Source organism: Armigeres subalbatus, chromosome 1, assembly GCF_024139115.2.
Source record: "Armigeres subalbatus isolate Guangzhou_Male chromosome 1, GZ_Asu_2, whole genome shotgun sequence".
Taxonomy (NCBI): Eukaryota; Metazoa; Arthropoda; class Insecta; order Diptera; family Culicidae; genus Armigeres; species Armigeres subalbatus.
In genome coordinates this window covers 271,899,990-272,872,265 of record NC_085139.1, presented here as the reverse complement: position 1 = coordinate 272,872,265, position 972,276 = coordinate 271,899,990, and the positions used below count along the sequence as shown (strand labels likewise).

Here is a 972,276-nt window from a genome sequence, read left to right as displayed (position 1 = left end):
AAATGACCCTTTCGGTCAAATAACCCATTCGGCCAAACGAACCATTCGGCCAAACGACCCTCGAATGACCCTTTCGGACAAACGACCCTTTAGGTCAAATGATCCTTTCGGCCAAACGACCCTTTCGGTTATCAAATTGAGTAACTCTGTTTTCTTTAATAATTATTTCATTGTTTTTACGCTGTTTTAGGGCATACAGTCGCTTCTCTACATCTCGTTATTAAAGCGGACGTTCGAGATAAGAAGAGATCGAAAAATGGAAGGAAAATTGAAACAGGTACTAACCAGATCCCGAAAAAACTCGTTGCTATGAAAAACGACAACAAAACAAATGTCCTGTTGTTGATGTGTTTGTTGTTGTCCAAAGATGGTCTAGTAGCCTTAATGTTTGAACATATCGACATAAGTAGATTGAATCCTGAAATATGATCATAACACTTTTAGATAAAGAGATATCGAGATAGGGAGGTTATCGACATGCCGAAAGCCATGTGTATAGATTTAAGGGACTGAGAAAACCATCGACAGGGAGAGATATCGAGATATAGAGAGTCGACTGTATATGAATGCTAGTTTTGGGCGAGTATGATAAAAAAGATGACGTTTATGGTAAGTTACATAGTTTATTGTTCTGCTTTCAATGGTATATATATTTGGTAGTTATTTTTTAGTCAACAGATGCTTCAATTTTCAAACTTTGATTATCTTCTTTTGTAGATTTTTGTTACTTAATCAACCAAAGATGAAGTGATGGCCACATAAGTACTTGCGTATTGCATCTACGTTACAATCTTATCATGAGTTCATTTTGACCAGATACATTAATTGTCCAGGCATACCAAAAATGTGTTTATGCCAACCGATCTGACACCGTAGTTGTTCTAAACCTTCTAATTACTCAATTTGAAGAAGAAATAAAAACAAAAATACTACAAAGAAAATAAAAACAAGTGCCTTCAAATGCAACTGTTCGCGTTCCAGTCTGTCGACACTCTCATCTAACGAGGCTATCCTTGTTTCGGTGTCAGAGTGCTGGTGGTCCAGGTGGACGCAGTTGCCGGTGGTCACCATTCCGTACGTAGCTGGCGGGTCGTCTAAGTTACTATCTTCTTCTTGGCGTGTCGTTTCCAGTCCCACGATGCTTCCCTCGACCATCCATTCAAACAGTTCGCTTACCCGTTGCTGAAACGTCTCAAAGGCGGCAGCCATGTAGCTACGTTCAACCTGAAACAGCGTTTGTGCCTCGTCCAGTCGCTTCGCCGTTGTGTTCTTCTGCTCGTTGACGCTGGCATCTGCTTTTGGTTCGTCTACTTCTGGTGCAGCAACGGCAGCCTGCTTGAGCATTTCGTTTTCTGCCTCCAGTTCGCCGATTCGTTCTTCGTGGACGCACTTTACCTGCTGCTGGGCCGTGGCAAGCATTTGTCTGAGCTTTTCGATTTCTGTGTCCAATCTATGAATTGCCGTATCACATCGCTCGACTGCTTGGTTTACCTGAGCCGTCGTGTCATCATTTTTTGCTGTCTGATTGGACGTTGGAGTCTCTTTTGCGGTTATACTTGCTTTGCTCAGAACGGGTTGCGTGGAGTTTAAAAGCGGTTTCGACGAGACAGCCGGTTCAAAGCGATTCGAATTGATAGACACGTTCAGCGCACCGCCATCTTGCGCTGACTTATTCAACATGTGGGAAGTATTCAGCGTAGATTCCGATGGTTTTGTCTGATCCACCACAACTCTGATGGCACGCCTTTTCCTCCTCCCCCTCCCCATCTGCATCATGTCCATTTTCCGTGCCGTTTCTTCGGCTATCCTTTGTTGTTCTTGAGCTCCAGGAGCATTATGTAGACCGCTTAGCTGATTGTACTCCTTCACGATACGTTCCAGCTCGCGAACATCGTCGGCTGGTATTGCCAAATTCATAAGGGCAGGAAAAGTCTGGAACAGGCTGGAATTACCTCTGAACACACTCGGTGCCTTTTGCTTGCCAGTGTGACACATTAGCGAAGGTTTCGGTATGGCGAGCAAAGGATTTTCGTTGTACATGACGGCTAATAACACAGAAGAAACACTTTCTAATTGTCTCGATTTATCACCAGGGTAGAAGTTTGATTGACTGTTGTTCCTACAATTGCTCTGAGGTTTTATACTGCCCCAAATGAAGAAAGTTTTGGCAGATAGGTAGATATGGAGGGTAGATTTTTTGCTAATTGTAGGTATGTATTGTGTCGGATATCGCGGGTAGATGCATACTCAAATGATTTTTCTGATCTTCTAATTAGGGGATGAAAGTTGCCAAATGTCAGAAATCATCCATTTCTTATGACAATTTGAATATTTATTTATTTATTTATTTATTTTGCTTATTACATCTGACTGTGTCGTCTACATGAAAACTTAAAAATAAAGGTCAGTTGATAAAATATCTGTTTAGCCGTTGACGAAACGCGGATGAACTGATGTTGAAGTCGAATTCGTCCGACACCTCGTCGAAATGGCGGATCATAGCGATAAAGCAGCTATTGGCAGCATAATTGGTGTTATTTCTTTTTGAAGAGCAAATCTCGAGGTCGAAGGGATCGTGAGGGTGCATACAATGGAATTTTTGCCAACAAATCTGACACATCTCACTCGGATAACAGAAGTTTGGCGATAAAAACGGCTTGCGCCACGTTTCTCCGCTAATCAAGAGTATCTAGCCCCAGCATACTACAGCGATCAGCATACGGTGGTGAATTCAGCGGGTCCGTCCATGGGAGATGGCGCAGGGCATATCGTACGAACTTGCGTTGCACAACTTCAAACCGAGCAGTCCAAACAGCTTGGTATGGATTCCAGACAGCAGAAGCAAATTCGAGATGAGAGCGTACCAATGAGCAGTATAAGGCTTTGTAGCATAAAGGATCGCGGAATTCATTTGAGATTTTAGAAATAAAACCAAGCTGGCGATTCGCTTTGTCGATCGTAGTTGAAAATGACGTCTGAAAGTTAGCCTGTCATCCAATGTAGATCATATTACGCTCACACCAACATTTGAATAAATCCAAGAACTTCTGCAATTCTTGGCCGTCAGATTTCGAATAACGAGGTATAATTTGAGATCGTCTGCAAACATCAACGGCAGGCCTCCACGCTGCGAGATAAAAGTTACGTCATTCACGAAGAGCCAAAACAACAATGGACAGCGTGCTTCCTTGGGGGACTCCGGAGCCGTTCGAAAAACAGTGGGATGAGTGATCTCCAATGATGATGGTCACTTGACGTTGCACTAAATATGATCGAAGCCAGTTGCAGAATGTTGTAGAGCATCCCAAGTTTTGCAATCAGTATGTCGTGAGCCCTCCTTGGCCGTGCGGTAAGACGCGCGGCTACAAAGCAAGACCATGCTGAGGGTGGCTGGGTTCGATTCCCGGTGCCGGTCTACACGGTAACAGCAAAATACTCAATAATGCGCATTTCGGTGACCAACTGGGACTACCCAATAAATGGGTAAACCTCTTCTACTCATAAATGCGCATCATAGCTATATGTCAAAAATTGCGTACTTTTAATCCCTCCAAGAAATACGCTCATGAGTGAAAATAACGCATTTTCAGTAAACAAAAATGTGGGTGGGTTTTTTGGTTCATATTGGAAGGAAAATTTCTTTAAGGCCAACAGTTTTAGTCGTAGAAGGGAACAAAACAAAAGCAAACAAGTTTACATTGTAATCTTTATTAAAAACTTATTTCTCATATCGAAAACTTGAACAATAAACAGTTTTTAAACATGTTATTCACGAGGTCATTTAATCAGAGTTGGCATTCATGAACTCCATCAGTTTCGCACACAACTCATTGACGTGACGTCGGCAGCTGTTTTGCTTAACTCGGTAACTGATAATTTCTATAAGTTCTACGAGCTTAACCAAAGAGGCCGGCGCTTTATGGTTAAAAACACAAAAAAACTTAATGAATGTATCAATTGCTTGCACAGCATCTGCACCAAGCAAGAACACTTGTTCCTCTGCATATCATGTATGATTCGTCTTGGTTGATTAGATGCGGTGGTACTTTCTGGTCGTTCTCAAAGTCGTAGGCTACATATCTTGCTAGCTGCTCAGCCAAAGCTGAAGGCGATTCCTGTGTGAAATAAAGAATGTTTGTAATTCTATATATATAAGATAAAGTAATATGATTTCTGACCGAAATGAAACGAATCAATGGAGATGCAAGTTCTTCTTCGGGTTCTACTTCAATGACAGGACATAACTTTTTAACACCTTTTCTAGTCAATCGCCCCATAATACGCAAGCATCCACGAATGTGATCTGCGAATGAATTCATAAGGTTAATAGCTTGGCTTGCACTTAACAAATCTAAATCATATTAACATGAAATTACGCTATAAAACAAGTAATTCCAAATATACTGTTTTGTTTTTTATCCTGCTTACCATCATGAACCATTGCATACGTATCCTTTTCAAGTATCAGACCCAACGAAAATAACTTTCTTAGATCAGCTTCCTTATAGTAACTCGGATTCATACGTTCATATGCTTGGCGAATCTAAATTTAAAAAGTGAAATGATATTTTTACGCATATTATATACAATATTCTACTAATCTACGTACCATGGCTCCATTATATGATTTATAATGAGGTAACACTTGAAGTATAGAAGATACTCCTTTTTTGCTGCCGAGCCTCTTGAAAGGAGGCTGCCGAGCCTCTTGAAAGGAGGCTGCCGAGCCTCTTGAAAGGAGGCTGCCGAGCCTCTTAAAAGGAGGCTTCCGAGCCTCTTAAAAGGAGGCTGCCGAGCCTCTTGAAAGGAGGCTGCCGAGCCTCTTGAAAGGAGGCTGCCGAGCCTCTTGAAAGGAGGCTGCCGAGCCTCTTGAAAGGCGGCTGCCGAGCCTCTTGAAAGGAGGCTGCCGAGCCTCTTGAAAGGAGGCTGCCGAGCCTCTTGAAAGGAGGCTGCCGAGCCTCTTGAAAGGAGGCTGCCGAGCCTTTGGAAAGGAGGCAGCCGAGCCTCTTGAAAGGAGGCTGCCGAGCCTCTTGAAAGGAGGCTGCCGAGCCTCTTGAAAGTAGGCTGCCGAGCCTCTTGAAAGGAGGCTGCCGAGCCTTTTGAAAGGAGGCAGCCGAGCCTTTTGAAAAGAGGCAGCCGAGCCTCTTGAAAGGAGGCTGCCGATCCTCTTGAAAGGAGGCTGCCGATCCTCTTGAAAGGAGGCTTCCGAGCCTCTTGAAAGGAGGCTGCCGAGCCTCTTGAAAGGAGGCTTCCGAGCCTCTTGAAAGGAGGCTTCCGAGCCTCTTGAAAGGAGGCTTCCGAGCCTCTTGAAAGGAGGCTTCCGAGCCTCTTGAAAGGAGGCTTCCGAGCCTCTTGAAAGGAGGCTTCCAGCCTCTTGAAAGGAGGCTTCCTGAGCCTCTTGAAAGGAGGTTTCTGAGCCTCTTGAAAGAGGCTTCCAAGCCTCTTGAAAGGAGGCTTCCGAGCCTCTTGAAAGGAGGCTTCCGAGCCTCTTGAAAGGAGGCTTCCAAGCCTCTTGAAAGGAGGCTTCCAAGCCTCTTGAAAGGAGGCTTCCAAGCCTCTTGAAAGGAGGCTTCCAAGCCTCTTGAAAGGAGGCTTCCAAGCCTCTTGAAAGGAGGCTTCCGAGCCTCTTGAAAGGAGGCTTCCGAGCCTCTTGAAAGGAGGCTTCCGAGCCTCTTGAAAGGAGGCTTCCGAGCCTCTTGGAAGGGGGCTTCCGAGCCTCTTGGAAGGAGGCTTCCGAGCCTCTTGAAAGGAGGCTTCCGAGCCTCTTGAAAGGAGGCTTCCGAGCCTCTTGAAAGGAGGCTTCCGAGCCTCTTGAAAGGAGGCTTCCGAGCCTCTTGAAAGGAGGCTTCCGAGCCTCTTGAAAGGAGGCTTCCGAGCCTCTTGAAAGGAGGCTTTCGAGCCTCTTGAAAGGAGGCTTCCAGGCCTCTTGAAAGGAGGCTTCCAGGCCTCTTGAGAGGAGGCTTCCGAGCCTCTTGAGAGGAGGCTTCCGGGCCTCTTGAGAGGAGGCTTCCGGGCCTCTTGAAAGGAGGCTTCCGAGCCTCTTGAAAGGAGGCTTCCGAGCCTCTTGAAAGGAGGCTTCCGAGCCTCTTGAAAGGAGGCTTCCGAGCCTCTTGAAAGGAGGCCTCCGAGCCTCTTGAAAGGAGGCTGGAGCCTCTTGAAAGGAGGCTTCCTGAGCCTCTTGAAAGGAGGCTTCTGAGCCTCTTGAAGGAGGCTTCTGAGCCTCTTGAAAGGAGGCTTCCTGAGCCTCTTGAAAGGAGGCTTGAGCCTCTTGAAAGGAGGCTTCCTGAGCCTCTTGAAAGGAGGCTTCCAGGCCTCTTGAAAGGAGGCTTCCAGGCCTCTTGAAAGGAGGCTTGAGCCTCTTGAAAGGAGGCTTCCTGAGCCTCTTGAAGGAGGCTTCCGAGCCTCTTGAAAGGAGGCTTCTGAGCCTCTTGAAAGGAGGCTTCCAGGCCTCTTGAAAGGAGGCTCGAGCCTCTTGAAAGGAGGCTTCTGAGCCTCTTGAAAGGAGGCTTCCGAGCCTCTTGAAATGAGGCTTCTGAGCCTCTTGAAAAGAGGCTTCTGAGCCTAGTGAAAGGAGGCTTCCGAGCCTCTTGAAAGGATGCTTATGAGCCTCTTGAAAGGAGGCTTCCAAAGCCTCTTGAAAGAAGGCTTCTGAGCCTCTTGAAAGGAAGCTTCCAAGCCTCTTGAAGGAGGCTTCCAAGCCTCTTGAAAGGAGGCTTCCGAGCCTCTTGAAAGGAGGCTTCCGAGCCTCTTGAAAGGAGGCTTCCGAGCCTCTTGAAAGGAGGCTTCCGAGCCTCTTGAAAGGAGGCTTCCGAGCCTCTTGAAGGAGGCTTCCGAGCATCTTGGAAAGGAGGCTTCTGAGCCTCTTGAAAGGAGGCTTCCTGAGCCTCTTGAAAGGAGGCTTGAGCCTCTTGAAAGGAGGCTTGAGCCTCTTGAAAGGAGGCTTCCAGGCCTCTTGAAAGGAGGCTTCTGAGCCTCTTGAAAGGAGGCTTCTGAGCCTCTTGAAAGGAGGCTTCTGAGCCTCTTGAAAGGAGGCTTCCAGGCCTCTTGAAAGGAGGCTCTGAGCCTCTTGAAAGGAGGCTCTGAGCCTCTTGAAAGGAGGCTTCCGAGCCTCTTGAAAGGAGGCTTCCGAGCCTCTTGAAAGGAGGCTTCCGAGCCTCTTGAAAGGAGGCTTCTGAGCCTCTTGAAAGGAGGCTTCCGAGCCTCTTGAAAGGAGGCTTCCGAGCCTCTTGAAAGGAGGCTTCCGAGCCTCTTGAAAGGAGGCTTCCGAGCCTCTTGAAAGGAGGCTTGCGAGCTGCTTGGAAGAAGGCTTCCGAGAAGCTTAGAAGGATGCTTTCAATTCTCGTGCAACGAAGCAACTGAGCTTTTCGGGAAAAAGTATTCATGACTCTCAAATGGAGGTTTTTGAATCTATCGACTCTAGATTTTAGTCAAGAATCATATTCTCAACATATTTTTCAACATTCTGTTTTGACCTGGTAGGTTGCATAGAAGATTTTTAAAATTAGTTCATTCGAGATTTTGCCCTTTTGATCTTTTGTTCCGCAGCCCTTCATCCATTGTACTGGTTGTGGAGGGCAGGATTCAATAGGCGATGATTTACTGATCGCCATGCATATTATGTACAAGACAAAATTTAGAAATAAAAAAAATACAAAATTATCAAAACTTTATCAAGAAGTTTTTTATTAAAATTGTTATTCATCCGCCATTAAGAATTTCGTCCGAGGTACCACCTGGGCCCGGTGAAGGTACATCCAGGGGTACATGAACCCCAGGTTGAGAACCGCTGTCCAATTCGACCAAATGTCCTATTCGGTCAACTGTCCTATTCGACCAAATGACCCATTCGGCCGGATGACTTTCGGCCAGATGCGTTTCGGTCAAATGTTCTATTAGGCCTTAAACAACCCCCCCCCCTCCTTCCCCGGTCAATTGGTCGAAACCCTTTGGCTGAATGCAAACCATTAGGCCGAAACCCATCTGGCAGAAAAGGTCGTTTGGCCGAAAGGGTCATTAGCTTAGCTTAGCTTAGACTGACTGTACATATCAATGGTTGCTACTCCGTGATTGATCAGAACTGGTGCAAATTGCACTACGATCCAAGTGAATAGTGGTTGGGATTTACCAACTATTCTCGAAGTGCATGTTTCAGCAGCTCGCAAATGTTGATCAATAACGGCGCCGGCCAAGTCCTTACAGTCAGTTGGGAAAGGGAGGGAATGTGAGTGTGTGGTAATTGTTGCTACTAGAGACCGAGAATACCTCTGCATCTCCACAATTACCACGGGAAGGAAGTAGTGTTAGTTGGGTGGGGTAATCAGTAACATAGATCGGGATTCACCATGGAAAGTGATGTGACCTATGCAACCTACACAGCAGTATTAGCATTTCCTTAACTTGTTCAATTGTTCATTCTTCGCGAGAATAAACAATCAATCGCTCAAAGTGAGCGATTGTTCATTTGAATTTCGGATTAGGCGCCCGCGTCATCATTTTTTTAAAGTACGAAAAATAAAAAAGAAACGGGATTAATATTGAAAATAATTGATAGTAATCGGAAAGCTAATGTCATTCAGCAACCCTTATTTTATCTCTATTTGAGGTTAAATAAGAATGTAAATTTACGTTCATTTTACATGCCGTTTATTTTGCATTACTTTCGCGCGCGCGTGTGTGTGTCGCTTGCCGTGACCAGTATACCGTAATCAGGATCTCACTGGTATTAATCCTGATGTGCCGGTGGGCACTCGTGTTGGGCTTGTGCGCTTTGAGCGGCACACGGTCGCTTCCCAGTCTACATAAAATCGCACATGGTGCAATACAGGATGCTAAATTGGAGACGATATATAAATGTGGAGAAGTACTCCTATTGCCTGCACTTCAGCATCCTACACGACACCATATACGTTCATGTGTTGACTAGGTTTGATAGGGCCTGCTTATAGACACATGCAGCTTTTTGTAGAGGTTTAACAGAGCCCACTGTCAAACCCCACCACATCCTAGGCAGGCCCCCTAACTCGCAGTGGCCATGGGGAGGGGTCGTCAAGCCCTTGGACATAGTCCCTGCTGCCCCTGTCGTTTGGCCGAAAGGGTCATTTGGCCGAAACTAATCTGGCCGAAAAGGTCGGTTTGCCGAAAGGGTCATTTGGCCGAAAAGGTCGTTTGACCCAAAGGGGCATTTGGCCAAATGGGTAATTATGCCGAAAGGGTCATTTAGCCGAAAGGGAAATTTGATTGAAAGGGAAATTTGATCGAAAGGGTCGTTTGGCCAAATGGGAAATTGGGCCGAAAAGATAATTTAGCCAAAAGGGCATACAGTCGCTTCTCCACATCTCGTTATTAAAACGGACTGTCGAGATAGGAAGCGATCGAGAAATGGAACGAAAATTGAAATAGGTACTAACCAGATCCCGAAAAATGTCCTGTTGTTGATGTGTTTGTTATTGTCCAAAGATGGTCAAGTAGCCTAAATGTTTGAACATATCGACATAAGGAGATTGAATTCTGAATAAAATATGATCATAACACATTTACATGGAGAGATATCGAGATAAAGAGGTTATCGAGATGTAGAAAGCCCAAATGTGTAAATTTAAGGGAATGAGGAAACCATCGACATAGGGAGAGATATCGAGATATAGAGAGTCGACTGTATATGAATGCTAGTTTTGGGCGAGTATGATGAAAAAGATGACGTTTATGGTAAGTTACATAGTTTATTGTTCTGCTATCATTGCTGAATATATTTAGTAGTTAGTTTTTAGTCAACAGATGCCTCGTGTCTCAAATCTCAAACTTTGAATATCTTTTTTGTAGATTTTTGTTACATAATCAGCCAAAGATGAAGTGATGGCCACATAAGTACTTGCGTATTGCATCTACGTTACAATCTTATCATGAGTTCATTTTGACCAGATACATTAATTGTCCAGGCATACCAAAAATGTGTTTATGCCAACCGATCTGTCACCGTAGTTGTTCTAAACCTTCTAATTACTCAATTTGAAGAAGAAATAAAAACAAGAATACTACAAAGAAAATAAAAACCAGTGCCTTCAAATGCAACTGTTCGCGTTCCAGTCTGTCGACACTCTCATCTAACGAGGCTATCCTTGTTTCGGCGTCAGAGTGTTGATAGTCCAGGTGGACGCAGTTGCTGGTGGTCACCCGTCCGTACGTAGCTAGCGCGTCGTCTAAGTTACTGTCTTCTTCTTGGCGTGTCGTTTCCAGTCCCACGATGCTTCCCTCGACCATCCATTCGAACAGTTCGCTTACCCGTTGCTGAAACGTCTCAAAGGCGGCAGCCATGTAGCTACGTTCAACCTGAAACAGCGTTTGTGCCTCGTCCAGTCGCTTCGCCGTTGTGTTCTTCTGCTCGTTGACGTTGACGTTGACGCTGGCATCTGCTTTTGGTTCGTCTACTTCTGGTGCAGCAACGGCAGCCTGCTTGAGCATTTCGTTTTCTGCCTCCAGTTCGCCGATTCGTTCTTCGTGGACGCACTTTACCTGCTGCTGGGCCGTGGCAAGCATTTGTCTGAGCTTTTCGATTTCTGTGTCCAATCTATGAATTGCCGTATCACATCGCTCGACTGCTTGGTTTACCTGAGCCGTCGTGTCATCATTTTTTGCTGTCTGGTTGAACGTTGGAGTCTCTTTTGCGGTTATACTTGCTTTGCTCAGAACGGGTTGCGTGGAGTTTAAAAGCGGTTTCGACGAGACAGCCGGTTCAAAGCGATTCAAGTTGATAGACGCGTTCAGCGCACCGCCATCTTGCGCTGACTTATTCAACATGTGGGAAGTATTCAGCGTAGTAACAGATTCCGATGGTTTTGTCTGATTCACCACAACTCTGATGGCACGCCTTTTCCTCCTCCCCCTCCCCATCTGCATCATGTCCATTTTCCGTGCCGTTTCTTCGGCTATCCTTTGTTGTTCTTGAGCTCCAGGAGCATTATGTAGACCGCTTAGCTGGTTGTACTCCTTCACGATACGTTCCAGCTCGCGAACATCGTCGGCTGGTATTGCCAAATTCATAAGGGCAGGAAAAGTCTGGAACAGGCTGGAATTACCTCTGAACACACTCGGTGCCTTTTGCTTGCCAGTGTGACACATTAGCGAAGGTTTCGGTATGGCGAGCAAAGGATTTTCGTTGTACATGACGGCTAATAACACAGAAGAAACACTTTCTAATTGTCTCGATTTATCACCAGGGTAGAAGTTTGATTGACTGTTGTTCCTACAATTGCTCTGAGGTTTTATACTGCCCCAAATGAAGAAAGTTTTGGCAAATAGGTAGATATGGAGGGTAGATTTTTTGCTAATTGTAGGTATGAATTGTGTCGGATATCGCGGGTAGATGCATACTCAAATGATTTTTCTGATCTTCTAATTAGGGGATGAAAGTTGCCAAATGTCAGAAATCATCCATTTCTTATGACAATTTGAATATTTATTTATTTATTTATTTATTTATTTTGCTTATTACATCTGACTGTGTCGTCTACATGAAAACTTAAAAATAAAGGTCAGTTGATAAAATATCTGTTTAGCCGTTGACGAAACGCGGATGAACTGATGTTGAAGTCGAATTCGTCCGACACCTCGTCGAAATGGCGGATCATAGCGATAAAGCAGCTATTGGCAGCATAATTGGTGTTATTTCTTTTTGAAGAGCAAATCTCGAGGTCGAAGGGATCGTGAGGGTGCATACAATGGAATTTTTGCCAACAAATCTGACACATCTCACTCGGATAACAGAAGTTTGGCGATAAAAGCGGCTTGCGCCACGTTTCTCCGCTAATCAAGAGTATCTAGCCCCAGCATACTACAGCGATCAGCATACGGTGGTGAATTCAGCGGGTCCGTCCATGGGAGATGGCGCAGGGCATATCGTACGAACTTGCGTTGCACAACTTCAAACCGAGCAGTCCAAACAGCTTGGTATGGATTCCAGACAGCAGAAGCAAATTCGAGATGAGAGCGTACCAATGAGCAGTATAAGGCTTTGTAGCATAAAGGATCGCGGAATTCATTTGAGATTTTAGAAATAAAACCAAGCTGGCGATTCGCTTTGTCGATCGTAGTTGAAAAATGACGTCTGAAAGTTAGCCTGTCATCCAATGTAGATCATATTACGCTCACACCAACATTTGAATAAATTCAAGAACTTCTGCAATTCTTGGCCGTCAGATTTCGAATAACGAGGTATAATTTGAGATCGTCTGCAAACATCAACGGCAGGCCTCCACGCTGCGAGATAAAAGTTACGTCATTCACGAAGAGCCAAAACAACAATGGACAGCGTGCTTCCTTGGGGGACTCCGGAGCCGTTCGAAAAACAGTGGGATGAGTGATCTCCAATGATGATGGTCACTTGACGTTGCACTAGATATGATCGAAGCCAGTTGCAGAATGTTGTAGAGCATCCCAAGTTTTGCAATCAGTATGTCGTGAGCCCTCCTTGGCCGTGCGGTAAGACGCGCGGCTACAAAGCAAGACCATGCTGAGGGTGGCTGGGTTCGTTTCCCGGTGCCGGTCTACACGGTAACAGCAAAATACTCAATAATTGGTAAAAAATGCGCATTTCGGTGACCAACTGGGACTACCCAATAAATGGGTAAACTTCTTCTACTCATAAATGCGCATCATAGCTATATGTCAAAAAATGCGTACTTTTAATCCCTCCAAGAAATACGCTCATGAGTGAAAATAACGCATTTTCAGTAAACAAAAATGTGGGTGGGTTTCTTGGTTCATATTGGAAGGAAAATTTCTTTCAGGCCAACAATTTTAGTCGTAGAAGGGAACAAAACAAAAGCAAACAAGTTTACATTGTAATCTTTATTAAAAACTTATTTCTTACTTACTTATTTCATATCGAAAACTTGAACAATAAACAGTTTTTAAACATGTTATTCACGAGGTCATTTAATCAGAGTTGGCATTCATGAACTCCATCAGTTTCGCACACAACTCATTGACGTGACGTCGGCAGCTGTTTTGCTTAACTCGGTAACTGATAATTTCTATTAGTTCTACGAGCTTAACCAAAGAGGCCGGCACTTTATGGTTAAAAACACAAAAAAACTTAATGAATGTATCAATTGCTTGCACAGCATCTGCACCAAGCAAGAACACTTGTTCCTTTGCATATATTGAACCGGTGCCAGCGAAAGTGGTACATAAACCATTTTTGTCAGTTTTGAGTTTTTTACACCAACGTCTTCTATTTGCAAAGATGTAGTAAGGGAATAAGGAAAAAGTGATTTTTTGGCAACCAAATCTGCAGATATGCACATTTTATTTTCTGGTATATATCACAATGGCCATTTCGTTGCCAGAAAAAGTGGTACATGTCCAGTAGATCTGTTCAAATTTCAAAAAGTTTCTTAAAATGGACCGGTCAACTGGTATTCACAATTCTTATGCTAAGATAAACTTCTGGTGAAAATTACAGCTCAATTGGTTGAAATTTAGGTGTGCTTCAAATCGATTTAGTGTTTTTGGCATAATTTTGCCTCTAAAAAAATCGTAACTCTGAGTGGGATGAACAAAATTCACTGCAACAACAACTAAATGAAAGCCATACTTATCCTCGAAAACTTTGAAGAACATTGTATTATAATCGGAACAGATCTTCTACGCGTTTCAACAGATTTCGTCCTTCGAGATACTCAAAAATCAACATTTTTCATTGATAAAAGCCCTATGAAATCTACATCCAGATATTTTTTTGGATTGAATTTGTCGGGAAGTTGCAGCTACACATTCATTTTAGTAGAGCACGGTATTAAATCTGAAGCGGGTATCAAATAAAAATTGTAGAAAATTGAGGAGTGGATTCCCATTTTAATTTGCTTAATTGATTGCCTTATTACAAAGACTTGCACGCTGGCAAGCATTTCCATCGAACAAGTTACCATTGCTTTTCAATGATCGTCATCGAATATGTTTGCTGCCGCTAACCGCAAGTCGAGCACATCTGGAAAAACGTACAAATGAGAAAACTGCTTGCAAAGTTTTTGTAATTTTTCTCGTCAAAAATTGTGTATAAGTAATTTTGATCAGCTCTAAACGCCACACACCAAAGATTGTTTGAATATTTAATGGATCATAGTGGCTACAAAGTGAAAAACTCACTTGCCGTGTTAGAAATTGCAAAGTGACTGACTTGCGATTACTTTTCATCTCAATGAGAAAAGTAACCGCAAGTCAGTCACATTCCGTCGAGCAAAACTCAAACTTGTAAAAAACAAAAATAATGCTCTAATAACAAACATGGTGAAGCATGCAATCTGAACATTTTGAAACTCTTGGATGCTTTGAAAGCCCACATCACAGATTTTCGTGATATCGTGATGGTAGTCCGTTATAGGCATAATACGATGTCGGTAATGTAGTATCGATATCAAGACTTGTTAATGAAAGTATTTCATTTCCCGCTTAAAAATGAAGGAAAACATATATGCTACACACTTTTGAACAAAAACTTTTCCACAAAGTTTTACTACTAACAAATGTATTCAAATGAATGAAATTTATTCAAACTAATTATTTCAAAATTAAATTAAAATTAAACTGATGATCGTAAAGGTATCCTGAATTTTAAAGAAAGTATTCTTTTCCAAAAAGTCTCCTGACAGTCCGGACGGATTTTTAATTAGTGGCTTTGAATTTCTCTGGTTCATAGCTTGCAGGAGGTATCTCATGCTTCTTGAATCCCGCAACGTCATTTCTGCTTCTCGTCATTTTGTCCCAAGGCCCACCCATGTTTTAGCATGTGGACGTGTCTGTAAGCATGACTTTCATTGGTTTTTGCACTCATTGTGAACCCTGCTGAGAATACAAATAGTAGCAATTTTATTGTAAATGATTCTATTAGCTGATGAGTCTGTTGATAAAATCATTCTCAGATTTTAAAAATGCGCTCAACGAGCAAACTCGCTTGTGATTTTGAAGGATAGCATCGCGACTCATATAAAACAAGGCGTAAATGTATCAAAGCCCTGAGATAAAACAGTTTAAAATTCAACTCATTCCTCGAGTGAGAAATTAGAATGATTTCTCAATAGTAAGTTCGTTGTTTATCAATTAAGATGGGAAGTGAACATCACCTTAAAAAGTCTTCATTATCATAAACTAAAACATATTCCAAAGAACACTGACCCACTTCTGATCACTTTGTAACAATAATTAGTCACTCAATTTTGCAAGTTGATTAAATGGAAATGACTCATATTAGTGTGTGACCCATGATTGTGGGGTCAGTGTATATGTAGCTTGCAAGTCTCAACACGTTATATTGAAATTTACTGATGCAACGTATATTCCTCTATGCATCAATCTTAAATTCAACCTAACTTTCAACCACAACATAAACTAAAATTGCAAATGCTTACACAATTTTCTTCCGTATTTTTCTTTCGAAAAGATTTGTTTTTGTATTTGAGAGGTGTTCTGAGCGCATGTATTGAACAAATATGATCAATCTGTATGCCATTCTACGAAGTGACTCGATGTGACTGACTTGCGATTACTTTTCCATATGGGACAATTTGACTTGGTATTTTTTTCCACTTTTCTAGAAAAAACTTCTCGAATAGAACAACCTAACGCATAGTACATGTGAAAATAAAGTGAAATATGATAAATACTCAAAATTGCCAAAAGTTCAGATGTGCTCGACTTGCGGTTAGCGGCAGTTTGGTTGGGACCTGAAATGTTGAGACAAAGTAATCATTGGTGCCTTGGTAGATTGTCATTCAATTTTAACATCATGCTGCAAAGTCAAGCGTATCTGGTGCAGTCGGTAAGGCATTTGGCTGATAATCACAGTGTCATGAATCGAATCGCACAGAAATTGAACAAAATATTGTTTGTCGATTTTTTAAAAGAATCTGACAAGAGCAATTGTTTGTAACATCAACCACGTTATAATTGATATATTGAGTTTGTTACTTCTTATATGGAATTGGAAAATGCTAACATCTTCTTTCAAACTTAAACGTACATGTTCATGATATAATTAGAAGCAGAAAGATGATAGTATGGCAGTCATGAAGATTTATATATATAGAATTAGATTTGTACTTCCGCCTCTAATTATACACACCAAAAAAAATTGACTTTTACTGGTAATGTAATCAATGAAACTAATGTAAATACAGATAATGTAATCGTTTTCTCAATGTAAGTATGCGTTGAAAATCATGCACATAAACAGAGCATGAATTAAACCTTATAAATACATCACCTTTCCATTATTACTACATTCTATTGAAAACAATACTTTATTCACCCTGAAAATTCATTATTATGTGAACTGAAACTAAAGATGGCCTCGCTTGCGACGATCACGGTAGAATGTAAACAAAACATTCAATTCCATCAAGGCAGCTGCAAATGCAGCGGTAAACCTTCTTTTTCGACCACTGTCATACTAAAGTGAAGTTTTTTCATTACTACTACAAAGCAGCATCCATAATGCTGCATTTCATCGGTGTACTTCATCAGGCGTTTTCTTAAATTGATGGAAAAGCTTAAAATTCTTGCACTTCATCCAGTCAGACATTTCCCCTTGACGATGCGCATGCGCTTACTAAGAGCATGTAAATTTACATTACCTAGCTAGAACCCGATCACGACGGCTCCCCTTGACGATGCGCATGCGCTTACTAAGAGCATGTAAATTTACATTACCTAGCTAGAACCCGATCACGACGGGTTCGATGATGTATGATTGAATCGCCATAACGCAGAACCTGTTACTCTTTGGGCAACGTTGGTTTTAAGAAATGAAGACGGTTGAGTGGTATCAGAACGGGCTATCACTCTGCGGACCTTAGTTCGATTCTCATGTTAACCGTTTTTTTATTTATATAACATAAAATAGAACATGTAAATTTAAAAAAACACATAAATTTGAGATGATAAGTGATGTAAAAATAAAATAAAATGTGATTTTCTATCGTTTATCATGCTCCAATTATGTGCATGATATTTGATGTAAATGTACATGATTCGTTCGAACAGTGATCATAAACATGTACGTTTAGGTTTGGAAGATGATATTAGCTGCATTTCCATATCAAGAAGATTCTTTAAAAAGTTGACAAACAAAATTTTTGTTCAATTTCTGTGCGATTCGATTCATGACACTTTGATTATCAGCCGAACGCCTTACTAACTGCACCAGATACGCTTGCCGTTGCAGCACGATGTTAAAATTGAATGACAATCTACCAAGTCACCAATGATTACTTTGTCTCAACATTTCAGGTCCCAACCAAACATATTCGATGACGATCATTGAAAAGCAATGGTAACTTGTTCGATGGAAATGCTTGCCAGCGTGCAAGTCTTTGTAATAAGGCAATCAATTAAGCAAATTAAAATGGGAATCCACTCCTCAATTTCCTACAATTTTTATTTGATACCCGCTTCAGATTTAATACCGTGCTCTACTAAAATGAATGTGTAGCTGCAACTTCCCGACAAATTCAATCCAAAAAAATATCTGGATGTAGATTTCATAGGGCTTTTATCAATGAAAAATGTTGATTTTTGAGTATCTCGAAGGACGAAATCTGTTGAAACGCGTAGAAGATCTGTTCCGATTATAATACAATGTTCTTCAAAGTTTTCGAGGATAAGTATGGCTTTCATTTAGTTGTTGTTGCAGTGAATTTCGTTCATCCCACTCAGAGTTACGATTTTTTTAGAGGCAAAATTATGCCAAAAACACTAAATCGATTTGAAGCACACCTAAATTTCAACCAATTGAGCTGTAATTTTCACCAGAAGTTTATCTTAGCATAAGAATTGTGAATACCAGTTGACCGGTCGATTTTAAGAAACTTTTTGAAATTTGAACAGGTCTAAGGTCCAGTTCCACCCACTAAAATCAGCTTATTTAAAAGAAAATTCGGCCACATGACTGTTTTCACAACAGATTTTAATCCTATTTTGAATTTTAAAATAGTTTACTGCCGTTCAGAATGATTTCAAAAATGTACATGTACCACTTTTACTGTCAACGTTTTTCGGTTTCTGTTTCCTTTTGTTCCCATTAATAGTGGTACATGTACAATTTTCTCCAATAAACTTGAAATTTGTCAAGAAACTTCGCTTATTTTTCACTAGTATCTTTAGGCACATCATTCATAACATGTTGGTACAGTTAAGTTGCAGAAAATTGCAAATATGAATTTATTATTCGATGTTTTTGGAAAAATGCGTCTCCTGAAAAATTTACTCAATGTAACATGTACCACTTTCGCTGGCACCGGTTCATATCATGTATGATTTGTCTTGGTTGAGATGCGGTGGTACTTTCTGGTCGTTCTCAAAGTCGTAGGCTGCATATCTTGCTAGCTGCTCAGCCAAAGCTGAAGGCGATTCCTGTGTGAAATAAAAAATGTTTGTCATTCTATATACATAAGATAAAGTAATATGATTTCTTACCGAAATGAAACGAATCAATGGAGATGCAAGTTCTTCTTCGGGTTCTACTTCAATGACAGGACGTAACTTTTTAACACCTTTTCTAGTCAATCGCCCCATAACACGCAAGCATCCCCGAATGTGATCTGCGAATGAATTCATAAGGTTAATAGCTTGGCTTGCACTTAACAAATCTAAATCATATTAACATGAAATTACGCTATAAAACAAGTAATTCCAAATATACTGTTTTGTTTTTTATCCTGCTTACCATCATGAACCATTGCATACGTATCCTTTTCAAGTATCAGACCCAACGAAAATAACTTTCTTAGATCGGCTTCCTTATAGTAACTCGGATTCATACGTTCATATGCTTGGCGAATCTAAATTTAAAAAGTGAAATGATATTTTTACGCATATTATATACAATATTCTACTAATCTACGTACCATGGCTTCATTATATGATTTATAATGAGGTAACACTTGAAGTATAGAAGATACTCCTTTTTTGCTGCCGAGCCTCTTGAAAGGAGGCTGCCGAGCCTCTTGAAAGGAGGCTGCCGAGCCTCTTGAAAGGAGGCTGCCGAGCCTCTTGAAAGGAGGCTGCCGATCCTCTTGAAAGGAGGCTGCCGAGCCTCTTGAAAGGAGGCTGCCGAGCCTCTTGAAAAGAGGCTGCCGAGCCTCTTGAAAGGAGGCTGCCGAGCCTCTTGAAAGGAGGCTGCCGAGCCTTTTGAAAGGAGGCAGCCGAGCCTCTTGAAAGGAGGCTGCCGAGCCTCTTGAAAGGAGGCTGCCGAGCCTCTTGAAAGGAGGCTGCCGAGCCTCTTGAAAGTAGGCTGCCGAGCCTCTTGAAAGGAGGCTGCCGAGCCTCTTGAAAGGAGGCTGCCGAGCCTTTTGAAAGGAGGCAGCCGAGCCTTTTGAAAAGAGGCAGCCGAGCCTCTTGAAAGGAGGCTGCCGAGCCTCTTGAAAGGAGGCTGCCGATCCTCTTGAAAGGAGGCTGCCGATCCTCTTGAAAGGAGGCTGCCGAGCCTCTTGAAAGGAGGCTGCCGAGCCTCTTGAAAGGAGGCTGCCGAGCCTCTTGAAAGGAGGCTGCCGAGCCTCTTGAAAGGAGGCTTCCGAGCCTCTTGAAAGGAGGCTTCCGAGCCTCTTGAAAGGAGGCTTCCAGGCCTCTTGAAAGGAGGCTTCCAGGCCTCTTGAAAGGAGGCTTCCAGGCCTCTTGAAAGGAGGCTTCCAGGCCTCTTGAAAGGAGGCTTCCAGGCCTCTTGAAAGGAGGCTTCCAAGCCTCTTGAAAGGAGGCTTCCAGCCTCTTGAAAGGAGGCTTCCAGGCCTCTTGAAGGAGGCTTCCGGGCCTCTTGAAAGGAGGCTTCCAGGCCTCTTGAAGGAGGCTTCCAGGCCTCTTGAAGGAGGCTTCCGAGCCTCTTGGAAGGAGGCTTCCGGGCCTCTTGGAAGGAGGCTTCCAGGCCTCTTGAAGGAGGCTTCCAGGCCTCTTGAAGGAGGCTTCCAGGCCTCTTGAAAGGAGGCTTCCAGGCCTCTTGAAGGAGGCTTCCAGGCCTCTTGAAAGGAGGCTTCCAAGCCTCTTGAAAGGAGGCTTGGGCCTCTTGAAGGAGGCTTCCAAGCCTCTTGAAAGGAGGCTTCCAAGCCTCTTGAAAGGAGGCTTCCTGCCTCTTGAAAGGAGGCTTCCAAGCCTCTTGAAAGGAGGCTTCCAAGCCTCTTGAAAGGAGGCTTCTGCCTCTTGAAGGAGGCTTCCAAGCCTCTCGAAAGGAGGCTTCCAAGCCTCTTGAAAGGAGGCTTCCAAGCCTCTTGAAGGGGGCTTCCAGGCCTCTTGAAAGGAGGCTTCCAGGCCTCTTGAAAAGAGGCTTCCAGGCCTCTTGAAAGGAGGCTTCCAGGCCTCTTGAAAGGAGGCTTCCAGCCTCTTGAAGGAGGCTTCTGAGCCTCTTGAAGGAGGCTTCCGGGCCTCTTGAAAGGAGGCTTCTGAGCCTCTTGAAAGGAGGCTGAGCCTCTTGAAGGAGGCTTCCAGGCCTCTTGAAAGGAGGCTTCTGAGCCTCTTGAAAGGAGGCTTCCGGGCCTCTTGAAAGGAGGCTCTGAGCCTCTTGAAAGGAGGCTTCCAGGCCTCTTGAAAGGAGGCTTCTGAGCCTCTTGAAAGGAGGCCTGAGCCTCTTGAAGGAGGCTTCCAGGCCTCTTGAAAGGAGGCTTCCGGGCCTCTTGAAGGAGGCTTCTGAGCCTCTTGAAGGAGGCTCTGAGCCTCTTGAAAGGAGGCTTCTGAGCCTCTTGAAGGAGGCTTCCTGCCTCTTGAAAGGAGGCTCAGGCCTCTTGAAAGGAGGCTTCTGAGCCTCTTGAAAGGAGGCTTCCAGGCCTCTTGAAAGGAGGCTTCCAGGCCTCTTGAAAGGAGGCTTCCAGGCCTCTTGAAAGGAGGCTTGAGCCTCTTGAAAGGAGGCTTCCAGGCCTCTTGAAAGGAGGCTTGAGCCTCTTGAAAGGAGGCTTCCAGGCCTCTTGAAGGAGGCTTCCGGGCCTCTTGAAAGGAGGCTCTGAGCCTCTTGAAAGGAGGCTTCCAGGCCTCTTGAAGGAGGCTTCCAGGCCTCTTGAAAGGAGGCCTGAGCCTCTTGAAAGGAGGCTTCCAGGCCTCTTGAAAGGAGGCCTGAGCCTCTTGAAAGGAGGCCTGAGCCTCTTGAAAGGAGGCTTCCGGGCCTCTTGAAAGGAGGCTTCCAGGCCTCTTGAAAGGAGGCTTCCAGGCCTCTTGAAAGGAGGCTTCCTGAGCCTCTTGAAAGGAGGCTTCTGAGCCTCTTGAAAGGAGGCTTCCGAGCCTCTTGAAAGGAGGCTTGAGCCTCTTGAAAGGAGGCTTCTGAGCCTCTTGAAAGGAGGCTTCTGAGCCTCTTGAAAGGAGGCTTCCGAGCCTCTTGAAGGAGGCTTCTGAGCCTCTTGAAAGGAGGCTTCCGGGCCTCTTGAAAGGAGGCTTCCGAGCCTCTTGCAAGGAGGCTCTGAGCCTCTTGAAAGGAGGCTTCCAGCCCCTTGAAAGGAGGCTGTTGAGACCCTTGTAAGGAGGCTTCCGGGCCTCTTGAAAGGAGGCTTCCGGGCCTTTTGAAAGGAGGCTTCCGAGCCTCTTGAAAGGAGGCTTCCGAGCCTCTTGAAAGGAGGCTTCCGAGCCTCTTGAAAGGAGGCTTCCGAGCCTCTTGAAAGGAGGCTTCCGAGCCTCTTGAAAGGAGGCTTCCGAGCCTCTTGAAAGGAGGCTTGCGAGCTGCTTGGAAGAAGGCTTCCGAGAAGCTTAGAAGGATGCTTTCAATTCTCGTGCAACGAAGCAACTGAGCTTTTCGGGAAAAAGTATTCATGACTCTCAAATGGAGGTTTTTGAATCTATCGACTCTAGATTTTAGTCAAGAATCATATTCTCAACATATTTTTCAACATTCTGTTTTGACCTGGTAGGTTGCATAGAAGATTTTTAAAATTAGTTCATTCGAGATTTTGCCCTTTTGATCTTTTGTTCCGCAGCCCTTCATCCATTGTACTGGTTGTGGAGGGCAGGATTCAATAGGCGATGATTTACTGATCGCCATGCATATTATGTACAAGACAAAATTTAGAAATAAAAAAAATACAAAATTATCAAAACTTTATCAAGAAGTTTTTTATTAAAATTGTTATTCATCCGCCATTAAGAATTTCGTCCGAGGTACCACCTGGGCCCGGTGAAGGTACATCCAGGGGTACATGAACCCCAGGTTGAGAACCGCTGTCCTATTCGACCAAATGTCCTATTCGGTCAACTGTCCTATTCGACCAAATGACCCATTCGGCCGGATGACTTTCGGCCAGATGCGTTTCGGTCAAATGTTCTATTAGGCCTTAAACCCCCCCCCCCCCCCTTCCCCGGTCAATTGGTCGAAACCCATTGGCTGAATGCAAACCATTAGGCCGAAACCCATCTGGCCGAAAAGGTCGTTTGGCCGAAAGGGTCATTTGGCCGAAACCAATCTGGCCGAAAAGGTCGGTTTGCCGAAAGGGTCATTTGGCCGAAAAGGTCGTTTGACCCAAAGGGGCATTTGGCCAAATGGGTAATTAGGCCGAAAGGGTCATTTAGCCGAAAGGGAAATTTGATCGAAAGGGAAATTTGATCGAAAGGGTCGTTTGGCCAAATGGGAAACTGGGCCGAAAAGATAATTTAGCCAAAAGGGCATACAGTCGCTTCTCCACATCTCGTTATTAAAACGGACTATCGAGATAGGAAGCGATCGAGAAATGGAAGGAAAATTGAATTAGGTACTAACCAGATCCCGAAAAATGTCCTGTTGTTGATGTGTTTGTTATTGTCCAAAGATGGTCAAGTAGCCTAAATGTTTGAACATATCGACATAAGGAGATTGAATTCTGAATAAAATATGATCATAACACATTTACATGGAGAGATATCGAGATAAAGAGGTTATCGAGATGTAGAAAGCCCAAATGTGTAAATTTAAGGGACTGAGGAAACCATCGACATAGGGAGAGATATCGAGATATAGAGAGTCGACTGTATATGAATGCTAGTTTTGGGCGAGTATGATGAAAAAGATGACGTTTATGGTAAGTTACATAGTTTATTGTTCTGCTATCAATGCTGAATATATTTAGTAGTTAGTTTTTAGTCAACAGATGCTTCATGTCTCAAATCTCAAACTTTGAATATCTTCTTTTGTAGATTTTTGTTACATAATCAGCCAAAGATGAAGTGATGGCCACATAAGTACTTGCGTATTGCATCTACGTTACAATCTTATCATGAGTTCATTTTGACCAGATACATTAATTGTCCAGGCATACCAAAAATGTGTTTATGCCAACCGATCTGACACCGTAGTTGTTCTAAACCTTCTAATTACTCAATTTGGAGAAGAAATAAAAACAAAAATACTACAAAGAAAATAAAAACCAGTGCCCTCAAATGCAACTGTTCGCGTTCCAGTCTGTCGACACTCTCATCTAACGAGGCTATCCTTGTTTCGGCGTCAGAGTGTTGATGGTCCAGGTGGACGCAGTTGCCGGTGGTCACCCGTCCGTACGTAGCTGGCGGGTCGTCTAGGTTACTATCTTCTTCTTGGCGTGTCGTTTCCAGTCCCACGATGCTTCCCCCAACCATCCATTCGAACAGTTCGCTTACCCGTTGCTGAAACGTCTCAAAGGCGGCAGCCATGTAGCTACGTTCAACCTGAAACAGCGTTTGTGCCTCGTCCAGTCGCTTCGCCGTTGTGTTCTTCTGCTCGTTGACGCCGGCATCTGCTTTTGGTTCGTCTACTTCTGGTGCAGCAACAGCAGCCTGCTTGAGCATTTCGTTTTCTGCCTCCAGTTCGCCGATTCGTTCCTCGTGGACGCACTTTACCTGCTGCTGGGCCGTGGCAAGCATTTGTCTGAGCTTTTCGATTTCTGTGTCCAATCTATGAATTGCCGTATCACATCGCTCGACTGCTTGGTTTACCTGAGCCGTCGTGTCATCATTTTTTGCTGTCTGATTGGACGTTGGAGTCTCTTTTGCGGTTATACTTGCTTTGCTCAGAACGGGTTGCGTGGAGTTTAAAAGCGGTTTCGACGAGACAGCCGGTTCAAAGCGATTCGAATTGATAGACACGTTCAGCGCACCGCCATCTTGCGCTGACTTATTCAACATGTGGGAAGTATTCAGCGTAGTAACAGATTCCGATGGTTTTGTCTGATCCACCACAACTCTGATGGCACGCCTTATCCTCCTCCCCCTCCCCATCTGCATCATGTCCATCTTCCGTGCCGTTTCTTCGGCTATCCTTTGTTGTTCTTGAGCTCCAGGAGCATTCTGTAGACCGCTTAGCTGATTGTACTCCTTCACGATACGTTCCAGCTCGCGAACATCGTCGGCTGGTATTGCCAAATTCATAAGGGCAGGAAAAGTCTGGAACAGGCTGGAATTACCTCTGAACACACTCGGTGCCTTTTGCTTGCCAGTGTGACACATTAGCGAAGGTTTCGGTATGGCGAGCAAAGGATTTTCGTTGTACATGACGGCTAATAACACAGAAGAAACACTTTCTAATTGTCTCGATTTATCACCAGGATAGAAGTTTGATTGACTGTTGTTCCTACAATTGCTCTGAGGTTTTATACTGCCCCAAATGAAGAAAGTTTTGGCAAATAGGTAGATATGGAGGGTAGATTTTTTGCTAATTGTAGGTATGTATTGTGTCCGATACCGCGGGTAGATGCATATTCAAATGATTTTTCTGATCTTCTAATTAGGGGATGAAAGTTGCCAAATGTCAGAAACATTGTTTCTTTAATCATAGCTTTACTATCATTTCTCTTTACTGTCTTTACTGCGTTGCACTGTTTTCGCTAACATCCATGGCTTGAAAATTTCTTATGACAATTTGAATATAAAACATTAACAGCATGTTCAATAAAGTAACGCCTACCAATGAATGGCCTTTGTATCAGCGGAAAGATCGAGGAAATCACTGCGAATTGATTTACGTGCTACCATTGCCATAACCCATGGCTTATTGTATGAATGTTTCTATTACGGTTTCAAACAGCATAATTTACTCTACAGAATATGTAGCCGCACGTCGAATGCGGTTCCGCGCCATTTGCAAGTGGGAGGAGGATCCTTTGTATCCTTTTTTTATTCCAGTAATTCTCAACCTTTCGAGCGCACGGCCACTTGCGGTGAATGATTAATCGTTGGAAGTGACTTGGCTAAAAGAACTAATGTACTCTTTGGGTCTTCGAAGTTTTGGGGTGAGGCACATTGTTTAGTCTAGTTTTAAAAACATAACTTTTAGTTTGTATATATTTAAAATCGTTCACAAAAGGACGATTATCCCCCATCACTGTGTAGTAATTAATGGATGATGCAAGAAAGATGCAGCACCTGACACATTCTTCGGACAGGCTCACCAGAGCATCAATTTTCAAACTCAATTTTTGACATTATCTATGTGTTTCCTATATTTGCCAAAATATTTGGTATGGTAATAGTTAAGTGAAAAATAACAATTAGTATAATTGTTTTCAATGAAGGCTGTTTAGACATATTTTCCCAAATAGTTGTGGTGAATCAGTTTCCTGCTGCGGAAAAATCGGCCCAATTCACGACCTAACTCGACGACGCACACGAAGCGAAATGACTAAGCATTGTGACAGTTGTTGTAATGGCGCAAGGCTGGCTTGTTGCAAACAGCAATCAAGTAACGTTTGGAGTCTCTAAATCCAAAGTACGTGCTCCCACATCTTTCCTTTTCTTAAATATATTATATTAACAATATAGCTCACTCTCATGCCATACTGGTGACCAATACTCTAGCGTACGTGGCGCCACCCGTGGCAGAAATGCAACTACTACACTCTAAAATTTCGCGCAATCCTGATTGACACAAGTGCCTCGCATGGAAAGGAATCGAGCAGAGAATAGGAATCTACCTCGTTAGGACACCAACCATCTTAGTCAAGAGACCTCTACACATGTACTGTATTCTAATCGGTTTATCTGTATGTATCCGGTTCTCAACTCCACGCGCGTTTGTTAGCCGCCATTTTTCAGCCCCTGTTGTATTTTACTCGCTTCTCGATTTTTAGTGGAATTGTGGACGAAAAAGGTAATTTGTTTATCGAAATAGTGGGATTCCATGTTTTAGTTTATGTTTTGCAGTTCCTATCTGAACATCTGATTTTTTATTCATTTCCAGCCAGCATGAACCAGCTGATGCATTCGGAGTCCCAGCCAAATGCCCATTCGGCTTCGACCAGCGAAAAAGCTATTCAGAGCCTCCGGCGGCGACCAGCGAAATGCCCATGCGGGGTCCTTTAGCGGAATGCCCATTCGGCGGCGACCAGCGGAAAGCCCATTAGAATCCTCCAGCGGTATGTCCATTTGGCGGCGTCCAGCGGAATGCCCATTCAGGGGCCCTCATTGGAATGCCCATTCGATGCCCCTCAGTGAAATCATGCGGAATGCCCAATCGGGGGCCCCTCAGCGAAATGTCCATTTGATACGAAGCGTGGAACAATATTCGTAGTACTGCGACCACACGATCCTGGCGATTCTACAATTCTCGGGTTTTCGGGAGGCGGGCAATTATTAAATTATATATGTGTTATAAACTTTTGTAAACAAAAAAAAAAAAACTCAGTTTTTCTAACGCTGTAACCGTTCGCGACATGTTTCGAGGTGATTTTAAAACACGATGGCTCAAGCGCCACTCTCTAAGAGAGACCACCGGTCATGTTCCGTATTTGCCCGACTTTTACAGACCCTTTACCTCTGGGGATTTTCGAACTGTCGCTGGCTCTAAAATTACTTACACTGAAAATAATTGAAACGCTCGATTCAAGATCTCTTGCACATGCATGTCAATGTAGGTCCACCGTTTGATTCAAATAGTATATCTTTCCAGATTAACCTTCTTCACCCTTTGAGTTCAAGTGCTAAAACACTTTAGAACTCAATTACAGGTCACTCAACGATGTCAAGTGAGTTAATTATTTTTTTTAAAGTGGAATACACTTCGTCTCGTCCTACTAGTCAGTAACAGTGACATCACAGTGTAAAACACTTTCGATTCAATCATTTTGGATTTGGCAATAAAGAGAATTCTGGCCAAGTCGTAAAAGTACAATCAATACAATTGAAAGTATTTTACACTTTATTAAGGCATGTTTCACTTTGAAAAAAATTGCCAAGTTGCGGCAGGTAGTATAGAAGAACTTCAAGGAGCATGCTCTCAGTGCAAAAAAAAAGCAAAATGTTTCCAAAAGGTAAGTAAAATTATTAAAATGTGATCTATCATAGAAACCTTATCTATGAATTATTGTGTATATTTGTCTGTATAAAATTCTTATTATTATTCTTGTTTCCACTGGAAAAAATCAGGTCCTTCGACTTAACATTCGCCATATAAAGATGCATGGCTGGGGTGTATAAGGTAGATATATCTATCACCGCTACCCTATTCTTGTTTACGGACGAACGAAACTTTCGAACGAATGCAGTTCGTTCGAATCGTTTCCCCATTTGATTTAGCTGGCGTAAACGAGAATGCGCATGAGCTTTCGTTCGAATGAGTGTTCGTTCGTACGTAAACAAGAATAAGGGTGTATATGATTTATATAATTTACTTAAAATACCATTACCATATAAATCATACTGTTAAAATTTCTTTACAGTATATGTTGCAAATATTTTCCCACATCAGAGGAGTAGTCGAGAGCACCAAGTGAATAACCCGGAAATGTGTATCCTTATATACTTATATATCCTTATATATCTTATATATCCTTATATACTGAATATGATCATTAATGCAGAGAAAAAGTTCAATATTAAATAATAAAAAAATATATTAGTTTGCCAAAAACCGGGTTTTTATATTATTTGCGATAATGATAAGAACGATAAACGCATTGGATTTAAACAACCAAAATCTCACATGTTTGACCAGTAGGGCCAATTAAAGGGCGAAACACTTTATAGTCGCGTGTGTATTTTTTTGAGTGTACGCTTAATATTTACTTCCGACCTACCTGAACTCGCTCAACCCACTGAAAAAAGAACGGAAAGCAACTTTCGAAGCCAACTTTTAAACTGTAGCCACGACAAACGCAATGAGAGTAATTTTCCCAGCCCGTGAAACGAAATACATACAACTAAAAACTCAAGCTAACTTCTTCAAATCACTTAACGACATTTATTCTCTAATTCGGGTTGGACTATTTTTAACGGTACGGAATGGAGAAAAAGAGCTAAATCATGGCCATGAAACAACAAGCTCACATACCTGCGCAGGTTTTTGCTTCTCGATGCACGCATGCGTTGGAAGTACTCCGCCGAGAAGATGGCGACGATGTCCTCCGACCAGGTTGTGGCGATGGCGGCCGATTGGCTTTGCAGCAGATGCTGCAGATTGGCGCGCAGCGATGGAGGTCGAGCTCGAGCGATATGGCCGAAACTTAAGATGCGGGGGAGTGGCGGCTGGACGGAAGGCTTCCGATTTCGGAATCGAGAGTGGTCCGGAATAACCGTTCCCTCAAGCTAGTAGCTTCCTTTCCCTAACGACCCGGCTTCGCGTACCTTTCCGGTTCACCGAGCGAGGACTAAAAGGAAGACTACTAACCGTCGGTTCGGGTTCGGTCCAGCGTACGATTATTGGCGACGTACGGGGACAGCACTCTCGGGAATGATCCACGGGAATTGGCTTGGGGTTCTTACCTTCGACGGTTGATTGGCGACCGCCGAGTTTTCGCTTTTTGACGAGCGACTTCACTCCTCCTCCGTTTAATTACCTTTACAGGCGGGCCTTAACGCACGCTCGAGCTCTCGATGTCCGTTGGACGAAATTGCGGGCTCTGTAGACGCCACACGTATTTCCGTACCCGACTCCGGTCGAATACACAAAATCCAGCCCGTACCAAAAAGCGCAGTGCACTGGAACAGTCCAACGCGAATTCGTTTCGTTAACAAAAACTTTACATTAAACATTAAAATTCGTTTTACCTTTTTGTACGTTTCACTAACTCACACGGTTTTCGCGGAATTCAAAAAACACGTCCTAATGACGTCTGCTACGTTAACTGTTAATTAAGAAATTTTATTAAAATAGACACAGAACAATTCACTCCAATTTAGACCTGTGCGCCGGTCATATAATCGGCGGCGGCGGCGTAGTGGTCACTTTTGCCCCGGCGGCGGCGGCGTTACGGCGGCGCGCCGTTGGCTTTTATCGGCGGCGGCGGCGGCGGCGTGAACCGGCGTGGATGAAAAAATCAATGGCAAAAAAACAATTTTAACATGGTTTTGATTCACACCGTACGAATCGCCCGTATAAAAATCGACTTCAGTGGATTAAAATTGAAATATTCTATGTTTGTCGATCATCAAACAGCACATTCCATAGTAAATTACCAGCGACACTAATAAGTACCTGGTCTCAAAATGTTATTCAAATTAAAATTATTTTATCATTCTATGATTTTGATGTATCAAAATTAAACAACGAATCCTGCTTCACTTTTCGTATCCCTTGAGCAGTATTGAGAATCAGACTTCGGTGTCATAGGACTAATTTGTTAATATGTTTTTCCAAAAGTTTTCCCAATTCAGGATTTTGATAAACTCCAGTCGATTTATTTCTCAATATACCGTCGTGCGGGGCTTCTTTTGATTCCGGGGGCTACTTTGGATTTTAAATTTTTTGAAAAAACTGAACGGAAAAAATATCAAATTTGTAACAGAAAGTTGCCGTCCAACTATCAACAAGATACCCGATTGGTGATAATGACAATTTTAAAGTAATTTTCGTTATAATTCTTGTTTTAAAATGTCCAAAGTAGCCCCTTATTTTTCAAAAGAAGCCCCGCACGACGGTATCTAAATTTCAGAAAAAATCTCACCCGAAAAACAAATCTTACAATTATTGTATAAAAACGTGGCATATACAAATATGTAAGGTTTTTAAACAGAAATTGCATTAAAATATTGTATTGAAACAACGATTGTATTAAAATCTTCCAAAAAATGTATATGCCCAATTATTATACAGTTTCTGTAAGGTTCTTATGCAGAACTGTATTAAAATCTGCCATCCACTGGTTGGGTGTAACTACTATTCTTTGAGTTACATATACAATTGGGCAATACATTCAAAGTTAATTGCCTATATGCCGGGTATTAAGCCACCCGGTGTGGAAATTGATTACTATGTTTGAAACTTGATTATGCATATGTACAACATGTGATAGATATAGTTCGGAAAAGGTATTGGAGGGTAACCGCCCCTTCGGTGGGCTTTGATCCCACGACCCGGATTTGCGGAGGAAACTACAATTTTTTTCTAAGTTTCATTAGAAATTCCTTTGCAAAACCCTATAAGAAATTCTGCGGAAACTCCATGAAGGCATTTTTTCAAAAACCGTTAAGGTTCTCGTTGGGAAATTCCTTTAGTAAAACCACAGGTAAAACCGTAGAACAGCGGTTCTCAACCTGGAATATATGTACCCCTGGGAGTACCTTCACTGGCCCTAGGGGGTACCTCGGGCAAACATGCATAATGGCGGACGTATTTCAATTCCAATCGGAGCTTATTGAAAAAGTTTTGATAATTGTGTATATTTTATTTCAAAACTTTGTCTTGTACATAATATGCATGGCGATCAGTAAACCAAAGTCAATTGACCTGCCCTCCTAAACCAGAACAGCTTATGAAGGGTTGCTGAACGAAAAAAAACAATCGGACAAAAAGCAAATTTAAAGAAATATTTATTGCAATCTACCTGATCTAAACAAATTGTTGACAAATATGTTAGAAACATGATTTTGAACCAAAATCTAGAATCTAAAGGTTAGGAAGCCTCCGTTTGAGAGGCATGAAGGCCTTATTTTACAGAAAAGCTCGGTTGCTTTGTGGCAAGAGAATAAGAAGCATTCTTCTACGCTTTTCGAAAGCCTTCTTCAGAGCAGTTCGAATGCCTCCTTTCAAGATGTTCAGAAGCCTTCCCAGTCACAAAAAACATTGTATATAATGCCGAATAAGATGCTATAGTGGAGGCGATATAGATACTTCCCCATACAACATGTACGTATATCGTCTCCACTCTAGCATTATATGCTGCATCATTTATGATTTTATGTTGACTGGGTTCTTTCAAAAGGTTCGGAAGCCTCCTTTCAAGAGGCCTTTGTCTTCTTCCAAGAGACCCGGATGCCTCGTTTCAAGAGATTCGGAAGCCTTCTTTCAAAAATCTCTGAAGGATCCTTTCATGAGGGTCAGAAGCCTTTTTCAAAAAACTTGGAAGCCTTCATTCAAGAGGCTCGGAAGGTTCTTTTCAAGGGGCTCGGAAGCCTCCTTTGAAGAGGCTCGCAAGCCTTCTTTCAAGAGTCTTGGAAGCCTCCTCTCAAGAAGTTCGAAAATCTTCTTTCAAAAGGCTCGAAAGCCTCCTTTCAAGAGGCCTGGAAGCCTCGTTTTAAGCAGTCCGGAAGCCTACTTTCAAGAGCCTCGGATACCTCCCTTCAAGAGGCTCGGAACTCTTCTTCCAAGTGGGTTGGAAGTAGCTCAAAAGCCACCATTCAAGATGCTCGAAAGCCTCTTTACAAGGGGCTCAGAAGCCTCTTATCAAGAGGTGCGGAAGCATACTTTCAGAAGCTCCTTTCAAGAGGCTCGGAAGCCTCCTTTTAAGAAGGCTAGAAGCCTTCTTTCAAAAAGCTCAGAAGGCTCTTTTTAAGAGGCTCGAAAGCCTATTTTTAAGTGAATCGGAAGCCTCCTTTCAAGAGGCTCGGAATTCTTCTTTCAAGAAGCTTGGAAGCATACTTTCAAGAGGCTCAGAAGCGTCCTTTCAAGATGCAAAAGATCATCTTTTTAAGCGGCTAGAATGCGTGTCTACAAGAGGCATAGAAGCCTATTATCAAGAGCTGCGGAAGCCTACTTTCAAGTGATTAAGAAGCTTCTTTTTGTAGGCTTGGAAGCCTCCCTTCAAAAGGCTCGGAATTATTCTTTCAAGAGGCTTGGAAGCCTACTTTCAAGAGGGGGTACCTCAATTAATGCAAAAGTTTGAAAGGGTACCTCTCAAGAAAAAGGTTGAGAACCGCTGCCGTAGAATAACATTTCAGGATTTCATTCGAAAATTAGTTTCCGAAAGAGTATAAATAGTTTCCGAAAGAATTCCTAAAACAATTTCCGAAGAAATTGCTGGAAAAAATCTTCGAACGGGTTCAGAAAACTCTTTCCGAGAGAATAGCGAAAAGAGTTTATAAAGACATTTCTTGCAAAATTTTTAAAGGAATTTTCGAAAGAACTTAGTGTAAGACTCACTATTGATCCCACGACTCATTTCGCAAAAGTACACCAAGAAAATGCAAAACCTTGCCTAATGTAGACTTGTTTATTCGTGATAAGGAACAAAGGTTTGGGCACGCAGGCCTTGCTTATTATATGTATAGGTTTTTTTATAATTTTGCCCGGAAGCACCAATTTCAAAAATAGTTTACATTAGAGAACCGAAGGAATTTCCGCAGAAAAATCAGAAAGAATCTTTTCAGTAAATTCCGAAAAAATGTTCTAGGGAATTTTTTGAAGAATTTCCTAATGGTTCCCAAAAGCAATCTTACACTAAGAAATTTCTTTGAATTAATTTCTGAAGTGATTCCCGAAAAAATGCAAAAGAAATGGAGAATGTTGTGACGGAATTATTGAGGGAAATGTCAAAGAACTTCTTTCTAAAGTTACCAAAGAATTTTCAAAGGATTACCCGTAGAAATTCCCATGGAATTGTTTAAGGTAGTTCTGAAAGTATTCCTATGGGAATTTCAGGAAAAGTTGTCAAAGAACTTGCTAAGGAACCCCTAGAGGAATTTCTATAAAATTTCCAACGTTTTTTATTCTAAAAAAATCCAAAGGAATTCCTAAAATAATCCTCCGTATTAATTTCGGAAGAAATTCCTAAGCAAGCTTTCAATGACTAGACATATTTCCGAAGGAATCTGTAAATTAATTTCTGGAGGAATTTTGGAGGAATTCTAAAATATTTTCCGTCGATATTTCAAAAGGAATTTGCGAATGATTTTTGGAAGGTATATCCAAAAGAATTCCTAAAGGATTTTATGAAGCAATTCCTAAAGCAATTTTCTAAGAAATTTTTCAAAGGAATGTCTAAAAGAACGAACCTTAACGAATTTCCTAAGGTTTTCTTAAACAAAGGAATACGTGGAGGAAATTCTGACGTAATCCCGAAGTAAATTTTAAGAAATATCCGAAAGAATTTCCGAAGAACTTTCTGGAATTTGTTTACGGAGGAGTTTTTGTAGAACTTTTTGAGGCAATTTCCTTAGGAATCCCTGGACGAATCTTCAAAGGAATCTCTGGAGGAAATTGCGAATAAATTACTGAGAAAAATTCCAAAGGAATACTTAAAGAAACCTAGGAATTACATCAGAAAAACCAGTAGGCATTTTCTCTGAAATTCTATTAGGATTTTCTCCGTAATTTCCTTTGAGAATTTCTTCGGAAATTCCATCATAAAATCCTTCAAAAATACCTTTATCGATTCCTCTGGAAATTCCTTTAGGGATTTTTTAGGAAAGTATTTTACCTTCAAAAAATCTTTTAGAAGTTCCTTCAGGAATTATTTTCGAAAGTCCATTCGATTCTCTTTTGGGAATCCCTTCAAAAGTTTATTTGGAAATTGCTGCACTGGTTTAGTGCAAATTACAAATACAAATTTCTTTAAAAACGCCTCCATGAACTTATTTGTGAATTCCTCCAGAATTTTATTTCTTGAATAACAAAAAAATACCGCCCGGATTCATTCGGATTTTCCTCCAGGGACTTCTTTGAAAGATTATTCGTAAAACCTCCAAGATTTCCTTCGGAGATTTCTCCAGATTTTTTTTTATCAAATTTATTGAAAATGAAATTGTTTGCGACGTTGTTACTTATTGAACTTTCGAAAAAAAAAAAACAAACAACAAACAAACAAAGACTTTAGGCAAGATGAAGGCATTTTTGAAGAAATTTCTGCAGGAAGTACCGGAAGAATTCCCGAAGATTTTTTTAAAGGAGTTGCTGTAAGAAGTTCTGAAGAAATTCCTTAAGCAAAATTTTAATTAATTCCTTATGAATATCTAGAAAAACTGTTTCCTGCGATTCATGAAATAAATGCCGAAACAATTTCAAAAGAAAAAAAATTCTCAAGAGAAATTCTCAACAAAATTCCGAAGAAATTCTTAAAAGAACGAATGGAATATTTTAAGGAATTCCTTAAGGAATTTTCACAGGAATTGCTAAGGAAACATCCAAAGGAATTCCTCAAAGAGTCTCCAAAGGAAATTGTAGGAATTCGTGGAAAAAAATCCGAAAGCATTCCTTAAGCAATTTCCGAAAGAAATTCGTAAAGGATTTTCTGAAGAAACCCGTAATGAAAATTCTTGAGGAATTTCCGGAGAAATTTTGTAAGGAATCTCAGAAGGAATACCCAAAAATAGGAAGAATTCCTAAAATAATCTTCTAAGGCTTTTTAAAAGGAACTTTTCGGAGGAATATCTGAAGGAATTATCAAATAAATTTCTTGATTTATTTCCGAACTAATTTCGGGGGTATTTTTCGAAGGAGTTCATAAATGAATGTTTGAACGATACATTCTCCGAAATTCCAGGAATTTCACAATAAGGCTTTAAGAATACAGTATTGAATAATTTCAAGACAATAAAATTAAATTAAATTTTCGTTATGTTTGAAAATACCTGACGTTTTATTTAAATAATTTGATTAAATACTATTCAGCGAGGCGACAACACCCCAGTTCTGGGTTACGTGTGGGTAGCGGTTTTTACTGATGCTCGTAATATTTGCTTTGCTGATGCTCAGAAAGTGGTTTTGGCAGTAATGTTCAGAAATTGATTTCAAAATATGGATAACTTATTCGGTAGTCGGAACAAAAAAATCGGTAAAGCATTAACAGTTGGGATTGAATTATTTTGCTAAATCAGTTTGCCTTATAAGCCAACTATCCTAATAGCACAATTCTTAAAACAAAGAAAACTGATTAAATAAGTTGATTTAAATAAAAAAAAAGTCAAAATAACTAATGTGCAACTTAAATATCTTAACTGCAATAATTTTCCTGCACCAATGCCAGATCCTTCAAGAATGGGGACGCTTTGGGCATGTATCCTGGCTCCACAACAAACCCATTTTGCGAGTTTAGGTACCCGACTAAACGAGGCCTTGGCTTAACCCATTCCAAAGATCAGTTTAACAATTTATGTATTATTATACTAGATAAGTCCTCATTCAAACTCTCAAACTAATCAACCAATCTGTAAATAACCAAGACAATGTATGTCACTACACTGACCTAGGGACACCATTGCTTGAGGTAGATTTGAATTTGAATTTTGACTTCCATAAGACTAGTTTAGTACTATTCCAATTAACTCTACCACGCTGTATTTCTTCACAGATACGTATTTTGATCTCAATTATAAGGCCGAGACACTGAATCTCGTGCTTGGCTCGACTGGACTTAAGTTAATTGATTTTTTTTATTGTGATTAGTCACCGGCGTGGCCAAATTATGATCAGCGGCGCGCCGACCCAAAATCGTCGGCGGCGGCGGAGCGAGTAAAACCACCGGCGGCGGCGGCGTGGCGCGGCGGCGCACAGGTCTAACTCCAATCACACTTCACCTTTTAGTAAAACTAGATAAAATCAACTTTAAATATTGAAAAACTCCGTAATCTACTCGCAAACACTTCTAATCACCAGCCGTTCACTAAGCGAAATGATCGAGTTCTTGTCCGAATTTTATAAAGAAACTTATCCTTTGAAAAGTCGTCAATTATTTTAAATTTGCGCCAAATAAGTTTGAAATGGCGACAAAGAGTGCGCGCCTTCGGTGAGTCGATAAAAACGAGCACATGAGAACACTACAACAGTCAATTTCTATTTGGATAATAATTTAGTCAAGACACGTAATCGACATACAAATAAAATTTCAAATTTCTTTTCGTCCGGTTTGCAAATTATTAACGTAAGGTAATGTTTCACTATTTAATTAATTCCAAAAAAATTTAATTTATGATTTTACTTAAAAAGAGAAAAACGTCATAAATTCTTATTTTAACTTAATCAAAAATTAATCGCAAACACGTAAAACGTTACAACGCGTTTCTAAAAGTAATAATTTGAACAAGCCGAAAAAATACAAAAAAGAAAAAGACGAAAAATCAAGGTACCCATACCTCCATAATGTCTATCAAAATTCTAGTAGAATGGTGGTATCCAAGTCTTAGAGCTATCTATCAGTTATCTAAGAGAATCTATCTGTCAAATACCAATCCGCGGTTTAAACGTTAAAACGTGGTGGATTTGCGATTCTGTCTGCAGTGGTGACCTCCAGGTGTACCGATACGGGAGGCTGTGTCGGAAGTAGGTGCTGCGAATAGCCATATTCTTGCAGGCGGCGAAATCAATTAGTCGTAGGCCGTTTTCGTTCGTCAGCCGGTGAGCGCTGAAATTCCCAATAGCAATAGTCGGTCTAAACTCCTCCTCTTGGTCGACCTGAGCGTCCTATGATGATTTTGACGTCGTGGCTTGGGCAGCTGTCGTACTCACGTTCCAGCTGCGCGTAGAATGCGTCCTTATCATCATCAGTGCTTCCGGAGTGTGGGCTATGGACGTTGATTATGCTGAAGTTGAAGAACCGGCCTTTGATCATCAGCCTGCACATTCTTTCATTGATCGGCCACCACCTAGTCACGCGCCTTTGCATATCGCCCATCACTATGAAAGCTGTTCCCAGCTCGTGTGTGTTGCCGCAGCTCTGGTAGATGGTATGATTACCTCTAAACTAGGGTGGTCTAACCGGTAGTACCGAAACCGGTAATACCGGTATTACCGGTCAATTTTGGATACCGAAAATACCGGTTTTAGAGACGGAAAATACCGGTATTTTCGGTATTTCAAATTTTGCTGTCAGAATAAAAAATCTCGAATAGTTTCCACCTATACTGCCGCTAACCGCAAGTCGATCACATCTGTATATGGGCCTCCATATACAGATGTCCTCGACTTGCGGTTAGCGGCAGTATATATATCAGCTAAACTGCATTAATCGCATATCTGTCCCATATAAATAGGAAATCCAGCATAGATGGGAGAGATATTAGGTTACAAGCAGTAAAGACTCATCGTGCAAAAAATATAACAATTGAATGTGCGCATTGATGAACCTTTCCTAAGTAAGCATCATCGACGAAATTCACCTACAGCAAAAATCGATCATTATCGACATTATCATACATATTGCTTCATTCTCTTAGCCATCTGGTCAACTGCCAATGACTTTTTTCTTCAATGAACATTGTTGACATCGTCAAGAATTTTCTCCCAATAAATGAAATTGTGAAAAAGGTACGTGCCATAGCAGTTTTTTTTTAATCTTTATTAAAGTTATTTTTCCTATTACAAGAGTTCATCACTAAGCCATAGTAGTGTTTCTCAGAAAAACGTAAAACACGATTTGCTGCAAAAATATGTCCGTTCTGAATTCGGAAAAAAATTTGAATAAGTGGCTGACCCCAAAGCACGCTGAAATAGTATGTTATCTATGCTCAAACGGATCTATGAGTTGAAGCTTTAACCCGAATTAAACTTCGGTGATAATTTTTTAACGTTTTTGAAAATAATTTAAGCCCTCGAACCTGTTCAAGCTGCTGTGGAACTACTCTGCCGTGAGTTCTGCACGATCTTTTTGATTTTTTGAATAATTCTGCCGTAAATCAATTGATCACAAACATTTTCTTCAAAGCATCTAAAGCTACTTTGATTAAGAAAGTGGACAATATATTGAAGCGTCTAATCATTCCTGATGCGATCGTTGAAACTGAGACAATGACCATTTCTGAGGATCGGTACGAAGAAAATGCATTTGAGCATGAGCATGAGCATGAGCATGATTGACCGCCCACGGTTGCTACTCCGTTATTGCCAGGCCAGCTGTAATTACACAGAAAACCAACAGATGATGTTTGGGACTAACATCATCTTCAATGTGTAAAAACTGGTGACCTTAAAATAAGCAATACCAGCGCCGGCCGTGTCCGAATGCAGGTCAATTAAGGAATGGGTAGGAAAATGTTGACATGATTCTCGCTTTGATAGAAGCCGACGAGTCATCTGCACTTCCACGAGAAATCACTGGGATGTTGGATATATGGGGTAGGGAGTGTGGCAGGGTTCGTTTTGGTAAACGGTATGCCGTGTATAACGTGTAGTTTGGTCGATGGAAATAAAACTCATCAATTTATTTACAGGCCGCACAAAGCAGAACAAAATTCCGGTAACCGGCCGATCGTTCTGCTTACCGCACAAAGCAAAACTAAATTTTGATGACCGGCCGATCGTTCTGCTTTCTGAAGTAAATATGTCTGAACGCGATCTCCGATCTTTCTACGTCCAATTTAATACACGAACAAACTTGCACTGATTGTTTCACTTTCTTATTAATTTAATCGCCCGCACAGCAGAACCGGACATTCCGATAACCGCGCGATCGTTCTGCGTCCAACACAAAACACGAAAAAACTTGCACTCACAAAATAATCCCTCTAGGGTCGTCGAATACACAAACCTTAACATGTATTATAAAGATAATGAATATTTTTCACATTTTATCTAGTTTTGACCCTTCCTTCGGAAGTGTCTATAATTTCACTTTGTATGCGTTACGCAGGTGTGTTACGTATTAATCTATCAAAAAATCTCGTGAATTATTGAATAAAATGTATAGTATTTGAAACAAATACACTTTGATACTGAAAATATAATCATAACGAATGATATGATATGGAAATATGCCTAGTTTTCTGATTTGTTTCAAAGAAATAAATGATTTTAATTGAGGAACATATAGAAGCATGTACAAAAAAATCTTCTCAGAAAAGCAAAAACGTAAAAATTGAAAGGGATTTCAAAAATTTCTTCAGTGGAAGCTAGATAGCAAATGTGAGCATGTTTTGAGACACAAATAGACCACTTGTATGCATGTATGTGTGCGTATGTGTGCAAATTCTGAAATTTACTACCATAAAAATCTCGCTCATTTTTAAGCTATTGAACAAGTTTAGTTTTACCAAATTAGGCATCCATAAGGCGAAATATATGTTATCATTGAACGCTATTGAGTTTCGCTCAGATCAATGACTGATTTAGTTAATTCTGGATTAATTAATATCGAGGTCTCTGAAAATTACGAGTACAATATATGCAACCAGCGTTACGATAGTTACTAACCATGTCACAATAGCTATTCAATCCGACGAGCGCCTTACAGATAGGCAGCATGAAGTACAGTACGTTATCATTCGTTGAGTTGTCACGCAACCCATGACATCCGCCTTTGGGTAGGCAATTATTTTGGCACTTTCACGGTAAATCGCCGTGGGAAGCTAAGTAGTTTTTTCTCGTTTTAAATACTGGAGTCTGAAAAAAAATTCCTTATAAGTAAGGAAGGGTCAAAATCTCACTGTAGGTGGATTATTCTGGGTTTTTTTTTAATTTTCATGTAAATTTTTAATTTTAACTCTACCTAATATTTATTTTTTATATTTATATTTTAATATTTTTATATCAACCCTCGTATTTTATATTTATTCTTCATGCTTTCAATTTATATTCAAAGTGTAATTTTGATTTGACAAAAAATGGTTCGAAATTAAAGGATTTTGACAAAATAGAAGTGGACATTGCACAACACTAAACTTGATCTGAAAGTTGACCAAAAATAACATAAGACAACAAGGGATATATTTTAAGGGAAACTTTGTGGTTGGTTGGAAGTACTGACACCGTGGTAATTATGTAACAATAACAATCAATCCTAGGTATTATAACAATAACGGTATTTTGTTCAGTATTACATATTGTTATTCATTTCCGTCGAACGATACTTTTGAAGTTTCTTACTTACCTCTAGGTTCATCGCAGAAGCGTCAGTCACTAGGCGACCGAACTTGTCGCAGAAGTACCTACTTTTTTCGTATCCAAATTTCCAATTCCTGTACAGTGGCTTTGTGGGATCGTTTCTTTTTTGGCGTCCTTTGAAAAAGACCGTCCGCTATCTTCACCGCCTATAAACTTGAGAGGTGATGGTGACGGGTCCGCTTCCTTTCGATGGTCCGAAGGAGGTTGGACCATGTTTGTTTGGAGTTCTAGCTTTTATCTAAAACGATAAAAAAACACCTGTAAGATGATAAAAACATATCACATTTACTTACCTCAGCTGCGTATTTTCTCGATCTGCAATCTATCAAAACAAAAACAAGAAAACTGCACACCACATCTATTTCAAAAATACACTTTTTTTGTATCATCTGACAACAACCACGAATCAGAAAAATTCTGAATTTTTATTGCCCAGAAACTTATTTATAACAACTCGACTTGCTGGTTTATATAATTTTCTTTGGTTAACCAATATCTTCAAACTTTTTCCCTTGAGATTTATAAGACAGAATGGTATCTATTTCGGAAATTTTGGGCAAACAAGAAAAATTCGTGAAAACTCCCGAAAGTTCAATTAAGTCAAATGGGAAATATCAAGCATGATTTCTTTATATTGTACTTTGCAGAAGCCAGATGAAGCGTAAACTAAGTAACGCTCTCTCTTTTAACGCTTAGATTTGGTTTGCGTTTCCCCGTTTTGGGCGCAAATGGAGATTTTACAATAATACAATTTTTTCTGCCCACCTGGCCACATCCTTGGGAATGCTTTTGAATTGAAAAATAGCGGGTGTGTAAAATGTAAAACGAACATGAATAAAACAAATCGGAAAGAGCTCACCGAAGTTCCGTTAGACTCCGTTTCGCGGACGGGTATCAATCGGTTTAGAATTTAAAAAAAGAAAAAAAAGAAAAGAAAGATTAAAAAAAAAAAAAAAAAAAAAAAAGGTTTAGAATGACTCTTGAGCACCGTGGATGCATCGTTTGGAAGAAGAACGTTTCAATCATTGGGCAGGTTTGACTGTTTGAGTCATCTTCGCAAAACACTTGAATATCGTCGGTAGTTTTCAGATTTTGCTTCACTGGAACAGCATCAGCAGAGGTAGGGTGGACGTTGGGTTTGGGTTGAAGAATATGTACACTGATCATCATCACAGGCATCGTAAATAAAACTGCTTTCTCTTCAATATTAAAATAGAAAACATACTAGAAAAGTATTGAAAACTAGAAGTAGAAAATATGACGGATAAAAAAACAAAACACGTCCGTTTTTAGCAAATGCACACTTGATCCACCGGTACGAAGAAAATGCATTTGAAAGGATTAAGGGAAAGTACTTCACACTGATTTTTGACAAAGTCGTCCAACTTCGGTTGAACCAAAAAAGGGATTCTCAGTAGTTGGCAACAATTAAAGACAGGGACACCGTCTTCGACCACAGGTCGTACTGACTGAACACTTAACACCTAGCATGAGACAACGGACAGAACACATAACACCCAGTGGACACGTGGAGAATTTTTCGATCTCGAAAAGTTTTCTCTTTACCGGGCGGGAAACGAACCCACACGTCAAGACGATTAACGTTGCTATCCGTACGGCCACGAAACCCACATTGCCAACAAAATCAAATGCGGATTGGGAGATGAGCCACTCAGTATGTTAGTTACTAAACCAATTAATTACTTAAGTTTCGCTTTTCTCAGCTCAACAAACAATGATTTTAACATTCGAAGTTTTTCAACAAATATTGTTTTTCATCCAAAAGACCAAATAAAAAGTTTTACATTTAATACCTGAAATTTTCACAAAAACCGGTATTTTACCGGTATTACCGGTATTGACTCCACCAAATACCGAATACCGGTATTTGTCAATAATGACCAATACCGACCACCCTACTCTAAACGTTCGCACCATTGATCCCTTCCAACAAACCTCCTGCAGCGCTACGATGCCGAATCCACGGCCCTTGAGTACATCGGCGAGTATGCGTGTGCTCCCGATGAAGTTGAGAGATTTGCATTTCCACGAATAGGAGATCGTCAGTTGCGTTCTAGCAAAAATTCCGCTTGAGGCCCTTCCTAAATATTTTAACAACAGCCACTACACCTGACGGTATAATTGCAATATTTCCATTATCAGACGACAGGTGGTGTTGCTGTGTCTTTGTATCAATGTAATATTGCATATACACTAGTGACATCTGCTGTTCGATGTCGTAAGCTTTCAATGTTCCTTCCACACACACGAGGTGGAGAACAGTCTTGAAGAAATGGAAAGTATACAGCTAGAATTTAGTATGGAGATACAATGAAATCTCTTTTATTGTTTAGAGCTGTAAAACAAGTCGTGGGAACAAAAAATATAAAAATTATTTGTTGCTTTTTGACCTAGGTTACATATTGGTGCGATGCGTAGTTAATGAGAATGGATGATTTGTCCATACAAGGAAATTCATTTTACTTTAAATGTTGTGGCGCCATCTCGTTCAAACAGCACCTTTGTCTTTGCCTTATTGAGTTTCCAATCGCTAGTCCCTTTTCGTCGCAGTGGTCTTCGCCGATGGTTCCGGTCCTTACTCTCTTGTTGATTGTTCGTTGATTATGTTTTTTAAAGGCTGGCTTGCAGGGCCTGATACCAAACCCCCTAAATTTTCTGGAGGACCATTCCTCCGTTTGGGCAGCAGGGACTATGTTCAAGGCCTTGACGATATATAGTGAGCCACTTGCATAAAATTGCATACATCTTGCATACATACTTGCATACATCCTTGGTAATAAGGCAAAGGCAAAGGTGCTGTTTGGACGAGATGGCGCCACAACATTTAAAGTAAAATGAATTTCCTTGTATGGACAAATCATCCGTTCTCATTAACTACGCAACGCATCAATATGAAACCTAGGTCAAAAAGCAACAAATAATTTTTAGATTTTTTGTTCCCACGACTTGTTTTACAGTTCTAAACAATCATAGAGATTTCATTGTACCTCCATACTAAATTCTAGCTGTATACTTTCAATTTCTTCAAGACTGTTCTCCACCTCGTGTGTGTGGATCGAACATTGAAAGCTTACGATATCGAACAGCAGATGTCACTAGTGTATATGCAGTATTACATTGATATAAACACGCAGCAACACCACCTGTCGCCTGATAATGGAAATATTGCAATTATACCATCAGGTGTAGTGGCTGTTGTTAAAATGTTTTGAAAGGGCCTCAAGCGGAATTTAAGCTAGAACGCAACTGACGATTGTTGAACTGACGATTGTTGAACTGGGGTGGCCCAGCTGCTAGACAGTGGGGTCCCTATTCCCCCCTGCGACAGGGTCTATTCGCCAACACACACACACACGCTAAAAATGAACTACTCAAAATTGAGTCGAATCCGTCTCATTTTCATTAAAAACGGGACAACTCAAAATTTGAGTAAAAGATACTACTTCAATAAAATGATGATTGCACTTAAACTAGGAGTCTGTTTGTCATAAAATGCACTTAGATAGATAGATAAACTTGATTTGCATCTGTCGTATTAAAAATTGATGGAAGGCCAAGCTTAACTTTCGCGAAATCATCATTTTATTGAAGTAGTATCTTTTACTCAAATTTTGAGTTGTCCCGTTTTTAATGAAAATGAGTTGGACTCGACTCAATTTTGAGTAGTTCATTTTTAGCGTGCAGAGGGACTTGCCGACGCGGTGCCTACGCCTGCCCCAGCCTTGACGAGGACCCCTTTCCGTCAAAAAGGAAGGACCCCTTTCCGGAAAAAGGCAAAAAAATAGTTCAAACTCCAACAAGCCTTGGTGGATGCCGAGCTGCGACATCTTCGTAATGTGCTTCGGAAATCTCGACATCGTTTCTTTCTAACAAAAACTGAGGGAGACAGAGAAACCCTAAGTGAAATGGAGGCAAAGTACAAGTCGGTTCTTCTTTCTACATACGAAGACTACATAACCAGAATTCAGGCTAGTGTTAAACTAAATCCATCACGTTTCTGGGATTTTGTAAGGAAACAAAAATCATCAGTTCGCATTCCTCACAATGTTGGCTATGACGAGATTCAAGCTAGTTCAAACGTGGAAGCTGCTAACTTGTTTGCGACGTTCTTTGAAAGCGTATTTAACAATGAGTCGCTGATTCCACGTAGTGTGCACTTCAATCATATTCATATGCACGACATCAATCTCCCACTCATTCAGTTCTCGCCCGAAGAAGTTTCGCAGGCTATTGATGAATTAGACGTCACGGAAGGATCGGGAAAGGATAACATACCTCCAATCCTCCTAAAAAATTGTTCTACGGACCTCGCTAAGCCGATTTCACTTCTATTCAACCAGTCATTCCCGACTGCATGAAAAACTGCTTTCGTCGTTCCTATTTACAAATCAGGGAATATTAATAGAGTAACGAATTATAGTGGTGTACTGTGCAGCAAAGTTTTCGAAAAGCAGATGCACAAGGTTATCTACGCTGTCGCAGCACCTCTAATCTCGGAAAGTCAACATGGCTTTATGAAGCATCGTTAAACATCAACTAACTTGATGTGTTATATCACCGAATTGTCACGCGTCGGGTGTACCCCAAGGCAGTGTACTGGGTCCGCTTATATTCAATATTTTTGTTAACGATCTATGTTCGTTTATTTCATCGCGCAAATTACGTTTCGATGACCAAAAATTTTACCGCATCATTTATTCTTCATCTAATTGCGAACTATTACAGAAGGACATCGACGCCTTGTTAAACTGGTGCAACAATATAATGATGCAAGTGAACAGATCAAAAAGCAAAACCATATTCTTTACCCGCTCTAGCAATCAAATTGGTCACCAGTATAGCATAGAACTAACACCACTACAACGTGTTACGTCGATTTGTGATCTCGGTGTAACAATCGATTCAAAGTTAAGCTTCAACGAACATGTTGGAATAACAACCGCCAAAGCGTTCTCTGTTCTAGGGTTTATTCGACGACTTGGTTCGGGATTCAACGACGTATTCGCCTTGAAGACATTGTACTGTTCGTTGGTACGCAGTATTCTGGAGTACGGTTCAACTATATGGTCACCGTATTACTTAACCAACATTCTATCCGTCGAGCGGGTACAGAAAAAGTTTGTGAGATTTGCCTTGTGGTTGATGCCCTGGAACGATCCAAATAACCTGCCACCATATGCCGAGCGATGCCAACTACTAGACTTGGAACTGCGATCTGTCAGACGAGAGAAGATGCGACGCCTCTTCATCTATGATGTACTGCAAGGAACAATTGATTGCCCTGCCCTTCTAGAACAGGTTCCCTTGAAAATCCCCCCTCGGAGATTTAGAAATTCCTCACTACTAGCCATTCTATATCATCGGACGAATTACGGCTACAACAATCCGCTAGATGCTCGTCTGAGATCATTCAACGCTACAAGCAATGAATTTGATTTCGACTCATCCAAAGATGTCTTCAAAAACGGCATCAGTAGAATGGTGTAAATTAGATATAGTATTATAAGTTTGATTCAGTCTCTGCGATTTATTTTCGTAATACAGTCAAACCTCCATGAGTCGATATTGAAGGGACCATCGACTTATGGAAATATCGAGATGAGGAATAGCAAATCTTTGGAAAGCCGTTTGAAGGGACCATCACAGTAACCCAAAAAATATTTTTTAATATGGCATAATTTGCTTCCTTGAGTCGATATCGAGTCATAGAACATCGACTCATGGAGGTTTGACTGTAAATAAATAAATAAAACTACAGTCCATGGAGATGTGCGTGCGTCTGTCAACGGGTTGAAGAATGCCATCCGATAGTTGGGAGTCAATTGCATATCTTGTTTATTTGTAGAGCGTACTGTTCCATTCGCAAGTTGGCGAAGGATTCTTTGTATCATTTAATTTTTATTTCAGTAATTCCAAACCTTGTGAGCGCATGATGGTCGGTTTTGCTAACCTGTGCTAACCAAGTCTGTCCATTTTGTCGTATCGCGCTTCACCTCCCTCAGTTTAGTGTCTTTCACTCATACCACTGACTGTTTTAGTATCCTTGGCCCATTGTAATGTTATATATTTGTAATCATATATCTGCGTTAATCGAACCACCACTGTAATAAAGCTTCTCTTCAAGAAATCACATACATATCCAAAAAAAAAGCTTAAGAGCTCATACCATAAAGCGTAAACTTAAAGCTCCAAAATATCTTCCACAGCTTAGCTTAGCCCCATTCGATGCTCGCCAACCAGCCTTGTTGAATCCAATGTAAGCTCCACGTCGCCGACCACGTGCTCGCTCGTACTCACACAGTACACATCGCAACTGGTGGTGTTTCGCGATTTCGCGAGTAGAGCGTTGGACGCTCGCACAGACGTCTCTCACGCATCAAACCAATCGACCGACGACGCTGAGCTGATAACCGGTCTCCGCGCGCTGTTGTTGATCCATCGATAAAAAATCGTTCCGATTGGTCACTCACTGCGCTCGCGCTCTTCCATCCAATAATCCGGTTTTGGCGCGTTCCCGGTACCCAAGAGTGCAGCACACGGCCGGTTGGCGCGCCATCGCCCCCAACCTAATCAGTCGTAGCGCAACCTGCTTGCGATACTAATCGTCCGCGAGGTTTCTTCACTTGGGATCGCGTTCTTACCGAACGAGCGGAGATCGTTCTTTTGTTTGTTTTCCACCGGCGCGGGACGGGGGCGTTGAAGCCGTTGACTTTCTTTCGCGCAATCGCGGCTGGCTGTCCGTTTTGTTTGTTTTCCCACAGACGGGGTTCTGAATCTGAATGCCCTTTATCGGTTGCGATCGAACCGAGATTGGGTCGTGTTTATCATGCGTGAGACAGCGAGAGCAAGTGGTGATCAATGAACCGACCGAGAAGAGTCTGTGCGGAGTGTTGTTGGAAAAAGCGTTCGGTGTGCGAAAGTAACGAAGAAGAAGGGTAATGTCGTTTTTGTGGTTCTAGTTTAGGGTGACCATATGAAGAAATCAGATGTGAAAAGTTGGATGAAAGTGATTTCCATAAAATATGTTTGTACCGTTTTGACCTAAATCCCGAACAGATTCATATTTCGAACAGCCGATAATTTTTTTTTCGTTATTATTGCAAAAAAGCAATTTTCTTGGCAGGAGTACATATACAGGGCGAAGAATTGTGCAACAATGAGATATCGTTGAAAATATGCATTTTGTTGCATTTAAGGTATTGTTCGGAAATTAAATCAAAGTATTTGGAATTTAAGACATTTTTTTTATTATGCGTGTTCAGTATTTGAGACGAAGTTTGACAGAATAAAATCATACAGTTTTGATAGTTACAATCGAAGAAATATGACTATCAAGCTCCCATATGAATGTTCTATTTTTGCACTACCTAATGGAAACAAGTGATCTATTAAAATATTTTAAATCATGTGCCGCAAAGAAATCCAAAGTGAAAAACGTGCTTAAGTGTTCGTAATATGAGTTCCTAACGATGCATAATTCAATTATTGGTCGATGCTTACAGAACATCACCTTAACTGTTTTAAATGGAAGAAAAATAAAGCTACGAAAATGAATATCTTATTTCTCGAGTGGGTGAATACCCAATGTGAACAAATGTCAAAGTCCTTTCTGTTTATGGGCAGAGAAGTTATCCGAACGAATCCAACAACAAATTCCGAGTAAGGAGAGGATATTTGAGAAGCATACTGAATATTCATTACAGTCAATCCTTAGATCAGAAACGAGAAACAGATCGTATCTGTGTGAGGCATTCAGTAAGGATATCGAGGACATAGCAATTTAAGCAAAGTCTAGAGCTCCGACAAGTCAAACATGTCGATAATTTGCTAGAAAAAATGAAGCATATTTGTAAAATGAAAGGTGTTTCGCAGATTTTTGTGATCAGATTGAGAAATTTTATTAATTTTAATGGAATGTTAAATTAACTATTTCAAAACATCTTATAAGTTGGGTAAATTTAACACATTCTTTTAACACGGCTGTTGTGGAGCCGAGTAATTAGCTCCTTCGATAAGTGGGTGGCTCCCCAACACTCGATCGGTCAACTTGGCAGAGGACAAAATTCCTTGTACTGGGCGAACAGTTGGTTTAGCGGCACCGATAATTCCCGAATATTGATTCCTTCTGATTGTCAATTAACAACACACTCGCGGATAAATTAAAAATCACTATATTTAACTAAATCACAACCATTACACAATTAACATTTATTTCGCTTACAACTAACAAATTTCGTTCTTAACTTAAACACGAATAAAAGTTGGGCCGTGCGAAGGTCTGTACCCGCGTGCCTGTTGTTGGGTTGGATAACCGAATTTGACTAACTGTTACAACCCGTCATCCGCAGACCAAAAGCCGATGATCAGAAGCAGTTCAGAGACAGAAATATCCCTCTCCTATACGCTGATTATATCTCCGCCAACATACCCACCACTGCAATCCCAGATAAGGCACCTCTCAACGTTCTCAGCTAACGACTGCAGCTCTCATCTTATCGCACAAACGGTATTGATAGGTACGAGCGAATATTTACATCAGCCAGATCACTTTCGCTTTCTGTAGCTGGACAGTTTCGTTGCTGGACGATTGAAAACCCATTGTTGTGTGGTGCAGCAACAGAGTGAGGATCGCAATTGAATCTCGGTGCTAGGGTTGGCCCTCCTTAGCCGTGCGGTAAGACGCGCGGCTACAAAGCAAGACCATGCTGAGGGTGGCTGGGTTCGATTCCCGGTGCCGGTCTAGGTAATTTTCGGATTGGAAATTGTCTCGACTTCCCTGGGCATAAAAGTATCATCGTGTTAGCCTCATGATATACGAATGCAGAAATGGTAACTTGGCTTAGAAACCTCGCAGTTAATAACTGTGGAAGTGCTAAATGAACACTAAGCTGCGAGGCGGCAATGTCCCAGTGGGGGATGTAATGCCAATGAAGAAGAGAAGAAGAAGCTAGGGTTGTATTTCGCGTTGGGTTTTCCAATGTGATTACGCAACATCCTCACCCACCCAGGAATTGCTTCAATTTCTGAAATGAGAATAAAATTTCCTCTTCGACGGGAAAGGATGGGAAGTGGGGTTTCTCAATCATTGGGCTAGCTGACTACACATTGGCTCCAAAGCCGGTAAGAAACAAAGTTTTTCCACTGCGCGTTTGAAAATACCGCCGGACGTCTTTAAAGTAACCACCCTTACTATTCCGTCAGCGCCCGGATGCGTGGCAATTATACGACCCATTCTCCATTTCATCGGAGGTTGGTTATCGTCTCGGATGACGACCAATTTGCCAACCGCAATTTGGATTGGTTGCTTCCAACGTTTGTTTCTTCCTTGAAGCAAGCACAAATACTCACGCCGCCATCTCTTCCAAAAATCTTGGAGCAGTTTTTTCAGAAACTGAAAGCGGTTCAGACGGTTAATCGGAACATTTTCGAAATCTGAATCCGGCAAGTTCTGTAGGTTTGAGCCAATTAAAAAATGGGATGGTGTTAACGGCTCCAGATCAGTGGGGTCGTCCGAAATTGGTGTCAACGGTCGGGAATTAAGACAACCTTCTACCTGAATGAGTAGCGTGTTGAAATCTTCCGGTGATAATGGAGTTTCTCCTACTACCTTCATTAGATGAAATTTAGCGGATCGTACAGCGGCTTCCCAAAGTGGAGGGCACTTGGCGGATTAAAGTGCCATCGTGTTCCTTGTTCCGAACAGTGCCTCGCTACATTTTCTTGATGATCTTTCCTTCTCAGTAACTCGCCCAACGCCTTCAGCTTGTTTCGCGCTCCGACAAAGTTTGTACCGTTGTCGGAGTACACATCTGCACATTTCCCTCTCCTGGCCGTGAACCGCCGGAGGGCTTGTATAAACCTATCGGTAGTTAAGTCTGACACAACCTCCAAGTGTACCGCCTTGGTACACATGCAAATGAACACAGCTACATTTAGGGTGGTTCAAAAAATCGATTTTGCTCCACAGTGCTCATCTGATTCTTTACCATCTTCTGAGTGACCTCTGAAAATTTGAGCTCATTTGGATTAAAACTGGTTTAGCACAAGCCGTTTCAAGTTTGCATGCAAATTAGTATGGGGAAATTTATTTTTACATTATAATGTTAATGACGCTTCCCCATCAAGCGCATGTTAAAAGAAAACCTACATAGCTAAAAGGAATACTCAACAGCTTTCACTCAGTGAAAACCGCATCTCAATTAATCGTTCCAATAATTAGTAATCGAATTTTATCTATACCGTGGTTTTCTGGAGCTGATTGCATAACTCATCAACAGGCAACATTGCTGCTCGTGGCGCGAAAGATAGCACACACAAATTCAGGCTACTATGTTGCACTGCACGTTTCAGTGATGTCCTCAAAGAAGTTTAACGATCATGACTAAAGATTCGCAACCTGTCTTAAAATCGCTTACTAATTATTGGGACGATTAATCAACATGCGGTTTTCGTTGGGTGAAAGCTGTTGAGTATCCCTTTTAGCTATGTAGGTTTTCTTTTAACCTGCGCTTAATGGGGAAACGTCATTAACAGTATAATAAAAAAATAAATTTCCCCATACTAATTTGCATGCAAACTTGAAACGGCTTGTGCTAAATCAGTTTTAATCCAAATGAGCTCAAATTTTCAGAGGACACTCAGAACATGGTAAAGAATCAAATGAGCACTGTGGAGCAAAATCGATTTTTTGAACCACCCTAAGCTACATACATCTTGACCACTGGACGCCGGGGTGCTGGTCGAATGAAGAATGGCCCGCAAAAATCAACTCCGGTTTGTGAGAAAGGTCTGGCCACGGTCACACGTGGTGCTGGCAGTGCTCCCATGAGCTGCTCGATGGACGATGGTTTCGATCGAAAGCATTTCAAGCACTGATGAACAATGTTCCGCGCCACGCTTCTCCCTCCCAACGGCCAAAACCGCAATCGAACAGTTGCCAACAGTAACTGCGGGCCGGCGTGTAACAGTTTCTCGTGAAAATACCGTAGAATTAGTCTTGTAAGCTGATGACGTGCTGGTAGAACCATAGGGTGTTTAGCATCTTCTGCTTCTTCTGAATGTGCTAGTCGTCCTCCAATTCTAATGACTTGATCACTCGAAATGTATGGTTTGTACCAACGCAGTGGTGACCTTCTCGATACAGTATCTCCCTTCGACAGCGCTCTCCATTCATCCACAAAAAATTCCTTCTGAACTCTCCGTACCAGGTTGACTTCTGCACTTTTCAGCTCAGCTGCTGTGAGGAACTTCGGTGGATTTCGCTGTTCTCGTGGTGTACGCAACAATTTCAGGTACCGTAACCAGTAGGCTGTGCGTCTAACGAGGTCAGTGTACGATGAGGAACGTCCAAGGTACCATTCGTTAAACTCCTCAGCTGAGGAATTAATGCATGCGACAGCGGTATGTCTCTTCTCCTTTTCTGCTTCAGCTCCGATTAATAGCTCTGGAGGTCCTGGCCAATGTTCGGGTTGCTTCTCCAGCCATCTCGGTCCACGCCACCAGAAACTGCTGTGCATTATCTCCTGCGGCATGATGCCTCTCGAAATCAGATCGGCCGGATTTTCTATTCCTGGAACGTGCCTCCACTGTTCTGGTTTTGTTAGTGTCTGGATTTTTGACACTCGGTTAGCCACGTACGTGGTCCAGGTTGTCGGTATGGCATTTATCCAACGCAAGACGCAGGTAGAATCCGTCCAAAAGTACACCTGCGTGGATATTTTTAATGAACCCAGAACCGTTATAAGGAGTTCTGCCGCCAAAACTGCGCCGCACAGCTCCAAACGAGGGATAGTTTGGCATTTCAAGGGTGCTACGCGTTATTTCGATGAAAGAAGACACACCTTTATTCTTCCTGCTGCATCTACACTTCTTATGTAAATGCAACAACCATATGCTTTCTCGGAGGCATCCGAAAAGCAGTGAATCTCCGTGGAAACTGCTGCGGGAACGATGACATAGCGGTCAATCCTGACTTCGTTCAACAGAGGAAGCTGGCCAACTAACTTCCTCCACATCTCACCCACCGTCGAAGGTATGGGCTGGCCCCAGTCCAGTGCACGATCGTCTTCGTCTCTATATTTCCACAGCAACTGCATCACAATTTTTGCAGTTGTGATTGCTGCCCCGAGCAATCCTAAAGGGTCGAATAGCGTTGCTATAACCGAGAGTACCTCTCTTTTACTGAACTGCTGACTTGGTCGCACCGAGGGAATGTAGAAGCTGAACTTCAGCTTATCACTCTTCGGCATCCAGATGAGCCCGAGGGTTTTGATGGACGGATCCGGGTCCAAGTTGATTCCGTCCCCCTCTCGAATCGCTAAACTGTCGTCAGGAAGACCCTCCAAGACCTTGGGACTGTTGGATGCCCACTTCTTAAGTCTGAAACCGCCTCTTTCCGTCATTTCACTCAGCTGTCTTCGCAACTCATAGGCTTCTTCTACCGTATCTGCTCCCGTGATGACATCATCCATATAAGTGTCTTCGCTCGTCGCACGTGATCCGAGGGGATATGCCGTTTCTTCATCCAACGCCAGCTGTTTGAGGGTTCTTGTGGCCAGATACGGCGCCGGTTTGGTACCGTAAGTAATGGTCTTGAGTTCATACATGCTGATGTTGTCCTGAGGATCTGAACGCCACAGGATACAGTGCAGAGACCTATCTTCCGGGTTAACCCAGATCTGCCGAAACATCTTCTCGACGTCAGCAACGAGCATAACTTGCTTGGTACGGCTTCGCACAATGATTGATCTGAGATCATCCTGTATTACCGGTCCAGTCAGCAGCACGTCGTTGAGCGATACGCCGGACGATGTTGAGCAGGAGGCATCGAACACCACCCTGACCTTGGTTGTAGTGCTGTCCTCCTTGAAAACGGGATGATGCGGTAAAAAGCACCGCTGTTTTGGTGTTAAGGCCGCCCCTTCGACCTTCTCCATGTGTCCCATCGACTCGTATTCCTCCATAAAATCGTGGTAGCTTTTGTGCAGGTTGGCATTCCTTGCCAGGCGTCGCTCCGTACCTTGAAGACGCCGGATCGCAATGTCCTTGGATTCGCCCAACCGTTGACTAGCGCCTTCCTCCTTTGGTAGTGTAACCGTGTACCTGCCATCGGGATTCCGTTGGACTGTATTTTGGAATAGGTCCTCACATCGTTTTTCCTCCTGTGAGAGTACCTTGACCGAACCAACCTCTTCGCTAGACCAGAACCGGGCAACTAGAGATTCCAGTTTCTCTGTTGCGGAAGCGTTGCAGGTAATGTGCAGATCCTGATGAGAATTGGATAAACCTCCACACACCACCCATCCGAAAACCGATTCGTTCAGCGTCGGCAATTGGTTGCCTAGGTTAATTCTTTGACCGGTTTCGAAGAAATCGAAAAATGATTCGATACCGAGTACCAAGTCGACTCTGCTGGACTCAATGAAAGCGGGATCTGCCATTTTGATTCCTGGGGATATCGACCAACCGTCCGTGCGCATCGTAGCAGTTGGTAGATTCACCGTTACGTTGGGAAGAACGAGGAAGTTCATTGCTTGCAAGAAAGGAGAAACTCGCGATCGCACTACCGCTTGTATTTTGTGTTTGACTTTGGTTCCTGCTTGACCAATTCCACGTACCGAAATATCCACCCTTTCTCGTTGGGTCTTCATCCGTTGATGATGAAGTTGCTCTCTGAGCCCGAATCCAAGAGAGCGCGAGCAGGAAACCTTCCACCTTGATCATCTTCCACGACGACGACCGCAGTTGCCAGTAAAACTTGCGAAGAATATTGGTGAGCCGCACCAGAAACCGAAATGTCGGTGGCCACCATATTGACCACCTGAGAGGAACCCGAACCAGAAGCTTCGTTGATTCCGGAGGACTCCTTTGGGATTGAAGGATGGTTGCCCCCTGGGAGGGAGAAACAGATTCAAAAAATGTGTGTGTCAAGCCGAGCCGAAATCTAGCTGTCATGACATGTCAGTGCGAGCCGAGAACAAAACTCTCGACAAGAAAATTTTTTAAGGCAATATAACAACAATAACACACAAAACAAAATTTAGTCTTTTTAGGTGGCGCCTACGTTGATTGTTTATTCTTGTAGAAAATTTGCTTGTTGCCTGACGACAGTATTTGTTTATTTGATGTGTAGTATCGAGAGCTCCCTCCCAGGTTGCCCCTAGCAACCGCTGTGACCTTTGCAGAACTATCCTTCTCCGACCTGAAACACACCAAAGTGTGGTGACGACCCTTACAATTCTTGCAATTGAATTTTGACTGGCACTCCTTGGACAAATGACCCACTCGGAAACAATTCCTGCAGAGGAAGTGGGTTTTCAGCAGGGCATCTCTGTCAGCCACCGACATCCGTTGGAACACGCCACATTGATGGAGGTAGTGGCTCTCCTTACATGCCACACATCGTGCTCCTGATGATGACTGCACCGTGCTGTAACTGGCCTTCGCTGTGGATTGTTTCTGCCTCTGCGGTTGTTGCTGCCACGGTTGACCACCCCTAGACTCAGCCGCCTTCGTTGGAAGCGACTCGAGAACACGTATCCTTCGCTGCAGAAACTCCGTCAGATCCTCCAAAGTATCCTGCTCCTTCGTGGATGAAAACTCCTCCCAACCTCGGCGGGTCACCGGATCCAAAAGATTGGTGAGAAGATTGACTAGCAGGAGATCCTTATACTCCGCTGGTTCAACAACCTGGTCTAGAGTGTGCACAATTCTTTCGAACCCCTCAACTAGAACGTGCAACTCCGAAACCGACTCCTTAGAAAGCGATGGAAGAGTAAAGAGCGACTGAACCTGCCTTTTCTTAAGCTGCTTACTATTGTTATAGCGCTTAGTAAGCGCATCCCACGCGATCTTATAATTAGCCTGCGTTATCTTTAATGGATCGATTAGAGCCTTTGGTTCCCCTTGAAGACACCCCTTCAAATAATGAAATTTTTCCACCTCCGGTAGATCAGTCCGCCAGTGGATCAAGGAAGTGAATAAGTCACGGAAACTAATCCACTCGTCGATATCGCCGTTGAATGACTGCAGCTTGATCTGCGGCAGTCGCACATGGTCGAGGACACCATGCACCATCGAGTCGTTAGCACGCGTTGACTGATCCTGCTCCGGTAGACCCTGTAGCTCCTTCGCTTTATCCGTGAGGGATGACTTCGAGCGGTAGTATCGATCGCTGTAGATAAGACGATCCTTGTTGAAGGTCTCATCATCCTCGTCGTAGTCGTCGTGGCATTTGATTTCCACCAACGTCTCGCCGTACTTCTCCCAAAGTTCGCCAATCCTCTCTAAGCGAATGTTGACATCAGTCGCGGTGGTGGCCTCATCGTAACGTTGAACGAACTTCCAAATATCGTCCAGGTCAGCTTGAATTTCACCCAGCTTCACGACCAAAGCCTTCAACGATGTCAGCTTACGGGGTGCCATGATGATTGGAGTTACTCGCACACGTAACGGAAAGAGAGACGAATGGTGTAGTAATCCACGTGATTCCAAGCTTCGGCAGGCATATACTCGGTGTATTTACCTGGCACAGTGAAATGCGTCACCAATTCTCATAAACAAAGCAGGAACACTGGGTCTCCAATTGTTGATCGGTAACGCCAGACGTCCAACAGTACAGCTCATGAGCACGTTAACCGAGGGGGGGGGGATAAGGAACTAATGTAGTATCCAACAAGCCTGGCCACGGCAGGCCATATACTAGTGTATATTACCTTCAAAAAACAAGTGGCTGTACCCAAACGATAATCCAACTCGTAGTTATATAATGTGGCACGATGGTGGTTATTGTTGCTCAACGTCAACGCAAAGTAGGCAGGAATTCAAAGAGGGAAAACAGGGTGGGTTGTGTCGTGCTTCTTCGCTTGGGAACCACTGGATAGCCTTTCTAGAAAGAAGGTTGCTCCGAAATGCAATGGGGAAAAACACGTCGAAAAATAGCGTTAAAATCCAGAAATCTTCGCTTCGGCTGAATACTGAACTTGTGTAATTTACCTGGAAGATAAACCATCGCGCTGGTTCAGTAGTTTGGCAATCCCATAGACAATGAATCCTTGTCGCACAGATCCATCCTTCAAATTCTTGGGCCAGTCTAACACGGATGGATTTCTGTTGTACTGAATATTGTTCGAGTGCTTTCCAAGAATCAGCAATAAATCACCGAGCCGCTCACGTACAGGTTCATATGCAAGGTTTGATATAAACTCCGGTTAGTAACAGGTTTTTCGTCCTCGCTTCGGCAGGACATATAAATTTGTTCCACTCACCAACACAAGAAATCCCTTCGATGAATGTCCAAACCGAGCCAGTGTAGTAAGGATAACGCGTAACCCTCCTGTTGTGTAGCTCCAACCCAATTGTCTGCGAGTGTGTGATGGCGGGGTGGTAATTGTGTGCACAGGGAATGGCGATCGCCTCATTTGTGCCTCCTTAATGATGGCGCGAATCCAAGCTCAGCATGGCTCCAAGCAATCCTTCTTCGATTTTATTGGTCTCAATATCCTCCCGTGGTCCAACCGCATCCGGTTCGAAGGACCAAAATGTTGTGGAGCCGAGTAATTAGCTCCTTCGATAAGTGGGTGGCTCCCCAACACTCGATCGGTCAACTTGGCAGAGGACAAAATTCCTTGTACTGGGCGAACAGTTGGTTTAGCGGCACCGATAATTCCCGAATATTGATTCCTTCTGATTGTCAATTAACAACACACTCGCGGACAAATTAAAAATCACTATATTTAACTAAATCACAACCATTACACAATTAACATTTATTTCGCTTACAACTAACAAATTTCGTTCTTAACTTAAACACGAATAAAAGTTGGGCCGTGCGAAGGCCTGTACCCGCGTGCCTGTTGTTGGGTTGGATAACCGAATTTGACTAACTGTAACAACCCGTCATCCGCAGACCAAAAGCCGATGATCAGAAGCAGTTCAGAGACAGAAATATCCCTCTCCTATACGCTGATTATATCTCCGCCAACATACCCACCACTGCAATCCCAGATAAGGCACCTCTCAACGTTCTCAGCTAACGACTGCAGCTCTCATCTTATCGCACAGACGGTATTGATACGTACGAGCGAATATTTACATCAGCCAGATCACTTTCGCTTTCTGTAGCTGGACAGTTTCGTTGCTGGACGATTGAAAACCCATTGTTGTGTGGTGCAGCAACAGAGTGAGGATCGCAATTGAATCTCGGTGCTAGGGTTGTATTCCACGTTGGGTTTAGCAATGTGATTACGCAACACGGCTATTGTAGATGGAACATTTGTGACAAATTTCAAGAAATCCTGTAATTTACTTGCAAGAATTTTAATTTAAATCCGGCTCCGTAACGCCACATGGCAAATGAGCCTTCCAAATAAACGCAAGATTAAAAAAAAACAAACCCTGATTAATCCACCTAGCGGTGATGATGCCTTTCTCGTGCATTATAAAAATAGTATTTTGGCCATTACTTTTGAGCCCATAGTCCGATCTGGCCAATTTTCAATAGGAAACGATGGGAGAGTATTCTGCGTCGAGTGAAACATGTTGCGAGTAAATCGGTTAAGGATAAGTGCCTGAAAAATGAGTGACATTTTTTTACTCATTTTTTTAATAAAAAAAAGTGGTATTTTGGCCATAACTTCCGAGCCCATAGTCCGATCAGACCAATTTTCAATAGGAAACAATGGTAGACTATCCTGCGTCGAATGCAACTTGTTGCGAGTAAATCGGTTAAGGATAAGTACCTGAAAAATGAGTGACATTTTTTTACTTATTTTTTTTATAAAAAAGTGGTATTTTGGCCATAACTTCCGAGCCCATAGTCCGATCAGACCAATTTTCAATAGGAAACAATGGTAGACTATCCTGCGTCGAATGCAACTTGTTGCGAGTAAATCGGTTAAGGATAAGTACTTGAAAAATGAGTGACATTTTTTTTGGGTGGGGTGCGCACAGACACACACACACACACACACACACACACACACACACACACACACACACACATACACACAGACATCACCTCAATTCGTCGAGCTGAGTCGATCGGTATATAACACTATGGGTCTCCGGGCCTTCTATAAAAAGTTTGTTTTTGGAGCGATCATATAGCCTTTACCGTATACTTAGTATACGAGAAAGGCAAAAAAGTGTAATTTATTTTGAGGTATGTACCACTTATCTGTATTTTCAAAAGATATTTGAATAAATTTCTCGAACAAATTCTGATCAAATTTTTGAAGAGCTTCGGATATTTTTGCCTTTCTCGTATACTAAGTATACGGTAAAGGCTATATGATCGCTCCAAAAACAAACTTTTTATAGAAGGCCCGGAGACCCATAGTGTTATATACCGATCGACTGAGCTCGACGAATTGAGGTGATGTCTGTGTGTATGTGTGTGTGTGTGTGTGTGTGTATGTGTGTTCGTCTGTGCGCACCCACCCAAAAAATGTCACTCATTTTCAGGTACTTATCCTTAACTGATTTACTTGCAACAAGTTGCATTCGACGCAGGACACTCTGCCATTTTTACTATTGAAAATTGGTCAGATCGGACTATGGGCTCAAAGCTATGGCCAAAATATCACTTTTATTACAGAAAAATGTCACTCATTTTTAATGCACTTATCCTTAACTGATTTACTCGCAGCAAGTTGCATTCGACGCAGGATACTCTGCCATTGTTTTCTATTGAAAATTGGTCAGATCAGTCTATGGGCTCCAAGTTATGGCCAAAATACCACTTTTTATAGAAAATTGAGTAAAAATGTCACTCATTTTTCAGGCACATATCCTTAGTCGATTTACTCGCAGCAAATTGCATTCGACGCAAGATACTCTACCATTGCTTCCTATTGAAAATTGGGCAGATCGGACTATGGGCTCAAGAGTAATGGCCAAAATATTATTTTTATAATGCACGAGAAAGGCACCATTACCGCTAGGTGGATTAATCAGGGTTTTTTCATTGCAATTGCGATGAATTTTCTGTTAAATTTCCCTTGGATGTTTGCATGAATCTCCTGTGAAAATTCAATTGAATTTCGAAAGTTAAAAAATTCAGTATAATATTCCTTGAATGTTGAGATGAATTTCTCTTGGAAATTTATATGAATTTTCCTTGAAAATGTGAACGAATCTCCCGTGAAATTTTGGATGATTTTGTGGAATTTCGGATGAATTTCTTGTGGATTTTTAGATTTCGGAGATTTCGGAGGAAATTCAGAATAACTCTCCTTGGAAATAAAAATTAATTTAATTTGGACAACCGGATGAATTCTAGATAATCGGGATTAATAATTCTCGATTAACTTTTCAAAAGGACCTAAGTAACATTTTTTCATGAATTAATTTGAATACTGCAATCAATAGCTTTCATGTTGTTCTGTTGATTGCGCTATTCAAATTAATTTATGAAAAAAAATGTTACTTAGGTCCTTTTGAAAAGTTGAGCGAGATATATGGAAATTCGGGTAAATTTTTCATGAATATTTGAATGAATTTCTCATGGGTATTCGATTGAATTTCTCATGAAAACTTACAAAGATTTTTTTCGGGAAATTCTGAAGGGTTTCCTGGTGAAATGTGGAATGTGATTTCTCGTGGAATGTTGCGTCGTAAGTTGGATGAATTTTCTGTGGAAATTTTAAAGAATTGCCATAAAAAATGGAATGAGTTTCTGTGGAGTGTATTCTAGCTGTAGCCAGAAGTAGGCAATGCAAAATACTCGCGAACATTTCTCGCTTAACTTTTCAAAAGGACCTAAGTAACATTTTTTTCATGAATTTATTTGAATAGCGCAATCAACAGAACAATATGAAAGCTTTTGATTGCAGTACTTAAATTAATTCATGAAAAAAATGTTACTTAGGTCCTTTTGAAAAGTTAAGCGAGATTTGTTTTACCTTTTACTTGCCTATTTACCACTTGCAGGAAAAACAGAGAAAATAAAAAAGCAGGGTTGTGTAGAAGACACGATCGCAGGACGTAAACTACGTGATGAATTTCGCGCCAACTCGACCAGCGGTTGGCAGCACCATCTCAGAATCGAATGAAACTTGGTGGGCATAACGAGGTATTTCTAAGCCACTCTGCATACTTGGTTTTTCAAAAATTGTCAATAGTAACATTTGATGAGGGCCTAATTTTTTTTCATTTATTTTTTAAAAATCGATGTAACTCTAAAATGACAAGACTCACAAAAAGTGTTGTATGGCGGACTCTCCTGAAATTCCCAGAAGTTTTTTGGAAAAATATGCAAAAAATAAAAACCCAATTTCCACACTGAAAAAAAAAACATTTGAACCAACATTTTAAAAGGGTTTATATTTTCTTTGACTGTGGTCAAAAGACATCCTACCACCATAGCAATCTCATTCAGCTTCTTCTGGGCGAGCAGCAAACTAGTAATCACTGCTTCTGCGTATATTTTTACAAATTTGCAATAAAACAATTACAATCTCTCGGTGCGGCGTTTGAAAGTAAACATAAACAAATATACTTTCAACAGAAATTCACTAGCTACGCGAATTAACCCAATATTCAAGTTTAAACATTTTCGCATTATTTTCTGCCGCACCCTGTACAGGGCAAACAAAAATATTTCTTTGTTTCCACATTAACATGTCATATGGATAAAACTTTGATGTTTTAACATCTATTCTGGTTTCTCGGGGACTTCCGGTTACAAGAGGCCAGTTTGATTAAACAAAATCCAAAAGTATCATCCTCAAATTGTTATTTGACTATTCTGCAGTGTAATACCTGCACTGCGAGGGATTAGTCAATTTTGCCACTATCACCCAGGGGCCGCCGGAACCGTTATGTAAAGCAGTAGTGAGGACAAAAAAAGCCGATGAAAATAATCTCACATGATTAGAAGCACTCACTTTCACTCAATCATTCATTCACTCACTCACTTATTCATTCTCCCTCACTCTCTCACTCAATCACTAATTCTGACTTACTCATTCACTCACTCACTCTCACCCTAACTTTGACTCGCTCACTCACTCGGGGCTGCGAAATGGTGAGTTGACATCTGGGAAGGAGCGACCTACACAGCTCTGGTCCTCACAAGTTCCAATCATACGATTCCACGGGTCTTCCGATGACGATGGTCTTCGACAGCCAGCTAAGGGTTTTGTACTTAGCTGGTAGTGCAGCCTGAGCACTGTTGTCCTTCTGGCATCAGCTAGAGTGAGTGGGTGCGACCAAGGGGACCATCGTCCCTAACCCCCAATTCCAAGGCGTTAAGCGACCCGTACCGAGAGGGGTGAAATAATGAACTAGGCCTTTAATGGAGCCTGTGGGGTACCTGGGCACCGTCCACAGTAATTGTCCTTTACCGTGTCATGCTGGGCTCTGGCGTAGTGGACCTCTTTTCCCGAGCAACTTTTTCGCAAGAGGTGGGTTGTTCAGGTCTCCGCCTAGGAGACCAAAGGCAATAGTCGGCAGCTCGGTGCGCAGCGCCAGCGTGGGTCACTTAACCACCTCCCAGGCTACGTCGGTAGAGGTTATGGACTGCCCATTAGCCTGGGACAAAAATTAAATTTCAGTTCCTGTATGATTTTCGGATACCTTTAGGGTCCTATACTATCCATGCAAAATATTAGCTCGATTGGTGAAACTATATTTTAGCGCCGGAGGTTTGAATTTTCCATATGATTTGGTATGGGAAAACTTAGTTTTACAACGAAAAATTCGTGGAAAGTTTTATTGTAAAATTTGCCTATAGGTAGTTGTGTTGGTTTATTTTTTGAGAACAATGGGACGCTTCCACGAATTTTTCTTTGTAAAACTGAGTTTTCCCATACTAAATCCTATGGAAAATGCAAACCTCCGGCGCTAAAATATAGTTTCACCGATCGAGCTAAAATTTTGCACGAATAGTATAGCACCCTGAAGGATTCCGAAAATCAAACAGGAACTGATTTTTTTTTTTTTCATATAACCGTGTCCCAGGCTACTGCCCATGGCTTGTGGGGGCGATGAACCGCAAACGCGATGGGATTTCGGCCTTCGAGGTGGCGATAGAACAGCTGGACGCCATCATCGACTTTGCGTCATCGAAGCATAATATCAGTAAGGACCTCAAGAGGAGCTTGCTGAAACTTCGAAAGTCGATGTTGGACGCCAAGCTGGAGAGGGCGGTCGGAACGGCCAAGTCTAAACCCGTGAAATCCGTGGAGTCGAGGTCTACCCAGACTGAGGCCCAAGGATTCGCGGACTCGGGCAAGGTCGAATCGACCGAGGGCGTGCCAGCGAAGACGGTGGTGCCAAAGTCTACCCAGACTGAGGCTCAAGTATTCGCGGGCACGTCGGGGGTGACTGCTCCAACGGAGCAGACACAAAAACGGAGGAGACAGTCTCCAGGGAATGAGCTCCCTGGGGGCCGCTCCAAAACGCGGAGGGTTACTACCCCGAACAAGGGTAGTGGGGCTGGGATGCTGAACCCCGGCCAGGTACCTCTAAAACCGAGGAAGGAAGGACCTGGAAAGGTCCATCAACCCAGGAAAGACGGTGGTATGGGGTTACGGCAGGCTGAGAGCTCTCAGGCGCCCCAGACCAGGGAAATAGAGGGGGATAACGTCTGCTGGACCCTGGTCAAGAACATGAGGAAACCGAAGACGTCAAGGGCCGTAGGGAAGGCCCAGGCGAATGAGGGTAGCAAGAAGTCTAGGGTAGGCGCCAATCGCTCCAGGGGCGATGCCCTAGTCATCACGGCGGACGAGGCCAAGTACTCGGACGTCTTGAAGGTGATGAGGAGTGACGTCAAGCTCGGTGAACTCGGCGCCGACGTACGTCGAAAAAGACGTACCCGGATGGGCGAAATGATCCTCGAGCTGAAGCGGGGCGTCTCGCAAAAGGGCGCCGCCTACAAGAACTTGGCGGAGGAAGTCCTAGGCGAGACGGTCAAGGTGAGGGCACTCACGACGGAGGTGAATCTAAGGGTTAAAGATCTGGACGAGATCACCGAAGTCGAAGAGCTGGTCACGGCACTGCGGCGACAGTGTGAAGTGGAGACGCTCACCGCAGCCGTTCGGCTACGGAGAGGTCTGGCAGGTACGCAGGTAGCATTGGTTCGGCTATCTGTTGGCTGGAACGCCGTTTTATCGGCTATCGCCCAAATCATCTCGAAGCTACACAGAAGGTGGCGCGTGGACTCAAGAATGGCTAGTTCAGGCGCAAATTACCACCGCGGGATCCGTCGGCATATAGACCAATATGCCTGCTTGATACGGCGGGGAAAGTGCTCGAGAAGATCATCCTCAACAGGTTGTTGATACGCACGGAGGGTGCGGATGGTCTATCGAGTAACCAGTTTGGCTTCCGAAAGGCTAAGTCGACCGTAGACGCTATCTTGTCGGTTACCAAATCCGCGGCGATAGCTATCCAGCGTAAGAGGAGGGGAGTTCGCTATTGTGCAGTAGTGACTCTCGATGTGAGGAATGCATCCAATAGTGCCAGTTGGGCAGCTATTGCAGATGCGATCCAGCGCCTTGGAATTCCCGAGTACCTGTGATTCTCGGAAGCTACTTCCAGAATCGAGTACTGGTATACGACACGGAGGCGGGGCAGAAGTGCGTTGACATAACCTCAGGGGTTCCGCAAGGTTCCATACTGGGTCCGGTGTTATGGAACGTCATGTACGACGGTGTCTTGAGGTTGAAGTTCCCGATGGGCGTGGTAATCGTCGGCTTCGCTGACGATATTACGCTGGAGGTCTACGGCGAATCGATCGAAGAGGTGGAGTTGACTGCAGCCCACTCGATCGCAATTGTGGAGGAGTGGATGAGTTCCAGGAAGTTAGAACTGGCTCACCACAAGACTGAGGTGGTTGATGTTAACAACCGAAAGTCGGAGCAACAAGCGGTGATAAGGGCAGGCAACTGCACGGTCACCTCTGAACGCTCCATCAAACTCTTGGGGGTAATGATCGACGATAAGCTCACCTTTGGTAGCCACGTCAATTACGCCTGCAAGCGTGCCTCCACAGCTATAGTGGCATTGTCCCGGATGATGTCCAATAGCTCTGCGGTTTATGCCAGCAAGCGCAAGCTTCTGGCTAGCGTTGCTCTGTCCATACTGAGGTATGGGGGGCCAGCTTGGGGCACGGCCCTGCGTATTAACTGCTACAGAACGAAGTAAGAAAGTACGAATAGGCTCATGTGCGAGAGTTGCGAGCGCGTACCGTACCGTGTCGCACGATGCACTTTGCGTCATCACCGGTATGATGCCTATTGACATCGTTATCGGTGAAAACATAGAGTGCTTCGAAATGCGCGGCACGAGAGGCATCCGTAGGACTGTCAGGTTGACCTCAATGGTCAAATGGCAGCGTGCGTGGGACAGTTCCACTAAGGGTAGATGGACACATACACATGCTTGCCACATGTGGTCTGGCCACCACCCCGGACAACCTAGTTCGGAGGATGTGTAAAGATGAAGTTGGCTGGAACGCCGTTTTGTCGGCTATCGCCCAAATCGTCTCGGAGCTACACAGAAGGTGGCGTGTGGATTCAAGGATGGCTAGTTCAGGCGCAAATAAGAGGTGGTCCAAGGGATCGGAGTCGGCTTCATGGGTCATACCGGTGGTCATGCCCTGTGGTTGAACTCGATCCTTTTATCGAACAAGTGTCAGCGCGAAGAACAACATGGTCGCTTTCGCGGCGTCGGTCAACCGGGCGGGTTTCAAGCCCGAGGACGGAAAAGGGTCCTCGTCAAGGCTGGGGCAGGCGTAGGCACCGCGTCGGAGTCCCTCTGTGTTGGCGAATAGACCCTATCGCAGAGCGGCCAATTTGGGGTGCACGCGGCATCATCATTCTTGATACCAGTCGTGCAGAGGGAAGCAGGCGTGAAGTCGACCCTTCCCTCCTTCCGAGGACATAGGGCGTGATAAGGCCACATGGAAAGCCGGCAATGCGCTGGCACAAGCCGTCAAAACCGAGTAACGATGTTCGATGCTGCAAGGACACGCAGCTAACCTCGAGGGTGCGTTGTGCACTGCCCCCCTTTGAAGCATTACTTTCTGGTTGTACCGAAGGGACTATGGGCTTGGCGGCAATGGAAACGGTTTAGCGGGTCGGGGATGTAGTCCTGCCTCCCTCGTTTGCTGTTGGAGGTGATCCCTAACCCCGCACTTCCTGGACAACCCAGGATGTCTGTTGAGCAGATTCCCCCTCCATTGCTTAGGAAGAAAAAAAAAACACACACGCACACACACTTATTCTCACTCCTCACTCACTTTCACTCAATCATTCACCCACTCACTAATTCTCACTCACTCACTAACTCTCACCCTCACTTTGACTCACTCACTCACTCTCTTACTCTGTCACCCCTTACTTAGTCTCACTCACTCGCTCTCTCATTTCCTCTTTCTCTCTCTCCCACTCAATCTCCCTAGCAGCACACATGTAAAAATTAATTAAATGAAATGAAACATGTTCCACACAAGCTACTGCAACTCATGTCACAATCACAATCAAGTTTCGGGATCTTTTTTAGTCTGACTTGTGCTGTTCGAGCTCTCTCACTCAATCTCTCCGTTTCTCTTGCTATTTCTCCCTCTTCTCGTTATCTTTTCCTCTTGTCGCTCGTGTGTGTTTGTATAAAGAAATCCGAACCAAAACCCAGAAATGGAAACTCAAGCATGGGCACGGCTACACAGATTCTCGAAACCCGAAGCAAAATCCAATCACGAAACTGTTAAGGAGACTTATCGGTGGAAAATTTTCCCTGACAAAAGCCGGTGCAAAATCCCGTAACAAATCCCGCGGACGCGCTTTCCGAACTGTAGACCAGCCTTAACAGCCGGGAAACGATTTTCATAAGATCCAGTCAATTTGTTTGTTTCGCTTACATTTGAATGGGTGACAAAACTGTATACCCGCCTGAAACGTGACGCAACAAATGTTGGACTGGTGGTGAATGCATCGAAGACAAACCACATGTTAGTGGGAGGAACCGAGTGCGATAGGGCCCACCTGGGAAGCAGTATTACGATAGACGGTCAGAATCACTGTCACTCTTTTATTCGATGACTTACGCAGATATATGACTTAAAATCATGTATTCCTATGGATCGAGTTGAACACTCACGTGAACGCCAAAAACTATAGAGGACAGCTCTAAGATTGGCTGTTCGAACTGTAGACGTATAATACGAAATTACCATTGCTTCAATTCTGGCCACAGTATCTTGCAAGCCATAAGAAACTTCAAAGAATTTAAAAGAGTTCAGAACAATGCCACAGACAAACAGACATAACACTCGTCAAATTTCCATCGTTCATTGATTAACTGGTCAATTCAAATAATCATTAGTTGGCCAATCGATCACTCGTGGCGCGCGCGTCGGATTTGCTCTAGTTTGACGTTTGCTCAATACCGCCATCTGGTTCGTGATTTGCCCAACTAACAGGAATCAACAGCCGTTAGTGTTTAAATGACGATGAATTTGATGAGTGAATGTTCAATGTGTTACGTCTGTTTGTCTGTGACAATGCGTCTCATATTTTTAAGATAATAAATATGTCATAACTCATTCTGGAATTCCAGATTCTCATTTCAAATTCTCATGGAATAGTATTTAACTAAAAATCTCCCTCCAATAGGGATGTGAAAAATCAAATTTTCAAAAAATCGAGGATGATCAAAACTCACCCGCGATCTTACTTTAAAATTATCAAATGATCATAACTCGCCAGCGATTAAGAATCGTTTGAAAATCGTATCTTGATTTGAAGCATTTACCGTTACTTTTTAAACTCTTTTTCCTTACAACCATGAAACCATAACGCCAAATTGAAGATATAACAGGACTGTTACTTGATATTAGTAAAGATTAATGTTTGAATGAAAATTCTGTGTTTATTATCGTTATTATCGACTGCAAAATTTGAAAAGTTGTCGCCGGCGACAACTCGCCTACTGTTTTCACGTGAATAGTTTTCACATGAAAATTGCAATCATTACCGTCTGATAATGATTCAGCACAACACTGCCCGCCAAAAATTGGAAATGTTTCTATTAAAAAATAGGAAATTGCCAAAAAAGAAATCAGGGTAATACCAATAAATAAATATAAAATTTTCACGAATAATGCAAAATTTCTAAAAACAATTAAGAATTTTCTACAAAGCAAAAATAAATCAGCCTTTAAAATCCAAAAATTGCTATTATAAAAGAAGAATTTTCCATAAGAAAAAATCAAAATGTTACACGGAAAAAAAATTTCATAAATAAATCAATATTAGCAATAAACAGTTAAAAAAAATTTCACAAAATAAATATTTCTTTCCACAAAAATTTAAAAACTTTCCACGAATTTCATAGGAGTTCTGACCCAAATTTCCGATGGGTGGTATTCTGATGTTCTACTGAATACCAATAAACTTAATTAACGATTAGAATCCCTTGATTTCGTTTGAAATCTAACTTAGAATCGGATTGGATTGGATTCATCAGCTCCTTTTTGAAACTACATTTAACTTGTTTAGTCACACATTGTTCAAATTGATTCAGAAAGGATGGAAATGCAATGACACTTGACTTGAAACGGTCTGAATAAGAATACCATATGGTCACCCTATTCTTAATCGAGAAGTTTTTTTTTCAGGATTGTTTGCTTACAAAACAGGTTTCTGTTTCATTTTACAGATATTGCAGAGAGGTTCATCTGCGGCGCAGGAATATCATCGCCAAAGAAGGACGCTCGCTCGTGTGTGTGGTTGTGCTGCGCGCGCGGTTTGTACGCACTCAAGTGTGTTGCCGAGTTCAAGAAACGATCATCGCAGACTGAATTGCGTCATACTCGCTTCGCTGGCAGAAGTGTGGACGACCGGTCTGCATCCGACATCACCGGCTGTGCGGGGTGACCTCTGACATGGCCTAATAGAGCGAAGTATTTTGCCGAAATTTTAGTACGATTGGCTGCTATCGATCGACAGCCACGCCGACCGCGCCACCACCGTTGGGGGGACCCGCTCTCTAGTGATAGTGCTTAGTGATCATCGGCGAACAGACGAAGCCATATTAAAAGTAATGCAATTAGTGCCGGTTGGATTGAAGAAACAAAACTCTTCGACGAGAGCGTGCTCGAACTGAGCCTATGGAATGTCGGTGATCGTGCAACGGCAGCAGCAGCGGCGTCAACGGTCCGATGAGAAAAGGCCTTTTAAAAATTTAGATCAGTGCGAAGATTTCGTCAATCCACGCGGCCGCCGATGATATATCGTAAACTCGTCTCCGTCGTCTTTGCCCACGGTCCCGGTCGGTAGTCGGACGCAGTTGATATGGGTTTTTATTTCCGACAATATCTGATGTGAATTGCCAATCAGGTGAAAAGAGAGCCGGCGAAATCTCGATGCGGCGTGCGCTAGCAGCAGGTCAGAAGAAATCGGAGGGTCTTGATGGAAAATTCAATTACCCGGCTTAGTGAAACCACAAAACTCGGATAGGGTGATGATCGCGATATGATCAATCGTGGTCGTGGTGTGTGTCAATAGTGGCAAACGAAATCGGTTTGGGCAGCTTTTAACCCAGATAAAGTTTGACAAACGACGCGCCGAATGTTGAGCCGCAAATCGGGCGGAGAAAAAAAAACCGAGAAAGAGGCAAATGATTCCGAGAAGAAAAGTGAAGCAAATATCTAAAATGGTGCAATTATCGGTCACTGACTGATACTTGCTTAGACCGGCAGGAAAAAAAAAGTGCGACGACTACTACAGAGGTAGTGAAACAAAAGTGCGTGTGTAAATGTTTGTGAGTGTTCTGTGCCAAAGTGGATAAACAAATTGAAGATCAAGCTTCGATCATCGATCGATCGATTTGCATTTGAGGCAATTTTAACACTGGCAGCAAGAACCCGGCCTTCACTATGGCTTCGTACAACGAGCTTGACTTCGAGTGGTCTATACTCTGTGGGAAGGACTGGAAGAACTGGAGCCATTCAGGTGAGTCGTTCGAGTGGGAACGCTTGAGCCGTGTTCTGATGCAAGAAGCGGTCGTGTGACTTAATTTGGATTGCGATCGCGATCGGGGATCATGTTCTTATGTCCGGGTGATCGGATTTATTTGAACCATGAATTAATTCAACGGTGGTGGTTGCCCAGATACGGTGGGACTTGCTGCTAGCTAATGCATGGTAGTCAATGGAACGACGGCAGTAAAACACATGTCAAACATTTACTGCGATGTTTACAGCGGTGTCTAATTGCTTATCTTAGTCAACAATCTTTGTTCGGCACTGCCTAATGCGACAGGTCGATAGATAGATTGAGACCTTTGTTTTGTCTGACGCAAACACGGTTGAAAAATCATTTTTTTAAGGTGATCGTGGTGTTTGTAAAATTTGAATGTCTGCTATCTTAACAGTATTGTAATCAAAGATTGTTCCGATTATTTAGTAATTTGGGATCGATCATTCAATAGTTTATCAATAACTCATTTTAGAGACTGACTGGCGTGATTTTTTTGTAGAACGCTGCCTAATATTTCGTTGTATAAATTTCACAACGAACTGTTAGGCAGATTTGAAGAAAAAGCATCGTGCTGAAAGTCCGACATACAACACATTTTTTAATTCAGCCTCTGAAATAAGCTTTTTCCTACAAATTATCACACGATCGAAACCATCCTTGATTGTAATACGAATTGATGCTGTGTAACATCTGAAATTTTAATTGAAAATTGAACTAGAATGACGAACTCTCAAATTGTGTATGTCCAGCAATTTTTAGATGTCGTTTTAAGTTTCAAACCCTGAAGTTGTTCTTTAGCGCAGCTGTCTCCAAATCTTTAAAAAATTATAGCATTCAAATAAAACAAATCACTACCATCGTTTCTCCAACGACAAATTGCAACGAACAACGTAAGTAATAAATGATCAAGGCGTGGGGGAACAACGGTGAAAATTTGCTTTCTGAGTAAATATTCAAATTCAATGATGATAGCAATCGACAGTAGGTATTTCCAGTGTGTTTACCAATAGTTTAACATCATGTTGTCGGGGTTCATCCAAACGGCACCAAGCGGCTTTTTGACTGACTTGTGATATTTTGTTCGCAAAAGGAATTCATGCGTACATTTGTTGTAAGATATTCTGTAGGATATTGAACGATGTCCAATGCGATTTGTGATTAACTTAATCTTACACGAAAACTTTAGCAAAAAAACTGATTTTTTTCATTGACGCTTGGTGTGATTAGGCAGAACCCCGACCATGTATAATACGGAATAAAAGTTTGGCGGAGAAACTAATTATATTCCGAGAAAACGATTTTCTTCTACAATGATGCATTTCAACAACAAGGTTCGAGGATGAATTGTTTGAGAATTGCACTCAAAAATAGAACCTTAAAGAATAAAGGAATTATTTTTTTTCATATTTGGCATTCTCTAGAAAGTAATCTATTCCAGATTATAAAGTTATATAACTGAATTCTTTTTTTACACGATTGATGCGTGCGTGCAAAAAGAAAATCACGTATTCTCGAGAAATCGTGTACAAAAAAATCGCGTATTTTCGAGAAATCGTGTAAACATAAAATGCATATTTTTGAAAAGTTACGAAAAAATGATGCACAGGGTTTTCTGCCAATTATGATGCTACATAGATCTCCAGTTATCCAAGAATTTCGTTAAAGTCTATTTACATACCCAAAGGCTATGCGGACTGTTTTGAATATGATACATGCCCTTTGTGGAATATTGAGTTAAATTTGTCCACAGAAATGTTTCTTATTCATCCGAGAAATCCATTAAATAAGGCCTTAGGGTCTACCTACACGTGAACCAAAGATCATGCGTTCCATTTTGAATATGGTACATGCCCTTTGTGGATTATAGAATAGAATGTGCTCACAACAGATGTTCAAAGTAACCTTAAGGCCGACTTCAGGGATTTCTTGGATGACCATGCCATGAACATATTCTATACTTTGTAATTCTCTTATTCACAATCTGATAAGGCACAAACAAATTATAATATACTTTTTGAAAATCGCGTAACTTTGTGAAAATCGTTAGAATAAAAATCGTGTAACTTCAAGAAAATCGTATAAAATAAAATTGTGTAAAAAAATTCGTGTGAAAACAGAATTCAGTGTACATTCTTCTATGGAAGTTATTTCTGTAAACGCATACAGCAATTCCATGTGAAATCGAGTTAGCCTCTTGGAAGGAGGCTTCCGAGCCTCTTGGAAGGAGGCTTCCGAGCCTCTTGGAAGGAGGCTTCCGAGCCTCTTGGAAGGAGGCTTCCGAGCCTCGAGCCTCTTGGAAGGAGGCTTCCGAGCCTCTTGGAAGGAGGCTTCCGAGCCTCTTGGAAGGAGGCTTCCGAGCCTCTTGGAAGGAGGCTTCCGAGCCGCTTGGAAGGAGGCTTCCGAGCCTCTTGGAAGGAGGCTTCCGAGCCTCTTGGAAGGAGGCTTCCGAGCCTCTTGGAAGGAGGCTTCCGAGCCTCTTGGAAGGAGGCTTCCGAGCCTCTTGGAAGGAGGCTTCCGAGCCTCTTGGAAGGAGGCTTCCGAGCCTCTTGGAAGGAGGCTTCCAGAGCCTCTTGAAAGGAGGCTTCCAGAGCCTCTTGAAAGGAGGCTTCCAGAGCCTCTTGAAAGGAGGCTTCCCAGGCCTCTTGGGAGGAGGCTTCCGAGCCTCTTGGAAGGAGGCTTCCGAGCCGGTTGGAAGGAGGCTTCCGAGCCGTGTGGAAGGGGGCTTCCGAGCCTCTTGGAAGGAGGCTTCCGAGCCTCTTGGAAGGAGGCTTCCGAGCCTCTTGGAAGGAGGCTTCCGAGCCTCTTGGAAGGAGGCTTCCGAGCCTCTTGGAAGGAGGCTTCGAGCCTCCTGGTGGGAGGCTTCCGAGCCTCTTGGAAGGAGGCTTCCGAGCCTCTTGGAAGGAGGCTTCCGGAGCCTCTTGGAAGGAGGCTTCCGAGCCTCTTGGAAGGAGGCTTCCGAGCCTCTTGGAAGGAGGCTTCCGAGCCTCTTGGAAGGAGGCTTCCAGGCCTCTTGGAAGTAGGCTTCCGAGCCTCTTGGAAGGAGGCTTCCGAGCCTCTTGGAAGGAGGCTTCCATGCCTCTAGGAAGTAGGCTTCCGAACCTCTTGACAGGAGGCTTCCGAGCCTCTTGGAAGTAGGCTTCCAGGCTTCTTGGAAGTAGGCTTCCAGGCCTCTTGGAAGGAGACTTCCGAACCTCTTGGCAGGAGGCTTCCGAACCTCTTGGCAGGAGGCTTCCGAGCCTCTTGGAAGAAGGCTTCCGAGCCTCTTGGAAGGAGGCTTCCGAGCCTCTTGGAAGGAGGCTTCCGAGCCTCTTGGAAGGAGGCTTCCGAGCCTCTTGGAAGGAGGCTTCCAGGCCTCTTGGAAGGAGGCTTCCGAGGCCTCTTGGAGGAGGCTTCCGAGCCTCTTGGAAGGAGGCTTCCGAGCCTCTTGGAAGGAGGCTTCCGGGCCTCTTGGAAGGAGGCTTGAGCCTCTTGGAAGGAGGCTTCCAAGCCTCTTGGAAGGAGGCTTCCAAGCCTCGTGGAAGGAGGTTTCTGAGCCTCGAGGAAGGAGGCCTCCGAGTCTCTTGGAAGGTGGCTTCCGGGCCTCTTGGAAGGAGGCTTCCGAGCCTCTTGGAAGGAGGCTTCCGAGCCTCTTGGAAGGAGGCTTCCAGGCCTCTTGGAGGAGGCTTCCGAGCCTCTTGGAGGAGGCTTCCGAGCCTCTTGGAAGGAGGCTTCCAGGCCTCTTGGAAGGAGGCTTCCTGAGCCTCTTGGAGGAGGCTTCCGAGCCTCTTGGAAGGAGGCTTCCGAGCCTCTTGGAAGGAGGCTTCCGAGCCTCTTGCAAGGGGGCTTCCAGCCTCGAGCCTCTTGGAAGGAGGCTTCCGGGCCTCTTGGAAGGAGGCTTCCGAGCCTCTTGGAAGGAGGCTTCCTGGCCTCTTGGAAGGAGGCTTCCGAGCCTCTTGGAAGGAGGCTTCCGAGCCTCTTGGAAGGAGGCTTCCAAGCCTCTTGGAAGGAGGCTTCCGAGCCTCTTGGAAGGAGGCTTCCTGAGCCTCTTGGAAGGAGGCTTCCTGAGCCTCTTGGAAGGAGGCTTCCGAGCCTCTTGGAAGGAGGCTTCCTGAGCCTCTTGGAAGGAGGCTTCCAGAGCCTCTTGGAAGGAGGCCTGAGCCTCTTGGAAGGAGGCTTCCTGAGCCTCTTGGAGGAGGCTTCCTGAGCCTCTTGGAAGGAGGCTTCCTGAGCCTCTTGAAAGGAGGCTTGAGCCTCTTGAAAGGAGGCTTCTGAGCCTCTTGAAAGGAGGCTTCTGAGCCTCTTGAAAGGAGGCTTCCAGCCTCTTGAAAGGAGGCTTCCGAGCCTCTTGAAAGGAGGCTTCCTGAGCCTCTTGAAAGGAGGCTTGAGCCTCTTGAAAGGAGGCTTCCGAGCCTCTTGAAAGGAGGCTTCTGAGCCTCTTGAAAGGAGGCTTCCGAGCCTCTTGAAAGGAGGCTTCCTGAGCCTCTTGAAAGGAGGCTTCTGAGCCTCTTGAAAGGAGGCTCTGAGCCTCTTGAAAGGAGGCTTGAGCCTCTTGAAAGGAGGCTTCCTGAGCCTCTTGAAGGAGGCTTCCAGGCCTCTTGAAGGAGGCCTGAGCCTCTTGAAAGGAGGCTTCTGAGCCTCTTGAAAGGAGGCTTCCTGAGCCTCTTGAAAGGAGGCTTGAGCCTCTTGAAAGGAGGCTTCTGAGCCTCTTGAAAGGAGGCTTCTGAGCCTCTTGAAAGGAGGCTTCCGAGCCTCTTGAAAGGAGGCTTCCGAGCCTCTTGAAAGGAGGCTTCCGAGCCTCTTGAAAGGAGGCTTCCGAGCCTCTTGAAAGGAGGCTTCCGAGCCTCTTGAAAGGAGGCTTCCGAGCCTCTTGAAAGGAGGCTTCCGAGCCTCTTGAAAGGAGTTAGACAGACAGCTTGTTAGACAGCGGCGCGGCGGCGTGGGTCTGCGTGAACTAGCTTTAAGCGCCGAAATTTTACCAGATTTTCCCAGAAGTTCGTCAATGAATTCCTCAGGATATTCCTCCCGGAGCTTTTCCGGAAGTTCCTCTAGGAATTCCTCCGAAAGTTCCTCCAGAATTTACTCCAGAAGTTTCTGCAGAGATTCCTCCAGGAAGTTCCTCCGGAATTTCCTTCAGGAATTCCTCCGGAAGTTCCTCTAGGAATTTCTCCGGAAGTTGCTCCAGGGATTCCTTTTGAAGTTCCTCCAGGAATGCCATCGGAAGCTTCTCCAGGAATTCCTCCGGAAGCTCCTCCAAGAGCTTCTCCGGAAGTTCCTCCTGGAATTTCTCCGGACGTTTCACAGGGATTTCCTCCGGAATTGCCACAAAAAAATTAACACAAATTTGTCCAGTAATTCCTCAGGAAGGTTCTTCAAGAATTTCTTCTAAAATTCCTCCGGAAGTTCCTCTTAAAATTTGTTTGGAAGTGCCACCAGGAATTATTCTGGAAACTTCCTTATTATTATTATTTTATTAGACTAAGGCCGGAGTGGCCTGTGCTGCACATAAAAGTATTCTCCATTCAGCTCGGTCCATGGCTGCACTTCGCCAACCACGCAGTCTGCAGAGGGTCCGCAAATCGTCCTCCACCTGATCGATCCACCTTGCCCGCTGCGCACCTCGCCTTCTTATACCCGTCGGATCGTTGGCGAGAACCATTTTCACCGGGTTATTGTTCGACATTCTGGCTACGTGCCCGGCCCACCGCAGTCGTCCGATTTTCGCGGTTTGAACGATGGATGGTTCTCCCAACAGCTGATGCAACTCGTGGTTCATTCGCCTCATCCACGTACCGTCCGCCATCTGCACCCCACCATAGATGGTACGCAGCACTTCCTTTAGAAAACTCCCAGTGCACGTTGGTCCTCCATGAGCATCGTCCAGGTCTCGTGTCCGTAGAGGACTACCGGTCTAATGAGCGTTTTGTAGATTGTCAGTTCGGTACGGCGGCGTACTCTTTTCGATCGGAGCGTCTTGCGGAGTCCAAAGTATGTACGATTTCCAGCCACTATACGTCTCCGAATTTCTCTGCTGGTATCATTTTCGGCAGTCACTAGTGAGCCCATGTACACAAATTCTTCTACCACCTCGATTTCGTCACCACCGATGCCAACTCGCGGTGGGTGGCTCACATTATCTTCTCTTGAACCTCTTCCTATCATGTACTTCGTCTTCGACGTGTTGATGACTAGTCCGATCCGCTTGGCTTCCCTCTTCAGTCTGATGTAGGCTTCCTCCAACTTCTCAAAGTTACGTGCCATAATATCTATGTCGTCGGCGAAGCCAAATAGCTGGACGGACTTATTGAAAATTGTACCATTCGTGTTAATCCCTGCTCTTCGTATTACCTCTTCCAAAGCGATGTTGAATAGCAGACACGAAAGACCATCACCTTGCCGTAACCCTCTGCGGGTTTCGAAGGGACTCGAGAATGCCCCTGAAACTCGAACTACGCACATCACCCGATCCATCGTCGCTTTGATCAACCGGGTCAGTTTATCCGGAAATCCGTGTTCGTGCATTAGCTGTCATAGCTGGTCCCGATCGATTGTATCATATGCGGCTTTGAAGTCGATGAATAGATGATGTGTGGGCACGTTGTATTCGCGGCACTTCTGCAGTACTTGGCGAATGGCGAACACCTGGTCCGTGGTGGAGCGTTCGCCCATAAAACCCGTCTAGTACTGCCCCACGAACTCCCTTGCAATTGGTGCTAGTCGACGGCATAAAATTTGGGAGATTACCTTGTAGGTGGCGTTCAGCAATGTGATTGCGCGGTAGTTGCTACAATCCAGCATATCGCCCTTTTTGTAGATGGGACACACACCTTCCATCCACTCCTGCGGCAAAACTTCCTCCTCCCAAATCTTGGTAATGACCCAGTGCAGCGCTCTAGCCAGTGCCTCACCACCGTGTTTAAATAGCTCTCCTGGTAGTTGGTCAACCCCAGGGGCTTTGTTGTTCTTGAGCCGGCCAATCTCCCCCTGGATTTCCTGGAGATCCGGAGCCGGTCGAATTATGCCCTGCGCGCGTTCCCCCAGGTCCATCACCATACCACCATCTCCGTCTGCCACATCGCCATTCAGGTGCTCTTCGTAATGCTGCCACCACCTTTGGATCACCTCACGCTCGTACGTAAGAAGGTTCCCGTTTATGGCCTTACACATATCAGGCTGTAGCACGTGGCCCTTACGTACTTTTTTAGATGAATTCTTAAAATAAATTCATATGGATTTCCCGATGGGCTTCCAGAAGATATTTTTAAATGAATTACTAAAATAGTTTCTGAAAAAACTTCAACAGAAGTTTCATAGGGAGTTTTTAAGGAATTTAAAAGAAACTATTTTTGAGTTTACGAATTTAAAAAAAAAAATGAATCTTTAAATGAAAATTGAAAATAATTTCAGACCAAAACACTTAAGAAATGTCAATGAAAGATCATTTTATAGTTCGTTAGGAGCAATTCCGGAAGTTCCTGAAAAACAATTGATTTCTTAGGCTGCGTTTGAACTTAAAAGTGGCAGTACAAAAATAAAAATACAAGCGGTTCTGTAAATCGCAGGTGCTTTCCAACAACCCCAACAAACTGTCAAAAACAATTTGACGTCTGTCAAAATTGGAAATTATTCAACTAATTATTCAACTAATTAACTAAAGCACCTTTAAATTTTGCACCTTCTAACCTTCATCAAATTATTTCAACAAGAAAAAGCAATATTTGGCACATCTTTATGATTCCATTAGACTGCAAATATAATCAATTTTTAGTACAAAAAGTAAAACTATAGAAACAGTCTATGAACTATTGATTTAACTAACAAAAACTGAGACTGATGCGATGATGAGTAATGATATGACGCATAACTGGTTTTCATCGTAAACGCTGTCTAAATATCATTTGCATAGCCATCATTAGCGAATTCATTTATTTGAGCACACGCGCGCAAGAATTTAAATCTCACGTAAAAGTGATGTTTGATTTGTATTCTAAACACGGAAAACCAATATATGTTTGATATGTATATAGTCATTGATCAAACATATGATACTGTAAAGCAGTGATAAATATTCAAAAATCCCTAGTCAGATGCTTTTAACATCATCGTAAGGATCGATCAAGTGCCAAATAACTATACAAGTGGTCCCCGATTTCAGTTGCAACTTGGCATGACGAAAATAACCCTGACATTTTGCCTTTTTTGTGAATGCCGTCCAGCTGAGACGAAGCGTTCACACGCTTTCCCTTGCACTTGGTCCGAATTCAAAGCACATTCTGCACAATTTTTCAACTCCTTTAGAATATACATCCATCAGTCAACCCACACCGCGTTCAATACAAACCGATACTTACTTTCAACTGTGCACAAGATCACATCGCGCACCCGAATCCGATCCGATGCATAATTATTACCTCTACGCTAGGTTAGCTGGCACGGAGCACGGACGGATTAGATCTTTCCGATCTATGCTACTGGCCTAGTGCCGAAACCAGTCTCTTTTCCACATGCTCTACTGCCAGGAGAACATTCAGCGGCAGCGTGCTCGGGACGACGGATTCGTGCAAGCCGCACATTGACGCCGTATAAATTCGAGGTCACGCTCGTTTCCACAGTGTGTAGAGAGGCTCGGCCTGGCCCTTCGCATTCACATGAGCCTGACCGACTGCTTCTCGTTGGGATACCGTTAGAAGCGCAGCGCATCGTCCAAAAAACGAGTCCCCACAAGGCGTTCGATCCACACCGCGCACGCGGAGCGGTGTCACAGTCAGGTTTCCAGCTGATATCGTTGCGCTTCGAATCTCCCCCGAAACCGCCTATACTGGAGGTGAAGATTAACGCAGGGTGGTGCATTCTCGAGCGGGCTGGCAGCGGGTGATGTTGGCCTCAATCTTCGCGCGACCGAAGAAGATGCACCTTCCAGAGTTGGTCCATCGGTTGGCTGCAGGCAGGGGTCCATTGTCCCTCATCGGACGTTAATTGGAGCTAATTTATCACTCCTGCAGAAGGCGAGTGCCAAAACGGCACCTCCTCTACAGCAATTGACACTTGCTTAGCGGGGTGAAGTGAAGGTGTTTGATAAACTGACGGCGCGGCGCGGCGGTTGAACTTGGCCGTGAGGAACGAGCTGAAAACTGTCGAACGGGAAGGAAAAGTTTGACAAATTATGTGTATTTGTAATGGGAATTGTTTCTTCACGCTTTCAGGCTAGTCGTCCATCATTGCGTTTCGGCGGCTCATGTTCGCACTGTTGGAGGTGAAAGAAAATTAAATTGTCCATACGCGCGCGTATTTTGTTAGTTGATGGGGGAATGCTTCGACATGGCGACTAGTTTTGCTCACATCCCGTTGGCAAAAATGAGTAATTCGGCATCGAACTTTGAGCGCGCTGATGTGAGGTCATCGATGCGGATCTATTAGGATGACGATTGTTGAAGTGATTTGATCGCTATGATAACCATTTTACAATCTGAATGGTGCTATAAAACGGCTTCCTATTTCTTTTTATAACTGGTAATTAATTTAATCTACTACACCATAAAGTTTGTAACATTCAATGATTTGCAAATCATGATGTGAAACTTCGAGCATGTCCTTCAAGTACACGTGGTAGGGCCGTTTGGTCGAATACCGTTCGGCCGAATGCCATTTGACCGAAGGCCACTAGGCCGAAAGTTGTTTATTCGAATATACCATTTGGTCGAATAGGTCATCTGATCGAATTAGTCATTTGGCCGAATAGGTCATATTGCCGAACGGATTTATATGATATATCCCCATGCGAAAACCATTAGTAAAGTTGAGTAAATCGTGAAAAACTGAAATCAAGGTTTGCATGGGAATTCTGCATGGACAGTTCCCAACGCACATTTTTTCCTACTATGCAGGACAACGGCAACGTATTTAATAAAAAATATGTCCAATCGGTCTCCGAGAGGTCAAGGGGGGGCATTTAAATGTTTTTCCCGTAGAATAAAGATTAGGGTAAATCCGCGTCGGTATAGATGCCGCACTTCAGAGATCTAGTAGAACAAACTTGATTTATTGGCGCAAATGTAGTGAAAGGGTATCTTGTTTTGGGAAAATTCTTACAAATCCACATGTTTATTCCATTATTTGAATCCTCTAAAAACCTTGTAGGTTATGTCTGGATCCATTTTTTTTTATTTTTTTTTTATTTTTTTAATCTATCATTTATTTGGAAGGAGAAGCAATTTATGTTTTGAGTAAAAATTATAGTGATGTGGCATCTTTTTTTTTTTTTTACAAGGGAGAATGCATTTACACACTAACCCAGTACACGTGCATTGTAGTTGCCAAACTACCACACGGAAGTGTACTGGAGTGTCGGACTCGACCATACCGGTAATACCGACTAAACTCCCTTGGGCTCCACCATCGTTTCCCCCAGGAACTACCTCGCAGTACTACTTCTGGGGGATGGCAGTACTAAACGTACTCGCTCGTTCTCGCTCACACAGGCACCCGTCCCGTGCGAGACTGACTTGGGTGCTCGCTCTATCGCACCCTCAAACACACCCTACATACTCTGTTGCACCTCTGTCATGCCGTGCGGGTCTAACTTGTGTGCCCACCCTTCTCATGCCATGTGGGTCTAACTTGTATGCCCACCCAAACCCTTGATTCATGCTCATACGCTCCATGCTTGCACACACATTAACGCTCCTATGGGTCTGACTTGTGTGCCCACCCTTCTCATGCCGTGCGGGACTAACTTTTGTGCCCACCCTTCTCATGCCGTGCGGGACTAATTCTATGCCCACCTTTATCGTACCATGTGAGACTGCTCACCTCTTTCATTCAGTTCGCGCTGACACATACTACTCGAGTCATTCGACCTAACACTCCCTCTGGCATCCCTTGTGGGACTCTTCGCTTAGGTTCCCACTTCTGACATACCATGTGAGTCTGACTCACCTCATTCATGCCATACGAGACTAGCTCAACACAACTCAACTCATTCCTTTCGTACCATGTGAGACTGACTTGGATGCTCCCCCACACTCCTCTGCCACGCCACGGGGTATCAGTAGTCGTAGGAACCAACATTCCTGCGCTACTCCCAGCGCGGCGTGTGCAGTCCATACATACACCTATTCATTCACCCTTCTGCCATGCTTCGAGGTGACGATCTCGGTTGCCACCCGCTGCGCCATTACCTCTGCATGGGCAGACCATTCACACACTTCTTCGCGTTCGGCACTTTCGCTCTAACTTACCAATCATAAGTTAGTCATGCTTGTCGATTGTTGCTCGGCGCGCCAGATTCTCTGCAAGCTGCAGGCAATCTGAGTGGTTGCAGTCGAGACTGCGTTCCACTTCTCCACCGCTTGACACATCCTTTGAACAAGATTATCCGGAGTTGTGTCCCGGCCGCAAACGTCTAGCATTGCTCTTCTTTCGACGTCGAAACGAGGACATACGAACAGTATGTGCTCTGCAGTTTCGTCAACACCCGGGCAGTCAGGGCAGACGGGGACCTCCGCGTGTCCAAACCTGTGGTGGTACTGTCGGAAACAGCCATGGCCTGACAGGAATTGTGTCAGATGGAAGTGAACCTCCCCATGGGGTCTCCCCACCCAGCTTGATATGTTAGGAATCAGCCGGTGGGTCCACCTACCTTTCGAGGAGTTATCCCACTCGCGCTGCCATCTGGCAAACCGAAGTCACCCTGGTACGCTCGCGGGCTCCTCTGGTGCCACGTAGGTCAAAACACTCCTCGTCCTCCCGGATGACCAGCCCGACTGGCATCATACTCGCTATCACGCAGGATGCGTCGCGCGATACCGTGCGGTAGGCCGATATCACCCTGAGACACATCAAGCGGTAGGTGCTCTCCAGTTTCTGCAGGTAACTAGTGCTTTCGCCCAGGACGGGCCGCCGTACCTAAGAATAGATGCGGCAACGCCTGCCAGTAGCCTACGTCTGCTGGCGCACACCTTGGAGCTGTTGGACATCATCCTCGATAATGCCGCCACAGCAGTCGAAGCCTTCTTGCACGCATATTCGACATGGCTACCGAAGGTAAGCTTGTCGTCTATGATGACCCCAAGAATCTTCAGACTCCGCTTTGAAGTGATCGCGACGTCTCCCACGTGTACAACTGCATGTTGTGCCGACTTACGGTTGCTGACGATAACCACCTCCGTCTTATGTTGAGCGAGCTCAAGGCCTCTCGCACTCATCCAGTCCGCCACAGTGCTGATCGCGTGTTCTGCGGTTAGCCCTACTTCTCCGACTGACTCCCCGTAGACCTCTAGGGTTACATCGTCAGCAAAGCCGACGATCTTCACACCAGGAGGGAACTTTAGCTTCAGAACCCCGTCATACATCAGGTTCCATAGTACCGGACCCAGGATTGACCCTTGCGGGACTCCTGCGGTAATAGGAACACTTTTCTGACCGGCATCGGTCTCGTATAGCAGCACACGGTTCTGGAAGTAGCATTCCAAGATCCGGTACAGTCCCACCGGCAGGCTAAGCCGGTGTAACGAGAGCGCGATGGCATCCCAGCTTGCGCTGTTGAATGCGTTCTTCACGTCCAGTGTCACCAACGCACAGTATCGAATTCCTCGCCTTTTCCGTTGGATCGCTACCTCTGCAGTCTTGAGGACTGAATTGATAGCGTCCACCGTGGACTTACCCTTCCGAAAACCAAACTGGTTACTCGACAGGCCATCCGTACCCTCTGCATACGGGGTGAGCCTGTTGAGGATGATCCTCTCGAGCAGTTTACCCGTCGTGTCGATCAGGCAAATTGGTCTGTACGCCGATGGGTCACCCGGAGGCTTCCCGGCCTTCGGCAGCAGTACCAACTTCTGCCTTTTCCATCTCTCAGGCAACACTCATCCAGGCATCTCTGCATAGCTAGCCTGAACATGTTCGGGTTCGCTATGATCGCTGCCTTAAGTGCACTGTTTGGAACTCCATCGGGGCCTGGAGCTTTGTTCATCGCAAGGGTGTTAGCCACTGCGAGTAACTCTTCGTTCGTCACCGGAGCCACCATTTCGGCCACACTCCCAGCGCCTTGCAGCGCAGGAGGAGGCCAGGGACTTGTGGCTCGGGACGGAAGAGTACTTCGATAATCCTCGCCAACCGGTCCGGTGACCGTTCGGGGGTGAAGAGCCCCTTTGGTCTTGGCCATCACGATCCTATAGGCGTCACCCCACGGATTCGCATTGGCACCCTCGCACAGGTTGTCGAAGCACGCTCTCTTGCTGCTCTTGATGGCCTTGTTAAGGGCCAGTCTCGCAGCTTGAAACACTTCCCGGCGGACCGCTCTTTCCTCCTCGGTGCGGGCTCGTTGCGTCCTACGTCTAGCCTTGAGGCAGGCTGATCGTAGGGCTGCAATTTCGGCACTCCACCAGTATACCGGGCGTCTGCCATTTCTTGGCAGGGCTTTCCTCGGCATAGTAGCGTCGCACGCGCGTGATAGGACAGCTATCAGCGCATCCCCGCTTAGACTGTCGGTGTTGGCCTCCAGTCCCAGGGCCGCGGTGAAAACTTCGCTGTCGAAGTGAGTGGTCTTCCACCCACGGACCTGACAGGGATCCCCGCCCTCGGACGCTGCACACCATAATTGATCTTGAAGCGAATTGCTAGGTGATCACTATGGGTGTAGCCCTCGTCTACCCTCCAGTCTAGGTCCGAGACCAGACTAGAGCTGACAAACGTTACATCTATCCATGACTCGACCCCATTCCTACGGAATGTGCTACTGGCTCCGTCATTGACAAGCACTGCGTCGAGTTTTGCAAGTGCCTCGAGTAACGCTTGTCCCCTCTGATTGGTGCAGCGGCTGCCCCATTCCACTGCCCAAGCATTAAAGTCTCCCGCTATAACGAACGGGCTCCGACCTACTAGGTCGGCCGATAGCCTGTCGATCATCTGGTTGAACTGTTCCATTGGCCACCTTGGTGGGGCGTAGCAGCTACAATAGAACACCCCGTTGATCTTGGCTATCGCGACACCCTCCGCGGAGGAGTGTACAACCTCTTGAACGGGGAACCTTCCCGTTGTGCAAATTGCCGCCGACCTAGACCTGTCCGCCACCCAGTTGCCGTTGCCGGCAGGGACGTTGTACGGGTCGGACAGGAGGGCGACATCGATCCTCGACTCCGAGACCGCCTGCCACAGCAGCTGCTGGGCAGGTGCACAGTGATTCAGATTCAGCTGTGTTACTTGCACGGCTTTTTCCGATTGGCTTCTCCGAAGGGACACGCAGGCCCGCCCATAGCATGGTTCCGGGCCTGCTTCTTACTGGCGCAGATAAGGCACCTATGGTCCTTGTCGCGTGCCGGTGCTTGGTGTTCCTCCTCGACTCAGCGACGACACATCTTGCTTCGGTCTGGGCCCTTGCATTCATACGACTTGTGCCCGGACTCAAGGCACCAGTAGCACCTGTCCACTGAAGTTGGCTGGAGCACGCTTACTGGGCATACTGACCAGCCGATCTTCAGCTTCCCTTTCTCGATGACCTTTTGGCGTCAGCCACCGGTAGTCTGAGATAGGCTACCTGCGTACCAAAGAATCCCCTCTTAGACGTACAGAGGACCGCTCAACCTCTGTGCCGCACTGCTCTTTGACGGCAGAGACGACGTCTTCCGCGGTCGTGACCTCATCCAGCTGCTTACACTGGAGGGTCACTTCCGCACCCAACGACCTAACCTGAGCGCCGTCACCCAAGACCTCCTGGGCAAGCTTTTGTAAGCCACCCCGCTGGATTGCGCCACGCTTCAGTACCAAGATCAAGTCACCTTTCATGGGACGTCTAACGCTGCGCACGTTTTGGCCCAGGGCCGATAGGCTATCGGCCGCTCGCAGCGATTTAAGGACATCGGCGTATTTGTCCTTGTCGGATTTCACCAACAAGGCCTCGCCTCTGTCTCTCACTTTCTTCATTGGTCGAGGGGTGTTCGACTTCCGCCCCCTACTGACCAGTTGCCAAGGATTCGCATCCCCTTCGGCGGGTACCGATGGCTGGCTGGGGCCAGCTTGTGGCTCAGCAACTTGTGCCTGTCTAGTGCCTTTCGCCTTCTTGGGCATACGCCCTTCAGGCTCCGGTGCACCATCCAGGCGACGCTTCGCCTTAATGGTAGCGCGTTTGGGTCGCTTCTTACTTGGCGTTTTCTTGCCCTCACTGGCCGTAAGGGCGGTCGCCTCATTCGCCGCAGTAACACCGCTAGGGGAGGAGAGGGCCTTGGTCTGCGTACCTTTGGCTATCCTCTCTGCTTCCGCTACACGCCTGATGTAAGCGACCTGTTCTTGTCTTGCGACACGAACAGCTCGCCGGAGCACCAACAGGCTCTGCTTAAGCTCCTTGTTGGTGTTCTGCCTGCCGCTTACGAACTCGATGATCTCATCGAGTTGCTCGGCCACCACCCGTATCCCGGGTAGTGGCTCGTCAGGCGTGCAGGCAGGGCTACTCCCCACCACCGCTGGAGACTCTTCGGTGCTGCCAATAGCAGCAGCCGTCACTCCACTTGCCCCCTCTTTAATAGGGGACCTCGCTAGGCCCCTTTTGGCAAAGGGGTCCGTCACCCAACTCCAAAGATAGGTTTCGTTCAGTACTCATTTCTTATGGGCCCCCTTGCAGCTGCCGCCGAATCCTACTGGAGTAGTCGCCTTTAGTGATCCCATGGTTATCTATGCCTGCCTTGCGGCAAGCAGGGAGGCCATGCGAGGGTTGACACTTGCGTGTTCAGAGCCAGATCAGCGCAAGTCAGGAAAGGGCATCTGAGCCTACTCCCACCCAGTAAGCAAAACTGGATGGCAGGATTGGGCAGCGTGCTACAAGGCCCGCCACGGTTTTATGGGACGGAAGACAGCCTAGCCATTAGCCCACTCGCCGTTTCGAGTCAGTGTCACCCGACCCTACTAAGAGAGTAGAATGTCAGACTGCCAGCCCTCACTTCACAATATAACAATATCCAAATACGAAACCAGTACACGCAACCAGTATGCCATAATCAGGGTCTTACTGATATCAACCCTGATGTGCCAGTGGCACTCTCTGGGCTTGTGCTTTTGAAGCGGCACACAGTCGCTTTGATAGAGTCTGCTTACGGGCACTTGTGGTTTTTTTGGGAGGGATTTTAGCAGAGCCCACTGCTAAATCCCACCACGCCCTAGGCAGTTCTGATGTGGCATCTATGCATTGCAATCGGTATAGATGCCTTAACAAAATCAGGGTGATGCTCCGCACCTACCTACTATCAACACTTCAATGAAATATTATAATTAAGTGGGGAAATCATGTAAAATACGAATACCAAAATATTGCAAGGGATAAGGTGAAATTCTGCCAAAAAAATCCAGACGTTCTTTGTTATTTGTTTCTTTATTAATAACATGCTCAGATATTAATAATATTTGCACAAGGAAATATTTCGACTCAATCAGTGTCGTTTTGTGTTGTTATTATGCGTGCTCACTACTAAAAACATCACTATAATGAGAAATACATTTATTTGCGACTCATTTATTCTTTTTTCGGTTGTTATAATTATGGGTACATGTTATAAATTGCATGAGCAGATACCCCACGAAGGAAAAGCAGTTGTGAAAAAGCGTTGCAATTAAGAATATTAGGCCATATTAGAATATCAGGCAATTGAAAAAAAAACGTCGTGGATATAGAAGAACGCAATATTTGCATTTCTTGGCGATTTATGTACTCACTTGTCATAAGACGAGTTTGTTCAATCCCATTGAATTCCACCACTTAATTGGATCTTAACAGATACGTATTTCGACCTCAACAGTGAGGCCGTCTTCAGTGTCTCGTACTTGACTCGATTTTCTTAACAAGATTTATGTACTGTCAACGGTACAAGCTTGAATAATAAATTTACCACTGTGTGGGGAAAAATAATAAATGAGGGAAATTCTTCAACGTTATATGTTGTTCAAAATTGGCCCATTCTCATCTCTCACAGGGGGTGACATTGGGCCAAGTAAAATGAAGTTCAGCGATGACGATGTCTCGATTCAATCGTCCATTAAAAATGATTTCCTACATTCAGGCTCTTACCAACTATGTAAGGCAAATCAACCCAAGGCTTGGCCCAATCTCACCCCTTTTTAGCGTGTATTGCTCGTTGCTACGAAAAAACCAGAACCGTTATACAAAATATCCATAAAAATCAATAAAACAACAACAGATTATCGTAACATGATAACCAGGTATCCATCGATCTAGAAACTAGTTGTGTAATAGATTTGTGGGGCATTACTGACACTATTTTAATGCGGGCTCATTCGATCAATACTTTTATATTCAAATTTCAAGCATTATGGTACGAGCACAATTAGTTCTTGGAACTTGTTTTGTGATTTCCTAGACGTGAATTTTAATATAATTTCGAACCGTTTGAAGTTTTCATCAAAATTCGTAACGGTTTCTGAGATATTATGAGTGGAAACATTTTTCGTTTTTGGCCCAATCTTACCCCCTAGGCCCAATGTCATCCCGAACGTCGGTACATACTTGAAAATTCCAGTTTCATATATTTATTGAATTTTTGGGAATGATTAAATATTTATAGTTAAATTTTCGAACGAACCGTTTCTTGTCCACTCGTTTGCAATACGATTTAAGAAATGAGCAATTCTCTGTGAAATCACGATTTTTTTCAAGATTTCAATTTTGTATTTTTTGATTTCCCTGAAATTTTGAATATACATCCTTTATGACCAAAAAACATAATCTGCATCATTGGTTTGCCATTTTAACTCAAGTGTAACTTTTGACAAGCGCCTAAGCAAAAACACCTTGAACACTTTCAAAAAAATCTAACTTGAGAACGGCTTGTCCGATCATTCTGGTGTCTTCGCAAAGTTCTAGGGGGTATGTGAAAAAAATACACTGTAAAAAAAAGATCAAACATTGAAAATAAAACTTAAAAATCGATTTTCTCAAAAACGAACTTCTCAATATTTTTTTATTTTTTGATATGTTGTAGCGGTCAACTCTAGAGCAATATTTTCGCAGTGTAATTTTTTTCACATAGCCCCATTGATTACCTAAAACTTTGCCGAAGACAACAAAACGATCAGACAAGCCGTTTTCAAGCTATTTTTTTTTGAAAGTGTTCGAAGTGGTTTTGCTTAGGCCCTTATCAAAAGTTAGACAAGAGTCAAATTGGCAAACCAATGATGCAAATTATGTTTTTTGATCACAAAGAATGTATATGCAAAATTTCAGAGAAATCAAAAAATAAAAAAATAAATCGACCTTCGATTTCACAGAGAATTGCTCAAATGGTTAAACCGCTCTTTGCGGAATCCCGAACAAAATGGGTCGCGCGCCGGAAAGCAGTTTTCTGTATTAAGCCTGTAAATTTGAAGGGATAGAATCACTAACAGAAACCAAGCTTCCATGCCAAACGCCGATGCCACCGAAACTATAGAATACATTGAATACATCAATATATACGGCAGTAGAAGCAAAACGATTAATGCATGAAAGCGGAGTGCATTCTTCTATTGGTCCAAGATTGTCTAGTGGACGAGATGACAATACTAAACACGCAATTATGCCGATTTACGAGGATGATGAGATCAGTCGAGCAATGCCTGGTCAACGTGATTGTGTAACAATTAGAAAGGACGGAAAACGTCAAGCCGTTCAAAAAAGGCTAATGGTGACTACATTACGAGAAGCTTACAACCGATTCAATGAACTTAATAGTCAAATGCAGATTAGATTTTCATATTTTACGAAGCTCAGGCTTACGAACTGTAAATTGTTAACTAACTCGGGACTCATAACGTATGCGTTTGTACTATTCACGAGAATGTAAATCTTATTACTCATAGTTTAAAAAAAAAAAATATGGCTTATCCAATGATTTGAAAGTATTTACGGATAATATGACATGTAAAAAAGTTGAAAAAGGTTGAAAAAGATTCGCCACCGCACCAAATGTGTCATGTACAAGACGCTTATAAGACCGGTTGTCCTCTACGGACATGAAACATGGACAATGCTCGAGGAGGACTTGCAACCACTCGGAGTATTCGAGAGACGGGTGCTTAGGACCATCTTTGGCGGTGTGCAAGAAGACGGTGTGTGGCGGCGAAGAATGAACCATGAGCTCGCCCAACTCTACGGCGAACCCAGTATCCAGAAGGTAGCTAAAGCCGGAAGGGTACGATGGGCAGGACATGTTGCTACAATGCCGGACAGCAACCCTGCAAAGATGGTGTTCGCTTCCGATCCGGCAGGTACGAGACGGCGTGGAGCGCAGCGAGCGAGATGGGCAGACCAGGTGCAAAACGACTTGGCGAGCGTGGGGCGTATCCGAGGATGGAGAGATGCGGCCTCGAACCGTGCATTGTGGCGTCAAATTGTTGATTCAGTGTTATCTGTTTAGATGTTAACTAAATAAATGAATGAAATGACATGTAAAAATGCAACACTACCTGCCTGTTTCCTACGCCAGTGTAAAAATTGCATTGATTCTGATAGTTTGAAAAAATGTTTATTAGAAGAAATGTATGAAAAATGTATTGATGAAGTTATGTTCGATCAATGGGTCACAACAGACAGATGCGATATAGAGACAATCACAAAACAAAAAGAAGATTTTGTTTCATATTTAGTGCAAAAATTAGAAAAATTAATACCCCACGAGAACAAAAGCTTGTGTTAAAAAATATTTTAATCTACTTTCTGAGGATATTATTTTTTTTACCTTCATTTATTAAGGGGATAAATGAAAATAAGGTAATTTCTAAACCTATTCAAGCAGTTAATCACTTTTCGTTATATTTGATTTTTTAGTAAATTACGCATTTGTGCTGCAAGATGAAGTTCAAAGCCACCATTGGAATGCACAACAAGCAACCACTCAGCCATTAGTGATTTTTTTCAAGCAGAACAACATGTTCAAACATTTAAGTTTTGTAGTTATTTCATGATTCTATATTATTGATTCTATATCTGTTAACTTATTTATCTAAAAAATGATTTATTTTATACGACAAGAACAACAATTGAATGTGAACAATTTTTTGTTCATGTCCGATGGAGCTGCATCACAATACAAAAATAGAAAGAACTTTTTTAGTAATTGCCAGTTTAAAAAGAATATGACCAGGGTTTGCAGAAATCGCTCTCAATAGATAACGAACAACGATAAAAGAGCGACAAGAACTGTTCCGAACCATAACAGGCCATGATAACAAATTTTTCAAACTTGTATACAAGTGCGAAAAAACAGAATCGGATAGGCTGCCCCCACAGAAAAATGGTGATTCTCGCTTTGTTTTCGCTCCTTTCGTGTTGGTTACTGCACAGATGTGTAGAACTAGTTGAAATGCATCATCAGAGCCAGAGCTTCCTGCATTTGGAGCTTTCTAAAAGAAATTTATCATGGGGTATAGCCTCCCGAATCAGTTCTCTATCATGACAGCTTGCGAAAAAAGCTTCTCGCGGTATGCTACATATCGTATAGGGGAAGGTGGGTAGACTTGATCCCCGGGGAGACTTGATCACCCCCTGTTTTATCGAGAACTAAAGTAGTTTTGTTCTAGCGTATTTTTTAGTACAGATCCTCCAGACAAATGACCTTTATGTAGTGAGTTATTTTTTGGATTGACAAACTTATTTATTCTGTAGGGCGGTTTGCATGTTTTGACCTTCCTAAAGATTTTTTTATTGGCCACGCAAAATTTGAAGGAAAAAATTCATAGCAATGACCAAATGCTTTCATTTTTTCACAGCACAAAGCCATAAATATGCTTAATGATCTGTACTGATGAAAATATCAACAATCCATCAAAGTTTTAGGATATTTGGATTATTGCCTCAATATGGGGACACTTGATCCCCCATTAGTCACCCATACAAAAATTTGGCGAAAAAATTCAAAAAAATATAAATCTGTTCTCAGGTTTCTATTTTTTTGTAGATTTGACAGATTTGATGAAGGATTGGCAGGAAAAATTATTGCGTAGATATGGTAGAAAGGGGATCAAGTCTCCCCAAATTTTAAAATTGCATGTGCAGTCGAATTCAATAACAAACATCGTTCATGTATACGCACAGCAATTCGAAAATCACGCGTATTTTGAAGGAAAAATATTTACAAAATCTGAGGGCACCTTTCTAATTTTATCGAAGCAAGTTATTGGAGAGGGATCAATTTCCCCCAAATATTTTAAATGTCGACTTTTGACAGCACTCCAAAAAATCGATTGTGAATCAATAACAACAATAATTTAAGGAATGTCATACATCAGTAAAGATAAATACTATATTTCTTAGAGAGTATGTGTGGAAATCGCGTATGTTTATTTATTTTTGGCTGTGATACATCGGAAATCAGAAAAGGGGATCAAGTCTACCCAGTCTCCCCTACCGAGATGATAAGTGAGAGACTTGCTCTTTCTCTTTAGGATTCAATCCCTGAATATGACATAGAGGTTGAATGGCATTTCTTTGCTACATCCCATGGCTACAGGGGGTAGTTTAGCTAAAGGATGCAAACATCCTATCAAGAATGCAAAAGAACTATTTGATTGGGCTCAAAAGTGAAACGAGGAACAACAACTAACCAATATTTTCTTCTCCTATGCGACAACAACAACAACAACAGCTGGGTGATCAATAGTCGAAAGCCAAAGCGAATTAGAATATCCATCGCCGTATAACAACGGAAATAAATTCTTTCAAGAAAAAAGTACATATTAGTTCAACAAAAACTCACAAAAAATCGAAAACGATCATAAATTCAATATCTTACATGAATTTTATATTTGAACCGCTATAACTCGAAAACGGCACTAAGAAAAAAAGTACCTTATACTTTTTTCATTGGAAATTTTACGTACTTTCATAGAATCGAGTTGAAAGAATGTAAAAAAATATATCATTATTTTTGAAAATCATTTTTTTTTTGTTTTAATTTTAACCTTTTTGTCCATCATTTCTCCATCTTGACCTTCTTCTTCTTCTTCTTATTGGCAGTACATCCCCATACTGGGACAGAGCCACCTCACAGCTTAGTGTTCATTAAGCACTTCCACAGCTATTAACCGCAAGGTTTCAGAGCCAGGTTACCATTTTTGCATTCGTATATCATGAGGCTAGCACGATGATACTTTTATGCCCAGAGAAATCGAGACAATTTCCAATCCGAAAATTGCCTAGACCGGCACCGGGAATCGAACCCAGCCACTCTCAGCATGGTCTTGCTTTGTAGCCGCGCGTCTTTCCGCACGGTTAAGGAGGGCTTTCTTGACCTACAGTGCAAAAAATCACACTAGTTGTTGGCTACAACATATCAAAAAAAAATATCGAAAAATTCGTTTCTGAGAGAATCGATTTTTAAGTTTTATCTCCGATACATAAAAAAAAGTGAACATATATTTTTTACAGTGCATGTTTTTGTTGCATAGGCCATATGGTTACCTACAACATTGCCGAAGGCACCAAATCGATCGGAAAATCCGTTTCTGAGTCATCTTTTTTTGAAAATTTCGTTGTGTTTTTTGGTTAAGCCCTTCTCAAAAGTCGGCTAGAGTCAAAATGTCAAACCGATGATGCAAAAGTGTTTTTTAATCATTTAATGTGCAATACCGATCAATGTGCTCCGTTCAATGTGCAAAACCGATGCATAAAAAAATGAAAAACGATCCATAAATAACATCCGAATGTTCCATTAAATGCTACCATAAATCCGTCAAATAGTTCGGGAAATTCCTCAAAGAATATTTTTATGATCCATAAATTGAAAAATGAATATTGAATATTTTTATGATCCATAAATTGAAAAATGATCCATAAAGCTGTATTTTGATCAAATTTGGGCACTTTTTATCCTGATGATGATCCATAATTTCAGTAATATGATCCATTACTTTGTTCAAATGATCCATAATTTTGATAATGTGATCCATAATGCTTGGAAAGAAGGCAAATGAAATTATATTAATTGATCCACACATTGTATAAAATCTATGGATCATATCTCCAAAACTATGGTTCATTTGAACAAAGTTATTTGATCCATAACTTGGCCAGAAATATGGATCATATGACTAAAATTATGGATCATATTACTGGATATTATGGATCATCATCACGCGCAAATTTGAAGTTTTATGGATCAAAATATAGTTTTTCATGGATCATTTGCCAAACGTTCATGGGAAAATAGCAAGAACTGTATTCACTTGTCATAAGACTAGTTTGTACAATCCCATTGAATTCCACCACTTAATTGTATCTTGACAGATACGTATTTCGACCTCAACAGTAAGGCCGTCTTCAGCGTCTCGTACTTGACTCGACGAGTACGAGACACTGAAGACGGCCTTACTGTTGAGGTCGAAATACATATCAGTCAAGATACAATTAAGTGGTGGAATTCAATGGGATTGTACAAACTCGTCTTATGACAAGTGAAGACATTCCACTAAAAAGCTCAAAATAATTTTCTTAACAAGAATTGTATTGTTTTTCTTGACTATGACCATGTTAATGGAACATATTTCCCTATTAATTGCAAATTTTAGCTTAGATATGGATTGAAAAATTATTCTTTATGGAATCTCTTGAACTATTTTATGGATTTTAAGGTAGCATTTTAAGGAACATTCAGATGTTATTTATGGCTCGTTTTTCATTTTTTCATGAATCCGTCTTTACTGTTATATGCAAAAGTATGTTTTGCCAAAAATAAATCGACCTTCGATTTCGTAAACATATACGGTATGCGGTATGCGAAATTCCTCGGAATTTAGCGGAATTTGAGCATGGCGAAATCTGATTTCTTGATTTCGTTTCGTTTCGCAAAATTACAAAAATTTCGCCTGAAAAAACTAATTTCTAACGAAATTTAGCGGAAGTCCGCTGATCACGCCAGCTAGTGTGGGAGAACGTGAAGTGATAAAAGTATTGCCTGCTTCGAAGAGCGCAAAATTATTTAGTGCGGAATCGATCGTGTTGTAGAAGCTTATTAAACGAATTGAATGGATTGATTTGAAACACAGTTTTCGTCTTCCTGTTTTCAAAATAACTTCGTTTACAATAATTATTTAGTCGCTTACCAAGGCATACGAATTACTTTCTCAACTAACTAACGATTCCTTTCCCGTAGCGCTCACGGAGATGCAGAGCATGCCTCGGACTGTTATAACAATGAGTGTTAAACTAATGTTCTTCTCCTAATCCTAAATTGACTGTAAGCATCGTTATTAATCATGAATTGAAAACTCCGAAGCAAGTACCGTTTTGACTCAAATTCCGAACATGACTCATATTCCGAAACCTGGCGTTTTGGCACCCAAAAACAATAACTTTTATCGGTTTTCCGTAGTGAGGATCAAGATTATAAACGAGCTCAATACCTTATGGAAAAAAGTACACGAATAAAGCAAAAATGACCATTTAAAAACGAGTGTTCGGAATATGAGTCATGTTCGGAATTTGAGTCAAAACGGTACTTGCTTCGGAGTTTCAATTCATGACTAATAACAATGCTTACAGTCAATTTACAATCAATCTAAAATACGAGTAGCACAATTTAGACTGATTTGGTTGCAACAACTCATATATGACCAGATTTGGTCTTACATAAGTGACAGCAACTCCTTTATGACAAGTGTGCTGCTTGGGATATCTTTGTCCATTTTAGAAAGGTGCACAGGATTCTTCTAGTAAGCAAATGTATGCTAAATATGTAGACGAAGAATCGGAAGGAATAAATTTAGGCTATTATGCCCTTTTCAAATGTTGCTCTAATAATATCAATTATCTATCTGCGTATACCCCTGGCAGATGTATAAAAAATAAAATCAATTCATTCATTTTCTAATTTTGACTTAGCTGAATACCTTTAAACTACGTTGACCAGACAATATGAAGTATGCTGCAGCATAATCACAAAATTTTTAAGTGATTTTTTATATTTTTTCATATTTTTATATAAAAATATATATAAGTTAAATAGAATGCGGCACGCATTCATAAAAAAATATAATTTATTCCGAAATTGAATTACACTTCACACTACAGACTAACGATTACAGACTAACTTGATTTTCCCTAGCTGCACTGATTTTATTAACTATTTCTGATATGTCAGCAATAAGCTCTCCACCTGGTTATTGTCCTCCTCGATCGGATGATCGGTTCGATCGATGATGTGTGTCAGCAGTTTGTGCGTTGGCCAAAGTGCACTTCATCGCTGCGTATGCTCGTTCGTCGTATGTACCATGTTGTTGCCGGGTCGCTGTTGCTACCCGCGTGTTGGCATCGGTGTAGTTGCAGAGTTCTGATGCTTAACTCCTCCTAACGTATATAACTGAACTGATATAAAATAGATCACATTCGGGAGCACATGCTCCACGATAAAATGCTGGCATCAGAGGCGTAGCCTTGATTGGAGGCGGGGATGGATTTGGACATAAAACCTCTCCCAGAGACAAAATTTTGAAAAAAAAATTTTTTTCGAACCTTCAAAGGTATCAAAACGAGAATGCGGCGATTTTTCACATACTGCTTCTTCTGTTAGTTATTTGACCAGATCAGCTGTTCTTGCACAGAGAACCAACAGATGTTTGCTTGGAACTAGCACACATCTTCAATGTACAAGTACTGGTGATCTAATTTGTTAGGTCATACTGGCGCCTGCCACGTCAGAATGCAAGTCAATGTAGGGAAGGGGGAGGAAATGATGATGCAATCACTCGCCCACTGCAAGCCGAATATACCTCTGCGTTCTTTTGTTGGAATTTTTGGGTTAGATTCGAGAGGCAGAGGTTCGTCTTGGTTCACGAGCTGCCAATTTGCTTAAATAGGAGAAAGCAACTGATAAAATTTATAATTGGATATAGGAAACGAGCTTTTTTTTATTTGTTTCGTTTCCAATTCTAGCAGCTACTGCAAGATAACAGTAAGGTTCAGGGTATATGATAGACATGGAAACGGTATGGCAGCCCATTTCGAGTTCTAGCGATTGCTAGAACATGAAAAATATAAAGAAAGCTACAAAGTAGGAGAAAGGAACGGGACCTGGGATTGAACCCACGACCTCCTGCGTATGAGTCAGAAGCAGTAGCCATAAGACTACCAAGCCCTTTACAAAAAAGTGAAATCAGAATTGCGTACATAATGTAAAACCAATTTAATAAAAAATCCTCGGAAAAAAATAAAATTTTGTTTCGTTTCGAAAAATTTCGAATTAAATGAATCTTGATTTCGTATCGTTTCGAAGTCTCGAAAGTAAATCTATATTTCGTTTCGTTTCGATCCGAATCAACGTAGATATTTTAAATTTCGTTTCGTTTCGTTTCGTGAGGAAAAAGTGTGTTATCGCATACCCCTAGAGAATTGGCCAAATGCTAAGGTGGTGATGCTTGAATTCGGAAAATGAAGACTTCTTCTTAGTGCAGTTATTTCAGAATCAGAATCAGAACACCTGCTCGCTGTCAATCGAAGTGCGTTTCATTAACTTTAATGCCGCATGAAAACCTTGTCCAGAAGCGTTGGAAGCTATGCTCAAGAAACAGGCTGAGTCGTCGTAGTTTGGATAATTTCATCAATAAGCAGCAGCTCTCTTTGAAATACTTCAGTACACAGCGTAGTTTCCAACACTTCTTTGAGAGATGGTGCCGTATTCCCGTCAGATTCAATTGATCTACAGGGTATCCGAGTGTCACGAAATCGTCCGAAGCAATCGTAAGATCAGCAAAATTTGTAAATCACTTTTCTTCTCTTCCAAGCCATCTCATAAATAGGACAGGCTTGATGTTGAATTTAAGAATTAGTAAAGAAAATAGAAATAATAAGTTCAGATATTACCAAATGGGAACGAATTGACTTCGTCATCTGATTTGCCAGTAACCATCGATGTTGTTAAAATAATCGTCGTGAAATTTTGATTCCGACATGATTGTTTTTCCTGTATCAGACGAGGACTTGGGGGCACTTCGAAGAAGAACGTTCTGAATAGCGAGGTGCAGCCAGATCCCATCTGGCACGACGCAATGTTTTTGCAGCCAACATCTGAAAAAAAATATATGGGATTGGGATCCAGAAATGTCAGTTGGGACCAGTCGGATAATGTTGGCTGCAAAACAAGCCCATTGTGCCAGATATGGATGACACCCATCTGGGTTCATGATTTTAGAAGCAAGCAATTCAGGAGTTTCCAGAGCAAATATTGGGAAATAAGAAATAAAGGCATAAACTGATAAAATCGAAAAACTTTTTAGAGTTCAAAATTCTTTCATTTCCCCAGTAAAATTTTGAAATCCCCCTCAAATGAATAAATTTAACAACGAAATTTTGAGGAGGGGCAGAGCCAGCAGAAGATAATAAAATGTGATTCCGCTTTAGTACACATAGGGAATTTGATAACCTGACAATAGTTCGGCAAGCAAACTGTATTTCCATTTCAATCTTGACTTCGCGGATTCGGACAACTTGGGTCAACTTCAGATTAACATATCGTTTCCGGCGGACACGATTGTGGATAATTTTATAGTCACGTTTATGGTCAAATCTATGAAGATGATTTCTTATTTTTATCAGTTGTATGCTCGCCCCAAAACCAATTTAGGTAAAAGGCTCGGAGTCCTATAGCGTTATAAATCGCTCTCTCGACGAATTGATAAGATATCTGTGTTCACCCTTTGTGTGTCTCGTAATGTGTAGTGTGTGCACAAAGCGTGTGAGAAAAATAAAAGTCGATGGGCTAACAAACTAGAATCAGTGCAATTGTGCAAAACATACATTAATTTATCTTAAATAGTTTTTTACATAATTGTGCGCGCATTTTTTTTATTTTTTTTTTATTTTCGAGAAATCTCGGCATTCGAGTAAAATATCCCGGGATCCGGGATGGATAAGATCTCGGGATATCCCGGGATTTTTGTCCCGAGATTTCTCGAACAAGACCATATAGTTACTACCGCAACTCGCTGCATTATTTAGAATATATCAATGAATGCAGTTGCGCCCCTATAATACTAAGCGCGAGAATTGTTTACTATTACTATCGTAATAGAAAGCTTCCAGCATACAACAGACGGCAGACTAATATAATCGATTTAACCAACATACTGTTTCGACCATTGTAGCCATGCCTCTTTGCAAAAACTCTTGACTTCGAACGGCTTCTCACGAATCCAGCAAAGAATATTAATTCCATGCCTAGTTCCATTCCGTCACCTCATCTTTCTCCCGTTCGACGTTGTTTAATAAATTCAATCGCAGCTCGAACACACCTCGCTGCTATAGGATTCGCATTCACAACTATGATGGAAAAATGACCACGAAGCACCCGCTCCGGGCCTTCACCACCGCAGGGGTCTTTTTTGTCGTGCGGGAATCCATCACACTTCTTAGTGTTGTTTCGGGAATTCGTCACAGTTCCAAGAATACTTGATGAGACCGCCGCGCCGCATCACGACGACCCTGTTCGACTTCTCCCAACCTCAAGCCCTTTAACGAATGTGTGGTTCCGCGGGAACGTAACCTGCTGCGTAAACCAACCGCCTCAAGTCGCTCCCTCTTTTGTGTCTCTTCGGTCTGGCTGGAGCGAGTCCGGGTATAACACATGACGTTAGTTACCTGTCTGTGTCTCCCAACCAATTAGGGAAGACATCGTTCACGTTTATGTTAATTAGAGCTCGACCGAAGATGGACGGTAGAATCTTGAATGGGTTGCGGTAGTCAGTGGTTGTCAGCACTTGGCGGTGAGATGAAGATCAAAAGTCAATGACCCGTGAAGATGGGTCCGGTTTCAAGTTTTCCATTATGATGCGCCACGTGCCATTTCGGAACCATAATGCCAAGAATGACAGCTGCTTTGAAGAAAGATCCACACAATAGTCGTTGACGAAAGAAGCCAAACTATCCGGTCTTAGCATTTGATGCATTACACAGCGTATGAAATAATGTCGTTCGACTCGTTTTAGCACCCTTCGTGGTAGCATCACTGCAGCAGGTGATATTAAAACAAAACCGTGGATGAGGAGCTATTTACCAAAAGTTATTGCTGAATACACCACCCCAGCCGGTCCATCGGTTAGTTGTTAACCTTCAACTAGATTTCCACCGTATGGGCAATTGCCAAATGTTTACCGGCCGCCGCGCGCGCCGCAAAGCCGACGCGCAGCCGTGTAACATGAGCTACCAAGAGTGGGAAAACAGCGACGATGATAGCGCAAAAAATAGCTTCTCGATAAATGCTTGAATGAGTCTTCAAATATTGACCATACAGTCCACTTGCACTTGCTATCGCCGCACCGAGGTAGTCGATCAGACACCGCCGCAATATATGTGTATTGTGCTCGACTTTGCCGTGAGACAGAAGCCAATAATTGCGTCATTTTTTGCCATAGGATCTCGAGTGCGATGGTGTCGGCACCCACATAGTGGTCGCACCCACGACGAAGGCTCTTGTTTTGGTTCACCGGTGGTCGATACCGACGCTGCTGGCCGTAAGTTAGTGTGGCGCTTCAAGGGACCAACTTTTCACCGCCTGCACCATTGATTCACTCTGGTGTATCGTGTAGTGCCCAGGTTGTCGAGGGTAGAGTAGTAGCAGCAGCCAATGTAGGTGAACAAGTTGGACGGTTGATTGATGTGCGGGAGTGAGCCCCAGCGACGTTCTTCAAAACAAGTTGCATTCCGTTCGAAGATTTATCGAACTAGTACTGTGTGGAGAAAGACAAGTTCGACCCACAAGAATCTGTGCTACATTTCATGCACTACACAAATATTTCAATGTAAAATAAATGGGTTCAGAAATTTTATGCTGGCTTGAACTGAACTATGAATGTCAAGTAGATTGCTCTCAGAGAATCTACAAGAACAGAAACATCCGTGTTAATGCTATGCTAATGCTATGCTAATGCTATGCTAATGCTATGCTAATGCTATGCTAATGCTATGCTAATGCTATGCTAATGCTATGCTAATGCTATGCTATGCTAATGCTATGCTAATGCTATGCTAATGCTATGCTAATGCTATGCTAATGCTATGCTAATGCTATGCTAATGCTATGCTAATGCTATGCTAATGCTATGCTAATGCTATGCTAATGCTATGCTAATGCTATGCCAACGTTATGCTAATGCTATGCTAATGCTATGCTAATGCTACATGCTGTGCCAATGCCATGCTAACATGCTATGCTATGCCAATGCTATGCTAACGCTGTGCTAATGCTATGCTGTGCTGCCATGCCAATGCTATGCTAATGCCATGCCAACGCTATGCTAATGCGCCAATGTGCCAATGCTATGCTAACGCCATGCCAATGCTAACGCTGTGCTAATGCCATGCCAATGCCATGCTAATGCTATGCTAATGCTATGCCAATGCTATGCTGATGCTGTGCCATGCTGATGCCATGCTAACGCCATGCCAATGCTATGCTAATGCCATGCCAATGCTATGCCAACGCTGTGCTAATGCTATGCCAATGCTGTGCCATGCCAACGCTGTGCCAATGCTATGCTGCCATGCCAATGCTATGCTAATGCTATGCCAATGCCATGCCAATGCCATGCCAATGCTATGCCAATGCTATGCTAATGCTCTGCCAATGCTATGCTAATGCTATGCTAATGCTATGCTAATGCTATGCTAATGCTATGCTAATGCTATGCTAATGCTATGCTAATGCTATGCTAATGCTATGCTAATGCTATGCTAATGCTATGCTAATGCTATGCTAATGCTATGCTAATGCTATGCTAATGCTACGCTAATGCTATGCTAATGCTTTGCTAATGCTATGCTAATGCTATGCTAATGCTTTGCTAATGCTATGCTAATGCTATGCTAATGCTATGCTAATGCTATGCTAATGCTATGCTAATGCTATGCTAATGCTATGCTAATGCTATGCTAATGCTATGCCTCGCAAGGCCCGGAAGCCTCCTTTCAAGAGGCTCGGAAGCCTCCTTTCAAGAGGCTCGGAAGCCTCCTTTGAATAGGCTCGGAAGCCTCCTTTCAAGAGGCTCGGAAGCCTCCTTTCAAGAGGCTCGGAAGCCTCCTTTCAAGAGGCTCGGAAGCCTCCTTTCAAGAGGCTCGGAAGCCTCCTTTCAAGAGGCTCGAGCCTCCTTTCAAGAGGCCTCAGCCTCCTTTCAAGAGGCCTGAAAGCCTCCTTTCAAGAGGCTCAAAGCCTCCTTTCAAGAGGCTCAAGCCTCCTTTCAAGAGGCCTCAGAAGCCTCCTTTCAAGAGGCTCAGAAGCCTCCTTTCAAGAGGCTCAGAAGCCTCCTTTCAAGAGGCTCAGAAGCCTCCTTTCAAGAGGCTCAGAAGCCTCCTTTCAAGAGGCTCAGAAGCCTCCTTTCAAGAGGCTCAGAAGCCTCCTTTCAAGAGGCTCAGAAGCCTCCTTTCAAGAGGCTCAAAAGCCTCCTTTCAAGAGGCTCGAAAGCCTCCTTTCAAGAGGCTCGGAAGCCTCCTTTCAAGAGGCTCGGAAGCCTCCTTTCAAGAGGCTCGGAAGCCTCCTTTCAAGAGGCTCGAAAGCCTCCTTTCAAGAGGCTCGAAAGCCTCCTTTCAAGAGGCTCGAAAGCCTCCTTTCAAAAGGCTCGAAAGCCTCCTTTCAAGAGGCTCGAAAGCCCCCTTTCAAGAGGCTCGAAAGCCTCCTTTCAAGAGGCTCGAAAGCCTCCTTTCAAGAGACTCGAAAGCCTCCTTTCAAGAGACTCGAAAGCCTCCTTTCAAGAGGCTCGGAAGCCTCCTTTCAAGAGGCTCGGAAGCCTCCTTTCAAGAGGCTCGGAAGCCTTTTTTCAAGAGGCTCGGAAGCCTCTCTTCAAAAAAATTTTAAATCCAAAAATCTAAAAATCTAAGGATCTAAATATCTGCATCTAAAAATCTAAAAATCCAAAAAATTACAAATCTAAAAATCTAAAAATCTTAAAATCTTAAAATCTTAAAATCTAAAAATCTAAAAATCTATAAATCTAAAAATCTAAAAATCTAAAAATCTAAAAATCTAAAAATCTAAAAATCTAAAAATCTAAAAATCTAAAAATCTAAAAATTTAAAAATCAAAAAATCTAAAAATCTAAATATCTAAAAATCCAAAAATCTTAAAATCTAGAAATCTAAAAATCCAAAAATCTCAAAATCTTAAAATCTAAAAATCTAAAATTCTACAAACCTAAAAATCTAAAAATCTAAAAATCTTAAAATCTAAAAATCTAAAAATCTAAAAATCTAAAAATCTAAAAATCTAAAAATCTAAAAATCTAAAAATCTAAAAATATAAAAAACTAAAAATCTTAAAATCTTAAAATCTTAAAATCGAAAAATCTAAAAAATCTAAAAAATCTCAAAATCTAAAAATCTAAAAATCTAAAGATCGAAAAATCTGAAAATCCTTAAATCCTAAAATCTAAAAATCTGAAAATCTGAAAATCTGAAAATCTGAAAATCTAAAAATCTAAAAATCTAAAAATCTAAAAATCCAGAAATCTGAAAATCTATAAATCTAAGAATCTAAAAATCTAAAGATCTAAAAACCTATAAATCAAAAAATCTGAAAATCTAAAAATCTGAAAATCTTAAAATCTAAAAATTCAAAAATCTAAAAACCTAAAAATCTAGAAATTAAAAGATCTATAGATCTAAAAATCCTAAAATCTAAAAATCTGAAGATCTACAAATCTAAAAATCAAAAAATTTAAAAATCTTCAAATCTAAAAATTTAAAAATCTAAAAATCCAAAAATCCAAAAATCTCAAATTTTAAAAATCTTGAGATTTAAACATCTAAAAATCTAAGAATCTAAAAATATAAGAAACTTAAAATCCTAAAATCAAAAATCTAAAAATCAAAAAATCTAAAAATAAAATGAAAATGTATAAAAATCTAAGGATCTAAATATCTGAATTTAAAAATGTTAAAATCTAAAAATCTAAAACTTGAATTTATATTCATTCCGTGCCGATAGTTCGAACGAGCCAGACGTGTGTGCTGTGTCTCATCGCGGATTGTGTTCGGTAGTGCGAGTTGTATTGTGTGGTGCTATTCCTACCTACGGATCCAAGGCGATCGCTGTCGGCGAGTGAAGTAGCTGCTTCTGGCGACGCCAGTGAAGCAGGCTATTGTTACTGCTGCTACCTACAGCAGCAGGCGCAGATAAGTGGAAGAGATTGCTTTATTGTTCTCCCGTCACAGAGCGGAACTAATAGACACAAATTGAATTAGTTTTTTCTTGATATTTTTTCTAATAAGCTATTAGTTGTAAGTTAGCATACGAAATACTTGTACTTCTAACTTGCGAGGTGAGAATGGCGGACGAGACAGTAGGAGGCAATGGGCCTCCAAAAGATAGTACTCACACGATTGTACCATGCGGCTTTGCCTGGGCCTTGGGTTGTTTACTTTCGGCAGAAAGTGAAGAGCCTAGATTTTCTGGGCATAAAACGAGATTTGACGCGTCGTTTTACGAAGCTTGAATTCAGCCAAATCAACAGGAACAAACTACGCATCACCGCACCTACATACCAGGTGGCGAATGAAATTGCTGGCGACAGGGCGTACAATGTTGAATATTTAGTTTATGTGCCCTCGCGGGAGGTCGAGATAGAAGGCGTAATCAACGCAGCGAGCTTGACTTGCAAGGATGTGCTTGCAGGGAAAGGTCGCCTAAAGAACGCCCTGCAATCTACTGTGGATATTCTGGACTGCAAGGAATTGCATTCAGCAGCCACGGTAGATGGCAAAAAGGTTTATTCCAAGTCAGGCTCGCTTCGGGTGACATTCGCCGGTTCGATGCTTCCAAAGTATGTCGATATAGAAAATATGTTGTTTCCGGTGCGTCTTTTTGTGCCAAGGGTATTTAATTGTACCAACTGCAAACAACTTGGTCACACTGCCGAGTTTTGTGACAACAAGCCACGTTGTGGCAAATGCTCAGAAAGACATCGGGAGGAGCTCTGCCAGCAACAAGCAACAAAATGTGCTTATTGTGGTTTGAACCCTCCCCATGGTTTGCAAGAATGCCCGGTGTACAAAAAGCGCACCCAAAAAGTGAAGCGCTCGTTGGTACAGCGCTCCAAGCAGTCGTATGCGGAAATGGTTAGGTCGCAAGACACATCCGCCACAGCCACTGCATCGACTGCTATTTCAGCCACCGTTCGTGTAAGTGATTATTATGATTCCATATCAATTGACGAATTGGACTCTGACGCAGCCGACATGGATGATTCTGCGGAGGTACACGTGCCCGAAAAGAGGAAGCAACCGTCTTCCCCGGGATCGCGCCGTAAGAGAACAAAAGTCATCCACAAAAGCTTGCCAAAATCTGATGGTAATAGGGGTTTATTTAAAATCCCGAAGCAATCTGTCCCTACTGCTTCTTTTGATCCTAGTTGCAGTAAGACATTCCCGCCATTGCCTAAATCCGATGTTTCGAAGAAACATCCGGCTAGGAGAATCAACGAAAGAAAAAAACAAATTCGCACTTCTAGAAAAAGTATTCCGTCCAAGCGAGGATTGATCTCCTTTAAGGATCTTGTGGACCGTTTTTTGAACTTGTTCAATATTCCGAATTCATTGAGGCCAATCATTGACCTCTTTATTCCAACAGTTGAAAGTTATCTGAAGCAATTGACTGTTTCATGGCCCCTTCTTGCAGAACTTGTATCTTTCGATGGATAATACGGCCAACACCGAAGATACAATCACTGTGCTGCAGTGGAACTGTCACAGTCTGAAAAATAAATTAGACGTGTTCAAGTTTTTGATTCGCAATTCCGATTGCGATATATTTGCACTCTGTGAAACATGGCTTTCTTCTGAAGATGAAATCAACTTCCACGATTTTAACATTATTCGCCAAGATCGGGATGATCACTATGGTGGCGTTCTTTTGGGGATCAAAAAATGCTACTCCTTCTACAGAATTCCCATTCCGACTGTTCCCGGCTTAGAAATCGTCGCATGCCAAGTAAATGTGAAGAATAAAGATCTTTGCATAGCTTCAGTGTACATTCCTCCAAATGCCTCTCTTAATCGTCGACATCTTTGGAGCGCAGTCTCCCTTTTATCATCCCCAGTGTTGATATTGGGAGATATGAACGCACATGGTATTGGATGGGGCGAAACGTATGACGATTATAGAGCGCCTATTTTCTATGATTTGTGTGACGATTTCAATTTGAATATTTTGAACACTGGTAAAGTAACTCGAATAGGACCAAATGGTCAACAAAGCCGTATTGATCTGTCTTTATGTTCAAATTCACTATCATTAGATTGCACGTGGATGGTAATTCAAGATCCCCATGGTAGTGATCATATGCCGATAGTTACCACAATTAAAAGTAGCTATCAACAATCTGGGCCAGTTAATGTTCCTTTCGACCTCACGAAAAACATTGACTGGCCAAAATTTGCATCGGCGGTAAAAATTGGTATTGAATCAACTGATATTCTTCCACCTTTGGATGAATATCGATTCCTTACTAAGTTGATTCAAAAAAGCGCACTAGAAGCTCAGAAACGACGCGTTCCAAGTACATCTGTCATAAGAAGACCAGCCACTCCTGGATGGGATGATGAATGTTCTAAGTTGTATTCTGAGAAATCTGATGCCTTCAAGGCCTTCCGTAAACATGGAAGGTCCGAGCTTTTTGAAGAGTATTTGAGGCTCGAAAGAAAGCTCAAAAATCTTCTTAAGGCAAAAAAACGTAGCTACTGGCGACGTTTTGTCGAGGGACTATCACGAGAAACCTCAATGGCAACACTTTGGAAAACGGCCCGCAACATGCGGAACCGCATTTCCACCAACGAGAGTGAAGAATACTCCAATCGATGGATATTCAACTTCGCAAAAGGTCTGTCCAGATTCCGTACCAGCAGAACCGCTATTTCGAGAATCAGTCACTGATCCCGGTTCTTTGGGTGGACTATTCTCAATGCTGGAACTTTCTATGTCTCTTCTTTCATCGAATAACTCTGCTCCGGGATGCGATAACATCAAATTCAATCTTCTTAAAAACCTCCCAGATATCGCAAAAAGACGATTACTTGACCTGTACAACTGTTTCATGGAGTACAACATTGTGCCACCTGAATGGCGACAGGTCAAAGTAATAGCTATTCAAAAGCCTGGGAAACCAGCGTCTAATCACAATTCATACCTACCGATTGCCATGCTATCATGCATGAGAAAATTATTGGAGAAAATGATCCTTTCAAGAGTCGACCATTGGGTCGAAGAAAATGCATTGCTTTCAAATACTCAGTTTGGATTTAGAAAAGGGAAAGGAACAAACGATTGTCTAGCGTTGCTTTCTTCAGATATACAACTGGCCTTTGCGCACAAGGAGCAATTGGCTTCAGTATTCTTGGACATTAAGGGCGCTTTTGATTCAGTTTCCATAGAAGTACTGTCAGGCAATCTGCACAGTAGTGGGTTACCCGTTATTTTGAATAATTTCTTGTGCAATTTGTTGTCAGAAAAACAAATGAACTTCACACTCGGCACTCTGACAACTTCCAGAAATAGCTACATGGGCCTTCCCCAAGGTTCGTGTTTAAGTCCCTTGCTTTATAATTTCTATGTTAAAGATATTGACAATTGTTTGGAAGGACAATGCACGCTCAGACAACTTGCAGATGATGCCGTGGTCTCTTTAAGAGGTCCATGTGCAGCTGTCTTGCAAGGACCATTGCAAAGTACCTTAGATAATCTGACTGTTTGGGCCAGACATTTAGGGATCGAGTTTTCACCGCAAAAAACTCAATTGGTTGTGTTTACTAAGAAGCGGTATCCTGCTCAACTGAAACTTAAGCTGTTGAATGATGACATCAACCAATCTTTATCTTCTAAATACCTTGGGGTCGTGTTTGATTCCAAATGCACCTGGAAACTCCACATTGAGTATTTGATACAAAAATGCCGGAAAAGGATCCATTTCTACGTTCTATCTCCGGAACATGGTGGGGTGCTCACCCGGAAGACCTCATCAAACTCTATAGAACGACTATTCTCTCTGTTTTAGAGTATGGCTCCTTCTGCTTCCTCTCAGCAGCTGATTGCCACCTGATCAAATTGGAACGAATTCAGTATCGTTGTTTGCGTATTGCCCTTGGCTGCATGCATTCAACGCATAACATGAGCCTGGAGGTGCTTGCTGGAGTCACTCCTTTGAAGCACCGTTACTGGGAGCTCTCACTTAGAATACTCATCAAATGTGGAACAAGTAACACACTTGTTCTAGATAACTTCGATAATATGCTTGAACTAACTTGTCGTTCAAGATTCCTGAGAGTTTATCTCAACTACATATCGTCAGATCTTTGTCTTCCGTGTTATAATCCCCCTCGAGTTCACTTCACCAACGACAGTTCCTCAATTGTATATGATCTGTCCATGAAACATGCCATTCAAGGAATACCAGATCATCTTCGACAAATATCTATTCCCTCACTTTTTTCTGAAAAATATGAACATGTCAATTGCAACAACAGATATTTCACTGATGGTTCTCGCATCAACGGATCCACTGGCTTCGGTGTTTTCAATGTAACTTCAACCACCTTCCAAAAACTTCAGGAACCGTGTTCGGTTTATGTTGCTGAGCTGGCAGCAATTAACTTCGCTTTGGGGATAATTTCCAATCAGCCCGTAGACCATTATTTCATCTTCTCGGATAGTCTTAGTTCTATCGAGGCACTCCGGTCGATGAAACCTGTTAAGCACGCATCTTACTTTCTTACAAACATAAGAGAGCAGATGCGTGTTTTGGTCGAAAGATCATTCAAGATTACCTTTGTTTGGGTCCCATCTCACTGCTCAATCTACGGCAATGAGAAGGCAGACTCGCTGGCAAAGGTGGGCGCACAGGAAGGTGAGGTTTATGATAGACAATTCTCGAGCAACGAGTTTTTCCCATTAGTCCGTCAGAGTACTCTTCAAAGTTGGCAAAGGAATTGGACACACAATGAACTTGGCCGGTGGCTTTTTCCCATAGTTCCAAAAGTTTCTGGGCGAGCGTGGTTCAGAGGTGAGGACTTAAGTCGAGGCTTCATTCGCGTGATGTCGAGACTTATGTCCAATCACTATTCACTAAACGCACATCTGTACAGAATAAACCTTGTCGATAGCAACTTATGTAGGTGCGGAGCCGGTTATGATGACATCGATCACGTAGTTTGATCCTGCTCGGAAAATGACGTCTCCAGAGAGCAATTATTGGATACCCTTGTGGCCCGAGGTAAACAACCCTTCAAGGAAGTTCGAAGTGTTTTGGGAAATCGTGATGTTGTCTATATGCAGGACATTTATTGTTTTCTTTGTGCTTCTGACATCAAAATATATTTTTTTTTTTTTCGTTTAGTCTCTGCCTTTTTGTTCCGTAGAGCTCCATAGCTCTTGCCATCCGGAAGATGCTCCCAGTCGAACCATTCCTCGAGCATGACGACACGCCACATCGTCACTGACGCCAAATGCCCGGATGAGAAGCTGAAATTTCCTTATCCCAAATCCTAAGCCCCGTCCATCCTTAAACTTTGTAAACTAACCTCGAGTCACCACGAGTACGCTGGCTCCTTCCCCTCTCTTATTAACTGTATAATAAAATGATATTGATTGTATATATCACAAAGAACCATGGCTCCGTAAAGTGTTATACACGCCTGAGCCTACCAAATAAACGAACTTGGAAAAAAAAAACTTGAATTTATAGATTTTTAGATTTTTAGATCTAAAAATCTAAAAATCCTAAAATCTGAAAATCTTAAAAATCAAAAAAATCCTAAAATCTAAATATCTAAATATCTAAAAATCAGAAAATCTGAAACTCTAAAAATCTTGAGATTTAAACATCTAAAAATCTAAAAATATAAGAATCTTAAAATCATAAAATCAAAAATCTCAAAATCAAAAAAATCTTAAAATAAAATAAAAATCTAAAAATCTAAAAATCCAAAAACTTAAAAATCTAAAAATCCTAAAATCTAAAAATGTAAAAATCTAAAAATCAAAAAATCTAAAAATCTAAAAATCTGAAAATCTAAAAATCTAAAAATCTAAAAATTTACAAATCTAAAAATCTGGAAATCTAAAAAATCTAAAATCTTTAAATCTAAAAATCTAAAACTCTTAAAATCTAGAAATATAAAAATCTAAAGGTTCAAAATTCCAACAATGAAAAAATAAAGAATCTAAGGATTTGAAAATCTAAAAATTTGAAAATCTAAGTTTGGAATTGGAAGGGTGTTTTTCGACTGGATGGGATGTACTGTTCGGAAGTTGGCTTTCTCAGTCTCAAAACGATGGTTTATTTACTTGCCCGACGTTTAGGGAGATGGGTTGTGGCCGAAGGAGAAAGCCAACTTTCGAACAGTAAAAATCTATAAATCTAAGAATCTAAGAATCTTAAAATCGTAAAATCAAAAATCTAAAAATCTAAAAGCTTTAAATCTAAAAATCTTAAAACCTAAAAATTTAAAAATCTTAGAATCCTAAAATCGTATGAAAACTCTAAAAATTTAAAAATCTTGAAATCTGAAGATCCAAAATCTAAAAATCTAAAAATCTAAGAATCTTAATAGAGGGAATGATGGCTTTGGCAGGTTTTGTTCTATTATTATCAGGGGGTTTTTATGACTGATTATGCTCAAATTTGGCCTAAACATTCTGTGCATATCAAAGTTTATTGTGGCCAAATTTCATTCAGTTTGGTCAACAAAAACACCCCTGCCAATAATAGAACAAAACCTGCCAAAGCCGTCTTTTTAAAAATTTTAAAAATCAAAAAATCTGAAAATCTAAAAATCTACAAATCTAAAAATCTGAAAATCTAAAAATCTAAAAATCCAAAAATTTACAAATCTAAAAATCTAAAAATCTGAAAATCTAAAAATCTAAAAATCCAAAAATTTACAAATCTAAAAATCTAAAAATCTAAAAATCTAAAAATCTAAAAATCTAAAAATCCAAAAATCTAAAAATCCTTAAATCTAAAAATCTTAAAAATCTAAAAAATCCAAGAATCTAAATATCTAAGTATCTAAAAATCAGAAAATCTGAACTCTAAAAATCTTGAGATTTAAACATCTAAAAATCTAAAAATATAAGAATCTTAAAATCTTAAAATCAAAAATCTCAAAATCAAAAAAATCTTAAAATAAAATAAAAATCTAAAAATCTAAAAATCTAAAAACCTAAAATTCTAAAAATCCTAAAATCTAAAAATGTAAAAAATTTTGTGTTTTTCGACTGGATGGGATGTACTGTTCGGAAGTTGGCTTTCTCAGTCTCAAAACGATGGTTTATTTACTTGCCCGACGTTTAGGTAGATGGGTTGTGGCCGAAGGAGAAAGCCAACTTTCGAACAGTAAAAATCTATAATTCTAAGAATCTAAGAATCTTAAAATCGTAAAATTAAAAATCTTTAGCTTTAAATCTAAAAATCTTAAAACCTAAAAATTTAAAAATCTTAGAATCCTAAAATCGAATGAAAACTCTAAAAATTTAAAAATCTTGAAATCTAAAGATCCAAAAATCTAAAATTCTAAAAATCTAAGAATCTTAATAGAGGGAATGACGGCTTTGGCAGGTTTTGTTCTATTATTGTCAGGGGGGTTTTTTATGACTGATTATGCTCAAATTTGGCCTAAACATGCTTTGCATATCAAAGTTTATTGTGGCCAAATTTCATTCAGTTTGGTCAACAAAACACCCTGCCAATAATAGAACAAAACTGCTAAAGCTCATCTTTAAAATTTTAAAATCAAAAATCTGAAAATCTAAAAATCTACAAATCTAAAAATCTGAAAATCTAAAAATCTAAAAATCCAAAAATTTACAAATCTAAAAATCTAAAAATCTGAAAATCTAAAAATCTAAAAATCCAAAAATTTACAAATCTAAAAATCTAAAAATCTAAAAATCTAAAAATCTAAAAATCCTTAAATCTAAAAATCTTAAAAATCTAAAAAATCCAAGAATCTAAATATCTAAATATCTAAAAATCAGAAAATCTGAACTCTATAAATCTTGAGATTTAAACATCTTAAAATCTAAAAATCAAAAATCTCAAAATCAAAAAAATCTTAAAATAAAATAAAAATCTAAAAATCTAAAAATCTAAAAACCTAAAATTCTAAAAATCCTAAAATCTAAAAATGTAAAAAATTTTGTGTTTTTCGACTGGATGGGATGTACTGTTCGGAAGTTGGCTTTCTCAGTCTCAAAACGATGGTTTATTTACTTGCCCGACGTTTAGGTAGATGGGTTGTGGCCGAAGGAAAAAGCCAACTTCCGAACAGTAAAAATCTATAAATCTAAGAATCTAAGAATCTTAAAATCGTAAAATCAAAAATCTAAAAATCTAAAAGCTTTAAATCTAAAAATCTTAAAACCTAAAAATTTAAAAATCTTAGAATCCTAAAATCGTATGAAAACTCTAAAAATTTAAAAATCTTGAAATCTGAAGATCCAAAAATCTAAAAATCTAAAAATCTAAGAATCTTAATAGAGGGAATGACGGCTTTGGCAGGTTTTGTTCTATTATTGTCAGGGGGGTTTTTTATGACTGATTATGCTCAAATTTGGCCTAAACATGCTTTGCATATCAAAGTTTATTGTGGCCAAATTTCATTCAGTTTGGTCAACAAAAACACCCCTGCCAATAATAGAACAAAACCTGCCAAAGCCGTCTTTTTAAAAATTTTAAAAATCAAAAAATCTGAAAATCTAAAAATCTACAAATCTAAAAATCTGAAAATCTAAAAATCTAAAAATCCAAAAATTTACAAATCTAAAAATCTAAAAATCTGAAAATCTAAAAATCTAAAAATCCAAAAATTTACAAATCTAAAAATCTAAAAATCTAAAAATCTAAAAATCCTTAAATCTAAAAATCTTAAAAATCTAAAAAATCCAAGAATCTAAATATCTAAGTATCTAAAAATCAGAAAATCTGAACTCTAAAAATCTTGAGATTTAAACATCTAAAAATCTAAAAATATAAGAATCTTAAAATCTTAAAATCAAAAATCTCAAAATCAAAAAAATCTTAAAATAAAATAAAATCTAAAAATCTAAAAATCTAAAAACCTAAAATTCTAAAAATCCTAAAATCTAAAAATGTAAAAATTTTTGTGTTTTCGACTGGATGGGATGTACTGTTCGGAAGTTGGCTTTCTCAGTCTCAAAACGATGGTTTATTTACTTGCCCGACGTTTAGGTAGATGGGTTGTGGCCGGAGGAGAAAGCCAACTTTCGAACAGTAAAATCTATAATTCTAAGAATCTAAGAATCTTAAAATCGTAAAATTAAAAATCTTTAGATTTAAATCTAAAAATCTTAAAACCTAAAAATTTAAAAATCTTAGAATCCTAAAATCGAATGAAAACTCTAAAATTTAAAAATCTTGAAATCTAAAGATCCAGAAAACTGAAATTCTAAAAATCTAAGAATCTTAATAGAGGGAATGACGGCTTTGGCAGGTTTTGTTCTATTATTGTCAGGGGGGTTTTTTATGACTGATTATGCTCAAATTTGGCCTAAACATGCTTTGCATATCAAAGTTTATTGTGGCCAAATTTCATTCAGTTTGGTCAACAAAAACACCCCTGCCAATAATAGAACAAAACCTGCCAAAGCCGTCTTTTTAAAAATTTTAAAAATCAAAAAATCTGAAAATCTAAAAATCTACAAATCTAAAAATCTGAAAATCTAAAAATCTAAAAATCCAAAAATTTACAAATCTAAAAATCTAAAAATCTGAAAATCTAAAAATCAAAAAATCCAAAAATTTACAAATCTAAAAATCTAAAAATCTAAAAATCTAAAAATCTAAAAATCTAAAAATCTAAAAATCTAAAAATCTAAAAATCCTTAAATCTAAAAATCTTAAAAATCTAAAAAATCCAAGAATCTAAATATCTAAGTATCTAAAAATCAGAAAATCTGAACTCTAAAAATCTTGAGATTTAAACATCTAAAAATCTAAAAATATAAGAATCTTAAAATCTTAAAATCAAAAATCTCAAAACAAAAAAATCTTAAAATAAAATAAAAATCTAAAAATCTAAAAATCTAAAAACCTAAAATTCTAAAAATCCTAAAATCTAAAAATGTAAAAATTTTTGTGTTTTTCGACTGGATGGGATGTACTGTTCGGAAGTTGGCTTTCTCAGTCTCAAAACGATGGTTTATTTACTTGCCCGACGTTTAGGTAGATGGGTTGTGGCCGAAGGAGAAAGCCAACTTTCGAACAGTAAAAATCTATAATTCTAAGAATCTAAGAATCTTAAAATCGTAAAATTAAAAATCTTTAGCTTTAAATCTAAAAATCTTAAAACCTAAAAATTTAAAAATCTTAGAATCCTAAAATCGAATGAAAACTCTAAAAATTTAAAAATCTTGAAATCTAAAGATCCAAAAATCTAAAAATCTAAAAATCTAAGAATCTTAATAGAGGGAATGACGGCTTTGGCAGGTTTTGTTCTATTATTGTCAGGGGGGTTTTTTATGACTGATTATGCTCAAATTTGGCCTAAACATGCTTTGCATATCAAAGTTTATTGTAGCCAAATTTCATTCAGTTTGGTCAACAAAAACACCCCTGCCAATAATAGAACAAAACCTGCCAAAGCCGTCTTTTTAAAAATTTTAAAAATCAAAAAATCTGAAAATCTAAAAATCTAAAAATCCAAAAATTTAAAATCTAAAAATCTAAAAATCTAAAAATTTGAAATCTAAAAAACTAAAATTCTAAAAATCTGAAAATCTAAAAATCTAAAAATCCAAAAATTTACAAATCTAAAAATCTAAAAATCTAAAAATCTAAAAATCTAAAAATCCTTAAATCTAAAAATCTTAAAAATCTAAAAAATCCAAGAATCTAAATATCTAAATATCTAAAAATCAGAAAATCTGAACTCTATAAATCTTGAGATTTAAACATCTTAAAATCTAAAAATAAAAAATCTCAAAATCAAAGAAATCTTAAAATAAAATAAATATCTAAAAATCTAAAAATCTAAAAACCTAAAATTCTAAAAATCCTAAAATCTAAAAATGTAAAAATTTTTGTGTTTTTCGACTGGATGGGATGTACTGTTCGGAAGTTGGCTTTCTCAGTCTCAAAACGATGGTTTATTTACTTGCCCGACGTTTAGGTAGATGGGTTGTGGCCGAAGGAAAAAGCCAACTTTCGAACAGTAAAAATCTATAAATCTAAGAATCTAAGAATCTTAAAATCGTAAAATCAAAAATCTAAAAATCTAAAAGCTTTAAATCTAAAAATCTTAAAACCTAAAAATTTAAAAATCTTAGAATCCTAAAATCGTATGAAAACTCTAAAAATTTAAAAATCTTGAAATCTGAAGATCCAAAAATCTAAAAATCTAAAAATCTAAGAATCTTAATAGAGGGAATGACGGCTTTGGCAGGTTTTGTTCTATTATTGTCAGGGGGGTTTTTTATGACTGATTATGCTCAAATTTGGCCTAAACATGCTTTGCATATCAAAGTTTATTGTGGCCAAATTTCATTCAGTTTGGTCAACAAAAACACCCCTGCCAATAATAGAACAAAACCTGCCAAAGCCGTCTTTTTAAAAATTTTAAAAATCAAAAAATCTGAAAATCTAAAAATCTAAAAATCCAAAAATTTACAAATCTAAAAATCTAAAAATCTGAAAATCTAAAAATCTAAAAATCCAAAAATTTACAAATCTAAAAATCTAAAAATCTAAAAATCTAAAAATCCTTAAATCTAAAAATCTTAAAAATCTAAAAAATCCAAGAATCTAAATATCTAAGTATCTAAAAATCAGAAAATCTGAACTCTAAAAATCTTGAGATTTAAACATCTAAAAATCTAAAAATATAAGAATCTTAAAATCTTAAAATCAAAAATCTCAAAACAAAAAAATCTTAAAATAAAATAAAAATCTAAAAATCTAAAAATCTAAAAACCTAAAATTCTAAAAATCCTAAAATCTAAAAATGTAAAAATTTTTGTGTTTTTCGACTGGATGGGATGTACTGTTCGGAAGTTGGCTTTCTCAGTCTCAAAACGATGGTTTATTTACTTGCCCGACGTTTAGGTAGATGGGTTGTGGCCGAAGGAGAAAGCCAACTTTCGAACAGTAAAAATCTATAATTCTAAGAATCTAAGAATCTTAAAATCGTAAAATTAAAAATCTTTAGCTTTAAATCTAAAAATCTTAAAACCTAAAAATTTAAAAATCTTAGAATCCTAAAATCGAATGAAAACTCTAAAAATTTAAAAATCTTGAAATCTAAAGATCCAAAAATCTAAAATCTAAAAATCTAAGAATCTTAATAGAGGGAATGACGGCTTTGGCAGGTTTTGTTCTATTATTGTCAGGGGGTTTTTTTATGACTGATTATGCTCAAATTTGGCCTAAACATGCTTTGCATATCAAAGTTTATTGTGGCCAAATTTCATTCAGTTTGGTCAACAAAAACACCCCTGCCAATAATAGAACAAAACCTGCCAAAGCCGTCTTTTTAAAAATTTTAAAAATCAAAAAATCTGAAAATCTAAAAATCTACAAATCTAAAAATCTGAAAATCTAAAAATCTAAAAATCCAAAAATTTACAAATCTAAAAATCTAAAAATCTGAAAATCTAAAAATCTAAAAATCCAAAAATTTACAAATCTAAAAATCTAAAAATCTAAAAATCTAAAAATCTAAAATTCTAAAAATCCTTAAATCTAAAAATCTTAAAAATCTAAAAAATCCAAGAATCTAAATATCTAAGTATCTAAAAATCAGAAAATCTGAACTCTAAAAATCTTGAGATTTAAACATCTAAAAATCTAAAAATATAAGAATCTTAAAATCTTAAAATCAAAAATCTCAAAATCAAAAAATCTTAAAATAAAATAAAAATCTAAAAATCTAAAAATCTAAAACCTAAAATTCTAAAAATCCTAAAATCTAAAAATGTAAAAAATTTTGTGTTTTTCGACTGGATGGGATGTACTGTTCGGAAGTTGGCTTTCTCAGTCTCAAAACGATGGTTTATTTACTTGCCCGACGTTTAGGTAGATGGGTTGTGGCCGAAGGAGAAAGCCAACTTTCGAACAGTAAAAATCTATAATTCTAAGAATCTAAGAATCTTAAAATCGTAAAATTAAAAATCTTTAGCTTTAAATCTAAAAATCTTAAAACCTAAAAATTTAAAAATCTTAGAATCCTAAAATCGAATGAAAACTCTAAAAATTTAAAATCTTGAAATCTAAAGATCCAAAAATCTAAAAATCTAAAAATCTAAGAATCTTAATAGAGGGAATGACGGCTTTGGCAGGTTTTGTTCTATTATTGTCAGGGGGGTTTTTTATGACTGATTATGCTCAAATTTGGCCTAAACATGCTTTGCATATCAAAGTTTATTGTAGCCAAATTTCATTCAGTTTGGTCAACAAAAACACCCTTGTCAATAATAGAACAAAACCTGCCAAATCCGTCTTTTCAAAAATTTTAAAAATCAAAAAATCTGAAAATCTAAAAATCTACAAATCTAAAAATCTGAAAATCTAAAAATCCAAAAATCCAAAAATTTACAATTCTTAAAATCTAAAAATCTATACATCTAGAAATCTAAAAGAAATCTAAAAATCTAAAAATTTAAAAATCTAAAAATCTAAGAATCTAAAAATCTAAAAATTTAAAAATCTTAAATTCTTAAAATCTAAAAATCTAAAAATCTTAAAATCTAAGGATCTAAAAATCTAAAAATATATAGATCTAAGAATATAAAAATCTAAATTCTTAAAATCTAAAAATCTCAAAATCTAAAAATCTAATCTAAAAATCCAAAAATCTCAAAATGTCTAAATCTAAAAATCTAAAAATTTAAAAATCTAGACATCTAAAAATCTAAAAATCTTAAAATATAAAAATCTAAAAGTTTAAAAATCTAAAAATCTAAAAAGCTAGAAATCCAAAAACTTAAAAATCTAAAAATTTAAAGTCTAAAAATCCAAAAGTCTAAAAATCAAAAAATCCAAAAATCCAAAAACTATAAAATCAAAAACTCTAAAAATATAAAAATCCAAAAGTCTAAAAATCTAAAAATCTAAGAATCCAAAAATCCAAAAACCTAAAAATCTAAATCCAAAAATCTGAAAATCTATAAATCTAAGAATCTAAAAATCTAAAGATCTAAAAATCTTTAAATCTAAAAATCTGAAAATCTGAAAATCTGAAAATCTGAAAATCTTAAAATTTAAAAATCTAAAAATCTAAAAACCTAAAAATCTAAAAATCTAAAAATCTAATATTCTAAAAATCTAAAAATCTAAAAATATAAAAATCTAGAAATCCAAAAATCTAAAAATTTTGAAATCTAAATATCTAAGAATCTGAAAATCTAAAAATCTAAAAAAAAATAAAGGTCTAAAAATTTTGAAAAAAAATTTAATCTCAAAATTAAAAAAAAACAAACAAAAAATGAAAATTCTCAAACTCTTAAATTCTGAAATCCAAAAATCCTAAAATTAAAAATTTTAAAATCTAAAAGCCTGATTTAGATTTGAAAATCTAAAAATTTAAAAATGTATAGATCCAATAAATATAAAAATCTAAAAATCTAGCATCTGAAAATCAAAAAATCTTGTAGTTTTGAGGCAAAGATCTAAAAATCCTAATATCCCAACATTTTAAAATCTTGGAGCATCAAAATCTTAAAACCAAAACATCTTGGAGCATCAATATCCAATAAAAACAGAAAAATATTCAAATTTGAAAACTTGAAAATCAAAAAAACTAGCCTTTTAAATCCAATAAATAAAAAAATCTCAAAATTTAAAATTTTTAAAATTAAAAATGAAATGAAATAGGTATTTAAATCTAATAATTTAAAGTCTAAAAGTTTTAAAATTTATAAAACGCAAAGTCTCAAAATTGAAAATTTATAAATCTGGAAATCCCAAAATCTTAAAATCTATCAAAATCTAAAAAAAATCAAAATCTTGAGGCATTAAAATCTAAAAAAAACAAAAAAAAAATCTTGAAATTTATAAACCTAAAAATCAAGAAAAAATCGAGCATTTTAAATCCAAAAACCAAAAAAAATCTTTAAATTTAATAAGTCTTGAAGTTTTAAAATTAAAAATTGTAAAATTTTAAATTGTTAAAAACTGATTTAAAATATGTTCAGAAAATCTTGAAATTTGGAAATATGAAAAAAACTCACAAAATTTAATTTATAAAGCTGAAGGATATAAAATCCTAAAATCCTAAAATCTGTTCCCTCACCTGTAGTCGACAGTTTCCAAAATTTAAAAATTCCAGAATGCAAAAATCCCTCCTTAGCCGTGCGGTAAGATGCGCGACTACAAAGCAAGACCATGCTGAGGGTGGCTGGGTTCGATTCCCGGTGCCGATCTAGGCAATTTTCGGATTGGAAATTGTCTCGACTTCCCTGGGTATAAAAGTATCATCGTGTTAGCCTCATGATATACGAATGCAGAAATGGTAGCTTGGCTTAGAAACCTCGTAGTTAATAACTGTGGAAATGCTTAATGGACACTAATCTGCGAGGCGGCAATGTCCCAGTGGGGAATGTAATACCAATGAAGAAGAAAATCTCTAAATCTAAAATTACAAACAATTTAAACAAACGGCCTAAAAATTAAAAAAATATGGAAACAAGAATTTCTGACGGCGAGGTGTCGTACCGTGATCTGAGGCGGTGGTGCGGTGACGTGGGTTGGCGTGAACTGACGTCATACGTCAAGAATCCACTTGAATTTCTCTAAGATCGTTGGAAATTTATCCTGAAGTTCTTGCAGCAATTACCTATCAGTTCCTCCAAATTTCCTTCATGAGTTCCTCCAATAGTTCTGCATACCTTCCTCCGAAGGTTCCTCCGAAAGTTCCTCCACAGGGGGCGCTTCGTAATATCCTCCACAAATTTCTCCGTAAGTTCTTCCATGAATTCCACCGAAGAGTCCTCCAGTAATTCATCCGGAAGCTCGTTTATTAATTCCTTCAACATTTCCGTCTGGAATTTCTCCTTAAGTACCTCCGTAAGTTCTACCAGAAATTCTTCAGAAAGAATCGTCAGGAAGTTTCTCCAGGAATTCCTCCGTAATTACGTTCGTAAGCTTCCCCACAAAATCCTCACAAATTTCCTTCGGGGGTTCATCCGGAAGTTCCTCCAGAAACGTCTCCAAAACTTTCTTAAGAAATTCCTTCATAAGTTCCTCCAGGAATTTGTCCGTAAGGTCTTCCATGAATTCCGCCGAAAGTTTCGCCAGCAATTTAAACGGAAGTTTATCCAGGAATCTCCTCGAAAATTACGCTAAGAATTCATTCCTCCATTCCTAGAAATTCCTTCAGAAGTTCATTAATGCGTTCTTCCGGAATTTCTCCGAAATTTTCTCTAAGAATTACAGCAAAAGTTGCTCCAAAAGATTCTCTAGTGATTCATACGAAAGTTTCTCCAGGAATCACTCCAGAAGTACCACAAGAATTCCTTCGGACGATTCTCCTTAAGCATGAGGTGCAATGACGAGCTGCAGGGCCCTTACACACCATCCTGAACCATGACAAATACTCCCGGTTGATACAGGCGGGACCCAGTCCACGTCATTCAAGAGCAACTTTCCCAGACTCGCGAACAACACGAACCAACGGCTCGTCGAGTTGGTGACGACCTGACCAGCTTTGATCCATCCGTAAAATATCACTCTCAAAATCTGGACATGATTTCCATTTCCGTTTTCATCAAATCCTACTGTCATCAATTTCAAATCTAAAATGAATCATTCAACTGCTACAAAACGATATTTGAGACCAAATAGAAAATACTCTTAGGATTGTCCGATCGATAACACACTTCGCTCTTAGATGTTTGTTTGTTTGTTTGTTTTGATTGACGGCAGCGTCCAGGAAATCCAATTTAAAAGGCTAAAACAAAATCGCACAAATAGATATTTGATAACGATTACGTCCGACTGGCATCGGACGGCAGATGCATCGCACGTCAAACGTTATGATCAATAATCATGATGCGAGATTGGTGCGCAAGCTGACCCTATTTTAATCAGTCCGGAAATGCCCCGGCAATGCTGCATCTGGCGATTTTTTTTTCATTCGTAGATCAATCATTTCACCACCCCAGCAGCGGCCACCCATACCCATATCCATGTCCATCGGTGGGGATAGCTGAAAACGCTTGTGTCGCGTGCCTTCGGGCGTTGGTCGGTGCATTCGCGAGCATAATCAGCTGATTGTTGCTGCTACCAGCTCTAATAATGATCTGCTTTCGAAGGAGATTCCTTCACGATCACGCTGCGTGTGATCGTAAATACATCAATACCGCGGTGTGCAACGAGTGCAGCAAGAGTGGCAAACTATATGGGAAGCAGATGATGATAAATTGATTGAACTGCTTTGGACAGGGTTGTTAGTAACCGCCCAACAAATTCAATAAATGGGAAGAGCGAAATAACATTGATAAATTATATTGGGTACTGTCGGTTTCTAGTTATCTTTAGTATTGGATTTGTGTATGGATGAGACCAGCCCTGTTATGAATCGCGATCTTCTTGCAGCAACGGCCGGCGGAATCAGCTGATGTGGTCGGTTGGCAGCGCGAAGGAAGATGGATTGGTTGTCATACAAATTTATAACAACTGCGCTCAGTCAGGAGATTGGAGGAGGTCGTCCAAGTTATTGGGTTGCTACCGTCTCTATCATCTGGCGCGGCGATATGATAGGAAGGTAGGCGAGTTGCTGCTGCTGGGATTGCCTAACATTTTCTTTATGGCGATTGTGCCTATCCTAGCGTGAAAAGTCGAGCGTCGCTGTTGGTGCGCTTGGTTGGCTGGAAAAGGTGTGCCTTGAACAGATCGCATCTACTCTCCTCCGCATTCAGGTAGGATTGTTGAAAGTATGCGAAGATCAGATTGCGTTCCATTTTTTATCAACGCCCAAAAACAATGCGGATGGATATGCGAAGATTGGATCGAAGGTGGGTTAGTAGGTAGCAGTGATTGATGGCTAATGCAATTTCATACAACTCGATCTAATCTAAAGTAAGTATGGAGAGACGAATGTTGTTACGGTCGAGTCAGATGCGAAAAATGTGCAAATAGTGCAGTTTCCTGCATCACCTACAACAGTTGTAGGAAATTAAGAAATAGGTTCCATCGTTCCCAATGGTACTGAGATGAATTTTCCGGCGAAATTCTAAATATATCATTACCCTCGCTGGTCATCTTTGCTGACCATCTGAAGGAACCATCTTGGATGTTATAAATCGGAAGCTGCAAAGCTGCTCGACAATTTTCCCCATCTTTAGTATGACAGGAAACTATTAATTGAATATTTAAATCAGATATAATTTATATCGGATCTGTTTTCGAATTTGATGTCAGTTGTTTCCCAAGTCAACCTTCCCATTTTGCTTTCATTGCCCCAAAGGTGCTTATTAGCTAATTAATCCAAAGCGGCAATCAAACCCACATTATGCAAATATTGTGTTCCGCCCACCCCTCGCTTCCACACCAAATGTGGCACACCGTGGTCAGGAAGTGCAGCGAAAAAAAATCACAGGGGCGAAGAATGCAATCATCATTGCATTCGAAGTTGCTTCACGCTCCACCAGGTTTTCCATACTGGCGTACACCCTTGAATCTATATGCAGATTCGACATGACAGATTGATGCTTTTTCGGTTTTGATATAATAATTGGACAAACAACTTTCACGCCAGCTTGCTTATCGCCTCGTGTGGATTGTTAAACCAATTAATAGAAATTTTGCAAAGTCGATAATTATCCCCCTGCCTATCGATGACCATGCAACAAAGCATCAACAGCAGCGGGGAGGGTTTCTTTCTCCTCATTTAAATTAAATGCGGATGACGACCGACGGTGTGGTGACGATGTTTCCCCGCTGGGAAACAAATTGCATCCGATTCGGTTTTCAGTCAGTCAGTCAGTCAGCCTAGGAAGCTCAATTCCGAACCGATCCAGTAACGAACAAGTGATTGCAACAGTAGTGACCGACCGTCGGGCAATTGTGATGATAATGGTGCATCACCTTGCTTGGTACGATGGCCAACAGCAACGCTTTTCATGGTTCGTATCAAGGCTCATAGAGCAAGAGTGAGCGAACAAGGAGAGAATCAAACGAGGGAAAATCGTTTGGAAAACGTTCAACCGAACTGCACGGTTCTTCGGCGCGAACCGTCCACGGGCTGGGGGGTTATGCGGATGTGGACGCGGAGGAATGCGGAGTTGCGCGAATTCAATTTGATGCACCGTTTTTATGCCTCTCAGGTGGTCGCTGGTTGGTTAGGTATAAAATAATTGAAATCACATAAAAAACGGTTTAAAAACAAATCAACTGCAATTGGTGCCCAACTCTTGAGAGCATTTGAACTTCGTAAGGTGGAACATTTTTGGGTTGAAAAAAATTGAAAGTTAACGATAGAAATGGTTAGACCTTACACGGGAAAAAATCAGTTCAACCGTCTAAGACGAATTAAGTACTGTCCATTTAATTCCACCAGTTAATTTTCGTTATCTTTGCAGATACGTATTTCGACCACAACTGTGTGGTCGTCTTCAGTGTCTCGTACTTGACTCGACTTCGTTCAGTGTCAAGTACGAGACACTGAAGACGACCACACAGTTGTGGTCGCAATACGTATCTGCAAAGATAACGAAAATTAACTGGTGGAATCAAATGGGCAGTACTTAATTCGTCTTAGACGGTTGAATACATTCCACTAAAAGAGCTTAATATATTTTTCTGAAAAATCCGTTGCCATATTCATGACTAAAAGGTCATGAAATCATAAAACTAGTTGCTTCATGATATCATGAACACAGTTACTGAAATCATGACCTAAATAATCTAAACCAAAGTCATGATCTGCACTGGCGTTATCAAAAAAACATTTCGCATTTTCATAAACAAAGAACCATGATTCTGAGTCATGAAATCATTACGCTGAGTCATTAAAATTGACGCTGTGTCGTGGAAACGTGACTCAAAGTCATGAAATCATGACCTAAATATCTGAATTCGGGGATTCTTCACATAACGCGAACCTGTCAGATTTTTTTTTTCATTTATGTCAAGTCGTTTCTTGTTTTCGGTGGTATTTTTACAACAAATTTCAGAAATATTCTGTTCTTGTTTATTATCGTTTTTTTTTTCGAATAAGTAGTGTGCCGCACGCGAGTGATGTTTAAAATTATTCTTTGCATATGAATATTTGTTCTCTTACATTCTAACCCGCAGTTTGCGATAAAAAAGAAATCGCCTTTAACCCGTCGTTTTCGGCTAAATGCGTTCTGTGTTTCGCGGACGAAGGCGTTCTGGAAAAGTGTTTTGCCGTTTTGAAAAAGTTACCATAGCTAGAGCTTTAAGAGTACTTCCGCAAAATTTTGCTGAATTCGGAATGTAATTTGTAATTTGTAATTTTATTCATTCAGTTTTACGTGATCCTGTAGGTACAGACCTTATTTTCAGGGCAAGGAAATTTACATAAAAAAATGTTATACAAAATGGAAAACTAAATAATTGGAACTACATAGATTTGTTCTATTTTATCGATATCTTGTCCTAAGTGAACTTTTGAATGCGTTGGTGCAGTATTGTTGTTTTACCGACAACGGGAGTCGGTTCCAGGTTATAGTTTCTGCGATGAGGACATTCTTCCCCATAGATGATGTGTGTCGTGGAATCACAAAAGCACGAGCACGTTCCAGTTGTCCGCCTGGAAGGTGTTGCTGGAGATAGTCAGGCAGATTACCAGGTATTATGTTTGTGTTCGTAAGCAAAACAGTTTGGCCGGATTCGGTGAGTTTGTTCGAGAATTTTTTATGGGATACCGTGTGGAATTACATGAGGGTTTGAAATATTGATACTGGCGGCTAATCTACCAGGAAACCGATTTTCGTAGGGTAATATGTTCAGTGTTTTCTAGGGGGACAGAAGCTTATTGAGCTGACTTTTTGAAGGAGTCCAAAGTAAGAATATCAACAATACGTCTTCGCTGGTATACTTCGGCAGTCAGCACTATTAATGGATTCGAAGGATTAACTGTTCGAATATATGTATGTACTTATAAGTTATGCATAATTGTTGATTCTAATAATGATTTGTCTATTTGTCTAAAAACAAAATAAATCAAATCCGTCGAAACAATCGGGATCAAAATTGACAGTTATCAGTTTCATGAGCTATGATTCTGTTTTCATGACTATAGTTCATGGTTCCGGAGCACATGCTTCATGATATCATGACTCATTTTGCCACTTTCCGTCATCTAATTTCGAAAACGTAACGCCAGGGTTACGTTTCGGGAAAATTAGTCATGATTTCATGACCTTTTTTTATGGTGTACACAGGATTTTGTTTTTACACGATTTTTTTTTTCTCGTATTTTTGATCGTGTGACTTCAATTTGCCACCAAACTCTTCGCAACATGTTTCAAAAAATCCAGAATAAATCATATTTCTTTGATGATTTGATTAAACATGATAATTAATATACGTTAAACATTTCGGATGAGTGGAAAATTGAGGAAATGTAAATCGTTTAAAAACAGAATCCAGTGTATTTTCATAACATAAAAATACACATTTTTCCCGAAATCATGACTCATTTTGCCACTTTTTAGTTCCTGTTTTTTACCCGTGTAGTTTGTTTCGTGCCTATAATACGGTCTTGATTCATTATTCTAAAAAATGAAATAAATAAAATAAAATTCTATTCCACACTGGCTGCAGGTGACGGGGAAGTGAAACTATCGTCAAACATTTGCATATTGCTTAGAAATTGGGGAAGGACCTGCGTCTCAAAATTACTGTCAAAGCAACAACGGAATTGATGTTCAGTCTTCGTACCAAGAACTAACTCTGTCCAAGGAGTAAATTACACAGGATTCTGTTTTTTCCACGACTTTTTCGCTCGTATTTTTGATCGTGTAGCTTCAATTTGGCATCAAAATTTTTGAAACAAATCCTAAATAATTCAAAGAAAAATCACATGGTAATAACACGCAGTACTGCGCTTTTCATTTTCATTGAGAGAGGTCAGCGATATTTACATTTTGCTCTCTCCAGCTTTGATAGAAAACATAAACAATGAATAGAATCCCGCCAAATTTTCACGGATTTCAATTTCATGAAAGTGCATTAAATTATTGTGAACAAGCTGTTTCTTCTTTGATAATGATACTTCTAACTCGAAAATCAAGCACAATATAATCAATTTATTAAAGCTACTTGAAAATTTAGATGTCAAAACAAAGCAACATTCCCATCATGACTGCTTGTAATATGACAGGTGACTGGGAGCCTGCTACATTTCCACACCCGTCTCTAGAAAATGAAAATGCAACTGTTTTCGCTTTCACATGACGATCACGAAAACTACCAGTACTGATAAGACGTACCTACGTCCCCAACCCCCATTTAGTCTAGTCTAGTCTAGTCTACACATACACAGCCATCACTTGGAAGAATCCTGGAAAGTGATAGATTCGACTACATCTATCACTTTTCTTGTCATTCTTCTTCTTCTTATTGGCATTACATGCCCACACTGGGACAGAGCCGCCCCGCAGCTTAGTGTTCATTGAGCACTTCCACAGTTATTAACTGCGAGGTTTCTAAGCCAGGTTACCATTTTTGCATTCGTATATCATGAGGCTAGCACGATGATACTTTTATGCCCAGAGAAGTCGAGACAATTTCCAATCCGAAAATTGCCTAGACCGGCACCGGGAATCGAACCCAGCCACCCTCAGCATGGTCTTGCTTTGTAACCGCGCGTCTTACCGCACGGCTAAGGAGGGCCCCTTTTCTTGTCATTATTTATGCTTAAAGCACAAACTTAAAGCCTAGTAAGCAGTTCTAAAGGAAAAAAGCTAAGGAAAATTTGATCAAATTACCAAAGTAATTTTGACAATTGATAAAAGTACTCGTTAAAGTAAGCGAAAAAATCATTTTTTGTGCTGTCACCAATCAAGTAGGAAATTGTAAATAATAGCTGAAACTTTTTTTCTAAAAAAACATCTTTTGTAGCAATGTTGAATCAAAACCATTACGAGGACTCAGTAGGAACACTGCTCCTAAAAAGTGAACGGATGTGTATTCTTCCTCGCTCGTATCAAAGTAGGGGTGCAGATAAAGATGCTTTTCGCTGAATGATGCGGAAGGCAACAGCGCGGAATGCTAATCAGATCCAAAAATCCAAATAAGTGTGTTCACCGTATTTACTCAGGGATTAGTACTTGCCCTCCATGGATCCTGGAATAACATGTGGATACAGAAAAAAAAGTAACAAGCTGGATCGATTGGGTTCATAACTACCCTCAGCGCCTGCTGTATTGTCGTGTGCCTTGTGTTCGACGCCAAGGATGTGGAGATTGCAAAGTTTTCGTTCGGCTTCCAATGCAATTCAACCACGCGTTCAGTAGACCTGTTCTTGTCCGGCTGAAGTCATATCCCCGGCCCATGCGAAAACTTCTTAGGAATTAAAAATCCAGCTTCGTAAATGGAGTCCTCCGAGACTGACCTCGAGCGGCCAGCTTGACTGGTTAATTAACGCTTTGCCGAGCTGTGTGTCCGACGGTTTCAAGCATGACACGTAGCGGATACGCCTCAGATCTTTTGTTATTCGCTGTAATTGAAGTCACAATGATTGAGCTTCACCGAGCACCCACTACTTTCTCATAAATGATTATTTCCGTGCAACGTCAGTGGAAGAATATCAGCCACTGTTTTCATATTATTAGCTGTTTGCTGCATCCCATTATGCCTAGCTAGCAACGATTAAAAACCCGAATAAGTTAAGTTCAGTCTCGGCGGCCTGGTTTTATATCCGAGAACACTTTCTTAGCAATATTTTGAGGTATAAAAACATGGATTTTATAGTTAGTCACGTTTTTCTGAAAACCGTGTTTTTCAGGTCGGCGGAAATGAATTCATATGAAATCAAGGAGCAGTAACCCTACTTTTTTCAAGAAAAGAATTAGACCTCTGCGCCTATTGAAATTTTATCAGCTGTGTGGCGTGGCGGTGTCATGCAGTTGAAGATCAGCTGCGTGGATCGGCGTGAACCTATTTAATGTCTTAGAAATTCTCCGGAAGCAACTCCAGAAGACCAACTATTAATCCATCTGGACGTTCCTCCAAGATTTCGTGCAAAAAATCCTTCATGAATTCCTCCAGAAGTTCCTTCAGGAATCTCTCCAGAAGTCTCCAGAAGAAGAATGCATCCAGGAAGTCCAGGAAGTCGAACAACTTCCTAAGGCGTTTGCGGGGGGGGTTCTTGAAAAAAAAATTGAAGGAATTTCTGAAAAAAATCCTGAAGCAATTTCTGTTAGAATTCCTGGAAGGTGGGTTGAGAATTTATTTGACAAATTCATAAAGAACTCTTGAAGGAACTTCCCGAGCGATTCCCGTTGGAACTCCCGAAAGAATTCCTGGCTGATCTCTCGGAGGAGCTCCCGAAAGAACTTTCCAAAAAACTCTTGAAGGGAATTTTTCGAGGAGTCCTAAGGGATTCTTGAAAGACATTTCGGAGGATTTCCTCCTCTAGATGAATTCCTGCAGGAACTTTTGGAGGAATTCTTGAAGGAACTTTCCGAGAAATTCCTAGAAGTTGGATAGTGAGTTTCGACCGTGAAATTTGTAATTTTAAATTTTGGATTGGTTTTCATCGATAAACACGGATCAAAACGTTGGTGATGAACTAAAATTGAACACGCAATTATACTAGAAATGTTTCCGAAAGAATTCCTGATTGATTTCGAGAAATTCCTAGAGGAAATTTTAGAAGGGTTCTTGGAATATCTTCCGGAAAAAGGTCTAAAGGAACTTCCGTAGGAGTTCTAGGAGTAACTTCTGGAGCAATTCCTAGAGCAACATTCTGAAGGTTAACTTTCGACACAATAAATGGTAGAGTTCCTGAAGGAACTTCTCAAAGCATCCTTATAGGAACATCCCGATTAAAACCTGGTGAACTTTCCAAGGAATTTATTGAGGAACTTCTTGAGGAATATCTGCAGGAACTTGCCGAGGAATTCCTGAAGGAACATCCCTAAAAAAACTCTGTAGAAACTTCCCGAGGAATTTCGGGAACAAATTTTGGAGGAATTCGTGCCAGAGCTTATGGAGGATTCCCCAGAAGAATTCCAGGGAGGACTTTCGGAGGAATAACTGGTCGATCTACCAGAAGAATTCTTTAAGGAACTTCAAGGGGACGTTCCGAAGGAACCTCGAAGGAATTCCTGAAGGAACTTCCCAAGGCATTTTCTTAGGAATATGTATAGCAAATTTTGAAGCAAATCCTGGAGGAACTTTGCGGGAAATTTCTGGAGAAACTCTCTGAGGAATTTTTGCCAGAACTTTAAAAAGAATCCTATAGGATCTTCCGCAGAAATTTCTAAAGAAGCTTTCGAAGGAATTCTAGAAGAAACTAAAAGGGAACTCACTATGTATTTTTTGAAGATACTCGAGGAGAAACTTCTGGAGGAATTCCTAAAGAAACTTCCAGAAGAATTCCTTAAGAAGTTTTTCCAGGGATTCCTCTGGGAGATCCTTCAAGAGTTCCTCCGAAGGTTCCATCAGGACTTCCTCCAGAAGTTCCTTCAGAAATTACCCCGGAAGTTCCTTCAAGAATTGCTCTGTAAGTTTCTTCAGGGATTCCTCAAGAGGTTCCTTCAGGAATTCTCGCAGAAGCTCATTCAGGAGTTCATCCGGAGAATCGATCAGGACTTCATCCGGAGGTTTCTTCAAGAATTCCTTCGGAAGTTCCTTCGGAAATTCCTTCGGGGGTTCCCTAAGGATTTCCTCCGGGAGTTACTTCAGGAATTTCTTCGGAAGTTCATTCAAGAATTCCTACGAAGGCTCTTCAGTTTTATTCAGGAACTTCCCCGGAAGTTCCTTCAAGAATTCCCTTCGTTAGTTCTTTCAGGAATTCATCCGGAAGTTCCTTCAGGGATTCCTCCGCAAGATCCATCAGAAATTCATCCGGAGATCCTTCAGGAATTCCGCCAGATGTTCCTTCAGAAACACCGCAAGTAGTTTCTTTGGGCTTCCCGCCGTAAGTTTCTTCAATATTTCCGCTGGAAGTTCCTCCAGAAATTCCTCCGGGAGTTCCTTCTGGAATTCCTCCTGAGGATTATTCAGGAATTCCTCCCGAAAATTCTTCTTTTCGATTTTATTGGATCTAGTGGTTAGAAACTCAGTACGTGCTACTACAAAACGCTGAACTTCATTAAGGGGAAAGCACATTTGCCGATGTGCTGAAGGAATGCGGATTCGCCATTGTATCGCTGCAGGAAGTGTGTTTGAAGGAATCAATGGTTCGAACATTTGCAGGTCTTCAAAACATTTACCAGAGCGGCGACAACAAACACGATCTGGACTAGAATCAGCTACCATCAGTGATAGACACAATGCAGAGAAGGATGTACACCCATTATCTACGCAGCTCGAATGCAAGTACGACGGCTGCTCAAGCTATGTCATCGAAATCTGCAAAGGATATTCAAACATTCGTCTTCAGACGACCCCACCGCTGATCCCACACTATATCTGTCAAGGCACAACCAAGCGGTGGAACCAAATGGGACGATACAAACTCGTCCTATGACAAGTGACTGCTACTGATTTAATTAAACAGCAAATTCATTCAAAAGATCTTATATTTCCATAAAACTTTAAAGCAGGTTTATATAATATATGATGTATAACCGAAAATAAACATTTTAAATGTGTGGGAAATTCCTAGTTTTTGACAAAAATTATCGAAAAAATATGTTTTTTTTTTCATGCAATGGCAAACAAGTCTGAGTAACCTGAATAAAAAAAATCATAAAGAAAAGCCGGAAAAGCTATGCACGAATCCGTGAACAATTTCTTATCGAGAATGCAACCAATAAAATAATGTTCCCAATAAAGATGACATCGAATCTTCCAATTCCATAGATACGGGCACTAGAGGTGTAAGGAATTACACTTCAAAGTGTGAATGTATGCTTGTTTGTAGTTTTCGAATAAACAATACTGTTCAAGTACACTATTTTATATGAGGAATGAAAGGACAGAAGTAATAAATTCAATTTATGGAATACATGAAGTAAACGAACAATACAAGAAATGAAAATGTATTAGGTATTCTCCATATCTTTGTATTGAATTTAATTCAATACAAAGATATGGAGTATACCTAATACATTTTCATTTCTTGTATTATTCGTTTACTTCATGTATTCCATAAATTTAATTTATTATTTATTACTAATTTAGTGGATATTTAATTTAATATAATATGAAAAGTATATTTAATATGAGTTCGATAACGTACATTTTGTTGGATATCCCAAAATGTGTTTATCCAGCCTTCTCATGCTCTGGCAAAATACTTTGAGCAATTTATTAAATACAAGCAGACCCGACGAACTTCGTTTCACCTGAAATTATTTTTTCTGTTTAGTTCTCGAGTTATGTCGAAATTTCCGTTTTATTTGTATGGGAGCCCCCTTTCCCAAAGGAGGGAGGGGTCTCGAACCATCTTCAGAACCTTCCCCGGCCCCAGAAACCTCTGCATACAAATTTTCACACCGATCGGTTCAGTAGATTCGGAGTCTATAAGGTTCAGACAGACAGATATAAATATAAATATAATATAATATAATATAATATAATATAATATAATATAATATAATATAATATAATATAATATAATATAAATATAATATAATATAATATAATAATAAGAAAAAGAGGAGAAGATGACAATAATATGATAATGTTAAAACCGTACTCATTTTGATTCCAACGTAGGATTAACTTACTGTCCATATCGGTATTCAGACATCAAAATCTCAATAAGAGATAGGCTATGGGATCCTTTGGCAACAAACGACATGGGCCCATGAAGATCTGATCGAAGGTTTGGAATGGATGGCGATGGATTTGATGAATGAACTTTTGAATGAATGTTTTTTTTTCCGAATACTTTTCCAAAATACACTTGAAAATACTGAACACTGAAAACACTTTCACGCTTATGGGTTTTCCCGGAACTGGCTCCCGTGGGGAAGTGACAACTTTTGGTTCAATCTTCGAACCCATCTTGCTACATGATTGTACAAAATAAATACACTGAATCCTTTTTGACGGTTGCCACTTCGGTGCGATCTAGAGCGACTGACACAATCTGATACCGCCAATGCGCAACATCTCTAGGCAGTGTTTCCGAGAGATGCTGAGTTCGATATGGCCCCTCTTTGAGACTGCTGGAGTGCAGCTTGAGCAGCCATTACTAACGTAGCGGAGAAAAAACGTGCCGTTCGAGCTCTGACAGATTCTGAAGAGTGCTGACAGATGCTGTAGGAGAAGGACGCAGCGCGCTATAGACCAAGACGGAGAAAGTAGATTCTATGTGGAGAAATTACAAGTAATGAAGGCCCCCAGTAATAAGTGATGAAACGACTCCAACAGTGATGGAAACCAACCAGCCCCCTACTTAAGACAAGTTAAGGATGTCATCCACCAGCTCATGAACAATGAGAGCCACAGGGTGGCCACCGAACCGGGAAAAACGGGAAAAGCGGGAAAAAGACGGGAAATGGAAGTCACCGGGAAAAAAAGCGGGAAAAAATAAATTTTTGATAACTTACATTCAAAATTCTTCAAAGTTTTTAATGAAGTTGATATAAAAAGGAAAAATTTTCTTTTTGATATTCATTCTTCAATCGCATTCTAATTGAGTTATTTGATTTTAGTATACATAATGTCTGAGGTATAAAAAATTAGTAGTCTTTTTTAAGACCCAATTGTCTCTAGATCATTTTGATTCCAATTTCGAGTAAGCGGCTTTTTGACTGATTTATGATATTTTGTACGTGAAAAGAAAACGGAAATTATTTCAAATCAATTCATGTGTACATTTGTTGTAGGATAACCTCAGTTATGGGGTTGGGGGATATCCTACAGTATAGGACCTATACGATTTGTGATCAATTAAATCTGTTAAACAAAAATCATAAGGGTTGTGTACAAGACACGACCGCCCGACGTAAACTATGTAAAACCGTTTGGTGAAATGAAGAACCTAGCAAGTCTCATCATTCATGAATATTACAAAATTATTCTTTTGATTACTTTTGAGACAACACTGGTTTCGAGCAATATTCAAAACATAAAATCCAACGATGGCAATATGTTGCAGTTTAGCGGTAAAATCATAGAGCCAGCATATGCATTTAAGTGAAATACTCTTGTGATATTCTGACTAACGAATGGTTGCTGTTGTGCTGGTGTTTAGGAATCCGCATGATCTGAAATCTGTCATTTTCAGGGCATTAAATTTGTCATTGGAGGAATTTGGTTTGACGGAGAGTAAATTCATGAGATTGTTCCGTTAAATCGGCAGCAGTAACGCAAAAATTCATTAGATTCAATCCATCATTTGACTTCTGCAGAGTTAGTGATTAAAAATCCATCGAAAGATAAAGACGCTATTAGCGTTTGAAATCTATCCTAATTTCGAAACGGTCTCGAATTTGGATATTTCCGTTTTACACCCTGTATCTGAGTCTTTCCCTTAGACGTAGTTTACGTCAAAAAATTCGTCTCGGCTTAACCTTCGCTTCCACAAAATTGTAATCTTTCGATTGATTGTTAATAATCCACCTTCCCAATCACAAGCTGCAACAAAACCAAATAAGATCTTGAGAAAATTTCACCTGGCTGCCACTGATGCCATCCAACACGGCAACATTATTACGTCGCCAAGTGGTTAATTTGCTCTTTGAATAATATTCGCCTCACCTCTTCCTTTGTATAGGATGGTGGCCCTGAGAAGAACCGATTGAATCATTCAGCAACTCCCCCGATGCTGGGACCGCTCTCCGCGACATTTCTAATGAAATGCCCGCGCGCGCGGGATAGCAGTTTTCTTATAATCAATAAAGATGGCTCATTAGTCCCGCCTCTTTGTTGTCCGGTATGGCTGGAAATATTGTGTAAACGTCATACACTCACCAAAGGGGCGTGGCTACAGATTCAACTTTATTGATTACAAGAGAGCAGCTCTTCCGCGCGCGCGAGCCATTTCGTTCGAGATGTCGCGGAGAGCAGACCGTGGTACCACCTTCGGCATCGGCGGAGCTCCTACCGGAAATTTTATTCCCGGCGATGGTGTGGGTCGCGCGGTCGTCGTCATTAAAATTAGCGCTCAGTTTAAATTTTCTTGTATGAAGTAGGGGAAATGACGGCTTTGGCAGGTTTTGTTCTATTATTGTCGGGGAGAGGGGGTTTGTTGACCAAATTTGATGAAATTTGGCCACAATATTCTTTGATATGCAAAGAATGTTTAGGCCAAATATGAGCATAATTAGTTACAGAAAACCCCCTGACAATAATAGAACAAACCTGCCAAAGCCGTAATTTCCCCTACTAACGATTGGCTACCATCAATGAAAGTAGCTTTTAAGTCACAACTTGAGGCGAGATGAGTTTTGATCAAAGTAAAACTTAATTGCTTGGTCATGGCAGATTGAAAGACTTATAATTTTAGTAGATAGTCATCCATGTGAATACCTTTTTGCAGCTTCTCCGTTTGACGCGCGCTCGTGATTCTACATACATACAGAAAACATACGATGATTCAACTCATTCATGAGTTTTAAGGTACTGAAATGCCACGTGCGCGCGGGAGAGCAGTTTTCTTATAACCGATAAAGATAGATCATTGGTCCCGCCTCTTTGTTGATCGGTATGAGTGCAAATATTATGTAACCGTAACACTCACCAAAAGGGCGTGGTTACAGGTTTAACTTTATTGATTACAAGAAAGCAGCTCTTCCGCGCGCGCGAACCATTTCGTTCGAGATGTCGCGGAGAGCAAACCGTGGTACCACCTTCGGCATCGGCGGAGCTCCTACCGGAAATTTTATTCCCGGCGATGGTGTGGGTCGCGCGGTCGTCGTCATTAAAATTAGCGCTCAGTTTAAATTTTCTTGTATGAAGTAGGGGGAATGACGGCTTTGGCAGGTTTTGTTCTATTATTGTCGGGGAGAGGGGGTTTGTTGACCAAATTTGATGAAATTTGGCCACAATATTCTTTGATATGCAAAGAATGTTTAGGCCAAATATGAGCATAATTAGTTACAGAAACCCCCCTGACAATAATAGAACAAAACTTGCCAAAGCCGCAATTTCTACTAACGATTGGCTACCATCAATGAAATAGCTCTTAAGTCACAACTTGAGGCGAGATAAATTTTAATCAAAGTAAAACTTAATTGCTTGGTGATAAAAGATTTTTTTCCATCGGTAGTAGAATCACGAGAGCACGATCAGAGAAAGACTTATAATTTTAGTAGATAGTCATCCATGCGAATACATTTTTGCAGCTCGCGTGCTCGTGATTCTACTACCGATGGCAACATTCTGCTGTCGCCAAGCGATTATAATTTGCACTTTAGAAAAAAATCGTCTCGGCTTAACCTTCGTTTCTACAAAATTGTAATCTTTGAATTGATTGTTAATAATACAAATTCATATTTCTAGCATCTCCCCCCGAGGCGCACTCGTGATTCTGCTACGGACGGCAACATTATGGCGTCGCCAAATTTGATCTTTGAATAATTTTCGCCTCGCTTCTTCCTTTGTACAAAATGGTAGCCCTGAAAAGAACCGATAAATTTCAAATGATGCAACGATTCACACCACGGGCTGGAATACAATTAGCTCAGCAACTCCGCCGGGATTGCTCTCCGACACATTTCCCTCGCGCGCGGGGGAAAGCAGTTTTCTTATAATCAATAAAGATGGCCCATTAGTCCCGCTTTTTTGTTGTCCGGTATGAGTGCAAATATTGTGTAACCGTAACGCTCGCCAAAGGAGCGTGGCTACATGTTTAACTTGATTGATTACAAGAAAGCAGCTCTTCCGCGCGCGCGAGCCATTTCGTTCGAAATGTCGCGAAAAGCAGATTGAGGTCCCACCATCGGCATCGGCGGAGCTCCTACCGGATATCTTATTCTCACCGATGGTGTGGGTCGTGCGGTCGTCATCATCAACATCAGCACTCAAATTAAATGTCCTTGTCTGAAGTACTAACGATCGGCTACCATCAATGAAAGTGGCTCTTGGGAGCGTCCACAAATTACGTAACGCTTGGAGGGGCAAGGGGGGTCGGGCGAAGTGTGACGACCCATACATCATTTTTAAATGATTCATACAAAAAGTGTGACATAGGGGGAGGAGGGTTGAAAATGCCCGATTTTTGCGTTACGTAATTAATGGATCTTCTCTTAATGTGACTTGGTGAGGCATTACACACCGTGTTATTTTTCCTATCTTTTATCTCTTTCTAACATTGTCACCTCGTAATTTTGGAGTGACGTATTTCGGTTTTCAGTTGTTTGATGTAGGGTAAGACGGTATAATATGCCCCCCCTAAGGCAAATTCTTGATAACTTTTTACTTTTCAACGCAATTTATGCAAACTTTGTGTTAGTTGGTAGTCCAGGAAGTCGCAAATGTATTGCCCGTGAGTAGCCATATAAAAATATTACAGAAAACACGTAATAAAGCTTTTTTGAAAAGTCGTGAAAAAATGAATTTTAAATAGTGCCTGGGCAATACGCCCCACCTCAACCAAAGTCATTTAATAGCCCTTGATTAGTATTTTATTAATCCCATAATAAAAAGGCTACAAATCCTTATGCGCTTGACATTAAAAAACCAACATAGGTCCATTCAAGCAGGTATGAATTACATTTCAATATTTTCCATACAATTTGGAAGCAACTGCTGCAGGCTCGCTGCGCTTGTGTCCAGTTGGTAAGGGCATATCGTCCTGCCTACACTGGGGCGTTTTGGCCAGTGAAACATGTTTTCGAAAATCGTTACATTTTTGAAGATGGAAGCAATTTTATATCGTATTAACCACTGAGAAAAGTAATTTTGTTGCCCAACTGAGTGTTCCAGTGCAAGTTTTGCGGACAGTATGCCAGAGTCGCTCCAGAATGTTCAGCAAACAAACATTAAAAGTTACATCAAAACTGTGACTTTTTGTATTTTGCAAATATTTTCATTATGTAATACAAAAATATTCACATATTCACATAGGATGATGGTTTTACAAATATTTATAGGTACCAACTGAATTTGACCCTTAGTTAGTTATAGTTTTCTAGAAATCAAAGGGGGGCGTTTTGGCCAGGTGGGGCGCATTATACCGTCTTACCCTAACTGTAAATGTATCAGCATGTAGATTGCGAGTAAGCACGCGCCGGTGATACTTTTTCAAAATCATATTTGTTGTAGAAAAAAAATTAAGCATTAATGATAATCAATAGTATCAATAGAATTGGCAAATTGCTGAAGGGTTTCCGAATCGATTGATAAGTAAATGTCGAAAATCCATCGAAAGATAAAGACGCTATTAGCGTTTGAAATCTATCCTAATATCGTGACGGTCTCGAATTTGGAAATTTCGGTTTTACACCCTGTATCTGAGTCTTCCCCTTTGACGTAGTTTACGTCAAAAAAATGCTGGTAAATTAATTCTTTTGTGTAAAATGGTGATTCTGAAAAATCATTATCTTGATAGAAAATTTCACTTGGGAACAACTGACGCCATCCATACGAATACATATTTGCAGCACCTAAGACGCGCGCCCGTAATTGTGCTGCTGGAATAACAAAACCGAATAAGAATTTCACTGCCACTGAAGCCAGCTCCCTCCGATGCGCGCTCGCGATTCTGCTACGGACGACAGGCAACTTTATGGCGTCGCCAAGCCAATCTTCCTTTGTGTAGAATGGTGGCCCTGAGAAGAACCGATTGTCGACGATGACCACATGATCCACGACACGAGCTGGAATTCGCTCAGCTGGAATTCAACTCTGGGAGCGATGTTGGGACCGCTCTCCACATTTCAAATGAAATGCCACCCGCGCGCGGGAGAGCAGTTTTCTTATAATCAATAAAGATGGCTCATTAGTCCCGGTATGACTGCAAATTGTCCGGTATGACTGCAAATATTGTGGAACCGTCACATACTCACCAAAGGGGCGTGGCTACAGGTTCAACTTTATTGATTACAAGAAAGCAGCTTTTCCGCGCGCGCGAGGCATTTCGTTCGAGATATCGCGGAGAGCAGACCGTGATACCATCTTCGGCATCGGCGGCGGAGCTCCTACCGGAAATTGTATTCCCGGCGATGGTGTGGGTCGCGCGGTTGTCGTCATCAACATTAGCAGCGCTCAGATTAAATTTTCTTGTCTGAAATAGGGGGAATGACGGCTTTGGCAGGTTTTGTTCTATTATTGTCAGGGGGGTTTTTGTTGACCAAATTTTATGAAATTTGGCCACAATATTCTTTGATATGCAAAGAGTGTTTAGGCCAAATTTGAGCATAATTAGTTACAGACAACCCCCTGACAATAATAGAACAAAACCTGCCAAAGCCGTAATATCCCCTACTAACGATTGGCTACCATCAATGAAAGTAGCTGTTAAGTCACAACTTGAGGCGTGATGAATTTTGATCAAAGTAAAACTTAATTGCTTGGTGATAGCAGATTGTTTTCCGTCGGTAGTAGAATCACGAGAGCACGATTCAGAGAAAGACTTATAATTTTGCTTGACAGTCATCCATGCGAAAACATTTTTGCAGCTTCTCCGTTTGACGCGCGCTCGTGATTCTACATACATACAGAAAACATACGATGATTCAACTCATCCATGAGCTTTTAGGTGCTGAAATGCAACGCGCGCGTAAGTAGTAGTAAAATTCTTCTTTATTTAAAACATTTTTTGTTCTATAATTAATTTTAACATGTACAGTGATCGGCCGGTTGGCCCTCCAACTTCAATTTCAATTATTGTTATTATTTTGATTATAATGTTTGACTTAATTTTTAAAATATAATGTATCATGACGGCCTTCAGGAGGCGCTAGTGTGTTTTTTAAAATTTGATAACCTAACTACTATGTACACTAATATTTACAATGAAAATTTGATAACCTAGATTGGAACTAGCGCCCTAAGCGCTTCTTGGTCCGAGTGCAAGCAACGGACCCTAAACTTTCTTTACACTCACCAAAGCGTTCATGTAAGGTTTTTATTCCGGCCAGACGGTGAACCTCGGATGTTCTTGTCCTGGGAGGGTGTTGAGGATCATCCTCAGGAATTTGTTTTGGACCCGTTGAAGTTTGAGGTGGTGGGTTTTAGCGCAGCTCTCCCAGACCGGCATGCCATATTCGATCACAGGGAGGATGATTTGCTTGTAGACAGCAAGCTTATTTTTCAGGGACAATGACGACCGGCGGTTGATCAAAGGGTACAGTAGTTTCAACAAGACGTTACACTTTGTTACCGTTTTGTCAACCTGTTGCCTGAAAATAAGCTTGCTGTCGAGGGTCAAGCCAAGGTAGTCGGCCTCATTGGCCCATTCCACAGTCGTGCCATTGAGGATGATTTTACAGTCCCCAGGCGGAACAAGCTTAGGGGATTTGGAGTGGGGAAAATGATGACCTGGGTCTTCGCCGCGTTGATACAGATCTTCCAGCTGGTGAGGTACTCTGTCAGGGCATCCAGGCCTCGTTGGAGTTTTGCCACTAGCGCTCTGATCACTCTACCGTTGTAGACGATGGATGTGTCATCTGCGAACAGAGACAGAATGCCGCCTTCTGGAGGTTCTGGCATGTCGGAGGTGAACAGATTGAAAAGCAGGGGCCCGAGGATACTGCCCTGGGGAACGCCTGCGACGATGTTGTGCGCCGCTCCGCTGATTGAGACCCGGAATGTCCTTGCCGACAGGTAATTGTTGATGATTTTCACCAGGTAGCTGGGAAGATTGTAGCGTTGTAGTTTGTACACCAGGCCATCATGCCATACATTGTCAAATGCCTTCTCGACATCGAGTAAGGCCATGGCGGATGTTTTCGAGACAAACTTGTTCCGTCTGAGGACGTTGGTAACTCGGGTCAGTTGGTGAACAGTTGACCGACCGCGTCGGAAACCAAACTGCTCCTCGAGCAAGATGTTGATATTTTCGGCAGACTCAAGTAACCGATGATGAATAGCTTTTTCGAATAGCTTGGATAATCCTGAGAGAAGGCTGATGGGACGATAGCTTTTGGGTGAGGAAGGATCCTTCCCAGGCTTCCGGATGGGGATGACTTTCGCTGACTTCCAGGACGATGGGAAGTAGCTGAGCCGGAGACACTGATTAAAGATCAGCGAGAGGTGCTCAAAGAACGGAGCACTCATGTGTTTGAGCTCGAGATTCAGGATGCTGTCGAAGCCTGGGGCCTTCATGTTCTTCGACGATTTGATATAGGCCGTCAATTCGCCAGCTGAGATCTCCAACTCCTCCGAGAAGTCGTTGGGAATCAAATGGATGTTGTTAGCATGCGTGTTGACGGCTGCTTCGTGTGGACTGACGATGTTCTGCCCAAGATTGTGTGAGCTGACGAAGTGACGACCTATTTCAGCGACCTTCTCTGCAGGAGTTATCAAGCGATCCTTAGAGCCATTATTGTTTAGTGGGATCAAAGGTGGAATGGGCCGAGGCTTGGATTTTAGAATTTTGGTCATTTTCCAGAACGGCTTAGCATAATCTGGGAGAGTGCGGATCTTATTCGAGAAGTCGTTATTTTGAGGTCCACCATTCTGGCCTTGATAATTTTGTGATTCGATTGCAGCGTGCCTTAAGCTCAGGCAGTCCAGTACGCTGAAACTGCCTGCGAGTGACATTCCGCAATCGAATCAAATCTTTGGTGAGTGTATCGATGTTTAAGGAGTTGCTTACCTGCCGAGCCGTCGGTACGTGTTGCTCTCGGGCCGCCGTGATCGCCTCCTCGATAGCGCACAGCTGGCGGTCGATACTTTCCGGCGTCTCCGGACGCACCTCGTAGTCGACGGTGTTATCGACGCACTGCTGGAACCGCTGCCAGTTCACTCGGTGGTAGTTCCGCCGTAACTGCTGGTGCCGATTGACCGAGGAGCCCAGTTCCGCCACCACCGGATAGTGATCCGAACTGAGCTCCTGGTACACAACCGGCTGCGAGACGTGGTCACTCAGGTTTGTAATGTAGAGGTCGAGCGTTGCGTGGGCACCGGACCGACTCAGCCGAGTGGGGGAATCCGGGCTCAGGATCGTGTAGTGGCCTTCCTCCATGTCGTTGCTCCAGATGGTGCCGTTTCGATTGCCGCGACTGTTGCCCCAGGCTTGATGTTTGGCATTCAAGTCGCCGGCAATGATATACTGGCCTTGCCTCCGCGTCAGCTTGACGATGTCCTCCGAAGGGCAGCCGATGATCCATCGCCGGCTTTGGCCTGCGTTGGACAGTACGCCGCGATGAGCGCGATTGTGCCGACCGAAGTGGTGATTTCGACACCGATGGCCTCGATGACACTGAGCTGGAAGCTTGGAAGCAGACGACAGTTGATGTTGTAGCGAAGAGCGATGGCCACACCACCTCCCCTGGTCGGCCGGTCGAGTAGCACGATGCGGAAGTCCGGGATGTTGATGTTCACCTCCGGTTTTAGGTGCGTTTCGGTGATGAACGCCACGTCTATTTCCTTCTCCTCAAGGAAATCCTTCAGCTCGATTGTTTTGCTCTTTAGCGAGCAAGCGTTCCAGCTGACCAAGTCTATCCTAGCAGCCATTTTCAATGATGAACATGCCAAGTGTGAAGACCTGGTCGAATCGGGTTTTGCAGCCGCGCAGTCGAGTGGCGAGCTGCGCGAAGATCGGCATCAGTTGCTCGGGAGTGTACAGCGGGGCAGATTCTTCCGGTGGGACGGCTTCGTTCTCCGACTGCCGACGGAACCCAGGAGGAGGAAGCGGGGGCCATTCGCTGGTGGATGGTGCCGACGATGCTGGAGCTTGGACCGATGCAGCTGCCGCTGCCAGTCGCTTGTGCGGCTGTAGCGGTGGGAGTATTGGAATCACACGACGGGGAGCCGGGATGGCTGGAAAGTTCACCTCGTTGATTACAGGAACACGGTTCTTCTTCGGAATGGTCCTGGTGGAAGCCTTCTTCCGGATTTCCAGGAACTCGGCTCGCTTTGGGCAGCCCTTTGTGGTGGCCTGATGTTTGTCGCCACAGTTGGCGCACTTGGGATCGGCCACCTCCATTTTGTCGCACTCGTCAGTCGGATGGGGTTCGCCACACTTGTTGCAGCGCGGCTTCATGCGGCAGTTCCTGGTGCCGTGCCCGAAATTGAAGCAGTTGGTGCATTGCGTTACATCGCGGTGCACTGGCCGATATCGCTCCCAGTCAACGACGGTGTAATTTATAACGCCAACCAGCTTCAGGTCCTTCCAGGTAGTGGAGCCGTGCTCCAGATGGATCAGGTAAAGCTGGTCGCGATATTTCCTCGCCTTGTCGTGACGAGCGATCTTGTGGACGGCTACTGGCTTCAGTCCGCAACTTTCAAGCTCTGCTTGGAGCTCTTCCTCCTTCATGTCGTGAAGTCCTCGCAGCAAAGCCTTGAGCGGCTTCGTGCCGGGGTGGTCATGAGTGTAGTACTCATACTTGTGGACCTCGAGGAACTCCACGACGGATTGATGATGGTCCCTGTTGGCCGGCATCACTTTCACGCCCTCGCTGCAGAGCCGAAAGTACATTTCAGCCCCTTAGCGATCAACTGGCGAATTTTGGGCGTAAATCCGGCGGATCGCCCTTCACAAACACGGGCGGGCACTTCTCCTTCCGCTCCGGTTGCACCTGCGGCAGCTGCGATTGCTGCTTCTTCCTCTTTTCGGCGGATTGCCGGCGTCATCAAGCGGCAACGGCGAGAACACGTTGCTCTGCAAAAGCTGCTTGGAGGTTACCCGCGCCTCCAAGAGCAGTGCGCTTAGGCACTTTTCCAGCGACCGAATCGGCTACCGAGTCTCCCATGACGGGTCCGGGAGAAAATAACGCCAACGCGACAAGCGAAAACGTAAACAGCGAAAGAACGAGAAAAACACTTAGAAAAAATGCGCGAGCAAAAACACGTCCGTACGTGATAGCCTCCCTGATGGTGTGGGTCGCGCGGTCGTCGTCATCAACATTAGCAGCGCTCAGATTGAATTTTCTTGTCTGAAATAGGGGAATGACGGCTTTGGCAGGTTTTGTTCTATTATTGTCAGGGGGGTTTTTGTTGACCAAATTTTATGGAATTTGGCCACAATATTCTTTGATATTAAATTAATGATTTCGTGTGTGTTACTTCTACGTGAAGTTAAACGATTTACAATGATATGGAAGCCAGTGGAGATATATCAGCTTCCACACTGATATTCTTCCCTCCCCCTTCATACGGGAGCTTGGCAGAAGGAAGGTCGTGTGATATGTGCCATCACAAATATTGCCCTCCGCTCGCTTTCAAATCGACTTCTATAAAAACATTCTTCATGCCTGCCGTATCCTAACGGAACTATCCATTCTATACTTTCGCCTCTAATGCTATCATGATCACGTACGTCCAAGTTTGGAAGATGATATTAGCACTTCCATATCATTCTTTGATATGCTATGATATGATATGATATTTGATATGAACCCGGATAAAAAATATCATTAAAATATCATAAATTCTTTTGTTACAACACCATTTAAAACATATTTTTTACCATTGAATATAATGGAATTTTTACAATAAAATCACATGAGAAATAATGGTTTTCCACGATAAAATGAATGGTAAATGGGACTTTTACAATTAAAAAGGGGGGTTGTTATGTATCTTTACAATAAAAAAATCGAAAATTTTCCATACAAAATTCGGAGCAAAACAATTGATTTTACGGTTCTTCAATGGGATGATTTCGAGCGACAAAACAATAGAAAACATTGTGTTTTAAATGTTTTCAATTACTGTTTCTATTGTTTTACAATAGGAATACAACAGGATTTAGAATACATTATACTCCAATATTGCAATAAAAATACAATACAATTAATTGTTTTACATATCATTTTATTTTCCTCCGGTTGTTTAGCATATCTTATAGACGAATCCAGCGCACTACTTCCAAAGTTAAGTGGGTTGCCTGTATCTGGAGAAAAATCCAAAATCGGTTTAAAAAGTGTACTAACTTTGTTCCGAATAGATATAAACCTGTGAAAAATGTAAATTATAAAGGATGTCAGTTTTATTAGAAAAAATACGTCGAGAAGAAAAGAAAAAATTACCTGCATCAGTTCTTATTATATCCCGTTGGTGAGATTGGCCAATGGTAGCCACTGAACGATCTTCAATCAGTGACCAGCAAGCAGCAGTATTTTATTTATCATAAGCTTCATTTCTGTAAAGGAACAAGGATACATGTTACCAGGCATGTCATCAGGTACTATGATGATAAAATTTTCATTTATTTTTTGTTCGGGATGAATCACTGCGTTCATTATGTACATTGAACTTTTGTAGTATAAGATTACGTTTACCGGTGGTGAGTATAAGCCGTTTGTCACAAGGGGATGCGACTGTCATAATTTTGCCTACTCAACATCTAGACAACATGACGTCATTTGTTTTTGTTTTGGGCTCTGGCAAAGGCGCGGTAAACGGACTCAAAATGGATTTTCACTTTCGCAAGTCGAAAACTGTTAAAGAAAATAATTGTTTCTCTGGGGAAAAAAGGGAATAATGTGGTTCTTAAATGCATCAGGTTCAACGGATTGCACGGAAAACGATGGTTTGTCAACAAAGGTAAGTTCAAAATTTCACTTTCCAAAATGATCTGTATTCCCTGAGCATTCTATTTTTCATTCATTACAGGGTTTCGGCGAACCAGGATAGAACATCCGCTGCACGCCGGTTATATATGAACCAATATATCATCAGAGTAATGGATGTGATACTGTCGCAGCCGCTGCGACAATCTTTTCTAAGCTTACATTGTGTGGTAAATGCATGTAAAAACAATCAATGACAATAAATAAATGATACTTTTTGCAATGTCGTCTCAGAATAATGATTGTCCATCTAACAACTAGAACAACTCCGAAATACTGCGGCACCCGTGTTAGAAAATGCATAATGCTAAAGGAAAGCATAGAGTATTCCTCCTTTTACGCCATTCGACAAACAGATGCTAAAGACGTCTCTGTTAATGATTGTGGAAGAACCATATGAATACATTTAATACTAAATACTCATTTTCTGGATTGCAATCCCATCCCATCTACCATAGTACCACGTTCCTAAAATTATTTTCAGTGCCTTTTCTTTCCACATAATCCCACCAAATTAATGCATAGATCTTAAGCTACAAGGCGTAAATGGCGCTATAGGAATTCCAATTCATTCGACTGTGGAATACAAAAAATGCACAATTACAGAGTGTCCGAAATAAGAATACGTTTGAAATGATGCCAGATACATTCGACAAAAAACTTATTATCATCACGTTTCAAAAATATATAAATATACAATGAAATGAAAGCATTTTTTTGCCGAGAAATAGCTAATTATCGAAAATACGTTAATTGGAACAATGATCCGTTTACTCTAATGAACATTTTTTGGGGTAAACGTTGCAATAAGTGGGTACCAAAATCTAAAGTACCAAAACACATGTGAGGTAGATGGGTTATCTATGGATTCTGACAGCTGTGTCGCCCCTCTGGTTTGTCAGCGCAGTATCATTACTTGACACTTTACCGGTCGCTACTAAACGCGCTGCTAAAACAGTAGCGCAGCTGACAGGTGACCAAATTGACCAAATAACAGCGCTACTATTTGATGAACTATCAACGGCGAACGTCACCGATACGGAATGCAGCCACCGAAATGATAACCGAAAATAGTAACCGCACACAAAAAAAAATCGTTGGTAAAAGTCAAAGAAACGTTAGTAAAATTAAGAAAATGAGCTAGTGATTTTCAGTAGAAAGTATAGGATTGTTAAATCAACAATTTCCAAAATATCACTTCAGGGAGAACTTTGAAAGAGACAAAATATTCAAAATAACATTTTGCTCTTAAAACTAAATGTGTATTTTACGTTCGAATCAACTAGTGATTCTTTCAAAATAACAAGTAGTATGCATTTTCAATTTCAGTTAAAATTGTCAAAATAAAATTTTAATTAGTCGAAATTGATTATTTTGCTTTATTTATTTATTTGATTGCATTTCATAACTTTTATTACAAATATTTAATATGCGGACATTTTTACGTTTCGATTTGGACCCTAATCGTTGCTGCTGCTCTTTTAGCTGATGAAGCAAGGAAAATCTTATACATTTTCTCGGACATCTGGGAGGATTACCTTCTCAACATGAAATTTCGTTTTCGCCATTTTAGGCCAATCATTCCTGCATTGACGCACCTGAGAAATAAAACGTCCGTCATTCGAAAGGTTTATCACAAACACAAAGTTTCACAAACTTACCAGTAAATATTGCTGTATTTTGTATCCGTCTATCTCAAAGCTCAATCGTGCACCAACTCGTTTAGCTCAACAGCAGATTATTGTTACAGTTACGGATGAGTATGTCCTATCGTGACTGCATTCGTCTTCATGTTTTTGTTCTGGTGCTTAAATATTAGACTATTTGGCACTGGATACACCTGCATTTTCTTAACCTGGTTCCGGGTGTCATCGTGGTGCTCTTTAATCGCAATGCCTAATCCTCCGACGGCGACGGCAGTATCCTAGGAGGCCAAATTGTGTACATTGGATCTTGATTCTGAAAAATAGATTTCTGTTATCACTAATAACATATTACACACCAAAGTAACAGGATATGTGCCCTGAATCCAAACCGAGACTTTCAGTGACTGCTTGAAGATCGGTTTGTAGGAAAACTAATATGTTGAACGATGAATCCCAGCGAAACAGCGGTATCGGGAAGAAGCGTTAAAAAGTCCGGGGTCCGCAGAAAACTGGGCCCTCCACTCTCCCAACACAATACTCGCGCACTCACGAACGGATATAACGGGTGATTTCATTTTCGGCTTATGACGACACCAGTGTTCTACTCGTATACGCGCGAAACGAGCACTACTTCATGTCCTCCGGAACACGGGTTGCTTGCGGTTGTTGGCAATCCACGGGAATCTCGAAACCGTCATCGATTGACGACGGAGTTATATTTTCGTTTTTCATTTTTACAACTGCCACTGACAGATAGTTCTGAGCTGCCAGTTTCATTATGTATTCTTATAAGTGTTGCCAAATATGTGAAATGTTAAAGAATGTTTAATTATTTTATAGTTTTTATTTTGAGAGCTGTCACTGTGAAAATAACAATTTTAGTTTGAGAAAAAACTTTCAAATGAATCAATTTAGTATTTAAATAAAAAAGTTTAACACTCAAAAGCACCAATTTTTTCGTCCTTTTGAAATGAAATTAGAAAATGTTGGAATCCCAACTTTTTTTTTCTCTGTGCGATGCGAAAAAGAGTGACTAATCTAAAATGACAGTACAGTGAGAGTGATCAAAATACTCGCGCCCAGTAATGATGCTCTAACGCGCTTCAACACTTTAGATACTCACCACGGTACAGAAGCCATAGTGATCTACCGCTTTCCCAGCAGCAGAAACTGCAATGAAAAAACACTTTCTGCACCATACAGTTTCATTATTTTCATCTCTTCACTAATTATAAACAAAACTGTACACGGTCAAATGAATCCAGCCATTCTCCGAGTAAATTATAAGCAAAAGTTTTTGTTCCCTTTCATTTTTTTGAAATCAAATTTTTATTGCAAAACATTTCTAGACCTGCAACAAGACCTGCAATATGAAAATATATACTTGAGAACAACATTTTTATTTATTTAACAAACAAAGCTATTGTAATTTTATTGTTTTCAATTGTTATTTCATCAATATAATAAATCCATGAAATATTCCAAAATTATATTAATTCAATAACATTAGAAGGATTTCCAGATCATCCAAACCGAATACTTTTAAAAATTGTTTAGTTTTTGGATGAGCAATACTAAACATAAGCGAACAATAAAAATATAATAGAATATATCGGAAACATTTAAATATATTGTGATTTTAATGTACGTACAATAAAGATCTTTTACAACCGTGAACATTTTACAATAAGCATACAATAGTTTGTATTGTTTGCCACACAATCTATTGTATTTCAATGGGTTATGTCATACAAGTTACTGTAAATTTTTATCCGGGAAGTACTAACGATCGGCTACCATCAATGAAAGTGGCTCTTGGGAGCGTCCACAAATTACGTAACGCTTAGAGGGGGAGGGGGGTTGGGCGAAGTGTGACGACCCATACATAATTTTTAGATGCTTCATACAAAAAGTGTGATATAGGGGGGGAGGGGGTGGTTGAAATGCCCAATTTTTGCGTTACGTAATTAAAGGATCTTCCCTTAAGGTGACTCGGGGAGGCACTGCACACCGTGTTATTTTTCCTATCTTTTGTCTCTTTCTAACATTGTCACCTCGTAATTTTGGAGTGGCGTATTTCGGTTTTCAGTTGTTTGATGTAACTGTAAATGTATCAGCATGTAGATTGTGAGTAAGCACGCGCCGGTGATACTTTTTCAAAATCATATTTGTTGTAGAAAAAATTAAGCATTAATGATAATCAATAGTATCAATAGAATTGGCAAATTGCTGAAGGGTTTCCGAATCGATTGATAAGCAAATGTCGAAAATCCATCGAAAGATAAAGACGCTGTTAGCGTTTGAAATCCTAATTTTTGTGACAGTCTCGAATTTGGAAATTTCCATTTTAAACCCTGTATCTGAGTCTTCCCTTAGACGAAGTTTACGTGAAAAAATCTGTAGCAAACATCAATACTGCCATACAAGCCATACAATTTTCTTCAGTCATAATGCGATTCAATTGTTTGCATGGTCTCTTTCCGATACTTGCTTGGGATTCAACTACCGACGTTAGGGTTGCGCTTTGAATAAAGTTCATCTCGGAACCGATTTCTTTTTCAATCATCAACAGGAAAAATACAAAATTAAAGTCTCGCGGGAAAATTTCATGTTGTGCCGACAACATCCAAATCGTTGCAAACGCCACATTAGTGAATAAATTGCTGTAGCAATCTTCCGATGACAGCCTATGCTCGGACCGGCACTAATGCTATGATTCCGCTACCGATGCCAAACAATTATGCTTTGTTCTATGAAGAAAGATCGTCTCATATCAACATTCTCAATCACTAAAATCATATAACTCCGAATTGCGCTAGAAAATTTCACCGAAGAATTTTCCAGTTCCTAACGGTTGCACTTTAGGAAAATTATTTCAACTTAACCTTCCTCCCAAATATAATGATGGTCCTGAAAAGAACCGATTAATTGCCACTTATGTCCTTATTAACAGCAGCCACTGGGCTGCGCGACCGCCATCTGATGATTCGGCTCAACGAACGCCGTCGATTGCCAGATCCGCCGAAGATGGGACACGGATGAAAATGATGTGCCGCTGCTTCCACGACCGCCACCACCACCGACCGAAAAAATTTCATCCGCACCACCACCGCTGAGACAGCCGTTGTCACTGGGACCGCTTCTGGACGCCCTGGTCTGCTCGCCGTGACATCCAGAATGAAAATGACGCGCGCACGCGAAACACGGGGCTTTTTATACACAGGGAAAACCAAGCAGTGTTTCAAAAGGCCCGTACCTTACTGCAATCTGATGTCCGTGTTGGGGATTTATGAACGGAATTGAATTTTTCACCCGGTTTGGAAAGAAATAATATTTTCAATAGTTTAACGTTGATAATCAATAGTATCAATAGAATTGGCAAATTGCTGGAGAGTTTCTGAATCGATTGATAAGCAAATGTCGAAAATCCATCGAAAGATAAAGACGCTATTAGCGTTTGAAATCTATCCTAATTTCGTGACGGTCTCGAATTTGGAAATTTTGGTTTTGCACCCTGTATCTGAGTCTTCCCCTTAGACGTAGTTTACGTCAAAACTTGGACAAAAATATAAGTAATTTTTTGGCGCTTGGTGTGATTTGGTAGAACCCTGGCCAATGGCCCAGATTACTATGGGGAGAAAAAAATGTTGTCGAATTCCACGGGGCACACCCCAGGATTGTGTCTTTGGGTGAGAAAATCAATCTCTGAAAATTTCAGCTCAATCGCTTGTTGCATAAGCATTTGATTTGAAGTTTGTATGGGGATTTCAGCCAAAATGTATAGGAAAATACACCTCCGTCACTCATTCGATCTGGAAATTGGTTCTGATTGCTCGATTGACCTCAGAATTGCAAAAACGGCAGTTGGTATGCTACAGAACAATTTCACAGAACATTGCATGATGATTAAATGAACTTTTATATAATTTTCGGCTGAATTATTAGGAGCTGATTTGTGTATTGTTGGGTTTTTTGATCGAATCGCATCAGCCGAAACCCATATAAAAGTTTTTTTAGGAGGTCAGCAGTTTGGTCAGAAAATAAAATATCTAGTTAAAGTATAAAAACTGTCTCCCTGATTTTTTTTCAAGTTAAATTAAAACCGGGAAAATTTGACAAAAATTACCGGGAAAAGCGGGAATAAACCGGGAATTTGAAAATCGAATTCCAGTGGCCACCCTGGAGCCAGGTTCCGGAAACATCCGGTAGGTGACCAGTTCGATCATAAGTCATAAACGTGGTTCAGTGATATTTTGCGATATCATAAAGTTTGACATGTCGTAAGCCAGTTCGAACGAAAACCGCCGAAATGTGCTTCGGTTTGCTTATTGCGCAAAATCACGCTGTTGAATGTCGCAAGATGGGTTCTAAGATTGAACGAGAAATGGCCGTATGCTCAAGAGATCCAGGCTCTGGGAATACTCAGGAGGTGACCAGTTCGATCTAAAATCGTCGGAATGTTCTCCAATGTAAAATCAAGATGTTTGATGTTTGATGTCGCAAGATGGGTTCAAAAATTGAACGAAAAGTGGCTACTTCCCCAAGGTAACCGGGTCCTGGAAGAATTAACACCTCAGTGTGTCGATCAGTGCGCAGCAAGCCATGACTCAGCCACTTCTGATCACACCTCCGTGGTGTGCACACGCACCCACGGAGAGCTTCTGTCATAACAATTCGCTCCGTCCATTTGGGGCCACACATTTTGGCGATCCTGTCAGGTTATTTGTTGGATCCTGACGCTGTTTTCAAAAGGTGAATTGAATTCAATTGGTTAATGTGCTGATGTGTTAAAATATTTGTTGATTAAAAAAACACAAGGCAATGGGTTTGTATTGCTACAAAGCGTGTCTGGAAGAACGCTGCAAAATGGATTGTGGTTTGAATAATTATAAAGAGGATGTTTCAAGACCGCTGGAAAATGGATTGTGGTTTGGAAAATTACAAAGCGCGTCTTGAAGAAAGCTGAAAAATGGATTGTGGTTTGGAAAATCACAAAGCGCGTCTGGAAGACCGCTGGAAAATGGATTGAGGTTTGGAATATCACAAAGCGCGTCTGGAAGACCGCTGGAAAATGGATTGTGGTTTGGAAAATCAAAAAGCACGTTTGGAAGACCGTTGGAAAATGGATTGTGGTTTGGAAAATCACAAGGCGCGTCTTTAAGACCGTTGGAAAATCGATTGTGATCAAGAATATCACAAAGCGTGTCTTTAAGACCGCTGGAAAATGGATTGTGGTTTGGAAAATCACAAAGCGCGTCTGGAAGACCATTGGAAAATTGATTGTGGTTTGGAAAATCACAAGGCGCGTCTGGAAGACCGCTGGAAAATGGATTGTGGTTTGGAAAATCACAAAGCGCGTCTGGAAGACCGTTGGAAAATTGATTGTGGTTTGGAAAATCACAAGGCGCGTCTGGAAGACCGCTGGAAAATGGATTGTGGTTCGGAAAATCACAAAGCGCGTCTGGAAGACCGCTGGAAAATGGATTGTGGTTTGGGAAATCACAAAGCGCATCTGGAAGACCGCTGGAAAATGGATTGTGGTTCGGAAAATCACAAAGCGCGTCTGGAAGACCGCTGGAAAATGGATTGTGGTTTGGGAAATCACAAAGCGCATCTGGAAGACCGCTGGAAAATGGATTGTGGTTTGGAAAATCACAAAGCGCGTTTGGAAGACCGTTGGAAAATGGATTGTGGTTTGGAAAATCACAAAGCGCGTCTGGAAGACCGTTGTAAAATGCATTGTGGTTTGGAAAATCACAAGGCGCGTCTGGAAGACCGCTGGAAAATGGATTGTGGTTCGGAAAATCACAAAGCGCGTCTGGAAGACCGCTGGAAAGTGGATTGTGGTTTGGAAAATCACAAAGCGCGACTGGAACTGCTGGAAAAAGGTTTGTGGTGCGAAAAATTACAAAGCGCGTTTGGTAGACCGCTGGAAAATGGATTGAGGTTTGGAAAATCACAAAGCGTGTCTGGAAGACCGCTGGAAAATGGATTGTGGTTTGGAAAATCAGAAAGCACGTCTCGAAGACCGCTGGAAAATGGATTGTGATTTGGAAAATCACAAGGCGCGTTTGCAAGACCGTTGGAAAATCGATTGTGATCAAGAATATCACAAAGCGTGTCTTTAAGACCGCTGGAAAATGGATTGTGGTTTGGAAAATCACAAAGCGCGTTTGGAAGACCGCTGGAAAAGGGATTGTGGTTTGGAAAATCACAAAGCGCGACTGGAAGACCGCTGAAAATGGATTGTGGTTTGAAAAATTACAAAGCGCGTCTGGTAGACCGCTGGAAAATGGATTGAGGTTTGGAAAATCACAAAGCGTGTCTGGAAGACCGCTGGAAAATGGATTGTGGTTTGGAAAATCAGAAAGCACGTCTGGAAGACCGTTGGAAAATGGATTGTGATTTGGAAAATCACAAGGCGCGTTTGCAAGACCATTGGAAAATCGATTGTGATCAAGAATATCACAAAGCGTGTCTTTAAGACCGCTGGAAAATGGATTGTGGTTTGGAAAATCACAAAGCGCGTTTGGAAGACCGCTGGAAAAGGGATTGTGGTTTGGAAAATCACAAAGCGCGTCTGGAAGACCGCTGGAAAATGGATTGTGGTTTGGAAAATCACAAAGCGCGACTGGAAGACCGCTGAAAATGGATTGTGGTTTGAAAAATCACAAAGCGCGTCTGGAAGACCGCTGGAAAATGGATTGAGGTTTGGAAAATCACAAAGCGCGTCTGGAAGAGCGCAATTGGATTGTGATCAAGAAAATCACAAAGCGTGTCTGGAAGACTGCTGGAAAATGGATTGTGGTATGGAAAATCACAACGTGGGAGACCGCTGGAAAATGGTTTGTGGTTTGCAGTCTGGGAGACTGCCGAGAAAAGGGCTGACAATCTAGAAAATCCCAAGGTGGGTTTTCTATTGGCTAATAGTACTGGTTAACATAAGTCTAAAATTTAGGTATACAGTCAAACCTCCATGAGTCGATATTGAAGGGACCATCGACTCATGGAAATATCGAGATGAGGAATAGTAAATCTTTGGAAAGCCGTTTAAAGGGACCATCACAGTAACCCAGAAAATATTTTTTAATATGGCATAATTTGCTTCCACGAGTCGATATCGAGTCATAGAACATCGACTCATGGAGGTTTGACTGTATACACGCAAACAAATATTGCAGTCGAAACTACCATTCCGAGGGTTATTTTAAGAATATGCAGATAATTAACCCGTTTGATTTTACCATGCGCGTAGTAAAAATCAACTGTGGCCCATGCGGAATGTTGTCACATGAACTGAAACAGTGATGAATTTCTCTGAAACCATGGTAAAATTTACTGGAATTTCGTGGTAGTTTAAAAAACAGAGCGTAGTCTACAAAATAGTAGTTTTTACCACGGAATTTTTTTCTGTGTACTTATGCAATCTCATTTGAGTATGATATCTCTGCGAAATTTTAGATAAATATCATCTCCTAGGACAGATGTTCCCTTACTACTTGTACATGCGACGTCACCTAGCAGAATCGCATATTGCTTGTGACCCTCCTACATTGGCTTTTAGAATTTGGATAAAGATGAGTTAGCGTTAGATTGAACAAACCATTATGAATTGCTTCATATCGCGTCATTATTTTACTTTGAATGGATTGGAAATGATTTGGAACTCGAACGGATTTAGATAGGATTTGGATTAGATTTTGGTTGGATTTGGATTTGATTGGAATGGATTTGAATTGGATTTGGAATGCATTTGGAACGGATTTAGATTAGATTTTGGTTGAATTTGGATTGGATTTAGACTGGATTTGAATTGGATTTGAATTAGATTTGGTTTAGAATTGCATTAGAATTGCATTGATATTGATTTAGAACGGATTTAGGTAGGATTTGGATCGGATTTGGATTAGATTTTGATTGGATTGGATTTGGAATGGATGTGAAACGGATTTGGATTGAATGTGGAATGGATTTGGATTGGATTGGATGTTGATTGGAATTAGATTGAACGTGGCTTGGATTTTTATTGGAAATGGATTGAATTTGGATGGGTTTTGAATTGTTTGGATTTCATTGTATTTGACAAAATCTCAAAACTTATTGTTCTCCATTCACTACATACATCCAAATCTAATGGCTGTGAATCAAATATTAATCAAGATTCGACTTTCGCAACCCAGCATTGATCAGCCCACGGCCTTGTGGAGTTTGTTCCGTTAATATCCAAGCGGGAGTCTCCAGCAAAACCTTTTACCTTCGATGGTGTGGCACATGTCACTGTCATCCACGTGCAACGACTGCTTCGATTATTGTTTATTTGATTGTTGGTATCAGGCTTACTTTGATGGTTCAATGCCATTGAATATTTATTTATATAGTAAACGGTAAGCGCAATTTCACTGCCACACATTCTCCCCCTGTAGCCTTCGCTCCATGGCTTAGATGATGAATCATTAATTACCAATCAATTTAAGAATTTTAAATAGAATCGCGCCAAAATCTAGCCTAGCACGATACGATCAAAGTGCGGCGTCATTAAGCGCCTGCGTGATTAAAGTACTCAGCCAACAGCTCCGAAGGTCAAGTTTATTTGAAATCCGCCGAAGATGTTGAGAGAACCCGAAACATTAGCGAACGCCTCAGCGTAAGCTTCCAGACTTCCGAAATATTTCAATGAAGTTAGCGGTAAATGCCGAATTAGTGTTCGGCCGAGGTCACCCACCGTCCTTAATCTGAGGGTAACGGCTTCAAATTCAATTTCTCCCAAACCGCCAACTGAAGCAGAAGTGTCGCGCCTTTTTGTCCGTGATTCGTTTCTTGTTGAAGTGTAAGTTAAGCAACGTGTTAGATTTTCTTTATTTAATTCTATTTCTTTTTGTTAAGTAGTGTCAAGTTTGCTTAACAAACGTAGTGTGTGCGTTAGGATCAGTTTTGTGCGTTTCTCGAAGAAATTGTCCAGGTAATGTGCTCCGCGTGCTCGTTGTTTCCCGTGCATTGTGTGTAATTAATTGTTCTTCATCCAGCCAACCGCTACGTTTGTCTCAGGCAACTGCGTCACACCGCCATCGTTGGGACGAAAGATTCCCGGCATCCGTCGCCGGAGGGGGCCAACCCGTCTACACGTTGGTCCCAATTCCAATCGTGGTCGCCAATTGCCACGCATCGTCGCTGAGAGCGAGTGCCGAGCGGCCGACGACCCCCCCCCCCTGTGGGTGGATTGGCCAAGTCACCAACGGCCATTCATCGCTACGAACGTTGATCGATTTCCGCCGTCTACCAGGAGCGCAGCAGTACCGGTAGGCGAACAACAGTCGGTGAGTCAAGCGATCTCTTTTTTATCGAGTGGGGCGTCCAGTGAGGACGCCTCGGAGGATTTTTTTTGTGCCGACCGTAGGTCGATGACTGACTGAGTCAGGAATTTGGACGCGTCCATAATATTTTGAGGTTGGATGTGGAACTAATAAAACGTGCGCACGTTACGTGATTCGTGAACGACCCATCCAACCTCTATTGTAAGTCACCCGGGTGTGAAGCTTCTCGTCGTTCGTCCCATCGTCGATTGCTGTATGGAAATGGGATAACACAATGTATGAGCACATGTAGATAGCTAGAATAGACAGATAGAAAAACGCACACACAGATAGGACAGTAGAATACAGACATGGGATGGAATTGAAAGCATGCATTGAATAAATCTCATACCTATCTTTAAGAATACAAAATAAATTTCCGTCTTTGTTATGAAACCCATGAATTACCGTTAAATGTTCAGCGTTGTAGTATTAATGAGAGAAAGTGTTTCCCGTTGCTTCCGTGCCGTTTAATGTTAGGTTTGAATGTCTTCCGCGTGGCGGAATTTGACTGCTTGCGTATACTCTTCCGTGTTGGTTGCGCCTCTGGTGGACTTTAGTTGAAGTTACCAGTGATGAAAAGAGAACGTGTAACGTAGCATTGCTGGTTGCAACGTTGGAGGGTATGCGTGATCTCATACCGCACTTTGGAGGAATAATTTGGAAGTTTTGAGGTTTATGTTGAGGTGTAGTAGGGTAATTTCCCGAGTTTTTGCGTAGTCAGTAGGCGGGCTGGATCGATCTCCTCTTCGGAGTTTTTGAAATGGACTCGCCCTGAGGCAGTCTCAACCGGGCAAATTTAGACGCGTCGTGCGGTCTCCGAATGGAGTGGCGCTTAAGCCGCACGATTTTTAGAGCATCGGCCAGCGCCGACTACAAAATGGCGCCCAACTGAAAGGTCTTTAGGTAGTTTTTTGGTAATGTCTGGAGTTAAAGTACATATTAGTTCTTATGGTCCATGTTTAGTTTATGTTTAGGAATTATGTTGAGTTTTGTAGATTGTTGTTGAAACTTTGTACCGTGGAAATATGTGAAGAATTTAAGATTTTTCAGAATATTTTGATGTTTCTGGAGAAAATTATTGAGGATATAGTGCGTTTCGATATTACGGTATTATTTTCGGTAAAAGCGAAATATGTTTGTGTAGGTAATAGAATACAATTATTACGGATTTCTTCAAGGCTGTTATTTAAACAGTACGAATGAATCGGATCACTATTACTAAAGACGGATTGATTGACGGAATGTATACTTACGATACATTGTACTGGGAATATTTGAGTCTAGGGTATGTTGAGATGAACGGTTCTGAGGTAATTTAGCAGGTTGGAATGAACGATTTATGATATTATTAAGGGCTTTTGAGGTATACGGGAAATTGGGAAAATCTCTGGATATTTGGAAATATGGAGAATAGTCAAAAGGAAGCTCTTCTGACAAAAATAAAGGAGTTATCCATACAGTTGGACGAAAAGCAAGACGAATTAGTTGAGGAAAATGAGGAACAGAGGAGAGACTCTCTCTTAACTGAAATATGGGACTTAGAGTTGGAGATCGAAGCTACGAAAGCAAAATATAGAGGAGTGAAAAAGAAGATAATCTACGTAGACTACGAATTCAATTACGAAATACCAATTGAAGAAAAGGTAAATGCACCTAGTTGCTGGTACTGCAAGGGATATGATCATGTCAGAGATGATTGTTTAGATTTGAAAAGGGACGTAGAAAATCGTATTAAGAATTCTTCAGATAACTTTCATTCGGAATCATCGGACTCTTCCGATTCCGATACTGTAGAGCTGGATCGAGGAACGGAAAATGATTGCATGCAGGGTACTTTGAAGTTTTCCTTCGATAAGCAGGTTCCGAGGCAAAATAATAATAAACTTCATACACGGGAATTTTGCGTTTGTTGTATGTCGAAAGTAGAGCCACCTGTCGAGTTAAATCATGGGAAATTGGAGATAAAAGAACCAAAATATAGAACTTTGTGTCTTTCATCAATAACGCAACAATATGCGTTTTGGATTTATTGTCGGTGGAAAGTTTGGTTTTTAAAAATATTAGCAGTTTTGATTATTAACGGGAATGCCATTAATTAGAACCTACTAACGTTACTGTTCGACACGAACAGCAACAAAACACGGGGTTTCACCCTAATTAAAAAAATCTGTCCTAAATCCGATCCAGAATACGCTCAGATTTTGGATCAAGGGTTAGTGGACCCACTGCTGCAATCTCTAAGAAAGTTGAATGGGAAGAGACTTGGCATCTTCAACTGCAAGTTTCTTAAGAAGCTGGTCCCATAGGGCCACGATTAAGAAAATCAGTTGAGCTAAACTGTTTAACAAGCTATGTAGCTCTCAGTCGAGTAGCAACAACGCACCATGATGCTTTTGCTCTGGTTGCTTAAAATACTTTTACCGCCGTTTATGAGATTAAGCTTTGGCCATTTGGTCGGAGCAGCCCCACAGCAACGTTATTTACTGGGTGCTTCCTAGGGGAAAGGCTTTAGCTGGACTCCTAGAAGAAATCTCACAGACGTGCTGGACTAGGCACTTAAGGATTGTTCTAGTAGGAGGATCTTTGTTGAAGATTGTTGGTCTGCTCATGCCTACCCTCTCGACCAGAAGACAGAGCGAGTCCATGGAGTTTACTCCAGGACGATGACCTATTTAACAGAAACTCGGAGCTAATACAGCGTTGATGAGGAGTAACTAAGCGTGAAGCATAAAAGCGAGAGTCTAGAGACCGAGGGTTCTCAGATGATGACCGTCTAAGACTCGGAGGTCTACCCCATATAGGTAGACGATGAAGAGCACACCCGAGTAAATCGAGCTAGCAGATCAACTAATCTCTAAGAAAGAAACTGTTGTCTAGAAAAATCTATTTTTGTATTTATGTTTGTCTCTCCCTTGCTGTAATATAGTATAACGGAACGAACTTTTCACAATTATGTTGGGGTGTTTCTTTCAATGTTTTGTGGATTAATGTTAGTATTGTAGTGAACATCGAGTCTTACGTCTAATTTAGTACCTTAAAGCTATAGATTTATTCGTGGATCTCTCACTACATTATATACAGATTTTTGATGTCTTTTCGTATTTATTTGTTTCATTATTTATTAGAGAACATATTTATTATTATTTATTATTTATTCAAATATTTATTATTGGTATTGTTATTATAATAGAGGATATTTTCCTATTCATATACAAATATTTATTTACAATTCACTTATTTATTCACTATTTATTGATTTATTATTTATTGCTGAATTATTTATTTATTTATTTATTGATAAATTTATGTTCGTCCGTCGTTTATGCACGACCCCTTATGCGACATCGTCGGTGGGGCATGCAACATTCCTCTTGTCCGATGTACCTAAAAAGGGAAATAAAATATTAAAATTTGCTCAATTAACTTACCTGGAAATCGGAATCCAACTCTCCTTCGGTGTTCGATGATCATCATTAGGTAGTCCGTATCCGTTCTTCAAAATTAGGCGGCAGAATCACCCGATTTAGTCCAGCCGTTCCGTATCCAGGATGTAAACAAAAAATTCTCCCGTCGGGGTGGTGAGTCCGTCGCCCTGAAGTGTTTTCTTGGGAAACAAGAATACAAACATTAAACCCAGTTCATTCCAATTACCTTCACGTTAGATCCGTTGTTTTAGAGGAAATAATTAGGTCGAAACTAGAAAATATCAATAAAATTACCGTTTCACAACACACTTCGTACCGTCTCGTAATGCACTTGTCACTCAACTGATGTTGTTGTTTACTTGTTAGAGGTTCAATGTATGGGTGTTATGTTGCATAGTAATAGGGTGGGATAATTTTAGCATTTTATTCTCGTTTCGTTGAAGCCAGATAGCATATTTGGTGTTGGAAACTTGAATTAAAGTGCGATCAATTATGTGCAGTTTGGGTTGATGGTTCGTGTTGGCCTATGTGATTAGGCGTGAGAAGCATAACTGCGGTGTAAAATTATATGGATATTTTCAGTTGTTTATGTTTGTGTAAGTTCGGTATTCATGTTACAGTTGATTTTGAGTTAATGATTTATGTTAGGGTCTACGTTTTGTGTATTAGTGCGTCGCATATACCAAGGAACAACCATGGTGTGGCGCTCTAAGATCAAAATAGTTGCGGTTTGATCGGGAAGGGGATATCGTTCCAACGATATGATTGGAGTTATTCCTAGACTGGTCTCACCTGTTATTTGGAGTTATGTTGTGCAGTTTATTATGGATTTATGTTGTGTTGATTAATTAGGGCTTAGGCTTTGACTAAAATGTGAAAATTTTGGTTCAAATGCCGTTTTTTGGGGATTTTGTGATGTTTGAGAATTTGTTTATATGTTGAACCACCTGCGAGTAAACAGCAATGTTGTTAATTCTTCCGTACCGTATTATAAGGACCAAGAACTTTTGAGAATATTACTTAAATATTGTAAATAGTAAATTTAGAGATGTCGTTTGAGTAAAGTTTTCAATTTAAAGATAAATGTTATAATGTGAGGTTTGCCCTTACGAAAATTTGGTTGTAGTCCTACAACCAAATTTTCGTAAAACAAGCCTGGTGTTATGTAGCCTTCGCTCCATGGCTTAGATTATGAATAATTAATTACTAATCAATTTAAGACTTTTAAATAGAATCGCGCCAAAATCTAGCCTAGCACGATACGATCAAAGGGCGGCGTCATTAAGCGCCTGCGTGATTAAAGTACTCAGCCAACAGCTCCGAAGGTCAAGTTTATTTGAAATCCGCCGAAGATGTTGAGAGAGAAAAGGTCGCGGCTGAACCCGAAACATTAGCGAACGCCTCAGCGTAAGCTTCCAGACTTCCGAACTATTTCAATGAAGTTCGCGGGAAATGCCGAATTCCTGTTCGGCCGAGGTCACCATCCTTAATCTGAGGGTAACGGCTTGAAATTCAATTTCTCCCAAACCGCCAACTGAAGCAGAAGTGTCGCGCCTTTTTGTCCGTGATTCGTTTCTGGTTGAAGTGTAAGTTAAGCAACGTGTTAGATTTTCTTTATTTAATTCTATTTCTTTTTGTTAAGTAGTGTCAAGTTTGCTTAACAAACGTAGTGTGCGTTAGGATCAGTTTTGTGCGTTTCTCGAAGAAATTGTCCAGGTAATGTGCTCCGCGTGCTCGTTGTTTCCCGTGCATTGTGTGTAATTAATTTTTCTTCATCCAGCCAACCGCTACGTTTGTCTCAGACAACTGCGTCACACCGCCATCGTTGGGACGAAAGATTCCCGGCATCCGTCGCCGGAGGGGGCCAACCCGTCTACACGTTGGTCCCAATTCCAATCGTGGTCGCCAATTGCCACGCATCGTCGCTGAGAGCAAGTGCCGAGCGGACGACGACCCCTGTGGGTGGATTGGCCAAGTCACCAACGGCCATTCATCGCTACGAACGTTGATCGATTTCCGCCGTCTACCAGGAGCGCAGCAGTACCGGTAGGCGAACAACAGTCGGTGAGTCAAGCGATCTCTTTTTTATCGAGTGGGGCGTCCAGTGAGGACGCCTCGGAGGATTTTTTTTGTGCCGACCGTAGGTCGATGACTGACTGAGTCAGGAATTTGGACGCGTCCATAATATTTTGAGGTTGGATGTGGAACTAATAAAACGTGCGCACGTTACGTGATTCGTGAACGACCAATCCAACCTCTATTGTCAGGCACCCGGGTGTGAAGCTTCTCGCCGTTCGTCACATCGTCGATTGCTGAATGGAAATGGGATAACACAATGTATGAGCACAGGTAGATAGCTAGAATAGACAGATAGAAAAAAACGCACACACAGACAGGACAGTAGAATACAGACATGGGATGGAATTGAAAGCATGCATTGAATAAATCTCATACCTATCTTTAAGAATACAAAATAAATTTCCGTCTTTGTTATGAAACCCATGAATTACCGTTAAATGTTCAGCGTTGTAGTATTAATGAGAGAAAGTGTTTCCGTTGCTTCCGTGCAGTTTAATGTTAGGTTTGAATGTCTTCCGCGTGGCGGAATTTGACTGCTTGCGTATACTCTTCCGTGTTGGTTGCGCCTCTGGTGGACTTTAGTTGAAGTTACCAGTGATGAAAAGAGAACGTGTAACGTAGCATTGCTGGTTGCAACGTTGGAGGGTATGCGTGATCTCATACCGCACTTTGGAGGAATAATTTGGAAGTTTTGAGGTTTATGTTGAGGTGTAGTAGGGTAATTTCCCGAGTTTTTGCGTAGTCAGTAGGCGGGCTGGATCGATCTCCTCTTCGGAGTTTTTGAAATGGACTCGCCCTGAGGCAGTCTCAACCGGGCAAATTTAGACGCGTCGTGTGGTCTCCGAATGGAGTGGCGCTTAAGCCGCACGATTTTTAGAGCATCGGCCAGCGCCGGCTACACCCCTTCTCAGGACCTTGCCAAATATTATGAAAATGGCTTTATTCAAAGATTAATTTCCTTATTACTTGCTTCCCAATAAACATTGGAAGCTGATAGGCCGCTTATTCAACAAAAATTAGTCTTCTTCTGCTTGAAACTAACTTTTTTTTTAGCTTAAGTCGTTTGTTGGATTGCTGAATTTGACTATTATGAGACCATTCATTTTTTTTATTATTAATTATTGAATAGAATCATGGAGCGGAAATGAGCTAAATACATGCTAAACTAAAGACTGTTCTCCACCTAAAGTTTGGAAGGGAATATTGGTTACTTACGATTTCGAGTACTAAATATCACATTAGTATGCAAAATCATTTTAATTTAGACGCTTTGCTACACTCCATGTCGATTTATATTGTAAATATTGCAATTATATTATCAGATAGATCACTGCTTTTCACATATTTTCCATTGATTACTTTATGCGAGCACCACTCGCGGTCATTACAAAAATTAGCAACACTAAGTTGAACTGAGCACTTTATGCGAGCACCACTCGCGCTCATTTAAAAAATAGCAAAACTGAGCACTTTATGCGAGCACCACTCGCACTCATTTAAAAAATAGCAAAACTGAGCACTTTATGCAAGCACCTCTCTCTCTCTCTCTCTCTCTCTCTCTCTCTCTCTCTCTCTCTCTCTCTCTCTCTCTCTCTCTCTCTCTCTCTCTCTCTCTCTCTCTCTCTCTCTCTCTCTCTCTCTCTCTCTCTCTCTCTCTCATCTTCTTCTTCTTCTTCGTTGGCATTACATCCCTCACTGGGACAGAGCCACCTCGCAGCTTAGTGTTCATTAAGCACTTCCACAGTTATTAACTGCGAGGTTTCTAAGCCAAGTTACCTTTTCTGCATTCGTATATCATGAGGCTAACACGATGATACTTTTATGCCCAGGGAAGTCGAGACAATTTCCAATCCGAAAATTGTCTAGACCGGCACCGGGAATCGAACCCAGCCACCCTCAGCATGGTCTTGCTTTGTAGCCGCGCATCTTACCGCACGGCTTGTGGATTATTCAAATATAATCAAGAATATTTTGTCTAATTTTCTATTTTACTAAATATCTTGTAACCGGCTTATTATGCTGAAATTCACATTCAACATTCGACTAAATGTCCTTTTAACTATAGTTAAGTCAATCGTCTAAGACGAGTTAAGTAATTACATTTAATTCCACCAATTATTTTGGTACCCGAGCAGCACAAGTCAGACGAAAATAGTTACAGCAACTTGTTTGGGACTGAATCTGGTCAAATATGAGTTGCAGTAGCCTGTATGGCCCATGTGTGCTGCTAGGGTATCTTTGCAGATACGTATTTCAACCACAACTTTGTGGTCGTCTTCAGTGTCTCGTACTTGACTCGACGAGACACTGGAGACAACCACACAGTTTTGGTCGAAATACGTATCTGCAAAGATATCGAAATAATTGGTTGAATTAAATGGAATTACTTAACTCGTCTTAGACGATTGAATACATTCCACTAAAAGAGCTTTAAATATTTTTCTATAGTTAGGTGTTCTTCGACTAAATATGTTCTTCCGAATACATTTCCTTTTGACTAAATGGCCCTTTGAACAAATGTCCTTTCAACTAAATATCGTTCGATGAGCTGACCCAAAGCCTCTTGAGAAACCGCTAAAAGGTCATTTATATCGAGGTATATTATCTCACTTTACTCTAGCAGTAATGCACTGGTAGCTGTTCCATGCGTAGCTCCACAACCAAACAACCTTCGAGTACCTTTTTGAGTAATTAACAATACCTGTTATTATTTTTCCAAAGTACAAAATAGAATGAGTCGGTATAATATTCTAAACTGATCGTAGTCGAAACCACCTAATTTCTCGAAATCCATTATCATGTTCACATAAACAGACCAGAACTGCTCACCTGAAAAGGAATCTCTAACACAAGTTTTCCGCAATGTCAGCCTCATTAACCTGCTGGTCCTGATTCGAATCGAAGGTTAATAATTTGCATTCCTCCGACGACGACGTCGTTAACATGCACCGAATGGCAGCGATTCAATCTACATGGCTATTGTGCGAGCCCGAACCGCACTCCGCTTCCAATGTCTATTTTTTCCCATTGGAACATACAATTCCTTTTTCCACCTTGTATCCACAGTTGCGACACCCTAATTGCGACCGCCTCGGATGGATCCCATTGAATGCCGCATCGGTCGTGGTAGTGCCTTTGTTCAAGTGCACCATCGCTTCGGTCGTCCAAGCGGAGCCCAATCAGCGGTCCGAAACGTTCCCGGAGGAGATTTCTCCTTCTCTGTTGCTTGCGCCCAGAGTGATCCCATTCCAGAGAATGGAAGCTGGCGAGCCTAGAGAGGAACACGCTGCTGATTGTAGTACGCCCGCCAATAACAACAAAACGACATTAGGGTTAATTGACTAGCTCTGGAACATGGATCGGATCTTTTCATGTCGGACTATGGGTGGTAGGCGCGCTCCATGTAGGTCCGAAACGAGCATGTTTTGCGATCCGAGTGCAATCTGCGCATGTAGATCTGCTGTTTTCACTTTTGCGCCAAAGTGAAATGGAGCGAGCAGGAAAGAATTCAGTTTTCTGAGGGAATGTAATCTGACTTGTTTAAGGACATAGTTGGAGGAGTACCACGATAACAGTCAATATGGCACCGGACCATCCACGGGTCAACCTCACACCTCCCGCACTCCTCTCCCACCAACATTCGAATGCATCGAACAGCATCGAACAAAAGTATAATATTCAAATTACTAACCTGTTCACAGCATATTTATTCACTTCCCGTGATAATGGACATGTTTCTTCAAAGAGTCCTATGAATTTCGGCTCGAATTTTAAAGTAAATCAGCAGTTTCGTGCCAATTTAATAGCCGTTCGCGATTCGGTGGGCTTATCACTGCACTTCACTTCTTTTCAAAGGGCATAGAAAAATCAAGTTTTTACTCACTTTTCCGCACATGAGCAGCCCGAAATGTTGATAGAATGCAAATTAAACACCACTTTTCTAAATCAGTCACTTGTTTGAACCGAAAACCTAATATAAACTGCTATTTTTGCCCGAAAAAACGAATAAAAACTGACCGTGGAGCGAATGTAAACACCGGCAGCGGCAGCAGCAAACTAATACATAGGGTGGTTCAAAAAATTGCTCCGCCGCGCTCAGTCGATTATGATTCATTATTTGGGTGTCATCCGATGGTTTGGGTTGGTTTGAATAGAGGCTTACCGTGCACAGGTCGTTTCAGGTTTGTATGCCAGTTGATTTGGCGAGGTTGAATTTTACATTATTTTGATTTTGGCACTCCGTCATTGGGCGCTAGCGAGGGGGGAGACCATATGACTGGATGAAATATTCAAGAGCTTTAATTAGACAATGGACATTGAATGGTTGTTTCAATGGTTGGGAGTCGATTTTAATCGAGGTTGCGAATCTTTAGCATGATAGGCTTTATTTTAGGCTTAGTTTTTGCGTTACATAATCAATGGATCTTTCCTGTGGTGCGGTGTTCGTTCAGTGAAGTCTCCGGAATGTTGCTTTAAGCTATGTGGATACTCTTTTCGCACGCGTTTGGAGGGAAGGCGCTGTAGTCAGTGTAATGAAAAGTTTAGTTTCTCATACTAGTTTTCATACAAACTTGAACCGGCTAGTGTTCAACCAGTTTTTGTTCAAATCGGTTTTTGGAGGACACTCGGAGCATGGGACGGAATCGAGTGAGCGTGGTGGAGCTGAGTCGTTTTTTGAACCACCCTACTGATATTTTTTGTTTTTTATAAATACGACACCAATACTACTACAGTATATGACAGTTTTTATTGTACCAATACTTTCAAAGCTTTGTTTTGGTACTCAACCCACCTTCACCTTAATGCCGTTTCATAATCCCTTGACAGATGACAACAACGGTCCTGTCCGGCTTGATTCCGTCCGTTGCATCATAACCGACAAAAAAGAACCGTGCGATCGTCACTCGCAAAATATCACACGCAAGCCCCGATTCAGCTAAGTGCCAATATTTTGTCGGATCGGTGCCCGGTGCCAACACACTCATATCGGAGAAGTCGTGAAGGTGCGATCGTTCCCGTCCCATAAATTATGCTCTCGTTCACAGCCTGAGACCTCCAAGCACGCGATCACGAGCCGATCACCATCGTACCGGGGCGATCGATTGTTTCTCCCGAGCTGTCGTTCGCCGGGGCGAGGGTCGTGCGGTTGGAATAAATCAACCGTTTCTTCCTTCCTTCCTTGATTTTCACCGAGCACTTGGCGGCGGGAAAATAAAACCGACTACATTTCGGCATAAATTATATCCCGTACGATTTCCACACGAGTTGACCACGACCGGCTGAAATGGAAAGCCTTTTGAGTTGCATCGAAATTGAAAACAAAAACGCTTCCAGTCCTTTACCTGCATCGGTTTCCGATGCGGTCCAACGACATTCACCCCGGCCAAATAATTTCCCTTTCCGAGCGTACTCTTGTTAGATTGCAACTGACCCGGCCATAAAGTGCCTCAGTGACAGAATCTTAATCTCGTTTTAATATCGGCCCTCTAAGTCTACGGAGCATGACTGACCCCATCGACGACGACGTCTAAGTTGGTCCATTACTAAGTTGCATCAACCGGCAGACTAAATGGAAAGGTGCAAAAACTATCCAACTATAACCAAACTCAATCGTAAAGCACATGGCCGCGTTGTTGGGGAGCGCAATTCGGCCCAAATGGATCGGAAATCAGAAAAGGTTGGCGCGATCGTTATGATATACGTTTGATTGTAATTGTGATGATGATGATGATGGTGATCATGCTGTTGGCGTGGGATTGAAGTTGAAATTGAAATGTTAACGATCGACCCTCGCATAAATATTGCAATTATACTATAAAGTGGATTACAGGTTGCGATATGTTAGAAGTTTATGGGGGAAATGGCAAGTGGTAAAACAGCGGATTTATGATTATGAGTTCTAGTTTTGAGAAAAGTGCAACTACAAATTTAAGACAGCTAAAAAGATGAAAGGATGGAAATTTGAATTTTAACAAATTTTACATTTAGGGTTTTCTCGCAATCCTTTGAAAATAAAAACATTTTGAGGTTGTTCTACATTTCATCGGTGTCATTCCGGTAGAATTCTAACAGAAGTAATTCAGACCACCGTTTAAGACTATTCCAAGTAAATTGTTTCAGAATTTGGGCAATTTATCATGCAGACTGATTTTACTAAAATCATTCAAGCATCATTTGTTACAATTACAGAGTGGTGGGTGCACTTGACCTCCTCCAGAAACGTCAAATCAGAGACTAACCCGCAGGCAAGCTGGCGGCCATTACCGCTCGCTGAAAACTGGATATTTTTTGGAAAAAAAATGTTGCTCTACAAAGTTGTTCGGAATAGTAAGGCGATCATCATGATGCTATCAAAGAATAGGGTGGCCCGTCATATAAAAAAATAGAAAAAATATTTGATTTATTCTGCGGAATTAAGTTGACTGATTTAGAGCAATTTTACCTACTTGGATTTGGGTGTTTCTAAAAAACAGTATTTTTGATCTACGGGAACAGACGGCTTTGGCAGGTTTTGTTCCATTATTGGCAGGGGGGTTTTTGTCGACCGAATTTTATGAAATTTAGCCACAATATTCTTTGATATGCAAAGAATGTTTGGGCCAAATTTGAGCATAATCAGTCATAAAAAACCCCCCTGCCAATAATAGAACAAAACCTGCCAAAGCCGTCATTACCCCTACTTTTTTGGTTTCGATTGTCGGAAAAGTCGTCTTCCAGTGACTTTTGGAGCTAAAAAAATGCAACTTTTTATGTGCGCTTAATATCTTTTGCCCTTCAAAAGTTATAATCGTTTTTCTGTCAAGCCTTAATAGTATTTACGTTTGGGGCAAACCAAAAAAAAAAAATATGTTCACACGGCATTTGAGAGAGCAACTCATATTCACTATTATATCAAAAATTTGGAAATAGTTTTTTTTTATCTCAAGTTTCACCAATTTTACTATTGTCATATTTTTTCGAAAAAAATATATAACCCGACAACGGAAAAAGATACAGACAATGTTCTTATAGCAATACACGCGTCTTGAAAAGCCCCAAAAGTCTTCAGAAGGTGACATTTGTGAAGAGTTTGTTTAAGAGTTTCCATTCAGGGTCGTACTTTCCAACTAGATAAGTCCCTTCCCCAACCAGTGTACTAGGAATTCACTGAGCAGCAGGAACATTGGTGAAACCGAATGCGTACCCCAGGGTTGGACACACGAAGAAGAACTCAAATGTACAGGCCTTTCCACTAGGGTGACTCAAAAGCTATCTAGGAATCTAATTCTGAAATTAACTAAAAGTGGACGAGGCCTGATTGCTTTCTCAATAGCCCGAAGATACGAAACAAATCAAAATTTATTTGTGACTCAAGGATGCGTTAAGGTTAATTAAGCCAACCAGCTTTTCAATTTACATATTCTATAATTTATTCCGACCTCCTAAAAGATCATAATAGGGCCCTAAGGACGAGATAGGGTATACTCACGTAGGGGTATGATGCCCTAATCTTGGCATTCGATGGTAGCCACGGTCGACCGGTGGTTAGGGTGCTGGCGGAATTCGTTGGAAGGTGGTGGTGGGTTCTTGGCTGGATTCGTTGGCAGATGGGTCGATAATCCTGGCGGATCCCAAATAGTGGATCGGAATAGCGACCACTCTATTCTACCGATTTCGGTGTTGCTCTTGGGAACGTACGCGAATTCTTTTTACGAGGGTGAAGGGGGAGGGAAGCGAGCAGCTGGATTTTCTGTCAGGCCACATATCTGGCGGATGACTTGGTGCGCTTGTTATTTCTCTGGGATAATGCTTAGTTCCCCAAGGAACCAAAGAACAGAAAATGGCACACTGGTGTTAGTCATAACAAAATGTTATCACAATTATATTAATATGTGTTACAAATAACAAAACATGCAATAATTTTGTTATAAATTCTCTGCCAAAGATGGAGGAAATAAAATTTCATGATCGTAATAACATGATTATAACATAATGTGTTATGTTTATTTCTACCGAAAAAAAAAATTGCCTACATTTTTGGTAGATAGGAATTGGAAAAAAAGTAAGGTACCACCTACAGTGTAACTTAAGGTCTGAGGGAAGCTCCCTCGCGGTAAAGCGCTATTTTCATACTAAAATGTCTATAACTCGGAATTGGGAACGAATTTCGCTTATCCCAACTGACAATCTCTTTGAAATTTATCAAGGAATGTTCCTAGAAAATTTTGTGGACCTACTATTTCCCAAATTTGAATTAAACTCTAAATACTAAACTATTGTACAACTAAAATTTTCGCTTCTCAGTACCTCTCTCCGATGATTTGAGGCATAAAGAAACCGAATTTTGCAAAACCCAACTGACAAAAGTTTTGAAATTTTTCAACGATCATTTTGATGTAATAAAAAGTATAGGTGACCGCAATCAATTTTGCAGGAATCTCTTTTTACTTCAACCAAGTTTTTCTAATTCCATACACAAATTACCATTTTAGGAGAGCAGTCAACACCATATTTTCTTGTGGCGCACGGCAGATAAGGAGCTCTCTCATTGATAGAAAGTCCGTCAACTTTGTATGTAGCGTGACACTAGAAAAAAGCGTATTACTATTTGTAAACACGAAGATACCAAATAAATAAATAGAAATCAAATGTAGGAATGGGACGAGATAAATAATTGATGGTTAACAAGATAAGAAGATACTCCAAGAATTCCGTCGGAAGTTCATACAGGAATTTCTCCAAAAGTTCCCACAGGAATTCCTCCGGAAGTTCCTCCAGGAATTCCTCCGGAAGATCCTCCAGGAATTCCTCCAGAAGTTCTTCCAAAAATTCCTCCGGAAGTTCCTCCAGGAATTCCTCCGAAAGTTCCTCCAGGAAGTCTTCCGGAAGTTCCTCCGGAAGTTCCTCCAGGAAGTCTTCCGGAAGTTCCTCCGGAAGTTCCTCCAGGAAATCCTCCGGAAGTTCCTCCAGGAATTACTCCGGAAGTTCCTCCAGGAATTCCTCCGGAAGTTGCTCTGGAAAATCCTCCGGAAGTTCCTCCGGGAAATTTCCTCCAGTTCCTCCAGGATTTCCCGGAGGAATTTCTGGAGGAATTCCCGGAGGAACTTCTGGAGGGATTTCCGGAGGAACTTCCGGAGAAATTCCCAAAGGAACTTTTAGAGGAATTCCTGAAGGAACTTCCGGAGGAACTTACAGAGGTATTCCCGGAGGTTTTTACTTAATTTTTCTTCTTTATCTTATTTGTTTTATTTGTCTTATTTGTCATATTTGTCTCATTTGTTTCATTTGTCTTATTTGTCTTATTTGTCTTATTTGTCTTATTTGTCTTATTTGTCTTATTTGTCTTATTTGTCTTATTTGTCTTATTTGTCTTATTTGTCTTATTTGTCTTATTTGTCTTATTTGTCTTATTTGTCTTATTCGTCTTATTTGTCTTATTTGTCTTATTTGTCTTATTTGTCTTATTTGTCTTATTTGTCTTATTTGTCTTATTTGTCGTATTTGTCTTATTTGTCTTATTTGTTTTATTTGTCTTATTTGTCTTATTTGTCTTATTTTTCTTATTTGTCTTATTTACACCAGCACCAAATACTCTTCAAAGCTTGTGTGGAAACCTTGTACAGAAATTCTCTCACGATATTCTCTTATGTTGTTCTAGAAACGGCTAATGTTTTCATTTTCCTCTCGCTGAACCACTGCATGAGTGATAAATTTCTTCCTCATTGTTGCAAATTCCTTTTGTTCTCCGTTTACGGCAAATTCGCAAGTAATTGTAAACTGCATGATGATGAAATAATTTTGGCGACACTGACAGCGTCATTCTGGCGGGCTGAATTGCTAATTTGCTATAGTATAAGCTATTTTCATCACTTTTTATGTAACTCGTTGTATATATATTTTGTTCAATTAATAACATATTTAGTAATAGTTTTGTTAAAAATAAAAGAAATTTTGTTACAATTTTTGTTATTTTAACTACTAATGGTGCATGTTTTATAACAACCGCTGTTATGAAAAACTGCTGTAACAGAATAACAAGGTCTGATATAAATCTGTTACTATCTACTGGTCGGGTATCGTGTCGTACATTTCATTTTTACAACTTCACACATTGTTACTATCGATTTACCTTTTTCTGTCGGGTTATTTATGCAAAACAACTTCTTTAAATTACTTTTAACAGCTTTTCTCGCACAGCTCTTTTCTCGTTCTAGATTTGCACGATGCACGCTAGGGCCCTCTGAATTTCATTTGTTTTATTATTTTTGGTGGGATAGGCATTTGTTTCGGGTAACTCAAACCGCTGTCAATAAATCTTGCCTAAGACGAACCGGAATGAACAAGAGAAGTAAGTGTCATTAGCGAGTGAGTGCCATGAAAACGGTGTCAGGCCATTAGGCCCAAGGCCGTTAGGCCGAAGGACATTTGGCCGAATGGTCATTAGGCCGAACGGTCATTAGGCGGAATGGCCATTAGGCCGAATTAGCAAAAAGAAGCAAAAAGTGAAAAATGAAAAGTTCTTTCTTCACCTTACCCTTTCTTCCTTCTCTCTTCTTGCATCTTCCTTCTTCTATCTGTCTTCTCTTTCATTCTTCTATCTGCCTTCTCTTTCCTTCTTCTTCCTTTTTAATCTTTTTCGCTCTTTCTTCTTTCCTCTTCCTTCTTCTTTGTTACTTCTTTCTTCACCCTTCTTCCTTAATATTTTTGCACTAGTTTATTTGTGGACGCAGTAGCGCCCGTGGCAAGTGTTTTTTTTTCTTCAATATAAACGGTTCATTAACTTATGCATTAAAAAAAATCAAAATTTTCAACGTCTGTTGTCTGTGATTGTTTTTCGTCAAATGCTGTGTCTGTTTGTCTAAGGTTGTCACTGTTTTTGTTTTCTGCATCTGATAGTAAAAAAGAATTGATTTTTCAAATATTTTATTTTTTGTGAGAATTGACCCCCGTGCTGCGTCTGGTTGGCTAGTCACCGGACAGACAAACAAAGCTATTATATATAGTACATAATCTACTTCCTTTTTTTCCTTCATTCTTTTTCTTTGTTCGTTCTTTCTTCATACTTCTTCCTTCTTTCTCTTCTTTCTTCTTCCTCTTCTTTCCTTTTTTTTCTTCTTGCGATGCGGACCTTCTTCTTTCTACTGTCTTCTTCTTTTGTCCTTCTTCTTTCTCCCTTCTTCTTTCTTTCTTCATCCTTCTTCTTTTTCATTCTTGCTTGTTGCTTCTTTCTTTCTTTTTTCTTGCTTCTTCCTTCTCAATAATTCCTTCTTTCTTCTTCATTTTCCCTTTTTCGCTTTTTTCTCCCTTCTACCTTTTTCCTTTTTCCTTATTCCTATATCCTTCTTCCTTCTTTCTCCTTCTTTCTTCTTTCTTCCTTCTTCCTCCTTCCTTCTTCCTTCTTCTTTCTTCCTTGTTTCTTCTTCCCTCTTCTTTCTACCTTTTTTCTTCTTCCTTCTTCTTTTTTCTTTCTTCCGTTTTTTCTTCTTCCTCTCGTATTCCTTCTTTTTTCTTCTTTTTTACTTCTTACTTCTTCCTCCTTTTTCCTTTCTCATTCTTCTATTCTATTTCTTCCTCACTTCGTACTATTCAGTTCTGACCGTTCGGCCTAATGACCATTCGGCCTAATGAACCAGCATCGTGGAAACGACCATTCAATCTATGGTAAATTGGAACGCGGAAAAAAATTTATTCAAATACAACTTGATTGTAAGCGTTGGTTACAAGAATAAGTAATCGGCAAAGACGCCATCTTGATCCCTATTGAACCGTCAAAAGCGGTTCCAATTCGACTTGTTTACATTTTGGATCAGTATTATTTTCACGATTTCGTATATTTTCATACGTTGCCATTTCGACAGTTTTTTCTCCGCCGGTCTGTGGTTGAAGGGTTGCTAGATGGAATGTATCTGAGGACAAGTAAACTGAATTATAAAAGACCTTTTTGAACGATTTTGTTATCCGGTGTTATTGTGAGGTGAGGGCACTTATCCATTCTCACCCCCCTGACCCATTGTCACCCCCGATGACGGTATAATGATTTCTCGACAAATCATGCAAAATGGAGCAACTTTGCAAAAGTTTCGTATGGATTTTTTCCACAAGGCCTTGTGAAAAAATCCGTGTATTAACAGAATCGGGTTTAATTAATTTGGTGAAATATTTTCAGCCTTCTTTCGAAATGCTTTATTCGAAACTTTTACGAAATTTGTTCGGATTAGATTTAAGATTCGTTTGAAAGCTTTGAAACAATCGTTCGCGTCAGGAAGAATCTTGTCCGGGATGCGTTCATAATCCAGCCCATGATTCGGTTAGAATGCATTGCAGAATTCGATCAGAATCCAGCAGGGTTGGAATAAAATCCACATGATTCCCATGTGTATTAGGACAGAATCCAATCCTGGTTTGATCAGAATCCCATCTAAGATGGGGCCGGGAAGCCGTCCAGGACTGAATCAGTAACCCGTCCATAATTCGGTCAGAATCTCGTCCAGAATTTGGTAAGAATCCCGTCCAAGATTCGGTCAGAATCTTGACTCGAACTCAGTCAGAATCTTTTCCATAATGCATTAAGAATCCGGCCCAAAATTCGGTCTACTTCCCTTCCATTATTGGATCAAAGTCCCGTCCAGGATTCGTCCAGTATTAGCAAAGAATCCCGTCTAGAATTCGGTAAGAATACCGTTCAGGATTCGCTAAGAACCCAGTTTAAAATTCAGTCAAAATCCTTTCCAGGATTCAACAAGATTCTCGTCCAGGATAGGGACAAAATCTCGCCCAGAATTCGATGAAAATTTTGTCTGGAATTCGGTCAAAATCCTGTTTAGGATTTGTTCAGAAATCGGCGCAAAATTTGAACAAAATCCTTTCCAGGATTTGTCCAGTGTCTTATCCAAGATTCGGAAAGAATCTCATCCAAGATTTGATCAGAATCCCGCCCAGTAATCAATCAGAAACCCCTCCAGGATTCATAACAACAGCGTCCAGGATTTCGACAAAGATTCAGACAGAATCCAAGTCCAAGATTCGGTCAGAATCCCGTCCAGCCAGCAATCGATCAGAATCCCGTCGAGGATTCATTCACAATCCCGTGGAGGGTCCGGCCACAATCCCGTTAAGGATTCAGTCAGTGTCCTGTCAAGGATTCGTTTAGAATCCGGCTATAAATTTGGTCAAAATCACTTACAGTATTCGGTCAGAAACCCGTCCAGCATTCGGTCACAATCTAGTCCAGAATTCCATCAAAATCACTTCCCTAATGCGGTCAGAATCCCGTCCATAATTCCTTCAGAATCCGGCCGAGAATAAAATCTCCTTTCAAATCCCTTCAAGGATTCGGACAGAGCCTCGTTCAGGATTAGGATAGATACCGGTCCGGAATTCGATTAGAACCCCGTCTGGGTTTCGGTCAGAATCGCGACAAGGATTCCGTCACAATCCCCTTCAGGATTCATTCACAATCACTTCCAATATTCGATCACCATCTCGTCTAGGATTCGTTCAAAATCCAGCCCAAAATATCGTCAAAATCATTTCCAGGATTCTAGCATAATCCCGTTTGGGATTAGGTCAGAATCTCGTACGAGATTTGGTCAGAAACCCGTCCAGGTTTTGGTCAGAACTCCGTCCAGGATTCGTTCACAATCTGGTCAAGGGTCCAGTCCGAACCCCGTCAAGGATTCAGTCAGTATACAATGTTATGAAAACTCATATGTGAATATGTACGTTATGTGGAAGATATTGATTTGGAAAATGTATTGGTGGTAACCACTTTCCCTTCGATGGGGCTCGAACCCATGACCAGTCAGTATCCTGTTTAGAAATTGATTCAGAATACGGCTTACAATTAGGTCCAAATCTCTTCTAGGGTTCGGTCAAAATCCCGTCCATAATTCGATCGCAATCCCGTCAATGATTCGGTCAGAATTCCGTCTCAAATGCGGTCAGAATCCCGTTCATGATTCGTTCAAAATTAAGCCCAAAATTTCGTCAAAATCCTTTTACATGATTCGATCACAATCCCGTTTGGGTTTGGTCAGAATCTCGTCCAAATTTGGTCAGAAACCCGTCAAGGATTTGGTCAGAACACCGTCCAAGATGCAGTCCGAATCCCGTTCAAGGATTCCTAGAATTTGTTCAGAATCCGGCCCAAAATTCGATCAAAATCTTTTAGAGGATTGGATCACAATCTCGTCCAGAATTCGGATAGAATCTCATCCAGGGTTCATTACAACCCCGTCCAGGATTAGTAACGGTTCGGAATTTGATGAATATCCCGTCCGGGATTTGGTCAGAATCTCGTTCAGAATTCGGAAGAAACCCCGTTCAGCATTCGGTCAGAATCCCATCCAGCATTATTGGTCCCAATCGCACCCAGAGTGCGATCACAACCCCGTTCAAGATTCAATTAGGGTCCCGTCAAGGATTTGGTCAGAATCCCTCAAGGATTTGGTCAGAATTTCGTCTAGATTTTGGTCAAAATCCCGTTCAGGATTCGTTAAAAATCCGGTTTAAAATACTATCAAAATCCAATTCAGCATTTCGCCAACGTCTAGTCTGGGATTCGGTTGGAAACTGATTGTTCAGAATCCCGTCCAACAATCTATCAGAATTCCACCTGGGATTCATTCACAATCTCGTGAAAGGTCCGGTCAGAATCCCATCATGGATTCAGTCAGTATCCCGTCAAGATTACTTCCAGGATTCGGTTAGAATCCCGTCCATCATTCGATCGTAATCCCATCAAGGAGTCGGCCAGAATTCCGTCCTGGATTCGATCCGAATCCCGTCCAGGATTCCTTGAGAATCCGGCCCAGAAATCATGCTTCCTTCAAAACTAATTCAAGGATTCGGGACAGAGCTTCGTACAGGATTCGGTCCAAATCCCGTCTAGTATTCGGACAGAATCTCGTCCAGGATTCGGTCAGCATCCCTTCCAGGATTCAGTAAGAATGCCGTCGAGGAGTCGTTCAAAGGTCGGTCAAAACCTCTTACAGAATTAAGCCACAATTCCATCTTGGATTCAGTCAGTATGGATTCGATCAGAGTCCCGTCCAGGATACTGTCAGAAATTTTGTCCATTATTGGGTCAGAATTCCATCTAGGAATCGATCAGAATCCAGTCCTGGAATCAGTCATAATCCCGTCAAGGATTCATTAACAATCCCGTTCAGTATTCGGTCAGAATCCCGTCAAAGATTCGGACAGAATCCCGTCAAGGATTCGTTCATAATCTGGCCCAAAATTCGATCAAAATACCGTCCAGGATTTGGCCACCGTTCAGTCTGGGATTTGGTCAGAATCCCGTCCAGGATTCGGTCAAAATCCCTTCCAGAATCCGGCCAAAGATTCGTTCAGAATCTCGTCCCAGATTGGGTAAAAATCCCGTCCAATATTGGGTAAGAATCCCGAACAAAATTTGGTCAGAATTCCTGCCCACAATTCGATCAGAATCGAGTCAAGAATTTCTATCAAAATAGTCGGTCAGAATCCCGTCAATGATTTGGTCAGAATCCCGTCAAGGATTCGTTCAAAATCCGGTCCAAAATTCAATCGAAATCTCTTCCAGGATTCGGCCACAATCCTATCCAAGAATTGGTGAACAATCCGTCCAGGAGTCGGTCAGCATCCCGTCCAAAATTTGGTCAGAATACTGCCCTGCATTCGGTCAGAATCACGTCAAGTATTTCAATTAGAGTACCGTCCAATATTCGGTCAGAATCCTGTCCTAGATTCTATCAGAATCACGTCCAGGATTCATTAAAAGTCACGTCTAGGGTTCGGTCAGAATCTCGTCCAGGTCAGGGTTTCGTCCAGGAGCTGGTCAGAATCCTGTCCAGGAATCGAACAAAATTCCGTCCAGCATTTGGTCGCAATCCCGTCCAGAATTCCTTCCACGATTCGGTCAGAATCCCGTCCAAGATTTGTTCACAATCCTTTCCACGATTCGGTCAGAATCCCGTCCAAGATTGAATCAGAATCCCCTTCAGGATTCGTTCGAAATCCGGTCAAGGATTTGGTCAGAATCCGTCCAAGGATTCGTGCAGAATCACGCCCCAGATTGGGTCAGAATTCCGTTCAAAATTTGGTCAGAATCGCGTTAAGAAATCTATTCAAAGTACTGTCCAATATTAAACCAGAATCCTATGAAAATTCGGTCAGAACTTTATTCAGAATCAGTCAGAATCACGCAAGAATTCGGTCTGAATCACATTCCTTATTGAGTCAGAAACACGACCAGAATGCGATCAGAATCCCATCCTGGTTTCGGTCGGTATCCCATCCAGGATTTGGCCAGAATATTGTTCTGGACTCCGTAAAAATACCGTCCTGGATCCGTTGTTGATATATAATTTCAGTTGGAATCCAGTCAAATATTCAGCTAGAATCCTTTCACAAATTCGGTCAGAATTCCGTCCTGAATTTGGTCAAATTCCCGTTTAGGAATCGGTTAGAATCCGGTCCAGGATTCGGTTAGAATCTTGTGCAGGAGTCGGCCAGAGGCCCGTCAGAAATTCGGTCCGAACACTGCTCTGGATTCGTAAAGACTCGGATCAAGAATTCGATCAGAGTCTCGTCCAATATCCGGTCAGAAACTTGTCAAGAATTCGTTCAGAATCTCGTTCCGGATTTTATTAGAATTAAATTCAGCATGCGGCCAGAATTCTTTCCAGGAATGGGTCAGGACCACGTTCAGGATTCAGCCAGAGCATGATCCGGGATTCGATCAGAGTTCGTTCAGCATTCAGTCTGAATCTCGTGTAATGTTTGATTGGATTCCGGTTGAATCTCTAGTCTAGCATTCGTTCAGAATCCAGCCCAAAATTCGACAAAAATCCCTTTTAGGATTCGGCGTGAATCCTGTACAGGATTCAATCTGATTTCCAACATTCGGTCAGAATTTTCACCAAGAATCAGTCAGAATCCCTTCTGAGATACGATCAGAATTCCGTCCAGCATTCGACCAGAATTCTTTGCGGGATTGAATCAAAATCTCGTTCAAGATTTGGTCAAAATCTCGTCCAGGTTTCTGCTAGAATCCCGTTTAGGATAAGAACAGAATCCCGCCCAAAATTCGGTCCTCTCCAGGATTCGTCTAGAATCCGGCCCGAGATTGATTCAAAATCCCGACCAAGAGATCCCGTGTTAAATTAGATTAGATTACTGTCAAGAATTCATCAGAATGCCGTTCTAGTTTCGATCGGAATCTCGTCCAGAATTCAGTCAGAAGCCTTTCAAGAATTCGGTCATGATCCTATACAGGATCAAGTTAGAATGCCTTTTAGAATTAGGCCAGAACTCTGTCAACGATTCGTTCAGTAGCGCGTCCAGTATACAATCGGATGCCCGTCCAGGATTTGGACAGAAACCCGTTTATAACTGGGTCAGAACTCCGTTCTCCATTTGGTCAGAATCACAATCAAGATTCTGTCAAAATCCCGTCCCCAGAATTCGATCAGGATCACGTCCAGGATTCGGTTTGAATCTCGTCAAAAATTCGGTCGCAGTTCCTTCATTACTTGGAATCGGAATGGAATTAGGACAGAAACTAATTTCATATTGCGTTTGAGTCCCGTCAATCACGTTTAGAATTTGGTCAGAATGCCGTCAAGAATTCAGGTAGAGTCCCGTCCAATAGTCATTAAGATTCATTTCAAGAATATGGTCAGAAATCTTTTGCGGATTGGATCAGAAACACGTCTAGAATCCGGTCAGAATCTTGTTGCGACTTCGGTCAGAATCTCGTTCCAGTCTTCGTTGAGAATCCCGCTCCTAGGATTCGGTCAGTATTTCTTCCAGAATTCGATCATAATCCCTTTCAGAATATGGTCAGTATCTAGTCCAAAACTGGGTCAATATCCCGTTCAGGATTGAGTCGGAATCATGTCCAGGATTCGGTCAGAATTTCTTCCAGGATTGGATTAGAATCCTGTCCAAGTATCAGTCAGAATCACATCCAGGATTCGTTTAGAATCCTATTTAGAATATAGTCAGAATTCTGTCCATAATTGGGATAGATTCTTGTCACAATTTCGATCAGAATTATGTCCAGAATAAAGTCAGAATCCCGTCAAGGATTCAGCCACAATTCCGTCCAGAATTCGATCAAAATCCCGCCCATGAATCGGTCAGAATTACGTCAAGAACTCGCTCAGAGCTCAATATTCGTTCAGAATCTTGATCCGGATTGGGTCAGAGCACCGTCCAGAGTTCGGTCTGAGTTCTGACAAGAATTCGTTTAAAATCCTGTTCAGGGTTTGGTCAGAGTCTCGTTTCTGAATGGGTTAGAGTCCCGTCCAGGATTCGAACAGATATCCTTTTAAGATTTTGCCATAACCCCATACAGAATTCAGTCAGAGTTTCGTCCAGAATCCGATAAGAATCTTGGCAAAGGATTTGGCAAAATCCAAAAAAAGTATGTTTGAGCTTGTTCCAAAATTTTTAAGAAATTGTTTCAAAATTTGTCCCAACATTGTCTCTTAAAAACACATTTAAAAAATTGCATCACACTTGGCTTTGCTGCCAATTGTGCTTATAATTCGTTTTTTCCATAGCAAATTTTACCCAAAAGCCTTGCCCCGATTACTTCTTCGTTTTTTTTTCAAAATTCACAAAAGATTTATTCATCAAAGGCATGAAGAATTTTTGCGGTTTTCGCTTCTATCATATGTTTGTCTCATGGCTAAGCATTATTGAAATTCTTGAAAACTTGTTCATGGTGATGATGTTGTACGTCATGCAAAATTATGAAGATAGTGATGGTGCAATGCCCAACCCCGTAACTGTACGCAGACCATCTATTGCAATCCTTTGTTTCCGGATCGCTCACCAAGGAATCAGATTTCTCAATTACTTCACATGCCTTTCAACGTCTGCTCGAACACAGTGTTTATTATTTTCTGCAGTACCACTGCATCTAACCAGATCACCCGTCGACTGATAATCGCAGCGAGATTGTCATCACAATCGTAACGACGAAAGCTCACACGTTCAGGCACCAGACTTGTGATCGGTTCCTAATACAGGGTAGGTGCGCCCCCTGATGTCATAACGAAAGTGAAATGAATCTTGGGAACATTGTCTCACCTAGCGAACGGTGTGTGGCAAATGGAGCACTGCTCAGAGTTCGACCACCTGGTGTCGTCCTTATATGAGGGTGGGCTTGCCGGAAAAACACGGCACTCCCCGGCATTGAACGCGCGACGGATCCGACAATCCAAAGTGTAGCAAATCCAATCACCCGGGCAAATTGTAGACCCGTTTATGACAAGCAGGGCGAGCTGATGTGTGAATTGCATCTGGGAAAAATGTATCTCGCAAAGTGAAAAGTGTGAGAAAAAAAAAGAATGTCAGATCGGATTTCTTTCAGTATGCACAAATATTACGATTGTTCGCAGTCCGCCGTTGACGGAGAAACGAATGTGTGAATGTTTTAATCGAATTAGTGGGCACTTCGGCTGAAGGATGGACATCAACAACGTCCGCCCGCGCAATTGCCGATCAAGACCCAATGCAATGGGATGAGTTATGAAAGCAAAATGCCGCCACTTCACCTGCGCGGTGGATCGCTATGGATGGGAATAACGCAATGCAATGGTCCAACCGCGGCGGTGGTGGTTCGTTTACTACCGTCAGTCAGTCAGTTTGTGGTGAATAATGTTTTCCGCTTGCCTTCGGGGCTGCATCTATTAGTTTGAGCAGAAGCAGCAGCATTATGGGCAATCGTTGTAAATTTATTCAATTAGGGGCCCATTTATGTAACGACATAATCTCATGTGACGCAGCCTCGGACAACGATGGCAAGGTGGTCGTTTGAGCTGCGGGTACCTCATCCGAGCTGCGGGCCCTAATCGATCTCCCCCGGGGGGTACGATCAGTGGGTTGGATGTCATTATCCGATCGAATGTTTCCATGCATAATTTAAGCAATGAGGTGTTCTTAAATGCAGCAATTGGCGATTGTCCAACGAGAGTTGGGATGTGTTGCATGGTTGGGCTTCCCAAAATTTGCAAATTTGAATTGCTCTTATGAATACACGCTTGAGATGTATTTTGGGAACAAATCTGTTCAATCGTTAATCATTACTCGGTCAAAATTTATGACAATTCTTTGTCGAGTTTTGGAGTAAATCGTTGGTTGCATTGAGAACAAATTCTCGGCACGATTGGCAAAAAATCCTCAGTGAGATTTAAAACAAATCCTCGACAGTATTTGGAACAAATTCTCGCCAACAGTATGAACAAATTTTCAACGGGTTTTGCAATGAATTCTTGGCATTACTCACAACAAATCTTTGGCTTAATTTAGGCCAAATCATCGACAGGATTTTAAAAAACCTTTAGCAGGATTTGAAAGAAACTGTGATCAAAATATTGAACCGCCGAGTGGTTTTGGACCAAAATTTAGGCAGAATATAGAAAAAACCTACAGCAGGCTTTGAATCAAATCGTCGACCGGATTTGGAACATATCTTTAGACGAATTTGGGGTCAATCCTTGTCGAGATTCAAAACCAGCAGGATTTGGAGCAAATCCTCAATAGAATTTAGGACCAAGGATGTTAACGATCATTCAGTAATTTGCGTTCGATCATTTAGTAGTTTGTCAATAACACAGTCCAGAAGCTGAATTTCAAAATATGTTGTATGGTAGACTTCTAGTGCGAAGATTTTTCTACAACTTTGCCTAATGGTTCGTTATTAGAATTCAACTAATAACGGAGTTAGAGCGCTAGTTGCAGTAACTTAAACTAAATGATTGGAATTTTGTTATCATTTAGTCTAAGTTACTGAAACTATAGCTATAACTCCGTTAACAGTGGAATTTAAACAACGAACCTTTAGGAAGAGTTGTAGAAAATCCTTTGCACTAGAAGTCCACCATACAACGTATTTTGAAATTCAGCTTCTGGAATGTGTTATTGACAAACTACTAAATTATCGAACGCAAATAACTGAATGATCGTTAACATCCTTGCTTTTAGGACAAATTCTTGGCATGATTTAGAAGAAAGCTTCGACAGATTCAAGAAAAAATCATAGACAGGATTTGAAGAAAATCCTTTGGAGGAAATGGAAGAAAACCTTGGTAGAAGTTGGATCATTTGAATTAAATTTTCGGCAGAATGTGAAACAATTCCTCTGCAGGATTTGAAACAAGTCCTTAGCAGTCAAATTATCAGCCACATTTGGAACCAATCCTTGGAAGTATTTTGTTCTCGAAAAGAATTAAGACAAATACTTGGCAGGTTTTAAAACAAATACTCGGCAAGTTTTGAAACAAATCCACGGCAGGATTTGTAACAACAAACAATCCTCGGCAGGATTTAAAACAAATCCTGGGCAGGATTTGAAACAAATCCTCGGCAAGATTTGGCACAAATCCTCGGCAGGATTTGAATTAAATCCTCCGCAGGATATGAATGAAATCCTAGGCAGGATTTGAATCAAATTCTCGGCGGAATTTGAAACAAATCCTTGGCAGGATTTTTAACAAATCCTCGGCAGGATTTGCAACAAATCCACGGCAGGATTTGAAACAATTTTTCGACAGGATTTAAAACAAATCCATCGACAGGATTAAATTCGGCAGAATTTAAATACAATCCTCGGCAGGATTTGAATCAAATTCTCAACAGGATTTGAAACAAATCCTCGGCAAAATTCAAAACAAATCCTCGACGGGATTTGAAACAATTTTTCGGCAAGATTTGAAAAAAATCTTCGTCAGGATTTAAAACAAATCCTCGGCAGGATTTAAAACGATTCTTCGGCTGGATTTAAAACAAAACTTCGGCAGGATTTAAAACAAATCTTCGACAGGATTTAAAACAAATCTTCGGCAGGATTTGAAACAAGTCCTTGACAGGATTTGAATCAAATCCTCGGCAGGATTTGAATCAAATCTTCGAAAGGATGTGAATCTAATCCTCGGCAAGATTTGAATCAAATCCTCAGTTGGATTTGAATCAAATCCTCGGCAGGATTTGAAACAATTTTTCGGCAAGATTTGAAACAAATCCTCGGCAGCGTTTGAATCAAATCATTCACAGGATTTGATTCAAATTCTCGGCAGGATTTGAATCAAATTCTCGGCAAAATTTGAAACAAATCCTCGGCAGGATTTGAAACGAATTTGCGACATGATTTGAAACAAATCCTCGGCAGGATTTCAAACATATCCTCGGCAGGATTTGAAACAAATCCTCGGCAGAATTTGAAACAATTCTTCGACAGGATTTAAAACAAATCCTCGGCAGGATTTGAGACAAACCCTCGACAGGATTTGAAACAAATCCTCAGCAGGATTTGAAACAATCCTTCGGCAGGATTTAAATCAAATCTTCGGCAGGATCTGAAACAAATCCTTTGCAGGATATGGAACTAATCCTCGCCATCAATTTGTAATTATGAATTTAAATTTTTGAATTTCTTATGTTTGTTTTTTGAAAATATTGAAACAAATCATCGGCAACACTTGAAACAAATCCTCGGCAGCATTTGAAACAAATCTTCGGCAGGATTTAAACCAAATCCTCGGTATTAATTAAAACAAATCTTCGACAGGATTTGAAACAAGTCCTCAGCAGGATTTGAAGCAAAACCTCGGCAAGATTTTAAGCAGATCTTCGGCAAGATTTGAAACAAATCCTCGGCAGGATTTGAAACAAATCCTCGGCAGGATTTGGAACAAATCCTCGGCAGAATTTGGAACAAGTCCTCGGCAGGATTTGAAACAATTTGTTGGCAGGATTTGAAACAGATCCTTGGTAGGATTTAAAACAAATTCTCAGCAGGATTTGAAACAAATCCTCGGAAGGATTTGAAACAAATCCTCGGCAAGATTTGAAACAAATCCTCGGCAGGATTTGAAACAAATCCTCGACAGGATTTGAATCAAATCCTCGGCAGGATTTGAAACAAATCCTCGGCAGGATTTGAAACAAATCCTCGGCAGGATTTGAAACAAATCCTCGGCAGGATTTGAAACAAATCCTCGGCAGGATTTGAAACAAATCCTCGGCAGGATTTGAAACAAATCCTCGGCAGGATTTGAAACAAATTCTCGGCAGGATTTGAAACAAATCCTCAGCAGGATTTGAAACAAATCCTCGGCAGGATTTGGAACAAATTCTCGGCAGGATTTGAAACAAATCCTCGGCAGGATTTGGAACAAATCCTCGGCAGAATTTGGAACAAATTCTCGGCAGGATTTGGAACAAATCCTCGGCAGGATTTGGAACAAATCCTCGGCAGGATTTGGAACAAATCCTCGGCAGGATTTGGAACAAATCCTCGGCAGGATTTGGAACAAATCCTCGGCAGGATTTGGAACAAATCCTCGGCAGGATTTGAAACAAATCATCGGCAGGATTTGAAACAAATCTTCGGCACCATTTGAACCAAAACCTCGGTAGGATTCAAAAAAAATCAGTGGCTGGATTTGAAACAAATCCTCGACAGTATTTGATACAAATCCTCAGCAGGATTTGAAACAAATCTTGGACAGGATTTTAATTAAATCCTCGGCAGGATTTGAAACAAATCCTCGGCAGGATTTGAAACAAATCCTCGGCAGCATTTAAAACAAACCCTCGGTAGGATTTGAAACAAATCCTCGGCAGGATTTGAAACAAATCCTCGGCAGCATTTAAAACAAACCCTCGGCAGGATTTGAAACAAATCCTCGGCAGGATTTGAAACAAATCATCGGCAGGATTTGAAACAAAACCTCGCCAGGATTTGAAACTAATCCTCGGCAGGATTAAAAAAAAAATCAACGACAGGATTTGAAACAAATCTTAGGCTGGATTTGAAACAAATCTTGGACAGGATTTTAATTAAATCCTCGGCAGGATTTGAAACAAATCCTCGGCAGGATTTGAAGAAAAAACCTCAGGAAGATTTAAAACAAATCGTCGGCAGGATTTGAAACAAATCCTCGGCAGAATTTGGAACAAACCCTCGGCAGGATTTGAAACAAATCCTCGGCAGGATTTGAAACAAATCTTGGACAGGATTTTAATTAAATCCTCGGCAGGATTTGAAACAAATCCTCGGCAGGATTTGAAACAAAACCTCAGGAAGATTTAAAACAAATCGTCGGCAGGATTTAAACAAATCCTCGGCAGCATTTAAAACAAACCCTCGGCAGGATTTGAAACAAAACCTCGCCAGGATTTGAAACTAATCCTCGGCAGGATTAAAAAAAAAATCAACGACAGGATTTGAAACAAATCTTAGGCAGGATTTGAAACAAATCCTCAGCAGGATTTGAAACAAATCCTCGGCAGGATTTGAATCAAACCCTCGGCAGGATTTGAAACAAATCTTTGACAGGATTTTAATTAAATCCTCGGCAGGATTTTAATTAAATCCTCGGCAGGATTTGAAACAAATCTTCGGAAGGATTTGAAACAAATCCTCAGCAGGATTTGAAACAAATCCTCGGCAGGATTTGAATCAATCCCTCGGCAGGATTTGAAACAAATCTTTGACAGGATTTTAATTAAATCCTCGGCAGGATTTGAAACAAATCCTCGGCAGTATTTAAACAAATCCTCGGCAGCATTTGTAACAAAACCTCGGCAGGATTTGAAATAAATCCTCGGCAGGATTTGAAACAAATTCTCGACAGAATTTGAAACAAATCATCGGCAGGATTTGAAACAAATCCTCGGCAGCATTTGAAACAAATCTCCGGCAGGATTTGAAATAAATCCTCGGCAGGATTCAACACAAATCAGCGGGCAGTATTTGAAACAAATCCTCGGCAGCATTTGAAACAAAACCTCGGCAGGATGTGAAAGAAATCCTCGGCATGATTTGAAACAAATCCTCGGCAGGATTTGAAAAAAATCTTCGACAGGATTTTAATTAAATCCTCGGTAGGATTCAAAACAAATCCTCGGCAGGATTTGAAACAAATCCTCGGCAAAATTTGAAACAATCCCTCGGCAGGATTTGAAAAAAAAATCCTCGGTGGGATTTGAAACAAATCTTCGACAGGATTTGAAACTAATCTTCGGAAAGATTTAAAACATATCTTCGGCAGGATTAGAAACCAATCCTCAGCAGGATTTGAATCAAACCCTCGGCAGGATTTGTAACAAATCCGTTGTAGGATTTGAAACAAACCCTCGGCAGGATTTGAAACAAATTATCGGCAGGATTTGGAACAAATCCTCGGCAGAATTTGAAACAACTCCTCGGCAGGATTTGAAATAAATCTTCGGCAGGATTTGAAACAAATCCTTGGCAAGACTTGAAGCAATTCCATAGCAGGATTCTTAACGAAATCCAATCCTCGGAGTATGAACAATTCCTTAACATGATTCTGAACAAATTTTCGACCGGATTTGGAAAAAAATCTTGACAAAATTTGATGTTAATCCTCATCAGAATATGGAGGTAATCATCGACAGGATTCGGATCAAATCTTCGAAAGAATTCGGTTCAAATCCTCGACAGGATTTAAATCAGCTCTTTGGCAGGATTTTTTTAGACCAAATTTGGAACAAACTAACGGCAGTATTTATAACAAATACTTGGCGGGATTTTGAGCAGACCATCAGCAGGATTTGGAACAATCCTTGAAATGATTTTAAACAAATTCTTGGTAAGATTTGGAATTTGGAAGAAATCTTAGGCAGAATTATTCCAGGATTTGAATCAAATTTGAAACAGACAGAATTTGAAACAAATCATCTGCAAGATTTGGAACAATTCTCCTTGGCGGATTTGAAATAAATCCTCTGTAGGATTGAGAACAAATCCTCGTCAGGATTTAAAACAAATCCTCAGCATGATTAGGATCAATTACGATAAATTCGTCGATCATTTACAGGATTTGGAACACAGCCTCTTTAGAGTGAAATCAGTAGTGATTCAATTTTATTCCAAATTTTCGACCACTATTCTAGTTCGAATCTGGAGCAAAATAGAGCAAACTCGCTGGTTTCCCCAGCAATGTTCCATCCATGTTTTTAAAATTTTCAATTTATTGAAATAATTATGTTGCGGTCAAGAATGGCGCCGTAATTGCAAAGTGTATTGATCCGTAGATAAAATGACACATTCATACACCAAAAAAAATGAAAAATATTTGAATCTCGTGAATCATTCATGGTTCAAATCTGCAGAAAATAGAACTGAGCGATAAGGGGGAACTGTTCAGATCTCAATCTCACTGTCAACCCGTGAGCAACTTGACGGCTCCAGTACATTGTCAGTGTACCCCGAAAAGTTGGTTCAGGTGGTTCTGTCAAACATACTTTTATCGGGAGCATCTCTCGATTATGGCGTAAAAGGTTAAAGATAAAACTAATTAATTTTTTTTCTATTGTTAATAACACAATTGCATTACTCATTAGTTAGTTTGATATAGGCTCATTTATTCAAGCACGACGGGGCTGGGTGCCTAAAAATATAGATACCATTACAACGTGTGGATGATTCGAAACAATTATTTATAGGGGTACCAATTCGGGATCAATTTGACATCTGTAGTACGATGTCACTGTACCCCGGAATTTTGGTCTAGTACAAAATACCGTGACAAAAATCATTCAAACTAGAATTAATATTAGGAAAGATGTGATAGCTGATGATCCTAAGATGACCGACTAAAGATTGTAAGAGCGATTGCCAAAACAAATCAAATGGCGGAAATTTATAAGGATTTCGCAGATAGAATATGTTATGTGAAGTATTAATGGGTGAACTGGGCTGGAAATATAAAAGAGGAAATTTACGTTTTGGATAAATGGGCACGGGAGATGTTGCTTTTTGAAATAGCTTATAAAAAAAATCTAATTCAAAATGAGTGATTCATCCTTTTCATTTTTAATTTAAAGGAAACTCCGCGAAATATTTCTCTATTTGATCCGATTGTCAAATCCATACAAATCTCGCTTAACTTTTCAAAAGGTCCTAAGTAACATTTTTTTCATGAATTAATTTGAATACTGCAATCAAAAGCTTTCATGTTGTTCTGTTGATTGCGCTATTCAAATTAATTCAGGAAAAAAATGTTACTTAGGACCTTTTGAAAAGTTAAGCGATAAATGAACCAAAATAAACCCACATCCATTTGACAGGATGACAGGATAATATATGACAGGATAATATATTTAAATTAGTGTTTGTAATTTATATTCTGGAAAAATCTGAACTAGCCGGACTAACGAAAGGCTTTCTTTGAGGTTAAAGTCACCTTACATCTCGAGAAAAATTTCCGCCAGATGTTGGTCCCCGCGTCCCCGTGTATGGTACCGGGATTATGATTTTCCATGCCCAATTTCGAATAATTCGTGCCCAACATCGCATAATATGTAAAAACACGCGGGAAAAAAATCGCGGACCAAATTCCCGAGGTGTGGGGCTACCTTAACATGAAATTTTGGGTTGGAAATTTTCTCGACTTCCCTCACGCAAAAAGATGTTGCAGTTGAAATTATCGTACCGAGGGTTAATTTAAGAATATGCACCGACGATTTTCTGCAGGTAACAAACCCGTTTGATTTTATCATTACGCGCAGTGAAAATAAACTGTGGCGGTTGTTTATTTAATTAAAATGACACATCGATTTAAATACTCTACAAAACTATCCTTCGTTAAGAAAATACCACGAAGAAATATGTATAATTTTATGAGAATCAAGTTACGAAGCTGTATGACAAAGAATAATCATTCATATCGCAATTGAATTTAACTTCTTAGATTCAACTATTGAAACTGCATAGATAAGTGGGAACTCGTTGTCTTTTAGACGATTTAATTTCGTTTTCCAAAGCGACAAATTTCAACATATAAAGCATTGGAAGTTTTGTTCAGAATCTTTTCATTAATTGCAATAACCAATTCACCCTATCCATTTGACGCTCCCGTTCTTTGGTGACAACAAATGACGAAACAAAAAACATGGTTTTAATGGAGAAAAATTGTGGCGGCGGTGTAGGATGACCCATTGTTTATGTTTCGCAGCGCCATCTGCGATTTGGAAGTGGGTACGCGGAACTAAGGCCAAATGTCAAGTTGTGGGGGGGTTGATCTCACTGTACACATATCCATCTCATCGATAAACAAAGAAATACGTCACCAAATTCGTCGCTTCTTTTTGTCAACATGCGTGCTCACTGCTGAAAAAAATCACAAAAAAAATAAACAAACCAAATTCCTTTCCATTGCTTTGTTTTTGATGAGATGGAAATAGGAGCTATGAGATGAAGTGGCGAACCGTTCCCCTACCAGTTTAATTTTTTGACAGTTGACTTGTTTAAAGAATGAATCTAGAACAGCATCTGGGAAAATTATTGTTTCAGATTCATATTCAAACTGACAGCCCCGAACGATTTGAATCACTGCTGATTTTACTTTTAGTATTTGGAACAATTCCACGCAACATTTAATGCAATTTATTGGCAGGATTTTGAACAAATCCTAGGCAGGATTTAGTTTACATCAAAGCTTTAGAAGAACTTAAAAAAAATCTTGGCAGGCTTTCGAACAAATTCCCGGCAGATTGAGAAATGAAGGAAGAATTGGAAGAAACCCTTAACAAGGTTTGGAATAAATCCTTAATAGTCTTTGGAATGATTTGGAACAAATCGTCCAAAGGATTTCGAGCCAGCATAATAATAGTAAGAATTCTTCCACAGGATTGAAAACAAATTTTTATTAGGATTTGACACAAATCGTCCGAAAGAATATTAGCAAATCGTCACACGATTTGAAACAATACTCACAGTATTTGAAACAAATCTTTCAGAGGAGGATCCATATGATTTGGACTGAATCATCTACAGGATTTGGAACAAATCCTCAACATTTTTTTTAAATTCTCCTAACGATTTTTAACACATCCTTCACTGGATTTGGGTAAAATTTATTACATGGTTATAAACCAATCCTACACAGGATTTTGGTCAGTTTTTCCACAGAAATTGGATCAAATGATTTGGAATAAATGTTTAATGCTTTTGAACAAACTTTCAGCAGGATGTAAATCAAACCTTTTGTATACTTGTTTGCAGCATAAGTTCCTAAAAATTTGATCTTTAGCAGGATTTTAGGTGAACTCGTATCCGAATATAGAATCGCCATCACCCGAAGCACTCCGTGTCAGTGGCATTCAGAATCAATTTGCTTGTTCACTAGAGCAAAATTATAGTATATAGAAAGTGTTTCAACGACACGATCATTTAATTCTGCATGTTTTAAAGCGTGTCAATGTTCTAATCCCTTAGGGGGGACTCCGTCCTGTTCTACTTTACGTCACGTTTAATTACTCGCACGTAAGACAACTTCGACTACCTCTATGCATTAACCGTATCAGCCACATGTGAGCCACTTGAAATATCTTTCAACATCGAGTGGAAATTTATGACCGGTGGCATTTCTCAATGCAAAATCCGCTGCCTTCCATCAACCATTTTCCGTATCAGTGCACAATCTTAAATACCCCCATTCGTATCCTTCGTGTCGGTCCCACCCTCAGGGCTGGATTGCAACTTTGGTGCCCCCCTTTGCCGATCAGCAACTTTTACCTGAAATCACGCCGTGCCGATAGCTTACTCGACGCTGGCTGGCTGGCTGGGGCCTGGGCATGCAAAACAGGTCAAACCGATCCGATTTGTAATGACGCAATGCGCGATCATCTAATCAAACGTAAACAAAACCGGGGGCCCGCGGTCACCTGTCAAAAATGCGACGATTGTAAATGACGGCAACCGATGAAAAGCGACGACGACGATTGGGTCGCGCGCGTAATGGCTCGGTCACGATTTCAAGAGGTTTAGTTAGGCTAAGCGGAAACCGAGAGATTTTGATTCGAACCAACCGACGACTGCCGATGGTAAGGACCCATTAGGCATTTAGAGAGATCGAGAGTAATTGGGGTTCGCACATGTTTGCACATTCGAATTGGCAAACCTCGCCGTCGTGTCGCCGCCCCGCCGGTTTGATTTGTTTCGTTACGCTTGGAGAAAGGTTGGTTATTATGTTGTGGCAATAGAACGTGATTGAGATATTAAATTTCCTCAAGGGTTTTGGAATTAATAAAACCGAATGGGTTCATATTTTATGGGGCATTTTGTTTGATTTTATTATGGAGAACTGATTTTCTAATATAGGTACTGGACGTTGTCTGTTGAAATCAATTGTTCAACTGCTTACGATTAATTGACGAGCGCTTGTAATTTGTTTCAGCATAAAAAGCAAGGGTTGATCGGACAATCGTGATCCAGTTGAACAAACACCTGTGCATATTACAAGAGATTATGTGTCAAGAAGCTTGTATGCAAATTGACGTGTTAAACAGAATTTTATATGAACACAAAACAACTCCCACTATCACATGGATCAAACCCAATCATGATCAATGATTAATAGACAAGAAACATTGGAACACATAACTTACTGATATATGTTGGAACGTTTTGAACGTTCTGGAATGAAAAACCATCACTGTCCTGTTGTCTAAAACTTCCAGTTCCATTTCAATATCAGATATGTACATATGTATTAGGGTGCCAATGGAATGCTGTACAATCTCGTGCTGAAAAAATCATCGACGAGCGCTTGTGATTTCTCGGCATTATCGTTTGTATTTAGGAAAAAATCCACTCAACTTTCTTCAGAACGCAATGGTGGTCCTGGCAAGAACCGATTTATTTTTATTAGGCAACCACTCAATACTTTGATTCCTGCGAGACAAATCTGACTTGAGAGCTGTTTTCGAACCACTCTGTTCTGGAAACCCCACCGATGCGAAGAATACCACGAGTGCTGCTGCCGGTCCGACCGCCGATGATTCACCGCTCCACCATCGATGAACGCCATTGACGCCACCCACGTCATATCGCTACGCCAAATTTTCTGAAGCATTTGGACGACTATTTAGTTATGGATCCTGTACAGTACAGTGTACAGTGTACACCTTCGGTGGTGCAAAGGGCCGACTTGAAAGATCTCCATCCTGAGCGTTGCCCGGCTATCGCTTCAACCTGTTGCCAGGTTAGATTTCGGTCGACTTCTTTTATTTCTTTATTGAGGCTTCTCCACTGGTTGCCCGGCTACTGTGCAGCACTCTACACGAAAAGGCCTCGTACTGTGCTTCGATGAGGCCGATGATTTTCTAGGACTAGGACGGTCTAAAGCTTTTTCGTAGTCAATAATTACCAAGTAAAGGGACTCTTGGAATTCGTTGACCTGCTCCAGAATGATGCGGAGCGTGACAATATGGTCCACACAGGATCTTCCGGCACGGAATCCGGCCTGCTGCCGCCGGAGAGTCGCATCGACCTTCTCCTCGCCAGTTATCGCATACAGTCAGGTCACCCTTTTTGGGAACCTTCACTAAGATACCTTGCATCCAATCGACCGGGAAAGTTGCTTTGTCCCAGATATTACGAAATAAACGATGCAGTAGTTGAGCGGATGTCATGGGGTCAGCTTTGAGCATCTCGGCTGATATGCGTCTGTCTGCCCACGCTCGCTTGTCCCGTCGACATGAGCGTTTTACTTCCTTCTCAAGAGCCGAGTATCGTTGACGGGCTAAGACTTTGGCTCCTCTGGTTTTTGATCGCTCTATCGCGGCTTTGGCTTCTCTTCGCTCCTCTATCTTCCTCCAGGTCTCATCGGTGATCCATTGTTTTCTCTGGGTGCGCAGTTCGCCCAGATTGTTCTCGCTGGTGGCGATGAAGGCATTCTTGATGGCGGTCCATTGGTCTTCCACGCTGCCACCTTCCGGAATATCTGCAGCACGCGTCTCCAGTTCTTCAACGAAGGACCGTTTTACCGTGGCATCTTCCAGTCGGCGTGTGTTGAATCGTCGTCCAACTCTTTCCTCCTGCCGACGAATTCGCGCACGGGAGACCCATGTGACCTTGTGAACCGGTCGATGAGGGAAGAGCGATCCCCCGATCACCATGTCGTTATTACCACAAAATTCGGCGAACAGCTCTCCGTTTTCGCTCATTTCTCCGAGACCATGGCGTCCCATAATGTGCTCATGGTTCGAGTTGTCGGATCCGATCTTCGCATTGAAGTCGCCCAGACAGATCTTGATATCACCCTTCGGGATTCTATCTACGACGGCATTGAGTTGGCTGTAGAAGTTCTCTTTGTCATGCAGATCGGCAGCATCGGTTGGCGCATAACATTGGTTTATAGTAAGGTTTCGAACCCGTGTTCTAAATCTGGCAGCGATTATTCTTTCACTTATAGGTTCCCATTTCATAAGCGCCGAGTGTGCCTGAGCGCTTAGTAGAAAGCCAACTCCGCGATGCCGGGGAGCGTGTTTACCTCGTAAAACAGAATATAGCAGAACTTGTCCCGACGTCTCCAAAGTTTGGCCAACAAACTTCACTCAGTCCCAGGATCTCAAGCTTCATGTGGAGTGCCTCATTGGCAAGTTGTGCCAATTTACCCTGCTGGGCTAGGGTTAAAACGTTCCATGTTCCTATTCGTGTCCGTTGTTTCGCGCTAAGAGTCGTCGCCGTAAAATCAGTCCGTATTCTTTCATTATCGGATTCTCGAACAAATTGATGTTTCGGGAACAGTAGGTTGTTTGCTCAAGGTTCCCTATCCACCGGGATGGGGCTTCCATCTTATGTATAGCTTCCGGAGAATAGAATTTCATACTCAGCCGCTGGATGCCAGAACAGACGCTGTTGAAGCAAGAAAACCAATTAATTATAAGAGTCATTTTAGAACGATTTTGTTATTAACCTCTTGGCTGTCAGTAACAGCAATGACTCATTCTTAACCCATCGTCACCCCCGATGGCGATATTTGAATCAATCAATCACCATCGCAAACACGTGTTGACAGTCAAAAAGTTGCACCCAAACCGTTCGTATTTGCGGTAAGCATATGCGATATTTCGAAAAATTTCGTTTCAGGTGGTTCGAAACGAAATTCCGCGAAATTTCGCGGAATTTGAGCATGGCGAAATCTGATTTCTTGATTTCGTTCCGTTTCGTAAAATTACAAAAATTTCGCTAGAAAAAACTAGCTTCTAACGAAATTTAACGGAATTCCGCGGAATTTCGAAACAAATTTAAATATAAACCTTACTTTATATTATCAAAAATGTTGGCTGCGCCGCTGAACAAAGTTGTTTTCAAAACTTTGGATTATACATTTTTTCTATTAACGCTTATTACATAATCCCATTCTTTGTCAACAAATACGTATGTAGTTGTCTTCTATAAAACGTCTTTAGTGTTTCCAAGATTCAAATTTATATTTTGTGATATTTTTTACTATTTTTACAATATGAATGCGGAATCGATCGTGTTACTGCTGGTCATGGGACGGCAGCTAGTCCGGGAGAACGCGTCCGGGAGACCTTGTTGATGTTGATCACGCCGGCTAGTGTGGGAGAACGCGAAAGGATAACACTAATGTCTGCATCGAAGAGCACAAAATTATTTAGTGCGGAATCGATCATATTGTAGAAGCTTATTAATCGAAGCACATTGATCTTGAGTTGGATTGATTTGAAACACAATTTTCGTCTTCTTGTTTTCAAAATATCTTCGTTTACAATAAATATTTAGTCGCTTACCAAGGGGCTTCACATGAATTACCTTCTCTACTAACCAACGATTCCTTTCCCGTAGCGCTCACGGAGATGTAGAGCATATCCCAGTCTTTTATAACAATGAGTGTTGAACTAATTTTCCTCTCCTAATCCTAAATTTGCTGTAAGGACGGGACCAGCATCGTTATTGGCCATGAATTGTAAACTTTGAAGCAAGTATACAATAAGAATTACTTTTTTGTAGCCCAAGAATATTTTTAATTGGTGAGCTGTGCATATTTGCTGTTTCACTGCCAATCAAGATTATCAACTACGATGTGTATAGTTAATCAAGCTAAGCCCTTTTTTGACTATTCGCACAATATGTAAGGAACATTGAAGATTTGTTGGCATTTCTAGATCTTCGCATGGAACATGCGAGAAAAAAAATCCAAAACGGGTTGAAAGATCATTAATATGGCTGAAAGTTCTTTACTTATGATTGTTTTCAGCTCATACTGACCATAACAGCTGTTCTCATATGCCAAGGGCACACAGACAATAGCTCAATTCGTTGAGCTAATTGTATATAAGACTATGGGTCTGTGAAATTCAATCTGAAATATATGTCTTTGTGCATTTTAGAAAGGTGCACATGAATCTTCTAAGTATTCATTTTCTAATTTTGACTTAGCTCAATACTATAAGATCACGCTGACAAGACAATATGAATTATGTTTCAGCATAATTAAATTATTCTTAAGTGAAATGAGGTTTTAAATGAAATTTCTATTATTTATTTATCATCAGACTAAGGCCGGAGTGGCCTGTGCTGCACATAAAAGACTTCTCCATTCAGCTCGGTTCATGGCTGCACTTCGCCAACCACGCAGTCTGCGGAGGGTCCGCAAGTCGTCCTCCACCTGATCGATCCACCTTGCCCGCTGTGCACCTCGCCTTCTTGTTCCCGTCGGATCGTTGTCGAGAACCATTTTCACCGGATTACTGTCCGACATTCTGGCTACGTGCCCGGCCCACCGCAGTCTTCCGATTTTCGCGGTGTGAACGATGGATGGTTCTCCCAACAGCTGATGCAACTCGTGGTTCATTCGCCTCCTCCACGTACCGTCCGCCATCTGCAACCCACCATAGATGGTACGCAACACTTTCCTTTCGAAAACTCCCAGTGCGCGTTGGTCCTCCACGAGCATCGTCCAGGTCTCGTGTCCGTAGAGAACTACCGGTCTTATAAGCGTTTTGTAGATAGTCAGTTTGGTACGGCGGCGAACTCTATTCGATCGGAGCGTCTTGCGGAGTCCAAAGTACGTACGATTTCCAGCCACTATGCGTCTCCGAATTTCTCTGCTGGTATCGTTATCGGCGGTCACCAGTGAGCCCAAGTACACGAATTCTTCAACCACCTCGATTTCGTCACCACCGATACAAACTCGTGGTGGGTGGCTCACATTGACCTCTCTTGAGCCTCTTCCTATCATGTACTTCGTCTTCGACGTGTTGATGACTAGTCCAATCCGTTTAGCTTCGCTTTTCAGTCTGATGTAGGATTCCTCCATCCTCTCAAAGTTACGTGCCATGATATCAATGTCGTCGGCGAAACCAAATAACTGGACGGACTTCGTGAAAATCGTACCACTCGTGTCAATCCCTGCCCTTCGTATTACTCCCTCCAAAGCGATGTTGAATAGCAGACACGAAAGACCATCACCTTGCCGTAACCCTCTACGGGTTTCGAAGGGACTCGAGAATGCCCCTGAAACTCGAACTACGCACATCACCCGATCCATCGTCGCCTTGATCAACCGTATCAGTTTATCCGGAAATCCGTTTTCGTGCATTAGCTGCCATAGCTGGTCCCGATCGATTGTATCATATGCGGCTTTGAAGTCGATAAATAGATGATGTGCACGTTGTATTCGCGGCATTTCTGCAATACCTGACGTATGGCGAACACCTGGTCTGTGGTAGAGCGTTCACCCATAAATCCCGCCTGGTACTGCCCCACGAACTCTCTTGCAATTGGTGTTAGTCGACGGCATAAAATTTGGGAGAGTACCTTGTAGGCGGCGTTCAGCAATGTGATTGCGCGGTAGTTGCTACAATCCAGCTTATCGCCCTTTTGTAGATGGGACACGACACCTTCCATCCACTCCTGCGGCAGAACCTCATCCTCCCAAACCTTGGTAATCACCCAGTGCAGCGCTCTAGCCAGTGCTTCACCACCGTGTTTAAACAGCTCTCCTGGTAGTTGGTCAACTCCAGGGGCTTTGTTGTTTTTCAGCCGGCCGATCTCCTCCTGGATTTCCTGGAGATTCGGAGCCGGAAGTCGCATGTCCTGCGCGCGTGCTCCTAGGTTCATTACCATACCGCCACCGTTGTCTGCCATATCGCCATTTAGGTGCTCTTCGTAGTGCTGCCGCCACCTTTGGATCACCTCACGCTCGTTCGTAAGAAGGTTCCCGTTTATGTCCTTACACATATCGGTCTGTGGCACGTGGCCCTTACGTGAACGGTTCAACTTCTCATAGAACTTTCGTGCGTTATTAGCGCGGTACAGTTCCTCCGTCTCTTCACGGTCTCGATCTTCCTGCTGGCGCTTTTTCCTCCGGAAAATCGAGTTTTGTCTGTTCCGCGCCCGTTTGTATCGTGCCTCGTTCGCCCTCGTGCGGTGTTGCAGCAATCTCGCCCATGCTGCATTCTTCTCCTCAACTAACTGCTCACATTCGCCGTCATACCAGTCGTTTCTCTGATCCGGAGCCACCGTGCCTAGTGCAGCGGTTGCGGTGCTTCAATGGCGGATCGAATATCTCTCCAGCCATCTTCAAGAGATGCTGCGCCTAGCTGCTCTTCCGTTGGGAGTGCCACTTCCAGCTGCTGCGCGTAGTCTTGGGCTAGTCTACCGTCTTGTAGCCGCCCAATGTTAAGCCGCGGCGGACGACTCCGACGCGTGTTGATCACCGTCGAGAGTTTTGAGCGCAGACATACTGCGACGAGGTAGTGGTCGGATTCAATATTCGCACTGCGGTAAGTGCGTACGTTCGTGATGTCGGAGAAGAATTTACCGTCGATTAGAACGTGGTCGATTTGGTTTTCCGTTACTTGATTAGGTGATTTCCATGTGGCCTTGTGGATATTCTTACGGGGAAGAAAGTGCTTCGGACTACCATTCCGCGGGAGGCTGCAAAGTTTATGCATCGTTGGCCGTTGTCGTTCGATACGGTATGCAGACTATCCGGTCCGATGACCGGTCTATACATTTCCTCCCTTCCTACCTGAGCGTTCATGTCACCGATGACGATTTTGACGTCCCGCAGTGGGCATCCATCGTATGTCTGCTCCAGCTGCGCATAGAACGCTTCTTTCTCGTCGTCGGATCTCCCTTCGTGTGGGCAGTGCACGTTGATGATGCTATAGTTGAAGAAACGGCCTTTTATCCTCAGCTTGCACATCCTTGCGTTGATTGGCTGCCACCCAATCACGCGTTGGCGCATCTTTCCCAGCACTATGAAGCCGGTTCCCAGCTCGTTGGTGGTGCCACAGCTTTGGTAGAAGGTAGCCGCTCGATGCCCGCTTTTCCACACTTTCTGTCCTGTCCAGCAGACTTCCTGCAGCGCTACGACATCGAAGTTGCGGGGATGTAATTCATCGTAGATTATCCTATCGCAACCTGCGAAGCCTAGCGACTTGCAGTTCCATGTTCCAAGCTTCCAATCGTGATCCTTTATTCGTCGCCTAGGTCGTTGCCGATTGTATCGAGTCGTATTATCTTCTATGTCATTCGTAATAGTTGTTTTTAAAGGCGGCTTATTGGGCCTGCGCAAACCTCCTGTCTCGTCGGAGGGCCGTCGTGTCAGGGCTGTTTAGCGTCCCACCTAACACCAGGACTTGGGCTTGTGCGCTTTGAGCGGCACACGGTCGCTTTGGCGGAGCCTACTTGCGGATACATGCAGCTTTTTATAGAGGTTTAACAGGGCCCACTGTCAAACCCCACCACATCCTAGGCAGGCGCCACAACTCGCAGATGGCCGCAGATGAAATTTCTATATTTCTTTATAATTACTGATATAAAACTGATATAAAATTGATCATATTCGGGAGCACACGCTCCACGATGAATTCCTTTGAAAGCGGTACAAATTCTGGAGTATTGCCTTATCGTCAATAGTATATGCGGCGAAAATGCGGTGATTTATAACAGACTTCAGTTATTATAACTTCAGTTAGTATAACTCTATTGGTCGCAAAACAGTTATTTGACTTCGAAAAAGTGAAATCAGAATTGCGTACATAATGTAAAACAAATTTAATAAAAATTCCGCGGAAAAAAAATTAAAATTTCGTTTCGTTTCGAAAAATTTCGAATTATACGAACCTTGATTTCGTACCGTTTCAAAGTCTCGAAAGTAAATCTATATTTCGTTTCGTTTCGATCCGAATCAACATAGACATTTAAAATTTCGTTTCGTTTCGTTTCGTTAGGAAAAAGTGTGTTATCGCATACCCTTAATTTGCTGTGGCAAATGTTGCACCGCCGGTGTACACCGTTCGGAATGAACGAAAACGACATAAGATTTAAGTAAACCGCATGTCACCGTTTCTAGATATCGTCATCCCATGTGCCGAATTTTCTGTTCTTATTGGATTCTTCGTTTGACTTGTAACAGTTCCACTCATGCTTTAACGACACAAGCGTCATTTTCAATTATCATGTCCGTTTGTATACACCTGTCGCCATTTTAACTTTGACGATCGGTTTTGTATTTCAGAGCAATGATTTAGTTTTTACCATTCCTTAGTTCCTCTAAATTGTGCAGTCATCCGGTTCGGATCGACTGACCAAATTATGTTGGGACTTACCTTGTTAGATGCTGAGATGTTAGATGTATGCTGTAGGACGGCTGGATCAAGAAAGAGAGATGACATAGGGTGCAAGGTAGTTTTATATAGGCGATGTCACTACTACCATCTAACATCAGTGATTATTAATGAGAAAAATGAAGGGTGTCCCACAATATTTATTCTTAACATCTCACATCAATTAAAAATTTTCAATCCGATTATGATTGAAAAGCAAACTAGGATGTACCTTGAACGTGGACTTTCACTTATCCCAAACCATGACAACATTTGGCATTAGTGTCACATCCTAATTAGGGTTGATCTGAAGGCAGGCAAGGCGAAGTAATCCACTCCAACGTAACTGAATGAACGTTGCGAACCTTACAGCGTTAACAGCTTCGGCCGACCACTTTCACCACTGAACGGTATGACGAACAGTTGACGTACTTCGTTCACAATAGTTTCGGAATTTGCATAACGGTAGAGGCAATGATATCGTGCGACAAGAAGCTCTGTGCACAGATGCTTTCTTGGCAAGATAAATGGAAAGCGCACGCTGCTACTGATATGGCTGGTTGCTGAAATCCGACTGTTTTGCCGCATTAATCCCTGTTCATCAATCATCGGCATTAGTTGATGCACCGCACTCGATCTATCTATCGCTTCCTGTTTGTTCTTCGTCTAAACTTGGTTGGATTTCAACGTTGTCACCTCATCGTGATAAGCTTCCATTTGAACTTGCTTTAGGATTTGAACTTCGGCAGCATTCAACTCTTGTTGCGACAGTCGACCACTGCGTTTATTTTCCTTTTTCCTAGCGTTGTGTACACATCGCAATACGTAACCCTTCGTACGCAATGACTGCTTCCCAAGTAGTGTGGAGGAGAACTGAAGACCGAGCTTCTTCAAGTGTGTCCACTACTGAACTTCTGGATTTCGGTCATTCATCTTCCAGAAGGAGTAAAAACTCCGGTCCATGAATCCATTCAATATTTCTACTTAAGTATACTTTACATACATACATGTACTTATATACATGGCCACGAACGGCCGATAGTTTCTTGGGTCTGCACGGACCCATGAAAGTACGACCGTGCTATCCGTCCATAAGGTTCGTTTTCTGATAGGAAACGAGTGATTGGCTTGTACGAAATTTATCATCCGCGTCGCTAGGAGACATCCTTGCAATTCTAGCTTCGGGACAGTCATCGGCTTAAGTGGCGCCACCTTTGCCTTCGCGGTGATCATAATGCACTTAGGGGTTCCATTTTCTTTGATCGTACGTAGATACAGAGCACAGGAGTACGCAAGCAAGCTGGCATCTACGAAGACGTGGAGTTCAGAATTTCTATACGTTTGTGCTGATGCTTCGGGGAGATAGCAACGAAGAATTTTGTGATGTACGAGATTATCTTAATCCACCTAGACCAGTCCGTGTACTGCTTGTCGGCGACTTCTTCATCGCATCTGGTGCCAACATTCTTCATCCCATCCGATTCCAACACGCCACAAGTCTTGCACCAGAATCTTTCCATGGATTATGAACGTAGCCAGTAAACTGAGCGGGTCAAACAGAGACATTACGCAGCGTAACACTTGCCTCTTCGTGGGAATTCGGCCAGTTTCCAGAAGTGATTGAACTTCTTCGCTCATTTGAGTACTGAACGAGAGTTCGTCCGTCAGTGGATTCCAAACCATCCCGAGCACACGTTCAGTATGGCCGCTCGTTGTCATCAGGCTTTTACTGTGAGCGGCTTGGGTTTCTCCAAGGTACTGCAGGGCACCTTCATTGTTATAAATCCAGTTCCCTAAATTGAACCCACACCCAATCAGAGATTGCAACATTTTATTGCAATCTCGCATTAGTTTCTGTACAGTTTGCCATAATTTGTGACATATGCACAGATTGTATTAAGTAAACGGCAGGCCCTTGTATTAGGTCTCCGGTCACGAGAAAATAAGAACTGGTTATGTGTTAGTGTCTAACATTGAATCTAATTTTACACTCCCCCATCGAGAAGTGAAATGCTGTATACTTCGACAACCTCAGCAACCATACAAAAAAAATCGGTCAAAGACGGGAATTGAACCCGAACCCTCCACCCTTAGCACAACCATCTGGACTATTTACCAGATGAGGAACGACGCGACCAAAGGCAATCATAATCTACGTTTTATGCTATGCGGATGTGACAAGTGGAAGGGTAACAGGGATAGCAATGAGTGATACGAGAGGAATAAGCACCATGCATATTTGCGTCCTTTTCCGTTATCAAGCTAAATGGAATCGGAAAGATTGTGTGGGTTAAGGTCACTCCTGACAGAATCCAAGTTTCAAAGTGTTCGCGTTTTCGGGGGCACACCACTCGATACGGAAACAACGCACAACTGTTATTTTTATTTTTTCACGCATGCTGCGACGCAGCAAAGCTGAATCAACAAAAATGACAGTTGTCCACCGCCTCCGTATCGAGTGGTGTGCCCCCGAAAACGCGAGCACTTTGAAACTTGGATTCTGTCAGGAGTGACCTTAAAGTTATACTGCTGTACGGAATTCATATACTTGTTCTAGGAGGAGCAAACAAGATTCGTTTGGATGTATTGATTGAAACCAAATAAACCGGCTTAATACAATGAGCTGTATTAACAAGTATGACATTCTCTGATCGGTTTGAATGCGAGATTTGATACAAAATGCTTAATACAAATAATGTCACACAGAATTGTTTAGGGTGCACCATTATCGAAAACCTGGCGAACTTCCTCAAAAATACGACATGCTTCTTCTTTCGATCCAAAGCTATCGAGATAATCGTCTACGTACGTACCTTGAAATATTCCTTCGACTACTGTGGAAAAGCGATCGCCGTGTTCCCTCGCGTTCTTATTTTTCACAAATTGGGCGGATGCAGGAAAACATGTCGACCCAAAAATAGCTACGTCAAACAGCAAGATTTCCGGGTCATGAGTCGGATCTTCAGGCCACAGAACATCTCCTTCACATCGGCGCACACTGCTATCTTGAATTGCCGGAAGCGGAATAACACTCCTAGTAAAGAAACTAATTGATCCGGTCCTTTCAACAACACACTGTTTAGCGAGACTCCGTCCACCTTAGCGGCAGCGTCCCATACGATGCGTGACTTGCCTGTTTTTTTCGGGTTGGCCACTGCGCCTACGGGTAGATACCAAATTCTGCGCGGATCCGCTTCGATCAGTTCTTTGCTTGTCGTTTTATGGATGTAACCCTTGCTAACAAACTCCTGTATTTGTCGAAAAACGTTCGGCTTCAACTGTGGATCTTTAACCATTTTCCTTTGCTAGCATTCCAGCCGGTGAAGCGCCATCGAGTAGCTATTTGGCTGCTCAATATCTTCCTCCTTCCACAGCAAGGTTGTTTCGAAGGTTGAATAGCTGCGAATTGGCAACTGCTTGAGATGGTCAAAGTGCTTTACGGCTTCTTCTAGCTGGAAGGTTTTACTGGGAAGATTCCGATTTGCCACGGTATAAACGTTCGACAACTTGAACCGCTTCGGAGAACCAGACGCTAATGTTAATAACTTTTGATTCCACTGCGACTCTTGGCGTATTGCCTGTCCATCGTAGACGCAATGATTGAATAGTTCCGTTCACTCCAAGCCGCTCGGCAATTTTGTTATCCATAAGAGTCAGTGATGACCCTTCGTCAAAAAAAAGCATAGGTGTTTCCGTATATTGTAACAGGCAGGATCCGAAACAGTACAGTCGATCCAAGATATTGATGAGTATGACTTTCCGCCTGCAGAGTGAAAGCTGAAGCTCCTGTAGTCCGCGTTGTCACGTGCAACAACGGATGATGACGATGCTGACAGCCGTCTGCATGATCGTCTACCATGGTTATACAGGCAAATCTGGCACAACGACAAGGCTCTCACTTTACGCCAGCGATCGTCGACGTTCAGATTCTTAAACTCCGAGCACTCTCGCAGCGATGACCCACCTTTCGACAGGAGATGCACTCAATTTTTCTGGTCTCAGTATTCTCTAAGCATATGCGGTATTTCGAAAAATTTCGTTTCAGATGGTTCGAAACGAAATTCCGCGGAATTTCGCGGAATTTGAGCATGGCGAAATCTGATTTCTTCATTTCGTTTCGTTTCGTAAAATTACAAAAATTTCGCTAGAAAAAACCAGCTTCTAACGAAATTTAACGGAATTTCGAAACAAATTTAAACTTAAACCATACTTTATATTATCAAAAATTTTGGCTGCGCCGCTGAACTAAACCATAAAACTATTTTCAAAACATTAGTTATACATTTTTTTTCTATTAACGCTCAATTCTTCTTCTTCAATGGTTCTACATCCCAACTGGAACTTGATCTGCTTTTCAACTATTAGTACTTCCTCAGTTATTAATTGAAAACTTTTCTATGTCCACCATTGCATGAGTTGGTATCTTGTTTTTTTTTTCTTCCTAAGCAATGGAGCAATGGAGGGGGAATCTGCTCAACAGACATCCTGGGTTGGACGTCCAAGGAGTGCGGGGTTAGGGACCATCTGCAAACGGGAGAGGTAGGACTACATCCCCGACCCGCTAAACCGTTTCCATTGCCGCCGCCCGTCAAGCCCATCGTCCCTTCGGTACAACCAGAAAGTAATGGTTCAAAGAGAGGCCAGTGCACAACGCACCCTCGAGGTTGGCTGCATGTACTTGCAGCACCAAACATCGTGACTCGCTTTTTTAGAAGAAGACCATGTTATCGTGCAAGCGCACTGCCGGATTTCCAGGTGGCCTTACCACGCCCTATGTCCTCGGAAGATGGGACGGATCGACTTCACGCCTGCTTCCATCTGGCTGGTATCAAGAAAGATGATGCCGAATGCACCCCAAATTGACCTCTCTGCGATATGGCCAATACGTCAACACACAGAGGGACTTGCCGACGTGGTGCCTACGCCTGCCCCAGCCTTGACGAGGACCCCTTTCTGTCCTCGGGCTCGGAACCCGCCCGGTTGACCGACGCCGCGGAAACGACGATACCATGTTGTTCTTCGCGCGGCCACTTGTTCGATAAAAGGATCGAGTTCGACCACAGGGCCGGTATGACCCATGAAGCCGACTCCGAGCCCTTGGACCACCTCTTATTTGCGCCTGAACTAGCCATTCCTCGAGTCCACGCGCCACCTCCTGTGTAGCTCCGAGACGATTTGGACAATAGCCGATAAAACGGCGTTCCAGCCAACTTCATCTTTACACATCCGGACTAGATTGCCCATCTACCCTTAGTGGAATTGTCCCACGCACGCTGCCATTTGACCATTGAGGCCAACCAGACAATCCTTCGAATGCCTCTCGTGTCGCGCATTTATAAACACTCTATGTCTTCATCGATAACGATGTCAATAGGCATCATACCGGTGATGACGCAAAGTGCATCGTGCGACACGGTACACGCGCTCGCAACTCTTAGACACATGAGCCTATACGTACTTTCTAACTTCGTTCTGTAGCAGTTAATACGCAGGGCCGTGCCCCAAGCTGACCCCCCATACCTCAGTATGGACAGAGCAACGCTAGCCAGAAGCTTGCGCTTGCTGGCATGAACCGCAGAGCTATTGGACATCATCCGGGACAATGCCACTATAGCTGTGGAGGCACGCTTGCAGGCGTAATTGACGTGGCTACCAAATGTGAGCTTATCGTCGATCATTATCCCCAAGAGTTTGATGGAACGTTCAGAGCTGACCATGCAGTTGCCTGCCCTTATCACCGCTTGTTGCTCCGACTTTCGGTTGTTAACAACAACCACCTCAGTCTTGTGGTGAGCCAGTTCTAACTTCCTGGAACTCATCCACTCCTCTTGGTCTATATGCCTCGCATATTGGTCTATATGCCGATGGATCCCCCGGTGGTTTTTCCGCTTTTGGCAATAGGACCAAGTTCTGCCTTTTCAATGCTGCAGGGAAGACTCCCTCGTCCAGGAATATCTGCATGCCAAATCTGAACATCTCGGGAGCCTCAGCAATGGCCGCTTTGATGGCCAGGTTCGGAATACCATCCGGTCCTGGCGCCTTACCTACACTAAAGAACTGTGCAATCCCCGCAAGTTCCGCCACAGTTACTCTTCCCTCGTCGGCCACCCTGGCCCCTGGCAGCTCCACAAAGTTAGGCCAGGGACTTGGGTCATGACGTGGGAAAAGCCCCGCGATAATCCTCTCAGCATCTCTGGAGACCGCTCTGTAGGGGCCATCGCCCCACGTGTCTTGGCCATTACGACCCTATAGGCATCACCCCATGGATTCGCGTTGGCACTTTGACACAGGCCCTTGAAGCAGGTTTTTTGCTTGATCTTATCTCAGTCTTCAGAGCGGCTCTAGCAGCCACGAACGCCAGCCGTTGTTCAACACGCTCCTCTTCTGTGCGTGCTCACTGCATCCGCCTCCGTGCCCGTAGGTAGGCGCGGCGCAGGTTCGCAATTGCTTGAGTAGTGGCCTCCCATTCCTAGGGTGGACTTTCCTAGGCATGGTGGCATCGCATGCACGCGAGAGTACTGTTACCAGTTGCTCGCCGCTCAGACCGAGAGTATTGTGCTCGCGGCGGAGCGCTTTTTAAACACGTCGTTGTCGAAGTACGATGTCTTCCACATACGGGGAAGACATCGTACTTCGGTGCTAGGACTCGCCCCTTCTTCCGTCCGCTGAATGCTGGTCGTACCCAAGTAACATTTTCCACGCTTCTTGGATTCATTTAATTCTTATAACGGATTTATAATAGCAATCACCATAGCTAGTTGCTCAGTTTTATTGTCGATCTTATTGCTATCAATAAACCTCTCATAAATATGCTGAAAAAGCTTCAAACGTCAAAAGCTTATTGACCTTTTGAGCGACTCTTCAGTTGTGATGGAGAGCGTGATAAATCCTATTTCCACAGCTTGATCAAAACCAAAATTTTTGGTCGTAATGTGGTGAAATGAGTAACCCCAATAAGAATATTTGCATTGCAAAGAGTTTATAAAGGTGTTTAATAAGAGTAACATTTTTCTAATCGAAATTTATGATGGCCATATTGAAAATGGAGAAGCATTTTCAAGTCGGTAAAATTTATCACTGACATGCATGATTAGGTAATGTTTTCACCGCGTAAAACACTTTTTTGATCATTGATTTTTATTTTTGTGCAAAGTTTTGTTTCCCTTTTTTTCAAAGCAAGATTTCTGACAGCTGCCGCAGCCAAATTCCCTTTTTTGCAGGCGGTTTAAAAAGGATTTCTAAATACTCTTATAACAGGTTTATAGTGGTTATCTAGAGAGGGCCACTTCGTCATATCTTACGCTTATAGTGGTCATCAAAAGGTTGTCGTGTAATATTGGGTTTTATTGTTAGATCTTATGAATTGATCTTGAAAAACATCCCTAGAGCGGAATAAAACTTTAAATGTTACTTGGGTATAGTAGATACTGTAGCGAACCGCCAGGTGGTCGCTATGAGTGTAGGCATCATGTACCCTCCAGTTTGAACTACTCGTTTGACCTGTTTGTTTGTTTGGCTCCTGAACGGAACGAATGTATCTTGTGCAGTGTTGGGAAAAACTCAAAATCTCAAAACTCAAGAATGATTCAAATCAAACGTGAGTTGAAACGCATCCAACTCAGCACCTAATAAATCATGGCTGAGTTGAATCATCCATTTGAATCATCGTACGTTTTCTTTTGATCTCCTTCGTAAATTAACAGTAAAATAACGTTCAACACATAAATATGAATACTCTTGCGTGTGTAAACAATAAATTGCGCCCAAATTGATTTTAAACACTTTAAGGAGCGAAATGATTTTTTGGGAAATTAGTTAAATGAGCCTTTTAAAGCATGAAAAACGTGATGCATTCCTTTAAAGTAGCAAACGAGTTAGTTCGCGTTGAGCGTTAAAAAACGTTAGAGCGATCAATACTTGAGTTTTATGAATGATTTTACCAACACTGATCTTGTGTGGCAAGACATCTTTGACCAGACCGAGAATCGAGCTCGCCATCTCCGGATTGGCAACCCTACGCCTTTGCTCGCATAGTTATTTGAGATGCTTACTACATAGCCCCGTTCTGAGTCGACAAATACGTATTTAGTTTTCTTCTATAAAGCATCCTCAGTATTTTGTTAGAAATATCTGACAGAAAACGAAAAGTATCTTTAACTATTATATACTATTTGTGTAAATGTTACCAGATATGAATCAGTTCACTATGACTTTGTCAAAGATGGAAAGTTGTGTCGTGGATTCCAAGGGCCCTTTTGAAGTCCGAAGCAAGTGAATAACTTTTTTTTTATCCAGAGTAGATTACACCCAGTTTTTTTTATACACGGTTGGTTTTTACTCGATTACGACCTTTAGCGTCAATGAAACTATGAGTTAACCCTATGAAAAAATTCACAAAAAATTAAAGAAAATTCAGGTGAAATTAGGTTTTTAACGAAATTTGAAACGAAAAATCAATCTATATTTTTATATACTTACTATATAAAACTGAACTGATTGATCAGATTCAGGAGCACACGCTCCACGATGCATTGCTTTCAAAGCGGCACAAATGCTGGGATATTGCCTTATTGGCAATGGTATATAAACGGGAATGAGGCGATTTATCACAGACTACTACTTCTCTTATTATAACTCTATTTATCGCAAAACAGTTATTTGACTTTGAAAATTGAAATCGAAATTCCGTAAACAATATAAAACCAATTTAATAAAAATTCCGAGGAAAAAAAATAAATTTCGTTTCGTTTCGAAAAATTTTGAATTGAATGGACCCTGATTTCGTATCGTTTCGAAGTCTCGAAAGTAAATCTATGTTTCGTTTCGTTTCGTTTCGAATCAACATAGACATTTCAAATTTCGTTTCGTTTCGTTTCGTTAGGAAAAAGTGTGTTATCGCATACCCTTAGCATTCTCTGCGTGGGAATTTATGTATCCTTCGGATTTTGGTTTGTCCTTGCTCCTATTAGTCTCCGGTTCGAACAGTACCACACTGGATGCATCACTGACAAGGTTCTGCATGTAGTTCCACTAAGCTCAGGCCGCGCTTATACCCAGCCCACATTAGCTATTCATCCGATGGAAGTTTCCTAACGAGTTCTTGCAGCAGCATCGGATTTGACAAATGAGTATGTTCATTTGCTGCTTCAATATCAATATGATCACAAAGGGTTTGCACTGCCAAATCATATTCGATCAACCCCTCTAGCTTTTCAGGCTTCGGGGCGGGAGTCCTTCGCATCTTTTCCAGCAATGCGTTTATCAACAGCTCTGGAAGTCCATATTGCATACGGAGAGCTCCGATGACTTGTGGTACTGCTGCCGGCAAGACCAGACGGCTGCGCACCGTTTCGAGGGCCGATCCCTTGAGGCATCGTTGTAAACGAAACACATTCTCGACATCCGTGTAGCCGCATGACGCCGTTGTATACTCGTAGTGTGAGATGAAAATAGGCTAATCGGAAGGATCTCCTGAAAACTGTGGAAGATCTCTAGCCAACGATTGGCGTGCAGCAAGCTGTTGCGGCCATGGTCCGTTCTGGTAGACGTTCAGTAAAGATCGTTGCTGCTGTTGCTGGCGATGGTACCTTTCCTCTAACGACGAAGGCTGCACATTCCTGATCCTGAGCGCGATTTGTGTTTTCTTGTAGGCACCCAGAATTTTAGGCTGTTGATTACCTTGGTGTTGATCACTGGATGAATTCGGGAATCGGTTGGATTTAATCCGAACTGATTTTTGCACTGCTGCAGCTGGCGCTTTAGGTCGTCGAATTCTTCTCTGCTTGGAACTGACTGCAATTGGCATCGTTCTAGCTGCGTTGCGGTTGTTCACTTCCATGGGCTGAGCGGCTGCTGGTGGTTCCGGATGGCCTCCTACCACGCAGTCTTCTTGCTCCGGATTACTGTTGACCAAATGAGCTGCAAACCGCTAATTCAACTCCGGTGCGCTACCGCCTCACTATGGGGAATCAGGTGGCCGAAAATAAAAAAAATCGACTTTCTCTGATTCGTAATTCAAGTTGACCTACTAAATGCTAATGCTTTGGAGCATTAAACCCCAGCATATCAGCACTCTAAGCCACATGGTTATCAAGATATAGGCATTAGAGCCAGACACTTTTTAGTTCTTGAAAAATCAATGCATTATTCAACTGTCAATATCTTCGGCTACGGTAGCTCTTTTCCAACTCTTTAAAAAGTTTCTGAAAGCTTGTTTCATGGACTTGCGAAGAACGGGTTAGTTATGGGAAAATAGGTAGTGAAACATCCAAAAATGACCCGAAGAAAAAATTTTTTTTTTATACAAAAAGTTCCATACAAAAAAAGTTTCTCAAAGTTTCGCTTAGCGACTACCACTACGACTTTCTTTGGACCTCCCAGAAGGCATTAAAACAAATTCCAGCTGCTTATGGCTGCAAATCTGCGATTCCGATCACTTTTTCGAAAAAAAGTCATTAATTTTGAAACATAAAAGGAAATTATTCTCATAATACACGGCAGACTGTGATGGGCTGGATACAAATCCCATGCGTATGACAAAAGAGCATCAAGAACAGTTAAAATAGAGATAGTAGATAACACGAAAAGTGTCGTAGGCTTCGTGGTAGGCCTTGTACACGATAGCTTATGCAGCTATATGATACTCCATTTGGCGTAGGCTCACCAAGAGGAGGCAACTCATTATCTATCAAGAATCAAGCAAATAAATATGAAAAAAAAAACAATATACTATTGAGGGTTACGAAAATACTCTAGGGTTCATTTGAAATTATTTCATAAAAAATAAAATTTTGATAATAATTAAAATCCAATATGTGAATACAAGAAGCAAAAATGTCTGTACCTAAGGACATCTTTCGATAATTATTGGTATGTACCTAGGAGAAATAAATAAACAGAACATTTATGAATGTCTATCTGAGTGCATAGTGAGCTGTGATTGCGAAGGTAAATCGTGTGAAATGTTTGTACTTATTATTTGGTGAATCATGAATTATAGGCAACTCATTGAAGTATTTAGAGCTCACGAAGGACGTCAGGTAGATCGCGTTGAAAAAGCTTTGGAATATATCTGCCAAAGCTTCGCTGTGGATAAACAAAAAAAGAGTCAACTCCATACAAAATTGAAAAATCTGCATTTGAAATTTGAAAAAAAAATGGCAGGCCGCATCCCGGTCCAAAACTTACTTTGACTCATATAATGAGGAATGGCTTGACACAGAATTTGAATTAGAAGAATTTTATCATGCTGAGCCAGAGCCAGTGGCTTCAACATCTCGTGGAAGGCCATCAAAAAATTTTGAGGATTTAAGTGAGCGTACGAAGCGCAGAAGAATTAATGAATTTTAAAGAAATACTTGTACATTTTTAAAAACTGTTTTGTTTTTCAAATATTCTAGGAGTTTGAAAAAGGATATACACCAGAGATAGGGACACTTATTTATGGAATATCTCCATTACATGCATGGATGCGATTTTTCGAGTGCCTTCTTCACATATCTTACCGAATGGATTTTAAAAAGTGGCAGGTATCAAAGATATTAAAGGAAGCGTACTTGAAGAGAAAACAACTTATACAGAGACGGCTTTATGATAGCTTTGGTGTGAGAGTCGACCAGCCAAGGCAAGGTGGAGCAGGATCAAGTACAACTGGAAACATTTGTCGACGAGCGTTTTCGAATCCAAATCTGTTAAGTGAAGCATTAAATGTCAACGAAGAGCTAATTCACCGGTTCTGGAACATTCTGATCGCGATAAACTGCCAAGAGCCAATCAATCCTGAAAAGCTAGACAGTTATTGTAAAGCAACCTACCGGTTATATTTGCAGCTGTATGATTGGTATAAAATTCCTGCTACGGTGCATAAAGTCCTTGCCCATGCTGGGGATATAATTATTCATTCACCAGCACCACTTGGAATGTTGGCTGAAGAAGCAGCTGAGTGTCAACACAAGCACTTAAAAAAGTCGGACTCATCATGCCAGGAAAGCCTCAAGAGAAGAAAATTTACATGACGTTTTCATTCGTGCTATGAACTCGTCGGATCCTTTGATAAGCTCCCTCAACTTAGGTAAGCGACTTCAAAATAAATCTAATCTGGAATATCCAGAAGATGTTCAAAGTTTTTTAGTGACTGAAACTTCTTGCAATACAACAGATTCGAGTACAGAAAAATATACCATAGCAGATATTTTAATCGATCTTGAAGAAATAAATGATGATTTTGTTGAGGATGTTCATGTACATCATGAATAAATAAATGTTGTTGCAGTATACTTATATATCTTGAAACTTTTATTGCATGGAGTTCGTTTAGCTTTAATAGAGCTTTATATTGTATTCCCTTTACTTGTTTTACGAGTTGAGAGCCTGAACCAATCTGAAAAATCCTACAAAGACAACCTGTTACGTATGTAGATGTAATGGCCTGTATTTGACGGAGTCCTTGTGCAACTTAGAACATCTGTACAACTCAATTCACATAAAAACAGTATACAATTTTCTAGTTTGAACTCTTCCATAGAGATCAAAGGTCTGTATTCCAGGGAGTTTGGAGACCTTAGAAGTAATAACGACCTGCAAAACAAGTATTTCACATCTTTTAGACAATAATCTACGATATAGGTGTGAAATATGGCAGAAATGAAATGAAAATATTTTCGGCCACCTACTTGTATGGAGCCGCCCCATAGTGCGCCTTATCCATCAGCTCCAACTGCTCATCCGGAAATTTCTTTTTAAGTTCATGTTCCATTCGTTGCCGCTCGAGCTAATGATGTTGTTTTAGCAGGGCGAGATCACGCTGGATTTGGAAGTTTATTTGGAAGGCTCATTTGCCGTGAAGCGTTACGGAGCCGAAATCAGGTTTAACAATACATTTCTTGATTCTTATATATAGTGTTAGTTTTGGGGTACCGAAAGACTCGCGGTTTAGTCGAGGTTAGGGAATACAATAATACAGTAGGAAAGGAAAGGATTTTAGGGTGCTTAAGTAATTACGATGCTGATGTTCACAAGGTTGACATTCCTCGCATTTTTACATCTGTAACGGGACAAACAAACTTTTTTTGACAACGACGAGAGGAAGACATACGGAAGGAATTAACGACAGACATTGAAATGTACAATAAGAGGAAGACATTCGATATGGAGTACGACTGACAAGGGAATGGGCAGTCAATGATTACAGTCTCACATCAGCAACTTTCAAAAATTGGTGGACCAGGGACATGTACTCGAGATCAAGGCCCGTCAACACTTCCCTAATAGGCTTTGGTTATTTTCCTCGGACCCGGAGATGTTCAGTTAGCGCAGATCTGGGGCCACGAAGCTCCTCGCACGCCCACACGACATGATCGATGTCCTGATATACCTCGCCGCAAACACAGAGATTTCCTTCCGAGAGCCCCACTCTGAAAAGATGTGCGTTTAAAGCACGGGGATGACAAGCTACGCCATCTTTGTCACATCTTTTCTGAGTCACCAATACGAGTGCACTGCGAATGCAACACAAACAACTTCCAGGGTGAAAATGATATAAAACGAACGAAGGCACAGACAGTGCCTTACGCAAGTAGCATTCTAAAGAATTGAGCAAATAAGTTGAACATTCTTAAGTTTAAAGCATGGAATCGAGTCTAAAATAGTTTTAATTTATAGTTCGTTTATTTTTTCTCTAATTTCTCATGATTGTATCATGTTGCATTATTGAGTGAAATGGGCGTTTTGCATCATATTCTCCTGTAAAAACGTAAACATTCAAAATTCGCGCACATACTATTGCAAAATAAATCAGTATTGGGGTGATTCGACACTGGGGGATAAATTTATCACCCAGAAAAGCACGAACAGGCGAACCTGTCAAAATCCATAGTGAAAAAATTGGGTGTCGTTCCCCTGGTTTAAAGTGTAGTGATTGGACATTAGACGATACATGGTTCGAATGAAGTCTCGTCCCATATTCAATTTTTTGAACCATGGACGCTTCGACACCTGCGGGCGAATTGAATACAGCCAACTACCCAACTCCCCATTTGTACATTTCTGTTGCCAGCTGTTCAAGGTTTCCTGACGAACTAATGTGAAAAAATCATCGAAGGTGATGAGCGTGCTTAATATGTGCAGAAAAAACATAACTAGCATTGATTATATTGATGTTTACCATTGAAAGTGCCTCGCGGATAAAAATCGGATTCAGTTCTTTGTGATAAATTACTTTACTCAATTCAAACGACTTCAGATTTCAGATAATTTATAAATTTGTAGGAAGTGCATAAATATTCAATGACTAATGTTCAATCGAATATTGACAGTCCAGATCCAACTATGAATGTGTCTGGAAGTGAGCTGACAAGAGAAGAAATGTGGACTTCACCAAAAAAAATCGATTATTTTACACTCTGGTTCGGATGAAATATTTGAAGACTGTTGAATCGTTGAGAATTGAAAGACTGCACCGATATTTGAACAGTTATAGTTTATGTGTTTATGAGCTTCAAATCTGTAAAAATGTAGTTCTTCTTAGTTTTAGTTTAGTTTACAATTCTGACACATAGTTACTCACATTTCAGTGACGCTTTATTTTTTAATGACCTTTCAGGTCAGCATTCAACTGCTCTATTGAGTGGTGGTTAAGTATGACCCTGAATAGATATACAGTCAAACCTCCATGAGTCGATGTTCTATGACTCGATATCGACTCATGGAAGCAAATTTTGCTATGTTGAAAAATATTTTCTGGGCTACTACGATGGTCCCTTCAAACAGCTCCCCAGGGATTTTCTATTCCATATCTCGATATTTCCATGAGTCGATGGTCCCTTCAATATCGACTCATGGAGGTTTGACTGTAATTAGGCTGTATTGCATGTTCATAGTATGGTTTATAATACAATTACTTTTCATAGCTGTGCAGTTATAAGATTAAGCTAGTATATAAGTTTAGTCAGGTAGCAATAGTAAATTATTTAGAAATTAACAATTTCGATAAATATCACATCAAACACCTTATTGCACGTGAGGTAGATTGACATTGACCTGTCATTTCATTTGTCATTTCTAATCGTTGACGTTTCGTCTGGAGTTCCCTACACGGACAGATAAATCAACCCAAACTTTGAGTTCAATATACGCACTATTGAGAATATCGCAGAAAAAATTTACCCAAATTTGGGTAGTTTTCCCTTTCTTTCCCATTATTGCTATCAAAACTAGAGCAAGATGCAAACACCTCACCGAGGTTGCTCAGCCCAATAACCCAAATTTGAGTAAATTCAATATTCTCTATTTTGGGTTGATTAAGGTTCGCTTTGGATAAATTAAACTCAGCTTTGGGTAAATTATTTACATGGGATTAAAGGGTTATTGGCCCCAACCACGGTTTTGAGTGCAAACAACCCACTTTTGGGTAGTTTTGGTTTTCAGTGTACCCATAGACTGACCGCTTGCCGCCTGGCGCTCAGACGACTGTGTTACCAATTTTCTCGAGGTGCTTGTTGCAACAGACATCATTTTTGACTAGGATAGGATGTGACAACTCAATTGAGACTGCCTTGTTGTTTTTTAGTCGGTTGCTCTGACGAGGTGGTCGCCAGTGCAGCCAAAGTAATTTGATACAAAATCTTCCAATTATCATGTATCAAAATTTGATGTTTTTCTTCCCGTTCCATCCACTATTTATGTAAGAGAAGTGAAAGACTAACAGAGAGAAGTTTTCGCTACTGAAAAAATGACTTTTAGATCGAAAATGACGGAAAGGTGAATGATAATGCTTAAAATCAACAGTTTTAAACCTGTACAACCCTTGAGAATAATTTATATGGCGTTTGCAGTTCAATATAAATTTATTTCTTACCAAAAAAGTGGAACTCAAACATTTTCGTATTTTGCTTAATATCAACTTTAAAAACCTGCAACACGGCTAAACTAACAACATGCTGCCCTACGGAAAACGCGCCGCTACCAATCGAAGTAATCGATTGTCATATTCAACCAATCAGCAACCGGTACGATTGTGACAGCAAATCGGTACGATTTTTACTGACTACTTGTCACATCCTATCCTAGATTTTTGATAAACAGCGTTTCGAATACCGAATTCAACTGACATTTTACATCCGAATTTTCTGATTTTAATTTATACAACCACGCATTACAAATTTTTGTTAGGATTCATCTGAAAGTGACCATTTTCACCACGTAGCTAATAGAGACAACAATGAGTAGAACTTATCTAGCGTTAAAAGTCTTGCTAATGAAGACAATAATTATAACCCGAGAAAGCAATGATAATTGAGTAGTTGGGTCTATTTAAGCTCTAATTTACACATATATTGGAGCCCTATTAAAAAGTTTGAACGATTTATGGTTTGGGTGGTTCATAAGACCTGTTGTTCCCTGCACCTCCTTACGTCACAGTCCACAATTTAGTTAACTAATCCACTTCACTTTTGAAAATATGTAATCGGAAACTGATTCAACCCAGTGAATAACATAATTTGACCGACGGCTCGTTAATTTTTACGACCGATGACACGACCAAATTAATCGAAAGGTTTTTATGATTCTTCTCGCATAAAATATGTAGGTTGATTTGAAGGCATTCCAGTCGAGCGATTCGAGCCCAACTCGCTGTGTCAAGCCGATGAGAGCGGCTCGTGGCCATTCCGTAAAATTGCTTCCTGCGTGAGAAACGACCAACAACGCTTCGTTCGGAGTAGATCAGTAGGCTGCGCCTTTTATTACCTGTCAACTGGATCCTCTGCGCATCCGCGCTAGACTGTGGTCTACTTTGATCGAGTTGCAGTAGTGAGGAAACCGCCGGCGCCGATAGCGCTCCCAGCACCTACCGATCTGCGTGATATCTATGTTTAAACTGTGGCGAGTTGACAACTGTCAAATGCCTCCGGGGTGTTGGCTTTATCGGCAAGCAATAAATCCAATATATATTTAGGTTGCATCATGTCCGAGGCGAAGCTGTTGTTTATCGGGAAACCCGGTGGACCCGCTGCCTGGAAGTGGGTTAGTGAAAGCACAAGTGGTCCAGATCCGATGAAATTGTTAATTTCCTACCGAGTACGTGAATCTGTGAATTGGTTCATCGCAGTACCACCCTGGAACCATCGCTGAGGTAGCTGCGGTCTCACGCGACGTAAATTTAAACAATTAAATAAAATTGATATCTGAGGAGGAAGCTTGGAGATAGAGTTTAATTTGATCGAATGGAGTCACGTTATGAACTAAGGAAATTGGAATTCAGAGTTGACACTCAAATATCCTGGGTGGTCGTTAAACCTTGTTTTAGTATAGTGAAATGAATACACATTTGAAGACCAGCACACAAAAATTGGGTGTCACAGATAACTACCTAAATAGTTCTGAAAACAAAGTAGAAATCTCTGCTTAAAAGAAGACTCTATGAATTACATATTTATTATGTTCAAGATATAACTTATATGGCTAATTGTTTCAATAGTTAACCTGAATTGGTTTATAATGCGGTGTTCAAATTAAACCATATTTAAATCTCACCCCTATCTCATTTCACATGATTCTCACGCCACTCACCGTCGCCACTTGACGATTATACACAGCTAGTTTTTTTTCTTCACGAGCTTCTGTGTTTTGTTTAGCTTTTAAGTCTTTATCGTCGTTTTCTTTTGCTACTCACGGCTGGCACTGCGGGCGATGAATACCATCAGTAGGTGTTGGTGGTGCAAACGCGCTAATAATTAAATTAGAGTAGCTTCAAGTGGGTAACCGAGACGTAAACAAACAATCGGCCATAAACTGATGAGCCGCCATTGAATGAATTAGTTTTGTTCAGCGCCAGCAGAAGCCATTATTACTATCGCTAGGTGAGCGAAACCGAATTCGTTTGTATACAATTTAGATGAGCAGATTTTTTTTTTCGATTGGATCGCTCGGAAGCAATGGCAAGGTAGCGATAGACTACTGGTCTTTTTTCTTAATACGACGAATAAAGAAATGCGGAAGATATCCAAGCCTCTTATAGAGTCATGTTTTGCTTATTTAAACAGAGTTTAAAATTTACATTATTCGACATAGGGAGTATATCAATTATATATTGCAGAAGTGATTCGAAATCCATAACATACTGATTATGGATCGACTATACGATTGAATTATATTTATTGAACGGCTACTCATTCTCACAATTTCGCAACGAGTTTATTATCTATCCGACGTCCCGACTTTCGACACAATTCGTCTGGAAGATAATAAACTTGTTGTGAAATTGTGAGAATGAGTAGCCGTTCAATAAATATAAATCAATCGTACAGTCGATCCATAATCAGTAAGTTATGGAAATTAGACACAAGCCTATTTTATATGCTCTTACAAGTTCAGCTAAATTTATCAAATGTTGATCATTTGTCGACTTTTAAATGTGTTAAAACAATGAAATACGTATAATCATCCGAGATCTTTGATTCTGAACGAATCCCGAAAGGATTCTGAACGAATCCCGAAAGGATTCTGAACGAATCCCGAAAGGATTCTGAACGAATCCCGAAAGGATTCTGAACGAATCCCGAAAGGATTCTGAACGAATCCCGAAAGGATTCTGAACGAATCCCGAAAGGATTCTGAACGAATCCCGAAAGGATTCTGAACGAATCCCGAAAGGATTCTGAACGAATCCCGAAAGGATTCTGAACGAATCCCGAAAGGATTCTGAACGAATCCCGAAAGGATTCTGAACGAAAATGAAAAGGATTCTGAACGAAAACGGAAAGGATTCCGAATGAATCCTGGAAGGATTCCGAATGAATCCCGAAAGGATTCTGAACGAATCCCGAAAGGATTCTGAACGAATTCTGAAAGGATTCTGAACGAATCCCGAAAGGATTCTGAACGAATCCCGAAAGGATTCTGAACGAATCCCGAAAGGATTCTGAACGAATCCCGAAGGGATTCTGAACGAATCCCGAAGGGATTCTGAACGAATCCCGAAGGGATTCTGAACGAATCCCGAAGGGATTCTGAACGAATCCTGGAAGGATTCTGAACGAATCCTGGAAGGATTCTGCACGAATCCCGAAAGGATTCTGCACGAATCCCGAAAGGATTCTGCACGAATCCCGAAAGGATTCTGCACGAATCCCGAAAGGATTCTGCACGAATCCCGAAAGGATTCTGCACGAATCCCGAAAGGATTCTGCACGAATCCCGAAAGGATTCTGCACGAATCCCGAAAGGATTCTGAACGAATCCCGAAAGGATTCTGAACGAATCCCGAAAAGATTCTGAACGAATCCCGAAATGATTCTGAACGAATCCCGAAATGATTCCGAATGAATCCTGGAAGGATTCCGAATGAATCCTGGAAGGATTCCGAATGAATCCTGGAAGGATTCCGAATGAATCCTGGAAGGATTCCGAATGAATCCTGGAAGGATTCCGAATGAATCCTGGAAGGATTCCGAATGAATCCTGGAAGGATTTCGAATGAATCCTGGAAGGATTCCGAATCCTGGAAGGATTCCGAATGAATCCTGGAAGGATTCCGAATGAATCCTGGAAGGATTCCGAATGAATCCTGGAAGGATTCCGAATGAATCCTGGAAGGATTCCGAATGAATCCTGGAAGGATTCCGAATGAATCCTGGAAGGATTCCGAATGAATCCTGGAAGGATTCCGAATGAATCCTGGAAGGATTCCGAATGAATCCTGTAGAGATTCCGAAGAATCCTGGAAGGATTCCGAATGAATCCTGGAAGGATTCCGAATGAATCCTGGAAGGACTCCGAATGAATCCTGGAAGGATTCCGAATGAATCCTGGAAGGATTCCGAATGAATCCTGGAAGGATTCCGAATGAATCCTGGAAGCAAGATGAATACACCACTAGGTGTTCCAATCTGCCAAATTCACGATTCAGCCATCTTGGATTTTAGTATGGGAGAGCCAGCCGGTTTGTTTTCGTTTTGCACTGAAAATGAATTTTCCTCCCCCGCCGTCTTCTCTTCTACAAACTTGACAGGTTGGAGCACCTACTACTGTATTCATCTTGCCTGGAAGGATTCCGAATGAATCCTGGAAGGATTCCGAATGAATCTTGGAAGGATTCCGAATGAATCCTGGAAGGATTCCGAATGAATCTTGGAAGGATTCCGAATGAATCCTGGAAGGATTCTGAACGAATCCTGGAAGGATTCCGAACGAATCCTGGAAGGATTCCGAATGAATCCTGGAAGGATTCCGAATGAATCCTGGAAGGATTCCGAACGAATCCTGGAAGGATTCCGAACGAATCCTGGAAGGATTCCGAACGAATCCTGGAAGGATTCCGAACGAATCCTGGAAGGATTCCGAACGAATCCTGGAAGGATTCCGAACGAATCCTGGAAGGATTCCGAACGAATCCTGGAAGGATTCCGAACGAATCCTGGAAGGATTCCGAACGAATCCTGGAAGGATTCCGAACGAATCCTGGAAGGATTCCGAACGAATCCTGGAAGGATTCCGAACGAATCCTGGAAGGAATCCTGGAAGGATTCCGAACGAATCCTGGAAGGATTCCGAACGAATCCTGGAAGGATTCCGAACGAATCCTGGAAGGATTCCGAACGAATCCTGGAAGGATTCCGAACGAATCCTGGAAGGATTCCGAACGAATCCTGGAAGGATTCCGAACGAATCCTGGAAGGATTCCGAACGAATCCTGGAAGGATTCCGAACGAATCCTGGAAGGACTCCGAACGAATCCTGGAAGGATTCCGAACGAATCCTGGAAGGATTCCGAACGAATCCTGGAAGGATTCCGAACGAATCCTGGAAGGATTCCGAACGAATCCTGGAAGGACTCCGAACGAATCCTGGAAGGATTCCGAACGAATCCTGGAAGGATTCCGAACGAATCCTGGAAGGATTCCGAACGAATCCTGGAAGGATTCCGAACGAATCCTGGAAGGATTCCGAACGAATCCTGGAAGGATTCCGAACGAATCCTGGAAGGATTCCGAATGAATCCTGGAAGGATTCCGAACGAATCCTGGAAGGATTCCGAACGAATCCTGGAAGGATTCCGAACGAATCCTGGAAGGATTCCGAACGAATCCTGGAAGGATTCCGAACGAATCCTGGAAGGATTCCGAACGAATCCTGGAAGGATTCCGAACGAATCCTGGAAGGATTCCGAACGAATCCTGGAAGGATTCCGAACGAATCCTGGAAGGATTCCGAACGAATCCTGGAAGGATTCCGAACGAATCCTGGAAGGATTCCGAACGAATCCTGGAAGGATTCCGAACGAATCCTGGAAGGATTCCGAACGAATCCTGGAAGGATTCCGAACGAATCCTGGAAGGATTCCGAACGAATCCTGGAAGGATTCCGAACGAATCCTGGAAGGATTCCGAACGAATCCTGGAAGGATTCCGAACGAATCCTGGAAGGATTCCGAACGAATCCTGGAAGGATTCCGAACGAATCCTGGAAGGATTCCGAACGAATCCTGGAAGGATTCCGAACGAATCCTGGAAGGATTCCGAACGAATCCTGGAAGGATTCCGAACGAATCCTGGAAGGATTCCGAACGAATCCTGGAAGGATTCCGAACGAATCCTGGAAGGATTCCGAACGAATCCTGGAAGGATTCCGAACGAATCCTGGAAGGATTCCGAACGAATCCTGGAAGGATTCCGAACGAATCCTGGAAGGATTCCGAACGAATCCTGGAAGGATTCCGAACGAATCCTGGAAGGATTCCGAACGAATCCTGGAAGGATTCCGAACGAATCCTGGAAGGATTCCGAACGAATCCTGGAAGGATTCCGAACGAATCCTGGAAGGATTCCGAACGAATCCTGGAAGGATTCCGAACGAATCCTGGAAGGATTCCGAACGAATCCTGGAAGGATTCCGAACGAATCCTGGAAGGATTCCGAACGAATCCTGGAAGGATTCCGAACGAATCCTGGAAGGATTCCGAACGAATCCTGGAAGGATTCCGAACGAATCCTGGAAGGATTCCGAACGAATCCTGGAAGGACTCCGAACGAATCCTGGAAGGATTCCGAACGAATCCTGGAAGGATTCCGAACGAATCCTGGAAGGATTCCGAACGAATCCTGGAAGGATTCCGAACGAATCCTGGAAGGATTCCGAACGAATCCTGGAAGGATTCCGAACGAATCCTGGAAGGATTCCGAACAAATCCTGGAAGGATTCCGAACGAATCCTGGAAGGATTCCGAACGAATCCTGGAAGGATTCCGAACGAATCCTGGAAGGATTCCGAACGAATCCTGGAAGGATTCCGAACGAATCCTGGAAGGATTCCGAACGAATCCTGGAAGGCTTCCGAACGAATCCTGGAAGGATTCCGAACGAATCCTGGAAGGATTCTGATTTCATCGGAAACAGATTCTAATTAAAAAAAAATTCTTATCGTATTCGAATAGAATTCTGGTCGAATTTGAAAAGGATTCCGATCGAATCTGAAAATGATTTTTCTCGAAGCCGAATTGTAGAACTCTTTCATGATTGAGAAGAAAAAAAAAAGCGTAAGGTTAAAAGTGGGAATTGTTGAGAAGGATGATGTGGATCGTGAAAAGATTGAGACATGAAAAGCATAAAATAAAAAAAAATTAAATGGGTTGTGTACATGATACGGCCGCAAGTTCGGTCATCGTTGCAATTTATCTTTTTGGCGTCACTTAGCGATTGTGTTTGAATGTCCTTCTCATGGAACTGCTTTAAATTGTATAGAAAGATGTTCTTTAAAAAACGATTATTATCATTATTAGTTTGTGATAATACAAACAGCAACAAAATCAAATCAGAATCTTGAGATAAAATTTCATTTGAGTGCCATCTATGTTAATTAATTTGTGTAGCATCTCGCTCTGACGCGCCCTTGTGATTCTGCTACCGTCGGCAACTTCTCGTCAGGTGATTATGATTTACACTCTGATGTCCGTGTTGGGAATACATGAACAGGATTGATTGACTCTGATTTTTTTTATTTTGTATGACAAGAATTGCATTTTTAATACTTTATTGTAAATAAGGCCGTTACAAATATTTAATTTAAATTATGTGACAATAAAAAATAAATATTAAAATGGAAAAAATCAATAAAACTCCTCGGATTTGTTAAAGAATGTTTTGAAAATCCTCAAAACCGCCCGAATTTTTTTTTGTTGCCCCCTCAAAATATTTTTTGAGCGCAAAAAAACGAGGGGGGGACATAATTGTTTTTAAATATTTGTATCGGCCTAATCTTCAGTTTCAATAAAATGGACAAATTGCTGGATACTTTCCGAGTCGATTGTTAAAAATACATCAAAACAGATAGGCGCGTTCAACACGTTCAAAATCTTATAGGATTTCGTGACTCCAATTTAAGATTCTGTTTGGTCATCGGGAAGACGTTTTCAAAAGACGCCAAAAACTAATAGCAAACAGCAAAAGTTCTACTTGCCATACTGTTTTAATACAAAACTGTTTGGTTTTCAATAAAAACTGCGCTGATGTTTTGTGTCTTGGCCACTTTCTTGGCCAATATCACGACGGTAAACAAAATTATTTTATCTGTTAGAAATACTTGGAGAAAAATATGTTAAAAAGGCATCGAAACTAACCAAAGCAGCATTTTCATTATCGAATGATTATTGTAATAGATATTTCGGTCAAGTTTAGGAATCTAAATTGAGAAATTGTCGGAAAAACGCAACCCAGGTGCACAATATCGAGGAATGCACCAAAAGGTGATCATGGGAAATACGTTGTATTCCGTCTCATAATTCGTTTATGCAACCCTCGCACCCAACAAGCACAATCCACACAAGAATTTACATATCCGAAAACCTAATTTATCATCGCTCTTCACAACAAAGCTTAAATCATCTCAAATCTCCACTTCCAATTCAATTACATCAGCGCTTCCTCGCCGCCATAAATTAGTATCGAATCGAGGCGGGGTGCGGCACCCGAAAAGCCCTCTTGAGGTCTCTTCTATCAACAGGGCAACAATAAAGCCGCGCCCTCTTCATGGCTCCACTTCACAGTCACTTCCCGAGAGATGGGACTAAGCTGCACCGAAAGCCGCACATAGAAGTATGATGAACATAATTATAATTGAACACAATTCCGCCGCCGCCGCTGTTCGTCGCCGCGAGCTTCTTCACGGATCTTTCGACATCTTTGGCTGCGGCACTAAACAGTTCGTCAAACAAGCCGAGTGCTTCTTTTGATCGCCGGGCGGCACGCTTTCTTCTTGACACGTTACCGAAACACAAAAACGTGCGTTTCGCACCTAATCTCGGCGATGTAGTTTGGCTGTGATTCCCACCGGCCAGACTAATTATAATATGGTTTGCAATATTTGCGAAACAAATTTGAACGGGGCGAACAGAGCATGCAACCGAGTTAATAATGTTTAAATGCCATGAATAAATGGCAACCCTGGTTAGATTCCCAGAAAGACTCATACAGTTCATTGCATGTTTTTGCATTGCATAATTTGTAAATTCATATATTACTAAACTTCCGATGATTCAATTACTTATCTTTGTTTTCTTTCATTTCTCTCTTCCAGGTAAGATCCGATTCAACGAACGACGGCGCCACGGCGGAGTATAGGAAAGAATTCCCATCACCTAACAGCTATTGGCGGAGCAATTATTCTGAAACGTTGCCGGTGGTGCCAGGCTGCACTAAGCCACACACGTGAGGCCAATTTCCCTTAACCGGCGGTAATCTTCGAATTTGTTCGGCGGTGCGGTGGCTCAGCCACGGGTTTTGCAACAGCTCACCCGCATAATGAGTCGAGAGTCAGTGTCGGTTCGTGCGCTGTTCAATTTTTGATGAAGGCATCTGGCGCCTATAACGTTTGGCAGTAGGAAATCGGCCCTATTTCCCTAACACGATAATGTTTTACATTGTTGTTTGCCTATTTGTATCTGGATGGCAGCATAGGGCTGCTGATTGGTAGTCACGGTTATGATGGGAAATTATGACTGGAACGGCTTTTGAAATTGGCTCCGCTTGTTGGCCAGTGGTTTGTTGACCCTAAATTCAACATTCGTTATTTTTTTGACCTATCGGCGTAGATTCTAGCAATGACCAATTATGTAATCAATAAATCAGCTCAAGATAATTTCAAAATGATCAAAAAACTGTATGGCACACCTGACATTGTTCTTATAAGGGCCTGTTCACAAATTCATAACGCAGTCGTTTTTGATGCGCCCTCGCTCTCCCATGCAACAAATAGAAACCTTTTTTGTCCCCTCCTAGGTGGATTTCCTTTTTTTAAGTATGTGGGATCAATTGAGGGATTTAGGTAATTGTTTGAACTAGCAATGTTTGTCCGGTGTCGTATAGATGAAAAGTCAAAAATAGGAGACAACGCCTTCAAAATTTTACATTGTCCTTTACATTATCTTGCTTGTCGTCTTGTTCTTCTCGCCCCAACAAGGTATACCGCCGAACTTCCACAAACTATTGAAGCTACATTCCCACAAAGGATCTTTTAATTTATTCAGTCCAACTCTATGTTCGCGAGCAGTCTAAAGCCTGTCTAAAGCAGTCTGCATTTTGTATGAAAACGTGCAACAAAATCTTCCCTCTATCTTAATAATCTTTGCACACAAAGTGGAATATCATATTACGGAACAAGAATTCCTCGCTGTATACTGTATTGAAACAATTTCACTTTGAATAACGGAACGTACCGCTGAGTACTTACACGGTGAACCTGGGCGAAAAATACGCAAGAAGAAGATGAAGAAGTATTGCTATTGATTAATTCGTAAAAAAACATTAATATGGCAAGCATTTATTGAAAAATTCTAGCAAAAGTAATCCTAACATGAACTTATTTCAAATCCTGCAACTGTTTCTAATCCTGGTCCAGAAATTTATAGAAAATATCTGCCAAAAATTTGTTTCAAACCTGACAAGAATTTGTCTCAAATCCTGAAAAGGATTTGTCCCACATCATGCAAAGTAATTGTTCCAAAGTCTGCTATGGATTTGTGTAAAATTCTGACAAGAATTTGTCAAAAATCTTGTAAAGAATTTGCCAAAAATCCTGAAAGGGATGTATCCCCAACCCAGTAAAAGATTTGTTAAGGATTTCTTCCATATCATGCCAAAATTTGGCCCAAGACGAATTCGGTGGTCTAGTGGCTACCGCTTTTGCCTTATAAGTAGGAGGTCATGGGCTTAATTCCAGACCCGTCCTTTTTCTACTTTGTATTTCTATCTTAGTTCTTTCTGTGTTTCACGTTCTACCGTTCCTAGTGTTTAAACCTACCACACTAACCATTCCAAAACCTCCCGTGGTCGAGGATTTGTTTCAAATTGCCCAAAAGATTTTTTCGAAATCCCCGCCGAGAAATTGCTTCACATTCAGCTGAAGAATTGTTTCAAATCCTAGTACAAAACGAAAATTCGTGCCAAATCTTTCAAAAGATTTGTTCCAAATTCTAGCGATGTTTTGATGTTTTACCGAAGATTTGTTCCAAATTTTACTGAGGATTTATTCAAAATCCCCCAAAACAGTTGTTGATATTGACGAGAATTTGTTCAAATCTTGCCGAAGATTCGTTTTGAATATTGCCAAAGATTTGTTCCGTACATGCCAAAGATGTTTTTCAAATCCTCTCCATGATTAGTTTCACATTTTGCCTTAAACCTTGCCTTCACATCTTGTTTTAAACCTTGTCAAAAATATATCCTACTCAATATTTATTCGAATAGTATCAAGGATTTGTTCAAATTAAGTCCAAAAATGTGACCGGCAAAGATTTGATCCTTTCTCTGCCAAAGATTCGTTCCAAATCCTGTCAAAAAAAAATTCAAAATCCTGCCAAGGATTTCTTTAAAATCTAGTCGAGGATTTGCTCCAAATCCTGTCGAGCATTTGTTCCGAATCCTGCAATGAGCTTTTTTTCAAATTCCAAAGCTTTCTACCAAATCCTGCAGACGATTTGTTTCAAATTTTTGCCAGGGTATATTGTTTAAAATCCTGCCGAAGATTTGTTTCAAATCCTATCGGAAGTTTGTCCCAAATCCTTCCAATGATTTGTTCCAAGTTCTACCAAGGATTTGGTCCTGTTCCTACTAAGAATTAAATCAAAATTCTATCAAGGATTTGTTCCAAAATTTGTCGTTAATTTGCTCCAAATGCTATGGAAGAATGCTGCCAGAGAATGGTTTCAAGTCTTGCAAACGATTTGTTCCAAATCTGTGATGGATTTGTTCCAAAACCTGTTATGGATTTTATGTCCTGTTAAGGATTTGTGCCAAACCCTGTTGAAGAATTGATACAAACCCTGCAGAAGATTTGTTCCAAATCTTGCCTAGAATCGATTCCAAGTCTTGCCGTTGGTTTGTTTCAAATCTTGCTGAGGATTTGTCCTGCCAAGGATTTGTTCTAAGTCAAAATTCAAGTGTTCCAAATCATGCCAATGATTGATTCCAGATATTGTCAAATATCTGCTCGAAATCCTGCCAAGGATTTGTTTTAAATTGTGCCAAAAATTTGTTCCAAATTTTGAAAAGGTTTTGTTATAAGTATTGAAAAGGTTTTGTTCCAAATATTTCCAAAGATTTATTCCAAATCCTGTCAAGTATTTGTTTTAAATCCTGGCGAGGAATTGTTCCTTACCTTACCGAGGCTTTGTTCCAAATCGTGCCAAGATTTTTTTTCCCAAATCCTGCCAAGGAGTTGTTCCAAATCTTGCCAAATATTTGTTCCAAATTCTTATTTCCTTATTCTACCGAGGATTTGTTCAAACTCCTGCTTTTGATTTGTTTTAAATTCTGTCAAAAATTGTTCCTTATCTGTTCCGAATGCTGCCAAGGATTTGTTTCAAATTGTGTCAAGGCTTTGTTTTAAATTCTGCCAAAATTTGCTCCAAATCTTGCCAAGGTTTGAAACAAATACTTGTCGGGATTTAGAACGAATCCATGGCGGGATTTGGAACAACTCCTTGACAGAATGTGGAACAAATCCTTGGCAGGATTTGGAACAAAGCCTTTGCAAGCTTAGGAACAAATGCTTAGCAGAATTTAGAAAAAATCCTTGACATGATTTGAAACAAATCCTAGGCAGGAGCTGGAACAAACCGTCGGTAGAATAAGTAACAAATACTTGGCAAGATTTGGAACAAATCCTTGACAGGATTTGTAACAGATCCTTGGCAGGATTTGAAAAAAATCCTTGGCAGTGTTTGGATCAAACCCTTGGCAGGATTTGGAACAAAACCTTTTCAAGACTCAGAACAAAAAAAAAATTTTGTCTTTATTATCTTTACAAAAGTTTTTCAAAATTTAGAACAAATTTTTGGCACAATTTAAAACAAATTCTTGGCAGAATTTTGAACAAATCCTAGGCAGGAGTTAGAATAAAACCCAGACAGGATTCGGAAAAAATACTTGGCACGATTTGGAACAAATCCTTGATAAGATAAGGAACAATTCATCGCCTAGATTTGGAACAAATCCTTGAGAGGATTTGGTATAAATCCTTGGAAAGGTTTGAATCAAAACCTTTTCATACACAGAACAAAACCCTTTCAAAATTTGGAACAAGTTTTTGGCACAATTTTGAACGGGGAAAGGTCGTTTGGCCGAAACCCATTCGGCCGAACAAACCTTTATGCCGAAACCAATCTGGGGGAAAGTCATTTGGCCGAAAGGGTCATTTGGCTGAAAGGGTATTTGGCCCAAAGTATCGTTTGGCGGAAGGGTCATTTGGCCGAAAGAGTCATTTGACCGAAAGGGTCATTTGACCGAAAGGGCCGTTTGACCGAAATGGTCTTTTGTCCGAAAGGGTCATTTGACGGAATAGGTCATTTGAATAGTGAGATATTGGGAATGAGGAGAGAGATGTCTCATTTCTCACTCTTCTTTTTTCTCTTCTCACTGTAAAAAGTGAGATGCGCGAAATGACTAGTGAGACGTCTCACCACCCACTTCGTACTACTCGCCTTTTACACTGAGAAGTCAGAAATGAGGAGTGAGAAGCGAGACGTCTTTCTTCCTCCTAATTGCTCACTTTTCAAATGACCTATCCGGCCAAATGGCCTGTTCGGCCTAATGACCCTACCGGCCAAATGAGAATTTCGGTCAAACGACACTTTCGACCAAACGACCCTTTCGGCCTAATGACCCTTTCCGCCAATTGACTCATTCGGCCAAATAACCCTTTCAACCAAACAACCCTTCCAACCAAAATGACCCTTTCGGCCAAACGACCTTTTCGGCTTAATGATCTGTTCGGCCAAATGGTATATTCGGCCAAACAACTTTCGGCCTAGTGGCATTCGGCCGAATGGGTTTCGGCCAAACGACCCTTCCCCATTTAAAGCAAATTCTTGGCAGGATTTGGAACAAACCCTTGCCATGACATGGAACAAATCCTTGGCAGGCAAATCTTCGGCAAGATTTGGAACAAATCCTCGGCAAGGCTTGCCACCAATTCTCGGCAAGATTTGGAAAAAATCCTCGGCAGGATTTGGATTATACTTTGAGATATTTTGGAACAAATCTTCGGCAGGATTTATTACAAACACTCGGCTGGATTTGTGATTTATGTTCTAAGTCTTAGCTTTGGAACAACTGATAGTGGGCCCTGTGTGATGCAGAAACAGCACAAACTTTCAATAAGGAAGTCGGAAAAGTATGCCACTTTTGTTAAAAATCTCATCCTTCTAGTAATAGAAATAGCGATTATTTTTATATGATCATGTATAATGGAATGGTATCATGGTATCATGGTATCAATGGTATCATGTATAATGGAATTCTATCACCAAGTTTTAATTCGCATATCCTGGATGAGGGAGAGCCTTTCTTCAACATCAGCTAGTTTTAGATTTGTGCTGTCCTCAGAGATGGAAAACCAATAGTTCGGTATATTCTTGGATAAATTGTAAAATAGTCTTTTTGATTTCTGAAAAGATGAAATAAAAGGACAGATGGCAGTATCATAGATAATTACGTGAGCGTCTTGATTAAAATGAATATGTATTCTTATTTTTTCACAATCATTTTTTAGGATCATACAAAAGCAAAGAGGACCAAAATTCTATAAGAATGTAAGAAAAATGTTTTAAAAGCGAGTTCACATCCTAAACCTTGTTTTAAAAGCGAGTTCACATCCTAAACCGCCATGAGAAATTATTTTGAATTCATCCAAAAAAGTACCGAAGCAAGGCCTTTAGATCTACACGCGTTACCAAAGATCTGTCCGCCTGTTTCAAATACGGTACATGATCTGTGTGACTCATAGAATAGATCGTATTCAAAGCATAAGTTCTGGGTCATCCATAAAAATTCCCGAAGCAAGGCCTTTAAATCTACACGCGTAACCAAAGATCCGTCCGCATGTTTCAAATATGGTACATGCTCTGTGTAACTCATAGAATAGATTGTGTTCAAAGCCTAAGTTATTGGTCATCCAAAAAAATCCCGAAGCAAGGCCTTTAGATCTATACGCGTAACCAAAGATCTGTCCGCCTGTTTCAAATATGGTACATGCTCTGTTTGACTCATAGAATAGATTGTGTTCAAAGCCTAAGTTCTTGGTCATCCAAAAAAGTACCGAAGCAAGGCCTTTAGATCTACACGCGTTACCAAAGATCTGTCCGCCTGTTTCAAATATGGTGCATGCTCTGTGTGGTTCATAGAATAGATTGTGTTCAAAGCCTAAGTTCTTGGTCATCCAAAAAGTACCGAAGCAAGGTCTTTAGATCTACACGCGTAACCAAAGATCTGTCCGCCTGTTTCAAATACGGTACATGCTGTGTGTGGCTCATAGAAAAGATTGTATTCAAAGCATAAGTTCTTGGTCATCCAAGAGATCCTTGAAGTAAGGCCTTTAGATCTACATGCGTAACCAAAGATCTATCAGCCTGTTTTAAATATGGTACATGCTCTTAGTGGTTCATAGAATAGACTGTGTTCAAAGCATAAGTTAAGGCCATCCAATAAAGTACCGAAGTAAGCCTTGACATCTACATGCGTAACCAAAGATCTATCGGCATGTTTAATATATGGTACATGCTCTTGGTGGTGTAGTATTAGCTTTATTATTAGCATTAGCATTAGTATTGAGCAATTCGGACAAATTCGTAGGTGGTACAAGCCTGGACTATTGTATAGGAGTAGCACTTTCACATTCATCCGTTACCACAGATATTGATTTGGGGCTAATCACTATCTTATATGGAAGCAATGCACTCTCCAATAGTCGAGATCTGTCTTGGCCACGTCCTTGCGAATGCTGAGGAAGGAAGAGGATGGTATATTGAACACCTACTTAAGAAAGATGCAGCGACGACCTCCCGTGTTTCACTTGAGGTTTTCGGAATTGGGTTTCGGCCAAACGACCCTTCCCCATTTAAAGCAAATTCTTGGCAGGATTTGGAACAAACCCTTGCCATGACATGGAACAAATCCTTGGCAGGCAAATCTTCGGCAAGATTTGGAACAAATCCTCGGCAAGGCTTGCCACCAATTCTCGGCAAGATTTGGAAAAAATCCTCGGCAGGATTTGGATTATACTTTGAGATATTTTGGAACAAATCTTCGGCAGGATTTATTACAAACACTCGGCTGGATTTGTGATTTATGTTCTAAGTCTTAGCTTTGGAACAACTGATAGTGGGCCCTGTGTGATGCAGAAACAGCACAAACTTTCAATAAGGAAGTCGGAAAAGTATGCCACTTTTGTTAAAAATCTCATCCTTCTAGTAATAGAAATAGCGATTATTTTTATATGATCATGTATAATGGAATGGTATCATGGTATCATGGTATCAATGGTATCATGTATAATGGAATTCTATCACCAAGTTTTAATTCGCATATCCTGGATGAGGGAGAGCCTTTCTTCAACATCAGCTAGTTTTAGATTTGTGCTGTCCTCAGAGATGGAAAACCAATAGTTCGGTATATTCTTGGATAAATTGTAAAATAGTCTTTTGATTTCTGAAAAGATAAAATAAAAGTACAGATGGCAGTATCATAGATAATTACGTGAGCGTCTTGATTAAAATGAATATGTATTCTTATTTTTTCACAATCATTTTTTAGGATTATACAAAAGCAAAGAGGACCAAAATTCTATAAGAATGCAAGAAAAATGTTTTAAAAGCGAGTCTACATCCTAAACCTTGTTTTAAAAGCGAGTTCACATCCTAAACCGCCATGAGAAATTATTTTGAATTCATCCAAAAAGTACCGAAGCAAGGCCTTTAGATCTACGCGTTACCAAAGATCTGTCCGCCTGTTTCAAATACGGTACATGATCTGTGTGACTCATAGAATAGATCGTATTCAAAGCATAAGTTCTGGGTCATCCATAAAATTCCCGAAGCAAGGCCTTTAAATCTACACGCGTAACCAAAGATCCGTCCGCTTGTTTAAAATATGGTACATGCTCTGTGTGACTCATAGAATAGATTGTGTTCAAAGCCTAAGTTATTGGTCATCCAAAAAATCCCGAAGCAAGGCCTTTAGATCTATACGCGTAACCAAAGATCTGTCCGCCTGTTTCAAATATGGTACATGCTCTGAGTGACTCCTAGAAAAGATTGTGTTCAAAGCCTAAGTTCTTGGTCATCCAAAAAAGTACCGAAGCAAGGCCTTTAGATCTACACGCGTAACCAAAGATCTGTTCGCCTGTTTCAAATATGGTACATGCTCTGTGTGACTCCTAGAATAGATTGTGTTCAAAGCCTAAGTTCTTGGTCATCCAAAAAAGTACCGAAGCAAGGCCTTTAGATCTACACGCGTAACCAAAGATCTGTCCGCCTGTTTCAAATACGGTACATGCTCTGTGTGACTCATAGAAAAGATTGTGTTCAAAGCATAAGTTCTTGGTCATCCAAGAGATCCTTGAAGTAAGGCCTTTAGATCTTCACACGTAATCAAAGATCTAACGGCTTTTTTCAAATATGGTACATGCTCTGTGTGGTTCATAGAATAGACTGTGTTCAAAGCATAAGTTAAGGCCATCCAATAAAGTACCGAAGTAAGCCTTGACATCTACATGCGTAACCAAAGATCTATCGGCATGTTTAATATATGGTACATGCTCTTGGTGGTGTAGTATTAGCTTTATTATTAGCATTAGCATTAGTATTGAGCAATTCGGACAAATTCGTAGGTGGTACAAGCCTGGACTATTGTATAGGAGTAGCACTTTCACATTCATCCGTTACCACAGATATTGATTTGGGGCTAATCACTATCTTATATGGAAGCAATGCACTCTCCAATAGTCGAGATCTGTCTTGGCCACGTCCTTGCGAATGCTGAGGAAGGAAGAGGATGGTATATTGAACACCTACTTAAGAAAGATGCAGCGACGACCTCCCGTGTTTCACTTGAGGTTTTCGGAATTGTTAATGTGGAAGGTTATAACAGTACGAATCGTTTTGGTAAAACGTGAAACACAGAAACAGCTAAGATAGAATTACAGTCGTTAACGAAGGAACCTGGAAATGAACCCATGACGTTCTGCTTATAAGGCAGAAGCGGTAGGCACTAGGCCACCCAACTCGTCTTTTTGTGGTTCACAAAGTATTGTATGTACACAAAATCCTTCTACATTCAGTTCGGTCAGTAGATGCACGTCGCCAGCCTTACAGCTCACGGAGGTTCGTCAAATTATCTTCAACTGATCGATTTATCTTGCTCGCTGCGTACCTCACCTTCTTGCCCCCATAGTGATGGGCGATATTCAAAGGCGCGATCTGGTGGTGACCAATTCATGAGAAAATGTGCAGGTTGAGGATCAAAGACCGGTTCTTCAGCTTAAGCATAATCAACGTTTAGCCTAAACACCGGAAGCACTGATGATGATAAGGATCCATTCTGCCCATACCCTGAGGGATGTTAAGGATGCCATCAGACAGCTTAAGACCAATAAAGCAGCTGGTAAGGATGGTGTCGGAGCTGAGCTCATCAAAATGGGTTCCAGAATCCAGAGATCCAAAGGTCTTACTTCGGAAACTTTTTGGATGACCAAGAACTTATGTTTTGAACACAATCTATTCTATGATCCACGTAGAGCATGCGCTATATTTGAAACAGGCTGATAGATCTTTGGTTACACGTGTAGATCCAAAGGCCATACTTTTTTAGTTTTTGGATGACCAAGAACTTATGCTTTGAACTCAATCTATTCTATGAGTCACGTAGAGTATGTACCATATTTGAAACAGGCTGATAGATCTTTGGTTACGCGTGTAGATCTGAAGGCTTTGTTTTGGAATTTTTTTTGGGTGACCAAGAACTTAGGCTTTGAACACAATCTTTTCTATGAGTCACTCAGAGCATGTACCATATTTGAAACAGGCTGATAGATCTTTGGTTACGCGTATAGGTCTAATGGCCTTACTTCGGATTTTTTTTTGGATGACCCAGAACTTATGCTCTGAACACAGCTATTCTATTAGTCACGTAGAGCATGCACCATATTTGAAACAGGCGGACAGACCTTTGGTTACGCGTGTAGATCTAAAGGCCTTACTTTGGGATTTTTTTTGGATGACCAATAACTTAGGCTATTCTATGAGTCACACAGAGCATGTACCATACTTGAAACAAGAGGACAGATCTTTATAGATCTCAAGGCCCTATTTCATAGATCTTAAGGCCTTATTTCAGGAGATTCTTGGATGAGTTTGAGCATAGATCGTAACACATTCTTGGTTTCATATCACAAAACCAAACGATCCATACTAGCGTACTATGACCTACAAACAACAGCTAGCAAACAAATAGGAAGAAGCCCCGTCCATTCTTCTTCTTCTTAATGGCATTACATCCCCACACTGGGACAGAGCCGCCTCGCAGCTTAGTGTTCATTAAGCACTTCCACAGTTATTAACTGCGAGGTTTCTAAGCCAGGTTACCATTTTTGCATTCGTATATCATGAGGCTAGCACGATGATACTTTTATGCCCAGGGAAGTCGAGACAATTTCCAATCCGAAAATTGCCTAGACCTAAGTCCCCAGAAGGCACCAACATATAAAATTTTCTAAGTCCCCCAAAAGTTTTTTTTCACGTCGTTTTTTTAAAATAGCGCGGTTTTTTTTACGTCGTTTTTTTTAAATAACGCGGTTTTTTTTACGCGGTACATGGAGCGACGTAAAAAAAATCTTAGTGTATTTATAAAACTTTCGTAGCTTTACAATATCAACGACTAAGAAAACTCAATGCTGAAAGTCAGAATCATACTCAGCACCATCATAAAAACTTACGACATGGTGTAACCGATCGCAAAATAGTTTGATGTGTTAAATTACTTTGTTGGCTTAAGCGCAACTCTCGCATTTGAGAGACTTTCAATCTATATATTTTACAATCCTCGAACGGTTGCTGACAGGATATTCTGAATATTTCAAACCATTTCTCAAATCAACGGAAAACAAAAACTGCTCTCCTTTTCCCTGGTTGCCTATCGTATTCCCATCACCCCGTTCCCGCTTACCGTAGAGGAATGGAAGCCCTAAAAAAAAAAAGAAAAACGATCTACCAACGAAATGACTGAGAACGTACTAGAACATTGTGGTATGAACGGAATTTCTGAAAATGAAATCAATTAAGATCCAGATAATCATCTTTTATTAATATAAACGGATTGGACAATAAACTAAATGGGCATATCTGGTTTACGATGAACTTTCTATGATCATAATTACAAGGTTTCCATAAACCTCAAGTTACCGGTGGCTCACCAGTGTCGATCGCTGTTTCACAAGATGACATCTTGAGCTCTTGTGCAAAATGGCCGAATTAAAGGTGCGGAGTGAGTGGCTTCCGACTTGTATTTCCCAAGAGCGTCTGGAAAACCCATTTCCACGATTTAGTAGCCCACTTTCCCTTCGACCCGGCTTCACGTACCTTTCCGATTCACCTGGCGAGGACTAAAGGAAAGCTACTAATTCTCGGTTCGGATTCTGTCCAAAGTATGGGTTCCGTCCGTAGCGTTTTGATGGATCAACGACAGTTTTGGGCGACTGTCGGGTAAGTTTCGTTAAACTTATTAGATAACTTCACTCCCCTCCGTTTGTTTGCCTCGAAAGGCGGGCCTTAGCGGACACTTGAGCTAGATTGATCACTCTACGATCCGCAACGAATGAACGGGATCCCGCTTACTAATTTCCAGCCCGTACAAGAAAAGCGACTATGCGCTGTTAGTCCAACGCGAATGGCGATTAGTCAAGTGCAAAACAGAATAAAATCCATCTATTCCAATTATCTTTTTTTGTCGGGATTCTCAAAAGATTGAATCTCTAACACTTCACTTCTAAAGCCACAATTCGAAATCTACCTTTAACATATGAATACATCAAGGTTCACACGTTTTACTTTTGGAAATACATTTTTTTGGGAATGATGAAACGCGATATTTCTACTCCTCTGTTGCAAGCGGAAATAAATGAGTTTAAGTTTTTATATTTTTTTTCTCCGTCTGGAAACCTTGCAGGATAATTGCTTATTGTTTACAGATTCAATTAGCGATTGCAGTTGTTCTCCTCCCTAGATTTAAGAAAATGGTTGAAATAGGATCTATACTTTCAGGAGTCATTGCTGCACTGACTGAAGCAGAGTTCCACTTTGTTTATGCAAGACACCAACCGTACAAAACATGTTATCACCCAAGATAGTCAAGTAGTCAGACGAGTTATATTGTTCTCGCAAGATAGTTAATTTACAATAATTAAATATCAATTCAATTTAAATATTAAATTGCCCAAATGAATAAAAACATCCAATACTATTTACTTTAATAACAATAATAAAACATAATTTCAGTATTTGTTTACAATTGATTTTTCTTTTAAAGTTAAAAACGTTTAAACCTTTCTAATTCATTTAGATTTATTTTAAAATGTCCATCCAACATTATAATAGTCATGTTCTAAGAAGAGGAAATAATCATCCAATCTTTACCAAGTTCAATTACAAAATATGATGAGTAGTGTCAAAAATAGTGAGCAGAATACAAACTTATCAAAACTATGTTATATAAGGTTATTGCCGCAAAATATAAACTGTTTTACTAACCATTTCGCATACATTTTATATACTATGTTACATAAAGAAATTCTTCTAAAATCGTCTGCTTTAATTGGGTTTGTCTTTTTTGGTATGGGAATTTGAGTCGATTTGAGCCATTCACTTGGCAATTCGTTATCCATATATACTTTTTGTATAATTTTAATAAGTGATTCTAAAGTGTCCCTATCTGCATTTTTTATATATTCCATATTTATGTGATCAGGACCAGCTGCTTTTCCTTGACCTGAAGAGTATAATCCTGTTGCTGACAAAATTGTATTTCGGGACCTTCACTTGCTTTCAAAATCTGTTCCCAAGTTGTTGTACTAATATTAGCCCTAATTTTCCGTTTATTTTAAAAAAAAATCCTCTCAAAAAATGTGTGTTTTCCTATTGCGTTGCCCTATGTCAAAAACATTTAGGTTTGTGAAAAAATCTCTTATTTCCTTTTCTTTATGTTCTTTTTTGAAGATATTAAATTCTTGTCTTCTATTACCCAATTTATATTTGTGTATTTGATTGTCTGGAAACTGACTAGATATTTTTATTGCATTTTTTAAGCGATCAAATGCTTTCCTTCTGTTCGGGGTACTAGGAGTCTTTAATGTTCTAACTGTTTTATTCACGGCCCTTTGTATTTTTATAAGTCTGAGTAGCATTTTTCAATTGAACTGTCTTTCGTTATTTCGGGATTAGGAATAGATTTTAATACATCTTGATATTTCTCCTGTATCTTCTTGTCTTTTAGTAAATCAATGTTAATTTTTGTCGGTTCTTTTCTTGCTGAATTTTTGTGAACCGTTTTCTGCATTATTATTCCTACCAAGATTTGTTTATGATCAGAACTAATAGGGGTTTAATAACCTATGACCAACTTAATTCTAAAATTAGTTTTTGATGGAATTAAAACATGATCAATTTGACTATGTTTATTTCCACTTCTCCATGTTGTGGTAGTTCCAACCCCTATTTTTCATGACACATTTTTCAATCTAGTTATATGAAGAAAGAGTTTGAAAAGCTCTCCATTGTCGTTGCATATGTCATGTCCCAACTTTCTCCCTATTATTTTCTTATCCTCACCTTCTAAATCATTTGTACCCGATTGAGCGTTAAAGTCTCCAATAATTATTAAATGTCTACTATCCTTTATGTTTGATGCAATCTCATTAAGTTTACACAAAAAAGAACTATGTTGTTTATTAGGTGCATGAACATTGATTATAATGAGAATATTATCCATTACTTTGAGTTTGATCCATAGTAATCCTGTTCTTATTAATTTTAAATTTATTATTTTTACATCAATGTGTTTTCTTGTAACTAATGCTAATCCTCTTGTCTTATTTACATGATTATCAGCCACCTTTCATACGTAATGTTCTGTAACAATCTCGTCTCCTAGAGTATTAACTTCCTGTAGTACGGCTATATCAATATTGTATGTCATTAAAGTCTCGTCTATCTCATCTATTTTCCTACTGTGTCTTTACCCTCTAATATTCCAACCAGCTAGTTTCAGTAGTTTACTACTTGAGGCTGAAGAATTGTCCTTTTTTTGTAAGTGAATAATTGAGTTTTCTGTTTTATTGTTCAACACTCCTTTTGCTATAATGCTGCATGATGTTGTTTTATTATTATTAGCACTTTCTTTGTTTTTATCTATGTAATGACTTGTTTTCTTTCCCGTGTTGTTGATTTTATTGTTTTCATAGTTCCTACAATCTGCCTTTCTGTGTTGTTGGTTGCGTTAGAATTGATTATATTATCTCGATAAGTTACTATACTATCATAGTGATTTTGATCAACTTCTCCTGTATGAAAGATATTATGCATTCCGTTAATAGCATAAGCTTCTCCTATTTTGTTGATTGCTCCATCTTTTCCAGTTATTTTTATAGTTAATTCCAATATCTCAGTTGCTGCTAATAATGCCCAGGGAATCAATATTCGGGCAACGCCTAACAATATACTCTTTGTCATCAACAGAGTTGTACAACTTTGACTCCACCCCCAGGAAATTTGGTTCGGTCGGAGTAAAGTCGGACCGTCTGTGGGCAAGTTGTACTGTCGGAGCGTATATGGGGCCCCTTGACAAACGCACCTAGCGACAAACCTTTATCCGAACCAGAACACAATATGACAAGAATCATTTGCCTTGCATGCTCTTATATTTCCGAGAATACGATGCGAATTTTGTAATCATTGTTCGATTCTCAAATATTTCCATAAAAGCAGAAACTATGATAGCATAAAACCGAAATTTGCTCAAGAAATAATGCAAAATAACAGGCTGAAAAGTTAGCAACAAAATTGTCTTCTTTTTTGTTGTTGACAAAAATTTTCGGATCTTTGTCATTATTATCTCCGACAAAAACAAAGCTTTGTCGTTGGTTCGCTTTTGTCGCTTGTTTCGCACGCGCTTTCCAGAAAAATGGATTCCCTGATAATGCCTCATGTCCTAACCATCTGCCATTTTCTTTCATCCTTTCCAATCCGATTTCGAATTCATCATCTGGATCTTTGTAATCAAACATAAAATTTTCAAATCGTACTCTTTTCTGATAAATATAATCAGCGATAAATTTTCTCATTTTTTTAACGTTATGGTCTGACATAAGATATGTGTAATATTGTCTACTCAGTTGATCTAGTATTAATCTTATCATACAATTACCATCTCCTTCTATTGTTTTTATTTTAAGAATGCCTTCTATTTGCGGATGAACAAATGTGTACAAATTCTCTTTGTTTTGATGTACATATGTGTCTGTAGCAAAACTGTCTATTATGTTTACCCAGTTGTATCTAACTATTTCTTTGCTCTCAATGACCACGTCGAAATGTATCTTCCCCTGCTCCTCAGACAAAAATAGTTTACATTCTTTTCTTTTGATTATTTTTTCGGTTACACCTAGCACTATCTCCTCGCCATGTTTTCGATAAATTATAAATTCTTTATTTAGTTTCAAGGCCAATTCACCGAGTTTTTGAGTAATCAAATTCAACTGATTGATATCTTGTCCCTGAATTCTTAAACCATTAAAAAAAATCCTCAACATTTTTTTTGTTTCTTGGATTAGAGTCTTGATTGTCCTGATTAACTCGTTCTAGAATAGCATTTTCCAGTTCTTTATCGTCCTCTTTTATTAAAAGCACTTTAAGAGTTTCATCTCCTGATTCAGAATCAATGGAAAGATATTTTGAATTAAATGCCTGTGTGTCGATGATTTCATATGGGGTTTGATCTTGTATCTGATCTGATGAGTGTATTTTATTTTGTATCTGTAATTCATCGAATGTGACATTTTGACACCCTTTTATTTCTAATATGTATTCAATATATCCGTCGGATGTGATAAAGAATTCCAAATGGCTAATTTCTTCATTTTTAAAACGTTCACCATAAGAATATTTCCCTATTTTATCTTGAAAAACGTGCACTGGACATTCAAGAATCTCCGCAATTATCCAGAGTATTTCAGTTCCAAGAACTCGTTCACCATCAGAAATCAAAGAAACGTATTGTTCAAAAAGTTGCATTCCTTGTTGAAAATTTTCTACCATTTTTAACTTCATATAATTTTGTATAACATTGTCTCAATCAATCAAAAATTAATCAAATATAATTGAATTCAATTCCATGATATCTTCACTTAAAATATTGTCTCATCCCACTCTAAATTTTACCTGCTCCATGATCGTGTCAACTAAATTAAGTCTGTCGTTGAATTTTTGAACTCTGAGTACCTATCCGTTTTTTTTTCTTCTGTAGTCCACTTATTGCTAACAATAATACCAATCATTTTATATAATTTTTACTCAATAGTTATGCGTGAGAGTAAATGAAAAATAATCTATCTTTAAAATTGATATTTAATCGGTTAATTTGAATTGTAATGAATAAGATATTAAATTAAAAAAAATATGTATTGGAGGAGGAATAAATTCAAATAAAGTTAAGCTATTTATATCTAGGTTAAATGTAGGTATGTTGAAATAAGAAAAATAAGGAGAAAAGAGAAAAAAGTAGAGGGTTGTATCAAAGATACGACCGCAAAATGAACGTAGAATTACGTATAGTGAGATAAAGGATACGAAATTTGATCATCATTTTAAGAATGTTTATGCCGAATGGGCTATTAGCCATTGGCAAATAAATGTAGGCAATTTACTATTGAAGTGCAATTTCAACATTGGCTGGCAAAATTGAATTTTTCAATTGTTAAATGCACTGAATCAATTGTTTACAACAGTTGTACAGAATCTTAGAGAGTTTACTGATCGATTCATACTAAAATCTCCGGAATCCGTTGAAAAACGGCTGAGTTATTGGCTCGTACTTCCTGACCTCTTTTCGTGACGGTCACAAATTAGAAACTTTGGAATGACCCCCCTATCTTACCGAAAGACGTAATTCTACGTCAAAAATAAAATAAAATTAAAACGAAAAACTTCTCTATAAGCTTCCACAACAACCGTAAATATGAATTCTTCAGCTCTTCGTCAGCAGCGATTTGCAAATTACTGTTCGTTAGCTTCCGTATCCTTTTCTTGATTAGGCCAAAAATGTTTGAGATGACAAAAAATTTACAAGCAAAATCAAGTACTACGATCCATCATTAACGCTAAAGTTCGTAATCGACTAAAACCAAACCGTGTAAGAAAGAGCTGGATGTATTGCAATCCCAGAGTATTGCAGATGAGAAAGCTGAAGATGAGATCGATCCTGAAGCAACGTTGTTATTTAAGTTAAATACCCAGACCACTACTACTCAGTCATTCAAACATTGTTTATTTTAAATATGATAATGCTTCTGTTTCCTACATATCCATTGAAGTACTGTTGATCTATGCAAAACAGTCACTGTTTCGATCATCGCTTTTAACAGACGCTCCCCAACGTGGAACGGTGTATCACGATGCAATGCTTCGAGCCACGGCAGCCGCCTCTAATTCTGCTCACCACCATCACGATCCGAATGTCACTTCACTCCAAGTGACATAACGACCCACCGATGCCATCCACTTTGTACAGACACAGAGGCTGCGCCCTGTTTTTCCTTTCAACAATCTTGCCCGCCGGGCAGCGCGAGGGGTCCTTTCTCTTTGAAGGTTCGATTTTTTTTTGCACAGTTGACGGGAATCTTATCTACGAGACACGCAACTGATTACGCCGCGCGAAAGTGCAAGTGTGACGGCTTTAGGCGGGTCACTAATCAGTGAGAGAAGGCCCAATCAAACTCGGAAACATTGTCAGTTTGTGCGAATCTTTGGCTCACATGTAGCTCAACACCTTCCGGGACTATCGTTGATCACGCGCGAAACCTCGCTCGCGGGGACAACATCAAGCGTGCTTTTCTTCAGCAAATCTCCCGATTCGGACTTCGTGACCAATTTAGATATCAGCTTATTAGCCAGCCAGTTAGTCCACAATGCATCAGATGCTAAAATTGACTTGTCATTGCCATGGACATTGTCACCGACTGGACAGATTTGTCTGATTATGCGGGTGATGTCACATTTCACGCGATTGGCCGTCATCGAGCTGGACGGGCAGCGAGTTTGTTACTTGCGCGTTGGCACTTAGCGTATCACGTGTCTCCTCGCTGAACCATCAATCATCGAGTAGTGCCTCATCAGTGAACGGGTAACACCAATATGAGCGTTGGAAATTGATTATTCATCCATCCCGTGTTCGCGTAATAATAGACGGGTTTGAATGGCCAAATTGTGGATTGATTGGTCGCGGATATTGTTGAGCGGCGATCAGCGAAGTTATGCAGGAGGCTCAAAACGACTAAAGGGAACCCGTTTATGAATGTTTTCTCTCGTACAACTTAACACGTTCCATTTGTTAGAACCGGTCTTCAAATGAGAGTTGTTCAGTTAATTTGCATTGAATAACGTTCGAATTACGCTAAATGCTGTCACATTGCCGGTCAATTAGATGAATAACATGCAGTCTATCATATCTCGTATGATGATCCGAATCTCTGTTCTCTCCATTTGGCGCAAACACATATAAAATTGCAGAGAATTTCAAACTGCATTTATGATAACAAAGTTCAAGACCTTCTGTAAGCTTGACGCGCTACGGATTTACACCAAGATACTGCATAGCAGCAAGCGAAATTGGTACTTTGTTATCGAAATGGTATCAGCGGCGTTATGACGCTGCTAATTCTCCAAAAGCAGATAAGGGTAAACACCAACGAACAATTGCAAAGGTGTTGTTGATAAGCGTGGCCCTATTGAATTAGAACGGTTAATTTTATTGCTGTCTAACATCTGTGGATCGACGTGTTATCAATGTAAACATTTCGTTATTGAATGAAACACGACTAGGGTGATAATTTCTTTACTAATAAAGCCAAGTTGTTTGATGTTTCAATAGGTTTCGCTACTCAATCTAGTTTAATTATATAACTGCTTTCTGGGACCTTAAATTTGATTGACATGGTGAAAAACAAAAGTCGGAGATACTTGAAACAGTGCATAAATTAATAGCAAATAACCAGACTTCAAGCGGTAAATGTTTCTCTATAAAACCACCTGTCTATAAAACCAAACATCAACAACGCTTAATCCTTTCTAAATGTCAAACCTTTCCGCATGATTGTATGTTTTATCCTCACATAAATTTTCGTCCATGCCAGTATACCACTTTCTGATAAACGTTAGCTAACTAAATACTCCAAAATAAAGGGCAATTTCAGAAATTGAAAGTTAGTTTGACCTCGCCAACTTTACTTTACTTTATGGGTCCTGTACACCTTTTTTTCGTCCTGACCGATGTCAAGCTATCGCTTTAACCTGTTGTCAGGTTATATTTCGGTCGACTTCTTTTATTTCTTAATTGAGGTTTCACCGCCATGAGCCTCTGGGTGTGCCTCTGCTGTGATGTCCAGCTGGGTTCCAGTCTAATGCTTGTTTACAGATTTCGTATCCGCCCCTACGTAGAGTGTGGCCGACCCAGCCCCACTTCTGATCCCGAATTCCCGTTGCTATCGGCCTCTGGTGACAACGACGATGGAGCTTGTTGCTTGAGATCCAGTTGTGAGGCCACCATGACCGAATTATATACCGCTGGTAGCTGTGGATGAACAGCCGTTGAGTGTTCTCCACTGATACACACCATGTTTCGCTAGCGTATAAAAGCTCAGATTTCACGTTAGAGTTGAAAATTCGTATTTTGGTGCGTTCACTTATTTGCCTGTTTTTTACAGATATTTCTTAAACTCGCAAAGGCAACCCTTGCTTTCTTGATCCGTGCGCCTGTGACGATCTTGGTACCGCCGTATGACGCCCAGCTAATGTGAAACTGGAAGGGGTCAACGTGTTTACATCCAACGATTTGTTTTTGTTGACATTGATGACTAAACCTGCCGAAGAGGAGCGCTCGGCAAGGTCATTGAGCTTACTCTGCATATCAGAGCGCCGTTGAGCAAGGAGTGCAACGTCCTCAGCCAATTCGAAGTCGTTTAGGTGCTCCATGGTTATTCGTCGATTGGTGTCATTTTTATTTTTATTCGTGGATTTTTATTCGTGGATTGGTGTCAAATCGTTCCCAGGATTGGTGTCAAATTCTTCCAAGGATTTTTGTCAGATCTTTCCAAGGATTTGGTTCAAATCCTTCCACGGATGTGGGTAAAATCCTTCCAAGGATTTGGGTCAGTGGCGTAGCCACGGGGGTGGTTTTGGACATAAACCCCCCCCAAAGACAAAATTTTTGGAAGAAAATTTTTTTTTCGAAAAAAAAATTGTTCAGAAAACCCCCCCCAGACCAATTTTCTGGCTACTCCACTGATTTGGGTCATATCCTTCCAAGGATTTGTGTCAAATCCTTCCAAGGATTTGTGTCAAATCCTTCCAAGGATTTGTGTCAAATCCTTCCAAGGATTTGTGTCAAATCCTTCCAAGGATTTGTGTCAAATCCTTCCAAGGATTTGTATCAAATCCTTCCAAGGATTTGTATCAAATCCTTCCAAGGATTTGTATCAAATCCTTCCAAGGATTTGTATCAAATATTTCCAAGGATTTGTATCAAATCCTTCCAAGGATTTGTATCAAATCCGTCCAAGGATTTGGGTCAAATCCGTCCAAGGATTTGGGTCAAATCCTTCCAAGGATTTGGGTCAAATCCTTCCAAGGATTTGGGTCAAATCCTTCCAAGGATTTGGGTCAAATCCTTGGGTCAATTCCTTCCAAGGATTTGTGTCAAATCCTTCCAAGGATTTGTGTCAAATCCTTCCAAGGATTTGTGTCAAATCCTTCCAAGGATTTGGGTCAAATCCTTCCAAGGATTTGTTTCAAATCCTTCCAAGGATTTGTTCCAAATCCTTCCAAGGATTTGTTCCAAATCCTTCCAAGGATTTGTTCCAAATCCTTCCAAGGATTTGTTCCAAATCCTTCCAAGGATTTGTTCCAAATCCTTCCAAGGATTTGTGTCAAATCCTTCCCAGGATTTGTGTCAAACCCTTCCAAGGATTTGTGTTAAATCCTTCCCTGGATTAAAGTCAAATCCTTCCAAGGATTTGTATCAAATCCTTCCAAAAATTTGTATCAAATCCGTCCAAAAATTTGGGTCAAATCCTTCTAAGGATTTGTGTCAAATCCTTCTAAGGATTTGTGTCAAATCCTTCTAAGGATTTGTGTCAAATCCTTCTAAGGATTTGTGTCAAATCCTTCCAAGGATTTGTGTCAAATCCTTCCAAGGATTTGTGTCAAATCCTTCCAAGGATTTGTGTCAAATCCTTCCAAGGATTTGTGTCAAATCCTTCCAAGGATTTGTGTCAAATCCTTCCAAGGATTTGTGTCAAATCCTTCCAAGGATTTGTGTCAAATCCTTCCAAGGATTTGTGTCAAATCCTTCCAAGGATTTGTGTCAAATCCTTCCAAGGATTTGTGTCAAATCCTTCCAAGGATTTGTGTCAAATCCTTCCAAGGATTTGTGTCAAATCCTTCCAAGGATTTGTGTCAAATCCTTCCAAGGATTTGTGTCAAATCCTTCCAAGGATTTGTGTCAAATCCTTCCAAGGATTTGTATCAAATTCTTCCGAAGATTTGTGTCAAATCCTGTCAAGGATTTGTGTCAAATCCTGCCAAGGATTTGTGTCAAATCCTGCCAAGGATTTGTGTCAAATCCTGCCAAGGATTTGTGTCAAATCCTGCCAAGGATTTGTGTCAAATCCTGCCAAGGATTTGTGTCAAATCCTGCCAAGGATTTGTGTCAAATCCTGCCAAGGATTTGTGTCAAATGCTTCCAAGGATTTGTGTCAAATCCTTCCAAGGACTTGTGTCAAATTCTTCCAAGGATTTGTGTCAAATCCTTCCAAGGATTTGTGTCAAACTTTTCCAAGGATTTGTGTCAAATCCTTCCAAGGATTTGTGTCAAATCTTTCCAAGGATTTGTGTCAAATCCTTCCAAGGATTTGTGTCAAATCCTTCCAAGGATTTGTGTCAAATCCTTCCAAGGATTGGTGTCAAATCCTTCCCAGGATTTGTGTCAAATCCTTCCCAGGATTTGTGTCAAATCCTTTTTCCCTGTTCAGGTGTGCCACTGCGACCAATTATTAGATCTATTGTAGCGTTACCCGTATCCTTAGTGTTTAAGTGCATGTCGAATTACTCCAGTGCTATTGAGAAGCAATGCAGTATCGGTTTCGATACAGTTGTTGTTTTGTTTTCTCAAGACCACCATGACAAGGTCCCGCTATTTAGACCCTTCATAGAGTGCAATCCCATTGAAGGCGCGCCCCTTATCAATAGGAAATCAATCCTTTATTGAGAAAACAGAACAGTAATACTGTTTTAGCCATGCATCTGAGCCCTAGCCACATCCTTGTCTTGCTTCTAGAATATCACCAGTGAAACTCTTAAAACCCGGGATTCAGCTCTGTCTACAAGACCATTTCAAGCAAGAGAATTTGTTCAGTAATAAGAACTTCCGTGTGTTCCTCTCACTACCATTGTTCACCAGTTCAAGAAGAGTTAGTACGTATTTAAACCCCTAACTCGATTTTTCCAGCAGTCAGTTCAGCCTAGGACCGGGTACCGAGGTTTTTTAACTAATTGCTTGAAAAGTTGTTTCCGCTGCATATAGTCTAGCCTCAAACAAGAGGAATTCGAGTCTTTCAACTGTCTGCAAGGTAACATTAATTATGTTTTATTTCTGAGACTGCTGTTGGTAGCGAGGACTAAATACGTTGAATCCTTAATTACCACAACTTATTGCCCTAGCTAGAAAAATGGATTAGACTAGGGCTCTGTTTGGTAGATCTTACACCGCAACACACTACGCCAAAGTGATCTACCGTGTTACGGGAAATCCTTCCCAGGATTTGTGTCAAATCCTTCCCAGGATTTGTGTCAAATCCTTCCCTGGATTTGTGTCAAATCCTTCCCAGGATTTGTGTCAAATCTTTCCCAGGATTGGTGTCAAATCCTTCCCAGGATTTGTGTCAAATCCTTCCCAGGATTTGTGTCAAATCCTTCCCAGGATTTGTGTCAAATCCTTCCCAGGATTTGTGTCAAATCCTTCCCAGGATTTGTGTCAAATTCTTCCCAGGATTTGTGTCAAATCCTTCCCAGGATTTGTGTCAAATCCTTCCCAGGATTTGTGTCAAATCCTTCCCAGGATTTGTGTCAAATCCTTCCCAGGATTTGTGTCAAATCCTTCCCAGGATTTGTGTTAAATCCTTCCCAGGATTTGTGTCAAATCCTTCCCAGGATTTGTGTCAAATAATTCCCAGGATTTGTGTCAAATCCTTTCCAGGATTTGTGTCAAATCCTTCCCAGGATTTGTGTCAAATCCTTCCCAGGATTTGTGTCAAATCCTTCCCAGGATTTGTGTCAAATCCTTCCCAGGATTTGTGTCAAGTCCTTCCCATGATTTGTGTCAAATCCGTCGCAGGATATTTGTCACATCCTTCCCAGGATTTGTGTCAAATCCTTCCAAGGACTTGTGTCAAATCCTTCTCAGGATTTGTGTCAAATCCTCCCAAGGATTTGTGTCAAATCCTTCCCAGGATTTGTGTCAAATCCTTCCAAAAATTTGTGTCAAATCCTTCCAAGGATTTGTGTCAAATCCTTCCAAGGATTTGTGTCAAACCCTTCCAAGGATTTGTGTCAAATCCTTCCAAGGATTTGTGTCAAATCCTTCCAAGGATTTGTGTCAAATCCTTCCAAGGATTTGTGTCAAATCCTTCCAAGGATTTGTGTCAAATCCTTCCAAGGATTTGTGTCAAATCCTTCCAAGGATTTGTGTCAAATCCTTCCAAGGATTTGTGTCAAATCCTTCCAAGGATTTGTGTCAAATCCTTCCAAGGATTTAATGTCAAATCGTTCCAAGGACTTGTCTCAAATCCTTCCAAGGACTTGTTTCAAATCCTTCCAAGGACTTGTGTCAAATCCTTCCAAGGATTTGTGTCAAATCCTTCCCAGGATTTGTGTCAAATCCTTCCCAGGATTTGTGTCAAATCCTTCCCAGGATTTGTGTCAAATCCTTCCCAGGATTTGTGTCAAATCCTTCCCAGGATTTGTGTCAAATCCTTCCCAGGATTTGTGTCAAATCCTTCCCAGGATTTGTGTCAAATCCTTCCAAGGATTTGGGTCAAATTCTTCCAAGGATTTGGGTCAAATCCTTCCAAGGATTTGGGTCAAATCCTTGGGGCAATTCCTTCCAAGGATTTGTGTCAAATCCTTCCAAGGATTTGTGTCAAATCCTTCCAAGGATTTGTGTCAAATCCTTCCAAGGATTTGGGTCAAATCCTTCCAAGGATTTGTTTCGAATCCTTCCAAGGATTTGTTCCAAATCCTTCCAAGGATTTGTTCCAAATCCTTCCAAGGATTTGTTCCAAATCCTTCCAAGGATTTGTTCCAAATCCTTCCAAGGATTTGTTCCAAATCCTTCCAAGGATTTGTTCCAAATCCTTCCAAGGATTTGTGTCAAATCCTTCCCAGGATTTGTGTCAAACCCTTCCAAGGATTTGTGTTAAATCCTTCCCTGGATTAAAGTCAAATCCTTCCAAGGATTTGTATCAAATCCTTCCAAAAATTTGTATCAAATCCGTCCAAAAATTTGGGTCAAATCCTTCTATGATTTGTGTCAAATCTTGTTAAGGATTTGTGCCAAATCCTTCTAAGGATTTGTGTCACATCCTTCCCAGGATTTGTGTCAAGTCCTCCCCATGATTTGTGTCAAATCCGTCGCAGGATATTTGTCACATCCTTCCCAGGATTTGTGTCAAATCCTTCCAAGGACTTGTGTCAAATCCTTCCCATGATTTGTGTCAAATCCGTTGCAGGATATTTGTCAAATCCTTTCCAAGGACTTGATTCAAATCGTTCCAAGGACTTGTGTCAAATCCTTCCAAAGGCTTGTGCAAAATCCTTCCAAGGACTTGTGTCAAATCCTTCCAAGGACTTGTGTCAAATCCTTCCCAGGATTTGTGTCAAATCCTTCCCAGGATTTGTGTCAAATCCTTCCAAGGATTTGTGTCAAATCCTTCCAAGGATTTGTGTCAAATCCTTCCAAGGATTTGTGTCAAATCCTTCCAAGGATTTGTGTCAAATCCTTCCAAGGATTTGTGTCAAATCCTGCCAAGGATTTGTGTCAAATCCTTCCAAGGATTTGTGTCAAATCCTTCCAAGGATTTGTGTCAAATCCTTCCAAGGATTTGTGTCGAATGCTTCCAAGGATTTGTGTCAAATCCTTCCAAGGACTTGTGTCAAATTCTTCCAAGGATTTGTGTCAAATCCTTCCAAGGATTTGTGTCAAACTTTTCCAAGGATTTGTGTCAAATCCTTCCAAGGATTTGTGTCAAATCTTTCCAAGGATTTGTGTCAAATCCTTCCAAGGATTTGTGTCAAATGCTTCCAAGGATTTGTGTCAAATCCTTCCAAGGATTGGTGTCAAATCCTTCCCAGGATTTGTGTCAAATCCTTCCCAGGATTTGTGTCAAATCCTTTTTTCCCTGTTCGGGTGTGCCACTGCGACCAATTATTAGATCTATTGTAGCGTTACCCGTATCCTTAGTGTTTAAGTGCATGTCGAATTACTCCAGTGCTATTGAGAAGCAATGCAGTATCGGTTTCGATACAGTTGTTGTTTTGTTTTCTCAAGACCACCATGACAAGGTCCCGCTATTTAGACCCTTCATAGAGTGCAATCCCATTGAAGGCGCGCCCCTTATCAATAGGAAATCAATCCTTTCTTGAGAAAACAGAACAGTAATACTGTTTTAGCCATGTTTTAGCCTAGCCACATCCTTGTCTTGCTTCTAGAATATCACCAGTGAAACTCTTAAAACCAGGATTCAGCTCTGTCTACAAGACCATTTCAAGCAAGAGAATTTGTTCAGTAATAAGAACTTCCGTGTGTTCCTCTCACTACCATTGTTCACCAGTTCAAGAAGAGTTAGTACGTATTTAAACCCCTAACTCGATTTTTCCAGCAGTCAGTTCAGCCTAGGACCGGGTACCGAGGTTTTTTAACTAATTGCTTGAAAAGTTGTTTCCGCTGCATATAGTCTAGCCTCAAACAAGAGGAATTCGAGTCTTTCAACTGTCTGCAAGGTAACATTAATTATGTTTTATTTCTGAGACTGCTGTTGGTAGCGAGGACTAAATACGATGAATCCTTAATTACCACAACTTATTGCCCTAGCTAGAAAAATGGATTAGACTAGGGCTCTGTTTGGTAGATCTTACACCGCAACACACTACGCCAAAGTGATCTACCGTGTTACGGGAAATCCTTCCCAGGATTTGTGTCAAATCCTTCCCAGGATTTGTGTCAAATCCTTCCCTCGATTTGTGTCAAAGGCTTCCCCGGATTTGTGTCGAATCTTTCCTTGGATTGGTCTCAAATCCTTCCCAGGATTTGTGTCAAAACCTTCCAGGATTTGTTTCAAATCTTTCCCAGGATTTGTGTCAAATCCTTCCCAGGTTTGTGTCAAATCCTTCCCAGGATTTGTGTCAAATTCTTCCCAGGACTTGTGTCAAATCCGTCGCAGGGTATTTGTCACATCCTTCCCAGGATTTGTGTCAAATCCTTCCCAGGTTTGTGTCAAATCCCTCTCAGGATTTGTGTCAAGTCCTTCCCATGATTTGTGTCAAATCCGTCGCAGGATATTTGTCAAATCCTTCCCAGGATTTGTGTCAAATCCTTCCCAGGATTTGTGTCAAATCCTTTCCAGGATTTGTGTCAAATCCTTCCCAGGATTTGTGTCAAATCCTTCCCAGGATTTGTGTCAAATCCTTCCCAGGATTTGTGTCAAATCCTTCCCAGGATTTGTGTCAAATCCTTCCCAGGATTTGTGTCAAATCCTTCCCAGGATTTGTGTCAAATCCTTCCCAGGATTTGTGTCAAATCCTTCCCAGGATTTGTGTCAAATCCTTCCAAGGATTTGTGTCAAATCCTTCCAAGGATTTGTGTCAAATCCTTCCAAGGATTTGTGTCAAATCCTTCCAAGGATTTGTGTCAAATCCTTCCAAGGATTTGTGTCAAATCCTTCCAAGGATTTGTGTCAAATCCTTCCAAGGATTTGTGTCAAATCCTTCCAAGGATTTGTGTCAAATCCTTCCAAGGATTTGTGTCAAATCCTTCCAAGGATTTGTGTCAAATCCTTCCAAGGATTTGTGTCAAATCCTTCCAAGGATTTGTGTCAAATCCTTCCAAGGATTTGTGTCAAATCCTTCCAAGGATTTGTGTCAAATCCTTCCAAGGATTTGTGTCAAATCCTTCCAAGGATTTGTGTCAAATCCTTCCAAGGATTTGTGTCAAATCCTTCCAAGGATTTGTGTCAAATCCTTCCAAGGATTTATGTCAAATCCTTCCAAGATTTGTGTCAAATCCTTCCAAGGATTTAATGTAAAATCCTTCCAAGGATTTGTGTAAAATCCTTCCAAGGATTTGTGTCAAATCCTTCCAAGGATTTGTGTCAAATCCTTCCAAGGATTTGTGTCAAATCCTTCCAAGGATTTGTGTCAAATCCTTCCAAGGATTTGTGTCAAATCCTTCCAAGGATTTGTGTCAAATCCTTCCAAGGATTTGTGTCAAATCCTTCCCAGGATTTGTGTCAAATCCTTTCCAGGATTTGTGTCAAATCCTTCCCAGGATTTGTGTCAAATCCGTTGCAGGATATTTGTCAAATCCTTTCCAGGTTTTGTGTCAAATCCTTCCAAGGACTTGTGTCAAATCCTTCCAAGGACTTGTGTCAAATACTTCCAAGGACTTGTTTCAAATCTTTCCAAGGACTTGTGTCAAATCCTTCCAAGGACTTGCGTCAAATCCTTCCAAGGACTTGTGTCAAATCCTTCCCAGGTTTTGTGTCAAGTCCTTCCCATGTTTTGTGTCAAATCCTCCCAAGGATTTGTGTCAAATCCTTCCCAGGTTTGAGTCAAATCCTTCCCAGGATTTGTGTCAAGTCCTTCCCAGGATTTGTGTCAAATCCTTCCAAGGATTTGTATCGAATCCTTCCAAGGATTTGGGTCAAATCCTTCCATAAATTTGGGTCAAATCCTTCCAAGGATTGGATCAAATCCTTCCAAGGATTTGGGTAAAATCCTTCCACGGATTTGGGTCAAATCCTTCCACGGATTTGGGTCAAATCCTTCCAAGGATTTGGGTCAAATCCTTCCAAGGATTTGGGTCAAATCCTTCCAAGGATTTGGGTCAAATCCTTCCAAGGATTTGGGTCAAATCCTTCCAAGGATTTGTGTCAAATCCTTCCAAGGATTTGTGTCAAATCCTTCCAAGGATTTGTGTCAAATCCTTCCAAGGATTTGTGTCAAATCCTTCCAAGGATTTGTGTCAAATCCTTCCAAGGATTTGTGTCAAATCCTTCCAAGGATTTGTGTCAAATCCTTCCAAGGATTTGTGTCAAATCCTTCCAAGGATTCGTATCAAATCCTTCCAAGGATTTGGGTCAAATCCTTCCAAGGATTTGGGTCAAATCCTTCCAAGGATTTGTGTCAAATCCTTCCAAGGATTTGTGTCAAATCCTTCCAAGGATTTGTGTCAAATCCTTCAAAGGATTTGGATCAAATCCTTCCAAGGATTTGTGTCAAATACTTCCAAGGATTTGTATCAAATCCTTCCAAGGATTTGTATCAAATCCTTCCAAGGATTTGGGTCAAATCCTTCCAAGAATTTGGGTCAAATCCTTCCAAGGATTTGTGTCAAATCCTTCCAAGGATTTGGGTCAAGTCCTTCCAAGGATTTGTGTCAAATCCTTCCAAGGATTTTTGTCAGATCTTCCCAAGGATTTGTGTCAAATCCTTCCAAGGATTTGTGTCAAATCCTTCCAAGGATTTGTGTCAAATCCTTCCAAGGATTTATGTCAAATCCTTCCAAGGATTTGTGTCAAATCCTTCCAAGGATTTGTGTCAAATCCTTCCAAGGATTTGTGTCAAATCCTTCCAAGGATTTGTGTCAAATCCTTCCACGGATTTGTGTCAAATCCTTCCAAGGATTTGTGTCAAATCCTTCCAAGGATTTGTGTCAAATCCTTCCAAGGATTTGTGTCAAATCCTTCCAAGGATTTGTGTCAAATCCTTCCAAGGATTTGTGTCAAATCCTTCCAAGGATTCGTGTCAAATCCTTCCATGGATTTGTGTCAAATCCTTCCAAGGATTTGTGTCAAATCCTTCCAAGGATTTGTGTCAAATCCTTCCAAGGATTTGTGTCAAATCCTTCCAAGGATTTGTGTCAAATCCTTCCAAGAATTTGTGTCAAATCCTTCCAAGGATTTGTGTCAAATCCTTCCAAGGATTTGTGTCAAATCCTTCCAAGGATTTGTGTCAAATCCTTCCAAGGATTTGTCTCAAATCCTTCCAAGGATTTGTGTCAAATCCTTCCAAGGATTTGGATCAAATCCTTCCAAGAATTTGGGTCAAATCCCTCCAAGTATTTGGGTCAAATCTTTGCAAGGATTTGGGTCAAATCCTTCCAAGGATTTTGATCAAATTCTTCCAAGGGTTAAATCTCTCCAAGGATTTGGGTCAAATCCTTCCAAGGATTTGGGTCAAATCCTTCCAAGAATTTGGGTCAAATCCTTCCAAGGATTTAGGTCAAATCCCTCCAAGTATTTGGGTCAAATCCTTCCAAGGATTTGGGTTAAGTCTCTCCAAGGATTTGGGTCAAATCCTTCCAAGGATTTGGGTCAAATCCTTCCAAGGATTTGTGTCAAATCTTTCCAAGGATTTGGGTCAAATCTCTCCAAGGATTTGGGTCAAATCCTTCCAAGGATTTGGGTCAAATCCTTCCAAGAATTTGGGTCAAATCCTTCCAAGGATTTGGGTCAAATGCTTCCAAGAATTTGGGTCAAATCCTTCCAAGGATCCTGACAAGGATTTGTGTCATGCTGGCAATTTTATAGCCACGGAACAAGATTGGGAGTCCCTGGAAAGCCCATTCCGATAGCCTAACGTGGCCTTTTGTACCGGATATTCCGGGTTCCCGAAACCTATCATGAAACTATGGCGTTTTCAAAATTACTCATAAGATTCTGAGAAGTTTGAAGTGTCGGAAGATCACCTAATTTCGTGGTTCTATGATGGCCTTTTGTACTGCTTGTTACGGGCTTCTGGAATCTATTCCGTGGTCATCACATAACCGGTTTCACTCTACCAAGGAACTAAGACGTTTTCTGGATTACTTATGATATTCTGAGAAGTTTGAGGTGTCGAAGACTAATTTGTATTGTAGTTTTATGTTGGCCTTTTGTACCGGAGATTTCGGGTTTCCGAAACATTTTCCGTGGTCATCCCATGGCCAGTTCTACCCTAACAAAAAACTATGCTAAAAACTATGGCATTTTCTTAGTTACTCATGATATTTTGAGAAGCTTGAGGTATCGGAAGACTGATTTGTTTTGTAGTTCAACGCTGGCCTAATGTACCGGAATTTTCGGGTCTCCGGAACTTATACCGTAGCCCTACTAAGAAAATAAGACGTTTTCTAGATTACTCTACTACTATTGCTCTTGACCGAGAACGAGCTGTTTCAAGTTGTCAAGATTCGTCCCGGCAGTTTGAGGGTTAAAAGAAACCTTTAGAAAAAAGTATGTTACGCACCAGCATTTTTAGCGTTACTGTTTAATTTATAATTGGGCGTCCGTAGTAAGTAGAATAATCAGTCAAGCGATAAGTCAGTTGACAAAAAAGTCAGGCAGTTTCAATTATAAAGAAATTTTGAGTTATCGGAAGCCAAATCAATTCTGTTGTTTCATGTTAGCCATTTTTTACCGGAAACTCTGGATTTCCTGAACCTGTTCCATGGCCATCGCACGGCCAGTTTTACCCTACCAAAAACCTAAGGCGTTTTCTAGATTACTCATGAGATTCTGAGTGAATTCTGGTGTTGGAAGCCAAATTTGTTATGTAGTTTTATGTGGCCTTTTGTACCGGAAATTCCGGGATTCCGGAACCTGTTCCATAGCTATCGCATGGCCAGTTTTATCCTACCAAGAAACTAAGGCATTTTCTAAATTACTCATGAGATTCTGAGAAGTTTGAGGTGTCGGAAGCCTAATTTGTTTTGTTGTTTTATGTTGTCTTTTTGTACCGGAAATTCCGGGTTTCCGAAACCTGTTCCGTGGCAATCAAATGACCAGTTTTATCCTACCAAGAAACTATGGCGTTTTCTAAGTTACCTATGAGATGCTCAGAAGTTTGAGGTGTCCGAAGACCGATATATTCGGTGATTCTATGCTGGCCTTGTATACCGGATATCCCGGGTTTCCGGAACCTTCTCGAAGGTCATCCGGAGGTCAATTTATGTCTATTTGACCATTGTTGTCAACCATTCACATTGACCATTAATTACTTATACTAAAACACCTGTTACGACGTAAAAAAAAACCCAAATTAGTAAACATTAGCTCAAAAAATGTCTTATGCCACACTTCAAAACTGCCCCCCTCTAAAAGAGGGAGGGTCATCCTGAGCATTTTACCCATTTACATGCTGGAACTACTATTTCCCTTGATCACAGTTGAAACCGCTTGCAATTTAGTTGAAAATTGACCGAGAACGAGCTGTTTTAATTTGTCAAGATTCGTCCCGGCAGTTTAAGGGTTAATCAAGGTTCGGTTCTCGAATATTTCTATTAAAACAGAAATTACGATAGTATAGAATCGGCATAATGCAAAATAACGAGACAAAAAGTTAGCAACAAAATTTTCTTCTTTGGTTCTGACAAAAAATTTCAGATCTTTATCATTATTATCTCCGACAAAAACAAAGCTTTGTCGTAGGTTCTCTTTTGTCGCTTATTTTACATGCGCATCGATGAAATATTGATTCCCTGTCGATATGTAGTTCAGCTACCGAAACACGTGAGCTTTGAGCAAATGCCGGGTGATGCTCGTGCAATAGCTTTAACAAGATACCGGAAACTGGTACAACAGCTGGGATACAATATCTGAATGTATTCGCAATCGCTAGACGGGTGCTCTATCACTATGCTACGATAAAACTAATACTACCTTAATTAAATTACCCTTACTGTAATGTGATAGCATAGTTATTTCACATCTTTTTATAAATATTCTCCTCCTCAAAACACATGTTTTTGGTCTTCAGTATTGTTTTCCACATAGTAAAATATGAGATGAACGTCAATAACCTGTACTTGCAAAAAGTACATGGTGGAAAGCAGCAACGCATTGTCCTCTAAGTGTGTGGGACAAAACTGAGCGCTGCTACACTCAGACCGGGGCAAACACTTAAATATGGGTAGTTGTAGCAATAATCGGCTGGTAAGCAAACACACTTCAATTCTGAAGACCACAACAGAAAGGACGTATTTGAGAAGGGAGAGTATGGATGAATATGATTGATCAGCAAATGGCTGTAGGGGTTGGACCGTATCACATTACCGCCAGGGTAACTTAATGAGGGTTACATATTTTCCACCTATGAAGACAGGGTCTGTAGGGTCATAGGTTCGAGTCCCATCGAAGGGAAAAGTGGTTACCACCAATACATTTTCCATATCAATATCTTCCACATAATGTACATATTCACATATGAGTTTTCACAACATTTGTAAATTATTGTCCAAGTCGGGTGGTTTAATCCCCGGAAATAGGCAACTATCTTTGATTGAACTATGAAGACATGTTTTCGATTTTCAATTTCGTTTTACAATGCATCCATGCAAAATTAAATAGATCTTATAATAGTGTTAGATTTGCGCTATAATTATTCGGAATATTAGAGGATTGATGTATGCCCAAAACAGCTCAAAAACGTTAGCAGTCCGATACTACAATGACGAAATATGACTAGCTCCTCGGCACGTGAAACTGAAAAAGAATCAGCGAAGTCAGCATATCGATCATTATATAACTTTGTTGTATTGAATTCGCCAAGCAATTCAAACCCAAATACCAGCTGGTAGTTCTTTTCTACCCCGGGGCGCCGGCCGGCTCTTTTTTGGTCCCGCTCATTGCAGGCCAATCCCTTCAAGTCCCTTATCCCAAGCTGATTAATTGTATAACCGAACCAGAAGCAATTTCACTCTGGAATAAAAAATGCGCATTTCTTACATATATCTCAAAATCAGCTATGCGTTAATTTGAACCGGTTGCAGAGCAGCGCGCTGTCGCGGCAAGGGTTCAACAGACAGTCAGCCGAGTCACATTCGTGTCCGAACCTCATGTTGTCGTTGCTGTGGTTGTTGTTGGTAGCCGTTTTCCCAAAAAGGCCACGCATGACCAGACTGCCCAAAGAGTGGCGGAGACCCATGTGTCGTGTAGGAGGTGTTGGCATGAAGCAGGTTTCATTCCCGTAAGTAGTTGATCAAAAAGCAAACCTCGTCTATTGAAGAAGTAATGCTATCTCGGAAAACAAAACCCTGCCTAAGGGCGTAGACGATTGTTTTCAGATTAAATGGAAGAGAAATTGAGATTTCGCCTGGATTTCGTTCATCACGAACTAATTGGCAAACCAATCAATTTGGGAAAATTTGGTGGTTTCTGGATGTGCGAACGTCACATACCTAGTATAAAAAGTTAAAATATAAGTAAAAGAAGTGAACATAAGGTAGAAACAAAATTATCCTACAGAAATTCAAAGATTAAGAGTGCAGTTTTTATATAACTTCGGAAAAAAAGACGAAAAAATCTTAAATATATAAATTGCACTACTATTTAAAATAAAATTAAATATTGCTTCTGAGGTGAAATTACAAGACCTCAAATTCAAGGTAACTCTTAAGTAAAACTCTGGCTCGCTAAAGTTGAATCAGCCATGTTGTTCTTGCGTGTAGCACCTTAAAAGCAATGTTGGCGGTTGACGCCATCACCGCACGTCGCGTCGCCGTACTCTTCTATCGGCTCTGTGGTCCCAAGCCCAACTGAGCATATCTACACTACGCTACCCACTCACTATACCGGTCGGTACTGCTGATACTCGAAATCATCCCCTCCCCGTAGGACAAGTTCATTAGCTTTCGGTTCATTGACAATTTTGTCGTGTCCCAATCTACAACGGAATTTGAGTGTTTGTACACTTTGCCCACGGTCTTAGTGGATTGGACTTGAACATCGCGCGGGGGTACCTACGCTGGGGCTACTGCATTAGTTGGACAAGCCGCTGCTGCTGTGGGAAGACCCAGTCCGTGTGACATATGTAAATGGGCTATGTGAGTAAATGTTTGTTGTTTTTGCGTTGGGTCTCTTGAGATTAAATTGTGTAATGCTCATAATATTGCACAAAAAATGATTATAAATAAATTGAATAGAGCGAACGAATAACCAGGTATGATCACAACAAATGAAACAAATCAAGATTTCATTAACATGGAAAGTAAGAAAAAATGATTATTAAATGAGGTTTGTAAAAAATAATAATAGGATTTAAGACAAATCCTAGGAATGATTGAAGACGAGTCGATTGAAAAAAAAATTCTTAGGGGTTTGAGAAAAATCTTTGGAAGATTTTAATACGAAACATTGTTAGAACATTTATAAAAAGCAACACAAGACAAGAGATGGTAATCATCATTTTGATCTTTTTGATAAAAACCGGAAAGCTTGAGACAATTTTACACAAATCTTTGGAAGGAATTGAAGCAAACCCTTGGAAGGATTTGATACAAATCCGTGGAAGGTTTTGAAACAAATCACACATCTTTGGAACAATCTGAAAAAAATCACAAATCTTTGAAAAGACTTGACCCAAACCCTTGATTAATTTGACCCAAATCCTTGGAAGGGTATGACTCAAGCTCTTGAAAGCGTTTGAAATCCTTGGAAGGATTTGACCCAAAATCTTTGGAAGGGGTAATCCGAATCTTTGGAAGCTTTTGACCCAAATCCTTGAAAGGATTTGATTCAAATCCTTGGAAGGATTTGTTCCAAATCCTTGGAAGGATTTGTTCCAAATCCTTGGAAGGATTTGTTCCAAATCCTTGGAAGGATTTGTTCCAAATCCTTGGAAGGATTTGTTCCAAATCCTTGGAAGGATTTGTTCCAAATCCTTGGAAGGATTTGTTCCAAATCCTTGGAAGGATTTGTTCCAAATCCTTGGAAGGATTTGTTCCAAATCCTTGGAAGGATTTGTTCCAAATCCTTGGAAGGATTTGATTCAAATCCTTGGAAGGATTTGTTCCAAATCCTTGGAAGGATTTGTTCCAAATCCTTGGAAGGATTTGTTCCAAATCCTTGGAAGGATTTGTTCCAAATCCTTGGAAGGATTTGTTCCAAATCCTTGGAAGGATTTGTTCCAAATCCTTGGAAGGATTTGCTCCAAATCCTTGGAAGGATTTGCTCCAAATCCTTGGAAGGATTTGCTCCAAATCCTTGGAAGGATTTGATCCAAATCCTTGGAAGGATTTGATCCAAATCCTTGGAAGGATTTGATCCAAATCCTTGGAAGGATTTGATCCAAATCCTTGGAAGGATTTGATCCAAATCCTTGGAAGGATTTGATCCAAATCCTTGGAAGGATTTGATCCAAATCCTTGGAAAGATTTGATCCAAATCTTTGGAAGGATTTGATCCAAATCCTTGGAAGGATTTGATCCAAATCCTTGGAAGGATTTGATCCAAATCCTTGGAAGGATTTGATCCAAATCCTTGGAAGGATTTGATCCAAATCCTTGGAAGGATTTGATCCAAATCCTTGGAAGGATTTGATCCAAATCCTTGGAAGGATTTGATCCAAATCCTTGGAAGGATTTGATCCAAATCCTTGGAAGGATTTGATCCAAATCCTTGGAAGGATTTGATCCAAATCCTTGGAAGGATTTGATCCAAATCCTTGGAAGGATTTGATCCAAATCCTTGGAAGGATTTGATTTAATCCTTGGAAGGATTTGATCCAAATTCTTGGAAGGATTTGATCGAAATCCTTGGAAGGATTTGATCGAAATCCTTGGAAGGATTTGATCCAAATCCTTGGAAGGATTTGATCCAAATCCTTGGAAGGATTTGATCCAAATCCTTGGAAGGATTTGATCCAAATCCTTGGAAGGATTTGATCCAAATCCTTGGAAGGATTTGATCCAAATCCTTGGAAGGATTTGATCCAAATCCTTGGAAGGATTTGATCCAAATCCTTGGAAGGATTTGATCCAAATCCTTGGAAGGATTTGATCCAAATCCTTGGAAGGATTTGATCCAAATCCTTGGAAGGATTTGATCCAAATCCTTGGAAGGATTTGATCCAAATCCTTGGAAGGATTTGATCCAAATCCTTGGAAGGATTTGATCCAAATCCTTGGAAGGATTTGATCCAAATCCTTGGAAGGATTTGATCCAAATCCTTGGAAGGATTTGATCCAAATCCTTGGAAGGATTTGATCCAAATCCTTGGAAGGATTTGATCCAAATCATCCTTGGAAGGATTTGATCCAAATCCTTGGAAGGATTTGATCCAAATCCTTGGAAGGATTTGATCCAAATCCTTGGAAGGATTTGATCCAAATCCTTGGAAGGATTTGATCCAAATCCTTGGAAGGATTTGATCCAAATCCTTGGAAGGATTTGATCCAAATCCTTGGAAGGATTTGATCCAAATCCTTGGAAGGATTTGATCCAAATCCTTGGAAGGATTTGATCCAAATCCTTGGAAGGATTTGATCCAAATCCTTGGAAGGATTTGATCCAAATCCTTGAAAGGATTTGATCCAAATCCTTGGAAGGATTTGATCCAAATCCTTGGAAGGATTTGATCCAAATCCTTGGAAGGATTTGATCCAAATCCTTGGAAGGATTTGATCCAAATCCTTGGAAGGATTTGATCCAAATTCTTGGAAGGATTTGAACCAAATCCTTGGAAGGATTTGCCACAAATCCTTGGAAGGATTTGAACCAAATCCTTGGAAGGATTTGAACCAAATTTTTGGAAGGATTTGATCCAATTCCTTGGAAGGATTTGAACCAAATCCTTGGAAGGATTTGATCCAAATCCTTGGAAGGATTTGATCCAAATCCTTGGAAGGATTTGATCCAAATCCTTGGAAGGATTTGATCCAAATCCTTGGAAGGATTTGATCCAAATCCTTGGAAGGATTTGATCCAAATCCTTGGAAGGATTTGATCCAAATCCTTGGAAGGATTTGATCCAAATCCTTGGAAGGATTTGATCCAAATCCTTGGAAGGATTTGATCCAAATCCTTGGAAGGATTTGATCCAAATCCTTGGAAGGATTTGATCCAAATCCTTGGAAGGATTTGATCCAAATCCTTGGAAGGATTTGATCCAAATCCTTGGAAGGATTTGATCCAAATCCTTGGAAGGATTTGATCCAAATCCTTGGAAGGATTTGATCCAAATCCTTGGAAGGATTTGATCCAAATCCTTGGAAGGATTTGATCCAAATACTTGGAAGGATTTGATCCAAATCCTTGGAAGGATTTGATCCAAATCCTTGGAAGGATTTGATCCAAATCCTTGGAAGGATTTGATCCAAATCCTTGGAAGGATTTGATCCAAATCCTTGGAAGGATTTGATCCAAATCCTTGGAAGGATTTGATCCAAATCCTTGGAAGGATTTGATCCAAATCCTTGGAAGGATTTGATCCAAATCCTTGGAAGGATTTGATCCAAATCCTTGGAAGGATTTGATCCAAATCCTTGGAAGGATTTGATCCAAATCCTTGGAAGGATTTGATCCAAATCCTTGGAAGGATTTGATCCAAATCCTTGGAAGGATTTGATCCAAATCCTTGGAAGGATTTGATCCAAATCCTTGGAAGGATTTGATCCAAATCCTTGGAAGGATTTGATCCAAATCCTTGGAAGGATTTGATCCAAATCCTTGGAAGGATTTGATCCAAATCCTTGGAAGGATTTGATCCAAATCCTTGGAAGGATTTGATCCAAATCCTTGGAAGGATTTGATCCAAATCCTTGGAAGGATTTGATCCAAATCCTTGGAAGGATTTGATCCAAATCCTTGGAAGGATTTGATCCAAATCCTTGGAAGGATTTGATCCAAATCCTTGGAAGGATTTGATCCAAATCCTTGGAAGGATTTGATCCAAATCCTTGGAAGGATTTGATCCAAATCCTTGGAAGGATTTGATCCAAATCCTTGGAAGGATTTGATCCAAATCCTTGGAAGGATTTGATCCAAATCCTTGGAAGGATTTGATCCAAATCCTTGGAAGGATTTGATCCAAATCCTTGGAAGGATTTGATCCAAATCCTTGGAAGGATTTGATCCAAATCCTTGGAAGGATTTGATCCAAATCCTTGGAAGGATTTGATCCAAATCCTTGGAAGGATTTGATCCAAATCCTTGGGAAGATTTGATCCAAATCCTTGGAAGGATTTGATCCAAATCCTTGGAAGGATTTGATCCAAATCCTTGGAAGGATTTGATCCAAATCCTTGGAAGGATTTGATCCAAATCCTTGGAAGGATTTGATCCAAATCCTTGGAAGGATTTGATCCAAATCCTTGGAAGGATTTGATCCAAATCCTTGGAAGGATTTGATCCAAATCCTTGGAAGGATTTGATCCAAATCCTTGGAAGGATTTGAACCAAATCCTTGGAAGGATTTGAACCAAATCCTTGGAAGGATTTGAACCAAATCCTTGGAAGGATTTGAACCAAATCCTTGGAAGGATTTGAACCAAATCCTTGGAAGGATTTGAACCAAATCCTTGGAAGGATTTGAACCAAATCCTTGGAAGGATTTGACCCAAATCCTTGAAAGGATTTGACCCAAATCCTTGGAAGGATTTGACCCAAATCCTTGGAAGGATTTGGCCCAAATCTTAGGAAGAATTTGACACAAATCCATGGATGGCTTTTTCACAAATCCTTTGAAGGATTCTCCACAAGCCATGGAAGGACTTGATCAGAACCATTCTAGAGATTTAACTCGAATCGTTTTAAAGATTTGTGTCAAATTCTTTCATGAATTTGTCACAAATATTTACTTTTATAAAGCATAATATCGTTGACGGGACTCGTATTTGGCTGCTTATTTGCCTGCTCACTTTTTCGCAGCTTCACCTGCTTTTCATTCTTCCGCTGAGTGCGCAGCTCACCCAGATTTCAAAAAAGGCATTCTTGGTGGTTATCCACGCTGCTACCTTCCTGAACATCTGCTGCCCGAGTTCCAAGTTCATTAGCGAACGATCTCTTCACAGCTAAATCTTCTGGTCGGCGTGTGACATTCACTATGTTCAGCAAACCATGTTCACGGTCGGTCTAATGGCCGTTTCGGACAAACATTTCATTTGATCAAATGATATTCTTTGGCTAGATTATTTTCGGTCTGACGTGTTATTCGGCCAAAAGGCTTTCGGCGGATGACTTCCAGCCAAAGGACCTTTCCTCATTCCTACAACCTCACACTACTAATGGTAAAATCACAGGGATTAAATCCTAAAGAGAATAAACAAGTCTCTCACTTATCATCTCTATATACATATACGATATGTAGCATACCGCGAGAGACTTTTTCCGCAAGCTGTCATGATAGAGAACTGATTCGGGAGGCTATATCCTATGATAAATTTCTTTTAGAAAGCTCCAAATGCGGGAGGCACTAGCTCTGATGATGCATTTGAACTCGTTCTACACAGCTGTGCAGTAACCAACACGAAATGAGCGAAAACAAAGCGAGAATCACAATTTTTCTGTGGGGGCTTCCTATCCGATTCTGTTTTTTCGCACTTGTATACAAGTTTGATAAATTTGTTATCATGGCTTGTTATGATTCGGAACAGTTTTTGCCTCTCTTTTATCGTTGTTCGTTATCTATTGAGAGCGATTTCTGCAAACCCTGTAAAATCAAGATGAATACAAACAGGTGTTGCAGTATGCCAATTTCTTTATTCTTCCATCTTAGATTTTTATATGGGAGAGCCACCGAGTTTGTTTATGTTTTGCACTGAAAATGAATTTTTCACCACCGCGCTAGTCTCTCCCATCTACTTTCCAATTGAGTGAACCCTGATATAAGAACCTTGGGTAAAACCAGTTAGCTTTCATAATCAACCTGGTATCAGAGCAAAGCAATTTGATTTCTATCTCAGTTTTGTGATTTTTTCATCCGCAGGAAAAATCGGAGAAAATTCCATTGGAGATGATTTGTAATAGCTTTGAGACGTTTCGTTGAGTGAAGTTTGATCGAATGATAATTAGGGCGAATGAAGTTTATTTAATGTGACATTTCAATTGATCTTTCAATCCGGTGATCTTAGTTCGATAGAAGAACACTAACAATTTACGATCGCTTAATTATGTGCGCAATAAACATACATCAACAAAGACTGGAAGTTTATCTTTAATCCTCTAATCCACTTAATTGAACCAAGTTGGCTGTTGAGGAAATCGAATATTTGTGTGCCCAGACACAAGAAAGAGATGGGACACCATTCGACGTAACCTCGTCATTGATTCTGTTTTCCGTGTAAAAAAAATCTAACAACACCGCTATCAGTTCTATCCAACGGAATGCTTTAAAACTAGATTTCAGATTTATGTAAGAGATTCGACAATTGTTAAGGATGTGTTTTGGTTGAATGTGACAACTTTTCAGAAGATGAACAGTTAAAAAACTTTCTCGAAAAAAGCGCTTGATTGACTAGTTGTTTTTTTTTTTTTTTGTCTTGAGGTGCTATGTTTGTTTGCTATCATTTGATTCAAAATTTGAACAGCTTTGGTAGAAAAAGTTTTATGATTTCCCGGCGAATCTTTCAAAATAGAGCATCTTTGTCAAAATTTGACATTTGATTTTCATACACGGTGAAGTAAAAATAAATCCGTGTAAAAACAGAATCGGATGTATTTGCATGCTGGGATCTCAAGAAATTAGACGAGAAGCTAGCTGTGCTAATTTTGGTAGTTTTTTGTCGAGATTCGACAATGGAAATAACAAGTTCAGAAGACAATGGAAGGCTAATCTGAACATGAAACATGTTTTCAACTAATTTTCATACAATGTTGCAATGAAAAATTGCTCAACGGATTGCTTTGTTTTCCCTGGGCCCACCCACCGCATATGCGAATACGCATTTTCCACGTCTCATTTCTCGTCTTCGATTGCCGCCCATAAGCATTTCCTCCTGGCCTTCATTCAACGAAACATATTCATCGCCGTGTATCATTCGTCGAAGGGGCGGCCACTCGACCACCAGCCGCGTAGGTAAACAAACAAAATCGTTATCGCTCGCTATAGCAAGAAGCAAGCTCAACGAACCTGAGCTCTTAGCACCTCAGACCTCGCCACCAAGTATCGGCTTGTGCGAGGTGCGCAAATTGCTCGTGTTCAGGACCGGAAGGATCGATTAGCATCACCACTGCGCTCGGCTCCTTAGCTGCTGAATGGATTGGCCTTCAACCGATCGAGCTAGTTGCGCCTCAGGTCAATTGGGAAATGCGCAGTGGGAAAAAGAGGCATTGCTATCATCAACGGACAAATAACAACATCCGTCCGGAAAGCCGGCATAGATCACACGCAGCTTTATTAAATCATATTGGTATCGCATGATCACAACTTAATAGCAATCGTCCTCCAACGACGGCAATTCCGTAGGGACGAAGAAGGTGTCCAACCAGTTCCCGAGCCTATAATCGAAAGCGATGTGAACCGGAAAAAAAATGTTGCAGCGTTATCGGATAATGATGAGATTACCATCACCACCGCCGCCGCCGCCCGACGACGGTCTGAAAGAGTTATGAGGAACTTGTTCAATGTTGTCATCATTTCAAGCTCGCTCACTCACAAATCGCAAGACCCACCGCACCGCTTGCAATGGATCGAACAGACGACACCGAAGAGCAGAGCAGAGAACCGGTAACCAATTAACCACGTGCGTGCCAATCTCTGTGTGCTGCGGAAAAAAAGCATAAAAACTTGGAACGTGGAAAATTTGCGATCAATGCGCGAAAGTAATGAAAAGTCGTGAATTTACAACTTTTTCCCGTCGAATAAATAAAACGATTGGAAGGATTTATGCCGCTTATCACATGCTTGGTGCTGGTTCCGCGCAATCGCGTGTCGACTATCATCGATTGAGTTGTGTGTCGGCCGGATCATCGGTGGCATGCAGAAATATAAACCAAGCAGGTGGAAAAATACGGCACCCGGTTGATGTGGGCCGCTGATAAATATGTAAGAACGTGATAATTAATCGATTTAGTTGAGTGAGGAAAACTAATATCCGCTCAGGGGATGGGTTGGATCGATTCGGTGTGCACAGGTGTCGATGGACTTTATTGTAAAGTGCTTATGTCCGTTACGGAAGTTTTGACGAATAAGTCTGCTGTTGAATCTGGTTAAACTGTGTGTTGGTTCGCAAATACAGACGAGAAGCTACATTCGGAGTTTGATAACAGTCATGCAGAGCCAATAATTCCAGTCAAGTCTAGTGCAAAACAATGAAGACGGCCTTCGATTAATGTCAAAATACGTACAGTCACTCTCAAAATTGAGCGTACAGCTTGATTAGATGTATATATTCTAAAATTTCAAAGGAAATTTAATTGTTGGCTCGGTTGTTTTTAATGCATTTCAATATTCATCACTTCCTTCAATGTATGTGTACATAAAATCGTTGAAATGTTTTCTCTAAAGTTAATTTATTTGAAAATAATCACAAAATACGCCTATTAGATGTGACAAAATTGAGCGTACAGCTAATGTGTTTCTATAAAATTTCTCATTATAAACACGATTAATGTATTTTAATATTGTTTTTTCATGATTATATTTATAATAATAAACATCCGCTACTTAAACATTCAATGTTTTGAAAATAAAACCATGTTTTAATCAAAATGGCGAACAAGTAAGATGTATAAACAATGCTATTTAACAATTCAATGCTGCTGGGCAAAATAGATGCTTTAAGATATGGATTTCACCGGCATCGTGTCTTATATATGATAAATAATCGAAATCAAGCAAGACATACGATAAATTTGGGAAAATTCAGTCGGTAAATGATGAAAACAGATGTAAACATACAAAGAAAACGACAAATGTTGGAATGGCATTATTCAAATTAAGTATAACTTTTTTTAAAAGTCGATGTATAGGTAGCTTATAAGCTCAGGACACTCATGAATAATAATATTAATAAAAGAGCAGCACACTGATACATTGTAAGATGTCATTTTATATTTGAAGACTCAGTCACCGTAGCAAGAAATTTGGTTGAATCATTTAACTTCATCAAGATATCAATAAATAAACTGCCGAACTCTTAAAAAAGTTTATTTTTACTCGCCACATGGAAATCATTCAATTGTATCCCTTATGGTAACAGATCGTGGAGTTTAATCCAAATTTAATTATGAAATTACGATTTATGCTATCTTTGCAATATTCAATCAGAAGTGCTCTACGGGGTTGAAAAGCTGTTTTTATGTTCGGTACCTTAACATGCACATTGTACTTTTAGAATTTGACTGTGAATGATTGGATTCAATAGGGTCTGGGTCAGTTGGCATAAAGTCATTTGGTATAACGCCATTTGGCATAAGGTCATTTGGCATAAAGGCCATTTGGCATAATGGTCATTTGACATAACGGACATTTGGCATAATTTTGAACTGATATTTCATGTAATGTTTAGCGTAGATAAAGTAGGCCGAGGCTGTTTTCTGATACATTTAGATTGATGGTAGACATTTCCGGGAGAACGAAATAACAAAACGGCAGAATTACTTCCGAGAGAGGGATCACATCCATCAATGACTTATTCCGGCCACATGCCTACTTTTAAAGTAGGGATTACACCCACCATTGCTTCAATCCGAGCATGCGCCGTAAGACCGGATCAAATTCACCATTGCCTTAATGCGGGTAAGCGCTTAACTTTAAAAACTCAAGCAACACACTTGTCGTAGACGAGTTACTAAAACCAATCAAGTCACATATGAGTTATTGCAACCAAATCAATCTGAATTGTGCTTTTCGGGGAAGAGATCACATCTACCATTGATTTATTCCCGACAAGCGCACTTATAAAGAAGGAGTCACATGCACCATTGCCTCAATCCGGGCAAGCGCCTTCTTTTAAAAAATGAATCACATCCACCATTGTCATAATCCGGGAAAGTGCCTACTTTTAAAGAAGGGATCACATCCTCCATTGCCATAGTTCATGCAACCGCCTACTTTTAAGCAACCACATCCCTAGCAGCACACATATTCCACATAGGTTACTGCAACTCATATGTGACCAGATTTGGTTGCAATCAAGTTGCTGCAACCAGATTTGCCTGACTTGTGCTGCTCGGGATCCACCATTATAATAATCCGGCCAAGCGCCTAATTTTAAAGAAGGGATCACTTCATCCATTGCCATAATCCATGCAAGCGCCTACCTTTAAAGAAGGGATCGGATCCACCATGACCTTAATCCGGGCAAGCGCCTAGTTTTAAAGAAGAGATCATATCCTCCATTGCCATAATCCGTCAACACGCCTTCTTTTAAAGAGGGGATTATATCCACCACTGCTCTAATCCGGGCATGCGCCTACTTTTGCATTGCATTGCAAATGCATTCTTTCCACGAGAGGACAATGTCTTTTTAATATTGTTATCGACGGGTGTTATATTTACTATTCCGGGGTGTTTCCCGCACCACTTAGTCTCCATTTAGCGAACGCAAAGAAAAATTATGTCAAATGTCCGTTATGCCAAAAGACCCTCACTTTTGACGTTGGTTACAATTATGCCAAATGTCCGTTATGCCAAATGACCGTTATGCCAAATGGCCTTTATACCAAATGACCTTATGCCAAATGGCGTTATGCCAAATGACTTTATGCCAAATGGCTCGCTCCCGATTCAATAATATTACTCTTAATGATAGACCTAAGACAATAATCGAGCTTTAAAACAATTTTAAGTTAAAGACATACTAAATTTGAATTATGTTTTTTTTAACTAATTTTATTTGCTAATTATCTAATACATGCATTCATCTCTTAGACTAGGTGTTCCGTGTTTTCTTAACACTATCATCCTTATTTGCTATGTTATATTTTTAGTTATTAATCATACATTTCAATTGCCTCTGACAGTTAGAATTTTTCCTCTGGTTGAATTGAACCATGTAGGAATTACAATGTTTTCAACTTAAACTAATCTTAACCTATTTTATACTAAGGGTACAAGGAGTTAATCGTTGCAATAGAAGATTGCAACGATTTTTGTCTAAAATTGGAAATAATTTTGTTGGACATTTGTTGCAATGTCTCAATATTAGAAATTCTATGAAGTTCATTGGTACTATACCACGGAGGCAACTTCAGAATCATTTTCAGAATTTTATTTTGAATCCTCTGAAGTGCCTTCTTTCTGGTATTGCAGCAACTAGTCCATATTGGCACAGCATACAACATGGCAGGTCTAAAAATTTGTTTGTAAATCATCATCAATTTGTTCTTAAGACAAAGTTTTGATTTTCTGTTTATAAGTGGATATAGACACTTAATATATTTGTTACATTTGGCTTGAAGGCCTTCAATGTGATTTTTAAAAGGTTATTTTTGATCTAGCAGAAGTCCTAAATATTTAGCTTCGCTAGACCAATTAATTGGAACCCCATTCATAGTGACAATATGTCTGCTAGAAGGTTTCAAATAAGAAGCTCTCGGCTTATGTGGGAAAATTATAAGCTGAGTTTTGGAAGCATTCGGGGAAATTTTCCATTTTTGCAAGTAAGTGGAGAAAATATCTAAACAAATGACACGAAGGCTACGCCCTTTGGCTGAGAGACCCGTGTCATCTGCAAACAAAGATTTTTGACACCCTGGTGGTAAATCAGGTAAGTCAGAAGTAAAAATGTTATACAAAATGGGCCCCAGTATGCTGCCTTAGGGAACACCAGCTCTTACAGGTAATCTATCAGATTTAGAATTCTGATAGTTTACCTGCAGTGAGCGATCTGATAAATAATTTTGGATCAGTTTAATAATGTACAGAGGAAAATTAAAATTCATCAATTTTACAATCAAACCTTCATGCCAAACACTGTCAAATGCTTTCTCTATATCAAGAAGAGCAACTCCAGTCGAATATCCTTCAGATTTGTTGAGCCGAATTAAGTTCGTAACTCTTAAAAACTGATGAGTGGTTGAATGCCCATGGCGAAAACCAAATTGCTCATCAGCAAAAATAGAATTGTCATTAATATGAACCATCATTCTATTTAAAATAATCTTTTCAAACAGTTTGCTTATTGAAGAAAGCAAAATGATTGGGCGATAACTAGAAGCCTCAGCTGGATTTTTGTCCGGCTTCAAAATTGGAACAACTTTGATGTTTTTCCATTTATCTGGGAAGTATGCCAATTGAAAACATTTGTTAAATAAATTAACCAAAAAGGATAAAGAGCTCTCAGGAAGTTTTTTGATAAGTATGTAGAAAATACCATCATCACCCGGGGCTTTCATATTCTTAAATTTTCTAGTAATAGATCTCACTTCATCCAAATTAGTTCAGAAAGAAAGGGTCAAAAACATTCTCTTGATTGAGAATGTCTTCGAAGCTCCGTGTAACCTGATCCTCAATTGGACTAGTGAGACCTAGACTAAAATTATGGGCACTCTCGAACTGCTGAGCAAGTTTTTGAGCCTTTTCGCCATTTGTTAATAAAAATTTTTCTCCCTCTTTAGGCGCTGGAATTGGCTTTTGAGGTTTTTTAAGAATTTTCGTTAATTTCCAAAAGGGTTTCGAACTGGGATCCAACTTCGAGACATTATTCTCAAAGTTGGTATTTCTCAGAATAGCGAAACGTTTTTTAATTTCATTTTGCAAATCTCGCCAAATAACTTTCAACGCGGGATCGCGAGTTCTTTGGTATTGCCTTCGCCTCACATTTTTAGGACGGATCAGTAGCTGAAGATCGTCGTCAATAATAATGGAGTTGAATTTAATTTCACATTTAGGAATTGCAATGCCTCTGGCTTCGACAATTAAATTTGTCAAAGATACGAGCGCATTGTCAATATCACTTTTGGTATCCAAAGGAATATTAACATCAAAATTCCTATCGATATATGTTTTATATAAATCCCAATCAGCTCTATGGTAATTAAAAGTAGAGCTGATTGGATTGTAAATGGCTTCTTGTGAGATTTCAAATGTCACAGGAAGGTGATCAGAGTCAAAGTCAGCATGAGTTACCAATTGGCCAGCTGACTTGAATCCGTTAAAACTAAATCAATTGTAGAAGGATTTCGACTGGAAGAAAAACAAGTAGGGCCATTGGGATATTGAATAGTATAATATCCCGCAGAACAATCTTCAAATAAAATTTTGCCGTTGGAATTGCTTTGAGCATTATTCCATGAACGGTGTTTGGCATTGAAGTCACCAATTACGAAGAATTTTGATTTGATGCGAGTCAGAATTTGAAGATCAGCTTTCAACAAATTATTTTGCTGTCCATTGCATTGAAAAGGCAAGTAGGCTGCAATAAAAGAGAATTGTCCAAAATTTGTTTCAACAGAAACTCTCAAGGTTTCAAAAACTTTGGTTTCGAACGAAGAAAATAATTTATGTTTGATACGTCTATTAATGACAATGGCGACCCCACCACAGGCGCTGTCAAGACGATCATTTCTGTAGATAAAATAATTTGGATATCTTTTAAGAGCCCTGATTTTAAATATGTTTCAGTTATAATGGCAATATGCACATTATGAACTGTTAGGAAGTTGAATAATTCATCTTACTTACCCTTTGAAGAACGAGCATTCCAATTTAGAACTTTCTTTGGATCCATTAAAACGGATTGCTGAGCATTAATAAAAACATTCCGCAAACGGGTCCAACGTAAAACAAAGGCTCGGGTCCAAGCAAAGATCGTAACGGGATCAGTAGGTACAAATAGCGCTGAGAAGCATTGTTGAAATTAAAATAGCTTCTGGTAGTATTAAAAACTTCCTTCAGCAAAGAGAGAAAAGAACCGCACAGCACGAAAGCACGATGCGGTCTGACACCGAAATCTAATTCTCAACATTGCTCAGGGGTCACGAAAAGTGAAGCATCTTCTTGTTCTTCTTATTGACATTACATCCCCACACTGGGACAGAGCCGCCTCGCAGCTTAGTGTTCATTAAGCACTTCCACTGTTATTAACTGCTAGGTTTCTAAGACAAGTTACCATTTTTGCATTCGTATTCATGAGGCTAGCACGATGATACTTTTATGCCCAGGGAAGTCGAGACAATTTCCAATCTGAAAATTGCCTGGACTGGCACCGGAAATCGAACCCAGCCACCCTCAGCATGGTCGTGCTTTGTAGCCGCGCGTCTTACCGCACGGCTAAGGAGGGCCCACAAAGTGAAGCATGATTTATTGATAAAATTTGATTAATCAAAATTAGAAAATAATAAAATAGTTTTAGTTTAAATACCATTTTAAAATCAGGCACTGATTAGCGGGCTTGGTAGTCATATGGCTACTGCTTCTGCCTCATACGCAGGAGGTCGTGGGTTCAATCCCAAGTCCGTTCCATTCTCCTACTTTGTATCTTTCTCTTTATTTCTCATGTTCTAGCAATCGCTAGAACTGGAAATGGACTTCCATACCGTTTCCATTACTATTCTTATACCTTCAACTTGAGTATTCTAACAGTAATCTGCTAGAATTGGAAATGAACTATAGAGCTCACTTCCTACATCCAATTAGAAATTCCATCAGTTAGCTTCTCCTATCTATCACATTGGCAGCTCGTTAACCAAGACGAACCTTTGCCTCTACAAAACCTGACCCAGAAATTCCAACAAATTCCGCATGAACTCGTGGCAAGTGCAGAGGTATATTCGGCTTGCAGTGGGCGAGTGATTGCATCATCATTTCCTCCCCTTCCCTACATTGACTTGCATTCTGACGTGGCAGGCGCCAGTATGACCTAACAAATGAGATCACCAGTACTTGTACATTGAAGATGTGTGCTAGTCCCAAGCAAACATCTGTTGGTTCCCTGTGCAAGAACAGCTGATCTGGTCATAATGGAGTAGCAACTACTAGCAGTCAATCAAGCTCAAGCTCAAGCTCAAGCTCATTTTAAAATCAGGCACTGATGAGTGTCGCCGGCAATTGACTATTGAATGTGTACCGTGTAAATCAAAGCCACGTGAATCCAAAAATCTGCGTTCAGGTGAATTGCTTTTGAATCCAATTTCAAAACTACTTGGTGCTTCGAAAGCCACATAACTCGAAGAATAAATATCAGGCAACAGCGAAAAGCAGTTTTGCAAAGCACCTTTACTCACTTGCAGCACACACTAAAAAATGATTTTCAGTTATGCTAATCGCCTACAAATTAACATTAATGCGAGGAAAAACGCGAACTGAGGGCTGGGATGGCCAGTGTGGCAACCATTTTGAACTCTCTCGTGATTGTCCTTAAAATTGAAAAAATCAAATTTGCTTCGCCCAAAAATCCCTTTCTGCCCAACACCAATTCGGTACAAACGACATGTTCGGCTAATTGGCCATTTCAGCCAAACGATCGTTTTGGTCGAACGGCATTTCTGCGACCAAATGACCTCCGATCAGATGAGTTTCGTCGGTTTTTGGCCTTGTGGGTCGTTCGGTCAATTGGCATATTCTGCCAAACAACTTTTGGCCTAGCGGTCTAATGGTTATCGACCAAATGACTTTCGATAAAACGACCTTTACCAGATGTATATTATAATCACAGCCTGTCTGGATATTGCGACGACTGTCCTCATATTGAGGTGTACGTTCTGTGCTCCAACGGAAATTGATTAGAAAGCGACGAAACGTGTCGTATGTTATCTCAAGGTGACTAAAGACTAGATGCTAAAGTTGAATGACACAGATGGCAAGTTTCTAAAGGCGAACTCATATTCTTCAAGTTGAACGTCATGCGGATTCGCTTCAAAAATCCACTTCTATATACAAAATTCTTTATGTCTGCCTTATCCTAACGGAATTATGAAATCTATACCTTCTTTCTCCCCTAATTTTATCATTAAACGTATGCAGAGGTTTGGGTGGGCCCTCCTTAGCCGTGCGGTAGGACGCGCGGCTACAAAGCAAGACCATGCTGAGGGCGGCTGGGTTCGATTCCCGGTGCCGGTCTAGGCAATTTTCGGATTGGAAATTGTCTCGACTTCCCTGGGCATAAAAGTATCATCGTGTTAGCCTCATGATATACGAATGCAAAAATGGTAACCTGGCTTAGAAACCTCGCAGTTAATAACTGTGGAAGTGCTTAATGAACACTTAGCTGCGAGGCGGCTCTGTCCCAGTGTGGGGATGTAATGCCAATAAGAAGAACAACAAGAAGAAGAAGAGGTTTGGAAAGTGATATTCGCAATTCCATATAATTGTAGAACGAATTCTGGATTTATCAGCGATTTGTCCAATATCATTTAAAAGATTTGTCCTAAATCCTGTGGTGTTCCAATTCTTGTCAACCATTTTTCTCAGATCCTGTTACAAATTCATCTCAAGTCCGATCTACGATGTGCACTAAACATGTCGTGGGATCTTCAATCCGTTCATAAATAATGTTCCAATCATGTCAGAACACCGGATATCCAAACTAAGTATCCAAAATTGCCAGACGATGATCAATATCCATTGGACATTATGCAGTCATATCAACACTCATCATGTCAAATCAGTGCGCGTGTACATTGTAGCAGTAGTTTGCGAAACCGTTAAATTAAATTTGATTGAAATTCGCCGCCGAATCGTGACCAATTTGCGAGCGCACTACGATGTTACTTGTCTGCCGGAGGAACGATGCAACGACGGAAGGGTCGTGACCCGATTACCCAATGAAACACCCCAACTAGCACCCGTGAACGGGTTTGCGGCAATAGCTTTTCCTTGGCTGTCTGCAGGCAATCACGTCCTTTCTCCACCTTGCGGCATCGTGTGAAAAATGTGCGATAATTCGCGATCAGGACAGGATCGATTGAGCGAACAGGTGTCTAAAGAGGAGTCTCTTGTTCGCACTAGCGCACCTCTTTCTATCTTGTTTGTAGATCCACTGACGCGGTTGTCGGTCACTTAATCAATTTTTCGATTATGGTCTCCGCTCCCATCCGCCTATCGCCAATTGTTGTAGTTATGCATAATTTCGTAATTTTTCACCGTCAAAATGTGCTGTGGGGAAGGGGACTCCAGTAATGAAGATTAATTTGAATAACCGGCACATAGTGACCGGATCAATACAAAAAAGGGTTTAGAATCGGACAGCATATCTATGATTTTGTATCAAAACTAGTTGTAAACAGTTACTCATGACAGTTTTTTTTAATGTTTTGGCCACTGTGCGTCAAAAAGGCTCACGATTTGCTGTGATCGATATATGCGTGAAAATTCAATTAACACAGTAAAATAATGTGAAAAAATAATAAGCTAGAAGATTTGGAATTTAGAAATGATTTATTTATGAATGTAATGATTAATGAAAAGTGTCAATTTACCCGAAATGAAGGACTTCAAACACTTGTACCCAGGCAGATTTTGACGAAAAACTTAACAAATTACATGCCGATAAATCGAAAGTTCACGAACTACTTTCCAATGTGTCATATCGAAAGAAATGTGTACCAACCCCTTTTTAATTGATGTCCCACGAATCCTTTCCACTACTGTCTGTATACCATATCTAGTTCCGTTTCGACAAAAAGTGAGAGTGAAAGTGTTTCCACCACCCTCCTCCGGGAAAATAAAACAAGACTCGCCCCGATAGACATAAATCTGCCAACAAACTGAAAACATGAATTACACAAACAGCCCCAAACAACAACAACCGATCGGATTGATATCGACGAGCAGAATCCAATATGGTACTACCATCGGGAGCTATGCAACCGGAGGGTATGTGTTTTGAAGAAACAGCTAACAACAAGTTGGAATTGATCGGCGTGGGGCGCGCGGCGGTGGAGGCGACAAACTAGATCTGGTTCAGGTTGAGTACCAAGTCACGCATTTTTCCCCCTGCTCGCAAACTCCTAACGAACGCCGGACCATTAATCTTTTGCTTGTTCTTTGCCGACAGAGAACCGATCGTCCGCCGGAGTGCTGCATGCGGCGGCTATGGTGCAATAATTAGCGCTCACGTTGTGATGAATTGTGTCTCCAGGTATGGCAAGGAATCTTGCTCCAATGTGTGACACAGGTGCTGCGCTCAATTACGTGACATTCTAACGAGCAATTGCAAAAGCTGGAGAATGTCAATTCAGTTTGAGTGAATTTCATTCCATCAGATTCCAATACAGATGTAAAATTTTGTCTTTAGTCAGTTTTGTCTAGCTACGAAGTTCAGAGCAAAATAACCGAAACGTTTCGCTCCTTAACTTCGATGAAACTTACACATTTCACAATCATTTCAAAGTACTGGCATTGATTCGAGAAAAGCACCAATCCCTTTTTGTACAGTGGTATGATGGCTACGATAGCTATCCAGAAGTATTAGAATTTGTTCAGAAACAATAAAGAAATAAAAAGCCATAAATAATCCACTCCACAATATTTGTCTATCTTTCAATTTTAGGTAATAAAAATTATTTCAACTTGATTCAAAAGCAATCAAAAATATTTAAACAGAATTTGAGAAGCAATCACCATAGATAAGTTATGATAAAATATCTCCGTGCGCCCTAAGATTTGGTATAATTAAAACGTACGGTAGTTGGTTTCTGGATGGTTCCCCAAAATCCCGGATTGATAAAAATCCACTAGAAAGTAATACCACAAGACACAGTTTTTTGAAACTACTAAAACTACCTACTAGAAATTTATAGTTATATGTAAAGTCTGGAGTCTGGACACTTAGGGCTCGATAGAAGCAGATTATGGAAATCCAACAATAATTCAAACCTTGGTAAGACGAGCCAACTGTTTCATCACCTTGATTGTCACTGGAATATCATTTTGATAGGGTAATTATAAGAATTTGTCTTTAAGTTCTTTATCGTAAATAAAATTCGAATTTAAATACAAATGGAATTTGTATTCAAATACCACCTGAATCCCAAATGGGATTGAATTCGTATTTCAAATAAAATTACAATCGAAATTAAACTGGAACTATTCGGAATCGAACAAAATCCGTTTCAGGATTTTAATGAAAATTTTCTTGGAATTCGAATGGAATTTCATTCGGGAGTCGAATGAAATCCCATTCGGCATATGAATTGAATGCCATTCGGAATTCGAACGGAAACCTATTCGGAATGCGAATAGAATCCCATTCAAGATTCGAATGAAATCCCATTCGGAGTTCGAATAAAATCTCATTCGTGAAGAAAGTACACGAGTTCATGCTAAATGAAACAAAATTGAATTTTAGCCGACACGAAACGAGACGAAACACAACCTCAAACACTATTTCTTGTGTGGAGTGGAACTAATAAATTTGCAATCCATGAATATTTGGATAGTGAGTTAACTACTGTTAGGGTGCACGACCTTCCTCCATCCGTGGACAACAACACCGTCCATAGCTTCATGCAACAGTTTGGAACGGTAACTTAAATCACGAAAGAGCGGTGGAAATTCTATTTTCCCCGAGTTTACAATGGTGTCCGAATTCTACATATTCGACTAAAACAAGCCATTCCATCCTAATTTACAATGCACTATGGTCCAGGATTCAGATTTACGCGGAAAGATGCATTTTACGCCAAAACTATATTTTTTAGAAAAAACTGTTGTTCTACAAAATTGTTCGAAATAGTAAGGCCATCATTATGGTTCTACCAAAAAATAGGGTGGCCCATCATATGAAAAAAAATAGAAAATATTTTTTTTATTTCTCAGAATATTGACATGTTATGTTCTACAAAGTTGTAGCGCAGCTTATTCCAATCAATTTTGCTAAAAAACTTTTTCTGTAGCTCTTAAGTTGGCTGATTTAGAGCAATTTTACCTAATTGGATTAGGGTGTACCTCAAAAAACTGTATTTTCATCTGCTTTTTTGTTGCACATTTCTCGAAAAAGTCGTCTTCAGGTGACTTTTAGAGCTCAAAAAAAAATGCAACTTTTGATGGGTAAATATGCTCAATATCTTTTTCCGATCAAAAGTTATAATCGTTTTTCTGTCAAAATTACATTTTTTTCATAAGTTGATATCTCCGGTTAGGGCAGACCAAAAAATATATTCACACGGCATCTGAAAGAGAAATTAATATTCTTTATTATGTCAAAAAATTAAGGATATGTTATTTTTTTATCTCAAGTTTCACCAATTTTACTAAAATCATGTTTTTTCAAATAAATTAATATAACTCGACAACGGAAGAAGATACAGACGATATTCTTATAGCAAAACACGCGTTTTAAAAAGCCTCAAAAGTTTTCAGAAGGTGACATCCGTGAGAAATGAAAAATGAAATGAGCAGATCATAAATATTCTTTTTTGAGGGACACCCTAATCCTGGTAAGTAAAATTACTCTAAACAAGTGAGCTTGAGAGCTACATAAAAAGTTTATATAGCAAAGTTGATGGGAAAAAGCTGCGCTACAACTTTGTAGAACATTTTATGTCAATTTTCCGTAAAATAAAAAAAAATCACATTTTTATAAAATGGCCCACCCTATTTTTCAGTAACTTTATAATAAAGGCCCAAGTATTCAAAACAACTTTGTAGAACATATTTTGTTTCTTAAAAGTATGCTTCAGACCGAAAATGCATCTTTTCTCGTAAATCTTGCAATACGATGATAATGATAAAATTTATAAAAAGTGTTTAAGCTGTAGATTTTTTATTTTCCATTTCTCACGAATGTTTTGGTGCTTTTCAAAACGCGTGTTTTGCTATAAGAATATCGTCTGTATCTTTTTCCGTTGTCGAGTTATATTAATTTATTTGAAAAAACATGATTTTAGTAAAATTGATAAAACTTGAGATAAAAAAATAACATATCCCCAATTTTTTGACATAATAAAGAATATTAATTTCTCTTTCAAATGCTGTGTTAAAATATTTTTTTGGTCTGCCCTAACCGGAGATATCAACTTATGAAAAAAAATGTAATTTTGACAGAAAAACAATTATAACTTTTGATCGGAAAAATATATTGATATAAATAACCCATCAAAGGCTGCATTTTTTTGAGCTCTAAAAGTCACCTGAAGACGACTTTTCGAGAAATCTAAAACAAACAAAGTAGATCAAAAATACTGTTTTTTAGGTACACCCTAATCCAATTAGGTAAAATTGCTCTAAATCAGCCAACTTAAGAGCTACAGAAAAAGTTTTTTTTTGCAAAATTGATTGTATTAGACTGCGCTACAACTTTGTTGAACATAATATGTCAATATTCTGAGAAATAAAAAAAATATTTTCTAATTTTTTTTATATGATGGGCCACCCTATTTTTGGTAAAACCATAATGATGGCCTTACTATTTCGAACAATTTTGTAGAACAACAGTTTTTTCTAAAAAATATAGTTTTGGCGTAAAATGCATCTTTCCGCGTAAATCTGAATCCTGGACCATAGTGCAATGAGCGGATTTCAATCATTATGCACTTCTTCATCTTCTTCTTCTTAGCATTACATCCCCACACTGGGACAGAGCCGCCTCGCAGCTTAGTGTTCATTAACCCTTTTGTTACCGACAAAAAAACACCCTTACGTTACCGACAGGGTACCCGGGTACCCACGGACTTAAAATGATCATAACATTGTCAGTTTTTCACCGATTTTGACGATTTTGGTTGCTACGGATGCAGGTACTTACCCGCTATTCGATACATGTTACAGAGAACCGATTCGGATTACCTGGTAACCGGAATTCCGGATTAACTGGGCCAAGTCCCAAAGTATGTGTAAATTGAAGATATATATTCAACCAAATGAAGATTTTTTGCGTTATGACTAATAAACTTCGTTGGAAATTTAAAGAATATAACTACGTTACCCGAAACGGTTATTCCGGAAACAGGTTCCCATCGGGCCTAAAGTGGCCACACACTTATTCTGAAGAAACCCTGGCAATATGGGTATCAAAATTCATGAAATTGTTTCGGAAGCATGATCTGATAAGTAATTGGACCATTGGATGGTTTGACAACGGACCAGTCATCCTGAAACAGGTTCCCGTGGGGCCTAAAGTGGCCACAAACTTATTCTGAAGAAACCCTGGCAATATGGGTATCAAAATTCATGAAATTGTTTCGGAAGCATGCTCTGATAAGTAATTGGACCATTGGATGGTCCTGAAACAGGTTCCCGTGGGGCCTAAAGTGGCCACAAACTTATTCTGAAGAAACCCTGACAATATGGGTATCAAAATTCATGTAATTGTTTCGGAAGCATGCTCTGATAAGTAATTGGACCATTGGATGGTTTGACAACGGACCGGTCATCCTGAAACAGGTTCCCGTGGGGCCTAAAGTGGCCAGAAACTCATTTTGAAGAAACCCTGGCAATATGGGTATCAAAATTCATGAAATTGTTTCGGAAGCATGATCTGATAAGTAATTGGACCATTGGATGGTTTGACAACGGACCGGTCATCCTGAAACAGGTTCCCGTGGGGCCTAAAGTGGCCACAAACTTATTCTGAAGAAACCCTGGCAATATGGGTATCAAAATTCATGAAATTGTTTCGGAAGCATGATCTGATAAGTAATTGGACCATTGGATGGTTTGACAACGGACCGGTCATCCTGAAACAGGTTCCCGTGGGGCCTAAAGTGGCCAGAAACTCATTTTGAAGAAACCCTGGCAATATGGGTTTCAAAATTCATGAAATTGTTTCGGAAGCATGATCTGATAAGTGATTGGACCATTGGATGGTTTGACAACGGACCGATCATCCTGAAACAGGTTCCCGTGGGGCCTAAAGTGGCCACAAACTTATTCTGAAGAAACCCTGACAATATGGGTATCAAAATTCATGAAATTGTTTCGGAAGCATGATCTGATAAGTAATTGGACCATTGGATGGTTTGACAACGGACCGGTCATCCTGAAACAGGTTCCCGTGGGGCCTAAAGTGGCCAGAAACTCATTTTGAAGAAACCCTGGCAATATGGGTATCAAAATTCACGAAATTGTTTCGGAAGCATGATCTGATAAGTAATTGGACCATTGGATGGTCCTGAAATAGGTTCCCGTGAGGCCTGAAACAGGTTCCCGTGGGGCCTAAAGTGGCCACAAACTTATTCTGAAGAAACCCTGACAATATGGGTATCAAAATTCATGAAATTGTTTCGGAAGCATGATCTGATAAGTAATTGGACCATTGGATGGTTTGACAACGGACCGATCATCCTGAAACAGGTTCCCGTGGGGCCTAAAGTGGCCAGAAACTCATTTTGAAGAAACCCTGGCAATATGGGTTTCAAAATTCATGAAATTGTTTCGGAAGCATGATCTGATAAGTGATTGGACCATTGGATGGTTTGACAACGGACCGATCATCCTGGAACAGGTTCCCGTGGGGCCTAAAGTGGCCAGAAACTCATTTTGAAGAAACCCTGGCAATATGGGTATCAAAATTCATGAAATTGTTTCGGAAGCATGATCTGATAAGTAATTGGACCATTGGATGGTCCTGAAACAGGTTCCCGTGGGGCCTGAAACAGGTTCCCGTGGGGCTTAAAGTGGCCATAAACTTATTCTGAAGAAACCCTGACAATACGGGTATCAAAATTCATGAAATTGTTTCGGAAGCATGATCTGATAAGTGATTGGACCATTGGATGATTTGACAACGGACCGGTCATCCTGGAACAGGTTCCCGTGGGGCCTAAAGTGGCCAGAAACTCATTTTGAAGAAACCTTGGCATTATGGGTATCAAAATTCATGAAATTGTTTCGGAAGCATGATCTGATAAGTGATTGGACCATTGGATGGTTTGACAACGAACCGGTCATCCTGGAACAGGTTCCCGTTGGGCCTAAAGTGGCCACAAACTCATTTTGAAGAAACCCTGGCAATGTGGGTATCAAAATTCATGAAATTGGATGGTTTGACAATGGATGAGTATAAAAATTCATGAAGTTGTCTTGGAAGGATGATCTTCTGGGTTATTAGGCCATAAGATGGTTTGACAATGGACCGGTCATTACCAAACAGGTTTCCGAGGGGACCCTCATTTAGAAGAAACACTTGCTATCTTCTTTTTCCGTTATTTCTTGTCAAAAAGACTTAAAAATTCTTGACAGGTACTCAGAAATGATTTATAATGAACCACAGGCGCTGTAAGTATCATTGGTGTTTGCTGAATAATTTACAAAAATAAAAAGAACGACTAAAATTTTCAAATTTTTTTGTGGTGACAAAATGGGTCAAAAACGTGACAAAAGCGGGACGTGATAAAATCGGGTCGAAAATGTGATAAAGTCGGAGGTAGATAAAATCGGGGAGTGACAAAATCGGGTCAACACTGTGTAACTTTTCACTTCTCTCTTCTCTCTTCTCATTTCTCTCATTTCACTTTTCACTTTTTACTTTCCACTTCTCACTATTCACTCCTCATTTCTCATTCGACCCAATAACCATTCGGCCTAACAGCCATTCAGCCTAAACCCTGGCAACTTGTTCTAGGATGACTGTTCTGGCTGATATCCATCCTAAGGTTTCAACTTTATGGATAACATATTTCCGAAACAATTCCATGAGTTTTAATACCCATATTGCCAGGGTTTATTTTAAATGAGTTTTTGGCCCCTACGAGCCCTCCGGGAACCTGTTCCAGAATGACCGTTCCGGTTCATATCCATCCTATGGTCCCAACTACATGGAAAACAGTTTCCGGAACAATTCCAAGAATTTTGATACCCATATTGTCAGGGATTCTCCCAAATGAATTTATGGTCACTGTAGGCCCTCCGGAAACCTGTTCCAAAATGACCACTCCGGTCTCAACTACATGGAAAACATGTTTCCGGAACAATTCCAAGAATTTTGATACTCATATTGCCAGGGTTTCTAACAAATGAATCAATGGTCACTTTAGGCCCTCCGGGAACCTGTTCCACAATGACCGTTCCGGGGCATATCCAATCTATGGTCTCAAGTACATGGAAAATATGTTCCCGGAACAATTTCAAAAATTTTGTACCCATATTGCCAGGGTTTATTCTAAATTAGTGTTTGACCCCTACGGACCCTCGAGGAACCTATTCCAGAATGACTGTTCCGGTTGATATCCATCCTATGGTCTTAACTACATGGAAAATATGTTTCCAGAACAATTCCAAGAATTTTGATACCCATATTGCTAGGGTTTATTCTAAATGAGTTTTTGGCCACTACGGGCCCTCCGGGAACCTGTTCCAGAATGACCGTTCCGGTTCATATCCATCCTATGGTTTCAACTATATGAATAACATGTTCCCGGAACAATTTCAAGAATTTTGATACCCATATTGCCAGGAATGAATTTGCGGCCACTATAGGGCCCACGGGAACCTATTCCGGGATGTCCGTTCCGAGTCCATATGATCACGTGGTCCTAATACGTTGGGAAGTCATAATCCTCGAATTTTCTGCGAAACTGGTAACTCAGGATACAAGAAATCATCATTTGGATTCTATAAGATCAACTTCTCCATTTTTGAGACATGGTCTAGCAAATCCGGAACTCCGGTAACCAGGTAATCCGGATCGGTCCTATGTGACATGGATCGGATAGAGGATGAATTTCTTAATCCATAGCAAACGGAATCGTCCAAATCGGTTGAAAACTGACGAAATTATGGTTATATCAAAACGTGGGTACCCGGGTACCCTGTCGGTACGTTACGGGGTAAAAATATTCAGAAGCCCCTCCCCAAGCCCCCTCTTACTGGATTTGCATTTTAGTACCACCCAAACCTTAATTTTGCCGAGTTTGAAGATGTCACGGAGTTTCAATTTCCTGCGATGTTTAGAACCCTAAAAAAAATTCACTTGAAAACGAAAAAGGTACCCGGGTACCCTGTCGGTAACAAAAGGGTTAATGAAATTGGAGAAAATATTAAATATTTAAGAAGTGGAAAGGTGATTGTAAATAGTTTAAAAAAACAGCTAGTCGGTTCCGTGAAGCTTTTGAGCGATTGAGCCTTGCAAATGAACGAAATTTAAAAAAATATCATAAGCAGAATTGTCATGTTTGTTACGGTCCTACCTTGTTTTAGTTGCATTAATGCGGTATCGCCAATAAGAGAAAACAAAGAAAAGGAAATGGTATAGTTACTTACCAATTTTTATCAACTTAACAATAAATATGCAAATAAACCCTGTAACGTCAAAAACCAAAAACCAAATGGGATTCAATTCGTATCTCAAATAAAATGACAATCGAAATTAAACTGGAACTATTCGGGAATCGAACGAAATCGACGGGGAGGCCTAATGGCCGGAAAATTCCTCTCATTCAGCGCCGGAGTGCAACTGATCGACGCATAGGCTGATTTTTGGTGGAAGTCCTCTTCCGGATCTCCACGAACTCGGCGCGCTTGGGACAGTCCTTCGTTGTGGCACGATGTTTTGCCCCACAGTTGGCACACTTGAGGTCCAACTCCTCCATTCGGTCCCACTCCTCCGTGCTGTGGTTTTTGCCACACTCGTTTCAGCGGGTAGCCATGAACAGGGTGGTATATATCGGGTGGCCCAAACGGCCGAGTTTTGCGAGTGTTGGTGAGTGTTTTGCCGTTGGTAACGGAAAATAATCATCGAAAACTTGCCATAAAAAAAACCGAATCAGCTGTTGTTTACTTTTTTGAAGTAGACAAATTTGAGCGAAATGTTGAAAATTTTCAATGAAGTGATGTGTTGTCAGCATAAATACGACGGAATCTTAGTACTGCATGAGAAAAATCTTATGCAATACTTCAATTTCGACGGAATTTTTTTCTTTGTTTTGGTTAGTTGCCAAAAGAAAACCGAAAAGTTCACTGTGTGAGTACAAAATTCACAAAGCTCGGATTACCAACACAACTACAAATCTTCCCACCCGTAATGTAGAGCCCTGATCCATGAAGAAGTTTCGGGTACCGTGGCCGAACTGAAAACAGTTCGTGCACTGCGTTACGTCGCGATGCACTGGCTTGTATTTTGTCCACTCGATAACGGTACTGTTGACCACCTTAATCGCCTTCAGGTCCTTGAGCGAGGTGGATCCATGCTCGAGATGGACGAGGTGCAGTTGGTCACGGTACCTGCGACTTTTATCGTGCCGCGCGATTTTGTGAACCGCTCAACGAGCTCCTGCTCCTCCATATTGCGTAGCACTACCTTTAGTGGTTTAGTACCGGCCCAAGCAGCACAGTCGAAGCGAATTTGGTTGCTGCAACTTAATTGTGATTGAATATGGTCATATATCTTCTTCTTCTTCTTCTTCTTATTGGCATTACATCCCCACACTGAGACAGAGCCGCCTCGCAGCTTAGTGTTCATTAAACACTTCCACAGTTATTAACTGCGAGGTTTCTAAGCCAGGTTTTACCATTTTTTGCATTCGTATATTATGAGGCTAACACGATGATACTTTTATGCCCAGGGAAGTCGAGACAATTTCCAATCCGAAAATTGTCTAGACCTGCACCGGGAATCGAACCCAGCCACCCTCAGCATGGTCTTGCTTTGTAGCCGCGCATCTTACCACACGGCTAAGGAGGGCCCCTGGTCATATATAAGTTGCCATAATCCATCTGGAACATTTGTGCTGCGCCGGGGGGGGGGGAGTCGTGGGTGTACTACTCCTACTAGTCGTGGGTGTACTGTAGTAATATTACTTCCTCTTCATATACTGCACCACAAAAACGAATGAGGCCTTGTTGGAGACCATGAGCTTCACCCCCTCGGAGCACAACCAAAAAGTGCCAAGGATGTACTTGTTCGAGATCATGTCTAGAATGGCTGGCAACAGATTCGGCGTGTCTCCTTTCACGAATATTTAGGAGCATCGTTCCTTACGGTCGGGAAGCTGGTCGTATTGCTGCTGGGCAATCGTCTTCTTCCGGTTCTTCTTCTTCGCCAGCGGGTCACCGGCATCGCCATCCTTTAAGCCATAGTAGGCGTTATTCGATAGCAGCTTCTTTGCTGCATTGCTTGCCGCTTCCTCGTCGTCACTCGCGGTACGCTTCGATGCACTGATCGCGACCGAGTTGGTCGACCGAATAAACAAAACTTGCAAAAGTAAGAGCCAAAAACGTGTCCGATCACGTCGCTCGATCAAAACTGCTCCTGTTACTGTGCGCCGCGGCCGCTGACAATGAATTATTGGCAGTGGCTGATTTTCTACTCGCCGCTTCCACATTCAGGCGCTATCGTATATGCGCAAATAGCCAGCATGAGTTAACCGCCAGAAATTTGTATGGCGAAAGACATCTAACGCGGGTTTTCTCAAAATTAGGAACTTTTCATGAAAAACTATTTGGTACCGGTTATGTAGGAAGGTGTCCGCTACTACGCCTACCAAATATTTTTTGGATGAAGGTGCTTAATTTTGAGAAATATAACCTTAGATGCCTTTCGCCATACTGATTTCAGAAAGTTAACTCCTAGTGTGCCGCTGTAAGCACGCTCAAAGCAGGCGATTCATTTTTAAGCGCCGCCGCCGCCACCATTTTTGACCGGCGCGCCGCTGTAATTTTTTGACCGAGCCGTCGGTGAATTTTAGGCGAGCCGGTGAAATAATTTCGTCTTGGGTGTTCATATCCCTCGATTTGCTAGGAGAAAAGTTCCGTTCAAACCCTTATACGTTTGTAAAATTTCGGCTGCGCCACTGAAATAACATGTACATCAAACCTCTTTTTACGTCACTTATTGGGAGGACGTAAAACAAATAACGATGAGCAAAGAATTTTGGTTCATATTACTTGTTTTTAACTTAATGTATGGATCTTTGGAATCTTTTAAATATGATACTACGTCCACTGGTTGAAATTTTGTGGCGAATATGTTATCGCCAAATGCTTCAGGTCTTTCAAGATTTCCCTGGAGTTTAGGCTTTCACCCCTCTACGCGGAAACTAAAATATTTTGGCCTTTTGGTATGGTAAATGCTTCCAGCTGACCATATATTAATATTCCTAACGATTCATAATTCAAATTGGGCATACCTTCAACATATATTTCATTCAAGATAACCCAAGAATTCCCTGAAGTATAGGCCTTACGGTCTATACGCATAACAAAAGATCAATTAATTTTTTAGAAATGAAACATGCTCTTAGTGATCATTTGAATCAAATTGGTTTTTAGTTTGATTCCAAGAAATCCAAGAAGTTCAACAATTGGAGTACATGCATTAAAGTCAATACACGTAACGAAAAATCTATCAGCTCCTTTTAGATATGGAACATAATCTTTATTTAAATCAAATTCTATGTGAAGCATCTTTTAATCTTTTGGTTTCAATTATTAAAAGGTTAAAAAATGTGAGTTCTTAGGAAAAGTTGACCTAAAATAAGTTAAACAATCAACTGAAGCAATAAAAACGACACACAAGGAAAGATCAATTGAATTACTGTTCCATTCCAAGCCAAACATTTCTAGAATTGGTCTAAACTGGTCTAAAGGCCAATACTCATAACGAAAGATCTATTTGCATCTTTCAGAAATGAACATGCGGTAAGTGATCTTCTAATTAGCATTACATATCTCACTGGGACATTACCGACTTGCAGCTTAGTACTCATCAAGCACATCCACAGTTGTTAACTGCGAGGTTTCTACTGCGAGGTTTCTAAGCCAAGCTACCATTTTTGCATTCGTATATGTGGCTGGCCCGATAATACTTTCATGCCATGATACATTTTGAAATGGGATGCAATAAATGTTTAAGGAATATCCATTTTTATTTCCTTTAGGTACTGTTTAGGTACTTTGCATAGGAAACGAAAAGATTGTGAGCCATTGTATTTAAACGACGGAGGTCACAATGTCGAACAGAATCATAACTCTTAGTTGTTTGATCGAAGCTCATATTACTAGAACACAGGGTTTTTTTCTGCCTTGTGAATTATGGGGAATCCCTTCCAGTAGTTATTATTATGCACCCTGTACTGTGCACCTTCAGATATCATGGAGAATTCTTCCTCCAAGGATTTTTGGAAACTTTGGACTCCGTCAGACTGTAATTTTTCTTCAATTCCATACAAATTCTTCCTCAGGAATTCTAGAAAATTCCTGCTCCATGAATTCTGGGGAATTGATTTTCCAATCTTCTTGGTTTTTCCATATCCAAAAATTCCTCCTCAGGAATTCTAAGGACTTACCCCATCCTGAATTATGGGGAATTATTCCATAAAAAATAAAAGGACTACGGCCTACCTTCTCACCTCAAAACAAGTATTTCTTTTACTTAAATTTCGGTGGAAATCTCCCACCAAAATATGTCGGAGGAATTCTTCTTTAGGAATTATAGGAGCTCGATATACAAGAATTGTGATTTATTTCTGCTTTAGAACTCTTAGAGAATTTCGTCTTCAGAACTCGGAGAATTTCATCCTGCAAAATTTGAACCGGTGCCAGCGAAAGTGGTATATGTTACATTAAGTAAATTTTACAGGAGACGCATTTTTCTAAAAACTTCGAAAATAAAATACAAATTTGCAATTTTCTGCATCTCAACTGTTCCAACGTGTTATGACTGATGTACCTAAAGGTAGTAAAGAGAAATATTCGAAGTTTTTAGGCAAATTTTAAGTTTGTAGGAACAAAATGGACTATACCCCTATTAGTGGGAACAAGATGCATCAGAAACCGAAAATCGTTACCAGTAAACGTGGTACATGTACATTTATAAAACTATAACAAAAAATGAAAAACCCAGATTAATCCACCTAACGGTGATAGTGCCTTTCTCGCGCAAAAAGGTAATAAATGTAGCCTTTACGCTTACACCTCGATGATGTATAAGAAAGGCAAAACAGTTACACCGTCTAATGTTATGATAGAAAATTTACACTAGTAGACGACAGATGGCGCTGCCAAAAGTTTCTCGAATTTCCTATGTTCGAATGAATCGCCTGCTTTGAGCGTGCTTACAGCGGCACACTAGGAGTTAACTTTCTGAAATCAGTATGGCGAAAGGCATCTAAGGTTCGATTTCTCAAAATTAAGCACTTTCATCAAAAAACTATTTGGTAGGCATGGTAGCGGACACCTTCCTACATAATCGGTACCAAATAGTTTTTCATGAAAAGTTTCTTATTTTGAGAAAACCCGCGTTAGATGACTTTCACCATATAAATATCTGGCGGTTAACTCTTGCTGGCTATTTTGCGCATATAGTATAGCGCCTGGATGTGACAGCGGCGAGTAGAAAATCAGCCACTGCCAATAATTCATTTTGACTTTCGGACAATTTCATAGTACTATGAAACTGAACGAAGAGCATACTTACGCCTAAATGCGTGCAACACGAGCATCTTTATAGTGCGATGAAACTCTTAATGGGAAGCCACGGATAAAATATTTCTAGATGCAAGGCATTTTTCATAGCACATTATTGTTCTATGTGACTATGTCTCATCACTATTTTTTGCAATTTGCAATTTTTATGAAATTCAATAGTGATCAACAGCGTTTTAGTCTCTGTCGGATGCAACTTGTTGCAAGAAAATCGGTTAAGAGTTTCTATGTGAAAATTTGGCTAACGTTTTTTATGGCATTTTGTGCACACACACACGCACACACATACACACACACACGCACACACATACACACACACACGCACACACGGACAGACAGACATTTGTTCAGCTCATCGAGCTGAGTCGAATGGTATATAACACTATGGGTCTCCGGGACTTTTATCAAAAGTTCGAATTTGGAGTGAAATGATAGCCTTTCGGTACAACTTAGTTGTACGAGAAAGGCAAAAAGGTTTTTTTTTACAACTAAATCTGGAGATATGCACTTTTTTATTTCTGGTGTAAATCACAAGGACAATTCCGTTGCTAGGAAATGTGGTACATATACAGTTCTTCACACTAAAGAAAAGAAATTGAAAATAAAATTTCCCAAATTTCTTTCGCAACAGATTTGAACTCTATTTTGAAGTACAGGATGGTTTACTGCCGTTTAAGTAAACCATCCTGTACTTCAAAATAGAATTCAAATCTGTTGCGAAAGAAATTTGGGAAATTTTCGTTTCAATTTCTTTTCTTTAGTGTGAAGAACTGTATATGTACCACATTTCCTAGCAACGGAATTGTCATTGTGATTTATACCAGAAATAAAAAAAGTGCATATCTCCAGATTTAGTAGTAAAAAACCCCTTTTTTGTTATTTCCTTACTAGATCTTTGCTAATAGAAGCCGTTGGCGTAAAAAACACAAAATCGACAAAACTGGTTTATATACCACTTTCGCTGGCACCCGCTCCGGAAATTTTCCGAAATACTCATTAAGAAATTTTGGGGAATGGCCCCTCCAAAAGATCATGGCAATCCCTCTTGCTAGAATTTTAAGAAATCCCTTCCCCAGAAATTAAGAGGAATTTCTTCTTCAGGAATTTGGAAAAATATATCCTCTTATATTCCTTATTTCGCACCATAAGCCAGATAATTCTTCTCCCTGATAACTCTAAGGAAGTTCTCCCTCACGAATTATGAAGAAATATTCTCCTATGAATAATAGGAAGTTCCTCTGCCTTCACTTCTAAAATGTTTCTTACACTAGAATTACTTTGAAACTCAAGAATTCTAGGGGATTTTATTCTCCCAGATTTTTTTATTCACTACGAGAATTTATTACCTAGGAGTTTTAGGGATTCCCTTGTCCAGAAGTTCTGAGGAATGAATAATACGTATCTTAGATTTTCTGGATAAGAAACACATGGAAAATTCTCAGGAAATGTCTGTAGGATTCTCTCGTATGTCCTGCTGGAATTTTCTTATCTGAAACTTTTGGTTGGCATTACGTTTCCCATTTGAAAATTGCCTTGTCGCAGCTTAGTGTTTATTAAGAACTCCACAGTTATTAATTGTGAGGTCTCTAAGTAGACTAACGCGATTAACCTCATAGGCACAGGGAAGTACCAAAAAACCTACACCGTACCATGCTTCGCCTTGCTTTGTAGCCGTCACGCTACGGAAGCCATAATTCAGATTTTTTGCTAGTGTTCTCACAAGGAATTACAAACCCTCCTAGACGAACTATTGAATTCATGAAGAAAATTCAAGAGAAAATTGTGGAGAAATCACTGGAGGAAACCGTAAAGAAATTACTGAAGAAAATGTGAAAGAATTTTGAAGGAACCTTAGATGATTCTTCTCATGGTATTCCCGAAGGAGTACTTTACAGCGTATGTACAATATAAATTATGCTTATTGCGATTAGGGCACGAAAAGTAAATATTAATAGAAGGTATTTTCGTCACCCACCGACGAAAGATAATTTTGATCCGCGCCGATTTGAGCCGTCGCCGTCACCGCCGCCGAGAACAACCGCGGCGTGGCGCCGGCTAAGCCACCGCCGCCGTTAGCAAATTGCGATCACGCCGCCGCCGGCTCAAAATAGATCGGCGCACAGGTCTAGTCTGTGCGTGATGATCTCAGATTTGAATCTGCAGAATGACCCCGCTATCTTCCGGAAGGACGTAATCCTACGTCAAAAAAGTAAAAGAAGAAGAAGGAGAAACGATGGGTCAAAAGGTCCGTAACTTACATCATTCTGATGTCCGTGTTGGGAATGCATTAACGGGATTGGTTGATTCTGATATTTTTACTGGGTAGGACAAGAATTTAAATTTTCAATAGCTTATGTTCCCCATCAAAAATGTAATTGAAGTCGCTATTGGCCGTCGAGGACCGCAACACACGTACCCTATCAACCGTTCTTCGCTAATCTTTTTACCATATCCACGAAAAGATGTTTTTCGCCGTCTGCGAACCGCTTTTGAAATTGCTTTACTTTTCTAATCGTATTTTTAAAAATATTTTCCTCCCACAAAGAGGGAAATTGACCACAATCTTAGTTGTAGCTGCTTGGTTCTCTTACGAGTTTTTGGGACCTAATAATATTCGGATTTCAATCGCAATCAGATAGATGTATTCGGCATACGATGTATGAATTATCTACAGACATGCATGCAATCGAGGAAAACTGATCCGTCATTGAGGCCAGTGACTAAGTGACAACTCATCTAACGAAATCACAATCTCACTGGTACACAATCTGAAATTATTATTTTACCGAAGAAGCCGCGTGCCCCCAAAGGCTAACGACGCTTTTGATACATCTATCTCTCATCTCTTCTCTTCTCTTGACGGTGAGTTCCGTTCCATCGCGTCGCGACGCCTTTTTCTTGAGTAGGTACCAAGCGTTGATCAATCTCGACTCGACAGCCAACGGTGACCTTCTCAATAATGCAATTCACAAGCAAGCGTTAAAACTTGTCACCGAAAGAGGCGAAAGGCGACACGAGACTCGTGTTCTCAATCTGCGTCAGTGTTTACAGCTGCATATGAAAAGCCTAGATTAGTGTAAATTTTGAACACTTGTATAGGGAAAAGAGCATGAATCGCAAAATACATAAATATCATCTTCATCGGATTACTTTCTATATTTAAAATAACGAGCAGTTTGTCACAAATTAATTGATTTACCTTTGCAATAAAAAAAACTTAACATTTGTTTTAGAAAGAAGGCTTCTTTTTTTTCTGCAAGAGCTTGAACTATGGATGGCAGAATGTGATCAAAACGCTGTTAATCTTCGCAACTGCTATGAGAAAGAATGTGTCATCATTCTTGAATTATCACGAGTAAAGGCATTTACTAATTTTCTAACGATGATGCCGTCAGCGTTGTCTTCTGATGACATAGAAAAAAAAATGCAATTTAGAATAGGATGTATTTTGAAATTTGAAAACACCCATCGGTGTCGCAAATTTATTACACAAAAGCAGGGGCTTTTCAATTAACCCTCGTTTGAAAGTCATCATTAAGTGTTTTCTCAAATAGGAGATGTGGGCGTTCAATCTTCGTTGGCAGAGAGGTTAGAATATGAAGAGGTTCTCTATTGTCGTTAATGGACAACCAAACCTAATCCAATTCGCTCAAATCGATCTAGCTATTGAATTTGTTGGCAGGAACAAAAATGTGAACCCGATTTCTTTGGAAAGTGAATTTTAAAGTCAGACATGAATAAAGGTTGATTTAATTTACACATTATACAATTTGATTACACATCAAGCACATAATAGAAAAATTAATGCACCCAGTGTCTGACCACGTGTACGCGTTGCACCTACGCCTCAAAACTAGTCCTTCCTCGCAGCAATGAACGCATGCACCGTCTTTGCACGCCCAAATGTAGACAGCATATTCTTCTACTACTCCACTCACCGAAAGCTTCGCACGTACCAAAATGACTGCGTAATGAAAAAGCTTCACTTTGTCGGGGATGGAGAGCCCACAACATAACTGCAGTACTAGATTGATTAATTTATGACGAAGGATGGGCGCTAGATGGAGATTGAAAGTGTTCGAAGCTCTCGATTGAAGAGCTGTTCATTGCAATTCCATGCTGCGGCAGCAGCAGGTGTAAGAGACTTATTATAATGTTTACTAACGGTAGCAAACAGCTTTTTGCAATAAATTGATGATTGGAAAATCGCCACTCGTGTGAAGAGAGTGTGCCCACGTTGAATTGATCATAGGACGTAAATTTGATAATTGGCAGTTGACTATGAGGGGTGGATTCCAAAGGCGAACGAATGCATGATACCGATCGTTTGTAAATTGCATATCAAATCAACATACTTACACGATGAACCGAATCTTCAGTTATTGATTTACTGATTATAATAAAATTTCACTAATTCCAAATTAATCGATTCCATCTAATCTTGAATATGGATCAATGATCGAAAGTCAAATTATATGTTTTTCATACAGATTAAAGTCAAGTTCGAAAGCAACCCGATATTATGAAAGAGGAAAAATATGTATGGTAGCTTGACCTCTACCGCAGTGAAAGATAGCGTTCATGCAATTGGGTCTAACTCGGAGGTCTCTCCCTTTAGCTGACCCAGAACTGTCACGCCGGGCGAGATTCATCTGAGTAATGATAACCTTATACTGATGTAATAATAATAGCAGGTCGGCTACCTTCGTGGCCACGTTTTAAACAAAGTGCGAAAGCGTAGGAGTTGGTATGCAAATTATACGCTTGTTTTGAGGTTACTTGCGTACGGCCAGTGATTGTTATGTTATTCTATGGTTTGCACGTGAGTTGTTAAAACAGTTGACGTTGACCAGAAATGAATTATATATCTCGGTGATGTAAGAGTGGTGTTAGGAGAAGTAGTTTGAGAAAACGTCTAACCTCAGAAAAGAATGCTACTATCTGTTCGATGCAATAATGACAAGACAATTATTAGTTATGTCAAAATCTAAGAAAAAAAAACTTTTTTTTCTGAGATATTTGCCATTAAACAATGTGAAACACTTTTTCGGCAATAGGGGACTTACTTTATTTTATTGAATTTAATTTAATTTTATTGAAGCATTTTTCTGTTATCTGACATTTGCTGCACGCAAATGTTAACCGACTGCCTCGGAAAATCATAAATCTTCTTTGCAACTGAGTAAACTCTAAGAGAACGCATACAAACAAATTTTTGAATACAATTTTACAAAAAGAATACGTGTAAAAAATATTGCAAATGTAATAACACTGGGAAATTTTCGACGATTTTTTGCCTATGGAATTTGGACAAAAGAATTGAAACAAAAATCCGAACAATCATTTTTAAAAAACTAGCCAGAATTTTTTTGTTTGTAATTTTTTTAACATTTATCGGTTCAAAATTAATTGATAATGAATATTTTACTGTTCATTGATTTCAAAGCAGCGTGAAAAAGAAATGAGCTGTGGCAGATAATGTCTAAACATGGTCTTTCGACAAAACTGTTTAGACTGAAACGTGGAACGCTTGATTGACGCAGCGTGCCGGTTATGTTCAACCAAGTCGAGTGAAGTACGAGACACTGAAGACGGCCTTACAGTTATGGTCGAAATACGTACCTGTACAGATAACAAAACATGGTGGAATTCCACTCGTCTTATGATTTGACATTTCATTAAAAGAGCTTAAATTCAAAAAATAGTTAGATGCGTCAAAACATGTGGGTTCTTTGAGAGGACGGGATATCAATTATTGACCGAGTCTTCCGCAACAACTTGCATTGCCTCCTGATTTTGATATACCGTGCAAACTCAAACTTCGGACGCTTAAGCACTTTCTGATGTACAATCATCCTGTTAACTCACATTTTAAATCACACCGGGTCAATCACCATTGCAATCACTAAGTACAGTATTCATCTTTTAACTACGTATTTAATATGTGCAAGATATTGCGAAGAATATTTGCAATTTATGAAAATGTTCGGCTTCTGTTTGATTCAAACCTCGGACACCAGCGGGGTTGTATTCATATTTCGGACGCAAAGATTCAAACTTCGGACACCTGATTATACAGTACCGGGAAGAATAATTGAAAACAATTTTCACTGCACAGTTCAGACTGTCTTTTAATCATTTCATCGCATTGTTTTAACATGTCTTATTAAAATGTAACTATACTAAAACAAGCGAAAATTATTAGTCTTTCCGATCCAGCTTGACGAAACATTTCAATGAAATATTTCAGAAAATTTCCCATACGAATTGAAGCGTCCGAAGTTTGAGTGTGTCCGAATTTTGATTATCCACGGTACACTCCACCCTTTTTTTTGCGGCACTTCTTTATACGTCACTTCGTTTTAAGACACTTGACGTATAAATAGTTTTAAACGTTGGGCGTTAGAGGGTTAAATGTCAATAAATTCAACCCTCTAATGCCCAAGACCGCCTTTAAACGGCATACTTATACATATTTTTTTTAGTTTCAATTGGCCAAATTTTGAAAAGTAGTTTAAATTTAATTTCCAAAATTCTACACATTTATAAAAAAAATATTGAAAATTGAGTAATTTTTAGTTCCTCAGGGTTTTTGCTCCTATAACTTTGAAGGGTGAAATATTTGAAGCTTAGTATTTTTTCACAGCAACAATTTCTTGGGATATGCGTCCTAATGGTTGTTAGATCTTACCAATGATTATTCATGCTCTTTGTGATCCATAGAAGAAAATAGAATAAGTAACTAATAAAAAATCAAATCCTATTTGATTCATATTATCACAAAAAGCGTGTTTCATTTCTAAAAGGAGAAAATAGATATTTCGTTACGCGTATAGACCTTAGACTGGCCCAGATTACTATGGGGAGAAAAAAATGTTGTCGAATTCCAGGGGGCACCCCCCAGAATTGTGTCTTTGGGTGAGAACATCAATCTCTGAAAATTTCAGCTCAATCGCTTGTTGCATAAGCTGGCGCATTTGATTTGAAGTTTGTATGGGATTTCAGCCAAAATGTATAGGAAAATACACCTCCGTCACTCATTCGATCTTGAAATTGGTTCTGATTGCTCGGTTGACCTCAGAATTTCAAAAACGGCAGTTGGTATGCTACAGAACAATTTCGCAGAACATTGTATGATGATTAAATGAACTTTTATATAACTTTCGGCTGATTTATTAGGAGCTGATTTGTGTATTTTTGGGTTTTTTATCGAATCGCATCAGCCGAATCCTATATAAAAGTTCATTTAATCATCATACAATGTTCTGCGAAATTGTTCTGTAGCATACCACTTGCTGTTTTTGCAATTCTGAGGTCAATCGAGCAATCAGAACCAATTTCAAGATCGAATGAGTGACGGAGGTGTATTTTCCTATACATTTTGGCTGAAATCCCCATACAAACTTCAAATCAAATGCGCCAGCTTATGCAACAAGCGATTGAGCTGAAATTTTCAGAGATTGATTTTCTCACCCAAAGACACAATCCCCGTGGAATTAGTCAACTTTTTGTTTCCTGGGCCAGTCTAATAGACCTCAATGCCTGCATTCCAGTTTTTGGAATTCTTGGATGGAACATGTTATGCTTCTAAAAGAAGCATACAGATCTATCGTTACGCGTATTGATCTCAAGGCCTGAGCTCTAATGGAATTCTTGGAATACCTGGAATGTTGAAGACGACGCTGGGTCATTAGGCCGAAGGCCGTTAGGCCGAAGGTCATTAGGCCGAAGGCCATTAGGCCGAATGGTCATTAAGCCGAAAGGTCATTAGGCCGAATGAGAACTGGGGAGTGAGAAGTGAGTAGTGCGCAATGAGGAAGAAGCAGAAAGAAAGAAGGAAAAGGAGGAAGAAGTAAGAAGGAAGAAGGAAGAAGGAAGAAGGAAGAAGAAAGAAGAAAGAAGAGAGAAGAAAGAAGAAAGAAGAGAGAAGAAAGAAGAAAGAAGAGAGAAAAAAGAAGAAAGAAGGAAAAAGGAAGAAGGAAGAAGAGAGAAGAAAGAAGAAAGAAGGAAGAAGGAAGAAGGAAGAAGGAAGAAGGAAGAAGGAAGAAGGAAGAAGGAAGAAGGAAGAAGGAAGAAGGAAGAAGGAAGAAGGAAGACGGAAGAAGGAAGAAGTAAGAAAGAAGAAGGAAGATGGAAGAAGGGAGAAGAAAGAAAGAAGAAGGAAGAAGGAAGAAAGAAGAAAAAAGGAAGAAAACGGGCGGAGACGAGCCAGCCTCGGGCTGAAAGTCTCCTTAATAAAGAAACAAAAAAGAGAGGTGAGCCAGCCTAGGGCTGCAAGCCTCTTTAATAAAGAAAAAAAAAGAAAACGGAAGGAAGAAGAAATAATAAAAAAGAAGGAAGAAGAAAGAAGGAAGAAAGAAGAAGGAAGAAGGAAGAAGGAAGAAGAAAGAAGGAAGAAGGAAAAAGGAAGAAGGAAAAAGTAAGAATGAAGAAGGAAGAAGGAAGAAGGAAGAAGAAAGAAGGAAGAAGGAAGAAGAAAAAGAAAGAAGGAAGAAGAAAGAAGAAAAATGGAAGAAGGAATAAGGAAGAAGGAAGGAAGGAGGAAGAAGGAAGAAGGAAGGAAGGAGGAAGAAGGAAGAAGGAAGATGGAAGAAGGAAGAAGGAAGAAGGAAAAAGAAAGAAGAAAGAAGAAAGAAGAAAGAAGAGAGAAGAAAGAAGAAAGAAGAGAGAAGAAAGAAGAAAGAAGAAAGAAGAGAGAAAAAAGAAGAAAGAACGAAAAAGGAAGATAGAAGAAGAGAGAAGAAAGAAGAATGAAGGAAGAAGGAAGAAGAAAGAAGGAAGACGGAAGAAGGAAGAAGTAAGAAAGAAGAAAGAAGATGGAAGAAGGGAGCAGAAAGAAGGAAGAAGGAAGAAGGAAGAAGGAAAAGTAAGAAGGAATAAGGAAGAAAGAAGAAAAAAGGAAGAAAACGGAAGGAAGAAGAAAGAATAAAAAAGAAGGAAGAAGAAAGAAGGAAGAAGGAAGAAAACGGAAGGAGAAAAAAGAATAAAAAGAAAGGAGGAAGAAAGAAGGTAGAAGGAAGAGGGAAGAAGAAAGAAGGAAAAAAGAAGGAAGTAGGAAAAAGTTAGAAGGAAAAGGAAGAAGGAAGAAGGAAGGAAGAAGAAAGAAGAAGGAAGAAGAAAGAAGAAGGAAGAAGAAAGAAGAAGGAAGAAGGAAGATTCAAAATGGGAGAAGGAAGAAGGGGTGAGGTGAAGAAAGAACTTCTCATTTTTCACTTCTTGCTTCTTTTTGCTAATTCGGCCTAATGGCCATTCGGCCTAATGACCGTTCGGCCTAATGTCCATTCGGCCTAATGACCTTCGGCCAAATGGCCTTCGGCCTAACGGCCTGACACCGTTGAAGACACATATTGAAGGCATGTCCAATTTGATTCAAGAATCGCTAGGATTGCTAAATCGCTACCATATCAATAAGGCCTATAGATGTAATCTTACGCGTGAAGTCCTGAAAGCCTAAGCTCTTAGGAATTTTTGAAAGACCAACATTATTTTTTATGCCGAAACCGTGTAAGAAAGTCTCGCTCATTTTTTAAAATTTACCTTTGACTGATTTGCTCGCAATAAGTTGCATTCGACAAAGAAATCTGTTCTGTTGCTTACTATAGAAAATGGGCCGGATCGAACTTTGGAATCGGAAGTTATGGTCAAAATAATTATTTAAAAAGTGCACAGCAAAAAATATTTTTTGACACGCATCCGATTCTCTCGCAACAAGTAGGGTTCGGTGTAGGCTCTTGAAATAGGTGTAATCAATTTTTTTCCCCTAATAGTGTAGTTTTGGACTTTTCTTATGTGCGATTTACCTTTCATCTCGCTCGATAAAGGCACTATCACCGCTAGGTGGGTAAATTATGTTTTTGCCTTTCTCGTATACAAAGTATACGTAAAGGCTATATGTTCGCTCCAAAACGAACTTTTTATAGGAGTCCCGGAGACCCATAGCGTTATATAATGATCGACTCAGTTTGACGAATTGCGGTGATGTTTGCGTGTGTATGTGTGTAGGTGCGCGCGTTGGATCTAGCCTACTCCGACTAGAAGCTTCCCGGTAGCAGAAACTCCTCCGAACGGAACTTTCGTTAACATTGAGCCGTTTGGCTTTGTTGAATATCTTTTACCACTTTTAACATTTCTGGTTTTTTCTGGCTTTTCTTACTTCAGCGAGTGACCGGTCCGAGTGCCGAAGTCGATCTAGAGATTCCGGGTGGATCATTGCGTCCGGTTCAATAGTGCTCCGACGACCCGAAACCAGTGCTACAACGCGTCACGTTCTACTCGGCCTAGTCCCCGACGATGGATCTAGCCTACTCCGACTAGAGGCTCCCCGGCGGCGGAAACTCTTCGAAATTAATCTTCTGTATTCTTGAACCATTAAGCTCTCAGCTCGATTGCGGTTTACTCAGATAGTCCCCGGCGGCGGATCTATCCTTGGGGTAGGAAGTTACCCGACAACGGAAGCTTCCCCGTAACCGACCGTGCTATTATGATCGCTTCCAGATACCCTCTGGTCTTCACGCCATTTTCGCTGCAGCGACATCATGATCTGCGTTATCGCTCTTCCTATTTCGTTCCACGTATTCTCATTCTTCCACATTTCTTGCACGATGTTCTCGGGGTTTATATTAATAGCGCTGCCCGCTGAGAGCACACTTCGCTCTGTCCTGAATCGAGGACAGTCGAAAAACACGTCCCCCGGGCAAAGGGGGGACTCTGCGTGTCCGAATCTGTGCAGATACTTCCGAAAACATCCGTGGCCCGACAGGAATTGTGTCAGGAAGAAGTTCACTTCCCCGTGTTTTCTGTCCACCCACAGCGACAGGTTCGGAATGAGCCGATATGTCACCCTTCCTTGCGAACTACTGTCAATCATGCGAGCACCAACCGTTCCTCGCAGTCTGTAGCACTCACAGTCCTCCTTCAATAAGATGGGGTCATTCCTACTATGGCATAAACCGCATCCATCGATTTGGCACGTAATGCGCTTGCCACTCTCATGGCCATCAGCCTATAGGTGCTATTGAGCCGAGTCAGATTCCTCCTCGTGATTACACCAGCCGCCCAGACAGGAGCTCCGTATCTGAGAATTGACGTGGCCAGGAGTCTTCTCTTACTGCTACTAATCGCAGAACTGTTTGACATGATTCTGGTCAACGCTGTGATCGCTTTAGTTGCCTTCTCGCAAGCATAATCGACGTGGCTATTGAAATTGAGCCGGTCGTCGATCACTACCCCAAGGTGCTATACCTCTCGCTTCGAGGTGATGGTGACTTCTCCGGCCGTAATCATACTATGCTGTACTACCTTCGGTTGCTGATCATAATCACTTCAGTTTTGTGATGGGCCAAAGACAGCTTTTTCCGCACATCCAGTTTTCGATTATTTCTTTCGCCTGCCCTGCTCGTACTTCCACCTCTTCTATTGTTTCACCGAATACCATGAGAGCCACGTTGTCCGCAAACCCAACGATCTTCACACCTTTTGGTAGTGTTAGCTGCAACAGCCCATCGTACATGGAATTCTGCACAGGTACCCTGGAACCCCCATCTTGTGTAGGGAGCTGGCTATTGCTTCCCAGCTGGCACTGTTGAACGCATTTTTCACGTCTAAGGTTGCCACAGCGCAGCAGTGGTTTCCTCTCCTCTTTTCCTTCTTGGCTGCTTCAGCTGCTACGACGACTATCCGGATGGCGTCAACTGTGGACCTGCTCTTCCGAAACCCGAACTGCATGCTTGATAATCCGTTTGCACCTTCTGTGTGGATCGCCAGCCTATTAAGGATGACTCTCTCAAGGAGTTTTCCGACCGTGTCTAACAGGCAAATATACCTGTAGGCCGATGGATCTCCGGGTGGTTTACCCGGCTTCGGCAACCGTACTAACTTTTGCTGCTTCCAGCACTCGGGAAAGTTTCCTTCGTCTATGCACTTCTGCAATGTGGTGCGGAACATGTCCGGATTAACCTGGATCGCCGTTTTCAAGACCAGATTGGGGATACCATCTAGTCCCGGAGCCTTATTAGTTTTTATGCTTTTTGCTGCCGTAACCAGTTCATTATTAGTGACACGGGCTTCATTTCTACTGGTGTTGACCTCACCATACGGTGCGGGAGACCAGACTGGCGCTTCGTGATGCGGAAACAGTCCCTCAATAATTGCTTTGAGTTTTTCTGGGCTCCTCTCTAGCGGTATCGCTGGGCCTTTAATCTTAGCCATAGCGACTCTGTATGCATCCCCCCATGGGTTTGCATCATTTTTGAGAGCGACTTTAGCCGCCCTAAACACTGGTCTGCGCGCTTCTCTTTCTACATCGCTGTGGGCTCTCTGCATCCTCTTCCTTGCTCGAAAACAGCTGCGACGGAGTTCGGCGATCGTTTCATTCCACCAATAGATTGGCCTACGTGCATACCGTGGCTGTATCTTTCTCGGCATTGTTGCATCGCAGGCTCGGGTCAATACTGCAACCAGCTCGTCTGGACTCAGATTTTGTAGATTGCGCTCGAATCGCATTGCTTTCGCAAACACATCCTTGTCAAAAGCTCTCCAGTTCGTGTTTTTTTTTGCTAAGGCAGGATTGCAGAAGGTAACATCGATGATGGAATCTCTGCCATCCCTTCTATATGTGCTCGTCGAACCTTCATTAATCAAGTCTACATTGAGCCTAGCAAGTGCTTCTAGTAGACTCCAAACTCTAGGGTTAGTACAACGGCTGCCCTGGCGTTAAAGTCCCCAGCAATGACGACTGGCCATCCAGCATCCGGTTGAACTGATCAATCGTCCAGCGTGGCGGTGCGTAGCATTCCGTAGTATAGATTCCGTTAACTTTGGCGATCACGAAGCCTTCAGCTGCACGGCACACAAGTTCTTGGTAAGGGTATCTTCCTACCGTACATATAGCGGTGGTTACTGCTTCATCCGCTACCCAATTACCGTTTCCTGGTGGGATCCAGTATGGATCAGAGATGATTGCAATGTCGCATTTCGAATCCCTCGCAGATTGCCACAGCAGGTGCTGTGCAGTATCACAGTGGTTGAGGTTAATTTGTATTACCTTCAGTGTAATTTACTTGACATCGCCTGTTTGAACGTTGGACATTTTTGACCACCAGTAACATGGTCTCTCAAGGGACCCTCCTTAGCCGTGCGGTAAGACGCGGTAAGACGTGCGGCTACAAAGCAAGACCATGCTGAGGGTGGCTGGGTTCGATTCCCGGTGCCGGTCTAGGCAATTTTCGGATTGGAAATTGTCTCGACTTCCCTGGGCATTAGGTATCATCGTGTTAGCCTCATGATATACGAATGCAAAAATGGTAACTTGGCTAAGAAACCTCGCAGTTAATAACTGTGGAAGCGCTTAATGAACACTAAGCTGCGAGGCGGCTCTGTCCCAGTGTGGGGATGTAATGCCAATAAGAAGAAGAACATGGTCTCTGCGTCCATCGCTTCTTCAGATATGGCATTTCGGTGGCTTCTTGCAACTGCCTGCCTGTGCCTTATGACGTTCATCACCGCACCTCCTACAAAGTTTTGACCTATCAGGGCCCTTGCAGTTCCGTGCCAGGTGGCTAAACTCTTGGCACCTGAAGCACACCTCTGGTTGCTGAGAGAGGCTCAACGAACATACCGACCAACCGACTTTTATTCTGCCGATTCGCAGTGCTTGATCAGCAGCATCTGCCGGAAGCTTTATAGCAACGATCTCTTCTTAGTCGGATTATTATGTCAACACCGCCCAACTCGAGTTACTCCTTCATTGCGGTAGTTACCTCGTCCGCCGTGGTAATTTCGTTCAGGTCCACACATTGGAGGCACGCTTCAGGCGTCATAGCTCTCACCTGTGCCGTTAGCTCCTTGTATGATGAGCTGCTTTCTCAGCTCAAAGATTATGTCATCCGCCCGTGTGCGCCTGATTCTCTGTACATCTGCGCCAAAGTCCTTCAATTCCGAAGCTGTCCTTATTGTTCGCAGGACCTCCAAATACCCTTCCTCGCTAGTCTTCACCACCAGTGCTTCACCCTTCTTCTTGCCGCTTCTTTTTGCCGCTCGTCTATTTTGCTGCGGCTCTTCTTCGTCTTCTTTTGGCTCACCTGCCAGGGGGTCCCTAAATTGCCGTCACCGGCTTTGGTCCGGCTGTGCAGCAACCATTTGTTTGCGTAGAGCCTCCCTTTGTTTTTTGGAGCCTCCTGGTCGCTCGTCCTCTGGCAAGGATCTGTTCCTCTTAGGCACAGAGACCGGTGTGTCTTCCGGCCGCCCCAGCTTATTTTCTCTGTTATTGCCAAGTCCTCCAGGGACCAATCCAGGTGTTTCCTGTAATGGCGCCGCTGATAAAAGGGCGTTTTTGGCTGTAGCCAGCTCGCTCTCGGCATTTTCTGCTCTCTGCGTCAGATTATTCCAATCTGTCATTGCTGACCCGAGGGCTTTCCGGATCTTTAACACCAGCTCCTTGATGTCCTTGTGCACGTTGTGTTTCTTATCGACGAACTTGTGGAGCTCTTCTGCCCATTTCTTTGCGATAAGAACCTTCGGCTGTTGTTGGGCCATGTTTTTTCTCAAAATTCTCACTCACTTGTTAGCCATTTACTCTTGGCTGATTTACTCGCAACAAGTTTATTCGACGCAGAATCTTGTCCCATTGTTTCGTATAAAAAATTGGACAGATCGGACTATGCCCAAGTAACAAAATTCAGCTCGATTTGGTCACAACAACTCGTATGTGACATGTTTTGGTTGTATATAACTCACATAAACTCCTATGAGACTTGTATTTTGCTCGGGTGGGTTTCGAAGCTATGGCCAAAATTCATTTTTTACATGAGAAACACATACAACAGCGGTTCTCAACCTTTTTCTTGAGAGGTACCCCTTGGAACATTTGCATTAATTGAGGTACCCCCTCTCAAAATTAGGCTTCCAATCCTTTTGAAAGACTAATACCGAGCCCTTTGAAGGGAAGCTCCTTTAAGCTTTTGAATCCCTTTGAAGTAGACTTCCGCGCCTCTTCATTAGAGGCTTCTGAGCCTCTTGTAGAGAGGCTTCCGAGCCTCTTGAAGGCGGTTTTTGAGCCACTAAAAAGGAGGCTTCCTTTGCAGCTTAAAACGACGCTTCAAAGCCTCTTGAAAGAAGGCTTCCGAACCACTTGAAAGTAGACTTCTGAGCCTCTTGAAAGAAGGATTCTGAGCCTCTTGAATGGGGGCTTCCGAACCTCTTGAAAGAAGGCTTCCGAGCCTCTCGAAAAGAGCCTTCCGAGCTTCTTGAAAGGAGGAGGCTTCTGAGCCTCTTGGAAGGACGCTTCCGAGCCTCTTAGAAGGAGGCTTTTGAGCCTCTTGAAAGGATGCTTTTAAGTCTCTTGAAATGTGGCTTCCTACCCTCTTGAAAGGAGCCTTCCGAGCCTCTTGGAAGGAGGCTTTTGAGCCTATTGAAAGGAGGCTTCTGAGCCTGGAATGAGGTTTTTGAGCCTCTTGAAAGGAAGAGCTTCTTGAAAGGATATTGAAAGGAGGTTTCTGAGCCTCTTGAAAGGAGGATTTTGAGCCTCTAGAAAAGGAGGATTTTGAGCCTCTTGGAAGGAGGCTTCCAAGCCTCTTGTAAGGCTTCCGAGCCTCTTGAAAGGACACTTTGAAGCTCTTAGAGGGAATTTTTTGGGCTTCTTGAAAGGATGCTTTTGAATCTCTTGAAAGGGATTTTTGAGCCTCTTGAAAGGAGGCTTCCAAGACTCTTGAAAGGAGTCTTCCGAGCCTCTTGAAAGGACGCTTCATAGCCTCTTAGAAGGAGGCTTTTAAGCCTCTTGAAAGGATGCTTCTGAGCCTCTTGAAATGAGGCCTCTTGAAAGGAGTCTTCCGACCCTCTTGGAAGGAGGCTTCTAAGCCTGGAAGAAGGTTTTCGAGCCTATTGAAAGAAGACTTCTGAGCCTCTTCAAATGAGGCTTCCGAGCCTCTTGAAAAAATATTGAAAGGAGGCTTCCGAGCCTCTTGAAAGGTGGCTTTTGAGCCTCTTGAAAGTAGGCTTCTGAGCCTCTTCAAAAGAGGCTTCCGAGCCTCTTGAAAAGATATTGAAAGGAGGCTTCCGAGCCTCTTGAAAGAAGGCTTTTGAGCCTCTAGAAAAGGAGGCTTTTGAGCCTCTAGAAAAGAAGTCTTTTAAGCTTCTTGAACGGGAGGCTTCCGAGTCTCTTGAAAAAGGGTTTTAGGCCTCTTAAAAGGGAATTTTGAGCCTCTTGAAATGAGGCTTCCGATCCTCTTGAAAATAGGCTCTCGAGCTTCATGGAAAGAGGCTTTTCAGCCACTTGAAAGGAGGCTTCTGAGCCTCTTGAAAAAGGCTTCCGAGCCTCTTGAAGGGAGGCAAACTAAACACTTGAAAGGAGGCTTCTGAAGTGCCCAGGAGGCTTCCGTGCCTCTTGTAAGAAGGCCTTCAAACTGCTTGAAAGAAGGCTTCCGAGATGCGTAGAAGGATGCTTCTAATCCTCTTGTAACCGAACATTGGTGAAAAAAACTCATTTTTTTCATTCGACGTTTTGCTCGTTCGATCTTTTGTTCCGCAGCATTGTGCTGGTTGTGGAAGGCAGAATTCAATTGGGATTTATTGATCCCATTGCATATTATGTACAATATAAATTTTTGAAATAAAAATACACAATTATCAAAATTATATCAATGAGTTTTGATTGGAATTGTAATACGTCCGCCATTACGCATTTTTGTCCGAGGTACCCCCTAGGGCCAGCAAAGGTACTCCCAGGGGTACATGTACCCCAGATTGAGAACCGCTGACATACAACATTCTCACTCATTTTTTAGGCACTTATCTTTAACGGGATTTGGATCTTATGGGATTTGGAGTTATGGCCAAAATACATTTTTTTACAAAAACAAATCTCCTCTTTTCTAGGCACTTACCCTCAGCCGATTTGCTCGCAACAAGTTGCATTCGACACAGAATCCTCTCCCATTGTTTGTTATTGAAAATTGATCGTATTGTACTATGGACTCAGAAGTTATGGTCAAAATACTTTTTTTCATATCAAAAGCTGGTAGAAATTACTCGCACGAAAAAAACGAGAAAGGCACCATCACCGCTAGGTGGATAAATCAGGGTTTTTTCCTACGATTTTGTCTTGTTGAGCCCCGGTATTCCTCAATATATTAAATGATTATAGAAATTAGTATAATATTATTAGTATAACTTATTAAATTAGTATACGCTTTAAGTCCATAACTGGTGGAACACTGCTAGCCAGAGTTGTACGAAAAACACCACGCTAGAAGTCCGTCATGCAACACATTCTAAAATCTAGCCTCGGAAATGAGTTAGAGACAAGATACTAAATGATCGCACTTCAATTCAATCGGGTTCTGTTCCCGGTCGAGCGTAGGAAATTTTTGGGTTGTAAATTTTCTCGACTTTCCTGGGCGTAAAAGTATCTTCGTTAGGGTGGCTCAAAAAACACTTTCTCAATTTTTTGATGGGCCGCCCTCTTATTCGATTCCATTTGATGCCCTGATGCTCTGGACAAAATTTCAGCCAAATCGGTTAACGTTTGGGCGGTGCTAAACTCGTTGGAAGTTTATAAGAGAAAATGTGTCGAATCAAAAACCAGTGATTTGCAGTTAGACGGCGCAAATTACGATGCAGAACTATGATACTCATTCAGTTCCTTTAGAATTAAATACAGAATGTTGTTCTGGAAACCACGAGAAGATTAGAGTTTATTAGGCAAAGATATTAGCAATTTACTGGAGTGTTGTAGATGTGAATTTATTTCTTTCAACTTCACCGGGTAAGCACTAATCTTCTCGCGGTTTTCAGCATAACATTCTGTATTAAATTCTTCAAGAACTGAATGAGTATCATAGTTCTTCATCGTAAATTGTGTCATATAATTGAAAATCACTGTTTTTGGATGTTTCTGCATACATTTTTGCATATAAACTTCCAACGAGTATAGCACCGCCTAAACGTTGACCGATTTGGCTAAAATTTTGTCCAGAGCATCAGGACACCAAATAGAACCGAATCAGAGGGCGGCCTATCTAAAAAATTGGAAAAAGTTTTTTCCGTACTAATTTGAGCCACCCTAATCTTCGTGTTATGATACACGAATGCAAAAATGATAACTTTGCTTAGAATCCTCGCAGTAAATAACTACGGCTGAGTTTAATGAACGCTCAGCTGGGACGCGGCAATGTCCCATTCGAAAACTAATTACACAGCAAATAAGGTTCAACGGCACCTCAACTCTGACCGGTTGAAAGACTCCAACAGTGTCCAGCGCCACCGTATTACGCCACACCGCAGTTTCGTGGTCATCTACCTACCGCGTTCTCCAGCTTGCCTACAAACATCATTGGATCATATATGGAGGAGATAATATTGTTGGCTATTGCATTGATGAAAACCTTACAGAGTCCAATTGAACTGCATATGACTAATCGCCCTCATCAACATCGGCCGTAGCGCATTTCTTCGTCCACGAATGAATGGAACTTGCTACTCCGGGCTATTGTCCAACCATTCCTCATCAATCTTTTGTGTACGATGACGCGAAGGATTTTATTTTTCGATTGTCATCATCATTTTGCGTTGGTGTTTTACTTTTTTTTGCGAGTCATCATCATTCGTCTATTAGCTTCTATGGTCCCGTGTGAGATTAAGTTATGAGAGAGAGAAAAATACGATCCGATTATCCCATGTTGTAACATTCGGCATCTGAAGGTAAGACTATTTTATTATGCAATTTTCTATTTCATAGAATGGATATTTCTCACTATGTTAATTGCTTTCTTAAGAGTAATTGAATAAAATGCAAAATAAGCTTCTTCAGGAAAAATAAAACTCACCAATCTTATCAGTTTTCTTCAAGGGTGCGTGCAGAAAAAATAAAAAGGAACAAATCAAGCTGCTTTTCGTTGACGTTATGAGATGAAGAACCTGAGTCCAAACCCTTCATCTCTTCATAATGCCTTTTAACTTACAACGTAGCACCATTCGAAAAGTTCAAGCAAAGAGCATTTTGAGAACAAAAAAAATCGAAGTTATATTTATCGAACAATTACCATTTCGTAAAGAATTAGGCAAGATCTCTTATTCAGTTGACCCCAAAAAGTCAAACTTCAACTAATCTGAATTTACTAAAACCCATCATCTTTTTATCCAGTGTCGGAGTAGTGAATGCAAATCATCACCACTCCCGTTGAACGATTTTTTTTCGGGTCAGTTAGATCCAATCAACGATCAGTAATTATTGTGCGTAGGTGGGTGATCGCCCCTGAAAGAGATCGTTGTTCGCGGTCCAATGCTGGACCGCCGCATCGCATCGGTTCGATCACGATCTGTTGAACCGGCAAACTTGGAATTTGTGCAAAAACTTGGGCGGAGCTAGTTCGGTCATCAGCGTTGATAAGTGGATGCGGTGTTATTTAATGTGAATTTGATTCGAATTAAAGCAGATCGTGATCGTGATAGAATCTGATAGGTTATGCGCGTGATCGAAGCGTGAATTGCTGAGACCTTACCGTTTATGAATGGGGCAATCAAACCAGGACGGTTTGGAAAGTGAATTGAGGGCTATTCAAGTAGGTGTGTACGAAATGAAGTGAAGTTAACATTAAAATTTGTGTCGAAATAAGGCAATTGTTGACCTAATAAAATAGTACTTGATAAAGTTTCACAATAATGGTGGGAACTGATTTGTTTGTAATTTCTGTCAATTACTTAAATACAAAACGAATCAGATGATTTCTTAGTTCTTGATTTCTGTTCAGATAAACACTATGTGCTTGTTGATTCTCATTTTTTCCTTTTCTATTTTTGGCCTAATCAAAACGTTATCCAACTAACCAACATATTTTTCTTTTCATTACAGGTATTTACACAATGTTTTTTCATCAGTTTTAACAACTTTCTCAATGGACGCTTCCCACTAAGATCAAATGCCATTGTTCTGTAGGTAAGAATTTTACTTAGAAACGAGTTGTTTTATTCTATCCTTTATTTTGAAAGTTCATTTGCTGTGAAGCGTTACGGAGCCGTAATAAAGTTTTCAATACAGTTTTCATAATTCTTATACACGGAATACAATAAATTATACCTACAGTAGGAAAGGAAGGAAATGTAAGGTGCTGACAGAGCCGTAGCGTGGAGTCCCAGCGCCCTTGGCGAAACCGTTATTGGGCGCCCCTTACTTTCATGCTTTCATGTTGTGTATTTAATAAATGTTTGCCTCATGTATTCCTTAAGCCTCTATAACATACGTTCTAATAGGTAGGAAGAAAGGATTAGGTTCATCTCGACAATTAATAACTGTAGAAGTGCTCAATGAACACTAAGCTGCGAGGCGGCAATGTCCCAGGGATGTAATGCTAATGAAGAGATGAAGAGAAGAGAGTATCCAGAAAAAAAATTAACTCCAGAGCAATTCGGATAATCGGATCAAGATATATAAATTCCTGGAGTTGGTCTATCGGAAGTTTTGTGGTATTGGCTGCCATCATTACTGAAATCCCTCTATGCTCATTCTCGTATTCATCATGTATTTAGAGGAGTGCCTCGTTCAATGCTTTACTATTGGTTATATAGACCCAAAATAAAAGTCAAATTAAAAATATCCTCAAATTTTTAACTGCTTTGCTTGCTTTTACACCTCATCATACATGTGTCTGGTTTAAAGGAATCGAAAGTGCCACTGAATAAAATGTAATTGTTATGGTCCGTTTTTAAACCTCAAATAGTTTGACGGCATAAATGAGAGAATTTATCTCAAGTTCAATCAAACTGCCTATCCTACTTTGGAGTACCGTCATCTGGGAGGAAGATGATCATTTTTAAGACAAAACATGCAATAACAATGTGTGTTTTCATTTTAATTCGAAACAAATATTTTCAAAACATGTACTGCTATACGTTGCTATAATCAACAACTTTAGTTTTCTGAAATGCGTTCGCATTTATTAAAATAAATTAAATTATCACACATTTTTTGAGTAATCTGGTTTGGGGTGAAGTTGATCAAGACAGCTCTACAAAAACCATTATGACCTAGCTGTCAAAATACACTAGGTTATTTGTATGAATATTGAATTTACTACGTAAAGAAGTCTACGAAGTCAAAATTTGAAACGAAAATAGCGTCATTTATGACTATCTCTCTCTCTTTCTTCCACGAAATGCATTTTCATGATTATAATCGAAAAACTCGGATTTTCTACCTAGCGATAACATTACTTGAACGGATAATATGGTTGACTACCGTTTCATTAAAAAATTAGGCACTTTTTACTAACACATCAAATGATCATCTTCGCCTCAATGATCATCTTCCTTCCATATGACGGTATCTATTATTTGAAAATGGCTTAGATTTCGTAGTCCCGAACAAAAGTTTTTTTTTACAGTGTACTCTGTCTTTCGCCTTTGGCGTATTGAAGTACGCATTCTTCCCCAGAAATTTGTTCCATTCTACTTTTCATTTGTATTTCCTGTTCCATTCTATTTTTCACTTCCTTTTATGGGATAATGATAAAATGGGTAAATGATAAAAAAAAGTCAGTGAAGATGCTTCCTGAGCCGACCTGAGGCCTTTTGAAAATCAGTCAAACGGGGGAAAAAAGCTCGAATCTAAAACACTTTGAACCGGTGAATTTGAGAATACACCAAGGTTTTTTACACGATTCGATTTCAGTCGACTGAGACCTTCAGCATCAATCAAACAATGAGTTAACTCCACCAAAAAATTCTCGCTGTACTTTTCAAAAGGACCTAAGTAACATTTTTTTCATGAATTAATTTGAATATTTCAATCAATAGATCAATATGAAAGCTTTTGATTACAGAACTCAAATTAATTCTTGAATAAAATGTTACTTAGGACCGGCGAGAATTGGGTTGTTTAGGGGTATCGATATTTTCACAAATCCTGAATGTGCAGGAGCCGAACTCCATTTTTTCAGAATTTTTGTAGCCCATAATTTGCATTTTAAATTTATATGGTACTAAAAATTTGTACATTTTCTGCATGGACCAACTGTCATTCTATAAATGTTAGTGTCATTATATTATATAAATAAAAGGTTTACAAAAAAAATATGTTGGAGAACAGGAAAGCATGCTCTATATGTTGAACTAAAAAACACCTCTTATTTTACTTCAAGTTTAAGTGGTATCCAAGCGCGTAAAAACACCTTGATGAGAATTTCATCATTTCTCATAGTGCAATTCTGGATTTCGGCGCCCCCCTAAGGCCCAGCGCCCTTGGCGGGGGCCAACCTGGCCAACCCCACGCTACGGCGCTGGGTGCTGACAATGTTTACATAGTTGCCATCCTTAGCAATGTTTCACAGCTAGGACGGGACAAACAAACATTTTCTTCGTCCAGATTTGGGGCCACGATGCTCCTAAGACTTTTTTTTTGGTCTTTATTAAGGTGTTTTTTTTTAATCTACAGACTAAGTTCAACACCGATGCTTCTAAGACGTCCACACTACATAGTCAATGTCCTGCTAATCTGTGCCGCAAATACAGAGATTTCCTTTTGAGAGCCCCATTTGAAAAATTTGTGCATTAACCTAAACCATGATGATTATGAATGACTGTTTCGATCAAGCATTTAAAGCATTCCGTATCCCGTTTAGAAGATACGCTGCGTGCTTAACTGGTTTCATTGACCAAACAACCTTCAGGGAACATGGACTGTCGGGGAAGATGAAAAACTCAAAGGTGCAGCCCAATCGGGTTGTACGCAAAGGTGACGTAGGACTACGAAGCTTTTCGAAATTGATGGTATTTGCCATAACAATTTGTGTCGTTTAATTAACGTTGAGCAAACTGCTCGGAGGTCAACTGAATCAAGAAGTCGAATAGTTGTTCCCAGTTGGATGGACTTTGACAATGGAATTAACATGACTCATCGGCCGCTGAAGCCACTCGACTGGCTTTTAGTCGGGGACATCACAATCCTTACTTTGCCACGTACGCTTACATCGCAGGCGAAAACCAAACGTTGCAAATAAATATATTTGCGTTTGGTTTCACGCCACTTCTGATTCTGCTTATTTCTCCTTTATTTCGGCCATTTTTGAGGATGGTGTCCTCCAAAAAGGTCTTTATACAAAAGAAGGTTGATCCGACAATCCGATATGAACTTTCTTTAAAGTGCAAAACTCAATCGTAACTAGCAAATTTGATAGCGCGGGAGATGATGCAATTAATTTGAACGGATGGAATCACTAACAGCAACCAAGCTACCACGCTAAACCCGATGCCGCCGAAACAATCCATTTTCGCAATTAACTCTTTCTTTCCATAAAATGCTGGTTCTGAGAAGAACCAATTTTCTTTTCCCAATGCGTCTTTCCAATAACTAACTGCATCCAAACGCTTGTCAACACCTTGCGTTTAAATTGTCCGACCGCCACTCGATGATTTTTCGCTAAGCCTCCACCATTTGGAATAAATTTTTCAGCATTGCCACTGCTACCCATGCCTTCGTGCTGCTGTGTCCGCTTCGCTGCATCAAATTTTGTCGTACCGATCATTCCGCTCTTTCCGCGCAATCCCAATCAAAATGGCTCGCGCGCCGGAAAGCAGCTTTCTTGTAATAAATAAATTGAGCCCGTTAGCCCCGCCCCGTTGTGATCTGTATTGGGGTGAATATAATGTGCACTCATAACGATTAATGAAGGGGCGGGGCTAATGGAATTTCTTCATTAGATATAAGAAAGATGCTTTTCGGTGCGCGCGAGCCATTTTGATCGGGATTCCGCAGCAGACAATGGACCGTTCGGAGAGTGACAAATTCTAAGAATCCTATGACATTTTCTCGCAAGATTCAGAATTTGGTTATGATATGTTGGTTGTCTAAGATGCGTATTGTTGCGAGGAATAACAACAGAAATTTGACTCAAGACTCAAGTTTCTTCATATTACAAAACATTATCTCTTGGCATCTGTCTGTCCGAGCGACGTTCACAGATGGGTGGTTGCTGTAGATAGTTTCCACAGAGCTGGCGTCTTCATTGGTTTTATACAAAAGAAGGTTGATCCGACTATCCGAAATAAACTTTTTTTCAAGTACAAAACTCAATCGTAAATAGCGAATTTGGGATCACTAACAGCAACCAAACTACCACGCCAAACCCGATGCCACCGAAACAGTCCATTTTCGCAATTAACTCTTTCTTTTTATAAAATGTTGGTCATGAGAAGAACCAATTTTCTTTTCCCAATGCGCCTTCTGTCCAATAACTAACTGCATCCAATCACTTGCCGACACCTTGCGTTGCAACTGTCCGACCGCCACTTGATGATTTTTCGCTAAGCCTCCAAAAGTTGAAATAAATTTTCAGCATTGCCGCCCACTCCGTGCTGCTGTGTCCGCTCCGCTGCATTGAATGTCTGTGGAATCCCGATCAAAATGGCTCGCAAGCGCTGAACAGCAGCTTTCTTGTATTTAATTAATTAAACCCGTAAGCCCCGCCCCTTTGTGAGCTGATATAGTGTAAATATAATGTGCACTCATAACGATTAATGAAGGGGCGGGGCTAATGGGATTACTTCATTAGATATAAGAAAGCTGCTTTTCGGCGCGCGCGAGCCATATCGATCGGGTTTCCACAGACAACGGACCGTTCGGAGAATTATGAATTCTAAGAATCCAATGAAACTTTCTCGAAAGATTCTGAATTTGGTTATGAGATGTTGTTTATCTAAGATGCGTATCGTTGCGAGGAATGACAACAGAAATTTGACTAAAGACGAAGTTTCTCCATATTACCAAACCTTTTTTTTTTATTCCTTTCTTTATTTGGTAGGCACTCTGTGTTACTTAACCGCTACTGTGCCGAAATCTACTGTGGTATTCTGCTGCCAGAATCCACACAGAAACTATTTTTAGATTTTACATTATTCATTGTTGTTGTCGTTGCTGGTCCATCTCACCGTGAGTCCATTGTGTCCATTTGTCCGTGTCGTGAATTCAATTATCGTTGCGCATTGTTCGGTTGCCATTTATCCAGGTACGGTGGAGGAATGCCTCCGAGAAGAACAATTTGTCATTCGTCATCAGGCAGTCGTAACGGTATGGGCGCTCCCCAATACGCCACCGCACAGGCTGCGCATCCGGCGACTGACGAGGGTTTGGTGGAGGGGCTGGGAATCGAACCCATGACCATTCGCTTGTAAGGCGAACGTGTAGCCAACTACGCTACGGGACCCCCCAACTTACCAAACATTATCTCTTGACTCTGTCCAAGCGACGTTCACTAATGGGTAGTTGCTGTAGGTAGATAGTTTTCACAAAGGTGGCGTCTTCATGGATTTTATACAAAAGAAAGTTGATCCGAAATAAACTTTCTTCAAAGTTCAAAACTCAATCGTAAATAGCGAATTTGATAGCGCGTCGGAGGGAGATGATGTAGAAAATTTTAATGGATGGAATCACTAACAGCAACCAAGCTACCACGCCAAACCCGATGCCACCGAAACGGTCCATTTTCGCAATTAACTCTTTCTTTTTATAAAATGTTGGTCCTGAGAAGAACCAATTTTCTTTTCCCAATGTTCCTTTCCAACTAACTGACACCACAATTTGTAATAAATTTTGATAATTTGGTGCGGGATCGCCACAGTGCTATTTTTATGGTCAACCTTTTCTTCATATGAAATTCTAGTTCGTTGAGGTTGAATGATCTGCAGCAACACATCGAGCACCACCACCAATGCGATGGATTTTCTTTGAAAATGTTATTAGCGCCTCCGTGATGCTGTGTCCGCTCCGCTACGATCGCTTTGATGCGTCTGCTATGCGTAAAATCTTGTTCAAACTGAGGATTAGATCCAAACCCGCAAGTGATTGATTTTTGATGTCTGTGCTAGTGATGCATGTACGTGATTGGTTAGTTTACCTATTTCTAAACTTTTTATCAATTATTGATAATAAATAGTTAAAAATCAGTATTTTCAAATAGATACAAAGAAGCGTTGACTCATCCTTGATCGAATGGTCCAAAAAAATTGAAAATCCATCGAGAAACGGCTTAGATATTAAAGTTTAAAGTCTATCATATTTTCGTGATGGTCCCCGATTTTCGCAATCGTAAAGTGTACCCCAATATAGAAAACACAGACGTAGTCCTACGTCAAAAGTGGTCAAGAGGTAGGGATGCAATTTGCTCAAATAAAAAGTGTACAGATGTTAGCTCAGTGCCTTCCTTAGTCGTGTGGGAAGATACGCGGCTACACAGCAAAACCATGCTGATGGTGGCTGGGTTAGTTTCCCGGTCCGTTCTAACAAATTTTTCAGGTTGGAAATTTTTTTGACTTCCCTGGGTATAAAAGCATCATCGTATTACTGAATAGGTCAATTGATAGAAAAGGCCGAAAAGGTCATATATCCGAAAATGTCGTTTGGTCGAACAATCGTAAAAAGTTTGAAGTGAGCAATGATAATTGAGACGTGAGAAATAAGAAAAGGGAGACCACTAAATTCTCACTTCTCACTGAGAAAAGTGCCAAGTACGAAGTGAGAAGTAAGCAGTCTGATGTGAGATGTGAGATATGAGACGTCACACTTCTCATTCCTTTGTGAAATGTGAGAAGTGCAGAAAGAAAAATGAGATATAAAAAGTGAAAAATGTGAAGTGAGAAGATAGACGTCTTATTTCTAACTTCTCACACACCTTTAAAAAAGACATGTCAATCGCCACAATATTTGCACTCGCAGATTGCACTTTATTATTTTGCCATTCTTGTCCAGACATAACGCCTGAGAATTTTTATTTGTTCTTCTTCTTCTTCTTCTTCTTCTTCTTCTTCTTCTTATTGGCATTACATCCCCACACTGGGACAGAGCCGCCTCGCAGCTTAGTGTTCATTAAGCACTTCCACAGTTATTAACTGCGAGGTTTCTAAGCCAAGTTACCATTTTTGCATTCGTATACCATGAGGCTAACACGATGATACTTTTATGCCCAGGGAAGTCGAGACAATTTCCAATCCGAAAATTGCCTAGACCGGCACCGGGAATCGAACCCAGCCACCCTCAGCATGGTCTTGCTTTGTAGCCGCGCGTCTTACCACACGGCTAAGGAGGGCCCCCATGTTTATATGTTATTGCCTCCATTCTACACAAGTCTACCGCTTTGTCGACTATTCTTCCCGGAATCGTTGACATTTTCGTTAACATTTAAGATGTGGACGTAACTATTTCGAAAGTGAGCATTTCCTGTTCTAAGTCTGCGAAACGGCTCCATTTCGCCAACGCCTTCACTGCCCATAAATTCATAACAGTCCATGTTTGCTTGATTTCCTATCTACATGGGACTGTTATGAATTTATGGGCAGTTCAGCCGGGATGCAAAATCGTCAATGCTTTCAAGCGGTAACTGTACAACTGAAAAAAATTCCAATCGATTGACGATGATGTTCTGCCACGTATGAACAACTTTTTGCTTGATAGCCGCCAGAACAGTTTTCGGATCTCCTTTGTCTGCTGCAGTCAACTAGAAGTTGAAGTACTTCTTCAGCACCTGAGGTCCAACCACTGACAGTACAGAAAGCTCACTTTAAATAACGAAAAGTGTTCCTCCATTTCTCCTTCCACAGCTAGCACGGTGGAGAAGCGAAGCATGTTGCGAAACGTGCTGTACGGCTCCGGCCGCTGCTGGATCTGCACGGAGGTTGAGCATTTGCTGACAAGTTCGCCAGAAATCCTGTTTTGAATTTCCAGCAATTGAGATATTTGATCCATTTTTATTTATACTTCACTCCCGGACAGCAAAACTATTTCGACGCGGTAATTGCCACGTTCACAAATGACGTGCCGTGAGAAGGAAAATTGTTTTCGATTTCTTCGGGTAGGTTCGTAGTCACTCGATTCCACGCCAAAGTCCTTTTTTATTACAGTCAATCGCCGCGAGATCTTCTGGCACCATCTTATGTTTTGGTTCAGAGAGAGAGTAAACACACGTGTGTAGTTTTAAAATAACTTTATTTAACCGCCTATTCTCAATCTTGAACATTCTAAAACGGAAGTGATGTCCCAAGGAGCATATAATGGGGCCCTATCTAGAAAGTAAGAGCATCTTCAATAATAGTTCTAATTATTATAACAGTGGCCAAAAAAAAAAGAAAAAATAGCACAGACATAGTTGAACAGACTTCAACGATTAGCAACTGTGGGGTTTGAGTAAGCATTTTTAGATTAGCAAGCCATGACTCATCCTATTTTCGTCAGATCTCCTCTGGTATGTATTTACACGCATGCATGCAGAGCAACTGACATCCCACAGACTGACAGACATAGCACTCGGGAAATTTTCATCATTCTCTGATTTACAAATCAATTGAAAAATTTAAATGATCACTAGCTGGCCAATCATTCACTTGAAGCGCACGCATCGGATTTTCTTGAGTTTGACGTTCGCTCACTAACGCCATCTGGTTCGTGATTTGCCCAACTTAGGGAAAGCAACAGATGTCGTTAGTGTTTGTACGAAGATGAATTTGATGAACGCATGTTCAATGTGTTATGTCTGTGGTCATCCTGTTTCTCTCCGGCCATTTGGGGTCAAACATTGGCGATCCTGTCATGGCCCGGAAAATGGTTTGTGGTTTGAAAAATCACAGGGCGCGTCTAAGAAACTACCGATAACAGGTTGACGACCTATAAAATTCCAAGGCGAGTTCTGGAAGCATTCATTTTGGTTGGAATAAATTTAGTTTAAAATGCATGCACATGGTGGCGTTAGTGTACACGAGACTACCAGATGAGCTGGATATAATGAAATCTGAGAAATATGAAGAACTATCGTGACAACAAGACTCATCAACATCATCAAGGATGACAAGCAACCGAAGCGGAGGCCACGAAGGGACGAAAACTGTGGCATCTACATTTACAAGGTGTTGAGGCAAGTCCACCTGGAAACTGGCGTCTCGTTAAAGGCGATAAACATCCATCATGAAACATTTTCGAGCGTTAAGGCGTATGTCCTCAGGTTGGTCTACCGAGTTTCAGTGCTTGGCAAAATTCAAATTAGTGATATCTAGCGCTTTCAACATATTAATTTGAACAGTTATGCAAAATCTTAGAGAGTTAATCGATCGATTGATGACCAGGGCTGAAAATAGCCATCCCGTCGTATGAAGAAAGCGAAACTTACACTACGCAACACTTAGGGACGATGCCAGCGGTTTTGTTGTTGTCGCCGCGTCCACTCAAAGTACCCAGCATCAAATGTAGTCGTGCACACGTATACGTGTGCATTGCTCTATTTGATGCTGGGTACCTTGCGTGAACGCGGCGTTAACGCAGCTTGAAAAACCGCTACGTGGACATCGGCCCTTATTCGGTTTCTTCGCGCCGCATGCCTACCACGAAGATAGTCGCGCAGCCAAAAGTTATGACGATCTCCGTTGTTACTACTTCGCATCATTGATTGAACGTCATTATAGACAAAAGATATTTTAGTTACTAGATAAAGATTGTCCCTTCGGTTCCCTTTGTTCTGCTGTCCGGAACATGTTGGGTACCAAGCTGTCAAATCGTATAGATTTTCCTTCTTTGACATTTAGCTCCCCTCTCCTCGCCAGCAAAAGATGTTCCAGACAGCGACGACAGCGACAATCTTTATCTAGTAGCTAACATATCTTTTTTATAGACGGACTGGTTAAAAACACAATGGCGGCTCGAATAAACAAATAGTAGGAACTTTGGTAACATAAATGTATCGATAACATTCATTACACCTTCATACGTTACTTCAAATTCATTATTACAAAGGATTAATAAAATTCTTCGCATGGTAGCTGCCGCTTGAAGAATAATGGTATGAAGTTTTCGTTGTTCGATGTCGTCATGACGATTTGGCTGCACGACGAAAGCTGACGTCGTGCGCGTCATCGCTGATACGTCGAGTAGCAAAAGGAAAAGGAAGTGAACAAAACCCAGATTGATCCACCTAGCAGTAATTGTGCCTTTCTCGTGCATTATTAAACAACCCAATCAAACAATCAAATACATTATCGGGAAATTCGATGAAATGTCAAATAATTTGTGATACATATTGATTTTAAAATCACTAAGTAAAGTATTATTAGCGTGCGCGTTTTATGCGAGCTTTTTTATTATACCTGAAAGCTGTAGAAACGTTATGGCGTTATGCGTCATAACTTGCATGCAATCAAAGCTTGCGTTTCAATTATTGTACTAAAGTCGTGTATTAAATCGAGTAGAAGAGCTTGCTATAACTTAATTACTATGATTCATAACTATGTATTTTGATAGGGAGCGGGGCCATTTGGGCATCACCCCCTATTCCCGTCCGCAACTCGACCGCGTTCCAACCAAATGGCTTAAATGTTTGTACATCACTAGATATATGCAGAAACTAACCATGTACTAAAAAAACGAGAATTCGGTTGTAATGCGCTCGAGTAATGAACGTTGTTGACGGGAATAGGGGGTGCTGCCGGTTCTCTATCCTGTTTAGATTTTTTTAGAATGCGCAATCGTTATTAAATTCGATAGTGATCAACTACGCTTTATTCTCTGTCGTATGTAACTTGTTGTGAGAGAATCGGTTTAGAAGTACGGGATCGGATCGGCATTTCATTCCATAGCTCCTACTTCCATCCCATCAAAAACAAAGCAATGAAAAGGAATTTGGTTTGTTTCTTATTTCAAGCTCTATCTGGAATAAGGGCGAATGTCGCAAGAGAGGATTCTCTTCGTCGACTTCCCCTCTTTTCAATAAAAGTGACAAGCAGCTGATTTGTTTGAGGTTTATCACCTCAGCACGATTGAAAACAATGCGAACTTGCATTCTGAGGTGATAAACTGCAAAGAAAACCTCTGCTTGTCGCTTGTATTTAAAAAAGGAGATGTCGACGAAGAGATTTCTCTCTTGCGACATTCGCCCTTTTACCAGATAGAGCTTGATTTTTGTGATTTTTTTCACCAGTGAGCACGCCTGTTAGCAAAAACAAGCGACGAGATTGGTACTGTATATCTTTGTTTTGTGATGAGATGAATATATGTTCAGTGAGATGGAAAACGGAACAGTGCTCCTACTATGTGAAAAATCGGCTAATGTTTTTTATGGCACATGTGCAGGTACACACACATACACACGGACAGACAGACATTTACTCAGGTAGTCGAGCTGAGTCGAGGAATATAAAACACTAATGGAAGATCCCTTAATTACGTAACGCAAGAATTGGCTATTTTTAATCCCCCTCCCCCCTATGTCACACTTTTTGTATGAATCATTTGAAATTTTTGTATGGATTGTCACACTTCGGGCGAACTCCCGCCCCCTCTTTACCCCTCTAAGCGTTACGTAATTTATGGATGCCCCGTATGGGTCTCTGAGCCTGCTATAAAAAGTTCGATTATGGAATGAAATGATAGCCTTTCGGTACAACTTCGTTGCACGAGAAAGGCAAAAGGGAAAAAATATGGATGGGAGAAAAATTCGGAAGTTTGGGAAAAAGACCCTTGAAGAGGGCATACAACGTATAAACGTACAAAAGTTATAACAACAGAATAAAGCCTGTCCACGTTAAATTTTGGACTCTTAGATAATGTTCAATTGATTTATCGCCATTTCATCAATTTGGACGAAAGCTAAAACATGTTGAAGCTATAGCACATATAGCGAAGAGATGAAGCTGTCATGGTAATGGACCGTCTCAGTAATTCGTAAAAAATAAATTTCTCAGTTGTCCGAAATTTAACCTGGACAGGCTTTACTTTGAAGGTTCAGGTTTCTGTAGTCAATTTCACTTAGTAAGTGTTTAACAAATATTTGGAAACGCAGTTGCGCATAAACTGCCAAGTTACATATCAGATGATAAAAAGTTCTATAATCGGATTCACAACCATCACAGACAAATGATACAACACGTTGAGTATTTGCCATGTGATAGTTGAGTCGGCAGTTGACCTGTCAAGGCCTTGACTACGACACTGCAATTCTGTTTAGACAGATTAGCTAAATAGTTTGCTAATACCAGAGATGATTCTCGGATATACAATTTTGTTTGTCGACATGAATCCAATCTACTCCAATACCGTTTGTGCTGAGCTAATCAAACTCACATCAAAGTCATGTGATGCTTCATTACGAGCTAACTCATCAGCCAATTCGTTTCCAGCTATGGAAGAGTGACCAGGTTAAAAATATAAGGTGTAACGTATTAACTGAATTCAGTTCCTCAATTTGAGTTCAACATGCGATTACTAACTTCGACCTTGAGTTAGCCGAAGCGAGAGCTTTGATAACTGCTTGGCTATCTGAACAGAAGTATATTACTTTGCCCATAATGTGTTACTGCAGTGCGGATTGCACTCCACACATAATGGCAAATATTTCCGATAAAAAGTGTCTACCCAGTGAGTGGGGCTGTTCCAATCTCAGCTCACGCGAGTAGGCACCTGCACCCGGTCTACCTTCGAAGAGGGAGTCGTCAGTGTAACAAACAATGCTGTCCGACATTCTTCTTCTTCTTATTGGCATTACATCCCCACACTGGGACAGAGCCGCCTCGCAGCTTAGTGTTCATTAAGCACTTCCACAGTTATTAACTGCGAGGTTTCTAAGCCAAGTTACCATTTTTGCATCCGTATATCATGAGGCTAACACGATGATACTTTTATGCCCAAGGGAAGTCGAGACAATTTCCAATCCGAAAATTGCCTAGACCGGCACCGGGAATCGAACCCAGCCACCCTCAGCATGGTCTTGCTTTGTAGCCGCGCGTCTTACCGCACGGCTAAGGAGGGCCCTGTCCGACATACTTCTCTCCAAATAGCCAGATGACCACTCATCCCGAGAGGGGAATTGTGTTGAAAATGGCATATTAGGAAAACTACTAGTGAATGTGAGATCACTTGGAACGAGGACAGATGGTCGTCGGTGTGGTACAGACCGTAGTCGACCGGTTGATCAATTGATCTAAATTCCTGGACAGTTTGGAGAACTAACATTTGTTAAAAAGTATGATTGAATTGCAAGCTACACTCATAGGCTCTAGGAACATGTGTGGCATTGATGGGTTGACGTTGGTATGGGCTCTGTACCTGGTTGGTTCTGGTTGATCAATCAATCTGAACAGTGGAGCTGGCGTTCCCATTAATTATAGACATCCCCAGTAACATTTTGGTTTTATAGTGGTTTTAAGGCACTCTTGTAGAGTAAATAACGGTCTTCAAGAGCGTTATAAAACTAAACATGTTACTTGACATATCTTCCGCGGTGGTGCCATGGTCCACTATCCGCAATGCCGGCATTCAGCTGCTCCGTGCGCCAACTTCGCGACCGCACTCCACTCTTCTGCGTTTTGGCGCATGCTTCTGACGATGTTATCGGTGGCAGCGTCTATTTTGCATGCCTTCAACATCGCACTCCGCTGCTTTTCAAACCGGTGACATGTGGACAGGGTGTGCTCAGCCGTTTCTGGCACGTCTGAGCATTGTGGATAGACGGGGTAAGCCACATGTCCGAATCTGTGCAGGTACTACCTGAAACTTCCGTGGCCTGTTAAAAACTGAACTATTAATTTCGACTGTAGTTTAATGATTCGGAGATGGCTTTTCAGTCTTGACAAAATCAAAACACTGTTATTTAATCTTGTCCAACGTTTCGGTCCGTTTGGGACCTTCCTCAGGGACTCAATTCTTACAGGTTGAGGATAAACCTGTAAGAATTGAGTCCCTGAGGAAGGTCCCAAACGGACCGAAACGTTGGACAAGATTAAATAACAGTGTTTTGATTCTGTCAAGACTGAAAAGCCATCTCCGAATTGTTAAAAACTGAGTCAAGCCAAAGTTTAGCTTTACATGAGGTATGTAAATCCATGCCAACACACTTGGGACTTGACGATGGGTCCACTCTCCCTTGGTCGAGTTGTCCCACTCCCTCTGCCGTTTGGATACCGTTGCTGCCTTGAAGTTCCTTCTGGAATTTCTGGTGCCCCTGAGGGCGTAGCACACATTGTCTTCATTCACCACCAGTTTGATAGGCATCATGCCCGCATGTACACATGCCACCTCGCCAGATACGGTACGATATGCGCTGATGAAAATTGGCACATCATCCTATGAGTACTCGCCAACATTTGGGCGTTGCAGTTTGCGCTCAGCACCAATCTCCGATTGTTGACGACTATCATCTCCGTATCACAAATGCCAACTGTAGTAGCTTGCTGGGCAATCATTCTAACTAAACTAATCGAATATGCTGCAATCAATTCGACGTCCTTGATGGACTATCCGTACACGATTATGGTTACGACATCAGCGAATCCCACTAACTTGACTCCTGGCGGGAGCTTCAACCTCAGCACGCCATCGTACATCACGTTCCACAGCAATGGACCCAGAATTGATCCCTGTGGGACACTGCCGTGATGGGAGCGCTAGCCAAGCCTTCGTCTGTCTCGTAGGTCAATACTCGATTCTGAAAGTAGACGTCGTTGTAATACAGAACGTAGTTGACCTGGTAGACCAATTGATCTGAACTCCGGAACAGTTTGGAGGATTTAGAACACCTGGTTTAGGCATGATTGGATCTCAAATTACACCCAAAGGCTTCATGGACATGTGTGGGTTTGATGGGTGCTGTGGATGCATCACAACAAGAAATTCGAATATTCGAATGACCGAATAAGAAGGTTTCATGGTCCTCAGAAATCCTCAGAAAGATTTATGTCAAATAAATGTACTTTTTTAGCAGATTAGTTGTGAGAATAAGTTTTATTTTTTTCGTCTAGAAAACACAATATACTCAGTAATTGTGTAAATGGGATTTTTTAACCTGAATTCCATGAAAATGTTCCTACCATACAGTTGGTGGATAAGTAGTAGTGGAGCAAATATGTAATCTAGGAATTATTCAAGGAAGCTTCAAGTTTGTGAGGATTTCTGCGGACTCATCTGTAAGCCCTCTTAATTCATAACATGCACCCATATCAGTAACAATCAAAATCAAACTATTGAAGTATGTGAAGTATAAATGAGGGAACAATGTTTATCTTAAAATCAGCAATTTAAGCTTTCAGTTACCATTTCGAAACGTAATGATATAAAATTATGAACAATTTCACGTGACTGAAAGCCCAAAAATCCTGATTATTAGAAACAAATTCCAGCCGAAATTCCTTTTTTTTTTCAAAAAAACATCTGAAAAAATCATCCAGAATGTTCAAAAGGATCTTTGAAAAGTCAATAGAATCTAATGAAAGCATTGTTTGCAGATTTTTTGGTGGCAGTTATCAATGTATTCACTGCTTTGCAATATTATCGTAACACACCATCTAGAACTTAATTTGCATATAAATATGAAACAGTTTTTTCTGTTAAGATATTCAAAAATAATGGATAGAAAAAAAAATGAATCCAAATACAGCATCAATCTCGTCGCTTCTTTTTGCTAACATGCGTGCTCACTGCTGAAAAAATAACAAAATTAACAAAACTAATAATATTTAACTCTCCAGCCTCAGATATTATATACAAATACAAATGTTTGCGTGAAGTAGTTAATGGTTCATCCCTTCTATCGCAACATTTGATGGCGCACCAGCAGCGACAAGAAAACAAAGGATATACGACACCTTACCTCCGTCACCAGTCATCAAAAACAACTGCAGCAGTGACATTTCTGTCACCGTTCGCTTTAGCACGCGTCTGCGCACTTGCCACATCATGCTCTCCACGCAAAAAGGATTCACGAAAGGACGAAAACAATGTACGCGAATCCACCCGAAGTTCCCCTTCTGTCGCAACGACAACTTCCGAATGGTATTCTGCCGTCGTTGTTTTGCATCCTTCTTCACTTAGGCAGGGGAGAACAGTGCATAATGCACCCCAGGGGCAAATCGCAAAATCATTTGTAGGACATTTATGAACGGATATTATCATCACAATTCAATATTAGTTATTCATTATTGAGCTTCAATGGGAAAATGAGCAAAATCCTTTCATTTTTACTTAAATTTAACGATAAGCGAATCTTTCACCTCACCCGTAAGCTTGTCGTTCAATCCATTAAGACAAAACAAACAACCATGCGTTCACCATTATTTTACATGCAATTGAGCCATTTGACACCACCATTCGGGCGTTTTGCCCCAGGCCCATTTTTAAAACATTTTTTAAATGCGTTACGAAGTCATGAAAACTTTGTTGCTTTAAATAGGAGACCATTGTAAATTGTAGCTGGTTTTGTAAATTTTGCATCTACACGTTCAAATGGTTCGAGTGAAAACATCAAAAAAGCCTGAAGGGTGCTTTTTGGACTGTTCACCCTACGAACCTTCGAACCCTACTTCATAGAAGGGTACAAACAAGATTTGCATTCTAAAAAAATTCAAAACGAAGCGAATCAAAACAACCAACCGATCCTCGCAAGGGAAGCCGCACCGCGCCAATGCATCACATGGGCCGAAGGGTGTGCGTGACTCATCCCCTCTGTCGTCTGCAAAGGGCTCATGACCAGACACTTGATTTCGATTTTATTGCATACGAGCTACATACGGCTACGGAGCAGGCGCAATTTCGTTCCGAGGATTTTGCCTTCCATCCATCAGGACCGCAGTTTCGACTCGGATTTCGCCTCTAACGGGACGAATTTCAACGCAATTTTTATTATTCTCTTCCTGGAAAGAAAATCTGATGGTGTGGTGAACGGTTTTCATCAAATAACTGGATAACTACATTACATTTAAATTAAATTTAATTAAATCTATTAAATTTCATTATTCTGATAAACAATTGGATCGATCAAAACCAAAACAAACAGTCACGTAGACAAAATCGTCGCACGAATCCTCTGAAGTGCGTGAAAACATGGCCGATATGGGTGGTGCAGTTCCGAAAAAATAAGGATATGTGAAAAATCGGTACCAGCAGTTCAATCTTCAGAACAACCAAGCGGAAAATTCCAAGTGAAAATGTGAGTTCTATATGGAAGCTGTGAAAAATGAAGACGTCCTACGCGCAAACATTTTGACAGTTGATACCCGTGGCGACGATGACGACGAGATTGAGAAGTAGGCCGTACATGTAGTTTGACAGTCAGCTGTCGCGACGACCGTATCGATTTTTCTTCACGCCTTTCAGCCCCTGTGTGGTAGCGTTTCAGGTGCTGTCCAGATGGCTATTTCGGGATTGAAGTCGTGGCAAGGAACTGCGTCATAGAACGATAAGAGATTCGAAAAAAAGGTGATTCCAATGTTTCGATGATCCGATATCTTATCGATTGCTGTTGCAACGGCAAATCAAATTTGTTGCCTATGCGCCAGCTGTCCAATATTAGGTGGGTCGGGATGGAGTTTTATCACAGGATTACGGCCGGCTTATCAAGGTCGATTACTGGGTGCAAGTGACGTTGCACGAAAATTTATGGTATTACATATGGTTGTGACATTTTGGCCTTTGAGATGTAGACCTCAGTGTTATCATTTTCTGTTATAACGTTACAAGTAGAATTAATTAGACGACCCGACAAGCGATGCCTCAATCATAAAATAAAGCTCCATGTGCTTATTAATCATGCATACGTAAATGTGGGGTACTTTTTGTGACATTGTATGACAAACACGCATAATTAATGTGTTAGAAACGTGGATGGATAAACCACACAAACCCCGATCGCAGTTGGCCGGTTGTCCCGTTCCTTTCCATTCCGCATTCTGCTACCGAACGTTGCGCATATGGGTTTGATTGGTCAAATCAAGTGTTTGCTATACCCCCTTGTGGTGGTGCGTAAATCAGCCAAAATGCGAACGGAGGGAAATGTGACGGACGGTTTGATTATGCAAATTAGGAATCGATAAAGAGGCAAGCAAATTTGATTTATGCCGCCATGTGAATTCGAGGTGAATATAGAATAGGAATAGCGGTTTTTGGTGAGATCACTTCTACTTTCCAAGATTTGATCAATCGATCGTAAAAAACCGCGCGTGATTGCCTTGCTGAACAGGCAAAATCTATCAAATATGGTAATTCGATGACTTAACAGTTGAGAACACACAGTTCGTTGCGTTGAGTCACCGTCAAAAGTTTCAAGTCACAACGTACCAACACATTTGGAGATAAAGAAGGATTGAAAAGCTTCGTCACCTAGCCAAACAATACGAAAGGCCATACTTTAAAAAAAAACTTGTTGGCTGGACATGCATCGTACGCAAAACTTGAAAGGCGAATCCGCGAAACTTTGAAGCCTTAATATGCGAAGTTTGGAACGCAGCACCTGAGAAGCACGAAAGGCGTGAATCTTACAAGGGTTTGTTAGCAAACTTTAAAAAGATTCATCCGAGAAGTTTGAAAGTGTTCGCGCCGCAAAATTTGGACGGCAACGAGAATGAATCCTCGAAGGATTCGGAATGAATCCTCGAAGGATTCGGAATGAATCCTCGAAGGATTCGGAATGAATCCTCGAAGGATTCGGAATGAATCCTCGAAGGATTCGGAATGAATCCTCGAAGGATTCGGAATGAATCCTCGAAGGATTCGGAATGAATCCTCGAAGGATTCGGAATGAATCCTCGAAGGATTCGGAATGAATCCTCGAAGGATTCGGAATGAATCCTCGAAGGATTCGGAATGAATCCTCGAAGGATTCGGAATGAATCCTCGAAGGATTCGGAATGAATCCTCGAAGGATTCGGAATGAATCCTCGAAGGATTCGGAATGAATCCTCGAAGGATTCGGAATGAATCCTCGAAGGATTCGGAATGAATCCTCGAAGGATTCGGAATGAATCCTCGAAGGATTCGGAATGAATCCTCGAAGGATTCGGAATGAATCCTCGAAGGATTCGGAATGAATCCTCGAAGGATTCGGAATGAATCCTCGAAGGATTCGGAATGAATCCTCGAAGGATTCGGAATGAATCCTCGAAGGATTCGGAATGAATCCTCGAAGGATTCGGAATGAATCCTCGAAGGATTCGGAATGAATCCTCGAAGGATTCGGAATGAATCCTCGAAGGATTCGGAATGAATCCTCGAAGGATTCGGAATGAATCCTCGAAGGATTCGGAATGAATCCTCGAAGGATTCGGAATGAATCCTCGAAGGATTCGGAATGAATCCTCGAAGGATTCGGAATGAATCCTCGAAGGATTCGGAATGAATCCTCGAAGGATTCGGAATGAATCCTCGAAGGATTCGGAATGAATCCTCGAAGGATTCGGAATGAATCCTCGAAGGATTCGGAATGAATCCTCGAAGGAGTCGGAATGAATCCTCGAAGGAGTCGGAATGAATCCTCGAAGGATTCGGAATGAATCCTCGAAGGATTCGGAATGAATCCTCGAAGGATTCGGAATGAATCCTCGAAGGATTCGGAATGAATCCTCGAAGGATTCGGAATGAATCCTCGAAGGATTCGGAATGAATCCTCGAAGGATATGGAATGAATCCTCGAAGGATTCGGAATGAATCCTCGAAGGATTCGGAATGAATCCTCGAAGGATTCGGAATGAATCCTCGAAGGATTCGGAATGAATCCTCGAAGGATTCGAAATGAATCCTCGAAGGATTCGGAATGAATCCTCGAAGGATTCGGAATGAATCCTCGAAGGATTCGGAATGAATCCTCGAAGGATTCGGAATGAATCCTCGAAGGATTCGGAATGAATCCTCGAAGGATTCGGAATGAATCCTCGAAGGATTCGGAATGAATCCTCGAAGGATTCGGAATGAATCCTCGAAGGATTCGGAATGAATCCTCGAAGGATTCGGAATGAATCCTCGAAGGATTCGGAATGAATCCTCGAAGGATTCGGAATGAATCCTCGAAGGATTCGGAATGAATCCTCGAAGGATTCGGAATGAATCCTCGAAGGATTCGGAATGAATCCTCGAAGGATTCGGAATGAATCCTCGAAGGATTCGGAATGAATCCTCGAAGGATTCGGAATGAATACTCGAAGGATTCGGAATGAATCCTCGAAGGATTCGGAATGAATACTCGAAGGATTCGGAATGAATCCTCGAAGGATTCGGAATGAATCCTCGAAGGATTCGGAATGAATCCTCGAAGGATTCGGAATGAATCCTCGAAGGATTCGGAATGAATCCTCGAAGGATTCGGAATGAATCCTCGAAGGATTCGGAATGAATCCTCGAAGGATTCGGAATGAATCCTCGAAGGATTCGGAATGAATCCTCGAAGGATTCGGAATGAATCCTCGAAGGATTCGGAATGAATCCTCGAAGGATTCGGAATGAATCCTCGAAGGATTCGGAATGAATCCTCGAAGGATTCGGAATGAATCCTCGAAGGATTCGGAATGAATCCTCGAAGGATTCGGAATGAATCCTCGAAGGATTCGGAATGAATCCTCGAAGGATTCGGAATGAATCCTCGAAGGATTCGGAATGAATCCTCGAAGGATTCGGAATGAATCCTCGAAGGATTCGGAATGAATCCTCGAAGGATTCGGAATGAATCCTCGAAGGATTCGGAATGAATCCTCGAAGGATTCGGAATGAATCCTCGAAGGATTCGGAATGAATCCTCGAAGGATTCGGAATGAATCCTCGAAGGATTCGGAATGAATCCTCGAAGGATTCGGAATGAATCCTCGAAGGATTCGGAATGAATCCTCGAAGGATTCGGAATGAATCCTCGAAGGATTCGGAATGAAGATTGGAAGGATTCGGAATGAAGATTGGAAGACTTTGTTCTTGAAACTTCATAGGCCTTCTTCATGCAATCTGAAAGGCCTCGTTCACAAATCTAAAAATGCTCTTGTTAATTTTTTTTTCTATTTTTCCTGTTCAAATTTCTTTCATTTGACTACTCACTCGTTTTCTCTCCTACTGAGCATTATTTTCCTAATAATTTATTTCTCAGAAACACACTTATATGGACACGTAGTCACCAGTATTTTATCTTCCTCCTAACTCATATTTTTAATTTTTTATCTACTTACGCACTTAAAAGTAAGTGAGTGTACTTTTAACTAACTTATGATTTTTTTTTCTTGTTACAACTCTACTTGTTGCAATTCTTACTTAATTATTCATCAACTCGCATTTCATTAATTTATTGTGAGTTGCTTGACTTTTTATTCAATAAAAATATTTTGAAAATTAGTCTTACATGGTGGTGACACCTTGCTTCGCTGAATATTCTCAGCGAGGTTGTAAAACTACTTCAAATCTTCCACAGTGCACTCATTCTTATTTGTCCAGGAGATCTCAGACTAAAAGGCCCCCAATTCCTATACAAGTGTATGACAGTACATCTAAGTACATTGATTCAGTCTCTACTCTGCTAAAGACTGCAAGCACGATGATCATCATTCTCGTCAGCGTGCATGCGGCACATGACTCGCATAATATTGTTGTAATGCCAACGACGGCGATGTCACCCTCGCCCCTCGTCACCGTTTGCTCACCCATGCATTGGGACCGCAAACTAACGACTGCGGCTGTCTACTTTACGTATAGTATGCGAATGAATTGCTTGGCGAACAACTCAATTACCGGACAAAAACATTCTCTGCAAAAACGCTTATCACGTATGTGGACTAACTGCCCAAGCGACTACTAAAGTCGGCGGACTGTGGTCAAGACGAGTGTGTTTTGTACTCAATACATAGAAGTGTCACCCCTAAACAGTGAGACTATAGTCGCTCAAATGTGTCACATGTGCCTTCGCTTCGCAACCCGACTTAAATATATGTACAACGCCGCTGTCAAGCTTTCGTTGCGTTCTTCACACACCGTGTTGTTGCATTTATTTATCATGCCAGTATGAGAGTGCAAGTGCAAGAGCACGGTAGTCGGCGTCCTCTCCGAAAGCTTATCAAATCGCACTTTGACCGCGAATCGGTCGAGAACGCTGTTCGAGATGTTTATCTCCGCGCCGGCGGGCGACACGAACGATTAACGCAAAACGATAGTCGATCACGCGAATTGTGCTTTATTTGACATGACGTGGTAAGGGGGCACGTGTGGGAGATGTGGCACGGCGGGGCGTAGATTTCGGCACGCGGTTTGTTTATTTTTTTGCCGGGGTCAATCATCTTGAAGCGGGTAGTTCGAGGACAACGCCACGGGTAGTCGAACAGTGCAGGTACTTTGCACTGTTTACGCATTTAGCTCCTATTCGTCGTTGTCGGTTTTTCGAAGGCTGTGACTGTGTGCGACTCTTCGAGAAATATGAATTCTTTGCTTATCGAACGCTACCCGAACGAGGGAATCCCGTCGCTGTGTCGCATGTGGACGACGACGGCGGACGAAGATTAGTAGTTGTGACCGTCACTGACTGACCGCCCGTTTGATGCGAGCAGCAGCGTAGTATTCCGGGAACGATCGGTTAGTTGATGTTGTTGTTAGTGGCACGGCGCTCAGTACGTGAATATGTTCCTGTTTATCCTGACGGTAGAATAGGAATTCTGTACTAAGCGTGGCGGTTCGCGGTGCGTTAGAGTTATTTCCGGTGTGTTTAATCAACGATCGCCGGGTGGGCGGGGCATGTGATACCAAAGATATCTTCGTCGTGGCGGGATCAACTGTCGAAATTGTGATTGAGTGGTTAGTTTCAATCAAATAATTATTGTTTCTATCGTGTCATCCAGAGAGTGTGGAATTTGGTCGAAAAAGTTCGAAGAAGCTGCGTGAATGTGTGCTGCCTAAGTCTGCTCAAGGCACGAAGTGTTGCAATTTTCCACTGTAAGTGTTCATTGAAAAAGCAAAAAAAATCGGCTTCCGATTCAGTGTCATCCACCAATAACGTGTGATCATTATTACCTTCGTTGTGCGTGATTGCGTCAGGGAAAAAGTTTAAGTCGTTACGGTTTCAAATCACGCACACCGCTGATCCGGAGATCCGGAATCAACACCCGAGCGATCGATTGGCGTTTCGCAACGCCCCGCAAGCATGGGAAGCGTTTCCAAGGAACCGACGCCGTACGATGGGGTGCTCATCGACGAGAGCCAGCAGTTCATACTAGACGGTAAGTTCAAGTTCTTTTGTCCGGTGCACACTCAGCGAAACAAACCGCGCACTCTCGTCGCGGGTGGAAGGTGAACTTCCCGCGAAGCAGAACAAGCGCTAATTTTAGTGCGCCGCAAACTTCCTTCCTGCCTTTGAACTTCATTCGTAGGTACGCATGCAAATAAATTCTGCTTCCGTACTTTCTTGTTCTGGGCTCTAGTCGTTAGCAAGTCAATCTAAAAACTGTCTAGTCAAATAATTTCCTTCTATGACAGCTGATTTTTCTCGTCTTTTGCGAAGATAATTGAAATTGTAGATTTCAAGCAAAAAAAGAAAACAGCTGACCGATGTGGATGACGCATGAACTTTAAAATTCGACACGCGGAGATTGAGGGCGACCTTGAGGGATCGAAACTCACCGGGTGTTTGCCATCATCGCAGCACTAATAGCTTAGTCTCGGCTCAGTCAGTATACAATGGAATATCGAGGGCTGCACCGCCGATGCCCAATCAGACAGCGGAATGCACGGACAAACTGGCTGCTACTGAACGGAAAATAGCAATAAATATTAATAGGTAAACGGTATTTATTGTCATATACAGCGTGACGCGATGCTTCGTATTGATTGTTGAGGTGTTTTAGAGTTCAGTTTCGTTGTGTTTGCCTTTGAATTCTTTTTCCAGCTGATGGTTGATTGTTTGTCTGTACAGCATATGTCGATTCGTTCACCTACAACTTTATTGTTCTTTTTGACGTAGGAATATTCAATTCAAGTTTTGAAAATACAATCAATTTGTACTGTACTTTTTATGCCAAATGCAGAAGTTTTAAGCTGAATTTACGACATGTCTAATCTGATATTCCGGTCACGCAATAGCATAGTAGATAAATAAGGTTTTCTGCTTTCTGTTAAAAATAAAATATGATAAATGTATAAAGATCCACTAAATCAGTGCACAATTGTTTGTGCACCACAGTTAGAGTAACCACCTCTCAGAACAATATGTGATCCTACATAAACCAAAGTTCTTTAACTAGATATTGACTCCCAAAAGTGGATAATGCCATATTCAAAAACCCTGATTGATGCACCTTGCGTTGTTGGTACCATTCTCGTGCATTTAGACATACTAAAAGTTCGAGTAAGAATTTTTATCGTGTTTTGCCTTTCTTGTATACTAAGTATACGTAAAGGCTATGAGATCACTCCAAAATCAAACTTTTTTTTCTTGAGCAAGGGTAAACGGAAATCTGCAAACAGAAACCTGAGGAGGTTAACTCATGTAGTGTGGGGATGGGATCACTCGACCCACTAGAACCCAAACCCTTTCGCCAGTCCGTATCCCCCGGCCCGCAATTAAGCAATACATCAGGGGAGGACTATTGAGAACGCTCACGCCTATGCTAACGCACTCGACGCTCTAGCGCAACATCGACTTCAATAAATATATCTCATGAACTCGCGTAGGAGACGAGCACCCACACAACAAACGCCGCGCGTGAACCGCAATGACCTCTATATCTACATACGGAGGTCCCCGCCGCTCACTCACGAAGTTTTTGTTGTTCGGATGAGCATGTTGTTCACTGCATCACAGTAGTCTCTACTACAGCTGCTGGTTTCGTTCAAGACGCCACCAGCAGCGCTGTAGTTTCGACATAATCTGTTGAGACGCTGTGTTCACCGCATTCCATATAACCTCTTCCCGACACATCCTCTCAACGAGGTTGTCCGGGGTTGTATCCATGCCGCTGACAAGCAGCATGGCATTGCGTTCAACATCGAATCGCGGGCATGCAAACATCACATGCTCTGCCGATTCTACCTCACCTACACATTCCGGGTACTCCGCATAATCAGCGAACCCGAACCTATACAGGAACTTTTTAAAGCAGCCATGTTCAGACAAGACCTGTTATAGGTGGAAGTTGACCTGACCATGCTTCCTACTAATCCAATTCGATTCCTCTGGAATCAGTCTGTGGGTCCGGCCTCTAGTGCCTTGGACCATGCTGGTACGCCGTATCGGATAATATACAATGCTACACTCGCTATAAACCTACGCACCTGACTTTGCTTCGCCGATCCGTGGACATCATTCGCGATAAAGATTTTATTCCCAATGAAGCCCTTTGGCATACATAATCGACGTGGCTCAAAAAAATTGAGCTTATCGTCGATTATTACGCCATCGGAGATCCATAGTGTTATATACCAATCGACTCAGCTCGTAGAATTGCACAGATAGAAAAAATCCACTGAAATTTACGCTAAAAATAATGCACATAAATGGAACGTCATTACTAGCTTAAATCACCACGGGATATAGCCTACATGTATACAACATTTGACGTGAATCGTCTTTTTTGCACGCAAGTTGTAAGCAATCTTGTTAGGAAGAGGACGATTTCAGCGAAGAATAGCGTAAGTTTCCGCATGAAGTTTTACGCGCTGTTTACTTTTAATAATTTTTTTCTGTGTGAGGTTAGGGACCACCTCCAACAGTAAACGAGGGAGGCAGGACTACATCCCCGACCCGCTAAACCGTTTCCATTGCCGCCAAGCCCATAGTCCCTTCGGTACAACCAGAAAGTAATGCTTCAAAGGGGGGCCAGTGCACAACGCACCCTTGAGGTTAGGTGCGTGTCCTTGGAGCACCGAACATCGTGACTCGCTTTTTTAGAAGAACACCGTGGTATCGTGCCAGCACATTGCCGGCTTTCCAGGTGGCCTTACCACGCCCTATGTCCTCGGAAGGTGGGAAGGGTCGACTTCGCGCCTGCCTCCCTCTGCACGACTGGTATCAAGAATGATGATGCTGCGTGCACCCCAAATTGACCTCTCTGCGATAAGGTCTATTCGCCAACACACAGAGGGATTTGCCGACGCGGTGCCTACGCCTGCCCCAGCCTTGACGAGGACCTCTTTCCGTCCTCGGATTCGGAACCCGCCCGGTTGACTGACGCCACGAAAGCGACGATACCATGTTGTTCTTCGCACAGCCACTTGTTCGATAAAAGGATCGAGTTCGATCACAGGGCATGACCACCGGTATGACCCATGAAGCCGACTCCGATCCCTTGGACCACCTCTTATTTGCACCTGAACTAGCCATCCTTGAGTCCACGCGCAAACTTCTGTGTAGCTCCGAGACGATTTGGGCGATAGCCGATAAAACGGCGTTCCAGACAACTTCATCTTTACACATCCTCCGAACTAGGTTGTTCGGGGTAGTGTCCAGACCACATGTGGCAAGCATGTGGTCACGCATTGCGCGAAAACATGGGCACACGAACAACACGTGTTCCGCCGTTTCCTCTAAACCTGCGCACACCAAACACTCGGGCGAGGCCGAGCAAGCCAGCTGCGTTACCTGCACTGTGATTTTGCAGCACGCTTGAACGCCGGACACTTCGAACCCCCCATGGGGTGCTTGCTGTTCACAGCTTTGCTGGAACAAATTAAACAATTGGGAGGGTTCGTGCAGCATTGTGCCTTATGTCCCTCAAATCCGCAGCGTCGGCAGAGATTGCTTCTGTCAGGGCCTTTGCAGTCCCATTGCTTGTGCCCCGGTTCCAGGCACTTGAAGCAAACTCCGGGTTGCTCGTATATGCCCACAGGGCACACCGACCATCCCACCTTGACGCTCCCTAACTTGACTACCTTGGAGGCGTCCGCTGCAGTTAGCCGAACCAATGCTACTTCTGTCCCTGCCGGACCTTTCCGTAGCCGAACGGCTGCGGTGGGCGCCTCCACTTCACACTGTTGCCGCAGTGCCGTGACGAACTCTTCGACCTCTCAACCCTTAGATTCACCTCTATCGTGAGTGCCCTCACCGTGACCGTATCGCCTAGGACTTCCTCCGCCAACTTCTTGTAGGCGGCGCCCTTTTGCGAGACATCCCGCTTTAGCTCGAAGATCATCTAGCCCATCCGGGTACGTCTTATTCGACGTACGTCGGCGCCGAGTTCACCGAGCTTGACGTCACTCCTCATCGCCTTCAAGACGTCCGAGTACTTAGCCTCGTCCGCCGTGATGACTAGGGCATCGCCTCTGGCGCCTACCCTAGACTTCTTGCTACCCTCATTCGCCTGGGCCTTCGTTTCGGCCCTTGACGTCTTCGGTTTCCTCTTGTTCATGACCAGGGTCCAGGAGGCGTCATCCCTCTCTATTTCCCTGGTCTGGGGCGGCTGAGAGCTCTCAGCCTGCCGTAACTCCATACCACCGTCTTTCCTGGGTGAACGGACCTTTCCAAGTCCTTCCTCCCCCGGTTTTGGAGGTACCTGGCCGGGGTTCAGCATCCCAGCCCCACTACCCTTGTTCGGGGTAGTAACTCTCCGCGTTTTGGAGCGGCCTCCAGGGAGCTCATCCCCTGGAGACTGTCTCCCCCGTTTTTGGGTCTGCTCCATTGGAGCAGTCACCCCCAACGTGCCCGCGAATACTTGAGCCTCAGCCTGGGTAGACTTTGGCACCACCGTCTCCGCTTGCACGCCCTCGGTCGATTCGACCTTGCTCAAATCCGCGAATTCTTGGGCCTCAGTCTGAGTAGACCTCGACTCCACAGATTTCACGGGTTTAGACTTGGCCGTCCCGACCGCCCTCTCCAGCTTGGCGTCCAGCATCGACTTTCGAAGTTTCAGCAAGCTCCTCTTGAGTTCCTTACTGATATTATGCTTCGATGACGTGTATGTATGTATGTGTGTGTGCGTATGTGTGTATGTGTACAAAATTTTGTAGACACAACTTTTGGAACTTAGCATTGGGCGAATTACTCGCAACAAGTTCCATGCGTTGGGAAATCCTGTCTCATTGTTTGATATTGAAAATTTGCTGGATTTGGACTATGGGATCAGAAGTTATGGCCAAAATACTATTTTCTATGTGCAAAACACGCTAATAAACACTCACTCATATTTTTCAGTATTTTGCAAAAGAAAGGCACCAACACCGCTATGTGGATTAATCTGTTTTTTGTGTATAAAATTAATATTGTAGCATTAACATGCTAACAATGCTACGGTGTAATTCGTAGATTGGGCACTAGTGATTCTCATGTTTTACTTTTGAGATCCTTATCTAGAATTATGATACGTTTCGGCTATGCAGTCTCAGTAATCAAACGATAATTTTGATTTTATCCCAACGTTTCGACCACTTTTCGGGTCTTATTCAGGGGAATCACCTGTCATAAGACGAGTTTATACAATTCCATTGAATTCCACCACTTAATTGTATCTTGACAGATACGTATTTCGACCTCAAAAGTAAGGCCGTCTTCAGTGTCTCGTACTTGACTCAACTTGAAGAAAATAATCGCAGCTTACACTATTTATACTATGCGTAGGTATAATAATTTATCTAGGTACTTATCTTACTACGGTGCTTATTTCTACTCGCTTGATGCGGGCCCTCCTTAGCCGTGCGGTAAGACGCGCGGCTACAAAGCACGACCATGCTGAGGGTGGCTGGGTTCGATTCTCGGTGCCGGTCTAGGCAATTTTCGGATTGGAAATTGTCTCGACTTCCCTGGGCATAAAAGTATCATCGTGTTAGCCTCATGATATACGAATGCAAGAATGGTAACTTGGCTTAGAAACCTCGCAGTTAATAACTGTGGAAGTGCTTAATGAACACTAAGCTGCGAGGCGGCTCTGTCCCAGTGTGGGGATGTAATGCAAATAAGAAGATAAGAAGAAGAAGAAGAATTCTATAAGCATTTCCTCAGTTATTAATTGAAAGTTTTCCTATGCCCACCACTGCATGAGTATGTATCTTTTGTGGCAAGTACAATGGATACACTATGCCCAGGGAGTCACGAATGTTTCTGAGCCGAAACCATCCTGGATCTGACCGAGAAGCTAAATCATAATCTCCGAATCGGCAATCCTACGCCTTTGCTTGCAAGCGTAGTTTATGCGCTGTCGTCTCGATCCGCTACCTTGTTTATTTTAGGCAGTCGTCCCGATCCGCAGATCATTGCAAATGTATTCGATTATTCTGCTAGATGGCTCCCACGATCCACACAGTCGGAATAACGAGAAAGATTCTGCATACCTGAACCGAACGCTGGCGCTGCTGGTGTCTAAACCAGAATTGTGTCAGAATCCTGACCAGGATTCAGTCAAAATCCTGCCCAGGATTATGTCGAAATTTGAATCAAGATTCTTTCGTAATTCAGACCAGAACTCTGTCACAATCAGGGTAGCAATTTTCATAGTCAATGCAGTGAAAAACATGGATCTCAGTATAATCTGCAGTCGCCTTCATCGCCGCCGTGGTGAGTGCGAATGGGTGCAGCCGAAAAATCATTTCCAACACCGACCGTTCAATTTTGCATTCAGCCATTCACAAGTCGCTCTGACAGGCTGCTCAGTTTGCGCCTTATCGTATGACTGTGAGTGGCCCATTTAAACGCGTGGTGAATTTTTTTAATTTGCTGGGTGAATGTGTACATTTCGCTGTGGTAAATTTCATCTTCGCGGCGCAGTGGGTAATGTGAGTTCTGTTGTTTACTTTCCTGCCTCTTCGGGAATGTGAGGTTGATTTCAAAGCAGGAAGAAAATAAACACATGATATAAAATCACCATCATCCAGTGCTGCCGAAAATTTACAACCCTGGTCACAATACTAACTAGAATTTGGTCAAAATTATGTGTTCTGTCGGAATTGTAACCAGATTTCTGATTATGACCAGGATTTTGTCGGAATAGTGACCAGAATTCTGTCGGAATTGTGACCGAGATTTTGACGCAATCCTGACAGGAATTCTGTCGATATACGGTACTGACGGAAATTTGATAAGGATTCTGTCGGCGTTCAGACCAGTGTTCTGTCCTGACCAAGAGTCTGTCGACGTTCTAATCAGGATTCTGTCGGAATCCTGACCAGGATTCTCTCGAGATTTTAGTCGGGATTCTATTGGAATCGCGAACAGGATTCTGGCGGAATCATGGCAAAAATTGTGTCGAAATTCTGACAATGATTCTGTCCGAATTCAGACCAAGATGGACTGAATTATGACGATATATCGACAATTTTGTTACAATTTCAACCAGAATTTTGACGAAATCATGACAAGGATTCTGTTGGAATCGTGACCAGGATTCTGTTGGAATCATGACCAGCATTCTGTCACATTACCGGTCGGAATTCTGACAATATTCGGACCATTCCGACCAAGTTTCTGTTGAAATCCTGACCAGAATTCTATCGGAATTCTGACAATGATAATATTGGAATCCTGACCAGGATTCTGTCAGACTTCTAATCATGATTTGGTCGGAATCTTGATCAGGATTCGGTCGAAATTCTGACAATGATAGTATTGGTATCCTGAACAGTGTTTTGTCAAAATTTAGACCACGATTCTGTTAGAATCCTCACAAAGGTGCTGACGCAATCCTGATCTTATCAGGACTCTGCTGGAATCATGATCGGAATTCTGTCATACTTCTGAACAGGATTCTATCGGAATTCCAATTGAATCATTTGTTTGAGAAACTGCATAAGTCCATTTTACACAATTTCGAGAAAACAACAAAAAACTGTTTTTGAACAAATTGGCACCGAACCTTTCGATTTCTTCGATACAGATCAATAGTTTTTGGCAAAACTCAACACCCTGGGGCACTTCCAGTACAAAAACTGTAAGCAGTACTCCATAATTGTTCTTCAAAGTGCGTGGACATATGTAGTTTCTCCAAACAAACGAAAAAAAATTCTATACATTCCTGAACAACAATTTTTTTCGTATTTTTTGCCGGAATACGTATTTTTGGAAAAGGATTCAGAATATATAAAAATCTCATTTTGGCCAAAAATGTTAAGTACATATGCAGTTTCTCAAACAAACGGTTCAATCAGGGTTCTTCCAAAACCCTTAGGTTCTGTCAGAATATTAACCAGGATAATGTCGGAATCATCATCAGGCTCCTTTCGTTTTCCTGAACATGCTTCCATCAGAATTCGATCGAGATGCTGTCGGAATCGTGAAAAAATTCTGTCGATATCTATATCAGGATTCTGTCAGAATCCTAACCAGGGTTCTGTCGTAGTACTAATTAAGATTCTATTGGAAACCTTATCTGTATTTTGTCCGGAGCTTGACACGGATTATAATGGAATCTCTACCAGGATTTTGTTAAAACCATGATAAGGAATCCGTCAGATAGATGAGAAAGATTCTATCGTAAGAATGAGCATTCTGTCATAATCCTGACCAGGAATCAGGATTATGTTGGAATGGTAAGCAGAACTCTGGCGAACTTCTGACCGGTATTCTTTCGGATTATTGAGCAGGATATTGTCGGAATCCTGACCAGGGTTTTGTCGGAAGCCTGACTCGGATTTTGTTGGAATCTTGATAAGGATTCTGTCGGAATTCCGTCCAGAATGCAGTCGGAATTGTGACAATCATTCTGTCGAAATTCAGACTAAGAAATCTGATCTGATCCAGGCAGAATCCTTATCAAGACTCTGTCGGAATGCTGACAAGAATTTTGTCGGAGTTCTGACAATGGTTCTGTTGGAATCCTGAACACGATTGTGTGGGAAACCAGACAAGAATGATTCCGGAATCCCGAACAAAATTCTGTCGGAATCCCGACCAAGATTATGTCGGAATGCTTACCATACACACTTAAAATAAATCGCAGATTTCTGTGAAATTTCAACGAAATCTCAACAGCAGAACTGTTCGGTAGAAAATTTACAGATTTTTTGGTGGTTTTGACAGTTGATCAAAGAAAATACCGCAGAAAATCGGTGAAATAATTACCGAACAAATCTGCTGTTGAGATTTCAGTGAATTGAAGCAAAATTCACTGAAATCTGTGAAATGATTTAAGTGTGTAATGCTGTCGAGATCTTGACCAAGATTCTGTCGAAATCTTCATAAGGATTCTGTCGGGCAAGTAAAGATTGTATCGGAACCATGTCCAGAATTCTGTCGGACTCCAAACAAGGATTTTATTGGAATCCTGCACAGGATTCTGTCGGAATCTTGGCCAGCATTCTGCTGGTATCTGGACCATAATTCTGTTGGTGCCCTGACCAGAATTCTTTCGGATTCCTAAGCATAATTCTTTTGAAATCCTGATCAAGATTTTGTCGAAATCCTGATCACGATTCTGTAGAAATTCTAACCAGGTTTCTGTTTGAGTCCCAACCAGGTTCCTGCAGCCAACCAGGTCATGACCAGGATTTTGTTGCAATCATGACCTGGATTCTGTCGAAATCTCAACAGGATTATATCGAAATTAGATCAGGATTTTGTCGGTATATCAAATAGGATACCTTCGATGTCCTGATTAGACTTACCAGACCAGTCGGAGTTCTGTCCAGAATTCTGTTGATATCTTCAGCATATTGTAGCCATATACCATCTCAACCGCTCGACATGCGTTAATAAAGAAACGGTCAGGGGATATGATATAGACGCTGGCAAACAAGTGAATGTGGTATATACAGACTTCAAGTTGTACGCTGGTTTGAGTCATACCTGTCCGACCGGTGCAAGCAAGTGAGAATTGATTCGGAATATTCAAATTCTTTTCGCATCGCTTCAGGAGTGCCACAGGGAATTAATCTACGGCTTTTTTCGTTTTAATAAATAATGATGCAGCGTTTGTTTTGCCTCGCGGAAGGTGAGTGTTTCATGCGGATGACGTAAATATGTATATGCTCGTAACCAATAGAGAGGATTCGCTATCCTTACTCCCTCAAATCACTCTACAGTACATTGGTTCGTGCCATTCTTGAATCTTCGGTGCTGGTATGATACCCAATACCCATACAACAGGAAATGGATTGACCGTGTATAGGCTGTTCAAAGGCAATTTTTCGGCAGGCTTTTCGGAGCCTTCCATGGCGTGATCCTGCGCATCTATTTCCGTACAAACACCGATGTACCTGGAAACGCTGAAGAAGTAAAAATATGCACTGCGAGCCGCGTTCACGGTAAAATACTGTGAGTAGAGCTCGATGCTCCGGCTATTCTTTCTGAGATGAACATATATTCCCAGTGAGACAGAGAAATTTCCTGCTGACGGGTCCTCGTAACACCCGATACGGACAACATGGTCCTAGTATGCTTATGGCATCCAGATTCAACAAAAAATTTCCATCAACTCGACATTATCACTCCTGCTGGTTTCTGATTAGTAATGTTCTGTACTATTATTTGTAATGATCCTGTTGACAACCCTGAATAGTTTGTTTTTTTTTTGTGTCCATGAATACGACTATTCATGGACACAAAAAATAATTTAATTTAAACTTCAATAAAGGGTCTTCTTCTTCTTCTTATTGGCATTACATCCCCACACTGGGACAGAGCCGCCTCGCAACTTAGTGTTCATTAAGCACTTCCACAGTTATTAACTGCGAGGTTTCTAAGCCAGGTTACCATTTTTGCATTCGTATATCATGAGGCTGGCATGATGATACTTTTATGCCCAGGGAAGTCGAGACAATTTCCAATCCGAAAATTACCTAGACCGGCACCGGGAATCGAACCCAGCCACCCTCAGCATGGTCTTGCTTTGTAGCCGCGCGTCTTACCGCACGGCTAAGGAGGGCCCCCAATAAAGGGTCAGATGAAGGTGAAACCGCTTCGTGCATCATAGAATTGATCATGGCTTGTTGGTTTATATGTCCCAAACGGCGATGCCATAACTTCATTATCTCAGCCAAAACAAACATTTAGACCTTTCTACCGACGCTCATTCATTGTTATTAGCCATATCGATAACGAACGAATCCTTCGGCTTTCACTTAGACTCCAGGTGACAAGGTGATCGCTACACCCAGAATCAACGCCAAAAATGAAGCTTTCTAGCTTCAAACTTTTCTGTTTGCCGCCCTGTCTGATTGTATACAGCTTCAGGCCTTCGCCAATGGATTGTCGAGCGGCGTCACCAAGGGATCATTGCTATCGTGTAGAGTTAGAAATAATTGAGCTACCATATCGGATCTTTTTTTAACTTTGCTCCTGCGGACTAGAGTCATTGAAGGCGCAAAATGAGCTCGCGTAAACGTTCCGTCCCTCCGTCTTGACAGAAGCTATAAAGTTTAAATATTCCTGTGAAGAATTTGGCGCATTTGCTTTACATGATATGGATCAGTTCCTGTGGTAATTTTAATCCCACAATTATGCACATTTAGGTTATGCATGCAAATATCTAACAACAAGCTCCAAACTGGAGCGTTAGATTTTCAAACCTCTGGAAACTGAGATCAACTTATATCCCCTATCATCTGAATGTAACCTGATTCGACCCTCTCGGGGTCTATTTCACGTCCATAAGCCTCACTGTCGTTTTCTTTCACTTTTATACTTGCTGCTATACAAAACACTGTTTTGTGGCCCAATCTCCGACCCGAGTCGGAAATTGAATACTGTTTTACTTTGACGAAACAATCACGACGTTTCATGTTGACAAAACAAGTCACCTACCTATATGCAATTTTGTACCTCTCCGACAGGTGGCACGCCAGCGTTTCGCGATCGCAATGAGATGTCTGGCGTCCCACAAATCAGCGACTGTCCCATTTTCCGGCACAAATTTCTTTATCCATTCTGGGAAAGTTCACCGTCGCGTCGTCATCGGTTGGAAATAATTTATTCACACTTCGATCGCACTTGAGAGATAGTGCGAGGGCGGTTGTGCTGATGCGCTCACGTTACAAGGCCGTTCGTGTCTCAACCATCCGGCGGTGCTGCTCATACGGCGTGGCTCATTTAGCAACTTTTACTCTCGTGTTAGCGGGCGTTGGAGCTTGTAAAATGTAATTAAATCAAGACGAAACACATTTGATTATTACTTCAATATAAAATCAATGCTTCGCTTGGGCGATTTACTTTTCTGAGATTAACTTAACTTCGGAGACGGACCTTCCGTCCTCCTTTTTTGGTTCATTTTGTTACGACGCACAGTAAAAGCCCTTTTTTCGAGGCAATTGAAATGCATGTTGTAACCATGGGGTTTTTAGAAAAGACACGCGGAAAAAATGAAAGTGAATTTGACATCACCCACGGTCAGCTGAGAGTAGTATTTAATACAATACAATTAAATTTAACATAGATATTTTGGCAACTTGCACTTTTTATTATCAATAAAATTTTGATTGCATTGCTTCCCCATCCATTAAAAAAAACAATATTTGCTTTAATTGCTCATAGAGATGCGCGTTGGACGGAACCTTCGGCATCTGCCTTCGCGTGTCTATAAACAAAGTCGCTGGATGCAAGCAGCAGCGCATCAGGCAAGGCGACGGGACATGACGACCCTGCTAAAACCATTAAAACGGCTTGCTGCGATTAGTGTTCATTAGCGGGAGCGAGCGCAGGGCTCATCGAAAATCGAAGGCGCTTTTTCGATTGCTCGCCCTGTCTTGGGCTCTGGCTGGCGATGTTATGATGTTGAATCAATTTATTAACTTCGGGTGTTGCTGTTTACAATATTTACATTTCAGCCCACGGAGGAAAGTTGGTGCATGTGAAACAAAATTTGTGCAATCAAAACAAACAAATTTCCATCAACCGTTTGACAGCTACGGCGTTGTAAAACAATATAGAGAAAAGATTTCTCCCAAACGGTTATGCAAACGTATGGGCGAGCCCTTACATTGGGATGAACACTCGGGTTTATGCAACGCCATACTCATATGTTTGTTACACGAAAACTACGCTCTAGTTTGGACAATACGTGTTACATCGATAATTATTAATTAATTTTTCTTTTACAAATGGAAAAATATGGATTTGTGTTTTTCAATTCTGATGAAATTGAGATGAATCTGACCAAACTGTAAAAACGAACATTCTGAAAATATGGATGTCATGAACCATGTGTTGAGGGTTCGGGTTCAACAGTAGCCGCTGCTCAGCGAAGACTAGCGGGGGTCCTTGTGAAGCGAAATTTACTTTTTACGATGTACTGTTCACGCTCAAATGTTAATAATCACAGTTCCACGATGTATTAAACGTTCTATGCCGAAGGCGCGGCACTGGGTTTTCGGGTTTTCTAGTTTAAACACTTAATTACGGTTAGAATAAAACTTTATTATTTATGTATCACTTGTTTGTACAATTATACATTTCTTCTACCTTTTTGCACTTATTTGATACAATTATTACAATTTCTCTTTTCACACAAACTCAAACTTTTGCACTATTTCCCGTATGACAAAGTCTTTACCAGCGATACTAACACTTTTTTTTTCGATGCTCTAGAGATTCTAACACCGAACTTGATTTTTTCGCGATGAAACTTTTAACTATTCACTTTTGTTGTTTTAAAGGAGTTAGTTAATTTAAACTTAGATCTCGATTCGTGCACTAGTCACGAGTGTCGAGGTGTCTAAAGGACAACTCTGATTCAATTGGAGTGTTAATAACGTAACCATTTTCCTCATCCCACATTTGACTATGTGTTTTTAATTTCAACTTCATAAATATTCTCAATTTTGAGCTTCCATTAATTACTCAACTTTGCATTATTTATGGATGCTCCCTAAAATTTTAATTCAGCCTAAATATTGGGCTCCCATGAAATTCTCTTGGAAAAATTCTGTTCTCTTTTCCACTCTCTAATACTCTCTTATCTCGAGCACACATTCAAGTGGCTACTTAAATTTACTAATGTATTAATCACTCAATCAATCAATATTTTTCTCTTTCTTTTAACTGGGCCTTGGATTTTTTTTATTGAAAGCTAATACACAAACGCGATACAATAATGGCTTAATCTATTTAACAACTTGGTCCTCAAAACTGTTTCTGTCCAGTTACGAATTTCGTTGTTTCTGGGGCACTCGATTACACGATGTAAGTTTCTGTCAGGTATATCGCAAGTTTCACATTTCTCATCGGTTAATCTACCAATATTATATGCTAATAACTTTGATTTATTTGCTATAACATCGTTAACTAACAAAAATATATTGGGCCTATGTTCTGAACACAAAAAGTAAAAGCTAATGTTTTTCCAAACGATAGACCAATTTTCATCTGGATATTCGTTTTCTACCCTAACAGCAATTTCAGAACTATTAAGGAATTCATTTCGTTGTTTCAAGTCTAATATCGTTCTCTTGCTCAGGGCAGCAGGGACTATGTCCAAGGGCTTGACGATCCCTCCCCAGGCCATCTGCGAGTTGTGGGGCTTGCCTAGGATGTGGTGGGGTTTGACAGTGGGCCCTGTTAAACCTCTATAAAAAGCTACATGTATCCGCAAGTAGGCCCCACCAAAGCGACCGTGTGCCGCTCAAAGCGCACAAGCCCAAGTCCAGGTGTTAGGTGGGACGCTAAACAGCCCTGACACGACGGCCCTCCGACGAGACAGGAGGTTTGCGCAGGCCCAATAAGCCGCCTAGAAAACCAATCATTACGAACAATATAAGAGATAATGCGACTCGATATAATCGGCAAAGACCTAGGCGACGAATACAGGATCACGATTGGAAGCTTGGAACATGGAATTGCAAGTCGCTAGGTTTCGCAGGTTGCGACAGGATGATCTACGATGAATTACATCCCCGCAACTTCGACGTCGTGGCGCTGCAGGAGATTTGCTGGACAGGACAGAAAGAGTGGAAAAGCGGGCATCGAGCGGCTACCTTCTACCAAAGCTGTGGCACCACCAACGAGCTTGGAACCGGCTTCATAGTGCTGGGTAAGATGCGCCAACGCGTGATTGGGTGGCAGCCAATCAACGCAAGGATGTGCAAGCTGAGGATTAAAGGCCGTTTCTTCAACTATAGCATCATCAACGTGCACTGCCCACACGAAGGGAGACCCGACGACGAGAAAGAAGCGTTCTACACACAGCTGGAGCAGACATACGATGGATGCCCACTGCGGGACGTTAAAATCGTCATCGGTGACATGAACGCACAGGTAGGAAGGGAGGAAATGTATAGACCGGTCATCGGACCGGATAGTCTGCACACCGTATCGAATGACAACGGCCAACGATGCATAAACTTCGCAGCCTCCCGCGGAATGGTAGTCCGAAGCACCTTCTTTCCTCGCAAAAATATCCACAAGGCCACATGGAGATCACCTAACCAAGAAACGGAAAACCAAATCGATCACGTTCTAATCGACGGTAAATTCTTCTCCGACATCACGAATGTCCGCACTTACCGCAGTGCGAATATTGAATCCGACCACTACCTCGTTGCAGTATGCCTGCGCTCAAAACTCTCGACGGTGTACAACACGCGTCGAAGTCGGACGCCGCGGCTTAACGTTGGGCGGCTACAAGACGGTAGACTAGCCCAAGGATACGCGCAGCAGCTGGAAGTGGCACTTCCAACGGAAGAGCAGCTAGGCGCAGCGTCTCTTGAAGATGGCTGGAGAGATATTCGATCCGCCATTGGTAGCACCGCAACCGCTGCACTAGGCACGGTGCCACCGGATCAGAGAAACGACTGGTATGACGGCGAATGTGAGCAGTTAGTGGAAGAGAAGAATGCAGCATGGGCGAGATTGCTGCAACACCGCACGAGGGCGAACGAGGCACGATATAAACAGGCGCGGAACAGACAAAACTCGATTTTCCGGAGGAAAAAGCGCCAGCAGGAAGATCGAGACCGTGAAGAAACGGAGCAACTGTACCGCGCTAATAACACACGAAAGTTCTATGAGAAGTTAAACCGTTCACGTAAGGGCCACGTGCCACAGCCTGATATGTGTAAGGACATAAACGGGAACCTTCTTACGAACGAGCGTGAGGTGATCCAAAGGTGGCGGCAGCACTACGAAGAGCACCTGAATGGCGATGTGGCAGACGAAGATGGCGGTATGGTGATGGACCTGGGAGAACGCGTGCAGGACATAATTCTACCGGCTCCGGATCTCCAGGAAATCCAGGAGGAGATTGACCGGCTGAAGAACAACAAAGCCCCTGGGGTTGACCAACTACCAGGAGAGCTATTTAAACACGGTGGTGAGGCACTGGCTAGAGCGCTGCACTGGGTCATTACCAAGATTTGGGAGGAGGAAGTTTTGCCGCAGGAGTGGATGGAAGGTGTCGTGTCGGGCGATAAGCTGGATTGTAGCAACTACCGCGCAATCACATTGCTGAACGCCGCCTACAAGGTACTCTCCCAAATTTTATGCCGTCGACTAGCACCAATTGCAAGGGAGTTTGTGGGGCAGTACCAGGCGGGTTTTATGGGTGAACGCTCCACCACGGACCAGATGTTCGCCATTCGCCAAGTACTGCAGAAATGCCGCGAATACAACGTGTCCAAACATCATCTATTCATCGACTTCAAAGCCGCATATGATACAATCGATCGGGACCAGCTATGGCAGCTAATGCACGAACACGGTTTTCCGGATAAACTGACACGATTGATCAAAGCGACGATGGATCGGGTGATGTGCGTAGTTCGAGTTTCAGGGGCATTCTCGAGTCCCTTCGAAACCCGCAGAGGGTTACGGCAAGGTGATGGTCTTTCGTGTTTGCTATTCAACATCGCTTTGGAAGGGGTAATACGAAGAGCAGGGATTAACACGAGTGGTACAATTTTCAATAAGTCCGTCCAGCTATTTGGTTTCGCGGACGACATAGATATTATGGCACGTAACTTTGAGAAGATGGAGGAAGCCTACATCAGACTGAAGAGGGAAGCTAAGCGGATCGGACTAGTCATCAACACGTCGAAGACGAAGTACATGATAGGCAGAGGTTCAAGAGAAGACAATGTGAGCCACCCACCGCGAGTTTGCATCGGTGGTGACGAAATCGAGGTGGTAGAAGAATTTGTGTACTTGGGCTCACTGGTGACTGCCGAAAATGACACCAGCAGAGAAATTCGGAGACGCATAGTGGCTGGAAATCGTACGTACTTTGGACTCCGCAAGACGCTCCGATCGAATAGAGTTCGCCGCCGTACCAAACTGACAATCTACAAAACGCTAATTAGACCGGTAGTCCTCTACGGACACGAGACCTGGACGATGCTCGTGGAGGACCAACGCGCACTTGGAGTTTTCGAAAGGAAAGTGCTGCGTACCATCTATGGTGGGGTGCAGATGGCGGACGGTACGTGGAGGAGGCGAATGAACCACGAATTGCATCAGCTGTTGGGAGAACCATCCATCGTTCACACCGCGAAAATCGGACGACTGCGATGGGCCGGGCACGTAGCCAGAATGTCGGACAGTAACCCGGTGAAAATGGTTCTCGACAACGATCCGACGGGCACAAGAAGGCGAGGTGCGCAGCGGGCAAGGTGGATCGATCAGGTGGAAGATGACTTGCGGACCCTCCGTAGACTGCGTGGTTGGCGACGTGTAGCCATGGACCGAGCCGAATGGAGAAGACTCTTATATACCGCACAGGCCACTTCGGCCTTAGTCTGAATAAATAAATAAATAATAATAATAATCGTTCTCTTGCTCAATTAATCATGCGGCTGTAATCCATTCTTTGGTATTTCTTGTAAGGCGACTACTATCAGGGAAATTCATCAAAAACATTTCTTCTGCTGTTCCTTGTTCATCCACACGCGAAAGCAGAATATTTTTTAATAAAAAGTGCTTTACATTTAGATTCAGGATCTATTAAACTCAAGCCTCCATAACTATAATTTAAATACAGCTGATCTCTTGCCACTCTGAACACCGATCCTCGCCAAAGAAAGGTTCCAAGGTTTTCGCTAAGTGACAATTCCTTGGCGGGAAAACTTGTGCAATGTACCATAACTTGGAAAGTACAAACGTGTTCATAATCCATACACGCTCCAGCAAATTCAAATTCCTCGGTGAGTTGGTAAGCAAGCGAAGTTGAATATTTCTTGTCAGTTTCGAATAATTCATATCGATTATCTTTGACCAGGAACCAGCAATGCCCACACCCAAAATTGTCAGTTGATCTGCCTCCGGCACTTTTTGAGGGCCTGATTTTGCGTTATTTATTCTCAAAAAGGACGACTTCTGCATGTTTATCTGTATTTTGGCATAAAAAAGTAAATGAATTGAAGATTTACATGACCAAATCAAGCTCGTCCTGGCTTTTGACAAACACAATGATGTCATCGGCATATGCGACTACTTTGAAAAATTTCCCATACACAAGCTGGCTGGCACTTGAGCTGGCATGTAGGTTCCTGATCAACGGCTCTACATAAAGCACAAAAAGGATCATATTGAGCGGGCATCCTTGTCGAACCGAAGAGAAGAGTTCTATGTCTGGCATTAAAAATCCATTCAACAGTATTTTTGAAGTAGCTTTGCTATACACCGTCTTCAAACATTGAACTAATTGCGCCGGAAACCTAAATTTTTAAGTACTTTCCATAGAAAGGAATGATCCACGTTATCGAATGCTTTTTCCAGGTCGACGCTAAGCAAAAATCCTTTGAAACGTTTTGATTCAACAGAGCGCGTCACCAATCGCCTGATAGTTATCTGCACAGGATCTACCATCAACTGTAGCACTTTGTCCAGGACCCAGCAAATAATCCATTACAGAAGTAAACCGTTTCGCGATAATTTTAGTGAACAATTTGTAGTCTGTGTTCAGTAAACTTATTGGTCTATGATTTTGAAGCGATGGGATTGGTCCTTTCTTAGGAATCATTGTTATGATTCCTGCGGAGAATTCCTTAGGCGGTACTGCATGACCGCTCAAGTACGAATTAAACAGTAGTACTAAATCATGTTTAAGAAGATCAAAATGTTCGTTGTAAAATTCGTATGTTAGACCATCTGGTCCAGGAGTTTTTTTCTTCGAGCATAGCTTGACAGTATGAAAAATTTCCTCTTCAGTAATTGGTCGAATCATTTCATTTGTATCATTTTCTTCGACGGTATTAGTGATGTAGTTGAGAGAGTTTGGAGATCCATCTCCTCTAGGATGACGTTTCGGTAGATTGAATCACTGGTGTGAGGTGGTTATGTAGATGCTTGGATACTTGATAGACATTCATTTTTTCTCCTTCGATTAAAGATGTTTCTGCAATTCTGGATTGCATACGTTGCAGCCGTGGGTACTCCTGTTCCATCAGTAGATTCCTTACCATGTTGATTTCGTCATCAACGTTTTCTCCATCAGATCTTCTTCTGATCAAATCTTGAAAGCGAGAATGCAACATACTTTTACTTTGTTGTTCCGCTTGATAGATTCGCCACGATTCACCTTTATAGAAACTACGAACTTTGGCCTTGAATGCATGATTCCACCATGCATTGTGGTCCATATATTGCAACCTACTCCTTAACTTCTGATATTGACGTCCGAATGCCGCACTAATCGTTGGCAATGGTAGTAAAGTTGAATCGATTTTCCAGTAGCCTCTCCCTCTCGTATTGAGCTCATGTTGCTGGACAGATAGTTTCAGTAGTACAGCATGATGGTCTGAGCACGGCACCGCGATAGTATTCAAGTCTTGGACACGATTAACAAAGGATTGTGGACCATAGAACCGATCTAGTCGAGATGCACAGTTTCCTCGATGAAAGGTTAATTTTTCCTTTCCCAGTCCCATAAGAAAACAATGGGATTGGCCAAATAAGAAACCAAAACCACAACTGGTGCATGCGTTCCTATTATGGATTAATCAATTTTGATGATTATAACAAATTTTATTGTGGTTTTCACAGCTGTTCTAAGGAGCAGGAAGTAAAACCTTTCGCTTGATATATAAAGTCCACCCACATGCCTTTTACTTATTTTTTAAAAAATAGTTGTTCTTATGTATGGCGTCAATTGGTACACCGACCCTATATGCACTGTCATCTGATTTAGAAATAGATCATCTCGTTCTTTTTTTTATTGGTCCCTGAAAGGGCATAAATATTAACGAAATTTATCCCATGAACGATAACTAATAATATTCTTCCGGAGGGGTCAAATATTGGTGTGCTGTAGCTTAAAGATTTTCTTAACACAACTCCAGTTCTTCTTTTATCTTCACCAATGTTTATAAGAGCGTTATACGAACTAACGAACGAAATGTTTTCAAAAACAACCTCTTGTAGGAATATAATATCAACATCATGGTTCATAACAAAGTCTTTTAACATAGCCTTGTTGATGTCTTTATAAATACTATTTAGTTTCAGTGTGTCAATGTTGATGATACAATTCATTTCACAGTTTTACAATGCTGCACTTACTTACTCTTCTTCCGCTGACTTCGCGATCGTGTTCGCAGGGACTGTTTCTGAAGCAGACGTAGCTTTGGTGACTCCGGTTCCGAGGAATCTGATCCGTTTGTAGTACCATCTCTACGTAAAGCTCGTCCACGCTTTTTCGATGTAATCCACTCGTCTTCGAATCGTTGTTGCTCAATACCTTCCGTAGACTCATTCACGACGTGAGTTCGGACTGCTGGAACCGGGTGGGGTGCGATGGAACCATGGGACTCGTGCATGATTTCAGACTCCCCTTCACCTTCAGCACTGTTGGAAGGTTCTTGTGTTGAAACTGCCAGCGCGTGTAGCGACGGTTCTCCTGCAGTCCCCGAATCCCCTGCAGCCTCCTCGTGATTTTCGATTTCTTCTTCTGTGGCTACTTGGTGCCCTCCATGCGTATTTGGCTTTTGCTTAACTGCTATTCCCATTACGGCTGCCGCATAAGACGTTGAACTGGATTGATTTTGCTGCAGACGGCTCGCAACAGATGCACGCTTCGGGCAAGTCGCTTTCACGTGGTTTGGACCTCCACAAGCAAAACATTTGTTTTGCATACCTTCATAAAACACGCGAACTTGGAATTAGTTCTGTGTTCTACGGTTGATTGATTTGTTTTTTCTTTCGCCCTTTGTTGTTGTCTGGTGACAACAGTTATTATATTTGGACTTTCTTTTGATTCATCATCATGATTAAGTCTAGACTGGAAATCAGCTACAATGTTTTCTTTACCTTGTTTGTATCGAACCTCCCATTCCAATCCTTGTAATTTTAGTCTCAATCTTGTCAAAGTTCGTGAAGTCTCTTTTAAATGCCATAAAGAAATCAGTGGCCTATGATCTGTGTATACAATGAATCTTTCATTATAAATATAATGTCTGAAATGATGTACTGCCCAAACGATTGCCAATAACTCTTTTTCAATCGTATGATACTTTTATTCCGCTCGAATAAGATTCCTGCTAGCATATGCAATGGGTCTATCAATTGATTTTTCACTCGAAAGGACTGCTCCGACAGCATATTCATTCGCATCGGTTGTGAGTACGAATGTATCTTTGTAGTTTGGTCTCGCTTAAAGTGAATCCGATGTCAGGAAATTCTTGAGTTCTTTGAATGCTTTTTGGCAATCGTAAGTCCAATTGAATTTTACATTTTTCTTTAATAATTCATTCAATGGTTTTCGTTTATCGGCTATTCTTGGGATAAATTTGCCATAGAAATTTACTGTTCCTAAAAATGATCGTACTTCTTTAACTGTTTTTGGTACTGGCATCTCTTTTATAGTTTTAATATTATCTTCCAATGGCCGTATACCATTTTTGTTTACAGTGTGTCCTAGAAATTTAAGTTCCCTTTTTAAAATTTGGCATTTTGTTTGGTTCTTTTTTCAAATTATGTTTTCTGAAAGTATTTAAAACCTTTATTAGATTTTCATTATGCTCTTGAACTGTTGTACCAAAAACTATTATGTCATCTAGATAAGAAGTTCGCCCTAAATGTATGCAATGTCTATAGCATTATGCCAATTTCTATAGCATTAATCATATCAAAAGTGACATAATGCAATAGAAATCGCATACATTCAAGCGAAAATATCGTTTAAATTTACGCAAATTTTGGCATTCCCTTTATGTGCATTACTTTCGTGTAAAGTTCAACAACTTTTTCTATCTGTGTTGGTTTCGATGCCCACCCAATCTAAATTCTAAATATTTTGTTTTGAAATTCAAAAAAAATCTTTCAGGTTTCCAAGGCATCTTTTTTCAGACGTCTGAAGGAAAATCTTCGGGTTTTACAAGAGAAATCATTTCCAGTTTCTCAGCTCTTAAAGAATTTTAGGTCTTCGTCTTTTGTATGTACTAAAACGATAGCTGATTACACATTTCAATGAGTTGATGATTTCAGTGTTTGCCCAGTTCGTTATTTACTCATATTGAAGTGTTTGTGCGTTGGAGAGTGTTTACCTGTTCACCTCTACTACGCTTACACTTCAATAGAAGATCACCTTCGACTTATAAATATGCCAATAATGAGCCAAACACGTAATTATGTTCCCACTATGGTTGAATTACGGTCATCATAGATTACGGGTAAGAATTCGTTGTCCCTCGGACAATGCCCTTGATCGATGCTCCTCCTTGTTCTCGCATTATCGTTCTTCCCAGTTTTCTCCTTCTTTGAAAGTTATTTTTGATTTGAATCATCCGTTACCTTTACCTGCTTATTTATGGCTAACGTACATGTTTACACATGCTTCACACATTATAGCAAAGGATCATCAACATCAATTGTATATGATGAATAGTATCCATTGAAAATTTAATGTCAATATTCAATATGAAAAGAACACTGATGAAAAACCAAATTCAGCCGAAAATACTGGTTGTCGCTGCTTGCAAATATAGACCACCCTGAACATTAGATCAGTTTAACAAAACTGAAAAATCACTTTCATTGTTGACTTTACAATTAAGACACGTCAAAATTCATAGTTCCCATGAACTGTAAAATAAAGCCGTTATGTAAGCAACTTATAAATATTCATTCGGGGCCATTAACCAGGTACGGTACCCAGTCCAACCCACCCGGACTGACGGCAGCTTCCGACCGGCCATCGTCATCGGTGAGGCTCATCCACTTTGTTCACTTATCATAACAAATTTTTATAAAGACGTCTTCTACCCGCAACAATGGCTCCTACCCGGACGACAATTGACAGTCTGCTAATCTCGTATGCAATTTTCGCATCAGTTTTGGGAACAATAAATAAAAACATCCGAGCGTAGCAGGCCGGCCCGGCCCGGCTGCGAGACGCCCACCGTTCTCCTCGTTCCCACCTCGTTACCTGCCGCATGGAAGCGGATTATCTTTAGTGAAGAAATGGATTCAAACGACTTCCATCAGTAGCGCCATTGTTTATCGGAGCGAAAATTTGCGTCCCATTCGACACTTTCCTCTCGTTGGCGCTGCAGGCACGACGAGGGGTATGCCAACGAAATTGCAATGCATTATGAAATTAAACTATTTGACTAACAGCCAACCGACCATGCCGACAGGTGGCAGCTGTGTCGCGCTGCAACCAATTATTTATTGAACAATAGACACATTTTTTGCAGTTTTTCACTTCGCCCGCAGCATTCGCTGTCAAATGTCAAAAAAGGGTCGTTCACCTTGAAGACAGTTGGCTTTGATTTTGTTGTTACCAGCATTGATATACAGTGCGCGAATGATTTATTCATTTGAGCGCTGGTTGGCCCTGCCAACTAACCAGCCAGCCAACCAGGTGGGTTCAGCCATTTAATCGAGATTCTTTAGGTGCATAAACTCCCACGGGTTCGGTGGCCTTACCATTTGGAATGGAATAAATCAGCAGCTGGACTGGAATTGCGCGAATGTCAATCGAATGGTGGCGTGTGAAACCGCAGGCCGCGAGGGGATGGATGTTGGGAATTAATGAATAATTTTTCCATCGTATCGGTAAATTGTAACCGAATGGCAAAGCGTCGCTCATAATGAAGAGCACCATTAAAATTGTTGACCGAAATTTATCAATTTCTACGTTAATCGCCCACATAAATTGAAAGTGACTAATCCATTAATCATGCGGGTTGATCTAATCTGGATAGGTCTAGATTTATTAATTGAGATCGGAAGAAAGATATACTCAATGATAATGATCATCAGTGTTATGAGGTGTTTTATCCTACAGATCAGTTCAAGAAATCTGATTTGTAGGAGAAAAGTGGGTAAATCTGACACCTCAAGCAACTTTACAGCTTTCCAATCTATGAAGCAATTTTTCGGTCTACCAATTTTATGCAAGCATAATTTGACCCTTTATGAATCAGTATGAATGAGGTCTCACGGCAATATTTCTACAGATTTTTCACCGATAGTGATAGAATTCGAAAACGCGAACAGTCCACTTCCAAGTCGAACCAGCTGAGATGCGGGTAAGATCGACACACCAAGTCGGGAAAGAATCGAACATCAAAACAATTTCGAATGAAGTTACTACATAATTAAAAATGTTAAATAACAGTCTTTTGGACATTAAAGTTTTAAATTCATGTTCATTCAGTCATAAACGATGGTGAAACAAAATTGTACATATTTAAAACCATCATCGCTTATCAAATTTTCGTTAGTTTAGCGTATGGTGCAATAATAACATGAAATATAAATGACCAGTTTTATAGGTGCAAAGCTTCATGCTAACAGGGGTAAAATGGTAATCGAAAGTACAACGCTAGAGAAGGGATTGAGTAAAAAAAACTTATAAAATACTGTTCGTTTTTAGCCAGACCACTGACATCCAATTTTTTTACTATGGATTTTAACAGGTTTGCCTGTTCGTTCTTTTTTGGGGGATAAATTTATCCCCCAGTGTAAAATTACCCCAATACTGATTTATTCTGCATTAGTATGTGTGTGAATTTTTATTTTGAATGTTTAGGCGTTTTACAGTAAAACGCCCATACCACTCAATAATGCAACATGATACAATCATGAGAAAAAAGAGAAATTGTTTAACATATAGTTTGTTAAATATTTTAAAAGCTAAAACTATTTTACACTCTATTCCATGCTTTAAACTTAAGAATGTTGAACTTATTTGCTCAATAATTCAGAATGCTACTTGCACAAGGTACTGTCTATGCCTTTGTTCGTTTTATATCATTTTCACCCTCGGAATTGATTTATTTGCATTCGCAGTGCGCTCGTATTGTTGACTCAGAAAAGATGTGACAAAGATGGCGTAGCTTGTCGTCTCCATGTTTTTAGCTCTTTTGTTATTCGATCTGCAGATTATGCTTTATGACTCGTCACGCCCAATTATGATTAGACATAGCATAATCAATCTCTGACTTAGTTATATTCTCCGGCGTAGGCTGATCATTAGGGCAGTTCAAATTTCAAAAATGTTCGAAAATTCCAACTCCCATATGTCTATTAGCATCATTTTGATAATATAGGAGTCCTGGCAAAATTTCATGCAATTCGGTGGCCATTTAGGGGTGGCGCGAAGTCAATTTTTGTTTATATGGAAATTTGTATGGAAAAAACTTAAAATTTATTAAAGTCTCCCTACAACTGTCAAATCGTGATGAATTCAAATAAACATCCCCAACCTCCATTTTTGGAATCTATTTGAGCTCAACCAGTGGGTAACTCATTAATTTTGATTTATATTTCCACGGCTACGTTGAGGCTAATAACACCATTTTAGCCATTTGCCTCATATTCACACTGTCAATAGAACCGTCCAATCCACTCATAACTAATGTGTTATCCGGAGGTCGCATTTATGACAAATGAAAATTGAGTTTAACGCAGTCTCGGACCTCGGGTAAATTTTCCGTCGGATTCAAGTCCTCGTGTATTTTCATGCTAGTTCACAAATCGCGAATCTTGTATGCGTATTTTGGTCCCAAGTGTTTTCAAAGTGGCGGGATTTACGGGAACTTGTTTTGGAAATTGAAAGTCCCAGCCACATTGAATATACATGGGGACAAAAATCCGGGAGAAAATTTCTCTGAACTGCAAATCAGCCTTAAACCATTACAATTTTAGGAACTTTTCCACGGACTTTGTTCTCGCGTTATTGCAAAGGGGGCGGGATCAGGCTACTGTCATCCTATTGTTCAGTCCATCGGCAGATTGTAGCCAGGATGTCCCGGGCACTAATTTATGATAATTATTGACACCGCGCTTGTCACAAGCTCGGGCGGGACTGACGGAATGTCGACACAGAAAACCCACATCCTGGTCCCATTTGAAACACACGGGAACTAAAAATCCGAAGGAAAATTTCCCCGAAATATAAAGCTACTTTTACTACGCAGTTTTTTTTTAATTTTCGCGATGAAATCCCGTGAATCCCGCCTTTTTGGAAACACATGGGAACAAAATCAGTTGACAAGATTTCCGAGGAGTGAAGCTTATTTCAATCATTTGAATCAATTTCGATTAAAAGAGACTGTAAATTGATTAGATTTGACATTTATATTTACAAGGAATTAAATAAATCTTCGAATGGAAGGGGATTTGTCACGAGAAATCACCCTATTGTGTTTTTTTTTGCATTTGTCCTCTTACGATTTCGTAAAACTACTTTGGAATTTAAACCACACATTGTACAATGGTCCACAGAGCTAAATTAGATGGAAATAGCTATTTTGAGCCACAAATAACAGAGGTAGAAGAAAACTTTGTTCTACAAAGTTGTTCCTAATAGTAAGGACCTAGTTCGGTGTTAATCAAAATTAGGGTGGTCCTTATTTTCATGAAATGAAAATCCAGCTTTTTTTTAATTGCAGGAACAGAGGTGAACATTGTTTTGTTAAGTTGTAGGCTAGCTTATTTCAATAATTTTGCTAAAAAAATGTTTTCTGTATCTCTCAAATTGACGGAATTAGAGCATTTTTCCCATTTCCCTCCCTAAGCTGGGTGGTCCCTCAAGAAATAGTTTTTCCGTTCTAACTTTTATATTTCAAATTTCTCAGTAAAGTCGTTTTCCGGCGACTTTTAGAGTTCTTCAAGGTACAATTTTTCGTTATAGTAGCTTGCCAATATCCTGCGCAAATCAAAAGAAGTTAAACAAAAAAAAAATATGAAAAACCAATTGGTAATGGAATACATTATGGGAAAATAATATTTTGGTCAAAATTTTTGAATTTTTTGTCCAATACAGATCTATTTTCAATGATAAAAAATGGGACAGAATTCCTCGTCGAAAACAACTTGTTATGGGTAAACCGGTTAAAGATAAGTTCCCGAAAGATGAGTGAGTTTTTTCGTGCACACACATACACACATAGACATCACTTTAACTTCTCAAGCTTAGTCGTTTGGTATGTGACACTATAAGGGTCTCTAGGGTTCTGTCATTTAATCGTCTTTGGAATGAACGTAGAGTATTTTCAACACTCCTTAGAGTACGAGAAAGGCAAAAATCAACCAATTCAAACCTATTTTACTCGAGATCCTCCTCTCTGATTTTTTGATATGATGTACTATAGGGTTTACTCTTCGAAATGATGGGAAAAGATATGATTTATGTCTGCGCCGTCCTGAGATATTTCCATTTTTAAGAAACGTTATTTTTTTTAAGTATAATGTAATGGAAAAAAAACCTTCTGATGGGACAGAGTTGCTACAAAGAGCAATCAGATTTCATGTTATAGTGCCACATTGCATAGATCGACAAGCCAAAAAGCAAAGTTGAACTTACATTTGCATAATTTTGATGTCATGTTCATCATGTTTATTACGAGGCGCAGAGAGTACACTATTTGAGCACTTACCCAAGCTAAAACATCATTTCGGCCGCATTTGACCTAGCGACTTTTCGGATCCCAGCAAACCAGAAACTTTTACTAGCACAGTGGTGGAAAAACAAAGCAAAGCCATTGAATATAAGATAATAGAACTTGACTTCATCTTTTGGTTCTATATAAGAGATGGAAAGCTGAAAAATATTTGTTTTATAAAATTGGTTGGCATTAGGTGATCCAACCCCTTAATGTCCTCAGTGTTCATTACGGATTTTTTTTCTAAAAATTACTAGATAGTGGACCAACATTGTATTTTTCCTATAGCGTTGATGCTTTTGATAGCGACTTTGATAGAAACTAACTCTCTTTAGAGTTAAATTTTATTTACTCAACAATTTACAGAGTGCCTCCAGGTTACCGACAGACTCACTCCCTAACGGAGTTTTTCTTAATTCGAATAGGTCCGATGTCGGTTTCGGTCACCAACCAATGCACTCAAGAGTTTGTTTTTTTGGATGCGACTAGGTCCAATAAGGATTCCGGTCATCGATCAACCCACTATTTAGCTGAATTTCATTGAACTAACCATTGACATACTCGATAATTGGATTCTTCTTGATCTTAACCTCAACGAAGTGCTAGTTTTTTGGCAGAAGAAGTCTATTTTTGACTTAATATTTAAGTGCTTTACTAGCTTCCAATGTTTGTTGGGGTTTATCCGATTTCGATTTGGGCCATCATCGGTCTACTTACGTCAGGATTTTTTTTATGTAACTAAGTCCAGTAATATTCCTTCAAATCATCGACTGGCTTTGGATTTTGCTTTATCCGAATAGATCTGATGTTGATTTCGTCCATAGGGTTTTTCGTGATCCAACTAGGTCCGACAACGACTCTTATCATTGACCATCTCACTTGCGACCTAGATTTTATTGATCCAACTCTAGGAGTGCGTAGGTTCACGAAAAAATACATCCCCGTCACTCTTCACAAATTACTTGACATGGCTCTGCTGAGCTCTTAGCATATTTTGCAAATAATTAAAAAAATACCTCGAATTTTCAAAAATTCCTAGGAAGATTTCCTGCAATTCCTGAAATTCAAATTGTTATTCAAATGTAAAATATTGTACATTTTTTTTCTTTAGTAGAGCTGGGATTCCACGCTACGGCTCTGTCTGATCAAGAAAAACAATAACATTCCTTCTATTTTCCTTCGAACGTATAATAAATAATCTATAAATATAGAAAATAATCCGTAAGAAAAAATATATTTTGATCATAAAAATAAATATTTGCGCATTTTTAACGTCATTAACAAAATGGATTATGGATCACCACCACCCACGTTAAAAATCGCACAAATTAATTTTTTTTGATCGAAATGTAGATTTTTATGAATCATTTTCCAATGGATCACTTGTTATATTGTCCTTTCAATTGCAAAATTTTAACTTAGTTGAGACTCTTGAAATTATTGTTTATGGGGATTCCCGAACAATTCTATGGATTTATGGTTGCGTTTTATGGAACAATCAGGTTTTATTCATGGATCGTTTTAAATTTTTTTATCAATCGTTCATTATTGTCAGCTAGCGAAAAAAACGCAGCTTTGCCCGGGTGTTGAAAATATCACAATGAACTACTGGCAGCACCGCACTCTAGATCAATTTCCGTGCGTTTGTTTTGTTTTCCTCAACAGCTGCTGATCCAAAATTGTATTCTAATGATTTGTTTACATTTCCCGTTATATTCACTAAGTTTTTGTATATACAAACCTTGCGGTTCGCAAAATGAATCGATTAGGGAAAAATCTTGCAAATCGGTCAACCCGTTCGCGAGTTAAATCGTCAGGAAGGAAATCTCAACTCATTTTTATTATATCGAGAGATATGCAAGAATAAGTTGCAGCAAAGGGTCATTGGGCCAAAAATGTCACTTTGCCGAAAAGGTCATTTGGCCGAAATTGCATGGTTTTGGGGGCAGCAGGGACTATGTCCAAGGGCTTGACGATCCCTCCCCAGGCCATCTGCGAGTTGTGGCGCCTGCCTAGGATGTGGTGGGGTTTGACAGTGGGCCCTGTTAAACCTCTATAAAAAGCTGCATGTATCCGCAAGTAGGCTCCGCCAAAGCGACCGTGTGCCGCTCAAAGCGCACAAGCCCAAGTCCTGGTGCTAGGTGGGACGCTAAACAGCCCTGACACGATGGCCCTCCGGCGAGACAGGAGGTTTGCGCAGGCCCAATAAGCCGCCTGGAAAACCAATAATTACGAACAATATAAGAGATAATGCGACTCGATATAATCGGCAAAGACCTAGGCGACGAATAAAGGATCACGATTGGAAGCTTGGAACATGGAACTGCAAGTCGCTAGGTTTCGCAGGTTGCGACAGGATGATCTACGATGAATTACATCCTCGCAACTTCGACGTCGTGGCGCTGCAGGAGATTTGCTGGACAGGACAGAAAGTGTGGAAAAGCGGGCATCGGGCGGCTACCTTCTACCAAAGCTGTGGCACCACCAACGAGCTGGGAATTGGCTTCATAGTGCTGGGTAAGATGCGCCAACGCGTGATTGGGTGGCAGCCAATCAACGCAAGGATGTGCAAGCTGAGGATAAAAGGCCGATTCTTCAACTATAGCATCATCAACGTGCACAGCCCACACGAAGGGAGACCCGACAACGAGAAAGGAGCGTTCTACGCACAGCTGGAGCAGACATACGATGGATACCCACTGCGGGTCGTCAAAATCGTCAGCAAATGTATAGACCGGTCATCGGACCGGATAGTCTGCACACCGTATCGAATGACAACGGCCAACGATGCATAAACTTCGCAGCCTCCCGCGGAATGGTAGTCCGAAGCACCTTCTTTCCTCGCAAAAATATCCACAAGGCCACATGGAGATCACCTAACCAAGAAACGGAAAACCAAATCGACCACGTTCTAATCGACGGTAAATTCTTCTCCGACATCACGAACGTCCGCACTTACCGCAGTGCGAATATTGAATCCGACCACTACCTTGTTGCAGTATGCCTGCGCTCAAAACTCTCGACGGTGTACAACACGCGTCGAAGTCGGACGCCGCGGCTTAACATTGGGCGGCTACAAGACGGTAGACTAGCCCAAGAATACGCGCAGCAGCTGGAAGTGGCACTCCCAACGGAAGAGCAGCTAGGCGCAGCGTCTCTTGAAGATGGCTGGAGAGATATTCGATCCGCCATTGGTAGCACCGCAACCGCTGCACTTGGCACGGTGCCCCGGATCAGAGAAACGACTGGTATGACGGCGAATGTGAGCAGTTAGTAGAAGAGAAGAATGCAGCATGGGTGAGATTGCTGCAACACCGCACGAGGGCGAACGAGGCACGATATAAACAGGCGCGGAACAGACAAAACTCGATTTTCCGGAGGAAAAAGCGTCAGCAGGAAGATCGAGACCGTGAAGAGACCGAGCAACTGTACCGTGCTAATAACACACGAAAGTTCTATGAGAAGTTGAACCGTTCACGTAAGGGCCACGTGCAACAGCCTGATATGTGTAAGGACTTAAACGGGAACCTTCTTACGAACGAGCGTGAGGTGATCCAAAGGTGGTGGCAGCACTACGAAGAGCACCTGAATGGCGATGTGGCAGACGAAGATGGCGGTATGGTGATGGACCTGGGCGCGCAGGACATAATTCTACCGGCTCCGGATCTCCAAGAAATCCAGGAGGAGATTGGCCGGCTGAAGAACAACAAAGCCCCTGGGGTTGACCAACTACCAGGAGAGCTATTTAAACACGGTGGTGAGGCACTGGCTAGAGCGCTGCACTGGGTCATTACCAAGATTTGGGAGGAGGAAGTTTTGCCGCAGGAGTGGATGGAAGGTGTCGTGTGTCCCATCTACAAAAGGGCGATAAGCTGGATTGTAGCAACTACCGCGCAATCACATTGCTGAACGCCGCCTACAAGGTACTCTCCCAAATTTTATGCCATCGACTAGCACCAATTGCAAGGGAGTTCGTGGGGCAGTACCAGGCGGGTTTTATGGGCGAACGCTCCACCACGGACCAGGTGTTCGCCATTCGCCAAGTACTGCAGAAGTGCCGCGAACACAACGTGCCCACACATCATCTATTCATCGACTTCAAAGCCGCATATGATACAATCGATCGGGACCAGCTATGGCAGCTAATGCACGAAAACGGATTTCCGGATAAACTGACACGGTTGATCAAAGCGACGATGGATCGGGTGATGTGCGTAGTTCGAGTTTCAGGGGCATTCTCGAGTCCCTTCGAAACCCGCAGAGGGTTACGGCAAGGTGATGGTCTTTCGTGTCTGCTATTCAACATCGCTTTGGAAGGGTAATACGAAGAGCAAGGATTAACACGAGTGGCACAATTTTCAATAAGTCCGTCCAGCTATTTGGCTTCGCCGACGACATAGATATTATGGCACGTAACTTTGAGAAGATGGAGGAAGCCTACATCAGACTGAAGAGGGAAGCCAAGCGGATCGGACTAGTCATCAACACGTCGAAGACGAAGTACATGATAGGAAGAGGTTCAAGAGAAGACAATGTGAGCCACCCACCGCGAGTTGGCATCGGTGGTGATGAAATCGAGGTGGTAGAAGAATTTGTGTACTTGGGCTCACTGGTGACTGCCGAAAATGATACCAGCAGAGAAATTCGGAGACGCATAATGGCTGGAAATCGTGCATACTTTGGACTCCGCAAGACGCTCCGATCGAATAGAGTTCGCCGCCGTACCAAACTGACAATCTACAAAACGCTAATTAGACCGGTAGTCCTCTACGGACACGAGACCTGGACGATGCTCGTGGAGGACCAACGCGCACTCGGAGTTTTCGAAAGGAAAGTGCTGCGTACCATCTATGGTGGGGTGCAGATGGCGGACGGTACGTGGAGGAGGCGAATGAACCACGAGCTGCATCAGCTGTTGGGAGAACCATCCATCGTTCAAACCGCGAAAATCGGACGACTGCGGTGGGCCGGGCACGTAGCCAGAATGTCGGACAATAACCCGGTGAAAATGGTTCTCGACAACGATCCGACGGGTACAAGAAGGCGAGGTGCGCAGCGGGCAAGGTGGATCGATCAGGTGGAAGATGACTTGCGGACCCTCCGTAGACTGCGTGGTTGGCGACGTGTAGCCATGGACCGAGCCGAATGGAGAAGACTCTTATATACCGCACAGGCCACTTCGGCCTTAGTCTGAATAAATGAAATGAATGCATGGTTGTTTAACAAAAGGTTACTTTGATGTATTAGCTGTTTGACAGAATAGGCTATTTGGCCGAATATGTCGTATGCTCAAAAATGTTGAATAGGTCATTTGGTCAATAGGTCAAAGTCGTTTGATCGAAATAATTGTTTGACAGAAAGGGCCATCTGATTGAAAATTTCATTTGGCCGAACAGGTCATATGGCTGAAAATGTCGTTTGGCAAAATAGATCATAAGTCCGTAAAGGTCGTTTGCTAAACAGGTCATACGGCCAAACATGTCGTTTTGCCGAGCAATCTTCTTCTTATTCTTCTTCTTCTTCTTCATTGGCATCGGGAATCGAACCCAGCCACCCTCAGCATGGTCTTCCTTTATAGCCGCGCATCTTACCGCACCGCACAGAACAATAACGAATACGAAAAATGTGGAGTGATTAATGATAATAGAGAAGTGAGAAGAAGGGCAGCCATCTTGACCTCGACCCTGACATATTTTGGACCCTCCCATCGACATTTCTGAATTTAAATTAACGCCGCTATTAATTCACCCACTGGCTTCAAGTAAACAAGATTGTTCTGCATTTGTTTGACCAGTGTTCTGTACTGAAATAACGGTATTTAAATGGAATTATTATGAAATCAGTTTATTTAAGAAGGCAAGCATCAGAATTGATGTATTTTCCGCTTGTAACAAACGTGTAATGTGGTAGGCATAAGCAAATATTGGAATAATAAATGAGAAGTGGAAAGTGAAAAATCAAACATGGGAAGTGAAAAACAGCAAATGAGAAGTGGGACGTCTCACTTCTCACTTCTTAGTTACCACTTCTCAATATGCACGTCTCTCTTTTCACCGTGGGAAGTGGGAAATAAGAAACGAGAAATGGGGATATGATAAGTAAGAAGCGAGAAGTGAGTAATGAGAGGTGAGTAGTAAGGAGTCTCACTATCCTTCTCACTCCTAATTTCTTGCTTCTTACCCTGTGAATAGTATAGTAAAGTAAAAAGTAGGGAGTTATAAGTCGATTCTCACTTCTCGCTCCTCATTTGTGGCTTCTCATTTCATACTTCTCACTTCTCAATTATCTTTAATAACTTCACACTTTCCGCATTTACCAAAGTTTGACCAGACGACTCTTACGGTCGTATGATCCGTCCGACAAAATGTCCCTTTCTGACAAATAAACGCTAAACGGTATTTTACGGTCAAATGTCCAAATCAGCCAAACGACTTTTTCGGTCAAACAATATTTTCGGATGTATGTCCATTTCGGCCAAATGACTATCGGGCAAATGGGTTTCGGCCTAATGGTTTGTTCAGCCAAAAGAGTCATTGGTCGTTAACTTTAATCTTTATTAAAGCTATGTCCATTTAGAATCCGGAATAACAAAATCACCTGATTCTCGGTAACGGATTGACGTACAAATAAGGTAATTCACTGTACTTTAAGGAAAAAATATTGATACAAATAATTTCTTCTTGTTTCTAGTGAAAATTCGCACCTTCTTCTTTATTCCTCTCATCAAAAGTTGCACACCTCCGGCGTCAACTTCCTTGGCACATTTGTTCCACATTTTGGTCATCTGAGTCGCGTCCCGAGTTGTTTTTCCATTTTTTCCACTATTCTTAAGCTTCCGCTTCATTACTGCCCAAAATGTCTCGATGGGCCGGAGCTGTGGGCAGTTGCGTGGATTTATGTTTTTATCGATGAAATCTTCGTTATTATCGCGCTACCACTGGATGACTTCCCGGCTGTAGTGGCAACTCGCCAAATCTGGCCAAAACTTCACGGGACCTTTATGGGCTTAATGGAAGGTCGACCGCGGTTTTTGAGACATTCCTCCTTGTACAGCTTCAAGTCCATCGTCTTATTCGTCACAAACACTTAGGTCTTTGCCCCACAGTTGCATATCCCTTTCCAAAATCATCCGTTTTTTGCAAGTTTGTCCAAAAAGCAAACTTAAACTTCGCAGGAACTACTCCTCGTACCGTCACCATGTAGAATTTTTGGCTAGGAAGCTGTCCGAAATCCATTTTGACGTAGGTTCCATCGTCGATGAGCAGGATTATCAACGTGGGTGTGCAAACTTTTTTCTCTCCTTTCGGGTTCCATCTGGAATAATTTTTGACACGCTGCACGAAACTTCGTGAAATTTATACCACAGCAAGTGGGCGCCTAGGTAGACAAACCGCTGTAAAAAAAATCTTGCAGAGGTCACTTTCCGTGCCGCTGCAATACAATAAATGATTCCAGATTCTAAATGGACATGTCTTTATAGTGATTTTTCAGTGTATGAGTTCATCACTAGCGGTAAAATAAAATGGAAGCGTTCAGAAGAGAAATCGTAGAGTTTGATACAAACAGTGTTAAGCAAGATGTTGAAGTAAAACGCACAGACGGTCTGAGGAACAATATAAAGCATGGCTTAACGTTAAATTAACGTTCCCGATCAAATCACGAGCTGTTAAGAAGCGAAAACTAAAAACATTCGCTCGAAGCTGCCGAAATCCTTTGAAAATTCGGGTTCAGGCTATCAAACAGAACTTTATCACCGAAGCGCTGGGATCCAAAATTCGATAATTTTATAGTGGAGGAAATTTCGATTATTTCTGTAATTAGTCGGGCTTCTGTCAATCAACACAAAACGCCTATGAAAGGTCACCAGTTTTTCACACAAAGTAACGTCTACCAGTTATAATTATTCACAAAATGTATTGAACATTCCTAAATTCAGTAATCGAGGATATTCTTTGTTAAATACGGCCATTACTAGATGTGAATAGTTTTTCGTGTTTCATTTAGTACGAGCCAAGTATCGTAGGATAGTCCGAATTGGCAGATTCCCGACCAAACTAAAATGTCGCCGTTGCACCGAGCCGCCGCCGCCTACTATGCACGACAACGCTGTGTAAACTAGTTTCTTATAAACTTCCTTAGAAATTACTTCAAGTTCTTGAATTTTTTCGGAAATTATTTTAGGAAGAATTTCCAGGAGCGAAAATTCTAAAGTACAAGGGGAAAAAATTAGGGAACTTTTGGAAGAAATTTCTCCAAATGTTCCATTGGGGATATATAATATTCAGAGGAATCTAGCACACGAGAAATTTCGAGGAATTTCGAAAGGAATTACTTTAATTGGTGCTTTCAACTGTGACTGATTATTATTGACGACGGTATTTTTCAGCTCTTTCAGTCTATGACTAGCAAAAACGAGTTTTACGTCTACAATCCGACGTTTGATTTGGATTTGAAGGCGGATTTGGATTTGAAGAATGTGACTGATGTTTTGATATATTGTCAAAATTTCAATCGCATGAAAAGTCCAGCCAAATTGATGGAAATTTATAAAAGCATTTCCAGCACATCTTTTTCGGCAATTTTGGCTACCTAAACTAGCATCGACGCAAGCGTAAAAAGTGAAGAAGTTTTCGGAAGTAAATGTATCTCGAAACGTCAGAATTTTTTATGATTCCATACTCCATATTTTTAAACAATTCGAAATCGTAACACAACAAGGCAAAAAACTATAACATTTATTATCTGCACTATTCAATCACAATTAAATTTTTATTATAAAAAGAGTTACTACTCCTGGACCTCATCTCATAGTTCCGATATCCATCCCACGAAAAACAAAGCAATAAAAAGGTATTTGATTTGTTTCTTATTTCAGTGATTTTTTCAGCAGTGAGCACGCATGTAAGCAAAAAGAACTCTTCATAAATTATATCAAGAGCCGTATTTCTTTGTTTTGCGATGAGATGAATATATGCTCAGTAAGATGGAAAACAGAGCAGTTCCCCTATATGTCATAATTCGTAAGCCATGCATATCAGCATTAAGTAATGGAAGATTATGTATGTTTAATGTACTAGTTTACGACGGTTGACGAAACCAATTAAGGAAAATATATAAATATAAGGTGGAGAGGTTGCGTTAGAAATTCTATGTAATATTCGAAAAAAGTTGAGAAGGAAATTTCTGAAGAATTCTTGATATAATTTATGAAGAGTTCTTGGAGAAATTTCTGGAGGTCCTCCATGGAGAGTTCTAGAAGAAATTCCTTGAGGGAAAACTCTTATGAAATATTTAAACTCCAGAGAAGTTTTTAACGGGATTATGGAGGAATTACTTCAGGAGCTTCCTGGTGAATTCCTGCAGGCATCTACGAAGGAATTATATGAGGGGCGCCCGTACGAACTTCCTGAAGAATTTATGAATTTATGAATTCCTGGAGAAAATTTCTAAAGAAGCTTCCTGGAGAAGTTTTTATGGAAATTTTGTAAGATTTCTAGAGAGGATTCTCAAAGAAACTTCCGGAGGAACTTCCGAATGTCCTGGAGGAACTTCCAGACGACATCCTGGAGGAACTTCCGGACGACATCATGGAAATGCTGTAGCCTTCGCTCCATGGCTTAGATGATAAATCGTTGATTACCAATCAATTTAAGACTTTCAGATAGAATCGCGCCAAAATCTAGACTAGCACAATACTGTCAAAGTGCGGCGTCATTAAGCGCCTGCGTGATTAAAGTACTCAGCCAACAGCTCCGAAGGTCAAGTTTATTTGAAATCCGCCGAAGATGTTGAGAGAGAAAAGGTCGCGGCTGAACTCGAAACATTAGCGAACGCCTTTCAATTTCTCCCAAACCGCCAACTGAAGCAGAAGTGTCGCGTCCGTGATTCGTTTCTTGTTGAAGTTGTCAAGCTTGCTTAACAAACGTAGTGTGTGCGTTAGGATCAGTTTTGTGCGTTTCTCGAAGAAATTGTCTAGCCGACCGCTACGTTTGTCGCAGGCAACCGCGTCACACCGCCATCGTTGGGACGAAAGATTCCCGGCATCCGTCGCCGGAGGGGGCCAACCCGTCAACACATTGGTCCCGATTCCAATCGTGGTCACCAATTGCCACGCATCGTCGCTAAGAGAGGTCAGCGAGGACTGAGCCGCCGACACCCCCCCCCCCCCTGTGGGTGAATTGGCCACGTCACCAACGGCCATTCAGCGCTGCGAACGTCGATCGCTCTTCACCGTCTACCAAGAGCGCAGCAGTACCGGTAGGCGAACAACAGTCGGTGAGTCAAGCGATCTCTTTTTTATCGAGTGGGGCGTCCAGTGAGGACGCCTCGGAGGATTTTTTTGTGCCGACCGTAGGTCGATGACTGACTGAGTCAGGAATTTGGACGCGTAATTCGTGAACGACCCATCCAACCTCTATTGTTAGACACCCGGGTGTGAAGTTACTCGTCGTCCATTGATTGCTGAATGAGGATAGGACGACACAATGCATGAGCACGCTAGAATAGAGTAGATAGAAAAAACGCACACACAGACAGGACAAATGTAGTTTGTAGAAAGTCATTGAGCAAAATACAACATTAAACATGCTAGCAAAATTAATTATGTTCTTCGTTTCTATCAATAAATAAAATTCCGGCTGTGTTGTCAAACCGATGGATTATTGTTAGATGTTCTGCGTTATAGTTTTGATGAGAGAAAGTGTTTTCCTGTTGCTTCGGTTCGTTTAATGTTAGGTTTGAATGTCTTCCGCGTGGCGGAATTTGACTGTTTGCGTATGCTTTTCCGCGTTAGTTGCGCCTCTGGTGGACTTAAGTTGAAGTTACCAGTGATGAAAAAGGAACGTGCAACGTGCAACGTTGGAGGGTATGCGTGATCTCATACCGTACTTTGGAGAAATAGTTTGGAAGTTTTGAGATTTATGCTGAGGTGTGGTAGGGTAGTTTCCCGAGTTTCTGCGTAGTTAGTAGGCGGGCTGGTTCGATCTCCTCTTCGGAGTTTTCAAATGGACTCGCCCTGAGGCAGTCTCAACCGGGCAATTCAGACGCGTCGTGCGGTCTCAGAATGGAGTGGCGCTTAAGCCGCACGATTTTCTAAAGTATCGGCCAGCGCCGACTACAATGCTTCCGCACAAAATCCTGAATTAACTTTTGGAGGAATTTCTGGAAGAATTTCCAGACGAAATTCTAAAGGAACTTCCAGACGAAATTCTTGAAGATCTTCTGGATGACATCCTGGAGGAACTTTCGGTCGAAATCCTGGAGAAACTTCCCGACCAAATCCTGGAGAACTTCCGGACGAAATCCTGGAGTATCTTCCAGGGGAAATCCTGGAGGAACCTCTGGATGGAATCCTGAAGCAACTTAAAGCTATGTCCATTTAGAATCCGGAATCAGTATGCAGCGGCCCGGAAAGTGACCGTAGCAAGAATTCTTTTACAGCGGTTTGTCTACCTAGGCGCCCGCTTGCTGTGGTATAAATTTCACGATGTTTCGTGCAGCGAGTCAAAAATTATTCCAGATTTAAGCCGCAAGGAGAGAAAAACGACGCGACTCAGACTCAGATGACCAATGGCTGTCACGTCCTTTACAAATGTTCGTCTAGATATGTAACAACTTCTTATGTCGTTAATTAAATATTTACTGATCGAAGCATTGAATTTAATTTCGGTCTAATATTAACTAGCCTGCTCTTTGTTTTGGACAAGAGTGCCTACAAATGTAATGTCAGTTACACTCATGCCACAACGAGGCGCTCGGGCCCTTCGATACATAAAAGTTGATAAAGTGATCGCCTTGGCACACACCTGGGAGCAAGGGTGTCGCTTCAGTTGATACCTTCTGAATGCATCGTGTGTACTGGCATGTTAAGTTTAATTGCAGGGTTTTGGTGCTCTACTAAGTGTTTGGTTTGGCCTCCAGGAGAGTTTGAAATGCTTACACATAGAAAAATATATGTTTGGCTATTTTTAAATATACCTTTGATAGGATTATTGCAACAGAATCTAATCACGAAATGACATAAATAATAACATATTGTGACCCTATCCACGGTAACTTCGGCATCAACATTTCAAAGGGCGAAACTGCTTTTGTAAACAAGAGCTTCTCACGTCGCTGGTGGGTTAATCTGAGCCCACCCACGCGATCCAACACCACTGATGGCCTCAAATTATCCCACCAGCGACGTGAGAATCTCTTGTTTACAAAAACAGTTTAGCCCTTTTGAAATGTTGGTGCTGACTTGTATTTCAATATGTTGCACGGCAGAGTACATATCGAACATTTGGAATAAAATTTCTACGAACTGGATATTGAGCTTTTCTGGTAGAGGTGGAACAAACTCAAATTATATGCTATCTACTCACTAGGTTAGCGAATGGCAGATTTTAAAACACAGTTCTGCATTAAACCTTACATAAACTGTATAAAAAAACTTATATATCGACTACAATCAAACCGTGTAAACAAAGATGTTATCGATCATTTAGTAATTCGCGTTCGATCATTTAGTAGTTTGTCAATAATTCATTCCTGAAGCTGAATTTCAAAATGTGTTGTATGGTGGACTTCTAGTGCGAAGGTTTTTCTGCAACTCTGCCGTATGGCTCGTGGTTTGTATTCCACTAGCAACGGAGTTATAACGCTAGTTGCGGTAACTTAAACTAAATGATTGGAACTTTGTTATCATTTAGTCTAAGTTACTGAAACTTTAGTTATAACTCCGTTACTAGTGGAATTCAAACAACTAACCATAAGGCAGAGTTGCAGAAAAACCTTCGCACTAGAAGTCCACCATACAACACATTTTGAAATTTACCTTCTGAAATGAGTTATTGACAAACTACTAAATGATCGAACGCGAATTACTAAATGATCGATAACATCCTTGCGTGTAAAACAACCTGAGTGTACTTATAAAACAGTCATAAACTTCAGGCTACAAAAGCCAGCACTGACAATTCGCTGATTCACTGTAACGTGAAGCCCAACGCATCGGGTCTGAATGCTTGAGACTTCTCTTTTCCGCAAAGTGCGTTTTAGCTTTTATAATCACCAATCAAGTATGTAGTGACGTTCACACATTCACATTTCCCCGCCCCGATCCTCCGATGATGGTCAAGGTTCAATTCATTCATCTTCGCTTGGCTCATCAACTCCATCATTGTGTGAAATAGAGCGCACTTCTTACCGATATGCTGCTTCGGGTGGTAGCCGTCGTCGCCGACCCGTGGTGATGTATCCATGCTTCAGTGACGTGAGGAGCTGACGACTTCGGCGGGTCGTTGGTGAATGGATCCACCGCAGTGCTGAACTGCACGCTGAATGCAGTTTGATACATGTCCACACCGACCGACGTTATCCGATGCGGCGGAGATGGTGAAACGCCAAAGGGTAAAACGAGTCAACATTCCGGTACAAGGCCGTTCCAAGTAGTGGCACTTTAAAGTTTTGTTTTTGATTGCCCACTGAAGCGCACAGATGAGCACTGCTCGCGCTCAACCGGCACGAACGGGTTCTTGATGTAAAGCTAATCTTCTCAGAAGATGGCAATCGTGTAGGACCCTAAAATCGGTTCAACGTGCAACCAGACGCCTACTGTGATCGGTGGTCCAAATCTGTCAGTTCGCTGTCAGCTCCGTTTGTTTTGATTAATTTATCCATATTTGTTTGGGTTCCGACGATGAGCCGAGCAGCATCTCAAAAACAAGTTTTCATCTTGATCTGATTCACTCTTGATGATGGTCGTGGTTCATTCAACCTACCAACATCAGAACCTGGGGGAACCGACATCCACACCATCAATTTCGTCTAGATGTGGTGAAGGAAACCATCGAACTCCGTTGAATAATCGCATCTTTTCCATCTATGTGTGTATTTACGAATTGTTCGTGGTTGTTCTGGGGAGCTGCGGGCTTCAGACTTGTAGCGAATTGCTGCTCATTGGGGAATTTAATTTCGGACAATGTATAGAGTGTCTGAGGGCAAGCGCGCGCAGTCGGATTCCGAATTATCATCATGTATGATTGCGATCGTAATTACCGTCGGTGCTTACCACAAGATGGGATTTTGTTCGGAGGATTCGATTAAAGAGAACGAGAGAATGGATTGGTATAATTTGTGGGAAAGATATAATCTGGAAGAGAAGACGATCGGTTTTCTGAATGGTTTTCATTGTGCAAATTATTATTATATAAGATACTTTTGTTGGAGATGTACGCGCAGTAACACAAAACTAAACAAAAGACGAGTTCATGCTGTTCCATTTAATTCCAACACTTGACTATACCTTTGACAGATACGTATTTCGACCTCAACAGTAAGGTCGCTTTCAGTGTTTTGTACTTGACTCGACTTGCAGAAAAGGATAGCAGCTTAAACACCCAACCGGTGATTGTTAGATTTACTAACAATTCTGTATAAGAACCTTCCATAACCTGTGTAAGAATTGGGTATATGCGAGAATGCTAGATTCTTATACAAATATTGTATGAGACCTTACAATTTCGCAATCGTGAGAAATTTAAATATTAAATTTGATGTAATTAACCTTGAGCGAAGTATATGGACAAATGGTGGACCAAATCTTCGCTCAGGATCAAATGTGTTTTATACCGACGGTTCAAAACTGAACAATCAAGTTGGAGAAGGCGTGACTGATCCGGGGTTAAATATTTCGATTTCCGTGGGCAAGTGGTCAACTGTTTTCCAAGCTGAAGTTCAGTAAGTACTTATGCAGGTCTAATAACAGGCCATTGTCCTAGTCGATATCACTTGAACCTGTTGGAAAAACTTCAAGATGATGTATGTCGTTCCTGTTTACATACATGTTGAGGACTCAGAACATCTTTTATGTCATCGGCCGGCAATTTAAAAAAAAAAGGATTACAGCTCTTCAACAGGAGGCTGATAGAACCCTATAAAGCATTTCGATGGAAAATTGTAAGGAATTAACTTTTTTTTCATTGTTTTTATTTATTAAGCTCAGCCTTTTCATTAAAACTCAACGGAGCCGAAACCATAAGAAATTATATAAATGTAACATTAAATATAATTAATAATATGATCTACGAACGCATTTCTTCTTCGTGTGTGTTGTTGAACCGGTACTTGCACCAGAGCCCGAAGTAGCAAATTGCGTTACTGGTGGATGAGTCAAAGCTTCTTTTATGGCGATTGCCACCTCCTCCAAAGTAACATCGTCTTTCTTCCTTCCTTTTTTTCTCCATATGTGTGTTTTCACGAACCATCGACTGGTTTTCTGATTTCGGATTTTCTTCTAAAACTTCGATGAAGTGCTCATCCGAGGTTTCCGACGATTCATGCTTTTTTTCATTCCCAGAAACAACGGCAGCGTACACTGTACTTGTTTTTCGGACTTCTTCCGCTCTTGATGACGGAAAGAATCCTTCCGATGACCTACTGACCTACTAAAGAAAGCATATGTCCTTGGCTCCGTCGTAAAATATTTTTCCTTCCAGACCTGCTACCAGCCCTGCCGTCCTTCTTAGTCACACTTGGTCGACAACTAAGAAGCTGTGCCCAAACCCAAAAATTTCTATTGGTCTCTATAGGCTATATGTGTGCATGTGAGCGTGTATGTGTGTACAAAAAATAGTGTGCCGTACCGCCGAACACCTTTACAGTCTCTTTAAAATGCTCCCACAGGTGCGGATTCGCACTGCTTCCGTCCACATGGGTCTCAATGATGCACCGTTGGTTACTATCAACTCCCCTCAAAGCCAACATTTTGCGCACCCGCAGGTGCGGATTCGCTATACCAGCACCCAGACGGGTCCCAGTTTCGTATTGGAAGTATTGATTTGTTCCCCTAAAATTCCATTTTCGCACCGCATGAAAAAATAGTTTATTTTGGGATACTTGGGTCATCTGCTACACAAGGATGTTATCGATCATTTAGTAATTTGCGTTTGATCATTTAGTAGTTTGAATTTCAGAAGCTGAATTTCAAAATGTTTTGTATGGTGGACTTCTAGTGCGAAAGTTTTTCTACAACTCTGTCTAATGATTCGTTGTTAGAATTCAACAAATAACGGAGTTGCAGCCCGACGCAGACGATGCAGACTATGAGACGCTGAACAATCCGAGAACCTGGGATAAATTCTCGTCAGTAACTTCCAGCGGCAGATCAACTCCCAAGTAACATTTTAAGTTTTATAACGCTCTTGAAGACCATAATTTAATAAGAATGTTATAAAACCATCATAAAACCAAAATGTTACTAGGGCTCACACAGACGTACCGCAAACTGATTCCTGCGATTTGCATCCGAACTTCAACCAACGTCCCACTCGAATAGTCAAACTATCTAAGATCCGTGTTCTTATTCATCGACTCATCGTACAGCGAACGGTCGTGTACTGTTTATTTGTACGCGGTATCCATCAGCAATACATCTGTATCCAGCTGCTTCAAAAAGCTAGCGATTTCAGCCAACGATGGCTGGGGACTGCTTACTGAGAAACGGAACTGAACAGTATTAACAAACACTTTGTCACTCATTACGTTGGTTTGATACTTGTGCATCACTGACAAAGCGAAAAGAATGCGTACGACTGAACAAAGGAACGCAAACACGCATGATTGCTTTCTATACTGCTGGTAACAAAACCACAAAGCCTGCACAGAGCACAACTGTTCCGTCTTCAAACGACGACTGAACTGAGGAATTACCTTTGGAAACTGTTCAGTATTACCATGGAAAAGTGGGGGAATTGTAAGAAATTTCCATAATTGTGAGAAATTCTTTTGGAAATTTATGTAGGAAATTGTAAGAATTTATAAGGAATGGTTTCCTTAAGTTCCCGGAGGAATTCCTTAAGTTCCTGAAGAAACTTCTGGACGAACTTTCGAAGGAATTCCTTGGAGAACTTCCAAAGATATTTTTGGAGAATCTTGAGGAAGAACTCACGGTGGAATTCCTGGAGGAACTTCCGGAACAATTCTTGGAGGAACTTTCGGAGGAATTCCTAGAGAAACTTCCGGAGGAATTCCTGGAGAAACTTCCGCAGGATTTCCTGGAGGAACTTCCGGAAGCATTCGTGGAGGAACTTCCGGAGGAATTCCTGGAGGAACTTCCGGAAGAATTCCTGAAGGAACTTTCGGAGGAATTCCTGAAGGAACTTCTAAAGGAATTGCTGGAGAAAATTCCTGAAGGAACTTCCGGAAGAATTCCTGAAGGAACTTCCGGAAGAATTCCTGGAGGAACTTCCGGAAGAATTCCTGAAGGAACTTCCGGAAGAATTCCTGAAGGAACTTCCGGAAGAATTCCTGGAGGAACTTCCGGAAGAATTCCTGGAGGAACTTTCGGAGGAATTCCTGAGGGAGCTTTCGGAGGAATTCCTGAAGAAACTTTCGGAGGAATTCCTGGAGGAACTTCCGGAGGAACTCCTGAAGCTACTTCCAGAGGAACCCCTGTAGGAACTTCCGGAGGAACTCTTGAAGGAATTTCCGGAGGAACTCCTGAAGGAACTTCCGGAGGAACTCCTGAAGGAACTTCCGGAGGAACTCCTGAAGGAACTTCCGGAGGAACTCCTGAAGGAACTTCCGGAGGAACTCCTGAAGGAACTTCCGGAGGAACTCCTGAAGGAACTTCCGGAGGAACTCCTGAAGGAACTTCCGGAGGAACACCTGAAGGAACTTCCAGAGGAACTCCTGAAGGAGCTTCCGGAGGGTCTCCTGGAGGAACTTCCGGAGGAACTCCTGAAGAAACTTCCGGAGGAACTCCTGAAGGAACTTCCGGAGGAACTCCTGAAGGAACTTCCGGAGGAACTCCTGAAGGAACTTCCGGAGGAACTCCTGAAGGAACTTCCGGAGGAACTCCTGAAGAAACTTCCGGAGGAACTCCTGAAGGAACTTCCGGAGGAACTCCTGAAGGAACTTCCGGAGGAACTCCTGAAGGAACTTCCGGAGGAACTCCTGAAGGAACTTCCGGAGGAACTCCTGAAGGAACTTCCGGAGGAACTCCTGAAGGAACTTCCGGAGGAACTCCTGAAGGAACTTCCGGAGGAACTCCTGAAGGAACTTCCGGAGGAACTCCTGAAGGAACTTCCGGAGGAACTCCTGAAGGAACTTCCGGAGGAACTCCTGAAGGAACTTCCGGAGGAACTCCTGAAGGAACTTCCGGAGGAACTCCTGAAGGAACTTCCGGAGGAACTCCTGAAGGAACTTCCAGAGGAACTCCTGAAGGAACTTCCGGAGGAACTCCTGAAGGAACTTCCGGAGGAACTCCTGAAGGAACTTCCGGAGGAACTCCTGAAGGAACTTTCGGAGGAATTCCTGAAGAAACTTTCGGAGGAATTCCTGAAGGAACTCCCGGAGCAATTCCTGAAGGAACTTTCGGAGGAATTCCTGAAGAAACTTTCGGAGGAATTCCTGAAGGAACTTCTAAAGGAAGTGCTGGAGAGAATTCCGGAGGAATTCCAGGAGGAACTTCCGGAAAAATTCCTGGAGGAGCTTCCGGAGGAGTTCCTGGGGGAACTTCCGGAGGAGTTCCTGGAGGAACTTCCGGAGGAGTTCCAGAAGGAACTTTCGGAGGAATTCTTGAAGGAACTTCCGCAGGAATTCCTGGAGAATCTTTCGGAGGAATTCCTGAAGGAACTTTTGGAAGAATTCCTGGAGGAACTTTCGGAGGTATTCTTGAGGGAATTTTCGGAGGAATTTCTGAAGGAACTTCCGGAAAAATTCCTGAAGGAACTTCCGGAGGAACTCCTGGAGGAACTTCCAGAGGATCTCCTGAAGGAACTTCCAGAGGAATTCCTGAAGGAAGTTCCGAAGGAATTCCTGAAAGAACTTCCGGAGGAGTTCCTGGAGGAACTATAGAAAAACAGCAGACCCCAAGATGTATGGAAATTTTGAAAATCGGTCCATCCAATCGTGAGTTATAATGCCTCAAAGGAAAAGCAAACTCATTTTTATATAGAGAGATTACCTTGGACAATCAAAGTATTTTTGCAAATTTTCTAACAATTTTTCAAGCTTCCCAGCAATATCCCAAATATTTTATATTTACATAAGAACGTCAAGGAGCCCGAAAGAATTATATTCCAAGTTAGTGAATTTTCATCAATTACTAGAAACATAATGAAATTTCGAGAAAATCTGAAAAATTTCATGTATTAAAACACTGATGCCAAGAAATCGTTTATATTCCGTGATTCTCTGAGATTCAAAAGAAATCTCACACATTCCCAGTAAATACCTGAATTAACTACGATTTTTAGTTAACATCCAACCTACAATGTCCAGAAACTCTTTTTTGATTCTCCTTAGAATATCATGAAACTTAAGAAATCATCATAATATCATATCCTAACAGCTATAAGCCGGAAATCTCGAGCGCCCAAGTTATATCCATTTCGGAGAAATTCATCCGGAGCCGTATGCATTTTGGGCTGCTTCTCCGTTTTGTATTTTAGTACAAAACGTATCAAACAAATTACAAAACGCAAACACTACTCACTTCTCACTGCTCAGTTCTCACTCTTCAAATGGCATGTTCGGTTAAATGTCCTATTCGGCCACATGAACCCTTCGGACAAATATACTATTCGCCCAAATGTCCTATTCGGCCAAATGTCCTATTCGGCCAAATGTGAATTTTCTCTTGAAGTAATTGCTAAAAAAAACTATCCGAAGGTGTTGAGGAGTTTCTAATTAAACTTTCGGAGGAGTGTCCGAACGTATTCCTAAATGAAATTTTAAAAGAATCTATTGATTCCAAGAATTTCCTCCTAGAGTTTCGGAAGGAATTTCTTAAGTAATTTGTTTGGCAAAAACCGGAAATAATTGCTGATGGAAATTCTTTAAAATAATTCTAAGAGTTCCTAATTCAATTTCCTCAGTGATTCCTAAGGCAATTTTCAAATGAATTCATAAAGAAATTCATAAAAGGATTCAGTTTGAATTCCAAACAAATTTCCAGAGTTATTTCCAAACACAAAAGACAAAGACAAAAAATTCTCTTAGGAATTTCTTCGAAAAATGTTTTAAGATTCTGCCAGTACAATTTCAAGAAATTCGTTCGATAACTCTAGAAAGAATTTCTTGGAGTTTCTTCGAAATTTACCTCGGGAATTTCTTCAGATCTCCAGGAATTCTTTCATTAATTATTATAGGAATTCCTTCGCCGCCTTTTCCATTAATACTTTTAGACCTAAAAAAAATGTGAAATATTTAGAAATTTCTTCAGGAGATCTTTTCAAATTTCCGTTAGAAACTCCTCCGGGAATTCATTTTCCTATTTCATTGGCCAATATTTTTTCCGGAATTATTACATTTCTTAACTAAAAGGAATAAAAGGATTTCCGGAAATTTTAAAATGTTTTTCAGGAGGAATTTTCGAATGCATTCACGAAGGTATTTTAAAAAAAAACAACCAGAATAGGTTTTCAAAAAGAATTTCTTAACGAATTTCTGAAGGATAACTGTTGAATAAATTTCTTGAATAATTATTAAAGGAATTCACGAAAAAAATCAAATGGAATTTTCAAGCAAATATCAATTGGAATTTTCATATAACTTTTTCTACAGGAATTCATTCGGATATTACTACAGAATCTCCTGCAAGAATGCCTTCATCTGAAAAAATATCTTCGGGAATTCGTCTAGGAATTTCTTCGAGAACTTCTCTGGGAACTAGGGATGAAACGATATCACTAAGGTATCGATACTTTTACTTCCAAGTAGTATCGAATAAAAGTATCGATACCACTAAAGTATCGATACCTACTTGTATCATATGAGTACTCATCAATTCGAAGTAAATTTTTTTAGTCATTCATAAATAGTCATTCATAATTCATGTTGGACGAAACACTGAATAATGGAAGGTTTAAGCATTTTAAATTACTAGGGGAATGACGGCTTTGGCAGGTTTTGTTCTATTATTGGCAGGGGGGTTTATTATGACTGACTAGGCTCAAATTTGGCCTAAACATTCTTTGCATATCAAGGAATATTGTGGCCAAATTTCATAAAATTCGGTCGACAAAACCCCCCTGCCAATAATAGAACAAAACCTGCCAAAGCCGTCTTTCCCCTATTTGTCCATCTATTTTATCATTTTATAATTTATAACTTATCTCGAAAGTGTTTGAAAAGCGAATATATTTTAAATGTAAACCAACTGTTACTTTAAATCATTATATTTATAGACAACGTAAATTTCTGATTTATTAGAAAACAGCTGCAAATATGAGTGCAAATGCAATATTACTCTAGATATTTGCGTAATTTATTATTTATTATTGTACCTTTGACAGATTACGATCTCAACAGTAAGGCAGTCTTCAGTGTCTCATACTTGACTCGACTTACGTACGTACGAGATACTGACGACTGCCTTACTGTTGAGGTCGAAATACGTATCTATAGGTACAATAAAGTAGTAGAATCAAATGGAATAGTACAAACTCGTCTTAGGAGAAGTAAATACAAACAGGTCAAAACAATTTTCGTAGCAAAAAATAAATACTTGAACGTATTTATTCGATTTAAATACTAAAAGTTAAAAAATTCTTACGAGAAAAATATGAGTGTTTCTATTTAAGTTTATAATGTTTAATAGATTTTGAATTAAGTACTCAATTGATTCAGCTACTTCAATTTGATACTTATAGGGTATCTGTATCAAAATATCGATTCCAAAAGTACTTGGTATCGAATCAAGAGTATCGATTATTTACTCGTATTTACTTGTATCGATTCATCCCTACTGGGAACTTATCCGGGAATTCTTTTGAAACAGTTGTAAGACAAAACACTGTTTTGAAAAACCCAAAAATATCGGGATTGCAGTAGATCCATCATCATACTTCTTCGAATATTCTCAAGAATTCCTTAGGAATTTACTTAGTGCGTTGCTTCAGAAATTCCTCCAGTATTTATCCAGTAGATATTCTATGAATTTATTCAAAAGTTCGTTCGGAAAGCGCTCAAATTTTTTTTTCGTAAAAAATACCATCAGTAATTAATTCAATTAATCATCCAGAAGTTCTTCTAGATTAAATTTCTCTATATAATACATCGGAAATTCTTCCAGAGATTCTTTAATAAATTCCTCAAAGAACTTCTTCAAAAATCCACCGCAAACAAATTTAGAAATACCTCCAGGAATTCCATAAGGAATTCTTTCGAAAAATTCTTTAAAAAATTGTCTAAAAAATCTTTTGGAAGCCTTCCATAATTCACTTCACTTCCGTAATTCCTTAATTCACTTCACGGGAAACGTCATTGTCACATGTCACAAGCGTTCCAAGGTAAACAAATTCTTCAACAACTTCAAACACGTCCCCATCAAGCACTACCTCAGCACCAACACCACTAGGTCTTCCTCTATCTCTACCTGCCACCATGTACTTTGTCTTGGTAGAGTTAATGGTTAAGCCTATCCTCGCCGTCTCCTTTTTCAGTGGGACAAAAGCATCCACTACTGCTCTGCGATCGATTCCAATGAGGTCGATGTCGTCCAAAAAGCCCAGGAGCATATGCGACCGTGTGATGATAGTGCCGTTCTTCTGCACGCCGTTTCTCTTAATAGCGACCTCGACCTCGCAATGTTGAATAATAAATTCGAAAGTGTATCACCCTGCTTCACTACGTATAACGAGGTTGACACTTCGTCTGAAATCCGAATACTTGATTTCGAGCCATCCAGCGTTGCACGTATCAGTTCAATCAGTTTCGCTTGAAAACCATGTTCGGACATTATCTGCCAAAGCTCATTACTTTTCATACGCTGCTTCAAAATCAATGAACAGATGATGAGTCTGCAAGTTTTACTCCCGAAATTCATCAAGGATCATCCGCAGGTTAAACAACGTCGTTGATGGGCCCTAACGAAAATCTGCCTGGTAGTCGCCGACGAAGGACTCCAAGTTTGTTGAACAGAATACGCGACAGAATTTCGTACGCCGAATTCAGAAGGGAGATCCCTCTTTAATTGGCACACTTTAGTCTGTGCCCTTTCTTATAGATTGGGCATATGAGGCCATCCAACCAGCTGGCAGGCAGTTCTCCATCCTCCCATATTTTCTGGATAATGTGGTGTATTGATTGATGCAGCTGCTCATTTCCGTATTTGAAAAGCTCGACCGGTATCTCGTCCTTCCTAGCAGCATCACTGTTTTTCAGCTCGTTTAGAGCCTTCTTTTCCTCGTCCAGCGTTGGTGGTTTCACAGTTTGACCGTCGCCGACTATGGCCATCCTGCTCCTTAATACACCTTCATTTTCACCGTTCAACAAATCTTCGAAGTGCTCCTTCCACCTAGCTGCCACCATAGTCTTGTCTGTCAGCAAATTCCCCTCTCGGTCATTGCATATGACGGGCACTGGCGCAGTCTTATGCCGCGCGCCATTGACAGTTGCGTAAAACCTCCGCATATCGTTTCTATCCCTGTTTTCCTGCGCTTCAGCTATCACATTCTCTTCGTGTTGCATTTTTTTCTGCGTTTGATTCGTTTCTCTTCCGCCCTTGGCGTCGCTTTGCAGTGCCTAACACTTCCTGCGCTGTTGTAGTCACAGCTTCGTGGATATTTTCCCACAATCTGTTGACGTTGCCATCTCCTATCCGCTCGTCTAGCTTCTGGTGGAACTGTTCAGCAACTCCTTCAACTGACATGCGTTGGATATTGAAACGAATCGTTCCATTGTTTCGTGAATTCGTGACGCTGGAAAGTCGCGCCCGAATTTTCGCAACTACAAGATAGTGATCCGAGTCGATGTTCGGACCTCTGAAGGACCTTACATTTATAACATCCGAGAAATGTCGTCCGTCGATCAGCATGTGGTCTATCTGTGAGCAAGTGTCTCCACTCGGATGTTGCCAGGTGTGTTTGCGGATATTCTTACGTGCGAAGTAAGTACTGCTGATTGCCATCCCTCTAGCAGCAGCAAAGGTTACAAGTCGCAGACCATTATCGTTGGTAGCGAAATGAAGGCTTTCGGTACCAATGACAGGGCGAAAGAAACTTTCTCTTCCGATCTGCGCATTTGCATCCCCGATGACAATCTTTACACCGTGTGTTGGACACTCTCCGTGGGCCTTATCAAGGCTCTCATAGAACTCATCCTTCACGTCATCAGGCTTATCGTTCATGGGGTCATAGATACTGATCAGGCTATATTTGAAGAATTTTCCCTTCATTCTAAACACGGCAATGCGGTCGCTTATCGGCTTCCACTGCATAACATGCTTCATCTGCTTCCCGATCACCATGAATTCCTTACGTAACATATCCCAAAGAAATTCACAAATCATTTTCCGAGCAAATTCCTAAAGGAATTTCCACAGAAATTGCTAAAAGAATTTTCGACGTTATTCCTGAAACAATTTCTGTAGATATTCCGAAGGATTTTCCTTAGGTATTTCCGAAGAAATTTTTAAAGGTTTTTTAAAGGAATTTCAAAAGGAATATATAAAAGAATTTCTTAAGCAATTCCTAAAAGATTTCGTAGAGGATTTTCCGAAGATATTTTCGAACTTTTTTTGGAATTCCTTTTTTTGAATTTCCAAAGGAATTTATATTCAATACTAGCAGACCCGACGAACTCCGTTTCGCCCAAAATTGATTTATTCTCTGATTAGATCTTGAATTATGCAGAAATTGGTGTTTCATTTGTATGGGAGCTCCCCTTTTCAAAGCGAGGAGCGGTCTCGAACTATTTTAAGAACCTTCCCCGGCTCGAAAAACCTCTGTATACAAGTTTTCACTTCGGTCGGTTCAGTAGTTTCCGAGTCAATGGGGTTCAGACAGACAGAAATTCATTTTTATGTACATGGATTCACAAAAAAAATGTCTGATGTTAATTCTTAAGGATTTTTTCAGAACATCCGAAGAATTCTGATCAGTAGTAAACCCCGGTTTTGACTCTGGAATTGGTAGCTAGAATACCCCCCAAACTGTTGCAATTACAGTCTATCCATTATCACACAAAAATTGTAAATTAAAAAAAAATATTACAAAAAAATCCTAATAACCTTTTCAATTACAGACGACAAAATGCAATAAAATTTCGTTATACTTGAAACTTCCTGACATTTTTTAAATTGATTTATTGCTTGAATGATTAACGTCTCCAATTATAGTTCATACAGGTTCTTACTACTGACGCCAAATTGAAAATGAACCAATTGAGCCAAAAATGCTGGTGCCCCACCTTTACCTGAACTCTTGCGCCGCCAGTGGAACCACGCTCATGTAGAGTTCAATAAAATATTGTTCTGAATCTGGAGGCTACAAGTCAGTTAAATTAAGTTATGTTGTGAGAGGAAACATATAAAAGAGCGGATATTCCCAAAATTTCTAAGGGCAATATACAATGAAAGTGTGAATACTCGTTCGCTTGAAAGTGCACATTTCGCGCCATATGAACTATGCCGAAAAAAAACCGATAAGGTGCGATTTCCGTTGAACATTCTTTGAGCTTCACTAAAAAGGAAAGGGAAATGAGTCTTTTTTTTTCTTGTGCTTTTTTCGCTACATTCCTGTTTTGCTGAAAACATTTCAACCGCTTACTTCTCTACAACGGATTGACGTGGAATGCTCGAATGGGAACCTATTGCGCCGTTTACGATCGATTCCAGATTGGAGAGAAGAAAAACCCAACATATGTTGGAAGATGTTTTATGTGCTTTGTCAGTCTTCTGTACTATTAATATTGCCAAACAGAAGTGGAGCAGATAAGTTTTTTTTTTCTTTCAAACTATTTTAACCTAATCTGTAAACGTTTCAATGTCGTAATTGATTGATTTTCAAATCTGAAATTTCAATTCCACTTTAAGAAGTAAACGTCGCTTTTTAAGATCTTTAGAAACTCCTAATTACCGTAGGACGTAATTACCATAACAACAGAGCTCTCTGGCCTATTCTCACCTGCTTAAAATTGCATCGAATTCGACTCATAAAATATATTTGTCAGTCCTAACAAGTCTTTTTTTGTTTCTTTTCACAGGTATGTCATGTTATTACATATGTCCTACGGCTGCATCACAATCCACGCAAGTATAGTAAAATAAACTAAGATAAATGCATAATTTGTATAAATGAACACAATGCCCCCAGAGTTGTAAAAATCTCAAATTCTTAGTGTGATGATTGGAATTTGAGTATGTTTTACGTGTCACTACAGACTAAAATCCAGTTGTCATTGGCTCGAAGATCATGAAGTAGTGGTTGTGGTAGTAGCCGCGAAATCTACTTAAGCCGTTTTCTACTCCTCCGCCTAGAGCTAAGACCTAGTTTAAGCGTATGGGTTAGCACCGCTTCCTCATGAATTTGTTTGTTATTGCCATTTGTTTTATTTGAATTTCAAGCTAATAGTTTTCTTCACGTTATATGTTTGAGGACAATTATTTTTCTACCATCGTTTTACCATATTTGTTGAACAAATAAGGCGTGGACATTTATTATCCAATATTGATGAGATTTGCAATTTGTTTGCTGAGTATTTCCGTGAAATTTACTCTGAACACTCAGAGGAGGACCGTGATCGCGCGTTTTTGATTTCTATCCTGAGTTCTCAAACGATATAAGCGTCGACCAAATTAATGTTCTTGACATCTTGGACGCGTTAAAACAATTGGACGTAACCAAGAGTACCGGTCCAGATGGTGTTCCCCCCGTATTTTTGAAAACTATGGCAGCTGAGCTCACTGCTCCTTTGTTTTGGCTTTTCAATATGTCACTAAAATCTGGAGAATTTCCTAAACCGTGGAAAACTTCCTTTCTGGTGCCGATTTTCAAGTCTGGCAAAAAATCCGACATCCGCAATTACCGCGGAATCGCTCTTCTCTCCACCATTCCAAAATTACTCGAAGCAATTGTCAATGAGAAAATATTCAACCAAATAAAAAATAGGATCACTACAAGCCAGCACGGATTCTTTAAAGGTCGGTCGACAGCTACGAACTTACTGGAATTTGTGAATTATTCTCTTGAAGCCATGGACAGAGGAAATCACGTTGAAGTTTTATATACGGATTTTAGTAAAGCGTTCGATAAAGTTGATATACCAATGCTTCTCTTTAAACTGCAAAAATGGGAATCCAGCCTGGACTCCTTAAATGGCTTGAAGCATATCTGACCAGTCGCAATCAAATAGTTAGGTTCAAAGGAAAGCAATCTGTAGCTATTCATTCCACATCGGGAGTCCCGCAAGGCTCTCATTTAGGTCCGCTATTGTTTATTTTGTTTGTAAACGACTTGTCCTTCATTCTAAAGCATCTAAAAGTATTGATTTACGCTGACGATATGAAACTTTTTATTGAGATCAAAGACGCTGAAGACATGAACACATTCAAACACGAGATCCAGATATTTCATAACTGGTGTATAAAAAGTTTGTTACAGCTCAATATAAAGAAATGCAACTTAATTACTATAAGCAGAAAACGAAGTATTCCAAATATGACAATCACTTTAGGTAGCCAAAAGGTGACAAGATGTGATGAAGTTAGGGATCTTGGCATAATTATAGACTCTAGGCTTACGTTCATTGACCATTATAATACTATTATAAACAAAGCTAATAATATGTTAGGATTCATAAAAGGTTTGGCTACAACTTCCACGATCCATACACTATAAAAACATTATATATTTCTTATGTCAGATCGATACTTGAATATTGCAGCATAGTTTGGTCACCTTACACAGTCACACATGACACAAGAATTGAGTCGGTACAAAAGCAATTTTTATTATATGCACTACGCAAGTTGGGGTGGACTCAACTTCCACTCCCGTCTTATAAAGCACGATGCATGCTAATTAGTATACAAACATTGAAGGAACGACGGGAATATGCGATGCTATCTTTCATTAATGATGTTATCTCGAACAAGGTCGACTCAGAGGCAATATTATCTAAATTATTTTTTTATATCCCACAAAGACCTTTGCGAAATCGAACTTTATTTGCCTGTAGTAGTCATCGTACAAACTATGCGAAATTCGGACCCATAAATCAAATGATGGCTGCTTATAATAAACATTGGAATGCTATTGATTTCAATACATCTAAGACTAAATTGAAACAATACTTGCGTACTCAGTAAATGCTTGGTGTGTATAATTTTCATATCGGATAAAAGTGTTTAGTAATTTTAAGTAACGGAGAACTATATTATAAGACTAAATCTGCAGATACATGTATCAAACGGTCTACAAACATGATTGACGACAATAAAATAAATAGATCACTATGTGAATGGAAAGTGATTTAAAGTTTAAATTTCCTCAGAAAGTCGATTAACAATATATTTATTCAACCTGGCCCGTCCCCCGTTCGTTTTCCCTTTTTTTTCCATAACTTTCAAACGAAGACGCATCGACAACGCTTAACCAGCAACGATTCGCATGAATGCAACGAAATTTCCAAACCACCAAGCAAACGGCCGTTCGTTCGCCGCCCCAAAACAAAAGCCAAAGACAATTAAATTTGATAAAGACTTGCACTTTTTAAACGGCCTTCCGGTGGGCATGTGTGCGCGAAGCAGTAGATCACGCAAGTTTTCCCACATCCTGTGCTCCATAGGAGAATGCGCCTAAGCCGGCCAGAAAACCGATTGTGGAAATTAAGCAACCTGGAAGGTTAGGTAATTCGATCAACGGCGAAGCATTGTGCAACAATTGGATCCAGAGTGTTTGTGTCGCTCTTTTATTTTCCGGCACACGATGCAATCGACTGAGCCAAGTAGCAGTAAATCACCGACTAACTGTTTCCGCTTGGTTCCGGTGCAAATGGCTAAGAATCGTTTCAATAGATCCATTATCTGTCCACCTGTCCAACGGCAGCCGACAGACGCCTTACGCGGCGGGGGGTCATTGACTGCGTTTTCCCAAGCGTGCGGGACCAATCGCGGCAAAATTTGATTCGATCCAATCTGTCACCAGATGTCTTTTGCCGTTTGAAGCGATTCACTGCGTGCCAAATCAAATGTTTGCAGAAGGAGGCCACAATGATTGAGGTTGCTGCCGGTGCCGAATTCAGCCGAGCCAAATTCAAGAACCCTGCGGGTCGCACGCTCCACAGAACATAGTAGGCCGCGCCGGGCTACGGCGCTTAGGAACGGTCACGTCAGTGGACGGACGAACACCTGCAAACTGTGACTGCGATTTGGCATTTTTTTTTAAATCGAAATCTAACATGTCACGTCCCTCGGTCCATTAAAATTGAAAGAAAAAAGTGTCGAATCGATCAATGGTCACACGCCTTCATCCATTTGGCAGACTGACGGACATTTATTGAGCATCTAATTCTTAACGTCTCTGTGCGCCGTCGATCGTGTTTCCAAAGAAATCCCGGAGATGGCAATGACTCAACCATTCGACCATGCGCGGTTTTGCACCTTGACTTGACGGGAGAGAACAGTCAGTGCTGTGTTGGCACCGTTTTGTTGTCAAACGAGGGCGTACCTACTACCTACCTATTGATTGGGATTTGAATCGCGGTAGCGTTACGACACGATCATCGCGTCGTAATCCACCATTCACAAAAGTTTCTACGTTCTAGTCGTCGCGTTGTGATGTGACCGAAGCGGATCGATGAATGGATCAATGGCATCTAAGAAAATGGGTAACTGATTTTTCAATTGTTGACCGAATTCACTATTCGTCATTGAATTGGATGCTTTGTTCCTTTCTGTTCTTTTGATGTAGACAACTGGTGGAATGTGAAAAAACAACTCTTTTCTTTGATTTCATCATTACTTATGTGAACTTCAACAAGAACATCAGTTCTTCACTTACTAGAATGAAACCTAACTCTTTCCGTTACCTTCCGCATGAAGAAGACTTACGTCCATTATATCTAACATTTATTATGCCTAACGAATCGAAAACCGAATTTTCCCGAAAAATACATTCGAAAATAATATTTTCACGAAAATGACATTTCGACATCAACATTTCATAAGGGCGAAACTGCTTTGGTAAACAAGAGCTTCTCTCGTCGCTGCGCTGGTGGGCTATTTTGAGCCCACCCACGCAATCCAATACCACTGATGGAAGCAGCGAATCCTCTTATTCCATTAAAACGTGCTGGATTTCGTGGATAGGCTCAAACTAGCCCACCAGCGACGTGAGAAGCTATTGTTTACAAAAGAGGTTTCATCCTTTTGAAATGTTGGTGCTGATTTATCCAGAAATGACGTTTCTCCGAAAATGTCATTTTCACGAAATTGACATTAAGCATGACAAACCATAGCTGATTGTACAAATTGTGGCTGGCTTTACAATACATAACTGGAGAAATGTCAGGAAAGAAATGTTAGTTAAACATCTACTATTAAAGATGTAGAGAGTCAATACTACCATCAATGATGACCTTCATAGATATCTCGGGAAGAAAAATTAGATTTCGTTGCTTGTATTTAAGAAGCTCTACTCGACAATATAGGTCGTTTGACAATAAAAATCTATAATGAAAAGTTATTAAAATATAATTTAAAATTTACTTACGAGACGTCCACGCCAAAACAAAGTAATTTAATAATCACTTTAATCACTTAATTTAATCACTCAATTCTTCTCCGAAAATGGCATTCATCCGGCTAGAGCAACGGTTCTCAACCTTTTTCTTGAGAGGTAGCTCTTCGCACTTTTGAATAAGCTAAGGTAACCCTGATTTTTTGCTTTTAATGAAAAAAAAGTGTAACTCATAAGATATATGTAAAATGGAACTGAAACTAAACGGAATGTATGACTCTCCATAAAGTTAACTTAAAATTCCATTATTCCGCGCTGTTGAAGAGAGGCTTCCGAGCCTCTTGAAAGGAGATTTTCGAGCCACTTATAAGGAGGATTCTAAGCATCTTGAAATTACGCCTCTAAGCCTCTTGAACGTAGGCTTCCAAGCCACAAGAAAAATGAATTCCAAGCCCCTAGAAAGATGAATTCCAAGCCCCTTAAAGAGAGACTTACGGGCATTTCGAAAGAAGGTTTCCGGGCCTGGACATCTTGAAAGGAGGCTTCCGAGCCTATTGAAAGGAGGTTTCCGAGCCTCTTGAAAGGAGGCTTCCGAGCCTCTTGAAAGGAGGCTTCCGGGCCTCTTGAAAGGAGGCTTCCGAGCCTCTTGAAAGGAGGCTTCCGAGCCTCTTGAAAGGAGACTTCCGAGCCTCTTGAAAGGAGGCTTCCGAGCCTCTTGAAAGGAGGCTTCCTGGCCTCTTGAAAGGAGGCCTGAGCCTCTTGAAAGGAGGCTTCCTGAGCCTCTTGAAAGGAGGCTTCTGAGCTTCTTGAAAGGGAGGCTTCCAAGCCTATTGAAAGGAGGCTTCCGGGCCTCTTGAAAGGAGGCTTCCGGGCCTCTTGAAAGGAGGCTTCCGGGCCTCTTGAAAGGAGGCTTCCGGGCCTCTTGAAAGGAGGCTTCCGAGCCTCTTGAAAGGAGGCTTCCGAGCCTCTTGAAAGAAGGCTTCCGAGCCTCTTGAAAGGAGGCTTCCGAGCCTCTTGAAAGGAGGCTTCCGAGCCTCTTGAAAGGAGGCTTCCGAGCCTCTTGAAAGGAGGCTTCCGAGCCTCTTGAAAGGAGGCTTCCGGGCCTCTTGAAATGAGGCTTCCGGGCCTCTTGAAAGGAGGCTTCCGGGCCTCTTGAAAGGAGGCTTCCGGGCCTCTTGAAAGGAGGCTTCCGGGCCTCTTGAAAGGAGGCTTCCGGGCCTCTTGAAAGGAGGCTTCCGGGCCTCTTGAAAGGAGGCTTCCGGGCCTCTTGAAAGAGGCTTCCTGGCCTCTTGAAAGGAGGCTTCCGGGCCTCTTGAAAGGAGGCATCCGGGCCTCTTGAAAGGAGGCTTCCTGGCCTCTTGAAAGGAGGCTTCCGGGCCTCTTGAAAGGAGGCTTCGGGCCTCTTGAAAGGAGGCTTCCAGGCCTCTTGAAAGGAGGCCTGGGCCTCTTGAAAGGAGGCTTCCGGGCCTCTTGAAAGGAGGCTTCCGGGCCTCTTGAAAGGAGGCTTCCGGGCCTCTTGAAAGGAGGCTTCCGGGCCTCTTGAAAGGAGGCCTGGCCTCTTGAAAGGAGGCTTCCGGGCCTCTTGAAAGGAGGCTCTGGGCCTCTTGAAAGGAGGCTTCGGGCCTCTTGAAAGGAGGCTTCCGGGCCTCTTGAAAGGAGGCTTCCTGGCCTCTTGAAAGGAGGCTTCCGGGCCTCTTGAAAGGAGGCTTCCGGGCCTCTTGAAAGGAGGCTTCCGGGCCTCTTGAAAGGAGGCTTCCGGGCCTCTTGAAAGGAGGCTTCAGGGCCTCTTGAAAGGAGGCTTCCGGGACTCTTGAAAGGAGGCTTCTGGCCTCTTGAAAGGAGGCTTCTGGCCTCTTGAAAGGAGGCTTCCGGGCCTCTTGAAAGGAGGCTTCCGGGCCTCTTGAAAGGAGGCTTCCTGGGCCTCTTGAAAGGAGGCCTGGGCCTCTTGAAAGGAGGCTTCTGGCCTCTTGAAAGGAGGCTTCCGGGCCTCTTGAAAGGAGGCTTCCGGGCCTCTTGAAAGGAGGCTTCCGGGCCTCTTGAAAGGAGGCTTCTGGCCTCTTGAAAGGAGGCTTCCTGGCCTCTTGAAAGGAGGCTTCGGGCCTCTTGAAAGGAGGCTTCCGGGCCTCTTGAAAGGAGGCTTCCGGGCCTCTTGAAAGGAGGCTTCCGGGCCTCTTGAAAGGAGGCTTCGGGCCTCTTGAAAGGAGGCTTCCTGGCCTCTTGAAAGGAGGCTTCCGGCCTCTTGAAAGGAGGCCTGGCCTCTTGAAAGGAGGCTTCAGGCCTCTTGAAAGGAGGCTTCCGGGCCTCTTGAAAGGAGGCCTGGGCCTCTTGAAAGAAGGCTTCCGAGCCTCTTGAAAGGAGGCTTCTGGGCCTCTTGAAAGGAGGCTTCCGGGCCTCTTGAAAGGAGGCTTCCGGGCCTCTTGAAAGAAGGCTTCCGGGCCTCTTGAAAGGAGGCTTCCGGGCCTCTTGAAAGGAGGCTTCCGGGCCTCTTGAAAGGAGGCTTCCGGGCCTCTTGAAAGGAGGCTTCCGGGCCTCTTGGAAGGAGGCTTCCGGGCCTCTTGAAAGGAGGCTTCCGGGCCTCTTGAAAGGAGGCTTATGAGCCTCTTGAAAGGAGGCTTCTGGCCTCTTGAAAGGAGGCTTCTGGGCCTCTTGAAAGGAGGCTTCCGGGCCTCTTGAAAGGAGGCTTCCAGGGCCTCTTGAAAGGAGGCTTCCGGGCCTCTTGAAAGGAGGCTTCCGGCCTCTTGAAAGGAGGCTCTGGCCTCTTGAAAGGAGGCTTCCGGGCCTCTTGAAAGGAGGCTTCCTGGCCTCTTGAAAGGAGGCTCTGGGCCTCTTGAAAGGAGGCTTCCGGGCCTCTTGAAAGGAGGCTTCCGGGCCTCTTGAAAGGAGGCTTCCTGGCCTCTTGAAAGGAGGCTTCCGGGCCTCTTGAAAGGAGGCTTCCTGGCCTCTTGAAAGGAGGCTTCCGGGCCTCTTGAAAGGAGGCTTCGGGCCTCTTGAAAGGAGGCTTCCGGGCCTCTTGAAAGGAGGCTTCCGGGCCTCTTGAAAGGAGGCTTCCGGGCCTCTTGAAAGGAGGCCTGGGCCTCTTGAAAGGAGGCTTCGGGCCTCTTGAAAGGAGGCTTCCTGGCCTCTTGAAAGGAGGCTTCTGGCCTCTTGAAAGGAGGCTTCTGGCCTCTTGAAAGGAGGCTTCCGGGCCTCTTGAAAGGAGGCTTCTGGCCTCTTGAAAGGAGGCTTCCTGGCCTCTTGAAAGGAGGCCTGGGCCTCTTGAAAGGAGGCTTCCTGGCCTCTTGAAAGGAGGCTTCCGGGCCTCTTGAAAGGAGGCTTCCGGGCCTCTTGAAAGGAGGCTTCTGGCCTCTTGAAAGGAGGCCTGGGCCTCTTGAAAGGAGGCTTCCGGGCCTCTTGAAAGGAGGCTTCAGGCCTCTTGAAAGGAGGCTTCCGGGCCTCTTGAAAGGAGGCTTCCGGGCCTCTTGAAAGGAGGCTTCCGGGCCTCTTGAAAGGAGGCTTCTGGGCCTCTTGAAAGGAGGCTTCCGGGCCTCTTGAAAGGAGGCTTCCGGGCCTCTTGAAAGGAGGCTTCCGGGCCTCTTGAAAGGAGGCTTCCGGGCCTCTTGAAAGGAGGCTTCCGGGCATCTTGAAAGGAGGATTCCGGGCCTCTTGAAAGGAGGCTTCCGGGCCTCTTGAAAGGAGGCTTCCGGGCCTCTTGAAAGGAGGCTTCCGGGCCTCTTGAAAGGAGGCTTCCGGGCCTCTTGAAAGGAGGCTTCCTGGCCTCTTGAAAGGAGGCTTCCGGGCCTCTTGCCAAGAGGCTTCCTGGCCTCTTAAAAGGAGGATACCGTGCCTTTTGAAAGGAGGCTTCCTGGCCTCTTGAAAGGAGGCTTCTGGCCTCTTGAAAGGAGGCTTCCGGGCCTCTTGAAAGGAGGCTTCTGGCCTCTTGAAAGGAGGCTTCCGGGCCTCTTGAAAGGAGGCTTCCGGGCCTCTTGAAAGGAGGCTTCTGGCCTCTTGAAAGGAGGCTTCCGGGCCTCTTGAAAGGAGGCTTCCGGGCCTCTTGAAAGGAGGCTTCCGGGCCTCTTGAAAGGAGGCTTCCTGGCCTCTTGAAAGGAGGCTTCTGGCCTCTTGAAAGGAGGCTTCGGGCCTCTTGAAAGGAGGCCTGAGCCTCTTGAAAGGAGGCTTCCGAGCCTCTTGAAAGGAGGCTTCCGAGCCTCTTGAAAGGAGGCTTCCGAGCCTCTTGAAAGGAGGCTTCCGAGCCTCTTGAAAGGAGGCTTCCGAGCCTCTTGAAAGGAGGCTTCTGAGCCTCTTGAAAGGAGGCTTCTGAGCCTCTTGAAAGGAGGCTTTCGAGCCTCTTGAAAGGAGGCTTTCGAGCCTCTTGAAAGGAGGCTTTCGAGCCTCTTGAACGGAGGCTTCCAAGCCTCTTGAACGGAGGCCGAAAAGAAGGCTTGTACCCCAGGCTGAGGACCGCTGGACTAGAGGTGTGCGCCGGTCCATAAATCATTTTAGTCGGCGACGGTGGCGTGAATCGGCATGGCAGAATTTTAGTAGCATTTGGTTTCCGGGATTTTTATGAAGATTTTTCTTGAATTTATTGAAATACTAGTCGAACCTGCTCGATCTCGCCTCGGTTGTTTTTTTTTTAACTTTCGGGTTTCTTCAAAAGTTCCTCTTTAAAATCTTTGAAATTTCCTCGAAAAATTCTTGGATGTTCTTGAGAAGCTTCAAAAGTTCTTCGGAATGTTATTCCAAAGATTCCAAGGGAAATAAAAATGAGAAAAACACATAATACTTTGTATACGATGAAAGCAAAAAGGATGATCATTTAGCCGAAAATCATATAGTGGAAAGCCATATGGTCGAATAATCAGACATCATGCACGCGTACAAAATAGGATGAGATTGAGCAAAGATTGCTACGCGCACATAAAATTTAGCGCATGCGAGTCTCACGAAGCTTGTGTACCTCATATTAACATCGGTGAGTCGCATTGAGACATCTCAATTGCAAACAACAGCGAAGGTGTGTAAAACAACTTGGGCCGGAAATTTTATTTAATAATATCGTCGCTTAAGTAACGCCAGCTATGCATTGAAAGCGCATGAGATGAGTCTCATGAGATGTTTTTTTTTGCGCGCTAGCTTTTCTCGTCGCACCGAATCGATGCTACTTGAGCTTGTGTAGCTTATGGCAAACTGTCTCATTCATGTATATACGAGAATAAAGATTCTGCGAATAATACGTCTAGCGGAAAGTCATCAAGTCGATTTGCATTTGGCCTAAATAAACGCTTGGGCGAAACGGTTATACAACGGATAACAGTTGGGCCAAAAATTGTATTTGACCAAAGCGATAAATTTCCGAACTGGTATCTTGGACGAAAAAACATTTTTCTCTAACAGGTCGTTTGACCGAGCCTATTATGTCGTTTAACCGAAAATGTCGTTTAACCGAAATACTTGTTTGATAGAAAGGGCCGTTTGGTGAAAAATTTAGGTCAACGGCTAAATGTCGATTACTCAACGAGTAATATGGTCAATTATATCATATCAAATAACATTTTCGGCGAAATGGCTTTTCTTCCAAACGACCATTTCGGCCAAATAACCTTTTTCAGACCAGTTCGGCTGGACGACATTTTCGGCTAAATAAATTTGTTTGGTCAGATGGGTTCTGGCTTAATAGTTTGATCGTTTTAAGGTGATTATACAATCAAGCCATGTGGTGAATTTCAAATTCACCACACGGTTTTCTACTCCTATTATCAAAAGTTCAAAACCAGCATAATATTTTTTGTACAATGCTGAAATTAAAGTCGATTGCTTAGCATGAGTAATCAAACGATCTACAGATGTTGTGATCTCCATGGGCGCTGTTGTTCTCAGTTTGCGTGCTCTTGAAAAATCACTAAAAAAGCACGTGGTTTCCAAGATGGCCGATTTGTGGCTTTGTTGTATAACCACCTTAATAACATATGCAGCCGAACAAAATAGCTGTACCCGTCGTTTGGCCGAAAGTCATTCGGTAAAAATACATTTATTTGGATGCCCGAGGATGGGCGAGTACCACGTTGTCTAGCCAAATTTCATTAAGCCGAATTGAACGTTTGTCCAAGACGGCCGAAAATGACATTTGGCCGAAAACGATAAACAGCCGATATATTATAATAAGATTCCCCCTGGAAGAACAAGATTTCTTCGATGATGACTTATCTTCGAAAATGACATTTCTCCGAAAATGATAATTCCTCGAGAATGACATTTCTCTTAAAAGTATATTGTTTCCTGACGATGACATTCTCCTGAAATTAACTAAAATGAAATTATCAGGTTTCGTAAACTTCTAAAATAAATTTTCCAGCTCTTGAAGTTTGGTGTTCTGATAGTGCCAAAATTTAAATATTTCAATTTAGAGTTTGTTGAAACCATTTCAATGTAAATGGTAAATCGTTATCTGAATGTAGGATTATATGGGCGACTCGAATACTCTAAACTAAAATTAATAGGTATAACAGAAGTTAAAAAACTGTCACACTTGACTTGAGTACTGGAATCCTCCAAAAAGATTAACAAAAAGCAAAGTATCATAAAGCGAGCATGAACAGGAAATTATTGACTTGTAGTTTTAAAATAATGAGTGTTTTTGTTAACGATAGCAATAAGCGCGATGAGTCAACCGAACCAAACTCTGCATTCCTGTTTTGGCTTGTAACGATGAGAATGATAATCATTTTGACGTAAGTAATCGCATCGTTTGATTGCCTGTTGATGACTGTTCTATTTTATAATAGGGAAAAGACGGCTTTGGCAGGCTTTGTTCTATTATTGGCAGGGAGGTTTTCTCGACCGAATTTTATGAAATGTGGCCACAATATTCTTTGACATGCAAGGAATGTTTAGACAAAATTTAAGCATAACTAGTTATAGGAAACCCGCTGACAATAAGAGAACAAAACCTGCCAAAGCCTTTTTACCCCTACTATGGTTCGCAATGCTTTATGTTTTCTGGGCCCGATGTAGCCGCTATGGATCATAAGGATACATTATTTCAAGAAAAAAAATGTGACAATATGCTTCATTCCAATAGAATAATTCGTTCCGTTTTACAAATTTGTTTAATTTATTGGAAATGCATCAATCTAAAAGTCGTAATGTTAAAATATCATCAAAAAACGTTGAAGAATTATAATGTCGAAGAATTATAATCTATCCAATATCCGATTATAATCTGTCTGAATCAAATTAAATATGTTTAAATATAATACTTCAATTTCGGGCTGAGATACGAGCCAGCAAGTCTCTCTAATAAAGACAAAAAAAAACTTTGGACGAATATGAACAGAAAATATTGTATTCGTCTTTACATCGCACAACTTGGGCGTTACTGCTTTGTGTCTATTCAATGAGAACTAAGCTCAAATATAAGGCGCATGATTTCAAAGTTTTTTTTAGGTCAGATCGAGATACAAACTAAGAACACCGACTTACGAAGTGCTTAATTGTAACTTTGTTTAATTAATTGAACCGGACGTTGTTCCGCCAAGGAAGTGAATGCGATCTGAACGTGTTCACCTTTGTTAGATCACATCGGAAGGTTCTTGCGATATTCAACGCTTAACTCTCATTATTCATATCGTGCGCAGCACGACACGACGCCGACCACTTCACTAACGGGTCCTCCCATTCGAACAATCTCAAGAACTTCCCATGTCTCACCGAATGCAAATTCCGCCTTCGGATAAATCATCGGGTAAATAATGCATCAATTGAATGATGTCGTACAGCGACAAGATCCCGTGTGTCTGTTGGGTACGCGTTGTAATTATGGAAAATATTTGCATTGCGTACTTGAGACTATTCACACACTGAAACAAATTCTTTACGCAGATTTGAATAATCGTTATAATCCAAGACGAACAATGGAAGAAGCGATTTATGTTCTTCTTTGCAAACTATCCTCATCGATGGTAATAACTTCTTCCAGTGCACCTATCTTATAGGCGAGCGAACCCACCGCAACTCTACATGCGACAGAACAACCCGCCCGCCCAGTCAGGAAAAGTCAAGTTGTTAGAAATGCCTTACTCCCACGTTATTTGTACTTACCCGGTATCTACTCAAGACAGCATTCTCGGCATCGCGAAGAAAAATCGCAAGTTGTCAAACGACGTCCAACCTGCACCACGGCCATGGCGCACTTAGCCGTACGCTTTCCGAGTTGCAATCCACGAGAGCACTGTTCCCCTTGCGTTTCTTGGGTCACTTTGTCCTCAATAATGTTGAGTAGTTGTTGTTTTTTTTTGTTCAGCTCTCATAGGTAGGAGGTACAATGTTCTCCCGAAGCAGCACAAAAAGCGTGGAAATACCATTCTCACAGACCTCAGCCAACTCCAAGCATTTTATCGCTTATTTCAGTACTAGCCCGACGATGTGATGACTCTACTTAACGTGAACGATAGGTGGCAGTCTAATTCGTATTTGCCTAGCGTTCTAAAAGCAGGACTGCTATACGTTTAAATAATATGTTATCTTTAATTTCGGCTGCTCGATTACACTAATTTATTGTTTTGTTTCTTTGTTTTTTATTTATTCCAATTTGACTCCTGTTTCTTTAAATTATTTGCTGAGACAAATTAAGCAAGTAAAACAAATCAGAAAATAAAAAAAGGAACAAATTTGACAAAATTAACAAATCACATAGTGAGAGACTATTGTTTTTTTAAAATTTTGAATAACATGTTGATTTATTTTATTCATTCGATAGAACGCCTTTTTCTGAGCTACAACATATTTTTTCATACCCTAAATTTGATGTTAAAAATCCATTTTAAAAAAAATTGAAAACTTGACTGCCTTTCAGTTGACTCACAGGTTGACAGCTCGGCCCATAGTAAAATCAACTTAGGGTGGTTCAATACGCGAAATTATTAGGTTTTTCGAAATTATTTTAAAATAGTTCCCGTGCACCAAAATTAATAAAATTTTGGATTTAGACTCAGTTTTTATAACAGATTCAAGATATGTAATAATCTCAATACCCCTAAGAAACCCAATTGTCCATGTTTTCCATCTCGGATTTTTTTAATCATTCAGAATTTTTTAATCAGTCCACAGAAGCTTCTAAGGGACACCGTAGCACTGCCATTTCCAATGCTATTTACTGTGATGTATTTGTGGAGTAGATAACATCCATTGTCGATTATTTTCCTATGCGATTGAAGACGTGTGTAGCACCCAAAAGATAACATGTCGAGATATCGACGTAAATTAAATTACAATCCATGTAAATCTCGCTTAACTTTTCAAAAGGTCCTAAGTAACATTTTTTTCATGAATTAATTTGAGTACTGCAATCAAAAACTTTCATGTTTTTCTGTTGATTGCGCTATTCAAATTAAATCATGAAAAAAATGTTACTTAGGTCCTTTTGAAAAGTTAAGCGAGAAATGCATACACGTTGTCGACGAATGAACTGTTATTATATATGCGAAAAATAAAGCTATGATTAAAAGATTAAATAAGGATAATATTCTCCCAATATGTACTTAAATTGGACAATATTCAAATAAAAAAAACTAGACAAATGTGTCAAAGCTGACAAATAAAAAAAATTGACACATCACAAACATCACATAAATATGACAGTTTGAACAAATAATACAAGCAAGCACAAGTCAGATCGGTTACATAAATCGATAAGATGTACTATTGATGGATCGACTATTTATTGTTAATTTAACATAAGAAAAACGGCTACGCAGTAGACTTTTAGAATTGAAACAAGAATTTTATTTGTCCAACGTTTCGACGCAGAGACATTGTTACCGTTGAGACATTTTATCCCGAGTTTGCCAGTCGGTACAAATAAAAATCGATTTTCGATGATAGATAGCTGCATAAAAAAAACTTAATAGATTGTATGTACAGGAGAAGAAATTATAAAACCTAAAAATGTTAAAATATATTACTTCATATATTACTAGCATGCACACTTTAAAAGTTATTTGAATGTAGAACTAATTAAATTCAAATGTAATTAGCAACAAAATTTGTAAAAACACACATAGCGAATAGCAAACCGGACTGCCATATGCAAATTAATGGACTGCCACAAACGAAAGAGGTTTTGAGAACAGGCGTATGTACTAAAAGAAAGAGCTACTAGGGGCGGAGAGAACTATATTGGATTCATGCAGGCTTTTCCAATCCACATCTTGAACCGGATGGTTTCTAATTGGAAGAGATTAAAGTTACAACCAAGTGTTTTAAAACAAGTTATCCAAATTATTACCGAGTATTTCTTTCGGTTGCGCATTGAATGCGAAGATTTCGATTTGGTGTCGGTGAACAATTTCACTAATCGAATTGGGTAGGGTTGCATAAACCATTGACCCACCAAGTAGTCTCCTAACCTCACTTTCTGAACCCGCCAACAACGCTGTTAGGACCCAAAAGTATCGGATAGAGTCCGGGAAAACATCCTGCGCCCAGCATAGGCGGGTCTCTAGTCAGTCATTCAGACCGTCGGGCTATCCAGCAGCGGCCACCTTGGCCCAATAATTCGGAATACGCTAAATACTGGAAAAGGCGCCCAGAACCGGAAAAAACTGGAAAAGGCGCCCAGGTGTCGGTGAAAATTGAAATTTGCTCGCTAGATTCTGAGTTTTGTTCGGTTGCTATTTGGTCGGGGTTCAGCCAAACCGCACTGAGCGGCTTTTCGACTGATATGTGATATTTTGATCGTACAAGGACAACGGAAATAGTTTCATATCAATTTAAGCGTACATTTGCAGTAGAATATCCTCAGTTATGGGGTTGAGGGATATCCGATACGATTTGCGTTTAATTAAATCTGCTAAACGAAACTTTTAGCAGAAAATTTTTCGTTGGCGCTTGGTGCGATTTGGCTGAACCCCGACCATTTGTGATTGGAAATGTGCAATATTTTGATTTTTACGGACCACCATTTGTTAATCTGAATCAATGTTTCTTCATATTTCAAAGCACAATCGCTTTATGATAGCAGTCAGCTCGATCGTAACAATGCCATCGGTAGCGGAATAATAAGCGTGTCGGAGAGAAGCGCTGCAATCAAATTATTCGCATGGTGACTGAACAAAATTTGGATACCGTCCGAAATAAGAATTCTGCTGCAATCAGCTGCAGACGTCCACTATTACTGACGCCATTGAATTATCTTCGGACTCCTTATGAACAAATTCATTGAAGCGCATTTTTTCCGGCACGTACTTGGAATTCGTCTATCGACGGCAACATTTGTTTTGTATTTTGAAGGAAAATAATCTTGGATTAAACTTCCCTTATGAGAAAATTTTCGGAGACATTCTCCACAGTGAATACATTTTCGAGGGCAAATACCCAACGACGGCCGTCGTTACGACCGATATACTCGCGCCATCAATTGTTCTTCAGTCATCATGCTAATAAATATATTGCATCGTCTCATTCCGATACGCGCTTGAGATTCTGCTACCGATGGCAACTTTGTACCGTCGCCAAGCGATTATGCTTTGCACTTTGAATAAAATTGATTTCGGAACCGATTTCATTTCCAATCACTGCAGCAACCTCTAACGACGCCTCTGCAGTGACTTGCGGTTGCACTTTGGAAAATTCATCTCAACTTTACCTTCTTTCCCAATGTCATGATGGTCCTGAAACGAATCGATTTATTTGGAATTATGTGCCTCACTAACATCAACCATTCGACCAACAATTATCCGATAGCTCGCGGCTACATACGCCGTCGAATGCCTCCAATGTTGACTGGTACACGGACGTGAATGACGCGCTGCTGATGCCGTGACGCCGCCACTGTAGCGAAAAAAAATCTGCTACACCACCACCGCTGTGACAGCCGTTGTCGCTGGGCTGGAATCGCTGTTGGACGACTGGTCCGCTGTCCGTTAAATCCTGAATGAAAATGACGCGCTGACGCAAAACACGAGTCTTTTTATACACAGAGAAAACAAAGCAGTTGACCAAAAAGCCCGTACCCTACATCAATCTGATGTCCGTGTTGGGGATGCATGAACGGGATTGATTATTTTTGATTTTTTTTCCGGTTTTGGAAATACATTACATTGTCAATATGTTAACGGTGATAGTCAATAGTATCGATGAGTTTGGAAAATTGCTGGAGAGTTTCCGAATCGATTGATAAGAAAATCTCGAAAATCAATTGAAAGATAAAGACGTTGCTTGCGTTTTAAATCTATCATAATTTCGTGACGATCTCGCATTTGTAAATTTCCATTTTACACTCTGTATCCGCGCCTTCCCCTTGGACGTAGTTTACGTCAAAAATGATATTTGCAAATTCTGTCGCCTCTCCACATCTCAATATTAAAGAGATCGAGGAATTAAAGAAAACTTAGAATTGGTGCCAGATCTGAAAAAAACTCGTTGCTATGAAAAGCAACAATAAAGCAAATGTTATTTCTGGTTTTTATGTGTTTGTTATTGCCCAAATATGGTCTAGTAGCCTAGAAAATTGTTTAAATCGACATGGGGAGAATGATCGAGATAAGGAGGTTATCAAGATGTTGAAAGGAAAAATATAAGCAAATTGAAGGGTTCGAGGAATCCATCGACATGATGAGAGATATTGAGGGACCGAGGAATCCATCGACATGATGAAAGATATTGATTTACTATTATACTAAGTATACGAGAAAGGCAAAAATACATGCTTCTGAATCACACTCAAGCAGTGCAAAATTAAAGCAGCGTCCTAGAGCCTGATTTAACAAATCAAGTCAATAAAAAAAATGTTGTGGGAGGAAATCACTCTTATAAAAATATTGAATTCTTCTCAGTTTGATTACTTATTCCACACAATTAAAAGACTACAACCAGGTGAAACAGATTTTTTTTTCTCAGTTAAAGGATTGAACTTGTAATTTTTCAAATTCGGAATGCTGATCAAATTCTTTCCACTCGAAAAATAGGAAGGTTATGTTTGCGGTTCTCATTAATCGGCAAGTTTGAATCACTCTTATCAGATAGGTACTTGAAATGTCTACACCAGTATTTGAATCACTTCAATTGGAAGATTTATACATTTTTAAAAACTAAAATCAGGAATTTGAATTTTCAACCGCAAAGTTATACTTTTTCCAGTCGGACCAACCTCATTAGACTTAACAAACAATTGATTTTTTTTCTTCTAAATTTAACAATGGTTTCTTTCCAATTAAATTTAGTTCCTTTTTTCATACATTGGAACAAGAAAAAAGTTTTCCTAGTTTTTATTTTGTAAGATTTGACTTACGGTTCATAGCAAAATTGATTATTCCGAACGAAGGTAACCAACAACAATAATTTTTAGTATTCTTATTGGATTATTTTAGTTTTTCAATCATCGTACAGCTGGATTCTCCACAATAACATATTTAAAATATGTACGTGTAGGAGATTGGATTTACTTTAATCGGAATTTGATTGAAACTAATGAGGTGTGCGCCGCCACGCCACGCCGCCGCCGCCGACAGTTTTTGACACGCCGCAGCCGCCGGCAGTTTTGCATCGGCGCGCCGCCGTTTTAAATTTGTCACGCCGTTGGTCTATAATTCTCCACGCCGATACAAAATTAAAGAAGTCCGCAGAATTTTCCATTAAAATTAGGACGATTTATTGAAATTTCCGTAGATTTTTCCGCATTGGCGTAACTAGCCCCGATGGCTAGGGGAGGGGGGGGGGGTTTGCTTCTATAGCCCCTTCATCTATTTTCTCTAGTTTAAGATTCTTTCCGAAAATTCTCGAACATTTTACCACCTCATCTTATTGATAATCTGATAAATACGGTTCAACCACGCACCTAAGGCAATTGCGGATCAATCACACTCATCCATATTCTTTTTCCTCAAGCATGTGCTTTCTGCTGTAGCCCATAGTATCGAAGTATGTTTGTTTACCAGCCGATGATTGCTACAACAACTCAAGTTGATAGCGTACGGCTTTGCATCTAAGTATAGTAGCGCTCGGTTTGTCCCGCACACTGAAAGAACAATATGTGACGGGTCACCGTCAGGTTCCCACCGGTAGGCAGTGGAAATTTTTGCATTAAATGCAACATTCCGCCAGGGTTTTCGACGGGAATCCTCCAAGGATTTCGATGACCGAAGGAAATCTCTAGGGATTCTGAAGGCAATACACCGGGATTTCGACAGGAATGTTCCAGGGCGTCCAATGATGATCTTATGAACATCCTCCACCATCTAGGAATTTCGACATCCAGGAATTTGAAAGGGTACGTTCTAGTGTATCGAACGGAAATGTTTCAGGGATTCCAATGAGAATCTTCTAGAGATTCCAAATAGCTTCCTCCAAGAATTCCGACGAGAATATTCATGGATTTCGTAGGCAATGTTCCAGGGATGTAGGAGCAAATCTTCGAATGATTCCGAAGCAATCTGTAGAAATCGTGGAGGGACTCCGAATCAATCCTCCAGAGATTCCGTAAAGAATTCTCCAGCAATTCCGAAGGCAATCCTCCATGTATGTTTAAGCAAATCCTTGAAGGATTCCGAAATAAATCGTCGAGGAAGTCCAAAATTAATCTTCTAGGAATTCCGAAGCAAATCGTCGAAGTATTCCGAAGCAATTCGTCGAGGGATACCGAAGAAAATCGTTAGAGGGATTCCGATCGTTCAGGGATTCCTAGGCAAAACGTCGAGAGACTCCAAAATGAATATTCAAGGGATTCTGAAACAAATCGTCGAAGTATTCTAAAACAAATCGTCAAGGAATTCCGCAAATCTCCGAACATTTTTGAAACAAATCTTCGAACGACTCCGGAGGAATTCCGAAGATTCTGAAACAAATCCTCCATGGATTATGAAGGGTATCTCCCACAGATCCCCAAGGGTATCCCATAACGATACCGAAAGGAATCCAGTGTGAATTCTTCTGGATTCCGGTTGGAATACTTCGATGACTCTCAAAGGAATTCTTTTGAGATTCCTATGAGAATTCTTCTCGGATGCTGATGGAATCTGTGGAAATTATCATGCTGCTAGGCAAGCGGAAGTCTGCTGGAAAACTGTCACTCCAGTCCGTGATGGTTGACCACATGTATTTGACTTCTGGCAAAGTATCACGTTTGCTTTGATTGATATTTTAGTAGCTCTCCGTTGTTGTTCATATCAAGCTTACTTTGATGCTTTCAAATCAATTAGATATTGCCTTTTCATAATTATCAACAAGTGCAATTTCACTGGCACACAGGAATCTTTCTCAGAAATGAAAAAAAAGCTCATTTGTCTTCCACTCATTTCATTATGATAGGCTTAATATGTCTTCAAACTTTTTCATTAATTCATTATGCTATATATTGAAAATTTATATCACTGCTAATGATCTTTTCAAATCCTAGGGGGGCAATTTTTTTCTAGAAAGGGATAAGTCCCCCCTCTTATTTGACAATTTGGTCATTTTGCAAGTGTCACTCGGCTGAATTGGTCACTTTGCGCCAAAAAAAACCGTTTAGCTGCACATGTTATTTGGCAGAAATGCCGTTTGGATGCAATGTTTGTTTAGCAGAGCCAAATAACTCTTTCTGCCAAACGACCATTTCTACCAAACGGCATTTTCGGCTAAATTACAATTTCAGCCAAATAAACTGTTCGGGCGAACAACTTTTTCGGCTGTTTGTCGTTCTCCGCCAAATGTCATTTTCGGTCAAACCATTTCGACCTAATACCGTTTCGGACAAACGTTTAATTCGACCTAATGGAATTTGGCTAGATGACTTTCGGCCAAACAACAGGTAGGGCAATTTGCCAATTTGGATAGACACAAGGCCTAAAGGTGTTTGGCCGCATATGTCATTTGGCCGAACAAACCATTTGACTAAAACTTTGGCCGACAATTTTATTTAGCTGAAATGGACATACGGCCGAAAATTGTCGTTCGGCCGACTGGCCATTCGACCGCTAAAGTCGTTTGCTCAAAAAGTTGTTTGGCCGAAATTGTCAGAAGAAAGGCCGAACCGGTGGATATTTTTGACCATATATCAACATTTGGTTGTTGGACCAAATGACATTTTTGACCAAATGGCCCTTTCTGTCGAAAAATTTTTTCGACCGAACGATATTTTCGGCCTAATGACCGTTTCAGACTTGTTAGAGAAGAGTGTTTATTACCAATTCGGCCGTATGTCGCTTTGGCCAAATGAAATTTTTGGCCCAACTGTTTTCCGTTTTATGTATAACCGTTTCCGGAGAAGTTTGCATAAAAAATTTCAAAATTTCAAAGTAGTAGCCATGGAAAATACGAAAATAATTTTTAAATGAATATTTTAGAGAAGCTCAAAGAATTTTTGGGAGAAGTTCATCAGATTTTTCCGTCGAAATTCAGAAGATTCTTCTGTTGAAGTCTTGAAAAAATCCTGAAAAAATGCAGAAAAAATCTTCAAGAAACGTACGTAAAAAACTCCACGCCAATTCACGCCGCCGCCGCCGGCTAAAATGGCTTTCGGCGTGACGCCATAAACGCCGCCGTCGCTGACCAAAATTCTGGCAAACGCCACCGCCGCCGATTTTTGGACCGGCGCACACCTCTAATTGAAACCCAAAGATTGAGTTCTGTCTGATTGAATGATTGAAATATTCACAAAAAAAATACTGAAACGACTCCGAAAGCAATATTGATTTTCTTGAATTTGAAATCTAATCAGATGGCGAGCTTACCTTAGATCAAAAGTCACCTCAACATAAAACAACAACAAACAAAAACTGCAGATTGAATTCTGTTCAGTTCTGAAATATGAAATTTAATTCGAATGGAAGACTTCTTCGCGTTCTTTACAGTTGGTAAATCGTTTTCTTCTTCAAGATTGGATTCAAGAATCTCTACTTATTATTAGTTATTACTAGTTATTAGGCCAAAAACAAGCTGACCGAACAGCTAATGGCTGAACAAATCATCTTCTCTCTTATTGGCATTACCCAGTAAACACAAAATCGTATATGACGCAACATAAGACGCTAAAGTGGAGGTGATATGCGTCCATATTGTATGGAGAAGTACCTATATGGCCTCCACTTTATCATCTTATGTGACATCATATACGATCTTGAGTTGACTGGGTACATTCCCCTCTGGGACATTGCCGCCTCGCTGTTTGGTGTTCATTCAGCACTTCTTAAGTTATTAACCGCGTGGTTTCTAAGCCAATTTACCAGTTTTGCATCATGAGGCCAACACGATGATACTTTTTTGCCCAGGGAAGTCGAGAAAATTTCCAAACCGAAAATTGCCTAGACCGGCACCGGGAATCGAACCCTGCAACCATCATCAGCATGGTCTTGCTTTATAGCCGCGCATCTTACCGCTAGGCTAAGAAGGGCCTCTGAAAAAATCATGCGGCCGAAAATTTCGTTTGGCAGAACGGAGCATTTGGCCAAACGGATCATAGGGTCGTAAATGCCATTTTCTACCATCGTTTGCTCGAACAGTTCAATATGCCTGTGGAGTTTATTCTAGCTGTAGTCAAGCGAGAGCCTCTTGAATCACCTTATGCCACTGATGGTTCACTACGTGTGACAGACGATTCATTTACCGATTGCTTTGATTGCTAATAATGTGGCAGTCAGTTGTGGTTCACATTAAACCTGCTTAGATGGTTTTGAAGTTATTGAATATTCGCTTTATATAGTAAACAACAAGTGCTATCTCACTGCCACACATTCCCCCTCTTCTGAGGTATTTTAATAAAAAAAAAAGGTATTTTGGTCATTACAATTGTTCTTCTATGAAAAACGAATACTTCGAAAATAAAAAGTTTGTTTTTTAACTATATTTGGCATTATACCATACTCACTTAACTACAATGGGACGAAGTTGAATTAAACTTGTTAAAATATCATGACTTAACACACGAACATTAGCAACACTAAGTCGCACTGAGTACATTATGCGAACATAACTCGCCCTCATATAAATATTCACAACACCCACTCGCACTAAGTCGCACTGAGCATCCATCGCGCTCATTCTAAAAAAATAACATCACTAAATCGTACTGCGCTTTTTTATGCTCGCACTACTCGCGCTCTATACGAACATTAGCAACACCAAGTGGTACTGAGCACCTTATGCCAGCAGCACTCACGCTCATTAAAAATATCAACACTAAGTCGTACTGAGCGCTTTCATTGAACCTGCATATCAAAGATGTTAATTAATCGACGTTTTTATTATTACTGGTATCAAAATTGATACCTCTACCAGAAAGAGTTAAGTTAGTCGGTCGGGGTTGTGCTGATCCGCACCAAATGTCAATGAAAAATCACTCAATTTTAGCACAAAATAATGTGTAGCGATTCTAATTATTAAGATTTCTCGATTCAGTAATCGAGGATATTCACATTAAAATGATATACTTTGTTTTCTGTTTTACAAACAAAGCATTACAATGAAAATCTGCTTGATATGGCTTAGCAGAACCTCGGCCAGCTTAGATCTGCCTTTTTCAAAGATAAATCTGGGAAAGCAATTTTGTGGTCTAGTCGAGGAATTAGTTCCGTCGACTTCGTTGCTTGAAATGGTTTCATAACACCAGTCCATCCAGTGGACAAATATAGAAACTGTAACAAACATCGCAAATATAATTAGTACGCCCTTCAACGCATCATAACACCTAACCTAAGGAATAGCTACGTGATTAGGATGCAGAGATGAATCTAACCAAGCAACAACACAAGTGGGGTACATCGCAAGGTCAAATTGAAAGCTTCTTACTCTTTCATGGACTTACTGCTTACAGTTTTAACGGCTTTGAAATTGACCAGCGATTCCAGATATGCAGGTCCAATTTTGAATTCCACGTACAATCTTAAATACTTTCTGCACACGGAAAATGGGATTTGACCAAGTTGATATTGAATGACTATTTGTATGGAAGATTTGTTTTTTTTTATGGAAGAGCGGTATCATTCCAATCGAAAGAATAGACTTCCTTCAGTCGAAGAAAAAAAAAGTACTTCCTGGGTGTCAGGGTGTTTAGATTAGGGATTGAATTCATGTACAAAAAAAATTGGGTTTTTTTAACTGAATGTAATAGAATCTTTCCAATCGGAAGCCCTTTTAAATTGAATGCGTTCCAGTTTGAGATTGGATCTCTCTTCAATTGAAAAATTGATTTAATTGAATTTTCTTCACTGAAATACTGGATTTGCATTTGTTTTTTAACATTCCAAAAGTTTATTTTTTGTTTTCAAGGAATTTAGATTATCTTTTCCTTGAATAAAAAAAAATCATTTTAATTTTATGATCCGGTTTTGTCTAACTTTAACTCGATGATGTAGGTATTTGAAAGATTCTACAATCTGAATATTGATATAAATGGAAGATTGGTTTCCTGTTGATTCGTTGTATTATTGCGATTTCCTACGGTTGAAAAGCTGATTTTTTCCAACTAGGTAGATATTAGAAGTTTGGACATTGGATTCTCTTTATTTGATTTGAAATGTGGAGATCTGATTGAGGCTAACGATTGGATATCTTATCTTTTTTTGTCGAAATTACACGCGAAAGGTTTTACAAGCAGCTCTGTATGTATTTTCGATTCATATAATAAAAACTCTAATTAAGCCACCTACCGGAAACTGTACCTTCTTCGACCATTGTTAAAATAGTATATTGGCCATAACTTTCAAGCATATTGTATGAGCTGGTCAATTTTCAATAAAGACATTTTGGTTAGCTAACAAGAAAGGCAATATCGATCATGAAACGTCCGAAAGAAAAAACAGAAGAGCTAATTTCATTACAGGCATACCTCGATAGTACGTACCCTCGATAGTGCGTACCCTCGATAGTACGTACCCTCGATTGTACGTACATTTTACCTCGATAGTACGTACACAAAAACAAATTTTTTTGTTTGATTTTTTGTAAGATTTTAGTTAATTTTTTTTTATGTTTTGATTAAGGCACATGCGTGGGGTCTTTCATATGCTACGAAATAATTTTACATCTGATTTAAACATCATCGTGAGCTTATAACGAATTTAGTTGCAGAACTTCAAAAAAACAGGGTGTCATAAATATTAGACAGTTTCACATAGCATATAATTCAAAGTACATCTGAAACAGCTGATAACATTCTCTAAAAATATTACCAGCAATGATTGAAATTGTATGTGTATGGATGTTTAGACGATTTTCTTAGAAAGCAAAATAGCTATCCACTTAATTGAATAATTATTATGTTTATGAATTATTTTATCTATTAGTAGGAAGTTAGTTGCAGTTCTAGAACCCGTCCCCATCTATTAATTCACCTAATAGACCAGAGAATATTTCCACGAGGAAAAAATTAAATCCATCATGGGAACAGTGTTTCTTAAAAATTTGCGACAAGATGTTTCATTGATTAATTCAGTTTTCAGTAGGTTAAGTTCCAATCTATCCACTCGTTGGTGACAACATTTTTCTTGCGAAAAAAATTAGCAGCCTTAAATACTAAAGAAAATGATATTTTTTGTTGAACAATTATTTCATTCTATTTAGAGGGAAGACGGCTTTGGCAGGTTTTATTGGCAGGTTCTATTATTGGCAGGGGGGTTTTTTATGACTGACTAGGCTCAAATTTGGCCTAAACATTCTTTGCATATCAAAGAATATTGTGGCCAAATTTCATAAAATTTGGTCGACAAAACCCCCTGCCAATAATAGAACAAAACCTGCCAAAGCCGTCTTTCCCCTATTTTGATATAATTATTATGGTCTATTCCCATATCGGCGGTGGCGTGCCAGATCATTTTCAGCCAGCGGCAGTGGCGTGGCAGCGTCATTATTATTTTATTTATTCAGACTACCTACCTACTACCTACTACCAGATACCTGATACCTGATACTGTCCGACATTCTGGTTACGTGCCCGGCCCACCGCAGTCTTCCGATTTTCGCGGTGTGAACGATGGATGGTTCTCCCAGTAGCTGATGTAACTCGTGGTTCATTCGCCTCCTCCACGTACCGTCCGCCATCTGCACCCCACCATAGATGGACGCAGCACTTTCCTTTCGAAAACTCCCAGTGCACGTTGGTTCTCCACGAGCATCGTCCAGGTCTCGTGTCCGTAGAGGACTACTGATCTAATAAGCGTTTTGTAAATTGTCAGTTTGTTACAGCGGCGAACTCTATTCGATCTCGATTCGTCTTGCGGAGTCCAAAGTACGTACGATTTCCAGCCACTATGCGTCTCCGAATTTCTCTGCTGGTATCATTTTCGGCAGTCACCAGTGAGCCCAAGTACACAAATTCTTCTACCACCTCGATTTCGTCACCACCGATGCAAACTCCAAAAAATCCCTGAGAAATTTGTCTGCAAACTGGCTATTTCTCCAGATATTTTTAAGAAAATTTCGTTAAAATTCGTTTGGAGCTACCTATACGACCTCCTTTTGACCCTGGACTCATAGAACATGATTTTATAATGAAACCCGCATCAAACCCCAGGCTGCTGGACTACCCTTTCGGGGTGGGTACGAAAGATCTCTTTTAATTCCGGATCTCAGGGCGTGCGACGACGGATTTCGGAATCCTAACACAAAGCGCTACTCTCGTTTAAACGATTTATTGTCTTCTCGGTGGTGGTGGCAGAAGAAACGGTTGGTATGCACATTGTTGGTTAGGTCGTGTACCTCCTTCGGCGGGCTGGCTTGCCCACACCGGTAATGTGGAGATTGCGGCTTGTAGCTTCGATGAGATATGGGCTTCAAAGAACGGTGGCGGCGAATGTCGGATAATGGCAACGGTAACTCTCCGGTGGTCGCTTCTACTAGGCTTCTAACCGACCCAGATTGCTACGGCTTCTACAAGTGTTGGGCGGGTTCTCGCAACACTTCGGGACAAAATCGGTGTCCCATTCTTTCGGCTCTAGCTAAGGCCTTAGGACTCTAGGTAAGGACTTAGGACTCTAGGTAAGGCCGAAGAACTCGGAAGAACTTTCGCACACGTTGTAGACTATGGCTACTTGGCTTCTCTCGCGTTTATTCACCATTGTTATCGGTTTGGCTTTCAAAACTCTACTACCTTTCTACTCTTCAACGGCGAGCCCCTTCCCACCTTAAAGCCCAACGCCAAAATCTCTTTTCCCATTCCGTTTTGGATTTACCGATATCTTGCCCACTCAGCCAGTCAATCGACTGTCCAAGCGTATTTTTTTAAATTGACCGTAGGCGCAGTACTTAATTTAATGGCAATCCCAGGATTTCAAATTTAAAAGTACTCGTCGCAAAGCGTCACAGCGTGCGTGAAATAATAAAAATGACAATTGTACATTGCTTCCGTATTGAGTGGTGTGCCCTTGAAAACGCGAGTACTTTCACATTCGGATTCTGTGAGGATTGTCTTTAACATTTATTTCACTGAATTCCCGAAATCATGATTTTAAATACACACAATGTTACTCGCCGTTAACAACCTTCAAAAATTCCTCTGGAAATCATTGAAGGAATTCTCCCGGAAGAATCAGCCGGAATTCTTAAAAATTCTGCTGGTACTTCTTCTAAAATGTCTACAAAAAATCATCCAAAAATTCCTTCATGATTTTCCGAGATTTTTTTCCAGGAATTAGCAGCAAAATCTTAAAACAATAACCCCGGAAATTCTTCTAGAAACCCACTCTAATTTTCTTTCAGAAATTCCTCCACGAAGCCTCCAAAAATGTCTCCGGAAATTACTTCAAGAAGTTCTCCTTTACAAATTCCCAGAAAATTTCTTCATAAACTCCCGGAAATCGTTTCGAGATTCCCACAGAAATTTTCAAGCTGTTGTGCAGAGAATTCCTTCAAGAGATACTCCGGGAAGTTTCTTTTTTAGGAAGAGTTTTAGAAGGAATTCTTATGGGAGTATTCCTGGAGAATTTTCTATAGTATGTCCTGAAGGAGGAGATCCCAAATGGCTTTTTAGATAAGTTTTTAATGGATTTTCCTATGAATTTCCTGGAGAAATTTCTAGGAATTCCTAGAAGTTTTATTCAAATGAAGTTCATAAGGAATTTTGAAAGGAAAATATTTTTAAATTTCCAAGCAAATTGCAAATAAGGTTATGAAATAATTTCAGACTGACATACGAAACAAATTCTATTAGGAATTTCAGGGGACGTTTTAGGAGTTATTCTTTAGTTTTATGTTTCTCCGAGAATAGGTTGAATAAAAAAGGATCTAGTGGCCATGATATTTCCCACGTCACACTTTTTGGTCACAGATCACGGTATACAGAATCAAGGTAGGCTCGTAAAGAAAATGACAGTTCAAAAGTGACGTGATTGCTATCGCTGTATGGACGAGTGCAAAAGAAGGCCATACTAAAACGTAGAGCGTTGGCTTGCATCGTCTCGAACAGCGATAGCAGTGACATCAATTGTTTAAAATGGAAATTGATGTTTACACACGTGTCGATAGTGCCTTGTTTGTGTATGCCGTGGCCACAGATCAAATCTACGCTAGCTGCAGTTGTGAGTAGATCGTCATCCAGATTTACATTTTAAGACTTTATTGACAGACATCGCCTCAATTCGTCGAGCTGAGTAGATCGGTATATGAAAGTAGACCCTCCGGGCATCTTATGAAAACTTCGTTTTTGGAGTGAACATATAGCCTTTTCGTTACACCTTGGTGTACGAGAAAAGTAAACACGATTCTAAAGATGAGGATACTAAAAAAAAACTTCGAATGTTATCCCGTTTTTACATCTTCGAAATTTGTTTTGTTATTTTTATACTCATCATTGTGTTAAGTACCTATATAATAACAAATCATAATAAACTTTTTCATTCACATAAAATCTATAGGGGAAATCCATAAAATACGTCACGTAAAAATGTAGCGATCTATCAACCACGGCCAATTGTCGCTTTTTGTAGTAGCATGCATAATTATGTACCATGTGTAACATATCCTTAAAATATTATTTTTGCAAATGTCACGTAATTTATGGATTTTCTTTTTAAAATACAGTATTTTGTAAAAAAAAGCCTCACATGCACAAATAATTTTGCTCCATGCTACATTTAAAGAAAATCTGGGTCTTGTTGGTCCCTTGTGTACTATATTAAATACAAATATGCTTAGAGTACAGAGCCTTCTATCGAAACTTTGACTTCCGGGTGGTTTTATGATCATTCTGCTATTCCTAAATAAACAAAAAAAGGCAAAAACAATTTTTTTGTTCGGATTTTTTTTTGCTTTGATAGTACGTACGCTTCGATAGTACGTACACTAAAATTTCGCAGGTGTACGTACTATCGAGGTATGCCTGTACCACATTCCACTTGTAAAACACGCTGGGAATTAATGGGTTAACCATTTATACCCCGGGAGGCAAAAATGCATTCCATTTGAATACGAATTCACACCGCTGCTGCTCGTGGTCCTTCCTTTTAATTCGATGCATTCTCCAACAAGAGCGCGACGAAAACTCACCACGCGAACGCATCGCGCGTCGTCGCGTCAAACTCACCTCAGCCATACACATTCATGAGGGACCGGGCGTCGCGTCGCTCTCACCTGCTTGCTCGACGCGCGATCGTCGAATGCACCTCCCCGTGGGACTGTTACTGGCTGTTGATGTTGATCCACGACGCGACCGACGCCGGCCATTCAGTCGTCTACTGGCGATGGTTGGCGATAGACGTTTTCGCGTTAAGCCCGGTGGATAATTTCGTTGTGCAGCAGCAACGTCTCAACTCTCGGTCGTCCCCAATTTGTTCTGTTTCGCTGGGGCTCGATGCTTGTGCATGGAGTCTCCAATTAACTTCAATTAGACGGTTCAAATCGGCGAGACCGCTGCGTACTCCGTTGTGATGGATGGCTGGTGACTGTATTTCTTGGAGCGTTCTAAACAAGCCCTGTGACAGTTGTGCCCATTTTTGTGTTGTTCTGTCGTGAGTGGATTCAGCTGCACAGTGCAGGTCTCCGTAAAATCCTAAGCGATCCCGCGTTCCGCGTGGAGCGGGCAGCCCCGCATTTGTGTCGAGTGTGTAATTCAGGTGAAAACTGGCAATTCTCGTGATTACGATAATTATGTTTCTCGGCTAGTCTCCAACGAAGACACGGTGAAGAAGAAGAAGACATGGAGAGTGATTGCGCGCGAGTGCAGCACATTTCAGCTCCAACAAAGCTCCAACACCTGCCGCAGAAGAATTGAAGTATGAACGACCTCGAAATTGAAATTTTGTGCCTTCCAACACCACCGCCCTCAACTCCCCGCCCAGAAGAAGATAAAGTGATCGGTAGTGAGTGTCCGCGTGTTCGCGAGGGAGTTTTCGATAAGCTTCAATGACCACCGTCGTTTTTGAAAGTTTTTCCGAACCTTCGACGCCCGGCAGTCTGCCTGCTGCAGTCAGTCAGTTGGCCCTCCGCTCTAGTGAAATGGTAAAAAACGAAGATCTGCTTTGATAACACACCGGACTGGTGCTTGGGATGCTGATCTACCACCGTCCACCTAATCGATTACAACAATCATAATAATTTGCGCTCGGGTGCATTTCAATCCGGGCTACACGCGAACCAATCCCCCAGAATGAAATAGAAACTCGTGACTGGTGCGCGCAAGATTGATTGGAAAACCGTGCGGCGGGGGCGGCGGCGGCGGCGGCGAACTGTGTTTGTGGAAAGTGAGAGTTTTCGATAATGGCTACCGCGGAGGCGGTCGAATTTTAATCGAACGGACCGCAACTTTGAACCCTCTGCCCTCTCGGTGCGATCGTGATGAAGATGAGTGTCAACGGTGGTGGCACCACTGCTTCTACCGTTGTTGGACCACCACCGCCACCAACGTTGAACGGTGGCACTGGTGGAAGCGGCAATGTTGCTGCTGCGGTTGCTTTGAATAGTGCAATTTCGCCGTCAGCGTCGCAGCCGCATTCACCGCAGCAGAACCAACCGCAACCGCTGGGACATAACGGGGCTCTGTGGGACGTTGGGGGCGGTGGCAGTGGCGCACCGTCACTGACCTCGCTGTCCCGGTTGAACAGTATGGAGTGCTGGGACTACACGATCGAGCTGGAGTGTCTACGGGGACCGGAAGGTAAGCGCTTGGGTGCCGTTTCATGTCTCAGGTTAATTTATGCTGCATATGCTGAGGGCTAACAATGTAGTTCATCGCAATTTTTTTTGAGTTACAGTTTTTTCGTTCAATATTATCAGAAACCATCATTTGAGTGCTCTAAGACATCCACTCCAAGAATATTTGAAATATTGTCAGAAATTGTATATACGATAATCTTTTACGAATATACAATAATAAACAAATAAACAAAATAACGGGAGTTACCTCTTCATACTTTTTCTCCCAGTTGCTGACGAGCTATCATTAAATTTAAAATATATTTCAATAAGGAAATTCTCAACTTCTTGTTTGTTTCTGCCATAATGTTCCTTTTTTTTTTTAAATATTGTTCGATTTGATCCTACTTTATTTTGGGTTTTGAGTAAAATTGTAAAATGGCTTCTAAACCAAGTTTTGCTAAATTTGTTAATCTGATTTTCGATATGAACCTTAAAAGTTTTCAACGACTCACCAAAGCACTGATTTTATAGAAAACCACGCTGAAAATGTGTTTTTGATTAGTTTTTACTAGGAAGATCTTGTATACTAGACCGGTATATTATTGCAGATGCTAGCTTTTTCAACGTCAATTCGGCCTACAGCAGATGTTCCGGATATACCTTTGCTGTTTAGTGAATTTATGATTGGGTTAGTTTTCATTAATTTCGAAACTTTTTAATTGACGCATGACGCCTAATGTAAGGTTTAGGTAAGCACGATTTCCCTCGTCCTTCAATCAGTTGGCGAATTTTGTAGGCCGGTTCAACCAGCGGTCTGATAGCCGAAATTGGGAGTGAGCTGATAAACAATTTAGACATTACCCGTTCCCTTTCATAGTTTCGTACCGATCTGACAGTTGGCGTCAGAAATTTCTCATAGAAAAAGGCTAAATGGAATGGTTTCGAGTAAAAGTAATGTTGTCCTCTGAATTGCGACTTTATGACCTCTGGTTGAACCAACATGCTCGATTGGCCAACTGATGGAAAAAGATAATCATGATGACGAACTGTGGATTTTTCTCTAGCATTTGGAAATTCTTCTCAAATTCGCTGATTACGTTATTGAGCAACGACGAATTGACAAATAGTTGACACAATCCTCACATAATCCTAATTTAAAAGTACTCGCGTTTTCAAGGACACACCACAAGTAACGCACAACTGTCATTTTTTATTATTTTAGCTTTTCTGCGTTGCCCTAGAAAACGCGAGTATAGTCAATATCCATGAGTCGATACTGAAGGGGCCATCGACTCATGGAAATAACGAGGAGTGGAATAGAAGATCTTTGGAAAGCTTTTTTTTTATAGTCTTTATTAAGGAGACTATCAGCCCGAGGCTCTTTGGAACGCTGAAAGGTCCCCATCACAGTAACCCAAAAATATTTTTATAGTATGGCATAATTTGCTTCCATGAGTCGATATCGAGTCATAGAACATCGACTCATGGAGGTTAAACTGTGCTTTCGCATTTTAATTTCGTGAGGATTGTTCTTAAGGTCACTCCTGACGGAATCCAAATTTCAAAGTGCTCGCGTTTTCGGGGGCACACCACTCGATACGGAAGCAACGCACAACTGTCATTTTTATTTTTTTCACGCATGCTGCGACGCAGCAAAACTAAATCAACAAAAATGACAGTTGTGCGTTGCTTCCGTGTCGAATGGTGTGCCCCTGAAAACGCGAGTACTTTGAAACTTGGATTCCGTCAGGAGTGCCCTTAATACACGCATAAGATGCCGTAGACCAAAACCACAAAACTGTAGTTCTCAATTTTTACATTCCACTCCTGATTCCAACTTCCATCCAATTGGATCCTTTTCGTTCTTTCCTAATCCTTTTCGATTCCTGTCCTATGTCTCTTCCGTTACTGGCATTTTTTCGAATCGTCAAATCTCCAATGGAGGAAATTTTGGAGGATTTTTTTATAGGAGCGATTCCTTCATCAGTGCTGCCACCTAAGAAAAACTTGAGAAAAAGTCTTGTCCTCCCCTATCCAACATAACACAAGGCAAAACTGTCCCGAAAATAAAATGATTAATTCGTGAAATGGTTTGAAAGCACAATCGAAACAATAATGTCCAAAATCTGCTCGGTCCGGCTCGAATGATCATAATTTTGTGAGAAAATACTCAAACTTATTCCAGTACCTAGTTCCTTTGCTATTATAAGAATAAATAATCATACGGTCCATTTCTTGGTTCAAATCTACTGAACTATTAGAAAAATGAATCTGGAACGACATTACGGGGAAAAGCATAATCAAGATTCAAAGTCAATCTCCCCAAGTAATTAGAATAATTGCTGATCTCACTATAAATGCATTTTTCTTAAGTCTTACTTTACTTCTACAATCTGGTGCACATTTAGAAAAGCCGATTTCAAAGGAGGAAAAAAATGATATTTATCTTCACGAACAACTCACTGAGAATATCATAAGCTTATATTCAAGCAAGTGCTATACAAATCATAACTAATGAGCATTTAGGCTCGGTTGACTCCGAAATTCCATAAAAATCCATTTTGACGTAGGATAACGTCCTTCGGGAAGATAGGAAGGTCATTCTGCAGATTCAAATTTGATACCGTCACGAATAGTGTTCATGGGGCCCTCCTTAGCCGTGCGGTAAGACGCGCGGCTACAAAGCAAGACCATGCTGAGGGTGGCTGGGTTCGATTCCCGGTGCCGGTCTAGGCAATTTTCGGATTGGAAATTGTCTCGACTTCCCTGGGCATAAAAGTATTATCGTGCTAGCCTCATGATATACGGATGCAAAATGGTAACCTGGCTTAGAAACCTCGCAGTTAATAACTGTGGAAGTGCTTAATGAACACTAAGCTGCGAGGCGGCTCTGTCCCAGTGTGGGGATGTAATGCCAATAAGAAGAAGAAGAAGAAGAAGAAGATGATGAATAGTGTTCAGTCGTCTTATAGCCGATTTTGGAAATTTTGATATCAATCAATCAACGAACTCTATAAGATTTTGCCCAACTTTTAAAAACAAAGGCGCAAAACTATTAAAAAATTGAATTTCGTCAAGCTTTGTTAAAAATCGATAAACCAAGCAATTCCCTACGCACATCGCAGGCACAGACATCAAAATCGTGCAACTTACTCTACCTCAGTTCAATCAAGACTTCACGGAGAGCGGAAACGAGGGCTGACGCAACGATGATGTCGGTAGCACCGCGGTCCCAGCGGAAAGAAAATCGTCGATTGGCCGTCGTCGCCAACATCAGCAGTATTCGAATGAGATTTCCACGCAATGATCGGACTATTGTCGGTTGGGGTTCCGCGACACCAGTAGTGATGCTGAAAATTCATTCTATCCAGCTTTCCAGGCTAGCCAAAATATCGACTTCTGTACGACAGTAACTGCTTCCGATGCTTATCTGTTGTCGACGCTGATCGATGCTGAAGGCGTATCTTAGCAACCATTCCTTATTTATTTACCTTCATTGAGCAAAAAAAAACTATTTGCGAAAAGATAAACTAGAGTTTAAACAAAACCGTTCTTGGATTTTCAGGATACTTTTTCGATATTTATAAGATAATAACCCGAGTAGGAGCGACGACCTCGACAACAGAAATTGGTATGAACTTGCCGTGCATAAGAGGTAGTATACCAAAAAAAAAAAATACCAAAAACTTATTTGCTGAATACTTGAGCCACAACATGCTTAGGTATTTCAATTCCAAACGAATAAAAATTGGTTATGAATTTGGTATTGAAATAGAATCTGATAAAAGAGTATTTTACTGATTATGGATCGACTGTACGTTTTAATTATATTTATTGAATGGCTACTCAGTCTTGCAATTATTACAACGAGTTTTTTATTGACCCGTTGTTTCAACACTGGGATTGTGTCTTTTTCAAGGGGAAAATATTTTTGTTTTTTGTCGTCGTATGTTTAGTCTAACTTGCACCGGGTGTTTGGTTAATTGTCCGTTCATGGCTTCAAGCACTGTTATCAATTTTCATTTTTTCTAGCTAAAAAAGCTAGAAAACAATTCAATTTGCGCCATTAGCTAGAAAAAATAATAACAGTGCTCTCGAAGTCATGTACGGACATTTAGACAAACATACGGTGCAAGTTAGACTAAACATACAAGGTCAAACAACAAAAATATTCTTCCTTGAAAAAGACACAATCCCCGTGTCGAAACGTCGGGTAAATAAAAAAACTCGTTTTACTAATTGCAAGACTGAGTAGCCGTTCAGTAAATATAAATAACAGAATATGTTATGGCTCAAGTATTGTACATATTAGTTTATGGTATTATTCCTTTGATGTTTTACCTCTTATGCAGGGCTAGTTCATAACAGTGCATAACAGTATTATTTATTGAGCCAACTTATCCAGCCCGGGTAGGAACAGCAGCAACAATTGGTACACGGGAAAAATCTGGAACCAAAAAGTGGCAAAATGAGTCATGATTTCGAGAAAAATATGTTTTTATGTTATGAAAATACACCATGAAAAAGGTCATGAAATCATGACTCTTTTTGCTGTAACGCAATGCTGCCGTTACGTTTACGATATTTGATGTCGAAAAGTGACAAACGGAGTCATGATATCATGAACCATGCACTCCGGAACCATGAGCCAAAGTTATGAAAACAGAATCATAATTCATGAATCTGGCATCTGTCATTTATGATTCCGATTTATTTGACGAAAAGTTGTCATCTAGGTCATGATATCATGACGCATGCACAATGGAACCATGAACTAAAGTCATGAAAGTAGGCAAATAATTCATGAATTTGATATCTGTCATTTATGATTTCTTGGGTTTAATTCAAATCTTTAATTCTCAAAATAAAAATCGCTAACTCTCCAGTCCATTTTTCCACTCAAAGATGGCTAACACATACCTATATATTAGAATATTTTTTGTGGCAACCTCAGTTAAAATCAAGTATAACTGACTAAAACATCTGTCGGCAACTAAGGGGGAGAAGGCGAGTTCGTGATTTTTTCCTTGTTTAATATTTTCTATACTTACAATTTCCATTGGTTAGCTTACTTGGCAATGATCGCAAATAGCTCGCCCTAAACAGCTGGATCATAGTTAGTGTGGTTTACAGTGCGTCCTTCAGCCAACCGAACTCGCACAGGAACGACTCCAACTGGAGGTCATTGTCCATGTAGATAAACGCCATCCGTTCAACGTGTGACACCTCACCGTCCTCCAGGCGTGCCTCCTTCAGTGCCGGAACGTGCTCGTTCTTCTGATAGTACGTTAGACAGAATTTGATACGCAGCTCTGAGACGACGGTCTCCCTCCCGGGCCGTCATTAGTGTTTGAACGCACTTGAACATGATCTGCTTGAGGGGGGCATGTCGGCATGTTGGAAGGTGTTGATTTCGAGAGTATGTTTGAGTGAATCGTGATTGCACATTTGTTCCAAGACGCATGTCAGTACTGCCGTCGCATCGGCAGCATTCATGAATTGACTACGCTGCTCATTCTTCTGGAAATTTTGTAATCCAGGCTCCGCACATAGGCCAGCAGGCAGGAACTGTACCGTGAAGGAGGTTCCCTAACCATCCTTCCCGTCGTTTCCTGCTATGTAACTCCCTTTCCACTTACACAAAATGATGGCTCTGGACCAGACACTTGCGCGATTAGATTTCAGACCGAAGACAAAATAATCACACTATTTACGTACAAGAACACAATTTGGTTACAAAAACGAGAAGTAAAAACGATTCGGATTCGACTGCTACGAAGAGAGTTTGTTTTGCGAATTTGGACTGCCTGGAGACGGCGGATTGCCAGTACACAAATCTTACACTTTTCGAAAGAAACTTTTTTTTCCTAACTACTTCGCGGACACCCATCTGACAAGATTGCGTTACGCTGATTTCAGACACATTTTGACATATTTTCATGATTCTGAGTCATGTTTTCATGACTCTGAGTCATGTTTTTAAGACGCAGCGTCGTTTTTCATGACTCAGCGTCATGATTTCATGACTCAAAGTAATGAAAACGTGACGAGTTGTAGTAGGGTAGAATACGGCATTGGCAGGGTGCGACAGTTGTTGGCACCCTCAACTATATTTGCGTTTTCCAGCAAACATACACTATTTATGAACATAATTTTGATTCAATCACACAATTTCAAGTCAAGGCTTTCATTTGAATAAGTTGTTTGTGTAAAAGTAGCAAGATTTGACGAGTTAATCACCGAAATAAATTTGCACCTACAAAATCCTTGTCATTATTGCATTGCCAAAGAAAGCAGCGCACGAAAAGCAAACTGTTACTTACTTTTTTTGGATCGCCTGTTTCTTCTCTTTATTGCATATGACACGACAAATTAAGTACGTAAACTACTTATTACACTTCATCACCACAAAGAGCAAATTTATGCAATATTTGCTCTATGTTTCACTAAATAAAATCAGGACTGTTCGTTTTCTTTGACAGCAGCACACTTTGGAATAGAGCGAGAGAATGCATTTGTGAGCATATCAAACACACGCTAAAAAGATACCACGCACAATTATAAGTGATTTGATTTTAGCACAACTACGTACAAAATATCCGGAGTTGGCATTTATTTTAAAAAGTGTTAACATACAAATTCTTCTATTCAGATTTTACGCAGACCATGAATTATATCAAAAGTGATAACAACACCGTAGTATGTGGCTGACATGACCGTTTTCCTTTTGCAACTTCAATACTTTCCAAGCTCATCGAAAAATTCATAAACATTCCCGTTCCTACATAGCACATTTCAACCGTAAATAATCGCCTACTTTTAGGGTATTATCTATTATTCAACTGTGAATGTAGTGTAAGAATGATACTTCATTTGTATGGAATCCCCTTCCAGAAGAGGAGGGGTCTAATATAGGAATGAGCGTTTTTTATCCAGCTTTCCACGCTCGCCATAATGGCGTCTGCTATAAATCAATCTGACAGTAACTGCTTCCGACGCTGAACTATTTTCGACGCTGATCCGTTACTCAGCAACCATTTCGAAATTGTTTATTTACCATTAGCAGAAAACTGACTTGTCAGGTGCTTAATTGAATAACATTTTTCTCATTTTCAGGATGAATTCCAAACGAAATCAAATTGTTACAGCAGCTTGATGATACTGGAACAATACTAAATATACATATAGGATGAACAAGAAAGTTTTTCTTTTCTGCTGGCCGTGCTGTAGATTCTAATCCAAGGCGATTTCGTGTTCTTCGGACTCCAAAGAAGATCTGCATCTTTTTCCAATACCTGAGAATACGTACATGTGCTGGAAGCACTCCCATTCTTTGTCGTGGATATTGTGTTTTTTCACTGAGATAGCACCGAACTTTAAACCGGAATTTATTAGTTGTGTGCAAATACCCGGATATTCAGTTTTTCCAAGAACAAATGATCTGTCCTGTATTCATTTTTCTATGCTAAATATAGTTTGCTGATTCAGGCTCTAGAAAAGTATTTTTCCTATCTATGGGGAACAAACCAGGGTAAATCGGTGAAAAGTTGCTTTGATATAGAAATAAAAGTTTTTGGCACGATAGATTGTGCCTATTCAAGGAAAGGATAAGACTTCAAAATACTTTGATTTGATTTTGTTGTAGAAAAGCTGCCGTTTTGACACAAATTTCAAACATGACTCATGATCAGAACACTCGCTTTTAAATGACTATTTTAACTTTATTCGTGTGATTGTTTCCATAGGAAACTGAATTCGTTTGTAATCTTGATCCTCCATACCTGAACTGATAGAAATTCTATTTTTGGGCGTCGTACCCAATTAAGCCCTTTTTTCAAGTTTTCCAACAAGTTTACCAAAATACGAGATTACCATTTAATAGCCGACTTAATATTATACATATGTTGTATATATTTTTCAGAAATATTTGAAGTTTTTCGAATCCTTTCACATTCAACACAGTTACAAACAACAATGAAAAGAATGTTGTTTCCGAAAGTATATCCTGAAACATCTATTTTCGGTAATTGTCGAGGTCTAGTTGAACATGGTCAATGAGATATATACGTGTAGATATGTAAAAGTTCCTTCCTATTTTATTTTTCAATTCATGCGCGTAATATTGCTGCAGATATAGCAAAAAATACGTTTTTTTATTGGTGGAGTATTTCCGACAGTCTATTGTGATTAATTTCAATGTGAATATCTTTCTGCATCAAACTATGTATTGATCAAGTTTTCGAATATTGATCTACAAAATCCTTCGCCCGTAATTTTTCCTATCAGTGGCATTACTTCATTCGAGTTACTTTCTATGGCCTTAAACAGCACATTCAGCATAGACTATTACCATTTATTTCTACAATATACGGATATATTCGAGGTTTACTGGTGGAAGACAATATTTGAGAGTCGTGCACCCATCATACGAGGTGCATGGATTGAAATCAACACACGATTAGCACAAAGGAAACCTCTGTTCTGGTACAGGTATCGCCTCGTTCATCTTATTCAGGTATCGGCACAATTCATCTTATTCTTATTCAATCATGCTGCTGCTAAGAAATGATATTTCTTGGGATATTAGCATTTGCCCTGAAAATTTGGAAAATGTTAGTTTACTCGAAGTTCAGTTTTTCTCCGCTAATGATAAATAAACAATCTTATAAAAATCTTCATCGTTTCCAAAAACCTCTACTAACAATGGTCATGCCGTTTCCTAGTCTATAAGGGCAGACAGACAAAAATTCATTCTTATGTGTATAGATTTGGTTTTACGTAGTTTACGTTGAGCGGTCGTGTCTTATACGCAACCCCCATGATTTTTTAAGAAGCAAACATATCATGTAAGGACCTTCAAATCTAAAAACCGCAAAGAGCAAGTTGTATATTTGAAACTGCTTGATAGACTTTTGCTTGCGCGTGTAGACTCTAAGGCATTGAAAAGACAAAAGATGTAAATCTTGGAAGTGGGCAAAAACCATATAGTTCCCTTCTCCAAAACATTACTCAAATAGGTTGAAAATGGTAAAAGTTATGAAAATGTCAATATCTGGGTACACGGGTACCCTATCTGCCATTCACGTATGTTTTTTGTTGGCCGCAAAATGAGCGTGCGGCCGATTAATATGAATGAATTTTGCTACTGGAGGATATAAACAACGAGCATTTTGCACCAATACATTGCCAGTTTTCTACTTCCATGTCTAGTTGCTGAAGGGAGCAAACTCATTGCTGATAATAGAAATTGCTATGTCAATAGCAATAGTATTTTATCCCGAATGTAAGATTCATCACGTAGCGAGCATTTTACCTGCTCTTCGTAAATAAAAAAGTAAAACTAGTTGCCAAGGTACACGACATCAGCATCGAAAACAGTTTGGCATCAAAAGCAGATACTTTCGGAATTATTTCTAGCAGTCGCCATTATGGAAAGCTGGATAAGGAAGCGTCTTGGCAGAAAATTATCCTGTGGTCGCAGCACCAGTCGAGTGAAATGTTAGCGCAAGGTTCGGACTAACGTCTGGTAATTGAGAGAGAGAGAGAGAGAGAGAGAGAGAGAGAGAGAGAGAGAGAGAGAGAGAGAGAGAGAGAGAGAGAGAGAGAGAGAGAGAGAGAGAGAGAGAGAGAGAGAGAGATAGAGAGAGAGAGAGAGAGAGAGAGAGAGAGAGAGAGAGAGAGAGAGAGAGAGAGAGAGAGAGAGAGAGAGAGAGAGAGAGAGAGAGAGAGAGAGAGAGAGAGAGAGAGAGAGAGAGAGAGAGAGAGAGAGAGAGAGAGATAGAGAGAGAGAGAGAGAGAGAGAGAGAGAGAGAGAGAGAGAGAGAGAGAGAGAGAGAGAGAGAGAGAGAGAGAGAGAGAGAGAGAGAGAGAGAGAGAGAGAGAGAGAGAGAGAGAGAGAGAGAGAGAGAGAGAGAGAGAGAGAGAGAGAGAGAGAGAGAGAGAGAGAGAGAGAGAGAGAGAGAGAGAGAGAGAGAGAGAGAGAGAGAGAGAGAGAGAGAGAGAGAGAGAGAGAGAGAGAGAGAGAGAGAGAGAGAGAGAGAGAGAGAGAGAGAGAGAGAGAGAGAGAGAGAGAGAGAGAGAGAGAGAGAGAGAGAGAGAGAGAGAGAGAGAGAGAGAGAGAGAGAGAGAGAGAGAGAGAGAGAGAGAGAGAGAGAGAGAGAGAGAGAGAGAGAGAGAGAGAGAGAGAGAGAGAGAGAGAGAGAGAGAGAGAGAGAGAGAGAGAGAGAGAGAGAGAGAGAGAGAGAGAGAGAGAGAGAGAGAGAGAGAGAGAGAGAGAGAGAGAGAGAGAGAGAGAGAGAGAGAGAGAGAGAGAGAGAGAGAGAGAGAGAGAGAGAGAGAGAGAGAGAGAGAGAGAGAGAGAGAGAGAGAGAGAGAGAGAGAGAGAGAGAGAGAGAGAGAGAGAGAGAGAGAGAGAGAGAGAGAGAGAGAGAGAGAGAGAGAGAGAGAGAGAGAGAGAGAGAGAGAGAGAGAGAGAGAGAGAGACTTAAAACAGGATGAAGCCCATCACAAACGCGTCGATGATGACAAAGAGTATCTTCAAAGTCATGATCGAGTTTAGTCCTACGTCCGCTTCGCGGTTATGATACAGAAATTACCCATTGTTCGTTTTTTAAGGGATATCAACCCAGAAGGACATTAGTCTCGCTTCTTTTATACACAAAGAAAATCTTGCGATTTGACAAGAAATTAAATTAGCTTATCATTAATAATCTTAAGTTTCAATGAAATTGGCGAATTGCTGGAGAGTGTCCGAGTCGATTGTTCAAAATCAGTCTTCCCACGAACATGTGTGATGTTCAACACAAGTACATTTTCATCAACTCGTGTTGAACACTGAACATGGATTATTGCCGTACTCGAGTACAAAGGGATACCCAGTACCTGGCTAAACGAACTTGTACTTAAGTACAAAACACATGTACAAACTTGCTTTCAGGTGCGAGAGTCGACCGGCAAGAGACGAAGAGAATGAATAAAATGGAATTCGAAAACTGTGCACGCTGAAATGAAGATGCACAGTGATGGGTGAATCTGGAAGACTTTTTTCGAATAATGTTCTAATGTTGCAAAACTTTTTCACGACGTTGGTAACCAACTGACATGGGCTCACGTAAACGACATATCACGTAAACAATAATTAAGTTTACAGAAGGTGTTGATAAATTTGACTTCGATTCATATACCGCTCTTTTTGTTGAGCGTGTACATTCAACAGGGAAGGAATAGAAAGCGCATAATTATAAATACTATGTATACTCATAGATCAGTGGAACAATTTCTCGACTCTCTGTTAATGTATTCCTAATAAAACTAAATTGTGTATTGTCACGCTTTTAGAAATGCTCCATCGGGAGAGAGCATTTCGTGTTGCACTATGGGACCGCTCACAAATTACGTAACATAAAATTGGGCGAATCCAGTCCTCTTCTTTGTAGCACATTATGTATTGACAATTTAATTCTTTTGTCTGAATCGTAACCTTTAAGGCTATCCCTTCCTCCCTACACGCAGAAAAAATAGTTTAATAGAATTTAAAATAACAATGAGTAGAATCAACAAACTGTTTGTGCACAAAACTAATAAAAATATTTCTTTACATTTATTTATCAAACAATCTACAAAATTTGAAATCAAAAACAAAATTTGCTTAGATTTGTTATTTCTGTTTTCAACTGAGGTTGACTCAAATAATGAATTTTGTTGAAACAATAATAATTTGCATTGTAAACTCAAGGATATTTTCCTTTTGAATCTGCCTGTTTGTTCTCAATGTTCGGACAAAGGAACCAGATGTGAAACAATTAGACAAACATTCTTTTACTAAGTACATCTTATTTATAATAAATATTAACAAGAAAAAATAACAGTGAAACATAGGTGTGTAAGTGTTAGGTTGATATTTATTATTACTTTCAACTTTCTACCGTTTCATATTTCCTAATTTTATTCTAATATTTTTATCAGATTTGTGCACTAAAAAATCGTCGAAAGGATGAAGATAAAGAAGGTATTTTTTTTAGCTCAATAGCCAATTCGTGTGACAAAATGTTGTTCTCTTTTTCTAGAACCAGATTGTCTGAGAATGAAGGATGAAGGCAAAAATACTTTCATAGAAGTATGACATGAAAATCATATCTTTGATTCAGTTTTCCATGTTTTTAATAACAAAACAATGACAACTGAATTGTGCAAACAAAATTCAAGGTATGTAATTAAAAATACATTATTTTTGAAACAACAATTGGAATTTTTGTGCCGCAAAAAAATATATTTGTTTCTACAAAATATATTTTTTGTTTGTGGCGCGTAGCTGAGATAAATCATTTTTAAAAACAACAACAAAAATTGTCGAAGTAATTGATCAATTTTCTTCAAATCAAATAAATTTACTGGTAAGCCGTGAGTCAACAATAAAATTTGTTGAATCAATTCGAAATCCTATTCAGTTTACAATATATTTTTCCGCGTGTATATAGCGTCACTTAATTCATCCACAGCCCCCATGGATGCACAGCATTTTTTTTGTCAAAAACCGGCTTCGTGTTGGAAAATACCATACATAACATATTACGCAATAGCCTCCACAGACTACCAGCTTTTTGACGTAATGATATCAAAGATCACACACCTCATTTTATTTTAAAATGATATCAAATGATTAAAGTCATGTATCTGTAATCTGTACAGACTATAACCTAGGAATGTAGAACTGAACCATTCCGAATGACAACAACATTGTCCTCTCAGAATTGTCCTCAGAATTAACTAAACACGCAACAAGCGATTGACTTTGACTTTGCAACAAAATAGGGGCATAACCATTAAAGATATAAACTTAATTTTTACGTGAACCCTTTTGTTGGCCATTTTACTGAGCCTTCTAAAGTACAAAACCTCATGAAAATATTGATATAATAATAAATTTGCTTATATCCGCACATCTATGAATTTGTTCACTGTCTACATTTGCTTTGTTCGAGAAGCTTCTGGACCGCTATTCAATAGCAAATTTTACAGCCAGGGTGTACATGTGTACTGTACAGATGTACAGTACATCGGTACAAAATGAAACTCGAACGCAAGTTCGGGTACAAGTATACATTTCGTGCGTATACGTATAAACACGAAGCAAGGGTACAGATGGAGTATACGGACAGCTGTACTCAGCGTGTTTGATGTTCGTTTGGGAAGACTGGTCAAAATCATCAAAATCCAGCAAAAGATGAAGGCGCTAGTAATGTTCGAAATCTTCCCTCTCGATTTCCAAAAATAAAAAAATAAAAAGTGAAATTTCTTTGAGACCCAGTGTGTTGTAGCGAAAAAGAAAGAAAAGTCACGAAGTTCAAAACCACGCGAAGTTCAAAACCACGAGTAGAATATATCCAGACGCCTTTTTACTTTCGCGCTCCATCATCTAACGTGGTCGTTTTCCCACGCAGGAACTGGTGAATGTCCCCCGGGAAGGGAAGGGTTGATGTAACAATAAAATGACCAGATATCCCGTCTGCCGCCGCACGGCCCACGAAGCATATCAAATAATTTTTGTCTCCTATTAACCTACAACACAAAAAGAAATGTTACACAATCAGGATCTCGTGGCCGTGCTAGCCGCCCAGATTATATGAGCGTATTGTGGGATATGAATAGTATGTTATGTATTATGGGGTAAGGATTCGATTCCCGTTTCAGTCGTGGAAACTCCTTTGATGAGCGAAACATTCTTCACTTGCCTATTTCGTATTGTCCGTTTTCTTATGTTGGTCGAAGACGGTGAAATTCTTTTTATTTAATTTGATATTTGAGGCATTTTCTTGATTTTGCAGATGTTTAGTTCTTTTCAAATTTAAGGCTTCAGATTTTCGACATGCCGAATTTAGAATAGTTTTCGATATTTTTGCTTCCATAGATCATACAAATCCATAATACACATTCTCTATCTTGGTTATTCAAATACTTTAGATTCCTAAGATTTCTTCATTAACCAGTCCGACAAATCAATACAAGCCTTCAGAATGCCTAGAATCTTTGATATTTACGGAAATTGTGTAGATTTTTAAAATGATTCAAACCTTCATTCACATACAGTAGACGTTCGATAAGTTTAAGTAATTTAACAAAGCTTTTTAACTGCAATTGCATATTATTCGGAAACTCGGCTGTTCGAAAATCATGTATTTCGTAATTATTTTGGCTGCGCATATGCACAGCACATGTTTCGAAATGGACAAATTGATATGAAATTTTCGAAAAAGTATCCACGTGTTTTGAATGGACTCGAACCTTTAACCTCCTACTCTCTAGATAGGCGTGATAACTTCTACACAACAAGACCAATTAAAGGTCACGTTTGTGGAAAAGCCATCAGAATCAGAGCACCGAGGTTGATCAATGATAGATTATGAAATTAAATTGCTTTGTTTATTGAATTTTATTGTTGTGCAATGGGAAAAAGCGGAATGAAAAATTCACATAGAATAAAAATCCTCCTCTATTATGTGTTATTCTATAACGAATAAGATTGACTGCAGTTTCGACAGAATTGCATTTTCTATCCGCGTTTCTCGTATCCAATCTCTAGTTGTAACAGTTTTGCAGTTATCGGACCAATGAACTTCAAAACGATGTCAAATTCGTTGACAGCTGCATTGCGTTGCACAATCCGATGAACTTAAGTAGCATCTGACGTCGACTGACAACCGTTTGACGTCTAAAGTACTTTGCAGTTATCGAACAGCATTCGCAGTAAAGATTTTGCTGTTATGGAACGGTTGGTACCAGTGTAGCGCCCAAGGTTCCCTTTTTGTTCTGATTATTCGGATCCAGATTTTCTAGACATCCCATTTCCTACGAATTCCATAGATTCTCAAGACTTTACAGATTTATTAGTGAATGCGGGACGTTTTCCGGGACGCCTTGCAATGCGGGATAAGTGGGCTGAATCCGGGATTGTCCCGCATAATCCGGGACGTCTGATTACTTTTTGTAACAACCTTCCGCGCAAGCTACCCCACAGCACGAAAATCCGCCCACCTAATGAAAAATTAATTATTTGTAGGGGTTTAAGTTACCTTAGTTTACTTAAAAGGAAGTTATCTTATCCTATTCATATATTTGACAGTGTAAGCTTTTAAGCCAATGAGATGAAAAGTAGGCTTTGATATTAAAGCAACATAAATATAAAAACATATCGCCACCCGCCAAACCCGAGGATTCTGGCGTCATTTGTGGTCGTGTAGAACATAATTGCACCAAAAGTAGCTGTGTTTTACATGCAACATGCGAATCATAAAGTAAGATAAGTGGAATACAAATCGAAGGGATCGCTTTGTATAGTTGCGTATTGAACTATTTACAGTGGTAGTTTTGTCAATCAGTTTTTTTAATTTAAATATTTAATTGAAAATAGCTGTGCGGATTTTGATCCTTTGATTCGAAATCCATCCACGGTGGATTCTGATTCAGGAGGTGCTGATTCAATTAATTATTTTATCTTGTTTTTCGTAGTTCTTATGCGTAAATGTTAAACACTTCAAAAGAAGTGCTTCTGTATCAACAACAATCGTTTCATTTACATTGGATTCCTATTTTCTAGAGGCTTTTTCATGTATTGGGTACTGGGTACGGATTTTGACAGATGTGCCGATAGGACATTTTCTGCAATTTTGAACTTTGAATGACCTTCTTTGGGATGCACGCGGGGTATGATAGCGCCTCGGGTGGTATAGGGAAAAATTGAACCTTAAATCCGGATGTCCCAAACCTTTAACAACAAATAGACTTGGTGCCAGTCTCTTCCTTCTCCTTAAACTACAAATGCATACCACGAAGTCAGAGTTCACCATGTAAAGTATTTTAGAACATTACTATCGACACCAACGGTTTTTGAAATTTTTGAACTATGTTGTTTCTCAAGTGTTATATCCGTGTCAATTTACAGATGTATTAAATTAAGTATCAGGAAAGCTTTGAGGTGCCCGTGTGGAGGTGCCCATCTGATACTCTCTTTTCTTATCTTAAAAAAAAGCTCCTGGCTCCTCTTACTTTGATGAAGAACTACTTCTCGTATAAAATCCACTTTAATACAAAAAAAAAATTTTGAGCTTCTTGAACTGACTAGTTGATAATTTCTCACAATAAGCCCTGTTTTTGTATTGTTCAAATATGTTTGGTTTTCTAGCATTGAACCTTCAAATGTTATATTACTACGGTGTACGTAGGACCAGATATCGGGAGTAGTTTGGGTGCATTCAGGCTCCCACAAATGATGCCCTGATGTCTGTTAAATCCGGGCCTATATGCACGGAATTCGTCCCACACGGTATGGTCAAAGAAGATTTCGCACATCATTGGTTCATCCTCCATGAACTCTAGCCCTTGATAGAAGTATCCAGCCCAACGCCCATGTCCGCTATCCACTACAACCGATATTTATAGCAGAGTTCCATTATCCCCCTCGTTTTTTTCTGCCCATGCAAATCAGCTCCACCGGAAGAGTCAGAAACCACTAAATCAACACCCAACCAAGTGTCTGCAATGATGAACTCAATACGATCCGATGGATGATAAAAAGTGCCCCTTTGCAACTGTGCCAAGATCGTCGGGTTTTATCCGCCAATTCGCACGATCTATCACCGGATGGGTGTCTAATGATGATACCCAAATCGACCGGTAGATGATACTGTCTTGCGAGTGCGAGCTTCGGCTTTTAGATGGGTCGGATGATAGACGATCATAGCGCCGGCGTTGATAGATTAGGCCATCTAATGACGGTAATTATTTCTAGTAGGTACGTTAGACCTCCGATCATTGCCTTTTTGTGGTGTGTATGGGCGAATGAGTGATTGTGATCGTTTCGCTAATCAAATGGTCTGATGAATTTGGTTTTGATAATGTACCCATGCGGTATTATGGCGGTAATGAATTACTGTTTTGTCGTTTGCTTATAACCGATTTGAGCGTGGTGATGGTCGTCAGTTTATTCAATTTTCAACGAGTTTCTCATGAAAAAGCGGATGCTGCTGATAATTTAAAGAATAGCTAAAAATCCATTTCAGTTGATGATGAACAGTAATTTATTGACTATTAGTATGTCTCTTTTCTGTTCTCTTTAAGTTAACCAAATAACCCTTTCTATCTGGTTTGACCAGAGGTCGAAACTATCCGAATAACGGAAATCTATAAACTGTAAATAAACATATTAGTCTTACAATTTCCTTCCACCACAATTCATCGAACAAGGTCAGTTTTACAACTGCCTTGTTGGATAATTATCTGCCAGTATCCCGACACTATAGTCAAAGCAGACCACCACCAAACCTCCGGATGTCATTCGGAGAGAAAAACCTTGCTCCGTCCATTCTGCGCCCACATCATCGATTGCTGCTAATTATGCGCACTTCCGGTCTGACCCGATTCGAACTCTGCCGGATCGGACCTCAATTTCATTCGCCGTCTCCCTTCTACGTGAGTGTGTGATGTTCCAACTGACCGCTACATTCTGAGATTATTGTCGAAACGGAGAGCTGTAAAAGTCACTCCGGACAAGGTGAAGAAGACGTACACAGCCAGATCGGAAACCACAGAATCATGGTCGTGATTCATGTAGGTACCTAGAAGCAAAAAACTAACCTTCGGAACCGAAATGAAATGAAGAAGAACGAGTTGGAGCTCGGTGCTGTAACACAGCGATCGCGAGCGCGCTCGCGCGAAGGAAAACAAAAACAACGCCAGATGGTGGGGGTTGAACTCAAGAATGCACCGCACCGCGCAAGCTCCCCCACACAGACTCGTGAAGTCGGGAGAACCAGTTTTTGTTTTCCGCTGCATTGCAAGTTAGTGCCGGGTTGGTTATTTCTTCACGCCGGCCGCGACGTCGGTCGCGTAGAGGTTAACCTTCAGTTCGGTCTTGGTTGATTGTCTCATGGGGTTCACTTACACGGGGCATAAGTTGGGTTGCGGCTTACAATGCGATCTGCTGTAAGATGGCTACGGGACAGTGCTGATGGATGACCAGCAACGGTAAATGGAATTTAATTTCGATTTTTTATGGAGCGTTTCGAAAGATTTTCGTTGGTATAGACACAATGTTTCTTGGGCTTGGCTTTGGTATCTCAGGGACGGAACAGCAGGGAAAGAATTCTCTTCAAATGCTCGGTTGAGGAAGGTTTAATTTTGAAATCCCGGGACAAACGGATTTGCTGTCCAAATGGCCGTCATTCTGCGCCTGAAAATTGTAGCTACCCGTAGTATTATTTGTAATCAATGGCAGCAGTTCTAAACCTTTTCGATGAGAGGTACCACTTCAGACTGGCATCGCTTATGGTACCCCCTAAGATTTTTTTGCTGCAAATTCAAATCTATTCAATATTGTAGCGTAGTACTCTAAACTAAAAAAAAGGGTAAATGGCTGCTTTATAATTTTTATTTAGCTTCAATCCAAAAATATATCCATATTGTTCGTTATTCTGAGATATTGTTCAAGATTTCAGACGAAACTTCAAGGGTTCGAAAGAACTTTCGAAATTTGGATCTCAATTTTTGATTATTTAAGTAAATTTTACAGAAATTCGGAAAACTTTCCGGTTTTGGAAACTTCTAGTCCTACTATGTTTTTGGATTTTATCACTCGAGATTTTGAGAGGATTTCGAGATTCTGCAGAATTTCTATGAGTTGAATAATCTTCTATATAATAAAAATGAGTTGAAATTTCATTCCTGACGATTTAACTCGCGAACGGGTTGACCGATTTGCAAGATTTTTTCCCTAATCGATTCGTTTTGGGATCCGCAAGGTTTGTATATACAAAAAGTTGGTGAATTTAACAGGAAATGTAAAAAATCATCAGAATACAATTTTGGGTCAGCTGTTGAGGAAAAAAACAAACGCTCGGGAATTGATCTAGAGTGCGGTGCTACAAATAGTTCGATGTGACATTTGCAACACCCGGGCAAAGCTGGTTTTTCGCTAGTCTATCTTCTATATAATAAAAATGAAATGGTCTGTGTTCGTATCCGCATAACTCGAAAACGGATGGATGGATTTTATTCATTTCTCACTTCGCACTTCACATATCTAACTGTTTTATTATCACTTCTCACTGCGCACACTTCACTTCCTACTTCGCATTTTCACTTGTAACTTCTTATACCTCACTTCTGACTTCTCGATTTCCATTTATCACTTCTCACTTTTCCCTTTTTTATTTTTCATTTCTCACTACTAACTTCGGATTTCTCACTTCTAACTTCTTATTTCTTTACAATGTTATATGAGCTTTCTCATGTGTAAAGTACACGTTCACATTAGAGGAGCGTGAGTATTTACAATGTCTGGCGGACATCAAAATTACCGAAATTTAAGTTTTGTTTGCTTTCTAAGCTAGGTATTATTTGTAAATCATGTCGATGTTTTATGATTTGATTAGATGGATTATATTACTCTAACATCTATTTTATTTCCTCTGAGCTGTTTGTCGTCAATGTTTGAACACTCAATTCACTACTTATACACAAGTGAATCATATCATAAATTAAAAGATCTTCATCCTGGGCCTGAACCAGTCAAAAGTTTCAAATTTTGATAAATAATTCCAAATAATTTTTTTCATGGAAACCGATTAATCTGAGAGGAATCAGAAGGATGTGGGTGAATTTAACAGCTTTTTCAAGATTTTTGATTAATTTTATTTAAAAAAATCTGGATTTCTGAAGAAATGTTTGGTAATGGTAATTTTGATTTGGTATTTTTTTTAATTACGATTATTTCTCTAACTTTTTACATATAAAATAAATAATAAGTTCCATAACTTTGAAAATTCTAATATTGCAATATTGGGTGAAAACTTTCAAACTTTAAATGTGGTGAAAAATCGGCATGAATAAACAATATTGAAAAACAAAATTCTAAAAATTCAAAATTTTAACGCACTAGGTAAGATCGATTTAAGAAAGTGTTTTTGAGCAGTGAAAACAAAAATTTGGGCCTAAGAGGGTAAAAGATTCTAGAGTAATTTTAAAAGGTTATTTGAGGGTTAATCCTGTGTTGAGGAATTGTGTCTGCATTTTCTGTTCTTTCAAAAGTTATTTAGAAACTTTTTGAATTAATTGTTTGGCTGTCTTTATTTAAGAGATTTGCAGTCCTAGGTTGGCTAATCTTTGAAGATTCTCTGTTCTTGAATTAGTATCCACAAGCAATTATTGCAGATTCTAATTCATTCGATTCCGCATGTGGCAAAACTGGGATTGATTTATATCGAATGGATCTAAGAGATTCCCAGTTCTCCCTCTAATAAAACAAACATAAAAATAGCTAATTTCTTGCTTAGATCCGCTTTTATGATATTATGATCTTAGAATCTATTTTGAATTGACACCCTGATTAAATGAACTAACTGAAGGCGATGGATTAGTTGAAACAAAATTGTTAGTGAGAATGGCATAGCTTCGGAACATTATTTGCCACAAATTCTCTCGAATATTGAGCCAGTGGCACGCTTTTTGGGTATAGATAGCTTCTTTTTTTTAAAAGCCTGCTTAAAGTGAAGGGTTTTTCGATGGCTTGGTGTTTCCGACAGTGAACTCATTGGGTCGTGTGAATAAAAAGTAGTAAGTATGAATAAAAGAGACTTTACTGCACTACACATTTCGAACATACATACTACAAACAACTGGTTCGGTATAAATAAAAGACTACTGATTTCTTATAGTGATGATCATGATGATGATGGTCCCGCCACATACCCCTACAAAGGCTTGAGCTAGACAGTTTATCTTTAAGATAATTAATTGAATTTAATTTTACAACAATTTAATCAGATTTTCAAAACAAAACAAAAACAAATCTGATTACCATCACAGATATGAATTTCATAACTTTCAATTACTACCCAGCAAAAATATGAAAGGTAAAAAAAACTGTTTATTTCATCTACAGATTCTCATAAGTATCAGTAGTGATGCTCCGAGTTCATAAAAATGCAAAACTTGTGATACCTCTCGTAGTCTGCTCAAGACGTTGCTACTCATGTTTCAAATGCAGATTATTCATCAGAACTTTTTATTCATACGACTCATTGTCTCGGTGGGTTCTGCCTTATAAGCAGGAGGTCGTGGGTTCAATTCCAGGCTCGCCCTTTCCTACTTTGTATTTCTATCTTAGTTCTTTCTGTCTTTCACGTTCTACCAGAACGATTCCTACTGTTAAACCTTCAACACTAACAATCCAAAAACCTCCCGTGGTACCTATGAGAGGTCGTAGAGTTCTCTGCATCTTTCTTAAGTAGGTGTCCAACTAACCATCCTTCCTCTTCCTCAGCATTCGCAAGGACAGATCTCGATTATTGGAGAGTGCATTGCTTCCATCTAAGAGATAGCGGTTAGTCCCAAATCAATATCTGTGGTAACGGATGAAAGTGTTGCTATTCTCATACAATAGTCTTGGCTTGTACCACCTACGAATTTGTGCGAAATGCTCAATGCTAATGCTAATGCTAATGCTAATACGACTCATTGTCTCGGTGGGCCATGGGTGAAAGAAAGACGCTTGGCCGAAAACCACCTGGCCGAAGGTCACTAGGCAGAAAGTCATTAGGACGAACTAACAATTAGGCTTAAAATATCAGACAGAAAGCCATTTTGGCTGAAACTTTCGTACAGCCAAATAGGACATTTGGCCAAAAAAGTTGTTTAGCTGAAATGATCGTTTGACAGAAAGGGCCAATTGGCCGAAAATGGCATTTTCACTACGGCCAAAGATGACGTATGCGTGAACAATAGTAAATGGGAAAATTGTAAAGGGAATCATGATAATTGAGAAGTGAGGAATAAGAAGTGAGAGTTAGTAGATAGACGTCTGACTTCTCCCTTCATATTTTTCACTTCTCACTATTCACGGCGCTAGCGTATATGAACCTTCCAGTGTGCTACAATATCTCGAGATCTATGGGATTTGGGAAGTTGCCGCCGTCTTCTACAAAGTTGTTCAAGGATTGGAAACCAATGTTTAGTTTGAAATTCATCTGCAAGGCGCGCCTACTGTGTATGAGAAACCAGTTTGGTTCGAATCTGTTTAATATAGAAAATGTCCGCCTTCTACAAAATTGTTCGGGGATTGTTAAGAAATTGTTTAGCTTAAAATTCAGACCACCAGTTTGGTTATATATCCCCGGATCTGTGATATTAGAGAGTGGCCGTCTTCTACACAGCTGTTCGAGGATGAAAACCAATATACTGAAAAACTGTTTAGTTTGGATTACATCCGCTGGGTGGTGATATATGGGACAACCAGTTTTGTTAGATATCTTAGGATATGTGGGATTTGAAGGCGTCGTCATTTACAGTTATTTGGGATTTAAAAATGTTTAAGATGTTCATAAAAGTGTGCTTGGTAGTTATATGGCTACCGTTTCTGCCTCATACGCTCCTACTTTGTATCTTTTTCTACATTTCTCATGATCTAGCAACCGCTAGAACAGGAAATGGATTTCCGTACTGTTTCCATTTCAATCCAGTACCTTTCACTTGACTGTTAAGGGGCTGTTCATATACCACGTGGACAGTTTAGGGGGAGGGGGAATATGGCGAATGTCCACGACTTGTCCAAACTTTTGAAAATTTGTATGAGCAATAGTCCACGCTGGGAAGGGGGGTATCAAAAAATGATCAAAACCTACACGTGGTATATGGACAACCCCTAACTGTAAATGCAGGAAAAACTTGTTTCTTACATCCAATTAGAATTCCGTCTCTTGCGTTCCTATCACATCCCAACAAACAATCAATGCTAAATAACAGGGCTGGTAGCGATAAATGCCGTTTAAAATAGTGACTTAGTGACCAACGATGACGAAAAAAGTGACCAAATAGTGACCTTCAGATGCAGAAAAAGTGACCAAATAGTGACTTTTGTATTTGTAAACTAGTGATATCATGTTTTTCTTTTGAAATTATTATTATTATTATTATTATAATTTATTTTATTAGTGACACTTCATCACGATCGTGGCATTCATGTCAGATTGGGTTTTAATACATTACGTATAATTGTTTGTAGGCTATTTACATTACAATTGTTTGAGTTAAATGTCATTATATAACTTGCATTCTTTGATAAACTTGAGTACTGCTGCTTCTTTTTGTGAATTGAAAGCCAGTATTTCACTAAGTGATCCGTTGATACCATACTCACTCCGCTGTTGAGTGAATCCTCTGTAATCAGTAAAGATGTGCTGTATGGTAATTTGGTTGCCGCAATAAGTACAGATGGGTGGACTAGATTTGCTGAGTAGGTACGCATGGGTGAGACGGGTATGTCCAATCCGAAGTCGTGTAAGGATACGTTGTTGTGATGCGCACGTGCGGTCTAGTTGCTTTACAGGAATACTTTTAATTTGTCTTAAATTTGACTGGTTTTGGCGCCATTCTAGTTCCCAAGTTGACCATACTTTGTTTCTAATAGCCTTCGAGGCGTCCTGGGATGGTATTGGTATGTCAAGCTTCTGTTGGTGCCGTGATGCTTTGGCTAAGTTATCAGCTAGATCATTCCCACTGATCCCACAGTGTCCTGGAACCCAGCAGAAAGTAATATCCTTGCCCTCGACGTTTCTCTCCACGGATTGGATCCATGGATGTTCAGATCTTCCTCCCTTTAAGGTGTCAAGACAGCTGGCAGAGTCAGTAAAAATAATTGTTTTTCTTAAAATGACATGGAAATGCTAATATCATCTTCCAAACTTGGACGTACATGTTCATGATAGCATTAGAGGCGAAAGTATAGAATTGATAGTTCCGTTAGGATACGGCAGGCATGAAGAATGTTTTTATAGAAGTCGATTTGAAAGCGAGCGGAGGGCAATATTTGTGATGGCACATATCGCACGACCTTCCTTCTGCCAAGCTCCCGTATGAAGGGGGAAGGAAGAACATCAGTGTGGAAGCTGATATATCTCCACTGGCAAAAGGAAGGTGGTTTGACTTGCTCATATGCCATCGCGTGCGGAAGGATTTGCTATCGACGAGTACTGTCTCCAAATTTCTAATATGACATCAGCATTTAGTCGAATAGGATTTTTATTGCACAGTTCTGTTTTCTCATTGCGTCCGTCTCGCCTCTAATGCTATCATGAACATGTACGTCCAAGTTTGGAAGATGATATTAGCATTTCCATGTCATTGTAAATCGTTTAACTTCACGTAGAAGTAACACACACGAAATCATTAATTTAGTGTTTTTCTTGACCATGAGCGGTGCTTACTGCCATATGAAGAGCGTATGCCTCAGCTGAGATTACACTGCATTTGCTTGGTAGGAGAAAACTTTGTTCCTCAACACCAGCGGCAACCCCGGATCCTGTAAAGTCGCTGTCTTTAGAACCGTCGGTGTAGACGTGTGTGTGGTGCTGATATTGCCCTGTGATCAGTTCCGTGAAATGCGGGAAGACGATGTTCTTATTTGTACCAGCTTTAATTCTCCTCTTCAGTCGATTGTCGATACATGAGGGTTTTGCACTCCATGCTCGGTCGGCTGTTCTTAGGGTACAATGTATGTTCGGTAAGTCGAACCCAGTTGTTTCGTGGAGAAACTCTCTTGCTCGTGTTACTACTGGATAATTTACAGCCAAGGGGTCTTTTTCTACCAATCGTACAGCTAGTTGTGCTAGACTTTGTGCTACTACCAAGCGAAAAGGTAGGCAGCCAGATTCAGCCATAATGGAAGTAATTGGGCTGGATACAAAGGCACCGGAAGATGCCCGAACTACTTCGTTATAAGTTGGTCCTAGTATTCGTTCTAAGTCTTCGATGTTTGTGCTCGTTAATCCCAAACCAAAGAATAGTTTCGAGGTTACTAGTGCTGATCCAGCTTTCAACAGTGTTGATCTACTGCTTCTTTTCAATCGGCATCCGAGAATTTGTAGGATGTTGAGTCGTTTACTACAGCTATTTTTGACGGATGAAAGATGTTGTTTCAAGTTGAACTTAGCGTCACATAGGATTCCAAGGATTTTCATTTTGCGTACATGAGGAATAGGTATGCTATCGATAATAATTGCACGACCTCTTTTACAATGGTTTGACTGGCAGGAGTGTAGAAGTTTAGATTTTGTTGGCGCAATGGAAAACCCTACACTAGCAGCCCAATTAGTGACGGCTAGGACTGCTTCCCGTAGGAGTCTTCTAATTGAAGCTGGCTCTGTTTCTTTCATTATTAGGATAACATCATCGGCGTAGAGCAAGATTTCGACGAAGGGGGGTATTTTGTTGAAGATGGGCTGCATTGCCACTAGGAAAAGCGTAACTGACAGTATTGATCCCTGTGGCACGCCGTTTTCAGCTTGCCTGAGACTGGATGTTGAACCATTAGCGGAGACTTGAAAGTGTCTATTCTCGAGAAAGCTGGATAACATGTTCATCATACGGCCAGATATTTTCCATTCTTTCAGTGTACGTATAATACCGGGTTTCCATGTAGTATCATATGCTTTGGCAATATCAAGGGACACTATTTCGACGTGCTGGTTATGTTGCAGGGTAATGAATGATTCGAACTGTGCTAGGTGAGAATCGACACCTTTACCAGAGCGCAAAGCGTGTTGGCGTTGATCCAGTCTCTTGTTCTTTTCAAGTTCCGTTATTAGGCGACAGTTAATCATCCTTTCAAATAATTTGCCCAAACAGCTTAAGAGTGATATTGGCCTATACCCATCGGCTTTGCTCCTATCTGCATCTGGTTTAGGTATTGGGATAACTGTGCCTATTTTCCATTGCGCTGGAAAACTCCCGCTGATCCATATTCGATTAAGCAGATCCAGCAACGCCGTTTTAGCGGAAAAAGAAAGGTGTTGCAGCATTGGGTAACTTATGTTATCGTTTCCGGTTGGGGAGCCGCTTTTTCTATCAAGCGCCCACAATAGCTCGTCCATAGAGAAGTCAATGTTGTATTGCTTGTATAAGTTTGGACGCTGAGTTGTGGTGGATATGCCGATGTCTGATTTGTGCTGTTTTTGAAACCTGTCGGAGTAGTTTGTATCGGAAGATTTTTTCTGGTATTCATCAGCCAGAGCTTCTGCTATCATTTTCCCATCATTAGTGAAACCAGATGGAAGGTTGAGAGTGATTGTATTACTCGTTCTCTTACCTTGGAGTCTATTAAGCTTATTCCATACCTGGCTTGCTGGGCTATTATCATTAATACTTTCAGCGAACTCTTCCCAGCATTTCTGTTTTGCTTCCTTGATGGTTTTGCGGCTTATTGATCGGGCTTCTTGAAATAGTCTCAATGCATCAGTTTTGCGGGGATCATCACTTCCGAGTCGCCTGAGGGCGCGAAGCCGCTTGCGCCTTTGTTTTACTGCTGCTTCGACATCGTCATTCCACCATACTACTGCCTTCGTTCCATGCTTGCCGCTGGTTTGTGGGATGCATTCTTCCGCTGCAGAAATGATTCTGGCTGTGAATTCTTCCACCGATGCTCTGGACACAGGGTTCTGCTTGTAAGCGCTTCGAACTGCTCCCAGTTGGCTTTGTCTTGGATCTATCTTTTTCGGTAGTGTGGCTCGCATGTTGTGCTTGGTGTGTCAATTACGATGGGAAAATGGTCGCTATCTGAACAATCCGGTAGGGTTTTCCATTTGAATTTCGATGCAACGGATGTTGAGCAGATAGAGATGTCTAGGGCCTGGGAATTCCCAGTAACCGGGTCTATTCAGTGGGGACCCGTCATTGAGTACAATTAGGTCGTGTTGCACTACAAGTTGCAGTATTTCGTCACCTCTTTTTTGCTTCGCATTGTAATGAGCCTATCCTGCTGCCCCAAGAGACATGGTGTGCATTCAAGTCTCCCAATAGGAGTATTGGTTTCGGAAGGTCCTCTATTGAGGCGGCTAGTAGGTTAGCTGCTGAATCGTTAGTGTTAGGCGGTAGGTAGATCGAGGCGATTGTAATCTTCGTCGGGGCTTGAAGTTGTACCGCAATAGCTTGCATGTTGGTTCGTATTGGGATCCTTTGGAATGGTGTTCCGCTCTTGATTGCCATATCAGCACCTTGTCTACCGTGGGGAGAACAGTGGCTGAAGACAAACTCATACATGTTGCCGAGAAACTTAGCTGGGAGAAGCTTTGGATCCATATTTTGAACTTTTTTACAAACGGCGAAAATTTTACGAAAAATAGTGACTTTAGTGACTTTTGGATGCAAATAGTGACTTTTTAGTGACTAGCCTCAAAATAGTGACCAAGTCACTAAAAAGTGACTCGCTACCTGTAAATAAGCTGAATAATAAATATTGAGTGTCTTAGGGGAAAATGTTACAAGGTTAAAATACTTCACTCTTCCATTTACTTCCGCTATAATCACTTTTGTATCAACAGATACGTATTTCGCTTTCTACTTGAAAACCTTTTTGAAATTCATTTGTTATTGGTGATGATGTGGTTAATGATTTTCTTTACAGAGTTTTTCTATGTTTGTCAATGATGATCTGAATAGATCTACTTGAGTATCCGTTTAGTCTAGCTGTTTCAAAAATGTAATTTAATTCCTTCTGTTTTCCTATGACGCTAAGTAGAAAAGTTTCGAGTCTATGTACCATAGCCTCGAAAAGGATTTAAGTTTCTCTATGTTTGTCATATCAAAATATCAATTCTCAGACACATCCAAAATCCTTGGAAACTTGACGTAGCAGAAAGCCTATTACAAACAAAAACAATTAAACTTAGTAAACAAAGATCAAGGAAACCGATTCACCTGGATCTTTAAATTACTAGCAACAAGCCCTGATTATACCCACGTAACTCATACCTTTTGTGCATGTACGCACACCATATTTAAAGTTAGCAATCAATGTTTTTCTTCAGTCGATAAAAAAACACTGAAGAAGTTTTCAAGTAGAAAACGAAATACGGATCTGTTTATACAAAAGTGAATATAGCGGAAGTACATCACCCTTGTCGAATAACTTAACTTAAACTATGCTAGATGCACCAGTCGTGGCTATAGCACCAGTTATCGCACTAGTGTTTTATATGCCAAATGGCCAATAAAACCACCTGCAGAATAACTGTGAATTAACACTGAGATTACCGTAAGTGGTAGTTTTGAAAAAAGCGCAACTCTAGGATAAACTCATCAGAATTACCATTTTATGGACATTCCGGATTATACGGGAGGCCGCCTGGTGGCCACCTGCGGTTATAGCTTAGGAAGACTTTAAAATGTCTCCAAGATCGCCGTCAGAAATGGCAATGCAATTATTCAGTAAACGGGCAATTCAGTGTAACTTCTGAACCCCTGGACCAATTTCAACCAAATTTGGTACACACTTTCTATATGCAAACAAGAAGATAACAAAGGATAATCATTGAGAAAAGGTGAAAAGGATTGTCTTTAGAAAACGAGCAATTCAGTGTAGCTCCCAACCCCCAGGACCGATTTCAACAAAATTTGGTGCACACATTCTTTGTCCTAAGAAGAAGATAACAAAGGAGGTAGGAAGGTCATTGGAGAATTGTTTAGGTAACGATCTTTTGTAACTTTTGAGCCCCTCAACCGATTTCTACGATTATATAATAGATGGGAGGGTCAAAAAAGAAAGGAGGGAGAGACATGTTAATTAAACGAACGTTTTTACATACCTTTTAAACGGATGGGTCCGTTTAAACCAAATTTGAGACACGTATTTTTAATCATACGACGATTTTTAATCGAGGACGATTCTAGAGGGGTGGAGGGTTTTTGGAAAAAGCGGGAGTTGGTTGCGCGACGTGGAGTATTATATTTAGAAAATGACCACTTTAGTAAAACTTCTGAACCTTTTGACCGTTACCCTCAAAAGTTGGGAGATGACAATTCCCCGAATATGACATTTCCCCGAAAATAACAATACCTCGAAAGTGATACTTCTCCGAATATGACAGTAAACATCTTTTTCTCATCATTTCATAGAATATAACAAAAATTTGTTTGCCGGTATTAATGTTTTTAAAGGTGATATCTACCTTCCTTTAATCACTGGATGTTCTTTAACTAATCTTTTAATCTTCTCTTCAACTGAGGAACTATTAACAACAAAACACGATAATCCCGTTTACCAACTGGTTGCAGCGAAATCAGATTGGCAATTCCAACAGCTGTGAAATCAATCTGGCAATCCCGGACAAGGCTGGGTACTTACAGCCTGTAAATAAATAATTCATAATTGGGCACTTTTCCTCGTGCACCTGAGCCTTTTATTTAGTAATATTTACCTATCGAACCATTTTAATTATCTTCTCAATTGATAAAGAACTATTTTTTCGAGGAATACTCGGTGGTTTGGTGCTAATTGGTCAACTGACTGCAAAAATATTTACTCAATGTGTTGTACTTTTTACTACAATGCGAGTCCCGGAAGGTTGAATAAATATGGTTTTACTTAGATGTTTCATGTATATTGTTTTATTTTCCTCGGATTATTGTTACGAATTTCTTTCAGATGTTTTCTTTGCTTTTGTTTTTGTTTTCGAGCGGTATGAGTATGAGCGAGAAATTTCAGAATCCAATAGATTCGTTAACTGAACCATCTCCTTATTTTATTATTGTGTAGGTATATTTATTTATTTTGTTTTTTTCACAAAAAAAGAATAAAAAAAATATTGCGTTAATGTTTATGTTATGCCTTTCTCGTATATTAAGTACTAGTTGACCCGGCAGACGTTGTCCTGCATAGTAGGCGAGAATGTGCATTACGAACTGCCCATGCAAAGTTCGCATAGGAATCACAATTTTAGTTATTCACGGTTTGCTCAACTTTACTCGTAATTTTCCCATTAGGAAATATCATATAAACCCGTCGGAAACTATAACGAATGTTTCTGCTGAAGAAATGAAAAAAATCCATCCAGCCGTTTCCGAGTTATGCGGATACGAACACAGACCATTTCATTTTTATTATATAGAAGAAGATACGTAAAGGCTATATGATCACTCCAAAATCAAACTTTTAATAAAAGGCTCGGACACCCATAGTGTTGCATACCAATCGACTCAGATCGACGGATTGAGGTGATGTCTGGTTGTGTCAAACCAGAATGTCAAATGAAATTGTGTGTATGTGTGTATGTGTACAAAATTTTATAGACACACTTTTTGGAACTTAGCATTGGCCAAATTACACGCAACAACCTATGTAGGTGTGGAGCCGGTTACGTTACGATGACATCGATCACGTAGTTTGGTATTGCTCGGAAAACGACGCCTCCAGAGAGCAACTATTGGATACCCTTGTGGCCCGAGGTAAATAACCCTACAGGGAAGTTAGGGGTGTTTTGGAGGATCGCGATGTGGTTTACATGCAGGCCATCTATGACTTTCTTTGCTCGTCTGACATAAAACTCTAATTCCCTATTTTTTTCTTTCTCGTTTTTGTTTTGTTTTTGTCTTATTGTTCTGTGTAATACGAAGCTATGGCCATCCGGAAGATGCCCCTGACGAACCACAACTCGAGCCCGACGCTACGCCATACCGTTAATGACGTCAAATACCCGGATGAGCAGCTGTAATACCACAAACCTAAATCCCAACCTAGTCCGTCCTGAAATTACGCAATCTAACCTTGAGTCGCCACGAGTATCTTGGTCTATACCTTTCCCTAACTAACTGTTGATAATAAGATGATATCGATTATAAATATCATAAAGTCTCGGCTCCGTTAAGTGTTATACACGCCTGAGCCTGTCATATAAACGCAATAGATAAAAAAATACACGCAACAAGTTCCATTCGACTGAGAATCCTGTCCCATTGTTTGCTATTGAAAATTGATCAGATTGGACTATGGGATCGGGAGTTTTGGCCATAATACTATATTCTATGCGCAAAACACGCTAAAAACACTCACTCATATTTTTTCTGCACGAGAAAGGCACCAACATTGCTAGGTGGATTAATCAAAGTTTTAACATTCGAACAGGAACTTCTGGAGACTGCTGAAGCATTTTCTGGATGAACTTCCGAAGAAATTTGTGACGGAGCTTCCGGAGGAATTGTTAGAGGATTTTTGGGAGGAATATCATCAGGAGCAGGGTTTGCAAAAATCGCTCTCAATAGGTAACGAACAACGATAAAAAAAGAGGTAAAAACCTCTCCGAATCATAACAAGCCATGAAAACAAAACTATCGCACTCGTATACAAGTTAAAAAAAACTGATTCGGATAGGCGGCCCCACCGGTTGGGTTTGATAAAACGCTTCATTTTCGCTTATTTTATATTGGGGACCTTTTTTTGCACAGCTGTGTAAAACAAGTTGAAATGCATCATCAGAACCTTTGCCCCCCGCAATTGAGGCTTATTAAAAGAAATTTATCATGGGTTGTAGCCACCCGAATCAGTTCATTATCGTAACAGCTACTGAAAAACGTCTCTCACGGTATGCTACCTATCGAGAGTGTATGCAGACATGATAAGTAAGAGATTTCCTAAGAGGATTTCGAAAGAGGATTCAAACCCTGGTCAGTAGGAATTCCATAAGAAATTCCTGGAAAAAATTGAGGAATTGGATGAATTCGGAGTGATTTTCTGGAAAAATTCGCGAAGGATGTTTTGGTGGGTCCGGGTCATTTGGCATAAAGTCATTTGGCATAACGCCATTTGGCATAAGGGGTCTGTGTCATTTGGCATAAAGGCCATTTGGCATAATGGTCATTTGGCATAACGGACATTTGGCATAATTTTGAGCTGTGAAAGCGAAAGAGATATTTCATGTAATGTTTAGCGTAGTTTTCTGATATATTTAGACTGATGGTAGACATTTTCCGGAAGAATGAAATAACAAAACGGCAGAATTGCTTCCGAGGGAGAGATCACATCCATCATTGACTTATTCTGGCCACATGGCTACTTTTAAAGTTTCCACCATTGCTTCAATCCGGGCATGCGCCTTAAGACCGGATCAAATCCACCATTGCCTTAATCCGGGCAAGCGCCTAACTTTAAAAACTCAAGCAATACACTTGTCGTAGACGAGTAACTAAAACCAATCAAGTCACATATGAGTTACTGCACCCAAATCAATCTGAATTGTTCTATTCGAGGAAGACATCTACCATTGCCGGCAATAGCAAGCACCTACTTATAAAGAAGTAGTCACATCGACCATTTGCCATAATCCGGACAGGGCCTACTTTTAAAGAAGGTATCACATCTACCATTGCTTCAATCCGGGCATGTGCCTTCTTTTAAAGAAGAAATCACATCCACCATTGTCATAATCCAGGCAAGCGCCCAATTTTAAAGAAGGGATTACATCCACCATTGCCGCAATCCGGGCAAGCACCTACTTTTAAAGAACGAATCAAATCCTCCATTGCCATAATCCGTGCAAGCGCTTATTTTAAACGAAGGGATCACATCCACCATTGCCTCAATCTGGGCAAGCGCCTTCTTTTAAAGAAGGAATCACATCCACCATTGTCATAATCCGGGCAAGCGCCTACTTTAAAGAAGGAATCACATCCACCATTGCCTCAATCCGGACAAGCGCCTTTTTTTAAAGAAGGAATCACATCCACCATTGTCATAATCAAGGCAAGTGTCTACTTTTAAAGAAGGAATCACATCCTCCATTGCCATAATTCATGCAAGCGTTTACTTTAAAAGAAGGGATCGCATCTACCATGGCCTCAATCCGAGCCTGCGCCTACTTTTAAAGAAGGGATCACACCCACCATTATCTCAATCCGGGCATGTGCCTTCTTTTAAAGAAGAAATCACATCCACCATTGTCATAATCCGCTCAAGCGCCTACTTTTAAAGAGTGATCACATCCTCCATTGCCACAATCCATGCAAGGGCTTTCTTTTTAAGAAAGGAATGCATCCACCATGACCTTTATCCTGGCAAGCGCCTACTTTTAAAGAAAAGATCATATCCTCCATTGCCATAATCCGGGCAAGCATCTACTTTTAAAGAAGGGATCACATTCTCATTTCCATAATACGGCCACACACCTACTTTTAAAGAGCGGATTACATTCACCACTGCTCTAATCCGGGCATGCACCTAGTTTTGCATTGCGTTGCAAATGCATTATTTCCACGAGAGGATAATGTCTTTTAATATTATTTTCAACGGGTCTTATATTTACTATTCTGGGGTGTTTGCCGCACCACTTAGTCACCATTCAGCGAACGCAGAGAAAAGTTATGCCAAATGTCCTTTATGCCAAAAGACCCTTACTTTTGATGCTGGTCACAATTATGCCAAATGTGGCCTTTATGCCAAATGACCTTCTGCCAAATGGCGTTATGCCAAATGGCGTTATGCCAAATGGCCCGCTCCCGTTTTTGGTGAATGCCTGAAGGATATTCCTGAAGAATTACTGAAATAATTTCCAGTTTAATTCCTGATGAAATTTTCGAAGAAACTTCTTGGATTCTTAGAAGGGATCCTTAGAGCAGCTTCTTGATGAATTTTTGGAGAAACGTCTTGAGGTAATGCTGCAAAGAAATCCTGGAGGAAATACTTGAGAAATTCCAGAGTTTACTTTCGGAGGCATTCTTGGAGAATGAATCCTTCGGCAACATCTTGTAGAATTCATCAGAGGAATTTCAGCATAAACTTCCGGAGGAATCCCTGGGAGAGCTTCCGGAGGATTCGTGGAACAACTTCAGAAGGAACTCCTGAAAGAGCTGCTGGTGGAATTCTTGAAGGATACCGTAGGATTGTCTGGAGAAACTTCCGAAGGAATTCTTGAAAGAACTTTCGCAGGAATTTCTGGACGAACTTACGGAGGAGCGCCTAGAAGAAATTCCAAAGGAATTCCTGGAGGATTTTTTGAAAAAAAAAACAATTACCAGACAAATTCCTGCAGGAACATCAGGAGGAATTTAAGAAAAAACTCCAGGACGATTTCTTGGAGAAATTCATAGAGGAATTCTCAGAGAAAATCCTGGAAGAATGTTCAACGATATTTCTAGAAGAATTAGGGGAAAAGACGGCTTTGGCAGGTTTCGTTCTATTATTCTATTAAATTTGAGCATTATCAGTCATAAAAAAAACCCCTAACAATAATAGAACAAAACCTGCCAAAGCCGTCATTCCCCCTCCCAAAGAAATTCAAGAAAGAATTTAACGAGAGTGTGTACCAAGCTTCCCAGTCAACACCAAATTGTATATGATGCAACATGAGATGCTAATTCAGTCTATTTTGCCGTTTGAATTAAATTAGATCGGTCATTGCGTTCCGATGTGATGATTGAAATACCTTTTCACAGACACGTCGAAAACGTCGCCGCCACCAAAAAAAAATTAAACGAATGCTGCCATCGGGAATTGTTAAACCAGCGCACAACTCAATGTTGAGTGTGTTTGACGTCTAAAACGCGGTGCAGTTGTCAACCGGCTAACGTAAATGCATTTTTATGTTTAATTTTTTTATAGAAGTCCCAGCACTAGTAATTGAAAATCGCCAACGCAAAAATCACGAGATCATGAGTTTGTGAAAAAAGTTCATCTTTTTTTAGTTCTACGGAACTCTGTTATTACCATCAATTGGATAAACAAAATCTTCCAATTTTATTTCTTTACGCAATTATGATTCACTACTCTGAACAACAATTTTAAAATCATACAGACGACAAAAAAATATACCTAAATGTTCTAAAATATTTAAGAATAAGATCAAAATTATGACCGTTGAAAAATAAATCAAGCCTCTGAAGACCTTTTTAGTTTTTCAAAAACAAGTATGTGCGTAACGAAGCTCCTTCTGTACAGATCCATATCTATCGTCCTTCAGTAACTTGGGCAATGCGACTCATTTAACCGTGAAATCATAAAAAAAAACAAATGCCGCACGAAGCTAACCGATCCGATGACGGGGACACAGCCTGCCGGCCAAGCATCGTCCTCGTCCCCTTGGAAGCGGCTTTAAACTGTAATAATGACCGAATCAACTGCGCAATACTTCGCACCCAGCACGCAGCAGCAACGTTTGACCGACGACGACGACGATCACCGTTCGTCGGAACTCCTCGCTGACCGGCTTCACACACAAGGTCAAAACGAGGAATCAATTATCTTTCTCTTCTCGGCAGCACAGCAGTGCATTGTTTTGGACATCGGTCGGTATGGTGGCCTATTGGGCTATTTGGGTGCACCTTCCGAGCTACGGGTTTGATTGGATTAACGACACGAACCATGAAGGGGGGTTGAAAATTAATGCAATTAATCGTTGACGAGTTGGCGGTGCGGTGTTGATGAATGCGATTGGATCGATGGGTGAAATCGTTTTGTTTTTTGTTTCCTAATGCCCACAATTGGATTAAGGCAATAATTGATTTTGATTGGGTTGATTTGATTCGTCCAATCTATCTGAGGGAGGTCATGCATTTACGCACGATTTTAAGGAATTATCACCTGTGGAGGTTATTCAGAATTTTGGCAGAATTGCTACCTGCCGTTGATCCTTTGAAGTATACCATTTATGAATAGTCGAATAAGGGAGACTACAATGGTTTCCAAATTTGCAAACGACGAACTTTTAGTAGACAACAAAAAAATGTGACCAAATAACCTCGAAATCTCGTAAATCTTTCGACACGCAACAGTCAGCTGCACAATTACGTGGTCGTTACTTCGAATTGCAATCCATGATCAGATCACCCGGACACTTTTCACTGCTCCAATGTGGGAGCAAAATATCAACCTCGTTTCAATTGAACCATCTCCAAACATGGCTCGCAGCAATCATCGCAAAACATCGATCAACTACCGAGTGCCAATTTAATACCGATTCGGTCAGTTCCCATCGCATTGATCGGCGGTGATCCAAAACTGACCGACGACGACAATCGCCATTATGCGAATGATTCCGTTGAACGGGTGGTAACTAGTGCAACCCATTCCGGCATTGTAATGGCCACTTGACGGCCCAACCAGCCCCATCCAATTGCTCCGATTATGTCAGATTTACGCGTGTCACTCGGTCACTGCGGTGATTGATCGGGGAAACTGTGGCGGTGTGGAGTTTTTCCCCGGGGCGTGAAGATAGACAGACCAGAAGAAAGGTGGACGGAATGGTGCGGCGTGGCCAGATGGGAAATCGTAACGATTAGGCCAATATGGTGACGGATGGAGCAGGTCGTTCGTCGGAGGTTTGAATTGCGCAATGTAATGAGAGCGGCATTTTCGTTGCTAACAGGTGATTTGTCGCTTTATGTCATATGCTTGGCGTAATCGATTTCGGCGGAAAATCGGCAAATGGCAAACGATAATGGTAGAGTTGGTTTTGAGAAAGGCAAACAAGCAGCCTTTCGGCGTATTCAAATCACTCCTGACGAATTAGGTATTTTAGTGGAACATTGAAAAGTCTGCAACGTCTGTGAAGCTGGAAGAGACGCTGCAGAAGAAATTGCAAAAGCAATGAGATGGTACACATAAAAAAGTCCGTTTATACGACTGAAAGAAAGTAAATTCCGAACCATTCTTTCTATTCCGATTTTTAATTCATGGCTAATTGTCGAATGCACAGCAAAAACATTGATCAAAAAATAATTTTAGATTTCTTTTCCTCTATTTTCAGGTAAATATATTGCCACAATATTCTGTGAAACATGATCGATCTCTACTCTTTATCGGTAAGAAGTACATCTCCTAAAATTTGGGAAAACCCCCGATCAAAAATGTTTGCGGGGAAAACTACTCGTAGCAATTTTCCGTTTATTGCTAATCAACGGCGCAATTTTCTCTGGCTCTGACAAACATGAAACTCCAACAAAAACCCCTCGATAAAACCACAAAAGAGCTCGTTGGTATACCGCTGAATAGTGAAAACGAAAAGCGAATCTGTTACAGATTATGACCCATGGCATCATCGCCAACGATGAATGGGTCGTTGTTATCGATTAGGCAACTATTTTTCTCCGATTCGGTTCAGTTCAATTTATTTCCTTCAAATCGATCGTGTTTCCATCCACCACTCGAACTACTCCTCGATGCAATGCCGCTGCCGTTGGTGGTGATGATGATCGATTTCAAAGATCCGAAATGGCATCGTTTATGTCACACTCGTTGTAATGTGATCTCTCTGCGGTCCGCGATCTGCCCACGGAACACTGACGACCACCAGGCACCAGCACCGATGTGCTACGGGTTGTGAAGTTATGCAAGTATTGAGTACAGTAATTCCTACCGGCGGCGGCGGCGGCGCGGCGAAAGGAAAGGGATTGCAGCACGGGGTGGCAGACGAGTCGGTCGTCGCCGCGTCAAAGTCTGACTGAAGATGGCGTGAAGCGTTTCACGTGATCCAGTTTACGGCTTGGAGCGTTGAAGATTCGATTGATCGCGCGTGGAATTTTTGGGCTTCGCGCTCCGAATGGAGGGCTCTACCGCGTTGATGCGATCGTGTTTCGCACAGGGTCGACGAACGCGCGACTAGCTGGATGGAAATGGGAAATTAGCTGCGGATGTCGAGTTGCAGCTATATTGAAGAAAGTTTGTTGGACCTTCGTAATGGCTGCGGATGCAATTCGTGTGAGAAATGAAATCATCTTGATGTCCTCGTGACGTATGTCTTCTTTATGTTTTGATGCGTTGTATTTTTTTCACCGCTCAAATTTTGAAATTTTAAAAATTCTCGTGTTTTGAAATTTTTTGGTTTGTTTAATTTTTAAATCATGAAATAATCAAATTTTAAAATTTTCAAATACACTGGGGTTGCTTCTGGGGTTACGCATTTTTATTTACGCGGCTCTTTCGAAAAAAAATTACACGCTTTGTTTTAAAAGGATCAGAAACACGTAGAAATCGCAAGATTTCGATGCTAATTTTTCTACGCGGACTTTGGGATTAACGCGGTATTTTATCGCGATTTTTCGCGTGGCATGTAGTCCCCACGTAAAATTCGACTCCAATTCAAAATTCAAATTTTCAAAAATTTCAACCCTCAAATTTTCAAAAATTCAAATTAAATTAAATTAAAATTTTTTAAATTAAATTTTTAAACTATAAATTTTTCAGCTTTTTTCCAGTTTTATTTTTTCATTTTTCCTTTTTTTTTTGTTTTTTTATGTTTTTTAAATTTAAGGTTTTCAAAATTTTATTTTGTTTTTTTTTAATATTTTCAATGCACTTTTAATACTTCGATTATTCAGATTTTGAAAATATTAAATCTACAATTTTTTTTAATTTTTGATTTTTTTTTTCAATTTCCAGCACATTAAATTTTAAATTTGTGAATTTTTATTTTTTTGTAATTTTTAATTCTTCTTAAATTTTAAATTCCATTTTGTTTCAATACTACCGAAAAAACCCAACAATGAACTATTTGGAGCACCGCACTCTAGATCAATTTCCGTGCATTTGTTTTGTTTTCCTTAACAGCTGACCCACAATTGTATTCTAATAACTTTTACATTTCCCCAGATTCACCAATTTTTTGTATATACAAACCTTGTGGATCCTAAATCGAATCGGTTAGAAAAAAAATCGTGCCAATCGGTCAACCCGTTCGCGAGTTAAATCGTTTGGAAGAACATTTCAACTCATTTTTATTATGAAGATAATCAAATCCTTAAGTTATCAGTTCTATAAATTTTTAAATTATCAACTTTTCAATTCTAAAATTTTAAATATGAGAACTTTTTGAATTTTTAAATTTTAGATTAATTGGCTTATGAAACTTCTAATTTTTAATTCAATTTTTCAAATTGTCATTTTTGAATTTTTTTTTAATTTTTTTTGACTGAAAGTCTCGCTAATAAAGATAGAAAAAAATATGTTTGGTTCGAATTTTTCAAATTTTTACAATTTTGCATTTTCAAATTTACAATTTCTTAAATCTTTGAACTTTTGGAATAATAAATTTTAGGAGCTATTGTTTTAATTAAATTCAAAACTTTCAAATCATCATTTTTAAATTCTTATTTCATTTCCTTATTGATTTGAAAACTTTTGCTTTTTTTTGTTTTCAATCCCGTAATTTTTCTATTTTTTTATTTTAATTTTCCTCTAACTTTGAATTATTGTTTTTTATTTTGAAGTTTTGAATTTTTAAAATTTTTAAATTTTGTGATTCATAATTTGAAATTTTGTAACTTTTGAATATTTATTTTTTTTTTAAATAAAATAATTTGCAAATTTCAAATTTTTAACCTTTAAAAGTTTGAAAAAGTTATATACACGATTTGTAAATTTTTACATTTTCAAATTGTCTGATTGTCATATTTTCAAATTTCTAAACTTTTACAGAATTAATTTTTTCAGTCTATATTTCCTGAATTACTCATTTTTTCATTATTTTTTTTTGTTTTAAACTTTTAAATCTTTTAAATTAATAACTTTAAACTCCATTTTTTAAATAGTCAAATTCTTATGTTTTCAGTTCTATACATTTTTAAATCAATATGAAAATTTTAAAGAACTATAAGAACTATTTCAATTTTTAAATGTTTGAATAATCAGATTTCAATTCTACATTTTTTAATTTTTTTATTTATTCAATTTTTAAATTCTAGAACAATTTTTTAACTGATTTTTTCTTAATTTTTCAATTGCCATTTATGAATCTAAATCTTTTATTTTTATTTTAAAAATTATTTTTTCTTAATTCAATTCTTTCAAATCTTTACAATTTTGTCTTTTCAAATTTACAATTTCTCAAATTTCTAACTTATAAGATTTATAATTTTTGGGAATCATTCATTCAATTGAACTTTGAAACTTTCAAATCGTCAAATTTTAAAATTTATATTTATTTTATTTTTTTTTCTCATTCTTGATTTTAAAACTTTTACATTTTTTATGTGTTCAAAACTGTAATTTTTAATTTTTTTAACTTATGACTTTGAATTATTATTTTTTATTTTTTATTTTTACATTTTGTAATTTAGAATTTTAAAATTTCAAACTTTTGAATATTGAAATTGACAAAAAATATTTTCAAATTTGCGTATTTCATTTTTTTTACGTTTAAAAGATTGAAAAATTACATTTACAAATTGTAAATTTTGCATTTTCTAAATTTTCAAATTTTCAAACTTTTACAGAAGTAAATTTTTCAGTCTATATTTCCTGAATTGCTCAATTTTATTTATTCTTTTAATATTTTTTTTGTTTGGGTTTTTTAATCTTTGTAATTTATAACTTTTAACTCAATTTTATTTTAATATAATCGAATTTTTAAGTTATCAGTTCTATACATTTTAGAATTTTCAAAATTTTTAGGATTAAAATATAAAGAACTATAAGAACTATTTCAATTTTTAAATGTTTGAATAATCAGATTTCAAATCTTCATATTTTTTTAATTATTCAATTTGTCAAATTCTCAAAAAAATTTCAACTGATTTTTTTTTCAATTGTCATTTTGAATTTGAAACTTTCATTTTTATTTTTTTTATTTTTGGTTCGAATTTTTCAAATTTTAACAATTTTGCATTTTCAAATTTACTATTTCTTAAATCTTTTCAAATTCAATTTCATTGACATATCGGTCTCGATGCTACTCGTATAGAGAAAGGGAGCAGCGTGAAATGAAAATTATTACTAGGCTGCGACAAGTGTGAAAATTGTTTGAAAGGTGTTGAAGTATGCGAGGACCATTTGAGAATAATTCAATTATCGAAGCGTCCGTCTTTGCCGTACATCCTTTCTGGGGATGGCTTGGGCAGTTAATGAAAGTCACTGTTACCAAGACTAGCCAGACTAATTTTAGCTTTAAAATGTTAAAATTAAAAAAAGCAGAGAAAATATTTACTGGCTCTCAATGGAATGCCTTCAACTGTCTAAGACGAATTAAGTCTTCTTCTTATTGGCATTACATCCCCACACTGGGACAGAGCCGCCTCGCAGCTTAGTGTTCATTAAGCACTTCCACAGTTATTAACTGCGAGGTTTCTAAGCCAGGTTACCATTTTTGCATTCGTATATCATGAGGCTAACACGATGATACATTTATGCCCAGGGAAGTCGAGGCAATTTTCGATCCGAAAATTGTCTAGACCGGCACCAAATCGAACCCAGCCATCCTCAGCATGGTCTTGCTTTGTAGCCGCGCGTCTTACCGCACGGCTAAGGAGGGCCCCACGAATTAAGTCCTTTCCATTTAATTTCACTACGTTTTGTTATCTTTACAGAAACGTGTCTTAACCTCAACGGCCTCACACGTCTTCAGTGTCTCGTGCTTGACTCGACTACGAAATACGAGATAAATATCTGTAAACATAACAAAACGCAGTGGAATTAAATGGAAAATACTAAACTCGCCTTTGACAGTTAAAAAGAATGTTTCCGATCTAGTAACATATCCTACTTTACGTATTTTTTTTTTTTTTTTTAATTCAAAATATGGAATTACAAAAAGTTTGAAATTAGAAAAATTAAAACATTTGAAAAAAAAACATTTAAAAAACAAGGATTTGAAAATTCAAGCAGAATGATAGTTAAAAATTTAATAATTTCAAAAACAGAAAAAATGACTTCGATTAAAGAAATTTTTTATTTTAATCTATAATAAATATTTAAAAAATTTATTTCACCCCATTATTGATTGCTTTAATCGTTATTTCAATAATGTATTTATGAATGAAATTAACAAATCTTCAAATATTTAAATTTCATAAATTTTTAAATTTTAAGATTTTTAATTTTCTAGATTTTTAGATTTTTAAATTTTAAATTTTTAAAATTTTGAATATTCGAATTTTTGAATTTTTAAATCTTAAAATCTTAATTTTTTTAATTTTAAAACTTTTAAATTTTTAAATTTTTAAACTTTAAATTTTTAAAATTCTAAATTTTTAAATTTTTAAACTTTTAAATTTTTAAATTTTTAAATTTTTAAATTTTTAAATTTTTAAATTTTTTAATTTTAAATTTTTAAATTTTTAAATTTTAAATTTTTAAATTTTAAATTTTTAAATTTTTAAATTTTTAAATTTTTAAATTTTTAAATTTTTAAATTTTTAAATTTTTAAATTTTTAAATTTTTAAATTTTTAAATTTTAAATTTTTAAATTTTAAATTTTTAAATTTTTAAATTTTTAAATTTTTAAATTTTATATTTTAAATTTTTACATTTATAAATTTTAAAAGTTAAAATTTTAAATTTTAAATTTTAAATTTTAAATTTTAAATTTTAAAGTTTTAGAATTATAAAATTTTAAAATTTTAAATTTTAAATTTTAAATTTTAAATTTTAAATTTTTAAATTTTAAATTTTTAAATTTTAAATTTTGAAATTTTGAAATTTTAAATTTTAAATTTTTAAATTTTTAAATTTTAAATTTTAAATTTTAAATTTTAAAATTTTTAATTTTTAATTTTAAAAATCTAAATTTTAAATTCTGAAATTTTTAAATTTTAAATTTTTGAATCTTTAAATTTTAAATTTTAAATTTTAAATCTCTAAATTCTCAAATTTTAAATTTTTAAATTTTCAGGTTATAAATTTTTAATTTTTCAAGTTATAAGTTTTAAATTTAATTTTTTAAATTTTTAATTTTTAAATTTTAACTTTCTAAATTTATAATTTTTTAAATTTTTAAATTTCTAAATTTTTAAACTTTTAAATTTTTAAATTTTTAAATTTTTAAATTTTTAAATTTTTAAATTTTTAAATTTTTAATTTTTTAATTTTTAATTTTTAATTTTAATTAACTTTTTTAAAATTTCTAAATTTTAAATTTTTTCAAATTTCAAATTAATTTAAATTTTTAAACTAATTTTTAAAATTTTAAAATTTTAAATTTTTAAATTTTAAATTTTTAAACCTTTCAATTATTAAATTTTTAAATTTTTAAATTTTAAATTTTTAAATTTTAAATTTTAAATTTTCATAATTTTAAATTTTTAAATTTTTAAATTTTTAAATTTTAAATTTTTTAATTTTTTAATTTTTAAGTTTTTAAATTTTTAAGTTTTTAATCCAAATTTTAATTTTTAATTTTTAAGTTTTTGAATTTTTGAATCCTTAAATTTTTAAATTTTAAATTTTTTAATTTTAAATTTTTTAATTTTAAATTTTAAATTTTTAATTTTTCAATTTTTTACACTTCTCGCTTATCACTTTTTATTTATTTTTCATTACTGCTACGATCTTCTCACTTCTACTATGCATTTCGCATTTCTCTCTTTTAACTTTTCACTTCTCATCTCTCATATACCATAAACCCACTTTTCACTTATTTCTCTACACTTCTCATTTCTTACTTTTCACTTTTCACTTCGCACCTCGAATTTCTCACTTCTAACTTCACATTTTGCACTTCAAATTTTTTACTTCTCCTTTCACTCTTCTAACTCCTCATTTCTCACTTCTTGCTTATTACTCTGCATTTCTAATTTCTAACAACATTGAGTTAGCGAGGTAAAAGCTCATTGGAAAATTACTTCGACTTAGAGAATATCGAGTAAGAAAGATATCGTCTTTCGGAGGGACCGCAATATGCTAGATTCAAGGGACTTTGAATTTCATGGAGTTAGGGAAAATATCGAATTAGGAAAAGTGCACTGAATACAAGAAAGGCGAAAAATTTAAAAATTAAAAAAATTTAAATTTAAAAGTTTAAAAACAAGAACATTAAGTAGGGAGAATGACGGCTTTGGCAGGTTTTGTTCTATTATTGGCAGGGGTTTTTTTTATGACTGACTAGGCTCAAATTTGGCCTAAACATTCTTTGCATATCAAAGAATATTGTGGCCAAATTTCAAAAAATTCGGTCGACAAACCCCCCCCCCCCCCCCCCCCCGCCAATAATAGAACAAAACCTGCCAAAGCCGTCTTTCCCCCTAATTGAAATTTTGAAAAAAAAAAAATGATTTTTTTTCCAACAAAATTTAAAAATCCAAAAGTTTAAAAATTTTAAAAGTCTATCATGTGTTTTGCCACCCACGTGGCCTTTTTGAGTAGTAATGTATGCTCTTCTTTTACTTTTGTTGGGTAATATATCATAATAAACATTATTGGAGAAAGTAGCATTGAGAAATCTTGAACTGGTTGAAAACTATTCTAAAACCATATAGATTATGCGTTGCCTATTAATCTTAAATATAAAAATGAAATGGTCTGTGTTCGTATCCGCATAACTCAAAAACGGCTGGATGGATTTTTTTCATTTCTTCAGCAGAAACATTCGTTATAGTTTCCGAAGGGTTTATATGATATTTCCTGATGCGAAAACTACGAGTCAAGTTGAGCAAACCGAAAAAAAACCAAAATTGTGATTCCTATGCAAACTTTGCATGGGCAGTTCGAAACGCACATTCTCGCCTACTATGCAGGACAACGTCTGCCGGGTCGACTAGTCTTGAATAAATCCGAATAGAATTAGCATACCTATTCAGGGATAAATTTTTCACTTACTTCAATTGTCACTTACAACGTGATGATTATTCTAGCACCATTCAAAATTAAGTAGTTCAATTCGTTAGGGAAACAATTATGTCAAATGTCCGTTATGCCAAATGGCCCTCACTTTGACGCTGTCTATAATTATGCCAAATGACTTTGAAATTTCCGCGGAAAATAAATATTCCATGAAAGCTGGATAATCAGCAAGAATGTTATTTTGTTTAATTTCCAAGGGAAAAATCATCCAAATTTGCAAGGAGAATTCTGCGGACTCTCCACAATATTTTTTTAGACACGACCAATTGCTATGAACTTTCACGGCGAATTCTTAAGCTTTTTCTTGAAGAATTTTTTTTATTATCATTCAGTATAGCTTTTTCAGGAAACCTTTCCTTCGTGAATCAAATTCAGCGAGCTGCTTGGCGCTATGTAACAGTGCGTGAATGTACAGAGAAGCACACCTTTTTCGCGGCTAAATAGAGGAAGCGCAGCTGGACAGCTCGAAGAAGGAAAAATGTAAATCGATTCGGATCGCGGTTATGCCTCGAACCACTACCGATTGCCTGGTTGTTGGAAGTGCTGCTGAACCACTCAAACGGTTTGAGGTGCCGCCGTCGAACGGGGGGGTTCGTAACACTTGTCATTCGGAAGGTGGGCCGGTCAGTCGGTAACAACTTGCAGGAAATTGTAGGACCCCTATATGAGCATACCCATTTACCGGCCAATTATCGGAGCAAATTTCGCCCCGGTTACATTTCACTGTTGCGCATTACCTACATTTCTACCGGGCAGCACCGAAAGGGGGCCCATCTGCATACCCGATCGTTCGGCGTTGGAATGTGGCCAATGGCCACGCGCTAAATGTGCAACTTGTAGCATAGTTCCATTACCAGTGCTCGAAAGGTATCAATCCACGAGGGAGACATGTAATTTAAGAAAGAAGAAAAAACGAGGAATTTTTGGATCAATTATGGTCAATTTTATTTGGTGCGGTAAGACCCTGTCTTCGGCGTGGAAACTTTTTGCTGGGCCTGGCACAGAAGCGACTGCTTGCGCCTAAATAAGAAGGGTCGAAGCGATTTGACTACCGAAACTGACCTGGAACCTATTGCGCATAGTGTGCAACTTTGATTGTCAGATCATGCCGCGGCGGGTCTCAGAGGATTGACGCGCGCAGGGTGACGTAACGGAACGTTTGGGGCTCGAGGCAGGCGCTCGGGGTTGTTTTAGGCTTCGTTTATGCCGCCGCGCCGTACCGGGTCGGACGGATAAGTTAGTGTCAAGTCGTAAGCACACTGATTATCGAGCTGTTCGGAGGTAATTTGTTTGTGACCGAAACGAAATTAGAAGAGTTGAGTGACAGCCGTTCGGTGGATTTAAATTGTTGAACGTCATTTGAAGATGTAATTTTGTTTTGTTTTGAGCCTAATGCAGCAAATATGCCACAGATAAGATTATCAGATCTAGTTCATATAAATTATATATCCTTCGACTTCGACTCATCTTGTCCATTGCATGCCTCGAGTGTCGAAAATAATCATTTATGGCTAGACCCGAGCAAGAGCGACGAACAGAAATTGGTATGAATAAGCCTTGCATAAGAGGTAAAATACCAACAATTAATATGCAAAATACTGTAGGCATAACATGCTTAGGTATTTCAATACCAAACGAATACCAATTTGTGATGCGTTTGGTATTGTAGTAACAGAGTATGTTATGCCTGAAGTATTGTACATATTAATTTTTAGTATTTTACCTCTTATGCAAGGAAATTTTGCTTATCTTCGACACGATTGAAACAAAAGAGATGATAAATTACAGCCAATGATTGTCGCTGTCATCGCTGTCTGGAACATCTTTCGCTAGCTTGGATTGGCTGGGATCAAAATATCATTAAAAAAAACCATGAGGATTTACAGTGGGTACCAACATTTGTTAAATCTTCATACAGTTCGGTATAAGAACTTACCAAAATCTGTATAAAAACTTATATATGCGAATTGCTAGGTTCTCATAAGGGCTCAAGTACCATAACTCAACAAATACTTTTTTTGTAAAATAGCTTTGTGTGTTTCCGAAATGGACAAATTGATATTAATTTTGCTAAAAAGCATCCACATATCTTGAAGGCACTCGAACCCTCAACCTTTTAATCTCTAGATAGGCGTGATAACCCCTACACAACTAGACAATCTGAAGGTCGCGTTTGCGGAAAAGCCATCAGAATGCGTGTACCAACCTACACTGCGATTAGCTGTTTTACTTGCAATTTGAATATCTTTCAGATGCTAAATTTGCTCATTCGTCAAATGCGCTCTCCTGTTGTACACTGGAGTCTGTTTTTACGAGGAGGATACGTACCAAGCGATAGTTCGTATGATCCAAAGTGCTGCTGCTGTTGACGATGATTTCTCGCTGAGATGCCGACGCCACCAGTTTGATTTTGCGGTATCGCAATTGACGCCATTTTTTGTTTGTTATCATCCCTTTTTTCTCATAAAGTGTTGGTCCTGTAAAAAAACCGATTGTTTTTTAGAAAATCGGTTCTTTTCAGGACCAAAACTTCATGAGAAGAAAGGGTTGATTGCAAAAAATAGCGTCTATTGCGGTCCAGCAAAATCAATGGCGAAACTGATTCTTTTTCTAAATGGTGGCGTCGATCAATTCCGAGATGTTCCTATATCTTTTTATCAATGGATAGTAATTAGATAAGAACAAGACCACTAATTGTCAAAATAAGTAGTTACTTGTCTTGTTGTTTGCTAACTTTCATGAAAAATGAAAAAGGTAAAGATTAATACTATTAATATTAATGCTATCCAGTAAAAAAATAAGGAAAACATACAAGTAAAAATAGATCCTTTCTACTGATTGTGCCTGTTTGAGAGTAAACCACCCAGTTTGGCTACGTCACTGATAGTTTAGTTTTCTCAGATCCATGCAGATCTCTCATCTGAAGATTAGTAAACTGATCGTGGAGGAAAGATAAAAATTATTTATTTATTATAGGGTAAATGACCCAATTGGGAGGACTTAAGCATATCAATCTCATAATTGGCGTCATTTCTTATGAAAATAATACAAACTAATGTACTTTTGATAGCATCCAGATTTCATGAGGACTTGTGCATAATCCTAAATATTTATGTACAATAAAAAAGGTGCATTTACTTCGCCAAATATCATGAATAATTCAGCATGATATTGTTCCTATAGTTGTGATAGTGTTTCTATAGTTGCGTATGAGTGTTCCAATAGTTGTGGCGTAATATGTTTTACCTCTAAACGATCAACAGACATACACAAGCTATTGCGATTATATCGTAAGAGGACTGACTGTGCATATATGGGTAATCACTAATTAGGGTCCATACACATATTACTTAAGCACATATTGCGGGAGGGGAGCCTATATTTTTCTTACGCACCTTATGATTGAAAAATTGTTTGTATAGAAGAAATCTCACATGGGGGAGGGCGATCGAAAAACCCAGATAAATTGCTTGCGTAATACGTGTACCATTCCTTACATGGCACTGCAAAATGAGATATGAATTTAACCAAGTGCTATGTTCTGAACAAGAAAAAACTCGGTGGATGATATTAAAAATAACAGCACCGTGAATCAAATTGAATGCTGATCTTAATGTATAGTATGATGGCTGATATATCTGTTGGCAACCTAGATCTAGGTGCTGGAAGACCAAAATGCAATAGGGACCTTTCAAAAATAACGTAATCCTATAAGGGGAAGGAGGGGGTCAGGTCAAGCGTTATGGTTCATTTAAATAAATTAAATCATCCATACAAAAACGTTACGAAGGGTAGGGAGGAAGTCTGAACATGCCCAAATTTGCGTTGCGTAATTTGTGAACGATCCCATAGTGTTTTGCTATAATTTCACTGTATTCGAGCCTGATCAGAAAGTGAAATTCAAGCAAACTTATGTTATGATCCATTGGAATTTTGGTCAAATCGGGTTTATGTTTTCTTCCACCATCAAATTATGTTTCAAAATAAATGAATCCTCGTTATATTACATTTATTTAATATATTTCAACCATTTCAAAAGTACACTTCGTCTAATCTTATCTTATACTAGCATAATATGAAAAGCTCAACTCGTCTATTCATGAACTGTATTTGAAAGTCGTAATGCCTTAAACAAGTTAATTTTCTCACCCTTTGAAGTGTTACTTTGTTCTCGATTGGCTTTACGTAAATTCTCTCGTTCCAGTTTTCTAAGTTCTAATTCCTTCAGTCGCTGCTCGCGCATTTTTGCTTTGAACTGCTCTGCTTTAATTTTCTTTTGAGCTTGTTTTTCGGATAACTCTTTTTTCTGCTTCCGGGACACTGCTTTTTATTTTTCCACTTCTATTTCCTTCGCGGCCTGCTTTTCAGCATTTTCTTTCCGTTGCATTATTTTGCCCTGGTTTTCTTCTTCAATTCTATGAAGCTCTTGAAGACGCTCACCAGCGGTAAGAACAGGATAGAATGTTCGTTTGTAATTCCGATGTTTGCAACTTGCATACTCATCTTTTTTCTGGCCCTCTGTTCACAGGTCACTGTTTCCTCAGGTTCATATCCAATTGTTCTGAAACTCGCAACAATTGATTCAGCGGTTCATGGTCAAGTAATTCTGAACCATTCGACGCATTTCCTTTTGAAATTCAGAATCAGGAAATATTATTTCAACAATGAGCATTAGCTATAAAAATTGGAATGATCTAATATCGCGTGATTCACCTGGTGTAACATTTGTATGATATACAGAGATGTTCTTCAAATTAGAAGAAGAATCCATATTTTCGTCCAAACGAGATCTGCTTGAACAATCGACAGTTACGATAAGCGTGCTCCAAAGATCGCTGTTAAGAAGTGATAAAACTTCTTCAAAATCTTCTTGAGATAAGACATCATTCGAGATGTCATGGATATTTCCGTCTGATGATACCTGCCATGTTCTGCATTTGTTCAGCAATAAGTGGCGGCTGATTGTCATCATAATCGGAAACTGGAATGGATACATCGTCGTGAGGTTGAGTCATGTGTGATAATCGGCTGTGGAAGGGTCTTAATAATTTTCAAATATGGTTTTAATAACAATTTCATCGCTGTTCAGCTCCAAACAAGTAGTTATCTTTCTTAAACGTTCTTCTCCAATATCTTTCAAAACTTGCTTAATTGTTGTGAAAGGGATGATGACGGAATCTGTAATATAGGAAGGGATGCTGCTGACTTTGCAATGCATTTGGTGTAATCGATATTGTTTGCGTTGAAAGGATATAAACCGCAAGCTCTGAAGCCGTTAATGACACTGCTCGCAAGGATTCCACGCTTCTTTGCCTCTTGAAGGACTGGGCCGAAATGTTCCAAGGAGAGGATTTCTCCATTTATGCGTGTCATGCCATTCTGATACAGCTGCTTTCCAAGCATTTTCAACGGTTTGAAAATTCCTACATCAGCGGGTTGAGTGATTCTTGTGGTATTAGGGTACAGAACTCCAATTCAAGGTATAAATCTGCCACTTCTGCGCCATGTGCGAAGAATGCCCATCAACAAAATATATGACAGGGAATGTTACACCTTTCTTCAACAAAAACGGATAGAACACTTTTTGTATATAATGCAAAAATATCTGCATTCATCCATCCTTTTGCACTTTTACCAACGCCACAATCTGCCGGAAATGTCCGTAACAAGTCCGTGCGAAGTGGTTTTTGGATGAAGGAAAAGGATGTTTCATCGCCGTTGTATACCCTTGACGGATCTTGAAAGATTTCCGAAAGTCCTCGTTCTTCAAAATACGTATATACTTTATCGAACCAGCCACGGATGTCAGCTTCGGAGACTTTTGCACTCGCTGCAGACACTGCTTCTGGTGTTCTTAGTGTGATGGATTTGTTTCGTTTTAGAAAACTGTTGAACCACTTACGGCCTAAAACAAGTTTACAAGTTATTAGATTCATTTGAAGTAAGAAGTAAGAGCTTGTCTAACCGGGACGATTGTTTCGAAATGGATTGGGTTTGGACGTAGCATCAAAAAAGGACTTCACTTTCGAATACAGCGTTTCTTTGACGACTGAAACCCCCCTATGTTGTCTATCTTTTAACCAAATCACAAGTTTTTCTTCCTCTTCACTCGACAAAACTGTTGACGGACCTTTTCGAGTTATGGTCCATTTATCACTCAGTCACCGAAAGATTTCGACGCACCGTAAATAGTTTGTCGGCCAGTTTTCACATTTAAAATGCATTGCTGCACAATGCTTTTATCGTTATGGTGCTGATTCTTGCCTTGCTTATTTTTCGGTTCATGATTCTTTTTCCTGACATACTGGAAAGGAAGATCTTCTTTGCCATGATTAATTTGTATTATATTTTATACTTACATTCAATATCTCAAATAATCAACAGACGAATTGAAGAGAAAACTGATCAACAACGCGAAAAATGTTGACATTCCAAAGTGGCGAAATTCAAACTTTTACTTTTGAAGTACGGCGCAGAATGCATAGGAAATGCTATCGCAACAAAAGGAACACAGTATGCTATGTGTACCAATAGTGGAGGAGTAGTTTTCATGTTATTTTAGCTTTAACACTGTGTATTATCATTGAAATAGTAATAGAATATCATTCTGCTTAAGGAATTCAAACTTCTAGAGACATTCGTATTAATAAGGGTATTTTCGTTATATTCTGAAGACATAGTGGAAGAAAAGTGTTAGTGGCAGATGAACCTGTGCGCCAACTTCACAAAATCACTGTTTGAAATCCATACGATGTATATTTGCATAACGGCGTGTTATAACAAGTTTAGAATGTTTATGCCTTGATTCGCTTTTTCAAATACATTGCTTTACTTAAACTCTTATCTTCTAATACAATTTTCCATTTTGCTTTCTTTTGCTGTTCTTTTTCGCTGTTAGCATTTCCGCAGCCACAAAGTCTCACTTCGCTTTCGGCCAAATGACCCTTTCGATCAAATGACCCTTTCGGCCAAGTGACCTATTCGGCCGGATGACCCTTTCGGCTAAATGACTTTCGGTCAGATGGGTTTCGGCCAAATGTGTTTCGACCAAATGGATTTCGGTCAAACGATCATTCCCCATTTTGTGTATTTTTTTCTACTTCGTGTAGTCAAGGATATCGAGAATTTCCTGCTTCTAGGGGCATCAAACAGCTGGTCGAGTCGGTTAGGATTACCAATACATTTCCATAATTCCGCATGGCGATAGAGATCCCTAGAGCATAGGCCTCAGCAGAGAATATACTACATGCTTTTGGGAGAATATAAGTTTGCGTAAGTCCATTGCTGAAAAAAACAACTCCTACTGTGGATACGGTGTACACGATAGTCGACCGCTGAAATCTCGTTTCGTCGGTCGTCACATCTCCATGCAATAGTCGGCTTCCGGGCATGTCATACACGATCACTTAGTCGTGCGGCTTACTCTGGGAAGCGTTGAATTGGTCAGTTCATGAAAGCGATCCGATGCCAAGTACGGGTTGATTGTTTAAACTTTTGGACACTATTCGGATGGTGACCTGTGACCTGTGCGGCAAGTAGTTCGAAGGGTAGTGTACCCGCTTCGGCCATTATCAAGTTCACTGGACTAGTCACAAAGGCCCCGGAGGCGTCGTGGACCGTTGAAAGAAAAGAAAGGCAAAAACTGTTCCGAATCATAACAAGCCATAATAACAAATTTATCAAACTTGTATACAAGTGCGAGAAAACGGAATCGGATAGGCAGCCTTCACACAGAAGTGATGATTTTCACTTTCTTTTCGCACAGCTGTGTAGAACAAGTTGAAATGCATCATCAGAACCAGTGCTCCCCGCGTTTGGAGCTTTTTAAAAGAAATTTATCATGAGGTATAGCCTCCCGAATCAGTTCTTTATCATGACAGCTTGCGAAAAAAGTCTCTCGCGGTATGCTACATATCGTATATGTATACAGAGACGATAAGTGAGAGACTTTTTCATTCTCTTTTAATCCCTGGATATATGACTTCGACGCCGAGATTGTAAACCCAATGTAAACCCAAGTGGGCAAAGAACTTGTTGACAGCCTTGACAGCGGCTTGTAGTTTTCGGTGTTATCCCTATGGTTTCTTATACCCTGTACTAGGAATAGAACAATATCCTCCGCGTACAGAAGTGTGTTCACCATTCTCGACACTACTTGGAAGTACAGCCCATCTTGCAATGAGAAATAACGTCACAGATAGAACCGAACCGTGTGGTACGCCGTATTTCAATGGTAATATGCCTGTCTACGGCTTTGGGACAGAAGGTCGAAAGACAAAAGGTCGAAGGACAAAAGGTCGACGGACAAAACGTCGAAGAGACAAAAGGTCGAAGGAACAGAAGGTCGAAAGGACAAAAGGTCGATGGGAGAAAAGGTCGAAAGGACAAAAGGTCGACGGGACAAAAGGTCAAGGGGACCAAACGTCGACGGGACAAAAGGTCGAAGGGACAAAAAGTCGAATGACAAAAGGTCGAGAGAACAAAATTTCAAAATTCATAATTCTGTATACATGAAAAATACTAAATATACGACAAGTTTGAAAACATGTTTCTGAAGAAAAATTTAGCTATCACATTTCCCAGAGATTACTACTTCTTTATTTCATGGGCAGTTCTTTAATCAATTTATTTAACCAGCGCGAGCATTGTATGATTTTGATTAGTTCTCGGGACGATGAAGCTAAATAATTAGTTAGATGTTAGATCATACTCGTTGGTTTTGGTATCTTTGAATCAGTGTCGTATAATTAATTATTTCGCCAACGCGACTTCCTATACATTTCTTTACATTACATTCCGATGTCGATCATGGAGATACAGAAGATTGTCAGTCTCTTGTATAAATGTGTGTCAAATTCATTTTCCACTCCTCATCATGTATTAGATGAGGATGGTATTGGTTTTAATTCAACGTGACGTCGTTATTCGCTTTAAATAAGAAATAAACACTGAAGCAGGTACACAAAGACTGGCCTTAAGCCGTACATAACAGTTTACATTATGCACATTATTCGGTGATTCAACCGTACGAATCACTTTAATTAACACTTAAACATGCGTGATGTTGTATGTTGTACAACATTAACGAAAAAATCTCTCTCATGGTACACAGCATGAACGATCCTGCATGAGTGTTCCAGGATATAATCATGATTGTGCATATGCAAGCACTCGGAGTATTCGAGAGACGGGTGCTTAGGACCACCTTTGGCGGTGTACAGAAAGACAGTGTGTGGCGGCGAAGGATGATCCACGAACTTGCCCAGCTATACGGCGAACCCAGTATACAGAAGGTTGCTAAAACCGGAAGGGTACGATGAGCAGGGCATGTTGCAAGAATTCCGGACAACAACCCTGCAACGATGGTGTTCGTTTCCGATCCGGCAGGCACGAGATGGCGTGGACCACAGCGAGCGAGGTGGACCGACCAGGAACAAAACGACTTGGCGAGCGTGAGGCACATTCGAGGATGGAGAGATGCGGCCTCGAACCGTGTATTATGGTTTCAAATTGTTTATTCAGTGGTTTCTGTTTAGATGTAAACTAAATAAATGAATGAATGTGCTTATGTATATTACATATTGGTACAGTTTTGCCTAGAAATTAGAGGTTGTGGGTTCAAGTCAAGATTGGGCCATCGTTCTCACGAACAGTCTGTAGGTCGGCTATCTGAATCGCTCAAAAAGGTGTCTTATATTACATTTTCCTTGTGCAAATTCAACAAATTCCATTATTAAGACATTTTAATTTGTTGAAAACATGGGCCAACCCGACCCTTATTTGGCCAAGTGGGGTGACACTGACGGTACTTACATCATAGTTTTCCTTTGTTTTGTTCTCAATACTATGGCTTTTCAATTTAAACCAATTTTGTAATTTCGACCTTTTGTCCATTCGGCCTTTTGTCCCGTCGACTTTTTGTCCATTCGACCTTGTGTCCTTCGACCTTTTGTCTTTCGACCTTTCGTCTTTCGACCTTTTGTCATAGATTCCTGTCTACAGATACTTGGAATTTTCTATTCGAGAGGAAGCTTTGCAGCAAGTTCATCATGCGGCCCCGTTTTGCTATGACTTCAAGGTACGCAGAATTCCATATTTCCATGTAGTGTCGTAAGCTTTTGATAGAATCAAGGAGGCTATCAAAGCATGTTTGTCCACAGAAGGTAGATGCGCCTCCAGCTCGGCAAAGTAGGACTCAACACCTCAGAAAGCGTATTGAAGCTTCGATTCAAGCTCGGTGATCAGTCGACGGTTGACGATCCGCTTAAGTAGTTTCGCCATGCAGCTTGTGGGCGAGGTTGGCACAAAAGCAGCAGGTCCGATTTCACAGCAGTTCAATTTAGGGATGTGAATGATGGTGGCATTCCGCAAACGGATAGGTAATTCGCCGTTCCACCAGATCTTATAAAGAAACTGGAGGAGAATCGTTTTGCGCTTCTCCCTTTGTCGAGAGCCCACAGAAGTTCGTTAAGACTAATTTCGATCTTATGCGCATCATTGGTATTTGGCGAGAGATCTATGGGCTGCCTTCGCCTCCTGAAAAAGTAAAGGATATCTGCAGGTAGCTGATCTATCGCTGTGATTTTCTGCCATTTCTTCCGCTGCTTCTTCTGAGTTATCCGTGAACCTATCCGCTTGCTTGTTTACATCGGAGTGTTGTTATCGACTGTCTCGGAGGGTGTTCACTGCTCGCCAACTGTTCGCAAACTCGTCGTGCTAGTCGGAGAAATTTTTGCAACGAATTTCGCCCACGATTGCTCTTTTGTTTGTTTGACCACCTTTCGTGCTGCTCTAGCTTCCTGAAATCTTGCCAATGCTTCGGATTGTTCTGGATTTCCCTTTTGTAATCGCCGTAACGATCGCAGACATTTCCGTCGTTGTCGACTTGCTACTTTTGCTTCGTAGCACCACCAAGGTACTGCTTTTGGGCCTAAACGACCGCTGGATCGAGGTATAGCACAGGTCGCCACTGTAATTATCTTCTCGGCGAAACTGTCCACGTTCCATTCTACTTCTGGACGAATGGTATCTGCGGTTATACGTTCATACAACGGTTAGTCTGCACAGTCGTAGAGCCATTTTTGTCACATCGTTCGAGAGTAAGACCATCCGGGAATGGAAACGCCTATTGGAAAGTGGTCGCTATTGTACGTGTCTGACAGCGTTCACCAAGTAAATCTTCACTGGGTGGCATAAGGTCAAATCAATTGCCGAGACATTACAGTAGCCGGGTCAATTCGGGTCGGAGAACCATTGTTAAGGATAGCAATTTCCTTGTCCAATATGGTTTCAGCAATGTATCTACCCAGTGCAGTATACGATGAAGACATGCAAGATGACATGCGTTGAGGTCACCTAGAAAGTGAACCGTCCCTTCCAGCTCGTCAAACAATGCATCAAAGTCTACCTGGAATTGAGCTGAGTTCGGTGAAATGTAAATCGAAACAACAGTTACCTTAAACCGTTCGTAAATGCGTGCTGAGACTAGATGCAGGTTCCCGAGTAGACGAAAATAGCTCATTAATATCAAATGTTGATAAGATAGCAAAATGAGATATTGACATGATTGATATAAGAGATAAAAGACCAGACGACAATATCAATATTTTGCACTAAAATATCATGAGGACATCAAGTTATGCTATTTGTAGGAAGTGATCAATATCATGTGTCATTAGTTTGTTCTTATCCATAGAATATGTTGATATTCAAATGATATTTCGGTGCAAATTTTTGATATTGTTGCCTGTTCTTTTATCTCCTATGTCAAACAAAACCATATCATGTTTTGTTATTCTGTTCATGGCTTCTGCCCGGGTTGGTATCCACCTAGTCGCTCGAATTGTATACCTTCTCTGATGGCCTCGATTCTCGATTCTCGATTCCAAAAGTAGCGTGTAGCTCTTACCTACGAAGCTCGGTTATGTAGTGGTCTGATTCACCTTGGTCTCTTGGAGTGCAATGACGCAAGGTTCGAGATCGGCGATTAGGAGCTTTAACTCACTGATGTTGGCCCTGAGTCCACGCAGGTTCCATTACAATGCAAAAACGCCGCCAGAACGACTGTCTGCGTTTGATGTGGACGACGATGATGAGCTTCGTGTGGGTTTTCTATTCGTAGTTTAACTAGTTGCAAAGAAAGAAGGAGCGGCAGCAGCCTCTGGTGATGGGTATTGGAATGAAGAACTTGCCTGAGGGACGTTTTGCCCCACCATACCAGCTGCTTTCGAAACTATTACACTAGTATCGCCAATAGGGCACTGCACGGAAGAATCTCTTTCTCTTTCGTTCTTCATGGAATTTGACGTTTACTGGCCTTGCTGTTTTCTAATTTCTTTGAAAAAGAGACAAAGCAGTCCGTGCAGTGCCCTATACTGACCACAGCTGGTACTGGGGAAACGCTTTGTGTAATGTTTATCCGATGGTTTTTCGAATAGCCTTCTCCGGAAGATTGGTGTTGACACATATTGGATGCCATCTGTGCCATCTGTATTGGATGCGTTCTGCCCTAAAGTGCCAGCCATTGGCGAAACTACTACACGATTGTTTCCATAACTGCTGGCAACAGTCAGCACTGTGGAAAGGTTTTGTGAAGTATCGTGGACACGTTCGTCGTTGAATCGCTGTTCGTCAAGTGCATATTCTGCAGTCTATCCCTCCCTGCCGACTATACCAAATCTCCGGTATCGTGGTAGTTTGTAAAGTTCCATCGGCTACTGAGCTGATTTCACCTCCAACGGGTTGGGGTAAAACGTCCCGGATAGCTCCTTTAGCCTGATGTTTACTTGCGTCGGAAAGGGAACTACACGATTCCCCACTTCCGTTCCGATTGATCTCGTTGAGCATGCTCATGCAAGGGTCATCATTAATGTTCAAACGGTGTTCAGAATTGGAACTATCAAGTCTTATGGTTTTGGGGTGTCTCCGCAATCTCAGACTCTTGACTAGAGTGCTCCACCTGAGAGAAATCGTGTGACGTTGTGACGGTTTTCTTCGGGGGCGGACTTGGGTCTGGTACATGGCTGATTTACCGTAAATGAGTTTCGATATACGTACGCCCGCGTTTCGTTTCTGGAACGGCTGTAGAGTTGTTCCGAGATCTTAGGGTCTGGCATAGCTATCTGTTTGATGTTGGGTTGCAGCTTATCATGATTTGTGCTTTGGTCTCTGCTGTATGACTTTTCATGTGTGGCGTTTTGCTGCTTCAATTTGTCGATGATGTTTGCCATGATTCTAATTTTCTCGTCCTTCCGCTTGCTCTTGTCGCGTAGCCTGGTTTGTTCATTGTCCCTCGATTTCAAAGCAGCTTCCAACGCTTTCATCTTTCTCTCGATTTCGTTTTGTCGTGCCGCTACCTGAGCATAGCTACCTCTTACTTTTAAATCAGGGCGTTTTCTTGCTCTCCTTCACGTTATCTCGCACCTATATTACCTCCACTTCCTTCTTATAGAGCACTGACAGCTGGTTGGACGGTGATCGCCATTGCAGTTTCGACCGAGTAACCGCATTCCTCTTCGCCGTGAGTTTCGTCAGAACGATTGTAGCAGCGTTGTGGTCCAGGACATCGGGCACGAGTGTGGCCACAGCTGAAGCAGCTGTAGCACAGCATCGGGTTTGGAAAGTATGGCTGTGTAAATAGCAACATGCAATAAGACGACTTTGAGAAACTCTGGATATGTTGTCCTACAGAAGGTAAGAATCAGAGTTGGCGTGCTAACTCTCCGCCCACCTTCGTTTCTGGTGATCCGTTGGTCACGGATTACACCATCCATGGTCATTTCCGCCAAGATGTCTTTTTCATCCATACTCATCAACTCGTAACAAGAGATGACGCACCTACTAACGTTTAAGCTAGGATGAGGAGATATTTTAACGGCCGTGCCATCAATGAGTATCGTTAGTTTAAGCAGCTTGTTGACTTGGGTAGGGTTTCGAATTCTCAGAATGTACTTCGTTTCTTGGGCTTTGGACTTGGCAGATTCACATCTGCGCACATCTCGACAGATTTTTCTAGGATAGATGGGTTTGTCGGAAGCGAAACACCATCTTTTCCGGATAGCTGCAGCCTGCAGGAATGTCAGTTCGCCGAGTCTATTAGTACATGTTCGCTGGCAGTCTTCGTTGTACAGAACCTCCCGCTACTAGCGGCGGCCATATTCCATTACTGCAATTCAGTTTAGTCGTTTTTTTTACCAAATTTGCACTGTTTTGTCATTTTTGCCACTTAATACACTAGTCCCCGTAGAATTAGACCATCGAGATTGCGGAAAACCTTGAAAAACAATAAGTGTTTTGGGAGCTTGTGTGCTATAGCAGCCGTACCTGACGGAGTGTCTAACGCGAGGAGTTACCCATTTAGTTAATTGAAAAATGTTTTACAATGACCACTATGCTCGGAAAGGATACGGAAACGGTCGTATCTCAGGTGTTTGCTGACCGATCTGTGACAATTCAGGACTAGGTCTAGTTTTTGAAAAAAAAATGTATAAAAACGCCAATATACCACTTACAGGAAAAATAAAAGTGATCAAAATATGGCATTTTTTACATGACCTTAAACAATACGGAATATCTAGCTTTTAAAACTAGACGAATTTTCCTGTCGAACACTGGTAGAATTACAAAAATCGTTTGATATTTCACAGATTTATGATCATTTGAATTTTGATAAAATTTTGTACTAAAACTTAAATATTGTATAAAAATTTCTAATTTTTAAGTTTTTCAAATTTTTGAAGTTTAATTTTTTTTAATCTCTTAAAGTTTTTATATTCTCAAATCTTTAAATTTTAAATTGCCCAAAATTTTAAATCTTTGAGTTTTAATTATAAGTTTTGAAACATTATTTTTTTTAATTTTTGTTCTTTTAAGCTTTTGGTTCCTTAATTTCTAAAATTAATAAAACTGTAATAAATTTTAAATTTTGAAATTCTTAGAATAGTGTCACTAAGATCGGCACTCATCCAAAATGCTAGGGCTTCCCGCAGCAAGAAGGGGTATGCAAGCAATTAGAAATGATCTCAAAATAGTACCACAAATACAGAGCTTTATCAACGATACCATCAAAGCCGATATACCTAAATAGAAATTCGGAAACGTAAATAACGGATGGTCCGCCACCTAATCCGAACTATGCTAAACGTCCTAGAGCTACAATATTTACATTTTAAGACGGCTGACTTCTATTCAGTTCAGGTCTTGTTTCACAGGGCCAAATTGGGATCATACAAAATCTTAAAGTTATTTTATGATAGTCGAGGAACATCTAAGCAGTCATTAAATTCGAGAATTGAACTCGCAAAGCAAGGCAATCGTAAATAACGGCATAACTCTATAGAGCCGTAGTGACGCGTCATGCAAATACTAAGGGCTCTTAAAAACAACCTTTCCCGAATGCCGTTATCCGCACTTGTTTTTTTTTTAAGTTCCCAGTCGGACATGAACCAATATTATCTCACCACGTATCACAGCTCGGCGTCTAAATATCCGCATTGGATAACTCACCCTTCCGGCTATTAGTTACCTCTACACGTTTCTCACCAGCTAAGACCGCTACTGATGAGTGATGATTACCTTCCCCTATGCACTTACTGTCCACTGATGCTGAGGCAGCCAACACTCTATGCAAACATCCAGTGAAAGTATTCTAATTATCACGGCGCGGAGCCATGCTGCTACTGCAATGCGCCCTGCTTGTTCGGAGAGATCTTTCGAATCTTCCCACGCACGGAGCCGGTTGCTTGAACGAGGCCATGCCGCTTACTTGGAAACCTCGGCAATTACACACTTGACGCGCGCGCGAGCGCGGAATGGCCCGAACGAGGGGGCGCACAATATGGACCATCACTGACCATCACCTGAAGGTGCGATGAAAATGAGGGGCCGGTCCCGGCTGGGAGGGAACGCGGTCCGCGGTGGCAGCAATTTTCCGTCCAATCCATTTTCATTTCGCAACTCGACGTCGACGACGGCGACGGTGACGGAGAGTTTGTTTGTTTTTGCGCCTCGTTCAATCAAACTCGAATGAGGGCAAAAAGTGCGCGAAAAATGTAACTTTCGCGCGCGAGCGCGCACGTCATCACCACCGCGATCACTTTGAGCAGACGATGTCATTTCCTCGGATCTTGACGAAGGATGTTTCTGCCCAATTTGCCTCTTCGCGGTGAAGGCTCATCATCATCGGCGCGGTGTTGCAGTTCGCTGAACTTTAACGGAGATGGCGGGTCACGAATTGGTTGGCGAAGGTTGGGCTTTCTGCTCTCAAATTTGCACCCATTCAAAATGACGCGAAGCCAATTTGGTAACATAAGAGGGGTGCGAAAATAAAACATGGAAGATGGTATTTGCCTACGAGATTGTGGCAAGGTGCCCTGTAACAATGCACCACCGGGGTGGTTAGGTAAGATGATGGATGGAAGCATTGTTTGGGCAAAAAATAAGCGTTTGAATTAATTTTAGGCTAAATTGAAACTCGTGAAATACTTTTTCTGCGATGTTTTAAATATCAGTTGATCTGAATGTGCAATTGAATAATTCGCGATAATTTTAATAAATCACAATTAAACGTAGGAAATAGTAGCCAAGTTAATTGAAGCACGTTCCTATCAGAGACAAAATATTTATTTTTTCACATGTTGCAACCGGTACAATACGGGTGAGTTCATATATGACCCAAAAATACAATCAGCTTTCAAATTTCGATTTCGATTTTAGGATTAAATTTACAATAAACTTACAGTTAGTATCTTCACGTGTTTCCTTATGCGGATGTGATACACTCTTTTGACCATGAAAGCTACGAAAACTAGTTTCTAGCCCCAAATAAATTGATTGCTTTAGCCGTAGAAAATTCAATGTGCTACGTCCTTCTGGTATTTGAAAACAAATCGAAACTTCCAGAATTGATTAAAAATAGATTTAAAAGGTAATTCGATTGCTAATAGCTTTTACAAAAACCAAAAACCACCTAGCGGTGATGGTACCTCTCTCGTGTATTATAAAACAAGAAAACACATAAGACAGGTCGAAATTAAACTTTAGGGAGAAGGTTATTTTCATCAATTCACATTTATTTGCGTTCATTTGAAGGCATTGCAGTAGTTTTGAAAAAAGGGGGACCCTTGGAAAAAAGGGGGGGAAAACCATATTTGTTTAATAACTCCTGAACGCAATGACCGACGGGGCCAATTTTAAATAGCGAAAAATGAGGAAGGATTCCGCGTCAAATGTAACATTTTGCAAGCAAATCGGACAAAGCTAAGTAAAAAAAAGTGTGTCTTACATTTTTTTTGTACACACATACATACATGGATTGGAGTTGCAACGAAGCTCTGTAACGCAGAAGCATCGAAGCAATCATTGATCCAATTAGAGGTGTGGACCGGTCCGAAAATCGGCGGCGACGGCGTATTCGGCGTCACACCAAAAGCCATTGTGCCCAGCGGCGGTATGAATCGGCGTGGCTCGGAAGCCTCCTTTCAAGAGGCTCGGAAGCCTCCTTTCAATAGGCTTGGAAGCCTTTTTTCAAGAGGCTCGGAAGCCTCCTTTCAAGAGGTTGAGAAGCCTCCTTTCAAGAGGCTCGGAAGCCTCCTTTCAAGAGGCTCAGAAGCCTCCTTTCAAGAGGCTCAAGCCTCCTTTCAAGAGGCTCAGAAGCCTCCTTTCAAGAGGCTCAGAAGCCTCCTTTCAAGAGGCTCAGGCCTCCTTTCAAGAGGCTCAAGCCTCCTTTCAAGAGGCTCAGAAGCCTCCTTTCAAGAGGCTCAGAAGCCTCCTTTCAAGAGGCTCAGAAGCCTCCTTTCAAGAGGCTCAGAAGCCTCCTTTCAAGAGGCTCAGAGCCTCCTTTCAAGAGGCTCAGAGCCTCCTTTCAAGAGGCTCAGAGCCTCCTTTCAATAGGCTCAGAAGCCTCCTTTCAAGAGACTCAGAAGCCTCCTTTCAAGAGGCTCAGAAGCCTCCTTTCAAGAGACTCAGAAGCCTCCTTTTAAGAGGCTCAGAAGCCTCCTTTCAAGAGGCTCAGAAGCCTCCTTTCAAGAGGCTCAGAAGCCTCCTTTCAAGAGGCTCAGAGCCTCCTTTCAAGAGGCTCAAGCCTCCTTTCAAGAGGCTCAGAGCCTCCTTTCAAGAGGCTCAGGCCTCCTTTCAAGAGGCTCAGAAGCCTCCTTTCAAGAGGCTCAGAAGCCTCCTTTCAAGAGGCTCAGAAGCCTCCTTTCAAGAGGCTCAGAAGCCTCCTTTCAAGAGGCTCAGAAGCCTCCTTTCAAGAGGCTCAGAAGCCTCCTTTCAAGAGGCTCAGAAGCCTCCTTTCAAGAGGCTCAGAAGCCTCCTTGCAAGAAGCTCAGAAGCCTCCTTGCAAGAGGCTCAGAATCTTTCTTTCAAGAAGCTCAGAAGCCTCCTGTCAAGAGGCTCAAAAGCCTCCTTTCAATAGGCTTAGAAGCCTCCTGTCAAGAGGCTCAGAAGCCTCCTGTCAAGAGGCTCAGAAGCCTCCTGTCAAGAGGCTCAGAAGCCTCCTGTCAAGAGGCCTCAAGCCTCCTTTCAAGAGGCCCGGAAGCCTCCTTTTAAGAGGCCCGGAAGCCTCCTTTCAAGAGGCTTATCACGTTCATTTCTTTAAAAAAAAACTTCATTTTTCGGGACATAGGGAAGCTTCTCACATCGGGAAAATTTTTGGCCCCCGTGTACTTTAAATGGGATCAGATTTTTTATTTTTCATGTCGAAACTCCGCCAATTCCTGCCCTCTAAAAAGACTTGGAGACAAAGTCCACGAACCAAATTCCTGAGCTGTGAAGCCTCCTTTAACGAAAAAGTCTTATGAAAAATCTTATTAACTTCCCCAGAAAATTCCCCAAACTTTTCCAAAATATAAATATTTTCCACGTGACCTACTTTGAAGTTTTAAGTATTCTTTGGAATTTTCAAGAGAAGCTCTTCGGGATTCCCAAGAAAAAATGTTTGGAATTTCCGCGAAAAATTCTTAGACGAATACATAATACGTTCTTCAGAGGTTCCACTGTAAATTGCTCCAAATTTCTATAGGGAAATATGCAGAATATTTGCAGAAAGTTACTCGGAATTTCTGTTCAGTGTTGTTCAAAATTTACACATAAAATTTTTCGGACTATCCGCCGGAAGCCCTAAGAAGTTTCCACGGAGAACTCTATAATTTTCACGAAAATTCTTTAGAGTTTCCGCAAGAGATTATCCTGAATGTGGATTTCAACAAAAAAAAACTTGGATTTCAACGAATTTTTTCGGAAATACCATGTTGGCTATTTCAACAGAAATTTCAAGAGAAGATCGTTTGGCTGAAAATCATTCGGTGGCTACCATCTGAAATCCTTTCTTGGCCGAATAACATGTAAACTGCCCATGATCGCATATTTGTAACATTTTCATTTTCGTTGATTTTGTAAATCGCTTGTCCATCCTCCCCACAAACTCGACCATTTGACTAAATAGGTCATCAGGCCAATTACCATTTGGCCAAATAGCACGTTGCTGAATATCATCTAGCCGAATTGTGCTGAACATTTTTGTCCAAAACGGTTATTAGGTCGAAAATAGTTTGGCGGAAAGCGATATACAGCCAAAAAAACATAGATCATTTGTTAGAAGCGACCATTTTGGACTAAAATGCAGTTCCTGATAAGCAACCATTTCAGACAAACGACATTTTTTTTGCCAAATAACCAGTTAAGCTAAACGACTTTGCCAAAAAAATGACCTATTTAGCCGAACAACACTTTTGGCCCAATGTCCGTTTCGGCCAAATGGCCCTTTCTGCCAAACGATCATTTTGTTCAAATAACTTGGCTAGATGGGCTTCGACCAAACGGTTTGGTCGGCCAAATTGTCGGCCAACCTTGTAGCCTTCGGCCAAATGGCTTCCTGCCAAACGACTCTTCTCCGTTCAAACTTTTCAACAAGAAATTATTTGAATTTGAATGGGAAATCTGTCGAATTTTCCACTCTAAGATTTTCCGCTGAAAGCTTTTTGAAATTTGAACGGAAATTTTCCAGAGTATGGTATTTTTACGGACAATTTTCTGGAGCTTCACCACTATAGGATTTCATTTTTAAATATTTTTTTATAGATTATCAATGTTCTGATTAGGAAAAATCCAAAACTTGAAGCCTCTACGTGCTGTTATTTCAGAGATACAAGGAGCCAAAGTCAAAAATTGGTGAAAAATGAAACAAATTTTCAGAAAAAAAAGTTTTTCAACTATTTCTTTAAATACTTGTTTCCTATTTTTTCCATGATATTAATACATCGTTACAAAAGTTATTGTATAAGCTTTCAAATGGTGTGCAAAAAATAAGGTACAAACGCAAAAAAAAATAAAAATTAAAATGCAGATATATTAAAATTTCTTTAAAAAAGAACGATGGAATTAGTGAAGAACTTTTTTTCCTCAATATGCCTCGAGTTTTTTTTATATAAATAAAGGGCACAGCTTCAACTACAATATCCCGAAGATTTTTTTTGCCAGTATTTGCAATTAAAAGAGTTAGGTCAATTTGATTTTTTTTACTGTATCATATTGGTTAAAAATTTGGCCTAATTATTATTCCCCAATTTTAAGGTGAATGAATAAACCAAAAGTATTGAGAAAAATATATGTTGTTATTTAAATTAGGAAATCTGGAATTCGGGACAAAAGAACATTGAAATCTTTTATTCCATAAATGTGGGGATATATAGGCCTATATTTTTTAAATAATCTATACACGTAAATATCATAGAACATTGAATTGCTCCATAAGCAGTGAGTGTTATCTTTGATTGCCTCTTACTTGTGGTCTTCCACGATATGATTTATGTATGTTCCACAAAAGAAAAACAAAAAATATTTATTTATATACAGTCGACTGTCCACATCTCGATATTCTATATCTCGATATCTCTCCCTATGTCGATGGTTTCCTCAGTTCCTTCGATCTACATATATTTGGGCTTTCTACATCTCGATAACCTCCCTATCTCGATATCTCTCTATCTCGATGGGTTCTGATCATATTTTGTTCAGGATTCACTCTCCTTATGTCGATATGGTCAGATTTTTAGGCTACTAGACCATCTTTGGACAATAACAAACACATCAACAACAGGAAACGACATTTGTTTTGTTGTCGTTTTCCATAGCAACGAGCTTTTTTGGATCTAGTACCCATTTAAATTTTCCTTCCATTCCTCGATCTCTCCCTATCTCGATGGTCCCTTCAATATCGAGATGTGGAGAGGCGACTGTATTTATTATACACAAATCTACAATGAGGATAAGGGAGGGGGAACCATGCTAGCCCTAAATTGCTTATTTAGTTTGTGGACAACCCCCTTTCTTCTCCTTAGAAAAAAATACTTCCCAATTTAGTTTGCGTGACAAAGTCGAATTATTTAAAAAAAAAAACGTAATTGAAGGATGCTCCTTAAAAAAGAGGGAGGGGTACTTAAAATTATATTCTCTAGCTATTTTAACCAAATCCAGCTAAAACTATGTTAAAAATTGCCACATTTTAATTTTGACCGCTTGCTTGTATGAGAATTGCCCACACAAGGCCTATGGATGACAATTAGTTGGCACACACTAGGAAGACCAAATCTGCTGCCAAAGCATGGGAAAAGCTTGAAAAAATCCACGTCAAGAATACCCTCCCCACGAAGGTATCCGTGATGTGCAAAGATTGTCGATTACATGTGGACAAGAATGGGAATATGGAACCCACATTTCGGCCTTGCGGATTTTTTTCGGAAAAACTGAACTACCTGCAGTCCAACAACGTGCTTGATGACCAGTGGCTGGTCGCCATTCTGCTGAGCAGCCTGTCGGAAGAATATGAAACCCTCGCGGAGAAAGATCTGATGCTGAACCTGGTGAAAGGAAAACTGATCGATGAGTGGCAGAGACGGATGAATTCGATCAAGATGGACTTAAATTTGGAGAGCGCATTGCAAGTAGTAAGGATCGAAGGCGGATTGTGACAGGTTTTTTTTTGGAAGAAATCCGGACATATGAAGATCCATTGCAAAAAATTCAAGGACAAATGTTAATTTCTAGACAAAAAATGAAATTCAGTTTGAAAAAATTTAAAATATAAATATAAATATTAAAATATAATATGATAAATAAAATTCAAAAACTTATTAATAGATTTAAATAATTTTAATTAAAAAAAATTAAGAACTCAAGAACTTTTAACCTTAAGAACTTTTAAAAATTTGAAAATTTAAAAGATTAAGAATTAAAATAATTAAAACGTATAAAAAAGATTTCAAAATTTATATATATAAAAATTAAGAAATTTCAAGTCATAAAATGCTAAATAATTTAGAAATCTAGACATATAAAATTTTATTCAGTGATTAACTCTTATAATAGGCAAAATCACTTACTACAAACATACAAAAATTTAGGAACCTTAAAAAAATTAAAAATTTAAATCTTCAAAGATTTAGAAATTGAAAAAAAAAAATTTGAGATTTATCTTTTGAAAAGTTTAAAAAGAATTTAATTTTAAAGTTTCAAATTTCAATAAAATAATTTTTTTAGCAATTTACAGACCCTAATTCTAAACTTGTTAAATATTAAATTTTTGATATTTGAAAGTTCAAAAATTTTAAAAGCAGGAATCTTGAATCTAAAAATTGAAAAATTACAAAATTATAAACTAAAAGGTTTATTAATTTAAAAATTTGAAAATTAAAGATAAATTTTAAATTTGAAGAAAATTTAATTGAAAATTTTACAATTTAAAAGTTTAAGGATTAACAAACTCTAATGTACCGCAATTTAAAAAAAAATCTAAAATTTAAAACTTTTAAAATTTATAAAATATAAAAAATGAAAAAAATGTTAAATTTAAAGTTTTTAATCATTTCAAATTTAAAAACATTAAAATTTTTGAAAAATTGAGATTGAATTTTTTTTTAGATATGAAGGTTTGAAAATTCAAAAATTTTAAATTTCAAAAATGTGAAGATTTTAGAATTGTTTATATAAATTTATGAAAATGAAACTTCAAAAATTAAAAAAAAAATCAAAAATTCAACGGCCAAAAATTTTAAAAATTAAGTGTTTAAAGTATTAAAACTGAACCTCAACTAAAAATTTTTGAAACTTCAAAAATTTAGAGAATTTAAAATTTAAGGATTTGAAATTTTGAAATATAAAATTGAGAAAAAAAAGCTTCTATCAATGTTTTAATTGCAGTAACAAAATAAGGTAATAAAAAAAATTGAATCAAATTAAATGAGTGTTGAAAATTTTACAATTTAAAAGTTTGTGGATTAAAAAACTCAAATGCTTCAAAATTCAAAAATTTTAAAGAAATATAAATTAAAAATTTAAAACTTTTAAAAATTTTAAAATTTGGATGATGAAAATAGTTAAAAAATTTGCTAAATTTTAAGTTTTTAAAACATTTTAATTTAAAACATTCTAATTTTTAAAAAATTGAAACTAAATAAAATTTGTTTTTTAGATATAGAGGTTTAAAATAAAAAAATTATGGTTTTAAAATTGTTAATAAATTTAAAAATATGAAATTTCAAAAAAAATATAATTTAAAAAAATCGAAAATTCAAAAATTTAACAGTCGAAAACTCAAAATAGAATTTAAATATTTCAAATTTACAACATTTGAACTGAGCTTATGAACTAAAAACAATTTAAAACTTAAAAAATTAAATAACCTAAAATTTTAAAGTTGAGGATTTGAAAGACCAATTCCAGTAACAAAATAAGGTAATTATATAAAATTGAATTAAATTAAATGAGTAATAAAAATTTTTCAATTCAAAAGTGTGCGGATTAAAAAACTCAAATGCGTCAAAATTCAAAAATTTAAAAAATATAAATTAAAAATTTAAAACTTTTAAAAATTTAAAATTTGAATAAGAAAAACATTTTAATTTAAAAAGATTCAAATTTTAAAAATTTGAGCTAAATGAAATTTGTTTTTTAGATAAAGAGGTTTAAAAATTTAAAAATTTGCAGATTTTATAATAGTTTATAAATTAAAAATATGAGATTTGAAAAATTTTATAATTTAAGAAAAATCAAAAATTCAACAATTCAACAGTCGAAAATTAGAAAATTCAAAAAAAGAATTTAAATATTTTAAATTTACAACATTTGAACTGAGCTTATCAACTAAAAATTTTTTAAACTTAAAAATTTAAAGGACTGAAAATTTTAAAGTTGAGAGATTTGAAATAGACCAATTGCAGTAACAAAATATGGTAATTTTAAAAATATTAAATTCAAAAACGAATACAAAACGTATTCAAAAATTTATAGATTTATAAATTTAAAAACTTAAAGCTTGGGGGACTCGAGTAGCAGTTGGAACATGACCAGAAAATACGGAGATTAATGAAATAATTTAAAAAGCGGAAAGTGTCGTAAGATTCGGGTAGCCCAGTCACTGAGAGGGTAAGACTTAAAACCTTGGATAAAGCCAAGGGGTTCCCGCTCACCCCGGCCTTACAACAGGAGCATTATTCAGGAGGCCCAAAATGAAACAGGCCCCCATCTTTCAGAAAGCAAATGATGGCAGCGCTGTCGTCTGCAAAAGCATCTCTGATGCTTGTAGATATCCCATACGCCTCCCTGCCTTTTACTTTCCGGAGTTACGTGGTGGTGGATGTTCTCCAACTGTGGTCTCAGTCTTCCCACAATACCAGAAGAGTACCAGCTCCTCATTCAACGCTAGTGGACTCGTGTCACGGGGGAGAGACTGACGCCGACCTCACGAAAATGCGTTAGGATGGTGAGACCTCTTCCGATGGACCATCTTAACTATTTTCCGGTTGGGAATGGGGTGTTCCCCCAATTGTCTGCTCTGCCCACTTGATGCATTCATGGAAAGTCTTATTGAGGCAGTCCAACGGAAAACGGAACTAACTTCGGATTAGGCTTTTTTCGGCGTGGGTGCCCGAGTGTCACCAATGACGACCAACAGAATGTCGTCGACACAAACAAAAATGTAGATGTTTTGTGGTAGGAAGCGAAACATGCCGTTTGAAGCGATGAGGGAAAACGTGACCCTGAGGGTACGCCAGCTTTTTCCTGGCAGGTTCTCGAAGCCTGATTTCCAATGAGCATCCGGAAGGATCACCCTGTGGGAAAATTCTGGACGAAAGCCAAGATGTTGTCGGGAAATCTCCACTCACACAGCTGATGGACCACAAAAGGTGTTCATGTCCTGTTAACTGCTTTCGAAATGTCGAGGGGTAAAATATTCGCGTGTCTGGCCTCCTCAAAGGCGTATTGTAGGATGGCTCCCAGACTAGCGTTCCATAGCCTGGTTGGATGGCGTGCTGTCAAAAACTTAACTGCCAACTGTTTCGAGTTTTTTCCTGTACCGGGCGGTTCTCCAACCTCTCTACGACCTTGGACACGCAGGAGGTCTGCGAGATTAGCATTAGCATTGTTACGGTGTAATTCGTAGATTGGACACTAGTGATACTCATGTTTTACTTTTGAGACCCTTATCTAGAATGCTATCAGAAATCAAGAAGGGGAGTGGTCCTTCATTTCAGTCTGAAACAAAAATAACAAAAGCATGAGTGTTACTACTCCTAGCCACGCCCATCTTCGCCGTAACTAGGGAGAGGAAGGAAGTTTTGATGTAGTACTTATTTAACGAGAGGCCACCGACTTAGCGACACCCTCATAAGTACCACGGAGTTGGATAATGAGGAAGATATTCGTTGGGTCAGGATTTGCTTGTAGCTGGCAATGTAACCGTGGTAGATCTTACCCCGTAACACACCACGTAAAGGTGTCTACCCAGCATTACGGGTATCACGCAGGAGGTCTGCGCGATTGGCCGATATTTCGAATCGTCTCGAGAGGAGACGCTGGTCTTCGGGATTGGTATGACGAGACTTCGCTGCCACTCGTCCAGACCTGGAAGTCTGGTTGACCACATCTTATAACAGTACTTTAGCGAGGGTAATGAGATTGTTTAGCGTGGAAGGAAGGGAAATATTTCACTATTCTAAGAGAAGGCGAAGGACAGTTCTCATCCATGGGTGTCCTGAGCACCCCTAGGGTTAGATAGGGCCAACGCCCATCTCCGTGCTAGAAGAATGCTCGTTTTTGCTTTGACCTGGGTCCAGAAAAGATTCCAGAACAGTAAATGGAGCTCAGCATTTAGGCCACCATGCCCGAATTGTAAAACGTAGGCTACGGTTGATAAATACTTGCATTTCCTGCATGATCTCTGCTTATACACAACAAGTCTCAATGGTGTATAAGAGCACAGATTTCACGTTAGATTTGAGTATTCGAAATTTATAGACGAGTATACCAATCTGATTGAATCTGCATATGTTTCGTAAACTCATAAAAACTGTCCTAGCCTTCTTGATCCGTGTTCCTGGTGTTAATCTTGCTCTGCGGTCCGACGCTAACTGGCTACCAAGATATTGAAAGTTTTCGACCGTCTTTACTGCTTGCCCGGCTACTGTAAAGTTGGAGGGGTTGTCCGTGTTGACATCCAACCACTTGGTCTTGGTAACGTTGTTAGTGAGTCTCGCCGTCTTTTCGCGCTGGTAGAACATTATCATCAGCCATATCTAAGTCGTTTAGGCTGCCAGAGCAGATGATGCCGACAATTTTATTCGCAGCTTTCTTGCGTCTATATACACCTCCAAGATTTTCATGGTTCAGACGATCGAAAGCCCTTTTCGTAGGCAATGAATACCAAAGGAAGGGACACTTGGAATTCGTTGACCTACTCCAGGATATCACAGTGAGCGTGAAAATATGATAGACACATAATTTGCCAGTATGGAAATTGATTGCATTTCTATTGATACTGCTTCAACCATCATTACTAGATGAATCAATCTGTTTTTTTTAATGTTTGAAAAGCTATCCCATATGGACGGGAAATAGTAGCAACGGTAGAAGGCATCGGGTTTGCCCGTTGTACTCTTTGCTGGCCGTTGCCGGACAGATCGCGTTTGTGAGTTATTTTCAACAGTCAGGCACCAAATGGTGGAGTTTGTTTGAAAGGCACATTAAAAAGTAATAAACAAGGCAATTAAGTGGATGGATGCGCGAAATAAAGTGCGGGTGATGGCGACGGGGCTCATTGGGCAGACTGGCTAGTGAAGTGAAGTAAGTGATTCGGAGCGAGCGCGCGCGCAAGAGCAAATTACTTGGACACATACACCTACTGCGGAATGGGTAGTCCGTTCGAGTGGGCTCCTATCGTTTGTCCGCAATGAACGATACACAACCACTTTGTATGGTTTGTTTTTAATGAGGAAGGCAGAAGCAGGGAAGGAGCCGCGCAATCACAGGCGTATCTACCATGCTGTAATATTTGTTTGTAAACAGAAATGGAGAACGTGTGCTAGACGATATGGCACAAATGGCCCGATAGGGCATTTGTCGTTGTCTGGTCATGTTGTTTTTATCTTCTGTTTAATGACTGAGAAGGCCATATTATTGCGTAGAACAAATTTGTGACTTGATCTTTGTATTCCATTATTTCTTGATAAATGAGCTTTCGAGTAGGTTATTATATTTCTAATACTGATTATCTCTAAATTAATCAAGATCTTCTTTCTTTTTTTTTCAGGTGAGCATTGCAAAATAGTGACTACTACCAGTAAACTATTTTCTTCCTATGGAAAACTGTGAGTAAATTGGTGTACACCAAAATATGTTGAGACCCAAATACACAGTTATTGCACAGGAGTATGGAAAAATTAGCAAAGCCGTGTATTCAGCTAAACTAAATGATGAGGTAATTAACATATCGTTCATTGAGTTTCAGCGCATTTACATGCTGGAGACTGTGACTCCTATGAAATCTTTTCGTAACATGAATAATTATTCACAGGTGCACTAGGTGTTGTGTGAATGTTCCTTCCGGGGTTTGCAGAAATCGCTCTCAATAGATAACGAACAACGATAAAAGAGAGGCAAAAACTGTTCCGAATCATAACAAGCCATGATAACAAATTTATCAAACTTGTATACAAGTGCGAAAAAACAGAATCGGATAGGCAGCCCCCACAGAAAAATGGTGATTCTCGCTTTGTTTTCGCTCCTTTCGTGTTGGTTACTGCACAGGTGTGTAGAACAAGTTGAAATGCATCATCAGAGCCAGTGCTCCCCGCATTTGGAGCTTTCTAAAAGAAATTTATCATGGGGTATAGCATCCCGAATCAGTTCTCTATCATGACAGCTTACGAAAAAAGAGTCTCGCGGTATGCTACATATCGTATATGTATGCAGAGATGATAAGTGAGAGACTTGCTCTTTCTCTTTAGGATTTGAACCCTGGTTCCTTCCCTTATCTAATACTAGGTGTTAAGTGCTCAATCTGGTAGAAGGGCGGTGATCATGTCCAGTTTCAAGTTTTTAAGGATTTCATCAAGTTTTAGCCACCTGTGACCCCATAGTACAGTCTCAGACGCACCCTTTCACATCCTTTGGTTCATTTTGTTTTTGTTTTAGGCTCTTGCCTTCGTCATAGACATTTTCCACGGAGAGCCCTAATCTAGGAAATAGTGAACAATTATATCAGCCAACCGAACAAAACTAAAACAACAACCAAGGCGCATGGCAGCCAACAACGCTAGCGCATAAGGTACTTGGACTTCCAACGTCTCACTTGACGCGACGTACTACTCACTCGCTGCTGTTAGCCAAAGTGAGTGGAATGACTCTACGAGGCCCGGATTCCTTTCGCCCAATTAACGACGGAGGTGCAGCGCGCAACCATCGAGCATCGCGCGATTGGTAATTACAACCTTTTTCATACCCACAATCGCACCGTGGCCAGGGCCGTGCGCTATAATCATCGGGGGCCAGCTATCGTATACCGACTTGCCAAAGTAAACAAACACACGCTTGTTTTGGCCACTTCGGAAGCGCTGCTGACGGGGGGTTACCCAAAAATTTAATTACTCTCGCGCACGGCACGGGTGTACGGTGAAGAAAGTTTCGCAGGAAATTGATTGAAATTCAATTAGGCGACGCCGCGGAACCACTAGTCTGACACTTTCACTGGTTTTAACACACAAAAAATAGTTAGACCATTACACTCGTTGGCAGTTATGTAGGTACTGAATGGTGCCAATCGGTGGACCCCTCGCGCCAAATTTAGCAACGATGGCGACGGCGCGTCAATTTGAGTTAAGCATCCATCAGAGCGCAATTGCGACCGATTATCATCACTAGTTGAATGGAGGTACTTCCGGAGAACACGGTCCGCATTGCAGATGGCCTTTCGTATTGAGTGGGAAGTAATTGTTTCATTCTAACAACGAGACCCTTTATAAACCCTAAAAAATTGAGTGCGTGGCATTTTAAGTGCAGATGAACCTGGCATAGAGGCTAAAGATGTCAGCTTCGATTATGTGAGTTCAGTCCGAACATTAGCGAAAAGAGTCCATGTCATAGCTTTAGATCAAACAGAAGGTTTAAAATTCAAATAATTTATAAACTACCTATGGCTGACACGGCGAACTTTGTCTCCAAAAATTGATAAATTTGCGATACATTTTTTTTTGCTTACACATTTTATCCAGATATCAAAACTGTTCTTCACAATGATTTTTTCATTTTTTTACAATTTTATCATAACATTAGCCGTGTAGTGTCGGCAGCTGGTTATCTGGCTAAGAATAACATTACGGATTGCCTGTTCCAGTGGTAAAAGTCCACCATACAGATGACCCCTAATTCTCAGTGTGATATGGCTTTATGCTTACCGTGCCTACGGATGAATGGTTACGGGGTCTAATAAGAACCTAACCGCAAACGGAGCCTGTGAAGCAGCAGGGCCCCCTTCACAGTATTTAGCCCTCGCTTCGCTAACCAGAGCTATGGCGTAGTTGACTTTTTGCTTCTCCGAGATAATCGGCTACTCTTATTCAATCTCAACGTGAGGTTAAATAAGAGTGGGGTTACGAATATGTGTTTTACTTAGTTTTTCAACAAACTGTCACCTATATGGATTCGCATTATGCCTTGTTTTACAATCTGCTTTGTGTTTGTCACCGATATGGGTTCGCATTATGCGTTTTTCACAGTGTACTCTGTGTCTCGTCTTTGGCGTTCGGCTTCGGCTACTCTTGTTTAATCTCAACTTGAGGTTAAATAAGGGTGGGGTTATGAATATGTGTTTACTTAGTTTTTCAACAAATTGTCACCTATAGGGATTCGCATTATGCGTTTTTTACAATGTACTTTGTGTTTGTCACATATATGGATTCGCCTGATGCGTTTTTCACATTGTACTCTATGTTTCGTCCTTGACGTTCGGCTTCTGCTACTATTGTTCAATCTCAACGTGAGGTTAAATAAGAGTGGGGTTATGAATATATGTTTACTTAGTTTTCAACTAATTGCCACCTATATGGATTCGCATTATGCGTTTTTTTACAATCCTCTTTGTGTTTGTGTTTGTCACCTATATGGATTCGCATTATGCGTTTTTCACAGTGTACTCTGTGTCTCGTCTTCGGCGTTTGGCTTTGGCTACTCTTGTTCAATCTCAATGTGAGTGTGGGGTTATGAATATGTGTTTTACTTAGTTTTTCAACAAGCTGTCACCTATATGGATTCGCATTATGCGATTTTTACAATGTACTTTGTGTTTGTCACCTATATGGATTCGGATTATGTGTTTTTCACAGTGTACTCTGTGTTTCGTTCTTGACGTTCGGCTACTTTTTTTAAATATCAACTTGAGGTTATGAATATGTTGTTTTTTACTTAGTTTTTCAACAAATTGTCATCTATATGGATTCGCATTATGCGTTTTTCAAAGTGCACTCTGTGTTTCGTCTTTGACGTTCGTCAATTGTTATGTCCCCAGTGTTTTTGTGACACCTCTCTTTAGTCCCTAGCTTAGCTTGTGTGACTTATCCAGTATATTTTATGCTTCGCGATTCATTGTGTTTTACAAAATGCATCGTATGTATGTATTATTGATTGTATCCTCCTTCTCCAGAAACCTGTTCCATTCTCCTTTCCAACTTCACTTCCTCTTCCTTTCCCCTTTTCACTTCCTTTTCCGTCAGGTAAATGATGAGAAAGGCCAGTGAAGGCGATGGCACAAATCTCCCAAATTAAGGGGAACGTGCCTCCTGAGCCGACGTTCTGATAAGATGGTGGACTTCTAGTGCGATCTACTCAGTGAATCCAGCAGTCCATTCCCTACGAATGTCGATAAACTTGAACACATTTTTAATCAACTTATCTAGCTAGTTTTAAGCGTAGCTCTGACTCATCGCAATCAGGGAACGCATCAGAAAAGCATTGCGGAAAAAAGAGAGTTCCAGCGCCGTATCGTGTTGTTGGCCGGGTTGGCCCCTCCAAGGGCGCTCGCCCTCAGGGGGCGCCGAAATTAAGAACGGCATGAGAAACAGAACAATTCTATCAACTACAGGGCCAATTAATAACAAACCGAATACAAAATCCAAAAGACGATATTTTGAGTAATCTAAAATCAATCAAAGATTATTTGTAATGACCTCTCATTGACAGTCTGGAGGTTGGATAACAAAATCGTTCAAATTGTAATTTAGTTTACTTGCCTTCAGATACATTCTATCTGCTCTACATGAAGCAGTGTTGAAACAGTGACCTATTCTCATCCCCATTTGACGCATTATTGTCACACCTGACGATCCCATATCAACATGTCAAATGGTGTGGTCTTAATTTGACCGCTATTTCGGTTCCACATAAACTTTCGGAACCGGTAACAAGGGGCCCAGAATCAGTCTAAAAATCAATTATTCAAAAAGTTATTTGAAATTTGTGGATGGGACTATTTTCATGTTTGGACACTACTACCCGTTAGTTGATCAAATTTTGAAGGGCTTTCTTGATCTAATGACTTATACCGGGGTAGGAGTAAGGGTTGGGATGGTGTAGATTTGTCGATTCTGGTTCACGAATTCGGGAACGCTTTTTTGCGTGTAGGCACGAGTTCAATGATAAAAATGGGAAACTGTTGAATATACAAAGGGCAGAGATACCATGCCTTGTTAAAATAACTACTTTGGTTATCATTTCTCAAGGCTCTCGGAGATTAGCAAAATGTATGCGCAATACAAACAACACGTGTTACAAAGTATTCATCGCCTCACTTGACCACGTGGTCCTTCTGCTTCCGATAACGTCAGACTTCAAAGTTGAATTTTATTGACCCAACGAAGTACAACAGTGCCTGTAAACCACTGATAGACCCATTCTAAAAAGTTATTTTTCTTAGCGCTTAGCCTGTTTTCGCTCTAACTAACCAATCACAAGTTAGTCATGCTTGTCGACTGCTGCTCGGCGCGCTAGCTACAGGAAGCTACAGGAAATCTGAGTGGTTGCAGTCGAAACTGCGTTCCACTTCTCCACCGCTTGGCAAATCCTCTGCATAAGGGTATCCGGGGTTGTGTCCCGATCGCAAACGTCTAGCATAGCTCTTCTTTCGACGTCGAAACGAGGACATACAAACAGTATGTGCTCTGCAGTTTCATCAACACATGGGCAGTCAAAGCAGACGGGGTTCTTCAAGTGCCCAAACCTGTGGATGTACTGCCGGAAGCAGCCGTGGCTCGACAGGAATTGTGTCAGATGGAATTGAACTTCCCATGCGGTCTTTTCACCCAGCTTGATATGTTAGGTATCAGCCGGTGTGTCCATTTACCTTTAGAAGAATTATCCCACTCGCGCTGCCATCTGGCAACCGAAGTCACCCTGATGCGTTCACGGGCTCCTCTGGTGCCACGTAGCTTGAAACACTCCTCGTCTTCCCGGATGACCATCCCGACTGGCATCATGCTCGCAATCACGCAGGCTGCATCGTGTGATATCGTGCGGTAGGCAGATATCACTCTGAGACACATTAAGCGGTACGTGCTCTCCAGCTTCCGCAGGTAACTGGTTACCCCCAGAGCTCTCACCCAGGACGGGCCGCCGTACCTAAGAATAGAGCCTGCCAGTGGCCTACGTCTACTGGCACACATCTTGGAACTTGGACATCATCCTCGAAGCCCTCTTGCACGCATAGTCGACATGGCTGGCGAAGGTCAGCTTTTCGTCTATTACGACCCCAAGGAGCTTCAAAATGAGCTTTGATGCGATCGTGACTTCATTCACGTGAATCACTGCATGTTGAACCGACTTGCGGTTGTTGACGATAACCACCTCCGTTTTAATGTTGAGCGAGCTGCAGGCCTCTAGCGCTCATCCAAACCTCCACCGTGCTGATCGCGTGTTCTGCGGTCAGTTCTACCTCGGGAATTGACGCCTCGTAGACCTCCAAGGTTACGTCATCTGCGAAACCGAAGATCTTAACACCAGGAGGGAACTTTAGCTTCAGAATCCCGTCATACATAAGGTTCCATAGTACTGGGTCCAGTATTGAACCTTGCGGAACTCCTGCGGTAATAGGTACGCTTCTCTGACCGGCATCGGTCTCGTATAATAGTACACGGTTCTGGAAATAGCTTTCCAAAATCCGGTACAGGCCCACCGGCAGGCTAAGCCGGTGTAACGAGAGCGCGATGGCATCCCAGCTTGCGCTGTTGAATGCGTTCTTCACATCAAGTGTCACTAACGCACAGTATCGAATACCTCGCCTTTTCTGTTGGATCGCTATCTCGGCGGTCTTTACCACCGAGTTAATAGCGTCCAACGTGGACTTACTCTTGCGAAAACCGAACTGGTTGCTAGACAGGCCGTTCGTACCCTCTGAGTACGGGGTCAGCCTGTTGAGGATGATCCTCTCTAGCAACTTGCCCGTCGTGTCTATAAGGCAGATTGGTCTATGCGCCGATGGATCGCCCGGCGGCTTCGCGGCCTTCGGCAACAACATCAGTTTCTACACAGTTAAAAATTCTGAAAATTACTCGCCATGGAAATATTTAAACGCATATTTTTGTGTTCAATAGCCTCTAATTTTACAACCAACTTTTTCTTGTACGCAATATTGAATACAAGCTCCATAGTAACGACGACCTGTAATTTTAAAAAGTGACGGAAAATCGAGTTGAATCGAACGGAGCCTTTTTGTTACATCATATATGCTGTAACATTTTTATACTGTGTATCTTTTCTATCTTTCGGGGAATCTACACTATCAAAGCATCTTTGCTTAGCTAGCTTGAATATGTTGGGGTTCGCTATGATTGCTACCATGAAAGCGCTGTTCGGAACTCCATGAGGCCCTGGAGTTTTGTCCGTTACCAGGGATTTGGCCACCGCGAGTAACTCTTCGTTCGTCATCGGCCATTTCGGCCGCACACATATTGGCTTGTGGTGCAGGAGGCCAGGAACTTGTGACTTGTGGCGCATTCCCGTTTAGATCTTCGGTGTTAGCTTCCAGTCCCAGGGCCGCGGTGAAAACTTCGCTGTCGCACTTCGGATGTTGCACGCCATAGTTGATATTGAAGCGAATTGCTAGATGATCACTATGGGTGTAACCCTCGTCCACCCTCCAGTCCAAGTCTGGTGCCAGACCAGGACTGACAAACGTTACGTCAATCCATGACTCGACCCCGTTCCTTCTGAACGTGCTAGCGGAACCATCATTGACTAGCACTGCGTCGAGCTTCGCTAGCGCCTCTAGTAACGCTTGACCCCTTCGATTGGTGCAGCGGCTACCCCACTCCACTGCCCAAGCGTTAAAATCTCCTGCTATGACGACCGGCTTACGACCCACTAGGTCAGACGATAGCCTATCTATCATCTGGTTGAACTGTTCTAATGGCCACCTTGGTGGGGCATAGATACAATAGAACACACCATTGATCTTGGCTATCGTGACTCCCTCAGCAGAGGAGTGTACTACCATTTGAAGCGGATACCGTCACGTCATGCAAATACCCGCCATCCTAAACCCGTCCGCCACCCAATTACCGTTGTTGACAGGGACGTTGTAGGGCAGGGCATCATCGGTTCTAGACTCCGAGACCGACTGCCACAGCAGCTGCTGGGCAGTTACACAGTGAGTAAAATTCAGCTGTGTTACTTGCACGGCTTATTCTTATTTGTCTCTCCGATGGGACACGAACAACCATCCATAACGTGGCTACAAGCTTGCTTTTTGCTTTGGTGCCTAATCACATTCATGCGCCTTGTGCCCTTCCTTACCACAACGACGGCACCGGTTGCTACGGTCTGGGCGGCTGGAGTTTGCTCACTGGGCATACTGACCAGCCGATCTTCAACTTCCCCATTACCCCATTTCCATTACCTTTTGGCTTCCGCAACCGTAACCTAAGCTAGGCTACCTGCGTGACAAAGGGACCACCTCTTAGGCGTACAGGGACTTCGTCCAGTTGCTTGCACTGGAGGGTCACTTCCGCCTCCAACGACCTCACCTCGGCGCCGTCACCCAAGATCTTTTGGGCCAACTTCCTGTAGTCCGTCCGCGCTCCACGTTTCAGAACTAAGATCATTTCACAGGTCTTGGTGTGTTTAACGCTTTGCACGCCCTGACCCAGCAGTGAAAGCTTTTCGGCCGCCCGCATCGATTTAAGGACTTCAGCATATTTGCCTTATCAGTTATTCCTTAGCTATCTTTGCCAGCTGCCAGGGATTTTCCGTCCCTTGTGCCGATGGCACATGTACTCTCTTGCGGCCCGGCGACTTGCGTCTGGTTGGTGCCTTCGCCTTTTTGAGCCGAGAAGTCAGAGCTTCGGGCTTCTCTGCACCTCGATCTGCTCCGCCCAGACGACGCTTGGCCTTTATGGTCGCACATCGTTTGGCTTTGCTCTGAGCGCCTTCGCCGGATTGATGCCTGGGCCGTTTCGGGTTAGGTGCAGTCTTTTTTCATTGGGCGTCAAGGCGAAATCAATCGCTTCTTGGGCCATGGTCACTCCTTCAAGGCATCGGTTTGAGCACCTTTGTTGGCCTTCTCTCTTCCCACCACCTGCCTGATAAACGCATCCTGTTCTTGTCTTGCGACTCGAACAGCGTGGCGAAGCATTCGAAGGTTCTGTTTCAGTTCCTTACTGATGTCGAGTTGCCCGACGACTACCCGCATCCCGGGTAGTGGCCCGCCGAGCGTGCTGATAGGGCTATACCCTGTCACAGCTGGGGAGTCTGCGGTGCTGCTAGTTGCAGCCTCCGTCACTCCGCTCTCCGCCTCCCTGGGAGGAGACCTTGCCAAATCCCCTTTGCAAAGGGGTCTACCACCTCCATGCTTAACGCATCATCAAAAGAGTTATTTGGGTTATTTGGCTTTGCTTCACTCATTGTAAATGGGTCTCCCTTGTGGCTGCCGTCGAATCCTACTGGAGTAGTCGCCTTTAATGATCCCATGGTTATCTTTGCATGCCTTACGGCATATAGGGAGGCCATGCAAGGGTTGACACTTACGTGTTCAGATCCAGATCAGCGCAAGTCAGGAAAGGGCATCTGAGCCTACTCCCACCCAACAGGCAAAGCTTGGTGGCAGGATTGGACAGCGTGCTACAAGGCCCGCCACGGTTTTAGGGGACGAAAGACAGCCTAGCCATTAGCCCACTCGCCGTTTCGAGTCAGTGTCACCCGGCTCTACCAATAGAGTAGAATGTCAGACTACCAACTTTCGCTTTCATAATAAAACTATATCCAAGACAATCATGCCATAATCAGCACGTCGCTGGCAATGATCCTGATGTGCCAATTGGCACCCCTGGGGCTCCTGTGCGCTTTGAGCGGCACACGGTCGCTTTGATAGGGCCTGCTTGCGGACACATGCAGCTTTTTGTAGAGGTTTAACAGAGCCCACTGACAAACCACGGCAGGCCCCCTAGCTATCAGAGGCCGTGGGGAGGGGACGTTAAGCCCTTGGACATATTCCTTGCTGCCCACTGACATACTTGATCTGTCACTAGCCGAACGAGCACTTTTCTGCTTTGGTGGCAAGTTTAAATTCCTGGATGCGACGAAGAGCTGCTTGAAGGTTGCGTTTCTGATCTTCTTCGTCGACTTCAGCGGCTTCACACGTGAACGAGGTATCCCGAAGTGCGTTCGAGATCAGCTGCTTTTCGACTCCTGGTAGAAGCCGATTGTACCTGTTGAATCCTCGATGAGTGTTGATGGTGAGCATCTCCCGGCAGCTTTCATCTACTTTTACTTGCAAGAAGGCGTCTATCAAGTCTATTTGGCTGAAGAGTTTGCAATCCGCCAACTTGGCGAATATAACCACCGGTAAAGAAAGCGGATACTGGTACATGGCGTAAGCTACGAATATTTTCGGTCGGAACACTGATGATTTGCCTTCCTTCAGAGTAAGCTTTACTATCGCCTTCGTATTCATCCCTGGTGCATAGCTGAAGTCTTCCGAAAAGGCTGCTTTGAAGGAGCTAACTGTCGTTAAATCACTGCAGACCTGGTTGCAACATTGATCCATGTGCGGGCACTGACGCTAGATAGATAGCGTCGATGAGGCCGTGCCCAATCCGGTTGAACTCCTCTGCTTTTACAAATCACAGAAATAAATTTCAAGTGAATGTATATAAGAACAATGTTAACAAAATCCAGCTATTAAGCCCATTTTAACTTAAGGCATTTCGCAGCTCCATCGCTTTTCCCGGCTAATCCAACAGCAATAATATCAACTCCGATGGAAATATATGTTTCATTGATCGCAGAAGCAACTCCAATGGATTTAAACCACGAATATAAGGATAACGAAATTGATGTTGTTGGAGAAGTTGAATTGGGAAATGTCGAAAATGTCGCCAGCCACGCAGTCTACGGAGGGTCCGCCAGTCATCTTCCATCTGATCGATCCATCTTTCCCGCTGCGCACCTCGCCTTGTTGTGCCCGTCGGATCGTTGTTCAGCACTATTTTGACCGGGTTACTGTCCGACATTCTGGCTACGTGCCCGGTCCACCGCAGTCTTCCGATTTTCGCGGTGTGATGGTGATGGTGATGGATGGTTCTCCTCACCATAGATGGTACGCAACACTTTTCTTTCGAAAACTCCAAGTGCGCGTTGGTCCTCCACGAGCATCGTCCAGGTCTCGTGTCCGTAGAGGACTACCGGTCTAATGAGCGTTTTGTAGATTGTCAGTTTGGTACGACGGCGAACTCTATTCGATCTTGCGGAGTCCAAAGTACGTACGATTTCCAGCCACTATGCGTCTCCGAATTTCTCTGCTGGTATCATTTTCGGCAGTCACCAGTGAGCCCAAGTACACAAATTCTTGTACCACCTCGATTTCGTCACCACCGATGCAAACTCGCGGTGGGTGGCTCTCGTTGTCTTATCTTGCACCACTTCCTATCATGTACTTCGTCTTCGATGTGTTGCTGACTAGTCCGATCCGCTTAGCTTCCCTCTTTAGTCTGATGTAGGCTTCCTCCATCTTCTCAAAGTTACGTGCCATAATATCTATGTCGTCGGCGAAACCAAATAGCTGGACGGACTTATTGAAAATTGTACCACTCGTGTTAATCCCTGCTCTTCGTATTACACCTTCCAAAGCGATGTTGAATAGCAAACACGAAAGACCATCACCTTGCCGTAACCCTCTGCGGGTTTCGAAGGGACTCGAGAATGCCCCTGAAACTCGAACTACGCACATCACCCGATCCATCGTCGCTTTGATCAACCGTGTCAGTTTATCCGGAAAACCGTGTTCGTGCATTAGCTGCCATAGCTGGTCCCGATCGATTGTATCATATGCGGCTTTGATGTCGATAAATAGATGATGTGTGGGCACGTTGTATTCGCGGCATTTCTGCAATACCTGACGTATGGCGAACACCTGGTCTGTGGTAGAGCGTTCACCCATAAATCCCGCCTGGTACTGCCCCACGAACTCTCTTGCAATTGGTGTTAGTTGGCGGCATAAAATTTGGGAGAGTACCTTGTAGGCGGCGTTCAGCAATGTGATTACGCGGTAGTTGCTACAATCCAGCTTATCGCCCTTTTGTACATGGGACACACGACAGCTTCCATCCACTCCTGCGGCAAAACTTCCTCCTCCCAAATCTTGGTAGTGACCCAGTGCAGGGCTCTAGCCAGTGCCTCACCATCGAGATTAAATAGCTCTCCTGGTCGTTGGTGAACCCCCGGGGCTTTGTTGTTCTTAAGCCGGCCATTCTCCTCCTGGATTTCTTGGAGATACGGAGCCGGTAAAATTATGTCTTGCGAGCGTTCTCCCAGGTCCATCACCATACCGCACACATCGCCATTCAGGTGTTCTTCGTAGTGCTGCCGCCACCTTTGGATCACCACACGCTCATTCGTAAGAAGGTTCCCGTTTATGTCCTTACACTTATCAAGCTGTGGCACGTGGCCCTTACGTGAAGAGTTCAACTTCTCATAGAACTTTCGTGTGTTACTAGCACGATACCGTTGCTCCGTCTCTTCACGGTCTCGATCTTCCTGCTGGCGCTTTTCTTCCGAAAAATCGATTTTGTCTGTTCCGCGCCCGTTTGTATTGTGCCTCGTTCGCTCTCGTGCGATGTTGCAGCAATCTCGCCCATACTGTATTCTTCTCTTCCACTAATTGTTCACATTCGCCGTCATACCAGTCGAGTCGTTTCTCTGATCCGGGGGCACGGTGTCAAGTGCAGCGGTTGCGGTGCTACCAATGGCGGATCGAATATCTCTACAGCCATCTTCAAGAGATGCTACGCCAAGCTGCTCTTCCGTTGGGAATGCCACTTCCAGCTGGTGCGCGTCTCCTTGGGCTAGTCTACCGTCTTGTAGTCGCCCAATGTTAGGCCGCGGTGTCCGACTTCGACGCGTGTTGTACACCGTCGAGAGTTTTGAGTGCAGGCATGGGCAATCTTGTCCACATTTCCGCTTTACTTCACGCCTTCAGCCCATAAACTAACAAGTCCTCCGAAAGTTTCCCCAGCTCGAGCTCGACACAAAGTTTGTTCACCCTGCAGGCGAACGTTTTCGGCGGCGAGCACCGAATCCGCCAACTAATCACGGACTCGTGTAAACCGAACAAGCTTTTCAGCATATTCACTGTGTCGTCGAATCGGAATTCATTCGGACTCTTCGGTAGGATGTAACTGCTGTACCTCTCGTGTTCCAACGGGATCAGCTTCCGGAGCAGCAATCTGGTACTGCCTTGGCTTCGTCGTGGAGTCGAACGGTATCCGTTGCAAATAAATCCTCATACCGCATGTACGTTCCAGCAAAGGATACGTTCTAATCAGCAATACGCTACTTTTTCTGGATCTTGTAACAAACCTGTTCTTGGTAAGATCTGCAACGAAAAATGGAGCAGAGGTGGTTGGCCGCATATTCAAAGTTGAGAAGGTAGTGGCTGTTGGACTCGCCTCCTGTGGATTGTATTATATTTGACCCACCTCACGATGCACATTTGACACGAAGCGCAAATCATTCGGGAAATTGTCAACATTTGACAATTTGGCCATAAAGATGCGTTAGTAGTTGGTGAGCTTGAGACGAAGCACTTGGCTATCGGTATCAATATTGTGAATCGCGGGGTCAAGGCCGTCTACGAATGTTGCTTCAAAGACAAGTGGCTTTTTTGCTGTCACTTACATCCGCATTTTAACCCCCCCCCCCTCCTCAATGAAATAAGCTTTTTTAAATATTTTTCCCAGCTAGATACGATTTGTATGGTTGTAATGTGTTAAACTCATTAGTGAGTGATAATGGATTTCGTAATGGATTTTTCAGGGGCCCTCCTTAGCTGTGCGGTAAGCAGCGCGGCTACAAAGCAAGACCATGCTGAGGGTGGCTGGGTTCGATTTCCGGTGCCGGTCTAGGCAATTTTCGGATTGGAAATTGTCTCGACTTCCCTGGGCATAAAAGTATCATCGTGTTAGCCTCATGATATATGAATGCAAAAATGGTAACTTGGCTTAGAAACCTCGCAGTTAATAGCTGTGGAAGTGCTTGAAAAACACTAAGCTGCGAGGCGGCTCTGTCCCAGTGTGGGTATGTAATGCCAATAATAATAATAAGAAGAAGAATGGATTTCATAGTGTTTCACTTGTTTTGCTTCGCCTCTAAAGTGATATTAATTAATTGTGCACAGGTACCTGTGACCTATTGATTCTGAAACGAATCTATATAATCGCACCACACCCAATCGCTCAATCACTTTGGCTTAAGTAAGCGCGTGATTATTGCTAATATCGTTCAAACAGTGAACAAAAAACTAATCGCATTTGGCTGTGAAATGTGCCTCTATTTTTCTGTGCAAACTACTGCACTGACTGTTAGAAAGCTCTTGCGGAAAACGTACCTTCCTTTACTGCATAAATGGCGTATCATTGGGTCTAAGCGAACATTAGGCGGGTCTCAATGAAACCAGCTTGGCAGTAATCAGCTCGGTCGATTGTGCACTCACCATTTCAGAGCGAAAGACCCAACGAGGGCGAACAATGCTCTGGTACCTTTTAAGCCACACAATCGAGGCCTATTAGTTTCCTACCGCTTTTGATAGCGCCCGTATCATGGGCGAGCTTGCGCTCACGCGCCGTGCTCTATGATTGCTTTCCAATTGAAATGTTTCTTGTCCGATTGTTGAATGGCGGGAAATTGGCAGATGAAAGGCCGCCCTGTCCTAAAACGCTGTAGGGTAATTGAAAAATTTATGGCGATCGGTGCAATTGGAATGGAAGCAATTGGTGGCCAAAGTGTTTATGCTCCAATTTCACCTACCGGGCGATCTAACAGGAAATTTACATGCTTCTGTGCAGGTTGAAAGACGCTGCTGGCTGTGATAAACGTGGCGATGCAGTGCCATGAACAGCAATTTACATTGCAGAGGCTGGTTGCGTATCGATTTGGTATAACCCACGCACGAATTAACCATCTTTTACTTACTTCACCGAGCCAAAATTGAAAATTTCAACACAAAAAAATGCCAATTTGAAGTGGTCGAGCATTTGCGGGTGCAATTTAAGCAATTTGAACAATTGAAAAAATTAAGTCAGAGTAAAATCGAGTGTCGAATGTGACTCCGATGGCAGCCAAGCGGTTAGAGGTGGGAAGATTGCATGCAATATGTTTCATCAATTGCATTGATTGTGGAGTGTCGTTTAGTTAACAATTGGAAAGAAATGCGTAAAAACATAATAAAAATGCAATTCGCAGAACTACTGCAATTGATGATTTAACTTCAGTGAAACGATTTAACTTCAATGATATCCATAATGAAATCTCCAATTGTGTTAAAATATGTAATACTTACTCCAGCTGTTCAACCTTCCGAAGGGATTTTTAGGTTACCGAAAATTCCCCGGAATTTCTACAGAAAATACTTCGAAGCATTATCTGAAAAACATGTTTCAACCAAAAATGAGTTTATAAACCAAGCAGGAACGCTCAACCTTACCAAATAAAATGAAATGCCACAAACTAATGCCCACATCGTCCAGAAAGGGGGGCACTAGCTCAGAGCCATTCAATTGAATTATCAGAAATTGAGTGGAAAATGAATAAACGATCTCCCTGTGTGAACTTTCTTCTATCGCCCTGGGGTGGGCTTTGTACAATCAAAGTTTGTTTTCAAGCCAGCCACAGCGCCGATAACGGCTGGAAGCTGTCGGTCGGAAGGGGCTGTAGCTTGGGAGCTTAACATTTCCATCAACTCGGACTATTAGCTTTGTACGTGTGCGGTTTTCGAGCATCCACCCGCTGCTGGCTGTGACCCAATCAGAAGATGCCGAAGCGGGCGGCGCGGTAGGTCTGATTAAGCAAAAAAAAAAAGAGCCCAATTAACATATGGTTAGTAAATGGCTGTGAGTGCACTTCTGAAATCGAGCCACTCCGTTTAAGTTGCCTTCGGCAAGTGCAGAGCACGCGCGAGCGCGCATTTACCAGACCCTTTTCCATGAATAATTGGATGTCGAAAATGAGCCCCTACTTGGGGCTTCGATGTGCCGCCAACTATCTCTATCGGGCTGCTGCTGGTGCTGCTGGAACCAATTGGGGTTGAGATAAAGACAAGCCCGTCGTTGCCCAAATGGGTGCCGCTGGTTGTTGGTGCCATATGTGTGTGGAAAACTGGGTGGATTTTGATTAGCTCTTAGCGGGGCAGGTTGCTGCTAGCGACCACCATATCTGTAATGTGCGCCGGCAGCAATCAATGGGTAATTGGGGAATCAATTGAAGTAAATTGATATTGTTGTAATTATTTTGAACAACATGGGACATACTTACTGTAAATGCGCTGCTTGTTACGAGAGAAGTCGTTTCGGAATAATCGAGCTGACGGTAGAAACACTCAAATACTTAAGCTTGAGGAGTTAAACTAATCTTCATTCTTGTTATTTGCCAGATCCCACCCGTTGTTGTTCAACCAGGAACAAACTCCTATAATAAATCTATTATAAATCCTATTATGAATCTATTTAGGTATCAACAAACTACATAACGACCTGATATCATTTGTCTACAATCGCAGTCGAGAGCTAACAACAACAAATGTCATGAACCCTACATTCCAACCAGGAAACGCCAGATAATGGATGCATCTCTGTTCAAGACCTCGCCGCTCCCAATCGCTCAAAGCTTTAAAGGTTAAAACTAATCCAAAACCCAACAGGTTATTTTCCGAACCGGAAAAGTGGCGGCGGCTTTCTGATAAACGGTTGAATATGCTGCACAGGTACCTACTCAAATCGCAGCGCGATTTCCCACAGCAACTGTCGTCGCCGTTCATTGGCCAAAAGAGGGCACGTCTCTCGACAATCGATAAACGAAAAAAAAATAAAAGAACGGCAACCAATGTAAACAATTGTCGGCAGTCGTTCGGTTCGGCTGGGGTCAACACTGCTGCTACATTCGGATGTTAAACGATGGATACCAGCCTGTCTGCCCAAGTCCCAACCGCCTCCAACGACTAATTCAGTGTGCCCGATATGGTTGATCGGTTTATTCGATTGCTGCAAGCCAGCACCGGCTGATGCGCACCAAACCGCCGCATAAGACCCTGCTGGTGAATGTGTGAACCGACATTCCATTCTCGATCGCAATTGCAGCAAAGTGTGGGACTCCATAAAAAATTAAGTTATGTAGCTTACCCGGCAAACTTCGTCACGCACTATATTAAATCATATTTTTGACAAAAAATAGGAGAAAATTGGCGACAAACCCGTAAAATTAGTAACACTTGAACAATTTGTGAAATTTCATGAAATTTCAAAAAAAAATGTAAAAATTGTAGAATTTGTTAAACTTTTAAAATTCATAAAAATTGTGTATCATAAACAGGTTTTGAATTTTTTTTTTCAATTTGTAAAATTTGTAAATTTTGTAAAATTTGTGACATTTGCAAAATTTGTAAGTCTTACAATTTTTAGATTAAATAATTTGATTTGATTATAATTTTAAGCTAGAAACACAAATATAAAACTTTTAATTAGTGACATTTATTTTTGATCTCAATCGCAAATAGTTGACCCGAACCACATTGCACTATGCTTCAGGACAGGATGGTCCTATGGTTGGCTGCTAACGAAACGAGAGACATTCTTTGTACCATTGAAAGAGGTGACCTTTCTTTTGTGTTGGATGCGGATTGCACATTGGTGATGACAGTCTAAACCAAACCTATAGCGCAGGAATGGCTTGGGACTGGGATTTTTGTAGTGCCCGCACTATTTGCAAGAAAAAACCGTGATGAAGAGGTAAATACCATCGATATCCAAGGCAACCCCGACCAATTCAAGTGAGTTGAAAATAAACCCTTGCAAGATCGGATAATTTTTGGTTGAAAGGTGAAAATTAGATCAGATCTAGAACTCTAAAGTAACAAAAGTTTGTAGACCTTTTCATAATGCTCTATCATCAAATCATTTCGTCAGATTATTTTCATGACATCCTTTGAACATATCCAATAGAACCAATTCAAACCACAGTACTAATAACGCCGACGCGAATCAATGGCAAAACGTCAAATAATAAAAGATCGAAAAACAAAATGTCGAATTGAAACAATCGAAAGTACAAAAAATCAAAAGAACAAAAATATCGAAATAATAAAAATTGTTCAAATTAAAAAGTCATAGAGTAGAAAAACCCAATCAAAACTAATAATGAGCTTGAGCTTGAGCTTGATTGACTGCTCGTAGTTGTTACTCCCTTATGACCAGATCAGCTGTTCTTGCACAGGGAACCAACAGATGTTTGCTTGGGACTAGCACACATCTTCAATGTACAAGCACTGGTGAGGTCATACTGGCGCCTGCCACGTCAGAATGCAAGTCAATGTAGGGAATGGGAGGAAATGTTGATGCAATCACTCGCCCACTGCAAGCCGAATATACCTCTGCACTTGCCACGAGTTCATGCGGAATTTGTTGGAATTTTTGGGTTAGGTTCGAGAGGCAGAGACAGAGGTCCGTCTTGGTTAACGAGCTACCAATGTGATAGATAGGAGAAAGCTACTGATGGAATTTCTAATTGGATGTTTGGAAACGCGCTTTTTAGTTCATTTCCAATTCTAGCAGATTACTGTTAGAATATTCAAGTTGAAGGTATAGGAAGTGAGATGGAAACGGTATGGAAGTCCATTTCCAGTTCTAGCGATTGCTAGAACATGAGAAATATAGAGAAAGATACAAAGTTCCTACTTTGCTCGGAATGGAACGGACCTGGGATTGAGCCCACGACCTCCTGCGTATGAGGCAGAAGCAGTAGCCATATGACTATAAAGCCCGCTTTGTTCAAATTAAAAAGTCATAGAGTAGAAAAACCCAATCAAAATGATGATATAAATGATATAAATAACTTAACTAAGTTTCTAAGTTGCTGGTCACTATTGAACAAGGAACAACAATTGTGCCATCGACATTTTCTGGCATTACGCCACCGCCGACATTTTTGGATCGGATCGGAAAATCTGCCATGTCGCTGATCGATAAATTTCCAAACCGATTACAATCTGTAGAATTTCCGCAGACATTTTCGTGGAAATTCCGAAGAATTAGAGGAATTTCTGTAAAATTTTCTGATTGGTACATTTGTCCAAAACATCGAATGAAGACGAGCCAGCTTCGGGCTAAAAGTCTCTATAATAAAGTTTTAAAAAATCGTTGAAACTCCAGAGAACTCTTCTAGAATTTTTCGTGAAAATACCAAATTCGTGTCGATATTCCAAAAAAAAAACTCCTAAGTTTCTAAAATACTTCCGCTTGGTAGAATTTTCCGAGGAGGGAACGTAGTGTGCTGCGGTTGAGACCGCATGTCAAGTTTTGCGGTGCGCAAAAACTTACCGCGAATTTTTCGATTTTCATTAATTTCGGCATGATAGTGTGTGATAAATTGTAGTTTGTGTTCCGTGACGGATAATATGTAGATCTTCCAAATTTGGTGCTGCTCTGGACGGAAAGTTCATTCTTAAGTGACTGCATTATACAAGTGGCGCAACACTCCTACCTTTAAGAACCTTGTGCTTGATTGAAACAATCGATTTGACAGCAAATGCGCTGTTCCAATTTTGACAGTGCGTCTTTTTCTTATAAATATAGCCTCGTTAGTCTTAAGTAGTGTTAAAATGTGCAAAAACGAGTTGTCGCGAACTATAATTGGTCACGTAATTTCATGTTAGTATATTTGCCATATAATCCTATTACTCCGGATATGAAGTAATTTAGTGAGATTTTTTCGTTTTGTTTGTTCTCTGATTTTCTTTATAAAACTAAATACGTTCCGGATTGATAAATTCGGAAATTTGTTCAATCGATAATGGTAGCCTGAACAGGCAGGGATTATTGTAAGCAAAAGTGAACTCGGACTGGACATGAAATACCAGGCAGTCTGAAATGAGTTACTTGAGCTGCAGCAAAGCTAGCACCTTCTAACTCTCGGATTGAAACTGACTGTTCAACAAAGTGAAAAAAATCGAAAATGAAATCTTCGGAAAAAAATAAATTTTTCCGGTTATTATTTTTAAAATATCATGAAAAAGTCTACACTGAGAAAATTCTTCATATTGAATATATTTTCCGCACACATATTTTTTTACAATTTGGGAGCCTAAATATATGCAATTTGTATCCACACATAAATTCAATGAATTATTTGCAGTGGCTGGTTTTCTACCGGCCGCTGCTGCATCCAGGCGCTATAGTATATGCGCAAATAGCCAGCATGAGTTATCCGCAAGAAATTTTTATGGCGAAAGACATCTAACGCGGGTTTTCTTAAAATTAGGATCTTTTCATGCAAAACTATCTGGTACCGGTTATGTAGGAATGTACGCCTACCAAATATTTTTTAGATGAAGTTCCAATGTTAAATTTGAGAAATCGATCCTGAGATGTCTTTCGCCGTACTGATTTCAGAGAGTTAACTCCTAGTGTGCCGATGTAAGCACACACAAAGTGGGCGGTTCATTACTGCATATTAGAGACCACATAAACATTTATTTGATTTTAGATTTGATTATAGATGATTATAGGTTTTTGCCAATAAAAATGTGTGGATTTTTTGCACTGTAGAAAAAATGGGAAACGAATAGATCAATCACGATCAATAGTTTAAGGCACAACTCAACGCCCTAAGGCACTTCCAATTTAGAAACGGCAAGCATTGCTCCATAAATGCCTTTCAAAATACATGTACATATGTTTTTCTCAAATAAGCAAAAACATGTTCACACATTTCCAACCAATTTTTCCGTGTTTTTTTTTTGTCAAAATAATCATATTTGGACGAGGATTCAATCCTAGACCAGTGTTGGTGGATCTTCTCTTCCTCTCTTCTCGAATACCTACTTGACAGATTGTGATAACATTTTGTAGAAGCTGATTTTCGGCAAAATTTCCACATGTTTATTCGAAAGTTCGTGAAAGTGTCATTAAGGTTCTATAAACCGTAATCAATCCGATAATGACGATTTCATTCGTATCCGCACTAGAACTAATGCAGTTTTGAATTAATTATTTGGGAGTTGACGACTGAAGTTTTGCTATTAAGGTTGATTTTTTTTCAGCGATAGCAGTCTTAATAAGTAGCAAATACTTTGTTGCTCCTACATCCGACGTTTCGGTCAAATAAATTATCCGAAACGTCGGATGTAGGAGCAACAAAGTATTTGCTACTTATTAAGACTGCTGTCGCTGAAAAATTCAATCTTAATAGTTTTGAATTAAATTAAATATTTTAGGGCTATCTACCGACTTACTTCCATCATTGCATATTCATGGCATTTTCATACTAATTTTTCACTTATCTAAATTAACAATTACTGACGAATTGCTGAAAAAGCTGAAACTGCTTTTTCCTAGGCCAACATTCGTATGTTCATCGAACGCATACTAACTCCGAAAGTTCGAATCAAACACATACACATACTTAAACCCACTTGATTTGTCACTTGATTTGTTCCCACTGTTTTCTTGAGTATCACTCGTAAACACTATTCACTAACTGATGTCGAATTCGTTTTTAAACCTGGTTCAGTGCCAACCCGCACCCTGAATAAAAAACGTTTTCAGTTCCATCCAAGATGAATACACTACTAGGTACTCCAATCTGTCAAGTTCATGGAAGAGAAGAAGGCGGGAATGAAAAATTCATTTTCAGCGTAAAACGAAAACAAACCCGCTGGCTCTCCCATATAAAAATCCTAGATGGCTGAATCGCTGAATAGTGAATTTGGCAGATTGTATTCACTTGATTCCATCTGTCATTGGATATGTTGGTGTGCGTAGCATCGTGCTTGTTTTGATTCCAAACATATGATCCACTCAATCGGACACCAGTGCACAGGGGACTGATCATATGCCACAGGGGGGCTGAATAGCAGCGATGCCAGATCTACGGAAATTTCCGTAGATTCACGGAATTGAGTGCTTTTTTCTGCGGATATCTACGAATTTTTTCACTGTCACAGAATTTCGTTTCGGCCACCTAGGGCCACACATTTTGGCAATCCTGCCAGTCTAGTTTTTGGACCCTGTCGCTGATTTATTGAGGTAAGTTGAAATCATGTGGTTAAATTGAGAAGAATTATATATTTTAGTTTGAAAAGCACATGGCGCGTCTCGAAGACCGTCGGAAAATGGTTTGTGGTTTGCAAAATCACAAGGCGTGTCTCGAAGACCGTCGGAAAATGGTTTGTGGTTTAGAAAACCATAGGGCGTGTCTGAAAGGTGGCAAAAAAATGTTTTGCAATTTGTAAAACTTACAAGGTGGGTATGGAAGACCAACGAAAAATGGTATACGATCTAAAAAAATCTCAAAGCCTGCGAGCATTTATTTTGATTAAAACGAATTTAGGCTTCATGTAGCCACTTGGCGACGGTAGTGTACATAAGACTACCAGTTGAGCTATGAAATAATAAAATATGAGAGAAATGGAGAAATATTCTATGCTGCAAAACTGTTCGGAAAGCCAAATTATTATCTGGAAATTTATCTTGGAATGCACGGACATTTTGTAATTTACAGATATTTGGATTAGATATTCAGAAGTTTGTTGAGTAAACAATACGTAAGTTCTTGGTATATGGATTTCTATTGAGAAGGAAAGGTCGTTCCAAATATTTTTTAAACTTATGTCCTACTGGTCTCCAACAGGTCAGAAAAGAATAATAAAGGGTGTATGAACTACTCGCCAAAAATTAGTCTATCAACCGCGTGTCATGAAATTTTCAGGGACTGAAATACAATATAGAAGCTTTGACTATGTAGCACTGTTTCACTATAATTCTTAAATACATCCAAATACTGAAACTTTTCTCTTAAATGAACTCATAAGATTTTGTACATGTCCCTGGCTAACATTTTTCATCCTGCAATCTATCCCAACAAAAAATTAACTAATTTTATTGTCGCAGTCGATTTTTTTTTTTTTATATATGTCTTTATTATAGAGGTTTGCAGCCCTAGGCTGGCTCACCTCTTAAACCAGTCGATTATTTAACCTAATTAAAGTCAACTTTCCCAAAGAACCCATATTTTTTTGGCGCCTCTAACTATTACAAAATCGTAAACAAAAAATAAATAAGTGCTGCAGTGTGAACCGGCCTGAACAATGAGATTGATGCTCTCTCAAAATCTGACAAATATCAGTCCAAAATTAGATTTCAGCGCTTTTCTTATTTTTTTTTTTTTTTTTATTTTGGTTGTTTACTATAGAAGCGACAAAACAGAAAGTTTTTGAAAAGTTTACCTGCATTAGTCGGATAAACGAAAATGTTAACGTTGGAGTTAGTAACCAATACGAAATGTTGACGCGAAAGGCCAAATTAACATTTTATGTTCCGTAGTAATCAATTTTGGAGGCTTCCGAAGCTCGTGTTTTCATTCCAGACCAGTATCTTTCAATCTGCCGCAATTCTGGTGATATCGGGGTCAAAGGCAAAAAATTGGATTACTAACATCTTTTTATAAGATGTGGAATATGGAGGTGAATGCGCAAGATTTATTTTCACACGTCCTGTTCCTTCGGCTGTATTTTCGAAACTACTGGAAGTTTCTTAATGAAATTCACGCAGTGTGAATAACACATGCTGAAGCCGTCTTTCACAAAATTTCGTTGTAATCAGCCCAGTAGGTGAAATGTTATCGACTTTTGAAAGTGGTGCAATTTGATTCCGTACACCCTTTATCTAATTTTAAAATGAAAAACATCTAAAAATTCCTTTGATTTGTAAGAGAAAGTTTTGAAAATCCTCCAAACTTTCTGGAAATTTTATTGTTGCCCTCTCAATTTGTTATTTTTAGGCAAAACTAATCCGAGCGGGGCATATTTTTTTAAATATTTGTATCGACTTAATTTAATTCTAACTATGAATATAGAACGCACAGATGAAATTTGATTTTTTGAAGGAATTCCTGGAAGAAATCCTGACGTAATTCTCAAAGAAATTTCTGGAGAAGTCTAGGATTTTTTTAGGAAATTCCATAAGACATTCCAACGTAGATTCTTCAGGGATTCACCTGGAAGTTACTTAAGGAATTCATTTAGCAATTTCCTCAGATTTTTTTTTAGGAATGCTTTTCGAAAATACGCTCTGGTTCTTCATCGGAAAATCCTTCAAAAATTCATTTGTAAATTCCTCCAGAAATACTTTCGGGAGCTCTTCCAGGAGTTCCAAATAATTTTCAAAGAATCAGCCAGTAATTGAACATTCTTCCAAGGATACCTTCGGAAGAGCCTTTGTAAATTTCTTCAGAATTTCCAAAAGAAATACGCTGGAGTAGAGTTTCCATCCCGGAACACCCCGGGACAAAAAATCCCGGGATTTTGGAAAATTCGGGATTTCTTGATTCCCGGGATATTATTTTTGAAATCCCAAAAATCCCGGGATACCCGGGACAAAAAATACTATTCCATTTCCGGTTCGCCAACAGTGTAATTTTTCTTCTTACAAAAGTTATTTGTTTTGAACGCAAAACCCAACTTAGGTGATAAACTCATATAATATGTTTATACCTCCCATCAGACATGGTTTTTCCAAGTTCGTTTATTTGGTAGGTTCAGGCATGTATATACGGAGCCAAGGTTTTTTGTGATGCACAATCGATATCCACTTATTATTAAATTACACGCAAAAAAAAAGCGTTCCCGAATTCGTGAACTAGCAAAAATACACCGAGATTTATTTCATAGATTCGGGAACACCAGTCACGATTTCCAGAACGTTCCAGAAAACGTGACTGTATTCCCGAATCCGTGACTGTTGTTCCCGAAAAAATACACCGTGAACTCGTTACTTCACGAATTCATGAACGCGTTTTTTTGCGTGTAGTAAAAGAGGAACAGACATGAAAATATCGGAGATAGTTAATGGAACACCTTCACAAAAATATTAGATTCCTATACCACTCAATGGAGGGCTACTGACTGATACTTTTTCCAACAGCTACAGCTCTCTAATTATTAAACGACAAGTAGCTACAGTAGAAGATCAACTACATCTATTTGGCGCCTTCTCCCTACCCTTAGCCCGTCTACAGCTAGGTTGTGTACACTAGCTGTCATTCGCCTTGCAAATCCCCTCGCGCCGCCCAACATTGAGTCAGTCTTCCTGAGCTTTATGCCTCCAAAACAATTCTTGATCCAATTCATGTCCTTCCAATCGACGTTCATACATCAAACTTTCCAGCACATGCGCAAGTACAAGTGGTCCGACCCCGATGGTCTGCCTAATTTTTTTGGTGTATCGTTTCGATCAAAATCAATTCTGGCAAACACGCTGCAATCAATTTGTCCAATTCTCGCCTTCTGTCAAAATTGTATACCAACTTTAATCGCGTAATCTATTAACCCCATTATTGTTAAATTATCGAGTTAACTTCCGTTAAATTATCGAACTCCGATAATAATTGAGTTGATTCATCTTTATCGCAGCAAGCGATTATGTTGAACACAATTAACTTTGTCGCGAAACGATAAACTAACGATTAACATCAAGATTAGGAAGAGATGCAGCTCTTGGCAAAAGTAGCAAATACTTAATAGCCTGTCATGGGTTGAAGGATACTCTAATATTGTGTTTTCTTTGTGAGGGGGGTCCCATATCTCCAATAGGTTATGGGCCCAGTACGATTCTACTGCGCATCTTCTATCTTTCGTCACTAGGGTATTGAATTCAATCCCAGCAACTGTCTAAACTCAATGCATATTCAAAACAATGCAAACAGTCAAGCCGACTTCAACCGGCAGCGAACCCTTCTTCTCGGACTCGGCGATCATATATTCCAAAAGGGTACTCTACCTTCCGAGAAAAACGTGAATATTATTTGCTTCTTGGTTTTTTTTCGAAAGAATCGATTCAAATCAGAATTGAATTGAGTTCCAATTCGAAATCTGTATTATCTGGCATTTCTAAAATGTGAACTTTACCCCTGAACATTCAATAAAATCGTTTTTAAATCAAAAAATAAGTTTTCTAAGGAAACATCGAAAAAAAAACCGGGATTCCGGGATTTCCCGGGATATACGAAAAAGTTCATCCCGAATCCCGGGACAACAAAAATAGCCGGGAAATGGAAACTCTACGCTGGAGGCAGTTCTGAAGAAAGTTCCAAGGGAAATTCTGAAAGAATTATTAGGAGTCCTTATTTGGACTTTCAAATGAATATGTGGAGGGATTTGCCGAATTTGTTAATTGCCGATAATTGGCACTAACTCCGTACGAGCTTGTCACCCAATATGAGCAACTGAATTAGGGTATATCACCCAGAAATCGGGTATCAAAAACCGAAGAACTATAAACGATGTTGTGTACAGTGCCATTGTACCGCGGATGACAGGCGTTTCACTCTCCTGGTTGGCCACGACTAATCTTCTTCTTCTTCTTATTCGCATTAGATCCCCACACTGGGACAGAGCCGCCTCACAGCTTAGTGTTCATTAAGCACTTCCACAGTTATTAACTGCGAGGTTTCTTAGCCAGGTTACCATTTTTGCATTCGTATATCATGAGGCTAACACGATGAAACTTTTATGCCCAGGGAAGTCGACACAATTTCCAACCCAAAATTGCCTAGATCGGGACTGGGAATCGAACCCAGCCACCCTCAGCATGAGCGAGCATGGTCTTGCTTTGTAGCCGCGCGTCTTACCGCACGGCTAAGGAGGGCCCACTAATCATATCATGATAAAAACGATGAAATTCTAAACAATATTCATCTAAGAGTGATTTTTTCTTTTCTTTCGAAAAGCTTGTAATAAAAATCCTCCAGGATTTGCTTTTTTTTTCTTCGGAAAATCCTCGCAACCCCTTCTAATAATGCTCCAAAAGAAGTTTCTCCTGGAGATCGTCCATAAATTCATCCAAGAAAGTCCAAGGAAGTTCCTGGATGAACTTCCGGAGGAACTTCCGGAGGAATTCCTGCACAGTATAAAAATGTTACAGCATATATGATGTAACAAAAAGGCTCCGTTAGATTCGACTCATTCTTCCATCACTTTTTAAAATTACAGGTCGTCTTTACTATAGAGCTTGTATTCAATATTGCATACAAGAAAAAGTTGGATGTAAAATTATAGGCCATTGAACACAAAAATCACCGTTTAAAAATTTCCATGGCGTGTAATTTTCAGAATTTTTAACTGTGTGGAGGAACTCCCGAAGGATTTTACAATGGAATTCCTGGAGAAACTTCCGGAGGAATTCTCGGAGGAGCCTCAAAAGGAATTTCTGGTGGAACTTCCGGAAAAATCCTGGAAGAACTTCCAAAGAAATTTCTAGGGAAACTTCCAAAGGAATTTCTGGAGCAAAATCCGAAGGAATTTCTGGAAGAACTTCCGAAGAAATTCCTGGAAGAAACTTCTGGAGGAACTTACGAGAAACACCCGAAGGAATTTCTGGAGGAACTTCCGAAGGAATTTCTGGTGGAACATCCGAAGGAAGTTCTGGAGGAGCTTCCGAAGAAATTCCTAGAGGAACATCCGAAGGAATTCCTGGAAGAGTTTACAACTTCCGAAGGAATTCCTGAAGGAACTTCTGGAGCGATTGCGGGAGGAATATCAGGAGCGATTTCTGGAAGTGCTCTTGGAGCGATTTCTAGAAATGCTTCCGAAAAGATTCCTGGTGGATGTTCCGGAGAGATTCCTGAGGGAGATCCAAAGGAATGCTTGGAGGAAATTCCGGAGGAATTACTGAAGGAGCTTCAGAAAGTATTTCAGAGGGAGTTTTTGGAAAAAAAATCTTGAAGCTACTTCCATAGAAATTCCTGGAAGAACATAGAAGTTTTTTAGGAAGAATTCTCGAAAAACAATTTTGGATGGACTTATATAATCAAGGCTCAAATATTTCCGTCAAATCAAATTCTGAAAGAACTTTATAATGAATAAAAAAAATCCAAATGAAGATAAATTTCAGAAGAAATTCTGAATTTTATCTATTCGGTATTCCTCAAATATACTTTTCTGACAATTATTAGCGGATTTTCTGTATGGGTTTCATGGAGAATTCCCAAACTAATTCCATCCGTCGACTTAATTTAGGATACAATCTATGGCGAAAATCTGAATGAACTTCTGGATATGGTCCTATACAATTTTCAAAAGTTATTTTTAAACTTATTCTAGACAACATTACCGGTTTAACTTCATTTAAAACTACATGCAAAATTCCCGAAAAAACGAATTTCGATGCGCATTTAAATTGAATGAACGAACAGTTTCGTTCTTATTTATGCTAAGTTTAGTCAAGGCAAGTGAACTTAGAACAACTGTTGATCAATTGTGTTTATAAATAGTATTGGATATATAATAGCTACTGACATGTTTACCCAGCATTTTCCACCTCTTTCCATTATTCATGAAATATGTTCGGTCTTTCTTTTAATTATTTGTACCATAACGTTACTAGAAGGCTATGCTTTCACTGCAAACAATAATTTTTCGCACGACCATCAAAGCGTTCAGTTGGTGTTTTGGCAGTATCACCACAAGGTTGTTACATTCTAGTATTTGAATTCTAATGCGCGGTAATAGTTTTTTTTTTCAGTGGACACATCTCATGAATTTCAATTTGCTTTAAATTACTAATTTTAGTACAGCATTAAATAGATATGACTCGGACTAACAACGCAACGCAACCTTTGTTTCCACCTCTGATCATCTTGATCATTCGTTACCCGTGTTTCTCCTTGGCCATAACAACCCATTGTACCGGCCCGCGCCAAAAGAGTCCATTCCGATGCCATAATTTTGCACCTGACAGCGCCATAACTTTTGCTATTTTGGCCCATCAATCATCACAACACACGGGATCCATTTACCACTACTGGTGTTTGAGGGTCTTTATAAAACATTTTTATTTGTTCTAATAAATATTGCGTAAAGTCAGTTATTTCGCGTACAGGTTGCTGGTTGTGCCTCTGCCGTAACCATATGGTGGGAAAATCCCGTCCATTTTTCACGATTCATCGTCGTTCTCTTTCACCTGCCTTACGGCGTATATTTATGATTTTTTATCTAAAATTGTGTGCAAATGTACTTTGCGCCAGATTGTCCCCCCTTCTTCTTCCACTCTATACCACACTCTTCTCTTCCCTTTCGAAAGGGAATGCATTTTTAAACAAGCCATTGTTCCAGTGTGCAAATAAAAACGGTTAAAAATAAGTTTTCCCACCTCTTTAAAAACTTGAATCGAGGTAAGCTTCGAGGGGACAGATTGACAGATCGCCTACTGAGTTTTTTTTTTTTTGCTTGCTGCTTTCTGCGAAGGTAATGCAAATATGACGAAGGTGGCCTTGAAGTTCGAGGGGAACAACTCAGCGCTGGAAAGCGGCAGAACCGTGCCGGAACGCTTTCGATTTTTCCCATAAGATTCAACGACTGAGACTGGTGAGATGAATAATCGACTCGTTAAATGTGCGGCCTCCAGGGAGGACGCACGTGAGGGCGAGGAAACTTTACATATCAGACACATCTTGATGATCTGGTTGTTGTTGATTATTCAAACGGAGCGGGCAGACAATTTACGATCGCACGTTGCACAATTTGCAAACTAACGAGGTGTTATCTCCAGCGTGGTGCGAACGTCATTTCGGTTTAATATCTAGCGCAATGGTGCAGTGCCTTGTTATCTTCGTTATCGAGATTTTTCAACCCAAGGGCTGTGCTCACAGGCGTTGGAGTGCTGTTATTTGTACACCTGAGCTAGTCGTAAAATTTTCACAGCTTTTATTGTCGCACAAAAGATAATTAGCATCAAATTAGCATAATGCATATAATTAGATTGGCATCCAATTTTGTCATCATCATCCAATTTTTTTTAATATTAACAAACATAAGTGAAAAGTCCTAATTCTGATTAATCGAACAACTCTTCGTCACACAGCATCAGTGCCACTAAAATTCTTATTCTGGTGAATCTTGATTATTCGTTTTACCCAGAAGCAAGACAGTCTTTTAACAAATGTAATTTTCAAAAAAAAAACTTAAACGTTCTTAATAAAAACTTTCGATTTAAAAGCAATACCGCGCTACTTAATATTATCAATTAAAATTAAGCGCGGCGTTAAATGCGATTACCAGATCGCGTAAACTGCCATTTGAAATTCCTCGTCTTTTGCACTTTAAATGCTTGGATAATTTAATTCTCAGTGCTTTCAAATAGGCGAAAACAGAGTAGGTATTTACATTTAAATCACATCATGCCAGACATATTCGTATAGCACGATTCCAGCGTGTTGCCACCACAGAGTGGTAAGACAGTCGACATTAGATTTCAACTATGGAAATAATCCGCTCGCCAATCAATACCCATCGGATCGATTTCACTTCCTTCCGTTACATTGGCTCGGCCAATCAATGCGGTCGGATAATTTTTGGACAATTTTCTGGGCGATTTGTCCGTAATCGGTGGCTCGCCATGATCATACGATGATTGCGATGCGCGCGGCGGCGCTTGGTCGCAATTCCGAATTAAAGCGTAACGCTCCACAGTTCAAGTCCATATCGTTTGTTTTGATTTCGGTTGGACGAAATTATCCACCGGCCAGTGAGGGGGAGGAGGTGGTTGATGAGGATTATCATTGACAGCCGGAACTGCTGCGCCAAATTATACGCACGTTTGCTGGTACATACTAACATGATGCACTCGAATTATAGTTCTGGGGGGGTGTTCAGAGATAATTCGCTACCTCAAGCCTAATTAAACGAACGTCATGATTAGCCTACGGTGATTAACTTCGAGATCGCGTGTTTCAATCTCTTGTTTTTGTTTTTATTTTCAGATCTGCAACTGGCGGCGGAACTCGGAAAGACCTTGCTCGAACGGAATAAGGAACTGGAAACTTCGCTCAAACACCATCAGAATATCATCGAAGATCAGGCACAAGAAATCGAGGTAAGTGCATTCAAAGATTTTAGGACTCTGGGAATTTTAGGTACAGCAGAATGCGTTTCTACAAGCACGCTTGCTTGAGCAGTTGCAAGTCCGCATCCTTATTTGAATCAGTTCAATCAAAGTTAATTGCATTGACGACATTGACATTAATTTACAATGGTCTGATCAGTTATATTTGTTGAAATGAAGAGAAAAAGAAAATTTAAAATTAGGTTTTCCTAGTTAAAAAAAATCAGAAGTTTGATCAAAATTATGCAAACAGTACAAACTATGCGATTAAAAACAATTCAACAAATTAAACCAATAAGGCCTATTGATATGCAGCGAAAATGGATATATACAAAAGTTATGCTCGTTCTTTTCGATAATTTTGACAGCTGATACAAGCTAAGATGAAAGTGTTAGAATTGGGTAAATTTTGAGAAGTAGCTTCGATGTATTTCTTACGTCTTATATAAAGTCCGGAAGGGTTTTAATAGCTAAATATTTCGACAAAATTCAATTGGTCATTTGACTGAACCCAGAAAGGTGGTTTCGCTAAATGGGTAAAACGGCCGAAAATTCCGTTTGGCCGAAATGGTCGTTTAGCAGAAAGGGCCATTTGGCCGAACAGGCCATTTAGTCGAAAATGTAGTTTTCCGAACGGATCATGCGACCGTAAATGTCGATTGCTGAACGGATCATATGGCCGGAATCGTCGTTTGACTGAACAATAGTGAATGTTAAAATGTGTGGGTGAATTATGATAATTTAAAAGAGAGAAGTTTGAAATGAGAAATGAGGATGGGGGTGAGTATTGAAACGTCTCTTGAATTTTGTCAAAACTGAAAAGCTTTTTACAGACAACATCCGAATGCAAAAGTAGGATTGAAACCATTGCACAATGCCTTTAAACACTCCAAGGCGGTCTAGCTTGGCAAATAAAATCCGATGATCGATCCTATCAAAAACGGCCTTGAGGTCGGTGTATACTGCGTCAATCTGCTCGCCTCTGGATACATTCCACTAATGCAGAACGATGCGAATTGTAATAAGTTGGTGGTTGTAGAACGTCTGGTGGAATCCATGTTCTTCTGTTGCGATGTACGGCTTAAGTTTACGGAACAATATTTCTCCAATCAGAATTCCAAAATGCTTGGAAACAGCACCAAGAGAAGTTAAAATAAATTAATCTATTTTGTTACGCAGACTTTAAAAAAATTGATAAAAGATGCAAAACCCGTTCTTCACAACTACCACCTAAATGTTCGGACATTCGTCCGACAGTGTCTGACAAGTCCAACAATCTAAATCCAATCCAAATCCAATCCAAAACCAATCCGAATACAATTCCAAATTAATTTAAGATCAACTCAAATTCAATCCAAATTCAAATTAAATCCAAAAAAATCCCAAACCAATTCAAATCCATTCGAAATCCAATCCTCATTACAATCCAATTCAAATACAATTCAAATCTAATCCAAATCCAATCCAAATTCAAACCAAATCCAATCCAAATTAAATCCAAATCCAATCCAAATTAAATCCAAATCCAATTCAAATCCAATCAAAATTCAAATTAAATCCAACTAAAATCCCAAACCAATTCAAATCCAGTCCAAATACATTCGAAATCTAATCCAAATCCAATCCTAATTCAAATCCAATACAAGCCCAATCCAAATCCAATGCAAATCCAATCCAAATCCAATCCAAATCCAATCCAAATTCAATCCAAATCCAAATCAAATCCAATTCAAATCCAATCCAAATCCAATTCAAATCCAATCCAACCATCCAACTGACTGGATAATCAAAACCAATCCAAATCCAATCTAAACCAATCCAAACCAACCAAACCAATCCAAACCAACCAAACCAATCCAAACCAATCCAAACCAATCCAAACCAAACCAAACCAATCAAACCAATCCAAACCAATCCAAACCAATCCAAACCAATCGAAACCAATCCAAACCAATCCAAACCAATCCAAACCAATCCAAACCAATCCAAACCATTCCAAACCAATCCAAATACAATCCAAACCAATCCAAACCAATCCAAACCAATCCAAACCAATCCAAATCTAATCCAAATTCAATCCAAAATTCAAATCCAGACCAAATACATTCGAAATCTAATCCAAACCAATCCCAATTCAAACCAATACAAGCCCAATCCAAACCAATGCAAACCAATCCAAATCCAATCCAAATTCAATCCAACCAAATCAAAACCAATTCAAACCAATCCAAACCAATTCAAACCAATCCAAACCAATTCAAACCAATCCAAATCGATCCAACTGACTGATAATCAAAACCAATCCAAACCAATCCAAACCAATCCAAACCAATCAAACCAATCCAAACCAATCCAAACCAATCCAAACCAATCCAACCAAATTCAATCCAAACCAATCCAACCAATCAAACCAATCCAAACCAATCAAACCAATCCAAACCAATCCAAATCAATCCAAACCAATCCAAACCAATCCAAACCAATCCAAACCAAACCAATCCAACCAAACCAAACCAATCCAAACCAACCAAACCAATCCAAACCAATCCAAACCAATCCAAACCAACCAAACCAATCCAAACCAATCCAAACCAATCCAAACCAATCCAAACCAATCCAAACCAATCCAAACCAACAAACCAAACCAATTCAAACCAATCCAAACCAAATTCAAATCAAACCATCCAATCCAACCAACCAAATCCAACCAACCAAATCCAAACCAAACCAATCCAAACCAATCCAAACCAATCAACCAACCAATCCAACCCAAACCAATCCAAACCAAATCCAAACCAATCCAAACCAATCCAAACCAATCCAAACCAATCCAAACCAATCCAAACCAATCCAACCAAACCAATCCAAACCAATCGAACCAAACCAATCCAACCAACCAATCCAACCAAACCAATCCAAACCAACCAAACCATCCAACCAACCAAACCAATCCAAACCAATCCAAATTATCCAATCCAATCGACTGACAATCCAAACCAATCCAAACCAACCAAACCAACCAAACCAATCCAAACCAATCCAAACCAATCCAAACCGATCCAAACCAATCCAAACCAATCCAACCAATCCAAACCAATCCAAACCAACCAAACCAATCCAAACCAATCCAAACCAATCCAAATCCAATCCAACCAATCCAAATCCAAACCAAACCAAACCAAACCAAACCAAACCAACCAAACCAATTCAAACCAATCCAAACCAATCCAAACCAATCCAAACCAATCCAAACCAACCAAACCAATCCAAACCAATCCAAACCGAATCCAATCCAAACCAAATCCAATCCAAATCCAATCCAACCAATCCAAACCAATCCAACCAAATCCCATCCAAAACCCATCCAAACCAATCCAAATTCAATCCAAACCAATCCAAAACCAATCAAACCAACACAAACCAATCCAAAACCAATCCAAATCCAATCCAAATCCAATCCAAATCCAATCCAAATCCAATCCAAATCCAATCCAAACCCAATCCAAATCCAATCCAAATCCAATCCAAATCCAATGCAAATCTAATCCAAATCCAAGCCAAAACCAATAAAATTCCGAACCGAATCCAATCCACATACAATCTAAATCCAATCCAAATCCAATCCAAACCAATCCAAACCAATCCAAACCAATACAAATCTAATCCACATCCAATCTAAACCAATCCAAACCAATCCAAACCAAACCAACCCAAACCAATTCAAACCAATCCAAACCAATCCAACCAATCCAAACCAATCCAAACCAATCCAAACCAATCCAACCAATCCAAACCAATGCAAATTCAATCCAAACCAATCCAAACCAATCCAAACCAATGCAAATCTTATCCAAACCAAGCCAAAACCAACAAAATTCCCGAACCGAATACAATCCACACAATCTAAACCAACCAAACCAATCCAAACCAATCCAAACCAATCCAAACCAATACAAACTAATCCACATCCAATCTAAACCAACCAAACCAATCCAAACCAACCAACCCAAACCAATCAAACCAATCCAAACCAATCCAAACCAATCCAAACCAATCCAAACCAACCAAACCAATCCAAACCAATGCAAACCAATCCAAACCAATCCAAACCAATCCAAACCAATCCAAACCTATCCAAACCAATCCAAATCCCATCCAAACCAATCCAAACCAATCCAAATCCAAACCAAACCAATCCAAACCAATCCAAACCAAACCAATCCAAACCAATCCAAACCAATCCAAGTCCAATCCAAACCAGTCCAAACCAATCCAAACCCAATCCAAACCAATCCAAACCAATCCAAACCAATCCAAACCAATCCAAACCAATCCAAACCAATCCAAACCAATGCAAATCTTATCCAAACCAAGCCAAAACCAATAAAATTCGAACCGAAACCAATCCACATACAATCTAAACCAATCCAAACCAATCCAAACCAATCCAAACCAACACAAATCCAATCAACATCCAATCTAAACCAATCCAAACCAACCAAACCAAACCAACCCAAACCAATCAAACCAATCCAAACCAACCAAACCAATCCAAACCAATCCAAACCAATCCAAACCAATCCAAACCAATCCAAACCAATCCAAACCAACGCAAACCAATCCAACCAATCCAAACCAATCCAAACCAAACCAATCCAAATCCAATCCAAACCAATCCAAGTCCAATCCAAACCAGTCCAAACCAATCCAAACCCAATCCAAACCAATCCAAACCAATCCAAATCCAATCCAAACCAATCCAAACCAATGCAACCAATCCAAACCAATCCAAATTCAATCCAAACCAAATCAAATCCAATTCAAACCAATCCAAACCAATCCAAATCCAATCCAAACCAATTCAAACCAATCCAAATCGATCCAATTGACTGGATAATCAAAATCCAACCAAACCAATCCAAACCAATCCAAACCAATCCAAACCAATCCAAACCAATCCAAACCAATCCAAACCAATCCAAACCAACCAAACCAATCCAAACCAATCCAAACCAATCAAACCAATCCAAACCAACCAAAAACCAATCCAAACCAACCAAATTAAACCAAACCAATCCAAACCAATCCAAACCAAATCCAAACCAATCCAAACCAATCCAAACCAACCAAACCAATCCAAACCAACCAAACCAATCCAAACCAACCAAACCAATCCAAACCAATCCAAACCAACCAAACCAAATCCAAACCAACCAAACCAATCCAAACCAATCCAAACCAATCCAAACCAACACAAACCAACCAAACCAATCCAAACCAAACCAAACCAAATCCACATCCAAATCCAAACCAACCAAACCAAACCAACCAAACCAAACCAAACCAATCCAAACCAATCCAACCAAACCAATCCCAAACCAATCCAAACCAATCCAAACCCAACCAAACCAATCCAAACCAATCCAAACCAATCCAAACCAATCCAAACCAATCCAAACCAAACCAATCCAAACCAATCCAAACCAATCGAACCAATCCAAACCCAATCCAAACCAACCAAACCAACCAAACCATTCCAAACCAATCCAAACCAATCCAAACCAATCCAAATTGTCCAACTGATTGGATAATCCAAACCAATCCAAACCAATCCAAACCAATCCAAACCAATCCAAACCAATCCAAACCAATCCAAACCGATCCAAACCAACCAAACCAACCAAACCAACCCAAACCAATCCAAACCAACCAAACCAATCCAAACCAACCAAACCAAACCAAACCAAAACCAAACCAAACCAAACCAAACCAAACCAATCCAAACCAACCAAACCAATCCAAATTGATCCAACTGACTGATAATCCAAACCAATCCAAACCAATCCAAACCAATCCAAACCAATCCAAACCAATCCAAACCGATCCAAACCAACCAAACCAACCAAACCAACCCAAACCAACCAAACCAATCCAACCATTCCAAACCAACCAAACCAATCCAACCAATCCAAATTATCCAATTGGACTGGATAATCCAAACCAATCCAAACCAATCCAAACCAACCAAACCAATCCAAACCAATCCAAACCAATCCAAACCAATCCAAACCAAACCAATCCAAACCAAACTAATCCAAACCAATCCAAACCAATCCAAACCAATCCAAACCCCATCCAAATCCCATCCAAACCAATCCAAACCAATCCAAACCAATCCAAAACCAATCAAACCAACACAACCAATCCAAACCAATCCAAGTCCAATCCAACCAGTCCAAATCCAGTCCAAACCAATCCAAACCCAATCCAAACCAACCAAACCAATCCAAACCAATCCAAACCAATGCAAATCTAATCCAAACCAAGCCAAAACCAATAAAATTCCGAACCGAACCAATCCACATACAATCTAAACCAATCCAAACCAATCCAAACCAATCCAAACCAATCCAAACCAATCCAAACCAATACAAATCTAATCCACATCCAATCTAAACCAATCCAAACCAACCAAACCAAACCAACCCAAACCAATTCAAACCAATCCAACCAATCCAAACCAATCCAAACCAATCCAAACCAATCCAAACCAATCCAAATCCAATCCAAACCAATGCAAACCAATCCAAACCAATCCAAATCCAATCCAAACCAATGCAAATCTTATCCAAATCCAAGCCAAAACCAACAAAACCTGAACCGAATACAATCCACATACAATCTAAACCAATCCAAACCAATCCAAACCAATCCAAATCCAATCCAAACCAACACAAACTAATCCACATCCAATCCAAACCAATCCAAACCAACCAAACCAAACCAACCCAAACCAACCAAACCAATCCAAACCAATCCAAACCAATCCAAACCAATCCAAACCAATCCAAACCAATCCAAACCAATGCAAACCAATCCAAACCAACCAAACCAATCCAAACCAATCCAAACCCATCCAAACCAATCCAAACCAACCAAACCAAACCAAACCAACCAAACCAATCCAAACCAAACCAATCCAAACCAATCCAAACCAATCCAAGTCCAATCCAAACCAGTCCAAACCAATCCAAACCCAATCCAAACCAATCCAAACCAATCCAAAATCCAATCCAAACCAATCCAAACCAATCCAAACCAATCCAAACCAATCCAAACCAATGCAAATCTTATCCAACCAAGCCAAAACCAACAAAATCTGAACCGAATCCAATCCACATACAATCCAAACCAACCAAATCCAATCCAAACCAATCCAAACCAATACAAATCTAATCAACATCCAATCCAAACCTACCAAACCAACCAAACCCACAACCAACACAAACCAACCAAACCAATCCAAACCAATCCAAACCAACCAAACCAATCCAAACCAACCAAACCAATCCAAACCAACCAAACCAACCAAACCAAATGCAAACCAATCCAAACCAATCCAAACCAACCAAACCAAACCAATCCAAACCAACCAAACCAATCCAAGTCCAATCCAAACCAGTCCAAACCAATCCAAACCCAATCCAAACCAATCCAAACCAATCCAAACCAATCCAAACCAATGCAAATCTAATCCAAACCAAGCCAAAACCAATAAAATCTGACCCGAATCCAACCCCATACAATCTAAACCAATCCAAACCAACCGAATCCAACAAAAATCTAATCCACATCCAATCTAAACCAATCAAAATCAGATCCAAACCAATCCAAACGCAATCCAAACCAAACCATTTCAAATCCAACCAAACCAATCCAAACCAAAATCCAAACCAAACCAATCCAAACCAATCCAAACCAATCCCAATCCAATCCCAACCAATCCATATCCAATCCAAACCAATCCAAACCAATCCAAACCAATCCAAACCAATCCAAACCAATCCAGATCCAATCCAAACCAATCCAAACCAATCCAAACCAATCCAAACCAATCCAAACCAATCCAAACCCAATCCAAACCAATCCAAACCAATCCAAACCCAATCCAAACCAATCCAAACCAATCCAAACCAATCCAAACCAATCTAAACCAATGCAAACTAATCCAAACCAAGCCAAAACCAAATAAAAATCCGAACCGAATCCAATCCACATACAATCTAAACCAATCCAAATCCAATCCGAACCAACACAACCCAATCCACATCCAATCTAAACCAATCTCAAACCAATCCAAACCAAACCAACCCAAACCAACCAAACCAATCCAAACCAATCCAAACCAACCAAACCAATCCAAACCAACCAAACCAATCCAAACCAATCCAAACCAATCCAAACCATTCCAAACCAAACCAAACCAATCCAAACCAATCCATATCCAATCCATATCCAATCCACATCCAACCATATCCAATCCACATCCAACCAAACCAATCCAAACCAATCCCAAACCAATCCAAACCAATCCAAACCAACCAAACCAATCCAAACCAATCCAAACCAAACCAAACCAATCCAAACCAATCCAAACCAAACCAATCCAAACCAACCAAACCAATCCAAACCAATCCAAACCAAACCAAACCAATCCAAACCAACCAAACCAAACCAACCAAACCAATCCAAACCAACCAAACCAATCCAAACCAACGCAAACCAATCCAAACCAATCCAAACCAACCAAACCAATCCCAAACCAATCCAAACCCATCCAAACCAATCCAAACCAAACCAAACCAATCCAAACCAATCCAAACCAAACCAATCCAAACCAATCCAAACCAATCCAAGTCCAACCAAACCAGTCCAAACCAACCAAACCCAATCCAAACCAATCCAAACCAATCAAACCAATCCAAACCAATGCAAATCTAATCCAAACCAAGCCAAAACCAATAAAAATCTGACCCGAACCAATCCCCACAATCTAAATCCAATCCAAACCAATCCGAATCCAACACAAATCTAATCCACATCCAATCCAACCAACTCAAAATCAGATCCAAATCCAATCCAAATTCAAATCCAAACCAAATCCATTTCAAACCAATCCAAACCAACCAAAATCAAACCAAACCAAACCAATCCAAACCAATCCAAACCAATCCCAACCAATCCCAATCCAATCCCAATCCAATCCATATCCAATCCAAACCAATCCAAACCAACCAAACCAATCCAAACCAATCCATATCCAATCCACATCCAATCCATATCCAATCCATATCCAATCCAACCAATCCAAACCAATCCAAACCAATCCCAAACCAATCCAAACCAATCCAAACCAATCCAAATCCAATCCAAACCAACCAAAACCAACCAAACCAACCAAACCAATCCAAACCCAATCCAAACCAATCCAAACCAATCCAAATCTAATCCAACATCCAATCTAAACCATTTCCAAACCAATCCAAACCAAACCAACCCAAACCAATCCAAACCAATCCAAACCAATCCAAACCAATCCAACCAATCCAAACCAATCCAAACCAATCCAAACCAAATCAAACCAATCCAAACCAATCCAAACCAATCCAACCAATCCAAACCAACCAAACCAATCCAACGATCCAACTGGATTGGATAATCAAAACCAATCCAAACCAATCCAAACCAATCCAAACCAATCCAAACCAACCAAACCAACCAAACCAATCCAAACCCAACCAAACCAATCCAAATTCAATCCAAACCAATCCAAACCAATCCAAACCAACCAAACCAATCAAACCAATCCAAATCCAATCCAAATTAAATCCAAACCAATCCAAACCAACCAAACCAACCAAACCAACAAACCAATCCAAACCAATCCAAACCAATCCAAACCAATCCAAACCAATCCAAACCAATCCAAACCAATCCAAACCAATCCAAACCAACCAAACCAATCCAAACCAACAAACCAACCAAACCAACCAAACCAAACCAAATCAAACCATATCCAATCCAAACCAATCCAAACCAAACCAATCCAAACCAAACCAAACCAATCCAAACCAACCAAACCAATCCAAACCAATCCAAACCAATCCAACCAATCCAAACCAATCCAAACCAACCAAAACGCAATCCAAACCAATCCAAACCAATCCAAACCAATCCAAACCAATCCAAACCAACCAAACCAATCCAAACCAAACCAATCCAAACCAATCCAAACCAATCGAAACCAATCCAAACCAATCCAAACCAACCAAACCATCCAAATAACCAATCCAAACCAATCCAAACCAATCCAAACCAACCAAACCAACCAAACCAACCAAACCAATCCAAACCAACCAAACCAATCCAACCAAACCAATCCAAACCAATCCAAACCAACCGAAACCAACCAAACCAATCCAAACCAACCAAACCATCCCAAACCAACCCAAACCAATCCAAACCAACCAAACCAATCCAAACCAACCAAACCAATCCAAACCAACCAAACCAATCCAAACCAATCCAAACCAATCCAAACCAATCCAAACCAATCCAAATCCATCCCAAACCAACCAAACCAATCCAAACCAACCACATCCAATCCATATCCAATCCATATCCAATCCATATCCAACCATATCCAACCAAACCAATCCAAACCAATCCAAACCAACCAAACCAACCAAACCAATCCAAACCAATCCAAACCAAACCAACCAACCAAACCAATCCAAACCAAACCAATCCAAACCAATCCAAACCAATCCAAACCAATCCAAACCAAACCAAACCAATCCAAACCAATCCAAACCAAATCCAATCCAAACCAACCAAACCAATCCAAATCCAACCAATCCAAACCAACGCAAACCAATCCAAACCAATCCAAACCAACCAAACCAACCAAACCCATCCAAACCAATCCAAACCAATCCAAACCAAACCAAACCAATCCAAACCAATCCAAACCAAACCAACCAAACCAATCCAAACCAACCCAAGTCCAATCCAAACCAGTCCAAATCCAATCCAAACCCAATCCAAACCAATCCAAACCAATCCAAATCCAATGCAAATCTAATCCAAACCAAGCCAAACCAACAAAATTCCGACCCGAACCAAACCCCATACAATCTAAACCAACCAAACCAATCCGAATCCAATACAAATCTAATCCACATCCAATCTAACCAATCAAAAATCAGATCCAAAATCCAATCCAAATGCAATCCAAACCAAACCATTTCAAACCAACCAAACCAATCCAAATCAAAACCAAACCAAACCAATCCAAACCAATCCAAACCAATCCCAACCAATCCCAACCAACCAATCCAATCCATACCAATCCAAACCAATCCAAACCAATCCAAACCAATCCAAACCAATCCATATCCAATCCACATCCAATCCATATCCAATCCACATCCAATCCAAACCAACCAAACCAATCCAAACCAACCAAACCAATCCAAACCAATCCAAACCAATCCAAACCAATCCAAAACCAATCCAAACCAATCCAAAAACCAATCCAAACCAACCAAACCAATCCAAACCAAATCCACCCAAATCCAATCCAACATCCAATCTAAACCATTTCAAACCAATCCAAACCAAACCAACCCAAACCAATCCAAACCAATCCAAACCAACCAAACCAACCAAACCAACCAAACCAACCAAACCAAATCAAACCAATTCAAACCAATCCAAACCAATTCAACCAACCAAACCAATTCAAACCAATCCAATCGATCCAACTGACTGACAATCAAACCAACCAAACCAATCCAAACCAATCCAAACCAACCAAACCAATCCAAACCAATCCAAACCAATCCAAACCAATCCCAAACCAATCCAAACCAATCCAAACCAATCAAAACCAATCCAAATCCAACCAAACCAATCCAAACCAATCCAAACCAAATCCAAACCAATCCAAACCAATCCAAACCAACCAAACCAACCAAACCAACCAATCCAAACCAATCCAAACCAACCAAACCAATCCAAACCAATCCAAACCAATCCAAACCAACCAAACCAACCAAACCAACCAAACCAATCCAAACCAATCCAAACCAATCCAAACCAACCAAACCAACAAACCAATCCAAACCAACCAAACCAAATCCAAACCAATCCAACCAACCAAACCAACCAAACCAAACCAATCCAAACCAAACCAAACCAAACCAAACCAACCAAACCAACCAAACCAATCCAAACCAACCAAACCAACCAAACCAATCCAAACCAATCCAAACCAATACCAATCCAAACCAATCCAAACCAATCCAAACCAATCCAAACCAACCAAACCAATCCAAACCAATCCAAACCAAACCAATCCCAAACCAATCCAAACCAATCGAACCAACCAAACCAATCCAAACCAATCCAAACCATTCCAAACCAATCCAAACCAATCCAAACCAATCCCAAATTATCCAATTGGATTGATAACCAAAATCCAAATCCAACCAAACCAATCCAAATCCAATCCAAACCAACCAAACCAATCCAAACCAATCCAAACCAATCCAAATCCAACCAAACCGATCCAAACCAATCCAAACCAACCAAACCAATCCAAACCAACCAAACCAATCCAAACCAATCCAAACCAATCCAACCAAATCCAAACCAAACCAAATCCAAACCAAACCAAACCCAAACCAAACCAAACCAAACCAACCAAACCAAACCAAACCAACCAAACCAATCCAAACCAATCCAAACCAATCCAAACCAATCCAAACCAAACCAATCCAAACCAACCAATCCAAACCAATCCAAACCAACCAAACCAATCCAAACCCATCCAAATCCCATCCAAACCAATCCAAATCAACCCAAACCAATCCAAACCAATCCAAACCAACACAAACCAATCCCAAACCAATCCAAGTCCAATCCAAACCAGTCCAAACCAGTCCAAACCAACCAAACCCAATCCAAACCAATCCAAACCAATCCAACCAATCCAAACCAATGCAAATCTAATCCAAACCAAGCCAAACCAATAAAATTCCGAACCGAACCAATCCACACACAATCTAAACCAATCCAAACCAATCCAACCAATCCAAACCAATCCAAATCCAATACAAATCTAATCCACATCCAACTAAACCAATCCAAACCAATCCAAATCCAAACCAACCCAAACCAATTCAAACCAAATCCAAACCAATCCAAACCAACCAAACCAATCCAAACCAATCCAAACCAATCCAAACCAATCCAAACCAACGCAACCAATCCAAATCCAATCCAAACCAATCCAAACCAATGCAAACCATATCCAAACCAAGCCAAACCAACAAACCCGAACCGAATCCAATCACACACAATCCAAACCAATCCAAACCAATCCAAACCAATCCAAACCAATCCAAACCAACAAATCTAATCCACATCCAATCTAAACCAATCCAAACCAATCCAAACCAAATCCAACCCAAACCAATCCAAACCAATCCAAACCAATCCAAACCAATCCAAACCAATCCAAACCAATCCAAACCAACGCAAACCAATCCAAACCAATCCAAACCAATCCAAATCCAATCCAAACCTCCCATCCAAACCAATCCAAACCAATCCAAACCAAACCAAACCAATCCAAACCAATCCAAACCAAACCAATCCAAATCCAATCCAAACCAATCCAAGTCCAATCCAAACCAGTCCAAACCAATCCAAACCCAATCCAAATCCAACCAAACCAATCCAAACCAATCCAAACCAATCCAAACCAACCAAACCAATCCAAACCAATGCAAATCTAATCCAAACCAAGCCAAAACCAACAAAACCCGAACCGAATCCAACCACATACAACCCAAACCAATCCAAACCAATCCAAACCAACACAAATCCAATCAACATCCAACCCAAACCAATCCAAACCAATCCAAACCAAACCAAACCCAAACCAATCCAAACCAATCCAAACCAATCCAAACCAATCCAAACCAATCCAAACCAATCCAAACCAATCCAAACCAATCCAAACCAATCCAAACCAACGCAAACCAATCCAAACCAATCCAAACCAATCCAAACCAAACCAATCCAAACCAATCCAAACCAACCAAGTCCAATCCAAATCCAGTCCAAACCAATCCAAACCCAATCCAAACCAATCCAAACCCAATCCAAATCCAATCCAAATCCAATGCAAATCTAATCCAAATCCAAGCCAAAACCAATAAAATTCCGACCCGAATCCAATCCCCATACAATCTAAATCCAATCCAAATCCAATCCGAATCCAATACAAATCTAATCCACATCCAATCTAAATCCAATCAAAATCAGATCCAAATCCAATCCAAATGCAATCCAAATCCAAATCCATTTCAAATCCAATTCAAATCCAATCCAAATCAAAATCCAAACCAAATCCAATCCAAATCCAATCCAAATCCAATCCCAATCCAATCCCAATCCAATCCAAATCCAACCAAACCAATCCAAACCAATCCCAAACCAATCCAAACCAATCCAAACCAATCCAGATCCAATCCAACCAATCCAACCAATCCAAACCAATCCAAACCAATCCAAACCAATCCAAACCCAATCCAAACCAATCCAAACCAATCCAAACCCAATCCAAACCAATCCAAACCAATCCAAACCAATCCAAACCAATCTAAACCAATGCAAATCTAATCCAAACCAAGCCAAACCAATAAAATCTGAACCGAACCAATCCACATACAATCTAAACCAATCCAAACCAATCTGAATCCAATACAAATCTAATCCACATCCAATCTAAACCAACCAAACCAATCCAAACCAAATCCAACCCAAACCAATCCAAACCAATCCAAACCAATCCAAACCAAACCAAACCAACCAAACCAATCCAAACCAATCCAAATCCAATCCAAACCAATCCAAACCAATCCAAACCAATCCAAACCAACCAAACCAATCCAAACCAATCCTAATCCATTCCAACCAATCCAAACCAATCCAAACCAATCCACCTCCAATCCATATCCAATCCACATCCCCTCCAAATCCAATCCATATCCAATCCAAACCAATCCAAACCAATCCAAACCAATCCAAACCAATCCAAACCAATCCAAACCAATCCAAACCAACCAAATCCAAACCAAACCAATCCAAACCAATCCAAACCAAACCAATCCAAACCAAATCCAAACCAATCCAAACCAATCCAAACCAAACCAAACCAATCCAAACCAATCCAAACCAAACCAATCCAAACCAATCCAAACCAATCCAAACCAATCCAAACCAACGCAAACCAATCCAAACCAATCCAAACCAATCCAATCCAACCAATCCCATCCAAACCAATCCAACCAATCCAACCAAACCAAACCAATCCAAACCAATCCAAACCAAATCCAATCCAAACCAATCCAAACCAATCCAAGTCCAATCCAAATCCAGTCCAAACCAATCCAAACCCAATCCAAACCAATCCAAACCAATCCAAACCAATCCAAATCCAATCCAAACCAATGCAAATCTAATCCAAACCAAGCCAAACCAACAAAATCTGGACCCGAATCCAACCCCATACAATCCAAACCAATCCAAATCCAATCCGAATCCAATACAAACCTAATCCACATCCAATCTAAATCCAATCAAAATCAGATCCAAATCCAATCCAAATCCAATCCAAATCCAAATCCATTTCAAATCCAATTCAAATCCAATCCAAATCAAAATCCAAACCAAATACAATCCAAATCCAATCCAAATCCAATCCCAACCAACCCCAATCCAATCCACATCCAATCCAAACCAATCCAAACCAATCCAAACCAATCCAAATCCAATCCATATCCAATCCATATCCAATCCATATCCAATCCATATCCAATCCAAACCAATCCAAACCAACCAAACCAATCCAAACCAATCCAAACCAATCCAAACCAATCCAAACCAATCCAAACCAATCCAAAACCAATCCAAACCAATCCAAACCAATCCAAACCCAATCCAAACCAATCCAAACCAATCCAAATCCAATCCACATCCAATCCAAACCATTTCCAAACCAATCCAAACCAAATCCCACCCAAATCCAACCCAAACCAATCCAAACCAATCCAAACCAATCCAAACCAATCCAAACCAATCCAACCAATCCAAACCAATCCAAATCCAATTCAAATCCAATCCAAATCCAATCCAAATCCAATCCAAATCCAATCCAAATCCAATCCAAATCCAATCCAAATCCAATCCAAATCCAATCCATATCCAATCCATATCCAATCCATATCCAATCCAAATCCAATCCAAATCCAATCCAAATCCAATCCAAATCCAATCCAAATCCAATCCAAATCCAATCCAAATCCAATCCAAATCCAATCCAAATCCAATCCAAATCCAATCCAAATCCAATCCAAATCCAATCCAAATCCAATCCAAATCCAATGCAAATCCAATCCAAATCCAATCCAAATCCAATCCAAATCTTAATCCAAATTCTATCAGAATCCAATTCAAAACCATTAAAAATCTAATCCAAATCCAAATCCAATCCAAATGCAATCCAAATCTAATTCAAACCTAATCCAATTCAAATCCATTGTATAAGAGGCTTGTACTGCTCACTGTCCATTCGTTACTCGAGACAAATGACGTTATCAATTAACACGGCTCGAACGAGTTGCAAGAATATAAAAACACCATTCGAATCAAAGGATCAAAATCAGTACAGCTTTTTTCACTAAATATGTATATAAATTAAAGAAGCAGACCGGTTGACTAGACCGACACTGTAAATAATTCAACACGCACCTTGAGATGTGATTTCTTTGATTTATATTCCGCCAATCGTACTTTATTCATTGCGATTTGCAATTTTAACACATTCACTTGTACATTTAGTGGAAAACACGCGAACAAATGGCAGCTGCGCGTTTGTTGGGTAGCAATTTGTTTTTGTTTTATGTTGTTTTTATTCCAAAGCCTACTTTCCATTTCAATGGCAAAAAGCTTATTGTCAAGTGTATGAACTGGATAAGGTAAGTTATTCATAAATTAATTACCCAAGGCCTTTTCCAATTAATTGGTATCTCATATGGTCGGGGTTCAGCCAAACCGCACCAAGCGGCTTTTCGACTGACTTGTGATATTTTGTTCGTACAAGGACTTCGGAAATAGTTTCATATCAATTTAAGCATACATTTGCAGTAGGACATCCTCAGATATGGAGTTAAAGGATATCCGATACGATTTGCGATCAATCAAATCTGCTAAACCAAATTTTGAGCAGAAAAATCGGCAATTTTTCGTTGGCGCTTGGTGTGATTTGGCTGAACCCCGACCATATGGTGAGTGGATGTCAATACGGATTTCGGTCCCTCATGGTACCTGATATCGAAGCAATCGCATGAATTTCGATCCAATTCGCTCACAGGAAAAAGGTGTGTAGAACCGATTGCATTTAAACCTTCAAGTTCAGGAGCAATGAGCTTTAATTCCGCCTTAAGTCGTTCTTGACAAACTGAGCAAATGTCTGTCTGTCCGTATATGTGTGGGTATGTGCACAAAGGCTTAAAAAAATGTTATCCAGCTTAGTTGAACGCTATTGAATTTGATAACGATCAGCCATTGCGTTCAAAAGTTGTGAACAAAATGGTGGTCGACCCCAAATGGTTGGTGTCTTGGCTAAATGCGAGAAAAGCAGTAATTTGGGTTTTTATTTCTTTATTACCGAACATGAAAGTGTGATATGAGATGGAAATGGATTCAATAAATTAAGATGTTAATAGGCATTAATTATTATGCCTCGACCATTCAAGTTAGACATGCTTTGTTATACTCATCGATTAGTGAACAATCATCCGTTTGATTTATTGAATCACGCAATCGTCATCCGCCTTTGAAAGGAATTTTCACCAACTCGCGTCTAAATCCATTCGTTTAAAATTCCACTGCAACCACGTCAATACTACATCCCGAACCACGAAACCACGCCTTGCATCAATCATGCAACAACGATATGCAAAATTTGAAAACACAAAAACCTAACTCGACTTTTTGTTAGGACCCAAGTAATACTGGACTCTTGTTTATATGAACTACGTATACACGTATAGTAGAATCATCTTGGAACTCGTTCTTTCGGTTTGTTGTTATAAATTCTAGGAGAAATTGCGCCTGCACTACGATCACAAGAGAGTAATTGCAACGAATTTTCTCATTGCCACTTAGGCCCCAGTGAAGAATCGATCGAGCCTCCATTACATCATTTCTTTCGCATCTCGGATGAGATCAACATAATTGAATTCCAACAACCGATTGCGTTCCATCACCTAAACACACGGCTAGGCGGACAGGTGCACAAAACGTTCCTCGGATGTCCACGGCCTTATTAAACGGGCCGACCAAACGAACAAACGTGATTCAATTTACTTACACCAAGGCCGATTGTTCCGCGAAGCAGCTCTCTTGCGTTTCGCTTCCATCTTCGACACCCGGCAAAGTCAGAGCCGTCGAATGCGAGCGCGCGCGCGCCTTCGACAATGGCTAATGATGTCTTTTAAATTGTTTGAATGATTAAATCGGTCATTCATCTCACGAGCACTCGATCGGATCGAAGCTGACTCCTTAGCGGTGCGTGGCGGTGCTGAGTATGATTACCGGCCCGTTGAACGCATACGGTTCCGATTCAGTAGTTCGAGTTGAGAAAATCGAATCATTTTTGGAGTCTTCTTTCGTTTCGACGCACTTGCTCTGAGCCGCCCGGTAGAGACCGGGGATTGCGTTGCATCGATTAAGATCTCGAAGGCGTGAACCGTGAAGATGTTGAAGCACGGCTACTACAAGGCGATGACAAGTGTTTAGTTTCGTCAAAAATGTGACTTTCCAGCGTGGTCGAACACGCATCGAAGGACACGCTCATTGTTTTGCGCGTATTTTTGCGCAAAATTATTGCAGCGATTTGACGTTGGGGTGATCATTATTGGCAAACGAATAAACGGGTTTAATTGGAGGATGATTGATGAAATAATTTGGGTTACTGGGGCTATCCGAATGGATGGACACGGGGGCAAGGCTGCCCGGCAAATTGACAGGGCTTCGCACACACACAACTTTACAATCCAAGCAACATTACAAACAGTTAATTTTAGAATGACACGATCAGAAAATGGCGATCAGAAGGCGCAAACAATCAACGGCAAGCAAAATGTTATTTTGTGAGATGGATCCAAGTAGCCTATAGTGGAACGTATCTCAATCAGGGAATCCAGGGAATCAACATTCGAGCAACGCTTAACAATATACCGTTTGTCATCAACAAAGCTTGTTACTGACAAACGCAACAAGCGTTTATCAGAACACTATATGACAACAATCGTTTGCCTTGCATGCTCTGATATTTCCAAGAATACTTTGCTATTTTGGTAATAAGAGTTAAATTCTCGAATATTTCTATAGAAGCAGAAACTACAATAGCATTAATCCAAAATTTGCTATAAAGATAATGCAAAATAACGGGATGAAAAGTGAGCAACAAACGACAAAATCAAAGCCTCGTCGTAGGTTATCTTTTGTTGCTTGTTTTACATGCTCATCTAAGCAAAAATGGATGCCCTGATCTCAAAAGATTTAGTACATAATTAAACATTTCCGAGATTTTTCCGAGAATTCTCCCAATACTACCTCCTGGAGTACTACCAGGAATTCCTATATGGAAACTTCTGAAGTAACAATTTGGATGCTTGGAAGACTTATCATAGTTTTATGACAATTCTGAAGAGGCATGCTGAAATGCTTATTGTTTTATATCGGTTTTATACAGTTGTTATTTTAATTAGTCCGCAAGTGTACTATAGAACTATTTTCTGCCAATCAGTATAAAACTTACGATTGCAAGTTCTAACAAAATATATTGGTTATATTCAGGACTTATATAAGCTTTCAAGTTTTAGGAATTCCGATTTAAACCATTAATACTCTCAGAAAGGTTCTGATCAAGAATTCCTAGTGTCATAATTGATTACTACTGTTTATTCATTTATTTATTTATATATGTTTTAATTCGAAGTTTGAACTTTGTTGAATTTTCGTAATCACAGTAAACTTCCAAAAATGTGTGCTTCGAAAGTGTTTAAGGCTAATGGATCATACAGAAGAAAAGTTAGAGAAAATGTGCGGCAAATCCATCAATCATTGTTACAGAGCGATATCGTTTCTACAGTACGAGCGCATTCAAGTGTGATTCTCGAGCTTCCTCCTCCGGATCAGTCAGGAATGGATCAATAATTGTAATATTATACAAGCGAAGCAGGTAAGTATGCCCTGGAGAGCTGATAATGATGCTGATGCTGTCAACACATCTACAGTATATTTTTGCGACAGCGATGTGGATAGTGATACTCCTTCCAATGAGATCGACGGCGATGTAAACCTAGTTAAGGATCTAAAACTTTGGGTCCTGTCTTTCACCATAAGACATATCACTCTTGAGAAGTTGTTAAAAATATTGAACCGGCGACTGAACACTCTAGTGGAACAGTAGAACAGTCGCAGTGGAAAATTTACCAAGCAAGAAAAAAAAAACTAACGCTCTTCCGCAAGATCCACGAACTCTTCTTAAAACAACACTGACGATCTCACTAATTCCGGTTGGAGATGGATATCATTGGCATCACGGATTTAAACAGTTGATTCAAAAGTATAAGATTGCTAATGCCGCTCCTTTTCGCGTGACTAGCATCTAGGTTACTTTGACCTGGCAAACTAGGTTTTTTGACAAGTGTCAAACCGATGTTGGCGATGGAATTAAACATGCACATGGTGCATAAATTATGGCCAATTGATGCTTGTTGAAGCATAATTTGGCAAAATAATTTAAATGACTACAGCGCCACTAGCGTTCTAGTACTTATGCTTCTACTATTTAAACCTAGCATTCAGTTGACAATCGCTTCTCGCGCGCGGTAGACGTCTATTCAGATAGCTAGATCCTTTGCATTCGAACATTTGAAGCACATTTGCACTCGACGCAATATGTCATACACGAGAAACACTCTTGTTGTGGACTTCAGTGGCCTACCAACGCGACCTAGTCTCGAGATAGTGAAAAGGTTTTTTGATACTAAACTCAAATTAAACATGGAGGATGTAAAAAATATTCAACTCCATAACATTAAAAACTGCGTGTTTGTTGAACTGATCGATGAAAGCGAAGCACTTCGGCTGCAGAAGCAACACCACCTTCGACATTCATAAGTGCATCTCGATGTGCACTACTACATCCCCGTGTACGTGGATGGCCCTACCGCTATCGTGAGGTTGCATGATCTGCTGCCTCAAATGCCCAACACTACAATATTGCGACACATGAAGCATATATCCATACACAACGAGGTGTGGAAAAACTTCTTCCCGGGCATCCCGAACGGCGTTCGAGTGATATGACTGAGGCAAGAGAAGCAAATACCATCTCGTATTGTAATTGAAAACGAGTCCACACTCGTTACTTTCCGAGACGTAAAAAAGCCAGCCGAACCTCGTTCAAATTTCTCTGGTGCATCAACAGTGTCAAACGAAGAAAATTCAAACCAAAACCGAGAAGCATCAAACTCAACCGATAGACAGAACAACGACGATGGGCAAAACAAAGCAGATAACCCATCGGCAGGAGCCGATCCAAGTGAAGGCGACAACGACGACGGTGACGGCAATAGCGAGATCGGTAATAACATCAACGAGCTTGAATAAGGCACCGCAACGGCAAAGAGAAGATTGTCAACTGGAACAAACGAAACGAATGGAACGGACACCATAGAACAAGAATGTAAAAGAACATGTGAAGATCAGAGCTGCCCAGATGAGCCAGAATACAGCGACTGAAACTTTTCCGAGTTGAAAGTCTACAATACTAGATCTAAGAAAAAAAATAATTTGAATTATATGAATTACCATATTTATAATCTTTCAGAGATGAGCCAGCCTAGGGCTGCAAGTCTCTATAATAAAGAAAAAAAAAATAAAAAACCTAGCATTAAAAAAGTTTATTATTATTGTCTTTATTTAAGAGGCTTTCAGCCCTTGGCTGGCTCACCTTGTAGCTAGCAGGGCCGATCCGCCCTTAAGCACATGGCTTAAGCGCCACTCCACTTGGGAGACCACGTGTGCTGAATAATTGCCCGGACGAGACTCTCCTTAGGACGAGTCTATTTTTTCTTCTCGAAAGGAATTTTACGGATCGTTTCAGCTAGTTAGCGATCCAACGACCGAACGGGTTTACCGTAGTTATCGCAACGTCCTCATACAACCAGAAGGCACTCAGAGAATTCGTTAAGGCAGTAGTCCCCAGCATGCTCTCTCCTCGTTTGTCGGGTGAAGATCACTGCGTCCAGATTTTAGGACTATTGTGATATACCCTTTTGCTGTGAAATACGCAAGTTATCTCAGTAACATGTTTGTCACTGAGATACCTTGGTATCGACTGAACTCAAGACCATCTATTATTGATGAATAGAGATCCTGAGTTACAGTATGTGACTCCCCCATTCTGGCGAGACTAGCTTTATGAAGCCAACCACATCCTTGGGGAATAAGATCCATATGTCAGCAGGCCCTAAAAAGGGCTTGCTGAGAACTTTGAACCTACGTTGGGTGAGTGCACTGCAATAGCAGAGGATGTGTTCTGATGTTTCTCTCTCCTCGTCACAGAAGCGGCAATTTGAGGTTTGGATTGCTCCGATCTTTTGTAGATGGTATCTGCAGGGGCAGTGTCCAGTTATTAGACCGGTGTAGATGTTGAGATCCCTTTTGTTGAGACCTAATAGTTGTTGGGTTTTCTTGGGGTTAATCGTTACGAGCCTTTTGGATTGGCTCGTATGGGGAAATGCATTCCAGTTTGATGTGATTTGACTGACCATATATTTGTTCAGTTCCATTTTTACAGAGCAGTCTGAGATCCCGCAGAAGGGCTCAGGGCCAATGAACCTTTCATTAGATCCATTCCTGGCTAGCTCATCAGCAATCTCGTTTCCCTCTAGACCCGTATATCCTGGGATCCAATATTTGTAGACTCGGTTGTTTATGGATAAGTGTTTCATAGCCAGAATGCATTTCCACACTAGCTTTGAGTTACAAGTGTAGTTATTAAGCGACTTAAGTGCCGCTTGGCTGTCAGAGAAAATACATATTTTGCAAATCTATACTTTCTCCTCAGGCATAATAACACGCATTCTAATATTGCAATAATGACAACGTCATCAGCATATCCAACCACTTCGAAGCCTCTTTTCTCTAAGCTGTCTAGAAGCTCATCCACCACCAGTGACCACAACAAAGGAGAAAGCACTCCGCCTTGCGGACATCCCCTTGTTGCTTTAACAGTGATGTATGAACCGCTAAGCTCAGGGGAGATTTTCCGACTAGCTAGAATAGGAGGTACCCAGGTAACAATGCATGGGTCGAATTTTCTCCTCAACATTGCTGACCCTATAGACGAAAAGAAGCGTTATCGAATGCGCCCTCAATATCAAGAAATGCTACAAGAGCAATTTCTTTTGCATTAAGTGTTTTTCGATTTTTGAACTACCGTATGTAGTGCCGAGATCGTAGATTTTCCACTTTGATAAGCGAATTGGTTTTTGACAAAGGCATTGCTTTCATAAATTTGTGATTTATGTACTCGCATAGTACCTTTTCCATAATTTTGAGCATTACAGAGGATAAACTTATCGGCCTGAATGCTTTGGGGTTGGTTTTATCTCTCTTGCCTGCCTTCGGAATGAAGACAGCCCGGATTTGACGCCAATCGTTAGGTATGTGCCCCAAAATCAGACTCGCCTTAAAAATCTCAACCAAGGGTGGAACCAGTGTTTTCTCCTCTTTTGGATCAACGCTGGGAATATTCCATCCATGCCAGGAGACTTAAATGGCTCGAAAGATCTCACAGCCCTCTCAACCCTGGCCCGAGTGAAAGCTTCCTTTGCAACCTTTATTGCGTCTTTTTTAGATCCAGAAACCCATGATTGGATCTCTTGTGGATCTGAGACAGCAATTCCAGTGCCTTGGTCGCCGATGCTCGACTCAGGGATTGAATCAGGAAGTGGATCTTTAACAATTCGCTCAGTGTATCGCTAGTCTCTACAGAGACCGAACCAGCCTGCCTGCGGAGGCTACCCACACCATTGGAGTGGTCTTTTGAAAGAGTTTTTGGAGTCTGGCCACTACGGGTGTATTCTCTATGCTTTCACACATTAGAATCCACGATTTCCGTTTGGCTGACCTTATTTCTTTGTTGTAGTTCGTCAGGGCCTTTCTGTATAGGCTCCAATCGCCGGTTCGCTTAGCACGATTGAACTCCCTACGCGCAGTTTTCCTAAGCTTCTCAAGAGTTTTATTCCACCATGGAACGTCTCTACTCGAACTAGTTGATTTAGTTGGACAGCTCTCTTGGTAGGCGTTAAGGATTTTGTTTTTAATGGATTTGGACGCATCTTCCAATTGTGTTATGGACTTGATGTGACTTTCTATGATGTACTCTTCGGATCGTAGGATAGCTGAGTAGGATTCCCAATCAGTTTTCTTAGGATCTTTAAACGTTTTTCCATCGTTAGACCCCTTCCCATTCGAAGATGATGTGTTTATGGTCTGACATTGATATTTCTTCAGAAACATGCCAGTTTTTTATTTTATCAGAGATAGACCGACTACATAGAGTCAAGTCCAAAACTTCCTGACGAATGGAGTTTTCAAACGTGGGCTTGTCACCAACATTACAAATGTCAATGTTCTTGGAAGAGAGAAACTGTAACAGGTACTCACCTCTGGTGTTTATATTGGTACTTCCCCATACGGTGTGATGTGCATTTGCGTCGCACCCTATGACGAAGGGGATGTTGTGTCGGTGGCTGTAGGCTACGAGCGCAGCTATTTCTGGAGGAGGATTTCATCCACGTCACCTGGGAAGTATGCCGAGACCACCAAGATCTCTCTACCCCCTCTGGCGGAGGGTACCTCCATCCTGACCGCTACGATGTCCCTTTCTATGAATCCTGGAAGAGGATAGTATTTACATCTGTTATGTAATAAAATAGCCGCTCTAGGAGAAAGCTGGCTGTCATTATATACCAACTTACATGAGTGTTGTGGAATACCTTGTATTCTGGATTTATTGACCCATGGCTCTTGAATGAGGGCCACGGTTAAATTCTCTTTGGTGAACCTCCGACAGAGCACACCCGTGGCGCTCTCAGCATGGTGGAGGTTCACTTGCAGAACTTTAGTCGCCATTTCCTGGGTTCCCGCTTTTTTCCAGACGACGGCTGTCCGGCTTTGGATGTTGCGGATCATCATGATGTCGTTTGGTATTACAGTCTGGGTTTCTCTCTTCCCTGTAGCAACCTGGCCCCGCCAGTTTCGCCTCTGTGGTCAAACTGTCGCTTTTTGCACCCCTTTGCCCTGTTTAGATACCTTTGGTTTGGTACCACTAGAGCTGGGGGTCGTATGTAAGCTTCGAGCTTTTCCTTTAGAGGCGGACAGACTAGCCTTTATGGTGCTTTAGGGGTGAGATTTACTAACCTCGCCCGAACCGGGGGCTTCCTCAGATTTCTCTGGGGTCGGCCTTCCAGTTAGCCGAACCTCGCTTGAGCAGGAGGCCTCCTCAGATTGCTCTTGGGTCGGCCTTCCAGTCGGATTGGCGGTAGCGGCAGTCGGTTGATCTGTAATCTTCCTTAGTTGGATTTCACCAAATCGGTAGTTGAGGGTGTATTTGGACTTCTTCAACTTTTCCATCGACGCACCCTCTACTGTGAAGATCCATTCAACATGAATATCTTTCAGAATGGATCGTTTCACAATACGCCAATTAGTTGTTGTGATGTCATTTTGGCTTTCTATGAGAGCCTTTATTCGGTCGTCATCATAGCTGGAGCTTTGTGGGAAGAATGCTCGGATCATCTCTGGACGTGGAATCGCCACTTCGTCCATTGCCATCAGCTCTGCACCTTCCCAGGGTTTCATGGATGGGGATATTCTCTTTAACCACTCAGCAGTCTCTTGATCCTTACAGATTAGAACCATGTAACCGGACTTGTAGATGAGGTTGTTGAATTTGGGTTTTATTGGCTCTTTTCGCTTTTGGCCATATCACTGTGGCTGATACCAGCTGTTTTCCTCATGGGTGGGTTTTGTTGTCCAGACACGTTTTTCTGAGGCGCGCGGTTTGAGGACTGTTGGGCGCGCTCTCTCGGATCCAGATGGTGCTTCACCCTTTTTTGTTTGGGGTCCTCTGTGGCGGATTTGTCTAGGTCGTTTCTCGAGCGTTTTGCTCGTGGGCTCGCTCTCCTTATTCAGGATTATGGACAAGGCCTCATTCCGGTCTTTTCCCTTCTCCCGGAGAGTTCTAAGCTGCTTCCTCTGCGAGCGTGTGAGTGTGGGGATTTTCTTGCTCGGAGCACCCTTGGCTTCCGTAGAACCCTTGTTATCTTCGGATCCTTTGCTACTTGCAAAAGATTTTTGGGGGTTGATGACGATCCTTATACCATCATCTTCGTTATCTTCCATGTCCAGCAGATTGGAGTCGGTCGATGAGGGGGGTTGTAGATCTGGATCAGCTTTGTAGAAACATGTGCTGCTCCGGGAGATAGGCGTTGAGGGGCAGGATATTTCCATCTTCTCCTGCGAACTACTGAGTAGCTGGTCTTCGGTAAGGCCAAGCTGACTCAGAGTATTCTCCACTTTGCTCTCACACGACTGAGAGAGGCAGTCGTCACCTTGAGGGTTGTTTGTAGAATTTGTACTAATTTTTGGTCCCACGAGTAGCTAGGGAAATAAATGTCCGCTACACCAGTGCCCCGCCGTAGTGCAGTAAAGGCTGCTTACTGGGGTGTTCGCCCCCTCAACCATTCAGCCCTCGGCACGGGTCGCATGACACCTTGGCATTGGGGTTTATCCATTTTTGCTTTACACGTTGGCCATGAATAACAGCCATCGCAACCTTCCTCCTTTACCAGGGCTTAGGACCTGTAGCTCAAGTTCTCAATAGTTTCACAATCTTTCGGACATGCAACTACGGAGAACCATCATTGCTACCGGAGTTCCCCAGCATGCTACTATCAAGGGCCGCATGGCAATATTGAACTGCTGAAGCGGGCCACGGTACATTTTGCAAATTTTTTGTTTGTTTTTGTTTTTCATTTCATGGATTTTAAAGCCTAATCAAAATTATTTTTTATACCTATTTATTTCACATTTGAATAAAATTTGTTGCGATAAATCTTCTTCAAATAACATACTGAGTCTTGTAAGCACATTTTATTCTACGGGTTTTATTGCCGTAGCTGACTTTTAGTTGATAGTGTAACAGATACTTTTGTGGTAGCGGATTTGACACGAGAAAATTCTTTTCGCAACATGTTTTCAGCATAGTTTGCAGAACATATATTAAGCTATTTTTCCAAATGATCATAATGTCGTCCGATTCTAAGATTTTGATTTTTTGTTGAAGGATTATTGTTCACTACAAAACTGTAAAGATTCCTGGTTATGGATCGACTGTACGTTTTAATTACAATTATTGAACGGCTGCTCAGTCTTACAATTTTTACAACGAGTTAATTATTTTCTCCTTGAAAAAGACACAACCTCTATCTTTATATTTCTTATTTCTATATACATAAAAGCTGCTGGTCTAGCCACGGCAGCCGTCTAGGGTGGACTCAAAAGGCCTCTTTTGTTCCGGGTCTCAGGGTCACTGGTGTGGGGAGATTTTCGGGAGCGCAAAGGACCTAGCCAGAAAACTGAAATATGGATTTGGAGGCTTTTATTACAAAACAAAAAAAAACTTACAGGTGGGTGGCGATGAGGTGGCGACAAACGTGGTCGAGCAATTGTGCTGCCCACCATAGAGCACGCGGTGAGGTAATCGGCGGGCTGCCGAACGAAAATGATGCCAGAAGGAATCCGGCCAATGATGCAGCCGACGGTAGGTCGGACGGTTATGACCCCTGCATGCCGCGAAGGGAAGCAGATTTCGGTGATTCAGTCAAAGACAGTCGGTTGGAAGCCGGACTATTAGGCGGGTCGATGGAAAAGCGGCTGACACGCGGTGGCGTGTTGATACGGACACTGGCAGTCGTCTGGAGGCCGAATAATGGTGCTACCGGACGGCCTAACGAAAAAAGCGGCTGACACGCGGCCGGACGATGATACAGCCGATGATTTTCCGGATGATGATTCAGCCTGCGAGTGGCGGACTATATAGACGATACCAGTGGGAGGCCGAGCACGGAGGCAGTCTACGAACTGCTGTAGAGCCGTAGATCGGATGGCTATGCTACGGGATGGCCGAACAATGATGCGGTTCGATTGGTGCATCTCGAAAATCTACGGCGTCCTTATTGCAGGAAACCTTTACACCAACTCACTCTGACATTTCTTACAATTTTCCGAGAAGGAAAGAACTCTCCCCTTTGATTCCATAACGCTGACTACCGTAATTTGTTTGTTCGCTGTCCCTCCAGCCTCTTGCCAGAGCACTCATCATCCCACAGAAAACACGCGTTTTATATATCCGCCTTTCCCTGTTTTATCTATAGCAGCGGTTCTCAACCTGGGGTACATGTATCCCTGGTGGTACCTTCGCCGGGCACAGGGGGTACCTCAAACGAAATGCTTAATGGCGGATGAATTACAGTTTTAATCAAAACCTTATTGATAAAGTTTTGATAATTTTGTTTTTTTTTATTTCTAAACTTTGTCTTGTACATACTATGCATGGCGATCATTGGCGATCGATCTATTGAATCCTGCCCTCCACAACCAATACAATGGATGAAGGACTGCGGAACCAAAGATCAAAAGGGCAAAACCTCGAATGATTTTTTTTTAAATCTTCTGTGCAATCTGTTGGGAGCAGCAACAGTGACCTCATCTTCGCCTCCAGGGGCCATCAGATTTCTTCGCTTCATTTCTACATCGAGCAAACGCTTTTTCACAAAAGTCAATGTTACACCGGCAGGAAGCGTCTCGATCGCGGTAACTACAGAGTCAAACGACGGTGGCAGCGTCAACAGCAGATGACAAACCGCGTCGGAGTCTTCAACAATTGCACCACTTTCTTTCAATTCACGTATTAGCCGATCTAATGTTAGCAAGTGCTCCGACAAATTTTCACAGGCATCCTCCACATATTTCAATGTGAGTAGCTGTTTCCGGATGTACAGCTGTCCGGCAATACCACGGCGCTCAAACACCGCCTTCAGCGTGTCCCAAATTTGTTTTGCGGTAGCACAGTCCTTCACTAGTTCCAGCTGATTATCTGCTATCGCCTATTCGTTCCACCATTTTCTTCTTCTTCTCCGATTTTACACTTGCGGAATCGTCAGACACCATTTTCAACTCCTCGATCTCACTCATCTCCCGACGGAGGCAATCCAGCAGATCATATGTGTCGAGAATGGTTTCCATCCGGAAACTCCAGTTGTGGAAGTCGGACCCGTCGAACGCGGCGATGTTCACTTTATCGTCCATACCTGGGCCCATAACCTGTTGGGAGCAGCAACAGTGAAAAAACAACAAACAGCGGACCGAGAAAGTGAACCGGATTTTACGGACAGAAGAAAAGTATCAACCACTCAGTTGGACTGTACACGAACGATTATACAATTTATTCAGAACATAAACAAATATAAACAGATCATTTCGACAACACGACAACCATCGTGTATCCGTTCCACTATAACATAAAAGTTGTCTCGATTATGAGGGTTGGCGATTGCACTTCAAAATTATTTCAACACAATCTACCAGGTCAAAACATAATGTTGAAAAATATGTTAGGAATATGATTCTTAACTAAAATCTAGAGTCTACAGATTCAAAAGCCTTCATTTGAGAGACATAAAGACTTTTTCCCGAAAAGCTCAGATTCTCGTTGCAAGAGAATTGGCCTAAGTGACCCGGAAGCCTCATTTTAAGAGGTTCGAAAACTTTCTTTTAAGAGGCCCGGAAGCCAAGTTTTTTCTATAAACTTTCTTGCTTCTTTTAAAAGCCTTGGATCTTTTCAAGGGGCTCGGAAGGTATTTTTAACAGGCTCGAAAGCCTCATTTTAAAACGCTTGGAAGCCTATTTTCAAGAGGCTTGGAAGCCTCATTTCTAGAGACCCGGAAGTCTTCTTTTAAGCTTCCTTCTTGAAACCTTCCTTTTTCTATTCTTCTTTCAAAAAGCTCGGAATTTTTTTTTTCAAAAGGCTCGGAAGGCTCCCTTTAAGAGGCTCGGAATTCTTCTTTCAAGAGCTTTGGAACCGTACTCTCGAAAGCCACAGTACCATCCTTTCAAGATACTCAAGTCTCATTTTAAGTGGATCGAAAGCCTTCTTTCATTAGGCTCAGTGGTTTGGAAGCATCCTTTCGTCCAAAAGGCTCGTGAGCCTCCTTCTAAATGGTTTGGAAGCCTTTTTTTAAAGCCCGGAAGTCTACCTAGTAGCTCAAATCTTACTGCTTTGGTTGCCACAGCACATATGTGACTCGATTTGGTCGTATATGACTTACAGAAACTCGTGTATGACAAGTGTGTTACTCGGGGTCATTTAAAAAGCTCGGCAGCCTCCTTTCAAGAGGCTCGGAAGCCTCCTTTCAAGAGGCTCGGAAGCCTCCTTTCAAGAGGCTCAGAGCCTCCTTTCAAGAGGCTCAGAAGCCTCCTTTCAAGAGGCTCAGGCCTCCTTTCAAGAGGCTCAGAAGCCTCCTTTCAAGAGGCTCAGAAGCCTCCTTTCAAGAGGCTCAGAAGCCTCCTTTCAAGAGGCTCAGAGCCTCCTTTCAAGATGCTCAGGAAGCCTCCTTTCAAGATGCTCAGAAGCCTCCTTTCAAGATGCTCAGAAGCCTCCTTTCAAGAGGCTCAGGAAGCCTCCTTTCAAGAGGCTCAGAAGCCTCCTTTCAAGAGGCTCAGAAGCCTCCTTTCAAGAGGCTCAGGAAGGCCTCCTTTCAAGAGGCTCAGAAGCCTCCTTTCAAGAGGCTCAGGCCTCCTTTCAAGAGGCTCAGAAGCCTCCTTTCAAGAGGCTCAGAAGCCTCCTTTCAAGAGGCCCAGCCCTTCAAGAGGCCCAGCCTCCTTTCAAGAGGCTCAGAGCCTCCTTTCAAGAGGCTCAGAAGCCTCCTTTCAAGAGGCTCAGAAGCCTCCTTTCAAGAGGCCTCAGAGCCTCCTTTCAAGAGGCTCAGAGCCTCCTTTCAAGAGGCTCAGAAGCCTCCTTTCAAGAGGCTCAGAAGCCTCCTTTCAAGAGGCTCAGAAGCCTCCTTTCAAGAGGCTCAGAAGCCTCCTTTCAAGAGGCTCAGAAGCCTCCTTTCAAGAGGCTCAGAAGCCTCCTTTCAAGAGGCTCAGAAGCCTCCTTTCAAGATGCTCAGAAGCCTCCTTTCAAGAGGCTCAGAAGCCTCCTTTCAAGAGGCTCAGAAGCCTCCTTTCAAGAGGCTCAGGCCTCCTTTCAAGATGCTCAGAAGCCTCCTTTCAAGAGGCTCAGAAGCCTCCTTTCAAGAGGCTCAGAAGCCTCCTTTCAAGAGGCTCAGAAGCCTCCTTTCAAGAGGCTCAGGCCTCCTTTCAAGAGGCTCAGAAGCCTCCTTTCAAGAGGCTCAGAAGCCTCCTTTCAAGAGGCTCAGAGCCTCCTTTCAAGAGGCTCAGAAGCCTCCTTTCAAGAGGCTCAGAAGCCTCCTTTCAAGAGGCTCAGGAAGCCTCCTTTCAAGAGGCTCCAGAAGCCTCCTTTCAAGAGGCTCAGAAGCCTCCTTTCAAGAGGCTCAGGAAGCCTCCTTTCAAGAGGCTCAGAGCCTCCTTTCAAGAGGCTCAGAGCCTCCTTTCAAGAGGCTCAGGCCTCCTTTCAAGAGGCTCAGAAGCCTCCTTTCAAGAGGCTCAGAAGCCTCCTTTCAAGAGGCTCAGAAGCCTCCTTTCAAGAGGCTCAGAAGCCTCCTTTCAAGAGGCTCAGAAGCCTCCTTTCAAGAGGCTCAGAAGCCTCCTTTCAAGAGGCTCAGAAGCCTCCTTTCAAGAGGCTCAGAAGCCTCCTTTCAAGAGGCTCAGAAGCCTCCTTTCAAGAGGCTCAGATGCCTCCTTTCAAGAGGGCCTCAGAAGCCTCCTTTCAAGAGGCTCAGAAGCCTGTTTTCAAAAGGCCTGGAAGCCTGTTTTCAAGAGGCCTCAAGCCTCCTTCAGCTCCTTTCAAGAGGCTCAGAAGCCTCCTTTCAAGAGGCTCAGAGCCTCCTTTCAAGAGGCTCAGAAGCCTGTTTTCAAGAGGCTCAGAAGCCTGTTTTCAAGAGCCTCAGAAGCCTGTTTTCAAGAGGCTCAGAAAGCCTCCTTTCAAGAGGCCTCAGAAGTCTCCTTTCAAGAGGCTCAAAGCCTCCTTTCAAGAGGCTCGACAGCCTCCCTTTCAAGAGGCTCAAGCCTCCTTTCAAGAGGCTCAGAAGCCTCCTTTCAAGAGGCTCAGAAGCCTCCTTTCAAGAGGCCTCAAAGCCTCCTTTCAAGAGGCTCAGAAGCCTGTTTCAAGAGGCTCAGGAAGCCTGTTTTCAAGAGGCCTCCAGCCTCCTTTCAAGAGGCTCAGAAGCCTCCTTTCAAGAGGCTCAAAGCCTCCTTTCAAGAGGCCTCAAGCCCCCTTTCAAGAGGCTCAGAAGCCTCCTTTCAAGAGGCTCAAGCCTCCTTTCAAGAGGCTCAGAAGCCTCCTTTCAAGAGGCTCAGAAGCCTCCCTTTCAAGAGGCCTCGGAAGCCTCCTTTCAAGAGGCTCCAGGCTCCTTTCAAGAGGCCTCAGCCTCCTTTCAAGAGGCTCGAAGCCTCCTTTCAAGAGGCTCGAAGCCTCCTTTCAAGAGGCTCAGAAGCCTCCTTTCAAGAGGCCTCAGAAGCCTCCTTCAAGAGGCTCAGGAAGCCTCCTTTCAAGAGGCTCAGGCCTCCTTTCAAGAGGCTCAGAAGCCTCCTTTCAAGAGGCTCAGGAAGCCTCCTTTCAAGAGGCTCAGAGCCTCCTTTCAAGAGGCCTCAAGCCTCCTTTCAAGAGGCTCAGAAGCCTCCTTTCAAGAGGCTCAGAAGCCTCCTTTCAAGAGGGCCTCAGAGCCTCCTTTCAAGAGGCTCAGAAGCCTCCTTTCAAGAGGCCTGGAAGCCTCCTTCAAGAGGCCTCGAAAGCCTCCTTCAAGAGGCCTGAAAGCCTCCTTCAAGAGGCTCAGCCTCCTTTCAAGAGGCTCAGCCTCCTTTCAAGAGGCCTGGAAGCCTCCTTTCAAGAGGCCTCAAGCCTCCTTTCAAGAGGCTCGAAAGCCTCCTTTCAAGAGGCTCAGCCTCCTTTCAAGAGGCCTCGAAGCCTCCTTTCAAGAGGCCTCAGCCTCCTTTCAAGAGGCTCAGAAGCCTCCTTTCAAGAGGCTCAGGCCTCCTTTCAAGAGGCCTCAGAAGCCTCCTTTCAAGAGGCTCAGAGTCTCCTTTCAAGAGGCTCGGAAGCCTCCTTCCAAGAGGCTCGGAAGCCTCCTTCCAAGAGGCTCGGAAGCCTCCTTCCAAGAGGCTCGGAAGCCTCCTTTCAAGAGGCTCGTAAGTCTCCTTTCAAGAGGGTCGGAAGCCTCCTTCCAAGAGGCTCGGAAGCCTCCTTTCAAGAGGCTCAGAAGAATCCTTCTTTCAAGAGGCTCGGAAGCCTCCTTTCAAGAGGCTCAGAAGAATCCTTCTTTCAAGAGGCTCGGAAGCCTCCTTTCAAAAGGCTCGGAAGCCTCCTTTCTAGACGCTCTGAAGCCTCCCTTGATGGGGTTTAGAAGCCTCCTTTTGAGAGGCTCGGAACCCTCTCTTCATGGGGCTCGGAATTCTTTTTAAGAGGCTTGGAAACATACTTTTAAGCAGCTCAGACGCTTCCTTTCAAGATGCTCGGACGCCTCTTTTTAAGTGGCTTGAAAGCCACCTTTCAAGAGACTCGGAAGCGTATCTTCAAGAGGCTTGGAAGGTTCTCTCAGAAGAGACGCGGAATCCCACTTTCAAGACTCTCGGAAGCCTTCTTTCAATATGTTCGGAAGCCTTCAATAGTCAAAATAGTCCCTACAGTCAGTCCCTCGGTGTAAGAACTAAATTTTAATTGGAAAGTTTCATATAATTTAAGAGCTACGATTATTTTCATTTACAGCAAAAAAATCATAGGGGGTACCTCAATTGATGCAAAAGTTCGAAGGGGTACCGCTCAAGAAAAAGGTTGAGAACCGCTGATCTATAGCATTGCTCACTGGGCGATGTAGCCCATTCTGCGGCTTGCGTTTCAGCCGCCCATCGCAAGATTTGAAATCACTGTTTGCAAATCTTTCCTACGCACAATGTAACTCTAAATCTTAACGCTCGAATTAAGAAAAAAAAAAATAACAAATGTTACCCGCCGGCAACAGTTTCAACAGCGAAGATAGATAAGGGATGTATCTCCTTTTAGAGTTAATAAAACCCTCGAAAATCGAATTATTTTTGGAGTTATGAGAAAAACTGGCCAAATTAGGAACATGGCCAAAACTGGTACAGTTACTCTATTGGAATAAGATTACTACGATTCGAATATACTGGCAAAATGGAAATCAATAGAGTAATGGTAATGATACCCTTGGAAGTAACGTTGGCTTATAACGCAAATTAATCAATAATTCAGCTATAGTACATCGTTTTGTAGAGATATCTACCACTGCTTATTTAAAAAAAAAGTGTATTAAGCATATTTCAGTAACATCAAATTCGCTTCATTTCCTTCTTCAACTAATGAACGCAATAAACTTGCTTGGAAAATCACTTTGACTCGGGTTTTTAGTAGACAGGCTGCGAAAGAGTTTTTTTATCTTTTGCCCAATAAAATAGTTTTCTGAATGGACTCACCCATTTTCGCGCATTAGATGAATCCAAAGGACCCTCCTTAGTCGTGCGGTAAGATGCACGGCTACAAAGCAAGACCATGCTGAGAAGATATATCTTCTTCTTCTTATTGGCATTACATCCCCCATTGGGACAGAGCCGCCTCGCAAATTAGTGTTTATTAAGCACTTCCACAGATACCGCACGGCTAAGGAGGGCCATAAAATGTTGATCACTGAAATATACACAGTTCACAGATACTCCAATTAAAAGTGCGCGTTTTAAACAAATATCCATTGATTGTAAACAAAAACTCCGTAGATCCGTACGAAGCATTCAATTCCGTAAATTTACGGTAATTTCCGTAGATCAATCATTGCTGCTTTGATCCCAGATCAATCAGCTTCATGAACGCAGGTCGTTTTAGTGCTGGTTGTTTAATCTTTTGGCGATCGCAAGTCTTAGGCACGCCACATCAAAAGTCCAAACCAAAAAAAATTCACTAATATAATTTTCTTTGTCATATTTTCTCATTGCAGTACCTGACGAAACAGAATGGCGCCCTGCGGGAGGTCAACGACTCGCGGATGAAAATCTACGAACAGCTGGAAGTCAGCATACAGGACCTCGAGCGGGACAAGTACAAGTTAGCTTTAGATAACCAAGCCGAAAAGAAGCATGTCAAAACGTAAGTATGGGACTCTTTCTTTTCCCGCCGTTGTTTACGATTTCATTCGAAATCAAATCACGTGCGCATGTGGTCTATTTTTGGTTCAGCCATCGTCCAAACAATAACAACAGATCTTTCGTGCGTAAGCACTAACCATTCGCCCATTAACGTCGCGACGTCGGCTTCGAATTTGGCAAAACAAGCGTGACCTATTTTCGAAACTACGACGAAGCGTTCTGTAAATAAATTGGGGGCGTGTAAGCGTGCCCCCTGAATACAAAAGAAATGCAAACAAAGATTCTCTTCTAAAATTACAGCCTGTGTCGCAACATTGAAACCCTGGAATCCAAGGTCGAAGAACTCGGCAAAACACTGGACGACGTACGGAGGCAGCTGGAAGCGGAGCGGAAGAAGAACGAACGATTGCAGAACGACAGCTGCAGCGCCGGCCGACGGAATGGAAAGGACGGTGTTCTGTTGCGGCCCGTTGGATCCGATCTGGCTGATGGAGAGATCAGCGGCCCTGAGGAGGATGAGGTGAGAGTTTCAAGATTCCCTCAACAGAATTCCTCGTGAAACTTCAAATGAGTCAAAATTAATAAATAGAAATTTTCTACTGGGATATGGATGAGCTTTAGCAATTTATCGGTAACCTTTGTCAAGATCTAGTTGAAAATTATTTTTTTCGAATTTTAAAAGAAACTCGTCAATAAGGAAGGAAGTCTTAAGGAAAAAATTTCATCCGAAGTATCAGCGAAGTGAATCACTATAACATGTTGGCTGAGGGCGGTAACATAATTTAAGAGTGACAAATTCGAGGAATCGATCTTTTCAAGGCCTTTTACCCTCTTGGGTAATTGGTAATTTGCCCCTTTACAATGAATGCATAAAACTAGATTAAATAGCTTTGATTGAAAACCACCATTTAAATGACTAGAAACAATATAGACTACTGAATTCTTACATTTCCGCAGATCACCGAGATCGACACTTCCCGGCCGGAGAACTTCTCCTTCGCCTTCCGGGACCAGTCGCACTCGACGGACGTCACCGACGGGAGCCACCTGGCGATCAGTTTCTCGCACAGCCGATCCCACCTGCAGCAGAACATGTCGGACCTGAACCTCGCGGAAGAGAACGAAGAACTGATCCGGATAATGCAGGAACTGGAAAAAACTCGCAAGTGTTTCATCGCCGAGCAGAATCGGGTAGCCGAACTCGAGGAACAGCTGGCAGCCATCGCACAGGAGAACCAAATCCTCCAGAGCAAGATAGTGCAAATCAACACCACGGAGGAGATGAAGTCCGTGCACGAGGAGCTATCGATCCTGGAGGAAGTCAGGTTAGTGGGGTCTGTGTTCGTGTCCATGTGTTATGTGTTTTCGTCCTCAGTGTCCGTCGGTGAGCCCGTTGCTCTAACTAAGAATCTTACCATTTTCCATCGTCGATTTTAGGCAAGGCCAAATGTGTACCCGCTGCCTGCGAGGGTTCGAAGATCGAACGGGAGGAGCGGAAGATGAAGAATCGATCATCACCGGAACCGAGGGCGACGACCGCAGCCTGATGGATCTGATCCAGAACGCGGACGCTCCCCAGGTGTACCGGTCCTCGGTCACGATCAAGGTGATTAGCAGTCTATTCGATTTCTTCCTTAGCAAGATCCCCCTCGTGGATACGTCTGTCTTTCTCGATGAGCTATCGGTGTTTGCGCTGTGATACACTTAGAGGAAACCAAAAAAAAATCATTCACCTTTCGATCAAGCTTATCCCTTGCAGTTTTGAGTTAACCGCATAGATGTTTTACTTATGATTTACACATTCATCCGGGATGTTGCAATGCTTTAACTAGTTGTACAGTGGCACACCACCAAATTTGTTGAAATTTCTTGACATCAGAACATGTAGAAGGTCACTTCATAGACTGCCTAACACACCATCACCCCATCGCATCAAGACACAAAAACCGCTTTGGCTTACAGCGTCACCTTACCCGAGTGTCGGTTGCTTCCGTTTTGGTTCAGGGAGATTAAGGCTAACCCAGTAAGTGGAAGGTTTTTCTTACTTTTTGTATAATAATGATTGGCACATTATCATAGGACTAACCCGCCTTACAGCAAAGGTAATAATCATTTCCCGTAGGAAAATTAACAACTTTTGAATTTGTTTCAGTAGAAGAGTAGATGTAATACAAGCTACAACAGTAGAATGGAGTAAATTGTTGATGAATTTTAAATAGATTGTAATTAAGTTATTCGTTTTAAGGGTAGATGCATTCGTTGTTCATCAGAACTTCTACGCATAATATTTCAAGTAATATTCCATAAAAAAATTTGAGCTCTAATCAATTTGTCCCGCTGAAAAAAATAGAGTCGTGGAAAATAAAACTAATAACAAAAGTCTTTATTTATTTCAATACAAGCTATAGAAAGAACATACCACGCACGTTCAATAAAAGACATAGATCTAGCTAAAAAAGAAGTTTAATCAGCGGGACTAACTGATTTGAGTTTTGTTCTTCTTTCTGGATTTTTACATGGAAAATCTGGCGTAGAATTCTTTGTAGCACCAATCCAATATCGTTTTATGTTAAACGCATCAAGTGACGAATCGGACTTGGGCGATTTGTATGAATGCTGCTCAACTGTTTGCGGAGAATGGCGTTTGGGTTTTCGTTTGTGTTAGCAACTAAATAGCGTTGATTATGTTTACTCTTTAAAAATACGCTGATAAAATTAAGGTGGTCAAATGCAAAGAAGTGTAAGTGACAAAAAGTTGGTTTTGAGAAAAATGGGTGCAAAGTTTTTCAATATTGTTTGTTCAAAAGGTTGTTGGAAGTTCAAAAAATTACTAATTTTCTGTGCATTTCCAAATTTTTGGAAACATCGTACAAAGTATATCAACATATTGCCGCAAAGCTCGAGAACCAAAGTATTTTTTGCTGTAGTCAACTCAATTTTGACCAAAATGTCGCTTACACCCCTCTGCTTCTAACCCCCTCAATTATGAATTAGTTCGTGAGAAATATGGACCAATAATATCAACAGTGATCGTTGGCGATATTAACACGAACAACATTTCTAATTTGCTGAAATTATCCACATCTTATAGAATAAATATTTTTTTCCTTGGGACTTTTGGAATATTGTTTAGTACTTGCAAAATAACGATAAATAGACCACCCTTGGAGTCTATTATTAAATGTCATTGGACAGAATGCTTTTCAATATTCTACTTTTCTTGTATTTTTTTTTGCTGATCATAATACCTGGTTTTGAGGTTCATGTTAAAGTTGAAGAATAATCTCCAAAGTATCTCACGGTCAACCGTCATCGAGAACTTTTAAATACAATCGTTCGCCACCATGAATCAAATCTGTCCGTGGTGCCTTCCAAAGAATTATCTACAACATGGTACTGAAAAACATCTTTTTGCGCCGAAACGGGTAGAGAGGGGGCACTATTTTTAATTTTGAGTGTAGAAAAAGTTTGCAGATGTATCGTTTATAAATTTCGATTTTAGGGTCTTTCAAATTCACTCCAGTATCAGGATCGTCCAGTTGTTTGAGCCGTGAGGCCTAAAGATGACTAACGCTTGGATTTAATTTTACAACTACATATATCACGCTTTCAGAAGCATATTAGTCAAAAATCAAGCAACAGTTTTTCATCTTTGTTCAGTTTCATTTAAAGTAATCTAAGAATCCACACTCCAGGAGTCTTAAGGTCTATACGCGCAAACAAAGAACTGTTATCTTTTTTTTTCTAAATACCGTCAAACGGGGTGACTTGCAACACTTCTCAAGTTTCTCTCCCAATAATTCTGAATTAAAAGGATTTATTCATTCTACCAGTACATGATACTTTTAATGGGTCCTAATATTAGTGATTAGACATACATATAATCAAATATACAACAATAATAAAAATATGAAAATAATATCAAACCGATGGGTGTAGCAAGCCACCCCTACTGCGGGGTGACTTGCAACACATCATCGAATTCAATCATAACATGTTTTAGAACAACTTAATCATAGTGATTTTTCATCCTGGGTCATTCTTCATCACTGCCAATGCAGGGGCCTTACTTGAGGGATCCCCCCTCCCCTCATTCCGCCTTTTTTACGATTTCAACGTATCGATTGATATTTTTAAGTCATCGGTTTGAAAGTGCTCTATGTCGGCTTAATAATGATGTGCACCACCAGATAGTTGTTAGATAGTTGATTTTAAAACGGTTTTCCTTTCATTCCCCATCATCCAATTTACTACAATTATGTTAAGATCATTATTTTGAAAAGGCATATCCGCATAAGGCATAGCAGCAAACCATCCAGAAGTGTTGGATCTTCTTGGGGATTCAACACTGTTTTTTTTTTATTAAGATAATGTAAAATTGTTGTTGGGGACAAATCGTACCGCCAAGCGGCTTCCCAGATAAACAATTTGTTTTTTAACTTCTACCGCCGCCTTCATCAAAGTTTTGTTTGAAAAATTAGAAATCATGCAACTTCCTTCAGGTTTTTGTAGTTTCGCGGCTAGTAAAGGAATTCTGTAACATAAAATCAATGCTAGTTTGAAAAGAAAATGTTTAAAAACTGAATCAGCAGTTTTTGACAAATAAAACTATCAGCTGTTGCAAGTCACCCCGCAGGGGGACAAATTTCGAAAAAGTTGATATTTCGAAAACAAACAATTTTATTATTTTATAGTTTTTGCGGAATTACATACCTTATTAGGTACTGTAACTGGATAGGGGATCGATTTTGGTGCAATTATTTTCAATTTGCTACACGAACTTACGATTTACGACGTTCGACTTTCAATTAACGAAAATGTTTCACAAAATAATACAAAAAAACAACAGTGAGTAATATTTTCACCTAAATACCAACTAGGCACAACAAATACAATGTAACCTAGGGATGCGTGACGACAAGGTCGATGTTTGGGCATAATTTTTTTGAAAAAAAAACAAAAACTTGTGGCAAACCCAAGTGTTGCAAGTCACCCCGCTGTTGCAAGTCACCCCGTTTGACGGTAGTCCCGTTTGACGGCAACCAAATTGGATACGCATGCAAAAGCTGTTCCTTTCCAGTTCATCCAAAAATTTTCTGGAGTATTGTAACGAGCCAATAGTAGCTCGAATAAATCCATCCAATCAAGATTCAAAATTATATCGTCATCAACAGCGAATCAGTAACATCACCGGCAAAATTAAATTGTAGCCAATCAGATTTGTTTGCTAGGTACAAATCATTCTGGTCCCCGCGCAAAAGTATAAAAGTAGGGACCCAACACGTGCAAAAGCGTGTAGTATAAAGTAGGTATATATGGTAGGTATGGTATATATGGTATATGCTAGGTACAAATCATTCTGGTCCCCGCGCAAAAGTATAAAAGTAGGGACCCAACACGAGCAAAAGCGTGTTCGTTTTCCCTGTGTATATAAAGCCCCGTGTTTCGCGTGCGCGCGTCACGAACGATTCCAGTTCGAGACAGCAACACGTACGGACGTGTTTTTTTGCTCGCGCATTTTTTCGAAGTGTTTTTTCTCGTTCTTTCGCTGTTTACGTTTTCGCTTGTCGCGTTGGCGTTATTTTCTCCCGGACCCGTCATGGGAGACTCGGTGGCCGATTCGGTCGCTGGAAAAGTGCCTAAGCGCACTGCTCTTGGAGGCGCGGGTAACCCCTCCAAGCAGCTTTTGCAGAGCAACGTGTTCTCGCCGTTGCCGCTTGATGACGCCGGCAATCCGCCGAAAAAGAGGAAGAAGCAGCAATCGCAGCTGCCGCAGGTGCAACCGGAGCGGAAGGAGAAGTGCCCGCCCGTGTTTGTGAAGGGCGATCCGCCGGATTTACGCCCAAAATTCGCCAGCTGATCGCTAAGGGGCTGAAATGTACTTTTCGGCTCTGCAGCGAGGGCGTGAAAGTGATGCCGGCCAACAGGGACCATCATCAATCCGTCGTGGAGTTCCTCGAGGTCCACAAGTATGAGTACTACACTCATGACCATCCCGGCACGAAGCCGCTCAAGGCTTTGCTGCGAGGACTTCACGACATGAAGGAGGAAGAGCTCCAAGCAGAGCTTGAAAGTTGCGGACTGAAGCCAGTAGCCGTCCACAAGATTGCTCGTCACGACAAGGCGAGGAAATATCGCGACCAGCTTTACCTGATCCATCTGGAGCACGGCTCCACTACCTGGAAGGACCTGAAGCTGGTTGGCGTTATAAATTACACCGTCGTTGACTGGGAGCGATATCGGCCAGTGCACCGCGATGTCACGCAATGCACCAACTGCTTCAATTTCGGGCACGGCACCAGGAACTGCCGCATGAAGCCGCGCTGCAACAAGTGTGGCGAACCCCATCCGACTGACGAGTGCGACAAAATGGAGGTGGCCGATCCCAAGTGCGCCAACTGTGGCGACAAACATCGGGCCACCACAAAGGGCTGCCCAAAGCGAGCCGAGTTCCTGGAAATCCGGAAGAAGGCTTCCACCAGGACCATGCCGAAGAAGAACCGTGTTCCTGTAATCAACGAGGTGAACTTTCCAGCTATCCCGGCTCCCCGTCGTGTGATTCCAATACTCACCGCTACAGCCGCACAAGCGACTGGCAGCGGCAGCTGCATCGGTCCAAGCTCCAGCATCGTCGGCACCATCCACCAGCGAATGGCCCCGCTTCCTCCTCCTGGGTTCCGTCGGCAGTCGGAGAACGAAGCCGTCCCACCGGAAGAATCTGCCCCGCTGTACACTCCGGAGCAACTGATGCCGATCTTCGCGCAGCTCGCCACTCGACTGCACGGCTGCAAAACCCGATTCGACCAGGTCTTCACACTTGGCATGTTCATCATTGAAAATGGCTGCTAGGGTGGGCCTGGTCAACTGGAACGCTTGCTCGCTAAAGAGCAAAACAATCGAGCTGAAGGATTTCCTTGAGGAGAAGGAAATAGACGTGGCGTTCATCACCGAAACGCACCTAAAACCGGAGGTGAACATCAACATCCCGGACTTCCGCATCGTGCGACTCGACCGGCCAACCAGGGAGGTGGTGTGGCCATCGCTCTTCGCTACAACATCAACTGTCGTCTGCTTCCAAGCTTCCAGCTCAGTGTCATCGAGGCCATCGGTGTCGAAATCACCACTTCGGTCGGCACAATCGCGCTCATCGCGGCGTACTGTCCAACGCAAGCCAAAGCCGGCTGCCCTTCGGAGGGACATCGTCAAGCTGACGCGGAGGCAAGGCCAGTATATCATTGCCGGCGACTTGAATGCCAAACATCAAGCCTGGGGCAACAGTCGCGGCAATCGAAACGGCACCATCTGGAGCAACGACATGGAGGAAGGCCACTACACGATCCTGAGCCCGGATTCCCCCACTCGGCTGAGTCGGTCCGGTGCCCACGCAACGCTCGACCTCTACGTAACAAACCTGAGTGACCACGTCTCGCAGCCGGTTGTATACCAGGAGCTCAGTTCGGATCACTATCCGGTGGTGGCTGAACTGGGCTCCTCGGCCAATCGGCACCAGCAGTTACGGCGGAACTACCACCGAGTGAACTGGCAGCGTTTCCAGCAGTGCGTCGATAACACCGTCGACTACGAGGTGCGTCCGGAGACGCCGGAAAGTATCGACCGCCAGCTGTGCGCTATCGAGGAGGCGATCACGGCGGCCCGAGAGCAACACGTACCGACGGCTCGGCAGGTAAGCAACTCCTTAAACATCGATACACTCACCAAAGATTTGATTCGATTGCGGAATGTCACTCGCAGGCAGTTTCAGCGTACTGGACTGCCTGAGCTTAAGGCACGCTGCAATCGAATCACAAAAATTGGACCTCAAAAATAACGACTTCTCGAATAAGATCCGCACTCTCCCAGATTATGCTAAGCCGTTCTGGAAAATGACCAAAATTCTAAAATCCAAGCCTCGGCCCATTCCACCTTTGATCCCACTAGACAATAATGGCTCTAAGGATCGCTTGATAACTCCTGCAGAGAAGGTCGCTGAAATAGGTCGTCACTTCGTCAGCTCACACAATCTTGGGCAGAACATCGTCAGTCCACACGAAGCAGCCGTCAACGAGCATGCTAACAACATCCATTTGATTCCCAACGACTTCTCGGAGGAGTTGGAGATCTCAGCTGACGAATTGACGGCCTATATCAAATCGTCGAAGAACATGAAGGCCCCAGGCTTCGACAGCATCCTGAATCTCGAGCTCAAACACATGAGTGCTCCGTTCTTTGAGCACCTCTCGCTGATCTTTAATCAGTGTCTCCGGCTTAGCTACTTCCCATCGTCCTGGAAGTCAGCGAAAGTCATCCCCATCCGGAAGCCTGGGAAGGATCCTTCTTTCCCCAAAAGTTATCGTCCTATCAGCTTTCCCTCAGAGTTATCCAAACTATTCGAAAAAGCTATTCATCAGCGGTTACTTGAGTCTGCCGAAAATCTCGACATCTTGCTCGAGGAACAGTTTGGTTTCCGACGCGGTGGGTCAACCGTACACCAACTGACTCGAGTTATCAACGTCTTCAGACGGAACAAGTATGTCTCTAAAACATCCGCCATGGCCTTACTCGATGTCGAGAAGGCATTCGACAATGTATGGCATGATGGCCTGGTGTGCAAACTACAACGCTACAATCTTTCCAGCTACCTGGATAAAATCATCAACAATTACCTGTCGACAAGGACATTCCGGGTCTCAATCAGCGGAGCGAGTTCCAATGCGCACAACATCGTCGCAGGCGCCCCCAGGGCAGTATCCTCGGGTCCTGCTTTTCAATCTGTTCACCTCCGACATGCCAGAACCTCCAGAAGGCGGCATTCTGTCTCTGTTCGCAGATGACACATCCATCGTCTACAACGGTAGAGTGATCAGAGCGCTAGTGGCAAAACTCCAACGAGGCCTGGATGCCCTGACAGAGTACCTCACCAGCTGGAAGATCTGTATCAACGCGGCGAAGACCCAGGTCATCATTTTCCCCACTCCAAATCCCTAAACTTGTTCCGCCTGGGGACTGTAAAATCATCCTCAATGGCACGACCGTGGAATGGGCCAATGAGGCCGGCTACCTTGGCTTGACCCTCGACAGCAAGCTTATTTTCAGGCAACAGGTTGACAAAACGGTGACAAAGTGTAACGTCTTGTTGAAACTACTGTACCCTTTGATCAACCGCCGGTCGTCATTGTCCCTGAAAAATAAGCTTGCTGTCTACAAGCAAATCATCCTCCCTGTGATCGAATATGGCATGCCGGTCTGGGAGAGCTGCGCTAAAACCCACCACCTCAAACTTCAACGGGTCCAAAACAAATTCCTGAGGATGATCCTCAATACCCTCCCAGGACAAGAACATCCGAGGTCCACCGTCTGGCCGGAATAAAAACCTTACATGAACGCTTTGGTGAGTGTAAAGAAAAGTTTAGGGTCCGTTGCTTGCATTCGGATCAGGCTCCAATTAGAGCGCTAGTTCCAATCTAGGTTATCAAATTTTTATTGTAAATATTAGTGTACATAGTAGTTAGGTTATCAAATTTTAAAAAACACACCAGCGCCTCCTAAAGGCCATCATGATATATCATATTAACACTTAAATAACAATGTAAACATAAAAATTTAAAATTGAAGTTGGAGGGCCAAGCCGGCCGAGCACTGTACATGTAGAAAAATAATAATTGTAGAACAGAAAATGATCAAATAAAGACGAATTTTACTACTTACTGCGTGCAAAAGCATCAGTATCGCTATATTCGTTGGACAGTAAAATCAAAAACCAAAAGCAGAGAGATTCCCAATCCTATCCCAACCACTACCAGCGAATTTCAAGCGTTATTCCAATCGATTCTCGACTGCCGGTCCGGCTGGACCGTATCTGTCCTGGCCTTTGTTCAAAGGTGCGCGGGTTGTCATCACAGTGGCTTTGGCAGCTCCAGTGGTTCTGTGGTAAACCAATCGCAATTATCATTGCGCCGAGTAATCAAAAGGCATTTCTGAATGCAATTAGAATAATTTTCAGAAAGAGTTAATTTTCCCTCCTGTCTTTTGATAGGTCTCCTCTGCATCTGAGACGAGACCTGCAAAGACGCTGCTTCTTTTCTCTTGTTTTGACACTTGTTCTTCTTTTCATCACAGTTGACCATCGAGTTTCAACTGTTTACTTGACTGTTTCACCTAAGCCCCAGGTGGACCCTTCTGAGCACAATAAAAGTGTATCCAATTCACGAAATAGTTAATTCATTTTCATAAGGATTTTTATACCGGGAACAAAACACAGGTTTATTACTGATTATTAACAAGCTTAACGGAAGGTTTGGAATACTCGTTAAAGTAAAAAAGTCTTGGTAAAACAAAAATGATGTGGAATATTTTATTTGGGATACCAATACTTTCACTCAAAAAGCTGCTGGTTGCACCTGACAGTTCGTGACAGCAGTTGACTGGCAGCAGCTGAAGTTACATTTTTCCTCTTTGCAGGTCTCGTCTCAGCTCTGCATGTGAATAAGTCCAACAAATTTCATTGTTACAACACAGTAATTAGTTGTAATTAGTGTTTGTGATTATCAGTACAACCGACGTAAGCAGTGAATTGATAATAGTTGTTATCATTGAGTGATCGCTCCTTTTTGCAACAGCACCAACAACGGTGGTCGGTTTGTCGGAGCTTCGTGCTGCCTCCAACCAACAGGCGTTCCCAACCAGTGACCCAGCAGCTACGTGGGAATTGGTGTGGCTTTGGCCGAAGAGTAATGAGTGTGCACACTTCAGTAATGATGCTATTTTTTTTGTAATTGCGCGTGAGTAAGCTAAGAAGAACTTTAGGGTAAGTCAAAATTCCCGATACGGCCGTTTTTTGAAGACTTAGTAAAACTGTATCAAAATGGATTTGATTGGTATTTTTTTAGTAAATAGTTTTAAAATGAGTGAGATTGTGTTATTTGTTTTTGAATTTTGATTGATTTCCTATTAATTGCTGTGCGATTCCACGACTAGCCGCAGAGCTAAAACCGGGCAACCATTAGAGAAAGTGAGGTTTTGCATCAGGTTTCGGCCTGATTGGCGCTAAAGCAAAACTTTTGGCAACGGAATCAATCTAGATTCGTGTCGTTGGATATTTTGTTGTCCCTAATTTGTGGTCCACCAAGTGAAAACGTTACAGTGTATGCCTTGAGGCCTACAGACACAGCCCTATTTCATCCAAAAAACCAAATTGGATACGTCTTAAATAACAGTTTCAGGACATCCAAGAATTCCATAGAGAATAGGCCTTGACGTTTTCACGCACAATCAAAGGATACTGTTATGTCATTTTAAAAATGACGCATGTCCTATTTGATCTATTAAACCAAAGTGGATACGCCTTCAACAGCTGTTCCCTTCCAGGTCATCCAAAAATTCTCCAGAGAACAGGACTTCTTCACGAGGAATCAAATGGTTATTCTTTCTATTTGAAAATTGTTCATGCCTTTTTCAATCCATTGAATCTAAATGAATATGCATTCAATAACTGTTTCGTCCTAGGTTATCCAAGAGCTTCGTGGGTTATAGGTCTTGAGATCCGCAGCGTAACCAAAGGGCTGTTATTTGTTTTTAAAAATTGTTCATATCCTATTTGATCTAATAAACCAAATTAAATACGTCTTAAATAGCTGTTCCTTTCCAGGTGCTCCAAGAATTACTGGAATACAGACCTTGGATGATGTACAGTGTACACGAGCAATTAGAGGTTTCTTTTGTATTGGTTCATGCTCTTTTTAATTCGTACGCCTGTATACGCCTTCAATGACTATTTTGTTCCACGTCATCCAAGAATTTCCTGAAGTATGGGTTTTAAAATCTACAAGCGTAGCAAAAGAACAGTTTTCTCTTTTAGCAATGGTGTGTGCCCTTTTTGATTCAAAAAGTCATCCAAGAATTCCCTGGAGCATATGACCTAGGATAGGATGTGCCAAGTAGTCATTAAAAATCGTACCGATTTTCTGTCACAATCGTACCGGTTGCTGATTGGTTGAAAATGACAATCGATTACTTCGATTGGAGGCGGCGCGTTTTTCTTAGGGCAGCATGTTGTTAGTTTGGCCGTGTTGCTGGTTTGTAAATTTGATATTATACAAAACACGTAAATGTTTGAGTTTCAGGTTTTTGGGACAAAATAAATTTATATTGAACTGCAAACGCCATATAAACTTATCTCAAGGGTTGTAAAGGTTTAAAAGTGTTTATTTCAAGCATTATAATTGATATTTCTGTCATTTTCGATTTCAAAGTCATATTTTCATTAGCGAAAACTTTTTTCTGTTAGTCGTTTACTTCTCTTACATAAATAATGGATGGAGCAGAAAGAAAAACATCAAGTTTTGCTACATGGTATTTGGAAGATTTTGTACCAAATTAATTTGGATGCACTGGCCACCACCTCGTCAGAGCAACCGACTAAAAAACAACAAGGCAGTCTCAATTGAGTTGTCACATCCTATCCTAGCTTATGACTTAAGATTTTCCCGTATAACCAGATGCCTCTGATAACTTCTTCTTCTTCTTCTTCTTCTTATTGGCATTACATCCCCACACTGGGACAGAGCCGCCTCACAGCTTAGTGTTCATTAAGCACTTCCACAGTTATTAACTGCGAGGTTTCTAAGCCAGGTTACCATTTTTGCATTCGTATATCATGAGGCTAACACGATGATACTTTTATGCCCAGGGAAGTCGAGACAATTTCCAATCCGAAAATTTCCTAGACCGGCACCGGGAATCGAACCCGGTCTTGCTTTGTAGCCGCGCGTCTTACCGCCTCTGATAACTATTTTTTTAAATAATTAATACCCTAGGGCAGCGGTTCTCAACCTTTTCCTTGAGAGGTACCCCTTCGAACTTTTGCGCTCATTGAGGTACCCCCTCATAATAAGATATATGGAAAGCGGACCTGAAAGGAGGCTTCCGAGCCTCTTGGAAGGAGGCTTCCGAGCCTCTTGGAAGGAGGCTTCCGAGCCTCTTGGAAGGAGGCTTCCGAGCCTCTTGGAAGGAGGCTTCCGAGCCTCTTGGAAGGAGGCTTCCGAGCCTCTTGGAAGGAGGCTTCCGAGCCTCTTGGAAGGGGGCTTCCGAGCCTCTTGGAAGGGGGCTTCCGAGCCTCTTGGAAGGAGGCTTCCGAGCCTCTTGGAAGGAGGCTTCCGAGCCTCTTGGAAGGAGGCTTCCGAGCCTCTTGGAAGGAGGCTTCCGAGCCTCTTGGAAGGAGGCTTCCGAGCCTCTTGGAAGGAGGCTTCCGAGCCTCTTGGAAGGAGGCTTCCAGGGCTCTTGGAAGGAGGCTTCCAGGCCGCTTGGAGGGAGGCATCCAAGCCTCTTGGAAGCAGGCTTCTGAGCCTCTTGGAAGGAGGCTTCCAGGCCTCTTGGAAGGAGGCTTCCGAGCCTCTTGGAGGAGGCTTCCAGGCCTCTTGGAAGGAGGCTTCCGAGCCTCTTGGAAGGAGGCTTCTGAGCCTCTTGGAAGGAGGCTTCCAGGCCTCTTGGAGGAGGCTTCCGAGCCTCTTGGAAGGAGGCTTCTGAGCCTCTTGGAAGGAGGCTTCCGAGCCTCTTGGAAGGAGGCTTCTGAGCCTCTTGGAAGGAGGCTTCCAGCCTCTTGGAAGGAGGCTTCCGAGGCCTCTTGGAAGGAGGCTTCCAGGCCTCTTGGAAGGAGGCTTCCGAGGCCTCTTGGAAGGAGGCTTCTGAGCCTCTTGGAAGGAGGCTTCCGAGGCCTCTTGGAAGGAGGCTTCTGAGCCTCTTGGAAGGAGGCTTCCGAGCCTCTTGGAAGGAGGCTTCCAGGCCTCTTGGAAGGAGGCTTCCAGGCCTCTTGGAAGGAGGCTTCTGAGCCTCTTGGAAGGAGGCTTCCGAGCCTCTTGGAAGGAGGCTTCCGAGCCTCTTGGAAGGAGGCTTCTGAGCCTCTTGGAAGGAGGCTTCCGAGGCCTCTTGGAGGAGGCTTCCGAGCCTCTTGGAGGAGGCTTCCGAGCCTCTTGGAAGGAGGCTTCCGAGCCTCTTGGAAGGAGGCTTCCTGAGCCTCTTGGAAGGAGGCTTCTGAGCCTCTTGGAAGGAGGCTTCCGAGCCTCTTGGAAGGAGGCTTCTGAGCCTCTTGGAAGGAGGCTTCCGAGCCTCTTGGAAGGAGGCTTCTGAGCCTCTTGGAAGGAGGCTTCCGAGCCTCTTGGAGGAGGCTTCCGAGCCTCTTGGAAGGAGGCTTCCAGCCTCTTGGAAGGAGGCTTCCGGAGCCTCTTGGAAGGAGGCTTCTGAGCCTCTTGGAAGGAGGCTTCTGAGGCCTCTTGGAAGGAGGCTTCCGAGCCTCTTGGAAGGAGGCTTCTGAGCCTCTTGGAAGGAGGCTTCCTGAGCCTCTTGGAGGAGGCTTCCAGGCCTCTTGGAAGGAGGCTTCCAGGCCTCTTGGAAGGAGGCTTCCGAGCCTCTTGGAAGGAGGCTTCCAGGCCTCTTGGAAGGAGGCTTCTGAGCCTCTTGGAAGGAGGCTTCCAGAGCCTCTTGGAGGAGGCTTCCTGAGCCTCTTGGAAGGAGGCTTCCGGAGCCTCTTGGAAGGAGGCTTCCGAGCCTCTTGGAAGGAGGCTTCCAGGCCTCTTGGAAGGAGGCTTCCAGGCCTCTTGAAGGAGGCTTCCGAGCCTCTTGGAAGGAGGCTTCCGAGCCTCTTGGAGGAGGCTTCCGAGCCTCTTGGAAGGAGGCTTCCGGGCCTCTTGGAGGGCTTCCAGGCCTCTTGGAAGGAGGCTTCTGAGCCTCTTGGAAGGAGGCTTCTGAGCCTCTTGGAAGGAGGCTTCCAGGCCTCTTGGAGGAGGCTTCTGAGCCTCTTGGAAGGAGGCCTGAGCCTCTTGGAAGGAGGCTTCTGAGCCTCTTGGAAGGAGGCTTCCGAGCCTCTTGGAAGGAGGCTTCTGAGCCTCTTGGAAGGAGGCTTCTGAGCCTCTTGGAAGGAGGCTTCTGAGCCTCTTGGAAGGAGGCTTCCGAGCCTCTTGGAAGGAGGCTTCTGAGCCTCTTGGAAGGAGGCTTCCGAGCCTCTTGGAAGGAGGCTTCCGAGCCTCTTGGAGGGAGGCTTCCGAGCCTCTTGGAAGGAGGCTTCCTGAGCCTCTTGGAAGGAGGCTTCTGAGCCTCTTGGAAGGAGGCTTTGAGCCTCTTGGAAGGAGGCTTCCAGGCCTCTTGGAAGGAGGCTTCCGAGCCTCTTGGAAGGAGGCTTCTGAGCCTCTTGGAAGGAGGCTTCCGAGCCTCTTGGAAGGAGGCTTCTGAGCCTCTTGGAAGGAGGCTTCCTGAGCCTCTTGGAAGGAGGCTTCTGAGCCTCTTGGAAGGAGGCTTCCTGAGCCTCTTGGAAGGAGGCCTGAGCCTCTTGAAAGGAGGCTTCCGAGGCCTCTTGGAAGGAGGCTTCCGAGCCTCTTGGAAGGAGGCTTCCGAGCCTCTTGGAAGGAGGCTTCCGAGCCTCTTGGAAGGAGGCTTCCGAGCCTCTTGGAAGGAGGCTTCCGAGCCTCTTGGAAGGAGGCTTCCGAGCCTCTTGGAAGGAGGCTTCCGAGCCTCTTGGAAGGAGGCTTCTGAGCCTCTTGGAAGGAGGCTTCCGAGCCTCTTGAAAGGAGGCTTCCGAGCCTCTTGAAAGGAGGCTTCCGAGCCTCTTGGAAGGAGGCTTCCGAGCCTCTTGGAAGGAGGCTTCGGGGCCTTTGGAAGGGGGGTTCCGAGCCTCTTGGAAGGAGGCTTCCGAGCCCCTTGGAAGGGGGGTTCCGAGCCTCTTGGAAGGAGGCTTCCGAGCCTCTTGGAAGGAGGCTTCCGAACTTCTTGAAAGGAGGCTTCCGAGGCCTCTTGGAAGGAGGCTTCCGAGCCTCTTGGAAGGAGGCTTCCGAGCCTCTTGGAAGGAGGCTTCCGAGCCTCTTGGAAGGAGGCTTCCGAGCCTCTTGGAAGGAGGCTTCTGAGCCTCTTGGAAGGAGGCTTCTGAGCCTCTTGGAAGGAGGCTTCTGAGCCTCTTGGAAGGAGGCTTCCGAGCCTCTTGGAAGGAGGCTTCCGAGCCTCTTGGAAGGAGGCTTCCGAGCCTCTTGGAAGGAGGCTTCCGAGCCTCTTGGAAGGAGGCTTCCGAGCCTCTTGGAAGGAGGCTTCTGAGCCTCTTAGAAGGAGGCTTCCGAGCCTCTTGGAAGGAGGCTTCCGAGCCTCTTGGAAGGAGGCTTCCGAGCCTCTTGGAAGGAAGCTTCCGAGCCTCTTGGAAGGAGGCTTCCGAGCCTCTTGGAAGGAGGCTTCTGAGCCTCTTGGAAGGAGGCTTCTGAGCCTCTTGGAAGGAGGCTTCTGAGCCTCTTGGAAGGAGGCTTCCGAGCCTCTTGGAAGGAGGCTTCCGAGCCTCTTGGAAGGAGGCTTCCGAGCCTCTTGGAAGGAGGCTTCCGAGCCTCTTGGAAGGAGGCTTCCGAGCCTCTTGGAAGGAGGCTTCCGAGCCTCTTGGAAGGAGGCTTCCGAGCCTCTTGAAGGAGGCTTCCGAGCCTCTTGGAAGGAGGCTTCCGAGCCTCTTGGAAGGAGGCTTCCGAGCTTTTCGAAGAAAGGCCTTCCTTTCTCTTAAATATAGCTTTACGAACCTTTAGATTCAAGATTTTTTTTAAATTCAGAAGCATATTCTTACCATATTATTCAATATAGTACATTTTCAACTAGCGATTGGAAACTCGGTTCGTGGAACTGCAAATCTCTCAACTTCATCGGGAGCACACGCATACTCACCGATGTGCTCAAGGACCGTGGATTCGGCATCGTAGCGCTGCAGGAGGTTTGTTGGAAGGGATCAATGGTGCGAACGTTTAGAGGTAATCATACCATCTACCAGAGCTTCGGCAACACACACGAGCTGGGAACAGCTTTCATAGTGATGGGTGATATGGAAAGGCGCGTGATCGGGTGGTGGCCGATCAATGAAAAAATGTGCAGGTTTGAAGTTTAAAGGCTGGTTCTTCAACTTTAGCATAATCAACGTCCATAGCCCACACTCCGGAAGCACTGATGATGATAAGGACGCATTCTACGCGCAGCTGGAACGTGAGTACGACAGCTGCCCAAGCCACGACGTCAAAATCATCATAGGAGATTTGAACGCTCAGGTTGGCCTAGAGGAGGAGTTTAGACCGACTATTGGAAAGTTCAGCGCTCACCGGCTGACGAACGAAAACGGCCTACGACTAATTGATTTCGCCGCCTCCAAGAATATGGCCATTCGCAGCACCTACTTCCAACACAGCCTCCCGTATCGGTACACCTGGAGATCACCACTGCAGACAGAATCACAAATCGACCACGTTCTGATTGATGGACGGCACTTCTCCGACATTATCGACGTCAGGACATATCGTGGCGCTAACATCGACTCTGACCACTATCTGGTGATGGTTAAACTGCGCCCAAAACTATCCGTCATCAACAATGTTCGGTCGCCACTGCATACGCGCAGCATCTCGAGGCAGCGTTGCCGGAAGAGGGTGAGCTCGATGGGGCCCCTCTTGAGGACTGCTGGAATACAGTCAAAGCAGCCATTAACGACGCAGCGGAGAACAACGTCGGGTATATGGGTCGAAGTCGACGGAACGATTGGTTCGACGAAGAGTGCAGACAGATTCTGGAGGAGAAGGACGCAGCGCGGGCGGTCGCACTGCAGCAAGGTACCCGGCAGAACGTGGAACGTTATAGACGGAAGCGGAGACAGCAGACCTGCTTTTTCAGGAGAAGAAACGCCGCCTGGAAGAAGCGGAGTGCGAGGAAATGGATCAACTGTGCCATTCTCAAGAAACACGCAAGTTCTATCAGATGCTCAACACATCCCACAAAGGCTTCGTGCCGCGAGTCGAAATGTACAGGGATAAGGATAGGAGCATCTTGACGGACGAACGTGTGGTGATCGATAGCTGGAAGCAGCACTTCGAGGAACATTTGAATGGCACTGAGAGTACAGGCAGTGAAAGTCAAGGCAGCGGAGAAGATGACTACGTCAGTTCAGCGGACGATGGAAGCCAACCAGCCCCCACCTTGAGGGAAGTTAAGGATGCCATCCAACAGCTAAAGACCAATAAAGCAGCTGGTAAGGATGGTATCGGAACTGAGCTCATCAAGATGGGCCCGGAAAAGCTAGCCACTTGCCTGCACAAACTGATAGTCAGAATCTGGGAAACTGAACAGCTACCGGAGGAGTGGAAGGAAGGGGTTATATGCCCCATCTACAAGAAAGGCGACAAGCTGGAGTGTGAGAACTTTCGAGCGATCACCATCATTAATGCAGCGTACAAAGTGATATCCCAGATCATCTTCCGTAGTCTGTCACCATTAGTGAATGAGCTCGTGGGAAGTTAGCAAGCCGGCTTCGTTGACGGCCGCTCGACAACGGACCAGATCTTTACTGTACGGCAAATCCTTCAAAAATGCCGTGAATACCAGGTCTCAACGCACCATCTGTTTATTAATTTCAAGGCGGCATACGGCAGTATAGACCGCGTAGAGCTATGGGAAATTATGGACGAGAATAATGTTCCTGGGAAGCGTACTAGACTGATCAAAGCAACGGTGGATGGTGTGCAAAACTGTGTGAAGATTTCGAGTGAACACTCCAGTTCGTTCGCATCGTGACGGGGACTGAGACAAGGTGATGGACTTTCGTGCCTGTTGTTCAACATTGCGCTAGAAGGTGTCATGCGGAGAGCCGGGTGTAACAGCCGGGGTACGATTTTCAACAGATCCAGTCAATTTATTTGCTTCGCGGATGACATGGACATTGTCGGCCGAACATTTGCAAAGGTGGCAGAACTGTACACCCGCCTGAAACGTGGAGCAACAAAAGTTGGACTGGTGGTGAATGCGTCAAAGACAAAGTACATGCTTGTGGGCGGAACCGAGCGCGACAGGGCCCGCCTGGGAAGCAGTGTTACGATAGACGGGAATATTCGAGGTGATCGAGGAATTCGTCTACCTCGGATCCTTGCTAACGGCTGATAACAATGTTAGTCGTGGAATACGAAGGCGCATCATCTGTGGAAGTCGGGCCTACTACGGGCTCCAGAAGAAACTGCGGTCAAAAAAGATTGGCCACCGCACCAAATGTCTCATGTACAAGACGCTAATAAGACCGGTTGTCCTCTAGGAGGAGGACTTGCAAGCACTCGGAGTATTCGAGAGACGGGTGTTTAGGACCATCTTTGGCGGTGTGCAAGACGACGGTGTGTGGCGGCGAAGAATGAACCACGAGCTCGCCCAGCCCTACGGCGAACCCAGTATCCAGAAGCTAGCTAAAGCCGGAAGGGTACGATGGGCAGGACATGTTGCAAGAATGCCGGACAGCAACCCTGCAAAGATGGTGTTCGCTTCCGATCCGGCAGGTACGAGACGGCGTGGAGCGCAGCGAGCGAGATGGGCAGACCAGGTGCGAAACGACTTGGCGAGCGTGGGGCGTATCCGAGGATGGAGAGATGCGGCCTCGAACCGTGCATTGTGGCGTCAAATTGTCGATTCAGTGTTATCTGTTTAGATGTAGACTAAATAAATGAATGAATACCAGACTGATCAAGGCAACAGTGAATGGTGTGCAAAACTGTATGAAGATTTCGGGCGAATACTCCAGTTCGTGGGCTCCGTGGTCGTGCTATTAGCGACGTCAATCGTCTAGACGTACGTGCTATGGAGCGTGGGTTTGATTCCAGCCCCGGTAAAGAGGAAAATTTTCGTTATCGAGAAATTCTCCACTGGTCCACTGGATGTTATATGTGTCCTGTCCGTTGTCTCATGCTAGGTGTTGAGTGTTCAGTCTGTACGACCTTTGGTCGAGACCGGTGTTCCTGTCTTTTTTTAGAATCGCGCTGGGAACTAAGACAAGGTGAAGGATTTTCGTGCCTGTTGTTCAACATTGCGCTAGAAGGTCATGCGGGAGTAACAGCCGGGGTACGATTTTCAACAGATCCTGTCACTTTATTTGTTTTGCCGATGACCGGCCGATTGGCCTATCATTTGCAAAGGTAGCAGAGCTGTGTGTACACCCAACTGAAACGTGAAGCAACAAAAATTGGACTGGTGGTGAATACGTCGAAGACAAAGTACATGCTTGTGGGCGGAACCGAGCGCGACAGGGCCCGCCTGGGAAGCAGTGCTACGAAAGACGGGGATACCTTCGAGGTAGTCGATAAATTCGTCTACCTTGGAATCATGAATCTTTGGAAGGTAATCCATAAAAACTATCTTTTGATAAAAAAAATCAAACTTGCGTAATTTTTATTGTGATGAACTATTTGTCATACGTCACTGTGATCTTTTCGCAAACACCAAATAATCGATCACATAGATAAAGAAGTTAGGAACTAGCACTCCGCGGCTAATCTCAGAAGTTTATGAACACCGCTGAGAGTTGAATAGAATATTAAGCTATTCCCAACAAACAATTTGAGCCGAAATGGCTAGTTTTGTTTTGCTGAAGAAGGCGATTTTTGGCTTCATAAGCGCTTTACCCGTCCTCAATGTTTGTTTGGTTAAGTATATATACGTGAGGACCAGGGGCCCTCCTTAGCCTAGCGGTAAGACGCACGCCTACAAAGCATCTAGGAATGTTTGGAAGGGTTTCAAAAATGTTTTAAAACACTAAATTTTCCGAAAGGTTTACCCGAATTTACAGTTTATCAATAATGCTGGAGGTCTCACAATTCCAGTGAGACCGTGAGCTAATACAAATTTCTGCATAAGACGCTTGCGCTTCTGTATAAGATGCAACGTTTCATGAGTTCTGAAGAAAACCATCAAGCACGAACTGGAATCGATCTAGAGTGCGATGCTGCAATCAACTAAATGATTGACAGATCGAAAGTAAATGAAACCAGAGCGAGATCGGACAGGTTCGCCTATTTTATTGCTGTTCCAGAGAAAACTTTCCTCTTTCCGGTTGAATATTCAAACTACCGCAGCTGTCACTTCATACTTTTTCTCTGCTGCTTGGTATGGCACTCTACGATGACAACGCCAAATACCAGTTTTTTGTTTCAGTGTTTTGAAAATCTGCAGGCTTGCGGTAGAACTTTGACAGCTGCGGAAGAACTTTGCGGAATCCGCAAAATGGAAAATTTTGAAAAGATCCGCAATAAAACAAAATAAATACAAAAGTATGCAATCAATTCGTTTCCAAAAATATCGAACAGATTGCTATCATGTTTTCTGATTCGAAAAGTTTTCTAAGTTTCTGTTATCCAAAAAAGTTTACGGAATATAAAATTCAATATATTCACCATTTGTATAAGTACTAAACAAAAGATTTCTAATAACTTTTGAGGATCCGAAGGAACTCTTTATTATCTTTGTGGATTGGAAAGGCTTGAAAATACGTAAATAGGATATGATTTGTTTAAATTGTTGGGACCATAAAAATAATTCTTCATCGTTGTGCGAGTTTCCTGAGTTTTTGAAATCCTAATATTTGCACTATTTTTTTATGCATTTATTTTTGTTTTCATTCTAGTCATATTTTTATTTTTTTTAATGAAACAGACTTTACACAGTAGTTAGAGACCCCGAATGGTTTCGATAAAACATTGATTTGAAAAATGACCATGATCGGCCCATTGTTATATATAAATGATCAATTATTCTTCGACTTCATGTGTAAAGTCGAAACAGGCATTTTGAATAGCAACAACCCGTCTTCTGGACTTGTAAAGACATTTCACTTGAAAAAAAAAAACAATAGGAACATGAAATTTATTAACGGTTTGCGGCATATGTAAATAATTTCCGGTTAAAAATATCTTATTTGAGGAGGTGTTCAAAAGAATTGTAGCTTTCATTGGTCAGATTTACTTGTAAGCACGGCCAATGATCTACGGATGCACTAATCACCGAGATCAACGCCCACGGTTTTTAAGCTGTTGTCGAAGAATCGGGCCTTCAATGATTGTAACACCAAAAACACTAAAACTCACGAGCTGAAATAAGGCCAAATAGAACAAATCGACCTGTAATCAACTACTTACTGTTTTATTACACCTAAGCATAACGAATTATCAAGTAACACAAAACTTATCTACTTAAACACAGTAGTCGCTCGTTCTATCACTTCTAATCAATAATAGAAATCGAACCTTCCTGCAAAAAAGGTCACAATCCTGTTAGTACACGTTAAAACTCCATTCAACCGAACTCACGCAACGTAGGGCTACTTGTCCATGTAAAAACAAATAAACAATGGTTTCGGCCTGTCCTTTCTTTCGCTCTTGTGCATTGGCCTATCCTTCTATCCTGTGTTTGTGTTTTCTGTTTTGCAATTTTTTTTCTCCTTCTACCACAGTGTTCCAAACACCTTTCGCTCATTTCAAAATTTTCCGTACGTTTCATTGGGTTACCGTCTCGCGTAGTTTCCGGTTTCTTTCCTCTATTCGACATTTTCTGTTACGTCCTTTTCTGTTTGTTTGCTATCATTTCCCGCGCAAAATTCATTTCCTGTTTGTTTAAATTGCATTTGGACCCATGTTTTTGTTTCTGTTTAGTAGTTTTGCGTTTTGTTTCTTATCACTTTTCTCTCTCTCTCCCGTTCTACGTGTTTCTCTTCTTTTTGTAGGCCCGCTACTGTTCGATCTGTGCACACTCGTCCAAATACCTGCATGAGGTGCCGGTCAATCTAATCAAACTGTTGCTCGAACTGTGGCTCGCCCTGGTGCGCCGGTTTACCATTATCAAGTGGATTCTCAAGTTGTTCCAGTGGCCGGCCCTGCTCATCTACCGCTTGATCAGTGTGCCGAGCTACGATCAGTTCAATATTATGTAAATACTATTGTTTTATTTTATATTGTTTTACTTTATTTTAATTTTTATTGCATTCTACTTTCTCTCTAATGTACGGTGAAATTGAGGTACAGAGAAGATAATAGGAAAAATCACTTCCGCTTAGGGGCGAGTGATGGGAGGTGACAAGTGCCAAAATAGATAAATGTTAATTAGTCAAAGCGAATATTGCATTTCCTAACCTATAAGTTCAAATTAAGAGTAGTTTTAGAGGTTATACTTTCGAAGCTGTTCTGTTTTTTTAATTATAGTTGTAACAGGTACTTACTAACTTATTTATTGCCAACTAGGAGGTTCGATCAATTTTGGAACGGAAAACTAATGTGATATTTTCAAAGTCGTTGTTTTTTGGAAACCAGTTGTACTGTAGATATTCAAAAAAGACATTCGTTGTACTTAAGTAGTGAGAGACAAACCCAGTATACTAATACAATTATGTTAAAAGCTTGGTTGTATCTTGCCTGAAATAGAATCTTTTCACATTTGTATAAACGTTCTTTATTTGCTGCCGCTCTCCTGCCTGATTCATAGAATTGTAAACAAAGCCAAAGTCAGCAGCAGCGCATCTTTCTGTCCTACTCTCTCTTGTACAAAAGCTGCATGCGTTCGCTTGACCGACGTGGAACTAACCTCACTCTCTTTGCAGACTTCTTCTCCTAAGCCAGATACCTTGGATTTGTCGGGAAGTAGCTCGAACAATCCATATCGGGAGTTGGTGGCGAAGTATGAAGCGCTATTGGAGGTCCAAAGGAATTCGGTGACCCGTAAGCAGAGCAATGGACCGACTACGGTTGGTGGATTGGCCCAGAATGCTCCGTCCGGACAGCAGCAACAGCAGCAGCCACTGGAAGGGGCGACTGCTCACCATCATCATCCCCACGAGGAGCTCGGATCGGGTGATTTCAGCTCGCTGAATACCAAGTTCACCGATGAGGATGGCAGCAAGAAGGATGACCAGAGTAGCAACGGCACTAGGCGGAAGATTGGCCTGCGGACTCCGACGGACTTTTCCGAAGCGGAGACCACCAGTTCCGGATTCTCTGACGAAATCAGTAACAAGGCTACGCAGACCGATGAAGGCCCAAGAAACTTTTTATGCACGATTGCTGACGAGAACTGCAAGTTCAGCATCTACGAAGATCAGACGGTAATCGATTCTAGATTCCGGTTCAGCCCATCGCATCGAGAGCTGTTCCGGGAGATCTTTACCATCCTTAAGAAGGCTGCCAATAATCGCGACGAAGGAGAGCAGTTGCCTCTGCTGGACGATCAGAACCCACCAGCAGCGAAGGTGGCAACGGCGCCGAAGGTACCCCCGGTGACCCCAGCCAACGAGGAACCCCCTAGCGAGTTTGGCGACGACACGCAGAGCATCATTTCGTCTGCTGTTTCTGAACAGTCGTTTGCCATGTCCGAATGCATCACTAAGTCCGAGCGGAAGAAGATCGAAAAACAAACCAAGTACGCGGAGAAACATGGCGAACAAGAGAACAATCCTCCAGTGGGAGTAGCCGCTCTGCCTGATGGTCGAATCCTAACGCCCTACAAACGCCAACCCCTCGAGTACCTCAGCGTTGCCGTTGGCGTTAACAAGAAGAAGTCACGTCGCCGTCGCAACCGTGCTTCCGACAACATGGATCGCTCGGACTCCCCGATTGCACTCCCCACGCCTCCACGAGTTTACACCAGCACTGGAAAGAAGGGACGCAGCTCGTATCGTCCATGGAACCCGAACGAACCTTCGGCAAGCCCAGCCGGTAACTGTTCCTCCTCCACTGCAACCGCTGCTTCCGAATGGAACGGCAACTCAATGACCATCTACAACCGCAGCGTCAACTCGCCAACGCCAAACTCTTCCTCGCAACGCAGCGGTCAGAACTTCCGCAGCTCCGCCACCAGCTGCAGCAGCAGTGCCACCCGGAACATGACGGCCGGAAGCTCGAGCAGCAACCGTTTCGCGGATCTAACGGACGAAAATGGCGACGCCGTGGTACAGTTCAAACCCTCCTCCGCCAGCCAAGATCTGCACAAACTGAAGAAGCTGGACCTGTCGTACGCGGAAGTGCTTCGCCGCGCAGACCATTGCAAGCAACACAACCAGCGGCGTCAGCATCACAAGTAAATACCGTTTACGCGTCGTCGAAGGTATGAGGCTTTGAATATGTTTGTGTCATCGTTGAAGAGAAAAAAAAAACTGTCAAAGAGTCTTGTGTATTTTTTTAAAGAATATTTGTGACGAGCATGTGCAAGATTAACGTTTAGTACCGTAAGTAACAACATCACAACTTTACATCAGTTTTCATGTTCTTACATTTTGATATTCTTATCGCAAGTCCTGAAAATATATTTGTCAGATTTAGAAACAAATAAAACAAAACAAGCAGAACCAGTATTACGAAATTTGCTGACAAAAAAAAAAGAGTTTCGATTTACTTTAGCGTTTTTCCTATTGACGGGGTGACCTGTTGAACGTCTAAAGATTTAACATGACCTTTCTCGATAAGTCAAACAGGTCAACACGTTTCTTATCTAGGAAAGGAAGCCTAACAATGAGATCCAGAATAAATTAGTAATATATTACATCACCAACACAAACTATTTATCTAACAAAAATGCACGAAAAATATAAGATTAAAATTGAAAACGTACGCCATATTGATTAGTTTGTTTAAAAGCGCGAGGAATTGTCTGACAGCAGACTGAAATTTGATAATTATTAGCTCCTAGCGCCGTTTGAAAACATGATCCATTCGTTTAGCAAATGTTGTTTATTTAGCTTTAAATTGGCAACGAACACACATGTTCGCTGATTTAAAATTTTATTTTGAATACAGCAAACAAAAAACAAACGTTACTGTCATTTATTATTAATATTTTTGCTGAATCGAAGAAGGCAAATACGATTGTTCAAAGCGAAATCATCCACAATGAGCGTTTCAAACAATCGCATTTTCCTTCGAGACGTCGTTATTGCGCTTTGTTCTTATTAAATTCATAAGTTTCTGGACAAGTCTGATTGCATGGGTGAATGAGTCCGCTGCAATTTCGAGAGAATGCGAAGACTGTACAGGCGAAGAGTGCCGAGCATTCGAACGTGTAAACACAATACCCAATATCTAGACGATAAGAAAGCCAACCATCCAACCAATCAACTACTTATACTCACTCTTAATGCGTAAACAAGAAACTCATACGGAAATTCCGTTTCCGTTCTTCAACACTTACCAACAAACAAATGATAAACAAGAGGGAGACACACTTACTAGTTCTTACGTTACAAACAAGTTCAAAACTTTCATTAATCCATGTAAACAAATTTAAAACAAACAAAAAAATAACGCAGCGCAGGGTTGCTTCCTTAACTTTAGGGAACATGATGGAAACATAAACAAGGTCAAAGCTCAATATAACTGAAAACATACACAAACTCATGAGGGAAGTGTCCGCACGCCGCAATTCGGAACTCGAATGAAGAATTAGATGGATTCGGCTGTAGTGCAAGGCAGCATCAGTAAACAGTGTGGCAGGCTGCGGAAGGTTGTATCCAGTTGGATAGACCCCCAGCCAACCCTACTTAACTTTGTAAACTATCGAGAGAATGATCCGCGTGAGCCTATTCTGTACGATGCAGGAATTCTGAATTAAAGCAGAAAATGGAGAATGATATAAAAGAATCGAGTAATGGATATGATGTAAATGTTATTTTTAATTGCTCTAAAACTATCCAAAATAAGTCCTCAGTGATCAACAAAATGTTACGCTCAAATCGGTTCATTACAAACATTTTACTCTACAGCACACCCCTACGCTAATCTCTGTCGAGGTAACACTACTCTAGGTGTCATTTTTATTATTGGAATGCTACATCCCCCCTTTACCTACCTGAATACCTGGTTGGCTACAGCGTTTATACACCTATGCCTGGCGTATTGTAGAGCTCCATAATCGCCGGTCTTGGGCGATGTTCTTCCATTTTCCCCGAACGTTTAGGGTCCCCAGACCGATTCCACCGCGTGCAGCAAAGTCGCCGCCCTCTACACAGATAGAAAAAGTTGTTGAACTTTACACGAAAGTAATGCACATAAAGGGAATGCCAAAAAGAGCGTAAATTTAAACGATATTTTCGCCTGAATTTATGAAATTTCTATTGCATTATGACACTCTTGACATGATTAATGCTATAGGAAATGGCATAATGCTATAGACATTGCATACATTTAGGGCAAACTTGTTGGAATACACGCTAAAAATGAACTACTCAAAATTGAGTCGAATCCGACTCATTTTCATTAAAAACGGGACAACTCAAAATTTGAGTAAAAGATACTACTTCAATAAAATGATGATTTCGCGAAAGTAAAGCTTGGCCTTCCATCAATTTTTAATACGACAGATGCGAATCAAGTTTATCTATCTATCTAAGTGCATTTTACGACAAACAGACTCCTAGTTTAAGTGCAATCGTCATTTTATTGAAGTAGTATCTTTTACTCAAATTTTGAGTTGTCCCGTTTTTAATGAAAATGAGTCGGATTCGACTCAATTTTGAGTAGTTCATTTTTAGCGTGTAGATCCATGTACGCCCGGAATAGTGTAATTGTACCTGGTTCTCTGTTGAATATTGTTTTCGCTATTCTTTCTTCCGACATTCGCACTAAGTGACCAGCCCACTGCAGTCTGCCGTATTTTATACGATCCACAATAGTTTCTTCTTTCTATACTTGATATACTTTATATAAGTGGATCAAATTTCCGAGGTGTGAGGCTACCTTAAACAAATTCTTCAGCAACTTCAAACACATCCCCTTCTTCTTCTTCTTATTGGCATTACATCCCCACACTGGGACAGAGCCACCTCACAGCTTAGTGTTCATTAAGCACTTCCACAGTTATTAACATTTATTTATCATCAGACTAAGGCCGGAGTGGCCTGTGCTGCACATAAAAGACTTCTCCATTCAGCTCGGTCCATAGCTGCACTTCGCCAACCACGCAGTCTGCGGAGGGTCCGCAAGTCGTCCTCCACCTGATCGATCCACCTTGCCCGCTGTGCACCTCGCCTTCTTGTTCCCGTCGGATCGTTGTCGAGAACCATTTTCACCGGATTACTGTCCGACATTCTGGCTACGTGCCCGGCCCACCGCAGTCTTCCGATTTTCGCGGTGTGAACGATGGATGGTTCTCCCAACAGCTGATGCAACTCGTGGTTCATTCGCCTCCTCCACGTACCGTCCGCCATCTGCACCCCACCATAGATGGCACGCAACACTTTCCTTTCGAAAACTCCCAGCGCGCGTTGGTCCTCCACGAGCATCGTCCAGGTCTCGTGTCCGTAGAGAACTACCGGTCTTATAAGCGTTTTGGAGATAGTCAGTTTGGTACGGCGGCGAACTCTATTCGATCGGAGCGTCTTGCGGAGTCCAAAGTACGTACGATTTCCAGCCACTATGCGTCTCCGAATTTCTCTGCTGGTATCGTTATCGGCGGTCACCAGGGAGCCCAAGTACACGAATTCTTCAACCACCACGATTTCGTCACCACCGATAGAAACTCGTGGTGGGTGGCTCACATTGACCTCTCTTGAGCCTCTTCCTATCATGTACTTCGTCTTCGACGTGTTGATGACTAGTCCAATCCGTTTAGCTTCGCTTTTCAGTCTGATGTAGGCTTCCTCCATCCTCTCAAAGTTACGTGCCATGATATCAATGTCGTCGGCGAAACCAAATAACTGGACGGACTTCGTGAAAATCGTACCACTCGTGTCAATCCCTGCCCTTCAAAGCGATGTTGAATAGCAGACACGAAAGACCATCACCTTGCCGTAACCCTCTACGGGTTTCGAAGGGACTCGAGAATGCCCCTGAAACTCGAACTACGCACATCACCCGATCCATCGTCGCCTTGATCAACCGTATCAGTTTATCAGGAAATCCGTGTTCGTGCATTAGCTGCCATAGCTGGTCCCGGTCGATTGTATCATATGCGGCTATGAAGTCGATAAATAGATGATGTGTAGGCACGTTGTATTCGCGGCGTTTTTGCAATACCTGACGTATGGCGAACACCTGGTCTGTGGTAGAGCGTTCACCCATAAATCCCGCCTAGTACTGCCCCACGAACTCCCTTGCAATTGGTGTTAGTCAGCGGCATAAAATTTGGAAGAGTACCTTGTAGGCGGCGTTCAGCAATGTGATTGCGCGGTAGTTGCTACAATCCAGCTTATCGCCCTTTTTGTAGATGGGACACACCACACCTTCCATCCACTCCTGCGGCAGAACCTCATCCTCCCAAACCTTGGTATTCACCCAGTGCAGCGCTCTAGCCAGTGCTTCACCACCGTGTTTAAACAGCTCTCCTGGTAGTTGGTCAACTCCAGGGGCTTTGTTGTTTTTCAGCCGGCCGATCTCCTCCTGGATTTCCTGGAGATTCGGAGCCGGAAGTCGCATGTCCTGCGCGTGTGCTCCTAGGTTCATTACCATACCGCCACCGTTGTCTGCCATATCGCCATTCAGGTGCTCTTCGTAGTGCTGCCGCCACCTTTGGGTCACCTCACGCTCGTTCGTAAGAAGGTTCCCATTTATGTCCTTACACATATCGGGCTGTGGCACGTTGCCCTTACATGAACGGTTCAACTTCTCATAGTACTTTCGTGCGTTATTAGCGCGGTACAGTTCCTCCGTCTCTTCACGGTCTCGATCTTCCTGCTGGCGCTTTTTCCTCCGGAAAATCGAGTTTTGTCTGTTCCGCGCCCGTTTGTATCGTGCCTCGTTCGCCCTTGTGCGGTGTTGCAGCAATCTCGCCCATGCTGCATTCTTCTCCTCAACTAACTGCTCACATTCGCCGTCATACCAGTTGTTTCTCTGATCCGGAGCCACCGTGCCTAGTGCAGCGGTTGCGGTGCTTCCAATGGCGGATCGAATATCTCTCCAGCCATCTTCAAGAGACGCTGCGCCTAGCTGCTCTTCCGTTGGAAGTGCCATTTCCAGCTGCTGCGCGTAATCTTGGGCTAGTCTACCGTCTTGTAGCCACCCAATGTTTAGCCGCGGCGGACGACTCCGACGCGTGTTGTACACCGTCGAGAGTTTTGAGCACAGACATACTGCAACGAAGTAGTGGTCGGATTCAATATTTGCACTGCGGTAAGTGCGTACGTTAGTGATGTCGGAGAAGAATTTACCGTCGATTTGAACGTGGTCGATTTGGTTTTCCGTTACTTGATTAGGTGATTTCCATGTGGCCTTGTGGATATTCTTGCGGGGGAAGAAAGTGCTTCGGACTACCATTCCGCGAGAGGCTGCAAAGTTTATGCATCGTTGGCCGTAGTCGTTCGATACGGTATGCAGACTATCCGGTCCGATGACCGGTCTATACATTTCCTCCCTTCCTACCTGAGCGTTCATGTCACCGATGACGATTTTGACGTCCCGCAGTGGGCATCCATCGTATGTCTGCACCAGCTGCGCATAGAACGCTTCTTTCTCATCGTCGGATCTTCCTTCATGTGGGCAGTGCACGTTGATGATGCTATAGTTGAAGAAACGGCCTTTTATCCTCAGCTTGCACATCCTTGCGTTGATTGGCTGCCACCCAATCACTCGTTGGCGCATCTTTCCCAGCACTATGAAGCCGGTTCCCAGCTCGTTGGTGGTGCCACAGCTTTGGTAGAAGGTAGCCGCTCGATGCCCGCTTTTCCACACTTTCTGTCCTGTCCAGCAGATTTCCTGCAGCGCTACGACATCGAAGTTGCGGGGATGTAATTCATCGTAGATTATCCTGTCGCTGCCTGCGAAGCCTAGCGACTTGCAGTTCCATGTTCCAAGCTTCCAATCGTGATCCTTTATTCGTCGCCTAGGTCGTTGCCGATTGTATCGAGTCGTATTATCTTCTATGTCGTTCGTAATAGTTGTTTTTAAAGGCGGCTTATTGGGCCTGCGCAAACCTCCTGTCTCGTCGGAGGGCCGTCGTGTCAGGGCTGTTTAGCGTCCCACCTAACACCAGGACTTGGGCTTGGACAGTTATTAACAGCGAGGTTTCTTTAGCCAGGTTACCATTTTTGCATTCGTATATCATGAGGCTAGCACGATGATACTTTTATGCCCAGGGAAGTCGAGACAATTTCCAATTCGAAAATTGCCGAGACCGGCACCGGGAATCGAACCCAGCCACCTTCAGCATGGTCTTGCTTTGTAGCCGTGCGTCTTACCGCACGGCTAAGGAGGACCCCCAAAACACATCCCCATCAAGCACTTTATCAGCACCAACACCACTAGGTCTTCCTCTATCTCTATCTGCACCCACATACTTTGTCTTGGTAGAGTTAATGGTTAAGCATGGCTTCGCCGTCTCCCTCTTCAAAGCTTCCCTTCAAAAGCCTCCACTCTGCTCTGCGATCGATTCCAATGAGGTTGATGTTGTCCGCAAAGCCCAGGAGCATATGCGACCGTGTGTTTATAGTGCCGTTCTTCTGCACACCAGATCTCCTAATAGCGCCCTCGAGTGCAATGTTGAACAATAAATTCTAAATCGCATCACCCTGCTTCAATCCGTCTAAGGTCAATACGAAAACTTGATTTTGAGACATCCAGCGTTGCTCGTATCAGTTTAATCCGTTTCACCGGAAACCAAGTTCGGAAATGATGTGCCACACCTCATTTCTTTTCACTGAATCGTACGCTGCTTTGAAATCAATGAACAGATGGTGATTCTGCAAGTTGTACTCCCGAAATTTATCAAGGATCATCCGCAGGCTAAACATCTGATCCGTCGATGATCGGCCCTCACGAAAACCTGCCTGGTATTCGCTGACGAAGGACTCATCAAGCGGTCTCAGTCTGTTCAACAGGATACGCGACAGGATTTTGTACGCCGAGTTCAGAAGGGTGATCCTTCTGTAAATGGCACACTCTAGTCTGTGCCCTTTCTTATAGATTGGGCATATGAGGCCATCCAACCAGCTGGCAGGCAGTTCTTCATCCTCCCACATTTTCTGGATAATGTGGTGGATTGATTGATGCAGCTGCTCACTTCCATTTTTCAGAAGCTCAACCGGAATCTCCTCCCCAGCAGCTTTACTGTTTTCAGCTCGTTTAAAGCCTTCTTAACCTCGTCCAGCCTTGGTGGTTACACAGCTTGACCGTCGCCGACTATGTTCATCGTGCTCCTTAATACACCTTCATTTTCACCGTTCAACAAATCTTCGAAGTGCTCCTTCCACCTGGCTGCCACCATAGTCTTGTCTGTTAGCAAATTCTCCTCTCGACCATTGCACATGGCGGGCACTGGCGCAGTCTTATGCCGCGCGCCATTGACAGTTGTGTAAAACCTCCGCATATCGTTTCTATCCATGTTCTCCTGCGCTTCAGCTACCACACTCTCTTCGTGGTGCTTTTTTTATTCTGCGTTGGATTCGTTTCTCTTCTGCCCTTGCTACACTGTACAGCTCTCTGTTGGAACTGGTACGAACCACTATAGCATTCGACTCATAGCAACATTTTCCTCGTCCGTCACTCGCTGGCACTCCCCATCAAACCAGCCATTTCATTGGCGTTGCTGTGCAGTGCCCAACACTTCCTGCGCTGTTGTAGTCACAGCTTCGTGGATATTTTCCTACAATCTATTGAATTCGCCAGATCCGGTACTATTCAGCAACTCCTTCAACTGACAAGCGTTGGATATTGAAACGCATCGTTCTGTTGTTTCGTGAATTCGTGACGCTGGAAAGTCGCGCCCGAATTTTTGCAACTGCAAGATAGTGATCCGAGTTAATGTTCGGGCCTCTGAAGGACCTTACATCCATAACATACGAGAAATGTTGTTCGTTGATCAGCACGTGGTTTATCTGTTAGCAAGTGTCTCCACTCGGATGACACACATTCTTACGTGCGAAGTAGGTACTGCTGATTGTCATCCCTCTAGCAGCAGCAAAGGTTACAAGTCGCAGACCATTATTTGCATCCCCGATGACAATCTTTACATCGTGTGTTGGGCACTCTCCCTATGCCTTATCAAGGCTCTCATAGAACTCATCCTTCAAGTCATCAGGCTTATCGTTTGTAGGGGCATAGATGCTGATCAGGCTATAGTTGAATAATTTGCCCTTTATTTTCAACACGCAAATGCGGTCGCGTATCGGCTTCCACCGGATAACACGCTTCATCTGTTTCCCGATCACCATAAAGCCAACTCCTCGTTCTGCTCTGTCCCCGCCGCTATAGTAGATTCATTCATTTATTTAGTTAACATCTAAACAGATAACACTGAATCAACAATTTGACGCCACAATACACGGTTCGAGGCCGCATCTCTCCATCCTCGGATACGCCCCACGCTCGCCAAGTCATTTTGCACCTGGTCTGCCCACCTTGCTCGTTGTGCTCCACGCCGTCTCGTACCTGCCGGATCAGAAGCGAACACCATCTTTACAGGGTTGCTGTCCGGCATACTTGCAACATGCCCTGCCGATCGTACCCTTCCGGACTTAGCTACCTTCTGGATACTGGGTTCACCGTAGAGCTGGGCGAGCTCGTGGTTCATTCTTCGCCGACACACACGTTTTTCTTGCACACCGCCAAAGATGGTCCTAAGCACCCGTCTCTCGGATACTCCGAGTGCTTGCAAATTCTCCTCGAGCATTGTTCATGTTTTAGAGGACAATCGGTCCTATTAGCGTCTTGTACATTACACATTTGGTGCGGTGGCGAATCTTTTTGACCACAGTTTCTTCTGGAACCCGTAGTAGGCCCGACTTCCACAGATGATGCGCCTTCGTATTTCACGACTAACATTGTTATCAGCCGTTAGCAAGAATCCAAGGTAGACGAATTCCTCGACCACCTCGAAGGTATCCCCGTCTATCGTAACACTGCTTCCCAGGCGGGCCCTGTCGCGCTCGGTTCCGCCCACAAGCATGTCTTTGATTCATTCACCACCAGTCCAACTTTTGTTGCTTCACGTTTCAGGCGGGTGTACAGTTCTGCCACCTTTGCAAATGTTCGGCCGACAATGTCCATGTCATCCGCGGAGCAAATAAATTGACTGGATCTGTTTAAAATCGTACCCCGGCTGTTACACCCGGCTCTCCGCATGACACCTTCTAGCGCAATGTTGAACAACAGGCACGAAAGTCCATCACCTTGTCTTAGTCCCCGGCGCGATTCGAACGAACTGGAGTGTTCGCCCGAAATCTTTACACAGTTCTGCACACCATCCACCGTTGCTTTGATCAGTCTGGTAAGCTTCCCAGGGAAGCTGTTCTCGTCCATAATTTTCCATAGCTCTACGCGGTCTATACTGTCGTATGCCGCCTTGAAATCAACGAACAGATGGTGCGTTGGGACCTGGTATTCACGGCATTTTTGAAGGATTTGCCGTATACTGTGAAGATCTGGTCCGTTGTCGAGCGGTCGTCAACGAAGCCGGCTTGGTAACTTCCCGGGAAGTCGTTGGCTAATGGTGACAGACGACGGAAGATGATCTGGGATATCACTTTGTAGGCGGCATTAAGGATGGTGATCGCTCGAAAGTTCTCACACTCCAGTTTGTCGTCTTTCTTGTAGATGGGGCATATAACCCCTTCCTTCCACTCCTCCGGTAGCTGTTCGGTTTCCCAGATTCTGACTATCAGTTTGTGCAGGCAAGTGGCCAGCTTTTCCGGGCCCATCTTGATGAGCTCAGCTTCGATACCATCCTTACCAGCTGCTTCATTGGTCTTTAGCTGTTGAATGGCATCCTTAACTTCCCTCAAGGTGGGGGCTGGTTGGCTTCCATCGTCCGCTGAACTGACGTAGTCATCTCCTCCGCTGCCTTGATATGCAGTGGCCTGTACTCTCAGCGCCATTCAAATGTTCCTCGTAGTGCTGCTTCCACCTTTCGATCACCACACGTTCTTCCGTCAAGATGCTCCCCATCCTTATAAGGGATGCGTGTTCAAACATTTCGGCTCGCGGCACGAAGCCTTTGCGGGATGCGTTGAGCTTCTGTTAGAACTTGCGTGTTTCTTGAGAACGGCACAGATATTCCATCTTCTCGCACTCCGCTTCTTCCAGGCGGCGTTTCTTCTCCTGAAAAGACAGGTCTGCTGTCACCACTTCCGTCTATAACGTTCCACGTTCTGCCGGGTACCTTGCTGCAGCGCGACAGCCCGCGCTGTGTCCTTCTTCTCCAGAATCTGTCTGCTGCACTCTTCGCCGAACCAATCGTTCCGTCGACTTCGTGACATATACCCGATGTTGTTCTCTGCTGCGTCGTAAATGGCTGTTTTAATTGTATTCTAGCAGTCCTCAAGAGGGGCCCCATCGAGCTCACCGTACTCCTTTTCCGGCATCGCTGCCTCGAGATGCTGCGCGTATACAGTGGCGACATCAGGTTGCTTCAGTCGCTCTAGGTCGTACCGCGGTGGCCGTCGATACCGAACATTATTGATGATAAATAGTTTTGGGCGCAGTTTAGTCATCACCAGATAGTGGTCAGAGCCGATATTAGCGCCACGATATGTCCTGATTTCGATAATGTCGGAGTAGTCCATCAATCAGAGCGTGGTCGATTTGTGATTCTGTCTGCAGTGCCGATACGGAAGGCTGTGCTGGAAGTAGTTACTGCGAGTGGCCATATTCTTGGAGGCGGCGAAATAAATTAGTCGTAGGCCGTTCGTTTTCGTTCGTTAGCCGGTGCGCGCTGCACTTTCCAAAGGTCGGTCTAAACACATCCTCCTGGACAACCTGAGCGTTCAAATCTCCTATGATGATTTTGACGTCGGTGCTGGGGCAGCTGTCGTACTCACGTTCCAGCTGCGCGTAGAATGCGTCCTTATCATCATCAGTACTTCCGGAGTGTGGGCTGAGGACGTTGATTATGCTGAAGTTGAAGAACCGGCCTTTGATCCTCAACCTGCACATTCTTTCATTGATCGGCCACCACCCGATCACGCGCCTTTGCATATCGTCCATCACTATGAAAGCTGTTCCCAGCTCGTGTGTGTTGCCACAGCTCTGGTAGATGGTATGATTACCTCTAAACGTTCGCACCATTGATTCCTTCCTCCTGCAGCGCTACGATGCCGAATCCACGGTCCTTGAGCACATCGGCGAGTATGCGTGTGCTCCCGATGAAGTTGAGAGATTTGCAGTTCCACGAACCGAGTTTCCAATCGCTAGTCCCTTTTCGTCGCGGTGGTCTTCGCCGATAGTTCCGGTCCGTTCTCTCTTGTTGATTGTTCGTTGCATATATTTCTTTAAAGGCTGGCTTGCAGGGCCTGACACCAAACCCCATAGATTTCCGGAGGACCATTCCTCCTTATTCCCAGTGAACTATGGTGCACAGTTTTACTTTACAGTCCCTTGCTGACACTCGGATGATGATCAGCCGCCCCTGACATGGAGAATAGACGCTGTTGTGAGCCGCTCCTAACATGGAGAACAGTAAGATTTGCACCTCTGGAGAGGAGCAAACCCCCTACCCTGTCAGCATACGACCATAGTTCCCACCGGGGTTGGTTACCCGATCTTCCCTAAGGTTGCTCGTATCCCGGCCAGTACAGCGCCACGCGGAGGTAGGGATAGAAGTTGCTGGGCGAGAGGCTAAGGACAGCGAGATGGGGTCTATTTTATTCCTTCAGGTACGCGAAGTACCAATGGTACGCTTTACCCAGCATTTGCCGTACCAAGTGCGTAAGTGCTATAAGTAATTATTATAGTTAGATTCCCGGAAGATGGAATACTGTTGAAATGTGACAGAAGGTGAGAAGAAATTGTGTTAAAAGACGATGGAAACCATGAAACGAATCTCTTTGTTCATCAAATGACTGACGGATCGATCCCAAGGAAGTATTTTTGGAAGATGGGAAAGAATATGCTGATTACGTAGGTAGAAGTACTTTATTTAAACGAATTTTCATAAACTACGTACGCATAACGTATAACAATCCATTCAATATTTTATGATGTAGGAAGTTGAAAAAAGCCAATCTCTGTGTGGCGTAATTAATAGATTTTCCCTGACTCAATTTTGCAGCTTTTCTGTTCCTCGCACGTCTCAAATCACAGTTCATTTCTAATCTTCTAATGGAACGTATACACGGTCAAGCAGTTTGACCAACATTGACTCCACCTCTCGTTTATTCAAACATCCATCAAGTTTACAAACAGCGACACGAACAATCAATTTATTCGACCAACGATATCACACACGAAGGACCGAAGCACCAGCTTGAGCACCAACTATTAAAAAATATTTGGGGGTTTGTGCAACTTCACTGCAAATGCTCAAACATGTTCGGCGAACCTTGACTACCGGCGAACCTTCACTACCGTTCAAGTCGTTATATTTTTTTCCAACCGAGCCAACTGTCAATGGTTGTTCGAACAACTTCATCAAAGCAGCAACCAAAGCGTTTTCTTGGGGTGGGGTCAATGTTTGTCAAATTGCTTGACTGGTGAGTACGCTGCATTATTTGGGTCACTGTTATGCAACGTACATACCAGTCAAGCAGTTTAACGAACATTGACTCCGCCCCCAAGAAATCGCTTCGGTTGCTGCTTTGTTTGAACGTGTGTGAAGTTGTTCGAACAACCATTTGACAGTTGGCGGCTCGGTTGGAAACAATTAAAACGGTTTAATTTTGGTTTGAGTTGTCGGGGTTGGAGTCAAGGTTCGCCGAACATGTTTGAGCATTTGTAGTGAAGTTGCACAAACCCTCATATATTTGTTGACGGTTGGTGCTCAAGTTGGCGCTTCGGTCGTTCGTGTGTGATATTGTTGGTCGAATAAATTGATTGTTCGTGCTGCTGTTGGTAAAACTTGATGGATGTTTGAATAAACGAGAGGTGGAGTCAATGTTGGTCAAACTGCTTGACCGTGTGTACGTTCTATTAGACTCGCACTTAGCGAGAACGATGCTTGGCTGCTTGCTCATCGTCAACACCAAGCCGTATATAATATAGAGCGGTATATAACAGGGCTGTCTCGTTCCACACAAATTCTTACATCGTTTTTTGGGCACTCTCCGTAGGCCTTATCAAGGCTCTCATAGAACTCATCCTTCACGTCATCAGGCTTATCGTTCGTTGGGGCATAGCTGCTGATCAGGCTATAGTTGAATAATTTGCCCTTCATTCTCAACACGCAAATGCGGTCGCTTATCGGCCACCGGATAACACGCTTCATCTGCATCCCGAACGCCAAGAAGCCAACTCCACATTCTGCTCTGTCACTGCCGCTATAGTAGATGTAGTACTTGAATGAAATGTTCTCTGTGGGATCCACCGCCCGGAATTCACTTTCTCCAGTTCTGGGCCACCGTATTTCCTGGATTGCTGCCACACTCACGCTGACCTTCTGCAGCTCACGAGCCAGGGAACCAACACGTGCGGGTTCATTAAAAGTTCTCACGTTCCATGATCCGACTTTCAAATCGTTGTCCTTTATTCGTTGCTGGGTCTGTTACCGTTGAATCAATCCGTTTGCTCTACTTTTTCCTTTCTTGATAACTGTAGAATCTTCGGTAGGCTCCCTTACCAGGGTTGCGCTACCTACATAGCGTTGAAAGGGCTGCCTTCTCGATGCTGACACGATGCAGCATGGTGTGAAACAGACACTGTTGTGAACCGCTCCTAACATGGAGAAAAAAAAGGCTCGATCAGATTTGTACCTCCGGAGAAGAGCGAATCATCCCTTCCCTGTCAGCATCCCGAGTAGCACAAGTTAGACAAAGTTGGTTGCAGCAACTTGAATGTGACTAAATCTGGTCACACTTGAGTTGCAGTAACCTATGTGAAACATGTGTGCTGCTAGGGATACGACCATAGTTGCCATGTTATCAAAGGATTCACCGCCAGAATGCACCACGTGGCGTAAAATTTTCAAAAATATCAAAATAGCTTTTTTTCTAGAGGTATGTTTTTCTCGGGCGACTATTTGGCGCTTATTTTTCGTTGCGACTAAAAATAAGCGGATAAGTAGATTGCTATGAACAGTACAATAAATATAATTTGAAAAAAAAACATTAGTGTCAAAGTGCGCTGAATTAGGAGCCGTGCAGAATCAGGCACGCTCACGGTAGTTCTTTGAAAGGGGTAAGATGACACATTTTGTGTGAAATATTTCAAAAAACCTTCCATGCAGATTCGGGTGTCCGAAGTTCGTGTGTTTCCGAAATTTGAATTTGCACTAATTTTTTCATGATCTTGATGCTATTTTATATCTGAAAGAGTTCAAACAGCCCTAGCCACTAGTTTGTAACTTGCACATTGAAAATTTATTCAATTGACTATCAAATGTTTCTTTGTTTACATTCCCAGTTGATTTCTATCAGGTCATTAATTTTCCAATGCTTTTTGCTGTAGAGGATGTTGGTAAGAACAAAATGCTAGTCAAAAAAGATCACTCCAGTATGACAGTATTTCTGCACTTTCTTGTTTGACGTTCAGCAATTGTTTGGCATTGATAATAAACAATGGTGCAGCCAGTACCAAACAGATTTCAATGCTCGTTGCTGGAGATTTCTCTATTAGGAAGAGTAAAATTGGATCTCAGAGATGTACACTTCGCCACATTATACCCATCGTACCACTATTGAAAATTATTTTCACCGGATTATAATCTTGTTTTCCGGCTATGTAAATCGGATCAAACGTATGTGACCAGTTATTGAAGCAATTAGGATGATGACCAACGACAGATTAGCAATCATGTCGTGTAAAGCAGCAATAAATATAAAAAGTTCATTCATTTATTTAGTTAACATCTAAACAGATAACACTGAATCAACAATTTGACGCCACAATACACGGTTCGAGGCCGCATCTCTCCATCCTCGGATACGCCCCACGCTCGCCAAGTCGTTCTGCACCTGGTCTGCCCATCACGCCGTCTCGTACCTGCCGGATCGGAAGCGAACACCATCTTTGCAGGGTTGCTGTCCGGCATTCTTGCAACATGTCCTGCCCATCGTACCCTTCCGGCTTTAGCTACCTTCTGGATACTGGGTTCGCCGTAGAGTTGGGCGAGCTCATGGTTCATTCTTCGCCGCCACACACCGTCTTCTTGCACACCGCCAAAGATGGTCCTAAGCACCCGTCTCTCGAATACTCCGAGTGCTTGCAAGTCCTCCTCGAGCATTGTCCATGTTTCATGTCCGTAGAGGACTACCGGTCTTATTAACGTCTTGTACATGACACATTTGGTGCGGTGGCGAATCTTTTCGACCGCAGTTTCTTCTGAAGACCGTAGTAGGCCCGACTTCCACAGATGATGCGCCTTCGTATTTCACGACTAACGTTGTTGTCAGCCATTAGCAAGGATCCGAGGTAGACGAATTCCTCGACCACCTCGAAGGTATCCCCGTCTATCGTAACACTGCTTCCCAGGCGGGCCCTGTCGCGCTCGGTTCCGCCCACAAGCATGTACTTTGTCTTTGACGCATTCACCACCAGTCCAACTTTTGTTGCTTCACGTTTCAGGCGGGTGTACAGTTCTGCCACCTTTGCAAATGTTCGGCCGACAATGTCCATGTCATCCGCGAAGCAAATAAATTGACTGGATCTGTTGAAAATCGTACCCCGGCTGTTACACCCGGCTCTCCGCATGACACCTTCTAGCGCAATGTTGAACAACAGGCACGAAAGTCCATCACCTTGTCTTAGTCCCCGGCGCGATTCGAACGAACTGGAGTGTTCGCCCGAAATCTTCACACAGTTTTGCACACCATCCACCGTTGCTTTGATCAGTCTGGTAAGCTTCCCAGGGAAGCTGTTCTCGTCCATAATTTTCCATAGCTCTACGCGGTCTATACTGTCGTATGCCGCCTTGAAATCAACGAACAGATGGTGCGTTGGGACCTGGTATTCACGGCATTTTTGAAGGATTTGCCGTACAGTAAAGATCTGGTCCGTTGTCGAGCGGCCGTCAACGAAGCCGGCTTGATAACTTCCCACGAACTCGTTCACTAATGGTGACAGACGACGGAAGATGATCTGGGATATCACTTTGTAGGCGGCATTAAGGATGGTGATCGCTCGAAAGTTCTCACACTCCAGTTTGTCGCCTTTCTTGTAGATGGGGCATATAACCCCTTCCTTCCACTCCTCCGGTAGCTGTTCGGTTTCCCAGATTCTGACTATCAGTTTGTGCAGGCAAGTGGCCAGCTTTTCCGGGCCCATCTTGATGAGCTCAGCTCCGATACCATCCTTACCAGCTGCTTTATTGGTCTTTAGCTGTTGAATGGCATCCTTAACTTCCCTCAAGGTGGGGGCTGGTTGGCTTCCATCGTCCGCTGAACTGACGTAGTCATCTCCTCCGCTGCCTTGACTTTCACTGCCTGTACTCTCAGCGCCATTCAGATGTTCCTCGTAGTGCTGCTTCCACCTTTCGATCACCACACGTTCGTCCGTCAAGATGCTCCCATCCTTATCCCGGCACATTTCGGCTCGCGGCACGAAGCCTTTGCGGGATGCGTTGAGCTTCTGATAGAACTTGCGTGTTTCTTAGCTGTTCCATCTCCTCGCACTCCGCTTCTTCGAGGTGGCGTTTCTTGTCCTGAAAATGCGGGTCTGCTGTCTCCGCTTCCGTCTATAACGTTCCACGTTCTGCCGGGTACCTTGCTGCAGCGCAACCGCCCGCGCTGCGTCCTTCTCCTCCAGAATCTGTCTGCACTCTTCGTCGAACCAATCGTTCCGTCGACTTCGACCCATATACCCGACGTTGTTCTCCGCTGCGTCGTTAATGGCTGCTTTAACTGTACTCCAGCAGTCCTCAAGAGGGGCCCCATCGAGCTCACCCTCTTCCGGCAACGCTGCCTCGAGATGCTGCGCGTATGCAGTGGCGACATCAGGTTGCTTTAGTCGCTCTAGGTCGTACCGCGGCGGTCGTCGGTACCGAACATTGTTGATGACGGATAGTTTTGGGCGCAGTTTAACCATCACCAGATAGTGGTCAGAGTCGATGTTAGCGCCACGATATGTCCTGACGTCGATAATGTCGGAGAAGTGCCGTCCATCAATCAGAACGTGGTCGATTTGTGACTCTGTCTGCAGTGGTGATCTCCAGGTGTACCGATACGGGAGGCTGTGTTGGAAGTAGGTGCTACGAATGGCCATATTCTTGGAGGCGGCGAAATCAATTAAATATAAAAAGTAAGATAAGTATTAAAATTGTATTACTCTCATTTATACACACATTTTATTTGAGCAAATTTCATATACAGGAAAAGGAAACATTTACACAAACAGAAATTACATAAAATACAAAAATTACTCTTTCCACTTTTCATCAAATTTGCACTCGTTCCTATCTAATGACTCTCATGCATAATTAGTTAAAATGTACAGCTGCGTTGATTGGTTAGCATTTCTTCTAATTTTTCGTCGTCATAATTTACACGTTTGTCTTCTTCGTTGTTGCTATCGAACTCCCACGTGGACTCAACTTAAAAAAATATTAGTACGGCAAGTTTCGCTCTTCTCTCTGCGTGTTGTCTTGTCTTGTTATCGTATGGAAAGAACAAAACTTCGAAAAAAAACGGTGGAAGCGGTCACCCGACATCCACTTATCCAGTAGCATCCAAAGCCAAATCGAATTCCGGTTTCCAGCAATCCTAGCGAAATCCTAGTAACAGTGACACCGTTCCGTTGGGCACTTGGATTTGTACGTGAGGCATTCGTCCATACAGTACACGTCGGCTCCTTCGCGGCCCTCGATTTCGCCGATAGCTTCGCATGTTTGACTGAAGGTAAAACGAAGGTAAACGTTAGTTCTGACGAGGTTTATGCTCAAAAATGTTAAATACTTACGGACAATGGCACACAGATTCCGGGCAGTTTGGCGGATAGCGGAGGCAGTTGTTCTGGCACCAGTCATCCATACCGATGAAGCTTCGATAGGCTGCCGTTGGGAGGCACACTTGATCGCTGAGAAATAAAATGGAGACAGAAAAAAAATGAAATAAGTGAATGAAACAAAATTGATTATTGTAAACCATATTTTTTTTAGATGACTAGAAGAATCAGTGAAAATAAATAGGCTGTGGCAGATAATAATTAGGATAGATTTGATCAGCACGTGACTTTTTGAAATTAATTTAAGGTATTAATTAAGGTTAATTTAAGGTACCCCGGGGCAAGTGAAAATACGGGGTAAGTGAGTACTATAGTTGCCAATGAATCGATAAACGTTTTTAATGGTAACAATGTTCTAGAAAGATGAAGCAGAACTATCAACGAATTTATCCGACTTATCCATTTGAGGCACCATACCAATGCTATGGCTTGATCGTAACATTAAACTACCAGGAAAAGCTATTAATTTTATTTTAATTCAATGGATTTCCAACAAAATAGTCGTTTCTAAATTTATCATTGATGTGGAAAGTGAATATTTAGAGCAATTGAATAATTGTGTGACATCGAAAACGATTTAAAAGTTTTAATTACGGCTAAAAACTGCCAATTTCACTTGCCCTTGAGTTTAAACTTTAGGGTGGTTCAAAAAATCGATTTTACTCCACAGTGCTCATCTGATTCTTTATCATGTTCTGAGCGTCTCCTGAAAATTTGAGCTTATTTGGATTTAAACTGATTTAGCACAAGCCGTTTCAAGTTTGCATGCAAATTAGTTTGGGGAAATTATTTTTTCGTTGTACTATTAATGACGATTCCCCATTAAGCCCAGGCTAAGAGAAAACCTACATAGCTAAAAGGAATACTCAACAGCTTTCACCCAGTGAAAACCGCGTCTCAATTAATCGTTCCAATAATTAGTAATCGAATTTAATTTATACCGTGGTTTTCTGGAGCTAATTGCATAACTCCTAAACAGGCAACATTGCTGCTCGTGGCGCGAAATATAGCAATACAAATTCAGGCTACTATGTTGCACTGCACATTTCAGTGATGCCCTCAAAGAAGTTTAACGATCATGACTAAAGATTCGCAACCTGTATTAAAATCGATTACTAATTATTGGGGCGATTAATCAACATGCGGTTTTCGTTAGGTGAAAGCTGTTGAGTATACCTTTTAGCTATGTAGGTTTTCTTTTAATCTGCGCTCAATGGGAAAGCGTCATTAACAGTATAATGAAAAAATAAATTTCCCCATACTAATTTGCATGCAAACTTGAAACAGCTTGTGCTAAATCAGTTTTAATCCAAATGAGCTCAAATTTTCAGAAGACACTCAGAACATGATAAAGAATCAGATAAGCACTGTGGAGCAAAATCGATTTTTTGAACCACCCTAGTAAACATACATGGGGCAAGTGGGATATAATAGAACAACATTTTCAATAAAGCCATATTATTGTTGTCTAGTGAAAAATAATTTCGACACTCATATATATCAGATGCAGTTCGTTGGTTTCGTTGTTCAAAAGTTTTGAACAGTTTGTTTGTTTATTATAGTCTAGTACTGTAGGATATAAATCTTTTAAAATTAGTACTTCCGATTTGGAAAAGATACAAAACTGCCTAAAATTATTGTCATTAACTAGTCCACTACTTATTAAATAAATTTAATAAGGACGGTTCCAAAATTGATGCAGCCACTCTTAAAACTTGCTTCCGACGAAGAACGTTTGATATCGGGCGGTAACGAATTCCAGTTGACCACACCACGTACGAACAGCGAATAGCATAACGTATTGTTAGCTGGAACTACAAGATTCTGCAATCTGCAATCAATTCTTCTGAATAGGGCATCCAATAAGGTTACGTTGCAGGTGACTCACATGATCGTAGCGGTTTAATCCATAGACGTAGCGTACACAGCAGTTAAGCGCCAAGTCGATCTAAAGAGCTTGCATTCGGATAGACATGTAATATATCACCGAACATTAAATGCGGCAAGATAAAGGATTTGAAGAGCTTCCTGTTGATATACGACGATGCAGCGGAGGTATAGCAGTATAACGAGCGCAGGCTGGCATAGATCTTTCCACATTGCTGAGTAATCAGTCCATCCCACTGCAGATCACTTTGAAAAACGAATCCGAGGTTCTTTGCTTTATCTGACCAATCGATGATCTGATCATCCATTACGATTCCAGGAGCGGGTGGAGTAAATCCCTCAGCAATACGACGTCGGCTTGTGACAAACAAAGCTTTACTCTTAGCTGGGTTTACTCGAAGATTGTTTCGCCGTGACCAGTCTGCCACATGTTCAAGTTTTCGTGCGCAAGGGCCAAGCCGAGTAATGCAAAGCTCAATATCATCAGCAAAAATTTGAATTTAGCAATACTTCAGTACCGTTGGTAGATCGTCGATGTGACAACTGAAGAGTAGTGGACCAAGGACTGAGCCTTGCGGTACACCAGACGGCACCTCAACGCTGCTGGAGCAACAATCGCCGCAGAAAACAGTTTGTTTTCTGCCATATACATAGATATGACCCCATAAGGTTCACGGCATCAGGGGAGAAGTTGAACTGAGTTTGAAGTTTATCTAATAGCTTGTTGTGAGGTATGGTATCAAAAGCCTTGGAGAAGTCCAATAGCAGCAGTATACCAGAGCCTCTTTTATCGACGGTGGTTTCCAAGTCGTCGTACACTCGAAGAATTGCGGTTTTGATACTTTGCCGCGGCGAAATCCGGGCTGGAAATCTGACAAAAGCTTGTTGTCTTCGATGTAATCTGTCATTTGTTGTTTAACAAGCTTCTCAAAAGCCTTCGACAAAGCGCAAAGTATACAAATTGGACGAAGATTGGGGATGCAGTTCAGAAGCGTTTTTTCTTCAGTGGCAGACCCTTCGTATGTCTCCAGTTATCCGGGAATGTAGACGTCTGAATGATTAATGGACCAGCGGAAGAATTATCTTAACGAAGATTATTGGTAACTCGCCAAGCCCCGTTACATTTGATTTTATATCATAAATAGCATTGACAACTTCCCAACCAAAAGAAAAGCTGTATTGTGAGGGTGGCGATGGCAGAACAGGTCTTGTCTCACGTGAATTCGTGAAATTCTCTACAAATGTACGGTTCACCTCATTCGGATGGAATCCACACGGCTGCGCTGCTTTATCATTGCCGACACCAAGGCTCTTTATCCGTTGCCAGAGAGTTCTAGGCGAAGTTCTGCTGTCTAGAAAGCGGTTCAGGTACTGTTACTTGGCTTGAGCAATTTTTGCATTAGAACGATTCCTCATTCTCTTGTAAGTCTTTGTAAGCTAGGTCCCGTTCTAGAAAGATCATACGTAAACTATCAGAGAACCAGAAGTTGTCCTGCTACAGACACGAAGGGGGATACACGTGTCACGCACCGTTTTTACGTGATCATTGAAGAAATCTACGGTGTCATTTGCATTTGCAATATTATTATTATTATTATTAATTCGGACTAAGGCCGAAGTGGCTTGTGCGGTACATAAGAGTCTTCTCCATTCGGCTACACGTCACCAATCACGCAGTATACGGAGGGTCCGCAAGTCATCTTCCACCTGATCGATCAACCCTGCCCGCTGCGCACCTCGCCTTCTTGTGCCCGTTGGATCGTTGTCGAGAACCATTTTCACCGGGTTACTGTCCGACATTTTCGCGGTGTGAACGAAGGATGGTTCTCCCCGCTGCTCATGAAACTCATGGTTCATTCGCCTCCTCCACGTACCGTCCGCCATCTGCACCCCACCATAGATGGTACGCAGCACTTTCCTTTCGAAAACTCAAAGTGCACGTTGGTCCTCCACGAGCATCGTCCAGGTCTCGTGTCCGTAGAGGACTACCGGTCTAATGAGCGTTTTGTAGATTGTCAGTTTGGTACGACGGCGAGTTCTATTCAATCGAAGCGTCTTGCGGAGTCCAAAGTACGTACGATTTCCAGCCACTATGCGTCTCCGAATTTCTCTGCTGGTATCGTTATCGGCGGTCACCAGTGAGCCCAAGTACACGAATTCTTCAACCACCTCGATTTCGTCACCACCGATAGAAACTCGTGGTGGGTGGCTCACATTGACCTCTCTTGAGCCTCTTCCTATCATGTACTTCGTCTTCGACTAGTCCAATCCGTTTAGCTTCGCTTTTCAGTCTGATGTAGGCTTCCTCCATCCTCTCAAAGTTACGTGCCATGATATCAATGTCGTCGGCGAGACCAAATAACTGGACGGACGTCGTGAACATCGGACCGCTCGTGTCCATCCCTGCCCTTCGTATTACCCCTTCCAAAGCGATGTTGAATAGCAGACACGACAGTCCATCGCCTTTGCGTAGCGCTCTGCGGGTTTCGAAGGGACTCGAGAATGCCCCTGAAACTCGAACTACGCACATCACCCGATCCATCGTCGCTTTGATCAACCGTGTCAGTTTATCCGGAAATCCGTTTTCGTGCATTAGCTGCCATGGCTGGTCCCGCTCGATTGTATCATATGCGGCTTTGAGGTCGATGAATAGATGATGTGTGGGCACGTTGTATTCGTGGCACTTCTGCAGTACATGGCGAATGGCGAACGCCTGTTCCGTGGTGGAGCGTTCGCCCATAAAACCCGCCTGGTACTGCCCCACGAACTCCCTTGCAATTGGTGCTAGTCGACGGCATAAAATTTGGGAGAGTACCTTGAAGGCGGCGTTCAGCAATGTGATTGCGCGGTAGTTGCTACAATCCAGCTTATCGCCCTTTTGTAGATGGGACACACGACACCTTCCATCCACTCCTGCGGCAAAACTTCCTCCTCCCGAATCTTGGTATTGACCCAGTGCAGCGATCTAGCCAGTGCCTCACCATCGTGTTTAAATAGCTCTCCTGGTAGTTGGTCAACCCCAGGGCTTTGTTGTTCTTCAGCCGACCAATCTCCTCCTGGATTTCCTGGAGATCCGAGGCCGATAAAATTATGTCTTGCGCGCGTTCTCTCAGGTCCATCACCATACCGCCAGCTTCGTCTGCCACAGCGCCATTCAGGTGCTTTTCGTTGTGCTGCCGCCACCTTTGGATCACCTCACGCTCGTTCGTAAGAAAGTTCCCGTTTATGTCCTTACACATATCAGGCTGCGGCACGTGGCCCTTACGTAAACGGTTTAACTTCTCATAGAACTTTCGTGTGTTATTAGCGCGGTACAGTAGCTCCGTCTCTTCACGGCCTCGATCTTACTGCTGGCGCTTTTTCCTCTGGAAAATCGAGTTTTGTCTGTTCCGCGGTGTTGCAGCAATCTCGCCCATGCTGCATTCTTCTCTCCCACTAACTGCTCACATTCGCCGTCATACCAGTCGTTTCTCTGATCCGACGGAGTCACCATGCCTAGTGCAGCAGTTGCGGTGCTTCCAATGGCGGATCGAATATCTCTCCAGCCATCTTCAAGAGACGCTGCGCCTAGCTGCTCTTCCGTTGGGAGTGCCACTTCAAGCTGCTGCGAGTATCCTTGGGCTAGTCTACCGTCTTGTAGCCGCCTAATGTTAAGCCGGCGTCCGACTTCGACGCGTTTTGTACACCGTCGAGAGTTTTGAGCGCAGGCATACTTCAACGAGGTAGTGGTCGGATACAACATTCGCACTGCGGTAAGTACGGACGTTTGTGATGTCAGAGAAGAATTTACCGTCGATTAGAACGTAGTCGATTTGGTTTTCCGTTTCTTGGTTTGGTGATCTCCATGAGGCCTTGTGGATATTTTTGCGGAGAAAGAAGGTGCTTCGGACTACCATTCCGCGGGAGGCTGCGAAGTTTATACATCGTTGGCCGTTGTCATTCGATACGGTGTGCAGACTATCCGGTCCGATGACCGGTCTATACATTTCCTCCTTCCTACTTGTACGTTCATGTCGCCGATGACGATTTTGATGTCCCGCAGTGGTATGTCTGCTCCAGCTCTGCGTAGAACGCTTCTTTCTCGTCGTCGGGTCTCCATTCGTGTGGGCAGTGCACGCTGATGATGCTATAGTTGAAGAAACGGCCCTTGATCCTCAGCGTGCACATCCTTGCGTTGATTGGCTGCCACCCAATCACGCGTTGGCGCATCTTACCCAGCACTATGAAGCCGGTTCCCAGCTCGTTGGTGGTGCCACAGCTTTGGTAGAAGGTAGCCGCTCGATGCCCGCTTTTCCACACTTTCTGTCCTGTCCCGCAGATTTCCTGCAGCGCTACGACATCGAAGTTGCGGGGATGTAATTCATCGTAGATTATCCTGTCGCAACCTGCGAAGCCTAGCGATTAGCTGTTCCATGTTCCAAGCTTCCAATCGTGATCCTTTATTCGTCGCCTAGGTCGTTGCCGATTGTATTTTATTTTAAAGGCGGCTTATTGGGCCTGCGCAAACCTCCTGTCTCATCGGAGGGCCGTCGTGTCAGGGCTGTTCAGCGTCTCACCTAACACCAGGACTTGGGCTGGTGTGCTTTGAGCGGCACACGGTCGCTTTGGTGGGCCTTCTTGCAGATACATGCAGCTTTTTATAGGAATTCAACAGGGCCCACTGTCAAACCCCACCACATTCTAGGCAAGCCCCACAACTGGCAGATGACCAAGCAGGTAAGGTAATGGAATTAAATTTTGAGCAGTTATATTGTTATTATTTGTATAGTTGTTGACTTCGACTGTAGTGTTAATTTTTGAGATTTTTCGGCTATGCAGTCTGGTTTATTAGAACAAATTTTTAAATTTTGTCCAACGTTTCGACATCGGGTTCGATGTCTTCTTCAGGGAAAAAAATTTGATTGCTCTTTGTTAAGTGTGATGGGTGTTCTGTAACGGTCAATTTGATTTTTGGTCGGTATGCATCTTATAGGTTTGATTATTATCACAATAGTTTTGTCACGTATAAAAAACATTAATTATAACTATTACGGTTATGGGCACTGTAGTTCTTATGAAAGCTTTAATAAACTTTAATAAACACCGTGGACCTATTCGGTCAAATAACTTTTTCGGACCTTTTTGTCAATTTTGGCCAGATGGGCTTCTGCCTAATGCTTTTTTTCGGCCAAATGACATATTCGGCCAAACAACTTTCGGTTTTGTGGAACATGATAATGGTCAGATGGTTTTTGAGAAAGGCTTTCTGTTAAACAGCCCTTGCCTTGGAAAGCCATTTGTTTGAATGTCACTTGGCCGTATAACACGTTAAGCAGAAAGTTATTCAGTAGAATTCCATGTGGCCGAATCGAACGTTTGGCCGAAACAGTTATTTGGTCAAAAATGGTTTGGCCGAAAATGTCATTTGAATGAAAGCGGCATACGGCCGAACTGATAATTTGGCCGGAAATAGACTTTTCCCATAGCATATCATTTGGCCAGAAATGCTGTTAGGCAAACAAAGTCGTTTGGCCAAAAATGTCGACCTGGCCAAAAGATCTTTTCTGCCTACGAAGCATTTTCGGCCAAACGACTTTCTCTGAAAAATGACACTTTAGTTAAAATAGTCCTTTCTGCAAAACTTTCTCAGCCAAACGATCTGTATTTAGGTCAATTGATCTTTTCGGCCAGATGGGTTTTGGCCTAGCAGTTTATTCTTACTTATGGATCCTGTACACCTCTGGTGGTGCAAAGGGCCGACTTGAAAGATCTCCATCCTGAGCGTTGCCCGGCTATCGCTTTAACCTGTTGCCAGGTTAGATTTCGGTCGACTTCTTTTATTTCTTTATTGAGGCTTCGCCTCAGATTTCACGTTAGAGTTGAAAATTCGTATTTTGGTGCGTTCACTTGTCTGCCTGTTTTTTCAGATATTTCTTAAACTCACAAAGGCAGCCCTTGCTTTCTTGATCCGTGCGCCTATGTCGATCTTGGTACCGCCGTCTGACGCCATTTGGCTACCAAGATATTGGAAGCTTTTAACATTTTCCACTGGTTGCCCGGCTACTGTGAAACTGGAAGGAGTCACCGTGTTTACATCCAACGATTTGGTTTTGTTGACGTTGATGGCTAAACCAGCCGAAGAGGAGCGCTCGGCAAGGTCGTTGAGCTTACTCTGCATATCAGAGCGCCGTTGCGCGAGGAGTGCAACGTCATCAGCCAATTCGAAGTCGTTTAGGTGCTCCATGGTTATAGGCTGCCATAACAGTCCGCGGTTTGGTTCACGGTCAATCGCATCTACCAGAATCTCATCGATTACGATGAGGAACAGTAACGGTGATAGAATACATCCTTGCCTCACACCAGCTACGACCCGGATAGGGTCATTCAGGACCCCATTGTGCAGCACTCTACACGAAAAGGCCTCGTACTGTGCTTCGATGAGGCCGATGATTTTCTCAGGAACCCCCTTGCGTCTCAGGGCGCCCCACATATTCTCGTAATTGAGAACGGTCGAAAGCTTTTTCGTAGTCAATGAATACCAAGTAAAGGGACTCTTGGAACTCGTTGACCTGCTCCTGAATGATGCGGAGCGTGACAATATGGTCCATACAGGATCTTCCGGCACGGAATCCGGCTTGCTGCCGCCGGAGAGTCGCATCGAACTTCTCTTGAATCCGTGCTAGGATAATTTTGCACAGAACTTTAAGAACGGTACACAGCAACATAATGCCTCGCCAGTTATCACATACAGTCAGGTCACCCTTTTTGGGCACCTTCACTAAGATACCTTGCATCCAGTCGACCGGGAAAATTGCGGTGTCCCAGATATTACGAAATAAGCGATGCAGTAGTTGAGCGGATGTCATGGGGTCAGCTTTGAGCATCTCGGCTGATATGTGGTCGACCCCTGCCTGGGGCTTTTTTCGATTTCATGCTTTGGATGGCTGTTTGAATCTCTAGCAGTGATGGAGCTTCGGTATTGACGCGTGTTATACGTCGGATCCTAGGCAGATCATGCCGAGGTGGTGATGGCCTGGCTGGCACTTGAAAAAGTTGTTCGAAGTGCTCAAACCAGCGTTTCAGCTGGTCAGTTGGGTCGGTCAATAACTGATCATTCGCGTCTTTCACAGTCATCGTTGCATTCATCTTCGCCCCTCTTAAGCGTCGTGAGATATCGTAGAGGAGGCGAATGTCCCCGGTTGCGGCGGCTCTCTCTCCTTCGTCGGCCAGAGTGTCTGCCCACGCTCGCTTGTCCCGTCGACATGAGCGTTTTACTTCCTTCTCAAGAGCCGCGTATCGTTGACGGGCTAAGACTTTGGCTCCTCTGGTTTTCGATCGCTCTATCGCGGCTTTGGCTTCTCTTCGCTCCTCTATCTTCCTCCAGGTCTCATCGGTGATCCATTGTTTTCTCTGGGTGCGTAGTTCGCCCAGATTGTTCTCGCTGGTGGCGATGAAGGCATTCTTGATGGCGGTCCATTGATCTTCTACGCTGCCACCTTCTGGAATATCTGCAGCACGTGTCTTCAGTTTTTCAACGAAGGACCGTTTCACCGTGGCATCTTTCAGTCGGCGTGTGTTGAATCGTCGTCCAACTCTTTCCTCCTGCCGCCGAATCAGCGCAATGCGCAGGCGTTTTTCGCCGATGAGGAGGTGATGATCATACGCGTTATCGGCACTACGTTTATTCCGTACATCAAGAAGGCTCCGTTTCCATTTTCGGCTGATGCAGATGTGGTCGATTTGATTTTCTGTAAAGCCGTCACGGGAGACCCACGTGACCTTGTGAACCGGTCGATGAGGGAAGAGCGATCCCCCGATCACCATGTCGTTATTACCACAAAATTCTGCGAACAGCTCTCCATTTTCGCTCATTTCTCCGAGACCATGACGTCCCATAATGCGCTCATGATTCGAGTTGTCGGATCCGATTTTCGCATTGAAGTCGCCCAAACAGATCTTGATATCACCCTTCGGAATTCTATCTACGACGGCATTGAGTTGACTGTAGAAGTTCTTTTTGTCTTGCAGATCGGCAGCATCGGTTGGCGCATAACATTCGATTATAGTAAGGTTTCGGACCCGTGTTCTAAATCTGGCAACGATTATCCTTTCACTTATAGGTTCCCACTTCATAAGCGCAGAGTGTGCCTGAGCGCTTAGTAGGAAGCCAACTCCGCGATGCCGGGGAGCGTGTTCACCTCGTAAACCAGAGTATAGCAGAACTTGTCCCGACGGCGTTCTGTGTTCTCCAAAGTTCGGCCAACGGACTTCACTCAGTCCCAGGATCTCAAGCTTCATGCGGCGTGCCTCATTTAGCAGTTTATTCGGGCAAATAAAATATACGACTAAACAACATTAGAGTTTAAAAAAATATTTGGGAAATCCGAAGAATTTCTTGACGAATCGAAGAAGGATTTCCCGTTGAAACCCAAAGAATCTTTCATTGAAAACAAATTTTAGAACGGGGAAGAACTGTATGGCCAAAAGTTGTTTGGTCAAACGAACCATTGCATTGAGCCGAAATCCTTCTGGCCGAAAATTGTCATCCGACAAAAATGTCGTTTTCGGTCGAACTGATCGAACAGTTTTTTTCATTTATTTAGCTTACATCTAAACATATAACACTGAATCGACAATTTGACGCCACAGTACACGGTTCGAGGATGCATCTCCATCCTCGAATGCTTCCCACGCTCGCCAAGTCGTTCTCTACCTGCTCAGCCCACCTCGCTCGCTGCGCTCCAAGCCGTCTCGTACCTGCCGGATCGGAAGCGAACACCATCTTTGCAGGGTTATTTTCAACATTCTTGCAACATGCCCTGCCCATCGTACCCTTTCGGCTTTAGCTACTTTCTGGATGCTGGGTTCGCCATAGAGCTGGGCGAGCTCGTGCCTCATCCTTCGCCGCCACACACCGTCTTCTTGCACACCGCCACAGATGGTCCTAAACACCCGTATCTCAAATACTCCCGAGTGCTTGCAGGTCATGGTCCAAGTTTCATGTCCACAGAAGACTACCGGTCTTATCAGCGTCTTGTACATGACACATTTGGTGCGGTGGCGAATCTTTTTTGACCGCAGTTTCTTCTGGAGCCCGTAGTAGGCCCGACTTCCACAGATGATGCGCCTTCGTATTCCACGACTAACAATGTTATCAGCCGTTAGCAAGGATCCAAGGTAGACGAATTCCTCGACCACCTCGAATGTATCCCCGTCTATCGTAACACCCAGGCGGGACCTGTCGCAGTCGATTCCGCCCACAATCATGTACTTTGTCTGCGATGCATTCACCACCAGTCCGCATGACAGCTTCTAGCACAATGTTGAACAGCAGCCACGGAAGTCCATCAACTTGTCTTAGTCCCATCCACCGTTGGTTGCTTCGATCAGTCCGGTAAGCTTCCCCGCCCTACCCATTTCTGGCGTTTATTTCTGGATACAATTAACCCAAACTGTGTAAAACGCTTTTAATATTGCCCAAGAAAGACATCACAATCGCTAGTTGATTTACATAGTCTATTTCCCACTCCAAAAGCACCACCAAGGTCAATGGCGGACCATCACTGCAGTCACAGTAACCCACATTACGATGCGGCTAAAACATCGACACGATAGCGATGCAGGCCTCGATAGGGTGCAAAATATTTCCAATTTTCACACATGCTGAATTTCCCTCGTTCGTTTGTTTGCAAAAGTACGCTTATGCCTCTCTGTGCCGAACGCATCATTCTCTGCCAGTCATTTCCCCAGTTGCATTGGGTTGGGGTAGATTGAAAATATCAACTACATATTATTGGGAGAGACTTCGGCCAATAACATTTTAACGCGATTGCAAATGCGAGAGCGTCAGATTCATTTGGTTAAACATGACGGACCAAATGTTTCATTCAATGTTCAAATGTTGGTTGCAGATTAGAATAATTGCCATGATTTTAACAAGCTTGAAAATACTTGTAAGATGAAGAAATAATCATTTATCAGTTCCCACCAGTGGCGTAGCCAGAAAATTGGTCTGGGGGGCGGTTTCCTGAACACTTTTTTTTACCAATTTTTTTTTTATTTTCTTTGGGGGGGGTTTTATGTCCAAAACCACCCCCGTGGCTACGCCACTGGTTCCCACAATAACCGAGTGGTTAATGGACGGTCCCAAAGGATACAACGAAAGGACAAAAAATGGTAATATCCTCCCAACGTTTCCATTTGAATTCGCTGCACATAGCCGGCGTAGACGATTTCGGCAAAAAGCATAATCCCATCGTTCTCCGGTTCGTTCACTCGTTAAAATTTCGATCAACAACTTCAGTTATAGTTTGTACACAGACAACCATATGTAACACTTCGTTGAATATTTGTAAACATCTATCGACAATGAGGCATGTTATCTTCTGAACATGTTCTACAAAGTGTAGAATGTGCAAATAAAATTGACCATTCCATTCGTCCCATTGAACACCAAATGAACTTCTCAAGAACGAAGTCTGTAGGTCTGAGCTTTGTATATCCGTGCATGCAGCATGCTATCAACGAAACGGATGAGTATAGCACTAGATAGATGTAGGACACGTGACAGCAACCTCCCAATCTCGGCGAGGCTCGGAAATAAGTTTTTTTTTGGCTCAGTGGGAAATTGTGGCAGTCAGTCAGTCCTCTGCTACCCGCTGCTCGGTTCGGTTCAAGGTTCCACAGGATAGTCGGAAAAGTGCATAACATCGGAAGAAAAGCGCTAATCGCGTGTCGGTACGTAATTACCAGTTGCAGCAGTATACAGCTGAGAAAGTGTGAGGTTCGACTTTTGCCACTGCTAGCTTGATGAATAATAGTTCGCAACAGTGTCACGAAGAAAAGTTTCAATCGTTTATTCATGAGGACTCGTCGCCTACACTGCACGTTGGCAATTTTCCCACACAGTACATATATGCTTGTATAGGATAACGAACGAACACTCTAGAATGAAGCTGCAAAGGGGCAAAGCTAATTGAATCCTGTTTTATGGGGTCCCGTGGTGGGGTTCTGTGTACGACTTAATGCTCACCCTTCCTGCCGGTTGGTTGCTGGGGCAATTTTGTCGCAGGAAGTTTAATTAAATGTGTGTTTATGGCTGAACAAGAAGCTTATGCCAATATTAATTGGCCTGCGTGGAAGACATATTATCATTGATGTTTTATTCCAAGTAAATGGTACTATAAAATATAAAATGAAACATCGTTTTTAATAATCTGAATATAAATCAATTCTCCCGCTATGACAAGAACTGCATGTTCAAGGAATGAGTGATCGATAATGTTTCAGTAGTAAACGACATAACAAGATAAAACATATTTTACTCACATCTGTCTAGACTTATATATACATTGTATATCTTACAGCGTCTTTTAGTCAATGTTGACCGGATGAATCCTTTGTGATTAATTCGTCAGGAGGGACAAACTAATTCCCGCCAAATATCAAATATCTCTACTGGCAAATTAGAATCAAACAATAAACCGTTGCTATCGCTATTTGATTTTAAAAGGTAATTTTTGATCTAGCAAAAGTTCTAAATATTTAGCTTCACTAGACCAATCAATTGGAACCCCATTCATAGTGACAATATGTCTGCTAGAAGGTTTCAAATAAGAAGCTCTCGGCTTATGAGGAAAAATTATAAGCTGAGTTTTGGAAGCATTCGGGGAAATTTTCCATTTTTGCAAGTAAGTGGAGAAAATATCCAAACTTTTTTGCAATCTACTACAAATGACACGAAGGCTTCGCCCTTTGGCTGAAAGGCCCGTGTCATCTGCAAACAAATATTTTTGACACCCTGGTGGTAAATCAGGTAAGTCAGAAGTAAAAATGTTATACAATATGGGCCCCAGTATGCTGCCTTGGGAAACACCAGCTCTTACAGGTAATCTATCAGATTTAGAATTCTGATAGTTTACATGCAGTGAGCAAGCAGATAAATAATTTTGGATCAGTTTAATAATGTACAGAGGAAAATTAAAATTCATCAATTTTACAATCAAGCCTCCATGCCAAACACTGTCAAATGCTTTCTCTATATCAAGAAGAGCAACTCCAATCGAATATCCTTCAGATTTGTTGAGTCGAATTAAATTCGTAACTCTTAAATACTGATGAGTGGTTGAATGCCCATGGCGAAAATCAAATTGCTCATCAGCAAACATTGAATTGTCGTTCATATGAACCATTATTCTATTTAAAATAATCTTTACAAACAGTTTGCTTATTAAAGAAAGCAAACTGATTGGGCGATAAGTAGAAGCTTCAGCTGGATTTTTGTCCGGCTTCAAAATTGGAACAATTTTGGTATTTTTCCATTTATCTGGAAAGTATGCCAATTGAAAACTTTTGTTAAATAAATTAAGCAAAAAGGATAAAGAACTCTCAGGAAGTTTTTTGATAAGTATGTAGAAAATACCATCATCACCCGGAGCTTTCATATTTTTAAATTTTCTAGTAATAGATCTCACTTCATCCAAATTAGTTCCCAACGACGGGTCAAAAACATTATCTTGATTGAGAATGTCTTCGAAGCTCCGTGTAACCTGATCCTCAATTGGACTAGTGAGACCTAGACTAAAATTATGGGCACTCTCAAATTGCTGAGGAAATTTTTGAGCCTTTTTATTTCCCTCTTTAAGCGCTGGAAGAGGCTTTTGAGGTTTATTAAGGATTTTCGTTAATTTTCAAAAGGGTTTCGAACTGGGATCCAATTTCGAGACATTATTCTCAAAGTTGGTATTCCTCAGAATAGCTAAACATTTTTCTTAATTTCATTTTGCAAATCTCGCCAAATAACTTTCAACGCGGGGTCGCAAGTTCTTTGGTATTGCCTTCGCCTTACATTTTTAAGACGGATCAGTAGCTGAAGATCGTCGTCAATAATAATGGAGTTGAATTTAATTTCACATTTAGAAATAGCAATGCCTCTGGCTTCGACAATTAAATTTGTCAAAGATACGAGCGCATTGTCAATATCACTTTTGGTATCTTCCTTTGGAACATCAAAATTCCTATCGATATATCTATATATATAAAAATTAAATGGTCTGTGTTCGTATCCGCATAACTCGAAAACGGCTGAATGGATTTTCTTCATTACTTCAGCAGATATGTTCATTATCGTTTCCGACGGGTTTATATGATATTTCCTCATGCGTAAATTACGAATAAGGTTGAGTAAATCGTGAAATACTAAAATTAAGATTCGTATGGAAATTTTGCATGGGCATTTACGCCTACTATGCAGGACAACGTCTGCCGGGTCGACTAGTCTTTTATATAAATCCCAATCAGCTCTATGATAATTTAAATTAGAGCTGATTGGATTAAAATGGCTTCTTGTGAGATTTCAAATGTCACAGGAAGGTGATCAGAGTCAAAGTCAGCATGAGTTACCAATTGGCCACACAGCTGACTTGAATCCGTTAAAATTAATCAATTGTAGAAGGATTTCGACTGGAAGAAAAACAAGTAGGGCCATTGGGATATTGAATAGTATAATATCCCGCAGAACAATCTTCAAATAAAATTTTGCCGTTGGAATTGCTTTGAGCATTATTCCATGAACGGTGTTTGGCATTGAAGTCACCAATTACGAAGAATTTTGATTTGTTGCGAGTTAGAATTTGAAGATCAGCTTTCAACAAATTCTTTTGCTGCCCATTGCATTGAAAAGGCAAGTAGGCTGCAATGAAGGAAAATTGTCCAAAATTTGTTTCAACAGAAACTCCCAAGGTTTCAAAAACTTTGGTTTCGAACGAAGAAAATAATTTATGTTTGATACGTCTATTAATGACGATGGCGACCTCACCACAGGCGCTGTCAAGACGATCATTTCTGTAGATAAAATAATTTGGATCTCGTTTGATGGAGAGTCCTGGTTTTAAATACGTTTCAGTTATAATGGCAATATGCACATTATGAACTGTTAGGAAGTTGAATAATTCATCTTCCTTACCCTTTAGAGAGCGGGCATTCCAGTTTAGAACTTTCACACAATTATTTGGATCCATTTTTTGTGTGTACTTTATACCAACCTGAACAACTTCAGGTATGGTATTTGCTTTGAACATCGTACAGCTTCTGTCTAATAAGAAATGATTTGGCGCGTAAATAAGAATTGTGGTTCCAATAGCATCATATGGTGGCATCGGGAGAGACTCGTTGCAATGTGTACAAACCATACACGACCATCGATGATTCTCCAAATGATGAACATCGATCGCTAGAACTAATTAAGTATTAGCCGAAAAAATAAATATGCGTATCGTTGCCTCCGTTTTTGCCAGTCTCGGTAACAGTGACTTTCATTCACTGCTCGAGCCATCCCCAGAAAGGATGTACGGCAAAGACGGACGCTTCGATAATTTATTTATTCTCAAATGGCCCTCGCATACTACAACACCTTTCAAACAATTTTCACACTTGTCGCTGCCTAGCGATAACATTCAGACTCCGTTTCTTTCCCATCTGCTTTCCTTTACACACTGCTCCCTTCCTCTATACGAGCAGCATCGAGACCGATATGCCAATAAAATAAAATTTAAACTGATTACGGTCGCCCAGCTTCTGTCTAATACGTAGGTACATTCGAAAAATTGGAATTTACTGAAGTGCTTGCTATCCGTTGAGAAACAGCAAAATTTGTTTGTGGATTGTGGTGGGTATGAATTGCTCGACCGGTAACTGCTTTCGAATTTTGAGCGTTTGAAAAAATTCTACACGGCCGAATCTGGGATCCGATTGGAATTTCCCGTCATCAATTTTGCACGGGAATTCAAAACTTTTTTGCGTGAAGGGCATTCCTAGAAATTGGATTTATGATTGCCCCCACAATTTGCGCACTTAAATTTATTGCGGAAATTTTTCCATGTAACACGGACATGGGACATAATACAGGCCTTTTCCAAACTTTTCATATTATTTAGTTCACTTTTGTTAAAATGAAAAATAACTTTTTCATCTTAATTACTTGGACTGGTGAAAATCCAAGTAATTGAGAAATTTCAATTTTAATCGCATCCACTGATTTATCATCATTGATTTATTATCACATTTGAACAATCGCTCATTTTGTCGTCGTATGTGAAGAATTTAAGGCGCTTCTCAGTTAAATACTGAAGAAGACGTTTGCGATCGTCAAAGAATCCCGGCAAAACGCGGCACCCTTCCTATCAATCTGAAATGAAACCGTAGCTCTGGCCGTCCGGAAGATGCTCCCATTCGAAGCATTCTTCGAACACGACGACACACCACATCGTCCCCGACGCCAAATGACCGGATGAGCCGCTAAAATTTCTTGATTATGATGATTCCCTGATTCCGGAGTTCTAATCTCCGTCCATCCTTAAACATTGTAAACCTAACCGCGAGTCACCACGAGTAGGTTGGCTTATTTCCTCTCTTACTAATTTAATAATAAGATTATGTCGATTGTACATATCACAAAGAAACGTGGCTCCGTAAAGTGTTTTCACGCTTGAGCCTACCAAATAAACGAACTTGGAAAAATCTGGAATGAAACCTTGATACCCTGAAGGTTACTCAAGATTTCATTCCGAAAGCCAGAAAACTCGGCAACAGATACCACAATTGACACCTGAATCGAATCACCTGGGCTAGAGGTAGATTCGATTTTCTCAAATTCGTCATTAATCAAATCGAACTGATTGCTCAGTTCAATTGGAGAAGAAATAATGTCAACGTTAGAGTTACAAGGAATATCTGAAGTCTCCAGCTTCCTTCTATTTTTCCGCGCTTGGGCAGGACGCTCTTGAAACCTTGTTTCTTTGAAGGAAGTGGAAAATTCAGAGACTTCCCTTCCTCTTGTTTTTATTAATGCTCATTGCTGAGCGTGGAGATAGACGAGCTCGGTTGTCTAATGGCTATCGCTTCTGCCTTATAAATAGGAGGTCGTGGGTTCAATTCCAGGCTCGTCCCTTTCCTACTTTGTCTGTGTTTCACGCTATACCAAAACAATTTCTACTGTTATAACCTTCCACACAATCCCAAAACCTCCCGTGGCACCTATGAGAGGTCGTAGAGTTCTCTGCATCTTTCTTAAGTAGGTGTCCAACAAACCATCCTTCCCATTCCTCAGCATTCGCAAGGACGTGGCCAGGACAGATCTCGACTATTGGAGAGTACATTGCTTCCATCTAAGAGTTAGTGATTAGTCCCAAATCAATATCTGTGGTAACGGATGAAAGTGATGCTACTCTCGTACAATAGTCTTGGCTTGTACCACCTACGAATTTGTGCGAACTGCTAAATGCTAATGCTAATTGCTGAGCGTGGAGACGTGACCTTCTAAGAGGTTTTCTTTTCCAGAACGCTGTCCCTGCAGGATTACCAACGCTTGTCGGAATTTCACTTCCGCAAACGGGTCCAATGTAAAACGAAGACACGGGTCCTTGCAAAGATCGTAACGGGATCAGTGGGTACAAATAGCGCTGAGAAATAGCTTCGGGTAGTATTAAAAACTTCCTTCCGCAAAGAGAGAAAAGAACCGCACAGCACGAGAGCACGATGCTGTCTGATCAACCGGCTTTAATTGAGTGCAAGAAACAGCTGTTATGATGGACATTATGAGCCGGTCACGTCTTAACAGTCAAATTGGGATTAAGATAGAAAAATTAGTTTGACACTCATTGTTATGACTCCGAAATGAATGCTCTGCCTCTCCGTGAGCACCACGGGAAAAGAAACGTTGGTTAGTCGGAAAGGTAATTCATGTGGAGCCACCTTGGTAAGCGACTAAAAATGTACTGTAAACGAAGATATTTTGGAAACTCGAAGACGCAAACTGTGTTTCAAATCAATCCAACGCAAAATCAATGTGCATCGTTTAATAAGCTTCTACAGTTTCATCACTTCGCGTGCTTCCGCACTAACTGGCGTGATCAGCATCAACACGATCGATTGCACACTGATTAAACAAATTCCTGCTCTTCGAGGCAGACTTTTTTCCACTTCCAGTTCTCCCGGACTAGAAAGAAGCGCTCTAAAAGACTTCACAAGGCCAAGGACCCTAGGAATCCACAGTTTTACTGATCTGATACTGATACTGTACTGATCTAATTATATCTAATTACATTTACACTCTGAGTCTGTCGTCTTAAATATTGAGTCGGATCACTTTTGAAAAACTAGGATAAAATAGTTAAAGATACTTTTCGTTTTCTGTACACACTGAAGACGTTTTATAGAAGAAAACTAAATACGTATTTGTCGACTCAGAATGGGATTATGTAGTAAGCGTTAATAGAAAATTTTGCATAACATAAAGTTTTAAAAACAGCTTCATGATTTTGTTTAGCGGCGCAGCCAAAAATTTTGATAATATACGATATGGTTTAAGTTTAAATTTGATTCGAAATTCCGCGGAATTCCGTTAAATTTCGTTAAAAGCAAGTTTTTTCTTGCGAAATGTTTGTTATTTTACAAAACGAAACGAAATCAAGAAATCAGATTTCGCCATGCTCAAATTCCGCGGAATGTCGTTTCGAACCATCTGAAACGAAATTTTTCGAAATACCGCATATGCGTAATCCTTTATCACACCAAACCATTAAATCATCGACAAACTAGCGCAATTCGGTACAATAATAAAATGAAAACATCGACGAAGAGAAATCGATCAATACAGTTACGCCCCTATGAAACTAAGCGCGAGATTTTAGCGGATGTCCCAAACTTCCCGGAAAACCATTGGCAATAAAAGAGGACTTTTGCTGTCGATTGCAGATGTAACATGCCGTTAACAATATTTTCTAAAAAAAAATCGATTGTGATTATCTTTTGGTATGTCACAGAGGACTTTCACTATTATCTCCACATATAACTCACCGTTACCGTAAATATTAACAAAATTTGCATCTCTGAAATCAAATTTTAGGATTAACCTATTTTACAGATGTTTCTGGTTTCCTGAGACCGTGTTTTGTGGTATTTGCTTTGAGATGAACTTTTGGAATTGGCCACTATTACGGAAGTTTCGGATTTCCCGGAGGGCCGTTTGTGGTCATCTCAGAAGACTTAAACAATTTATTGCGCACACAATTCGCCTGTATGGATGGTTACGAATAAAATAGCAATGCCCTGGAATATTTTTTTGGAATCGACCACTTATATGAATGTTCCGTATCTTCCAGAGGCCCGTTTCGGGAGCATTTGCAAGTCGTAGAAGACTTCCACAATTCATTGCACAGACATTTCGCCGGTATGATTGGTTATGATCCGGATCTTTCGCAGGACCGTTTCGGGAGCTGGGGTACCGTAAGACTTTCACTATTGATTGCATCCATAATTCTTCATTATGGAGGATAACGAAATAATGCAAATCTCTGGGATAAACTTTTGAAATTGGCCATTTTTATGGATGTTCTGGATCTTCCGGAGGACCGTTTCTGGGGCATTTGGATGTCACAGAATTCTTTCATTCTTGGTTGCACTCATTTTCGCCAGTACAGATGGTGCCTAAAAATCGCGAAGCTCTTGAATGAACTTTTACGAATGTTCCGGATCTTCCGGAGGGCCATTTCGGGAGCATCTAAGGTTCACTGAAGCCTTTCAAATCAAAAGCTTTGGGATGAACTTTTGGAATTGGTCATTTTACGGATGTTCCGGATCTTCTAGAGGGCTTTCCGATGACCGCTCGAGGGATAATTGTGCCCAGAAATGGCGTATACAAGACAGCAAATACAGTTGGGATCATCAGAGCACATGTTTGCAAGCAATTTTATGTTTCATAACACGAAACCCAAAAATTTGGTGCCAAATTGAAAAGCTCAAACAGTACTTCTTTACTACAAGTTCCCCGGGGAGTAGAAAGGTCAAGCCCCATGGGCTTGTTCTGGGAACCTACCGCTTTCGTTTGGTGTCTAAAGATCGAAAATCGGTTGAAATTTGAGTGTTTGTGATCGTGATGAAATCTTGGGTCCAAATGGACTCCAATGCACAATGTGTAACTTTTTTCTAATGCATTAGGAAGGTTAAACTTATGATTACTTTTTGTGAAGCAAATTGTAAATTAACTTACACTTGAAACTTTTGTCGTCTACCCAATTAAGTACTCACCGAATTATAAGCGGGAACACATCATTTCCATCTGGCGCCCGGAAGTCCCTGTAGTACAGCAGGAATGGATTCTTGGTTTCAACGAACAACGGCGGAATTCCACCCCCAGTGGCCGACACTATACTAATATCTGCACAATTCCGGAACGTTTCCGGTTTTCCACAGCCAACTCCTTCCGTACCGTTATCACATCGACCCCACATGTTCCCGGTATAGTAAGTCCACTGTAGAACACATTGGGTGCAGGTCACCCGACGAGGTAGTTTCACTCGATACCGGAAGATCTCCTTCTTACCCGACTCCGGGGGGATCGTGTACCGAACCTCACTTGTTCCCGACAAATAAAGCGGATACCGATCAAAGCACTCCTGCGTAGCCTCATAGTACGGATTGTTGTTCGGACACAGGAACAACTCAAACCGACCCATATGGTTGGCCGTTAGTTCGATCTCGACATCGATCTCCTGTCCGGCAAAGTACCGCCGAGTGACAATACCCTTGCCGAATTCTCCACCCGCTTCATGCGGTCGCGGGCTTCGAAGGTGATACGCGTCGCCACACACCCCACACTGACCCTGGTTCAGTTCCCACTGGATGGCGTACCCGCCGCAGAACAGTTCGTTGTCGTTGTAGTTTACCGAGTTGGGGAAGCCAAAGCGCCACATGGCATTTCGCGCTGGGGGTTCCATCAGCCGGCCATGACCAAGCACCACAGTACAGCAACATAACAGCTGCAAAAGGACCAGCAGCTGCTGGAAAAGCAGGGTGCTCCCTCTGGGTCGCATCTGAAACGGGATACGAATGAATAGATAATTAGTTTTAAATTTTAGTCTATTTACAGGTTTTATGAGTATGGCGAGATCATTTGGGTTGGTCGGTTGGATAGGGATACTATGTTGGATTCCAATCAATGTTGCGATCGATAGTAAGAATAAATTCCATAGTCAAGCCACAGACAAAAGACATAGCACATTGAACATTATCTCATCAAATGCATCGTCTTAAAAACACTAACTTCTGTTGTTTTCACTAAGTTGGACAAATCACGAACCAGTGCGCAAACGTCAAATTTGACCAAATCCGATGCGTTCGCCAGGAGTGAGTGATTGGCCAACTACTGCATATTTAAATTGACTAGGTAATCAGTGAACGATGCAAATTTCACGAGTGTTATGTCTGTTTGTCTGTGGTCAAGCTATTAAAAATTCAATATTTAATCACGAATCATTTAAATTACAGTCCCGCCGTACTGCGATCACCATACGACAATCACCAGCCAGTATGAAGAGTACTTCGACATCGACGAGATGGGAAACAACCGAACTGAGAAGAACGTTGTAGACCTTCTGCTCTATGTTCAGTTGTCCAACAAACAAGAGGAAATTGCACTTCTTCTGTCGGCCAGCAATCGTTCTCGGCAACATCCCGATTACGAGAAAACCTACGAGATACGAATTAGCAACGTGTACACCGTGATCTACAAGGAAACTCTCCGGATGTCAGCCCACCATAGCCATTCGTTCAACTTCTTTCCGGCCGAGCACTTCCAGCTTCACATCAAGATCACCCGCAAGGGTTTGATCAGCGTCGTAATCGATGGCCTGGGCAAACCAATTCTTTCCGTAGTCGACGAACATCCGGCGATTGATGTTCACTACGCCAGCTTTGGATCGCGAATGAACGCTTATCCGATTACGTGGTACTTCAACTGTCGGTCACCGCCAACGACGGCCCTACCGGAAACGGAAAAACCCGGCGATAATGAAGGCGAAGACCACTTCAGTCAGAACGATGCCGCCGAACTGGATGAGAACAAGTGTCCCGTCTGTCCGAAACCGGCCAAGTGCGAAGTGGTGGTTCGTGCCTGTTCGAGCTCCTCACAGGATCTGCTGCAGATGAGCGACGCCGAGAAGCAGAAGTACTTTTTCTACTTCAACGTGTACTTGAGCAAGAATGGCAAGACTGGGAAGGCGATTGCGTCATCCGGGTTCAACAATGATAACAAAATTGATTAAGATGGGTTAAATGAAAAATGAAGTAGAAAATCACATATCGTTCAATTTATCGCATATCCCTTCAATGGCAAATGAATTTCTCCAACTTGATATCTTGGTAGTTTGCTGATTCCTATCTTTAAAATTGTTATAGAATGTAGGTCGTATTTCCAGAGTTTTAACATATCAAATTTTAAGCAAAACATGAACAAAACTTCAACTATATACAAATTACATAAATTCTCATTGTTCTAGCATTGTGAACTGTTACAGAACCAAGTTTTAATATTTGCAATTTCTTCAACTTAGTACACATGGTAAAGTATGACAATAAATTATTCTCAGTAGGTAATGGATTTTTTTTTCTAGTTTATATCACATTCATTCTATCGTATATCTATCGCATATAATGTCCATCCTTTCCATCCAGTCTAAGGAGGACCTGCATATCATTGATTTTGCATTACTGAAACCAGATTAGCAATGAACGTTGCAAGAGCAATTCGGCCAAAAACTAATTTGTGCCGTTGTGGAAAACACATCTGCGCTCCACTACTGGTGGAACAGGAAACACGTTAGAATCCATCATACAGTGGGCAGTGAATTAATTCAAATGAACTGACGACCCAGGGAAACGGCAGAAAACTGTTATCAGCTGACATGGTGAATGCAAATGTGTTTTGAGTAAATGAGTAGATGTCGGCCAAATCTTTCAATCAACGAAGGTGCGACGTGTGGGTATGTTTCCTGCAGCAGGAAGGAATCTGTACCACAGGATTGACTAAGATGCGTCGTGATTAACGACGAGCACTAAGCAATTGCCAGAAAGGTATTTTCATCAATACAACCTTGCCATCGACGCTATGTTGACGATATGTTTATAACATACAGTGGGTCCAAAAAGTATTCGTCTAGCTGCATATTTTTTAGTAATATATAAAACTTAGGTGTGATAGAAGCGATATCAAAAATTTTCTTCTAAATTTGTTAGAAAAGTTATCAGTTCATGAGAATTATTCAAAAACAAATAGAAATTTCAATTACTGTCAACTGGGGGAAGATGATCATTGAGGTGAAGATGATCATTTGATGTGTCAGTCAAAAGTGCCAATTTTTTTTATGAAACGGTAGTCAGCAATATTCTCCGTTCAAGTAATGTTACCGCTAGGTAGAAATCCGAGTTTTTCGATTATAATCATGAAAATGTATTTTGTGGAAGAAAGAGAGAGATAGTCATAAATGACGCTATTTTCGTTTCAAATATTGACTTCATAGACTACTTTACGTAGTAAAATCAACAATCATACAAATAACCTAGTGTATTTTGACTACTAGGCTATAATGATTTTAGTAGAACTGTCTTGATCAACTTCACCCCAAACCAGATTACTCAAAAAATGTGTGATAATTTAATTTATTTTAATAAATGTGAACGCATTTCAGAAAACTAAAGTTGTTGATTATTGCAACGTATAGCAGTACATGTTTTGAAAATATTTGTTTCGATTTAAAATGTAAACACACATTGTTATTGCATGTTTTGTCTTAAAAATGATCATCTTACCCCAGTTGACGGTACTTATTCTAGTATGTATAAAATATCTAAATTTCGTCAATTTCGCTCTCTCAGGGTCTGTATCAATTGGATAATTAAACTGAAATTAAACTTAAAAGTGGCATTTCAATAATTATTGAATAACCATGCTCGCAGATCAAGATTAATTTTAACAGACATCGAATCATTTTCCATTGATGTCCTACACGGAATCCTGGGAGTACCGCGCTAATAACGCATGAAATTTCTATGAGAAGTTGAGCCGTTCACGTAAGGGCCCCTCGTCACAGCCCGATATGTGTAAGAGGACATGAACGGGAACCTTCTTATAAACAAGCGTGAGGTGATCCAAAGGTGGCGGCAGCACTACGAAGAGCACCTGAATGGCGATATGGCAGACAACGGTGGCGGTATGGTAATGAACCTAGGAGCACGCGCGCAGGACATGCGACTTCCGGCTCTGAATCTTTAGGAAATCCAGGAGGAGATCGGCCGGCTGAAAAACAACAAAGCCCCTGGAGTTGACCAACTACCATTAGAGCTGTTTAAACACGGTGGTGAGGCACTGGCTAGAGGGTTGCATTGGGTGAATACCAAGGTTTGGGAGAACGAGGTTCTGCCGCAGGAGTGGATGGAAGGTGTCGTGTGTCCCATCTACAAAAAGGGCGATAAGCTGGATTGTAGCAACTACCGCGCAATCACATTACTGAACGCCGCCTACAAGGTACTCTCCCAAATTTTATGCCGCTGACTAACACCAATTGCAAGGGAGTTCGTGGGGCAGTACTAGGCGGGATTTATGGGTGAACGCTCTACCACAGACCAGGTGTTCGCCATACGTCAGGTATTGCAAAAATGCCGCGAATACAACGTGCCCACACATCATCTATTTATCGACTTCATAGCCGCATATGATACAGTCGACCGGGACCAGCTATGGCAGCTAATGCACGAAAACGGATTTCCGGATAAACTGATACGGTTGATCAAGGCGACGATGGATCGGGTGATGTGCGTAGTTCGAGTTTCAGGGGCATTCTCTAGCCCTTCGAAACGCGCAGAGGGTTACGGCAAGGTGATGGTCTTTCGTGAATGCTATTCCACAACGCTTTGGAGGGAGTAATACGAAGGGCAGAGATTGACACGAGTGGTACGATTTTCACGAGGTTCGTCCAGTTATTTGGTTTCGCCGACGACATTGATATCATGGCACGTAACTTTGAGAGGATGGAGGAAGCCTACATCAGACTGAAAAGCGAAGCTAAACGGATTGGACTAGTCATCAACACGTCGAAGACGAAGTACATGATAGGAAGAGGCTCAAGAGAGGTCAACTACCACGAGTTTCTATCGGTGGTGACGAAATAGCGGTGGTTGAAGAATTCGTGTACTTGGGCTCTCTGGTGACCGCCGATAACGATACCAGCCATTCCTATGCTAAGAGCTCATGCTTAGCGTAGCCAACACCAACACCAACGCCAAGCAACGTACGTCAAATCTAAAAAGCTTAACATCATAAAACATCCAAATTCAGCTTTCTTCAATATGCAACTTTAATCGGGAATATTCATTAAATATGACTAATGAGTTTAAATGATTCAAAACTTATCTATAGGATCAATTTTGATTTTACTTACATGGAGAACAACAATTTGTCTTTTATTTCACCGTGAGAAGCTAGAGCAGAATTTAAAAATAAATCCTGCTCTTTTATTGTTGTGGATATTTTTAATTATCAAGCTACAATCATTGGTGTTGTTGACGATTGTTGACATCTCATGCAACTGACAGCGATCTCTCTGCACACTGTGCCCGGGACATGGTGGCTATTTTTAGGCTAAGGGAGTTGGATAGGGATGTCTAGAGCCTGTTACCAGCAGAGAAATTCGGAGACGCATAGTGGCAATAAATCGTACGTACTTTGACTCCGCAAGACGCTCCGATCGAATAGAGTTCGCCGCCGTACCAAACTGACTATCTACAAAACGCTTATAAGACCGGTAGTTCGCTACGGACACGAGACCTGGACAACGCTCGTGGAGGAACAACGTGCACTTGGAGTTTTCGAAAGAAAAGCGCTGCGTACCATCTATGATGGGGTGCAGATGGCGAACGGTACGTGGAGGAGACGAATGAACCACGAGTTGCATCAGCTGTTGGGAGAACCATCCATCGTGCACACCGCAAAAATTGGAAGACTGCGGTGGGCTGGGCACGTAGCCAGAATGATGGACACTAATCCGGCGAAAATGGTTCTTGACAACGATCCGACGGGAACAAGAAGGCGAGGTGCACAGCGGGCAAGGTGGATCGATCAGGTGGAGGACGATTTGCGGACCCTCCGCAGACTGCGTGGCTGGCGAAGTGCATGCACCGAGCTGAATGGAGAAGACTTTTATGTATTGTACTATTGCACAGGCCACTACGGCCTTAGTCTGGTAAATAAATAAATAATTGATGCGTTGCTTAGCGCATCTTTAGCCGAATCCAGCGCAATACTTTCGAAGTTGGGAAAGTTGCCTGTATTTGGAGAAAAATCCAACTTCGATATAAAAAGCGGTATAAATTTATTCCAGATAGACAATATAATAGTTTTATTCGCATGTAGTTACACTAGCACACTCTAGTGGTGTCTGGCAACATTTTTCTCTATAATCAATGACAGACCAAATCAATACCAAATTTTCAAAACGACTTATCTGCTTTTGTAAACAAAAATCAAAACGTTACCATCAACACGTAAGGGAAGGCTTCTGTTATCTGTTGGTGGTGTTGGTTTGTGTGGGAGTCCTATCAGATTTGTCAAATCGACGTTTGAATCTTTGTTTACAAAAGCAGATAAGTCGTTTTGAAAATTTTGTATTGAAATAATGTTTTTGTTTTGTTTGAACTTGGCGCGGAAGTGAGAGTAAACATGTTCTGGTATGTATTTTATGTTTGCTATACAGTTCTATCACAAACGCCCGAATAGACCAAACGCCCGAAAAGACTAAACGCCCGCAAAGACCAAACGCCCGACAAGACCATTCGCCCGAATAGATTATATGCCCGAATAAACTCTTCACCTTACTTGATGAAAAAATTTTTGTGACTAATTAAAAAAATATATATATGATTTCCCTATCTCACGCTTCCACGGGTCGTCCGATGACAAAAGACCGCCAGCTAAGGGTTGTGTACTTAGCTGGTAGTGCAGCCTGGGCAATGTTGTCCTTCTGACATCAGCTAGAGTGAGAAGGTACGCCTCGAGCGTCTGTTCACCAGGAGGTGCAGCTCAAACAGCGTCTGCCTGGTACCCAGCGGCTGATTAACGAAATGCTGTATCGCGTCAGCTATACCTAAGGTGGCAGCCCCATCATCGCGATGAAGGTAACGCGACCCCGGTAAGGTAGCTTACTGAAGCCTCTCAAATACCACGAAAAAAAGAGAACGTTATTTTTGGCAACCGACCCGGCAACGAAATAAGGACTATGATTGGAAACTCGGTACCTGGAATGTCAGGACCCTAAATGAACCTGGACGAGTGAGCCTTCTGGCTCGTGAACTGCAGAAGGTTGGAGTGAACGTGGCTGCTATTCAAGAAGTCCGATGGCCTAGATCCGGAGAACGTGAATTTCGAGCCGTGGATCCCACGACCAATACTGCATTCAAGTATAACATCTATCACAGCGGCGGTGAAAAAGCAGAGCATGAAGTTGGTTTCGTAGTGATGGGCAAGCAGATGAAGCGAGTGATGCGGTGGAAACCCATTAGCGAACGAATCTGTGTGTTGAGGATACGGGGCAAATTCTTCAATTACAGCCTAATCAACGTTTACGCACCGACAAACGATAAATCCGACGACGTGAAGGACACGTTTTATGAATGTCTTGATAGAGCCTATGGAGAGTGCCCAAAGCATGACGTGAAAATTGTTATCGGAGATGCCAACGCTCAGGTCGGTAGAGAGGACTTTTTCCGTCCCATAATCGGTAGGGAGAGCCTTCACTCCGCTACTAATAACAACGGCTTACGGCTAGTAAATTTGGCAGCTGCCAGAGGAATGGCCATCAGTACATAGCACCTACTTTGCACGAAAGAACATCCGAATGCACCCCTTGGAGACATCCAAATGGTGAAACTTGCAACCAGATAGACCTTGTTCTGGTGGATGGGCGCCATTTCTCGGATGTTATCGATGTGCGGACATTCAGAGGTCCGAACATTGACTCTGATCACTACCTCGTTGTCAGTAAAATTCGATCACGGTTGTCAACTGTATCGAACGAAAGATCACAGCGAACGATGCGTTACAATATCCAGCGATTGTCGGTGGAAGGAGTATCGGCTGAGTACCGCCAGAAGCTCGACGAACGGATAAGTGCAATCAACGTTAGCGACAACATCAACGATCTATGGGAGTCGATCGATGGAGCGGTGAGCATAACAGCACGAGAAGTGGTAGGCACTGCACAGAGGCGACCCAGGACGGGTTGGTTCGATGTGGAGTGTCAGAGAGTGACAGACGAGAAGAACGTTGCCAGAAGCCGGATGTTGGTGTCGGGTACCCGATCGAATAGAGATCGGTACAAGGAAGCAAGAGCAACCGAAAAACGAACCCACCGCAAAAAAAAAGAGTACGAAGAACAAGTTATTAGTGAGGCGCAGGAAAAAATGGAGCAGAACGATATGCGGAGGTTTTACGAGGCTGTCAATGGCCTGCGGAGAAAGACAGCGCCATCTCCCGTAATGTGCACCGACCAACAAGGGAATTTGCTGACAGCAAAAACTGAAGTGGCTGAAAGGTAGAAGCAACACTTCGGGACTCAGTTGAATGGAAGAAGTGACGGTGCATGGATGAAAAGAGTGTATAATAGCGACGATGGACAAGCTATGGAGTCACCTACACTAGATGAGGTTAAAAAGCTGTTAAAGAGCTGAAAACAATAAGGCTGCGGGGAAGGACCAGCTCCCGGCTGAACTTCTCAAACATGGCAGTGAGCAGCTTTATGAAGTTCTGCACCATATTATGTCGAAAATATGGGAAGACGAGGAAATGCCTGCTAGCTGGTTGGACGGCCTCATTTGCCCTCTCTTTAAGAAAGGGCACAGATTGGAGTGCGCCAATTACCGAGGAATAACCCTCCTTAATTCGGCGTACAAAATTATGTCCCGTATTCTGTTCAATTCTGCGAAATGGTGAGTTGACATCCGGGAAGGGGCGCCTAACATAGCTCTGGTCCTCACAAGTTCCAATACTCACGCTTCCACGGGTCTTCCGATGACAATTGACCGCCAGCTAAGGGTTGCGTACTTAGCTGGTAGTGCAGCCTGGGCACTGTTGTCCTTCTGACATCAGCTAGAGTGAGAGGGTGCGTACTATGGGGTCTGCCTCGGATGTGGTGGGGTTCGATAGTGGACTCTGTTCAACTTCTATGCAAAGCAGCATGCCACCCCAAGCAGGCCCTATCAAAGCGACCGTGTGCCGCTCAAAGCGCACTAGCCTAGTCCTGGTGTTGGGTTGGACTTTAAACAAATTTGACCTGACTGATCGAGCGTCTGTCCACCAAGGAGGTTCGGCTCTAACAGCGTCTGTTCTGGCATCCAGCGGCTGAGTATGGAATGCTGTTCCCCGGAAGCTATACCTAAGATGGCAGCCCCATCCCGGTGTATAGGGAATCTTGGGTCAACAACCTACTGTTCCTGAACCATCAATTTGTTCGAGAATCCGATAATGAAAGAATACGGACTGATTTTACGGCGACGACTCTTAGCGCGAAACAACGGACACGAATAGGAACATGGAACGTTTTAACCCTAGCCCAGCATGGTAAATTGGCACAACTTGCCAATGAGGCACGCCGCATGAAGCTTGAGATCCTGGGACTGAGTGAAGTCCGTTGGCCAAACTTTGGAGAACACAGAACGCCGTCGGGACAAGTTCTGCTATACTCTGGTTTACGAGGTGAACACGCTCCCCGGCATCGCGGAGTTGGCTTCCTACTAAGCGCTCAGGCACACTCTGCGCTTATGAAGTGGGAACCTATAAGTGAAAGGATAATCGTTGCCAGATTTAGAACACGGGTCCGAAACCTTACTATAATCCAATGTTATGCGCCAACCGATGCTGCCGATCTGCAAGACAAAGAGAACTTCTACAGTCAACTCAATGCCGTCGTAGATAGAATTCCGAAGGGTGATATCAAGATCTGTTTGGGCGACTTCAATGCGAAGATCGGATCCGACAACTCGAACCATGAGCGCATTATGGGACGCCATGGTCTCGGAGAAATGAGCGAAAACGGAGAGCTGTTCGCAGAATTTTGTGGTAATAACGACATGGTGATCGGGGGATCGCTCTTCCCTAATCGACCGGTTCACAAGGTCACGTGGGTCTCCCGTGACGGCTTTACAGAAAATCAAATCGACCACATCTGCATCAGCCGAAAATGGAAACGGAGCCTTCTTGATGTACGGAATAAACGTAGTGCCGATATCGCGTCTGATCATCACCTCCTCATCGGCGAAATACGCCTGCGCATTGTGCGGATTCGTCGGCAGGAGGAAAGAGTTGGACGACGATTCAACACACGCCGACTGGAAGATACCACGATGAAACGGTCCTTCGTCGAAAAACTGGAGACTGCAGATATTCCGGAAGGTGGCAGCGTAAAAGACATTGGACCGCCATCAAGAATGCATTCATCGCCACCAGTGAGAATAATCTGGGCGTGCAGTTCGTGCAGAGAAAACAATGGTTCCCCGATGAGACCTGGATGAAGATAGAGAAGCGAAGAGAAGCCAAAACCGCGATAGAGCGATCGAAAACCAGAGGAGCCAAAGTCTTAGCCCGTCAACGATACACGGCTCTTGAGAAGGAAGTAAAACGCTCATGTCGACGGGACAAGCGAGCGTGGGCAGACTCTCTGGCCGACGAAGGAGAGAGAGCCGCCGCAACCGGGGACATTCGCCTCCTCTACGATATCTCACGACGTTTAAGCGGGGCGAAGATGAATGCAACGATACGTGTGAATGACGCGAATGATCGATCAGTTATTGATCGACCCAACTGACCAGCTGAAACGCTGCACTATGGTCCAGGATACAGATTAACGCGGAAAGATGAATTTTACGCCAAAACTATATTTTTTAGAAAAAAATTTTGTTCTACAAAAATGTTCGAAATAGTAAGGCCATCATTATCGTTTTACCAAAAAATAGGGTGGCCCATCATATAAAAAAAAATTAGAATATATTTTTTTTTATTTCTCGGAATATTGACATGTTATGTTCTACAAAGTTGTAGCGCAGTTTATTTTAATCAATCTTGCTAAAGAAACTTTTTCTGTAGCTCTTGAGTTGGTTGATTTAGAGCAATTTTACCTAATTGGATTGGGGTGTAACTCAAGAAAACAGTATTTTTTATCTACTTTTTTTATTTCAGATTTCTCGAAAAAGTCGTCTTCAGGTGACTTTTAGAGCTCAAAAAATGCAACTTTTGATGGGTAAATATGCACAATATCTTTTTCCGATCAAAAGTTATAATCGTTTTCTGTCAAAATTACATTTTCATAAGTTGATATCTCCGGTTAGGGCAGACCAAAAAATATATTTACACGGCATTTGAAAGATAAATTAATATTCTTTATTATGTCAAAATATTGGGGATATGTTATTTTTATCTCAAGTTTTACCAATTTTACTAAAACCATGTTTTTCAAATAAATTAATATAACTCAACAACGGAAAAAAGATACAGACGTTATTCTCATAGCAAAACACGCGAAGCTCCAAAAGTCTTCAGAAGATGACATTCGTGAGAAATGAAAATAAAAAATCTACAGCTCTAACACTTTTATTAGTTTTATCATTATCATCGTATTGCAAGATTTACGAGATGGCATTTTCGGCCTAAAGCATACTTTTAAGAAAGAAAAATTTTCTACTAAGTTGTTCTGGATACTCGGGCCCTTATTATAAAGTTACCGAAAAATAGGGTGGGCCATTTTCTAAAAATGAAATTTTTATTTTTTTTATTTTGCGGAGTATTGACGTAAAATGTTCAACAAAGTTGTAGCGGCGCTTTTTCCAATCAACTTTGCTATATAAACTTTTAATGTAGCTCTTAAGCTCACTTGTTTAGAGTAATTTTACTAACCAGGATTAGGTGTCCCTCAAAAACAAGATTTATGATCTGCTCATTTCATTTTTATTTTTCACGGATGTCATCTTCTGAAGACTTTTGGGCTTTTCAAAACGCGTGTTTTGCTATAAGAATATCGTCTGTCTCTTCTTCCGTTGTCAAGTTAAATCAATTTATTTGTAAAAACATGATTTTAGTAAAATTGGTAAAACTTGAGATAAAAAAATAACATATCCCCAATTTTTGACATAATGAAGAATATTAATTTCTCTTTCAGATGCCGTGTAAACATATTTTTTTGGTCTGCCCTAACCGGAGATATCAACTTATGAAAAAAATGTAATTTTGACAGGAAAATGATTATAACTTTTGATCGGAAAAAGATATTGTGCATATTTACCCATCAAAAGTTGCATTTTTTTGAGCTCTAAAAGTCACCTGAAGACGACTTTTTCGAGAAATCTGAAACGAAAAAATTAGATCAAAAATACTGTTTTTTTGAGGTACACCCTAATCCAATTAGGTAAAATTGCTCTAAATCAGCCAACTTAAGAGCTACAGAAAAAGTTTTTTTAGTAAAATTGATTGGAATTGGCTGCGCTACAACTTTGTAGATTATAACATGTCAATATTTCGAGAAATGAAAAAAATATTCACTATTTTTTTTATATGATGGGCCACCCTATTTTTTGGTAGAACCATAATGATGGCCTTACTATTTCGAACAATTTTGTAGAACAACAGTTTTTCTAAAAAAATGATGTTTTGGCGTAAAATGCATCTTTCCGCGTAAATCTGAATCCTGGACCATAGTGCGCTGGTTCGAGCACTTCGAACAACTTTTTCAAGTTCCAGCCAGGCCATCACCACCTCGGCATGATCTGCCTAGGATCCGACGTATAACACGTGTCAATACCGAAGCTCCATCACTGCTAGAGATTCAAACAGCCATCCAAAGCATGAAATCGAATAAAGCCCCAGAGGTCGATCGCATATCAGCCGTGATGCTCAAAGCTGACTCCATGACATCCGCTCAACTACTGCATCGTTTATTTCGTAATATCTGGGACACCGCAACTTTCCCGGTCGACTGGATGCAAGGTATCTTAGTGAAGGTGCCCAAAAAGGGTGACCTGACTGTATGCGATAACTGGCGAGGCATTATGTTGCTGTGTACCGTTCTCAAAGTTCTGTGCAAAATTATCCTAGCCCGGATTCAGGAGAAGATCGATGCGACTCTCCGGCGGCAGCAGCAAGCCGGATTCCGTGCCGGAAGATCCTGTGGACCATATTGTCACGCTCCGCATCATTTTGGAGCAGGTCAACGAATTCCAAGAGTCCCATTACTTGGTATTCATTGACTATGAAAAAGCTTTCGACCGTCTCAATCACGAGAATATGTGGGGCGCCCTGAGACGCAAGGGGTTCCTGAGAAAATCATCGGCCTCATCGAAGCACAGTACGAGGCCTTTTCGTGTAGAGTGCTGCACAATGGGGTCCTGTCCGACCCTATCCGGGTCGTAGCTGGTGTGAGGCAAGGATGTATTCTATCACCGTTACTGTTCCTCATCGTAATCGATGAGATTCTGGTAGATGCGATTGACCGTGAACCAAACCGCGGGCTGTTATGGCAGCCTATAACCATGGAGCACCTAAACGACTTCGAATTGGCGGATGACGTTGCACTACTCGCGCAACGGCGCTCTGATATGCAGAGTAAGCTCAACGACCTTGCCGATCGCTCCTCCTCGGCAGGTTTAGTCATCAACGTCAACAAAACCAAATCGTTGGATGTAAACATGGTGACTCCTTCCAGTTTCACAGTAGCCGGGCAACCAGTGGAGAATGTTGAAAGCTTCCAATATCTTGGTAGCCAAATGGCGTCAGACGGCGGTACCAAGATCGACATAGGCGCACGGATCAAGAAAGCAAGGGCTGCCTTTGCGAGTTTAAGAAATATCTGGAAAACAGGCAGATAAGTGAACGCACCAAAATACGAATTTTCAACTCTAACGTGAAATCTGTGCTGTTATACGCTAGCGAAACATGGTATGTATCAGTGGAGAACACTCAACGGCTGCAGGTGTTCATTAACAGATGCCTGCGGTATATAATTCGGGCCTGGTGGCCTCACAACTGGATCTCAAACAACGAGCTCCATCGTCGTTGTCACCAGAGGCCGATAGCAACAGAAATTCGGGATCGGAAGTGGGGCTGGGTCGGCCACACTCTACGTAGGGGCGGAAACGAAATCTGTAAGCAAGCATTAGACTGGAACCCAGCGGGACATCGCAGCAGAGGCAGACCCAGAGGCTCATGGCGGCGAAGCCTCAATAAAGAAATAAAAGAAGTCGACCGAAATCTAACCTGGCAACAGGTTAAAGCGATAGCCGGGCATCGCTCAGGATGGAGATCTTTCAAGTCGGCCCTTTGCACCACCGGAGGTGTACAGGATCCATAAGTAAGTATTCTGTTCAACAGATTGAGACCGCTTGAAGAGTCCTTCGTCGGCGAATACCAAGTGGGTTTTCGTGAGGGCCGATCAACGACGGATCAAATGTTTACCCTGAGACAAATCCTTGATAAATTCCGGGAGTACAACTTGCAGACACATCATCTGTTTATTGATTTCAAGGCGGCGTACGATTCAGTAAAACGGAATGAATTATGGCAAATTATGCTTGTAAATGGTTTTCCGGCGAAACTGATACGGCTGATTCGTATAACGTTGGACGGATCGAAATCAAGTGTAAGGGTTGCAGATGAAATATCGACGTCATTTGTTACCTTAGATGGATTGAAGCAGGGTGATGCACTCTCGAATCTACTGTTCAATATTAGGCTCGAGGGAGCGATTAGGAGAGCTCGTGTGCAAAGAAGCGGTACCATTATCACAAGATCGCATATGCTCCTGGGATTTGCGGACGATATCGATATTATCGAAATTGATCGCCGTGCCGTGGAAGAGGCTGTTGTGCCTTTTAAGAGGGAGACAGCGAGGATTGGACTCACGATCAATACCAGCAAAACGAAGTACATGGTCGCAGGCAATCAACGTGGGTTCATTAGTGGTGGTGGTAGCGAAATGGTGCTGGATGGTGAAAAATTTGAAGTGGTAGAAGAATTTGTGTATTTTGGAACAATAGTGACGAGCGATAATGATGTTACCCGTGAGGTGAAAAGGCGTATTGTAGCTGCAAATAGGGCTTATTACGTACTTCGTAACCAGCTTAAGTCCCGTAGTCTGCAAACGAAAACAAAACTCGCGCTGTATACTACTCTGATTCTTCTGGTGGCTTTATACGGCCATGAAACATTGACGTTAAAGGAGCCTGATCGGAGAGCTTTCGTAGTGTTTGAGCGTAAGGTGCTGCGGACAATACTCGGCGGTAAACAGGAGAACGATATCTGGCGGCGTCGCATGAACCACGAATTGTATCAGGTGTATAAACCCGAGTAGACGAAAAAAGCTCATTAATATCAAATGTTGATAAGATAGCAAAATGAGATATGGACATGATTGATATAAGAGATAAAAGATCAGACGACAATATCAATATTTTGCACTAAAAAATCATGAGGAGATCAAGTTATGCTATTTGTAAGAAGTGATCAATATCAAATGCCATTAGTTTGTTCTTATCCATAGCATATATTGATATTTATAAGATATTTCGGTGAAAATTTTTATATTGTTGCCTGTTCTTTTATCTTTTATATCAATCAAGTCCATATCATGTTTTGTTATTCTGTTCATGGTTTCTGCCCGGGAAGGGCTGGATATTATTAATCTTATACAACACGGCAGACTACGATGGGCTGGTCACGCTGTTCGTATGCAGGAAGAACGTCAAGTGAAGATAATATTTAGTAGAGAACCCCTAAGAGGCCGCAGGCTTCGTGGAAGGCCGCGTACACGATGGCTTTTTGCAGTTGAACAGGATCTGCGGGCGCTCAATGTTCAGGGCGACTGGAAGCGATTGGCCCAGGATCGAGTCCAGTGGAGAAACGAAATTCCCTTTTTTGGCAGTGGTTTTATGGCAGTTTTATGAACATTCTTGAACTTGCTTTGAAGAACGTTATAGTGATCGAAAACATCGTGCCGCTACTAGACCAAGAGAAAAAAGCCGAGATATCATCGTGAGCACATTAAGTATTATAAAATATTTATTACAAGTGTAATTTATTACGTACATTTATTTGCATTACAACGTGAACTCTGGATAAGTATTAATGTTATTTATCTCCTGTAAGGCCGATACAAATATTTAAAAAATTAATTTTGTCTCCCCTTCCTCGGATTTTTTTGCCAATAAATTATGTTTTGAGGGGGCAACAAAATAAAATTCGGATAATTTTGAGGTTTTTCAAAACATTCTTTAACAAATCCGAGGAGTTTTTTAATTTTTTTCATTTTGATATTTATTTTTTATCATCTCCACAAAAAGTTAATTAAATATTTGTAACGGCCTAATATAGATATACGTGTCGAAACACTGAAATACGTGAAATCCATACTGCAGATTAGGAGCAATTAGTAGTTGGTCAACTTTATTCTTTGATACTAGGACTGCACAACTATAAAGGTTCACTGAATTGTAAGGCCTATATTAACTATATTATCATTGATAAGACATTATCTAAACAATTATATCATCGTTTCAGCTTTGAAGCCCTATTCAATAAAACGCTATCAATAATCAGTTGCAGATTTTGTCCTTTACTAACACGTACCCATCAACACATGGGCCAGGACCTATCTTTACATCCAATCCGAGGAAAGGGGTCACCAGACATTTTTCCACTCAACCGGCACTGTCTTTATAATTTGACTATAAAATTGAATACTACATTAAAACCTTGAGGAGGCATGTACAACAAACATGGTCCTCTACGGACATGAAACTTAAACCATACTCGAGGAGGACTTGCAAGAACTCGAGGTATTCGAGAAACGCGTACTTAGAACGGTGTGTGGCGGGGTAGGATGAATCATGAACTCGCCCAACTCAACGACGAACCCAATATACTGAAGGTGGCAAAGGCTGGATGGATACGATAGGCAGCGCATGTTGCAAGAATGCCGGATAGCAACCCCGTAATAATGGTGTTCGCTTCATATTTGAATGACGAGCGTGGCACACATCCGAGGATTGAGAGATGTGGCTTGGCACTGTATATTGAGGTGTTAAATTGTTGATTCAGTGTTTAGCTAAGTGGATTAATGAATTTAAGGAAAAAAAACACGGATAAATTCTGCAGTGAGGTAATAATTGTTCAAATACTTGTTGCATACTAAGCTATGAGATAACAGTGTTCCAGTTTTAAGTCCGGGTACACAGCATCTGTTGAGTGGAATATGATATGTTTTGTGTAACTGGCAACACTGGCGTTTAGATGAATGCAAATGCTTTCATACTTATGCTATTAAATTTTATTAGAATAGTTTAGAGTGGCGATGGAACCTGTAGCTCGTGAATTGAATTGAAACTAGTTTGTAAGTTAGCTTATAAATATCATTAATGTTTAATGATTATTATTCGATAATAAATTTCAGCTTTGAAGCTGTGTGTAATGGAGAACACTGCTTTCAAAACCGTTTCATTCGAGCCAGGAAAATCTCATCGCAACAGTATACTTAACCAAATCAGTATTTAAAACTAACAGAAGGCAGCAATCTGCATTCGCTTTAGAGAGTTAACGAATCTTCGAAAAACTCTACATAACAATAAATATTGCTTTCCATGTCTGATATAGTAAGCCTCACTCTTCTCCTCACTGTGTCCCAAAGATTTTACTATGTATGATCCATAACTGTTGATACGATTTCTTCCTTTGGCGCTCAGAATTACTTTATGATCCGAGCATTCAATTGCATTGTAAATGCTGACATTTCGCCGCAAAACTCATATTCCCAAGAAATGCTCAGTCAGAAGCATAAACCAAGCAGAAACAAATATAGTAATGTACGTCTGCCCTATGACAACGACCACGCAGCCAGCCGGCCGGCAGGACCTTTGCCTTCATATGCATATGGATATGCGCAGACACGACCGGTACTTTATTTACGTGTGGCAAATTGCAGCAAATTATCGCTACATACTGCTGAATCCGCCTGGCTGGACAATAAATGTGGAACGACCTTCACGCGTTTGCGCCCGCACGAAATATTTTATTCGGCGTCCCTCCGTTGCGTCGTCGCGTTGTCGTACCTGTCCCAATCGCATCGGATTATGGTGTGATGCAGAAAAATAATAAATTAATTTGACCACCAACAAGTAGGCACCTACCGTTTTGGTGGGTGTCGATCGAGCAGCTAACGTGTCGAAACGCCACCACTTCACCCAATAATTTAAGTGTTGATGGAATCGATACTACTTCTTTTCGACATGTCACTTAAGTGTTTTTACTCAAATAATACCGGGCCAGTTACCACATGCTTTATTATTATACAGGAAAAGTTCAGTCCAGGCTAGGTGGATTGTCCTGGTTTCTTTTATTATTGATTCTCCCTTTCGGTCCTGTCAAATCGGTCACGCTATCAAGTGATTAATCAGTTCTACATGATCCAGTTTTTGCGGATCTTATCGCTCTGCTCACCGAAGTCCCAAGTGAATTCTATCAGTTAAGCGGAGATGACATTTACGATAGTTGACACTGACTTACGGACGTCCCGTCGCAATATGACAAACAAACCAGTACTTTTTTTGAACAGTAGTGGTCGCTTTTTTAAATGTGATGAATGTTGATCGAGAACGATATCGAGGGTGAGCAAGAGAACAGGAATAAATCGTTAATCATATAATCGGCTTTGTGGCAGGCATCTAATAGATCATAATAGGTCAGGCCTTAGTCATGCGAAACTATTTGTTCGATATTTGAATTGATACAAGCGAACAACAACGGTGGCAGTAGCGTGTGTACGAAAAGCTCACCTCAGAATTAAAAATTTGACTATGATACCATCATGAGAGCAAGCACCTACTCAATACTTGATCCCTATATGATATTTAACGACTTGATCATGTCACGGCAGTATTTTACCACCTCGGATCATTTTTTGATGAATTTGGAATAGAATGATGACAAGCGGCTACCTGCTTTGAAACTGAATTTAACCAAAGTGAGACATTCGCACAGGCTGGAAGTGATGTTATGGAAAAAGGCTGACTGCATTACAATCAGATTTTGTCCGGGAGTTAGAAGGTGCTGCAGCTCAACTGCAGCTAACTGCAGCTCGAGTGACCCATTTCAAACTGCCTAGTATTTCATGACCAGTCCGAGGTTACTTTTGCTTACAATAAGCCCCGCCTGTTCATGCTACCATTATCAATTGGATAATAGACCCATGAGCAAACTTCCGGATTTATCAATCCGGCGCGTATTTAGTTTTTTTTTAAATGAAACTAGATTACAAACAAATCGAAACGATCTCACCAAATTACTGTATATCCGAAGGACTGGGACTTCACGGCGAATATATTAACTTAACCCTCTATAACCCAAATTTTTGTTTTCGCTCAAAATCACTATTTCTAAAATTTCAAAATCAATGCAATTTTATCAATTTCACAGTTTGATTTTTTAGAATTTTGTTTTTCAACTTTTTTATCCAATCAAATAGTTTCTTGAATCTATTGAACTTTTTTTGATTTTTCAACATATTGTACGTGGATTTCCCTATTGGACTCGACCGTTCGAAAAAGTCGCTCCTTGAACAGTCGGTAAAATCGCCGTTTTCACCTTCACACCCGTTTTCATAGTAAAACCTGTCAAAACTTACAAGTCCGCCACGTGCTTTTTGCTGTTTCCCTCGGACTTCTCTTTCTTTTTCCGATGTTTTGACATCTGTTTTGACAGACAAGGAGCAAAAAACAAGGTAATCTAGCAAACATTTATTGCGCTTAGCAGACCTTGCTGCAAAAGGGAACGTTTGAAATAGGCAAGTGAACCGACCTTCGAATCCATTGGTCAAGTAAATCCACAATATTTATAGTTTGAAAATTCCTAACCAATGCTGACTTATACTAATGACACACTGGTGGTATAAGTACCATGGTACAAGAATCTTGAAATGAGTACTATACCAATTATTGTCTTTATTAAAGATAGTCTTGGAATGAATTATTGGCAGTAACTGATTTTCTACCCGTCGCTGTCACATCCAGGTGCTATAGTACATGCGCAAAATAGCCAGCAAGGGTTTGGGGTCATTTGGCCGAATGCCGTTTGGCCGAATGTCGTTTGGCCGAATGCCATTTGGCCGAAAGGGTCATTTGGCCGAACGCCATTTGGCCGAATGCCGTTTGGCCGAATAGTTGAAATTCTCTGAATGAAAAATAAACAAAGAAGAAGGAAAGAGAAAGAAGAAAGAATCAAGGAAGAAGAAAGAATCAAGGAAGAAAAAAGAAAAACAAAAAACAATGAAGAAGGAAGAAAAACAAAAAACAATGAAGAAGGAAGAAGGAAGAAGGAAGAAGGAAGAAGAAAGAAGGAAGAAGGAAGAAGGAAGAAAGGAAGAAGAAAGAAGGAAGAAGGAAGAAGGAAGAAGGAAGAAGGAAGTAGGAAGAAGGACGAAGGAAGAAGGAAGAAGGAAGAAAGGAAGAAGGAAGAAAGAAGAAAGAAGAAAGAAGGAAGAAGGAAAATGGAAGAAGGAAGATGGAAGAAGGAAGGAAGGAAGAAGGAAAAAGGAAGAAGGAAGAAGGAAGAAGGAAAAAGGAAAAAGGGAAAAGGAAGAAGGAAGAAAGAAGAAAGAAGAAAGAAGAAGAAAGAAGGAAGAAGGAAACAGGAAGAAAGAAGGAAGAAGGAAGAAAGAAGAAAGAAAAAGGAAAAAGGAAGAAGGAATAAGGGAGAAGGAAGAAAGAAGAAAGAAGAAGGAAGAAGAAAGAAGGAAGAAGGAAACAGGAAGAAAGAAGGAAGAAGGAAGATGGAATAAGGAAGAAGGAAGAAAGAAGAAGGAAGAAGGACGCAGGAAGAAGGAAGAAGAAAGAAGAAATAAGGAAGAAGGAAGAAGGAAGATGGGAGAAGGAAGAAGGAAGAAGGAAGAAGGAAGAAGGAAGAAGGAAGAAGGAAGAAGGATGAAGGAAGAAGGAAGAAAGAAAACAGGAAAAAGGAAGAAGGAAGAAGGAAGAAAGAAGAAGGAAGAAAGAAACAGGAAGAAGGAAGAAGGAAGAAGGAAGAAGGTAGAAGGAAGAAGGAAGAATGAAGAAGGAAGAAGGTAGAAGGAAGAAGATAAAAGAAGAAGGAAGAAGAAAAAAAAAGAAGGAAATAGGTAGAAGGTAGAAGGAAAAAGGAAAAGGGAAAAAAGGAAGAAGGAAGAAGGAAGAGGGAAGAAGAAAGAAGGAAGATGAAAGAAGGAAGAAGGATGAGGGGGAAGAAGGAAGATGGAAGAAGGAAGAGGGAAGAAGGAAGAAGGAAGGAGGAAGAAGATAGAAGAAGATAGAAGAAGATAGAAGAAGAAAGAAATAAGAAGGTAGAAGGAAGAAGAAAGAAGGAAGAAGATAGATGAAAAGGAAGAAGGAAGAAGGAAGAAAGAAGGAGGAAGAAGGAAGAAGGAAGAAGTAAGTAAAAAAAGGGAAACAAGAAGAAGAAAGAGAAAAGAGGGAAGAAGGAAGAAGGAAGAAGATAGAAGGATGAAGGAAGAAGATAGAAGAAGAAGGAAGAAGGAAGCAGGATGAAGGGGGAAGGAAGAAGGAATAAGAAAGAAGAATAAAAAAGAAAGAAGAAAGATAGGGGAATGAGAAAGGAAGAAGGAAAAAGAGACAAGGAAGAAGGAAAAAGAAAGAAGGAAGAAGAAAAAAAAAATAATAAGGAAGGAGGAAGAAGAAGGATAAGGAAGGAGAAGAAAAGAAGAGCAAGAAGAAGAAAGAAGTTCTCTGTTCTCAGTTCTCCGTTCACTTTTCTTTTCAAACTTTTCACATCTCCCTTCTCACTTCTTACTTCTCATTACTCACGTTTCATTTCTCACTCTTCGCTACTCGTAATTTGAGATTAATTTTTTTAACTATTCGGCCAAACGGCATTCGGCCAAACGACCCGTTCGGCCAAACGGCATTCGGCCAAATGGCGTTCGGCCAAACGGCATTCGGCCAGACGGCATTCGGCTAAATGGCCTGACACCGCCAGCAAGAGTTAACCGCCAGAAATTTGTATGGCGAAAGTCATCTAACGCGGGTTTTCTTAAAATAAGAAACTTTTCATGAAAAATCATTTGGTACCGATTATGTAGGAAGGTGTCCGCTACCATGCCTACCAAATATTTTTTCGATGAAAGTGCTTAATTTTGAGAAATCGAACCTTAGATGCCTTTCGCCATACTTATTTCAGAAAGTTAACTCCTAGTGTGCCGCTGTAAGCACGCTCAAAGCAGGCGATTCATTATTTTCTTGTCCTCTTGTACCATAGTACAAGTACCACAGGTGTGTCCTTAGTATTATTGCAATTTTTAAATTTTCGGAGTTATTTTTTATTTTCCGTGTAACGAGTTGAATGAATATTTTAGAGTGTAACATTCACCACTATAACTTTCTATTTAATAAGGTTAATTGTAGAAAAATACTAAACTACAAATATTTCACTATTTTAAGGTATACGAGCGAAAGCACGGAAGAACAAAATATTACCCAATTTTTTATAAATTTGTAGAACTTTTAAAATTGTCTTTAAACCACATTTAAACATGCATTAAAGTCTATATTATTGATCAACATCATAAGCATTCCGAAATCTAATTAATTAAAAATTACAAAAAAATCTAAAGGCGGTCTTGGGCACTAGAGGGTTAAATATAATTCCAAATAGTTGGCGGCGCGGTTTTGCAAAATTTGGCACTACTTAAGATGAAATTCTTCTGTCCAAAGCCACACTGAATTCATAAAATCTATTACCTGGAAAATAAACTACAATTTATCACATAACGGCAAAGCACATGTTTTGCTTCATCTCTTTACAGCGTATTGGTTCCCCTCCGGTGCCTTTATCTAAACCATATACGCATCGCTCAATGACCCAGCTTTTGCCGTTTTTTGGTACTCCGGTAGATGAGTACGCTGTTGTAATTTCCATGCCACTATCAACCGGGAGAACACCAAACAACCACTAATAGAAAAACTTCCCAACATAAGTTGAAAACACGAGCACTCGTTACACAAACGCAGAATGAATCGCCTGCTTTGAGCGTGCTTTTTTTTCCTTGTTGGGTATTTTAATCACTGCGACCATTTGTTAGATCTATTGTGATATATGCCCCATTTGATCTAGCTTTGTCAAGTTGACGCATCATTACTATTTAGAGCAATGAGTTATTGGCAGTGGCTGATTTTCTACTCGCCGCTATCACATCCCGGCGCTATAGTATATGCGCAAAATAGCCAGCATGAGTTAACCGCCAGAAATTTGTATGGCGAAAGTCATCTAACACGGGTTTTCTCAAGATTAGGAACTTTTCATGAAAAACTATTTAGTACCGGTTATGAAGGATGGTGTCCTCTACTACGCCTACCAAATATTTTTTCGATTGAGGTGCTTAATTTCGAGTAATCGAACCGTAGATGCCTTTCGTCATACTTATTTCAGAAAGTTAACTCCTAGTGTGCCGCTGTAAGCATGCTCAAAGCAGGCGATTCATTGCATTACCTTAACTACCAGCGATATCCCAATGCGGTATTACGGTTCTGATGAATCGTTCTACCATAATGGGACTTGTTCTCCAAACTTCTGAGGGTTCTATCAGCCCCTTGTTGAAGAACTGTAATCTCTTTCTAAAAGTTTCCGGACAATGGCATAACAGATGAGTCTTCTACATGTATGCCGCAGAAACGACATACATCATCTTCAAGTGATATCGGCTCGGGCAATGGCCTGTTATAAGGCCTGTGTATGTGTTAAGATCTTTTTTTGAAAGATCTAAAATTTTGCGAGTGATAGATACGTTTGGTGTGATGAAACGTTTAGACTGCCTCGCAATCAATGTGCTTTTCCAAATGTCCTCTATTTTAGAATGTTCCCAAGATTTGAGTTCCATTCGAAGAGAACACGCAGATACACCACAAAATGGTTCAGGACCTATGAATTGTCGAGATGAACCAAGTCTGGCCAGCATATCAGCGTTGAGCATGCTTACAGCGGCACACTAGGAGTTAACTTTCTGAAATCAGTATGGCGAAAGGCATCTGAGGTTTGATTTCTTAAAATTAAGCACCTTAATCGAAAAAATATTCGGTAGGTGTAGTAGCGGACACCTTTCTACATAACTGGTACCAAATAGATTTTCATGAAAATTTCCTAATTTTAAGAAAACCCGCGTTAGATGTCTTTCGCCATACAAATTACTGGCGGTTATCTCATGCTGGCTATTTGCGCATATACGACAGCGCCTGGATGTGGAGGTGGCGGGTACAAAATCAGCTACTGCCAATAATAAATTATTGGCAATGGCTGATTTTCTACCCGCCGCAGCCACATCCAGGCGCTATAGTATATGCACAAAATAGCCAGCAAGAGTTAACCGCCAGAAATTTGTATGGCGAAAGACATCTAACGCTGGTTTTCTCAAAATTAGGAACTTTTCATGAAAAACTATTTGGTACCGGTTATGAGGGATGGTGTCGGCTACAACGCCTACCAAATATTTTTTCGATTAAAGTGCTTAATTTGGAGAAATCGAACCTTAGATGCCTTTCGCCATAATGATTTCAGAAAGTTAACTCCTAGTGTGCCGCTGTAAGCACGCTCAAAGCAGTCGATTCATTCATCAAAAAAAATCCCGAGAAATAAATTATTCAAAATGTCAAAATTTGACGAGCGCGATCAAAATCCGTCCTAACCTACGCGCGGCACACTTCGATCATCTTTTAAACTTATTATCGGCGTAGCACCAAATTAGAACAACAACAACAACAAAAAATGACACATTGTGCATTAGCGGGTCAAAAATGACCACAACTTGAATTCGCTGCCAAAAGTTCAGTTTCAAACCGATTCTAAATCTTTTGGAAATAAATTGAAAGTATGTAGGTATTCCGCGAATGTCGTTGCGGACCGATTTCTGCAATTTGGCCATTCTGGTTCCCAGGAATCGATTTTAAAGGAACATAGATTCTTAAGCCTTAGGATTCTTAGGCATGATTTCTTGCCTTTCGAATGGTGATTTTGGAAATGCTCATAAATTTGCGTAGCAATAATACTCGTATAAGTGGTCTATTCATGAAACTCATCATAGAAGAGCGCGTTTTTTCCAAAGCTTTTCGTTATCGAACGCTTTACCGAAAAAATATCGAATTTCTCCAGAAAAAGCTAATGAATTTCTTATAGAGTTCCAATGCAAATTCTTTGGAATTGTCAAAGGAAAATCTTCAGAATTTCTCAAGAAATTCTCGAACATTCCTACAAGAAATTATTCGTATTTCCTTAGCTTAGCTTAGCTTAGACTGACTGTACATATCAATGGTTGCTACTCCGTGATTGATCAGAGCTGGTGCAAATTGCACTTCGATCCAAATGAATAGTGGTTGGGATTTACCATCTACTCTCAAAGTGCACGTTTCAGCAGCTCGAAAACATCGATCAATAACGGCGCCGGCCAAGTCCTTACAGTCAGTTGGGAAAGGGAGGGAATGTTAGTGTGTGGTTATTGTTGCTACTAGAGACCGAGAATACCTCTGCATCTCCACAATTACCACGGGAAGGAAGTTATGTTAGTTGGGTGGGGTAATCAGTAACATAGATCGGGATTCACCATGGAAAGTGATGTGACCTATGCAACTTCTACACTACAGTATTAGCAATTCATTACCTTGTTCAATTGTTCATCCTTCGCGAGGATAAACAATCAATCACTCAAAGTAGGCGATTGTTCATTTGAATTTTCGATCAGGCGACCGCATCATCATTTCTTAAACGTAATGAAAGTAGAAAACAAGCGGGATTGAATATGAAAATATGCAGATGGCAGTGTAGGAATGTATTTGCGAATGAAAGTGGATAAAATATTTGGGAATGCATGAAAATGTGTCACTTTTGGGCAAATATCGTGTTAACTCAAATTCATAACAACATTACTCATTTTCCGAACACTTATTTGATGATGAAAATGGATGAATCAAAATTATTATGAATATAGGCAACAATGTACCTGAGCAACATACGCTGGGGGATGGAAATAAAAAAAAACAGTATTGATGAGTAAAATAGAAAGGTAAAACTAGAGGCCTGAATAAGAGAAACGCGGATAGGTATGTGCCGCCAATAGAACCGTCAAAAAACAGCAGCCAATCGAGCGGGAGACCTGTCAAGCAGCCAAAGTGTTGGCTCAAATACTGAAAACGGCTAAATTTGTTTTTATGCCATTTTTAAATAAACAAATTTAAATGCATTTTGCATTAGTTTGCAATAATATATGCAAGTCATTTATAGATTCTGACATGAAATTGCATTGTTTATTGGATTCTATTGTCAAGTGATGTGGACACATTAAATAGCGGATTTTGAGTTTTTACCTACATAAATCATTTCTCCTTTTCATGTGTTGCTCTTTGATGAAGAAGATGGAATTCAGTGTTGGCAGAGTCATATTTTCTATCCGCGTTTCTCTTATTCGGGCTTCTAGGTAAAACTTAACGATATTGATGACAATCCATTGCTTCTATGAAAAGTTTGTTTTTGGTGCTGGAGAGACTTTTCACCAGGAGAATGTTTTAAACCATCTTCATTGGAGTTCGATAAGAATTGTTAACAGTTATTAATGTTAAAGAAATTCTTTCAATCATCACTGAAATTCTTAAACTACACTCTACTCTATGCCCTACTCATTCCGGTGTGGTATTACATACCTATATTCCATCTTCAAAAAAAATATTGAATATAGATGTTTAAATATGTATACAGTGTCAGACAAAACTATTAGACCGGAGGCCGTTTTTTATACAAGATGACCAGCTTTGGAGGGCTGTATCTCGGCTTGCCGAAATTTTGGCTGCCAGGGGGAATTTACCTGAATTTGCCTCAGATATAATTTAATAATAATGAAAGGGCTATTGTCATAACCCAGATATATGTTTATGTATGGCATGATTTGTTTTCTTAAGTGTGTCTTGTGTAACATTACATATGGAAAATGGAAAATATATGGAAAATGGTTTCTTTATGAATTTTATGGATATAATAAAATGGAATAAGGCTTACCACATTTAGATGGACTTACAAGTGCCATTCCTTATGCTCAAGAGTAGCGAAGCCAACAGTGTCTGTGAACATGATTCCTTAAAATTACCGCCATTGTTCTAGTCACCCAAAAGCTCGCAGTCCTCTCCACACGGAGTATCCTTCTGCCGTCGGGGCACAATGGGATCATCCTGAAAATAGACGATCGAAAATGTTTTGACCCCCTAAACGGCATTTTTTCGCCACGGTGTCTTCCTAGGGTAGTCTCATACTTTTCCCCTGCATCAGGTCAATTTACTTGAATACCCGAGCAAAAAATAAATTTTATGAGAAATTTGTTTAGAAGGTTGATGTCTTCAGCAAAGTTTTAGAGTATGTTATTTTGAACTTCTTTGTTGAATAAACCTTATACTTTGGACTAACATTTGTAGGAGAAATCGCTTCAATTTGGTAAACTAACCTCAAAATCGGGTTTTCAGGTTTTCCATGTTTTAGTTTTAATTAATCAACTCGGTATGCTCTGTAAACTTGTTTATATAAGTAAAATATAGCAATTTAAGGAGACTCCAGCAATATACAATGACGATATGTGAAGATATAATGATTATTAGGTCAAATAGGTACTATTTTATTCAATGTTTATTTTTTGAATTGGCACTTCTTGGCACCTAAATTTTAAAAAGTTTGTTAGCCCATTATGTCTAGAATGAGGTAGGGGATAAATAATTATCGGGTCTCATAAGGCACATTTCATCCAATTGGTATTTTTAAATGTCTCAAAAATCAAGGAAATCAAACTGTTTCGTGAAGTAGTCAAGCAAAATCGAATAAATTGTAAGATCCCGTATTTTTTCTTCAAAGTAGAATTCTTAGGCTTTTATATCATAATAATAGATTGAAAATCGGTCCAGTAGTTCAAAAGTTATGGATTTTTTACAAAAGTAAATTTTTGATAATGGTAATACTTTTTCAAAATAATTCACCCTAATGGCCAAACAATAAAACAACGGATCTATTAATTTTCGTAAAGGAATAATTCAACAAATCAACCAAATTTTGCAAAACTATGGAAGGTCGTAAATCGGTTTCACCTGATATTGCTGTACGTATACCTGCATTACGATATACCATCTCTATAAAAACGATATTTTCGAATATTTACTTTTGTCAAGAATCCATAACGTTTGATCTACTGAACCGATTTTCAATCTATTATTATGAAATGAAAGCTTAAGAATTCTACTTTGAAGAAAAAATACGGGATTTTACAATTTATTCGATTTTGCTTGACTATTTCACGGAACAATTTGATTTCCTTGATTTTTGAGACATTTAAAAATACCAATTGGATGAAATGTGCCTTATGAGACCCGATAGTTATTTATCCCCTATCTCATTTTAGACATAATGGGCTAACAAATTATTAAAAATTTAGGTGCTAAGAAGTGCCAATTGAAAAAATAAACATTGAATAAAATGGCACCTATTTGACCTAATAATCATTATATCATCACATATTCTCATTGTGTATTGCTGGAGTCTCCTTAAATTGCTATATTTTACTTAGATATACAAGGTCACAGAACATACTGAGTTGATTAATTAAAACTAAAACAAGGAAAACCTGAAAACCCGATTTTGATGTTAGTTTACCAAATTGAACCGATTTCTCCTACAATTGTTAGTCCAAAGTATAAGGTTTATTCAGCAAAGAAGTTCAAAATAACATACTCTACAACTTTGCTGAAGACATAACCCTCTAAAAATTTTTCTCATAAAATTTATTTTTTGCTCGGGTATTCAAGTAAATTTACCCTTGAAACTTCTATTCCTGCTGATGCAGGGAAAAAATATGAGACTACCTTAGGAAGACACCGTGGCGAAAAAATACCGTTTAGGGGGTCAAAACATTTTCGATCGTCTATTTTCAGGATGATCCCATTGTGCGGGGGTCCGAGTCCAGCAACAGTTTAGAAACTTACTTGTATAGCTCCATAGCTTCAACATAAATTGTTTTCACTCACTTCTAAATAAAAAGCTGTTAAAATTTCAGCAAAAAAATGACAGCAGCACGCACAAAAAAGATTGCCGTCCGATGCCTCTGACTACTACGATCCTTCTACAAAAAATTATTCGTATTTCCCACCAAAAACTCTTTGAGTTTCCATTTTTTTTGCAGTGTTTGCAGAAAGCTTTTGTAATTCTCATGAAAATTTATTACGAGATATTTACCAAAATTTCATTTGAAAATTCTCCATTATTTACACCTAAAAATATTCGGAAAATGTATTGAAATGTCCATAGGATGTTTTTTTAATTTTCTCAGGAAATTGCTCCAAATTTTAAAGAGAAATTCAAAAATATCGATAAGAAACCATTCTGAAAATCCAAGGGAAATATTTCAGAATGTCCGTTTAAACCAGCGGTTCTCAACCTTTTTTTAGAGGTACCCCTTAAAACTTTTGCATTTATTGAGATAGCCCCTAGTTTTTCGCTGTAAATAAAACTAAGCGTAGATGTATGCAAAACGGACCTGGAATTCTTACGAGATATATGGCTCTACAACAAGCTGTATGAAATGTTTATTATTCCGTGAAGCTTTCCAATTCTCATTACGTTTATACATCAAGCTTCCTACAACCCAGTCAACACATCGTATATGATGCAACATAAGATGCTAAAGTGGAAGCGATATACGTACATATTGTACGGGGGAGTACATATATGACCTCCACTTCAGCATCTTATTTGACATCACATACGATCTTGTGTTGACTGGGAAGTCTTTGAAGACTTAGAAGATCTTAGAAGGAGGTTTCTGAGCATGCTTAAAAGACGCTTCTTAACCCCTTGAAAGGAGGTCTTCAAGCCTCTTGGAAGAATAATTCCGAAACTTTGAAAGAAGGCTTTCGAGCTTTTTGCAAGTAGGATTTAGAGCTTCCTGAAAGGAGGCCTCTTAAAAAGTGGCTTCCAAGTTACTTGAATAAGGCTTCCGAGCGTTTTGAGAGAAGACTTGAATCGAGTAGGTTGACGAGCCTCTTGGTAGGAGGCTTCTGAGCCTCTTGGAAGTAGATCTCCGAGAATCTTGAAAGGAGACTTCCAAGCCTCTTGAAAGAAGAATTCTGAGCTTCTTGAAGGGAGGCTACCGAGCCTCTTGAAAGCAGGCTTACGACCCTCTTGAAGGAACCATCGAGCTTCTTGGAAGCAGGCTTCCAAGCCTACCCTTGAGCTATCCAAAAAACCTTCATGTCTTTCAAATTGATTCGCCTTCAGATTCTTGATTTTAGTTCAGAAATATGTTCCTCACATATTATTAAACATTTTTTCTTGATCAGGTAGATTGCATCAAAGATTTTAAAAAAATGTTTATTCGACATTTAGTCCTTTTGAAGTTTTGTCCCACAGCCCTTCACACTGTGTTTGCGATAAGCAGGATTCAAAAGTGTTTGATTTACTGAGCGCCATGTCATGTACAATACAAAGTCTTAGAATAAAAAACTATAAGAACTTTATCAAAAAGTTTTTATTGAAATTTTTATAATCTACCATTATGCATTTTTGTTCGAGGTACCTCCTAGGGCCAGCGAAGGTACCCCTAAGGGTACATGTACCCCAGGTGGAGAACCGCAGGACTAAAAATTACCTCGGAAATAATTCTAAAATTTCACAGAAAATTACTCGGAATTTTAACGGGAAAACTTTTGGAATTTAGAAGGGAATTCTCGGGATTTCCATGGAAGATTATTCAACGATTACAAATCGGATTCAACAGAAATTAAATTAATTGGCTTTGAGGTTTCAAGAGCTGTGGACATAGGATTAAACTTGATTTAATTTTAAACTGGTTTTTGTTTTGTTGGATTATGTTCAGTTTGATTTTGTTATGTTTGAATTTCGCATTCTACTGTAATGTTTACATACTGAAATGGATTTGAATAGCTGAATTGCTTAAAACGTGGTTGATTTCCATATTTTTCCATATGATATTTTGTGAAATTTGGAGAAGTCTACGCAGACTTCATATGGGGACAGGGGTTTCGGAAAAGTCTACGAAAGTATACTAGAGGGGAGGGGTTTGAAAATGTGAAATTTCGGTCTACGTGGTTTGTGAACAGCCCTAACTGGATACATTTTTCAGAAAAAAAAAAATAGCAATAAAATCATTCATGCGCGATATTTGTGTGCAATTTGCGTCCATATGAAAGTGGCCAACTACGATCCTTCCTCCGAGGATTACAGAAGTCAGTTCAGAAAATTTATGAGCGGACGATTATGATTGGTCTACAAAAATGTTAATTTTGCGTGAAAACTGCCTGAGATATTGCTAAGTCAAATCTGGGTAAATACGCCCCGGAAACCGTAAAGTTTTTTGAGCACTGTAGGAAGGTTAAGTAGGGGTACGGCAGGTATTTTCGTCCATCGTCGTAGGGACTGAAACCAACGAAACCAACGTTTATTTGCTAGAACTCCACTATAGCAGAATGTTTCGCCTGAGCTTACGATTTGGTACGGATGAGTTTGGCAAAACAAAGTATCTCTTGGTTTTTGAGATTATTATTATTATGATATTAACCCTAATTTGCAATTTTATTTACGATGTTCAAAGAACGTTTGAATTTTTGTTGGAGTTTGTTTCCTATACGAAAGCAGTCTGCACGGTATTGTTCGGCGATCTCCTGAAGTTGGCAACGATTCAAAATTGTTTGAACATCGATCGGTATTTGATCCTCATTGTGAACGATAATGGACAGCATTAATTGTACATTTTAATCATTCTACTTAGGCATGTCTACGGCAGCCATTATTACACACAGTTCTGAATTCTTTCAGACCAAATAACAATTCGAAAAAATGGTACTATTAATGTTCTCCGTACAGTTATCGATGTGCCTCAAAGTTACATGTCGTACAATGATAACAAGATCGAGGAAAAGCGAAATGTGATAAACGAATTTCACAGTAGTCTATGAATATATGAGATGGGCCATATACAATCAGTTATAAATAACAAATTAGAAGCCAATGAAAAGTTTAAATGATGGATATAAATTATCAAACAAATTCAATTGACTATTTGGAATAGGGCAATATTATTAAACAACCTCATATCAAGAATGTTCTCAGAACTTCTTCATCTTCTTTAACATGGACGAAATCCATATACTGTCAGTACGGAGTTTTGGGTCCGTTTCAGAAAACGATGAAATACTTAGCGGTTACTGTCAGCATTTGAATGAATTTCATATGAAATCTAAAAAGCTTGAAAGCCTGTTCAAGGCCTTCTCGGCACTTCGTTCTCACTTTTAAATTGTCAATCGATAAATACTCACCATAAACATTCGTGAGAGTCGTTTGAAAATCCTATCTTGATTTGAAACATTCACCCGTCACTTTTCGGCCTTTTTTTATCAAGAAACTTATACGCCAGAGAGAAGATTTAAGGTTCCCCCAAACACACGCGACGCGACAGTCGCGACGCGATTCTATCGCTTGGCGACAGCGATTATGTCGCCATTGGTATGGAAGCGAATATAGAACATTGCCTGCAGCGACGCAACGATGGAATCGCGGCGACTAGTTGTCGCCGTCGCGGCGATGAAATCGCTTAGGTTTGGGGGAGCCTTTAACGAAACTGTCAACTTCGAGCTGGTATTAGTAAGGTTTTGAATGATAATTCTGTGTTTAGTGTCGTTTGATTACAAAATTTGAGAAGTCATCACCGGCGACAATTCGCCTATTGATCCTACGTGAAAAATTATCAAAAAAATTGCAATCATTATCGTCAGAGAATTATTCAGCACAACACTGGTAATACATAAGCTTTAAGGGAATGGCCTGCTTTGGTAAATGCTTCTGTCTCGTTAATTTTATTCAACGTGCTCAGTTTTATTCGCCAAAAACACGTTCCGAATTTTAAATACGAATGTTAAGATCACCTCATCATTGAATGATAGTATAACATAATTAAGTGATCCACAATGCCAATTGGAGCACTTATGCCTACAAAGCAATGCCTTCACGACACCTAATTGACGTGAGTGGTAATTCAAAACGTCAACTGGTGAATGTTGCGTACAGGTGAACAACGTCCACCAGATAAACATCACTACTGCGCTGCAAACCATTTATTCATCTTACCGAGCGATCTCCGTAGGAAACAGATTCCGTTGTTGATTGATCGTTCCACCCGACTCTGCAGCGCGATGTTATCGCACAGAGATCCTTTTGCAGAAGATTATGCAAAAAAGAACAAATTGATCGCATGCACAAGTTGATTAGCCTTCTTATTTCATAAACACAATCCCTGACCCTTTGAACAGGATAATGCTTTTACACAGTGGCTTGATTCTGATGTGTTAAAATCCATCCATCACTGTAACTGTACACTTATGGAGGTCAGTTAATTTCATGTTTCTACTATTATTGAGAAAGGAGAAATGTCATAAAAAGCTGGTCTTTTGACCTACAGAAGTGTCACTAAAACAGTGATCGATGGATGAAAATTGATACCAGCAAACCGCATTGCTAGGAACGTGACGTGCTTGTAAACTACATTTTCTGATCATGATCACATATTTGTACCATTTGAACTTTTAATGCAGGATTATGTCCTTTGGTAAAATAGGCAGAATATTCCATAGTGTTAAACGACCTATTGTGGAGGGGTTAAGCACCGTGTCAAAACAAAATTGATTTCAAAAATTCTTTAAAATTCAACAGTTGGTCTTTTTCCACAGGTGTCGAATAGAATAGAATTTTGTTTTTATCACAATAGAAACAAACTGCAATAGTAGGACGCAGGTACCTATCGTTGCGATATTTTTTGACGGTCAGTCATATTGATGCGATATTGCTTGTGATTCTTATGGAGATCGATACTACAACAATAGGACCTTAGCACTATCGCAATATTAGGCTCAAAGGATTTAATTGTTTGATGAAAAATGTTGATTTTTCAAACAAAAGCTGTTCTAGTCGTTAATTCGACGAGTTTTATCGTACCCATAATTGTTTTTATTACTATTATATCCAAAAAGGGACTTTCTTTAACACTAACACAACATTAGAACATACCACAACGATAGGATGTTTTACCCTATGATGGTTATTTATTTGTTGATATATTCAATGGTTATTTTTAAATTCAAAACATGATCGAATATCAGAAAAATTTCAATGGATTTTTGGGAGAGTTATTATATATTTTGATAAAACAAAACAGACTCAAAAGCATGGCTAAATAAATAAAAAAACAGATTAATCCATCTAGCGTTGGTGGTGCCTTTCTCGCATTTAGTTAAGACAACAACCTTATATGGGGTTTATATGGTCCGATGTACCATTTTCTTCATAACTTTTAAACGCAATGGCCGATCAAATTTAATAGTGATCAACAAGGCTTTGTCCCCTGTCGAATAAAACTTGTTGCGAGAAAATCGGTTAAGGATTACTATATGAAAAAGTTGTCTAATGTTTTCTATAGCTTTTGTTCACACACATACACACGGACAGACAGACATGTGCTCAGTTTGTCGAGCTGGGTCGATTGATATATAACACTATCGGTCTCAGACGCTTTATTAAAAGTTCGTTTTTGGAGTGAAAAGATAGCCTTCGTAGTACGAGAAAGGCAAAAAGCTATAGGGTTATGGATATTGAATAAAAATTAAACGTACTAAACCTTATTTGTTGAACCATTTAATCAGATGAAAATAAAGTCCAATGCGTGTTGAAAAGCATGAGCATGAGCATGAGCATTATGACCGCACAATTCGTAGTTGCTACTCCGTGATTGACTGAACTTGCGAAATTGTACAGAGAACACAATGAATGGGGCTTGTGATTAGCTACCCATTCTCAATGTACACGTTTCGGGAGCTCAAATATTTAACGTCAATAATGGGGCCCTCCTTAGCCGTGCGGTAAGACGCGCGGCTACAAAGCAAGACCATGCTGAGGGTGGCTGGATTCGATTCCCGGTGCCGGTCTAGACAATTTTCGGATTGGAAATTGTCTCGACTTCCCTGGGCATGAAAGTATCGTCGTGCTAGCCTCATGATATACGAATGCAAAAATGGTAACCTGGCTTAGAAACCTCGCAGTTAATAACTGTGGAAGTGCTTAATGAACACTAAGCTGCGAGGCGGCTCTGTTCCAGTGTGGGGATGTAATGCCAATAAGAAGAAGAAGAAGAAGAACTGCGCCGGCCACGTCCTGACGGTCATATAGGAATGGAAGGATTGTCAGTCCGACTCTCGTTGCTACTAGAGACCGAGTATACCTCTGCATCTCCACGATTGTCTTGGAATAGGATATCGTTTTAGTTACAAAGGATAATTTATCTGGATTCGCTTTGGTAAGCGATGCGATCTATGGAATGGGAAATAACATCAATACGAGTTAAAAGTTAAAACATGCACGCCCGGTGGCATATGAAAACTTCGCGTTTTGGACGACCGCGCGGAAGCGCAGCACTCTGTACTCACTTGCTCGATGGCTACAGCAAACAAACCGCGGGATCGTTCTGCTGTCCGAAACAAGAGAGATCACGCACTCAAAGTCCAATGCGTGTTGAAAAGGGGGAAAAATCAAAATCATAAATATGTTTGCTTTTTGTTCTTCGTGCACTAGCTTCTCACACAATATTTCAACCAAGTGGAGGTATCACCTTTCTCGTTATTATCTAAAAGACTAATTTCTATTGAGCATATCATCAACATCGTTAAAGCTTCAGAATTAAATTTTAGCACAGATGTGAAGCAAATTATGATTTTCTATTATAACTTTGCTGCCCATTCCACGTCGAGCATCCGAGCGAGACGGTTGTAAGTCCGCGCACGGTCTGCTTCTCTTTTGGTTTTTTTTCCTGAAGTACAGGTAGAGGTTTTTTCCGAAAGTGTTTTGAAGCAAGTGCTTGAGTGGAAGTGGTGCTTAGCTGAAGCAGTTGAGTAGCCATTTCGTTGCCTTTGCAAGACAACGCAAAGTTTTTTTCTTCGGCGTCCATCGCAGGCGCAGGCATCATCGCCCCACGCCGACAGTCATCATCCATCGTGCGTCTCCACCAACACAGACGCTGCCGTCCTGCCACCATCCATCCACCCAGTTGCAGTGTTGTCTGCGGCAAGAACACCAACAACAGCGTGGTTCGCTTCGACCGCACCACCGCCCGGCGATTGTCCATCCAGTCAGTGTGTGCTGCCAGAACCGTTAGCCGGCGACACAGCAGTGTGAACGCAAGTATTTACTTGAGCTCCCTCTCGTTGTTCCCCTCTCTTCTCCATCTTATTGGAATAGTTTTTTTTTTTCCTTTTTCTTTAACTCGTCTTCCCTCTCATTAATTTGTGTGTTTGTATGTTTTTTTGCTGTCCTTGTGATAATTGTTTAGTTTTAAAATAGACTGTGCCTCGCTGCAGCGGCGCATTTCGTGTCCGCAATGCGCGAAGGCGAAGTTGACAGGGGTACTTCGTATTCCACGTCAGATGTTTCGTTGCATTCGGGTGTTCCAAAGCAAAACGAAATGGACACCAGCAACGCTAAAATTTCCTCTACGAGCCCCCGTCCCAAGGTCTACCCTCACGACTCTAGTGGGCCGTATGTTGTTTTCTTTCGACCCAAAGGCAAACGTTTGAATATCAGCCAGATTAGCAAAGATCTGGAAAAGCGATTTTCGTCTGTCACGACCATTGACATGGTTGGGTCCAGTAAACTCCGTGTCACGGTCAGTGATCGCAAACAGGCCAACGATATTGTCACCTGTGAGCTTTTCACTCTCGAATATAGGGTGTATTTACCGTCAGCAGTGTGTGAGATCGCGGGGGTGGTGACGGAGGAAGTATGACATGCGACGATTTGAAACAAGGTTTCGGTCGTTTCAAGAACGTTTCTTTGCCTCCTGTTGCGATACTGGATTGCAAACAAATGTATTTGGTGTCGCAGGAGGGAGAGAAGCGGAATTATTCCCATCTGACTCTTTCTGCGTCACTTTTTCCGGGTCCGCACTGCCTGACTACGTAGTGATTGGCAAACTTCGTCTACCTGTTCGGCTGTATGTACCGAAGGTGATGAATTGTGTTAATTGCAAGCAGCTGGGCCACACCGCTCAGTACTGTTGCAATAAACCTCGCTGTGCATCATGCGGAGAGAAGCATGTGGAGGGCGCGTGCAAGACGGCACCGAAATGTGTCTATTGTAACGAAAGCCCTCCACATGCTCTTGAAGCTTGCCCAACGTACATACAGCAGCGAATCCACCAGAAGCGGTCTCTTCAGCAACGTTCTCGGCGAAGTTACGCCGAAATGTTGAGGAAGGCCGCTCCTCCACTCGTTTCTGACACCATCTACTCGTCTCTTCCTTTGGACGATCAATGTAGCTTTGACTCCGAGGTTATAAATGGGGTTCCCTTTGTTTTCAATGGCTCAACGAGGAAGCGAATAAAACAGAGCCAGCGACCCTCGAACAAGCCTAGAAAACAGCCGCAAAGTGAGCCCCAATCCAACATGGTCAAATTCAAAGCGGGTGGAAATACTCAAAAACGATCAACTTTTGTGGGTTCACATCAGGATGATCGAGAGTTTCCACCGCTTCCGGGAACATCTAAAATCCCAGATACCCCATTTTTTGCGATTTCTCAGCCAGAAAGAGAGCATACAGAGCGAGCAGAAGAACTCCCGAGCGCTCCAATGTTCACACTTTCTGGCATCGTGGAGCTCATCCTCAACTTCTTTGATGCTTCCGACCCCGTGAAGAACATGGTCAAAACTGTTCTTCCTATTCTGACTCCTCTCCTGAAGCAGCTGGCTTCGAAAATGCCCTTCCTCGAGTCATTTGTATCCTTCGATGGCTAACTTAGTCAATAAAGGGTAACATGATTTCGATTCTACAGTGGAACTGTCGAAGTATTCTTCCAAAATTAGATATTTTTAAATTTTAGTTAACAAATTACAATGCGATGCTTTTTGCTTTATGTGAAACATGGCTAACACCAGATGTGAACCTTCATTTTCCTGATTTCAACATAATCCGCCGCGATCGGGCAAATCGATATGGAGGAGTGCTTTTAGGGATCAAAAACAGCACTCCTTCTATAGAGTCGATCTTGCGCCGATGTCTGGCACCGAAGCTGTCGCATGTCAGGTGACTATTCGAGGAAAAGACCTCAGTATCGCCTCGATATATCTTCCTCCAAACACCGCGATATCTCGAAGAGATCTCTCGCACATCTGCTCGGTTATGCCCGAGCCACGGTTGCTCCTGGGAGATTTTAACTCCCACGGAACAGGCTGGGGGGAACTGTACGACGACAACCGTTCATCAATGATATACGACCTCTGCGACGACTTCAATATGTCAATTTTGAATACAGGAGAAGTTACACGAGTGGCTCCTCCAGCAAGAGATAGCCGTCTAGATCTTTCCATTTGTTCGAGCTCATTATCGTTGGACTGTACTTGGAAGGTGGTCCAAGATCCCCATGGTAGTGATCATTTGCCGATCGAAGTTTTGATTTCCAATGGACATAAGCAATCTGTTTCCATCGATCTTTCATATGATTTAACGAAGCACATCGATTGGGGCAAATATGCGGACGCCATCAGCGATGGCATACAGTCGATAAAGCACTTCCCCGCGGGAAGAGTACAAGTTTCTATCGCAGTTGATTCTTGAAAGCGCTCTTCAGGCACAACGTCGGCCGGTGCCAGGAGCTTCGGTTCGTAGGAAACCCTACAGTCCGTGGTGGGACATCGAGTGTACGCAACTTTATCGCGAGAAATCCGCCGCGTTCAAAGAATTTCGGAAACACGGGGCGATCGTTCTTCACAAACGATACACCGCGCTCGAAATCCAGTTCAAGAAACTGGTCAAAGTGAAGAAGCGCGGATATTGGCGCAGGGGCAAGGGAACGAACGACTGTCTTGCGTTGCTTTCTTCAGAAATTCAGCTTACTTTCGCTAAAAAAGAGCAAATGGGCTCAGTGCTTTTGGACATTAAGGGGGCTTTTGATTCAGTTTGCGTCGATGTCTTATCTGACAAGCTCCACGAGTGTGGACTTTCACCAATTTTGAACAACTATTTGTACAATTTGTTGTCAGAGAAGCGTATGAGTTTTTCTCATGGTGACTCGGCAACTTCACGAATTAGCTACATGGGTCTCCCCCAGGGCTCATGTTTGAGCCCCCTTCTTTACCATTTTTACGTCAGAGACATTGATGAATGTCTCATGCCAAATTGCTCGTTGAGACAGCTTGCAGATGATTGTGTTGTATCCGTTTCGGGGCCAACATCGGTTGATCTGCAAGGACCATTGCAAGATACTTTGGACAATTTGTCTACTTGGGCTACGAAGCTGGGTATCGAATTCTCTCCGGAGAAAACTGAGATGGTTGTCTTTTCAAAAAACAAAAGCCGGCAAAATTCCCGCTCCACATGTTGCGGAAGACAATCGCGCATAGCCTGTCTTCTATATACCTCGGGCTCTGGTTCGACTCGAAATGCACCTTAAGGAAGCACATTGTGTATCTCACGCAAAAATGCCAGAAACGGATCAACTTCATGCGATCAATAACCGGAACATGGTGGGAGCGCATCCCGAAGATCTTATGACGTTGTATAGAACAACCATTTTGTCGGTCCTCGAATACGGTAGTTTCTGCTTCCAGTCCGCGGCTAAAACACACATGCTGAAGCTTCAAAGGATTCAGTACCGCTGTCTCCGTATCGCGTTAGGATGTATGAATTCGACACATACAATGAGCTTGGAAGTACTTGCGGGAGTACTGCCACTAACAGATCGTTTCGCGGAATTATCGCTCCGGTTCCTCATCCGCTGTGAGGTTCTCAATCCATTGGTCATTGATAACTTCGAGAAGCTGCTCGAACAAAGCCCTCAATCTCGATTCATGAGTATTTACCACTGGTACATAACGCTGGAGGTAAGCCCTTCTTCGGTAGATACCAATCGTGCTAACTTCTTAGACTCTTACAGTTCCTCTGTTACTTTTGATCTGTCCATGAAGCAGGAGGTTCATGGAATACCAGACTTTCTGTGTGCGGAGGTCATACCTCCATTATTTGCAAGCAAATACGGGCACGCCAGTGAGGAGAGAAGCTTTTTCACAGACGGGGCAAAGTTGGATGACTCGACTGGTTTCGGTGCTTTTAACGTGTTTCATAGCGCCTATTTTAAGGTGAAAGAGCGTTGTTCCGTGTATACTGCTGAGCTAGCAGCTATACACTATTCACTCGAGCAAATCGCATCCCTACCTCCTGACCACTTTTCATCTTCACCGACAGTCTAAGTTCCTTGGAGGCTGTTCGGTCAATGAAACCAGTTAAGCACTCAGCGTATCTACTGAATGGGATACGGAAAGCTTTGAGTGCCTTATCACAACAGTCTTACACAATCACCATGGCTTGGGTCCCTTCTCATTGCTCGATCCCGGAAATGAGAAAGCGGACTCTTTGGCTAAGAGTGGGCGCTATGGAAGGTGATATTTACGATCGGAAAATCACCTTCGATGAATTTTCACATTAGTTCGTCAGGAAACCTTGAACAGCTGGCAACAGAAATGGACAAATGGGGAGTTGGGTAGATGGCTGTATTCAATTCGCCCGCAGGTGTCAGAAGCGTCCATGGTTCAAAAATTGAATATGGGATGAGACTTCATTCGAACCATGTGTCGTCTAATGTCCAATCACTACACTCTAAATGCACATCTTTTCAGAGTGGGGCTCTCGGAAGGAAATCTCTGTGTTTGCGGCGAGGATTATCAGGACATCGATCATGTCGTGTGGGCGTGCGAGGAGCATCGTGGCCCCAGATCTGCGCTAACTGAACATCTCCGGGTCCGAGGAAAACAACCAAAGCCTATTAGGGAAGTGTTGTCGGGCCTTGATCTAGAGTACATGTCCCTGGTCCACCAATTTTTGAAAGTTGCTGATGTAAAACTGTAATCATTGTCTGCCCATTCCCTTGTCTGTCGTACCCCATATCGATTGTCTTCCTCTTGTTGTACATTTCCATGTCTGTCGTTAATCCCTTCCGTATGTCCTCCTCTTGTCGTTGTCTCCCAAAAAAAGTTTGTTTGTCCCGTTACAGATGTAAAAATGCGAGGAATGTCAACTTTGTGAACATCAGCATCGTAATTACTTAAGCACCCTTAAATCCTTTCCTTTCCTACTGTATTATTGTATTCCCTAACCTCGACTAAACCGCGAGTCTTTCGGTTCCCCAAAACTAACACTATGTATAAGAATCAAGAAATGTATTGTTAAACTTGATTTCGGCTCCGTAACGCTTCACGGCAAATGAGCCTTCCAAATAAACGAAAGATTATAAAAAAAATAAAAATAAACTTTGCTGTCAAAAAACGTAAGAATATGAATGCTAAAGTTTGGAAATAGAATTAGAATTAAAAAATGGCAAACATAATCATTGATATAAAGCAATTTATTATGATTTGTTCAAGCTAATGCAAACTAATTTTTCACCTAATTTATGAATTTTGTACAGGCAATATACAAGCAAGTGAGCCATATGGGATGCAGATACGTTGGTTGCATATTGAACAAGTTTTGTAACCTCTGGTTTCTACTATTGCGTGAAGAGATTTGGGTCACAACGGAAATACGCGAATCAAAGGGGTGGTTTTTAAATGTTCACAAATTCTATAATTTTTCTTAGGAAGGTCCTCCGCATTTCTTGTGAGAAATTGGGAAAGGCCGTTTGGCCAACGACAACTAGACCGAAAGTTGTTTGGTCGAATATACCATTTGGCCGAACAGACCATTAGGCCGAAAGCCATTTTGCCGAATGGGATATTTGGCCGAATAGGACTTTTGACTGAAAAGGTCATTTGGCCGAATAGGAAATTTGGCTGAATAGGACATTTGGCCTCGAGAAGTGAAGAACTGAAGTAATTTCAAAATTCACAGAAATAATAAAAAAAAACAAAAAATAATCATTTGGCTGAATAGGTGAGACGTCTCGCTTTTCATTACTTATTTCCCATTTCTCACTGTGAAAAGTGAGTATGTAGTACGAAGTGAGACGTGCGACGTCTAACTACTCACTTCTCACTTTTTACAGTGAGCAGTGAGAAATGAGAAGTGAGTAGTGAGACGTTCCACTTTTCACTCCTCATTTCTCGCTTCTCGCTGTAAAAAGTAAGATACACGAAGTGAATAGTGAGATGTCTGTGACTAGTGTGAATTGGGTAATGAGACGTCTCAATACTCGTTACACGCTTCTCACTTTTTACAGTGAGAAGTGAGAAAATTTCTTTCTCTTACTGTGAGAAGTGAGTAGTGAGACATCTCGCTTCTCACTTCGCACCACTCACTTTCCACAGCAATGGGAAATAAGTAGTGAGAAGTGAGACGTCTCACTTTTCACATCTCATGGCTCACTGTTCAAATGATCTATTCAGCCAAATGTCCTAGATGGGTTTCGGCCTAATGGGTTCCATTCGGCCTAGTGGCATTCGGTTATATGGCGTTCGACCAAATGGGTTTCCCTGAAAAATTTTGTGAATTTTCCCGGGCAATTCTATTTTTTCTATTGTATTTATTTGGCAGGCTCAGGCGTGTATAACACTTAACGGAGCCGAGATTCTTAATGATATTTACAATCGATATCATCTTATTATCAACTGTTAGTAAGGGAAAGGGACAAAGACCAAGATACTCATGGCGACTCAAGGTTAGATTGCGTAATTTGGTGATGGACGGGGTTGGGATTTAGGTTTGAGGTATTTCAGCTGCTCATCCGGGTATTTGACGTCATGTCTGGTTTGGCGTAGCGTCGTGCTCGGGTTTTGGTTCTTCAGGGAGCATCTTCCGGATGGCCAGAGCTTCATGGTACACGAAACAATGAGACAGAGACAAGAAAAAAAAACCCAGATTAATCCACCTACAGTGAGATTTTGACCCTTCCTTAGTTATAAGGAATTTTTTTCCAGAGTCCAGTATTTAAAACGAGATAAAACTACTCAGCTTCCCACGGCGATTTACCGTGAAAGTGACAAAATAATTGCCTACCCAAAGGCGGATGTCATGGGTTGAGTGACAACTCAACGAATGATAACGTACTGTACTTCATGCTGCCTATCTATAAGGCGATCGTCGGATTGAATAACTATTGTGACATGGTTAGTAACAATCGTAACGCTGGTTGCATATATTGTACCCGTTATTTCCAGAGACCTCGATATTAATTAATCCAGAACTAACTAAATCAGTCATTTATTTGAGTGAAACTCAATAGCGTTCAATAATAACATATGTTTCGCCTTATGGATGTACAATTTGGTAAAACTAAACTTGTTCAATACCTTAAAAATGAGCGAGATTTTTATGGTAGTAAATTTTAGAATTTGCACACGTACGCACACATACATGCATACAAGTGATCTATTAGTGTCTCAAAACATGCTTACATTTGCTATCTAGCTTCCACTGAAGAAATTTTTGAAATCCCTTTCAATTTTTACGTTTTTGCTTTTCTGAGAAGATTTTTTTGTGCATGCTTCTATATGTAACTCAATTAAAATCATTTGTTTCTTTGAAACAAATCAGGAAAATAGGCATAATTCCATATCATATAATTTGTTATAATTATATTTTCAATGTCAAAGTGAATTTGTTTCAAATACCATACATTTTATTTAATAATTCACGAGATTTCTTGATAGATTAATACGTAACACATCTGCGTAACGCATGCAAAGTGAAATTATAGACACTTCCGAAGGAAGGGTCAAAAAACTGAGAAAGAAAAAATTGAAGTATTAAACTTTGATGTCAGACGAGCAAAGAAGGGCATAGATGGCTTGCAAATACATGACATCGCGATCTCCCAAAACACCTCTTAGTTCCCGGAAGGGTTGTTTACCTCGGACCACAAAGGTATCCATTAGTTGCTTTCTTGAGGCGCCATTTTCCGTGCAATACCAAACTACGTGATCGATGTCATCGTAACCGGATCCACACCTACAAAGATTGCTATCGACCAGGTTAATTCTATAGAGATGTGTGTTTATTGAATAGTGATTGGACATAATCCTCGACATCGTGCGAATGAAGTCTCGGCTTAAGTCCTCACCTCTGAACCACGCTCGCGCAGAAACTTTAGGAACTATGGAAAATAGCCACCGTCCAAGTTCATTGTGTGACCAATTCATTTGCCAATTTTGAAGAGTACTCTGACGGACTAATGGGAAAAACTCGTTGTTCGAGATTTGTCTATCCTAAACTTCACCTTCCTGTGCGCCCACCTTTGCTAGCGAGTCCGCCTTCCCGGGCAATTCTTCCAAATAGCCATATTTTATTTTGTTTCATTTCTGCTAAAAAAGTTTCTTAATATCAACAAAGAATAATCTTATGTTCTTCTTCTCTCTCTTCATATGAAATTTGTTTTTGCATGGGGAGCGTCTACAAATTACGTAACGCTTAGAGGGGGAAGGGGGGGGTTGAGCGAAGTATGACGATCCATACAAATTTTTTAGATGTTTCATACAAAAAGTTTGACAGGGAGGGGGGGGTCGAAACTGCCCAATTTTTGCGTTACGTTATTAATGGATCTTCCCATGTCAACATATCGTTCCTTTAAATTTTCGTATTTTTTATCACAAACATACAAAAAGAAAATTACCTTTACCCTTCCAGGACGGATGGGTCATATATGCCCAACGTTTTAGATCGGCTCTGAATTATCACAAAAGAGAGCTAAGTCCTAACTTTCTACAGCAAAAACGTTCATCAGGATGTCGGCTTCAAAGGAAAAATATCGGAGGTCAAGTTTGGCTATACACAGAATCTTTAAATATTCGAATATTTTTTATGAAGCACATCGGCCTTCTTTGTCACTTCACTTCTAAACATATTCATATTCGGCTCTGCACAGTCAATTTTCGGAATGAATATGGGTCAGTGAGTATTTATTTGAGTTTCACAAATTATCAAATTATCGTAAAACTGAACAAATGTTTGACGATTTAAATAAATACACACATAGATCCAATCCTGACGTTCAATTGAGGGGCATTTTTAGCGGCAAATCTCTGTACAATCAAGGCTAATTATATTTTTTTCGCGCGCAGCTACCATATTAAGTGGTAATCAATTGAATGAATCTATAAAGAAGTAAACTGAGTAAGTCATTCTATGTTTTGAATAATCAAAACAGGATTGTCAAAAGTCGGAACGAATATGCTTCATGAAAGTAAATATTTCATGCTCTGCAGGGAAAACCTCGGGAAGATTTCGCTTCTGAGAGCATGTAGATGAAACTGAAATGTTTGAATTCTATACCACATCGTTTGATAATTATAAACACTGAATCAAGTTTAGTAATCTTGATCGTTGAGACAGTAATTTTCTTGAATGCGAAATTCCAAAACATTCTTAAGTTCAACCTAAAGTATCTACCAAATCAACCAACACACTTAAAATAAATCGCAGATTTCTGTGAAATTTCACCGAAATCTCAACAGCAGAACGGTTCGGTAAAAATTTTACAGATTTTTTGGTAGTTTTGACAGTTGAACAAAGGAAAATACCGCAGAAAATCGGTGAAATAATTACCGAACAAATCTGCTGTTGAGATTTCGGTGAATTGAAGCAAAATTCACCGAAATCTGTGAAATGATTTAAGTGTGAGGCTTTTTGCAATCTTCCCATCGTCGGCATATACCCAATCTAGTCCAACAGGACCATGCGCATCATGTAAACCAAGTTTTTTTTTTTAATGAGACGTTCAAAGTCCTCCAAAACGTTCTCGAATTTAACCCAAAGCATCTAGCGGATCAGCCAAGGATTTAGTCATGTCATCAACGTCGATATGAACCCAAACTAATTCCATAAGCAATTAAGCATATGCACACCATGCAAACCCAATTTTCTAGAATACAAAATGTTCAAGGTACTCCAAAACGTTCTCAAGTTTAACCCAACTTATCCACCAGATCAGCCAAGACTATTGCAATGTTTGCATTGTCGACGTGTACCCAATAGGCACATGTCCATCATGTAAACCAAATTTTCTTGAATACGAGATGATCCCAAACCCAATTTTCTTGAAAACTTTTGCAATGTTCTTATCGTCGGCATATATCCAATCCGGTCCAATAGGTTTATGCGCATATTGTAAACCCAATTTTCTTGAACACGAGGTGTTCATGGTAGTGCATACTGGCTGTGCATGTGGTAAAATAAGACAAGACAAGATACGAGGTGTTCATGGTACTACAAAACGTTCTCGAATTTAGTTCAATGTATATACCAGATCAAAAATGACTTTTGCAATGTCCTCTTCGTCAGTATGTACCCATTCCAGTTCAAAGAGCACATGATCTAAATTTCTATGAAAATAAGATGTTCAAGGTCCTCCAAAATGGTCTTGAGTTAAGATTGAGATGTCTACCAGATGCATAATAACGAGACGAGCCAGCCTTGGGCTGAAAGTCTCTTTAATAAAGAAATAAAAAAAAAGATGCATAATAGCTAAGAAGGTGTTTGTGTCAAGTAATGTCTATTCGAATGTGGCTGCGGATTTTTTTTTTTGTTGGACCGTAGAAGCACTGCGTTTACGGACTTGGATGATTACATCAAAGAATACGACAACCAGGATATTTTAGCCAACCATAAAGTCCTGCAATGACTAGGAGAAGTGATGATTGAAGTCATATAAGCTCAACGGACCTACTAGGATATCATATCTAACATTATTCATAAGTTGGTAAGGTCAAATGATCTGAGCTCCAGAATGTTTTGAACAACCAAAAAGTCTGGTCTACAGAAAAAGTCTGCAATACAGTAGACCCTCGAGATGTGATGTTGAACAGAATCCCTTGGTATTGTTCGAAAGGAGCATCAGAGTAAACGAGAAAATATTTAAGTATGGCATCATTTGTCATACGCGTGACATACGGAGACGGGTGCTTAGAACCATCTTTGGCGGTGTGCAAGAAGTCACAGTGTGTGGCGGCGAAGAATAAATCATAAGCTCACTCAGCTCTACGGCGAACCCAGTAACCCAAGGAATGTTGCAAGAATGCCGTACAGCAACCCTGCAAAGATGATGTTCGCTTCCGATCCGGGAGTTACGAGACGGCGTGAAGCGCAGCGAGCGAGGAGGGCAGACCAGGTGCAAAACGACTTGGCGAGTGTGGGGCACATTCGAGGATGGAGAGATATGGCCTCGAACCGTGTATTGTGGCGTCAAATTGTTGATTTTTTGTTATCTGTTTAGATGTAAACTAAATAAATAAAAGAATCATCTTTTTCCATGAGTCGACTTCGAGTTGACGACGAAATCGATTCATGGAGGGTCCACTGTAGATTGTAGAAGAAATCAGTGAAATCCCACAAGCTAAATGAAACTGCTGAAATGTTTTGCATGGATATATCATTCAGGACTTGGTTGATTGGGTAGTTCGCATGTCCTGAACTCCAGGACGTTTTGGAGGGTCAAACAGAAAGAGTGTGTGAAAAAGTGAAATCCTACCAGGTCAACGGACCTGCTGGGATGCTCGGCGATGCACGTACATTTAGTACTTGGTTGATCGGGTAGATCACATATTCTGAAGTTCACGACGTTCTGAAGAACCAAAAAGGTCTGTAGTAGCTTATAAAAGTAATGAGTGAAATCCTATTGGCTCAATGGATCTGCTGAAATGTTCAGCGATGTACGAATACATCGTTCAGGGCTTGAGTGACTGGAAAGATCGCATGTTCTGAACTCCATGTTTGAAGACCCTGAAATAGTTTGCGTTTATTCAAAATCCGATCAATTCATGTCTTAGGATCACATAGATATATTGGACACATATTTCAGCTTAGGACTTTTTGTTTCTAGACACATTTCCTGCTACATTCGAGGATATGTGCTTCAGAACAGTTTGGATGGGCTGGGACATCTAGAAAAAATATGTCAACGCTTTTCCAGTTATATTTATACTAGTTTTGGCAGGATCTAGTGAAAGAACCCAAAGTTTCACGTAAAATCATCGTAAAAAATCGTCCTGAAAGGGTTAACAAAGCACGAATAAAAATAAATACCGTAATATTGAAGAACCGGTATTAGGGCGCAATCGTTAATGTAAACATATTTATATTCAGTTAGTTACTACAAATAAATTATTTTTCGATTCGCTATAATCAAGCAGATATCTCAAGCATACCACATCGTTACATTGTTGTATGATTGAGTGTTTGGTTTTGATAAAATGTCGAAAAAAAATGTGCATAAAAATTGCCTCGCCATAACAAAAATTTGGTAGAGAATTAACAGTGTTGTTTACATTTAGAACCAAATCCAGATATCGCACATGTTGGGGTAGGGCTTCCCTGTTCCGCTTGCTCCCCTGGTCCAGAGGGAAACGTCAACGTGATTCTCATTACGGGATATGACGAAGATTCATATAAAATTTTGGTCTAAAGAGCCCCGCCCCGATACGATTGCGTTGCGTTTGACAGTTTTCCCATGGGAAATGTGTCAAACGCAACGCAAACGTATGCTATGTTCGGGGTTCTTAGGTATCAGTCAATCCCATAAACGTACAGCTTGAGCTTGAGCTTGATTGACAGCTCGTAGTTGCTACTCCATTATGAGACCAGCTGTTCTTGCACAGGGAACACATGTTTGCCTGCCACGTCAGAATGCAAGTCAATGTAGGGAAGAGGGAGGAAATGATGATGCAATCACTCGCCCACTGCAAGCCGAATATACCTCTGCACTTGCCACGAGTTCATGCGGAATTTGTTGGAATTTTTGGGTTAGGTTCGAGAAGCAGAGGTCCGTCTTGGTTAACGAGCTGCCAATGTGATAGATAGGAGAAAGCAACTGATGGAATTTCTAATTTGATGTAGGAAACGAGCACTATAGCTCATTTCCAATTCTAGCAGATTACTGTTAGAATACTCAAGTTGAAGATATAGGAATAGTAATGGAAACGGTATGGAAGTCCAGTTCTAGCAATTGCTAGAACATGAGAAATATAGAGAAAGATACAAAGTATGAAAATGGAATGGACCTGGGATTGAACCCACGAGGCAGAAGCAGTAGCCATATGACTACCAAGCCCGCTTTCAGTCAATCCCATAAACGTACACCCTAAAAACAAATCACTCATTTTTGGCCATTTATTCTTAACCGATTTGCTCTCAACATTCAGCATTCTACGGGGAATCCTGCCCTTTGAAAACGGGCAAAATCGGATGGTGATGGCCATAAAACTTTTTTTTTTATAATGCACGAGATATGCACTATTATCGCTAGGTGGACGATTCGTGATTTTTTGATAATTCTGAATTCTGATATAGTTTCTCGTTTGAATTTTATTTCTTTGGTATTTAAATCATGAATATTAAAGATTTTATTTCCATGATGTATGAAAAGCATTTCTTTGCGTAAAATAGAAGATAGCGTTAACAGCTACCTTCTCAGTAATCAAACCGGAGCGCGTGTCATTTATTGAAGGGTTGCATCGCATAAGGATCCCATCTACGTTTTAACTTTTTCTGAGACCAACGTGCACTGATTATGAGGTCGCTAACTCCCCTGACTGACCACGATGTTGAACATGTGGACCCATAAGTGCTGCGCGTGTCGCACGTCGATAAAAATAAAGAATAACAGAAGTGTAGCAAAATCAGCAGTTCAAGTCTCTTTATCACCGGGAAGCTACAGCCGTTGAGTATGTTCTGCCTGCTTCAGAGAAGATACTTTATTTTGAAAACACAACTGCCAACGACTGCTGTTGTCGGATAATGTGGATACGAGGAGAGGCTCCCGATTGCCTCACTGGGATGCCGCCAATAAAGCAATTCAGGCTGCGAGACGTGGCATGTGGCGGCAAGTGGTACAGTGTTTGTCCTTGGCATTTGAAAATTCTTGCTTGATTGGGTTCTTGGAGGTAGCCTAATGATTGACCCGTAAATAAGAAAATACTTCCATAAAATCTTCAGACGTAGTTTTCGCATCTTAAAAGCTATAGTTTAATAGAGGCTCGGGTGGTTAAAATTCTTGAGTCATTCGACTGAGCAAATGTCTGTCTGTCAATGATCACATATTCAAAGTATTAATATATCTCACCACAAAGGGTCTTAAGCGTCTTGACTTATAATGAGAAATCCTAGTACCATGTTGCTCCACGCGTTGGAAGCAGAAGCGTTTTCTTTTGATATACGATATACCTATGTATATAATTTAAAAGTTTATTTAATGAAAAATATCACTGTTCTTACGGTCGAATAAATTTCAACCATTCTTCGATTCATTCTTGGCAAAAACAAAACCGATATCTTATCGCATTTTCCCACATGATGGGATGAGGAAACTCGTAAGAACAAGAACACCTAACGTGCGGCATTAACTCAGGTAGAATGTATTTCATGGGACTTCATGGCGTGTGTATTGTTTTGTTTACACTTTTGTCAGTGAACTTGATTGTTTTTTTTTTTTTTGTTCCCGTGAGTCTGGAGCCTGAATGGGGAGTTCGTTCACTTCGCGATCGATCTGGGGAAGCAGACTGGAAGAAAACTCGCTTGTTATTTGATTTATTTTGTTTGCAATGAGACAAGTAACCAGAAGTTGTTTTAAAGAGGGGCCAAACAAGGCAGAACAAATGTTGACAATAAAATCAATTAATTAAGGCAAGACTTCAATAATTTATAAGGTTAATGTGTTTTTGAAGTTGAAATGATCGATGTGTTAACAGCTTTATTAATTACATTGACTCGTTCAAAATGGGTTTATCTGAATGCTTAAGTAACAAAAATAAGCAAAATAAAACTAGCTTTTTAATATCTTTCTCGTTATTGCCCAGAAGGACTTCAGCCGGATTTGTTCTATCATCGTCAGGAAATGTTTTGAAATGCGGCCTGAATGCTTCATGCACCTCCTATTACCTTAAACTGTATGTACTGTTACTACTCCATGAATTATTCATAACATTTACACCAATCCATAACAGTCAAAACGAAGGATTAGAGTTTTCGGAAGAATTGACTTAAGGCGTTTCTCAATCGGGTGAGTGTAAGTCGGGAACTTGTGAAAGAATCTTTCGGTTATATCGGGACTGATTTGCGATTTGGGCGTAACTTATTTTGTAAACAAACATTGGAAAGCGAATTCCTGCTAAAGTAGGCATTTCCTGGGAAAACCACGACATGTATCCGACAGAATAAGCTTTTCTCTATCAGATAAAGGAATTAGTTTTGGATAAAAGCGCTTGCATTCTACGGAATCCAAAAAACAGTGTTTGTTTACAAAAAAAATACGCCCAACTAGCAAATCAGTCCCGATATAAGATGTTTCGCCCAACGACATTTTCGGCCCTATGACACGTTAGATTTTTTTCGATGATTTTTTCGGCCAAATTCCTATTCGAAACGACTTTTTCAGCTAAATGACCTGTTTGGGAAAAATAATCGAGAGGATCGAAGTATGCCTTGCGCGTGGTCGGTTGCGTTCAATTTTTTGACAGCATGTTTCTCGAGCTTTAGGTAATTTTCCACTTTGACTAGTGCTATGTCACCAACATTTTTCCGACTAGAATTTCGAAGAGATAGCTTCCGCGGAGTGCGTGAGTGTTGATTCAGTGTTCAGCGGTTTTGTTCTGGCGTGTGATGTGCTGCTTTACAAATTTAAATATAGTGCAGTGTGTAGTGCAGGAGTTAATTTTTTTTTCAATTAGCAGCTGGTTTATGAGACCTGTCGGAATGAACGAATGAATCAGCAGAAAATTGGTGAGGATGTTCCTTTTTCCCATGTTCACAGTTTAAGCACCTTATAAACCATAATACCCTAGTTTCACTTAGTACTAGGGAACGGAAAGCTTATAGAGACGCAAATAGTTATGTTAAGTAACTCCAACCATGCGAAAAATGTCTAAATGTCGCTGCGGAAATTGCATATTATTAGATTGACCTTGCAAACAAAGTACCGTGGAGCATCGAAATCCGTACACTTAAGCACCTTAGTATATGAAAAAGTCATTCGAAAATAGGAATCGAATGTAAATAAAACGTTTGCCATTGGCACAGGAGTATGGAGGCTTCTACTTTTGAAGTGTTTCGCATTTACTCATTCAAAACTACGAAAAGCGTGATAAAGTAATGGTTAAAATCAACTACTCCTGACTTGAAATCCGTCGTGGACGGACTTCGAATCAAAGGATCAAAATCCGTACAGCTATTTTTTGCCTAAATATTTAAATTGAAGCAGTTTGATTGACTGCACTACCACTGTAAATAGTTCGATACGCACCTTGAGAAGCGATCCATTCGACTTGTATTCTGCTTATTTTATGTAATTATTCGCAATTAGCAATTAAAACACAGTTACTTTTGGAGCAATTATGCTCTACCCGAAAACAAAATGGGCTTGAGCTTGAGCTTGAGCTTGATTGACTGCTCGTAGTTGCTACTCCCTTATGACCAGATCAGCTGTTCTTGCACAGGGATAGGGAACCAACAGATGTTTACTTGGGACTAGCACACATCTTCAATGTACAAGTACTGGTGATCTCATTTGTTAGGTCATACTGGCGCCTGCCACGTCAGAATGCAAGTCAATGTAGGGAAGGGGGAGGAAATGATGATGCAATCACTTGCCGAAAACAAAATGGCGGCAAAAACTCCGTGTTTGAAGCCAAGAATCTGAACAAGATAAGATAAATTATTTCTACATTAATTACCTTTAACCCCCTTTAATTGATTGATATCCCATGAGGTGAACGGATTTCGATGCTGTACGGATTTCGGTCCCGCATGGTACTCCTGACTTGTACATTTAATTTATAAAATTTTCTTAAAGTTCCATATGGAATATGTGATTTGTAACAATAAAAATTTCCAGCGTTGCATATTTACTTGCTTGCATTATCAATCTTAATAGGGGAACTGTTCCGATCTCCATCTCACTGTACATATATATCCATCTCATCGCTAAATAAAGAAATACGGCAACTAAATTCTTCGATTCTTTTTGTCAACATGCGTGCTCACTGCTGAAAAAAATCACAAAATAATAAACAAACCAAATTCGTCTCCATTGCTTTGTTTTTGATAGGATGGAAATAGGAGCTATGAGATGAAGTGGTGAACCGTTCTCCTATATTTATGATATAATTAAATCAGACTTATCGTGCTTTTTGACTTTTAAAATTTCATTTAATCGTGCCTGCCGCAGTTTTTTCTATGATATTTTTTTTCTGCATAGTTTCAAATAAACGCATTGCTACCTTGACGCCCCTTTCATACTAAGCATATCCTAGCGTTGAAGAAATGATGATGACGTTTACGTTTTTTTTCTATTTCAAATGATCAATCGCTCACACTTTAAGTGATTATTTGTTTATTCTCGCGATGGATGAACAATTGAACACCTATTTTAAAAGATCAGAAAAGAAAATTATATTGCAGCTTCATATAAAATATACTAATTAGAAAAATAGAAGTTGCATAGGTCATATCACTTTCCATGGTGCATCCCCATCTATGTTTCTGATTACCCCACCCAACTTCCTTCTCGTAGTAATTGTGGAGATGCAGAGGTATTCTCAGTCTCTAATAGCAACAATAACCACACATAAACATTCCCTTCCTTTCCTAACAGACTGTAAGGACTTGGCCGGCGCCATTATTGATCATTTTTAGAGCTGCTGAAACGTGCACTTCGTGAACAGATGGTAAATCCTAACCACTATTCACTTGATTCGAAGTGCAATTTGTACCAGCTCTGATCCATCACGGAGTAGCAACCATTGATATGTACAGTCGGTCTAAGCTAAGCTAAGCTAAGCTAAGCTAAGCTAAGCGTAATTATTAAAAGCAATACATTCCAACAGAATTCACATATTTCAGGAGTGATTTCCTGTATGTGAAAAAGGTAGGACCTTATATCATCCAAAGCAATATTTAAATGTGCCAATGATTCTCCGTCCCGGAGGTTTCTAGTGTTTTTTCCCAACTCCCAACCCAGTCAACACAGGATCGTATATAATGTCACATAGGATATCCCCATACAATATATACACAGCAAATAATTTTGAAAATTCAACGACGTGTGAAATTGCAGCTTATCCCATCAAACGAATTAGCATTCGAAATTCAATAAAATTTGATTGAATTTTACAAGCAAACATCGTTTACATTTATTTCGATTTAAAAGAATAGTAAGATCGATTGAATGTTACGTTTATTTGCATGCTCCAATTATGTGCATGAAAATACATTTAAAATCACAACATATTTTTAACTGTGTACGTATATCATCTCCACTTTAGCATCTTAGGTTGCATCATATACGATTTTGTGTTGGCTGGGAAGTAACTGAAGTCATGAAGAACAGACACGATTTCACTTTAAGTAGCGATGGTCATTCGCTTATTCTGCGCTTGACAAGCGTCAATATTGCGTTGACAATAACAATAAGGATTCATTGAGCCTTTACTGCGTAGAACGACCCGGTGACAAGCGCGGTGTTATCATCATCAATAGTCATAGACCGCTGTCATCATTGAAACGCAGTATGAAAAAAAATTATAGCCCAGGACATCCTGGCTACGATCTGGCGATGGGCTAAACAATAGGATGTCAGTAGCCTGGCGTAGAATAATAACAAGGAAAAACAAGTATTTGAAGTTGATAAACATGTTTAATTCTGCAAAAAAAATAGATTCAAAAAACACCATGGTGGCCGACTCTGAGTAAAAAGATTGACACGAGCTAGCCAATATAGACGTACGGACGTCACCAAATGTTTCCTTTCAAGTAGAGGTAAATGCTTCAAATTAAGAAACGAGTAAGATCGCGTGTGAGTGTTGATCAAACCAGATTGTTTGGAAATTTAATTTTCCCATCCCTGGTTTAGAAGCTTAATTTGAGATGCATAAATACCCTCCTTAGCCATGCGGTAAGATGCGCGGCTACAAAGCAAAACCATGCTAAGGGAGGGTGGGTTACTTCGTTGCAAAAATCTAAGAAGCCTTCTTCCAAGCAGCTCGTTAGCATATTTAAGAGGCTCGGAAGCCTCCTTTCAAGGGGCTCGAAAACCTCCTTCCAAGAAGCTCGAAAGTCTGCTCTCAAGAGGCTCGAAAGCTTGCTCTCAAGAGGCTCGAAAGACTCCTCCTTCAAGAAGCTTGGAAACCTCCTTTCAAGAGGCTCGGAAACCTCCATTCAAAATGCTCAGAAACATCCTTTCAAGAGAATCTGAAGCCTTCTTCCAAGAGGCTCGGAAACCTCCTTTCAAGAAGCTCGAAAGCTTCCATTCAAGAGGCTCGGAAGCCTCCTTTTTAGAGACTCGAAAGTCTCCTTTCAAAAAGCTCGGAAACCTATTTTCAAGATGCTCAGAAACTTCCTTTGAAAAGCCTCAAAGGCTTCCTTTTAAGAGGCTCCAAGGCCTCCTTTCAAAAGGCTCGGAAGCCTGCTTTGAAGAAGCTCGGATACCTCCTCTCAAGAAGCTTGAAAGACTTCTTTCAAGAGGCTCGGAAGCCTCCCTTCAAGAGGTTAAAAAAACTCCTTTCAAGAGCCTTGAAGGCATCAATTCAAGAGGCACGGAAGCCTCCTTTCAAGAGGCTCGAAGGCCTCCTTTCAGGAAGCTCGAAGCCCTCCTTTCAAGAGGATAGAAGCCTTCCTTTCATGAGGCTCGAAGACCTTCTTTAAAGAGACTCGAAGGCCTCCTTTAAAGTGACTTGGAAACCTACTTTTAAGAAGCTCGAAAGCCTCTTCAAGATGCTTTAAAGCCTCCTTTTAAAAGGATCTGAAACCTCCTTTCAAAAGGCTTCAAGATGCTCGTAAGCCTCTTTTCAAGAGCGTCGGAAGCCTCCTTAAAAAAATCTTGGAAGCCTCTTTTCATGAGGCTCGGAAACTTCCTTTCAAGATCCTCGAAAACCTTCAAAATGCTCGAAAGCCTCTTTTCAAGAGGGTCGGAAGCCTCCTTCCAAGAATCTCGGAAGCCTCCTTCCAAGAGGCTCGGAAACCTCCTTTCAAGATGCACAAAAACTTCATTTCAAGAGCCTCGAAGGCTTTCCTACAAGATGCTCCAGGGCCTTCTATCAAAATGCTCGAAAGCCTCTTTTCAAGAGGTTCGGAAGCCTCCTTTCAAGAGGACCGGAAGCCTCCTATCAAGAGGATTGGAAGCCTCCTTTAAAGATGTTCAAAAGTCTCCTTTCAAGAAGCTCAGAAGCCTCCTTCAAAGGAGTTCTCAAAGGCCTCCTTTCAAGAGCTTCGAAAGCTACATTTCAAGAAGCTCCAAGTTCACCTTTCAAAAGGCTCGGAAGCCTCCATTCAAGAGGCTCGTAGGCCTGCTTTCAAGAAGATCGAAAGACTCCTTTCAAGTAACTTGGAAACCTCCTTTGAAGAAGCTCGAAAGCCTCATTGTACGAGGCTCGGAAGCCTCCTTTCAAAAAGCTCGGAAGCCTCCTTTCAAGAGGATCGGAAACCTCCTTTAAAGAGGCTTGGAAGCTCCTTTCAAGAGCCTCGAAAGTCTCCACTCAAAAGGCTCAAAGGCAACCTTTCAAGAGGCTCGAAAACCTCCTTTCAAGAGACTCGAAAGCCTTTTTTCAAGAGACTTGAAATCCTCCTTTAAGAGACTCGAAAGCCTTCTTTCAAGCGGATCGGAAACCTGCTTTCGAGATGTTCCAATACTTCATTTCAAGATCTTCGAAGGCTACATTGCAAGAAGCTCCAAGTTCTCCTTTTAAAATGCTCGGAAGCCTCCTTTCAAGAGGCTCGTAGGCCTCCTTTCAAGAAGATCGAAAGACTCCTTTCAAGTAACACGGAAATCTCCTTTTAAGAAGATCAAAAGCCTAATTTCAAGAGGCTCGGAACCCTCCTATCAAGTTGCTCGGAAGCCTCCTTTCAGAAGCTCGGTAGCCTCCTTTCAAGAGGCTTGGAAACCTCCTTTCGCGAAAGCCTCCTTTCAAGATGCTCGAAAGCCTCTTTTCAAGAGGCTCGTAAGCCTCCTTTCAATAGGCCTCATTTCAAGACGTTCAAAAGTCTCCTTTCAAGAAGCTGGGAAACCTCTTTTCAATATCCTCAAGCCTCCTCTCAAGATGCTCAAAAGCCTCCTTGCCAAAGGCTCGGAATCCTCCTTTCAAGAAGCTCAGAAACCTACTTTCAAGAATTTCGGAATCCTCCTTTCAAGAGGCTCGAAAGCCTCCTTTTAAGAGGCTTAAAGCCCTCCTATTGAGATGCTCAAAAGCCTTCTTTCAAGAGGCTCGGAAGCCTCCTTTCAAGAAACTCGGAAACCTCCTTTCAAGAGGCTCGATAGTCTCCATTCAAGAGGCCTCCTTTCAAGAGGCTCCAAGTCCCCCTTTCAAGAGGCTCGAAGGTCTCCTTTCCACAGACTCGAAAGTCTGCTTTTAAGAGGCTCGGAAACCTCCTTCAACATGCTCAGAAACCTTATTTAAGAGGCTCCGAAGCCTTGATGCTGTCAAGAGGCTCGGAAGCCTCCTTTCAACAAGATCGAAAGCATCCTTTCAAGAGGGTCGGAAGTCTTCTTTCAAGAAGCTCGAAAGCATCCTTTCAAGATACTCGAAAGCTGCCTACCAAAAGGTTCGGAAACCTCCTTTCAAGATGCTCGGAAACCTTATTTTAAGAGGTTCGGAAGCCTCCTTTCAAGAGGTGCCTCCTTTCAAGAGGCTGGAAGACGACCTTTCAAGAGGCTGGAAGACCTCCTTTCAAGAGGCTCGAATGCCTCCTTTCAAGAGGCTAGAAGACTTCCTTTCAAGAGGCTCGAAGCCCTCCTTTTAAAAGGCTCGAAGCCCACCTTTCGAGAGGCTCCTTTCAATAGGCTTCAAGGCCTCCTTTCAAGTGGCTCGAATGCCTCCTTTCAAGAGACTGGAAGACCTCCTTTCAAGAGGCTCGAAGGCCTCCTTTCAAGAGACTTGAAAGCCTCCTTCTAAGAGACTCGAAAGCCTCCTTTCAAGTGGCTCGGAAACCTCCTTTCAAGAAACTAAGAGGACCTGAAGCCTCCTTTCAAGATGATTGAAAACCTTCCTTCAAGATGCTCGAAAGCCTTTTTTCAAGAGGGTCGGAAGCCTCCTTCCAAGTATCTCGTAGGCCACCTTTCAAGAGGCTCGGAAACCTCCTTTCAAGATGCTCCAAAACTTCATTCCTAGAATATCGATGGCTTCCTTACAAAAGGCCCAGGACCTTCTATCAAGAGGCTCGGAAGCCTCCTTCAAAGAAGCTCTCAAAGGCCTCCTTTCAGGAGATTCGAAGGCTACATTTCAAGTAGCTCCAAGTTCATCTTTCAAAAGGCTCAGAAGCCTCCTTTCAAGAGGCTCGTAGGCCTCCTTTCAAGAGGCTCGTAGGCCTCCTTTCAAGAAGATCGAAAGACTCTTTTCAAGTGGCTCGGAAACTTTCTTTGAAGAAGCACGAAAGTCTAATTTTAAGAAGCTCGGAAGCCTCCTATCAAAAGACTTGAAAGCCTCCATCCAAAAAGCTCGGTAGCCTCCTCTCAAGAGTCTCGGAAACCTCCTTTCTCAAATGCTTTCCTTCAAGATGCTCGAAATCCTCTTTTCAAGAGGCTCGAAAGCCATCGTTTCAAGAGGACCGGAAGCCTCCATTCAAGAGACCCGAAAGTCTGCTTTTAAGAGGCTCGGAAACCTCCTTCAAGATGCTGCAAAAACCTTATATTAAAAGGTTCGAAAGCCTCCTTTTAAGAGGCTCGGAAACCTCCTTTCTCAAAAGCCTCCCTTCAAGATGCTCGAAAGACTCTGTTCTAGAGGCTCGGAAGCCTCCTTTCAGAAGAACCGGAAGCCTTCTTTCAAGAGGGTTGGAAGCCTCCTTCAAGATGTTCAAAAGTCTCCTTTCAAGAAGTTCGGAAACCTCATTTCAAGAGTCTCGAAAGCCTCCATTAAGGAGACCGGAAGCCTCCTTTCGAGAGGGTTGGAAGCCTCCTTTCAAGATGTTCAAAAGCCTCCTTTCAAGAAATTCGTCTCCACTCCAGTCTCCATTCGTCTCCACAAAGACTCCACTCAAGAGACTCAAAGACCTCCTTTCAAGGGGCTCCTACCCGAGCAGCACAGGTCAGACATAAAAGGTTGCAGCAACTTGATTGTGACTGAATCCGATCGTATATAAGTTGCAGTTACCTATGTGGAACATATGTGTTGCTAGGGTAGGCCCCTTTTCTCGAAGGCATCCTTTCAAGAGACTCGAAAGTATGCTTTTAAGATGCTCGGAAACCTCCTTCAAGATGCTCAGAAATCTCATTCTAAGAGGCTCGGAAGCATAGATGCTTTCAAGAGGTTCGGAAATCTCCTTTCAAGCGGCTTGAAAGCATCCTTTCAAGATGCTCGAAAACCTTATTTTAAGAGGTTCGAAAGCCTCCTTTCAAGTGGTTCAGAAACCTCCCTTCAAAAGGCTCGAAGGCCAAGAGACTCGAAAGACTCCAAAAATCATCAAAGTCCTATAGTAAGCTTGATGTATAAAATTCATTTGAATTGAATTGCAAAGTTTCACAGAATAATGAAGATTTCAGAAAACTTTTGGAGAGCCATATATTCCGTTAGTTTTCAGGTACCTTTTTCATATATCTTATGAGTTACTTATCTTCATTTACAGCAAAAATATAGAGAGTACATCAATGAAAGTAAAATTCCAAGGGGTACCTTTCAAGTAAAAGGTTTAGAACCGCTGCTCTGAATGACCGGTTCGGCCAAACGACATTTTCGGCCATATGACTTGTGCAGTAAAACGACATTTTCGGCCAAACGACTTTTTCGGTCAAATGACCAGTTCGTCAGTATGTTAGTCTAAGCTAAGCAATTGACAAGTTCGGCAATATGTCGCTTTCGGCCATATGACATTTTCGGCCATACCGTTTTCAGCTGAACAACTGTTTCGGCCGAACGGCGAATTGGAATTCGACTAGATGGCTCGTGGCCTAACGTTTGATTCGGTAAAATGGCTTTGGCAATCATTCTCTAATGAAATTTGTTTGGTTACACGAGTTCGAATAAGAAAACGCGTTGCAAGAAGGGTTCTCTTTCAATCCCAAACGGCTTCCGGATTCTGGCGTGTATTGCAATGAAATGAAGGTCCCCGAAATCGATGGTAAATCAGGGCGCAGTGAAATGAACGACATTGTCTGAATCAAAGAATGAGAAAAGTGGGAATTGGAATTGTTGGATAGTGTGCTCTGTACACCAACCAATAAGAAAATATCGACTGAATATATTCGTGCAAGAACTGAAAACATCTACTCTTCGCTATTAAGATAAAGAAACCGTGAGATAATATCTTGCAACAATCTTATATGTGGCCGAGTGTACCATCTGCGATCGAAATGCCATAAACTATTATAATAGTCAACTGCTAGCGCGTAAATGGTTCAACTTATCGGCACAGGCAAGCAAGCTTCAGGGATGAAGCAATTTGCGCCAACCGGCGGGAGAGCATTCCATTTGTCAGTGGAACTATTTTAATGGAGCTGGGGCTCGCGGTGTTGCGAAGGAACGCACACCGCCTGTGTGGAAGGTGCTTACTCTAATAATATCCTTGTTGGTATTTTCAATCGAGTGGGATGACGATTGGGGGGAGACACACCCATCTTTGCACAAAAAAATGTATCAACCAGTCTTCCTATTCTCCAGTACAGATAGGGGGCTGATACGGGTGGGGAGGTCCAGATCGAGATTCCGACAAGCACCCCAGTTCAAAAGTGGCGACAATAAAAATGGACTGTCTGCATGAGTGAGTTTTTTTTCTTCTCCTGGGGTCGACGACGTAATTTTATGGTTCAATTTTATCTTGGGTTTTGCACCCTGGCGCAGTGATCATTAAAGTGGCGGAGAACCGGTGGCACGATAGGACACGGCGATTAAAACCTCCTGTTGATTAATTGGGGGTGAGATTGAAGGTGCTGATTTTATGATAATATTTAATGCTCGTGTCGGATCGAAGTAAATGGATAATGGATAATAAAAGTTGAACCATCGATCGTTTCCCTGATAAATTGGGGGTATTTATTCTGGTAAAACTGGTAATTGTGTACTCGTACGCCTAAATTACACCCCTTTCAATTATGCGAAGGCGTTCGATCCAATCGATCGGTTGAACCTTTTCCTTTGTTCTTGTTGCTCAGATACATGTTGAAGTAGAAGTAGTATTTTTGCCTCTCCGGGTCCGCCGCTCCAAGGTCCTTGTTATTATCGGCACAAGCCTTGACCACCACTTCACACTTCTGCTTGGGACAAACTGGGCATCCCCACAGAGCATTCGCTGATGGGTCCTCCGTGCTCACGATCGGCTGATCGCACTTGAAGTGGAAAGTTATTGGGTACATATTCATCCGAGACGAGAAGCTGATGTACCTCACGTCCAAAGGGCCTTGCTTATCGAAAACATTCAGAAGAGGCTTTCGATCGTTATCATCCAAAGTGATCGTGATGTTGCCTTCCTTCAAAATTCGGAATCTTATCTTGAATTTATCCCCTGGAAATAGCTTATCCTTCGGACTGTGGTAGGCCTGCATCTTGATCGTCTCCCTGTAGATCACCGTGTAGACGTTCCCCAATCGAACCTCATAGGTCCTCGCAAAATCCGGGTACTCGAATGATCGGTCCTTGTTCGACAGCAGCATACCAATCTCCTCATCAAAGTTCCGCACCTCGATGAACATGAAGAAATCGATCGGCACATCCTCCGATCGCTCATTCCCGATCTCATCCAGAGCCCAGTACTGATCAAATGTCCCCGTCACGTCCGTGTGCTGGTTACAGTTCGTTGGCACTTTAATCCATGCACCGTAGCAAAACACCAAAAGACAAAAAAACGAAAAACATCTCAAACTTAATTTCCGTTCAGTAGGGATTAAACGCCAACCAAAATCAGCGGAATTACCATCGACAATCGCCTCGAGTGGACCACAAATCGCCAAACAAATGACCACCATTAATCTGCCTAACGGCATCCGAGCGGATTTTGGCGACCACGACACCATCTTTTTCGACGCCGACCGCAAAAACTTCTCCGACACCCGCGGGTAACAAACTGAGAAATAGACTACACAAATAGAGTCCAGCGCTGTACGATATGGAGCCAATGTGGTCCGAGTTTCCTTATCAGTGTTTTATTACAATGGCATCGCAAGGGGAAGGAAGGCGAACCGCGCAACAAGTCAACCCGATCGTAAGCCTTGCCCGAGAATTTATTCACAGTGCTTGCGGGAAAGCGTAAATTTCTTCTGTGCTGCTAATGCTGACCTATGTGTGTTGGGTGCAAATCTTAGATTTATGATAGTACAGTCGCGCCGTCACAGAAGCGTTGGCGGGAATGCGTAGGAATGCAGTCTACATTGGGGAATAGATATCGCCTAGCAGCAGATGTTTCGTTTTCTACAAATGAAGATATCAATCACTGGGGTTCTAATGAATGTTAATGTGTGGTTAGAAAATTCTGATGCCTTTTGCCGAAAATTCCTTCTGCTAAGTGGAAACAATCAATCTCGGTGGACAGTTTCAGCAACGGCATCAAGATGGCATCTAATAAGCGATGATTTATAGGTAGCAAACGCGACTTTTAAGTTTATGCAAATCTTAGGTTAATTTACATTCTCTAATAGATTTATAGAGCATAGCTTGGATTTTGTTTTGAATATTTTTTTTTAAATTTAGCCTTTAAATTAGTCACGGGTGATAACAAAAATCGCGTTTGAAATACGCAAATGCAAAATATGAATCGTGCTGGTAATTTTTCATGGTTACCCGAAAAATTTTGTCTAATTTTTCGCAAATCTTCGACAATGGCTGCGAGCTTTGATCTGCGAGTCAAGGAATAACGGAACTCGGTAATTTGGAGAACAGTACATAACGAACCTACAGAGCAAAATTGCCTCACTCATATAATCTTCCAAGGCATTCATGAACGATTTATTTATGTATTACCAGACTAAGGCCGGAGTGGCCTGTGCTACACATTCTTCTCCATTCAGCTCGGTCCACCTTGCCCGCTGTGCACCTCGCCTTCTTGTTCCCGTCGGATCGTTGTCGAGAACCATTTTCACCGGATTACTGTCCGACATTCTGGCTACGTGCCCGGCTCACCGCAGTCTTCCGATTTTCGCGATGTGAACGATGGATGGTTCTCCCAACAGCTGATGCAACTCGTGGTTTATTCGCCTCCTCCACGTACCGTCCGCCATCTATTTATTATTTATTTAATCAGACTAAGGCCGAAGTGGCCTGTGCGGTATATAAGAGTCTTTTCCATTCGGCTCGGTCCATGGCTACACGTCGCCAACCACGCAGTCTACGGAGGGTCCGCAAGTCATCTTCCACCTGATCGATCCACCTTGCCCGCTGCGCACCTCGGCTTCTTGTGCTCGTCGGATCATTGTCGAGAACCATTTTCACCGGGTTACTGTCCGACATTCTGGCTACGTGCCCGGCCCATCGCAGTCGTCCGATTTTCGCGGTGTGAACGATGGATGGTTCTCCCAACAGCTGATGCAATTCGTGGTTCATTCGCCTCCTCCACGTACCGTCCGCCATCTGCACCCCACCATAGATGGTACGCAGCACTTTCCTTTCGAAAACTCCAAGTGCGCGTTGGTCCTCCACGAGCATCGTCCAGGTCTCGTGTCCGTAGAGGACTACCGGTCTAATTAGCGTTTTGTAGATTGTCAGTTTGGTACGGCGGCGAACTCTATTCGATCGGAGCGTCTTGCGGAGTCCAAAGTACGTACGATTTCCAGCCACTATGCGTCTCCGAATTTCTCTGCTGGTGTCATTTTCGGCAGTCACCAGTGAGCCCAAGTACACAAATTCTTCTACCACCTCGATTTTGTCACCACCGATGCAAACTCGCGGTGGGTGGCTCACATTGTCTTCTCTTGAACCTCTTCCTATCATGTACTTCGTCTTCGACGTGTTGATGACTAGTCCGATCCGCTTAGCTTCCCTCTTCAGTCTGATGTAGGCTTCCTCCATCTTCTCAAAGTTACGTGCCATAATATCTATGTCGTCGGCGAAACCAAATAGCTGGACGGACTTATTGAAAATTGTACCACTCGTGTTAATCCCTGCTCTTCGTATTACACCTTCCAAAGCGATGTTGAATAGCAAACACGAAAGACCATCACCTTGCCGTAACCCTCTGCGGGTTTCGAAGGGACTCGAGAATGCCACTGAAACTCGAACTACGCACATCACCCGATCCATCGTCGCTTTGATCAACCGTGTCAGTTTATCCGGAAAACCGTGTTCGTGCATTAGCTGCCATAGCTGGTCCCGATCGATTGTATCATATGCGGCTTTGAAGTCGATGAATAGATGATGTGTGGGCACGTTGTATTCGCGGCATTTCTGCAGTACTTGGCGAATGGCGAACACCTGGTCCGTGGTGGAGCGTTCGCCCATAAAACCCGCCTGGTACTGCCCCACGAACTCCCTTGCAGTTGGTGCTAGTCGACGGCATAAAATTTGGGAGAGTACCTTGTAGGCGGCGTTCAGCAATGTGATTGCGCGGTAGTTGCTACAATCCAGCTTATCGCCCTTTTTGTAGATGGGACACACGACACCTTCCATCCGCTCCTGCGGCAAAACTTCCTCCTCCCAAATCTTGGTAATGACCCAGTGCAGCGCTCTAGCCAGTGCCTCACCACCGTGTTTAAATAGCTCTCCTGGTAGTTGGTCAACCCCAGGGGCTTTGTTGTTCTTCAGCCGGACAATCTCCTCCTGGATTTCCTGGAGATCCGGAGCCGATAGAATTATGTCCTGCGCGCGTTCTCCCAGGTCCATCACCATACCGCCATCTTCGTCTGCCACATCGCCATTCAGGTGTTCTTCGTAGTGCTGCCGCCACCTTTGGATCACCTCACGCTCGTTCGTAAGAAGGTTCCCGTTTATGTCCTTACACATATCAGGCTGTGGCACGTGGCCCTTACGTGAACGGTTTAACTTCTCATAGAACTTTCGTGTGTTATTAGCGCGGTACAGTTGCTCCGTTTCGCATTATCTCTTATATTGTTCGTAACGATCGGTTTTCTAGGCGGCTTATTGGGCCAGCGCAAACCTCCTGTCTCGTCGGAGGGCCGTCGTGTCAGGGCTGTTTAGCGTCCCACCTAACACCAGGACTTGGGCTTGTGCGCTTTGAGCGGCACACGGTCGCTTTGGTGGGGCCTACTTGCGGATACATGCAGCTTTTTATAGAGGTTTAACAGGGCCCACTGTCAAACCCCACCACATCCTAGGCAAGCCCCACAACTCGCAGATGGCCTGGGGAGGGATCGTCAAGCCCTTGGACATAGTCCCTGCTGCCCGTCCGCCATCTGCACCCCACCATAGATGGTACGCAACACTTTCCTTTCGAAAGCTCCCAGTGCGCGTTGGTCCTCCACGTTTTGTTTGTCAGTTTGGTACGGCGGCGAACTCTATTCGATCGCAGCGTTTTGCGGAGTCCAAAGTACGTACGATTTCCAGCCACTATGCGTCTCCGAATTTCTCTGCTGGTATCGTTATCGGCGGTCACCAGTGAGCCCAAGTACACGAATTCTTCAACCACCTCGATTTCGTCACCACCGATAGAAACTCGTGGTGGGTGGCTCACATTGACCTCTCTTGGGGAAGATCCATAAAGTACGTCACGCAAAAATTGGCCATTTTCGACCCCCCCTCCCCCTTCGTTACACTTTTGACGTAGGACTTACGTCTCTCTTTACTATACCGGGTGTCATTTCAAAATTTCTAAATCGGCCGCGTTACGCTGTGTTGAAAGATTTCAAACGTTAATAGCTTTTACCCTAGTGAACAGATTTCTGCAGTTAACCCCTCAATCGACAGCTTTCAAGTATGCCTTTCATATTAATGCTTGATAATATCCGAAAATTTGTTTCAATAGGCCTAAAACTGTTTTCAAAGCAAAGCATTGAATTCACGAAAACCTATAAATATGGGTACCGCATCATTCTTGCATCATTCCATTACCACGTTCTGATTGGTGCAGACGTCAACGAATGAGCTCACGCTAGGTCTGCTAAGAAGGCATAAAATAGCGCAGCGCGAATTTTTCGCGTCGGAATTTTTGAACGGTTGCATCATCGTCTCAGCCACGCATTCGCAAACCTAAGCCTTTTTAAGAGCAAGGCAGCATCGTCAGCATTCTCAGGTCAGCATCATCGACATTTTCAGCCCGGCATTGTCGAGAAGCCAACAGTAAGCGCGGCACGGCGGTGTGTGACGATAGAGTGTCGATGACAACACTACTGATCAAGTTTTCTCGGCCGATGGCAGCAGCGGGCGTTTGGTATTCCTGCAGACATCGATTCATAATGTTTTAAACAATCTTAAACTCCCAGTTGAACCGCTCAAGAGGAAATTTACATCTAACATTGTGAATGGATCTTTTCAAAACCACTAATATACTTACTAAAGAGTTTTTGGCAATAGAATCATTTTGAAAATGTAGTACAATCAACTAATTAGAGAGCGTTTGCGTGACAATTTTATTAATTCGCGCTCCTGGCGATGAATTGTTACAAAATTCTGTCTTCCTCGCTCACGACAAAAGAAAATGCGTTTCTTATTCTAAGATTTCAACGAAAATTTTTGAAATTTCTCCATTAGAATTCCAAAAATTGTCACTGTTTTGAGTCTAAATATTTCAATTTAAAATTTGATTTATTTGTTGATGTGAATAGGTAAATAGCTACTGAATTTTGTGTAACTTTTTCAAACGTTTGTATAAAGCTTTTGAATATTCTTGGTTAACGTGATTTTGTGTTTCAGCAAGTATACTCTATTACCACTATTACCACTGAAAATCCATTCTGCGCCAAATCCGTGCGACCCAAAACTAAATTCTAAGCAAATACACATTAAATATCAATGTTAAATATTACGCTGAACATTCCAACAATTTAGTGAACGTCTTTTTTCGAGTTCGTTTTTATAATATTACTGATTTTAAGTATATGTTTTAACTTCAACGTTACACATGTTTGTACAAAATTGAAAATAGGATTAAGAAAAAAGGAGTTGATATAACAACTCATCTAGATGGTCCTTCTTGGAATTTCTGAAGAAGTCGCTCCAAAATTGTCTGCGGGTGTTTCTCCAAGAACATCTGTGTAAATTTCTTCATTCTTGCAAAAGGTTCCCCGTAAATTTATGCGGAATTTCATTTTTTGACGTAGAACTACGTCTGTCTTTTCTATATTGGGGTACACTTTACGTTTTCGAAAAATCAAAAAACGTCACGAAAATATGATAGACTTTGATCGTTAATATCTCAGCCGTTTCTCGATGGATTTTCAATTTTTTTGGACACTTACGCGGCTTTTGTACACGATTCGCTTTTTATGCGATTTTGTTTTCACTAGAATTTCGGGATTTCCATGGCTCATCCAGAGCCAGAGCCAGACACATTTAGGGATTTACGCGGTTTTTTACATTGTTTTAATTCACGCGGCCCACATCCTCCGCGTAAAAACTGACTCCAGTGTGTTACAATATTTAGGTATGATAATATTTAGTATTGCAAACTTGCTAACAGTTTAGCAATAATAATAATATTTAGCAGTTTAGGTCTCGTAAGTGTATCGCAAGCTTCTTCTTCCATAGCACTACATTCCAACTGGAACTTGGCCTGCTTTTTAAAGTAATTAGCATTGTTTTAGTTATTAATTGAAAGCTTTATATGCCCGATATTGCATGAGTATTGAGTATGTATGTTGTGTGACAAATACATGGATACACTATGCTCGGGGTGTCAAGAATGTTTCCCATCCGAAAGTATCCTAGATTGGATCGAGAATCGAACTCGCCATCTCCGGTTTCTGGACCTTTGTTCCTAAGGTCAACTGGAGAGCAACAGTCAACTGCAAGCCAGCATAGAAGTCAAATTAATGCAACTTACAGGGCTGCACCAGCTGGTGCAGTTCGTTTCAACTAAATTACACGCGCGTTTTCTCTCAAAACCTTGAGGGCGTTTGACGGTAGCTTCTCGCTTACGTCTATGGATGCCAGTAGAAAAGCTCGGAATCTTCTTCACTGCTGCAGTGGATGTGTTCTGGGATACTTTCTTCGGTTTTTTTGCAGATTCCTAGCTGTCCAAAGTACGACGCAACTCGCATGAAGGAATAATAATTATTAGATATTATTAGATACAGTCTACATCCCCTACTGAGCCAACTTTTGGTTTATTTCAGGCAGTCCTTCAGTGGGAAGGTTGCCACTGTCGAGGCTAATATTTCGTGACCGGACAGATACTTCCTGAATTTTTTTTTATGATTTTTGTTCGAGGTAGATTTGATTTCTGTGTCGGTTTGATGAGAAGATTTTGCCAAGGAATGGTATGCAACGCCGATTATTTATCCAAAATAGTTGATGTGAGAAATTTGGACATATTATGTATCTTAAAGGCATGGTCAAGTCAAGTCCTACGTCCACTTAGCGGTTATGTCACAGACATTACCCACTGTTCGTTTTTGTATTAAAGCTCTAAAATTTTTGTATGGGTCGTCACACTGCTCGGAACCCCCCTCCCCCCTAGGAGCGTGACGTACTTTGTGGATGGCCCCTTGAGCCTCTTCCTATCATGTACTTCGTCTTCGACGTGTTGATGACTAGTCCAATCCGTTTAGCTTCGCTTTTTAGTCTAATATAGGCTTCCTCCATCCTCTCAAAGTTACGTGCCATGATATCAATGTCGTCGGCGAATCCAAATAACTGGACGGACTTCGTGAAAATCGTACCACTCGTGTCAATCCCTGCCCTTCGTATTACTCCCTCCAAAGCGATGTTGAATAGCAGACACGAAAGACCATCACCTTGCCGTAATCCTCTATGCGTTTCGAAGGGACTCGAGAATGCCCCTGAAACTCTAACTACGCACATCACCCGATCTATCGTCGCCTTGATCAACCGTATCAGTTTATCCGGAAATCCGTTTTCGTGCATTAGCTGCCATAGCTGGTCCCGATCGATTGTATCATATGCGGCTTTGAAGTCGATAAATAGATGATGTGTGGGTACGTTGTATTCGCGGCATTTCGGTTGGAGATTGGAAGCAGCAAAGCCGAAGCGCTATACAGCGAATTGGAGCAAAGGAAATACGCGGGTTTCAAATATTTATTTATGGATGGCTCAGTGGATGTAAAGGAGCAAGTCGGATATGGTATCTGGGACGGAAATTGCGGGAAAAGCTATAGTTTGCCAAATGGTTGCACCATCTTTTCTGCAGAAGCGAAAGCATTGTATATGGCACTTCAAGCCATCAACACTGGACAAAAAGCGGTAATCTTCTCGGACTCCGCCAGTTGCATATCAGCCATAGAATCAGAACTCACTAAACGCCCATGGATTAGAGCAGCACAAATGGAAATTGAGAAAAAGCAAGTCGGGATCTGTTGGACTCCGGGACACTCGGGTATATCTGGCAATGAAAGGCGGGCACACTGGCTAATATGGGAAGAATGGTTGAATCGACGGAGATGGAGCATCCTGCAGTAGATCGCATCTTAAGGAGCAGGAAAGTTTTGGAAGACGTTTGGGAGAATAGCTGGTACAAGGAGCGTGATGTACGTCTGATGAGGGTTAAACCCTCGACAGCTGCATGGCCAAACCGGAAATCTAGACTAGAGAAAGTGCAATTAACATGTTTGCGAATAGGCCATACATAGGCCACCCATGAGTGGATGCTAGATAAAGGAGGGAGTTTCAAGTGTCAATTTTGTGGAACAGCACTATCTGTCGAGCATATTCTCATTGAATGCCAGGAATACGAGAGCATCAGGGGACAGTTACAGATAGAGGATAACACCTGCCAAGTTCTGTGCTACGAGAAGGAAAAAGAAGAAAAAGTAATAAAATTCTTGAAGTTGACAAACCTAAGGAACCGAATCTGAATAAAATAATATCAAGGTATGGGAACAGTGAAAAAATAGGGATGGGAACACTGCCAGGAATACGAGAGCATCAGGAGACAATTACAGATGGAGTAACACCTGCCAAGTTATGTGCTACGAGAAGGAAAGAGAAGAAAAAGTAACAAAACAAACTTATGGAACCGAACCTGAATAACATAATATCAAGGGATGGGAAAAGTGAAAAAAACAAAAACAAAATTAGTTGGAAGGGGAACAGTATTAAAAAAAAGTAGTACTTAAGTAGCATTTAATACAGGGCTGCCCAACGTACGGCCCGCGGCCCGTGGCCGTATTTGAAATAAAAACTATTATTTTACATATACATATTTAAATGGCTGGATTGAGTGACCCTAGTGACCCAATGAAACGGAAGGTTGATGTGGAGCACCGCGTCTTCTGGTTGGACAATAGCTTTGCGGCTTCCTGGCTTTCGGTTTCCTTAATATGTTCGGAAAGTATTGCTGTGTTGAAGAAATATGATCTTAAACGACATTACAAAACCAAGCATTCTACAAATACGATATTTACACTGAACTAGGAATATAACAAATGTTAAAGGAGCTTCAAAAATAAGCTACCCATTATATTTAAATTTCCATCATTGATTCAATTTATTGGTGGAACAGTGAATTATCGAAGCAACAAACTATCTTCACTCTGACAAACACGAAGCCATTTTTCTGTTAGTGAGATTTTGGCAAAACGAATGAAACTATTCTAGGATGAAGAAATTGTTAAGGGGCAAGAAACATTTTAAGTTTTATCACGCACTTGTAGACCATGATTTACTCTTCAAGCGTGTTTTATAAAACCAGTATAAAACCAAAATGTTGCTAGGGGGATGCACATCGATTATTGTCGGCATCGTGTGCCCTAAGGAAAATGTCTTCTATAGTAGGCTCGAAACGCGGCGAGTAAAAATTCTTGCAGAAATTTTGAAAACTACGTTACGTGAAAAAGCCGACTGCTTCAAATTCTACTCTCTAGCAATCGATTACAATACTGATGTTGGAAACATTATGCAGGTAGCTGTATTCGTAAGGGGAGTTGATGATCATCTTTAAATCACAGAGGAATTGGCAGCTTTGATCATTCCCAATGAGTGGAACGACTTCCGGAAATGACCTGAGAGGAGATGTTAAGATCTGTACGAAGATGCTTGGACAGGGACACTCCTCCAAAAAGTAGCCTTACAAATGATGGGGCCTTGCACTTGAAATGACGGGAACCAATTGTGACACTTCTAAGAAAGTATGGTTATACTTTCCCGCACATTGCATTATTTACCACGAAAATCTATGGACGAGAACGATCAATATTCCTGAAGTACTAACGCTCGTCATTAAGTTATTAAACCTAATCAATGCAAGTGATCTACAACCAGCAATTCTAAATGATGTTGACGGTTGGAAGCAGAATACGAAGATTTTATGTATTATTGCAGGGCTGCCCAACGTACGGCCCGCGGGCCGGATGCGACCCTCGGTATATTTTTTGTGGCCCGCGGTGTATAAGAAAAAAACCTTCATAACCGGCCCGCATGTTTTCTATCTGGCTCGAGAAGCTGCTTTTTATTATCTATCTATACTTATAGACTGGGAAACTACTGAACAGATCCGTGTGAAAATTTGTATGCAGGGTTTTGTTTTGGAGCCGGGGAAGGTTCTTAATATTGTTCGAGACCCCTCCCCGTTCTGGGAGGAGGCTCCCATACAAATGTAACACACAATTCTGTATAACTCAAGAATTAATCAAGCTAATGGAACCAAGTTTAGCATGTGGAGGTTTTTGATGACGAGTGATGTGTCTATGGTAGCTCTAGACCCCTACCTGCTCTAGAACGGGAAGGGGCTCCTTTACAAATAGAACACTAATTTCTGCAGCAAAATGGAATCCATTTCGGCATGTGGAAAAATAAGTTTTTACGTTGTTCTGCCAAATGAAATCGAAACGCAGAGCAACGATTGCTTAATTTGTGAATCTATATACATAAAAATGAATTTCTGTCTGTCTGACCCTTATGGACTCGGAAACTACTGAACCGATCAACGTGAAAATTTGTATGCAGCGGTTTTTGGGGCAGGGAAGCAGGGAACAGTTTATAAGATGGCTCGAGACCCTTCCCACTTTTGGAAAGAGGGGCTCCCATACGAATGAAATACAAATTTCTTTATAACTCGAGAATTAATTAAGCAAAGGAAACCAAATGTGGCATGTGGAAGTTTAGGAAGCACATAAATATTTCTACGGTGGTTCGAGACCCTTTCCTCTTCTGGGAAGGGGGCCTCTCTTACAAATGAAACAGAAATTTCTGTATAACTCGACAACTAATCAAGCAAACCGAATTAAATGTTGTGATAGGTTTACTTGATTAAAGAAAAGAAGACAAGAAGAGACAATGTAAAAAAATCAGAGAATAAATCAATTTTTGGCGAGACTAAGTTCGTCGGGTCTGCTAGTACAAAATAAATGTTTATGCTATCTAATAATTGTTAGGCGAGATGAGGTTCGACGGATCAGCTAGTTTATTGATTAATTCTGCAGGTTACTACTGATTAAAAAACAGATTTTGGTCAGCACGAAGTCGGATAATGCAATACAACCAGTTTTCCTGTTAACACGTACGACCCCAACCCCCATTTTTCAACAAAACTCAAAATTCAAAACCACGTAGCTCAGCCAATTTCCAATGGATTTTCAAGCAATCTTCTGGAATCGATCACAAAATTCCTATAGTTTTAGGAACCGAGGAACCAATAACCGCGCAATAACCATGGTTTCGGATATATTCCGGGGAGTACTGGGGTTACCTCCCTCCCTACCTCCCTACCTATCTTGCGACATATCAAACTTCATGATTTTGCAAAACAAGTACACTGGAGTACATTTCGGCGATTTTAGATCGAATTGGCCACCCTCCGGGTACTTCCAGGGCCTGATTCCCTTGATGGAGAAGTGGTCAATTTTCGTACAATCCTGGAATGCATCTTGCGATATGTCAAACTTCATGATTTTGCAAAACAAGTACACTGGAGTGAATTTCTGCGATTTTAGATCGAATTGACCCCTCTCCGGGTACTTCCAGGGCCTGGTTCCCTTGAGTAAGAGGCCAATATCCGTTAAATCTTGAAACCTATCTTGCGACATGTCAAATTTCATGATTTTGCAAAACAAGTACACTGGAGTACATTTCGGCGATTTTCGATCGAATTGGCCACCCTCTGGGTACTTCCAGGGTCTGATTCCCTTGGGGAAGTGGCCAATTTTCGTTCAATCCTGGAATCCATCTTGCGACATGTCAAACATGATTTTGCAAAACAAGTACGCTGGAGTACATTTCGGCGATTTTCGATCGAATTGGCCACTCTCCGGGTACTTCCAGGGCCTGGTTCCCTTAGGGAAGAGGCCAATTTTCGTTCAACCTTGGAATCCACCTTGCGGCATGTCAAACCTCATAATTTTGCAAAACAAGTACACTGGAGTCCATTTCGGTGATTTTCGATCGAATTGGCCACCTTCCGGGTACTTCCAGGTAGACCTGTGCGCTGATTGAAATTTACCGGCGGTGGCATGATAGATCATGTTCAGCCAGCCGCGGCGGCGTGTATCGCTGTGAACCAGTTTCAAGCGCCAAAATTTATTCAGAAGTTCCTCCAGATTTTTTTCCAGAGGTTCCTCCACGAGTGTTTTAGAAGATCGTCAAGAAATTCCTTTGAACATTCCTCCAGATATTCCTCTGTAAGTGCCTCTGGGAACATCCTCCAGAAACTCCTCCCGGATTTCGTTTGGAAGTGCCTTCAGGAATTCCTCCGGAACTTTCTCCAGGAATTCCTCCGGAAGTTTCCCCAGGAGTTCCTCCGTATGTTCCGCCAGAAATTCCTCGGGAAACTGGAATTCGCCACCTGGAATTCCAGGAATTCCTGGAGGAACTTACTGGAGCACTAGAGCACTAGAGCACTTACTGGAGGAACTTCTAGAGGAATTACTGGAGAAACTTCCGGGAGAATTACTGGAGAAACTTCCGGAGGCATTACAAGAGGAAATTCCGGAGGAATTCCTGGAGGAACTTTCGCAGGAATTTCCGCAGAAATTTTCCAGAGGAACTTCTGGAGGAATTCCTGGAGGAACTTTTGGAGGAATTCCTGGAGGAACTTCTGGAGGAATTCCCGGAGGAACTTCCGGAGGAATTCCTGGAGGAACTTCCGAAGGAATATCGTAGAAATTCCTGGAGGAACTTCCGGAGGAATTTCTGGAGGAACTACCGGAGGTATTCCTGGATGAACTTTCGGAGGAACTCCCGGAAGAACTTCCGGAGGAATTCCTGGAGAAACTTCCGGAGGAATTCCTGGAGAAACTTTCGGAGGAATTCCTGGAGGAACTTCCGGAGGAATTCCTGGAGGAACTTTCGGAGGAATTCCTGGAAGAACTTCCGGAGGAATTCCTGGAGGAATTCCTGGAGGAACTTCCGGAGGAATTCCTGGAGGAACTTCTGGAGGAATTCCTGGAGGAACTTCCGGAGGAATTCCTGGAGGAACATCCGGAGGAATTCCTGGAGGAACTTCCGGAGGAATTCCTGGAGGAACTTCCGGAGGAATTCCTGGAGGAACTTCCGGAGGAATTCCTGGAGGAACTTCCGGAGGAATTCCTGGAGGAACTTCCGGAGGAATTCCTGGAGGAACTTCCGGAGGAATTCCTGGAGGAACTTCCGGAGGAATTCCTGGAGGAACTTCCGGGGGAATTCCTGGAGGAACTCTCGGAGGAATTCCTGGAGGAACTTCTGAAGAAATTTTCACGCTTGAAACTGGTTTACGCCGATCCACGCCGCCGCCGATCACCAACGGCGTGACGACGCCACGCCACCGCCGCTGGCTGAAAATGAACTATCACGACACCGCCGGTAAAATTTCAATCAGTGCACAGGTCTACCTGGAAATACCCGGAAGGTGACCAATTCGAAAATCACCGAAATGGACTCCAGTGTACTTGTTTTGCAAAATTATGAAGTTTGACATACCGCAAGGTAGATTCCAAGATTGAACGAAAATTGCACACTTCCCCAAGAGAACCAGGCCATGGAAGTATCCGGAGGGTGGCTAATTCGATTCGAAAATCACCGAAATGTAATCCAGTGTACTTGTTTTGCGAAATCATGAAGTTTGACATGTCGCAAGATGCATTCAAAGATTAAACGAAAATTGGCCACTTCCCTAAGGGTGCCAGTCCCTAGAAGTAACCGGAGGGTGGCCAATTCGATCGAAAATCACCGAAATGTACTCCAGTGTACTTGTTTTGCAAAATCATGAAGTTTGACATGTCGCAAGATGGATTGCGAAGCCGATCTGCAAGTGACCATTTTTTCCGGGAGGGAGGTAACCCCAGTACTCCCCGGAATATATCCGAAACCATGGTTATTGCGCGAAAATTGACCTCGATTCCTAAAACTATAGGAATTTTGTGATTGATTCCAGAAGATTGCTTGAAAATCCATTGGAAATTGGCTGAGCTACGTGGTTTTGGATTTTGAGTTTTGTCGTAAAATGAGGGTTGGGGACGTACGTGTTAATAAGATTTTGGCAATATACCGCCGGAAATAAGTATAAAGACAAGCATGATTTTCTACGGATAAACCTTTCTAGGACGGTGAACTTATTCTCGGTTGCATATCGGGTTTTGGTGGTATCTTGTGCCATAGGGAAACGCCTTCTTCAGTAATATTCTTCTTCTTCTTCTTCTTCTTCTTCTTCTTCTTCTTCTTCTTCTTCTTCTTCTTCTTCTTATTGGCATTACATCCCCACACTGGGACAGAGCCGTCTCGCAGCTTAGTGTTCATTAAACACACACACAGTTATTAACTGCGAGGTTTCTAAGCCAGGCGACCATTTTTGCATTCGTATATCATGAGGCTAACACGATGATACTTTTATGCCCAGGGAAGTCGAGACAATTTCTAATCCGAAAATTGCCTAGACCGGAACCGGGAATCGAACCCAGCCACCCTCAGCATGGTCTTGCTTTGTAGCCGCGAGTCTTACCGAACGGCTAAGGAGGGTCAGTAATATTAGTTTGTCGTAAAGAACGGTGCAAAGTTAAAGTACTCGCTGAAGCTTGAAAACTAGGTTACGTGAAAAAAACACCTGCTTGTGATTCTCCCTGCTCGTAATTGGTGAAAATACGGAATGTAAAAAAAAAACAAGGCACATGTAAGTGTCTTTATAAGTGGAAATGATGATCATCTTCAAATCACAAATTTTCACCAAAAAAAATTCCCTATGCAAAAACAATCAATATTCGTGATGTTAGCAACGCTCGTTAGACAAGACAATCAACTTTACACCTATACGCGAGAGAATTCAAGTACACTCAACCCTCTTTTTACGGAAGTTTTTTATACGTCACTTCGTTTTACGGCCCCATTTTTACGGCACGTGACGTAAAAAGAATTTGAAACATTATGGACATCCAAAAGTAAGCCTATAAGAAGGCACTCTTAGAAACCCAAAGAACAAAGTAGATGCTTTGTCTATTCATCATTAACCTTCAACTATTGCTCCATTCCAGGTCATCCAAGAAATTCCTGGAGTCTACACGCGTAACCAAGGACCTAAGGTCTACAAGCGTAATGAAGAGCTGTTATCTCTTTTTTTAAATGGTTCATGCCCTACTTGATATATTAAACCAAATACCGTTCCAGGTCATCCGAGAATTCCCTGGAGTATCAAATCCAGGCATATGAGTTGTTCTAAGATCTCCAAATTGCCCTTGAGTTTGAACCAAATGTTTTGCTGAATCAATTAAAAATGGGCAGCGATCAATTGATTGATTTACTTCCTCACAGCAAACCACAACACTCTGCCGAAATCCGCCTATTTTGATTAATCGATAATGTTCAAAATATTTGCTGCATGATCTTCGATGATGTTTTGTTTCGATTTGATAAGACCGGGGTCGATCCGGATGAGAACCGAATGACCGACCGGTTCAGGGCGTGACAACTCGCATACATTTCTCATGCCATGCCAGTCGCCAACGGGCGGGCGCAATTCTCGGAGACATAAGCTACATGCCATAGGCCAATGACGAACGACAGAGCATTGCGAATTCGCATTCGTGATGACACTATCGTCAGCATCTGTCGGTCGGGAAAACAGGAAGGGGTGTTCGAGGTTCCTGCGGGGCTGCCCGTCGTCTCCTGTTTTGTGATCGCAAGCAACTATGTACACGCATGGCTGGATTCGCTGTCCACTGGCTGTCCACTCGGCAGGGATGCACTGCGATAATGTCGTCGCATAAAGAAACGATTACCCGAGTTAATTTATACGGCTTACCGAAGAAGTTGGACAGATTATACGCCTTTTCTTTGCTCGCCTCGAGGTTGAAGTTTGGCATCCGATGCGATGTTCGGTGGCTTATCTCTGTTGTTTTGTAAGAACGGAGACAGAGATTGAGGCGCTTTTGCGGTTCCGCTCGATCGCCGTGTAAAATTATTAATCGATTACAATGGAACAATTATTGGGTGTAATAATTTAATATTAAATTACACGCTGATTTATGGCGAAAGGTTGCACGGTTGAGGCGGGTCAGGATGATCGCTAGAGGTCGTTCTTGAGGCTGGCGATTATGGGCTGCATAAAGGGTCTTTAGTCAGTAATGCTGAACAGCTGCATCGTTGGTTATTCCTGTTGAATCTAATTTACAACGGCATCTATCAAAGGAAATATATTGCTTCATTACAGTTTTAGTATATGTGCAGATGTCTATAAAGTATAAATTATATGGCGACAATTCTTGCGTTATTCTGCAATTCAGTGTAGTTTCTTTAATTTAGCATTGAAGAGAAGATATGAAGCCACCAATTGCAAATCTCAAATTAAACGTAAGGTATGTAAAAAAAAATGATACCATTATCAGACGTTCGCATCGGGATAACCGCTGTGGATGAGCCATGTGCGCTTTTTAGGAAGGTGGCAGCGGAAATTGGAGCAGAATAAAGTAAATGCCAGCAACGTGGGTTCATTATTGGTTGTGCATAGGCGCAAGATGGCGAAGATGTAAAGCAATAAAAATGGAACTCTAGCGACGTATGAGAATGATGTTACCCACGAAAAGGCGTACGCAGCTATGAATAATCAGCTATTCTAGTATAACTACTACCCTTATTCTTCAAGTGACTTTATACAGTCATGAAACGTGAACTTCAAATGATAGTGTCTGCCGGGTATTATTCGATTGAAGGCGATAATGCCTTCTTTAAATGAATGCGTTTACCCGGTATAAGGCGAAATTAAGAGATGATCAGTTCCATAAAAAAGTGCGCTTGCCAGATATAAAAAAGGGTTGGTATGGGCCAATTATTATTTTAAAAACTGCTGCTATTCTACAATACACTTATTTCAGAAAATGCCACATGGAATCACCAATCCACCAAAACGCATACAATCGGAATTGCTGTTGGCGATTTAACGTAAAACAAACTGTACTCTGATATTTTTATATCTTAACTAGTCGACCCGCCAGACGCTGTTCTGCTTATTAGGTAAAAACGCGCGTTGTGAGCTGCCCATGTGAAATTTCCATACGAACCTTATTTCAGTTTTTCACGATTTACTGAATTTTACTCATGATTTTCGTATGAGCAAATATCATATAAGCCCATCGGAAACGATAACGAACGTAATTGCTGAAGAAATGAAGAAAATCCATCCGGCCGTTTTCGAGTTATGTGGATACGAACACAGACCATTTCATTTTTATTATATGAGCAAAGGGATCGATTTTAACAACGAAGGATCTTTAGCTGATTATCTCAAAGAAGACGCTCTTGAACGTATCTTGGAACGATGCTCTGTACGAACGCATACAGTCGTATCGCAAATATGCAGAGCCGTAGTGTGGACTGCCAGCGCACTTGGCGAAACCCTCAGTGAGACCCCTCACTTTTTTTGACTATTTGACAAATTACGTAAAGGACCGCCAAGAGCCGTACTGCAAGTTCATTAAAAATGTTGAAGGTTTTTTTAGAGCCTACCTAATGCTAGGTCTAGTTGGGTCTATGAAATCCAACTCTGAAATGCGCTGGTTGATGATCGGAATTATTATCGTACCATTTCGGATCAAGGAAAATCAAATTCTGGAATGGGTCTGACGGGCGGTTTGAAACCACTACTGGACCTAGTTGGATTAATAAAATGTTGCTCTAGGGCAAGATGGTCGATGGTCAGTGTGGTCCAATTGAATCCTACTCAAAAGTTGGTTAATCGATGTTCAAAATCGCTATCGGACGAATCAAGAAAAATCAAAATCTGGTATGGATTGGTCGGTGGTATCTGTAGATTGGTTGGTGGCCGAAATCACGAAAAATTCAACTTTAGACTGAGTTTGGAGGCACTTTCTACACATAGCTGGGTCAATAAAATTCATCTGTACAGTCGGAAACGCCGTCCACCTTAGCACCAATCTAGATTTGATTATAATTAGAAGAAAAGAAAAATGCCCGAAAAAACAAGCGAATTTATCTAAAATCTACACAAAAACCGATACCACTATTTCCGGGTATTAGAACAAAAAGTACTTCTAAATTAAGTCAATCGGTTTATTATGGATGTAATCCTTTATCTTTGATATGATCCACGCAATGGTAGGGGAGACTGGGTAGACTTGATCCTTTTTTCTGACTTCCGATGTATCACAGCCAAAAATAAATAAACATACGCGATTTCCACACAGACTCTCTAAGAAATATAGTATTTAACTTTACTGATGTTTGACAGTCCTTAAATTATTGTTGTTATTGATACACAATCAATTTTTTAGAGTGCTGTCAAAAATCGACTTTTAAAATATTCGGAGGAAATTGATCCCTCTCCAAAAACTTGCTTTGATAAAATTGGAAAGGTGCCCTCAGATTTTTTAAATATTTTTCCTTCAAAATACGCGCCATTTTCGAATTGCTGTGCGTATACATGAACGATTTTTGTTATTGAATTTGACAGCACATGCAATTTTAAAATTTGGGGAGACTTGATCCCCTTTCTATGATATCTACGCAATAAATAATTTTCCCTGTCAACACTTCATCAAATCTGTCAAATCTACAAAAAATAGAAGCCTGAGAACAGATTTATATTTTTTTGAATTTTTTTGCCAAATTTTTGTATGGGTGACTAATGGAGGATCAAATGTCCCCATATTGAGGCAATAACTTCAAATACAAATATCCTAAAACTTTGTTGGAATGTTGACATTTTCATCAGTACAAATCATTAAGCACATTTATGGCTTTGCGCTGTGAAAAAACGAAAGCATTTGGTCATTGTTATGAAAAGTTATTCAAATATTTCGTGGCGAATAAAAAAATCTTTAGGAAGGTCAAAACATACAAACCGCCCTGCAGAATAAACAAGGTTGTCAATCCAAAAAATAACTCACCACATAAAGGTCATTTGTCTAGAGGATCTATACTAAAAAATACGTTTTGTTTGACTATTATCGGCTCTTTCAGTCTTATAAAGCAGCTAAAACGTTATTGCATCTATTTTCCGACGTTTCGGTGTATATTTCACCTTCTTCAGGGATTTCTATGATTTTGATGGAAATTAAAATTAGTTGTTAACAAATTTTCTTGATAATTTTTAGGCTTATTGTTGTGTTTAACTTACAGAGGCTACGTTTTGTTGTGTATGTGTGTGTCCTGTCTGACATAACGTTGTCAATTAACAATGGCGTCTCACTACGGCTAATTATGAATTTGGAAATACATTAATTACAACATTATTAATTATCAAACTACACTCACTTCATACGTCTCATTATTTTTGCACTGCACTGTGGTTTTCGAAATATTTCCTGTGGTATTTGAGCTTTATCCCACCTACACTCGCGATAAAAGCTTCTCTAGATTTATCGCCCGCGCACTAGTGATGGCGTATCTATCTGTTTTACGGTATTTGTGAAGTTATTCTACTTCTATTGTAGGTGGTTGTGTACAAGACGCTGAAGACATGAACACATTCAAACACGAGATCCAGATATTTCATAACTGGTGTATAAAAAGTTTGCTACAGCTCAATATAAAGAAATGCAACTTAATTACTATAAGCAGAAAACGAAATATTCCAAATATGACAATCACTTTAGGAAGCCAAAAGGTAACAAGATGTGATAGAGTTAGGGATCTTGGCATAATTATAGACTCTAAGCTTACGTTCGTTGACCATTATAATACTATTATAAACAAAGCTAATAATATGTTAGGATTCATAAAAAGGTTTGGCTACAACTTCCACGATCCATACACTATAAAAACATTATATATTGCTTATGTCAGATCGATACTTGGTCGATCGATAGTTTGGTCACCTTACACAGTCACGCATGACACAAGAATTGAGTCGGTACAAAAGCAATTTTTATTATATGCACTACGCAAGTTAGGGTGGACTCAACTTCCACTCCCGTCTTATAAAGCACGATGAATGCTAATTAGTATACAAACATTGAAGGAACGACGGGAATATGCGATGGTATCTTTCATTAATGATGTTATCTCGAACAAGGTCGACTCAGAGGCAATATTATCTAAATTAAATTTTTATATCCCACAAAGACCTTTGCGAAATCGAACTTTATTTGCCTGTAGTAGTCATCGGACAAACTATGCGAAATTCGGACCCATAAATCAAATGATGGCTGCTTATAATAAACATTGCAATGCTATTGATTTCACTACTTCTCTAAGACTAAATTGAAACAATACTTGCGTACTCAGTAAATGCTTGGTGTGTATAATTTTCATATCGGATAAAAGTGCTCAGTAATTTTAAGTAATGGAGAACTATATTATAAATTTAATTCGGTATCAAACGGTCTACAAACATGATTGACGACAATAAATAAATAAATAAATGAATAAACAATTTTTAGACAGTGTTTGTGATGTATCTTGCCTATTTTGTTTCGCTTTATTCGTTCTGTTTTTAGAAGGTGAAATATACACCGAAACGTCGGAAAATATATGCAGTAACGTTTTAGCTGCTTTATAAGACTGAAAGAGCCGATAATAGTCAAATAAAATTGAGCACAACAGTCGAAAGCATCCTTTCAAATCTAAAAATACGCTAGAACAAAACTACTTTAGTTCTCGATAAAACAGGGGGTGATCAAGTCTCCCCGGGGATCAAATCTACCCACCTTCCCCTATCAATGTCCATGATTTTCAAAAAAAAAACTTGTTTAATATGATATTTTGGATTTCATATTGTTCAACTTGTTTCTTGTAACCGGTTTCGGAAGTTTCTGAAATCTCACAATACCAGTCAGAACTAAAACCTCTCCATATAACATGTTTATGTGGAAATAAAGCAATATTTTCGCATGCTCTAGATTTGTCAGCGATGCGATCGAGTAATGAACGTTGTGGACGGGAATAGGGGGCACTGCCCAAATGGTTCTCTACCCTATCTCTACCATTGGACCAACACATGGTCAGTTCACCCTAAACTTATTTCATTTTTCTATTTCTTATAGAAAATATATTCTTATTCCATTTTTCTATTTTTTATAATCTATGATTTCGGCGCTCGAATCTATGACAAAAGGTCGAAAGGACAAAAGATCGAAAGGGACATAAGGTAGAAAAGTCAAAAGGTCGAAAAGGACAAAATAATAAAATGGACAAAAGGTCGATCAAGAAAAAGTTGATAACATTGCATTTAACTTCAAGCAAAAGTAAAATACTCGACTCATCAAATTAATGCAATTTTCAAAGAATTACACACTATGACACAGGGTTTGCAGAATTCGCTCTCAATAGATAACGAACAACGGTAAAAAAGAGGCAAAAAATGTTCCAAATCATAACAAGCCATGATAACAAATTTATCAAACTTGTATTCAAGTGCGAAAAAACAGAATCGGATAGGCAGCCCACACAGAAAAATGGTGATTCTCGCTTTGTTTTCGCTCATTTCGTGTTGGTTACTGCACAGCTGTGTAGAACAAGCCGAAATGCATCATCAAAGCCAGTGCTCCCCGCATTTGGAGCTTTCTAAAAGAAATTTATCATGGGGTATAGCCTCCAGAAACAGTTCTCTATCATGACAGCTGGCGAAAAAAGTCTCTCGCGGTATGCTACATATCGTATATGTATACAGTGATGATAAGTTAGAGACTTGTTCATTCTCTTTAGGATTCAATCCCTGCTATGAACCAATATTATGAATATCTAGAGATTAAAGAGGGGGCCCTCCTTAGCCGTGCGGTAAGACGCGCGGCTATAAAGCAAGACCATGCTGAGGGTGGCAGGGTTCGATTCCCGGTGCCGGTCTAGGCAATTTTCGGATTGGAAATTGTCTCGACTTCCCTGGGCATAAAAGTATCATCGTGCTAGCCTCATAATATACGAATGCAAAAATGGTAACTTGGCTTAGAAACCTCGCAGTTTATAACTGTGGAAGTGCTTAATGAACACTAAGCTGCGAGGCGGCTCTGTCCCAGTGTGGGGATCTAATGCCATTTAGAAGAAGAAGAGATTAAAGAGATTGTTGATTAGAGAAATTAATAAAACTTGTAAGGTGCGAGATTGATTCTCTCCGTTTAAGTTTCTTATCTATTTTTTTATCTATTTGTTCCTTTCCCCCTTTTCAACATTTTGTCCTGTTCAGCGTTTGTTTTCTTTTTTTCCGACCTTTTGTCCCTAACTCCCTAAAGACTGGGCCCCTTGGCGATGGCCAACCACTCGCTACGGCGCTGCGAAGATGTGTTTGTAAGAAATGCTTTATTTTCGAGGAATTGTTTCATTCAGGGAAATTGCATTAGAGAAATTACCAATCGTTGGAATGTTCAAATAAGATATAATTTTCTTCCATATGAATCAGCTCAAAATAAGAGATGATGCATCTGTCAATGTTCAGATTCGGATGGGGAATGAGTTCCAATTCAAACCCTTAGAGACTGGGACGACACTTGGACCATACTTTTGGTCATAACTTATGACGCCGTGGGCCAATTTTCGGAATTTATATAATTTTACAAAGGGGAATAGCAGCACTTTCAAATTCCGTTACGAAATACCGGTTCGAAGATCTCATTCCGGAGAAATAACCGGAAATGTAGGGGACACTCCACATATTTCCATATATCGAAGGTCATATTTTAATTGTAGCCAATTGTATTGTAATTAAAATAACTCAAATCGACAAATATATTAATTGATGATTGCTGAGAATCGATATCTGCGAATCAATAGACTTATATTGACAATTGCGTCCACTATTCTGGGACCGCAATCACCGGTATGTGGTTCCGGAGGACAAAATCTAAATTTCTGAGAATCATACCATGCGACACATCAGATTACACTGCCGCGACGAGATATGGCCAACGAAAGTGTAATCGGACCGTTTTGGACACATGTGACCACTCTGGCACAGGTTCCGGCAGGTCACTATTCGGTTCCGGAAACCAAAACAAAATTTCAGGGAACCATACCATGCGACACATCAAATTACACTCCCGCTACGAGATATGGCAAATGGAAGTATAATCGGACCGTTTTGGACACATGTGGCCACTTCGGCACAGTTTCCGGTACGCCCCGATACGGTTCCGGAGGACCAAATCAAATTGTTTGAGAACCATACCATGTGACACATCAAATTACACTGCCGCGACGAGATATGGCCAACGAAAGTGTACTTATAGTAAGGTTCACCAACAGTTTGTTTACGTACATGATTGTTGTTTTATTTGCCTTATAGGCGGAAAATTAAATAATTGATCCCCCCTGTTCCCAGTAATAATTTCGTCAATAATAAAACCTTTTTTGCAAATCTGGATAGTAGGATTCTAAATTTCAATAACAAGCTGCCTGTTACTTGGTAACAATAAATAAATGAATAATTATTTGTTGTGTCCTTAGTGGAAATTTACGCATATGCAAGTTTCTACAAATCTTCCATTAACTTCCACTATGATAAACTTGTGTATCAACAGATACGAGTTGCATTTTCTACTTGAAATCTTTTTCAGGGTTTTGGTATCGACCAAGTTTATCACAGTGAAAGTAAATATAGGAACCGTAAAATCCTATAATTAAGTAAATCAATGTTAAAAAAGGTTGGTATTCAAAAATACTAGTTCTCGGATGATACATACGGAAGCTGTTCGCATGCTGGTCCCATTCAGGTATGAAAAAATTAGGTTGTTGAACGAAAAGCGGTGTTGTGTTAAAAGTGTGTCTGGTATAAGAATCCCTTAGAATTTATATTTTGAATGTAAAAATTAAATCTGAAACTTTTTACTCATGCTCTCATTTAAGAACTACCGTCATAATCCCATAGATCACATCACTTATTGAATCAAATCCAAGAAATATATTTCTTTATACTAATACAATATCCTACCACTATTCACTTGTGGAGATGCAGAGGTATACTCGTTTATAGTAAAAATCAGAGATAAACTAACAATAAACGGGCTTGGTGGTCATATGGCTACTACTTCTGCCTTATATGCAGGAAGTCGTGGGTTCAATCCCAGGCTCGTTCCATTCCTTTTACATTGTATCTTTTCATATATTTCTCAAGTTCTAGCGGCACGGCAAAAGCTGGGTAAAGCGTACCATTGGTACTTCGCGTACCTGAAGGAATAAAATAGACCCCATCTTGCGGTCCTTAGCCTCTTACCCAGCAACTCCTATCCCTACATCCCCGTGGTGCTGGCCGGGATACGAGCAACCTTAGAAAAGATCGGGTAACCAACCCCGGTGGGAACTATGGTCGTATGCTGACAGGGAAGGGGGGGTTTGCTCCTCTCCGGGGGTGCAAATCTTACTGAGCGTCTGTTCTCCATGTCAGGATCGGCTCACAACAGCGTCTGTTCTCCATGTTAGGGGCGGCTGATCATCGTCCGAATGCCAGCGAGGGACTCTAAGTGAAACTGTGCACCATGGTCCACCGGGAATAAGGAGGAATGGTCCTCCGGAAATTTAGGGGGTTTGGCGTCAGGCCCTGACAGCCAGCCTTTAAAAAAACATACGCAACGAACAATCAACAAGAGAGTACGGACCGGAACCATCGGCGAAGACCACTGTGACGAAAAGGTACTAGCGATTGGAAACTCGGTTCGTGGAACTGCAAATCTCTCAACTTTATCGGGAGCACACGCATACTCGCCGATGTGCTCAAGGACCGTGGATTCGGCATCGTAGCGCTGCAGGACGTTTGTTGGAAGGGATCAATGGTGCTAACGTTTAGAGGTAATCATACCATCTACCAGAGCTGCGGCAACACACACGAGCTGGGAACAGCTTTCATAGTGAAGAGGAGGAGTTTAGACCGACTATTCAAAAGTTCAGCGCTCACCGGCTGACAGACAGAATCACAAATCGACCACATTCTGATTGATGGCGCCCAAAACTATCCGTCATCAACAATGTTCGGTACCGACGACTGCCGCGATACGACCTAGAGCGACTGAAGCAACCTGATGTCGCCACTGCATACGCACAGCATCTCGAGGCAGCGTTGCCGGAAGAGGGTGAGCTCGATGGGACCCCTCTTGAGGACTGCTGGAATACAATCAAAGCAGCCATTAACGACGCAGCAGAGAACAACGTCGGGTATATGGGTCGAAGTCGACGGAACGATTGGTTCGACGAAGAGTGCAGACAGGTTCTGGAAGAGAAGGACGCAGCAAGGGCGGTCGCGCTGCAGCGAGGTACCCGGCAGAACGTGGAACGTTATAGACGGAAGCGGAGACAGCAGACCCGCCTTTTTTCAGGAGAAGAAACGCCGCCTGGAAGAAGCGGAGAGCGAGGAGATGGAACAGCTGTGCCGTTCTCAAGAAACACGCAAGTTCTATCAGAAGCTCAACGCATCCCGCAAAGCCTTCGTGCTGCGAGCCGAAATATGCTGGGATAAGGATGGGAGCATCTTGACGGACGAACGTGTGGTGATCGAAAGGTGGAAGCAGCACTACGAGGAACATTTGAATGGCGCTGAGAGTACAGGCAGTGAAAGTCAAGGCAGCGGAGGAGATGACTACGTCAGTTCAGCGGACGATGGAAGCCAACCAGCCACCACCTTGAGGGAAGTTAAGGATGCCATTCAACAGCTAAAGACCAATAAAGCAGCTGGTAAGGATGGCATCGGAGCTGAGCTCATCAAGATGGCCCCGGAAAAGCTGGCCACTTGCCTGCACAAACTGATAGTCAGAATCTGGGAAACCGACAGCTACCGAAGAAATGGAAGGAAGGGGTTATATGCCCCATCTACAAGAAAGGCGACAAGCTGGAGTGTGAAAGCTTTCGAGCGATCATCATCCTTAATGCCGCCTACGAAGTGATATCCCAGATCATCTTCCGACGTCTGTCACCATTAGTGAATGAGTTCGTGGGAAGCTATCAAGCCGGCTTCATTGACGCCGCTCGCTCGACAACGGACCAGATCTTTATTATACGTTAAATCCTTCAAAAATGCTGTGAACACCAGGTCCAAACCATCTGTTCATTGATTTCAAGGCGGCATACGACAGTATAGACCGCGTAAAGCTATGGAAAATTATGGACGAGAACAGCTTCCACGGGAAGCTTACCAGACTGATCAAAGCAACGATGGATGGTGTTCAAAACTGTGTGAAAATTTCGAGCGAACACTCCAGTTCGTTCGAATCGCGCCGAGGACTAAGACAAGGGGGTGGACTTTCGTGCCTGTTGTTCAACATTGCGTTAGAAGGTGTCATGCGGAGAGCCGGGTGTAACAGCCGGGGTACGATTTTTAACATATTCAGTCAATTTATTTGTTTCGCGGATGATATGGACATTGTCGGCCGAACATTTGTAAAAGTGGCAGAACTGTACACCAGCCTGAAACTTGAAGCAACAAAAGTTGGACTGGTGGGAATGCATCGAAGACAAAGTACATGCTAGTGGGCGGAACCGAGCGCGACATGGCCCGCCTGGGAAGCAGTATTACGATAGACGGGGATACCTTCGAGGTGGTCGAGGAATTCGTCTACCTCGGATCCTTGCTAACGGCTGATAACAATGTCAGTCGTGAAATACGAAGGCGCATCATCTGGGGAAGTCGGGCCTACTACGGGCTCCAGAAGAAACTGCGGTCAAAAAAGATTCGCCACCGCACCAAATGTGTCATGTACAAGACGTTAATAAGACCGGTAGTCCTCTACGGACATGAAACATGAACAATGCTAGAGGAGGACTTGCAAGCACTCGAAGTATTCGAGAGACGGGTGCGTAGGACCATCTTTGGCGGTGTGCAAGAAGACGGTCTGTGGCGGCGAAGAATGAACCACGAGCTCGCCCAGATCTACGGCAAAACCAGTATCCAGAAGATAGCTAAAGCCGGAAGGATACTTTGGGCAGGGCATGTTGCAAGAATGCCGGACATCAACCCTGCTAAAATAATGTTCGCTTCCGATCCGGCAGGAACGAGACGGCGTAGAGCGCAGCGAGCAAGATGGGCAAACCAGGTGCAATACGACTTGGCGAGCGGTGGGGCGCATTCGAGGATGGATAGATGCGTTCTCGAACCGTGTATTGTGGCATCAAATTGTTGATTCAGTGTTATCTGTTTAGATGTAAACTTAATAAATGAAATGAATGAATCAGCCGTTTCAAGTTTCAAGGTAAGATACGATTATTTGAAAAAAATCTCCCTCCGACGGCAAATTTCTGCCGTCACCAAGCGATTATATATGATTGAAAAACAGCCTTCTCTTGTGTACAATGATGGTTCTGAAATGAACCATATTGTTTTCAATATTGCGCCTTTCCAATCTCAAACAGCGACAAAACCTAAATCAGAAGCAAGGAAAATTTCACTTGACTTACCCCCCTATTTCACAATGACCCCCCTATCTCACGAAGGACTTAATCCTACGTCAAAAAAATCTCTCGGGAGCGTTGCTCCACGAGAGAAGGTATTTTGATTTTCTGCTTACGTTTGCATGCTGCCTTTGTTCAACGTAAGTAAAATTGGAGCCCTCCTTAGCCGTGCGGTAAGACGCTCGGCTACAAACCAAGACCATGCTGAGGGTGGCTGGGTTCGATTCCCGAAGCCGGTCTAGGTAATTTTCGGATTGGAAATTGTCTCGACTTACCTGGGCATAAAAGTATTAGCCTCATGATATACGAATGCAAAAATGATAATCTGGCTGAGGAACCTCGCACTTAATAACTGTGGTGCTTATTTTTTTTTTTTTTTATTGGAGTAATCTTTTATTTTTCTTTCTTAGATACTAAACATTTACATGATAAAGGCTACATAGTTGCTGAATTCTTTTTCAAAAAATAACTTATTCTGATTTAATCCTGTGTAAATTATTTGTCTAAATGTAGCTAAACTACCTTTTGTAAAATGCTTCAAATTATAATTTATTGCGTTACAAAGGATCCAGATGCCTAGTTTTTCGTTATTTTTTCCTAGAGTTTTATCTAAAATTTCTATTGGGTCTGCCACATCTATTCTCAGTTTATTTGTTATTATTCCTTTAATGTATGTCCAAATTTTTTCTGAATTTTCACATGTTTTCAGGCGGTGTACTGCATCATCTTTTCTATTACGTATACTGCAGATATCGCTATCCGTTCCACGAATTTTATGTTTGAAGAGCTTACTTCGACTCGGAATGACTCCATTAATGTAATAATAAACCGCTGTTTTAATATTAGAATCAATGAATTTCATGTTCAGGTTATTCCTAATATTTTGCCAAATAAAATTAGTATTTTTAAGTTCTGTAGCGGGTCGGATTTGCATATTTTCGATCAGGTAAATGTAAATTTGCTTTGTAGTATTTAAGTTGTTGTACCTCTCAAGATTTTATGCCTCTTTTATATATATATATATTAAAGGTTCTGCCTAGTTTAAGTTTATCTCTATTCTTATATAGAAAATCTTGAGAGGGGGCGGAACCACCTTTAACCGATTTGTATAGTATATTACGAATAAAAAGAGCTTTCATTTTATTACCTACGTCAATTAGACCTAATCCTCCCTTCTCATTTTCCAAATACAGCTGGTTTCTACTGATATGACCTATCCATAAAAAATTCCCTACTATTTTAGTAATTTCGGCAATAAACTTATTCGGGGCTGGCAGAATCTGTCCAATGTACCATAATTTAGATAAAATAAAATTAAATAATATCCAGATTTTTTGTATTAAATTCAGGTTTCTAAATTTTGCAACAAATAAAGATTTTTTAACATTATTCAAAACAATTTCATAAACCGTCGAAATAGTTTCATCCCACGTGTTCTTGAATAGAACACCCAAAATTTTTAATTGATTCACTTGCTTTATATTATTACTATATATTTCTAAGCCATTGAAACACATGTAAGATGACTTATCAAAGTTTAAGCTAATTCTCGCATCCTTAGAAAACATTCTCATAACTTCGAATACTTTCATAAACTCTTGTTGATTTTTAATAATGATACAAATATCATCAGCATAAACAACTAATTTTATAAAATTAGCATCGACTAATATACCTGGAATAGCATTGGCTATCATTATGACTAAAGGCTCTAAGTACAACACGAAAAGGGCCATGCTCAGCGGACAGCCTTGCCGCACTGACTTGTTTATTTTGATAGCACTAGTTAATTTTCCTGATACGAGTAATCTTGAATATGCTCCTTCATACAAATGTTTCAATGCATCGATGAATCTGCCTGGGAAGCCAAATTTCGTCAAAACAGCCCACAAGAAATTTCTATCAACGTGATCAAAAAGCCTTTTCAAGATCAAGACTTAAAAAGGCAATTTTGAATGCTTTCTTTTTATTAGCTGAAGCTAACAGATTCCGTAAAACTTTTAAATTATCAACACAAGACTTTTCCTCGTGACAAGCTGTCTGAAATGGTCCGATTAAAGAAGGTAAAACGGTTTTGACTCGATTTGCTAAAATCTTCGAATATAATTTGTAATCTGTATTCAAGAGTGATATGGGTCTGAAGTCTTTTACTGTTGGGTTTGTAGTTTTTGGTATAAACGTAACAATTCCATCTTTAAAGTTGTCTGGTGGCATTACCCCTTGAATAAGATAGCCATTAAATAAATTTAGTAAATCATCCTCAAGAATATCAATTTTTTTTAGATAGAACTCATAAGATAATCCATCAAAACCGGGAGATTTTTTATTCGATGAATTTAATAATACATTAAACAGTTCACTTTGATCTATCGGTTTCGATAAATGTTCTATTTCATCAATATTTAATCTTTTTGTAACATGTTCGAGTGACTCAAAGTCAGTAGATGAATGATTATTGTGCTGGAAAACCGATGTGTAATACTTGTAAAATTCGTTTCGTATCATATTACGTCAAGTCGAGTCAAGTACAAGACACTGAAGACGGCCTTACTGTTGAGGTCGAAATACGTATCTGTCAGGATACAATTAAGTGGTGGAATTCAATGGGATTGTTCAAACTCGTCTTATGACAGGTGAAAACATTCCACTAAAAAGCTCAAAATAATTTTCTTATCATGTTCAAATTTGTAAATTGCAGCTTTATGCCTTCTTCCTTCTCTCGAACGCGTTCTCTGGGAGACAGATTCCTGTTCCCCTCTTGTCCCGTCCGTCTTGGACAATCTGGCTTCAAATGGTCCGTTGCTTTGCAGATGAAACATTTTTCCTGCATACCGGAGTAATAAATGCGACATCTGTAGTTGCAGATGTACACCTGAGGAGGTATCTCTTTAGTGACATCCATGTAGATACCGCGTGTACCGGAAAACATCTGAATCCGGATGCCATTGGTCGCTTTTCATGAATAATCTTCTTCACAAGTCTAAACTTATTCAGGAATTCCGCTACTTCACGATCAGGTACTTCCGAAGGAAGGTAGAACAGCCTCACGTACTTAATTTCCTCGTTTCCGTCCGTTATCATGACCTTAGTGTACTGGCCACCTACATACCCGAATGATTCTTCACCCACGTGTTGCTCCAAACACATCTTCATTAAAGGCTCATTTGCAAACTTGATTACAATGCACTTCTCGTATGGATCATGGAAAAGATGTGAAACCTGTTCTGGCTTGATTCCCAAATTCCTGGCGATAAATGTAACCATTTCTCCATCGGTTGGAGATCTCGCTTGATCTCCGAAACGAACCTTGATTGTATTCTTCAGAGCGTACTCCATCTTGGTCCATATTACTTCCCTTGCTCACTAAACAACTATTGTTTCCGAAGAAACGAAATCACAAAAAATAGCACTGACTCTGAAAACACGTCTGATTGCTTCGAGTTGCAGGCCCAAACGTTATTGAACACCAAGCTGCGAGGCGACTCTGTCCCAGTGTGGCAACCAACCAAACATCAACCCATCTTTATCTTTCGTATGTTCCTGTATGTTCAAAATTAACAGCCGCTTGTCCCAAGTGGGCTGAAAACAGCATCTACCAATAGAGCTCATATGGAAAAATTAGCCAACATTTCATCCATTTCGCACGACACTTTTGGTGGCTTAAAAAAGAAATTGTGGGCAATTAACGTTGTTTTTAACTTCTTCGCGCAACAACCAAAAGTAGGCAAGTCGCCAAATGACATAATATTGTTTAGAGCTCCAATATATGCTGATGTACAACAATAAACATGCTTGAGCCATATACCCTATTTATATTCAGTATCCCCTCGCTTATCCGGACCTCAAATTTGTTCTGTGATTTTGTTTTGGTTCATTTGCATGGATCTGACAGTCGGATTAACGAGAGAAACCTCGATAGTCCGGCCATACATCTGTCGGATCAGCGGGGGTATACTGTTATTCCATTTTCCTATAATTTTTTTTTTAGACAGTCCGTCAATCCAATTTATTTATTTATTTATTTATGTCTTCGTCTTCAGCTATGCTGTACAGACTGCCGCTTCTAAAATTAACTTACATCTAGTAGACGCCAAAATGGAGGTCCAAATGATAAAGCATTAAAGCCATTGCCAATCCCTTCCGATCCCAAGGTAGTATCTTTATTAGCGACATGTTTCCATACTGATAAATATCTTGTTGATACAAATCGTCTATCAATTTCACCCTTTTGTTTCCAATTAATGGAATACATTTTCTTGAAATATTGAGTTTACATCGCTAATAAGCTCACAATTTGTAATTGTTAATTTCCTCAGGTCGTCGATAAATCGCCCGGTACTGCGAGTGCCATTTACGCGACAAGTTCACGTTCCAGCACACACGTGTGATCGACCCGGGCGACCAGCCAGCAGGCGCTGCGTTGTGATGTGACGGATGGAGCGCGACATCCTATCGTCGTCATCGAAGGAACCCGGTGAAACGATTATGTGCGCATGTAAATGCATCCACCTTCGTCTGCGCGGTACAGCCTACTAAGCGATGCGGCGATGGATGATGATGGCATTCGCCTTTGACTTTGGCCGCGGCTCTTAATTAATTTGTAAAGAGCGTTCATGTCCTGTTGCCCTGCCGGTCGGTCGGTGGCGGCACGGCTTGCCGGAGAAACTTTACGATGGGAAAACAAGCATTTTCATTGCAGTACAGAGGACCACCCCGTTTTTATGTGGTCTATGAAATGTCACACGTGTGGGCAACGAATAAATTACCAAACGTGTGGTAGGAATGTGTCTCAGGGCTTTGGGATCAAGTTCATCGGTCATGGGGTGGATTCTAGAATTGTATAATTCCTATGAGGCGACGTGAAATAATTACTGTTCATAAATTGCATCTTCCATGGAAATGTCATCTTGTTTCAATCGTCCCTAAGGAAAGATTGCGTTCGAATTTTATGTGATTACGAATGTAAACTTATATTTGGAATCAGTGGAATTCTACCTGTATGGCTTTGGAAAATAATTAGCGGTTATCTAATGTTGAGCTTTATTTTTGCTTTTATTTAACAATGGAAACAGTAATGGTTTCAGTTTTTGGTATTCATCTGTACATAAAATATTTTTATTTAATTGTTTCTTCCTAATTGAAACATCAAGAACACCGATCGAACTAGTTTAATCCACGCCAACGCAAACCGCGGAAAGTGAAAGGCAGCATAAACAGAGATGACTCAGGCCTTCCATTGTGCATAGGAATTGAGTTCGAGTTCTCCAACGATCAAGATCAAGGACATTGCGGTATCCGTAAGTACATACGTTCATGCTTCCTACGCAGTTGGTAAACTGAAGACACCAACTGTGGTGAGCACATGTTTGTTGCATCTGGAGCCAAAGGGATCAGCATTCCAACCACGGCCGATGAGGGCACGAATAAAATGTTGTTCCCACTGCTGGGTGCCTAATTGGTACGTGCGCTTATCGATGTGCACTGTGGCGTTCGGTGGGCGGGTTGAAGGGATACTCGCTGCCTGCGTAAATGGACGGGATCATCATCGGGTTGTCATATTAGGATCGGATACTGGTTCCAATCCAGCTTGAACTGAATTCAATTGCACGATGAAAGAATTAAATACATTTTAATTGCAGAAATGCGGTTCGGAGATTAAACTATAGGGTCTTAACGTCAATTAATGCTCTCGGATAATTCTCAACACTGCGGTTCACACACCTTCTCAACGCTCGATCCAGTACTGGTTCCATCTCAATTAGGTAGCGGGAGATTCTGTGCGATTCCACCAGAACTAATTGAATCACGTCACTTGTTGATGGGTGTCATGTTTAATTCAGAACCTGCTGAACAAGTGGGTATGTGCTTGATGCTGAAGCTTTGCGTAAAACCTAAATGGGTACATTGCCCATCGGTGCAAGTGGGCTCGTCCATTGTAATTGGAACTTTGTTGAACCAGTTGTTGCAAGGCTTCTCCAGATGGCGTACAACATCCAGTCCAATCATTGTCACATATCAGATCACTTAATCGATTTCGTTCAGCAAAACTTGACATTATCAATAATAAAAAAGTATTTCTATGCGTAGTATCGGACTGAGCGTATTTAACGACTGAAGCATCCATTCCATGGTAATACATTTTGGTGGGGGCTACACTTGCAACAGGATAGATATCCTAAATACCGACGAAAGAAATGTCATCAAGATAACCGTAGCCTATACAATGTAGTGATATTTGTTGTCGTATTGTTATGAATACAATTACTGGACAAATTTGGGCAGAAGTTCGAAAAAGAATTCATCGTTGACATTACGCCTCCTTGCAGCATAGTGTTCATTAATTATTCTAAAGGAATTCCTGGAAAAATAACTGGAAGAATTCATAGAGTACTTCCTGGAGGAATTTCCGAAAAATTTCCTGAAGGAAATTCCGAAAAACATGGGAAAAATTCCAAAAGATTCCTGCAAGAATTTACGGATGAACACCTGGAGTAATTCCTTGATTGATTTCGCGGAGGAATTTCTGGTAAAATCCCTAAGGAATTCCTCGAAAAATTCATGATGACACTATGTCAAAGTTGAACAATTTTCCCAAAATATTTCTGAGCTCGCATTTACAAGGATAATCGTTAGGAGAATATTGTCATTGGTCAAAACTGTGGATTTCACAACCATCTGTTAATATGTAATACCAAATCATTTTATAGAACGACCGCAGAATTCTGTCCGTCGATTCTTAAAGTTCAAACAAACACCAAACCCGCCCGATCCACCTGTGACCTCAACTGGTGGCAGCTCAGCGGATTCCCCATGGGGAGCGAACTGTAGCGAGAACATGTTATTGATATTTAAATTGCTTCCCATCCCACACATTATTGACACATACCCACTTGCATATCCCGCGCGCAGGTAAATTAATTTTGCGTAAGGAGGTAAACCCTCGATCACGCCATCATCTTTGCCGCCGTGAACGTGACCCCATGTGGGGCTGACCATAATCAAGTGATGCAGCGAAAATAAAAGAGCATCCAACAGGCAGCCCCTTCGTTAATTGCGGTGACATATGTTTTGATAAGCATCTCCTCCAGGGATTCTGAATGTGCGAATCAGTCAAAATAATCTTGCCGATATCTATATATCCGACGGTGCTAGGATGACTTCATGGTTAGTTAGATTAATGGTAAGTCGTTGTGGGGTAATGTTCGCTGCCGTAAATGCCAACGGTAGTGTTTGGACAAATGTTGGTGACAAACTTTGCTGATTGATATGCAAATTATGGTCAACAATCTCCCGAGTGAATTTATTATCACCACGAATCATGCATCCCAAGCGTGGGGGAGTTTGAAAAACACTGTTCTTTGTTAAGGCCTTATTCCTCTACCATACACAACATCGAATAATTTAAAAAAATATTCTGTATGGATATTCGTAAGGATGCCGATAGAATCATATTTTTTTTAAATCGAAATCTCGTTATTCATCAAAAGCGAAACCTGAGATTCTTGAAATTCTTCTAAGGTGTTTCGAAGGAAACTATCCAAAATTTCAAAAGCAAATCAAGGAATCAGTGTCAAAAGGTCGAAGGTCAAAAGATCGAAGGGACAAAAGGTTGAGAAAAGAAGGTCGAAAGAATGACAGAAGGTTGAGGTAAAAGGAGCATATAAAAAATAACTGGGTAAAAAGGTCGAAAAGACGGAAGATCGAAAAGATAAAAGGTCGCCAGATAAAAAGGGATTTGAGATTTGAGATTTCATTCTATTAATCATAGCAGATTCCGTGTTTGACTACGGTCGAGTTAAGTCGCATCGGCGCAATCGGTCGATCGCAGTTAATTCATTGAGAGGTGTCCAATTACGCCCCCGGTCTTTCGGGTAAAAGTGATTACTCACTAAATCGGTAACGCGAATAAGCAACGCAAGTGTCTACCAAGAGTGCAAATTAAAAACCAACCAACGAGCAGAGCTTATTTAATGAACAGTTCTAATTTCCCCCGTATGGGGGAAAACCCCGGCGGTGTAGCCGGGGAAAAAATTATGGTAATGGAAAGGATGGAGGAGGGGAAAAGCTTCCATGGAGTGTCTCCAGTATTACTGGAGAAAACAATCCAGAGCCACTGTGGGACAATAATTGGGGCTAAAAAAACGAGAGAAGGAAAAATATTTGTAACAGTGAGGAATGAAAGTCAGGCCAAAAACCTGGCTAAAATTGAAAAACTAGTGGACGGAATTACGGTGAAGATTTATGAACATAAATCATTGAACTCCTGCAAAGTGGTTGTGTTCTGCCGTGATGTGAAAAACGATACGGACGACGCAATTCGAGACATGTTGTCAGATCAAGGCGTGATAAATGTAAAGCAAATTACGAAGGGCGCGGAGGACAATAAAATACCTACCGGCATTTTCGTGATAACCGTGAAAGGAACCAGGCCACCTAAAGAATTCAAATTGGGTTACCTCCTCTTGCAGAAAAATCTATTACAAAAGTGAAAGTGGACAGAAACATTTCGTTTTGGGAAGCCAGAAACATTGTTGAATCCGAGAGCAAAACAGCTTACTCAGATACAGTGATATCATCAGTTGAAGAAGATGTTAAAAAACTTACTAATGAAAACAAAGCCTACGTAGCTAAAATCAACGAGCTAAATGAAGAGAAGAAAATGTATGCTGACACCTTGAAAGCTAAAATGGAAGTACAATTCGAGACAAAGCTCATGCAATACAAAGAAGATCAAAATTGATCAAATGTTGCCAGGAAAATGAAAAAAAAGTGACGGAAATGCAAACAAAAATTGAGGAAATGCAGGAGACGTTAGACTCAGTTCACAAAGCATACAAGGAAGAAAAACATAGAAGAAAAATTGCAGAAAAAGAGGCGGAAAAACTCAAAGAAGATTGCAACAAGCTCGAAAATCTATTGAAATCATACCAACAAAAAACAGCCCCCAAACACACAAGGAGTCTGGATAACACCTTGCTCTCACCATCTAGGAAGAAAAAAGGAAACACATCAATGCAACCATGTGAACAGATGGAGTTCGTTGAATCGGATTCAGAACAATCCATAGGATCTACCCACCAAGACGATAATATGTAGTAAGAATATTTAACAGCTTAAACGAGACCACAACACCATACCCAAGATAAACAAGTAGTCAAAACAATCCCAAATAATATAAAAATAACACAAAATAATAACAGTCCAGCAAACAACGAAAATTTTGCGGTCTCATGGAATGTCAGAGGATTAAGGAAAAGAAGAACCGACTTAAAACTTTTAATGGCCTCCATCAACCCATTGGTAGTATGTCTACAGGAAACAATGTGCCAAAAAGAACAGCAAGCTAACATCAGTAAGTATAAATATACCACCGTCAAAGACCTGGTGGAGCCAGATCAGCTGGTGGAGTGATAACGGCAGTAAAAGAGGACATAGACAGCAAGAGTATTGACCTAAATACAAATTTGGAAGCAGTAGCCGTAAAAGTAGGTGCACCAATAAATGCTAACATACTAAACGTATACCTCCCCCCCGGAACCCAAATCCAAAAGGATGATATTTCTGAATTACTCGCTCAAATTCCTAAACCTATGATAGTGATGGGTGATTTTAATGCACATCACCCACTATGGGGTTCAGACGAAATCAGTTGCCGAGGAAAAATTATAGAGTCAATCATTGACGAAGAAAACCTTGTAGTGCTCAACAATGGTGAAAACACATATGTGAATAGTGCTACAGGAATTGGATCCTGCATCGATATATGTTGTTGTTCAGATGTACTAGCTGGTACTCTGGAACTTACCGTCTCAGATGACTCCTATGGAAGTGACCACATACCCCTAATTATATTGATGCCGCAAATACTACAGGAAACACAACGTCTCCCTAAGTGGAAAATTGATGAAGCAGATTGGGAAAAATACCAAAATACGATTGAAATCACCTACATAGATAACGTTGTTGACCAAGTCGAAGAAATAACAAGGCAGATAAACAGAGCTGCTGAGCAATCGATCCCAAAAACAAAAGGAACCATCACAGGTAAACAGGTGCCATGGTGGAATAAAGAAGTTGCAGCAGCCATTAAAGCAAGAAGAAAAGCTCTTAGAAGCTTGCAAAGAAACAAAAAGGGAACTCTACATCCACAACATACCCAAGAATTCCGAGATGCAAATATCAAAGCACAAGAGACCATCGTAAAAGCCAAGAAGAAATCTTGGGAAGACTTTGCCCAAAAATTCAACGTCCACACGTCTGCCAAGGAGATGTGGAAAAACTTCAGCAAAATTCAAGGAAAATTTAAAAGCCCACGTATCCGAGAAATCAAATTCAATAATGAAAAAACAACTAACAACAAAGGAATTGCTGATAGTCTTGCTGCACACTATGGACAAATATAGGGAATACTCTCCAGCATTTCTGGCATATAAAAATAACATCGAACAATCCCCGATACTAATAAACCAAGAAGAAGAAGCCGGATATAACTCAGTATTTTCCCGAAACGAGCTTGAAGAAGCAATGGAAGGACTTAAAGGATCTTCTCCAGGCCCAGATGGCATCCACTATGCGATGATCACCAAACTGCCAATAGAGTACAAACATCTGCTCCTTAACACATATAACCGATTGTGGGAAGGCTCCGTATACCCAGAAAGCTGGGCCAAATCCATAGTGGTTCCTATATACAAGGGAAAAGGAGAAAGAAGTTGTCCAGGAAACTACAGACCAATCTACCTAAATAGTTGCCTTGGTAAGTACCTCGAGAGAATGGTGAACAACCGTCTAATGCACCTAATTGAAGAACGTAGGCTACTTAACGATCACCAATTTGCATTCCGTAAAGGGAAATCTACATCGGACTATCTAGCACACTTTGACACCGCAGTTAGAGAAGCTATGCACAAGAAGATCTTTACACAAGCAATCTTTCTCGACATTAGAAAGGCTTACGACACCACTTGGCGTAGGCTGGTACTAAACAAAATCTGTGAGTGGAAAATAGGAGGCAATCTTGTTAAATACATCCAAAAAATCCTGGAACGAAGGACCTTCAAAGTTAAAGCCAACAATACTCTGTCACAGGAAACAATAATGGAAAATGGCCTATGTCAAGGATCAGTGATAAGTGTTACGCTATTCCTAATTGCAATCGACACCATATGCGCAAAGCTTCCTGCCGAAGTTAATGCACTCCTCTTTGCCGACGATGTAGTTCTTTTCGCCTCCGATGGTAACAGGAAAAATCTCACAAAAAAATTACAATCAGCGCTTAAATCGGTTGAATCATGGGAACAACGCACCGGCTTCAAAATCTCTACCGAAAAATGTGTAACTATAGCGTTCAAACACCCGAGATCTAGAAAACAAACAAATCAAAGACTGATATTGAACAATGTCCCTATACCAGAAAAATCATGCCACAAATGCCTAGGAGTAACATTAGATCAACACCTCACCTACAAAACACACATCGAGGAAACAAGAGCAGTATGCTCCCAGAGAGTCCAGTTTATAAGATCCATTGCATCCAGATCATGGTGTGGAGACCGCCAATCCCTGATAAAAATCTATAAAGCAACCGTACTTGAAAAAATACTATATGCAGCCCCGATCATAAGGCTTGATCGCGACAAAATCTGGACACATAACTTTAAGAATAAAAATAAACTGCTGTTGGTTTATTTCGGTACGTTTTTCACTTCAAATGGCTTCATTTCTTATCGATGCTTCGATGTATGCACGAAACTTGGTGACATTTGAATTTTCTAAGAATTAATACGTGCCGAAAGATCTGGCATCCTCAGTAGAATTTGTTTCGAGCTCGTATCCTTCTGGTGGCTCATAAAATCCGTTTTTGTTCTACTATCTGACGTTTTAGATATTGTCAAACAAGCATCGACAAATTTGAAAACGCTTTGAGCAGTGTTCACATGAAAACAACATGTTTTTAGTCAGTTTCTGGATCGAGAGACCCGAATTTCAATTGCGACTGTACACAATTCTTTCCGAACCTGCAATTCCTCCGACGCCATTATTCACTACGTACTTGTAACACTTATAAGAAATATATTTTCAGAAAGTACAGACATACATTCATCAATCTACGAAATATTTCACTCGTTGATGAGCTATTTCAAAAGTTATACGAGTCTAAAGGTGTCCAGATTTTGTCGCGTACAAGCCTTATCTTCAATTAGCGACACGGTAATCAAACGGTTCGAAAGTTTGCACAACAGCGCTCTACGAATTATCATAGGAGCATTCCATACCAGCCCAATAATAAGCATCCAGGCCGAAGCAGGCATCCCAAACATCAGATTTCTTTTGAACCAAAAACTAGCGATATTTGCAGCAAAGGTAGCCAACAATGCTCGTCAACCATCAAACAGCGAAACAGAAGAACTCAGCAGCAACAGTTCAGGGGAACTTTGGAATCAAGGACTAACTACTGAACCAAACACCATAAAAACTAGAAGTAGCCGAATCATCGAAGAACTAGCAACTAACATCCCAGCAAGTAAACCTTTTTACATACCATCTACTCCACCATGGAAAAGAAAACAAATACTTGTCGATAATACAGTTCTACACGCGAGCCAGACCGGAAACAATCATCTGGATTTAAGACAACTATTTGCTCAACGAATGCGTACTAAATACAGATTCCATACAGTTTTATACACTGACGGATCAAAAACAGACTCCAGAACCGGCTTTAGTGTAATTGTGGAAGGAAACGTAATACGTAAAAGAACCCATAACTTAATTAGCATCTACAGCGTCGAAACCATGGCGGTAATTGAAGCTCTGAAGTGGATCACGGTGCCCCGGTAGACCGTTATTATAAAATAAAAATGTCCATCAAAACCAAGTACAGGGATCGATTCCTGTAGTAATTTTGCACCTCTGGACCAATTTTTAAAAAAATCCCTAGGAGGAATCTCGAGAAATCTTGATTTGAAGTTTTTAGTTAAGAAATTTCAAAAGAATCCATATAAGAATCCAAAAATATCACCAAAACCCTGATTAATACACCTAGATAGATGTCCTTCAATTCTTCTTGTACCTGCTGGGTCGGAAGTAACCACCAGCTTTGTAGGGTTGCTGTCCGGCATTCTTGAAATATGCCCTGCCCATCGTACCCTTCCACCATTAGCTACCTTCTGGGTACTGGGTTCGCCGTAAAGCTAGGCGAGGTCTTATTTCATCCTTCGTCGCCACAGCACCATTCTCTTGCATAACGCCAAATATTTACAACTGACTTATCTTATCTTAAGTATGTTTTTGTATGGCTAACTTGCTCGAGTTAAGTATAAGTGTTGCTTTGCATGTTTAATAGAATGAGAAGTAAAAAATATTTTAAATTAGGGTTCATGTTCACAATTGAGAGCAGTAAGACCAGAGTTCGTGTAGAATAATAGTACATAGTTAGAAGCTGTTATACGCGATCACAGCACTTATTACCCGATCTTTGCTGCCAAATCTGTCAAAGTTCTAATCAACGGACTAGAAAAAGCATGTTTGATATGTAAGCCAAGACATGTACCGGTACCTCTACAGAACTTTGAAATATGATAATTCAAGATATGGTACTTTGACGTGAATGGAAGCTGCGGCTTTTTCCAGCTACTAGCAAAGCCATCAATTGCTTCCTCAAAACGATGCTCGAGTTTTAAAGAGCTGTATCTTACGTACACTTTTTTGAAATCATTCAGAACCTGCTGATTGAAATATTAATTAGAAAATTGTTAATGTTTAAGCAGAGTAACTTACCGTGACGTAATCCGAAAGATCGGGATTCTAGTGAACTCTATGCAATTTGTTGATGCCTCATCTGTACTTGGTTTACCCATAAATTTACTCAACATGGCGCTTCTCGAGCAGCTTTAAAATCGTATTAACAATACCGAACTAGATGTGTAGTGACGGAGATAAGCAAAAGTTCATTTTGTTTCTTTATTAAAGTGTTTTTAAAAGTTCGAAAATTGAATATTTTATCCTCGCCGTAACCTAAAACCCAAAAGAATATGCACAAAGCTTGTAAAATCCTTTCTTTCTCTTGTGCATTTTCCCTGATGTTTTCTTTGGTTCTCAAAATCTCATTCTATATGCCGAGCTAACTCTTGAAAATCGTAGCTTTTCCTTACCGCCATCTTTGGAGTCATTACAAGTCCGATGATCCTTTTGCGGGGAAATCTCAGAATTTGATAAAGCTCCGTCAATTCAATTGTTACAGCATCTGACGAAGATCTAACCTTAAATACTGCTAAACAACTACACTACTTTAAACAAATCTTTAAGCTGTTGGATTTTCATCAATTCCTTCCGTACTCCAATCTTTATTTCTGATGCTCGAATACATTTGGCATTCAACAAAGAATCTGTAGCCTGCACGTGAATTCATGAATGGTTCTGAACGAGAGGTAGCATTCTTGAAGACAGACGGCTTCAAGCCATACAAAAACATACTTAAGTCAGTTTGGTGAGCTTAATCAGTTGTAAAAAAAAATATAATTGTAATAAAGGCAACAAATGCAAACTGGTTGAAAACAACTTGGACCACTTTTTGGACGGCTTTGAAGGTATTTTGGGGATATTATTGAATTAAAATATAGATTCTTTTGAAACATCTTAATTAAAAACTTCAAATCAAGATTTCTCGAGATTCCTCCTAGGGATTTTTTTTAAAAATTTGTCCAGAGGTGCAAAATTACTACAGGAATCGAGCCCTTTACTTGGTTTTGATGGACATTTTTATTTTATAATAACGGTCTACCGGGGCACCGTGGGATATCAAACCAAGATAGAGTAGGTGCTTTTATCATATGCACCGACTCTCTGAGTGTGATAACAACTATCGAAAAGAGAAAGATAAAATCTTCCCTCAAAGATGAAATAACCACACTGTACAATGACATATCCGATAAGGGAACATCCATTACCTTCTGTTGGATCCCAAGCCACATCGGCATTCCTGGGAATGAAAAGGCCGATACTGAAGCCAAACGAGCCCTCGAGCTTATCACCATTATGCAAAAAATAGTTGATCACAAATAAATTAAAACCATCATTAAAAGAAATATGATTAACAAATGGCAATTGGAATGGGAATCAACCAGAAATAACAAATTAAGAGAATGCAAAAATACCACTACACCATTTAGAGAGACAACAGGAAATCGCAGAGAGGACGTTATACTAACCAGACTACGAATTGGCCATACGCAATTAACGCATGCCTATCTTCTAGAAAAAACAGATCCACCCAATTGCATAAAATGTAACCAAATTCTTACTGTCAAACACATTATAGTCAACTGTCCAGGATATGATGATGCTCGGGAAAAAATTGGGCTCCAACCAAACATGAGAAAGGCATTGGCCGACGACAGCCGCCAAGCAAAAAAAGTGCTATCGTTCCTCAAAGAAATCGCGCTGATAGATGAAATATGACACACAACTACCCAACGGAAAACCTAATATAAAACAGTAGAAGTGTTGAAAAATTCAGTTCATCAAGTTCCACCAGTTTTACCAGTAACCACCTCACTGAAAATAGGATACTTCTAATCAAAGGAAGACAGCGTTAAGCACATTGACGATCGGCAGGCCACCGTAATCGAGAACTAGGTACCAGTCCCCAAGGCGTCAAATCTTATCATAATAGGATAGATGTTCTGCCAGCGGACCGGATGAGACCAGTGAATGAAATATACATTATCTAGATCCTAAGTTACTCAAACTCTGTGAATTGAACAACCAAGACTCGAATAATATTTAAAGAGTCTTTAATAAACATAAAAAAAAAAATTAATCATAGGCAGTTCTTACAAGTTATGCCTTATATATTTTAAATATTTTATGTATTTTAAAAATACGCTATTCTTTAGAGTTCTTTTTTTTTCTTTGGGGTGTCTGTTATCAGACGGCTGGGACCAATCATGATCCATCTCACCTATTAGAGTTCTTTTAACTCACTGACTCCTATATTTTTGGTTTAACTCTAAATTACTATTTTGCTTTCTAAAATCGACACATTTTAGATAAAAAAAATTAAAATCTCGATTTCAACAATTTCACCTTTTCAGAATTTTGGTTTTTCTAGTTCAGAATTAATATTAATCCAGATCTTAACAAGCATTGAACTTTGTATTATTGATCGACACAAAACGCTTTTTTATAATCCAAACCATTGAAAATTACAAAAAAAAACAAGTACCTCTTCTAAAGGCGGTCTTGTGCGTTATAAGGTTACTAGTTAACTTCATAAAATGAAACATTAATAAGGGTTCGTTCACAAATTACGTAACGCAAATTTGGGCAATTCCATACATCTCCCTAATTTACAGCGGAACGTAAGGGTTTCTAATAATAGAAATAAATTCATTTTATTCGTTTATATTTACTTCAAAACAAATTTTACTGCCTTTTGAGCAAATAAAAATAAAATTATTATCATTTGAAGATGGTATGTAATGCTAAAAATGATATATTATGAATCATCCTTTTGATGAAAATGAGTGAAGAACTAGTTTCAGTGATTAAAATTTAAGAAAATAAAGCCTAGCAACACTTTGACGAAAATATTGATTTTACCATATACTTCTGAATGAAATATTTTCAGGCGAAATGCCAATAAATACAAATATGCGAAACTCGAAAAAAAAGCCTGAGCTAAAAGAAAGATAAACTCAAAAATGAAAATCAGATTAAACACAAATAAATATAAATGTATGAGATTCGGGAAAACCCTATGATCAAAAGTAGGAAGAAATCTACAATGAAAAATTATCAGAGGAAACAAAAATAAACATAAATGTGCAAAAAAATTGTTGATTGATACTAGACGTTTAGCCTCCCTTTTTGTTATTTCGACCTCTTATCACATCTTACCTTTTGACCTTATCGACCTTTTGACCCCATGGACCTTTTGTCCTACAATCGTTATTTATATCTTTTGTCCTTTCAACCTTTCGTCATTTCGACCTTATCTTGTCTCTGGCGTTGTCCTTCGACCTTTTGACCCATTTTTTTCCGTTTCGACCTTTTGTCCTTCGACCTTTCGACTCGGATTTTTTATTTCGACCTTTTGTCCCTTCGACCTTTTGACCCTTCGCCATTTGGTCCTTTCGACCTTTTGTCCTTCGACCTTTTGATCTTCGACCTTTTGTCCTACAACCCAGACGGTGTATATAGTCCGTAAGAGCTAGCGTGTGGAGTACCCTGCAAAAAACCGGAAAGGACCCCTTTCTGAAGTTGGAGATTTTTTTAGAAGTTTTGGAGATCACGAAATATATAAATGAACGAGAATTTTTTGAGAAATCGAAATCGTTTTTTTTTAACAGTCAGTTCAGGAAAGAAACACTTAAAACGGACGTGAATGAGATAGTACGAACTCGCCTTATGAAAAGAGAATTTCTTGGCATTATTGTTTCTTTACAAGTAATTTTTCCGATTTTTTTTTCGAAATTTCAGAATGTTCTAATAATTCCTTAACGTTTCTGGAATATCACCAAAATTATTAAGGGGAGAATTCTTTGGAGTAGCTTTAGTGTAAACATAAGAAATGTAAAATGTTTAACACAATTTTGTGTTCCACTCACACACAAAACGAGCCTCAATTAGAAAAACACATATATGAGTGATAAATACCGAATTTCCTCCAAGAATTCCTCTGAAAGTTCATCCAGGAATTCCTCCGGAAGATGTTTCAGCATTTCCTCCGGAAGTTTCACCAGCAGCCCAGCTGGCTGTTCCTCCAAGAATTCTTTCGGAAGTTCCTCCAGAAATTCCCCCGGAAGTTCCTCCGGGAATTCCTACGGAAGTTGCTCTAGCTATTTTTCCGGAAGTAGCTCAAGTGATTCTTCCGGAAGTTCCTACAGAAATTCCTCCGGAAGTTCCTCCGGGAATTCCTTCGGGAATTCCTCCGTAAGTTCCTTTGGGAATTGATCCGGAAGTTCCTTCGGGAATTCCTCCGGAAGTTCCGTCGGGAATTCCTCCGGAAGTTCCGTCGGGAATTCCTCCAGAAGTTCCTTCGGGAATTCCTCCGGAAGTTCCTCCGGGAATTCTTCAGGAAATTCCTCCGGGAATTCCTCCGGAAGTTCCTCCGGGAATTCCTCAGGAAATTCCACCGGGAATTCCTCCGGAAGTTCCTCCGGGAATTCCTCAGGAAGTCCCTCCGGAAGTTCCTCCGGGAATTCCTCCGGGAATTCCTCCGGAAGTTCCTCCGGGAATTCCTCCGGAAGTTCCTCCGGGAATTCCTCCGGAAGTTCCTCCGGGAATTCCTCCGGAAGTTCCTCCGGGAATTCCTCCGGAAGTTCCTCCGGGAATTCCTCCGGAAGTTCCTCGTCCTCCGGAAGTTCCTCCGGGAATTCCTCCGGAAGTTCCTCCGGGAATTCCTCCGAAGTTCCTCCGAATTCCTCCGGAAGTTCCTCCGGGAATTCCTCCGGAAGTTCCTCCGGGAATTCCTCCGGAAGTTCCTCCTGGAATTCCTCCGGAAGTTCCTCCGGGAATTCCTCCGGAAGTTCCTCCGGGAATTCCTCCGGAAGTTCCTCCGGGAATTCCTCCGGAAGTTCCTCCGCGAATTCCTCCGGGAATTCCTCCGGAAGTTCCTCCGGGAATTCCTCCGGAAGTTCCTCCGGGAATTCCTCCGGAAGTTCCTCCGGGAATTCCTCCGGAAGTTCCTCCGGGAATTCCTCCGGAAGTTCCTCCGGGAATTCCTCCGGAAGTTCCTCCGGGAATTCCTCCGGAAGTTCCTCCGGAATTCCTCCGGAAGTTCCTCCGGGAATTCCTCCGGAAGTTCCTCCGGGAATTTCTCCGGAAGTTCCTCCGGAAGTTCCTGCGGAAGTTCCTCAGGGAATTCCTCTGGAAGTTCCTCCGAATTCCTCCGGAAGTTCCTCCGGAAGTTCCTCCAATTCCTCCGGAAGTTCCTCCGGGAATTCCTCCGGAAGTTCCTCCGAATTCCTCCGGAAGTTCCTCCGGGAATTCCTCCGGAAGTTCCTCCGAATTCCTCCGGAAGTTCCTCCGAATTCCTCCGGAAGTTCCTCCAAATTCCTCCGGAAGTTCCTCCGGGAATTCCTCCGGAAGTTCCTCCGGGAATTCCTCCGGAAGTTCCTCCGAATTCCTCCGGAAGTTCCTCCGGGAATTCCTCCGGAAGTTCCTCCGAATTCCTCCGGAAGTTCCTCCGGGAATTCCTCCGGAAGTTCCTCCGGAATTCCTCCGGAAGTTCCTCCAATTCCTCCGGAAGTTCCTCCGAATTCCTCCGGAAGTTCCTCCGGGAATTCCTCCGGAAGTTCCTCCGGGAATTCCTCCGGAAGTTCCTCCGAATTCCTCCGGAAGTTCCTCCGGGAATTCCTCCGGAAGTTCCTCCGAATTCCTCCGGAAGTTCCTCCGGGAATTCCTCCGGAAGTTCCTCCGAATTCCTCCGGAAGTTCCTCCGAATTCCTCCGGAAGTTCCTCCGGGAATTCCTCCGGAAGTTCCTCCGGGAATTCCTCCGAAGTTCCTCCGAATTCCTCCGGAAGTTCCTCCGAATTCCTCCGGAAGTTCCTCCGGGAATTCCTCCGGAAGTTCCTCCGAATTCCTCCGGAAGTTCCTCCGAATTCCTCCGGAAGTTCCTCCGGAATTCCTCCGAAGTTCCTCCGGAAGTTCCTCCAAATTCCTCCGGAAGTTCCTCCGGGAATTCCTCCGGAAGTTCCTCCGGGAATTCCTCCGGAAGTTCCTCCGGGAATTCCTCCGGAAGTTCCTCCGGGAATTCCTCCGGAAGTTCCTCCGGAAATTCCTCCGGAAGTTCCTCCGGAAATTCCTCCGGAAGTTCCTCCGGAAATTCCTCCGGAAGTTCCTCCGGGAATTCCTCCGGAAGTTCCTCCGGAAGTTCCTCCGGAAGTTCCTCCGGAAGTTCCTCCGGAAGTTCCTCCGGAAGTTCCTCCGCGAAGTCCTCCGGAAGTTCCTCCGCGAATTCCTCCGGAAGTTCCTCCGGGAATTCCTCCGGAAGTTCCACTGCGAAATCCTCCGGAAGTTTCTCCACGATTTCCTCAGGAAATACCTCCAGGAATTTTTCAGGAAGTTCCTCCAGGAGATCCTTAAGGAATTTCTCCGGAAGTTCCCCCAAGAGTTTCTCCGGAAGCTTCTTCAGGAATTCATCCGGAAGGTTTTCCAGGAACTCCTTCGGAAACTCTCCCAGAAATTTCTACAGAAGTTCCTCCAGGAATACCTCCGGAAGCTGCTCCAAGAATACTTTCAGGAAGCTCCTCCACGATTTCCTCAGGAAATACCTCCAGGAATTTTTCAGGAAGTTCCTCCAGGAATTTCTACGGAAGTTCCAACAGGAATTTCTCCGGAAACTCATCCAGGGATTTCTCCGGAAGCTCCTTCAGCACTTCCTCAGGAAGCTCCTCCACGTTTTCCTCAGGAAATACCTCCAGGAATGTTTCAGGAAGTTCCTCCAGGAATTTCTTCGGAAACTCCAGGAATATCTCCGAAAGTTCCTCCAGGAATTACTCTTGAAGTTCGTCCAGGAGTTTTTCCGGAAGATCTCCAGAAATTCCTCCAGAAGTTCCTCCAGGAGAACCTTAAGGAATTTCTCCGAAAGCTCCCCCAAGAGTTTCTCCGGGAGTTCCTTCAGGAATTTCTCCGGAAGCTTCTCCAGGAATTCCTCCAAAAGTTCCCCTAAGAATACCTCCGGAAGCTGCTCCAGGAATTGCTCCAAAAGTTCCTTCAGGAATACCTTCATAAGTTCCTTCGGGAATTCTGCCAGAAGTTCCTCCAGGAATTTCTTCGGAAACTCCAGGAATATCTCCGAAAGTTCCTCCAGGAATTACTCTTGAAGTTCGTCCAGGAGTTCTTCCGGAAGATCTCCAGAAATTCCTCCAGAAGTTCCTCCAGGAGATCCTTAAGGAATTTCTCCGGAAGCTCCCCCATGAGTTTCTCCGGAAGCTCCTCCAGGAATTCATCCGGAAGGTTTTCCAGGAATTCCTTCGGAAACTCTCACAGAAATTTCTCCAGAAGTTCCTCCAGGAATACCTCCGGAAGCTGCTCCAGAAATTACTCCGAAAGTTCCTCCAGGAATACCTTCAGAAGTTCCTTAGAGAATTCCTCCAGATGTTTCTCCAAGTATTCTTCCAGAAGTTCCTCTAGGATTTTTGCCAGAAGTTCCTTCAGAAATTCCTCCGGAAGTTCTCCAGGAATTCCTTCAGAAATTCCTACAGGAGATCTTTAAATAACTCCTCCGGAAGTTTCTCCAGAAATTTCTCTGGAATTTGCTCCAGAAATTTCTCCGGAAGTTGCTCTAGGAATTACTATTGAAGTTCATCCAGGAATTCCTCCGGTAGTTCCGGAGAACTCCGGAAAATGCTCCAGGAATTCCTCCGAAAGTTCCTCCAGGAAAAGTTTCAGAAGTTCTTTCGGAAATTCCTCCAGATGTTCCTCCAAGGATCCTTCCAGAAGTTCCTCCAGGAATTCCTCCAGAAGTTATCTAGAAATTCCTCGGGAAGTTTCTTCAGGGATTTCTGTGGAAGTTTTTACGGAAATTTCTCTGGAAGCTCCTCTAGGAATTTCTCCGGAAGTTGCTTCAGGAATTACTCTTGAAGTTCTTCCAGAAATTTCCCCGGAAGTTCCCCCAAGAATACCTCCGGAAGCTGCTCCAGAAATTCCTACGGGATCCTTAAGGAATTGCTCCGAAAGTTCCCCCATGAATTTATCCAGAAGTTCCTCTAGGAATCCCGCCGGAATTTTTTTTTTGGGAGATCCGGCTTCTCCTCATCCGGAAGTTTCTCCAGGAATTCCTTCGGAAGCTCCTCCAGGAATTCCTCCGGAAATTCCTTCAAGAATACCTCCGGAAGCCGCTCCAGGAATGCTTCCTTAAGTTCCTCCAGGAGTATCTTTAGAAGTTCCTTCGGGAATTACTTCGGAAGTTCCTCCAGGAATTCCACTGAGTAGAAGCAGGCACGCTTACCAATTACCACCGTTGTCGCTTTAATTAGCTTCACCATAAATATTTCAATAATCACACAATATTAAGGATATCTATAAATAAATCTATTTTCTACATTCTCACACATCTTACCTATATCATTTTCACATTTGAAATGCTTTTGTTGAAGCGGAATGTGGAACTGCAAATAAGGACAGTAGTGCAAATCCACTTATATTGGGGTTGAAATTCGTGTGAAACTGGGTGCAACTAGAGTGAATAAAAACACTATCAATGGTATAGCATTTAGATCTGATACGAACTCAGATTAGAACTGACGGGACAAACAGACAAAGGTAAAACAGCAACAGTGGGTTAGATCAAAACAAAAAAAGGTAAAGACACGTGGATTCTGTTTCGCATACTCATATGCGCTGCCAAGATGTTTAACAAAAAACTGATTTTCGTACGGCGGATTTGCCGGATTTGCAATTAATTATAAAAGGTAAAGTTGCATCAGACTTGTTGGCTCTGAATGCTCATCTTTGGGGAGTTAGGCAGCAGGCAGGAACCGGTGGATTGCTTCTTCAAAGCTCATGCGTTGTTATTCTATTGCACTGGTACCATTGAAATTCAATTCAATGTCCATGGTTCCTTCCAATGTATTTAAAATAATATATATATGCTCAAAAAACCGAAATATGAAACATTCTATGCGAAATCATAAAACCACAAGCATTATTTGGACCTTTCATCCATGTTTACCATAAAAATCAATTACAGCCATGTATTACGACGTATTAACACTGAAGACCTTTATCATCAAGCATCACTCAATAAACAACAGAACATTTGTCATCCACCTCGCAGGATCTCATCTTGTTCGGTCACCGTTCGTTCGATAACATTTTAGCACTTACACTTTGTCACTCCTTCACTGATCCGAATCCGCGGCAGCCAGTGATTAATTGTTCCAAGTTCCAAGGAGATTTACTCCTACCTTGCAGTTGCTCGCTTGCTTGTTTATTATGAAATCACGACCATCCCAGCAACATCCATCGGCAAGAAGAACCACTCAAGACAAATTGCTCCGTACCATCCGACGCATTCGCCAATCCTTGGCTTTTCCATCATCGCTCATCACCACCACGGCAACGCGTCACTCGTTAAATTGATTGACTGATCCTCGGAGGTTACCGTTTTAATCGGAGAAATGAGTTTGTCATCCGTTCCAAGAAACCTGCGTGGAGTCAAAAGTAAGTCGAACTTCAAATCTGGGATTGATTAATGGTCGGATTACAGTTTTCTGAACCGTGGGGTTTAAGCTTCTAAGGAGGACACCACCATCGAGCAAAATTTTGATGAGCTCGTCGCACATAAGAGACATCTCAATCCGCGACGTGTTGAACACCTGATGTTGGAACTTCCAAGATTAGCATGTTTAAAAATGCGACAAAACATGGACTCTATTTCCTGCCCGCTTGAACATAATTATCTGTCACCAAACGAGTCGAAAGGGCAACAAGTCATCCGCCTCGCCGACGGTTCCCCTGCGGTTCGGAAGCACATCATCGGAGGAGGTGTCACGACGTGACTCAAATTACACCACTTCAGCACCATTCTGTGAGTGCTATTTCAAGTTCAAGTTGTGTTCGTCGCATCAGGCTGCGATTTAATCCCCAAAACACGCAGTCCAAATCGCAGTTGGCAATATGCTTCAAGACAAAACGGAAAAACCGTCAAATCAAGAAAGCTAGTCGTAGCAAGCCTAACTTTTTAGACACTCGAAATAAAAACTGACCCCATATAAGCAAAATGATGCGAAGATAAGACTGGGCTGGGTTGGCGTTGGCCACAGGGAGGAAATCGAATACATCACGCACTTGTCCAACACACTGGGAACTAATCAACATCGCAGCGACAGACGATGATGGACATTCCCGCTGGGTGAAATTTCTGTTTCGACACCTTGAGCGACGTGACAGAATCCAAACATCCAGAAGCTAATTGAGGAGTCGCTCCCTGTCAGCAAGGTTCGATACGTGACTCGAATCCTAGTGGAATTGTGTCTTGTTGATGAGCGTTCATCATCATCATCATCATATGGTTCGATTTTGACTGGGGATGAAGAGAACCGGTTCCTGTGTTCGAACCACTACTGGAGCGACCTCTTCTTTGCCCAGTGACCCCGTTCTTATGAGAAGTAAGTTAATCGATGTTTTTCACCTTCCTTGTAGTGCAGTCGATTTAAATGTCATCCGGCACATACATCTCTTCCTCTTGTTGTTACGGCTTGACGGGATACGTAAACAAGATATATCCATGTAGTCATATTGTAATGCTCTGGAAATTACGCCCAGTCATGCAAATCCACCAACGACAGCGACGATCTATTCTAGATGAAGAAGGAAACCACTTTTTTCACGAACCTACGCAGAATTCGATGATGACAACGGGTGCCAGTCTGCGAAAATGTATTGCATAACAAGCATCGTTGACGACACGCGTGACGACGATCGTAGACCTCGCGATCGAGTGGGTATCATCACTCCTCTCTTGTCTGGGTGCGGTGAAGGAGGAAGCGCCAAGAAATATCAACGGAGGAATGAATATGATGGGAAGAGCAATTTAAAATGAGGTATTACCCTGAAAGGGATCATGTTCAAGGGTGTGTTGATAGTTCAGATGTTCAATTTGCAGATCTAGGTCATATCTACATAGTTTTTATTGATTTTGTTGGAAGCAAGGGATTGAATATGGAATATTCCAATTGTACTCACCTTCCTCAATTAGTAATGCAACCAAGCTATTTCGTCCAGCTTGTCCGTCAACTGCAATTTAAAGAAAATAGGAATATCATTGTAACCATTTTTACAAATTTTTAGAATTCAGATATTAATTAATAGCCTTTCTTCAGACTCATTTTCATTTTCATTTTGCAGCGTTTGAGAGCGCAAGTCAATCCAAAGCCGATAACAGAGAGGGTAATGGCAGAAGAGTCCTTGCAGACCACTTGAACGCCATGGGGTAGGATCAGGATGCGGTGAAGTGAGGTTCGGATTTGGAATCGACTCGACACTAATGCAAAATGTAATTGAATGCAAACTAGTCAATGATCAAAGGCTTAAATGATAATTTCAAGATTTCTAGTACCGTTGTACTTCTAGTTATTAAAAGCAATGTTTAAAATGCAATGTCTTCTTTTTGCCTTGGAAGCAGCTGATGTGGTTTGAAAGGCCACTTAGTCATATAGTACAATTATAAGTTATTTAATGTGTTAGCTTTTTGTGACCACATTGAGAATATAAAAATATATTAGTATTAGTGTTCTATTTTATAACTTTTATTTATGCAGAATGAAAATTAATTGACTTTGTTTGCTCTGAGTGTAGGTTATGCGTTCGTCAAATCACTTTGCTTACCTAAGTCATTGTTACGTCAATGTTTTTAAGCTGTGTCGACACTACAAACTCAATGTAAGTTGTATCATGTAAAAGTGGAAACTGCTCAAGATCTTAGTTTGTTCCATTATATTTTTTGTCAAGGTTGCCTATAGCTTTAAACTGTTCTAACAAGTAATCGTTGATTAATTACGGTGATTATCTATTTAGTTCTAATCAAGATCAGCTATAGGATTCATCAGGATAGGATTAATTGAACTTTGACGCAAAGCAATTCTTTATCAAGAGATAAAGCTCATAGTCTGACTGAATAGGCGTAAAAAATGATTTCATTTTTGGCAACTTGAAAAACATCGCCTGCGCTTATATTCTTTATATGTCAAATAATTAATCCTACCAAGTAACAATATTGGTTTAAAAAGACATTTGAAGTAGAGTGGAAGCACTAATTGTTAAAACCATGTACATCAAGTTTTTTACACGGTTTGGTTTCAGTCTTTTAAGACCTTCAGCGTCAATGAAACAATGAGTTAACCCCACGAAAAAAATTCACAAAAAATCAAAGAAAGTTCAGGTGGTATTTAAATGCTTCCAACACCTTAATAAACTTGCCACAAATCATGCTTAAATGAAAATATACCAACACTGTCGTTGTCGCTTGTGTTTTGTTTTTGTATCGTTCCACAATAGGACAGCACCATATAAAGGAGTGCCCAAAACTACCAAAAGGGTCATTTTCGAATTGGGCGTATAAAATGTGATGAATGCACAGCTTATGGGCTATATTTTTATAATCAGGATTCTCAACCGATTTTGACGATTCACCTACCAAACGAACCGGTTTCAAACCTGAGAAGAGAATCGGCATTGGTCACCTGGTTCCGGAATAATTCCCTGGGTCGAGTGGGATACCTTTTTTTTCAAATCAAATGACCATGCTAAAAGTCTTAAAACTAATTTTTTGATGTGTCCCACTTCATGAAGTCACGAGACATGTTCAATAGTGCCTGTTCCAAGATTCCCTGGTGGGTTTGGACAGGTTCCGTGGCATTCCGGGGACCTGGTTCCCCCGGGGAAGTGGTCACTTTTCGATTTGATCCGAAACCCATCTTGCGATGTCTCAAACTTCATGATTTTGCGAAACAAACCCAATAGAGTCTAATTTGAGATACCTAAGTGGTTCTGGTCAGGTTCCGTGCCATTCCGGGGACCTGGTTCCCCCGGGGAAGTGGTCACTTTTCGATTTGATCCGATACCCTTCTTGCGACGTCTCAAACTTCATGATTTCGCGAAACGAGCTCAATAGAGTCTAATTTGAGGTACCTGAGTGGTTCTGGTCAGGTTCTGTGGCATTACGGGGACCTGGTTTCCCCGGAGAAGTGGCCACTTTTTGATTTGATCCGAAACCCTTCTTGCGACGTCTCAAACTTCATGATTTAGCGAAACGAGCTCAATAGAGTCTAATTTGAGGTACCTGAGTGGTTCTGGTCAGGTTTCGCGGCATTCCGGGGACCTGGTTCCCCCGAGGAAGTGGCCACTTTTCGATTTGATCCGGTCTCCATCTTGCGACGTCTCAAACTTCATGATTTCGCGAAACGAGCTCAATAGAGTCTAATTTGAGGTACCTTACTGGTTCTGGGCAGATTCTGTGCCATTCCGGGGACCTGGTTCCGCCGGGCAAGTGGCCACTTTTCGATTTGATCCAAAACCCATTTTGCGACGTCTTCATGATTTCGCGAAACGAGCTCAATAGAGTCTAATTTGAGGTACCTGAGTGGTTCTGGTCAGGTTCCGTGGCATTCCGGGGACCTGGTTTCCCGGGGAAGTGACCACTTTTTGACATGATCAGAAACCCATCTTGCGACCTCTCAAACTACATGATTTTGCGAAACAAGCTCAATAAAGTCTAATTTAAGGTAACGGAGTGGTGCTGATAAGGTTTCGTGGCATTCCATAAACCTGGTTCCCTTTGGGAAGTGACCACTTTTCGATTGGACCCCAAACCCATCTTGCGACGTCTCAAACTTCATGATTTCGCGAAACGAGTTCAAAAGAGTCTAATTTGAGGTACCTGAGTGGTTCTGGTCAGGTTCCTGGCATTCCGGGGACCTGGTTCCCCCGGGGAAGTGGCCACTTTTCGATTTGATCCGAAACCCATCTTGCGACGTCTCAAACTTCATGATTTCGCGAAACAAGTTCAATAAAGTCTAATTTGAGGTCCATAAGTGGTTCTGGTCAGGTTCCGTGGTATTCCGGGGACCTGGTTCCCCCGGGGAAGTGACCCCTTTTTGATTTGATCTGAAACCCCTCTGGCGACCTCTCAAACTTCATGAGTTTGTGAAACGAGCTCAATAAAGTCTAATTTGAGGTACTGGAGTGGTGCTGATAAGATTCAGTGGCATTCTGGAAACCAGGTTCCCTTGGGGAAGTGGTCACTTTTCGATTTGATCCGAAACCCATCTTGCGATGTCTCAAACTTCATGATTTCGCGAAACAAAGTCAATAGAGTCTAATTTGAGTTATCTGAGTAGTGCTGGTCAGGTTATGTGACATCCTTGGAACCTGGTTCTACCAGGGAAGTGGTCCCTTTTTGATGTGATCTGAAACCCATTTTCCGTCGTCTCAAATTTCAAGATTTCACGAAACGAACTCAATATATTCTATTTCGAGGTATCTGAATGGTGTTCGTCAGGTTTCGTGACGCTTTTTTTGTAGTGATCGGAAACCCATCTGTGTCACAAGACATTTTCAATAGAGATTTTTTCAAGGTACTCGAGTGGTGCATGTTATGTTCCGTGGCGTTCAGGGAATCTGGTTTACCAGGCAGCTTTTTGATGCATTTTTAAACCCATCCTGAATCGTATCACTTGTGTCATATCAAGGTGGAAACTATCCAGAAGTACAAAATTTCTCAGAATACTCGAAAGCATGTACAACATTTTAGAATTTCATGTTTCGTTGTTCATGTTATAGATTACATGATTCAGGATTAAGAATACATAGAGCAGTTTAATCATCCGCGATGGCACCAGGTTACTGACATAATGAGAAACGTCTGCTTGTTTCGAGAGATCATGAAGTTTGAGACGTCAAAATATTGTTCAGTTCAGTTCAAATGACCACATCCCCGGGAGAACCAGGTCTCGCGAAGTCATGAAGTTTGAGACGTCGCGAGAAGTCGTCACCGCAAAAAGTGGCCATTTCTCGGGGGAACTAGGATCCCGGGATGCAACGGAACCTGACTAGCACCACTCAAGTACCTTTTAATTGAGCTCGTTCCGTGAAATCATGAAGTTTGAGTTTGTCGCAAAATGAATTTTAGATCACATCAAAAGGGACCACCTCCTTCATGGACCCAGGTTCCAGGGATGCCACGTTACCTTACCAGCACCACTCAGGTACCTCAAATTAGACTTTATTGAGCTCGTTTCGCAAAATCATAAAGTTTGAAACGTCGCAAGATGGGTTTCGGATCAAATCCAAAAATCAGCCACTTCCCCGAGGGAACCAGGTCCCCGGAATACCACGGAACCTGACCAGCACCACTCAGGTACCTCAAATTAGACATTATTGAGCTCGTTTCGCGAAATTATGAAGTTTGAGACGTCGCAAGATGGGTTTCAGTTCATATCAAAAGATGGCCACTTCCCCGAGGGAGCTAGGCACCCGGAATGCCACGCAACCTGACCAGAACTACTCAGGTACCTCAAATTAGACTCTGTTGAGCTCGTTTCGCGAAATCATGAAGTTTGAGACGACGCAAGATGGGTTTCGAATCAGAACGAAAAGTGGTCACTTCCCCGGGAGAACCAGGCCCCCGGAATGAAACGGAACCTGACCAGAACCACTCAGGTACCTCAAATTAGACTCTATTGAGCTCGTATCGCGAAATCATGAAGTTTGAGACGTCGCAAGAAGGGTTTCGGATCAAATCGAAAAGTGGTCACTTTCCCGGAGAACCAGGTCCCTGGAATGCCACGGAACCTGACCAGAACCACTTAGGTACCTCAAATTAGACTCTGTTGAGCTCGTTTCGTAAAATCGTGAAGTTTGAAATGTCGCAAGATGGGTTTCAGATCAAATCCAAAAATCAGCCACTTCCCCGAGGGAACCAGGTCTTGCAGAGCGTTAATGAATGAAGCTTCCTATGAATGATTAAATTTGTAATGATTAAATCATTCAACTCTACGATTAAAGATTATGATTGATGATTTATTCATTTTTGACAATGATTAATGATTATGATTAACGATTAAATTAATTTTTGACAATGATTAACGCTTAGATTAATGAATAAAACGTTTGGAGTATGATTAACGATTAACGATCGTGATTAAATGGTGACACAATATGTATATGGTTAATGATTAACGATTATGAATAATCAATTTGACTGATTTGCATAGTGATCAATAATCAAGTAACCTCTCTACCAAATTGGGTAATTAAAAGGTATAAAAATTATTTGATTATGATTAATGATTAATGAATAAAAGCAATGTATGCAATGAATAAAATTGAAGAATAATGAATAAACTAAAAACAATTATGAATATGATTAAAGATTCGTGATTAAATGTAAAATTTTATGAATAACGAGTAGTGAATAATGATAAAATAATATTTTTCGCATGATTATGATTAATGAATAATGATTAAATAGCCCATTATTCATTAATCATGATTTAATCTATGATTAATCACTAATGCTCCTCCGGAATGCCACGTAACCTGACCAGAACCACTCAGGTACCTCAAATTAGACTCTATTGAGCTCGTTTCGCGAAATCATGAAGTTTGAGACGTCGCAAAATGGGCTTCGGATCAAATCGAAAAGTGGCCATGTCCCGCGGAAACCAGGTTCCCGGAATGCCGCAAAACCTGTCCAAACCCACCAGGGAACCTTGGAACAGGCACTATTGAACATGTCTCGTGATTTCATGAAGTGGGACACATCAAAAAATAGTTTTCAGAGTTTTAGCATGGTCATTTGATTTGAGAAAAAAAAGGTACCCCACTCGACCCCGGAGTTATTCCGGAACCATGTGGCCAATGCCGATTCTCTTCTCAGGTTTGAAAACTAGAGACCTAACCGGTTCGTTTGGTAGGTGAATCGTCAAAATCGGTAAAGAATCAACGGAGTTATGATTTTTTGAAGTCATTTTTTAGTGCCTAAAAAGTATCAAGGGAGGATAAGGGTTAAGGAGCATTTTTAATTTTTTACGGTACATTTTTTTCGTTTTTACGGTACGCTTTTCGAATGTTTACGGAGTATTTTATATATTTCAAGGTAATTTGTTAGATAATTTACGGAAAAATGATCACTTTTTTAAGGAGCATTTTCAATTTTGTAAGGTCAATTTCATCTGTTTAATTGGACATTTTTTGGGCTGCCTATTGGGCCTGCGCAAACCTCCTGTCTCGTCGGAGGGCCGTCGTGTCAGGGCTGTTTAGCGTCCCACCTAACACCAGGACTTGGGCTTGTGCGCTTTGAGCGGCACACGGTCGCTTTGGCAGAGCCTACTTGCGGATACATGCAGCTTTTTAAAAGGTTTAACAGGGCCCACTGTCAAACCCCACCACACCCTAGGCAGGCGCCACAACTCGCAGATGGCCTGGGGAGGGATCGTCAAGCCCTTGGACATAGTCCCTGCTGCCCCTAATAATAATAAGAAGAAGAATGCATAGACAAAAATTATCTATTCTTTCGAAGAGTGCATTTACCCGTCAGAAGGCAAAAGACGATATGGTTCTTGCCTTCAATTCAGGCATTTGCTTGGTTGAAAGCATGGTAGAATATGATCCCTTCTTTCGAAGGATGTATCTTCCCGACAGACGGCAAGAGAAGATATAGTCCCTCTTCCAAAGGATGCATTTTCCCGGCAGATTGCAGAAGACGATATAGTTCCTTCTTCTAATTCTAATATGGCTCTCCAAAAAGTTGTGTGGAATTTTGTTACTGTTCGAGCGTCGTCAGCATTTTGAAAGGACGCTTCAAAGAAGAATAATTCCGAGTCTCTCGAAGGAAAGTTTCTGAGGCTTTTGAAAGGAATCTTCCGAGTCTCTTGAAAAAGGCTCCCGAGCCTCTTGGAAGGAGGCTTTCGAGCCTCTTGGAGAGCCTCTTGAAATGAGGTTTTTGAGGCTCTTGATAGGAGGCTTCCGAGCCTATTGGCAGGAGGCTTCTGAACGTCCTGAAAGCAGGCTTCCTAGCCTCTTGGAAAAAGGTTTTTCTTTCTCTCAAAGAAACTTAGAAGCTTAAAAGAAAGTTTTCAAGCCTCTTGTAACGAGGCTACTGAGCTTTCCAGAAAAACCTTCATACCTCTCAAATAGAGGCTTTAGAGTCTAGATTTAAGTCACTTGACGTTTAATGCAAGGGGAAATATGACCCCTTCTTAAAGGATGCATTTGCTAGGTTTAGGGCAAGCGAAAACATAATTCATTCTTCAAAATGAATCTGTTGTGACCTACCGTATGCGCTCCGTCCCTCGATTGACCAGATCGTGAAAAAGAGTTTCACTGCTGTTACACAGTCGAACCCCAGATTCTCCTTCTCCTATTAGATGCACCAAATGCACTTATGATTGTGACAACGACGACGCAAAGACGATATAATGATTATCCGAGGTAGTTTCTAGCAGTTCCAGCAGGTAAGTAAAATTCACTAATTTATCACAAACGACTCGATTTATTCATTACACATTTTTATTAACTACTACACTTCTTTAACTTAAATTTTATTAGAAGGTTTATTATACAATTCCCTACAGTCGGTCTGACTATCGCGACGGTTGGACTTGGAATACAATACAATCTTTCTTATTCTCTAGTTCGTAAACAACATAAAAAACATAGAGCGAAAATATACAAATACATACATAAATTATGGTGCCTCACATCTCGTTTTGGATAATTGAATCTAGTCATCCTATATTCTATTCTACTACCACCTTTAACATAACCGGCCACCTAAATTTGTTTACGAATTTATAACTAAAAAGGAACAACAAATCAATCGCTCGTGGAAAACTATTCTTCTTGGTTTCTATAATATCATCAATCAAGAAACGACACTAATAGTTTAATTTAATTTTAGTTACTGGATGGAGTTCTCATTAGTTGTTGGCTGCATTAAATTCTCATCGAAGGGTAGAGGACATATTTTAGAAACAGCTCGAGTGTATGTTCCAGTCGCTGTTTTGAGTGTGACGACACGGGTTATTTGATCTTCACCTGGATGAATGGAAAGGATTCTTGCTAGCGGCCAAGTTGCAGACGATTTGTTATCTTCTCGCACAAGAACTAATTGTCCGACGAAAATTTCGACCGGTGATGAAGATTTCTTCCGCTGGATATTTAGCTCTGTCAGATACTCTTTTCTCCATCGTATCCAATGCTGCTGTATGAGCTGCTGTAGTTGCTGGTAGTGCTTTAATCGACCCGTTGGTACATTCGAGTAATCTGGATCCGGGAGCGCTGCGAATGATGATCCAGTCAGAAAATGTCCTGGCGTAAGAACGTCTAATTCATCGGCGTCTTCAGATAGCGGCGTGAGTGGGCGGGTGTTCATGTTAGCTTCCACCTGAGCAAGGACAGTAGCATAATCTTCATATGAAAGCCGAACATTTCCAAGGATCTTAGATAACGTTGATTTGGTGGTTTTTACAGCGGCTTCCCATAATCCACCAAAGTTAGGTGCTCTTGGTGGAATGAAATTCCACTTGATGGTTCTCCTGCTGCATTCGTCGTGGATTTTCTGTTTTTGATGAGGATCATTAAGAAGCGTGTACCAAGCTGCCATAGCGTTTTTTGCCCCTTGAAAATTGGTTCCGTTGTCGGAATGTATTTCGCTAGGAAGGCCACGGCGGGCAATGAAGCGTCGTAGAGCAGCAATAAACGCATCTGTAGATAGATCACACACCAACTCCAAATGGACTGCCTTAGTGGTGAAGCAGACGAACACGGCGATGAAGGCTTTCTGTGGAGCTGCTCGGCGATGGACTGGCTTCATATATACAGGACCACAATAATCAACACCGGTGATATTAAATGGCTTACTGGGGGCTATGCGTGTTTTAGGTAGTTGGCCAATTGGTTGGGTAATAGGAGCAGGGCGGTTTCGAAAGCATTTGTGACATTTGCGGCATACGGAGTTTACTAAATCTTTTGCACGTAGCGGCCAGAACTCTTGCCGCATGGTAGCCATTGTCATACGAGGACCAGAATGTAACAAAGCGATGTGGAAATGTTCTGCTATCAGTTTAGTGAGTGGATGCTTGCTAGGCAGTACCATGGGATGCTTTGTTTGATATTTCTCTTCGGACAGTCGGAGCCGGCCACCAAGACGAAGGATACCCTTTTGGTCGACAAAGAGCTGCAGATTCTTCAATGGTGACTTGGATGGCACGGTACCTTTTCTCTTCAGCGTCTTTACTTCTTCGGGGAAATTTTGATATTGAACAGTTTTCACCAGTGTCTCTTTTGCAGCTTGCAATTCCGAAACTGTAAGGTACGGAGTTTGATGAGGGGTTTTTGTACGGCATCGTGAGATGAAGCGCAAAACGATCGCAGTTATACGGACTAATTTCCAGAAAGTCGAATATCGTTCAAACAATGAGATGTCTGGAGAGGCTTCTTTTGTGAGTAACACGGTCTTTCGTCGCTCTAACAGATCTTCCGATATCGATTGCAGCATCGGTTGCTCTGGCCAATTTTCCTCACGCTGACATAGCCAAACCGGACCTGCACGCCAAACGGTATTTTCAATGAAATTTTGCGGGAGCATACCACGAGATATGTAGTCGGCCGGATTGTCAATTCCCTTTACATGTTTCCAGAGGTGACCATGTGTGAGCCGTTGGATTTCGGATGTGCGGTTTCCGACGAACGTTTGCCAAGAATTTGAAGGTGCTTGTATCCAATGTAATACTACAGTTGAGTCAGACCAGAAACAGCAACGAACTTCCTCCATTTCCAGCGCTGCTGCTATCCGAGCATAGAGTTTTGCTCCTAGAAGTGCAGCACAGAGCTCCAAACGGGGCAAGCTAATGCGCTTGAGTGGCGCCACACGAGATTTCGCTGAGATGAGCTCAGTGTTGATTTTTCCGTCCTTGCTAGTAGATCGAGCGTAGATGCATGCACCATATGCCATCTCCGAAGCATCACTAAAAATGTGAAACTGAACTTCTACTGCATCGGGCACGAACACATATCGTGGAACCTTGAAGGACTGCAGCAACGGTAACTGTTCATAGAATTCCTGCCATTTGATGCAGATATCTTCAGGAATAACATCGTCCCAGTCTGCTGCGATTAACCAGAGGTGTTGCATGCGAATTTTCGCCCAAGCAGTTACTGGTGAAACAAGACCAAGAGGGTCGTATAGCTGGGCAATTGCCGAAAACACTTTCCGTTTGGTCCATTGTTCGTCGATTTTCAGAATTAGTACCTCCATTCCAAACTGATCCGATTCTATCTCCCAAACCACTCCAAGTGTTTTGATCTTTTGTTCAGGTTCGAAATGCATCGTTGGTACACTTCCGTTTGACTCAATAGTTGTATCGTCTAGAACTTCTGGTCGGTTTGAATTCCACTTCCTTAGATGCAGTCCGCCTTCTGCCATCAATGCTTGCGCATCTTTTCGAAGTTGTCGGGCTTGGTCCACTGATTCTGCCCCCGAAATGAAATCATCCATATAGAAGTCCTTCGATAACTTAGGAGCCGCAAGCTCATACTGATTACCAATGTCTTCTGCCAGTTTTTGGATCACACGAGTTGCCAGAAATGACGAAGGTGACAAACCGTATGTCACTGTTTGTAATTCGTAAACCTCGATGGGATCAGAAGGATCAAAACGCCAGATAACTCGTTGGAGACTAGTGTCTTCTGGATTTAAACGGATTTGTCGATACATTTTTTCTACATCCGCTACCAAGGCGATTGGGTGTTTGCGAAATCGCAGCATCAAATCCAGGAGATCATCCTGTATGACTGGTCCTGTAAGCAACGCGTCGTTAAGTGAATGGTTCGTGGAAGTCTTCGCTGAACCATCAAAAACTACTCTTAGCTTCGTAGTGGTGCTCGATTCCTTAAAAACCGGGTGATGCGGAAGGTAGCAAACCGTGCGTTCATGATCTTTGATGTTTTCAATAGCGCCAATAAGCTTCATATGCCCTAACACAATGTATTCCAGCATGAAGTCATTGTAGCGTTTCCGTATGTCAGCATCTCGACCCAAACGTCTCTCCAATTGATGAAATCGTCGCACTGCTGTACTCTTCGATTCGCCTATCAACTTATCAAAATCCATGCGTTTCGGGTATCGAACAACGTATCTTCCAGTGTTATCACGTGTAACAGTTTCTCGGAAATGAGTTTCGCAATCTTCCTCTTCCAGTGACCTTGGTTTTTTATCGATTAGTTCCTCTATGTTCCAAAACCTTTCAATGCTTTTGTCCAGTGAATCCACCACCGCTAGGTGGCAACTGACGGATGAAGTTCTTTCATTGCATTCCGATTCACCTGCGGCTACCCATCCAAATACCGTGTTGACAAACACCGGCAGCATATTGTCGAATTTCCGAATCTGTAGCCGGCCACCGTGAAGAAGGTGGAAATCATAAAAGAATTGAGAACCTAGAACAATATCAATTGGACCAGAGTGAAAGAATTCGGGGTCCGCCAGTTCCATATCCGGGAAAGGTTTCCAATTAGGTATTGATAAAGACGAAGCAGGTTGATCGTCAGTGACTTGTGCCATTACCAAAAAATTCATCGGTTGTGAGTAGTCCTGTATGCGAGAGCTGATGACTGTGGACACTTCATGAGCTATTTGTTTCCGAGATCGTCCAATTCCACTGATTTCTACCTTCCTATCGCTTCTTTGCAACTTGAGCAATTGGCATAAATGTTCCGTCATGAGGTTGGCCTGCGATCCAGAGTCCAAAATGGCCCTTGCGAGGTGATTTCTTCCCCATCTGTCTTTAACCTTCAGCATAACCGTCAAAAGAAAGACATGCGAATCGTGAACTCCTATTGCTACGTTGGAGGAAATAGATGAAATCGAACAAGAATCAGGATTCCCAGAGTCCGGTGTTCCGCCAGAAGTAGAAGGGGTGACAGCAAGCACGGCCAAATCTGCTGTAGAAGTCGAAGAAGTTGATCCAGACCCAGGAAAACCAGGATGTAGAAGAGAATGATGTTTCTTAGAGCATGTTCGACAGCGATACTTTGAAGGACAATCCCGTGCAAGGTGATTTCTACCCAAGCAGTTACTACAAAGATGTTTAGAATTGGTGAACTGCAGTCGTTCTTCCAGTGGCAGTTCGCTGAATGATGGACATCGTGAAATAAAGTGTTGTTCGTTACAAACCATGCAGGTGGGAAGAAAATTTTCAGTAGTAGAGTTGACCGAAACCTTCATCGGACGAGATTTGAAGAAATTAGAAGAAGACGAACCGCCAGCAGTTGAAAACAGTTGATCCACTGAAACCGCATCCAGCACCCGAGATTGCTTTTTGAGGAACTCTATCAAAACAGCAAAAGATGGTTCTTCCACGCCTGAAGCATGCTCCTCCCAACGTTTTTGACTGGTGTCATCAAGTTTCGAGACCATCAAGTGTGTCAACATTGCTCCCCAGCCGCTTGTCCGTTCTCCCAATTGGTCCAAGATGTTTGTGTTCCGTTCGAAACAGTCGATGAGCTCGTGTATACCGGTAGCCGTTTCCTTTCGCATCTTCGGGTATTCGAATAAGGCGTTCAGATGTCGCTTCATCAGCAAATATTTGTTTGAGAACCTGGCAACCAAGCTGTCCCAAGCAATCCTGTAGTTAGCTTCGCTCATAGGGAACGAGTCGACTAACTTGAGAGCATCGCCTTTCAAAGATGCCCGTAGGTAATGGAACCTTTGTATGTTTGTGAGTTCCGGGGAGGAATCGATAAGAGCTTTGAAAGTATCGTGGAACGCTAGCCAATTCTCAAAGTGCCCATCGAATTCTGGTAAGTTGATCTGCGGCAGACGTATGTAGGAATGCACATTGTCATTTTGACCAGGTGCGGCCGATTGAGCGATATTCTGACCTATGTTTTGTGGCACTTCCCGTGGTAATTTGCCTTCCAACCCTGCCCTTACCTCAAAATATTTGTCTTCAAAATCTGCCCTTACTTGTCGGTGTTGATCAATGTTCTCTTCAAATTCCTCAGTACCCTCAATCTCTGATTGTATTTCCTCAAATTCATCCCACTTTGCCTCCAATTTCTCCAAACGAAGCCTAATTTGGAGCTCACTTGGTGCTTCTGCATTTTGTAAGAATGTTTCCATACGAATCAAAAAGTCCATGATATTGTCCCGTGCGTTGACACTCGACTTCAGCTTCTTTCCTCCCATGCTTCTTTCCTCGATGTAAGATTGTGGAAACAGAAACTACAGATGATTCTGCAAGAAACACACAAAGCGAAGCACCCCTTGCAAGTGAACTATGATACGTTGGACAGGTACTCACCTTGTGAGCCTGTCAAACAAGCCTTGTATTTCAATTTCTTGCACCGCAATGTAACACAATTTACTCCACAGGTCACAAACTACCATCCGTCAACGCATACGCACTCCAAATCAATCCGTAACGCTCTACAAATAATGCCACAAGAGAATCACCTTTTACGTTTTGGGTAGATTATCGGACAGGTACTCACCTTGTGAGCCTGCTCGACAGGCCTTGTAATAAATTTGTTCCACCGCAACGTACCACAATTTGGTTCAAGGGCTCCAAACTACCATCCATCAACGTACATACAACACAAATCAATCCGTAATGCTTTTGTGAGTAACCACCAATGCTGTACTGATGCAATGCAACGCATAAACCACAGCTTTCTGTAAAAAATTCCAAAAGCAAAGCACCTTTCACACTACAGGGTGGTTGGTCGGACAGGTACTCACCTTGTGAGCCTGCTCGACAGGCCTTGTAATAAATTTGTTCCACCGCAACGTACCACAATTTGGTTCAAGGGCTCCAAACTACCATCCATCAACGTACATACAACACAAATCAATCCGTAATGCTTTTGTGAGTAACCACCAATGCTGTACTGACGCAATGCAACGCATAAATGTAATGCAACAGCTTTCTGCAAATAATTCCAAAAGCAAAGCACCTTTCACACTACAGGGTGGTTGGTCGGACAGGTACTCACCTTGTGAGCCTGCTCGACAGGCCTTGTATTTAAATTTGTCCACCGCAATGTACCACAGCATGCCTTACGGGCCCCAAACTATCATCCATCAACTTATACGCAATCTGTAGTTTACACCACCAACACTGTACTGACGCAATCCAGAGCATATATAACAGCCTTATTGTGAGCCTGCTCGACAGGCCTTGTATGTAACCAATCTGGAAGCAGCTTCCCTCACAGTACAGCGAACCTCGAATGCATCAATGACGTAAGAAATAAGGTAATCCAGGGCTCAGCTCTTGAATAAGTTACACACGATCCAAATGCAAAGGTTTTATTTGAAATTTCATGTATGGTGATTCCTTGTCTCCCAATGTTGGCCTCCGTGATGTTGGCCGATCCGTTTATATTCCAACGACCGTGTTTGTACCGTGAATCGTCCCTCGTTCGGGATTGTTCGCCCGCCAAGTCCAAACGCGATGAAGTGTAGCAGTAGTGTAAGAAATCGGAACGAGAAAAAATGACCCGGTAGGAATGAAAGCAGAAAAATTATGTTTTGGACAGGTACTCACCTTGTGAGCCTGTCAAACAGGCCTTGTACTTCCAATCCCAGTGGGTATATCATGTAATTTCGATTGGCGCCAACTCCGCTCTTGCAGCTGGGGAGTGATGGCTACCTCCAATTATTCACAGACAATCGTTGCAATTATGGCGAGTCGATTACAATTGTGATACTATCAGTCCAGTATGGCGAGGATCCTTTGTTTGCAACTGCACCAGCAATGGCCGTACCGACGCCGCGTTGTCTTCTTGGAACACAATCCTGGTCACGGCACCAATGTTGTGACCTACCGTATGCGCTCCGTCCCTCGATTGACCAGATCGTGAAAAAGAGTTTCACTGCTGTTACACAGTCGAACCCCAGATTCTCCTTCTCCTATTAGATGCACCAAATGCACTTATGATTGTGACAACGACGACGCAAAGACGATATAATGATTATCCGAGGTAGTTTCTAGCAGTTCCAGCAGGTAAGTAAAATTCACTAATTTATCACAAACGACTCGATTTATTCATTACACATTTTTATTAACTACTACACTTCTTTAACTTAAATTTTATTAGAAGGTTTATTATACAATTCCCTACAGTCGGTCTGACTATCGCGACGGTTGGACTTGGAATACAATACAATCTTTCTTATTCTCTAGTTCGTAAACAATAGAGCGAAAATATACAAATACATACATAAATTATGGTGCCTCACATCTCGTTTTGGATAATTGAATCTAGTCATCCTATATTCTATTCTACTACCACCTTTAACAGAATCCATTTAAATTATCATGTTTTTTTCCTCTCTTTGATTCATTATTTTAAAGTATGCATCAGTCCTGTATAGAAAAGGAACATATGGCTCGATAGAAGTCCTGGAGCTCCATAATGCTACATACCAATAGACTCAGCTTGACAAATAAAAGTGATGTCTGTATGTTTAAACGTTTTGAAAGGGCGCGAAAACATGATTTCTTTAAAAAAAAAAAACATTTCATGACGCATGTGAGAATACGAATTCCTTGATAATAAAAGGGAGACATGGGCAAGTTTTTTGGCATATTCTTACATTAAAAACAAATCTAACCACCAATAATGTAAAATTGATAAAGGCGTTTCCGACTGGATTTGCTTCACAAATTCAAATTTGGGCTTTCTCAGTCTGTGGATTTATGAACGATTTTTTGTTTACGTTCTCGACGTTTCGGCCGATTGGTTTTGGCCTTTCTCAAGGGTCGTAAAGTCTATCATCTATCGTTAGATTCGGCTCTCCACTTTGCTTGCTCGGAGAGTTTAGCTATCATGCCTGCAGTTTCGTAGTAATTATCGAAATCCGTACACTTAAGCACCTCAGTACATGAAAAAGTCATTATAAAATATGAATCGAACGTAAATAAACATTTGTCATTGGCACAGGACCATGAAGGCTTCTACTTTTGGTGTGTTTCACATTTACTCATTAAAAAGTACGAAAAACATAATAAAATAATACATATAAATCAACTACTCCTGACTCGAAATCCGTCCACCGTGGAAGGATTTCGAATCAAAGGATCAAATTCCGTACAGCTTCTTTTTAACTAAATATTTAAATTGAAGCATTCTGATTGACTAAACTACCACTGTAAATAGTTCGATACGCACCTTGAGAAGCGATCCCCTCGATTTGTATTCCACTTATCTTATGTAATGATTCGCAATTAGTAATTAAAACAGTTACTTTTGGCGCAATTATGCTCAACCCGAAAACAAAATGGCGGCAAAAAGTCTGCGTTTGGTTGGTGGCGATTTGTTTTTGATTTTTGTTATTTTAATTTCAAAGCCTTCTTTACATTTCTATGCCCTAAAAGCTTACTGCCAAATTTCTGAACAGGATAAGATAAATTATTTCTTCATTAATCACCTTCAACCCCCTTTAATTTATTGATATCTCATGAGGCGGACGGATTTCGGTCCCGCACGGTAATATGTAATGTTATCACTGATACGACAACTGCAGCGGAGGCAATTGGCTGAAACTATTTTTAGACATTGCAGTAAATTTTATAATTATCGGAACGATCTAGTTCCGGTTGGATCAGTTTAGTAAGCAATGGGTACTAATGCCGACTGCAAGAAAACGGAGCCAGTCAAGCTGATAGAACCCCGAGATGACGATTTTGACGTTCCGTAGTTGGCGTCCATAGTATATCTGCTTCAGCTCTGCATATAACGCTAACGTCGTTCAGTCTCCATTCATGGGGGCATTCGTATGGAGTGGATGATGCTGTTATTAAAGAAACGGCCTTCGTCTTATGACAAGTAAATACATTCCACTAAATGCTTAAAATAATTTTCGTATCAACTTGCTTGCGTTAGTTGGCTACCGTCTAATCATACGTTGGAATGTTGAATCTGGTTCCCAGCTTGTTGGTGAAGCCACACCTTTGGTAGAAGGTAGCCGCTCGATGGCCGCTATTCCACACTTTCCGTCTCGTCTAGCAAATTACCTGCAGCTCCACGACGTCAAAGTTTCGTAGATTATCATGTCGCAAACATGCGAAAACTTGCAATTCGATGCCCCAAGCTTCCATTCGTGATCCTGTAGTCGTCGCATAAGTCGTTGCTGATTGTATCGAGTTGTATTATCTCGTATGTAGTTTGTAGTAAAGTAAAGTAAAGCATACTCCCCATGATCGAATACAGCATGCCGTTCCGGAAAAGCTGCTGTAAAAATATGCAAATAAAAATTAAGTGTATTTAGGGACAAGCCTCCCGGAATCCAAAAACAAATGCACCCGCGTTTTCAAGAGCACCTCATTCAAAACAGAAGCCACGCACAACTGTCATTCTTATTATTACAGCTTTACTGCATCGCAGCATGCGTGGAATAATAAAAATGACAGTTGCGCGTGGCTTCTGTTTTGAATGGGGTGCTCTTGAAAACGGGATTCCTTATTTTTATTCTAGAAGGCTTGTCTTTAAAAACAAAACCTGATTATTCTGAACAAACGTCTCTTATGTAGTTAGTTGTATGCTTTTATTGCAAATTGAACTTTTCCCAAATGCACTGAATTTCCCAACTTGCAATCAGTTTTAGATTTCTTAGCCTTTTGTGCTCGTAAAGCTTTTTATGCCAATTAACTATTATAAAAGCAAAGACATAAGTCGCCGTGTTAAATCAATGTTTGGTAGGTGAAATATTCATGATGCCTTTCTCAATACTCGATTGATTCAAAATGGCCTTTGTCTCATATATCTTAATGTGAGATCCCTGATTGGTACTACTTAATCATTGAAATCTGTAACAACAATTCCACAAATTGATCTACTCTGATCGGAACTATAATTATGACGTGAGACGGCTAATTAATTATGAATGTAATATACTTTGATTACATGCGAAATCTTCTTTGAAGCTGCCGAACCCATCTTCAAACACCGAAACATATACAGTAGGAGGTCACATAACATATGCGCTTCACACTCTCGACATGAGCCCTGCGGCAGCAACCGGTCAGAGCCAACAGCCGAGCTACCGAACTGTTCATCTTTTGTATCGTGCTGTGCTGCGTACGACTCCGACTGACTCCAAAACGCACGACTAGTCAGTGCAGGCGCAGCATCGGAGTTTGTTGCAGTGGGCACGAGCCGCCCAGACGCCCAACCAACAGACCGGACCATGGATCGCGCGTCGTCCAAGTGCGGATATTATTTATGATCCCTGCGGCGAGGATCCCGTGTGCGTGCGTGTCTCCTACCCGTGCGCCCATAGCTGCTGGACTCTCTTCCTCTGGAGTCCGGGGCATGTGTGTACAAAATAAAGGTAACTGTCGTCATTACAATATTTAACGCCGGTGTTAATGTCGAGGATGTTTGGCACTGACCGGCTTGGGTATCTTCTTTCCGCAAGAGGTTGTACTAGGGGCCGCATCGCGCATAATTGTGGATCAATTGATCTGCTAACCTTTAGGATCGATTACCATATGGGAAGGTCGGCAAAGATTGCAAGCAGCTACAGCAGCCCTTTTTCATCGTTTTATGGCCATCGAATGAGGTGCTGGTGGTGCCTTCCTTGACCAAACGTCATCGTTAATCTCTTCATCGGACGCGTGAGACAATGGAGTTTGGAGTAAGATGAAGGTGGGTGGGGACGTTTGGGATCAGCGCATGGCTCAGCGCGAGGGTGAACAAGTTTCGAATTCGGAATGATCTATGTCCAGTCCCACCAACAACCGGGAGGTAGACTCTTCGCTGGAGGCATGCTCTCATTCCGAACTACAAATTACTATTCTGCCCATCACACACTAGGCTAGCTGGCGAGTAAATTGATTTCAATTACCATTTAATCAGATATTTCACCCAATTAAGTTAATCGATTGATCCTCGCCTTGGGATTGCTAGTTTTCAATTAAATTACAGTAGCGGCTCGGCCGAACTACAGGGTACAAATCGGGCACAGGTATACCACATGAAGCCAAACGGTAATTAGTCGCTGCGTGATGACATCCGACTGGGACCACCAGAAGGTCTACTCGCGATCACCATGGCAATGATGAGAGGATCGTCATGCGCCCGAACAGCAGGAAAGAATTAATGGGAAACGCTACTTGAATCTGGCGGTAATCGATTACCCTACATATTGCGCACAACAAGCGCGGTATTAAATGTCCAACTGGGTGATGAGTGGCATTTATATTGACACGCGAGCCACCCTTACCGGGCGCACGGAGTCAAAGTTTTCGACTTTATCGAGAAATTTCTGGCATCGTTGGAGTTCGTCGGCGATGATAGTTTGAGTCGTTTGTCAATGTTTGCGATGTTGATATCAATAGTGCTAACCCATATGCTGCTTGTAGAGAAAGTCAAAGTTTGCCGCTATTAGTAAATTATTCTAAAAAAATTTAAACGTTGAAAGGAAATTCAGTGACGTCATACGAGCTCAACAACTTAGTACTAATAACCCTTTGACGCTGGGAGACACACGGTAATCAATTGGCAATTTCTTCCACAACAAAATGAACTATTTCATTGCATGGCTTTCCACGACGACTGATTAACCAACGTATACAAGCAATGAATGCTTCTGTCGTGAGGCTCTCAAGCCTTTGTAGCAAAGCTTGGCTAAGTTTAGCTTAGAATAGAATGATTGACAGTACACTAATAGTAGTTGCTATTCGTGATTGGCCGAGAAACAACAAATACGCACAAATCATTAATTGAATAGCCTTCTTGGGATTATAAAACTATTATCACTGTACAAGCTTTGGAGTTTTATTATTTCAAGACCAATAACGATGCTGGCCACATCCTCACAGTTAAGGCTTGAAAATTAGTTCGGCACTCATCACTAAAAGATACCGAGGAGTCCTCTGCATCTCCTTAATCGCCACAAGAAAGCCTTGGTGAGCGACTAAATAACTATATTGGACGAAGTTATGTCAAAGTTATTTACTCACCTGCACAAAGCAGAGCTAAGCATTTCGAGTATCGCGCGATCGCTCTGCGTCACAAGCAAACGCGACCAAACGCGCACTTTTACTTTTAGATAACAAGAAAAAACTGAACTGAAAAACAAAGGGATTCGCGTCCGGTGCAGAACACGTGCAATCACGAACTAATTGATTCACTTTCTGACCACTCAAACGAAAACACCCTGTTTTAATTCGAATTTCTTTCAATCGCCAACAAATTGATTTACTTGTGGATATTCCTTGAGGTCTGAGGAAAGCTCTCGCGCGGTAAAGCGCTATATTCGGACTAAAATGTCCATAACTTGAAATTGAGAAGAAATTCAATAATTCAAATTTGAATTATGCTCTAAATACTGAACTATTGTACAACTGAAATGTTGGCTTTTCCGTACCTCTGTCCAAAGATTTTAAGGCATAAAGGAATCGAATTTTGCAAAACACAACTGTCAAAAATTGGGAATGTTTCCAACGATCATTTTGGTGCAAAGTAAGTCCTCAGGAACTCCTCCGAATATTCCACCAGGAATTCCTCCAGATATTCCTCCTGAAAGTCCACTCGATGTTCCTCCAGGAGTGCCTCCGGATATTCTTCCAGATATTTCTTTGGATATGCCTCCAGGTATTCTCCCGGATATTCCTCCAGGAATTCTTCCGGAAATTCCTCCAGGAACTCCACTTGATTTTCCTTCAGATATTTCTTCGGATAGTCTTCCAGTAACTCTGGAGGAAAATTCGAAGGAGTTCTTGGACGAATACCTGGATACCTGGTTTGCTACAGCGTCGTTGCATCTATGCCTGGCGTATTGTAGAGCTCCATAACCCTCGGTCTTGGGCGATGTTCCTCCAGTTTCCTCGAACGTTCAGGGTCCCCAGGTCCAATTCCACCACGTGCAGCCAGCGTGTTTATGGCCTTCCGCGAAGTCTCCGGCCCCTATCTGGTTCTCTGTTGAATATTGTTTTCGCTATTCTTTCTTCCGACATTCGCACTAAGTGACCACTGAAGTCTGCCGTATTTTATACGATTCACAATATTTTCATCTTTGTAGGGTTAGGCGGGGCAAGATGGGTCACGGGGTAAGATGGGTCAGGAGATTATAACTTTGTTATAACTTTGTAAGAATAATTTGGTTCTACTTTATTGTCACTCGATTTGATGATAAAATTTCATTTTGGAAATGAATGGCAAGCTAAAATATTTTTCAGCATTGTTTCTTATGCGAAGCACATTTTCTATAAAACGTGTAATCTCGTCGAGCAATCTAAAATTTAAACATTTTAGTAATATAGTGAAAGTATCATAAGTTATGTAGGCGATGTTATACTAACTGCGTTGAATTAAATAAATTTGATCGAAAATTAGGCATTCTAACATGAACCTGCAAATGGGGCAAGATGGGTCAGCACATAGTAAAGGACATAGTTCGTATTCAAAACATATTATCATTGCTGATTTAAACATTTTAAGGTTACCTTTGAGCATAATGATGTTAATTTGTTAATTAAAAATGTATATTTTTTTGTCTTTGTCTACATTTTTAAATGTAGTGCCATTTCTTAATCCAAAGCTTTAAAATCCTTTTTTATTCAATTACATCATTGGCATTAAACTTATCTATCTGTGTATAATTTAATATTGTGAATAAAAACAATATTAATTGCAGAATTTAAAGGTGACCCATCTTGTCCCGGCATTTTTTGATTGACAGAAAAATAGACTTCTACTTTATTGACTCAAAATGAAATAAAAAAGTAGATTTCTTGTTATTTCATATCCCTGGCTTACAGATTATGAGCTATTTTTATGAATCCACCTTGAGTGTGTGTGTGTGTGTGCGCCATCCTCTATCCCTCGCCCATCTGGGGGCGCTGGTCAAGTAGTACTACGAATAATTTGATCAGATCTCATGATCTGTAATGGTGCCCTTATTGTTACGAACATTAGTACCGCAAAAAGGATTCACATCTGAAGCAAGAAAGGTTTCTTCAGGGAGTGTAGGGTATGGGATGTACTAGTTGTTCATAACAGGTACAGCAAAACTTCACAAGGACGCCCTTATTCGTATTAACTACTCAGGGAGTAGAAGACCGAGAAGAGCCACCGTTGCTTACTAAAGCGTAAACCGGATATCTGGGACTCCCACAATATCCGCAGCAATAGCAGCAAACGATGCCCTGTACGTATCTAGTATTACATTTTAAGCATTTAGAAATTGATAAATAAATGAGAGAAAGAAAACTAAATATTTGGAACGTGCTCACCAATTTAGTTCGTTCGTCCAGAATTTTGCATTGTCTATCCTCCTTTGCTTCCATTCTTGGCCCAACTATGGCTGGTTTGGTGGCTGCAAATGTTCTCATGGGGTGCGCGGCTGAGGAAGTTCCGGTAGCTGTTAGTGTTTCAATATCTTCAAATGCTCAGAAATAAGGAACAGTTCAAATATTGAAAAATGAAATTCTTGAAACTGAAAAGATGAGACAAAGCAGGCAGCATCAGATATTTCCAAAATGTTTTACCCCTATTAATTCCATCATAAATTAGACTAAATAATACTCGAGTTATATATAGAATATGTAGTAAACCTCCTTAGCCGTGCGGTAAGACGCGCGGCTACAAAGCAAGACCATGCTGAGGGTGCCTGGGTTCGATTCCCGGTGCCGGTCTAGACAATTTTCAGATTGGAAATTGTCTCGACTTCCCTGGGCATAAAAGTATCATCGTGTTAGCCTCATGATATACGAATGCAAAAATGGTAACTTGGCTTAGAAACCTCGCAGTTAATAACTGTGGAAGTGCTTAATGAACACTAAGCTGCGAGGCGGCTCTGTCCCAGTGTGGGGATGTAATGCCAATAAGAAGAAGAAGAAGAAGAAGTAAACAAATAAAATTCAAATTATACTCAATGATTCCATACTACTGCAAATATCTGCTTCGTTCATCAAAGATCTTTCTTCGTTGTGGACATCGATCTTTCAACTGTAACTCGTTCAATTTCTAGATAAGTTTAAGATTCATTTTTAAAATAGAGCCAAAATAAAGGCGTTTTTATGAATTAATTAGTGAAATATGTACTAAAAACAAATATAATGAGTAAATGTGCATCGTCCTGGAGATGATCAAATGAATGAGGTACGCAAAAATGAACGATTTTCTAATCCTCTTCTTTTTTGGCACGCTTTCGGTATTGAGCCTTGAAATTTGTGTACAGGCTACACGCTTGTCTAATGCTTACTTCCACTTATATGTGACCTACTTTAGGTCTTCTGAAAAAAGCAATTTTCGTAGATTGTTCATATTCAGTAAAGACTGATAACAAATTAAATCAAAAATAATACTAATGTTGAAACCATATTGTGAGAATTAGAGACACTTTCCAAATGATTAATTGCGCATTATGCTTATAAGCATATACATTTATAAACATAATATACTTTTGTAATATATTGCTTCCATTTGTTTAAAAGAAAAAGACTTCCATATAAATTATCGAAAAGTACAACGTATATAAATAAAACTTTGAGGTACTCACTTAAAAAAATGCTAACATAAGAAAAAAAATTAAATAATGTAAAAAAAAGGATACTTAAGTGATGCGAAGTGCCCGACTTGGACTGCATTATTTGCTCGATAAGATTCAGTTGATGCAGCATTTCGTTCCTAACCAGTGAACTCGGGAAAGGGGATTGAACTTTTGCCTGATTCGTTTCTGTTGCTGTCAGCTAAATGCGATTTTGCGAAAGAAGCTGGAGTCGCCATCATGTACCGCTGAGATTTGTCGTGCACCACTTATTGAAATTTTGAAAAGCTTCAAATACGGCTAGCAGGTAACTTTCACACACTTAATCCGCAAATCGGATTTTTTCCGGAAGGTTAGAAATCGCGAAAAATGACACAGCGAAGAAAAATCTTTTTTTTTTATGAATCCACCTTGAAAAGCTAAATTAAAATGTTTCTATTTTAAGGCATTGAGGGTTTGCCTTAGGTGACCCATCTTCCCCCATCCTACCCTATAATTGATACAGCTCATGATCCATGCGTCTGCGCCATACATCATTTTCTAGTTTCCCTCCGATTATTGTACGCAGCGCTCGAAAACTCCGGAAGCTCTCCGGTCGGCCTCTTTTAACGACCATGCTTCATGTCCATAAAGAACCACTGGTAGAATCAGAGCAGCAGCACTACGTCTTTTCACTTCACGGAAAACGTCATTGTCACATATCACAAGCGTTCCAAGACAAACAAATTCTTCAACAACTTCAAACACATCCCCATCAAACACTACCTCAGCACCAACACCACTAGGTCTTCCTCTATCTCTACCTGCCACCATGTACTTTGTCTTGGTAGAGTTAATGGTTAAGCCTATCCCCGCCTATCTCCCTCTTCAGAGGGACAAAAGCATCCACTACTGCTCTGCGGTCAATTCCAATGAGGTCGATGATGATAGTGCCGTTCCTCTGCACGCCAGATCTTTTAATAGCGCCCTTAAGTAAGTGCAATGTTGAACAATAAATTCGAAAGTGCAACACCCTACTTCAATCAGTCTAATTGAATTGTACGCTGGATTGAAATCAATGATCAGATGCTGGAGTGGAATGTCAAACCAGAAGAATTACGACACTAGCGCCTCTAGTTCTGAATTGGGTAATCAATCAAATTCAAATTGATCGTTGAAGTCATGGTCGGTGCTATTTTCTCTAGTGTTATGTCTGTTTGTCTGTGGTTACAAGTCGCAGACCATTATTGTTGGTAGCGGAATGAAGGCTTTCCCAATGACAGGGCGAAAGAAACATTCTCTTCCGATCTGCTCATTTCCATCACCGATGGCAATCTTTTCATCGTGTGTTGGGTACTCTCCGTAGGCCTTTATCAAGGCTCTCACAGAACTCATCCTTCACGTCATCAGGCGTATCCTTCGTTGAGGCATGGATGCTGATCAGGCTATAGTTGAAGAATTTGTCCTTCATTCTCAACACGCAAATGCGGTCACTTATCGGCTTCCACCGGATAACACGCTTCATTTGCTTCCCGATCACCATGAAGCCAACTCCTCATTCTGCTCTATCACCGCCGCTATACTGCCGCTAATCGCAAGTCGAGCACATCTGTATATGGACGCCCATATACAGATGTGCTCAACTTGCGGTTAGCGGCAGTATAGTAGATGTGGTACTTGAATGAAGTGTTCGCTATGGGATCCACCGTCCGGAATTCACGTTTTCCAGTTCTGGGCCACCGTATTTCCTCGATTGCTGCCACTTTCACGCCGACTTTCTGCAGCTCACGAGCCAGGAGCCAAACACGTGCGGGTTCATTGAAAGTTCTTACTTTCCAATATCCGACATTCCAATCGTTGTCCTTTATTCGTTGCCGGGTCTGTTGCCGTTGAATCAATCCGTTTGCTCTACTTTTGCACCTCAAGAGAGGAGCAAATTCCCCCTTCCCTGTCAGCATACGACCATAGTTCCCACCGGGGTTGGTTACCCGATCTTCCCTAAGGTTGCTCGTATCCCGGCCAGCGCCACGAGGAGGTAGGGATAGGAGTTGCTGGGTAAGAGGCGGAGGACCGGGAAATGGGGTCTATTTTATTCCTTCAGGTACGCGAAGTACCAATGGAACGCTTTACCCAGCATTTGGCGTGACAATTTTACTTACTTACTTGTGGATCCTGTACACCTCCGGTGGTGCAAAGGGCCGACTTGAAAGATCTCCATCCTGAGCGTTGCCCAGCTATCGCTTTAACCAGCCAGCTTAGATTTTGGTCAACTTCTTTTATTTCTTTATTGAGGCTTCGCTGCCAAGAGCCTCTGCTGCGATATCCCGCTGGGTTCCCGTCTAATGCTTGTTTACAGATTTCGCTTCCGCCCCTACGTAGAGTGTGGCCGACCCAGCCCCACTTTCGATCCCGAATTTCTGTTGCTATCGGCCTCTGGTGACAACGACGATGAAGCTCGTTGTTTGAGCTCCAGTTGTGAGGCTACCAGGCCCAAATTATATACCGCAGGCATCTGTTGAAGAACACCTGCCGCCGTTGAGTGTTCTCAACTGATACACACCATGTTTCGCTAGCGTATAACAGCACAGATTTCACGTTAGAGTTGAAAATTCGGATTTTGGTGCGTTCACTTATCTGCCTGTTTTTCCAGATATTTCTTAAACTCGCAAAGGCAGCCCTTGCTTTCTTGATTCGTGCGCCTATGTCGATCTTGGTACCGTCGTCTGACGCCATTTGGCTATCAAGATATTGGAAGCATTCAACATTCTCCACTGGTTGGCTGGTCCGGCTGGTTGGACTGGTTGGCTGGTCCGGCTACTGTGAAACTGGAAGGAGTCACCGTGTTTACATCCAACGATTTGGTGTTGTTGACTTTGGTGACTAAACCTGCCGAAGAGGAGCGCTCGGCAAGGTCGTTGAGCTTACTCTGCATATCAGAGCTCCGTTGCACGAGGAGTGCAACGTCATCAGCCAATTTTAAGTCGTTTAGGTGCTCCATGGAAAGGGCACAGACTGGAGTGCACCAATTACCGAGGAATAACCCTCCTTAATTCGGCGTACAAAATTATGTCCCGTATTCTGTTCAACAGATTGAGACCGCTTGAAGAGTCCTTCGTCGGCGAATACCAAGCAGATTTTCGTGAGGGCCGATCAACGACGGATCAAATGTTTACCCTGAGACAAATCCTTGATAAATTCCGGGAGTACAACTTGCAGACACATCATCTGTTTATTGATTTCAAGGCGGCGTACGATTCAGTGAAACGGAATGAATTATGGCAAATTATGCTTGAACATGGTTTTCCGGCGAAACTGATACGGCTGATTCGTATAACGTTGGACGGATCGAAATCAAGTGTAAGGGTTGCGGATGAAATATCGACGTCATTTGTTACCTTAGATGGATTAAAGCAGGGTGATGCACTCTCGAACCTACTGTTCAATATAGCGCTCGAGGGAGCGATTAGGAGAGCTGGTGTGCAAAGAAGCGGTACCATTATCACAAAATCGCATATGCTCCTGGGATTTGCGGACGATATCGATATTATCGGAATTGATCGCCGTGCCGTGGAAGAGGCTTTTGTGCCTTTTAAGAGGGAGACAGCGAGGATTGGACTCACGATCAATGCCAGCAAAACGAAGTACATGGTCGCTGGTAATCAACGTGGGTTCATTAGTGGTGGTGGTAGCGAAATAGTGCTGGAAGGTGAAAAATTTGAAGTGGTAGAAGAATTTGTGTATCTTGGAACATTAGTGACGTGCGATAATGATGTTACCAGCGAGGTGAAAAGGCGTATTGCAGCTGCAAATAGGGCTTATTACGGACTTCGTAACCAGCTTAAGTCCCGTAGTCTGCAAACGAAAACAAAAACAAAACTACTCTGATTCTACCGGTGGCTTTATACGGCCATGAGACATGGACGTTAAAGGAGGCTGATCGGAGAGCTCTCGGAGTGTTTGAGCGTAAGGTGCTGCGGACAATACTCGGCGGTAAACAGGAGAACGGTATCTGGCGGCGTCGCATGAATCACGAATTGTACCAGGTGTATAAAGGGCTGGATATTATTAAGCTTATACAACACGGCAGACTACGGTGGGCTGGTCACGTTGTTCGTATGCCGGAAGAACGTCAAGCGAAGATAATATTTAGTAGAGAACCCGGAATAGGCCGCAGGCTTCGTGGAAGGCCGCGTACACGATGCCTTTTTGCAGTTGAAGAGGACCTGAGAGCGCTCAATGTTCAGGGCGACTGGAAGCGATTGGCCCAGGATCGAGTCCAGTGGAGAAGGATACTCCATTCGGCGTAGGTTCATCGAAGAGCTGTAGCCCATCAAGTATCAAGTAAGTAGGTGCTCCATGGTTATAGGCTGCCATAACAGCCCGCGGACAAGACCCCATTGTGCAGCACTCTACATGAAAAGGCCTCGTACTGTGCCTCGATGAGGCCGATGATTTTCTCAGGAACTCCCTTGCGTCTCAGGGCGCCCCACATATTCTCGTGATTGAGACTGTCGAAAGCTTTTTCGTAGTCAATGAATAGCAAGTAGGGGCCCTCCTTAGCCGTGCGGTAAGACACGTGACTACAAAGCAAGACCATGCTGAGGGTGGCTGGGTTCGATTCCCGGTGCCGGTCTAGGCAATTTTCGGATTTGAAATTGTCTCGACTTCCCTGGGCATAAAAGTGTCATCGTGTTAGCCTCATGATACACGAATGCAAAAATGGTAACTTGGCTTAGAAACCTCGCAGTTAATAACTGTGGAAGTGCTTAATGAACATTAAGCTGCGAGGCGGCTCTGTCCCAGTGTGGGGATGTAATGCCAATAAGAAGAAGAAGAAAAAGAATAGCAAGTAAAGGGACTCTTGGAATTCGTTGACCTGCTCCAGAATGATGCGGAGCGAGACAATATGGTCCACACAGGATCTTGCTGCCGCCGGAGAGTCGCATCGATTTTCTCCTGAATCCGGGCTAGGATAATTTTGCATAGAACTTTGAGAACGGTACACAGCAACATAATGCCTCGCCAGTTATCGCATACAGGCAGGTCACCCTTTTTGGGCACCTTCACTAATCTACCTTGTATCCAGTTGACCGGGAAAGTTGCGGTGTCACAGATATTACGAAATAAACGATGCAGTAGTTGAGTGGATGTCATGGGGTCAGCTTTGAGCATCTCGGCTGATATGCGATCGACCCCGGGGGCTTTATTCGATTTCATGCTTCGGATGGCTGTTTGAATCTCTAGCAGTGATGGAGCTTCGGTATTGACGCGTGTTATACGTCGGATCCTAGGCAGATCATGCCGAGGTGGTGATGGCCTGGCTGCCGCTTGAAAAAGTTATTCGAAGTGCTCGAACCAGCGTTTCAGCTGGTCAGTAGAGTCGGTCAATAACTGATCATTCGCGTCTTTCACAGGCATCGTTGCATTCATCTTCGCCCCTCTTAAGCGTCGTGAGATATCGTAGAGGAGGCGAATGTCCCCGGTTGCGGCAGCTCTCTCTCCTTCGTCGGCCAGAGTGTCTGCCCACGCTCGCTTGTCCCGTCGACATGAGCGTTTTACTTCCTTCACAAGAGCCGCGTATCGTTGACGGGCTAAGACTTTGGCTCCTCTGGTTTTCGATCGCTCTATCGCGGCTTTGGCTTCTCTTCGCTCCTCTATCTTTCTCCAGGTCTCATCGGTGATCCATTGTTTTCTCTGGGTGCGTAGTTCGCCCAGAAACCACCAAACCGACCAAACCAAGCAACTTATTGACAGTCTCCTCCTTCATTGACGGAACCTGATCAGCTGCTGCTGGTTTCCCGTACAGCTGTAGAATTCTCCAGGCACCCATATATGGATCAGCTCTGCTTGTCGGATTCCTTCACAAACTAGAGTTTCTTAACTGAGTCAATGTCCGTGCGTGAGCCTTCAACTGAATCACACAAATGTCTGAAAGCACACCTGCCTTCGAGCATCCCGGAGTTCCTGGGAAGGTTCACCTACGGAAGCTTAACACATCGGGATTCGTTTAGATGGACAAATTAGTGGACACCGACATTTGATAAATGCAAATTGCACGGAGAAAATAGTAACGTTCATCAAACTTCAATCTTTCTGATTTTAGGGTCACCAGATCCTCCTTTATCTCGGTAAGGCCTTATTTTACTCGGTGACGTTAAACACGAATAAGAAAATAATTCCTACAGCGGCTCCAGCTTTTCCGACTACGCCTTGGCGTGCCTTGGTTGCGGCTTCTCATTTTTGAAATCCTTATTGTAGGACTCCAACAAAGCAATTGACTTCATAGTTCCACTAATTCTCTTTTTCTGCACAAATTTTCCCACATTTTTGGACTTTTTTTCATTTTTTTTATGAAAAGTTTACGTTCAAACACAATGTTGATCATCACGAGCCCACTTTTATCAGTGTGCGGACACGAAAAGCATCACCTCGAACATTACGTTCCAACCATGGCGCTCCACACAAACACTCATGTCGCAACATTTTTTTTTTGCCTCGGACTATTTTTGGGATGACGAATTTATACTGCCGGGAAAACGAACTCTTTGCCGCTTCGATGGCTTTCAACTACTTTTTGTTCACATTCCACAGGACATCCGGCTCGAAGGACCACATTAATTCATCTCCCTTTAGCACAGGTGCACGTACAGTCGAGCGGGGCTTCTTTTGATTCCGGGGGCTACTTTGGATTTTTGATTTTCTAAAGAAACTAAAAGTAAATAATACCAGATTAGAAACAGAAAGTTGCCATCCAACTAATAACAAGACACCCGAATGGTGACAATGGCAATTTGAGAGTAGTTTTCTTTATAATTCTTGTATCAAAATGTCCAAAGTAGCCTCCGATTTTTCAAAAGAAGCCCCGCACGACGGTACGGCGATTAATTTGCAATTACTTCCACGGCAAAACAAACAAAAACGAACTATTTCGTAGATTTTCTTACAACTATTTTTTATTTATCTGGTCATATGGTTCTGCTGGTGATAGAGTTGCCAGTTTACAAAATATGTTTTGCGCACTACGAAAAAATCGGTCCACCAGGTGTTATGTGTTCTGTCCGTTGTCTCATCTTAGGTGATTAGTATTCAGCATCTGGTCGAAGACAGTGTTCCTGTCTTTTTTAACATTTGAAAATCAAAGTGAGCTTACAATTACGAAACAATCCAGTGGAAATGATTCTCTACAGTGATTTAACGGACATATGAAAGGGAAGTGCACAGCGAGCAATGTGGATCTATCAGGTGGAATGTGTTAGGCGTACTCGTCCTAGACTGCGTGGTTGGCGACGGACAGCCATGGGCTGACCGAGAGAAATCTTGTGTGTACTAAATGGGTACTGCTTGCCTCCAACCTTAGTTTTAATAAATAATGTATCAAATAATGTTTTGATATAATATCCGATAAAAAAAAGCCTAACCCATATCCAAATCTCGTTACAAATATTTTTCAAAATATTTCGTAAATCGATCACCGAGCCCCACCTTCAAGTTTGCTTGGAAAAATCCAAACCGTCGCGTCGTCCGTGGTCTGCGAAATAGTAATAAAAATCGAAAAATGTCGGTTTCGTTTTCATTTATTTTTATTTCACATTTACAGTTCCACAGGCGGCGCAGGGCATACGCCCGGTGTGGTGATTCCTTTCAGTGAGCCATCTGCTCAGTATCGTACTTCTGTATTGCTGCTACTCGGTACCGGTCAGTGGTGAGGAGACGGCCCTCAACCATTACGTGGGGTGATATAACAAATTGCCCATGCATGCGAGCAGCAGTGCCTGTAGAAGGATCGCCGAAAAGTTGTAGGTCGCGATTAAGTCCAGATTTTACTTTTGCTTTTACGAGCTTATTTTTGTCGATTGGGTGTGGATTTTTTGGCGGTATTTGGCCCAATTGTGGCTGCACAAGTAGAACGGAAATTCCCCGCGGGGTATTCCCATGGGAAAATGGTCCTATAATTGCGATGATTGAATTGTAATTGCTCAATCAATCGAACAATGCACAGTAACCCTCTTCGTGCGCAATGCAAACTTTATCGGATTGATATATAAAATATTCCATGTTGCAACGGTACTGGGAGAGTAGCATTCATATAATCTAAAGACTTTAGGGCATGAAAAAGACATGAAGACAAGAAGTCAAGAAGACAAGAAGACAAGAAGGCAAGAAGACAAGAAGACAAGAAGGCAAGAAGACAAGAAGACAAGAAGATAAGAAGACAAGAAGACAAGAAGACAAAAAGACAAATAGGCAAGAAGACAAGAAGACAAAAAGTCAAAAAGACAAAAAGACAAGTAGGCAAGAAGAAATGAAGACAAGAAGACAAAAAGTCAAAAATACAAAAAGACAAGAAAACAAGGAGACAAGAAGACAAGAAAACAAGAAGACAAGGAGACAAGAAGACATGAAGTCAAGAAGTCAAGAAGATAAGAAAACAAGAAGACAAGAAGACAAAAAGATAAGAAGACAAGAAGACAAGAAGACAAATAGGCAAGAAGCCAAAAAGACAAAAAAAACAAGAGGACAAGAAGACAGGAAAACAAGAAGACAAGGAGACTAGAAAACAAGAAATCAAGAAGACAAGAATACATGAGGACAAGAAGACATAAGGACAAAAATACAAGAATGCAAGAAGGCGGGGACATGAAACAAGATTGAAGATTCAATAAACTTTTACAAATTTGAATTAAATATCGAATGTCTAAACAGTAAGCACCCACGCAATATTGTTTTATTCTTATCGAATTTCACTCAATAAGGGAGATAATAGAACCAAAACATTTGATGTTACTAACTGCCAAAATTTTACGACCACCCATAAAACTAGGAACAAACAATGTCCTGTGAAAAGCACTCAGCCGTCGAATTTTAAAGACAGTAATAAGCCGTAAAATTTTGTTCGGAGGCTCAACTCGTTATGAATCAGCTTGGCTTGCTTGATTTCGATATCAAACTGCTCCCCCAAAATGTCGCTGGCAAATATCATTTTATGACTCAAGTTTATGTGTGAGATGTATTTAATGACCCATCAATCTGTCATGCCGGGATCATCAGAAACAGGTATTTATGTCTCGCGCGGCCGTTGCCTTTCGGTCGGAAGTGCCCCGAGTGCCGCCGGGTGGTGAGTAATTTGTTTGGGTTTTATTTGCGATTTGTTTACAGTTAAGTGCGACCGAAATCATGACCAGGGTGCGTTGCGAAAAAATAGCAAATATTCCGTTAGATAGAAATCTAACTGGAATACTAGTCGCATTTGCATAGGAACTCGTACTTCTCTATTTGCCTTCTTGGGCAGGCGCGCTACATGTGCAATTTTTGGACATTTTCGCCTTACCGCCTAGTACGTATTTGCATAGAATCAGAGACGCGTGAGACAATTGACTCAAATGGATTCGATTTTTGCCATTTTTGCAAACCAAGATGACACGAACGACTACACATTCACACCAAAACTAATTATCAAATTACTGCGAGGTTTAGAAGCCAAATCTAAACTCTAGATTTTGGAAGGATCCAAGCCTAATCTGCCACAACTTGGAAAATTCGCACTCGATCACCTGCGTTTGTTCCGGGAAGAAACAATTTTCAGAATAAAGACTCCAATCACGATCTCAGAAAACATTACCCATTCACATCCTCTTGATTTAAAATGTCCGAAAAAAACATGCTGGATCGCAAATTAGAACGAGAGAATTTCCGTCGCGACTAGGTGAGTCGATCAGGTTTGTTTTCTTTTTTTCGCACGAAGGCGGTTAGTAATTAGCATTTTGGCACCGGGCGAGACAGATCGAGAATACCAATGAATCATAGTAGGCCAGCTCGCTGAAATAGCGAATTGTGATTTATGGCCTGCTAATGTCCGAGTAATCGCCGCCAAGATTAGATTCCCAGCAGCAAATGGATTAATGGTTTAGATGTTTTTAATGGGAGAAATTGCATATTTGTCCTTTTTTGCTGAATAATTTCTGCCCTCATTGATAGCATAAACACGAATTTTGGATTAAGCAAATGTTGCATTTGCCGCGAACCATGACCACCGTCACGCTTTTATCTTAATGGTCCCCCGTTTATCACGGGAGCCATTTTTTTAATTAGCGACAGTTGAACTTCACAGTACATTAAATTTGAAAGCTTTTAGACATGAACTGGTTGGTTTCCGCATCCAAAGAATACCGACACCGATCTTAATTAGTTAATCCCTCACCGGTGGCCTCTCGAATGTTTTCGAACAAATGTCATCGAGTAACTGAGCAAATGTCACGGAAACAGCTTGTTATGGTGCGAAATTATTGAACAAGTTCTTCCCCGAGCCCTTGTGTGACCCGCCACGATACAGTAGTGATTTTGTGATGGTTTAATGGAACTTGTTTTGTTCCTTAGTGTCGCTATAGAGTCATAATGAAAGCATCTTATTATGCTTGGGGTCTTTGGATCTGCTTTTCAATCATGAACTGGCAAAAGAATAAAGTTCTTTAATCTGTGCTTTTTGTTTTGATTACTAAAGAGGCATAATGATTTGTTTCTACGTCGGGATTTTCAAACTACGTCATATCTTCAGATTGGATTATCACATTTTCTTTGTATTCATGGAATGTTGTTGTAAAAAGTGTATAAGTAGTGATTGTTAGAGAGCTTGAAGTATAACCAATTGCAATGAAAAAAGATCTGAACAAACTCCTAAACTTCTTATTAAGTAATTTATATAAGTAAGTTAAAAGTAAAATAATTTAACAAATGATTATGTCATCTTCAGCATACTTCTGAAATAAGATAAATAATAATTTTTAAATTTAAAGCCGACATTGTTATATATTCTTGCGCCACATCCTTCATCAGCATCAAATAGGGCTAAAAGCGATTGATGGAGTGGTCACGTAATAATGTAAATATGAGATCATATTTTTGAATGTGTATGGGAATAAAAAATGCGAAAATATAAAAACATGATAATATGACTGATTTCTGCAATTGCACAATATGTGAAAGATTAAGTTATTAAAACATAAACACTTCCTTCTGTGGGGTTTGATACCACGAAACCAGTACTCTAGACAGGTTTATTTATTTATTATCAGACTAAGGCCGGAGTGTCCTGTGCTGCACATAAAAGTCTTCTCCATTCAGCTCGGTCCATGGCTGCACTTCGCCAACCACGCAGTCTGCGGAGGGTCCGCAAATCGTCCTCCACCTGATCGATCCACCTTGCCCGCTGTGCACCTCGCCTTCTTGTTCCCGTCGGATCGTTGTCGAGAACCATTTTCACCGGATTACTGTCCGACATTCTGGCTACGTGCCCGGCCCACCGCAGTCTTCCGATTTTTGCGGTCTGAACGATGGATGGTTCTCCCAACAGCTGCTGCAGCTCGTGGTTCATTCGCCTCCTCCACGTACCGTCCGCCATCTGCACCCCACCATATATGGTGCGCAACACTTTCCTTTCAAGATCTCCCAGTGCGCGTTGGTCCTCCACGAGCATCGTCCAGGTCTCGTGTCCGTAGAGAGCTACCGGTCTTATAAGCGTTTTGTAGATAGTCAGTTTAGTACGGCGGCGAACTCTATTCGATCGGAGCGTCTTACGGAGTCCAAAGTATGTACGATTTGCAGCCACTGTGCGCCTCCGAATTTCTCTGTTGGTATCGTTATCGGTGGTCACCAGTGAGCCCAAGTACACGTGTGACGACCCCAACTACTTAAATTCCTTCAGGGGGATTCGTCACAATCTTTTATGCGGAGTCAGTTTACCTTGGCACCGACCCGCGCTAGAAAAGAGTTTTGTTTTTTAAGTCTGCTTACTTTTGCTTTTTAAGCAAAATACAGCACTTGGCAAGGTTCTAAATGAACCGTTATGCGTAAGAGAGTCATTAAGTAAAGAGAGAGAGAAAATTGTCAACATAAAGTAGGTTAGCTGTAAGTTAAATGTAAGTTAATAAAGAGTCTTATTTGTACCACCGAACTGAGTGGTGTTTTAATTTTTATTCGAAAATCCAGTGCCGCCGCGCGGCCCACCGGCGGGGATCGTCGCCCCGTCGGTAGAGGTCTGTTCACACGAATTCCTCAACCACCTCGATTTCGTCACCACCGATAGAAACTCGTGGTGGGTGGCTTACATTGACCTCTCTTGAGCCTCTTCCTATCATGTACTTCGTCTTCGACGTATTGATGACTAGTCCAATCCGTTTAGCTTCGCTTTTCAGTCTGTTGTAGGCTTCCTCCATCCTCTCAAAGTTACGTGCCATGATATCAATGTCGTCGGCGAAACCAAATAACTGGACGGACTTCGTGAAAATCGTACCACTCGTGTCAATCCCTGCCCTTCGTATTACTCCCTTCAAAGCGATGTTGGATAGCAGACACGAAAGACCATCACCTTTCCGTAACTTTCTACGCGTTTCGAAGGGACTCGAGAATGCCCCTGAAACTCGAACTACGCACATCACCCGATCCATCGTCGCATAAAATTTGGGAGAGTACCTTGTAGGCGGCGTTCAGCAATGTGATTGCGCGGTAGTTACTACAATCCAGCTTATCGCCCTTTTTGTAGATGGGACACACGACACCTTCCTTCCACTCCTGCGGCAGAACCTCATCCTCCCAAACCTTGGTAGTTTTCCAGTGCAGCGCTCTATCCAGTGCCTCACCACCGTGTTTAAACAGCTCTCCTGGTAGTTGGTCAACTCCAGGGGCTTTGTTGCTTTTCAGCCGGCCGATCTCCTCCTGGATTTCCTGGAGATTCGGAGCCGGAAGCCGCATGTCCTGCGCGCGTGCTTCTAGGTTTATGACCATACCGCCACCGTTGTCTGCCATATCGCTATTCAGGTGCTCTTCGTAGTGCTGCCGCCACCTTTGGATCACCTCACGCTCGTTTGTAAGAAGGTTCCCGCTTATGTCCTTACACATATCGGGCTGTGACACGTGGCCCCTACGTGAACGGTTCAACTTCTCATAGAACTTTCGTGCGTTATTAGCGCGGTACAGTTCCTCCGTCTCTTCACGGTCTCGATCTTCCTGCTGGCACTTTTTCCTCCGGAAAATCGAGTTTTGTCTGTTCCGCGCCCGTTTGTATCGTGCCTCGTTCGCCCTCGTGCGGTGTTGCAGCAATCTCGCCCATGCTGCATTCTTCTCCTCAATTAACTGCTCACATTCGCCGTCATACCAGTCGTTCCTCTGATCCGGAGCAACCGTGCCTAGTGCAGCGGTTGCGGTGCTACCAATGGCGGATCGAATATCTCTCCAGCCATCTTCAAGAGATGCTGCGCCTAGCTGCTCTTCCGTTGGGAGTGCCACTTCCAGCTGCTGCGCGTAGTCTTGGGCTAGTCTACCGTCTTGTAACCGCCCAATGTTTAGCCGCGGCGGACGACTCCGACGCGTGTTGATCTCCGTCGATAGTTTTGAGCGCAGACATACTGCAACGAGGTAGTGGTCGGATTCAATATTCGCACTGCTGTAAGTGCGTACGTTCGTGATGTCGGAGAAGAATTAACCGTCGATTAGAACGTGGTCGATTTGGTTTTCCTTTACTTGATTAGGTGATTTCCATGTGGCCTTGTGGATATTCTTGGGGGGGAAGAAAGTGCTTCGGACTACCATTCCGCGGGAGGCTGCAAAGTTTATACATCGTTGGCCGTTGACGTTCGATACGGCATGCAGACTATCTGGTCCGATGACCGGTCTATACATTTCCTCCCTTCCTACCTGAGCGTTCATGTCACCGATGACGATTTTGACGTCCCGCAGTGGGCATCCATCGTATGTCTGCTCCAGCTGCGCATAGAACGCTTCTTTCTCGTCGTCGAATCTCCCTTCATGTGGGCAGTGCACGTTGATGATGCTATAGTTGAAGAAACGGCCTTTTATCCTCAGCTTGCACATCCTTGCGTTGATTGGCTGCCACCCAATCACGCGTTGGCGCATCTTTCCCAGCGCTATGAAGCCGGTTCCCAGCTCGTTGATGGTGCCACAGCTTTGGTAGAAGGTAGCCGCTCGATGCCCGCTTTTCCACACTTTCTGTCCTGTCCAGCAGATTTCCTGCAGCGCTACGACATCGAAGTTGCGGAGATGTAATTCATCGTAGATTATCCTGTCGCAACCTGCAAAGCCTAGCGACTTGCAGTTCCATGTTCCAAGCTTCCAGTCGTGATTCTTTATTCGTCGCCTAGGTCGTTGCCGATTGTATCGAGTCGTATTATCTTCCTCCTCCAACCTTCATCGTTCTCCGCAGCTTAGAAGGCTAGTGATGAGAACAAATTTCCAACAACAAGCACATAGCCGAACTCTCGAAATCTATTTTTGAAATCAACTCTTTCACACGTATTGATTTGTGCAATGCCAACCGTGTAGGATGAGTATTTAGTTATGTCTGGCATCCACACACAACTTCACCAGCAATTGTAGGATTGTGTTATCGTACCAGTTTGGTCATCAGATCCCATTCCGACCACATAAACTCACCACTCGAATTCCCCACTCGAATTCAGTACAATCAAAGTTAATTACCTATATTCCGGGTATAAGCCATCCGGATTGGAAATTAATTACTATGTCTGAAACTCGATTTGTGCAATTACACAACATGTGAAAGATTCAATTCAAAAGAGAAGAAATCATTTACAAACAATATGAAAAGAAGAGGTTACATTTACTGGAAGCGACTGTTTTCCTTCAAATCGTACTTCAATTCTCTTAAGGAGTCACTCAAGCTTTAAAATCAGCATATGAATATCAAGTCTATCAAACACTTTGCTAAGCTCTGTGTAAAGCGTTTCAACATGAGTAGCTTTGTCCATAGCATTCAATGAGTAATTTACAATCAGTAATTTACAAATTCAAACGTCCTTTAAAGAACCCGTGTTGTGCATCTGTTATTCTATGATTTATTTGATTGAACATCCTTCTATTGATGATAGATTCAAACAGTTTAGGATTACATGGAATAATGGCCACTCCACGGTAATTTCTAACATCAGTTTTTTGGGTATTAGGAAAGACTTCTTACATGCTTTTGGAAAGCTACTGGTTTCAAAAGAAAACTTGAATAACCAACGTAAATTCGCTTGCCAACTTTTTCAAAAATATAGGTGGAATTCCATCTGGTCCGGATCCTTTTGAGGCATCCAAATTCTGTAGAGCTGCCAAAAACTCCGTTACATTAATTTGGTTTACACCAACTCTGCTCAAGTAGTCAGGAAAATGTGAAAAATATTCATAATCACGAAAAAAGAGGTTGCAAAAAGAGTACAAATTTTATCAGCTATATCTCCTGATTTTTTATTTCGATGGCAAATAACTGGATGTTACCTTGGTTTTTAAAAAGTTAAAAATGATTTGATTTTATTTTCGGTTTTAGCATTATACTCCGTAAGAGCAGAACACATGGTTCCTAAATTTTCTTTACTCGTATATTGTTCATACATTTTGTGAGCCTTTTGCCTTCGGTTTTTAATTTTTTTTTTATTTGTTTGTTGAACCATGTCAGGTTTTTTTAGCCATAATGGCGACGTTTCCTCACGAGTGGTACTTCATCCCGAAGAATGTCTAATAAATTTGCATAAAAGTCTGCAACAGCAAATTCAATGTCAGCTTGATTGTTTCAAATTTGTCAATGGAACTATTCAATTTTTGTTCAAAGTCGTCAAAATTTGCATTTTTATAATCCCGAGAACTGGGACGGAACTTGCAAAGACGCTGTTTCTGTTTTGCTTGTTTTGGCCCTTGTTATTCTTTTTATCACAGCTGCATCACAGTTGATAATGGATTTTAAACTGTTTCACCTGAGTACCGTGTAGACTCTTCTTAGCATAACAAAAAGGATTTTATTTGCTACTAGCAGACCCGACGATCCTGAACCTCGTTTCACCTAAAATTGGTTTATTCTCTGATTATTTCTCGAGTTATGCAGAAATTTCTGGTACATTTATATAGAAGCCCCTCTTTCCAGAAGAGGAAGGGGTTTCAAACCACCACCGAAACATATCTTCCCGCCCAAAACCTCCACATGCCAGATTTGGTTCCATTTGCTTGATTAGTTCTCGAGTTATGATGAAATTGATGTTTCATTTGTAAGGGAGTCCTCCTTTCCGAATATGGGAGAGATCTCGAACCATCTTAAGAACCTTCCCCGGCCCCAAAAACCTCTGTATACAAATTTTCTCGTCGATCGGTTCAGTAGTTTTCGAGTCTATAAGGGACAGACCGACAGAAATTCATTTTTATGTACCGTGGACCCCCGGTAATATGACTGAACAAACTAAACATATGGCATAGTAGCTGGCAGCTCTAAGGGAACAACGCGTCATGCGTCGGCAAATCAGCATTCTGGTATGGACCGTGCGTGGAGACGCGTAGTACATTGTAGTTTAGTTCCCTAGGGCGTTTTGCCTCGCTGAAAGGATCATTTGGCATAAAGTCATTTGGCATAACGCAATTTAGCATAAGGTAATTTGACATAAACGCCATTTGGCATAACGGACATTTGGCATAATTGTGAACAGCGTCAAGCGTGAGGGTCATTTGGCATAACGGACATTTGTCATATTTTTTTGTATTCATCAAATTAGTTGCTTTACTAAGTGGTTCAGGGAAATGATGAATATAACACCGGTCGATAAAAATATTAAAGTGACACAATCATTTCGTAGATAGCTTGCATTAGCCAAGTATAAAGCAATGATAATTGTTATCCCTCAGTTAGATTCATGGTTTTCCCGGTGAAAAGCAATGTTTATTAACCAAGGCAGTGGTGGATGTGATTCTTAAAGGTAGGCGTTTGGTGGGAATATGTCAATAGTGGGAGTTCATGTGTCATTTTTATTTGAGCGATTATTTTGGTTTTTCTTTTTCGTACACTATTTCTACAATAACATAGTAAGTTATGTCCCTTACTAAAAGTTTGAATATGTTTTTAAAATGCAAATTGTTCTTAAAATGCGACCCCACTCCCTCCCCATGTCACAAACTGTCACAAAACTTCGACCCCCCCCCTAAGACCTTGGTCGTAATTTTTGAACGGCCCTTAGGCAATGGTATATGTGATCCCTTTTTTTGAAAGTAGGCGTTGGCCCGGGTAAAGGAAATGGGGGATGTGATTTGTTCTTTAAAAGAAGGCGATTGCCTGGGTTATGGCAGTTAAGGCAATGGCGATGTGACTCCTTTAAAAGTAAGAGTTTGTTCAGAATAAGGCAATGGTGGATATGATTCCTTCTTTGAAAGAAAGTTGGTCTTTGCCCGGATTGAGATTTATTTTTGGAACTGGCCGTTTGACTGGAATAAGTCAAAGATGAGTGTGATCTCTTCCTCAGAAGTAGTTCTGCTGTTTCATTTGTCCGTCTTTTCGAAAAATGTCGTCCATCAGTTAAGGTATCCTCGATCTACTCGATCTATGTATGTGAAAAAATAAATCGAATAAGCCTTACTCTTTCAATGTTCCAAATTATGCCAAATGTCCATTATGCCAAATGACCCACTCTTTTGTGGCAGTTCAAAATTATGCCAAATGTCCGTTAAGCCAAATGGACGTTATGCCAAATGACCCAGACCCACGCCGAAATGGTAGATCAGGGCTGCCCAACGTACGACCCGCGGGCCGGATGTGACCCTCGGCTCCATTTTTGGTGGCCCGCGGCGCGTAAGAAAAATCAACTCAGATTCGGCCTGCCAGATTTTCTAGCTGACTCGAGCATCTCTTTTTTTATTATTCATTATTAAATAACATTAACTTTTCCTCCTCATAATGTAAATCAAAGCTTTAAAAGAAAAATAATATTTATAATAATTTGATGTGGAACATCGCGTTTTTAATAAAAAATGGCACGAGTAGTTTACGTTCACGTTACACAAAGAAAGGCCGGTTTGCTTAGTTTTCTCAGAAAGTTGATGGAATAAAATCTGAATCCAAGCATTCTATGAAATATGATATTTGAAAAAGCTCAGGTAGGAAACAAAAGTTGGAAGAGCTTCAAAGTTAGGGCGCTCAATCAACTTAATTTGCCATTCATTGATTCAAATTATTATTATTATAGAAATTATTGTGCAGTACGGTCCAGTTTTGCGGTTAGTAAAACGGATGAATCCTTTCCAGGACGGAGAGTTTATTAAGGAAATCATTTCGGTTGTTGTTTACATCGTGTGTCCCAGAGTCAGTTAAGGCTCAAATTACCGTCATCCAGTCATTGACGAGAAAGACAGCCACGTGCTCGTACCACTCCCCAGTAGTAAAACCACCCACCGAGGAGAAAAAGCAGTCTCCAGCTGGATGGGGGATTTTTTTTATTCGAAACTACATCATCCAATAGCGAAGACATAACTATATCCGGTGGATGCTTCATTTTGTCGTATTTCGCTTTAGTTGAAAAAAAAACTGCCTTTTGCAACATTTTTTCCCAAGAGGGGAAATCGACGATTCACTGTCACGCTCTTTTATATGTAAGAAAGCGTGGTTCAGACCTGGTTCAGAGATTGTTAAAGTCACAGTTTGAGTTATTGACGTAGGACTACGTCTGTCTTTTCTATCTTGGGGTACACTTTACGATTGCGAAAATCAGAGACCGTCACGAAAATATAATAGACTTTGAACTTTAATATCTCAGCCGTTTCCCGATGGATTTCCTTTTTTTTGGACCATTTGATCAACGATGAGTCAACGCTTCTTTGTATTTATCTGAAAATACTGATTTTTAACTATTTATTATCGATAATTGAGAAAAAGTTTAGAAATAGATAATCACGTACATGCATTGCAAGTACAGACAACAAAATCAAGCAACTTGAGGGTTTGGATCTAATCCTCAGTTCGAACACGCAGAGCGGAAGCAGCAGAGCGAGAGCAGCGTAGCGGAAGTAATGGAGCGGATACAGCAGCACGAAGGCGCTGGTAACATTCTCAACGGAAAATCATCGCATTGGTGGTGGTCGTCGGCGTGTTGCTGCAGATCATTCAACCTCAATGAAACAGCATTTTATGTTAAGAAGAAGGTTGACTGCAAAATAACACTGTTGGGATCCCGCGCCACCAGTGGCGATGCTGGAAATTTATTTCAAATGATGGCGTCTTAGCAAAAAGTCATCGAGCGATCGTTGCACAGTTACAACAGCACGAAGTGAAATTTTAACGCAAAGATTCCAACAAGCGTTTGGTTGCAGTTAGTTATTGGAAATACGGATTGCGGAAAGAAAATTGGTTCTTCTAAGAGCCAGAATTTTCTGGAAAGAAAGGGTTGATTGCAAAAATGGACTGTTTCGGTGGCATCGGCGTTTGGCATGGTAGCTTGGTTGCTGTTAGTGATTGTGTAAAATATTGGTCCAGTAAAGAACCGACATATTTCCAATAATACTTTTCAACCCCTAACAGCAACAAAACAAAATCAGAATCTCGTGAGGAAATTTTCTCCCACGCGGGCTTGCGATTCTGTTGCAGAAGGCCAATTTTAGTCGTCGCCAAATGATTAAGTTTTGAGACAGCCAAATCGATGAAGACGCCACAGTGTAAATTATTTACAGCACTCACCCATCGGCGACCGTCCCTTGTACCGACAGATGCCAAGCGGAAATGTTTTGTAATATAAGAAAAATCGTCTTGGGTCAAAATTTTGATGATACTCTTCTCAACTATACGCAATTTGGATAACTAACAGCTCATAACCAAATTCAGAATCGGTCCGCTCTCGGCGGAATTCAAGACCAATAACGATGCCGGCCACCTCCTCACAGTCAATTTAGGATTAGGGGAGGAAAATTAGTCCAACACTCATTACTACAAGAGACCGAGGAATCCTCTGCATCTCCGTGAGTGCCACGGGAAATGTTCATTTATTTATTCCGAACGCGCGCGATCGTTCTGCTGTTCGTAACATGAAAAAACGCCCACTGATTAACTTTATTACCACCCGCACTATGCAGAAAACAATATTTCGGGCTGTTCGTAACATGAAAAAACGCGCACTCGATTTTACGATAGAGAATGTGTAATGTACAAACATATAGAAATCGATTCCGCGATGCAAACAATAGCCATACCGTAACACTTATTTACCAGCCACTAAGCAATACAGGGTCTTTTTTGCCACTACGAGTAAAATCCATTATATTAGGCTACGTAGTCCTATGTCACCTTTGCGCACATCCAGATTGGGCTGTACCTTTGAGTTTTTTAGTTCCGATTCTATATATGTAGTAAAGTATGGAGCAAATATAGCATGAATTTGCTCTTTCTGATGATAGTCAAGTGGTGATAAAGTGTGAAAAGTGGTTTACGTCAAACATCTGTCGTTCCAAACACAATTGGGAGGAGAAACAGGCGGCCTGCTTTTGAACTAAATAGAATAAAATTGAACTAGGTTCGTTTGGCATAAAAACCATTTAGCATAACGGTTTTTTGACATAACGGACATTTGGCATAGCTTTGAACTGCAACAAAACAGTGGGAACTGCAACAAAAAAAGTGGGCTTAACGGAAATTTGGCATAATATGTAAAGGATGCATTTGGTGAGAAGGAAGGGATTATTTGATGTATTTTTTCACATAGATAAAGTAGAACGAGAATATTTTCTGAAAGATTTGAACTGATGGTAGATATTTTTCGGACGGACGAACAAACGAAAAGGTATAAATACTTCCGAGAAAGGGATTACGTCCATCATTCACATATTCTAGGCAAACGAATCTTAGTTTTCGTTGCTTGATGCCGGACAAACACCTACAAGAAGAGATCTCATCCACAATTGCCTTAATCCGGGCAAACGCCTACTTATGAAGTAGGGATCACATCCACTATTGCCATATTCCGATTTGTATGGAGTTTGCTCTAAAAATACCGAAAAAATTGAAAGAAGTTGTAGATCCCCCCGGTAGCACATTTTTATTAAACCATGACATTAAATAGGAGAGTTTATACTTTCGTCTATTGGGAACTTCAGATACACTAGTTTTTTTGAAATAATACTTTCCCATAGAATACGCCGGTAAATAATAATGTCCGGTAAATAAGAAGTCCAAGCACCATTCAAGGTTGCAAGAATGTACGTTAGTTTAATCTCATCTTTCGTAAATTCGATGTAACCACGACATGATATGCCTTTGTATGAGTTTAAAATATAAAATTCTGTAAAAAAATGGGTGTACATACATTCTGTTACAACATTACAGAGCTGGATAAATTTGTAAAGAATTAAAATTTCTAAGCCAAATTTGGCATAAATACTTCAAGAATCACCAGACCTTGATGCCATGTTAATCCGTTCAGCCGCACTATATACGCATGCCTCAGAAGCTAACTAATACTGCTTTGCTGAGTGACAAATGCCACTACAAGTTATTTTGAAATCGGCCTATTATTCCGGTTGCAAAATCCGGTACTGATCGTAGATATGAACACGGACCTTCCGAGACAAAGTTACTTATTGCTTACGCTTAAATCCATTTCTCACGATATCGACATAGCTCAATCGTGCAGCGTACCAACCCTATAACTCGTATGTTCTTTATACAGAGCATACATGGGTAAATTAATCCAAACAGGAGGCCAACATACCGACTTCTGCCTGGCTTTTGATAACAAAGTAACCGCTTTGCTGCTTCGTCCCGGTGAGAACATTGATCCAGGAGTGTTTGAACGATTGCGATGTTCGTCCGACGCGTCGTCAGGTCAGGACATTGCATATCATCGAGTAGAACGATTCTGGAACGGCCCGGCAAAAGAGGAATGCAAAACTCGACGACGCCATTCTATGGCTGAAGATGATAATGACCAGTTGACATTTCGAAAATCGAGTTGCGCCACTTCCAGTCCGAGAAATCGGGATGCGCAATCGCGTCTCCCGCGATGGAAGGGGGCGTTCGTAAGAATGATCTCTTCCTGTTGTGATGCGTTGGGAGTCCAGGGATGGACGACACGCCACCGCAACGCAATCGATGGGTTTGAGCTGGTTTGTACATGCCCAGTTGTTGTTTCTAAAACAAGAACATGCTTCATTGTGGCTTCGAACGGATTGTGCAGATATTTGATATCCCTACATCAAAGCAGTAAGGAATTATTACGCTTGACTTGGTGCCGCTCAAACTTGGCCAATGCGACGCATCAAAATATTTCAGAACCCGTTCCAAGGCCAATCGTCCAAAGGCTGCCATCAAATATCAGTGCGACATGTCGGATTAGAGTGTCAAACATGCAAACGATCGGATTTGTATGATTTGTGTGGTGACTGTCGAAAATGCAATCAAGTGCATCAATTTGAGCAAAATACCGGAAAGTTTGGTTTATTTTTTGAATGGCTGGACCATCATATTGCCCAAAGAGGTGTTCAATAGAAGGAACTTCGCTTTCTGACATCACAATACGTCGAGTGTTAGCATTCATAAATAATTCAATAGTTAGTGGGCTATATCGTATCTCAATGCTTACTGCAAGTCACATGAAATCCATTCCTGTCATAAATTACTTGAAAATTGCCAAAGATCAATTGGCGCCTGCTAGGACCCAAACTGGGAACGGTAAAAAAAATCGAATCGGAACCAACGATTCTCACATATTAAAATGCCACACCCGGAGAAAAGCCCCAAAATAATGATAATCATCCGATTAGAAGCTCCATAAAGCTGTGAACTTCGAGTCACAAATCCTCAAAAGATCAAACAAAACATTAACGAAAAAAGATAAAAAGCACCCACCAACCAAACTTGATTGCAATATGCAAAAAAAAAAGGAGTGCATTATAATGCACCCAAAACAAAGAACCAAAATGAGAGCTTTGGCATTTCGTCTTGATGCAAATTCACGGTCTCTGTTTAATCTGTTTATTCCGTCATCATCAATCAAATATATCGTGAATTAGAATAGCGGCCAAACAATAAAGCCATACGTGCCACTTCGAGGAAATCAGTAGATGCAATCAGTCCACATATTCTGCTCTAGAAACTCCTGGCTCCCTCCTGAACTTCATCAAACCTGACAAATTCCACCGATACCAACCGCACACATCTGATAGGGTTTTGTGGAATGTATGCTGAAATACTCGAGGCTACGGCCTCGAAAGGTCAAACTGGACAGGATTCAGCCTCTATATGGTTGATAAACGACAGTCTAATTCATCACTATCTGAAGCATGATAAATCGGACTACGTGCAGTGTAATCTCGTAAATCACAATAAAAACAATACGAGCTAGGGTGGTCGCAGCCCACCGGGCGGCGCTGTGTCGGTGACTCGATAGGATGCATCGCTAAAATGAAACAATTGGCGAAGGGTTGTTTATGGCCGAGAAGTTGTATAACGCTCGGCCAGAAATCGGATTACTGGTGCAATTTATGATGACTTGCCTGCTGAGGAATAATAGCTTTGTTTTATTTTTGACTGTGTTGTTAAACAGATTCAAGTGAAAATGCTCAAATGTCTGTTAAAAAAAAGAGATCTCATTTAGTCAAAATGATTTTTTTTTATTCAAAGAAAATCATTGGACATGTCCGAAAAGTGTATACTATATGGATAATAATACGGAGGAGATAGAGTTCTGCCGAGCATTATTATTGACTTCATCAATGGATGGGACAATTCATCGAAGAATCTAAAACCGAGCATGATTAAGCATCGCAATATGGTTCTTGCTGCAATGCCGGAACAGATAGTGCTTGCAGCTAGGCTGGAAGGCTGTTGCAAGACGGAAAAGAACTCACAGACTGCTCCTTTCTTCTCCCTTAGCACCACAATCATGGCACATGGGGCGTTGGATTTCGCACTCAGTGGTGGAGCGGCAAGGGTCTGGGTCATTTGGCATAAAGTCATTTGGCATAACGCCATTTGGCATAAAGTCATTTGGCATAAAGGCCATTTGACATAATGGTCATTTGGCATAACGGATATTTGGCATAATTTCGAACAGTGAAAGCGAAAGGCATATTTCATGTAATGTTTAGCGTAAATAAAGTAGGTCGAGGCTGTATTCTGATAAATTTAGAATGATGGTAGACATTCTCCGAAAGAACGAAATAACAAAACGGCAGAATTACTTCCAAGGGAGGGATCACATCCATCACTGACGTATTCCGAGCAATGCCTACTTTTAAAGTAGGGATTACATCCACCATTGCTTCAATCCGGGCATGCGTCTTAAGATCGAATCAAATCCACCGTTGCCTTAATCCGGGCAAGCGCCTCACTTCAAAAAGTCAAGCAACACACTTGTCGTAGAGGAGTTACTAAAACCAATCAAGTCACATATGAGTTATTGTAAGCAAATCAATCTGAATTGTGCTACTCGGGGAAGAGATCACATCTTCCATTGATTTATTCCCGACAAGCGCCTACTTATAAAGAAGGAGTCACATCCACCATTGCCATAATCCGGGCAGGGCCTACTTTTAAAGAAGGGATCACATCCACCATTTCCACAATTCAGGCCACACACCTACTTTTTAAGAAGGGATTACATTCACCATTGCTTCAATCCGGACAAGCGCCTATTTTTAAAGAACAAATCAAATCCTCCACTGCTATAATCCGTGCAAGCGCCTATTTTTAAAGAAGGAATCACATCCACCATTGCCTCAATCCGGGCAAGCGCCTTCTTTTAAAGAAGGAACCACATCCACCATTGTCATAATCCGGGCTAGCGCTTACTTTTAAAGAAGGGATCACATCCACCATTGCCTCAATCCGGGCAAGCGCCTTCTTTTAAAAAAGGAATCACATCCACTATTGTCATAATCCGGGCAAGCGCCTACTTTTAAAGAAGGGATCACATCATCCATTGCCATAATCCAAGCAAGCGCCTACTTTTAAAGAAGGGATCGCATCCACCATGGCGTTAATCCGGCCATGTGCCTACTTTTAAAGAAGGGATCACATCCACCATGGCCTCAATCCGGGCAAGCGCCTTCTTTTAAAGAAAGAATCACATCCACCATTATAATGATTCGGGCGAGCGCCTACTTTTAAAGAAGGGATCATATCCTCCATTGCCAAAATCCGGACAAGCACCTACTTTTAAAGAAGGGATCACATCCTTCATTGCCATAATATGGCAACACGCCAACTTTTAAAGAGGGGATTACATCTACCACTGCTCTAATCCGGGCATGCGCCTACTTTTGCATTGCATTGCAAATGCATTCTTTCCACGAGAGGATAATGTCTTTTTGATATTGTTATCGACGGGTGTTATATTTACTATTCCGGGGTGTTTCCCGCACCACTTAGTCACCATTTAGCGAACGCAAAGAAAAATTATGCCAAATGTCCGTTATGCCAAAAGACCCTCACTTTTGACGCTGGTCACAATTATGCCAAATGTCCGTTATGCCAAATGACCGTTATGCCAAATGGTCTTTATGCCAAATGGCCTTTATGCCAAATGACTTTATGCCAAATGGCGTTATGCCAAATGACTTTATGCCAAATGGCCCGCTCCCAGCGGCAGAAAGGAGGACCGACAAGCACATCAGGGATTTTCCCGGCAATAAGCGCTACACACCAAACGCAAGAAGACGTCTGGAGAGCGCAGAGCAGGAGAGCAGGCCCACGAAAGTTGCAAGCAATGGCGCAGGGCATATGAAGAGAGCAAGAGCGAAACACCGTCGGCCACTGACAGCGGGAAGCCAGCCCGACCAAGAGAACCAGCGGCCGGACAGTCCCTGGCAAACGGTAGCCAGGAAATCAAAAAAGGAGAACGCGCCCGGAGTTAGGAGAAAGGGGAAGCGCTAATTAAAAGAAGAAGAAAAAGCGCTACGCCGACGCTGATACGCAATGCTGAGAAGCTGGCAGACCTTGGTAAAGAAGTTCGCAGCATAAGAAGACGAGAGGGAGCGAGGTGCTCTTTGTCCTAAGGAAGGACTTACAGGTCGGCAGCACCTTATATGGAGTGCTAGCCCTGGAAGCCCTAGATGAGGTTTTATAAGTGTAAACAACTGAAAGTAGAAAAGATCGCCTTGGCCTCTAAAAACCAATGTGGAGCGGTGGTAGCACATATGCGTCCATACGCCTGCGCGGAGGACCGCAAGGGTCGCAGATTGCCAAATTGAAGTTACCGGCCACCCACAACAACAAAGTGATCAAAGTTGGTAAGCTGAAAGTTGGTTGGTCATCATGTCCAGTCAACCTTTACCCATTACCGGTAGTCGACAAATACTTCCGCTGCCTCGAAGCGGGACACAAATCGTGGGCGTGCAATGGACCGAACTGGAGAAACCTATGTAGGCGGTGCGGCGAAGATAGCCATAAAGCGTACACGTGCGATAAAGCACCTGCACGATATGTACGAACAGGAACCAGTCACACAACCACGACATAGCTAGACCTGCTTTCCCGTTGAGTGGTAATACGGGAAAGCCGTGCAAGTAACGCAGCTCAATCTAAACCATCATGCGGTTGCCCAGCAGTTGCTGTGGCAGTCGGTAGCAGAAGTGAGGGTGGACGTCGCTGTCCTGGTGAAACCGTATCGCATCAGCGAGGATAACAGCAACTGGGTAGCGGACGGATCCAGATCAGCGGCTAATTGTACGACGGAAAGACTCCCGATCCAAGAAATAGTGAACACAAGAGTGGAGGGTGCAGTTATCTTCTTCTTCATATTTTATATTTTTTTATACATAAAAATGAATTTCTGTCTGTCTGAACCTTATAGACTCGCAAACTACTGAACCAATTGGCGTGAAAATTTCTATGCTGAGGTTTTTGGGGCCGGGGAAGGTTCTTAAGATGGTTCGAGACCCCTCCCCGCTTTAGAAAGGGGAGCTCCCATACAAATAAAAAACACATATTTCTTCATAACTCGATAATTAATCAAGCAAACAGAACCAAATATGGCAAGTGGAGGTTTTGGAAGGGAAGATATGTTTCTGTGGTGGTCCCATACAAATGAAATAGAAATTTCTGCATAACTCGAGAACTAATCAGAGAATTTAAAAAATAAATTATTAGCATTTCTCTGAAGTGGGGTTTGAGCATATTTCGTTTCTTTTACCTTTGAAAAGAAAATTCACCCCTACAACACTCCAGTAAAATGCTAATATCTTTGCCTAATAAACTCTAATCTTCTCGCGGTTTCCAGCATAACATTCTGTATTTAATTCTACAAGAACATTGCTATCATTGCTTTTGATCGTCAATTGTGCCGTCCAACTGCAAATCACTGTTTTTGGATATTTCTGCATACATTTTTCCATATAAACTTCCAACGAGTTTAGCACCGCCCAAACGTTGACCGATTTGGCTGAAAAAGAGCCGAGGAATGTTTGACAATATTCTAACTCGCTCGCATCGCTAACTGGGGAACATAATCAGGTGTTATTTTTTTCGGTAACATAAATGAAGTGTAATTGAGGAAATGTAATTTTAAAATCAATATCCTGTCGGCCAGGATCGAGTTCATCTCGGAATCATGTTTGCTAAATTTAATGACCCCATGTTATAAATAAAACAAATTCGCTAATAAATACCCACTACCGGTCGTAAATCTTGAAAACCATAATCGCCCAATTACCTGCAACTTACGCGCCTAATTGTGATGTACACCATCATTCATTACACACCTCCAGCGTCACTCGAGAAGACGACTGGATGACTAATGGCTCTCTCATAGTGTTGTAAAACTGCTCACGCTGAAATCTGACACGGCGATCCCTCATTTCAGATCTTGTTAGTGATTAAGTCGAGCAAACAATAATGTCTCTAAACGGTCTCGGTCTCGGTAGATTTGCTGGTCTTTTTAGTGTTGCAAATACAAATAAACCGCTTTTTTTATGAGGATGTCGCGGGTGAACGTGAGCGAGAGGTGACTGAGCCTCGTCGGTCGGAAAATTATAGGACAATTGTCACAGTTGTAGAAGAGAGTGAGACCGCATCGATTTTTAATGTATAATATTTTAGAAGAAACCAAAAAAATTGTACACGTTTTATTATACGCATGTGCGAATAATTTTACGGTCACTTGACGTCTTACCCCACTTTCTCTTATGTGACAGATGTATGTCCGGACGGCGCTTATTGGCGTTTGCTCTAGATTTTTGATAACGTGATGAGTTGACGTGAGGAATTCCAATAATAGACTCACCGAGTTTGGCGTAACGGGACCCTGAATTCGACTGTTTGCCAATGTTTGCGTTTGTAACATTATCCTACGGGCTGTCAAAAGCGCAAACATTCGGGACGCCTAAACCAGTTTCTCCACTTTTTCTGCGTGTTAGAGACCTGTCATGGATGACAAAGATGTATCTGATTGAAGTGGTGCCCTCTATCAATTTCATGAAAATTCAAAACAGGAAAGGTGGAAGGTAATTAAAAGAAATCGACCTGATCCCGGCAGGAGAGCATCGCAGATGGATCACCATACGAGGGTTTGATATCGTGCGGTTAGAGGACCTGTTTGATTCTTCGGGACGCAAAATAATAGACGACCTTTCGGTTTCGAGTTCTCGACATGTTTTTCAAGAATACATTCGCACACTGGAGAATTTCTTCTTTCCCATTCGGCCAAGCCTTATTACATAGAGGAGCCGATCTGGTTTTTGTTTCGAAAAACATGACACCGATAAACGCGTTGCGGTTCAGTGAATCCATTCGCATGATAATGAACCATCCCAATATAAGCTTGATTTTTCGGGCAAAACATCGACTGGGATGGATGAGATCACGTTTGACACTTGGTTCATTGGTTGGCATATGAATGAAATCGTTTTTATGAGGACAATATGATGAGCTTCCTGTGGGACGGGACTGGAAAAGGAATCACGGCGTGGGGGTGAAAAACTTCTCACATTATGTCCTTTGGGATGGTGAAATCATGAGGTCGTTCAACTCGAAGATCAGGTTTCGAGCATCAAAGCTCGGCTATAGCGAATTAATATGAACGAATTTTCGTAAACTTTAGCTTTTTATTGGCTTCAATGATCAGGACGGTGTTGGCCAGTACGTTTCAGATGACCTTTAGGTTAATCTAATATTGTGTTTTTATGAGAATGTGGGATTGGGTTATTACGCCTTAATCTTCTTCTCATGGTTAGAACATCAAACAAAATGTGAATTAATTCGAATTTGATTCTAGTTTTAAAGTTCATAAATCATTTATTTTTTTTCTTTTATTATGCTTACATCTAAACATATAACACCGAATCAACACTTTGACGCCACAATACACGATTCGAGGTCGCAGCTCTCCATGCTCGAATGCGCCCCACGTTCGCCAAGTCGTTCCAACTTGCTCGCTGCGCTTTACGCTGCTATGTACTTGCTGTGTCGGAAACAAACACCATCTTTGCAGGGTTGCTGCTCGGCATTCTTGCTACATGCCCTGCCCATCGTACCCTTCCGGCTTTAGCTACCTTCTAGATGCTGGGTTTACCGCTGCGCTGGGCAAGCTCGTGATTCATCCTGCGCCGCCACACATTGTCTGCTTGCACACCGCCAACGATGGTCCTAAGCACCTGCCTCTCGAATACTCCGAGTGCTTGCAAGCTCTAGAGTAGAGGACTACCAGTTTTATGAGCGTTTTGTGCATGACACATTTGGTGCTGTGGAGAATCTTTTTTGACCACAGTTTCTTTTGGAGCCCGTAGAAGACCCGATTTCCACAGACGATTCGCCGTCAGCAAAGATCCAAGGTAGAAAATTAAATTAAAATAAGAATGAACAGATAAATTGATCATTTTTTTTCATTTCAAGTTAATTTAATTTCACTAGAAAATGTACCGCTTTTTGAAAATTCACTGCTCAAGTTCATCTTTTTCGTCCTTGAGTTTGATCACACGACGCAGACGATCGAGGAACGCATCGTACGAGACCCGCAGGTGCTCTTGTGTTATTTTATCAGATGCCGCCATATGTCACTTCAGGACAAAAACATGAGGTTTTTTGAGAGCAGGGCTGACAATAGTAATCGTCGCAGCACGAAATGCCACAGTAGCGACGAGTTGTAGTGTCTTCATTGCTACTCGACGCATCGTCGATGACGCACACGATGTTAGCGTTCGTCGTGCAACCGAATCGTCATGACGACTATTCCCAAGTAACCAATAAGCACTATATTACGCCAAATCGGCCATATAGTGCTACTTTAATGCTTATAAGTTTTTTAATAGCCGTATAGTGGCCCTATATGGCGGTTTGGCGTAATATAGTGCTAATGGTTACTTGGGTTATTCTATCGACTATCGACTTCATACCATCATTCTTCAAGCGGCAGCTGCCATGCGAAGATTTTTACTAATTCTTTGTAATAATGAATTTGAAGTAACGTACGAAGGCGTTCTTCTTCTGCTTCTTCTTCTTCTTCTTCTTTCTGTTTGGGTGGTGCTTTCTTTTGTGCACCACCCACCTAACTGGACCGGCATCGCAGGCCATATGTCCACCTATTTCTATTTATACTCCAATGTAGTTTACAATCATGCTCTTCTTTGTTGGCTGTATTGTATTTTTAATTGTCTTAGGGGTCCCACACACGCTCCGACATGTTGTACAACTTTGACTCCGCCCCCAGGAAATTTGGTTTGTTGGAGTAAAGTCGGATCGTCTATGGGCAAGTTGTACTATCCAACAGTCCTACAACTTGCCCACAGATGCTCCGACTTTACTCCAACAAACCAAATTTCCTGGGGGCGGAGTCAAAGTTGTACAACATGTCGGAGAGTGTGTGGTGCCCCTTACAATTATAATTTGTTTGTTTTTATGTCCGTAGACTTTTCCATTCGTTTAAAGTCATATAGACTATCACCTCTTTAATATTTTAAAAGGTGTGGAGGGGGTGGGAATCGAACCCATGACCATCTGATTTAGAGTCAGACGTGTAGACAACTACCGTGGGGCATCGAAATCCGTACACTTAAGCACCTTAGTATATGAAAAAGTCATTAGAAAATAGGAATCGAATGTAAATAAAACATTAGTCATCGACACAGGAGCATGAAGGCTTCTACTTTTGAACTGTTTCACATTTACTCATTAAAAACTACGAAAAACATGATAAAATAATGAATTAAATCAACTACTTCTGACTCGAAATCCGTCCACCGTGGACGGATTTCGAATCAAAGGATCAAAATCCGTACAGCTATTTGTTAACTAAATATTTAAATTGAAACAGTCTGATTGACCGAACTACCACTGTAAATAGTTCGATACACACCTTGAGAAGCGATCCCTTTGATTTGTATTCCGCTGATCTTATGTAATGATTCGCAATAAGCAATAAAAACACAGTTACTTTTGGTGCAATTATGCTCTACCCGAAAACAAAATGGCGGCACAAACTCCGCGTTTGGTGGGTGGAGATTTGTTTTTGATTTTTGTTGTTTTAATTTCAAAGCATTCTTTCCAATTCTATGCCCTAAAAGCTTGCTGCCAAGAATCTGAACAGGATAAGATTAGTTATTTCTACATTAATTACCTTTAACCCCCTTAATTTATTGATATCTCATGAGGTGGACGGATTTCGGTGCTGTACGGATTTCGGTCCCGCACGGTACTCTACGGAAATCTCAAGCGGCGACAAGAGATTTAGCGACAGTCGTTATTTTTGGAAAAAAATGTTTCTAGTAAAAAGTAACTTTTTTCATTTTCAAATATTGTGGCGTTTACGCAGGATAGGCTAGTAATAAAGTCTTAGGATGAGTTATCCAACAAATAGGATAAACCGACGCCAAAATTTATCAGGTGATACAAGTTTTTGTTGTTCATATTCATTAAACAAATTGTAAAACGTAATGGTTTCCCTTTTCAAGTGTCAGGACGTTCATTCCGTGTTTCTGGTTATCTCACTGATCCGGCTGAAACGAAGGATTGCGAAGGATATATCTTTGGAGCTATGATATAGTTATGTGGAAGTCGAGGTGGAAGTGGTATATTGAAAAACCCATGAATTCGTACTATCCTGCGGAATGTATTTCTCCAGAAAAACTCTTTGTCATATCAGTGCAATACAATCAGATATTTCATTGAACAAATCTGATGTTACGGATTATTAGGGCGAGGATTAGGATATGCTGAACTAAATAAAAATGTTAAATATTAATAAATCGAAAAACCGGAACATTTAGTGATAGAGGGCGAATGTTACTTATTCTACTTTCCGATCATTCACGCCATTATCCAAGCCATTATGTATCGCTAATTGTTCTGAAAATGTGTTTTATTAGAATTTTTTTCTGTATGAATCTTATAAATACTTCGATGAATGCTTGCTTTCTGATGTAAAAAGTATGCATATTTGATTTTATTTACAGGGTAAAAATTATGCATTTAAATCGCAAAATAAAAATCAAAATAGCATATTTTTAGGATTAGGGACAAAAGGTCGAAAGGACAAAAGGTCGAAAGACAAAAGGTCGAAGGGACAAATGGTCGAAAAAGACAAAAGGTCGAAAGCGACAAAAGGTCGAAAGGACAAAACGTCGAACAAGACAAAACATCGAACAGGACCAAAGGTCGAAAGGACAAAACGTCGAACGGGACAAAAGGTCAAAACGGACATAAGTTTGAAATTGACAAGAAACTAAAACAGAGAGAATCAATCTCGCACCAGAGTTGCCCTACACAGTTAGCAAAAACTCTGCTCTTTTGTTTTTACAATTTTTAACAATTGAAGAAAATTCATTCAATAAGTACCACTAATAAATGGATGTTTGAGTTTTCTAAATGTCACTTCGATCAAATACACCGGCGTGTATTATACGCCGGTGTATTTTCAATGCGTGCGCCTGAGTGGCTGCGGCGTGTACTATTTTGACAGATTGAAGTGACATTCAGAAAACCTAGATATTCATGTATTATTGGCACTCATTGGATGAATTTTATTTAATTGTGAAAAATAGTGAAAAATAAAAGAGCATTTTTTACCAACAATATACGACAACTCTGTCTCTCGAAATACAAGCTTTATGCATTTCTTATTAACAATCTTTTTTATCTCTTCCAGAACTATCTAGATATTCATAATATTGTCTTATAGTATTTACTCCTTCTTTAAAAATTGCTAATTCTTCAACTTTGATTGATCAGATGAGTGCGTTATTTCTGTTTGAAGTTAAATGCATTTCATAAATTCTTTTGGAATACACCCAACTTGCTATCAACTGGTTCTTGATAGATCTTTTGACCCTTTCGACCTTTTGTCTTTTCGACCTTTTGTCTTTCGACCTTTTGTCCTTTCGACCTTTTGTCATAGATTCCATTTTTTATTTTGTGCTATGCACAAAAAAGTATGCACATTCTGACGTATACGCGAAGTACACATAAGAGAGTAAACACAATTTACACCTTTTGTGGGTAGTCCCATTTTCCCGAGAAAGAGCATACTTTGTAGTCATAAGAGAGTAGTTTCAGATTACCGTGTAGGGATCCCAGTTCTAGCATACAACAATCAGTTTGCCGCAGTACCTCTTCTCAAGAAAAAGGAAGATTTCTACGCTCGGGTATTAAATTTAGGCACCACTCAAACATTCTCTCTAGCCTCCCAAACAGTAGTGAACGGAGTATGAGAAGTATGGGTCCCGCAAAGTGAGATGGCTCACTCCCCAGCGATATGATTCGCACTTAGGATTGCCGTCCATACAGTGAGCTGAAATACGGGAATAAGATCTTCGGGTCGGGTTGTAACTGGCATATGATGAGTTGCCGCTTCGGATCTGCAAAGCAGATATTCCTGCATTGTAGATTCCTTTGTTCTCCATTCGTTTTTGGACCTGAGATGAGGCAAACTACTAGGCTCGAAACAATCACTTTTGTGAAGGCAAGCCAGTTAAACCAGCCGACTGCAAGTAAGAGTAGTGTTTGGTGTTTGGAAGTGTTGAGGAAAACGTAGTAGTTATTGAAAGTTCTTATTAATTAACTGAATACCAGATTAGATTCATGATCGAGAGGAAAAGAACGTTCTTAATTCCAAACAAATTGAACAAAAATCGTCAAAGTTGTCAAAAAAAAAGCATAAGGTAAGCCTAAAGTTATATTTTGTGAAATTAAAAGAAATTAATTTCATTGTTGGGTACACCCAACCGGCGGTTGTTAGATTTTCTAACAATTCTGTATAAGAATCTACCAAAACCTGTATAAGAACTGGGCATATGCGAAATTGTTAGATTCTTATACAAGTGTTGTATAAGAATCTAACAATTTTGTAAGCTTTTCTAACAATATTTGTTTGAGAGCTTACATTTTTTGTATAAGAATCTAACAATTTCGCATATGCCCAGTTCTTATACAGGTTTTGGTAGATTCTTATACAGAATTGTTAGAAAATCAAACAACCGCCGGTTGGGTGTAGCTTTCCCTTCAACGAAGGGTTTTTCTTTAGGGTTTTGAAAGCCCCAAGTGCCACGGAGGTTTTGCGGTGATGGATCTGTAGTTCTTCGTCAAGGTGGTCACCAGCATCCAGAAGGCCCTTGAGACTCATCATAGTAGGACTCACCAGCTTTCCTGCGACCTATGATCATCTCACGACTGACTCAAGCTCTCAAATCGACAGTCCTATGCAAGCAACCCACCAGGAGCATCCGAGTTATTCGCATCTGACGACACCCTCAGACTCCTGCTCCGACAGTCGCAGTCAGGACGTTTGGTCGTCGAAGTATAGAACTCAAAGCACTAAGCTGCCTGCTCAGTTCCTATACCGCTCATCGCACTATCTCGCCCTCTCCGAATCCTCGACGTGGAGGCGTCGAAGTTCACCGTAGCGTCTGTGCCAAGAAAGCATCGTGTTCTCCAGCTCTGTAGTGAGTGACGAATATTGGTGATGGTTAGTCGGATCGACGATACCAATTACTGATTCTCTACATGAGTGATCATCGTGTGGACCCTTCGCGACACTCGTCGTTGAGCTGGACTGAGACGGGTCTCCGTCGTTCTCGATTATCGACAAGCGAGGTTGGACGCCGTCTTCTCCGACACATTCCACGAATCGTCGGTGTTGGTTGTCACCCCCCATATACTCGACTACGTCGCATGCAACACAATTCGTCGTCGTTTCGGCAGATGCAGCAACATCGAACGGCGCCCATCGTACGTAGTAGGAAAATAATACTTGCAAGTAAGTTAGTTAGATTCCTTTGAGCTCAAAGTAGGAACTCCCCCAAACCAAGAAATTTGTAAAACCTATGTAGGAAATTATAAGCATGCTGCCTTTTTGAAATTGATATTCTATCCTTTTACTTTTTTCAAATTTAATTCGGATATCTTTTTCCCGGTTTGTGACTTGGTTCGCTTCCGTTTGGGTTGATCAGAGACAATCGAGTGTTTGAGCCACTTAGTAAACTCGCCCTAGAACAGAGTCTTATAGCCGGACCTGTAGAAAGCGTCAGTAGTCTCTCTAACCCGAGAGTGGCGCTTAAGCTGCTGTACGTTGTGTGCGTTTCAAAATGACGACAGAAATCGTCATAACTTTTGGGTGCGTGACTATCGTCGTGGTAGGCATGTTGCGCGAGTAAAACGAATGTTGAGTTCCCAAGTAACATTTTAAGTTTTATAACGCTCTTGAAGACCATAATTTACTCTACAAGAGTGTTATAAAACCAAAATGTTACTAGGGTTGTGCAATATGACGATAACGACTATTGTCAGCCCTGTTTCAGAGCAGACGCGGCCTCCAACATACTCCAGACAGTGCAATTCATAAGGTTCAGGTCCGTCGAACTTGCTGGTCGCTCTTAGCTCGAAATGAACCGTGAAAAACCTTGAGTTGAGTTTATTGCCGGACCATGAACTTTGTCTTCGGTGCATTAACCTAGAATCTACGGTCCTTTAGCACATCGGCGAGTATGCGAGTGCTCCCGATGAAGTTAAGAGTTTGGCAGTTCCACGAAACCGAGTTTCCAATCGCTTGCAATAGCTTGCAGAGCCTGACACCAACCCCCAAATCTCCGGAGGTCAATGGTGCACAATTTTTCTAAGAGTCCCTTGCTGGCATTCGAACGATGATAAGCCGCTTACGACATGGATAACAGATGCTCAATCAGATTCGCATTCCCGGGGCGGAGCCTAAGACATAAGTGAGGCCACTCAGGCCACCAGGAATTGAGCTGACCAGGACCCGATTTTGTGCATAATTTTTGATATAAAAAAAAACTCACCACGGTCGACAAGCGGATTGCTGCAACACGGTACTAGATAACCCCGGGCAGCTACCGGAGTTCATCACTAGTGGTTTCACTTACTTTTAACCCAGCCAAATACAGACCAATAACGTTCCTTTCAAGTCTGTACAAAGTGCTGTCATCGCACAGAAAAAAAATAATGAAAACTAAAAAGCGCGTAAAAAATAAAGACATGGAAAATTACACTATTTTAGGCGTACATGGATATTTTCCAACAAGTACACCCTAAATGTATGCAATTTCTATAGCATTATGTCAGTTTCTATAGCATACATTATATAAAATTGACATAATGCAATGGAAATTGCATACATTTAGGCGATGAAATCGTTTAAATTTACGCTCTTTTTGGCATTCCCTTTATGTGCATTACTTTCGTGTAAATTTCAACAACTTTTTCTATCTGTGCGGTCATATCGCGGAGGGTGCAGAACTATTGCGACGTCAACAACCTGATGACCGAGGAACAAAAAGGTTGTCGACGCAACACACGAGGCTGCAAGAATCAGGTCACCATTGATGCAGTCGTTGTAGGACAGGCCACCCACTAGCAAAGGAACCTGCGCATGGCGTATAGCGACTATAAAAAGGCATACGACTCAGTACTTCAGTACCATAAAGATCTTTATGGACGATTTGAAGCGGTAATTGTGGAGAAGCTGCACCAACTTCTGCAGCTTGTAACAGTAGGTATTCAGCAACGACATCCGACAGTTTCCGCGTCAGCGAACAGGAGGAGATTCGAAACATGGTTGAAGGCGAAACGTACAAGTTCCTAGGTTTCCTGCAACTGAAGGGAATTCGCCGCACAATGATCAAGCCTTGCAGGAAAAGTTCTTGCATCGTGTCAACGGTATTTTGAAGAGCTTTTTGTCGGCCGGCAACAAAGTGAAGGCAATAAACACGTTTGCCGTGCCCTTGTTGATGTACAGTTTCGGGGTGGTTAAGTGAACCAAGACTGACTTGGAGACGTTAGAACAAGCGGCGTGCACTGAGCATCGCATGTGCCATCCAAAATCGTCCATTGAAAGAGTCACCCTGCCTCGTACAGTAGTAGGAAGAGGCGTCACCGATATACAAACACTATGTGTTTCCCAGATCCAGCAGTTGTGGAGATACTTCGTGGAGAACCAGAACCGCCACGAAATGTATCGCGCTGTATGTGAAGCTGACCACGGATTCACTGCCCTGCATCTGGCGCAGGAGGACTAACAGCTGAATTGCGACATCAATACTGTCGACTAGATGATCACATCGTGGAAGCAGAAGGAGTTGCATGGGACGTACCCCCATCAACTGGAGCTGGAATAAAACGGGAACGGGAAATTGCGACAAAGAACTATCTCGGCACTATGTATTGCACTAGAACGTGGAGAACCGTTGCAGGAAGTGCAATTTAGTAGTTCAGTAGGAGGGACGATCGAGAATATCGTGTCCAGGTGTTCAGCCTTAGCTGATTCAGCCTATTTCGGTCACAACGAAGTCGCCAAGATTGTGCACCAACAGCTTGCTTTAAAGCACAACTAGGTTGACCAGTTTGTCGCCTACTACAAATATATTTGCCTGTCCCGGTTTTAAAAAATAGTTTCGTAAAGCTGTATTGGAATCGCAAGATCATGTCCTCATTTGTACCAATCGGCCCGTTATTGTGGTCTACGACAAAAGGATGAAGCGGGTAACCCTCATCGACACTGGTAGATTCAATGAAGGAAAAAAAGTTACAAGTCTGCTTGAACCATTCCTTTTTTTTTAAGAAAGCTTCAGCATCGACATGACACAAAGTGGTAGAAATGTTAAAGCTCAGAATATATTAGTGATCTGTTTAACTATCTTGGAACTGACATGAGTCTGCTCTATAAATATGTCCCACTGAATATTACGTTGATAGCAAAAAATTATCTTCATTAACATCGCCTATCCCATTATTTATATGTCCACGATCGAGCGAAGGGATTATATCTTTTAATCCAACAATCTCAATCTTTATTGATGGCGTCAATAATAAACAAACTACTCTACTTCGAAAACATTAAAATCACCCAATATTTAACCGCAATCAATTCCAGCCAGACAGAACAAACGAGCTCCGCTCGTCCGGTTATCATCGTCGGCAGCCGCAGTTTAATTGAGTCATGCTAAATCATCCGCTCAGAGCTCATTAATTATTATATTGCGATGAACGATGCAAAAAAAAATCACCAATCTCTATTGCAATAGGGAAAATGATTTCTAGTTTTGTAAATAAATAAACAGCTTTGAACTTAGTTAATATTACATTGTTTGGTAACTTTGACGAAAAGGAGGCCCCTGTCAATAACACATGTTCATACCCTACATTTGCTTCAAAGTGCTTCGCATTTATCGAGAGCAAATATCTCGATCGACCAAACGACAAACGGAGTGTTGGATGCACACACAAACGACAAACCCCGATCGTCGCAGCAGCGCAGCGTCATCATTTGCCAAATTGTCACAGCTGGGAATTTGAAACGTTTAAACTGTTTCCTCGCCACCACCGGTCTCCGGTGCCTAAACCGAAGCGTCCTCTTTTGGGCGGGGAGTTCGAAAACCTTTATCTCTCGATGCGGCTCTATCCGTCGTCGCCGTTTTGATGGTCAAGGTCACACAGGCACGGGATCTTTTTAAACTAGTTTACCATTATGCACACTCGGATCGATGCCAAAAAGGAGGGAACAAGTTTTTTTAGAGCTTCGCTCGCTTGTTACAGGTTTATGGATATTTATCTGATGGGGTGCTCCCGCGTTTTGTTTCGGCACCACCGCCGCACCGTGCAAAAACAACCGACGAGGGGGACACTCCCCGTATCCAGTTCCAATCAGTGCGTGGCGTTGATATTCTGAATTGACCACCCCGGAGGCGATTCGGTCGCTTATTAAACGTGTAAACAAGGTGCAGCGGAATCATTACGATTGCTGTAATTACCGAGATGGTTTACGAGTTTTCGGGGTAATTGGATACTATTCTGATCGTCGAGAAGATTAATTCATTCAGACTTTTACGCCTATGGTTTTAATTGAATTTTAATGCGACCGCGACGCCCCACGCGCAGTTAAATGTCAGCCGAATGGCAGTTGGGGGCAGAGATGACGACTCGTGGATAAATCAATCGTAATTGACGATGACAGATTGGATGTGTGCAGAAAAGAAAGAAGCGAGGAATCACGCGGTTCCTATTTTGGTCATTGTGAGTGTTGTCAAGTAAGAAGCTGCTGTCAATTGACCCATCGGCTTCTCCTGAGATTTTGAGAGATTATGGCTTCTGGATGATGAGATGGTATTTGAAGTTGATAACTTAATCAACGTCCATAGCACACACTCCGGAAGCATTGATTATGATAAGGGCACATTCTATGCACAGCTCGAAGGTGACGACGACGTCAAAACCATCTTAGGAGCACTAGTGGAGCTAAGCTGGGGCACGATGTGGCACGTGACTCATCAAATCCAATATTTTCCCTGAACTTTAGTTATATACGCCAAAATTACTTTGAAAAAAACTGAATTTCCCAGAGTTTCAGGGTTATTCCAGAAAGAATTATTGGATAAATCTTGGAATTTCTTTGGAAACTCTGATAGGTATCTATTCGTGAATTCTATTGGGAATTCCTTCATAAATTCCTGCAAAAATTTCAAGAATTTCCTCTTGGAATTCTTTCGGCAAGTTACTTTGGAAATACATCTTTTTAGTACATCAAAATATTCCTTCAAAAATTCGTTCAAAGATTTCTTAAAAAATTCCTTCGGAAATTGTTTAAAAAATGATTTTGAGAAGTAATTCTATCGGAAATTACTATGAAAATTTGGTCGGAACTCTTACTTTGGAATTACCTACGGAAAATGCTTCAGGAGCATTCCTTTGGAAATTTCTTTAAGATTTCTTTTGGAAATGCTTAAGGAATATCTGCGGAAATTGGTTTAGGAATTCAATCGAACTTTTTTTTAGAAATTGCTTCAGCAATTATTTCAAGAGTGTTTAAAATAAATTCTACCAGTATTCCTATTATTATTGATGTTGTTATTATTATTATTGGAGTTCTTACGAAATTTCTTCAGAACTTCATCCAGGAATTCTTTCGATTTTTTAAATTCTTTCGGTTCAGGCAATGTAACTAGTAATTCCTTGAAACTTTCGGATTTTCCTTTAAGATTTTTTTCGTTAGTCATTTCTGAAATTCATTGAGAAATTCTTTTAGGATCATTCGGAAATTACTTTCAGAGTTCTTTTGTAAATTTCATCTGGACATTCCTTTAAAATTTTCCATTAGAAAATCATCCGTAAACTCCTTCAGTATTTCCCATTTCATACTTCAATAAAATATCGGAAAAAAATCATCCGAATTTGTTTTCTGAATAGTTCCTGCAGAGGAATTTCGGAATAAATTTCATATGGTTTTACTACTAGAATTTCCGAAGGATTTCCTGGAGGAATTTTCTAAGTTATTTCCGAAGATTGTTTTTTGTGTTTGACTAAATGGTCTGGGTTCTGCCAAATCGCACCAAGCGCCAACAAAAAAATTACTAATTTTTCTGACCAAGCTTACGTTTAGCAGATATAATTGATCGAAAATCGCATCGGATATCCCTCGACCCAAAACTGAGGATGTCCTGGAACACATGTACGCTTGGTGTGGTTTGGAAGAACCCGACCAAATGATGCTGGAAAAAACCGGAATGGTGAGTATAACACTGGTCGATAATAACATTGAAAAGACATAATTTTTTCGCAGAAAGCATGCTTTAGTCGAATATGGAGCGATGATACAGTGAGCTCTCCCTTATCCGATATTGAAGGTACCATCGAGTTAGGGAGGTATCGAGATAGAGAACACCTTTATGGTGAATGGTCATTTGGCCGAAAGGATCAGTTGGCTGAACGTTATTTGGCCGAATAATTAGAATTGTTCTCTTATTAAGTGAAGTGAGAAGAGAGATATTCGAAGTGAATAGTGAAAAGTGAGAAATGATATGCTCGAATTGAGTACAGAGTAGTAAGAAGTGAGTACTGAGAAATGGAAGTGAGTACTGAGTAGTTAGATGTGTGCAGTAACAAGTGAGACGTGCGTAGTGAGAAGTACGAAATGAGTAAGGAGACATGAGTGGTGAAAGTGAAATGCGACAGTTACGAAGTGAGAAGTAGGAAGTTAGGGGTGAGGAAAACAGAAATAAGAGGTGAGAAGTAAGAGAAAAGATAGGGGAAGGAGAAAGAAGAAAAAAAGGAAGAAATGAGAAAATAGTAGGAAGAAGGAAATTGGAAAGAATTTGGATTATTTTCAAATTTTAAATTCTCACATCTTACTTTTACTTGTCACATCTGACTTCTAATTTCTCACTTCTTGTTTCTCACATCTCATTTCTCCACTTCTCGCTTCACACTTCTTTCTTTTCACTTTTCACTCCTCATTTCTCACTTCTAACTTCGCATTGAGCACTTTTCACTTAGCACTTCTCATTATTCGTTTCTCTCTTATCATCTCACAGTTCACACTTTTCACTCCTCACTTCTCGCTTTTCACTTTCACTTTGCACTTTTCACTTCTCACTTCTTACATTCTCACTTCTCAGTTCTAACTTCTTATTTAGCACTTCTCAATTCCCTCTTTTCATTTCTCACTTCTCACTTTTTACTTCTCACTTCTTACTTATTACTTCTTGGTAATCACATTTAACTCTCACTACTCACTTCTCATTTCTCACATTTCATTTCTCGCTTCTCATTTCTCACTTATCACTTCTCAATTCTGCCTTCTCACGATCTCTACTTACTTTTCACTCCTAACTTCTCATTTAGCACTTTTCACTTAGCACTTCTTACTACTCATTTCTGTTTTATCATTTCTCATTTCTTACTTTTCACTTCTCATTTCTCACTTCTCACTTCTCATTTCTCACTTTTCACTTTTCACTTCTCACAATCAGTACTCACTTCTTATTTCGCTCTTGTCAACTCTCATCTCTCATTTCTCACTTCTTACTTCTCAATTTTTACTTTGCACTTCTCACTTTTCACTTCTTACTTTTTTCTTCTCTTTTCGAGCTCCTCACATAGAATTTCTCACTTGTAACTTCTCATTTCTCTTTTTTCACTTTTTACTTCTCCCTTTTCATTTATAATTACTAACTTCTCATTAATCTTTTATCATTACTCACAATCTAAGTTTTTTTAGGGAGATCGAAGCAGGTTGTGATAAAGAGCGGACGCGGAAAATTTTCATCCGTCATTTTTTTCGATGCAAAAGTGATTTTTTTTTTGTTTTCGCTTCAAATTGGCTTTGCATACGTTTCTTTAGTTCTTGATAGAAAATATTTTCGAAGGTCTCACTATTAATTGGACTTAAGAGCAGCGAGACATTTGATCCGGCATTTGATCTGTATTTACTTCAATAAACACTTTTTTAATGTGCCACTACACACCTTCTCAAATCTCCCGGTGAAAATGAGGGAAACCATATTGATTTTAACTTTGGGATTTGCGGCTTTTCAGTCTCACAAAAATCGAGACGACACGTAGGTTTAGTTTCCTACGTTTCGGCCCTTGGTCTTGGCCTTCCTTAGGGATTTAATTGATTTTCAAAAACATTCATGTTATAATGTTTGAAACTGCCCTCGATTTTTCGTCTCATCTTTTCAGGATTCAAGAATTCCATTGTTAATTATTTGAACACTTCCTACTTTCAAATGCTTAAAGACATTGACAAAATACTATAACGTACTACAACCAATTTTAATGCAGCAACAGCCATGAGAGTAACAGCAACCGGAACATCCACAGGCACTAACCCCAAGAGAACTTTTGCAGCTGCCAAATCAGCCACAGTTGGGCGAACTGTTGGGCAATGCGATCACGTCTTAAATGGAAGCGAAGGAGGATCATACAGAACTCTGGACGAACTAAATTGGTGAGCACGTTCCAGTTCTTATTGCTTCGCCAACATATAAATTTATTAAATTGAACACTAAATACGTACAGGGCATCGTTTGCTGCTATTGCCGCGGATATTGTGGGAGTCCCAGTATCCGGTTCACGCTCTAGTTAGCAACGGTGGCTCTTCTCAACCTTCTACTCCCTGAGTAGTTAGTACGAATAAAGGCGTCCTTGTGAAGTTTTGCTGTACCTGTTATGAACAACTAGTACATCCCATAACTACAATCCTTTTCGTAGTACTAGTCTTCGTAACAAAAAGAGCACCATTACGGAACATGAGATCTGATCAAATTATTCTTAGTACTACTTAATCAACACCCCCAGCTGGGTGAGGGATAGAGGATGAAGCACACACACTCGCAATCTAAGTTTTTTAAACTCTTCCGGCAAATGGCCAAACACCTTGTATGTCGTACATGTGAACTGTCTCTGACAACATCGAGTTGGCGAGGTGAAAATATATTGGAAAGTGAACGCCTTCCCGGATTATGGCAATAAAGGATATGATCCCTTCTTTAAAAGACAGGCTCTATTCCGGACAAAGGCAATGGTTGATGTGTTCCCTGTTTTAGAAGATGGAATTTGCGCAGAATAAGACAATGGTGAATGTGATTAGTCCTTTAAATGTAGGCGTTTGCCTGGAAAAAGACAATGGTAAATTTAATCCCTTCTTGCAAAAAAAGGCTTTAAAAGTAAGCATTTGTCCGAAATGTGGCAATATTGAATTTGATCCCTTTGAAAACCCGCGAAATTAACCTTTCCCGTCAATTATTTTATTCCATTCTATTGTATCAGTCGATTTCTTGACCTCTTGATTTCTCGAATTTTTTTTAAAGTGCAAAGTCCGAAGTTGGTCGAATGTTGAGCCAAAATTAAATTGAAGAACAATTTTGTTTTTCTTTCAAATTTTAAAAATAGTTGGAAATGTAAAAAATATGGATTTTTTAGGAAAATTTATCCTAAATAAGAGAATTAATCGATTGCCCCAATAAAATTGTTTGACGGGAAAAGTAAATTTGGCCGCAAAGAATATTCAATAGGACGAGACCAGTGGCATTCTAGCTAAAATTCCGCTTGAGGCTCTTTCAAATCATTCCAACAACACTAATACACCTGCTGGTATAAATTGCAATATTGACACTATCAGACGAGAGGTGGCGATGCTGCGTATTTATATCAATGTGATTTTGCATATACAGCAGTGACAACTGTTGTTGAATGGCGTAAGTAATGAATGTTACTTTTGTACACTCTAGGTGGAGAGCAGTCATAAAGAAATTTGTAGTAAACCGCTCGAGTTTAGTATGGAACTGTAATCAGATCTCATTTATTGCTTAAAGTTACAAAATGCAATAAGGGTATAAAAAATCAGAAAAATATTTGTAGCTTTTCTACCTAGGTCACATATCGCTGTGATGCGTAGTTAGTGAGAACGGGCCATTTGTCCATACAAGAAAATTAATTTTACTACAAATGTTGTGGCGCCATCTCTTTCAACCAGCACATTTGGCCTTGTCCTATTATTCGGAATGTGCGCGCCAAACTGCCAACCGAACGCTATGTGGGCTGTTGGTTCAAAGCACACAAAACTAACAACACGAATGAATAGAGGCTACACACGATGCTCTGCTTTAGGTGGTCTTGCGGTCCAACTAAGTGCTTTTGACCAGTAATGCAAAGAAATAATAATAAAAAAAATGAAATTAATAAACGCAACAATTTAAATACCATATGGAATCTACATTGTCTAATTTTTTGTACCGAAATATAATTTACCGCGAAATAGCCGAGAATTTCCAAATTTTCTGAATTGGCTGCCCGCGAAATTTAGAAAATTTTGCCGCGATTTTCCACCACCCCTATTTATGAGCAATAGAAGCTTGTTTACAACATATGTGCTACCTGAGTGACCTGGATAAATCAATGATGTGATCTCTTCTGTGGAAGCAGTTCTGTTGTTTTGTTTGTCCGTTTTTCCGAAAATATCTCTCCGGTCTAAATTTATCATAACATATCCTCGATTTACCTTCTCTAGGTGGAGAGTTCCAAATAATGCCCAATGTCAGTCATGCCAAATGACCCGCTCTTTTGTTGCAGTTCAAGCTTATGCCAAATGTTCGTTAAGTCAAACGACCGTTATGCCAAATGACCTTTATGCCAAATTACTATATGCCAAATGACCCAAACCAGCATAAATACGGTTTCAGAGCTCATCACGATGAACTATGAAAAATTGGTCACTAGTTTGTACAGACTTATTATAAGACTATAATATTCACTCAAAATTCTGGAAACAAAACAGCTACCGGAGGAGTGAAAGAAAGGGATCAAGTGTCCCATCTACAAGAAAAGCGACAAGCTGTATTGTGAGAAATTTCGAGCTATCAACATCCTAAATGCCGCCTACAAAGTGATGTATTCAGTGTGCCTTCCATCATCAAAATCATAGGTGACGCCTTTGAAATTCCAAACAATCCTATGTTTCCAGCAATAAGGGGTTCACCTGTCATAAGACGAGTTTATACAATCCCATCGAATTCCACCACTTAATTGTATCTTGACAGATACGTATTTCGACCTCAACAGTAAGGCCGTCTTCAGTGTCTCGTACTTGACTCGACGGCCTTACTGTTGAGGTCGAAATACGTATCTGTCAAGATACAATTAAGTGGTGGAATTCAATGGGATTGTATAAACTCGTCTTATGACAGGTGAAAACATTCCACTAAATAGCTCAAAATAATTTTCTTATCAATAAGGAGTTGTTTTATCTGCGGAACTCTTTATAAAAGATGAAAACTTCCACGCAGGTGTATTCCAGAACAGTGGAGTCACGTTCCAGGAATACAAAATAAATAACGCACCTAGGTGAATCGTTGCCTCAGTCCTCGGCCGTTGACGCCCATGATAGATAACTCTAATGATCGGAAGCACCGCAACATTTTCTTCATTAGGTTCGAATTTGCAGAACCATCCGAAATCTGATCAATAAAAAAACGTGTTTGACCGATTTCTTGCTTAACTTTTCAAAAGGACCTAAGTAACATTTTTTTCATGAAAAAATTTAAGTACTGCAATCAAAAGCTTTCATGTTTTTCTGTTGATTGCGCTATTCAAATAAATTCATGAAAAAAATGTTACTTAGGTCCTTTTGAAAAATTAAGCGAGATTTGATCATCTCAAGACAAAATTTTCAAAACGACTTATCTGCTTTTGTCAACAAAGATTCAAACGACGATTTGACGAATCTGATAGCTCTCTCACGCAAACTAACACCATCAACAGGTAGCGGAAATCTTCGCCTACCTATTGGTGGTGTTGGTTTGCATGGGAGAGCTGTCAGGCTTGTCAAATCTTTGTTTGAATCTTTGTTTACAAAAACAGATAAGTCGTTTTGAAAATTTTGTCTTGATCTATGAATTTTGAGTCGTCTTCCAACACTGGGTGAAATCATGTGAATAGTTCGTCTATTTATTGCTTACGTGACTGTATTTTGCTAATTGATAAGCTGATAAGAAAGGACCCCAAGAGTAGGCAAAAAGTTATCGCCTCAATTTTACTCAGCTCAAAATAATCTCTTCTAAAAAAATAAATCTGGCAATTATTGTATAAAATCTTGGTTTTAATACAAGAAACGTAAGCTTTTTATATAGCCACCCACGATTTGTACAATCACATATGCTATGCTATGCTATGCTAGAAACGTAAGCTTTTTATACAGATAGGTACTGTATGAAAATAAAACAAAACCGTAAGGTTTCAGTACAAATATTGCATTAAAATCTTCCGAAATTGTATATGCCAAAATTTTATCCAGTTTGTGTAAGGTTATTGTATTAAAATCTACCATCCGCTGGTTCTGATGACAAATTAACCTTCGGGAAATTTAACCGGACAAATTAACCTTTACCGTTGTAAAAAGTACAACTGATATGTTTTTCCAGTGATATGAGCTGCACTGAACACTGAATTAGATCAACCTATTTCGAGCTGCATCGAATTCGTGATCGAAATAACCTCTCTTAACTACTTTCTGATCGTAAAATCACATCAGTCGCACCTCATTCGGGTTCACGGTCCATGTTAGAAGCATATAAACTGTTTTGTGCTCTATTAGATTCTCCTCCACCAAATTCGGTGGAGGTCGTGCTATAACGTGTCGAAACCATAATTTAAATGCATCATTGTCAAAAACGATCCGTACTTCATTCAATTATGAATCACTACCCAACCACTACCTAGCTACAATGTCACATTGAAAGCGAAACCGGCATGGCAGGAGATCCCAAGTCGATAAGCCGAATTTTGTAATTATGCATGGGAGCTGCCCACTCGACTCAATGGCCATCCAATGCATGAATATCAAACGTGCATTAGTTGCATTCATTCACGTAATTTACTATGACCAGGGGATTTGAGGAAGTGACGACGCGTCACGAGCATAAAAAGTAATGGAAGGTTTTAAATATTTCTTCCGCTTGATGGCAGTGATTTCTCTAAGGTTGTAGTCAGCAAGTTTGTTTCATCGTCGGTTTGCATAAATCATTGTCCCCAAACACTTCAATAATGTTGTGAAGCTTCAAGAAGCTGAAGAATCACAACGACGCCGACTGAAATTAAGCTCAGACCCACTAGGATGAGCCGCAGACTTACTTTTTACTCAGCCACTTATGTGTGAATCTGGAATTCAACTGGAAACAAAGTAGATCAGGAGTTAAGAATGATCTAAACTTTCTTGGTTATAGTACGCTAGAAACCAGCAAATTTTAATCGCATGCCTTCCTATTATTCGAATCAACAAAAAACGTATTTACAAATAATCAAAATAAATCCCGCATCAATGGAGTCGTATCTTTACCCTTATCGCAACTCGCGTTTTCCCATAAAAAGTGACAGTTTAATGAAAAGCCCACTATATCAATACCAATTACTTACCTGTTGCGAATTAAGTGATATTTTTCACCCTTTGTCGCCGTTCGTCGTTTCTTTTCCTTTATTAGCTTTGTGGCGTGTGTTGTTCAATTTTGCTGCACTACGTACATAGGTGGGCACTCTTTTAATTGTCACTAAGGGTACGATGGGCTGCCGTGTCTGCATGCAATGTCACCGCCTGCTTTCTGGCTGGGGTCAGCTGGCGCTGATTCACAATCTTGAAAAGCCAGAAAATAAATAAAAAAGTAATCACGAATTATTTACTTCGCCTGTACTAGCATGTATATGTGAATTTATGTGTATTTGTGTATTTATGTGTGCATAATACACAATTGCTTGATTTCAACACATTTTTACGTGAACGGAAACACTGTGCGTCTCATGCAAAGCATAAGGATTCTTCCCTTCTTAAGTAACGTAATCTACCACTTTCCCCAAGAAGTTGCGGGCAATACGTTTGGTCCTACGAATCTAGTTTGAATTGAAACACGACATAAAGTTTCGCCAAACGGCGGCAGAAGAATATGCATCCATTATTGGGGCGCCTTCAGTTTTGGAGGGCCAATTGCCGGTGCACGCTCGACTGTCCACCGTAGACTTCTGGTAAATACATTTGGGTAAACAAACATGCAGTCGCGTAGCCGTTCGCGCGCCGTTTTGTCATTCTACGCGCGTGCCGTCGTTCAACTGTAGTGAAGTTTAGGAGCCGGCGATCGGTGACAGCTCAATCCCTTCCCGTTGCTCACGCGTCGCTGCGGCGACACCGACATTCACGATCGCATGCCAACGATCTGACGAACGAAAATAGGCCATCAATTGTCTTCTTCGTAAGTCTCGTGATTCAAGTGCACATGTTTCATGCAGTTTTATGAGGAGCAAATGTAGAATATATTAGATTTTCAGTAATTCTCAAATACCTAATCTCCTACTTGATAAGTAATTAATCACTTTACTACCATTCTACGCATAATTGTCCCATGTTACCTTTAATGAAAAAAAAAATCCAAACTCGAGTCGATTTGTCCTACTGAAAAAATGAAGTAGATGTTTGATGATAATGGCGACGGAAAATCGTTTACATAAGTAATGATCCGTTTTATCACCCCCTCACCCCCCGATGCTTAACGCCTTTTGTGCATCCCCTCATATTTACCGTGTTTGAGATGGCCATAACAAAAATAGACCTAAAATTATGTATATTAGGCGAAAAACGTGTTTAAATAACAGATAGGAAACGAAATTTTCCACATTTTGATGAAACATCTAACATTTCAGCGAGGCAAAATGTCCTAGTGAGACTAACTTGCAATGTACTACGCGTCTCCACGCACTGTCCATATCAAAATGCTGATTCACCGACGCGTGATGCGTTGTTCCCAAAGAGCTTTCGGGTTCCGAATGGAATTCCGTTCGAATTCCGGATGGAATCCCGTTCGGATTCCGGATGGAATCCCGTTCGGATTCCGAATGGAATCCCGTGCGGATTCCGAATGGAATCCCGTGCGGATTCCGAATGGAATCCCGTGCGGATTCCGAATGGAATCCCGTGCGGATTCCGAATGGAATCCCGTTCGGATTCCGAATGGAATCCCGTGCGGATTCCGAATGGAATCCCGTGCGGATTCCGAATGGAATCCCGTGCGGATTCCGAATGGAATCCCGTGCGGATTCCGAATGGAATCCCGTGCGGATTCCGAATGGAATCCCGTGCGGATTCCGAATGGAATCCCGTGCGGATTCCGAATGGAATCCCGTGCGGATTCTGGATGGATCTCCGTGCGGATTCCGAATGGAATCCCGTGCGGATTCCGAATGGAATCCCGTGCGGATTCCGAATGGAATCCCGTGCGGATTCCGAATGGAATCCCGTGCGGATTCCGAATGGAATCCCGTGCGGATTCCGAATGGAATCCCGTGCGGATTCCGAATGGAATCCCGTGCGGATTCCGAATGGAATCCCGTGCGGATTCCGAATGGAATCCCGTGCGGATTCCGAATGGAATCCCGTGCGGATTCCGAATGGAATCCCGTGCGGATTCCGAATGGAATCCCGTGCGGATTCCGAATGGAATCCCGTTCGGATTCCGAATGGAATCCCGTTCGGATTCCGAATGGAATCCCGTTCGGATTCCGAATGGAATCCCGTTCGGATTCCGAATGGAATCCCGTTCGGATTCCGAATGGAATCCCGTTCGGATTCCGAATGGAATCCCGTTCGGATTCCGAATGGAATCCCGTTCGGATTCCGAATGGAATCCCGTTCGGATTCCGAATGGAATCCCGTTCGGATTCCGAATGGAATCCCGTTCGGATTCCGAATGGAATCCCTGCTGGATTCCGAATGGAATCCCTGCTGGATTCCGAATGGAATCCCGTTCGGATTCCGAATGGAATCCCGTTCGGATTCCGAATGGAATCCCGTTCGGATTCCGAATGGAATCCCGTTCGGATTCCGAATGGAATCCCGCTCGGATTCCGAATGGAATCCCGTTCGGATTCCGAATGGAATCCCGTTCGGATTCCGAATGGAATCCCGTTCGGATTCCGAATGGAATCCCGCTCGGATTCCGAATGGAATCCCGTTCGGATTCCGAATGGAATCCCGTTCGGATTCCGAATGGAATCCCGTTCGGATTCCGAATGGAATCCCGTTCGGATTCCGAATGGAATCCCGTTCGGATTCCGAATGGAATCCCGTTCGGATTCCGAATGGAATCCCGTTCGGATTCCGAATGGAATCCAGACCGGACTCCGAATGGAATCCGTTCAGTTCCGCATGGAATCCCGTTCCGTTCCGAATGGAATCCCGTTCGGATTCCGAATGGAATCCCGTTCGGATTCCGAATGGAATCCCGTTCGGATTCCGAATGGAATCCCGTTCGGATTCCGAATGGAATCCCGTTCGGATTCCGAATGGAATCCCGTTCGGATTCCGAATGGAATCCCGTTCGGATTCCGAATGGAATCCCGTTCGGATTCCGAATGGAATCCCGTTCGGATTCCGAATGGAATCCTATTCGGATACCGAATGGAATCCTGCCCGGATTCCGAATGGAATCCTGCCCGGATTCCGAATGGAATCCTGCCTAGGTTCCGAATGGAATCCCGTGCGGATTCCGAATGGAATCCCGTTCGGATTCCGAATGGAATCCCGTTCGGATTCCGAATGGAATCCCGTTCGGATTCCGAATGGAATCCCGTTCGGATTCCGAATGGAATCCTGTTCGGATTCCGAATGGAATCCCGTTCGGATTCCGAATGGAATCCCGTTCGGATTCCGAATGGAATCCGTCGGGATTCCGAATGGAATCCCGTTCGGATTCCGAATGGAATCCCGTTCGGATTCCGAATGGAATCCTGTTCGGATTCCGAATGGAATCCCGTTCGGATTCCGAATGGAATCCCGTTCGGATTCCGAATGGAATCCCGTTCGGATTCCGAATGGAATCCCGTTCGGATTCCGAATGGAATCCCGTTCGGATTCCGAATGGAATCCCGTTCGGATTCCGAATGGAATCCGGTTCGGATTCCGAATGGAATCCGGTTCGGATTCCGAATGGAATCCGGTTCGGATTCCGAATGGAATCCGGTTCGGATTCCGAATGGAATCCGGTTCGGATTCCGAATGGAATCCGGTTCGGATTCCGAATGGAATCCGGTTCGGATTCCGAATGGAATCCCGTTTGGATTCCGATTGGAATCCCGTTCGGATTCCGATTGGAATCCCGTTCGGATTCCGAATGGAATCCTGTTCGGATTCCGGATGGAATCCTGTTCGGATTCCGGATGGAATCCTGTTCGGATTCCGGATGGAATCCTGTTCGGATTCCGAATGGAATCCCGTTCGGATTCCGAATGGAATCCCGTTCGGATTCCGAATGGAATCCCGTTCGGATTCCGAATGGAATCCCGTTCGGATTCCGAATGGAATCCCGTTCGGATTCCGAATGGAATCCCGTTCGGATTCCGAAATGGAATCCCGTTCGGATTCCGAAATGGAATCCCGTTCGGATTCCGAATGGAATCCCGTTCGGATTCCGAATGGAATCATGCTCGGATTCCGAATGGAATCCCGTTCGATTCCGAATGGAATACGGTTAGGATTCCCAGTGGAATCCGGTTCAGATTCCCAGTGGAATCCGGTTCAGATTCCCAGTGGAATCCGGTTCAGATTCCCAGTGGAATCCGGTTCAGATTCCCAGTGGAATACGGTTCGGATTCCGAATGGAATCCCGTTCGGATTCCGAATGGAATCCCGTTCGGATTCCGAATGGAATCCCGTTCGGATTCCGAATGGAATCCCGTTCGGATTCCGAATGGAATCCCGTTCGGATTCCGAATGGAATCCCGTTCGGATTCCGAATGGAATCCGGTTCGGATTCCGAATGGAATCCGGTTCGGATTCCGAATGGAATCCCGTTCGATTCCGAATGGAATTCCGTTCGGATTCCGAATGGAATCCCGTTCGGATTCCGAATGGAATCCGTTCGGATTCCGAATGGAATCCTGCCCGGATTCCGAATGGAATCCCGTTCGATTCCGAATGGAACCTGCCCGATTCCGGATGGAATCCTGTTCGGACTCCGGATGGAATCCTGTTCGGACTCCGGATGGAATCCTGTTCGGACTCCGGATGGAATCCTGTTTGGACTTCGAATGGAATCCTGTTCGGATTCCGAATGGAATCCCGTTCGGATTCCGAATGGAATCCCGTTCGGATTCCGAATGGAATCCCGTTCGGATTCCGAATGGAATCCCGTTCGGATTCCGAATGGAATCCCGTTCGGATTCCGAATCGAATCCCGGTCGGACTCCGAATGGCATCCGTTCGGATTCCGAATGGAATCCCGTTCGAATTCCGAATGGAATCCCGTTCGGATTCCGAATAGAATCCTGACTGAATTACGAATGGAATCCCGTTCGGATTCCGAATGGAATCCCGTTCGGATTCCGAATGGAATCCCGTTCGGATTCCGAATGGGATCCGAGTGGGGTTCCCGGTGGAAGCCGGATCGGATTCCGAATGGAATCCCGTTCGGATTCCGAATGGAATCCGTTCGGATTCCGAATGGAATCCCGTTCGGATTCCGAATGGAATCCCGTTCGGATTCCGAATGGAATCCCGTTCGGATTCCGAATGGAATCCCGTTCGGATTCCGAATGGAATCCCGTTCGGATTCCGAATGGAATCCCGTTCGGATTCCGAATGGAATCCCGTTCGGATTCCGAATGGAATCCCGTTCGGATTCCGAATGGAATCCCGTTCGGATTTCGAATGGAATCCCGTTCGGATTACGAATGGAATCCCGTTCGGATTCCGAATGGAATCCCGTTCGAATTCCGAATGAAATCCTTTTTGGATTCCGAGTGGAATCCCTTTTGGATTCCGAGAGGAATCCCTTCGTCCCCATTTTGCAACTCCAACCATTTTTGTATAAAATCTTGTTATATACAATACTGCAAAGGTTTTAATACAAGTAATATAAGTTTTTTTTACAGAGATACACGCAAAAAAAAGCGTTCCCGAATTCGTGAACCAGCAAAAATACACCGTGATTTAAATCATGAATTCGGGAACACCAGTCACGTTTTCCAGAACGTTCCAGAAAACGTGACTTTGTTCCCGAATCCGTGGCTGTTGTTCATGAAAAAATACACCGTGAACTTGTCAGCTCACGAATTCATGAACGCTTTTTTTTGCGTGTACTGTATTAAAATAGAACAAAATTGTAAGATTTCAACACAATGGTTGTATTGCAATCTTCTGAAATTGTATATGCCTGAATTCTATACAGTTTCTGTAAGGTTCTTATGCAGAACTATATTAAAATCTACCATTCTCTGGTTGGATGTAGGATCCAAGCAACTAAATGCGATCACATAAATAAAAAAAAACGTTTCAAAGCTCGACCTCAGGCAGGCCCAAATAGACGTCTCTACAGTCTACAACCTAGCTAGCTTTTAGAAAAAAAATCCATCGGTAGTAAATATTCTATGCGATGCGACGGCAGTCTGCTCAAACGTTGGCGACGAATGCTTTCGTTGTCGCAAAACTCGGAGAAATTTGACTAACAAATATATGGGATCGCAGCAGAACCAGCCTGCGCCCACTTCTCTATGAGCCGTCGTCATAGGAATCAAACACTATTTCGATAATTTCATTTGACGGGAGCGTGCTCACCGTCCGCGACAGGAGCACAACGCGGGCTCTTTGGTCTTCGCTGCGATTAGGATCAAGATCTAGTAGATTTAATATAGCTTCGTGTCAACATGTGGAAGTCCGAAGCAGATTTGACACCTTCGTATGATAATTTGCGTTTATTGACCCACTAGGATAGGGCAAAGCGTCGTAAAGTTTTTTATTACCTTTTAGACGACTTAGTGATCTAAAGTGGTGAATCATGTTTTAGACACAGCAAATTGACATTTGTGATTGCGGTAGGAAAGGTTCTTAAACTTTTTGGCTATCCGTGTCGAAAATATTTTTTTAGGAAATATAAAATAGCATATAAAAAGGCTTCTTATTTTCTCCACACCTTTGCTTTGCGAATACAGATGAGTAGGACATAGGTTTTTATTGTCATGCGATTCAATTTCATTATCTTTAAACATGAACAAAATGAAAGCAGGAATCCAGTTAATATTGGTCATTGGAAATCTTTCAGCAACTAGCAATCAACAACGGTCTTTATATTCGGTTGTGGTTCATATCATTGAATAGCAGGTCGAACTGAAGTTAATTAAATTACAACAACAAACTACATATGTTGGACCTAAGAGATGGTGACCGGTTTTATAATGCTTCTATATCTTCATGCTGCTACAATTTAAAATGCCGGTATGATTCCGATTTAAATCACACCTATCAGGCACCTATTAAGCGGTGCGAAATTATGTTCTACAACAAGTTTCATACAATTTCAAACCACAGTAGGTACTCGTATAAAGCAAAACAGAACAAAACCGGTAAAATTTGCTTAGTCTTAGGAATAGTATTGAACCAAACTAGTGCTACTGCGATAGTGTGATGATGTTACCTCATTTTACGTGAAATACAACTCAGTAAAGACATATCGCAAAGTACATAGCTGAAGAATTAATTAAATTCAGTATATCATTAAACCAAGAGTTTGTTCAGAAAGACCCACTGTTAATTTTCCAAGTTCCTCGATGAAAACAAACGATCAATCACTATTGTTGCTAGTATTGTTCTAACGAAGACACAGTGTTGATGCTGTTTACAGAAGGAGAAAATAAACCCACTTCTAATACTGGATCTTGATTCTTATCTCACATCGACCACACGCTCATTCCTATCATCGCATCGTGAGCAAAAAGCACACACCCAACTTAAAGCAAATTATCAAAATAGTTCTGGATGGAAAAGTGGGCGCTGGCTGATGGCTCCGGGACTCATTTGCGAGTCAAATTTATGCTGACGGAAACCTGGCCTTACTGCCTCTATTCAAACTTCAAGATCTGTGCTGAAATAGAAATCCATGAAAGCATTCATCGCTAGCATCATCGTCTATTATCGTCTATTATCGAGAAGAACGTAGGTATTTATATGCCATTGAAGACAGATTCTGTCCACAGAGCAAGCAATGCTTATTGGCATGACGACGAAAACAAATATGTAATAATTAGTCGCTTGGATGCTGCAAATATTAGGCCATTTTTGCGATGCTGGGGAGGTCGTTGAACTTTTGCCATAATATGTCCAATAGTTATTAAACCATTTCAGGACGGGTGAGTCATAGACGTACGTGCTCACCATCCTAGATTTTCTGTATAAAATCATAGAGAAGAGCTAGGTCCAAACTTCTTCAGCAAAATTTGTCATCAGGATGTTTGCATTCCATGAAAAATATCAGAGATTAAGAAACTATTTCCTGAACTCCCACATAACCTTAACTAACAGCATGTGAAAGAACTGTGACTGAAGAAATGATGACCAATATATGCATAATGTCCGACAGCCAAGCAGCTTTGAATGCTCTAAAGTCGGCAACATGCACTTCAAAACAATTTTGGGAATGTATTCAGTCCCTCCAAAAATTGTCTTGTCGGAACCAAGTCAATCTATATTGGGTTCCAGGACACTGTGGAATAGATGGTAACGAAAAAGCTGATATGCTGGCGAGACTCGGATCATCAAGTCGGTTTACAGGACCGGAACCTTTTTGCAGCTTAACAAATTCTTCTTTTCGTATGGAGCTGAAGGTATGGGAATCTATGAAAATAGAAACCAATTTTAGGAACGCAACTAATGCCAGGCAATCGCAACGCTTAATCACTCCAAATTTTTCAATGACTCGCAACATCTTAGAATTATCTAAAAGAGACCTAAGCACTTATACAGGTCTCATTACAGGTCATTGTCCGAGTCGATATCATTTGAAGCTTATAGGGAAACTTCAAAATGATCTTTGTCGCTTCTGTGACATAGAAAAAGAAGACTTGGAGCACATAACATATAAGCATCTTTGCCGTGGAATGTGGTCCTTCCATGATTTTGGAATGCTAGCGAACCTAGCGGTGGAAGTCAAGCTTTACTGAACAACGCGCATTAGACAGAGCAGCATCGCATGCTTTGCTTTCTCTTTCTTTCGCTTTAGATATACGGGAGTGCCATTGGTCGATTGTTGATACAAAAAGTGCCTACTTTGAAATTTGCAGTTTGTTCTATGATATCTATCTGTTTTGTGCTTGGAGCATCTGTTACGCCATTTTCTGGCAATTTTTCGAACAAGACAAAAGTTCTACACAAAGGGGCTTATAAAACTTGAGCTTGGTAGAACAAATCCCATTTCGGTGGTGCATTTCATTCGAAAAACTGAGCCGTGTTGGGGAGAAGCTGTTAGTCAAACAATGGCGATCACTCTCAATAGCGATACGCCATAATGACATAGCTAGAAAAAAGGGGAATATATTACAATAGATCAAAAAAATGGTCGCAGTAATAAAAAATACCCGACAAGGAAAAAAAAACTGTGACTGAAATCCATTTCACACTGTTTGGTAATTTTGAAAACTCAATCCAGTGAAATGGATTTGTACCATTTATCTGTATGCTTGCAACAGTGACTATGTATTTGAAATATAGATGATATTCCAAACCATCCTTAAGTTTTCACTAAAGTTACTCACATAATTGAGCGTACATCCTAAGGTTATGACAGACTGAGTCCCAAAATTACAAAATGCCTGAAAAGTTGGGGGCTCAACCTTAGGGTATAACAAAAAAACTGTTCTACGACAACTCTCAGAAATGGCGGTTGGGGGTAGCCCTGATGCATTCTTTAAAAAAAATCTTTTTTTTATAGGTAACTTTGAAAAAAATAGTATATTAGAAAAGTTTCAATGAAACCCATCCATTTCAAATTTTTTACATTTTATCTAGGGTCTTAACTAGGTTTATACATTATTTACTGATATTTTAAATTCTCTGATATGAGAAGTTTTCCATATATTTTTAATCATCAAGGGGTATCCATAATATCGCTATTGAAAATCAACACACATATAGAAAGATGAGGAATTTTAAAAAGAACACACTGTAGGATCTATCAAGCATGGTCTGACCAGATGGTGTTAGGAGTGTCAAAGAAAGAACAGTTGAGCAGGACGTGTTTTGCACAAATAATTCTGCTAACAACGTAATTTGTCTGTGAAGGAGGGTAGAATTTGTTATAATATAAAATCTGGAGTATTGAAACCTGTGATTCTGAAGGATCTCTTTGTTACTTCCGTATCGTAAGGATTTAATAAATACAGTGACGGCAGAAAATCAATAGAAGTTTGCTATATTTTAAAATTGAATCGACATATTTTATATGAATGTTTCCTAAATTCCGTATTCTTCAGTAATGATGGAGAACATCCAGCGAGGTCGGAAAGAAATTATTGATCGAAAAGACAGCAAGGATTTCTCGCTTAACTCGCTTAGCGCAATCATCAGAACAACATGAAAGCTATTGATTGCTGCATTCAAATTAATTCATGAAAACAATGTTACTTAGGTCCTTTTGAAAAGTTAAGCGAGATTTTTCAACTCAATCAAAGAATTCCTCCTTATTTATGTTTAAATCTGCAATCGATGAACAGTACATAATCAATTTGAAGATAATGCATGACTAGATAGAATTTAATACCTTGATTTTTTCAATAATTTTAGTTTATGGTATGATTTTATTTACAAAAGAAAGGAAGATGCGGTAATGTGTATATTTATTTAGGGTAAAGTGCCCTATAGTGGACCCCCAACCAATAGTGGACCCTCCAGCCATTTTTGCATTATTACAGCACAATGTAAACATTTTGCTATGAAATTCCATCGGGAGAACCTACCTTACAGTCCTATGCTTTGATTACATGCATTGGAAAGGCTATGGAAAGTAAAATTAGATGATTTTTTACAATTCTATAAAAAATAAACTCGAGAGTGTCCATTATTGGAATATTTTGTGGGGTCCATAATAGGGAAGAAGAACGTCCCGAAACGGAACATAAAAATCAAATGAAGTGTCGACTATATGGAAGCAATTTCCTATTATGGACCCTCAGGGGGTTTCCCAACAAACAATTTTAGCTGAATAAGCTAGTTTTCTAGCTGAAGAAAGCTATTTTTAGTTGAATAAACGCTCCATTAGCTTCCAATGTTTGTTGGGTTACTATAGGGCGAATTCAGTCAGACTTTAAAATGTTTATTTCAAAGAATAACGTCGAAAATTTGAGTGTTTTATGTATGAATCGTGAAGACGAGATGCAGAGCTTTATATTAGATATCACGCAAAATTAATATTTTAAGAATTTCCACTCTTTATGCCAGGAAGAGCAAAATTTCGCTACTAGGGGGTCCACTATTGGGCCTATCTTGAGTACGCCTTCTTGAGTACGCCTTCTGTACTGTTGCTGTCTATGGGGTAAGAGCAGCTGTCATAATAAAGTGGAGCATCAAAGAATAAAAACATGTAGGGTTATTTACGGAGCATGAGCATGAGCAGGATAACCGTACAATTCGTAGTTGCTACTCCGTGATTGACTAGAACTTGCGAAATTGCACAGGGAACCAATTGAATGGAGCTTGGGTTTTAGCTATCATTCTCAATGTGCAAATTTCGGAAATTCAATGCATTTTACTAAGTCAATTACGGCGCCGGCCACGTCCTTACGGTCATCAAGGGAAGGAAGGATTATTAGTTCAACTCTCGTTGCTACTAGAGACCGAGTATACCTCTGCATCTCCACGATAGTCTTAGGATAGGATATTGTGTTAGTATGAAGGGATATATTATCTGGATTCACTTTGGTAAGTGATGCGATCTATGGGATAGGAATATATGAATGAGATTTAGAAGTACTAGAGTAATGAGAAAGTATTAAAGTGAATTCTAATGGGATTCATTTTTTACAATTAGAATTTGAATGCTATTGGATTCTAATACCACGCACACGTCTACCATACCATCGCTACCCGCACATCAACCTCACACATTCTTACTTGTATGAGGCCTGCACGAGCATAGCGACCGTATATAGCATTCGTATGCGGGTACAAATGAATACCAATCTATTTTTACATTTTATTTACTGCTACTAAGTAACAGGCAGCTTTTTATAACAATTCTATATTTAGAATCATAGTTGCTAGCAATGAGAATTTGATTTGCAAAGAGATTGAGTTATATGATTAATGAAATTATCTAATAGGAAATAGGAAAGGGCCAGGGATCAAACCCTTAATCTCCTGCTTATGAGGCAGAAGCAGTGGCACAAGGCCACCAAGCACCCTCTACATGTAGGGTTATTTACGGAATAGAAATACTACAGATTCCATTTGAAATCCGGAAAAGATTCCATGTGGAATCCGCATGGATTCCACTTGGAATCCGAAAAGGAATTCATTCAGAATCCGAATGGGATTCCAATCAGAATCCAAATGAGATTCCATTCGGAGTCCGAAAGGGATTCCACACGGAATCTGAAAAGGATTCCATTCGGAAACCGAAAGGGATTTCACTCGAAATCCGAAAGTGATTCCACTCGGAATCTGGAAGGGATTCCAGTCAGATTCCGGAAAGGATTCCACTCGGAATCCGGAAGGGACTCCACTCGAAATCCGGAAAGGATTCCACTCGGAATCCGGTAGGTACTCCACTCAGAATACGGAAGGTATTCCACTCGAAATCCGGAAGGGATTCAAATTTAAATCCAAAAAGTATTTCCACAGATAACAGATATTTAGGCTAGAACAAATTTTATTGAAAATCATGTGTAAACTTTTGAATTGATATACGTTGACCCACTACTGCCATCTACTCAACTGATTGCGGCAGTACATACGAACGCAGCTGATTATCATCCGTTGAACGCAGCCAATATATTTGACAGCCGCATTTGGGCTGCGTTTTCAATAACAATGATCCTTGCGCCATCTCTAATCGATTGCCAAACGCGGTCCCAATTTAAAATACATTTGAATTAACGGTTGTGAATGTTTACACACGTATCGGATGCCAGCCTCAATATCTGTTATCTGTGGTATTTCATTCGGAATCCGGAATTCCAATCAGTATCCAATCAGAAAAAATAGATGAATTTTCCTCGGAATCCGGGAGGATTTGTTAGGAGACCTGTTGCGTGTACAATTGAATCATTTGTTTGAGTAACTAGGTGCATATATCCATTTTACAGAATTTCGAGAAACAAGAATCAATTGTTTTTGAGAAAATTGGTACCGAATCTTTCGGTTTCTTCGATACAGATCAACAATTTTTGGTAAAACTCAACAACCTTGGGCACTTCCAGTGCAAAAACTGCAAGCATTACTTACTGAAAACAGCAACTTTTATCTTTATTTGTTTAAAAGTTGTTCACGATAAAGCTTAAGTTTAAAGCTTGGGATTCGAACGATCCTTTTATGATTGCTTTTTCGATTGGAAACGCAGTGGACAACCATTGTGTATCTGTGGCTGTATGTTGACGATATTTTATTGATAACTAAAAATCTTGAAAAAATCGAACGAATCAAGAAACAACTATCAGCGAAATTTAAAATGATCGATATGGGTAAAATAAACTAATTTCTTGGTATCAAAGTAGAACGAAGCAGCAAACAAGATCATATCAAAATCAGTTAACCAATACACAGAAAAAAATAATGAAAAGTAAACAGCACGTAAAACTTGCCATGCGGAAATTTACGCTATCTTCGCTGAAATGGCCATCTTCCTAACAAGATTGCTTACAACTTGCATGCAATATAGACGATTCACGTCAAATATTGTATACATTTAGGCTATATCCGTTGTGGAATTACGCTAATAATGACGTTCCATTTATGTGCATGATTTTTTGCGTAAATTTCAGTGGATTTTTCTATCTGTGTATATATTAACGAAATGCTTAAGCGTTTTGGGATGGCTGAATGACGATCAGCATCAAATGGATTAAATACTTCAACTTGCTTAAACTTAACAAATCTCCATACAATGAGCTGATCTGATGATCTTATCATACTTGATACTTTCAATTGTTGCAGCAGTCAACAAATTTAGTAGATATCAGTCAACCCCAACTGAAGAACATCGGAACCACTTGAAATGGATTATACGATATCTGAAGCTGAATACGTTTCTTTGAGACAAGCAGCGTGCGTTGTTTAAGGGATCTGTTGACTGAATTTGAAATTATCATTAATCAACCGACTCAAATATTCGAAAATAATCAATCTTGCATTAGAATTTCGGAAAAACCTCGAGATCACCGACGTATGAAACATGTAGCCATAGCCATAAGGTTTAACTTCATTTGAGAATGATCCAGAACAAGATTGTAGGCCAATGCAAACTCCAACTTAAACTCACTTATTTTGACAGTTCACAGAGCTCGTTTACAGGGTGTTAGAAAAAAAATCGACGAGGGGAGGATTAAAATTTTAGTTTAAAATTGCTGTCATCCGAGTATTTCAGTGATATTCTTTGCATTCAGCATGAAATCAATCGCAAAGGATATCAACATGCGAATAAAATGATCGAACAATCTTATCGGAACCTTCGCCGGAGACTAAGTCGTGGTGAAATAGCTCTGTGAACTGTCAACCTACGTCATCGTGCACTGGTCTATTAGACCTGTTTATACAGTGGGTCCAAAAAGTATTCGTCTAGCTGCATATTCTTTAGTAAAATATAAAACTTGTGCGTGATAGAAGCGATATCCTAAAACTTTCTTCTAAATGTGATAGAAAACTTATCAGTACATGATTATTATTCAAAAACAAATAGAAATTTTAATTAAATATTAATAATTAAGTGAAACACGATTATAATAGTTTTATTCGCATGTAGTGACAGTAGCACACTCTAGTGGTATCTAGCAACATTTTTTTTTCAATACTCAATGACATATTCAACAATGTCATTGTTTTGATTGATCTTGACGTGGAAAATAAATGCACCATGGGTCGAAAAGATAAAGAGATGAGTCCCAATGAAAGAATACTCATCCTAGGCCTACACAATTAGTGCAAGTTGACTTACGAGTTTGCAAGAATTGTGGGTAGACCCCATTTGACCATTTAATCGGCGATTGATCGCAATAGCGCCACAAAAACCTTTCAAAACAAATAACGGAGTGGTCGTCCGCAAGGGTAAACTGATAACGATGAGCGATTTATTATGCGGAATGTCAAAATAAAAACTTTAAAACGAGCCTTGTACTTGTAGGCAAGTGAGTTGAAGAGAAGAGGTGCTAAGATATGAATTAATACAAACAGAAATGCCTGTGGAAAAAATGGGTATAATGAACGAGTATCACGGAAGAGAATTAAAGTGAGCCATCAAATTATCAAAAACGACTCGATTTCACCAAAAACATATCGCTGGAAGAAGGAGTACTTTCGGAATCAAGTCATATTATCTGACGAAAGCAAGTACAACACATTTGGATCAAATGTCCGATGTATGATATGGCGAATAATGAATACTAAGATGTAGCAGCAGAACCTCTTTTCAGCAGTAAAGGATGGTGGGGGCTCCGTGATGATCTGCGAGGTGCATGAGCGCAATCGGTGTGGGAAAATTTCATATTATAGAAAGAATTATGGATCACAAAATGTTCATCCGCATTTTGCAGGAAAATGTGAACGCCAGAGCTGAGAAATTAGGCTTACAAGGAGCATAAAACGTTTGGCATGCTAATTATCCCAAGCACACAGCCCAAAATACCATGCTGTAGCTAGTCTATTTTATAACCCAATCAATTCAAAACGCCTTCACAGAGCCCAGATATGAAACCAATTGAGCACCTTTTAAAGGTTCCCCCAAACACACGCGACGCGACAGTCGCGACACGATTCTATCGCTTGGCGACTGCGATTCTGTCGTTGCTGGTATGGAAGGATAAATGGAACATTGCCTGCAGTGATCCAGCGATAGAATCGCGGCGACTAGTTGTCGCCGTCACGGCGATGAAATCGCTCAGGTCTGGGGGAGCCTTGAAGGTGCTGAACGACAAAATTCGTACAAGTCACATTACCAACAACAACAATAGAAAATAGCATTGAAAGAAGGATGGGAGAAAATCCCGTACCCTGTCACGGCTAATATCGGCATCAACATTTCAAAAGGGCGTAACTGCTTTTGTAAACAAAAGCTTCTCACGTCGCTGGTGGGTTAATTTGAGCCCACCCACGCAATCATACACCACTGATGGAAGCATCGAATCCTCTTCTTTCATTTAATGGTGCTGGATTGCGTGGGCGAGCACAAATAAGCCCACCAGAGACGTGAGAAGCTCTTGTTTACAAAAGCAGTTTCGCCCTTTTGAAATGTTGGTGCCGATATGGTCAGTTCCATGTCACAAAGACTACAAACCATCAGAGATACACAGGGGAATCCAACTAAATATTGATTTCTATTAAGTATCAGTTTGGAAGTTTAGGAGGTTCGGTATATTAGAGATGAAGACACTTCTTTACTCTAGGCAGTCTGATCTAAAACTGATTCGCTCGTTCAGATCGACCCAAATCTATATTCCTCAGTTTCGTAGATACATTGAATACCACAGTATATACTATAAAGGTGGGTATACATCAGATCTTCCCCTTTGGAAAGCAGAGAACTTCATTCAAGTTAAACTTCATTCATTTCATTTTTTTTACTTAGGATCTATACTTAATATTATGCTCGAAAGCATGAAACTCAAAATAATAGAAAACATCAAACATCTTATAATTCGAAGGTGACATTAATCACCATAATAGTTCACTTATTTAAACATTACTTGTCCTTGTCCAATGGCCTTGGGTATCAAAATTCTTCCTGTCTAGTCGATTTGCGTAGACGTTTGGAACGTCTCAAATTCAAATCGCTCCGGTCGCTTGCAACTTGCTTTCGCTTTCTGTTCCGTCTGACTGGCAACGGCGAAGCTCCCGAGTCCACCACCATTTCTTCAAACTCCTGGCCATCGCGTTCCCCCGACCCATTCGATCCGTTTTCGATTCCCGGCCTTTGCCTCGTTATCGTTTGCAATTGTCGTCGTGTAGAAATTGTTACGTTGGGTCTGTCGTTCGTCTCAGAGTCTTTCGCAATCCTCAGTTGGCTCCTGTGAGCCATAGTGACCGCGCTTCCAAGCTGTACCTGGAAGGTGTTCAGAGAAAATTTTCTTATAAAAACTGCCTTTAGCCATCTAACTTGATGGTGCGGGTTATGGATTTTATACCATAACTCATCTCCGGCCATCAGTTTGTCAAAAGGATCAACTTTGGAATTTGCCAAAGTATCGTCCCTTAAATTTGATTCGTCATTGTCGGGTAATGAAGAGAGCTGATTTTTATAATTACTTTTAGGGTGTAATAGATCAATTAAGGTCTTTGGTTTGTACGAGAATATCTTTGCTGATGGAAATTTTCCATCATCTGTCAAGTTGTAGTTCCTATAATTGATAAGAAAAAGATTGATTTGGTCCTCTAAATTTAATTCTGAAATTTCCAGTTCTAATAAGAATTTCTTCAAAACTTCCTTAACTGTTTTTACGGACCTTTCCGCCTGTCCGTTGCTTGACGGATTATAAGGAGGGCTTTTAAACACTTTAATGCCTTGTCTTTCCAAAAAATCTACAAATGAATAGGAATTGAATGGTGGGCCTCCGTCAGATACCAACACGTCGGGCAATCCAAATCGTGCAAAAAAACCAATTAGCTTCCTCAATACTTTCTCATAATCTGTACCGTTACGCATCCATTCCACATCAATCCATTTTGAATAACTATCAACAATTAGTAAAAATGTATGTCTTTGAAAATAAAAGAAGTCAATATGAATCCTACTGAAAGGCCTTGTGGTGGGTATCCATTTAGATTCAATTTTCTGCTTCGGCACTATTCTCATGCTATTGCATATGTCACATTTAGCTACAAAGTTTTCTACATCCAAGTTAATTCCAAACCAAAATACGGAAAAACGAGCCAGTCTTTTCATTTTTACGATGCCCGAATGATTTGCGTGCAAAAGTTTAAGCACAGCTTTTTGCAATGTATATGGAATGACAACTCGGTTCCTATATAATAAACAGCCATCAATAAATTCTAAATCATGTTGATTTGCATATACATCTGCTAATTTCTTATCAACTTTCTCTGGCCAACCTTGTAATGTGTATGAAATAATATTTTGTAAAACTCATCCGCTTCCGTTGCCTTGGCCACCACATTCAAATCTATCGGAAAATCCTTCGAAAAATTGATACTACCAATCTGTTCTACATCTAAACTTTCAGGAATACTTTGTTCTAAAGGAAAACGCGAACAGAAATCCGCGTTACCCATTTTATCCGAAGGTCGATATTGAATTTCAAAATCATATATTGATAATTCCAATATGTAACGTTGAAGCCTTGTGACATAAATAGAGTGCTTGCCCATTTTTCCAAAAATACCAACTAGTGGCTTATGATCCGTAAAAACATCAAACTTTTTACCGTATAAGTATTTATGAAATTTCTTGATAGTGCAAACGAGTGCCAATGCTTCCAAATGAAGGATAGGGTATTTTTTTTGTGCGTCATTCAACGAAAACGAAGTAAACGAAATTGGTTTCTCTACACCGGCTATAGCATGAGCTATCACTCCCCCCAGTCCATATCCAGAAGCATCTGTAACAACAGCTATGGGTTTTTTTGGATCATAATACTCTAAAAGTTTGGATTCCAACAATGATTTCTTACTAACTTTAAAAGCTTTATCACATGTTTCATCCCAATTAAATTTAACTTTATTTTTAAAAAGATAAAGGATGCAATTTTGTGGATAAATGAGGAATGAACTTATTATAGAAATTTATTAAACCAAGGAATGATTTTAGTTCAGTTACGTTAGTAGGCACTTTTGCACTCTTCACAGTCAATATTTTATCCGGACTCGGCATTAGCCCTCTCTCGCTCAGTATGTGTCCCAAATAAGGTAATTCCGAAACGAAAAAACTACATTTCTCCAGATTCACCTTAATGTTGAATTTTTCTAGCCTTTGCAGAACCATATGTAATTTTTTTTTACAATCTTCCAGGTCCACACCTGCGATGAGAACATCGTCTAAATAACACGAAACAAGCTCAATTCCATCTAACACTTGATCCATTACCTGTTGAAAAATGGATGCACTCGCGGATGCGCCTTGTGGTAAACGATTATATATATATAGACCCTTAATGGTATTAATCACCATAAATTTCTTCGATCTATCAGTCAATGCCAACTGTGTGTACGCCCCCTCTAAATCCAATGCACAAAATACCCGGCATCCCGCCAATTTAGCAAAAATGTCTTGGGGTACTGGTAGAGGATACGTATTTGGGACAATCATTTTATTTATCGATGCCTTACAATCAATTACAAGACGAATATCTGCATTTTTTTTTATAACTATTACCACTGGTGAAGCCCATTCACTAGTTTTAATAGGGTGATAACTTTCTGCTCTTCCAATTTAGTCAAATATTCTAAAACTTTTTCCCTCAATCTATATGGGACATCGTATGCTTTTTTGAAAATAGGAGAACCCTCCTTCATGACCAAATCCGCCTCAAAATTTTTAATAGGTGTCGAAAAATCTTTCGCAAAAACTTTTGTAAATTTCCTCTTAACTTGTGCTACTAAGTCACCGCCTTGAAGATCAATCATGCAATTGATATTACTTGAACCATTAAAATATTGTTTCCAATTTGGAAAGAAAATATTTAACCAAGTTCTTCCCAACAATGGCACAAAAGCATAGTTGCCTTTCAACACCAATAACTGTAATTTGGCCAATTTATCCCTTAGTTTGACAATGACCTCTACTTCTCCTTCAACACTTAGATTTGAACCAGTCACAACGATTAATTTTTATCACTAGTCTTCAAAGGTATTCTGAAATTTGCATAATATTGATCTTCACTCATTACAGTAACGGATGACCCACTATCAATCTCCATTTTAAATAATTTCCCGTCAATTTCAACCTGTACAAAACAGGCGTCAGTAAGTTTGTTAACACAAGACATCATCATACACTGTAATTCACCTGAATTGTCATTATCGTCGTCATCCGTCCTCATACACTGCATCCGTTCGCAAAGATCCTGATTAGATTGCTGGTAATCGTCTTCGTCAACTGTCCCCGTAAAATTAACTGCATCACGCTTCATATTCTTCAGCCTAAAACATTTTCGTTTAATGTGACCTCTCACCGCAGAAATCACACACTAGATCTGCATGAGGCCGACTAATGTTCCTCTTCCACTCCATAGGCTTCACACTATTGTAACTCCTGATATGCCTTTGTTCATTTCTGCCCAAAAAACCTCTTCCTGTTTGTGCTCCACGAAAAGATCTATTAAAACCCAACCTACTTTTCACGGGTCCTCTATTTGAACCAGATTGTCCAGAATTATTATAGCGATAAACTGCCGCCAGCTTTTCTAGAGCGGAGCCGTTAGGAGATCTTATCGGAGCAATTTGAGCGAAATTTACACCATCTTGTAGCCTTCGTGCATTAGTCCCAGCCATTTCCCACGTTGTACAAATTTTTTCAGCTGACGCTAAAGTTAAATTTTCTTCATTGAATAAACGTTGTTGGAGTAGTTTGTCCCTTACCCCCGCTACTATTCTGTCTCTAATGGCTGAATTTTTGAAGTCGGCAAAATTGCAAAATTCAGCCTGCAATTTGATAGATAGAATAAAATCTTCAATCGATTCATCAGGCTGCTGAAAACGGTTATTAAATTTATATCGTTGAATTAAATCTGTTTCTGTTTTATCAAATCTCGACTTCAATCTATTCACTAATTCTTCAAAAGACGCATTATTTAATTCACCCTTGGGAAACAAAAGTTTTAGTTCGGAGAATACGGTTGGGCCACTCATTGTAATAAGATGTGCTTTTTTCATATCTTCTGCCACATTGTTTACCACAAAAAAATATCCTAGGCGTTCAATCCAATCAGCGAAGGAATTACCTTTACGAAATGGCTCTATTGTTAAAGAAACATTGGATTGTGCCATATTGATTTCAATCTGATTTCTCTACAACGGTAGGGCCAATAAAGGGAAAAAGTGGAATGAGCTTACCGGAGTTGAAGAAGCTGTCGACCTTCGCCGCAAACAGCAGGACAATCTACCTTCTGGCAGAGATGGTTCAATGGTGTGAGCACTTGGATTGGATTGGAAGTTAAACGTGATGATTTACGGACCACCAACAATACTCCTGAATTTGATTTCAGTACACTGCTCAACTTTTTTTTTTTTTATCCGCACTCTGCAGTATTAGCCTTGATCCAATCAATCCGTTGGCGCGAAACGAACGATAGCCACGTAGCACGTGTTTCAGCAGCCGCTTCTATTGTTTCTCGGCCTATGGATACTGCACTCGTAGTATGGCTGCTAATTCAATTAAAGACAATGTGATGACCACTTGTACTTAGTACAATGACGAAACTGAACTTCACACGCGAACAATGGTAAAATGCCTTTGTCTCGTCGCCACTATTAAGTATCAGTTTGGAAGTTTAGGAGGTTCGGTATATTAGAGATGAAGACACTTCTTTACTCTAGGCAGTCTGATCTAAAACTGATTCGCTCGTTCAGATCGACCCAAATCTATATTCCTCAGTTTCGTAGATACATTGAATACCACAGTATATACTATAAAGGTGGGTATACATCAATTTCCATTCTACAACTCTTGTTTCCGTTTGAAAAGTGCAGAAAACCTGAGTAGACGAATACTCTTTGTGCCCATATTCCATGAATTGTTATGTTTTGTTACACTTATTTTTGTTATTGTTAATGTATTGTTAATAATAAAGATGAAATGATTAATCTGCTACACAAAATCGATAGTTTACCTTTTTTGAGCTTACTAGATTCTATCTTTGACATTTTCTAGAAAACACACAGCTAGACTTGAATGGTTTATGGACTCACTGTATATCTACTAAAAAACAAGTTACAAATATATTTACTAAACGCTTGCCTGCTGGACCTTCCAAACATCTTCGTGATAGGATCTCAGGTGATAGGCTGAGTCTCTTCTGTTGAGAGAGGATGTTGATCGAAGCAATCGGAAGTCAAAAACTACGATCAAGGCAACCGTAGATCAAGCGACGTCTTTTGACGTAGAACTACGTCTATCTTTTCTATATTGGGGTACACTTTACAATTGCAAAAAACTGAAAAACGTCACGAAAATATGATAGACTTTGATCGTTAATAGCTTAGCCGTTTCTCGATGGATTTTCAATTTTCTTGGACCGTTCGATCAAAGAAGAGTCAACAATGTACACTGAAGTCGTTTTTTACGCGGTTATTTTTACAGAAATTGTTTTTTATGCAATTTTTTCACTCGAATTTTTGGACTTCCGCGGTTCATCCAGACATATTTTGGAATTACCGCGGCTTTTTACGTTGTTCTCATCTACGCGGCTCATACTCCCTACATAAAAACCGACTTTAGTGTGTGACAATATCAATGTATGATAATATTTTCAATTAAAACTTGCTAACAGCACTCGGTTTCGGTGATTCAGTCAATCTCGTAAGTGCATCGCAAGCTTCTTTTTCCATAGCACTACTTTCCAACTGGAACTTTGCCTGCTTTTCAACTTAGTAATCTATTGGCATTTCTTTAGTAATTAATTAAAAGCTTTTTATATCCACCATTGCAGGGCTTTTAGCTGGTGCAGTTTGTTTCTGCTAACTTAAACGTGCGTTTTCTCTCGAAAGCTTGGGGGCGTTTGACGGCAGCTTCTTGCTTACGTCTATTGATGCCAGTAGAGTGGCTCAAAATCTTCTTCGCTGCTGCAATGATTGCGTTCTGGTAAACTTTCTTCGGTTCGTTTTTGCTCATTCGTAGGTGTCTGCTAGAGAAAACGCTAGGTCCGACGCTACTCACGTGAAGCAATAATAATTATTATCAATAAACTGCCAAACTTCTCTGTCGCGTCTACTCTGACTTCCTCCATATGATGACCACCAAACGCCGTTGACAGCCTAGCTTTCGCAATGGGTTTTTCTGTAATGAGCCACCAGGGGTCTAGACTGACTTAGTGACGGGTGCTTAGTCTCTGTTCCAGTTTGCGTCGTACACTATCAGCCAGGGTTGCGCTTTTCAAATTTTGAAATCGATTATCATTTAAATGTAAACCTAACTAATACCAATTTAATGTCAATAATGAAGTTCAATCGGATGTTTGGCATTGTGTTTTGGTGTTATATTCAAAAGTAGCATTTACCAATGCTTCGAATCGAGATACAATTATCGAACAATTCTTACTCTCTAGCGAGTTTTTATCAATTGATTATTTGGATATGTGAACGCTTGAGAGTGTTGTTCATCTTCGATTATTTGAAAATTTTATTTTTATCTTCTTTTTCAAATCAATCTCAGGATCATAAGATAAACGCTTGCTTTAGTCCAATCGCACAGAATAGTTGAAAACCTGTACATTACATACAGCTACGTAGTTCAACGTCACCTTTGCGTACAACCCGATTGGCTGCACCTTTGAGTTTTTTTTTCTTTTCATTATCTATTCTTTATCAATCCACCGGGTGTTATTGATATAATTGTTATTGAAACTCCCAGAATAAAACCATTGGCACTGCCTACTCAATAGTAACACAAAGCTGGACCCTTTAGACACTCATGGTGCCATGCAAGATTCTCAACATCACTGTATCCACAGGGGCCACAGGATTCGTATGACGCTTGGTGCGTCCCGTGGAATAGCGTCCATTCTTCCGGTTTTCCGGAGAAGATGGGCAACTTCCTGCTTATTCCTCTTCTCGCAGCCTTTTGGATTTAAGTTGACACACGTATGAGCTGCCCCAGCCCGTGTGAATTCGATTTTTTTTTCCTCCTGAGTCGTGAGTTTCCTCACTCCCTTCTTTCTTCTCCCATGTCAGTATGGTCTTCATCAGAATCGGAATCATCTTCAAAGCCCACGCCGTTATCATCTTCCTTACTTCCGGGCTCCACAATGGTGTGCGATTTATACTGGACACACCATCCTCAACGCCAAAATCTTCTTTTATTTCTATCTTCTACTGGGAATATTTTAGCTTGAACATCTCTTCTCCCAGGTTTTTCATACAATCCTCAAGTGACAGCTGCCTTGCTTCCCTGCTTGCTTGAATCTTTCATTCCCGTAGAATTTCTTCCTGCAAAAGCTTTTTCTGTTGTTCCACTTCTTCTCGCATTTAACTTTCCAAAAGCTTACCCTTTGTTTGGATTGCTCGCTCAAATTCGAATCCTCCCTTTTTCAAAAAAAAATGACCGCCTTTACTACCGGTGAACGCATAATTGTCCCATGTGTATAGAGAATCCCAGCAAACATGGGACAATTATGCTTCCACCGGCAGTTTAGGTCTTGCTCTAAACGCTTCTAGTTCTTCTCTATCGCAAGCTTTTGCTAGGATGAACGCAATATACATATTAGATTTGACCGAATGATCCGAATCGTCAACGCTCTTCTTGGTATGATTTCTCTTCTTACCCCCCGTAACGTTCTGGTTTAATGCTATAGTTTTATGAATGTCGTGGATGGCAAATTATAGTTTGGAGGACCGTTATAAAACCAAAAAAAATATTTGGGACGTTTGGTCAGTTGGCATTTCTCTCCACGCAGAACCTTATTTCTCCTTTACAACATCGGCTGCTATCCCGTTGCAACGAGCGTCGAATCACACTGCTGCCATCGATCATATTAAGGCTATCCGATTCTTGTGCAAATCTTTTTGTAAAATTGTAAAAAATTGTTTACTGTTCGATTGTTAACTTTTTTCCTGTTCTAAGTTGCATTTCATACGACTAATACCGGTCTGAAAGTGTCGCATTTGTGTTGCATCACTAACGATCACATGGGTACTCATAAATAGTTTTTTTTTTTGCAAAATGACTTCATTCCCTATTCCCCACATCGTTGTCGTGCCTTTCTTGCCAGCGATCAGCAGTCTTCTCGACCCAACGTTTTAGTTGAGAGACGGGATTTTCAAAACTCCTTCTGTAGGTAAACAAATGCCATCATCGAGCATTTCGTATCATGGTTTCTCCAAAGTTTTCAGTGATTCTCCTGCAAAATACCTGCCTTTGCTCCCAGTCAATAACTACAAAGTAGTGTACATTTGGACGCCACACAGCCATCAGCCCAGAGAAAGGTCCCGATCCGCGCATCGCACTCGTACCTATTCTTGCCAACGATCAACCAATAGCCATCCTACCCCTACGACTAAGGACTAGAGCTATATTGGATACCTCAACTCGGATGTCAACCCACGATTTCATAGCACAGAGATTCACAACAGAAACAGCAAAACAAGAACTTCTTTATTCGCATTAAATGCTATAGGATAGAAATAGGAAAGGATACCTGGTTTGAGAGTCATGTGGAAATAGTACCCAACGAGGCCCTGTGTTTATGTAGTTTTTAATAGTATGAAAAGCATATTAGTAACATACTAAACAACCAGAATGATAGGTTCATAGAAAAATGGGATTATACCAAAACTTTTAGATACGCGATGTGTTACCGTTTCAAATAAGGTAGAGAGCCTTTCAGCCAACTCGGCTATCAACTAAGATTAGATTTATACACAAAATAATATTAAAAATAGTTCAAGACCTCTTACAGAACATTTACGTTCACCTTAAGGTCACTCCTGACAGAATCCAAGTTTCAAAGTGCTCTCGTTTTCGGGGGCAAACCACTCGATACGGAAGCAACGCACAACTGTTTTTATTTTTTCACGCAGCAAAGCTGAATCAACAAAAATGACAGTTGTCCGCCGCCTCCGTATCGAGTGGTGTGCCCCTGAAAACGCGAGCACTTTAAAACTTGGATTCTGTCAGGAGTGACCTTAAACAATGCGAAGAGAAGATAAACCGTTACTGGATGGATTTTTGAAGATATTGATTGTTTGTAGAGAGATATTTTCCCAAAAAAAAAAATTTGGAAGGATGTTGCGCTACGTTTGGTACAAATGATTTTATCCATCCTAACAAAAAATGTTACGATGAGGAGAAAGGCGGTCTGATATGGTCAAATTACGAAAAATAGCTCATATCAATCTTGTGGTCTTGTTGGCTCAGAGCTCTTCTAAATCTGCAACCGCACATGTCTCGTGCCACGAGCACCGGCATGTCTCAGACATACAACCGCGAATACCAAGGATTGCTGCCCGACACTTCATTCATTTGAGTTTTAAAACAATTCCAATAAAATTAAATCGTATCGGCTCCGATAATGGATCCCGTTCGCGCATTGTATATTTCCGCATATCGTTGCTCTTTCTCGGTTGACACTCTCTCTTGTGTTGTGCATTAATTCGCGGTGTTTACCGAGGTGATGCATTGTTTTTCGCAGCAATAACTTCTTTCACCGCAATTGTGCGGTGGTATCAGTCTAACTAACCGCCGGCCGCGCCGGAGGTGTCGTCCAATACAATCGCAGTAGGTCGATCTGTCTTATGACACACTCCCGGCGTCTGCGTCGAATTGTCACGAATTGCTTTGATTGGATCGATACAAGATCTCTAATAGAGCGATGAAGATGAATTATTCATTCCAAATTGGGACCGAGGATCTTTATTATCCTATTGCATAAATCGAAGAAAAATGTGCGAAGGATTACGCTAATCTTTACGGGAGGCACTGCATTTTTTTTTTGTTTTCGTCGAGAAGCAATCGCCCATATAGTGAATCACAACCATAGCCGTTTAGTGCGACAAACGAGCAACGTGCAAACCGTTGAAGGCACGCGCCCCGCGATCATCCATTCGACAGGGTCGATGTCACTACAGGACTGAAATTTTAAACAGATTTTTCAAGTCTTTCTTTCTGCGGCTGCGTCTAGTTGTGTGATTTGCGTGGTGGGACACCCTTCGGGCCCAGCATTTCGTATATGGATGACGAAGTTGGTAAGCGAGAGGGAGGGATCTGAGGTTTTGTTTTACTGATTGAGTCTACACCGGCACTCGACGGCAATTTATCTTGCTACTTCTAATGCAGTAGGCGGTTGGCACCCGGGAGCTAGGCAACGTACGCGTGCTACTAGTTGGCAATATAAAGTTCACTATCATGGCCAACTGGTGGATAATTCTGGTGGTTCGTCGTGTATTGAGACTTCGAAACAAAAATCAGTTTTCGATGTTGAGCCTGATTGACAGGGAATTTAAATACCATCGATGACGAAGTGTTTATGGGAACCTGAAACTCAATTCACTCTTGGAAAATTCAACGCACAACTCGATTCATTACTGCCCATTAATCAACTATCTTGGTTTGGTCAGACTTCTGGGATTGCCTGCGTTAATCTTCGGAAGGAGGCTAATCGAATCCAATATAGCCGTTTAGCTAATCTTGAGACTGTTAATCACCGTGTTATGGACAGGCCGTGTTTTGTCTTATTGATATGGAAATCGGAGTTACATTGGTAATACATGACTCCGATGTGTAAACAGCTTCCTAATTTTTCGCTTTGATTCCGTCATATGTTGGTTTTCTGATTGGATCAAGAAAGGGAAAACTGAGAGTTGAGTAGAAACAAGTGTTATGAACATAACCAAATAAAGCTTATTCACAGCAGAGAATGCAATTAGTCAGTTGATGACATTTTAAAAGCGAGAATTATGAAAACAATGTAAAATCAGATTAATTGTAGTGCCGCTGGGAATTTTTTGTTTTCACTTAATTGATCTTTGGATTCGCACTAGAAGTTTACCTACAGCACATTTTGAAATTCAGGGTTTTGAATGAGTTATTGACAAACCACTAAATGATTAAACGCAAATTACGAAATGATCGATGACATCCTTGCCGTGAGGATTGTCCCTAAAGATTTGATGTAACTTTCCATGTTTGGTTGCTTAACATTATAGCACGACGCTGTTATATACTGTCCGCAAAATTTGCACTGGAGCACACAGCTGGGTAACAAAATAACTTTCCTCAGTGGAATCAAAGTTAATTGCCTATTTTCCGGGAATTGGATCACTCGACTTGGACATTAATTTACAATGTTCTGAAACTCAGATGTAAATATGTACTACACTGCCAAAAATATCTGTATAAGATATATGTGTCGCCGTTATAAATTTTTGCAATAGCTCCACCCTAATATAATCGATATAGAACCACACATAAATTAAATGATTGCTAATTTGAGATCACACATAGAGTTTATTTGGATATATATTTTATTAGTAGTTCGCGTGGAGAATGTTTATGTGTGCGCTGATATACATCATAACTTAAATCTATGGATTTTTTCCAATAAATATGTGTGGATTTTTAGTAGTGTAGTACTAAACTGCAATAAACTTTATTTTGTTTGGTATTGAATTTTGTTCATCAATTCTAATGTTGTAGTAGAGTATCTTACTATGAAACGTCGTATTCATTATTTTCAATGAAAACTAGATGTACATAAAAACAATGTTCTCAATGTATATGATGTTTTATATCGTTAGTAAGCAATTTTTCTATTGTGGATTCAAAAAAGTAACTTTTTTAAAACGTATGGACACAATCCACGCACTTCTACACCAAGGGGCCAAAATTTCAAACTAAAAATTAGGATCCAATATCTGTAGGACAGGAAAACACACATATTGAATTACAAGAAAAACATGTCTTCCACTGAAAAATGTTTTCGGAACATTGTTTAATAGCCAATCAAAGTAGCAGACTTTTAGTTTAAAAAAAAGACTACCTAATCATTTTTTTTACAAATGTGCTCTATCGCACCTATTTGGGTGAAAATGTATTGATGAATACGTAATTAAATACAGTTTTAAATGATCTTTTTGTGTGCACATTGTATTGCTTCGAAAATTTTAGTTCACATGAAATATTTGTACTTTAAAAACAGTGACATTGAAATGGTGTCGCGTTACAAAAATAGTCGTATAATTGATACTAGACAAAAGGTACAAACATTGGAAAAGTAATATTTCGGATTCTCTTAGTACTCGTCAAGAGCTTTCTTTTCGTGTATTAAGATCCAAAATCGGACCATTTTCCATGAAGTTACACTAGGTACAAAAATATGGTGTCGCGTTACGCGAATTGAATGTGCTTCTGTAATAAGGGATAAAATGCTTTCGGTTTATTGATACAGCATCACAATGGTTTCTTTCAAGTAATTTAGGGCTTGTACATGAATAGCGTAACAAAAATTTAGGGCTTGTACATGAAAAGCGTAACAAAATTGGGGGTGTAACGGGGTGTGTCATTTGGTAACTCTCCATACTACAAAAAATAGGTTACCATACAAAAATGTTACGGAGTGGTGGGAAATTACAAATGTTTGGTGTTTGGTGACCCCTTTGGGGTCGTCCGTTAATAAGTCACGTGAAACTGAGTTTTTTTTTTCGAATAAATCGTGAGGCTTTTTTAATCCTCTCACTTTTCCACTCATATGAATAAACGTAACTAACAGTTTGCTGACGAACACGTTCTCCTTCTACCATGTCACGAACCGTCAAACTTGTTTGTGGATGCCAAGTATGATTCTATTTTTTTCAATGGTTCGTTTATTTGAAAGGCTCATCTGACGTGAAGCGTTACGGAGCCGCAGTTATGTTTTTTAATACAAGTTTTATCTTGATTTTTAAATATATTTTTAGCTTTGAGGATCCGAAAGACTCGTGTTTTCTTTTCTCCGTTTAACTTGATGATTTTTAATATTTTAGTTAATTTTCCTTTCGTTCGCTCTTACTAGCTCGGCATTTTTTATTCTTTGACCAAGATCGTCACAGCCGAGTACGTCAGCACTCAAAGAAAATGCCGTGAACATACGTCAATTTAGTCGATATTTCATCTTAAGAACTTTAACAGAGATTTTCACAGTCAATATCGGTGAAATAATTTAAGAGTGTTGGTCACCGGTAGTCGAAAATATTATAAATTGCGTCAGGCAAAAAACTTCACCAAACCAATGCAAGAATAAGGGCCTATCGAAAAAGGTTAACAGAGAATTGCTGAGTGATAAATTGAAAAAAAAAAAATTTCCATTTTATATTACTCGAGATGAACCAGCATTGGGCTGGTTCGTTAATAAAGACATATTATATCAGGCATCCTAATGAACTTCGCTTTGACCTGAATGAATAGACAATAATAAGACAATTAATTTACACCAGGATATAAACACTATTTTCAAAATTGAGTATTCATTTTCTGAGTAGTGTTGATGATAGCGTAAAGATTGAAAATGTAGTTAAAAGTAGTACACTCAGGGCACGACGCATACGTTCTTGTGATAAACATTGGTTGAGACATGAGACGTGTTCCAACGGAAATAAATGAAAAGTTGAAAACAGACAACGTTCCAGTAGAAACGTAGAATAAAAAACGACAGAAATATTCCTCTTCAACATTGCTGAGCTTCTTGGGCCATCATCACCTTTCAAAATGGTTAACGTAGAAAAAAGGCAATATAGAACTTTTCAGTGTGAAAAAACTCACTTCTAGGGGGATCGATCGTCTGACCACGTACTTAAAAACCGATCCGGGTCATACTTGGGTGTGACTAATATAAAAATAGGAAAACCCATTACCATTTAATTTGTTTCTAAAACTGAATATGTGATACGAATGGAATTGGTTCAGTTCTATATTTGTGCCGGTTAGTCCCTCAAACTTTAATAACTGAAACTACAGATCGTAACCACCAACTCGAACTACATTCAACGATAGATAATGTGATAATATTCTGTGTCGAATATAACATGTAGCATCGAAATCGGCTGAAATTACGTATTCTATCAACGATAAACACGTTTGCGTAACGCGACACCATTTGCAGGAGACTGTTTGTCGATCAGCGTAACGCGGCGGTGTTCATATCAATTCCGTTATTTTCATTATAATTTCCGTTTTTTCCTGCGATTTTAATTCACAACCTCATTTCATTTGTCGTATACGAGAAATGCTTAGAGTAAATCGAGACTCCAAACCGTATACCAGAGCTGAAAAACGCAATTGCATTTCAAAATGCGAAAAAGTGCAATTCAGCGATGGTGTCGCGTTACGAAATGCAGCGCGTTATATTTATCATATTCAAAGCGAAAAATATCAAAATTAATATTCTATCAGAAAGGAAATTTAGTGAGGATAATTTTACACCTGTTTAATCATATGTCCCCGAGGCTAATTTTCGAAAGCAGACCTAATCAGGCTTGTAAAATGTCATCTGCATGTCATTTGACTAATTTGTTCATAACTTTCTTTAGAAGCAAAATTTCTTCCATAATTTTGAATGTACTCATAACGCTTGAGTAGGGTTATATTTTTGTCCAAGGGTACATTGCTCTAAGTATAACATCAAAGGCTGGAGAGTGAAAACTCTCCAAAATGTCACGTGTCATTTGACATAATGTCATTTGAATGACATTTTGCCTCCCACGCCCCAGATTACATATTTACAGCAAAGTCTCGTTAGACAAAGTTGTAGGCCCATTTAACCGCTATAAGTTCGTCATACAACATGAATTGATAGCTACCTTCTGAAAAAAGTTCTGGGAAAATTATACAAACGAATGCAAATGACATTTTACAACACTGGACCTAATTTCTCGCTAAAAGTCGACTCCTCATGGTGTCGCGTTACGCTGGAATGTGTCATGAGTAGATTACTGCAGCATGTTTGGTAAGGTGCATATACTATCCTTTACGATAATATTTTCAGCTTACAGGTCACGGTGGATTTCGAACCGATGTTTCCCAAAGCTGTGGACTTCAATGAAACTTGGGACAATTTTCAAACCAAAATTGCCACGAAACGCCATAATCTGCACCCACCTATACATCAAATCTCGTAAGTTAATTGTTATATGGATCGCATAAATGTTGCAAAATCTTAAAACACTCTTAAAATGTACGTACGTACTATTGTGAAATATAATAAATTTAGTAGGATAACGGGATGTAATGTTAGGCTTGGATGCAACGTTGGCTCATCATGCAAATTAATCAAAAATTCAACGAAAATATATTGTTTTGTAGAGAGACATTTATCAACCTTTTTTAAAAAGGTGTATCCAGCCGTCTTTATTTATATTACGCAAGATTCATGCACTTCAACTGATAAACGCAATAAATCTGCGTGAAACATTGCTTTGACTCGGTATGTTTGCAACAACTTAAGTAGGCAGGCAGTGCAAGAGATTTTTCTTCTGCCCAATAAAGTAGTTTTTGAAATGGACTTAGCTATTTTCGCACATTAGATGAACGGATAACATCCCACTATTTTAGCATTCATGTTAACTTCACTATTTTCATTAGTATAGTGTAGGGCCCTCTTTAGCCGTGCAGTAAGACGCGTGGCTACAAAGCAAGACCATGTTGAGGGTGGCTGGGTTCGATTCCCGGTGCCGGTCTAGGCAATTTTCGGATTGGAAATTGTCTCGACTCCCTTGGGCATAAAAGTATCATCGTGTTAGCCTCATGATATACTAATGCAAAAATGGTAACTTGGCTTAGAAACCTCGCAGTTAATAACTGTGGAAGTGCTTAATGAACACTAAGCTGCGAGGCAGCTCTGTCCCAGTGTGGGGATGTAATGCCAAGAAGAAGAAGAAGATTAGTATAGTGAAACAATTAACCAAAACTTTTTTGAACATTATTAGAACACTCGTTGCCAAAATTCGGCTAACGATTTTCACTTGAAGCAGCCCATTATAATTGCCTACCTTACGGCTTATACAAACGATTTACAGTCAGTGTTGCCACATATACAGATTTTTCTGTAATGATACAGATTTTTGAGTCTTTTTTGGCACAAGAATCTGTAAATACAGATTACAGATTTTTCAAAATTTAACAGAGTTTATACAGATTTTGAGCATTACATTTCGGCACTAAACAACAAAATGAAAAGGAAACAGATTTTAAGTAACACAAAATTAGAATCCTCGTAGACCTACAGATTGAGTATAATCTTACCAAATTATTGTTGGAAGTTTTTGGAATAAGCATTGTGTAGGTACTAAGTAATACTTTTATACAGATTTCCTATACAGATTTTTGGATTGCATTACAGATAAAAAAGATTTTTTACATTCGAAATACAGATTTAAATGTGGCAACACTGTTTACAGTGAATAATGCACCAACATTTCATGGGCCGAAAAAGCATCCAACACCAGAGCCGAGATTAGGAAAATTGGCCGACCATAAAGTCCATTTCGTACGAAACTTTTTAAGGATTAAAAAATAGCCATTGTTGTTTTTGAATACCTAGGGCATCTTTAGCAGAGTTATAAATTGTATGGGAGTTTGGAAGTTTATAACTGGAATACTGCTCAGTTGTATTTTTGTACGAATTTGCAACAAAATTTACTCGAGTTTTATTTCGCTCAAAACAATAGAAGATGACGTCATCAGCTACAAAGAATACTGTTTCATGGACATCATAACAGTTTGACATTTAAATTGGCCTCGGAAGATTATTTTTTCGTTTTCCAGTATAAAACATGTGCAGCTTATAACTGCTATTGAAGATGCATTTCATGTTCTATATCTTTGGCAGATATAAAATGTGGACTTCTGGAAATAAATAAAACTATAATTGTAACATTACTAAAGATGCCCTTAGCGTAATAACCAAAAGTAAGAAAGCCGTTTGGTAGCATAATTACGGTTAGATCTTCAATATATGAATATTTAAATTCATAAATGTGCTCAACCATAGCATAATAGGCTAAGGTTTGAGCCTTATACCCTATTTATATTTAAATTTTAGCCAGAAGGCGACATCATTATTCGAAAATGAAACAACCGATACCTACTCGCCATCACCGCAGTATGAAGAGAGAGCATCGTACATCATGTTCAACAAGTGTGTGTTTCCGACGGGGTGTGACTTGCAGCGAGTTTTCTTGCTGCTTGTCCAAACAAACTGAATTCTTTAAATTTAAGTTTGAGCCTCCTTTGGCCAATTTTTACAGTTTTTTTTGCTGGGGCCGTCTTGGCCATCGATAACCTTGACCAACGTGTAAGACTTTATATTTGCACTGAATTGAGTGTTTGATTTTTAAATGAATTTATTTTTTTGGCTTTTTGACGTACGATTCAGAGCGTAAAATATTCATTTTCATGAAGCTACTTCAGTCCGAATTTTGACAAACATCGCATGATTATTCAAAACATAGAATGAAATAGTCAGACGACTACTCCACGAACTCATTCATTCGACTGTCACTGAGTGTGTTTACTATTACTATTTACTATGTTTACAGAAAATGCGTCTGAAAGTGAGCTGACAAGTGAAGAAAGGTGGACTCCACCAAAAAAAATCGAATATTTTACACTCTGCGTCCTACACGTCTTTCTGGAACATTGGGGGGTCATTCTGCAGTTTCAAATCTGAGACCGTCACGAAAAGTGGTCAGGAAGTATGGGCTAATATCTCAGCCGTCTTTCAACCGATTTTAAAGATTTAGGTGTTAATCGATCGACGAACTCTTTAAGATTTTGCTCAACTATCGAAAAAATGCATTCAAGGTGCTAAACTATTGAAAAATTGAATTTTACTAGTTACTGAAAAATCGGTAAGCCAACCAATCGCGTATGTGCATCGCAAGCACAGACATCCAAATCGTGCAACTTACGGGCTCGACTCCAATCCTCGGTTCTATTAAATTTCCTCGGAGAGCGGGCACAATGATGACGCCCGTAGCAGCAGTCTCAGCAGAGAGCAGAACATCGAGAGGCCATCGCCAAAAGCAACAATCTTCGGACTATCGTTAAGTTACTGTTAGTGGCGCATTGTGGAAAGAAAATCGGTTCTTAGGATCAAAATTTTATGGGAAGAAAGAGTTGATTGCAAAAATGGCATCGATTACGGGCCCCGGATACCAGCGGCGCCACTGAAAATGCTTTCTTAATAGTGGCTATTTAGCAGAAAAGTGAAATTTTTACGCAAGGTACGGACTATCGTTTGTTTGCTATGAATGATTAGAAACGTGTGGATCTTCAAAGTGCAAATCATAACCGCTTGGCGACGGTAGAAAGTTGGAATAGGTAGCAGTAAAAGTGCGGGAAGTAAACAATGATGACGTCTCACATCATTGAATTGCGTTAGCAGTGAAATGAGATTTTCCCACGATTCTGATTTCGGTATACTTGCTGTTTATTATTGGAAAGGCGCGTCATTAAAAACAAAATCATCTTTTTACACGATAGAAAATTGAGCGTAGACAAAAATCTGCAAAAAATGCAAACCATAATCACTTGGTGACGGGCAAAATTCTTTGTCGGTAGCAACCCATGCGCTCCTTGCATGGAGACGTTGCAAAACAATGTTTAAGAATGGATGACGTCTATCGTGTTCCAGCGGCAAATCATAAATTGGCTAACAGTGGCATCAGTAGAGGAAATTCATTTCAAAATTTTGATTTCCGGCTTGCGCGGTACGAAAATTCCTCTCCTATTTGAGTGGGACTGTGGCCCTGAAAAGGGCCGTTTTAAGTGAAGCTACTTCCTCGTTCATTCACTAGGAGCTGACTTACTTGGTGACGACTTTGGAACCCTCCGAAACGGCGGACTTGGCCAGCTCGACCCCCACGAAGAAGTCGTTTACGAGGCTGTTTATAATGCTCAACGCCTTCGATGAGACGCCCTTGATGATGTTTCTCTGAGCCTTGCTGCCGCCCCTCATAGCAATTATCGTCGCTGCCACTGGTTGGCGCTGCGATGCAATTGCCCTGCCGATTTTCCGAGAAAACCAGACTTCTTCTTCTTCTTATTGGCATTACATCCCCACACTGGGACAGAGCCGCCTCGCAGCTTAGTGTTCATTAAGCACTTCCACAGTTGTTAACTGCGAGGTTTCTAAGCCAAGTTACCATTTATGCATCCGTATATCATGAGGCTAACACGATGATACTTTTATGCCCAGGGAAGTCGAGACGATTTCCAATCCGAAAATTGCCTAGACCAGACTTCGGCTGGTCAGAATACGTTTGCATGGAGTCCGAGGCCCTGCCCCTTTTGGAGCCGTATCATTGGCATCGGCTTGCTTGCTCCGCCTTTCGTTCGTTCGATGCCAGTGCTTTCATACATAACCAAGGGCTCTTCTTCTCCTTCTTCTTCTTTTACTTCTTCAAAGTGCAAATTATTATCGCTTGGTGTCGGCAAGCGCTCTTCGGAGGGGGATGCTGCGAAAATTGATTCGCATGGATGGTGTCTATCGCGTTTTAGCGGTAACTTATCGAGTGGCTGACATTGGGGTCAGTAGCAATGAAATTAAATTTTCTCTAGATTCTGCTTCGGTTTTGTCGCTGCTTGTGATTGGGAAGGTGCATTACTGAAAACAAATTGGTTCTTTTCAGAATCATAATTGCACAAGAGAGAAGATTGAGCCGAGACAATTATTTTTCAAAGTACAAATCATTGGCTTCATTGCTGCTTGTGATTGGATAGGCGTATTGTAGAAAACAAATTGGCGCTTATCATAACCATCATATTTGATGGAAGAAGTTTGTGCTGAGACGAATTTTCTTCAAAGTGCAATTCATAATTGCTTGAGAGCAACAGGACAACGCCGTTATGCTATTTTATTCTACAACCAATGCCATCCGAGTGAAAAGGATTAACGTCACTGATCGTCGTTGCTCCGCTAGTTCATCTGCCAAAACGTTCGATTTCAACTTGAATGACCAATCATTGACATCAGCCGTACAGTCCGTAGCGAAAATAGATAATTGCTCCTGAAAATGAAGCTTGAGTATTTGGTAACTAAATTTATATTTAGATCATAATGTATTTAATATGAAACATTCCTTCCGTTTTGTTCTTTTCTTCGTTTTCTACAGATTCAGCCCAACAGTGCATTGATATAGTCTATAACTTTCATCGGAACCACGGCGTACATCACTTCAAAAGGCTTCAAGCCAACATAATCAAACGGTCCTTTTCAGGGCCACCAAATATTCATGGAGGAAATTGTAGTTAAGGTTGTTGTTTACCGATCTTCTGTTTCTTTAATACTGTGCTTATAGTTATAAACCGAAATGAGTTTATAGCAACAATCGGGTTTTCGCCCATTTATTTCCAGGATATGCGACATGCCGAGGATATTCCAACCCAGAATGAATTTACAGCCCCATCTTCGAAAATCAGCACCAAGGAACATATTCAGAATTTCAAAATAAAATCTTCTACACTTCACGTAATCCTACGTCCAATTGGCGGTCGTGTCTCGGATACAACCTTCTACCATCATTTTTTTTTAATGACAAGCACATGGGCGTTTGTAACCTTTTTATTATAGGGTAGATAAAATACTAATAGGGGCTATGAAACGTCGTTGGTTAAGGTGGGGCCCATGCACTTGTTGAAATCATTTTCTCATGATTTTTCAATAAAAGCTTTATTACGTGTACCTCTGTAATATTTTCATATTGTGGTATTCTAGAATAATCGTGTAGATTGGGAATCGAGTAGTTTGAGGTAGGCGTGCATAAGAATGATATTATGTTGTGTTCAAATATGGAATATCACATTGGCGATCCTAGCCATGAAATAATCAGCTGAAGCAATGGTAATTATGGTTATGCGAGCGGTAAATCGAAGTGTTTTGTTTTTGTCAAACGGTAAGTTTTTGTTTTTTTTTGTCGCGCTGAAGGCATCATGATGCGATGATTGTGAGATTGTGACAGAAGAAAGGAGGCATAGTGAATTATTCTATATGCCCTGTTTGTTTTTTGAAAATACACGGTTAAGTAAATCAAACCAAACATAAATATAAATAAAAGTTCGTTTAAGTTGAGAGTAAATATAAAATTACTCATAATGCAATTTGATCATTATACCTTTTGTTTTTTCTGTTGATTCTGTTGATGGGTTGCATTCCTTGCATGATTATTTAAGAAATTGGAAAATCTTTATATAGAAAGAGCATTTCGCCGCAAAATTTCGCATGATAAGCTCCGATTTGCGAAGCATTATTGTGTATCCGGAATATATTTATACCGCTTTTTATACCGAAGTTGGGTTTTTCTCCAGATACAGGCAACCTTCATAACTTCGGAAGTAGTGCACTGGATTCGCCTAAAGAGGCGCTAAACAACGCATCAATTAATTTGACAAATAAAACTTCGGAAGAAAGTTCGGTTCGGAAGTCCTGACTTCCGAATTCTAACTTGGTGCTACGCCGACAATACAAACGTATTCAGTATTTCGGTATTTATAATTTGGCATGAAAAGATCTTTTGGGCTCGAAAGTAGCTTTTAAGAAGGATGTATTTGTTTTAGAAACTTCAACTCGGAAACTGTTTGTAAGGTAAATAAGTGACTGAGAAGGAATGGTAAGAAATCAATCTAGTTTTAATTAATAAAAATATAGTAAACAAAGGTTTTTTTTTTCTTTCTTCATTGTGCATATCGCAATGCTCCAAACACTTAACACACATCCTATTGTTTCAAATACGAGGCTTAACATAAATTTCATCTGATTGGAGAGTGGAGAGTGGTTAGGTGTGCTATTATAGATTTTATTAGTTGAACTTATCGATTGTTGACAGTAAAAATGTATTAATTTATTACAGTGAAATGATTTAAATCTGGAAATATCTTTCTTCAAGAATTGATAGATAGCAAAAACTAAAGACGATGTAGATTTTTTTTTCAATGATGATTAAATTAATAATTGAAGCTCAATCAACCATTGTATTTCAATGATTTTTTTCAAGTCTTGGTAGAAGGGTTGAGTGTTGTGTTGGGTGTTGTTGGAGATGAGTCGGGTTAGGCCCAAGGCCATCTAGTGTTCGTTGAATAGTTGAAAGAGATGAGTCGGGTTAAGCCCAAGGCCATCTGGTGTCGTTGTATATATTGAAGAGATGAGTCGGGTTGAGCCCAAGGCCATCTGTTATTTGTTTTCACTGCGGAGATAGATGAGTCGGGTTGCCCAAGGCCATCTAGTGCTGGTTGAATAGTTGAAAGAGATGAGTCGGGTTAAGCCCAAGGCCATCTGGTGTCGTTGTATATATTGAAGAGATGAGTCGGGTTGAGCCCAAGGCCATCTGTTATTTGTTTTCACTGCGGAGATAGATGAGTCGGGTTAAGCCCAAGGCCATCTAGTGCTGGTTGAATAGTTGAAAGAGATGAGTCGGGTTGAGCCCAAGGCCATCTGGTGTCGTTGTATATATTGAAGAGATGAGTCGGGTTGAGCCCAAGGCCATCTGTTATTTGTTTTCACTGCGGAGATAGACGAGTCGGATTAAGCCCAAGACCATCTGATGTTCGTTGAATAGTTGAAAGAGATGAGTCGGGTTAAGCCCAAGGCCATCTGGTGTTTGTTCTCATAGAGGAGATGGATGGATTGGGCTAATCCCAAGGCCATTTGGAGTTTGTTTTCACGGAGATAGATGAGTCGGGTGAAGCCCAAGACCATGGTGTTAGTTGAACAGTTAAAAGAGATTAGTCGGGTAAAGCCCAAGTAGGTAAACTGGTGTTTGTAAAAAAGGTTGAGCCGAGTAAAGTCCAAAATTTGGAGTTTGTTACATCGTTGTGAGAAACTAAACCCAAGGCCAGTTTATTCCATCGATGGTGAGGACAAAGCCACCTGGTGTCCGTTTTAATGCTATCTTCTAAAATAGTCCTCAATTACTTTTTGGACATGCTATATTGTAAAATAGACGGAATTCTTAATGTGCGTTCAAACTTTGTTCACATCTATAATATATAAAGTATTCATCCTGTCGAGAAAAGTTGTAAGCCGAAATAGTAAATTGACTCTTACTAATTATAGTTCATTCCAAACAAAACTCAATTTCTTGAGTCATTCCAAATCTATCGAGGATTTCAATAAAAGAAAAGGTATGAATTATTTTACAATTGGCACTTGAATATATGCGAAGCAATCGACAAAATCTTTGAAATAATTAAAAAAAAAAAGGATCCAGAGGATTCAAAATAAAATTTTGAAAATGATTCTGAAGTTGCCTCCGTGGTATAGTACCAATGAACTTCATAGAATTTCTAATATTGAGACATTGCAACAAATGTCCAACAAAATAATTTCCAATTTTAGACAAAAATCGTTGCAATCTTCTATTACAACGATTAACTCCTTGTACCCTTAGTATAAAATAGGTTAAGTTTAGTTTAAGTAGAAAACATTGTAATTCCTTCATGGTTCAATTCAACCAGAGGAAATATTCTAACTGCCAGAGGCAATTGAAATGTATTAATAATAACTAAAAATATAACATAGCAAATAAGGATGATAGTGTTAAGAAAACACGGAACACCTAGTCTAAGAGATGAATGCATGTATTAGATAATTAGCAAATAAAATTAGTAAAAAAAAAAAAAACAAAATATTTTTAAAGTGTTTGTAATATGAAGCATAACAGAAGTAACATGCCACACACGATGAATATTTAAAACAAACGAATTTGGTTGAACCCAACATTGTCTTATATTTTTTCCGACAAGAGTAATTCAAATTTATGGCCATATGCATCGCGATTACCTATTCCCCACTTCAAAGCTGGTATGGATGAAACAAAGAGTAAATAGACGTTCTCCACATGGACTTTCCAACTCTGTTTAGTATTGCGCTACAAGATACTTCTAACGCTAGAGTCTCATTTTTCGGAGATAGATTCAATCAAATTGTTGAAAAATATTGGAGAAAAAACTACATACAACTTGCAAAGATTTCTGATAATCGAAAAAGTTAAATTCAAGGTATTGCCTTGTTAGTGCCTCTGCAGTAGACAAATTATGCTGAAGGCTGTATGGCTTGTTTAGAAAAACGCTCCGAGCTAAAAAAAACAGTAGGTGTGAGATATGATCTAAGAAATGTTGGGCACTGTTTACTAGTTTTGATAAAACATATTCAAATTCAATTCAGAAAAATATCGAAGCTTCAAATAAAATGTTAGTGGCCTACTCGTTTATTGAATAAAAAGGTGGAAATATGTATGAGAATAAAATTTTTATGTTTAATAAAATCGATACTATTATTTTTTTTGTGTGAATGATTACTATAATATTTTTGTTTAAATTGGGTATTTTATCATAAATAAAAGGAAACATTAGTGGTATATTCTATTCGCTTTTTAACTAGAATCGCTATTGTGTTTTTTTTGGTTATAACTCCGGAATGTAATTATCAATCAGGTTGTAATTAGCATCATAATAAAAATGCTATGAGTTTTATACTAGAATAACTTCCTGACGACAAACAGATGTCATCACTCTAGTATATCTACTTATGCTTATAAAAATATTGTACCTTATCCATATATTTGTTTTGAATGTTATTTTTCAGCTAAGTTCTATATTCCTCAGCAAATATTTTCTAGGTTAACAGTTTTGGTTGATATTCGACTTGGACTTTAAAGCAGCCTGCGACTCAGTGAAATGGAACGAACTGTGGCAGAGAATGCTAGAACATGACTTTCGATCATTGCTGATTAAATTGATTCTTGCGACGCTATATGGGTAAAAATCGAGCTTCGGAACAAACAGTGGAACATTCGATTCATTCATGACATTGGGGGAACTGAATCAGGGCGATACGCAAGTGCTGTTCAACTTAGCCTTTGAAGGTGTTTAGGAACGGAACAAGTTATACACACTAATTTTGGTTTGGCGGATGACATCGATATCATTTGCAGAGTAATGGGAAAAGCAAGTTTGAGCGGAAAAAAAGCGGCGCTCAATACTTGGAGGCGTGGTGCAAAATGGAGAATGGCGCAGATGTATGAATCATGAGCTGTACTTAGTGAACAAGAATATAGAAATCGACAGGCCCATAAAATATGGCAAATTACAGGGACCTGAACATGTAGTTTTGTTTACCAGAGGAGAGAGCTGAAAATTGGCTGATGATTGGCAACCAAAGAACAAGCAACCTGGGAAATGGATTGTTTGACCATCAAAGAGATAAGTGGAAAGCTGCTAAGAATGCAAATGAAAACCAAATGCTGAAGGGCGGAAACCAAGCAGTTTGACAGATTGTGTTGATTTATTTCCATAATTTCAACAAATATAACATAATTATTTCCTTTTTTTTCAGTTACTTTTTTCATTGTCACCGGAGGAAGATGAGGTTAAACGACATTACAATTGTATCTATGATAGCATGTCAACCGATAATCGTACTGAATGAATCGACCGGCCACAACACCTACAATGCGTCAACCGTACGGACTTAAGAACGAACTTCGTCTGCTGATTACACTTTTCTGTTACATTAATAATTTGGTACATTCTTATTTCTGTCAGGGGAGGATGTGGTATTCTAGAATAATCGTGTAGATTGGGAATCGAGTAGTTTGAGGTAGGCGTGCATGAGAGTGTCAATGTGGAGTGAAATGAAGAGCAGTGTTTTGGTGAATAAATATAGAACCTGTAATTAAGAATGATATTATGTTGTGTTCAAATATGGAATATCACACATATGACTACTCGCTAGCAATGCATTTGTGACTTTTTGGTCTTCAGAACAACACAAAGTTTACATAAATTGCGTTGAATAAAAAGGTATTTAAGTATTGCATTAGGAGTAAGGGGGGCATATACAAACTTAAAATTCGAAATTTTACGATTGCCGAGAATCCAACAGCCGGGATCTCGGGAATGATTTCGACGAATCTCGGTAAAAAAAATACCGTTGCCGAGATCTCGTTAAAATGTCAACTTTGCCGAATTTCGGTAATGTTTTGACGAAATTTCGGTAAAAGAATAACTGAGTTACGCTAAAAATAATTACCGAGATGTCGGCTATTGGAATCTCTGCGAAAAGTTTGCTAAAGTCGGCAAAATAATTTAAGTGTGTATGCATACCATTGAAGAAGGAACCAAATCCTTATGCCTTATTCCGGACAAATGCGAACTAAGGACATAGTTGGGGGAGTACCACAATGGTAGTTAAAACGGCACCCGTTCGCTTCAGGGTCTCCCGCACTCCTCCGTCACCCTCCTCCACCAACATTCAAATGCTACGAATAGCGTCGAACAAAAGTTCAATATTCAACTCACTAACCTGTTTATAGCATATGAAATTACTTCCCATGATAATTAACATATTTCGTCATCGATTCCCAAGTAGTTCCGCTCAAATTTTGGTAGCAGTCTTGTGCCAATTTGGTAACCTTTCGCGATTTGGTGGGTTCATCATTGCACTACATTTTTTTTTTCACGAGACAATTAAAAAGGATTTTTGAAACACTTTTCCATACTGGAGCGAATCGAAATGTTAGTTGATTGCTAATCAAATTTCACTTTTACGAATTAATCACTTGTTAGAAGCAGAAACTCAATATAAATCACGATTTTTGCCCGACAAAAAGACTAAAAAAAATATCGCGGAGCGAATGTAAACACCGGCGCACTTTGGTGCCACTAAAAACATTATACACGTTCAAGCTACTGGTTTTACACGTGAATTTTCACTAGTTGAAACACCAAAATAACGTATAATTCCAGCTCCTTGTGTCAAAAATCAACACGCTCTTTACATTTGTACTACATAGAGAATAGAAAGGCAAACCACGTTAAATCTTTATGTATTTCTTCTATTCCAAATGCCAGAGTGACTACCTAATTTTTTCTATCACCTCTAATATTTATACAGATTGGTCAATAATAAAACACTTGTTTTAAATCAACTAGTTAGAACAACCTTTATATTTATTAAGATAGCATTTCTTAGGAAATAACATTCAATTATTTTGTTAGGAATTAGTATTGTATCTGGTGTATGTAATTCAAAATTACACGTTAGGCTCGATGCCCACGTAGCGTTATTTCAACGCAGAGTGCACGTGGCGTCAAAAAGACGCAGATGTGCACCGGGAAAAAGCGGTAACGCAGCGTCACCACGCCGATGCACACAAGCGTTATTTTAACGCTGCGTGCATGTGGCGTTGGAAAACCGCTACGTGGACATCGGCCCTTAGATTGCATAGTATTGGCAAGTGGTGCCGATTCAATTTATTTTGTGATGCTTTTGACGTGGATCGTTAGTGAAAATGATAAACGTTAAAACACGTTAAATGCACGTGAAAAGGGACATTGAGATCAACGTGAATCGCGAGTGAAAATAACGAGGGATGAAACACGTTAGGTCCACGTGAATAGGAATATTAAATAAGCGTGTCGATTATTTTCAGATGGTGTCGAACTCTAAGGCTGGTTCAAAAAAGTTTACGTCACGTTCAGTAGATTCTGTCTCAGGCTTAGGGTGCTCTCTGAAGGTTGGTCGGAAAATAAAAAAAGAAAAATTTATTATTTGTCGTTGTGTTGCCCCAATGGGAATGGATTTATGCATGCAATCTTTCGCACTAAGAGCAGCTATGTTGCATCGCAGTCATGTTGACTGTGATTGCATGGTGAGTAGTTACGCAAAAATTACAGCATATAGATTGAAATCGAATTGGAGGTGATAAAATAGGGAATGTGAAAAAATCGGAAAAACATGTTTTCGTTTTTTTATTCATTTCACAAATATGGATCCCTTTATGTCTTGGAAAGGCAAAATGCGTGAATGTTATCAGTTATTTAATTGTCGAAAAGGCTCACAACATCCTTGATAAGCACTCAGAAATAGGGTGGTCGGTATTGGCAATTTTTAACAAATACCGGTATTCGGTATTTGGTGGAGTCAATACCGGTAATACCGGTAGAATACCAGTTTTGGTGAAAATATCAAGTACTAGTCGACCCGGCAGACGTTGTCCTACATAGTAGGCGAGAATGTACCTTCCGAACTGCCCATGCAAAGTTCGCATAGAAATCACAATTTTAGTTTTTCACAATTTGCTCAACTTTACCCGCATTACGAAATATCATATAAACCCGTCGGAAACTATAACGAATGTTTCTGCTGAAGAAATGAAAAAAATCCATCTCGCCGTTTTCGAGTTATGCGGATACGAACACAGACCATTTCATTTTTATATATAAGATTGAAAGAAAAACTTTTGATTTGGCCTTTTGAATGAAAAACAACATTTCAAGCATAATTTTTCATAACGACGTATGTAACAAATATGAGGATTCGAGAAATCCTTTGCAGAAAGTTGGCAAAACTTTTTCTGAAACTGTTTTAAAACTAAATCTTTTTTCAATACTTTTTTCGCTGGCATGCATCATTACAAGACACGTAATAAGCGTGCTTCACAGTAAAGCTCAGTTCATTCAAATTCATTGTGAAAACGATAAAATTATACATACACCGGTATGCTACACGTACGTCGGTGTACATTGGTCGGTTTTCCATAGTGCACGATTGACGCAACTGCAGTTTTGTTTTGTTTTGATTTTTTGTTACATAGGTCGCCTGTAGTTCCTATATGTTAAAGCGACGTATGTAACAGTGAGACTTCAAAATAGAAATTTTTACATACGTCGATTCGCAAAAGATTGAATCAAAGAATTTTAAGATCTGAAATCAGTAAAATCGATGCGTATTATATAAAGCCGCGTGTGATTGTCACGTTGTATTAAAAATCCCGTTTTGTTTACTTTTGTTACATACGTCGTTATGAAAAATTATGCTTGATTTGTTGACAAACTTCAAATGTTAAAATCATTGGTTGTTGAGCTTGGCAAAGCGAAACATAAGTAGACATAGCATACTGAGCGAATCATCTCCCAATCCACATTGGATTTTGTTGGCAATGTTGCCAACTACTGTAAATTCGCTCTCTGGTTCAACCGAAGTTGGACGAATGGTTCCAAGACCGTCGAAAATCAGAGTCAAGTACCGCGCGGGACCGAAATCCGTACAGCACCGAAATCCGTCCACCTCATGAGATATCAATAAATTAAAGGGGGTTAAAGGTAATTAATGTAGAAATAATTTATCTTCTCCTGTTCAGATACTTGGCAGTAAGCTTTTAGGGCAAAGAAATGGGAAGAAGACTTTGAAATTAAAACAACAAAAATCAAAAACAAATCGCCATTCACCAAACGCGGAGTTTTTACCGCCATTTTGTTTTCGGGTAGAGCATTATTGCACCAACAGTAACTGTGTTTCTTTGCTAATTGCGAATCATTACATAAGATAAGCGGAATACAAATCGAAGGGATCGCTTCTCAAGGTGCGTATCGAACTATTTACAGTGGTAGTTTAGTCAAGCAGACTATTTCAATTTAAATATTTAGTTAAAAAATAGCTGTACGGATTTTGATCCTTTGATTCGGTGGACGGATTTCGAGTCAAAAGTAGTTGATTTTATTCATTATTTTATTATGTTTTTCGTAGTTTTTAATGAGTAAATGTGATACACTTTAAAAGTAGAAGCCTTCATGCTCCTATGTCAATGAATTTTTTTTTATTTATATTCTATTCCTATTTTCTTATGACTTATTCATATATCAAGGTGCTTAAGTGTACGGATTTTGATGTCCCACGGTACTTGCCATTAATCCCTCCAGATTCATAGTAGGAGAATCCCTTACGGATTGCATGCGAGGATCCTGGCGTCAACGCATTTGCCACCAGCAGTGTTTTCTTCTGCTACAGTCTCCACAAGTTGTTATTTAACCGATGAAGCAGAAAAATATTCATAGAGGCATCTTCTTCGTACCGATCGTCAGGTATGGTCGTTGTCTCAGTTACAACGATCGCATCAGAAACGATTAGACCAACAATTAGACGCTTCAAGATCCCGTCCGCTTGCTTGATCAAAGTAGCTCTGGATGTTTTGAAGAAAATGACAAAATCGTTTCTGATCAATTGCTTCACGGCAGAATTATTCAAAAAAGCAAAAAGATCGGCGTATTCTGATCGGCTGTCTTGGATTTATCCCTTCAAAGCATATACTAAGTGGCGGGATTTTCTTTGGCTTAATTTGATAATTATTCCAACATAAATTGCAGCACCACGTCAGCTTCATATAGAGTGCAGAACTCACAGCAGAGAAGATCCACAGCAGCTTAAATAGATTTGAGGGCCTGAATTATTTCACCAACCACCAAACAATCATCACTAAAGTTAAATTTGGAATAAAGCTGCAACTCATAGATCCGTTCGAGCATAGAAAACATGCTATTCCAGCGTTCCTTGGCATCAGCCACTAATTTAAATTCTTTTCCGAATTCAGAACGGACATATTTTTGCAATAAATTGTTTTTCACAGATGATCTACGGAAAAGAACTACTACGGCACGTGTACCTTATTCACAATTTCATATTTTGCGGGAAAATGTTCGACGATGTCAACAATGTTCATTGAGAAAAAATTAATCGCAATTTGATGGCTAAGGGGATGAGCAACACGAATGATTAATAATGATGATGATCTTTTGATGATTTTTTTGACGTAAACTACGTCTAAGGGGAAGACTCGGATATAGGGTGACAAATGAAAATTTCCAAATTCGAGACCGTCACGAAATCATGTAAGATTTTGAACTTGAATAGCGCCTTTATCTTTCGATGGATTTTTGAGATTTATATATCAATCGACTCGGAAATTTACTACCAATTTGTCAATTATATTAAAACTTTGGGTTATGAATGTTAAAATAGGGTATCGGATCATTTTGGCAGCACCCTCTTTTCTTGTCCGCAAGAGTCTCGTTTCGGCCGTCGCCGTTCAGTGCGGTTGGCTTTTGGACTCTGCTTTTTGTGCAATGTTTCGCACAAAAAGTAGAACAATGGAGCCGGACCAGTGACCGCGGTCGAAACAAAGGTAACAAAAATGCGTAATGTAGTGCATGGTGCATAACAAGTGATGCAGATAGGGGCATGTTTGTGCAGGCATGAGACGATCAATTGCTATCAATGCCAATGCTCTTGCTAGTAATGCAATCATCGCAATGTAATTTCACAAACATGTTTATATTAAAAAACGACTTTGGAAAAATGTTGAACTTTTTTTTTGCAAACTGAAAACTAATAAGGCCGTTACACATATTTATTAAAAATTATGGTCTCCGCAAAGTCAAGAGGGAGAGGGTAATCTTCTTCTTCTTCTATTGAATTGAGCGGCGTGAAAGTTTGAATGCAGAGGTTTTTAGGGCCGGGGAAGGTTCTTAAGATGGTTCGAGACTCCTCTCTTCTTTAAAACCTGGCTCCTATACAAATGAAACATCAATTTCATCATAACTCGAGATCAAGCAAATGAAACCAAATCTGGCGTGTGGAGGTTTTGGAAGGGAAGATATGTTTCTGTGGTGGTTTGCAACGCCTCCCCCTTCTGGAAAGGGGGGCTCCCATACAAATGAACCAAAAATTTCAGCATAACTCAAGAACTAATCAGAGAATGAATCAATTTTAGGCAAAACAAAGTTCGTCGGGTCTGAATATTTAAAAAAAAATCCTTGGATTTGTTAAAGAATGTTTTCAAAGTTCGTGGGTGCAATCATGCGGTACTTATTGTACACGACAAAAGCTCGGAACGCATACGTTCTTGAGACGGGCTATATGAGTTACAATAGAGCTATCACCTTCTTGCTCCCTGATTCAAAAGTCTTGCAATGATAATATTAAAATGGTTGCACGAATATTTTATCCATAGTGACACTCAGTGTTGGTAGAATCATACTCAAATCTGAATCATCGAGGTTTCATGCACGAGCTAACTCGCCTGCGATTCTGTAGGTGGAGCATCGCGCTTGAGTTTCTCGGCCAGAATCGCATCGCTTCGCTCACTCACCGAAAAATGATTTCGTTCTAAAAATCGTCAAAACGCAATCGAGGCGTATGTTTTGTTTATATATGCAATTATTAGCCATTGTTTTAGCATTCAACAACGAAGAACACGTAAATATCATGCAATGATGCAAATTGCGATTCGAATCATGAGCAAATCTATGGGCCATGATTCTGATGGGATTTTACTCACGCATGGTTTGAATCGCCGATGGGATTTAAGATTTTGAGATTTTACCAACACTGGTGACACTGCCAGACAGTGGGAGTTAGATTGTAATAACACACACACCCTCTTTTCCCGTCCGCAACGTTTTCTACTCCCGCGCATCACAACCAAATTAATTGGGTTTTGGTACATGATTGACATTTTATGATTTCTAGTGATGCACCACGAAAAACAAGATATGCCTATGATTGGAATGTTTCTGAATAAAAGATGTTGCAAACGGAAAACAGGATTCTCCCCTAGGGCTTCTTCTATTGAAATATTTCATCAAATGCTTTAAAACCCAAATGTAGGCAATTCGGATCCAAGAAAGGCATCATAAGCACTGAGGAATAAATTTGGATTTTCATAGTAAATTTTTTAAACAATTGTCGTATCCAACAATTTTCATATCTTAAGATACGCTGTTCGAAACCAGTGACATAAGTAATCAAATGAACTTTCTAAAAATATTCATGCATGATGGCGCTACAATCCTCACTGAACAAAACTGCCTTACGTAGTTTACGTTGGGCGGTTGTGTCTTGTACATAACCCTTCTGATTTTTTATATCGTGAACTTGGGCAAAGTTACTCATGCACGCATTTAATTCAAGACAAAATTTTCAAAACGACTTATCTGCTTTTGTAAACAAAGATTCGAACGACGATTTGAAGAATCTGATAGCTCTCCCACGCAAACCAACACCATCACCAGGTAGCGGAAACCTTCACCTACCTACCTCGTCGAATCGTCGTTTGAATCTTTGTTTACAAAAACAGATAAGTCGTTTTGAAAATTTTATCTTGAATTGTTGTTTTGTTGAATGTTGCTTTTAACTATATGGGTTCTATTTTCGTTGGCGCTTGGTGAGGAGGCGCTATTGTAAGTTTAATGTAAGGTTTGTTTTTCCACACAAGCTTCCATACAAACGTAAAACGGTTTGTGCTTAGTCATTTTTTCATTATATTGTGTGGTATTTATAATTATAGCACTTCGAAGCAATAAAATAAGACTGGCTCCACGTTCCAGTTTATAAAAAAAAAACTTCTACTCAGTGAATCCAGCAGTCAATTCCCTACGCATGTCTTGAATACGTTGTTTATCAATAAATGCCTAGCTAGCTAAATATAAGCGTGGTACGGCTCATCGTCACAGGGAACGTATCAAAAAAGTATTGTCGAATAAAAAATAGAACTCACAGCATTATCACTGATGAAAAAGGCCTCTGCCAGACTGCACTACCGTTCAAGGCTCCAAGACACGATGTCCGTTGGATCAAATGGACATGCGTTAAATTAGTGCGTCAATGCCAGATATGTAACGCGGCACCAAACAAAAATAGTCAACATGTCAACCACCACGACAGGATATGTCTTTGGTTGCCATCTCAGTGCTAATGCCCATCCCATCGCGGCAGATCATGATTTTCGATTTGACGAATCTGATAGCTCTCCCACGCAAACCAACACCATCATCAGGTAGCGGAATCCTTCACCTATCTATTGGTGGTGTTGGTTTGCGGGGGAGATCTATCAGATTCGTCAAATCGTCGTTTGAATCTTTGTTTACAAAAGCAGATAAGTCGTTTTGAAAATTTTGTCTTGACATATTCGAGGGTAGGGTAAATACGGTACGTATGGTCAGCCTACACCTACCATATTTCTGGAATTTGAGGGTTGAGCTTCTATTGGCAGAGCTTCGTCTTACGCAAAAAACGTTGTTTTTAAGAAAATAATCTTTTTTTTGGTAAAATTTGAGCAACGTCATTAATTAACGTTGTTATTTATTGCATATTTTATGCTATTTTAAAAATAGTAAATATTTATATAACTTTTAATTTATTTTTTTTCCTATGCAATTAATTTGTTACGCGTAACAATATCTCGAAGAACCCCCACCCCCTATTTTCTTCGTAACAAATCGAAACAAAAATTAAACAATCCAAGCAAAAATTTCCACAAAATAAAAATTTGTTTTCCACAAAAAAAAAAAACTTTTCACAAAAAAAATTAATAAAGAGCAATAAAAAATATGAAAAAATCCATAGGGAAATATAAAATAGCTATAAAACAGAGCATTTTTCTCCACCCCTTACTGCGTTACGTAATATTTGAACAGACACTTTTGCGTGATGCATAACGAAGAACAACCCAAGTCTTGAGTAAACGATTGGTTCGACATTTTAATACATTTTTCGGGTGTTGGTCTTTCCGGGGGTCTGATCTATTTGGGCGGATGAAATTCGGGCATTTGTCATTACAGCAAATGGAATTTGGGCGTTTGTGATACAACTTTTGACTCTTCCTTGATCAAATGGTCAAAGAAAATTGAAAATCCATCGAGAACCGGCTGAGATATGACTGAAATAAAAAAAGTCCCCCTAAAACATTAGAAATTTTCCATAAAAAATGGGAAAATGCCAATAAGAAAAATCAGGGTATGAACAATAAATAAATATAAAATTTACACGAATAATGCAAAATTTCCATAAACAATTAAGAATTTTCCACAAAACAAAATAAAATTAGCACTTTAAAAACAAAATTTTCCACGAAATAAATATTTTTTTGCACAAAAAATTAAAAATTGTTCACGGAAAAGTCAATGAAGAGCAATAAAAAAAAATGAAAACTTCAATAAAGAAATATAAAAAAGTTATAAAACTGAGCATTGCTCTTTGTTGATTATTTCGTGGAAATTTTTCAATTTTTTATGGAAAAAAAATTTGTGGTAAATTTTGTAATCGTTTTTTACTATAATATTGATTTATTTATGGAAATTTTGTATTTTTTTGTGAAACATTTTGATTTCTTAATGGGGAAATCTTCTTTTATAATTGTTATTTTTGCTTTTGAAAGTGCTAATTTATTTTTGTTTTGTGGAAAACTTTGCATTATTTGTGGAATTTTTATAATTATTCATTGCTCATACCCTGCCTTCTTTATTGGAAATTTTCCTAATTTTTTGTGGAAAATTTCTTATTATTCATGGAAATTTTATTTGCTGCCCTGCCCAAGTAACATTTTAAGTTTTAAAACGCTCTTGAAGGCCATTATTTACTCTCCAAGAGTGTTATAAAACCGGCATAAAACCAAAATGTTACTAGGGTGAGATATTAACATTTAAAGTCTTTCATACTTTCATGATGTTTTCAGATTTTTCGCAAACGGAAAGTGCACTCCGGCATAGAAAAAAAATACCAACCAACAAAAAAAACTAATCATTAAAAAAATCTGAAGGAGTACCGTTGATTAAAAAGATTGAAAACCGCTGAACTAAACAATGTTCTGAAATATGTCTGATGTTATTGATGGAAATTTTGTTGAACATAATTTACCCTTCGAGAATTCCTAATTGAATAGAATTGTCATAAAAACTTCATGCCTACAGCAGATAATCGTTCGAAATAACTCATCAGTTTTTTGGTGTACGGTAATATGGGTTATTATGCATGGAACGGCAGTTAAGCGTAGATCATGTAAAATTGCGTTCCGTACTCGAACTCAATAATTTCCAACTTGAACAACATTTTACACTCCTATCGAATAATTACATCTCTCCATTATTGTCATTGCGTTGTGTCGCCATGTGTTGCTCACTTTCTTGGTGTCTGCCTATTCCGATCAACTTCTATCTCGCGCTCGGCTAATTTGCATTAGCCCCGCGAATACCGCGTCTAGTTCCCGCTTCGGCCATCAGTAACACAATATCCACCATAAATTCGGCTTTTATTACCACCAATAACGATAACCGCACTCTAAGCACTACCAAAACTTTCAGATTCTATATTTGGGCAAGTTTTCGCTATCACTCACACGGTGCCATATGGATTTGTAGCTCTTCTAAAATTATTACCCGGTTCGAACGCGTGGCTTTCTGTACTAATAAACCGAAAATTCTGAATCATTGTGAAATTTAATCCAGGAAATCTAACTCAAACTACTACACAGAAAACATGTTTCAACTTATTCACATATTCCAAGGAAATCGAAAAAACTTATATTTTTTCACTAAGAACTTTAATCATGATTTTTCTTTCATGTCTAGAAACAACGACAATATAAATCTAGGCCTACTGAGTTGGATAGTACTAGCAGGATCTGAAGAAAAAAAAGTTTGCACATTCTTTTAGTTATTTACTTTCGAATTGCGATCAATTTCGAGGAACCAGTAGAAAAATCTTTTAAAAAATAAGCTGTCAAGAAAAAGTACAATAATTTTTAGAAAATCTCAAAGTTTATGAATTTACTTAATTGTAATTGTAATGGTTTAAAATTTAGAACGCAGTGCTCAGTTCTGCAAAAAAATCAAAATTCTAATATTTTCAATAACATATGTTTCTGCAAATGTTTCGACTTTTATAGCGTTGCTAATCTTGTCGTTGAACTGAGTGCTAATTGAACAAGTTCATCATTTTTTCTAAATTCGTAGTGCTGTGGATTTATGATATCGTAAGATTTTCTCTCGATAGGTTCTCAACCGCTCACATTTTGTGTTGTTCAAATATCAACTGATATTCTCCATGCATCTAATCCAGTATTATCCTTAGTTGCTATAATTTCTAATAAAATTCTAATCACCTTCAAATCACCCACGCAATCGCCTGAGCACTTCCGATTGCACCTTGCGGAAATCGCGCTTCCGAAAAGTTTTCACCAATTCCAAACGGAAAGCACACCCACTCTCACTATCCGCACCGAGCACCGAACAATCGACCGAACTAGCCAACGGCAGAAGAAATGATCGCACGCGCGCGCGTTCGCTTATGATTCCGGAATAACCGTGTGCTTCCTCGACGGGCAGCAAAATTTTACTGATTCCTTGGGCGACTCCATCGACCGTCTTTATTATTGGGTGTGTGTATGGTGGTATTAACCGTCCTACTATGCTTATTTCGAAAAAGAAACGAGACACTGACACAATGCTTCTGTCGCGATCGGTTCAATATTATTTCGCTAATCTCTTTCGGTAGGTCGGTAGATGGTCGCGCTGCCGGCCGTGTCGTCGCCGTAAGGATGGGAAGGTGCTCGCGCCGCGCGCGATGAACTCGCTCCAGCTGCGCCGTCTGCACTTTGCAAGCTATATGGCTGGATATGCTGCCAAACGACGTCATCCCGCAATAGCTTGCGAGCTCGAGCCAAAGAGGACCGTGATGAGAGAGATTTTCCACTCGTGTCGACGCTCTGCGCTGGATGGACTAATCCTTTTTCCGAGTAGACGGCAAAAAGGATCGTTTGAAGATGCGACGCATAAATGGATTGAACAACGTTTAATGAATGGTTGTTTGTTCTAGATGTCAAGCGAATACATTGATTTTTCTATGAATATTGTATAAAAAGTACCTAAAATGGACACAATACTGAGATTAGCAAATGTTTGGTCAAATACATGTGGTGGCGCCGGAAGTGGGTAGGAAAAGTAGGACATTTCCCACACATGAATCTTCCTGGGTGGAACAGTCAAAGCATTGTACTACCCATGATTATGGTAAGAGCATATGAAGTCATTAGCTGACATGAATCTGTGTATTATTAAAAGGTGTTTCAAAGTTCAGAGTCTTTAGAAAACTCTTAGAAGCTTCTGGGAGCCTAAAGGAATAGACTACTGATTGATGTCTGAAACAAGGATGTTTTCTGTCATTCAGCAATCTAGGCCCGATCATTTAGTAGTTTGTCAATATTACCTCATTACAGAATTTCAAAATGCGTAGTATGGTGGACTTCTTATTTGAAGATTTTTTACAACTCTGCCCAACAAATCGTTGTTTGAATTTAAACTGTGACGGGGGTGAAGCGCCAGTTGTAGTAGCATATACTAAATGATAACAAAATATAAATAATTCAGTTTCAGTGACTGTAACTAGCGCCTTAAGTCCATCATTGGTACAATTCAAACAAAAAGAAAGTTGCAGTTGCAGATCTTCAAATTCTAACTCGCAACAAATCCAAATTATTCAAAATTGGTGACTTCAATGCCAAACACCGTTCATGGAATAATGCTCAAAGCAATTCCAATGGTAAAATTTTATTTGAAGATTGTTCTGCGGAATATTATACTATTTAATACCGCAATGGATCCACTTGTTTTTCTTCCACTCGAAATCCTTCGACAATTGATTTGGTTTTAACGGATTCAAGTCAGTTGTGTGGCCAATTGGTAACTCATGCTGACTTTGACTCTGATCACCTTCCTGTGACGTTTGAAATCTCACAAGAAGCCATTTATAATTCAATCAGCTCTACTTCCAAATATCATAGAGCTGATTGGGATTTATATAAAACGTATATCGATAGCAATTTTGATGTTGATATTCCGCTCGATACCAAAAGTGATATTGATAATGCTTTCGTATCTTTGACAAATTTTATTGTCGAAGACAGAGTTATTGCAATTCCTAAATGTGAAATTAAATTCAACTCTATTATTAATGACGACGATCTTCAGCTACTGATGCGTCTTAAAAATGTAAGGCGAAGGCAATATCAAATAACTCGCGATCCCACGTTGAAAGTGCCTCATTCATTTTTCATTTATTTAGTCTACATCTAAACAGATAACACTGAATCAACAATTTGACGTCACAATACCCGATTCGAGGCCGCATCTCTCCATCCTCGAATTCGCCCCACGCTCTCCAAGTCGTTTTGCACCTGGTCTGCCCATCTCGCTCGCTGCGCTCCACGCCATCTCGTACCGGCCGGATCGGAAGTCAACACCATATTTGCAGGGTTGCTGTCTGGCATTCTTGCAACATGTCCTGCCCATCGTACCCTTCCGGCTTTAGCTACCTTCTGGATACTGGGTTCGCCATATGCGAAGCTCGTGGTTCATTCTTCGCCGCCACACACCATCTTCTTGCACACCGCCAAAGATGGTCCTAAGCACCCGTCTCTCGAATACTCCGAGTGCTTGCAAGTCCTCCTCGAGAATTGTTCATGTTTCATGTCCGTAGAGGACAACCGGTCTTATTAGCGTCTTGTACATGACACATTTGGTACGGTGGCGAATCTTTTTTGACCGCAGTTTCTTCTGGAGCCCGTAGTAGGCCCGACTTCCACAGATGGTGCGCGACTAACGTTGTTGTCAGCCGTTAGCAAGGATCCAAAGTAGACGAATTCATCGACCACCTCGAAGGTATCCCCGTCTATCGTAACACTGCTTCCCAGGCGGGCCCTGTCGCGCTCGGTTCCGCCCACAAGCATGTACTTTGTCTTTGACGCATTCACCACCAGTCCAACTTTTATTGCTTCACGTTTTAGGCGTGTGTACAGTTCTGCCACCTTTGCAAATGTTCGGCCGACAATGTCCATGTCATCCGCCAAACAAATAAATTGACTGGATCTGTTGAAAATCGTACCACGGCTGTTACACCCGGCTCTCCGCATGACACCTTCTAGCGCAATGTTGAACAACAGGCATGAAAGTCCATCACCTTGTCTTTAGTCCTCGACGCGATTCGAACGAACTGGAGTGTTCGCCCGAAATCTTCACACAGTTTTGCACACCATCCATCATTGCTTTGATCAGTCTGGTAAGCCCAGGGAAACTATTCTCGTCCATAATTTTCCATAGCTCTACGCGGTCTATACTGTCGTATGCCGCCTTGAAATCAACGAACAGATGGTGCGTTGGGACCTGGTATTCACGGCATTTTTGAAGGATTTGCCGTACAGTAAAGATCTGGTCCGTTGTCGAGTGGCCGTCAACGAAGCCGGTTTGATAACTTCCCACGAACTCAATCACTAATGGTGACAGACGACGGAAGATGATCTGGGATATCACTTTGTAGGCGGCATTAAGTTCGAAAGTTCTCACATTCCAGCTTGTCGCCTTTCTTGTAGATGGGGCATATAACCCTTCCTTCCACTCTCCGGTAGCTGTTCGGTTTCCAGATTCTGACTATCAATAATTTGTGCAGGCAAGTGGCTAGCTTTTCCGGGCCCATCTTGATGAGCTCAGCTCCGATCCCATCCTTTCCAGCTGCTTTATTGGTCTTTAGCTGTGGATGACATCCTTTACTTCCCTCAAGGTGCGGGCTGGTTGGCTTCCATCGTCCGCTGAACTGACGTAGTCATCTCCTCCGGTGCCTTGACTTTCACCGCCTGTACCCTCAGCGCCATTCAAATGTTCCCCGTAGTGTTGCTTCCACCTTTCGATCACCACACGTTCGTCCGTCAAGATGCTCCCATCCTTATCCCGGCACATTTCGGCTCGCGGCTGGTAGAACTTGCGTGTTTCTTGAGAACGGCACAGCTATTCCATCTCCTCGCACTCCGCTTCTTCCAGGCGGCGTTTCTTCTCCTAAAAAAAGGCTGGTCTGCTGTCTCCGCTTCCGTCTATAACGTTCCACGTTCTGCCGGGTACCTTGCTGCAGCGCGACCGCCCGTGCTGCGTCCTTCTCCTACAGAATCTGTCTGCACTCTTCGTCGAACTAATCGTTCCGTCGACTTCGTCCCATAACCCGACGTTGTTCTCCGCTGCGTCGTTGATGGCTGCTTTGACTGTATTCCAGCAGTCCTCAAGAGGGGCCCCATCGAGCACACCCTCTTCCGGCAACGCTGCCTCGAGATACTGCGCGTATGCAGTGGCGACATCAGGTTGCTTCAGTCGATCTAGGTCGTACCGCGGCGGTCGTCGGTACCGAACACTGTTGATGACAGATAGTTTTGGGCGCAGTTTCACCATCACCAGATAGTGGTCAGAGTCGATGTTAGCGCCACGATATGTCCTGACGTCGATAATGTCGGAGAAGTGCCGTCCATCAATCATAACGTCGATTTGTGATTCTGTCTGCAGTGGTGATCTCTAGGTGTACCGATACGGGAGGCTGTGTTGCAAGTAGGAGCTGCGAATGGCCGTATTCTTGGAGGTGGCGAAATCAATTAGTCGTAGGCCGTTTTCGTTCGTCAACAGGTGAGCGCTGAACTTTCCAATAGTCGGTCTAAACTCCTCCTCTTGGCCAACCTGAGCGTTCAAATCTCCTATGATGATTTTGACGTCGTGGCTTGGACAGCTGTCGTACTCACGTCCCAGCAGCGCGTAGAATGCGTCCTTATCATCATCAGTGCTTCCGGAGTGTGGGCTATGGACGTTGATTATGCTGAAATTGAAGAGCCGGCCTTTGATCCCCAACCTGCACACTCTTTCATTGATCGACCACCACCCGATCACGCACCTTTGCATATCGCCTATCACTATGAAAGCTGTTCCCAGCTCGTGCGTGTTGCCGCAGCTCTGATATGATTACCTCTAAACGTTCGCACCATTGATCCCTTCCAACAAACCTCCTGCAGCGCTACGATGCCGAATCCACGGTCCTTGAGCACTTCGGCGAATATGCGTGTGCTCCCGATGAAGTTGAGAGATTTGCAGTTCCACGAACCGAGTTTCCAATCGCTAGTCCCTTTTCATTGCAGTGGTCTTCGCCGATGGTTCCGGTCCATACTCTCTTGTTGATTGTTCGTTGCTTATGTTTTTTTAAAGGCTGGATTGCAGGGCCTGACACCAAACCCCCTAAATTTCCGGAGAACCATTCCTCCTTATTCCCGGTGGACCATGGTGCACAGTTTCACTTAGAGTCCCTCGCTGGCACTCGGACGATGATCAGCCGCCCCTAACATGGAGAACAGACGCTGTTGTGAGCCGATCCTGACATGGAGAACAGACGCTCAGTAAGATTTGCACCTCCGGAGAGGAGCAAATCCCCCTTCCCCCCTAAGGTTGCTCGTATCCCGGCCAGCACCACGGGGAGGTAGGGATACGAGTTGCTGGGTAAGAGGCTAAGGACCGCGAGATGGGGTCTATTTTATTCCTTCAGGTACGCGAAGTAACAATGATACGCTTTCCCCGGAACAAGCAAAACAATTAATTGTAATAAGTGTGGCATTGACAATACTAACTTAAATTGAAAGCTCATATATCTTGTTTTTTTAACAGCATATTGTTGATACAAAAAGAAAAACACATTCAATTTTGAGAAAAAAAAAACTTTTGTTTTGACAAACAGTTGGCTCAGGCGGAGGTAAAGTTTTCGAATTGGTAAATTTAACAATTCTATAATTTCTACTGAAAATCACCAACTTATTTTCTTAATTTTACGAACGATTGTTTTATTTTTACCAACGATTTTTTTTAGTGTAACTTACACTGGCTTCACTTAGCCTTTACTTCCAAAATGTTAATATGTTTGAATCAAACATATTTATTTTTAAAACAAAATTAAATCCCTGTTTGTTTTATACGTACACTAGTGGGCAGCTCCTCGCTCGCTCTCGCAAAAGTAAACAAAAACTCGAGTTCGGATCGGATCCGATCGGAAGTCAACAGAGGAGCAGGAGCAAGCGTGGAATCATATGAATCATTTGTTTGAGAAACTGCATAAGTCCATTTTACACTATTTCGAGAAAACAACAAAAAACTGTTTTTGAACAAATTTGCACCGAATCTTTCGATTTCTTCGATACAGACTCAATAGTTTTGGCAAAACTCAACCCTGGGGCACTTTCAGTGCAAAATGTAAGCAGTACTCTACAATTGCTCTTCAAAGTACGTGGACTTATGTAGTTTCTCAAACAAACGAAAAAATTTCATACATTTCAGAACAAAATTTTTTTTCATGTTTTTTGCCAGAATACGTATTTTTTGGACGAGGATTCAGAATATATAAAAATCTCATTTTGGCCAAAAATGTTACATATGCAGTTTCTCAAACAAACGGTTCATATGTTTTCTTGCTTCCAAATTGACGATAAGGATGTTTTCAGGTACAGAAAGGTATATAAGTAAATGAAATCTAGACCAACATTTGAAAAGAGCGTAACAGCCACAATTTCCACACATAGTGTGGACAAAGAATCGGAAGGAATAAATTTTGGCTTTTACGCCCTTTTCAAATATTGGTCTAGAAATATGAACGTTTGGAATTGTGAAATCTGGTAGTCAAATGCTACCAAAATATGAAAATTGGTAGAATTGATAAGAAAACATTATGAGTGGTCGAACCAAAACAATAATATCCATGTTTGCTTCAAACATTTAGCTGGTTGAAACAACTTGAAACGCACATTTGATTCAAAAAAAGTTTTCGCTCGCTTCAAATAAAAGATATTTTAGTTACTAGATAAAGATTGTCGCTATCATCGCTGTCCGGAACATCTTTTGCTGGCGAGGATAGAGGAGCTAAATGTCAAAGAAGGAAAATCCATACGATTTGACAGCCTGGTACCCAACATGTTCCGGACAGCAGAACAAAGGGAACCGAAGCGACAATCTTTATCTAGTAACTAAAATATCTTTTCTTCAAATTTATTGAACTACAGCGGTGCCCAATTCTGACGAGCTTGAAAAAGAAAAAGTTAGTGTGTACACTACATCCGCAAGACGCTCCAATCGAATAGAGTTCGTCGCCGTACCAAACTGACAATCTACAAAACGCTCATTAGATCGGTAGTCCTCTACGGACACGAGACCTGGACGATGCTCGTGGAGGACCAACGCGCATGGTAGGGTGCAGATGGCGGTTCGTGGAGGGGGCGAATGAACCACGAGTTGCATGAGCTGCTAGAAGAACCTAAATCGGACGATTGCGGGCACATAGCCAGAATTTCGGACCAGTGGCGTAGCCACGGAGGGGGGAGGGGTTTGGATATAACCCCTCTCCCCCCAGAGACAAATATTTTTAGAAGAAAGTTTTTTTCGAACCCTCTCAAATTATTTTTTTTCTTCTAGTCCATGACAAGAGTTTAAAGAGGTGCTCACGTTTTCCCTTTTTTGTTTTTATTAAATTTGAGTTATACAATTTCCAGTTAGTTTTCCTGGGATCTCCTTTGGTTTCTATGAGTTGATTTCTAGCATCATATTTGAATAATGTGCATATGATCAGATTGAGATATTTCATCTGATACATGCCAATTTTTGATTTTTTCCGAAAGTGTATGACTGCACAACTGCCGCTAACCGCAAGTTAGACTTATCTGGATATGGCATCCTATAGATAAGTCTGACTTGCGGTTAGCGGCAGACAAGGTTAAATGAAGAACTTCTTGCCTGATGGGCAGCAGGGACTATGTCCAAGGGCAGCAGGGACTATGTCCAAGGGCAGCAGGGACTATGTCCAAGGGCTTGACGATCCCTCCCCAGGCCATCTGCGAGTTGTGGGGCTTGCCTAGGATGTGGTGGGGTTTGACAGTGGGCCCTGTTAAACCTCTATAAAAAGCTGCATGTATCCGCAAGTAGGCCCCACCAAAGCGACCGTGGCGCTGCAGGAGATTTGCTGGACAGGACAGAAAGTGTGGAAAAGCGGGCATCGAGCGGCTACCTTCTACCAAAGCTGTGGCACCACCAACGAGCTGGGAACCGGCTTCATAGTGCTGGGTAAGATGCGCCAACGCGTGATTGGGTGGCAGCCAATCAACGCAAGGATGTGCAAGCTGAGGATTAAAGGTCGTTTCTTCAACTATAGCATCATCACTGCCCACACTGCCCACACGAAGGGAGACCCGACGACGAGAAAGAAGCGTTCTACGCACAGCTGGAGCAGACATACGATGGATGCCCACTGCGTTAAAATCGTCATCGGCGACATGAACGCACAGGTAGGAAGGGAGGAAATGTATAGACCGGTCATCGGACCGGATAGTCTGCACACCGTATTGAATGATAACGGCCAACGATGCATAAATTTCGCAGCCTCCCGCGTAGTGGTAGTCCGAAGCACCTTCTTTCCCCGCAAAATATCCACAAGGCCACATGGAGATCACCTAACCAAGAAACGGAAACCAAATCGACCACGTTCTAATCGACGGTAAATTCTTCTCCGACATTACGAACGTCCGCACTTACCGCAGTGCGAATATTGAACTGACCACTCTCCCTCGTTGCAGTATGCCTGCGCTCAAAACTCTCGACGGTGTACAACACGCGTCGAAGTCGGACGCCGCGGCTTAACATTGGGCGGCTACAAGACGGTAGACTAGCCCAAGAATACGCGCAGCAGCTGGAAGTGGCACTTCCAACGGAAGAGCAGCTAGGCGCAGCGTCTCTTGAAGATGGCTGGAGAGATATTCGATCCGCCATTGGTAGCACCGCAACCGCTGCACTTGGCACGGTGCCCCCGGATCAGAGAAACGACTGGTATGACGGCGAATGTGAGCAGTTAGTGGAACAGAAGAATGCAGCATGGGCGAGATTGCTGCAACACCGCACGAGGGCGAACGAGGCACGATATAAACAGGCGCGGAACAGACAAAACTCGATTTTCCGGAGGGAAAAGCGCCAGCAGGAAGATCGAGACCGTGAAGAAACGGAGCAACTGTACCGCGCTAATAACACACGAAAGTTCTATGAGAAGTTAAACCGTTCACGTAAGGGCCACGTGCCACAGCCTGATATGTGGCGCGATAAACGGGAACGTTCTTACGAACGAGCGTGAGGTGATCCAAAGGTGGCGGCAGCACTACGAAGAACACCTGAATGGCGATGGGCAGACGAAATGGCGGTATGGTGGATGGACCTGGGAGAACGCGCGCAGGACATAATTTTACTCGGCTCCGGATCTCCAGGAAATCCAGGAGGAGATTGGCCGGCTGAAGAACAACAAAGCCCCTGGGGTTGACCAACTACCAGGAGAGCTTATTTAAACACGGTGGTGAGGCACTGGCTGAGCGCTGCACTGGGTCATTGCTGTTTTGGGAGGAGGAAGTTTTGCCGCAGGAGCGGATGGAAGGTGTCGTGTCCCATCTACAAAAGGGCGATAAGCTGGATTGTAGCAACTACCGCGCAATCACATTGCTGAACGCCGCCTACAAGGTACTCTCCCAAATTTTATGCCGTCTAGCACCAACTGCAAGTGGAGTTCGGGGCAGTACCAGGTGAGTTTTATGGGCGAACGCTCCAACCACGGACCAGGTGTTCGCCATTCGCCAAGTACCGCAGAAATGCCGCGGAATCCAAAGTGCCCACGCATCATCTATTCATCGACTTCAAAGCCGCATATGATACAATCCATCGCGACCAGCTATGGCAGCTAAGGCACGAACACCGTTTTCCGTATAAACTGACCCGATTGATCAAAGCGACGATGGATCGGGTGATGTGCGTAGTTCGAGTTTCAGGGGCATTCTCGAGTCCCTTCGAAACCCGCAGAGGGGTTACTACGGCAAGGTGATGGTCTTTCGTGTTTGCTATTCATCATCGCTTTGGAAGGCGTAATACGAAGAGCAGGGATTAACACGAGTGGTACAATTTCTCAATAAGTCCGTCCAGAAGCTATTTGGTTTCGCTGACGACATAGATATATTTATGGCATCGTAACTTTGAGAAGATGGAGGAAGCCTCACATCAGACTGAAGAGGGAAGCTAAGCGTTGATCGGATCTAGTCTATCAAACAACGTCGAAGACGAAGTACATGAGGGAGGGAAGAGGTTCCGAAGAGAGAAGACATCAGGAGCCACCCACCGCGAGCTTCTGCATCGGTGGTGACGAAATCGAGGTGGTAGAAGAATTTTAGGTAATTTGGGCTCGCTGGTGATCACTGCCGAAAATGACACCAGCAGAGAAATTCGAGACGCATAGTGGCTGGAAATCGTAGCGTACTTTGGACTCTGCAAGAAGCTCCGATCGAAAAGAAAGTTCGCCGCCGTACCAAACTAACAACAATCTACAAAAACGCTAATTAGACCGGTAGTCCCCATACGGACATCGAGACTCGACGATGCTCGTGGAGTGACCAACGCGCACTTTGGAGTTTTCGAAAGGAAAGTGCTGCGTACCATCTATGGTGGGGTGCAGTATGGCGGACGGTAATGTGGAGGAGGCGGAATGAACCACGAATTGCATATCAGCTGTTGGGAGAAATCCATCCATCGTTAACACCGCGAAAATTCGGAATGATTGCGATGGGCCGGGCACGGTAGCCAGAATGCTCTGGACAGTGACCCGGTGAAATGATGGTTCCCGACAACGATCCGACGGGCAGCCAAGAAGGCTAAAGGTGCGCAGCGGGGCAAGGTGGATCGATCAGGTGGGAAGATGACTTGCGGACCCTCCGTAGACTGCAGGTGGTTGGCGACGTAGCCATGCGACCGAGCCAGAATGGAGAAGACTCTTGATACCGCATCAAAAGGCCACTTCTGGCCTTAGTCTGGAATGGGAATAATAATAATTTTTGCCTTGATGGCATTTGAAAGTTATTGGTTTATGTCTCCTGTTACATATATCTACTTCGTTTTTTGCGATGTAGTCTAACAGATGCTCACCTCTTTGGTTGATATCCGAACTATCCTATTTGTGAGCGTTTGCGTCACAAGCAATAATGAAAACTTTATTTTGCTTTCTGCAATAAAAAATAAAAGCGGTTACTTCTGGTGGAGGCACATCATCAGCATCTCCCGGAAAGGTAATGCCGAGGGCGACAAATATTTTTTTCCAACGAATTTTCGATACCTTCATCATTACCGCAACAATATTTCGTTCAATAAATTCTGTGATTAGAAAATTGTTTGCTTTCACATTCACCAAAATTGCAGCACTGGGTGGTTGCTGTCTTTTTTTTGTAAATTATTTTAGAAGTACTCGTAGGAATGCCCACGACGAATGTTATTCGTCCATGGGTGCTGAACTAACGCAATATCCAGTTTGCTCTCAGCATGAACTCAGTATGAACTTAATTTTGCTATTCCGCATTATTTGTTGTTTGGGTACATTTGTGCATAACTTGTAGTATAAGGCTCTAAGATATTTGGGATTTCTGTAATTTTAACTCTCCAAAGTCCTGGATATTATCACTGTTCTGATTTTCTATCATTACTTCATCGCCTGTTTCTTTGAATGATTGTTAAATTACGGTTAGCCCTATACTGTGGTATTTCACTATCTATTTTGCAAATGATTCGAATAATTTGACCGTAAATTGTTTAATTAACTAACATTTGAATACACCAAGCATTTGTAATAAAAAAAAACTATAATACCGTGGACCCCCGATAATATGACCGTTTTTAATCTGAACAATTTTTAATTTGAACCCCGTTCGTTTGAATATCGTTCAAATTAAAAATGGTTCAAAAGTCATTTAGCATGTCGAATCGAGTAAAGAAAAATGGAACATCGTAAAACGGTACGCAGAATCAAAACAAACCAGTAAAGAGTGCAGCCAGGAACCAAATTGGGTCCACGGCACAGTGATTAAAATGAATAAATGAAAAATAAATAAATAATTACAATAAAATTGAAAAAAGGAAGTAATTAAATATAACAAATAATAATGACTTAAATCTACAAACAGGCGTCAATGCAAAATACCATTGACCGGCCTTAGTCTGATAATAAACATTTTTTACATGAAAACCGCAAAAAAAAATATCACTCATTTTCTGGAAAAATCACAAACCAGATAGATAATGAGCAAGCGCTAAACTTGAGCAAATCCGATGCACGCGCCACGAGTGATCGATTGGCTAACTAATGAGTATCTGAATCGACCAGTAAATCAGTAAACGATGGAAATTTCACGAGTGTTATGTCAGTTTGTCTGGTGGATATTAACCTTTACGCACTATACACTCAAGTGTAAAAAGCTTTCTACTCCAAGGTTATTGATATTCCGATTGGAAGCGCTACAGAACCCCATAAACAACTTCAAGCGACAATCAAACGAACTTCAATTCGACAATACTCAGCCTCCAGCATCGTTAGGGCATTCGTCGCCACGGCCACCACGTGCTCTCTATGTTCCTTTTGCTGTGCTTGGCTATGCCAACCCCGTGTGCTTTAACTCTCTCAGATATTGTCGCACTCTCTTTCGCTTGAGAGAGTGGAAGACCACCTGGCAGGGTTGTTCTCGACACACCAACAAATGCATTATCGTGGAAACGCATGGTGGCGCAAATTATAGCTCTTATAAGGATTTCGGACGAATGAAAAATACAACACATCACACTTTGCTTTCTCCTTTTTTATTACTGCGCAGCTAGATTATAGATGCTATAAATTTCCTGGAAATTTGGTCTTTCAATGGAAAATATTATGCGGAATAATATATCTTCTTTATTTATTTCGACACATCGCGGGCGGCGCTCTCTAGTTATATATTTTATTATCTGTTTCTTCAGGAAACCATATTTGTAATACTACATCCTGATGATGCTTCTAGTGTCTCGTTCACCCGCCCTCACAGGAATAGAATTTCATTTTGATAGCACGAAAAATTCAATAAAGTTTTGTTTATATTGCAGATGAAATAGTGAAGTATCATATAAACAAACTTGTGCAACAGATTTGATATCAAGAACTAAAAAAGAAAAACATACAGTCGAAACGAATAAAGAATGTAGAAAACCAAAACGAAACGCAATAAAGTATTTTGATTGATGGTATTATTTTATATAAAAACTAATCTTTTTTGAATATCACATGTTACAACTCGACCGTCTCTGTGGAATATTATGTACGATGGAGTATTACGCTTAGTCTCCCGGCCGGTGAACATAGAAGGCTTGAGGATGACGTAATGCTAGAGGTAACAGGAGACTACTCGACGAAGTCGAACTAGGGTTCATACGCAATTGGCAGAGTGGAGGAATGGTCAACTCGAGGCGGTTGTCCCGTACATCACAAGACGGAAGTCGTGGTGGTATAACCGCCATGGTGCAGCAAGCGAGGATAAGAGTAGGGACCTGCACAGTTAACTCCGTGAGGTCTCACATCTGGGCGTGATGATCGACGATAAGCTCAATTTTACGAGCCACGTCGATTATGCATGTCAGCTGGCTTCTTTGGCGATAAAATTATCACGAATGAACCAACAGATCGGCGGTGCATAGTCATGCGTAAGTTGATAGCGGGCGTAGCATTGTCTATCATCCGCTATGAAGTTGGGAAAGTTGCCTGTACGAGAAAATCCAACTTCGGTATAAAAGCGGTATAAATTTATTCCGGATAGATACTACCATATCTTTATGCCCACCAAGTTTCATTCGATTGAGATGGGGCTGCCAGCCCCAGAAGGGTTAGCGAACTCGTCAAATGATCGAATAATTTTACTGAAATTGTTTAATTAACTAACATTTGAATACACCAAGCATTTGTAATAAAAAACTATATCGTGGACCCCGATAATTGACTTTTTAATCTGAACAATCATCTGAGTTTTGATTGCAACGAGTCCGAACGAGTGCGTGTGAAAAAGTCTGAGTTGAACAAATGACGCAGATTGAAAATTGGTGCAAAGTTAAAATTCCAAGTGAAGAACATTTACCTACAAACAAATCACAATCAGTGAATAAAATGAAAGAGTGCTACGATCAAACAGTTTACGCAGTCCACGACGGTACTGATGGGAACCGAAGTGGAGGCAGCCAAAACGACCGCTATAACAAATCGTACACGAGACACGAACTTGCAGACCCTATCCGAAGGGCATTCCTTGAACCCATTGACTTGGAGAAGGAATCGCCGATCCAATCGCTATCGGCAAAATACTAGTCCAGGGCCCTGTAGCATAATCAGACTAATAATATTAGCAAGTTACAAGTATTAGTCAAAAAATTACAAGTACTTGTATAAGTATGTGGGATTCCAACAATAATATTAGTACTTGTATTATTAGTAAGGTTGGATGACAAGTCCGTCAGTTCATTTACCTCAAAATTCATCCGACAGTTCACCGTCAATGCGGCGATAAATGATTTGTTTATGTTTTTCGCAAGTTTGTGTTATAGAATACTGCGATAGGTATAGCTATCAACACGAATTATTATCTTTTCTCTTTAATTTATTGAAGCGGTTCAATCTGGTTTGTGGTATTGGCATTTTTACAAAGAAAAGTAATGCAAACTTGAGTGATTTTTACGGTTTTTATATGAGGATTTTAGGATTGAATAGGTTTTAATTATTTGATTTGTACTTGCGGGTTTCAATTACGTGTTTTGGGGAACTTATGCGGTTTGATTTTGTTTAAGTCCTATAATTGAAATTGTTGAAATTATATAATAATAAATCAAATTTAGGCGATTTCTTGAAAGACAATTCATTGCAAAATTTATGTACAAATACTTACTGACAAGTAAAGAAAAATTTAAGTAATTTTTCTTCTTTCCTATAATTGTTGTCAAAATAGGGAAGATGCATATCCACCCGAGATTGTTCAGTAACAAGTCATATTTTGAGTTGAATAAAGTCAACTTTAGGTAAAAAGTCAAAACTTTGCTATATATATATAATATGTTTGTAGTGGATTAAGGTAACCATGGTGTTAGAAGAGTCATTTTACAAAAATTGGGTTATTGATGCATAGTAGGTTTTGAGCGAAAACAACCCACTTTTAATTAGTTAGCGCCCTACCATTTGAATTCCTTATATCTTTCTTAATTTCAGTTTTGTATTGAACAAGAAATTTATTCTTAGTCATAGTATTTCACTGTATGGTAATTTAAAGCACTTTGAATAATAATTTCTTTTCTTTAAGCTTTTAAAACAATAAAACGATGAATATTTACTTGCACAGCTGAAATAATAAAATAAAAGCTACTTGTAAATTAAATTACAGCACTTCTTATATTTGTAAATGAAACTACAAGCAACGCTCAATAATTTGTACTTGTATTTTCTTTATGCAACAGTTACTTGTAAATTCTACTAATATTATTAGTGCGTTTACTTGTAATATTAGACTTGTAAATTGATACTTGTAGATTCATTATGCAACAGAAAAATACAAGTTAGTACTCTACTATATTATTAGTGAAATTTCGATTATGCTAAGGCCCCAGGAAGCAGAAAGCAGAATACTAGCACAAAGCAGAAAGATATCGTAAAGCTTAAGACTGAGGTTCAAAGTTTTCTGGATCAGAAGAGGCGTATCCACAACTGAAAGAATCCAGTTCCACAAGTACAATCTGAAGATACACGACTGATGTCCTTGCTGCAAACCATCTGCTTTGTGAAAGGGATACCTGAAAGAGTAGGGAAGGTGGTAGATCTGATCCGGGAGACTTGATCACCCCTGTTTATTCGAGGACTAAGTAGTTTGTTCTAGCGTATTTTTTAGTATAGATCCTCTAGATAAATGATCTTTATGTGGTGAGTTTTTCTTTGGATTGACAACCTTGCTTATTCCGCAGGGCGGTTTGTGTTTTGACCTTCCTAAAGATTTTTGTATTGGCCACAAAATTTGAACAACTTTTCATAACAATGACCAAATGGTTTTTTTTAACAGCACAAAGTCATAAATATGCGTATCGATTGTACTGATGGAAATGTTAACATTTCATCAAAGTTTTAGGATATTTGGATTTGAAGTTATTGTCAACATGGGGACACTTGATCCATTAGTCAAAAAATTTGGCGAAAAATTCAAAAAATATAAATCTATTCTCAGGCTTCTAATTTTGTAGATTTGACAGATTTGATGAAGGGTTGTCAGGAAAAATATTTAATGCGTAGAAATCATAATAGCATGTGCTGTCAAATCTCAGCAAAATCGTTCACGTATACGCACAGCAATTCGAAAATTCCGCGTATTTGGAAGGAAAAATATTTAAAAAATGAGGCGCCATTCTAATTTTATCAAAGCAAGTTCTTGAGAGGGATCAATTCCGAATATTTTAAAAGTCGATTTTGAAGCACTCCAAGAAATCGATTGTGTCAATAACAATAATAATTTAAGGACTGTCATACATCAGTAAAGTTAAATACTACATTTTAGAGAGTCTGTGGAAATCGTATGTTTAGTTATTTTTGGCTGTGATACATCGGAAATCAGAAAGGGATCAAGTTCACCAGTCTCCCCCGACGAAGAGGAGATAGGAAAAACCTAACTTCCAATGTTCCAATCATCAAGATGGAGAGAATAAAACGAAGAGCTGGAGGAACAGGAGAGTTGGTACCAAAATAAACATCAAGGTAACAGTCAAAGGTCGAAACATCCGATTATACGATTGTCCCGTGAAAGCTGAGCTGTGAGTGTTTCTGGTGAAGCAAGCTCGAGGTGCTGGAGGTCTGGACACTCGCAAAAGTTCTGCAAAGCAAAATTCAGATGCGGAAGAAGAAGAACACACCGGACACCCAATGCCAAAAACAAAAAATGCAGCAACTGCGGAGGAGGTCATCGCCGGTGATAGGACCTGCAAAGAAAGAAAGCGTAGGGAAAAAATACTTTCCACAATGAGGACAGAGAAAGTAACCTATGCTGAAGCGGAGTCTCATTTCCCTAAGACAAGCAACAGGTACGAATTGCTGAACATCGAATCAGAGGAGGAATTTCCGGAGCTTAACAACACCGACACTTCGAGTAGTAGGCAGAGAAGAACAAATAAGTGCCTACAGAGGCAACGGAAAGGAAGCAGGCCTCATCCTGAGACCAGGAACGAGTGGGAAAGCTTGTCGCGTGTAGTCAGACAGGAGGAGCCACAAGGGTATGACGTGATTGCAGTGGAATCGATGTTGGAAAGGGTGCGACAGGATCTTATCAAGTTGCTAAGATTGAGAACTCTGCAACCGCCCAAGCAAACAGAAGTTCGGATAAGAAGGGCTATTTGGCTTATCAGCTCTCATTTTAAGTAATTTTATATGGTGGGTGCAAGTGAACTTAAAGTTCCGTTAAAGATGTTTGAACTGATGAACCATAGTGAACCAATTAGTTCGGTTAAGAGTAAATTAAGTAAAATCTGGTTGCTTTAAGGATCATAACTTCTGTTGCTTAGGCGATCATAGAGCTGAGAGATGAGATCGCCAGACGAATGCAGGGAGCGGTAAACGATTTGGAAACGGATCAACTGATTGTGTACACCTTCGGAAAAATCAACGAAATAATTGAGAGCTACCATGGACCTCCACAAGGAGAACAAAGAATAGACCAGGAAATCCAAAATGGCCAGTAAAATCTCAATACTGCAACACAACATTCAAAGTATCAGACCAACTCAAACGAAGGAAGAACTGTACACTTTTCTGATGACCAACAACATAGACGTCGCGATGTTACAGGAAGTCTGGCTGAAGGTAGACGAGCCATTTAGGTTAAAAAACTATCATCTGACGTCCAGAAGGAGGCCAAGTGGATATGGAGGAGTAGGGATTCTGACAAAGGAAGGAATCGATAGTGAAAACATTGAAATGCCAGAGTTTTCTATCTTGGAGGCAGTAGGGATCAAAACCATAGAAGAAGGCAGAACAATGTGTTTCATATCGGCGTAATTGCCGGCTGTTCGAGCGGCCAAGTCACAGAGGACCTGAAGAAACTGTTCCACTATAGAATTCTCTGGAAGGTGTTGTTCTGGAGCCGATCTGAATGCACATCACAACAGTTGGAGTCCGGATTTCAGAGTGCACAGAGGAAAACTCATCAATCAGCTGGTGATGGATTCGAAACTTGTACTGATGAATGACGGAACCGCCACTATGACTTCGCGCCCAGAACAGGAATCGGCAATCGACTTAACATGGGTATCGGCAGGAATTGCGCGAAAAGCGAAATGGGAAGTTTTAGATGAAGAATTTGGCAGCGTGCATCTCAATTAGAATAACGATTGGCGAGGAAATCCCAAGGATCGAAGGAAGTACCACGAAAGTAAACCAAGACAAGGCGATAAAATACTAAACGCAATCCGGCCGCAATTCATATACGACCCGGACGAAATGCAGGAAATCTTTGAGCAAGCAATAGAAGAGGCTTCATACGTCGTCAAGAACAAAAAGGAACTACCTGAAGAAATGGTGGACGAAAACATCTCAAGGCTGTACGAATCAAAAGGGTGGCGTTAAAGATAACCATAAAGGATAAAACAGTGAAAACTATCTGAGCTGCAAAATGTAGAGCAATCTTCAGAAGAGTTTAGAAAACCAAAAGAGCATACATCAAGGACCCGCGAAAAATCGACGAAAATACACCTCCAAAACAGGTGTGGAATATAGTCAAAGGTATAGACACTTCGCTCACTGGGGAGTATAGAAAATCGGAATTGCTGAACAGGGAAGCTGGTATAGAGTTTGTTAATTACTATTTCGGAAACAAGTATTCCCCGGTAAGCTGTCCTGCTGTCGTAACGCATAAGGACTTTGAAGGTTTTGAAGTTTCATTGAAGGACGTGGAGATCCTGAACAACCTGAAGAAGAAGAAAATCACTGGCAGCTGGAGAAGAAAATGACGTTCTACATTCTCAAAGGACTTGAAGCGGTCTTCAACTAAAAGTAGTCGAAATGCTTTCGGAGGTATTTTTATCGGAAAGAATTCCGGAGAGGTGAAGGAAAACGGAAATAAAGCCAATTCCAAAACCAGGAGTACGTTCTACACAACCGAGCTCGAAAAGACCGATTTCGTTAATGAATGTCAACTTGAAACTAATCAACTCGGCAGTGAAAGACCGACTAGTCTCGGTGGTGGAAATCAACGAAACAATTCCCAAGAACTCTTTCGGTTTCAGAAACAACTGCTCGGCCCCGACATGTGTCAATTTCGTTGTGAACGAAATCACTGAAGCCAAAAAACGAAATCTCGAATGTCTGGTAATATTCATCGATGTGTCCAAGGCATCTGATTCGGTCAAGACAGATATGCTGTTGAATATGGCGAAGCAGAACATCCCAGAAAAATTATTATCATGGATCTACACATACCTGAAGGAGAGGACGCTTATCTTGAAGACGAAACAAGGAGAAATCAACCCTGGTAAACCAAGGTTTGCCACAAGGATGCCCGCTGTCACCTGTACTTTTCAATCTCTATACAGCAAGCCTACATGAGGACAGTACAGAGGACGAAGTCTTAGTCTAGTTTGTGAGATTTTGCAATGATTATTAAAGCTAACAGCTAGAAATGGCAGAATGTAAGGCAAACAGTAACCAGCGACATTGGCTTCAAAACTGGAATCGATAGGTCTTGGAGTGAACCCGCAAAAGCGTCGTCATACCCTTCACAAGGAAAACACGAACATTTGAGAATAAAGATGAACGGACATACCATCCTCTCCAAAATACTCATAAATACTTGGTATACAAAGAGAGAGAACTCGCCATCGGAAACACATAGAAGACGTGTGTGAAAAGGCTAGTAAGAAACTTCCTCGCTAAAAATACTGCTAGTAGGCAAAGTTATCAACCAGCCACGCTCGTGAAGATTGGGAGCATTAATTGAAGCAAACTCAGAATACGGTTCCACAATATACGGCAACCAGCGGAGACAAACCTCAGAAAATCCAAGGGTACAAAACACCCATTCACGGACATCAATGGTACTTAAAACCACGCATCCATGTGATTTTTCAGAGACAGGAAACCCCAATGAAAACAAGAACTGAATACCTGGCAAAAGAGATCTTGAAACCAAGGTTCAACCAAAACCAACTAAATAAGTTCATACAGACAACGATTGAGAAGGAAGAGTCGAATGGGACGTATTTGTCGGAGTCACAGACAACATACTGACATAGTTCTGCAGATGCATCCAAGGAGGGGGAACATAGAGTGGGAGCTTCGACCAAGAACAGGAGATTCCAACATCCAGGAGAGTTCGGAATACGTTAGGCCAGAATAAAAAAAGGAGAATATTTCAATCAACAATGGCACCAGCTATCTTCAGAAGGTTAATACGGACTACCAGGAACACATGAGAATATTCACAGATGAAGCAAAACGAAGGCTGGAGCAGCGTACGCGTTCTACGATGAGAATACTGACACTGTAAAAACAAACAAGGTGAACTCAAATTTCTATCACCAACGTGGAACGCGTGGAACTGTTGGCTATAAAAGCAGCAATCGAATGGGCACTACAGAAGTCATACTCCAGAGTTGTAATTTTGACGGACGCAGCAGTACGCTCTATCTTGAAGAACAGAAATGAATTAAGTCAACCACATAGCAAGCGGAAATTTTTACGCTACTCCAAAAAGAAGCAAGTCGTTATAAAATTCAATGGATTCCTAGCCATTGTGGCATTCGAGGAAATGAAGTAGCGACGAGCAGCGGTTGAGGCCACATCAGGACGACAAACGAAGCAAACAACTGTTAACGGTAGTGATGCTGTAAGAGAGCGAAAGAAGAATCGTGGGACGATTGGGAACGCAGTCGCTGAGACAAGTCAAGGGATATTGGTATAAAACTATACAAACGAAGTCCAAAAAACCGTGGTTTAAACATCTGATTCTAAACAATGGTGAAATTAGAAAGCTTAAGGATCCTTTCGGGGCACATCAATCTAAAGATAGGCGATATCGCTGAATGGAAACACGCAGAATGCGACTCCTGCGAGGAGGTTGAAATATAAAGCACATCCCATACGGTTGCGAAACACAACAGCATTGATCCAAATACCCAGCCTTGGAGTATTTCGAACCATTGGAAGAGATTTTAAAACAAGAAAGAGAAGCCAGCATGGCCAGATTCATCAATTTATCTTAGAAACAAAAATTCAAATCTGATCGGTGGATGCAACCTTCACCTCAAGTATAGAACAGAAGCAAATCCGAGGAAGAACCAAACAACAGTTAGGCGAGATGGGCAATTTTGGCTTTAGCCCGTCAGGGAGGACAAAAGCAAAAAATTCAAGTTCTTCGTCGAACCAATCGTTCCGTCGACTTAGCATTAGCATTAGCATTAGCATTGAGCAATTCGCACAAATTCGTAGGTGGTACAAGCCAAGACTATTGTAGAGAGTAGCATTACTTACATCCGTTACCTCAGATATTGATTTGGGACTAATCACTATCTCTTAGATGGAAGCATTGCACTTTCCAATATTCAAGATCTGTCCTGGCCACGTCCTTGCGAATGCTGAGGAAGGGGAAGGATGGTTAGTTGGACACCTACTTAAGAAAGATGCAGAGAACTCTACGACCTCTCATAGGTGCCACGGGAGGTTTTGAGATTGTGTGGAAGGTTATAACAGTAGGAATCGTTTTTTGGTAGAACGTGAAACACAGAAAGAACTAAGATAGAAATACAAAGTAGGAAAGGGACGAGCCTGGAATTGAACCCACGACCTCCTGCTTATAAGGCAGAAGCGGTAGCCATTACACCACCGAGCTCGTGAACCAATCGTTCCGTCGACTTCGTCCAATATACCCGACGTTGTTCTCCGCTGCGTCGTTTATTACTGCTTTGACTGTATTCCAGCAGTCCTCAAGAGGGGCCCCATCGAGCTCACCCTCTTCCGGCAACGCTGCCTCGAGATACTGCGCGTATGCAGTGGCGACATCAGGTTGCTTCAGTCGCTCTAGGTCGTACCGCGGCGGTCGTCGGTACCGAACATTGTTGATGACGGATAGTTTTGGGCGTAGTTTCACCATCACCAGATAGTGGTCAGGTCCACTAGCGTAGTGGACACTCGGTGGCGGTCATACTAACTGGTCTAAAACCGTTAGTAGTAGCAGGTGACTTCAACGCGTGGGCGGTGGACTGGGGATCCCGGTTCACCAATGCTAGAGGTCATATTCTGCTAGAGTCTCTAGCGGGACTTAATGTAGTCCTGCTGAATGAAGGCCAAGTGTCAACATTCAGAGGACCGAACAGTGAATCATGCATCGACGTGACCTTCTGCAGCGCGGGATGGACGTTGAATCCGGATTGGAGAGTACATGAAGGGTACACAGCTAGTGACCATCAGGAACTTCGTTTTATGGTTAGCTATACCCCCACTGGATCTAGAGCTACGAGAAATGTCAAAGGTGCTGACCGAGGATGGCGCACCTCACAGTTCGATCGAGAACTGCTAACTAATTGAATGATTACAGTGGGAAGATCGGACTTTGAACCTTAATGGTGACGAGTTGACCGATGTCTTGACACGAGCTTGCGACATGGCTATGCCAAGGAAATGTAAGCCATATGGGAACCGCAAACCAGCGTACTGGTGGACTGACGTGATAGCTGAACTTCGTAGATCTTGCCTTAAAGCCAAAAGAAGACTACGACGTGCAAGAAACAAGGTTGATCGACTTGATAGACGCCGGACGTTCCAGACAGCAAGCAGAACTCTAAACTACGAAATAAAGTGTAGTAAAAGAGCCTGCTTTGAAAGGCTGTGCAGTATGGCAAACAACACTCCATGGGGGGATGCTTACAGGATAGTGATGGCTAAAACAAATAGCACACCTCCTGAGAGATCTCCGGAGATGTTAGCTAGGATCGTTGAAGGGCTGTTCCCGAAGCATGATTCACCAGACTGGCCTGATACACCGTATAGGTCGGTTGACGTGGTCCCGTTAGTGACTATCGAAGAGCTTATCGAAACCGCAAGAGGTTTTAAGCTCAATAAGGCGCCGGGTTCGGATGGTATTGCGAACCTGGCCCTTAAACACGCGATTCTGCCGCTCCAGATATATTCAGGAGCTGCCTCCAACGTTGTCTGGATGAAGGAAACTTCCCAGATCGTTGAAAACGACAGAAAGGGAAAATCCATAAAGTACGTCACACAAAAATAGGTGATTTTAAATCCTTCGTCATGCTTTTTGTAACAAACCTTCAATATTTTTGTATCGATCGTCACTCTGATCTTAACCTCTTCCCCCCTAGAGGCGTGACGTACTTTGTGGATGGCCCCAAATTGGTGCTATTGCCCAAGCCTGGGAAATCCCCGGGATATCCTTCGGCATACAGACCGATTTGCCTTCTCGATGGAGCTGGTAAGCTGCTTGAGAGGGTTATTCTGAACAGATTGTCGACCTATACCGAGCGTACTGGTGGGCTATCAAACAACCAGTATGGCTTCCGTAAAGGTCGTTCCACCGTGGAAGCAATTCGATTGGTAACGGATACGGCCAGGATAGCAAGAGGTTTGAACAGGCGAGGTATTAGATACTGCGCATTGATTACACTTGATGTAAAAAATGCGTTTAACAATGCTAGCTGGGCAGCTATTGCTGACTCCCTGCACCGATTGAGAGTTCCGGATTACCTGTGCAGGATACTGAAAAGTTATTTTCAGAATAGGGTGCTGATATACGACACGGATGCTGGTCAAAAGTCGATCGTAGTGTCTGCGGGTGTTCCACAGGGGTCGATCCTCGGACCGGTTCTGTGGAATATTATGTACGATGGAGTATTACGCTTGAGTCTCCCGGCCGGTGTGAACATAGAAGGCTTCGAGGATGACGTAATGCTAGAGGTAACAGGAGACACTCTCGACGAAGTCGAACTAAAGGCTTCATACGCAATTGGCAGAGTGGAGGAATGGCTCAACTCGAGGCGGTTGTCCCTTGCACATCACAAGACGGAAGTCGTGGTGGTGCATAACCGCCATGGGTTGCAGCAAGCGAGGATAAGAGTAGGGACCTGCACAGTTAACTCCGTGAGGTCTCTTAAGCATCTGGGCGTGATGATCGACGATAAGCTCAATTTTACGAGCCACGTCGATTATGCATGTCAGCGGGCTTCATTGGCGATAAAATCTTTATCACGAATGATGTCCAACAGATCGGCGGTGCATAGTCAAGTGCGTAAGTTGATAGCGGGCGTAGCATTGTCTATCATCCGCTATGGCCGAAGTTGGGAAAGTTGCCTGTATCTGGAGAAAAATCCAACTTCGGTATAAAAAGCGGTATAAATTTATTCCGGATAGACAATACCATATCTTTATGCCCACCAAGTTTCATTCGATTCTGAGATGGGGCTGCCAGCCCCAGAAGGGTTGGCGCGAAACTCGTCAAATGATCCGAATAATTTTACCGAAAATTGTTTAATTATTTAACTAACATTTGAATACACCAAGCATTTGTAATAAAAAAAAAACTATAATACCGTGTACCCACGATAATATGAGCATTTTTAATCTAAACAATCATTCGAGTTTTGACTTGCAACGAGTCCGGAACGCGTGCGCGTGTGAAAAAAAGTTCCGAGTTGAACAAATCGACGCAGGATTGAAAATTGGTGCAAAGTTAAAATTCCAAGTGAAGAACATTTACCTACAAATAAACAAATCACAAAGTGAATAAAATGAAAAGAGTGCTACGATCAAACAGTGCCACGCAGTCCACGACGGTACCGATGGGCAACCGAAGTGGAGGCAGCCAAAAAACGACCGCTATAACAAATCGTACACGAGACACGAACTTGCAGACCCTATCCGAAGTGGCATTCCTTGAACCCATTGACTTGGAGAAGGAATCGCCGAACCATCCAATCGCTATCGGCAAAATACTAGTCCAGGGCCCTGTAGCATAATCAGACTAATAATATTAGCTACAAGTTACAAGTTACAAGTCAAAAAATTACAAGTACTTGTAATTTGTGTTGCATAAAAGTGATTCTCCAACTAATAATATTAGTACTTGTATTATTAGTAAGGTTGAAATGACAAGTCCGTCAGGTTCATTTACCTGTCAAAATTCATCCGACAGTTCACTGTCAATGCGGCGATAAATGATTTGTTTATGTTTTTCTGCAAGTTTGTACATAGAATACTGCGATAGGTATACACGGAACACGAATTTATTATCTTTCTCTCTTTAATTTATTGAAGCGGTTCAATCCGGTTTTGTGGTATTGGCATTTTTTACAAAGAAAAAGTAATGCAAACTTGAGTGATTTTTTACGTGGTTTTTATATGCGGATTTTAGGATTGACATAGGTTTTAATTATTGCGATTTGTACTTGCGGGTTTCAATTTACGTGTTTTGGGGAACTTATGCGGGTTTGGATTTTGTTTTTAGTCCAATAATTGAAATTGTTGAAATTATATAATAATAAATCAAATTTAGGCGATTTCTTGAAAGATAATTCATTGCAAAATTTATGTACAAAATACTTACTGACAAGTAAAGAAAAATTTAAGTAATTTTTCCTTTCTTTCCTATAATTGTTGTCAAAAATAGGGCAAGATGCATGGCCCCACCCGAGATTGTTCAGTACAACAAGTCACATTTTTGAGTTGAATAAAGTCAACTTTAGGTAAAAAGTCATTAAACTTTGCTAATATATAATATAATATGTTTGTACGTGGATTAAGGTAAACTACGTGGTGTTAGAAGAGTCATTTTACAAAAAATTGGGTTATTGGTGCATAGTACGGTTTTGAGCGAAAACAACCCACTTTTAATTAGTTAGCGCCCCACCATTTGAATTCCTTATGTCTTTCTTAATTCTCAGTTTTGTATTGGAACAAGAAATTTATTCTTAGTCATAGTATTTCACTGTATGGTAATTTAAAGCACTTTGAATAATAATTTCTTTCTCTTTTAAGCTTTTAAAACAATAAAACGATGAATATTTACTTTGCACAGCTGAAATAATAAAATAAAAGCTACTTGTAAATTAAATTACAGCACCATTCATACTTGTAAATGAAACTACAAGCCAACGCTAATAATTTGTACTTGTATTTTCTTTATGCAACAGTTACTTGTAAATTCTACTAATATTATTAGTGCGCTTTACTTGTAATATTAGACTTGTAAATTGATACTTGTAGATTCATTATGCAACAGAAAAATACAAGTTACAAGCTACTCTACTAATATTATTAGTGAAATTTCGATTATGCTACAGGCCCCAGGAAGCAGAAAGCAGAATACTAGCACAAAGCAGAAAGATATCGTAAAGCTTGGAAGACTGAGGTTCAAAGTTATTCTGGATCAGAAAGAGGCGTATCCACAACTGGAAAGAATCCAGTTCCACAAGTACAATCTGAAGATACACGCACCGATGTCCTTGCTGCAAACCATCTGCTTTGTGAAAGGGATACCGAAAGAGTAGGGGAAGGTGGGTAGACTTGATCCCCGGGGAGACTTGATCACCCCCTGTTTATTCGAGGACTAAAGTAGTTTTGTTCTAGCGTATTTTTTAGTATAGATCCTCTAGATAAATGATCTTTATGTGGTGAGTTTTTCTTTTGGATTGACAACCTTTCTTATTCTGCAGGGCGGTTTGTATGTTTTGACCTTCCTAAAGATTTTTGTATTGGCCAAGCAAAATTTGAACAACTTTTCATAACAATGACCAAATGGTTTCGTTTTTTTTTCACAGCACAAAGCCATAAATATGCTTAATGATCTGTACTGATGGAAATGTTAACATTTCATCAAAGTTTTAGGATATTTGGATTTGAAGTTATTGCCTCAACATGGGGACACTTGATCCCCCATTAGTCAAAAATTTGGCGAAAAAATTCAAAAAAAATATAAATCTATTCTCAGGCTTCTAATTTTTTGTAGATTTGACAGATTTGATGAAGGGTTGTCAGGAAAAAATATTTAATGCGTAGAAATCATAATAGCATGTGCTGTCAAATTCAATAGCAAAAATCGTTCACGTATACGCACAGCAATTCGAAAATTCCGCGTATTTGGAAGGAAAAATATTTAAAAAATCTGAGGGCGCCTTTCTAATTTTATCAAAGCAAGTTCTTGGAGAGGGATCAATTTCCCCCGAATATTTTAAAAGTCGATTTTTGACAGCACTCCAAAAAATCGATTGTGTGTCAATAACAATAATAATTTAAGGACTGTCATACATCAGTAAAGTTAAATACTATATTTCTTAGAGAGTCTGTGTGGAAATCGCGTATGTTTAGTTATTTTTGGCTGTGATACATCGGAAATCAGAAAAGGGGATCAAGTCTACCCAGTCTCCCCTACGACGAAGAGGAGATACGGAAAAACCTAACTTCCAATGTTCCAATCATCAAGGTGGAGAGAATAAAACGAAGAGCTCCGGGAGGAACAGGAGAGTTGGTACCAACAATAAACATCAAGGTAACAGTCAAAGGTCGAAACATCCCGGAATCATTTCGATTATACGATTGTCCCGTGAAAGCTGAGCTGTATGTGTTTCCGGTGAAGCAGTGTCAGAGGTGCTGGAGGTTCGGACACTCGCAAAAGTTCTGCAAAGCAAAATTCAGATGCGGAAGGTGCGCAGAAGAACACACACCGGACACCCAATGCACAAAAAACAACAAATGCAGCAACTGCGGAGGAGGTCATCAAGCCGGTGATAGGACCTGCAAAGAAAGAAAGCGTAGGGAAAAAATACTTTCCACAATGAGGACAGAGAAAGTAACCTATGCCGAAACGGAGTTTCTTTTCCCTAAGACGTGCAACAAGTACGAATTGCTGAACATCGAATCAGAATAGGAATTTCTGGAGCTTGACAACACCGACGCTTCGAAAAGTAGGTAGAGAAGAACAAATAAGTTACAGAGGCAACGGCCTTATCCTGAGATCAGGAACGACTGGGAAAGTTTGTCGCATGTAGTCAGACAGGAGGAGCCACAGGGGTATGACGTGATTGCAGTGGAATCGATGTTGGAAAGGGTGCGACAGGATCTTATCAAGTTGCTAAGATTGAGAACCTGGCTGCAACCGCCCAAGCAACCAGAAGTTCGGATAAGAAGGGCTATTTTGGCTTAATCAGCTTTCATTTTAAGTAATTTTTTATATGGTGGGAGCGTAAAAGTGAACTTTAAAGTTCCGTTAAAGATGTTTGGAACTTGATGTGAACCATAGTGAACCAATTAGTTCGGTTAAGAGTAAATTTAAGTAAAATCTGGTTGCTTGGGCGATCATAACTTCTGGTTGCTTGGGCGATCATAGAGCTGAGAGATGAGATCGCCAGGCGAATGTAGGGAGCGTTAACCGATTTGGAAACGGATCAACTGATTGTGTACACCTTCGGAAAAATCAACGAAATATTTGAAAGCTACCATGGACCTCCACAAGGAGAAAAAAGAATAGACCAGGAAATACAAAATGACCAGTAAAATTTCAATACTGCAACACAACATTCAGCGTATCAGACCAACACAAACGGAGGAAGACTTTTTGATGATCAACAACATAGACGTCGCGCTATTACAAGAAGTCTGGCTGTAGGTAGAGGAGCCATTTAAGTTAAAAAAAACTATCACCTGACATCTAGAAGAAGGCCAAGTGGATATGGAGGAGTGGGGATTCTGGCAAAGGAAGGAATCGATAGTGAAAACATTGAAATGCCAGAGTTTTCTTTCCTGGAAGCAGTAGGGATCAAAACCATAGAAGAAGGCAGAAGAATGTGTTTCATATCGGCGTACTTTCCGGCTAGTTCGAGCGGCCAAGTTACAGAGGACCTGAAGAAACTGTTCCACTTCATAGAATTCTTGGAAGGTGAAGTTGTTCTTGGAGCCGATCTGAATGCACATCACAACAGTTGGAGTCCGGATTTCCCAGAGTGCACCAGAGGAAAACTCATCAATCAGCTGGTGATGGATTCGAAGCTGGTACTGATGAATGACGGAACCGCCACTATGAGTCTGGCGCCTAGGAACAGGGAATCGGCAATCGACTTAACATTGGTATCGGCAGGAATTGCGCGAAAAGCGAAATGGGAAGTTTTAGATGAAGAATTTGGCAGCGCGCATCTCTCAATTAGAATAACGATTGGCGAGGAAATCCCAAGGATCGAAGGAAGTACCACGAAAATAAACGAAAGTAAGACAAGGCGATAGAAATACTAAACGCAATCCGGCCGCAATTCATATACGACCCGGACGAAATGCAGGAAATCTTTGAGCAAGCAATAGAAGAGGCTTCATACGTTGTCAAGAACAAAAAAGGGAACTACCTGAAGAAATGGTGGACGAAAAACATCTCAAGGCTGTACGACATCAAAAGGGTGGCGTTAAGGAACTATAACAGGGATAAAACAGAGAAAAACTATCTGGAGCTGCAAAAATGTAGAGCAATCTTCAAGAAGGAGTTTAGAAAAACCAAAAGAGCATACATCAAGGACCTGGGCGAAAAAATCGACGAAAATACACCTCCGAAACAGGTGTGGAATATAGTCAAAGGTATAGACACTTCGCGCACTGGAGATTATAGAAAATCGGAATTGCTGAACCGGGGAAAGCTGGTATACAGTGCGTCAATTACTATTTCGGTCACAAGTATTCCCCGGAAAGCTGTCCTGCAGTCGTAACGCATAAGGATTTTGAAGGTTTTGAAGTTTCATTGAAGGACGTGGAGATCCTGAACAACCTGAAGAAGAAGAAAAATCACTCGGCAGCTGGAGAAGATAAAATGACGTTCTACATTCTCAAAGGACTTGACAGCGGTCTTCAACTAAAAGTAGTCGAAATGCTTTCGGAGGTATTTTTATCGGAAAGAATTCCGGAGGAAAACGGAAATAAAACCAATTCCCAATCCAGGAGTAGGCTCTACACAACCGAGCTCAAAAAGACCGATTTCGTTAATGAATGTCAACTTGAAGCTAATCAACTCGGCAGTGAAAGACCGGTTAGTCTCGGTGGTGCAAATGAACGATTCAATTCCCAAGAATTCTTTCGGATTCAGAAACAACTGCTCGGCCCCGACATGTGTCAATTTCGTTGTGAACGAAATCACTGAAGCCAAAAAACGAAATCTCGAATGTCTGGTAATATTCATCGATGTGTCCAAGGCATTCGATTCGGTCAAGACAGATATGCTGTTGAACACTATGGCGAAGCAGAACATTCCAGAAAAATTAATATCATGGATCTACACATACTTGAAGGAGAGGACGCTTATCTTGAAGACGAAACAAGGAGAAATAACAACCCTGGTAAACCAAGGTTTGCCACAAGGATGCCCGCTGTCACCTGTACTTTTCAATCTCTATACAGCAAGCCTACATGAGGACAGTACAGAGGACGAAGTCTTGGTCCAGTTTGCTGATGATTTTGCAATGATTATTAAAGCTAACACCCTAGAAATGGCAGAATGTAAGGCAAACAGTAAACTAGCGACATTGGCTTCAAAACTGGAATCGATGGGTCTTGGAGTGAACCCGCAAAAAAGCGCTGTCATACCCTTCACAAGGAAAAACACGGAACATTTGAGAATAAAGATGAACGGACATATCATCCCTCTCCAAAATACTCATAAATACTTGGGGTATACAATGGACAGAGAACTGCGCCATCGGAAACACATAGAAGACGTGTGTGAAAAGGCTAGTAAGAAACTTCCTCTGCTAAAAATACTAGCTAGTAGGCAAAGCTATTCAAATCCAGCCACGCTCGTGAAGATTGGGAATGCATTAATACGAAGCAAACTAGAATACGGTTCCACAATATACGGCAACGCAGCGGAGACAAACCTCAGAAAAATCCAAGTGGTACAAAACACCTATCTACGGACATCAATGCAGTACTTAAAAACCACGCCCATCCATGTGATTCTTTCAGAGACAGGACAGACCCCAATGAAAACAAGAATTGAATACCTGGCAAAAAAGAAATCTTGAAAGCAAGGTTCAACCAAAACCAACTAAATAAGTTCATACAGACAACGATTGAGAAGGAAGAGTCGAATGGGACGTATTTGTCGGAGGTCACAGACAAGCATATCGACGTAGTTCTGCAGATGCATCCAAAGGAGGAGAACATAGAGTGCGAGCTTCGACCAAGAACAACAGGAGATTCCAACATCCAGTGGAGAGTTCGGAATACGTTAGGCCAGAATAAAAAAAAGGAGAATATTTCCAATCAACAATGGCACCAGCTATTCCTTCAGAAGGTTAATACGGACTACCAGGAACACATGAGAATATTCACAGATGGAAGCAAAACGAAGGCTGGAGCAGCGTACGCGTTCTACGATGAGAATACTGACACTGTAAAAACAAACAAGGTGAACTCAAATTCTACCATCACCAACGTGGAACGCGTGGAACTGTTGGCTATAAAAGCAGCAATCGAATGGGCACTACAGAAGTCATACTCCAGAGTTGTAATTTTGACGGACGCAGCTAGTGCATGCTCTATCTTGAAGAACAGAAATGAATTAAAGTCAAACTACATAGCATGGAAATTTTTTACGCTACTCCAAAAAGAAGAAGCAAGTCGTTATAAAATTCAATGGATTCCTAGCCATTGTGGCATTCGAGGAAATGAAGTAGCGGACCGAGCAGCGGTTGAGGCCACATCAGGACGACAAACGAAGCACAACTTGTTAACGGTAGGTGATGCTGTAAGAGTAGCGAAAGAAGAATCGTGGGACGATTGGGAACGCAGTTTCGCCGAGACAAGTCAAGAAAAAGGATATTGGTATAAAACTATACAAACGAAGCCCCAAAAAAAACCTTGGTTCAAACATCTGATTCTAAACAATGGTGAAATTAGAAAGCTTAGCAGGATCCGTTCGGGGCACATGCTAACTAAAGATAGGCGATATCAATGGAAATGGGAAAACACGGAAGAATGCGATCTCTGCGAGGAGGTTGAAAATATAAAGCACATCCTATACGATTGCCCGAAACACAACAGCATTAGATCCAAATACCCAGCCTTGGAGTATTTCGAACCATTGGAAGAGATTTTCAAACAAGAAAGAGAAGCCAGCATGACCCAGATTCATCAATTTCTCTTAGAAACAAAAATTCAAATCTGATCGGTGGATGCAACCTTCACCTTAAGTACATAGAACACGGCAAGCAAATCCGAGAAGAAATCCAAACAACAGTTAGGCGAGATGGGCCAATTTTGGCTTTAGCCTGTCAGTGAGGACAAAAGCAAAAAAAAAAATCTAAGCAATTTTTAATTTGAACCCCGTTCGTTTGATTATCGTTCAAATTAAAAAAGGTTCAAAAGTCATTTAGTATGTCGAATCGAGTAAAGAAAAATGGAACATCGTAAAACGGTACGCAGAATCAAAACAAACCAACAAAGAGTGCAGCCATGAACCAAATTGTCTGAGGCAAATATGGTAACCAGGGTCCACGGCACAATGAATAAATGAAAAATAAATAAATAATTACAATAAAACTGAAAAAAGTAATTAAATATAATAAATAATAACAAGGACTTTAATCTACAAACAGGCGTCAATGCAACATACAATTGGCCGGCCTTAGTCTGATAATAAATAAACATTTTTTTACATGAAAACCGCAAAAAAATATCACTCATTTTCTGGGAAAATCACAAACCAGATAGATAATGAGCAAGCGTCAAACTTGAGCAAATCCGATACACGCGCCACGAGTGATCGATTGGCCAACTAATGATTATCTGAATCGACCAGTAAATCAGTAAACGATGGAAATTTCACGAGTGTTATGTCAGTTTGTCTGTGATATTAACCTTTACGCACTATACACTAAGTGTAAAAAGCTCTCTACTCCAAGCATTGATATTCCGATTGGTGCTGTTAAGAACCCCATTTAAACAATCAAGCGACAATCAAACGAACTTCAATTCGACAATATCAGCCTCCAGCATCGTTAGTCATTCGTCGCCACGGCCACCACGTGCTCTCTATGTTCCTTTGCTGCTTGGCGCCAACCCCGTGTGCTTTAACTCTCTCAGTCATTGTCGCACTCTCTTTCGCTTGAGAGAGTGGAAGACCACCTAGCAGGGTTGTTCTCGGCACACCAACAAATGCGCTATTGTGGAGACGCATGGTAGCGCAAACTTTAGCTCCTATATGGATTTCAGACGAATGAAAAATACAACACATCACACTTTGCTTTCTCCTTTTTTATTACTGCTCAGCTAGATTATAGATGCTATAAATTTCCTGGAAATTATCTTCAATGGAAAATATTATGCGGAATAATATATCTTCATTTATTTCGACACATCGAGGGGCGGCGCTCTCTAGTTATATTTTATTATCTGTTTCTTCAGGAAACCATATTTGTAATACTACATCCTGATGATGCTTCTAGTGTCTCGTTCACCCGCCCTCACTGAATAGAATTTCATTTTGATAGCACGAAAATTAACAGTTTTTGTTTATATTGCAGATGAAATAGTGAATATCATATAAATAAACTTGTGCACAGATTTGATATCAAGAACTAAAAAAGAAACATACACGAAACGAATAAAGAATGTAGAAAACCAAACGAAACGCAATAAAGTATTTTGATTGATGGTATTATTTTTATAAAACTAATCTTTTTGAATATCACATGTTACAACTTCATTATAAAATAAAATCCTGATATAATATGATATCAAATATTTACGACTTAGATACTTGAATTTAATAAGAGAAAACTACGACTTCTCTGCGTATGTCATTCCGTACTAGTTACAATAAATTTTCAGACACTCTCTAGAGCAAGTTTTACCTGATCTTCAAAAGCAGATATCTCAACCTAAAAGAAACTTAAATAAAAATGTTCATCTATTTAGATAGATTTTGCTTCGCAACTTGTTAGTCGAATCACTGCGACTGTGTTTGTAAATACACAATTAGAAGAGCAAGATTTTAAACAGATGTTTTAGCACGCACAATTTTTTCACGATTTTTTATCTACGCTACTCGATTTTGATAATTTCATTACAATAGATCTTTTTGTGTCTGGGACGAGCGCTTCTTACTCTAATCTCTCGATTGTATTTTTGTTTTGTTCTTTTTTTTCTGTTTATTTTTCTTAAGTTGCGATCGTTATTAGTACTACTAAAAAAAGTATGGAATTTTCGTGAATTTCAGTTCTGCCCCACGCGTTTCTCACCCAATTTGAGGTTGCCTCTCTCAGCGACCTGGTTGTAATTTCTTGAGGTCTATTTGATTTTTGTTTGTCTCTGTGGGAGATGTGAATGAGATAGAGAGTTAATAATAGATGGAAATTTAAAGTCTGTTCCACAATGGCTGACGAGAATTTCGACGACGACGACAATGACGACTACTAACGACGGTGATGGCATTTCGGGATTAAGATGCTGAGCCATTCAGTTGGCAGCATTTGGTGTCTTGTATCAGCTGGTTCATGCGGTGAGCGAAGGTTGGATAGTCCTTTAAGAAATAAAGTTCAGAAAACATTATATTGGGCTTTGAATCAATGTGAAAACTTTTATTCTGTTTTTTGGCCAGAACTATTTTTTACTAGGTATGCTATTTTAGACACTATACGTTGCATCAAAGCACGAAATATTCGCAAGAAAACATTACGGAACAATATGAAAATCAATTAAATCGTATTCCTTACCGTAGCCAAGCAGACCTCCTCGAGCTGCTGTGAATCTGCCGGAAATCCGATCCCGGTGAATGTCTCGTGCAGTCGCTTCGTATCCACCTGGCCCATGCTAAACAGCACCCCCAGAAACAGCTCGTAGTGCAGTATTCCCTCGGGCGCCAACAGCGCCTTGATTATGGCAGCTTCGAACGATTGCAACAGATTCTCGCGGAAAAACTCCTTCTGGTACAGCTTCCACCGATCGTTTAAGGCCTCCAGCGACTGCAAGGTGGCACGCGTTACGTGCGGATCGTTTCCGCATACGATCGCCTGACCGTACGCATTCATGATGGCTGCGAACTGATCCGGATGTTCGAGGGCCGACTGCGGTTGCTGGATGACACCCGACGAACTGGGAGTGAGCTGCTTCAGTACGCTCGACTTGTAGAAATACTGCCACCGTTGCAACAGTATTCCATTGAACAGATTATAAAGCGATAAACTAACATCCGCATGGCCACTTTGTTCGCTCTTGCCTGTGTGTTCGCTGGAGAACACCATTGGCAGTACGTGCTCGATGGAAAAGTTCAAAATATCCGGCAGTAACGACACATTACCCGGTTGTTCTACAATAAGGAGGAACATTTTGAGCAGAATGTCCAGCGAACGGAAACGCTGTGAACCGATTTGTTCCGTTTTGGTCTTTCCCAAGAACAGCAGGATAATATTCTTCAAGAATACTTGACCAAGCTGCACCTGCAACGTTCTCAAAATACCGAGACAGAACTCAAATATTTTCTCTATCAGCAAGCAGTTCTTGCTGCTGGCTGCACTGTAGATGGCGAGTGTTTTTTCTATCACAGGTCTGTAGGCGGCCGCTAGCATCTGCTTAACGGAACTGCTCTGCTCCTGATAATACTCCAGAAGATTTCGCAACGTGCTAAGTACGATTGTGGCTACCGACACTATCTTCTCCTCCTGTCCGTAGTCCAACGAAGGATTACTACTGCTAAATGTATGGCCCAGGTCTATTCTAATCAAATCACCGGCTATAAATGCAATATATTCCTGTAGAAGTGCAGCGCGCCCCTCGAAGTTCTGCTCCGCCGTAGAACACCCCGCCCACGGCAGTACGAAGCAATTACAAATCGCTAGCCGCACAGTGAGCACCGTAGAACGTTCCAAATGCCTCAGATCGCTGTGCACCAATGGCTTTATCAACTGGACGAGGTACTTCGGTCGTAAGTTGGCACTGATACTAAGAATTAACTGCGCCGCCGCACTGGTCAACGTCTTCAGCTGGTCTCGTTTAATCTTCTGCGGGGGCGACAAAAACCGCGGAATGCAACCCACGAAATGCATCATTTCGGATTCTCCAAATGGAATGTGCGTGACGACCAACAGACTGCGCAACGTGATCAACGTCTGTCCGATCACGTCAACCAGCTCCGGTGCCAAAGCATGCATGTTTGCGAAGAAGTACTCCAGAGGATCGCCCGAAGCACTCGACACCATCTCCACCAGCTTGACAAGATCGTCGATCAATCGACCCAGCGAAGCGCTTATTTTCTCCGAGCGATCGTGCAGCAACGGGCTAACCCGGGCAATGATTTGGCACAGCGAAATGAAATCACGGAACTTGCAGCGCAACGCCGATCGGCTGTCTTCGTCGAGCAGTGCGAGGGCCGGCCGTGAGGCAATGTAGCTGGAACCGTTCAGCAGCATACCGCCAACCGTGGACAGGACCTGGCCGTACGGACCGTTTGCGTCGGAGGCAAACTCGGAGAGCGCCATATCGTACACTCGGATGGGTTCGATTTCCGCGATGAGGGCGATCGTGTCGATGCACTGGTTGAAGAAATGCTGCAGCTCGGTTTCGTTCTGGAAGGATATGAAGTACAGGATTAAGTAAGATTGGAGATTCACGAATACAATAATTGGATCTGATAACATTGTTGTGACAATTCAAACCGAAAATAAATAAATAAATATATAAAATTTTAAATACCTACATAAAAATTTCAAACAGATTCAATTATAGACGTTCATATTAAATTGTTGATTTCATTTCCTAGTCGAAATAAAGAAACAAAACGATAAAACAGTTACCGACACTATAGATATAAAAATCCATCGAACCAGCTCGAAGGCATTTCTTCTCCTTCCCAAATCATTTCAATCACTTGGTGTTTTTTTTTTCGTTCAGCCGGTCCAACTCCCAACTTTTAGATGCTCGGCCGGGTTTCCGTCCTTCCCAGCTACCGTTCTTCAGCTCTCGAAGAGCTTTTCTCATTTCGAGAAGCATTGGTGGCTCCACTGCTTGTCCATTTTCTTCAATCCTGATTCAATTCTACATGAGAGCCTATTTAGGCATTGGTTTGCTTTTAAATAAAACCTAAATCTAATAATTTGATAACCTATCTACTCTATTTACACTACAAGAATATTTGATAACCTAAATTGGAACTAGCGCCCTAATTGGTCCGAGAAGGCGAAACGAACCCTAAACCTCTCCTTGCACTCACCAAAGCGTTCGTTAAGAGTTTCCCGGCTAGATGGTGGACCTCAGATGTTCGTGTCCTGGGAGGGGTGTTCATTATCATCCTCAGAAACGTGTTTCGGACCCGTTGGAGTTTCAGATGATGCGTTTTTGCGCAGCTCTCCCAGACCGGCATGCCGTATTCGATCACGGGGAGGATGATTTGCATGTAGACAGCAAGCTTATTTTTCAGGGACAATGACGACCGACGGTTGATCAAAGGAGTAGTTTCAACAAGACGTTACACTTCATCACCGACTTGTCAACCGGTTGAGGGGAAATGAGCTCAAGCCAAGGTAGTCGGCCTTATTGGCTCATTTCACAGTCATGCCATTGAGGATGATTTTACAGTCCCCAGGCGGAACAAGTTTGGGAGATTTTGAGTGGGTCTTCGCCGCGATGATACAAATCTTCCAACTGGTGAGGTACTATGTCAGGGCATCCAGGCCTCGTTGAAGTTTTGCCACTAGCGCTCTGATCACTCTACCTTGGTAGACGATAGAGGTGTCATCTGCGAACAGAGACAGAATGCCGCCTTCTGGAGCTTTTGGCATGTCGGCGGTGAACAGATTAAACATCAGGATCTCCAGGATACTGCCCTGGGGGATGTCGTGCGCATTGGAACTCGCTCCGCTGATTGAGAATGTCCTTGCAGACAGGTAATTGTTGACGATTTTCACCAGGTAGCTGGGAAGATTGCAGCGTTGTAGTTTGTACACCAGGCCATCTTGCTATACATTGTCGAATGCCTTCTCGACATCGAGTAAGGCCATGGTGGTTGTTTTAGAGACAGACTTGTTCCGTCTGAGGACGTTGGTAACTCGGGTTAGTTGGTGTACGGTTGATAGACCGCGTCGGAAGCCAAACTGTTCCTCGAGCTAGATGTTGTGGTGATCGGCAGACTCAAGTAACCGGCTGTGAATCGCCTTTTCAAACAGCTTCGATAACCCTGCGAGAAGGCTGATTGGGCGATAACTTTTCGGAGAGGAAGGATCCTTCCCAGGTTTCCGGATGGGGATGACTTTGGCTGACTTCCAGGACGATGGGAAGTAGCTGAGCCGGAGACACTGATTGAAGATCAGCTCAAAGAACGGCTCGAGCTCGAGATTAAGGATGCTGTCAAAGCCTGGGGCCTTCATGTTCTTCGATGGTTTGATATAGGCCATCAATTCGCCAGCTGTGATCTTCAACTCCTTCGAGGAGTCGTTGGGAATAAGATGGATGTTGTTAGCAGGCTATCTTTTCTTATGTCTTTATTAGGGAGACTTTCAGCCCAAGGCTGGCTCGTCTCCGAGCATGCTATCTAACGGCTGCTTCGTGTAGACAGTTCTGTATCCTTCTCTGCAGGAGTTATCAAACGATCCTTAGCAAGAGCCATTGCTGTCTAATGGGATTAAAGGTGGAATGGGCCGAGGCTCAGATTTTAGGATTTTGGTTAGCTTCCAAAACGGCTTATCACAGTCTGGGAGAGCACGGATCTGATTGAAAAAATCACTATTTTTGGTCATGCGATTGCATCGGGTCTTAAGCGCAGGCAGCCCAGTACGTTGGTACTGCTTGCGAGTGACATTTTGCAGACGGATCAACGTTTAGGGTGTCAGTCCGCAGTCAACTTGATTATAAGTTAGCTCGTGCCGATTCACCAAAGTTCTAACTTCCGCCTCCACTGGATAGTGGTCCGAGCTGAACCGACTAAGAGACGTGATCGTTCATGTTCGTGATGAAGATGTCGAGCTTTTAATTAGTCCCGGACCATGTCACCGTGACCGGGTAGGGCTGTCAGGGCTCAGGATGGTGTAGTGGCTTTCTAGCTCGTCGTTGCACCAGACGACTCCGTTCCGGTTTGAGCCGGTGTGTCCCCACGATTTAAATTTGCGTTCAGGTCTCCGGCGATGATGAACTGCCCTGCTGCTGAGTGAGCTTGACTATATCCGTTCGAAATTCGGCCGACGTGCCGTCATCGATGAACATGGTGACTTCCACTCCACGGAAGTGGTGACTTCCACTTCAACGGCTTCGAATATTTTGAGCCTAAAATCCGGCAGCAGGCGGCAGGCGATGTTGCTCCGCAAGGCGATTACCACTTATCCCCCTCTGGAGTTTGTTCGATTGTACCTCACCAGCCTAAAACCCCGAATAATTGCGCTTACCTCGGGTTTCAGATGGGTTTCGGTGATGAAAGCCGCGTCAATCTCCTTCTCCTGGAGGAAATAGCTGAGCTCGACGATTTTGCTCTTGAGCGAGCAAGCGTTCTATTTTACCAGACCCAACCTAGCCATTTTCAAACCGGAATTTGCAGCCGAGGCGCAAATTGGCTGAATATCGCAGTCAGCTGCTCCGGGGTGTAGAGCGGAGCGTTATTCTCCGGGAATAGAGGGTACTCATATTGCTGCCAGCGGAATCCTGGGGGAGGCAGCGGCCGCCTTTTGCTGGTGGACGGATTGGATGTTGCTTTGCTTGGCTTGACTTCCGGTGGGACCGAGGCAGCAACAGCTGCGAGTCTTCTTTGCGGTTGCAGCAGCGGAAGGACCGGGAACGATGCACGGGTTTGTACTTTGTCTACTCGACGACGGTTCTGTTGATGACCTTGATTTGCTTGAGTAGCTTCAGCGTGATAGTACCGTGCTCCAGATGCTGATCACGGTAGGTCCGGGAAGTGTCATGCCGGCGGATTTTGTAAATGTTGGGCGGCTTCAAACCACTTTCCTCCAGAGCTTCCTTCAGCTCCTTTTCATCCACGTCGTCAAGGCCACGCAGCACGAATTTGAGGGGCTTGCTGCCGGGGACGTCGTGGGTGTAAAACTGCAGGGTTGTTACGGAGATCCTGAAATATTTTCCGCGTCAAATCCGCGCCGACTAAAATCAAATCCGCGCCATTTCCGCGCGACATGAAATTCATTCCGCGCCAAGTCCGCGCGATCCGGATCTAAATTCTAAGCAAATATACGTTAAATGTCAATTTTTGTCTAATTTTTACCATTCTTACTTATTCATCCCAAAGATTTCTGCGGGTCATCCTCCGGAAATTCTCCCGGAAATTTTCATGGAAATGTTTTCAGAAATCCAACTGCCCGTGGATCTGCTGAAGTGCAGAAGTTGCTCCAAATTATCTGTGGAAATTCTTCCGAGAACATCTGTGGGAATTCCTTCGAGTATTCTTACAAAAATTCCCCTGGGAAATTATTTTGTAATTCATTTGGGAAATTTGTCGTGAATTCAAGTAAATTCTCCACAAAAATATCTGCGGAATATCTTCAGAGCTTGCTTGCAGAAATCCCTTCATGAATTCCTACGGAAAGCGCTTTAGGAATTCTTGCAAAAAATTATTGGAGACTTGCTGCGGAAAAACTCCCGGTTCTATTTTTGAGCACTTATTAAAGAATTATCTGTGATCATCGCTATAACTCTTTTGTAAATTCAAGGCGGCATTGTTTTCGATTTTCTATAGTCATTCCTGCGGTCACAGCTCCAGGAAATTTTTCCAAAAATGTCTTTATAATTTTTCGGGTTTTTAATGCTGCAGAAATCCTCTTTACGCTGTGGAAATTTATTTGCAAGGAATTTATACAAGGATCATCAGTTTCTTCGTTTTCTGTTGGTAATCCTGTAAAATACCACCGGAGTTAGTCGAAAATATCATAAAAAACCCGCCAGAGCCCAGAAATAACTTTTGAGAATCATCTTCTAATTTTGGATCGACTTTCTGCGGAAGAACTTATTAAATTAAGAGGCATCTGCATTAAATCACAGAACATTTTTATGTTTTCAATTGTTGTATAAACCTTTATACGTACTAGATGAATGTTATAAAGGAAAAATAAAATGTTCCAATATGAAAGAATTCCTGACGACTTTAGAAAAATTATATGCTGAGCAGTGGTGCAATTTATCAACAATGCCTGCTGAGTGTGATTCTTTTGTTTTGTATTTTTCTCTGCTCCTCTTCGCCTGTGATGGTGTCTTTCAGTCAGTAAGACAAAGCAGGAGTAGATTAGCTTACTCGGTTTGCCTACAGCGGGCTGAAGCTGGTGATCACTTGGCACAAATTTCCTGTCATTGTCTTTCAAGTGATAGTATTCACCCATGCATTTATATAGGGCCGTCGCATTCACGCAGCAGCGAGTGAACTGAATGGACTGTCACTGCGGGCTGCGTGTGCAATGAGAAGAGAGGTCTTTTGTTTACTCTTTCTTTGATTGTTGCTGCTAACCATTTTCAGTTTTCACTGTTAGGAAGTGAGTGTGAAGAGGATATGGTATCAATTTCAACAAATTTCAGTCACTGAGATTGAGAATTCGCACCACTGAGCTGAGTGTTCCATTATGAAAGAATTCCTGACGACTTTAGAAAAATTATATGCTGAGTGGTTCATCGTAAATGAAACAACCAATCAGAAACTGACAAATATCTTGGAATTACAAAGAAATTGACAAGATGAAAATGAGTGTTCATGTCCTTCAATAGACATTGTTTGTGTGCGTCGTGGCGTATCTCTCCTCATAACATTTGTTTACATAATGTTTGAGAGTGTAATGCATGCCATCAAATAAGGACTTGGACATATCCGAAAAATAATGTTAATAAACTTGAAACGCAAATTTGTTCTCAACAAGATTTGGTAATGAAAATAAAGCCCATCTAGATAGGCATAAAACTAATTTTCAAATAAACTTCCTTAGATTTTTTCTTAGAAGTTTCCACCTAAAACTAAATCCGCGCGAAACCCTAAAATCGTTATGTAAATCCGCGCCAAATCCGAAAATCGCGAAATCCGCGTAGTCGTAACAACCCTGAAACTGGAACCGTTTCACATTCAGTTACTACAGCACCTTGTTGAAATGAGACCTTCCCTTTGTCATTAGTTTCACACCTTCGACGGACAGTCGAAAGGTGCACTTTAGGCCCTGGGCGATCAGTTTCCAGAGGTCAAGACGAAGGTCCGACGGGTCCCCTTTCACGAAAATCGGCGGGCACTTCTCCTTCTGGTGATTTATCGTGGAACAGAGGCTGTTGCTTCTTCCGCTTTATTGTGGTACCCAGCGAATTGCCGGCGTCACCATCCTTGAGCGAGAAATACTTGATGCTCAAGAGAAGATTTTTATTTCCCGCGTCGGAAGCAACCTCCTTCGATGAACTTTTTTGCGTTTTATTCGCGACCGGATTGGTTGCGGTATCTTCCATGACGGCTCCAGGATGAACGCAAGCGAAAACGTAAACACAGCGAACAAGCTAGAAAAAACACTTGGAAAAAAATGCGCATGCAAAACATGCACGTCCGTACGTGCTGCAGTCACAAACTGGAATGCATGCATAAATAAATTTATTTGCTGCTCCTGCATTTATACTAAACTAGTTCACCCGGCAGACGTTGTCCTGCATATTAGGCGAAAATGCGCGTTGTGAACTGCCTATGCAAAAATTCCATACGAAAATTTACTTTAGTTTTTTACAATCTACTCAACTTTACTTGCAATTTTCACATGAGGAAATATTATATAAACCCGTCGGAAACGATAACGAACATATCTGCTGAAGGATCGAGAGAATTCATCTAGCCGTTTTTGAGTTATGCGGATACGAACACAGACCATTTCATTTTTATTATATAGAAGATTACTGACAGCTACTGTTATACTTCATCGCTTGTTTGATTATCAACACTCCTCCTCGATCGATGGATGTATGGCGTCGTAAGCATATCTGCGATCATTTCATCAGTTGAAAGATACACTGGATCGATGTTCCTTCTTGTTTTATTTGACGCACAAAGCGGTGTTTTGTTTTAACGTATTTTGCTTTACTATTAATACTTGCTGCACCAATATGCTTTATGCAACTTTCATTATCTTCATATATTCTTATTGGTAGACTGCGGTCGAAAAAGATTCGCCACCGCACCAAATGTGTCATGTACAAGACGTTAATAAGACCGGTAGTCCTCTACGGACATGAAACATGAACAATGCTCGAGGAGGACTTGCAAGCACTCGGAGTATTCGAGAGACGGATGCTTAGGACCATCTTTGGCGGTGTACAAGAAGACGGTGTGTGGCGGCGAAGAATGAACCATGAGCTCGCCCAGCTCTACGGCGAACCCAGTATCCAGAAGGTAGCTAAAGCCGGAAGGGTACGATGGGCAGGGCATGTTGCAAGAATGCCGGACAGCAACCCTGCAAAGATGGTGTTCGCTTCCGATCCGGCAGGTACGAGACGACGTGGAGCGCAGCGAGCGAGATGGGCAGACCAGGTGCAGAACGACTTGGCGAGCGTGGGGCGTATTCGAGGATGGAGAGATGCGGCCTCGAACCGTGTATTGTGGCGTCAAATTGTTGATTCAGTGTTATCTGTATAGATGTAGACTAAATAAATTAAATGAATGAATATTGTTATTGGTAGTTTGGTACTGATTCACAGCTTTCTGCCAAAGCCACATTATTCTGCTTCCGTGCTGCTTAGTTGGTCTTATTCTACGAGTGGAGTTATGTGAGATTGCTCGAATGACGTGAGAAGAGTCGTATAGCCCCATTTGAATATGTAACATGGTCACCTCACGTGAGAATTGCTAATATCGACTCACCTCACGTTTCTCGACTCGTGGAATAAGCCCAAGTGTAACGTTGACCTACTTTCTAGAGCATCCGGACGTTGATTTCCTGTCTCTGGTATCTCCAGCCCAGTCGGCATTTATAAAAAACTTCTAATGGAGATGAATTGCCGTCGAGATGCAACTCGTAATCAATTGTACACTTCAAATATCTTCAAATCCTTTTTACCTCCACCCAATCGGATTGCGTTGGTCGACTAGTCTTTCTTCCTAAGATTGAAACTGCTGCTGCTATATCAAGACGAGTATTGATAGCCACATATAACAATCCTTCAATTAGGCTTGCATATGATTATTATTCTACAACTCCTCTATTTCCTCCTTTGGTTGTAGGTGGCTTGGATCCAGCGGAATCTTGATTTTTTAGCATCGTCCATGCCAAAACGCGACAGTAGCTTCCGAATATATGATTTTTGATTCAAAGCAATGTGATCGTTTGGACGTGTAGTCTGAAGTCCCAGAAAATATTTCATTGTCTTCGTAATGTCACTTCAAACTTTGATTCAGTGTTTCCATTATTTCTTTGTATTCGTCTTCAGTTACACATACTACAATGCAATCATCTACGTATACGGCTAAATATGCAGTTCTTCCTTTTCGATTTCTAACGTACAAACAAGAATCGTTCGCAGAAGGCTTAATATTCATTCTTGAGGGTACTTTGTCTAGTGTTTTATTCCAAAATTTGCAGATTGCTTCAATCCATAAAGACCCTTTTGAAGACGATATGCATAGTGCTTATCATCAATTATTACACAGCCGGGTGGCTGACGCATGTAGACTGATTCCTCAAGTTGACCATTGAGATAAGCAGTTTTTACATCTGCATGTTTGATCAGCTAATTTCGTTGTACGTCTATTGATAGAAGCGTCCGAAATGTTACAATCTTCACGACAGAAGCAAGTACTTCATCATAATCGGTTCCGAACTTCTGCGTAAACCATTGTGGCACTAATCGTGCTTTGTAGCGGGCTACATTTTCGTTTCCATCTAAGGCCGATACAAATATTTAAAAACAATTATGTCTCCCCCCCCCCTCGGTTTTTTTAGACCAAAAAAAATATTTTGAGAGTGCAACAACAAAACCTTCCTTCTTCTTCTTATTGGCATTACATCCCCACACTGGGACACAGCCGCCTCGCAGCTTAGTGTTCATTAAGCACTTCCACAGTTATTAACTGCGAGGTTTCTAAGCCAGGTTACCATTTTTGCATTCGTATATCATGAGGCTAACACGATGATACTTTTATGCCCAGGGAAGTCGAGACAATTTCCAATCCGAAAATTGCCTAGACCGGCATCGGGAATCGAACCCAGCCACCCTCAGCATGGTCTTGCTTTGTAGCCGCGCGTCTTACCGCACGGCTAAGGAGGGCCGGACAACAAAAATTCGGGCAATTTTGAGGATTTTCAAAACATTCTTTAAGGACATAGTTGGAAGAGTACCACGATGACCGTCAATATGGCACCGGACCTTCCACGGGTCGTTACCACACCTCCCGCACTCCTCTCCCACCAACATTCGAATGCATCGAACAGCATCGAACAAAAGTTTAATATTCAAATTACTAACCTGCTCACAGCATATTTATTTACTTTCCGTGATAATTAACATGTTTCTTCAAAGAGTCCTATGCATTTCGGCTCGATTTATAGAATAAATCAGCAGCTTCTTGCCAATTTAATAGCCGTCCGCGATTTGGTGGGCTTATCACTGCACTTCACTTCCTCTTAAAGGGCATTGAAAAAATCAAGTTTTCACACACTTCCCCGCACATGAGCAACCCGAAATGTTGATGGAATGCCAATTAAACATCACTTTTTGAAATCAATCACTTGTTTGAAGCGAAAACTTAATATAAACTGCTACTTTGATCGAAAAAAAACACTAAAAACTGATCGCGGAGCAAATGTAAACACCGTCAGCGGCAGCAGCAAACTAATATTTAGGGTGGCTCAAAAATTATTTTGCTCCGCCACGCTCAGTCGAATATGTTTCATATTCTGGGTGTCTTCCGATGGTTTGGGCTGGTTTAAATAGGGGCTTGTGCTTACAGTGCACAGGTCGTTTCAGGTTAGTATGACAGTTGATATGACGAGGTTGAATTTTACATTATTCTGATTGTGGCGCTTCGTCATTGGGCCCTGGCGAGCGGGGAGACCATATGATTGGATGAAATATTCAAGAGCTTTGAATCCATAGACAATGCATATTGAATTGTCGTTCCGATAGTTGTGAGTCGATTTTATTCGAGGTTGCCAAATCCTTAGCATGATAATTAGGCTTCTCAGAAAGCATCAGTGAAACGTGTAATTCAACAAACTAACCAGAATTTGTCTGTGATATCTATCGCACCAGGCGCAGATACTTCATACAAAAAGTGTGACATGGGAGTGAGCCAAAGAGTGAGTGGAGTATAAAATGCTATTTTTGCGTTACGTAATCAATGGATCTTTCCCAAGGTGCGGTTTTCATTGTGGGTTCTCTTGTGGGTTCTCTTTTCGCCAGCGTTTGGAGGAGAGGCACTGTAGTCAGTGTAATGAAAAGTTTAGTTTCCCATACTAGCTTTCATATGAACTTGAACTGGCTTGTACCCAATCAGTTTTTGTTCAAATTGGCTTTTGGAATACACTCGGAGCATGGGACGGAATTGATTGAGCATGGTGGAGCTGGGTCGTTTTTTGAATCACCCTACTAATATTCTTTGCTTTTTTATAAATACTACACCAATACTACTACAGTATATGACAGTTTTTATCGTACCAACACTTTCAAAGCTTTGTTTTGGTACTCAACCCACCTTCACCTTAACAAATCTGTAGTTCTGGTCCTTCAACAGCTTCCTTGTAGGAACAAGGCTCTGGAAATTGACCTTTCGCCATGCCAATCATATAACAATTAGGATTTTTTCCTTGTGTACTTCGTTCAGGTCTTGATTGCTGGGACATCTTCTTCGCTTTCACTGCTAGAGCTTGATTGTCCCTCACTAGCATCTAGCAAACAATCTTCTTCATCGATATTTTTTCAAAATTTAACGACACATTTTCAGGATTTTGCTCTTCGTGCATTTCAGGTTTGTACAACTCAAATTCTATCTTTTCTGAAAACTTCTCTGTTCGTTTCTGTAGCAATTTACAATCATCAATAAAACGTACATCTCTGCTGCATGTGAGTTTGGTCCTTTCCTGGTTAGGTATATGCACATAAGCTTGACTTCCGAAAACACGAACATGCTTCAGATCCGATTTTCTTCCAAACCATGCTTCGAACGGAATTACCTTGGTTAACATAGGCAGCCGTATTGGCAGCGTTAGCCCAGAAACGTACATTTAGTCCAGCTTGAATTAACATACAACGTGCCATTTCGACGAGCGTTCTGTTTTTCCTTTCTGTAGTTCCATTCTGCTGATGGAACTGTAATATGCTGTTGTATACTGCGGAGTTATCCCTTTGCTACGATAGTAGCGACCAAGATGTTTCGATTTGTACTCTCCTCCTAAATCTGAACGAACCAATGGCCGGAATTCTCCCAAAACGTGTTTCCGTTATCTGCACGTACTCCTGGATCTTCTCAGGTACTTCATCTACTCGTTTCAAAAAATATACTTTTGTAAATCTCGTATAATAGTCGTCTATCATTTTCATAAAATATCGAACTCCTCCAGGCGAAAGAGTCTTTCCGGGACCACAAACATCCGTGTGTACTAGATCAAGTATTTTATTTGATTGTTCACGGTTTTTGGAAATGGTAACCTAGACAGCTTTCCCTTTAAACAACATTCACATTTCTCGTCAATACTACATTTTCTTATTTGAATTCCGGTTGCCTTCCTCTGCAGGATATGTAAACGATCTTTTTTACTTGCAACAGCTGCGATTCTGCGATTTTTCATAAATTTGCAAGTATTTTAAGTGAACCGAACATCTGCACCTTTTTCGGTAAGTCTTCCAACAGAAACCAGATGTACATCGAGCTTTGGTACATATTATACATATCGGAAGGTCCTCACATCTCAAAGCAAAATAGGTGCTACAGACAGATAGCCATTCGTCGAGCTGCGGTATGTCATTGTTAGTCGCGTGGAGGCTCTCCAGTGCATGGCAAATATCACATCGTGTTTTAGGCATTCTTCGTAGGTCTTGTCTAGACGTTCATAGAACTCGTCCTTCACGTCATCGGGTTTGTCGTTTGTTCTTTATTTAGTTCGTTTATTTGAAGGCTCACTCGCCGTACCGTATTCAGCTTTACAGAGCCAATAACATTTTCACTATTCAAAGTCAAAGTACGAGACCAAATCCGAGAGCAAATTCATCCGTAGCACGCGCACGCCGTTCGAGATGCCGGGAAAATAATGTTTCCAAGTCTCACTCCGAATAGAAATTACTTCACCAAACTTTAACATATAATCTTGAATAGTCGAAACATTCATTGACGGAGGCAGATCATGTATCCGCACAGTCACTGCTTCGCAATCGACATATACTGGAATGCGGAATTCATTATCCGCGCAAACCATTGTTCTCTTTCAGTTGTGGTCCAACTGGTAGCGCGATGCAATATCTTTACTGACCATTTCGATAAGCACACAGTTACGGGAGTTATGCAACTGTATGCTTTTGACATCGGGATATTGCAATTTAATTTCATTGTCCAAAAACCGTTGAACACTCCTAACATCCGAACGAGAAGGAAGGACACTAAAATCAATTATTAAAGTTTTTTTTTTGTCTATTATCGAGACTTTCAGCCCGAGGCTGGCTCGTCTCGTTGGGAAAAAAGAGTAATTACATTTTAGTTTATTATGCTAGTGCTGGGATCGGACCAGATGGGTTCCGTCGTAAATTTGTTATTCTAGAGGGGGGTGGCCCATTTAGGCGCCGAAAAAGAAAAAGTTGAAATTTATGTTTGGTGCATGTTCCGTTGTTCGTTGTCCGGTTTGGCAGAGGGTCGTTCTGGGTTCCGTGGGGGGTGTTGTATTCCGTTTATCCAAAGGGGTTCCGTGTTCATTGCTGGGTCTTCGTTGGGTTATGGGTGATGGGGGGTTTGTTGGTTAAATTGCGTCAAAGATGTTGCAGTCTTTCAGAAAGTTGATCAGCAGTCTTTCGCTGACAGTGTCGTTCTTTAGGGCTGTGTACGCGTTATCCATGTTGTTCGCTCTTCTCGCCTCCTCGTATATAGGGCAAGAGTTGAGGATGTGGCTGATGGTTAGCCTGCAGCGGCATGTTGTGCATCGGCGATGGTATTCCTTCGCTCCCAAGTTATGGGTAAGGTTTGTGTGGCCCGTACGTAGGTGGGACAAATTATTAAAGTGTTCTTTCGTGCACCGTACATTTTTTCCACAGACTGAACGATAGCGAGAGAGTTAATGTGAACACGTCCGACGTATGCAAGTGAAGGCAAACAACTGGTTTGTCGTTTATTCTTGCGTATGCATTGATCAAGCTGTAGTTGAAAAATTTGTCCTTAGTTTTTTATTAATGTCTTTATTATCGAGACTTTCAGCCCAAGGCATTTGTCCTTGGTTCTCAACATCAGATGCGATCACTTATCCACATCTATCTAATGATTCGACGCTGCTGCTATCCAAGCACTAAGAAACCAACTCCATGCTCCGCCTTCTCGCCGCCGCCACTGTTAGATATGAATAAAGTACCCGCAATTGGATCAACCAGGTCAACCCGTTCTCCTGTTCCTCGCCATCGGACCTCCTGAAGTGCTGAATCTTCCACCTTCACCTTTTGCAGCTCTCGTGCGAGGAGCGTAATTCGTGCAGTTTCCAACAGGGTCGTAACGTTCCAAGTACCGAGCTTCCAATCAGTTTCCGTTAAGCATTGTGTCTTTTGCCGATTGTTCAATCCTGTATTTTCGATTACATTTTTCGGGGTTGATTGTTGGCTTTTTGGTCTGTCGCCCAACCTTCGTATGCTCTGACAATTGACACGCTGGTATTCATGGTTGAGCCTCACGTACAGATTTCGCAGTGGTAGTGTCCGATACTTGATAAATTGCCTGAGAACAGCTCTCTCAAGTGTCTTCAATTTTTGTAGTATGCTCGTCTGCGAGCAGGATTGCGAAACGTTATACAGAGCAATCTTTGGAACGTGCCTATCGATGACGTACGTAATGATATTTGAGAAGGCTAGAGCAGCTTCATCCACATCATGCGTATTGAGAACATTTCCCCAACCGATACTCGAACCTCTGTAATACTTATGTGGTCGGCTTTTCTAAAATCATATGATGAAGTCGTACGCGTGACTGTAGTAGCTATCCAAAAGGCTGACAGCACCAGCATTGTTGGTTCAAGACAAAATCGCTTTCAACTGGTTTTGCTTTGATTCCGGAACGCACGGCAATCAAGACACCGCAACCAGTAGATTTCTTGCTGTTGTATTGATTCCGATCGCAACGAAATATTTCGTAATCGTGACCCATATACTCACGGCTGAGTTCTACTGTTGTACCCTCAGACTGAAAATTGCGTGGTGGAGTCCGTGTAGTTAAAGTGTCATTTCTCTTGTTGCACAACTCCCATAGCAAATACTGCACATATTACATAGTTGTTTTTTTGCAGTTTTTCTGTAGATTTCTCAGAACAAATTGCAGCGTAATGCCCAGATTTGATGCCATCGAAATAGCAGTCGTCTCTGGCTAGCGCCTTTACAACGCCTCTGATGTTGCTCGCCACTATAGAATACCCCTTTTTTGCTGCTACGTTGCTTCGGTTTGACGTCCTCTTTTGCCATTCAAAACCTTATGTTATTTATGGATCCATCTTCAAACTCATTCCGATTATTGAAAAATGCTTCAAAAGTAAAGCTTAACAGCGTATCCAATCTATGAGCTTTATCATATAGCTCGTAGTCAGACTATAAATGTTGCTAATGAATAATTCTCAGTCTGTGCCACAATCATTTGTTTATCAATTGGCAGCTTATGTTTTCTTTCCTCATAATAATGACCTTCACGTTTGCTGGCAATTAGCATTGCCGAAGCAAAATATTTTGATTCATTTCTAGCCGGTGCGATTTCCTTAAGCATTGAATGTGATAGCAAGTTCAACGCTTAAACAAGCTTTGCTTTATCGACTAGTCGCTGGAAACGGAACAAGTGTGCACAATAAGCAGTGCAACACGCCTGTTCTTCAATCTAATGATAACGAAGTTATGCAGTGTTACTGAATTATCGCTGAATGAAGCCTACAAAAACAAATGAATTGAAAACAAATGTGTAGCACTAAACTTACTTCCTCATCCAGCTCCTCGTTGTCCAGCATATCCAACTGCTGATCAAAGTCGTACTGAAACAACATGCGTTTCATGGTCCCGGATGCCAGCGATAGTAGCTTATCGCTGTGTTTATTCACCGCTCCTTGCTCCGCCATGGCGGCAAAACTCTGTACAATCGGCGTCCAGATAATTAACCGCTCGGTAAACGCCAACGCCCCGTAGCCGAAGAACGTGTACTGGAAAAGCGAGTTCAGATAGGACACGGCCGGAAAGTGGGGATCCTTGCTCCACTTTGGCCACTGTTGCGAGGTAAACAGTCGCAGCAGCTCAGTAAGCTTGTCCTGATACAGCTCGTGGGACAGCTTAAGCGTTGGCTGCTGCACGAGATCAATCACCCCGGTCGCAATGACCGTTGGCAGCGGCAGCGGCTTTTGCCGGTAAAACAGTTCCGAAATAGTTGTCAATGCCGAAATCGAAACATCGTTGAACGGTTCATTCCAACGAGCCAGTATGAACAGACTTTGGAAAAATCCCGGTTCCGTTATGTTATCTAATGGGGCCCAGGAGAAAATCTGCTGCACACACAATAGCAGATCCATGGCCGCTTGCTTCACCCGCGAATCATCTCCAAAAGGGGTCGGCAGATGCGCCAGATTTATTCCATTCTTACCACTAGTTCGTGTGATGCACAGTTCGGCGTACTTCTCGAGGACTTCGAACACCGATGGGAGGTACATTGAAACGCAATAGGACAGATATTTCTGTCGTTCACTTGTGATGTCCGCTTTTGTACTGGTGATTTCATCGGAAGTCGATCGCAGCAGAGTTACCCCTAGGATAAATTTGGTCTTCAGTAGCTCCATTACCTGCAAATGTGTAAAAACATAATTGAATATTTGTAAGTTTTGAGAAAACGATTATCTTACTTGATTCATGTAATCCGGGTGCTCCTCTGGAAACTGTCGTTTTCCAATCAGTGCAATTAATTGAGCAACCTTATCCCTCTGCATGCCAGGGATATCCAGCGAGAATCCTGCATAGGTTGCCCACAGTGAGTCCCTGATTTGTGCACGGTGGGTTTCATCCAGCGAAACCCACCTTTGGCTGATGGTAACTTCCACGGTCGAGACATTGAAAAACCAGAAGTACTGATTGTTAAACTGAATAAGATGCTGCAAACACAGAGCCCATGCATGTGGCGTTCGCTGAAACTGCTGCAGTTGACCTTCGATCGTGTGTTTCCTCGAATTGGACGTCCCCGGATGATAGAACTCGTTCACCAATGACTCGATAGACAACAATTCTGTATGATGAATACCACCATCGGCGACCAAGGTTCCCTACAATCAAAAAATAAGAAATTTACTCATTACTCTACACATCTGTTCAATAGAAGAAATTCTCGGCGCCAGCGATCCTAAAATTATCAGCCCAAACAAAAACATATTTTGCATACTCCGCGCACAGAATGACATAATTTCTGCGCAATAAACAACCTTACATTGAACAACTCATTCATTGTTTACGAAGTGCTCTCCTCTCCACGAACATTCCACGTTCCCTTTCAATACGACACTGACGAGCTGAATCGATCGGTCGCGACACGACTCTCCATCGATTGACAAACGGGTTGCGTGTAGTGGCTACGAACGAGACGATCGCAAAAGACGACGTCATTCGTCATGAATGAAACAAAAACAAAACAAGAAATAAGCAAACATGAAACCTTGACGAACCATCTGCGGAAGCCGTACTACCAGTTTCCTTATTCAAGAAAGTTATTCTTTGATTAGGCAGGCCTCCCTAAATTAGGGTAAAGTGACCAATAGTGGACCCCCAACCAATAGTGGACCCTTTAGCCATTTTTGCATTATTACTGCACAATGTCAACATTTTGCTATGAAATTCTATCGGGAGATCCTACCTTACAGTCCTATGATTTGATTACATGCGTTGGAAATGCTATGGAAAGTCAAATTAGATGATTTTTTTCAATTCTATAAAAAATAAACACGAGAGTGTCCATTATAGGAATATTTTGGGGGGTCCATAATAGGGAAGAAGAACGTCCCGAAACGGGACATGAAAATCAAATGAAGTGTCGACTATAGGGAAGCAATTTCCTATTATGGACCCCCAGGGGGTCTACTATAGGGCGAATTCAGTTAGACATTAAAATGTAAATTTCAACGAATAACGTCGTGTATTTGGGTGTTTATGTATGTATCGTGAAGAGGAGATGCAGAACTTGTTGTTAGATATCAAGCTAGAGTTAATATGTTGAAAATTTCTAAGCCTTATGACAGGAAGAGCAAAATTCCGCTACTAGGGGGTCCACTATTGGGCATTTTACCCTAGTTTTTCGCAAGTTTTTTGTTCCGTCATAGGTATGGAAACCTGTTTGCACCGCTTTGCAGCGATGCGTCATCATGCTATATCCATTCGTAGCCGATTCAGAGGAAAAGCAGTCTCTTCGCATTGCGAAGCGTGCGACGTCAACGAGGAAAATAATAATAAACATTGACGAATCTCTCAGCACGTCGTCATCCATCGGCAGTGTGAGTGTGACGAGTTATTGTACACCAATACACACGCTTGGGTTCGATTTGAGTAAGTGCGTATTCCGGATCACCACCACATACACGCTAGAGATAACACAGCATTGTGTTAAGAAGAAGGCCGACTTTTTACAATGTTTCCTTTCTCACCCTGCTGTTAGGGTCTGTTCAAATATTACGTAACGCAATAGGGGGTGGGGGGTTGTTTTATTTTTGTTACGATTTGTTACGCAAAGTATAGGGGGTGGGGGTCCTTCAAGAAATCGTTACGCGTAACAAGCTTAGCTTAGCTTAGCTTAGACTGACTGTACATATCAATGGTTGCTACTCCGTGATTGATCAGAACTGGTGCAAATTGCACTACGATCCAAGTGAATAGTGGTTGGGATTTACCAACTATTCTCGAAGTGCACGTTTCAGCAGCTCGCAAATGTTGATCAATAACGGCGCCGGCCAAGTCCTTACAGTCAGTTGGGAAAGGGAGGAAATGTGAGTGTGTGGTACTTGTTGCTACTAGAGACCGAGAATACCTCTGCATCTCCACATTTACCACGGGAAGGAAGTAGTGTTAGTTGGGTGGGGTAATCAGTAACATAGATCGGGATTCACCATGGAAAGTGATGTGACCTATGAAACTTCTACACAGCAGTATTAGCATTTCCCTAATTTGTTCAATTGTTCATTCTTCGCGAGAATAAACAATCAATCGCTCAAAGTGAGCAATTATTCATTTGAATTTCGGATTAGGTGCCCGCGTTATCATTTCATTAACGTAAGAAAAGTAAAAAAGAAACGGAATTAAAATTGGAAATAATTGATAGTAATCGGAAAGCTAATGTTATTCAGCAACCCTTATTTTATCTCTATTTGACGTTAATTAAGATTGTAAATTTACGTTCATTTTACATGCCGTTTGTCGCGCGCGTGTGTGTGTCACTTCCCTTGACCAGTATACCATAATCAGGATCTCACTGGTATTAATCCTGATGTGCCGGTTGGCACTCGTGTTGGGCTTGTGCGCTTTGAGCGGCACACGGTCGCTTCCCAGTCTACATAAAATCGCACATGGTGCAATACAAGATGCTAAATTGGAGACGATATACATACATGTTGTGTGGAAAAGTACCTCTATCGCCTGCACTTCAGCATCCTACACGACACCATATACGTTCATGTGTTGACTGGGTTTGATAGGGCCTGCTTATGGACACATGCAGCTTTTTGTAGAGGTTTAACAGAGCCCACTGTCTAACCCCACCACATCCTAGGCAGGACCCCTAACTCGCAGTGGCCATGGGGAGGGGTCGTCAAGCCCTTGGACATAGTCCCTGCTGCCCCTACAAGAAATCGTTACGCGTAACAATGAGAAAAAATATTTATATTTTTCAAAAAATAGTTATTGTCTTCAAAATAGCATAAAATACACAAAAATAATAATCTATTGTATCGTGGTTCAAATTCTACCAAAACAAGATTTTTCCAAAAAAAAAATGTATTTATTACGTGTTACGCATGGGGGTGGGAGTAGTTCTAAATTTTGTTACAGATTGTTACGAGGGGGTGGGGGGTTCTTAAAAACAACGTTTTTCGCGTTACGTAATATTTGAACAGGCCCTTATGTCTTCTTCATTCATCTCTTTATTAACAATGGCAGTGGTGCCAGTTGAATGGAAACTGAAACTTAAGCTTGATCAGTTTATTCCTTATTCGTTAGAGAATTGGATGAACGCTGTCATCAGAGGAAAAGTAGAATCACAGAAATTTAATAAAACGGTAAGTTATAGCCTATGAAATAAAAAATAATTTTTTAGATCACAAATTACTTAAGATAATTTTTTAAATGATTTATTACACGGGATTAGAAATTCAATTAACATCAAAAGCATAGTGTCTTCTCCGGGATCATTTAAAAAAAATGATGTTAAACATCAAATAAATATATGTATGTATGATGTACAGGAGATGGACAAAATCAGAAGGATAGGCAAATTTTGGGTAAAATTAGATGTGTTGTTACTATGTCAGTTATCATCCGATTTCGACAATTCAGATATGCCTAAACTGAAAAATCATGCAGTCTCACGGTACATGGAACCGACTATGACCATCCCATTCCGGGGGTATTCCGGGTTTTTCGAAGATAGGTTTAAAACCGTAAATTTTTCGAATTGTTTTAAACTATGCCGAGGATTTGTGTAAAACCCCGCCAAGGATTTGTTTAAAATTCTGCTGAGAATTTGTCTCAAATCCTTGTCTCGAATCCTGTGGAGGATTTGTCTCTTATCCTGCCGAGGATTTATCTCAAATCCTGTCGAGGATTTGTCTCAAATCCTGTCGAGGATTTGTCTCAAATCCTGTAGAGAATTTGTCCCAAATCCTGCTGAGCTTATTGTCTCAAATCTGTGTCTGAAAACCTGCCAAGGACTTGTCTCAAATCCTGTCAAAGACTTGTCTCAAATACTGCCTGGGATTTGTCTCAAAACTTGCCGAGAATTTGTTTTAAACTATGCCGATAATTTGTGTTAAATCCTGCCAAGGATTTGTTTAAAATTCTGCTGAGAATTTGTCTCAAATCCTGCCAAGGATTTGTTTCAAATCCTGTCGAGGAATTGTCTCAAATCCTGTGGAGGATTTGTCTCATCCTGTCGAGGATTTGTCTCAAATTCTGTCGAGGATTTGACTCAAATCCTGTCGACGAACGAACGCGGCGGGATGAAAACGAACGCGGCGGGATGAATTCCCGTCGTAACATGTTCGGACGTTGGACAGAAACGTGTTTTCCAGTGTTGCGTTCCGCCAGACATCAGTACAGTACGGATAATAAATACAAAATTCTTCATACAAAGATAATCAAATCTACAGTGAGGTCTGAACATATTGGTACGAGCGAACATTCCCCCGCCCGTAAACCAAGTCGAACTTCCATAACAGTTTATTGGTTTACGCCACATACATTCAACATTCTATATACATTCACTAAATTGCATTCAGTTTTATATTACATACTGAAAATATCAAATACAAAAAATATCACAACCAAAGCACAAATAACTTGCAGATGACTCCGCCACCTCACAAGCTAATCACGATCCGAGTTTACCAACAACGAACGATTACTCCTTTTCCTCGAAACCGATTTAGCGCTCTCCGAGAGTTCTTCGAACTGTTGATCTCAACCACTAAACTGCGGCCAGGCTAATCAGATGTAATATTCCTGCATCATTTGGTCCACTCGATCGGTCTGGTTGCGATTAATCATTCGGAAATATTCACCAGATAGCAGCTCGACTCCGCCGACGCCATCTTCCAGCAATAATTGTTCCGGCTGTTGTCCTCGAAGACAAAAGTTTTCGAGAATGTTACTAATGACGTCTGGACGAAACCAAAAGTTTTCGAAAATGTTACGACGGGAATTCATCCCGCCGCGTTCGTTTTCGGACGTTGGACAGAAACGTGTTTTCCAGTGTTGCGTTCCGCCAGACATCAGTACAGTACGGATAATAAATACAAAATTCTTCATTCAAAGATAATCAAATCTACAGTGAGGTCTGAAGAATTTTGTATTTATTATCCGTTACTAATAACGATGGACGAAACACCATCTTCTGCCTCGGCAGTGCACAATAAACATTCAATTTGCTCGTCTCTCCCGCATACATCGTATCGCTTGCTGCTATGTGTTGCTGTTATACGAAAGCAACAACACAACAAAGTGGAGTGCGTTCGCTGCTCCTATCGAATGCGTTCGCCTAGGTAGCCCTTTGCGGCCGGCGGCAACATCCCCCCACCCGTGGTTTTCTCCCACAACAACAAACCTCTTCCGTGGGTAATTCCGACGGGCCTGAAAGGGTTAATAGCGTGAACCAAGTGTTGCACCCTCCGGGTGCAAAGAAAACAATTTTGGAGTATATTTCCAATAAACTCAACTGAAATATATTTACTAACATTAATAACACTTAAAATACAAACATAATTAACTTACAATTTAGTTTTCCACTTTCCCAAACACTCCCTAGCTACGCCTCTGGTGATGAGCAAGAGTCCTAATAATTTATACATTGAAAACATTTCAAACATTATTTAAGAGGTACAAACTATCACTTACGGTAAGTATCACTACGAATTCAATCTCTTCCGGAGAACATAAATGGTTAACTTGACTTAGTTTGTAATATTCACAATTATACGATCAAAACATTTCTACAAACTCGTTAATAACTCGTTAATAGCGCAACAAACTACACATATTTCATTATGGAGACTTTACATCGCTTATGTACTTAATAAACAAACAACAAATACAACATTACAACGATCATCTGTTTCTTTACTCATATTATTGACACTCACACAAACGCACGCATATCCGTATGTAAATGTATGCTGCAGCAAGAAACGTCAAATATAAGGGTGCGTTCACAGCTTTCTTGTCAGGATGATGCTTTGACCCTTTCGCGACCAGGTATTTATTTACCGGCGGTAACAGTATGATTACCTCCAAACAATCTTCCTACACACCTTCTGCAAAGCTGCGATGCCAAATCCGTGTTCCTTCAACACATCGCCGAGAATGCATGGTTCCTTTTGTGGTACATATGCATTGCAGCCCTACGAATCGAGTTTCCAATCGCTATCTCTTTTCGTCGCTGTGGTCTCCGTCGATTGTTCCTATTCGTTTCATATTATCCTGTTGATTGTTCGTGGCTTGTTTTTTTAAAAGCTAGCTTGCGATGAGACCAACCCTTTAAATTGCCAGAGGACCGGATAACTTCCACGAAGCCTACGCCTCTTCCGGGTTCTCTACTAAATATTATCTTCGCTTGACGTTCTTCCGGCATACGAACAACGAGACCAGCACACCGTAGGCTGCCGTGTTGTATAAGCTTAATAATATCCAGCCCTTTTATACACCTGGTACAATTCGTGATTCATGCAACGCCGACAGATACCGTTCTCCTGTTTTCCGCCGAGTATTGGCCGCAGCACCTTACGCTCAAACACTCCGAAAGCTTTCCGATCAGCCTCCTTTAACGTTCATGTTTCATGGCCGTATAAAGCCACCGGAAGAATCAGAGTAATATCATATGGTACAATAAGATCTAATAACTGTTTGCAATGGCACACACAAAAAAACGTTGCATACAGAACGAGGCCTATTATACAGTGTAATATATTGCAAAAACAACTATTCGCACGGGATGCTTTACCAGAACTGAAAATCAAAATTGTGTTTGGTGTTCTTTGGATGTTCAGCATGTTGTTGTTTATGTGTTGGTGTAAGTGTTACAATAACTTCACTAAGGGTTCGTCCCATTTGATATAAACACATAACGTTTGGACACCCAGAGTTTCGCAGATGTGTTCATCATTCACATTAATCCAGCACAAACTGAGATGTTATAAAGTTTTCAAAAGTTCAATCCTCTTCTTCATCACTACATATAACGTCTTTAAGATCAGCTACATGGTACCATCCAGTAACTTAATCTAAAATTAAAAACACACATTGATTGTTACCCAGGGAACAAAATATCGTAAAGTCAAGTGTTTGGGTGGATCTACAAAAAAGAAAATATCGTACCCAGCCAGATCGACACGATGTTTTACATGTCGCAAACGCTTGCTCAGAGATCCGCTTGCCCGCTTCTGCTTTAGCTCATTTCAATCCGCAGGATCATTTTCACCTGAGACATTTTCACTTATCTAATTATTGAAGAACGTCTTGACGACCGTGATAGGATAAATGTTCCGGTAGTCGTGGATGTCCTTATAGTTGCGATACAGTTTTTTAGTTTATGTATCCTGTACACCTACGGTGGTGCAAAAGGCCGACTTGAAAGATCTCCATCCTGAGCGTTGCCCGGCTATCGCTTTAACCTGTTGCCAGGTTAGATTTCGGTCGACTTCTTTTATTTCTTTATTGAGGCTTCGCCGCCATGAGCCTCTGGGTCTGCCTCTGCTGCGATGTCCCGCTGGGTTCCAGTCTAATGCTTGTTTACATATTTCGTTTCCGCCCCTACGTAGAGTGTGGCCGACTTAGCCCCACTTCCGATTCCGAATTTCTGTTGCTATCGGCCTCTGGTGACAACGACGATGGAGCTCGTTGTTTGAGATCCAGTTGTGAGGCCACCAGGCCCGAATTATATACCGCAGGCATCTGTTAATGATCACCTGCAGCCGTTGAGTGTTCTCCACTGATACACACACAGTGTTTCGCTAGAGTATAACAGCACAGATTTCACGTTAGAGTTGAAAATTCGTATTTTGGTGCGTTCACTTATCTGCCTGTTTTTTCAGATATTTCTTAAACTCGCAAAGGCAGCCCTTGCTTTCTTTATCCGTGCGCCTATGTCGATCTTGGTACCGCCGTCTGACGCCATTTGGCTACCAAGATATTGGAGGCTTTCAACATTCTCCACTGGTTGCCCGGCTACTGTGAAACTGGAAGGAGTCACCGTGTTTACATCCAACGATTTGGTTTTGTTGACGTTGATGACTAAACCTGCCGAAGAGGAGCATTCGGCAAGGTCGTTGAGCTTACTCTGGATATCAGAGCGCCGTTGCGCGAAGAGTGCAACATCATCCGCCAATTCGAAGTCATTTAGGTGCTCCATGGTTATAGGCTGCCATAACAGCCCGCGGTTTGGTTCACGGTCAATCGCATCTACCAGAATCTCGTCGATTACGATGAGGAACAGTAACGGTGATAGAATACATCCTTGCCTCACACCAGCTACGACCCGGATAGGGTCGGACAAGACCCCATTGTGCAGCACTCTACACGAGAAGGCCTCGTACTGTGCCTCGATGAGGCCGATGATTTTCTCAGGAACTCCCTTGCGTCTCAGGGCGCCCCACATATTCTCGTGATTGAGACGGTCGAAAACTTTTTCGTAGTCAATGAATACCAAGTAAAGGGACTCTTGGAATTCGTTGACCTGCTCCAGAATGATGCGGAGCGTGACAATATGGTCCACACAGGATCTTCCGGCACGGAATCCGGCTTGCTGCCGCCGGAGAGTCGCATCGATCTTCTCCTGAATCCGGGCAACGATAATTTTGCACAGAACTTTGAGAACGGTACACAGCAACATAATGCCTCGCCAGTTATCGCATACAGTCAGGTCACCCTTTTTGGGCACCTTCACTAAGATACCTTGCATCCAGTCGACCGGGAAAGTTGCGGTGTCCCAGATATTACGAAATAAACGATGCAGTAGTTGAGCGGATGTCATGGGGTCAGCTTTGAGCATCTCGGCTGATATGCGGTCGACCCCTGGGGCTTTATTCGATTTCATGCTCTGGATGGCTGTTTGAATCTCTAGCAGTGATGGAGCTTCGGTATTGACGCGTGTTATACGTCGGATCCTAGGCAGATCATGCCGAGGTGGTGATGGCCTGGCTGGCACTTGAAAAGTTGTTCGAAGTGCTCGAACCAGCGTTTCAGCTGGTCAGTTGAGTCGGTCAATAACTAATCATTCGCGTCTTTCACAGGCATCGTTGCATTAATCTTCGCCCCGCTTAAGCGTCGTGAGATATCGTAGAGGAGGCGAATGTCCCCGTTTGCGGCGGCTCTCTCTCCTTCGTCGGCCAGAGAGTCTGCCCACGCTCGCTTGTCCCGTCGCCATGAGCGTTTTACTTCCTTCTCAAGAGCCGCGTATCGTTGACGGGCTAAGACTTTGGCTCCTCTGGTTTTCGATCGCTCTATCGCGGCTTTGGCTTCTCTTCGCTCCTCTATCTTTCTCCAGGTCTCATCGGTGATCCATTGTTTTCTCTGGGTGCGTAGTTCGCCCAGATTGTTCTCGCTGGTGGTGATGAAGGCATTCTTGATGGCGGTTCATTGGTCTTCCACGCTGCCATCTTCCGGGATATCTGCAGCACGCGTCTCCAGTTCTTCAACGAAGGACTATTTCACCGTGGCATCTTCCAGTCGGCGTGTGTTGAATTGTCGTCCAACTCTTTCCTCCTGCCGACGAATCCGCGCAATGCGCAGGCGTATTTCGCCGATGAGGAGGTGATGATCAGACGCGATATCGGCACTTATAGGTTCCCACTTCATAAGCGCAGAGTGTGCCTGAGCGCTTAGTAGGCAGCCAACTCCGCGATCCCGGGGAGCGTGTTCACCTCGTAAACCAGAGTATAGCAGAACTTGTCCCGACGGCGTTCTGTGTTCTCCAAAGTTTGGCCAACGGACTTCACTCAGTCCCAGGATCTCAAGCTTCATGCGGCGTGCCTCATTGGCAAGTTGTGCCAATTTACCCTGCTGGGCTAGGGTTAAAACGTTCCATGTTCCTATTCGTGTCCGTTGCTTCGCGCTAAGAGTCGTCGCCGTAAAATCAGTCCGTATTCTTTCATTATCGGATTCTCGAACAAATTGATGTTTCGGGAACAGTAGGTTGTTGGCCCAAGGTTCCCTATCCACCGGGATGGGGCTGCCATCTTAGGTATAGCTTCCGGGGAATAGCATTTCATACTCAGCCGCTGGATGCCAGAACAGACGCTGTTGGAGCCGCACCTCCTTGGTGAACAGACGCTCGTTGCGATACAGTGTTGCCTCGATTTTGTTTTCGACCCAATTTTATCAAGACCCGATTTCATCACGATTTCGACCCGAAAAAATTTGAAAATTTTAGTTATTCTTTTGTTGTGTAAATAATACCGCAAGCAACAATTATTTTCGAGAAATGACTTCCACCGCCTGCGTTTTACTATTAATCATTTCTTAGTGTTTGTCAAGTATGTTTTAAGCTCTTTCGACAAGAAATAACACGTATTTTGCCTTTTCAGGACATAAATTGATTTATATTAGACAAGACGAGCTCGGTGGTCTAGTGGCTACTACTTCTGCCTTAAAAGCAGGAGGTCGTGGGTTCAATTCCAGGCTCGTTCCTTACCTATTTTGTATTTCTATCCTAGTTCTTTCTGTGTTTCACGTTCTACCAAAACGATTCCTACTGTTATAACCTTCCACACTAACAATTCCAAAACCTCCAGTGGCACCTATGAAAGGTCGAAGAGTTCTCTGTATCTTTCTTAATTTCTTTCTTTCTATAGTGTCTTTAGTTAGTCCCAAATCAATATCTGTGGTAACGGATGAAAGTGATGCTACTCTCATACAATAGTCTTGACTTGTACCACCTACGAATTTGTGCGAATTGCTCAACGCTAATGCTAATGCTAATAAACTGATTTATATTAGTCAAATAAAGTTAAAAATAGAAAATAAAAAAAAATGATTTTGTCACGTTCCCTATTTTATCACCCCAAAATTCACCAGGAGGTTGAATTCTGGATATCTCGATATTACTGTATTATGATTTTTAAGCTGAACATCTCCAAGAATAAGAAAACTAAATTATTATTAGAATCTTTTTATGAACGATTTTTTTTATCCAAGGTCTAGGCCGCTGCGCTAACAGATATTTTGTAAAATTCAAACTTGAATATAATAGAAGGCAGCAAAACAATTGTTAATAACAATGGTTAACCTATTCAGTTTTCACATAGCATTAAAAACGATTTCATTCATAATTTGATAAGAAACATCCCATAAACACTCCCGAATCGATGGCAGCACTTCCCAAACGACGATGGCTACTCACCATCTTTTTTTTTCAGCCAAACCAAAATTCCGTCCAGACGGGATTACAGGCTTGATGATTCACTGAATTGGCCGGGCACCACCCGTGAAAACACGTTTTCAGCTCCTTGCAATGCACTAGGACCTCCTGTTGGTCGAAACCTCACTACCCAGTGCACAACACGGAACGGAACACCACGTAAACGCCCCGTTTTCTCCTGCGACGGAACTGAACGATTTTAAACTTCACTGCTGGAGGTATATCCGGATTTTTTTTTTGCAGCTCCCAGTCGAACGCAAAAGGAAAATTTCGGAACGGCACACTCGCGTCCACGGTTTCGCTCCACTCCGGGAGGATATCACACGCGAAAAATCCACAAATTCACGAACGAGCACTGCTTTTTTTCTATTGCGTGTTTCTCCGATTAGCTAAAGATAAAGATTTTTCGCACCCTCTTCTGCACTCGCTACTTTGAACCTGTGCTGCTAACCGAGTGAGCTCTGCGCTGCTGCTGTTGCCTTTGCTTGATCTGCGATGATGATGATGATGACGGCGCACACCAGCAAGCTACTAGATGGACAGAGAGAGGAATTATTTTACTCATACATTCTCGTAAAAACGGACTTCACACGCGCTTCCTATTGCTTCATGTGTTGGTGTGGGCCAAGTAGTCTGATTTTGTCGAAAAAAAATGTAAACATTGCCACCCACAGTGGGCGGGCGGATTGAAACGTCTGTTAGGGTCCGTCCGAATATTACGTAACCAATGGGGACGTGCACCGAAACTAAATATCGAATTGCAGTTAAAAAGTATTGCAGCTCAGTTATCGAACGTCTACTGTACTTGCTTGAGAGCAGAAAAGCGGCTCAGGCTCCGTCAGACGTTGCAAGCAAATCACTCGTGCGAGCGAATGATTTCTGACAGCACTCGCAATTGCAGTCACAAATAGCAGTTTTTTACTTTAAGCAAATGACAGATTTACTCTCATGCAAATATAAACAAAAACGAAAAACTTGGTTTTCGGCCACAAAATCTAATTTCATTTCTATTTTTGCAGTGCAACACTGCCACCTGAAAAAGTTTTCACTTTTGCGAGCGAAAAATTTGCTAGTGCTGCACTAGCAAGCGCAATTTCGTTTCTGCGAGTTGAAAATTTTTAACGCTTAGCAGTCGCACATTGCAAGCGAGCGTTTGCTTACGAGTTGTCATTTGTTTGCATGCAATCACTTTCAGTGTAGTCCAGACAGGCAAATTTTTGACAGTTGTCACTTTCTGCGAGCAAAATGCTCGTTGCGAGTGATTTGCTTGCAACGTCTGAGGGCACCTTTCTATATCCAACTAGCATTCAGTACACTGTTTGTCTAATTTACAAATATTTGCTAAATTTCAACATTAAATTAATTTGCTTTGTGTGTACTGACTTGTCAAATCTAGATATTTTATTCAAATAGGCGTAACTGTATTTGACCTTGAAATTTAGAACGGCTAATACTCTCCCAATTCAGCATTTTTCGTACAACTGACGTTACTACAAATAGATCAGAATCTATTCTTTCAGTTGGACACAGAAGTTCATAAAAATATTTCGAATGAAGAGGACAATCGACATTTCTAAAATCAAGGACAGAATCGATTACGCCCATTTGAAAAAGTTTCTATTAATATTCGTTTATTCTTCTTCTTATTGGCATTACATCCCCACACTGGGACAGAGCCGCCTCGCAGCTTAGTGTTCATTAAGCACTTCCACAGTTATTAACTGCGAGGTTTCTAAGCCAAGTTACCATTTTCGCATTCGTATATCATGAGGCTAACACGATGATACTTTTATGCCCAGGGAAGTCGAGACAATTTCCAATCCGAAAATTGCCTAGATCGAACCCAGCCACCCTCAGCATGGTCTTGCTTTGTAGCCGCGCGTCTTACCGCACGGCTAAGGAGGGCCCCACGACTCGTTTATTACATATTTACAAAACTGCGCAAAACAAATATTTGCAGAAGTGACAAATCGTGTACTGTCAAAACTTCAAATGTTTGATGATGTTTGCAACTCTTTACCGATGTTGAGTTGCAAATACTTACAAATAATAAACTTGAACGAACTGACAGATCTGGAACGAAAAAGAAAAGAACAAATCTGTACAAATAACATTTTCCTATATGTTTTAAGTGCGTTCTGGGATAGTAAATGGTTATGTGCGTACATATAAATCTTAAAATAAAAATTTATGGATTTTCGCCGATAAATATGTGCGGATTATCCTCAGTGCAGTTCCACGATTTTTTAAATCGTTGAGAGATTCGGTTCCAATGATGTTCCTTGGAAATATGATTTAAAAACAGATTATTCCACTGATGTGGTGTAATCGCGCCTGGGAACTCGAACGTTCGGAGGAAAATAGAGGGACATAGACCAAGGGAATCCCACGAACATGGGACAATTATACGTCTACCGGCAGTAAAAATAAAGTTGGAAGAAACTGCTCATGAAAAAAGGCGCAATCTTGCTTGATACGGTTGCGAGTTTTAAAAATGAGCTGCAAAAACAAAAACAAATGAGCACTCATTTTTAACAGAGGGATTAATTCTCCAATGATAGATAATAGAAGTTCCTTAAGGTGTTGTGAAACGACCTCTCCGTGACGAAAAGGGGATTAGTCGGTCAGGCTAGCAACAATAAACGCCACAAAACATAATCCTACTGCTGACACGAATGCATCCATGGCGGTGTGAAGTGTCTCTAATAAACAAACAAACACAAAACAACATGTCATCCTATATGTTTCACCCATTTACATAACTTCTAGACCAACATTTGAAAAGGGCGTAACAGCCAAAATTTATTCCTTCTGATTCTTTGACTACATATACAGCTATCTAGACTTCTCAGCGTTCTTCTGACTTCCTACTCTCCTACTCGATTGGCATGCCTGGTCTTCTTACATCTTCGTTTCAATTTCTTAAAATTATCACTCACGGCTGCCGCATCCTCAGTGCCGCTCTCGTTCCTCCCACATGGATTCCGTCGAGCGCATGTCGTATCGCGAGAAAATGGTGAACCCCTGTGCGTCTGAAGTGGCGTGAAGATCCGTCTTGTCATTGGCAGCGATGCGCCACTCGCTCTTCCTTGGGTCGTGGATAGAATGGACAATTGTGCACCCCTTGGTTCCTGTGTCTGATTGGCCGTGCTACTTTGTCATGCACCTACCAGCGGGTGCTGATTATCGTCCGTATCCTTATTGTTTCCGGTTCAAGCTTCCGTACCTTCTCGTTTCCGGTTCAAGCTTCCGTACCTTCTCGCGCAATGCCGAACCCTTCCCAGCACGACAGCTGAATGATGGTTTTGCCGGCTTCGGACTTCGATCCCCAGTCTTCGAAACGCCCGCGGCGGTTACCTTTCGGGAGGCTAAAGGTAGCCTCACACCTCGGGAATTTGGTCCACGGAATTTTTCCCCATGTATTTTTGCATATGCGATGTTTTCGGGATTTGGGCACGGAAAATCAAAATCCCGGCCCCATTTAAAATGCACGGGGATCAAAATCCGGCGAAAATTTTTCCAGAGGTGTAAGGTAGCCTTAAAGACCGATGCCCACGTAGCGTCTTTTCAACGCTGCGTGCGCACGGCGTTAAAAGGACGCATGTGTGCATCGGGAAAAAGCGGTAACGCAGCGTGGCCGCACCGATGCACACATGCGTTTTTTCAACGCCACGTTCACGCAGCGTTGAAAAAACGCTACGTGGGCATCGGCCCTAAGACCGTTCACCGTGACCGATCTACAAAATATAGAAAAAAGGCCCTGCCGGATTGCATCCGTTAGCTGTTTTTGTTGGCACTTCTATTCGGATCGACTTACTCCTTGTGGAGGCCTTTTGTTGTGTGAGCCGCGAATGGAAGGATTACGGTGCTGCGTGTCCTTGAGCTTTGGTTTTATTTCGGGTGTGTTTTTCGTATAAGTGCTCAATTGGCTCTGATCTGCCCCCGATCGATTTAATGCCTTGCCCTTTCTGGTTTGGGGAGTGTCCCAGCAAACCAGCAATCGTATAAGGATGTACAAATTAAATTATATATATTCACAGATCAGATCGTAATCATATATAGGTCCAGCAGAAGTTGTGAAAAATTGTAGAAAGGTTACATATAATGCAAATGTACAATCTAATTACAATCTATGTCATAAGTTGTAAATATGTAAATTTAAACTCAAAACGGAATCATATATCGCAAATATTTGAAAAATAGCATATATGTGCATCTGAAGTTACAATGTCGTTAAGAATTTATTGTAAAGTCCTCTGTTATAATGATTTCAAATATACTTACAACAACTCTGTTGATCCTTGAATGTTCAATAAAATATTCTTTTTCAAGAATATTAAAAAGAACACATTTGTCATTGTCATTAAATACAATTCGAAGGCAAATATCAAAAGCGGTAGTTGTTTTATACAAATACATCCCTCAACATTAAACAATCGGTAATCACCCAGTCAATGTCTGTGAAATAGAACTACATGAACATGATCATTCAGTTATTTCTGTACTATTGGCCAGAATTCTAAGGGAACCTTTTCGCACCCATTCTCCATGAACTGTGGTTTTTCCGTACATCTGTACTAGCTATGTATAACTAAACCTTCAAAGGTAGATTCTTAATAAATACTTACTGTTATTTGTCATTAGGCATAGTAAACAGCCTGGTGTTGTTTTTAAGTACTCACTAAATCGATAGAAATTTAGCAACCAGAAAGAGAGTACTATTAGTCGTTTTATTCCATATTTTGTTCTCAACAATAAATTCACAACATCACTGCGATCTATAGAACACTTAAGAAATACAATAAACACGATTTTAGGGAAAACAAACTTTGAGGGCAATTTTGTTATATTGACAACGTTGTATTTCTCCTCTTAGAGATGATAATATTATGATGATATTATACACGTCAATATGAAATTATATATGTGTTCAATTAAATCGCATATACTGGTTTATGCAATCATTGTCGACAATGTTGTATAAGATGTAATGGAATGTCTTTTCCAGATTGTATTCGCAGACGCAATATTATCATTAGGTATAAATGATTGCTTAACAACTGCGTACACATGGAGGAACCAGGTAGCTTCTGGACTATGAACTAGAAGGTCAAAGGATCGAAACTGGAAGCTGGAGGCTAAATTTATAACATAAATATATACATTAACTAATAATCAACTAACAGCATGTCACATAATGATTACGTTTCGACCTAAGATATATTTTTGTTGCAAATACAATATGTTTTTTAAGATAATATAATGTATGTATTATGATGTATGATTGATTATGATTGATGGACGGCACTTCTCCGACATTATCGACGTCAGGACATATCGTGGCGCTAACATCGACTCTGACCACTATCTGGTGATGGTTAAACTGCGCCCAAAACTATCCGTCATCAACAATGTTCGGTACCGACGACCGCCGCGGTACGACCTAGAGCGACTGAAGCAACCTGATGTCGCCACTGCATACGCGCAGCATCTCGAGGCAGCGTTGCCGGAAGAGGGTGAGCTCGATGGGGCCCCTCTTGAGGACTGCTGGAGTACAGTTAAAGCAGCCATTAACGACGCAGCGGAGAACAACGTCGGGTATATCGGTCGAAGTCGACGGAACGATTGGTTCGACGAAGAGTGCAGACAGATTCTGGAGGAGAAGGACGCAGCGCGGGCGGTCGCGCTGCAGCAAGGTACCCGGCAGAACGTGGAACGTTATAGACGGAAGCGGAGACAGCAGACCCGCCTTTTTCAGGAGAAGAAACGCCGCCTGGAAGAAGCGGAGTGCGAGGAGATGGAACAGCTGTGCCGTTCTCAAGATACACGCAAGTTCTATCAGAAGCTCAACGCATCCCGCAAAGGCTTCGTGCCGCGAGCCGAAATGTGCCGGGATAAGGATGGGAGCATCTTGACGGACGAACGTGTGGTGATCGAAAGGTGGAAGCAGCACTACGAGGAACATCTGAATGGCGCTGAGAGTACAGGCAGTGAAAGTCAAGGCAGCGGAGGAGATGACTACGTCAGTTCAGCGGACGATGGAAGCCAACCAGCCCCCACCTTGAGGGAAGTTAAGGATGCCATTCAACAGCTAAAGACCAATAAAGCAGCTGGTAAGGATGGTATTGGAGCTGAGCTCATCAAGATGGGCCCGGAAAAGCTGGCCACTTGCCTGCACAAACTGATAGTCAGAATCTGGGAAACCGAACAGCTACCGGAGGAGTGGAAGGAAGGGGTTATATGCCCCATCTACAAGAAAGGCGACAAACTGGAGTGTGAGAACTTTCGAGCGATCACCATCCTTAATGCCGCCTACAAAGTGATATCCCAGATCATCTTCCGTCGTCTGTCACCATTAGTGAACGAGTTCGTGGGAAGTTATCAAGCCGGCTTCGTTGACGGCCGCTCGACAACGGACCAGATCTTTACTGTACGGCAAATCCTTCCAAAATGCCGTGAATACCAGGTCCCAACGCACCATCTGTTCGTTGATTTCAAGGCGGCATACGACAGTATAGACCGCGTAGAGCTATGGAAAATTATGGACGAGAACAGCTTCCCTGGGAAGCTTACCAGACTGATCAAAGCAACGGTGGATGGTGTGCAAAACTGTGTGAAGATTTCGGGCGAACACTCCAGTTCGTTCGAATCGCGCCGGGGACTAAGACAAGGTGATGGACTTTCGTGCCTGTTGTTCAACATTGCGCTAGAAGGTGTCATGCGGAGAGCCGGGTGTAACAGCCGAGGTACGATTTTCAACAGATCCAGTCAATTTATTTGTTTCGCGGATGACATGGACATTGTCGGCCGAACATTTGCAAAGGTGGCAGAACTGTACACCCGCCTGAAACGTGAAGCAACAAAAGTTGGACTGGTGGTGAATGCGTCAAAGACAAAGTACATGCTTGTGGGCGGAACCGAGCGCGACAGGGCCCGCCTGGGAAGCAGTGTTACGATAGACGGGGATACCTTCGAGGTGGTCGAGGAATTCGTCTACCTCGGATCCTTGCTAACGGCTGACAACAACGTTAGTCGTGAAATACGAAGGCGCATCATCTGTGGAAGTCGGGCCTACTACGGGCTCCAGAAGAAACTGCGGTCGAAAAAGATTCGCCACCGCACCAAATGTGTCATGTACAAGACGTTAATAAGACCGGTAGTCCTCTACGGACATGAAACATGGACAATGCTCGAGGAGGACTTGCAAGCACTCGGAGTATTCGAGAGACGGGTGCTTAGGACCATCTTTGGCGGTGTGCAAGAAGACGGTGTGTGGCGGCGAAGAATGAACCATGAGCTCTCCCAACTCTACGGTGAACCCAGTATCCAGAAGGTAGCTAAAGCCGGAAGGGTACGATGGGCAGGACATGTTGCAAGAATGCCGGACAGCAACCCTGCAAAGATGGTGTTCGCTTCCGATCCGGCAGGTACGAGACGGCGTGGAGCGCAGCGAGCGAGATGGGCAGACCAGGTGCAGAACGACTTGGCGAGCGTGGGGCGTATCCGAGGATGGAGAGATGCGGCCTCGAACCGTGCATTGTGGCGTCAAATTGTTGATTCAGTGTTATCTGTTTAGATGTTAACTAAATAAATGAATGAATGATGTATGTTTGAACTGTTTTTTACTATTCTAGATTTAAAGTTGTAACAGTCCAATTATGCAACTTTATAACTGAACATATGCGATCTCTGATAAAAACCAACATAATTGTATATTGATTAAATTGAAATCGGAATACGTCGTATATCTTGTTATGCCATAACACTGATTTGTACGTATATGGCCTCCACTTTTGTTCACATAGAAGGAATCTATGCATTTTATACAATCAAATTGCATCATATAAGAGTACATTAAACAGAACTGAAAGTTAGTTATGTGAACCAATTTGTTGGCTGGGGTTCCGACGTGCTGAAGGGAAAGTCAGGACCATAAAGGATCTAGTTTGCGCTTCGTGATGTGAGATTCAACTCACCTTAGTATTCTTTAGTCCACCCGCCCGTCCAGATTCGTCTCTGGGATTCAAAGCGAGCAGTCTGTTAGATTTTAAATATGTCCCCACGTGCTGTCACAATTACGGTCCGGATGACACAATCGGTGCGGATGAGGGAAGGAATTCCTTCCCCGATTCCTTCTTAAGCACTCGCGCCCTTCGTCTGCTTCCTAGGACGATTTTTTTCCGTTCGTACGAAAAACGGCCACTTTTCTTTTTTTACCCTTCTTACACCCTAAGAAGGGTATAAAGATCGCTTGAAAAACCGACTTTTTATCCGAGGCTCGGAGACCCAAGTCGTATATACCAATCAACTCAGCTCGACGAACTGAGCACATGTATGTATGTGTGTGTGCGTGTGTGCGTGTGTGCGTATGTGTGTGAGTTACAAAATCTCACATCAAGATCTCAGCCGTCCGTGGACCGATTTGCACGATTTTAACACTAAACGAAAGCTATGACTTTGTCATTGTACGAGTTCAATTTTTTGCAATCGGACATTTGGTTCCAGAGATATGTGAGAAATACGAACATGAAGTGCATTTTCAGAAAACTAACATAATAATGTCACATGAATATCTCAGCCGTCTGTAAACCAATTTGCATGATGTTATCTTTTAAACGAAAGCTATGACTTTGCCATTGAACCCATTGTATTTTGTTTTGCAATTAGACATTGGGTTCCGAGATATCTCTGAAATACGAACATAAAGCATTAGACGTATCAACTTCACACATTGGTAAAATATGTCCCAACAAGATCTCAATCGTCCTTGGACCGATTTGTGCGATTTTATCTTTAAACGAAAGCTATGTTTTGTCATTGGACTCATTAATTTTTTCTGCAATCGGAAATTCGGTTTCAGAGATATCTGTGAAATACGAATATGAGACATATTTTCAGACTACTAATGAAAAATTGTCACACCAATATCTCAGCCGTCTATGACCCGATTTGAACTCTTTCGGGCTTAAACAGAAGCTGTAATATTGCCATTTAAGGCGGCAAATCAAATCTGCAGCCTTTTGTATTTTTAAAAATTGTTAAATTTTCAGAAATATCCTTTTTTTACCCTTCTTACACCCTAAGAAGGGTATAAAGATCGCTTGAAAAACCGACTTTTTATCCGAGGCTCGGAGACCCAAGTCGTATATACCAATCAACTCAGCTCGACGAACTGAGCACATGTATGTATGTGTGTGTGTGTGCGTGTGTGCGTGTGTGCGTATGTGTGTGCGTTACAAAAATCTCACATCAAGATCTCAGCCGTCCGTGGACCGATTTGCACGATTTTAACACTAAACGAAAGCTATGACTTTGTCATTGTACGAGTTCAATTTTTTTGCAATCGGACATTTGGTTCCAGAGATATGTGAGAAATACGAACATGAAGTGCATTTTCAGAAAACTAACAAAATAATGTCACATGAATATCTCAGCCGTCTGTAAACCAATTTGCATGATTTTATCTTTAAACGAAAGCTATGACTTTGCCATTGAACCCATTGTATTTTGTTTTTGCAATTAGACATTGGGTTCCGGAGATATCTCTGAAATACGAACATAAAGCATTAGACGTATCAATTTCACACATTGGTAAAATATGTCCCATCAAGATCTCAGTCGTCCTTGGACCGATTTGTGCGATTTTATCTTTAAACGAAAGCTATGTTTTTGTCATTGGACCCATTCATTTTTGTCTGCAATTGGAAATTCGGTTTCAGAGATATCTGTGAAATACGAATATGAGACATATTTTCAGACTACTAATGAAGAATTGTCACACCAATATCTCAGCCGTCTATGACCCGATTTGAACTCTTTTGGGCTTAAACAGAAGCTGTAATATTGCCATTTAAGGCGGCAAATCAAATCGGCAGTCTTTTTGTATTTTTTTAAAATTGTTAAATTTCCAGAAATATCCCTTTTTACCCTTCTTACACCCTAAGAAGGGTATAAAGATCGCTTGAAAAAACGACTTTTTATCCGAGGCTCGGAGACCCAAGTCGTATATACCAATCAACTCAGCTCGACGAACTGAGCACATGTATGTATGTGTGTGTGTGTGCGTGTGTGCGTGTGTGCGTATATGTGTGCGTTACAAAAATCTCACATCAAGATCTCAGCCGTCCGTGGACCGATTTGCACGATTTTAACACTAAACGAAAGCTATGACTTTGTCATTGTACGAGTTCATTTTTTTTGCAATCGGACATTTGGTTCCAGAGATATGTGAGAAATACGAACATGAAGTGCATTTTCAGAAAACTAACAAAATAATGTCACATGAATATCTCAGCCGTCTGTAAACCAATTTGCATGATTTTATCTTTAAACGAAAGCTATGACTTTGCCATTGAACCCATTGTATTTTGTTTTTTGCAATTAGACATTGGGTTCCGGAGATATCTCTGAAATACGAACATAAAGCATTAGACGTATCAACTTCACACATTGGTAAAATATGTCCCATCAAGATCTCAGTCGTCCTTGGACCGATTTGTGCGATTTTATCTTTAAACGAAAGCTATGTTTTTGTCATTGGACCCATTCATTTTTTTCTGCAATTGGAAATTCGGTTTCAGAGATATCTGTGAAATACGAATATGAGACATATTTTCAGACTACTAATGAAGAATTGTCACACCAATATCTCAGCCGTCTATGACCCGATTTGAACTCTTTTGGGCTTAAACAGAAGCTGTAATATTGCCATTTAAGGCGGCAAATCAAATCTGCAGTCTTTTTGTATTTTTTAAAATTGTTAAATTTCCAGAAATATCCCTTTTTACCCTTCTTACACCCTAAGAAGGGTATTAAGATCGCTTGAAAAACCGACTTTTTATCCGAGGCTCGGAGACCCAAGTCGTATATACCAATCAACTCAGCTCGACGAACTGAGCACATGTATGTATGTGTGTGTGTGTGTGTGTCCGTGTGTGTGTATGTGTGTGCGTTACAAAAATCTCACATCAAGATCTCAGAAGTCCGTGGACCGATTTGCACGATTTTAACACTAAACGAAAGCTATGACTTTGTCATTGTACGAGTTCAATTTTTTTTTGCAATCGGACATTTGATTCCAGAGATATGTGAGAAATACGAACATGAAGTGCATTTTCAGAAAACTAACAAAATAATGTTACATGAATATCTCAGCCGTCTGTAAACCAATTTGCATGATTTTATCTTTAAACGAAAGCTATGACTTTGCCATTGAACCCATTGTATTTTGTTTTTGCAATTAGACATTGGGTTCCGGAGATATCTCTGAAATACGAACATAAAGTATTAGACGTATCAACTTCACACATTGGTAAAATATGTCCCATCAAGATCTCAGTCGTCCTTGGACCGATTTGTGCGATTTTATCTTTAAACGAAAGTTTTTGTCATTGGACTCATTAATTTTTTTCTGCAATCGGAAATTCGGTTTCAGAGATATTCGTGAAATACGAATATGAGACATATTTTCAGACTACTAATGAAAATTGTCACACCAATATCTCAGCCGTCTATGACCCGATTTGAACTCTTTTGGGCTTAAACAGAAGCTGTAATATTGCCATTTAAAGCGGCAAATCAAATCTGCAGTCTTTTTGTATTTTTTAAAAATTGTTAAATTTCCAGAAATATCCCTTTTACCCTTCTTACACCCTAAGAAGGGTATAAAGATCGCTTGAATAACCGACTTTTTATCCGAGGCTCGGAGACCCAAGTCGTATATACCAATCAACTCAGCTCGACGAACTGAGCACATGTATGTAGAGTAGAGTGGGGCAAGAGTGCGCGTGGGGTAAGAGTACGTTTTCGATTTTTTGAAGTAATAAAAAAAGATAAACTAGCAGCACTGCATCAGTTTGACAGGTATTCTGGCCAACTATTATCATGTGTAATTGTAAACGATTTGAATAAACAACAAGGGAGATATGAAGTTAGATAACTTTTTGGTAATTTTGCTAAAAATAATTGGATTTCCGCAACTAATACTTCATTACCATATATACGTTCAATCAGGTGAACATTATACCATTCCGATAACCTATTGTACAGAGTACTTTATGGTACAGAACACCAATCCGGTTGGTTTTCCAAGAAGTCAAAACCATTACTTGAATCATTTTTGGGACTGTGGGGTAAAAGTACGCAGGAACCGGTGGGGCAAGAGTACGCATATAAATCTTCAAGTTGTGATGTCAAACCCGTATCTCCGGCCGAAATAAGACTTCTTTCAAAGCGTAAAGATCCACAACTAAGAAAAAAGGGACAGAATTCGAAATTATCACAAGTTTTTAGGATAAGTTGAAGTAATTCGGTGTTAGAAAGGACTTAGCGAACAAAGCACTGAAGCGAAATAATGAAATTGTATTAGGACTTGTTGTATACCTAAACATAGTACGAAAACATAATTTCATCTAAATGATAATTTCATTTAATCAAAAGAAACATTCATAAATTACGCAACGTTTAGCTGGGAGGGGTTGTGATTTGTGTGACGATCCATATATTTTTTAGAGGATTCATACAAATAGTGTAAGATAGGGGGAGGGGTGATGAAATAGCCAAATTTTACGTTACGTGATTGGTAGACTTTCTTTAAGGAAAATGCCTTTGAATACGCCACGCGAAACCTGATATATATTTTTACCTCTGTAGTTTTTTGTATATATAAAAAACAATGGTTTTTCGTATGAAAGTGCACATTTTAGGACCCCCTCCCCCTTTAAGAGTTGCGTAATCTTTAAACATTCCCTAATATATGCTCATTAAACATCAATTAAATGTTATTAACTCTTATTTGTGTTAATATATACTTAAAGCACATGATTGAATAAATGCGTACTCTTACCCCACCCAATGCGCACTTTTACCCCACCGGTGGGGTAAGAGTGCGTTTTTCACTTGTCTTGCAATAAAGGTTCTACTAAAACGAATCTCAATAATTTCAATATTTTTTCCACTGGGTAACATAAAGAAAGAGTATATGAATCATCGACACTGATTTGATATGCAGAAGCTTGCTTAATAAGGGCCACATGATCGATTGAAAACTAAGTGCGTACTCTTGTCCCACTCTACTCTATGTGTGTGTGTGTGCGTGTGTGCGTGTGTGCGTATGTGTGTGCGTTACAAAAATCTCACATCAAGATCTCAGCCGTCCGTGGACCGATTTGCACGATTTTAACACTAAACGAAAGCTATGACTTTGTCATTGTACGAGTTTTTGCAATCGGACATTTGATTCCAGAGATATGTGAGAAATACGAACATGAAGTGCATTTTCAGAAAACTAACAAAATAATGTCACATGAATATCTCAGCCGTCTGTAAACCAATTTGCATGATTTTATCTTTAAACGAAAGCTATGACTTTGCCATTGAACCCATTGTATTTTGTTTTTGCAATTAGACATTGGGTTCCGGAGATATCTCTGAAATACGAACATAAAGCATTAGACGTATCAACTTCACACATTGGTAAAATATGTCCCATCAAGATCTCAGTCGTATGTGTGTGCGTTACATAATCTTATTACATTTATTACATTTTATCTAATAAGATAAAATCATGCAAATTGGTTTACAGACGGCTGAGATATTCATGTGACATTATTTTGTTAGTTTTCTGAAAATGCACTTTATGTTCGTATTTCACATATCTCTGGAATCAAATGTCCGATTGCAAAAAATTGAACTCGTACAATGACAAAGTCATAGCTTTCGTTTAGTGTTAAAATCGTGCAAATCGGTCCACGGACGGCTGAGATCTTGATGTGAGATTTTTGTAACGCACACACATACGTTACACCCTTGGACCGATTTGTGCGATTTTATCTTTAAACGAAAGCTATGTTTTACCCTTCTTACACCCTAAGAAGGGTATAAAGATCGCTTGAAAAACCGATTTTTTATCCGAGGCTCGGAGACCCAAGTCGTATATACCAATCAACTCAGCTCGACGAACTGAGCACATGTATGTATGTGTGTGTGTGTGCGTGTGTGCGTGTGTGCGTATGTGTGTGCGTTACAAAAATCTCACATCAAGATCTCAGCCGTCCGTGGACCGATTTGCACGGTTTTAACACTAAACGAAAGCTATGACTTTGTCATTGTACGAGTTCAATTTTTTTTGCAATCGGACATTTGATTCCAGAGATATGTGAGAAATACGAACATGAAGTGCATTTTCAGAAAACTAACAAAATAATGTCACATGAATATCTCAGCCGTCTGTAAACCAATTTGCATGATTTTATCTTTAAACGAAAGCTATGACTTTGCCATTGAACCCATTGTATTTTGTTTTTGCAATTAGACATTGGGTTCCGGAGATATCTCTGAAATACGAACATAAAGCATTAGACGTATCAACTTCACACATTGGTAAAATATGTCCCATCAAGATCTCAGTCGTCCTTGGACCGATTTGTGCGATTTTATCTTTAAACGAAAGCTATGTTTTTGTCATTGGACCCATCCATTTTTTTCTGCAATTGGAAATTCGGTTTCAGAGATATCTGTGAAATACGAATATGAGACATATTTTCAGACTACTAATGAAGAATTGTCACACCAATATCTCAGCCGTCTATGACCCGATTTGAACTCTTTTGGACTTAAACAGAAGCTGTAATATTGCCATTTAAGGCGGCAAATCAAATCTGCATTCTTTTCGTATTTTTTAAAAATTGTTAAATTTCCAGAAATATCCCTTTTTACCCTTCTTACACCCTAAGAAGGGTATAAAGATCGCTTGAAAAACCGACTTTTTATCCGAGGCTCGGAGACCCAAGTCGTATATACCAATCAACTCAGCTCGACGAACTGAGCACATGTATGTATGTGTGTGTGTGTGTGCGTGTGTGCGTGTGTGCGTATGTGTGTGCGTTACAAAAATCTCACATCAAGATCTCAGAAGTCCGTGGACCGATTTGCACGATTTTAACACTAAACGAAAGCTATGAATTTGTCATTGTACGAGTTCAATTTTTTTTTGCAATCGGACATTTGATTCCAGAGATATGTGAGAAATACGAACATGAAGTGCATTTTCAGAAAACTAACAAAATAATGTTACATGAATATCTCAGCCGTCTGTAAACCAATTTGCATGATTTTATCTTTAAACGAAAGCTATGACTTTGCCATTGAACCCATTGTATTTTGTTTTGCAATTAGACATTGGGTTCCGGAGATATCTCTGAAATACGAACATAAAGTATTAGACGTATCAACTTCACACATTGGTAAAATATGTCCCATCAAGATCTCAGTCGTCCTTGGACCGATTTGTGCGATTTTATCTTTAAACGAAAGTTTTTGTCATTGGACTCATTAATTTTTTTCTGCAATCGGAAATTCGGTTTCAGAGATATTCGTGAAATACGAATATGAGACATATTTTCAGACTACTAATGAAAAATTGTCACACCAATATCTCAGCCGTCTATGACCCGATTTGAACTCTTTTGGGCTTAAACAGAAGCTGTAATATTGCCATTTAAAGCGGCAAATCAAATCTGCAGTCTTTTTGTATTTTTAAAATTGTTAAATTTCCAGAAATATCCCTTTTACCCTTCTTACACCCTAAGAAGGGTATAAAGATCGCTTGAATAACTGACTTTTATCCGAGGCTCGGAGACCCAAGTCGTATATACCAATCAACTCAGCTCGACGAACTGAGCACATGTATGTAGAGTAGAGTGGGGCAAGAGTGCGCGTGGGGTAAGAGTACGTTTTCCATTTTTGAAGTAATAAAGAAAGATAAACTAGCAGCACTGCATCAGTTTGACAGGTATTCTGGCCAACTATTATCATGTGTAATTGTAAACGATTTGAATAAACAACAAGGGAGATATGAAGTTAGATAACTTTTTGGTAATTTTGCTAAAAATAATTGGATTTCCGCAACTAATACTTCATTACCATATATACGTTCAATCAGGTGAACATTATACCATTCCGATAACCTATTGTACAGAGTACTTTATGGTACAGAACACCAATCCGGTTGGTTTTCCAAGAAGTCAAAACCATTACTTGAATCATTTTTGGGACTGTGGGGTAAAAGTACGCAGGAACCGGTGGGGCAAGAGTACGCATATAAATCTTCAAGTTGTGATGTCAAACCCGTATCTCCGGCCGAAATAAGACTTCTTTCAAAGCGTAAAGATCCACAACTAAGAAAAAAGGACAGAATCGAAATTATCACAAGTTTTTAGGATAAGTTGAAGTAATTCGGTGTTAGAAAGGACTTGGCGAACAAAGCACTGAAGCGAAATAATGAAATTGTATTAGGACTTGTTGTATACCTAAACATAGTACGAAAACATAATTTCATCTAAATGATAATTTCATTTAATCAAAAGAAACATTCATAAATTACGCAACGTTTAGCTGGGAGGTTGTGATTTGTGTGACGATCCATATATTTGTTAGAGGATTCAGACAAATAGTGTAAGAGGGGGGGGAGGGGTGATGAAATAGCCAAATTTTACGTTACGTGATTGGTAGACTTTCTTTAAGGAAAATGCTTTTGAATACACCACGCGAAACCTGATAAATATTTTTACCTCTGTAGTTTTTTGTGTATATAAAAAAACAATGGATTTCGTATGAAAGTGCACATTTTTAGGACCCCTCCCCCTTTAAGAGTTGCGTAATCTTTAAACATTCCATAATATATGCTCATTAAACATCAATTAAATGTTATTAACTCTTATTTGTGTTAATATATACTTAAAGCACATGATTGAATAAATGCGTACTCTTACCCCACCCAATGCGCACTTTTACCCCACCGGTGGGGTAAGAGTGCGTTTTTCACTTGTCTTGCAATAAAGGTTCTACTAAAACGAATCTCAATAATTTCAATATTTTTTCCACTGGGTAACATAAAGAAAGAGTATATGAATCATCGACACTGATTTGATATGCAGAAGCTTGCTTAATAAGGGCCACATGATCGATTGAAAACTAAGTGCGTACTCTTGCCCCACTCTACTCTATGTGTGTGTGTGTGCGTGTGTGCGTATGTGTGTGCGTTACAAAAATCTCACATCAAGATCTCAGCCGTCCGTGGACCGATTTGCACGATTTTAACACTAAACGAAAGCTATGACTTTGTCATTGTACGAGTTCAATTTTTTTTGCAATCGGACATTTGATTCCAGAGATATGTGAGAAATACGAACATGAAGTGCATTTTCAGAAAACTAACAAAATAATGTCACATGAATATCTCAGCCGTCTGTAAACCAATTTGCATGATTTTATCTTTAAACGAAAGCTATGACTTTGCCATTGAACCCATTGTATTTTGTTTTTGCAATTAGACATTGGGTTCCGGAGATATCTCTGAAATACGAACATAAAGCATTAGACGTATCAACTTCACACATTGGTAAAATATGTCCCATCAAGATCTCAGTCGTCCTTGGACCGATTTGTGCGATTTTATCTTTAAACGAAAGCTAAGTTTTGTCATTGGACTCATTAATTTTTTTCTGCAATCGGAAATTCGGTTTCAGAGATATCTGTGAAATACGAATATGAGACATATTTTCAGACTACTAATGAAAAATTGTCACACCAATATCTCAGCCGTCTATGACCCGATTTGAACTCTTTTGGACTTAAACAGAAGCTGTAATATTGCCATTTAAGGCGGCAAATCAAATCTGCAGTCTTTTCGTATTTTTTAAAAATTGTTAAATTTCCAGAAATATCCCTTTTTACCCTTCTTACACCCTAAGAAGGGTATAAAGATCGCTTGAAAAACCGATTTTTTATCCGAGGCTCGGAGACCCAAGTCGTATATACCAATCAACTCAGCTCGACGAACTGAGCACATGTATGTATGTGTGTGTGCGTGCGTGTGTGCGTGTGTGCGTATGTGTGTGCGTTACAAAAATCTCACATCAAGATCTCAGCCGTCCGTGGACCGATTTGCACGATTTTAACACTAAACGAAAGCTATGACTTTGTCATTGTACGAGTTCATTTTTTTTGCAATCGGACATTTGGTTCCAGAGATATGTGAGAAATACGAACATGAAGTGCATTTTCAGAAAACTAACAAAATAATGTCACATGAATATCTCAGCCGTTTGTAAACCAATTTGCAACATTTTTTTTAAACGAAAGCTATGACTTTGCCATTGAACCCATTGTATTTTGTTTTTGCAATTAGACATTGGGTTCCGGAGATATCTCTGAAATACGAACATAAAGCATTAGACGTATCAACTTCACACATTGGTAAAATATGTCCCATCAAGATCTCAGTCGTCCTTGGACCGATTTGTGCGATTTTATCTTTAAACGAAAGCTAAGTTTTTGTCATTGGACTCATTAATTTTTTTCTGCAATCGGAAATTCGGTTTCAGAGATATCTGTGAAATACGAATATGAGACATATTTTCAGACTACTAATGAAAAATTGTCACACCAATATCTCAGCCGTCTATGACCCGATTTGAACTCTTTTGGACTTAAACAGAAGCTGTAATATTGCCATTTAAGGCGGCAAATCAAATCTGCAGTCTTTTCGTATTTTTTAAAAATTGTAAAATTTCCAGAAATATCCCTTTTTACCCTTCTTACACCCTAAGAAGGGTATAAAGATCGCTTGAAAAACCGATTTTTTATCCGAGGCTCGGAGACCCAAGTCGTATATACCAATCAACTCAGCTCGACGAACTGAGCACATGTATGTATGTGTGTGTGCGTGCGTGTGTGCGTGTGTGCGTATGTGTGTGCGTTACAAAAATCTCACATCAAGATCTCAGCCGTCCGTGGACCGATTTGCACGATTTTAACACTAAACGAAAGCTATGACTTTGTCATTGTACGAGTTCAATTTTTTTTGCAATCGGACATTTGATTCCAGAGATATGTGAGAAATACGAACATGAAGTGCATTTTCAGAAAACTAACAAAATAATGTCACATGAATATCTCAGCCGTCTGTACACCAATTTGCATGATTTTATCTTTAAACGAAAGCTATGTTTTTGTCATTGGACTCATTAATTTTTTTCTGCAATCGGAAATTCGGTTTCAGAGATATCTGTGAAATACGAATATGAGACATATTTTCAGACTACTAATGAAGAATTGTCACACCATTGATTGTCCACACATGATTCCAGAGATATGTGAGAAATACGAACATGAAGTGCATTTTCAGAAAACTAACAAAATAATGTCACATGAATATCTCAGCCATCTGTAAACCAATTTGCATGATTTTATCTTTAAACGAAAGCTATAACTTTGCCATTGAACCCATTGTATTTTGTTTTTGCAATTAGACATTGGGTTCCGGAGATATCTCTGAAATACGAACATAAAGCATTAGACGTATCAACTTCACACATTGGTAAAATATATCCCATCAAGATCTCAGTCGTCCTTGGACCGATTTGTGCGATTTTATCTCTAAACGAAAGCTATGTTTTTGTCATTGGACTCATTAATTTTTTTTCTGCAATCGGAAATTCGGTTTCAGAGATATCTGTGAAATACGAATATGAGACATATTTTCAGACTACTAATGAAGAATTGTCACACCAATATCTCAGCCGTCTATGACCCGATTTGAACTCTTTTGGGCTTAAACAGAAGCTGTAATATTGCCATTTAAGGCGGCAAATCAAATCTGCAGCCTTTTGTATTTTTTAAAATTGTTAAATTTCCAGAAATATCCTTTTTACCCTTCTTACACCCTAAGAAGGGTATAAAGATCGCTTGAAAAACCGACTTTTATCCGAGGCTCGGAGACCCAAGTCATATACCAATCAACTCAGCTCGACGAACTGAGCACATGTATGTATGTGTGTGTGTGTGTGTGCGTGTGTGCGTATGTGTGTGCGTTACAAAATCTCACATCAAGATCTCAGCCGTTCCGTGTAAAATTGATTTGCACGATTTTCACACTAAACGAAAGCTATGACTTTGTCATTGTACGAGTTCAATTTTTTTGCAATTGGTCATTTGGTTCCAGAGATATGTGAGAAATACGAACATGAAGTGCATTTTCAGAAAACTAACAAAATAATGTCACATGAATATCTCAGCCGTCTGTAAACCAATTTGCATGATTTTATCTTTAAACGAAAGCTATGACTTTGCCATTGAACCCATTGTATTTTGTTTTTGCAATTAGACATTGGGTTCCGGAGATATCTCTGAAATACGAACATAAAGCATTAGACGTATCAACTTCACACATTGGTAAAATATGTCCCATCAAGATCTCAGTCGTCCTTGGACCGATTTGTGCGATTTTATCTTTAAACGAAAGCTAAGTTTTTGTCATTGGACTCATTAATTTTTTTCTGCAATCGGAAATTCGGTTTCAGAGATATCTGTGAAATACGAATATGAGACATATTTTCAGACTACTAATGAAGAATTGTCACACCAATATCTCAGCCGTCTATGACCCGATTTGAACTCTTTTGGGCTTAAACAGAAGCTGTAATATTGCCATTTAAGGCGGCAAATCAAATCTGCAGTCTTTTTGAATTTTTTAAAAATTGTTAAATTTCCAGAAATATCCCATTTTGACGTAAACTACGTCTAAGGGGAAGACTCAGATACAGGGTGTAAAACCGAAATTTCCAAATTCGAGACCGTCACGAAATTAGGATAGATTTCAAACGCTAATAGCGTCTTTATCTTTCGATGGATTTTCGACATTTGCTTATCAATCGATTCAGAAACTCTCCAGCAATTTGCCAATTCTATTGATACTATTGATTATCAACGTTAAACTATTGAAACCGGGTGAAAAATTCAAATCCGTTCATAAATCCCCAACACGGACATCAGATTGCAGTAAGGTACGGGCCTTTTGATCCACTGCTTCGTTTTCCCTGTGTATAAAAAGCCCCGTGTTTCGCGTGCGCGCGTCATTTTCATTCTGGATGTCACGGCGAGCGGACCAGGGCGTCCAGAAGCGGTCCCAGTGACAACGGCTGTCTCAGCGGTGTGGTGGTGCGGATGAAATTTTTTCGGTCGGTGGTGGTGGCGGTCGTGGAAGCAGCAGCACATCATTCTCATCCGTGTCCCATCTTCGGCGGATCTGGCAATCGACGGCGTTCGTTGAGCCGAATAATCGGATGGCGGTCGCGCAGCCCAGTGGCTGCTGATAAGGCACATAAGTGGCAATTAATCGGTTCTTTTCAGGACCATCATTATATTTGGGAGGAAGCAAATATTACTTTAAAATCTTTGGAGGAAGGTTAAGTTGAAATAATTTTCCTAAAGTGCAACCGTTAGGAACTGGAAAATTCTTCGGTGAAATTTTCTAGCGTAATTCGGAGTTGTATGATTTTAGTGATTGAGAATGTTGATATTAGACGAACTTTCAAAATAGAACAAAGCATAATTGTTTGGCATCGGTAGCGGAGTCATAGCATTAGTGCCGGTCCGAGCATAGGCTGTCATCGGAAGATTGCTACAGCAATTTATTCACTAATGTGGCGTTTGCAACGATTTGGATGTTGTCGGCACAACATGAAATTTTCCCGCGAGACTAATTTTGTATTTGTCCTGTTGATTGAAAAATAAATCGGTTCCGAGATGAACTTTATTCGAAGCGCAACGCTAACGTCGGTAGTTGAATCCCAAGTAAGTATCGGAAGGAGACCATGCAAACAATTGATTCGCATTATGACTGAAAAAAAAAAATGTATGGCGTCAGTAATGATGTTTGCTACAGATTTTTTGACGTAAACTTCGTCTAAGGGGAAGACTCAGATACAGGGTTTAAAACGGAAATTTCCAAATGCGAGACTGTCACAAAATTTAGGATAGATTTCAAACGCTGATAGCGTCTTTATCTTATTTTCGACATTTGCTTATCAATCGATTCGGCAACCCTTCAGCAAATTGCCAATTCTATTGATACTATTGATTATCATTAATGCTTAATTTTTTTTCCAACACAAATATGATTTTGAAAAAGTATCACCGGCGCGTGCTTACTCGCAATCTACATGCTGATACATTTACAGATACATCAAACAACTGAAAACCGAAATACGCCACTCCAAAATTACGAGGTGACAATGTTAGAAAGAGACAAAAGATAGGAAAAATAACACGGTGTGTAGTGTCTCCCCGAGTCACCTTTAGAGCCACTTTCATTGATGGTAGCCGATCGTTAGTACTTCATATCAAATATCATATCATATCATAGCATATCAAAGAACATTGTGGCCAAATTTCATAAAATTTGGTCAACAAAAACCCCCTGACAATAATAGAACAAAACCTGCCAAAGCCGTCATTCCTCCTACATCATACAAGAACATTTAAACTGAGCGCTGCTAATGTTGATGACGACGACCGCGCGACCCACACCATCACCGGGAATAAAAACTCCGCCGATGCCGAAGGTGGTACCACGGTCTGCTCTCCGCGACATCTCGAACGAAATGGCTCGCGCGCGCGGAAGACCTGGTTTCTTGTAATCAATAAGGTTGAACCTGTAGCCACGCCCCTTTGGTGAGTGTGTGACGGTTACACAATATTTGCAGTCATACCGGACAACAAAGAGGCGGGACTAATGAGCCATCTTTATTGATTATAAGGAAACTGCTCTCCCGCGCGCGCGTGGCCCATTCCAGTTCGAGACAGCAGCACCTACGGACGTGTTTTTTGTTCGCGCATTTTGACGTTAACTACGTCTAAGGGGAAGCCTCGGATACAGAAAATTTCCAAATTGGGGACCGTCAAGAAATCATGTAAGATTTCAAACGGTAATGGCGACTTTATCTTTCGACGGATTGTCGAGATTTTGTTAATCATAGATTCGGAAACTTTCCACCAATTTGGTAATTGTATTAAAACTATTCATTATCAACGACAAACTATTGAAAATGTTATTTCTTTCCAAACCGGGTGAAAAATCCAAAAAAAATCAATCCCATTCATAAGTCCCCAACACGGACATCAGATTGCAGTAAGGAACGGGCATTTTGATCCACTGCTTCGTTTTTCCTGTATATAAAAAGCCCCGTGTTTCGCGTGCGCGCGTCATTTTCATTCTGGATTTCATGGAAATTGGACCAAGGCGTCCAGAAGTGGTCTTAGCGACAACGGCTGTGGTGGTGCGGATGAAAATTCTTCGTTCGATAGTGGTGGCGGTCGTGGCAACAGCAGTACATCTTTACATCCGTGTTACAAGCAGCATTTTTGGATCTGGCAATTAACGGCGTGCGTAGAGCCGAATCATCAGATGGCTGTCGCGCAGTCCAGTAGTTGTTGTTGGTGAGGCACATAATTGGGAATGAATCGGATCTTTTCAGAACCACCATTATGTTTGGGAGGAAGGTTAAGTTAAAATAATTTGTCTATAGTGCAACCGCTAGGAACTAGAACATTCTTCAGTAAAATATTCCAGCGTGATTCTGAGCTCAATTATATGATGTTTGTCTAGCACTTAACTACTTTTCTTGCTGTGGATTTAATTTTGAACAATGATTCAGTGATTGATAAGTGATTGAGAAAGTTGATATAAGACGAACTTTTTTCATAGAACAAAGCATAATTGTTTAGTATCGGTAGCGGAATCATAGCATTACTGCCGGTCCGAGCGCGCGTTAGAAGGAGAAGCTGCAAATATGTATTCGCATGGATGGAAATAAAACCTTAAACAAGTAGCAGGCCACCTACTAGAATTATAATCTTGATGGGAAATTTCACTTGACTGTTACTGCTATCCACGCGAATAATTATCGGCAGCGTCTTTTTATAACGCGCGCTTGTGATTCTGCTACCGATGGAAAACAATCTGCCATCACCAAGCAATTAAGTTTTACTTTGAACAAAATTCATCTCGCCTCAAGTTGTGACTTAAGAGCTACTTTCTCTGATGGTAGCCAATCATTAGTACTTCAGACAAGAAAATTTAATCTGAGCGCGAACGACCGCATGCACCACACCATCGATGAGAATGAAATTTCCGGTAGCAGCTCGGCCGAAGCCGATGGTGGGACTACGATCTGCTTTTACCGACATCACGAACGAAAAGGCACGCGCGCGGAAGAGCTGCTTTCTTGTAATCAATAAAGTTGAACCTGTAGTCACGCCCCTTTAGTAAGTGTGTGACGGGTACACAATATTTGCAGTCATACCGGAGAACAAAGAGGCGGGACTAATGGGCCATCTTTATTGATTATAAGAAAACTGCTTTCCCCCGCGCGCGTGGCATTTCATTTGAAATATCGCGGAGAGCGGTCCCAGCATCGGTAGAGATGTCGCAAATTAATCGATTACTTCGATTAATCGATTATTTGTTGTGATAATCGATAATTTTTTAAATCGATTACTTCCCAACGATTAATCGATTCAATAATCGACAAGAATCGTGAGTAATCGATTAAGCGGGATTTTACGACAACTATTAGATTTCGATTACTTCAATTAATCGATTCATCGTTATGATAATCGATTAATTTTGATTCGATTACTACTCAACGATGAATCGATTCAATAATCGTCAAGAATCGAGAGTAATCGATTAGTTAATAATCGATTAATCGAGATTTTACGACATCTCTAGTTGCCTGGCGTCCGTAGCAGAATCACGAGCGCGCGTCGGAGGGATATGCTACAAATATGTATTCGCATGGATGGCTTCAGTGGCAGTCAAGTTTAATTCTTTCAAGATTCTTATTTGGTTTTGTTATTCCAGCCTATGGCGTGGGTCGTGTGGTCGTTAGTGATTCGAAATATGCATTATTGGGAATTACTCGAATCTTCTCATGGACACCATTTTAAACACAGAAAGATTGAGGCGAGACGAATTTGTTCAAAGTACGACGTCGTAGCAGAATTACGTTGCCGTTCGTAGCAGAATAACGAGCGCGTATTGTAGAGAGCTGCTGCAAACATGTATTCTTGCACTGGCACTAGATTCTTCATTTCACCAAACTGTTTTACGTAGTTTACGTCGGGCGGTCGTGTCTTGTACACAACCCTTATGATTTTTATTTTGAAATCGTTAAAAGCATGATAATATCAGTTATTTTACATTCAATTGAAGGTCATATGCATAGAAATTGTAATATGCACTGGGCACACACAACCATTCAAAAGTGTAAGAAGGGTTGCGTTCACTGTAGGTGGATTAAGTCGGGTTTTTCCTTTTTACTGACGGCGGCAAGAACAATGCAGAATGACGTTGACGGAAGTAGGTGTTCGCCGATTTTCGATGACGTTTGTTTTTCGCTGATCTTGTTCGCCGTATCTTAATTAAACTCTTGATATAAAGTTAAACACAGTGGTTTGAATTAGGGAACAAATATATTACGTGTGCAGCTTAGTGTTCATTAAGCACTTCCACAGTTATAAACTGCGAGGTTTCAAAGCCAAGTTACCATTTTTGCATTCGTATATCATGAGGCTAACACGATGATACTTTAATGCCCAGGGAAGTCGAGACAATTTCCAATCCGAAAATTGCCTAGACCGGCACCGGGAATCGAACCCAGCCACCCTCAGCATGGTCTTGCTTTGTAGCCGTGCGTCTTACCGCACGGCTAAGGATGGCCCCAACACTAAGCTGTGAGGCGGCTCTGTCCCAGTGTTGGGATGTAATGCCAATAAGAAGAAGAAGATATTACGTGTGCAATGGACGGAGGTTAAAACAAGAATGAATAGTTAGTTTGTCTGGGTACACATTTTTTTCTCTTTTGTTGATCCATCCAAACAATCGGGTTACTAGGGTAGTTTCTTAGCATTGATAGGGTAACACTTGATTACTACGACCTCAGTTCACGGAATCGACTTGCTTCTAAGGGTTTTGTAAAGATGTCAGCCAGTTGTTCTCTTGTTCCAATAGGTTCAACGTTGAATGTTCCGGCTAACACGTGGTCCCGCAGAAAATGGCGCCTTATATCAATATGTTTTGCACGTTTGCACTCTGTGTTTTTGGCCATAGCAATGCATCCGTGGTTATCTTCATAAATCAGGAAAGGTTCATTAGTGTGCATTTCTCCTAAATCTTCCAGTAATCCTTTCAACAAAATTCCTTCAGACGCCGCGGTGCTAAGAGCTACGTATTCCGCTTCACTGGATGACATTGCCACAGTTTGCTGTTTTCGACTTGCCCAAGAGACTGTATTTCCGTATACCTTGAACAGATATCCACTAACAGATTTCCGATCAGTCGTATCAGAACCTAACAGTTCACGATATGGTTCTTGAGTTTCTTTTTTAATTTCTCCCGTAACTAAGCTAAGTAACTTTCCATGGGTACACGGAAACAAATCGGTTACCGTTTTCATGATTTTCAAATCATGAATTCATGATCCAACTTATTTTATGAAATCATGATTATGACTCATGATTTCATGAGCACCTTTACTTGAATCATGAGTCATAACAACTGAAACCATGATCGTAATTCATGATTGAAATAAGCGTTACCCGTACGGCCGTATCTGTCAAATCGCGTTTATGGGTTTCCGCGGCCCATTACGTTTAGTCTTTCTCTTCGATTTTTTTTCTTCAAACTGTTCTGTGAGTAATAAACTCCTTGGTCAATTGTATTGAAATAATGAAGTTCCTAATGTGAATTTAAGCATAGAAGAAAATCTCACGCAAGTATTTATTTGTATTTGTATTTATTAATCTTTTTCATCTGACTTTTATAGTCTTAATGAAGTAATATATGGTATATGATAGTTATTTGCCGTAGTTGGATGGAGGCACCTGCATTTCTAAAGTCGCAAGTTTTGGTCAAATAAACCTATCTTCGGAAATGCATCTTTTAGGACATCAGACCATGGACATCCTTGGTTGGAAAGTTTCGTCGTTGAAAGAAGATTAAAAATTTAAAAAATGCATTGGTAAGTAAACTATGTAATTTTCCTATTCATTGTAATGCTTCAACATCTCGACCACCACATCAAATGGCCAGGAGTTTACAAGCATAATATTATTTTTGAGGTTTTACATCAAGGTGCATGTTTAACTTATTTATCTCGTGGCATTGTAAATCTGATATACAACACAGCCCTTGAGCTTTCAAAACATGCGCACTAGTTGCGCAACGATTTTAATTCTAGACTTTTTTTCGATTTTCATCTGGAACTAGAAACAAAAGCTATACAAGTAGAGTTCTCAATCATGAAAAGAGCTCCCATTTTCATGAATTCGACTCATGGTTTCGGATCGACTGACTCATGATTTCTAGAATAGAGCTCCCATTTTCATGAGTTCAATTCATGATTTCAGGTTGAATGACTCATGATTTCATGAGTCGTCGTTATGATTTGTCGTTGGTACTACAAATCGTAACGCATCAACGCGTTATGGGTAAACAGATCATAAACAAATCATGAAATCATGATTCAAAATCATGGTGTATTTTCATAACATGAAAACGCACTAGATTCATGAAATCATGAGTCATATTTATCATTTTCGGGAATGGCTTTGTACCCGTGTATCTTCACTGGATTACAAGTTTCCATTCCGTAGGTTTTCAAAAGTTTTTCAATTGCAGTTTCCATTGTGAGTATCATAGTTTCAACGGCTTGGTCGTAGCAAATTCGCATTCCAAGAAAATGTCGTATTTTGCCGCAGTCGGACATCTCAAATTTCGTTGACAATAGTTGCTTCAATTGGTCTATCATTTCTATCCTGTCTCCCATCACGAGCAGATCGTCTACGTAGACTATCACGTACAGGATTCCATCACGGGTTACTCTGGTGTACAAACAATAATCATGCTTGGAGCGGACTAATTTGTTATTTACCAGTAAATCATTCAACTTTTCATTCCAACATCTTGGGCTTTGCTTGAGTCCATATAACGATTTTTTTAGTTTGCATACAACGTCCTTCAGTGCTTGAACACCTTTTGGAACAGCCATATATACTTCTTCCTTCAAATCGCCATACAGAAAAGCAGTCTTGACGTCGAGTTGGCGGATATGGAACTTCTTTTGAACTGCTACTGTCAGTACTGTCCTTATCGTACTCAGCTTTGCTACTGGAGCGTATGTTTCCCCATAGTCGACGCCAGCTTTTTGCTGAAAACCTTTTACTACTAGACGAGTTATGTGACGGATTGGGTTACCATACTCATCTTCTTTTATTCGAAATACCCATTTTGATTGCAGCGGTCTGATACTATCTGGACGTTTCACTAACTGCCACACGCCATTCGAATGTAAAGAGCTCAGTTCTTCTTCGATTGCTTTTGTCCAACTTTCTTCATCAGCTCGACCAGAAATCTTATCGAAAGTTAGAGGGACATCCCGCGTATCCTTTGGTTGTTGTTCTGTTGGGTTTGTATAGGCAGTGAAAAGTCCTCCAGAGAAAAAATCTCGAAACTTACCAGGTGGCTTGCGCTCCCGTTCGCTATGCCTCGAGGTAACCATATCAAGGTTCTGACCAGGATCTTGTTGCAAAGGGTTACGTGGCTGGATTAACTTGAGGAATGTCTTCACTTAACTGACTGTTATTCAAGCAATCTTGATAATGAATGTCTTCAAGTGGATTTTCCCCCTCTTGCTCAAGTGTTACTGTATCACGAAGAACCGAATTGTTAGCAGTAATCGTTTCGCAAATCCGAATAAGACACAACCAACGGGGCTTCATGTTCTACTTTCGTTTCGACCATAAACGGAAAATTGTTTTCATCGAATTTGACATCTCGCGCTAGAAACAATTGGGTCCTAAAATGAAGAATCGATATTCGATTTTCTTTCAGGGAACAATGAAGGTAATCATCCTGAACGTGTCAGTTTTTCTTTCGACTCAAAAATCAAAAAGAACATTGTTTAATTTGAAATTGAAAAATAGATGAAAAACGCTTCCTTGACATTTTCGGTCTTGTTTGACGTACGGATTCAAACGCACTAGCAAAACACCGCAGGGCACTTGACCCAACCTTTGACAGTTAATATATGGGGCTGACGTTTTGGGCTGATGGTTCATTCGTTCTGAAATGTTGCACAGCCCAAAATATGCCTTAAAATGTCTTAAACACAAAAATATTATTTTTACTGATTTAGAATTTTACCAGAATTTTTATAACAACGGTTCAAGTATTCTTGACCGATGCACTATCGTTTGCAACCATAAACAAGGTAGGGCTTTAGGACCCAATTGTTGAGTTTTGATGTTCCACAGCCTGTATCCATTAGGAGCGTAGCCAACCATAACCGATAGTTGACTCTTCGGTTCAAGTTTTTTTCGCTGTTGACTTGGAATCCACACGTACGCTTTACAGCCAAAAACGCGTAACTTCGTTAAGTTCGGCTTCACTTTCTTCCACATTTCTATCGGGGTTTTGCATTCAGGAACAGCATTAGTCGGACTACGATTTATCAAATAGACTCCTGCTAAAGCTGCTTCATTCCACATGCGGCTTGGCATTTTTGATTCTAACAGCATCATACGTATTTTTTCAACTAACGTTCGGTTGAACCTCTCTGAAACCCCATTTTGTTGAGGTGTGTACGCCACTGTAGAGTCTATCTGGATACCTTTTTCTGCGTAGAATTGAGCTTGCACCTTGGAGTAGTATTCTCTACCTTGATCAGTTGTTAACTTCGAAATTCTGCTCCCTGACTCAGCTGTTACCATTGCTTCGTAAATTCGAAATTTATCGAACACTTCGGACTTCCGCTTCATTGTGAAGATCTAGAGATGGTCGGGTTCAAGGGGCGGGACGCTGAGCACAATGTTCCAAGCACACTTTTTTGCTATGCGTTGGAACACTGCTCTTTAACAAGGAACAATCAATGCACAAATTGTGGCACAGTTTGACACACTTTCGACATTGACATTCTTGACATGGGCAGAATGTCAGAAATCGGCAACCTTACCAACTACTGTCATTATTCTCCCGCTTTTTCCAAACATGTAAAGTAAACATTCCATTGTATTGTTTCTTTGGTTTCTTTAGACATGAACAGCTTAGTTTTTCAGAGCGAATCGTTTATTTTTATGCGAACAGACTGAGACTGATGATACACTCACGTGAATTAAAACCAGATATCAAAGCGATCGAAACTATAAACATATCGACAATGTATCTGTTGATGGTGAGTTTGCGTGGGCGGGAGGGTTCAACTGGTTAGCGAGAGGATGTTTAATTATAGAAAAGAAGGTTCGTTTTAGGGAATTGTGTTGTTTTTCGAGTGTTTGAAAACAACTCACTAACCCCCTTGATAAATGATACGGTGGAAAGTAGACGCCTTGATAATTATCAAGGCCGCTAGTGGAAAACTATTTGCATTATTATTTTCTTTTTTCTCTGCAATCTCATCCGTCATATTTTACTTACGGAAAATCTAAAATCCTTAAGGATCCCAATTGGGAAACATCCGTTCCTTTTTCCCCATTTCTCTAAATGAACGAACCTAAAGTTCCCTTATAAATAGGTGGTCTATTTGACTAGTTTCACACGCGAAGGAAGTGAAAATAATTGCAAACTGTTGCAAATACAAGGGATTATGCCGGTCGTCCTTGCGAAATCAGCACCATCAGCCGGGATGATGTTCTGCCCTTCTGCCTAAAAAATGGTGTGGGGAGGCGCTAGCTCTATCACTTGCAGCATTCCAGTTCATGATGAACTTATCTCCGCTGATTCCCAGAAGACATTGATATCATTTTGAATTGTCTTTCGAACAATATGAATATTTACCTCTTCCACTCCGGTTAATAGGTGAAAACTCGCTTAACAATTGATTAGGGCCTACAATGAAAAGTAAACAAATTCAATTTTAACACCCTTCAATAGCATCCTCTAATAGCTACTTATAGTATAAAAATGTTCCGCATCTTCAATTAAATTGCTTGGAAAAAACTAATTTTTGATTGGGCCTATTACGTGTTATTTTCAAAATATGTGTAGGTCCACCCTAAAAAACGGCCAAGCCACTCGTTTTTTTCTGTCTGGGATAAGCCTTCTCCAACTTCGGGCCGATAACGAGATTTTTTTCCGAACCGTCATCGGCCCGACCTCGGAGAGAGAAAATTTCCCCTCCCGAAAAGCCTTATCCCGTGTTTACTTTCGAAAAATGCCATAAACAAAGGGTCTACACGGAGCAAAAGCGGTCTAGTTTGAAACAACCAACTTGTTGGTTGATTTTCAAACTAGACATTTGGTTGTTTCAAAACCAAAGTTTGTTGTGTTAAATCCAAAATTTTGTTTGAACAGAACATTTTTCCTATGTAGTTTCAACCTAATTTTTTGATTCAATGAAACCAAAATTATGATTGTTTGAACCCGAAACATATATTGTATCAACCATGACATTTGTTTGTTTTAAACAACATTCAAGTTGTTTTTGTCCGCCACGGACTATAGATTTCGAACCAAAATATTAGCTAAATTCAACTGTAACTTAAGGTTGGAACAAACTATGAATTTGTTTGTGATACAAGTCAAATCAAAAGATCAAATATGGAAAATAAATCATAATAAATCAACTGATAGAGTCGATCCGAAATTTGCATATTTTGGATCAATTTTATTTGTATAATCATCAGTATATAGATCCACTTATGAGCACAAAGGTAAGCTATGAAGTAAGACCAAAAAATAGGAGTATTTATTTTTTCCTATTTCAGGGAAAAATGATAGATATATGACCCGGATATGCCTCCACTCTCCGATTAAAATTTGCATCAACCTAATTTCGACCAAAAGGTATGTATTCCACGGTGATCCACTTTTTTATTAAAAATATCTGACATTGTGTTGTAATCTCTATATGTAATAATAGTTTGACGTGCCCCTATGACATGCAATTATGTATGTGTTGGATTTTCTTATAATAAAGACAGTTTTATAGACGTAATAATCGAGTACGCATGTTTATTTTCTGAATACCGAAACATGGTGTCAGAAGTGGGCAAGAAATATTAAATTAGCTTAGTTCGCGTTGAATCGTACGAATAGTATTCGGTCTCGGTTTTTCAAATTACTTCGCGACGACCACGAATTATCGCGTTCGAAGGTGTTACACAGGAGCCTTATAAAGATGGCGGAAGAAGTTGCACAGTTACTTAAGCAACAGAATCAAATTTTTGCGTATTGGGCAGAGAGAATGGGAAACTTCCAGATAACCATTCCGAACTCATCGTCACCAGCACATCTAACTTCACAGTCAGTGCCACTACCACCACCACTATGTTTGGAAGGAGATATGGAGGAGAATTTAACATTTTTCGAATCCAGTTGGAAAAATTATTCTGTTGCTGGTGGAATGAATGATTGGCCCGATAGTGAAAACAAGAAGAAAGTCAGTTTTTTGTTATCGGTTGTTGGAACCGATGCTCTGAAGCGGTATTTCAATTTCGAACTCAGCGATCAGCAGAAAGCTACACCCGAAGCTGTGTTAGATGCCATTAGGGCGAAAGTAGTGTCAGTTCGAAATATTATTGTTGACCGGCTGGAATTTTTCTCTGCGATTCAGACACCGACAGAATCCATTGACGAATATGTGAGCCGTTTGAAAGTGCTGGGAAAACCGTGTCGTTTTGGTACATTGGAGCAAGATATGATGGTGTTCAAAATAGTTACATCAAACAAGTGGTCTAGCTTAAAAGCCAAGATGCTTACCATGACTGATGTTAACTTGTCGAAAGCTATTGATTTATGTCGGATGGAAGAAATTACCGCCCGACATTCGAAACAGTTATCGTTAGAAGCGCCCGTAGATGTCAACAAAATCGTCGACCGGGTTTGCAAGTTTTGCGGTGGACGACATCCGTTCAAACGTGGAGTGTGTCCAGCTTTCGGGAAACGTTGTGATAAGTGTGGAGGAAAAAACCACTTCCAAAGAGTCTGCAAGTCGAACGGATCGTCATCTAGTAAACCAAAAAGTGGAAGGAAAGTGAAGGCAGTAATATCGTCATCAAGAGCCGAACGCCCAGTTGATGTATACGACGCAGATGAAGAAAAGAAATCTGGATTCAAAAAGAGGAAGAAGCAATTATTGGGAAAATTACGGATAACTCTGCCAGGGGTGGTGCTGTTCTGGCGGATTTGTCACTGAAATTCGGAAACGTGTGGAAGGTTGTTAGCTGTGAGCTAGATACCGGTGCCAGAGCAAGCATTATTGGTATCGACTGGTTGAAAAAGTTGTCGGGAGGAGCTCATCCGGAATTGGATACGTCAAGGTGCCGCCTACGAGCCTTTAACGGAACATCGATTGAAGTACTGGGGCAAATTAAAGTTTCTTGTCAGCATAAGAGTAAGCGATACAGGATGGTATTCCAAGTTGTCAACATGAGTCATGCACCACTATTATCGGTCACTGTGTGTACCACCCTGGGTCTGGTAAAATTCTGCAATGCTGTTCATCGTGACCCCGTTTCTTCGCCAGTATTGGACCGATATCGTGAAGACGCTAGGGCTGTTGTGAAGAACTATCGTGATGTGTTCGAAGGCTATGGGAAGATGGAAGGTGCCGTCACGCTGGAAATTGATGAGTCAGTGAAGCCTGTGATACAAACTCCCCGTCGTATTCCTATTGCCTTTAGGGACGATTTGCGGCGTAAAATAGATCAGCTGGTTAACGATGGCATCATTCAAAAGGAGTCAAAACACACCGATTGGGTGAGTAATTTAGGTCCTCTGGTGCGGATTCTCTTCGTGTTTGCCTGGATCCCATACCTTTAAACAAAGCCCTCAAACGTCCAAACCTTCAATTCACAACTTTGGATGAAATTTTGCCTGAGCTAGGCAAAGTGAGGATATTTTCAACGGTGGATGCTAAAAAGGGCTTCTGGCAAGTTGAATTGGATGAAGCCAGTAGTAAACTTTTTGGACCCCCTTTGGACGCTATCGATGGCTCAGGATGCCTTTTGGAATCTCATCTGCGCCAGAAATATTTCAAGCCAAATTGCAAGAAGCTCTTCAGGGATTAGATGGCATTGAATGCTTAGCGGACGACATTTTATTAATAGGAGCGGGGGACACCTTTGAAGAAGCTCTAATGTGCCATAACCAACGACTGGAGAAATTGCTTGTTCGTCTTCGGAGTAATGGCATAAAACTCAACCTTGCGAAGCTTACTCTGTGTCAAACGTCCGTCAATGTCTTTGGTCACGTCCTATCTTCCGAGGGGTCAATCCTGATGAACGAAAAGTGGAGGCGATACGAAACTACCCTGTGCCTACGTTGCCAAAAGAAGTTCACCGATTTGTAGGAATGGTCAACTACCTAGCAAGGTACACTCCTAACTTGAGCAGTAAACTGGTTGCTCTGAGGAAGCTTATTTCAGACGATTCTCGTTGGCGATGGACCTCGGAGGAAAGGGATGAGGAGTTTGATAACGTGAGACTGGCTATTACTGATCACACCGCTTTGCAATATTACAGCTGCACAGAGTCGCTGATTATAGAATGTGACGCTAGTTGTTATGGCCTAGGAGCAGCAGTGTATCAATCCAAGGGAGTTGTTGGTTACGCTTCCAGGACGCTCACCAAGACTGAGAGAGGGTATGCCCAAATAGAAAAGGAGTTATTGGCTATCGTGTTTGCGTGTACTCGCTTTGATCAGCTGATTGTTGGCAATCCCGAAGTCATCGTGAAAACTGATCACAAGCCGCTATTGAGCATTTTTGACAAACCTCTTCTCACCGCCCCTAAACGTTTGCAACACATGTTGTTAGCATTGCAGCGATACAATTTGGCGGTCAAATATGTAAAAGGCAAGGATAATGTGGTAGCGGATGCTATATCCAGAGCACCTAGCGATGTTCTCAATCAGGATGATTATGCAAAGCAGTACGTGTACAAAATACTTGCCGATGTGGAAGAAGTCAATCTCACAAATTGCCTAAATGTATCCAGCGAACGCATTTCGGAGATCATACGTCATACGGCTTGTGATGAAGCTCTTCAAAATGTTATGGAATATGTACGCAGAGGATGGCCGCAAACCATAGATCAAGTTCCTGGTCACGCTAAAATGTATTACAAATACCGGGATGAATTATCAACTCAAGATGGGTTGGTGTTTCGGAACGAGAAAATTTTAATTCCTCCCTCACTGTGGCGTTCCATGATTGACAGAGTACATATGGCACATTCTGGCGTAGAAGGTACACTGAAACTAGCACGTGCAAATATTTTTTGGCCTGGTATGTCAAATCACATCAAACATGCTATCTCGCAATGTGATACTTGTGCCAAATATTCAGCTTCCCAGTGTAAGCCACCTATGCTAACACATCCCATTCCGGTGCACCCATTTCAGTTCATATCAATGGATGTGTTCACTGTTCATTATAAGGGCAGGGCTAGAAACTTCCTCGTTACAGTAGACCACTATTCCGACTATTTTGAACTGGATTTGCTACCTGATCTAACGATGTACACTATGGTAGATGTTTGCAAAAGAAACTTTTCGCGTCATGGGAAGCCACAACGAATGTTGTCCGATAATGGCAGTAATTTTGTAAACAGTGCGATGGCCCAGTTTGCTAAAGAGTGGGATATTGAGCACGTGACGTCGGCCCCTTACCACCAACAAGCCAACGAGAAAGTTGAGTCTGCCGTCAAAATAGGAAAGAAGCTCATCAAGGAAGCAGAAGATTCAAAGCTAGATTGCTGGCTGATGTTACTTAACTGGAGGAATACACCGAATAAGCTGGGTTCTAGTCCAGTGTCCAGATTATTTTCCCGGAACACAAGGTGCGAGGTTCCAATGTCTGCTAAGAATCTCATGCCATGTGCTATTCCTAATGTACCAGAAGCTATCCAGGCAAATCGGCGAAAGGTAAAATATCAATATGACAAATCGGTTCGTCATCTACCTTCGCTTCAAGCCGGTTGTCCTGTATATGTCCAGTTAAACCCGGATGTTAACAAATCTTGGGTGCCAGGTGAAATAAAGGAAAAATTGAGTGAGCGCTCATACTTGGTGGAAAGAAACGGATCCGTGTATAGAAGAGATGCGGTACACCTTAAGCCGAGAAACATTGAGGACTTTGCTTTACCAAAACCAGTTGCAAGCTCTACCTCTGGAGCACCAAGTGATTCACATCAATTACCGTCTCCGTTGTTATCCGCAGAATCACCAAACGATGTTATGCTGCCCACATTTTCTGGAAACACATCAGTGGAACCGTGTTCAAGCGAGTTCAATACACCGGGAAGAGTGACCGCAAGTCGAGCAACGATGGCCGAAATGATGACGCACCCGGAGATTAACAGCCGACCCAAGAGAGATGTTAAAATGCCTACTAAGTTCCGAGACTACGTGATGAAATGAATAGTTTTTGTTGTTGCTTGGATAAAGGGGAAGATGTTGTAATCTCTATATGTAATAATAGTTTGACGTGCCCCTATGGCATGCGATTATGTATGTGTTGGATTTTCTTATAATAAAGACAGTTTTATAGACGTAATAATCGAGTACGCATGTTTATTTTCTGAATACCGAAACACATTGAATACCAATTCTGATATAATACAAATATTTGCAGATATAGATATTTTCCAAAACTCATGGCTGTTTATCGGAGGTTGAACCTAGACGAGTCCTACTTGAGCTGCAGCAGTCGCAGTGCCATAATGATCTCCAGCTCGAGCGGCTATCTCAACATGGAATATGATTATGTTGACGCTATTTCGTTATTTTTTATATAAATCATTGAATTATCAATAAAAAGAACTAAAATGCACGAAATATAATTCATTTATACAATAAAAGAAAAAAAACAGCAAATAAACCATCAACCAACTATTAGATTGTTTCAACAAATAAAATGGTTATTACAAATCTGTTTTTGGTTGTTCCAAACTATTTTAATCAGTTTGAAACAACCTTAATCGATTTTTGTTCCAGCAGCTGTCAAATGCAACAACTAATATTTTGGTTGTTCCAAACCAAACAATGCTCGGGTACTTATTCAAAAGGGCGTATGTAATTTTGTAAACAAAGATTCAAACGTCGATTTGTCCAATCTGATGACACTCCCGCGCAAACCAACACCACCAACAGGTAGCCGAAGGCTTCCCCTACCTGTCTGTGGTGATGGTTTGCGTGGGAGTGCTATCAGACTGGACGAATTGACGTTTGAATCTTTGTTTACAAAATCACATACGTCCTTTTGAATAAGTACCCGAGAATGGTTGAATTAGCATGACATGTCCCAAACAAATCAACATTAAATTCTAGTTTGTTTCAACCAACGAAAGTGATTGAATTAACTTGTAATTTTGTTTGTGCCTAAATCAACCAAAAATTTGTTTGAAATAAACTAAAATTTGGTTGTGTTTACCAAATCTTTTTCTCCGTGTAGTATTACTTAGCAAAAAATATATTCAACTGATCCTTGACATTTGAAATTCAACTTCGAAACCAAAAATAGGTCACATTGAAAAATCCATGATCTATCTAGGAAGGTTAAAGCAGGGGAAGTCGACGAGAAGAACTTTCTCTTCAGATATTATTCATGATCTTAAAGTGAGTAAACACTCGAATTGTTTGAAACAAAGCTAGTAAAGTTAATAATTCGAAAACAATGTAAAACGAGGACTAACTTAAAAAATTCAAATGTTTTAAAATCAATCGACTTTATCGATTAATCGATTAGTTGTTGTCGATTAATCGGAACAATCGATTGGTACGAAAAAATAATCGATTTCTTGATCATCGATTAATTGAAAAAATCAAACATCCCTATTCTCACTCAGATCCATCATTTAAAAATATTCACGTCATTCGTCTGTTTCTCACGCCTTACGTCACTCTCCAAAATATTGTCAACTTTTTTACAGTCGCGTTCGCGTAAAAACCGATTGATTACAGCTTGATCCCATCTAGTGATAAAAGCTTATTAACCTGCAACAACCGAACCGTATACCATGAGCAATACCTTCCGGTTGACATTTCCGGTGGTGAACCGAGAACTGCTCAACTGGTTCCCCGGTCACATGGGCAAAGGTATGAAGCAGATGCAGCAGAAGCTGAAACAAGTAGACTGCGTGATTGAGGTGCACGATGCCAGAATTCCTCTCTCCGGACGAAACTCCGAGTTCCGGTACACGATCAGTGATATCAAGCCGCACATACTGGTGCTAAACAAGAAGGACAAAATCGATAGACGGGCACAGAGTCGCATCATCGATCGACTGCAGCAGCAGGATTCCGAGGCACGACACATTCTGTTCACAAACTGTAAAGATCAGTAAGTAACTTGTCTATTATTAAGCCAATTTAATATTTTCAAATTCTCTGTACTGTACCGTAGAACATGCAACGGCATTCGAAAGGTAATGCCTCTGGCCCAAGATCTAATTCTCAGCTCTAATCGTTTCAACCGAGCGGATCAAAAAGAAAGTTGCATCATGATCATCGGTGTCCCCAACGTAGGCAAATCATCCCTGATCAATGTGCTGCGGAATCGACACCTGAACAAACGTGCAGCTTCCCAAGTCGGTGCCGTTGCCGGAATAACCCGCAGCGTACTGAACCGAATCAAAATATGTGAAGACCCTTTGGTCTACCTGTTGGACACGCCCGGCATTCTGAAACCCAACATTGCAGACACGGAAACAGGCTTGCGACTAGCTCTGGTGTCCTGTCTTCAGGACCATCTGGTGGGAGAGGAACTAATCGCGGATTACCTACTCTATTTGATGAACAAACGAGGGAACTTCAAATATGTAGAACTAATGGGACTAACGGAGCCAACCGATTCGATTGCTGAAGTGTTGGTGGCCGGATCAAAACATCTGGATAAGTCTGTCCGTGTTCGGCATTACGACGGATCTTTTGTAATTCGACCGGATGCCATGCTGGCAGCACGACATATGATCAAGGCATTTCGGACAGGTGCCTTTGGCAAAATTCTAATAGATGATGACAAGTTTGTTTGATGTCTTGTTATACGTAGTTAAGATAAAATCGATTAAATCTAGTTACTTACAACTAAGCTTGCATCATTTCCTCCAACGATTCCGTCGGCATGCTTGGCGCTGGTTCAACGCTTCCACCAACTTCTTCATAAGCGGCAAACTTGCTGCGTTCCCGGGCCTTCTCCACGATCTTGCTCTTGGTTTCGTAATAGTCGATTACCACTCCGGGTTCCTTGTCGTTTACCACCGCAGCGGGTAAAATGTCCATTTCATCGCAGCCGAACCACTGCACCAGGAACATCAGCTCTCCTCCGCAGTCCGTGGCGCCCACAATCGCCCTCAGCTGTAGGCTCCGATCAAATCCGCGCGGCTTGGCGATCTCCTCCAGTTTCTTCTTGGCAGATTTCTTCTTCGCCTCCTTGAACTCTTTCTGGCGGCGTGCCTCCTCGTACCTCGCAATCAGCTCCGGGCAGTCCAGGTTCTCCTCTGGTTCCCAGGTGTTGTCCGCCTCCGAGTAGCCCTTCCACTTGAGGTAGTACTCGATCTTGCCGGCGGCGGTAATCCGGCGGTCCATCACTTTCTCCACCACGTAGGGAGCCTCGGTACTGTCATCTTCCGCCACTGCACGAATCATTCTAGTGAATATTATCGCTAAATTGTGGAAAAGTTGATACCTACTAACTTTATTTTGGGCTTATTGTTTCGTTCTAAATAAGAATAGTTTCTTGCCTGAGAGGACGCTTCTGATATGGAGTAGAAATACTATATAGGGTGGCTAATATGGAGTAAAAAGTTAACAGCAACAGCGCTTGCTCGCAATTGCACCGCAATGTTCTTTTTCTCACTAAATGCTACTCACACACCGCAACACTCACTGCACCTCGCGTAACATTTGAAAAGAGTCGGATCATTAAATTTAAGGCTCCATCCAGGAGGGTGAAACGCCTGTCATCCGCGGTACAATGGCACTCTACCCAACATCGCTTTTGGTACTTCTGTTTTTGGTACCCAGTTTCTGGGTAGTATACCCGAATTCAGTGCTCATTTTGGGTGATTGGTTCGTACGCAGTTAGTGCTAATTAACGGCATTCAACTTCTCCTGGCGAAAACTTGCTATTGGTTGAGGTACATCGAGCCTTTTGTGTTTGTATGGCTTCTTTATGTCGAAAAATAGCTCGTCGATACTTCCATAGTTTTGTTATCATGAATCAAACGAAATTAAAACAAAAACATTTTACGCCATATTGCATGAGTAGTGGGTAGGCGTATTAGCCTTCTCTTCAGTCCCCTGGCTCCATCAGACCAACACTCAGGAAAATCGACACATATACTTTATGGCAAAAATCCATGTATTTTGAAATATGCATATCATGCGACGGCACATATCTAATTGCACACAAATTCACACATGGATACTATGACCCACATGGAAAGTATGTGGGAACACTCATGCAATGAATGTGGGCGCATGGAATATATGTGTCGAAAATATAGAATCCATTTCGCTACCCCCATTGCAAAAATCCATGTGTAAACTCAAGAATATAATGCGGAGTTTTTTGTGAGTGAAGGAACAAGCATGGGTGATTGGAAAAGATATTTTAGTTACTACACTCAAAAAAATACACACGCGACTATAAAGTGTTTCGCCCTTTGATTTGTCCTACTGGTCAAACATGTGAGACTCGAGTGTGAAACACTTTCAGCAACTCACCACGCAACATATTAGTATCAACAGCAAAACACTTTCGGAACAAGTGTTGTTATACTTGATAACAACAGTTTTTCATATTGTTTTTCAAATGATATGGGATTGAAATCAAAAAGTATTGTTCTTAGTTTGAAACAGAAAAACCTTTGAAAGTGAATGTTTTAGTTGTTCAAATACCATGTTTTTAATATTTTTATTCTCTCTATTTTTCCAAATAATATGAACACCCGTTTTTGGTATACAATAATTATATTTTATTGTTTATTATATTTCATATTTTTTCTCCATAATATGCATAAAAGACGAAATATATTTCCAAAATATGTTCTCGGAACATTCGGCTCTTGTTTTTGATCATTCCTCCAGGTTTCGGTTTTGCAGCGTACTGTAAAGAGACCTAAAATGTATATGATTCAAATGATAATTTTACTTTGAGTGAATCATATCTACCTTATGCACATCATCCATGTTCCTTTGCTCCCTTGGTTAATGCTAGATCGTAGCACCTGATTTTTCCTGCGGAAACAATAATAATGATAAACATTATATATGGACAAATATGCACAAAAGTTTAAAGATTTGATGGGTCAAACTGTATCAATTTCACTTACCTTCTGAAAGATTTTTTTTACTGAGGACGTGGCTCCCATTTTAATTTCTTTACAACTGCCACAACTTGCAAATTCAATTTTTTTCAAAGTAAAACATGCTTTAATAAAGTGTAAAGCACTTTCGATTGTATGGATTTTACTTTGACGACTTTGCCAGCAAAACAACAGAATTCTCTTTATTGCCAAATCCAAAACGATTGAATCGAAAGTGTTTTACACTTCGAAGTCACTGTTGCTGACTAGTGGGGCGAGACCAAGTGTATTCCACTTTAATGAAATAATCAACACACTTGATATTGGAGAGTGACTGGTAATTGAGTTCTCAAGTGTTTTAGGTTTTGAATTCAAAGAGTAAAACAGTTTAATTTGGAAAGATATACTTTTTGAATCAAACAGTGAACTTACATTGACATTCATGTGCAAGAATTCTTTAATCGAGCGTTTCGATTATTTTCAGTGTAGATAAAGATTGTTGCTGTCGTCGCTGTCCGGAACATCTCTTGCTGGCGAGGATAGGAGAGCTAATTGCAGGGCCGGATCAAGACTCGTGGAGGCCCGGGGTCGAGAAAATGTGGGGGCCCTCACATTTGCAAAATATAGGATGGGTATGTATTAGGGTGGTTCAAAAAATCGATTTTGCTCCATAGTGCTCATCTGATTCTTTACCATGTTCTGAGTGTCCTCTGAAAATTTGAGCTCATTCGGATTAAAACTGATTTAGCACAAGCCGTTTCAAGTTTGCATGCAAAATAGTATGGGGAAATTTATTTTTTCATTATACTGTTAATGACGTTTCCCCATTAAGCGCAGGTTAAAAGAAAACCTACATAGCTAAAAGGGATACTCAACAGCTTTCACCCAACGAAAACCGCATGTTGTTTAATCGTCCCAATAATTAGTAATTGATTTTAAGACAGGTTGCGAATTTTTAGTCATGATCGTTAAACTTCTTTAAGGGCATTAAAAAATATCATTAAAATATCATAAATTTTATTGTTACAACACCATTTAAAACATAATTTTTACCATTGAATATAATGGAATTTTGACAATAAAATCACATGAGAAATAATGGTTTTCCACGATAAAATGAATGGTAAATGGGACTTTTACAATTAAAAAGGGGGGTTGTTATGTATCTTTACAATAAAAAAATCGAAAAATTTCGATACAAAATTCGGAGCAAAACAATTGATTTTACGCTACTTCAATGGGATGATTTCGAGCGACAAAACAATAGAAAACATTGTGTTTTAAATGTTTTCAATTACTGTTTCTATTGTTTTATAATAGAAATACAACAGGATTTAGAATACATTATACTCCAATATTACAATAGAAATACAATACAATTAATTGTTTTACAAATTATTTTATTTTCCTTCGGTTGTTTAGCATATCTTTAGACGAATCCAGCGCACTACTTCCAAAGTTAAGTGGGTTGCCTGTATCTGGAGAAAAATCCAACATCAGTTTAAAAAGCGTACTAACTTTGTTCCGAATAGACAATATTTACATATAGATATAAACTTGTGAAAAATGTAAATTATAAAAGAATGTCACTATTTTCAACTCTCAATTTGGTTGCTGTATTCCGTACCGGTGACGTTTGACAGTTGACAGTTCATTAAATAGCAGCGCTCTTATCGCGCTACCAAATTTGGTCACCTGTCAGTCGCGCTACTATTCTAGCAGCGCGTTTAGTAGCGACCGGTAAAGTGTCAAGTAATGATACTGCGCTGCCAAACGGCTTAAACTCACCACCGGTAATCTTGCTCTAATAAGCCATTTTATGAGACAGATTCGAACAGCTGATCGAAAGTTTGAGTGGACAGCTCGGTCTTTGTTTTGGTAAATTTGCATGCAAACCATCATCATTTCGTCATCATCATCATCATTTCATTCCATTTTCGCAAATGTTCCTTGTAAAATGTAAATATTAGTGTTAGGTCTCCTGTCTTTGAGCTTTTTATAAAATGGCTTATTATAAACTAGGATAGGATGTGCCAAGTAGTCAGTAAAAATCGTACCGATTTGCTGTCACAATCGTACCGGTTGCTGATTGGTTGAAAATGACAATCGATTACTTCGATTGGTGTCGGCGCGTTTTTCGTAGGGCAGCATGTTGTTAGTTTGGCCGTGTTGCAGGTTTGTAAAGTTGATATTAAGCAAATTACGTAAATGTTTGAGTTCCAGTTTTTTGGTAAAAAATAAATTTATATTGAACTGCAAACGCCGTATAAATGATTATCAAGGGTTGTAAAGGTTTAAAACTGTTAATGTTAAGCATTATCGTTCACCTTTTTGGCATTTTCGATCTCAAATTCATATTTGCATTAGCGTATACTTATTTCTGGTAGTCTTCCACTTATCTTGCGTAAATAATTGATAGAACGGAAAGAAAACATCAAGTTTTAATACATGATATTTGGAAGATTTTGTACCAAATTAATTTGGCTGCACTGGCGACCACCTCGTCAGAGCAACCGACTAAAAAACAACAAGGCAGCCTCAATTGAGTTGTCACATCCTATCCTAGATTATAAACAAAACTGTACACGCTCAAATGAATCCAGCCACCCGCATAATTAAAAACGGTTTGCAATATTGTTGGTACTATGGATATGAAATAAGTGAAATTGTTACTATTTATATCATTGTCGATTTACAATGGTACTATATGATGATCTTGAACTAATATTATACAAAACTTCTAGTCTACGATGCCATGTGCAATAATTTTACAATATATTGTATTTTTACAATTTCTTATTTTCCATTCATTGGAGAAAAAACGATGATAAAGTTTAAATGTCTTATAACTGAGATAGTAACGATACAGGATATTGTTATGTAATAATTACGTATCCTCTAAAGGCTTTCTCATTATGCTGCGATTACACAAAGACATTGAGAATCATATCGTCCAATAAAGATAATCATTCAAGTTTTGCATTCAGTATGTGTTTGTTTTTACAATGCCTAAAGAATATATTTTCTGAGCAGCTGCCATGTTTTTTTTTTCAATGAAAGTAAATACTGGTTCAGGTGAACCAGCTAGTTTTGCGTTTAGTGTTGAATATAATGTTTTCTCGCACCGAAAAATTTAAAGGTGAGTAACGCAATTGCTTAAATGCAAATACTTTACTAGCTCCTTCATATTTGACATCTTTTTACAGTTACCAATAGTTCCTGTCTTAACGCATTGCAGCTGACCTTGCAACCTCGCTTGAAACCTTGGACAAAATTGATTTGATTATTTAATGCATGATTGTTCATCGGTAAGTTTTGTTACATATATTATACCCTACATATTGATAATGTGGTGTTTTTTTCTTGCCTTTATTACAGTCAATGTGGATTTCTATCTGCACTCGGCTTTACGGATGCGGATTCCCGGATGCCCGGATGAATTTTTGTCTCATCGCCAATCCAATCGCTATGGATTCATCATTACACCATACACGAAGAGCTAAATAGTTAAATCTAATAAACTTCATAATACCAATATATACTATGATTGATAATACACATATTGTGTTTTAAATAATAATAAGGGAAAATACCATGCTTGCTCTTTCTACTAGTAGAAGATAAGGGATACTGTGCGTCGAGTTTTTTCTTGTATCATTACATTGTATATATATGGCAACTCATATTGTTTCCATATAGAACAAGGATTGTAACTGAACCATACCATACAATGTGGAGCGAAAAAAATGTATTGGAAAATAGCCTTTTTTATATGGTAATTATACTTAACCGCCTATTACCCACGTTGTTGATTTTCCAATCACAGCATACCATATTTTGAAGACCATTTATGATGAGGTTGGTTTATCTTTAATATCAACAGTAATCAGAACAGTAGGGGTAATGTTATTTGTTGTCATGAATGATCTGACAAATGTTATGGTTATGGTTCAAGATTATGCGGGATTCTCCGAGTAAAATGATAAGCAAAAGTTTTTGTTCCCTTTCATTTTTTTTAAATCAAATTTGTATTGCATAACATTTCTAGACGTGCAACAAGACCTGCAATATGAAAATATATACTTGAGAATCGGTATAACATTTTTATTTATTTAACAAACAAAGCTATTGTAATTTTATTGTTTTCAATTGTTATTTCATCAATATAATAATCCATGAAATATTCCAAAATTATATTAATTCAATAACATTAGACGGATTTCCAGATCATCCAAACCGAATACTTTTAAAATTTGTTTAGTTTTTGGATGAGCAATACTAAACATAAGCGAACAATAAAAATATAATAGAATATATCGGAAACATTTAAATATATTGTTATTTTAATGTACGTACAATAAAGATCTTTTACAACCGTGAACATTTCACAATAAGCATACAATAGTTTGTATTGTTTGCCACACAATCTATTGTATTTCAATGGGTTATGTCTTACAAGTTACTGTAAATTTTTATCCGGGCACTGAAATGTGCAGTGCAACACAGTAGCCTGAATTTGTGTATGCTATCTTTCGCGCCACGAGCAGCAATGTTGCCTGTTGATGAGTTATGCAATTAGCTCCAGAAAACCACGGTATAGATTAAATTCGATTACTAATTATTGGAACGATTAATTGAGATGCGGTTTTCACTGAGTGAAAGCTGTTGAGTATTCCTTTTCTGTGTAGGTTTTCTTTAAGCATGCGCTTGACGGGGAACCGTCATTAACAGTATAATGAAAAAATAAATTTCCCCATACTGATTTGCATGCAAACTTGAAACGGCTTGTGCTAAATCAGTTTTAATCCAAATGAGCTCAAATTTTTAGGGGACACTCAGAACATGGTAAAGAATCAGATGAGCACTGTGGAGCAAAATCGATTTTTTGAACCACCCTAGTATGTATGCGCATAACCTAAATTTAAATCAATTAATTTCAGTATTTTTTCTTTCAATAATCTATTCCTGTTTGTACATGAAACTAATAATTCTTTTTCTACTCTACTATTATTATTTCAGAAACATGTTTACAGTTCTTACAGTTCTAAATATGCTTCTTTCGACACTTCTTCTCCGAATATTTGTTGATCACATAATCTACATCCAGCTCTTTCAACACATCGTATTCGCAGCTTAGCAACACCAAATTGGAGAGCCTCTCGTTTCCCATGGTAGTTCTCAGTCGATTTTTTATGAGCTTCATCTTGGAGAACGATCGTTCGCCGCTTGCATTTGTCACCATTAAGCTCAAATAAATGCGTAGAGCTACTTCTGCATTTGGAAAAGAACTGTGCATATTGTTCTCCAAAATATGGTGGTACATAAAAGCTTCCACAGAGCTGTTTTTTGGGATTTGTATTTGCCTGATGTAAGAGAACAGTTGAATGAGTTCGTTTCCTATCTCTGGTTCTAAGTCTTTTGGGTATGCTGCTACCAGGTTCGATGATCCGTATTCCAAATCCGATGAACTTGCGTTGATGTTAGACAAAAACCCAAAACGGTTACAAATTACTTGGTACGCAGCTGCGCGTTCTTCTAGAGACAAGATGAGTTTGTCGATCAGCTTCCTTTCTGAATTTCTCCTTTGGAGTCAAATCCAACACTGGTGATTGTGTTGATCCAGGGGAGCTCAATCGTACGTTTCTGGATCTTTTACGAACTACGTTGTATTTCTCTGTACCGGACATCTGTACACCAGCTGATTCATAATCGTCATATTTATTCCTTTTGGAGTTGACATATTCTTTGAGGCTGACCAAACTGTTAACAGCGGTATTAAGCGTTGTAGACGTATTTTGCAAAATAAGGTTTGTCGCATTAAATCTTTCAAGAATGTCATTCCAAAACTGAGTGAAAATTGCAATTTCGATATAAGACATTTTCTTGAGGAGGCTTGTTGCTTCATTTTTAACAATTTCTTTCTCATGGTCATTGTTAAAAATAGCGTGTAAAGCATTTTTGATAGCAGAGTATCCGAATAACAGTGCCTTCACGGCATCTGCACGACAAGACCATCTCGTATCGCTCAAGTTTTTGATCGTATACTTTCGTTCAGTGCTATCCAATGCTTCAGTCAAAATCTTATATCTTCCATTTGAGCTTGTAAAGAAAGTATACAAGTTTTGGACGAAATTGAAAAACTTAACAGCATCCGTACAAGCTACAGCAGCAGCTTTGCCAACTAGGTTCAACGAATGTGCACAACATGGAACAAAAGTCGCTGAAGGATTTCGCTGAATTATTAATGCTTGCATGCCCTTGTATTTACCGGACATGTTCAGAGCATTATCGTACGATTGACCGCGACAATCGGCGATATTAATCTCATGTTTTTCCAAAAATGATAGCAGAGCGTCTGTCATATCTTTTCCAGAGTGTCCACAGTTAGGAATGAATGTCAAAAACCGCTCAACTGGCTTGGTGCCTTCCATATATCTGAAAACGATTGTGAGTTGGTCGATATGAGCCTCATCCGGAGAAGAATCAACGGATATGGAATAATACTTTGCCATTTTTATTCTCTTGACAATATTCTTAACCATTTCTTCTGCCATTATCTCAATCAGCTCTTCACAAGTCGTCGATGAAAGATAATTTACATGACCTCTATGCTTGTTTCCGTGCTTCTCAATGTGCTTAGCCAGAAATGGATCGAATTCGGCAATAAGCTCCAGGATTCCCAAAAAGTTTCCATTAAAGGGAGATCCAAAAGTCTCATCAGTTCCCCGGAAAGCCAATCCACGCTGTGATAAAAACATTACGGTACTTACAACTCGCTTAAGAACTTCTCTCCAGTACTTCGTCGACTCGCGGTCCTGTGAATGTGGTGAATGTTTCTTATAATTTCTGGAAATGAGCTTATACAATATATGAAATGAACATACCGCTACAGTAAAGGCTTGATCAACACTTGAAAGTTGATCAGATCGAATCGAAAAGGCTACGATGGACTCAAGATGGCTTTTAGAGGTCTCATGGACGGCAATCTTTTCATGAGCACGTTTCCAATTACAGAAACCTTCTCCGCAGAAAAATGATTGAGAATGGCTTACATCTTTGAGTGAACAGTAAAAACAATATAACTTTCCTGTTGACGGAGAAAAGCAAAGCCATTCTCGAAAAACCTGTAATCCACTGAGATGCTTGCGATAGAACATCGATCTATTGCATTTTCTGTCACATTGTATGTCACTACGTTCCTGATGAACGGAAAACTTTTCAAAAAGTTGTTCATCACAATGGTTCACTTCACTTGGTCCGCGTTTCACCCAATAGTCAACAGACAGAACTGTATGATTCGACCATTTTCCGATATCGTTGACTAGATTGTCACTTTCAGCAACAACACTTTCCAACTCGTTTATTTCGCGTTGTGTAACTTCAAAATGTTCATCACTCTCAAAATTCTCCTGCAGAGCATTCGACGTACTAGGAATATTTGTTTGGTTGTCATCGCATTTTTGTTCGGATTGTGGTACACTTGGATGAAAGAAATTGCTTATTTTTGATGTTTTTGCCACAGCTTCGTCGGATCTCCTGTTTTTCTCAACTTGAAGTTTCCTTTTTTGGGCTCCACCACTCCAACGATGTACTTCGGTAAAGAGCCATGCAAAATAGTTTGCTTAACGTTTTGACAGTGTTCCCCTGGAAACTGTCAAACGAACGACAGTGGAAGAGCCGTGAGAAACGTCCGTCAATTATAAAAAAAATGAACTAAGTACACCAGCCGTGACGTCTCAGCCATCTTCGGCATTCCAGCTTAGAGTTTCTCTGACAAAAGAACGAATGTTCATTGAACAAATGTTGCTTGTTGGCTTCTTCCCCACCAACATATATTACAGCACGTCGGGTAAATAAATAAACCATAAACAACCTGTGGTAAATTTTACACTCGTCCATATTTTGCTACTCAAATTTTTCATACATCGCTGGAGCCCAATCGATTGCTCTTCAAAACTATCTGCAAAATTACCATTTTTGCCTTTCTCGTACAACAAAGTTGTACCGAAAGACTATCATTTCACTCCAAAAACGAACATTTTATAGAAGCCTCGGAGACCCATATACCAATATATATGCACGAACTGAGCAAATATCATTAACAAATTAACCAAGTAATCCGATTTTCTCGCAACAAGTTGCATTCGACAGTTTGAAAGTTATGGAGGAAATGGTACTTCGAACCATATAAAACCATAAAAGGCTGGTATCTTGGCTAAAAAACAGTATCACTAATCGGTGAATTGGGATGGGTTTTTCATCACAATGTAACCGATTTCTTATTTCGACTTTTTCCATTTCAAGACAAATAGACTCTGTAAAAAGAACTTAATGTTTTTATAAAGATCGGTTGATTAATATTTGGGTAGAATCAGTAATTTGTGGGGGCCCCTATAATGTGGGGGCCCGGGGCCCGGGGCCACGACCCCCCGGCCCCTCCATAGATCCGGCCCTGGCTAATTGTCAAAGAAGGAAAATCCATACGATTTGACAGCTTGGTACCCAACATGTTCCGGACAGCAGAACAAAGGGAACCGAAGCGACAATCTTTATCTAGTAACTAAAATAGCTTTTGTGATTGGCGGCCATGTTTCCCCAGGTAACCATAAGCATTAAAATAAGCCATACGTGCGACTATAAGGCTACCACAGAGCTAACAAACTTCATACTGGCTCTATAATAGCCCTATATAGCCGAAAAGGCGAAATAAAGTGCTAATGGTTACCTGGGATCACGCACAGACTGTACAGGTTAGCCAACTTCGTCAGTAGATGGGAATAACCAGCGCGGAGGGGGGGGGGGGACATACATTTTCAGTGCAAAACGTAAACAAACGAGCATAAATTCCATACATAAATCCAAGATGGCTGAGTTGGGGATATTGACAAGTCAGAAGAACACCCCCAATAAATGCATTCTGGGGGGGAGGAGAAGACCACCAGCTGTCAACGAGAGAAAAAGTACACTGAAAACCAAAACTACCCAAAAGTGGGTTGTTTGCACTCAAAACCATGGTTTGGGCCAATAACCCAAATTTGAGTAAAATGACTTTTCTGGCACTAGGTAGTTTGCCTTTAATCCCATGTAAACAATTTACCCAAAGCTGAGTTTAATTTATCTAAAGCGGACCTTGATCAACCCAAAATAGAGAATATTGTATTTACTCAAATTTGGGTTATTGGGCTGAGCAACCTCGGTGAGGTGTTTGAATCTTGCTCTAGTTTTGATAGTGTGGCCTCCCCAAAGTGATTTCTCTTAATCTCGACGAAAAGTATGAACGCGTGCACTCTACGAATAGCTTTTATCAACTGACTACATTTCAATAGGTAATAATGTATAATACTCAAAATAACCGAGAGGAACCAAAGGAAAATGAAACACATTTGAATAGGGTTGTTTAATATTCACTACATTCGGACACCCAGTTATACTCGATGTCCTCATCGTGGAGCTACTCATAGTCCTCCGCATCACCCGTCGATTCCACCGTTTGTTCATCGTCGGATTCTATTAGCGTGTCCTCTATCAGGTCTAGATCTGGTAACTCGCACCACGGTTTAATACGATCGGCAGAGTAAACCGTTGATAATCGACGCTCACTCCGCTCTGGTAAATTTTCTATTTGGTAGCGATCGTTGTCCAAACAGGCAGTAACAATGTACGGTCCTTTAAAACGAGCTTCCAGTTTGTGGCTGCCTCCTGGTTGAAAATGATCGTTTTCAACCAATACAAGATCTCCCAGATGGTATGCTCTAGCTCGCCTTCGCCTTTGATCGTAGTAGCGCTTTTGGACTTGCTGGTTCACTCGCATTTGTTCCATTGCTCGCATCTTCAGTTGCTCGGGATCGTTGATTCTGTTGTCGTCCTCATCGTGTATGGCTAGCACAATTTCGTTTCGGTGAATATCTCTTGGCTTGAAGACGGACTAAGCCCAGTTGTAGCATTCGGGCTGTTGTTGATGGCCCACTGAATACTACTTATTTTTTCATCCCACTTACGGTCGTCTGGTTCGACCAACGCTCTTAGTGAATTCAAAATTGTTCTGTTGGATCGCTCTACCTGGCCATTTCCTCTAGGAGCTCCCACAGCTACTTTCACGTGTTGACTCCCCAGGTCAGCACACATTGCCCCAAACGCACGACTGGTGAACGCCGTTCCCCTATCGGTTATAATCCTTGCCGGTGACCCGAAAACTGCCACCGTGTCCTTCATCATGGAAATTACCGGCGCTGTTTTGGTCGATTTAACAGGTTTCGCCAAGACGAACTTCGAGAATCCACATATTAATACCAATAGGTGCACGTTCCCTCGGGATGAACGTGGAAAGGGACCTAAATGATCCAGGTGGACAGTTTGGAATGGAACCGGGTGCTTGGGAACGGGATGCAAAAATCCCTCTGGGCGTCCACCTTTTTCTTTCGCAAACACACGTCCCGGGCAGGCTTTTATATAGCTCTGTGTGTATTTCCGCATACGAGGAAACCAAAATTTTTGCACCAACATCTTCATCACTTTCTCTTCTCCAAAATGTCCGCAATCGTCGTGGTAATGCTTTAGCAACCGCCATCTAATGTTCGCCGGAACCACCCAACATCTTTTGCCATCCAGCTTTCGGTACAACCGGTGGTTCTCCAGCACGTAATTCTGCTGAACCTGCCTCTGCTCATCGGATTCTGGAACACCGTGCATTTGCTCAATAATTTCCACCAGTTTTAGGTCACGACGTTGCATAGAAACCAGGGCGTCCCCGTTGCTTATTTCGAGCAACCATATTCCCTCGCCCACCGACTGCACTTCTTCTGGAGGACTAACAGGATTTCGGCTCAACGAATCTACATAAGCCATTGCCGTACCCGAACGATACTCTATCTCGAAATCGTACTGATTAATGTCCTTCTTCTTGTACGCATCTTTCACAGCACTGCAATCCGTTTTGATGACAAATTTCCTTCCCAGCAAGTAGTACCGGAACCGTTCAACCCCTGCAACAACCGCTAGCATCTCCAATTCATAGCTATGATATCGTGCTTCAGCTTCATTGGTTTTTCTACTGAAATAACTCAGTGGCTTCAGTCCTTCCTCCACTTTCATCAGTAGCACAGCTGCTACCCCCATCGCCGATGCATCAGTATGCAATTCCAGGTCACGATTTGGATCAAACAATGCCAACAGCGGCCTGCTGGTCAGTATGTATTTAATCATTTCGAATGCTTCTTGTTGATCCTTCTTCCACTCGAAAACTGCATTTTTCTTCAGAAGCCGGTAAAGTGGCGTTGCAATAATGCTGTAATTCTTGACGAACCTACGAAAAAATCCAGAAAGGCCAATAAATTGCTGGACTTGTACAACTGAGGTGGGGGTTGGGAACTTTTCAACAGCTTCTGTCTTTTGGGGACCCGGTTTGATCCCCGCTTGATTGACCTCAAAGCCCAGAAACAGCACTGTTTTCACGAAAAATTGGCTCTTCTGTAGGTTGATGGTTAAGCCGGATTTCTTGAGTACCACCAACAGTCGTTCAAACTTCTCCAGTACTTCCGGTTCAGATTTTCCAGCCAGAATCAGATCGCCAATGTAGCCGACCACGCCGTCGTCCCGTACCTGGCTAAGTATTTTGTTGATCGTTCGTTGAAACACAGCACATCCGTTAACTAGACCAAACGGCATTCGACGGAAACGAAAATGGCCATCCTTCGTAGAAAACGCTGTACAATCCTGCGACTCCGGTGCCAGAGGTATTTGATAGTATCCGCTGAATAAATCCACAGATATAAAGACGCTTCCACCTGCTAGCTTATTGAGACAGCTTTCAATGTCCGGCATCGGGAATCGGTCCTTAATAGTCTTCGCATTCAGCTGCCGATAGTCTACTGCCATTCGAAAACGATTATCCTTCTTTGGGACCAGCACCACTGGGCTGTTATACGGTGATTCACTTTCTTCAATGATACCAGCATCCATCAAATCTTCCACAATTTCACTCAACGCTACTTCCCGGGTATACTCGAGTTTTCTCGGTTTCACATAAACTGGGTTCGAGTCCTTCAGCACTATCTTCATCTCGGCATCATTGGCCACCCCAAGCTCTTTAATTGTTTTCGAAAAACACTGACGATATTTGTTCATAATGTTCAACAATTGGCTTCGGGCCGTCAATGTTCCACCGCACTTTATATCCGCAGCTTCTATAGCAGTAGTTTCTCCACCAACGTCAATTTTGTATACTGTTAAGGAATCTTCGCTAGCACACTTTTCAGCCTCTTCGACAGCTATTGTTCCCGATTCTAACTGGAATTTCACCCCAGCTCCACGCTTCACCATCACCAAATGGTCTTGGTCGATGATATCTTCGCCCACGATAATCGGTACTTCTTGCACATAATCCGGCACAACATGAAATTTGGCCAGTAGCTCCACCTCATCCATCTTAATTTTTGCTTCACACAACGATTTAACACTCACTTGCTTCATTCCGAAACCTTGTAGGACTTTTCCGCATGGTTGTAGATCACCCAATTGCAGCGCAAAACAATATTTAATGGTAGAGACTTTCGCTCCCGTATCTACTAATGCGTCAAGTTTCATACTACCGATTGTTACTAGTTTTATGAAAGCACTTTTACGCTGTATCACTTTAATGGTATTCTCTCCAGGACGTTGACCAACCGACGGACAGTCACGTTTCCAATGGCCCTCCTGATGACATCGGAAACATCTTTTTACTTTCACCCGCGTATCAGCCACGTTGGCACTACTAGCAGCTTCAAAATGTGTCGTTCTAGTTACCACCGGTCTTTGTGATTCGGTGTGTGACCCAGCCACGCTTTGTAAGCGTTCGATCCATTTTAACTGCACCAAGAGCTCTTGAACTGTATTTGTGTTACTTACACTGACTTTAGATCGGGAAAGCAACACAGTCAATCCGTTTATGATGTACGTTATAATGGTTGGCTCATCGAAACCACCTCGTTTGCCCATCGCGTTCATACAATAAACGAACTCTTCTATTGTTTCCGTTGGCAGTCGGCGACGATTCTGCATTAGATTGTGATAGTGATTTGGCCCTTTGGAAGACGGAAAGCCTGCCTTCAACGCTGCGGCAAACGACTGCCAATTTGCTACTTCGTCCCTCACACCCTCAAACCACATTCGTGCCGCCCTAGCAACTGAAGTCGACCACAGTACAATTTAACGTCCTCTGACCATCGGTACGCCCGTGCCACAGCCTCAATCGATTGCACCCATTCCTCCGCAGTTAGACTAGTTGGGTCTTTTGGATCGAACCTCGTCACTAGACTTTCTATTTCCCGTGGTTCTGGCATTGTCCGTATTTGCAACTGGGCGAGCGCATCTTGAAGCTGACGTTGCGTTTGTAGCAGTTCAATTTGTTGCTTAAGATGAGCATTTTCCTGTTGCAACCGTTCGTTATCCGCAGCGTCTTTCTTACGCATAGTAATATTCGTGTGCTCGTTCAGCCCGCTTATGGACGCCTTCTCATCCGTCTCACTCATCACCTTTGCCGCCACCACACTAGCCAAATAGAATGGCGGAACACAATGGCCTTGTCACGACCACGCTTTGACCTTTGCGCCAAATTGTGTGTCCTACCGGCGAGTTGGTTTATCAAACCTCGGACATTCACTATCGATCTCTACCGTTCTATGGATAACTACCGCACCTTTTCCGTTTTCGCTCACTACCCGGTAACGTTTTACGAAAATTCCACGTCGATCCCGTTTCCGTGAACTTTAACTTTCGGTACTTTCTATCCGTCAGCTATGTCGATCCTGTCTACAGAGATGTGGCCTCCCAAAGTGATTTCTCTTAATCTCGACGAAAAGTATGAACGCGTGCACTCTACGAATAGCTTTTATCAACTGACTACATTTCAATAGGTAATAATGTATAATACTCAAAATAACCGAGAGGAACCAAAGGAAAATGAAACACATTTGAATAGGGTTGTTTAATATTCACTACAATAGCAATCATGGGAAAGAAAGGGAAAACTACCCAAATTTGGGTAAATTTTTTCAGCGATACATTTTCAATAGTGCTTATATTGAACTCAAAGTTTGGGTTGATTTATCTGTCCGTGTAGAATCATTGAAATTTCACACGGTGCGGTATAGGAAATGAAGTATATTTTTGTTATAAAACAAAAATTAAGGACATTTCTCAAAAAAAATCTTGGTTTACGGGGTTAGAATTCTAAAAGCACACAAAATAGACATGATATCTCAATTTTTATATTTTTTTCGAATAATCAGTTAATGCTTAAGATTGTTGAATTTCTAACTCCACAAACTAAAAATTATTTGACAAAAAAATTTCTATAACGTTCTAGAGACATTTTAATTCTCATTTTCTTTATCATGCCATGTCAAATTTCATGGTTCTTCTTTTTCTCTAAACTTTTCCAGGTGGCAGTACTGATAAAGGAACCTCCCCCATTACAGTGACTATAATAACAGTGTCGTCAAGTGTCAGAATTGGAACAGAATCGTCTGTCAGTTCCATACACTCTAACTTTCACTTACTCAGAGACTGAGTAAAATTGTATTGCTATCTCTTTTTTTCTCATGGAAATTTTAATCAGTTTCCGTCAAAAGCGGGACTACTCATAGCTATGAGTTATCCTGCTTTTGGCGGAAACTGAGTAAAATTTCCGTGAGAAGAAAAGAGAGGGCAATACAATTTTACTCAGTCACTGAGTAAGTGAAAGTTAGCGTGTACAAATGCGCGTTCCAAACGAGCAGGAGACCTGTCAAACGTGGCACATGACGTTACTCTTCTAATAGTACTCTATCCCCCATTAGGCTTTCTGCGATCGTGTACGTACACGCACGTTTCACTCACACTTTTACTCGGTTTGTTTGCAACCACGAGCAGCTGTCACGGCAAAATCAAATGGGGTTGTTGCGAACCTGCGTTCGTGTTGGTGAGAAATGTCGGCGAGACCCTAATTACCTTCGTATATTCACGAATCAGACTCACGCGCGATCTTTTTAGGGTCTGTCTCAATTGGATAATTAAACTGAAATTAAACTTAAAAGTGACATTTCAATAATTATCGAATAACCCTGCTCGCAGAGCAAGATTACTTTTGACAGATATCGAATCATTTTCCATCGATGTCTTATTGGAATTGCTGGGTAGCACCAGCCATTCTTATAACGGGGTGTTTTTTACCCTTCTTACACCCTAAGAAGGGTATAAAGATCGCTTGAAAAACCGACTTTTTATCCGAGGCTCGGAGACCCAAGTCGTATATACCAATCAACTCAGCTCGACGAACTGAGCACATGTATGTATGTGTGTGTGTGTGTGTGCGTGTGTGCGTGTGTGCGTATGTGTGTGCGTTACAAAAATCTCACATCAAGATCTCAGCCGCCCGTGAACCGATTTGCACGATTTTAACACTAAACGAAAGCTATGACTTTGTCATTGTACGAGTTCAATTTTTTTTGCAATCGGACATTTGATTCCAGAGATATGTGAGAAATACGAACATGAAGTGCATTTTCAGAAAACTAACAAAATAATGTCACATGAATATCTCAGCCGTCTGTAAACCAATTTGCATGATTTTATCTTTAAACGAAAGCTATGACTTTGTTTTTGCAATTAGACATTGGGTTCCGGAGATATCTCTGAAATACGAACATAAAGCATTAGACGTATCAACTTCACACATTGGTAAAATATGTCCCATCAAGATCTCAGTCGTCCTTGGACCGATTTGTGCGATTTTATCTTTAAATGAAAGCTATGTT

General features: G+C 41.2%; 12 protein-coding genes, 4 long non-coding RNA genes and 1 pseudogene across 25 annotated transcripts; 8 read left to right on the top strand and 9 right to left on the bottom strand.

Moving 5' to 3' along the window:
- Window positions 1-3,047: 3,047 nt before the first annotated feature.
- LOC134214338 (uncharacterized) lies at window positions 3,048-4,926 on the bottom strand. Its single transcript, XR_009979745.1, has 4 exons — window positions 4,610-4,926; window positions 4,429-4,543; window positions 4,179-4,303; window positions 3,048-4,115 (listed from the first exon to the last, which is right to left on the bottom strand). It is a non-coding gene; the product is annotated as an uncharacterized LOC134214338 (long non-coding RNA).
- A 23,038-nt stretch (window positions 4,927-27,964) lies between these two features.
- On the bottom strand, window positions 27,965-53,466 carry LOC134207340 (uncharacterized). The gene is made up of 6 exons (XM_062683060.1): window positions 51,961-53,466; window positions 50,648-51,642; window positions 46,579-46,815; window positions 28,752-28,869; window positions 28,223-28,341; window positions 27,965-27,986 (listed from the first exon to the last, which is right to left on the bottom strand). The coding sequence occupies exons 1-6, from the start codon at window positions 53,464-53,466 to the stop codon at window positions 27,965-27,967; spliced, it is 2,997 nt and encodes a 998-aa protein (XP_062539044.1).
- LOC134207614 (uncharacterized) lies at window positions 46,525-578,063 on the top strand. 4 transcript variants are annotated; one of them, XM_062683333.1, is made up of 8 exons: window positions 46,525-46,872; window positions 67,598-68,892; window positions 516,168-516,280; window positions 551,476-551,624; window positions 551,924-552,143; window positions 552,581-552,948; window positions 553,061-553,229; window positions 575,013-578,063. In XM_062683333.1, the coding sequence occupies exons 2-8, from the start codon at window positions 68,817-68,819 to the stop codon at window positions 576,486-576,488; spliced, it is 2,571 nt and encodes an 856-aa protein (XP_062539317.1). In that variant the 5' UTR covers window positions 46,525-46,872; window positions 67,598-68,816; the 3' UTR covers window positions 576,489-578,063. The 4 variants fall into 4 exon arrangements, with proteins under 4 accessions (XP_062539317.1, XP_062539318.1, XP_062539319.1 ...); XM_062683334.1 differs by lacking the exons at window positions 46,525-46,872; window positions 67,598-68,892 and adding exons at window positions 324,032-324,278; window positions 329,923-330,300; XM_062683335.1 differs by lacking the exons at window positions 46,525-46,872; window positions 67,598-68,892 and adding an exon at window positions 329,684-330,300.
- Window positions 53,996-55,360, bottom strand: LOC134207339 (uncharacterized). The gene has a single exon (XM_062683059.1). It carries the CDS (start codon window positions 55,358-55,360, stop codon window positions 53,996-53,998), a length of 1,365 nt encoding a protein of 454 aa, XP_062539043.1.
- On the bottom strand, window positions 141,873-145,614 carry LOC134214329 (uncharacterized). Its single transcript, XR_009979737.1, has 3 exons — window positions 145,392-145,614; window positions 142,080-142,192; window positions 141,873-142,005 (listed from the first exon to the last, which is right to left on the bottom strand). It is a non-coding gene; the product is annotated as an uncharacterized LOC134214329 (long non-coding RNA).
- On the top strand, window positions 152,942-153,644 carry LOC134219062 (uncharacterized). Its single transcript, XM_062697742.1, has 4 exons — window positions 152,942-152,953; window positions 153,050-153,095; window positions 153,155-153,227; window positions 153,292-153,644. The coding sequence occupies exons 1-4, from the start codon at window positions 152,942-152,944 to the stop codon at window positions 153,566-153,568; spliced, it is 408 nt and encodes a 135-aa protein (XP_062553726.1). The 3' UTR covers window positions 153,569-153,644.
- Window positions 578,064-593,491: 15,428 nt separating the features above from the next.
- On the bottom strand, window positions 593,492-852,881 carry LOC134207612 (uncharacterized). 3 transcript variants are annotated; one of them, XM_062683328.1, is made up of 6 exons: window positions 852,542-852,880; window positions 799,600-799,813; window positions 728,381-728,431; window positions 615,142-615,926; window positions 594,148-594,264; window positions 593,492-594,080 (listed from the first exon to the last, which is right to left on the bottom strand). In XM_062683328.1, exons 4-6 carry the CDS (start codon window positions 615,924-615,926, stop codon window positions 593,963-593,965), a joined length of 1,020 nt encoding a protein of 339 aa, XP_062539312.1. In that variant the 5' UTR covers window positions 728,381-728,431; window positions 799,600-799,813; window positions 852,542-852,880; the 3' UTR covers window positions 593,492-593,962. The 3 variants fall into 3 exon arrangements, with proteins under 3 accessions (XP_062539312.1, XP_062539314.1, XP_062539313.1); XM_062683330.1 differs by lacking the exon at window positions 799,600-799,813 and having other exon boundaries at window positions 852,542-852,881; XM_062683329.1 differs by lacking the exons at window positions 799,600-799,813; window positions 852,542-852,880 and adding an exon at window positions 735,470-735,782.
- LOC134207613 (uncharacterized) lies at window positions 606,669-617,487 on the top strand. Its single transcript, XM_062683331.1, has 3 exons — window positions 606,669-606,795; window positions 615,972-616,066; window positions 616,381-617,487. The coding sequence occupies exons 2-3, from the start codon at window positions 615,988-615,990 to the stop codon at window positions 617,154-617,156; spliced, it is 855 nt and encodes a 284-aa protein (XP_062539315.1). The 5' UTR covers window positions 606,669-606,795; window positions 615,972-615,987; the 3' UTR covers window positions 617,157-617,487.
- Window positions 675,929-677,061, bottom strand: LOC134214317 (uncharacterized). Its single transcript, XM_062693723.1, has 2 exons — window positions 676,823-677,061; window positions 675,929-676,711 (listed from the first exon to the last, which is right to left on the bottom strand). The coding sequence occupies exons 1-2, from the start codon at window positions 676,920-676,922 to the stop codon at window positions 675,999-676,001; spliced, it is 813 nt and encodes a 270-aa protein (XP_062549707.1). The 5' UTR covers window positions 676,923-677,061; the 3' UTR covers window positions 675,929-675,998.
- Window positions 736,095-741,383, bottom strand: LOC134207338 (uncharacterized). The gene has a single exon (XM_062683058.1). The coding sequence runs from the start codon at window positions 741,381-741,383 to the stop codon at window positions 736,095-736,097; it is 5,289 nt and encodes a 1,762-aa protein (XP_062539042.1).
- Window positions 852,882-869,121: 16,240 nt separating the features above from the next.
- LOC134207337 (uncharacterized) lies at window positions 869,122-871,103 on the top strand (annotated as a pseudogene).
- Window positions 871,104-871,278: 175 nt separating this feature from the next.
- On the top strand, window positions 871,279-871,698 carry LOC134207336 (uncharacterized). Its single transcript, XM_062683056.1, has one exon. It carries the CDS (start codon window positions 871,279-871,281, stop codon window positions 871,696-871,698), a length of 420 nt encoding a protein of 139 aa, XP_062539040.1.
- Window positions 871,699-885,767: 14,069 nt separating this feature from the next.
- LOC134207608 (exportin-6) lies at window positions 885,768-915,851 on the bottom strand. Of its 2 annotated transcripts, none has more exons than XM_062683325.1 (5): window positions 915,344-915,851; window positions 904,110-904,523; window positions 903,201-904,049; window positions 886,842-888,689; window positions 885,768-886,648 (listed from the first exon to the last, which is right to left on the bottom strand). In XM_062683325.1, the coding sequence occupies exons 1-5, from the start codon at window positions 915,344-915,346 to the stop codon at window positions 886,568-886,570; spliced, it is 3,195 nt and encodes a 1,064-aa protein (XP_062539309.1). In that variant the 5' UTR covers window positions 915,347-915,851; the 3' UTR covers window positions 885,768-886,567. The 2 variants fall into 2 exon arrangements, with proteins under 2 accessions (XP_062539309.1, XP_062539308.1); XM_062683324.1 differs by lacking the exon at window positions 915,344-915,851 and adding an exon at window positions 904,685-904,829.
- A 30,592-nt stretch (window positions 915,852-946,443) lies between these two features.
- On the top strand, window positions 946,444-952,070 carry LOC134214299 (uncharacterized). Its single transcript, XR_009979724.1, has 3 exons — window positions 946,444-946,909; window positions 946,964-947,042; window positions 951,832-952,070. It is a non-coding gene; the product is annotated as an uncharacterized LOC134214299 (long non-coding RNA).
- A 1,017-nt stretch (window positions 952,071-953,087) lies between these two features.
- LOC134214259 (mitochondrial GTPase 1) lies at window positions 953,088-954,281 on the top strand. Its single transcript, XM_062693669.1, has 2 exons — window positions 953,088-953,538; window positions 953,602-954,281. The coding sequence occupies exons 1-2, from the start codon at window positions 953,216-953,218 to the stop codon at window positions 954,227-954,229; spliced, it is 951 nt and encodes a 316-aa protein (XP_062549653.1). The 5' UTR covers window positions 953,088-953,215; the 3' UTR covers window positions 954,230-954,281.
- On the bottom strand, window positions 954,221-955,064 carry LOC134214269 (chromobox protein homolog 1-like). 4 transcript variants are annotated; one of them, XM_062693679.1, is made up of 2 exons: window positions 954,938-955,064; window positions 954,221-954,882 (listed from the first exon to the last, which is right to left on the bottom strand). In XM_062693679.1, the coding sequence occupies exon 2, from the start codon at window positions 954,840-954,842 to the stop codon at window positions 954,282-954,284; it is 561 nt and encodes a 186-aa protein (XP_062549663.1). In that variant the 5' UTR covers window positions 954,843-954,882; window positions 954,938-955,064; the 3' UTR covers window positions 954,221-954,281. The 4 variants fall into 4 exon arrangements, with proteins under 4 accessions (XP_062549663.1, XP_062549670.1, XP_062549686.1 ...); XM_062693686.1 differs by having other exon boundaries at window positions 954,221-954,859; window positions 954,938-955,059; XM_062693702.1 differs by having other exon boundaries at window positions 954,221-954,829; window positions 954,891-955,047.
- Window positions 955,065-959,526: 4,462 nt separating this feature from the next.
- LOC134214251 (uncharacterized) lies at window positions 959,527-960,021 on the top strand. Its single transcript, XR_009979717.1, has 3 exons — window positions 959,527-959,642; window positions 959,710-959,811; window positions 959,882-960,021. It is a non-coding gene; the product is annotated as an uncharacterized LOC134214251 (long non-coding RNA).
- Window positions 960,022-972,276: the final 12,255 nt, after the last annotated feature.

Coding starts and splice junctions, on each gene's coding strand:
- LOC134207612 (XM_062683330.1), bottom strand. CDS start 615,926: ATGCGACCCAGAGGGAGCACCCTGCTTTTCCAGCAGCTGCTGGTCCTT. Junction 594,265..615,141: donor GTGTTCCCGCTTATAATTCG/GTGAGTACTTAA, acceptor TTTATTTCTCAG/CGATCAAGTGTGCCTCCCAA. Junction 594,081..594,147: donor GAATCTGTGTGCCATTGTCC/GTAAGTATTTAA, acceptor TTTTACCTTCAG/TCAAACATGCGAAGCTATCG.
- LOC134219062 (XM_062697742.1), top strand. Junction 153,096..153,154: donor GATTCGTTTCTTGTTGAAGT/GTAAGTTAAGCA, acceptor TTTGTTAAGTAG/TGTCAAGTTTGCTTAACAAA. Junction 153,228..153,291: donor TTCTCGAAGAAATTGTCCAG/GTAATGTGCTCC, acceptor TTCTTCATCCAG/CCAACCGCTACGTTTGTCTC.
- LOC134207336 (XM_062683056.1), top strand. CDS start 871,279: ATGAATGTCAACTTGAAACTAATCAACTCGGCAGTGAAAGACCGACTA.
- LOC134214259 (XM_062693669.1), top strand. CDS start 953,216: ATGAGCAATACCTTCCGGTTGACATTTCCGGTGGTGAACCGAGAACTG. Junction 953,539..953,601: donor TTCACAAACTGTAAAGATCA/GTAAGTAACTTG, acceptor ACTGTACCGTAG/AACATGCAACGGCATTCGAA.
- LOC134207338 (XM_062683058.1), bottom strand. CDS start 741,383: ATGGGAGGAAAGAAGCTGAAGTCGAGTGTCAACGCACGGGACAATATC.
- LOC134207614 (XM_062683332.1), top strand. CDS start 413,908: ATGAAGATGAGTGTCAACGGTGGTGGCACCACTGCTTCTACCGTTGTT. Junction 414,227..516,167: donor GTGTCTACGGGGACCGGAAG/GTAAGCGCTTGG, acceptor TTTTATTTTCAG/ATCTGCAACTGGCGGCGGAA. Junction 551,625..551,923: donor GAAAAGAAGCATGTCAAAAC/GTAAGTATGGGA, acceptor CTAAAATTACAG/CCTGTGTCGCAACATTGAAA.
- LOC134207339 (XM_062683059.1), bottom strand. CDS start 55,360: ATGGCACCCCGTAAGCTGACATCGTTGAAGGCTTTGGTCGTGAAGCTG.
- LOC134214269 (XM_062693679.1), bottom strand. CDS start 954,842: ATGATTCGTGCAGTGGCGGAAGATGACAGTACCGAGGCTCCCTACGTG.
- LOC134207340 (XM_062683060.1), bottom strand. CDS start 53,466: ATGAACTTCCTCGTTCTTCCCAACGTAACGGTGAATCTACCAACTGCT. Junction 51,643..51,960: donor GCCAGCCCATACCTTCGACG/GTGGGTGAGATG, acceptor ATATCCACGCAG/GTGTACTTTTGGACGGATTC. Junction 46,816..50,647: donor CGGCGTCCAGTGGTCAAGAT/GTATGTAGCTTA, acceptor CACTCCGCACAG/ACTCTTCTCGGTCGGTTCAT.
- LOC134207608 (XM_062683324.1), bottom strand. Junction 888,690..903,200: donor ACGAGGAGCTGGATGAGGAA/GTAAGTTTAGTG, acceptor ATATCCTTCCAG/AACGAAACCGAGCTGCAGCA. Junction 886,649..886,841: donor AGGAGGTCTGCTTGGCTACG/GTAAGGAATACG, acceptor TATTTCTTAAAG/GACTATCCAACCTTCGCTCA.
- LOC134207613 (XM_062683331.1), top strand. CDS start 615,988: ATGAGTATGGCGAGATCATTTGGGTTGGTCGGTTGGATAGGGATACTA. Junction 616,067..616,380: donor AATCAATGTTGCGATCGATA/GTAAGAATAAAT, acceptor TTTAAATTACAG/TCCCGCCGTACTGCGATCAC.
- LOC134214317 (XM_062693723.1), bottom strand. CDS start 676,922: ATGGTGTCGTGGTCGCCAAAATCCGCTCGGATGCCGTTAGGCAGATTA. Junction 676,712..676,822: donor ACTCGAGGCGATTGTCGATG/GTAATTCCGCTG, acceptor CATGGATTAAAG/TGCCAACGAACTGTAACCAG.